Genomic DNA, 1,138,960 nt, shown 5'->3' on the forward strand with positions numbered 1-1,138,960 from the left:
TATATCAAATTGCTCTAAATCGGGATCATGGTTTGAATATCTTAAAATAGTATAAAGTCGTAACAAAAAGAAATAAGTATTAAAAAATAAATTCATACCTCACTTGTTTTTTTCTTTCCCTAGTTGTTAAATTAATTTGTCGCTTTCGGCTACCCCGGTCACTATCACCAACAATGTGCTCACCATCTACAGACTCCATTGTGATTTAAACTTCACGAAAAAGTTATGAAACAAACACAAAATACTTGTACATAAACTAAGACCACATCGACAGAAATTAGGTTATGAAACAAACATGTTTACATCTGGACCAAACGCGATTTGTTTGTCTTGTGGACAAAATACTTTTTGTTTGTCTAAAGGTGGTGGACTAAATGCATTTTGCATGTCTAGGGGATTTTCGCAATATATTTTAAATGGTACAAAATTCGATTTGAACGTCCAAAGTGATGTGAAATTATAGAAATTCGGTTAAATAATGTTGCGCCACACTTAGTTCAAAATGTGAAAATTTGGACAAACTGCAGTTTGCAACTCTGCTCCTCAAGTATGACGATCTGTATTAGTTCAATTACACTATTTATAGACTTTAAAAATACTTTTAGATTTTAGATAGAATATTTATTAGATTTTAGTCAGCATTTTGCTTTCAATCTGAATGACAATTGATTCTAAAAATTTTACAATTTTAAAGATTGAAAATCATTTAAAACAAGTTAAAAAAATCTGCAGTAGCATCAGTGTCATATTTTGATGTTAGTCCTGTAAGTTGGCTCCCTAATATTTCATGGTATCACTCTCGCTTGCAGTTATTGATATAAATTTTTGCTTGGCCCTTTTTTTATATTCTCATACTTATTTTTTAGAAATGTAACAGTTCTCAGGGGCTCTTCGAGAACACTGTTAAATTCCTGACAAATTTTCTCCAAGGCCTTTTCTTTAATTTTATTATTGTTGTGATCCGTTTTCTTACATTCTATGCTTTCCTTGTATTTCTTTACTAAATTACTAAGAACATTTTCTTCTCTCACAGAGAAATTGCTTGCCCTAATTTTTTTCTCCATGTCAGATAAACAGACCCAAACGGTTTGGCAAGCAGCAAGGCGGCAAAAAACACTTTTAAACAAATAACACTGCGGAATTTACGTTATTTTTTTCAAAAAATATTTATAATCGGCAACAGACAAAAAACGAATACCTAAGTAAATAAATAAATTAATTAAATAATAATATATTAATGAATAGGAAACTTCTTTTTTATGTGGCCATTGCAGACTTTAAATAGAACCTAGTTTAATTAAACTTGTACTGGAACCACACACGAACCTCTGAACTACGTCCAACGAAGAACTGCAGTTTAGTAGAACCACAGATATAACTAGCTAACGCAACAGATAAATATTCGAATAGCAAAGCTTGTCCCCCGTAAAATCGACGGTCGCACCTGACCGAGACTCGAGCGCCTAATAGAATATACTGAAATGCGGCGCAACGTTGCCGTATGTTATAATAAATCCGCATTTAATACAAAAAGCCTGTGTAAGAAAAACATTTGTATATATTTCAATAAAGTACATGAAGTATTTACAAAAGAAAAACAAAATTATATATCGTGTATAGTTTCTTAGAATAGGAGGTATATAAAAGCACATTATAATACATACAAAACTATAAATTACTACCTATTTAATACAAACTTATGGACATAATAACAGAAGAGGCACAATAAAACTTTTAGCATGGTGGTTTAGTAAGTGTTCAAAATTTAAGTAAGTGATCATTTTATATTAAGTAAAGACGTAAGGACGATATGCTGAATCAAAGAAAGCGAATTTTGTTTTATATTTATTAACCTACCTAACATTTTATTTACTACTTTCGCATGCGTTATGAAAATATTTTTAAAGCTAAGAACTACACTTAAAACCCTTGCAAAATTATAGTGTAAAGATAATCAAAAATATATTAAGGTTTTAACTTAAAACTAAAAATCGAATAATAACTTAAAAAATAAACAAGATTTGTGTAATATTATACTAAAGAAAGTATAATATTACACAAATTAACTATAATTATATTTTTTATAGTCAAAAACAGTTTGGCTGGCAAAATAAAGCTAGAATGTAATTTTTGTTAGAAAATAACTGGAGATTACGGAAATAATTTTTAATTAGAAAAAAAAATCAGTGTATGGTTTTTTTTGTCCAATTAAAATTGTTTTCCCTTTTAACACCCCTGTACTAAAAGTACCAATCGAACCATCTCTGAGCCTAGGTTAATGTAAATTTCTTTTTGCGAGACCTAATAGTTGCCATTAGAGTTTGTGCCTTTAACCTGAAATGCGCTGTATAATTTATTGTTTTTTATTTATTATTTATGTTTTAAATTTTTAATTTTTTGGGTTTTATTGTGCAAATTTTTTCGGTTCCATTTACAAAATTTATATAAATTAATATATACAAGTTTTGTTAACAAAAATACCTTATGCTCGTAAAAATTATGATCAGATGGTCCCAACCACTTCATATTTTTAGTTAAAATTTTGTTTTTTATTTTGGTACCCACAAATTCCTGATGCTTAATTTTTTCAAACTCGTTTCCAAAAATATACATACATTTTTCTACAACATTGGTAACATCTGCAGAAGGACTTATCAGATAGTTGTTTTCGTGGCCACCGTAATTCTTATTTAGTATAAATATTTCGGATGGATCGGTTAAATAAAAATCAGATTTTAAAATAGAGGCACAATTTTTGCAATTAAATTTTTTCAAAACTTTATTAACTAAGTATCCGGCATAATATGAATTTGCACACTCTTCCAAAGCATGGTGTTTGATAATGGGCTCTTTGCTTTTAACTGTTGGAATGTCATTAATTTTTTCGGAATCTAAAATTTCAATATTATTTTTCGATGTCGTTTGATGTGCCTCTTTTTTAGGGATATTATTTAAAATTAATTGTTTGTCGACATCATTCTCACAATTAGATAATTTTGAAGGAGTTAGTAAATCTGTTACACTTTTAATTCTAAAAAATAATCGAAAAGATCTGGCCGTTGGGTTAAGATTACAACCACCGCTTTGTCGAGCTAAGGAAAAAAAATTTTCCAAAAAATCTTGGTTTAATCTGTTAGTTAATAAAAAATTATTATTTTCTTTTTTTTTTGTCTGCATAAAGGATTTCTATGGCATTTATAGTTTGAACTAACCCTTTAAAACATGGTGGCTTACTTTTGGATATTTCTTCTAATTGTGTTTTTTTATTTAAAACCTCGCTAACTTTTATTATGGATTCAAAAACCTGTTTACCTTTTTGCAAAACATCTATAACTAATGAGTTTTTAAAACTCACTCCACAGTTATGAGGATTTTTAGTATATAAACGTTTGCTATTAAGAGCATCAAATAAATTGTTCATGATGGTTATAAAATTTGAGGTATTAGTACCAATTTTTTCATTAACTATAGATTTTTGAACGGATGTCTTTACAGCTGCAGCCATAGTATTTGAGAATAATTGTAGTGCCAATTTGCAGGACATCTTTTCAAAGGCGTCAGGATTTGTATGCTTATCTGTTATTTTTGGAAGCATTCTGGCTGATTGAGATGCTTTGTCAATTTCGTATATTTTTTTAATAACATCAAAGCAGATACTTTCATTTAAAAGTTCAAACCTTATTAAAGAGTGCCAGTTATTCCTGACGCCTTTGAAAAGATGAGGGACATAATATAAAGAAATGATCTGTTTTTCTTTTAAATAAAAGTAAGGCTTTTCTGCCGTAACACCCAACAGTTTCATTGCGCCTCTATTATTGGTACCCTGATCACAAACCGTGGCCAGTAGTAAAAAGCTCATTTTGTCTAGAACAGTTAGAACGTACAAAATAATATTTTTTAAGTTTTCTTTACAGACTGCATTTTTTGAAAAAAAATATCCTAGTGGAAATTTCCAGGAAGAATATATTCCTCTCGTGGAAAAAACGAGAGCGTGGTTGGCTTTATTTTGAGTCCTACCAAAAGGGCCCAAGTCCTTAAACCCTCTATTAAATCTAATTTCTTATAAAATTCCAAATTTTCTTTCAAACTTATTTCATCAAATGCTACAAGACATTTTTTTTCATTTTTTGTCATTGCCTGGGCCTTTTGCTGTAAAAAAACTTGAATATCTTCATCAAGGCCTGTTTTAAAATCATTTTTTGCGATCCACTTTTAAATTGTTGAAATAGCTGGTAAGATGATGTTTTTTTTTTCAGAAATAAATAAGCGGACGGAGATTTATAATAAAAACATAAACAAAATTCTCTTTCTTTTTGATTCCAAATCACACGTTTCTTACCTCTTAATTGCATTTCAACAAAAGTTTTTGCCACTGGAGATAACAAACTTAAAAGCGGTAAGGGCGACGACATTGCAAGTTTGAATTTTTGTATTTTTCTGTGTAATCTAAAAATTATTTTTTTTAAATTCTTATTCTTTTTAGTAACACGTGTAATTTTTCTTTTTAATTTTAATTTTCTTGGAGTCACAATTTTGTCTGGTAACGAACATAAATTGCTGACAAACTCGGATTCTACACTGTTATTATGTTTTCTTCGTTTTGTTGAAGAACTTTTTGGACTAAAATCGAGAAGTGATGTTTCCAGTTCTGCATATGTTCTTTTTGGAATCAACACTTTTAGACTATCTGGGCAGTCAGTAGCAAAAGGACTGGTTTCATTAAGCGCATAGTTTCTGGGAACGGCATCTTTTTTCAGGTAAAACTGCTTGGATGTACGAAAGTCCTCACGCGTGAAGTGATCCATACAAAGGTATTTATTGCGTAGGGTTTCTTCGGAAAATGTAGCCAATTTAGCGCTTCCTATATAAAGCAAAGAAAAAATATTTTTGTATTTAAAGTAAATTATTTGTTTACTTTTGGGATTCAAGGTAGCCAAAAGACTAGTAAAAGATAACTTTTAGCTTTTTTTTATTTTTTTCCATTTTTTGTTCGATTGTTAATATTAAGGAAAAAATAACGTTAAATTATTAAAGCAGTTTTAAAAATGCAAAAAATAAATATGGGGCCAATATGAATTTTATTGTAGTGGCCAAAACACGAAGCGTCGCGTGAAAAGAAGATCTTCAAATCTTCATCCTAATTACCTTTTTTTTTAATTAAAATCTAAATTAGAGATTTTGTATTAGGACGGTAGTTTCTAAGTTTCTAGGTAGCTGTTGAACAATTTGAAATGTCAAAAAATACATTTTTTGGTTGTATAAGTACTCATGAGTTAATTGAGTTGTTATTATTGCTTAACCATTATATTTTTTTTCTTAACTATTATTTAGTTTAGTAAAACGTAAGTAAATGTGTTAATTCAATTTAGTTTAGTGTAAAAAAGAACTTAATAAAGTAATGTCGGGAGTAATTATAAAATTTACTTACCAGAATTTATTATCCATTTGTCGCATAAATCCTTTATTTTCACTGGAAACCTAAACATTCTAATTGAAGAGTTTCTTCATGAATTTCGACAATTAAAATATTCACATCTAGAACCACCAGTTCGTTTTTTTGGAAGAGTCTCCATCATTTTAATATAATTTTTTAATCGAAAAACATGGAATTTGGTAAATAATAAGTCTTAAATATTAAAAAACAACGCATTAACACAAATAAGAAACTCATTCGATCAGCGCAAAACACTTAACCACAACGGCAAAGTCAAACTACCTTTAAGTCCCAAAAGCGCCCTATTTATTTAAATTTTTACTCGGCTGACCGCGGTCTGCTGCCTGCTTCACCTAAACTTGACAAGGGCTGCGTAATTCCTCAATGGTCAGCCCGCTCAAAAAGCCGGCTGACATTTCGGGACCCGCATTTTTACTATTGGAGTATTTATCTGTTGCGTTAGCTAGTTATATCTGTGGTAGAACTTAAGTTGAACCACTGCTTGTACAACCGAGCCTAACGGTTTAATTAAACTAGTTCGAACTTGTCAAAGAACATTGATTTTGAGAAAATCTGGAATATTAAGAAAAAAAATTAACTTTGCCTTGGGAAAGTTATTGCTGTGTAGCTTTTTATAGTTTTCGACGAATATATAAGCAGGTAGAAACTCTTTGGTTGATTCACAGCAGTGCAATATAAAATTCGACTTGGCATCCACGCGTTAAATAGAGAGTTCATCTGTCAATGTCAAAACATTGAAGATTGAAACAAAAGGGAGAAGCGAGAAGAAGGAATTGAATTCAACCTTATTTAATGCCTTATATTACTAACACATCTTTATATTGCCAACAAAGAAATAAATAAAACCAACAGTAACAGCACAGAAATACAAAGACAATTTCCTTTATCATCATTCATTTTAAACAGTAATTTGTTTATTTAAATTATAAATGTATAGCTAAAAAAAATACACATAATATTTCCCATCTTCTTGCATTCCTTCATCCCAGGAAACAACACTAAAATTTATTAAATTAACTGCTACAAGTTGGTTTTTAGGCAACATCTAAAATATAAAAAAAAAATTAGTTAAAACAAATCCATTTAAATAATTGGCTTCTCTTACTGTTCCTAATTTTGCACTGCTGAATCGCTTCATTAAAACCCTGGCACAAAGTCAAATCTGACTGAGTGGAGGCACACTGCAAAAACTGCTTAATTTCCCAAGCACATGGTCCAGATGCCTCGGTAGACTGAGGCTGTCCATACTGTTGCTGAGGTACTGCCTGCTGTTGAGGAGCTGGCGCTGGTTCACTTGAGCCATCACCACTAAACATACCTTAAAAGAAATCACTCACTTATTACCCAGTATATTAAAATAGAATAGAAGTATTATTTACCAGTTACTGCATGTCCAACTGTATGACCGATGGCAGAACCTACAGCCACACCTCCTGCGGTGGCAGCCATTTGTCCAAACAGCCCTGGCCCCTGAGAGGGGGCTGGGGCTGCAGGGGCAGCCTGTACTGGGGCTGGTGGTGGAGCAGGAGCAGTCCTGGCTGGTAAATTGTGGCTCCTATAACAAGTAAATTTGTCCTATTGTGCCTTAAGAAGGGTAATTTATGAAACAGACTAGATAGATTGAGGTTATGGTCAATATGGATAATTGGGGAGGCCTTAGTTAATTTTAGGTGCATATACATAGAGTTTAAATACATTCAAGTTTTAATATTTAAGTCCAACTTCGGCAATAATGATTGTAATTTATAATAAAAGAGAATTTGTTAGTATAATATATGGCATATGATCATTGGTACAGTATACACAAGATTTCTGTTATGAAAAATAACATATTAGGTTTATGTATCATGATGTTCCTTTGGTAGAGAAAGCTGTTATAGGTCTCAATTTAAAGCTAAAGGAATCCTGATGCCTGATTCTCAAAATAACCTTTGCACCACAACGCACTTAAAGATAACCTCAAATCATTCCCAATGGCAATTCAGCGCAATTTTCGAAGAATTTTATCGTACCTGGATGGAGATGGTGAAGACCTTCCGCGTCTAGGCATATTTATCACTATTTAAACTATCACAAGATTCTAATACCACAGTAAAACACGTATTCGCGTTTTAAAACGTTACGTAAAGTTCGGTTTATTGATTTGACCGTCGTTTCGGAATCGCACGACTTTTGTAAAATGACAGTGACGTTTCTCTTAATTCTAGAATATTTTATGTTAGGTACGACCTACGTCATGCATGGAAGCAAAAAGTTTTGATTCATCTGAGAGAGATAGAGATAGATACGTATGACTGTAGCATTAGAAGGTCTGCTCTGAAACAGGGCCGGAGCTAGGTTGAATTACAGCCCACGCAATTTTAATATAAATAATATTTAAAAATTAAAAATTATATTTTATTTTGTTGTAATTTTTTTAAATTATATAATTATATATTATTAGGTAATGTGTGAATATAACCTTTTTTCATGTGTTTCATAAAATATCGTAGGTCTATTCAAGTTCGAAAATCTATTTCAATCCAAGAAAAATCAATTTAAAAAAATCATAAACAACAAGAATAAGATATTTCTAATAATAATAACAATTAAGGAAAAAAAATTTTTTTTTGGATATATTACAGCAAATAAAAGACGTTATTATTTTGTTGAAGGACGGTTCGAATTTCGATCCTTTACAGCAAAATTTAAACTATAAATATAAAAAAAACAATGTTAAGAAATAAATTAAAACTATCTTTTTTAATTCCTATTTAAAACCTATTTTATTTTTCTTAATTATTGTAATCCACATGTATGTACATGCAGCATTTATGCATATATAATGTTCTACATGTAGTTTGTTAATTGTAATGTATGTACATATTCTATGCAGTTTTTAAGCAATTGCCGGTATGTTATTATGTCCTAGGTTAATTTAATTTACATTGTTTTAGTTTATTTAAATTAGATAATTTCAGTCTATTATATCTATTTGATCGATATAGTAAAGACTCTAATTCTTCATCATTTCAGAACCTTATGGATCTAATAGTAAATTGTAACAATGAACGCAATTTAAGGAAATAATAAAAGTACGAAGAAGTAGTATTGGATCAATGGGGAAATACTGGAGATAATGAAGGACGGGGATACTATGTACATGCAAGATGAAAATAAAAAACCCTAATAATAGACAAATTGGACACGAGTTTAAAATATCTAAAAACACGGTTATTAATAAAATAACATATCTAAAAAATATTTATTATAAAAGAAAATGGGAAAATTGAAAAAAATTAAAAAAACAGAGGCAATTTGTGAATAGCTTAATTAAAGGAAAAAACATGAATAAATGTGACAATATTTCACAATTTTTCCCAACATATCATCAGGCTCACATACAGTCAGGCTCTGGCTCAAAAACCTTTGCCAAATTTCTATAAAATTAATCAGGTGATTTTTGGGAAACGTTTGCTTGTGTTTGTCAGGGTTATTTGTTTAGGTATAAAGGTCACATATTTATTTATGATATATTTATTTTATACACATATTTAATACGTATATGTTTACACCTAAAACATGCACGAGATTCTTGTATGAGTCATTAATACAAAATCAACATTAATACGCAAATCATCATGTTTATTATTTTGATGTAGAATAAAAGCTCCTACATGTACAGGGTGACAATTTAAAAATAAAAAAACATAATTATCTCAATTCTCACCCTTATCTGCAACCCCTTGGACAGGGTGAGATACACCCCTAAAATCTTGAATAGAAAGAGGGGTCGAGTGATCGTATCAGCTTGACGGTGTTGAAAAATGCTTTCCAGTGATACCAAAGAAAGCCGCATTTCAGAAAATTATTTTCTGTTGATGTTTGTATAAGTGTAAAAAATTGAAGGAATGATCTGTGTGGTGTAGCATCGAATCTGATAAAATCTTACTTGAGCGATAGAGTGCAGATGGGGGTGGAAAGTTATGAAATAAGCGCCCGGATGTCTTTGAGGAATATATTTCTGTACGCTGATGATGTATCTGTTGTATTTTGTGAGAAAAGTAAAAAAAATCGTGTTATTCTGTAAGCACAAGCTGAAATGAACCTGCTTAATAAAACTTTTTCTTCTACTGCCGAATGTTGCAACCTGCAACTAAAATATTAGAAACATGAGACCTTTTCAATGCTTTGATCATTTATGTGCATTGCAGCAGCATTATACCGCTGAAAACTTAAAACCATAAACTTATGCATCTCTTGTCCCATCACGTTGACCAAATCTAAAAGACACAATGAACAATGTTGAACATCCTGGAGATCACCCAATAAGATTGCAGTGTCGTTGGCTTAGTGGATGACAAAGATCAGTTCACCATTAATCTTAACACGGCACTCCTGGTCATGCAACTGTTTAATTATTTTATCAGGGTATAGGTAATATAGGCTAAACAATAAGGGAGACAGTATACTTCCCTGCCTTACGTCACGCCGAATCTGGCATTCGTCGGTTAGTTTTCCATTGACTCGAACCACTGCCTTCCCTGTCGCCAATACCGATTCTTAATAATGCGTATATTTGTCATCAACTTAAGTTTTCCTCAAATATATCATAGGAAAATTATCGCGAAATTTTTGAGGAAGTATATTTATATTGAGTGTATTAGTTTTACGCTGTGTTTAATTAATAAATAAAACACACTACTTAGTTCTATTGAGACTATAATAAACTAAATTGCCGCCTAGCGCTTTCTATTGCAATATGCTATGCACCGTTTTCTCAAATGTGTGTAAATGTTGTTTTCTTGGATCATTTACAAAACTTTCATTCATAATATGATCTGGTTCGGTTGCTTTTTTAGATTTTGCCAGAGTGTATGCTATATAGTACTTCGGACTTAAGGATTTCTGGACATTCAATGCTATCAATGGTGTTTGGTTGATCTGATTGGTTGTCATCAAATATTATATTATAATATCATCAAATTATATGCCATTAACTTCTATTTTGCTTGTATTATAAACTAGCACATTAGCAGTTTTCTTAGTATATAGGCCAACAACTTTCCTCAATAAGGTTCAACAACATGTAGTGTTTCTTTTTTAGCTATTTCTCTATCATCCATTGTTCCTTAGCGTCCCAGATCTTGTTCCTACTTTTCCTCTATTTATTCCTATATACCATCCTATTATGTTCGAGTCGCCTTCGTTGTTTCATTCAAGTTCTAATATTTCTATGATCTATCACTGTTTTCTGGGTCTGACATTCGTAGTTGGATATTAGCTTTTGACTTTACTGAACTGGCTGTGAACAGTTTCCATATACGCTGGCCAGCAAAATTAACGCACCACTACATTATTTCGAATTATTTTTGGAAATTTCCAAAAAAATTGAAATATTTATTTCTACATTTATACAGGTGTTTATTTCACTCGAAGTATGTTTGTCTTATTTTTATTTTGTTGGAATTCCAGATAAAATTTAAATTAACATACCTTTTTTTGCTTGTAAGTTTTATTGGTTTATTATCATTTGTATTGAAAATTTACATTTGTGAGGTACAGTAAGGTATAGTGTTTATTATGGAACGTTAATCAAGAAGTTTGACGGCCGAAGAATGTGCGCAGGCAGTCATTTTATACTGGACGAGGGATGGAGTTTCCAAAGAATTGAGAGAAAAGAAAGAGATTTGGTGTATGGCATACATCCGTTTCCCGTATGATTGATCGTTATAGGGAGACAGGTCAGCACTTAAGAAGACCTGCAGATATCGCATAAATATACAAGTTCAATACCGTTTCATAAGACTCTCTGCTTTAAGACAAAGGTTTGTGACAGGAAAGATTGACAGCTACAGGAAGCAGATGGACTCAGAACTTCAACCGAAACTATTCAGAATTTCAACCGATATTGTTCAGCTAGGCGTCGACCTAGCTGAATCTAATCTGAGACCAACAATCTCAGCGCGAGGATCAGCTTTAAGCCCAGAGCATCGTAGAGCACGGGTAACTTTTGCTAATGAACACATCGATTGGGCTAATAAATACTGGGAAAGAGTTCTTTGGTCAGATGAAACCAGGATTTGTCTCTACAACTCAATCTCTCACTCTTTTGAGTTTATCGAAGACCAAATAAAAGATATGCCCAATTTAACTTCCAGAACACCAGATTATTTGGTGGAGGGTCAGTTATGTGTTGGGGAGAAATCTCTTTAACTGCTCGTACTGACTTGGTGGCTATCAATAATGGCAGTTTAACAGCTGATAACAGGTTTAACAGCTGATAACAGGTAGATAAGGGAGATCCTGCAAGAACATGTGATACCATTTGGACCTTACATTGGTGAGAATTTTTTGTTTCAGCAGGATAATGCTAGACTGCATATTGCTCAGATTGTTCAAAATTATTTTAATGATGTTGCAATTTAAACTATGGATTAGCCAGCAAATAGTCCTGATCTTAATCTAATTGAGAATGTTTGGAACATGCTCTATCGCTGTTTTCAAGAACCTGCTAACCCTCCTAACACTTTATATGGACTCACTGGTGATATTGTCCAAATATGGAATATAATTTGGATCAAAACGAGATAAGGCCCATAATTTTAAGCTTGAATAACGTGCTATTATTCAAAATAGGGGAGGAAATACCCGTTATTAATTATTTTTATAAATGTTAATATGCTTTTTAATTTTCTTGTTATTTTTCTATACTTTTTTACGTTCTTTTGAAATTTTTCCTATTGTTAATACTTTTATTACGTTAGAATAAGAATATACTTAATTTATACACAAAAATATTTGATCAATCTATAAAATATATTTTTTTTAAAATATAGTAGTGGTGCATTAAATGTGCTGCCCAGTGTATTATTGACATTATTGTTCATGTCCCTAAAAAATATTGCTTAAACTAGTTTCCAATATATTCCTCTTGAGTTCATTTATATCTACTCTAGTTTGATATGTGTTCTTTCTTAGTCTTTTTAACTGAATATTGATATCGGTAACCAGTGGGTTATAGTAAAAAAACCAATATCTGCGCCTTGGTATGTTGGGAGTCTATTGACGGAGTTTGGAAATTTTGATAGACCAAGAGGTAGTCGATCTGGTTTTTGACCAGGTGCGTTCAATTATACCATGAACTCTTCCAAGTAAATAACCTTAGTTTATGTAGCCAATACTAGGTGTTTGTTGAGACTTGTGACCATGTCATGCTCTTAGCAGACACTATATAACCTGTGTTCACGTTCATTGGCTTCGCCCAGGCTGTGGTTGCCTACTAAGTCAGATCTGTACCTTCGCCTATTATTGAAATAAAATCATCCATAATGTAGGTGATGTCATTACTCCTCAGACTTAGTACTTCGCCGAATTGTATCATAAAACACTTTCCCTTCGATATCATGCTTCTTATCTGCCGTAGGCGCATATACTTGTAATATATTAATGTTACAAATGTTGTAAATGGACACACATGTTCAGTTGTATAGAGCATTTCTGTCGTTTACGGGCTCAATGTTTCTAATAAATTTTACAAATTCCGAGGTCACAAAGATGCCGACTCCACTCCTATTATCTTTATGTTCCAGATCGCTACCAGAATAGGATAGGGTGTCATCATCATGGTTGCATGTTCTCGAACCAAACCATCGTAATTCTTTTATGCCTGTCACCGATAAGCTCATACACTTAACATCCTGGATAAGACTTCTAACATTCCACGTGCCCATTTTTAATTTGGACTTTTTTTTCGCTATTTTGAGCCGGAAGAGTCTTATAGCATCCCTAGCCCATTTAAGGGCTGCCTGGAACTAGGGGCCGTATTCTTTCTCTTTTTTGCCTCAAGATAGATCCGCAATGTCCTGGGAAAAATTATAGCAGTGTGGTGGTTTTCCACAGTGGTTTCCTATTGCCTCCACTGCTTTAAATTCAGCTGCTCTATGGAGAACAGATTCTGTTTGCATCCGCATCCACATGCATTTTCACAGTATAATCCATTTTTAAACTCATTTCTCACATTTTCAAATACTTTTCTTGGAATAGGTACACATTCTGTAATAATCCGTTGCCGAAGATCATCGAGGGAAGCTAGTTGCGTTTTTTTAAGTTTTTAAGTGACCCTAGAGAAAAAAGTCAAGGGATTAGATCTGGTTATCTCGCCGGCGATTATATTGGACCTCTTCTCCCAATCCACTGATCTGGAAACGCATCATGCAAAAATTGCTTCATAGGAAGAACATAGTGAGGCTCCATCTTGTTGAAAATGTAATAAATCTCTGTTTAGGTTCCTACCCCCATGAATATCCACCTCATTTTTTATTTCTTTAATAATTTTAGGTTCAATGATGATTTCCAACATTTCGAAGTAAGATGCCATTAACACGTTAACTGCCAGTCCCAATTAGAAAAAAAGTTACCGGGTCCTACGGGCCACGTATCCAGCATCAAAACGAACGCATGTGTAAAAATTTATGTAATTTTTGCTTTTTTTAGTTTAAAAATGCTGTATCCAAATATGGTACACATGGCACCTGATTGTACAGGTTTTATTTTTTGATGTCGTGTGCCATCTGGATACGTACAAGGTCAATGTTGATTCGCCTGGAGAGATGGCAGTTGTACGGTTTTCACTAAAAGCGCAAATACCACGTGCATTTTATGTTTGTTGCCTTTTCAGTCATTCTTTCTATAAAAATCGGTGTAGAAACATGTTGTTTTGTGGGCTATAATTTGGAGGAGCAATGGCGGCAAAGAAAAGAATTATTTCTGATACTGAGATGCAACAAGCAGTGAAGGCTGCAGCAGAAGAAATAGATATTTATAGAGACCTCGACATGAGTGACGATTTTTCAAATATCTCAGATTCTGATTTGGATCCGACATATTTGGCCGGCGAGATATATTCAAGCAGTTCTGAAGAACAGCCCTAAAAAGAAAAAGATGAAGTATGTACGTCAGTTATGTACGTAGGAGGTTTGGCAATTCCATTTTTTATACATAGTTTATTTTCTAAAATGTTATTAAAAAAAACAGTGTTGTAAAAAGTTTCAATATACTAACTCGCGTACGAAACTAAGTGGAATACTTATGTATATCAAATTTAACGTCTAAAATTCATAAAATTCATTTATTTTTTCTTCATAGTAATGATTATCTTCGTATACACTACCCTCCATTTTTTTAGATACTTCCGAGCCTTCAACATCTGCTCAGTTAGATATAGACATAGATTCTTCAGGCAATGATGAAGGACCGGAGTGGAGACCAGCTTCAGGAAATTTTTCGACATTCACTCTACCAATGAATATTTATTATTTATATTTATTCACTCTACTAATGAATTTCACTAGCCTTGCAGACCCAAATGCGCGGTAAGGATGAACTTAATTTTTTTTAATTACTTTTATCCGACGATGTTATTAATAAGATCGTTGTCGAAACAAATAGATACGCGGAACAGCAAATTATTCTTGCCATAACGAATGAAAATATTGGCCAATATTCTCGCCTAAATGCATGGGTGGATACTAATTATAACGAAACACGAACATTTATTGCTATTTTAATTTGGATGGGATTGGATAAAAAACCATCACTAAAAGATTATTGGCGCAAACATCCATTAGATAAAAACGAAATATCAAAATATTTGCCGCGGAATAGATGCTTTTTCGTATGTTTCATTTGGCAAATAATGAAGATTATCCTCCCAATGACCGGCTTCATAAAATTCAATGCCTTGTTGATATGCTGAACAAGAATGCTTCTTTCTGCATTATTCCAGAAGAGTCTCTTTGCATCGATGAAACCATGATACCTTTCCGAGGTAAATTATCGACAGTATATAAAAGGAAAACGACATAAGTTCGGCATTAGAGTTTATAAAGTAGGTATGTCTAGATGGAGGATTTACTAACAGCCTGAAAGTATATTGTGGTAAAGAGAAAATAAATGGACAATCGGTTGCGGAATCTATTGTTATGGAAATGTGGCAACCATTGCTTGATAGTGACCGGATCCTTTTTGCAGACAATTGGTACACCTCTATTCCTCTTGCGGAAAACTTGCAAAATAGATCAACTCATCTAGTTGGAACGATTCGTAAAAACAGAAGAAACCTACCAAAGTCTGTAGTTGATGCAAAATTAAAAAAAGGGGAAATTGTTGCAAAACAAAATAAAAATAAAGTTGTTGTTATGAAGTGGCATGACAAGAGGGACGTGCTCTTCTTATCCACAAAACATACAGATGAACTAAAGGAAGTACACCATAGAGAGGGTCCTAGGCTCAAACCTTCTGCAATAATCGACTATAATAAGGCCAAATCATTTGTTGATATGTCAGACCAAATGTCAGCTTATTCAAATTCTCTTAGAAAGTCAATTAAATGGTACAAAAAATTGGCCTTTGAATTTATCACAGGTACCTCAGTCGTAAATGCCTTAAATCAGTACAATAAAATTAACGAGAAAAAAATTTTAATAACGACTTTCAAAGAAAATCTTGCCATGCCACTTTTGGAAATGGCAGTACCGCCAATCCCAATGAATCCCTCAAAAGAGCACAAAGTTTCCGAAAAGACAGATAATGAGAAAAAGCTAAAAAGAGGCAGGTGCAGATATTGCTACGAAAAAAACTCACAAGAACAGGGGCGTAATTATGCTGTAAAAAATACCAAAAGAGTTTTCTACGTATGTCTAGGTTGTGACGAAAATATTTTTATTTGTATAGACTGTTTTTTCCAAAAACGTGTTTTTAAAAATATAAAATAATCTTTTCATTTTGAAGTATTTTGTTTTTAAAATTAGTTTGTTTATTTTATAATTATAAATAACAATTTTACATTTTAAATTACTGCCCATTGAAAAAATAAACCTATCATTTAAAAACGTCAATATTTTGTGTCATATTATTTCGAAAAACAAAAATATTCCCGAGCCATTCTCAAACAAACTATTTCCTACGCCAGACCAATCCATACATACATTTCAATCAACGCTTAATGTGGCCGCTCCATGTATACATGGCTTGGAAGCTAAGAAGTTCTGTGTCCACTGGTGGTACACATTGTCCATATATGGTACACATGGCAGTTAAAGTGTTAAGGTTACCATTAATAAAAAGAGGCCCAACAATAGTATCGCCCAATATTCCCGCCAACACATTGATTTTTTCTGGATACTGTGTGTCTGTGTCCTTCCCTGAAAACATGCGAATTTTCATCACTCCATTATCTATAGTTGTGTAAATGTACAGAACCATTTAAAAAAAAAACGTGAATTAATTGCTAAAACAAATATTTTTTACCAACGGGCATAATACGTAATTTTCCTGTTATTCCCTCGCAAAATTCTATGCATCGGTCAGGGTCGTATCTTCACGCAATGAAGAATTTGGATTTTGTGTGGATGAAAATGACTTAATTTAAGTACCTGACGTATAGATTTATGAAAAATTATGTTAGCGATGAACCTTGGCGTAGAGACACTGTAGGATGCATAGCAAAATATCCTAATACTTCTACTTGTGCCGCTTTATCAAGGACTCTACGCCGAACTCTTTTTTGTTTTCCACCGATTCCGTTTCTTCAAATTTGAGAATTACTTGCTTCTTGTAAGTAAAAAATTTTTTTCTTAATAACTTACTTTCCTTCCATTAGTCCTTAAAGCACAGCTATTTTGGGAACCATAAATATGAATTATTTTTATTCTTTTCGTTATTCTGTAAACCATTGTGTGAAGTATTTGAGTAAGTCAGTGAAGAGTTACAACGCGATATACAATGTAAAATATTTTTTTAAACTAGGCCCCTACATCTACTTTCTGGTAGGACCTAAAACCTGCATTCCCATATACTGCTTTCTAACTTAGTAAACAAACTTTTTCATCGGATCAAAGAAATTATTGTTACCTTTTACTTTTTTGACAGTGAGTAGATATTGATCAGTAAGAAATAAGAAAGACAGTTCAGCATAGAGTACTTGATTATTTTTGGCAACGGATTTATTATAAAGTGTGCACCTATTCCGAGGAATGGCTTTCAAAATTGCAGATATGAGTTTAAAAAATATTATTATTTTTGCTTAGCCCAAAATTTTTGAAAGCATTTTCAGCATCTATTTAAATAAAATAGTACTTTATAAAACAGAGTTTATTTTATTTAACTTATAACTTTCTTTGACCTTGTATAAAATTTAGGAAAAATTCTTATGCATGTGGACACTACTCCAAAATCCCTTTAATTTAATGTATTATAAAAGGAAGGATGCCATTTAACATTTTAGGGTTGGGGTGCATCGGGTCAAAGGAGTAACTCACTCTCTAACCAAAATATGCTAGTTGTATTTTCCCTTACCTGTATAACATTTGTATCAAATTGCGCTTTTCTAACTTTTTTAGTTTCAGAGAAATATGTACTAGGCTAACAGATATGATCATGGAAAAAAAGATAATAATGATATTTTAATATTTTAAAATGATTTTAGTCAGCTTAAGTCATTGGAGAATTTTTTTTGGGGGTACAATTTGATCAGAAGTTGGTTTGGAACGCACACATTGAAAGCCTGGAATACAATATATCTAAGTACGGTTATGTTCTGAGCAAAATATAGCACAAGAAACATAAGCACCTTTTCTGCTTATATACAGTCTACGATACGATATGGAATTTTTTTGAAAATCATGCAGATTCGCTGTCTGTGGAATATATTTTGTATAAAGCAGCAAGAAAGTTCAGTCCTATCTTTCTGGAACATACAATACTGACAGTTATTTGTATGACAATAGGGATCTCTTTTGGGATTTAAAACATTATTATAAAACTCGCAACAAAAGTAGTCTGGTACCTGCCAACAAAAAAGTCTGCTTTTAGCTACCTACAAAAAACGTTAAACACTCTAAAGAGTTTTAACTAATTGCCAGAGATAATTAGATGTTTTCTGAGTTATTAATCCGATTTGCATAAATTCCTACATAAAGGTTTTTATAGTATCAGTGAATTTTATGACCAGGATAGAGAAACTCTTCAATAGTCAATAGTCTTTAAATAAATTTAATAAGCAGTTATGTACAAAAATATATAATTCGTGTTGTTTTGTGTATATCTGTTTTTTTCCACTCTTTTTGCTTTATGTTGTATATTAAATTCTGCCAAAAAAAACATCAAAAGTCAGTGATTGTAAAAATCTTCTGAAAAAGGAAACGGTTAATAACTTTTTTACTTTTCAAGATAAACAAATAAAATTTGGTGCTAGTATATCGATAGAATGGTTATAAGAGCATCTTTTCTCTCATTTGATATATTCAGTTGTTTTGCGGTTTATCCGGAACAATGATACCGCATTTGCTACTTTTTGCTTTATAATCATAGAAAAAATAATTTTTGTTTTCAATTTAAAGATCACGAAAAATTTGTTTTTTCTTTTTTAAGCTTATTTATTAACCGAATTAAAAATAATAATATCAAATTATTGCGAAAAAAACTGCATTTCAAAAGAGGTTGTTCCCAATAACGTGCTATTTAAAATCGTCACCTGTCTGCCAAATCCACGAATGTGATTTTTTTTATTTTTTCACGGGAGCCATTTAAAGAGTAATAGGAAGTTCATATTTTGATTTATATTGGTTTTCATTGGAAAATGTTGTTAAAAGCTTAGTATATCAATATATAATTTTAACTTCTAATGCTTAAAATATAAATTTATGAACATTAAAACCACATTCATGATATGAAAAAATACTTTATTTTTTGTTTATCTTTTATTTTATTATCAACCTTTAAACTTCTATAAAAAGTATGATAAATAACAGGAATGGTGCCGTCTTTGCACATTTTTTCTCCGCATATTTTAATTTTGTAATTGGAAAATTACCTTGGTAAGCTTTTTCTAGCAATAGTTCTTTTTTTGGATAACGTGCCTTGCTTCTTTTAGCAGCTTCCTCCAAGAAAAAGGACTTTTTGAAGCTGGTTTTATAGAAAATCTTCTGAGGCTCTTTTTTCTCATCATGAAGCCCAGCAAATACTTCGTCAAGGAATTTTTAACTTTGTTTTTAAAAGGGAATATGACTTAAAATTAAAAAAACCGCTAACTTAAAGTTTATTACATTAAAGGGCCTTCGATTTATTTGTGTGTCTCTTATGAGCTGTGCCCAACCTTCAGGCATTTCTTGCAATTTTAGAATGGATTCAATTGTATACCACCTCCGAGGGTCCTTTCTCAAAAAATTTATGATCTAGCGTTTGACTGGTTTGCTGTTTTAATACAGTATACTCACACATTGCAGCAAAAATTGAATTTTTTTGTTGCCCTTCACATCCATCAGATTTCATGCGGATACTGGTAATTGTCGGATGACTCATAATATAGGTAAATATACAGATGGAGATCTCATTGGCCCCACGATTTCCTCGAGTCTCGTCCAATAAATAGCAACAAATACCTTGATTATCCAGATTATGGATGGTCAAATTATAAACAGCCAGTTTTCTAAGGTAAAATATTTGGCTAGCAGGACCTTTAAGAGTGCTTAATACTGACTGCAGGTCAACATTAAATGATCAACATCCTCATTTTCCTATGCTGCATATTTGTTTCTATCACTACATTTTCTACCTTCCTCCTTTCTTTCCAAATGCTCTTTATGCAATATTTCTTGATCGGCTTTCTCGACATTAATCTTTCTTCGGCCTGAAAAATCCCAGATTATATTTTTGAAATATATGCCTATATTTTACCATGGAAGCTGATTTCCTATTTACGAAGCAGCACATTTCCCTGTACATTATGAAGATATTAAGTTAAGAATCCAAATACCGTTTTATGGGTTTTTTTCTACAATAATGCGATTCGACAGATGGGAATGATTTTATGTGGTTTTTTATGAAAACAACATCTTTATTACTTAATTTGTTACGTGGAGTATGCTGTCCACGTCGATCTGGCTCAAAAAATTCCCGATAAAGTTTGTTCATCTAATGAACCCCTAATAAAGGATCTGTTATGTTCAAAGTTTTCATAAAAAATTACCGGCATTTAGTTTCTTTTCTCCATTAACTGTGAAGGAATATTGGTTTGTAAAACTTTTTCTAAAATTAGTAATGTTCCTAGTTTCGATTTTTAGTCTTCCTTTCAACATGAGTTAAAACAAACTCACATTGTGTATCTAACGTATTTAAATTTCTAAAATCATTATAAATAATTGTTCTTATGTTTCAGGCACTTCTTTTAAAAAATTGTGATTTTTTTTGTCAGTACAAGGAGATGATAATATTGGTCTAGCCGCATGAACTACCATCTCGATATCCACTGTATTCTTCTCCCTTTAGGCGCTTGTGTTGTTTGATATTTTTCCTCCACCCAGCTTTGTTTTCATGTATTCTTTTGGGAATTTTTTGTTCTAAAATTTTTTTTTATAATTAAATGTTTGAAATCATGGTAGTAATAAAGATATATTTATCATAACTTTTATTTACAGGTTTCTAAAGCAATTAATTTGACTAACTTAAATACATACCAATATCATGAGCATTGTTAATCAATTCCAAATTTGGCCTAATTTGATTTTGTTCAAGGTCGTTGTCAGAATCAGTATCTGAAGAACTAGGCAAATATTCCGAAGAACATTCATCTGAATCAATGTTTTTACTCTCTTTAAGATGAGTGTGTTTCAGTAAATTTGTATTTTGCGAAAAAAAAATGTGAATGTTATGAAATATTACCTGGACTTAGACCAGCGTTTATGTTTGCTGCTCCTGATATTGAAGGAATCGCATAAAATCCATCTAACAGAATTAAATAGTAGATATTACTAATAATGTTAAGTGAAACAAAATAAAAAAATTTACCTTCATCTGCCGTAATAATATGTTTTACCATTTGTAATATTCTTTTAGTTCTACAACTTCCCATATTATAGCAAGTACTTAACAACAAATAATACACTTAAACAACAGTTTTAAACAAGTAAATCACGTTTATAGTTCACAGGCGGATCCAGAACTTCACCAAGGGGGAGGCACTTGCTATAGTATAAATGCAGTTAATGTTGATGAGAATTGTTTAAAATAAAAGTCGTTTATAAGTATACATATTTTAAGCTGTTTATATAATTAGTGTATTAGGTAAGTATAAATAAACATAAGTATGTACATTGTTAGTTAAAGCCAGAATAATAGATACACTATTTATTATAGGTAGATTGCAACACAAAATCTAATCTATGTTTTGACTTAGAAAAACCATTGATTATACAAGGTGTCCCGAAATTACATCGCAATATTTTACCCGCCGCATCTTTGTCTAAAAAGAAGACAACAACTTCATATACAGGAATCTTGAAAAGTGAATCGTTTTCATGTTACAGGGTGTTTTATGATTTCTATTGAAGATGGATTTTTGTTAATATTTTCGAAATGCCTGGTCGTTATTTTTCGAAATTTTTATCATATACTACTGTTATATTTACTATCTGATTTTATAACATTTTATGCTAAAATGTATACAAAGTCTAAGTTTAAAATTAGTGGTCAGCAAAGATAAAAATGTCATAACTTTTTTTCTGGTTACTTTTTAATTATTTGGATAGTAATATTAAAAAGAACCAACATTTTTACATAAAAAAGGTACTTTTGTCTTATTTTGTTAGAAGTCTCCGGTTTCAAGAAAAATATTTATTAAGTTTTAGGTAAATCATGACTTGGTATTGAATAGGTATGTATAAAATAAAAAATAATAGTTGGCAGTGCTTGTAAGTTATGTGAAAATGGAAGTTTTTGAAGAGCTCGTGGACAAGGCAAGGCCACAAGCAAATCATAACTTGGAAAACGTCTTAAACTATTTAAAAAAAAATCCTGGAACAAGCATCAGAACAGTGTCACGAGCCACACATCTCCTCCGTTCAATAGTAATTATTAAAAAAAATACTGCCGACATAGGTAATAATAAAAATTAAAAAATATTTTTTTAGATAGGAAGAATAGTAAGAATCCAAGACTTACATCCCTATCATTACCAGAGAGTTCAAGAGTTGGTACCAGACGATTTTGCGCTAAGGGTCTAATTTTGTAAATGGATAATTAACAACCCAACCTTAGTGCCTTTTATTTTATGGACTGACTTCACTAGAAATGGTTCGTTTAATATGCATGATATGTATATTTGGGCAGATGATATTCCAAGAGCGATACGGCGTACCAACTTTCAAAGAAGTTTTTCAATAAATTTGTGGACGGGATTAATCAGGGACTAACTTATTGGCCCGATAGAGTTACCCAACCGTCTTACCTCTGAAAACTATTTAAATATGCTGGAACATAATCTTGCGCAGCTTTTGGAAGACGTTCCTCTTAACATATGACAGAATTTAATATTTCAGCACGACGGAGCGCCAGCTTATTTTGAACGTAATGTTCGTCAGTGGGTGGATATCCATTTTGCTGAAAGTTGGATTGGTAGAGGTGACCCTATAAATTGGCCTCCTTGATTTCCAGATCTAACTTCGGTAGATTACTATTTATGGGGTCTTTTAAACGAATTGGTATATGCTGTAGAAATTAATACTCGTAAAGAATTAATGCAGAGCATTAATTGGGCGGTTAATGAGATAAGGAGAAATCCATTTTCTATTTTAAGGGCTACTCGCGCAATAAGGCGTAGGGCAAGATTATGTCTCCAACAAATTGGCAACCACTTCGAAGACTTGCTATAATTTGTTTGTTTTGTTTGGTATTTTCAGTTTTTTTTTTCTTAGCTAATAAGTTAATTGTTTTAATTTTTCTCAATTATTATATATATTTTGAAATAAAATTTTCAACAAAGAAAACAGTTTTTGATCTTAAAATTAAGTATTTGTAATAGTCTTATGTTTAAACCTGATGATTTGTAACATACCTTTTAATTTTATTAAACGTAATCAAAAATACTTTATGAGTGTAGGTTGCAAAAAATTTATATCTGATTATTTCAAAAAACGGGCGCTTCTATCGAAATAAGACTAGAGCACCTTTTTTACTCAAAAATATTCTTTTCGATTTTATTACCAAAATTATTAGAAAGTAGCTAGAAAAAAAGTTTTGACATTTTTAACCTTGCTGACTACTAATTTTAACCGACCCTGTATACATTTAAGAATAAAATGTTATAAAATTAGTTAGTAACAATAACATTAATATATGATAAAAATTTCAAAAAATAACCACCGAGCATTTCGAAAATATTAACAAAAAACACTCTTATAAAACACTCTGTAACATGAAAGAGATTCACTTTTCAAGATTCTTGTATATGAAGTTTTTGTCATGTCTTCAATCTGCGTAAAGCTAAAAAGGTGCGTTCAGCTGACGCTACACTAACCGGAAGATTGATTAAAATTTATAGTAGGTTGCTGCAGTTTTGATAAATCTCTTTATTACACAATTTAAAAATCTCTATTAGAGGAAGTTCTTTTTTATCTTTTCGATCGTTGTCGATTTTTTTTAGGAACTTCATTTTCCAGAGCATAATTTCAGACTTAAATGCCGTTTTATAGATTGATATATCGTTATTAGATAAAATGTGATTAAAGGTTTTCCACCGACTACTTACACACAAATTAATTGTTTCATCGTCTGATTTAAGTAAATTGCTTGGTAATAAAATTGCAAGATTAAAAACTGTTATTGCTTCCGGTGATTCCCAGCAAATCATCTACCACGTCATGCGTCAACAGCGCACGGATTTCAACGCGACGCGAGATGTTCAACGATAATTGCGATAAAGTACGTATGAACGTAGAGAAGAATAATGCAAACACTAATAATAATATTAATAAAATTATATTTTTTTAATTATTATTTTATTTTGATTATAAATTTTATTTTAAAACAGAGCGCTCAAGGGAGGGAGGCAATTGCCCCAGTTGGATCCGCCACTGTTATAGTTTTATTTGCCACAAATAAATACGTCGTTCACTATACTATACTTGTTGCTATACAAACAAAACTTAACCTCAACATGTAAATACAGGGTGTTCGAAGAATAGACGGAGATATTTCAATGGGTGATTCCTTCTAAAAAAATATGAAAAAAAGTTTCTATAAACATAGGTCCAGAAATGCACAGTTTTCAAGATACAGAGTGATAATTTTTTTTTTAAATATTAATTTTGTATTAATATTAAGCAAAATAATAATATAAATAATAAATAATTGAACATTTAAAAATACAACTTTTTCGCCTCTGGTATTTTTTTCGTATCTCACTTCGTTTTTGACAAAAAAAATAAATACCGTTTTATTTGCATGCCACTGGACAAAATTGGTTTATTAATTTTTGGTAAAAAAATCACAGGTGCCTTGGAAAACGAAAAATCAAAAACATTTCTAGGAGCTTTTTATTGCAACAACAACTACAACAAATGTTGGAAATGTCCACCATCCATTTCTGTACACCTCCTCACTCGACGAATCATTAAAGGACGCACTCGAGCTAAAATTCGAGGTCTATTTCTCACTTCTTTGTTCTTTCACTTTTCTTCTATTGTTTGTATGGGACTAGCATAAACCAGACTTTTAAGGTGTCCCCATAAATAAAAATCTATTGGATTTAAGTCAGGAGAGCGAGGTGGCCATTGAATTGGTCCACCTTCTTTATTTTTTTTTGTCGAAAACGAAGTGAGATACGAAAAAAATACAAGAGGCAAAAAAGTTGTATTTTTAAATGCTTAATGCTTTATAATGCTTAATAAACAACAAATATTAAAGTTGAAAAAAAGCCAGTGGCGTACATTTTTTTTGCTAATAATATTTGCTAAAATGTGCCCCGGGACGCCACTGGACATTATAATTTTAATCTAATTAAGGTTAAATTAGCTTCTTAGTACAACAAGTAATACTGCCAAATTTCAAAAGAATCGAGAAAATATTTTGTTTAATATTAATAAAAAATTAATATTTAAAAAAAAATTATCACTCTGTATCTTGAAAATTGTGCATTTCCAGACCCATGTTTATAGAAATTTTTTTTCATATTTTTTTACAAGGAATCACCCATTGATATATCTCCGTCTATTTTTCGAACACCCTGTATAAATAGCGTTAAATCGCGAATGTTGAAAATCGAAAAGACCGGAAACGGCAAAATCACGAATGCGTCACATTCGCGATTTTGCATATCAAGAAGTAGGGGAGAGTCGGGTAATCGTGCGCGGCGGCTAATAGTGCGCAGCGTCATATCAATAGAAACAATCGGTTTATTAGTCGAATCCATACACGTCGTGACACCTCTTAGGCATTATTTGAAGTAACGCCACCGACGGAACGTTTATCCCCACCAACGCGTATGTTATTTCACTTGGCGGTTATTCGGGTAATTTTTGTGTGTGTCTGAATAAGAGATTGGACTGCTTCTAGACCTGTTTTTGTTTCCGAATTTGGTGTAAACTAATAAATGTGGTTTTATTTATTGGTGGAGCTATTTACTAAGGTACATTACATACTGTGTAATAAGGCTTACAAAATATTGGGTTTTATTAAGAGGCACACTCATGATTTCAGCAGTATTGATTCCATCAAACTTCTGTATTTTTCATTGGTTCGCAGTCAACTTGAGTCGAATTTATGTCATTGGTCACCATATTATGCTAAATATATAATGTGTCTAGAAAAAGTTCAACGTAAATTCATAAGATACATTGCTTACAAGCTTAATATCCCTTGTATTGATATTAATTACAATGAAATGTATAGATTGCTGAACATTGAAAATTGAAGACTCGACGTAAAAACTGCGATATTGTCACAACATACAAAATTCTTAACAATGTAATACAGTCTCCTGAGTTGTTGTCAGCTTAATTTAAATGTTTCTCCTACTACAGTGCTCAGACAGACTAGATTATTCTACCTTGAACAACATCGTACACTGTATAGTGAAAACTGTGCAATAAATATAATGATGATTAACTCAAATAGTGTCAGTATAGATTTGTTTCATTGCTCTCTGAGTTCACTTTAACGAATTTTAAAATCTGCTTAAGTACAATATAATTTTATATCTTGACTTTGCTTAAACTGTGCCTTCATTTCTGTTGTAGTTATTCTGTTTTAAACCATTGTTGTCCTTATATTTTATTTAATTTTATTGGTGTTACCTATTATCTGTTTTTTATGTTAGATATTTAATAATAATACTAATACTTCAAGTGCTTTATTGCGATATGAAATCTTATTTTATTGAATATTTTATATACTATATTTATTTTGTAAATTGGTTAATTACCGTAATATACTGAATTGAATTACATGCCAGTTTGTTTTAATGAATTTTCATATCTCTTGGGTGCTCGTCGGCTAATGGTGTTAAAGGTACAATTACCCGACTTTTTAAATTTATTTTTGTTGAAATACAATGTTTTTTTTAAAATTATTTCAGATGCCAAAATATAATCGTAAATCAAATAAGGCCTCCTGGGATACAGAAAAAATGAAATTGGCATTAAAATTTGTCGAGAATGGTGGCGCAATTAGAAATGCCGGAATTAGGTTTAGAATTCCTAAATCTACCTTTCGAATAAAAAAGAAGGATAATGATGAGGGGCGTGATATAAGTGGGCCTCACATGGAACGTAATTCTACTTTTTCAGAAGACCAAGAAAAGAGTCTAGCAAGTCATGTGTTAAAAATGGCAAAGTTGTTTTATGGTGTCACAAGAACTGAACTTCGTCGACTAGTATATGATTTTGCATTAGCCAACAACATCTCAAACAACTTTAACGCCACAACGAAAATGGCAAGATTGGTACTATCATTTTTTAAAGAGGAATAAAGAGTTATCGCTAAGAAAACCTGAACCAACAAGCACAACCACAATATTTGCGTTCAACGAGGAACAGATTAACCAATTCTTTGCTAACCTAAAGAAACTCTATAAAAAGTATCGCTTCAAAAATGATAAAATTTTTAACGTGGATAAAACTAGAATTTCTACCGTTCAAAAACCTTGTAAACGTCTTGGACCTAAGGGAGTAAAACAATTTGGAGCAAAGAGTTCTGCTGAAAGGGGGAAAAAGTTACTGTAATTTGTTGCTTTAATGCAGCTGGTACCTGCTACGTTCCTCCAATGTTTGTTTTTCCCAGGACTCTGGTCATGCGAGCATTTTGGAGAAAAACGGACCGTCGCATGCAAAGTATAGTTGCTCTAAATCCGGCTGCAGCAATGAAGAGTTATTTTATGAGTGGCTTCAGCATTTCAAAGAAACTGTTAAGCCCTCTACAGATCAACCAGTTTTGGTAATATTGGATAATCACTCAAGCCACATTTCTATACAAATTTATGAATTCTGTAGGCTGAATGGGATTGAACTGCTTACAATATCACCACATACCTCGCATCGCTTACAGCCTTTGGATTTAGCATTTTATGATCCTCTTAAAGCAGCTTTTAATCGACAAGGTGAGAAATACCTCTTACAATATCCAGAAATTACACCTTATAATTTAGCAGAGTTCTTCCATAAAGCCTATGTTCAAGCTGTCACGATGGATAAAGCTCAAACGGTAGCTTCAAAGCTTCAGGAATATGGCCTTTTCAGCCAGAAAAATATACAGAAGAAGACTTTTTGCCATCTACTTATCATATGCCAGCAATAACATTGGACGAAGAGAATTCGGAAAACGTCTCTAAAATTCAGCCAGAAACACCTGATCCAAACACTTCCACAGCTTTTCAGCAAGTTGAATTAGACTCCACTACTTCAACTTCTGCACAAAAAAGTTCCCTTCGAAAAACCAGTTCCACTAGTTCGCAGCTTGAAGTATCTATTGAATCTAATTGAATCTAATTCCAAGTACATCAGGTACAGGGAAAGTTTAACGGAAGAAACAATAGTCATAAATTTTAACAGAAACCCCAAATCAAGAAATTTTATTAGCCACCGCATTAAAGAAAGACGAGGCTTGGAGAAAAAAGCAAAGGAAAGAAAACAAACATTAGGGAAAAAGGCTAAGCTAAGTTTAGAACATTCTGGTAAAAGTTAAAAAAAGGGCAGTTAAAAGAAGTTTTTGAAGAGAGTGAGCCTGAAGAAGATATCTCTGATAGTCAAATATGTGATGATGATGAATTGGATGACATGGATGCAAACGATGAAGAGAGATGCATAATTTGTGATGACACAAGCAAAAAAGATGAATATTGGTTTCAATGTTTAACCTGCAGCAGGTGGGCTCATGGCCTTTGCACTGGTCTTGATTACCCGGAAAGTTACGTTTGCGATGTTTGGATTGTATTTTTTCTTTGTTTTTTGGATCCTAATAAATATATAACGTTTTTTATTTCTCCTGTTAGACTATTTTAATTTACCACGTTTTGCTTGCGCACAATTACTGACTGGTGCGCCCAATTAACCGCTTAAGCTGGGTAATCGTGCGAACGGCAAGATTTCACTTAATCTTGTCCTTAATTTTAAAATATATTTCTTGGTACTAATTGATTCGCTTGGCTTATAGTTCACAAAATGAACAATACCTGAGCCAATTTTCAAATTTTTATATGACGTATTTACTAAAATACCAAGGCTTTTACTTAGATGCGCACAATTCACCGACTCTTCCCTAACATGTTCACAATAGTGAAAATATGATTTATTTATTATGCAAGCACATTCGTGATTTCAGCAGAATAAAATAATTTTAATTTTGAATTATTTGATATGGAAAACGAATAATTGAGAAAATTTCACATTCGTGGTTTTGGCAGACAGGTGACGAAATTATAAAGTAAATACTAAAAATACTGATTTGGGCATATTAAACAGGGATTTAAAAGATTTAAGTAATCGAATACAATAAAAACTATTTTTCTGTAATCACTGGATTGGAAATTATAAACATAAATAAAATTAAAGAAATAATAATAAAGCTTTTAACTATTTATGACACCCTATTTTATAGCTTAAAAAATTGGTGTTTTTCTACGATTATAAAACAAAAAGTTGCAAGTCCGGCATTACTCTCAGAATATTATTTTCTATCACAATACGAAATAACATACATACTAAGTGTTGCATTTAAAATAATAAAGTATGCTCTTATAACCATTTTATCGATATTCCAAATTCTTATTATTATGTGATTCCTTTATTATCGCCTTTCAATATATTTTTCTTCATATAAAATACATAGTTAACTTACCTTTTAGCTGATGGAGGTTGTGCACTTGAAGGAGGTGATCTCCATTGCTTTGATGGAGCAGGTTTACTTTTGCCCATATTCACGTTATTATCACAATTTAAATATCCGATAAAAGGTTCAAATATAAATAGAAATTTTGACAAATAATTAGTTCCGACTTGCCATATGTTAATTTAAATGTGACACTATTAAAAATCGCGTTCGCTAGGTTTTTCTCAAAGATTTTTAAGATCCAATCATGTAATTGAACACTCCTGGTATATTCAACGTAGAACTTTGGCGTGTGTTCTCTGAACGACCTATAATAACAGAAGATGTATATGCGCTTCATTAGGTAGGGTAAAAAGTTTTACATTTATTACCGAAATCAGAGAGTATAAAAGCTGTATTCGTCTCGCCCCAATTCCATCCTTATCTCCACCCATATGCTCCGTCATTTTACCGACCGAGTCAACGACATCTTGTTCTCGTACTCGCGGTGAAACTGTTCCTCGTCACGCTTTGGTAATTGCTCTATCTTGAACCTGAATTGCTCCATGCTTATCAATTGCTGCCTGTTTGGGGCGAGTTTGTATTTTCTGGAGCAAGGATATCTTTAAGGCGAAGCTCCTTCTTAATTAAATGTTTCGCTTTATAAATTATATTTACAGGTTGTTTCCTTAATATCGCAAAAATTTAGGAGTGAGTTCGTAAGCAGTTTTTTAATTACGACACGTAAATACATAAACATACCTTTTTTCAAAGAATTACACATTTTAAGTTCTACTTAAGATTGTCTTAAAACTAAAATCTTAAAATTTCTTTTGTAGAGCTGCATAGATATCTTAAAAACAGGCTTTTAAGTGTTAAAACCTAACATCATCATCATCATCAGTGCTTTCATTTCAAAACAAAAAACTTTCTTTAAAAAAAAGTCAATTTAGATATACAGGTGGACGTTTAATTTTATATTTGAGAAAGTTCTCTCAACCATCTCCAGCTAACCTCACTTTGCTATGTCAAATAGGAACCTTCCATTATAAGCAGCATTAAAGTGTGTATTTAACAGTGCCCAGAAAAATTAAATTGTGAAGAATAGTCCATACTTGCAGTGGAGTCGTAGATTTTAAGGTAAAATAAACATAACATACTACAAACAAAATCTAGGTGTTGCAATGGGTTCTAATGTGTCAAACTTAAAGCATAAAATAAAAAATAGTCTTTTCTTTCAAAACATTTTCTTTATCAACCGATATGTAGATGCCGTTTTTAAGGGTAATCCCCATCATCAACATTTTATCACGTTTTTAAAATCCTTACACTTATGCATTTATTTTACATATGAAATTGCAACTAATTAATATTTAGCATTTTTAGATCTTAAATTAAACAATAAGATCAAATTTTCAATATACCGTAAGCCTATATCCAGTGACAGTACCATCCCTTATAACTCCAATCATACTAATAGCCAGATATTCGAGGCTTTCCTTTCTCAATTGTGTAGACTTTTCTGGATTCCCCTGGATAAAGCTGACTTCAACGCAGAGTTAAATATTATAAAACAAATAGCTTCTAACCACTTTCCTTTAAAATTAATTAATACAATTTATTTCAAACACTCGAATAAACATTTAAACAAAAATCTGATTATCAAACAACCAAATGATCTAAAACATTTTCCGATCCCTTTTTGGGGTACGATTTCAGACCAAATCAAAAACATATTTAATTCATATAATATTAAATATTTAATTCATATAATTTAAACTAGCTTTAAAATTAAACATACATTACGATCTTTTGTTATTATCAACTGTAAGGACAAAATCGCCCCAGAACAAAAATCAGGAGTTTATCAGATAGGGTGCTCGAGTGAGAATTGCAATGCATTTTGTATTGGGCAGATCGGTAGAAGGTATTCTTCACGTATCAATGAACATTGTAGAGAGATTGAGAAAAGCAAGAACCGAAATATTTGCCCTACAAGCATTAAATCTAAATCTTTTCAAGACATGTTTTTACTAACAACCACAGTTTTAACTCTGAGCAATAAACTTAATCTGTTGGAAATACAAGAAATAAATAATGCGATACAAAACAACCACCATTACTGTTAATTATCAAGTACATTATTCTTGTACTCAGTGTTTTAACCCAATATTTTGATCCAATGCTTTCCTCAACAACCTACTAATCAATATGTTAACCGCGCCATTTAATATGTTTTTCTTGAACCTTCTACTTTTCTTTTGATTGGTGTTTTTACGACTCAATATGATGTCATCTAGGTTTAGATTTTGTATTTGCTTTAGCATAATATTCGGTCGAATTATTGACATCTCTATTCATTTTTGTCAACAATAGAATGTAAATAAATAAGTTTAAAAAAGATAAAAAATAAAAACAAAACAATAAGGGAAGGGTCTTTTAATATGGACTTAAACCCTGGTGTTCATAACATATAACTGATACCAATTTTAAACTTTTGTAAGTGTGTCTTATACTAATTTTAAGTTTTTTCTGTGTCTGGTTGTCTTTTTGTTTCTTTATTCAATACTATTAGCTTTTAGTATGCCCTGATGATGGACACCGCCGTGTACGAAACAAGTCGGGAATTATAAAGACTGATTAATAAATAAGTGGAGGGAGACTGAAGGATTTTTATTTTACTCAAAGTTAAATCGGTTTACGTACCAGCGAATAGTGACCAAAAATGTCTGGAAAAATTGATATTTTATCGACCTCAAACTTTTGTATTTCAAATAACTACCTTAAATGTGATACATAATTTTAAAACTCATACTCTCCTATCTAATCAAACCGAAAAAAATTGAATAGGTTAACGTATAAGCGGATAGTAAGCAAAAATTTGTTTAAATATGCATCTACTATTTATTTGCGAATTATTGAGAATTATGAACCTTATGCGACACTCAGACTTTTTTTAAATGTAATTTATTTAAAAAGTACAACTGACAGAGTGACATGTTATAAATCTTGTACAATACAATAATTTAATAGCTTAGAATAATCTTTCATGATCTTAAACCTAAGGGTTTATACAGTGCGAACGTAAAGGTTGGAATAAATTCATTTAAAATTCAGGGGTATGTTCAAAAAAAAAACGCTCGGACATGTCGATTTTTATTTTTAACTGCGGGTTTTCTTACTATAATTTTATGTATACAGGGTGGCCCAAAAATAAGTTACGGTCATCAACGTAATTTTTTTAAATGGAAACACCTATTTTTTATTTTAAATTTAGGTTCTACATCAAATTCTAAGTACATTTCATGTACCATGTCCTATACCTAAACTCGCCGTTGACGATTGAACACAATAAAAGGCTATTTTTGGAACAGTTATTTATATCAAGCAAGAATACATAAAAATATTTTAATTAATTTATTAAGTGTTGAAAATGGCTGCCACGAACCTCTTGGCAATATCCCAGTCGATGCTGAAATTCTTGTAAAACGTTATCGATAACAGAAGGTTCTATCAATCTTATTTCTTCCGTTATTCTAATTTTTAAGTCTTCAATGTTGTTTGGCCGATTAACATAAACTTTGGACCTAAGATACCCCCACAAAAAAAAATCTAAAGGAGTCAGATCCGGCGATCTGGCCGGCCATTCAATTGCACCCCTCCGACCAATCCAACGTCCAGGGAAAACGGTATCCAGGTACTGGCGCACGGGACGAGTGTAATGGGCTGGAGCTCCATCTTGCTGATACCATAAGGAATTATCTAATATATCCGGGTCTTCTGGATCGGGGTATAAAGTGGCAAGGCATGGAACCAAGTCATTTTCTAAAAACTCTAAATACCTCTCACCATTCAAGTATCCTTCAAAGAAAAAGGGCCCTATAACCCTGTTTTCAATCACCCCCGCCCAAACATTTACTTTTTGAGGGACTTGGCTGTGGCACTCCATCATCCAGTGCGGATTTTCAGTAGCCCAATATCGGCAGTTTTGCCGGTTTACACTACCATGAAGACAAAACGTTGCCTCATCAGAAAATACAATTTTTTTTGAAAATTGTGGATTAGCATGGCACAAGTTCATAAGTCGCTCACAAAATTCTAAACGCCTATCTGGGTCATCTTCATTTAGTTCATGAACCAATTGAACTTTGTAAGGGTGCCATTTATTTATACCTAAATACTTAACGACGGATGTCTGGGATATCTGATTTTCTAACGCAATATTGCGAGTCGTTTTATGGCAATCTTCTTCAACTGCCAGCAAAACATTTAGTTGCTTCTCTTCTGATATACTTGACCGACCTTTCGTATAATTATCCCTGACATGACCCAAATCCCGATATTTCTGTTCTATTTTACTGACAGTACTTTGAGATATACGTGGCCTATCAGGATACTTGGCATGATAAATTTCACAGACTTCCATCTGAGTGCGCATCCTGTTTCCATAACCAATCATCATCAAAATCTCTATTCGCTCTCGCTCACTAAGACGTACCATTTTTTGAAATTTTAATTTTATCTTTTGATAAACTTAACACAACCAAAACTTTGCTTAGGCATCTAAATCAAACTAAATTCACTCAAAATTATTTGATGTCAACAAATTGTGACAAGTTAACGATCAAAAACACCAACCACAAATGTAAATAACCAAACAATAACTGATAGGTTGCTTGATATAAATAACTCTTCCAAAAATAGCCTTTTATTGTGTTCAATCGTCAACGGTCGAGTTTAGGTATAGGACATGGTACATGAAATGTACTTAGAATTTGATGTAGAACCTAAATCTAAAATAAAAAATAGGTGTTTACATTTATAAAAATTACGTTGATGACCGTAACTTATTTTTGGGCCACCCTGTATACATAAAATTATAGTAAGAAAACCCGCAGTTAAAAATAAAAATCGACATGTCCGAGCGTTTTTTTTTTGAACATACCCCTGAATTTTAAATGAATTTATTCCAACCTTTACGTTCGCACTGTATAGATAAAATATGCTGATGTAGCCAACCACGTTGTGGAGATTCAGCAGTTCTCACGATGATTATTTGGTTAACTACGCCATTGGAAAAGTCTATGGTGAAGAGTCAGCGATTCTCACGGACATAACTCCTGCCTCCTTAAGAGGCAAACATAATGGAATTTGTTTGCTCCATTTCTGGCTCTTCGTGTTTTGGTTCATGAAGAGGAATTGCAGTAGTTCCAGGTTTTAGCTTCTGGCATCTTGGAAGCATCTTTTTCTTCTGAATAACAACCAATATTAATACAATGATGATAGCAATAATTAAAATGTTGATTATTGCTATGGTCGATACATCAGGTGAGGTTTCTTCGATTGGATGTAATTGGTTTGTAAGGCTTCTTAACTCATATAAGTCTTGAAGGTTAACATGACTTATATTGGGCATCTTGTATAATTTTGGTTTTTAAAATTCATATTCTTGAATTTCAAAAATTTCTTTGGGGGTATTTAAAAAGCAACGTTTATAAAGCCCCACGTGAAAATATTAATTCAAATCCAAAATCAAATACGTTTTATTTGCCAAATATTAGATTATACTATAATTTTTCATTTTAATAGCATTTACAATGGAAAACACCACTGGACACCCCTAGTCCCTCGATTATGCACCAAAGCGTTAGTCTGTACCGTTAAATACATGGTACAGATGAGACAACCCTGGTACAGTTGTAAATATACAGGGTGCGTCAGCAAGGCGTACGACTAAAATAACGCCTAAACTATACCGAGTGGAAAAAACTTATGTGACATGGTTAAAAGGTTAACAAAAATCTACAAACTAAAAATAATTTTACATATACAGGGTGCATTAAAAATATGTTACGGAAAAATGTCTAGTTTTTTCAAATGGACAACTTACCCTGTATTTAATAACGTTATACTTTTCCGGACAACAAGATCTTTATACTGATACTTCATTTTTTAAATTTCATTACGGCGTTGCCACGGAATTCGTATTTTTAGTGTTTTAAGGGGTTTATTAAAATTCTTATAGTAACCGCTGTGTTTAATCTAGATAAACGAATTTTTAATGTAGTTAGTTTACGGTATCAGCTTACGGTAACATCCTGTATTTTTCTCTTTCATGAAGTTTGCATATTTATTGTCTACATTTCTTATAAAGTATGTCCTACACCTAACTTACTTTTTTCGAGATATTTTACATTCTTTAAAAAATGATGCCAATAAAAGCGCATAACTATGTATTTAAAAAAAAAACTATCAAGATTGCTTAGAAAAATGTATTTGCATTGTTTACAGACTATCGGCAAAAATACTGATCTGACATTTAAATAGTTGCATTTGGTTTACTGTTTTTTTGAATATCGTTAATAAAAATATTTCGCATTAGAGGTGAAATAAGTTTTAAAGATTAAAATTCTTGTATTACTTGCAAATTATGAATTATCCACGGGAAGAACTTGTCAAAATGATATATGCTTTAGGGGCTGCTGAACGAAATACACTTTTGGCAACTAGAATATATGCGCAACGTTATACAGGGTTTAACAAAAAGTCGAATTTTACTCAAAACTTATTTTAAACATCCTGGAAAACAATTACAACCGAATAATGATTCATGCAGATTGGAACATGGACGAATAGCAAAATGTTCTTTTTACAGACAAGTCTCGTTTTACGAAATATTCACCTGACGGACGTCAGAGAGTATGAAGAAGGCCTGGTAAAAGATCTAGAGTGAAATTTGGTGGCGTCGGAGTGATTATGTGGGGTGGTATTTCATTCATTTAAAGCTCGTACAGACCCTGTTACACTCCAATGGGCTGGCAAAAACCGGCCAAAATCGAAACCGGTAAAAACCGATCAAAACCGTTTATTAGAAAACTTCGTTTTAAAACCGAAAAAACAAATACGATTTTAAAAATCGAGAACGGTTATTCGAAACCAAAAACGGTTTTTCAAAACCGAAAAACCTCATCAGCCTAAAAATAAAAATGTATAGTTAATTATTCGGAAAAGATATAGATTAATCGGTTTTTGATTGCTATCAATTTGACAACGGATTTTACTATGAATGAGCTGTGATATGTGTTTTACACATGGTGAACTAGCATAACTACAGTTAAGAGGATAACATTTTCTTTATAGGTCTTTAATTAAATAAAAAAAACTGCTTTCGGGAACTGTGACGTAACCCCAAGTGAGGGCTAAACAATGTACCGGGTGGCCAACTAAGAATGGACGTCGGCGATATCTCAGGCCCTAATAGTCGTAGCCCCTTGAAAAAAAAAATTTTGTAATAAAAGTGGCCAAAAAAAATGCTGGAAATTATTTTGAAGTTCATTGGTCAACCGCTAGAGGGCGCGACAGCTTCTTTAAATCTTAAAATTGCATTTTTGCCAAAAAACCTCCAATAACGTACACCTCAAAATATTATATTAATATTCTAGGAAGGATTTCCTCACAAAAAAGTTTCTACAAAAATTTCTGTTAGTTGTCAAATAAAGTGGTGGGGAGCGTTTTTAGCTTGAATAAAGAAAACAGCTGAAAATCAGCTATGATTGGACCGATTTTTTTTAAACATACTTTTTTTTTATGTCTATTGTTGGCTTATTTTTTAACGACTGGAAACGTTCGGCTGCCCGTTTTTCGGAGATAACGCAGGGGACGCACCGAAGACAACATAATAAATGTTTTAGCCTACGTCGAGTTTAATCCTCACTTAAGTACTAGAACAATAGCGCACGACCTGGAAGTAAATCGAACTACTGTTCAGAATATTCTTAAGGAGTACAGGTAAGCGATCTTTTGGATATTAATCTTCACTATACGCGATGAGACTTAATTTTCCTAAGGAGAGTTCATTTTTTGATGATGATGCTTTAAATGTAAAATTAATTAATTTTTACACGAAAAGCACCAGATTGGTCTATTCTGTTGAATCAGCAGTCATCATCTTGTTCCAGGTTTCATCCATATCATTTAGTCCTGCATCAAGAATTAAGTGCACAAGATTTTGACCGAAGGCTAGACCATTGTCACTGACTTTTGGGTATGATTGTAGAGGATCCTCAGGTGCTTTCAAACATATTGTGGACAGATGAGGCTACATTTCACAGCAATGGAGGCGTGAATCTCCACAATATTCATTACTGGTCACCAACGAATCCGCACTGTATGCGAGAAGTCCAGCATCAAGGCCGTTGGTCTTTAAATCGTTGGGCAGGAATATTAGGAGGTCGAATTATCGGCCAATTTTTTTTTAACAACGCACTAAATGGTGCAAATTATTTGCAGTTTTTAAGGGAGGAATTGCCAATTTTATTAGAGGATGTGCCACTTGAAATTCGCCAACGAGTGATGTTTCAGCACGGTGGCTGTCCAGCACATTTCGCCCGAAATGTTCGGGAGTTTTTAGATGCTACCTACCCTGGTAGATGGATAGGACGGGGCGGTACCTTTCCATGGCCGGCTAGATCACCAGACCTAACGTGCCTGGATTTTTATTTATGGGGTCGAGTTAAAGAAATTGTTTTTGCAACAAGACCTACGACGCGACAAAATATGATTGGCCGGATTAGGGATTGCATGCAGACTCTCTCATTTGCTGAGGTAGAGACTGCAGCTTTGTCTACCGAACAAAAGATGTTTCAGTGCATAGAAAATGATGGAATGCATTTTGAACATTTGGGGAGGCACTAAATAAATTATGTGTATAACATATTATTTATTGTACCACCTAAGATTTCTTAAAATTGTATGTAGAATTTAAATATCAAATAACATATTATAGGGTGTTCTATTTAAAATAAGCAAGTTTCCATCTACATCCGGTATCATCAAAATTGTTAAAATTGTCAAATTATTTTATTTTTGTATCTTTAATTAACTTTTCTATGGTATGGTATGGTGCCAAATTTTTAAAACTTTCCTATAGAACAACTATAAACTGTATGCACAGTTTTCACAAAATAGGCCAATTTGGTCAACTTTATTTAGTTAACACCCTGTAATAAATAAACGTATAACGATCAATTCTATATCTCGGATTTTCTAAAACACTACTGAGTTTGTTTCTTTTTAAAAATACTTAGTTAATACGAGTTTATTCAGCTTGTGTAAGCAAATAGTAATTTATGGGCATTTTTATCACTTTTATTTTCGAATGGACACTATTTTGTTAATAAGTTTAGTTTAACAAGTGATATCGAAGTGCCGTTTTCACCAGTTTCTTTGGTTTTCTTCCCCGCTTTTAATGACGTAAAAAAATATATATAGTTGCATTTGAGTTTTTTGAAATAATCCGTCAGAAAGGGTTAGTCACAAGTCAACGCCCTCTAGCGGATTTTAGGAAAAGTAATTTGAATTTTTTTTTTGGTTGAAAAAATAAGGCAACAATAGACTTAAAAAAAAATATGTTTAAAAAAAATCGGTCCTGTCACAGCTGATTTTCAGCTGTTTTCTTTATTCAAGCTAAAAACGCCCCCCACCACTTTATTTGACAACTGACAGAAATTTTTGTGGAAACTTTTTTGTGAGGAAATCTTCCTAGAATATTAATATAATATTTTGAGGTGTACGTTATTAGAGGTTTTTTGGCAAAAATGCAATTTTAAGATTTAAAGAAGCTGTCGCGCCCTCTAGCGGTTGACCAATGAACTTCAAAACAATTTCCAGCATTTTTTTTTGGCCACTTTTATTACAAATTTTTTTTTCCAAGGCGCTACGACTATTAGGGCCTGAGATATCGCCGACGTCCATTCTTAGTTGGCCACCCGGTACATATATTACACATTACACAACAAAACACCAAGGTAAACATAAATATATATATCAAACTGTTTTTTTCTATTTACCTATTTCTTTCTTTAAAAAAATTAAAATCAAAATTCCACCCGCAATATTTATAGTTATTATTTACCTCCAGGTCTCAAGCCATCAGTTTTGAATTAAAAGAATCGGATTGGGATATGTTAGAGGCACTCGTAGTTACTTTAAAGCTGTGTACCTTAACTACAGCAATTATGAGCGCAGAAAACTCTCCAACCATATCAATAGTTTTGCCAATTGTTCAATCCCTTTTAGACAATTTTTTAACTTTCGATGATAAATTTGCTTTGCCTGAAATAAAAAAGTTTAAAGAGATTATATCTAAGCAGATAAGGTCAAGATTTGATGTTAATGACACTGAAGGCGTCTGCCAGATCAAAGCAATAAAACTCCACGATATAGCAATTTTTTTAGACCCGCGGTACAAAATGCACGAAAGTAGTTTTGGAACCATTGTAAAAACTAAGTTAAAGATCAACAGCTTTTGTCACAAACACCAAATACGATAGCTACTAATGCTGGTCCCCCACAAGATGAGACTTCTGTATCACTTTCAAAAACGGCTTTAGATTTTCTCTTTCCGACAAAGTTGCAAGACGAAATCAACACGTCGCAAGATCCCGTTAAAAGGGAAATTGAAATATATGTCAAAGAAAATCAAATAGATAAAAACTCATCCCCATTAGATTGGTGAAAAGTAAACGAGCCAAGATTTCCTCTTATGAGTCAATTGGCTCGTAAATATCTTGCCATACCAGCAACTTCTACACTTTCGAGTCTTTTTTGATGCAGGGAATATAGTTTCCGCTAAAAGAAACTGTTCGAAAGCAAACACAGTTAATATGTTGGTTTTCCTTAACAATAATCTAAAACTCTAAATTCTTATAATTATTAGTTTTCCTTGACTTGCATTTTTTAGGGTTGAAAAATACATATTATTATTAAGAATATTATATGTTGTTATTTTGAATACCTATGTCTTTATTTTGAATTAAAAATATGTATTAGTTTAATCAATTTATTTAAGTTGTCCAAAGTCAATTTCCAATAAATATTCTAGAATACTGCAACCCAAACTGCTCACTGCTAACCAAAATTCGACTTAACAAAGCCGTTTTTTCTTTTTGATTTGGTTGGTTTACCTTTAAAATCACGGTCATAGTCAACCAACAATCCATTAACCACCTAATCGGTTTTTGGTTTTGGTCAAAAGTTCAAAAACGTCGGTTAACCGAAAATTGATTATTCGGTATTTGATTTACTCGAAAACCGATTTGCTTTATATTCAGTTTTAATTAACCAAAACCGTGATTAACCGAAAACCGATTAACCAAATATCCGATTTTCGGTTTGGCGAAAACCGCAGTTAACCGAAAACCGGTTAATCGGTTAACCGAAAAATCGATTTCGGTTGCCAGCACTATTATATATGGCACTCGGCAGAAGACTATAACCGATTCCAAGCGGTCTATCGGTAATTACCGTTCCTAAATGGTATTAACCAAACACGTCCAAGCGGTTATAGTTATAACCGCTTGAGATACGTGACGTCACCAATTAGCCCTTTATACATCATCAATTTGGAACAGTAATTACCCACGTCCGGAGCTGTTTTCTAAACGTCAAATGTCAAAGATATTGAAATAAGTGCGGGAAAAAATAAAAACAAACAACAAATTATTTCCTTTTTAAAAATGCCAAAAAATTTATTATGGGTAATAAGTTTTCTTTTTTGATATTTATGTTTAAGAACTAATTAAATATAATATTACTGGCGTCTGGGGTATTATTTAAAAACAAACAAAATGACGATAGTGACAGCTGACAAATTACGAAGTTACTTCAACCAAACACGTCCAAGCGGACACGATTGGTTATGTTATAAAGGGACTGTTCAAGGTGAACCAAGGGCTTAACCGCGGTTAAAACCGATAGATCGCTTGGAATCGGTTTATAAATCCAAAACAACATCGGCGATCTTCTCTCCCAATATGCCGCTAGCCAATGAGAGCGCAGAATGCAGATAGGTCCGGGAAATCCCAGGCAAACGACAGTCGCGGCTGAATATAAGTTGGGCCTCAACAAGGAGTGCTTAAAAGAACATGTGGTGCCTTATAAGCCATTTATAGGAGAAAATTTTTTTTACCTGGACGACAATACTCGACCGCATATAACAAGGCAGTATTTCATTGACGTTAACGTTTATGTATTGGCCAGTCCCCCAAGAAGTCCAGACCTCAACCCTATGGAGCATTTGTAGAAATTACTGGGAAGAAGAGATAGGCAGAAGAACTACGCCGAGTTTCAAACTTTGGCTGCGTTAGAAGAAGCACTGATAAACGAGTGGCAACAAATACCCCAAGATGCGATGACTTCTTTAATTGAATCTATGCCCGAAAGAATTAGGGTTGTTATTCAAGCTCGTGGGGAAAATACCCGAGTTATTAAATTTCTAAACCTTACATTTATGTTGTGCACATCTGTCCTATACCTAATTTTATTTAAAAGGTAAGGTAATGTTTTGGTGATAATAATTTTGTGATAAAATACCAGAGAGTTCAGGTATCTTCTATCCTTTATGCTTAACCATTTAGCATCCTTTAGTTTATGAGATATTGGTAATCCCTTTTTAATACCATAAATAAATCGAAAACAGGATTTCTTAACTTTTTGAATTCGGAATTGGTCATTCTGATCTATACACGGCCCATAAACTACTCACAAAAGTTAAAATTATTTAGAACAAGGCTATTAGAGAGTTGCATTTTCTGCTGCACAGAGAGCAAGTGCCGATGTGGGTAGAGCAACCTTAGGGAACCATAAGCTTTCTTAATGTTCAAATTAACATGCTCTCCAAAACATAGATCAGTATCCATCAAAAGACCTAAATTACGCGCACAGTTTGAACTGGTTAACTTATTCCTCTGCATAGTTATTTGCATCTGATTTTTTACATGATTTTTGTCCTTTCCAAAAAATAATACGACAGATTTATTTGGGTTAATTTGCAAATTGTGTTTTTCTGAATATATCATTATTTTTTATGTCCTCTTCGATACATTTTTTGGCAAGTTTCCACTCTTTTGGTTTAAAAGAGTATGACATTTGCTTATCATCGGCATATTGATGAACTTTTCCATGCTTCACAATGTTACACATATAAATATAAAACAAAAGGAGTCCCAAAATTGAGCGCTGTGATACCCCATTTTTAATTGCACCTTACTCCGACTGCCCCAAAGACGTTTCCACATATTGGCTCCTTCATTTTAAAAAACTACCTGAATGAGCTATTGTTTCCTCTGAAAATCTGAACAAAATGTAAAATCGACAGCAGCATCCCATGATTAATAGTGTCAAACGCCTTTGAATAGTCTAAAAGGACTAGTGCGGTGGTATTGCCTTTATCAGTTTCCCTACATAAATCATCGGTTATATTTGCTAAAGATGTTGCGCAGCTTACCCAGGCCTGAAACCTGACTAATGTTCTGCCAGAATATTCAATTTATTTATATGTTGTATAATTTGTTTATTCATTACCTTCTCCAAAATTTTTGATAAACAAGATAATATGCTGACCGGGCGTCATATTTTCAAGAATGCATGAATTAATTATATGACAAACAAGAGGCAAAACTTTCGAAGAACACATTTTCATGATGGCCAATAAAATACAGTAAATATGTAATACAATACGAATAATTAAAACAATATAAAAAAAATCAAACCTAAATAGTTTGTGTATACTAATGATTTAAAGGTTCGAATTTCTTGCGAATGTAGAGATATTAGCGAGCAAATACTTACTAATGTTCGTGAGGAATTTCAAAACAGGCTTTATTATTGTCTTGCGAATAACGGAGAACGTTTTCAGGACTTATTAAATTCTGTGAACTGATTAAATTTGTTTATTTTTTAAACATCTTTTAAAACCTTTACTGTTCATAAGTTTAAACTTACATTTCTTATACACCGTTCAGTGGTAGATTGTATGCCCTAAAATAATGTCACATACACTTGGATAGCCATTGGAAAGCCGCTCTTGATAGTTAGTAACCCTTCATCATTCAATGACCTTCGAATTATTAATATTTTACCTGCACTGTTCAAGATTTTTAAAAAAGTATTGTATTTATAAATATATAATTTTCTTGTCGAAAATGAAATTTTACCTATTACGGACTGTGGCTTTAGACGGGACTTTCGTACTGCAATAGCACTAAGACTAGACCTGTTTTGGATGACATAACTCGGGCATCTGATAAGAAAATAGTAATTTCATGATCCTAGATTTTTCTAAAGCATTTGACACTATAAATCATGCCTTAATCTCCAAGTTAAAATTTTACGACTTTTTATCAACGTCTTGTCAACTTATTCAATATTACCTTAAAAGTAGTTTTTAAACAATTTGTTTAAATAATACTCAATCCAAATAGGCGAAAATATTATCTAGAGTGCCGCAGGGTTCAGTTTTGGATCCTCCTTTATTTTTAATATATACGTCAGACATCACTTAAGTATTGCAAGCCTAGGTTCAGGCATTTGGTGACGATACCCAATTGTATTTCTGTTTTGGTTTTGAAAACAGAAAGAAAGAAGCTGCAGTGTGTGTTTAAGCAAATTTAAAAACTATAAGTTCGTCAACTTACTTCCAAACCTAAGATTAATCTTATGATTTTTCGAAATATAGATAAAGTCAAAAATATAAAACATAATATTTATTAGTGTCCACATAAATAATACACAACCTGAATTTGCTGAAACTTCACAGAATTTGGGGGTTTTATTGAATAATCAGATAAGATTCACAGAGCGTACCAAACAATTGATTCAAAAATCAGTTATGATTTACGATTGTTATATAGTAATAGATATTTTTTATGCCAATCACTTAAATGTAGTCTATGCGAGAGTTTAGTATTAAGTAATCTTAATTATTTTGTTTTTTGTATGGATTTTGTTTGGATAATAAATTTAAACAAAAAATACAAAGATTGCAAAGTGCTTGTGTCCGGTGTATATTTGGTAAAAGAAAATTTGATCACATTTCACCTCTTTAAAATATTATATATATATATAATAATCATAATATTTATTTAACAGTAATCTTCTCTGATTTGCCGAAAAGTTGTCTATGACGGTCTTTTCAATAAACTCATTGCTTTCTTTTAAATAATTGCGATGTATGCTCATCAGACATAAACCTGTAAGGCTTTCTTCACCCATGGTGCTTCTAAGCCACGGTCGCCGGTGATATTCGGGTTATAAAATGTTTGCAATGATTCTGCGTTCTTGTGTAAGTCTGTAATGCTGGTTTTGGTCATATATAAGGCATGTAGCTTACTTAAGGCAAACGCCGAAGTATTTTTTTAAGAGAATCGAATATTCAATGATAAAATGAGTGAATCAATGTATGGTATTATCAGCGAACGTCGGCAATATTCGTTATCATTGTCTGATGGCGGATTACTTCTGTGATTGCTTGTGAGCAAGACGTAGAACCGAAATTTCTATGTTCAAATCCATTGATCATTAATTAACAGCTCGCACTTTTTAAAGCATTTCATTACTTATTCTATCAGGAAACTCGCGGTCATTTTTGAGAACGTCCTTGATATTTTTGATGTGTTTCCCCACCGAAATCATGTCGATCGATTTAGCTTGCAGTGCGCTTACTCTGGTTCTAAAACTGCTGAATATTTGGCTATTGTTTGCAGAGCACTAATAACAACTGGTTTTGTAACGGCTGAATGCAACTTATATGCAGATTTTCTGATAGCATAATTTCCCTCTACGATAACGTTTCTAGAGATTTCACAAGCTCTGGGAAATTTTGAGAAAACTTTCTGATTGATTTATATTTTTCTAACCATCTCGTCTCACACAATCGTGATAGTTTGGAGCGTAGTTTCGAAGTCGATTCTCTGAAAAACGTTATAAAATCCTTTACAGTGGCGACAGTTTTCTAATTTCTGGCACTGCGTTCACATCATTCACAACAAGGTTGAGTTTGTGACTTGAACAATGAAAATATAAAGCACGAGGATATTTTTTGTTCTCAAAATGGCTTGTACGCCACCCTCTTTCCCTGCCATTGTAAAACAGCCATCGAATCCAAATCCTACGCAATCTTCAATTTGGAGGTTAGAAATAATTAAGAAATTACTTCGGCAATTAATTACAATAACAAACCCTACAAATTCTTCTCTGGTTTTCCTTTTGCTTTCGACGTAGAATCGCACGCCTATTGACAGCTGTTCTTTCCCAGCTACGTCTGCTATTTCATCAGCTAAGACTGCTTAAGCCATGGGCTTTTGAACCTCACATCAAGTTTGTTTTCCCCTAAGATGTGTACCGCAAAATACTATACAAGAAATAATTGATGACAATATTTGTCTGTTTTCATCGATTGCTTTTTGGTGTCCCCTTTGCAGTTGGATGTCTACAGGAACATTTTCCAGAAAATTTTTTGCAGCATTTATCGTTGTTAGGTAAAGCTTGGTCGTTGCATGCTTTCGGCAGTCTTCATGCAGATTTTTGAACTTTATATATGGCCTGACCATAAATGATCCCAAAATTTCTCTCACAGTGCTGATGGGCGGAGGGAACAAAACAGGATGTTTACAAAGAGCACCTTTTAGTCGCTTGTAATATACTAGCCATGGTGCATATTGATCCAACAAAGCATGATTAAATTTTCTTTTCAAATGGCTTTCATCACTTTCAAAATCGTAATTTCTGGGCGGGATCCAAGGATTTTGTAACAACTCCCTCTTCTTTTCCGTCGATAGCTGGGTAGCCAACCCAACATAACGACAGATCATTTTCACGATAACCATCGTCCACTATAATTTCAGGATCGCCGTTGATGTCATAAGTTTGTTGGGACGTCGAAGGAAAAGATTAGTCGGCAATAGATATAATTACAGGTTCTGCTGGAGAAGGTGACACTTCTCCAATGTTATTATGCAATGATCTTGCTTCCGCTTCCACTGCTATTTTCCCGACCTTTTTTTTCTTTTTTCGCGTGTTGTCCCTAAAAAATGGGTACACAAAATTACTCTTACGGTGTTTAGGCATAGAACGAAAATACGGAAAATAAAGATCAAGATACCTATAATAATACCACGTTTAAATATCTACTTCGGACTTCATATCAGTAAAATTAAAATTGCCATATTCAAAATTCGTTAACTTTCTGGTTTGAACAAAGAAATCAAATAATCATATTAGGTTTTGTTTTGTTTTGACTCACCTCTTTCAAAAAATTTCCTGATATCCATTTGACAAAGTAATATTTACAGTCTCCAATTGTTGCGCAGTAAACGTATGTTAAATCTTATGTCGCCGCAACTAAACTATAATACACTCTAGCGCATGAAATATTCGTTCGTATTAAACTCCGAACTGAATTGTATTCGTTGTCACGTCGAACTGAATTGCCTTGCTCTGCTTCACGATCCCGCTTATGTATTCAAATATTCCTGCTCCCGAAATACGGAGACTCTCTCTTATTCTCTTTACTGGAAAAAGTACTGTCGTCCGTAACTAGATAGCGTTAGATGCTGTTTTCTCTTATTTATATTCGGCTTTAATCCCAGATGGCTCTGGTTGTCTCGTCGGGAGCGGAACTACGAGATGCGACGGTTTCGCGGAAGATTTTAATTATATTTAGTCGCTAACAGTATATCGAATGTTGTAGAATATTTAATTATAGATAAACAAATATTAAATCACAATGTCTGACTGAAAAGATATTTTGTTTCTAACACTTTATTTTGTGCAGATTATGTGGTAACACGTTTTTAATACCCACTTGCCGTTTATTTGACGTTTATTTTTTCTTCTAGGGCGGAGGGAGAGGGCAGCTACCTGCTCAAAGATTATAAACACCTAAGGTTACTAAAAAATTTAGTACTTCATTAACCATTCAGTGGTGCGCGCGGATTCTCGCTCCATGTTAAAATGTTTTTGGTTATTGACTAAAAGTTACTGCGCACCTCGGGCTGCGGTTCTCAGTACCTTAATGAAATAGCATTATTAGTGATTAGTGTACCGCTAAACTCGGGAGCGTTTAGTTGTAGTGCGTTAGAGAGATATTTATATTTGCGGACTATCAGTCCGCAGCGACTAGCGGCGGCGGCGTGTCGAAAATCGATTTTAGTAAATAATTATTTTATTGCTAAAAGGTATGTAAATATTGCCTATTTTCGATCTATTTACTAATATTTTACTTTATTTAACCTTTAGAATGGCTTTGTATGAAAAGGAGCAAGACAGACTAGAAAAATTATTGCAGGAATGTTTGGAAAATGACTTTGAAGAATTGCCTCAGGATGAATCTGATGATGAAGAAGAACGCGTCGTCAAAACAGAGGCTTATGATCCTGAAAGTCAACAGGATATTTCGGATACTGAAATTGAAGTAAATGAATACAATGAAGGTCCTTTTTTTAAAGATAAGACCACAAAGTGGCGAAAGCATTGTCCTTCAAAAGCTGTCCGAACACCGGCTGAAAATTTGGTTACACATTTGCCTGGTCCCAAAGGAGATAAGTCTCCAATAAAAATATGGCAGCACTTTTTTTCTGAAGAGATAGTAAATACCATTGTCCAATATACAAACCAGCATATTGAATCCGTCCGTGGCAATTATTCACGCGAAAGAGATGCTAAACCCACAGATTCTGTTGAATTGCTTGCTTTGATAGGTCTCCTTTATTTAGGTGGATTGTTAAAAAGCAGTCATTTAAATGCTGAAGATTTGTGGAAAACCGATGGCACTGGTGTTGGAATTTTTAGGCTTACAATGTCCTTACAAAGATTTCGCTTTTTATTAAGACATTTACGTTTTGACGATATGGAGACACGTGAAACTCGTAGAGCCACAGACAAGTTGGCGCCAATAAGGGCTGTTTTTGGTAACTTCGTGCAAAAATGTAAATCTGGATTTACTCCATTTTACTATGTTACTGTGGATGAACAACTAGAAGCCTTTCGCGGTCGGTGCAGTTTTCTCCAATACATACCAAGCAAACCGAATAAATATGGACCAACAGTGTTCGCTATGTGTGACTCAAAGGTGTTTTATACATGTAGTATGGAAGTTTATGTGGGTAAACAACCTGAAGGCCCTTTTCAAGCTAGCAACTCTCCAGATGCTGTTGTACAAAGATTGTGTGAAACAATTAGAGGTACTGGTAGGAATGTAACAACTGATAACTGGTTTACCAGTTACAGCCTTATAGAGAATTTAAAGCAAAATTTTAGACTAACTTTAATAGGAATAGTAAGAAAAAATAAAAGAGAACTTCCGATCGAATTTTCACAACCCATAAATCGTCGAGAAAAATCATCCATGTTTGGATTTAATGAAACCTGTATACTTGTATCCTATATACCCAAGAGGAGTAAAAATGTTTTGCTAATGTCCAGTTTACCACACAAGGATGATGCTTTGGATTCTGAAAATGGAAAACCGGAGATCATTACAATGTACAATCAAACTAAAGGAGGGGTCGATACGGTGAATAAGTTATGTTCAGTTTATAATTGTGCCCGCTACTCGAAGATGGCCAATGGTCATATTTTATAGTATGTTAAATGTTGCCGGAATAAATTCATTAGTTGTGTACAAAGCTAATGATCCAGATGCAAAAATAAAGCGTAAAGAATTTTTACGTCAACTTTCATTCAAGCTTATTGAAGCTCAACTTAAAGCTCGTGTAGTGATTCCAAATATATCAAAAGTTACCAAACTTAGAATCCACGAGATCCTTAGAACAGAGACTTCAGAAAATCCAGTTGAAAATGTACTTAATCGACGCGGACGTTGTATTTTATGCGACAGAAAAAAAAATCGTCCTACCCGATATTTTTGCCAAAAATGCAATGCAGCTGTATGCTTAGAGCTGCTTGCTGTATCACCACATGTCCAGATTGCTTTGAAACAGCTGAGTGGGAACATTGACCTTTTAGTTTTAGGATTTTTTGAAAATGGGCGCGACCGCTGAAAGGTTAAAAGAAATAAGACTTTCTGATAAAAGAGATTTTGGAGACCTATAAATTAGTAAGGAACTTAGTTCTGAATAATTGTCCATTTTTTAATATTAAGGAAAATGACGAATAAGTTACTTAATTAAACTCATTTTTTTAATGGTTACAGTGTATAGTGTAATTACATTATAATTTAATAAGGTTACACCTTTGTAATATACATGCTACTCAGGATTTGTAAATTGGTTGCTTGAAAGCCAAAATATCCTTATAAACATCAGGTAGACGCATATTCTGGATGAAGAAGTAGTACTTGCTTGAAGTGCTTAAATTATGCTGCAACACTAACACATCCCGTAAAGTATTTCGGCTCAATTCCTTTAACGAAGGTATCCCTTGTATTTTTGTTACCGTCAAACTCTTCTTACCGCTATTCAGAATCTTTATGTACGGCAAAAATTGTTCCTCGTTGACAGTATCATTGCTATTAATAATCCGTTTTTTCAATTCATCGACCGACATTAAGGGATCATAGAAAATAAGTCCCATATTAACATTTCCGCAAATCGCCTTCTGAATGTCCATATGAAGACAAATTCGTAGAAACTTACAGTATCCAAACAACTCATAAATTTTACTAATCAGTTCGCCATTTAGGGGTTTTCCTTCGCCCAAATATATATAGATCAAATCGATGGCTAATTGCGGGTATAACGCCATCAACGTTTCAAATTTCTCCTTATGGGTCTTGCATTTCGCCGGACTATAAAATCGAGTAAAATCGAAGTAGGTCAGAATAGGTGAAACGTTGCCGATGTCAATCATAGCCCTCAGTAAACGGGGAAGTCGTTTCTCGGGCGGGGTCCAAGTACACAACATTGCCTCGAAATACGAAGTATGCCCTCTAAGGGGTTGATCTTGGACCTTTGGCCACACTATATCAAATACTTTAAACTTGCAATGCCAGATATAAAATATTATGGAAGGTTTACTATGGATTTCGTAGTTTACTTCAGTTCCGCGGTCAATTAATTCTTTGATAAGTGGACTGGAGAACAACAGAGCCAGGTGTAGAATCGGTTCACCACGATTGTTAATTACATTAAAATCACTTACATAGTCCAGTAAAACTGTTTGGATTTCCACATTTCTTAGACATATTGCCCTCATAAATGGGGTGTAATTACGTTTACACTGATTGTTTGCGTCTGCGTTGTAGTAGAGCAACATGCAAATGGTTTCTAAAGATTCTTCGTCTACTGCAATATGTAAAGGTGTATTGCCATTATTATCTTTTGCATCTATATCCGCTCCGTTCAGTATTAGAAAGTGAACAATATCCGGATATGGTGTCGATACGTGCAATAAGGTAGATCCGTATTTACAAGAAATTTTTATATCGGCGTTATGATCTACTAGTTTTTTAACTATATGCAGCTGATTCTTGGTTACCGCGTAAAAAAGAGGCGTTTGACCGAAAGAGTTCTGAGCGTTTACATCGATATCTTCCAGGCTCAGCAGGTAGTCCAGAACTTCAAACCTAAAAAGAACATACGATAAACAAGCATAGTAATGATTTTATTATATAAAAGATGCTTACTGGGCATTGCATATAGCGTAGTGTAGTGGGCTGTCGTCGTTTTTTCCCTTGGCATTCGGTGAAGTACCGAGATATATTAATTGTTGTACTCTTTCCAGATTGCCCTTCGCTACTGCACCAGCGAGAGGACCACTGCATCTTATGTCTTCGTCTACATCACCGTCATCGTACTATAAAATGATTAATTACTTAGATGATAGCAACTTATCGAATAACGTCTAAATATATAGATTCTAATTTATGATTTTAAACACAAATTCTATTTTCGTAAGTTACAAAATTATGTTCGCTACTAAATAAAGGCAAATTCAATAATTATATTATGACTCTCGAGGGTTCGGTGCGTTGCTCCCTCGATGCCACTTAGAAGCTTGCTCGTTGTTAGCAATCTTGGCGGGCTACTAGTAGTACAGTCGTGCTGTCATTAGAAATGGTATTGGATGCAAAAATTAGATAGAGGATAAAATTTTGATAGTAAGTTGTATGGGTTGAGAGACTGCAAAAACCAAAAATTGGAACAAAAATTCCGAGGGTTTTTTTTAGGTGATTATTGGGGATGGTTTTGGATTGGCGCTACCCCTTTGCACTTACAACTTTGGCTCCTTGAGATAAATTGTTCAGAAAAATCAGAGCTACCTTTTCTTCCACGGAGCCGAATTCATTTGAGTTGATTTAGAGGGTGTAAAAAGGGAATGAAGTTTTGAAAAATTGGTTTTAAATTAATAACTTTCTTGGAAAAAATTCCACGAATTTTGTTCAAATAGCAAAGTTATAACTCTCAAAAAGACGCGTGCCTTGATATATATATATCGACTATGCAAACAATTTTTGACTCTCCCAAAAAAATTATCAAAAAATCGTGGAGAAAAATTTTACCTTCAATTTGATAGTAAAGGCAACCCTCAACTCCGTACGTAAACCACCCTTATGAGGGGCGAAAATTTTGAAAACCTTTTATGGAGAAACTATCGACTGTACGATGTTGCTTCTATGTAACAAATTGAAGAAAAAAGTCTAAGCTATCATTTCTTCCACAGCAAAAAGGTGATAAATTGCATTTTAAGAGCTGTAAAATTAAGGGGCGCATATTAGAAACCAGTTTTTTCGAGTTATGTCTTCGGGTAAGAATTTTTCATAAAAATAATAATACTTATAAACCTTAGTTTGAAGGTATGCAGATAGCCAAGTATTACATTACTACTAAGTTAATAATTAAGTACTCCTTGAATAAATACATTGTTCCCGAGCTATCAAATAACTAAACTTTCTTTTACATTACACTTTACCCCCATCTGGGGGATGCGTGTGTGTTAAAAGAGGGTCGATATTATAATCCTTAGATGCGTTCTTTTTAGCTTAACACCTTTGTGATGTACTTTCACATCGAATTGCCTAAACGTTATTTATAAGACCATCGAAAACAGATACAACCTCATGTTCACCCTTTAAAATACACGATAAACGCTTAGTTGATCATGCAAAAAGTAGCCAAAAGTATAAGTAACAATCGTAGAGTATGAAAGTAATGAGTTTCCAAATTTCTCGTCAGTTGAAAACAAAATAAAATAAATATTGTGTAAAGTTGAAGGGGGATGATATGTCAGGGGTTGTTTTCACCCCGAAATATTTTGATAGTTGAGTCGTGCATCAAGAACATTCAGAATGTTCTCGCCTAATGCATGTAAAAGTAAACATTCCGCTAAGTAAATCTGATATAAATTTTTGTTACCGGTTGAGCAGGAAAGACCAAAACTTAAAACTTAGACCAGTCCCGATTTCGTTTTGTCAGAGATGGATAGGCGACTACATTTTTTATGATAAACGGTCGCTAAAAGGAACAAAAATCATGTTTTGAGAATTACAAATTCTGATGATTTTTTAGTATTTAGGCATTAAATTTAATATAAACCATAAATAAGTCTTCTTCGACACTAAAGTCTTGCAAGTGGATCTGAAACAGCGGCAGGAATGTGGGCCAAAATATTCGACGTTGCCACGTTTAACCTCAAAACGTAATTGTGCGGGACTTACTTTCTAATAATATGCAATATAAGATTTTTTACAATAACAAGATATAGAGGGTAAAATGTTAAGAATTATAATCTAAATAGTTATTCCATTTTGGCTTTAATACGCAATTGTTTTACCATTAAATATGGTACAATTAAATGTTTGTCCAAAAAATGGATCATGTTTAGTAAATCTGGCAACATTACGTTCCACCTCTAGATTCCTACTTCTACTCCTCTACTTCTTGTATAATAGGGGTCAGCCATTATGAACCTGAAAGCTTGTGATTGGTTTCCCTCGCCGCACGTGTTTTTGTTATGAATTATTTCGACAGTTCATTGGACAGCGTCTTTGTCACCTGTTTACAATGCTTGCTGCCGTTTCAAAACATTGATTAGAACTGATTGATTTTGATGAACTTAGATTGATTGATTTGAATTCTACTGTTGAAGGGTGGACAGTGGCGTAGGTTTTATCGTTGATTTTTGGATTCCTTTGGTTTGGTTTTATGGTTGGATTGGTTTTATGGTTGATTTATTTTATATGTTATTTATTATTTTGTTTTATTTGTGGCTATTAATTAAAAAAAACTGATATTAGTGTTGTGTATACCTACCTATAAGTAGGTAGTGTAATTTTCGTAGGTTTGGAGTCTCACTGTTTTATTACTTACATGAAATACCTAATATTTAATTTTTTACTTTGTTTTATTATTGTCTACATATATACGAATAATAACATTTATTATAATGAACAAATTCACTGAGGGTAAGGTCCTTCATAGTCAAACGAGGGAAGTGATAGCAAACATTTACAGGTAAGTTATAGTAATTTATTTTAAAAAAAGTGAAATTCATTGTGCCTCTTAAAAACACAGTAGTTTATATTATATTTTATTGCTTTTTGTATACCAACTATGCATTCAAAATGTTGTTATTAGGATTTGCGATGAAGAAGCTGCAAATAATTCGATGAAATTGCCTCTTAAGCGTAAGCTTAATCGCGTTTCCCTTTATACCGGAGTCTCCGTATCATCTGTGAGAAAAATTCACAAGGAAGATGAAGAAAGGCGACAAAATAACCCTGATGAAATATTAGCCAGTCCAGGGAAAAAACGGCCACGGAAAACTGTCGTCGAAAAAGATGACAGTTTTCATTTTCAAATAGTTAGGCATTGTATCACCAGATTTTCCCTGGAATAAAAACTGCTTCCGACAACTAGAAAGTTGTTAAGAAAATTAAAAGAAGAGGCAAATTTGTCTTATTCCAGGGAAACGCTTCGGCTTTTATTAAAGTCAAATAGCTTTTTTTGGCTTAAGTGTCAAAATAAGAGGAAAATCTTAATGGAGAGGCCCAATATTCTTTCCTGGAGATACAAATATCTTCGCGAAATACGAAAATATCGTGAAGAAGGCCGAAACATTATTTACTTGGACGAAACTTGGGTGGATAACGATTTGACGTTCAAGAAATGTTGGCAGAGCGATACGGTTACTGGTGTTTTAAAAAATATTAGTTCAACGGGTAAGCATACAATACAAAACAGTGTGTAAGTTACAGTCATATATTTTTCACGGGCAAGAACCCGTTAAATTTGAGAAATATATATATTTTAAATGATATTTTAGGTCGGCTAATAATTGTTCATGCAGGTTCCGACAAGGGTTTTGTGGACAATGCCTGTTTAATATTTAAAGCCGGATTGGCCACAGGTGATTACCATGGCCAAATGAATAGGGAAAATTTTACTAGATGGCTCACGGAAAAACGTCTCCTAAATATACCTGCCAATTCGGTAATAGTGTTAGACAATGCTCCTTATCATTCGGTTCAGGAGGATAAAACCCCAACAAAATCCTCTTTAAAAAGAGATATAATCGCCTGGTTAACTAAGAAAGGTAGCTATAACAACTTAATTAAGACTTTTGAACTGATAAATTTTAAATTTTAAATATATAAATGTACCTACATAATATGTACCGGGTGTACAACTAAGAGAGGTCGCCGGCCATATCTCAGTAACTAGTCATCCCACAGCATAGGGAAAAAAATATTTTTCATAAAAGCGGCGAAGAGAAATCGTTGGAAATTATTTACAAGTTCGTACGATGACCGCTAGGGGGCGTAATACAACATTGAAATAGAAAAAGTTGGTTTTATTGAAAATATTGAAAGTAAATCCTAGAGAAGAATGATGCCATTTTAAAGTATGATAAGTTCTAAACATGTTTTATTTCAAACTTTTTTTTTTAATCTGTCAAATAATAGGTGGGGGAAGGGTTGAATATTTATATCTAAAATTCTTGATAACCTTGGATTGGCCTAACGAATTTTAACGAGCTTACTTTTGTTTTAAAGGATAATTATTAGGCTTTTATGTGGTATAATTACTTAGCCGTTTTAGTTATTTTGTTGAGCGCTAGAGGGGGTTTTGTTTTAATTTGTATTTTTTCAGCGATTTTTTGGAAAATATTTAATACAACGACTTAATTTTTTTCACTTAGGCTAAAAGAGCATGAAAAAACATAGAAACTGGCGCAAACCGCAACTTGATATCTTATTTAACTTCGAAATTTCAAATTTAAATATTTTTGAACAATGAAATCTGTCGCCGCGCTGGCATTATTGCGTCACATAGTCAATAGTAAGCTTAGGAAACAAATGAATTTGATAAATCTTTTCGGGGCCATGATAAAACGTTTATGATCGATGTTCAATGTAACGCCGAAGACAGTTTTTGAAATCATTTAAGTTTTTAAAAATGCCAAAAGTAATTCCAAACGACATAGCTTTTGATACGCTAGCAGTGCATTTTGAGTTAATGCAAAATGCACGCATTGCAGCCCGTATATATGCTCAAAGATATCCTGACAGAAGACACATCATAGAGTCTTTACCGGTTTAGCTACCAGGCTAAGAAATACTAAAATTATTCGCGGCAATATTCATCGAAGACGAAGGCGAGGACGCATAGAGGCAAACGTTATAAATATTTTGGCATATATTGAAATAAACCCTTACATAAGCATCCGAAATATTTCTAGGAAATTGGGAATATCCCTCGGTACAGTAAAAAATATTTTGAAAGAGCACAGGTACCTATTTTAATTTTTTACAACACTAATAAGCATCCTAATATCTAATATTTATTGTTTTTTACTTAGACATCATCCATATCACGTGGCTCTGCACCAGGCGCTTCTCGAAAAAGACTTTGATAACAGAGTCAATTTCTGTCATTGGCTGTTGAACATGGTTAGAGAAGATACCCGATTTATCTTGAAGATATTATGGACGGACGAGGCATCATTTACCAGTGATGGTGGTGTAAACCTGCATAAGCTGCATTATTGGGCAGAAGAAAATCCCTGTTGGATCCGCGAGACTCAACACCAAGGCAGATGGACTGTAAATGTGTGGTGCGGCATTATTAGCGGAAAAAATATTGATCCTTTCATTGTCAATCAAACACTTTCTGGTAATGTTTATTTAAATTTTTTGGAAAATGACCTCCCGGGGTTACTGGAAGATGTTGATTTGGAAACAAGAGGGCAAATAATTTTCCAACATGATAGTTGCCCTGCACATTTTGCAGTTTAAGTTCGTCAATACTTAACTAGACACTGTAACTGTTAACTAGACACAGTAATACTTAACTGTAACTGTTTCTAGATTTTTATCTATGGGGAAGGATTAAAGATTTAGTTTTTGCCACCCCACCCAAAACACAGAAGGACATGCAGGACCGAATACGCAATGCAATAAATTTCTTATCCACAGCAGAAATCCAGACAGCGGTTCTGTCAACGACACAACGACTTCGACTGTGTATTAAAAATTAAGGAAAACAGTTTGACCATCTAGGACACCATTAAAAATATAAAACAGTTTATTTATTACAAAAATTTGAGTTTTATTTTTATTATTCAAAAACATTTTAATTAATAATTTCGGAATAAAATAAGATATCGACTTGCGGTTTGCGCTAGTTTTCATGTTTTTTCATGCTTTTTTAGCCTAAATGAAAAAAATTACATCATTGTATTTAATATTTGCCAGAAAATCGCTGAAAAAGTCCAAAATAACACAAACCGCCCTCTAGCGCACAACAAAATAACTAAGTCGGCTAAGTAATTATACCACATAAAAGCCTGATAGTTATTCTTGAAAACAAAAGCAAGCTCGTTAAAATTGGTTAGGCCAATCAAGAGTTATCAACAATTTTAGATATAAATATTCAACCCTTCCCCCACCTATTATTTGACAGATTAGAAAAAAAAGTTTGAAATAAAAAATGTTTAGAACTTATCATACTTTAAAATGGCATAATTCTTCTCTAGGATTTACTTTCAATATTTTCAATAAAACCAATTTTTTCTATTTCAATGTTGTATTACGCCCCCTAGCGGTCATCGTACGAACTTGTAAATAATGTCCAACGATTTCTCTTCGCCGCTTTTATAAAAAAATATTTTTTTCCCTATGCTGTGGGATGACTAGTTACTGAGATATGGCCGGCGACCTCTCTTAGTTGTACACCCGGTACATACACGGTGAGCTAATGAAAACTTTCCACCCCAGTTTCTTCAGATATTTTCTTTAAAAAAAAATTTTTGATGATCATTTTTTGACTTCAGGCGAACAAATTTATTTGGTATTTTCAATCCCTTAACTCTAACTCCCATGCGGGGGTGACTATCAACCCCATATTATTATGTATTACATATACTATATGTTATAGGTATAAGTCAGGATGCAAGTGCAAGAAAATTTGATCTTTTCGATTTGGTTTTACGCCACAAACCACCTGGTGAACAAAAAAATTATATAGTAGATCGGATTATAAGGTCCCATGGGCATACTCCATTAAAAACACCGCCTTATTTATACGAGTTAAACCCAATAGGAAATGAGGACAGTGACACTAATGGCAGTAGTAGTGAAGACGATAGTGAATACGAGGCTGAAGGTAAAGAAAACGAGCTCGCTTATTTCACCAGTGAAAATAAAAACATGTTTAAGTGAAGTGTGTGAGACTTGAACTTTTACTTGACTGAAAAAAAATTAACATAAATAACAGTAAACAAAAAATTAGGTAAGTTATTTACCTTATATTTTTCTCAAATTACCTTACTTTTTCGGAAATACCAAAAAGAGTGAAAATTTCGCATAAAAAAACATAAAAATTTCTGTTCCTAGTTTAACCGAACTTTTATCATTGCCAAAACGCTTATGCTGTTCGTTTTAGCCTGTGACGTTGATTGTGGGACACCCCGTAAACCAAAAAAAAAAAGCACTTATTTCTAAAACCATAAAACATACAAATGAATAATTAATTAGGAAAATTTATTCTGATAAATTTTAAAATTATTTTCCTTAAATCGAATTTAAATAGTTTCACATAATACCATACGCCACTGTCCATTTTATGAATGAAGTCGGCCATGTTGTCTCCACTACTGCATTCCCCTTACCTCAGGCCGAAGTGTTTCAGATCCGTCTGCCACACTGTATATATCGCCTCCTCCCGCTCGTCCAATATCGACTTGTACGAAATATTTAGCCTTTCCGTGCATTTTTATGATCAGGTGATCTTTGTTGGGGATTTTAAGATTGATTTCTTAAGGCAATATTAATCTAGAACTAAACTTGAAAGACTTCTTGAAATATTTCATTTAAAGCATGTAGTTGCAGAACCCACTCAAACGAACTTTTATACAAAGAACTCTAGTCTAATTGATATTATTATAACAAATCAAGATCTTTCAATTTTTTCATTTAACAAGATTATGTGATCCAATCAGAACATAGTATTTTGGGTCTTAAATTTTAAAAATTGTGCAATACCATTAACGTACGTCTCATAGAAACTATGAAAATATACTATTAACAAAAAAACGTTAAGGAAAGGAATAACGCTCGCCGTAGATTTATGAAAGATAAAAGTTAAGCACACCTTCAATTCAATAGAGAACTTAGAAATTATAGATAGAATGTCTCCAAAATATGAGAGAGAATTTTGGAAGGATGCACATTGTTTAAAGTCTTAATTATTATTAGTACTGTATTAGTACACACGACATCTAACGAAAAAATAGTATGTTATAAAACAAATTGGCATTCCAATATAAAGTCTTTCTTAAAATTTTCTCTAATGGATCCATTAAGTTTAATTAATATAATAAAAGACTACATTATAGCGGAGGCCTCAGTTTGTCCAAGAGACTTACTTATTTACTTGTGATACTGTATAAAACACAATCTGGAAAAAAGCTATCATAAGACAGATCAGTTAATTATCCCAAAGACTTTAAGGACCTTAGGCCTATTAATATACTACCACTGGTGTCCAAAACTTTAGAAAGATTTATTCATCAACAAATTTGTCATTTTGTTAACTTGTACAATATAATTTTTTTAGTTTTTGGAAGAACTCTAGCACCCCTGCAAATCTAGTATACCTTCTCAATAAATGTAGACTGAATAACATCCTTTGTTCTGCTAGATTTTAGAGGAGCTTTCGCTACACTTGCCATGGGGCCATTGCTAGATTCGCTGTGTTGCAGATATGAAATCTTGTCTAAATCAATTGTATACTTCATTTATATACCTCATTTTCACGTCAAAACCTCCCTGTAACAGAGAAGCAATTTGATTAAGATCTAGAGAATATACAGAGCCTTTCTAGAGATCATAATATGGAATTAAATATTTTTCAATCATCGGTGATGAAACTTTTTTCAATTTTCACCTACAAACTCATAATACTTATGAATATACCCTATCACAAAAACTTATGAGTATACGTTGATTGTAATATTTAATATCACCCTCACAAAATAAACACAAAGATGCCTACGTGCATTTAAGAAAACTTACGTGTTGAAAAATGCAACACAATTTGTTTTATTACTGTTTGACTAATGCAATGTTCTTTACTTTGGTTCATTTACTGAAGATTTTGCCTGTGCAATACAAAAGAAATACCATACGGTCTTCATGAAATTCTTTTTCATATCAGAAATCATATTTCTCCTTACCTAAATAATATGATCCTGAATGTGCAAAATCGCAATAAATATCACATGTATTATTTTATTTATAAAGTTATAAAAGCTGGACAACCATCATATTTAGCCGACAATTTTAAAAATTATCTGCATCCGCAGAATACTAGGATACATAAATTTATTAAGGGTGCCACAGCACAGATTGTTAAATTATCAAGCCTTTTATATTTGTCACATCTCAACAGTTGAGGACAACTAGGATGGCAGAACTGTCGAATAAAACTGCCGAAATCGTAAAGTATTAATTTGCCATTTATTGCATTTATAAACTATGTCTATGAAATAATTCGAAATATTCGGTCAAATACCTCAGGTTGCGATGGCATTTCGTTACATGCTACACCTTTGTCTGGCGCAGATTATTGACCATATAACAAATATAAATTCTTGTGTAGAATCAGGCTACTTTCCACAGCCTTAATATGTAATCCCGAATCCCTACAGGACTTGCACCCTATAAGTTTATTGCCAATAATATCGAAGGTTTTGGAAAGAGTTGTCTATGCACAGTTGTCATTTTATCTTATTGATAATAACATACTTTCAACTAAACAGTCTGGCTTTAGAGAAGGATTCAGTACAGCTACCACCCTCTTGAACATCATAGACAACATAATAAGGGCTCTCGATAAAAAACTGGTCATAATTTAAGTTGCCTTAGATTATTCAAAGGCTTTTGATGTAATCGATCAAGACTTGTTAGTCGTCAAGTTAAAGTTTTATAATTGCAATGAAGTTGTTCTTTCTTTTTTCAAGTCCTATCTCTGGAATCGTACTTAATGAGTACGTGTCAATAACAATTACTCCAATTCAAAAAACATAATTTCTGGATTTCGTCAAGGATCGATTCCAGGAGCTCTTTTATTCTTGGTATATACTTCGGATCTTCCTTTAGTCGTAAAGAGCTCTGAGGTGTACCAGTACGCTGACGATACTAAGTTAATTCATTATTTTGATCCAGATAACATAGAACAGGCTTCTGAAAGTATAAATAGAGACCTAAGCTTAATCTTGCGCTACTCGAAAGAACACAATATTAATATTAATGCCAATAAGACTAACGTTTTACTTTTTGCCAATAAAAATCGTTGTGCTAACGTTGAAAAAAATATATACATTCAATATGATAATAACCCCTTGGCTTTAGCTGAGAGCGTCAAGATTCTACCTTTAACTATTAATTCTTCTTTAAGATTCCAAGGACATATTAGTGCTGTCTTGCAGATTTGCTATTTGCGTATGCGTTTGCTCTATGCTAACAAACATATTTTAAATTTTAAGACAAGAAAAAAACTCTCAGTATCGTTAGTGTTATCCATTTTAAATTACTGTTTTATCGTTTACTATCTTTGTCTTTTTTATTATGTGTCCATATATATCTATCGATTGCAGTGGCTAAAAATGTCATTTCTTCTTAAGTTTCATTTTCTTACATTGATGTATCGGCTCTATAAAAACCAAAAGCCAAAATATCTGTTAGAGAAATTAATTCCAAGAAATGCGATTCATGATAGAGATATAAGACATAAGACTCTGACATTGCCACACCATAGCAAAGCTCTTTTCTCACGTAGTTATACTTACATTGCCGTAACAATTTATAATCGATTTAAACCTAATTTTTCAATACCAATCTCGCTTTAAAAATGACTATAAAACTTTGTTCTTGGAGGAATAATTGCACAATTAGTTTATTGTTCTCTGCGGATTTACAAATGTATTTAATTAATTTTTTTCTCTCAATTTGTTCTTTGGTTAATTTTTATATTACTATTACTGCTTGTTTGTGAAAACATGCATTATTATTATTAGGGTTAAGAGATAAAAGTAGCTTTAGCTAATCTTTGTCTTTTTGGGCAAATGTAATGTAATGTGCATTTGATACCAAATAAAGACATATTTATTTATTTATTTATATACAATTACTTGCTAGATGCTCAAAAAAATAGTATCACTCAAAATAAAAAACATAAAATATTGTCTGTCGAGCCCCTCACCGACCATCTTGTTTTAAATAATATTTTCATTTGTATTTTGAAACCTTTTTCTTTCATATTTTACCTTCCCGCATACACAACCCTTCATTGCCTTATCTATTTATTCAATTATTCGGTTATTTATTATACATCTGTATGTACACCAAATTTCCATCGAAAATTGTATGGTGTAAAAAATTGTATTGTATGGTATAGTATAAATGTATATATTATATATTTATATATTTATTTATTCATGCCAAAAAGTATAAAGCTTTTACACAAGTCAGTCAAAAATATAACTCCAAATAAAAGTATTAAACTGTAAAATTCGTTTTACCTAAGAACAAAAATAAAACACATATAAGCCTAAAAAGTAATGCTTAAAAACACTTAACACTAAAAGTCAAGAGACCCAGCCTATGCAATAGCACTGAAATTTGAGCTCAGGAATTCCTCAAATGAATAAAAAGCATTGGTGACTAAAAAATGTTTTACCTTTGTCTTATAAGCATTAAGAGGCAAATCCTTAACGGAGACCGGCAGGACATTAAAGAACTTAATTCCATAATAAGACACGCCATTACGGGTACGCTCGAGTCCCCTAAATGGTGCCACCAAGGAGCCGCTATTTCTGGTGTCATGACTGTGAGTGCTAGCATGAGTCGCAAACCTGGGTAGGTTTTCCCTAATGAATACAAGGCACAGAAGTATGAAGGCGCTTGGTAAGGTGAGAACTCTCAGAAGCCTGAAGTGGACCCTACAACAATCCCTGTATCCAATCTGCGCAATCACTCGCAGACATCGACGTTGCAATGCAAAAATCCTGGGCATATGCGCTGAATGACCCCAGTTTAGTAAGTTATACGTCATTAGAGAGTGAAAATATCCAAAGTAAGCTGTCCTGAGAGTACCTGCGGAGACAGACCCAGACAAATTGCGAATCAGGAAAGTACACCTTGATAATTTGGTTGACAATTCATCTATGTGACCTTGCCACGTCAAACCACTATCCAATCTAACACCCAGAAAATCCACAGACACACCTAAAGATTGTTGCTGGGAATCAACGTCCCGAAGGGAAAAAATTATATTTTGAGTTTTGGACTCATTTAAGCACACTCTATTGGAAACGGCCCGGTCTCTAAACTGAGTACAAGATTCTTGAGCCTTGAGCGAAATGTTTGCGCAACTCCTATTAGTACACAGGGATGTAGTATCATCAGCATACAAATAGAAAGTGCAATCAGGGTGACAAGTTGGTAGGTCATTAATAAATATAAGAAACAGGATAGGCCCGAGAACGGATCTCTGAGGCACTCCATGCTCAATCGACAAACTCTGAGACCTACATCTCCCAAAACAAACAAATTGACTTCGGTCACTCAAGTAGGACTGTAGCAGTGACAGACTTCTCGAACAAAATTTGTAGTGGTTGAGCTTTTGAAGAAGAATATGATGCTCCACACAATCAAAAGCCCTAGATAAATCGTAAAATGAGGCTTGGGAGTACAGAGCACTTTCAAACCCGTCAAGCACCACGTCACACAGGTTCTGGACCGCACCAGTGGTGGAGTGTTTCTTTCTAAACCCATGTTGGTTCACATAAAATAAAGAGTTTTGTTCAAAATACTCCTCTATTTGAGTCTTGAGTAAAGACTCAAAAATCTTTCCAATGATAGGCACCAGAGAAATGGGACGGTAGTTTTCAACATCCACTTTTGAACCCTTTTTGTGAATAGAAATGACCTTAGCAATTTTAAGACAGGATGGGAATGTGCTCTCAAAGATAGCCATGTTGATTAGTTTGGTCAGGGGAACAATAATTAAATTCTTAATAGTCTTTATGAGTCTGATATTCAAATCATATGGATCATTGCTTGCACTATTCTTCATGCCATCAATCACCTGACGGACCTGGATGAAAGTAACTTCGGCAAAGGAAAAGCCGGGTCCGCAAGGGCCAGTCAAATAAGCTAAAGGATTTTTGGGAGGCAGAGGAAGAGTCTCTTTTAGTTTGGCAGGAACATTCACGAAAGATTCATAAAAATGGCTGGCATTAATATCACTCAGCTCCGATTCCTTTACGCTAGGGTTCAGAGCTGTAATTACCCTCCACAATGCCCGGACAGGGTTACTTGACTGGCTAATGAAGTTGTCATTGACCTTTCTCCTCCTTGTCTGAATTTCAAGCCGGTATTTGATACGGTAGGTGCGGATAGTATCACTTGATATCAAATTGGGGTATTGTTTACCAGCCCGTCTTAAGAAACAGAGCCGTTCTCTCATCTCCCTGAGAGACTCATCAAACCACTTAGAAGCAGCTGAGCGCCTGGCGGTATTCGCTGATTTTGACTTCAGTGGAAAACACATTAAATAAGCCTCGCTCAGAGATTTAACAAAAGAATTAAAAGAGATATCAACATCACTAGTATTGCCAATGAAGTCCCAATCAAAGTTCTCCACCGCATTATAAAAATTTAACAACCCCCAATCTGTCATAGGGCGGTAACATATACGAACAGCGTCACCTCGAACGGGGATGCTCTGTTTAAATTGAAACACAATTCCCAAGTGATCAGACAATGATGGATCACAAATATTAGCATTACAATTGGAACTGGAGACAGTTGTAAAAATATTATCCAGACAATTCGAACCCCTCGTAGCACCTCTAGCAACTGGATAAAGCCCAAAGCAAGAAAACAAATCAACAACCCTCCTCGACTGTGTCTGGTTTAGATTAAACTTAACATTAAAGTCACCAGTGATGACATATTTTTTGTTAATTGTTAAGCTAGCAAGAAAGCCCTCCAGACAACTGAGAAAGTTGTCGAGATCGCCCAGTGGAGATCTATAGATAGTAAATATGAGAAACTCACCATGTTGGATCCCCGCAATCTCAAAATCCACCTCACATGCTACTCCTTGGGGCAGAATACTGACAGACTCACAATTTAATCCATCACGCACATATATGCATACCCCGCCATGATTTCTGTTTATCCTACAAAATTTGGAAACAAGATTAAATCCGTGTATATGGGTTACACCAATTTCCGCCTCAGACAGCCAGTGCTCATTGAAACAAAGGATATTAATATTGAGGTTCGATTCGAGGTATGCCTCAAGCTCTGGGACTTTAGAACGTAGAGATTGAATATTAAGATGAAGTATAACATTAAAATTAAAATTATAAAGTTCACTAGCATGCATTACTTTCTTTTGTTGTAATGATGGCGCTTTCGGTTTAAAAACTTCCTGACAACAGCACCTGAGGGCCAGACTTTGCCCTCCAGAACATCCGTCATATTAAGAGAGGAAACTCCAATTTTAAAAGATTTAATATGGTCCTGGGAAGTGGCCAGATCTTCACATACACAGCCTTTAAACCCATGAGAGTCCAGATGAGCCAAGACATCATTAACTGTATTGTCCTTGGATAGCCCGGAGAGGAAGATCCAGGAACGGTTGTCTGTGCCGTGATTACTCTTCTTACTTGGATTTGGTTTTAGGCTCGGTTTCAATGTAGGAAGCATAGCAGAGGCAACAGTCAAAGGCAGGACATTCTTCCGAGATGTATTGGAATTGCTCCCCCCAGAAAGAATCTGAGCACTGGAATTCCTGGTGACATTTACCACGCCAGCCTTTCCCTGGTTTGGAGATGTAGGTCGCAGAGAGGGCCATGGAGCTGCCATCTTTAGTGTTGACTGGGAAGGTAAGTTGGCAAGCATGGACACCATTTCAACATTAGTGTCCTTCAGTACTGCAATATGTTTGGTGATTTCCTGAGTTTGAAGAGTGAGTTGTTGCATTATAACATAACATAACATAACATTATAACGTAACATATCATAATGACGAAACTTTTATAATGACGGCCACGCCTTAATTTGGCGAAGGCGGTGGAAAACCGTTATATACTTGGGATTCCCCGAGTTCTGAAAATAGGAAATGAGACGGAAAAAACGTATAATAGAACAGGGTTCAATACCGTTCAGTAGAGTTTGTGTTGAATCTTTCTTTAACAGAAACAATTTTACATGCCCAAACGTAAAGCATTTACGCTTGCCGAAAAAGTTTGGAAGCTGGAGAATCGAATGCCAGCAATCAGAAAGAATTTGACGTAAGTTTAATCACATGTAATAAGACATCTTATGCATGTTTGTTTTATATTGTTAAATGGAATATTCAACAGCGTCATAAACGATATGGAAAAATCGTAATAAAATACAGGATGCATTTAAAAACAGCTCTATGTCAACAAAAGTGAAAAAAATTAGGCATTGTAGCCAACTAAACATTGACCACGCATGATTTAAATGGTTCAAGATTTAAAAAAGTCGCAATATTCCCATAAGTGGGCCTATATTACAGGTCAAAGCAGATGATTTTGCTAGGCAACTTAAATTGGACGTTTTTAAATGTACAGTGGGATGGGCTCAACGATTTAGAAAGAGACACAAGTGGGGAGGAAGCAGATGTATCTGAGGCGACTTGTAGTGATTGGATAACAGCAGTTTCGCCAAATTTATGAAAATGATACACAGACAATGCAGATGAAAGCGGATGCCAGACAGAACGATAAAATTTAAAGGAGAAAAATGTGTTAAAGGAAAACTTTCCAAAGAAAGACTGATTGTTCTCGTAGTAGCAAATATGATCGGATCTGGAAAATTAAAACTTGTAGTTATTCGCAAAGCTAAGCAACTTCGGTGTTTTAAAAACATGAAATCTTCAAAATATTTCAAAATAATTTAAACCCATTATTGAAAACTTCAGATCATGAATGTTTTAAAGGATATTGACAAGAAAGGTGCCTCAAAAACTTTGAAGTCATTTTTTATGATCAAAAACTTACGTTCGGGTTTCAAAGGGCATGACAGTCAGTTGTATTGCACATGGGGGATTATATTCAAACGCAACTGAAAATTCTTTTGATGGAAGTTTACTTCCTCTAGCAGAATGGATTCGCCGAGATATATATAGGGATGAGGGTGACGACAATCTATAATTATCTGAATGGGTCTGCATATTGGCTGTGGGTGATCTGGTAAGAGAAGAAAATTAGCAAAATTTTTCAAATGACGAAGAACTGGAAACTGTCGAAGTTACAGAAGAACACGAAGAAGTTATGACTAGCTTAAATCTGTATTTGGAGTCAAACGGCGATGATGTATAAATGGACAAACCAATTGATTTTTAACCACCTACTGTAAAGGATGTATTTTCAGGAATTCAGATAATTCAAGATCATAATTTACTGTGTATAATAATTTTGTAAACTCGCTTTTGTACTAAAATAAAAAAATATTTTTAAACAATGGTGTTTTTATAGCGACAATTATCGTCGGTCCCTTCAACGTCGTTATAAACAATATAAGTAAAATCTGTATTGTTGTGTTGTAAATCTGTATTATTGATAATTAGTTATAAAGTAATTTATAACTCTTTATGAACTTTATTAAGTAACTGATAAACATATACAGTGCATCCCAAAAGTTATGTCTAAATTCATTTAAAATTCAGGGGTGTGTTCGAAAAAAAAACGCTCGGACACGTCGATTTTTATTTCAAATTGAGCATTTTTGTACGTGAAGTTTGTATATACAGGGTTGCTCAAAAATAAATTACGACCATCAACTTCATTTTTTCAAGTGAAAGCACCTTCTTTTTATTTCATCTTTGAATTTCGCGTGGAATTCTACGTATGTTTCATGCATCATGTCCTATACCTAGAGTCAATAGTTATCGAAAAAAATACGCTTCATGTAACAAATAAAAAAAGAACAATAATTAAGTTAAATGTTCAAAATGGTTGCCATTCACGGCTTGACAATATCCAAGGCGATCAATAAAGTCTCGTTGCACATTTTCAATCATTTCCGGAGTCTATTTCAAGTCGTCTAGATTATTTAGCCTATTAACAAATACCTTCGACTTGAGGTATCCCCACAAAGAGAAAAAAAGATGGCGCTTGAATAGACAAGACGTGGTGTTTGTCGCTCTTCAAAAATCCTCCTAATTAGTGGTTTTAAAGGTTTTTTTTTTTAAAACATAAGTGATATTAGGGGTAAAGAGTAACCTCTTTTGACGACTGACCTGTTTTTGTGTAGTGTGTGTTCTGTTTTGTGCCAGTTTTCTTGGTTTTTTAGCCAACATTGCTTCCCGCCAAAATATGTGTTTGTCAACAACTGACGTAAGAGAGATAAAATCCATTATCTCTAGTGTTTTTCACGATAAATTTCTATCGGATGTTGCAGAAAAAGTAAACCGCCAGCAGTGCTTGTGCGGTTTTCAAGTGATGATGTTCGATCGGCGGTACTTAAAAATAGAAAAATGCTTAAAAACACTAGTGTCTTCATTAAAGAAGATCTGACTAAGACACGGCTGACTTTATTAAATCAAGCAACGGACCGTTTTTCTAACAAATATGCGTGGGTGTCAAATGGCAACATTTATGTTAAAGCAAGTGATGGTTCCGTTCATCGTGTGAGTTCTGAACGTGATTTAGTGGGGCTAAAAAATAGGCGTGAAAAGGACTAATACATGTGAATAAAATGACAGGTACTTTCGTAATTATTTGGTTGCTCAAAACTCTTGTTCTTGGATAACTTTGCGACAAACTAACTTCCTAAACTTCTTAGTTACCTTTTTTTCTTTTAACTCTTTTTTTTTATAATCTTTATTACATATAGTTTTTTTTCCATAACATCTCTTCAAACGCACTATTTATGTTTTTTTTTTCTTTTATTTTTGTTTTTACTTATTTACTCGGGTTCTAATATATACATTAATTTATGTCCTTGGTAAAGGTTTCACATATAAACTGTAGGTCGCTGTTGGCTCATTTTGATGATTTTTCTGCGGAATACTGTTCAGGGGATTTTAACCTTATTGCAATTACAGAGTCATGGCTGACTCGCGATATTGATAGTGATGCTGTACGCACCCCTAATTACCAACTAATGAGAAATGATCGACAAAATTATAGAGGTGGCGGTACTGTTGCCTTTGTTCAGAGCAGATTAACTTATGAAGTTCTTTTGTCTGAAATGTATGAATTTTTAGAAAGCCTTTGGTTAAAAATTAATATTGATGGTGAACCGCATATTTTTGGAATAATTTATAGATCTCCAAATTCTAATATTCTAATATGTTTTCTAGTTTTAACCATATAACCTGCCTCGGGGACTTTAATATTGATGTTTCAAAAGCTTATGACAACCATGCACGCCAATTAATATCTTTGTGTGAGACTTTTAATCTAAAGCAGGTTATAGCTAAGCCGACTTGTATTTTTAATGGCACCAGCTCTATTATCGACCTTATTTTTACTAATCAGCTAAATATTTTAAAAACTGGCATTATTAACTCTACGTTTTCCGATCACTATGGCATTTTCTTTGAATTTAGTGGTATGGTGCCGGAAGTGCTTCCTAAAGTCGTGACCTATAGACCCCTAAAAAATATGAACTTAGATAACTTCCAGGCCGATCTAGCACCGCTATCAGAAGCGTGGTATCAAAGACCAAACCAGATGGCCTGTTGGATACCAAAAATTGCGTCTACCGGATCCCATGTGAGTGCGGTGACTCATACATAGGTGAGACGAAGCGCCCCCTAGAAGTCAGAGCGAAGGAACATCGCAGCTGGACCCAAAGAGGAGAGGTTTCCAAATTCGGAATAGCAGAGCACGCGTGGCATAATGGACACAATATCCATTGGTCAGAAGCCAAGATTCTGCACAAGCAACAGCACTGGCGGAAGAGGAAGTTCGTAGAGGCAGCTTTCATTTCACAGAATCAGGGGATCTTCAGCCAGCCAAGCGTCGATATACCCAACATCTGGAAGCCTCTACTCTCAGGACAGTGTAGGATCTAGAGAGAGGCGTGTCCTCCCCCCAACTCTTTTCACGGATGACATTCATTTCCACATCGCTGCACACATCTAGTATATAAGCCTATAGAATAGTTGTTTGCTGTCAGTTTACACTTGATGGTTGGAGACACTTACCACCCATGCTCCTGTTAAAACATTTACAGTGCGAAAAAAGAGAAACTCCTTGGTTGACAGACAATATAAAACTTCTTCAAAAACTAAGAGATAAAGCCCTAAAAGATTTCAAAACAAGTAAATTACCTGCAAAGTATTACAAGCAACTTAGGAACTATACCACCACAGCCGTTAGAGCAGAAAAAAAAGCTTTTTATAGAAATAAATTTAGGAACTGTACATATGGGAAAAAATGGAGTGAATTAAGAAAAATATTACCTTGTAAGCAAAAACAGATTCCTGGAGCTTTTAAGAATCCCGATAATTTCAATAATTATTTTGTTGACAGCAGTAAGGTACCTAGCAGCGATAATAGTCAGGAAATAATTAATTTTTATGAAAATAATTCCTTCCCCGTTTCAAATTTACACACAACCGCAATGTCTAGGGATAATTTAGAATTTTCTTAATTTTTTTTTTAATTTGTTAAAATTTTATTTACTTGCTATAAATATAAAAATATCTAGACTTTATCCTTATTTTAGACTGCTTAAACCACACTGTACATTTTTCTACTTAATTTATTTATCTCAAATAAATAAACAAATACACATATCGTTATTTATTGTCTTGAATTCTTTTACCAAAAAAAAGTGTTTGCGTTTTTTTGGAAAAAAGTTTGTTCATAGAGCTCAGTATAGTTCTTGCTAACCATGCAGCGCAGACATTTAACGAGAGAAGAAATGATACGAGCGGTGGGCCTTTTAGATGGTGGTATGACGCAAGCACAGGTTGCAGTGAACATGGGCACTACTCAAAGCGTAATTTCACGCTTATATGCACGGTATCGAGAAGAAGGCGATGTGGCGGAAAGGCATAGAGGTCGCTTACGTATTACAACCCCTCTACAGGACCGCTTTTTACACTTAAATGCTCGAAGACGCCCCACTGTAACAGCACCAGAATTGCAAATCAGGCTACAGCAAGTGCATAACGTTGAGGTTTCAGCCGATACTGTACGCCGACGTTTGCATGAAAACAACCTACGTAGTCGTCGGCCTTTAAGGGTGCAACCGTTGTCCTGGGGTAATCGAGGAGTACGACTTTTGTGGGCGGAAGAACATTTGTTGTGGCAAAATGAAAGTTGGGCAAATGTGCTGTTCACTGATGAGTCTCGGTTTGGAATTTACCCCGACTCAAGAAGAGTTCGCATGTGGAGAGAGCCTGGAAACGCAAACCGCCTGTGCAATGTCCAGGAAGTGCATTCTTTTCGTGGCGGAACCATCATGGTTTGGGGAGGCATTAGTATTGGAGGAAGAACAGACCTCATTTTATTAGAAAACTTTTTAACTGGCAGATTATACGTGGATCAGATACTGGCACCTGTTGTTATTCCGTATGCAGCAGCAATTGGTCAAACCTTTGTTTACATGCACGACAATGCCAGACCACACACTTCAAGGGTTGCTAGAGAGTTTCTAGAAATGAATAATATCGATGTCTTACCATGGCCACCTCAATCCCCGGACCTAAACCCCATTGAACACATGTGGGATATGCTTCAAAGAAGAGTTCTTCGTATGGAAAGACCAAGAGACAATAGAAGAACTTTGTTTCTGACACTTCAAGAAGCCTGGAATGAGATACCCCAAGATGATATTGATCATTTAATTCTAAGCATGCCCAGACGATGTCAAGCAGTTGTGAACAGTCGTGGAGGTCATACAAGTTATTGAATATTGTTTTTGTTTATTTTTTGTTAATTTAAAATTAAGAATTAAATTTTTGTAAAACCTAGTTTCTCAACAACTTTAATTTTTTTGCATTTTTTTAGAAAAAATATAAATTATTTAAAATTTTTTGGGTTTTTTTATTACCTTATAAACTACTCTTAAACTTGCAAATAAATTTAAAAAAAAAGATCATATTAAAAAATATATATACAAATTTATTCAAAATATCCCTAGACATTGCGGTTGTGTGTATTTTTATTTCGCACAGTGAGTTATAATGATATATGTTCTATTTTATTTAGCATTAAATCCAAAGCATTTGGTATCGACAATCTTAATATAACATTAATTCATATGTGCTGCCCTTTTATATTGCATATAAATAATAAATGCATTGAAAGCAGCTATTTTCCCAAATGTTGGAAAGAGGCCTTTGTGATGCCATTGCCAAAGGTAAATAATTCAACAGATTTTAATCAGTTTAGCTCCATTAGTATTCTGCCTACATTTTCAAAAATTCTTGAAAGAATCTTAGACACTAAAATTTGAAATTTTTTAAATGCTAATGATATTTTGCCCCCTAAACAGTCTGGGTTTAGAAAGAACTTCAGTCGTGCTTCAGCAATGGCGGATGTTATTGATGACATCATAAGATCTAGGGATGATGGTATGATTTCTGCCCTTGTTCTATTGGACTATAGGAAAGCCTTTGATTTTGTTAATCACGAAATTTTAAAGTCTATATTTCACTATATATAGGGTTTTCTGATAAAGCTATTCATTTCATTAATTCTTATTTAAGCGGTAGGGTGCAGCGAGTCAAGATAGAGGAAAATGTATCTGAACCCTTGGAAGTTGATAATGGCGTGCCTCAGGGTGGTATTTTATTTTTTATTATTTATACTTTTAGATTTTATTTTTATTTAAAAAACTGCCTTTACCATTTTTATGCTAAAAATGCGAAAGCAAAAATTAATCAAGACTTACAAGCCATATGTGATATTTCTTCAAAGCATTTTCTAAAATTAAATCCTTCTAAGTCGTCCGTAATGTTTATTGGTAATAAGCAAAAAATTAACCATATTTTAAACAGTAACACTATTAATATTAAGATGGGTGATGCTAATATTTCTGTTGTATAGATAATTGCAAAAGTTTGGGCTTAATAGTGGATAGTGATTTGCGATTTCATCAACACGTTTCTAATGTTCTAAAAAAAGGGTATTTTGCTTTAAAATTAATTTACTTGCATAGGCATTATCTAAGTGAAGATATTAAAAAAATGTTGTGTGACTTTTTAGTGCTGTCACAATGCAATTATTGCGATGTTGTTTACGGTTGGTGCCTAGACTATAATGACAGGTGCCGATTGCAAAAGCTTCAGAACTCATGTATTCGCCTAATTTTTGGCATACGCAGACATAATCGCGTTTCCCATAGACTTTCCGAGCTGGGGTGGTTAAATATGCAAAATCGTAGGGTTGCTCATTCACTTACTTTTTTTTATAAAATTCTTAAATACCGTAGTCCACCTTACCTATACCTTAAGATTACTTTTAGAAATGATGTTCACCATTTGGGCTTAAGAAGAAACACAATTCATATTCCAAGACATAAGACTCATTTATTTAAAAGGTCCTTTTCCTATAATTTTGCATATCAGATGAACTCTTTGGGCATAAGTTTTGAGTTGGGTTTGGTGTCTGTTCAGACTTTTCGCAGGGGAATGATGGTGCGTCTGATGAGTCAGCAGCTGTCTGCGTAAAATACTGAAGGGTTAATATTGTTAGTTTGGGTATGGGTGGAGACTGAAAATTTGTGTTTAGTGTGGGCAACTAATGTGCGTGTTTTTCTTTTTTTTTTGTGAGAGGTACTATGTTAATGTTAATGTTTTAAATTTTTTGGGTAGGTGTGTATAATTAAACTTAGTCTGTTACAAGCATTTCTACATTTGTTTTCTAGTTAGTTTTTTTAAGTTTTGGCCACAATGTTAAAGAACAGAATCTGCCTTGGCAGAATTCTGAATTTGTCGGCCTTTTATTTGCATAAAATAATAAATGTGTATTTCTTTCTCTTTTTTTTATGTAGTTATGTTGAGTTTGCAAATAAAAAATATTTATTATTATTATTATCATTATTAAAAAAAAGTCCATTGGTGTTAGGTCAGGCTACCTAGCAGGCCATTCGATGGTTCCTCTCCTTCCTATCCACCGATGGGAAAGGTTTCATCCAAAAATGTGCGCACACTGGCAGCATAGTGCGAAGGAGGGCCATCTTGCTGGAAAATTAGTTCTTCGTCAGGATAGTCTGGGTCCAATGGATTTGGAAATAAAGCTAGTAATGCTGGAACTAATTAAAATTGGAGAAAATCGAGATACACTTGTCCCGTTAAAGTCTGTTCAAAGAAAAAGGGACCTATTACTCTTCCGCGCACTATTCCACACCACAGATTTAGTTTTTGAGGGTACTGGGTGTTTACCTCCATTATCCAATGCGGATTTGTTGAACTGTTGCCCAATATCGACAATTTTGTCTGGGGCCGTATTTTCGAAACCATGCGAGAATCTTCGAATGCGAACAAAGTCGAGCGGCAAAATTCGCACACGAATTAAAAAGTGCATTTTTGAACAGCATTCGATATTTCATTCGCATGCGAACATGAAATGTAGTGGCAACGTAGCAAAGTCGAGTGCTATTGGAGGCCGTGTCAACCGGGATGAAGACGATAACGATTTTTTAACCTAACCTAAAATTTAAGTTTAAAAACATCAAGGAATTTTGAGGTTTTTTCATGGCGTTTCTTGGGTTTTTGCGAATTGACCTTTTTTTTTAATGAATTCAAAAAATAAAAAATATTGCGGTTTTGTGTCGAGTGAGCGAAAGAAAGAACTAATTTCATTTATGGAAGAGCACCCGGAATTAAAGTCGGGCAATTTCACCCAAAATTTTTCGGCTAAAACTGCACAAGCCTTATATAAAACTAGTGGATAGATTACACAGTCTCAGGAGCACATAAAGATCACATCATCGTAATATGCTTAATCATTCTATCGTAATAGGCTTGCTTAATTTATATAATTTATTAAATTAAGCATCTGCATACATTTCAAATGGGTCAAGAAATGAAGAGTACATCCTATTCCTTCTATCTGCCAGAGTTTTAGTCTCTTCCAGTGCATCGACCACGTTTCTTTGCACAAGATTGTTTAATCTTGCCATTTGATTATTGCTATTTTTTTTCCAATAAACAATAAAAAAACACTACGAAAATACTTAACCAACTCACAAATTAAAAAAAAACAAAGCTAGTTTAAAATCAAAACAAGACAAGTGGCAGAATCGCACACGAACTTGAAATTCGAATGGTATATACCCATTCGATCCACCGCATGCGAAAAAGTTCGCATACGAAGCGGTCGAAAATACGAATATCGATTTTTCGTGCGAAATCCTCTAATTTCGTATGCGAATCAAAGTCGAATGGTTTCAAAAATACGGCCCCTGTTCACACTACCATTCAAACGGAACGTGGCTTCATCGGAAAAAAATAATATTTGTTACTAAATTATTATTTAGATTGCACATGCTTTGTAAGTGTTCACAAAACTCATTTCGCCTATCGATGACGATTCATCAAATAACTCTTACACAGGAATAACTTTGTAGGGGTGATATTTGTGCTTTTTAACTATTCGGTGAACTATAGATTTCGCCATGTGTAAATTTGCCCCAATCTGCGACAGAGGAGTGCATGGATTTTCTTCCAAAGAAAGCAAAACGTCAAGTTAATTATTTTCATCTCGAGCAGGACGACCAGATTTTGGCAGATCTCTTAACATGACCGAATTGTCTAAATTTAGCCTCTATTCTACTCACCACCTTTTGACATATTGGAAGACGATCAGGATGGATTTCATTGAATAATTGAGCAGCTTCTCTTTGAGTACGTGTTCTATCACCAAACCCAACCATGCACAGAATTTCTATTTTTCCTCGTTCCGTTAACTTTACCATTGTGAAAATCGCAACTTTGCTCGTACACTTCACACTTGACAATAATCTGTTTGGCGTACAACTGTCATACAGTTTCTATGAAAATACACGGTCACCAGCCAACAATAAAAAAACACGAATGAATGGAATTTTGCTCTGTATAAAAATTCTCAGAGATAAGGTGACTCGTAAGGTGAACTTCAATAATCATGTTTGGCCGTCTATTTTTCGATAACTGTTGACTTTAGGTATAGGACATGATGCATGAAATGTACGTAGAATTCCACGCGAAATTCAAAAATGAAATAAAAAAAGGTGCTTTCATTTGAAAAAATTAAGTTGATGGTCGTAATTTATTTTTGAGCAACCCTGTATATACAAACTTCACGTACAAAAATGCGCAACTTGAAATAAAAATCGACGGGTCCGAGCGTTTTTTTTTCGAACACACCCCTGAATTTTAAATGAACTTAAAGATAACTTTTGGGATGCACTGTATATATTTTGAATACGCACTGAGTTTTAATTTTTGTTTCTGAAGGGCTGCGCCACACCAGGTTAATTTTTGCCCTGTACAAACGGTTTTTTGTAATTGCGACGTTGTCCAATATTATTTAACTCAATGTCCAACTAAATGTATTAATTCTTTTGTCAATAATGGTAACTTATATGATATTTTAACTCGCGTCTATAGACTATAATCTACTTTGGCTCCCTCGATCCTACAAGGTCAAGTATGTCAAGCGGCAGTAATATTTTGTAGATTATGTAATTATTATTTTTGAGTTGTTTCTATTCGAGTTGTTTCTTGTATTGTGGCTACTGAATTCTCATAAAATGGAGCATACATGTACGATATGCACGTCAATATTTTCCAATTTATCTAATTTAAGAAAGCACTTGAAAAAGTTTAATCCATGTAAGTTGATTTAAGTTTAGTATTAAATATAGGTACTTTTATTGTATAGCTAGGATAGAGTAGGGCAGGCTTGGACATGGGGCACCTCGACATTTCAAATTTTCGTTCTTCTTAGCGATATTTAATATAATATGTAATCTGTATTAAAGTAATCCCTGGCAAATAAACACTGCTGCCGACTAGTGCAATACAACTTTTATGTTCTCTAAAAGCAGGCAAAATTGGAATGTACAGATATGAACCCAGTCCATGCCCGAAACTGCTCCAATCTAACCCACATAGTTTTTTTGTCTATTATTGCATTTATACTAGATTTATTTACTTATCGGTATTCCTATTTCAGCTGAATCATTGAATGAAATTGCACCTAACAAAACTTTCAAATGTGTTGCAATGTGTAATAAATGCATGAAAAGGTTTTCCAAATATACTAATTTAAAACGGCATGTCATCAAATTTCACCCAGGTATACTATGGACTTGAAGCATATGTTTTTCATAGTTTCTAAATGATTTTTAGATTTTTATTTCTGATCACTGAAACTTTTTCAAGTGCTTTCTTAAATTAGAAAAATTGGAAAATATATGACGTGCATATCGTACATGTATGCTCCATTTTATGAGAATTCAGTAGCCACAATACAAGAAACAACTCCAATAGAAACAACTCAAAAATAATAATTACATAATCTACAAAATATTACTGCCGCTTTACATACTTGACCTTGTAGGATCAAGGGAGCCAAAGTAGATTACAGTCTATAGACGCGAGTATATATTTTAAATCATCTTAATCTGGTAGCACTGTAAAGTTGCGTCTGTCAAATTTGTCGTTGTCATACGTCAATGCTTTCTTTAAAGCTATGTGCTGTTTCTAGAAAATAAATCCAAATTATATGATGTAATTGGAGTTTTATTAATAACCGGGAAAAATACGTTTTTTTTTGTAAGAACCCCTGAACTCACATTTGGATGATCGTATGTTTGGCAACACCGCGGTTCCACGTACTATTCAAAAGCGTCTTTAGGAATTTTGCGGCATGACCAACATCAAAAGAACTATATGACATGATCTTTATCATGTGGAAGATGTAATTCTTATGCTAATGTCAATAAAAATACTTACAATTCTTGAAAAAAGATAGATAAAATAATGTAACCTCAAAATTTGACCTTTTTCGACATAACAAAAAAAACGGTTTCATATTATTCGCCCCTCTCACTATCTCCTTGCCTATAAATGAGATATACTTTCACCATTGTTTAACATTCTTAGGTTATGTTAATTCTTTTTTTTTTAATTCAATTAAATTGGATGGGCCTGAGGAATGAATTGGGCTCGAAACTAAGGAAACATTGAAATTCCAACTGTGATCAGCGGTTGCAAAATGGTGATACAAAGAAAATAAATCGATAATGAAAATCAATTTTTGAGGTTATGGTGCATTTTATGGTTTTTTGAGATTGGGTAAATAGGCAACTTAATTTTAAATAAACGTATAATAATGTTTATAATTATTATAAACTTCGTTTGACCTGGAAAGTCTCCCACGTTTTGTAAAATATTTCTACATATTTCTTACGAGTTTCGTCAATAAATAAGTTGTTAATATTATTTTAATAAATGCGTGTACTTACTTGATCTGATTCGGAACAAGAATCCTCATAATAGTGATCGTCAAAAGGAAGCTCCTCATCAGAAGACTCCATTATGTTACGAAGACCACAACAAATGCAAACGAGTTTGTAGTACCAATATACTAACTTTTGGTATATTTTGTTATTATTTGCACTTACGGCTTTTTTTCAAAATGAGAAAATTGCGAAACGAAAATATTGGCTGCTTAGGCTCTCTGCACTACTCGCACTTCGCAGTTTAATATGGCCGTTTGGTTATATCGATAACACAGATACCTATATTACTGACCTGAGGAATCCCGTTTAATTTAATGTTGATACCATTAATATGTGAATCACAGAATACAAATATAGTGATGAAATATAAAAAATATAAAAAAATATAGTGTGAAAATGTGAATAATATTAAATTAGGTCAGTAATAAGAAATTAATTTAAAATATTATTTTAAAGTGCTATATATTCCCTGTTGAAATACTTTAACGGTTTGGTCAAATCGATAAAACAGTGACCTGTATTACCAATCTGAGGGTAGGCGCGGGTTATTTGAATTGTTTGCTTAAGGAATCAACCGAAAAATGACGTAAACGGAATAAATGAACTTCACTATCTCGTGCCGTTCTATACAGGGTGTTCAGTTAAGGGTGTACACTATCTATTTCTCAAGACCTCTTTTATTTGAGCCAATTTGAAAAAAAAATTCACAGCAAAAATTGCCAAAAGGAGTCATGCAAAAATATTTTAAGCTTTGCAACGCAGCCGTAAGAGGGCGCAACTATCAAAATAAAAATAAAAATTTATACTTTGACCAAAATTACTAAATTAGAAAATTGAGTTAATTTTCTATGAACTTGGTTTAAGCCAAATTTTCATTGGATGAATAATAAGGGTTGGGAAAACAACTGAATATTGTCATGAGAAAAAAATGAAAACTCCAAGTCTTAGTCTCAAAATGTCATTTTAATTAATCAAGTGGTGACATGTTTCGCTAATACAGCATCATCAGACCTACAATAAACAGAAAAACACACGTAACTACAATAAAAGCTTACACTAAAACAAAATCAAATATTAAAAATTAGATAAAATTACCTTATAGCTAGATGACCTGCTAAGTACTGACAAATATAATTTAAATATGAGAATATTTTGTAATAAAAAACAATAACACGGCACAAAAATTCAACAAAAAATATAAAATGAAAACTCCATCATTTTTTTCTCTAGTTACGTAGGTCTCTTTGAGATAATGGACGAGTTCTTTCAATTTGAATATTGTCATATCTAAATCGCTATATCTTGTACGCTTCTTATTCAATTTTAATGAGCAAGGTGCGATATGAAAGATAATTTTCATCTCTGTTAATGGACTTTTGCAGTGACATAAGTTAGTCTTAAAAAAAAGTTATACATATAGCGCTGTTCGGTGTTGTCAAAGTTTTCCTGAAAAATTTCTAAAGTTTCAAATAAATCGGCCTGCTTTACCTTACAAATTATAAAAGTTAACTATTATAAAATTTATATTTTAGCGAAAACCTCTTATCGATATCTACCTATATTATTTGTTTAAATAGTTGTAAATAAATACAGTAAAACTGAATATCTGTAATAGTCGTTAGAGACGATAATTAATATAATATCCAAATTAAAAAATCTTAACTAAGTTGAATTAATAAAAATCCATAAAACATATTGCGTATTGTTGTCATAGCAGTAAAAGCATTCACTTCCAACTGTCATTCTAGTTTGTTTATTGTCTTGTGAAAGAAAGTTTACTTCTTATTTCTACTATTAAAATAAAAATGCCGTGTACAAATAAAAATGCATTCTATACGTGTACGTGTATTTTAAGTGCTTTTGAAATTGATCCAGACCTTCAAGAGAGTAAGATGAGATATATATATATATATATATATATATATGTACAGGGTGTCCAAGATAAGGATCCTAAGCATGAAGATCTCGGTACCTGTTGGAGATACAGCTTCGGTTAAATTTAAAAAGTTGTGCACTTTGAAGCGTATTTACATGCCGTTGAGAAACTTCAAAAATTTCCATGCCTGAGATATTTGGAAAAAACGAAAATTTGCCAATATCGATTTTATTTTTTCCTGGCTTTATTTTAAAAGATATTAAAAAACTATTGACACTTTCTCATTGACACTTTTGATGTAGTACGTGATGGCGCTTTTAAATTTTATATCCGACGTTTCGTTTTCGAGAAACCATCATCAACTTTATTTTTTTATATGGCGCGAAAAGAAAGTACACCCTGTATCTGATTTCATTTTTTATTACAAATTCAATGATGTATCACATGTCACATTTTTTTTGTTAGTTGAAAGGAAAAATGAAAATTTTCTATTTTTTTAGCATATTTTTTAAGTAAGCTTTGGAAACAAATGCTTTGACGTATGTAAATACCTGTTACCGAGTCTGTCACATTTTTCTTAATATCTATTTAGAGAGTGATGAAGCTAAACGAAGCATTGATTTGCATTGTACATTGTACTACTTATAAATAAAAAAATGTAACCAGTAATAGACAAATGTTTTATAATTTTTCTAACGATATGCAACAAATAATGAATACATTTTAAAAATAACGAAAAAAGCAAATAAATTAACGCATTTAATTTAAAACAGGTGTTCAAACAGGTTTCCATTATTTTCTAGACATAAGTATGATCTTTTTACAGTAGCAGTTAAAACATCACGCAATATCTCTGGCGTAATACTTTGAAAAGCGGCCGTCACACATTCTCGTAACTCCTGCTCAGTTCCAAAAGAATGTTGATAGACTCGGTTTTTAATAAATCCCCAAAGGAAGAAGTCCAAAGGGGTTAAGTCCGGGGATCGCGCTGGCCAAGACACTTCACTGGAGATTCCAATCCACTTTTCAGGAAAACGCTGCGAAAGGTACTGTCGAACTTGCCCAGAATTATGTGCAGGAGCCCCGTCTTGTTGAAACCAACAGCTATTGACTTGTGCCAGAGGTAAATCATCTAAGCAGTCTTCTAAATCATTTTGCAATAAATTAAGATATCGTTCTGCTGTTAATGAATAATGGTAAATAAATGGACCTAGTATTTTGGTTCCTAAAATTCCACACCACATATTAAACCCAAAACGTTGTTGATGTCTAGATATTTTCTTAACACGCGGATTTTGTTGGACCCAGTAATGACTATTGCGGCGGTTAAAGATACCATTATTAGTGACCATACTTTCGTCGGACCATATTATTTTTGATGGAAAATTAAAATCCTCTTCACAGGCACGTGTATACCACTCACAAAAATGCCGACGTCGTTCGAAATCCCCAGGTTTAAGTCCTTGGCAAATTCTAAATTTGTAGGGGTGATATCTGTTTTTACGTAAAATAAACTGAGCTGTAGATTTGGCCACTCCTACATTTTTCTCAATTTGCCTGGTTGATATCTCGGCGTTTTCAATAACTGCTTGTAAAACATTATTTTGAGTTTCTTCAAGAGATTCCTTTTTTCGAGATAAAACAGGCTTTTTAAACGAACCATATTCTTTTAAATTTCGAGCCAACTCTAAGAAAATGGATTTACATGGTTGCTTTGTATCTGGAAATTTATCAAGATACATTGCTGCTGTATTTACAGTATTTTTGTAACACAAAATGTAGCACGACAGCATGTCAAACTTCTCTTCATGACTATAATGACCACCAGGCATATTTGAAGATAATAACACAATTTTAGCAATAATAACGACAACAGTAAATAATAATAACAATAATTACTCAACAAAAAACACCTCGACAATCACGGTAACAACAACGGCAATTAATATTTAATAAAAAAATATGTGACAGGGTAAAAGGTATTTACGTCAAAGTGTCAAAGCATTTGTTTCCAAAGCCTACTTAATAATATGTTTAAAAAAAAATAAAAATTGTATTTTTCCTTTTAACTAACAAAAAAAATGTGACATGTGATACATCGTTGAATTTGTAATAAAAAATGGAATCAGATACAGGGTGTACTTTCGTACTACTTTTTTTCGCGCTATATAAAAAAATAAAGTTGATGGTGGTTTCTCGGAAACGAAACGTCGGATATAAAATTTAAAAGCGCCATCACGTACTACTTCAAAAGTGTCAATAGTTTTTTGATATCTTTTAAAATAAAGCCAGGAAAAAATAATCGATATTGGCAAATTTCCGTTTTTTCCAAATATCTCAGCAGGCAATGGAAATTTTTGAAGTTTCTCAACGGCATGTAAATACGCTTCAAAGTGCACAACTTTTTCCTAATTTAACCGAAGCTGTATCTCCAACAGGTACCGAGATCCGCATGCTTAGGATTCTTATCTTGGACACCCTGTATATATATATATATATATACACTATCGGACAAAAGTAGAGAAACTTCTAAAAATTCTTTGATTTACGGAAACCATGTATTTAAATTAAATATTTACTACAAATATTGTAGTTCTCAACAACTGCGTTTTTTTACAGCATTTTACATGCCTCTTATCAGTTGTTTATTTACAATAAAAGAATTCAAATATTTTCGGATAGACATAAGTCGAGAAACCTAAATATCAATCGTCCAAATTTAGTATTTAGTTCGCTTTACGTGAGTTCTGTTGATAGTTTTGCATAGTTTTTTTAATCAACATGCCTCGCGGAAGATATTTGTCTGAAGACCTTCGTAGAAAAATAGTTGATGCACACAAGAGTGGTATACGACAAGTGGACATTAGTAAAACGCTTAATTTGCATAAGTCCGTTGTTAGCAAGACAATTTCTAATTTTAAAACACGAAATTCAACAAAAAGCATTAAAAAAAGTGGCCGCCCAAGAAAAACAACCAAACACATGGAAATGATGATAAAAAGAATTGCCCAGTCTGATCCTCACAAATCAGCAAATAAAATTTTAAGTGAATTACCTGGTGTTAATGTTAGTTCTAAGACCATACAAAGACGACTGAGGGAAGGAGGATTATTTAGTAGAAGAGCCGCTAAAAAGCCGTTTATTAGCAAGAAGAATCAGAAGGCCCGACTCAACTTTGCACAAAAATATTTGCATTGGACAACCAACGACTGGAAAAAAGTTGTTTTTACTGATGAAAGTAAGTTCAATTTGTTTGGGTCCGATGGAATCTCATGGGTACATCGACCACAAGGCAAAAGATTCGATCCAAGATATACACAGCCTACGGTAAAGCATGGTGGTGGCTCCTGCATGGTATGGGGTTGCTTCTCTGGGTTCGGTACAGGACCATTACACATCATTGAGGGTATCATGGATCGATTTGTGTATTTAGACATCCTACAAAATGTAATGCTACCCTTTGCTGAGGATAATTTACCTTTGACTTGGATATTCCTACAAGATAACGACCCCAAACATAAATCAAAGGTTGTCAAAGATTGGTTTTTATCGGAAAATATTAGGGTTATGGACTTTCCTGCGCAAAGTCCCGATCTTAACCCGATTGAAAACCTCTGGGAGGAACTAGACCGGCGTGTAAGGCAACATCAGATCAGTAATAAAAATGATCTTATAAAAGTTTTACAAGATTCCTGGAATTCTATTGGAGAGGAAACCATTATGAAACTGTTGGAATCCATGCCAAATCGATGCCGCGAGGTGATTGCCAATAAGGGATACTCTACTTACTATTAATTTTTCTAAGATAGAAATAAGAAATAACTTGTACTTTTGGAATAAAATTTAGTTTCTCTACTTTTGTCTCATAAATATTTTGTTTAATTAAATTAAATCTTAGGATTTTCTTCTACAATTTATTTTACTTTATACAAATTAAGTCTTAACAATTATTGTTGATTTTCATTATGTGTAGAACTGCATTAGTTTTGAAGTATTCAAATAAAACGCAAATTTAAAAAGTTTCTCTACTATTGTCCGATAGTGTATATATATATATATATATATATATATATATATATATATATATATTATATATATATATATATATATATATATATATATATATAAATATATATATTAAGGGGGTTGTATATATATATCGTCGGCTTACTGCCAAAACCAGATAAGTTACATTTTGCATTAAATGTGCACTTACCCGGTTTTAGCTGAACAGTGTTGAGCAAAATTAATAATTGCCAAAGCAAGCCTATATCATTTACTACCTTTCCACTGTCCAACACTTATCTGGTTTGTGCAGTAAATTTATATACAAATTTTGATTACGAAAATGCACTAAACGCAAAAATGTTAAAAATATACTTATCTTGTTTTGGCAGTAAACCGACGATATATATATATATATCTACCCCCTTGGCGGGGGTTGCAATCATCCTCAAAATCTTAAATAGGAGTGGGGGTCAAGTGATTATTTGAAAGGTCTTTTTATTCTAGTTACAACTACCAAGTTTCAACTTGATAACTTGAGTTTGCGCAGTATGACAGCTTGTCAAAGATTTTGAAACAATACCATTGTTTAATACATTTAGCGCTAGTTTTTAGAGGTTCTTGATTTACAAAACAAAAACGCTTGCACCCTTCGATTTTTGATTTGAGAAAAACGATTTTTTGCTTAAATTTTTAACCTCACAACTTCAACCCCTTAGCGGGGGCGAATTTCACCCTTATTTTTTAAATGGGAAGGGATGTGTTATTATACATCTTTTGGAAGAGCATTTAATTTTCTTTATAATAGCGCTTTGTTTTTTAAATTTGAGTTGCGCATCGACAAGCAATGAAATTCTAAACATTTTACTGGATATTTTAGCTGTGTGACTAAAAAATTTTTTTTAAACTATCAAAAATCAGTCAACAATCCGACTTTATCTTTAGTAAACAAGTTGATGCGAATTAGTTATTTCTGTGCTTCTTTCGATTCGATAAAAATAGTTTATTCTATGGCGGAAAGAGAGTGGAAATGATTGAATTATACTTTATAAACAATCAATATGCAAGACTAACGGCAACTTTGTTTAATAAGAAATATGCAGGAACACGTAAATCATGGTTACCTATAGTTAGTTGCAAAACTTGGGCTAGTATATTCCAAGTGACTAAAAGATGCTCTTTGTAAGCATTGTGTTTTGTTCCCTCCGCCCATCAGCACTGTGAGAGGAATTTTGGGATCATTTATGGTCAGGCCCTATATAAAGTTCAAAAATATGCATGAAGACTGCCGAAAGCATGCAACGACCAACCTTCATCTAACAGCGACAAATGCTGCAAAAAATTTTCTTGAAAATGTTCCTGTAGACATACAACTGCAAAGTGGACACCAAAAAGCAATCGCTGAAAACAGACAAATATTGTTATCAATTATTTCTTGTATAGTATTTTGCGGTACACATGATATGCCTCTTAGGGAAAAACAAACAGATGAGGGTGTTTTATTAGATTTATTGAAGTTCATATCAGGGGACGACAAATTAAAGAGTCACCTGAAAAAATGCCGTCGCAATGCAGTTTACACATCGCCAAAAAAACAAAACGAATTGATAAATTTATGTGGCGAAGTTATTAAGGAGAATATAATAAGTGAGGTTCAGAAGATCATGGCTTACGCAGTCTTAGCTGATGAAACAGCAGACGAGGCTGGGAAAGAACAGCTGTCAACAGGCGTGCGATACTACGACGAAAGCAAAAGGAAAATTTAAGCAAGTTCAGCAGTTGCTGAAGCAATTGACAATTTCTTGGTTAGTTCTTACCTCCCAACCGAAGATTGAGTAGGGTTTGGATTCGATGGCTGTTCTGCAATGGCAGGGAAAGAGGGTGGGGTATAAGCCATTTTAAAAAAAATATCCTCGTGCTTTATATTTTTATTGTTCAAGCCACAAACTCAACCTTGTTGTGAATGATGCGAACACAGTGCCAGAAATTAGAAATATGTCGCCACTGTAAAGGATATTATAACGTTTTTCATAGAATCGACTACACTTCGAAACTACGCTCCAAACTTATCACGATTATGTGAGACGAGATGGTCCGAAAAATATAAATCAATCAGAAAGTTTTCTCAAAATTTCCCAGAGCTTGTGAAATCTCTAGAAACGTTATCCGTAGAGGGAAATTATGCCACCAGTAAATCTGCATATCAGTTGCATTCAGCCGTTACAAGACCAGTGTGTATTATTGCTCTACAAATAATAGCAAAATATTCAACACTTTTAGAACCGCGTTAGCGTACTGAAAGCTAAATCGATCGACATGATCTTCATGATCATGGACACATCAAAAATCTCAACGACATTCTCAGAAATGACCGCGAGTTTCTTGATAGAATAAGTAATGAAATGCTTCACAAGGCGCGAGCTGTTGCAATGGATTTAAACATAGAAATTTCGCTTCCACGTCTTGCTCACAAGCAAACACATAGAAGTAATCTGCCATCAGACAATGATAACGAATATTGGCGGCGTTCCCTGATAATACCATACAATGATTCACTTATTTCATCATTGAATATTCGATTCTCCCAAGAAAATACTCTAGCGTTTGCTTTAAGTAAGCTACATCCCTTGTAAATGACCAAGATCAAAACGAGCATTACAGACTTACACAAGAATGCAGAAACATTCCAAGAATCTTATAACCTGGATATCACCGAAGAACTGAACCTTTGGCATAATTTATGGATGAGGAAGGCTTTATCAGATGATCAATTAAGGGTCATAGAAGTAGTCGATCTGTTCAACGAAGCCAATATTTTTTACCCTGCTGTCAGAAAGGCATTGATTATATTACGCTGCGAAGCGTTAAAACGTGGCTTAGAAGCACCATGGTTGAAGAAAGGCTTACAGGTTTATGTCTGATTAGCATACGTCGCAATTATTTAAAAGAAAGCAGTGAGTTTATTAAAAAGACTGGCATAGACAAATTTTCGGCAAATCCGAGAAGATTACTGTTTGATTAATATACATATTTATTATGAGTATTATATACAGGGTGGTCCAGTTTCGATGGCGGAAAATTAAATGGCCGACGGAGAACGAAAAAATAATAAGTTTGCTATTATAAATAATATTCGAAAAATGTTTCGTTAAAAAATTACAGGGTGTCAAAATTCCAATTAAAAAAATCATTTATTTTTTATTTTTCTTAAATCACTTTAGATATTTTATTGAAATTTAGCACGTTTAGACAGTTAATCAAGACGCATCTTTTTGTGCAAAAATTATTAATTTTATTCACCAGTGGCGTGTGTGCTGGCCGACCTTCATATAATTTTAATTAAAAAAATGATGCGCCACTGTTTTTTTTTAATTTCTTTTTTTTTATGAAATCCTTGTTTAATTTAAAATAAAAAACATCTCTTTGCTTTTTGTCGTACTACACACTATTTGCGAGTAAAAAAATAAATTTTTATAAATGCTGATTTTTTTTTATTAAACAAAAAATATGAAAATACTAAATTTAATTAAAGACTAAATTATTCTGTTGGGTTCTAAAAAAGACACAAGAATCTGGATTCCGAAATTCAAATAAATAATGAATATAATAATGCCGGCAAGAAGGCAATGCATGCATAACACAAAAGACGGTTTGTTTGTATTTTATTATGACAGTTAATTATTTAAGTAAGTTAAATTATTGCGTTGGTTAACTTATTAATTTTGCTATTGTTAACAATGTTGTTAAAAGTATTGTGAAAAATGTGTTTTTCAAATAATAAATACGCTGATATTCATTTTTGTTATGGATTTTGTGATGGAAATGCGGAAGCGGCAGTTCGTGAATATCGAAGACGGTATTCAAATAGAAGAATTCCAGATGCTCGCGTATTCATTAGAACACATCCAAATTTTAGGAACTTTGGTCTACATGGTAATAATGAACAATACCGGAACCAGAGAAATAATAATGAAAATCGTGTACTACGCACTTTTGATAATAATCCAAGGCTGAGCTCTCGCAAGGCAGCTCAACAACTACAAATTCCTAAATCTCAAATATTGCGAACCTTACAAGCTGACCACAGGCATGCATATCACCTACAGCCTGTTCAGGGTTTACACCCTGGTGATGCTGAAAAGAGAGTAACATTTTGTCAGTGGCTTTTAAACTCAACAGAGAAAAATCCCGACTTTTTACACAAGGTACTTTGGACGGATGAGTCTTGTTTTACAAGACGCGGAGTGATAAATTTTCATGTTTGGGCATAACAGAATCCTCATGCAATTCGGCCAAGACTACATTGAGGATTTACCCATTAATTTGAGACATGAAAGTTGAATACAACTGGATGGAGCCCCCCCACATTTTGGAATAGGTGTAAGAAACTGGCTTAATAATAATTACCCTCGAAGGTGGATTGGCCGGCTAGGGAGGAATGATATTAATGATCAAAATGGTATTGGACCAATACCCTGGCCACCCAGGTCACCGGATCTTAATCCACTAGATTTTTACGTTTGGGGAAACATTAAGGATAAAGTTTACGCTAATCCCGTATTTAACAGAGAGGAATTAATCTTAAGAATTCAGGAAGCATGTAATGACATGCAAAATCAAAATTTTGTGGTACCGGCTGCAATAAACTCCTTAATAACTCGGTGTAGAAAATGTATTGAGGTCGGTGGGCTGCATTTTGAACAACTTCTTTAATTATTAATTGTTTTTATTTTGTTATTGTTTTTAAACGAATTAAATGTGTTATTTTTTTATGTGTTTTTATAAATCAGAATTTTTACTCGCAAACGGTGTGTTGTACGACAAAAAGTAAGAGATGTTTTTTATTTTAAATTAAACAAGGATTTCATAAAAAAAAAATTAAAAAAAAAACAGTGGCGCATCATTTTTGTAATTAAAATTAATTAAAATTATATGAAGATCGGCCCGCACACACGCCAGTGGTAAATAAAATTAATTATTTTTGCACAAAAAGATGCATCTTGATTAACTGTCTAAACGTGCCAAATTTCATTAAAATATCTAAAATGGTTTAAGAAAAATTAAAAAAATTGATTTTTTTAATTAGAATTTTGACACCCTGTAATTTTTTAACGAAACATTTTTCGAATATTATTTATAATAGCAATCTTATTATTTTTTCGTTCTCCATCGGCCATTTAATTTTCCGCCATCGAAACCGGACCACCCTGTATATAATATTTTGTTTTGTGTCAATCAAACCAATTAATAAAAGTCCATTTTAATGATTTTTTGTTTTAATATACGCGACCGACCATCTTCTCGAAACAGAAATGAGTTGCCCCCCCATAGATGAAATCCTGGGTACGCTCTTGTTAACTTGTCTCAATTTTTATTTATGAAGAGGGCTAAAAAATCTCGTTTACAAACCGCGACCAACAACATCAGAAAATTAGAATAACTATAAACAGCATATTCCTGGCGGAAATTAAAACTGCTGTCTTGTCGACACACCAAAGACTGTATTTAAACTAATGAAAAACACTTCAAATACGAAATAAGTGTTTAATTTTTGTAAGATTTTTTTATTATTCTTGTTGTTTGTTATCTGCTGTAAATTAAAATGAAAACAATGAAAATTTGGCGCAAACCAAATTCATAGAAAATTTATTCATCAGCTTTCCAAAAGGATTATCAAACTATCTTAATATAGTAATATTTGTCAAATTTTAATTTTGTATTTATATTTTGACCGATTGAAAAGATCTAGAGCTTTTCCCTGAACCTTTTTTTTCCCTACTACCCAATAGCAGCCTTATTATAGGTTTAAGACAAGGTGGCTTAGTAGGTTGAGCAATGAGAGACTACTGAGAGTAGAACTCAATACTGGTTTATTCAGAAAAATAACAACTATTTATATCCATCTTAAAATAACAATTCCTGGTAAGTATAAAAATCGAGATGAGCAACGTAATCATAATTTCAACTATTTGCCAATTACGACCCTGCGAACTTATAACAAACTTGAGCTTCAAATCCATCGCAAACACTTTGATCGACTAACATAAACAATTTTATATAATTATGCATGGATACTTAAAGTTACCAAAAAATTTAAAAATACTAAAAAATGTCGTTTATACACCGATACGTAAGAGCTAAGTAGGCGTAAGCAAAGTTAAAAATATTTTTGTACGATTCCTCGTTGCCTTCAAGAGTTCTCAAAGTGCACACTATCTACATATATCTTAAAAGATTTTTTGAGATATATGTAGATAGTGTGCACCCTTAAATGAAAACCTTGTAAAAAAACTGTATTTCTACATAAATATTTCGTTCTTGACGTGTATTTATCTTTTGACGACTCTTACATTACGTAAAGAAACTAAATTTTTCGAACAGAAAATCGGATGTAGCTATAAGATGCAAAGAAGCCCTTCTGATTTATGTACGTAGCAAAATACAAGTATGTATAAACGAGTGGAAACGTGATTTTGCTGCTTTTCCCCGCTGCTCTTCTGTCGTTTCGTAATGACATGTCGCTGGAAATACACACTTAGTTTCGCCATTCTAAAATATAGCTTTACAGGAAGAGGTGGCTTATTTTTATAGAATATAGGAGACAGGGAATGTAAAGATAAAAATTGAATTTTTTTGAGGTCGGTCCCCAAGGCGAAAGATTTTCGGTTCGTATAAAACGAAAATCACGTTTTAAAATGTCATTCGTTATTCGTTTGACATGGTGATATTATTCTTATTTCGGAATATTGGATCCAATAAAACAGCTAAGTAGGTAGATTAATTTTTTTGAAAGTTACTTAATCCACCATTTTGAAATATTGTTTTTCTTCGAACAAATTCGAAACTGAAATTTCAGGCTATACAATTTTAAAGTGCTATTATTTTTTCTGAATTTGTTATGGCGATTTATACTCCTCCCGAAAGAGTTTAAATTATTAAATCATTTTATATGCGTATTTCGGTAGTAAAATGAAGGGATTTGTTTTCAAAAATAAATTTAAAAATATATCGATTCCTTCAAATCGACAAAAAAACAATTTTAAATGTGGTTTCCAATTTTGAAATATTCTTTTGTCTTCAAGATTGTCATAAATGGAAGAACTAAAGTGCAAGAACTTTCTATCAAAGGGATCATTTCTAAGCACAGAAATTTTTAATTCCCCACATAATTGAAAAAATTGAATGTTTGGGCTGGTATTTTGGATGACCATATTATAAGGCCATTTTTATTATGCGCCCAAAAACATATTCATTTGTTGCAAAACTAATTACTTTTTACTGTTTGCCGTTGATTCTCCCTGACCTGGGATCGGTGTATTTCTGACCTGCTCATAATGGTAGTGGTAAATAATTGTTACAAATACTTTTCTCACCGGCAATATTAAATGGACACCTTGATCTCCAGATTTGTCGCCAAATTACTTTTATTTTTGGGGTTCTATTTTCTAGCTCCAAACTAATTTAAACAAAATTCTATTAATATTAAGACTAGTTCAAATTTTCTAAGTATGTATTAAGACTCTAACAAAAAGTTGCCACACTCTAACAAAAAGTTCTTCCACGTTTAACTTATTTCGATGGAAAGTTGTACGAGATAATTCCTCTGTGTAAAACAGTGATTTTTGTTCTTACCATCTGTTTGAGTTGTTCTTACCATGGAATTATTAAAATGTTTGATCGTAACTTGTGTTCATGCAGATTATACCGAGTTACAAGATATGATTTCAAATAAATGACTTGTAAGTTATGCGCAATTTTACAAATTAGACATTCAGCATGATCTGAATAAGAGTCTGTCACAATTTATTAACAAAATATGCATCACTTTATTTTGTGGTATTTGTAGCCTGTTAACATATTCTTTTGTGCATAAAACTGGTAATAAAAAATTAGAATTTAGCCCACTGAGATAAACATTTAAGACACAGGACAGAAAATTTTTCGAATCCAATTTTTTTACACATTATGTCAACTGATTCTCAGTTATCTAACATAACACCTAAGTATTTAATGTTAGAAACAAAATCAATATCACCTTTATCTATACTAATTTTATAGCCCAATCCACAAAAGTTTTAACATAAAATCTTACCCGATCAACATACGCTTTTATCTATAAGCCATTTAATTTCAATTTATTTTAATAAAGTGTTAAACCAAGTTGGTATAGTAATTTGGGTTTTTTATTTAAGGTGGTGCTAATTTGCGCAAAATCTATACCAGAAACAGATATTAAATTGTCATCAGTAAATAAATTTAAAATAAGTTGGTTAAATAGTTTTATATATCATTAGTATACGACAAACATACCTTCCCTAGAAGATGACACACTATGTTTAACCTTAGTACAATACATCCTATGTCTTAAAAAATCTTGTGTCCAGACTAGGATATTATCCTTTACATCATACAAACTAAGTTTTTATACTACGTAAATATAAGTCTATATACCCTGTCAGTAGTCTCAACCGTTCGGTTTAGTTGTACAAACACACATATAACTTTCACTAATATAACCCCTTCACTTAGCAAACATATAAAAGGTGTTTCAGGAGAAATGGTGGATATTTTGGTATGATGTAGTATCCATAATTCTGAATAGAAAAGTTAATATAAACATGTATCGTAATCTCAATAGTTGCTAAGATACAACTACTGGAATATAATGCAAGTGTTAGAGCATAATAATAACAAATAAAATAAATGAAAATGCGCTATAATATGCGCGTTAATACTTTAGCGGAATGATTCGAAAATCCCACCGCTAACTTCAATACACTTCTCAGCTCTAGGAATAACTTCGAGTGTAGTTCTTTGGAGGACATCATGACATTCCTTATACAGGGATCACAATGTATAATCTTAAGATTAGCTCGACTCGCGTATTTACTTTTTTTTGATAAACTTCAAAATTTAGGGTAGTAAGGTCAGGTGACCTTGGTGGCCAACTGATGAGATCACCGCGGCCGATCCAACAACCCAGGAAAGTTTGATTCAAGTTCCATCATGCTGAAAAGTCATATTCATTCTTGAACTCAAAGGAATATCCTCTATTAGCATATTATTTTGTAGAAAATTTAAATACCCGACTCCTGTAAGACGCTGTGGTAATACAATGGATCCAAGCAACGTTCTGTCAATAATTCCGCACCATACATTTACGGAGAATCGATGTTGGATTTATCAGTGAATACTGAATAGTATTGATGAAATTGATTGATGGTGAGCATTTACCCATATGACAAAATTCCAGTCTACTAGCGAGATCATTGGGTTCCAGGTGTTGTATTCGTTGTACATGAAATGGATGCAAACCTTTGCTTATGTAATGTCCGCCATACCTTTACGTGAAGAACATCGGTGAGTACAGCAATTCTCCGTGTACTCGTAGCAGGACTATGTTCCACCGATTTAAGAAGCTGTTCAAATTCATCCAAGTTTTGTTGATTTGCACGATTGGATTTGAACCTGCTGGGTACACTACCAGTCTTACCAGTTTGGCGAAGATACGAGTAAATACTCTTGGACTCGGTAATCGTCTGTTCGGAAATCGTCGACCATATTATCTACAACATTCTTCAGCACCGTTGTAGGCGCCATAAACGAACACCGTATCACCATAAAAGCGACTGATGGTTGCTATTTATTGGCCAGACTGAGAGACCCTTCCATCTTAAAACCTCTTAGGCTATTCCTTGCCTATCTGCATGATCAACCCTCCAGTGTGTGTTTTGAAGGGCATACCAACACCAGCATCCGATTGGCACTTGCATCAGAGGGACTTCCTGGTGACGTGGACTCTTTGCGGAGGCTCTACTTTCGGTACCATGATGCCTATGGTGTTGGTCCAACTGAAGTTAAAGCAGATCTGTCAGCCTTCAGGTCCTTCTTTTCATCAGAAAAGCTGCCACGCCTTCAAAAAATCAGAGAGAGTCATAGCAATTATTATTCTGGTGGATCTCCCGCCAGGAATAAAATTTTTTAAATGACTTGACGCGAACAGAGGATCAAGCACCCTCTGAAATACTGGACAATGGCAAGCTTAGTATTTTCTCTCTAAATATTCAGTCCTTAAGACATAAAACTAATGATTTATTTCTTTTACTAGAAGAGCTTCATTTTCCAGAAATCGTTGCCATAACTGAACATTGGTTGCATGTTGGTGAGCCTGTGATGGTGGATAATTACACTACAGTTGCCAGATTTGATAGAACAAATCTACTTTTCAATGGTAACCAAGTTCGATAATTTAGTTTCTGAAAAAATATTTGAATTTTCCATTGTCTACAATAATAATTTTGATCTTTACGTTGTTTGTATTTACAGAACACCTGATGCTGACGTAAATGTTTTTTTCCAAAAATTACTAAGCTTGCTTAAGTCTCTGCCGTTAAAAAGCAAACTCATTTTATGTGGCGACCTAAACATTGATTTTTCCAGTGTGTGTGCTGCTCAAGAATCTCTCGAGTCCATTTTTGACTCTTTTGGCTTAATCATGCACATTAAATCACCTACCAGAATAACTAAAACCAGCTCTAGTACAATAGATTATGTCGTATCTTCCTTTGAGCCAGATTTCGTCGACTGTACTGTCTTAACTTAGGTTTCTCAGACCATGTTAACAAAGTTTTCCATAACTAAATCTAAAAGTAAAAATGTTCCACGCAAATTAGGCCGTATTTTCTCGGATAAAATTTTTTTACATTTTAGGCACCTTTGTCAATCAACTGACTGGAATATTCTCTCTGACGACGTTGATTCAGAATTCTCTAGATTTGTAAAAACGCTATCTAGTCTTTCTCACAAATCCTTTCCTTTGAGACCTCTTAAAAAGAAGCAACATAACTCCTGGTCTACCCAAGGCTTGCGTACATCTGCTAAGAACATGCGCTTATTATCTCATCTTAAGAAATTTTCAGACAGCGCTTTATTCATGAATACGTAAGACTTTACAAAAAGATTTATCAGAGAACTTTAAAAGCCGCCAAGGATATTTACTATAATAGGAGACTGGCTAAATCTAAAAATGTGGCAAAGGAAACATGGTCGATTGTTAATGCTTTGAGAAATAAGCCTTCTTTGTCGAATACTATCTCCACTTCATCTGAGAACCTTAATGATTATTTTGTAAATGTGGCAAATAATTTAATGAATACCATAACTCCTTCTCATGATCCACTTTCATATCTTCCCATTGCAAATGAGAATTTCCACAGTTTTTACTTTTCGCCCGTAGTATTACCAGAGCTTTGCAGTTCAATTAGGGAAATCAAAAACAAGGGCTCTTCTGGAATTGATGGACTTACTCTCCAAATGTTCTCAAATCTGCCCGAATGTACATTATGTCATCTTATTACTCTAATTAATCAGTCTTTTCAAAAAGGTGTTTTTCCTAACTGCCTTAAGAACGCGATAATAATTCCATTACATAAAGAAGGAGATCAGTCTTCCAACTATCGCCCTATTGCTCTTCTTCCCACACTTTCAAAAATTATTGAAAGATCGGTTAAAAAAAGACTTTCATCATTTTTGCTAAAATATAAAATACTTACTTCCCATCAATTTGGATTTTTAAATAACAAATGCACAAATGATGCTATGTTTTCTCTTTTTAATAATGCATACTCTAGCTTAAACAACCAACACCCTACATCAACAATTTTCTGTGATTTTTCTAAAGCCTTTGATTGTGTTAATCATGACATCTTATTAAAAAAGTTGCAGTATTACGGGTTCAGAGGAGCGCCTTTTGAATGGTTTAGGTTGTATTTCAATAACAGAAGTCAAGCTTTGAGAATTGATTCGACTATGTCTTCTTGCAAGCCAATACAAAGTGGAGTGACTCAAGGTTCTGCACTTGGTCCTATTTTGTTTTTTATCTTCATCAATGACAATGCTAATTTAAATATTAACGGTAAAGTCTGTCTATTTGCTGATGATACTAGTTTTACCTGGAGTAATCCGGATATTTCTACACTTCATAGAACCGTATCAAGTGATTTAACTACTATCAAATCATGGTGCGACTCTAATTTTCTTTGTCTCAACATTTCCAAAACTAAAATGTTGTCCTATAAAAATAACTTGCAATCTTTTGTACTTGGTAACACAACAATTGACGAAGTTGATTCTGTAAAGTTTTTAGGGTAACTGTTGACAACTCGTTAAAATGGGACACACATATTGACTCTTTATCAAGAAAATTAAGTTCCGCTTGTTTTGCGTTAAGATCAATTTCTAAGGAGCCTTAGCCTGTCTACTTCTAGAACAGTTTATTTTGCCCTTTTTGAATCGCACCTTCGATACGCCCTTCCATTCTGGGGTACATGTAGTGCAACTCAATTTGACTGTATTTTGAGACTACAAAAGAGAGCTTTACGTTATACACTGAGAGCCAGCATTTCTTCAAAAAATTTTAAATATTAACTCTTCCATCTTTATTCATATTTGAGTCCGTTTGTCTAATACGCAAACACGGTTCAGCATCTGATAGGCTTTGAACATGATCTATACCTGCCTACCCCACATTCAGAGTTGGTCAAAAGTTCCATATTATATAATGCAAAAAAATACACAATCATCTGCCATTGGAAATTAAATCCATCACATCTTTTTTTGCATTTCATAAAGCATTAAAAGCATTCTTACTGAAGAGAGCTTTTTACACAGTTAACGATTTTTTTTTGTAATCATTGATTTGAGATTTCGCACTAGCTGATTATGTATTTTTACTATCTATACATGTATCTATACTGCTTTGTGTAGCTATTTTAGGATTTTTTATAATTTTTTACTTTTTTAAACATTTTTTACATTTTTTTTTAACATAGAGAGATTTTTTAATGATTTTTTTTTGAAATTGTATACATTAAATTGTATATCTTATAATAATATTTTTGACTACTTACAATTTTTAAATTGTATTAATCTGTATATATTGTAGATATTCTATTTAAATTTTTTTTAAAAATTTTGTTTTGTTTTTCTTTTCTTTAAATGTGTTTTTTTTGTACTTTTGTGTCTTTTTTGTTTTACAGCTTTGTGTACAAATTGTAACAATTTCTTGACAATAAAGCATTGATTGATTGATTGATCATATTCTGCGTGCGTAAAGACCTGAGGCATTCTTAACACTTTGACAATTTGCGATGACAATACTGTAAAGTCTAACTGATTATTGCAACTGTCATCCATTATGACACTTGTTATTTACCGCCTACTTAATCATGTATGATTATTTTCCTTCTGCTATGCTAGACCTTCAAATAGCTGTATCTTAGCAACTATTGAGATTAGGATACATGTTTATATAAACTTTTTTATTCGGAATTATGGATACTACAATACACCAAAATATCCACCTGAAACACTTTGTATATTGAAGTGCCAACTCACACAAATGTCTGCTTCTGAATCCTGATTGGCCCTCATAATCAAATTCCATTATTTTCACCGCAGTCTTTTCATTGCCTTGATACAACAGTCTCCAATATTTTGTCCACAGCAATAAGTTTATGGGACGAAGGTCATCTATTTCACAAGGTTTTGGAAAATTTTTGGAATAGGAACTATGATTCTATGATTCTATATTCTATGATTCTATGATTCGACAGCACTCTTTCCTTTCAGCCACACATTCAGGACATTATGTTAATCGGAGCTACAGAATGCTGGGTTTTGTCATTAGGAACGCACATAGCTTTAATAATATCTTTAGTCTTAAAATTTTGTATTTTTCTTATGTGAGATCAATACTGGAATATGCTTCTTCTGTGTGGTCACCATTTTATATGAATCATATACATGAACTAGAAAATGTTCAGCGTAAATTCTTAAAGCTCCGTTCATATAAATGTGACGGAGTGTACCCAGAAATTGGTTTTTTCACATCAACGCCTACTAGAAAGGTACTTTAGTAGTCTTGAGGAGAGGCGAAAATCTGCTGATCTGAAATTTTTATTTAAAGTTCTTAATAATAAAATTGATTCGCCAGACTTATTACGACATGTAAATCTTCATGTGCCCCGCATATCATCTAGAAATTCTTGACACATTTTACCTATCTAGACCTAGAACGAATATTTGTAAATATTCTCCAATGCGTAGAGCATGTGGCACTTTTAATTCTGTTCAGGATCAATGTGACATATTCAACTGCAGTTTGTCCGAAATTAAAAGAGTACGCTTTTCCTAGATAGTAGACATAAACAAAATTATTTTTTATTCAAGTATTGTATAATATTGTAGGAAACTATTGCTATTAATAATGTATTCTATTTTTTTCTCTAGTTTTGGATTGTAATTTGTATAATATTGTATTTTTTCCCCCCACTCAATAATTGGAATTTTTTCTGTGGAGTGGTGTAATTAAAATAAAATAAAATGATGATTTTTTTTACTCGTCTGGAGTTTTAGGGTAAAAACACACGAGGCTGTTTGCAAGCGGTTTGCGCCGCGACGGTTGTCGCGCCGTGGTCGAGCTCGACGCCTCGTTTATGGGACTTGTGAGCTTTGAAACAGACGGCGCCGCCTAATCCCATAAAACGCGGCGTCCGTCGCGCGTTCCCCTGCTCGATACCATGGGCCGCCGGCACGCCGCTTGGTTTTTATTGCTTTAGCGGCACTACCGCGGCACATCATTTACTTATCTTCTGTGTTGCAAACCACACGTAGGGCTTTTTGGTGCGTTTTTTTTGTGCAGTGTTGAAAATTGTTCATTTATTATGGAAACCAGGGAATTCAACATAGAAAAATTAATTACTGAGGTTCAATTGAGGCCAGCGATTTGGGATATGCGTGATGATAATTATTCAAACAGAATAAAAAAAAACAGGTATGGGAAGAAGTTACTACAGAATTTCTAAGCGCAGCTGCTTCTGTTGAGGAAAAAAAAATTTATAAGTATGTACATATTATATGCTATAAGTAGGTACGTTTATTTTAATAATAATGATATAATATACATATAGTTTATATTGATTCGTTTTGCCACTCTAGTGGATAAATATTAACAAAATAATTTGCAAATTTATCTCGGCCATTTAATGCTCTTGGATTCCCTCTGCTAAATGACTCAACTGTTAAATCGTCATGCGTTGTTCCTGCTTCAATGTCATCGCTACGGTTTCCATCTCTGACTCTTACAAAATTATGAAGAACACAACAGGCTTTAATTATGTCTTCAGCTAGATGCCGCTAACAAAAATAAAAAATCATCTTCACTGTCGGAGTCCATTTTGCTCACGATAAATAAAAAACTGTGAACATACGCAAAGCTTGGCAACATCAAACTGGTCTTGTAATTTTTCGTGCCGCTCGTAGTTGCGAAAGCCGTCGCGTGTGTTTTAAGTCGAGCGGCGGTCCACCGGCCGCCGTCGCGGCGCAAACCGCTTGCAAACAGCCTCGTGTGTTTTTACCCTTATACATTTCCTTTTTAAAGGGTAACTAAAACAGTTTCATTTTCATATAAAATTTATTATTTTTCGTTAAAATAATAAATTTAGACTTTGTCTAATTTTACAAATTACAGGTACCATATTTTAAATAGGGCGCGCCCTATCTTTTGAAAATTTATATGTTTCTTTTGTTCTTAATTCTTGTTGACATAACAATTATCCTAGTGTGGTAATTATGTGATTTTAATGTTTGTTTAGACCCTGTTTAGGCACTTTCTCATGCATCTTAATGTAAGTATTTTTGTCTTCAACGTCCAATTGTTTATTTGTTAGTTAATTAAGCCTTTTTATCATTATTGTAGATGCCCTTTTTGTTTATTGTTAGTAATTTTAACCTTTGACCTTGCCAGAAGCACTGTGGCTTTTTATGTGTTGTGATGAAAACCCTCATTGTATGTAAGTTATTTTTAATACCTTTTTATTTCAATACTTTTAATCTTTAGCTTATAGGTTTCCTCGGTTCTTTATAGATCCCTGATGATGGACATCTTATATGTCCGAAACATGTAGGATAGATGGTTTTTCTAATAAATTTAGTGGAGGATGACCGAAACTATTTTAGTTACCCTTTGACATATTAACTCCACTGCAAGTATGGACTACTTCTTCAATTTCCTTTTTATATTTTTTAAGTCTCGAAAAATATAAAGAGTAGTTGCACAAAAAAATTCAAATTTCCTTTACACAAATCTATTTTTACCCAACTGTGTATTTTGATGTAGTTTCGTAAATTGTGCATTTAAGCAATTAATGCAAAGTAAATTTAACTTATAGAACCAAATAAATTGAAAAATATTTGTACCAATTAAATAGTTTTCCTTATTTACACTTTCTCTACTTCGACAAATGTCTTTAAATAATATTGAGACACACATGTCATAAAAAAAACGAATATTGCTTCAATAATAATGTTTATTGAGACTACAGGTATAAAAATAAAACAAAGCTGTAAGATTTTATGTAAACAGAAATATGTTATTTAATTATGTTAATAATAAAAATATAAGACTTCAATATTGTAATACAATATATAACATATACCACTATTAACTTATAATACATGTTCTGTTTTTATTCCAAAGACTGGAATAAATAAGTAATTAGTTCAATGTAAAAAGTGAAAAACCCTAAATCCTATTAAAATGTTCAATTATAATATCTTACATATCAATATGATAATAAGTGCAATTAAAAAGCTAATAGTATTATATTAAAATTTTTCTTCAGTTAAACATAGAAAAACTATTAGGTGAAATGTAGTTTAATAATTTGAAATAAAATAGTGATATGTAAAATAAAACCTAAAATTCTATAAAATTAATTAACTTATAGAAACAAAAGATAATTGCTACAATAATGCGAGTAAATATGTATACTACTAACATAAACTCTAAAAATCAAAAAAATAATATAAAATATAGGGGAAAGTAGCCTAATACCGCATAGATTCCTAACGTAGAACGTTGAATGTCTAGAATAAGCCTAGCTGCAAACCATAGGCGAGGTTGTTTGAGTTCACCATCTCTCAGACAATGATGTCGACGTTCGAACTTTTCATACAATATATATTTTTCCGCTGAATATTTTTTTAATGTGTTGTATTTTGTAACAGGTAAAAAATTTACTTTTTAAAAGTTTCGTTTATTTGCTAACTAATGGAAAGGTGTACAAAACGACATAGTGGGGTAAAATGACATACTTATTATATGTAACTTGCTAACGTCGTAAGAATATATGCGTTGATTGAATATTTGGAAAGATACGCAATCCTGTGTTAAAAAGTGTACCCGGTCGACTATCGGATTGCCGTTCAGTTTCGTGCACCGTGTGGTGCTGCCGCAAAGCGTCAAATCTAGGAACGATTTATTTTAGCTGCGTGGACCTGGCTTTTGGCTTCTTTGAGTCAGGTTTTCAACGACGATGGAATCTCCGGTTACGCGGCCGTGTTGGATATTTTTTTAAGATATGGGATGATGCTGAAAAACAATGTCAAGTAAATTAAATTGTAATAAAAAAAATAAGTTTTCCCGCCTAAATTGTACCACTATGTTTTTAACGCCTATTACTGAGGATGAAGTTCTAAAAAATATAAATGCTCTAAAAAACTATTCTGCACCGGGGTTAGATGGATTAAAGAGTACCTTACTTAAGCAAATACGGAATAATATTGCAAAACCCTTGACCCATGTTTTTAATTGTATTATTTTAACAGGAATAATTCCGAATGAATTGAAGAAGTCAGTGGTTGTTCCGATATATAAGGGAAATGACGTGTGTTCTCCAGGCAACTATCGCCCAATATCACTTATTAGTAATATAGCAAAAATACTTGAAGCTTGTATACGCATTAGGTTTTCAAAACACTTACAGAAAAACAACATTTTATCTCCCAACCAATATGGTTTTAGAGAGGGTAAGTCAACTGAAGAGGCACTATTTGAGGTAACAAATCATATTTGTAAAACTATTGAAAAAAATCAAAAACCGTTAGCTATATTTTTAGATTTGGCTAAAGCCTTCGACTCGGTATCACACGATATTCTACTTGATAAATTAGACGACTACGGGATAAGGGGATTAAGCTGGACTCTTATAAAAAATTATCTTACTGAAAGAAAGCAATGTGTTAGGGTGGAGGATGAGTATAGTGTTTTTGAAACAATAAATTGTGGTGTTCCACAAGGTACTGTACTGGGGCCTCTTCTATTCACCCTCTACATCAATGAACTTCTTTTTCTTAGTACATCTGGAAAACTTGTATCATACGCGGACGACACTGTTTTGTTGGTAAAGGGTGATAACTGGGCGAATGCTGTGGAGAGAGCAACTTCAGATTTTGCAATGGTTCGTCGGTGGCTGGAAGAAAATCGTTTAGCAGTAAATATTGAAAAAACAAAATTTATGAGTTTTAGCATTCTCGATAACCATCAAATTAATACAGATGTACTAAAAATACACACATATCAGTGCATATTAAAGGAGAAGCCATGTGCTTGCATGGAAACCTTAAGTAGGACTCCATGTATAAAGTATTTGGGTATTTTTATCGATCAAAATATTAAATGGGAAAAACATATAGAAAGTATTAATATAAAAATTCGTAAACTAATTTTTAAATTTTATCATCTTAGAAATTGTATGCCTCTCCACATTTTAAAAATGTTATATACATCCTTGGCTGAATCAGTCATTAGATATGGAATATCAATATGGGGAGGATCATTTGCCAGTACCATAAATATTTTAAACATTACTCAAAAATACCTTTTACGAGTAATTTTAAGAAAACATCCCAGATACTCCTCAAACCGTTTATACCAAGAAGCGCGCGTTTTTACAATACAGCAAATGTATGCTAAGTCAGTGCTAATGTTTGTCTATAAATATCCTGATTTGCGGCGACCGATAGAGAACTTGGGTTGCTATACTAGAAGCCAAGCAGTGCATTCTGTTAGTGTGCCTTTTCTGACAAGAGCGACTACTCAAAGGTTTTTAACATACCTTGGCCCAAAATTTTTTAACCTTCTTCCAAGTAGTATTAGAGAAGTTCGAAATATACATATGTTTGGTAGAGAAATAAATAGGTTGCTTCATGAAAACTTTGAAGTTTTTGCTACGGTGTTGCGTAGATAATTATTTATTTGCAAATTAAATATAGGGTATATGCAGCTTTATCAGTATATTTGTGGTTAAGATCTGTTATTCTGACTAGGGCGATTTAAATCATTAGTTCATTTAATCATTATTTTGGTTTATTCTTTGGTTTTAATATAGTTAGTATATAGTATAATATAGTATATAGTATATTGGTATATTTGGTATATAGTATATAACTTTAAGTGAATTGTGAATTATATATATTATCTTCTTAATTACTTTTGTTTTGTACACACACAGATTCTAATCTAGGTGTACATCTATTTATACTTTTGTGAGTTTTGTAAAATTATTGTAAATTATTGTAAATAAATTTGATTTGATTTGAAATTTGAATGCTGCCAACTATGTTTTTATTTTTTTTTTTTGAACATACAACACAGTGTCATTTATGTAGTGGTCAAGTGATAAGTGATATACTTAAGGGTGGAGGCATATTGAAATTTCTTTAAAGTTAAATTTTATAAACAAATAATTACTTACCAAAATATGTTTTTGAGACAAAAATTAATACAAAAATATATATAAAAAGCTATTTTTACAAAATTACCAAAAAAGTTTAATACAAGTTATAATTCCAACAAACATTATGTTTCCTTCATTTTGTGTTCAAGAGGGTCAAGTTTTTAAATAAAAAGCCCGTTGCACTTAATTAACTAAAAACTAATAAGTATTCAAAAAATATGTGGAACAAATTTTAAGATATAAGTAGGTTTCACGTAAATATTATAAAGAATAATTTAAATAATTCATAAGACTTAATACCGATGGTAATATAACTTCTTGATCAATAATTTTTTGTAAAAAGTAACCCATTTTGTCATGTGATTCAATATCTGAAAAATTGTGCAGCCTAGTGAGATCTGTAAAGTAAGGGGTTGTGAGTGAGGATGTTAATAGAAATAGAAAATAGGCCACATTTTAAGTTTTAAGCGACACAGGAAAATTCTCAATTACCAGTTGTTACAACTATACTTAAAACTATAAAAAGATACCTAGTAACAAAAAAAAACATTTTGTTTAAAGACCCCGCATCACGGTTATACAGGACGTCAATAGAGGTGGTCAATTAGAGGAAAGTTGAGCAATATAGTGTCCTTTTATAATAAAATCTAAATACTTTATAAAATCTAAATTTGGCAAAATCATTTTATTTTTTTTCTGGCGTTATTTCAAAATATATGACAAAAGTATTTATTAAATGAATAAATTATTGTGACCACTTTTTCTCGCCTATATGATGACACCTTTAAATTTAAAATACGACGTTCTGTCTTTAAAGAGCCATCATCAACTTTGTTTTTCTTTGTCGGCGCTATATTGACCATTTGCAGTTTAACGACGCGGGAATCTTTGGGCGCCCGGCCGTTTTGTTATTTTTTTAAGACAAGGGCGATGATGATAACAGCGCTTTTATTTATTTTGTTATTGCCGATATTTAAATGCGCTGTGATCTCGCATAAATAACTAGATAAATGTGGTGGTCAAGTAATGTATTGGAAGGTGCTATCTCTTACAACTTAAATTTTATTAACAAATAATAAATTACTTACCAAAATCCTTTTTTGAGACAAAAATAAATAAATAAAAACAAAAGAAAAATTCAATAAGCTTTTATTTATTAATTAGAAAATTAACAAAAATATTAAATAAAGGTGATGATATAGGTAGGTTTCACGTAAATATAAAGAGTAAATTAAATAATTAAAGATTTAATATCTATATACGATACTATAGTTTTTTAGAGTGAATAATTTATTGCAAAAAGTAGCCCGTAATGTGATTTTTGACAATACGGGTTTGTGAAACCAGCCAATATCTCAAAAACTGTGTAGGGTAGTGAGATCTGTGAAGTACACTTTTTTTGGACAAAAATATTGAAAAATAGATACCTTTAACTGAAATTAATATAAAAATAAAATCGCAAAATTTAAAAGGTTTTGAATAAGGGTGTAACAACACTATAAAATATAGAAAATAGGCCACATTTTAATTTGCAATACAGGCAAACACTTAATTACTAATTCTTAAAACTAGAAAAAGTTAATAAGAAAAAAAACAAATATTTTGTTTAACAGTATGAAGGGTCTCATCGCGATTATACAGGATGTCCAAAATAAGGATGAGCAGTAAATGGTTTAATTAGGCGAAAGTTGCGCAATATAAATGCAATGATTGAATAAATGCAATCTAAAAATTGGAAAAATGCCAAATACTTCCTAATATTCAGGAAAAAGGTGAAATTTGGCAAAATGGTTTTTTTATTTTTTTCTGGCGTTATTTGAAAATATAAAATAAAATCATTTATACATTGTTGTAAACACTTTCTCTCATTTACAAGTTAACATCTTTAACTTTTAAATACGACGTTCCTTCTTTAGAGAGTCATAATCAACTTTGTTTCTTCTTGTCGACGCCATGTTGGCCACTTGCAGTTTTGAATAACCCTTTTAATTACTTTATCAACGAGGTAATTTCTAGCTAGTAGTTGGAATCATCCCTATTAAATATTATATACCTCTCTCTCTTTTAAATACAATTTCGAATTTCAAAAAATTCAAAACATACTTTATTCATAAATACATGGTACCTACTTGTTGACATGGTACTTTTATGATATAAAATAGGCACATTAATCGACATATTACTAACACATAATTTAAAAACAATACACAATAGTGGGTTCAACATACTAGTATAAACACAAAATGTATTTTCAATTTCAAAGCAAGACGACTTAAAATTTTTTTAGAGTAACATCACAAATTCTAACCTTTACATCTTTACTAAAAACTAATTATATACTATTGGCCTATTCCTAACTATCTTCAAAAAATTCTAATGCTATAAAAATATTTGCTTTTAAGAAGTTTCGTTAAGGACTTTTTAAAGCGAGGAGACTTTTATGACATTTGGAAAATGATTAAAAATTTTTATGCTCAAGTAAATAAGAGAATTCTTAGTTCACTTTTCGGGATGGGCATTGGAATATTGTATTTTTTTCTGATATTATAATGTTTTAAGGAGCCATTATTTTGAAGATACAATTTATATTTTTTGTATATTAGTCAAGCAGACTCAACAATAAACAAGCAACACAAGGAAAGTATCTTTAAATAGGGGTCTGCATGTCCTGTGGAGATTTATGACACATATATTTAATGGCTTGTTTTTTAAAAACAAACATCGAGTCAAAAAGCCGTTTACTAATGCAACTCCAAAATGTTATTCCATACTGTAGGTATTTTTGTATGAAAGTAAGTTCCAACTTTCGACAAAAAAATATCAATCTCAGTTCATTTAAAACCATTCTAACAGCATAACATCGTCTAGCCAGTTTTTGCCTCCTGACATATCTCCATAAAACTTAGGTTTATGATCGATAACAATTCCAAGAAATCTGTTAAAATTATTCACTTCCAATTCTTTGTTGTGAATCATGAACTGCTCTGAGCATAAAAACTTAACAATTTAGTCTTATCTATGTTTAAAGACATCAAATTAGCATCAAACCACTGTTTAATCATTAATAAATCTTTAGAAATTGTGCTAGGTTAATGTGCTTTTATTATTGTCCATAAGATAGTGGTGTCATCTGCAAAAATAGTGAAGAATCCTCTTATCTGGAGAGACCCCAGGTCATTTATATACAATAGAAATAAAATAGGACCGAGAAACGAACCCTGCTTACTACACAAAGTTCAGACAAACTGCCATTTGGCCAAACAAACTTTTTTCTGTCTAACAAAACAAAATTTTAACCATTCTAGAGCAACTCCCCTAAACCCATATCTAGAAAGCTTACCGAGCAATATTCCATGGTTGACACAGTCAAAGTGTTTAGAGAAGTCGCAGAATACTGCTGCAGCAAAGTGACCTTCTTCAAGCTCAAATATAATCTCTCCAGGAATGAAAACATTACTCGACATTCATTTAATATGTTATTTTTTTTAATTAGGAAAGCTACCATTCGTACTATAACCAGTTTCTCAATAACTTTAAAGGCTTTTTAGGCTTTATTTTTATCTTTTTCATGAATGAATTTCATCATGAAAACAATTATTGAAAATACTTAAAACACTAAAGACCATAAACATAATATATTGATTTAAAATTTTCTTAAAGTAAAAAAAAGAAAAAGAGAAAATGGCTCTCATAGACATGAAGAGACAGTATTTTTAAGAGTTCGGATTGATTTTTATAGATAAAATAGATAATTTTCTGTGAGGTTTATAATTAGATTTTTTTAAAGATTTTCTAATAAGATTTTGAGATTCCCATATTAGGTTGTTATAAATCAAAGTCTTAATTAATATACGCACACTGATTAATTTTGCCTAAAGAAGCCATCGTCTCACAAACTAAACACATTTACATATATCTATCTATTTGTGATTATGATATCCAAGAAAAATTTTTAACAACTACCAAATTGCAATACGGCAAACACGAACCTGTGCAAAAACTCTCCCACACGACTCGGATGATCGGCCGATTACTAATGAGAAGCGACGGACGAAATTATTTTCGCGCATACTGGAGAGAATCGCCATCTATTTTTCACGCATATTTGCGGTCACGTTTTAGCCCATAAGGTTGCGTATCTTCCCAAATATTCAATCAACGATATATGCATGCGCCGAATTAGATCATATATTATTTACCCAACAGGTTCCAACCACTTCAGTTTGTCTCTGCTCACTAACGGAGGTGTACGCTCGATATTTCTAAATTTGTGGTGCAAAAATATTTTTCGCGCTTTGTTTAATTTGGTTATAATACTAGACAACATTTCGCTAGGTAAGTTGTTTTATTTTAACTCATTATTTAAACTATTTTTTTTACATTTAGTAATAAGAGATTTACAAGAGAAATAAGGCAAATATTAGAAGAAAAATTTTTTTTTGTTTTCTCTAGTCGTGTAAAATGACATAGTGCGTTGTCGGCTAAAATGACATAGTATGTCATTTTGCCCGACTTATAGAAATAATTTTTTTATTTGTTATTGCAGATTGTCATGCCCCGATTGTACGAAAGAAAGACAAATAGGCAGTCATGGAGTACAGATTCGATGTTAAAAGCCATAGAAGCGGTCAATAATGGTGAAATGGGCTGGTTAAAGGCATCTAAGACTTACGGGGTACCACAAGCAACCCTACGAAGACATGCTTTAAAAACAAATAAAACAATAAAGACGAAGGAAAAACGCCTCGGTAGATTTAAGCCTACTTTTCCTCCAGAAGTAGAACGGCAGTTAGTTGAACATCTAAAACTTCTAGGGTCAAGATTTTTTGGACTCACAAGGAAGGATGTGTTAAGCTTGGCCTACCAGTTAGCTTTTAAAAATGGCTTTCAACACAACTTTAACCGTGAGAAGAAAACAGCAGGAAAAGATTGGCTGCGAGAATTCCGAAAAAGAAATCCGGATATAGCATTACGTAAGCCAGAGGCGACATCTGCTGCTAGAGCCCAGGCTTTCAACAAACCACAAGTTGCTCGTTTTTTTGAGATTCTAGAAAAGGTGATTAAAAAAGAAAATATCAACCCACTTAACATAAATAATGTCGATGAATCAGGACTCTCTACTGTGCAAAAACCTCAAAAAATATTTGCAACAACAGGTCGTAAGCAAGTAGGAGCCATAACCAGTGCCGAAAGGGGATCCCATGTAACCGTTGTTTGCTGTTAATGCTCCCCCACGGACGCTGGGCATTGCTCAGGAGTCTGGTTGGATGACTGGACCAGTATTTTTGCAATGGTTAAAACATTTTCAAAAGTTTACGAAGGCCTCATCAGACGAAAAGGTACTTTTAATTGTTGATGGCCATTCCAGCCATAAGTGCCTTGATGGTCTGATTTTCTCCAAAGTACATGGTATTGTTTTGTTCTGCTTGCCTCCTCACTGCACCCACCGACTGCAGCCCCTTGATGTTTCATTCCTCGGTCCCTTAAAAACCTATTTCGATCAAGCTATAACCAAGTGGCTTAAGGCACACCCAGGCAGAGTTGTAACGCAATTTTAAATAGGTGCCTTACTTACTGAAGCATATAGAAAAGCTGCCACTATTCAAAATGCAACCAACGGCTTTTCTAAAACCGGAATATGCCCACTAAATCCTGATGTATTTCCAGAATACATGTTTCAAGCAGCAGAGACAACAAATATTCCAGAATCTGAAGGTAATATAAATATAAAAAAACACTCTAGCTGAAGAACCTTCCGCAGCACTATCTCTACAAACTTCAAGCGGGATGGGCAATTTAAAGGACGTAACCAATCTTCAAAAAGTAATCCCCAGTGCATCAGATCAACAAAATAAAAGTTTATTGGCCGTTCCTGTCTCCGATCTGAGTCCCATTCCAGTAGGACCATTTATCTCAGGCCAGGGAAAGAGGAAGCCGAGAAAGCGTTAGGAAACTACCGTGCTAAATTCTACTCCAAATTTGGAAGAAGCAAAATCAAGAACTACACCCGCAGTCGAAAATAAAAAAAGAGCTGCAACTAAAAAGGTATTTGTTGACACTGACTCAAATTCAAATTCTGAATCGGAAAACAACCAAAAGATTGTACTTGCATTTACCGTGTGGAAGAATTTAAAAGGTCAAAGGCAGCGCCGTAGCAACAACATAACGGGCCTGGGTTCGAGATTATGGGCGGGCCCCTAAAGAGATACTAACCTTCGTCTCTCCCTAAATCGACGGCTTAAGGAAAGACAAATTAAAAGGCTATTACATGTTAACTACACTTTTATGAAATTAATATTAAGACAAAAATACTAATAACAGGATATTTACGTTATTAGTATTATAATACTAATTACGGAAAAATATAAAAATATTAAAAACATATGTACATAATTATAAAAAACATTTACAAAAGGATACAAATACAAAGTTAATATAGAAGAAATACACCCATTAAAAAGTTACTTTTCGAGATTTAGCAGTCGCAAATGATTTAATAATTTCCTTTAAATCTATAGAGCGAGCAACTTTATTTTCAATGGACAGCATTGCCAAAGAAGATAATCGATTTTGATATGTATTGATTAATTTTAATTTTGAGAACGATCGTTCTGCCGATGCAACCGTTACAGGAATTGTCAGATATAAGAAGCATAATGTTATTATTTCAGTAAAGCTACTACTAGACGAATAATTGTCAACCAGGATAAATTTAAGCAAATCTTTAACTGACCTTATATTTTTAAGTTCTTCAGAAAAACATGTTCGAAATGCTAATAATTGATTAGAAAGTATATTTGATATATCATCTTGATATATTTCACGAATATTTTCAGCCATTTGGTATATTACGGTGTCACTAGAATTTAATAGAACTTCTGTATCCAAAATATTGAAGTTAATAGATATTTGTTGTAAACTAACTGTTCTACATTGTAACTGACTAATAATAATATCCAGCGTTTTATAAAAAACTTCAACTCTAAAGATATCTTCCGCAGTTTGAAAAACAAAGTCATTTGCAGATTCATCAAAAAAACGTCTACGTTTAGAAATTCGTTTTTGGCCAAACTCTGGACTTATACCCCATTTACTTGCCGTGGCTTGAGCTTCTTCTTTTACATTTAGAAACTCATTTCGAAGATTAGATATGTCATTTGTAACGTTTTTTAGGAGTTTACTCGATTTTTGTATATCTTGCTGCTCATTTTGTAAAAGTTATGATGCTGTCAAGTTTTGATGCATTTAAATCTGTGCTAAAGGCTAGAAAAGATTTGCTTCGGCTGCGGATAGGCACATCGATGTAAGAATTTTAGCTGAGTCTTCGATTTTTATGTGGTTTGTTAGATTATATAAGTTCACAATATATTATTGAGTTTTAGTTTAAATTTACATTCTTTGTTTATTTAGAAAGAAAGAAAATGTGCTATATTACGTAAGACAACAAAATCTTGTGTACAAGCATCCTAAAAACTAAAAAATTCCAAATTCACTTTAAATTTCAAATTTCAAATAAACATAACATCTAAAACACTTTACCATAAAATTTACACACATTACCAAAATTAATCATAACAAAACAGATTGAGAAAAAAAAGCATCTTTTTGATAAATTTCATTAAAAAATAAGTAAAGCTGTCAATAAAATAGAATTTAGAGGAAGTAAATTAAATTATTTAATAGGAAACAAGAATCAAACACTAAAATGATGTCAGAGCACAGGTTAAAAGGTATCATTAAAAAAATCGTCAAGGCTATAATATGCCCTGAATAATAAAAGTGATTTTAATCCCTTTTTGAATTTCTTAACTTCTAAAATTTGTCATACATAGAGGAATTTTTCATACATTTGATACATAGAGGAACATGGTTGTAAATTTTTTTGCTAAGGTATATAAATGAGTTCTTCGTTCTTCGTGCGAGAGGATGTAGGGATTGGTAAGGGAAAATCGTTAACCTGGCGAGTCATATGACCAGTGTTAGAGGGAGGTTTAGGACATTTATGAATAAGAGTAGCTATTTCTAAGATAAAAAGAGTTAGGATTTTTTGAGATATAAAGAGAGGTTTACAAGAATCTCTTAACCCAGCGGAACATAGGTATCTAACTGCCTTTTTTTGAATCACAAAAATTATGTTTAATAATCCCTTGTTGCTTAAACCCCAAAAAGGCAAGTCATAACGAAGATGGGACTCGATAAGAGAAAAGTACACTGAACGTGCAACTACCCCTCCCAGCTCATGCCCCGCCATTCTTACTGCAAATCATCCAGAGGATAATGTTGATGCAAGATTTAGGATATGATCTTCGAAGCGAAGGCGACCATCAATGGTAATACCAAGGAACTTACAGCTTTCTTTTTTTTTGCAAGGGGGAGTTTTCACTAAACATAAGGCCCTGAACGTCACACTTAAATCCCATAATAAAGGTTTTACCCACATTAAATACAAGCCTGTTTGCAGCACACCACTCCGATAAAATCTTAAGATCCTTAAAAACCTGGGTTCTAACATTATCAGAATCTCTATGATTTCATAAATTGCATCAGCAAACTGAACCACTTTGCCCTGCAGTTTTAATGAACCCAAATCATTTACATAGAGCAAAAATAATAGTGGTCCTAACACTGAACTCTGAGGTACTCCAGTTTTAAGGGATCTGGAATTGGATAAACATCCAGATACTGCAACTCTTTGGGTACAATTAGACAGATATTGAGCACAACATAATTATTGAGCTTAGACAGCAGTATTCCATGATCTACACAATCAAATGCCTTGGATAAATCGCGAAACACTGCCGCCGCGGACTCTCCAGAATTTAAGGGCACATAGACACTCTTCAAAAAGCCGAAAACAGCGTCATGAGTCTCTTTTCCCGTTTGAAATCCAAACTGATTTGCAGATAAAATGCAATTATGTTGCAAAAAAAATAAAATTCTGATTTTTGCAAGTATTTCAACTATCTTGGAGAGGGTAGATAATATAGAAATTGGACGGAAATTACAAGGCTCACTCAAATCTCCACCCTTATAAAGAGGGATAACCACTGCCTCCTTCAAACATGCTGGAAAGATGCCATTATGAAAGGAATTGTTTATGGCAGAAGCTAAGGCATTCAATGCTGAGTCAGGCAAAAGGAGTAGTAATTTTGATGATATTCCATCAGCTCCAGATGATTTCTGGTTTTTTAAGCTTTTAATTGCATCTCCAACGTCAGTAAGGCTAACAGGATAAAAGAAAAAAGAATTTTGAACTGACGCTTGTTGAATATAATGCAAAGGATCAATATTAGTATTCACATCCTTGAGCAATAAATGAGGAATATTACAGTAATAATCATTTAAACTATTTGGTCTTACTTCTGGTTCTGAAACTTTCTTGTGAGAATGCCTGAAGTCATTTATAATTGACCAACATTCTCTCTGCCTATTTGAGGACATATTCAAGAGGTCACTATAATATTTAACCTTTGCTGCTTTTATCGTCTTTCTGTATAGACTACGATATTTCTGATGATAAAGAATAATGTTTGCATTAGTTGTAAACTTGCACAACTTAGCCAAAAAACGGAGGTTTTCAGCTGAAGTTCTGAGGCCTGCTGTGACCCATGGTTTTCTATTTTTCATTTTAAGCCTTTTTTTAGGAAAACACTGATTGATCTTGGCACATAGCACATGAAATAACAAAGTAAACTTATTTATCTTAATCTAATTTCTTTATTTATTATTATGTTTATTAGCTGGCTACGGGCTCTTGAGAGTGGCGGTTCCACCGAACCCGTGGAACCATTGTAGCTACGGCGCTGGTCAAAGGCAAAGGAAATTTGGCTGCAATGTTGTTCTTGCTCGAAATGGGCACACGCTGAGTGTGCTGGAGTCGACAAAAAAACTAAGATGTTTATTTGTGAACTGTGTTGCGATAATTAATTTTCTACAGAAATTTTTGGCAATATTTAAAAGGTATGTCATTTTACCCACTTAGGAGGGTAAAACGAACTTTTACCTTTTTAAATTAAATACTTTTCTTTTCGAATTTCTTTTTGAGTTTTTTTAGTGGTTTTTATTTTGGAAAATAGAGTAGAGATGCCTGTATTTTTTGTTACTTTTATAGAATTAAAATATTTTTTGTTCATAGACAATTTTGAAAACCCTATGTCATTTTGTACACCCTTCCCCTAATATATACTTTAAAAGTAATCAACAAATTTTTCAGAATAAAAAAAAATCTTAACAAAAAAGTTAATAAAAAAAAAAACAACTTGGCAACGTAGTTTTTCCATATGTGTGAAGCTAGCGTCCAATCGCAACCAGAATATAGAACGCAGCATATGTCATTTGTCACTAACCTATTTATAGTTCGCGCCCGATTTTATTTAATAGATATATTGCCCGTAACTCCTGAAATTTCCAAACCAATATTAACCTCTACAAACTAAAGTTTTTTGGTAAAATTAATTAAAAAGTGGAATGTTAAAGAAATGTAAAAGGCTCCAAGGATTTGAATAAATCTTTTTCCTATAATATATAATAATTATCTAAACATATTTGAGATAATTTTTAACCAAAAAAACTTTACTTTGTAAAGGTTTGCAACCATCTCAAATCCGTTTGAATGTTTATTAAATATTATAAAAAAAAGTTTAATTAAAATCCGTTGGAAGTTAAATTTCTAATTAATTTCACAAAAAAAACTTAGTTTGTCCAGGTTTATACCTACTATAAACCGATTTAGTTATCCATTATTAATATCTAGACAAAAAATTATTACAAGTTCTTGCGTTCTCGATTTTCAGTGCTGGATATTGACCGGACACTACCTTTATTTTTGCACGCATTGTATTTGTGGCATTTCGGGTTCGAATACGCAAAAAATTTGCTAGATTATAATATACTTAATTACATATTTTTATTAATATTTTTCTAAAAGAAATAAAGGAAAGAAGCTCAATTTTGTTGTCCAACCGTTGATTGAATATTTGAGTAAAAATATTCAATCTTGCCTATGAAGGGAACGATTTGAATTTCCTTTTTTTCAATATAATTAGTGAAAGCTTTCAGTACACACGACGCAATTTCGTTCCCTCCACGCCCTGTTACACCTTCGTGCCACAAAAACATGAAGCCAGTGTTATTGTCCCCTAGGTGAACACAAATGTTGTAGTTGGAGAGCTGTCGCATGTAATACATCTGACTATGAGATAAAGTTGGCAATGATAAGACCTGCTCTAAGTCCATTGAGACTGTCATGCTGTCACTGGTGGGTTGCTGTCAGTTTTGATGGTCTTTTCTCATTGCTTCTACAGCTGCTTTAGCTTTCCTGTGGTGGAGTTCTAATTTAATTTTAGCATCTACCTATGTGGGATCTTTTGTTTGCATGTGCAGTAAATTACAGGTAGCACAGATATCAGTTCTAGGCTTGCAAAAACTTAACTTGGGAAAATTCTTTTTGAAAATTTCAAAATAAAAGTGATAACTCACTGTTGAATCAGGATGAGCGCAGAGTAAAGTCTGTTTATATTAAGATCGGAGCTCAGATACTGCTTCTCGCTTTTTGAATGGTTGTAATGTCCTGTGAAATTCGTTTATATGACCAATAACCAGTGCTTTATCTTCCCACGTGAACTTCCGATACAGCTGTTTATTACCTCCCCTTTGTAAACTGAATTTCTCCGTTTTTTCAACTTAGCCAAGGTTTCAATTTGTCTCGGAGTTAATCCAAACACCGCGCAAAAGGTCCTTCTACACACCTGTAAAATGTTGCCCTCTCCATTGGGCAAGGTAAAGGAAAATGTAGCCTGTCTCCTACTTGCTTCTGGGCGCTCATAGTTTCCATGCCTTCTTCTTTTGATAGCACATACGTGTATAAGACTCATTGCATACGTATTTTGCTTTACGTTGTCATGATGAAAAAGCTTCAATTTTTGTTCATGCGATATCTTTTGACAGTTTAACTTGCATTTGCACAATATCTAAAACAAAGTAAATTAAATTGCAAAATCACTGTCAAAAAATAAAAACAATGCTCGACTAACCTTGTTTTCAGGAGGCTGCTTAGCAGCAACTTTCTTATTATTTTTTCTTGTAAAATATTGTTCTCCAGCACTTCTTTTTTTCTGTCGTTGCTTTTGCTTACTGCCCTATCTAATAGTAGTATCAGTATTAGTATTAATTCTTGAATTATCGTGAAACTATACAGAACGAGAACTAGAACGGGAAAAAAAAAACAAACACACCACCAAAACAGCGTAGAAAATGCCGCCTGAAGCACAGAAAACAAGATTATATTTATTGGCACTTAGCTCATTTTTTACCGGCGGCGTTTCAGCGTTTGACAACGACGCACTTTGTTGGGATTTTTTAAAGTACAATTTAATAGTCATGGCACTTTTTATATGTTGTTGGTTATGGCACCTATAGAACATGTTACAAGTATAAAATGGAAAACTGATTTTTTGGCACTTAGCACATTATTTATTTCAAGTCTTCATATGTGACCCACTTCACACTTCTTTATCATTTTTCAGCAAAAAGAGAGTTTTAATTTTAATATTAATTAAAAAAAACGCGCTGAAACCACTCAAAATATCCTTTTAATACTAATAGCGAAATTCATTGGAAAAAAAATAGTGGCATTAGGGCGGCACCAACACTTGTTCGGTTCAGGTAAAAAACCGCACTGTTGCATTGCCAATGGTTTTTGGATTTAGCCTTGAGGGGAAAATTCAAAAATTGGCTGTTGTTAGTTAAGGTTATGTTTTACGTTACCTTCCCTTAAACTCATCCAACACTAATTTAATTATTGATTTAGCAAGCGAAAACTATGTTTATATTTTATGTCTACCTTCTCATTCCGCACATAAGATACAACCCCTAGACGTAGCTTTTATATCTCCATTCAAGACATATTATGCATTGGAAATTGAGTCATGGCTTAAAAATAACCCAGGAAGGGTATTAACTCACTCAGGTCGCTGAGCTGCTAGGCAGAGCATACCTACGTGCTGCAAGCGTTCAAAAGGCCGTAAATGGTTTTAGAAAATGCAGAATCTTTCCGCTCAATAGGCATGTATGCCGAGACGATGATTTCGCTATTTATTTTCAATGTGAAAGAATCCCGCCACCGCCCCAACAACTTGATGAGAACAGGCCAGAGTCGGAGGAAATAGAATGCGAAGATGACATACTTCTTAATAAATCTTCTATGAGAAACAGGATTTAAACAACTGATGCTATCTCCACAAAACCCTCTACAAACAGAAAGTTGCTGATACTGGCAGATATCAGCCCTATGCCTAGTTGCTCGTACAAGTCCGGATCTACGAATTAGCGAGAAAGAAGTGGCACTACTGCTTTAATAATGGGATCGCCTATCAAATCAGAAGTCGAAGAAGCTTTGAACAAAAAAAAAATTAGTTCCAATTAATGTTGCACTTAAGGGTCAAAACAGAAGCACAAAAGCTAAACCAAAAAAAAAATGATAAAGGGAAGGGAAAAGCTAAAAAACCTTTCACCTCATCCAGTGATGAAGATACTGATACTAAATTGCAGTTAGTAGACCAGTGGCGTATCCAGAATTCATTCCTGGGGGGGGCAACATGGTTTATCACCATTTAATATACAATATACTTACATATGTAAGTATGTTTATGTTAGTTAATTTTTTTCGCCTATTATCGGAGATATGGTATTATTCATCAGGAAGGGAGAAATAATTACATGTTTTTGAAATGCTTTTATTAATTTAAAAGCTACAAAAATAAAGAAAAATAAAAGATACTAATATAATATATGGAAAGTAAAACAGGCACAAGGCAAACAAAAAATTATTCTAAAGTAACAAAAACAAATTGACTCGTAAAAAAACTAAACAAGATTAAAACTCAATTAGGTATCTATATAAAACACCAAAAAAAGCCAAATAAAACTAAATAACAATATCAAGTTTCCTCGATTTAAGCTGCATTTCGTTAAGTACTTCCTCGGCACTAACTGAGATTTCTGGATATACATACAGAAGAGTTAAACCATTTAATCTGTCTTCGCTTATTGTACTTCGTAAGTAAGTCTTTAACAATTTAAGTGTAGAAAACTTTCTTTCAGGGGTTGCTGTGCTTACAGGTAAAGTACAAAAAATCTTTAACAGTATAAATATATTGGAAAATATATCCTGATCACACATTACTAGGGCATCGAGAGCGGAGCTCGGATATTTTTCTGGTGCACAGGCTTCAAATTTTCTATACCAAAGTTTGAGCTCAGCAGAAACCATAGTAAATGAACAATTTTCTAAATCTTTTTTATAAAAATTTACCAAATACTTAAGACTTTGAAGTTGATTATCAAGTTTCTTATTTACTGATGGAATCAGACAGTTAAATGATTGTAATATATCTTTATGTTTAACAAATCTCTCTTCTAATTGTAATAAGACGCAATCTAAAAACGGAATAAATATTGATATTCTGAAATATTCTTCAGTTGTGTTAGTGTCAAAGTTTGCCCTATTTTTTTGTCTGCTAGTTATGCGTGGTTTTGTTATTTCTAAACCAAATAATTTGTTTATATTTTTTTTTGCCTCTGCAAAAATAGTTGCAAAACTATTATCTGCTTTATGACGTAAATCTTTAAGCTCTTTTAAGCAATCTTCAGCCAGTAATATTGCTTTGCCTAAATCAATATTAACTGATTGCAGCAACTTTGATAACGGAGTGGTAAATGCAAAAACATGTTCAATTACATAAAGAGTAATGAGGAATTCTGATGTACTTAAGGTGTTTAGTAACAACTTGCTACAAGTAGACGTTTCTTTGTCTGGCCACTCAGCTATTTCTTCTAAAGCCAATACCACAGAATTTAAAAGCTCTCTCATTACGCTTACTGAATCTTGTCTTTGAACCCATCTAGTAGCACAAAGTTGTTTTAATCTGTCTCGTCTTGATCTCTCATTATCCGGCATTTCATTTACTTTTTTAGTTAAAATATTTTGACGTTTGGGAGTATTAAAAAAAATGTAAGCATTTTCAATAACACCCATGCAATTTCGTACAGCCTGGACAGAACATGCATCGGATATAGCAAGGTTAAGGGAGTGTGAGACGCAATGAACATATAAAGCTGTAGGATATTCCTTTCTTATAATAGCCTGTACCCCAGAAAACTGACCACTCATTGCCGCTGCCCCATCGTAACCCTGGCCTTTAAGATTATTTAAATCTAAACCCCAGTTTGTTAAATTTTCGATAATTGTTTTTGCTAAATTATGCCCAGTGGTTGAAGTTACCGGAATAAATTGAAGAAAGGACTCTTTAATAGATAAATTATCGCATACGTACCGAACGCAAAGAACAAACTGCTCTATTTTGGCAATATCAGTTGTCTCATCTGCCAAGATTGCATAATATTTTGCAGATTTTACTTCTGCTATTATTTTTCGTAAAATATTTGTGTTACATGCATTTATTATTTCGTTTTGTATTGTACCACTTAAATATGTTGCGTTATTAGCAGAACTCAATATATGTTTTTTCAAAATTTCATCACCCGCATCAATTCGAAATTTTAACAAAGATCGAAATTTACCTTCACCAGGTGTGCAAGACAATGTTTCCAAGTTTAAGGATAAGGGTCCAGAATCTCGATGCCCCCTTAATGGAAGACCATTTCGCCCACAAAATATGATAGTTTTTATAATAGGTGTTAATTTTAATCTATTTTCTTGTGCCTGTTTTATGCGACTAGTAAACAATAATGTTTCTATTGACATTTGCTTATTTTCTATTACTTGTTTCCTGTTAACATAATCTAAAACTGACGTCTTATGGTATTCTGTCTGTTCATGAAGTCTTAGCTTTTCAGCGCATTTCTTCCATTTGCGATAAGGTTCCATACAAAGCATACCTACTTGCTGACTACTAGTGTGGCCGACTTCTCTTTTGCAAAAAAAGGCGCAATATTTACAATAAATTCCATCTTCTTTTAAAGAGTACACTAGCCACTTATACTGTTCTAAATAGGTTCTATTAAATTTTCTTGAAAATTTTCCTTCTTTCTTCGCTGGAAAATTGAAATTTATCGGCGGAGTCCAAATTTCGCTCATTATACTAATATACTGTTCCTCAGTTAACTTATTTGCTAAAATATTGCTAACATCATTAACAGGAAAATTTGGCGGTGTTTCTGAGGATAAAGTCGTTATCTCTGTTGAAGAAGTAGAGGGTTCTTCAATATTTTCTATAATATTTGGTAAGGCATCAGCTGCGGTGGACGTAGGAATATCATTATTTTCAGCTTGTTTAATTTTCTTAACAAAGTTCAATAAATTGCTTTGCACTCCCGCTCGTTTCATATTTTATATAGATAAAGCAAAAGTAACTACTCGAATTAATAGCAACTATGTGGCCATGGCACAAAACAGAAAATATGGATACAAATAAAGCAGCCGCGTGTGTCGACAATGTAAAATAACTAACGAAAACAAAACTACACGATAACGCTGTGCGACGACGCGACGCGGCGAGCGCGCTTTAGATGACAACAAAAAACACGTGATGAGTAGGAATGTAATGAGATATCGATATCATACTAAATATACTTTTATTATATCATATTATTAATAAATTAATAATTTTTTTTTAATGAGAAAATAAAAGATATTTCTTTTCTCCCTAGCTTTTCTGGGGGGGGCAATTGCCCCCTTGCCCCCCCCTGGATACGCCACTGTAGTAGACAGTATCTGTATTGCCGTAATTTTTATTCAGAGGACAGAGCAGGGACAAATTGGATCAGATGCAATCAATGCTTTCGTTCGATTAACCTTAAGGTTCTTCATACAGTTTTTGAATGTGGTTTCAGTTTTGTGTTAATAAAAATCTAAACCAATACCCATGATTTTTATTTTAAAGGTTTAAGTTCCGAATGTGGGATATATGCAATATTAGGAACACCTACTAACTATCCGATATAAGGAAACCAATTTCAAAATATCAATGTATGCACTGTCATGTCTTTTTTTACTTTGTGAAAGTTAGAGCTATTTCGTGTTACTTAATGAAAGAACATATCGCATCCTAATCGTTTTTTAACATGCAATTCATTTATGTGGCATTTAGTTATTTTTTGTTAAAAGAAATTGAAAGAAAAAAGTATCCGATAATAGGCAACTTTCATCTACTTCATTATATTTCAACAATCACTAGCAATTAGTACGTTTAGGATAATATTATATAGGAAATAGGAAATTGACTACATTTTAAACATTTGTTAAAAAACTTTTTGAGTAAAATAGATTTTATAATTTATATTCTTAGAACATTGACAAGACAAGAATCAGTCAGATAACAATTGAGTTTGAAATTGTACGAGTTCAACATGTGCTCAGAGTCAAGGAGGTGTTTTGTTTTGTTTACAAACATATTTACCGATTCTCTCTTGTCAAGTTTACACACATTTTCAAAACTGTCAGAAAACATTTACAAAATTTTCAGCTATATATTAATACATACAGGGTGTTTATTTGAAAACTTCCCACCACGGATTTATCGAAAAACACTGTTTAAAAAAAAAACGCCGAAATACGTCAAAAGGTATGTCAAGGGGGACAACTTTCTAACCTAAAATTACTTCACCCCCTTTCACCCTTTGCCCCCCAGGGTCATCCCCTTAAAAATTTTAAATGGCAAGGGGTATCGAGTAATAGTTTGTTTAAAAGGTCTTTCGAAGTCTTTTATTTTGACGTTTGATTTTTTTAAATCGGTCGATTCGTTTTCGAGAAAACCAGAAAAACTTTGTTTATCTTAATTTGTTCAGATAGAAAACAAAAACATGAAAATATCAGTTTTTATTTCAATAAGTGTTCAAAATGTTGCCCGTTAGGGTTTGCCAAATCTACAATTCGTTTATTATTTAAAAAGGAAACTACCAACATAAACAACAATTCCGAAGATTAGACGTGGAAAAAACTAAATAAAAATCTGAATTTTTTTCCGCATTCTTTTCATCAACACAGATATCCTGGGCGAACTGTATTTATTGTTATACTTGCTTAGTTATTTATAGTTGCTAAGGAAAATAAAGAATTTATTTTGCCGTCAGTTACATTTGTGACAGTCTTGGAATGGTGAAAATTTATTTGTTGAATTGAAGATTTTACTTCCAAAATGGTTTACACACTAACCGAAAGAGTGGAAATTATTCTAATTTATGGTGCCCAAAATCAATGTGCTCGGCAAACTGCCGTCACGTTTAACGCCAGACATCTGGAGAATATAACTTCGCATAGGTATGTTTTAGACCTTGTTACTAAGTTTACTGAAACTGGATCTGTTGCATTTAAAAAACGTGATTATCGGCGAATTTTGGATTAAGACGCTCAAGTTGAAGTTTTGGGTCATTTTGGAATAAATCCTAATACTTACGCAAAATTGTTGCTGCCACTAGTATTTCATTAGGCTCTGTTCACACAGTTAACAAACTTCATAAATTTCATCCATTCAAAATGAAAATATTGTAAGAGTTAACCGAAGACGATTTCGATAGGCGAGTTGAGTTTTGTGAAAAAATGACTGGAGCGATTAATGATAATACTATTTATGTAAATAATATCTGGCATACCCAGTACCCTCAAAAAATTAATGTATGGGCAGGCATTTTAGGAAATAAAGTGATTGGGCTATTATTTATTAACGGAAATTCAAATAGAGATATTTATTTGGATATGTTGGAAAATACCATAAATCCGCTTATCACTGAATCCATTGAAATCCAAATCGATGATGATGGAAACCCTATACTTGATGAGGCTGAAATATATTTCCAGCAAGACGGCGCTTCTCCTCACTATGTTCTTCCCGTTCGGCAATGGCTAGACGACGAGTTTCTAGAGAGATAAATGGATACGGCGAAGGAGGCCTATAAAATGGCCTGCTAGATCTCCTGATATAATGCCGTTAGACTTTTTTCTATGGAGTCATTTGAAATCTATTGTGTTTACTCCCCAACCTGAAAGTTTGGATGACCTTCAACGCATCATCGACAGCTACCATGATATCCCACAACATGTTTTTGAAAATGTCCGTCAGGAATTTGAATATCGCCTATATCATTGTTTGGCCAAAAACGGGCAACATTTTGAACACTTATTGAAATAAAAACTGATATTTTCATGTTTTTGTTTTCTATCTGAACAAATTAAGATAAACAAAGATTTTTCTAATTTTCTCGAAAACAAATCGACCGATTTAAAAAAAATCAAACGTCAAAATAAAAGACTTCGAAAGACCTTTTAAACAAGCTATTACTCGATACCCCTTGCTATTTAAAATGTTTAAGGGGATGACCCTGGGAGGCAGAGGTGAAAGGGGGTGAAGTAATTTTAGGTTCGAAAGTTGTCCCCCTTAAAAAACCTTTTGACGTATTTCGGCGTTTTTTTTTAAACAGTGGTTTTTGATAAATCCGTGGTGGGAAGTTTTCAAATGAACATGGATACTAGAGAGAAACATGGAGTTTTGTCCATGGTTTGACTAACAGGACTTATATCATGTTTTGTTGTTGTCTTGGTAAAAAAATGGTATATTAAAATAAAGCCTATATGTATATAGTTATTATGTATTTTTAATAAAGACATTAAGTAGATAAGATTTAGATACAGCAATACTGTCCTAGTACTGTTTGAACAAGTAGGTACGCATTTTTATTTTATTTTATTTATATATGAAGGTAGGTACGCATTTTTTAACGGACTCCAATAAAGCGCGTTAAAAATACATAAATAGTTCATGAACGGTAATATTACTAATATTTAACGCATAGTCTATTATTACTAAATATTTTTTAACGACGTCACTGGTAGTGATTTCTTGTGTCGGTGGCATCAACAATGGAATCGAGCGGCGTTGCCAGATCATTAACTTTTATTTAGATTACATTATCTACAATGATTTAACATTAAGTATCGACTTCATTAAAGATTGTCTTAGAGTTTAATTTAAAAAAAAGTTTGATCTTTTTGACAGAGATACCAATAATAGTGTTTTGCATCTGTCAAAATAAATGACACATTTTTGTCAGATTGTAATATGTTTTTTTGCAATTTCTTTATAAGTATTTGGCGTAATTCTCAGAGATGTTGCAAGCGAACAAACTGCCCATTGTTTCGCGTTATGCTACTTCTAGCCTTTCAATGTTCTAAGTTTATATTAAATAAAATTTTATTATTTTAATTATCATAAAAACGGTTGATCATATAAATTTAAAATTTTGCAGATATGTATAATGTGATCACGCTATCTTCAAAAATGCATAATAAAAAATTAGGGTTGTTATTTAAAAAAATCGTCGATGACGTCATATCTTATTTTTGGGATACACTATACAGAAAACGGCAGTGGAATGTTTTTCGATACACTCTAGTGATTAGAAATTTTGTTGTAAACAGAAATCAAATTCTGAAAAATAATAATCATTGAATGCAGCTTTTATTAGTTTATTATTGCAAATCTTACAAAAATTGCAAATTTTAAATATCCACAGTTAAACTCTATTCATTTTTCAATATTTTCTCGGAAGTACATAACGGTGCCTCGAAGTCTTTCATTAATTCTTCTTATCTTCTCAGATATGTTGTTCTTTCGCTCATCCAGTGTACTGGGCTTACAGGCTTCTCTAGATTGTTTCTTATTGCCGTTGGAAAGGTCAGGAGTGCATGCTGGTCAGGCATGTTCTCCTATCCCCTACTTCATTTTTAGAAAATTAACATCCCAGAAAACTCCAAGAAATCACGGTGAACCTGGGTTGATTTACCGGCCAATTCTACATAAATACTAAACCACAAAACACAAAAGTATAGGTAGAGAAGTAGTGATTGCTTACAAACTGATAGAAATTCTTCTGACAAATCAGTTAGCATCCTCTCGCTTAGCAACGAAAACTGTTGTAACTAATTTGACAGTTTCACGTTTCTAATTGGACCAATCAAAAGGCTAGAAAGGCGTGGCCAATTAAGGCGGGAAATCAAATTTAATTGAATCTGATAATCTTATTATTTAATCATATTATCTAAAGCAAACGCCTAATCAAAAAGGTTACTGATAGAACAAAGGGCCTTTTTGATTAGCATCAGATATTGATCAGGATGAAAATAAAACTCTTCAGCTATATTTTATACATTTATATAAGTTAATTTACTACAATAATCAATTAACAATAGTGTATACTACATATCAGCAATTACGAAATGGAAATAAAACAATGTTTTTCTTTAATACATTTAATATTTAATTTTCGTGAAAAAAATTACTTAAAATGATTACAGGCATTATATAAATTAGAATTTATCTACTAAAAATGTTTAAAAGTATTTTTATGGCAATGAACTATCCTAATTCAAACAGATTAGAAAAGAAATACATAAAAATAGAAAAAACACAAACATAGATTTAATAGAGGATGAATTATCCTTATTTAATATATACTTGTTTCTGTTTCCTAAAGAAAAACTAAACAAATTTTAAAAATTAATTAAAAATTCTATAAAAGAGTATTATCTAAAAAAACAATATATCTACCTCCAAAACCAATCTAACCCTTTGAAAATGGAAACAACTTATTAAAGGATAACATAACTTATATAGTATATATTTCTTGGTCTCTTATAATACTACAATATATCTAGGAACTATAATATTCTGATGTATTATGGGTGCTCAGCTCTCTTAATCTTCTACAAGCATGAAATAAAATCATAAAATAGTAGTGCAAACCTTATAAATTAATTTGGTAAATGATTCCTGTAAAAAATAATGACAAAACAAATGTTTAAATCAATATGTATTGTAATGTTCAGCCAGCAGTATCAGTAGCATCTGCGTTATTGAAATTTGTTAGAGAGAACTGATTAGAACAAATTATCTATAGCTCAAAGTCTTAATAAAATATACATTGTATATCTTTCTTTATGTTTTTCTTTTAATGGGAACTGAACAAAATTGAAAAAATCTTTCATTACTATGTTTATCAGAACCATTTAAAATATACATACTCTTACGTAAAGGATATTTACAGGCAAATTTTAATCAGGTTTTTAATTATGGAAAAGAAAATGAGAGGCTAGACATTTTTAATATGTTTTTATAATAACGAAGTTAAAAATTAAATATTTAAAAGGTGAAACTTCTGAAAAACTGAATTTGATCTTATTAAAGACTAAAAATTGACAATACAAAAAGAAAATAAATAAAATCACATTTCCGTACCAGAAACCTGGAATTGCTGCAAATTAATGAAAACATTACTCTCGATATTCAGAGAGAACATTTTAGGAAAAAAATCTGAACTGATAAAAATCTGAACCAATGCTTCCAACTTGTATCAGGCAGTGGCGCGTTAAAATGTGTCACATTTCAGTGCTGTATCCTGTATAATGCTTTTAACAAAAAAGAATGGTACTAAAAATATTAATTGACAGGTCCGAGGATTTTTTTGAGAAAAAAAGTGTATGAACTACTGAATTTATTTCAAGCTACAAACTCACACTGTATAGTACTGAAAAACAACGACGTAGCAGGCGTGCGCGTTACCATATTTTGCCCTTAAGCACTCTCCATACGTAATGATCGATTCCCCGTCCTGTATTCAATTTGGTGATCTCCTAGATCTTTATTTTCATAAAATGATTAGTTTTTAAACCACATGTATGAGCTTGTATGGTGAAAATCGGAATCGTATGTCGGCCATCTTGCTTGGCAAAATTGACAGGGAGCTGACAGACAGTTGTTGACATTGACTGATTGAACATCATTTGTCATTTTCACACCCCTTGAGTTTGTTTTTCATTTCAAAGAATGCAAGCGTGGGTTGAGTTTGCTATTTATTTTAAGGTTGTTATTTTAAATTCATAACTTTTTTTCTAAAAAGTTCTCTTTCAGTCTTGGGAGTAATGTTTTAATTGATTTGCAGCAAGCAAATCCAGGTTTCTGGTAAGAAAATTTGATTTTATTTATTACTATTATGTTTTTGTATTATCAATCTTTAGTCTTTAATAAATTCAAATTCAGTTCATTTCAATGAAGAAGTTTCACTTTTCAAGTATTTAATTTTTAACTTGATTATTATAAATACATATTACAAAATGTCTGGCCTCTCATTTTCAATTCAACGATTAAAAATTGATTTAAAATTTTCCCGAAAATTTCCTTGATGTAAGAGTATGTATATTTTAAATGGTTATGAGAAACATAGTAATAAAAGTTTTTTTAATTTCCTTCAGTTCCCATTACAAGAAAAACATGGAGAGCGATATGCAAAGTAAATTTTATTAAGACTGAGCTATAGAATTTCTTCAGTTCAGCTATAGAATTTGATCAGTCCTCTCCACAAATTTTAATAATGCTGATACAGCTGGCTTTACACTACATTACATATTTATTTAAACATTTATTTTATCTTTTTTTCACATGAATCATTTAGTAAATTGATTTAAAAGGTTTGCACTGCCTATTTTTTTATTTTATTTCATGCTCGTATCATACCATGCACTGAGTCGAGACATAGGTATAGAGACTAAGAGACGTGAGGACCTGGAATGGACCAGAATTACTGTTTTTCTTACATCTTGTATTTTTTTAAGAGTTTCTTTTTATTTTATGTAAACATCTGTTCTTGAATTAAGTTTTTATTAATATTATAGTTCCAAGATATGTTGTTAGTATTATAAGAGACCAACAAATATATACTATATAAGTGATATATGTTTGAAAATTAAAACAACTTTTTAGTATAAACATATATCACTTACATAGTATATATTTGTTGGTCTCTTATAATACTAACAATATAATCATCTTGGAACTATAATATTAATAAAAAGTTAATTCAAGGACAGATGTTGTTTTCTCTTATTGACTCTTTCAAAATGAAAACAACTTTTTAGTATAAAGAGTTTATTTTGTTTTGTAGATGGATATATTGTTTCTTTCGATAATACTTTGCTCTAGAATTTTTAATTAATTTTAAATATAAATTATTTAAATTAACATATAAATTATAATTTAAATAAATTTAAAATCTGCTCAATTTTTCTTTAGGAAACACATACAAGTACATATTAAATAAGGATAATTCATCCTCTTTTGAATCGATGTGTTAATAAACTGAGGATATTATTAACCTAATAAGAATGGCTTTAGATGATAATGACCAAATAGGCAACTATAGGGGCGTTTGCATCCAGTCGGCAATTCCAAAACTGTTGGACAGTCTTATCTACGACCCAATTTATTTCTATTGCAAGGAGCTGTTGCTCAATCAGCAGCATGGGTTTAGTTCGGGCAGATCTACGATCACTAACTTGTTGATCTATTAGCAGGATCTGTTGGATGCCTTGGAGAGGGGATGTCAGATGGACGTGATTTATACAGACTTCTCCAAGGCTTTTGATAGAGTCGATCACAGAATCTTGCAGGAGAAACTTAGAGTGTTTGGTTTCTCCAATCATATAGTTGCCTGGTTCACAAGCTTCTTGTCAGGTCGGACTCAGCAGGTTAGATTGGGTAGTGTTAGATCCAGCAATATCAATGTATATTCTGCTGTACCTCAGGGTGAACACTGCTCACCATTGCTCTTTAACATTTTCATTAATGATATAGCTACATGTTTTGAAAATAGTGCCTTTTTATTGTTTGCAGATGACCTGAAATTTTATAGAGTAATCCAGACTCCCAAAGACCAAATTTTGTTACAGAATGACCTGAATAGGTGTGTCAACAATATCTTGTCCTTAAACATAAAGAAATGTAATTAAGTAATAAAGTAAAAAAGTCGTAACATCATACAATATAGAGGAAAGCCCTGTTCAGTATTCTGATACAATCAAGGATCTTGGCATTTATTTTGACGATCATTTAAATTTTAATATACACATAAATAATATAGTGGTTAGGTCCTCCAGGTTTCTGGGTTTTGTTCTGCGTAACTGTAGAGATCAGTCGATACCTGTAAGAGAGTGTACATGTCTTTGGTGGTTTCTTTATTGGAGTATGGCTCAATGATATGGTCCCCTATTATATGAACAGCTGTCTGGCCCTTGAAAGGATTCAGAATAAGTTTTTAAGATTTTGTCTATTTAAATTAAATTTGGAAATACCGAACGATCATGTTTATGATGATGCACGGGAAGTGCTGGCTATGACAACATTGAGAGAAAGACGTATTCGTGGTGATTTAACCCAAGTAACATTTTCTCAAGCAGTTGATTTTTAAAGTTGCCTTTTAGCCGCACCAAGGTTCTGCAATAGTCATTGGCTTGCTTGATGGAACTATTTAGGTTAAATTTTGTGCTAATAGGAACTAGGAACCTTAGGTAAATTAAAAATCTAATTAGTTCTAGTCAAGTGTCAACAATAACGTTGTTATGGCCATAAACGAGGGCTTGAAGATTTTGGAGAGGTTATATTTCAGCATTAATTTGGCAATCAAAATTCCAACATAGAACGATTTTAGCATTAAAATTACCTATTCAGAACCATATGGTCTTGAATCAATTGCCTAACTATTTGGCACTTTATACGGCCTATTCCGGAAAATATAGCATTTTTTAACACCTAAAGGACTTGCTAAAAGTCATATGGATAATAAGATAACTTTATGGGATAAGGTTTAACCAACTAGTCACAATAAAACACAGTGTGCGGACGGTCGCGACTATTAAATCCTACGTCATTTATTCTTAGAATACAGGGATGTCTTGGCACAAAATTGTAAGAAGTGGTAATTTTAAAAGAAAAGTGAAGCGAAATTTCCAACGAATTACAACTGGTCAGGTAAATATGACAAATAAAATATTGACAATTTTGGTAGATTATAACGTAAAAAAAAATTTAGTTTGCAATAGATACACCGGAAGAAGATAATTCTCGTAATTTAACTGATGGCGGTCTTGGCATTGAACTTGATCCTCTAGAATCAGATATTCACGATGCCAGTACCAGTGGCTTAACAGAAAAACTGGCTTCAGAACAACCAAGTTCATCGATGGATTGGAATGAAGATGATGAAATTGATGACTTTAAGAAATTGGATTTTAGTCAAGATTTAAAAGATTGGGCACTGAAATATAACATTAGACACGTTGCCATTAAAGATCTTTTAAAAATTTTAAATAAAAATACAGAGGTCAAGTTTTCGAAGGACCCTAGAACTTTTTTGGCTACTCCATGTAAAATAAATTTACGGGATATTGCGGGAGGTCAATATTGACAAATCGACTGCTGACATACATCGTTCCCCGTTCTATAGTTTGGACCACTTTAAATGGCACTTTCTAAAAAAAAATATTGCTTAGGTTAAAGTTTGATCCAATACGTTTTCCAGTACATAATCAACTTAATTCAATCTATAAAATACTATTACAAAGACAAAAATGTAGTGTTAATACAAGGATTAAAGTAGGTATGATTGCTCACAGTAACCAAAAACATACCAAAATATGAAGTCCAATGCTATACAATTTTTAAGTTTTAAATATTTAAAAATTTGCTTTTTATATGTATTATATTTTTGTATTTATTAAATTTACTAATAAAAAAAAATCCAAAATTTATAAAGAATATAAATCTAAACATAAATTACCTTTATTGTTGAAGCTTTTTTTTTAAATTTTAAAAAAAAGTCAAAACCCATTAAAAAAGAGTAAAATTAAATAAAAAATTTAATTTGTTATGACTAGTGTTGTGAACGTTCACGACTTATTCGTGACGTTTATCCTCAACAGCACGAATAAGCATAAATCCGAAAGTTACTCAAAAATTTAAACGATCCCATAGCGTTAGGGTTAATATTAAGTATAAACGGTCCTTAAGCAACAAGACATGGCAACACCGGGTCGCCTCGCATTAGGTTGCTTGTCGTCGATTGTTGGCAGCAAATAACATCTGACAGTGTTGATTTTCGGGGATTCACATCGTATTAATTTATTGGAAATACATACAATCTTACAGTCATTATATTTCTTCAATTTTTTTGTGGTGCTAATATACTTTGAATTGAAATATTGCATGGGTGTGTTAAGAGAAAAATGATTTGGTACTCATAACCTCTAAACTTGCAACAATCTGTATTTATCTTTATCAACATCGCTTTGCCTATCTTTATTATATGAACTAAAATGAACTTACCTTTTTATGTACTTAAATACAGCCCTGTATGCAATTTGAACGATAAAAAAACACACTTTTATTTTCACAGTAACTGGAACCACCAAAACCAAACGCAAACTGAATTGCAATAAAGAAGACTCAAGAAATCCCGCGTAGTAATAAAGAATGCCAATAGATCCTAGTAAATGCCTAAAAGCAATTTATTGAAATTCGCCCAGACTTTGCCAGCTAATTGGTTATTCAAAGTGGCCTATAAGTCCTGGAAGATGCTAGTTAGCCCTGTTTTAGCTTTTTTTAAAACCCACTGGCATTTTTTTAAGCCATTTGTCCTACGACATAGCTTTTGATACTTACTTAAGTTATTATAGCAGCTTAAAAGCATACCCTTCTAGGCGTCCATTTTGAAGAAAAAATGTAATTCTTCCATTTTTATGAGCTATTCAAATACAGGCAAAAATAATGTAATATGTAAACAATTTAGATAATATATAAAGACACTGGGGCATTTAAATACATATTATCACTAAAGCATCTCAGAAATAAAAATATATTAATTTTTTATTTTTTTATTGGCACTGAATAATGTTTAATTTGCAAGATATCAAAGGCGCGCGTGTTTTACAGTTAAATTACACCCAACTTTTTCAAGAAACTGGTGTGCGCAATAAAAATCGGTCATCTATTCCAGTATAATATATTTTTTTCTAAAATAAAGTCATACTTACTGAAAATGTCGCCATTGCTTTTTATTTTGGCGTTGTCTTATTTTTACCCTGGCTGTATCATATTTAAAACTAATAGGTCAGATTTTTATACTTTGGTATCTCTGAAATACCATATTTAAAACTAAATGGCAACATTTTAATACTTCAATATATATCTGAAATGCCAAAAGCCGGCGAACAGGCCAAACTATATAACCACCTAAAAGTCTAAAAGGACTTTGCTAAAGGGTTGTGAACAGGTAGGCATAAAAGCTTTCAGGTTCTACACAGGTTACTTTTAGGCATCTTCGGGTTCGATAAAGGTTATTTCTATTAGCTATATAGGTTCTGTGATATGCGATCTGGTTTCAAATTGGCCAGGGCCTATTGGCAACGACAACCTCTTTAGGGCTGGGCCTTTTTTTACTACAGGAGGTTATGCGGGCTAATAAATAACGTTGTTTGTGCTTAATGGCATAATCAATAATTTTTCTTAAACAGGTTCTAGGAGTTATTTATAACCTTTTTAGAACCTAAATTGTTGCTTGGGAACCTTTGTATTTAAGCTTCTTAATGGTCTGATTGTATGCCCCGACCTTCTCGGTAGAATTAGCTTCAATGTCCCCTCAAGACTCTTGAGACGAAACCGACTATTTGCTTTGCCTTTTCACAGTACCAACTATGCCACTCACTCCCCTATCGAAAAAGCCTTAAATATTATCAACCATGAGGATATTGAAGTTGTGGGCATTGGCTTGTCTAGTTTTAGGAATCAAATTAGAGAGATTGTGTAAACTAAAAGTATTTGTATTTTAGCTATTTTAAGTTATGGTTAGGTGTAACTATTGAACTTTGTAATATTTTTTTTTGTAATGGGGTTGATCCCGTCTATTAAATAAATAAATAAATAGATGTATGATGAAAAAATAATACAAAAATTTTGACAACCTTTTCTAATCTGTTTAAAATTAGGGTAGTTCAGTGCTAACAAAATTCTTTTAAACATTTTTAGATTAATTCTAATTTATATAATGTCCGTTATAATAAATTATTGTATATTATGTATATCATTTTAAGTAATTTTTTTTTTTCAGGAAAATTAAATAATAAATGTATTAAAGAAAAACATTGTTTTATTTCCATTTGTCCAATTGGTGATATGTCGTACACTATTGTTATTACACTGCCGTAGATTATTGCAGTAAATGAACTCATTTAGATATGTAAAATAAAGCTGAAAAGTTTTATTTTTGTTCAGATCAATATCTGATACCTAATCAAAAAGGCCCCTTTCTCTATGAGTAACCTTTTTGAGTAGGCGTTTGCTTTAGATATTACGATTAAATGATAAGATTGTCAGATTAAATGAAATTTGATTTCCCGCCCTAATTTGGCCACGCCTTTCACCATTTTGATTGGTCCAATTAGGCACGTCAAACTGTCAAGTTAGTTACAACAGTTTTTGTTGCCAAGTGAGAGAACGCTAGCTGATTTGTTAGAAGAATTTCTATCAGTTTGTATGTAACCACCACTTCTCTATATATTTGTGTTCTGTGCTATATACTAGATGTGAGCATTTATTAAAGGAACGAGCCAGTTAGTTTAGTGTTTTTTTAGATCAATCCAATGTTAGTATCTCCTATCCATCCATTAGGTTCAACGCAACAATCCTCCTACACAAAAAGCATTATCCTGCCGCATATTATACAGGTACGCAGAGGAGTCCTTCCTGCTGCAGCATCATCATCCGTATAGCGCATCCCTGCTACGGCCTTTTCTAAATTCGCTCTTCGCGCTCAGGTCAGAGCCAGGAGCTTCGCTTCATCACGCTCCTGCCGAATATTCTGCCGCAGCAGTCCTGAGACGACGGCCGTAGCAGGAAGCGGGAGAGAAAATAACATGACGGACACGACGCATTTATAAACGACGGCGGCGTCGACACGTGCTTTCGCGTCCACGCGACCGACGGATTCTTCACGTCTTGCAGGTGGTTTTTTCGCCCGACTTGATTGACTTTCGGATTGAATTTTTTTTTAATTGAATTTTAGTACTTAATATTGATTGGCGTGTTATTGTTAATATGTTGAGAGACGAAAAAACAATTAAGAGATTTGGTAATAAGGGAGTTAATTGGTGCGGGCTGCACGGACGGGATTTCTTGTGACATCTTAGGAAAGGTGATAATAAAAGGTTAGTTAATTAATTTTACTATTTAAAACGTTTATTGGTTCAGTATACTGTATTAGTCATTTAATATGAACATTTTTAACGTATTTGATAACGTGTCCTTCAAAATGATCTCAATACCCTCCCATTACTTAAATTCCCTATCTAGTTGGCATATGTCTTTCACTTTGAATTTGGCATCAACCAAGACATCCTGAATGTATGCAAACCTGGTCCCCTCCCCCTTATTTAATTTTTTTCCAAAATGGTATCTATTTTATTATTTTCTTGTATAACTGATTTAATTTCAAATATTAACATTTTAAAGTACTTAATATTACCTTTAAAATTACATATGACAATATAATCACTTAACTGAATAATGCTATCAAGTTGGCGTATGTCCGCCATTTCGAATTTGGCAATCACGTATGCAGAAATGGCCTCCCACCCCCCTTATTCTATTTTCTTTCAAGATGGCGTTCAGCCGCCATTTTTTTGTCATGAAATTACTTAGAAATAACTTTTAAACGTTTTTCTAACTTGTATGCAAGTTATAAAAAAATCAATAAATAAATAATGGCTTTATTTGTACTTTTCAATAGTGTACATAGGCGAAGTCTAGCCAAAGGCTAATCTACTTAACCCGTTTAAAAAATGTAAGCAAAATTATTTTAGATAGCACAACAGAAAGAAAAATATTAACATTTATAATGGTAACACTAATAGTAATATAAAAATAAACAGATATACCCCCATTGGTCCATAAAAATCAAAAATGATAAAATAAGAAATACCCACTGACAATTAAGCTATTCTGTTTTGATAAAAAATGCAGCTTTAGATTTTTCTTGAAACCTCTACTGAATTTTTTTTTATAGGATTGTAAATTGCCACAGCATTATACAGAAAACTACGACGAAAGAAGGCTGTTTGATATGTAGAAATTGACTTATTTATAAATCTTAGATTTGCTTCATGTAAATTTTTCCGAAAACTATGTTTTTTGTAGAGGTAGGGAGGAGTAGACGACGCTAGCAGTCTATGCACAAAAATCGCCAATTGCAAAGAGAATAGACTTTCCACGCGCAGCCAACCAAGTTCACATAGCCTTGCAGAGACTCTATCATACTTTCTCTGTCCATAAATAAATCTGCAGCATAGATTTTGCACAAAAGTGATTTTGTCTATACATGGAAAATAAACAATATTGCAGTAATTCATAATAGGTAATACTCCAGACTTACACAGTTTTTTCCATACTTTAAAATTTTGCATACAATGGCTTTAAAGAATAGTATAACTTTTTAATGACATTAGAAACGTGTAATTTAAAGCGCAATTCATCATCCAAATGCAATCCAAGATTTTTTGCACATTTAACCATACTTAGCTGATTACCTCCCAGAAAAAGCTTTAAACCGTCCAATGCAAATCTTTTTTTGTTCTTAGAAGTAAAGCACATAACACAACACTTTGAAGGATTGAGCTTTAAATTATTTTGAGAGGAAGAGAAGGAAATTCTACAAAGATCGTTTATTTTATTTGATGCCTCTAATACAGATTCAGCTTTAAAAGAATAATAAATTTGCATATCATCTGCGAACCCCTGGATCTGGCAGTATTTTACTTTAATATTTAACAACTTTAAGTTATGCAACAGTTTTCTTATATCTTATCTGAATAATTTTATTTTAGTACAGTAAATTTGGCAATCTTGATATCCATGACTGTCCAGGTGTAGCCCGTTATTTAAAGTAATATGCAAATGGGTCTTGTCAACTTGTAAGCTCGGCGATTTTGCAACATTTTGAAATTTGTGTAGAAAATCGACGTTGAAGAGAATTTGATTAAGAATAGAGTATTTGCGGATCATTCACATAGGACGATTATTTGATGAAAATTACATTTTCAATTTTTCGATATATGGAACCGCAGTTGCTAAATTGTATATATTTTCTATAATAAATATAATTACTCTACTAAAAACTAATAAAAGAAATAAACACGCCTAAAAAGTGTATCCTATAAACGAATAGAAAATATAAACACATCTAAATTTATCTGCCAAACTTATAGCAGTGTTTTCACATTATAATAGCAAAAGGGTTTCACTATTTATACACATGGTAATACCCAGCGTTAAAAAATTCAAAACATTCTGTCGAGCTTCGTAGTCTCCATATTTTTCAAAATTTAGAGTTTCTATTCATATGATATCATTAGGTATAAAAAGTACATAGAGTGTTTGTAAATGTAGAGCACATGCAGGGTCGTAAGCCCTGCGCTCGACGTTTTTGTGGGAACCTTTTTGGTTGAAGCACATATTCGGGTGTAGCTTCATAATAAAAGTGGACTGTATGTTTTAAGGATGCGGTGAAGTCGGGAGAAAATACACTACATGGTTCGAGAAACTTTCTATTATTTTAATGAGTAGCATTAAAATTATTTGCTTTAAAATTAAAATTTGAGAAAACATGAAGTATCCGTCAGTCAAAGATGCACTAACTGAAAATTACATGTCGCGCGCTTAACCCACGATTATTTTTCAAAATGTCATTGTCACACGGCGTTTTATTATAGGCGTGCATGCGTATTACACAAGTTCAATATATTATTATATTTAAAATGTTACATACAATATCTATACAATTAAAATGTTGTTAGATTTGTTTCCAACAGTCTTAACTCAAAACAATTTATCCCAGCCCAATTCAACCCAATACCTTATAAATGTGAAGAATTTATATTAACTCAATCCAATCCAACCCAAACATCCCTATAGAAAGGGATAAAAAAATCTGTAATCAACTTGTATAGCAACGCTGTTACTTCAGAACAGTACGTGAAACGATGGAACGGAACTTTTTTTATATTACTTACGAAAAAATATATTTACTTTAGAGTTAGATTTAAATAAAATATCCCATGTTTCATATTAGTTTTAATTCGGGCCGAAATCTAAAAATGAACAAACCAATAATAAATGATGGGCGTCTTAGGTATGTTTTTATACGAAAATAACGGACTTAGATACAAAAAAGGTAAAAACAGTTTTTTTAAATATTATATAAACAATTTCCTGTTTTCAGTTATTTTTTATGCATAATTTCATTAAAATGAAATCTTTATAATTAATAATTAATTAAACATATTTTTTTCCAAACTTACAAAATGCCTAATTGCAACAATCTAAAACTGACAGATGAAATCCCAAGCCTGGCCACCCGATTATTATATCGTATATTACTACGTATACCGATATTTATATCGTACATAGGTAATGTGAACCTAACATGATTTTTTCCTTTTTTTATTTTCTTAGAGAAAATACTATTCATCCACCACTTTTTTCTTGCTTAAAATAGTCCATACTTAAAAATGCTAAAAATTGTAGATACCTAGAGTCGACTTGAACCCAAATTTTAATTTCAAATTTACGCATCTTATATTAGGTATGACCCTCACGTAGTTTTTCATAACCGTTTTAACATGAATTTCTTTGCAACGGTGAGCGTAAAATGATTGACAACTGGCGAGAAAACAGTTACAGTTCTCGCATAGATATGGGCTATTTAATAATTTATCTGTATGAAATATCTTTTATGAATTCAAAGAATTTTCTTAATGAAGAAAATAACACCTTGTAATGAGGTGTATGTCCTAAAACAGAAGCTGTTATAGTTTTAGACTTCTACACGTATAATTTAATCAGATCGAACAGCATATTAAATGAAATTAGCCGGCGAAGTGTACATTTTTGTATCCCTGCAATAAAAATATTATGAAACGACATTTTTAGTAAAACAATTAAAAATATATTTAACAATGATATTGACGTTTTCCATTTCACACATTTTTACATTTGACAGCGCGAATGGTGGAAACCCATACGACCGTATGAGTTATATTTACGGAAGCAAATACTGTATTACCATATGGCATATACAGAGTAATTCATTAAAAATGGGCAATCTCTGAACTGGAGATACTATACATCAAAATATGGCGATTGAGCTTAACATATCTTATACAAATGTTGCAGCTTTACAAAATACAGGGTATTTAAAGCTGGAATTTTAATTTGAAATTTCTTAATAATTTTGTGATTTTGAGCAGTATCGTCTTGAAAATTGGCGACTTTATGTGTTTTGACATGAAAATTACGAATTTTGTGGTGAATTTAGCACTATTTATACAAGGCGTTAGTTACACCTTGTTACTTCGGTATATTACAACATATCTTTTTTGCCTAATGAGTTATGGCTAAAACGACTAGAAAATCTAAAAGGCAGTTCAATTTTGAATAAAAAAGGTACTCTTGTTTATTTTATGTAACTCTATCGGTTTTTAAGTTATTTGTATTTTAAACACTTAGGGTCAAAAAGTCCTAAGCCACCGTTATTACATTGGCTTAATAGGAATTTATTCTTTTAAATTACTACTATGGTGAGTAACAACAAATAACAATCAGTACCAATATTAAAAGAAAACTTCAAAGTAAATGCTCAAAATGCCCACCTTCTACTTCAATACAGTTTATAAGGCGGCTCCTTAAATATCTGTGAATATTAAATAACATTTGTCGATTATTTTTGATATTAGCAGCTTTTTGAATTTTCTGTCATAATTCTTGGATGGAATTAATTGTATCTTTGCAAACCATATCCTTCATCTGTGACCATATTGAGAAGTCTAGAGGGCTTAAGTCTGGACCTCTAAGTGGCCAAACAAATTCACTGCCACGCCCAATATACCAGTGAGGAAAATGTTCATTCAGGTATCGCCGTAGTGGCAGAGAAAAATGTGGAGGCGCCCCTTCTTGCATAAACCACATATTCTGCCTTATAGCTAGTGGTACATCTTCTAGTAGTGAGTTTAACTGTTGTTCAAGGAAGTTTAAATAGAGGGGCCCGTTTAGATTAGGAAGAAGTTCAAAAGGACCAATAAAAAACCAGATATCACACCACACCAAATATTTACCTGCAATTTATGCTAAAAATCTCGTTCGTTTAGAGCATGTGGAGTCCCACAAATGATTGTTTTTCAACTAAAAACACCTCGTCTCGTTAACGTCGCCTTATCGGTGAAAAGAAGGTCATTAAGAAATTTCTGGTTTTCGGATTGTTTATCTAGCATAAATTGAGCAAACTGTAGGCGAACTGGTAAATTTTGAGGTAGCAAATTTTGAACAGGAGTATATGGACGGAGATTCTCTTTCTTTAAAATTCTCCAGATAGACGATTGGCTTATTCCTGTTGCCGTACTTAACCGACGAGTACTGAGATCTAGTTTTTCTGAAATACGAGCTAAAACCTTTTCTTCATCATCGACGTTGATATTTTTTGGAGCAACATTTAAGGTTCTAAGACGAAAATACACTGTTTCGCCTAGACGCCAGACGGATATAAAAACATCTGAACAATTTGTGATTGGGTTGTCTTCGATTTGGGTAAAATTCTAAATACCTTCTGGCTGCACCAAATCCACTATAATTTGACTGAGCAAAAAAAGAAATCATATCACGCAGTCATTTCACTGTTGAAATACGTGGGATTTTCTTATTTTAGAATTTTTACTACAAATAATACTTTCTTACTTAGTGACAGTAAATTTGTCATATAATTTCTTTACATGAAAAACTGATAAGTGCCGACACAAGCCTACGATACGATGACACAAGACAAGATTTTTTACGCTGAATGATAGTTACATGAAATAAAGAAGAGTACCTTTTTTATTTAAAATTAAACTGCCTTTTAGATTTTCTAGTCGTTTTAGCCATACCTGATTAGACAAAAAGTATATATTAATATATTCTAATTTGCCTAATATAAATAATGCTAAATTCACCACAAAATTCGTGTCAAAACACATAAATTCGCCAATTTTCAAGACGATGCTGCTTAAAATCACAAAATTATTACGAAATTTCCAATTAAAATTCCAACTTTAAATACTCTGTATCTCGTAAACGTGCAACATTTGTATAAGACATGTTAAGCTCAATCCGTCATATTTTGGTGTGTAGTATCTCCAGTTCAGAGATTGCCTATTCTTAATGAATCACCCTGTATGTCACTTTGAATTTTTGGTTTTACCTGGCACTATTAAGTGATATAGGTATTTATAGGACCTAATTAACTGCTGGATCGAAACTAAATATTGTTCCGATTTTTGGAAGATATCTATAGGAATTCTTATTAGAAAGGAAATCCTAAGTGTCTAAATGATGTACACCTTATAAGGATAGAAAATTATAAGCATTACTCTTCATTTTTTACATTTCTTGTAAATATTTTGACGAATCCATATGTCCCGATTACAATTTATAATAAACTATTTTATGGAAAAGAAACCCATTCAAGAAACTTACGTCACTTAAATCTTTTAACACTCCCGTAACACAAAACAGCCTTGTCTCATCGCCGTTTGTCTATAATGGTGTAAAATTTGGTAACCTTATTCCTGTGGAATTTTTATTTGTCAGTTCAGCCTAATTTAAAACTTTTAATAAGCCTTCCTTAATAAAACATGAATTATTAGTATAAATGTAAACCTAATATACATTAGTTTCTTTGCCCTATGCATGGTGGATACAAGTTTGACAATAAAGTGTAATAGATCGTTGTTTCTCATAATACTAGTAGAAAACTTTTTTATACCAAGTTTCATTCCAAAATCTGAAATGCTTCTTAAGCACATGGGAAAATAGAAAATAAAATTATACGCTGTATCTCGCAAACAATCAACTTTTGAATAAAGGTATGTTTAGGTCAATTAACATATTTTGATCTGTAGTATTTCCAGTAGTCAATAGTGACTTCAATCATTATTTTTTTGCTGGTAATTGGCTCCTTATTTATTGACTGTGTGGATATTTACTCATGGATGGATGTCATCTCAATCATGGACTCATGGTGGATATTTTTGGCTTAATGTATGGTTGAATAGAATCGTATATGCCTAGACTTCGCCATATAACATACCCTGCTTAATTACTTTTTTAAAAATATATTTATATTGCATATTTAATAAAGGATTTATTTATTTATTTATTTATTACTTGACGTAAATGAAAATTTTACATGCTAATTTATTTAATATTAATATCTGAAAAAATGTTAAACTGGTAATCTTGGATCACATTGCGGTGGACATTGCCTCAGCTAAAATGACAAGTGACAGAAATGACAGATTAACAGAATAAATAAATATATAAAACAAAGCGTCTATTTACAGTTATTAAAGCTAGTTTGCTGAGTATTTATTATTTTTAATTAGATATATTGCTGGCTTTTCACGTCTTAAAGTCAATAATGACGCTCCTTGCGGGAACTCTGGCAACCAATTGCTGCGTTGCCATGTATATCTTCACTGCTTGATTCTTTTTTTATTCTTTGCAGTATTAAATGAACTTTTATATTATTAATGTATAATCGATCCGCACATAACCAAATATGCATATACAAAATACTAATTTTATCCGAAAAATTGTTGAACAACTTTTGGTAACGTCGAACCGTATATTGGAAATTGCCACATCTGAGAGCAATGATAAGTGACATTAATGACAGAATAAATAAATAAAATATGCGGCCTATTTAAAATTATAATATATATATAAGGTTTCTGGAGTAACTTTTTTATCCTTTCCAGTTATTTTAGTTTTGGTATATCAATTCTCGTTGTACAGTATATACACTTTTTAAAAAATTATTAATTTTTGAAGTGAACACCTTAAGTTACATCTTTTTTGCTTAATAAATATTTAAAAAAAAATGTGTATTTTTTATTGTAGTAACTTTTTATTTGTTACTTCCAAGTAAAAAATGGTAAGTTTTTATACTTTGTTTTCAATAAATTTCATGGTAAAATGCAACAGGATTAAAAGTTTTTAGATCTAATAAACAGAGAGATAATGAAATAGAATTCCTTATTAACAAAAAAAAAGAAACATTTTTGTGTAAATTAAAATAACGCATACAACGCGTCTTACATCCATTTCAGTCGGAGTGCATCCGACCAAAATCATTTTTTGGCAACCACGTATAGCGGAGAGCCATGAATAACTTAATAACCCCCGGCAAATCAGCGACGTGAATACAAAATTTCATTTTTTTTCTGCCATGTTTTCACTTCTATGATTTCTGTCGGGGTACAAACGCTCCATGAATAATTACCAGTTATCCGAAGCGAATATTTTTTTACGCAGAAAGAATCCTAATTTCGTATAGTAAAATAGTGTCGAAGGTGAGGAATAAAATGTCACAGCGGTAATTAGCATTATTTCGTGATTAGAATGATAAATAAAATCGATTTTTTTGCGATATTATTGTTTAAATATTTAGTTGAGTCGTTGACATGCATCACGTATACACTAATACAACCTACAAAAAGTATATAGAATTAGTACCCGTGTACTATCCGTTATTTTTCATTTATATTAGTTACTTGCGTCATTTAGTTAACCAACTCCACACTAATACTATCCAATTCAATGTAATTTAACATCTTTAAATTTTTACCTTGAAAAAGCTGAAAAATTAGTTCAACCTCCCTGATAAAATTTTTTTCAACTGTGTTGAAGAAATAAGAAAAAACTGTTACTCCCTAAGAAATTAATTAAGTATCCTGTAAAATAAAAAATGACTTTAACTGTAAGAAAAAATGAGAAATAAGTTTAAATGTCCAAAAGAAATGAAAAATCACTTCTGATTCAATCTGAAAAAAATAATAAATGTTTTGAACTGCCTGGACAAAATGACGAACAACTTAAACTAACTTGAGGAATTAGCTAAAATGCTTTAAAAAAATAGTAACTATTTTAATAAAAAATATAAAACTTTGGGAAATTAGTTCAAATGCCTGTGTGACCTAGTTGGAACAAATAAAAAACAACTTTGCCTACCTTTAAAAAAGAAGAAATTAGTTCAACTGCTTAAACAATGAGTAACTATTTTAACTTAAATTTGGACTAAAAAATAAATATTTTTGACTGCCTTATAAAAATAATAAACCAGTTAAACTGCCTAAAAAAATTGCTTTAGAAAAAAAAAATAGTTCAACTAAAAAAATTAAATATAATATTCGAAATAATAAGAAACTAGTTCTAATTAGTTCCAACTGCTTTAAAAAATTACTAATTTAACTCTTCTAAAAAAATGAACTCTATGGCCGCTTTAAAGAAAATAAGAAACTACTTTTTGACTGTTTTTTGACAAAAGAAATGAAAAGTTTGTTCAACTAACCAAAAAAAAATAAAAATTATTTTAACTGTATGAAAAAATTATAGACAGTTTTAATTATTGCTTTGGAAAAAGGAAAATTAGTTCAACAAGCCTGAAAAAAATAAGAAATTAACTTCAACAGCTTCAACTGCATTAGAAAATTGAGAAATGAGTTCAACTTCTTCTTCTTTTCCGCACGCTTCTTAGCGCTGGGCAATATAAAGTTTTTTTTCCCTCAAATTTTTCCCATTAGTATAATTTTTAATAATTGTATCCCAATTCATTTTTGGTGGTGTCATTTCTTCTTTTTCTTTTATAATAGAAAAACCTGTGTGAATAACTTAATTGATTATTATTTGTCATATATCAATTAATTTTTTTAATATATTTATTATCAACTTAAAAATTAAAAGCGTTCAGTTTGCTCTTACTAAAATTATCCTTATAAATTCCTTAAACAGAGGGCTTATAGAGGCAAAAGGAAAAGACACTTACAGTGACTTCTTCTCGAGATTATTGGAAACCTGTAGATAGCTCTGATGCCAGATGTCGCTGGTTCTTTTTTTGGATTGCGCTACTAGTGTTGAAACACTCAGAAATTTTCTCTGACGTTGAAGCTGCTTTTGGAGTACAAATTACCGACTGCACCAATTATAAATGTTATGTGACACTATGACTTTTAAAAAAGTAAGTTTATTTAAAAAGTACAACTGATGGAGTGACAGAGTGACAGGACGGTCTTATACTAATATCTCACAATAATCTTATATGATTTTAAACCTAAGGATTTGTATAGTAAAAACATATTGATATTGTCAACCACGTTGTGAAAATTCAGCAGTTCTTACGACGTGCATCGAAAATATTTTCTAGAACTATAAAAATCTCTTAAGGAAGTGGGAGTTTTTGGGAAAGTTTATGTAGATCCCATGTTAAGTACCCGAAAATTGAATATTGTGTGTATTATTACTTTTTATAAAATTTACATCGTGTAAAAAGTTAATAAAGGCAATGTTGATCGGCGACTATAATTTTATGAAGATATGAGTTAACGAATTATAAAGGATGAACATTTTCTATTCAACACTTGCTTTTCCGTCGAATATTCCTTTTTCTTAAATAGCGTAGATATTGGTTCGATTCTAAACCCTATATCCTAGAACTTATCATGAAGTACATACACAGCAGCCACAAAATTTAAATGTGTAGGCTGGTATTTGTGGCGATCATTTAGTTCAACCTTTTTTGCCCTCCTAGAAATTTGATAGGTAAAATGTATTTGGAATTACTGAAAAACGTTATAGATCCTGAATTAACTGCCATAATTGAAAGTCAAAATGATCAGCGGTACATAGTGAATAGATTGATGTTCCAATACGATGGTACCTCAAAACATTATGCATTACGTGTTCGATAATATTTAGACCAGATCTTTTCGGATCGATGAATTGATAGAATAGGTGCCATTGAAGGGCCTCCAAGATCGCCAGATTTATCACCTTTGAATTTCTTTTTGTGGAGTCACTTAAAAAGCAAAATCTATGCTGCTTGGCTAACATTATTAGAAGATTTACGGAAACGAATTGTGAATGAGTGCCTTTAAATTACTCCTCAAATATCGCAAAATGTGCGACATCGTTTTGAGCAAAATCTTTATTACTGCATGGAGAGTCATAGTCGCTATTTCCAATATTTACTTGCCTGACGGGTTAGTTCATTCTTCATCTATAAACTACTTACCTGCCAAATGTATTGATCTCCACTAATGATGGTGTATTAACTTTTTAAAATACTGAATTGAAGGAATATTACATCATTATAAAAGGAATTGAAAGACCTTTAAAATAAGATATCACTTGACCTTCCTTTCCATTTCAGATTTTAGGGAGCCACCTTGGGGCACTATTGGGCCCAGGGGCACGTATTAATGCGACTTTTTACCAAACTTCTGTGCCCCTCGGAAACAAAATCGACAGGTCTGAGCGAAAAAAAAAATGAACTGCCAGTAAATGCCTGTGTTTCGTTTTCGATGCGCCATCCTATGCATACAATTTACAATTATCGCTTAAATACCTAATAATTATTAAATTGTAATAAACATTACAATTTTTTTTAAAGCAGATATTTAAAGTTGTCTTCGTTTCTCATTTCTTCCAGGCAGTTGAAGCCAGTCTTAATTTTAATCGGTTCTTTATTTTTTTTTCATCAAGCCTTTTTGATATTGCTTTAAAGTAGTTGAACTCATTTTGAGGCAGAAAAGTTGTTATTATCTATTTTTGTATCACATACTAATTTCTGACTTTTTCAAGGTAGTTAAATTTTCTTCTCATTTCTTTCAGACAGTTAAACTCATTGGTCAATTTTCGAATGTTTTTTATTGAAGTTTTTTCTAATTTTTTTAGGATTGTTGATTTAATTTTTCATTTTCTAATGCAAAAATTAAAGCTATTAATCATTATTTTAATACAGTTGAAATAATTTTTCCTGTTAGTTGAACTCATTTTTCAGTTCTCTCAAGCAGGACAAAAGCCAAAAATTACAATCTTGATGCACTTAGCATTACTGAAAAACGTAACTAACTAAGGGATGATTTAAGCAATAGAAAAGACAGAACAAGCAATAGAATAGAACAGACAGCATACCTGATGAGGAGAATATAGAGCAACAATGGTATAATATCAAAGTAAACATACAAAATGCTAGAGAGATGATCCTTGGGTACAAAACGAGGAAGAGTAGATGACCAATGAGATTCTGGATATGATGGAGGAAAGGAGACAAGCAAAGGGTAATACATTGAAATATAATGAAATTCATTGAAACAGTCGTCGACGAATTAGAGAGGCCAAGGACACATGGTGATCTATACATGTATATATGTGTATAACAACATATGATGAAGCAGAAAATTTGCATGAAAAACAAACATGACATGAAAATTATAGTTTTCACTTGTTACAACAAAATAGTAAAAGAGATAACCAACTTTTAAAAAAACAACTACCTCAAAAATCACTAAAAATAACCAGATCATAATAAAGACTCCCAGGACATACATAATGTTTGGAAAACATACATACAAACCCTGTTCGAAGATGCACGAACCTTAACATCTAGCAAGTGCCGAAATAAAGTCACGGCAGCATCGATACTAGACATGACATATGCACCCTCAGCACAAAAAAAAAGCGAGAGGTCTTACATCCAGCTGCTTATACAGAAAGGCTATAAATCAACGAAGATATGCAAGAGGAATAAAAAGTAAATGATATGCCCATCAATAATTTAACATACGTTGAAAATACGAGGATCTTAGCAGATAATACTGAATAAGCCATCGTAAACGCAAAAGGAAGGAGTTTAGCCTTAATATGAACATAAAAAAGTAAACTAATGATAGTGAGCAGACAACCCCACGACAACGCAGAACTCTATATCGCCAATAACCAGGTCGAGAGGGTGAATTAGTTTAAATACTTGGGCATAACACTGAATGACAAATGGGACAATGACGAATTAGGCCATTATGGCTCCGCCTTCGAATGGTGAAGAGTTACATATTATACTATTATATGGAATAGAAACCTAATCACTAAAAGTAAAATCCCTACAAGTATAGAAACCTTTAAAATGTGGATTCCAAAAAGACTATTTAATATTTCCTGGATAGAATATGTAAGAAATAATCAAGTTTTACAGAGAACAAACACTTACCGACAACTGCTAAACATCAGAAAATAACTAAATCCTACATGGGACATATTCTCCAAAATGCTAGGTACAATCTTTTTAGATCTAAAGTAAATAATATTAAACCATATGATGGTGATTGTAATATTGTAACTAACTAAATTTATTAATCGTTAAAGTTTTCTAGATGATAAGTAATTGCTTTTACTAAAATTTTTTCTGAACGTAATACAAACTAATCTGATGTACCCATTAAAGTATACTTTAACCTTTAAATCAATAAATCATCAAAACTAATAAATTGAAGTACATGCATTTTACATCTGTAAAATTTGGGTATTTTAAAATTAAACTTACGTGAGTGTATTGATAATGCAATTCATGCAGCGAGCTCCACCATCTATACAGCAAGATATTGAGAGTACCATGAAACAAAAATGTTTACGATTGACTGTACTGACCCATCTAATAAAGATTAAGTTTACTCACCGGGGAACCTCGGTCCCCTTGATTCAGTCATGCCAACAACCATCAATATAGTTACTTCATGTTTGCTAATAATTTACATATATATTTTCTTTCTCCGATGACTAGCTAGTGTCCCTTAAAATAGTTAAGGCTACCCCAGACGCTCCACTGCCGCTAAGCAGTAAGCATCTCAACACTCGGAAACTAAGATAACATATACCGAGATGTTAGAATCCAAATGTGTCAATCCAGAAGACAAGTGAGGGCCCTCTATAACTCACAAGACCAAGTCGAAGGAACTGCGCGCTCAGAGGAGATCCCTGTCGATTGCTACACAATCGACCACAACTTGGTAATACCTCGCTAAACAGCGACAAACTCTGGTATACCATAAAACTCTAGCCATGGACTTATACAACAACAATATAAAATATTACTCAAATGTCGACATGATTAACATGTGCATAAAACAAATACAACCATTCTTATATCCACCTAGTGGACAAACCACACCTGGTAAACTATGACCACTCTATATACATGGCTCGTTATAAGCCGAAGTGCTAGCACTCACTGCCTCTTTTACTTTTTTTGGGTCTCTCTCAATTTCTGCTTATATTATTATTTATGTTTAGGGTATAGATTTTCAAGGATGGAAGATAATTCTTGGGCGGTGACACTTTTAAACGAATACAGGGTGTTTATAAAATTTTATACATCATTATAAAGGAAATTGGAAGACCTTTAAAATAAGGTATCATTTAACTCCTCTTTCTATTTAAGATTTTAGGGGTGATGTGTCACACTTGTGTCTCCCTCGAAAACAAAATCGACGAGTCTGAGCGTTTTTTCCAAAAAAAAAACTAGATTGCCAGTAAATGCCTCTCTTTCGTTTTCGATGCGCCACCCTGTAATACAAAATCAAAGACTTAATAATTAATTAATAATAAGAAATAATTGTGAGAAAAAATAAACAAATAATTGTAGATTAACAGAGATAATTGTATGACAAAAGTGTGAGTTTATTATTTTTCAACCATGAATCAATTATCTCGAAATCATATTATCTTGTAGTTAAAAATAGCCCTTTATTACGATCGTCGATAGGAGTTAAGTTTATTGTTATGTCAATAAATCATAAAGAGTATATTTTTTGCCATTTTGCTTGAATTATTTCGGATGGTTTTTTTTCATACGTAGATACTAAAAGTTATGTGATCTGTCAATTTTGGCTAATTTTTATGACGGCCTTTGGAACCTCAGCAAAAAAAATCCATCCAAATGTCTTCTCTTTTCATTAAAATTGGATGTAAACAAACAATAAATCGTGATTTACTATAAGCCATTATTTAGAAAAATACAAAAATGCATAATATGATGAAGAAAATTTATTACCTCAGTCAAATTTATTACCTCATCCTGGGTACTTAAACGGACGGCTTTCGTTCTCCGACAACCATTTCATAATTAGACCCGTAATTATTTATAAACAGCCAGCAAATCGGTTTTTTTCTGTGTGTTTTTTTACTGCTTACCAATTTTGACATCACATTCTTCACAAGGCTCTCGGAATGGTTTACTGGTGCTCCTCGTAAATCGTGACAACGAATTTTTTATTCATTCCTCTTGATTGCAGTTCAACGACTTAAATAATAGATGACTCAGCGCAATTTTTATAATGTCTAATTTATGGCGATATGGGATCGAACATTATTCCCTTAGATCTGATGTGCAAAGCAGTCGTTTTTTTTATTAAGTCTAAAGGGTACCATCTGATACATCGATTATTTATTAAAAATATATATTTTATTATCCACATAAACATTATATTTTTACATATATCATATATATATTTTTAAAAGGACATATCAACCTTATAGGGATTTTTATTACATAGATACATTTGCTTTGGGTGGCGTGCAGCATTTTATTATTCTAGATTGAATTCTAAACATCTTAGTCTCTGAATTCATGAGAACAAAAATGTAAAGCAAACGTTAGTATATACCGTGTGAGTCTGTAACTTGGAATAAATTTGATAACAAATAAATGGAAGCGTGTTCGGAAAAACGCTCGGATACGTCAAATGAGATTGTACGTTGCACATTTTTTACAATAATTTTTTTTATACAGGGTGTGCCATGCAGGCGGAGCTAATAGCAACTTTTTTATTTTAAATGAGACATCCTATATTTTATTATATTTTTGGATTCTTCACAAAATTCCAAACACTTTGATGTATCACATGCCATGGCTTTATTCACCTGTTTTTAAGTTTTGATTTTTTATTTTAAAAATGTTTTAAATTTAAAAAAAATGTATTTCAATAAACAGTTTTTTTTTTCGTAAGGTATTTTATGCATTTCCTATAAAAAATGTAGCATTTTTATAATCTTGACATTGCTACAAGACGTGCCTTTACTGTCGGATAATCAGATTTAAGTTTCTTATCTTAATTTTTTTACGAAATGGGCTATTTAAGTGAAAATTGCACAAAATCTTAATGATGATTGGGTACGGAGAACAAGAACAATGAAGTTTTGCATTCAGACAGAAGTATCCTGATTTACCAACCATATCTCAAAGTACTATAAGCAAGATTGAAAAACAGTTTCCGGGAAATGGTCACGTAAGAACAATAACTAGTTCTCCTCGATCTGCGCTTAATGAAGACACCAAAATGAATGTGTTATTAGCCATTGAAGAAAATCTTAATATTCCCATTAGGCAGGTAGCGCGCGAACTGGAAGTGAGCCAGTCTTCAGCAGTAAGGGTTTTTGAAGCAAAAAAAATTTCATCCCTATAAACTAACAATTCTCCAGAAACTCAATGAGGAGGATGCAGATAGAAGAATTGAATTTTGTGAACAATTTATGGAATTAATGCAGAATAATAATCTTATTACAGAAAACATTAACTTTTTCGATGAGTCGACATTTATGCTGAACGGAGAAGTAAATCGTTAAAATTACCGTTATTGGGCACCAGAAAATCCATATTGGATGAGTCAGTCAAGGCCACACTGAACAGCCAGAAAAAGTAAATGTGTGGGCAGCAGTTCTAGGTCGGCAAATTTTAGGCCCAATTCTCGTGGAAGAAAATTTAAATCGAGCAAGGTACTTACAGTTTTTACAAGAAGAACTAATTACAAATCTAGCTGATTTATTCCCTGATCCAATAGAAGCTGATATGCCGAAACATCTGGTTTTAGCAAGATGGTGCGCCTTCCCATTTTTCAAGACTTGTTCGAATCTATCTGGATACGATTTTCTAGGCAGATGGATTGGCAGGATTGTAGGATCTTTTGAATGGCCACCAAGATCTCCCGATTTGACTTCGCTGGATTTTTCCTATGGGGATATTTGAAATCCAAAGTTTATGTGACCAAGCCGGCAAATTTTGAGGGGTCGAAAACTAGAATAAAGCAAGAGTATCAGAACATTTCTCCAGGATGCATAAGAAACGTTCAAAATAAATTTGTAGGACGTTTAGGACATTGCCAAATAAGTAAATGGTTTACATTTTGAACACTTTTGAATACACAAAGATCCCTCTTTAAGTTTATGAAATACGTTTTCTTTAACTTTTCTTTATCAAATACGTTTGGAATTTTGTGGAGAATCCAAAAATATAATAACATATAGGGTATCTCATTTAAAATAAGAAAGTTGGTATTAGCCCCGCCTACATGGCATACCCTGTATAAGAACTTTTTATTGTAAAAAATGCGAAACTTACAATCTCAGTTGACGTGTCCGAGCGTTTTTTCCGAACACGCCCCCATTTATTTATTATCGAATTTAGTCCAAGTTACAGACTCGCACTGTAATTACAATAGCAAAGAAGGAACGAGCAAAAGGGCAGAAAAAAAGAGTGACCCACCACTCGTGACGTACCTAAAATCAATTAACTTAGAGGTAACAAAAAAAATGAATCAAATTCGAATTTTTGAAAAATCAACTGAACCAAGTAAAACGCTTAATCGTTTCACTACTGAAACTTTATTTTTAGACTTTATTAGGTCATTAAATTTAAATTATATTTTATATATCAAGTCAAATCAAATCAAAATCATTTATTATCTAAAAATAAAAATACATAAAATGCGTAAAATTAGTGAACATAATTTATATACATTGTTCCCTTCATGTATAATACTTTGTGGCAAAAGATATTACATCGAGAAATTATTATACTATACTGTAAATGTCAATTTAGATTAGCATGAACAGATTACAAATCAATTATGAACAACAAAAATTAGAGGCGATCCTATAAATAATTAAAAAAATATCAAAAACTCGGTATAATAAAGATACCCTGATTAGTTAAAAAAACATTTTTATAATATAACTCTTAAATTTATGATAGCTTAAGTCTTTTATAAAATGTAATAAAGTATTCCACATTTTACACCCACTTCTGAGAAAGATGAATGCATGTAATTTGATCCGTATTGAGATACTAAAAAGTCCGTTTAAATATTTCTCGTGTTATGTTGGGTATATCTAGAGAATGAAGCTCTCAGATACGGGAGTTGTCCTGATTTTAGAATTTTGAAAATAACATTGTTACATGGGATATTTCCCACGATTACTCATATTTAATATCTAATGCTCATTTTAAAATGCAGTTATGAATGACCCTATCAGAGAAGGGATAAGATAATTACACACGTAGTTCTTAGTTGTATTAGGATTATTAAGCAAAATGTGTTTTAACGTATAGACATTTTTTAGTCGTATGTATGCTATTCTTATTTTGTCGATTATTTAAGTTTTACTTACCGAAGGAATTATGTTGTTATACTCATATATAGTCTATATAGTCAAATAATTTTTATTAATTATGGATTCAAACTATTCTCTCCAAAGACGAGTACCAAACTTTTGTCCAGAATTATTTGTAAATTGTGATCTCTACAAAATGAATCAATCATCTCAATATAAAAATTAAACTTAGTGTTAATATCCCTCATATCCGACAATAAAAATGGGATATATTTTTGTACGCTATCAATATGTTGCTGTGTTTTATAGTTTAGAACTAATCTATTCATATCAAAAATATTAATTATAAATAACAAGGCCTGATTATCGAGCCCTATGGAACTCCTAAGTCAGAAAATCAGATAGCTGCAAATGTACCATTACCACTTACTAATACAGACTGAGTTGTATTATTCATTTTTATACTTTTCCTCTTTTATATAAGTGATTTTACCAATCTTGATATTTAGAGAAAATTTACTTTATTTGCAGATGATACCACTTTCCTGGCATAATCCCGACACGGATTCTCTGCAGACTACAATGATCTTCAGATCGTAAATCTTTGGTTTGAGCTCAACTTAATGTCACTAAATCCTCAAAAAATACAGTTAATGAGCTATAAGTGAGTTCTTGGCCATATGCCTACCTCTAAGTCACTAGTACAACAGTCTGATAGCACAAAGGTTTTGGGCATAGTTATTGATAGGTAGCTCAAATTTGAGGATTCTATACGGGTCGTTTTCAGAAAATTGTCTGTATAATGTTCTGATGTCAGGGTATCTACTCAGGAGCTAGGAGTTGAGTTTGTTAGGTCGAAATATTTTTCATTAATTGATTCTTACCTCAGATATAGCGTTAGCTTTTGGGGAAATGCAACTGCTTAGAAATAAGCCAGGAGACTCCTGTCATCCACTCTTTATCGAATTGGGCATTGATAATTTTATATCCCTCTACATCATGTATAAAGTCTAAATCCTATACATATTACACGCCAAAAAATAATTTAAATCTTTCCCTCCAGTATTCTAATTCATAAATCAATCTTTTACGAGGGAATTAAAATCTTTAATCATTTGCCGGGAGGCCTAAAGGAGGTCACATCTATTAAGCTTTTCAAACTTTAACTTCAGAAATTCCTTAGTCGCAAAACGTATTATTCATTGGCTGAGTAGCATGCTAACTCTTTTTAATACTGAACTCTGCGTTTTCAAGTTTTAGTCCTGATTTTATTATAAATATCATCCTGTATATCAATATATACTTATATGCTGTATATACTTTAGGAAAATATATGATTTGTTTTCTGTATTCTATTTGTTAGTTTCATGTCTAATATCTTTAAGTGTACATTAAGTAATTAGTTCAGGTACTCTAACTTTGTTTATGACAAGTGTTTGTTAAAAGATAATAAACCATATTTTGATTCAATTTTTTTCATGGCTTCTGATATCTTTGACCATATTTACCAGACTTATTTTTTTTTCAAGTCCGACTGATATCATGAAATTATTTTATTGATATCTACACATTCGTTTACTTGCTAAAACATAAAAAAAAATGATAGACAGAAACATTTCTTGGACTTAGAATGTTTTGCATCTTTAACTTTGCCAATAGGTTTAATAATTGCTTCCTTCCATAATGCTCGGACTACAATACATTCTAATATTTACACAGGAGTTGATTATATGCGCAAGTGGATTAATGCTGTAAGGCACATTTTGCGGTCCCTGATAACAGAAATCCCATCTAAGCCCATAGCGTTAGAGTTGATGCCAATGATTATGTAATTAATTTGCTGTTAATTAGCTATCCTTCAAGTCATTTGAAATATTACAACATTTATTTTGTGGAAAGTAATTCCTCTCGATATCTGAAATATTCGTTGGATTATTATTGCATTAAAAAAATAGGCATTTATTATTAGGATTAGGATTAAAAGACTTATTTTTGTACAACTAAAGTTTACTAATATTTTTACAATACATCTTATTTTTCTTATTAATAATGTTATTTTTATTCTCTGAAATTGAATTAAAAAGTGTATCTTTTTCTCTGATAATAACGTGTTTCTCAATTCTTTATAATAATTAAAATTTGGAAGAGTTTCTATTTTTTAAATCCGCCTTATTCCTCAATTTCATTAAAAATTTTATATTGCTTGTAATACAGGTAAATAAATCACGCAAATGATCGTAGTAAAATAAATCTCATAAATAACATGTTTGACCCGATTTATTTTACTTAATAGACTAAATTACACATATGACATTTTCTGCGGTTATTCATATTTAGTATAAAATTTGAATTTAAATAGGGATTTATGTGATCCCTATAGGGTATATTAAAAGAAAAGCGCATGCAACCATTTTGTTAAAGTTCGATCGTTCGTTGATAGATTATGGTAAAAAATCGTTATACACAATTAATCACCGTAATCTATCAGGGGAGTACCAATGAATTACACAGGAAATATTTAGTATTAGATGGTAAATATTACTTGTTAACAAACTTTTTAATTATTGGCCATAAGCAATTTATTTTTAAAGGTTATTCTTAACATGAGGCATAAAAGTCAGGTTTGAATAAAAAAACAGCTCTAAATTTCGTTTTCCCAATACTACGGGTACTTCAGTTCCATTAATATTTATTTTAAAATTCTCTTCACAGTTTTGCCAAAAATATACTGTTTTGCGAAATGTAAGCATTGAATTAGAAGTTGGCATTTATATATAGCAGTTATATTATAAATAAGTATTTACAATTTTTTATGGTTTCAACACACTCTTTAATACACACACGGTCCTTTAGATAGAACTCAAAAAATGTTTAAACTTAATGTTCAACCAAAATAGGGTAACTTGGCCAATAGTATCCTATCAAATGCTTTACTAAAGTCAAACATGTTATGTATATGTAGGTCCAAGGGATCGGCTCAGTCATAAGAACAACGCCCTTGGCTACACCAAGTTATCGTGCCAGAAAACGATTCTTTGCTTCCATTACCCTTATCATAAGCACCCCCGACAAAAACATCGAACCTAATGTCATGATGCGTTACAACATCTCATCAGACTTCGGAATCGATTCAATCACTGGATCCGTAACCATCCTGCAACCCCTGAATTACGATACGGTCCAGCCATATTATTTGAACATTATTGCTCTGGCATGTTTGTCTTTCAAATGGTTGCCACCGATATCGACTACCTAAGAGATGCCATAATTTTTTTACTCGATTTTCGACGGACCTGGCAAGGAAGCCTTTTCCATTGATCAAAAGACCGGAAAAATCACTTTCAGGGTCTTGTTTAATTATGGAGAGAAAGCCACCTATACCTTAACCATTAAATATACCAACCCTGATTTGAATATGACAGGCGAGGCCAACCTTAAAATTTACATAAACGGTATAAACGAATATTATCCTTAGTTTTTTCAGTCGACTTTCCACTTCCGAGAGCAAATCGGCACTGTCTTGTCTACAGGTCAGAATTCTGGTGAAGATGGAAAAGTCTATTATTTCCTGGTCGGTTTTAGGAACGAATAGGGATTCAGCACCAACAGAGAGTTGAGAGCCATCAGCATATCCAAAAACCTGGATAGGGAAACCTAAAACCGTATAGTGCTGACCGCCATGGCAAAGAACGCCGGAAAAATCAGAGGAAACGACACTGATGAGACATAAGTCATTGTTACAGTGCAAGACAGAAATGAGAAATTAACTTCTGAGTAACTAAGAGTGTACTAAGCGGACATTTCTGAGGCAGCAGCAATCTATACTAAAGTAACAATACCAAAAGAACCAGTTTAGATACTCGATAATTGCCGGGAATATTAATCAAGCTTTTAAAGTCATTGATATCCAGTCGGTCCTAGAACTGACTGGAAGTCAGGAATAATTTGTGAGGTATGTACAAACTGAGTTACTTCATTATAAATATAACGTTTAAAGATTTTTTAAATTATAGGCTATAGGCCTAATATCCTTAAAATCAGGACAAGAAATTTTGGGTATAGGTTTAAGTATTGATTTAAATATTGATTGAAGGCACACTTTAAAATCTTGTATTGAAATTCCATCAGTACATATCGCGTTTGACCCTATACTATCAATATTATTATTATATGGGACAAAACAAAGTAATACGATGCCAGAAATAAAAAGCGGGTTTCAAAGGAAACGAGAATGCATCGACAATATTTTTACTTTCAGCGCTTATTCATATTCAGATAAGGCTTAAATTTCATGATGTTTTTGTGGCTTTATGGATTTTAAACGAACCTTCGATTCCGTATAAGTGAGTGCTAAATTTATTGCAGCACTACGAAGCCTTTATTAAGTACTATAAGGTTTTTATGAAGGTTAGGGCTTTGAACGGGTTAACAAAGGAATCTATAATTTCATTAGAAGTGCTTCAGACTAAATCATGCCTCAAAAAAAGCCTCAAACTCTTCTCGCTTTTTTTGTCGGACATTGAAGAATTTATCAAAGCTATAGGTGGAAGTGATCAACGTTGGTGGAATATACTCTGTATCACTTTTGTCTGTACGCTGATGACTTAGTTATTTTAAGTTACACCAAAATTGACTTAGAATGACAATTAAATACACATTATTTTCAATAAACCATGTATTGTCATGCTTCCAAATCGCGAATTATGTCTTTTAGACGGTAAGGTGTAGTGCCTAATTGTGGTTTTCATTTTAATGGTGAAAAAAATCAAAGTGATATCAACCTGTACTTATCTTGGCATAAGTTTTTTTATTTTCCACGCTTTTCCAATATATGACGAAACTCTTATAAAAGGACAACAAGCCTCAGGTTCGATAATGTTGCTTCTAATAAATCGGAAAAAAAACTTCGTAGTCTTCAAATATCACATTACAGTAGTTGAATAGTTTTAAATACATTATCCTTGTTACTAGGGTGGAGCCTCAGATATGCCGAAATTCTAGCAAAAATCATTCTTTACAAGCTTTTTGCTTTTACCACAGACTTCGTCAAGCGTGATGTAAGGGTTTGAAATAGGTACTACACATATTGCGCTTAAAATTTTTAAGCTCTCACTTATTTGTCTTCGTAGATTGCTCCTCATGGATAATAACAGATTACCCAACATTTGTTTTCTATGATTACTTGGCTTTCTGTATCATCGACGGACTCTAGATATAACTGAGTTAGCCCAACCAAAATCATTTTTTAACGAGATCCACGTAACTTGACTCCACGTAACTTTAACAGACATAGCTTGTCTTGTTAGAAAAATGCAAAAGTAAGCTATTCGCATTGCATAACTTGCCAACAGGGGTTCGTATACCTTATTCTATTGTTCTTTTACATAGCGCCCTTCTACTTACCAAACCTTGAACAATATTTCAATCTGTTCGACCAGAGTTATTGCACAAATCCGTAGAACTACCAAGCTTCTTTACAATGGCTTTTCTTATAGCTTATATACCTTATAACAGTGATGAACTTTTATGATAGTCCTTTGTATGCTAAGTGCGGGTATACACCGGTTTCAATGGATGCGGTAGAAACCGATGCTTTTCTACCGCATGGGACATACGCGATGCACACTGCATTGAAAACGGATATGCACCAAGAAAAATTCCAAAATTTAATTGCTTTAAGACTTTCATCGAGAATCAATGTCTTCATTGCTAAGAATTATTTGTGGTCTTGAAGCAGAAGATTTTTTGCGAGAGTCAGTATAACGTAAACATTGAAGGCATCCATATTTTGAAAGTGGCGTAGAAAAAAAAACGACAAATTTTATACAAATATTCGGCAGTATAATGATAAGTTTTTCAATTATTACAGAATGTCTAAAAACTCATTTGGCGAATTGTTAACTGTTTAAAACAAGATATTTTATGTAATAATTTGGGTAAAAATGACTAAAAACGCGCGTTACAACCGGAACGTGTATCGCATTTAAGTACATGTGCTGGCTAGGACCATTCCGTCGTCCGTCGTCCGTTGCTACCGAAGCAAGCTGCGTTTTTCTTCCGTGTGGAGTTCTTTAGAAAGCTTGTATCGCTCACGCTGGCTTTGGCTGATAAAATTCGCTAGATAGTACTGCAAGTTATGCCAAAGATAATCAAGAGTTTGAAATAATCAAGACCATAATCATTGATTCATTTTGCATAAGACTGGAATTTTTCTGCAAAATGAATTACTGATTATGGTCTTAATTTTAGGTATCAATACCTTTTAATACTTTTAGTTTTAATTTTTTTATGAATTTATATTTCTTTATCTTTTACTCTTTTCTTTGCTATCTTTGTTCCCAGATTATTTGTAGTTTTATCGTTGCAGAATCTTGTTTACAAGGCTTTTTTTTCTTATAAAAACAATAAAGAAAAAAAAACAAATTAAAAAAAAATTAATTGCATTTATTTAAATTACAAAAGTTAATTTTTTCATAAGGTGTAGAATTCGAAGTACCAATGGAATCTAAAAAATAAATAGAAAAATAGGTTTTATTTTTTGTAGAATTAAGTATCTTTCATTTGACCAGAATTCATTGCCCTTTTGTAAAGATATTTGTTTAAAGAAAAGGGGATTGGTTTGACTTTAGATTATTTAAGGGGTATATTTATTTATTAAATAAGAAATATTCTTATTAAACAGAGGAACTTTTTGATTAATGTCTGAGGTATAATCAATATTGTAATGTAATTCACGAACACAGTGTTTGGAACAAAGCTACTCAATCTTTTTATTGATATCAAAACTTGATTCGCGTTGACTTTCGTTTAATAGTTTTTAATGTAAATAACAAAAATGAATGAAATGTCACGAAACGCGATCCATTTGAAAGACCCATAAAACATATGAAAAGCTTAAAAATTTCAATTTTTTTTTGTATGGCGACCAATCATTTCAAAAAAATACTGACCGTCAAATCAAGCAAGTATACAACCTCTAAAAAATTTAAACTTACAGGGTTGCCATGAAAAAAGCTAAATAATCTAAATTGGGGCTCAAATGGGGTCCTTAAACAAGATGAAATACCAAAAACTAGAACCAATAAAGTAGAACCTAATTAAACTTAACTAATCAACTTAAGCTACAAAACAAAAATAAAACAATAATAATTAGCGTATTTATATTTTCGTAACAATATTATGCAATTTAAGCAATTCAAGTCTCTGAGAAACATTAAAAAAAAGTTGAATCATATTTTGTTCTAAAAAATCAAAAAACTTCTGGCTAAGTTCTAAAAGTTTCTAAAAGTTCTGGTTATCACAAATAATTTTTTTTAATTGCATTTCCTATTCAATGTTCGTAATATTCAATGTATTGCAATAATTAAACTACCTTAAGACGCACTAACTGTTTATATATTTTTTTAAAATTAAAAATGGTAAGAATTTCTCATTTGATATGCAAAATTCAAGAGTGTAGGGTCTGGTATGTGTTTAACCCAACCGATTTTAAGCGCCCCTCACACGATCAGTATTACTGACAGTCTTAAAGACTGACAGTATTTCGTCAGTATTTTTCACGCGACCTCACATGATCAGTATTTTCTATCAGTCATCAGTCTGCTGATTTGCTCGAATCCTCTGCTGCTTAAAGCAATTAAAGCGTGTTCGTTCGCGTCATTTATCTGTTAGAAATTTTGCTATGGATTACAAAAAGAAAGCTTGCGCTTCTATTATAATTTTACATTTAACAAGTAATAAGCAAAAGAGACGCTGGATTAAGCAATACATTAGTCAACTTGAAAAATATACCCATCTAAATTTATTAAATTTTATTAAAGGCGCAGACCCCGAGGATTACAAAAATTAATTGCGAATGACAAGTGTAGTCTACAACAAACTTTTGGACTTGCTGAAGCCTTATATTATGAAACAATTAATAACATGAGGGATCCTATATCAGCAAATGAAAGATTAGCAGTAACTTTGCGTTTTCTGGCAACTGGAAGATCATTCGAGGATTTAAATTTTCCAGAAATTGTTGCTATAACTGAACATTGATTAAACATAGATGAACCTGTCTTTATTAAAAATTACACTACAATAGCAAGATTTAACAGAAGTAATTTATCCCATGGAGGTACTATGATAATGTCTACAATCACCGATTTTTCACCGGTCACCAAGTTTGATAACTTATTATCTGAAAAAGTTTTTGAATTTTCCATCATTCACCATAAGTTATATGACCTCTATATTGTTTGTGTTTATAGAACACCTGACGCTGATGTACTAACTTTCTGTCTAAAACTTCTAAGCTTGCTAGAATCCATGCCTCTAAAAAGTAAATTAATTTTATGTGGCAACCTTAATATTGACTACTCCAGTGTGTGTGTTGCTCAAGAATCTCTTTAGGCTATATTATATTTGATGGGTTTTTTAATGCATGTAAATTCACCAACCAGAATAACTAAAAATAGTTCCAGCACCATTGACTATATCGTGTCATCTTTTACTCTGAACTTCGTTGATTGTACTGTTCTCAATTCAGGTTTTTCTGACCATGAAGCTGTATTAGCCAGATTTACTATTGACACTTGCACAAACAGCTGACTGGGGTCTCATCTCTGAGATATCGATGGTAAGTTTTCTAGATTTGTAAAGACCTTGTCAAGTATTGCGAATAAGTCTTCAAAGTACAATAAATGAAATAAGAAACAAATTGAAGAGCGGAAATTAGAAAGGGCTTAAGTGCCAAAAAAAGGTTTTGAGATAATAGAGGAAAACTAAATAAAAGTCAGAGAACTTTTTTAAGTAAAGCTTTATTAAGTATTATGCATTTAAACTGAAATGAAAGACCTATTTCTTAACAAAAATTTGCAAACTAAACTTCTTACTACAAAATAAAAATGTTTAAACAAGTAAAATTAGGAAAAGGCCTAAGTGCCATAACTGATTTTGAGTATAGAAATATTCATAAAATACATCTTTTTTTGTTCTAAACCATTGTCTTCAATCTGAAGTAGCTGTTTATAAAAACGTAGGTATTCTGGATTTTAAAGATAAGGAATCATGCTTCGAAGAGATACCTTTTTATTTTCCGACACCTTGCTTTCTGATGGCAGCTTCATTATATTAGCCTGTCTGAGTCCAGCTAAAGTTTTCCCTTTCTTTAAAACATTAACTTGCATCCCTTCTTCAAAATCAGAAAATGAAGTTTTTATCTTAATAAGTGTAGGATTCGTAGCTTCGATCGTTATTACTGTAGCTTTACTGATATTTAACTTGGTAGTGTTAATATACTCATCCGCCGCTTGTTTTAGGTCCCAAAAGCCACGTGGAGTCATGTCAACAACATTAACAGGTGGAACGTACCTTCCTGATTTTACTATTGCTTGGAGGTCTGAGGGTACAAATGCTTTAGATACTTTTTTCCGTTTTTCTACTAAAGCAAAATCTCTATTTCATGCAGGGCATGAAACTATGGCCACTTACAAGAAATTTCCTTTTCCAATTGGCCAATGGAAAACACCATTGGCCACCAAAAAAAAAACTGTAAACAATAAAATTCTATTCTTATTTTGGCCCCCGCAATTATCACACCATATTACTAAATGTTCCTTAAGGGTCAATTCACGGTTAACAATGTATAAAAGACATGATGCAATTTCGTTGGCTCCACGAGAAGCTACTCCGTCGTGCCACATACACATGTAGGCCTCATTTGTATCCCCAAATATGAACTTCTAAGTTGTAGCAGGACAGCTGCGAAAGGTAGAACATGTCGCTGTTTATCAATGATGGAACAAACATGACCTGCTGTAGATCCATGGACAAACAACACTTTGTGCTTTCGGGATCTTGAGACTCAATCGTACCTTGCTTTATTATCTCTCTTGCCCTTTCGGCCTTTCGATGATGGATTTCCAGCTGATCTTTTGCAGATTGACTTGACTTAATGTTGGCTTTAATTTGACACTTTAGTTTGTCACATGTGCTACACGTATCAACTCGTGGTCTGTGGAAACTTAGGTTGGAAAAATCCTTGATAAAAACAAATCTATAAAATTTGTATATGACTGGCGAATCTAGGTGTAATTGCGTAAAAGCTTTAAACAGTCTTGTCATTTAAGTCAGGACTAAGGTATTCTTTTTCGGATTTGGTCCTTGAATAATGACCAACTTCCCTTGGTATCATGTTTCAGGTGATCAGCTTCAGAAAATTTTGGAGCAGCATGTCTGGTACGTTTATCATTATAACAGGTCTCACCCATTTTCTTCTTTTCAATGAGGACCCGTACTTTTTTATCGTTAACACCGAATGTATTCTGAAATATTTTCTTACATACCCGTTCAAATTTTCCTTGGGAAGAATTGTGAATAAAATTTTCATTAGGAAGGGAGTAATATATTGTTGCTTGACGTCTGCTATTTTGCTCATCCTCATACGAACCATGTCGCCTTCTTTGAACATCACAAACACTTATAAGCCCCATTATAAACGTACTTTGTGTTTTCATATTTTGTGCATGGTACTTTTCAAAAAGAGAACGTCTTCTTTCGTGGGTAACACCTTTGCAGCTGAACTTACATTTGCATGTAATCTACAAAAAAATAAACAAAGTTATAACCGAAAAAGAAAACAGTAGCTATTTTCGCGGAGATCATCCCGAACCGGTTCTGAACACTAAGGCCTACCCTACAAATACATTTACAAATCAACGTCAACATACATACCATTTTCTTAGTGTAATTCCTGCCTTAGCGTTGAGAACCGGTTCGGAATAATCTCCTCGAAAATAGCTAATAAGTTTGTATTGCATACCTGCTGTTCTGGATAGTTTTTTTCAGGCACTATCTTCTTTTTATAAGTTTTGTATGACATTCCACTTGTTTTTAAAGAACTCTGTTCACTTCTAAATGAACTACTGCCTTTACTTCTCCTTTTTCTTTGGGTTTCTTCCATTATAATGTATTTCAAATCAAGAAATTATCACACACAACGTACACGTGCAAATGTCTAGACATAACTAAGGTAATAAATATATGGGACTTAGGAACTTTCTAAGGAAAATGCTTGCGCACATAAAACTATCGACATTTACGAGGGACTTTTATAAAGGTAAAAATGTAATTTTGGCACTTAAAACGTTTCATAGGACATAAAGCATGGCACATAGAACGTTTCTATGTAAAAAAAACTGAATTTCGGAAAAAATGCACTTAGGCCCTTTCTAATTTCCACTCTTCAATTATGGTCTTACTCTAAAAATGTTCTCAAATCTAAATTAACACCTTAAACTATCTGAGAAACCTAATTAACAAATCATTTCAAAATAGGATCTTTCCTAACTGCCTTAAGACTGCAATAATTATTCCCTTGCATAAAGGAGGAGATAAAAAGCAAGCTTCAAATTATCGTCCTATCGCTCTCCTTCCAACATTATCGAAGATCATAAAAAGATTGGTTAAAATAAGGCTATTATCATTCCTGTTTAAATATAAAATACTAACTCCCCATAAGATTTGGCTTGTTATGTAATAAATGCACTAATGATGCTATGTTCTCCCTTTTTAACAGTGTTTACTCCATTATAAACAATCATCATTCAACGGCAACTATTTTCTGTGATTTCTCCAAGGCTTTTGATTGTGTAAACCATACTATCTTGATGAACAAATTACAGCACTATGGATTCAGAGGAACGCCTCTCGAATGGTTTAAGTCCTATTTAAGCTACAGAAGTCAGCTTGTAAAGGTTGATACGACCATGTCTTCTAGCAGACCAATAGAATGTGGGGTACCTCAAGGTTCAGTTCTGGGCCCAATTTTGATTCTGCTGTTTATTAATGATAAGGCCTATCTTAACATTAGCGGCAAAATCTGTCTCTTTGCCGATGATACTAGCTTTACATGGAGCAATCCGGATGTTGCGGCACTTCATGCAACTATTGCTAAAGACCTTATCAATATTAAATCGTGATGCGATTCGAATCTTCTCTGCTTAAACATCTCAAAAACTAAAGTCTTATCTCATAAAGGTACTATCCAACCCTTTGTACTTAGCAACACCAGCTTGGACGTTGTTGAATCTGTGAAATTTTTGGGACTTATTGTTGACAGCTCTTCGAAGTGGGAATTACATATCGATGTTTTATCTAAAAAATTAGGTTGAGCTTGTTTTGCCATAAGATCAGTTTTCAGGGAATTAAATCTTTCGTCATCAAAAACAGTGTATTATGCCCTTTTTGAGTCCCATCTTCGTTACGCCCTTCCATTCTGGGGCACATGCTGTGTGACTCAGTTTGAGCGCATTTTTAAACTACAAAAGACAGCGGTTCGCTATTTACTAGGACTTGATAGTCGAGCTCACTGCCAAGAAATGTTTAAAATATTTAAAATATTAATTCTTCCATCTTTATTCATTCTTGAATGTATTTGCTTGATTCGCAAGCATATATCAGAAATTCCTAATAGACCATCTCGCAATTATCCACTTCGAAACGCAGAGCATGATCTTTATGTGCCAATCCCAAGGTCAGAATTAATAAAAAGCTTTATTCTTTACGGAGCTAAAAAAATGCACAATCATCTGCCTTTGGAAATTAAATCATTGACATCTTTTCCTCGATTTCGCAATGCTTTGAAATCATATTTACTGGAGAGAGAGCTTTATATGCAGTAGAAATTTTTTTTTAATATTAATTTTTGAGCATCATGCACGCAGTGGCTAATTATTACATTTTTTACGATGTAGAATAGCAATATTTTGTATTGCTAAATTTCTATAAAATTTTTTATGACTTTTTAAACATTGTATTAATATTTTTGACTGTTTTTGTTACTTTTTTTACTTTTTTTATTTTACTTTCTTATTACTATTTTTATTTACTTTCCTATTTTCTGACCTTTTACATTTAGTATAAGAAATTTGACCAGGTACATTTATGTCTTTTGTACCCAGTTTTGTATATATTTATTTAGTACTTGTATTTTGGTTTCTATATTTGTGTGTTTTGCTTTTTATGTATAGCTTTGTCCACAAAATTTTTTAAATTTTTCGACAATAAAGCATATTTGACTGATTGATTGATTTAAAATACTCTGCTGTAATTTCTCCCACTACTATAAGTGAAATTGTCATGGAGACTTGCAATGCAATATCTGAGCGGTCGTTTCTTGAGTTTCTTCCATTGTGCACGGTACTCAACTTATCTCGTCCTCTGTCTCTGCACGGTGCACGATGCAATTCAGACTGACGACTGTTGGAATGATTGACAGTCTCGCCCTCACCCGGTCAGTATTTTCATCAATGTTTTAGCTCCACTTCCAACGACTGACGTGATTTTCAGGATCCCGTAAATCACATCAGTCATTCATTCACGACTGATAGTCTATCAGTATTTGCCCTCACACGATCAGTATTTTGAAATACTGTCAGTAATACTGATCGTGTGAGGGGCGCTTTATTACTTACTTAAATTTTCATAAATTTAAGATGACATGTATCAGATTGTGTTGGTTTCAGATAAGTATGTTGATTCCAAGCAATTTCATTATAAACTACTACTGAGTGCCATAACATCTATAACAGATAAACTGTTTGGGTAAATGTTAAAGTTTAGGCATCAAAAATACTTAAAATATTTTCTAAATCCTGTGTAAGTACTGTCTTTCTCAGTAAATTTATATTCAGGAAAATTCAGACGCATTTGTAGAGTGCAATCTGTAAAAATTTATAAGCAATATATATTTTTTAGTCTAAATTAAATTTAAAACTCACGTATTCAGGCTCATTTGATATGCATGGAAAATTAATTAATGAAAACTTAATATTAACTTAAATACTGGCTCCTCTACCTTGACCATCGCGATCTTTTCTTATGAAATTATAATTGGGTATATCATAGCTTAAACTGCAGTCATCTGCTTTCAACCACGATTCCGAAACTCCCTGCACGTCAAAATCACATTCATAAGCATAATTTATAAATTCGTTAAAAACTGTTTTTATGGAGGATTTAAGTAAGCAATTTTAAACTTATCGTGTGAATCGAATCCTTGGTCCTGCAAGTTCCTAACATTATCTCCCATAAGGCCAGCCAGCATTCCTCCACCCAAATCCCTGACTACCAAATCTGCCGCCCAGTTCTCCCAAATGACATTTCATCCTATGTGAATATTTCAATATTTAGTAATTAAATGGATCCAGGAATATTAACCAGAATATTATCCTACAGCATGCATATTATTTAGGTAATTAGACTAACTATGTATCCGCACTAAAACAAAAAAACATGGTTTAAAAAATTATCCCAATCCTTTCTATAAAAACTTTATAGAGAATAAAAAACAATACTATACATACACCAATTATTTATCCATTATCCATTATGACCTTACACACGCACTGTAGAGAAAAAGTATTATGTTAGAGCTCTCGTAAAAGATTTTCCGAATCCAGGCATTGTTTTAGGTTATTATTTAAAATTTTCTAACCAATTTAAAAAGTTTGCGTGTTGCTGCACCAAGATCCTGGATAGTTAACAGATTATGCCCTTTTAGACGTTTCTTGTTGTACAAAACATCATTACCGCCATTAGCCATCGTTGGCTAAACGATACTAGGACTGGTCTAGGTCTTACTTCGCCCGAAAAAAGTATTTCGCTCTTTGTTAGATTGATAATAATATTTGTTTTTATTATTTTAATAACAATGGAGTATAAATCATCCTGTTCTTCATCAATTCCATGTAGTTTACTGTTTTGATTTGTTTATAGCGTGGACTTATCTGTATAAACTTTTAACTGCAATATCTCCGACCGAACGTCATCTAGGCTACCAATGACCGGTCTTGTGAAGTCTAAAAATTGATTCTTCAGTCAGTAGATACCAATTTACTTCTAATTCTGGAATTAATATCTTTTTTAAAGCTTAATTATATCACTAGTTTGTTTGTTGCGACTTTTGATTTTAATTTTACGTAGTGTGAATTTTGTCAAATTGCTGTTAAAAGCCTGATGACGCTCTAGTTAAAGCGAAACTTGTGTAGCCATTTATTATATGTTGTAAAACCATTACTATGCGTTTTCTTTTTTTTCGTCCATATTCTATGTTGGTCTCTGTGCGAAGAAAGGATGAGATCTTTATCATTGGATTTGGACATGATAAATAACAATAAAAAGATACTTGTACCATATTATATTATAGCATTCAGGCATTAGTCACTACTTGCCTTATAAATATTTAATAAACATAAGAGACCATGTACAGCAACACTTTTCAGTATGACCATCTCGCTTACAAATCATATGAAAAAAATTGTAAATGGTCATCATCCGGTTATATTTTCTTTAAACATGTCCCTTATTTTACTTTTAGGAAGTTAATTTTTCGTATAAATTAAAAAAAGGAAAATATATAATATAGATTACGGAAGTTTATTTTATGTCACTCTTATTGACCCAATAACCAGCTTTTGCAAGAAAGTCCTCGAAACTCTATTTCGTTTATTGCTCGATCGGTCTAATTGAAAACACCACTCTTGACCCAATTTTATTTTTCGCCCGGAAAATATTTTCTCTTTCAAAACCGCTTTTCCAATATTTAAATTTTCAATCACTTTTTGTCTTGGCTTAACAACAACCTCAAGGTTTGTCTTATATTTATGAGATTGAATAGAAAATTACATAGGAAGAATGTTTGAAAAAAAAAATTATATAATGCAAATATAATGCAAAATTATATATAAAGAATAATTATATAGGGTGATTCATTAAGAATGGGCAATCTCTGAACTGGAGATACTACACACCAAAATATGGCGATTGAGCTTAACATGTCTTAAGCCCCGTCGAGACTGAATTTCCAACGCTAGCCAACGGCACATGTGAAGTAGCTTGGGACGCGTTGGTTTTGGTGTGTACGGCGGAGGCCAATCGGAACCAACGCTTCCCAGTGGCAAAGTTGGCGTTGGCTTGCGTTCGGTAGTCGAGCGATAACATCAAAGAGATGCCTGTTTGTATCGAATTTGGTGTGGACGTGATTTGAATTATTTTCAAATTTCAGTCGTTCGAAAACATTTGTTCTGTGCGTGCGTATTCTGTGCATATTTTTGATATGGAGTGGACCGAAGATTTGTGTTTAAAATTAATAGAAATTTATAGGGATAACCCTATTTTATGAGACTCTACAAATTTACAATTTAAATTGTCAAAAAAGAAAATGGACATTTGGCAAAACATAGCTAGTCAATTTAACTGCAACATCTAAGAAGTTAAGAGAAAAATTGAAAGTTTAATGACTTCTTACCGCCGAGAAGTTCGCCGTGAAAATACGACGTTTTCTGGAATGGGGACAGAAGATTTATACCGTTCAAAATAGTTTGCATTCCAAGCTATGCAGTTTTTAAATAGCAAGTTTCGTCCAAAAAAAACTGAAAACACTGAAATTGTAAGTATATATACCTACTTTATTATTTCTTAATTAATATAGGTACTAATTTTAAAAAATAGGCAGTTTTTCATGAATTTTGCAAAAATAGGTTTGTGAATTTTGTGAATGTAAAAAAACCTAAAATAACTAATAACTATAACTATATATATTTTAGGTTATATTAGATTTATAACTATAAACCTAATATAACCTAAAGTACAAAAAAACAACATATTAAAAATACATCGATGTCACAACACAGTAGAGATGCCTTTTCTATGCATAATCATTTTGCCAAGGTAAAGCACCGTTGGACGTAAAATATTCGGCAAACCCAGCTCGTATTTGTTCAGCACTTGTAGTCGATTTTCGAGCTACTTTTGAAATGGTGGTTAATCCAGTTTGACCATCGGATTGTTTTCGCCATAATCCTTCTATTATTTGTCCATTTATCTCGCTATCAAACTTCCATTTGGACTATACACATGTTTCGAAGATTGATTTTTTCTCAAATAATTGTGCAAGTAAATGCATGCCATAACAATATTTTCTGCTTTATGTGGTTCTAACAACATTGGCTTCCTTAAAACTCGAAACACCGCAGATAATATACCGAATACGTTTTCAACAATTCTTCTCGCTCGAGAAAGTCTATAATTAAAAACTCGTTTGGAAGATCCATTTTGATGAGAGCCTGGGTATGGTTTTAAAATATTATCTTTTAAAGGGAAAGCTTCATCAGCAACGAAAACATACGGGATATGGTTGTGTCTTCCTGGTAAAACATCTGGATTTGGCAAATTAAGAGAATTTTCTTCGAGTTTTTTAAACAAAGTTGCATTTCTGAAAACACCTCCGTCAGAAATTCTTCCCTGACATCCAATATCGGCATATAGAAAGTTGTAATCAGCATCGACAAGTGCAAAAAGGACAATGCTAAATGTTGATTTATAATTAAAATAATTACTTCCACTGCAAATTGGTGATTGTATTTATATATGCTTGCAATCCATGGCACCGAGGCAATGGGGAAAATTCCAATTTTCTTCATATTGGCGAGCTACCTTAAGCCAATCCTCGGATGTTTCGGGTAGCTGGAAAGAATGTTTTGATTTATTAAGGAAATAATAAAAGTAGCTAATAAAAAATAAAATAGAAAAAAAAAAGGTACAAAAATAAAAGTTTATAACTGCTCAATATTGTTATGTACGATGACAAACTATGCGGTTCCGGGTTCCGACTAACAAGCAGATTAAGAATATGGGTAATAGCGGAGATTAATACAAACCAATTGCAATTACACAAAAAAATGTTTTGAAATCATAAACATAGGACCAATTATTAGACTACGTAATTATTTCTCAATTATTTGTTTACAGGAGACCAATTTGGCCGAAAACACTGAATGAGAAGACACATCATCAAATATACAGCAAGAAAGCAGTGAACTTGTACAGGAAGACGGAGAATATATTGAAGAGACACAAGTTAAATCAAATAATAAAATAAGTAAATGTAAATCACTCACAAATATGAAACCAAAAAATGTGAGAAGCGAGGATCCTCGAATAGGCGGGACCTTCAACATCTTGAAAAATATTGAAGCAAAGAAAGTCAGGAGGACAGAGAAAACGGAATCTACTCTATATGGGGAGTATGTCGCAAGCCAGCTTGAAAAGTTTGATCCACATACAGGAGCTGTGGTCAAGCACAAATTTGCCACCATTCTTTTCGAAGCAGAAATGGGAACATATCGTCATCTGCATTCTGCATCTATGCATCCAAACCCCAGCCCACAATGGAGTTACCCTGAAAGTAACAGTTCGGCGTTAACATCGACTTGCCATTCTAACCATCGGCTAACTATTGCCATCACCTAATTATAGCCAGCAACCAGAACAGGCATTCCAAGGAAAAAAAAAACATCTGGCTGGGATGCAACATCAGCAACCAATACTGACTCTACACCCGCATTTTTATCAGCGCTCGGTTCTGCTCCAGGACTTGTCGCACTTAGTATGGCACAACCCTCGACATCCACTAATGAGCCATCACCTGGACAATATGAACAACTATATTAAGTGCCGCAAATAAAATAATACCTACTTAAGTACCTAATGTTTTTATAGGCTAAATTTTATAAGAAAAACCAAATAAAAATTTACCTTGATATATTCTTGTAGTGATTTAACTAAGGCCAAGCAAACTTCTGGAATAATGGACGAGATTAATTGCTTCGATACTTTAAATGTGTACGCCAGACTAGTAAAGGAATTTCCAGTTGCTAGATAGTGCAGGGTAATGGCCAATCTTTCTTTAGCTGGAATAGCTTTCCGGTAATTGGTATTCATTTTTTCAATTTTTGGAGCCACTAAATTAAGCAGTTCATCAAATATTTCTGGGGACATTCGGCAGAAGTTCCTAAAATGACCAGATTCTTCATTCCGAAGCTCATCCAATAAATTACTCGCGTTGTAGGAACTTCTGTTGTTATACGGTGTTGCCATAACGCTGGTGGATGTTCCTTCGCTTCCTATTTTTTTGCTTAGAAAATTATGTAAAATGAGAAATCCTGCACTTGCACACATTAAATCATCATCACTTTCGCTCGATGACATCTTTAGCTCGATGAAAAATTGAAAAACCATCACACAATCAAAAAAAATTTAAAACACCGAACCGCTACCCACGGTCTTCAATGCAATACTAAAAATTCGGTGTGGACGATGTTCTCAAATCCTTACCAACGCTTACCAATTCCAACGCCAATGACAGCACATGTGCCGTTGGCATTGGTCTACGTTGGGAACTCGGTCTGTACGCGGCTTTATACAAATGTTCCAGGTTGACGAGATACAGGGTATTTAAAGTTGGAATTTAAATTTGAAATTTCTTAATAATCTTGTGATTTTAAGCAGTATCGTCTCGAAAATTGGCGTATTGTGTTTTGATATGAAAATTACGAATTTTGTGGTGAATTTAGCATTATGTATACAGGGCGTTAGTTACACCCTGTTATTTAGGTAAATTACAACATATCATTTTGCCTAATTAGTTATGGCTAAAACTAGAAAATCTAAAAGGCAGTTCAATTTTGAATAAAAAAGGTACTCTTGTGGATTTTATGTAACTCTATCAGTATATAATTTATTTGCATTTTAAACATTCAGCGTACAAATCCTAAGCCACCGTTATTACATTGGCTTAATAGGAATTTATTCTCTTAAATTACTATTATGCTGGGTAACAACAGTAAAGACAACAAATACCAATCAGTAACAATATTAAAAGGCCGCTACTTCAAGACACTTCAAAATAATCATTCATTACTCTCAAAGAGACTTAAGTATATGACCAAAGGAGGGAAAAAGTTAACTCAAAGTTCAGGTCTCATAAATCAGCGTCTATTAAAGGTTACGCGTTTCGCCGCATTAGGGCATCATCAGACCTAAATAAAATTATCAAAATTAAATGATACGGAATAGAACGCTAATTAACAGAAAAGAAATACCTATCGAAATACAAAAACCACACACTGACTCACACTAACATAATAAAAAAAAATAAAATAAACATATAAATGGTGTAAACTTATGAGACTGATAAGTGCTGACACAAGCCTACTTGAAAAAAAGTCAATGTAATAACGGTGAATGTTTAAAATGCAAATAACTTAAAAACTGATAGTGTTACATGAAACAACAAGAGTACCTTTTTTATTCAAAATTGAAGTGCCTTTTAGAGTTTCTAGTCGTTTTAGCCATAACTGTTTATGCAAAAAAGATATGTTGTAATTTACCTAAGTAACGGGGTGTAACTAACGCCCTGTATATATAATGGTAAATTCACCACAAAATTCTTAATATCATGTCAAAACACAATACGCCAAGATGTTTTCAAGACGATACTGCTTAAAATCACAAAATGATTAAGAAATTTTAAATTAAAATTCCAACTTTAATTACCCTATATTTGATAAACCTGCAACATTTGTATAAGACATGTTAAGCTCAATCGCCATATTTTGGTATGTAATATATCCAGAGATTGCCCATTTTTAATAAATCACCCTGTATAATGCACCAACATAGACTGGCCAATGCAATCTTATTTACAAATAATGCTCGTATTAAAGCCACTTACCATAATAAGAAATTGTAATTTTGCTTCTAAGTTGGACTGATATTATAGACAAATCATATTTGGAAAATAAAATAGGAATGACCTACAATGCACACCCTAAGAAATTTGCATAACATAGGTCAGTTATAAGACATTTTGCAAATTTAAATCATATTATTTATTTCCACTTAAAAGTGAAAATCGGCTCAGTTTATAAATATAAAATAGGGAGGTTGTTTTAGAAAAAGGTCCAAATCTTTACAATTTTAAAATAAATGCATCTATCTAATCAGTTTGACGCGTTTCGGGGCAATTATGAAGAACTGTTTTTATTTTTTAAAATTAACAAGATATATTTTTTTAGTCTGATTAAATAAAGCCTATTCTAAAAGTTACGTAATTTTCACAAAAATGGCACAAACAAAACAGAAACTTATGAATTATAAATTACAGCAATTAAATACGTACATAAGCAAAAACTCCAACCTCATTATTTATAAATATTGCAGTGTCTACGGTACAGTTATATAGATCTAATGCGATTCAAAATCCTTAGCAATATGTGCAGCCTCCAAAAGTGATTAATGACAGGATCGTTTAAACTACTCACATCCTCTCTTAGTTTATCTTTTGCGATTTTGATTGATTCTCAGGCATCCAATTTATTCGTATTCGAAATTTCACGAAGGACTAAGTTTTTCTTAAAATCGCATAAGGGATTTTTTTCTTTTAAGTGAACTCTGTGAATGCCAATTTATTGTTGATTGGTGATTTCAAGTGTTCCTGAACCCTAGTCGTGAAATGGCGCATCGTCTTGCCAATATATGTTGATTCACACTCATTGTATTGAAGATGATAAACACTATGTTTTCATCCTGTTGCTACCTCGTCTTTGAGTTTTGAAAGTTTAGACTTCAGTTGGAAAGTAGATTGTAGATGACATTATTATTCTCGATATTTTTGCGGAGAATGTTGCCTATTTTAATTGAAACTGGACCTATGTAAATCAAAGATATGTATCTAGACGGTTGCTAAAGTATAATAGACTCATCTACGGAGGCGACTAGATCACTTTGTAACTTTCTATATTTTCGGTTTAGTCTGTCTATGACCTGTGTAGTTTATGGTTATCTGGTAGATTCTATATCTTTCTGTTATGAAATTATTAGAATGCAAGGTTATTGAAAACAAATGATAACTCATTGAATGGAATGCTGCCAAGTTGTGAGAGATGAAGTTACTAGAATTTGATGGACTTAGACCATACAAGTCCATCAAATTCTAGTAACTTCATCTCTCACAACTTGGCAACATTTTTGGTTGGCTTTGTATAAATAGAATATAGTAGGGTGTGATTTTTTTGAGTTACCTGTTAGAAAATCTAAAAAAATTAGTTGGTTATTGCATCCTACCCTTTATAGCTCTCTTTTTTTATCCTAGCTCTTTATTCCGAAACAGCAACTTATTTTCGAAATAACAAGGAACATAAAAAACTCTACTAAGAGTGAAAAAAGGCTCGATCACATGAATAGTCCTTCTTTCAGCTTGTAGAATATCTTGTTGAACTTGAAGAAATCTAGATTTAAACACTCTTCCAAAAGTGTTATAATATCATATCTTTCTTTACCTTCCAGATTTGTTTCTCTGACCAGTAATTCCTCTATTATTTGCTTTATATAGGCTCTAAATACGCTAGCGAATAAATTGACAATATCAAATTAGACTAGGAGAACCTGATTTGGAAGTTTTAATCCATTCAAGCTTTACTAATTCTAGGGTGTTTTAAATGCGAAATTGATTATCAAGGTTAAGAAAGTTGTTTAACCATCTAGCCGGAAAGTAAGTCGGGGCATTTATAAAGCTTAACTGCTTTTATGAATTTTATTTATCCTATAAAAACATGAGGTGAGAGGATTCATTAAAATGGTTGATTCATTTATGATTGATGATGATTGTTGATTCAGACACAGGGAGAAGGGAACACTTAATAACTTTTTAATTTTTCAAGATAAACAAATGAAATTAAGTGAATTATAAAAGTTATAAGAGCATCTTTTGACATATACTGTTATTTTTCGTTACTTTCAGTTTAACATGAAGTGACATTAACTTTTTTATTTTAAATAGGACAATTGATTTACCATTATGAATTTTGATAAAAAATTATATTCTGAGAATAATGATACTGCCTTTGCTACTTTTTTTAACCCTTTACTGCATGAATTTTTTGTTTTCTTCGAAAAAATTCCCAGGGATGGAGGAATACGCTTTATTTATGTAAAAAATACCAAAAAAATTTTTGTTTAATATTTGCTTTATTTATTTATAAAAAAATAAAAAGTGACATATATATGGAACATTATGCAACATTATCATTTATTCAGTGTGGAACCTCAAAAAACAATTTCGGTCTTTATTAAAACACAAGAAAACTTTACATTTCGTACAAGACACAAAAGATTTATATTCACACAATGGAAACTTGCATCTTGATCTTTGTTGTTCACTTCATTCTGATACCATCAATACCATCAAGACGCACCTCTTGTTGAGGAATTTCTTTGGTAGGTCCACGCTTCTTTTTTATAACATATAATGTCTGAACCTCTGCTGAAGGTCTTCCTACTCTTCTTTTATAATCTTTATTAGCATTGCATTAAGAATCAGCGATCGCCAGCTTGAAGTCCTTAAGGGGTAGGTCAAATTCTTTATTGCTGCGTCTCCACAATAACCAAGCATTTACGCAACAAAAATCCAACATGTGAAAAAATATGCGTAAATACCATTTCTTTGATCGAACTTTAATCCTATAAAATCCCAACATGGCATCCAGAAGGTCGACGCCTCCGATATAATTATTGTAACCAAAAACACTTCTAGGGCATTCAATCATTTAATGAGTATTTTCTTTTTTGAAAAATCTTTTTTTCTCACCACGAGGTTCAGAACCAACATAGGTAGAAAGGGTGGTCACGACTTTATTATCAAATCATGACACTGTTGCAATATCCACATTATCTATGCGAGATATTTTTTCTTTTATTGTGCCACGACCAGTTTTCTTCATATCTTTTTCAGATGGTAATGTACATGGTATACGAATGGCTCTCACTGTCCCTAAAGGCAATATCCCTTCTTTATGTAAGTAAATCATCAAAGGTATGCTAGTAAATCAATTGTCAAAAAATAGTTTATAGTTGTTATTCTTTGAAACACTCTCGGATAACCTTATTACAACATTACTACTCATTCCTAAATTGGGGCGCCCGTTAGGAACTTGGTTGCTTTGGGATCCTACAAAAAGGTCGAAATCGTAGCTGAACCCGGAAATTCCTCTAAGAACGAAATTCTTATAACCCTACTTGTGAGGTTTCTTAGGGTTATATCGCTTTATTTGACTTCTAGCTTTGGTAGGAATGATTTGCTCGTCTATAGCAAGGTGTTCCTCACGTGGTACCAATAGTAGTCTTAATAAAGCGTTTTATCGTCTCGAATCTATTACAGCACATAACCTCAGAAGGCAACTGTATTAGAGAAGTCAAAATGCAGATTCCGATGAACTGTTCAATCTCATGACTTTTTGTATGGACAGGCTTGTGTGGTTGACACTGGATATTATGCAAATTACTTTGCTCTGTAATGTAACTTATGAGCTCTTTTGGGAAAAGGAATTTGAAGTATTCTACTGGAGTTGCAAGTGTACGAATCGAATCCGGAAGATCCTGACAACATCTAAATTGAATTTCGTTATCGTTTTTCAATAGATTACCTTCGTGCCATTCAATATTCTTCGATATTCGTTTTCGAATTTCTGATACGGGCATATCGTCATCAGATGAATAGTCGGATTCTGAATCATTTTGGTTGGTTTATATTTTTGAATTTATACAACTTTCAGCTTCGTCGCCAGATAAATCTGGATCATCACTTTCATCGGAGTCTATATTAGCTACATGTTGTAGAGTACCATAAAATTTCTTTGTGTCCATAACTGAAAATAAAAGCAACCAATGTAAACATAATTGCATATAGTTCCATATATGGCACAAACACAAAATCGTAAACATAACCTCCTAAATTACAATCAAATGAAAAATAACTTACCGTATAAGACAGCTTACACTTCACCCGTAATGCCAATAATTTTTTTTCGATAATATTATAATTTTAAGAAACAAAAAACTTGCAAACAAAACGTATCAATCAGCTGTTAGCGTGAAATAGCGCGCGGCAGTCTCTGACGCGAAATAACTGTCGTATGATTGAACAATACTATCGATGTGTACATTTTGCTGTGTAAGCAGGTACGTTCCAAATAGGATACAGTATGCAGTAAAGGAATATAACTTAATTTTAGACAATATTTTTATATTTTTGTAGATTGGGTCATATATGGCACATGATTCGGTAAAGGGTTCATTTATAGAAAAAATCAATTTTTTAAATTTTGATATGTGATTGAGTGCCACGAATGCGTTGAAAGTTTTAATTTTTAATTAAGTAATCATGGAAAAATATTATTCATTGTATTTTAGTATTTGAATTTTTTATATGTATTTTTAGCATTTACTTTATTTTTTATAAATAGCACCTTCTTATAAACAACCACTTTTGAATTGCAGAAAGCAGACAAGATGTCACATATTATGTCAATTGAAAAATAACTGAAGAACGCGTCAAAACGCAGCCTTCTGTTCAACAAATCAAAGACTTTTATTAGTTAGATGTGTTTGATTGTATGACTTAGTTTTTTTCTTATTATGGTTTTTTTTATCAACCGATTTAAAAAATAATTATGTCAAATTATTGGGAAAAAAATGACGCATTTCAACAATGTTTGTTCCCAATACAGTTATATTTAAAAAAATAAAGTAAGTGCCAGAATTACTGTTTTGGACATTTTAAATAGGCGTGTAAACAATTTGAGACATAAAATGCAATTAAATCTATTTTTCCGTGATTACTTAATTAAAAATTAAAAATTTCAACTCATTCATGCCACCCTATTTTAAAATTTAAAAAAATCATTTTTTCTATGCGTATAAAACAAACAGTAGCAAATGCGGTATCATTGTTTTCAAAATATTATTTTCTAATCTTGTTATTTTGTGATTATTTCTGATCTTGGTATATTATCGAAATGCGTAATAATATAAAGTGTCTCATTTAAAATAAGAAAGTTAGTGTCATTTCCGGTTAAACAGGAAGTGACGGAAAACAACTGAATGTCAAAAGATGCTCTTATAACAATTCCATGAATCAGTGGCGTAACGACGTTGCTACGGGCCTGTGTTCCGTCGGGTTACATCGATATCAGTTTTAGAGTTTTTCAAGAGAGTACTGAAAATTAAGCTAAAAATATACAATAAATAAACAAATTTAATATATTATAGATATTATATATATATATATAAGATAAAAAACAAATAAGAAAAACTAAAACCTAAACATAATAATACTTTATTAGTCTACTGGTAACTACATTGAGAATAATATTTTTCGAACATTTAAGAAAATATAATAGCTAAAATGTTTTTTTCCTAGCCTTAAGATGTGCAAAATTTGAAATTATCGATGAAACATCAATCTTCCGAGCAATTTTGTTTTCGATGAAAATAAATGATAAATTAGATAATCTCCCTTCTCCCGTGGTATTTCTAAGAAAATTTTTAATTAGTTTTAATTTTGAAAAAGATCTTTCTGCCGAAGCCACAGAAACTGGAATGGTAAGGAAAAGGTAACATGCAGTTAAAATTTCACTGAAGCTGCTACAAGATGAAACATTTTCAAATAGGATAAATTGTAAAAGTTCATGTATTGTGTTCATTTTATTTAATTTTTTTTTTAAAACTATTCCTGAATGACACAAGCTAAGACGAAATTGCATCGGATATATCATCCGAATATTTTATATACAATTCTTAACCCATCTGATATAATTCTGTATCAGATACAGTGTTATTACATAAAACATTCGGAGATAAAGCACGAAAAGTCTTGTTAACTTCTTGCAATCCGGAGGTTCTATTTTTTAACTGAGCAATAATAATGTCTAGAGTTTTATAAAATATGTTTATTTTAAACCAGTTTTCATTTGACTCTATTTGAAAATGATTTTTTTCCTCGTCAAAAAATTGTTTGGGCCTACCAATCCTTTTTTTTTGAAAATTCTGTCTGTAACCCCCATTCCGCAGCCAAATTACATGCTTCATTCTTTAATAAATTAAAATCATTTCGAAGGGATTTAATATTGTCATATGCAGTATTAAACATTTTTGATGCGTGTTAAATATTTTGCTGTTTGTTTTGTAATAGTTTTGAAACGGTATCAATATATTTTAAAATTTTGGTTTCGAGAGTTATTAAAAATACAGTTTCAAACATTTCTAGCCTTTTTTTTAAAGAATTGGCTTCATTAATCTCAGTTCTATTGGTAGAGGTCAACATAATTTTTGCCAAAGATTTTAAAACATCCACGTACCTGTATCTCAGAGCCTGTAACGCATCGTGTCTTGATGACCAACGTGTAGGAGTTAATTTTTTTAAACCTTTTCACTTTTATTAAGAGACAAATTAAACATGTTGCTCAAAAGTGCCCATCTTTTTATGCTATGGGCGAAAAATACATAAACACTTTCAATTAAATCATAAAAATTTCGAATTTCCTCAACAGATGTAACTGAGTCATTGAGTATTAAATTTAAGTTATGAGCAGCACATTTTTGATATTTCTGCTTGAACACCTTTATATATACCACTCATATTTGCAGCCCCATCATACCCCTGACCACGAAGTTTTTCTAAAAGTAAATTGTTTTCCGTTAATATTTGTATGATTTTATTACTTAAAACCTTTCCAGTTTGACTTTCAACTGGGAAAAATCCCAAGAACGATTCATTTATTACCACTTTTGATGAGTTTTCTTCATTGCACTTAACTGTAACATAACGAATAATAACACTTAACTGATCAAGTTTTGCAACATCTTGTGTGGAATCTATTATTATTGAATAAAAAGGCGATTTTTTTATTTGTCCGATTATTTCATTCTTTACAGCAGTATTCAACAACCCAATGATTTCATTTTGGATACCAGGACTTAAATATGTAACAGATCTTTTTTTCCTGTTTTCTAGTAAATTTTTTAACACTAAATCATATTTCGAAAGTAAATTAATTATAGACAAAAACAGTCCAGGATTTGAAGAGTCTAAACTTTCGTTATGTCCTCTAAAGGGCATGTTACTGGAAGCTAAAGTCAAAGTAACTTCGATGACTCGTTCCAAAATTTGCTTCCATACTGAAACTTCCTGTGAAATCTTCGTTTGAAGTTCGTGATCAATTGTGTCGTTTCGCCTCCATCTGTCAAATATTGAGCAAGATTCATTGTGATAATGCTTTTGCTCGTGACTTGTAATTGCTTGGTTTAGGTGTACCCAGTCGTTAAAACCGTTTGCTATGGTATCTTTTTCTGCAGCGAACAACCAGCAAGGTTGACAATAAATTTGGTTTAATAGCATTGAATAACATAGCCATAAACGTTCAGTTTTCAACCCTGATTTATTAGTTTTGGTATAATAAAAGGTTGAGAAACTCCTGCCTTTATTGTCTCGAGGAAAGGGGCCTAAAGGTCTGCACGATTTATTATCAACAATAATTTTTTTCTGGTCAGAAGTTAACTCACCGACATAATGTCCCTTATCAGTAATATTAAAACAAATATCTTTGACATTACTATTATTTTCACCCGTACCGGCAAATAAGTCTGACTCGGATACAATAGTATGGATTCATTAATTTATATCAACTTTATCAAGAATAGAATGATGCTCGGTTAAATTTTCAGCTAAAATAAATTAACTATAAGGTTAAACATAATATTTTTATAAACCAACAAAACTCACACTTTGAAGATGAAATTGCAGCATTAAAAAATTGCGTTATTTTAGGCAGCTTCTTTTTTTTTTCTTCAAGTTCGTCACGTATTTTGCGCTTTTGTGCAGCAGATTTATGGTGATAACTCATTCTATACGGATAATTGATTTATTTAATATCTAAATATATATGAAATATTAAGAAAAACCTTACCTTAATACTTTTATTAAGTTTAAACACTCTATAGTACTTAGTTCAATTTATAGTTACACAATTCACACAAAACAATTACCTACACTTTAACCAGCTTTATTAACACATTACGAGAAATAAATAATATTTAAAATTTTAAAAACGTCTGCTTCTAAAACAACCGCAACCACACAGAATAAGAATCCGGGGAATCACCAAGAGAAATAATTGTCGTTATTGGACGTAAAAACACACAGGCACGCGGCTCCGCCGCCGCTACCGTTCGATTAACAGACCTTCTTCTTCTACTTAGCGTTTTCTTAGAAGAAACCAGGAAAACAATATTGGTCTAAGTTGCCAGGGCTATTTAAACTATTTTCTGATGCCCAGTCCTTAGTGTATAATAAAGCTTTAGGGGGATTCTTTTTCAATTTTTGTGGATATAAAATAAAAGGCTTACTCTCGTTTCAGATAGACTTAATTAGCTAAGTCGATCGTGTACAGTGTAGAATTTTAAAAATATTATAAAATCGTATTTTCGGGTACAGTTTTGATTGAAAAAAATATTTAGGGCGCCCGGGCCCCTTGAACCCCCGGGCTCGTGTTCCAGAGAACATGTGGAACACCGGCGAATACGCCACTACGACCAATATACCAAATTTCATTTATTTATCTTGAAAAGTAAAATAGTTATTAAGTGTTGCCTTTTTCCTGTGTCACTCGGTATATCTGAGCCAGAATAAGTTCACTTTCCAATGAATGAACCAACAATTTCAATGAATCCTTTCAACTCATGTCTTTATAGGATAATTAAAATTCATCGCTCCTGAGGGAGATGATAGAATCATTATTTTTAATAAACAGCTTTTCAACTTTTTATAGCGATTATATCGCTCCGCTTGTAAATGACCATATAAGTACACTTGTCTAATTTCCTTATCATCAAATCATTTTGTTTAATTTTGATTTCAATTACCTTTAGTAACTTCTGATTGGTAGTCGAGATTATTTTTCTTAATCTAATTTCTTGATGACAGCTTCCTCTGAATATGTTCATAATATCACTTTGTGTGATCTGCAACGCGACGTCGATATTTGAGAGGAGAGATAATAAATATTTAGTCCGATAGATTCAGAATTCTCTGATCGAAAACATGAGACGAATATTTAAGTTTTTGAAAGAAGCAGTAGAGCTGGTGAGCTCCATCGGGTCTATTTTTCTGTCAAGATGCTAAAATTGTGAGATTTGAGAAGTTTATCCTTCCTTGCATACCAGCATCATCTTTCAGTTTTTAGGATGTGCTTTTTCAGGTCATTCATCTTCTTTTTGGACGTTTCAGTTCAAGTTGGGAGTGTTGGATCAATGAATCTTTGCGTTTACGTCATCACGTGTTTAAGGTCGATGTTTATATGAATGAATCAATTGTCAAACCAGCATCAGTGGCGGCGGCAGTTAATTTTTAAACTTAAAAAAAATAATAGGTTTTTATGCCCAATTTCCGTGGCGGCGATCTTCGCCAGAGATGAAATCTGCGATTGTTTGAAATTAGTTTTTAGTATATTGTCACTTTTAGGGCAGCTAATTTATTTATAGCTATTTGCTGTCTATTTCAACCTGCTGTTCTTTATTACTGGTAGAATATTTCTTTAAATTACTCACGTCTTTTCTACTTATAAATGCAATTGTAGGTAGGTACTTTGATAATTTGTACTAATTTTTTGAGATACATATTTATTTTTAATTCCAAGTTTTTGACATAAGGTACTTCATACACAGTGTCTTTTAGGACCTCATAAAAGTTATCATAAGATGTTTTTTTACTTCACAATAAAATATTAATTACAATTTTTAATAAAGAAAGATTTTCATCGAAAATAGACAGTATACATATTATATAACAATAAATTTCCATGAACTTTATTCCTTTAAAGCTCATGAAAAGCTTTAACACTTTGTATAAAGATTTGAAATATAATTATAATGTTTTCATGACCGTTTTAAAGAAAACCATTATTATTTAATTTATTGCAGTCCTATTTCTAAAAGCAAGTTATTGACAAAAAAAAATAATCATTTGTACCTCCATTCAAATTTTTCTTTTTTTTTACACACAAGAGATTTAGTTAATAAGAGATCCTTATTATGATAATATGCTAACCTAGATACTAAAAAGAAATGGAGCAACCCGTATATTATACCGTAACCCAAATATTCTTACACCAAAATATTTTTTTCAAAACAAGATTTTTCTCATTGAACAAAAAAATATCAATAAGTTTAAGATAGAAAATTCAGTCATGAATAATCACTGTCACTATCTTCCGAGCTAGTTTCACTGTTTAAACTAATCAGAATTTGGGGTATCTCTTTAATAATGACTTCCCTATCATACCAGTCCTTGATTATTTTTTCAGTGTGGCAAACCTTCGCGTTCCATACTTCTGGTGTACATTTCTCTAATGATTTTTTCCACATATACAGTACATTTTACATGATAGGGTGGCAATCTTAAAACTTCATGTCCATTTTCTTGCAATATTTTATACTATTTTATATTGCTTTGGCCTTTTGTACATTTTTGCTATGCCTAATAACTCAGGCTTAAACATTTGCCTATTGTATGGTATATTATTTTTCACTAACCACTCAGCAATTTCTTGCTTTTTCCATGAGGATGAATGTTGCTTTTCTAGCTGGACAGAATGGTACGGAGCATTATCCATTATAATTAATGAAGGTTCCTTCAGATTTGGTATTAACTGATTTTTAACCCACTTCGTAAATAGTTCGTGGTTCATTTCTCTATGATAATCCAATGTTTTAGATTTTGAGGCAAAAATTAAACTGGCATTTTTAATAAGTCCTCCACTATGTCGAGCATGCAATACAATAAAACGTTTTCCATCAAAACCAACTGGCTTACGAACACTCTTAACACTATTGTCTTGCCATGATATCATCTTGCTGCCTTTAGAAAAGATCCAAGTTTCATCCAAAAACACAAGTTGACATGCAAATGGTGGCCTCATTGAAGATATATTGGTTGTCTCCATTAATGCACGTCTGTTATCATTCTTAAGGTATTTAAATCCCAGGTTAAAGAGGAGTGTTCGAAGGCTTCCATAACTAATGGGAAGAATTTCTTTTGGATGTAGCTCTTCCTTTAGCATATGAATCGTAACTTGTTTTTCTGAAAAGATAAAATAAAATGTTTAGCTATAAAATGATGCAGTGGAATAATGTTTTACTTACTTTGTGCATACATGTCATACAATGTACTACGAACATTCATTTCTGTAAATTCATTAAGATCTTGAGTCTTTTCCTTCCTCCGTGGCCGGTCCTTGCCTGGTGTTGAGGGCAACTCATTTCGGTCTTTGGAAATTTTTATGCTTGATACTGTTCGAAGGCTTATCTTCAAAGCATCAGCAACTCTCTGCAAAGTTCAAATATTTATTTACTAAAATAAAAAAAATTAACTATATTTATAATGTTCATTATTACTATAACTTATATTTTTTATTATAAGGCTACGTCTACCCATCCTCATTATAGCATATTTTATAATAATTACATTTTTTAAGTCTATTGAAATTCTAGGATTTTTTGCAATTCAGTTTTAGGTTTAAAATTCACATGTTTATCAAATTTAATTCCACAATGAATAGTGTGGTAGACATTTCCTAATTATTAATCAAAAATTAAAATAATATTTACCTCTTGGATAGCATTCAAGGAAATTAGGGGTCTCTTATTATCTCTTTCAGACGTAAAGTACGAGATTAAATTTCCAACAAGCATATGAGCTTGAGAATTCAAGCGTTTTCCAGGTATTTGAATGTTAGGTTAAATACCGAATGGCACAAAATAAGTTCTCAAAAGAACTGTTTGTAAAACAGAAAAAGGTTTGGCAAAAAACTATTTCAATAGAGCTTCAACCAAACACAAAACACAACGATGAACAGTAAATATGAAAACAAAACAAATCAAATTTCTCTAAAACTCTTTGGCAAGGCAAAGCAAAGTCGAGAACATAAACAAACATGGTTGCTTGTGGTTGCAGACGAAGATCTAAGATGTACAAAGAACTTTCCACAAAATGTACTAAACATGAGGTGTTATTACAGCAAATTCTAAATTAAAACTTGTTTTATTTACAAGACGTGGTTTCCTTTCTTCATTAGAAGAAAACAAGTTGTATTTTTAATATCTAAACATAAAACATATATTATACCAGTATACTTCTATATAAAAAATGTATTATATTTAGTACATTTTTGCGAAAACGGGCACCCTCCCGGAAGGAAATAATAGATTTTAAAACCCGACGGGGAGCCAATGATGTTAAAAGTTTATCATAGACATGCGATCGGATGTTTGTCCTTGTCTAACTCATAACTGTCGCTCCGACCGTAGGTCGAGTATTTTGAAGACTTACGTTCTGTGCTCATTCTCATTTGATTTGTCTAAATTAGAAAGAGAGCGGATGAGAAACAATTGTGTTGAGTTGAATGATAGTTTAGTGACGTGAACGCAAAGATCCATTGATCCAACTATACGTACTCCTCAACTTATATGTCCTTCTGCTGGACAATCCTATGTGAAACCTGATCATATATCTCAAGAAGTACTGCAGAACTTAGATTTCTCAGTTTATTGCGCTTTTTCCAGGGTGAAGTAAAAATCGCGTTCGTTTTAGAATAGGTGTTATTTATAGGACTAAAAAAATCTATTTTGTTGATTTTATAGATATACTCAAACTTATAACAGTTCTTGATAATAGCGTTACTCCGTAACGTGTCGACCTGATTAACTGATTAGATAAGTATACATTTATTTTAAAATTCTGGTAATTTGGACCTTTTAGAACACCATAAACTTTTCATATACTCTACCCTGGAGAAACAGCCAATAAACTATATTAAACAGACTTTGCTGGTTTCATAATTAATTGTTAATTTCTTTCTTAAAGTTTAACTAGTGCTGGGCTTTTAAGCCAGCTTTGTTGTGACGTTTGCCACGCCTGGATGCTGTAGCTGAAGTTTTATCACTCTTCACCTTGGGGCATCTACAAATAAATGATAAAAATCTTACCAGGGAAAATTTACTTGATTTGTAGATGCCACCACACTTCTTTGGTATATGCTTCCAACGCGATTTCTCTGAAAACTAGAATCTAAGCTAATCTCAAGGCAATTAAATTTTTCGTTTGACTCAGACTTGCTGTCAATGTAAAAAAAAATTAAGTATAATATATATGTATTGCTTATGAAAAGGAGTCCAGATTTGAATCCATATCAAAGTCAAAGTCAAAGTCAAAAAGTCAAAAAAGTTTATTACCAAAAAAATAGTTATAAATATAATTAGCTACATGAGAAAATAAAATTGACAATTTCTGGTAAAAGGAACTGCTTCGCGATTATATAAAACCGATAGCGCAATTTGCGTGAAACAGGCCTTAAAAACATTATAAATAAACACAAAAAAATTCCTAATTAACCTAAAAAAGAACAAAACTAAAACTAAAAAGGGTAGAAACAAAAAATGGCAAAGCAATTTGGCTGGCATGCGACGGAAGGTAACAAGAATAGACAAAAAGAACCATAAAAGAAAAATTGGATAGGCCAGCTTATCTTTGGTCTTAGTTGATTTTGCAGTTTATACTACTATGTATCTACTACTAGTCATACTACTAGGCATCTCGTTGGGAGTCGAGAAGAATTTGCTTAACCTTGGTGTAAAATTTATTAAATGACAAATCTTTAATATTATTTGGCAAGTTATTCCACATTGTAACTCCGACAACCGAAAATGACTTGTGGAAGTTACTTGTTCTATGTTGAGGTATCCTAAAATTTCCAACATTACGAGTATTGTGTAAATGCGAGAGAGTAGTAAATAACTTATTTAAATAAGGGGGTTGACCCGACTTTATTATTTTATATATAAAGGCATATATGTGTAATTTTCTTCTCCTTTCCATATTTAAAATAGAATTTATGTTTAAATAAGGTGTGATTTGCTCCCGATAGGCAGCGCTATAAGAAAATCTTATACAGCTATTTTGCAATTTTTGTATAGATCTAGAAAGCTCAGATGTTATAGAATTAGAATATACGATATCACCGTAGTCGAGTAAGGAGAGAATGAGGCTATTGCAGAGATAATATTTGGTTTTACTCTTTAAGACATTTTAAAATCTGTACAGATTTCTAAGACGCATATAGCCTATATTTAATTTGTTCTTAATGTGTGTCTCAAAACAAAAGTTAGAATCTAAAGTCAATCCTAATATTTTCACTTCATTGACAACTGGAATTTTTTCTCCATTAATCTCAATATTTATACTTTCATATAAGTGTCTCAGAATTCCTGACTTACAGCCATATAAAATGATGTTAGATTTAGCAGGGTTAATTTTTAAGTTATGCTCATTGGAAAAATTAACTATGTTTAGTATATCCGATTTAATTTTTTGCTCAGAAATATTAAAATTTAAAAAATTTAATGGCATGTATATTTGAGAATCATCAGCATATTGTTGTAATTTACAATGTTCAATACAGTTAGGCATATCCGCAACATAAATCGAAAATAAAAGAGGTCCCAATATGGAGCCCTGAGGAACACCAACCTCCAAATCAAGATACCCTGAGTGCTCCAAACTTCCATTGTTGGTTTTTAACAACACCGAATGCGATCTATTTTTAAGATAGGAATCAAAAAAAGAAACTGTAGATTCGGAACAACCAAAATATCCCAACTTTGCAAGGAGCATTGAGTGATTTATAGTATCAAATGCTTTGCTAAAATCAAGCACCGCCATGCAAGTACTTTGTTTATGTTCTTCGTTAAGTCTTATATTATCTAACATTCCCACCAGACTAGTAGTTGTACTATAATTTCTCCTAAATCCCCATATATTGAACATGTGCTTGTCAAAACGGCTTACTCAGGAGAATCGTCAGTTTATTTGTCATTTATCACCTCTGGTATACCATTTCTTTGTGTGGTAATGCGGGTGTACGCGTTGTACAAATGCTGCCGGTTCTTTAGAGGTGCACTGTACATAATGGCTGTGCAGGGACTTTCTCTGAGCCTCTCGTTCTCTAACCCACTCCTCCTATATTGAATTTTTGAAGCTTGCAAAAAATTAATGAGGTTGCAAACTTTCCTTCTCTATCCCCATACATTTGTCTATACTAGCTAGTTAGTTGGCTTCTCAATGTGCCTAAGCGATTTGGGAGCTAACATTTGTAAGACATTAAGCTTGAATGAAGGAGGACAAAATTCCTGTCGTCTGGAAAAATGCTGAAATTTAATTATATAATCTGTAGTATAAAGGATCACATTCAAACGGTACGTACTCTTATTAAGAAGTGTACCGAGAGGAATATCCTATTACACTTTGTTTTCCTCGACTACAAAAAAGACTACATCGATTCTGGAAGGACTTGACATAGCAACAAAAGGGAGTCAACATAGATGGGAGATTTTTGAGCCATCTCTGATTCGTCGAGGACATTATGATCATGACCAGGACTAACTTAGACTATGGTTTGCGAAGTAAGGAAAGAGTCACAGAATGTAGGATTAGAAATGAACTTCCAGAGAATGTTTATTTATGAGGTCAAACAACAACAGCAACATCAATGTCAATATCGATAACCAGACACTGGTGCGATATTTAATTTTGCGGTGGAGATATGGAGGCATTGAAATTTAATAATTTTATAAAAAAATACTGCTGAATGTAAATTGCGCCGTCCACTCATATTAAGCCATCCTATTTCGGAAAATTTGCGAGATATTCTTTGTCTACGCTTTATGCCAAATGTGAGTCTCAGGCAGCAATTTTGCACTTTTTAAACCCTTTTTGTGTCCAGGCTGTCCAAAAAAGGTCCATATACATGATCAGTAAAGTTGAAAAATGATAAAACGAGTGTTTCACGGAGCATATCCTTAGTTTTTGGCGATAAATAATATATATGTGAATAAATTAGTTTCAACATTGAATATGCTTTTTTTAAACAAAAAGTAATATGTTCTTTAAATTTTAATTTATAATCCAATATTAAGCCTAGATTTTTAACTGAGTATTCTTAAATTGTATTATATTGCTGCCTAGTTTAAGTTTTATACTATTCTGTAAGTGGTTTTTATAAGTTTCATTGTAGAATAGAATGGCTGTCGATTTGCCAGGATTTATTTTCAGTAAATGATCTTCCGAAGATTTCAGTAATTCCCCTAAGTCATTATTTATTTGTTTTGTTGATATTGCAGCTAAACTAGGCATAAATGACGAATAAATTTGAGTATCGTCTGCATAGAGATGATATTTACAATATTTTAAGGAATTTGCAATGTTAAAGGTATATATATACCTTTAACATTGCATAACATATATAGAAGTGGGCCAACTATACTACCCGGAGGTACTCCTGATTTGACACTTAAAAATTCTGATTTTTTCCCTCTAGGCAAAACTTGCTGTTTTCTGTCTGACAAAAATGAATTAGGTTAAAGAAGACGAAACCCCTTTAAAGCCTATATATTTTAAAATCACAATCAAGATACTATGATCCTATATTATATTAGGAATAATTTTATAAATTAATTCTTTATCAACAGGAGTAAATTGAAAAGTCATGTTATGTAATAAGTTATTATTATAAAAGTTCAGCAAATAAGGTTTAGCATTTTTATTATTGTGTCCTATTTCAGTAAAATATTTGTTTAATTGATCAACCTTTTTTAGGTGATCTGGAATTGTTTTATTTTTATTTTTAAGAACATTTAATTTTTTAAGTTTAGCCCATTTCTCCTTCAAACTACAATTCTTAAACTTGTGATTAAGATATGCTTTTTTTCAGCTCTTATAGCACTTGTTGTGAGATTTCTTATATTTTTGTAGTAATTCCAATGGACAGGATCCATAGTGCGCTTAAAACGAGTAAGTGCTTCATTACGAAGATTTTTCATCAATCTGATGTTTTCTGTTATAAGGAATTATACGACTTTTTTTCACCATTTTTTATTCTTAATCATATGTATCAAAAATGCTTAATATTGTTGACGTTAAAAAATCTACTTTTGAATCAATGTTGTTAATCAGATAAATAGAATTCCAAGATACACTTTCGATGTCGGCCTGAAACTGAGCAGGGATCTAGGGATCTAAACAAATATGAAGTATTGGGTGTTTCGGCATTAATTAGATTCAGACGGACATAGGATTGCAGCAGATCAAATCGATTAACGTAAAAGTTGAATGAGATATACTTGTTGGTTCTGAAATCATCTGACTGAGACTGAAGGTATCCAAAATATTATTTAACTGAATAACCTTTATGGTTAAATCACCAAAACACAAAATCTGGTTACAACCGGTGTCAAAATTAATTAAGACATCCTCAAAATAATTTAAAAATTTCTGACAGTTGGGTCCAGGAGCTCTGTAAATATTTCCGATAATAATTGATTCACCCATTATCTCGACCTTTACCCATATATGTTCAATTATTGCACTCACTTCTTAAGATGGAAAACTGAATGTTAGATTTTATATAAATTCCAACCCGACCCCCTCGCCTACTACCAATGTGATCTTGTCTAACTAGATGGTATCCATTAATAGAAGTACTTTCGTAAGTTAGGTTTGGATTAAGCCAGCTCTCCGTTATACCAAGTATATCAGAATCATATTTAGAAATATGATCTTTAAATTGATTGAAATTATTTAAAATTTATTTGAAATTATTTATTTAAAAGAGATCTAACATTAATATGAGCAAAGTGTATAACACAAGAAAAATTTAGTAAAAGAAATAGAAGGAAAAGGAAGGAAAGAAAAATAGAGAAAAATAAATAAATTATATAAAAGAAAAAAACCTCTTTTCACGTAAAGAAAAAACACCTAAACGTAGCAGCTGCCGCAAAGTTAATATTAACCCAAAATTCGTACAGACATTTTTTAAAAATGGATAAAAAATAAAATTTACACAAAAAAAAAAACAAAACACTTTCTCATAAAATATTAATCTACTTCACCAACATACCACCGTAAGTACTCGATTAAATCATACTGTTGTTATTATTTATTATAGAAATTAAAAAAAGGTACAAACGTTTAGTTCCTTAAAGCATCCAGTTCTTCCATGTTATGATTCGGTGAACAATATTACGAAGTTTAATGTAAATAACCCCGTTAGTACACCAAGCACTTCTAGATGTATATTTGTCGGTAGCCGCTGTTAATAAGGATAGCCTAGTTTTAGTTAGGTCTTCACGCACTTGCACACCTGTAGATTTAAGGTTTTTTCTATTTTTTAAAACGGTCAATCGATCATAGTCATTGAAAAACCGCATGAGTACTGCTGGTGGCTTACTGGACGGCGTTTTTGATGGTATTCTATGGCATTTTTTTTTATCTGCGCGGGATTCATATTTACATTCATCTGTTTAAAAACATTTTAAAACTTAGATCGTAGATTTTCATTATTTTCAGCCGGTATTCCAAAAATTCTCATGTTGTAATTCCTTGACGTTTGCTCCTGGTCGTCCAGTGCATTTGCCATTTTTTGATTATCAAATGTTAGTTTAGTTACCTCCAGCTGAAGATCCGATATGCACTGCTCCTGCTCCTTAAATTTATTAGCGTACTTAAATGCTAATAAACACAGATTACACAGTAGATCCAAGAACCAACAAGAAGTAAGGCGTTTTTCAAGATACAAACAACTTGTCAACACTTACTATAGCACAAAATATACACTTTTTAAGATAAAATAGATTTAATTTTGTTAATAAAATTTTGAAAATAGTGAAAATTTATCGCAGCTACTAAAACGTGTGTTTATTCACAAAGCGCCATCTTTGTATAATATATCTGGAACTATCTAATATATATCTGGAACATACCATCAGGACATCAAAGACAACCAGATAGCCAAGAAAAAGAGGAGAATGGTAATTTAGTATGTATAGCATTTGGAAAATTTGTATAAAGCCCTCAAAGAATCGAAGATACTAATTAACCTAAAACGGAAAATGTACGATGTCTACGTAGTACCATTATGACACTTATAAAATTGCTAAATCGTCTATATTGAATCCCAGGCAACAGAATGTGCACGTTTGTTAGCTAAGGATTATCATGTAATACCTTTAAAGATAAATAAAATGAAGGATAAGAACCGCACCCGGGTCTTCAGTTCTTCATGCCATCAGATTGATGGCAATTCGTTTTTAGGATGCACCAACAAAATATTACATTATTTCATTCAATTAGTTGAGGTGCATCTCTCACACCAACGTTCATCTTCATGATTGATCAATCAGTAAAACCATTCCATACAATACAACACTTATAGAATAATGTTATGGAGTCGAGACAGTCATTTTGACAAAGAAAAGTGCACAAAAACTACGGGTTTGCCACCGTGCAATGTAGTTTCGGATGTTGGAAATTAACTTAAGAAATAGACAAAGAAGCGAGGATGTCTGGATAAGAACCAAAGTGAGTGACGTCAGAAAACAACCTGCAACGTTCGTCCATTTCTTATCATTGTGCACATGTTGTGCGAAATAATGAGAAATGGGCGAAAATCGTTATGCAGTGCTAATCGTTATGTAATAAAGAGAAGCAGAGGTAGACTTATGCTAAGATGGCAAGATGGCACACAGAAAAGAGCGGGAAAGAACTGGATTCTCCCAGCACAAAACAGGTCATTGTAAAAGGAAAAAAAGGAGGCATATGTCCAGAAGTGGATTAATACAGGCTGATGATGATGAGAAATTTATATAATTTTCTTTTAAGTTGTTTACTATAAATACTGGTTAAAATAATAGGCATATTTTGTCGTGGACTTGGACTTAAAAATATGTTGATATAAACTCCTTAAAATCAACTGAGGAATAACCTGTATTATTGACGCCCATTCAATTAACATCCCAATCTTATCGTCAATAAACTACGGGAATGCAGTAACTTATGAAACAAAAAAAATACGAACAAGTCGATTTCTGTGGATTTCTACTGTATATTATTTCCCAAATACACCCTGAATCATTTTAAAATCTTATTCGTTTTCTGTAATTGTGCTCTCTATAGACCGGAAACAATATTTTATTGTAATCGTTAATGGAATTGGGAAATAAATAAATGGAATATGATGTCGAAAAATGGCTACGTTAAGAGTTTCCAGCACATTCAATTTTTCAATTATGGTCTGAATTTTCTTATTGCAGCGTTACTTTTCTTAAAGAGTTATTTTTTTGTGAGAAACAGAATATCATGCCGAGGAATTGGCAAAATAGAATTTTTCAGCATTTTAATATTTGGATTTCCAATTTATAGGATCGAAATTAATTAAATCAGAAAATATTGATTTGCATATACCAGAAAAAATTATATGCTTTTTTTAATATCTGGGACATTTAGCACGAATGTTATTTATTTATACATATATTATTTGAGTATTTAAGGATACCACAAAGAAGGAAGAGAGAACTATAATATTGTTATATATGTTGAACCAGGATGTCTGTAAAGAAGTATATTCTGTCTATGAACTCCAACAGAATATTAAAAATATTTGTGTAGTTATTCTGGAACATCCCCATGTTATTACGTTATTTTACTAATTACTGACTAAGAAACTTAGATGCTCAAGGAATATATACTCAAGTAAACTTATTTCTTTTTCAAAAACTATCTCTCGTATTTTATAAACCTACTCGACAAAATATAAATCGGATTCGTTTGAAGAGATTCCGCAGATTGTGGCCCTTAAAAATTCTGCATTTGGTGAAGTAGGGCGTAGGGTCACATTTTTAAGGGCCGAAGACTTGACACAGATTTATCGAAATATGTCGCGGAAGGTGAACGAATGGCATTTCCAGTCGCAGAGACAAATTGGGCCTCACGTGATGACATTATACACTACTAAAACACCACTTTATAACATTAAGGGCTATAAGGTATTACATTTTTGTACAGAATCTAGGGGCGATGGTGTAGTAATGTATTTGAAGAATTCCACATATTTTAAGGAATTAGGCTGTAGTGCTGGTAAGCGATATAACTGGATATGTGTAAATATATAAACTTAACCTCAGTACTATTTATCGGCTACCAAGTAATTGAATTTAGCCAAGATCTTGAAATTATTTTAAAATGTATCCATATTAATCATATTTTAATGGATAATTTCAATATTAATGTACCTACAGATGTTTCTACTCTATTAAGAGACTACAAAAATTTACTAGTCTTAAACGGGTATACAATAGTATATAGGGATAGATTAATATAAAAGTAATACTTATTAATGGCCTACCACCTAAAAATACATCTGTACTTCATGAAAACTTGAAGAAAAACACAAAATAAAAATCAGAAATATTTTAAGAAGGAAAGAAATGAAAAATTTAACATAGAGTATGTGAATGCTAAGGATAATAGAAGCATTGTAAAACCCACCTGGACAATTTGTCATATCACTAAAATATTGAGTCAAAATGTATATTTAGTAAAAGTGTACACAAGTGAACATTTATTGTGAAAGACACTTAAATCACTTGCGACAAATACAGGGTGTTCATTTAAAAACTTCCCACCACGGATTTATCGAAAACTACTGTTTAAAAGAAATCCGCCGAAATACGTCAAAAGGTTTGTCAAGGGGGACAACTTTCTAACCTAAAATTACTTCACCCCCTTTCACCCTCTGGCCCCCAGGGTCATCCCCTTAAAAATTTTAAATTGCAAGGGGTATCGAGTAATAGCTTGTTTAAAAGGTCCTTGAAGTCTTTTATTTTGACGTTTGATTTTTTTAAATCGGTCGATTCGTTTTCGAGGAAATTCGAAAAATCTTTGTTTATCTTAATTTGTTCAGATAAAAAACAAAAACATGAAAATATCAGTTTTTATTTCAATAAGTGTTCAAAATGTTGCCCGTTTTTGGCCAAACAATGATATAGGCGACGTTCAAATTCCTGACGGACATTTTCAAAAACGTGTTGTGGGATATCATGGCAGCTGTTGATGATGCGTTGACGAAGTTCATCCATACTTTCAGGTTGGGGAGCAAACACAATAGATTTCAAATGACCCCATAGAAAAAAGTCTAAACGGCGTTATATCAGGAGATCTAGCAGGCCATTCTATAGGCCTATCCATTTATTATTTTCGCTCTATCCATTTATATGGAAACTCGTCGTCTGAAATATATTTCCAGCAAGACCTCCTCACTATGTTCTTCCCGTTCGGCAATGGCTAGACGACGAGTTTTAAAGCTTTGCGAATAATATAGGTAACTCTGAAATAAATTTTCTTTAAGAAATTATTTTAATAAATAAATCAAAACAACTGTCACAAACAATGAGAGGTTATGAAGGTTGATTTAATTACCGTAGTTGCTTCATTTTAAAAAAAATAAAATGCAAGTATTTAATCTTAAAAGTAAATAATATTAAAAACCAATCTGGCCTTAGGACATTAATAATAAAGTAAACAATAAAATAAAAAGTTTAAAAATAGGAAAGGATATATGTATACCTCTAGATATCAAGGATAAAATATTAAATTTTCCCGAAGTTAACCGTAATAACGAATTTTTAGCCCCAACTAACGACCCCCGCTGCGAGACATGATGAAATTTTTGCAACAAATATAATTGAAAAATTAGTAAACAAACGTAAGAAATAGAAGTATTTCCGAAGAAAAAAAAAGTGTCAAAATATGTATCATAGAACCCATGATATATACATCCGTTTCTAAAAAGCAAACTAACAACTACAGACCTATATCAATGATTAGCGTATGTTCAAAAATAATTGAATGGGTCATTAAAATACTATAGAATATCTCTTTTGTAACACAGAATATATATAAATCATGGTTTCTTTCACTATAAGTATATAGTTAGTGCTGCTGTGTAATTAAATCTGTTTATCGGCGGGCGTAAGATTTTTGATATTGCAAGTAATGATTATTGCAAAAATTAGAGTATATTCAGAGGTGTATGTAATATCAAAACTTTTAAAGTCATATTTCACAGAATTGAGAGCATTATACCGGTGTCCAGGAACTCTACCGACAAACTTTACAGGGTGATTCTTTAACAAAAAATAAGAAATAAAATTACATGAATGTATGTCATAAACGTCTTACTCTCGGATCTACAGGGTGTCAAAAATTAGAAAAAGTTTTCTTTAAATAATTGTACTACTAATGAAGATTTTTTTTTAATTTCCAGATGTGTTTTAGGCGTTAGAGGGCATTATTGCCCTTTTGATAGTGGAGAAATAACAGACCAAGCGGGCACATTCCTACTTGCCGCTCGTTCGGCCCAGCTCTACTGGGAGTTTCGAACGTCTCTGTCAAGCACTCTGTCAAGAAAAAAGGGAAGACCGGTCGCACACATTTTCTTTTGTCTGTATAATAATAAGTTTATGTTACCAAATAAATCAATATTACGCTTTATCGAGTCCGTAATTAAGAACCATAAAAATAAATACAGTCCACTCTCCGCCATTTTGGTCCCACGAGCCCGATAAATTAAGAAATATTTGGTGTTGGTGTTGTCGTGCAAAGTGAAGATGGTCATGGCGGCCGGCCGAGCAATCTGAGTGAGTCCTTTTATTTCCTTCCAACCTTGTAATTTGTTCCCATATATTTACCCAAAAAAAGAGATTTGTCGATGTTTTAACAAGAAACTAAGTCTTGTAATTTTTATATTTTGAGAAAATAATGGTGTTTTGAGACATTCTTTTCAAGGGGTTTGGTTTTTTATTGGTGTCTTTATTGCATTGGGAACCGGTAGTTTTAGCATTTTTTCAACGAGAACACAAGGTCCTCGTATGTTTTGTAGTAGAGCAGAGAGCAAAGGGAAGGGATTTTTAAAATTTATGATTTTCGACACAGCGGACTTTCAGATTTTAGGATTTTAGGGTCCCGTACAAAACTGTGGTACAAGCCCGACGTGCTGTTTGAAGTTTAGGTGGCTCTCGCCGCTAACGTTATATTTGTGTAGCGTACGGTAATTACTTAGAGAGTATTCGTCAGATGCTAAGTTTTGACAAGGTTTTACAAAGAAACAGGTTTTTGCGTTTTATTTTAGAATTTTAAGTAGAATTTGTTGTGAAACATTTTTTTTACTATTAGATGTTGATAAACATTTATTTGTTTGATAAGATTTGACCTGGTTTTGGTAAGTATTGATTTTCATACCAATAAAAAAAAATAATAATAATTTTTTTTGGTATTTTGAAATTTAATTATTTCTTGGGGTTTAGGTTTAAAATTGTAACAAGATGCCCAACGAAACAGAAGGTGATAATGTTGACAATATCGATTTAAAGGTGTTTTTAAGAAAAAGGGGTAATATCAAACAAAAATTAACAGAGTTTATTAATTTTTTTGCTCCTATAAAGGCAGAGATTGAACAGGAATTAAATGTGGGTGAAAAAACAATCCGTGAGTTGCAAATTCGAATAGAAAAGTTAGTTGCAGTTTTTAATGAGTATGAAGAAGTTCAGTCTACTATCGAGTTAAATTGTGCAATTGCAAGGGTAGAAGAGCATTACGCAGACAGAGAAAGCTTTACTGCAATTCATACTGACACATTGGTAACTGCATAATTGGCTTTAGATAAGTTAACTAAAAAAGATGAAATTCCTGTTCAAATGCCTGCTCCGGTAATTCCACCCCAGTTTATGTCGCAGAATATAGTGCCTACTATTTCTAATATGAATTTACCTCCAATTAAATTGCCAAATTTTAATGGGGAACATAGTAAGTGGCTTGAATATCGAGAAACTTTTGAATCACTTATTCACCATAACAGTTCTTTGAGAGAAATTCAAAAGTTTCATTATTTGAGAGCGTCTTTAGGAGAGGGGGCAATTAAAGTGATTCAAAGTTTAGAGTTTTCCTCTAACAATTACACTGAAGCTTGGGATTTGATATGTAAGAGGTTTGACAATTCTCGTTTATTGGTAAATAACCATCTTAAGGCCATTTTTGACTTAGAACCTCTTTTGAAAGAATCAGTGTTGGATTTAAGGAACTTGATTGGCTCCCTTAACAAGCATTTACGGGCACTTAAAAGTTTGGGATTACCTATCGAGCATTGGGATGCTTGGCTTGTTTATTTTATTTCCATAAAGTTAGATAAGAGTACTGCTCGTAGTTGGGAGCAGGAAAATGATAAAAATTTGCCTTCGTTTCAAGATTTTTTAAATTTTTTGAGCAACCGTGCTGATTTCCTCGAATCACTGGAAGTTAAACATACTGTTAAGTTTGAAAGTAAGGGTAGTAAGTCTCAGAGTTATTCGTTTTTTACCAAGGAAAATGAGAAAGTAAAGTGTTTTTTGTGTGATCAGAGTCATGCAATTTATAATTGTAAAATTTTTCTTGGGTTTTCAGTCTCTGAAAGATGGGACAAGGTTAAAGATTTGAAGTTGTGTTCGAATTGTTTATGTAAGGGACACTTTTCCAAGACATGTAGGTTTTACCCTTGCAAGAAGTGTAAGTTTAGGCATCATTCTTTGTTGCACACTAATTTTCAGTCGAGACCTAGCTCGGAAAAGTCAGAGGTGCTAGGTGGTGTGTCAAGTAAACACCAAGAGGTGTCTGAGGTTGAACAGACATTGGTGGTGACTCAGGAGGTTAAGAATTCAGAGATTGCTGTTGCCCTATCCAGTCGGAGTTCCAGGAAGGAACATGTTTTACTGTCAACTGCTGAAGTTTTAGTTAAGAATAAGCATGGCAGGTTTTGTACTGCTCGTGCAGTTTTGGATTGTGGTAGCCAATCTTGTTTTATTTCAGAAGCGTTTTATAAGGAAATGGATTTGCCAGTTTGTAGTGCAAATCTGTCTGTTGTGGGTATCAACAGTGAAATTTTGGGTTTAAATAAAAGATGTAATATTTCCTTAAGGTCCAAGCAAAGTGAATTTGGTTTTGAGATGTCTTGTTTAGTGTTGCCAAAGATTACTGAAAACTTGCCCATATTTAATATCGATGTTTCGTCTTGGAATATTCCAGGTAATATTGTTCTTGCCGACCCAAGGTATTTTGTTTCTAGCAAAGTTGATCTTTTAATTGGGGCTAAGCATTTTTGGAGTATTCTAAAGGAGGGTAAAATATCATTAGGTAACAATTTGCCTATTTTACAAAACAGCGAGTTTGGATACATTATTTCAGGAACAGTTTGCCTGCCTTCAAAGCAATTGGGATTGCTATGTCAGCATGATTCTTTAGAGTCCTTTGATCAGACTGAGACAGTTAATTCGTTGTTGGTAACCAATGAGAAAATTCATGAGGATATGATGAAATTTTGGGCAGTGGAAGAAGTAAGTGACAGGAGTGATGCATTAGAGGATGATGAGATTTGTGAAATTCAATTTGTTAAGGAGCATTATAGGGATGCTGATGGTAGATTCGTTGTTAGAATTCCTCTAAAGTGTAAACCTACTGAAGTGGGAGCAACAAAAACTCTAGCTGTCAAACGATTTGTGAATTTAGAGCGCAAATTTGCTCTTAATGAAAAGTTCAAAATTATGTACAAGGATTTCATGGAGGAGTATAAGAGGTTAGGTCATATGGAACTGGAGGATCTGAATGAACATTGTACGTTAGATGTTTCATGTTTTCTACCTCACCATGGTGTTATGCGTGAGGAAAGTGTGAGTACGAAATTGAGAGTAGTGTTTGACGGTTCGGCAGTTCCAAGCAGTGGCAAATCCTTGAATCAAATTCAATATAAAGGTCCTCCCATTCAGAACAATATTTTTCACATTTTACTGAGATTTAGGGTACGAAAGGTTGTAGTGACTGCAGACATCACAAAAATGTACAGACAAATTTTAGTGGATCCTGCGGATCGATGTCTGCAAAAGATAGTTTGGAGGGATGATCCAGACAAACCTTTGTCTACCTTCTTTTTAAATACCGTAACGTATGGGATGGTTAGTTCTCCTTATTTAGCGATAAGATGTATTAAGCAGCTTGCATTTGAGAGTAAAGACAAGTTTTCTAAAGCTTCAAATGTCATTCTAAATGATTTTTACGTGGATGATTATATTTCAAGTTTTGACAGTGTATCTGAGGCTATTGAAACTTGTTCCGAAGTTTCTAGCATTTTGGCATCAGGGTGTTTCCCTCTGCGAAAATGGTCCTCAGACATACCGGAGGTATTAGCTGCATTGAAAGATTCTTCGGAGCCTTTAAGTGTTTTAAATTTTGGAGATGACCAACACATTAAAACTCTGGGAGTTCAGTGGATTAGTTCTTCTGATTTTTTGACTTTTCGTATAGAGAATTTAGATACCGCACTTCCTGCTACAAAGAGAAATGTGCTATCAAGCATAGCAAAGATTTTTGACCCTTTGGGACTGTTAGGTCCAGCTATAGTCGTGGTGAAGATTCTAATTCAAGAGCTATGGTCTCTTAAGTTAGATTGGGATGACAAGATCCCAGATGATTTGGAAATTTCTTGGAATCAGTTTCGTACGAATTTAGAGGTGTTTGATTCCCTTAGGATTCCTAGATATGTCTTAGGTTCGTCAGAGAATTCTAATGTTGTGATACATGGGTTTAGTGATGCGTCACAGAAAGCGTATTGCGCGGTAATTTATATGAGCTGGTTTGATGAGCAAGGAAAACCGCAGCTTTCTTTGTTATGTTCGAAAACTAAGGTTGCGCCGTTAAAGTCAATAACAGTGCCTAGGCTCGAATTGTGTGGTGCGTTGCTGTTAACCCGTTTAATAAAGGTTGTAAATGAGGCTTTACAATTCAAGGAGTATAAATGTTTTTTGTGGTGTGACTCACAAATCGTGTTGCATTGGTTACATACCCCTTTGGATAAATTGCAAGTTTTTGTTCGTAATCGAGTTTCAGAAATTAGAAATTCAACTGAGTTAGATTCCTGGAGGTATGTTAATACCAAAGATAATCCTGCAGACCTTGCGACTCGTGGCATATCTCCTAATGAATTGGTGCATTCAAAATGTTGGTGGCAAGGTCCTGATTTCTTGAGGAACGAAAAAAAATGGCCAGAAAAGATGATATTTTCGGAAAAACTTGATTTACCAGATTTAGTAAAAAATGTATGTGTTTTAAAGATAAATGAAATCGAAAATTGTTTACCTTTTAATCGTTTTTCAACCTTAAATAAACAATTAAGAGTTCAAGCATATTGCTGTCGTTTCATATTCAATAGCAAATTAAAAGGTATTGAAAAGGAAAAACGATTATTTGGTCCTTTGTCACCTAAAGAGCTTGAACAAGCTATGACTGTTTTAATAAAGTTAGCACAGGCTGAATCATTCAGCGCTGAAATAAAAATTCTGACTAAGGGTGAGAATTTAAAACCAAAACATAGACTTTTAGCACTTACTCCTTTTATAGATAAAGAGGGGCTTTTAAGGGTTGGGGGTCGCTTAAAACATGCACCAGTGAGTTATAATAAGAAACATCCATTCTTGTTAGATGGAAAGCATTATTTTAGCAAGTTAATCTTTGAACACGAGCATGTTCAACTGAAACATGCAGGGCCACAATTATTATTGTTTTCTGTTAGGGAAAAGTATTGGGCTACTAACGGCATGAATGTTGCAAAGGGTGTTGTACACAAATGTGTTACATGTTTTAAAGCTAAACCTCAAGACTGCAGTACTATTATGTCAAACTTACCCAGTGCACGAGTGACGGTGTCAGCTCCATTTACCGTGACCGGTGTGGATTACGCCGGTCCTTTTATGTTAAAAGATCGGAAAGGTCGAGGTGCTAAGCAATTTAAGGCTTACATTTGTTTGTTTATTTGTTTTAGTACTAAAGCAGTACACCTCGAGCTTGTCACCGATCTGAGCACTGAGGCATTTTTTGCCACTTTTCGGCGATTTGCCGCCAGACGCGGCAAACCAGCACATTTATATTCCGATAATGGGTCAAATTTTATCGGGGCAAACAGGGAATTGTCAAATCTGTATGAATTTCTGGCGAATACTAGTAACGAGATTTCAGTTAGTCTGAGTGATTATCGTACAGAATGGCATTTTATTCCGCCACGATCGCCCACGTTTGGTGGATTATGGGAATCAAATATTAAAGGAGTTAAATACCACTTAAAGAGGGTTATTCAAAACACCATTTTAACATATGAAGAGTTTACGACAATTCTAGTTCAGATAGAGTCAATTCTCAACTCTCGTCCTTTATATCCCTTATCATCTGATCCCTCTGATTTCGAATCCCTTACCCCTTCTCATTTTTTAATTGGGAGGCCGATCATTGCCGCTCCAGACCCTAGTTTGGAAGATGTCAAAGTTAGCAGCTTGTCAAGATATCAGCTGCTGCAGAAAATCAACCAGGACTTTTGGAAGCGCTGGTCCAAATGTTACTTGAACCAGCTGCAAGAAAAGGGCAAATGGAAACAGACGTTTGCCAACATCAAGAAGGATGCGCTTGTTCTACTCAAGGACGACCATCTGCCCCCATGCAAGTGGTTGCTGGGACGAGTTACAGCCACCCATCCAGGTTCCGATGACGTTGTTCGAGTGGTGACTATTCGAACCAGCAAAGGAGATGTGAAGCGGGCAATAACAAAGATTTGTCCCTTGCCAGTTTCTGATGAATTTCCGGACCAGGCTAAAGTTGAACTTACCAGTTCAACGCGGGGTAGTATGGAGAAATAACAGACCAAGCGGGCACATTCCTACTTGCCGCTCGTTCGGCCCAGCTCTACTGGGAGTTTCGAACGTCTCTGTCAAGCACTCTGTCAAGAAAAAAGGGAAGACCGGTCGCACACATTTTCTTTTGTCTGTATAATAATAAGTTTATGTTACCAAATAAATCAATATTACGCTTTATCGAGTCCGTAATTAAGAACCATAAAAATAAATACAGTCCACTCTCCGCCAGATAGCATTTTGTAAAATATTTCACACAGATAATTTTGACAAATGACTAACCACACCAAGGCTTATATTAATTTTCTTTCATTCAATGGTCGCTAAAATAATGTCCTCATCATCAACGTTTTCTATCTCATGGTCTTTCGGAATGATTGATCCTGCCTCTCTCAGTCGCTGATGAAGTGCAATAAACGTAGAGTGCAATGAATGTCTTCTGCTAGAAAAATTTTAGCCATACTTACGATTTGCCATAAACTAAATGTATATCAGTATATTCATCGTTATTAAAATAAACCATTAGCAAGATTAAAATTTAATAATTTTTTTTAATGTCAAAAAAACCTATACGAAACTATTTACAGTTAAGTTACTATAAAGTATAGGACATATATTCATATATTTTTGTTCTTATTTTTTGTTGGAGAATTACCCTATAAAGTTTGTCACTAAAGTTCCTGGACACCCGGTATAGAAATGAACCGTGTGATAAGTCCGACCATATCAATAATTGTGGAGTACCTCAAAGATTGATCTTGGAGCCACTCCTATATGCTTTGTTTGTAATGAGCTTCAGACTCTTAGGGCTATTAGGACGGTGTTCTATGCTTATACAGTGTTAGTTTACATAAATAGTCATGTTGGTTGACTGACTAACTTAGTAAATAGCGACTTAGATAGATACTATAACTGGCTCTTAAATAATAAATCAAAAGTAAACATACGCAAAACACAATATTTCAAATCAAATCAAAAGTAGTAATTTATTTGCCATAAATAGTCAATGCATTCCTAGAAACAAAATAAAGATAATATATTTAATATTTTAAATTACATCTTCTCCCGGCAAAAAGGTCTGTCCCGCGATTTTCAACAACTGATACTCTTTAGCTACTGACAAAAGAAGCCAAGAGTGGGACAAACCCGTCAACTTAAAGTTAATTAATAAGGAAACTAATTAAAAAAAACCACAAAACAAATCATCAAACTAAATAAATTATTACAGAAAGAATAACAACAGATTTGCACGAGTGTGCGCTGAGAATCAATATAAGTAATTAATATTTTAATATATTTTTATTTATAATATAATTTTTCCATAATAATTGATTATAAGCCTGAGGCAAGAGGGAGACGGAGGAAACGACAAATGGCGGGAGACGGATGATGGACGGTCCAGACAATTTTTGATAATGTTTACTTGTATGTATTTTTGGTCAAAAAGCGAATGCGTGCACCTTTATTGTTAAAAAGACAAAGTGCAGAAAAACCAAAGACAAGAGTAAAACTGCTTTTAATTTATTGTGGATGTGTCTCAAATTTTGTTGTTTCGTCAATAATTATGCCCAGGTTTTTAACGGATTTAAAAGGAATGGGTTCTTTATTTAAGATAATTGATATTATTTTTTAGGTACTCCCTTGCTTGTTTACTTTGGCTTGTAAGAATTGCCTGGGATTTCGTAGCATTGATTTGAGAACGTTTACATTGATTGAGATTATGATCATTGACATAATTAAATATTCTCGTTAAGTCTTGATCTATTTTAAGATTACAGTCCGTCTGAACTTCACGGTTAATTGACATATAAAGTTGCGAATCGTCTGCATATTGATGTAGTGTGCTATAAAAAAGACAGCTATGCATGTCTGCTACATAAATAGAAAATAAAAGTGGAGATAGAATTGATCCTTGGGGGACGCCTTTTGTTATTGGTTTGTACTTTGATTTGTTTACCCCGGATTCGGTTGCAATTGACACACAACACGCTCTATTAGGCAAGAAATTTGAAAAAAAGTTTATTACTTCCATACCCGTAATAAACTTTTTTTTGCAGCAGTGGATCAGCAGTGGATACTTTGGATCATTTTGTGATCCAAAGTGTCAAATTCTTTACTAAAGTCTAGCATTGTAAAAAGTGTTGATGACTTTTCATCCTCATTATGTTTAATGTCGTTAAGGACTTTGACCAAACACGATGACGTACTAAACTGCTTTCTAAAGCCCGACTGACAGCTTGGAATTAATTTAAATTTTTCTGAGAAGTCACTAATTTGTTCGTAGATTAATTTTTCAATAACTTTTGACATAGCCGGTAGTATGCTGATAGGTCTAAGATCGTTAAGACTAGCCAGTTCTGCAGTTTTTGGAATCGGCCTAACTGTGCTCTTCTTCCAGATATCTGGAAATACACCCTGCAAGAGACATGTATTTATAATATTTGCTAAAGGACCCATTATGTATGGAAGGCATATTTGAAGATCTCTACCAGAAATTCTATCCTCCCCGATAGCTTTGGTATTTATTTGGTTTATGAGCCTTTCAATCATATCCAAGTTTATAAGTGTAAAATAAAAACTTCGACCTGTATTTTCATGTTTATTAGAAAGATAGAAATTTATTTTCTCATCAGATATCGTGGCCCCAATATGTATACTTGATAAAAAATGTTTATTTATTTCAGAAGCGTTTTTTAAGTTGAGGTGGCAGATCATGATTAATATTCTTGTTAGTTAATTTTAATTTCTTAGCTGTTTGTCAAAATTGTTTTCCCTTCTTTAAAGAAAGTTGGTTAAAATAAGCGGCCTTTTCTCCTAATATTGCATGTTTAGTATAATTTCTTAATTCTCGGTAATACTGCAGTTTGGGTTGAGTTCTGTTCTTATTGTAAGCTAGCTTTCTCGTAAAATTTCATTAACAGCCTAATATTTTGAGTAATCCAAGGGATGAACTGTCTCTCCTTAATTCGTTTGATTTCTAACGGAGCATGTTTATTTATCAAATTGTTAATATGTATGTTAGGCAGTTCAATCTTATCATTAATATTTGGTGTTCTGTATATTTGTTGCCACGGTATAGTTATTGCATCTTGATTAAATTTGTTTAGATCAATATCATTATAATTTATAAAAGATATGTCAATCCCGGTTTTACTTTCAGTTTGGGTAGATTAATAGTTACGTCTGTTAAGATAAGATTTTTTTAAAATTTGAAGTGTGTTCTAAATTTTGTAAAAGATTTATGTTTAGGTCTCCAGTGATAATGATATTTTCGTATAGTGGAGTTAAAACAGTTACAACAAACTAGAAGACTTACTTCTAGTTTGTTAAACAAAGAAATAAAATTATAAATAATGTTAAAATGAGAACTGTTGTGAAAGCGTAAATACATAATATTTAATGTCAAAAGTGGGATATCTGGAAACCCATTTTAGTGGATGCCTTTAAAAGGAAGTCAGCCTAAGATGGAACCGCGAAATTAATGAAACTGCTTTTAAGAAGTTTGACGAGCAAAGAGTATAACTAGCGGAAGGAGGTCGCAATCAGGAAAAATTATAAGAGGAACAAGACCTTAAATAGAGAGAAGAACAAGAAGAATAAGACAAGAAACATTAAGACCTGATCAAAACGATGAGAAACGACCTGAAGATTGAAAATAAAGAGCGATATAGGAAGCTATAAAACCTGATAAAGGCCATAAAAGAAGACTTACTTAAAAGCAGATTTTAAAAAGGAACTTGAAGACTGATACTCAGAACTTTAAGAAGATCTTAAATATAAGCAAAGAGAGATAATGACCCAGTCCAAAGCAATAGTTACAGAATAATTCGGAAAAGTTTATAAGAAAGTACAAGAACTAGAAATAAACAAGTATGGAGTATCTACTAACTCAGTTTAAGGCAAGTGCTAAGAGAAACCGTTGGGTTATTGAAGAAAAGGCACTCAATCTTCAGCTATGCCTGAAAGGAGAAACTACGGAAATACTAAGAATGTTGCAGTCCGAGAATCAGCTTAATTTCGCCGTACTGGTGCATACCTTACAGATGAGATATGTTGAAGCCAATCTACAACAAGTGTGCAAGACCCAATTTAATACTAAGAGACAAGAATTCGACAAAGGTCTCCAAGAGTTTAAGGCCAATGTTGCTCGATTAGTAATTCTGGCTTACTTTTCCATCCCAACGGATCTTCGGGAACGGATTTCTATAAATTATTTTATTAATAGGGTTCGAGATCCAGACACTAACTACGCCTTAAAGCTGGTTCACCATAAAAGTATTTCAGAAGCTGTGGCTCATGGAGTACAAGGCAGCTTTTCAAGCAACCAGAAGGTAAATCTGGATAGGACAAATCAAAGCTTTGAAGAGTGATCTCAAAGTCCGCCTGAAGAGGCTTAAATAATTTTTAGACAGCGAACTCAAAATATTATTCCGATATTGTAATTGAAGTGCTGGGGGCAACAAGGTACATAAGCCACATTCAGTAACTTTTGAGAAAACCGATTTTAAAGATACCACCTTATGGTAGCGTTTTTCATGTCAAAATAAAACTACACTTTCTGTTGTCAAAATGATAGTCGGTAACTCTTACAAAGTACAAAAAAAGTTTTATAAATTCTTTAGTTATAATAAGAAACACTCAAGCTTAAAAATATTATTAGTCTTTAAAAATACTTACCGTGGCGAACATATGTATGGAAACATTTTTAATATATAAACAAAAAAAAACTACTTTCTTATTTGGTTTTCCAAGCGCTGCCAAAAATTCTTTAAAGGGTTCAAATCAGGTGATCGGGAAGGCCAATCCAATACTTCCAAATCTTTGCAGATGGCAACAAGTTTCTCTCCAATGTGTATGTAACTGGTAGCTTCTGCTAAGTTAAATTTTACTCTTTTTATACAAATTGGTTACTGGACACCCAAAAAATTATTTTTTAAGATTTTTTTAGGACACAATTTTGTTTGGTTATCGTTATTTTAGATTCAGGTAGTCATTTAAGGTCACTATCAGTTAAATAGTAATCTCTGTTTGCTATACTGATTTGAACTAAAATAACTTTTAGACAAATTATCTGAACGCTTTGTTGTTGACTGAAATTATCCGATATATTCAGCATAGACAAGAAAATAATTTGGGTGCTTATTAAGTTACTTTGAAAATGGCTTGTGACCTTTAAAGTCCAGTTAAATGATAAAGAAATCTCGATTTTCAGTGAAATGTTGCTTATGTACCTTGTTGCTTCAAACCCCTCAATTGTAATAAGGTGAGGCACCTTAAACGTCAATGCCCTAAGCGTTTGACAGACTCAAGGAACCAGGAAAACTTTATAGGGGCAAGCTGTCTGGGTGCCGATAATAAACCGATTGCTATGTCCTAAAGAGAGCTTGGTAGTACTGGGAAAAATAAGCGGCCGTAAATGTGAGAAGATGGTGGCTATAGGATCCAGTCATATCGTCGAGAAGCAAGACATCCTAGCTTACTATAGAATTTCACCGCTATCAAGGTGAATCAATCTGCGAATGGAAAGAGGATGCATGAAGCTAAAATTGGTTTAAAAAAATTCCTGCACCAAATATTAAAAGTACAAATGTTAGATGTCGTTATATTAAGATTAGATGTTTTGAATGCCTAGCAGTTTAAAATGCATATACCGGCTGACACAGGAAAAAAGGAACACTAATTAACTTTTTTACTTTTCAAAATAAACTAATGAAATTTGGTGTACTGATGGAGTTCTTATAAGAGCATCTTTTGACATATTCGGTTGTTTTTGGTTACTTCCTATTTAACCGAAAGTGACAGCAACTTTCTTATTTTAAATGAGACACTTGGCATATAATTGTGTATTTCGATAGAAAATAATATTCTTATTCTGAGACCAATGATAATATATTTGCTACTACTGTTTTATACTTTTAGAAAAAAATAATTGTTTTAAATTTTAAAATAGGGTGTTCATGCGTTAAAAGTTTTAATTTTTGATCAAGTAATCACGGAAAAATAGTTTTCATGGCATTTTATGACTTAAACTTTTACACGCCTATTTAAAATACCTAAACCAGCAATTTTGGCATTTACTTAATTTTTTGAAATAGCAAGTAATTGGAAACAACCACTTTCAAAATAAGGTTTTTGTTTCCCAATAATAATTTGATATGATTATTATTTAAAACGATTGATAAATAACCTTATAAAAAGAAAAAAATTAAGTCATATAAATAATAATTAAATCATACATTTAATTAATAGAAATCGCGTAGAAGGCTTATTTTGACCCGTTCTCCAATTGTTTTTCAATTGACATAAAACATGACATCCTGTCAAATGCAATTATTATGTGTCATTCAAACAAAGTTTTTTTACAAGAATTTTACTATTTACTAATATTTAAAATGTTTACTGACTGTGTTTCTGAAAAACTGCATTTCAAAAGTGGTTGTTCGTAATAACGTGCTATTTAAAAAAATTAAGTAAATACCAAAAATACTGGTTTGGAAATTTTAAATAGGCGTGTAAAAGGTTCAAGTAATAAAGCATAATGAATAGAATTTTTTTGTGACTACTTGAATAAAAATTAAAACTTTCAACCCTATTTCAAAATCTAAAAAAATATTGTTTTTATGAGTATAAAACAAAAAGTGGCAAATATAGTTATCAAATAATTGTTTTCAGAAAATTATTTTCTATCAAAATACGTAATAATATACCAAGTTTCCCATTTAAAATGAAAAGATTAGTGCTACTTTCTGTTAAGCCGGAAGTGACGAAAAATAACAGAATATGTCAAAAGATGCTCTTATAACTATTCTATCGATATACCAATTTTCATTTGTTTTTCCTAAAAATTAAAAAAATTAATAAGTGTTGCATTTTTCCTCTGTCAGATAATGCCTGAGTCATTATGTAATTTCAGAAAATAAATAAAAATTCTGCGTCATTCAAGCAGACCTATTTCAGCATGTTTACAAAAACTTTTTCGAAAACTTTCTGCCATTTTTACGATCGACCAAAATATTAAATTACGATGTTTTATTAAATAAAATTAAGATTTGTTTTCCTTGCATGATTAGGACCTGGCAAATACTAATTTAGTGCTGCATTGAATCAATACTGTAGATAATGCTTCGATGAAACAACCACCTCGAAAGATGCTGATAGCTAAACAAGGTGATGTTTTCTGAATGCTATATGAAATGAGAATACAAGGAGTTATAGAACCATAGTTTTAGAACCATATATGTTATGGGCACTGAATGGCATTACTAAGAAAGTTATCCAACTTCTGATAGCAATTGTAATCGACTTTTGCAACATACTTCTTCTGGAATCCACTTACTCGAGTCTTTTATGTCAGAAACATATCTTCCTTCTTCTTCTTTTATTTTCGCGTTGTCTGTCGTTTAAGGTACACTATTCAAATGTCATGGAACGCGCCTCCTTTTAAAGACTCACGGAATAATTTGTATACTTGCTTGCTTTAATTTTGTTCCCGAATTCCGTTATAGTTTTCGTTAATTGATAAAACTGAATTACAAAAAGTGGTAAGTATAAAGTCGAAATTATACCCATTTGTAATGACGTCATTTTTGTTTATCTTTGTTTAGCATATTCCAAACAGCGGCGACAACAAACTTTTGAAAAAAATTGGTGTCTGATAATTATTCATCTTTTATATACTAGGTTATGTAAAATATCCGTCACTGTCAATCAAAAATATTGGTTTGTCAACTTGTTCTTGAAAGTTATTTCGAAAATGTTAGATAATGCCTAAAAAAAGATATAATAGGTATAATGAACAATCGCAGCTAATGATTTTAAATATATTGGCTTTTTTTCAACTGGAAAAGGAACAAGTCCGAAACGGAATTACACTTCAAATTGAGAATGTGACACAGCGAGCCGCAGATGCAACAAAATTGAGCACAACAACGATCGCAAATATAAAGAAGAATGGGATAAAATCAGATCAGGATTACGCAGCCCGTATATCTTCCAAGCAAAAGACAGCAAAAGCCAAAATTATAACATATTTAAAACATAGAATTCGGGACACAATTTATTCTATGTACGCCAGAAAAGAATATGTAATATTGGCAACAATAAGAGAAAAGTTCAGGGAAGAAATTGAATATTTTGAGTTTTCCATTAACTCCTTAAGAAGATGGATCAATAGTATAGGCTTCAAGTGGAAAGAATCAAATACTTTGATGGACTTACCAAATATTGTTCATAAAAGAATCAATTTTTTAAGGGAGTATATCAAAAATAGAAATGTAGGCCCGGAAAGTTTTACTCCAGTTTTCATTGACGAGACGTGGATTTTTAGCAAGGGATCATTTCGTAGTAGCTGGCAAGATGACACCAAGCACACGGATTCAAGCAAAAACAGTGAAGGTAAAAATTGACTGGTTATCTTTTTAGATTTTTTTTTGAATAAAAACGATTGCCCTTGTAAAGGCCCTCTAACTTCATAATTTCATCTGTTTCATAGTTTCATATAATTTCTCTCTAAGACAATATGAGGGAATTTAACTCCATACACTACTCGTATGTGCATGGAACATTACTTATTAATTATATTAAATTTCTGGAAGAATGATTTCTAAAAGAAGAGAATTGAATTATCTTTTATTTTTAAGGTCATCGTTATATCGTGGTCCACGCCGGAACCAAAGATGGCTTCATCAAGGGTGCAAATTTAATATTCAAAAGTGGATTAAAGACGGGAGATTATCATGACAATATGAACAGGAAAAACTTCGAAAACTGGTTTAAAACTCAGCCGGTTCCAAATCGTCCCCCAAAGTCATTTATAATCATGGACAATGCAAGTTACCATTCTGGTTTATTAGAAGAAATCCCGAGAAAATCTTGGACAAAGCAGAGACTGACCGAATGGTTGAAGAAAAAGAATATTGGCTTTCCAGAAAAAGCCATTAAAGATAAAATATGGAGTATTGCACGCAGAAACTGCCCTAGTGAAAAAAAGTACTTCCTTGATGAATATGTTAAACCTTTAGGCACAACATTTTGCGACTGCCACCATATCATTGCCAGTTTAATGCAAGTAATGGTATGGTCGGAATGTAAATGAAAATATGATCAATATATTTCCAATTTTAAGGGGTCACCTTCAGAAGTTCTGACTACATGGGAAAGGGTAATAAACGAAATTTCTATAGATCATTGGCAAAAATATGTTTTTCATACAGAAAAGGTAATTGAAAAGGCTTAGAAGGCAATACAAGTGTGTGATACCTATGACATTCTGCCACTTGTGATTACGACTGACATTAACTTGGTAATGCAATATGGCGTGTTTTTTTTGAGTTTGTATATTTTATTTTTTGGAATGGTATTTTCATTTTAATGTGTTAACATATTCCTTCAAGCAGCATTTTTTTCATGAACAAGTAAATTAAATTGTCAGTATTTAAATTTCTCCCAGTGAGTTAAAATAATTTTATACCATTATTCACAATTTTTGTAAGCTCGGTTTTGTTACGTCTACTGCTCGTGCCGAATTCTACTTTTCAAATATGTTGTAGATTTGGTTTTTGCGGTCTTTTGCTTGGAAAATATATGAGCAGCGTAAACCTGATCTGTTTTATCCCATTCTTCTTTATATTTGTGATCGTTGTTGTGCTTAATCTTGTTGCAGCTGCGGCTCGCTCTATCACATTCTCAATTTAAAGTGCAATTCCGTTTCGGACTTGTTGTTTATGTCCCATTATTTATGATTAATTATAATAATATTTGTTAATTGTTAAGTTTGTTAATGATACAATAAATACTACAAGATTTTTTAAAATTTTTTGGGAATAAAAGTATATACACGAATATAAAAATATAATAATATGCTGCTAAAATAAATTTCTGAATCTGTTAATTTCTGAACGTATAAAAATATATAGCAGATTATTAATTACTGAAGGCGATGGTAAAGTTTCTAACCTAATATTGATTGGCAAAAATATCTACGCCATACGTTTTTTTTCACCTGGATGACGTAAGTACAATTGGGTATAATTTCGACTTTAACATATTTAGGACTTGTGCTTGATGAAAAGCTAATACGAGCTTCGACATATCGATTTTATAAAAGATAAGTTAGTTTCCTTTATTAGGATTGTTTGTTAATGCAGAAATGTTGATGCCAAATATAGGAGTAACTTTAAAGGAGTTCAAATTGTTGAAAACAAAGCACTTAAGGTAGTATTTAATATTGTATATCGAATCCATATTAAAGGTCTGTATAAAAATGCTAAACGTTTATCGTACATTTGCCGAGCATCCATAGCACACATCAGGCCAAATTAGTGTATAAGATTATTACTAATATATTCTCATAGAAACTGTAGTGACATTAAGTTAGGTAATGTTAGAGCTAATATTGCGGTGAGTAATCCTATAAGTAAAGGATCAATTTTTTTTAACAACTTTCCGAAATCATTGAAAAATACGCTATAGATTATGCTTAACATGTTTTATTTAGTAAAGTAGTTTTTCTGTAAGTATTTTGGTGTTAAATTGTCCCCTATCAATACTAAAGGTATTGTTTCGAACATGAGCTGCAACTCAAGCCAAAGAAAGCGATGTATTACAATGTAATCATTTATTGAAATTATGAAATAATTGAAATTATAAAATTATTAGTTATAAAAATTGTCACCATTCGCCATCATTCTCATTTGAATAGTCATTAAGTTAAATAAATAAATGAGGTTTGAGTCTAACATGCGAGATAATTTTTTCCCATTTTAAAGCCGCTTACAATATTCTTCTTATTATAAACTTATAATGTCAAATTTCTTTTTTTTTTGCAAATTTTGATGATATAATTTGGTCGCCTAGTATATAATTCTACCAATCACATCAAAAAGGTCATTTGAGAGATATCCGTAAAACTCATCTCGAGAGACTATTAACATTATCCACCCTCAATATGAATAGTTTTATATTTTCCTCTTTTTGTTCAGACAATAACGGGGATTGCCAATAAAATTGGGTATGAAAGACTCGAAAGGGTTATTAAACTGTGTAATGGAATTGCCAAAATGGCTGGAAGTTTATTTTAGGAGCATTTTTAGGAGAAAATACATATCTTTAGGGTATTATAGATGATGAATGTCTTGAAGTTACAAATATTAAGAATATTAGCCAAAGAGCGAATAACTTTTTTTATTTTATTTATTTATTTCCAATAAACACATTTAACGTAGTCTATAAATGTAAATACATAAAGGAAGTATGGCAAGTAGCAAGGAATAAAATACACTTATAAATCTAGTTCTAAATAGGAAAAAATTACAGAAGTAATAGAAACAAAAGCAATTACTTATACTATGCTAAGTAATGGGGACAGAACGAGGCGAGGAATTAAATAGGCAGAAAGCAAGACCAAATCTCTCGAACACCAATGCCAATAAGGTCAGCATTATTGTTAATCAAAAATAGATTGGATTCTCTCATCATAGTGTCTATTGGATAGAAAACAACATTAATGACTAAAATCTAATAATATTAATAATGATAATATCCAAATATATGTCTTTTTATTGCAGATATACAGTTAAGTAATTAGATCTAACAGACGGCGAGCTCTAACACAGCTTCCGTCCTGATTAAACATTAACTAAGACACTAACATAAGTACTATCTAAATCTACTACTACAAAGCTATAAAACATTCATAAGCATCTGAGACTAATATTTACATATAGAGTTTCAGTAAAATCTCATCGAAAAGAAATTACATCATGTGTTTAACATCAGATTATAGTAAACATAACTGATCCAAAGAGTAGAGAATCACAAAGCTATTACAATAACGTGTTGACTATGTGTTATAGAGGGGAAAGTTTATCAAAAGATATCTCGGGACAAAACCATTTTGTAAGTTGGCAGATGCATCAAGTGTTTACTATTCACAAAAAATGTAAATTAGGAGTATTAAATAGTATAGTCAGATAGCTGTAATTAAAAGGGTACAGAAAATATTTTTGTACTTGCTTTTTAGAAAGCATAATGTTTGCCCATACTTGATAAGTTACAACAGCATGCTTAAGATTTTTGAATTTGAATCTCTGCATTAAAGACGAAGAATGCAATAAGTTTTTTTGGTATACTTTATTGAAAACAGCATGAAATACAAAAGTGTTTCAATAATTAATTTATCTTAAGTTCCTTGTTTGAAATGAGAACAAGGAGTTCTACAATCTGACTATACTATTGAAGTATTTAAAATACTTTGTGCTCTCAATTGTAAATTCCAAAATTGTATAAGCCTTATTTGTTTATATTGTTATGATTATTAAGTTTGCCTGAAAGTTTATACCAATATCTTTACATATATATAGTACATTTCTTAGGCTTAGGACGCTTAGCACTGGCTCTAATATTTTCTTCATTCACCTCAGGAAATTCCAAAATATCGTTGGATTTGGATTAGATGATATCAGACAGAGATATTAGACATAACAGACTTAAAGAAAAGGGAAAAGGCATCTGTTATGCTTTGAAAATCTGTATAGATATTATTATTAAACTGCACCGCCAAGGGTAAGTCTTTCGAACTACCTCGCGAGTTTACAAAAGACCAAAAACTAGATGGGTCAGTATAAATATTATTTTCAACTGTCTGGTAGTATTTTAAATATTCACATTTTGTTTGAACCTGAATGGATTTTCTAACAGAGCCATAATCATCCAATCCGCGGCCAGTCTGTGTAGCTTATTGTTTCTTTTAATTTAAATAATAAGATCCTGTGCAAAATAATTCACGGAAAATTTGTTCGTATATACCCTCCAGTGAATTTTTGTTTACTTAGGTTTCCGGCTTGGATTCTTCTACACATGGAAGTATATTATTATAAAATGCTTGTATAACATCATTTACTTCCGCAACATGTTTTAAATTCTGCCAATTTGATTTGATTACATTAGATATAGAAGCAAGACGTTTAGTTTAGAATAATTGAATTCATAATTTGCGTATACTTCATCTTTGTTATAAAGACCTATAGGCTGCACCAATAAGCTCAGAGACGGAGAATAACTATCTGTACGAACCACAACATTAACATTAGCAACCGATAAGACCAAGTCCAACCTAATACCTACCATAAGTACAACCCATAAGGTTCAAGACTTAATTTATTTAGTGCAAATTAGACATATTTAGGACTGGTTCAGACTCAACAATTTATTATAAGAAAAATGTTGTTTATTAAAATCTCTTGTAATAAGTACATCAATAACATTATCACAACTAATTCTTTCAACAGAGTTTAAAAATGACTGAAAAACTACGAGATGATGGTACATACACCCAAAATATAAAAAACACATCTTATGATACCTCGTTCTGACCAGCAAACATTCAATTTCATTACAAGCGTTTATATTCATTTATTGTAAGACTTGATCTAGACTAGATCTTCTTCTTGGCTGCAACAATCAAATCACCTCCTTGAATTTTTTTAGTCTCAGTCTCGTATAATGTTGTACCTAAACCATAGTATACCTTAGTATACTTCGCGTATGTCGGCATGGTCGCCAGTTAGAAGCGAGGAGGGTCCATTCGTCCAAGGGTCCAACAGGAACAGATCGACGGCCGACTGCGTCGTATTATCACAGCGATGATTTGTGGGGCTATTAGGCACCGGGATTGTTAATAAGACGTAGCAACGACGAAAACAAAACTTTAATGAACTTTAAGTGTACGTTATCATGGCGATGGCGTACATGTCACACGACCAAAAACTAAAAACTCGACACCACACGACTACTTATTGGAACCTCTCCGATTCCACCCATCGACTGGTCTAGTCGAAAACGACAACCAAACCTAGTTGCTTATCTCTAACTTTAGAGACAGAATTTGTTTGGAGCGGCAGATCCCTACCCGTAGCTGGATAGTGCTGCTTCAATCGAAACAATTGCTCAGTTGAGTTATGATGGTGCAAATAGACTGTTACCGTTTTAGTGAAAGAAAATAATTTTTTATGGTTAAAAATTTTGTGCGAATTTTAAACAAGAATACTGTGTTGAGGTAGAAGCAAGGAATATTTCGGACATCTGAATAGCTAACTTTTTGGTTAGTAAAATGCTTGCTGTTTGTAAATCTGGATAGACAATTTTATATGGGCAGCCATTTTAAATAAGATATGGCTATCGTGTACCTTGAGACCAATCATCATTATGTACCTTGGGTCAGTCGATCCTGGTACAAGACGTTGCGACATATGGTAAACTCGACTGTGCGCAGTGTGACCGTGATGCATTTCTCGCCTAGTTGCTTAATATACGTTATAATTTTGGTCTAAGTAATGACGTTTCCTTTGGAACATGCCTAGGGGTAAAGAGGATATTAGAAGTGAAGATGAAGTTGAAACTAGTCAATGAAGATTGGCTGAAAGAATTACTGGAGGCTATGAGTCTGGATGATCCTGAACAAGATGATCTACATAGAAGGGGAAAAAGTGTTTAATAGAAGCAGGACAACGCTTACTAGGTAACTACCGAAATTTAAAAATATAAAAAACACTGAAAACCAATTATGCTGTAAATAAAGTATTTACATAATGAAGCGCAATTAAGCCTCGTTACTTACATCCAAACTATAGCAAAAACACAGTATGGCGTAACAAAAAAGGATGACGATGAAACGTTAGTTTTGAATTTGCAAAAGCTAATATCAAAAACCGAAGAAGGTATCTTCGAAGAAGGTAAATGAGAGGCTTTCTAAAACGACATGAAAAGCAACTTTCAATTCGAAAACCAGAAGCGACTAGTTTAAGCCAAATGACAAGTTTTAATAATACTAACGTGGGACTTTGTTGCAACAATATTTAAAAGGTGCATAGAAAATACGGTCCAATTTTCTCAGATATAATTTGGAACCTGGACGAAACAGGGCTAAGCTTAGTTCAAGGAGAATCTAAAATAGTTGCTTCGAAAGGTGTTACGCATGATAGGCAGTGTTACTTTGGCTGAAAGAGAGGTCCTCGTAACTGCTATTGTTGCAGTCGATGGATTCGGTAATTTGTTGCCTCCTATATTGATCTTTCCACGAGTTCATATTTAGAGAAAGGATTGGTTCATACACAAAATCGTATATAAAATTCTTGAATTATTTAATGAATTCTGTAAAAATGATTGGATCCTATTAATTCTAAACAACCATGAAACGCACCTTCAGGTATTGTACTTTTCACATTTCCCTTACATACCTCACACAGGCTGTAGTCCTTAGACCTCTCTGTCTACGAACCTTTGAAGAAGTACGAGTATTACAACCAAACCATTAAAGCCTGGCTTATTAACAACAAAGGAAAAACCTTTAATATATACAACGTTATACTTCAACTTGATGTTTCTTAGCTCCTCATTCATTTGTAGTTTCTGAGACGCCAAGATCAAATACAAATAAAACAAACACATTTCCTAGAAAATGTTCAGCCCTACCCTAAGGCCGAAGATCACAAGAAGAATAAGAGGAAACGAGGGAGACAGCCAAGAAGAACCATAATTCCTACTGATCAAAACTGAAAAAGGAAAAATTAAAAAAAGTATCTAAAAATCTAGGATAAACTTTACATAAAATGTAAGACAAAAAGAAAAAAAGAATGACCTAAAGAGAAACTGGAGAGAAACAGAAATAGTTAAATTGAGTAAAGAAGTATCAAGTTCTTCGTCTGACTCTGAGGTGATTATACCTATACTGCTTTTCCTTAGAGTTTAGTGACAAAAGTGGAGAAGAGTGGTGTAAGTGCACTTGTTGTGGTAGATGCGAATGCGTGCACGTTTTGTACGCAGGGGGTAGAAGGAATTATTTTTTGCATTAATACTATACAGAAAACAACAACAGCTGGACACATTTAAAGGCGCAAAATTGAAGTTAAAAATAAATTTAAAAAAATATGAAAATTGGTCCAAAATTCAACAGTTTTCCTACTATTTAACCATGACTACAATCAAAATGATGTCATAATTACTAGATAAAATACCAGCATAGAAATCATAAACGTTGGTCGTCAGTCCACGAATGCTGTAATAATATTATATTTTTCGGTATCTGCGATTACTCGAGGCCTGTGGTTTTAACCTACTACTATTCTATCGCGGAGTTCTATCGCTACTTTATTCTGCTCTCTATAGACATCGAAAAATTGGCAAAAACTAAATTTTTTACTATTTTCTGAGTCTCAATCGGATTTCATTTCTCGACTATGACATAAAACCATCTTGGAATGTTGCTCGTACAGTTTTTCTCCCTACAGCTTCCACCAACAATTGCACCATTTTTCTAATACAATTTTAAGATTTTTTTGGCCCAAGTTGAATATCACATCCAAAAATTGTAATAAATATAAAACTTTTGAAACCAGAATGCATGAAATATTTTGAAAATAATAAAACCGAAACTCCTCATGATAAAATATTTTTGGATCTAAAGAAAGTTTTTTTTAACACAATTTTATTGATCATAAAAAGCCATGTTTACCGGTTGATATTTTTAACTTTGACAAACAAAGGTTTTCTTTTTCTTTTTCGGGATGCTTTCGGTTGCGGTGAGGAGGAGAGAGGAGATTTTTAATAAAGCGATGTTTAATATCTCGCCTCCCACCATCGTTTAGCGAAAAACACTACCGGTTGTCCTGATACAAATATAAAGTCGAAACAGCAAAAACAGAAAGCGCCCAAGGCGCGAAAACGACGACGGCTTACATTGTAATTTTCTAATTTTCTTCTCGACATGACTCGCGTCTCGCGCACGAATTTCATTTTAAAAGTTTTTCGGGAAGATTAATATGCTCGTTTTAAACTGGGACGCTGAAAACGAGACACCTGAACAAAAACATTAATAATTTTATATAGTAGGTGACGAGCAAGTAATGATCCAAGTAATTTTTTTTTTGAAATTGAAATTTAAATTACATGTAATGAACTGATTTTATGTGGAAACATACCGGAAATGTTTCAGGAATATTATTTTGTAAATATTTAGATCGTTTCTGAGATATTTGAGGAAAAACATCTGTCATCACATTAAGACATTCACGGATGGTCCTACCTTTTTATTTCCGTCTGTATAATATAAATTGTCACTTAAAAGTTTAACGAAATATAAATATTCTTTTATTTAACGATAAGACGTTTCGTATTTTGGCGACCACCATCTTTTTTTTTATTTATGTAATTAGATTTAAATTTTGAGGGAAAAATTTACTTATATAAAGGATGTTTCAAAAAGAGCGCAAGATTTCAGTGTTCAATATAACATGGTTTTCTGTAGCAAAATATTGAAATGTTTATTGATTTAGAAAATTTACATTTGTTGTAGGCTTATTGGCATAAACCTGTGACTTTAAATAACCCCACAGCCTGAAGTCCAAATGCGTTAAATCGCAAGAGCGTGAAGGCCAATCTGGTCCTCAAATCGGGAAATATCACGATCTGGAGCAAACTTGCACAGTTTTATGGGTGTTATTATATGTAGCATCGTCCTGCTGAAACGACATGTCGTCAACATTAATAGATTTTTAATGAGAAGAAGAATTAACTTTGTTTCCGTAGCACGATAACGTTCGCCATTCCCCGTTTTGCATTACCTTTATTTATTTACGGCGAATATACAGTGTGGCCCAAATTGGGTGTACATATATGGGTATCTTGGAAACTATAAGAGATAGAAAATTGGTTAAATGGGGAAAGTTGTAGGGCATTTAGTTACCAATTAAGTGCCGCTTTCAGAACGATTTTATCTTTTTCAGATTTTGAAATATTTGGAAAAAATCAAAAAGTTGCATTTTTGAAAAAGAGCTGCATTTTTTTTATTTCAACGTATTTTTAAAATCTGTAAATCATTATTAGGACAACTTTTTAAGGACAACGCATACCTGAATTCAGTTTTTGTTTTTGACATTTCGGTTCTGAGATCCCATCCTCAACTTCTTTTTTTCTTATGGCGGTCATTTTGTTTTTTTGCTAAATTAAAAAGATCTTTTTTGTCCCTTTAAAATGATGATTAACACTTTATGAAAATATTTTATGTTTACGTCAAAAAATTAAATAGTTTATTTTTCGCTGAGTTGGCCATGGTTTTTATTTGCATTTTGTCGTACACACAATTATTATTAACTTACTAACTTGCTAACTTATACTTTTACGTAATTTCTAAATAAAATAAATAACTATTTGTAACAATAATATTAAATGAAACTATTCGAAATGACGGCCATTTTTGTTAAAACATTTTTCACATTTCTTTAAAACACTTCTAGTTACCTTGCGCAGGGTGTTTTTATTTATATTATTTAAGACAGTCTGAACCCTGTCCTCTAGTTGTTCGAGAGTCGCAGGTGGTTTAAACTCGTAAACTTCATTTGTAACATATCCCCAAAGATAAAAATCCAAGGGTGTAATATCTGGAGACCTAGCTGGCCAATTTACAGCACCGCGGTTCGCGATAAGTTTATTGTTAAATGCTTGCGTTAACAAGTTTTGAACATCCCGAATATTATATGCGGAACACCCGTCTTGTTGAGACCACACTTCACTCAGTATTTGTTCTTCAGGTATTATAGCTTTCACGGTAGGTAATATCTACGCTTCCAAAAGATTTAAATATCTTTGACCTGTCAATATTTAGTGATAAATAAAGGGCCCAATAATGTGATCTAAAAACAATTATAGCATTTTACTTAAAAATAATTTTGTGGAGTGGGTAATTAACTTACCATACATACCACACCAACATTAAATCCAAATCTTACTTGTAGCCTACGTTCAGCCACTTTCCACCACAGGATTTTCACTAGCCCAAAAATGACTATTATGCCTGTTGAATACTCCGCAGTTGCTAAAAAACGTCTCGTCGGTCTAAATAATTTTCCTGCTGAAATTAGGTATTTCTTGACATTGCCTTACAAACCAGTTTGAAAATTTTAATCGTCTTGGGTAGTCTGTATCCCCAAAACCTTGAACAATAGTAGGCTTTTATGGATGATATTTTTTTTAAGGACTCTTTGAATGGTAGTCCTTGGTATATTCATATCAGTTGCAGCTTTTGGAGTCAATGTTTTTGGGTTCGCATTAAAATAGTCTAAAATGTTTTCATCGCGAGCTTCATTATCCCTTTGATAATTTTCTGGCGTTGGTATTTCAAAACTTTCATGAGTTCTAAGGTTGATGACAAGCATAGCGAATAGTCTTGGACCTGGCAGTTGTCTCTCAGGATACAGTTCCAAATATCTGGCGATTGCAAGATTTGCATTCCTATTACATCTAATATAACATTCCCATATGTCAAATTTTTCTTCACTGGTATATCGCATGGCGATTTTTGGAAATACAATATACAATTAATACACAATAATACAATATACGGTAATACAATACAATTTTAGACAAAACTCACTAAAAACAAACGAAAAGAACTAGATACGAAAAAACTATTTAACACTAACAAGAACAAGAAACATGAAATGAACAAGATAAAAACTACTAAACAAGATAGATAAAAAGTTAAATCAAATAAATAATATGTTGCAGAATTGTCAGTAAATGACGCTAAATTATTAAACAATAATAATTGCTTATACGACAAATTGCCTCCGTAGTCATGGCCTCCGCATTCGTGGCCAACTCCGCGAAAAATAAACTATTTAATGTTTTGACGTAAACATAAAATATTTTCATAAAGTGTTATACATCATTTTAAAGGGAAAAAAAAGATCTTTTTAATTTAGCAAAAAAACAAAATGGCCGCAATAAGAAAAAAAGAAGTTGAGGATGAAATCTCAGAACCGAAACGTTGAAAACAAAAATTGAATTCAGGTATGCGTTGTCCTTAAAAAGTTGTCCTTATAATGTTTTTACAGATTTTAAAAATACGTTGAAATAAAAAAAATACAGCCCTTTTTCAAAAATACAACTTTTTGATTTTTTTCAAATATTTCAAAATCGGAAAAAGTTAAAATCGTTTTGAAAACGGCACTTAATTGGTAACTAAATGGCCTACAACTTTCCCTATTCAACCAATTTTCTATCTCTTATAGTTTCCAAGATACCCATACATGTACACCCAATTTGGGCCACACTGTATACAGTGCCACGTTATAGATGCATTGCTTTCTTATATTTTCTAGGCCCCAAATGCAACAGTTTTACCTATTAACGAAACCATGGAGGTGATAATGAGCCTCATCACTGAAAATGATTGTGTTTGCAAAATCATCAGGTTGCTCAAGGATCCAATCTGTGAATTATTTTTGCTGTTTATGGTCTGCTGGCAGAAGATATTAAGTTAGATGGATTTTTTAGACATAGAGCTGTCATTCTTTAGTGAGAAGTCGCTAAAGGGTTTTCGCATGTTGACGTGCCCAATTCTTGTTCCCGATAACGAATTGACGTCTCTGGCCTATCTGTCATACTTTCCCGAACTGCCGCGATGTCTTGTTTTGAACGACCTCTACGAGCTTAAATCGTGTGTTTCACATCACTAACCAAACTAGTATATTTATTTTGAATTAATTCTTTCCACAGTAGATGAATTTTGAATGAAAACATTATTTCGACATTATTGTACTTAGTTTACGAATAGTAGCAATTAAACATTTACCATTTTGATAACATTTTTTGACAATTAGGATGCGTTGTTCTACCGTGCTTACTCGTGACAGTGTAAAGATTTTTTTATTCATGGAATAACTACTCAATAGGTCTAAGTTGGTTGAATTTGCAAGAAAAATTTGAATGATCTTTTTGGAAACAATTAAATTCACATGTTACATGAGTTTTCCAAATATTTACATTCTTGTAAGACCTTTGACAATATCAAGATTTTTTCAATCCATTGAAAAACTACTTGATAACTACAAACCATTCGCATTTACAAAGCAACTTGTAAGGATCTTTTGATAAGGAAGCTCATTAGTTTTCATATGAACGTAAATTCAATAAAATCGTTATATTATGAGTTTTTAAAACATAGATTTCTATATGGATATTTTGCATTCACAAGGAACTTGTCAGGAAACTCATCCGCTGAAACTAAAGTGAATGAAATCGTTACACGAGTTTTTAAAATATTTAGACTCTTTTACAGCCCTTGGCAGTTTCAACTCTATTTGATCCATTGACAAACCACTCAATAACCGTAAAACGGATGCAGTTTCATTGAAACTTTAAGAGACATTTTTTTTAAGGATGGTTATTATGAGGCAAAACAAAGCTCCTTATTTCGACTACGAATCTAAATGGTTAACATAAAAAAACGTTTTCCGACATGACATATAATACAATTCAAAGACAACAACAAAACAAAAAACTAACTTTAAAAACTAAATAACCACAAAAGACTCACGGAGTAGGAGCATGCCACAAACTAATAGTGGCTTCACGTGAGAGATCATCTAAATTATAAATACTTAACACGCCCTCTGAATTTGAATGCTCTACCATTTTGATTGCTTAACATAAAATCTACGTTAACTTGAAATTAGCAGTAGCAAATGGTATTTAATGTTTATGTGTTTACTTCTCTTAAGAGTTCTCAAAAGTTTTAATCACTTAAATTACACTCAGATTATCAATTTTTAGAAACACTGGACTACACTCACGAAACTCGGATAAAATACCTTTCAGATTCACTAGTTCTTGGAAAGTTGCTCGTGCTGATACATATTCGGCTTCCATTGAAGACAGAGCTACGCAGTTCTGCTTCCTATGCAATCACATTCCTGCATAAAAACCCACAAATCCACTAATACTTTTTCTGCTCTGCTTATCTCCACCCCAGGCTGCATCACACATTCCCTCTAAACCACTGCCTCCTTTTCTAAATCTTAATCCATAGTCTCTTGTAGCACAGATATCTCAAAATGCGTTTTCCTGCTTTCCAAAGTTGTACTGTTGGTTTGTCTAAACATCTACTCAAAACTGACACGCTGTATGTAATAGCTGTTCTTATTACACTTGACAGATACATGCTACAAATGAGTCTTCTATATGGTACATTTTAAGACTGGTTGATTTTCATCCACTTGAAAGTGTTGTTCCACATGTGTTGCAAAAGCGACATTCTATCATATTAAATTCAATTTAATCCTTCTTCCAGCTTGGTAATTTTCATTCCAATAAACGATGTTAGATCTGGTATATTTTTAACATTAAAGATATCATATAAATCTTGCACAAGTTTCTTGACTTTTATATTGGGTCCTAATATTAATGCATCATCAACAAATAATACTAAGAATACATCTTCATTGATATATAAACAGTAATCATAATGTGATCTTTTAAAATGTTATTATAAAATATATATACAAACAAATACAATATATATACAAACAAATACAAAAATATATAAACATCACTTCATTAAACTTGATGTTCCAACATTTTGGAGCATTTCTTAAACTATAAAGGGCTCTATTTCATTTAAACGTTTTTGACTAGCTTTGTAAGCCTTCTGGTTTCTTGTAAAATACTTCATTGTCCAACATTCCATTACGAAATGCTATTGGCACATCAATTTGACTCAAGGTCCAAATCTGTTGAACAGACATGGATAACAAGATACTTATAGTGGGTAGTCCATACTGGTAAGTAACTGAACACCTCAGATTCGTTAAGAACTTAAAATCCTTTTGCCAGGGTTGCTTTCTTTTGACCATCATCTTTGACTTTAAATATCCAACGTGTGTCAATGGGTACTTTCCCATCCGGTAGCTCTGCCGGTGTCCAAGTTTGAAGTTTCTCGTGGGATTCTAGCTTATTATTAATGCCTTCCTGCCAATCTTTAGACTCTGCAGCTTCCATATATGTTCTTGGTTCATTTCCTGATTGAGAAAGCAAACAAATTTTCTTCATTACTTTCCATTTCGTTATGGTCTTGGTCTTCTCCAAAGTTTTCATTTCCATTAATCTCTAATGGTTTTTGACCTCGTGTTAAGGCGGTTGAAGTGCGGTTTAATTTATATGCTGAACACTTGCGTGCTTCTACCCAAAGAGATTTTGGTATTCTAGATTCAACAATTTTGGTTGTTACTATATTTAGTAGAGTTCTATTCATCCTTTCTGATTTATCATTTGACTGAGGACTGTATGGAATAGTGTATTCCACCTGAATACCTTTTTGTCTACAGTATGACTTGTTTGATGAGAATTCTCCTTCATTATCCAGTCTGAACCTTTTAACTTTTTTATCAAACTATTTCTTTATACACTTAACATAACTTTTTAAATTTTATTCAGCTTCATTCTTTGTTTGTAAAATTTTAAATACCAAAAAGTGTGAGAAGTCATCAAGGATTACCTGAAAGTACTTTCCTCCATTAATGTTCGTTGGAGTGATTGGACCACATTATGTCACTATGGACCAACTCGCCCATCATTCTAGTGTTTTTAGACCAAACTGTGCCAAAGCATTATTGCTTGCATGGCCTAAACGACGATGCCATAAATTCTCAGCAACAATATGACAATTCTCACTTTGTGTGTTTATTTTATCTAATACTAAAATAAGCAATCCATTTCTTTTCTCACCAACTATTACTAAGTTCTTTCCAGTTATGATGCTTTTGCATTATGATGCAGTTTCTCTCAACAATTATTTTGCGACCTCTTTCTGTCAACTTCGAGGCAGAAATAAGGTTATACTTTATGCCTGGAACAATGAGAGTGTGTCTATATCTCTAGTTGTCCGTGACATACCCCTGTTAATGTATCACATCTATTTGTCCTTAAGATGCTACCATTTGCTATATGTATTTCTTCAAAATGGAGTAACATTTTAATGTTATACATATATCTTTACATACCTTCCTATACGAAATGGTTACTTGCTCCAGAATCTATTACAAAATTTACTATATTGGAATCTTCATCACATAAATTTGCAGCATAGAGCACAACACCATGATCATCCTTTGCACTTGCTTCATATCCCCTCTCATATTGAGATTTCTGGTGTTCCTGATTCCTTCTGTGGTAGTTTCCCTTTTCATGTCTAAAATTTGGATTTTGGCCTCGATAGTTATGTTTAAAACCCCCTCTTGGTATTCCCCTAGCATTCGAAGATTTCTTTTTCGGGCAATAAAATTGGATATGAAGAATACTTCCACATGTAAAGCATCCTTTTGCAGTCCTAGATAAACCTGCCTTAAAAACTGACTCATGGTCAATATCATTCTTTGAAACATGCTTCAGTTCTTTATCTAACAACCGTGATTTTACAAAATCCATCCTAACATCTGTTATTGTATCTATAGCTGTAACCACAGTATCATATTTTTGAGGTAAAGATAAAATTAATGACAAACTTGGTCACTTTCATCTATGTGTGATCCCTGATCTTTTAACTCCCTAATAATTGTTTCGAATTTAAAAAAATGATCTTCTAACTTTTCATTTTGGCCATGTCTTAGGTTTAGTTTAAGTTTTCTCCAAAGTGATAACTTGGTAAAACTACTTGCCCTAACAAAAATACCTTTTAACTTTTCTAACTGTTCCTTAGCACATGTACAGTCTTTTATTAAGTCCAAATTCTTATCACAGATACACCGTACAATAATAGACTGGGCTTTTATATCTTTCTTAAAGTAATTTGCCCTTACCTCAGTTGTGGAAGTCACTTCTGGTGGTGCTTCTAGAGCATCCGAGTAGTTTTCCCTCTTGAGGAGCAGCTTCATTCGAAATTCCCAATTGTTATAGTTGTTTGCTTCTAACATAGGCACTGTAATATTGCTCACTGCCATTTTCAAAGTTTCCTTGAGTCCAGTATAAAAAAGGAAATACAACCGAAAACTTTGTCCTGACCAAAATACCAATCGTCAGCTACTTGCTTTTATTTGTGTTTATTAACACAACTCCACAACAGTTTTTACCCCAAACTTAAATTCCACTATCGCTGTTACAGCTTACTGGGCCCATAACCTTTTAAAGATGATTATTATGAGGCAAAATAAAGCACTTTATTTCGACTACGAAATTACTTTTAATGGTTAACATAAAAAAACGTTTTCCGGCATGCTCAAAGATAACAACAAAACAAAAGACTAACCTTAGAAACTACATAACCACAAAAGACTCACGGAATGGGGTCATGCCACAAAATAATAGTGGCTTCACATGAGAGATCATCTTAATTATAAATACTTGACATTTTTAGTAAAAAACTCGGCTTTTAAACGAAACTAAACTAAACAAAATCGTTCCTTTACTTTTAGATTTTTAGTCGACTAAAAAACTTCTTAATAACGTTAATGCAACCGCATTTACAAGCAAATATCAGTTAAAACTTATGAGCTTTCATATGAATATAAATTCAACAAAATCGTTGCATGACATTAAAATATTTATATTTGTGTAAAGCCTTTGACAGTATCAACACTAATAAGGAAGATACTTTCTTAAAAGGAAGTATTGATTTGTTGATTTGTAGACTATCAACAATATGACTCCTAAGGGACCCGTTGTATCCCACCGAGGAATATCAAAAGCTAATAGTCTTAAAAAAACTAATAAGGGTCTCTGGTCGGAAGAACTTAAGGTAGCTCGGTACACTGTACGTTCTACCCAAGAATTTGACCCTAGTGCGCGAGAGTTGCTGGGCACTCTCCGAAAATGTGGTCTGCAGTTCTCCTGGGTTGTCTGCAATGCCGATGGTATGGAGATGACGCCTTAAATGCAAGTGTCCGGTTAAGAGACTAGTCCCTATTCGAATTCTGCGCTTTTTAAGCGCAGTAGATTTCTAGGGAGGTAGGCAGAGGGCCCGTGCCTTAGCCTATCTCATGCCAGGTGCCTCAGTGTATCTTCGAAGGCTTCACTTGTCCAGCAGACTCTTCATTGATACAGCTGCTACGCATTTAGCTATACTGATTACAAATTCAGGCCCCATCGGCTGTTTCGTAGATCCTAGTCTAGCGAAGCAGTCTGCTTCCTCGTTTCCAGTATAGCCTGAGTTATGTAAGGTGCTGGACTCCAGTTGGGCCCAGATTTTTTTTGCTTTCTCTGTAAATGGCCAGCCAATGATAGCGCCGTATGTGATAAGAGGTTTGATATTAGATGAACAGATCGAATGAAGGGTCTTAGAAAACAGATCCCAGGTGCCGCCAAAAGACGTTTGCATCAGGCCCATAGAGCGCAGGTGTAGTTTTTAGTTCTAATGCCTTCGTGATCGTACTAGGAGATTTTAGAATCTAATCCAAAAATCAAACTGTCCTGGAGTATTGCAACTGCACTCCACCCAGAGACACAGCATGTGGTGTGCCAAAGTTACGTCTCCTCATGAATAGTAGGAATAGTGTTCTGCTTTTTTGGGGTTGATCCTGAGGTGAGCCAGAAAAAGGGTTCGTAGTATGACTTCTATATAAGGTCTCCCTGGTATTGGTTGTAAGGCCGCCATTTAAAAGTGACAGCGACCCCATTTAGGGAAAGAAAGTATTTTCTACACAAAATAAAATGTCAAACTTGTTTATATTTATGGATGATAACAAACTTAATATTACACACTTTAATCTACGAAGTATGCAAACAATTTTTAATGAAGTCTTAATATACAGACGGGAAGCCTAATAAGTAAAGATGGTACCAGCCGACACGTTTTTCTCCTTTTTGGCTTCTTCAGCGTAGTACAACCCGAAAACCACAGGAAAAAATGAAGAAAAAAAAATAGATGACGAACAGAAGCAAATAAACAATTTGGGTAATCAGCTCTATTAACTCTGGTTTTGGAGGAAAAATACAGTATCCACACTAAATAAGCATACATTATCTGTATGATATAGCCTTAACTCAAGTCGATATAATAAAATTAGAAATATATTCTATAACTTTTTTGACCTACGGGAAATTTTAAATAAAAATTGTGTATAATAGAATCACCCTGATAGAATCTAATTTACGTTGCTGCATTATAATATGGGGTTTTGCCTATAACAATACTTTAAAGAAGTTATTAATAACCCAGAAGGTGGTTTTAGATTCTGAATAAATAAACTATATACCGGTCCAAATATTTTAAAGGTAAGAAATCTGTATATCCACTCAACTCTTAATAATTTGAATAAGATAACTAGTGGTATTAATTTAAAAATGTATAACACTAGATCAACAAAAAAAAGTATAATAGTTCGATTTAAACTTACGAATGATACCCAAAGACTTATAACACAATATGGCCCAGTGCTTTTTAATAAATTATCTGCAGATTTAAAAAACAACTTTATTAAACCAAATTAAAACTAAACAATTTTTTATAGAAATTCAAACATATTTTAACTTATTGTTTCAACATTGAGGTTATCGAAAAAAATCCTTACATTTTAATTCGATTGCTTTAATTGCAGCTCCTAAATGATTGCCGCCGTTTTTTATCTTTCCTAACTATTTTACATTAATTATAAAAATTTAGAATGTCATATGTACTGTTGCCCAATTTTGAGGGTTTGTAATTGATTATAAATTGTAATAACAATCAGTATACTTATATATTTTCCTATTGGAATGATTTGTTGTATTGTGGAGTTGTAGGCACTTAGAAAGTTAGAAAGTAAGAGCTTACAAGCTAAATATTAGTCTAATACTTAGTTTCAGGCTGAAGCAGACAATTAAATTTTTTCTATAATTTTAGATACATTATCTTAAGCAAATTTATGAAAATGCATATTTTCCTCTCTGTCCTAATAAACATATTTATTATTATTATTATTATTATTATTATTATTTTTAGCACAATCAGTCTGTTTCGGTTTTTGCCATCTCTAGTTAAGTGTAGGTATGTGACTATTTCTTTTTCTTTTCCAATGAGACTATTTGCATATTAGAATTAATTTATTAATTTTGCAATAAAGTTTTGTTTGCTTGTTTCTAAAATAATGCATTTCGATAAGATAACTTATCAGCATCGGACTTAACACTTAGTTCCGCTGATTACAAAAAAAAATCACTCCACTTGCACAATAAACTCTCAAATAAAAAAAGTTTCATGGTTTTTTCAATCCATTAAAATGCTACTTAATAACAAATACATTTACGAGAAAGGAGCTTGAAGTTACATTTTTCTGAAAAAACTTTTAAGCTTTCATATAAAACTAAACCAACTAATATCCTTATAAAACTAAAACTCAATAGGTTTCATATGAAACTAATCTCAATAAAATCGTTATATGAATTTTCAAAATATTTGGATTTTTGTAAGGCTTTGGAGAGCTTTTTCAATATATTGAAGAATTATAACTAAATAACTATGCATTTACAAAAAAAGTTTTTAGGACCTTTTTGGTAAAAAAAATATCAATAGCTTTGATAATAAATAAAAACGTAACATGAGTTTTCAAAATACTTTGATTTTTGTAAAGCCTTCGGCAATTTTGATCCTCCTTCCCCTTCATAATTTCCAGGCGGTTCAAACTTAAAGTTTATACAGACTTAAAATTAATTTCTTTGTAGAACGTTAGGGTTCGTCAGAACTTAGGAGTAAGATCGAAATACTAATTAGTTTAGTGCAAGGTTTAATTCCAGCTTCCTCAAGTACCTAACAATAAGTATAGTTAGTTCAAACACATGAAAACAATAGAGAGAATGTTTTCACATAAATAGGCAATAAACATTCTTAAAAATCAATCACTACAGTTAAGAAACGCACTCTTGCTTGGTGTTAAACGCAAACGAAAATTTATTTTCACCTGTCCATAAAGCACAAAAATTCAAGCCGAAGCCAATAAAATTTTTATAGTCTCACATTTGATTCTACCGGCAACATATCTTGCGGTCGCGATTACGAAATTCCACAATTCCCAGTCGGCTTTCTTGTCCCTATAAAAACTTCTGTTAAACTCGAGTATAAAATCGGCTAAAATGATGTCCTGTTACACATTGCGGGTATTTTTATAGCACGAATTCGCGAAATTTCTTTGTACGAATCGCTCATTTAAATTCTAAACGAAGGACCCGGTGAAGATACGATAAAAGAGTGCATGTATGTGGTCGAGCACACGGTGATAATTTTTATTTAAATGTGAAACCCGGATTTTTTCGCTTTCGGATTTTTTTTGTTTTTAGAAATTTGCATGGTACACAGTTGTAGGTATATTAGTAAAGTTCCTACTTCAGGCCATAATTTAGAAAGATAGACACAAGATAGCAAAAAAAAACAATGACATAATAACCCATTTTACTCTTATGTTTGATTGACGATGGTGATAAGTTCATGTTTCTTGTCTGCAGGACTTTGAGTCAGATAAATAATATTTATAATTTTTAAACATAATTAACTTTAAAAAGAACGAAAAGGTAAATCTATTGAGACATTTTACACTAAATATGCCTTATCGATAGGAAATTAAATTCTAAACAAAATTCATTCATCATGTCTCTAGTACTAAAACTAAACGGGATATTAGGCATTTTGACTCTTATAGCATTCGAGAGATATACTATAAGGGTCCCAACGGTCCCACAACTCGCTTATTTTTCACTTTAGAGATATGTAGTACTACATAACTTTTCATATTCCTATCGATTTTTCTCCTTATCCGTTTCGGATGTGGGCAATTATAACTTTTTATAACAGTTCTACTGATCTTCTCCCAAATCAAGTCCGTAGGTTCTTTAACCATGATGTTCTTCCGAGCCCTCTTTAAGCCATTATCTTTCCTTGTATTATGGTTTGTATAGGGAGTATCGCTCTTTATTTATTTAAGAATATGATTTTAATGGTGATCATGACTTCTTGATCTTTTTTCTTCTTAGCACTTCGATATTTGTAATGTGAACCGTCCATAGTATTCTCCGGGATTTTAAGCTATATAATAAAACAGAAAACACATAGACATCTTAAGTGTCTTACTTTCGTTTCACTGTCCCATTGTTAATTTTTTATCGTTCCAAGCTAGCAATATTGTTGAACATGTTCAATTCGAGCTCCGTCGATATATATCCATACATCCCATTTATATCTCTCTTACTAGTAATCATTTGTTTCATTTTCTTTAGGTTGATATTAGGACCATATTGCTGACGTCTCTGTGCGATATAGCCCATTAACCTTTAGAGTGTTACCCAGCTATCTGCTATCACCATGGTATCGTCGGTGTATTGAAGATTATAAGAAAGGCGATAAGACACATCCCTGTCTGTCCCCACGTTAAATGTTTACTCGTTCCATTCGATTTCTATCAAGCCTTAAGCATGCTGTCTGATTCCAGTAGAGATTCGGTCGTTCCGAGGACATTGATCATCTTATGATGTTGAATGAGATCAAATTTTCATAATCGATTAGACATGTGTATACATCACAGCTGATCTCTGAATTAGGGCTTAAACTTCCTTAAAGAGTTGCTCGTTTCGACTGCTCTTATAAAACTAAGTTGGTTTTCAGATTATCTTTTTTTTGCATTTGTTGTAAATTCTTCTGTAGATGATTTTAAGAAATAATTTTAGCATATTAAGTCAGTCGATCAGTCTCGAATTCTGAAGAATATCAGACCATCAGACTGATGGTTGAAGATGTTGATAATCCAGACTATTCCTGGGCCCAATCCCTGGATTAGTATGGATGGGTCTGTAGCTTCTTCCGATAGTGAGTACATGGCGTCCGGTCTTTAATCCTTAAAAAGCCTCTTTAGGTATGACTTCCACCTGTTTTTTAGATTATGTTTGTCAGTGATGATTTTTCCATTTGTGTCCTATGATCTGCATAAATTGTCGCTTTTTAAAGGTTACAGTTACCTGTTTTATTTTTTGTGTAGGTTAAAGCTGTCTTGTCTGGTTTGCAGTATTTCTATTTCTGCGCGTCTCTCTGCTGCTTATTTTTCTTTAGCTTCTCTAATTTTTTTCTTATGCTGTGTCTGATGATCTTTTTGTATCCTTCTTTATTACTTTTATGCTCTATTTTATTACATTTGTTTTGAAATTTCACTGATCTTCCAATATTTCTTTTTGGTTTCCTTTTCTGGTTTTACAAATTTCTTTGTTGAATCTGCGTACTATTGTATACAAGGTGTATAAAATATGATATACAAGGTGTCTCATAAAATTGCAAAAAAAAATGGACAAAAAAATTACTAATGAAGGTTTTTGACCTAAATAGGCACTTATTACGTAAAGAAATTAAATGTGTAGTAAATTATGATTTAGGTAATTATGATGTAAGACATAGGGTTAAAATGAAACAACCTTCTTAGGGTTAAGTAGGATCTATAATAAAATATCAAAAAGCTACATCCAAGGATCGTTGAACTTCCCGTTGACCTGGTTTATGATAATGCTTACTAGACATTATAATGTTTTGCTATATAGAATTAATTAATGTATTATTACAATATAGTAGATTCCTATTTACACAATATTTGTTATACTGGGTGATACTTCCATACTACACCTCCCCGGGAAATTTAAGGAATTTACATATTTCTTTTAAATTGAAAATTCCGGATATATATACTATAAAAGTAACAACTCTTCTTAACATATTCCTAAAATTATATACATACATTCAATTAATATCCAGTAATTTTGAAAATTTCAACTTTTTACCTAAATAACCCCCCTTTTCCATTTTTTTTTCACAAAACCTTAACTAATAATACACCAAACTAATAAATTAATTAATTATTACCCAACTATGCGCAGGGCCCTTTATGCACTAATTACTTACCTATGATATAATTTAGTTCTATTTTTATGGATTAGAATCTCTTTATTTTCTTTTACATTAGGAGATTCATCCTGAACGACTACATACGGCCCCAGGAAACAAGGACTGGCAATTTTATTACCATTATATTCATTTTTAATGAGAATTAAATCTCCTTTCTTATATTCAATGGGATTTATATTTTTATCATAAGATATTTTTCTTTCTTCTTTTGAAAGTAAAATATTATTTCTTGCGTCATCATGAGCTTCCTGTAACCTGTATTTCAATTCAATTGGATAACTATCAAAATTGTAAATAGGTTCCACGATATTTTTTAAATTACTTGGTATCTGACATTTTTTCCCAAAAACAAGCTCAAAAGGAGTATATTTAGTTTCAGTATGAACTGTTGTATTATACGCCAAACACCAGTACGGAATTCATGAACTCCAAGCTGCGACATGGTGTTCTGACTGAATTCTTAAATATGCTCCTAAAGCCTTGTGTGAATTTTCCAATGACCCTATGCTTTCGTGATGGTATGAGGTGGAATGAACTTGTTCTATTTTTAAATTTTTGCAAACTTCACTCATTGTAGAAGAAATAAATTCAGATCCCCTATCAGTTGCAATTTCCTGCGGAATTCCATATCTTAAGATAAAATTTTCCACAAATGCCTTTGCAACTGATACAGCATCTTTATTTTTTAATGGATATGCTTCCATGAATTTTGTTAATTCACACTGCAGGGTAAGAATATAGGAAAAATCATTGATATCTGTAGGTAGCGGTCCTACAATGTCTAGATCAATTTTTTGAAACAAAGAACTGGCTGTGGTAGTAATCACCATTGGCTGTTTTGTATAATGATTTGAATATTTTTGTTTTTGACACATACCACATCTTTTTACAAATGCCTTAACATCATTATACAAATTTGGCCAAAAGTAATACTTTTTTATATTATTTGTCATTCTATTTATACCTGCGTGTCCACTGGTTGGAAGTAAATGAAAATCATTTAAAATAACTCTTTTGTCATCATTGTCCACTACTTTGATAATTCCTTTTAAAATATTTATTCGAGGCCCCTGATAACTAATATTATTTTTTATTTCTTTCCCTATACATTCAATTAATTCTGCAGAATTTTCGTTTTTTAAAATATACAATTCTTTTATGTCAGCTCTCTTACAAATATCGGTCAAGTCTCTCAGCATTCCGTCTCGCGTCAATGTTGATCGAGAATTTTGACTTAAATATATAGTAAGATGTAGTGGTACATAATAAAAATTTCCTGATTGTTCAGTTATAATTTTTGACAAAGATTTTATGTTTTGATGAGTCTATTAAGACTAACTCAGTGCAATTTTTTGGTTGTCTAAGGACTTCCACAATGTTTGGTTGATCAGACCAAGCACTCTGACTATCCTTATCCAACTTTCCATCTTCTTCTGCTATACGTTTACACTGATTTCTAGTCATGACAGCAATCATGTCATTGTTCATAGTTTTTAACTCATTCGATGTTAGAATAATTCGAGATAACGCATCCGCTGTAACATTTTCACTCCCTTTTACATACTCTACATAAAAATCGTATTCTTCAAGACCTAAGCGAAATTTTGTTAAACGACTAGATGGGTCTGTAAGGCTAAATAAGTACAACAAGGGTTTATGGTCTGTCACTATTTTAAATCGGCGTCCATATAAGTATGGACGAAAATGTTTTACAGCCCAATAAATAGCTAAAAGTTCTTTGTGAATAGTTGAATAATTTATCTCGGCCTTATTTAGACTCCTGCTTGTATATGCTACTGGTTTATTATTTTTGTTCGAAAGCACTGCTCCAATAGCAAATTGTGAAGCATCTGTTTGAAGTATAAATTCATTCGTGTCCGTAAAACCTGGATACTCCAACACTGGATATTGAACCATTGCTTTCTTTAAAATTTCAAACGCACTATTACACTCATCTGTCCATTCAAACCTCGCATACTTTCTACATAACTTACTTAGGGGTACAGATAATTCCGCGAATTTTGGTATAAATTTTCTATAATAGTTGGCAAAAGCAACAAAACGTTTAACTTCATCTGAATTTTTTGGAATTTATTTTATTCAATTTATTTAAGTTTCATTGACAATTTTAATGAAATAAAATTTTTCGTCTGTAGGTATGAGGACAAGAAAATTAACATTTCAAGGTGATCTTGGCCATAACAGGGAAATGAGATGCGGAAGAAACATCAAAAATGGTAAAAAGGTATTTTTTTAAAGCTGTAAATCCTCGTGTAATTTTAAGGAGAGAGGTTTATATGGGCAATGTGCTAAACCTCTTAGTTTTTGAAATGCAGAGTGTTAAAATGTTAAAAAATTAATTTTTTTATCACTCTTAGATATTTTTATGAAACTTTGTTGTATACCTCTTTTTTCATTAAGGAGCATTGACTTAAAAGATTTTTTCAAATTTTCATTAGTATCCTCCATACGGGGTTTGAACGGGTAGTTTTTAAAGAAAAAAGTAATACGTCACTGATTTTTTTAAAAACCAAAACTATTTTTAAAATCTGTATTTGCTTTGTAGTAACTTGGTCCCTAGGCTTACTTTCGAATAACGTACTGTTTTTGCGTAAAGAAATAAAAACCACATTTTTCTCTTAACTTGATTAAGACTGCTTTTTGCATTTTGTTAAAATTTAGTAGACACCTACTATGAGTGGAACTATTTTTCTTGAGACAAGAATTAATTTTTTCCTTTGTTTCAATTAATTTTTTAATGTTTACGTAGCTCGATTATTGAATGGTTTGATTTAAACAAAAAAAAACTTTTCAAGACTCTTCAAGAGTTCTTCAATGATGATTTTTTCCAATTTTATTTTAAGGATTCCTATTTATTTAATAAAACGCAAAACAAAGAATCTAAATTATTTCCAACAGTCGTTGGAAGTATATACAATCCATATTATACAAGCAAGTACTCTTCCCCGCATAGACTGAGGCACATTTTCAAAGACTCTTGATGTGTTTCTTATGGTTTCACAGTACAAGATTATACGATTATGTGTTCTTAGACTAAATATGCATATCATGTGTTTTTAGTCTAAGTTGTTATTTGTAGGTAAAAAGAAAAGTCCGATAACACCGAATGAAGTCCATTCAGTCATGAGAACTTCATCCTTTTGATATCTGGGATAAGTGAATAATCCCCCCTTCTCCAGAGAGGAAGTGCGATTTCCGTTTGGCATGAAAACTGTATAATTATATTAGTTATAATATTAATAATAATAATAATAAAGTTAGTGTCACTTCCTGTTAAACCGGAAGTAACGAAAAATAATAGAATTTGTCAAAAGGTGCTCCTATAACTGTTCTATCGATATACCGAATTTCATACAGGGTGTCTCTAAAAGGTCTGTACAAAATCCTCGGATATATTCCTAACGTCAAAATACGCCGATTTAAAGCAACTTACTTCTTAGTTCAAAGTTGCTTCGCTTCTTAGTTATAGGGTGTTAAATTTAAAAAATTAAAATCGATTTTATTTAATTTTTTAACTTTCTTGCAAGCGTGTTTTTTTTGTAAAGAAAACAATTTCCCTAATGCTTTTGAGTAAAAAAGTATTCTTGTTAGAACCCGCTAAAATTAACCGTTACGAAGATATTTTGTGTTTTAGTCTTTGATGCCACATCGGAATAATAAAAAATTGGAATGAAAATGTTTGTGTTGTTACGTTTAACGTAGTTTGTAGGAAGATTTTTTTAGTTTAATGAGAAACAATAATTTATTTAAAGTAATTTTAATTATTATAAACTTTTAACAATTCAAATTAATCAAATTAGATATATTCAGAGCAATTTATTTTTAAAAGCTTAGCAGTGTGCTTTCGGCGTATAAGCCATCATCAGTGCTAACTGAAAATGAGTTGGGTGTTATATGCGTAAAAAACATTACAGTTAAAGGTGAACGAATGGAATGTTGTCAGTTAAGCCTAGAAGTTTACCATAGTGGGAACACATTTTATAGTATGAAAATTATACATTACATTTACTTTTGAGTTTCTTTAGAAATTTAAACTTTTTGTTTGTTATTTACTTTAAATTTATCTACTTTTATTTTTTTGTTCATTTCTATATGTACTGTGATATCAGATAATATACGTACCTGAAACAGAGTAATGTTTATTTTTGTTCTCGTTTTTGTTTAATTATATTGTGCATACTTTTAAGTGTCAAGAAATATTAATTTAATGAATAAGTAATGTTAAAAAAGACCTTTGTTTTATTTTAAGTAAAAATACATAGATATTACTGTTTCAAATTTTATTTATATTTTAAACTCATTATACTACATTTCTTCTCTAATATTGTGTATTTCCTCTTCCGGCAATTACTCATCTATGCATATATTATGCAAAACTGCACAAGCTCGTATTAAATGAGCAATATCTTCTATATTCTTAATTTTAACATGATACAATTGTCTGAATTTCTGCTTCATAATACTAAAACTATGCTCAATTAGATATCTATTTTTAGAAAAAATAAAATGATAATTTCTTTGTCGTCTAGTAAGGTGTCCATTATCCTAAAAGGGGGTTAAAAGATGTTTTAAACATGGATATCTACTGTCACCAATGATAAAGTTATCACCACACTTTTCTTCAGGGGTGTTAAACAGTGGGGAGGTTTTTAAGACCCTGCTGTCATGAACTGACCCAGGATATCCTACAATTATGACCCTAATTTTTCTTTGGTGGTCACACACCTCTTGGGCCAAAAAATTATTTATAAATTAGTTATACAAATAACTTAATATTTAGCATATTGCATAGCACATCACATTAGCATATTGTAAAAAGTTGTTGGGGGGAGTAAATGGCATAATATGCTTTTATAAACAAGGCTAAGCTAATAATAAACAAGTCAATGAATAACAGTCAAATATAAATACCAATTAAAATCTTCGATGTTTAGCTGTACTGTATGTAAGAATTTCCTATTATATTTTCTAAAATTTATTACAAACTTTATAAATTATTGCACAAACATTACTGTAATTAGTTAAAAAGTTACAGTTTAAAAAGAACACTTTTAAATCATAATTTTAAAAGTGTTGTTTTATTTTCACTTTTTCCTCGTTACCAGGTCACTTAATAATTTCAGGAGACAAGTTACTTAGAGAATAAGATATGACACCCTTTTTACAACCTTAAAAATCGAGCTTTTATTTAGATTAAATCGATCCCAACATTTCTAAAAGACTCTGCTTTATTTGCAATAAACCAAAGAAATACTGTAATTAATTTTAATAAAGTTATTTTTTCTGAGTCTCCTTCCTGTTCTTTATAATATTGGGATGCATCAAATCTATCTACCAGTTCATTAGTGAGTGCTGAGCTCATTTGAAAATGCAGGTTGTCATCAAATTGCGGGACAATGTTTTCAAAATATCCAACATTTTTGGGAACTTCGGTAACTTCTAAGAGGTTCTCCAAGTTCTCATCACTGGATCTTAAATGATCAGACATGGTAATTTTATCATGGACAATTAATCTAAAACAAAATCGATTTAATAAAAATAAAAATTGCTATTTGAGCAACAAACTACCCACAAAACTAATAAAAAACAGTAGGACAAGCAATTATTATTTGTAACAGTAACTATTAATAAGTAAAATAAAATAAGCACCACTTACCGGAAAATAAACACAAAAATGGTACAGTAACAGTCGACATACATCAAATATGTCATTGAAAATCGACTGCGCAAGTCCAGAACTCAAAATTCTAATGATCGATTGAAATACTTTTGTTACGGATTAATCCTGAACAAGTAACAAAACATCCGCGAACGGCAGGATTTCGAACTAGAAGTTCAGGACTAGTCACCGCAAACGCTCTTTTTAACAATGCGCATGCGAAGTGATTCTACACTTGTCCTGGACTGTCACCGCGAACAAAGCTATTATCAACGCGATGCAGTCATATTGCCTCGAAGAAAGAGAGGGGGCAGTTACCATAGGCAATAGCCTCACAAACCATTACTCCAACAGTCCTGCATATAATGCATGCCTCGTAACAGCAAATTCAATGCCACGTCGTTCTCTAGGTGACGTCTTACTCTTACGGTAATCGTGCATACCTGGACAGAATTGTGATTCTCTGTTCTAGTTCATACGTTGGTCCGCAGTCAGAGGAAGCACTAACCGTGGACAGTATGAGAAAAGTTTAAAGGCTCGAATGCGACGATAGAGTGTAAGCATAATAACAGGTCTACTTTGTTCTCCGAACCATTAGTCAGCGATCTGATGCATAATAGCAAAACGGTCTCGTAAAGCTATTTGTCTGAATCGCCTATCTGTAGTACGTTAATTGTTATTGGTTGACTAATAACCTTCTTTGCATCTTCTATTTTCTGCTATCCACATCCCACGTACTCATTACTGTCAGTGCAGTACAGTTAACATGTCGGCTAATTTCGCGATAGAACAAACCACCATCTTGGTAGGCAATAATGTTACTCTTGTCAAAATCGCTAACAAGGTTAGAATTTTGACGTTTTCGAACTCTAGGCATTTCGTTATGCCTAATGCTAGTACGAATGAGTAATAACTAAAAATATCTGTACTAATCAGCTCTCAGACAATGCTTCCTTCACAAAAACTAAGATATAAAATTTAAAAAATGGTAAAACAAAGATAATACGTTGTAGTTGTTGCCATAGCATGTTTTAAATATAGTCATTATTTCCCGAAAAATTAAGGTGAAGAAATTATTTATTTCTTATGTCAGTGAAGAAAAAAGTTTCTGGTTTTTATTTTTTTACGCGAAAAAGATGCATTGTACGAAAATATGCGTTAAAATCAAATTTGTCCAAACTAAATAATGATTTTAAAAAGTTTTGATTTTTAGAAAAATCAGTAACGCATCATTCTTTTTCTTCAAAAAATGGTCAGTTCAAACCCCGTACAAACGGTTCTGGTGAAAATTGAAAAAAAATCTCTTACGTCGAAAAATACTCCTCGATAATTGCAAAACGTGTACAAAATTTTACGTTACATAAGAAAGATAGCAAATTTACTTTTTTCTTAATATTTTAAAACCCTATAGCTCCAAAACTTAGAAGCTTAGGCAAACATTTGTTGATGACAATATAAGGTTTTCTTTAAAATCAACCGACGATTCACACCGTATAATCTCGGCCTTCAATTTATTAATGAAATCCTGTATATTTAATCTAAAAATCATTTTTTTTTTAATTCTTTAAGTTAGGGCTAATGGAAATAAGACACAAAAATGTGATTTGTGTTTACATCGGGATTTTTGATAATTTGCTTTTATTGTCATCCTCAGGATTCACTAAATCTGAATTTAATTGTAATTAAATTCTGTATTTTTATTTATTCTTTTAAGAATACATAAAGTAGACTCGAAACAGTAGTTTTTATTTTTCGGTTGACAGTCAAGACAATTTTTAATGCATAAATTTTCTTTTAAACATTTTTATAAAAGATTTTCTTCTGGGATATTGCCCTTTTCGGATAATATTTCTGTTAAGCTGGGAATACAACGCAATCTAACGACAAAGTAGGAAATGTAACAATTTCCTAAAAGCGCATTTACGGAAAATTGAGAAAATTGAAGGCCTATTTCTCTTTGGTAAAAGGTCTAAAGGTCAACACACACACGGGCGTACAATAGATGGAATGGCAATCGTGTCTATGAGAAACCGTTTCGTAAAATATGTGCGATGGATCGGAAATTTATTACTCACGAGCGGTTTGGCTTTTCCGTCGTATTTATTACTAGAGTAACGTTATGGTTATGCTATTTTATGATGTAAAGTGTGTTTATCGTAATTTTTTTCTACTGCGAGCTGTTTTAACTGAAGCTGTAGAGTATTAGTTCAAAAGAGCGAATTTCTAAATGTGCAAACGGATTCTGGGTATGAATGGACTTAATTAAGTGGGCCCCGGATTTGACCCTTTTCAGTTTTCCCTTTCTAAAAATTCCTGGTTTTACTTTGATAGGACGCCGATGACCCTTCGGACTTCGGAGCTCTCTACATATATGAAATGAATTAGTTTATAAACTACTTTTATTTCAAAAATAATAAAAACAAATTCCCACACGTGCTGACATTTTTTAAATTCAATAAAATTTAATATTCAAGTAACGTCCAAGTCTTTTTTTTTTTGCAGTCTGGCGACACAGTTGTTGGAACCGTCTCCGGCGAACGTCAAAACAGCATCAAGTCGTCGTCTTAAAAATACGGTTGACAACTTGTTTTTCTTATATTTTATCATTTTATATCATTCTTCCCATTCTCGTGAACCGATTAATCACGGAAAAACCGCCTGGCGAGGAGGACGAAATCGACGAAAAAAATGCATCAATCTTGCCAAGAAGCAGCGCATATGTTTTATTTACGGTTTGAAAAATTAATTTTTACAAAATGTGTGTCAAGTTAATCGATTTGATTAATTTCAAAGTTTGTTATTGAAATATCAGTTTATTAAGATTTTGATAGACTTTATTTTGCATGAATTGTTGACATATGCTTCAATCGCCTGCAGAAGAAAGTTTCCATAAACCACATTAATTATCAGGCAATCCCAGGACGGTCCAAAAATTTGAAAAGTTTTTATAATTAATGTGAAAAGAACAGCTTTAACAAAAATGTATCAGGAGTGAAAATTCCTATAAATTACTGTGATTATGTGCCATATTATTTATAAATTTTTGATGTCTAAAATGAAAAAGGAAACTTTAGTAAAGGTTTATCAATGAAAATTATCTAAATACGTACAGGTTTTATTACTCTAAATATACAGGGTGTTCCTTAAGTCATGATAATATTTAAGGGGGTGATTCCTGGACCCATCTTAAGAAAAAAAGTTCCTATGAACATATGTCCTAAACGTTTTAACTTCTGAGATACAGACCGTGTAAAAGTTTTCAATTCAATTTTTTAATAATAAACTTAAACAATATTGTAGACATTTTTATGAAATTTGGTACATATATTTTGTGCATCAAGACGCATTTTTTGATATGCAAAAAATATTTTCTCTGCCAGTGGCGTCCCTACAAGTCTTCTATTGAATATTTTTAGTGAAAAAATACTACGCCACTACTTTTTCTTAAAATAAATATCACTTTTTAGCAAATTTGATCCTCTGGGTTTTTTTCGTCCGACGCATGATTTTTTGCTTAAAAAAATAAAAACAATTTTACTTCCCTAAAAATCTGATGCGGTGTGAAAATGTTTGTTCATCGATAGCAAGCAAATTAAGGGATCAGATTTATTACAAGAAGTATGAAAAGTTAAAAAATGTAAATAATTTAAGAATTACTAATTTTTTTAAAGCGCTATCAAGTAAATGGGAGTAAAAAAGTGCCACAACGCGTCTTTATTTAATGCAATAAAGTGGCGGAGTCGCCTATGCATATTTCTTATTGCTGGTTGTTATGGGCAACGAGCTGTGATTTTAAATGTCAAATTGTTAAAAACTATCACAGCGCGTCATTTATTTGATTTTTAACTATTTATTGAAGTTATTTCGTTTCCACGCTATTTTTCTGAATATCAGTTATGGCAAATTACGCCAAAGAAGAAATGGCAGCAATGCATTTCGTATATGGCCTCGCCGATGGTAACGCAACAGAGTATTTATCAGGAAAGGTATCCAAATCGTGTCCTACCAGCCGTATCTTTTCAAATATTCACCGTCGACTTAGTGAAATTGGCTGTTTCAAGAAAGGTACTCCGGAAGGTAGACCTCGAACTGTCAGAACCTCTCAAATTGAGAAGGCGGTACTACAAGCAATTGAATGAACTCTGCATATCTGTCATCAAATTATTTGGCGCATTTTGGTTGATTTTTTATTATACCCCTACCATATTTTAAGAGTACAGACATTACTTCCCGGAGATTTTCATTAGCGAGTGAACTTCTCTCAGTGGTATCTCCAGAATATTATACTAAATCCGCAGTTTGAGTCAGAGATTTTGTTCACAGACGAAGCAAATTTTTCTCGGAACGCTATTCAAAATTTTCACAACAATAATTTGTGGGCAGAAGAAAACCCCCATGCCATAACGGAAACCCCTTTTTTAACACCAATTTTCCATTAATATTTGGGCAGGAATTATTGGTGATTATCTAATAGGTTTATTTTTTCTAGCAGGGCGCCTTGATGGTCGGTCATATTTACAGTTTCTCGCAGAAGAACTGCCTGGACTTCTTGAAGATGTACCACTTCTATTAAGAAATCGAAAAAGGTACATGCGGGATGGTGCACCTGTTTATTTTAGTTTAATTGTCCGAAACCATTTAAATACCGTTTATCCGAATTGATGGATCGGTCGCGGAGGACCACAACAATGGCCAGCAAGATCCCCCGATGTCAAGAGCTTAGATTTCTTTTTATGAAGGCACCTTAAAATTCTAGTTTATAAAACTCCCGTAAATACTGTAGGAGATTTAAGAGACCGAATAGTTGACTCGTGTGAAACTATACGAAATACGCCGGGAATATTTGAACGTGCGCGAATTCCATGCGTAGACGAGCGGAAGCATGCCTACTTAGTGAAGGTGGCTATTTTCAACAAATTTTGTAATCAGTGTAATTAAGATAAAATAAATTTGAGCCCTTCATTTAAGCTTTTTTCATAAAATTAAATAAAACTCGTTTTTTGTACTTAAAACCCTGTTGTTTTCAAAGTAAAATTATGAAGGTATTTCTGAACTAATTGCCAATTGATATTAATCATACTCAATAAGTAAAAAAAAGAAAAAAAAACATACTTTTTAAGACAACAGCTATTGCCATCATCAGTGTTTATGTATAAAAACGTCATTTATTTATGCATGACTAGATAAAGAAAAAAATGACATTTAAAATCAACTCGTTGCACATAGCAACGAGCAATAAGAAATATGCATCGGCGACTCCGCCACTTTATTTGCGTTAAATAAAGACTCGTTACGGCACTTTTTTACTTAGTAAATTCTACTGGTCCTGTTCAAAAGAGCAGAAAAAATTATATACTTCCTAAAAATTTCATAGCAATTGAACAACAAATAATCTAGATATGAAATTTTAAAAGTGGAAAAAATTTCCGCAGAAATCGTAAAAAACTTGCTTTTTTTGCCAATTAAAATTGTGTAAGTCAACGTCAACTGAGAAATAGATTGAAGCAGTTTCAAGCTGCGGTATTAGTTTTTTATAATAATTAATACAGATTTTTTTTTTACAAAATTTAGGGTGATGCTATTTATTTGATTACGATATAGTTTAATCGACATTTATTCAAATATATTTGAGTTTCGTTATATCGTATTATTTGGCTGACCTCATCAGTACGGCGAGTTTCCCTGGGTTGAAATTTATCCATCAAAAACAACAGGCTTTTGAAAGCAAACCATGTAGAATGATAAATTTCATCAATTCCAGTGCCAGACTTTTTAGTCGTACCTTCTTTTTGGCGTTCTCGCCTGAATGATGCAAGAAGCGAATTTATTGTTTTTTACTTTCATCTACATCGCACTTTAATTCTGAAAAAATGTCAGTCCATGCATCAATTTTCTTGTTGGTTATTTTGTACAATTTTGATTTTGGATCCCATGAGCACGGTTTGCTTCTATATACCTAATTCGATTAATTGAAGGGTTTTCTCGTTTGTCCACTCTATTCTGTATAAGTCTGTACAGGGTGTTCCGTTAATCATGTTACAAACTTCTAGGGCAGATAGAAAACGTCAAAAAAAACAAAAATTAATATATGGGTCCGGAACAGCTTCCTCAGGGAGCTAGAGCTCTTTGAAAATAACCTTTAAAAACTAGTTTTTTTTAATAGCTCCGGAACTACTTTAGCTCCCGCAACCAATTGTGGGAGGTAAATTATTGTTAGTACGTTTATTCTTTTGAACCTACTAAACAAAAAAAATATTTACCAGGGGCTTCAGAATCAGGGGGGTATTTGGAAAATTTAGGCCCATTTCTTTAAGACTTTAATTTCTGCCCATTTAAGCATTAGATTATGATGTTCCTATGCTTTTTACATAAAAAAGGTGCTCTTAGTAAAAGTCGCTAAATATCACCGTTTTTGTGGAAATTAACTAAAACCAAACTAAGATACAGCACCTGAATTAATTATTTTAATAATAATAATAATGCTAATTCATTGCCACTGTCAGTATTTTTTAAATTTGTCACTGTCAGTATTTTTTACATGATATTAATTCCCTTTTTATTACGGTTAAGTAATGAAACATTACACTTTTGCTGAATACGCCGGTATGCCTTTAATTTATGGGGAAGTTCGATGTAATGGTAGAGCTGCTTCTCGACTATATGAAGATCGATTTCCCGAAAGGCGAATCCCAGCTCACACACTTTTTGAAAGGGTCAATCAACGGCTCAGGGAGACTGGCTCCGTTAAAATAATATGCCAAGATAATGGGGCGCAAAGGAACATCCGAATCCCGGATTTTGAGGAAGAAGTGCTTCAGCGATTTGAAGATAACCCATCAGTAAGTACTCGAGCAGTAGCTGATGCGATGCATGTAAATCATGTTAGGGTATGGAACCTTGTTAATGAACAGCTTCAGCGATTTGAAGATAACCTATCAGTAAGTACTCGAGCAGTAGCTGATGCGATGCATGTAAATCATGTTAGGGTATGGAACCTTGTTAATGAACAGCTTCTTCGGCCCTACCACCTGCAAAAGGTGCAATCATTAGGACCCAATGATTTTATGGCCCGCGTGAATTTTTGCCAGTGGTTTCTTGACCGGTGTACAGAAGAACCTCAATTTCCAAAATATGTCCTTTTTACTGACGAGGCTTTATTTACAAAAGAAGGCATTTTAAATTCTAAGAATAATCATGTGTGGAGTGAGGAAAACCCTCATGGTATTTATTTTAGGAGCTATCAACATAAGTTTTCGGTCAATATGTGGGCCGGCATTGTTGGAGAACGCTTAATTGTTATTTATTTAAATTTTTTAAGAAATGTACTGCCAGAACTAATAGATGATCTGCCCCTAAATATACGACAGAACTTATGGCTACAACACGATGGAGCGCCAGCTCATTTTTCACTTATTGTCCGCGAGTTTATAAATGAAAATTTTGGAAGGCGCTGGATTGGCCGCGGAGGCCCTGTCACCCGGCCAGCGCGCTCACCAAATTTGACACCCTTACATTTTTTTCTTTGGGGGCATATGAAAAGTCTCGTATATGAAACTCCAATCGAGTCAGAAGAAGACCTGGTGGCCAGAATTTCCGCAGCTGCTGAAGTAATCCAAACCACGCCTAATATTTTTAACCACGTCAACCTTAATACGGTGCGTAGATACAATAAATGTATCGATCGTGGCGGCCGGCATTTTGAGCAATAAATATTTTAAGTTTATTTTTGTAATACCAATCTTTAATAAAATTTGTTTACGTTTCTAAAATTATTAATTTATTGGTTTTTTATTACACTTAAAATCATTTAAACATTTTATGCCTCAAGGTAATTAAAGTGACAGTTAATTAATTTGAGTACCAATTTAATAAAGTGGCTACCTTAACTTTTTTTAAACATTTATTTTTTATTTACGCCTGTTTTTTTTTTAATTGTTTATTAATTATAATAGGTAATTCATTTTTGTATCTCATAACTTGCTTTTCGTCAATTTTCACAAAAACGGTGATATTTACCATTTACCGACTTTTACTAAGAGCACCTTTTTTATGTAAAAAGCATAGGAACATCATAATCTAATGCCCAAACGGGCAAAAATTAAAGTCTTAAAGAAATGGGCCTAAATTTACCAAATACCCCTCTGATTCTGAAGCCCCTGGTAAATATTTTTTTTATTTAGTAGTTTCAAAAGAATAAACGTACTAATAATAATTTACCTCCCAAAATTGGTTGCGGTAGCTAAAGTAGTTCCGGAGCTATTAAAAGAAAACTAGTTTTTAAAGGTTATTTTCAAAGAGCTCTAGCTCCCTGAGGAAGCTTTTCCGGATCCATGTTTATATGAACTTTTGTTTTTCTTTTGACGTTTTCTATCTGCCCTAGAAGTTTGTAACATAATCAACGGAACACCCTGTATAAAACAATCTATAAATACCAATAGGTATTAAAATTTACTTAATTATTATTACTTGTAAACATACAATTTTATTATATTAATGCAGCCCATAAATTTCGTTTGTTAAAAGCGAATTCGCTCGCTACTAACTGGACACCGTTTACATTGAGCACGAATTTTCTTTGATGATTCGCGGATTTACCGACAAGCGTCGGAACATCCAAGAACACGAACGAATTCGTTCGTTCGCTCGTGTTCGCACTAATTTAAACGCACCTTTATGTGTATGAAGCTAGCGTCCGATCAATATCTAGCGAACAAATCGAGAACTTTTTTCTATAATACATAAATGATATATAACTAAACGGATTCATATCGTTACAAACCTCTACAAACGAAAGTTTTTTTGATAAAAAATTATTGAATTGTTACCCAGACAACACATATCCTCCAATGGATGTCCAATATTGGTCCAAACAACTTTCAAGATAACTTTGTCTTGCTTGATTGATTTGATGCTTTGAAAAGTATAATTAGTTTACTTGAGTCCAGTGAATAGATTTTTTTGAAAAGACATTAGACTCCTATTTATAGATAAATATATACCGGGTGACACAGGAAAAAGGGAACACTTAATAACTATTTTACTCTTCAAGATAAACAAATAAAATTTGGCATATTAATGGAATTGCTATAATAGCATTTTTTGACATGTCCAGTGGTTTTCCGTCATTTCCGGTTTAACCGGAACTTTCTTATTTAAAATGAGACACTTGGTGTATTATTACATATTTTGATAGAAAATAATATTCTGAAAACAATGATACTGCATTTGCTAATTTTTGTTTTATACTTACAGGTTTTTTATTTATTTTTAAATAGGGTACATGCGTTAAAAGGTTTAATTTTTAAATTAATCACAGAAAAATAGTTTTTATTGCATTTTATGATTTAAATCTTTTACACGACTATTTAAAATGTCCAAAGCAGTAATTTTGACGTTTACATTATTTTTTTAAATAGCACTTTATTAGAAACAGTTTTAAATAAGGTTTTTTTTCCAAATAATTTGGTATGATTATTTTTAAAATCGGTTGTTAAATAAGCCCATAAGAAAAAAAATTAACCCAGATATTGCCACTGTTCTTTTAGAAGCCATACCTGCCATTTGGCCAGAAAAAAAATTTCACTTATTATTTTAGAAGATAAGAAGTAGACCCCTGGCCATAAAAATAAAATAGAAAATTATTAAATTTGCCTTTCCGTGAGTCATTTGAGAAAAATTAGGTGTTCTTTTTAAAGGACAGTGGCATTATGCACTAACATATAATTTCGTAAATATTTTGTTGATGGCTTACCCAGTTAAAAAAATACGACCATAAGTAAGTATATTTATTTTATTAGAAATCTTAACACATAACTTAACTCCTGCTAAAACTTATTTTAACAAAAAAATATCCTCGTAACATACTAATAAAGAGCCCTTAGAAGACAAAAAACTTCAAATAAACTATTATTTTGTGTGATGTTGCTCGAAACAATCCTTGGGATGTAAGGCTACTTTACACTTTACAAAAAAAGTTGCTTTTTTTGTGACACAAAGCACAGCGAGTTTGCTTTTCTTGGTAAGCAACCAGATGATCCACTCGATCATATTTGGAAAAAGCATGTGCTTCTTTTGGAAGTTTACTTGTCCTTCCTTCCGATTTCTTTTTGAATGATTCCAGTATTCCCACCGCAATAGACCGTCTGAAACTAAGATGATCCATTTTTCCATCATTGAATTTGTGAAGACGCCACGAGTTTTGTAGAGCCATATCAACAAAATGACTAAAAAGGGGGGAGTACCATTTTTTTCCTCGAATGGGTGTTCTGTATAAACTTATGTTTTGGTCTGCCCTATCTACTCCGCCCATGTTTTCGTTATATATTTTGATAATATGCGGCTGTGGGACGAGATCACCTTGTTATCTTTCTTAGAAAATCTTTTGACTTGTATAGTTGGAAAAACCATAGAATAATTGGAAGCGATGTTGACAATACTATTGTCATGCCACTTGCAGACCACAATTTCATTCTCTTCTGTTGTAGCATAGTCAAAATTACCACGTGGTTGTTTCTTTATTTCACTGGCTGTCACTATTGGGCAATTTTTCGGTAAACGACTTTCCCGAATTGTTCCAGTACCTTTTACGCCTCTAGATTTTAATTCAGAAAGCAGCGGCAACGACGTAAATAAATTGTCAAAAAAGATGTGGTAATTCATGTCTTTTTGAGAAGCCTTTAAAGCATCTACGAACTCAAGGACAATACTTGCGCCAATTCCTAAAGGTTTATTTGACAGTTTAGTATTTGAGCCTTGATATAGCTCAAACCACTCAATATATCCTAATCTGTTGGTTCCAGTCCATATTTTATATCCCCAGCGAATGGGTTTCCCACGAATGAATTGTTTCGTTGGATGTCTTCCGTAGTAGGGCACCATCGACTCGTCTACACTGTGATGCTCGGCTGGAGGAGCCATATCCATAAACTTTTTATTCAAAAGATTTATCATGGGACGAAGTTTTCGAAATCTGTCATCAGGCACAAAATTAGCATTGTCGCAACAATGTAGATTTTGCATCATATGACGATACCGGTTTCTTGACATTGAATTAGTGACCAAGCTATTGTTAGTATCAGGAGAATTTTCCCAGCACCTTTCCCGACGCGAAAGACAATTCTAGCCACTTAGTAACAATATTCCAATAAAACAACGCATTTCATCGTTTGTTACATCAGCATTACGATTATTCCTACTGGCGTACAAATTTGTGTAAGTGAACAGCAAGTTTATCATTTCATCGTCAAAAAATAAAAGAACGTGTCCACTGGCAACTGTTGTTGTTTTGGCATACAAACAGCCTCCCAAGTAGTTAAATCAGAAGTGATGTCATTTTTGGTCCACGAAAATTAATTTTTTGCTTTCGCTGGCTTGGACATTTTTTTCTCTTTACAAGACGAGATAATGGTAAGCTATCTTCACTATCGGAGTCGGATGTACTCTCAGGATCAACATTTTCAAAATTTACCTCAGCATTAGCTCTAAGCTGTGCTACAGGTAGGTTATTTATGTCCACGTTACCTTCATCGCCACTGTCTTCATCTGTTATATCATCGTTTTCAGGTGGGAAAATCACTATTTCAGTGGGAACTGCGTCATCACGAAGTTCCAACTCCTCTGCCTCAGCTAAGAGTTCGTTGAGAGTCAAAGGTCTTTTCCAGTAATAACTAAAAAAAAACAAATCTTTTTAATGCCAACAGACATAAAATAGACAAACATTTAGGCAACACAGACGATTTGAGCATTATTCGAAAATATATTATTTTTTTATCGATCTATAAAAATATTTATTTGGTCAAATTTGGCAGTGGATTTTGCCACTGCGCTTTTGAAAAGAACACACATACAAACACTAACCTAACATAAAAACCATAAACTATATTTTACCATTTTTACTAGTTCTGGCGTTATCTGGGTTAAGTCATATAAATAAACGCATTTAATTAATAGAAATAGCATAGAAGGTGTTGTCTTAACGTACTAACGACGGTTCGAAGAAAATAAAAGGCCAAAAGTAATTCAACCCTTTATTCGCTTTATGGTAACAGTTTGTAGATGATTCCTATCGAACGCTTGACAAAAAATAACAGTTGAGCTGACAACTAATTAACGGAAAACACGTAAACGTCGGACAAACAGGCAAAATACTAAAAAAACCGCGTCCTCAAAAAAAAACACCGCCGTTCCGTACAACCAAACTCTGTCGCGGTTACATGTCAACTAAAAACGATCGATTCTCCGGTCGGTAAATCACTAAAAAAGCAATGGCAACCCTGCCGAACAACATTGCCGATACAAAATTACAAAAAATAAAAATTACTGAATGGCCCAACCATTTAATTTTTAAACGCGTTAAAAACATGAGTATTTCTTAAATTAATAAAATTTTTAACTTTTCATACTTCTTGTAATAAATCTGATTCCTTAATTTACATGCAATCGACGAACAAACATTTTCACACCGCATCAGATTCTTAGAAAAGTAAAATTGTTTTAATTTTTTTTAAGCGAAAACCATGCGTCGCGTCGGTCGAAAAAAAATCAAAAGATTAAATTTGTTAAAAAAAGATTGGAGATTTGAAAAATAATTTTTATTTTAAGAAAAAGCGGTGGCGTATATTTTTTTCACATTAATACGTCTTTAAGGAACACCCTGTATAAGTATTCGATTATTTTTCGTGTTTAAATTTTCGATGAAAAAAATCTATAGCAAATTAAAGAAATAAAAAAGAATGGTAACAAATTTAAAAAAAAAAGTAAGAATAAAAATGATTAAAAAATGTTCAATTATTAAGTTTATTTATTATTAAAAATTAGCTAGTGCATTATAAATAAAAAAAGTAAAAAAATTGCGAATATTAAATATTTTTTAGACTTTTCTATGTTTAAACTAGAAAAAAGAAAAAATAGTTTAGAGATCAAAAATCCGAGAGATTTTTTTAAATTTTGAAATCATCAAAAATTACGGAGGATAAAATGTCATAAAAAATTCATAAAAAATTTAATAACAATAACATTCTTTACTTAGCAAAAGCTACATATGTAATACATAATACAACAATGTTATACATAATATAGGTAAATTGTTAATCGTGCTTCCGTTGCATTCCGAAATAATACTAATAGATGGTATTAACTGTGTTGCATAACAGGGTCGGCTCGTGTTGATGGTTCAAACATATTGTGACATAACAAACATGTCATGTAGAAAACATGTTGTTTTTTAGGTTGGATTCTTATATCAACTCGGACAAACAGGGCATCTTGGTTACTTTTCCTTTAAGCAGTTTTCCTGAGAGACGTTGGGCACCGTGGTAGTTTTATTAAACTACCCCGAAGTTGGATCACTATGGAAGCAAAGCTAATCAATGAATAAATTATAAAATTTAAAATACAGCACAGAAAAAATAAAACAATAATTAATAATTGACCCTAAAGCTTACTTAATATACAGTCTGTTGGTGCTTCAACTCCCGATACTTTACTCACGTGTTGTACGTCCAATTTTAACGACAAAAAAGCATATAAAGGGGGGTCGCACTCTTTCCTCCTCTAAATGGGATCCATATCAAAATTTTATTTCTCGAATTTTTACGAGTTCACTAAAACCCATTTTTCTATTACTTTTGTACATGCATAAAAGTGGTCTTATTTTAAAGGTGATTAAATTTACCAGCTTCTAAATTAATTTTTACTAAAAATCTATATTTAATGAAAATAATAAATGAAAAATTTGATAAAAAATTTGTGCAAAAAATTAAATTCCAAAATTTGCTCAAAGTGGACAACATTGTGCTGATGGCAAATTATTGCCTTTAATCTTACCTGCTGAGTAGCTTTCATAATCATCAACTCTTCCCTAGCTTCTGGAGCTTCCTGGTAAGCGTTCCGAAAGAAAAAAGAAATCCACAAAGGAATCTAGATGAGTTAAATTGGGAAAAAGAGGTATCCAGGCGATTGTACCACTACGTCCAATTCATGGAACATAATTCAAGTCTCAAGGTGTGCCCTTACTAGTCGGGAGAAATGATCTGGTGCACCATCCATTTACAGATAAAAGCTTGCCGTTGCCCAGGCAGCTAAACACCAACGGAACCTCATGCAAAAAATCATTCTGGAGAAATTCCAAAAAATTGCTTTAGCCTCTTTTAGGTGGGCGGATAAGACAATGGGCCCGATCATTTTTCTCACTCATGACTTTTTAGCATAAAAGTTAATGACCCCTGTTCTTTACTCCCTAATAAGATGTTACCTGGATATAAATTTTATTTTTGTCAATTTTTAACTGCTCTTGCTAGGCTATTAGCGTAAGTGGCAGTAACAATTTGATGTTTATTTGTTTACATAGCTTATTGCGTACAAACTAAAAGAAAAAAAAAGTTATGTTATAGGGCCTGGTTCTTAAGTTAAAGCAAAATATCTGAAAAAATGCACGACATTTTACCAAATTTTTCATCAAAATGAAAGTTTTTCGTTTATTATTTTGAGTAATTTCTTAGCAAAATTGGTTTTAAAAGATGGCAAATTTAATCACCTTTATGATGAGAACACCTTTATGCATTTGGAATCTAAAAGTGATAGACAAATTTATTTCAGTAAGCTTATAAATTCGAGAAATAAAACTTCCTAAACTGATTAACTTTAATACATGTTCTTACATGGAAATTTGTTAAACTCACTTAAACGTCTATATTGTAGCGTTTTTACAGTTCGTTAAGGTGTGAGTAAAGTTATACTCAATGTACAGAAATAGCAAACTGATTTATTTTTACACTTACACTACTGAACACGATCACTAACGACTACTAGACATATTTATTTACTACTTGATCATGTTCAAATTAAATATCGCGCCAATATTTTAAACTAAACTGAACTCCTTGCAACCATGCGGGTACTTATATACTCAGCGAACTATGGTTCATAAAATTCGATAACCTTGGACACATCTCCAGAGATGTGACGTGTGGTGTGCCCGCTTGTGTTATTTTCGAATGACGGAGAACAGCTAGTATTCCCGGCGTTACCAATGTCGTAATTAAGCATTCGTCTGGTACTATATCTATTAACTAAAATAAAATTCTCAAAATTTCTGGTTTTTTAATTGAAGACATATACAGAGTGTCCGCGAAATTACAGTACAAAGCTTAACCACAAATTCCTTGGCTAAAAATACAATTTAGGCCAACTTCCCTATGCTAAAGTTACTTTGTTTGGCGAGAGAATGCCCAAGTTTTAAAATTAAAATGGGTTTTTTAAGTAGGGTCTAAAATAACGAAAGGTATATTCTTTTATATTAACTCTTAGAAAATTTGTGGTGGAGGATAACTAACATAAATTGACATAACGATCTTGGCTGAATGCATTTAAAAAAAGGTTTTTTTTTTAAACTTTATTACCTCTCAGATATTAGCTGATTTAATTTTGAAGCTTACTTGTTTCTCGAATAATTTATGTCCGATTTGATGATTTAGCCCCAAAAATATTTATATGCCCACTTTTTTTGCTTTTTCCGAAATAAGCGGCAATGTCAATGGTAATAAGCCTAAAAAATATTAAAAAAAAATTAAAAATATTATTTAAAAAGCGTATCTTTTGTATATTAAAGGATTTCATAATATATTTTAATGCCACTAAATGTAAAAATAAATAATTTAGATTTTTTTTTACATTTTTCATAATTTTTTTTTTATTAAACCTACAGATTAATACAAAAAGGAAATAAGTTAAACACATAATATTTATAGTTTTTTCAAAACAGAAAATATCAGAGGTATTTTGACTCGTAGTACCTAATAATTAAAAAATATTAACATGATATAGTCAAATACAAAAAAAAATCCAAAAACTAAATTTACTCCAATCTTTTTATACCAAATGCTCAAAATGTTGTCCGGATTCTCGGATGCATAGCACAAGTTTTTACTTCTTTCTAAAAAATTAAATTGCGCATTGCGCATTATATCTAGTTTGTTTCTAAAATAGTCTGCAGTCTATCTATTGCTATTCCGATTCACTTATAGGCATCATTAAAAAATCTTCATTCGTTAATAATAATTCAAATAATAATCTGCTTTATTGCCAAAAAAAATTCAGAAATTTTGTAGACAAAGCTAATAAAATGATAAAAACATACAGAAAACAAACAAAAAAAAAACATCACAATACATAAAGTATAAAATCATGCTATACTACAAATCTTTGTATAGTAAAATAAAAATTGTAGGCGGTCACAAAATCACAATATAAAAAAAGTCAGAAAAGTGAAAAGTTTAAATAAATGAATATTAATAATGTTCTGATATTATTTAATAAAAAAAATTGTTTACTGCATATAATGCTCTCTCCAGCAAGTGTGAGATTAAAGCCTTGCGAAGTATGGAAAATATGACATGGATTTGATTGCAAGTGGCAGATGATTGTTTATTTTTTTGCATTATATAAGATAGAGTTTTTAACTAACTCTGACTGTGGGTTTGGGAAATAAAGATTATGCTCTCCATTCTTAAGTGGGTAATTGCGAGATGGCCTTTCGGGAACTGTTGGTACATGTTTGCGAATTAGGCAAATGGATTGAAATATGAATAAAGAAGGAAAAGTTAATATTTCATAGTTTTTGAAGAATTTTTAACAAGGAGTTCTACTACTTAGTCTGAGTAAATAACGAAACTCTCTTAGTACCTTAAAAGAATCAACGACGTCTAAACTAGTGTCATGAAGTACAAGGTTCACAGATTGTATACAGATTGTACAAGGTTCCAAGATTAGAATCGCACCACGATTTAATGGTGACTAGGTCTTTTGATACGGTTCTATGTAATGTCTTAATATCGGCGTTGCTCCAAGTAAAACCTGTATCGTCCGCAAAAAGACAGATTTTACAGCTGATGTTCAGACTAGCGATATTATTTATAAACATTAGAAACAAAATGGGGCCTAAGATTGAATTTTAAGGCACCCCACATTCTATTCTATACCCCAACCCAACCCAACCTAACCCTTACAAGCTGACTTTTGTCATTAACATAAGTCTTAAACCATTCAAGAGGCGTTCCTCTAAACTCGTAGTCCGATTTATTAATTAAAATATTATTATTTACACAGTCGAAAGCTTCACAAAAAATTGTTGCTGTTGAGTGATCGTTGTTTAGGCAAGAGTATGCTCTACTAGTATCGTGCATTTGTTACTCCAGAATCCAAATTGATGGGGAGTAAGTATTTTATTTCATTTATAAGCTATTTAAACAGAAAAGATAGAAGTTTTTTCTTAACCAATCGTTCTCTTGGATAACGGGGCAAGTAGTGCACTTGGACGATAATTTGATACTTATTCTGTGTATCCTCTTTTATGTGGAGAAGTAATAATTGCCGTTTCCAGGCAGCTTTGAGAAGCTCCATCTTGAATAGATTCGTTTAATTTAAATTCGTAAGATGATTAAGGGTGTATTCTGGCAGATTTGAAAACTTTTTTAGTCTATACCAGATGATTTTTTGTTTTTAATGTAATTTAACAAAAAAGTATGGTAAAAGGTTTAAAACAGAAACTGTATTAATTTTTATTAGGGAGGTATAAAAGTGGATGGTATAGGAAGGAGTATTCATTAAATTTTTTGCAACATTTACAAAATAACTATTAAGGGATTCAGGTGATATAAGGTTTGAGCCAGACAAAAAAGGCTTATTTTTGAAATCATTCACAATAGAACAACAGTCTTTCTGTTAACATTACCTGCTTTGGCCAGCCTCTTATTAGTATCGACATCAGCGAGGAAGTTCCAATCAGTGGTTTGACATGTGTTTGAAGTTTAGAAAATGGTATCTCCAAAAACATGTCGTAATTTGCGTGTCTTAATAATTTTTTTGGATTTTATAGAAAACTTAGTTAATTTGGCCTCACCAGAATTCATCACCGATATTGTAGTCTGATTTTATGACATCGGCGACGTTGCTTTTTGGGGCATTAAAGAGGAATGAGCATGCGTTACATGATTTTATTTTTGGCCATAATATATCATAGTACCTTGAGGCCACATAGCTAGGTCTTTTAGCAGCTTTATGTTGTCTTTATTTTGCACGCTTAGTTTAAAATCTGAGTCTGAACTGTTCCTATTCTTCAGCATTGGAAAACATCGAATAAAGTCCTTGTTTTTTTAGTTCCTAGTTTTCTTTTATATAGTGTGCAAGCTGCTTGGGTGTATAAGATGATGAAATCTTGGAAATTAGCACAAAATGCCACTTTTCTTTTATGGAGGGTTTGCAGAGTGGAGGAGTAAATTTTTTTAAGGAGGTAATTTTTGTTATTTCTTCCCTATCTGAAAGGTCAGTTTGAGTTGAGATGGTAGGCTATTACTAATCTCAGGCCTGTCTTTGGCAGCTAACTTCTCTACGGTCGGCACCATTTGATTAATAGTTTTACGCAGATCACTCAATTCTTTTAATAGGTCTGCCTTTGCCGAGTTGTGAATTTGGACTTTAACAGACTCGTTATGATTGTTTTTCCTAATCGAATCAACTAAAGATTCTTGTCTATTGTCAGAGGTGTTAGAATGGAAGCCGCGATATCATCTATATATTTTTCAAAGGTCGTCTAGGAGTCATGATTGCTGAAAATGCCATAGATTTTCATTATAACAGGTAAGGTCATTGTTCTTTTTAAGACAAGTTCTCAAAGCTTCGACGTTTTGCAGAGAGATCTGCAGTTGCGAAACTTTGTCGTGAAGATATTTCATTAGAAAAGTCACACATATTGCAGAAAAATCTAATATTGCCGAACTTTTAATGGTCATACAGAAATTTCGGCACTACAACTTTGTATTTATACTTTTCCTAGAACGATTTTTGGCAGGAATCACTCTCTGACTAAGCCATTTAAAAATTAAGTCTAATTTTTAAAGTTAAAAAAAATATTTTTTTGAAATATTTTTTTTATGGGTTTAATGGCAGCAAAACGATTTTAGTTAAACCGGAATAGAAATAACATGAACAAGTTAGCACTGGTAAAACACGCACAGCAAAATTCAATAGGTCTTAATGTCAAAATTTATTAAATTTCAAGTTCCACGAGCCAAAGTTTATTTTAAATTAATACTTAAAATATTTGTGCCCTATAGTTTAAGGATTTTCATCACTATACACATGTTCGTTATGCACATTTCTTATTTCCGATCTTGTAAAGAGAGCCTCGTATCAGCCTGTAAATAAAATTTTCTTGTGAAGTGTACCATTTTCCATTCTCGTCATTTGTATAAATTGACAAAATATCACCCGACTTTCTGGATCAGTGAGTAAAAGATTTTGCTTGTTTTGAATAAAGTAATTGTTCCTGGAGAATATTATTTATGGTATAGTTTCCGAAATCTCCAATTCGAATCCCAAAGGTCCAGAGCTTGTTTCAGATATCATATTTAATTATTCTTAATATTCCTTTTTTGAGAAATATACTTTGACAGTTAGATGCCCGTTTTTTTTCAAAAATTTTATGATTAATTTATAACTAAGAGCATATCAAGCTTTTCAGCAAAAGAATATTGCTTCATTTTACAATAAGACAAACACAATAACTGACTAATTTTAAAATCTACTCAAACAAGCTCAACTTATACTCGTATATATAGACAGTAAATATTTTTGGTTTGAAGTTTGAAGAACAGAATATTGCACAAAAAACAAAAAAAAAGTCTTGCCGTTGCGTACATTTGTTTTTTTCAAACTTCACTTATTCCAAACTAACTTAACTCATTTTAGGTAGGGTTAGCTTCAAATATATTTTATTGAAATTTTAGATTTTGCGGCTCAAATCGGCTAATATCTGAGAACCAATTTATGCAGGGTGTAACAAAACAGCTATTTATTTGTGAAACACTTTTTTTTTTAATTTTCGGCATTAATCCAAGACAGCTCTTAGGTCAAAATACTTCAATCTGTATAGTTATCTTTCATCCCAAACTTGGTATAAATCTACTTAAGAAAAAACATTACAATTTTTAAAATTTGGCACCCTCTAGCGGCCAAACGATGCAACTTTGGTTTAGGTAAGTTGGTTTAAATTGTTTTATTTTCGGCCAAGGAATTTGTGATTAAACGTTGCTCACAAATTTCGCAAAATCTTGTATATTTAGGCCAAATGCCCTTTTTTAATTTGAATATAAATAAAAAAACATTAAGCACAATTTTTTGCTGAACGAATAATAAATTTAGAACATCCAACATAGTCCTGAAAGGTGTATAGCGGTGTACGTTTTAGAGTCGTGGATTTTATACTGTTAAGTTATATAGTAGTATTGACAGATTTTGGACTATTCTGTTAATAAATCCGACCTTTTTTGAAATCTTTCAAAAAATAATAATTGGATTTAGAGTAGTTGAAGTCAGCCTGTGCAAGAAATTTCCGGTCCAAGATTATCCCTTTTTAGTTATAAGATTATACCTTTTAAGTCTTAATATTCTTATCATAATTCGATTTATAAATCCATTGTTTTCCTTTTAGATTATTTACTAAATACACAAAATTTAGATTTTGTTGTATTTAGGCTAAGTTTGTTATTGCAGAGCAATAAAAATTATAAAGCAAAATAAATTGTAAAGTTCAGTAGTGATATCTGAGACTATTTGCTCTAGAGGTTTGTCAACAGTATATAACATTGTCTCATCAGCAAATATTATAATTTTAGATTCTTTCGACAGCATAATCAATAATATTATTGTATAATAAACGCAACAGTGAACCGAGCATAATAAGCTAGGCACAACATATTTAATACTTATTTACATATTCAAATATAGAATATTTTATATTTAACCTCTTGAACACTTTTAGATAAATATGCCTTAAACCAAATTAAAACATTATTCTTAACTCCTATATATTACAATAGAATATAATAATATAATAAAATAATATAATATCGTAATATCTATTGTAATAATAATATTATATTGTAATATAATATAATATTGTATTGTAAAGATTCTTTTGAACAATCTAATCCTTTGAGAAAATCACCACAAATACATATGAAAAGATTCATGGGAATGATTTAGCGGAAACCTGATTAATCCGCAATTACTGTCCGATTTTTACAGAATTGAACTATTTCCCTAAATTTTTTTAAGGTTTTCAAGATTTCTTTCATTTTTGCTATTTTTTCAAATATTGTAAATAATAAGTGGCGGCTAGATTTATAGAATTATAAATGATTCTTAGCTGTGGTATATTTTGAATATCAGTATCAATACTGTAATTATTAAATTTGTGTGCATTGGATACGAAATCAAAAGAAATTAAATTGGGCATAGTTTCACTTTTTTCTAGTCTTTAGATGTTTCCATAACCCATTTTGATTATTCCTATTTAGATCAATAGTCTTTGAAAAAAAACGCAGTTTTTCTGTTCTGACTTTATTATATCATTTCTTTTCTTTTTATACTTATGCCAAGTATCTTTAGACAAAAAGTACTTTTTATATTGAATGTCTCGTTCTCGCATCATATTTCCTTTATTGGGAGTATTCCATTTGTTGTCAAGGCATTTCTGTTTATTGACAATTTTCGTAATGGGACACATCTTATTTAGGATTGTAGTGACATCTGAAAAACGAATCTGCTATTAAATTAACATCAGATATATTGTTGTACCAGCGTATTTTCAGCAAATTACAAGATTTATCACTCATATAATTATGCATGGATCTTCTTTATTTAAGAGTTATTCTAGGAATTGGGTAAAACCATAAGGGCTCATAAAGTTTTTGATTTTATCATCATAAAAGAAGTCTTTAAGCAGATCACCCACAATAGTTTTTGTGGCATTAAAGTAACTGATTTTGTCTATGTAATTATCAAAAAAATTTGCATCCTTTACAACAATTAAGAATTGAAGTGAAAAATGAAAATGGAAGAATTTTATGGAAAAAATCGATAAAAAATTAAGGAATTACAAAAAAAAATATTTAAGTTTTAATTGTTGATAATTACTAAAAATTTATAATATAATATATAATATATAAAACAAATTTATAATAATAAACAATAGTTCTACTGATAATATATTTATTTGTGGCTGAAAGCAAAAAAAAAGTATTTATTTAGCATATAAGTGCTACACAGGTATTATACATTATTTACTTAATCCTACCCATAAAGAAAAAAACTCAGAAGTTTAAGACTATGATAAATAAGTCTCGAAGGCTAGACACATATAAAAGTTTAAAACAAATAATTATTGTTGAGGTTTAAAAGAAATAAAAAAAAACAAAGAAAGAAAGGAATGTATGTAATCAGGACATAAAACATAATGTCTGAAATATGTGGCTAGAGCTAAGATTTAAATAATAAAATGTTAGTATAGATAAAAAAAAATGTAAGATTAAAACTATACTTATCCTAGGGAACATAACAACACTAAACTGTGTTAAATAAATATAAAAAATAAAATATATAAGACAACTCTGTTCTTTACTTAAAATAAACTTTCTTAAGAGCCTTTTGATCTGATTTAAATTATTATTATTAATATTAAATTATTATTATATATATAATTATTATTTATTATTATACAGTTTTTGAGGTTGGTTGGAAGATTGTTAAACTCCAATAAGCCTCCATAAAGGATAGAAAAAAGCAATTGGGATGTATTATACGTATTTGTTAAGATAAAATCATCTTTCTAGTCTTCAAAAACCCACAAGTTACTGGTTATGTAATCAGGTAACATTCGATGCTTTTATTTAAAAATAAACAAATAGATACTGAACATAATCTTCTAAGAGATAGAAAACATAGCTAAAATACTTAACGTCGACACGACTGGTGTACACAATTACATTTAGAAATCTGTCTCGTTGCTTTATTTTGCAGTGGCTCGAGTCAATCAATCCTTTATAGTGGCAGTTTAAATCGTAAAGTGCAACAATAGTTCAAATGGGGAAGAGCAATCGCATTGTAAAGCATTAGGTTAGTATGCACTGACAGCGATTTTCGCACTCTTCCTAAAAAAGCAACTTTCTTAGAAAATGTCCTTATCACATAATTACCGTGGGAATAAAATTTGAGCAATTCTGTTTACAGCCATCTTTATACCAATAATGTCTATAGCATTTAGTAAACTTTTTTTTACTGGTATTTAAGCTTAGTTTGTTCTCACAGAGCTAGTTGAATAAGTTGGATAGCCCATTATTGGGATCTATTTTGCCTTTGTTGTATGTCCTTGCCTACTTTATAAAGCAGGGTGTCGCTAGAAAATAAGACGACCTTTTAAAATGGTGTATCAGGCTATGGGATAGATATTTGACATATCAAAGTATGAAGTCAATAAGATATTTATTGTTGCCAGACATTTTAGCGCACTATTCGCTTGTACCTCAACCGATTAAATTTTTCTTGGCACTGTTAAATAGAAATTTTAATGCTGCTTACAATGATGTATCATACAATGGGTGTTCCCATTTGACATATCAGATGACGTTAGCTGGAGGTGAGGAGGTAAACGTCCCCCTGTATATCTAAATTGACGTGTTTTTTTAGTGAAGAAGTTAGTGGGTTTCTTTTGTAATGAAAGCACTATATATAATAAAAATAGCAAGGGACGTTTGAGATGCACCTTATTTAATATTAACAACCCTATACACACAACTTTTAAACATAACATGTTGGACTCTATTACATAAATAAGACTTAAATCAGTTAAAATCGTGTTACATTGCTCAAATTTCTTAATAAGAATATCCCTGTGATACCTATGGTTCTCTCTAAATATGAGATGAGTAATTCTCACGAACTGATTTGCAACAATTATTCTGTTTTTATTGCAGTGAACCAGAAGCTGCTTTTTGACATGCGCTCCGAGCAGCTTTTCATATACAGGCATATTGTTAATAGGTCGGAATTCATTATGACATTTCGTGTTTTGTACTTTTGTTACATTAATAACAGCAGACAATTTCCATTAATCAGGGAAAATATCAGTTTAGGGTTTAAGAAACCTGACATAAGGCGTTAGCTTAATTGTATATTTTGGTATATTTCCTAAGATTTTGTCTATGCTGACAATGAAAAAATTATTAAATCCATGTGCAATATCAGTCTTCTGAGTGCTTTTATTAGTCTCAAAAACTACTCCATTAGAGCTTGAATTAGAATTTTTACTTGACTGAATCTTTATAGTATTTTATTATAATAATATTCTAGTTTTATATTGATTCAGTGCACTCATTTTTCAGTATGAAAGCTCTTTTGTATAGACGATCCTTTTCGTGCATTTGATTTCTAATTTCTGATTTAAATAATCTTAATTCTCATGCACATACTGTGAACAGTAGTACTAATATTGTTTTGACCAGGTTATTGATATCTAAGCTATCATCGGCGTAGCAGTGGCTTCTGGTGGTGGCTGAATCGTGGATGTTGGTGAATCTGGATGGGTTGAAGCATTGAATTTGTAGCCATCTACAATTGTTGGCCACCTGCTGGCCACATAGTTAGGTCTTTTAAAGTTTTTAGGTGCTCCTTTTTTTGCACGCCAACTTTGAAGTCTAAGTCTGGACAGTCCTTGTCCTTCAGCATAGAAAAGCATCTAACAAAGTCCGTGGTTTTAAGTTTCTCCTTGACGTAGTGTGCAAGTTGATTTGCTGTATAGGATCAGGGGATCCTAGATACAACCACGTGTTCCCAGTCCTCTTTTACAAAAGATTTGAAAGGTGGAGTAGTGGTTTTGTTTATGGGAGCCTTCACATCTATAGGGTTTTCCAAATGCTCGGTCTGCGTTGAACTGGATTTTTTTGGTTTCAGGAGGCTACTTCCACTACACGTGTTTCCCTTAGAAGTTAAATTGTCGATGGAAAGTACCATTTGGTTGACACTTTTTCGGAGATCCCTCATTTCCTTTGCGAGCTCTTCCCTTGATGAGTCGTGTATCTGGACCTTAACAGAATCTCCATGATTATCCAGGAGAATAGACGAGAGATTAAAAATGCCTTGCTTCATTTCCCTGATGGAATGGAATAAGGTTTCTTTTCCGTTTTCAGCAGTTCTCGTATGGAGGCTATGAATTTCATCTATTTTATCGTATAAGGTCTTTCATTTCGAGTCATGGTAGCTCAGAATGTCGTAGATCTCAGATAATACAGTTCGTTGTTCTTTTTTAGGCACGTTCCCAATGCTTCAACAATTTCAAGGGGGATCTGACTTTTTTGTAGATGAGAGACTTTTTCGTGCAAGTATTTGAGTGTCGGAGAGTCACAGACATTGCAAAAATATCTTACATTGTGGCACTTCTGCTAATAAAGCGCTTTTGTCATTGTCTTGTCCAGCCCGGTGCAGTTCATGCAAAAATTCCGGCGACACTCCGCTGCAACGAAGTTTATATTTATCCTTATCGGATACGGTTTTTTAACACGAATCACACTTGAACTCAGCCATTTTTTATCAAGGTGAAAAAAAAATAATAATAAAAAATTTAAGATTATAGAGTAAAAAGTTCAAAGACAAAAACACTTATGTAGGGGTGAGTGCTAATTGCCAAAGTCAAGTTCAGTTAAGCGGGAAGTCATTTATAAACAGGTAGCACGCGCACAATAAAAACTAGCCGCGTCGTCGTAATGTTATGATGGTTCAACAAACTATGTTGACAAAACACGTGTATCAAACAGGAACTACTTTTAGATCAGGAACAATAACAGTCAAGCGGAACTATTATTTTTTGCAAGTATCACGCACAGCAGAAACGTCAAAAAAAATCAAAACAGAACAAAACAAAACAAAACATCAATCCGGCAGAGCCAACGAGTGAAAACACGACCGCTTCATACGACTGCTGCTGAATCAATGAATCTCATATTTTGTAACCATTTGTTCCTGAAGCCGATTACGATTATAACTTTTAAACGACCTTTGGATATATTTGGATCGGTTATTAATTTTATTTATTTACGTTAATTAATATAATAGAATGGTAACTAATTTTAGGAGTCAACTGGACCTAACGTTTGAGATGCTTATCATCGGTAACTATATAATCAATTAGGATCTGACTTGTCGGTCAGGGATAACAGCAAGATATCAATTATCTGATTAAAACCATTAGTATTCATAATTACCATACAATGTATATTATTTTATGTATAATGTATAATATTTCAAAATTAAAATCTCCTACAATAATATTGGTACCAATGTATAAAATCAGTAATCTGTTCTGAATATTCGTATAAAAAATATAAATTTGGCTTCTTCTTTCTGCGGAGGATGGTAAAGCACAACATAAATTGTTACTACCAGATATGTGCAACTCAGACATTTTTCTTTAACCAGATGGATAATTAATTCTATATCTTATATCACATTTAATTAAAGCCAAAACCTCGCCTGTTCCACTCCAAATACTTGCATATTTCCCCAACCTGTACCCATCTATAACCAGCTCACATGAATTAATATCAGCCAATGGACACTTGGGCTTTCAGTCTTTATTAATACTAAAATGTTTTCGGTGTTATTCAAATAACCCTGGCAATTAAAATATATAACACTACAGTTAAGTACAAGATTATTTAATTCCAGCTGCTTCTTAACATACTTCCTTTTCTGCAATTTCTCAATCCGGTTATAAGACGCGCATTTATTCATATACCAGGTAACATGATTTACATTTAGATCAAGACCATACTTTTCGTTAGACGTGACACAATTAATACATTTAACAATATTGACATTTTATTTTTTCATATCATTATTTTCACTATGCTTGGTGCACATCTTAACCTCTTTATAATGCTGTAAGAAATGTTCATATCGACAACACCGGAACATTATTTAATACCATAATCATTGAAAACTCACTGAAAGCAACTACTCCATCCAATGTTCATTATAAGCTTTTCAATAAAAACAACATATGTCAGCACATCCAGCACCTTCGTGAACTTATTATTTACAACTTTACTTTTTCTAATGATTTTAATTTTTGAAGTTGATCTAATTATTTTGCTTTGCAATTTTTGATAGAAAATCATTGTCTCCAAAGGAATAGTGGGATTTACATATGCCTAAAGTCCAGTTCAGAGAATCTTTGATGTGCCGCGAATAGTCCGTGTGCCGGTGTTTTGTCACAGGGCATGCATGTTTTTCAAAATTTTATGTGGAAAGAGTCATAAAGTAATATTCTAAGCGATATTTAAACATTCCATTAAATAAATAAATGTTTTAAAAATTGATGCATTTGATTTGTAAAATTTGACTATATACGCCCACGTACTATTTTGTTAGACGTCTCACCTCAGCCACAGCCACTCAAACGTGAAAATTTGCGCAGGCACGGCTTTAAAATTTATTTTTATTTAAAATTTTATAATTCGGAATTTTTGGGTTATTAGTTTTATAAAGTTAGAAATTCAGGACAGTTGATAGGAAGATAAGATTTAAGTACTTAAAATCAGTTTAACCAAAAATTTAATTTAATAAGCTTAGTTTTTAGCGCCATCATTGGGGTGTTTATAATAAGTGATAAGAGAATAGGGGGTACAAATTACTAAGGCCTATTTATTCTGTGGACTGAAGGCATTAAAGATTTACTTTTTGACACAAAAGGGTAAAATGTTTTGGTTTGTCTTCATATTTCCTTTTTTGGTTATTGAGATTTATTTTTATTTGGTGGTTATTATTAATAGGGATTTTGGCTGCCTTATTAATATTATTTAATATTGCCATTATTTAATATTTAAAAAATTTACTCTAATACTCTAATAAAAGTCACTTATTTTGATAGGCGCAAAATAATACCGTTCCTCCTTAATAAAATATGAAGCATTTTTTTTTCATAAAATATAATAAGATACTCTACAATGAAGTCAACATTCAAAGTTACATGAATGTAGACAACGTCCCTATATTAGAGAAAAAGGCATCGCAACGCCGCTCGATCGCATTGTTGATTCCGCCGACACAAGCAATCTTTACCAGTGACATTATCAACAAATATTTACATGATAAATATTTATTATAAATAGGTGTTATGACAATATCGGTATTTACTTGTGAAAAGATCGGCCTAAATCGCCTTTTTTGAAAAACTATCGTAACAGTTCTCAAGATCACTGAAATGACTCAACCTTTTTCTTTTTTCAACCAAAAACAGAGAAAAAATACAAAGAAAAAATACAGAGTTTCACAAATACCGAATTTAAACACAAAGCCGTTTGTCAAGATGACATTTCGCAAGATGACATCAGCTTTTGTCTGCGTTGTTGCCATTTCAAATTTTTTAGTAACGGTTTTAGAAATAAGAATGTTAATAATTTTTTTTTATTTGAAGATGTTATTTTTGCGCTTAGAAAAACATATATCTATTTCTACTTTTTATTTTTAATCCAAAATCTAATGTGAGTTAGTTAAATTAACATTATTATATGTTAAACTTGACAACAGAGAATCAGTGAATATGTTTGTAAACAAAACACCCTCCTTGCCTCTGTGCACATGTTGAACTCAAACAAGGTTGTTGTTTACTTATTCTAGCCTTTCAATTTTCTAAGTTTTTACATTAAAAGCCATTTAGCTGTCTATATCTTATGCGTGTAAAAGACACAAGTTTTACTTATAAAAAAAACACACTTTGCATCCTGAATGTAATATTTATTATTAATATTATAACTCGTTTGTCTCATATTTGATTATTGTGCATAATAGGCGAGATTAGATGAAAATTAACAAAAATAAATGCTTATACTTAAAACTAAAAATCTTATACAAAACACTACATTTTAAGTATATTCCATTAAGGAAGGAAACAGTTTCTCTGCTGCCGCTATGGATTGCACCTTCATCTCGCACTGAAGCATATAAATACTAAAACAGATTTAAAAAGTGTCACCGAGTCACATCTTCACATGAATATAGGAGAGAAGAAAAAGTTATAAGATATAAAGAGGAATATCGTAATTTGCATCAGATCATTTTGAATGGAGGGGACCGTTTTATTATAAATTTGGAAAAAGCAGAAATAATTTTTAAATTTAATTAATAATAATAAATTTACAATAGCTTTGTTTTTAATTATTACAACTCAAATGTAAAATAGGCTTTTTTCTTCTGGTGAATTATGAAAGAAGTAGTCTTGCCTCTCTAGGACAGAACAAGTGTGGCAGTTACTGTAAAAAACAAAATTTTAAACTTGTTTTCTTAATAAAAACAGTGTTTTTCTTACCATAGCAAAAAAGGAACTTTTTTCCAAGGAGAATGGAGGAAGAAGCAGTCTTTATTGTGTTGCTTGAACAGGGGCAGTAAGCCGTAAAAAACCAAATTTTAAACTTGTTTAATTAATAAAAATAAAGTTTTCTTACGATATGAAACAATAACTAGTTTAGCCTCAGATCTTCAATTTCTGCATCAGATTCATCATTATCCAAATTTATAATGAAACGGTCCCCTCTATTCAAAATAATCTGATGCAAATAACTACGACATTCCTCTTCATATCTTATAGAAGATGTGACTCGGTGGCATTTTTTTATAGCATTGTTTGATATGTTAACCTTCATATCAGATTGCTTCATATATTCAGGAAATAAATAATTTTAGTATTTTGCCACTTAATATTCCAATTGTCAACCTTCAGTTGACATGATTCCAAATATGCGCAAATTTTTGTTGCGACTTGGCTGCTCCTGGGCTTCCAATGAGAACGCTAGCTGCTTGTTATCCTCATTAACCTTATTTAGTTTTTTCAGGGCGAACATTTTTCACTAACCATATTAGTTATAATTTCAAGGATCTCTACGCTTGGCAGAACCATGATGACAGTTAAGCACGTAAAACGATAATAAAATTTTCAAAGAATTTTTTTTAAGAGTGGGAAATATACTGCCATGCATAGGTACTAATTTAAAGCTCTTCCCCATTTGCAACATTGTTACACTTCACTAATTAACGTACCACAGTATAGGCTTGGATAGGCTGACTATAGTAAGTGCAAAATCTTAAAAGGCTAGAATTAGTACACAACAAGTTTGTTTGAGTTCAACATATGTATAGCTGCAAGGGGGGTGTTTTGTTTATAAACGTATTCATCGATTCTCTGTTGTCAAGTTTACACGCATTTTCAAAAAAGGACATTTTCAGCTTTATATCAACACATACATTGTGTGTCTGCCAAATGGAATAAATTAGCCAATAAATAGGTGGGAGCGTGTTGGAAAAAACGCTCGAACACGTCGATTGGTTTTTATAGATTTTTTTCATAAATATCTTTTTTATCAAAAATATCTCAAAAACGGTTACACTTAGGTATAGGACATTATACACAAAATATACCTAGAATTTCACGTGGAAGCCAAAAATGTAAAAATATACAGGGTGTTCCATTAAAAATAACGAAGTTGACACCTACTTCCGGTATAACCGGAAACGTCACAACTGTCAAAATATTTTAGTTGTATGGCCCCCATCGACTGTGCTATGTTGCCAAATTTTCAAAATTTTTGAAAAATTAGTTTCTGAGATATCGATTGTGTCTATTCGTCGTGAGACACCCTGTATAGAGATTTGTTTTCAGTGACATTTGAGAATAGACCGATTCCTTGTGCAAAAACGGTTTTAAATGTGGTTACAAATTTTGAGACATCTTTTTGTCTTCAAGATTGCAAAAAATGCCACACAAAACGTCAAGGACCACCTGTTGAAGTGGTCCAGGATATAGAACGGCGGGAAGAAATGGTTCGCAATACCCTAGAACTTGATTCGACACGGTCCACTGGAAGTGTTGGAGAGGTACGGAAATGAGCAATAAAGCTGTTGCTCGTATCTGGAAAAAATATGGGTACAAATGTTTCAAGTATTCAAAAACTCTAATAAATATTTCCTGAAGACCAGTGGCGAAGAATGGAATTTTGTGAAACCATGATGGAAAAGGCAAATGAAAACGAATATTTTTTAAAAAATATTTTGTTTTCTGATGAATCTTCTTTTCCATTACATGGCAAACACAATCCTTTCATTGTTCGTTATTGGTCTCAGGAAAACGAGCACAGAAGTTTTCAGTTTCGTACCCAGTATCCTCAGAAATTGAATGTTTGGGCAGGTATTTTAGGCGACAATGTTATAGGGCCATTTTTTATTGATGGCACTTGATTAAACGCCCAAAAGTACCTTGAGTTGCTGCCAAGTTCCTCCTGCCATTCAAATCCTACCTGATGTAGACCTGGGAACATTTTTAGCAAGATGGCTGTCCTGCTCATAACGCAGCTAGGGTAACAGAATTTTTAACAAATACTTTTCCTAACCGCCTTATTAGTGGGACTGGCGATATTAAATGGCCTCCTAGATCTCCACATTTGTCTCCAAATGACTTTTATCTGTGAGGTTACCTTAAGGAGACCATTTCCATTTAGAGGCTGATGGGAGCTTAGCAATCTTCCAGCTTACATCAAAAGTTGTGATAATTTAAATCAGGTGAAAAGGCTTTTGACAAGTCACAATAGTTCTTATTATTTGATGATTATGTTTATTATGTAATATACTTAGCGCACACTTTTTTTCTTCTTGGAAACCAAGGTTATAATTATTTATTTTAACTTATTTGTCATAATTTTTATTCTTTAAGTTTTTTCTCTTCATTGATAGAATTAAGTAATTCTTCTTGTAGCAGTTATATGTTAAACAAATACATTATTATTTTTAATAATATTTTGTATGTTTTTTATATTATCTTTTTAACTATTGAATCTGTCATTTGAAAATAAAAGGAAAACGATTATTTCCCCGGGAATGCCACTTTTTTCTCCCCACATAATGGCGATCTAAATCTATTCATAAAACTATTGATTAAACTATCTAATCAATTATACCGGGTGGCGTATTTACATACTATACTACAGCACAGAGCACCATAGTACTCGGCGGCTCTGCACTGCAGTATAATAATTATGTAGTTGAGAAATGCGCTTATTTATCACTACATACTATACTACGCTACAGAGCATTAGAAAGAAAAATGTTTTTATGTGATTTGTTTGGTGCTGTAAAATTGGTAGTAACACATTTAATTATTGTGTAGTTATTTATGTTGTGAAGGTGTGATGTATTTTAAACAATTTAATAGTGGCTTGTGGGCTTTTAAAGGTACGTAAATACAACTTTTAAATACGTACGCGTAAAACGTAATTTTTTTAATCCATTCCTAAATTTGGTTTAATTTTAAAGTATAGGTGTCGCTTCAGAATGTACAGATTTATATTTTTTATCATTAACCTGCTTGTAGGGATAATACAGTGGGGTAAACTTTTCTGAAATAGCGCAAAAGTTGATTTATATTATTCTGCAATTGATATGAATTAAGAACTAAATTAAAGACTCCTTCAGTGGTTAAGCTTGACTACGTTAAGTATTCTTCTAAAGTTTGCTTTAAATTTTGTTGCAATTTTAGAATAGTTTGCAAGCTATTTAGAATTAGGTGTAACAAGTAAGGATACGACTATAAGAGATTATTTTATTAGATTAATTTTAATAGAAAAATAAAACAGATTTATAGGTATTAAACAATATATTAAATTAAAAAATAAAAACGGGCAGTTTTAATTTAATTTTAAAGACAATAAATAATATGTTTTTGAAGACATTAAGGCTCTAAGGATACTAAATAAACTTGTGCCCTACAATCGTCAAAATTGAATATATCAATTTATTTCTTTTAAGACAGGTACCTACTATTGAATTTAATCTTTTTGTTATGAATACTAGGTATCATCTATTTTATTTTGTTTATATAAAATAGATCTAATAAAATATTCAATGATTTCTTACAGCTTTTTCTTACTGATCAACAGTGGTGTTCGTATAAACTACTTAAGTTTGGTAACATTGTCTATAGATAGGTAACATGTCCAATCTATGGTAGACAATATTAGGTAGATGAGTAAAATAAAAAGAAAATAAATAATAATCTATATATTCCTATACATTCTGTCTCATTAACACACAAAAATATGCCTCTTAGTCTACCATTTCTAATCCGCAAAGTCTTGGGTTTTGCTTTTATATTTTAAGCAAAAATAATTGCTTTATTTTTATTCATTAGGCCCTTTAAATTTTAAATCTAAACTAAATAGGTAGCACCTTATTAAAATCTAATAATTTATATGTACTTATTTAGATACATACTTTGTATTCATATACATAAAAATAAAAAAAAAACCTAACTTAGTATTAAAGCACTATCGAAATTCTAAAACCCAAAATACAACACACCTTCACAACATTGTTCTTAAATTTTAAAGTAGCATGGTATTTATTAAATATTTTAATACGCCTCATCTTGTATATTAAAATCACGAACAAAAACGAAACAAAAACCAATAATAATAATAATAACATAAATAATTACACTTTCACTCTGTTACTACCAATTTTAGAGCACCAAACAAGTCACATAAAAACATTTTTCTTTCTAATGCTCTGTAGCGTAGTATAGTATGTAGTGATAAATAAGCGCATTTCTCAACTACATATTATACTGAGGTGCAGAGCCGCCGAGTTTCATAGTGTTCTGTGCTGTAGTATAGTATGTAAATACGCTATCGGGTGACACAGAAAAAAGGAAACACTAAAGAATAAATAAAAAAATTAAATTTCGTATATCGATAGAACTTCCGGCTTAACAGGAAGTGACACTAACTTTTTTATTTTAAATGGGACAGTTGGTATAATATTACGTATTTCGATAAAAAATTATATTCTGAAAACAATGGTACTGTATTTTCTACTTTTTAAATTTATTTAAATAACAAATAATAGTTGCGCTTAACAAGATGTCAAGTATTATGTCAATTGTAAAATAAATGTAGAACGCGTCAAAACGTAGCCTATTCAAGAAATCAAGACCTTCTATGGTATTTTTATTAATTAAATGCGTTTATTTATGTGACTTCTTATGGGCTTATTTACCAACCGATTGAATAAATAATCATATCAAATTATTGGGAGAAAGAAACCGCATTTCAAAAGTGGTTGTTTCCAATAATGTGCTATTTAAAAAAATAATGTAAATACCAAAATTAATGATTTGAGCATTTTAAATAGGCGTGTAAGACTTAAGTCGTAAAATGCAATGAAAACTATATTTCCGTAATTACTTGACTAAAAATTAAAACTTTCAACGCATTTATGGCGCCTTATATTAAAATTTAAAAAAAGAAAATTTTCTATAAGTATAAAACAAAAAGTAGCAAATAGAGTACCATTGTTTTTAGAATATTATTTTCTATTGAAATACGTAATAATATACCAACTGTCCCATTCAAAATAAGAAAGTTACTGTCATTTCCTTTTAAAACGGAAGTGATGAAAAACAATAGAATATGTTAAAAGATGCTCTTATAACTATTCTATTAATATACAAAATTTGTTTATCTTGAAAAGTAAAAAAGTTATTAAGTGTTCCCTTTTTTCCGTGTCACCCGATATAGTTTAATTAATAGTTTATTGTGCTTTACTGTCTTTCTAACTCTATGTACTCTTCTTTTATCACTTTTTACTCTTCTTCATTTATTTGTTTATTTATTTCTTCTTGTATAGTTTGCACGATTACATAAGAGCAACATCATTTTAAATGGTTCAAAGATAAATAGAATTACACTTTCTATTAATATTATATCATGTCAAAAACCATTATATTAATAATAATTGGACAAGTTATTAGAGACCTAATTATAGATAATAATAAGCATATACTATAAAACCAGTCTTAATAGAATGCATCACTGATTATATATAAAATAATAAGAGCAGCCGGACAATTATAAAAATATTTCCTGCATCCTGCTAAGTAAAAAATTGAGTTATAATAATTACCATTAAGGTAGCAGTAAATCCAATTATGTGTCGATATATTATCGGAAAGGACGGACAAGTTTCTTTCGTCGCTCTTGATTTATGGTAACGGACATCGGGTCTAGTTAAGACGCAGATTAATGGGCGAATAATTCAAAATAATTGTTTAAATTAGTTTAAACAGTTAAAGGAATTATTTGTTGCACATATTAACATACTTTTCACATTAATAATAATTAATTAAAGAAAATGTCTCTTCCTCTTCTCCTCAGACTATATGCATCCACTCCTTAATGTAGTCCTCTTCCGTGTCTCTCTATTCATTGCCACTTGCATCCAGTTTTTCCCGAGGACTTTCTGGATATCGTCGCGCCATCTCTTCTGGGGTTTTCCTACTTTTCTTCTAGTTTCAAAATGAAAACTTCAAGCAGGGCCGTATCTGGACCAAAATTTTGGAGGGGTTAGGCCAGTGACATTTGAGAAATTAGGGAAAAAAAAAACTTTAATTTATAAATAGGTTTTACTAAAAGAAGATACCAGTTTAAACTAAAAAACACATTTAACAACGTTAAAATTTTAAAAATAGTAATTATAATAACAACTGAATATTTCTTTGCTTTTCCCTCGCAAAACGATTTAAGACTGCGGTATCAATTATAATATTTCTATGCACGCTTAAAAGGGCAAGCCTGTTAGCCGCTCTTGACCAGTTGAATTGCGCAAATAGTCTTTTAAAGGCCTTAGTGATGAAAATGATCGTTCTGATGAGGCTGTAGATACAGGTAACCTAGCCAGAATTTGAAACAGAGTATGAATATTGGGAAACAAAGATGGATTACATGCTGATAATGCATCAAGAGCATTTTTTGGCCTTTCTGCTTGAGGCAGCTTAATCCATTTTTGTTTCCACAACTGTAGTTCTGCAGATAACGTATCTAGGTCCAAAAATTCCTCATATAGTAACAAGTCTTCTATTTTTACTATGTGTGCTTCGCACATATTTGTACTAGACAATATAACGATGAAAGTGATTTTTCGTGATTTGCAAATTTTGCAGATAGTTCTTCTATGAATTGATCAAAAAAAGGAATTGCAACTGTGATTCAAAAATACTCCTCTGCAGTAGCTACCATGGCATTAGAACGATTCTGCTGTCGTGAAACTATTCTAGGTATTTTTATGCATTCTTCATCATCTATAGACTTTATAATAGCATCAGATTTTTTTAAAAATATTTTTGAATTATTGATCTATATTCAGTCTCATATTTCTGACTAATAACAGTATTCACATACTCAACAGCGCTAAATAGATCAAAAGCCACAGTCTGGAGAATTCTGCATAACGGTAGAGTAAAAGCAAATAAAGTGGACGCTGTTAACATACTGATGATAAACTCACTGGTCATAATAGCTCGAAGGAACTGCAAAGCTTTTGAAGAAGTTTTGATGTCTCTTACTTGTTTTAGTTCTTCTAATGTTTCAATAATGGGTTTAAAAACTTCAGTAAACCTAATTAGTCCATCATGATTTTCCACCCACCGAGTTTCACACATGGATGTTAACTTAGTCCATTTACTATTTGGAACATATTCTTTAATTTTATTTTTTAATATCTCAGTGCGCATAGCTGATATTTTTATAAAATTTGCAATAGATTTTATTGTTCCAATAGAATTTCTGATACTCTGAACCTTACAGGAATGGGCAAGAGCTAAATTTAAAGAATGAGCACTACAGTGCACATATAGTGCTGCTGGATATTTTTCTCTAATTATAGCCTGGACACCTTTAAAACTGCCACTCATTGCAGCGGCCGCATCATAACCCTGTCCAACCATGTAAGTGCAATTCACTCCAAGTGCTTGTAAACTTTCCAGCATTACTGTCGCTAAATTCTTACCAGTAGTATTCTGAACAGCTACAAATTTCAAAAAATCTTCCTTCAATGTATAGGAAGAGTTGTCGACATGTTTATCAAAATTTATATATCTTACACAAAGGGATAATTATTCAACACGAGAAATATTTGTAGTTTCATCCATCAGAATAGAAAAATATTTTGCTCGGTTTATTTTAATTACAATTTCATGTTGTATTATTTCGCCACAAATTTTGATTATATTATTTTGAATTATTGGGCTGTACATTATATGTACATTGCGTTTAACGATTGTCCTTGAATGTGATCCATTAAATTTTTGTCTCCACATGAGAGGTGCATACGTAATAACGCCCTGAAATTTCCGTCATTATGAGTGGGCTTATCCAAAGTTATGGGTCCAGACTCGGAAGTTCCTCGTAAAGCTAACTCTTGACGGCCACATAAGATAATTGTCTTAATAATTGGTACTAGCTTTCTTCTGTTTTCTGCAATTTGCTTCGAACGGCTGGAATCGAGTTGCATCATGATATCTGGTGCAGATCTATTAAAAGTTGCAATAAAGTTATCGGCAAAAACGGAGTTATTTTAGTCAGTTTTACCGTGTTGAATAAATACCTCAATAGCATCTTTCCACTTGTTAACATGTTTTGCAACTAAAGCGTTAAGCTTCTGATGATCTCCTTTTCCATTTAATTCACATGAGAAAACTGCACAATATTTACACACTGCACCTTGTTCATCTTTGGCAGTGTAGCTAAGCCACTGAAAGCGTTTTAGCCACCCCAATTGAAATTTTAAGTTTCTTTTTTTAGAAATAGGAAACTTATATTTTTCATCTGGAATCCATCCAGCCGTCAATAGTTTATATTTAAGAGCATCATCAAGTTTTTTAACAAAACACCAACCGATGTCTAACTCATGGATATTATCTTCAGATGTTGCGATTTCATCTTTATGCATCAAATTTACTGTTTGGCTGCAACTTGCAATTTCTTCTGTTGATTCGGTGAAGGTCGTTGAAGGTTTATTCTTTTTCATCAAAAAATCACTTAAAGAGCTTTGCAAACTTCGTTTTGCCATTTCGATTTAATTTCTGAAATAAAATTATAAATTTAACCCTCATTTACATTGGAATTTCAAACCAAATTAAGTAAGTTGAAATTGACAGATTTGCGCTTGCAGGGTCCAAGCAAAAATTCTTACTTGACATTTGACCGCAATTTGTAATGGTTGTAGGAGTTTCCTATTTGACAGCTTAAATTTTGAAAAGAAAAATTTCAATGTAAATGGGGTTTTAATAAAAACTGATAAATCTGATAAATATACCAGTGACAATGAATGAAAAGACTAAAATATATCAATGAAATCTCTTCACCTATAGATTAGCCATCACCTACTTATTTTATGCCTAAGCAACTAACTAATTTTTAAAAACAAAAAATATTGAAAATGCCCGAATCGTAGAGCAACCATGGCGCTTGCCAAGCGGCAAAAATATGAAAACAGAACCAGTGGCGATCACGCCGATAGTCAAACACATCGGGAGGCGAGAGCAGCTTTATAAATGATATTCGGGCCCGTTGGTGGAAATTTAATCCTTGAAAGTTGTGCCGTCAAATTTTGGCATAATCTATAGGTACTAACTAATAATTTTAAAATAAAATATAGGTAAATTTGTGATGCAATGATGACTTGTATTTTTTTCGTACTTTTTTTGTATATTTTTCTACCTATTTTTCATTCAGTGCAAAAAATGCGGAAACATAATTATTTATAATTCACGGAGGACAGGGTTGACCATAAAAACATTTAAATGAATATATTTCATATTGACGTTAGATAAAAAAAATGATTATTATTCACTTTAGATAAAAAAACGCAGATTACCTTTTGTCCTACTGCTGTCAATTTGAAAATTGCAATGTCTATTTACAGTGTTTACACATTACACAAACACACATACACAATAGACTATATTATTAGTCTATTAAATAATATTATATTATAAATAGTAACTATTAATCAACAAGTTAGTACACAGTATAATATGGTAGGTACATAAGATTTACTCCTAACAGTCCTAACATAACCTAAAAATAATAAATAGACGAATCTCAAGCTTGATCTTCAGTCATCACCTAAACCGTCACCCGCGAGCTTAACGGATTTTTTTTTACGATTCCAGACTATTGTGAGTTTATTTTTCGTTCATTTTTAATATAGAAAAAGTGATTTTGCACTTTAAAAATTTTATTTTTTGACCAATAGAGTGATTTAAATACTATTTTATTGTATTGTTGACCGTTATTAAGTAAATTTAAAAAAAAGAGTTATAGTTACCAGTCGTTTCAATTTTATTTTACGTTATAAGATTTTCGGGGGGGGGGGGGAGGTTTGAACCCCCAACCCTCCCCCCAGATACGGCCCTGACTTCAGGGATTAAACTTAAAAAAAATTCCTTTAAGGTAATTTTGCCTAAGAAGCTTTAAAAAATATTAAAAAAAAAAAATATTTTTTTTTGCTCTTTATGAGCATAATATAATATCCTTGATAATAAATCACTTAAACGTCATTTTTTTTTCAAGTGACGCATAATGTTTTATCTGTCGCCCTAACAAAAAAAAAATCATAATTTTTTTAAGTTCAGCGTAACCCTCCTAATTGTGCTATCAAAATCCTCGTGAATTAGTTGGATAAAAGCTGAAAAAAAAACCTAAAGCAGAGAGACAGGCGGTGCCACGTTTAATTTTTTCCCATTTTTACCGGAGGTCGGCATAACTGGGAAAAATGGCAGCTTTTCGCCCTATAAAAGAAAACGTAAACGTGTCCGACCAGAGCTCCGAATTTATTCGAAAAGTCTGGAAAAGATTACGATTTATATCTTAAAATGTGCTTTTAGCCCGGGCTATTTTACGTCTTAAGTTTCGCGCGACTTATCTTGATGGCACAAAAATTTAAATATAAATTTTAATTTTTACTTTCGAGGCCAACCAATCCACTGGAATAGTGATTTTTGTCCACTTTAAGCGTTAAATCCGAAGTTTGAACTAGTTCTAAGCGATTAATCTTGTCAAACAAGACAAACGTATGAGGGTAGAAGAGCGATTGGGGTCGATCATTGCGGTGCAGTCGCGTAGCATCGCTTAAGAGCAGATAACATCTTCAGAACTACATATTCGGACGGGAACGGGGCCATTTAACCGGTTCGATTTGGCCCAGAATCCAATTTTTGTATTTTGGTTTGGGTTTAGAGTTCTTGTTTTGAATATTATTGGGCAACAAGATTTTTAAAAAATACATTTTTAATTTGTCAAGCATCTAAAGTTGTACAATTTCCGAATGATCCAGACAGTAATTGAGAATTAAAAAGATTATGAAGAAAATAGATCAGTATAGATAACTTCAATTTTCATTATTATACCCGATATCTTAGTCTAACATTTCTTCTTTATGTTACTGACTGATACGGCAATATAACAGTGATAACTGAACCCATTTACTTTTTTTCATATCATCATTTTAATGGCTGCTGGGCGCCATCTTGGAAAAAAAATTAAATGGAAAGGGTGGTGTTGTGGCACATCATTTTGAAGCTCCTAACGAGTACTTTATAACCCTAGAATATAAATTCAATACATATTGTGGGGCCTCTATTCATCGAACAAAATTTAGCAGAGGAGCCGTATTTGGATATGCTGGAAAATACTATTAACCGTCTAATCACCGAAGCTGTCGAAACAAATCCTAATGAATTCGATATGGATATTTTATTCCAGCAAGATGGAGCACCACATTGCTTCAGACAAGTTCGGAACTATTTAAATAACAATTTCCCCCGTCGTTGGATTGGCCGTCGAGGACCTGTGGAATGGCCAGCTCGTTCGCCAGATTTGACACCTCTAGACTTTTTTTTATGGGGCTATTTGAAGCAAAAGTTGAACGAAACTGAACCTGCTTCAGATTGGATTTACGACAGAAAATAACGAATATTTGTAAATGTATCGATGTTAGTGTATTTGAAAATGTTCGGTGTGAAATTTCGGACCGACTGTTCTTGTGTCAAGAAATTCAAGACAGCATCTTCTTACCTTTACTCAATGTATTTATTCAATATATCAAGTTAAATGTTTATGTATTCAGGTAATTATTAAATGTATCACCATTTTGTAGTAGGTAAAGATATTGAATTTATATTCTAGGATTATAAAGTACTCGTTAGAAGCTCCAAAATGATGTGCCGCAAGACCACTCTTTCCATTTAATTTTTTTTCCAAGATGGCGCCCAGCAGCCGTGTTGACATTTTCATCTATCAATTTTACTTTAAAACATAGTATTCATTCATCAATTGCATTACCTCAAGTTTCAATATTTTAAATTTATCCGTTCAAAAAATTAAGAGGGGAGGGGGGCATTAAAGAAAAGCACTGTATAAGAATCATAATTCTGTATTTTCACATTTTTTTATAATTATCACTTAGAACTGTTGGAAATTGCGTTTTTTATTGTTCACCAAACTACAAAAGAATGATATAATTTTATTGCAAGACTTTCTGTGAGATAAGGATATAAATATGAGTCTACAGATTGAGGAATTGAGCATTACGCATAGAGACGTGACATATGGCAATGCCGTTGCATACATTTTATGCGCTCTACTACTCACCTGCTACGTTGTTTTTCAGTACGGCGTTAGTAAGTAAGTATTTGATTTTGATGAGGGTAACTGTATTACTTGCAATAAAATTTCGCAAAATAAATAAATAAATAATGTCTTTATTATACCAAAATGTACAAGGGAGAAGTCTAGCCTAGGGCTAATCAACTAAACCTCTAATTACATGAAATTTATACCAAATTACCTAGATAGCAGTTATAGAAAGAAGATAATAGGAAACCCGTGAGATCCATGAAATCTATCTTGAGTTGGAAAATAAGCAATGACATAAAACTAAAAAAAAAAAAAAAGGAATGAACACATTTTCCCTTTCAATTATAAGGAGATCATCTATAACGTGAAAAAATGCGATTTTTGATTTTACTTTAAAAACAGCAATTGACATGCACTTAAGTGAATTCGGAAGTTCATTATACATCGAAACAACATTAAAAAGAAAACATCTATGAAATAAGGCAGAATGAAAATAAGGAAGCGATAATTTACTTATAAATCTTAGATTGACATCGTGCACATCTCTTCGAAAATTGAATTTTTTACAAAAGCAAGCAGAGGAGGGTATACCAAGCAATCGATGCACAAAAACGGCCAACTCAGGAAGATAAAGATTTTCTACACGCAACCATCCAAGAGTACACATTTTTTCTGAAACTCTGTCATATTTTTTAAGTTAAAAATGAAATCTAATGTTCTGTAAACGATACAGAGTGACTTTATCTAACCGAGGAACATAAAAACAATGTTACAGTAGTTCATAATAGGAAGTACTAAAGACTCGCATAATTTCATGCATACTTTGTAGTTAATGATACTTCTATTAGCGTACAATGGTTTGAGCGCAAAATTGGATTTTTTAATTACGTCAGAAACGTGCATTTTAAGTCTCAAGTCCTCCTCGAAGATTACACCAAGATTTTTAATGCTATCAACTATTTTTAACTGCATTCTCCCTACAAATAGTTGTAAATTATCCAAGACAATTTTTTCTTATTTTTTGAAAGAAACACATTACAGAACACTTGCTAGGATTTAATTTTAAATTATTGCTTGACGACAAAGTTTAAACACATGACAATACGTCATCAGCTTTAAAAGAATAATAAATTTGCGTATCATCCGCAAAGCCCTGAATACTGCAATATTTAATAACCTTATATATGTCTGCTATGTACATTAGAAATATGATAGGACCCAAGACGGATCCTTGTTGTACCCCAGAACTTATATAAGACCGGTTTGACTGAGCTTGATTTTTTAATACCCCCAGTTGCTTTCTTTCAGAAAGATACGACCTAAAGAAGTTTAATGAATTATTATCGAATCCATAATAGGTCCACTTTGCTAAAAGCAGGCAACGTATCGAAAGCTTTAGAAAAATCAAGCAATATAAGCGCCGTAGTATCACCCCTATCCAAAGCCTCAATGATTCCTTAAGTAACTTTTAACTAGGCAGATGTGGTGCTGTGCCACTTTCGGAAACCAGACTGTCCCTACGGGATTATGTTATTTGTGAAAAAGAAATCATACATCTGTCACAAAATAAACTTTTCTAAAACTTTCGAAATTAATGGAATAATGGATATAGGTCTAAGGTCGCAGTAGTCCTTTGGACTACTGATTTTAGCTAAAGGCATTATAAGAGAAGTCTTGCAAACATCAGGAAAACAACCTCTTCCTAAACAGGAGTTTATAACATGAGTCAAGTGAGGAGTAAGATATTGAATACAATATTGGGGCATATTCGCTGAGATGCAGTCACTACCACAGGCATTAGATTTAAGGTCTGAAACTATTTTTTAAATTTTTGCTACAATGACTAAGCGAAATGAAAACTGGAGATCAGGACTAAAGGTACGATTAAGAAAATATTCGACTGCCTCTAAGCAGTTATCTGAAGAACTATAAACTGATGAAAAATAATCATTTATTTTGTCAGGATTTTGAAGGTTTACAGGTATAGAACAGAATTTCTGAGACTAAGTTTTTTTATTGCTTCCCATAGTTTTTTACTATTGCTGCTTTTTTGATGACGTTCCAAATCTGCTTTCTTTTTCCACCTAATCATCCCCACCACCGAATTTCGTAGTTGCTTGTAGAATAGCCAATCGGAACTCTTAGACTTTTTAAATCTCGATAACGCTTTATTTTTTCATTTTATAAATAGTTTAACGCTTTCGGCAATCCATGGAGTATAAGGTTTAGAAATCTTTGAGGTAGTTAATGGGACATGTGTCTCAAATAATAAACAAATGTTGCTGGACAAATACTCGACTGTTTCACCCAATTCATAAATATGGTAAATATTATCCCAATTTAATTCTTCTAGATCAGCAAGAAAATCATTCCTGTCAAAAAATCTAAAATTGCGCTAAAACCTATATTTTATTTGTTCATTTTCAACCTTAATCCTGACGTCACAAACTATTGCATGGTGATCGGAAATTAAATCAGCATTCAGAGTATAAGAACGTACGACACTTGTGAGTTTCTTAAAATAAATCACATCAATCAAAGTTTGTGTGTTAGCTGCTATACGAGTAGGCTCATTTATTACCTAGGCAAAATCCTATGCAGAAAAGCAATCCAACAAAATATTGTCTGAAAAGTGCTTCACATTGGAATCACCGAGAATAATAACATTATCATATTGTGAACATGTAAAGGATAAAATATCGTCAAAACAATAAACACAATGACGTAGATCTCTCCTAGAAGGCCTATAGAATGAGCCGACAAAAAAAAGTTTCTTTCCTAAACGTAATTTAACGAATAAGCACTCGAGATCAAGGGAGAACTCAAAATCCTCGAAGGTTAAAGAGCTTTCAAGAGACTGCCGAACATAACCCAACTCACATCCAACCCAACCCAACCCCCTCCTCCCCCCTATTCCTCACAAATAACTTATAAGTTCGAATTGAAAAACTGTAAGATCTATCATCACTAAGCCAAGTCTCAGAAATGCATATAACGTCAATTCCAGCTGATACAATCAAATCCGAGAGGTGATCAAAACCTGTAGACAGAGAACGCACGTGGTGACCAAACTTAAAGTTAATTATTATTATTTAATCAAAGAAGGCCAACAACATATTCTCCAAAACTCAGAAAAAAAAAGGAAAAACAAACAAATAAAAAAGACTGTACTTAGAAATCACGGAAAATAGTATAAAAATGAATTATATAAACTAAAAAGAGAAAATGTTTCAATAATAAAAACAATAATAATAAGATGAAATAACACTTTTTTTTACTTATGTGGCCCCTATACCACTATATTACGCAAAAATAAATACAATATAAGTATAGATTCTTTTGAAAGCTAGCAATAATCCCAAATGCTATAATAACTATAATAATTTAATATTCGTAAGGATATTAAAGTACCTTTAAATAGAATTCAAATCGTCCTCATTCTGTACACAAGGCACAATACCCCGATTTTTTATGTAATCATTGCCATGTGAAATCCACACATTTTGTTTAGAAAACGAAACCAATGCAGTTTTAACCACCAAACGATTTTTGGTTTAAGCTTGTAAATTCTACCATTACGACCGGCGGTTTAACGATGAGCTCGGACGTGTTTTGTTTAACGCGGAAACATCTTTTGATGTCTGAATCTCGAAGGTCACTAACTTGCATTTTGGATCGCAGTAAATTTGATACCGAATGCTGCAACTTAATCGTTTTCATCGCTGTGACATTGTAGGCCAAAAACGCTAATGTTCAGGCGCCTAGAGTGCTGTTCCTGGGCATCCATCATGCGCAGCAGGCTTTGTTTTTGTTGCGCAGATCTAATGTCTCCCCCTTGGCTGAAAAAAGTTCATTTTCCATAAATAAGCGAAAGTTCAGGCATCAGTATACAATAATTAAAACGTTATTTTAATAAAAATAAATACAAACTCTGATAAAAGTGAAAAAATGTAAATACTACAAAAATGAAATTTAGAACTCCTAAAAATATTCTTGAAAGACAAAAATAATTTTTTTAAATAGAATACTTTAGCAGAACTTCTTTGGCTAAACAAGTAGATAAGCTATCATTAAATCCTATTACAAGTAAAAACGTATTACCAAAAGAGTATCTAGTAAATGGAATTGGCACATATAATAATTTTTTCTCGCAATTGCTCTAAATTTATTGGCTTACTAAATTCGTGCTTGTAAATAATCTCCTAAAGATAATCCTATAAATAAAAGTCATTTGAAATCTAAGAGTATTTCTTAAAAATTCTTTTACCATAATCTCACTATGAGCGGGACAGCCGTCTTTTTAAAAATAGACCGATCCCAGAGGTCTAAACAAGCAGTCGCTTAAAATACCAGCTCAAACATTCAAATTCAGATCCAGAATAAATTTATTTAAATTTAATTGTTAAAATTAAAATTCAATATAAATATTACATCCGCTTAATAGTACGACCAATTAATTCTTAGTATGTACCCTAATATTTATAAATTGTAAGAAATAAGATAACAGATATAAAAAAAAAGGAAAAAAGATAATGATAAACCAATGTAAATAAAATTATAAACAAAACTCAACGAATTAAATATTTTAATTATTTTATTAATAGTTCAAAATTCCCAGCATTCACTTCTTGGCAAAATGTTAGTCTATATAAAAACTCATCCAAAATATTTCTAAGAGAATTTTAATTAATTTGACTAATTTCATATCTAATTTTAAATTTTAGATCATCTAAATTGCGTGCTCTCTTTGCAAACTTTTGATTTTTACATTCCTCCAAAGAAAAAAATCCAGGGGTATGAGATCTGGGGATCTTGCAGGCCATTCTGTAAGATCTACCAATCCACTGTCCGGGCAATACCGCATTCGGATATTCGCGTACCTGACGAGCAAAATGGGGTGGGGCACCATCTTGTTAAAACCAAATATATCTATTTGGAATATTAAGAGTTGAAATTAAGTCATTTTGAAGAAATTCTAAATATCGTTCTTCGGTAAGAATTTGATCGAAAAAAAGATCCAATAATTTAATTATTTAAAATCCCTGCCCAATCATTTAATTTTTGTAGATGCTGTGTATGATTTTCTTTCATGTGGATATTTCAATGTGGATCATTCGTGCTCCAATACCTAAATTTTTGCTTATTTACTGCTTTATCACTAAATAATAATGGATTTAAGTTACATATTTCCATCAAATTTTCATAAAATTCTAGCTCTAACTAAGAACTAGCTAATAACATTATTTGAAGCTGCTTCAGAAGACGAAATATGGGGATTATCTTCCACTTCTAATAATATATTTAATCTTGTATTTTCAATAGTTTTTGGACCACCTGGCCGTATACAATTTTTCACTGTCCGTGTTTCTGTAAATTCTCTTTCAACTTTACTTACTGTACTTCTTGTAAATAAGTCTTTCCGGATATTTTGCATTAAATAAATTACAAACTTCTTCATGAGTTCTTTGTTTATCTCCGTATCTAATAAAAATTAAAATTTTAATTCGTTGAGTTTCATTTAAAAGAACCATATTTACTTTAAACATCCAGTGACACAAGTCATAATTGACAATTTACTTATCATGACAATACACCTTAAGTTACGCTTGTTTTTTTTATTAGATACCATTTTAAATGCATTTGTTCCATATTTTTTGATATGTATTATATTTTGTATGTTTTCAGAAAAAGGGGATTAAAAAGTAAGAATAGAAAGATGAAATCCGTTTTTTTCTATTATTAGTACAATAAAAGTTTTTGATTTAGAGCACTGTTTTTAAGATTGAGCACAAATTTGGTATTTTTAGTAAATTTTACTTTCAAAAATCACAAAAAAATCATATTTATGTTTGTTTTTCCAATAGCATGCCATGAATTCTTTCACACATGAAATAACATTAGAGAAAGAATAACAGGTCGAAAAGTGAACAATTTCGATTTCGCTCTCTATTTCAGGAACAAAAGTAGTTGGAATATTTCTATTTGTAGCTTTAAACGTTTTACAGAAAAAGTGATACAGGGTCGCGAAAATCGCAAATCTATATCTTAAAAAATTACAGAGATACCCTGCAATCTCCTCCAAAATGGGACACAGTATACATAGATATTATGCTATTTTTGCCAAGACAACAAAACATGATATAAGCTCTGTTGGTAAATCCATGGACAAAACTTCAAAAGTTTCGAAGTTTTATATTTTTAATAGTATATTAATAGTTAGGTATTTAAAAAAAATAGTTAGATTTAAAAATATATTCGTCTTTCATACATACATACACATTCAAGTTTTTATCTATAATTCTAATCTAAAATCGCCTATCCTACGTTTATGAACACGGTTCCCCGTCGGTCATATCGGTATTTACTTGTGAAAATATCGATAATAATCGCCTTTTTCTATGCTAGGGCACAAACAGCATAAGTTTTTACTATCCTATAATAACTGTAAGGATATCCTATCCTTATAAGGCGCAATTCACACAGAACGGGCGTATGGGGGTGGCGTGGGACTGGCGTGGTAGACGCATGTGCCACTTGCATGTTCGCTTATGGGGCAATACAGATAGAAATGGCGTGGCACAGGCGTCATAAGTCACGCCACCGCCACGTCACTTCGACGCCAGTGGCCTACACTAGTGGTAAATGCCATATTCCAAACACATAATACATAAGAATTTTTTCTTCATTCTTATGTGTTATGTGATACCAAACAGCGGTTTATATTGCTTCTTTTCGTCTATTTGGTAAAATGCGGGATGATTATTTATTTAATACCGAGTTCTGTGAAAACGTGCAACAGTATGCAGTTCTATACGACTATAGAAGGTCAGATTACTGCAATAGAAGTGCACAAAATCAAGCATGGGAAAAAATATCAAATAAATTCTTAACCTAAGAATGAAAAACAAAATCAGGACAAGCAACAAAACGAGTCCAAGAATATTATTTGGCACGAAATCTCTTCTTTTTGGATCCTTTTTTGAAGTCTTGTAAGAGCAAAGGCAACGTGGATTAAGAGTCTGCCGATGCATCATGGAGCCACCACGCAGCTGAAACGGGGTCACAATCTAATGAGTCTAAAGACAACTCCAATGATGATGTACTCTCACCTTATAACATTCTATTCATTCATTCCTCTCGGTCACCTCTACCATCTTCCAGTACGTCTATCGATGATCAACCGATAGCAATGAGAGCACCTAAAACACTACTACAGAAAGAAGATGATTTTAGAAAAAAAAGAAGTTAGCAGCCTCAACCGCTATTAATGAGGTCAACCAGCAAGCTTACCAGTACTTTGAAAAAAAGCAACAATTGCTGGAGATCCAAAACAGCAAAAACGAATGCCACAATCGATCCTCCTGACCCAGACCTGGCGTTTTTAAGTCCATGAATTCTGTTCAGTTTCAAAATTGGAATTTTGAATTTAGCCGAGCAAATACTATCCTCAACCATTCCTGAAGCCTCTACTATCCCGATGGATAGTTCTCAATCTTGGATTGAAGATACGGTAAATGGAAATCTAGACTCAGTACCGCACAGGAACACGGATGAATTTCATTTGAGTAAATTTATACAATAATTAATATTAGGGTAATATTATCGTTATTTTTTTTTTTGTTTTAGATTAAACAGAAATAAATTTATTTAAATATATTTTCTTTAACTTACCTCAGCGTTATTAACAACCTTTCCTCTGGACTGACAAGTTCTCTCCAATTTGAGATTTCTTCTCAATATTAACCTTTACTAAAGCTAGTATTTTATAAAAACATTGAACAGACATTCGATAGAAACTTTGAAAACATTCAGGGTACATTTTGGGCTCTCGCATAACATTAAACAAACCACCAGTTTTTTCTTTATCTAACCACAACGGATGTATTCAGTAACTCCTTTGCCTTTGAATGTTAGCTAAATTTACAAGGTTCAATATATCTTGATCACCTTCGTCATCCGAAAGCATTGTAACTTTACTACACAGTTATGTACGTAACAAATAAATGACAATAATCACATTGAATCTCTTTCTATGTGAATTGTGCGCGCCACGTCCACTCCATTCCAGCTTTATGCCAGTCCCACGCCACCGCCATACGCCCGTTCTGTGTGAATTGCGACTAACAGTCCACAAAACACTCAAATCAATCAAAAACTAAATAAAAAGCACAGTACCTCACAAATACCGAGTGTAAACACGAAGCCTTTTGACTTTGACAATATGATATTTCGCTTATGCTTGCGGTGTTGCCATGCCACATTTTTTTGGAAATATGTGTAAGCTTGACAACACATTATAGAATCGGTAAATACGTCTGTAAACAAAACACTCCCGTTCTCTTGAGCATATGTTGAACTCAACCAAAGTTGTTGTTTAACTGATTTTAGTTTTTAAATGTTCTAAGGTAAATTCACCAACAACAGAAATATGAGAAAAAAAAAACACTTGTAATATAATAAAAATAATAGAAGTAGAGGCGAGTGCGAGAGGAATAAGAGTGGCGAGTACGAATAAGACAGAATAACGGAATAGAGGAGACATGACAAATAAAACTCAAGCAATTTTTTTATAGCGTATTTTATATCAATACTTATTCTCTAATATTAATACTGCTCAAGTTGCCCATCCAATAGCATTTTTTAATGGATTTTTTAAATGTTAGAAATTTTAATTTTTTTAATTCTTCTGGAAGATTATTGCACATTTTGATGGCAATATATGGTAAAGGATTTTGATAAGTTACACTTCTATGATAAGGTATAATAAAGCACTGACTATTTTAATTACGCTGGAGTGCTTTGTGGTTTTTAGGTAATGGCTTAAATTTCTTTCAAAGAAATCAGACTTTTTCTACTACTTATTATTTTATTGTATATGAAGCAGTATATATAAGTTGATTTCTTCTTTTTACCATATTAAGTATTTTTTGTATATGTGCTATGCAGGCTATATATTATCAGATGACTCATCCAATAACCTTAAACTTTATGAATGCACTTTTGTAATTTAAATATTATAGAATTACCATTGATAATGTCGGAATAATCAAACAAAGGTAGGATCAGGTGTGGAAATATCGCATAAAAACTATTTTGGGTTCTGTACTAATAAGTCTTTTTTGAGATGTAAATATTTTTGACTCAACCCTGAGATATGCTATACTAAGTATCCAAGCTATTATTTCTGTAAATTGACTGTAAATTAATTGAGTAACTGTAAAATCTTAAAATGTAAAACCAGGTCTCTTGATACTATTTCAGATTCTTTCGTTTCCATAAAAATATTGTGTATTATATATTTATTATTTATATATTGAGCATTGTTTGTTGTTTTATGTAAGATTAGGTATCTTTGCAGTATTTCAGAACCTTTTCACTTTTTTGTGCAAAATAGTTAAATTATAAAATTTTTTCTCTAGGGATAAATTACACACAGAAAAATCCCGATGGATTTTTTCACATTTTGTTGTGTAAAAAAAATGTTTAATTTTAATACACAATTGTTAGATAATATCTCACAGTCCTGTATCAAAATTCTCAGGCATTTTGTATATGTTTTAATGTGTATAATTCATACAATTATTGCATATTAAATTAATACACCCTAAGTGGATATTAATTATTAAGATAATATGTATAAATATTCCACATTTTTTTTTTAATCCAATGCAGTTTGGTAAAAAATCTAATAACCAAGTATATTTTTACTACAATTTTTAATAAATTTTTTATTCTGGCTTGTGTTGATTTTATTTACAATTGTGTAGAATAAAAAAGATTCTTGCTAATAGCCCTTCACAATTATAGAATTTTAAACTATGTATTGTGTAGTTATAATACACAATTGTGTATAAAGGAGGACGCGCCCGACGCCCTTGCCTTTGCCGCTAAAACTTCGTTGTTAGGGTCAATGTTGCCAGATTCAATATTAAACAGTTGTAAAGGTATGCATCAAAATTTGCAGTCGATTTAAAGTTGTTGATTGAAAATGATTTAATAGGATATTTAAAAATAAGCCCAATCAGCATAAGTTCTAATTTTATTTATTTAAATAATATCGTGATAATAACACGCGTAAGGAAAAAGGAAACGTAACTTTTTTAATTGGCGGTGTAATCTTTAAGATACATTTGATGGCAGCATTGCTATAATTCCCGGTGCCACAGGTGTTCAACTGTTCATTCTTCAGTCCTTCAATCAATCGGCCGGCATTAATTTGTTTTAAGGTTTTTTCGTTTTGTTAAGTGTTAAAATTGCATAAGAAAAAAATGGATATATTCGTTGAAGATAAACTTAAGGAGTGGGGTTTATTGGACGAACTCCAGGAGCAGTTTGTAGGTAGGTAATTAGGTAAGCACCATATTTTTTTTTGCATTTATTGTATACTTTGGAATTTACTGGATATTTTGATGTTTAGACAGGTAGCTGGTACCTATTTAGTTTTTCAGTGATAACTGATAACTTTACAGTAGAATAGATAAGTAGGTATACTTACTTTTTTTACATCTTTTTTATCTTTGTACCTATCCAATTTTAATGTAGAGGTCGGTTAAATTTGTAACCTTCATTGCATTTGTATTTCAATTTGTATTACAAAATGGTATCTACTTAATCATAGCACTGTCTGACAGTCCTGTACCGTCCTTTTCAAGTCCTGTAGTAGTAATATAAGGAAATTTGAACTCCTATACCTACATATACCTACTCGCTGTGGGCAGCCACTAGCTCTCACACTCTCGTCATTTGGTTAACTTGGTTTAGAAAAACCAAATATTGTCATTGCATTGAAATGCTTTATGTAAGTCTTTATAAATGTGGTTTGTTTAAACTTAAATCAAACTTTTCATAAAAGTGAACCGCAGTCCACAGATACTAAATCTAGCAAGTATAACTTTCACAACTATAGGTCGGTAGATATATACCTACTAAAGTTCCTACTAAATTATTAAAACCTTAGAGAGGGGGAAAAATACGATATGATATATATACCTATACAGGGTGAGCTTTTTTCGATGTTTAGTACAGGGATCTCGGAATCTGATTCTAATGATGTATCACATGATAGGGTTGTTTTTAAAAAATAAGCTTTTATAACCATTGTTCATTTTTTTTGCTGTTTATTTTGGTTTAGTCTAGTTGCTATGGAAACAAGAAAATAAATAATGTTTGGATATGTTACTATGGTAATTAAACTATTATCAACAAACTAAAAACCTTTTAAAATTAAATTTGAAAAATTTCTTAAAAATTACTTAGGCTATTACTAATAAAACAAATAATTAAGATTTTTTTTAATTGGATAGGAAGGAAGGCTCCTGTAGATATATCGTGTCCACCAAGATCCCCTAAACTTACATGGAGCTATAAAGGAGACAGTGTAAAATATCTATGGAAAAAACTTAGGTTTGAAACGATTGAAGAAAATACATATTTAATACATTGCTTTAATGTATTAATGGTGGAATTTTCGAAAATATTTCATACAATTAAATAAATTGTTAAAATAAAAAAACAGCTTTTTTTATCCTGTTTTTCCCAGGCTCACTAGAATTTATTATTACACAGATTTATGACGAAATTCTCTAAAATGTATTTTAAATTTTTAAACAATTTGTTTATTTTTTTTATAGAAATATATTGATTATTTTTAAATTTTTATGAAAATAAATACAAAACATTGTAATAAAAAACTCCAGTTCTTATGTTAATTTGATATACAAACCTAAAATAAGTAACCTACACTATATTTAAATTTATAAAACAATATATAGTATTATTATACACAATTTGTAATAAAATTTAATAGTTGAAATGAAAGAAAATAAAATATATTGTTAAAACAACCTACACTAACGTGTGTATTTAAAATGCACAAATTGTGTTTTTTTCCTGTACATACCATGTTAAAAAAACACTAAGGGTTTGCTTTTTTACTGAACAATTATATTAAATAAATATAAAATATTGTCGAATTTAAGTACACAAATAGTGTACTATATATACAATAAAATAAATCAAATTGACACACAATTTGTTGATTATAGCACCACAGTTGTTTAAACACAATAGCATAGAGAAATTCTACACAAATTGATTCTGTACCATTTCCAGAATCAAATTGTATGTAAAATCTATACAATTGTTGAATTTTTATCCACCTATTTTTAAGAGTGTAATTTAAAAATATAATAATTAGGCATACATTTTAATATTTAAAGGATGACCTAAATCTTTGGAAGAAAAAATCTGAGATATTGAGGAAATTCTAACTATATTTCTAGATGTAAACCCTTAAAATAATCTACATATAATCAGTATGAAAAAAGACTCCAGATTATTCGGCAGACGGATGATGTATGAATTTAACTCCATTTAGGGTGGAGATATCTCTAATGATTTGCTTTGTGTGCCATCCCTCAGGCACGCACACACTCACCGCACATCCCCTGACAGGTAATAGAGGGATGATGCTTTCGTAAAAGAGATAATTGAATTAACATCTAAAATGTGTGGGTGTAAAGGTAAATAATTTAAGAGAATTTCATATCATAAATATGAGAGTATGACAGATTTTGGGATATAAATACAGATAGAATTAAAGAAGATAGTAAAAGAAATGAACAAGATGTTAAAACTACTTCAATTTTAGAACAAGAGTAATAGAAGGCGAGAACAGTGAAGAAAATATGAATCATTTTTTTAAAGGGTAATTACATGTAAAGAATACAACATTAAACCATCAGTAGAAGTAGAGAAAAAACAATAACAATAACAAAACTTAGAATTATTTTAGGCCAAAATATGTATCTAATAAAGGTATCTGATATTAAATCTTGCAAAAAAAAAATCACAGATAAATTCTAAAAAACTAATCACATTAAAAAAAAAATTAAATACAGTCAATAAAGGTTGTGTTTTATACCAGCTTGCCCCTTAATATTTGTTTGATAAGTTTTTCTGTTTACCTTGGAAAAGATTTAACGACGGTCAATACGCTAAAGCGGCCCGGAGACGGTCAATAATATTGTCAGTAAAATTGATGATTGCGCTTGCAATTGCGATTGATGGACGTTCAATGAACACGCCAATACTTCCTCAATTGCTCAGTGAATTTGTGGCAGTCGCAAGGAGTGGAGTCGTTTATTGAATATTTGTAGACTAGTATGGTGTCAAGTACAGATTTGGGCTTTTTGGCATTAACTCTGGCTGTCTGCAGGAAAAAAATAGTCAAGACAAAAGAAAAGAGGAGGAGACGCTGGTCCAAAGAGTGGTTTAAACTGAGAAGCCGCTTTACCCATGAACACTTACTGCAAATTCTGCGAACTACTGAACCAAATGATTACAAGAATTTTCTCCGAATGGATGAAAACAGTTTTGATGAATTATTAGCCTTAATTCGGCCAGACATCGAAAAACAAGACACTGTAATGCGTCGTGCAATTCCTGCTAGTCAGAGACTTTCAGTAACATTACGATACCTAGCTTCTGGCATGGATTTGGAGGATTTGAAGTTTACCTGTGCTATTGCTCCTCGAACGTTGGGGATAATTATAATGGAAGCATGCGAGGCTATAATCAAGAAATTAAGAGATTATATACAGGTAAGTTTATATAATATATAGGTAAGGTTTATTAAACGTAAAACGATTAATTAAATAAATCAATAATGTCTTTATTAAGAAAAATTACATGGAAGAGATTAATCTTAAAAGGTGAATTTTAGCTTGTTCCGTTTCACTGGACAGCTACTCGCAATTAGCCCTAAATTCATTAAATCCACTAAATATCAAAAAAGAAAATCACTAATTATAAAGAATTAAATGTCATCAAGTAGCCTGCAGTTTGCATCAACTGCAGCTAACTGCAGTTTGATCTTCAGTGTTTTCAGTATCATCAGTAGGATCGGATCTGATTAATCACTCGGGTGTATGCTTCACTGCCTGAGTATTGTTCTTGTAGTTGTTTGTGATTGAAAGAATCTTGATAGTTTTGTTGTTGTGAGCAATACGGTTATTGCTGTGGTTGATATTTTCGTTGTTCTATTTGAGAAGAGTGTGATAAGAATGCTGAATGTGAGACATTTTGGAAAGGGCGTTCAGGTATAATGGACAATGAATCTTGAATACGAACGTGACGGGGTTTGCGATGATGGTAAAAAACGCACTCCGTTCCTTGTTAACGTGCCCAGTTTACCTTCAAAGAGGGTATCATTAATTATTTTCTCCGCATACCGTCGCTGGTCTGCGGCTAATCGGTTCAATTTCATAGCCCATCCCTTAGCTATTATCTCCGATTCAGTGTCTGTTGGCCTTTTAAAATATGCTGTAGCTAACCCTACGAGTTCATCCGTTGATGAATCAGGTGGTGGTTTTCTTTTCCTAGAGAGTACTGTCTTGACAGTCTTGACATCAGGTGCCGTCTGGGGCTCTTGGGAGTCGTCAGTTAACGGTTGCTGTAAAGAAAAAAAATACTATAAAAATTTAAGTGAAATTATGTATAACAATAGGTATGTTTTTTGTTTCAGATCCCAAAAAATGCAAAAGAATGGGAAGAGGTGGCGCAAGAGTTTAAAGAAAGGTGGAATTGCCATAACTGTATCGGAAGCGCCGATGGCAAACATGTAACCATACAAAAGCCCTCTAACTCAGGTTCTTACTTTTATAACTATAAAGGAACTTTTAGCATTGTGCTTATGGCTATTGTAAATGCAAATTATCAATTCATCATGATTGATGTTGGCGCCAATGGACGAGTATCGGATGGAGGCGTTCTGAAAAATACAGAATTTTGGAACAAAATGTCTCAAAACCAACTAAATATTCCTGCTCCATGCAATTTACCAGGAACAGATAAGAAGTATCCTTATGTGTTCATTGGTGATGAAGCTTTCCAGCTAATGCCAAATTTTATGAAGCCCTACAATAGATCTTGCCTGACAAAAGAAAAACGCATTTTTAACTATCGATTATCCCGTGCGCGTAGAATCGTTGGAAACGTATTTGGTATGTTAACATCAAGGTTTAAGATTTTTCAAAAATGCATCAAATTTGCACCAGATAAGGCTCGCAAAATAGTAATTGCTTGTTGTTACTTACACAACTACTTGTCAAGTGAAAATAATAAAAGTTACATTCAGCACAGTGATGTTGACTATGAAAATACAGCGTCTGGAACAATTGAAGAAGGTTCATGGAGACATGGAGCACAACTGTTGACAGATCTTCAAAGAATGAGGGGTAATTCAGCGGTCGAGGCAAAGAACGCAAGGGATAATTGTTGCGATTATTTCAATACTTTCGGTTCAGTACCATGGGAAGAAAATTGCTTAAAATTGTAAATGAAACATAAAAATTAAAAATAAGATAACCTGACCTTCCTAATATAGTAAAATAAATACATAAATACATATTGTAATTTAATAGAATCGTTTTTTATTCACCTCTGAACTTTCTGTATCAGCTACTTCCACTTGATCTTTCATAAAAAGTAGCTTCTTATAATACCATAACGTCGGCTCCGGAATGTCATCTCTCGATGCACCTGAACGCTTTTTTTGCTCTATTTTCTGGTACTCTTTATTGAAATTGGTTCGAAGAATATTAATTTTTTTTTTCAAATTATCCTCCGTATAATTCGGTTTATAGTGTTTTAAAGCGCAAAGTATTGTTTGCAACGCAATACTTTTTTTATTTTTGTTCATATAATCGTTTGATTTTACTCTCCATAACACTGGATGGTCACGATACAGCGCGATTAACATCAAAACAAAATCCTTCTCCCCGATGTTTTCGCTTTCCATCACACTTTCCATGGAGCTCGGCGACGTATACATCATCGCAGCCGCTAACTGACCGAACGATTGTCAATTACTCGAGTACACGATCAATTGGGATGCGTCAATCGGTTCTGTCAATGTGCTTCAATCAAATTTCCAATCAATCTCGGTCAATCGCCGTCAATTGATTGACAATCTCATCAATCGCTTCCGACACGATCAATTAGACGCATCAATAGTACCATTGTCAATTTTATTGACCGTCTTCGGGCCGCTTAAGGTTTTAACGTTGTCAATAAAAAGTTTGTTCCTGGCATAAAAGAGTGTTCTTGGAGTAAGTGTGTTCCTGAATACGTGACAATGTATTAAAATACCGTAGCAATAAAATTTTAACATCTTCGACAATATACTCTAAGTGGGCTTTCACACCAAAGAAGCATGCGACGTGCGACTCGCCGCTTGGAAGCAAGAAGCACGTCGCAACTAGCATCTTTCACGTTTAGCTTCACACCGAAGTCGCAAATTGCGACTTATCTTCAGTTCTGTGTTGGTAGTGTACAATAACAAAATAATATTGAAAATGTCGTCGGAAGGAGACAATTTTGTGTTAATTGCTGCTATGATTGCAAGAAGAAGAAGAAGGAAAAAAAGAATAAAAGTTTGGATTCATCTGTATTTACGTGATAATGCACGCATAGCACTTTCATTGTATCCCAGCAGCTACAATTATATCCTCAAAAATTTCAAAACTTCTACAGGATGGAACAAACAACATTCAAGGAGCTTGTTGATCCAATGAAACCATCAATGCAGTTACAGGATACAAATTACCGAAGAGCTATCACTGTGAAGGCAAGACTTCTTATATTTTTGAGGTAGGTAGATAATAAACCAGTTAATGCATGAAAATAAACCACAAGACAATTTGCTAAAACATGTTATTAATATAAATATACTCAAAAAACTTATAAATCACTAAATCGCTACTACTGTCAATGATTGATCATTTTGGTTAGGTGTATTAGCGTCATAAGCAGGCTGATTATGTGATGTATAGTTACCTTCGTTGATGAGCATGCCTCCAAATTGATCCGGAGTGAATGTGCCAACAGGAATGTTATTATACATATGGGACGTATGCACCGTGTTTGATGCTAAAAGATCAGAAGACTGCATTTAAACAGCATTAGCCTGCCTGTCATTCGTAGACAAAGAACGCTCGCTGATGTTGATGTATTCTTTTCTTGCAACATATTGTCTAATGTCTGCAGCACCACTACTTTGAATCTTCGTTTCTAAGATGCATTAAAAATACCCATATCCGGAATAATGCTTTTAAAAAAATGTAGGTCAGGGTTTTCAGGTTGTAGCGCGCTTCTCTGAGAAAGGTAATTGATGACAGCATGCTCCATTTCATCGTCCGGTGGTTTTGCAGAAGTTTTTCTTTTTGTAGAGGATCTACTCGATATACGTGATGGTGTTCTTAAAAAAGAATTTCCATCTTGCAAACTTGCCTCCGAATGATGATTAGGGTTGGGTTTTTCTCTCGGTTCTTCTGGACCGGCAGCTGTGGAATGATTTTCATCATCGTCTATTATACTACCCTGATCGGTTTCAACCATTTCATCTTCATTGGCCTCAGTTGGCAAACTGCCCGATTGAGGTCTTGTTTTGTTGAATGGTAATATGAATTGCATAATGTACCATAAGTAATACACAATTCAAATATTGTACACTTTTTCCAGCACGCTGTTTCACAGACCTCGTGAGGCTACCTCGAAGTGTTTTCCATTTTTTTTGCATTCAGATGCTAAAACAAAACGTATGTCAATAAATTAGTGAAGTCCGCATGTTATAATTTATTTCAGTTAATACTATTACTGTAATTAATACTGATTATGATTTTGGTTTATCAAATATTTTATTTGCTTCATTTTCAGGTTTCTCCAATATATATAATTCTCCAATAGTGAATATGCCAAATTGCTTGGGATCTTTAGACGGCAAACACATAAGAATAAAGTGTCCTAAAAAATCAGGTTCATCATATTATAATTACAAAGGCTACTTTTCAATAGTTTTAATATTAAGTGCGGACGCAGATGGCATATTCACTTTTGTGAGTGTTGGTGACTACGGTAGAAATACCGATGGTTGTGTGATTAAATCTTCCGGTTTTTTTCGCGCTCTGACAGAAAATTAATTGCACATTCCACCTCCTACTGCCTTACCGAATGATGAGAATAATTCAACGTTTCCTATGTTCTTTATAGGAGATGAAGCATTTCCGCTTCATAAAAATATTATGCGACCTTACCCCAGAAGAACCGTAACCAACTCCAAAAGAATATGTAACTACAGACTTTCGAGGGCTAGGAAAAGTGTTGAATGTGCATTTGGTATGCTGGTTTCAAAATTAAGAATTTTTGAAACACAAATTAACTGTAAACCAGATTAAGTTACTCATATTATCAAAGCACAGAACATAGTTATTTTGCATAACTATGTTCGCAAGCACGATGGCAGGTTTTTGCATGTCAACAACGAACAAGATGTTGATACTGCTTACAATGCGTTGCCGAGTTTACAACAAGAGCTTCACGGACGTCAGCCAACAACGGCAAGCAGTTTACGAGATAGGCTATGTGCATACTTTGTGAAACCTGAAAATGCACTACCGTGGCAAAACAATGTTTATATATAAATACTAATTAAATATGTATGTGTTGATTATAAATAAATGTTTTTAAACTCCGTCGTATCGATTTAGAATTCCGATTTTAAACTCTCCGGCAGATACTTCATATTTATGCTAAACATTAGCGTAAACAACTCTAAGTTCCAGAAAAAAAGTAAATAAAAAATAAATCAAATTTTAAGCGCACTAAAATGAATTCAATTTATTTTGGTGTTGAAAACTTTTTTAAAATTACGCACGCCCATGTTTCGCCGACTATCAGCCAAAGTTTCAGTTTTTTGTTATTCAAGTAACTTCCTATAGACTTTACGAGGTTATTGATATTGAAAAAAATAAAAAAGAATAAACTTAAAAATATTTCCCAGCTACTTGATTCCAAGCTTTATCTTGCTCACTTCTGTTGCTATATGCTTTTAATGTGTAACAAGCAATGGTTCAACCTGAATTGCAAGAAGGCAGTAAACACTAAAAACGCAGCATATCGCAAATGGCGTCAACATCCTTCCACCGAAAATTGGAGGAACTTTTTAACCTCCAGAAATAGCTGCAAGCAAATTATTGATGAATGCAAAGAGAGTCACAACAACAGGATCAAAAACAAATTGCTAAACTGCCCAAATGGAACAAGATCTTTCTGGTCGGTATCGAAAGCCGTTAGTCAAGGATTTGCTAAGTCGGCCTTGCCACCCCTAACTGCAGATGATGGTTCTATCGCGGTAACAGCAAGGGAAAAAGCCAACTTACTGGGTAAACTCTTCGCGTCCAATTCTACTCTGCACTCGCAAGGCAAAACACCGCCATATTTGTCAAGGGTGAATTCATCGATGGGAGAAATTTCGTTTCCCCAACGAATTATAAATAAAATTCTTAAAAGCGTAGACACCAACAAAGCTTCTGGACCCGATGGAATTCCAGCCCTAGTACTAAAACGTTGTGCAGACGAATTGACTCCTCCCTTATGTAGACTGTTTACGACATGGTATAAACAGGGCTCATTTCCAACAAGCTGGAAAACTGCTCAAGTGCAAGCTGTACCCAAAAAGGGTAAGAAGACGATGCCGTCCAATTACCGCCCGATTGCACTAGTTCCAGTAATACCGAAGATTATGGAGAAAGCAGTCAACCAACAACTGTTAAGATATCTGGAATCATCTGGACTAATCAGCGATCATCAATACGGCTTCCGAAAGCTTAGATCCACCGGCGATCTTCTGGCTTACGTCACATACTTGTGGACGGAGGCCACGGCGAGTCCCGCTCAGTCGCTCTTGTCATTTCCAAGGCATTTGACAGAGTGTGGCATGAGGGACTACTAACCAAGCTCTCTTCAATCGGCATACAAAACTCATTATTGAATTGGATCAAAAGTTTTCTTGAACAACGAACAATCCAAGTAGCTGTCGATGGACGCCTCTCCGACAAATTTAACATTAACGCTGGAGTCCCTCAAGGATGCATTCTATCCCCCACCCTTTTCTTGATATATATCAACGATTTGCTAGGAACCACTGTCAATCCAATCTACAGCTTTGCGGACGATAGCACACTTATTTCCACATTTAAGTCCGCTAAACCAACGACAGCCGCAACTTCTCAGAATCTTAGGCAGCAACAAGTAGCTTCAACCAACAACGATATTAGAGCAATCTTGGAGTGGGGCGGTAACAATCTGGTCAATTTTAACGCTAAAAAAACGCAGGCTACAGTATTTACGATGAAGACTAACGTTGATGGCCCGGAGCTGGTTATGACAGGGAAAACATTGCCAATAAAATCATCTTTACATCTTCTAGGAGTCGAAGTCACCAACAGTGTATCCTGGCATGACCACGTTGCCGAGATCGCCAGGGCAGCAAAACTCGGGGTGCTTTTCAAAACGAAAAACCTGTATACACCAGAACAGCTGCTGACTCTTTATAAGGCTCAAATACGCCCTTCCCTCGAGTATTGCTCGCATGTCTGGAGCTCTGCACCCAAGCATAGTTTAAAGCTGCTAGATTCTATACAGAAGAGAGCTATTCGTCTTATCGACAAACCAGAACTGACAAAGAGTATAGATAGTCTGGAGCACAGGAGAAAGGTGACTGATCTCTGTTTATTCTACCGTTATTATCACGGTAAGTGCTCCTCCGAGCTGGCAGGCCTGATTCCACCCAGGGCTGTTCCGGCAAGAAGGACGCGTCTAGCAGTTGCGGCTCATCAACATCGAGTCCACCTGCCTACCCCAAGGACGTCGCTGTATCGGGACTCATTCATCTGGAGAACATCTTCTTTGTGGAACGGGCTTTCACCTCACATATTTCCCGACGCATACAACCTGCAGCGATTCAAGATAAATGCCCACAAATATCTTCGCGCAAGCACCACTCCAAGAGTGAGATAGGACTTTCCTCTTGTGCTTGTGTTTACCATTAAAAAAAAAATGTGTGGTCATAAAGACACTCATAGGTTGTCACAGTTTGAACAAACGATATATTGAATTTTTCATCGTCTAGTAAACGTTTTGTGCACGATATCATGAGAAAATATACCAATAATACCTACCTCAATCACCAAATGGCTATAAACAACGTGTGGGCAGCAAGGGAACACGCAGCCGCGTAGCATATTATACGACCTGTCGTATACTCACGTCGCACGCGTAGCCACGTAGCATTTTTGCGACGCTACTCCGGTGTGAAACCGTTTATAATATGTATAAGTTTTTAAATAAGTAGCATGTTTCTTGCTTCCAAGCAGCAAGTCGCACGTCGCATGCTACTTTGGTGTGAAAGCCCACTAAAGCTTTCTAATATGCTTACCCTACTGCTATAGGGCGAATTGGGTGGAAAATAATTACAAAATATAAAGCACATCTCGGTATGATCCCTAACTCCTTATAGAATGAATGCATTCAATTCAGCCTCTTATCAGAAATGTCAAAGCAAACCAATTTCTCCGTGACAGAGCTTTTGTAACATCAGTTAAACCTATAAAAAAATACTTATATGCACCCCTAGGGAATTTTTCCGTAAAAGAAGGCTTTAGTAAACAGACGGACCTCATATAAAGATGCTTTTCTTCAGAAATGTGAGTAGAAACGGCCTTCAGGTGGAAAGATATTAAATGAAAAGCGAGTTTTTGAAAAGGAGTCGCCTGGAAAGCTCGAAAAATATTTGTTTTAGTCTCGGTTTAGGGTTAAAGAAACTTTTTCAGCTTCAAAACGTGAGTAAATAAAATATAATTACATAATGTAACCTGGAGGATGTATCTTGTTAAGTAACTAGTTTTTTTTATATAAAAATACCGATATTGATTTGAAATTAGGGTCTATTTTCAAAAAGAAAAGTTTCTTTTCTTTTCACGTAAAAAGTTTCATTTTACTTTATTAAAAAGGGAAATGTACTTTCTAGGGGGTGAAACTCTAGAAGTAAACAGCTCATGTTGGAGGTTTTCGATTTCAGAGCAATAATATTTTAAATCCCCAATAGATTTAAACCACAATCGAGGTATAAAATATTTATTTTTCGTATAAATAATTTAATCGATGATTTCATCGATTCAATTATTTAAATTACAAATATTTTTCATTTACATATTCACTTCAGTAAAACATCCTATAGATCTTTAAGATTTTAGGTGAAGAGTAATTTTTCATTTTATAACCTAAGTGGCAATCCACGCAAGCTGCCATTTTCATTCCCCAACAATATCGTTTAGAAAAATGAACGGCCCTTTTTCAGGAGATATCATTCCCGGTATATTCCCAATGGTCTCAACAATAAGCGTCGGGGATTAGAGCCTCTTGAAAACTTTCGGGCACTTTCCAGAATTCGTTGAGACTTTTCTCTCTTCACGACATTCGTTCAATTGTCTTAGGCTGATTTAGGTTCCCTCTGAGGTAAATACGAGCGGGCTCTATATAATAAACCCCTTTGTTCCCATTTTTCTCCTTTTCTATCTCTTTTTCTCAATTGAATTCTAAACCTTTTTATTGCCATACACCCTGCATAAATATCAATTTTTCAAATAAGTGGATTTATCGAGAGACTTTAATGACAGTGAGAAGTTATTTAAACTACTTTTAAAGTTTTCAATGAAATCAATTATTCGGAAGTTGGCACTTACTCAAAACAGGTTTCCCATAATCATGGATTTTTATTGGTGTTGCGGAAACTTAGATTAAGTTTTCATATAAATTTTGCATCTTACTGTGAAAATTTATTGAAAATTTTATGAAATTTATGGCTGTTAAGTAGTAACTTATAGCTGCTTTTTGTGCTTTTCTTTTTAAAATAAATATTCCAATAAGTAATAAGCTTGTAGCTATGAATATTTTCTATAAAAATGATTTACATTTTAACGTAAATTAGGAAGAAACTCTTTTTTGGAAGACACATACTCCAGGAATATACTTTTCCGAAAATCGATAAGAAATAATAACATTTTTGACAACATATTTGAAAGAAAAAGTCAATATTTCCTCCAACTTGATTGTTGCCTGGCAACCGATAATAACAGTAAGGAAATATTCATTTCTGTACTGTAAGGAAATGTTATTACCATACAGTAAACTTTAGAACATAAATGCGAACAGGTTTTTTCCTAAACAATTTAATTTTTAAAACTTTCAGCACAAACAAGGTTAACATTATATTTTAAAATTATTACTTATTATTTGTTATATTTACTGTTTTTTGACAATTAGTACAAGTATTGAAAACTGGATGAACTTGGGAACTAATAGCATTATTTTGTTGAATATTTTATTTGTATGACAATAACTAATATTGGGCGTTACTGTAGTATTGGAAATATTAGATTTACTTTCTTGATTTTCTTCTGCTGTGAAAATTTTATTTGCCACTTCTTCCTTATTAGTAAGAGACTCTTCTATAATATATCCTTCAGCGACGTTTGTTGATATTCATCCACCCAGTCTCTTTAAACTAGTAATATCTCCCTCAGAATCAACAAGCATTGTGGCAGAAGACCGACGAAAACAGTGGCCGGTATATTCTTTCGAGTTTGGCAAATTCAAATAACTGGCCACTATTTTAGGCATGTTTCTAAATTGGTGAATTCCTACTACTTGTCTACAACCTTTTTCATTTTGGTAAAAAAAAACCGAGTGGTATTCATATCTCTTGGTCTTAAAGAGACATACTTGCGGTATAGTTTAAGTACATTTCGTTTACTATAAATGATCTTGATGTATTGGTTTTTGAATCCGGTATGGTAACTAAAAGTTTAGATAGTAGGTCTTGTATATATCTTGTACAGTCATTTTAACCAGCTCGTCCATTCTGCAAGCTCCGGAAATTCCAAATATTACAGCTACCTACAACAATAAATAAGCGTGTAAAGAATCCAAATATAATTTGAAGTTTTGTAAGTTACCTTAATCATTAAATATTTCTTATCTGGAGCTTCCTGAATAAATTTATTTATTTCTTCTTTAGTTAAAATTTTTGATTGTTTTGGCTTATAGGCATGTGCTTGCCGTTTCAGGAATGCCCGAAGTTTTGACTATTTAGATATATCCACATCATGTCTAATTGCAAGGGTTGCCTTCAGCATTGAATAATTGGCCCATAAAGTTGAAGATTTCATCTTGGAACCAAGCTCCAAGAAGTATGCCATTTCAACATTTTCCGAGAAAGAAGTTAGATTTTTATTCGTACGGTAGTCCATGAAGCGGTTGTATGCATAGTTATACTTATTTCTAGATTTTACTGGTAACAATTCCAATGATGCAGCATTCACTGCCTCCGTGAGTTCTGGGGGGGTTCCAGAAATGGAACAGTCATTATCACTCATCATTTTACACGTTACTTTGGCTTTTAAAACGTTAAAAAATCAACACTTTGGAAAGACGCCACAAATAAACTTTTCACTCGCCAAGTTTGACAATTTAAAATTATGTACTTCGTTTCCGTAGTTACGAAACAATGTTTCATGGCTTCTTTTATTTAAGGGAAAAATAGTAATATTATAGTAATAATTTACCGTAATTTTAATGATTCCCGATTTTCGGAAAAATAGTATGTAGACCTTGTAAGAAAAGCCACATTCCCGGACTCCGTATTGCCAGTCTCGGCTTGCGCCTCGATTGGAAATTTTTACGATCGCCCGGGAATGTTAAGCTTTTCCTACTAGGTATACAATATACTATTTATGTCAAGAAGACACTCAAGATGAACTACTAAAAACTATACACTAATTCAAAATAATAAACTAAACGTAAGTAGAACCCTAACTAAACTTAGATAATCAATTTAAACTACAAAATAAGATCAAAACAGAACGAAAACTATAAGAATAATTAACATACTTATATTTTTATAACAATCTTAACACAACAACTCTTTCGATGTTATAAGATAATAATATATTTTTTTGTTCAAGCAACTGTTAATAAATAAAATATAACGCATCAAAGTTATACAATGTTTTTTTTTCTATTTTAAGACATTTACTTTTGCTGGAAATATCTCCGTAATCATATGACTGGAAGATGAACTAGGTTATAGCTAATAATATTCCTTATAAAAATGATTCAAATATTTTGTTGTTCTATTGTTTGCAAGATATAAAGCATCAAAGTTAGAAACATCTGTTGAAATTCATTAAAAAAGTTTTTTTTTCAAATAAAACTGTTTGGTATATTTTAGTTTGTGTCCCATAAATTTACGTTAAAATCTTCATAGACATAAAATATTTTATTTAAATTTACATAAAATTTTAAATACATGTTCTAATTTATTAAAAAAGGTTACTGTGGCTTCTGTGGGCGACCTATTTAAAGTAAGGGAATCGATGAAGAGTCAGTCGCTCTACAGAAACCTAACGCTGAGTGTGGAGGCCGTTTTAAACCTGACACTGTTCAATCTAAAGAACAGACGACATCGCGCTGGGAATGAGATGGCGAAAATCTACGCAAAAAAGAGCTGAGAGGAACTTTATTGGACCTACCCCATCTTTTGGGTTCAACAGTTTTCTTAAAGGCAAGATAGCAAAATGGACGTCTAGGATGATGCGACATGGGTAGATTCACTCCAAAAAATTCGACAGAAAAATGCGACGAATGCTGGCAGAAGGGCTCACAGGCAACTACCCGTATAACGGCCACCTATATAGAATGGGCTTATCAAACATTTACAGATTCTGCGGAAAGGAAGAGGAGTCGATGAAACACTTGATTGCAACTCATGGAGTACTGGGCCACAAAAGATACAGGATTATACGCTCTGAATATATACACATATACGCTGAGTGAAAAGAAGAAGGAGCTGATCCTATTCGCAAACATATTGAATAGATAGGGATAGGGGAAACACAATAGATCAATAATAGCCGCAGGGCAAAAGGCCAAACTTCATTGCACTATATTATATTACATTACATTTCAGCAATCATATGCCCTCTGATCAAGAGTATTATATAATATATTATTATATAATATAATATATTAATAAAAATATATATATAAAATGTATTATATATTATAACTAATAATAAATATGACTGATAGTAATGCAAATCTTTTATGTAAATCTAAAGACATTGCTGAAGCATTTATAAATTTGTTTCAAAGCTCTAACATACCTAAACATACATTCAGTACAAAAAAATAACAGCAATAATTACAATGACACGATCAATATAACAATATTTACGGAAGAAAAAGTATTGTGTGCTGTAAAAACAATAAAATCTAAAGCGACAGTGGGACTCCCAGCGTTTATTATTTCTGATTATGCACTCGTACTTGTCAAGACCCTTATAGTCGTCTTTAATTTATCCCTTAAATTAGAAACATTTTAAGATTTTAAGATTCAGGGAAACCTTTAAAAATTATTCCTGTATATAAAAAAAATTATAAAAATAAAATTTAAAACTGCCGCTCAATAACTATCATCAATAATTTTTTTAAGTGTTTTGGATGAGTTCTTTATTCTATCTTCTATCCTCACATGAAATCTTTATCAATATTATGATATCTTGACTAGTATTATGGCTAACCCCACGTAAATAACCCTACGCTGAAACAATTTCCTGTTTAACTAAACGCATCTGGTATATTTACTGCTATGGTCATAGCTCAGTAAAAATAATTCCCACATCTGGTAGTCCCCAGGCTTCAATTTTGGGACCGGTATTGTCTAATTCATTTATAAATATTTTTAAACACCTTAAAGTAAAAAGTTTATTATTTGCTAATGACAATAAAATTCACTGATCTAAGAGATAGTCTTACATCAAGAATGTAAAGATAACAGTGACAAGGACTTTTACAGACAAGTAATAAGAAATAAATTATTGGGTTTGGCGATCCCGCAGCTGAATACTGACAAAATTAGATGATCGATGTCTGGTTGTGACACCTCATTCTAACCAACGTCAATTAGCTTTGTCAGAATCTGTGGCGAATAGTGCAAAGTGGTTAATCTCCGCCCCATCATATCCCTCACAATGGGATTTAAATCTGATGAACGCCGTGGTCACGGCAAATCAGTAACGTCTGCTTTTTGAATAAAGTCTGTAGTTGGACGGTCCTCTAGATAAGATATTAAAGTGATTTGTAAGACATCATGAACATGACGCGCAGTAGTCATATTGCCTTAAACAAAGAGGTGATCGGCTACTAGGCAATAGCTTCGCTTACTCTCCGATATTTCTGTGTAGGTCAGGTCTCTCAATAGATAAAACAATATCATGCCGTTCTATACGGTGGCGTCTTACCCTTATACGGCCATCGTATATAAGTAAAGAGAATCGCGATTCGTCGCTGAAGATGACAATATGCCAGTCCGTCACCCAATGTTGCCGTTTTCGTCTCTAGTTCAAACTTTGACGACTGTGGTCCACAAAGACATATAGGGGAAGCACTAATCGTGGAAAATATGGAAAAAAAGTATCCAAAGTCTCGAATGCGACAAACCATTGGTCAGCGGTTTGACGCGTAGTAGCTAAACGGTCTCGTAGGGATAGTTATCTGAAGCCTTTCTCAAGATTCCTCTACCTTCTTCTATCCATATGCGACACATACGTATTATCATCATAGCAGTACAATTAACACGGCGGCCAATGTCATATAGCCAGCTTTCAGAAAATGTTTTCTTTACAAAAACTAAGAGATAAAAGTTTAAAAATGGTAAATAAAAACAGAAGATAAAACGCTGCAAAAAGGCTCGTAATAAACATAGTAGTAATAAACGTTTCATTTGTTCATTTATTGTCCAACAGGAAAATCCCAATGCAAAAGACAATTATGAGTAATATGGAAACAAAAAAATACAACTCAACTAATAAACTTAAACAAATTATGCATGAGTAAACGCACCCAAAAGGAAAGGAAAAAACTGACCCAAAGCACCCAAAACACCTCCAGCCCATCTAATACTGATCAAATCAAGAATTTTAATGTTAATAATTGACTGTAATCAATTGAGAACCAATAATTTATGCTGCAGAAGATAATCATTGCATCACCTTTTTTTTTTAAAGCAGTTGTAGAGCCATTAAAAAGGTCAATGTTATTCTCACTACTTAGTGTGTTAAACCATGAACAGGCTTGGAATAAAGGAGAATTTCTGGTCAAATTGGTACGGGTATTCTTAAGATAAAATTGAACTGGCCTTCTTGTGTGTATAGGAGGTACAAAAAATTTAATTCACCCAAAAGTTCTGGAGCATCAATTTTATTGCAGCATAGTTTAAATAGAAAAAGTTGGCTGCTTAGTATAACACAATGCTTAAGGGATAAAAAGTTAAATCTCTAAAGAAGCAAGCTATGATCACAGCCTCTTGGGGGGTAAAAACCATCAGCTTTAAAGCTTAAATACTTTAAAAATTTACGTTATATATATTCGAGCCTGTCAATATGTACCTCATAGTTAGGAAACCATACTATTGCAGCATAAAGCAATTTAAATTTTATCAAGCTATTATGTAAAGCAATAATGCTTTCCAAATTCAGAAAAAAATCTGTCTGAGGACCTAGTGATAAAACCAAGAGTTTTTAATGATGCTTTTACAACTTCATTTATGTGTTTACTGAATGTGAGTCTGTTGTCAATGTCCACCCTCAAGTCTCTGGTAGCGCTAACTCGTTCAAGAGCAATATCCACCAAATTCAACGTAATGTGATCGATTATTTAAGTAGGAGATAAAGAATTTGAGAAGATCATGATGAAATCCCATCAAAGACATTTTTTCGATAATCAGACCATGGTCCAATCTGTTAAAGGCCTTCGAAAAATCAAAATAAAAAACACTAGTTGTCTCCCCTTTCCAATAGCCTTGTATGCCTTTTATAAAAAGCATGTAAGATTAGTTACTGTAGACCTTCTGGAGAAAAAACCGTGCTGCTTAATAGATTCTTTAATAAGTGAAATAGTTCATTATATACACACAGTTCAAAGACCTTTGAAAAATTGCATAAGATGGCCACTGGTCTGTAGTTTTCTATATTGTTTGTAGGACCACCCTTGTGTAAAGGAGAGATTCTTGCAACCTTCCAAATATCTGAAAAAGTACATGATTTTATGTTGCTGAAAAATCAAGTTCAAGAAATTATTCAAGTGTAACACTTCTTATGTCAATGAGTATATATTTTAAAGTTAATAAGATTTCTGATTGTCTTTTCTTGATTATCGGCTAATAAATGGCTGGTGGAAAAATAATAACTTAGAACTTAATGTTGCCAAGTGCACAATGTCTTATAGTTTAAAAAGTTAGGAAATCTATGTTATTTAAAAGACAATAGACCTATTCCTAGATTATTCTCATAATATATCTGTTATTTTAAAATAGTTTGTTAATGTCACCATTTGTTAGGCGAATATCTATATTATATTTAATAAAAAAAGTTGTCATGTGGCATCCGCTACTCTATTTATTATTATTATGTAAATAAATGTTCCCTTAATAATTTTGTGTCTAATTTTATTCCATTTATTCCCTTTTTTTTAATAAAGACTTTTCAAGCAAAACTTAACAAATTTGAAAGTTTTTAAATAAAACTGATTTAAATAGCAAACAACAACAATAGCAAACTATTGATATAATTAAGTGGAAACAATTTTTCTTTTCCATCTTTTTAAAACTAAAATGTACCATTATACCAAAATGATATATATGTAGTTCGCTCCTATTGTTTGCTTTCTAATTAAATAATTACTTTAAAATTTCTTCAAAAATCAAAAAAGCTTGCTTTGCCAAAACTCCAGATTTATAATCTGGACTTTTGGCAAGAGAATTAGAAAAGAAGCTATTTAATTTAAACTGATGATTTTTTTTGAACAACCAAGAATAATCCTGTTCATTACAGTTATTAATATAAAATACTATAATTGGGGGTTATATTCGATATCAATCTTTTGTTCCGCGTATTACAGGTATCGTAAGCCGTAATTATAAAATATTTTCTTTTTATAAAATATTTCTTTTAAGTTTTGTCATTGGTAATACTTTTAGTTATATACCTACTCTAAAAACATTGTATTTTTTCACTAGTTAGAACCCATCCTTGAATAAATTTCGTAAATTTGCTCGCCTTCTTATCTTTGTTATATTCAAGATATCGAACATGTACAACGTAAATTCTTAAAATAGTCAGTGACCGACACAAATTAGCTTTGCGGATACAAATCAGATTTGCAGTTTTTGTACGACTTGCTGGGAGTGTTAAACTTTCATCTCCCAAGAGCTTCAACGAGAAATCCTACTACTTTCTATTCAACCAGGGCGATAGTTAAGATAGTTAAGTTTAAGTTGTTGTTAAATTTTTTCCCACTGAGATTTTGTAATTAAGTAGTGTAGATGAAATAAAATATAAAACATCAAATTTGCAAAAATATTTCTACTTGTAAAGTGTCCTTCTAATTAAAATATTTAAATGAAACAAAAAACATCGGAAAGAATAAAGAAACTAAACACATCAGCTAACCAACATAAACGCTTCTTCAAACCTACGCACTGAACTTAAGCCGGGAACACATTGTTCTGATGCTACACCCCACCACGCTATGCACGCCATCCGACGCAACGTCAGAAGGATCTGACACCGTGGACTAGATAAATATGCACGTAGACACGTGCATATTTATATATTGTGTGTACACTGTTCTGATGCATTCCCATTCCACACGACTCGACGCCATCCGACATGGTACGAATCCCTTCTTGCCTGATTTTCATCATATGATATCACGTCGCGTGGCACCGCGTAGTAAGGTGTAGTAGCAGTGTGCACGCGAAGGTGGCATCATATCGATAAAATGGCGGAGAAAATTAATGAAATTTTACTAATTGAGTTGGTTCGAAAGGACGAGTGTCTTTATAATATGAAAAGCAAGCACTATAGAGACCAGAATATGAGAGGAGAAGCTTGGGAAGAAATTGCTCAGGAAATGAACATAGCAGGTAAATAAAAACTATACAAAAATTTTCTATATTTATTAATAATATATTTTTACAACTTCACTGTATTCTTCCGCGTCTCACGGTTTGGGTCTGCCAAGGCACGCTGCCCTCTTGGGAGTTCAAATATTCCTTAAATTTATCTCTCACAAACATTGCCCACTCTGTGCAATTTTGCCGAATGGGTGGTACTGAAGTAAAACAAGAATAAGACTGATTTAAATAATCATTTTCCGGTTCAAAGTCACGTTTTTGACATAACATATTATGCAAACATACGGCTGCTAAAATAATATCTTGTGCTATGTCTGGCTGAACTTCTATGTATTGAAGAAAAATTCTCCAGCGAGCAGCTAAAATCCCAAAACTGTTTTGTACGACTCTTCGAGCCCTTGACAGACGGTAGTTAAAAATTTCCTTGGCTTCATCTACGCCAAGATTTCTTCTACTATAAGGGCGCAGAAGATAAGATTTTAACGGAAACGCTTCATCGCCAACTGTAACGTAAGGTAATTCTTCTCCATGTGCTGTTTGTTAGTTTCTCATCGGTAGGTACATTGAACGTACCATTAGCTAATGATTTGCCTAACAAAGAATTTGAAAAAATGGCACCATCGCTGTTTTTTCCATATGCTCCTACATCGACAACAATAAACTTATAATCGGCATCAACAAGGGCTAGCAGAACTATTGAGTGGGCCCCTTTATAATTGTAATATTCAGAACCAGCATTAATAGGACAACGTATATTAATATGTTTGCCATCTAACGCTCCTAAGCAATGCGGAAAGTTCCATAGTCGTTCATAACTTTGAGCAATATCTTTCCACATTTCAGTAGTCGGTGATGGCATCACCATGGGATTCAATACTTGCCAAATTACTTGACATACCTCTTTAACTATTTGCCGTACTGTACTGAACCCCATTCCGTAATTGAAGCCCAAAGAACTAAATGAGTTGATTGCAAGGAATCTAAAATATAAATGTAATTTTTAATAAACTGTTCATGAAGAAGTTTTAGTTTTTCGACACTTGCATGGTATTTCCACCGTATTTTGCTTATTTTTGAAGATTAAAATAAGCGAAATAAAAAATTACGGTTTGTGGTTTTTGCGACACTAGGCTACTTTTTTATGAAACTAAAGATGTCACCAACAAGATTTTTATAGCCCTCTTGGTTTTTGAAATACAGGGTAAAATTGAAAATTCGCACTTTTGGTACCCCCCCTCGTATCTTTGTTATCTTTTAACATATCGCAAAGCTAAAAACTGATTCTTATACAGTTTTTTACATAATCTAGTGGCTAGTTAAGTTTTATTTGGGTGCATCAAATTTTAAGTTATAGACAAACCTTGTATTTTTTAAATAGGACACCCTGCATTTTTGACATTTTTGAAAAGAACATTAAAATAACTTCCCTATATATTTTACAGGTCCTTATGGCGAGTTTTGAATTCTAAAGAAAGTTAGTCAAGTTATTTATCATTGTAAAGGCAATTTAATGCTAGTTAATTTTTTTTTAAATACAGGGTGTCCCATTTAAAAAACTGCTTTGACGCATCCAGAGAAAACTTAACTACGCCACTGGATTATACGTAAAAAACTGTATAAGAGCCAGTTTATAGTTTTGCGATATATTAAAGAATAACAAAAATAAGAGGGGTCAGAAAATTCAATATTTTTAATTGCGCTCTATATCATTAAGAAACCAAGAGGCCTAAAAATGTTGATAAGTTTTATAAAAAAAGTCCACTTCTTTCAAAATAAGGGAAATACCATGCAAAAGTTTAGAAAAATTGTCACCTTATACTGTTTAATCGTGGTACTTATTTTTAATTTGTTTTGCACAGTTTAGTTTTTTTTCCCAGACACCCGGTAGAGTATAATATTTTTTTTTCGCGGATGCTTTAAAAACAGCTTGGAATAAGTTAAGGAACTGTTTTTTCAATGCCAAAAAAAGGCGTAAAACAAAAAGTGGACAAGCTGCCACTAAACTTGCAAAATGGAAGTTCAAAAAGAAAATGGAATTTCTCTTGCCGTATTTGGAAACTCGGCAAACGCAAACAAATTTAATCGAAGAAACCCAAGAACTAAATAATGAACATTCCTCGGTAGTTCACGAAACGACGAAATCTCAAGATGAACAGGAATTAAGTGTTAACAATTCGACCCTTTCTCGCAATTCTGATGACTTGGTAGTAAAGAAACAAACGCCTACACGTAGGCAAACATCAACTTCAGCTGAACAATTGGTGAACATAATGAAAGAGAATGCTGAGCTTCGAAGGTCTAGGTACAAAAATGTACCAAAATCTGAAATCTGTTTTCTACGACTCTTCGAGCCCTTGACATTAATCTATATTATATGAAATTAATATGTTCTTTCTGAGCATGGCTAAGACCGTTAAACGCCTGTCTCCAATAGATCAAGCAACTATCAGAATGAACATGTGTACTATGATTTCTGAAGCAGAAATTAGACAAATGAGGAGTCAGGAAGTGCCCCAAACATTTCAGACAGCCATACCATTAAGCAGTTCTTCTTCATTCACTTCTTCTGCATCTACATCAAACCAGGCATTTTCACTAATTAATTACCATAATAATTATGGTCATATAGAACACCCGGCTGAAGACTCTCACATGCAGTACACAACTTTACATTCAGCACACAACATTCAACAAGATCCCTCTACCTGACATCCCTACGTTCGTTCTTTATTCTTACGTTACGTTCTTTTGATAGAGAACATATTATTTGATTTATTTAAAGTTCGGTGTTTTTAGGATTAATTTTCTTTTTTTATATAGTATTAAGGTTTGTATGTAAGAAATAAATATAATTTAAAATAAATCTATAAATTTAAAAACAAATAAACGTTTTCCTTACCTTAGACAAATCGCTAGTCGCTCTTTGGTTGATATGGCCTTCCTAAAGTTTGTATTTATTTTTTTAATATTCATTTCCACTAATGAATGCAAATTCTCAAACTGCTCCTTGTTCATTCGAAAATACATGTGAAACCGGCACTATTGTCACCCATTTCGAGAAGATCAATTAGCGTGTGATATTCTCCATGAAAGTGACGTTCTAAATTTATTGGATGTACCCAACATTTTCTTCTTTGTTTCTTTTCTAATAACAGTAAAGCTGATGCTGCACATTCTAGTTCTTCTTCCCACTCATCTGAGGAACTACTACTCGCCATAGTGTTTGAACTCAAACTGGTCTCATTTTCTCTCATTTATATAACGTAGTGTCGCGTCGTATCGGATGACGTGGGAACAATGCACAAAGTACATCTCTGATGCATTATGTCGGATGGCATGGCGTGGTGTAGCATCAGAACAATGTGTTCCCGGCTTTAAAAAAAGTATATGTATGTGCATTTTTATATTATTCCATCTACCGTATTCATACGCGCGCACATTTTGATTTATTGTAATCTACATATTTTAAGCCTTTTCCAAGTTAGTTCAAGTGCTTACATATATTATTTAGACACTCAGTTTCCCCATCGACCTATAGAGTGTGGAAAAAATGTGATAGCAACCCTTGTTTTTTTGTTCAGGATAATCGCCGCATTTCTCTACTCTTTTACAAATGTTAAATAAATGAGAGGTAAGACCAGCAGTGCCAAATTTGGACTGTAAGTGAGGTAAGGCAATGTGTAAACCTAGTGCGTGGCCATAAGCTCACTCACCAATAGCGCGGTGTGGCACGATCCTTTGTCGTAGTAAAATTTCCAGGGATCGCAACAACACTTATTATTAACACAAGTTGAATGGAAATCATCAGCCATAAACGAGGTAACTAGAAAAAGTATCGATTTCTCATAACAGTGACGGATCCAGACCCTCAGATTCCCACCCCTCCGAAATATCGGCCTCCCAAATAATTTTTAAACGAGTCTTTCAGGGTAAACTTACTTCAACTCGAACGAGAATTAAAGTAGCCGAAACTTTCCGAGAAATGTTCGAATCAGCGATGTACATTGCTGAATCGACTGATACCGTGCTGACTGTTCCTTGACAAACAGAACGTCAAAAAAGTCGCGACAACTCTGCTGGAAATCCTAAAGAGTACTATAGGCTACATTCTATTCTTGGAAACGTACTCTAAAGAGCTTCAGTCGAAATTCCTAAAGTAACGAGATCTGTTTTCCATAATATAAAATGTGCAAAAATTGGCGAGGTTGAATTGGACAAACCCATCTCGGTTTTCAAAGAAGTATGGTCAAATAAATTTACTGAAACTGGTGAAGAAACAAAATCTGATTTTAAATGTGGAAACCTGATGAAAATACAGTAAAAAGAATGTTAAATTTTATTTTACTTTACAGCATCATACAAAACTTTTTATTTAATCTTGACAAAAAATTACATATTAGTACACAGAAAAAATAGGTTACGAAAAGCCGTCCCTGCTTCTGAAGGCTCCGTACGCCATGCGGATAGCAGAAATTCAATATGTATTACTTTTTGATTTTACTATGTAAATAGGGAACATCGAAAGAAGGTATATACAAGAAAATTTAAAAACGGCTTTAAATTAAAATGACTTGGTCCATAATACATTGAGAATTCAATTTTTAGCATATGCGCCGAAGAATTTATATGCCATTTTTAGGGGCTGTGAGGAAACTTATTGCAAATGAAAAACAATATTTTTTATCATTTAATAACATATAAATTTATTTCTTTAGTCATTTCATAAAATTAATAAATCTGCAGGAATCATAATTCAGTTTATAGCAAAAAAATGCCAAACATTTAATTTAAAAAAATATCCAAGAAGACACACGATCAGTATCAAAATCTCGACAGTTATAATAAACTTCAGGGTGTCAGTGTATCACCCAGGAAAAACGATCCTTGTCCCCTCATATCATTTTTTATTACAAATTTGCCGCAGTTACTCTCCTCGCGTCTACATGAGGCTACAAGCTCCAGAAAAGGTAAAATTTATGACCTACCATTAATAATTTCATACCCCCTTATAATGTCAGAGGCTTACCTGAAACTAATATCGAATAAGTTCGGGCGATCCATGTGATTACTGTTTACTTTCTCGAAGCGCTATCCCCGATTTATTAAAAGTTATGGGGTAAGGTAAGCAAAAGAGTTTTTAATTATCGTGAAGAAGTGTCCATGGTTTACTTAATTTATAACTAGGAGTCCATGGAATACGAAATAGCGGACATAGTAGTAAAGAAAAATAAAGTAAAAACGGCTTAGTTTCGCTTTACAATCATAATCGAGTCCGATTGGAGCTAGTGCAGGAAATTGAGAAGCGTTAGTTTGGAAAACTGAAAAAAAAACGGGGGTAAATATTAGCGCGCTGAGTGGATGTAACTGAAAGGGCTAATTTGCTCTTAATTAAACCAGTACATCGTATGTTTATTATTGTTCCTCTAGAAAAAACTTGCACTTGCTAGATTTAATGAAATCATAAATTATTTCGTAATTTTCAATTACGTTTTGAAATCCTATTTTCCATATAGACGAAAAAGGTAATTTTATTACAATCGGTAATAAAACTTAAAAGGATAATCTTGTCATAAAATTTAAAAGCTATTTTAAAGCTAAACATACATAGAGTAATTTTAATGTGGCTCTATAAATTTATTATAAAGTCATTTATATATATTAAAATATATTATAATTTTAATAAAATAAATATACATAAACTGAGGGATTTAGTTTAGCAGGCTTGCATTATAATTTAGCTTTTAAAATAAATGTTTTCATTAATTTAAAATTATACCGCTGATTTATATATTATTTTATAAATTTTCATTTTATATCAAATTAACGAAAATTTCAAATCAAGGAAAACTATTTCCAGGATACTTAGCTACTTTAAAGTAGACTGTTTATAGGTTTTTTTTACTTATTCTGCCGAGTATTTAAAAGCCCGTCGAGAAACTTCCATTAAAAACAAAACAGCTCTTATACAGTTTGACACTCTATTAAAAAAATGATTTAGTATTTTTAGCTTGTCGTAGTTCAGTCAAAAAGAAAAATAAAAGTTTTATATTTATGCAGCTTCGACGTAATGAAAAATGAGTAAATAAATACAATTTGAAATGAAATAAAAAGTACAAACTTTAAACGTTTTGACGTGGAAATTTATTGATTTATCAGTTGTGCGACAGAAAATGCATCCACACTGAAAATACTAAACTGACAAGAACACTTTATTTCCATTGTGACGGAGGCAATTGCGTATGTGTTAGGGGTCCTAAAAACCCACCTCTTATTAAGAATTTACATGTTAGACTGAGTGGGACGTTACAATATTCTAATCAATCATAAGGAGGTCAACCTGGAATAAATTACTTAAGTTTGACGCTCACGAGAATTTTAAAATGTTTGTTTAGTCTATAAGATAGTGAATTGGGTTAGCGATGAGTCTGCTAATTATGGGTATACATTTTGGCTTATTACTATGATTTTTTCCATAATGGTGTTTATTCATTGTAGAAACTTCGTAAGAAAAATATAATTTCCAACAGATTCTGACCGTGGCATAGAAATAGAAGGGTATTTAAGAAAAAGAGTGGAAAAGTTCAATTCTCATTTTTATATCACCAGCTGTCTGAGACTTTACAAGCAATTATAATGAATTTGTATTTTTGTTATACAGTGTGGTGATTAACTAGGAATAAATTCAGTTAAAATTAATCAAATTTTATCTCGCAAAATTCCTGAGACCCGTCGCGTCGGTTTTTGTTTATTTTTTTTCACATTTCAAGACAATTTTTGTATTTTTTCACCTACAGGAGGGGTCCAAATTAACCCAAACTTTTTTTTTTCAAATGGAAAGCCATTTTTTTTAAACTCTCATTGAAAAGAGCCCTTTTTCCTGATTATATTGCCCTATTTACTTTTGTGATTATCTAAAGGAGAAATACGAAAAAAAAATAAAAACCATTAAATTATTAAAAGTCTCGAAATATTTTGTGTTGATAAATTTTTGGCGTGTTTGTTTATTTTATTGGTATCGAGACATTTCCTGACCTTGTTGTAGTGTCACTGTTAACGTGAATTTCAACCAGTTGTTAAATAAGTTAACTTATATTGAAAAAATTCCTTATTTATCCGAATCCCACAAGATCGAAATCTTAATGATGATTGGTCATAGGGACTGAAGTCGTACTCAGCTAGAGGTTGTCCACTTATTCAGGCAGAAATATCCAGATTTGCCATCAAGGTACGGTTAGTAAAATCGAAAGCAGATTTCGAGAAGTTGGGCACGTGAGGGATGTTTCAAGACAAAGGTCTTCTAAAATCGATGAAAGAACCCAACTAAATGCATTGTTAGCGATGGAAGAAAATCCGGTAACTGCAGCCAGAAGAGTAGCTCGCGAAAACTGATAAATCTGTGCTAAAAATTTTAAAAAGTGCAAACAAACGACCTTATAAAATGCAACCCGTTCAAGAGTTATTGGAAGACGATCCAGATCGCAGAGTTCAGTTCTGTGAATTAATTATGAACGCCATTGACGAAAATCGCATATCTTCGGAGTGGATCCTTTTTTCTGATGAGGCTACATTCACCCTAAATGGCCATGTTAATAAGCAGAACTGTCGCTACTAGTCTGACGAGAACCCACACTGGGTAAGGGAAACTAATACACAATATCCCCAGAAAACTAATGTTTGGGCTGGCATAATTGGCAGGCAAGTTATAGGGCCCATATTCTTCAATAATACTTTAACTGGGGAAAGATATCTAGAATTTCTTGAACATGAACTAGTTCCAGTCTTACGTGCCTATACGAGTGATGACTGACTATATACGAGTCAGTTCGATCCAGATTTGTATAATGAAAGAATCTGGATGCAACAAGATGATGCTCCCCCACATTATGCCCGTAATGTACGCCAGTATTTAGATGACAATTTTCCAAACAGATGGATTGGTAGAAGGGGTACAATCGAGTGTCCGGCACGTTTTCCCGATCTCACCCCACTTGATTTTTTTGTGTGGGGACATTTGAAAAGTCAAATTTATATGAGCAAACCAGAAAACCTAGACGAACTCAAAGAACGTATTTGGCAAGAAATCCGACAAATATCTCCAGAAATGTTAAAAAATGTCAGAAACGAATTTTATTATCGTCTTGGGCTTTGCCAACAAGTAAATGGTGCTCATTTTGAGTATCTTATACGTTAAACGCAACTTTTAATAATTTAATGGTTTTTATTTTTTTTTCGTATTTCTCCTTTAGATAATCACAAAAGTAAATAGGGCAGTTTAATCAAGAAAAAGGGCCTTTCCATTTGAAAAAAAAAGTTGGGGTTAATTTGGACTCCCCCTGTAGGTGAAAAAATACAAAAACTATCTTGAAATGTGAAAAAAAATAAACAAAAATCGACGGGTCTCAGAAATTTTTCGAGATAAATTTTGATTAGTTTTAACTGAATTTATTCCAGTTAAAGTCATCACACTGTATAATAACTCTAAAAACTAGAAGGCTAGAAGAAAGACAAACTTTCCGGAAAAGTCAGACAGTATAAAAATTAGGTGGAGTGTAACAAACCAAAATCTCAAAAACTATATTTTTAAAATAAAAAGCACGATATCCAGACACCTTTTCTCCATAGGGGCTGTTAAGGGTTGAAAACTCTTAAAAATAAGCACTGCCGGTCAATTTTCTAATGGACCTCCACGCATCATACTTCAAATATCAAATATTAAGATGGACGCATAAGAGCCCAATTTTAACTTTACATAGATCAGTGAGGTAATATATACAAGTGCCGTCATCTTAAACGCGCTCGCTGCTTTCGAGTTAAAGGGCAATACCGGAGTATTAAACATAGGATTTTCTATCCTCACTTTTACAAATTGCGTCTACTAATAAGACCTTTTTGTTGTTTTCTCTCGCTTTATATAATAATAGATTTCCAGGAGACCTGGGACACATTCAATTAAGAAAGATGTATGATTTTTTATTAAAATGAAAATATCGAATCTGCGTAAGGCTTTAATAAACTTTTTAATATGAAATTCCAAACGAAAACTTAGGAAAACATATCCATTAAAGTTATGCAAATTTGGAAGCGTGTATACAGCTTCTTATAAGACTTTTCTTTTCCACTAGAAATTCTTTGAAAATAACTAACTTAATTTCTTTAAATGCATTTAAATAATCCAATTTAATATACAATCAAAATGGTAATTTTAAGCTTAGAGATAAATGTATGATACATCCAAAGGATTACTTCAAACGAGTATTAAATAAATTGATTCCAGTCGGCCTTAATGGCCGAGTAATTTCCATAATGTTAAACGAGAATTCTGGAGTGGTAATTAAATCAATTACTGCCTAAACTAGTATACATTTTAATCCGTAAACTTGGGCTTTCAAAGCATTTTAAAAATATTTTATTTCGGTGATATATGTATTCGGGTTTTTTGTTTTTTCTTTTTGTGGTCTCTTATAAGCACTTTGTAAGATGTTGTTTTGTGGAGTAAAAATATTATTTTTTTATTGAATTGCATGCAAATTATTTCTAATTTTTTTATTGTTAGTTCATGTTTTTAAATTTTTTTTAGTATAACAAAATATGAGATGCAGTACTTCTGCAGTTATATCTCACACGAATCCGTATTACAATTTTTTGCATACAACATGTAAATATAAAAACTATTTAATGCAAAGGTACCGGCAAAAAAAAGGACTTTACTTAACTCCACTTAATCCACCTTTGGGATCTATCTCCTAAATCTTCTAAATAAAAATGGCACTAGCCGAATTAGTGATACTAAAGGCTTTTTAAGTAATATGTATTTGCGTAATTTTTAGAAAAAATTAATATAAGATTTAAAAAAATTAAATTTAAGAATAAACTTAATTTTTTTTATTAATATTTTATTAAAGAGGCTTAAAATACATTTATTTTCAAGTTAGAAAAAATAAAATTCATTTTTTTCTCATTTATCAGTAGTGTTCTTGCAATAGATGCACATCCTTTTATAATTCATTGCCTTAGATCATCAAGGAAATTTGGTTCTGTTTTAAATACAGTAGTTTTTAAATGACCCAGAAAAAAAATCGAGGGGTATTAGATCTGGTGATCTTTGCGGCCATTCTATTAAACCTCTTTTTCCAAACCACTTATTTAGAAATGGATCATTTAACTATTATCTCATAGAAAGAACATAGTGTGATAATCTTGTTAAAACTATATTAGCTATTTATTTAGGTTGCTATTTCCGATAATATCTAACGGATTTTTTCCACTTAGATTCAAAAGTTTTGTATCACTCTAAATTATCTACATTTTATCAGCAAATATATTATTAGAAAGTTATTAAGTGATTAACTCAAATATTTTTACAGTATCTTTATTACTTTATATTACTAAGCATTTTGTATAAAATATAGGATTATTTTTTAATTAACAAATTGATAGTTTTTTTTAAAGAAAGAAGGTCGAAAGAAAAATCGTCAACTTTTTTGTCATTTTGTTGCAAATTTGAATCCCTTTACACAATTCCAGAAGTATTTGCATTTTAAAGAAATGAAAAAAAACTAGTTTAAGTGCCTTACGAACAGAGTCTTCTTTTTAACTCTAAGCCTTAAGGTAGGAATCGCAGCAAAATATTAAGGAATCGCATTGTTGGTCCTCTCTTTTTAGAACACTATTTTACAGGAGACTTTTATTTAAACATGTTGAAAATGCAATAGAACCACTGATCATTGAGATTATTGAACATAATCCTCGTGAATTTGAGTTGGAAATAATTTTTCAACAAGATGCGGTATCTCCTCACTTTAGCAGAAACTCTGCAGAGTATTAGTTATACTTATACTTACCCTAATCGGTGGATTGGTCGTCGAGGGCCTACCGAGTGGCCTGCTAGGTCGCCCGATCTTACACCTCTGGACTTTTTTTTATAGGGCCACTTGAAACAAAAAGTCTACGTCACCTAGTCAGAATCTGTCTTTGATCTACGTCAATTGATAAAATATTGATGTTGCCACGTTCCAAAATAATTGTGAAGAGTTTTTCAAGATTATTTTACTTTTCTTTACTGTATAATGCACATTTTCAACATCTTTTATAGTGAAATAGTTACATTTCCGTGTTACCGAAAGTTTAATTGTTTGAAATGGAAATAAAAATGCGAAAAATAAGGCTGCCATTTTGCTATGGGTAAAAGCAATGATTTAATGTTCTAGGATAAAGCACTCAGTGGGAGCTTTTATATGATTTATCGCATCCCTTTTTATCTAATCTTATTTTTCAAAATAGCATCCCACCACAATTTTGGAGATTTCCAAAGTGAGCTAGGGACGAAAAAGTACTATTTGGTTGCAGATGATGTGTGCCAAATTTCAAATTTTTATGTAAACGCATTTAAAAGATAAGAGGGGGGAGGACAAATATGGGCCGCACTGTATAATTTAACAAACTAAAATAGGTAATATCGGCATAAGACATCTAAAATCTGACCGACTTTACTTAGTATTGGGAGCAAAAATATTTTTATATCTATAGCTAGCTAAACTCTAACTAGCAAAACTAATATTATAATGATAAAAAAATATCCTAATACATCATTTAGGAATAAAAATATTTCCGTTATTTAATATAGCGTGTTTAATTTAAATTGTGTTTTCTTCTACCATGTATCAAATTTAAAAAAAGTACCCAAATTTGAGAAATCACAAAATGGGTGCCATTTTGTGATCGTGGTGTGGTGGTGAAGCCCAAAAAATTGATTGGTCACCCTATGACCTAAATATGGTAGTTTTTCCCCTACCTATATAATATTTTGACCAAATTTAAGGTTTATAACTTTTTTACTTTCAAAGATATTGGCATTAAAAATTTTCGAATTGACATCCTGTATATAGACTCGCTTCCTAATTTGAATAAGTTATATAATAAGGAAAACCGACAATTTATCATAAAACGTTCAATAGCATTTTTAAAAATGGTTAAATTATAGAGCTGCCCGAAACCAAAATTTGATACAACTCAAACCGAAATTCGCTTGCGTTCCTTTATAAAATATGAAAACATAAATTAACCAAAAAACAATATATTTCATGAACAATTTGCTTCGTTTCAGCATATTTTATTATACAAAAACGACTAATATAAACCGTATTGAAATGAAAATTTAATAAACTTTATTTCCCTCATCATAAAATATTTTACCAAAAGTGAATTTATTTTAAAAATCAGCTTCTACGTAATTTTTTTTAAAAACACAATGTTGTAGCTATACCGTGTGAGTCTGTGAAGATAATTAAAATAATTTTTTTTTTTATTTATTAGAAATTACAAAATTTGTTTTACGCCCAAAGTATTTTAACAAATGTGTAAAATGTAGTCGACTTACTATTTAATAATCTAACGTACTTAAAATTTTCTTTGAACATTTTTAACGATTTAGAAATTAATATAAAATGTGTCCCAAAATTGAAATAAATATTATAATGTTATCGAATTTTTTTTAAAAATAGCTTTTGTTTCTTGTTTCTTAAGAGCATATTGACCTACACAAAACTGAAAAATTTTTGGTAAAATGAAAATCCTGCAGTCTCCCTCCACTTATTTATTAAACATTCAGTTTTTAAAAATTCCCGACATGCTTCGGACAGAGTGGTGTCCATCATCAGGGGATAAAAGGTTTAAAACTGGTGTCAGATATACGCTTCAGGGTTTGATTCCATATCAACCCTCTATTTATTAATATTGTTTTTTTTTTTAATTTTATTATTTTTAATCTAATTTGTTTACATTCTGTTGTTGACAAGGATCGAATCTAAACAAATAAAATTAAAAATAATAAAATATGACTGGGGCATATTGACTATTTATTAAGGAATACCAGATTTGAGTAAAGCTTCAATAAATGATATTTTCTTGAAAAACTAATGACATTCAAAACAAAAAGTTAAGGAAGCATATCCACTAAAGTTATGCAATTATTAAAAAAAACAATAATAATAAACAGAGGGTTTGTTGACATGGAATCAAACCCTGGGGCGTATAACTGATACCAATTTTAAACCTTTTATCCCCTGATGATGGACACCACTGTGTCCGAAACATGTCGGGAATTTTCAACGAAAAACAAAAATATACTCAACTTTCAATGACACTTTTGATAGAACGTTTTTATTACTAGTTATTATAACGAATGAATTTATCACACTTTCGTTTCTACACGCTATTAAAGCATCTTGATTTCGAGTGCACTCTTGCTATGCTGGTATGCATTATCTTTAGTCTTATGCTTATGCATTATCTTATCTTTAGTCATCATCATTATCTTAAATTCTGAAACTTGATTTATTTCGCTGAAGTATATTAAAAAATGTATTTAAATCTATCCTTCGATCAATAACTATAAATTATAGTATTGTATTGTAACCCAAATTTGGTATATATGGTATATGTTGAAGAGTGTTTTTTTCTTGTTGGTTATAACAAAAAAAGCAACAATTTGTCTGTTAAAGACAGTATTAATAAATCCTTTCAATGATTTAGAATTCTATCGCTGACCCATATATTATTTTATACAATTTTATTTTTAAGAAAGACACCTTGGATAGGCTATTTTGTCACTTTAAAGTAGACTTTATTTATAGGAAAATATTGATTTTTTGCTTATTCTGTTGAGTAGTTAAAAACCCCTCGAGGAGCACATATTTAAAAGCTCCCAATAAAAACTAAGAAAGCTTTTATAGGATTCGACACTTTGTTTTTGTTAACAAAAAAAATATTTTGTAGATCAGCTAAAACAAAAAATACCAGTTTCATATTTATGCAGCTTCTACATAATAAAATATAAATAAATACATAAATATAATTTATTGTACAGATAAAATACAACACTAATGGCAGTATAAAAAAAAACTACAAACCTTAAACGTTTTGACATGACAAATTTATAGATTTATCAGTGTTGTCCAGCACAAATCATCCAGTCACACTGAAAGTACTAAAATGATAAGAACATGTAATTTCTTTTATGATGGAGGCAATTAATTCTGTATAATAAAGGGGTCGTAGAGACCTCAAATATAAATTTAAATTTCATACTGGCTGGAACATTACAACATTCTAATACAAAGCTTATGGAGTACGTCAACCTGAAATAAATTACTTTTATTAAGTTTAGCGCTTTAGTGTTGATGAAATTTTAGGTCTATTTGTACAATCACGTGGAAAATTTTAGAATGTTAGTTTAGTTCATAGGATATAAATTGGGTTAGCGATGAGTCTGCTAATTAAGGGGCTAATTATTTTGGGTTATTAATTATAATTTTTTTACATAATGCTGTTTTTCTATTGTAGTTTCTCGTTAAAAAAATATAACTTGTGGCATAAAAATGGATGGGTCTTTAAGGAAAAGAGTGGAAAAGTTTAATCCTTATTGTTATATTGCCACAAAAAATTCAGACAGTAGTATAAAATTTAACTAGTGCTATAAAAATCCTGAAAAGCTATATTCTTAAAATAAAAAGCGCGATATTCAGACACCCATTCTCCATAAGGGCTGTTAAAAGTAAACACTCATCTCTAAAGCAATGCTGATCAATTTCCTCATGGGTAACGTGCACCCTTCATACTTCAAACGTCAAACATTAAGGTGGATGCATAAGAGCCCATTTAGACCTTTGCATAAATCAGTAATATATATATATAAGTTTCGTCATCTTAAACCCACTCGGTGCTCTCGAGGTAAAGAGAAAGACCGGGGTATTAACTTGGGTAATTTCTTGGCCTCACTTTTACAAATTGCACTTATCAAGGACAGCATTAAGAACTTCTTGCTGTTTTTGCTTCTTGCTGCTCTCGGACTTATGATATATTTAATTATAAGAAAGATGGATAACTGGGGCATATCCACTTTTTATTAAAATTGCAATACCAGATTTGAGTAAGGCTCCAATAAATGATATTTTCTTGAAAAACTAATGAAATCCAAAACACTAAATTAGGGAAGGCTATCCACTAAAGTTATGCAAATATGAAACCCTGTATAGAGCTTCCAATAAGAACTTTTCTACTAAACATTCTTTTATAATAACTAACTTAATTTTATTTAAATCATTTATTTTAAAATACGTTAATTAACGTAGTTAATTTTAGACTTAAACATAGATGTATAATACGACAAACGAGTATTAATAAATTAAGTGCATTAAATACCTTCCGTAATGTTAAACGAGAATTCTAAGATAGTAATTAACCCAATTACTGCCTTAAATATCATATATTTTTATCTGCGCACTCGCGCTTTCAAAGCGTTTTAAAAATATTTTATTTCTGTGATATGTGTATTCAGGTTTTTCGTTTTTTTTGTGGACTTTTATAAGCCATTTGTAAGATGTTGTTTTGTGGAGGAAAAAACATAATTTTTTCATTGAAACAATTTTTTTTGTAGTTGATTCATTTTTTTTTAAATTGTTTTTAGTATAACGAAATATGGAACGTGGTACCTGCAGTTTATAACCCTCACGAATTTATATTACTTACAATTTTTGCATACAGGAAGTGAATTTGAAATCTTTTAATGCAAATATATCTTATATGAAATAAGTCAGAAAATCATATGCATCTGCACAATTAAAAAAATAATATATGATTTAAAAAATTAAAGCTAAAAAGCTTAATTTTTGGACGATATTATACTAAGGAGGCTCAAAATGCAATAAATCAAGAACTTATTTCTTACATTTTAAAATAGCGTTTTTGAAATAGTTGCACAGTCTTTTATAATTTGTTGTCGAAGATCATCAAGGGAATCTGGTTCTGTTTTAAACACTAGAGCTTTTAAGTGACCTCAAAGAAAAAATCAAGGAGTATTAGATCTGGTGATCTTGGCAGCCATTCTATAGAATCTCTTTTTCAAATTCGCGACTTAGGAATTCATCATTTAATTATTATCTCACAAGAAGAACATATAGCGAGGTGGCGTTCCATCTTGTTTAAAAAAAGTTTAGAAGTTTTGCATCACTCCAATTTTACTTAAAAAAAGTTTTTTTATTAGCAAAAATATATTAGAAACTTATTAAATGATTAACTGAAATGCTTGTAAAGTATTTTTAATATTCTTAAGAATTAAGGATTATTTGATAATAAAATGTATTAAAGTAATAAACAAGTTAATAGTTTTCCCTAATGAAAGAACTGCAAAACTTTTTAATATCGCGTATTTACAACTCTACAAACTTATAATATTTATTACAAACTTAGACACCCCTGCTCATACTCCCTATAAGATTGGAGATTACTGTTGTGATATATTGTGTCATTTTTTCCGAACAGCATGAACAAGCTGTTGCTAGCTTTCAAGAAAAATTTTCAACTTTTTGCATTCAATTCAAAATTGAATCTCTTGACACAATTCCCGAAGTCTTTGCATTTTGGAGGAACGAAAATGAGTTTATGTATCATATGAACAGATTCATTAGAAACTTCTATTAACGCTGAGCTATAACGTAGAGGTGTTGTAGGAATCATAGCAAAGTGTCTTAATAGTACTCCACCCTGAATACGTTCTTTTCATCAGTCGCGTTCTTTTCATCGTTTCTTTTCATCAGTCGCCTCACATAAATGTGAGTACATTTTTTCCAACATTTCTCTAATTGAATACAGCAGCAGTGCTAAAGGCGCAACGATTTATAGATCCATAAATAAAAACTATTTGATTTCTTTGAGCCAAAGTGTACGCCATGTCTGATGGCGGATTAATACAAAATATCTTCTAAGCCCCAATAATACAGAAACATGCTAGGAATATTCCAGAGATATTCAATTCGTTAATAGTGTCACGCCGTCCAGTCCACTTGGTCCGACGGACCTCCAACTCCTCTTAAATAAAGCAGTTCCTGCGCAGCCACACTGAAATGCGCGGCATACGGGGATGAGAGACAGATAGCTCGAGGAAAACGACTTAGTTTGTTTGACAAATGTATTGTGTCACCTTAGGCTGTACAAAGGGCCTTACCACAAAAGGCCAAGGGTAGTACAGGGTGTAACTTTGACCATCGGTTTTCAGCTGAGGGGGCGTTATCAACAATAAAAATACCTAAATTAAGAAATAGTTTAAAATGCAATCCCTTGGATAACTATGCCCCGGGATTGCCCGGGCATAGTTATCCAAAAAACTATTCGAGCCAACTCTTCCCTCAGGTAGGGAGACCGACTGGGTAACTGCAGGTAAATTGTCGGTTCCCCCAAAGGGCAGAGTTTGCCCCTTACAAGGGTATTCCACCCTTAGGCGGAGACCAGCTAAGATTGCATTTTGTGAGTTTAATTAAATAATATATTTTGTGAGTGTAATTAATTTGATTGACAATAGAAACATGTCAGAAATGACCCTATTTCCTACCGATGTACCAGAAATGTTTCTAGCAGCGTCTATATTACCTTTTTTAACGTCTGCATGACATTTTATGTATGTAAGAAGAACAGTGCTGTTTCAGTTTCCAATACTATCATAAGCTTGATGCTTGACTTAATGTTATTAATATGTTCCAGAGAGTTTCCTGGTTCTGTATCTCTTTTGTCCCAAATAATAAATGTGTCATCAGCATATCGAAGCCACACCTTGTGTTTAGATTCAGCAGCCGAGTCCTTCACCCACTCTTTATTATTAGATTTAACTACTTTACCAATATCTATTACTTTCAAAAAACATGTTTTAACAAAGCTATATAACCTAGCATATTGTATGTATCTCATTGTATGTCCTTCTCTTATTTATCAGTCAAAGTGAGTTTAAATGTATTGAAACAAAATGTGTAGTTTTATTTTAATAATAATTTTAAGTATACCCGGTGGCACAGGAAAAATGAAACACTTAATAACTTTTTTACTTTTAAATTTAAACAAATAACAATAGGTATATCGATAGCATAGTTATAAGAGCATCTTTTCACATATTCTGTTATTTTTCGTCATTTCCGGTTTAACAGGAAGTGACACTAACTTTTTGATTTTAAATGGGACAATTAGTATATTAATATAGAAAATAATATTTTGAGATTTGTAACACCGGATTTGCTACTTTTTGTTTCACTGAGAAAAAAAATTACTTTTTTAAATTTTGAAAGAGGGTGCCATAAATGTATTAAAAATTTTAATTTTTAATCAAGTAATCACAAAAAAATAATATTCATTGTGCTTTATCACTCAAATTTATTACATGCCTATTTAAAATTTCTAGTATTTTTGGCATTTAGGTGCTTTATTTTTTAAATAGTTATTATGAACAACCACTTTTGAAGTACAGTTTTTAAGAAGTGCAGTCAGTAAACATTTCAAATATTAGTAAAAACTAAAATTCTTTAAAAAAACTGAAACAAATTTATTTGAGGGACAAAGAATATTAAAACTTGACAAGATGTCATGTATTATGTCAATTGAAAAATAATTCTTTAATTTTATAATACTGATGTTTGAGGACTAGACAGTTATTTTAAAACAATATTTTGTAAATAATTTATTTTTACTTCTCAACATTACTTCAGTTTTTTCAAAATGCTTGCTAGAAAATATTTCAAAACGTTCTACGCACTCACTTACCCAACAATAAACTTTAACTCTTTTTTGTAAAATACAATGTTTGCTCATAGTACGGTTTACCTCATAATAAACAATTTCCTTTTCATAATATTATGAATATAATATTACCAAAATGTCACACCTATGTATCAGAAGAACATTGAAAGTTTATTACCGAAAACTATTAATGCTTACCGTTGACATAACATTTTTTATGTTTTACCTATCTATTATTGATTTATATTACCTTAGAAACGGAATATGTTATGGTAGCAATAATACCTGCTACCACACCTAGGGCATTATAAGCGGGCATTATGATAATGCATCTTTTAGGCATTATCGTCCTTACAATGCCCTTGATACATAAATAGCTATAATTAACTTAATTTTTGAAATCTCATTCATTTATTACACCTGCAGTTAATTCGTAAGTAACCATAGTTTAGAATTTCCTCTCACTTAATGTTGCTGATTATTCACAAATCTGTGAATATTTTTATAATAGTTTAGAATATTAAGCTATTTTTAAATAAATATATTAACTAAATATGTAGGCAAACCCGGTGTTGTTTGAATTTTGAAATTAAGCTCTTATAGGCTTTATACTATAAAAAGGTAGTTATGTGGATTTACACAATTATTATAAGACGTGTGCTAACGTACGGCACTATTGTCTGGGGCCATAAAGTGTATCAGCTCACAATTTGTCAAAAAGTAGACCATGGTAAAAGAATAGCTTTTCTCAATATAACGGGATCAATGAGAACCACGCCAACTAGGGCTTTGGAAGTTATGCTGTGTCATACTCCTGGATATATAAATCAAGGTGTAGTGTAGAAGTCACGTCACAGACAATGCGAAATTTTAGAATATGTCAAATATATGTCTTTAGTACATGATATATTTTCTGTAGAAATATACCACAAATGTTTCATTAATAACATTTATAGCAATATTTTTGATTTAGATCTTATTACAATAAAAATCAGTATTTAGTTGAAAGCATTAAATGTATTTTGTACATACTTCTATATTATAATACATAACATAAATTACACCTTACATTCATATTGTCAAAAATTGTGTATTTCATTTTCTTTCAGTGAATAACAAAATAAAAAAAGTTAAAAATAAAACTTAAAAAAAAAAATTATCAATAAAAATGGTATGTATAATGTAATACATAATATAATGTATCATACTATGTATGAATATAATTTAGCAATAAACATTAAAAATTAATTTTGGGTTGCCAATGATTCGTTCACTCATAGTTTAGCAGAACTCTAAACGGCGGTCATTAGTATCCTTGTTTAGTTTCTGCACTAGTTAAATTTTGTAGGGATGAAACCTATGTTTTCTTTTAAATCATCTGGACACGTGGGATCGATTGCCATATGGCCTGCAACTTCTACAGCTTCAATTAGGATTGGATTTAACATATTTCTAGGTTTGTTTGCAACTGATCCTATTTCACGAAATTTTACCACTAAGTTTATGACGTATCCGTACGTGTGCATCTGGATGTAATTAAGTGTGAGACAATGCAGTTGCTCTAGCACAATCATTATTTCTAAAGAAAATTGAAATAGTTTCTCTTGAATTGTATAAGTGATTTTAACTTAAATATTTGGCAAAACAATAATATGGCAAAGCTTAAAATTCTCATACAGTCAATTTAAACCAATACCAAAATTAGGCTAATAGTTATTAGCCTAACTTTGGTTGGCTAGTTAAATATTGCTAGTTAGCAATATTTTGTCCAGCATGGTAACATTCCAAAGTACTATAGTAATAATATTTGGTGTTATTTTGGATATTACGACTACTAAGCATAAATAAATATGAGTACTGAGTACATTAAAAAAAAATGACATATTTGTTAAAGAATAAGTAATAGCTAATTAAATAATAAACATTTTAATCTAAAAAATGTGCTGATATTTTCTGAAGTTTAATGTAGATTTTTAAAGATTTTGACATGATCTCATATTGAAGACCCTATTCTGAATTAAAATTTTAAGGGTAACTGTCAGCCCCGCGTAGTGGCTGATGGTAAACGATTATAAATACGAGATTATTTTGCCCCTCTAAAATCAAAAAACGACGAAATACGAGGCAGAAAGTTGTCGGTGCGCTATCCTGTATATATTTGCTACTAAAAGTGGTTGTTTGTTTAGTTGTAAGGTTGTTAAATTGAACGACCGACTTTTATATGTTGTTAAACTGTTTGAAAACAATGTGTCTATTTATATGTATATTTTATCATATAAATGACATTTATTGCAGAACGTTAAATTAATTGATAGCAATCTTAGTTCTATGTAACTGAAGCATTAGATTTCGAGACGCGCATGGACCCTCACTGCACATACATTATCTACAATATTAACAAACAAATTGCTGCTATTTGTTTTTTCAATAATTTGAAACTTAAAAGAGAAAATGCGTTAGAATTTTTAAGTAGAAGATAATCAAAAACCATTTCTAGTCTATTCTGTTTCATGGAAGTATATTAAAAAGGTAATTTAAAGCTATCGTCCGATCGGTTATTAGTAACGGGAGTTGGGCATATATTATTACTTACGAAAGTGTTTCTTTATTTTTATTTATAAAAAAAAATATTAGCAACAGTTCGCCTGTCAACGATAGCATTAATAAATGTATTCATTAAAATAAATGTTGTGATTAATTGAAAATTGTACCACTAATTTACATATTATTTTAAAAAAATTTTTTTTAAGAAAAACTATTTCCAGGACCTTGGATAGGCTATTAAGTCCCACTTCGAAGTACACTCTTTTTATAGGGAAATATTGACTTTTTGTTTATTCAAAGAGCCCTGCGAGAAGAACATATTTAAAAGCTCCCAATGAAAAATAAAAAAGCCTTTTTTATGCTCCGACACAATGTTTCTATTAACAAAAAACACATTTCCTAGTTCAGCTAAAATAAAAAATACCAGTGTCATATTTATGCAGCTTCTACGAAATGAAAAATTACTACATAAATACAATAAATACAGATAAAATAAAAGACGGCACTATGGAAAAAAACTACAAACTTTAAATGTTTTGATGTTGAAATTTATTGATTTATTAGTTGTGCGGCACAACTTATCCAGCTACACTGAAAACAAAACGAGAAAGAAAAAGAAACTGATTCTTGAAAACAAGTAATTTCTATTGTGATGAAGGCAATTGGTTCTGTATTACCAAGGCGTCTAATTTAAATACAAAGTATTAGTACGTATGAAATTCGTCAAGATAAAACAAATTACTGAAGTTAAACGCTTTTTTGAAATTTTTTAGAATGGTTAGTTTAGTTTATAGGATGGTTGCTTGGGTTAGCGATAAGTAGTTGCTGATTCAGGATACATATACTGGATGATTACTTATAATTTTTTCATAATGGTGCTCATTCATTGTATTAAACTTCGTTAGAAAAATATATCTTCCAAGAGATTGTGATCGTAGCATAGAAATCGAAGGGTGTTTCAGGAAAAGAGTGGAGATGTTCAATACGCATAGTTATATCGCAACCCAAAATAACCTGACATCCAGATACATTTTCTCTTTAAGGGCTATTAAGGGTTGAAAACTCTCATCTCTATGGCAATGCTAGTCAATTTTCTAATGAACAACCTGCACCCGTCATACTTGAAACATCAGATATTAAGACGGACGCATAAGAGCTCATTTATAAACTCACATAGATCGGCGAGGTAATACATCCAAATTCCGCCACCTTGAGGTAAAAAGCGAGACCGGGGTATTAAACTTGGGTAATTTCCTGGGCTCTCTTTTCTAAATTGCACATACTTAGTAAAGCGTTTAGACCCTTTTGTTATTTCCTCTCCCTTTATATAATAATACATTCCCGTGGGATTTACCTGTGACGTATTTAATTAAGAAAGATGGAGGACTGAGGCATATTGAGTTTTTACTAAAATCGCAATATCGGATCTAAGTAGGGCGTAAACTTTTTACTGATATTTTCTTGTGAAATTGATAAAATCCAATACTAAAATATAGGAAAGTATATCCATTAAAGTTATGCAAATACGAAAGCCTGTATACTAGACCTGTTTCGTAGAACCCTAAATTACTTCTAAGGACCTATATTTTAATTTTCTAGATACCTATTTGTTCGTTAGTTACAAAATTTAAAAATAAAAGAAAAATGTTTAAAGCTTGATTATTCGGAAATGACTCGTCTGGCGAAAATTTACAAATTAATATTTTTTGCAGAGATATTAATTTCCTATAAACATGTGTACAAATGCAATTTTTTACTTCGATAGTTGGACACAAAAATGAAGGTACGAATAAAAATATAAATTTACCATTTAATATACCTCTTAATATTATTTATAAGGGCTTAAATCTTTACCCAGGGCGACAAAAATATATTTTTTTTTACTACCGTTCGTAAAGTACTGATTTTACACTTTTCCTAGCGTTACTTTTTACACACTAATGCGTAAATAATTTGACGCTTATTTAACATTTAGTTGATAATTTGTCAACAAATGTTTTGACGTTTTTTTACCGTAAAGTCTTTTAAGCGCGTAAAGCAATTTGATATTTTTGATTTTTTTTTATGTTTTCTTCGGTAGTAGAAAAAACTCGTATGTTACACGTGTGCAAAATCCCCTTTTTTTTATTCATATGTATTGTCGGCAAGTTTCCCGTTCATAAAAAAAGGATCATTTTACACACTTGTTACGTAAATAACTATTTTGTTACCTTGATCAATATGTTCGATGTATTAAAGAAAAAAAATAATTGATTTTTTTGGCTCAGTTTACTGTATATATATAGCTTCCAGTAAGAACTTTTTTACTAGAAATTCTTTGACAATAACTAACTTAAATTCTTTAAAATGTATTCAAATCATCCAATTTAATATACAATAAAAAAAGTCATTTTAGATTTAGAGATATATGTATGATACGTTCAAAGGACTACTCCAAACAAGTATTAAATAAATTAATTCCAGTTGCCGCAATAGCCAAATAACTTCCATAATATTACACGAGAATTCTGAGATAGTAATTAAACCAATTACTGCATAAAATAGCATACATTTTAATCCGTACGTACACTCGGGCTTTCAAAGCATTTTCAAAATATTTTATTTCTGCGTTGTGTGTATTTTTCGTTCTTTGAGATGTTTTTTTGGCAAAAAAATAATTTTTTCATTGAAATAGATGAATATAACTTTTTTTTATACAGTTTGTTATTTTTTTGAATTGCTTTTAGTATCTCTTAATATGAAATAAATAAATAAATATTAGCAGTAAGTAAAATTTTATTGAATGAGCAAATTTGGTTCTACCTATTTTAAAACTCATGAATTTATATTAAAAATCTTGAATATACAGTCCAAAATACGATACAAATATTTTAAGAGCGTATTGTTGGAGTTAAAATGAGATTTTTTTCCTATAAGCATTTGTCCTAAAATGCCCCCCTCAGAGCTACGGCTAAAATAAATAAAAAATACAGATAAAATTAAACACTAATGGCACTATCAAGAAAAAGCTACAAACTTAAATGCTTTGACATAGGAATTTATTGATTTATCAATTGTGCGGCACAAATCATCCAGCCACACTGAAAATACCAAAATGACAGGAACACCTAATTTCTATTATGATGGAGGGAATTGATCTTATGTTACTAGGGGGTCGTAGAGACCCCCAATATAAATTTACATGTCAGACTGGCTGGAACATTACATTATTCTGATACAAAGCGTATGGTGTACGTTAACTTCAAGCAAATTACTTAAGTTTAGCGCTTTATTGTTGATGAAACTTTAGGTCTATTTGTGCATTCACGTGAAAAATTTTAGCGATGAGTGGGTGGATTAATAGTACATATTTTGGCTGATTACTTATATTTTTTTCCATATTGGTGCTTATTTATTGTAGTAAACATCTTAAAGTTATTAAACTTCGTAAAGTTATTAACTCTCATCTCTAAAGCAATGCCGGTCAATTTTCTAATAAACAACCTGCATCTTTTATACTTCAAACATTAAGACGGACTCATAAGAGCCCATTTATAAACTCACATAGATCGGTGAGGTAATATATCTAAGTACCGCCATCTTGAACCCACTCGCCGCTCTTGAGGTAAAGAGCGAGACCGGGATATTAAACTTGGGTAATTTCCTGGTTTCTCTTTTACAAATTGCACATACTTAGTAAAGCGTTTAGACCCTTTTGTTGTTTCCTCTCCCTTTATATAATAATACATTCCCGAGGGATTTACCTGTGACGTATTCAATTAAGAAAGCTGGATGACTGGTGCATATTGAGTTTTTATGAAAAGCGCAATACCGGATCTAAGTAAGGCTCTAATATACTCTTTAATGATATGTTCTTGGAAAATTGATAAAATCCAATAATAAAAAAAAGGAAGCATGTCCACTAAAGTTATGCAAATATAGAAGTAATAAAGAAAGATAATAAAATAAGAAATATAGAAAAATTCTTTTTAATGTCAAAAATATTGTTTAGCGATAAAAACATCATGAATTTGAAATTTAAAATAAATATTTGCTATTAATAAAGTGGTGAATACCATTGGAAAGAATGACTTTATGTTAAAACGTCAAAGGACCTTTTTTGTAGAGCACTGAATTACTTTTAAGGATCTATATTTTTTTTATAGATTTATTTGTTCGTTCGTTCCAAAATAAAAAAGGTAAAATGTTGAAAGCTTTATTATTCGGAAACGGCTCGTTTGGCGAAAACTTACAAAGATTTTTTGTACAGAATTTAATTTTCTATAAACATGTGTGCAAATATATTTTTTACATCGATTGCTTCACACAAAAATGAAGACACAAATGAAAATCAAAATTTAAGATGACAGATCTCTTAATATTATTATTAAGGACTGAAAACTTCACGATATCACTTTTATCACCTTGAACCATATCTTTCAATAAGAATTTTTCTACTATAAATTCTTTGTCAATAACGAACTTAATTTCTTTAAAATGTATTTAAATCATCTATTTAAATATACAATAAAAATGGTAATATTAGATTTAAAGATATGTCCAAAGGACTATTCCAAACAAGTTTTAAATAAATTAGTTCCAGTCGCTCTAATGGCCGAATAACTTCTTTAATTATGAACGAGAATTCTGGAGCAATAATTAAACCAATTACTGCATAAAATAATATACATTTAAATCGGTACACTTGGGCCTTCAAAGCGTTTTAAAAATATTTTATTTCTGCGATATGTATATTCTGATTTTTCGTTCTTTGTAAGATGTTGTTTTGTAGGTGTAAAATAAGTATTGTTTAATTAAATTGCATGAAAATAACGTAATTTTTTTACATTTACTTTGATTTTTTTAATTGCTTTTAGTATCACTAAATATGGAATAAATTACTCAATACTAGCAGTGAGAACATTTTTTGGAATGAGCAGTCTATCTATTTTAAAACTCAAACTAAAGTGAAAGTTTCAATGCGTGTATCTCTCCAATTAAAAAACTTAAAATGGTATAAATGTTTTATAGGTAAAGCGAAGAAGAACTACCATATTTTCGTCATAGGGTGAGCATGTGAGCAACCCTAGTGGGCTCTCTGCTTCCAAACTCTATTAGTGATAGCTCAAATTAAAAGTCTTTTGAAATAGTATTTAGCTGGATAATGTTTGTTGTTAGTTTAATATAGGTTATTAAAAAAATAATAATTTTTTTTTTGTAAAATGTTATTTTAATCAATGAGATGCTCAAAACACATTTTATTTAAGGCTAAACGAAAATACACTTATTTTTCAAACACATTTCTTTAATTTTGAAATACTGCTTATTGAATAAATGCACATTTTGTTATAATTCGTTGCCGTAGATCGTCAAGAGAATCTGGTTGGGCCTTAAAGACAACAGTGTTCAAGTGACCCCACAGAAAAAAATCGAGAGATGTTAGATAGAATCTTGGCGGCTATTCTATTATTTCTTTTCTTCAAATCTACGGATCTGGAAATGTATCGTTTAATTATTGTCTCACAGGAGAAACATAGAAAGCCGGTGCTCCATTGTGTTGTAAACGTATTAGATCTTCATTGAGGTTCCTATTTCAAATTCAAAACGTTTATTTGCCAATATCAAAAATTCCGAAACAATTGTACGTATGATATAAGTGAAGTTAGCAAATAGGAATGCATCTCGTTTACAAAAACCGTAACCAAACATAAAAGTACCTCTGCAAGAGTCAATTTTAAGTAATACATCCTTAAAAGAAAGCAAAATAAATCATAAAAAACCTTACGTAAAAATATTTTTTTGATTCATTTTGATAATGACAGCTTGAAAAACATTAAAAAAAAATACAATTTATTTATATTAATGTATACAGGGCAGGGGTAGGCAGCGACTGAATCAGGGAAACACAAGAGAGGAAACACATATATATCTATAATATGATACAGCCTGAGTGAAAGGAGATTGGAAAAAATTCAAACAAACATTCATCTCAATACATATTTATTTATCATGCATCATAATGTGACTGCATAAGCATATTTCTTATGTATTTCTTATGCTTATAAAAAGAATAATCTTTAACAAAATGAGACAAATTGTTCCACAAATGAACTGCAATGTAAATAAATGATTTTTGAAAAGCTGTCGATATATATTGAGGAACCCTAAAAATATTAAACCGTTGGGTATTATGGTTGTGTTCATGCACATTGAAAAGTTTTTATAGATATGGTGGGTTTCTAGACTTTAGAATTCTGTATATGAAAGAGTACATGTGATATTTGCATCTATTTGACATTAAAAGAATAAAACGATTATTAATATATGGGGTAATATAACTTCTGTAGCAAATATTAAAGGAAAAACACATAAAGAAATTTTGCACTCTTTGAATAGAAGATGAAATTAACTATTGCGTTATTGTAGATTACATCACCATAATCAAACAATGATAATATTAAAGAGTAGCACAAAAAATACTTAATTTCACTCGCCAAGTGACGCTTTAGATTATCTAAATATTCTAAGCGCATATAAGCAGTGGCAATTTTTTTGTTTATGTGTGCTGAAAAGGAAAAAGTATTATCAAAAATAATACCCAACATCTTTGCTTCATTAACCACAGGTACTATTGTATTGTCTATTTTAACCACAAAGTCTTAAGAAACATGTTCTATGTTGTTTCTACTGGATCCTAGAAATAAGAGACACGATTTTAAAGGGTTTAGTTTCAAATTATGAGCCTTAGCATATATATGTAAATTATTTAAGTCGGAATTAAATTGTGTTTGTGAGTGTAGTAAAGAGTTTAATGAGAAGGATGTATAAATCTGAGAATTATCTGCGTATTGTTGTAATATATTTTTTTTTAATTAAATTTACATGAATCCCCATTTTACAAAATAAATGTACAAAATAGATTATTACTTAATAGATAACTTAACCTAGTGAGTTGATACAATGTAAATAAATATAAATATAAATATAAATATAAATATAAATATAAATATAAATATAAATATATTTATATATCTAAGAACTGAGTTGGCACCATTACAGCCATAGTTTGCTCAGGCTATTCTTGAAAACGAACAGTGAACTACTACATAAATCAATGTTATGAGCGTTTAAGACACTCAGAGATCTATCGATAGGAGAATGACGGCCATATTCAGTTCTGTGCATAGGAACATGATAAAGGTCAAAATTGCGTAGAGTTCCATTTGGAACATTGAGACCCACTTTAGAAAGAAGGTCAGGAGCATTAATCATGCCATTAACCAGCTTTAAGACAAAACAAAGGTCAGCGTTCACACGCCTTTTGGCAAATGTATCCAGGTTAAGTCTTACTCTCATGTCCTCACGATGGTACTCGTGAAAGCTAATACCCATTCTAAATGCAGCACACCGTAAAAATCCATCTTGCACTCTCTCAATCATATCTATTGAATTCTGATATAGAGGAGACCACACTACCGAAGAGAATTTAAGATTAGATTTAACCAGTGAGACATAAAGGAGTCTATAGGCTTGCAGAGAGAAATGTGAACTATACCTCTTTACAGCACCCAACACGCTTAGCCCCTTTAAAGTTAATTTAGAGATGTGATGAACAAATCTCAAATGCTCATCGATTCACACGCCCAAATCCTTGACTACATTCACAAACTGAAAGGACTTACCAAGGATAGTATATGTAGAATTGAATCTCTTCGAACCTCTATGAAATGATATGTAGCAACACTTGTAAATATTGAGCCTCAATCCGTTCATCACTGCCCACTTACACAAAGCATCAAGGTCTTCCTGAAGTTGGGCTATATAGTTGACCTGCTTAATCTGCATGAAGAGATTCAGGTCATCAGCAGACATACTTACAGAACTATGATTGATCACATTAACAATATCATTTACAAATAGATTCAAGAGCAGAGGGGCACAGTGAGATCCCTGAGGAACCCCTGACTACATTAGTAGGTGCAGAAGTACAGCCATGCACCTTCACACTCTGAGTTCTTCCTATCAGAAAACTCTTTAGCCATTTTAAGAGCGAGTCATGAAAACCAGCACTTTCCAACTTGGCCAGCAAGAGACCAAAGTTCACCCTGTCGAAGGCCTCGGAGAAGTCGGTATAGTCCGCATCAGTCTGAACCCCCCTCTACAAAGCCCCCAACAGATCACACTCGTATTGAACCAAACTGTTGGTTGTGGATTTCCCAGAAAAGAATCCTGACTGTTTTTCACTAATAATAGCCCCAAAGTCGGCATTCCGAAAATCGAAATAAAATTCATCAAGCATTAGTGAAGATGAGTCAGTTTAAATATTAATATGATAAGAAAGGTGCACACTATTACTAAAAATACAGTCAACAGAAGCTGAAATATTAACATTATGCAAATCAGAAAATACTAAATCTAAAAATGTGTTTCTGTTATTTGGTACGTTATTGCATTTAAACATATTATGATAAGAAAACATTTCAGCTAATACTCGGGCTGGATAGTGTTTATTGCAAGCTACACAAATCCCATCAACATCATTTGACCAAACCGCCTCAGGTAGGTTATAATCACCGAACACCAGCACCGATGATTGTTGGTAGCTTTCACAGATTTCATGAACTGACATCCCATATAACTCGTACTTATCGCGTGTAGCATTAGGTGGAATATACACTTCACCAAAAACAAATGACTTCTTGCAAATATTTACTTCTACATATACTTGCTCCACTGAGATGTAAGGAGTAGCAATTTTTCTAGAACTAAATTTATTATTAACTGCTATAAGCACCCCACCACCTCTAATCTTTGTACTTGATTCCAGGCTACGGTCAGTGTGGTAGATGGTATACCCAGACACAAGGATTTCACTGTCAGAGATATCCTTATTCAACAAAGTCTTAACTAGGATTATGACAGAATAGTCAGACAGCTGCACTCCGTGATGAAATTGTTCAATTTTAGTGCGCATACCACCAACATTTTGGCAGTAGATGCTTAATCGTTTTTTGAGTTGTTATCACCATCTTGAGACCTCACATTTTTCAACGATCTTTAATGTACTTGATTCCCAGATTTTGTTCTCCAATATTAAGGCGATTTGAAAGAGTAAGCTTTAGTTCCTTAAACTGCTTTCTCTGGAGAAAAGTTTGATCAGGACCTAATTTAACACCAGTATCACTATACAATCTGCTCCTCAAAATCTTCAATGCCACTTGTTCATTAGCAAAAACAGCCTTGATAGGTCTCACTCCTGTACCCCTCTTCCCAACACGAAAAACTTTACTAATTTGATCCTCTGGTTTGTCCTTTACCACGTTCTGAAGCAAGCTTCTAACTTTGTTCGTATCAAACGCCACTCTCTCTCTAGCATCCTCAGATGTCGACTCAGTCACATTGTACAGCATGATGTTCTTAGATCGCCTCTTTCGCTCTTCAAATTCCTCAAAAAAATCGCCATCTGTATCTGAGGCAATGAGTGCTCTGTTTTCACCTTCACTCTGAGAATTAGATCTAGAAAATGCTACTTGAAGGTCACTTACTTGTTTCAAGGTAGATACTTCCTGTTCCAGACTTTCAATACGCTCTAATTTTTCTTTAGTCAGAATGCGTATTTCCTGCAAAGTCTCATACAATTCAGTTCTCTAATTAAGCATAATATTGAGCGTATTTGAAAATAATGCAATAACATCTTTGGTGTTCACATTCTGTTTGTTCAGAAGAGATGACATCTGGTCCTTAACATCTTGTCCCATTGGTGACAGTCATGTTGCCGCTGTTTGAATTAGATCTCAATGGTTTAGTAGAAACCTTGGGTTTAACACCCTGCGAGCCACTTGTACTAGGTCCGCAAGCACCCATGGAGACTCTCCTGACTTCAGTTCTGGCACATACTTTATATTCCCAATCATGTGCACCCGTTTTTTCGAATGTCGAAAATATCAAGTCAAATTTCGCATTACTCAATTCCGTACATACCTTGTGAAACCATGTGCAGCACTTTTTGCACTCAACAGCATGTTGATTTCGTCTGATATCACGTTCACAAATCGAGCATTCATATAGATCCGCCATCCTGTGGTTAACCCACGATTGAGAAACTGGACCCAAGTGTAACCCTGCTCACAAGTGTAAACCCAGCTTCAGATGCTCGTCTGACATGTGACCTTGTGAAGTGAGGCCCAAGTTTAAAGAGAGAGAGAGAGAGAGAGAGAGATTGACTGGAGTATTTGACTTAACAATCAAAACAAAATTAAAAAGTGACAGGTCCAAAGTCCAGTTAAAACATGCTGGAAAAAATTAATAGGAAAACAGCAATTTTCACCTTAATCAGTGGCGGAAACTACATTATTCTATCTTTTAATATTTATTAGGAAACACATTTATTCACAGCGGACAAACACATCTTCAACTTCACTCTTCAAAAGTTCTCAGGATAATCAAACTTAATAAACTCACAAAAATAGGTAAAACATCGGGACATTGTTAACGTTCTTGCATTCAAATATTTTTAGTTATTCTATTTAGTTCCATCTTTTAATAATTTCCCTACGTTGTTTTTCTGGTCGCCCAATAAAACTCAATTTTTATTTAACACTTAGGCGAGTCCGAGACCTCGTCCGCGTGGCAACAAAAATAAATTTATATTTTGAGTATAAGGGGAGAGAATTAATCATCAGATTAATTAATTATGAGTCAGGTAGCATCTTAGCAAGGCAAATGAAGTATTAGAAAAACCAAAGAAATGTAATTTAGCTAGCAGCATATCATGATTTAGAGTGTTAAATGCCTTACTAATATCAAGCAAACATAAGGTTGTTAATTATTTTTATTCTTCATATGGATATCATTCATAAGATTTACAAGACAAGTGGTTGTACTAAATTGTTTCCTGAATCCGGATTGACATTCAGGTAGAGTTTTATAGAAATTTGAAAATGCATTAATTTGATTATACATGTGTCTCCTTAGAAAAATCACGTAAGATACTAATAGAGCGTAAATCTTTAGCTTCTTTGAGATTTGAGACTTTTGCAAATGGTTTAATGATAGCTTTCTTTTATAATAGCTTTCTATAGCCTTTTTCTTTGATAGATTCTTCACATGTCTGGAAATGAATTTTCTAAGATATAGTAATTAATAATATTGAGGAGTGGTTTGCTGCATTTGCATTAGTATCTAACTGATTTTATATTTGCTTAACTATAAGAGGCTGAATAGTGTGAAACATTTTTAAGTATTTTTCGCCAATAATTCGTGGTCGAAGATCATCAAAGGAATCTGGTTGTCATTTAAATACAACAATTTTTACAAGACAAAAAATCGAGGGGTATTAGAACTAGTGATCTTGACCGCCATTATAATACTGAACTGGAAATATATTGTTTAAATGTTGTCTTACAGAAAGAATATAGGTGGAGCTTGTTAAAAGATTAGTTAGATCTGTTTTCTATTTGCTCAATTATAAGAGGATGAATGGTGTTAATTATTTCCAAGTATGTCTCGTCATTTAAGTTATCATTAATAAATAATGCTTCAATAATAGTATTATCCAATATTCCCGCTTCTACATTCACTTTTTCTGAAGACAGACTTTCTTTGAAAATTAGCGGTTTTTCGTAACACCAGTACCAACAGTATTTATTATTATTTTAAAACCATTAAAAGAAAAGTACATTCGTTGGTAAAACAAATATTTTTAGTAGCTCAGAAATGGGCCTCAACTTTTCTGTCATTTCATTGCAAAATTGAATTCTTTGATTCGGGACATCTTCACACAATTTCTGAAGTATTTGCACTTTCTACTTTCTACTTGAAAATTATCTAATTTATTTAATTTAAGTACCTTACATATTCCAGGACAAATTCCTATTAACGCTGAGTCTTGGCGTAAAGACATTGTAGACATCATAGCAAAATGTCCTAATACATTTATTCATTTACTTCTGGCTTTTAATCAAATATTTTATGCTGAACCCGTTTTTGGTTTGCCAGCGATCCTGACTCTTCGAATTTTAAAATGAGTTGCCTCACGTAAGTGTAACTGTGTAAAGTTTTTCCAGAATTTCTCTTATTAAATACAGCAGCAGTGCTAAAGGCGCAACGATTTTTAAACCCATAAATAAATACTATTTGAATTCTTTCAGGCAATTCAGCTTTCAGGATTAATAAAAAAATTAAATATTAAACTTTGTTTGAAGTTATGTTAAATTATTCATTTATAATATCTTTGGAATACACTTCAATTAGCTAACCTATTTTAGCTGTTAAATGTTGTTAAAAGACAACTAAAAGCTGACCCATTATACTTAAAATATTTAGAGCAAAAACATTCTCTGAGTTATGGACCATAGAACCCCTTACTAATGTATATATTCCTTTATTCTCCCTAATATGATTATCTGCTTATTTCACAAATAATATTAGTTTACTTATAGGAGCAGTTACAATAATAATAAAATTTCAAAATATAACCAGTTAGATTTTAGACATTAAATAAGTTAGTCATAAGTCACGCTGTAACGTTCGAAATAAAAAATTTTAAAAAAGCCTTTTTCGTGGTTCGCTATCATAACTGGCGCAGTCGTACGGAACTTTGTTGAACGATATCCGACATAAATCGCGGAATCGGTCTGTTTTAACGGTTTATCGGCATCGAATCACATCCACTACCGAATCTACAAAAGGCACCCCAGGAGGCAGTCACACTTCGACCTAATCTATTGGGAATCGAACGTTTAGCAAGGGTCCAACCTCGACCACCATAGACTAAGCGGCTTGGAAGCATACACATTGGCTTCTATAGGCAATATAGAATACGTTAGACTAAGAGTATGCAGCTCCTCATCGCTGGATTATTGCTGAGAGTGCTCATTTTCCTTAAATTTATCCCTATATTTACATTTTATTTTTACCATTTTTTCAATCCAACTGCCCATTGTTCCAATTTTGCATATCGCAAAACATTTAAAAACTAATTTTTCTTTACGATTGGCAATTGGTATATTTTATTCACATTATTATAATTCTTGGTTAAATGTACAGGGTGGCCAAATAAGCGAGGTAAGCGGCTGTATCTCAGGACCTGTTCATCTGGCAACAATGGAATTTTTTTTATTATCATAAAAGTGGCCATGAGAAAATTCTGGAAATTATTTTTAAGTTCTATGAGAAAAGTCTAAAAATTAAATAAAAGAAACGTCTTTTTCTCCGAAAACTTAAATATTAACTTATACTATTGTTATTATTTTTAGTAAGCCTAGATTTATTTTTAGTAAGCCTAATCATTTTGGTTTATGAATTATTGACGTACGAACGAAAGTAGGGGTGGGGGAAGCTATTGAAAGTGGAATCATTAATCGCTGTAAATTCTCAACCACTCATTTGATTTTAGCAATTCAAAATTCATTTGCTAGATAAATGTAGCCGCTTTAAAAGTCTGATATCATCACTACTCTATAGTTTCTAATAAAAGCGCCAGAGGGCGCAATTTGTAATAATTCCAGTTTTTTTCATTTTGCTCTAAAAATTCAAATTGGAAATTTTATTTAATTTTTAGTTGCGCCCTCTTGCAGTGAAATACGGAACTTAAAAATAATTTCCACAATTTTCTCATGGCCACTTTTATGATAATAAAAAAAATTCCATTGTTGCCAGATGTACAGGTCCTGAGATACAGCCGCTTACCTCGCTTATTTGGCCACCCTGTATATATTATTATTTTACTGAATTACTCTAGTGAAATTTTGCGTAATTTTAATATCTTATCTCCTAATGATTTTTTATGTCTGAAGCTATTGACGAACTTCCTGCTTAACTAGAACAATTAAGAGTATCTTCCGACCTAACCGTTTCTAATATCCATCAAACTCTTAACCCCATTGATACCAATAATCTACCTCCCTTACCAGAGGATATTTCTACAGAGAAATACAGAGTTTAAAAACATGACTGATATGCATCTTTTAAAGTACCAGGCGGATAATATCCCGCACTTTAAGGGAAACCCTAAGCTACTTCAAAGGTTCATAACAGCTTGCGAAAATTTTATTAAAAATTTCCAGAATGCTCAAAATCGTGAAGATCCCATAAACCTAATTTTAATTGACACTATTCTTAGTAAATTAAGGGGTAGAGCAGCTGAGCTGATTGGCTCAAGATCAGAACTTAATACTTGGACTTTAATTAAAGACACTCTTAATTTAACTTTCGCGGATCAAAGAGGTATTGACTGTCTGATCCAAGACCTCATTTCTGTAAGACCATTTAAAAATGAACAGCCATTACACTTTGGAATAAGAATCCAAGATTCTAGAAGTTTCAATCCAATTAATTTAGAACAAGCGCTAGCTTTTACAGCGGAAGAAGAAAATTTTATTAATTTTAGCTGAAATCAACATTTAAACTCGATATCTTACCCACCACAAATCAGAACACAACGAACAAACATCCCTAATCGACAAGCATCATTTTATAACGTACCACCTCCGGAAAACAATTTTTTCCACCCACTACCCGTAACTAGCAATGTTTTTGCTTCAATACCCCAGCAAACTCCTATCAATAATGCTTTTAACCCAAAGCCTAATCAATTCCAACCCCCACCAGCACAATCATCAAATAATTTCGTGCCAAAGCCATTCGAACCAAGACCAAACTTTCAATATTTGAGCCAAAGATTTCCAATAAATCCAAATTATAAGCCGAATTATAACCAAAACCCATCTATTCGAAGTCGTAGTACTCAAAGTAACTTAGATAGGCCAACGGGAATGGACACAAGTTCAGGCACAGCCATTATTCGCAATCCATCAAGACCCCATCAATTAAATTTCCAAGAGCTTTATAGCCAACAAATCAATGATTATAATCCAACCACCGATTATAACAATTATCAATATGAAGACGCATATTATGATTTGCCAGAAAATCAAATTTACTCCGATTTACATAGTTCTCACGATTTTTACGCAGATAACACAAATATTTATGAAAATCAGAATTCCCATAAAAATGCAGAATACAATGACCCACACAATTCTCAAATAACAACTGGTCATTCCACCTCAAGTGAAAATATGAAACCAAATATAAATTTTCTACTCACCCAGCAGAAACAATATCCCACATAATAATCTCACTAAATACGATCCGCTCTGATTTACCCTACGTGTATATTCCAGAAATTGTATCTTATTTTTTAATTGATCCAGGGAGTTTCTAGAAGTTTAATGAAACCAATAATTGCACATAAATTTTATAAATATTTTATTAAAAAAGAACCATTTAATATTCAAACGGCACATGGCATAACATATCACAATGAAGTTACAGACATACCCATTTTTAGCTTATTTTATACTAAAGGTTATCATAAATTTTATCTTTTCGATTTTTCACAAAAATATGACGGTTTAATTGGTGCAGATTTATTAAGCCAGTTAAATGCAAACATAAACATTAATGAAAGAAAAATAAAAACTCCTTACGCGGAAATTCCAATTATTTATGAAAACGTCCAAAATACAATCATAAAGAAAAACTTAAACATCTCTATGAAGATATAAAAGTTCGACTGCAGTCGCAAAAAGAAAAAAAATATTGCCAAACGAAACGCTTTAGGAGCTAACCAATATCAATTTAAAGTAGGACAAACTGTATTTAAACACAACACAAACAGAAATAAAAAAGATAAGCGATTTTTAGGCCCCTTTGAACTAATTGAATTACTCGAACACAATAAAGTAAAAATAAAAAATAAAACCAACAACAAAAAAGAAATTATTCACATAAAAGAACTTAAGACACCTGTTGTTGCAGGTCCCTCCTATATACAAGAGCCGACGTAATCTTCCATGATGTGACAAAGAATCCAGGACTGTTACCGCTTAAATTAGGAAACTCACAAAATATTATCGATTATTGGACCTTTATACAAATTTACGATATAAATCCTAGATATAAACCAGTCCCCTATTTTACAAGAAACCATACATAACCTAAGAAAAAATATAGAAAACTGCTCTCTATATAAAAAGGAATACTTTAATTCTTACAATTTGGCCACAACTCTATAATATTTTTATAGAGTTGTGGCCATTATATTATATCTTTTTTATAGAAAAGAAAATAAGAAATCAATTACTTCAGATAAATCCTCTTAATTTTAAAATATGCGAAAAAAGGATACTAATAAACGGTTTAGGCAACATAGTAAAAAGTATAACGGATAACCTAGACAATGAAGATGTTCAACGGTATGACACGGCAATTACTTCTATACTACAAAACGAAAATAATTTAAAATCATTAATGCAAGAACAAATGACTATAATTAAAAGCTCTAATAGTTTATTTCAAAAACTTTCAAAAAATATATCTAGTAATCAAAATATTCTAGAATCACAAATTATTCAAATTCAAAAAGAAGTCAAAAGACCTGATCAAATGAATTCTGAGGATAAACACTTCTTTCTTCTACAAGAAATGCTAGCTCATGTAACCACATTTCTTCAAGAAGTATATGATTTTTTAGAGGATCTTCAAATAGCAATAACCTTTTCAAAATTAAATACCTTTCATACATCGATTCAATCCAAAAGATTTACTTAACGAAATTCAAATTATTTCCAGAGGTCTAACATCCGGCAGACTCCCATTTGATTCAAACCTAGAAAACTTACTTCTTTTCGAAAGGGTTTTAAGTATTAAAAGTTACGCAAAAGGAAACAAGGTTATTTTTATAATTGAAGTGCCTATCGTAGAGAAAGATAGTTACTTACTTTACTATCTGTACCCCTTACCTACCTCATCACAAACTTTTCACAAGATAATATTTCCTCAATCCAAATTCCTAATCCTCAATGAGCTGAAGTATGCAAAATCCAAAAAACCATGTCAGCAGATTACTACTAATGAATATATTTGCCATAATCTCATCCCTTTGCCAATAGACAAAGACTCACCCTACGAAGTACAGATGTTGAAATTTAGCGCAATTACATTACAATGCCACCAAACCCAAATCGAAATTGATTAAAACAAAGCTGAAAAACTAGACAAAGAAAAATGGATATTAGTTATACCACAACCAATTGCAGTTACCCAAATTTGTGGTACCAACAAAGACAATATTCCCTTGAATGGCATCTACATTCTGGAAATTGGCCCTGATTGTGAATTTCATGTTGGAAGCATATCTATTAAAAATCAGAGGGATTCTGAAACCCTCTACAAAAACATCGAACTGCCGCAATTGAACTTATCGCCGTCTACCAATGAAGCCTTGCCCATCTATTTCAACCATTTCGAACTAAGCTCCTTAGATCCAAATGAAGCTAAACTGATGCAGAAAATTGTCGAGATTCAACATAAAAAACTCCACCGTGCCATAAACCAAACCGTTTACTACCAGAGAACCAGTATTTGGATCGTACTGCTGTATGTCCTCCTAGTAGCTACTCCATCATCTAGAAGCTAATCATACCCTGGCTACAGAACCAGAGAAGACATCAAGAAAAAGCTATGACGAAGTCTTGCTCAGAAATCGTCATAGAAATCGACCTCGCTACTCCTGTTCCACCCGTAAGCTCGTTTCCTAGGAGGGAGGAGTTATGGACCATAGAACCCCTTACTAATGTATATATTCCTTTATTCTGCATAATATGATTATCTGCTTATTTCACAAATAATATTAGTTTACTTATAGGAGCAGTTACATAAAATATAACCAGTTAGATTTTAGACATTAAATAAGTTAGTCATAAGTCACGCTGTAACGTTCAAAATAATTTTTTTTAAAAAAGCCTTTTTTGTGGTTCGCTATCATAACTTCTGTACCTAAACAGGAATGTAATTTATGCATCAAATATCTTAGAATAGCATTAAATAATAAAATATGTTTACGTTATTAAAATACAGGCTGTCCGAAAATTACGCGTCTGGATTTCCGTGGGTGATTCTACATGAAAAATCAATGCAACAAACTTTTATACAATTTTTTGGAAAACTCAAAATTAAGGAAGATACAGTGTGTTAAAATGTTTTTTTCTTATTTTTTTAAATAACTTTTTTTCCAGTGTACTATTTTTGCCAAATTTTGATCGCATGTTATTAGTATTTCTTTGTATTCACCCTAATAATTTAACAAATGCTTAAGCTGTCCTTCACCTTAGGAAAATGACTTAGAACTTTTTTATTTTAATCTTTTTATAAATTTGTATGTCAAATTAGTAAAGAGCACCAAAACCACCACCTCTTTTAAAAAGGTGCACTTATTGCATTATCATAGAATTAACGGTTTTCGAGAAAAACTACTTTAAACAATTACCGTAACTTTAATAATTAAGAATTCGTATTTTCAAAATTAACACAGCAAGCGTTGAAAACATACATTGTGAAAGGGTAATTTGTTAAATAAAATAACTATTTACGATAAGACACCTAGTTTAATTTTAAAGTAATACTTTTATAAAAAAACTTCAAAATGCTGCCCTTACATTTCAATACATAAATTAATTCTTCTTTCAAAGTTCCAACGAGTCCTAGAGAATATGCCTTTGTTCTGTTAAATTATTTCAATTGTCAATAATTCGTTGCCTCAGCTCTTCAGGGTTATTTTCAGGAACCTTTTAAACGAGAGATTTTAAGTCACTCCAAAAGAAAAAATCCATAGCGTTTAGATCTGGCGATCTGGGAGGCTATTGCACAAACCCACCGCGTCCAATCCATCTTTTAGGGAATTTTTGATATAAATGTCCTCTCACTGCTCCATTGAAATGGGGTGGAGCCCCGTCTTGTAGCAGCCACATTTCACGCTTTATTTGAAGAGGAACAACATCTAGTAAATTGGACAACTCATTTCTTAAAAAAATTAAATATACCTCACGATTTAGCCTTTGCAGGAAAAAATTTGTTTCTATGGAATGATCGTCGATAATACCGGACTACAAATTGAGAAAAAATGTATGTGTTTATTTTGTAAATCAGATAAAACAATCCGATACGTAAATATATATAATAATAATTTTGTCATTGATTTACAAAAGGGAGCTCAAAACAATTAAAGCAAAGATCAAGTCTGACTCCGAAAACAAACAAAAAAAGAATTCAAAAACAAATCTACAATTGAAAAATATTACATAATACCACTGTTGCCCGCAGAAAACTGAGCAAAACGTACAAAAAGAAGTCTTCTATCTCTCTCTAGCAATATAATCTCTTCTCTAGCAAGTAAGAAAGATACTCATTAACTATAATTTTTTTTAAATAAAACCAAAGAATGTAATTTACGTCTCTTCGCTATATTTTTACAGTTTTTTGGTTTATGAGAGACCGACTCATACTTCCTAATTTCATAGATGTACCTTAAACAAGATTTTTGTACCCGTTGAATCTTTTGTATTTCAGTAAAATCTACACAAGGTGAGTAAACCACATCACAAAAGTTAAAATGGCTCACAACTAAAGTGTCAGTCAGCTTAATTTTCAAAGATTGCGATAGTGAATGCCTGTGAGGATAAACTTCAACGCGGTATATGCTTTTTGTAGACAGGTTTTAATGTGGAATTTAAAACGCAACTCGACATCCAGATACAACCCTAAACTTTTTGAAACTTTCTCACAAGATAAAGAATCATCACCTATGCTTATGGTAATATAAAAGATTCACCACTCTTTGTGTTTATCAAAAATCATAAGTTTTGACTGAGATGGGTTGGTAAGAAGATTATGACGATTTGAATATGATAACAATGTATTTAGATCCTCGTTTATGACTTTCTTTGCATTAATTTGTTCAGACGAAAGAAAAGAAATATAAAGCTGTTTATCATCAGCATATTGGTGTACCTTTGCAGAATTTTAGGCAATTAGTGAGGTTATTAGTATAAATATTAAAGATTAAAGTGCCCAAAATTGAGCCTCGTGGAACACCACAACTCACCCTGCCATATTCTGATCTGCCATCTAATGTTTCAACAAACTGAAATCTATTTGAAAGATAATCCACTAAAAGTACAATTGCGTGCTCTGAAAACCCAACAAAATTTAAGATTAAAGAAAAGAGTTTATGGTTTATAGTGTCAAATGCCTTAGAGAAGTCTAATAAAATTAAACCTGTGCATTTGCCGTTAGCTGCAGCCCTAATTATATTATCAGCTATATTTAATAATGAAGTTGCACATCCAGAACCAGAGCGAAAACCATATTGGTGCGGAGAGAGAATTTTATACAGTTCGGATTTTTGTGTAAACAATATTTTTTCAAAAACTTTGGACATGCTTGTATAGCAAGGATACTTATCGGCCGTAAATCATCAAGTCCTGAAACTGCAGTTGGGCAGAGGAATAACCCGGGAAACTTTCCAACATTCTGGAAAAACAGAATCTAATAAGCAGGAATTTATTATATTGGTCAGGTATGGCAATATCACTGGACAACACAAGTGCAGTATTTCAAGATTAAAGTCCGAGCCGGTAGCCATTGATTTTACTTTAAACAGATATTTTTTGACTTCCGATATACTTGTGACTTTCCTTAAAGGTAAAGATTGATTCAATGCAACATTTCCTATTATTTTTGTAGTAATTATATAGTAAGTGATCCGGTGGTTTATTATTTGCTTAAAATTATAAGAAGTGTCGATTTATAGAATCAGGATTATTAACTGTGCCAGGAATAGAATTTTTAATTTTTTTATTGCAAATGCTTAAATTATTCAATTTCCACCACAAAGCTCGAGAATCTTTTCTATAATTATGAATTGTAAATTCAAGACATCTCTGTTTCTCATTAGCTATAGGGATATTAGTTTAATTTATAATTTGTTTAAAGTATTCCCAGTGCCCTTTCGTACGTGTTCTCTTATATAAATGCTTTATTCTTTAGTTTAATCATTGCTTCTATATTATCTGTTAGCCAGAGTCGTTTAGGTTTTTTGAAAGTTGCTTTCTTAAGTGGCGCTAGCACATAAAACATATTAGGTATAGTTTTATTAAGATATTGAATCTTTAAATTTATATAATTAAAGTAAACAATATTGGTTTAAAACTAAAGAAAATATAACAATTAAAAAAAATATATTATGTACTAACAAGGATAATAATAAAAAAATATGAGTGAAAATACTTGCTACACCAGTACATTATTTTAATATGTTCGTGACATCTTCTTCCGACTTTATGTTTGCCTTTTCCCCACCAGCCTTGGCATAAATTTTGCCATTATGTCCAAAGCAAGCTTCATCGATGAAGAAAATAAAACGTGTGAAATTTTGATTACAATTATGAAGGTTTCTAATGGTCCTACAAAAATTAAGTCGAGCCACTGGATCTTCAGGTTTTAAAGCTTTAATCTTTTGATAATGTACTTTATATACTTTATAATGTACTACTAATATACTTTTCGGAATATTTTCCTGAGTTGCAATTGATCTTACGCTAAGAGTAGAGTTATCCTCAATCTCATTCAGAACACGGAGTTCCGTTCTTTGAGGTCGAGTTCTTTACGGCTCACAGCATGTGGACTAATTTTAAATGCTCCAAATTCTCCTAGTCTTTAATGGATAGTGCTAAACATCTGCGATCGTGGTACTCTTCTATTCGGAAATACTTCTCTGTATAAACGTTACACTCTTATCGCATTTCCCCGAGCTGCTTCATAATAATAATGCATGTCGCGTAGTTCTGCGTTGGAATTAACCTGTCCTAAGGTGAAGGACAGGTTAAGCCTTTTGTCATTGATGACTAGCGTCAAATTAATAGGGTGAATACAAAGAAATATTAGTAACATGCATGCAAAATTTGGCGAAAATTAGGACACGAAAAAAAAAGTTATAAAAAAATAAGAAAAACATTTTTTTTTACGCCCTGTATTTTAATAAAACAATTTTCTAGAAAAATTTATAAAAGTTTGTTGCATTAATTTTCCATGTAGAATTATCCAACGAAATCCTGACGCGTAATTTCCGGACACTCTGTATATATATTGGTGCTTTTTTCAACCATGGATCCAATTTTTAAAGAAATTCCCAAATAAACGCTACTCAAAAAGACCTTTAATTTTAAAAGATCTTTTTCAGTAGTGACTTCTTTTCAAATCACCTTTCAGAGTGAGAGTTATCAATCTCGTGGATTGATATCAGTATGTTAGTTTTCTTTCTTCCCCTTACTTATACAGTGTGGTGACTTTAACTGGAATAAATTCAGTTAAAACTAATCAAATTTTATCTCGCAAAATTCCTGAGACCCGTCGATTTTTGTTTATTTTTTTTCACATTTCAAGATAGTTTTTGTATTTTTTCACCTACAGGGAGGGATCCAAATTAACCCAAACTTTTTTTTTCAAATGGAAAGCCACTTTTTTTAAGCTCTCATTGAAAAGAGCACTTTTTCCTGATTAAATTGCCCTATTTACTTTTGTGATTATCTAAAGGAGAAATACGAAAAAAAAAATAAAAACCATTAAATTATTAAAAGTCTCGAAATATTTTGTGTTGGTAAATTTTTGGCGTGTTTGTTTATTTTATTGGTATCGAGACATTTCCTGACATTGTTGTAGTGTCACTGTTAAAGTGAATTTCAACCAGTTGTTAAATAAGTTAACTTATAATGAAAAAATGCCTTATTTATCCGAATCCCACAAGATTGAAATCTTAATGATGATTGGTTATGGGGACAGAAGTTGTACTCAGCTAGAGGTTGTCCACTTATTCAGGCAAAAATATCCAGGTTTGCCAGCTATTAACCAAGGTACGGTTAGTAAAATCAAAAGCAGATTTCGAGAAGTTGGGCACGTGAGGGATGTTTCAAGACAAAGGTCTTCTAAAATCGATGAAAACACCCAATTAAATGTATTGTTAGCGATGGAAGAAAATCCGGTAACTGCAGCCAGAAGAGTAGCTCGCGAAAACTCTATTCATCATAAATCTGTGCTAAAAATTTTAAAAAGTGCAAACCAACGACATTATAAAATGCAACCCGTTCGAGAGTTATTGGAAGACGATCCAGATCGCAGAGTTCAGTTCTGCGAATTAATGATGAATGCCATTGACGAAAATCGCATATCTTCGGAGTAGATCCTTTTTTCTGATGAGGCTACATTCACCCTAAATGGCCATGTTAATAAGCAGAACCTCGAGCAGAACTGTCGCTACTGGTCTGACGAGAACCCACACTGGGTAAGGGAGACTAATACACAATATCCCCAGAAAACTAATGTTTGGGCTGGCATAATTGGCAGGCAAGTTATAGGGCCCATATTCTTCAATGATACTTTAACTGGGGAAAGATATCTAGAATTTCTTGAACATGAACTAGTTCCAGTCTTACGTGCCTTATATCCGAGTCAGTTCGATCCAGATTTGTATGATGAAAGAATCTGGATGCAACAAGATGGTGCTCATTCACATTATGCCCGTAATGTACGCCAGTATTTAGATGACAATTTTCCAAACAGATGGATCGGTAGAATCGAGTGGCCGGCACGTTCTTCCGATCTCACCCCACTTGATTTTTTTCTGTGGGGACATTTGAAAAGTCAAATTTATATGAGCAAACCAGGAAACCTAGACGAACTCAAAGAACGTATTAGGCAAGAAATCCGACAAATATCTCCAGAAGTGTTAGAAAATGTCAGAAACGAATTTTATTATCGTTTATCGTCTTGGGCTTTGCCAACAAGTAAATGGTGCTCATTTTGAGCATCTTATACATTAAACGCAACTTAATGGTTTTAAAACTAAATTTAATGGTTTTTATTTTTTTTCGTATTTCTCCTTTAGATAATTACAAAAGTAAATAGGGCAATTTAATCAAGAAAAAGGACTCTTTTCAATGAGAGTTTAAAAAAAGTGGCTTTCCATTTGAAAAAAAAAGTTGGGGTTAATTTGGACCCCCCTGTAGGTGAAAAAACAAAAACTACCTTGAAATGTGAAAAAAAATTAACAAAAATCGACGGGTCTCAGGAATTTTGCGAAATAAATTTTGATTAGTTTTAACTGAATTTATTCCAGTTAAAGTCACCACACTGTATAATATTTCACTAAATTTAGTGCTTAAAATTTTTTTTACTTTCAAAGATACTATCATTATATTAAAGGTTTTGAAACTGACTTTCTGTGTATGGTACTCGCTTTCTTAAAACTAACTTAAGTACGTTAAAAGTGAAATTTTTAAAGGGAGCACTTTTTTGAAAAATCGACAATTTATCACAATACGTTCAATATAATTTTTAAATATAATTAAATTATAAAGCTGCGTGAGTCCCAAATTTGATACCAATCGAGCCGAAATTCGCTTGCGCTACTTCATAAAATATGAAAACAAAATTCAACCAAATAGCAAATTTTTTATTTTGTTTTAATCAATAAATTTCATGAACAATTTGCTTCGTTTCAGCATGTTTTATTATACGAAAACGACTAATATAAACCCAACAGACTTTTTCGAACGAAAATTTAATAAACGTTTCCTATCTCATAAAACATTTTGGCAAAAATGAATTTAGTGCAAAAATCAGCTTTTATGGATATTTTTTATTAAACACAATGTTACAACTATAACTAAATTGATTCTATATATATTTACTACTAAAAGTTGTTTGTTTTATTTTACGATGATTTGTAAGTTTTCAAGTTTTCAAATTCTCAAGTCTAAAATGAATGTGTAAAAATAGGTAGCCTCCGATCGATTACCACTAACCAAAATTAAGTATATTTTATTGCTCAAGAAAGCGTTTTTATTCCAGTTTTAAAAAATACAAATAGAAATCAATAAATGTTTCCATTAATTTAAAATTTTACAGCTAATTTTTAAAGTAGACTGTGTTTATAGAGAAATAGTAATTTTCTACTTATTCTGCCGAGTACTTAAAAGCCCTTCGAGGTGTGCACATTTTAGCTTTTTTATTTTTTATTCGGTAATTTCCAATAAAAAATAAAAAAGCTTATACGCTCCGATACTGTGCTTTTATTAAAAATTCATTCTTAGTTCAGCTGAAAAGGAAAATGTCAGTTTCGTATTAACGCAGCTTTTACGTAATGAAAAATTATTACTTAAATACAGTTTATTGTACATATAAAAGACAACACTAATACCACTATGAAAAAAACTACAACTTAAATATTTTGACATAGAAATTTATTAATTTATTAGTTGTGCGGCACAAATCATCCAGCCACACTTAAAATACCAAAATGACATGATAGAATAATTTTCATTGTCACGGGGGTAATTGATTCTATGTTACGAAGGGGTCGCAGAGACCTCCAATATAAATTTATATGTTAGGCTGGATGGCACATTCTAATACAAAACGTATGGAGTATGTCAACCTGAAACAAATTACTTGAAGTTTAGTGCTTAAGTGTTGATGAGAGTTTGGGTATATTTGTGCAGCCACGTGGGGAATTTTACAATGTTAGTTTAGTTTATAAGATGGTAAATTGGGTTAGGAATGAGTGTGCTGATTAAGAGTACGTTATTTAGTCGAATATTTATGATTTTTTTACATAATGGTATTTATTTATTGTAATTGGGCAAACTACGCGAGAAAAAGACACTTTCCAGAAAATCCCGACTAACAGTATAAAAGTCAGATAACGCTTTAAAAAAATCCGAAATCTCAAAAACAATATTCATACAAGAAAAAGCGTGATATCCAGATATGTTTACTCTATAAGGCTGTTCAGAGTCGAAAACTCTCATCTCTAAAGCAATGCCGGTCAAGTTTCTAATGAACAACCTGCACTTCAAACATCAAACATTAAGACGAACGCATAAGGGCCCATTTATAACCTAACATATCGGTGTGGTAATATATCCAAGTACCGTCATCTTGAACCCACTCGCTGTTCTCTAGGTAAAGAGCGAGACCGGGTATTAAACTTGGGTAATTTCCTGGCCTCTCTTTTACAAATTGCACCTACTTAGGAAAGCGTTTAGACCCTTTTGTTGTTTCCTCTTTCTTTATATAATAATATATTCCCGTGGGACTTACCTGTGACGTATTCAATTCGGAAAGATGGATGACTGGGGCATATTGAGTTTTTATTAAAACTGCAATACGGGATCTGCGTAAGGCTGTAATATGTTTTATATTTTATTGGAAAATTGATAAAATCCAATACTAAAAAATAGGGAAGCATATCCATTAAAGTTATGCAAGTATAGAAGGCTGTATACAGCTTACAATAGGAACTTCTTTTTTTTTAATTTATTACTCCAAACGAGTATTTAATATATTAATTCCAGTGGGCCTTAATGGCCGACTAACTCCCATAATATTAAACGAGATATCTGGGGTAGTAATTAAACCAATAACTGCCTAAAATAGCATACATGTTAATCCGTACCCTCGGGCTTTCAAAGCATTTTAAAAATATTTTATTTCTGCGATATGTGTATTCGGGTTTTTCGATTTTTTGTGGGCTTTCATAAGCCCTTTGTAAAATGATGTTTTGTGGAGGATAAAACATAATTTTTTAACAAATTGTATGCATATATTTTTTGTATTATAATTAGTTTGTAATATCATTAAATTAAAAGTAATTAATAAATATAAGTAGTATATAAAATTTGATACTTTTGCAATTAGAACTCTCATAAGCCCTTTCTAAAATGATATTTTAAGGATAAAACACTATTTTTCCATCAAATTACATGCGAATAATTTTTGTATAATTTTTTTCTTAGTACTATTAAAATGAAATAGATAAATAAATATAAGTAGTTAAGAAGATCTATATTTATTGTTATTAATAAGAATCCGATTTATTATTATGTCAAAACAGCTTAAAAATTGTGTCTGTCAATAAATGCAGTAAATTTCGGGTTGGTGTGAGGCGTGGCTCATGCATCAAAAATCGCATATGTCATATATGAACTTTTTTATAACTTTTTGTACTATTCACTAATTTATTCTACTTCACCATATTAAAAGTATCGAACTGGAAAAGTGTTACAGTGGACCTCGCTCACAAATTATGAGCCTCGATCACTAGAAGTCTGGAGAGTAAAATGGGAAAGTAATTTTTTTGGAAAAAGTAAATCGTATGTTATGGTGTATAAAACCATTCCTTTCAAATGTGAACCTTTGTGAAATCGTAACAGAAGTCGTGATAAAAATATTCGAAATGTTTTATCAAACATCACTTTAATAATTGATGTCAGTCCCCTGCTAATATTTATACCTTCGATATATACATACATCGTACATACACAACATATACATATGTACGATTTCCATTTACCTAGGTAGTAAGATAACGTCACTTTGACATCTGCGAAGGTAAGTCTTTTATGTCGTCCTGATTGGTCATTTCAGTTTATTCGTTCATATTTCGTCAAACACAATGATGTCTACTTTGTGGTCCTTAAAAAGACTTTCTTTTACCACGGGTAAATGTTGGTATTTTTTATTACCTTATTTTAGCAATTTATGTATTTAGTTTGTTTTGTAAATATTTAACAAAAGTAAACTCAAAATTTTAAAGTAAAGTGTCACCTGCACCATATTTGCTGTACAATAATCACACAATAAGGTGGCTTGGTTTATTAAAAAACAAAGCCGATTAACTTTAAGTAATCTATCACGTGACTAAAATAAGATATGCAACTAGTGGTACAGATGGCACTGGTCCCACCATCGCTACCGACCGAGGACCGGCAACCTGGTTTTGTAATCGTTTCATGTAGTGTTTTCCTTTGGGTTTGGTGTTCACGTTTTTGGTGTTAAACCTACTTACCATCTTAACAAATGGCCAAATTGGATCAGATCAGGTGGATTATTTCATATTTTAAGGGTTTAAATATCGACAGGAATTAATTTTTGTTTTAATGACTGTCTTACTTTACTTGCGGCCATATTGTGCAATAAAACTAATATTCTCTTTATGGCTTTTTGCAGCAGGAGTCTATCTTCATAAGCTCTATATTTGGTAAAGTAAATAGTACTTTTGGTTTTGTTATTTAATTTACTTACATTTTTTGAATTAGTTTAAAATTTTAAATTAAGAAATAAAATCAATAATTTCTATTAGTATGCTTTACGAACAATATTTAATTTTAAAGATTTGTTATATAAGTGTATGTCAAAAATTACATCTTTTTCTTAAAAAAAATTTCTAAAGAATGTCTGCTTTATTTTTTATACTTAGAAATTAATAAATAAATAAATATTTAGAATTCAAGTAAAAATGTCTTTTTTTAGTATTCAAGTTTTCAAAGGTCATTTTAAAAGACCTAAAGTAGTCCCTAAACGTCGTTGTCCCTAAACATTCTTTATTTTGTACTCATCGACGTCTTTTAGCCTTTGCTTAGGACGTCTTTTTGGGTGTGACATTTCTACGTCACTTTAAGCTCATAAGGACGTCAAAATGACTCATCATTTGATATCAGTTACGTCTTTAACACGCCATTACTTATACTTGGGAAATTGTGCAGTACTATATACCTTAGAAATATTTATTAAATACCCTGAAATATTAAAAATATATTTGTATATTTTACAAAGATACATTTAACAGATACAGAGAATATAATAGATGCATATGAGACATCCATGAAATATAACTTTTGGATAGAATTTAAATATCTATTATATTCAGAATATACACTGTACTATCGTGCCGAAAAAAAACTGGAACAGCAAAATCTCCTAAATCTCTTGGTCCATTAGAATAATATATTTTGATGTTGTCAAAGTTAATTTAATTTTGTGACAGCCGCGTCAACAAAATCGTTCTTTCAAAATGCCTCCATTATCTCCTCAACGAAAAGGGATAATATACACTCGTCTCATGGATGGAGTTCCTATAGAAAGAAACGCAGAAGAATTGGGCATTATTAAAAATACCGTTTTCTTAGCTAAGAAGACACGCATTTTCCTAGTTCTGCTAATACAGCTCGTAGTAGAATAAGAAATTCGAAAATTAAAAGTTACTGTGCAACAAATAAAATATTGTTGACTAAAGCAAACAAAGAATAGAGATTAGAATTTTCCAATCAATATGCACACCTAAACAACATATGGGAAACGGTAATATTTTTTGATGAAAAAACCTTTCAATCGTGCAATAATGGCAAAATCCGCGTTTACAGGCCTTCTATCAGATATGATGAAAGATATACACATACACTAATACTAATCAAAGTGAACGTTTTAGTATAAACGTTTGGGCCTGGATTAGTTTTAGAGGACTAGGCGTTTGTCAAATATTTATAGGATATTGCAATATCCTGAACAATGTTATCATGCCATCGGTTGGTATAGTCTATGGGCAAGATTTCATCTTCCAACATGATAATGCTCCTATACTTCTATGCTCCTATGCTCCTATACTTCAAAACTATCTAGAGGAAAGACGAATTCAAGCTTTACCCCATGGCCCTCGAAAAGCTTTGATATCAACCCAATTGAAAACGTTTGGGGTTAAATGGCAAAATATATGTATAAAGATAACTTAAGGCCTAGAAATCAGAATGAATTACGCCTAAAGATAGATGATGCATGGGACCAAATAACCGAAGAATATACCAGAAACTTAATTTTAAGTATGCCACGACGTTTGCAAGCTGTAATTGATAACGACGAGTGCACCGTCATTATCTAATATAATATAATATAATTACTAAGTATTAATAACTGTTTATTCCATATTATTAAAAAAAACATTAGTTAGTTTTGGTTTATTTATAAAATGTGTTCCAAATAAAAATAAATATCGAAAAATAAAAATGTTTTGTATCAATATATTATATCAATATAATATGTTTAAATATGTAATTACTAGCCAAATGCCTGCGGCGTTGCTCGCGTGGAACTTGTTGTAGAACAGGCTACCTAGAATTGTCCATGCTTAAAGCAAACCTGTCTTAAATCAATCCAAAATACCGCTTTTTAAAGTTAAAATATATAAAGTTTCCTTATAATTTTCCCCCCTTTTTTCGCCTTGCCTCTTTGTGGCCAACATAAAAAAAATTATGTTGGTTTTATTTTATGGGTAATTTTAAAATCAATTATTTTTTAAATAATTGTATATTTTAATCCCGTTTACCTTAATACACCCCTGACATAAACAAAATTTAAATAACAATACTACCTAGGTATACTTACTAATATGTAAAAATATCAATTTTCAACGCTATAAGTTTAAAAAGAAAGAATTTTCGTAGAAGTTTTCACCCTTTCAGAGTGGCGGAATTTTGGAGAATCTGTTGTTTTCATTAAAATGAAATTAAATTGTGTGCAGTTAAGTGTTTTGCAGTTTTTGTCCGAAAAGTAATCAATTTAATGATTAAAAAAAGATGTTAAAATCTTAAAGGGTGGTTTTAATCCCTTTAAAAAAAATAAAAAAAGTGGAAATTAAGTAAAAAAATAAAGTAAAAATGACGTGTTTCACCGTTTTTCAAAAAAGTACTTAGTTTTCAAGCTATGATACATAAGGGGTGGTTTCAACCCCTTCCCGATGGAATTTCAAGAAATCCTTTCTAAGGGGACGTCTACATAACCATAGGAATGTTGTCCCCAAATTTCATATTTGTAAGTTTTTCCGGTTGGGCTGCACGTTGATTATCAGTCAGGACTTTCATTTCAAAACGATCCACCCTTACTAACTTTCTAAAAAAAAAAAAGAAAAAAAAAACACGTCAAATTAGATATACATGGGGACGTTTAATTATGCATTTACTGAAGTTCTGTCAATCACCTCCTCACCTCCAGCTAACCTCACTTTAATATGTCAAATGGGAACCCCCATCGTGTGATACATCATAGTAAGCAGCGTAAAATTCTCTATTCAACGGTACCAAAAAAAAATAAAATCAGTAAATGTGTAAGCAAATAGTTAGCGAAAATGTCGAGAAATAATGAATATTGTTATGGCCAAGTGGCACAAGTGGCCTCATATACTAATGATGTAACTAATAGAGTGGAAAAGGTAATGAAGCATGGCCAAACAAATCTTAAACACCAACTAAACTATACACTTGACTGTAAGGGATTAGACTTTTATCTTGAAGGATAAACCACAAAAAGAAAAACCAATTAATATCGTTGAAAGTCAGTCTTTTCAGTCCTAACCTAAAGGAGGTAAGTAAGTGTTAAATCATCAATTCAGTATTTGCCAGAGTCTGAAAGATTTTGTTAGAGAAATAACTCGCAATCAAATTACGAGGCATCTTATTAAATTAAAAAATACACCGGGTTCTAATATTGTTAAACGACTGACAGAAAAAGATTCTGTCTATTTAAAAGCTGACAAGGGAAACAAAGTTGTTATTTTGGACAAAGCAGGATATTTTTAACGAGTTAATGCTCTTATTGAAAATGGCTCCTATAAAAAGATTTTTAAAAACCTTTTATCAAAAATGATCTCGCACGTTAAGACAGCAATAAATGCTTGCAAAAACCGTGTTTCCTCTTCAGAAAAATTCAAGTTACAACTTTCGAATCCAACAATTCCAAAATTATATTGTTTATATTAATAAAATGAGAACAATTGTCTCCACTGTAAGATCTCCAACTTTGAGACATTAAAATTACTTTATGAATATTTTTCAGTCAAAAACAGCCAACAGTTTATTTCAAAAGTCAATAATTTAATCCTAAATGTACATGAAAATCTTGTTTCTTTCAATGTATCTTTTTTATTCCGAAGCATTCCTATAACAGAAACTTTAAAATATCTATTTGAGCCTTTGGAAAGAAGTTTTCATAATATCAAAGAAATAAGTTAATATAATAATTAACAAAACTTACATGTCACAAAATAATTTTTCAATATAACGGCTCGCACTATGAACAACTGGAAGGTACAGTCATGGGTAATTGCCTCTCTCCCTTTCTAGCAGAGCTTTTCATGAACAGTTTTGAGTTAAATGCAAAAAATACATTCCAATACTTTCCACAAGTTTGGTTAAGATATATTGATGATGTGTTTCCCGTGTCCGATAAAAGCAAATGCAATATTGATAATTTTGTAGAACAACTCAATAACTGTTTTCCATGTATTAAATTTACTTTCGAATTAGAAACAAATAACCAACTTCAATTCTTAGGTACTTTTGCCATCAAAAATAATAATCAGTTAGACTTTGATATTTATAGAAAAGAAGCAAATACTTTTAGATAGATAACAAGTAACTCTAACCATTATTTTCAACATAAAATCGCTAGCATGCATTTTGGTGTAATTTCTTCTTGGTAATAACAGATTTATTAAAGAAAAGGCAACAATAAAAACAATTGCTTTGTAGATTATTGACAAGCTGATTAATCTGACAAAGTTTAAAGTTAATCTTAAAAACTCTACCACATTTCAAAAAGATTAAAATAAGCAAATTTTCCTTGCAATACCATATGATCCTATCTTGAAGAGAGTCTTTGATAGGGTTTTAAAAGGCCTAAGAATGGTCTATCAAAGTTCAGCCAATTTACGATACCTTTTAGGAAATCTAAAATATCAAACAAAGATCAATGAAAGTCCGGGATTTATGAGATTAATTGCAACGATTGTGACAAAAAGTACATAGGACAAACCAGATAATCCATTAATGTCAATGTTTTAGTTTAGTTTTAATCTTCTCCCGAAGGAAAACCGACCGGGCAAATTAGATACAAGAAGCCAGGAAATATACCTACTGCCTATACTGGCAATGGTTACCGATTATAGAAAACTATGGAATAAAATAGTAGAGAATAAATAAGAACAAAATAAAGAGTGTTTTTTAAATGGTGAACTAAAAGACACTGTCTACATAAAAATATTAAAGGAATAGAGAATAATGACTTAAAAAGTGTATGTAACTTTGTGTGAAAAGTTAACTTTATGTGGACTTTATAAGCTTGAATGTAACTTGATTGATATGATGCTAAAGAGATCACGGTCAGATCCATGCTTGTATTTTACTTATTGTATGTTTTTAGTAATTCCCGTTGATTATTTAGTTATGTTGTCTAGGTCTTTACACTAAATGATTGTAAAAATTAACTTGTCTCAAATCTTGAAATGAGGAATTTATGTAGCAGTATAAGTAACTTTTATTTGAAAAATTTAGGTTTGAAAATCATAAGAAGAGAGTCATTTCTTTTTATTCACCAAAAAGAGTTGGAGAGAATTTTGGAAAAATTCAATATGCTTAAATTTAGTCAAATAACTGTAATGAGCCATGTTCATATAGAAAATATGAATATAGCTCATTATATGGTTGGTTTTTTCATGTTTATTTTTCTATCTAGTAGACCAAATTTGAGTTTTAGTATTACCTACTTTAGTCAATTTCAAAATAATTTTCAAAAAAGAACATTGGGTATTTTTAAAGCAAATGTTTAAATATTTGAAATTAACATAGAATATTGGTTTGAAGTATGATAAATGCAATATAAATAGTTGTATGATCTCAGCATTTGCCGCTGCAGAGTCTGCAAATTGTAGGACAGATAGAAAAAAAGGTATCTCGATTTTTCATAACTGTTTATATTTATTCATTCATTCATTTAAAAACAAAAAAGAAGTACAGTTTCGCCATCAAGTGTATAAAAAATGGCGTACATCGTATCAAATTTAGAAAGAGCACTTTTTTTAAAAAACTGATAAATAACTGATTAATAACTAAAAAACTGATTAATATAATTTTTAAAAATGGTTAATTATTACCTGACCTCAAAATTTGACACCACTCAAACCGAAATTCGCTTGCGTTACTTTATAAAATATGAAAACGTAAATCAACCAAAAAACAAATTATTTATTTTGCTTTAATCAATAAATTTCATGAACGATTTGCTTCGTTTCAGCATGTTTTATTATATGAAAACGACTAATAAAAACCCAATAGGTGTATTCAAATGAAAATTTAATAAACTTCATTTTTCCCATGTCATCAAATATTCTGGCAAAATGAATTTATTGCGAAAATCAGCTTCTATGAATATTTTTTTAAATACACACTGTTATAACTATAAATATTTGCTACTAAATGTAGTTATTTTATTGTTGGATTTATTGCAGAATCTGATGCTAAAAAGTAATAATTCTTGCTCCGTGTCACGGAAAAATTGAATGTGCCGAGTTTTATGATATGTTGTAAAACGGTTCGGAAACAATGTGTCTTTACTGATGACAGAGAAATATTAGAAGATTTTTGACACAGTTATTGGAACATTTTATTTTATCGCATATTTGACACTTCTTGCAGAAGGTCAAATGATTTTATCGCATTTTCAATTCTTTACGCTATTAAAGAATCTTGATCAAACTCGATTTATTTTGCAAAAGTCTATTAAAAAATGTGTTTAAAGGTAACGTCCGATTGGTTGCCAGTAACGAGAATTGATCATAATTATTATGTCATTGCTCAAGAAAGCGTTTTTTCTTTTCACCTATAAAAGAAACAAATGGAAGCAATTTTTTTTGGATTTCCCATGGCCTTTACTTAGTTACTTTAGGCCTTTACTTTACTAGTACTTACCAGGACTAGTTGCCTATTCATTCAGTTAATCACGTCAAGGATTATCCCTATCTATTTTTGTATATCTTTTCATTTTCTCACAGTTGTGTTGCGCATGATAGATCTAGTTGGTCACAATACCGGTATTAACATTCATTTCTTCCATTTGTGTAATACCTCGCTCCTGTGTACTTCAGGAGCATTACACAATTGGAAGTACCTTGGATGGATAAGAATGGGCTTTTTATAGCGTATGTATGTATTCCAAAGAGATTAAGGTTTATAGCTTAGTTTGATGTTTCTTTAGGAAATTTCAAGTTTTTTTAATCATGTCAAACTTTTGGTTAGATAAATGTGACTCAAGTGACATATGAGTTTTTACATTTATCTTAATTAACTCATATATGGTCGGTTTTTTAATTACGACCATGAAACAATAAATGCTTTAGAGATCTATACTAATGACATTCTACAATGTCCACTTCTTATACTAATTATTTTTGTGATGAGTCTACAATTTACATTTTCCATATATCTTTAAACTATGGGTTATTTTATTCATTCTTTATCATGGATTTTTCCCTTTTTGATTCAACGTCTTTACTCAGTTTACGTTCCATTTTTGGAGATGTCGTCCTTTTAGTGATATCTCTACTATCACTTTCCATGCTCTACTATCAGTGGCATCATTTCCTTTTATACCATCGTGTCCTAGGATCCATCATATTTTGTACACGAAGCCTTTTTCTATACTCTCTAAAAGTATTTGTTTTGTTAAAATTATAAAAGGCTTAGAGTATTTATTTTCCAGAGTTTTATTTTCAATGCACATCAATTCCTGCTTGCCTAGTATAGAGCTATATTTGTGAATGTTTGGGTGGATCCTTAAAATTGCTGATCCATAATCTCCTGACATTTTTGGTTGGTATTTATTTCTTCTTTGTTGATTCTAATTTTAGTAATATCTATTTGTTTGATTTCAAATATTAGGAGTTTCTCATTTCTCTAAAATGTATTCCATAGTTTAATTAATAATTAATAAAGAATATAATAATGATGCAGTAATAACAAGATAATTTATTTTTTGAACGCTCAGAGAAGTAATTTTATCGAAAGCTCCACAATATTTCTCAAACAAACACGGCCATTAGCACTTACCCCACTTAAGAAAACATCGAAGAGTTTTGGGGCACTCAATTAACAGCACCTAGTGGATGCAACCTCAACACTAAATAGCTCGATGAAGAACTAGCAAAGTATCAAACATATAATCAAATGGCATTTTTACCATTTTCAATTAATGAAGTGACTAACGTCATAAAAAAGCTACATCACTGGAAAGCTCCAGGATCAGATCACGTCCAAAATGACCTAATTAAGAAATTGTGGTCAACACATCAATAACTAACCAACTTTCTAAATGACGTGCTTTTAAATCCTCAGAATTTGATCAATTTTTGAAGTAAAACTTTACGTACGCTTGAGTTGGAGAGTAAGTTGGCGAATCTGTTTCGAAAAGTGTGATCGGGCGAGGAGAACGATAGAGAGAGAAAGAGTTAGGGTTCGTATAAAACTGTAGGAGCAAGAGAGAGTATAAACATACATATATTATATGTACATATAAATGGAGCTAAAAAAGTTTTACTTCAGTCGGTTCCTGGTTCTTCTAGTAAGAAAAAAAAACCTTTTCTCTGTTTTTTTATTAAAATTGTTACTTATATTTTTATTTAAGCACAAGGTAGATTTAGACAATTCAGTGAGAGATTTAAAGTGGACTGTATTTTTGTGATTAAAAATGTTGAATGTGGAAAGGTCGAAAAACCAGCATTTAAAAATCCTTAAGGTGTCTATATCCGGCTTCAGCAGGCCTGCTCTGGACTTCTTGGGTCTTCTAATTCGGGTTTAATCACTAAGAGTGGTTGCGGGTTTGATAAGTAAATCACGAGATGTGATGCGGTAAGATTAAGACAATAGGTGGAAAAATAAACGTATAGATCACGACACTGGAATCAATGCGCGATGCGTAAAAGTGCTAACAAGGAAGTAAATATTCTCTCTGGCCTCCGTTCAGCACAAACCAAAGGAGTTTACTAATTTAAAGGCTATCGTACACGCGCAGATTTGTTGTTGTTAAGACTTAAAATATTAATTAAATTGGTTATAATAAAAGGAGAAAATTAAATTAAAATGAAATAGTAGTTTTAATTTGGAGAGAAAAATAAATAAATATTATAAAAAGAACTTTTTTTTTAAACTATTTGGACGTTCACAAAATAAAAAATGGACAGACCAGTACCACTTACCTCTTGTCCAAGGGCTCCCAAAGCAGTTTTTGAAGGTGGTAGACAATGGTACAGTGAAAACTTCTTGTCGGACTTGCATTGTCTTATTAGTTTAATGTAACACCAAAGTTGACTCTCAAAGCACTTAAGATCCGGCTAAGTATCGGCCACATATGAATTGAGTTGCATGCCGACCCACACTCTACATTAATTAAACTAATTATATCTTGCATTACAGAAAGTATTTACAGACATGGTAACCAAACTAAGATCATAGCTGCTCAACAGACAGGATGTACCAGAGGTGCCATGGGATATAAAGAACAAATTATTGACCCTGTAGTTTGCAATAAGGCATTTAACAATAAAAAAACCTTTTCGCAGTATTCATTGACTACCTACCAAAAAGCTTTTGATGCTGTTCCACCTAAACGGCTTATTAATGTACTTAAATTGTACAAAATTGATAACCACATAATTTTCTTTTTAGAATTCACTATGGCATCTTGGCGAACATCAATAAAAGATCAGGGGCCTAATGGTAACTGCATTGGAACTAATATAATTCCTATTCATAGGGGTATATTCCAGGGAGATTTCTTAAGTCCACTTTGGTTCTGTTTTGCCATGAACCCAGTCTCTGGCTAACTTAATTCAACTAGGTACGGATTTGGCCTAAAAAACAATAACAGAGAACTAACAAGAGTAAACCATCTATTTTAAATGATAATTTCAAAATTCTTGTGGCAACACGTAATCAACTAGAACAGACTTATGGAAAATTATTTTATCATCATTTTTCGTTCAAAATTGCTTATGTAACTACTATTCATTTGAACCATATCCTTTGTAAAAAATAAACGTTCTTTCACCCTGTATATTTAATTTCCAAGTAGAAAAACCCTAAACCAAATATTAAAATTGACGGGTTCAGGCTTTTTTTTCAGAAACGGTCCATTTAATTTTTATTGAATTTTTCCGCTACTTTACGGATTTACTGAATACAATTGTAATAAAAAAATGCATTTAATCTTGATAAGAGTAAATTGTATCCTCTAACGAGATACACTCCATCCTCCCTAAAGCATAAGTTCGTTGGGAAACGCCTCTAAATGTACTCCGGAATGTCACCGTGATATTTATAGTGTATACTTATAGTTATACAGTTACCAACTAGTTTATTATGAAACGTAATAGTCTGCCCACAAGAAAAGGCTTTGCTATTATCCTAAGAGTTTGGCCGCAGAATCGCCAAGTTCTTCGATGTGAGAAATATAATTAAACTTATTATCAAATAATATGCCCACTTCCTTAATCGAATACACTCATTCCATAGAGATATTTCCTATGTTATATTGAAACATAATTGGATATTTTTGTCTGATGTAAGAGATAATTTTGCAGTTACCAATATTCAAATCAAGACGGTTCTGTATACATCAACTATTTCCCGAGTCAATATTTCTTTGAATACATAATAGTCAATCTAGTCAAATGTCTTTTGATAATCTGTCTAGATTACGTCCAGTTGGCTCCTTTCGTTTATGAGTCTTATAGAAGAAGTGGGAAAAACAGGCAAGATTAGTTACGCAAGGTCTGCTGTAAATAAAGCCATGCTGATCAACAGATAGTAGGTTATTTATAATGCTATAAATATTCTATACAGGATTGTCTTAAAAATTGTAGAGAAGTTGCATAGGATTGAAATAGGCCTACAATTCTCAATAAACCTGCTATCGCCCTTTTTTAGAATCGGGTACACTTTTCCAGCATTCGAGAAATATACCAATTTTAATTATTAGGCTAAATATGTGCAGTAAAGGGTCACTTACGATACATGAGCAGTCACTGGCAAGGTAGTCCGTCAGGTTCACAAGTAAGTTTGTTTTTAAGCGATTTGCTTGCATTATACAAGTATATCGGTATGGCTTAATTTGGGGATGTTGGTGTAAGTAGAAATTGCCTGATTTAAGACAGATGGAAGTTTATGCTGGATGATTCTTCGTAGACGCTTTAAAAATATTCACTAAAAGCTAAACCAATATTAGAAGTCCTCTTGTACATATAATAATTGGTATTTTTCATGGATCTAGGAATTCGAGATTGCGATTTTCTGCTCTGAATATAGAACCAAAATCAAGTTGAATAAGTACGCAAATCCCTTTCAGACTTTTTATATATTGCTTTTAAAGGATGTGGCTCTGCTCTTTGATTAGGGCATGCAATGTTTGTACTTATTAGAAAACAACTGTGACTTGAAGTCTTTAAGTATCCACCCTTGCTTGCGAAAATATTATTCAAAATATATAGCTCTGACGTAGCCTGCTCTTTGTCCTGAGATTAAATAACTGGGGTCCAATCAGAGGCTAAAATGAGAATGTACATTAGAGGAAAGTTTGCTTTCCCAAAATTGCACTGCTTTGGAAAAAGTGCCGATAATTACATTATTTTTTGACTGTAATTTTGATTCAAAATTGATAAGGAGGAAAGGATGGTGCGCATCCTCATATAATAAAGGTATACTATCTCGAGATACCAGAATACTAAAGTTAGCGAAAACTAGGTCTATACAACGTTGATTTATGTTAATTGTTTGTTTAAATTCAGTTAAATTACACATGCATAAGAAGTTTTTTAGTCTATATTTGCCATCAGCAGTTAAATCAGACATAAATGAAAGAATATTAAACTCGATAAGCAAAACATATTTACCATACAGGGTGATTCATTAAAAATGGGCAATCTCTGAACTGGAGATGCTACACACCAAAATATGGCGATTGAGCTTAACATGTCTTATACAAATGTTGCAGGTTTTCATTTCATTTCTCAATAATTTTGTGATTTTAAGCAGTGTCGTCTTGAAAATTGGCAATTTTATGTGCTTTAACATGAAAATTAGAAATGTTGTGGTGAATTTAGCATTATTTATAAAGGGCGTTAGTTACACCCTGTTACTTAGGTAAATTACAACATATCTTTTTTTGGCTAATCAGTTATGACTAAAACGACTAGAAAAACTAAAAGGCAGTTAAATTTTGAATAAAAAAGATACTCTTATTTATTTCATGTAACTCTATCAGTTAATGGCATTTTAAACATTCATCGTAAAAAATCCTAAGCCACCGTTTTTACTTTAGCTTAATAGGAATTTATTCTTTTAAATTACTACTATGCTGGGTAACAACAGTAAAGACGACGAATAACAATCAGTAACAATATTAAGAGAAAACTTCAAAGTAAATGCTCAAAATGCCCGCCTTCCACTTGAATATATTTTGTAAGGCGTCTTCTTAAAGATCTTTTAAAATTAAATAACATTCGTCGATTATTTTTGATAATATTAGGAGCTTCTTGAATTTTCTGTCGTAATTCTTCGATGGAATTAATTGTATCTTTATAAACCATGTTCTTGATGTGTTACCTTATTTAGAAGTCTAGAGGGTTTAATAATGTGGACTTCTAGGAGGCCAAACAAATTCACTGCCACACCCAATCCACCGGTGAGGAAAATGTTCATTTAGGTATCGCCGTAATGGCAGAGAAAAATGTGGTGGCGCCCCCTTTTGCATAAATCACATGTTCCGCCTTATGGCTAGTGGTACATCTTTCAGTACTGGGTTTAACTGTTGTTCAAGGAAGTTTAAATAGAGGGGCCCGTTCAGATTAGGAGGAAGTTCAACAGGGCCAATACAAAAACCAGATCTCACACCACACCAAATATTTACCTTGAATTCATGCTGAAAATGTTGTTTCTTTAGAGGATGTGTATTTTTGGAGTCCCACAAATGATTGTTTTTCCAATTAAAACACCTTGTCTAGTAAACGTCGCCTTATCGGTGAAAAGAAGGTCATTAAGAAATTCCTGATTTTCGGATTGTTTATCTAGCATAAATTGAGCAACTGTAGGCGAACTGGTAAATCTTAAGGTCGCAAATTTTGGACAGGAGCATAGTGATGTGGACGGAAATTCTCTTTCTTTAAAATTCTCCAGATAGACGATTGGCTTATTCCTGTTCTCCTACTTAACCGACGAGTACTGAGATCTGGATTTTCCGAAATTAGTGCTAAAACTTTTTCTTCATCATCGATGTTGATATTTTTTAGAACACCATTTAAGGTTTTCGGACGAAAATACCTTGTTTCGCCTAGGTGGGTATAAATACGTCTGAACAGTAAGTGATTGGGTTGTCTTTGATTTGGGTACAATTCTAAATACCTTCTGGCTGCACCAATTCCACTATTATCTGACTGAGCAAAAACGCAAATCATATCACGTATTTCACTGTTGGAATATTCATTATGACGTGGCATTTTCTTATTTTAGAATTTTTACTACAAATAATACACTCTTCAGTGACAATAAAATTATCATATAATTTCTTTACATGAAAAACTGATAAGTGCTGACACAAGCGTACTTGAAAAAAAGTCAATGTAATAAGGGTGGCTTAGGATTCTTTACGCTGGATGTTTGAAATGCAAACAACTTAAAAACTGATAAAGTTACATGAAATAAACAAGACTACCTTTTTGTTCAAAATGGAACTGCCTTTTAGGTTTTCTTGCCGTTTTAGCCATAACTGATTAGACAAAAAAGATATCTTGTAATTAAAAAGTAACAGGGTGTAACTAACGCCCTGCATAAATAATGTTCCGAACATGTAACACATAGTAGGCCTTGACTCTAGGGTGAAACATCATTGCCGTTTTTTTTATTGAAATTTGTAAACCTAGTTCCGGTAAAACCAGTAATCTACAACTCTTTAGACATCTACCATTAACGTCTAAATTATATCCTTTATATTTTCTCCCTCAGCAATGATTCCCTAATCATATTTTTCAGTATAAGTGTTAAATAGCAAGGGGCTTAATGGATTTCCTTGTGTTAGTCCTTTTGTTATTTTAAAGCAGCTTGTGTATCGCATTAATAACACAACTGACTGAACTTAGAAGGTAAGCGATAATGAAATTATCCCTTTATATGATGTATCTCATGTATTTAAGAAAATGAGAAATAACCTTTTAACCAAAGATTTATATTTTGCTAAAATTCCAACGAAACGGAGAACTGGCACTAAAGGAGAAGAAAAAATTGTATCAGCTCGAAGCTCTTTATACATTAGATTTAGCAGCAGACAATAAGTATACAAGTAAGAATGTGCACCAATCTGACGATTATCATGTAATACTGGCAAAAATAAATAAAATTAAGGTTAAAAACTGCACTCAGGTTTTACAAATATAGTCCAAAATAAACCACCCAGTAAAAAACAATAAACAGCAGAATTCATCTGGGTTAACTTTTTAATAGCTTCAATGTCAAAATTTACTCCAAACCTGATAGAAGAGCAGCTTAAGGACTTTCAATGCATGAGCAATTTTGGAGAGATTCTATACAAATCTTGAACTAAATAATCAAAGCAAATATCAAAACAAAAAACTGTTGTAATATTTGCATATCCGCCGTCTTAATCAGGCATAGAGGAGCAATTAACTATATTTTAATTAATGCTCTAGGATTTAATGATAATTTAACTCGACCAGGAGATTATACTCCATGGAGAATTAAAATTTCTTTACGAAAATTATACTATCGCATACCCTTTAATGTAATAATAGTGCAATTAATCAGATGTGGGGTGATTCGTCAAGGCAAATTTAATTACGAAATAATAAGTCGCAGAACACATAAAGCTGGACACAAAATCTTGAAAGAAATAGTAAAATGTTCTCTTTTCTACTGGTGCTCCGATGTTAGAACTGATTCAAAGACAACAAGTAATACCTTGACTCTATTAAACTGCAAGCATACAAAGTTTATTTAGAAAATATACAGCTTTAAGACGTTATTGTATCAAACGCTTTGTAATTTCTAAATAACAACCAAAGCCAATTTCCTTAATCTTTGATTATTTATTTGTAGTATCCAATCTACCAAGTTACATTACTGGTGAATTGACTATAATTACCTTTTTATTGACCTCTATACGTTTAATATAACCTTTTTTAATAACGAGTACCAATTCTATTTTACAAAATTTATTCATACACTAAAGTTCATAAATAAATAAAGTTGTAAGGTTATACATTCTGGAATTCAGACAAATTTCGAAATTTTACTTAATATTTTAACAAGCACGTATAACTATAAGATTTCATTGTATAACTCATGAACTTTTTGGATTAATCTTTAAAATCCAGACCTATTTATAGTTGGAAATGGGTCTTTCAGAAACTATTTCGCAAATAGATTACGTATTATAAAAACAAGTTTTTTTTATTTTGGAGATTAAATAAATAATTTAATACTTTTTTTCTGCCTATCGTGGTTTCCGAAATAACCACACATTTCCTACTAATTTTGAGCGACATATACATTTGGCGCTATATAAAGATTTCTCGCTATTATAACGTCACAAACCCATTTTCGCTTCCGATATTGTTAGTACTACTCCTCGAAATTCAGAGGGCTCTGTCAATTGACGGTTCAGTGTTTTATTGACGTTTATGAAGCTGTCGTATCTCAAAAGTAATGATCTGTATAAACGGTCAATTCTCCAATCAAACTGTTAATTTTATGAAAATATTTATTTATTTACATCACTCCACAGATTTACATCGAATTATTGAGTGTGAAAGGAAAAGATAATAAAAAAATATTAAGGATATAATTTCAAAATTATCAATACAAAAAAGAGCTCTACATAAAAAAAATCTTAATTAGCAAAAGAATACAGTTATATAAAAAAACATTTGTGGTTAAGAAAAGTATAATTTTTTAATAGCTGCAATACTACTGTTGAAAATGTCACATTGATCTCGAACAGAATCACGTGTTGCACGCGCTACGCTGTAGAGAAAATGTATTGATGTTTGTTAGGTCTTGATAGGTAAAACGTTTGTGGATGTGTGGCTAATATGCGAGGCAAATATAAATTAAGCTGTTCTAATATTTCAGGTAAATCAGTCAAGTTATCTATCAATTAATATAAAAACTGCAAATCAGTTTCTCTAGTGAAAAAAATTAAAATCTTTCCAAGAACTGTGTGTGTAGAAAACCAGTTTCTGGGTACACTCCGTCACACTTAAACCATAGAAATTTTCGAAACTTGCTTTGGGTATTTACACTATTATTAATGTGGATGTGATAATAGGGGACCTGACTTGAGAAGCATAATTGAATCTAGATCTAACATAAGAAAAATATAAAAGTTTTAAACTAAAAATACCTCTGAGATTCTGAGAGTTGCATATTGTGAAACCCAACATTCTGTAGATACATTTGTCAATACCTGTTATTATGTGATTGAAAGAAAAGATAACTGTCAAATATTACCCCCAAGTTTTAAAAAACTGTTGATCTGGGTACGTTACCATTATTAATAGTATAGTCGTAAATAATTAAGCTTGTCTTTAATCTAAAGGAGACAGCATTACACTTGACAAGCTATTGTTTTTACATGCATTAAGTATGTCTAGTTCATTTTGGATTAGAATGCAACGAATGCGATCAAGTGCGACTTACGAAACAGGTCACAACTATGCTCGAGACAAAGCTTGGGGTAACTGGTGTGGCGCCTGTATTTTGTCAACGGATGGGATCTTTGCATAATAAAAAAAGTGGAGCGGTAGTGATGTACTTCAACAGCTCCGTAGACTGTGGAAAATCTACTGCACTAGTGCTGTTAGACTATAGCAAGGCATTCCATCGAATCAATCACCAACTGCTTTATGCGATGTTGAGCTATGTGCATTGAGCCTTTATTCCTGAGCAAAAACAAAGTGCTACCAGCAAAAATAATAACGATCTGGAACGATTGATTAGTATTTCTATTAAACACAATTTAGTTATAAATGCATCAAAATCAAACTTTTTAATTTTTGGTAAGGATCGGAGAGCACTTAAAGAAGATCTAATTTTAATGGCTTCTGCGGAACGACTTCCGCATTCTGATTGTTCTCGTAATTTGGGGCTTTATATTGACACCAACCTTCGATACAAACACCATGTAAGTAAATGTATTCAATTGGGCTATGCAAATTTGAAAAGGTTGTTTCCATCTAGGCATTTACTTTCAATATCACAAAAAATAAACTTATGTGATGCACTAGTGCTGAGTCATTTTAATTTTGCCGACGTAGTGTATGGGCCATGCTTGGATCAAACAGATAAAGACAGAATACAACGGATTCAAAAATCTTGTTTACAATTTTTATACGGTATTCGTCGCTGCGAACCGGTAAGCTACAAACTGCATGAAACCAAATGGCTCTCTATGGAATGTCGAGGAAGTTACATGCTGCAAGTTTATTTCATTCTAATTGTCCCTCGTATTTGACAAACAAAATTCGATTCCGAACGGATGTTCATTCCTTAAATTTAAGGCATAGAGGATTAATCTCTCCGCCGCTGCACACAACGTCTTTTTACGAACGATCTTTTTCATTTAATATATATATCGTTTATAACCAAATTCCTGAAAGATTCAAAAAATTATCATTAGGCGGATTTAAGTTTTTTTATAAGAAATTTTTACAAGAATATTCCCTGTTAAATTTTTATCGCAGTCATTTGGCACTGAGCATTATTGTGTTGTTATGGCAACTAGAATCAACAATCTTTGTTTGCTCACAATAAGACCTACAATTTAACCCATGTTAAAAATAATTCTGCGTTCCTGTTATAAATGTGTTTTAATTATAACTAAAGATACCTATACTTAGTGTCCTGAGGATGACTTATTATAAGTCGAAACGTCGAGATTTAGGTAAACAGGTTTCTGTTTTATTTCTGACCCCACCCAACAACCCTCCGCAATATTGAAGATATTAAGTCATAAACACGAAACTAAAAATTATTATTATTATTATTACTATTATTATTATTATTATAATATTGTCAATTTTATAATAGACTCTGGCATTGTCCTTATATAATAGACTTTATATGGTAAGTATATCAGATATTTTATTAATAAATGAAATAAGAAAAGAAGAAGCGAAGCGGGCCCAAAATTGAGTTTTGTGAGACTCCTGAAGTGGCAATAATCTTTGCAGATCTCGAAAATTCTTCTTGTTGAGGCCGTTGGGTAAGATGAAAAAAAATTAGACATGTGGAAACGCCGTAAAAATTTTCGAGGTTGTTAATGAGAATACCATGATTAATTCTTTCAAAGGCTTTAGAAAAGTCGTCAAAGTACGTCAACTTGTGAATTAGCGTTTATTGATTCCTAAATAAATAGCGTTCTAGTGAGCAGATTTGATGTTAAAGATCTACCTTTCATAATACAATATAATAGTATTAATTAGGTTTTTCATTACTCGTCTGAAACATTTAGAGCAATTATTAATTATTGTTATAGGACGATTCTCAGTAAGATGTTTATTTAATTTTTTGTTTGCAGGGATAATTTTAGATCTTTTCCAAGATCAGGAAAGCATTCTTGTTTTAGCGCAAAATTAAAAAGAAGAGGCAATAGGTTAACAAAAGCATAAGCGCAGTCATTTATGAGAAAAGCAGGAATTTTATCGGGTCCAAACGTCGCTTTTGGCTTAATTGACTTAAGTGCCCATAACACCTTGGCTTTCGTAAATCTAGTTATAGGTACAATATCTACACATGCGTAATTCCTGATCTTTACAAATAGTTAATTGAGTATATGTGGAAGAAACATATGACCTTTGAAGAAAATTCTGCAAACGCATTTCGTATTGTTTGAGAATTAGACAATACGAGTGTTTCTTGTTATTCGTTCATGTTTTGAGGTAACAAATTAATGTTTTGTGAACTCTGAATAAGCTTCCAAAAGTTATTAGTTTCAAATACTAAATTATTTTTTAAATTAATACAGTACTGCTTAAATTAATTAAGTTATTATAGCGTTTAGATTTTTTGCACGAGTTACGTATTTGTTTCATTGATTTTATAAGTTCTGTGGAAAACCAGCGCGGGTAAGATCTTCTTCGTCTTGAGGTTTTAGGGATGCAACTATTAAGAGTGTGGTAAATCCTATCATAGAATAACTCCATAGCAATGTTAATATCACCAATAGAATAGATTATAAAATTCTCCAATCAATATTAAGAAAGGCGTTATATCTAAGCTGCAATCTAAGACTGCCTTTTTATAGTTATAAACGATTTTATCAATTTCACCGCTAGTTACTTTTTATCTAAATTGTTTTTGAACTTAATCGATAAGGATAGATAAATACCCTTCTCCTCAATTAAAAAATCGGGACATTTTTGCAAAGTGTAAAAGTCATCTAGATATGATAGCAAGATGTAAGAGCGTCCCTTGGCTATTTTTAATTATATTTATTTGCTTCCAGTCGAAAAATCCTAATGAATTAATAACATTATTCACCCTGTAGGATGGGTGTGCATATAAGATATATTCTGGAATGTTGAAATCTCCTAAGAATACTAGTTTTAAATTGTACAAGTTTCTTAGTGAAGAAATGTAATCAAAAATGTTCTCAAAAATCTCGGACTTAAGCCTAGGTCGAATGTGCAGGGTGTTTCAGAACTATGGGATCAAACTTCTGGGGGTTGTTCAGTGCAACAGAAGAATCCATTTGAGTATAGGAACCCATGTCCGGAAATGCGTCACTACGCCACTACGGCCCTAAGACGCGATAAAATTTATAAAAAACATTAATTACCTAAATAGGACCTGCTGCATTTATTTTTACCTTTTGTACATGATACCATAACAACTATTGTTTAAAATCAACGCTTATCAATGTCAATTCTCAATGTCATGTTTAAAAAATGTATAGCTTACAATCTTAAAACATTTAGTGCTAATGGAAAACTTTACCAATCAAGAATTGGGGAATATGCATTTGGCATACGGAGCAACAAACTGCAATGCACGAGGAGTATCGCGGTTGTATCATGAACGTTATCCCGAACGACAGCATCCTGGGCTGGGATTCTAAAATCACGACTCATGTCAATCATGACATTCGATCACGACTTCGAATTCGATCGCGACTCAGTCCTGACGATATGGGTGATTCTAAATTTCAATCGTCGGCTAAACTCGTTTTATTCGATTTGGTTTAGGTTTTTTAGTATATATTTGTTATTTTCCCTAATATTTGACATATGGAAACGTCAATTGTCTTTTCTATTGATAAACAGTAAACACTAAGAATTTTCATTTATTTTGTTAAATTTTTCGCTTTCCTGTTTTTTTATTTAAATATATGGCTATAATATTTCTTTAAAATAAAAAAATGTCGTTTAAAACCACCTCTATCTATTGGAAAATAATAATTCAATTCATGGAAAATCACAAAAACTTGTTGTGTTCATCCATTTTTGGTTTTAATAGGACCTATAATACCAGGAAATTGGATCTCTCTATAAATGTTAATTTATTAATTTCTCTCATCTCTTATATTTGAAAAATTAATCGGTTAGCAAGGTGATTGTCAATAGTTTCAGTAATTTTATGGATTCAACGACTTGCAGTAGTTTCGCTAATTCCAAATTTAAAATCTTGTCCAATGCTTCTTTGGTAATAATCTGGGGCATAAAATCTTGACATACTAAAACTGCCCATTCAATGATAACTCTACTTCCTCTGCCTCTATTATTAACAGAAGGTTGTGGAAAATAGGGTCGAATTAAATCTATTAGTTGTTGTATTTAAGAAAGCGTCTTGATATAATAATGAAAACCTGGTATGACTATTGGTAAACAATAAATGAAACAAATACGTTTAAAAAAGGATGCTGTCACATTATGCACGTATTAAAAAAGGAAGAAGCTATATCGTCTGGTGTGTACGATATACCCAAGCGTGTCGTCGACAAATCGTTAAAAACTAGACAATCCGCAAGACACTCACGACTGAAAATTTTATTTAGATTCAGTCATATCCGATGAGACCGATGAAGCCTCTTTCACAAGAGACGGTGTCTTAATAGTAGGAATAGCCATGTTTGGGACGAAGAAAATCCTTATGCAATTTTTCCAAGAAAACATCCGAATCGTTGGTCTGTCAACGTATGGGCAGGAATTGTTGATGATTATTTAATTGGGCCATACCTTCTACCGGAACGGTTAACAGGACCTATTTATCTGCGTTTCTTGGAGGAAGTTCTCCCAGAACTCCTTGAAAATGTTGACCACTAAACGTTAGACAGCAAATGTGGTTTCAGCATGATGGAGCGCCGGCTCGCTTTGCTGTACAAGTACGCGAGTATTTGACTCAGCGGTTTGGGCACCGTTGGATTGCCAGAGGTGGAGCAGTTTCTTGGCCTCCTAGGTCACCCGATTCAACGTCGCTCGATTTTTTCTTGTGGGGACATGTAAAGTCTTTAGTCTACGAAACTCCAGTAAAATCAGAGCTAGACTTAATTGGACGAATAACAGCAGCATTTGAAATCATTCAAAACGAGGATCAAATTTTAAGTGTAGTCCGCCGAAATCATGTGCGGCGTTTAAATCGGTGTATTGAGGTTGGAGGAAGACATTTTGAACAATTGTTGTGATGGTATCATATACAAAAGGTAAAAATAAATGCATCAGATCCTATTTAGGTAATTAATATTTTTTCTAAATTTAAACGCGTCTTAGGGCCGTAGTGGCGTAGTGTCACATTTCCGGACATGGGTTCCTATACTCTAAATGGATTCTACTGTTGCACTGAACAACCCCTAGAAGTTTGATCCCATAGTTCTGAAACACCCTGTATATAAGTATAATATAGAGATTACAATGACTAAGTATAGTTTTTATGCCTAAAACGTCAACTATACTATGTTAATTTTTGGAAAGAACCAGATTAGATTAATAACAGGAAAAGCTTGTTTAATTGCCAAAGCAATAATAGCGCCCGCTCTATTATCACTCGTTTCAGCATAGTTTTTGTCGCAGCGATATATTAGGTATCTATTAGTAAACAGTTCAAAATTATAAAACTGATCATTCAGCCAAGTCTCAGTGAGCGCAATCATATCATAATAATAGGTTAGAAAGGCATTGAAGATTTGTTTTGAACGAGGTCCTCTAACAAGGAAGAGCAGAACAATTTTATTTGCTACAAAGTGGAGCCACAAATTTGCGATTTATATTTTCCGTTAATTAATCAATTAATTTATAACAGTTGTCGTAATTCCATTCAGGAGTAGATCTGCAGTTTTTAAAATCAAGTCAGTCTGCTTATAAGGGACAGCTAACACTTTTTTTACAATATTTACTAGAGTGACCAACATTATGGCAATTGTAACAACGAATCATGAAGGTTGAGTCATAGATACGACAGCTATCAAGACCAGCGACTATCGGTTTTTGATTCGTTATCTGCTTAAAAGTGCAGTGCCTAACTGTAGGGCAGCCTGAAATGCGCTTCCCCCTTTTTTTGTAGGCTAAATTTTAAGTGTAAAATAGGTTATTAAAGAAATTTTGATTTTGAGATTTTAAGCAAGTATTCTTCGTATTAAGAGTATTCTTCTGATAACCCCACTATTTGCACCGCCGGCATAATACTTTTAAGTTCTCGGACTTAATCGTAATCCTCTATTAGTTTTTCGTTGGCTAATATTTTCAATCTATCTGCACTTTTAGGATCGGTGGTGACAAGGAGTCCTCTGGCAGCAATATGTTTGACGTGTTCAATATGTATATTTTCATCAGCACGCTTGATGTATTTCAAACTATCTATTCTCGTGCGATTATTCTAGTCGGCATTCTTAGGTTTAATGATAAGTTTTGATCTTTGGTTCGTTACGGCATCCGCATAGGTAGGTTATTCCCATAAGTCATTGAGATATTGGACCTTAAGGCGACTATAAAAAAACTACTTCACCTATACAATGTGTCCCAGTATGAGCGAATTTATGTGAGAATGACAACAAATTTTAGGTTTGAAATTTAACCGTTTGGCATCTAGCCCTGCTTGATTAAAAAAAATATTTTTTTTGATATTTTTTTGCTTGATATTTGTTAAAAATTAAGCATGCCTTGATACGATCATTTTTAAAATGTTATGAGTAGGTAAAGTAGTTTTTCCAGACAAGATATAAAAAAAGCTTATAAAAAAAAGTTGTTTATAATGTAAAATTATGCCCGAATACCGAATTTCATAACCATAGGCCTACTTTGATATTTACGTTTTGTGTTCCAATAAATATTTTAATTCATATTTAATAATTAGAGGAAAACTAACTAATTTATTTATGTAATAGTTAAATCAGTGATCCAAGAGTTACAAACCATCCTCAAAAATATGTTTGTAATGAAAGGTAAATATGTAATTAAACAAGAAAATTGATTTTTTTTCCTTATTTTAAATATATTCAATGTAGCTACATCCATTATCTAAACATTTTTCAATATCTTTCCTAAACATTTTTAAAGAATTTCTAATTTCTTCAATGGAAATTGAATTACAAACATCTCTAATTCTTTGTTTCAGTAATTCCATGTCATTTGATAATGGCTCGAAATAAGCAATTTGCTTGAGCTGGCCGGGCTCCATAGGTGACCTTAGCGGCCACTAAATTGGGCTGCGTTTTCCAATCCATTGGTTCAGACAAGTTCTATTCAGCCATTCTGCTACCCTTACAGTACTAGTACTCGAATAGTGGAGTGCGCTGGATAGCCGTCGCACAGTGGGTCAAATATCTCAATACTCGGAAATAATTGAAAAAATAAAAACACACAAGTCACCATGTCTATCTTTTTTATTGAATAAACATTCCAGACAATACTTTTTTGAGTATTCGACGTCGATAGATTGTGTGAGGGGTAAAGCAATATAGACATGTTTACCTTTCGATGAGAGCAATCTGTGTTTAAAACTCGGGCCTCTCGCATAAGACATTTCACTACTAGTATATTCCACAGTGTGTACTCCTAAAATTATTTGTAAAATGGATGAGTTACCATCGGTTATATACTAACTATTTGTAGTAATTAATTTAATGTAATAAGCATGTAAAGTCTAGTTCCACACCGCTCTACATTCAGATTTTATGCAGGATGATAGTACAATTTATGTATTTTTAAACCATTAGCACTCGTTGCCCTATTTGTCCCTTGAAAAATAATTGCGATTTTTAAAATACGTTACACACACACAAATATTTGTTTTTCTTACAGGATCGAATTTAAATAATAGATTGGACCTATATAAGTTAATGAAAAATTGCGGCTTGGAAAAACTAGATGACCAATTTTATTTTTTAAAAGGCCACCTTAAAGAATTAACTAATTGTCCTGAACAACAAATAGGCAAACTTAAACATACTCTATCTCAATTTACATCTCGTCTTAAGAAAAAGTGGAGTCAGGCACATTAGTTTTTTCAAAACTGAAAAAAGAATGGCTAGAAACTTTAATTGGTCTTACCCAACCTAAAAATATATCTGCAAAACGGCCAAGTCGTCCAAAACTAGTTTTTGAAGATTGCTCTAACCGAAGCAAACGACTGAAAACTGAAAATCTTCGAAAAAATGTGTTAACATATCAGCTTGGATTTACCATGAAAATGAATTTGAGGGCATATGGACCGCTAGATGCTGCCAAAGTCGTTGAAGAAGTTACTCGCTCACCTACACGCGCGTCTGATTACAGAAATGCTCTAATCAAATACACGCCTCGACTTAAGATGTCTGGAGGGGAAGCTCTTTCGACTATGGTTAAGGCCAAACTGACACGGCACCAATATAACGTTATTCGTTCAAGAGATCCAGAGAAATTCCCGCCGTACAAAACAGTTCAAGCAGTCAAGAAATCTTTTTACCCAAATAAAATAACTATTTACATTTTATGACTCTGTTAGTCAGATTAGTTTGAATGGCGGTTATCATAGTTTTTAGATCGTTTTGTCTATTGTGTTGTAACGGTGCTTTTTAGATGTTATTGTTTTGAACCTAAGTGTATTATTTGTTATCTTATGATAGGATTTACTCGCTTAATTTTAACTGTACCGTTCTATATGTGCTTTTGTTTTGTTCTGACAAATCTCGTTTTTAACAATGTAAGTACGCTTTAAAATTTGTTTTTATTCAGCATTTTACCAATTTTTAATAAGCGTAGTATCTATGTAAATTGTGTCTTTACTTTTAGTCCTCGACCTGATGATGCGATGATATTGTAATTGCGAAACCGGTCGTCATAATAAAAGGAATTTCTGGTGAAATAAGACCTTTATTTTCTACTATGTTTGCTGGCCAATACCTATAGAAATACATCCCAGAATATGGACACCATTCTCCAAACTATAAAATAACTGTTACAGCAACATCTGCAGATGTACCACTTCAAGAGCTATTAAATCATACTGCTAAATGTTTGGTGAAATTTCAGCAACTTAAAACTCAAGAAATGCGTTTACTACCTAAGTGCGGATGTGATGGCAGTTCCAGTCACACATCCTACGAACAAAAATGTATTGGCACAGATGCAGATGATTCAAGCGTTTTTATAGTGTCTCTTGTACCTCTTAGGCTGTTAGATGGTCAATTTGACAGCAACAATGGCAATATAATTTGGCAAAACCCGCGACCATCTTCCACAAGATATTTATGGCCCTCCGATCAAGATAATTTTTGCCAAAGAACCAAATAAGCTTTGTATTGCACAAAAAAATCAAATAAATTTGGAGATTCAACAACTTCAGGCCTCACTTGTAAAACTTAAGGACCAGGTCAATTAAGTGTGGCATAAACTAGTTTTTACAATAGTAAAATATGTAATACCTTAACGAACACCACTTCAACTCAACGTTGTTACATATGCGGAGCTAGCTCTAAAGATCTTAATTCTATCAAAATATTAACAAAAAGTCCCAGACCATATGATTAGTCCACATTACAATTTGGCCTATCAGTATTTCATTGCTGGATAAGACTGTTTGAAGTCCTGTGCATGCATATTGGACACAAACTACCTGTAATAAAATGGCAACTAAGAAAGGAAATAAAGAAATTGTGGCAAAAAACAAAGTACGTATTCAGAATGAATTTAGAAATAATGTAGGATTAATTGTCGATAAACCTAAGCCTGGTTTTGGCAACAGTAATGATGGAAATACGGCAAGGTTTTTTTGTAATGCAAACATTGCATCTCAGATAACGCGAGTAGATGTAGAGCTAATAAAAAATGCATGTGATCTGCAATATTAAGTGGCTTTGATGTCAATATTGAAAATTTTAAAACATTTGCTCTGGATATAGCGAGGTATTTTGTACAATTATATCCTTGGTATTACATGCCTCCCACTGTGCACAAATTGCTAATTATATAACGGACCAGATATAATGGCTTCCTTTTTGTTGCCAATAGGTCATTTATCGGAAGAGGCTCAAGAAGTTCGCAATAAGGATTTTAAGAAATATCGCGAGAACTATTCTAGAAAACATCCCGCGAGAAGTCTAATGAAGATATTTTTAATTTAATGCTTATTACTTCGGATCCTCTTGTCAGTAGTAACAGGCAACTTCCCCAAAAGATTTTAGGACATTCGAAGGAAGTTTTAGACTTAGTAACGGCCCCAGATATCCAATTATCTAATATGTCCATAAGCGATAGTGAAAGTGACAGACTAGATGATAGTTCTGAATAAAATTAGCATTTGGTTTATGTGTTTTTTTCTTCAATAATTGCAGAATGTAATAAAAATATAATAAATATAATAATAAGGTTCTAATTATTCTTCAAAAAATCTATGCAAATTCGAAGATCCGTTTTTTGATTAAGAGATCCCTCCTCCAATAAAGTATGGTCCAATAATACCTAAATGGTAAGATATGGCGCACCATTCGTTGAATTTTTTAAAACATTGCCTCTTGCCATGGATTACAAAGTTTGGCGTTTCATTGGACCAAAACTGATAATTTTGGGATGAAATTACACCATTTGCCGTGAAAGTAGATTCGTTCAAGAATATTATTTTTTTATGAAAATCCCTGTTCTCTAAAATTTTATTATTAACCAAGCCGAAAATAATAAATGGCGCGCATCCCCTCTTCTAAAGTATGCAAGTACTGTAGCGTTTTATTTTTCTATTTCTTATGTTCACTAACGCTCCATTGATATTTTATTAATTTCAATAATTATATTAATAATTTCAGACTTCTTTTATCGATATTTCTTTAAATTCACACTGTCAATGCGACATTACTACTGTAACGCATCACTCTCCTGGTTTAATTATTCATGCTTTCTGTTAACGGTCCGTCACTCTTCTGGTTGGTCTTGATTGATCTTTTCTCTGATTGGATTGACATTGACAGCTCAGGCGAGAGGTGGGGTCGTAACTTATTTAGTCGGTACTGCATCCATTTTTCGAGGACTTGTTCCCGTGCTGCAGGTAGAAGCACACGTAAAAGGCCAGTTTTTTTATTTCCGAAGTTTGTGAAGCAGGAAGTGGCCAATATGGTTTATAATTTATAGTCCTTAATCTTGTTCCTTTAGGGAACTGTTTATTTCATAATTCTGGTGCAGGATGCCCAAGATTTTAATGGATAGATAATGAAACTTAGCAAGGGTTTTACTTTTCCGTTTTCCTCTTTATTCTTCTTCAATCGTTGATGGCTACAGGCTGTTGATTTCCCCGGGAAATTGCTGAAAGCGGTGGAGCTGGAGCCAAAGTTAGAGCTAGTATTAGAGATTCCCAGTCCGGATAGCTAAGCTACCAATGGCACACATTTACAGCCTTGATTTTGAAGGCTAACCGTTCATTTCTTGGAGGAATATACAGGCCAGTTTATTCCATTTATTTAAATATTATTAACCATAGATTTGTCTCACATATTCAAATTTTTATTAAAATTTTCTTTAAAATCAATTTTCTTTAAAATCAATTTATTGCTACAAATATATAATCAACATCATAATTTAATATGTCAATTTCTTATCTATAGTTTTAGTTAATTTTTGTTCAGTATTTTTCAGTACCTTTTTTGGCAGTTAAGTAGATATAACTCGGTTAAGGCTGATATGCCTTAGGTAAAAAGGTTCATGAACTTTCCCCAGCGTAATACAAATATTTACTAAAAACTTTAATAATTGCAATTTATTTTTCAAGTGCTGAAATATACCTAGTAGCTTAATCATAATTTAAATGTTACTTTTGACAAACTTATTTTACTTAATCATATCAACATTATTCATATTTTAATTCATAATAAATTATTAACATTTAACAGATTAGTGGTTAGTAGTAGTGTATTTAGTAGTTTAAATGAGGTGTATACATATCTTAGATCTAAATATAATTTGGTTGTATTGTTAAGATATTTTTTTTGCCTCTTTAAATCTACTTTATCCAGGGTCATTTAATTGTTAATTGAAACCTATATACCGAGTGTTTTTCTTAGTTTTCTTTCATTTATAAAAAAAAACTAAGTGGCGCCCTCTTATTTAATAGTTATAATCAAGTTTATATTTTTTAATAGCCAGTCAAAAGTGAACCTTCGAACAATCCCAAACCTCCAATAATTCTGAGCTACCGTCTGCAAACTCTTGGCAAAATAGTAACACTGTAAAGTTAACGCCACAGTACCTTGGTTTTAATGCTTTAATAATGTTGGCATGACAAATTCTTTGTAATTCAGATTTGCTTATGTTCAGCATCGCCGACCTAGCTCTCAATGACATCCGAGGGTTCTCAGCAATTGACTCCAAAGCAAGAATTGTAGCAGCATCGTTTTCATGGTATCTCTTTTTCTGCTTTTCTTTCATCTTAATACTACCCGTGGCCTCAAAAAGTTTTATTAGTTGTCGCGCAGAAGATATTGTTACTTCGACTTGCGGATATTTTTCACGAAAAAGATTTAAAACGTACTTAAACGACATATTATTTCCACTATCATACTATTGCACAACAAAAATTTTCTGCTTCAAATTTAACATTTTTCTGTAAATTCTGATATTATTAATACATTTTATAAACTTTACAATAAGATAATGACATAAGTACGTTTTTTGTACATAACTTTGACAGTGACAATGTTTTATAGTAGCTGTCACATTTAATTGAGAATGTTTACATTTTAAAAAGTTCGACAAAAACTCGTAAATGCAGCATAAAAGAACCCATGCATGCATTCCACGAGCAAAAAATTCCTACCGATCGTAAAAAGAATTAGTCCAAGCAATATTTTTTAAATAATTTTTCACTATTTTACCTATTAATATTTATTTGGTTTTTGTTTAAAAAAAAAACTTTTAAAAAAGTGAGAATAAATAATTAAATAATTAATAAGTAATAATTTTAACGTAAAAATCAAAGTATACCTATGGTTATGAAATTCGGTATTTGGGCATAATTTTGCGTTCTAAACAACTTTTTCTTATAAACTTTTTTATATATGGCCTTGAAATACTACTTTACGTATTCATAAAATTTAAAAAATGCTCGTATCAAGGCATGCTTGATCTAAAAAAAAAACATGCAAAATTTTATTTTTTAATCAAGCATGACTAAATGCCAAATGGTAAAATTTCAACCTTAAATTTTTTTGCCATTTTTACGTTTAGATTCGCTCATCCTGGGACACTCTGTATAACACCATTGATTTTTTCCTTCCCAAAAACACCTCGAAAAAAAGAAAAACACATTGTCATAGGATGTGCCCAGCACCGTAACTAAGCTAATTGAACACAAACTCCAAACAAAAAAAAGGAAATAATGACGTAGCCGGAACTCGACCAGAGGCAAAAGGAACCGGTTAATTAAATTGCTTTGACGAGGCTTTACGCTAGATCACAGTAAATTCCCTAAATCCGGAGTTCCTTGCGACACAGTCGCCTGGAAAGCCGCCGAAACCGGAATTTTTCTACGGCACCGACTAATGTGTCTTTGTCTGGATGTAATGCGGTTTTTCTTCTGCCACATTTCTGGATAAACCTCGGACCTCGGACGTGGTTTTGACGAAGCACGTTGCCAACGGCCCGGGAAGTGTAAAAACGCTTATAAAGAGAAAAGTTGCCGTTTAATGAACAGAAAACATGAGTAGAATAAAGTCCTAGTTTTCTATAGCAACTCCACGTAGTTACCCCTTAGCATTGACATTAGGGTCAATTACTATTAATAAATGGTTCGGTCTACGTAATAACTCGAGGGTTAAATGGAACGAGCCGTAATCTTCCCAGCTTCAATTCTAGATAAACCCGAAATATTATTGACATTGGGAATGATTTGTTCCTATGAATTACCGCTCGGATCTCGCAGTAAACACAAGTTATCTTCGCCTATAATCTATTGAGTTTGGAATTAGGAATTATGGGATAAGTTGTGAGATGAGTATTGGGTATTTAAGGGCTAGTGTGGCGTGAAAATAAAATGTTTTAAAATAGATAAAAAAGGCATACATTTAATTGCTACGATTTCCATTAAGTAGTTCATGCATAATATTAGCTAACTGGCAATTTTAACACTCTCAAGGACGTTTCAATTTCATGAAATTGCATTTAATCGGATTTAATTCAGATTGAGGGCACGAAGCCCCCTTGTACTAGTTCGGCACAGGGCGCTAATTGCGGCCAATTATCGGCATGATTAAGCGATTTTCCCCTTGTGATTTATTAAGATTTGTGGTTAATTTACGTGAAAACTTAAAATGAGTTAAATACCTTAAAAAAACATACACATTTATTTATTTATTGCTATATACATCATCCCTCAAAGCCGCCCACAAGCCTTAACCAAAAATATCATTATGGCAAAAGCCCATGGGATCAACTTGTCAAGCTCGTTATTTACGTTGGTATATACAGTAATTCAAATTGTATTGCGTTATGGGAAAAAGTTATGACATTTCGACCCTTGTCAAGGCTTAAGGGTCGGTTAATTAATTTGGAATGAAGGATACATCAGGGGGTTAATTATGTTTGATGTGATGTTATTTAATCTTTAAGTTTGCCTGTTACTAATGATTTTAGATGAAATATAAATTATTGTAAAGGAAGATAATGAAATTATGTTTTTAGAGGAATTCAGTAAAATATGTAAAAAAAACAAAATTTCCAGAAGATGTCGGTAGAAGAATAGAAATGAAATGGTGATAAAAAAACAGAAAATTGAATTTTCATTATAGTTATTGAATATTGATGATTTGAGTTTTATTTTCTATAGTGTTTTATAGGGATTTACTAAAAAATTTAACTCTACGACTAAAAACTGCTTGTAATATTGGAGACCATGAAAACATCCTTTGTAAATATTTCATATTCTTCTCATATATTTGGCTTTTAATTTAATATACTCACTGAAATAAGAATTACTATTACATACAGAAGGAATAATTTCTTCAACTTGATTTTTCGGCTACATAATAATAATAATAATACGTTTATTTCCAAAAATTACAAAATTTAAATACAAAATACTTATTCTACTTTATGTACAAGTACAAGGAAGAAATAAACGATTAGTACCGAAGCTGTTCTATTTAGAAGCTTGTTGGTACTTTTTCTTTAGGGATATACGAGCATATAGTCCAATTCGGGTTTCAAGTCAATATCGGGTTTTTCTTGTCAAGTCCGAGAAAATATTCCATCAATTATCAAACGTTTAATAAAAGTTATCGCTCTATTATTACAAAAATAATAAGAACAAGCTACAAGTTATTCACCAAACGATGAAATATAGCCGCATCTGTCTGTTCAATCTATTGCCTTACATAAACTTTAAACGTTGCTGTGGACATTTTTTCCTGTATGGGTCTTGGTATAATATTATAAAGTTTTGGTGCTAAATATGTGAAATGACGCTGACCAATACTTTTTTTGTTCCTACCAATAGGCGCATTTTGATTAAGCCTATTTCTTGTGGGGTATGTGTGCGATAAAGTTTCAAGAATAATTTTTTTCCTATATATATTCATACTTAAATTGAAACAGTAAAGTTTCCTCATGTCCATTATTTTTGTTTGCTTATAAAGTAAATTGGTTAGAAATAGTCGATTTTTTTCAAATATAATTTTTAGTATCCATTTTTGAATGATGGTTAATTGCTGTAAGTGGCGCTCCCGCACACCACCCCCACCCGATCAATCCATATGTCAAATGAGATTGAACCAACGAATAGTATATTATGGTAAAGTTCTTGATACTTAGGTATTGTTTTAAATATTTAAAACTTGAAACTAAACTTCTAATTTTATTGGTCAACTGCTTTAATTGTAAATCCCATTTAAGATGTTGGTCTACAATAATACCCAAATATTTTATGGACGGTGATGCAGGAATTGACTAATTTCTAAAGCACCTATTTGGGGAAGATTTAACTGGCGTAAGAAGTAAAACTAATATATTTTATTTTTTACCCATTTAATATTAGTTTGCTTTTCTTAAACTAATCTGCAATTAATTCAAAATCATTCTCAGCTGTTTGTTTTAGGGCTTGCCAGGTCTCTCCTGTGTAGACAACAACTGTGTCGTCGGCAAAACTTATAATTCTTCCCACAGTTCTTATAGAAAAAAGACTATTTATATATATAATAAATAAAAGTGGTCCCATTACAGTGCCTTGGGGTACTCCACATTTGATATCTCTCATTTCGCTATAAGTGTTGTTAACTTTTACCACTTGTTTCCTACCTGTCAAATAACTTTCGATAATTTTATTAGCTACGTCCCGAATGCCGCAACTTCTTAATTTTTTTTAAAGTATTGAGTGGTTAACCGTGTCAAATGCTTTTGTTAGGTCTACAAATATACCTAAGATTGGTTTATTTGCATCCAATGCGTCATACAGCTGTTTCGTTAATTTAATATTGGCATCCTCCGTTGACGTCTTCTCCCGAAACCCACATTGGTTTGGGGGATAAGATCTTATTTTTTTTTTAAAGTTATTTACTCTTTGTTTCAAAATCATTTAAATTATCTTGGATACATTCGAAATTAGAGAAACTGGTCTAAAATTATTTACATCATCCAAACATCCCGATTTATGAAGTGGTATAACAGTGCCCATTTTTAGAACATCCGGAAAAACACCTGTACTAAAGCATAAATATGTTATTAGACATGAAGGCTGTGAAATATATTTGGAAATTTTTTTCAAAGTCTTTGATTGAAGATTATCATGCCTTTATTGATTGAATATGATCATATGCTTTATTATTTTTTAGTTGGTGTATTGTTTTTTCAACTTCTTGCTGATCGGTCAAAAACAGAAACATAGACTCTTCCACAAATGTATCCTCATCTAAACTTGGCTAATGTTGGTTCTTTGTTACTAAAGAAGTCATTAAAATATTCTGAATGCCTTATTTTCAGAAATAATATCGCCATTCTCGGTTTTTAAATTTGTTATCTGCCTTTGCTCGGTGTTCTTTCTGCCACACAAACGATTAACATTTTTCCATAGGATGTTACTATTATTTTTACTTGTATTTATTTGTGAAGATATATATTCTTTTTTGGCTTTTTTATGTCGCGATTAACCAAATTATTGCACCTTTTGTATGCTTTTAGCTGCTGCTTTATTTGGTTGTTGTATACTTTTTTTAAAAAGATCGTTTTTATTATTTATCGCCTTAAGTAACTTCTTATCAACCTAAACTTGCTTACCACAATTTTTCCTTGTTCGTTTTATTGTATGCGTATTTTTTTTTATGTAAAATTTTAATTTATTAATAAAATGATCTGTGTAAATATTAACATCGTTATTATAAGTGGAAAAGGACCATGTTTCTGGCTCTAAATCCATTTTAAACTGGTCATAATTTATAATTTTTTTAATGCTATGATCTGGTATTTGAGTTTTTACTGATTTATTGTACTCCAATATCAATACTATTGGGTAGTGATCAATGATATCATAATTAAGTATATAAAATTTGATATTTAAAAAAAAAAAATTTGCGCAATTTAACAAAATTATGGTCGATACATGTTTCTGATATAGGTCTTGTAATTTCATTAATGTAAGATAGGAATCTAAAAAAAGAGAGAAGGTTCTTGTATTCTTCATTTAGATATTCATTGGAAAAAAGATTTATTTATTTTTAATAAATACTCCACATCCATCACATTTAATGACTTGGCCCTTAATATAGATTGTATTGTAATGGTCAATATGAAAAAAGTTTAAGTTTTCAGTATATAATATAGTTATAATATGTTTATAGTGTGTTTCAGTTAAAACAATAACATAAAAATCCACAGAGACCTGATCCAACCGACACCGCAACTCATCAAATTTCTGGTGAATACTACGTATATTTAAATGAATTAATTTAAGGGAATTTTGTCAATCAATCAATCAATCAATGCTTTATTGTCAAGAAATTGATACAATTTGTAGATAAAGCTGTAAAAAAAAAGACACAAAAATACAAACAAAACACAATTAAAAAAAAGAAAAACAAAACAAAATTAAAAAAAAATAAATAAATAAATAGAATAGAATAGAATATCTACAATATATACAGATTCATACAATTTAAAAATTGTAAGTAGTCAAAAATATTATTATAAAATATACAATTTAATGTATACAATGTCAAAAAAAGATCATTAAAAAATCTCTCTATGTTAAAAAAAAATGTCAAAAATATTTAAAAAAGTAAAAAAATATAAAAAATCCTAAAATAGCTACACAAAGCAGTATACCTAAACATGTACCGATAGTAAAAATACATAATCAGCTAGTGCGAAATTTCAAATCAATGATTACACAAAAAAAAAATCGTTAACTGTGTAAAAAGCTCTCACCAGTACGAATGCTTTACGAAATGCAAAAAAAGATGTGATGGATTTAATTTCCAATGGCAGATGATTGTGCATTTTTTTTGCATTATATAATATGGAACTTTTGACCAACTCTGAATGTGGGGTAGGCAGGTATAGATCATGTTCCGTGTTTCTAAGTGGATAACTATGGGAAGGCCTATCAGATGCTGAACCGTGTTTACGTATTAGACAAACGGACTCAAATATGAATAAAGATGGAAGAGATAATATTTGAAATTTTTTGAAGAAATGCTGGCAATGACTTCTGTATTTAAGTCTCAGTGTATAACGTAAAGCTCTCTTTTCTAGTCTAAAAATACGGTCAAATTGAGTTGCACTACATGTACCCCAGAATGGAAGGGCGTATCGAAGGTGCGATTCAAAAAGGGCAAAATAAACTGTTCTAGAAGTAGACAGGCTAAGCTCCTTAGAAATTGATCTTAACGCAAAACAGGCGGAACTTAATTTTCTTGATAAAGAGTCAATATGTGTGTCCCATTTTAACGAGTTGTCAACAGTCGCCACATAAAATGAGTTTGCTTTTTAACCGCAGAGACTTAAGCAAGCTTAGTAATTTTTGGAAAAAAACATTTACGTCAGCATCAGGTGTTCTGTAAATACAAACAACGTAAAGATCAAAATTATTATTGTAGACAATGGAAAATTCAAATATTTTTCAGAAACTAAATTATCGAACTTGGTTACCATTGAAAAGTCATTGCTAGTAGATAATATCACAGTACCTCCATGAGTTATATTTATTCTATCAAATCTGGCAACTGTAGTGTAATTATCCATCATCACAGGCTCACCAACATGCAACCAATGTTCAGTTATGGCAACGATTTCTGGAAAATGAAGCTCTTCTAGTAAAAGAAATAAATCATTAGTTTTATGTCTGAAGGACTGAATATTTAGAGAGAAAATACTAAGCTTGCCGTTGTCCAGTATTTCAGAGGGTGCTTGATCCTCTGTTCGCGTCAAGTCATTAAAAAATTTGTATTCCTGGCGGGAGATCCACCAGAATAATAATTGCTATGACTCTCTCTGATTTTTTGAGAGCGTAGCAGCTTTTCTGATGAGAAGAAGGACCTGAAGGCTGACAGATCTGCTTCAACTTCAGTTGGACCAATACCATAGGCATTATGGTACCGAAAGTAGAGCCTCCGCATAGAGTCCACATCACCAGGAAGTTCCTCTGATGCAAGTGCCAATCGGATGCTGGTGTTGGTATGTCCTTCAAAACACACACTGGAGGGTTGATCATGCAGATGGGCAAGGAATAGCCTAAGAGGTTTTAAGATGGAAGGGTCTCTCAGTCTGGCCAATAAATAGCGACCATCAGTCGCATCTGAGTCTCTTGATAGTCGCACTATTGGTGGAGTCAACGATTCCATATTTGCTGCCTTATTCGCCACTGAATTATTATCGATGACAAAATCAACCTCTAATAATTCTGTTGCAAGGGATTTAGAGGCAGCAATGGCCTCCCTATCAGAACTAATTTTCAAAGATTGAACCTCTCTGGATATTGTAGCAGATGTTGATGGAACTGAGCGATGTGGTAGGTTATGGCTGTCTGGAGAGTGAGGCTTAGACTTAGACTGAGAAGGCTTAGATTTGGGCGAGGTGGTACTATTTATTTGGACTGGCGCTTTAGAGGTTTCCAAACATGAGTGCCTGGTGGCCACATACTAATATCCTTCAGCCGCTTTAAGTGATTTAAGTTCTGCACACCAATTTTGAAGACGGAATGTGCAATGTCCTTGGTTTTTAGCATCGGATAAAGTCCGTCGTTCCCAGTTTTTCTTTGATGAAGTGTGCAAGCTGATTTCCGGTAAACGGAGGTGGGATATTTGATACAACTACGTAATGCCATTCATCTTTGTTTATTGTGTTGTCTTTCGGTGACGTCGGAACCTCCGGGTCTGGTTTTTCTGTATGATCAGTCTGGCAGGCTATCGTCCTTTTAGTTACAGGTTGGTAACTTTTAACATTAGATTTTTCTTTAGCTAATTGTTCTATGGTGCGAGCCATTTGTTTAACATCTTTCCTCAGATTCTCTACTTCACTTTTTAACTCTTCATTGGAAGAATCATAGACCTGTACCTTTACCGCCTCACCATGGTTGTCCATAAGAATTGATGACAGGTTGAAAATTTCCTGTTTCATATCTCTGATATGAAATTCAGATGATATTGATATGAGATTCTTGTCCATTTTCAGAGACAGTATGGAGGCGATGAATGTCATCAATTCTGTCATAGAGATTCTTCCATTTGGAGGAATAACTTTTTGAAATAAGACAATATTTTTGTTATCATAATTGGGCGCCACAATTGGCTCACTTTGATAATCTCGAATATATGCGTCCATTTGAAACCCTAATATTAAACTTAAAATTGAGGATAATAGACAAGTATCTGTAAAAATATAATAGTATAAAATAAATTACTACCGTACATTATTGTTAAAAACCTAAAAACTATGACACATAGGAGATAAATAAAATTAAAATTAGACAGTATAATATGGAATAAAAAATAAAATCTAAAACATACGAAAATACAAATTACGTGCCTAAAATTTAAATCAGTAAGATTTACCAATTATTATTAAAAATCTATCTAAACTATACTAAACTATGTCCTATTCTATAAAATTATATAAGCGACTTAATATCATACAGATAGTTTTTGTTCTCTTAATTGGTAGCGATTTACTTTTTTGTTAGGGTTTTCTCCTTGAATTTCAGAATTTGTTTTCGTTTCTGATTTGAACTACAATCGTCAGGTTTTCCACCAACTATTAAGGATTGGCTAGCAGTACTTTCTCGGTGACTTAATTCTTTTACAGATTATTGCGTCTCTTTCACAATTAGCTTTTTGTTTTTTATTTGTGCCTCTTGTTTATTTTGAAGGGCTTCTTTAAGGTATTTAAGAAGAATTTTCCTTTTTTCGTACTCTTCTTTCGCGTATTCGGGAGCAATGAATATCTTTGGTCCTTTCAGCTTTTTAGCGTGTTTTAAAATATCTTGGCGCGCAAGAAATAATTGTTAGTTTCAACTGACACATGTCTTGTATTACCACTGAGTGGTTTACCCAGTCGGCAAATATTTCAAAAATCACCAAGCCGACAATTTAAGCCTAGTTTACTATTAAATAAATCTAGACAGGCTATTATGTCACCTTGTGGATCCTCTTCTTCTCCTTCTTCTAGTCCGTGCAGTATTAGTTTATACTTATTCGTTTCTGTTTCAATTTTCTGTAGGTTTGCCTTTAGTTTAGTAACGTCTTCTTTAAGTAACTCGTTTTCACCTCGAAGCTGCATAAAAAAAAACCTTCACTTTAGGTAATAGAATAAAGTGATACCGATATTTCTAATACCATCAATAACCTTAAAACTGGACAGCGTTGATGGAATTTACAATTTCTGATAGAAATCATTCACTGGTGTTTACCGGATCTTGGCCCAGCAACTTTAGTAGGTGCTTTTAGATCCAGTACAAACATGCTACCAAAATTTAAAAAATTATCAGAACCCAAAAATTATAGGCCTATTACGTGCTTGTCTTCAATTAATAAAATGTTTACATCAATTATCTGCTCAAAAATCATCAACTACTCATAGGCAACCATTTTGGCGTGAACGCAAAATGGCTGCTAGTAGCAAATTTGAATCAAAAGAGGCTTTTTCCAGGAGGACAGTCTGAGGTCTCTTTGGTTCTGCTTGGCATTAAACCCACTTTGTAAAATGCTTAATTAGAGTAGAAATTTTGCATTGTGCAAATACATAGAGCAGAAAGTAGGTAAATTTTTCAATTATGACATATCTAAATGTTTCCTAATGAGATTAGGGTGCATTTTGGATGCATCAATTATAATTATCAGAACTCCACCGATCAAAATATTGAGAATTTAAATTTTCTTGCCTTCATCTAGGTTAAAATATTCATGCAAATATTCTTGATACACTATTTTGTACACGGTGCGGCATAATTGTCTCCCTGTTTTAAAGGCTTAATAAAATAAATGTTATTTGAAATACGAAGATTTTATTTTTTATTTTAAAAGTACAACTAAAACATTTTTGTCTTATGTGATTTTGAAGAGAATATCTGGCAAGTGCCATCCACCATTATCGAAGCACTGGTGCAAGCGACTTCTGAAGTTTCGCATAACTCTTGCAAGCATTTCTTAAGGTATTCTGCGAATTTCCAGGCGGATTACATCCTTTAGTTGTCTAATAGTCGTTGGACGATGTTTGAAGACTTCAGCTTTTAGGTAATCCCACAGAAAGAAGTCGCAGGGCGTTAGGTCGGGCGAGCGTGCAGGCCAAGAAATATCGCCTCTCAGGGAGAGCAAACGTCAATACTCGCATTGCAGCTCGAGATGTGTGAGCTGTTGCCCCATCTTGCTGAAACCAGGCATCTTGCACATTGAGTCCTGCAAAGGCTGGGGTGAAAAAATTGTGAATTATCGCTATATAGCGTTCCGAATTGACAGTAACAGAGTGATTTTCTTCTTCAAAGAAGTAAGGACCGACTATCCCCATTTCAGACACGGCGCACCAAACTGTCACTTTCTCACTATGTAGAGGCTTCTTGTGTATCTCTCTCGGATTATCAGCGGCCCAATACCGAATGTTTTGCTTGTTTACCCAGCCAGACAAGTAAAAATGTGTCTCGTCACTAAAAAAAAACTGCGCCCTGAGGTAAATTTTGAAGCATAATTTCACATGCAGCACGTCGATTGTTCCAATCACGTTCTGATAATTCCTGTGCCAGAACCATCTTGTATGGATGAAAACGAAGATCCTTGTGAAGAATTCTTCGCACAGTGCGGTCAGATAAACGAAGGGCAGCTGCGTGTCTCCGTGCAGAACGTCTAGGTGACCGTAAAAATGAGCGTCTCACAGTCTTGATGTTTTCGGGTGTCCGAGCTGTCCGTGGCCGTCCACCTCCTTTCTTGATAACAGATCCAGTTTCTCTGAAGTTCTTGACCCACAACACAATTGATTTTCGGTCCGGGACTCCTTCATTTCGCGGAATTTGGAACCTTATCCGGATCGCTCGTTGCCCAGCAATAACTGACTGATTTTTGCGGAGGTACACTTCCACGGCGAATGCGCGCTGTGCGTTGGTCCACATGATGCTTCAGACTGAAACATGTTTAAACAAAACTGTTTCCCATACGGCTCTTAGTGGCGGTACCCCCACTATTCTGCGACGCCGCACGGCATTACGAGGGAAGCTTAAAAATAGGGAGATAGTTATGCCACACCCTGTATAATAGTAATTGCCCAGACAGTCATAGAAATCATAGGTTTTTAAGTCTCTGTCGAATTCATCCTTGGAAAAATCTTCCTGGTCCTGGTAAAATTATCATCAGTTATCGAATTTGCTCCGATAATAAGAGCATATTTACTCAAAGGCCTCTGTTGCAAAAAAATCTTATTTGGAATCTCAAAGTGTGTCTCAAAATATAATCATTGATATTGTTCAAATTAAGAGAGAACATCTTTATTTAATTTATAAAGAATAAATTAGAAAAACGGTTGGTTTGGTTAAAATCATGGTTGCAAATCTTATAGCAAGTTCTAATTCACCAAACATCTCTCAAATTACTGTATAATGGTAGATTTCAGTTTATCAAGAAAAACCTTAATGAGTCCTCCTTCTGGTTGCTGATGGTCTATTAAGGATAAAGCATTTTATCTCTTCATTTTTAAATATAGTACCAGACTGTACAAGTATTTAAGACATTTTTTCCAAATACTGTCATGTCGCACTCTTCAATTCTTACTTTCTAAAATTCCCACATTAAGCCTATTCTTAAACATCTTTAGTTACAAGCAGAGTCTATAAGTAACCTAAATCGCCGCTGTGCTCTCAAATTTCTTTAATTTCTCGGCTTTTTTATGAAAAATCTAATCAAAGAATCTCTGGTTTTGAGGATATGGGTGAACTTGGAAGGATCCCTAATTAGGCAAAACATGCTTTGGCTTTTATGTTTAAGGGTCCTAAGAAAACCCTACAAGAGCCCGTTTTTTATTTTTGCAGAGAATACTAATAAAACTGAGGCTTCAGAAATTTGGATTATCTCATATAAAAGATTTACAATCCACTGGTCCAAAATCCTAACCTCATAACAACTTAGAACACTATACCGACAATAACCAGATCGAGAAGGTGAATAACTTTAAATATTTGGGCACAATACTAAACGAGAAATGAAATCGACGAATAAATAAAAAGTCGCATAGCCACTGCTCGAAACACATTTATCAAAATAAATACCTACCTTTTGCAACAAGAATTTACCATTATGGCTCCGCTTTCGTGTGGTAAAGTGTTACATAAGGCTTATACTATTACAGGAGATAGAAACCTGGTCACGTAAGGTCAAATCTTTCAAAGGATAGAGTCCTTCGGCATGTGGATACTGAGAAGACTACTTAAAATTTCAAGGATTGAACATAAAACTAATAACCAAGTCTTACAGAGAACAAACACCGACTCATAACTGCTAGGCATCGTAGAGCAACGAAAATAACTTAATTAGGATATATATTCTCCAAGATACAAGTTACTAAAAACTATATTAATGGGAAAAATGGAGGGAAAAGGAGGGCTGGTGTACCATCGCTGATGCCGCCAGGTAATTCAGAAGAGCCGAAAAAGGAATACTTTGTATTGCTAAGTAAATACGACGCTAACACGTTAAGAGGCGTACGGTAGTAGATGAAGAATAAGAGGAAGAAAAAGACGAAGAACAAGAAGAAGAAAAAGTAAATAAAGAGTTTACTTCACTCTGACTCTCTCCATCAAGTTTCAAATCATCAATGGGGGAATAGGGGGGATAATTTGTAATTTTTTTATTTGTATTAAGCCTGTATCTAATTATGTATACTATTAAGCATATATAGAGGGTTTAATGCTAGGCAGAACCATGTGGATTTAAAATTCCGTTGGATATTTTTTCTTTCAGAACTTTTTTAATTAGCCACTTGTGAGGAAAATAATCTACGCGATAATTTTTTTATTCATTGATTATTATTATTATAGTTGAATTGCTAAACAACACCCAGAAAGACATAATTTGAGTAAGATCTATAAAAAGCAATGAAATGAATTGGTGATATAGAAAAAAAGTTACAAACTTTCAAAAGATACGAAGATACATATTTCATAAGCATTTCAAGCTTTTTTATTTGATGAGAATTTTCCTAAGAGAAGTCTTTACCCCCTTAAACCAGTTTTAAAAAGTTAATCTTACTTCAAAACCAATCCCAAAAACATATCAATAATTCACCCTTGATTTTTTAGCTTTTAACCAAGAATAACCAAAGTAATTTACGAAATCCCGCTCAAAAGTTAAATTGCTGTAACGGAAACTTTGCCGATAATAAGCGGAACTTTGTTTATTTACCGAAAAGTCCACTTAAACAGCAATTTACACAAAATAGAGTGAAAACGATAAGTTGATAGATACGATGAATCGGACATTACGATGTTTAAGTTGTAAAATGGTCTTAAGTTAATAGGCGTGATGTTTGCATTTAAGTTGAAATAGCACCCTACATACTTCAGCTATAACAACAAATAACACCGTTTCACGAAGTATATGTACATAATATAGGTGTACATATTTGAATAGCATTAATATTTTAGTGTTATAGCTTTAGTACGTGAAATTGGCTTTAGTTGCATTGTATTTTGTGTAATAGGAACTACTTTGTTTATATAAGGTATTCATTAATATTAATAATATATAAGGTATATATACAGTGCGAACGTAAAGGTTGGAATAAATTCATTTAAAATTCAGGGGTATGTTCAAAAAAAAAACGCTCGGACATGTCGATTTTTATTTTTAACTGCGGGTTTTCTTACTATAATTTTATGTATACAGGGTGGCCCAAAAATAGGTTACGGTCATCAACGTAATTTTTTTAAATGTAAACACCTATTTTTTATTTTAGTTTTAGGTTCTACATCAAATTCTACGTACATTTCATGTACCATGTCCTATACCTAAACTCGACCGTTGACGATTGAACACAATAAAAGGCTATTTTTGGAAGAGTTATTTATATCAAGCAAGAATACATAAAAATATTTTAATTAATTTATTAAGTGTTGAAAATGGCTGCCACGAACCTCTTGGCAATATCCCAGTCGATGCTGAAATTCTTGTAAAACGTTATCGATAACAGAAGGTTCTATCAATCTTATTTCTTCCGTTATTCTAATTTTTAAGTCTTCAATGTTGTTTGGCCGATTAACATAAACTTTGGACTTAAGATACCCCCACAAAAAAAAAATCTAAAGGAGTCAGATCCGGCGATCTGGCCGGCCATTCAATTGCACCCCTCCGACCAATCCAACGTCCAGGGAAAACGGTATCCAGGTACTGGCGCACGGGACGAGTGTAATGGGCTGGAGCTCCATCTTGCTGATACCATAAGGAATTATCTAATATATCCGGGTCTTCTGGATCGGGGTATAAAGTGGCAAGGCATGGAACCAAGTCATTTTCTAAAAACTCTAAATACCTCTCACCATTCAAGTATCCTTCAAAGAAAAAGGGCCCTATAACCCTGTTTTCAATCACCCCCGCCCAAACATTTACTTTTTGAGGGACTTGGCTGTGGCACTCCATCATCCAGTGCGGATTTTCAGTAGCCCAATATCGGCAGTTTTGCCGGTTTACACTACCATGAAGACAAAACGTTGCCTCATCAGAAAATACAATTTTTTTTGAAAATTGTGGATTAGCATGGCACAAGTCCATAAGTCTCTCACGAAATTCTAAACGCCTATCTGGGTCATCTTCATTTAGTTCATGAACCAATTGAACTTTGTAAGGGTGCCATTTATTTATACCTAAATACTTAACGACGGATGTCTGGGATATCTGATTTTCTAACGCAATATTGCGAGTCGTTTTATGGCAATCTTCTTCAACTGCCAGCAAAACATTTAGTTGCTTCTCTTCTGATATACTTGACCGACCTTTTGTATAATTATCCCTGACATGACCCAAATACCGATATTTCTGTTCTATTTTACTGACAGTACTTTGAGATATACGTGGCCTATCAGGATACTTGGCATGATAAATTTCACAGACTTCCATCTGAGTGCGCATCCTGTTTCCATAACCAATCATCATCAAAATCTCTATTCGCTCTCGCTCACTAAGACGTACCATTTTTTGAAATTTTAATTTTATCTTTTGATAAACTTAACACAAGCAAAACTTTGCTTAGGCATCTAAATCAAACTAATTTCACTCAAAATTATTTGATGTCAACAAATTGTGACAAGTTAACAATCAAAAACAGCAACCACAAATGTAAATAACCAAACAATAACTGATAGGTTGCTTGATATAAATAACTCTTCCAAAAATAGCCTTTTATTGTGTTCAATCGTCAACGGTCGAGTTTAGGTATAGGACATGGTACATGAAATATACTTAGCATTTGATGTAGAACCTAAATCTAAAATAAAAAATAGGTGTTTACATTTAAAAAAATTACGTTGATGACCGTAACTTATTTTTGGGCCACCCTGTATACATAAAATTATAGTAAGAAAACCCGCAGTTAAAAATAAAATACGACATGTCCGAGCGTTTTTTTTTGATCATACCCCTGAATTTTAAATGAATTTATTCCAACCTTTACGTTCGCACTGTATATATATATATATATATATATATATATAGTTTATGTAAGGTATATATTAAAGATCTATTTAAAATTTTAAATATTTCTCATCGAGAAGACCATAGCCTCTTTTAATCTTTTTTTTCTTTAATTTTTAAATTCAAACATTTAAAATAATTTTTTAACACTTTAAATTATTTGTTTCAGATAGTTAAAATCAGATTCCTAGTTGGTCTTGATCGGTAGCAATTTATTGTATAATTAAGACCTTTCCGCAAACTGATGAAATAATATTTAAAAGCAAGAATCTTTTAGAATCACCAAACACCATTTATTAAATTCAAAAACCATTAATCTTCCATACCAGTTACGTTTCAACAATGCTATATTTCCATAATATATAAATGATTAAGCAGAAACGCCTCTCTATAAAGGATTTCCATAAAACCACCCTCGCCTTTTTTCCCTCTTCTCGAAGACATATTTCATAGAATAGGCCATTTTTCTTGAATCCTACAGAGCGCGAAACAGCAACATTGATAAACAAGTGCACCGGGGTAAAGAATTATCGGAATCAGAATTGAAAGGCGACGAAATTAAGTTAGTAGTAGTAATACAAATTTGCTGTCATCAACTAAGCGTCGCCAGTCGCTTCTACTTCTTTTTCCTCTTGTTACTGCATTTCCCGGCATTCGTAACCCAAATACAACGGTCCCATTCGGTAGCGGAATAATTTAATTATATTGTTTCACTCGCTGCTTTAACATTAAGGTTTTTATTTAACCTATAAATTAACTGATTTAATTGGAATGTATGTTTAATGGATCATCTTGTACCAATTCCTTGCTTATGGATGACGTAAAAATTATAAGATTTTTTATTTTGGATATCCAGATTTAAATAGCAGAGATCTAAAGGATACTATGAATGTGCTAAAAATTTGATGGAAAGCGGTTTTAAAGTCATATAAAATACTTATAGATTCTTAGTGGAAAATACCTGGAATAAATTAAGGACAAAATTTAAAATGTTAAAGTAATGCATGGAAATTATGATAATTCTTATAAATATTCGATTATGAGTTTAAGAAATTACTATAAATATACATTAATTAAAAATAAGTTTAAAAGTCTGAAACATACAAGGCAAAAATTTAAAAGTAAACAAAAATAAAAAATTAATTCAAATGCAATGGAAAAATTACTCTAATTTAAAGATTTTGCAACATGTTAGGTTATCTCGAAGATTACTTAGAATTTCTGCAACATATGTCATGGGAATTAAATCTAAAAATTATTTAAATGCCTGGAATAAGTATGTAAACAACTCCTGAAATAAATTATTTTAAAAGAACAAGAACACAAATAAACTTTCAATCTTAAATAAATTGCTTGAAATAGCACGTAAAAATTAAAAATGTTTCGAGTCTTTTGAGGAAACTTGAAAACGAGTATAAATATCTGGCAATAATCAGCATTTAACCAACAAAAAATTTAAAAATGCCTTCAATAATGGGTTGACTTAAAAGGTTTAAGATAAAATCGAAAATAAGTTCAAGGATTTAACTTAAACTGACATCGAAAAACTGGATTATCTAAATATTCTAAATCCTGTCTCAAATATCCGAAATACGTTAAAAAATTATTACAAATGGCTGGAAGAGTAACTCGAAATCTAGGAAATAAAATTTTAAATAGGTGCAAGGAAGTAATTTAAAATGACGTCGAATACCTGGAATAGATAATAACATACATCAAATATTTTAATAAATAAAAAAATACTTTTAATGTTTGGAATAAAATTGAAAATTACTTCAAATACCTAAAAAAGAAAATTGAAAATTGAAAAGAAGTTTGAGGAATTTGTTTAAAATGACTTCGAATGCCTAAATTATACAAAAAAAAGGTCTTAGATTCTCAAAATACGTTGAAAAACTGAACCTAAACCTCTAATGCCTGGGCTAAAATTAAAAATAAGCCCAGGCAGATATTTTAAATGAATTTTAATACCTGGTATACACAAAACATTTATCAAATATTCGAATAAATAAAAAAAATTACTTTTATTGCCTTAAGAAAAATTAAAGATGACATCAAATTGCAAGAATCAAATTAAAATGACTCCACATTCCTTAAATAAAATTGAAAAGAGTTCAGGGAAGTAATTAAAAATGACTTTAAGTAACTGAATTACATACACCATTTCTTCAATTTAAGAACCAATAGTATTTCATGTGATTTACATTTTAACAACAAATTTAATAATATTTTGTATATAATGTAAATGATTAAGCAGAAACGCTCCTCTAGAGACGATTTCCCTAAAACCACCCTCTCTCCCTTCCCAAAGATATATTTCATGGAAAAGACCATTTTTCTGGAAACCTACAGAGTGCGAAACAGCAACATTGATAAATGAGTGCACCGGGGAAAAGAATTATCAGTCAGCGAGTAAAAAGGCGACGAAATTAAGTTACCCTAATAGTAGTACAAATTTGCTGCCATCAACTAAGCGTCGCCAGCCGCTTCTACTCCTTTTTCCTCTTGTTAGTGCATTTTCAAGCATTTGTAACTCAAATACAATGGTCCCATTCGGCAGCGGAATAATTTGATTAAAATGTTTCACTCGCTGCTTAAACATTAGGGCTTTTTTAACCTAATAATTAAATGATTCTATTGCAAAACTCACAGATTAAAGATCACCTCTTGTAGAAATTGCTTACTTATAGAAGAAGTAAAAAGCATAAGATTTTTTATTTTAAAGAATGTGGATTGATACCAGGCATCTAACGGGACCTATAAATGTCACTCGAAGAAATAGCCCATTTTTTTCTCAAAGAGACCGGCCCAGATTAAACAGTAATAAATGAAACTCTAAGTCACAGATCTCATATATCTCATCAATACAGAATCAAAAAATAACACATATTTCACCTATACTAGGAATTATAAGATCTTGTTGTAAGGAAGGAATAGAAATAATAATTTTTACGAACACTTATTACTTAAACCTAATTTACACTAAAATTATAAACTAATAAGTAACTGCATGTATATTCACTAATAAAAAGAAAAACAGATAAACAACACTACATCTTACAAATCGAGGACAAAAATTAAAAGTTAACAAAATAGGATGGAAATTAGTTACAACATATTAACAATATATACAAACAAAATGATGTTAGGTTTAAAGAAGTTATTATTTAAGTTTAGTAGAATATAGAATATATGAAAATTTAAAAAATTTTGTCGAATGGAGGAATTGAACCACGTATAGTTTTTAAGGCACTAGCATAGTTTTTCCAGGCTCTCGGACGCAATGTTGAATGTCTGACAACTTTATTGGTGTCGACTCGGTTGTCTAAATTATTTTCTAAGGGAGCTGGTGCAAGTATACATGATATGGATGAAGTTTAAATTCTTTCCAAATTCGGAAGATGAATAATTCCTAGATGAAGCGAAATTTCTCTTTAGCTTTAACGTAAGCAAGAACGTTTATAACATTATCTTCATGGTTTCTTACCGGACCCCTTCTCATTGGAACACGAAGGGGGTGTACATTTCTCGAACGTATTGCTAGTTATCAAAATAATTTTTTGCTATAATGCCTTCCCTTAGAATAGTTTGCAGCATATTCACGTGATGCAATAGGAGCATTCTCAAAATATACGGCGAGCATGTCATAAGCCTGGGCTGGTGTAAATTATTTTAACAATACAAACACATCCCAAAAATACAATAACAAAAACCAGTTAAAATATGGAATTTAAATTAGTATAATGCCCAACGAATTTAAAACGTCAACTGCTAAAAATTAATTATTAGCATTTTCATTTGTATATCTCTGTGATTTTCCATTGCCATCTAGATTTACCTCACATAATAGTGATTATATTAAAATTATAGGATATAGAATATTTGGGCATTTTGTTGATGTTATATAATTTGGATTGGCGCCATTTAAATTTTTGTGAAAAATTTAAAGTAACAATTCAATATTAACTTCTAATCAATTGTACTAAAAACTTTCGCGTATATTGGATACAATATTTAAATGTACTTACATTTTACAATAAGTCTTGCGTTAGATTGGCTTGATGTAGTCGACTTTAATTCAAGGAGAATCTGAAGACAAGGTCCTTGCCTTACAGATAACTATTCTGATAACTCTTTATTTTTGCCCTGGATTTGTAAGATGTATTTCTTTTTATTAGTTAATACACAAGGTATAGAGTGAGTTATTAGTTTATAATTTTATTGTAAATTAGATTTAATTAATAAGTATTCGTAAGACTTATTATTTCTGTTTCGTGCTTACAGAAGATCTGATGATGCCTAGTACAGGCGAAGCGCATGTCATCTTTTGACTTTGCATTGAATATACAGGGTTACTGGTAATTCGATACATTCCTTTGGAGATGTGATAGGGGAGGGGTAAGAAGTAAATTGAACCCTAATATGTATTATGCAAAAGTTGATAGATTTCGACATATTTAATATTTTCTGTTTTTCTTCAAAATGTAGACCTTAGTGGTTTAAAAGGCAGTTTCCAGAAAATCCGCTGTAACTTTTTAGGCAAAATACATGCTCAACACAATAGTGTTACATTTGTAATGGCAAAAGTCCCGCAAATAGTTGTAACCATAGGTAAATTCTCGATGCAAAGTGTAATTTTTTTTTCTTAAATAAAATACTACACTTTCTAGTGGATATTTTTTGAAAAAAAATTATGCTACATTCTTCAAAATTTCCTTAAAACTTCCTTATTACCTAAGCTAGCTCACAGGATACAAATGCTTAAAGGTTAGGTGACATGGTTTTGTATTTTTATTATAAATTGTAAAGTAATGCATTTATCAGTATTTACCTTCACAAATCTTGTTCAAAATGAGAGCCTCTATTGCGAATACAGGCTCGGCAGCGCCTTCTCATTTCAGTCTTTGTTGTTCTAGTTGTTATGGTATTCCTGATCTGCTGGGCAGCGTTGGTTATTCTTTAAATAAGATCTTCCCGGGTAATTATTGGGGTTGCATAAACCAGTGCTTTCATTTGACCCCATATGCTATAATCAAGCGGGGTTAAGTCAGGGCTTCGTGCTGGCCAAGCTATTGGACCTGACCTACCAATCCAACGATTCGGGAAACGTTCATCCAGGAACTGCCGAACTGACCGCCAAAAATGAGCTGGACAACCGTCATGTTGAAATATCATTCGTCCTCTAACGGCGAGAGGAATATCGTCAAAAAGATCTTGTAGGTCATGTCGTAAAAAATTTTCATAAATATCTCCGTTTAAATGGTCTCGGAAAAAATGTGGTCCTATTACATCCCGGCCAACAAGTCCCATCCACACATTTACAGAAAACTTTCCTTGAAAAATGGTTTCTCTTGTTAAACGGGGTTTTTCTTCGGCCCAAAAATGAAGGTTATGAAAATTTGTAATGCCCTCATGACTAAACTTTGACTCGTCCGTCCACAAAATGTCGGTTAAAAAAGTTCTATTGTCTGCATCAGAATTTATAATAAATCTGCAGAATTCTACCCTTCTTATCGGGTCCCCTTCTTCCAATCCTTGGACAGGCGTATAATGGTAAGGATGGCTTCCCATTTGCCGAATCGTGGACCAAACTTTCCATTGCGATGATCCTGTTTGCTGCGCTACGGCATTAGTGGATGTGGTTGGATCGTCTTCAAAATGTCTTAATATTTCCTCCTCATCTTCTGCTCGATATACGCGAGGAGCGCCAGCGTCACCTCTTCTTGGTTTTACAGATCCAGTTTCAGCGATAGCTCGGTAGGTCGAAGCGAAAACACGGACATTTGGAATGCGGCGGTTCGGAAAGCGACGTTGGTATTCTCGGCGAGACTCCGCGGCATTACCATTGCAAAACCCATAAACAAACATAATATCTGCATATTCAGCGTTAGTAAACGTGGCCATAGCGCAGAAACCAATAGAATACCTTCTTTGAAAACACGAGAAAAATAAACTGGAAACTCGTAATTTAACTACTTTCCACAACAATTATTGCTGTCAGACTATCTACACATCAAATTTTTAACAATAAAATTAAAAAAACAAATTGTTGCTATAGTACTTAAATATCATAGAAGTAAATACCACTTGGCATTTTTCAAGTGCGTTCTTACTATTAATAATAAAAATACAAAATTCTGTTAAAATTTTTGGTAGCATTTATAGCCTATGAGTTAGCTTAGATAATAAGAAAGTTTTACGTAAATTTTGAAGAATGTAGCATAATTTTTTTTTCAAAAAATATCCACTAGAAAGTGTAGTATTTTATTTAAGAAAAAAAAATTACACTTTGCATCGAGAATTTACCTATGGTTACAACTATTTGCGGGACTTTTGCCATTACAAACGTAACACTATTGTGTTGAGCATGTATTTTGCCTAAAAAGTTAAAAAAATATACAGCGGATTTTCTGGCAACTGCCTTTTAAACCACTAAGGTCTACATTTTGAAGAAAAACAGAAAAAATTAAATATGTCGAAAACTATCAACTTTTGCATAATACATATTAGGGTTCAATTTACTTCTTACCCCCTCCCCTATCACATCATCAAAGGAATGTATCGAATTACCCGTAACCCTGTATATGAGACCTGTGACTTTGAGTTTGATGTATTACTATTTAATTACGAATGACACGTTCTGAAAAAAATTAAAGATCCATTTGGAAATATCAACAAATGCCTGGAAAATATCATTAATTATTTTAAATATTTGAAGTACATAAAAACATCATTGAAAATCTTGAAGAAATTAAATAATGAGTTCAAAAGTCTGGAACATGTAAGCCTGCCTCGACGATGACGTAGAATTTGTGGAACAAATAGGTCGCTTATTTTAATATACGCACTTAAATCAAGGTCAACTCAAAGTAGTTTTTTAAACAGGATCCCCTATTTTTATAGCGGAGTCAAAGAGACTAAGCAATTCGATCTAAAACTTTGTTATCGTAACTTTAAGGTGAAATAACATGTACATCTATTTTAATTAAAGATTTTAAAAATACTTTGGCAGGTGGATTAAGCACAAATAACTAACTAACTTTAGCTATCTTGACCTTAAGGACATTTGTCATTTTCAGGTTTAAGTGATTTAATCCATTCGAAAATAACGACTTAGCCATAGTAAGTTCTGGTTCCATTGGAGTACTTGATTAACATAAACTTGCCTCTTACAAATTTAGCTAACGGTTTATTTAACAACGACCCTCAAGATGGAATTTGTGAACCATGTACTGCGATTCAAGTCTTACGCCTAGCAGGATAGATGTAGATCACGATAGAGCAATTCCCCTAAACTTGTCGTGTCTGCAGGAGAATGTCATGACCAACATAATCAAATACCAAAGAAAAATCATAAAAAACTACTGTAAAAACTACACTACGGTTAATAAACATGTATCTCTACAGCATCATTTGCACCAGTGCCTTTACGAAAGCCAAACTGATTTTGCTGACGAGACAATTTATCTCGGAAAATGGAAGCTTCTTCACAAGTAATTATGATCTTAGATGTTGTGGATAAAAGGGAAATAGACTGTTGATTGCCTTCACCAGAATCAATAGCTGAGTTAGGCAGGTTAAGCAATACTTTTGATGGAATGCCGTTCTCTCCTAAACTCTTTTATTTTGAATCGATGATAAAGTATTTTTGAGTTCAGCTAGGTCAGTTAGAAAAAAATAAAAATGAGTTTAAAATATTTACAGTCGCTAAGTACCTAATTCGATCTGGGAAAGGCTGCAGGTATTATTGGTAAGTGTGTTACACTTAAGTGCACCTGGGGGCTTACGGAAGTGGAAACAGGGCATTGGTGTTTTTCTCCGTATAACATTCGTAATATCTCAACATTCTTTGGAATATTTTGACTGTTGTTGCTGTTGTAATACCCGCGCGCGCCGCGTTTTCCGCTTACGAGTCGAGTTTCAGTTCGCGAGGTTGCTACTAGTTTTTTAAGGTCTGTAATCACAAGAACTGAACACCCTTTACGGTGTTTTTTTAGAATTTACCTTATTCAGCTGCAACAGCAATTCTTCATTATACTTCTTAATTATTTTCAATTGACTTTTGAGGTCGCCTATATACTTATTTTGCTCCTACAGTGCAGCATCCAAGTTATTTTTGGTGTTCGGACACCACATCTTCAAAAACTTTACTTTCATACCTAACTCACAATTAATATGAGCATATTTATTCTTTGTTTCTGTTTAGAGAGTCAATAATTGCCCTTAAATACCTTTTTAAAGTCTTCCTTTTCAATTGCCGTTTGCTGACAAATCGTGGAACAGTTTATTTAATATCTCTCTATAGTTACTATCTTATTGAGAAGCTCTTTGAAAGTAGAGTGAAAGATACCATAACACTCTTTACAACATAAGGTGAAAAATTATTTCGCTACATTTTGTTAGTCGCACACAGAACAGAAAAATGTAATAAAAGGACAACTTGAAAATAAAAAGGTTAAATAACGTCGGTGCTTTAAAACAACGTTAACGTAAACATATAGAAGTAGAACTAGTACTAAAACTCTATAATATTATTACACCGATTTTAAGACGCAATACTACAGTACTGTCTACATGTAATACACATAAATTAAGTCAAACTTATTCACAAAATAAAATCCGTCTCTGTATGATCAACTTAGTTTATTCATCGGAATATACAGGGTTATCCAAATTAAGTGTCCATCATCGGTAACTTTGTTATTAGTGAAAATAAAAAGTTGTTTCAATTAGCAAACTAGTAGTGGTTTTAACGCTGGTAAAAATAATAAAGGAAAAAAAAACAATTGAGACCCGTATTTTTCAGTTTTTCAGTAAAATAACATTTCTTCCAGTTAAAACATCAAATTTTAAACAAAAAGTTTTTAACGGCTTCTCTCCTAGGTTACAGCTTGAAATTAATGAAGCTATGACACCCAAACGGAAACAACTAAACTGTATCAACCAACTTTATTTTTAACATCAACTTATAATCTTACAAAATGAAATAACAAATGTTTTTAAAGATACTCGAAAACAACTCCCTGTTTTTCGGTATATTTTTGGGCACGATGTTCAATTGCTCGAATTATCTTATGTATGGTCCTGCTATCTATTTGGATTATCTTTTCTCTAAATCTAGTCTTTAAACCATCAACGTTATCGTACCTTCGCCTGTAAATTTGATTCTTTAAGTAACCTCACAAGAAGTAGTCAAGTGGGGTTAGATCTGGCGATCTGGGAGGCCACTGGATGGGGCCATATGTTCCTATCCACTTATCATTAAAAGTAGTACTTAGAAAATGATAAGTACCTCTGTAGTTGTAAGCAGGTGTGCTATCTTGCTGAAGAGGCAGATGATGTCTACTTATAAGATCGAATTCGTCTAAGAAAATAATTAAAATTTGCGTCATAATTTATTCCTAGATTTCAGAAGAGCCTTTGAAACTATAGGTAGAGATATTTTGATTAACAAGTTGAAACAGCTAGGCATTAGGGGGAGTGTTCTAGACTTTTATCCTATTTGTGTAATAGGGTTCAACGAGTAAAATATAAAAATGTTATGTCAGAAATTCTTAATGTTTCATATGGTGTTCCCCAGGGAACGGTCTTAGGTCCACTATTGTTCATCCTTTATATTAACGATATGGTACATGCAATAAACAGACACTATGTTGTATGTAGTAGGAAAGAACCTACATGAGATGCAGACAGACGTGAACGGTGGACCTTTGTAATTAATTCAAATGGCTCTGTATAAAGAAAATTAAGCTTAAATACAAACAATTTTAAATTTTGCGTCTTTGCAAAGAAATCAAAAACTGGTCAAGCTGACATGAATAATGTGCGGATTATTGTGAATGGGGAAATTTTTTTGTTATGAAAAAGATATTAAGTATCTGGGAGTAATTTTTTATGACCTAAAATTCCATGCCCATGCAAATTACATTATAAGAAAATTTTCGAAAAAAGTAGGATTTCTGACACGAATCTGTAAAAATTTGTCTATGCAAACAAAATTAGAGCTATAGAGCTCCCTTGCACTTCCCCATTTACAATTCTATTCTGTGCTGCTGTTTGGTTTGCCTCAGTATAAAGTAGACTAACTGGAAATAATACAAAACAGAGCTATGAGATTAGTATTGAAATGTGATCGTTATACTCCTGTTGCGTCAATGTTAAATGTACTAAATATGTTATCTGTAAAACAAAGAATTATGTTTAATGTGTACTTGTTTATCTTTAAAATAAAGAAACGTCTACTACCCGAATATATTTGTCAAAAATTAAGAGTATTCGCAGATGTACATGAATACAGTAGATGAAATCGTACAGATTTTATTCTGGTAGATAGATGTCGAACCAGTCAAAATGCTCAATACTTTTTTATTCAAGGGCTTAATTGAGTTTAATAAGCTACGCAATGACATCAAAAGTTGTGATCATTTGAACCAGTTCAAGCCGCACCTGAGAGGATTTGTTTTAAATAAATGTTGAAATATTGTGAAATTTATTTTATTCTTGTCTTCGTCAGTTTTGTTGTAATATTTTGTAGCCATTGTATATGTAAAATTTTATCTTTACCATTTTTAATTTGAGTCAGTTTTTATCACTTTTTAATATTTAGTTTTTCGTACTTCTCAAGGTTTTTGTATTTTTCTCCTTGCAGCCTTATATATTTTGTAGTTTGTATATTTTATATACTTTTTTTAATACCAGTTTTTGTATGTAGCTATTATGCTAAATAAACGATATTATTATCTTTCACCAGTTAGGGTACCCCATAAAAGAACGGAGCAACAATTTTTGCACCAATTATACCGCACCAAACGTTGAAACTAAAACGGACTTGTGGACCTCTTGGATGTATTAACAAAAGATTTTCTCTTGACCAATAATGGTGGTGTTCTCTATTAAGCATTCCAGAATTTGAGAGTTTTGATTCATCTGACGATAAAATGTAACGAAAGTTATTAACGTTTTGGCGACAAAAGTTAAGATATCAATGGCAAAACACAAGTCTTCTCTCTGCATCCCATGCCAAAAGCGTTTGAACTGGTTTGTACTTTTTTTAAATCAATGAATAGTATCATAATTGAAATTGTCCTTGAGAATATCTGGTGTTAAATTCTTGAAATAATCTTTGAAATATTCAATAACTGCATTTTCCGTGGTCTCCCTTATTATGAATTCTTTTTTTGTCTTTGTTTTATCAAAGACATTTTCGTTGCCTCTAAAATTTCGATAGTGTAAGAAAATATCGTTCATACGGTGAATGTGAGCAGGATATAATTCAGTGTAGTATTCTCTTGCTCTTAAAGAGGAATTTCTGCACACTAAATAACATTCTAAAATATCACACTTTTCTTAATGAGAAAATAATATTTCTTAAAATTGATAACTGACACAATAAAGCTTATAAACGACAAACACTTGTTGTCGCTTATCTTAATACTGTCAAATCGCGAATGCCATGTTGTTTTTATACCTGTCTTAATATTTTAATACTGCAAATAATTAAAATTATTTATCGTTATTTTGACTTTTTTGACTCTAGCTGAAAAGTGATAATAAACTTTTTTGTTTAAAATTTGATGTCTTAACAAAAATATATAATAAACAAGGGTTTTCATTTAAAAAAATATTATTTTACTGAAAAACTCCGATATAAGATTTTCAATTGTTTTTTTCTTATCATTTTTACCAGCGTTAAAAATACTACTAGTTTGCTAATTTAAATAGCTTTGTATTTTCACTAATAACAAAGTTACCAATGGTGGACACTTAATCCGGATAACCCTGTATAATACATATATTAAATATTCGAATAAATGAAAAAATACTTTAATTGCCTGAAATAAACTTAAAAATAACATCATTACCTATCATAAAATTAAAAATTAGTTTAAGGAATTAATTTACAATGACTTATAATATCTGGATTATATAAAATAGGGATCCTATATTTGAAATGCATGCATAAAATGACTCCAAGTGCCCCAAATAAAATTGAAAATAACAACAAACACCATTTGTTAATTTTAGGAACCATTAATCTTTTATTCATCTACATTTCAACTATACTATATTTACATAATTTAAATGATTAAGCAGAAATGCCTCTCTATAAACGATTTCTTTATAACCACTCTCTTTACGAAGATATATTTCATGGAAATGGCAATTTTTCTGGAAATCTACAAAGCGCCAAATAGCAACATTAATAAACAAGTGTACCGGGGTAAATAATGATCAGAATCAGCGAGTAGAAAGGCAACGAAATTAAGTTACAGTAGCAGTAGTACAAATTTGCTGTCGTGAGTGTTTCGCAGGGCTCCGTGCTAGACCCTATTCTTTTATGATTTTATGTAAATAAACTGGCGAATGTTATTCCTAATTCACTTGTAGTATTTTTTGGACAATACGTCTGTATTGATATTAAATAAATCAAATATTATGCTTTCTAAAGAAATTAGTGAAACATTACCTCATGTAAACAGTTGGTTTTGTTGCAATTCTTTATTCCTAAATATATTAAAGACTCAGTGAAATAGGTTTCATATTCGACAAAGAAACTCTCTTATGCCTTTGAAAATCGGTGTAAATGATTAAGAAATAGATAGTACGGACTTATGTAATTTTTTTTAGATTATGCGTTCGATTCATTACATTTTTCTTTTAATGTTATTTTTAACTGCAGAAATATTTTAGGGTTTTAATAAAAACCTATGTTTTAAAATGCTTAAGTCAAGTCTATCGTCAGTTAGGGAGTGTGCTCTTGGAGAAACTCAACTTTTTGTGAAAAAACTTTTCTTAAACAGAATTATAAATTGTATTGCGAAAATTAATAACCACATAACGTGTGGAGAATATTTTCAAAACTTCATTATTTTAACATCAACAAGGCTATATCTCTTTGAACTTGCTTAAACATTTATAAAAATAGGGATTCATTTATGGCGAATGGAGATATTTGCTCTGTTAATACCAGGAATTACCAATTTTGGCGTACCTTTATAAAATACCAAAATAAAATATAAATCTATAAATATCACGAGAATAAAATTAAACAATATATGTTCTGCCAGATATGTATAAAACGTTAAGTCAATGCTGGTTTTTTAATGTGTATATAGCTTAAGTGAGTTATTTAATTTTACGTTGTAAAAATTTCAATACAATCTTGTTATGTTCATACTGGAAAATGAATAAATAAATAAATTTAACAGTTTATATATACAGTGCTTTCATTTGACAACAAACTGCTTAAAAAGAAAAAAAAACACGTTTATTTAGAATTGCAGGAATACAGAGGGACTTTAAATTTTATATTTGACAAAGTTCTATAAACCACCTCCTCATCTCCAGCTAACCTAACTTTGTCATGTTAAATGGGAACGCCCATCGTGTGATATACATTATCGTTATCATTATGCATACATCATTGTAAGCAGCATTAAAATGTCCATTCAACAGTGTCAAAAAAAATTAAATCGATTGACGTATAAGCGATTAATAAGCAAAAATGTGTGGCAATAAAAGACATTTTATCAACTTAAACTTTGGCAGGTCAAATGGTTGTCTCATAGCGTCACACATAATTTTACATGACAAATAATTTTCCATCTTACTTCGCCAAAAAAATTGATGCAAGTTGAAGCGACTTATCCCCAAAGTCCCAAATTAACTAATATTTTAACAGGTTCTGTAAACAAAAAATGTAATCAAAATTTTGAAAAACAAATAGGTTCTTTCTCTTCAAAATTCAAATCCTTCAACCCAAACAACTAGGATACTTTGACTTAAGACTACTTTAATAAGAGAATTGAATTTTGCAAACTGATGTGCCAGCGAATTGACGAGGACTTCAATGCAGTAAAGAACATCTATCTGCTTCAGTGACGAGTACACTTTTTTTCTATTTTTGAACGTGGTAGACAATGGTAATGTAGAAACAGGTAGTCGGACTGATATTGTCTTTGTTTTCGTACAAAAATAATTAAGCAATTTCCTATTCTGCAGACTTATATATGATTAATGGGATCAATGAGGCGTGAATTCTGATGATGCGTGAATAGAGCGTCTGTTAAAATTAAAAGAGGTCTCCATATGTTGGGAACATCACACTGGGTTGGCTGAAGACGCCCTGGTTTTGCGTTATGTAGGCAGCTTCCAGAAATTTCCTTTTTCGCCAGTGTGATTCCTTCCTTAGGATTTTTGTTTCAGACCAGTGAATGTTATGGCCGTTTGTTCAAGCATGTTCAGCAATGCCTGATCTAGCTACTTCTCCAGTGGTCGTCCATTTGCGATGTTCCTTGGTCCTAACTGCCAAAGGTCTTTTGGTTTCGCCAACATATTAGTCGCCACACTCACGAGGGATCTGGTAGATGCAGTTTTTGTTGTCTGCTATAGATTCTGGCATTGTTTTGGAAACAGAACTTCTTATTGAATTGCCAGATCTAAAGGCGATTTTTAGATTAAACTTCTTAACAATTCGTCGGATTTTCTCGGATGTACCTTTTATATAGGGGATTGCGAGAAACCCAGTTGATTCATCCTCTTGCTCAGTTCTGGAGATACTTACCGACCGAAACGTCATGTTGTACAAAAACAAAGACAATGTCAGTCCGACTACCTGTTTCAACTTTTTTCTAAATGGACTGGTAAACCGGCATTACTGGAAATCCTGGGATAATTAAAATCCACACTTTTTTCGAGAGTATCATACAGAAAAAATTAACGTATGGGCAGGAATTTATAGTAACAAAATCATCTGGCCATTTTTTTTGGAAGAAAATTTACCTGGATAAATTTATTTAGACATCCTCGAAAATACAATATATCCTTTAATTATCCAATCGTTGGAAAACCAAGTGGATAAAAATGGTGTTGGGATACTAAATGAAAATAATTTGTATTTCCAACAAGATTAAGTTTTCCGCACTACGCTTTGACAGTTCGAGAGTGGCTTACTAAACAACTTTTTTTCCAGGGATGTAGATTGGCAGGCGTGGTGCAATTGAATGGACTGCACGGTCGCCAGACTCAACACCACCAGATTTTTCCTTTGGGCATATTTAAAAAGAAACGTTTATCAAAGCCTACTTGAAAATATTAATAATTTAAAGGATCGAAGTACTTCAGAATGTGCTAACACTTGCCAATGTTCGTGAGGAATTTCAGAATAGACTTTATGATTTTCTTGCGAATAACAGAGCACATTTTAAGCACTTAATAAAATAAATTCTGTGAACTGATTAAATTGTTCATTTTTAACACCTTTTTACATCCTTACTGTTTATAGGTCTATAAACTTACATTTTTTATATTATACCATTAGATGGTAAATTATATGCCCTTTAAAATGAGGTAACAGCTATAGAATAGCCATTTGACATACCAAAGTATAACGTCGATAAATTATTCATTATTACTAGACATTTTAGCTCACTATTCGCTGGTACGTCAACCGATTTAACTTTTGTGGCACAGTTGAATTCGCTGTTTTTTTTTGTTAAGTAGTTATTAAGGGTGAGTGGAAGTGTATACATCATGCGGAAAAATCAAAAACACAAAATTTAAAATGTCATCAAATGCCTGGAAAATATGATAATATATTTCAAATATTCAAAGTACATAAAAACATTACCGTAAATTTGGAATGAACTAAAAAGCAGTGAACATTAATAAAGACACCAACAATCCAGAAAAAAAAAGAAACGGCTTGATTCGCCTGGAATAAAATATCAAAAATTTATTATAGTAATTTTTGTTTTCAAAATGCCGGGCTATAATTATTATGTAAAAAACAGAGACGGTAGAGGAGGCGGTGTGGGTCCCTATGTTAAAGATCACTTAGATGTAGACTTAATTACATTTGATTTCCTAATAACTAAAGAACTTAAATAAGTATATCTTTTTACAAATAAAGCTGAAATCTTCTTCTATTACCATTGGTAATTTTTATCGTCCCCCAAATATAAACATAGATCCTCTTTTGAAAGATTTTGATAATATTTTATCTAAAGTTGTTCCAAATTTTGATGTGGTATTATGTTTAGTAGACTTTAATATTAATTTTATTGATTTTAATAATGTTGTCCTTAACTCTTTTAACTCATATAATCTTGTACAGATACTTAACGAACCAACTCGCAGTCGCACACTTTTATCAGTGATAGCACATTAGTTACATCCTCTGGTACACTCTCTGCCAATATAATCTCTGATCACAGACTCGTTTTTATTGACTTAAAACTAAACTCTAATAAACCTTTATCAAAACTTGTTACGTATGGTTGTTTTAAAGGTTTTGTTTTAAATGATTTTTTGTCAGATCTCTACAATTTGCCTTGGATGGACATTGTTTATGAGAACGATATAGACAAAAAATTACTTCTTTTTACTGATTTTTTAAACACACTTTTTAATATTCATGCTCCCTTTAAAGACTCTAGAGTGACAAGACCTCATGCTCCGTGGCTAACAGAAAATTTGAAAACTGTCATAAAGGAGCGAGATAAAGCCTTACAAAAATTTAAGCGTAATAAAGAACCTCAAGATTAGGATCAGTACAAAGAACTGCGTAATTTTACACTTCCTGTATTGAGATCCGAAAAAAAGGCCTATCTCAATTTATTTCTAGACAAAAAAAACATAAAAAAGCATGATCAGCACTAAGATCGTTAAATGACCTAAACTCAAATGATAGCAAGTTATCTCTTAATTTAACAGATCCAAACTTTATAAACCAGCATTTTTGTCAATTTTTTAACAACAGATCTAATGACTGTAATGAAACTATAGAGTTTTACGAAAACAACAAATTCAGCGTTCTATAGAAGATGTTCATAAAATTATATTCAAAACATGAAAACTAATGCTTGTGGCATAGATAAAATCACGTCATTTATGTTAAAATATTGCAGTCCATTTATTGATCCTTACATAACTAATATTATTAACAGTTGCATAGAACAAAATTAATTTCCTTAAAGTTGGAAAACTGCAATAGCAATACCTTTCCCAAAATCAAAAAAACCAGAGACCTTTAATGACTTACGCCTTATAGCAAGGTTACCTGCCATTTCGAAAATAATTAAAAAAAAATTATACAGGCAGATGTACTCATATTTAAATGATAATGGTATGATCTCAGAATTACAAAACGGGTTTCGTAAGGGGTATTCCGCATCCTCTGCCTTGGCTGTGGTAACTAATGATATAATGGAGGCAATGGATCTGAAAGTATTCTTATACTATTAGATTACTCCAAGGCATTTGACACTATAAATCATCGGCTCTTGTTGGCAAAGCTGTTGGCAAATATATTACGGGTTTGACGTCAACTTACTGTCACTCATCGCATCATACTTCTCTAACAGGTCACAAAAAGTGTTGGAGAAATGGTGTGTACTCGGAGTCTAGTGCCATACTATCCGGAGTACCTCAGGGCTCTATCCTTGGTCCCCTTTTCCTTATTATTTACACGTCTGATCTTATGAGCTCTCTTCATATTGGAAAGATACAAGCTTTTGCTGACGATACCCAGATGTACTATCACTTCTTTTCAAAAGACTTTGTTACTTGTTATGAAACTATTGATCATGAACTAAACAACCTAAAAGGTCTCTCTAAAAAACACGGCTTTCAACTGAATCCATCAAAATCAAAACTTATGCTGTTCATTGAACCACTATCAATATTATCACTATTTTAATTTTTTGTTATTGTTTACAATATGCTGTGCATGGAGAAGATTTCACGGCAATTGAATTGGTCAACCGGTTTACTAAAGCGGACGCCAGTGGCGCCGCGTGTCGAATTATTACGATTTGGCTCGTATTTGTACTTTCTACCAGGCACTATATGGTTTGCTTATTAGTGATCTACGTATGGGCTTTGATTGGGCCCATAGCGGCTAAACCCATAAAGTAACGAGCGAAGTTCCTCAATCTCCGCTTGCGTCCAGACGTCTTTTTGACTACTATTGAAGCAGTTCCGCGACGCATCTGGGGCTCTTTCCAGCTCCTGCGTCTGTCAAAGGTGAACCGTGCTGTCCGCTGTGACGGAGAGAGATTAATGATGTAGTGAAATAAATCTAGTATCATCTCTCTCCGCCAGCATATTTTTATCTATATCCATACTAAAAACTAAAATTCATTAGTGTTTCTGCATTTCCAAGCAAATATTTTTTGAAGGTGATGGTTTTTAGTGGTTTGATGCCTCTCGAAACGGCTCCTTGAATATGAGTACGTAAACCGCCAGTCATGACCCAGCAGTGATGAGGATTTCGCCCTGAAGCCTAACAGCAAATAATTTCGCCGCCCTTAGCCCCATCAACCCATATCATGCCTTAAACCCTATGTGGTGAAAAATAGCCCATCGCGGGCTCTCGCCCCCGAAAGAAGAACACCATAGGACTTGACTCGTAAGCACATTCTTTTAATCTTAACCATATTCTTTTGATTTCTCTGTATGATTTAACATGAATTTATTATTATTTATATCATCTTTTAACCTGTAAAACTATATTTATCTTATAATTATGTAAATTAAAACACTTCAATGTTTCGCCTTATTATGTAATGCTTCCGAAGTGATCACTGACGAATTCAGGTACATTTGGGTATAAACTTAACTCCCTAGAAATAGTCCCTGTAAACCAGTTAGTCTTGCCGGAATATTATTTATACCATAACAAGATGGCCCAACGTGGGGCTGTATATCGCAAACTATCAACTTTTGGACTAAGGTATGTGTGAGTCAATTCACATATTTTGGTCTGTAGTATCTTCAGTTTCGAGATATCTCAACCTTTTACAGATACTCTATACAGGGTGTCTCACGACGAATAGACGCGATTGATATCTCAGAAACTAATTTTTGAAAAATTTTGAAAATTTGGCAACATGGCACAGTCGATGGGGGCCACACAACTAAAATATTTTGACAGTTGTGACGTTTCCGGTTATACCGGAAGTAGGTGTCAACTTCGTTATTTTAAATAGAACACCCTATATATTTTTACATTTTTGGCTTCTGCGTGAAAATCCAGGTATATTTTGTGTATAATATCCTATACCTAAGTGTAACCGTTTTTGAGATATTTTTAATTTCATGTGAAAAACTATGTTTATAAGCCCTAACATAATTACCGATCACTCCCTTTTAGTTGCCTTTATTTATTGGTTAGTTTCGGTTTTATTTTAAAGGAAGGACCACTTTAAAAGACTATTTTAATATTTGGCTTAAAACAAGATATAGGGGGGTCAAAAACTAGCATTAAAAATTGAAATGAAAAAATCATTAAAAGTCAATTTTTTTAAATGGAAACCCCTTATTTTTATAATTTTTTCATAAAGATAATTAAAAATAAGGTTAACTTTATATAAGGTTATCTAGTCCAAAAATTGATGGTTTCCGAAATATTGACAGTTTAAATTTGGCCTAATCTTAAAAGCCGTATATTTACACGGTACACGGGTCAAGGATTGTTGATTAGTTGACCATGATGGTTGTCATAGTAACCGCTACAAGCAACAGTAAGATAATGGATTATAATAGAAATGTACACTTTTTAATTAAATTATACATTAAATAACACTTTTACGAAGAAAACTTAAATAGCAAGTCACTTATAAATTTGATGCATATAATCCATTATCTTACTGCCGCTTCCAGCGGTTACTATGACAACCGTCATGATCAACTAATCCACAATCCTTGAGCCGTGTTACTATGCGGCTTTCAATATAAGGCCAAATTTAAACTGCCAATACTTCAAAAACTATCAATTTTTGGACTAGATAACTTTATATAAAGTTAACCTTATTTTTAATTATCTTTATGAAAAAATTATAAAAATAAGGGGTTTCCATTTAAAAAAATTGACTTTTAATGATTTTTTCATTTTAATTTTTAATGCTTGTTTTTGACCCCCCTATAACGTTTTTTTAGTTAAACATTAAAATAATTTTTTAAAGTGGTCCTTCCTCTCAAATAAATCAAAACTAACCAATAAATAAAGGCTACTAAAAGGGAGTAATCGGTAATTATGTTAGGGCTTATAAACATAGTTTTTCACATGAAATTAAAAATATCTCAAAAACGGTTACACTTAGGTATAGGATATTATACACAAAATATACCTGGAATTTCACGTAGAAGCCAAAAATGTAAAAATATACAGGGTGTTCCATTAAAAATAACGAAGTTGACACCTACTTCCGGTATAACCGGAAACGTCACAACTGTCAAAATATTTTAGTTGTGTGGCCCCCATCGACTGTGCCATGTTGCCAAATTTTCAGAATTTTTGAAAAATGAGTTTCTGAGATATCGATCGCGTCTATTCGTCGTGAGACACCCTGTATATCAGATATTCGAAATACATGAAAAAAATGCCTGAAATAAAGAAGTTCATAAAAGTAAATAACTTCTACTACCTCGATTATATAAAAACAAATATCAAATATCTAGCAGAAAATTTAATATGACTCCAGATGTCAGAAAAAAGATTAAAAATAAATTTAAGGAAGTTTTTTAAAAGAACTTTGAATACCTTGAATATATAAAAATATACATAGTTGAAAGAAGTAATTTCAAATTACTTTATTAAAAAATAAGTAATTCCAAAATACTGCATTGGTAATAAGTATAAAAATGTAGTTAGAATCCACCAGTGAAGAAAAGTTTTTAGAAACATTTTAGAGTTAGCAAGTTTTTATTTCGTTAAGCGTCTTTAGCGGGAAGTTTCATGTAGCTGACGTCTTTTATACCGGTTTCCGCGGAAATATATGGCCCGGGGTGAACATTTATGAGATTCAGCACTGCCATAATAATATAAATTTTCATATTTATGTGTGTGTATGGGAATTTTAAAGTTTATTTTTTCCACTTTTCTCAAAGTTATATAAAATATGGAAGGGAATTTTATTGGCGGCTTTACGCAAAACTGTACTTAAAATGTACGTAAGCTTAATTTTGTATAGTTCATATGTACTTGAAATGAGTTTAAATACCTAAAAGAAATCAACATTTTACTATTCAGAAAAGCAAAATTACTAAACATAAATACTCTGCAAAGCCTTTATAAATAATCTCTGGCAAACTAGTATAAGATTTATTACTCTATTAAAGTTAATTGAATGCGATTATGTCTATGTAATGGCATTGTTCGTAAATCTGGAAAGATCATAACAATGCTTTACTCGACATATTATGCCGAAAAATATAATTGAACCATTGGTAGATACGTATTTTTTTAACGGATTATATAATACACAAAAAAGCATTTCTTGCAAAATTAATATTTATTTTTTTAAATGAAATTCATAACATGGGAGAAAAAATGGAAAATAAAAAAATAAGCAGAAACATAACTAGGGGGCAATTTATTACTGCGAAACGTTTGGTTCATATGCAAAGCAGGTTATTATGTTATTTCGGATAGAAGGAGTCGGATGGAAAGTAGAGAAAATGAGAAAAGTAAATATAGAGTACTTTATACGTGAAAAGTATAAGGTGAGATTTTCTCATTTGATCAAAAAATAACAGTTTTTCTTTTATGGGATTATAAAGCAATTTTTAAACATATTAAATAATTTTATTAATATTTAAATCGGTATTTATGTGGCTTTTGTCTATTGAAACCCTTTTTGAAAATGAATGAAAACTTAAAATAAACATCCGTTCATATTAGAATCCCGAAAATAAGACTACTTTTGAAAATAATTACTCTCACTTAGTTAATTCTTTAGGGGTTGTAATACAATATATTACATTATCAGAATTCTTGATAAACGAATGCTAAACATATACAGTGGTGGCCAAAAGTATGAAAACTTTTTTAATTTGTATTTTTTTTTAAGAAACCAGGAACTATAATAAAGTTACTCATATTGTGATAAAGTATATATAATATATTACCTAACCTAACATATTAATTTGAAATTAAACGTATTATAAAAAGAAAATGAAATAAAATTAGTATATTCTTGGCGAAAAGTTTGGAAACTGAAGAAAGTTATTTATATAAATTACATCTAAATCAAAATCTGCTAATATTTTGTGGCATATCCCTCCGAATTTATTACTTCTCTACATCTGCGTGGCATAGAATCGACAAGTCTTGCACAGTCTACACTGAAAATGGCAGCTGGCAGCCCACTCAATTTGCAGTATTTCCCACAGTTGAGCCTTGTTTGAAATCGAATGGTTTCGAATCTTCCTGTCCAAATGATCCCATAAATTCTCTATGGGATTCAGATCTGGGGACTGTGAAGGCCAATCCATTAAAGCAATGGTCTGTTTATTTAACCAGTTTTCACAAATTGGGACTTGTGTTTAGGGTCGTTGTCTTGCTGAAACAACCATCTCAATGGCATTTCCTCCTCAGCATAAGGCAACATGTTGTTCTCCAATATGTCTTTGTATAGAAAACGGTCCATTATTCCATCAATTTTAACCAGGGGGCCAACACCTGATCGGGAGAAACAACCCCACACCATTACGCTTTCACCATCATGTTTTACCGTAGCCATTTGGTAGAGTACGAATCAACCTAGTTTGGTACACCTACGTCACAGCCTACGTCAGCGCTGCAGCGAGACGTATTTCGCATATCAAGCAGTAAAAGAGAGAGAACGGGTTTTATTCGGGCTGTTCCAGTGGTATAGTTGATTTTATAAATATGGATTTTATAAAATGTTGAGATTTAATTGTTATATTTTTATAATATTCAGGCAGATTCTAATAATTTCTTAAATTTTGCATTTGCATTTGTATTTACAATTTACAAAGTAGGCAGATAAGTACAAAAAAGTTTAGTAAAATACGAGGTGAAATATTTACAAAAATAAACAAGTTTACAAAGTATCTACATAAGTAGGAAAAAGTATAGTGAAATATTTATTAAAATATTACATATTTACACCAAATCGTCATTCTGTTCAGAGCTGTCCGATTCAAGGATTGAACACCCTAGTTCATCCTCTGATGCCGTCTCATCGTCATCCCAACCCTCTTCACTCTCCTCAGATGAGCCTGTATTAACAGAGTGAACACTAAATGTTCCACTGCTTCATCTAAAACTTGTTCTTTTTCTATGAGTTCATTCTCAAACTTTCTTACATGTTGGCAAATATTGAAACACTCTTGTTCTGTCACCTCCTCAAATTTTTGTCTCGCCAGCGCCTCAGTATCAGGCAATCTAAACGTGGTATTCCGCGCTGCAACCCAATTCTTTACCAAAGCCCATATTTTTTCAATGGGATTTAGTTCGGGATGGTACGGAGGTAAACGGAGCACACAATAACCATCTTTTTCTAAAAGCTCATCTAACCTATATTTTATGGAAAAAAGAAATTTATTTTCAGAAATTATTTTGTATAACTCTGGCCTGTTTAATTTTGAACGAAGAAAAAATTTTAACCATCTACCTTTACATTCGGTAGAAAAGTTAATAATAATAATTACTTATAATTGGGACACCCTGTACGTATCATGTAAATAAAAGAATTCTACGTCGTATAATTCTTCTAAAAAATTGTTTTCTAAGTAATTCGTACCTATGAAGATAATTTAATAGATACAATAACTTTGTTTTATTTAAAGTGGGTTTCTGCTCTAAATAACATACCTATACCTAATATAAAATAAAATAAGAAATATAATATGAAAGTTCAGTGTGTGTTTTCCTTATGGTATAATTTATGCACCAAATTAAAATAGGAAATAAAACAAAAGTTGGTTGAAAAGACTTTTAACTTTTTGACTTATTTTATGTGAAAATCGATTTGAGAATCAATTTAATCAATTTCAGCCTATAACCCTTCTTATTTTAAACAGGTTTTTGTTTTCTTCTTTTTCTTGAAAATGTTCAAAATACTGGAATTGTGTGTTCTTATTGATTTACCGTAGATACCTGTAATTTGTTAAAGGAGTGGTAATCCCTTCTTCAGCCTCCCTTTTCATGAACTGAATAATATTGTTCACAATTTCACAGCTTTGGCTGTGTAAAACACGACCCCGTCCAAGTTTTTTAGGTGCCATATCAATATTATCAATATAAACACACACACACACAATAATATCTTAAATGAATAGTCACAAATAATTTCAAATTAATACCAAAAAACAAACAAACAGATAAAACGCCGGCGATCTTTCGTGAACAAAAAAACAACTGGCAACGCTTAAAATAACGGAAGCAATATCCTTATGGATGTTGACCGAACGATTTCTCAGGCAGTTCTGCGGAGAGCATTGAATATTATGATATTTGAGCCTCGGCGTTGTCAGCTCCATTCGACCTTTATTTGCGTGACAATATTAATACAAAACAGCAGTGCACGCCTGTGGAGCTATTTCGCATCCAGCTTAGCACAACTAAACAAACATCGCGCTATATTTTCTCTTTGTTGCGTGTGACGTAGATGTACCAAACTAAGATGGTTTTTACTCTATTTGTGGCTGTACCTTGTACCTTTTGGTCGCTGGACATAACGTCTCCCGTCACTCCCAAATAATTGAAACTTACTTTCGTCACTAAACAATACATTATTCCAATTTTGGTGAGACCAGGTAAGATGATCTCGTGCAAATTTCAAGCGATCCTTTCTATTTTTCTTTGATATTAGTGGTTTCGTTACAGCAACTCTTCCAAAAAGCCCCACTTCACTTAGCCTTTTTCTCACCGTGCGAGCAGACACAGAAATCCCCATTTCACTCATTTCTCCAGAAATATCTATAGAAGTTTTCTTTGGGTCGTTTATCGATATTCTTTTACCTTCATAGCCCTTTTGGACAACTTTCTTGGTCTTCCTTGCTTGTGGGCTACCGAAACGTTTCCTCTCTCTTCAAATTTTTTAATTATTTTTGAAACAGTGCCTTTTAAAATGTTTAAATTTTTACTTATTTCAATTTGTTTATAACCCTTCTGGTATAGTTCAACTATTTTACTTTTTAAATCACTAGATAAGTATTTACACTTAGGCATGATGCCTGTCTTCACTCAAACAAAATCGTACCGTTAAACAGCTTGCAGTAAACAATTTTATTATTATGATTTTATTAAAGGTTTCCATACATTTGGCCACAGAGAAATAACTCCTCTTTCATCAAAACTAATAAACAACATTCTTTTGCTTTACCTCCATTGGAATTTCTTTATTTGCTGATAAGCTGTTTATTTATATTTTTGAGAGTTTTCGCATTGCGATATTTTCTGAATTTTTTGAAAAAGTTTAAAGTTTTCATACTTTTGGCCACCACTGTATGTATTTTTTTATATTTAAATAGTCATCATTGACCTGATAATTGAAACGTTCCATTAATTTTCAAAATCAATTTGTACTTTATTTTAAGATATTCACATCCAAGTTTTAAAAAATTCCCAAATATTACGTCATTCTTAATTTGATTTTCGGTATTAGAAACTCGAAATTTTTCTTTTTTTTTTGACTAAATCCAAAACGCAGTCTCAAAATATCATCAAGCTTAATAAATTAATTGTTTTTGTATGTAAATACATGATTTTTGTCCAAAAAACTTAAAAAATAATACTAGAACTACAAGGGTGGTCCGAGCTAGTACCCGACCCAATAAAGGAAAAACAAAAAAATTTGATTTTTTTTTTAATAATCTCCTTTTAGCCTTATCCACTTTTCCCGTCAGTACGTTCAATACCCTTTTCATAATAAGAGCTATTTTGCTGCTCAAAATAGCCATTAACCGCCGATATCACTTCTTCATCATTCGAAAATCATTGACCACTCAGCCTTTCTTTCAATTTTAGAAATAGAAAATAATCCGAGATGGATTAATCAAATAGAATGAGATAGCAATATAAAATTTAATTTATTAGTTTTGGCTATTGCAATAACCGATTTGTCAGCTGATGCATTGTCTTAATGAAATAACACTTTCTTCTTAGCCAAATGCGGCCGCTTTTGCTTAATTTCTAAAAACTTAATACTCAGCGTTGTGTCTATCGATCTAAATTATTGTTTACAACTCAACTTATTTATTCCACGCGCATCCTAAGAAACTGAATTTTCATTAAGTGGTATTCATTTAAAAGATAATGAGTTTATTAGTTTAATCACATTAAAAGTAAATGAACATCAACAGTGCATTCTGGTGATGAGGTAGCGTAATCCTACTAGAAATTTACCTGAAGAATATTAAAGTGTGTTATAAATTTAATTTTAAAGGGCCCACACACGCTAGGATTCGTTGTACAGAAAGTAGTACTGCAAGGTTGGACAGACAGTTGTAACGACATGCAGTATACTAATTTTACCACATACGTTTTGATTTCTAGTCCAATTTATAGTGCAGCAGAGTGTTGTACTTGATCAGTTTTGTGGTACAGAACCAAAAACATCATAGCAGCAGTGAGTAAAAAAAAACTGCAGCAATTATTACGACGATTATATTGACAGGTGCGGAAGAAAATAGAATGGTAAAGAAAAGGAAGAAGTGGTGTAAAAACTGGTTGCCAGATATGAACACGTATTCAATCGTAAAACTTTTACGTGAACTGAGTGAAAATGAACCAGCCGATTTACAAAATTATTTGAGAATGGACAATGACTTATTCAATTCACTATTGGAGTTAATTATGCCGGAAATTAGTAAAAAGGATACGTTTATCAGACAGGCAGTAAGTGCTAAAGCTAGATTAACAGCAACCTTAAGGTATCTGGCAACAAGAAATTCGTATGAGGATCTGAAATTTAGTACATGTATCTCACCTCAGTTTATGGGTCAAATAATCCCCGAAACCTGTAGAGCTATTTATACAGCTTTAAAGAAGGATTATGCAAGTGTGAAAGTAATACTTTTTCATAGATGTATTAAATATTCCTAAGAATTCCCTATAAAATACAACAAAATAAAGAACTATTCTGTTATTAATATAAATATCAACGGTAGCCATTTTGATAGAGATCTATCTTCTATTTGGATGGATAAAAATGAATATACTCTGATACCTCGGATTGTAGGTTATTAATATCTAAACTACTTGCAGTATTTAGATTATAATATTGACCTGTAGTGCTCTGAGACTGACAATGATTATATGACTGATGCTGACTGGAAATTGATGGTGAACCAGAATTACTTGGTTGGTCTTGGGCGTGTGTGATTGGCGTTTGCCGAATGTCATTAGGTACGGAAGAACGATATGGTGTAAAAGTTTTAGGCGGAAAATGAATTTCGATATCTTCTTCCAGTTTTCCCATTCTGCCGTAAAACATAATATTAGATATTAATTTTTCTGCGATAAGCTTTTGTCGTTCCTCCACTCCTTTAAGTTGAAATGCTATTCTTTTACCAATAATTTTATATTTGTTATCGTCGTCTGCAGACATAGTTTTAAGCCAAGTCAAGAACCTGTGCCTTTTTTTTGTTTCACAGAATTCAATTTTTCTACGACTAGTACGAAATAAGAACATTTCGATATAGTTTTTGGTAAAGAAATGGCTTCATTTCGCAACAAGTGCAAAGTTCATTCTCGCACTTGTTACGAAATGAATACTGTATATAATAATGTGGCGCCACCTAAAAGTCATACTTCAAATCTTGAATTAAGATGACTAGATTTAAAAACATAACCCTTATTAATTTTTCCCGTTGTCACTTTAACACTGTTATGTCATTTTAAGCCATGTCATACTTCGAATTGACTAAACACAAATCTACACGAGTCCGCGATCACGGAACTTTATAGTAAGATGAATACATTCAACCAATTAAAGCTACAACGGAACCCTAATTCTGTGTGCATCTAAACCCAACCTAGAAACGTTGACATCCTAACCTATCTTCAACTTTCTTCTTCTTCCTCAAATACAATGGACTTGCGTCGTATTTCGACGGCCGCCCAATATTGTTGTTTATGGACCTACAGTTTAACGTGGGTTCCGAACCACAATGTTTTGCTTTTTATAAGACAACAACCATGCCGATGCCGGGATTCGAACCCGAGACCACATGATTGCATCGTGAACGCTTTGCCCACGGTGCTACCGGGTTCGGCTATCTTCAACTTTGTATTTGTGTAATATTTTTATGCATTTTGACATCCAAACATCCGAAGCTAAAAAAAATACTTCTATAAATATTGGCCAATACATTAAAAAGAAGTAAGTGTAAATTTAAATATTTCATTAGTTATTCCTATGGCTTTATTTCTTTTTAGTGACTGATACTGAAAGCAGTAGCGATTTTGATTTCACTCCTACTCCCCCGGAAATTTTAGAATTAGCGAAGACGACTGCTGGCAATTTGTTGCCTAAAAAATCGAAAGCTTTATACCTCAAACAATATGATACTTTCATGCAATGGCGAAAATTAACAAGAGCTAATTCGTTCTTCGAAAATGTGTTCTCACCTATTTTGGTCAGTTAGCTAAGTCTAATAAAGCTTCAACCCTATGGAAAGTGTATTCAATGATTAAATCAACAATTAACATTAAACACAATATAGATATATCAAAATATACCAGGCTACGAGCATTTTTAAAAAAACAATCTGATGGTTATCGAGGAAAAAAATCAAAGATATTAACTGGAGAAGAAGTCAACCATTTTATAAATAATGCTCCAGATCATATTTATCTTGCTACAAAGGTACATACATGTATTTAGACATATTTTTACCCACATATCCTAGATCTTTAAAATAACATAAACATGTATACAGTGTGGTGACTTTAACTGGAATAAATTCAGTTAAAACTAATCCTATAGAAAAAAAGCTATGCATAGCATAGCTTTCATCAAATGGTATAAAACAATTTTAACACTGCTTTTCCTGTTGTCAATATTAAAAAACGAAATAGAAAACTTTAGTATACTAAGGGTTTACGAGTATCTGGGAAAAATATGCGCTCCCTTTTTTACATTAGGAAATACGCTATGAACAATGCAACATTTTTAAATTATTATAACAGCTACCGCAAGATTTACAGAAACTCAATCAAAATGGCTAAGTGGACCTACTTTCAAAGGAGGATAAATAATTCCTCCAACAGAGCAAAAGAGTCTTGGAAGATTTTAAATGAGCTAAGGGGCAAAAATAATGTCTTGGTTATTCCAAGTACCTTAGATTCCAATGTCCTCAATTCCTTCTACTGTGATATTGCTAGTAACCTTGCAGCCAATCTCTCAAAAAAAATAGATCCCAGGAGCTATCTCAGCAATGTGGTAGTAGCCGAATCTTTCTTTTTTGCCCCCACAAGTGTAGAAGAGCGTAAACAGTTAATATTAAGAATAAGAGTTCATCAGGTTGGGATGGGCTTTCTCTTAAAATATTTTCTGCTTTACCTCTTGTTGCTTTGCAAGTCTTGGCCGAGTCAATTAACTTTTCATTTATGTCTGGAGTTTTCCCAGAGCGCTTAAAAAGAGCAATGATTGTTCCTCTTTACAAGGGTGGCGATCGCGACTGTCCTTCTAACTTTTGACCTATAGCGTTATTGCCTACTTTAGCCAAGATAGTGGAACGGCTCGTTAAGGTGAGGATGGTTTTATTTTTAAATAGGTTTGGCCTATTGAGTCTTCAGCAGTTTGGCTTTCGTGAGTCTGTGAGCACAAATGATGCTATCTTTAGCTTTCTAGAGCACCTGTACAACCGACTGAATGTTGGTGAAGTTGCCGCAGCGGTATTCTGTGACTTGTCCAAGGCATTTGACTGCGTGAGTCACAGAGTGCTGCTGATGAAACTAGATCTCTATGGTTTCAGAGGAACTGCCCTTGAGTGGTTTCGTTCCTACTTATCAAATCGTGTCCAGGCTGTCAAATTTAATGGTGGTATCTCTAAGGAACTTAATATAAATGTGGGTGTTCCGCAAGTATCAGTACTTGGTCCTTTACTTTTTCTCATTTATGTGAACGGTCTGCCACAACTGCAGGTAACTGGCAAATTTACATTGTTTGCCGATGATACCACCATCCTCTGGCACGACTCTGATGTTTCTCAAAGGAGGCTCAATCACAAAAGTAAATAGGGCAATTAAATCAGGAAAAAGGGCTCTTTTCAATGAGAGTTTAAAAAAAGTGGCTTTCCATTTGAAAAAAAAGTTGGAGTTAATTTGGATCCCCCCTGTAGGTGAAAAAATACAAAAACTATCTTGAAATGTAAAAAAAAATAAACAAAAATCGACGGGTCTCAGGAATTTTGCGAGATAAAATTTGATTAGTTTTAACTGAATTTATTCCAGTTAAAGTCACCACACTGTATAATGTACTAATTTTTTAGTTTGCTGTGATATTAGGAATTATAGGAGCTTAACGAAAGTTTAGGATATTGCGAACTGGGGTCCGCTATAATAATAATAAATGTTCCTGATACAAAAACTAGACAGTGCCTAAGTTTTATACTTATTTAAAAATTATTTATTTCTACGGCCACCAGATATTGCGACAAATAGAATTTTCATTAACTTTCAAAATGGGCGCTGCACCAAGCAAGTGATTGCAATAAACAAACTAGAAAATAATCCTAAACAAGTGGGCACAATTTTTGAACTTACCCAATCCCCTAAAAATATTAAAATTCAAAATTGTACTGGAATCACAATAAAAAATAAAAGCAAACATTAATTTTAATCTTTGTTGTTTTTTGATAGTTTTTGTTTGTTCAAGAATGAGAAATAAACATTTGTTATAAAAAAATTCAGTTTTTTTATCGAGTAATATAAATTTAAGATACATTTTTAATTTTTTTCTGGATTTTAAATTACTATTTGCTTTTACAAACTCTTTTTAATAATAATATACAATAGTGGTACTTTTTTTGAAAAGATAAAAATAGAAGTATTTGGATCTGATGTAATTGACTATAATAGTGACCCTAAGAAAAAAAATTGAACTCTAAAAGACAAAACGTCGTATCATCAATTTTAAATTACCATCATGAAGGGCCAAAAAAGTGGCTATGAAAAAGTTTATTTTTACTTTGTTCTACGACTTTACACGACAGAAAATATTTTAAAAGATTTTTTGATTTATTCGGATATCTCCGGAAATACTCGTCAGTTTTAAATTTTTACAAATCATTTTAAAAAGTATTAAATTACGCTATTTTACCCTAATTTTACTGACCTTTTATCTTTGAATTTTTACACTTAAATTTGGGACACCCTGTTGTTTTATTTGATAGTCGTAGAAAAAGTATAGTCTATAACATAATATGCGAAATAGACAATTCTACACTTGTAGAGCCGTTCCCCTCGTCTAACGGCTCGGGCAACAAACCTCTCTACTCGTGTAGAATTTTGCTTATTTCGCACTTGTTATAGAATATACTATTTTTTGGTCCCTTGGCTGCAGAACTACTTGGAGTACTTGACATCCGTGAAGAAGCTCTACTGGAGTCTACCCTTTCTATTAATGTATCTTGAAACTGTGATGTGTATGTAGCTGGAGAGCATGGTGAAGTTATATTTATATCTTGACTTTCATCGTCAATATCCTGACGATTGTTATTATTCTGAAAATAAATAAGTATAATTGATCCAATGTAAAGTAACACACTCCAAATGTAACACGTGCTTAAATAATAAATCCTGAAATTTTTTTTCGCTCTCGAATATTTTAAGACAATTCTCCCTCGCCTGCGCCTCGGGATAATTTTCAAAATATTCGAGACCTCGGAAAAATTTCCGGCACTAATTTAAACACAAGTGCACGTGATATTACTTGTGAAAATATTATAAAACCTTTTTATTTTGGGTACCTTCAACAGAATCACAATGGTTAGACATAGCAAAGAGCTTCAAAACACTTTGGCAGTTTGACAATTGTTTAGGTGCAATCGACGGGAAGCATATCCTAATTAAAAAACCACTCATACACTGGATCATATTTTTATAATTATAAAGGCACGTTTAGTGTTGTTTTGTTCGCTATAGTTAATGCGAATTATGAGCTTATATGCGTGCACACGAGGATTAATGGTAGAGTATCAGATGGAGGAATTTGGCATGAAACTATTATTTATAAACGTTCTCAAAAGCGTTGGGAATTCCAAGTCCGGCTCAATTGCCTGAAACAGCTGATGTTGTGCCTTTTGTCTTTATTGGAGATGAAGCATTTCCTTAAATGGAAAATTTAATGAAGCCGTACTCTCAAAAACAGATAACTATTGATGAAAACATTCTTAATTATCGAATATGTAGAGCTCGGAAGGTCGCAGAAAATGTTTTTGGTATATTAGCAATCAGATTTACAATTTTTCTTACACCTATTTCCAATAACGTTGAAAAAATTAATTTAGTCATATAGCAGCCTGTGCATTGCATAATTTTCTTCGCAGACATTCAAAAACAAATTATTTAATTAATATCATCTGTGGAACGCGAAGATGTCAATAATGGTACGTTTCTACCGTAGAAATGGCGAAAATCGGAATTATGCTAAATTTGGAAAGATCCAAAGTAACCAATAGCAATTTATCTGCTAAGACAATTAGAAATAAATATAAGGAATTTTACAACGGTGTAGGTCATTCTAAGAGAGACAGATATAAAATGTATATATTATGTATGTATGTCCGAATGTCGGAAGTTGAAAAATAGATGAATAAGAAATATAAAAACTTAGTTGAGTAACATGATTTGAATCAATTTCAAACTCATCACCATTGTCATTTGACTTACCTACCCATTTCATTCTCAGCTGTGAACAATAATAGGTCATAATACCATAAAGTACGTTCGTACAAATTATCTGCGCCAATACCTGTACGTATTGAATCTTGAACCTAAAAAAATAATTTCGGTGAAAAATATACACTGAGAAAAATACAATCTTTAGATATCTCATTTAAAAATATCTCAATAAAGGTCAACGAATATCTAATTACCAGCAAAAATTATGCAATTATCGTAACAAGACACATTAATGTAGCTAATAGATACATCTTAATAAAATGTCAACCTATATTTAACTTTTGACCATCTTAGAAGATCTAAAATCACAACAAATTAAATTTAATAAGTCACTATTTCATATGTATATGATGAAGAGCCGCAAATAATATCCCTCTTCTTAAGAAAACAAATAATTCTGATGTCTAAATTGCCATTGACAGGGTTATCCCAGATAGCACAAGTACATCATGAGTACCAGGACAGTCAAATCGGACATTAGCACGTCCTAGGTATATCCAGTTTTATATCCCATAACGTACTCATACATTATAATCATAATAAATAATTACATAATAATCGAACCCAGCTGCTTTTTAAAATTATTTAAATAATTTAATATTTTATATAAAGATGAAGTTAAACTAATAACAATTATTATTATCGATTATTAAAAAAATAATTTTATCATACTTAAAATGTAATTAAACCAATAGCAGAATCTGAAATATTTTCAATTTATTTTCCCATCAAGCCTATCTTGTAAATTTCAACCATTAAACCTATTGTTAGTAAATTCGAGTCCAAAGACATTGCAATAAATAATTGTAAATGTTTAACTCAGAAGATCGAAAATAGATCCGAAAAAAGAGAGAACAAAACTCTTAATATTTTACTAAGTGTGGAAAAATAAAATAAAATACAATAACTTATTTAAAAATAATAGAGAATTACATAGAAACATCAATTAATCAAATGTTCAAACAACCCTCCATTAATAGCTAAACAATATCCTAACCGATCATAAAATTCACGTTACTAAGTTGATATTGGAAAATTTTATTACATTCTATTGAAATAACGTTTTGTAACTGGTTTAGATTCTCAAATTTTACACTTTTATAAATGATATTTCTTCTACATTAATCGATTATAAAATTAATAATAACTTTAGTTTACAAGAGGCTCTAAGAGATTTTCCAGTTATGAGTAACCCATAATTGGAGTAAACTAAGAGGTGTACAAAAGACCGGATAAACTTCAGACTTTTTATCATAGAAATCTAAATAATAGGATTATTTATATTATTATTCGAGAGTTGATGGGAAGTCCGTGGAATTATGAATCACTGACTGTTATTGTTATTTATTTAAAGTTTATTAGCAATATTTAGTCAGCTCTAGATAACATTCTGCCATTAGTAAAAATAAATAAAATATAATACCAATGGGTTAACCAAAAAGTAAAAGATATTCAACGCATCCGAGATAGAGCCTGTATAGAGTTTTGTTATAATAAGCAGGATGTGGATTGGCAAGATTATAAAAAATACAGAAATGAAGTTATATTAGCAGTAAGAAAACATAAAAAACAATACTATGAAGAAAACATCGAAAATTGCAAAGGAGACAGCAACAAAAGTTCTAAAAGAGTAGGTTGGAACAAATAAACGATATACTGATTTATCAAATGTTAATTTTTGGACAAAACTATACTGACTTTATAGAAGAAAACTTTAATAATTTCTTTGCTGACTCTTTAGAAGAGGTTTCACAGAGCATTGAGTACAGAGAGCAAATCTGAGGCGAGTCTGAATTCTCGAACTTTCGGCGTAACAATATCCCTCTATAAAAAAAAAAAATTTAACTTAAAAAATAAGGGCTTTAATGATGATATATTTAATATAAAATTGATAAAATTACTTGTTATGCGATTGGCAATGCTTTACTGTATTTATTTAACTGAAAAATTCCCCGGTGAACTAAAAAAAAAGTGTCATAATATGTATCTCAAGAAAGGGACAGTTCATTAGTACCACAATGTAGGAACCACTTTTATTTATAATATATATAAATGACTTGTATAAAGTATTGAATAAGTGTTTTATAAATGTATTTGCGAATAATACTTTAATATCTATTTCTGGGAAAAACAATATTAAAATTGTAAATATTTTAAATTGTGGGTTGTCCTTATTTTATAATTGGCTATATAAAGTTAAATGAAAGCTAAATTTTTAAAAAACTAAAGGAATAGTGGTGGGTTCAGTTGTGAATTGTAGAAAGTTTTATAATGAAGGATTGTCTCTACATATAAATAATTTTATCTGTAGAAATGAATTCTGAAATTAAATATTTGACAATCACCCTAGATCCACAGTTAAATTTTTCTGAAGCACTGAATTACATATCAATTATCTCTATAGAAAAATTGGGAAAGAAATTGGGCTTCTCAGTAGAGTTTTTACATTTCATTTGATATATTACGATGATAAGTTGCGCATTTTTGTATGTGAAGTTTGTACCATTTTTTCAAATGAAAGCACCTTTTTTTATTTCATCTTTGAATTTCGCGTGGAATTCTATGTATGTTTTATGCAACATGTCCTAAAGTCCATACCTAAAGTCAACAGTTATCGAAAAAAAAAGACGATTCATGTAACAAATAAAAAAATAACAAAAATTAAGTTAAATGTTCAAAATGGTTGCCATTCACGGCTTGACAATATCCAAGGCGATCAATAAAGTCTCCTTGCACATTTTCAATGTTTATCGGAGTTATGGCGCGCACTTCTCTGCGAATTCCCTCTATCAATTAGCTACAACAAGCTATTTGGCCTATTAACAAAATATAGTTCAGTTCAGAGATCTATTAGAATCTTTGATGTACCGCAAATAGTCCGTGTGCCGGTGTTGCTTGTATTGTCACATGACATGCATCTTTAAACCACAAAATTTTATGTGGAAAGAGTCATAAAGTATTATTCTAAGGGATATTTAATCATTTCATTAAATAAATAAATGTTTTAAGCATTTTTTTAAGAATTTATACATTTGATTCGTAAAATGTGACTGCATGTGCCCACGTACTATTTTGTTAAACGCCTGACCTTAGTCACAGCCACTCAAGCGTGAAAAGTTGCACAGGTCCGGCCTTAAAATTTATTTGTATTTAAAACTTTATTATTCGGGATTTTTGGGTTTAGTTTTATTAAGTTAGAAATTCAGGATAGTTGATAGCAAAATAATATTTAATTTAAATATAAGATTTAAGTACATTAAATGAGTTTAACCAAAAATTTTAATGTCAAGTTTAGTTTTGAGCGCCATCAGTCCCTTATAACAAGTCAAGTCTCTTTGCTCTGCAATATGTCAAGTTGGAATAATGTATTGACTACTGTTAACCCACTGCATAGCTCTCATCAAATAGTATTAAACAATTTTTACACTGCTTTTACTGTTGTCAATATTAAGAAACGAAATAGAAAACCTTGATATACTAAGGGTTTACGAGTATCTGGGAAAAATATGCGCTTTCTTTTTTATATGAGGAAATACGCTATGAACAATGCAACATTTTTAAATTATTATAACAGATACCGCAAGATTTACAGAAACTCAATCAGAATGGCTAAGTAGATCTTCTTTCAAAGGAGGATAAATAATTCCTCCAACAGAGCAAAAGAGTCTTGGAAGATTTTAAATGAGCTTAGGGGTAAAAATAATGTCTTGGTTATTCCAAGTACCTTAGATTCCAATGTCCTCAATTCCCAGTGGCGAAGCGTGAACTTTTTTTTCGGGTAGACAAACAATAAAAATCGTTAATTAGAAAAAAATGTGTATTCAATATTATTCATTTTAATGAAATAGAGAATGAAAGCGCATCAAATATTAACTCAAAAAGAAAAATTATGTAGTGATATAAAAAAGAAAAAAATAATTACTACTAGCATAAAAAGATAGATAAATAAAAATAAATACTACTTACAAAAAAACACAACATAGGTATAACTATAATACATAATATCCATTATTTTAAAATTAATTAAAGACAAATAAAAAGACAACTCGATACGAAAAAAACAATATCCAACAGTAGTTCATAAACAACATGTAAAATGTATTGCGGCCGACCAGATCAAGCGTGTCCATAAACAATAACCCACAACAGCATAATAAAATAGCTGGTCGACTTCGATAGACAAAAGCTCGAATGTCTTTCCCGCGAGTAAATTTTGCATACGTAATAGGCTGAATGCTGATGCGGCCGGACCTCTGTCACCTGCTTGATGCGTATATGGTTCGATTAATTGCTCTAAATTTCGGAAGACAAATATCAATGTGTCTTTCTGAGGCTCGTATACAATAATTGGGTGTCAGCCCTGCATTTTTATTTTAATTGGTGCGTCGTTAGATATTATAGATAAATAGATATTATAGCCGTTTAGATACTATATAATAATAGTAAGGAGCGACTACGTTCTGTGTTAATTTTTTTTTAATTGTAATTCAACAATTACATGAAATAATTACGTAATAAATTAATGACAAATAACTGGATAATTTTGGGTAGACAGTGTCTACCTTGTCTACTCGTACGCTTCGCCACTGTCAATTCCTTCTACTGTGATATTGCTAGTAACCTTGCAGCCAATATCTTACAAAAAATAGATCTCAGCAATGTGGTAGTAGCCGAATCTTTCTTTTTTGCCCCCACAAGTGTAAAAGAGCTTAAACAGTTAATGGTTAATATTAAGAATAAGAGTTCATGTCTGGAGTTTTCCCAGAGTGCTTAAAAAGAGCAATGATTGTTCCTCTTTACAAGGGTGGTGATCGCGACTGTCCTTCTAACTTTAGACCTATAGCGTTATTGCCTACTTTAGCCAAGATAGTGGAACGGCTTGTTAAGGTGAGGATGGTTTCATTTTCAAATAGATTTGGCCTATTGAGTCTTCAGCAGTTTGGCTTTCGTGAGTCTGTAAGCACAAATGATGCTATCTTTAGATTTCTAGAGCACCTGTACAACCGACTAAATGTTGGTAAAGTTGCAGCAGCGGTATTCTGTGACTTGTCCAAGGCATTTGACTGCATGAGTCACAGAGTGCTGCTGATGAAACTGGAGCTCTATGGTTTCAGGGGAACTGCCCTTGAGTGGTTTCGTTCCTACTTATCAAATCGTGTCTAGGCTGTCAAATTTAATGGTGGTATGTCTAAGGAACTTAATATAAATGTGGGTGTTCCGCAAGAATCAGTACTTGGTCTTTTAATTTTTCTCATTTATGTAAACGATCTGCCACAACTGCAGGTAACTGGTGTGCCGATGATACCACCATCCTCTGGCACGACTCTGATGTTTCTCAAATGGAGGCCAATATACGTGCAGATTTGTTAAAAATAAAAGACCTGTGTGATGCAAATTTTTTGACATTTAATGTTTCCAAAACAAATATCCTTAAATGTAATACAAATGATATATGTTTAAATAATGAAGCCATCAACATGCCACCGTTCGCGATTATCGAGTCGCACCTTCGATATGGAATTTGCTTTTGGGGTTCATGTTCAAATTCACTTTTTAGTTCAGTGTTTGTACTCCAGAAAGGGGCCATTAGATATCTATGTGGGGCCAAGCCTCGTGATTCATGTCGCCCGCTTTTTGTAAGTCATAATATTTTAACCCTGTGTTGTATTTTTATTTTGGAAACAGTTTGCTTAGTTTTTAGAAAATATAAACAGGAACTCCACTTAGGAAGCCACTATAATACGCGACAAAACTATTTTGTTGAGGCTACCCATTCCTCATTTTGAACTTGTTCGTAGCTCTATCATATATGGAGGTAGAAAGCTGTTTAATAAACTTCCACTAGAAATAAGACAACTTAAGACTGAAAAAAGCCTACGTACAAGGAAGAAAATATTTCTTGCTAGTAAAGCGTACTAAACTATGTAGCACCTAAACTATGATGAATTTTTAATGATTAGCATTTAAGTATTTTATATTGACAATAAAGCATTTTTGAGTTTAATGAGAGAGTAGGTGACAAATTTCTTAGGTCCATTTATTCTGTGGATTAAGGCATTAAATAGTTACTTTTTGACACAAAAGTGTAAAATGTTTTGGTTTGTCTTCAAATTTTATATATTTCCTTTTTTTGGTAATTGAGATTTATTTTTACATGGTGGTGATTATTAATGGGGATTGTGGCTGCCATATTCAATGTCCTTTATTATGGTTTTTTTTAATTAATACATATTATAATATATTATTATAATAATATACTCATGAAAACCCCCATCTCTATATTTAGTACCAACTTCTTTTGATAAAAAGTAATTATGTAGAAAATTGGAAGTATATTTTTTAAAATAAACTTTTACATTAAAAATCATCTGGCTATCTATACTTTATGCCTTTAAAAGGCACAAGTTTTACTTATAAAAAAAAAACACACTTTACATCCTGAACGTATTTATTAATTTGTTTGCCTCGTATTTAGTTATTATGCATATTAGGAGAGATTAGATAATAATTAACAAAAATAAATGCTTATACTAAAAACTAAAAATCTTATACAAAACACTACATTTTAAGTATACTGGATCCTAAAACTACAGTGAGGATACTAAATACTTTTATAAATTTAACCACTCTTTTGAATCTGGCCCAAAAAGTTAATACAAATTTTGTAAATTCTGTTTTTTTGCCATTGTTCTTTAGCAGTTTCTTCCATTAAGGAAGGAAACAGTTTCTCTGTTGCCGTCATGGATTCCAACTTCATCTCGCACATCAGCATATGGATTCTAAAGCATTACATTATATATACTTTATTGTGTCGCTGAAGGACAAACAGGGGCAGTAAGCTGAAAAAAACAAAACTTTAAACTTGTTTAATTAATAAAAATAGGATTTTCTTACTATGGTAAAAAAGGGACTTTTTTCCAGAAAATATAGGAAGAAGCAGTCTTCATTGTGTTGCTGAAGGACAACAGGGGTAGTAAGCTGTAAAAAACAAAATTTTAGATTTGTTTTCTTATTAAAAACAGTGTTTTTCTTGCCATAGCAAAAAAGGGTTTTTCCCAGAGAATGGTGGAAGAAGCAGTCTTTATTGTATCACTGAAGGACAACAGGGGCAGTAAGCTGAAAAAAACAAAATTTTAAACTTGTTTTATTAATAAAAATATGGTTTTCTTACTATGGCAAAAAAGGGACTTTTTTCCCAGAGAATGGAAGTCATACATCAATCATAAATGTATCATATCATGTTTCGGCTAAATAATATATGGATCTTTCTTCCTCCCAAATTTTTTTAATTTTCCTCAAATATTCTATACACCACCTGACAATTCCATTACAGCAGCTCTTTTGTTAACCATCTTAAACTTAAATCCAAGTTTTATCAGGTATCTCCGCAAGGTTGAGACTGAGAAATGTTTGTCCCTTGCCGATAAGGTGTCTCTATGGTCAGAACCTCATTGTTTTTGTATTTAGAATACACACCTTTCCTTAGCAATTTGGCAATATCCATGTCAAGTCCCTTTGATTGTCCTGCATCTTTCCTTTTTATTCTGTCTTTAATCCTTTTTTTTACAGGCATATTGTACTATAGGGAACCCCTGTTAAAAACGCTATTTTTTGCAAAGCACTACAATCATTTGTGAACTGAGTATCATTCCTTAGATTGTTATAGATATTTAGATAAATTTGTTCTTTTAAAACTGCTTGATTTCTTCTGTAGCTTCTACTTCCCTTGCTTCTTTTTGCTTCCTCAATACTAGAAAATGAACTATCAGAACTATGTAAGTCTAAATCACTGCCCAGATCACTCTTATTGTTTTTATCACAAATGTTATTGTCTTTCTTGTACACCCACGGTCTCCATAAGCCCGCACAAACACTTTCCTCTTCATTTGCCAAATTTTCCTGCCTATTTTTCCAGGGTCGAAACATTTTAAGGTCTTTAGGTATAATACCAAAACAAATCCACAAACACAAATAAAAAAAACACTGTTCCTCATAGTAAAAACTGCAAAAAATTTACAGGACTACAGGCCAAATTCCAAATTCTAGACCCATCCGTAAAGATCTCTTTAAAAATACGACGAAAATAATACAAAAACGGTCCAAAAATTTATTTGGGTACGGCTCCGTAATTCTTAAATTCAGTGAGATAGAGAGAGATACACAATTACTTGCACAGCCTAAAGTAGGAATTGTCAGAACGCAGGTGTTTTATCTTTGTTTAATAGACTGGCTAAAAAGAGGTGACAAGTCTGTGAGTGCTGGAAGTGTTTAAAATATTTTGTAAGATGCTTGGATTTTAGTCCGCGGTCAATTTTTTGATATTATTTTCTTGTGATATTATTTTCTTCCTAAAAATTGACATTTTCGAAAGAAAAATAAAAAATAGTATAAAACATGGGGTTTTACGTATATTTAAAATGATTTCATAGATAGACAATATAAAATTTTGCCATTTAAACATATATATCATGAAACAATAAATATGACATAGGCGCACTGACTAGTTAGTGCGGCATCTGCGACACATCAAAGATTCTAATAGATCTCTGAACTGGACTTTACCTTCGACTTGAGGTATCCCCACAAATAAAAGTCCATTGGTGTTAGGTCAGGCGACCTAGCAGGCCAGTCGATGGGTCCTCTCCTTCCTATCCACTGATTGGAAAAGGTTTTATCCAAAAATGTACGCACAGTAGCAGCATAGTGCGGAGGAGCGCCATCTTGCTGGAAAATTAGTTTTTCGTCAGGATAGTCTAGGTCCAATGGATTTGGAAATAAAGCTAGTAATGCTGGAACTAATTCAAATTGGAGAAAATCGAGATATACTTATCCCGTTAAAGTCTGTTCAAAGAAAAGGGGACCTATTACTCTTCCGCGCACTATTCCACACCACACATTTAGTTTTTAAGGGTACTCGGTGTTAACATCCATCATCCAATGCGGATTTTCTGTTGCCCAATATCGACAATTTTGTCTGTTAACACTACCATTCAAACAGACGTGGCTTCATCGGAAAAAATAATATTATTGCATATTTTTTGTAAGCGTTCACAAAACTTATTTCGCCTATCGAAATCGTCATCAAATAACTCCTGCACAGAAATAACTTTGTAGGAATGATATTTGTGCTTTTTAACTATTCGGTGAACTATAGATTTCACCATGTGTAAATTTGCCCCAATCTGTGACAGAGGAGTGCATGGATTTTCTTCCAAAGAAAGCAAAACGTCAAGTTGTTCATTTTGTTCTCGAGCAGAATGACCAAATTTCGGCAGATCTCTAACATGACCGAATTCTCTAAATATAGCCTCTATTCTACTCACCACCTTTTGACATATCGGAGGATGATCAGGATGGATTTCATTGAATAACTGAGCAGCTTTTCTTTGAGTACGTGTTCTATCACCAAACCCAACCATGCATAGAATTTCTATTTTTTCTCGTTTCGTTAACTTTACCATTGTGGAAACCGCAACTTTGCTCGTACACTTCACACTTGACAATATCTGTTTGACGTACAACTGTCATACAGTTTCTATGAAAATACACGGTCACCAGCCAACAATAAAAAAACACGAATGAATGGAATTTTGCTCTGTATAAAAATTCTCAGAGATAAGGTGACTCGTAAGGTGAACTTCAATAATAATGTTTGACCATTTTTTTTTTTCGATAACTGTTGAATTTAGGTATGGGACATGATGCATGAAACATATGTAGAATTCCATGTGAAATTCAAAAATGGAATAAAAAAAGGTGCTTTCATTTGAAAAAAATCAGTTGATGGACCTAATTTATTTTTGAGCAACCCTGTATATACAAACTTCACGTACAAAAATGCGCAACTTAAAATAATTAAATCGACGGGTCCGAGCGTTTTTTTTTCGCACACACACCTCTGAATTTTAAATGAATTTAGAGATAACTTTTGGGATGCACTGTATGTTGGATTCATTAAATTGGCTAAATGTGGACTAGAATATTCAAAGAGCAAATCTCATTCTTGTATATAAGATTAGTCACAACTTATTATAGTTTTTTTTAACAAAAAGCTTTCAAGTGGGTAATTTTAAGATATTTAAAATATGTGGGCACTACACTTGCACTATTGCAAGTTTGAGATGCTTACTAACATCGAACTGAAAAATAATGACGTACCAGGTAAATAGCAGAGCGCACGAAGGCAAGTATACGCTTTCTCTTTAAGCATGTGCAAGTATTTGAGTTAAATATATGGTCTGAGGATATGTTTCTTCAGACTTAAACCACGTTGAATATTTGTTTAGTGTCTTATATCACCTGTTTACTATTCTTGTTTTAATTGATTTTTACCTATGAAATTGTGACAAAAGGGTTAATTAAGTATGGTCAAGCAGATTTTCCACCACGGTTATTTAGTTATATTTGAACACATGTTTTGTCAAAGTAATTCCAGGTAGCTAAAAATATGGTTTATTTCTTTAAATCAATTCGAGACATTTGAAATCACTCTGCAGTTACTTAAAGTTGTTTAAAATATCTTGCTGGTATTTGAAAATATTTCATATTTTATAAAGTTATTTGATTACTTCTTATGTTTATATAATTTCTTGTATGTTCCAAGCCTTTAAAGTCATTTTTAATTTGGTTCCAGGTATGTGAAGCCATCTTAAGAGCAATGATCAGCACGTGACTTTGCCCGAAATGGATTTAACGCGTTTTATCGGGAAGGTGAGCATTTGGCAACAGCGCATCGCTAAAGCAAAGCAGAACACTGTCTCGCAGCAGGCAGGTCAATGTCACCAGAGATTCATCGGGAGGGACCGATTCGTGCATTTTTTAGTTCGAAAGCGATTGGACTTTTTTGGGTTTACTTACAAATATGTCGCACGCGTATTTTGATATTTCAAGATGTTTGATTCAGTAAAGAAAATAACATTTGTTGTAATCAAGATATAAATATTAAATTAGAGACATGTAAGTGACTCCCGTCAAAAAAGGGTAGAAGCACTCCTATAGATTAAAAAAAATTTGTCTCACTTCCAAATATGCCTAACACAGTTAGTTACCAATCAAAATACAAAAAATAAATTATAATAGTAATGTAGTTTAATTCTATTACTATCCTCAAAAATTTTAAATGGAATAGTGAGACGAGTTATATCTTGTTTGAAAGGTCTTTTGATTCTCTTTACGACTATACCTAGTTTAAAAGGCTTTACTTTAGCGGTTCTCAAACTATTGACTATTTTAACATTTAATACAGTTTGTTGAAAAATAATCGCAATTCTTTGACAAGTTATTAATTTATAACAATCATGCATAAACACTAGTCCAACAAATGCTGAAAATGTCCACCGTTAACCTCTATGCAGTAATACAGATCATATCGACGTCGCACATTTATTGAATGGAATTATTTGTTGCACAGGAATTATTTGTTGGCATTCAAATGTAATCCTTTTGCGCAATTCTTCTATTGAATTTGGTTAGGTAGCATAGATTTTACTCTTTAGGTGACCCCACAGAGAAAAATCCAGATGTGAAAGATCAGGCGACCGCGCGGGCCATTCAACAGAGCCTCTCCGGTCAATCTAGCGACCAGGATATTTCTTATTTAAATAATTGCGGACAGCTATTACGTATTGAGAGGGCCCACCATCCTGCTGAAACATCAACTCGTCTTCAACTTATTAATTGTTATTGTCATTTTCAATCATGTTCGTGATTGCTAGATCAATAGCTTCTTGTAATAACCTACGTAACCTTTATGATCAATGTTTGGATTATGGTCCGACCTATAACGGCAATGATGACGGTTGACAATGCCGTTTAAGAAAAACGAAGATTCATTTGAGAAATAACCGTTAAACACATAATTGGGATTATTTAATGCTCTTTCACTATAGTTATCTCACAGAACTCCAAGTGCCGATTCTCATCGTCTTCATTTATTTTATGTACCAGCTTTATTTTATAGGGGTGGAAATCAGGAGTTTTTAAAATTCCTTGTATATTTTTCCGATTTTTCTCGAGCAAAAAATAACTCCACTATTTCTATTCTTTCTTGTAGGGTATAAACCATTTTTACTATTACTTTGTTTAACACGATAAACTAAAAATCAATGATCCGATTTCACTCTGATTAAGTCCAACTGACCTCTAAGTTACATTATTATTTATTGTTTATTTGTATTCTGACATTCTTATTTTTTTTCCTTTCTAAACGTTAATGTAAATCTGTATTATTGCATGGAGTTTATAACGATAGCGATTTTCAGTATTTGTTGGACTAATGTTTATGTATAATTGTTATAAATTCATAGTTTAATAAAGAATTGCGATTTAATACAATTTTTCCAAAAAACTATATTAAATGTTAAAATAGTCAATAATTTAAGAACCGCTGAAGTAAAATCCTTTAAATTAGCTATAGCCGTAAAGAAAATCGAAAGACCTTTCAAACAAGGTATACCTCGACCCACTATTCCATTTAAAATTTTTGAGGTTAGTTCCACCCTGGCTAATGGATGACAGATGGGGGTGGTGCTTGGAAATGCTTCCCTCTGGTGATCTAAATTAACGTGTCCGAGCGTTTTCTTTTTAAAATCTTTACAAGCCCGACATGGGCGCCGTTTCGTTTTCGTTTAGCCACCCTGTATATACAGCTCTCGTCAAAGAGAGATAGAATCAGGCGTATATCGTAAAAAAAATCTTTCAAAAATGTTAATCACCTTTAAATATGCCTTAAACAGTTCTTAGGAATCAGAATACAAAAAATAATTTATAGACACAGCTTCATCAAAAGGACATAAAATAAACCCCAAAGTTCAATTAATTTTTAAAAAATGTGTGTCTCATTTTTAAATTTAACATGCTATATAACTTGAAAATTGAAGTGTCCAGAGAAAATAATAAGCAAAATAATATGTCTCAGAGACATGTTTTTTTAGAATGAGGGGATGCAAAATCTCTCACATTCTCCACCACACCACGTAGATAATAATAATTTTGAATTCTTTATGCCGGCCCCGGAAGCGCGGTGAGTATATACCTGCCTAGCAGTCGTGTGGCCCTGGGTTCGAGTCCCAGACTTGGCATGGCCGTTTGATGATGTCTGATTTAGTTTATTTAGTTTTTTAGAAGTACTAAAAAATTATATAGAGGTTTTTCGTGACTAAATGTGCTCAGCACAAGGTCAATAAATTAAAAAAAAAAAAAATGAATTCTTTATTAGAGTACTTAGAGAGTTACCTACTTATAATGACGTAGACCTACATGTTTTAGATAGAACAAGCTAAAATATAAGACAATATTTTTAAACAGTTATGTAAGTAAGTATAGAAAAATGAAAATTATAATATAACGAAGTATATTCTAATGAAAATGGAAAACTCAAACAAATATAATACCAAAATTGTCATTTATAGCTGAAGTTCTAGATGAGTTTCGAATTTCCATGCCTCTATTATGTCTAGAATCTGTGATTTCAGGCAGTAGACATTTAAAATAAAAAACCTTTAATTTTTTTATCATTTTTTCTTTCCGAAATGAATAATTTATTTTTATTTATATAATATATATAAATAGTAAAAGCAATGTGGCATTCTTAATCCATATTTGCAGCCATTCTAAGTCTAAACTGATCCTTTTTGGGCTTTTTCGTTTAGAATATTGAACTTTTAAATTTAGGTTTTTTTTCCTATTTTTTAAAAATAAAAAAATTAATAGTATAAAGAGCAACGTGCATAAAATTGGACCACCTTCGCAATAAAATACTTCTAATTGAACTCCCGATCAATAACTCTCAATATAAACATTCAAAATTCAACATTTTAATTTCATATAATATTGAATTGCTGTCGACCAGTAGCCGATACCGCCGTTTGCGCAGATCGACCCAAACAAGCGTGCGTCGCGCGTTTCTTGATTTGATTCACGTTAGCCATGCCGTGCGCTGTTGCCAAATGATTTTCATTCTTAAAGGTATAATATTTATTTCCTTGAAATGATTTTTCGATATAATGTTTTTAAAATCAATGTATCTAGAGCAATGTTACTCAAACTTTTTTCGGAACTCTTTTTAAAAACTAGATTTTTAACCGAACCCTAAACTCTAAACTAAAAGCAAAAGCAGTTATATGTGAATTATTTAATAATAATCATACACAAAAGAGATAGATACAGTAAGTAGTGAGTTTCATGTGAGTTATTAAATGAATTGAAAGCGAGGCATGTAGTTGTTTTTTATATTGCTCATCAACTGGGTAAAGTCAGGCTTGATAGAAGAAAGTTGAATTCTCATGTCTGGTTCGGCATCCAGTCTATTGCGGTATTTTGTTTTTGTAGCTGTATATGCTGAAAATCCCGTTTCACATAATAACGTTGTTGGGAACGGCAGAAGAACATTGAAAGCTTCTGTGGCAAGTTGTGGATATTCATCACGAACCCTGCACCAAAAATCATTTAGTGAAATTGTTTTGAACAATGATTCCATGCTTGTATCCGATGTCATTTCTAGAAATGATTCATAGATCTGATTTGACATATTTTCAGGCTTCTGCAATCTAGATGAAAAAGGATTTTGAATCCATGAGTTTATTTTTAGTTTTGTATTAAGATTCAAAAGTCCCTTGCAGATCATTGAGATATTGCATCAATTCAACAAATATTTCATTTTAAAATATTTCTGTATCACTAAGACTATGGTGACTAAGGAACTTACTTAGCAATGAAAAGCTTTCGATTTCTCTCTTACCAAAACAAGTAATCCAAAAATCTCATTTTCTTTTAAAGGCAGTTATTTTGTTATTAGCATTAAAAACTGTTGTCTGTTTTCCTTATAGTGGCAGGTTTAATTCGTTAAGTTTTCCAAACATGTCTGCTAGTTAATGTTAGTTAATGCTAGTACAAATAAGCAGCTTTAATTTTTTTTACTGACTCATCAAGAACCAATTTTAGGTTTGGTGGCATTTTCTTAACCGCGAGTGATTGCCTATGCAGGATGCAGTGACTAGAACTATAATTTGGCGCTTTCATTTTTATTTGTAATATTGCTTCTGCTGTTCTACCTGTCTTTGCCTTGGCTTCATTGGTACAAATATCAATACAATCATTCCAATCGAGTTGGTTTTCTTCAAAAAATATGTTAATCGTGTTAAAAATTTCTTCTCCGGTTGTGTTAGTAGGCAGCCATGAGCACATAAGCAAGTCTTCTTCGAGTGAATGTTTATATGGATATTGCACAATTACTAGCAAGATGGCCAGCCAGCAATATCAGTCGACTCATCCATTTGCAAGACGAATTTGTTATTTTGAAGCCGTGAAACCAGTTCTTGTTTTATGTTTGCTGCGATATCCCCAATTCGGCGCGTAACTGTATCGTTCGAAAGCGGCACTGTAGAAAGCTGCTTTACAGATTTTTCGTCGAGCATACATTTTGTTATATCTACCACACATGGTTTTATTAGCTTTTCAGCGATAGTGTGCGCTTCCTCTGCTTGGGCAATGCGGTAACTAACCAAATACGATGCCTCCGTAGCCTTTTCATTCACAGTCTAAGTCACATACGTCATAGTTTTTTGGCTTCTTAATAATTGTTCTTTTTTACGTAGAAAAAATTCTTTACTTCTGTTTTTGAAGTCGGGATGTACAGTTTCTAAATGTCGGCGCATCTTAGCAGGTACCATCGAACTATTAGAAAGAAGTTTTCCGCACAACATACAAAGAGGTGAGCCGTTGGAATCAACTAATCCGAGATTAATATTTCGTTATACTTTCGTTTTTTCACCTTCAGTGTGTCGTTATTAGATGTTTTACTACTTGAACTTGAAACCATAAAACTAGAACTTGACGCCGTCATATCACCTTGATTTGAATTTGATGCATCATCCAAGCGAACCACATTTTTTGCAACACCTTTAAGTCAGCGCTCCATTCTTCTTTAACACTTATTTGATTTGGTCAATTTTATGACAAATAGTATCTCTTGACGCACGAGATTTTCACGATTTTTCAACCACTACGAACAACAAGACAAGCGAGCATAAAATACTGAGCGCGATGTGAGTAAATTTTGCGGTACGTTGCTTGATTAATAAATTCTCCGCGCCAAACAATCCTCCTTTATGTTATACCAGCAACCATCGAATCATCTCGAATTCCTCAGAAACTTCGGCGAGCCAGGCGATTTTCTCCGAAGTAGGCGTCGACGCACGAGCACGAGAAACAGCGCGACTACCCGAGGTCATTCGATTGCTTATAGTTCGGGGGCGAATGGTGGCGTACGAGTAAAGGTCGGGGCACACATATCCGTACCGAGACCGCACCGTGCCCGCAGCGTAGCTCAGCTGTGTCTCGGTGCGTTATCTCCCAAAACACACATCTCCGACACACGGCCGCATCCCGCATCGCATTGGACGGTCATGACGCACTTTAAAGTATTCAGTTTGGATCGAAACTTAATTGGGTTGGTACATTAAATTTATTTCAAAGAAAAATGTTTTCGAAATTTGGTAATGATCAACAAATGCAGCATTCGCAATACGAGAACAACTAAATGATTTCTTTAGTTCTATAGAGGGCAGCGTAGATTGGCAGGAAAATACAGCCCTGGCAATTTAAATAATTTAATTTTCTTATATTATTTTACTTTTTATTAATATTTAATATAAAATGATTTAATAATATTTAATTATTAATTAATAATATTATATATTATTAATTAATTATTATTAATATTAATTATTAATTGATAATAATAATTAATTATTTTAATTTTATTATTTATTATTCTAATTTTTAAGTAATTTAATTTAATTAAAGAAATTTTCTTCCACACTCTGTCTTTATAATCTGTATTCCTATATTTTTCATTTTTTTAATCATACAGTGATAGAAACTTCCTTACTTCCTCTATTAACCTTTCAATTTCCATTTTGAATAGCTAAATTTTATTGCTCGTTCGAGACCGTACAACGCACCGTCACCGTTGAAAATTAAACAAAACTATTCTAGCTCGTTGCGGACTCGGTGCGGAGTCGGCGCACGGGCACGGTGCGGTCATGTTAAGACTACTTCATATGATTACGAACGACAATTCACAACCGAGACACGGCCGTGCTACGGTGCGTGCTCGGTGCGGACTCGTTGCGGGCATGTGTGTCCCGACCATAACGCTGTAACATTTCGGTGTAATAGGTCGGGCATTTACTTAATAATACATATATTAAATTTTCGTATATGTAGTAACACCTATAAGTAGGCGTTTCGTTTTTGTTGTTTATTTTTATCTTAGGTAACTTTATTCTTATAGGGTCCACTTTAATACATGCATTTATTTATTATGACTACTGGCGGAGCCCTACCGGAGGTTTCGCGAAGCACCGGGACTCCGCGGAGCACACTTTGAGTAACGCTCATCAATCTATCAAATCTAGAGACATATGGAAGGATTTTTTTATTTATCTTTTTTGTTTTTAAATAAAAAATGAAAATTTACGAAACTAAAAAAAATAGCACCTATCAACTCTTGAAAAAAATATGTACATTTAATGAAATGTACATTTCATTAGTGAAAACCGCATTAAAAAATTTTGTAACATAAAAAAGTTATCCAGAAAACAGGAATTTATGGGTGAATAATACCCTTAAATTTTCTCCTTGCTATTTGAAAACATTTCTCCAATACTATCAAATATTTGACTAATTTCTTGCTATGTAATGTATTTCAAGTAATTTCTAAGCTTCTCTACTATTTTTCACTTTTATTTCGGGCATAGACTCTTGAATCCAAAAAAATCATTTGTCCTCGAAATCAAGTTTCCCAATAAAAAAGTGCAACAGTTTCCCGAACTCAACTCATAGTAAGAAAATTTCCGGAAATTTAAACCTTTCGTCGCAAATTCAGGACGTTTTCGTGCCAATTTCTAGAAAAACGCTGCCGGTGCCGTTGTTTAGTGGAAAAACTTTTATAAAACTCGATCGCCTTATTGGGAAACTCGAAATTGAAAACCTTTACCCGTGCGGCACTTGATAGGGAAACAATATATATTTTATTTGGTTGCCTGCGTCCCGTGTTGTTCAAGTCGTGAATGAAAAACCCAATTTTCCTTTAAAGGGCTAAAAGTTTTTTCAGAATTATTGAGTGTGAAAAGTCAGGTAAGTGATACCCCTTATACAAGTAAATAAAAATAGATTAAAATAGATAAACCTTACTAATTTAATGCGAATCTTCTCTGTATTTATATTCCTATCTAGCGTAGCAGGAAATCTCGCAGTTTTCCGCTCAATTTATCCCGATCGCTATACAGAGAAACTAGTCCAAACGCTTCACTCAAACTCTTTTACTTTCTACTTTTTGTCGATTTAAAAAGATTTTTTTTTAATTATTTTCTACTTTCACGTAAAACCGTTGGAATTTAAAAAGCTTTTTCCCTTTCCTCCGCGGAAATTTATTCCTTTTTAAGTGGAAACGGCGATTTGTTTGCGAGATGGACGCTGAAACTCCCACTTTTTGTTAATAGAAAGGAAAAATTTTTATGGGGGAGTTTTTTTAATGAAATTATACTTTAAAGTCTTTTAAAAGCTAAATACTGTCATCATTTTGTTACTTATAAATCTGCATAATTTACTTTTTTCATCCATAATTTTGTATTAAATTACCGTAAGCTGTAAATAATTTATAGGTTTAACAGTCCTTTGAAAATCACAGTGAGGATTTTGCGTTTTCACCTAATGAAAGTGAATTACTATAAGTTTTTTTTCTGTCACAATGTATAATAAATAGTTATTTTAATTTTTTAAATTGTTTATACAGTGAAATCTCAATTTTCACGAAGTGATTTAAAAACACTGCGAACATTATGTATGGCTCTGGAAGATTTTTTGTTTTCTGCTCCACTAAGTTCACTGCTGAATCACTTTTTTATCACAACGATTGAAAATGTAGGAAATAGATAATGAAATTGAATGAGTGAATATAAAATAAGAAAAATTGGATTTAATCGGCGCGACGCTATACGCACAAGTCTCTTACCTGATGAGGTTTCTAAATCGGACTTAAGTACTGGAATGGCGATTACTCAATTCATCACCCACACATGCTTAATCAAGCATTTGGGTTGAATCCAGAATTTAGTGGTTCCGGAATTTTAACGCACGAAACACTAGGATGGTACCGTCACTTGGTCACATCGGAGTCCGTTCTCGTTCTCTTTTTCCACTCAAATTGGGCTTGCCAAATTTATTATTTATGGGCATGCTCGATGCGAAAAAAGACGATCTGTGCATATATTTAAAAGAGATTATACATAGCAATACTGTATAATTTTGAATTATGCAAAGGTAGATAATGTAAGGAGAGCAGGTTTCTTCAAGATTGACATGGCAAGTAGGGGTAAATAGGCTAATATCCACACAAAATTGTCAGGAGCTTGAGTGTATTGTAGCCACACCAATTGAGGGCAAGGTGTCTCGTTTCAGAGATAGATATTTGATGGTCTTTCAAGGGGAAGTGTTTGTCATTCTGAAGGTGGCCATAACGAAAGAAGTGAAAAGGGGCCCAGAAATCAATATAATTATTTTTTCTGATAGCCAGACTGCCTTAAAGGCCATCTAAGCATCCATAATCAAATTCAAACTGCTTCAAGAATGCTGAGATGCGCTTGATACGTTGGATATGAGGAAAGCAGTTCTAGTGGAGTTATGAGCTCTGTCTTGGTAATATCTAGTAAAAGACACAGTTTCCATATCTCAAACAATTGCGCGTGGGAAAAGACTAGAGAAAATTAGAGTAGGAATAGCTATTACCCACAAACCAAAGAACTGCTATTAAATTACCTGAAGCTAGAATAGCATGCTGGCTGTCCCGGCAGATTATAGCAGACCCGACTGGAGTTCTAACAGCTCACTGTAGACAAAGCTGGCATCTGCATATCTTAAATTATCTTATAAAAACGCATATCATTTAATAGAAGAATCCGAAAAACAGGTTAGGATTAGGGGACAAACCATGTATTCTTCCTTCCTGCCACAAGAGGTACTAACGGACCTTAAGTGGAACGACCTGTTCTCCTTCATCAGGATGGTTTGCCCGCATATGGAGACTAAAGCGGGTAACCAGCAGTAATGTTGGAGTTTTAGGAGTTGCCAAAAAGATATTATTTAAATCTCTATACGTTTTTTGTGTCATGCTAATACAGTCAAATATAATTTTCCACAAGATGGTTTAAAAATCGCAATAACGATTTTTTTATCACAACAATGATCACATTATAGTTAAGATTTTTTCGATGGACCTGAATGTCAGTGCAAAGATTATTTAGAGTTTGATAGAATTCCAAAAATCACGGTGAAGATTTTTAAAATTTTCAACAGATAAAAACTTATTTTAACTACTGTTTTTATAACAGATATTAGCGAAAAAATAGGTAAGTAGGTACCTAATCTGCGTAATTCGTATGCTATAGGTAGTAGCTATATTATTTTATTAAAATTTCTAGGCAAATACTTGGTAACTCTGTAATGTATAATACAGAAGATCATATCGACTGATGTTGTCAGTAATAATATTGAGATAGGATCTCAGTTTGAAAGCTATGAGGAATTTCAGAAGGCAATTGATGAGTATTCAAAAAGAAATTATATCATTTTATGGACACGGGATGCCAGGACAATTCAGTCAAGTAAAGTTAAGCGTTTTTTAAGTGATGAACTTATTTATTATGAACTAAAATATGCTTGTGTACATGGAGGTAGAGGTTTTGTTTCTTATAGCAAGGGCATACTTGAATCGTCGTAAGTACCTACGTATATTTAGTATTTATCCCCATACTTCATAATATTTTTTGTAATTGCAATGAATAGAATCCATTAATAATAATGATCTATGTTGTAGAACATATAGAAAGGAGTGTCCCTTTTTTATCAGATTTAGGGCTGCCAAAAATGGAAAAAGTTTAGAAGTAATAGCCATGAACAATGAACACAATCATACAATTTCAAAGGTAAAAAAATGTAATCAAACTTTTAATTTTTTTCTACTAACGATATTAATAAAACTTATAATAATAATTATAATAAGAGTAATAATTATAATAATATTGATAAATATTTAACATAGCAATAATAATTTCAGGAAAATTATGCCCACTACCCAGTTCAAAGACAAATGCCTGAAGATATGAAAAATATTACAAAAGAGCTATTAGTACTAAAGGCAAATAAAAAACTTGTTAAAGGAAAAATGATAGAAAAACCTGGAAAAGTAATTTTACTGAAAGACTTGTCTAATTTGGCATCAGTTAAAAATGTGAAGAGGGATAATTTGGCCTACTGCATTAAGCTAATACTGGATAAATATGGTAAAAACGTACGTAATATACCTGCATTTAAATTATAAAATTTACTTTTTATCTTAGAGTGTGAAGTTTCTGTTCTAAAAGATGATGATTCAAATTTCCAAGCACTGTTTGCCCAAACTCCTTATATGAAAAATATTTTTGAATATTTTCCCGAATTTATAGCAACTGATGCTACATACAAACTCTTAAATATAGGTATTCCACTTTATTTAATGCTAGTAGAAGATGGCCAGTGTCAAAGTCAGATAGTGGGCATGTGCTTAATGGTTTCAGAAAGTAAAGAAAATATTAGTTGGTTTTTTGAGCACTTTTAAACAACTTAACGGGAAAGCCACAGAAACTAAATGTATTATTACAGATAAAGATATGACCGAGCGAGATGAAATTAAGGAATTGTTTCCTAAAGTTTCATTAATTTTATGTATCTTTCACACAATGAGAAGCTTCCGTTGTGAAATAAAGTGTGAAAAAATGGGTATTACTGAAAGTCAAAAAAACCTATGTTTAGAGTATTTTCAAAATTTAGTTTATGCCAAATCTGGAGAAGATTTTACAAAAACCTTGGATAGCTTTAAGGAAATTGCACCAAAAGCGGTCTTAAGCTATTATATGAAAAATTGGCATGATATTAAGCATCAGTGGTCAATGCATACAGAATTCTGCAAAAATAATTTTCTTAATAATACTAATAATAGATTGAAATCTATTAACGGTAAAATAAAAGATGTTATTTCAAGAAATAGCAGCCTTGAAGACTTTTTCATAGGATTCTTTAAAATAACATCTAGTATGAATTCCGAACGCGCCCATAAGTTCATATATAGTGAATTAAAACGGACTGTCACTAAATTTGAACCTGACAGTATTCAAGCTCGATATTTAAAGCTATTGACAAAAGAACCTGGAAAATAATTAATCAAACAGCTAGAATTTTCAAGAAAGGTAAAAGATATACAACAGGATTTAGCACTTCATAATTCCTTTTTAAAAAAATCCTCAGAAGGGACGATTAATACGGACATTTATAAGTGCTCTTGTTCATATTTTATTTCCATGCTTTTGCCGTGTTGTCATATATTTGCTGTCAGAAAACTATTAAATTAGCCTCTATTTGATCCCCTCTTGCCAGATAAAAGATGGACTGTAAGTTACAACAAATCAGTGTTATTCCCAGAATCGATGCCTGACGAAAATGAAACTGAAAACATTTTCAAAGAAAGAAACAATTAAATTTGTATGTTCATGTTGTGGTGCTGAAATAGATACAACAAATTTTAAAATATGTTCCAGTTGCCTCGGAAGATACCACATAAAATGTATTGGCAAAAAAAAAGTCAGAAACGATTGGTGTTGTCCGGCATGCTTTTGTAACCTTAATTTATTTTGACTCAATTAAGTCTAATAAAAGCATTTTCTTGCACGTAATTATTATATTTTAACACCTTAATAATACCTCCTAGATTACCTTATTACAATCCCAGTCACATATCACCTATTTTTAACCGAAGTATACGTAATGTTTGTATAACCTCACTTTTTTCCCGGTCGACACCTATTCAGGCGGGATATATATTGCCATTAAGGTATTATGACGTCATCTATGATGTAAGATAATAGAATAACGGTCAAATATGCTCAGCCGTTAACGGTTTTCTAGCCACAACGTTAAAAATTACAATAAATATTTTTTTATAACGATGGAGAAGGTTTTTAGGTTGTTATCAGACTAGTAAAAAATGCAACATGTCAATCTCCACTAATAAAACAAAATGTGTCATCTCCTCCAAAGAACCTGTAAGGTGTAAAGTCAGAATAAACAATAAACCAACAGAACAGGTATGAGCTTCCATTAGTTAGGAGTAGACACAACAAGCAGCAATAGATCGATAAACCACATGAAATCAAAGGTCATCTCGGACACGTCGATTTTATTTTTGAGGGGGACAACTTTTCCTTACCAAGGCACCCTCATACCAGCAACCCCCTTCGAGGGGGTGGAATCACCCCTAAAATCCTAAATGGAAAGAGGGGTCATATGATACCTTATTTTAAAGGTCTTTTAATTCTGAATATAACTGCCAAATTTGAAGTGGCTAAAATTTTTTCTCTGGATAAAACAGCTTGTCAAAATTGCGGAAACAGCGAAAATGAAAAAGGTATTATGGACTCTTTTTTGGATAATATTTTTAAAAGAACAAGGAAATCCTATTTTTAAAGGGGTCACTTATTAATTAAGAGGCCACCTAATACCTGGAATCCTTTACGAGGGGGTTGAAAGCACCCCTTAAATCTTAAACAGAAAGAGGGATCGTGTTATACCTTATGTTGAAAGCGTTTTCACTTTAAATTTAAATGGTGACTTCTGAGTGACTGATGGATTTCTTCTGGATATGAAAGCCAAATAAAATTCTGGAAAAAATGCATTAAATAAACCTTTATGCCTGAAACCCTTTCTTACAATTTTTTTTATTGGATCATTAAAACCTGATTGAAAATTTATTAGTATTGTTAATATTGTTGTTATTACACCTTATCAGCATATCATAAATAAAAACAAAATACCAAATAAAATGCAAACACAAGTATCTGAAGAATTTATTTAGCTTGCTAAATATCATTGGTACTTTTTTCATAAAGCAGCATTTATTTAAATAGTTTTAAATTATTACCCAGTCTTTTACGTGTTGAAACACTGTTAGCAATGGTTTATTCTACTGCAGAGAGGGTTGAGATGATAGAGTTTTTCTTTCGGCATAACAATTGTGCCAATAGAACGGTACAAGAATTTAATGACCTTCATCCAGAAAAACGAGTCAACAGAAAATACGTTCTAGAAATAGTTGCTAAATTTAGGGAATCTGGCAGTGTCTTAAATAAAAAGCGTGAGGTTCAAAATGCTGTTATTGTCAATGAAGCAATGGAAATAACTGTCCTAGGTCAACTTCATGCCGAGCCAGGAATAAGTGTCAGAAAATTGGCGACGAGTACAGGAGTAAGCAAAAGTAGTGTTCATAGGATACTTAAGCATAATAAATTCCATGCTTACAAAATTCATCTGGTGCAAGAACTGAATGAGGACGATTTTGACAGACGAGTGAAATTTTGTGAATCGCTTAGTGATATGATAACTGTTAATCCGCGTCTTATTTACAACATTTGCTTTTCAGATGAATGTACTTTTTTTCTTAATGGCAACGTAAATCGTCATAACTGCCGCTACTGGTCAAATGCAAATCCGGGCCAGTTTCGTGAAGTTCATACCCAGTTCCCTGAGAAGTTAAATGTTTGGGCGGGAATCTTGGGCGGCTCCATTGTTGGTCCGTTTTTTCTGCCCGGAAATTGAAATGGAGAAATGTACTGAGATCTCTTGGAAAATGCCGTATATCCAAGAATAGTAGAAATAATGGAAGGCGGAAATCATTCTGATGATGATCAAGTCGTTTTCCAACAAGACGGAGCGCCTCCACATTATGCTGCTGGTGTGAGGCAATATCTTGATGAGATATTTCCTGATCGTTGGATTGGAAGGAGAGGACCTTTTATGGAATGGCCAGCTAGGTCACCCGATTTTACCCTATTAGATTTTTTTTTATGGGGGCATTTAAAAACAAAAGTTTACGCTACCCAACCAGACACCCTAGAAGACTTACGCCAGAGAATTATAAATGAGTGTCAGATGATAACACCTGAAGTTCTACAAAACGTCAGGTATCGTTTTGAGCAAAACCTGTATTCCTGCATGGAAGTAGGCGGGGCACAATTTGAACATTTAATAAATTGACGTAATTTAAATAAACTTGTTTTATTTAAAAGACACAAAAGGAAAAGGGTAGGTATTTCTTATCTCTCCACTTTTACTGGCAGTAAAGATATTTCTTGCTATTTTTATATCCACAAGATATCCATCAGTCACTCAGAAGTTACCACTTAAATTCAGAGTAAAAAAGCCTTCAAAATAAGGAATGACACGACCCCTTTTTCTATTTAAGATTTAAGGGGTGCTTTCAACCCCTCGTAAAGGGTTCCTGGTATTAGGGTGGCCTCTTAATTAATAAGTGACCCCTTTGAAATTAGGACTTTCTTATTCTTTTAAAAATATTATCCAAAACAGAGTTCAAATTACCTTTTTCATTTTCGCTGTTTCTACAATTTTGACAAGCTGTCATATCCGGATAAAAAAATTTAGCCACTTCAAATTTGGCAGTTATATTCAGAATTAAAAGACCTTTAAAATAAGGTATCACACGACCCCTCTTTCTATTTAAGATTTTAGGGGTGATCCCACCCCCTCGAAGAGGGTTACTGGTATGAGGGTGCCTTGGTAAGGAAAAGTTGTCCCCCTCGAAAAGAAAATCGACGTGTTCGAGATTTTTGTAAAAAAAATTTTTTTTCATACCAAAAATACCTCTGTTTCGTTTTCGCTGGGCCACCCTGTATAATAACCAACCTGATTGAGCCTTGCAATTAACAGTCTTCTCCAAGTGTAAAAACGATGAAATAACAAATATTTTTTTTAAGTTTATTTTTAATTATTTAATTTTTACATATTTTAACTGTTTTTAAGCTCTCTTTAATGTGAGAAATGAACTAGACTCACAAGACATTTTCAAATAAAAGAAAAACAATTCAAAGAAGAATATGTCGACTGTAAATTTAAAAGTTCTTAACTGTTATTTTCACAAAAACCTTCACTACGATTTTTAAGAAGTCATCTAATAATAAACGCTCAAAACGATTTTTGGCATTGATTAAAAAATTTTTGAAACAAAAGTGATTTATATAATCGTATATATGATAATTACATGTAGATATAAAATTTTTTGAATAAGAATCAGGAAATCTGTATTCTAAACAAAATAGATATTTTAATAGTATTAGTATTGGCAAGCAAAATATTTTTGTGTGATATTTTTGATGACAATCTCATTTTTGTGTATTTATTATCTATGTATTCAGTTATTTGAAATTCCGTAACTTTGTTTCTAAAGGAAGTTTTGTTCAAAACATTTCTAAACGAAATTTGCATGAACGTATTAACTTATGTTTCAAACAAAACGGAGGAACACTTAATGTAATAATAATAAAATGATTATTATTTTTTTATATCCTTGTTTAATTCTTATCGTAAGTATTTTAAAAACGACTATATGTTTGGTATGTATGGTAATATGTTTCTATAATAAAAAATCATTCATTTATAAATTCTTCATTAAATGCATACAGAATATACAGGGTGTGCTATTTGAAAAAGACAAGAAATTGAAGCTTTAAAATTCGTAAAATTAGAGTGTTAACTGCGAACATCCTGTATATGACTGAAAGAAACTATTAAAGTCAATGTATCCGAATTTAACCTAATATTGACAATAAATTAACATTTCTGATATCAAGATGAAATTAAATGATGTTTTAAAAAAAATTATTGCAGTTAAACTGCGCATGACATAGCCATATTTTATATTACTTTATGTAGCCTAAGGTGGTCTCAAAAATAAAATAAAAATAATGGCACTCTATTTAAAAAAAAATGCTACTTATATCGTCACACTTTTTTGACGCACCTGGTATATTTCAAAATATTTTCCAGACATGCGCTATCACATTCAAAAAAATTCACCCTTTTTTTAGGTTTTACGGAAGAGAGACGCACTGTTGCAGGACCCTGTATATTCTGATTTTTTACCTAAGAAAGTCTAATACAATCATTATAAATGATCATCTTTGTAATAAAAAAATCTTTGTGATTTTTAATGAATTATTCAAATACCTAAGTTTTTATCAAATGAAAATAAATAAATCTTTACAATGATTATTACAAAATTAATTAGATAGTATTGTATTGTGTTAGAATCATGGGACATTTATAAATAAAGGCATGGAAGAAGAGATACAGAAAACTAAGTAACAGACTAAATATATAATTACAATAGCGTTTCCAATCTATTTTAAAACCAGCAAAATTAACATTCATACTAAATGAGGAAAAAATTCGATTTTTTCCTACGAGATGTCCAGCTAACGCCCACCTTACTTTATAATTATTGCTTTAAGGGATTTGGTTCGCTTTTACTCCCCCTGGTGCCTTTAAGCATGTGTTTCGAATTAACTTTATTTTAGCCGGGATTCGCCCACGCTTTTTCTTGTTATTTATAATAAATCAGAACATCAATTTTGATGGTGAAAGAGTGCTAAAGTAGATAGTAAGTGAACGTTTCCAGATGTTACTTGCATTATGTTGAGTGTGAGTAATTTTTAAAATCATACTCACTGAGAGGAAAGGGAAATATTATGGGAATATGTTCAGAAGATCAAAATAAGATAAATTAACCCATATGTTTTAATCCGATTCTCAACCGTTTCTAAAGTAAGTTTTTTGTAAGATTTATTAATTGCTTGGGGATTGTTTTTAATAATATTTGAAGCATTCAAAATTTGATTGTGGAGTACTTCTACGGTTTCTACTGGTGTTTCGTACACTAGAGCTTTCATCCACCCCCAGAGGCAATAATCCAGTGGATTTCAGTCTGGTGACCTCGGTGGCCAAACTTGAGATCCTTCTCTGCCAATCCAATCATCAGGAAAACGATTGTCTAAGAAATTACGTACTTGGCGACTAAAATGAGGCGGTACTCCATCGTGTTGAAAATACATTCGGTGTCGAACAATTAGCGGAACATCATCCAACATGTGTATTAAATGGTCTTCCAAAAAGCGTAAATATCCTTCTCCAGTAAGACGTTGATCTAATGCAAAAGGACCAAACAACTGGTCGTTCAGCATTTAACACCACACGTTAACACTAAATCGATGTTGAAAGTTTCGTTCAAGCGTGGCATGAGGATTTTCATCTGACCACCGATGTTCATTGTGTCGGTTATAAATTCGATTTCGGGTAAAATGAGCTTCATCGCTAAATAAAATGTATTTATGTAGGCCTCGATTTTATTGGATCCATTCGCAAAATTGAACCCTTAAGCCATAATCACCCTCTTGAAGATGTTGAATCGGTTAAATATGGAAAGGCTTGTCTTCCAAACGTCCACATGTGATGCTAATCGAAGTTCTTTTGTAATCCGCCTCGTACTAACACCCGGGTTCTCTTCAGCCATGTCCAGAACATTTTCTCCATTTTCTAAATTTAGTCTCGCCTCTCGTTCAAAAGTAATTCTTACGCTTGTAAACATTTCTGTTTCCTAAGCATTTTACCCGGGGAGGGCCGGGGTAGAATAGACCTCCGGTATGCTCTGCCTGTCGTAAAAGGCGACTAAAAGAGCAACCTCTTTGGTGGTAGATGTTGTCCACTTGCATCGCCCGGTTCAATACCACCACATAGGACTTAGGCGGCATGAAGTGGTTCCATGGAACTCACGTTTGGCCGCCATGTCGATGTGTCCGGTTCCAAAGGTGAAATGAAGAATAAAAATAAATGCATGATGGCGCCCTCACGACCAAAACTTTCCAGAGGTAAACTCGCCTCCCATTCGGATCTCCGGGCAGAGGCTGGTCGGGGGGGTCCATCAGGTGGATTTAAAAGCCTAAAAATCAATTTCTGCAACATCAAAGGCCTAAACACCAATATTAATGCAGTACACCAACTAATAACCAAATAAGCCTCACATTCTGGCATTGGCAGAAACAAAGGTGAAACCTTCAACAACAAATGTTCACCTCATTTATCTTGGATACGATCTACACACCCGATTTCGACTAAACTTTGGATTGGCTGTATTTGTCAAGAGCGATTTGAGTTGCCAGTGGGAGGAAACTCTTGAACCTGCGGACTTCGACGTCATGTGGTTCAAAATAATAGCCAGTGGTGGCACGAAATGTATCTGCTGTATCTACCGACCACCAAGCGACACCCAATATATGCGGCTCTTTTTGAAGCTGGTTAATTGCATTAACCAACTGCAAATTGACTACCCAAGCGCAGAAATCATCGTCATGGGTGATTTTAACGTTCACAATATCAACTGGCTGCGCTTCTGCAACAAGAATGACGATGAAGGACGAGAAGCTGTGCTATTTGCCACCATATGCGGACTTACGCATCTTGTGGAGGAACCTACCAGAATCCCTGATCAAGACGGCGAGTTCGCGAGTCTCCTAGATCTGGTCTTGGCTTCAGACCCTGACTCGTACACTGTATCAGTACAGACCCCCCTAGGAACATCGGACCACAAATTGATAACAGTCCCTTGCCAGTTGGATGTTAAAACGCAGGATCCTCCGATGCCGCGGAAGGTATGGCACTATAAATCAGCAGAGTGGAACCATCAGGAGCTCATTCCCTTGGAAAGAAGTCTGCTTTAAAACCAATAACATCTCAGAATGTGCAAACCAAATTACAGAGACGATCTTGGCAGAAATGGAAGCTTATCTCCCTCTTTCTACTAAATGCGGATCAAACAACAAGCAATGGTTCAACCTGAATTGCAAAAAGGCAGTAAACACTAAAAACGCAGCATATCGCAAATGGCGTCAACATCCTTCCACCGAAAATCGGAGGAACTTTTTAACCTCCAGAAATAGCTGCAAGCGAATTATTGATGAATGCAAAGAGACTTACAACAACAGGATCAAAAACAAACTGCTAAACTGCCCAAATGGAACAAGATCTTTCTGGTCGCTATCGAAAGCCGTTAGTCAAGGATTTGCTAAGTCGGCCTTGCCACCCCTAACAGCAGATGATGGTTCTATTGCGGTAACAGCAAGGGAAAAAGCCAACTTACTGGGTAAACTCTTCGCGTCCAATTCTACTCTGCACTCGCAAGGCAAAACACCGCCATATTTGCCAAGGGTGAATTCATCGATGGGAGAAATTTCGTTTCCCCAACGAATTATAAACAAAATTCTTAAAAGCGTAGACACCAACAAAGCTTCTGGACCCAATGGAATTCCAGCCCTAGTACTAAAACGTTGTGCAGACGAATTGACTCCTCCCTTATGTGACTGTTCACGGCATCGTATAAGCAGGGCTCATTTCCAACAAGCTGGAAAACTGCTCGAGTGCAAGCTGTACCCAAAAAGGGTAAGAAGACGATGCCCTCCAATTACCGCCCGATTGCACTAGTTCCAGTAATATCGAAGATTATGGAGAAAGCAGTCAACCAACAACTGTTAAGATATCTGGAATCATCTGGACTAATCAGCGATCATCAATACGGCTTCCGAAAGCTTAGATCCACCGGCGATCTTCTGGCTTACGTCACACACTTGTGGACGGAGGCCATGGAAAAGCATGGCGAGTCCCGCTCAGTCGCTCTTGACATTTCCGACGCATTTGACAGAGTGTGGCATAAGGGACTACTAACCAAGCTCTCCTCAATCGGCATACAAAACTCATTATTGAATTGGATCAAAAGTTTTCTTGAACGACGAATAATCCAAGTAGCCGTCGATGGACACCTCTCCGACAAATTTAACATTAACGCTGGAGTCCCTCAAGGATGCATTCTATCCCCCACCCTTTTCTTGATATATATCAACGATTTGCTAGGAATCACTGTCAATCCAATCTACAGCTTTGCGGACGATAGCACACTTATTTCCACATTTAAGTCCGCCAAACCAACGACAGCCGCAACTTCTCAGAATCTTAGGCAGCAACAAGTAGCTTCAACCAACAACGATATTAGAGCAATCTTGGAGTGGGGCGGTAACAATCTGGTCAATTTTAACGCTAAAAAAACGCAGGCTGCAGTATTTCCGATGAAGACTAACCTTGATGGCCTGGAGCTGGTTATGGCAGGGAAAACTTTGTCAATGAAATCATCTTTACATCTTCTAGGAGTCGAAGTCACCAACAGTGTGTCCTGGCATGACCACGTTACCGAGATCGCCAGGGCGGCTTCCAAAAAACTCGGAGTGCTTTTCAAAACGAAAAAACTGTATACACCAGAACAGCTGCTGACTCTTTATAAGGCTCAAATACGCCCTTCCCTCGAGTATTGCTCGCATGTCTGGAGCTCTGCACCCAAGCATAGTTTAAAGCTGCTAAATTCTATACAGAAGAGAGCTATTCGTCTTATCGACAATCCAGAACTGACAAAGAGTCTGGATAGTCTGGAGTACAGGAGAAAGGTGGCTGATCTCTGTTTATTCTACCGTTATTATCACGGTAAGTGCTCCTCTGAGCTGGCAGGCCTGATTCCACCCAGGGCTGTTCCGGCAAGAAGGACGCGTCTAGCAGTTGCGGCTCATCAACATCGAGTCCACCTGCCTACCCCAAGGACGTCGCTGTATCGGGACTCATTCATCTGGAGAACATCTTCTTTGTGGAACGGGCTTCCACCTCACATATTTCCCGACGCATACAACCTGCAGCGATTCAAAATAAATGCCCACAAATATCTTCGCGCAAGCACCACTTCAAGAGTGACAGGACTTTCCTCTTGTGCTTGTGATTACCATAAAAAAAAAAAAAAATTGCAAAAAGTGTCTGAAACTTTTCGATTAGGAATTCTTGGAAAACGACGTTGATATTAATCAACAGTACGTAATGCGCTACCATTACAGAAACCATACACGAATATCATGTCAGCATACTCCCTATGGGTGAAAGTGTGAGACATTACGTAATGGAAACTTTGTTCTTTTTAAATTGCAAAACGCTCAGAATCAATCAAACTGACAACCATGCTTGCCAAACTACCAATGAATTAAAATAAGTATTAACAAACAATAAAGAAATATCTGCAACGTGAGTTAGAAATATAGAGAACGTAATTATTCGACAAATTTACAAAAAAAAACTTTATAGCCGATTATTTCAGAAACGATTAAGAATCGGATTAAAACATATGGGTTAATTTATCTTATTTTGATCTTCTAAATACGTTTCCAAAATATTTCCCTTTCCTCCCGAAACATCATGTATATCTAGAAATGTTGAATGAATATTTTTACACAATACCTTTTTCAATTTCAACTCTACTTTAAAAAAATCCTATTTAATTTCAAGAAATTTCCAGTTATAATCTAAATATTTATACATTATATTAGGAAATTTTTACATAATACCTCAAAATCTAAACTGTCTATCTGGACATGCCTATTTAATATGAAGAAATCTATACTTAAGGTCTTATTATTTATTCTTAATAACTGAAAATATTTATTTATATCTGAAATTTAAGTAATTTCCAGTTATAGCCTGAATATTTATTTTTAATATTTGGAAATCTTTACATAAAATTCCTATTTAATGTCAAGAAATTAACACTTATTATTTCAATATTTTTACTTAATATCCGAAAATGTCTACTTAATATAAAAAATTGCTGCTTAATGCCTTTGCTTGTCTACAATAAGTTAAGTGTGGTTGTATTAATGCCAAATATAGTATTTTTATAAATACTCGTAATAGCAGTCAAAATATTTTATTAGTTCTTGAAATGTATTTATGCATAATCTTAACTTATAGGTTACATAATAAAATATGTAAGGTTATTATTCCATTTTAAAATTGAATCTAGAAATACGCTTTGATAGAAAAAAGCTGATTTTTAGAGCTTTTTTGGAAAGAACCACTTTGTCAGAATTAATTGTCAGTTTTTGATTGTTAAACCACTTAAAGATGTTAACCAAATCAGTTTCAGAATTTTGTTTCAAAACTTCCCATGGTATATTTTTGTCGGTTATCAGCAGAATCAACCGCAAAACATGTTCCACGCATTGCATTCTATCTGTTAAGTAGCTTTTAAATAGAACTAAGTAAATCCCTCTAATACCACTGTTATACAGAATGTTCAGCAAATTAAGTGTCAAATACCTTCGCCAAGTATAAAAGCACACAAAGAACCTTTTCAGGTTTTCTAGCAAAGAAAATAGAGATATGCCCTCTTTAACTCCATATTATTATTTTTCGGATAAAATTTTATTCATTTTATTTACTGTACTTATTTACTAATCATACAAAATAAAGAAATTGGTCTATAATTTGCAACATCTATTTCTGATCCGCTCTTATGAAATAGTTTAATGCCGAATTTTAAAATTTTTAGAAAATAGCAATTTTGATAAGCTTTTATTTATTACGAATACAAGGGATTTAGTGAAATACCCTGAAAATTTATGAAAGATATCAAATTTCAACCTGTGGCTTCACCAATCTTAGTGAATTGATCATTTTAATAATTTCTGTTTCACTGGTTGGCTCCAGAAATAGAGTGTTTGGATTATTTCTTGCTTTAATTATCACATCTTGATAAGCCTTTCTTTTGTTTGCAATTTTATCCTATATTTCCAAAATGTGTTGCAAAAACCTCTGCTATTTCATTTGGTAACGATTTTATCTAATGTTTCAATTTTAATGATACTTATAAATAGATGGGCTTTTAAAATAACTGTATACAGATCATGTTATCGTGAGCTACGTATTACCCAAAATAAAGGCAACACTGCTTGGTTGCGGCTTGCAGGCGGCGGAGTTTTCGTTTTTATTTTTTGAACCGGAAGTCAGCAGACCTCACTTTGCTGTGTTACTGCACGCTGCATTAATAATTTTTGAGCTAATGCAACTAATTAAATGGTTTTATGGAGGCAATTCAGCAATACAATGTAGAGATTTGTTTTCAGTGACATTTGAGAATAGACCGATTCCTTGTGCAAAAACGGTTTTAAATGTGGTTACAAATTTTGAGACATCTTTTTGTCTTTAAGATTGTAAAAAATGCCACACAAAACGTCAAGAACCAGCTGTTGAAGTGGTCCAGGATACAGAACGGCTGGAAGAAATGGTTTGCAGGACCCTAGAACTTGATTCGACACGGTCCACTAGAAGTGTTAAAGAGAAACTGGGAATGAGCAATAAAACTGTTGCTCGTATCTGGAAAAAATATAGGTACAAATGTTTCAAGTATTCAAAAACTCAGGAAATATTTCCTGAAGACCAGTGGCGAAGAATGGAATTTTGTGAAACCATGATGGAAAAGGCGAATGAAAACGAATACTTTTTAAAAAATATTTTGTTTTCTGATGAATCTTCTTTTCCATAACATGGCAAATACAATCCTTCCATTGTTCGTTATTGGTCTCAGGAAAACGAGCACAGAAGTTTTCAGTTTCGTACCCAGTATCCTCAGAAATTGAATGTTTGGGCAGGTACTTTGGGCGACAATGTTATAGGGCCATTTTTTATTGATGGCACTTTAAACGCCCAAAAGTACCTTGAGTTGCTGCAAAACCAAGTTCTTCCTGCCATTCAAATCCTACCTGATATAGGCCTGGGATCGGTTTATTTTCATCAAGATTGCTGTCCTGCTCATAACGCGGCTAGGGTAAAAGAATTTTTAACAAATACTTTTTCTAACCGCCTTATTAGTGGTACTAGCGATATTAATAAATGGCCTCCTAGATCTCCAGATTGATCTCCAAATGACTTTTATCTGTGGGGTTACCTTAAGCAGACCATTTACAAGCATGAATTTAGTACGTCAACAAATTTAGAGGAGTTGCGAAATAAAATTGTCGAAGGTGCCAATTCCATTTTACCTGAAACTCTTTTGGAGGTGCGAAATAGCTTTTACGATAGGTTAAGTTTTTGTTTAGCGAAAGAAGGCGGTTTATTTGAGGCTTTTATTAAAAAAATGATATGTTGTTAAGTTTGTTTATTAGAGTTTTATTTCTGATTTTTTATTATATTTTTATCAGAGTTGATATTTTATTTTTTATTAGAATAACGCTTTAATTTAATTATGCAAAACACAACATATTAAACATTTTAAGATTACAATTCTATGCGGGTTTTACACATTGTCATGTCTATAAAACCCGCATTAGAATAAATATTTTAAAAATGCCTGGATTTTCGCGTAATATTTTGGGACATTTTGTCGCCAAACGACGCAGCTCTCACGAAAGTCAGATGTTTACGAATCCCGTCCTCGGGCCGGCCGGGGCGGTGCTCTGTCGCAGGCACTCGTACACGCGCAAAATTTCGCCTCTTAGCGGTTCCTATAAGTAACGAACGATGAAAACACGATTTGTATATGATCTTGTTTTTGACAAAAGATTTTTTTTTTGTTTTCAGGTGTAGGGCATTTTGGGTAAATCTCTCAGACAATTAAAACAATAAATTTTCGTCAGAATGGTTTATTTAAAATTAAATGAGAGATATATATAATAAAGCGGATGACAAATTAAAGTAGGTATAACAACTTGCAGACCGAACAGACGGTTTTAAAATTATTTCAACTACCAACTATAGTGAAATACAAAGAACAACTAAACTCAATCTTTCCAATTAAAATGGTCGAGACGGTCTTCTCTCAAAGCTCAGCCGGGATGTTGACGCCTTGGCATTTTCCGCGAACACCGATAAGCACATAACCATAACAACTCTAAGAAAAACATTCGGACTTCATAATTTAAATCGTTGTTGCCAAATTGCCTACAAATCGGCCAAACTGACAATAAGCCGTCCCGGCTTACTCAAAATTAAAAAAAAACTAAATCTACTCAAAAAAATATATAACTAAAATAACTTTACTAGAATCTAAGAATGTAAGCTTCTCAATTATTGTGGAATAATTAACAGATATTTGGTTTCATGTTATCGGGTGCGACCACCCCGTTATAAGGAAGTTGAGTAACTTGAAAGCCTTCAACATCTTCAATCACATATCTGTCACAATCCAATATTTTCTTAACTATATAAGGCCCTTTAAATTTTGGAATAAATTTTTTATTGACCCCCGCAGTAGTATCAACATTCTTAATCATTACGTAATCCCCCACATCATATCCTGAAGCTTCTTTACGCTTTTTGTTATAACTAGTCTCGTTACACTTTTGCACTTTCACTATGTTTTGATATGCTTCTTCCCGAATTTGCTCCAAATTCCGCACTTTCTCACAGTTATCCTCTAAAATTAATTTAATACAATCATTTGTTTTACCTAATTGATCGATTCCAAATAACAATCGACTTGGTGTATCATTTGTCGCTCGAGATACCGTGTTGTTACAGGCAAACTCAACCTTGTCTAAGACACGGTCCCAATTTTCTGGCAATTCACATAATTTCGCGATCATTGGTATTATGGTTTTATTGAACCTCTCAACCTGGCCGTTCGCGCGCGGCGTACCTACAGCTATCAAAACATGATCAACTTTTTCTGAGTTTAAAAAGTCTGTAAACAGAACAGAGGTAAAAGCTGTACCACGGTCAGATATAATACGGCGAGGTTTACTATAAGCCCTAAAATAATCCGTCAAATGCTTCACACATTCTTCTGATTTAGTCGATTTGCATGGATATAGTTTTAAGAATTTTGTAAACACGTCAACTATAACAAATAAATGCTTATAACCCTTTGATGTTTTTTCTAACGGACCAAGATGATCGATATGCAAAGTCTGAAAAGGTAACTTTTCCTTATCGATACTATGCAAAAGTCCTTCGGGCTTTCCGCTAACAGGAGAAAATTCAATACAACGTAAACAATTGGCAATATACTCTTTTATTTTCTCGCGCAGTTTCGGAAACCAATATACTTTTAAAATACTATCTACCACCTTTTTATATCCAACATGCCCTAGATCGTCATGACAGGTTCTAATTACATTGTTTTCCATGGACTGAGGAACATAGAAAAGCAATTCTTTATTTTTATTTTTTCTATATACAAGACCATCTCTTAACTCAAAGAATTTAGATTCCGCGTTCTCTAATTCATTACGGATTTTCCCTATCTCTAAATCACGATTCTGACAAATTGAAAGAGTTTGCTCAAAAGTGTTAGCTTCAATAACTAAAACGCTATGACATCGACTCAACGCATCAACATGACTCATGCGGTCTGTTTTTGAAGGTGGTAGACAATGGTACAGTGAAAACATCTTGTCGGACTTGCATTGTCTTATTTATTTAATGTAACACGACGTTTCGGTTGGTAAGTATCTCCAACCGTTATCAAGTGTAAACCAGTTTACGTCGAAGATCGAATCGAATCGAGAAACGTCGTGTTACATTAAATAAATAAGACAATGCAAGTCCGACAAGATGTTTTCATGACTCATGCGTTTTCCCGGACGATGACATATTTCATAATCGTAATCTTGCAAAAACATAGCCCAACGTGATATTCGCGGATTGACTTGTTGTTTACTAAGAGTTAATCGAAAACTATCGCAATCGGTAATAATTTTAAATTTTATTCCCCCTAAATAGATATGGAATCGTTTTATTGCATTTACAACGGCAAGACATTCAAGTTCAAAACTGTGATACTTTGCCTCTGCTGAAGTGGTGCGTTGGCTAAAATAGAAAATTGGCTTAAAAAGACCATCCTCTTGTCTTTGCAATAATATTGCCCCAAATCCAGAGGCACTAGCATCACAATGCAATTCTGTTTCAGCAGTGGGAGAATAAATTGACAAAAGAGGTTTACTCGCGAAATGTTTATTCAAAACTTTAAAAACCTCATGCTGTTTACTACCAAACTCAAATCTAGCATTTTTCTTAACAAGGTCATATAAGGGTTTCGCCACCGTAGAAAATGATGGAATAAAACGGCGAAAATAACTTGCTAAAGAGACAAACCGTAATACTTTCTTGGCGTTTCGGGGAACCGGATAATTTAACACTGCCGCAATATTTTCGTCAGTAGGTCGAATACCTGCGTAACTAACACGGTATCCCAAGTAATTAAATTCAGTCTGAATAAAGAAACATTTATTTAATCTAAATTTTAACTTTGCTTGGTCTGCCAATCGAAATACCTTTTCTAATATTTCAAAGTGATTTTCCAAGGTCGTTGTTGCTATCAAAAAATCATCAAAAAATTGCATCATTTCACCACTCTGTAAAAGTTCAGAAAAAACTTTTTTAATAAATCTCCCAAACACTTTAGGCGCATTTGTTAAGCCAAAAGGGCAGAAAAGAAATTCATATTGACCCATGGGAGTCACAAAGGGTGTAAATTTGACAGATTCTTCGGCTATTTTCACATTATAATAACCGTCTTTCAAATCAAGAGAGGTGAAATATCTTTTATTCCTTAATAAATCAATATTATCGTCAATCAACGGGCTTGGAAAATTATCTTTAATTGTGATTTTATTCAATTCGCGATAATCAATACATAATCTAGTTTCACCATTCTTTTTCCCTACTAAAACTATAGGGCTGGCATACGGTGATTCACTCGGTCTTATGATACCGCGATTTAAAAGGTCATTCAAAATTAACTGTAATTTTTCTTTATCAGAATACGATAAACGTCTAGGTCTAAAACTTATCGGCTGATCGTGTTTTAACACAATTTTCATTTCAAAATCAACTTTACTCGGCCCACTATCTTTAATCTTTAAATAGTCAAAATACATGCACCTAAGCTGTTTATCAAACTTTCTATCAATGCTGGAATTAATTTGTAATTCCTCCGACACTTTCAGTGAATCCGAATCAACTTCAATATTCATAATCTGATGAATTTCCGAATTTAAATCATTGGTTGAATAGCTTTCAGTGTTTTCTTTAGTTATTATTATACGATCTCCCAGTGTGACTGTGATGAAGGGTAATGTAGAAAAATCACGCCCAAGTAAAGTCATAAAAGCCATTGTATGATCGGGTACCACATAAAATTTTAATTCAACATCAACATTTTCAACTTTTACTTTAGTGTAAAAAATATTTATAATTTCTAATGGTGACCCATTTATACCACAAAACCCTTTATCATCCGAACAAATCGGGGATCTCGCCTCTAACGGTACAAAACTTTCCTTAATTAAACTAATCGGTGATCCGGAATCTAATATAGCACTTAATGTGTACTTACAGTGTTGTCCAGTCTTACAAAATACCTCATAACTTACGGAAACCATATACGGCCTGGTATGAGCCGTCTGAAGCAAATTGGCTGACGTTGAGGCATTTGGCTCCTCCTGTGAGCCTCTAACTAGTTGATGAGAAATACGGCGAGGACACTCGTTCAACTAATGTGATGTTGACCCGCACTCGAAACACGCACCAAAAGATCTCTTAGGCTTTACACATTTTGTCGAAATATGTCCCGTTTCTCGGCAATTAAAACACCTTACTTGTTTAACGCCCGGATTTGAATATTGGACAGTTTTATTGCCAACCGCACTGTTCACTTTACGTTCCCATTCATTTGGTTTTTTGTAATCCAATGTGATTTTTTCAAAACCTTCTAACAAATCTGCTCCTGAACGAAAACGTTGAATACGAGCCTGATCTCGTAATTGTCGATCCGAAATCCCATCAATTATATAGTCTATCAATTCTTCCTCTTCAATCGGCACCTGATTTCCCAAAATTACCTTGTCATGGTAATAATCCGTAAATCGTTCACCTGTTCTCCAATGTCTATTTTCAAAATCTTTCCTCATTAACAATTTACTGGGACGGTGCATAAACATGTGTTGCATGTTATCTAACAAAGTGGTGATATCCATTGTTAGGTGAGCTGGCTTTGAATGGAACCAAGACAAAGCCCGACCTTTTAGTTTAGAGCTAATTAAAACTCTGACAGCGTTATCATCCAATTGATAAGATGCTCGCAGAAGTTGTACCTGCTGCTCCCATTTTCCAAAATCATTGGAGCCATTAAAATCACTCAATAAATCGCCCATTGCTCGAATACTGATTGTACTGCTAGCTGCGGAGCTGCTTCTGCTATCAGACCTCTCTGGCGTCGTACGAGAATTTAACAACTCTTGTTCTCGTCGTAGAAGTTCAATTTCCCTTCTCGCCAATTCTTGCTCACGTTTCAACATTTCTAGTTCATGTTGAGCCAATCTAGATGCAGCAACATCGACCTGTCTTTGATGTCTTTCGCTGACCAAATCTTCCCAAATGCTTTCGGACACTTTGTCCAGCCTGTCTATAAGTTCAGCCTTACTGCCGGTTACTGGTAAATTACGGAGCTTCAAAAACTCCTTCAACTCATTTACCGTAAAATCTTGCGCCGACATTTTTTTTCAACTCCACTTGAGGTGACGACTTAGGAAAAACAAACGCAACCAATACGCACCAATGCTTGTTTTGTTTATTTTCCCAACAAAACTGACGTCACTACTTCACCGAATGAAAAAAAATGCCAATCGCCAACACAAACAAAACTTGTCACATAACCGCCGCGAACCGCGTACACTACTAAAATTGCCACCTTTCTTTTTTTTACATCCCACTTCTGAAGTTTGTAGGGCATTTTGGGTAAATCTCTCAGACAATTAAAACAATAAATTTTCGTCAGAATGGTTTATTTAAAATTAAATGAGAGATATATATAATAAAGCAGATGACAAATTAAAGTAGGTATAACAACTTGCAGACCGAACAGACGGTTTTAAAATTATTTCAACTACCAACTATAGTGAAATACAAAGAACAACTAAACTCAATCTTTCCAATTAAAACGGTCGAGACGGTCTTCTCTCAAAGCTCAGCCGGGATGTTGACGCCTTGGCATTTTCCGCGAACACCGATAAGCACATAACCATAACAACTCTAAGAAAAACATTCGGACTTCATAATTTAAATCGTTGTTGCCAAATTGTCTACACAGGTAATAAAAACTTATTTGGATCCCTTGAGTTAAAGAACCTTTAAAAATCATAAAGATAATTTTTTTATCACTGTGATAATCATTTATAAATGATTAATTATATTTTGCATTCGATAAGAGGTTACTTGAATCAGCTTTTCATGTTATACAGCTAAATCTCAAGATCTACAGAGTAATTTAATATCACTGCAAATAATATCTACGATTTGACAAACTTTCGAAAATCATAATGAGGATTTTTTTGTTTTTAGCCCATAAAAGGTAATTTAGTAAATTTTCTTTGATTTAAAGTTGATCAGGAGTTTATGATCCTTTAGAAAATGCAGTGAAATTATTATATTTAATCAGTGGCAGAAGCCAATTAATGTTTACAAGGATTCCTTAGAAACTACAGTAAAGATTTTTGGAAGAATCACAGTTAAGATATTTTTGAATTTGTAGTCAATATATTGGTCTAACTCAATTATTTAATTAGTTCTAAAAGACCATGAAAGATTATACTTAAAAGCTTATTTGACTCAGAGTTTACTGTTTGATGACCTTTTAAAAATACAGAATGAAACTTTTTTTTATTACAACAATTATCATTCATCACAATTCTATTTGTCTTTTTACAAGATAATAAAAGATTTTTCAACATACAGTCTTCCTTTTATATGTAGATGAGCTTTTAAAATAACTGTAAAGATTATTTTTGATTTGACAACTTTTGAAAAATTCAAGTAAATATGTTTTTGTAAGTGTAAATGTCTTGTGACTCTTATGAATTCAAATTTGCTTGATGGTTGCTTATTTAAATTACATCAACATTTTAAAGTAATAATAGTGATCATCATAACAGTTTTTCACTATTCACTTATGACCTTCGGCATTCGTTGAAGAACGAGTATAAATAAAAGGGCCATCAATTATCACTTTAAATTAAAATAGTACAGTCGTTTTGTTTCCTCTTTAATAAAAATCTGCACATTGTGTATCAGTTTTAAATAAAACTAATACATTTCTCCTGCAAATATTGCCTTTAGCGCATATTATTAAAAGCATTTTAATGATGTTTTTTTAGTATCTAGTGCAATTTTATTCTTAGGGAGAAGCATATCCAGAAAATGCTTTAGGCGCTAATTTAAATATTAAAATAAAAAATATAGAATTAAATACATTTATACAACGGTTCAGTAAATAAAAACAGGTATATAAAAAAAAAATTTAAAAATTTCGACAGGAATAAAACTCGTAATAAACATGTAAACTTGCATTCTTACAACAGAAGTACACAGCTTTTTGCCTCCTAATCCTTTGTTATAGAAGTACAGCATAATTAAGTATGTTTCTTTAATAAAACTATGCAATTTTGCTTTTCTGGTCTTCTTTTTAAGCAGGAAGTTGTTAAAAAAGCTCTCAACGCTTTAAAGTTGCGAGCAAGGCCGCCGGAAGATAATGCTATAAGGCAAACAAGGAAGTATTACAACTCAAGAATTTAATTAAAAGCGAACGTGTATAGGTGCTAAGTTGGGTTTATAGTTTGTTTTAGGTGTGTAACGTCTTTTTAACTGGTAATTTAATTTTCTTATAGCAAAACTACGTGAGTAGTAACTTTGTTATTTGTTATTAACTTGGATTTATACATCCAGTATATATTCAAGAACTATTCTTCGATTCTGATTTATTTGTCAGTTTAAGGTTCCGGTTTCTTTATTTTTCGATTCTTTTAGCTTTACTGGCATATTGGAAATTTATACCCAGTGGATCGAAGAAATACATTTAAGAATTAATAGAATACAATGAGAATTTCAATTACAAGATAATTGTTAAAATTAAGAACTCTCTTAAAATTCCTTTAAGCGAATAATTAATTAGGAATGATCCAGGTCAAATATCTGGCAAAAAATTAAAAGTTATTTCAAAGTCTGGAATTAGTACAGTAAATTTGTCAAAAAAAATGTCGTTTTGTAAGAAAATTACCATAGTCACTTTTTTGCAGAAATCGTTAGAAAGTCATTAGAAAAACTTCAAAAATTTGACACACCCGGGTGGACCATTTTTGAAAGAACTAATGTTTTTTGATTCTATTTATTTTGGAAATAATAGATTTTTGGTAAAATTAGCAAAGACAAATCCCAGGCAACCACAGGTCATAAACGTCAAAATATGGTCATTTAATTACGTAGTCAGCAAAATGACCTTCTTGTGACGATAAAATAACGTAATTTGAAGGACAATAAAAAAGAGGACTTACGTTAATATTTCTAGAATGCCAATTTTGACGTATAAAAGAAGGTAGTCACTGGTATTAAATCACTGGTATCAAATGAGTTTTATTGTTATCAAATGACTTACTCATTAACAAATAAGATAAAACCATATATACATTTCAAAGTATAGAATTGACCTGCTTTTTATCGGCATGGCGTTGTAATGATAATGAAGTGTTGGCAACACTGCGCTTTTTCCGTGTCGTCCGTCGATGTCGATCATCTTAGTTATCGTCACGTGCTCTTCCGTTTGTGGATAGCGTTCATGATGGCGACGGCGTCGTTAGTGCACTAGTGCGTTTTAATGCAAATTGGTGTTTTATGATGCTTACTGTAGTACACTTATTACCACCACTTACTATGACAGCATTTCCGTTTGACAATTGATAGTTGCCGGTTTGGTCTGCCTAGTTTATTTATAATGCAGGGCCCAATCGTGATAACCTTACTTTGATATTGGTTTATACATTTTATTAGGTTTAATATTTATGCTTTGTATTGATTTACTAAGCATATATTGGTACTTTTTGTATAAATAATAGTTGGAACGAGTATTGTATTTAATTTTGTTATAGAATAATGTTTTTATACTTTCTTACTTTTTTAACATGTCACCGCACTGGTCTTTAACAGCAAAACCTCTAGTGATGAAAGTGTTTTTTCGAACTTCGTTTTTTGAAAGTGAAAGTTATTTAACTGCTATTGAAATAACCATTTTATTATCAAGAAGGTGATGTAGGAATACTTAAAACAGGAATAAAAAGTGTTTAGAGAGGTTTTTTGCATTTTGATTTTTAGTACCTTAATTTAAAATAAAAAAACTACCTAACCTTGAAATTTCTTATATTTAATTAAATTTTATCTATGTTCTCCTGGTCGTCCTGTAGAGAATCCTGTAGGTCACCTGAGATGTAGAGAATAAAGAATGATCAATGAGTGAAAATTAAATCATATCATAATGAAAAAGAAAATAGATATAAATAACATTGCATTTTTCTGACTGCAGTTTTATATTTACAGGAGAAAGACGAGTGAATATGACGAGTGAAGCGTAAATGATGAGCCAGCGGATATACCTATTTTACCAAATTTGAGTTCTCTCTATAAAAACTGTAGGCTCTTTAGAAATGCAATTAAACATTTAAAGAATAGGTCAGTAGAAGCGTCACTAAAATGTCGTCAGTAAAAATGTCATTATAGTCATTTGCTGACGTTTTTGTCACGGTTTTGAGACGTCATTTGGTTGCCTGGAATATTCTTGGGGACAACGTTGTCTACCACTTTTCTTAGTGGGTCAACATTCTACGATAAAGAGTTCAAAAAGTAGATGGCGCCAAAGTACCCAAAAAAGTTTTTCCACTTTCATGCATAGAATTTTTTTTAAATGTTAATATTGTTAATGAAAATAAAGTTGAGTTAAATTGCAGTCAACATCAAAAAATTTTACAATATATTGAGCATTCCTGAAATCGTAGATGCAACTGGGCAGGCAATATTTGCAGTTTTATACAGCTGAGGACTGACCCACTTGGCAACAGTCGATTTAAGAAATTCACTCAATGTGCCACAAAAACGAAAGTGAATCTTTGATTCCTGCCACCTTCACCCAATGCAGTGAAATTCCATAGTAGATCGTCTTCCATCAAGTCCAAACTTGGTAAACAACAAAACGAAATAGGCCCTTTTGAGTGGCCAACAAGGTTTAATAAACAATAATAACCATATTTAACCTTATATCTAGTTTAAACGCATGATATATAATTTTCGTACCGGCTACTTTATGTGAAGAGCAACAAAATTCGGTATTTTTAGTTCAAATAACATTATTATCTGCATTTATTTAATATGAGTAACACTCTATATACTTGAGGACAATAGTTTTGTTCTCAAGAAAGGGAGGAACTTCTTGACTTTAACAAGTTTCTTTAAATTTTTCATTTTGTATTTTATTCAGTTGGACGCATTTGTTTTGGATCAGAAATGACATATTCAATAGTCAGCTTCAATACCTTTTCGCAACGAAGGAAGGCCTACAATAAATTCTTCCACCTAGCCTTCTGACGATTTGCAGATAATTTCAATTTGAATTATGAAATAAGTATTCAAAATTTCGGCATTGTACCTAGTGACAAAATTGGTGCGAACATGTTTGCAACATTAGCGATTTTTTGACGACAATTTTTTCTCTATTTTCTATTATCAACTCCTATACTGGTGCAAATTTTCAACCCTGTTTTTTTACCCCTCAATGTAAACCTGCTCGATAGTATTTTGTGACCATAACCAACTATCCTTAAAAAAAAAATTTAAAGGAAAAATTTACCTACGGAGCAATAAATAAATATTTAATATTATAGGTGTCGCACTTAAATTTAGTTTTTTTTTATTGTAAAATTCTGATAAATATGAAGGATTTTCGATGCTAATAAGATTAATGTTCAGAGAAATAAGCTGCCTATCCAGCAATTAAAGAAAAATTCTTTATTTTTGGATCAGTGTATAAGCTATTTAGCTATGGGTTATTTTGTGCGTGTGATCCGTATCTTTTAGTTATAAATGCATTTAATAACGAAAATAGTAAATAATATACTTACAGCTGGTTATTTCTTTTATATATCACTAGGCATTCTCTGAGACTATCATCTCCCTCTACATCCAGGAAGTGTTTAATTTTCACAAATCGTTTTTCACAAAAGTTTGCAACTCTCAACCTAAGGCATATTACGCGCCAAAGCAATTATTTAAATCTTCCAATTCCCTCCAGCACTCTAATTCATAAATCAATCTTTTACGAAGGAATTAAATCATTTGCCGGGAGACCTAAAGGCGGCTATACAGTGTGAATAAATTCAGTAGTTCGAATACTTTTTATTTGTCAAACAAATCCTTAAACCCTTCGATTACTATTTTTAAGTGCGCTCTTTTTTATTAAAAATTAAGTGATACAGTGTGTTGCAGAAAAAATATATGATGTTATCGACGATTTTTTTTAAATTGCAACTCTTTTTTTATTGCCTATTTTTAAAAAACGTATCAAATAATACATAGTTGCACAATTTCAAATGTATATGATTTTCAAAAAAAAATATTTTTTTTTGTTTAATATAAATTTTAAAATCTGTTTTGCTTAAAAACTTTTTTAACAAGTGCTAAAAATATAGTCCACTTACTATTTAATATTACCGTAAACGTACTTGAAAATCGTTTTAAACATTTTTAATGATTTGTGTAGAAATTAAGATACAGTGTGTCCCAAAATTGAAATACATATTTTAATGTAAAGAGATTTTACTTAATAGAGATTTTCTCCAAGTCAGACTACCCTAGTGATAATAACCTAAAAACTCATTATACAAGTTTTTAAAAGCAAGTTCAAGTTTCAAGTTTATAGAACTTATACAAAATCAAGCCTGGCAGGAAGTATATGAAATAAAAAACTCAACCGTGGCATATCAAAACTTCATAAACATTTGTTGTTTTGATAACTGAAAGTATTATTACTTCAATTAAAAAAAGAGACCAAATAAAGAAAAAGGTATTAAAAAATAATGACACACTAAAACTTGAATATAAAACTTATAAAAATAATTAATAGACTTTGAAAATGACACAGAGATAGCCAATTTCTGTAATAAATATTTCTCTAAAATAGGAACTAGTATGGCATGTAAAATTTCTGATACAATCACAAAGCTTAATTTAAATTATCCATCTTTCTTAAACTCCATGTCGTTAAAGCCTATAACAAAAAATGAACTAATACTTTATATTAATTCATTAAAGAAAAACAGGTCCAGATAACATAACTTCTGAGATGGTAAAATTGTGTCACCCATATACTGTTGAACGAGTTAAATATATATTTAACCTTATTTTCTCATCAGCAGAGATACCTGAAGAACTCAACTTTAATTATTACACTAATTTACAAAAACGGAAGTAAGAGTGATGTTTCTATTTATACATCAATAAGCTTAATACATATATTTGGATTATTTTTTGAAAAATGCTTGAAAGAAAGATTATATGACTACCTAATTAAAAATAAAGGACTTAACAAAAGTGAATTTGGTTTTCAAAAAAAAAGTGGTAGAAATTATGCAATGTATAGTCTAATAGAAAACATAAAATATGGATTGGAGCAGGGGAAAAGTGTGTTTCGGTTCTTATGAATCTAGCAAAGGCCTTCGACACTGTACCCCATTCTAAGTTACTTCATATTCTTGAAAGATATGGAATTAGGGGTGTAGTGTTGAGGCTCTTTAACAACTATCTACAAGAAAGAAAGCAAATGGTATAAATTAGAGATTTCCTAAGTGACCCTAGCACTGTGCAAATTTGAATGCACCAAGGCACGGTGCTGGGACCCTTACTCTTTATTTTATATATAAACTCCCTTTTATCCTTGCATATAATTAAGTAGTTAATGATGTTACATGGAATCTTGTAAGAACAACTCTTAGAACAACTTAAAATAATAATTCTCTTAAATCCTTAAAAACTATTCAAAATTATATTATTAAAATAATCTATGAAAAAAAAACAGATTGTACCCCACCTCACTCTTATATGATACCAAAATACCTAATATTAGATCCTTATATCTATACTTCAGCAGGCTACTAACTGAAAGACATCTTAATGTACCATTTCGCAGATTCGATGGAAGCCAAAGATGTAATTGATAGGACCAAAAATTTTCAATAAGTTGCCTCGGATAATTCGGCAGATTACAAATAAACAAAAAATTTCAAAACTTTGTAAAAGACTTATTTATATTATGATGCCTTACTTGAAGTTATAAATAACTAATAACAGTTTTCCTTTTCTTCTGAAATTTTTAATCTTTGTGTCTTATAGTTGTTTTATTAACTACCCTCAATATAACTTATCTCAATCAGCAGCCTCCAAAATATTGTATGTGACCTTAAGGACGGCAGTAGTACCATCCTATACTGTATAAATGGTAATATATCCACGATGTATTTGAAAGCTCAAAATTCTGTCTATGATCTTTGACATGGTTGGCATAATGTTTATTCGCCGAAAGTCTTTGAGTTCGTTAGAATTTGGTACTTTTGAGATTTGGATAAAAAATTTTCCTTAGGTAAGGAAATATGTTTCAATGTATTTCAATACAGGAATTAAGTGACTGTAGAATTAATGGCAATATATGTGAATAGTAGCTGAGCATTTCATCTACCATGAGTACCAATGGTCTTAGATTTTATGGAGAAAAATGATTTCGTAATGATAAATGCAGTAATTTTTTTATTTAGTAAAAATTTAAGGTATCTGGATTCTGATCCAGGTATCTAAGATACCTTCTGGAAGTTGCCGCATAAATAAAATATTTGTTAATATTTTTCAGGCGCGACAGGACTGTATTTTTAGGTTTTTTTTTATGGTAAACACAAGCACAAAAGGAAAGTCCTATGTCACTCTTGGAGTGGTGCTTGCGCGAAGATATTTGTGGGCATTTATCTTGAATCGCTGTAGGTTGTATGCGTCGGGAAATATGTGAGGTGGAAGCCCGTTCCACAAAGAAGATGTTCTCTAGATGAATGAGTCCCGATACAGCGACGTCCTTGGGGTAGGCAGGTGAACTCGATGTTGATGAGCCGCAACTGCTAGACGCGTCCTTCTTGCCGGAACAGCCCTGGGTGGAATCAGGACTGCCAGCTCAGAGGAGCACTTACCGTGATAATAACGGTAGAATAAACAGAGATCAGCCACCTTTCTCCTGTGCTCCAGACTATCCAGACTCTTTGTCAGTTCTGGTTTGTCGATAAGACGAATAGCTCTCTTCTGTATAGAATCCAGCAGGTTTAAACTATGCTTGGGTGCAGAGCTCCAGACATGCGAGCAATACTCGAGGGAAGGGCGTATTTGAGCCTTATAAAGAGTCAGCAGATGTTCTGGTGTATACAGTTTTTTTTTTGGAAGCCGCCCTAGCGACCTCGACAACGTGGTCATGCCAAGACACACTGTTGGTGACCTCGACTCCTGGAAGATGTAAAGATGATTTTTTTATTGGCAATGTTTTCCCTGCCATAACCTGCTCCGGGCCACCAAGGTTAGTCTTCATCGTAAATACTGCAGCCTGCGTTTTTTTAGTGTTAAAATTGACCAAATTGTTATCGCCCCACTCCAAGATTGCTCTAATATCGTTGTTGGTTGAAGCTACTTGTTGCTGCCTAAGATTCTGAGAACTTGCGGTTGTCATTGGTTTGGCGGACTTAAATGTGGAAATAAGTGTGCTATCGTCCGCAAAGCTGTAGATTGGATTGACAGTGGTTCCTAGCAAATCCTTGATATGTACCAAGAAAAGGGTAGGGGATAGAATGCATCCTTGAGGGACTCCAGCGTTAATGTTAAATTTGTCGGAGAGGTATCCATCGACGGCTACTTGGATTGTTCGTTGTTCAAGAAAACTTTTGATCCAATTTAATAATGAGTTTTGTATGCCGATTGAGGAGAGCTTGGTTAGTAGTCCCTCATGCTACACTCTGTCAAATGCTTTGGAAATGTCAAGAGCGACTGAGCGGGACTCGCCGTGCTTCTCCATGGCCTCCGTCCACAAGTGTGTGACGTAGGCCAGAAGATCGCCGGTGGATCTAAGCTTTCGGAAGCCGTATTGATGATCGCTGATTAGTCCAGATGATTCCAGATATTTTAACAGTTGTTGGTTGACTGCTTTCTCCATAATCTTCGATATTACTGGAACTAGTGCAATCGGGCGGTATTCATCTCGTCTGCATTCGAGTCAATTCGTCTGCACAACGTTTTAGTATTAGGGCTGGAATTCCATCGGGTCCAGTAGCTTTGTTGGTGTCTACGCTTTTAAGAATTTTATTTATAATTCGTTGGGGAAACGAAATTTCTCCCATCGATGAATTCACCCTTGGCAAATATGGCGGTGTTTTGCCTTGCGAGTGCAGAGTAGAATTGGATGCGAAGAGTTTACCCAGTAAGTTGGCTTTTTCCCTTGCTGTTACCGCGATAGAACCATCATCTGCTGTTAGGGGTGGCAAGGACTTAGCAAATCCTTGACTAACGGCTTTCGATACCGACCAGAAAGATCTTGTTCCATTTGGGCAGTTTAGCAGTTTGTTTTTGATCCTGTTGTTGTGACTCTCTTTGCATTCATCAATAATTCGCTTGCAGCTATTTCTGGAGGCTAAAAAGTTCCTCCGATTTTCGATGGAAGGATGTTGGCGCCATTTGCGATATGCTGCGTTTTTAGTGTTTACTGCCTTTTTGCAATTCAGGTTGAACCATTGCTTGTTGTTTGATCCGCATTTAGTAGAAAAAGGGATATAAGCTTCCATTACTGCCAAGATCGTCTCTGTAATTTGGTTTGCACATTCTGAGATGTTATTGGTTCTAAAGCAGACTTCTTTCCAAGGGAATGAGCGATAAAATTCCCGAAGATGGTTCCACTCTGCTGATTTATAGTGCCATACCTTCCGCGGCATCGGAGGATCCCGCGTTTTAACCTCCAACTGGCAAGAGACTGTTATCAATTTGTGGTCCGATGTTCCTAGGGGGGCATGTACTGATACTGTGTAGGAGTCAGGGTCTGAAGCCAAGACCAGATCTAGGAGACTCGCGAACTCGCCGTCTCGATCGGGGATTCTGGTAGGTTCCTCCACAAGCTGCGTAAGCCCGCATATGGTGGCAAATAGCTCAGCTTCTCGTCCTTCATCGTCGTTCTTGTTGCAGAAGCGCAGCCAGTTGATATTGTGAACGTTAAAATCACCCATGACGATGATTTCTGCGCTTGGGTAGTCAATTTGCAGATGGTTAATGCAATCAACCAGGTTCAAAAAGAGCCGTCTATATTGGGTGTCGCTTGGTGGTCTGTAGATACAGCAGATAAATTTCGTGGCACCACTGGCTATTATTTTGAACCACATGACGTCGAAGTCCACAGGTTCAAGCGTTTCCTCCCGCTGGCAACTCATATCGTTCTTGACAAATAGGGGCTTAAGGTTCTTGACAAAGGCTTACAATATATATTATATTTAAATCGATTAGTTGAACCAGTACTCTTAAGACTTAGCGTATAAAGTGAGTACAATAATGGCTCAAGCACAGAACCCTGTGGAACTCCTCGCCTGAATGCTACCAATTAACTGATCAACATTCATAGCTTGTTATCTGTTCTACAGGGTGTCCCGAAAGTAATGGGACATAGAAAAACAGTAGATTCCTTACGTCAAAATAATGATTAAGGTCAACTTGCCTCATCCTAACTTTAATAGTCACTGAAATACAGGGTGTCAAAGTATTATTTGATTTATCGTTTTTTTCTCATAGGTCCTGAACCAAATGACATACTGACATAAAATTTAAAACATACAAATCATTTAAAAAGAAAAATAAAATTTCGTATACGGTTTTCGTGTTTTCGGTAGAGGGCGCTCGTTACGTTAGTTTTTACACTTTTTAAGTAACAAAATAATTTCCTTTTTTAATATTACATAAAAAATGTATACCTTATTAAAGTCGCTAGAAGCAATCATTTTCGAAATAATCGCACTTTTAGGTTTTCATAATATTTAAATGACTTAAATTTACTAGATTTTTAGCAATGCAATCCTAAATAAAATAAAATTAATACCTATGATTATTGATATTTATGTAAAATTAGAATAGTTACTAAATGAAAAAAAATATTACTTTTTTGTTAATTCTTATATCATAACCAAATGATATTTATAATTTTTTTTATATTTTATTTGCAAACAAATATACCAAAAACAATATTAAATAAAGAAACATACAAATAACGCTACTATAATAACTGTTCAAAATGCCCTTTATTAACTTCAATGCATTAGTGGGATCAATTACTGAACTGGTGTAAAGTGGTATGGATAGAGGCCTTCTTTCTGAAGTACTTTACCAACACATGTTTTGCTTACACCCGTAGCTGCCGCTATTCGCCTAGTACTTAACCCGGCATTTTCTGCTAGGCGGACTAAAATTTCTTCTTCCTGTTCTTGGGAAATATTTTTGGGCGGCCCAAATCAGGCATTTTTGGACGATATGATCCAGTTTCTCCTAGTCCGCTATAAATTCTTTGGAATAATTTATGGTTTGGTTGTTGTCTATCTGGAAATATTTCCTGATACCTGCGTCTTGCATGCCGTCCATAAAATTTACTTGCGCATAAACACAAAGCATATCACGCATCTCCAAATTGGTAAACAAATTATGCCTAGGCATTACTTAAAATGATTAAACTTAAGAGAAAAACTTTTTTACTTGTTTTAAAAGTTTTATATGACATTCAGAAAGTTTCACAAAAATAACACAAACACTTGTCTCCAACGCCAACTGCCAAATATGCGATTTAAGTAAAGTAGTAAATAAATATTACTTTCATTTTTTTTTTTGAAAAATGGTGATTATATCGAAAATGGTTGCTACTATCGCCTTTAATGAGGTATAAATTTTTTATGTAAAATTAAAAAATGAATTTATTTTGAGACCTTTGAAGCCGATATACGGGGCTGAAAAAAAGTTAGGGGTTCAAAAAAAAAACTAACGCAACGAGCACTCTCTACCGAAAACGCGAAAACTGTATATAAAATTTTATTTTTCTTTTTAAAAGACTTGTATGATTTAAATTTCATGTCAATATGTCAATTGGTTCAGGACCTATGAGAAGAAAACGATAAATCAAATAATACTTTGATACCCTGTATTTCAGTTACTATTAAAGTTAGGATAAGGCAAGTTGACCTCAATCACATTATTTTGATGTAAGTAATCTACTGTTGTTCTAAGTCCCATTACTTTCGGGACACACTGTATAAATAATAATTATTAAGTTTATTTATATTAATAAAAATAATAATAATAATAGTAATACCGTTTATTAAAAAAATAATATACATAATATATACTTACTAACCAATACAATAAATAAAAACATAAACGTTTAAGAAATATCACTAAAGCACACTAAGCACTTGTGCTTGATTTGTGGTTAGATAATCGGGTAAATTTCAAATTTAGTTACTTGTCCTTACTGGGTAAATCGGCTATAGCCAGGACTAGAAAGGTCATTTCAGAGTATAATCAGTACTATATGTAACAGTAATAGAAGTAAGTTGGTATTTCAAAAGCAGTTTGAAACAAAAAGCGTAAATAAGCATAAAAAATAATAAATCTTAAATACATCATTCGATGTATTTAAGATTTATTATATCATTAAAAATTTCTCTACCCTTTAAAAATATCCAGTTTTTGGTTTTGCGTTTGAATGAATCCAAGCTTTCAACCATCCTTATATCATTTGGAAGTATGTTATACAATCTTGGAGCATAATAACTCTTTCTTCTTCTTCTCAAACTTTGGCCATGAGTTTTACGAGTCGTGGGTGAATATGCCAAGTTGTTTTGCCTAGTAGATGAACTTTGGTTAATATTTAACTCTATCTTATTTTTCTTTATATATTTAAGGATTTCTAAGCAATAGGGTTGACGCAAATCGAATATGTTACTTTCAGAAAACAAGTTATCAGTGGGATAAGTTCTGTCTCTGCCAAAAATTATTTCTAAGAACCATTTTTGAATTGATTTTAATTTTTGTATGAGTGTTTCAGAAACGCTTCCCCATCCCAAAATATCATAAACTTAATGACTTTATTCAAGAGACATATATACAATTTTTAGATATCTAGTAGTCGTCAAAAGTCTCGTAGTCAATACATTTTAAGAGAAGTTCCCTTAACTTTTGAACCACTTTACCGATATGAAGGTTCCATTTAAGTAACTGTTGACTCTATAGAGTAAAACGGTGTCATCTGCAAAACTAACTAGTGTTCCATCTAGTTTAAGATTAAGCACGTCGTTTACCTAAATTGTAAAACGTAAAGGACCCAACATAGGGAACATTAACAGAAAGTTTAGAATGGGTCCAAGTGATAAGAAATAATTAAATACGCCTCGTAATGAACTAATGGAAACAAGAGGCATCCAATATATTTTCTTGTGTCATAAAAATTAAGAATCAAAAAAATTAGCTACCAGTTAACTTTTAATTTTATTTTTGAAAGTAGATGATAGCTGCTGTGAGGTACGAACTCGGCCATCATAAAAATGGGTATCATTTCTCTATTTTAATTTATGTCATAAATAAGTAGGAATATTAGTTACAGTTATCTTATATGTAAGCACCACATATACTCTGCACCCTTTGGATTTCAGTTTTCGTTAGTAAATCTAAACAAGGATCATACACAATACTCGCATATTTACAAATCAGAAAAATTACATGTTCACAAATTTTTAAGTTTTTTCCTTAAATTAACATGTTTATTTTCCTTAACTACAATTTTTACTTAAGCTTAGTTACTAGCATATAACATTTTTAATTTATAATATGATTTTTTTTTAAACCATCAACGTGATTTCTAAAGCGCAAGTCTGTATCAAACCTAGGTTTCACACTGATGTAGTATGTGGATTATTCTCTAATTTTTATTACCAAGCAGCATATATTGTGATGAATTTGTATTAAGATTTAAATTGTGAGATATTGAAAAGCTGTACATTTTCACAAGATCCTGGTCAATTAAACTGGTGGTCTCCAGAGTTTGGTTAAATTCAAAGCTAAAATACAAGTGTAAATCGTCAGCAAAATGGGTAACTAAAAGTGTTTCAGTCATCATCCACTAAATTTATTTAAAAAACTATAAATCCTACATGTTTCGGAATTATAACATGTCCGTCATCATCAGGGATACTATAAAAGGCGGAAGGGAACTTATAAGATATTCTCTTATAGTATCCCTGATAATGGACATGTTAACATATGAAACATATAAGATTTATAGTTTTTTAAATAAATTTAGTGGAGGATGTCCGAAACACTTTTAGTTATTCGTTGATCTATTAACTCTACTGCAAGAATGAACAATTGCTGAATATAAATCAAGTATAGATAAAAAATTACAACGGACCCAGTACTGATCCCTACTTAACGTTTGTATTAACCGAAAGCGAGTCTGAATACATACCATCAATACTAACTTTTTAATAATAATAAAAATAAATGTGTTTGTTGAAACCAATCCTAATACAGCATAGCTAAGAATTGAATAAAAAAAGCGTGTTAAAAAAATATCACTGTAGGTTAGTTTACTTTTGATTTCTGATCACATAAATAGTCCTTGAAAAAAACTGAATTTTTATCAAACCCAATATAGTTTAACATTGCATTTGACACATCGTGACTAGCCGTGTCAAATGCTTTCGAAAAATCAAGCAATACAATGGACGTTAACTTTTGATTATCGATAGCTGTAATGATATTATCAGTTACATTTAAGAGTGCATCTTAGTAGAAGTTCTCGAAAATCCTATTTGGAAATCAGATATAATATTGTTTTTTAAAGGTATCTTGTTACTTCCTTATACACAGCCCTTTCTAGCACAACCATTTTTGATAAAACTAGTTATCATCAAACACGTCTTAAATCCGTTAATATTTTCTGCTTGGAAGTCCTCATCTAATAGATTCCTTCCACTGTTCAGAAAAACCATATGTTATTTAAACAAACATTTATAATGTTTTTGAAGGTGGTAGACAATGGTACAGTGAAAACATCTTGTCGGACTTGCATTGTCTTATTTATTTAATGTAAGACGACGTTTCGGTTGGTAAGTATCTCCATCCGTTATCAAGTGTAAACTGACTTAAACAACTAATTAACTTAAATAAATAAGACAATGCAAGTCCGACAAGATGTTTTCAAACATTTATAATGTGGCATACCTGTAGAAAAGTAGTGGGAAACAATAATTTAACATCCACTGTTATCATTTGTTGGTGCGTTTGATTTTATGGAATTAAATTGGCGTTTTACTGTATTTACTGTAACTAGCTCAAAGTACAAAACTTTCATTATTCTAAATTTATTTAAAATTTGATACATCAAAGCTGTATTTTGACACTCCGAATCCCTCCTATTAACCACTTATTCACTCTATTTTATATAACAAGGAGGAAAATAAGGTGAAAGTCGCACCAATGTAGCCATAACATGAAATACATTTAACCTAATTAATAAACGCTACATTTATAAGACTTTGACTTTTAGTTTATTTTCCTCCTTGTTACATATTATTAAAGACTCTTTGAGAATAATGAATTAATTTTTTGAAATCTACTCTGGCTTATATATTCAAGCCTAAGTCAATAAGAGCCTTTCAGTCTTTTTTATTACTACGAGAAAACATCCTATTTATGTCAGCTTTCTTTTCGCTCCTGAAACTTGATTTTCAAATTGCAAATTTTATAAAATATGATCTCACAAGAACTTAATAAAAGGTTATTTTTTATAATTTTTAAAAACCTCTTTTATTTGTGTTTCGGTCTTTTCTAACAAATCTAAAATCATCCATTGTAGGACTGCATATTAATGCTAGAATTAAGCCATATTTTTGATAAACTAATTATGTCTAGTTGATTATTTGCAACTATCAGCTTCTTCACCTTTTGAAAATGTGGAATTGAAGATCTAACATGTAAGTATAATACTCGATAATGTGAAATGATATTATATAACAGTAAAATTTTAATAATAAATTAATATTTAGGTGTAAACTTTAGAGCAGATGGCCTGCAGGTGTAAACTAGTTACTATATTTCACTATCCTATGTTCCAAAAGTAACAATTAAAAAAAAAAAGAATTTCTGAATGTAATCAAAAATTGCTAAAGTTATCAAGCATAAGAACAACGTAATGTACAATCTTAGAATATTGAAAGGGTAGAATTAGTAAACAATAACTTTGTATGAGTTCAACATGTGCACAGGGGCAAGGGGGGTGTTTTGCTTACAAACATATTAATCAATTCTCTATTGTCAAGTTTACACGTATTTTCAAAAGAGGAAATTCTCAGCTATATATCAACACATATAATAATGTTAATTTAAATTATTGATGCTAGATTTTGGATTAAAAAGTAGAAATAGATATATATATATATATTATTCTAAGACCAAAAATCACATCTTTAAAGCAAAAAAAAATTATTAACATTCTTTCTCCTAAAACCGCATCTAAAAAGTTTGAAAAGGCAATACCGCATCGGGCAAAAGCTAATGTCATCTTGCAAAATGTCATCTTGACAAACAGCTTTGTATTTATATTCAGCATTTGTGAAGTTCTGTGTTTTCTTTAGTTTTTGGTTGAAAAGGGTAAAAGGTTGAGTCATTTCAGTGGTTTTGTGAACTGTTACAATAGTAAAAGTGCCGTTTGTGCCGCACCATGGGAAAAGGCGGTTTAAGCCGATCTTTTAATAAGTAAATATCGATATTGTCACAAGATCGTATTAAGGGACGACCGTGGCGTCGTCATAAACGTAGAATAATAAAAACTTATTAAAAAATCTATAACAATTATAAAATATTTAACTTGCATAAAAACGCTCGTTATTGGAAAAGTACCTTTACTCTAATGAAGTACGTTAGAAAAACTCACAAAGAGTTCATAAACGCTAATATTGTTTATAATTTAAAGCATAATTTATTAATAATAAATAATAATCATGTAAAAATTTGTTGACGACGACACTGGTAAAGATTACTTGTGTCGGTGGAATAAACAATGCGATCGAGCGGCGTTGCGATGTTGTTGCCTTTTTCTTTAACATAAGTTATCTACATTCATTTAACTTTGAATGTTGACTGCTTTTTAGAGTATTTTATCGTATTTTATGAAAAAAAATTGCTTCATATTTTATTAAAGAAAAATATGTTCTGCACCTGTCTAATTTAGTGTATCTGTAAAATTTGTATGATATTATAAAGTGTATTTTTTTGCAATTTCTATATAAGCATTTGGCATCATTGCATCAGAGATGTTGCAAACAAACAAAATGCTCATAGTTCATAGTGCAATGATAATTCTAGCCTTTCAATGTTCAATCAAATTACCACCATATGACACACAATTGAAAACATAACTTTTAAGTATCATTCATGTAATTCGGTAAACGTAACGAGAAGTTATTATAGCAAGTTAATAAGATATAAAATCTAAAATTCCGTAAACTTACTCTTAGATTCCATCTTAACATTTAGAGAGAATCAATTTGTGAGAGAATCAACATATTAATATATAAAAAATTTATACGTACCAAATAATAAACAAAGCTTTGTAATTCCAAATAAAGAACACAAGCAAAAAAAACAGTCTTGAATTAAATAATGTTGCCCTATGGAGCCATGTGGATTTATATTTTTTTATCCTCTCTACATCCTGTCTATCATTCACCCTTATGTTATGTTATGTAAAATGGTATGTTATCATTTCCCTTTTTAAATATTTATTATCATTTAATAAATACATTTCCATTCAGCCACCACCCTCCTGCACAAATACTTCTTTAAAAATTTATGATTTTTTAATACATTGGCACGGAACTGATCTGTGTGAAACGAGACTATTAGTAGTAGCCTGCAGGCGGCTTATCTCCCGTTGTTTTAGATTGATAACATGATTTTATGTGGCCGCCGACAGTCCTGCATATTCAGTTTTATTCTTTTAGTGAACACTGAAAGAATTTTTCTGCGAAGATTTTCGTTTTCTTTATAAGGTACACCAAATATGCGAATATATAGGTTTCTGGCTGACTGTTCGCATTTACCGACTTCCTTAATTAGCACCATGTTTTGACTTTGCAACTCATCGATTTTGCCTTGGAGAGCTTCTATTTCTTTATCAGGCTCATTTGCGACCTGCTACAACTTCTCGTCCACCATTTTTACAATTTGTTGATTTCTTCGAGAAAATCACTTACCGATGTTTTTATTTTTTTCTAAATCGACAGCTGTCAGTTCCATTTGGATGCTGCTTGCACTGCGTAAATTCATGCGACCATACAACTAAAGATACTAGTAATGGTTTTTTATGATAACTAGTAATTAAAGTCTTTAAAAAACACTATTTCTTTCGGCAAATTTTGAAACTATAAAAGCAACGTATATGCGTAGTTACTCAAGTGCCATCTCTCATCTTAAAAAATAAAAAAAAGCCATTGAAGATCTTCCATATAATCAGACAATGTTTGCTGCAAAAAAAATCTCATTATAGAATCCTTTCCGGCATTTAAAAGCCCATTGCCACCAAAACAACCATATTTTCCAAACCCATATTTTTCGACATAATCTCTCTGAAAAAGCCAAAATGTTAAAGCGTTTTACTGGCGTCCTGCTGCAACTGTAATTATTTTTAATGTGCCACTCTTTTCCTTCTGATCCTTGTGTGCGCCGCTTTATGACGGGGGAATGGAGGGGCCAGCAACACTAGCGTAGCGGCTTTAATCTCTTCGTAAATCGTCATTTTTTATTTCAAAGAAAGAAAAATCCCCACTTAAAACTGTTTGAACCGTATAGCTGTGAAATGTCAATGTATTCTTACTTGTGTGGGAGGAATAAATGGCCAATTAAGCGCTAATAATCATTGTTCGTGGATCTGGATGTTAAGGATTGTACAGTAGCGGCTCGAGAAAATCGCAGAGATGTGAAAAAAGAATGATTGTATAAACAAATCAATATTTTAGCCATTTTTTAAATATATATCTCAGTGTAAAAGGTGGATATATAAAAAAAATTGAAAAATTGCTGTTCTAGAACTTTATTTCTATCTTAGTTTAAATAATAATAAAGACCAATTACAATCTCTTAAATAAGTGAAATATGCTAAAACTAATAATATTTCATTAAAATAAAACCTGTTTGTGCATATTTAAACGAATTTATATGGAAAAAAGTCCATTATAAAGATTATTCTTATCTGGGTTAATGCATAACTCCCCTCTAAAAAAAGACCCGGGAAGTATTGTTAACAGTAAATTTTCTCCAAAACGAGCGTCGTGCTGAATTTATTTGTCCATTTGGTAAACGGACCGGAAAACTATACGTGGAAGAAGAGATGCAAAAAATTTGTAGTTAAGGGGACGCCGCTAACTTATAGAATAACTCAGTGGCAGAACAAATAGTTGGTAATTCACGAAAATGTCTCCCTATCATTATTGCTTATTAGGAAATACTAAAAAATAAATTTACTGTCACGTTTTTATCGGTCGTTAGGTGTTAATTAAAACACTCGATGTATAAAAATAGTCAACAAATTTATTTATCCACTTAATTTACTAAATACTACTATTTATGTGTGATTTAAATATCGCACCAACATTCCGGCCTAAACTGAATTTCTGTCAATTGGCCTCCCAACGGCAACGCAGCTCCTTATATACTCGGCAGACCACTGTTTTGAAAAATTTCCTAACCTCTACGCGTCTCCAGAGATGTCGTGCGGTGTGCCCGCTTGCGTCATTCCGGAATGTCTAAGAACACTGGTACTCGCGGCGTTGTCAATATCGTTATACTGACCCCTTCCTAAGCTCATTTTGTTCCGAAATGATTCCAAACATGGTGGATATTAGCAAAACGCTTCCCTCTTGCAACTGGACCTCTTGTAGAAATAACAATTATCGCTTTTAACTAGAGAACGTTGTTAGAGAATTTACCAGCACATCAGAACTTGCACCTCTTTAGACCTGAAGACTACTTCTAATATGCGGCAAATTATCGAGTCCGGATGTGAGTTTAGAATTGCTAGGCTTCTCAGATCCTCGGCAAGCAAGTCCTTCTTTAGAAAACACAAAGCGTCCCAAAACGTCTTTATAGGTTGGCTTCTGATATAAGCCTCTTAGCTGATCAGGTAAAAAAATTTTCTGCGAGTCTCCTCATCGGTAATCTTAAGTGCTTTCCCAACTCTGCGATTAAACCGACGCAGTTCTTAAATTTTATTCCGAACTGTCTGAAAACCGCAGCAATTCCTCCAGATATTGTGGCAGAGGTATACTGTATTTGTACTCAGTAAGATGAACATCGTTGATGACTTTCAGCATTTTATATGATTCATCTCAGGTTATTTAAAGTTTCAGTAACAAACCAGACATAACAGTAGAGTCATAGAGCCAAACCAAGTCACCGCTGTTGGCCCTCTTGTCTTTGGCTTTGACATGATATGCGTTCTTCAGTTAATTATAAAGTGACGCACATGACTATGAATGACATATATTTTCCAACGCATCTCATATACGTGGTCTTCCTCGGCAACATAGGTAACCTAACTTCACATCGCATGAGAGAGAACAAGTTCTCTTCCCATCACTATTCGAGTCAAAGACGGCCTGTGCTTTCATGGATGACTGATCTATAGGTCAGTAGGAACAAGTGAAGAAACCTATCCCAGTCTCCTTGGTTCCATCTCCAAATATCAATGGTTTTACTCGTTAGTTTCACCACGCCATGTGACTGCAGCTGTAATGCAGTAGTTCTCGTTTTCTTAAATCCCAACGTCTTACAGATGTTCCGGAAAATGCTTATTGATCCGTCTTTCCGGAAAATGTCGTCCTTAGTTTAAATATAGATGCAATGTTACACCAAATCAGCACATCCATTATTTCATTAAAAGTGGCGGCGACGGTGGAGACTTCCTGGTATAGAGGGTATATCTTAATTCATTTGCTAAAGTGGTCTAGTATCTGATGATCTATCAAAAGGAGTGAAAGTATCTTATGATAGAATTTTATTATCAACAGAATCGAAAACTTGAAAATAAAACGTACAAAGTTCAAATAAAAGAAATTGAAACAAAAAAAGTCAAGAAATTATTTCAATATGTTAAATGTTTAAATGTTCAAGTGTTGACCTTTCACTTCTATACATTTTTCTAAACGATCGATGCACAGAGTGCAGCATCTGTGGAGTTATCTGCCCGTAACCTCATAGAAATCAGGGCATCAAATCAGGTGATCGTGGCGGCCAGTGGACTGCTCCACTGCGACCTATCCAACGTCCATTGAAGTCACGATCAGAGAGAACACTTGGCGCGCAACGCGTGAATAATGTGCAGGACAACCATCATGCTGGTACCACATATTTATTCTCACTTCAAAACACACATCTTCCAAAAATACTGGTAGAATCTCCAGCAAAAAATTACGGTATTTTTGGTCTGTAAGGACACCATCAATAAAATAAAGTCCTATGACTTTATCATTGATGATGCGATACCAGACATTCACAGCCCATGGCCGGTGATGTTCTATCGCTCGAAACCACCTGTGATTTTCAACTGCCCAATAATGTATGTTATGACGATTAACTACACCATAGTTTGTAAATGAAGCTTCATCAGTGAATAAGAGGCGCAGAAAGAAATTGTTATTTTCATGCAACTGATTTTGGGCCCATTCACAAAACAACACTCGATTTTGGAAATCATTCCCGTGAAGCTCTTAATATAACGACAAGTGAACGGATGAAACTTGTGGCGTTTCAAAATTCTCAGTACACCGATTTTGGAGATTCCAGAAGCAGAAGAAATTGATCGTGAGCTGACTCCAGGATTATGGGCAACTAAGGGGTAGCTAAGACGGCAATTTCATTATTTTGACTGGTAATGCTTCTCTTTCGTGATCGATTTATTTTTCTCACACTTCCATCTTCTATAAAGTGGTTCACTACACGATAAAATGATGCTCGCGATAGAAGTCGCCGTTGAGGATGTCGCATGGTATACATGCATAGTTCAGATTCACCATAGATAAGAACCATTTCAACTTTTTCATTTATTGTTAGGCATTCCATAGTCACTCAACAAAATAGTCAAATACTTATAACTGAACGAATACTGTGAACCAAAATAATCTCTTATTTACTTTAATCATCAGTATTTGTTTACAATCGCCTGAAATACCTGAGATAAACACGTGAGATCTGTTCACTATAGAAAATGTTCGCATCATAATAACTTGCACTGATCATTGATCAACAATGCCTTGTCACAACAATATTGAAGAATTGCTGAACCAAAGCTATTCCTGTTTCTAATGTCATTGTCAAGGAAAAAATTCGTAAAAGAATCAAGAATTAATATCTTGAAAAGGAGAGGTCGCATGTAAAAAAGTTTCAGATGAAAGTTACTTATTTTTTAACATTAAATCAGATACTATTAAAAAAAATAGAGGTTTCTATGCAAAGAAGTAAAGTTGACTTCATTTGACCTTGAAGACGTCCACTCAAGGTCAAACCAATGACGTCATTTTATGGCCCCCTGAAAACCATTCAAACTTCACCTGAAACATTTTCTGGATGCATGTTTAGTTTTCGAGATATTGCGATGTCTCAAGTTAAATGACCACCCTGTATATCTTTTCCGCGCATTTAAAGCTGTTACTAGTTTTGTCTTATATTAAAGATTTTTGAAAACTCTTTTTAATTTATTTCATGCATTTAAAGTAATTTAATAATTAATAAACTAAGCATTAATTTTTAATTGAATTTTAAGTATCTGTTATTTTCCGTTTTATTCCTGGTTTTTCAGAATGCTTTTTGTGCCCTGGACCAATTAAAATATTAATTAACGAACGAATTGTTAATTAACAATTTAACTTATTTTCTTAAATCTATTTTAGTCTTCTAGTTTTATTCTTTATTTAGTTTCTATTTTTTACATTTTTGATAGGTATTTAAAAAATTTTTTTCTAAAGCATTGTCTAATTTTTCCTGTCTTTGGGCATTTAAACTATATTCTTATGCTGAGAGATTTTGAGTAATTTTTATTCTATTTATTCCAGGCATTTTAAATTATTTCTTTTGGTTTGATTGGGATCTTTTCTATAACTTGAAACAGCTTTTAAAGTGATTTTTTATATATTCTAGGCTTTTATATTTTCTGTTTTGTTCCAGTTATTTAAAGTCTTATATCCTGGATCAGTCTTTCACTTGATTATTCTTTAATTCCAGACATTTGACACCAACTTATTACAGATATTTGAAATACTGATTATTGGGATCATTCTGGTGTCCGGGATAAACCTTTATAATTAGTTGTAAAATATTAACGCGCATGTACGCACACATGGCATATACCCCATTATGTACTGTTCTTATTAATATATAAAACATTTTGACGTCTTTTGTATTATTCCTACTCTTCTTTAAATTGTGTATATGTTTTAAAGGCTTTTGGAAGTATTCTCAGGCTTTTAAAGGTGTTTTAAGTTTTTTCCTGGAATTTGAAAACATTCTTTTAAGGCAGACAAAATTATGGTTTATTTCCAGACTTTTAATATATTTTCCAGAGATTTTAAGTCACTTTTAAATTTTGTTTCTGCATTTATCACTTTTTTGTTTGGTATCCTGGATGGGCCTTTAAACTAATTTTTGTATACTTTGGAATTTCACTCCTAACTCACCTGAATTCATTATTCTTAGATCCACTGAATAGAGGTTCCCAATACGCTCCTAGAATTAACAAAATTGAAAAAACAAACAAACTCCAACATTGAAAATGGTAAACAAATCAGAATAATTTGGCAGGAACGTCTTATCCTGTCCTGATATAATGTCCTAATGCGGCGAAACGCGTAACCTTTTAATAGACGCTTGATTTGTGAAACTTTGACTTTGAGTATACTTTCTCTTCCTTTGGTCATATATCTAAGTCTCTTTGAGAATAATGGATGATTATTTTGAATTACGTCTTATCCTTATAGCATATCTGGAAGAATTATTCTTGAATGTATAATTAATGTATGGATTCAAGTTCAAGTCAACAGCAAATATCAAAGTTACTTTTCACGTACTTCTGACATAAGAAAATTAAATTTCTAAGAAAAGCCACACCATCTAAAACAAAATATAAACTCAACTTAGCACCTATATACGTTCGCTTTTAATTAAATTCTTGAGTTAGAAAGTCTTCTTGTTTGCCTTATAGTGTTATCTCCTGGCGGCCTTGTCCGCAACTTTAAAGCGTTAAGAGCTTTTTTAACAACTTCCTGCTTAAAAGGAAGACCAGAAGGGCAAAATTGCATAATTTTACTAAAAGAACGTACTTAATTATTTTGAACTTCTATAACGAATGATTAAGGGTAAAAAAGTTATATGTTTCTGTTGCAAGAACGCAACTTTACGGGTTATTGATTTAATTCTTGTAGAAAATAAGATTTTTGTATTTGCATTTATTGATCTATGTCTTAGAAATAAAATGCTAAGCGTTGTATAATGTATTTTATTCTATATTTTTAAATTTATTCTCTACAATATTACCTAAAGCATTTTCTCGATACACTTCTCTCAAAGCATAAAATTGCACTTTAGAGATAGACTAAAAAAAAACAATATTTAAACGCTCTGAATAATATGACCTAAGGGCAATATTTTCAGGAGAAATATCTTTGTTTTATTTAAACCTGATATAGAATATGCAGATTTTTATTAAAAAAGAAAATAAAACAACTGTACTATTTAAATTTAAAGGCATAAATAAAAGTTCTTATATTATTTATCATTGTTCTTTATAAAATTCCAGAGATTCGTAAACAATCACCACTGTGATTGTAAAGCGTTGATGCAATTTAACTAAGCAACCATTAACTGCAAATTTGATTTTTTTAGAGTGACAATTAAAGATTTACAATTTAAGAAAAATGTGATACAAAGGGCATATCGACTGTAAATTTAAAGAATTATAATTGTGATTTTTAAAACAATCTTTATTGAGCTTTTCAAGGAGTCGTCTAATATTTAACACTCATTCCGAGTATCCGGATACCGAGTGTCAGCTCTGCCAAATACGAAAATAATCTAAGTTGCTCTAGTATATTGCGAATTATTATTACTAATAATTTTATGCTACCAAAGGCTAACTGTAGGCATTAAAACTTGCGACTTACTTTAAAAAGTCCATTTTTCTGTATCCAACAATAGAAGTACTTTTAGTACTTCTTATACTGTTAATCTTAGTACTGAACTAACCTCAAATCTCGAACCCCAAGCCAAAATAATAACAGAACTAAAAGTGATTGAGGAGTTAAAAAATAATTTTTATTTTAAGAAAAAGCAGTGGCGTAGTATTTTTTCCTATTAAGACCTATTACTTTCCTTTTAAGACCTGTAGGGACGCCACTGGCAGAGAAATTTTTTATTTGCACATCAAAAAATGCGTCTTGATGCATAAAATACATGTACCAAGTTTCATAAAAATGTCTACAATATTTTTTAAGTTAATATTAAAAAACTGATTTTTTTTAAACTTTAACACCCTGTATCTCAAAAGTTAAGACGTTTAGGACATATGTCCATAAGAACTTTTTTTCTTAAAATGGGTCCAGGAATCACCCCCTTAAATATTAGCACGTCTTTACGGAACACCCTGTATGTGTTAATTATGTATACAGAGTGTCTCATAACTTAGTAGAGACAGAGCAACAGCATATTATTCGCTTAAATTTCAAAGTTCTCAATGCTTAAAGTTCTTCAAAAAGCAGCATATCAGTACAAAATTTGGTAGTAGGTGGTTTTTGGGAGCGAGAAATTCGAATTGAATGGTAGTTTATGTGTACATCCTAGAGGGCGCTGTCAATGACATTCCGAGGTGACAAAAACGTGTACAATTTTTTTGTGCCTCAGGATATATGAGTTTTTTTTATAAAAATATCAGCTTTTTAATTAATATTACTTTAAAAAGTTATACCGTTTTCAAGTCGCTTAGAGCGACCATTTTAGATACAATAGAATCTTTCATTTTGAATGCGGACTAAATAAAACAATTTATTGATGTTATGATTTGCATTCTTTTCTAGGAAAATTTAATTTTTCATTCATCGAGGAATAAGTTAATCAAAAATACATACAGAGCTAAGCAGTACTAAGGGAAAGTAACCCATATAAAAAAAAGAAACGAGCATATCCTGCATTATTGAAACCATGACTTTTAAATTTAATTTTTCAATATTTTTATAACAGTCTTAGATAGTTCGCTTTTTTTAGCAACAATTTCTTTTAAAAGTCGATAATGCCACAATACGACGTTTTTTCTAAACAGTAATGAGGGACATGATATGCGTATATACCCAAGATAATTTTAACGCACGAAGAGCTCGACGGCGATATGTAGATATGTTTCCAAGTAAAAGGCATACTAATTTCCAAACTTTCAGAAACCTGTACGACAGACTTGGAGAAGAGCTTGAGAGCGGTTTTTTCGTCCTTCAGCAATTCCTCGAATATTCCTTAAAGAAAAACTGCATTCTTACCATTTCACTCCTGTTTAAAATTTGCTATCCCTCCTCCCCTCGACCTTCAGAAAAGACTTGAATTCGCTCGATTCTGTCGCAATTTTCTTAAATAAGATTTTGTTTAATAACGGAGCGACTTTTACCAGAAGAGGACTTTTCAATTTCAGAAATAAACATGCTTGAGATATTGAAAATACTTGAAAATAGAACGTCACTTCCAACATGAATTCAAAATGAATGTTTGTTATGCTATTATTGGTAATTACTTTCCTGGACTAACAAAGTTACCACCGAATTTAAACGGCGAGCTCCATTTAAATTTTTTACAAAATAAGTTGATCAACCTTTTGGAACGCCTCCCATTGCAATTACGGAGACGCATGATTTTCATGCAGGATGGTGCCCCTGCTCACTTTTCCAGACCTGTCAGGGAATATCTCAACTAATTTTATGCTAACCGCTGGATAGGTCATGAGAGCCAAATGCCTTATTAGTCGCCCTAATTTTAACCCCCTCGAATTTGCCATATAAGGATACATGAAATCAGTTATTTATCAAGACACAATTAATACTCCAGAAAATAATTTTTGATTACCTTGTAATAACTAACAGAATTATTATGAATGATTTTTGAATATTCATTATTCATCTATTCATTGTAGACTCTGATTCAAATAGCCTTCAAATTCAAATGCTTTTACCAGCTGAAATTAAAAAAAAAACCTTTACTTTGATCTTTACACTCATCTAACAGTTAACTCTAAGTGCTTCTAAAACCGATTCAATATTATATAGTTAAAGTTACAGGACATTTCCCAATAAAAAAAAATAATTATAATTCAAAGAACAAAGTATCGACTGTAAATTTAAAAAAATCTCAACTATGATCTTCACAAAAAACTTAGCCAACAATAATCGGTCTTTAGTACAAGTTAAATTTGAATAACTGTGATTTTTGAAGAATTATAACTTCGTAATAAATTTTCAAATATGTTCTTCTACTACCTTATGAAACACCGCCTGTAACTGACGAGTGGGATGAACTGAGTAGTTCTACCGCGATGGGTGGCGGTCTCAAGCCCGGATAAAGTAAGGAGGGTTCTTAGGCAAGGTTAGCTCCCTGACTAGGGTAAAAAAAAGCTACGGCTCATAGAGAAGAAGCAACAAGTCTCGGAAAATAGACGGATCACTTTGGAAGCAACCCACGCGCGGAAAAGGATTAAACCAAACGGAAAACTACTAGAATTGCCATGTAACCTCATGGAATGCAAGGGATCAGAAAATACTTTTGGAAACGAATAAATACAAGATAGATATATGCAGACTATCCGAGAGAAAATGTCAGGACATGATAAAGCTGCAAAGCAATATCTCGAGAGTCGGCATTCTTCTAAACAAAAGGTGCATTGGCACAATAAAAAACCTCACATACGTAAGCGACAGCATATTGAAAGTCACACTTACTTTCTCCGAAAGAACCACTGGATCTTATAAGTATATAAGCCTCTGACACAAAAGAATCACCATACGAATTTTTAAAAAGGGATAAAAATCCAAATCCGAGAACTACAGAGGGATTCTAGAACACACCATTGAAAACAAAGATGAACAACAAAAATTTTGGAAGAACAGATTGACAACTCTGTTTATTGTAAGACAGGTAAAAAAGGAGGTGATCAAATTCAGCTACCCTGCTTCTTCTTCTTCTTCTCTAGCCTGTATCTATCCACTCCTGAATGTAGGCCTCTTCCTGTGCTTTCCATGTTTGTTACCTAGGGCAGTTTGGAGCCAGTTTCTCCCTGCTATTCGTTGGATGTCGTCCGGCTACCGGGCAGGTGATCTTCCCGCATTTCTTTTTGTGGCTCTTGGGCGCCATTGCATGATTTTGTTAGTCCATCTAGATGGGTCTTGCCTTGCAACGTGACCTGCCCATCTCCATTTTAGTTCGGCTACTCTTCTCATAACATCCGTTACCTTTGTCCTTCTTCGAATCTCATCGTTTCTAATGTGGTCTCTTAAGCTAGTTCCCAGCATGGCGCGCTCCATGGCTCTCTGGGTTGTTCTGAGTCTTTCTGCGCTCCTCTTTGTCAGTGTCATCGTCTCGAGTCCATACGTTGTAACGGGTAATATGCAAGCCTCGTAGACTTTCCGCTTAAGATTAATTGGGATGCTTTAGGATTTTAGGTCTTCCGAATGCTGCCCATGCTAAGTCTTGTTCTCCGGTATATTTCGGCTGTTTGGTTTTGTTTTCCCAGTCTGACAGCGTGGCCCAGGTATATGTATTCATTGACGTTTTCGAGAGCGTGGCCTTCTATAGTTATTACTGTTTGTTCGTTGGTCATTATTTTGGTTTTGTTTAGATTCATCTTGAGTCCGATTTGTTTTGATGTTTCTTGCAGTTCTTCCAACATATCTTTTAGCTCGTTGATGTCATCACTAATGACAACAATATCATCAGCAAATCGAAGGTGAATTAGTCGAGCTCCATTTACGTTGATACCTTTATTTCCCCATGGCAGCTTTTTAAACAAGCTTTCCAGTGCCATCGTGAAGAGCTTAGGGGATATGGCGAGGGTCCATATGGATATGGAGTCCTTGATGGTCCTTGGCGGACCCCTTTTTCTATCTTGATCTTATTTGTTGATGCTTCTTCGTTGATGTGTTGGAGTATCTTGTGTCAATTCTTGCCTCGTCCATTGCGTTCAGGACAGCCCAGGTCTCGACAGAATCAAACGCCTTCTCGTAATCGACGAACGCCATGTGCAGAGTTATGTTATACTCGGAGCATTTCTCTATAAGAGTACGGACGTTTTGTAGATGGTCATTTGTACTAAATTCCTTCCTGAATCCTGCTTGCTCGACTGGTTGATAGAAGTCAAGTTTATTTGTCAGCCGGTTGGTCAAAACTTTTGTGAGAAGCTTGTACAAGTGTGAAAAAAGACTGATCGGTCGATAGTTTGCAATATTGGTGTTGTCCCCTTTTTTGAAGATTAAAACAACCTCGGCATTTTGCCAAGATTCCGGTATTTTCTCTTCGCTAATACATTTGTTTAAAAGGAGACAAAGGGCATGCTCAAGCGCTGCTCCTTCAATTTTTAGCATCTCAGCGGTAACGCGGTCTTCTCCAGGTGCTTTCCTATTTTTCATTTGTTTCAGGGCCTTTCCAAGTTCGCTTCTGTTTACTTCTGGTATATCTTCGGATCCAACGTTCTGAATTTCTTGCCAGGCGATGTTTGGTTTAGGCAGGGTTGATGTATACAAGTCCTTGTAGAAGTCTTGAAGGACATTTATTACTATCTGTAACCGTTTCCCCATTTTTATTTTTTATTTTAAAAAGTGTTTTCCTTCCTCCAGACATATTTGACCTGAGTACTTTCATGTTTGAGTTTTTTTCAATAGCTCTTTCTATTAGCTGATTATTCTGAGATCTTAGGTCTTTTCGACATTCTTTGTTTATTGTTTTACATATCTCCCTGTATTCATTTGAGTCTCTGGCAGTTCTTTTCCTTTGGGCTATTAGCTTCAGTGTGTTTGGGCTTAGTTTGGATGGTTTTTTTACTTTGTACTTACAGCAAATTTTCTTTGTTGCTACCTGGATACTGCTCGTTATGGTTGTTGATAGCTCGTCCAGTTCCATTTTCGTCAGGTAATTTAAGTTGTGCAGTTTGGCTTCTAGAATAGTTTGATATTCGTCTACCTTTAACATCAATGTTTCAGTGGTTGGATAGTTTCCTTTTTGAACCATCTTTTTCCTTTCAGCTTTAGTGTTGATTAGCAATCTTGTTCGGACCAATCGGTGATCGCTGCCTGTATCTAAAGAGTTTAAGACAGACACATCTTGGCATATGTCTCGTCTGTTGGAAATTATATAGTCTATTTCATTTTTTATTTGTCCGTCCGGGCTTCTCCAAGTCCACTTTCTCTGGGGGGGTTTTTTGTAAAAGGTGTTCAAACAGTATAGATTTTGATGTTGGAGGTATTCTAGTAGCATTTCTCCTCTGTCGTTTCGGTTTCCTATACTATATGATCCTATATTTGGGGGATCGTCTTCGTTTTTCCGGCCGATTTTCGCGTTAAAATATCCCATAATGATTTGAAACTTGGCGTTTTCCGACCTTTGAGCTGTCTCGATGTCTTCATAAAATTGTTCGACTTCTTGGTCTGGAGTGTTCAGCGTTGTTGTGTCAGCGTTCTTCTGATATAATAGGTGTCCAGACGTAAGGGTGGTCACACTCTCTCCTTGACGTCTAGTTTCACTTAGGCCAATTATATCCCATTTGATATGCTCTACTTTGTTTTCCAGGATCTCAAGGTGTTCCTTTGATCTCATAGTGTGGGTGTTATACGTAGCAATTTTGATTTCAATCTTTGAAGCGGGGTTGATGTTTGGGTTTATTGAGTTTTTGCCTCCCCCAGAATATTTGGTCTGCGGGAGGTATTTGGTTTCCCTCCTACCACCCATATCTGGAAGGCATTCCCCTATCCGCCACCTTGGGACGCGCCCTCTAGGGGTTACAGGCTCTCCCGAGGGACTGCCCTGCTTATGTGTATTTTATTGACCTAATAAAAGCGTTCGACAAAGTACATGACCGATATACTGGATTTGAGAAGGAAACAAATCCCGACATCAATCATAAACGTAATTAGAAATCTTAACACAGCTACAGGAATAAAAGTCGACCAACAAACCACAAAAGACGATATTATACACAGTGTGGCAACAATGAACAGGAACTAAACAACAAACCAATCAGCATGGTATGCTATGCAGATGATGCGATACTCCTGGCCGAAACGGAAAACGATCTGCAAAGGCAAACACACAAGTTTTATAAGATTTGTGACAAATGCAACATTTTATTCTCCATTGATGAGACAAAAGTAGGATTTTCTATAAAGAACCAATAAGTTGTAAAGTCGTAATAGATAATAAACCAATAGAACAAGTAATGAGCTTCCATTACTTAGGAGCGGCCATATCAAGCAGCAACAACCCGATAAATGAAATAAACACCAAAAATCGCAATGCAAAACAAAATAGTTTGTTTTGCATTGAGCAAAACAAACTATTATTGAGCTATGATTGAGCTGTAGTAACGTGCAGTTTTATTGGTGATTTTCAAATCACGTGACATTCGCCGAAGCTGAAGATTTATTTATTAATTTCTTGTTAAGAAGTGAACAACATTACATTTAGACAAATTAACCTATTAATCAATAGTATACTTACCTTATTATCACAAGCATATTTTTCTTCATCTAAAATAGGCTTTGCATGATAGTTATTATATTTGCAACGTTCAATTTTCATTTCTGTACTATCAAAAATATATTGAAATATAATATGCTCATTCTAATGTAAGCATAGAATCTGTCTGACTCGTGTTTCTTAAGCTCTTTAAGTTATGGTATTCCCCTAGGTGCTTACTGCCTTTTTTGGTTTATAGAATGAAATGGAAACTGGAGATTTGAGGAATTACAAATGATCCACCACTTTTCACTTAAAAGCATGTCGTCGCTACTGTTTCTTCTATACATAATTATAATTTAAAGTTGATTTTCTCGAAGTAATCATAAAGGACACTGAAAGGAAGGCATCTCCGGTATGTCCTGCCTTTTAACGATGTAAGCCTCGACTGCGATCGCGACCTCCACCGCGTTCATCCATGTATCTTTGGCATGTCCGTACCCTAACAGACTTTAAGGTCTATTAGTCTGAATCAAATAAACTTTCATGTACTGAAAATAATAAAAACATATTTTTTTTTACATTTATTAATTTTTATATAATCACCTAACAGCAAACTACTCTCATGGGCTTTTTAACGTGAGTAATGAACTGATTAAATAATATTGAGTTAGAGTCAGAAGACATACTTTCTACTTATTACAAATATAAATAAATTTAAAAAAAGTTTTTTAGAATGTAGTTTTAGGATTTCATTAAATTTAAGTTATGCTCCTTTATCATGTATTTTAACCTTTTAACCTGCCTGAGGCAATAGAATTTATAAGATGAACTTACAGACCCCCTTTGTTATCCCTGATGATGGAAATGTTATATGTGCGAAACATGTAGGATTTATAGTTTTTTAAATAAATTTAACACTTTTAGTTACCCAAAAAAAGTAATTCAAAGAACAATAGATCGACTGTAGGGTAAGTCCGGGATAGTTGGCTCACTTTTTAAAAAAATGACATAAGATGAAAACCCAAAAGTTAATCAAACCAAAGAAAAGAGATTTAACATAAGCATTTATTCCAGTTAACGTCAAATGTAACATTTAAAGAAAAACTAAAAAATCTAACTCTACAAACAGTTTAAAAAAAATAAGCTGAATGGGCCAACTCTCCCAGATGCTATATGTTAGTTGGCTCACCCATACTGGGTCAGACGGCCCATTAAAAAAACTTAATTTAACATCGCTTTTTTGATAAAATTTTGCCACATAGGTCACAGAGATTCAGATATTTAGAGCAGCTTTCATGGAACCACCTTGTGCAGTGAATACATTGAATCCAGTCATCAGTTTTAGTTGTGAGTTTGTATATCTCGCCACATCCAAGGCATTCTGTAGAATCGTCTTCTTGTGAGCAATCCTCAGATTCGGAAACATAGTCGTCTGATGTGTCAAGTTTTCTCGCTCTTGGTTTTTGGGTGGATAGGTTTAATTTATTTTTCCCTTTTATGTTTTTAGTTTGTTCCTTTACACATGAATCATTTGACCCATCATCATTATTTTTTTGTTTTTGCTTGTTTATAATTGTCGTATTTTTTTTAATTTCTTTTTTCTTTTCTTTGTCCTTCTTACGCGCGTTAGCCAATTTTTGTTTTTGAATATTTTCTGGAGATGTTAGGACGCAAGCTACCTGTTTTGTTTTTTTTCGTGCATTTTCAATATTAGCTGATGTGCTTGGAACAGGCGAAAATTTGTTTAACAGTGTTCCCGGTGTGTCCTGATTTTGATCTTCATCACGTTCCGATGGTATGTTATTCAAGCCTGACGTTGACGTGGATGGTATTGCTTGTTCTTGTTTCATCATCATTATTAGCTCTATTTGCATCATTATTAACTATTGCCGTATTATCTAAAAATGTTTTTTTATAAATAAATAAAAATACGTTTGTTAGAGGGACTTACCCAAATTTATCATTTCCTCTTCAAATCCCAAATATGCGTACTCTGGTATGGCTGAAGGATTAAAGGGACAAACACCTATTGACCTAAAAGTAGATACAGCATTCTCAACTGTCGCAGCTTTTGATCACGCCTTAGATAGCAGCTGGCCAAATTGTAATCGGTTAATTTTCCTAGTTGGATTTGTTCTAATAAATGTGTTGCAAGTATTATTAAAGAAAGCTTAAAGGCTCTTAAAAAACATCTATCTAAAGGTTGGAGAAACTGTGTGGGATGACTAGGCAGGCAAAGAGGAATAACACCATGTTCATTAGCGTATTCAAGGATCTCTGATGAGATGCAATGGCTAGCATGCCCATCCAGTACAAGTAGAACTGTTCCTTGCGGTTTACGTGGTATAAATTGATTTTTTAGCCAAGCAAACATTATATCAGTGTTAATGTAAGCTGATTTTTCATTCATATAAACAGTGGATCCAGGGGGCATTCCATCTTCAAACTCAGCTTTTTTATTTTTTCCCTTGAATATACAAGTAGGTGGTATGCAATAACCTTCTGCATTACAACATGATATTACTGTTATGATTTCTCCCTTTTCTGAAGCAGTAATTGCAGCAACATTTTTTGAGCCTTTTGTAGCAATAACATAACCAGGTTTATTATTTAGTTGCCCGTTTCGTCCATATTAAATATGTGACCAGCTTTGTTCATTATTTCTCCTTCGATTAATGTGGTTTCAAGTAAATTAAAATACACAGAAACATCTGTCTTATTCATTCCTTTACAACGGGCTAGTGACACCCCTTCAGCTTTTCTAACACTTAGGTCGGGGTTTCGTTTTAAAAACATAGTTAACCAATCATACCCAGCCAGTTTTTTCTTCCTATTAAATGTGTGTTTAACTTTCAACTGCTCTGCCAAGTTAAATGCCATTGCTCTGACGCATTCACGAGTTGGTGCAAATCCATGTTTCTGTAATTTCTGGATATGTAGCTTAATTTTTTTGTCATTTTCGATACCAAGAACACAAGGTGGACCAAGAGCTCGTTTCTGGAAATCGTTGTTTTTGAAGCGCCTGCGAAATGTTGGTGGTGGAATGGTGAAAATTTTGTTTTTCCGGGATAGATAGCTTATGGGCAAACTAACCCATTTAGTAGTTGGGCCATCTATCCCAAAAGTCAGGGTGTGAGATGGCCCACTAAATATTTTCTAAGATTTATTAAATTTAAGAAGTACGGGTACATTAACATAACCTCAAAAATGCCCAAACCCAAAAGGAGTAACAAAAACGTGAAAAAAAAACAAAATTTTCAGAAAAAAACTATACATTACTTTTAAGGTTAAATATTTTTAATGCTTGTAAAATATTTTTTTTAGCAAAACATACCTTACAGTGTAGAAAAAAACCGCAAACCTGGATCACGATATATACAGCACGTTGAATAGCATGTGTCTAAAGCTACAGTGCCGTAAATCACATATATTTAGGAAATATTGGAAAGAGCCATCGGTGGAATTGGAAAGAGCCCGCCGGGTGACGGGCAATCTCTCCCGGAATTATGCTACATTTAAAAGATCTTAACTGTGATTTTACGATTTTCAAGAAGTCATCCAATAATAAACAGTGATCGGTTTTTGGCAATAATTAAATAATTTTCAAATAAAAAAAAAATTCATATAATCCTTTTTGCTGAAAACATGAAAAATCACTGTGATTTTTGAAAGACAATGAACGAACCATAGATATCTTTTTTGCGATTTTTGACCTTGTGTCTAGTTGAGTTGTTACAATAGTAGACTGATTCAAATTAACTTTTATCAGCTGAAAAATTCACAGTAACTTTGACAATAATTATTAGTTAGAGTCAGGGCACATTTACAAATAAAACTATATGTAGAAGATATATATATTTCAATATAATATATGCAACCTGAGCAATCCTTTACCAAATTATATAAAAGCTGTAACCACTGTTTATTAGATTTTTGCTTTTAATAAAAATTGACTAATGTTGAAAGTCTTCAATAGAGTGGCACATATGCTGACGGCAGCTTACCAGTCTGGAGAACATTAATAATTGGTGGTGGGTTGGCCTGAATTATTCTAGAGATACTTACCGTTTAAATTGTCGGCGCCATCCAGTTTGATGTGTTTATTTAAAGTGCAGCTAAAAGAACGTTTAACTGGCAAATTAGTTCTCATATAAACAAAAGGATGTAATTGCAATTTTTGGGTGCCTCTTCGATGGATAAAAGCTTTACAAGAATTGACAATACAACGTTGCCCCACTTAGATTTGTTGCAGCGAGTACGGAAATCATTCTTATCCCAAAAAGCAAAGTATTCAAATTACAGGAAAAACAATAGCAACAACCGCCCGGTATCGAAAATGCCAATAGGTAAAAAGTTGATCCTTGAGCATGGCGTACGTCACCAATGACAAAGACAGATGGATAGAAAAGTCAGGTTAGTCAGAGAGAGAGAGAGAAAAACATTAATCAACTTTACACTGGATGTCGCAATCAGTACTATCTTCATACAATATTAAATTATTACATTATAAAAGCAACCAAAAAAAAATAAAATAAAACGCTACAAGGCCTTCAAGTATTTTCGATTTCAGAAAGAAATTAGATCTTTGTTATTAAACAATATTATACAACCGACAGAACGGTATGTTTGTCTAACCTAAAATTAGCATTAAAATAAAAATTAAAAAAAAAATTAACAAAATAAATAAAATTGTAAATTTATATTTGTGTCTAAAATAAGAACTAGGTAAGGTAGTTTTGTAAAATAGTTGTAGTTAAAAAAAATAATTATTCTTATTGTATTTTCATAAAAAAAAAACTCCTTGGAGTTTCGTGCAAATTTAAGGAATTTTGTTTTTTTTCCTTTTATATGTTACATTGTAATGAATTTCAGGAAATAAAGTCGTTTATTAAGAAGAGATGTAAAAAATTTGAGGACACCGCTAACTTATAGAAAAATTCAGTAGCAGATCCAATAGTTAGCAATTCATGAAAATATGTTGCTCTCAACTCAAAAATATGGTTTATTAAAAAAATATATTAAAAAAAAGTTAATTACATTAATAACGTTTTCAATTTATTTTTAAACCAGCAACATTAACATGCATATTAAACGAGGAAAAAAAGCGATTTTCCCGAGGAAAAGCGTCAAGCTAACGCCCACCTTACTTTATAATTACTTTGAGGGATTTGGATCGCTTTTACTCCCCCTGGTCCTTTGGAGCACGTGTTTCGAATTAACTTTATTCTAGCGGGAATTCGCCTACGCTTTTTCTTGTTATTTATGGTAAATAAGGACATCAATTTTGATGGTGAAAGGGTGCTAAAGCAGATAGTGAGTGAAAATGTACAGGGTTGTCTTTTATATTTAGACAGAGCCTGGCTCGGTTACTATACGAGGTGAAAAAAAAAGTTTGATATAAAAGTTATAGGGTTTAACTTAAATCGCCAGGAAATGTTATAAAATATAATACAGGGGTATCGCAAAGTTAATAAAAAACACAAAGTTAATTTTTTTTAAATGGAACCCCTTGTATATTTTTACTTTAAATGAAAGACATTTTTTTTCTAATTTCAAAAATATATAAAATGTTAGTATTTAATTCATCATTTTTAAATAAAATTTGGTTTTTTGAAAAAAAAAACCTTTGAGCCTTGTTTCTTTAAATATTTACAAATGTTGTATATGGCCGCCATTATTTTCAACGCAGTTTCTATAATCTTTGTCCAGTTTTAACAGAGCATTTGAAATATATTCAGGGTGTTCTTCATTTAAGGAGTTTATACTTCTTTGAATTTTTTCCCTTAATTCCTCCAAATTTTCACTTCTTTCCTTATAAACTTCATTTTTAAGATACCCCCATAAAAAACTATCTAGAGGAGTCAAATCAGGGCTGTTTGGTGGCCAGTTAATGGTACCATGGGTTCCAATCCACTGAATAAAACGATTATTTAAAAAAATCCTTACTGGCCTAAAGTTATGAGGCGGGGCGCCATCTTGATGCCATATAATATTGGTATATTCTCTTAAAGGTATTTCTTCTAATAAAGCTTCAATCTCATTTTCTAGAAACCGCAAATACCTATTTCCAGTCAAAGATCCTTGAAATATAATGGGTCCAATTATTTGGTTTCTAAGGATACCACACCACACATTTAATGACATTCTGCCCTGTTTTTTTATTTCGACGTATGCGTGAGGATTTGCTGGTGCCCACATGTGAGTATTTTTTCTATTATACATCCCTGCTGTTGTAAATACAGCTTCATCCGTCCACAAGATTTTATTAAAGATATCGTTATCTACGTTTTTTATATCTATAAAACATCTGATTACAGTATGTTAGCCTTCTTATTTCATGATTATTTGTTAATTTTTGTACTGGCATCAATTTGTAAGGATGATATCCATATTTCTGAAGAACTCTTTGAATCTTAGATCTAGAGCATTGAAAGTGTCTACTAACATCTACGGTTGATAAGTATGGTTTTTCAACAAAAATCAAAGCATAAATTATAATTCTTATAAGGCTCTTAAATATAAAATAACTTATTACCTTGAAAATATAATAAAATTTGTAGTTCTTCATCCGCGTTAGCTAAAACTGTTCGTTTTTTTCTTTGTAGATTTTTGTGGTTTCTCATACTCCTTTCAGTGTAATAAAAAGTGGACCTAGCAGGAACTCTCATTTCGGGATGAATACGGTGATATTCAGCTTACGCTCGAGCAACATTATTGTTGTTTTTGTAAAACAACCTCATAATTTCAAACTTTTTTTCTTCGGTATAACCCATATTCAAAAGAAATAGCAGAAACATTGACAGTGACAGCCCAACAAATAACATTATTTATTTTATTGTTACCGATAAACACCATAGCAACGGGGATTCGGGTAAACAGTTGTTTTATTTTTTAATTTTTTAAAGATAAATATTGGGAAAACGGCTAAACCAAATATTAACATATTATATATTTTTGAAATCAGAAAAAAAATGTCTTTTATGTAATGTAAAAATATACAAGGCGTTCCATTTAAAAAAATGAACTGTGTATTTTTTATTAACTTTGCGATACCCTTGTATTATATTTTATAACATTTCCTGGCGATTTAAGGTAAACCCTACAACTTTTATATAAAACTTTTTTTTCCACCTCGTATAATAACCGAGCTAGGCTTTGCCTAAATATAAAAAAGAACCCGGTACAGATATTATTCGCATTATGTTGAGTATGAGCAATTTTAAGTCATATCTTATACAGATCAGGATAGAGTTTTTCGGCTCAATATCGATATTATACCTACAAATTTCGCTATTACGAAATTTTTACTTAACTTTACTTTACTTTAAAATAATACTTAGACTACATCGTCGACTATATTTCTGAAATATCCTATTTAATATGAAGATATATCTTCATTTCTTATTATGATATAAAAATTTGTACTTTTAAGAAATATTTACTAATTGTCTGGAAATAAGGACATAGGATTTATTTATTATTAGATTATTTAGATGTTATTTCTTATTATTAATTAATAAGAAATTGCCTTTTAAATACCTTCGCTTGTCTACCAAACAATTAAAGAAACATACTCCGTTTAAAAACAATAAAATATTTAAGTAACGCTTAGACCCTTAGAACGCTAACACCCCTTAACACTTAGTAAATCTGGATGGAAAGGTGATTTCCTCGCATAACACTCCTTGACAAATTTACGAAATTCGTGCCCAGCGAAAATGCCGCAGCGCGTTATAAATTTTCCAACAGATTTAAACGGAACGCTCCGAAAGTTTACCTAGGACCTGTTGAAATGCACGTTCCCAGTATGATTCAAGTCGAGATTAATTATTATGAATATTTTATTTTAGATGCCTTCGAAAATGACAAACAGCGGCAGCCAATGCCATATGGTGGAGCAACCGAGTTGGTCCAGTCCATCTGCCAGCCCATCACCACCGCCTCCACCGCTACCGCCCCCAGTCGTCGCCAGATGGGCCAGAACTGAACAAAATAGCACCGATTCCTGCCCACATTGTAGAGGAAGATTGGCTTCTTTGCCTACTAGAACTACCAGTCTTAGTAGTTATAGTTGCAAAGGTAAGAAATTTGGTAAAATAAGGTTAAAAGTTGTATATATTGTCATGAAAAAACAAATTTGGCGCCAAACAATGTTGCACTTGCAAGAAAGTGTCAAAATTGGGCAATTTTCGATAATTTGGCCGAGGTTATGAAAAACCCAAAGGGTGTTTGGATTATTGCACTCATTGAGGTATGCATTGCAGTGATTTTATTGTTCGTCAGATCTGAATCACACAAGAAATAATCAACTTATTTATTTACTAACTTAAACTAGTATATGCGATAACTTACAACTACAAGAAATATTTATTTTCACCATATTTATTTACTACTATTTATCAGATTTAAATATCGCGTCAATATTCCGAGCTTCACGGCACGGAACTGTCAACTGACTCCTAGCGGCGACGCGGAGGTCATATACTGAACTGATCATGATTTCAGAAGATTCGCTAACCTTCCACGCGTCATCAGAGACGTCGTGCGCTATTCCACTTGTGCCATTCCGAAAAGATGCAGAAAGCTAATATTCTCGGCATTTCCAATATCGGTATACTGCCCCTTTCCTAAGCTCATTTCTTCCCGAAATGATTTCAAATATGTGTATGTCGATATCCGCAGAAGGTTTCTCGCAACTAGACGTCTTGTAGAACTGTAGACCTGAAAACCAGTTCTGACATGCTGCGAATCAACCTCAAATCTAGGTAAACAAATACGCATACAAGTTTAGGAAATGCTAAGCTTGTTAGATCATTGGCAAACAACGCCTTCTTTACAAAACACTAATCATCCGTAAAGATGTTGGATTTATAGGTTGACTTCTCATGTAAAGCCTTTTGGTAAGCAGCTAGATCTTTCTACCAGTCTCTTCATCGTTTGTCTTGAGTACTTGCCCGATTCTGGGGTAAACCGACGCAGCTGTTGAAGTTTTGCGAAATTACAGCCTCTTTTGCCTATCATATCGATGGTTCATGAATTTATCAAATGCCAAATCCGACTTTGTTTGGATTTGCCGCAGCTTGGCGCCTTCGTAGTTTTCTTAATAAGAAGCCAGTCTGTTAAAGTTAATTACTTGAGCTTTACCCCTCGGCAGCTCTTGTATTCTGTATAAAACATTGTTGATGGCTTCGACCACTTTGTATGCCCATCCTAGGATATTGGAAGTTTCGGCGACAAGCACTTCCGACTTTTTGGGTCATAGATCCAAATCAAGTCACAGTTGTTCTACCTCTGGTCTTTGGCATCGTTCAACCGATTGGTTGTATCTTGAACGGAAACTCGCACGTGAGTGTTAATGACATCCATCCTTTTGCGTAGTGTACCGACTTATTTCTTCCAGGCAACCTCGCGGTCAACGAATTTTTAGATGGGAAGGGGATCGACGTTTTCTTCCCATCACTATTTGACCGAAGACTCGACTGTGCTTTCATGGATCTATTAATCGGAGGCAGTAGAAATCAATAAAGAAACTAGTCTCAGTATCTTTGTTAGCTTCAGACTACTTTCGCTAAATACCGATTAATGCTATTCATTCGTTCTACCATGCCATCCGACTGCGGATGTACTGCAGTAATTCTCGTTTTATTGAGTCCAAGCATCTTATCTGAAGCGTTCTAGAGCAAGCTGGATTCAAAATTTCGCCTTTGGTCGTAAATATAGCTTCAAAGGTTTGGTAGAAAGTACATTTCAATCAATTTGCTGAAGTAGTCCATTACGACCATGATATACTTATTCCCTGTTTCTGATGCGAAACAGACCCGCAACCTCAATATCAATCCTTTCAGAAAGACTTCCCACATTGTACACATCAAGACATCAGACTGCTTTCTTTGTCTGATGTCCCCACATACAACGCATTTTTTGCACTAGTCCTTTACGTCTGTAATCTTTCCCTTACTTTTTCCAGGGTCTTTGATATTCCAAGGTGTTTTCCTGACACACCTGCATGCATTTCGTCTAGGAACTTTAAAATCTGAAATTTAGATACAAGAATTTGCCGTCGGAGTACACTATTTCCACCTCAAGAATTTACTAAAATTGGGGCGACAACTTCTTTTAAAGTTAGCTTCATCCCCTTTTTTATCCAGCTTAGGATTGTCTGGATATCGGGATCTTTCTCTTATAAGATTCTCTTTTTGCTAAGTATACTTGGTGGTGGTGGTTCTAATAAACTGCTCATCTTTTCCCTCCACCCGCTGACAATATTTACAGTCTTCTGTATTTCCCTAGATTTTTCCTGCTTGTCAAACTTCTGTAGCCCGTTTATGCATCTTGCCATTTGACCATTTGGATTTTAAGCTAAAGGAGCCATTTTAAGGCTGCATGGTCAGTTTGCAGCAGGAACTTTCTCCCATAGAGGTATTTGTAGAAGTGCTCTATCGCTTTGTCAGCTAGCAACTCAACACAGGGCCGAGTGTCGACGATGGAAACAATCTAATTCTTTCGGAAAGCTTCCTGATTGATGTCCCCAGCCGCAACTTATCGAATTATTACTGAAACTGCAGAGCAGTGTCCTAACGCCGGGCTGTTATTTAACAGCACAGGATAATTATTGATATTCGTTACTTTCAGAGAAATATTTCTTTCAGCGCGTACAAAGGTCTTTTTAACTGCTATCCTTCAATCAACATTGCAGGTTCGAAAATGACTATTTGACCGTCCGCTCTTATTATTGCGGCCTCTAGAACGATCTCGCTTAGCTTTAGCATCAAAGTTTTCTCCGAAAGTAGGACTCGAACACTGTAATCCCTCTCAGGATTCAAAACAACTTGCATCTTCAGGACAAAACATCTATCTTCAGGACTCCCTGCTTAAAGCTCTCCTCGAAGTTCTTAATATCCATTAAGTTGGTCCCGATAATCATCTCTAGCTCAGCCACTATCACATGATGTTCAAATGTAGCTTTTTCTACGGTGAACGTGACGTTTCTTTCAATATGGATATTTGCTGAATCTCGCATCGCTGGTTGTAGACGCCATTTTGATTGCCGAATCTTACCTGCAGATTTTACTATGTCGGGTTTTATTATTGTCTTTGTCGCACCTGTATCCACCAGCATAGTACGGAGGGTTCCATTCACACACAAGTCGACAAAAACCCCATTGCTATAGTGCTGCAGCAAGGATACTGCTGCTCTCATATCTGGGCCATATTTACTTTTACTAGGCTGATTTAGTTTTCTGGATTAGCGAAGAGTAGAACTACCGTCTGCTGGGCAAAGCTTTCTTATGTGATCTCTTTGCCTCATTTCCAACACTCCAAATTGCGGTCCTGGTGGCTACGTCCTCAATTAACCTCCCTAATGATCTGCTTAAGCGATTCCTCGAAATTGTCCTCTCCCCGAATTATTTTCCGGACACGAGTTTGGCCCTTATTCATGTTCTTGACAGTTTTGAATTTTAGGGCCCGTGTTCCTGCATCTGCAAGCTTAGATGCAGTATGTGCTACTGCCTTTTTTCACCTTCGCGATCCAGTTGATCCAGAAATGCTTAAACGTCTGAGACGTTCCATCATTCCAAAAACATTTTTCTCAAGTTTTTATAATTTTCTTTTAGTGATTCACAGTTTTTTTCCAGTTTTGCAGAATTTTCTAGCAATTTAGCTTCCAGGTTAACGTAATTTTTCTAGTAATTCGTTTTCCAAACCTTGCAATATTTGACCGATATCGCTTGCACCAGCAAAAACAAAGTTGTTCGGATCAACGCCTTTCTCAAGTAATGCGTTACAAATTGGCTTTCGCAAGTCGGCTTGATTTCTCGTTGTATCACAGTCCTTTTCCACCAGTGCCTTTTTTAACTTTCGACTTATTTCAGTTCACTATTATTTTTCTTTTATCACCAATGTCGATTGTTGGTTTAAAGGTCGAAGTTGACCTTACACCTGACACTAATATAGTATTTTTTTCTTTCGTTAGGTGTGAATTAAATACTCAATGGATAAAAAATAAGCAATTGATTTATTAACACTTTAAAACTACTATACAGGTTTAATTACGACTACTAAAAACATTTATTTTTACCTAGCTTTACTAGCCTGAACTGTCAACTGACTCCCAGCAGCGGCGCGGCTGCTTATATACTCGGCTGGCCATAATTCCAGAAGATTCGCTGACCTTCCACGCTTCTATTTTAATATTATTACAATATATTAAAAAAGATTGCAATTTTTACAATATGCTTGAGTTTCTGATTTCAAAATTTCAGGTTTTTGTCGCTTTTGATGAAGCTCTATTGGGTAGTTCTAGTTTAGTTCGGATGTGTCAAGCTTTTGCAGTTTATTAAGTTGTATCTCTTCGAATAAGTAAAGCAGTATGGAAAAATTAGTTGGTCTAATTAAATTAATATATCGTGTAGTGTGAAGGAAAACTTGGATTTAAATTTACATTTGCCGCGAAACTACTGTTTCTTCTGATGAAATTGTAAAATAGTTTGTATATTATCCACTGATTTGAGTTTCAATTTCGATCTGTCACATTTCTTCAGTTTATAAAATTGTATCTTTAACAATGAGTGAAATAGAGATGTTGTAGCAAAAGAACCAACACATTTAATAAAAATTGCGTAAATATTTATTTTCTATATGTGAAGGTATAAATTATAATTTTAAGTCTGTTATTAACGATTTCAGTTTGGATCTGACAAATTTTTTCAGTTCGTGAATTTGTTATAGAATGAGCGAAATAAAGAAGGCCATTAGTTGTAAACCAGCTGTGGAATAATCATTTGGTCTGCTGTATTTTTGGAAATTATTAAAAAAGTTTCATTTTAATAAGAATCACGTAAAATGTGGTGAAAACTTGAATATGTTAAGGTATAAATGCAAATTTTTCGCTAATCTATGGACGTTTTTCATGAAATTTTATGTAAAGAACCTTTTGTGTCTACTTCCTCTGCCATTAATGATTGGATTGCAAAACGTTCAAAAGTTCCCAAAAGTTCATGCTTGGATTTGGACGTGTCAATTTTTTACAGTTTATTAGTTTGTGTCTTTAATAATCGATGGAACAGACTTAAGCATATGCTATAGACCAGTTATGGAAGAGTCAGTTAGTCTGATAATTGATTTAATAAAAGTCACTTAAAATTTCAGTCAAATTTGAATTTGCGAAGGTATAAATTGAAATTTCCCTCCAAACCATAGGCCTTTTTCATAAACTGTGGTAAAAAAAACTTTCAATATTATTTATTGAGCCTGTCATTAATGATTCTAGTTTCATTCGGATGTGTTAGACTTTTTACAATGAGTAGAACCAGTTTCGGACAATATATATAAAAATGCAGAGAGTATAGCAGTGTAATATAAGATTTTCTAATAAAACTCAAAAATTCCTTATCCCATTTTTCCATTGAACAGTTGTCGCACTAACCGAAACTATAAAGTGACGAATTCATCTTAACCAGAGCGTCCTCTCGTCTCTCTTTTAAATAAAGGGAAAAAGCGCTTCTGGCTAAAAGATTTACTTACGCTCAACCCGCGGCGGATATAATCTGGAAGAGTCCGGATAAAGCCTTTCCGGGATCGATTTAGCGCACTTGTGAATATAAGAATTCTTTGTTCTAATAGATAAAAAAAATATATAGAATTTACACTGGTGCGGGCAGGTTTTTTTTAAAGGATTTATTTGGCCATCGACATAAGCAAATTAAAGACTTATTGAAGCTCGAAGAAAGCCGCTTTGAAGTCAACTCGAAAGGGGCAAAATGCCAGAACGAGAGTGCGGGATGCTGTGCTTTGTCGGTCCTTTATTAAATTTTAATTAATATTATGCGCTAGTTACACAAACAAAGCGACGGTCCGAATAGCCCGGCGGTACTTTGATCGCCCATAATTATCGATTTTCATTTGTGTTTGTCAAGTAATTTAAGATTTTATTAATTTTAATGGTAATTTTGTTTTGTTTATACCAATTTCGAAACCATATTTCCGTTTAAGAGTTTTTTTTGCATTATGCCTTCCAGAAACCCTAAAACTAAGAGAGTTAGAGATTTGAAATTTTGGACACCTGTTTTTTTAATTACTTAAAATTCCAAACAATAAAACAATACTTTTGTACGGGCGAAATGCCCAAATTTCTAAAAGGAAGTTATAAATTTGCAACATGAGTTTTTTTTCTCTTCGGTAACACTAGCCATACACATTGTGTTTTGGCCATGAAATATTTGCATAAATAACTAATATCAACTTATTATACTAATTTACTAATTAATGATATTCTATTTATATTACCATTTTTAAACTAGTGTTTTATCAGTATATTTTTGTGAATTTATTAATACTGAGTGTGTCAGAATTTCCCAAATCTTTCTCAAAAATTTTTTCATCTCTCATGTAAAAGATTTCCAATTTCAGTTACACTGTCCCATAATATTCTCAATAAATTGAAATTTTAAAGAATCGGCACCAATAACTATTTTTTTAATCATTCATATTTTATTCATGTTAATAATAGGAGTAAAAAAAAGAGTTAAAAAAGTTGATTGCCTGCTTATTAAAAGTCAAAACTACATTAGGACAACATTATTACATGTATATGTTACGGTTAAAACCCGAAATTGAATAAAACTAGTTTTATCCAATTTAGCTGGATAAAACGCAAATCAGTGCAATGACTTCTTACTTTATCGGGGTAGTTCTAGATTTATCTAAGGGAAGATGGATAAACCGCTTAAATTTAGATGTGGATAAAAAATACTACATTTGAATTATATTTGCTTTATTTGCCACATTAAAAATCAAAGAAATTATTGATAAAAAACGTGTATCTTAAACTAACTAGGTAACTTGAACTTAAACTAACTATAGGTAACTTAAACTTGAACGCGAGCTTGAACGTAAAGTTGAAAATATTTAGTTGTACTTGGATTTACTTTTACTTATTTGAGCAGGATAAGCTCGAGTGACATTTAGAATTACATAGTACTCCTGAAGACTTACAACGACATTTTAGTGTAATACATCTTGTTTTACAATGACATCTTTTGTATCCTTGACCACCAGACATAGACTCGCTAGTAGCAATTTGTCGTAATGATTTTGTTTCGGATGACACTTTGTCAATATCAAGTAGTTGATTGTCACATACTGTAAACTGGTTTCTTGAGAACATTTCTTCAATTGTTCCACTCTCATTTTCTACAAACAGGATCATTCGATAAATAAGAATATAAGTTTAACAGGTACCTATAGCTTACCCAAACGATACATGCCTTCTCCATTTGTTTCTACTTCTACCACTGAAATGTTTCTAAAGTCGCCCCTTCCCTTATCTACATCGGGTATTTTCAGTCGCATGGTATCCCCCACATTACATAGAAGAAATTTAATTGCCGATATTCTTTTCATGTTTTCAGCTTGGATTTCCAAGTTTCTTTTAGCTACTTTTCGGATTGAAAGAATTTGTTTATTTCTGTCACAAAATGTACTCGACTAATGGACTTTGTTCACTGCAAACTGAGCAAGTACATTGTCCTGACATGTACTTGGAGCATTTTCATTTTCTCCGATGGTCTCTTTTTCATGGCGAAATTCATTAATGATTTTTCCAAGTCCTCTTCGGTTTCAAGATCATTTATAACCTGTTAAATTAAAACATTTTTATGGAACATATCCTATAACTAAACCCTCTCAAAAAAAACTGGTTTACCTTTTTTATATTAGTGTAATTTAATTTAAAAATAATAAGAAATATTTGATAAATAATTTTTAGTATCTAATTATAAAATACGTTTTACCTCTTGTCCAAAAGATTTAAGTCAAACTTTGATTTCAGATCCAAACATTGCCTTAGTACCCTTCCTTGTAATCCAAAGACTCTGGCAGCATGAACTCAGAAACCCTATGCTATGATGACATATGTCATAGAGCTGTTAAATAGTGCATAATAGGCTTCAGTGTTTCTGGCGAGACAAAACCCATTAGGTTTCATAAAATATTTACATGATAAATATTTATTATTAATAGATTATGGTTTAAATTATAAACAATTTTACCGTTTATGAAATCTTTATACGTACTTTGTTAGAGTAAAGGTATTTATCTAATAAAAAGCATTTATATAGTCAAAGTCAAAGTTAAAATATACTTTATTTGCGAAGTTTACAAACTTGCGCTAAAAGCTTCCTAATCCTAGAAATTGTTTGGTTATACAGGATACAGGACAAAAACAGAATACAGAATCGATTTTGATTGTACATAGAAGCATATTTTGTAATATAATCAAAGAAAAAACCAAAAAAGAAGAAAAGAAAAGGCGAGAACCAACATAAAACAAGAATAATAAAAAAAATCTGATCAATGGACTCTTTAGTGCTGTAGTAAGCTTTTGGTAAGATTAATTTCTTTAGTTTTTTCTTAAAATTTTAAGGTCTGTAATAGTCCTAATCGGAAAAGGAACATGATTAAATATTTAACGACTAATAAATGTAAGAGAGTTTCTCGTAAGTAAGGAGGTGGGGATTGGAAGAGATAAGTTGCCCATTTGACGAGTATTATGACTGGTGCAGGATGGTGGACTTACGGACTTATGTATGAATGTTGCAGTTTCCAATATAAAGAGTGAGAAAAGTGTTAAAATTCTTTCAGCTACAAAAAGAAGTTTACAAGAGACTCTTAGACTAACACCACACAGATACCCCTAATGCTTTTCTCTGAATAGTAAAAATTATGTTAAGGAGTCCCTTGGAGCACGAACCTCAAAATGGCACCCCATAACGGATATAAGAATCTATTAAGGCGAGCAAACCAAACTGAACGAGCAAACAACCTCCCAACTCATGCCTGGCAACTCTGACTGCAAAACAACCAGAAGAAAGTTTAGCACCGAGGCCCAAAACGTGGTTGTCAAACCTTAAACTCTCATCAATGAAGAGGCCGAGAAATCGACAATAATCCCCACCATGTAGTGGGCTCTGCTCATCAAACAAAAAACCCTCTACATTACACTTAAAGCCCAGAACAAAAGTCTTATCAACGTTGAATACAAGCTGATTGTAGATGCACCACTCTTTAATTTTGTGAAGGTCCTCTACCATTATAGATCTGACTACTTTTTGATCTTTGTTATGCCACAGAATTGTAGTATCATTGGCAAACTGAACCACTAGTCCATGCAGTGAGAAAGAGCTTAAGTCATTAACGTATAATAAAAATAAAATAGGACCTAACACTGACCCTTGAGGTACACCACATTTAAGGTGTGCTATCCCTGACGAAAATCTAGATGCAACCACCCTCTGGGAGCGGCCAGACAGGTATGACTTTAACGACCCCAAAGCCACTCCCCTAAATCCGTAAAAATCAAGCTTTGACAGCAATATTCCATGATCCACACAATCGAGGGCCTTGGACAGATCACAGAACACCGCTGCTGCAGCCTCCTTGGAGTTCATAGATAGATACACACTTTCCAAGAATCTGAAAATGGCATCCTGCGTACCCTTAGATGACTGAAATCCATACTGATTAGGGGACAGCACATTGTATTTGGTCAAAAAAGTGACAATTCTCTTTTTTGCAAGCTGCTCAAGAAAGCTATAGAAATTAAATATTTTATAACTATTATTATAGAATTCTTAATTATCGAATAATAATCTTAAGTTTTTATTATTCCACGTTAATGACGACGGTTGTCCCTTGGTATGATGTTATGACAATATCGGTATTTACTTGTTAAAAGATTGGCTTCAATCGCCTTTTTTCCATGGTGCGGCACAAACAGCACAAGTTTCTACTATCGTAAAAGTTTACAAAAACTCTAAAATGGCTCAACCTTTTTCCTTTTTTAACAAAAAACTAAAGAAACAACAAAAAACTTCACAAATGCCGAATGTAAACACAAAGCCGTTGGTCAAGATGACATTCCGCAAGATGAAATCAGCTTTTGCCTGCAGTATTGCCATTTCAATTTTTTTAGACGCAGTTTTAGGATTAAGAATGTTAATAGTTTTTTTTGCTTTGAAGATTTTTGCGCGTAGAATAACATCTATCAATTTCTACGTTTTATTTTTAATCCAAAATCTAACATCCATAAGTCAAATTAATATTATTATATGTGTTGGCATATAGCTGAATTTTTTTTTTTTTAAATGCGTGTAAACTTGACGATAGAGAATCGATGAATATGTTTGTAAACAAAACCCCTCCTTTACCCCTCCCCCCAACATGTGCACCATGTTGAGCTGAAACAAAGTTGTTGTCTACTAATTCTAGCCTTTCAATGTTCTAAGCAGTCAATGTTCAAAATTAACCGGTTCGCCATAAATATATGTGTGTCCAGCCGTCCTCATTCCCTTTTCAATCTCACCCTAGGGTCTACCTGTAACTACGAAGATGGTGTTATCCGCAAACATCACAAATTTTGCATTTGGATAGCGTTGTGTAAGACATTTGTAAGGATTAAGAATAGAATTGGTCTCGATGTAGATCCTTGCGGGATACCAACTTCTAGTAGTGAAGGTTGTCAGATGACACCACTCTTATACTTTCAACAATTGAAAATGTTCTTCTAGATTTGATCCCGGCAGTCCAATACTTGCTTCACTGTAATATTTTAGCTTCTGCAGCAAAAGCTAGTGGGAGTAATGTTTTGCTTAGATCATATAAAAGCACTGATAGATATTTGCCATCCTCAGAGCAGTTCATGACATCTTCCAAGAAGTTAAGTACTCCTAGAATGGGGTTTGGGTTCCCCCCGTAATCGTAAGAATAATGCTAATCTTAACTGATCGTAAGTGCCTGCTTCAGGACACTTGAAAATGTATGTCTTTCATGTAATAGTTTTTAACAATAGTTAAACTATATAGTTATATAAGTGGGAATATAATTTTTATACTGGCACTATTAAACCATAGGTATCAAGATATTCTTAAGTTTTGAGTTTGTGTTTTATATCCCTCATTCTTATAAAACTTATTTCTATGAAAACAAAAATCAGGCGGTCTATTATGAATATTATTAAGGTACTGTACATGATCAATTTTAGCTTAAGATATATTTTCAATTAAATTTTTTGCTATTTTTAAAAAAAGTTCCAAACTCAAAACATCTCTTTTAGAGATATATTTGAGGCCATAGCATCATCTGCTCTTACATCGTTTGTTTTTGTTAATTATACCCCACACAAATTTCACATGATTAGTTGAGAGGTTATGGCCCGATCATTGGCTGACCTCTTTACTTCTAGAGTTCCCCTTTTATACATGTATACTATGTTTAATACTGTTGCTGTATAGTAATGTTGTTAGATCATTAGCTTTATTATACTATCTACAGTTATCAATTAAAAAGTACAAGAATTTTTTCATTTCTTTAAGATCATTATTACCTCAGCTTACCTCATTTGGTTGATCAGTTCTAAGTATTCGGGGGCGAACTGCTGCCTGGCTTCTTCCCCAAATAGAGGGAGACACAATCGTTCAATTGTGCCACTGGAGAGTACTAGTGGACTGTAATTGTTAATTTTGTATGTTTATCGATGTACCACAGCTTATATGGCGCTGAACCAATTAACTTAATAAATGAAACAAAACTTTTACAATACAAAATATGCTCATTTATTAGATCCGAAGTCAGGAAAATAGAACAGTTATTCATTAAAGCAGTTGTAAACTATGAATTGTCTTTGCTGTCCTTTTGTATACTTAATTTTACCTTATTTACACTCACTTTGCTTCCTATCAGGTAACTTCACTCACTTCTTACTAACTACTAACAATGGTGCTTGTACTCTAGTTACAATGGGTTAATTACTTTAACCTATTGTATCAATACACGACGACCGAACTCATAACTAGCGACAATAATACAGGTAGTTTTAACTGGGTTTAGAGTATAAGGGTACTTACGGACCTTCCTAGGTCACGAAAAGTGTAGAGAGAGAGAGAGAAAGAAAAACCCGTCTTGGGTATTAGGGATAATAGGGAAAACTTCCGTGAGCAACTTCTCACTCCGATCGCGACTACGACTCGCGACTCGACTCACACACTACTTCTCGACGACAGTGCCTCAACTTGAAACTCAACTCGACTGTGTACTTGTGTACTGCAACTCTAGGACCAGTATTTAGCCATCAAGAGTCTGGAAAGAAAGAGACCCATATTAGGGTTTAAAAAGTAAAGGAAATACGGGTTACTCGTGACCCAACCTGACTTCTACAATAACTGAGTTCGACTGTGTTTACTAAACTTTGACCGTGCGACCTTTTTACCAGCTTGTTTTACTTAGTGGGAGAAAAAAACCTAAGAGCCTGACAGTTACATGGCAAATTATAGGTTATACAGGGTCTCCCGAAATTACATTGCAATATTTCACCAGTGGCATCTTTGTCTAAAAATAAGACAAAAACTTCAACATTTTCAATTTCGTAGTAAATAACCCATGTTGTGTAATTGGATTTTTTGTTTAAGCGACTTTTTTGATTTGCTGTGTAATGCTTAAGATCTGCCCCAGGTGATCTGAGATATTAAAATTTACTATCCTTGAAGAGAAATGATTACTATGGAAATTGACAAACACATTATATAGCCAAGCTTCTTACAGAAAGGGGCAAACTAAGGTTAAAGAAGGGGTTTCAAGTCAAAATCCCGACACGGAAGAATGGTCGGCGAACCAAGTTAAAGAGCCAAGTGATTTCCAGGCCTGGTACACGGATGGATCATAGATGAAAAGCACCAATTCAGCCGGAGCCGGAGTGTACAGGATGGAAACGAACACAGGGGAATCCTTCCCACTAGGGAAACACACCACAGTTTTCCAAGCGGAGGTGTTTGCTATACTCGAAGTAGCGAACAAACGAGAGGCATTGGAAGGTGACAGGGTGATTTGCATCTACTCCGATAGTCAAGCTACCCTCAAGGTGATTCAGAAACCCAGGGCCAGCTCAGCGCTAGTCCAGGAATGCAGAGACGCATTGGAAAGGCTTGCAGCACACAAGGAAGTGAGACTGAGGTGGGTCCCAGGACACCAAGGTGTTGAGGGCAATGAGCGGGCCGACGAACTGGCAAGACAAGGTTCCGTTAACCCCTTCGTAGGCCCCGAACCTTGTCTCGGTCTTAGCAAAAAAACAAATCTCCCAGGCACTTAATAATTGGGCCTGGGAAAAAACAAGGAAGAATTGGAGAAGGACAGAAGGATGTAGACCTGCCAAGGAAATGATACCAGACCATGACGGTTCTAAAGCAAGGCGACTGCTAACAAAGACCCGACAAAGTATCAAAGACTTGGTGGGAACCCTGACCGGGCACAATAGTCTAAACAGGCATCTACACCTTCTTGGTATAAGAGAAAGCCCACTCTGTCCGAATTGCGGTACAGGAGAGGACATTTCATATTTCCACCTATCACAAATACCAAGTATCTGTGATAGGAGTCGCCAAAGAAGGAAAATTTTCGGAGCAACGACACTCCAGCGAAAAGATCTTAAAGATCTGGACTGGGACAACGTGCAAGCCTTTATTAAAAGGACTCAGTGAAGACCGCGCATTGGGAGTGGAGGCGTAGGGGTGGGTGATTCTGGGGTTGGCGAAAAGGGACTGCTCAGGCCTACTTGTCGAGCTCTAGCTCCCTCACCCTTACTACTACTACTACTAGCCAAGCTTCCCCAAGAACTGTGAAGAAGAAGAACTCGTGTTGCTTCAGAGAATATCTCTTGAAAGTCATATGTGACAAGTAGGACTATGTAAAATCCCAAAACCTCCTGAACAGCAGAGAGGAAAGCGTCAAGGCTGGCTCTGGGTCTTCTATAAATATAGACATTTTCTTAACGGCATACAAGTTCTACGCACCTTCTAATATTAAAAGAGCTAAAATAATGATAAGAAGTCTAATTGTTCCCTGACCAATATTAAAGTAGCGCCACTATAACTCTGATTGCGAAGTATCCTGCCACTCTGTTTAAGAGATTAATTAAATTTACCAATTTTATTGTTTTCTTCTATGTCGCGATATCTTTTTACCCAAATAGGTTAATATTTAAGGAAGGTTTATTTGATAGTAAACACATAGTGTTATAATTATAATATAGTGTGTTTATTTATATAATAAAGTAGCTCAATATATGCGGCGTTGCTCGCGTGGAATTTAAAAATAAAAGAAAAGTTCTACTGAAGAACTTACTTCTTTGTAAACAATATTTTTTGTTTTGCCTTCTTGTAATATGTAAAAATATCAATTTTCAACGCTATTGCTACGCCACAATAAGTTTAAAATGAAAGAATTTTCGTAGAAGAAGTTTTCACCCCTTCAGGGTGGCGGGATTTTCAAGAATCTGTTGTTTTCATTAAAATTAAATTGAAGTGTTTTGCAGTTTTTTTCCGAAAAGCAATCAATTTAAGGATAAAAAAAAGATGTTAAAATCTTAGAGGGTGGTTTTAACCTCTTAAAAAAAAACAAAATTAGGTAAAAAAATTAAATAAAAATGTTGTTCACCGTTTTTTTTTAAAATACACAATAAAATGATACGTAACGGGTGGTTTCAACCCCTTCCCGATGGAATTTAAAAAAATCCCATTTTACACATAACCATAGTAATGTTGTCCCCAAATTTAATATTTCTAGGTTTTACCGTTTGGGCTGTACGTTGATTATCAATCAGGACAAGTCTTTTTATATATAGTATTTTATATACAACTTTTTAGGGATAACCATTACCTTTCTGTAACCAAAACTCTCTTTCTTTCACGATACTGAAAGAAAATTAGTCAGTAAGTACGCGTTTGCATTTTTTTTCAACTATAAAAGTACAACATTTTTTTTACTCAAAATTTCCAAAACGCCGCAGCCACAATATTATCACATTTTGTTCCATCAGTAACTATTTTCACCCCATAAAGAGAGAATCTATCTAACGTTCTCCTAAAATCTGCGAATATTTCATTTCATAAAAGTATTGTGGAACTATTATATTAGGATTTAATACTATTGTTTTATATTTAAGTTCCTATATGTTCAGAGTTTTTTTAACTTTTTTATTATCCGTTAGGACAATTGAATTACATAATTCATACGCATTAGCTAATGGCCGTGAGTTTTTCATTTGCCAATATTTTTTTGTTTTGTTAAAGTTTTTCCAGTATGTGAATCATTGTCATATATTTTTGCCCAACAGAAAACCCAACTGAGGTTCATTTAAAACTCTATTTGCTTCTAAGAATTCAACCATTCCTTTTCTTAGTAGCTTTTCCATAATTTTAGATAATGATGGTAGTAACGATATTGGCCTGTAATTGGCCGCAATATCTTCACCCTGCTTAAAAATGGAAATAACAACAGCCTTTTTCAGTAAATCAGGAAATTGACCAAGTAATATAGAGCCACTAATGCAATCAGTCAATGCAGTAAGTGTACATCTAGGCAAATTCACAAAAACCTTAATAAAAATGTTATCCCACCCTGAATCATTTTTGTTTTTTATTCCCGAGAGGATGTTAGAGATTACATTGACTGTTACAGGACTAAAATAAAGGATTGTCAAGAAACACCCTGCAAAAGAGATAATGGATTTATATTAGTTAATGGGATATTTTTGACAAAGTAAAATAAAAAACATAAAAACGAGACTAGAAATATGATTGAAGCTGTATAAATAAAACTTAAGTTAAGGATAGAATTGTAAAAACAAGACTTAAGCTAAGGATAAAATTGTCAAAATAAAACACTAAAACTAAAGCTAAAAAACAAACTTACGATGCCCTAACCAAACTGAATGTTCTCCTCAAAAGCCTGTCAAACTGGTTTAAATTAGCACACGTTTTAATAATCAAAGGTAATTTGTTAAACCAAATTAAGTCTTTATATGAGACGGAATTAAGCATTTGACTAGTATTGCATATATCTACTAGTATGAACTCTGTACGGCGTCTAGTTTCGTAGTTTCGAACATCTGCAAAGATTCTCTACTTATTACAGATGGTTAGGTAACAAATAACATTTTAATTTAAATATAAACAAATAAACATTAGCATAAAGTAACGTATTATTTTATACACGTAAGTTTTTAAGTACCTACACTTAACAAAGAATTGACAGGTGTATAACGATTATATGTTAATATTAGTCTCACGGCTTTGTATTGGATAATTTTAGTTGGTTAAACAATACTATAAATCAAGAAGTGCAATGGGCTTGAAAAGAAGCAGTTTTATATTCATGTACAGTTTTTCCCGATTCTCGAAATAAATCCAACCTTTTTAGAAAATGTTAGCATTATGTTCTTGCGTTTGGATTAAAATTTAATTTTGCATCCAAAATAGTGCCCAAATATTTAATTTCTTTCATATAATGAATGTTTTCTCCATTCACAATAATGCTTATATTGCCTATTTCCATTTGACTAATTTTTGATTTCTTAGCGTATACGCAGAATTTTGCTGCATTTAAACTTAACTGCTCTTCTTAACTAACTCTGCTTAACTAAACTTAAAGCTCATTAATTTAATAACTTTTACAAAAATTGCTGAAGACGTTATGTCGAAACTACTCAATCCAAGTAAGCCATTCGAACAGTTTTGCCCAAAAAACAGTGCTACCGAGTGCACTTACTACGCGCACTACTTATTTGCTTACATGAAATCACCTTGTTGAAATTGTAGCATCTGGTCTGGAGGCTAGTCATGATTCCTATGGATCCTTCTATGATCTCATAAAAGCGTTTGATTATGTATCGCATGATATTTTAATAAAAAAGTTGGGATCCTACAATTTTGGCAATCAAAGTATTGCTCTGATTGAATCTTACCTGGCTAAAAATAGTGCTCATAATGGCGACTGCTCCAATATTAAAGAATTGCAGCATAGTGATCCACAGAGTTTGCTCTTGGGACCACTGCTAATATACATCAATAGTCAACTTTATGAATAACCCAGGCTTGATATTCAGTACATAATCATTGTAGATGACACAAGAAACTCAATAAGGTACAATCCTGCTGACTCCACTAGCCCCTTGGGATTGTATTGGAGGAAATATAAAGTGGAATAACAGACTGGTTTTTGGCTAACAAATTTTGCCTCAATGTTTTTAAGACTCTAAATATAAAGTTTAGTCTTAGACTTGAAGGATCGTCACTAAAATGTGACTTACAGGTCAAATTTCTTGAGGTATTTTTGGACTCTGGTCTTATATGGGAAACTCATATTGAATTGTCAGACAAATTTTTTAAAATGATCTGCCTCATTAGAAATGTCATCAGATTTGTGTCCCTGGCCATGGCAGTATGTCATGCCTACATTTTATCTTACATGACCTATTATATTTTTAACTAGGGCCATTTCTACCAATGCAAGTAAAATCTTTGGACTACCGAGAAGATGTATACGTGTTCTAAGTGACCATAGGCATCGCAATTGTTATCGCCAGAGTTTTAGGGAACTGAGAGTACTAACTTTGCCCAGTTCTTACATACTCCAATGCCTGATTTTGTAAGATCAAATTTATCCAATTGCACATATCAGACTGACCTCCGCCATCACTGTACAAGACAATGTGGAAGCATAAAACTCACCATCATTCCTGGTTCGCGCCACAGACTGGCGCGAAGAGCACTGATTCTCATTATATTAGATTTTTCAATGCTCTACCATATATGTACCGGGTGGCCAACTAAGAATATACGTCGGCGATATCTCAGGCCCTAATAGTCGTAGCGCCTTGAAAAAAAAATTTTTGTAATAAAAGTGGCCAAAAAAAAAGCTGGAAATTATTTTGAAGTTCATTGGTCAACTGCTAGAGGGCGCCACAGCTTATTTAAATCTTAAAATTGTATTTTTTTCAAAAAACCTCCAATAACGTACACCTCAAAATATTATATTATTATTCTAGGAAGATTTCCTCACAAAAAAGTTTCTACAAAAATTTCTGTCAGTTGTCAAATAAAGTGGTGGGGGGCGTTTTTAGCTTGAATAAAGAAAACAGCTGAAAATCAGCTATGAGTGGACCGATTTTTTTAAACATATTTTTTTAAGTCTATTGTTGCCTTATTTTTTCAACCAAAAAAAAATTTCAAATCACTTTTCCTAAAATCCGCTAGAGGGCGTTGACTTGTGACTAACCCTTTCTGACGGATTATTTCAAAAAACTCAAATGCAACTATATATATTTTTTTACACGGGGAAAAAAACCAAAGAAACTGGTGAAAACGGCACTTCGATATCACTTGTTAAACTAAACTTATTAACAAAATAGTGTCCATTCGAAAATAAAAGTAATAAAAATTGCCATAAATTACTATTTGCTTAGACAAGCTGAATAAACTCGTATTAACTAAGTATTTTTAAAAAGAAACAAAATCAGTAGCATTTTAGAAAATCCGAGATATAAAATGGATCGTTATACGTTTATTTATACAGGGTGTTTATTTATATAGTTGTTCTATAGGTAAGTTTAGAAAATTTGGCACCTTACCATACTATAGAAAAGTTAATTAAAGATACAACAATAAAATAATTTGACACTTGTAACAATTTTGATGATACCGGATGTAGATGAAAACTTGCTTATTTTAAATAGAACACTCTATAATATGTTATTTGATATTTAAATTCTACATACAATTTTAAGAAATCTTAGGTGATACAATAAATAATATGTTATACACATAATTTATTTAGTGCCTCCCCAAATGTTCAAAATGCATTCCATCATTTTTTATGCACTGAAACATCTTTTGTTCGGTAGACAAAACTGCAGTCTCTACCTCAGCAAATGAGAGAGTCTGCATGCAACCACTAATCCGGCCAATCATATTTTGTCGCGTCCTAGGTCTTGTTGCAAAAACAACTTCTTTAACTCGACCCCATAAATAAAAATCCAGGCACGTTAGGTCTGGTGATCTAGCCGGCCATGGAAAGGTACCGCCCCATCCTATCCATCTACCAGGGTAGGTAGCATCTAAAAACTCCCGAACATTTCGGGTGAAATGTGCTGGACAGCCATCGTGCTGGAACATCATTCGTTGACGAATTTCAAGTGGAACATCCTCTAATAAAATTGGCAATTCCTCCCTTAAAAACTGCAAATAATTTGCACCATTTAGTGCGTTGTTAAAAAAAAAATGGGCCGATAATTCGATCTCCTAATATTCCTGCCCAACAATTTAAAGACCAATGGCCTTGATGCTGGACTTCTCGCATCCAGTGCGGATTCGTTGGTGACCAGTAATGAATATTGTGGGGATTCACGCCTCCATTGCTGTGAAATGTAGCCTCATCTGTCCACAATATGTTTGAAAGCACCTGAGGATCCTCTGCAATTATACCCAAAAGCCAGTGACAATGGTCTAGCCTTCGGTCAAAATCTTGTGCACTTAATTCTTGATGCAGGACTAAAGAATATGGATGAAATCTGGAACAAGATGATGACTGCTGATTCAACAGAATAGACCAATCTGGTGCTTTTGGCGTAAAAATTAATTAATTTTATATTTAAAGCATCATCATCAAAAAATGAACTCTCCTTAGGAAAATTAAGTCTCATCGCGTATAGTGAAGATTAATATCCAAAAGATCGCTTACCTGTACTCCTTAAGAATATTCTGAACAGTAGTTCGATTTATTCCCAGGTCGTGCGCTATTATTCTAGTACTTAAGTGAGGATTAAACTCGACGTAGGCTAAAACATTTATTATGTTGCCTTCGGTGCGTCCCCTGCGTTGTCTCCGAAACACGGGCAGCCGAACGTTTCCAGTGGTTCGCAAACGATGTATGATCCGAGAAAAACTTTTGCAGTAGGATGGCGTCTATCAGGATACTGATGCGCATACACTCTTGCAGCAACTGTGGCATTTCTCATACATTCAAAATAAGTAACTATTATGTCAAACACCTCTTCGTTTGTGTAAAGTATTGTTCAACAAAGCAATACGAAAAACAGAGATAAAAAGTTAAGGAACAAAAAACTTGAACAAAACACAAAAAACTGGAACAATACGAACAACTGGCACAAAACGAAAAACTGGAACAACACGGAAAACTGGAAAAACAAAGTTCACAATACGGCGAACTAATAAGAAAACTATTGGATGTTATTAGCGAGACTTAAAAACGCTTTAACAATTTAACAATCGCAAGAAGAGACGCTAAAATGACATTTAACTGAAATATTTACATATTTTGCTTCCATGCTTACCTGCCACTTTTGTTTCCATAGCCTACTAACTCAACTTTCCTATGCACAGTTTTCCCAAAATAGGCCCATTTGGTCAACTTGGTTTAGTTAACACCCTGTATAAATAAACGTATAACGATCAATCCTGTATGTCGGATTTTCTAAAAGAGTACTATGAGTTTGTTTGTTTAAAAAAATACTTATATAAAAGGAGTTTATTCAGTTTGTCTAAGCAAATAGGAGTTTATCGCCATTTTTGTCATTTTTATTTTCGAATGAACACTTTTTTTTATAACTTTTGTTTAAGAAATTATTTCGAAGTGCCGTTTTCACCAGTTTCTTTGGTTTTCTTCCTCGCTTTTAATGACGTAAAAAAATATATATAATTGCATTTGAGTTTTTTGAAATAATCCGTCAGAAAGGGTTAGTCACAAGTCAACGCCCTCTAGCGGATTTAAGGAAAAGTAATTTGAAATTTTTTTTTTGGTTGAAAAAATAAGGCAACAATAGACTTTCGAATTTTCAGCTGTTTTCTTTATTCAAGCTAAAAACGCCCCCCACCACTTTATTTGACAACTGACAGAAATTTTTGCAGATACTTTCTAAAATATCAATATAATATTTTGAGGTGTAAGTTATTGGAGGTTTTTTGGCAAAAATGCAATTTTAAGATTTAAAGAAGTGTGGCGCCCTCTAGCGGTTGATCAATGAACTTCAAAATAATTTTCAGCATTTTTTTTGGCCACTTTTATTACAAATTTTTTTTTTCAAGGCGCTACGACTATTAGGGCCTCAGAATCGCCGACGTCCATTCTTAGTTGGCCACCCGGTACATATAAGGTTTATAAATGAAAAGTTATTTTTCAGAACTTCCAAGAATCTCTTGCTTGACATGGCTTTTATGGTTGTGTGTAATGGTTTATATAATATTATGTTGATATTTAATTTTAGAGATTATTTAGGGTATGCGCAATGTTTTACGAGTAGTTTATTTCCAATAACTATATTTTAATGTTTCTTTTTAAAAAAAAATTCTGTGTCTTGTATAAACACGCTGATATGCTTGTACTGATCTATTGCTGAGATCAATAAATAAATAAAAATTAACTTATCTTCGCAAAGTCAATTAAATAAGGTATAGAGAACATTTGATATGTTCATTTGCATTTCTGGTAAGTTTTTTCCTACTCTATACACCTTTACATTATATGCGAACAAACCTCCTATTTTTACAACTCTCTTATTTTTTAATATAATATCATTTACATATAATAGAAATAATATTGGCCCAAAGCATTTCCCTTGGTACCCCACAATTAACATAAGTAGAGTAGGACACACTATTTTTAACATTATCCCTAACACCCAATAATTCAAGTTTTCTTATTAAAATTTGTCTATCTTGTCTATCAATATTTTCAAATGCTATTTTAAAATCTAGGAACACTACTAAAATAATGTTATAACAGTTAGTATTCTGGAGAAAACCATTACAAATTTTAACATTTTCGTTATAAAAATCAAAAAGTTGCTGCTTTACGCAAATTACGTTTGTGTAAATAATATGCTTGGGAACGTAGCTACATAACTCGCAGGACTCGAAGAGTTTTTTATTAAATTTGAAACAAGGGTCATATAATTAAAATTATTAAATACGTATTTCAGAATTTTTTAATTTTTTTTTTCAAAATCAACACATCAATCTTGGAAATTAAAAAATTGCAAAAACATATTTTCTACGGACAAAACACTCCTACCTCTGAAACTAAGAAAGTCAATAATTTAATAAACACAATTTTCATTATTACTATAACATCAGTAATTCATTATCATCACAGATGGACGATTAATGTTTGGACGGGAATTATAGGGCAATACGTTATTGGACCGTATTTTTTTAATGGGCATCCTACAGGTGAAGTAGACCACTTCTTGCAAAACCATTTAAATATCCTTTTACAAGTATTGCCATTTTCGAGAAGGGATCTGATTTTAGCATTATGGCGTTCCAGCTCATTATAGTCAAGCTGTTAGACATGTTTAAACGAGCATTTGTACAACCAATGGATAGGTAGAGTAAAGCGGTATAGTAAAGCGGTACCTTGGCCAGTGAGATCTCCCGATTTGACCAAACTGGATTTTTCTTGTCGGGGTATGCGAAGGAAACAATGTAACAACCGACTCTTATTTTATGTATATGTCGAAAATATGAAAATTAAAATTCGGGACAGTTTTAACATTTACGCCAATTATGTTAAGAACGACTGGCGACTCATTTTCAATTAAAAATAATTAATGATAAACTGCTCATATTTTTCAAGCTAAGAAAATTAGAGGTTACAAATTTAGTACACGAGTTTTTATAATAAAATTATTGCACACGTATATTAATTTTTTACCTTGTAAGTTAGAAAATCATTCCAACATGCTCATAATTAAACTTTGAAAGTACCTTAAAGAGTCATAAAAGTTAAAAGATTCCAGGTATATCTAATTTAATAAATAACTATACATTTCCAGAACGTTCCAGACATATCGTTCAATTACCCAGATAGCTAAAAATAAAAATAAAACCAATTAACTAAGAAAATTTACTAGCCCGTCTCTCTCTTTAAGCAAAGTAAATTTAATTAAAACACAATCCTCTCAAGAGATTTTCCATTGGAATAATCGCTAACAAAAATTTAATTTCGGATTGCAAACAATATAATAGCGAGCCGCCTCGTGAATCCATTGAAGCACTGGAAGATAATTAGGACATAACTGTATTAAAACCATTAATAATTCAGTAATGTCTGGAACGCCCCTGTATTATTAATCACTCATGGTCCAATAAGAAACTTTATTGGTTTGTTTATTTTTTTGATTATGGTAATATGGTTATAATCAACTTATCAATTAAATTATGTCGGGTATTCTAAATAACTTTAATTGATGGAAAACCAAAGAGGTTTTCAATTAGAATTTTGTTTTTCAATTTTTAATTAAGTCTTTATGTTAGACAGAAATGTTTATTTCTTCCAGACAGTTTCTTCTAGAAGAAGCGAAGTTTCAAACTTAATTTTTTTACATGTTTTACCCGTAATGTCGTCGCGAAGTGGACAGGTACGATAGATAGTTCATCGTTTTAATGGTGTTTGTGCACGTTTTAATTGTTCTAGTGTAACTATTCGGGGAGACTGCTGCCTGGGTTCTTACTCAAATAGAGGCGAACAGAATTGTTGAATTTTGTCCCTGGAGAACACTAGGTGACGGTATTTATTTACGTTTTATATTCATCAAATGACCATAGCTTATATGGTACTGAACCAATCAACTTTTTTTTTGTTTTTTTTTAATGGCCTTGTGTCCATCACATTTAGCCACAAGTTCCAAGTGGAATAATGGTATTCATGTTATATGAGGGCCACCTATACACTTGTGTCTCAAACAAATTAGAAATCACTCATTGGTTTAATTAATTATCTAAAAACTTATATCTAACTCTCTATAATATAGAGTCTGCTTAAATCAATCATTTTAACATATGTGCTTATAATACTCATTTACTTTATTTATTTTTATACAGGGTCCTGCAACAGCGCGTCGGTCTTCCATAAAGCCTAAAAAAATAAGGTTAAAAATTTCTAACCTCTTAAAAAAATGTTGGGACCTGATAGCGCATATCTGGAAAATATTTTGAAGTATACAGGGTGCTTCAAAAAAGCGATATGATATTTTTTTTAATGGAATGCCATTCTTTTTATTTTATTTTTAAGACCGCCTTAGGCTACCTTGTATATGCGCTAAATATAGCTGCTTTGTCATGCGCAGTTTGACTGCAATAATTTCTTTTATAAAAAAAATCTAAAAATCATTACATCATTTAATTTTATCTTGATACTAGAAATGTTAATTCAATGTCAATATTGGACATAATTGGGATTCTAGAAGAATGGAGAATTACTTTGACTTCAATTGTTTCCTTCTGTCATATACAGGGTGTTTGTAGTTAGCAATCATATTTTACGAATTTCAAAGCTCCATTTCTCGCTTTTTTTAAATGGAACACTCTGTATATTTTTTATCCATTTAATGAAGATTTAATACATGAACATTTTTATTTATGTAAACATATTAGCTATCTTTAGTCGTTTTTAAAATATTCACGATAATAATTAAACAAGCATATTAAAAATATTTATCATTTTATTATTATTACATTAAGTGTTCAATATGTCTTCCGTTTTGTTTAAAACATAAATTAATACGTTCCTGAAAACTTCTTTTTACTTCATGTAGCATTTGTGGAGTTATTTGAGCAAACGCATCCCGTATTCTCTGCTCCATATCTACTGCCGTTGTCGGTGGATTTCTACTATAAACAATTTCTTTTACAAAACCCCATAAAAAAATCTAATTTTGTTAGGTCAGGTGATCTGGCTGGCCAATTAATAGGTCCATTCCTTCCAATCCATTTTTCTTCAAAGGTTACATTTAAATATTCAGAGACTTTTCGAGAAAAATGTGGAGGAGCTCCGTCCTGTTGAAACCACATTCGGTTTCTAGTAATTAACTGAACATTTGCAAGTAATCTAGGCAGTTCATTTTGTAAAAATTGAAGGTATATAGTCCATTGAGATGACCATTAAAAAAATAGGGACCGATAATGGTGCTTCCAATAATTCCACCCCACACATTTAATGACCACCTATGCTGGTAGTCGATCTGCCGCATAAAATAGGGGTTTTCGGATGAATAATAATGAAAGTTATGTCTATTTACTGATCCGTTTTTATGAAATGTTGCCTCATCCGTAAATAGAACATTATTAAAAAACGTGGGGTCGTTTTGTAATTTATTCCTGCTCCAGGTACAAAATTCAAGTCGGTTTCATATATCCTTATCAAAAAGTGCTTGATGTTCATGGATGTGGTATGGATGAAAATGATTTCTTTTTAAAATTCGTTGCACTGATCTTTCACTTATTCCAACTGCTGCTCCGATATTTGACTGACTTAGGCGAGGATCTTCGGTTACCGTTAATAACACATCTAACTCTTGCTCCTGATTAGTAACAGGACTCATTCTATCTTGCTTGGGGTAACAAACACTCCCTGTCTCCACAAATCTTGCTAGTAACCTTCTAAAAGAATTTTCTTCTGGACATCTTCTATCAGGATAGCGCGCCCCATACATTCGAGAGGCTAAGAGGCAATTCTTTTCAGATTCCCCCAACACAAATATCATGTCAACAAGTTCGTCTTTGCTAAAATGCATTTTATAAGTATGCAATTTTCGTTCAGATTAGATTTCTGAAACAAAACTTCAAATTTCTTTTACAAACAAAGTTACGATAATTTAAATAACTGAATACTTAAGCTGATAATACACATACGCAAATGATATTCTGACCAAAATGTCAAAAATTTATTTAGAGAAACAGGTGAAATATTTTGCTTGGCTACAAAAAATTTATCGTGAATATTTTAAAAAAGAATAAAGATAGCTAATATGTTTACATAATAAAAAATGTTCATGTATTAAATCTTCATTAAATGGATAAGAAATATACAGGGTGTTCCATTAAAAAAAAGCGAGAAATGGAGCTTTGAAATTCGTAAAATATGATTGCTAACTACGAACACCCTGTAGATGACAGAAGGAAACAATTTAAGTCAAAGTAATTCTCCATTCTTCTAGAATCCCAATTAAGTCCGATATTGACATTGAATTAACATTTCTAGTATCAAGGTGAAATTAAAGAGGTTAAAAAATTTTAATCTAATTTTTTTAGGCTTTATGGAAGACCGATGCACTGTTGCAGGACCCTGTATATCTACTATCTGATAGGAAAGAATAGGACATTGACTTTTGAAAATTTTAGACAGGGTCACTCGCTTCTCGTCTTGGAGTCCAAGCAAGGCATTGTTTTAATTTAAGACACGAACTTAATAAATATACCTGGACTGCTAATGCATATGGTCACGATACCCAAAAATGACCATTGCCTGGTGGCCGCCATTTTTATAGTGGTTGTGTCCTTTTGATGTTGGCACTCTGAACATTTTCAGTGTTGTCAACAAAAAATATATTAAATAACGTTAATATATTTAATAAAGTTGACGACGCTGATGTTTGACGTGTGAGTATAGCGGATTGCCTAGCCTTTGGCGATTTGTAAATGACGCTTGGGTATATCGTCTGCAACAGCCGATATAGCTTTCTATTTATTTAATACGTGGATAATGGATCAGCATCCTTATTTAAACGTATTTGGTTCACTGTTTCTCAAAACCGAATTATTGTGAATTGTCTGTCTGTGTTTATGATAGAATAATATATAGAGTTGTTTATTTTTACTATATAAACCCTTGCTAATTACAAACCCTAATAAAATCATCTATATTTTGATTTTTATAGATGGTTGTACCTATTAATGTGGAAACACTGTACATAGAAGGAAAGTAAAAGCCGTAATAGTAAAAATAGAAAGAAAATAAAAGTGTTTTTAACTAAATTTGTTAATTAAATACAAGCAAAAATTTAAATGAAGATCATCATTTTCATTACATTAGGATTTATAAGGTTCAAGTTCAAGTTTAGATTTATAAGATGCAAGATGATCAGAATAATAAAACAAATATTTTAAAGTGCATGCATCTATGTCAATTTAATTGAAACTTTGTCTCATTTTAGGTGAGGATTACTTTCTTTCATAAATTTTAACGAAATTCTTAAAGAAGTACAACAAAAATTACAGATCTAAGGCAACTCTCTTAAATTCTTAACTAAATGTAACTTTCTATTTTGTATTTGTAAACATAACGTCACAAAAACTTTAATTGTTTTGTTTCCCTACAATTGACACAACTGAAATTTGTGCCAATTGACCAACATCGAAAGGACACAATCACGCAATATGGTGGCCCCCTAGTAGTGGTCATTTACTTTTCATTGAATTGGCAGTCCAGGTATATTTAATAAGTTCGTGATTTAAGACAATATAGGGTGATTCAGATAGGCAGGAAAATAACAATAGGAAAAACATAGGGAGTGTCTTTAACTAGCTTATATTTTACATCCTATGTCTAATTTTATCTATCTTATCCTAAACTAACATAGTAAACTATTATAATTCTACTATTCATAATTGCAAGTCTAGTTTTTATGTGAACTATATTCTATTTTTACATAGCTTTAAAAATTTAACAAAAATTACTTCTAGTTTTTTATTTATCGTAACTTCTACCATAAGGGTTGCGTGGCACATTGGAAGTAAGGATAGTTTTCCAAGTTTTATAGTTTTTATGTTTAAAAATTTAATGGCTTGAGAATTGTTTTTACAAGCAAAAAGTCTATGATTCAGATCATCAATTGCCTGATTATCACAATCGCAAATTTCTGTGTCTTTCATGTTTATTTTATATAGGTATTCATTGAAATTACCGTGTCCTACCAAAAACCTAAAATAGGATATTGACAAGTATCTTGAAAAATTATGGCTAAGGACAAAAGTGTTTTTGTCCAGCCTTTTTTTAATTGAAGTATAGGTTTTTTTGTGTTTGATACATATTCCAAAAGTATGTTTTTCCAACATTCAATGGCTTTTAAGTAGATAAAAGGGAATAAGTCCCTATAATGTACTTTAGGTATGAAGTTGTTACAAGAAATGGCTTTCTTTGCTTTCCTATCTACTAACTCATTACCCAATAATCCTGAGTGAGTTTTTATCCAAACAAAGACTATTTTTTTGTTATATAGGCTAAGATTTACCAGAACAGCTGTAATTTTGAAAATGATTGGATGGTTTAAGTTATGTCCATTACCCAGAGGTTGTATGACTAATCTAGAGTCCGTAAGAATTAAAATATTAAAGGGAGTATTGGCATTGTTTACATATTCTAAAGCCTTTAATATAACCAATGCTTTTGCCGTAAAAATGGAAGCATTTTCTTCACATTTAAAACCCATTTGAATCTTTAATTTAGGGATAGTAAATGCACATCCTGTGCCCTCTGCATAATAAATAAAACAAACTTGTACAATGCCAAATATAATTATTTAGTAGATCCAAAGATAAAAAAATGAAACAAATGTTCAGTAAGGCAGCTGTAAACTATGGATTGTCTTGGCTGTCTGTATGTACACCTAATTCACTCAGTTTTTATTAACTAGATATACTAATCATAATAATTTAGTACCTTAACCTATTGCATCAAAACACGCCGACCGAACTCGTAACTATATAAAGACATTGATACTCATAAAAGTAGCTTTATTTAAAAGTAACTAGGTTCAGAGTATAAGAGTATTGACGGTCCTTCACTAGGTTATAAAGAGTGTAAAGATAGAGACTAGTTTTTGGCCTATTAGAAAATATGGACCTAAACTTGTCACTAAACAGACATATACAGAGAGAGAATACATGTACATAGAAATACATGTACAGAGAGAGAAAGAGAGAGATAAACCCGTCTTGGATATTAGGGGTAATAAAGAAGTAGAAAAGACTCCGTAAACAACTTTTCACTGTGACCGCGACTCGACTCATACACTTGAGGCGATAACTCGACTATGTAACATCGACTATGCTGGACCAGCAATTGATCATTAAGAGTTTGGAGAGACACCTTTCTTCTCTTCGAAGCCTTTCTGATTCGTCCAAGAATGCTGGATGGTCTTAGAATTCAGATGCTTGGACTATTTAACCAATTACAGTATCCTCTACTAAAGTGTGTACTAAAAGTACGGAGTTCTTTTCCTTTTCTGCCCCCTCGCCTCCAGTTGAAGGGGACTTACTTGGATCACTACCTTCTTTATTATTGTTTCATTAATAAGGTAGGACAACGCAGGTTGATCGCTTATGCTGCTATGTAGAGTGAGGTTCTCAGTATTGGGTCGGAGTCTGCTTCTCCCACCATGCATCCGGCCTGGTCACCAGCGGAAATGGAATTAGCAAACTACCTTCCAGAGGTCGGAAGTAGTATGGGAATAGTATTAGGATTTAAAGAGTAAAGGGAATAGGGGTAACTCGTGAGCAGCTTGTCACTTCGACCGCAACTACGACTCGCGACTCGACTGATACACTCCTTCTAGACGACAGTGCTCCAAACTTTGACAGCAACAGAAATTAACTGTACTAAGGAAACTTTGACCATACGACCTTTTATCCGCTTGTTTTGCTTAGTAGATTCAAAAGTACTCAATAAGTGCATATTTCATTAAAAAGGCATATGAAAAAAGGCCCAAGAGCCTGACACTTTAATAAGAATTTACAGATTATATTTATGGTATTACCATTTAAAAATTACCACTAAAAATTTTATGATCTTTGGAAACCTTCTAGAGATCGAAAATATTTTTAAAATTGTGAACATAAACCAAATTTGAATAGTACATCTTATATTATTAATCTCATCATTCATATTTTTAAGTACATCTTGATGACAGAAAATGGTGTTGTTGGATTATTTCCCAACAGCGAGGATTTTTTTTTGTGTATTAAGTTTAATAATACGAGGTATATTTTTAAAGTAAGTACCGTCTTGATATAAAAAATCAACAAGTAAATTTTTTCAAACAAACTTTATTAACCCTTAAAGAGCATTCTTTCCTCTACTTTTCTACATAATTTCCATTATTATTAAGGCACTTGTCGTATCTTGGAACCAGCTTTTGTATGCCGTCGTCAAAGAAGCTTGCCGCCAGACTGGACAACCACTGCTGCACAGACGTTTTTACTTCTTCATTATAATGATGTTGATCAATTTAACAATTTTTTTATAAACTCTACTATCTCAAACCAGCCTTTAGATCAGGAACTTTTAAATTTTTATTCAACCAATAAAAAAAGTGACATAGATTTCTCTTTGCAGTTCAGAGCAGTGGAAAATTATGAGGTATTTAACATAATTAAAAAAATAAAAAGTAAAGCATTTGGATCAGACGGTCTTAACATAACTCTTCTTGAGCTTTGCTGTCCTCATATTTGCGAATATATTACACACATAATAAATAAATGCTTAGAAACTAACTATTTTCCCAATTGTTGGAAGGAAGCCATTGTCTTACCCCTTTCAAAAATAAGTAACCCTACTGACTATACACATTTTCGATCCATTAGTGTGCTACCAACTATGTCTAAAATATTAGAACGCGTATTGGATGTACAAATAAGGAACCATATTAATAGATTTTCAATATTACCCATTAAGCAATCTGGATTTCGCAGTGGATATAGTTGCGCAACAGCAATGGCAGATATTACCGATGACATTTTTCGTGCCCGAGATAATAGCAAAGTCACCGCTCTGGTATTGCTAGATTTTACTAAAGCCTTCGATTTTTTAAATCATCAAATATTGGTAGCCTTACTGCACTACATAGGATTCTCAAATCATGCTATAGCTTTAATAAAGTCATTTCTAAGTAATAGGTCTCAAATGGTAAAAATTGATGCAACCTTTTCAAGTCGTCTTTCAGTTCTATGCAGATCTATGCAGATGATACGCAGTTGTATCACTCCTTTGCACCTTCTGATTATTTAACTGCTTTGAACCATATAAATGCTGATCGTGATGCACTTGTTAAAGTCTCTAGTAAGCATATGTTAAAATTAAACCCTAAAAAATGTGTAGTGATTCTCTTTGGAAGTAACGTTCAAACAAGGACTATTTATGAAGAATTTTCTTTGTTTGTTGGACATCAAAAACTTCAAGTAGTTGAGAGCACCAAGAGCTTGGGTTTAACACTCGATTCACAGCTAAAGTTTAGTGGACACATATCAAATAATCTTAAAAAGTCGTATTGTGCTCTAAAAACCATGTACCCTCATCGACATTACTTAGATCTGAATATTAAACGTGAGCTATGCGACTCTCTTGTGTTTTTAAATTTTAATCATTGTGATGTGGTTTATGGACCTTGCCTAGATGGTCAAGACTCCTATAGAGTTCAAAAAATGCAAAACTCTTATATTCGTTTTATTTATGGCATTAATAGGCGAGGTCATGTATCACATAAGCTTAATGATCTTAAGTGGCTTAATATGTTTAATAGACGTAAGCTACATTCCAGTATGCTATTTTATAAAATTATTAAATACCGCAGTCCTCCCTACCTATACAACAAAATTACATTTTGGACAGACATTCATCACTTAAATTTAAGAAGTAAATCTTTAACTATTCCTAAACACAAAAATCAATTTTTCAAAAAATCATTCTCTTATAATATTTCTCATATCATTAATGCGCTACCACCCGATATAACTAATATTTCGAATTCCATTTATAGATTCAAAACAAAAGTAAGGCAAATCTTATTGGATAATCAGTGACCTGGATATTAGAGCTAGAAGATTTATTTTTCATTTTTCTTGTTTATAAATTGTAATTGAATGGCTAGTATTAGATATATTCTTCCGTATTTAATTGTTGTATTATTGTAATCTGTACCAAATCATCAACTACCTAGATGTAATGTATGTACATTATATCTAGTAATTAGTTTAATTTATTAGTTGTTAGTTTAATTCGTTAGTTTTATTTAAAAAGTAGTTTAGTTTAAAAAGTTTTTTATGTTGTAGCTATGTAGGTAGAACAGAACCTGCATTTTCAATGCAGGAGTCTGATACATTAGCTTTTATTTACCTCAATTATTGAATACACCTGTAAGTTTATATTCTATGTAATTTCCATGGTAAATAATAAACGTTATTATTATTATTATTATTATCGGAACGAGGCTTTCCCGCCAAATACGTCTTCAAGTTAGGGATGCCCCAAATGGAAAAATATCAATACTGGTATCAAATGATGTATGGAAATTTAAAAAAATCGTTCTTTTCAATACATCGATGTTTTAAAAAAAATCAGAATCAGCGTATTTTGCTAGTTTTGATCAGTAAAGTAATAATCTTAATTCAAATCATTTTTCAAAAAACTAGTCATTAAACATTAAAGTAAAAAGTCTATTATAAAGGAGACTCATTTTATTAAAAAAAAATACTTTTGAAATTTATGTTTTAGATTACAGATTATATTAAAGATAGAATCCCAAATCCATAAAGAAAATGAACTGCAACATAAAATAAAAACAAATTAAATTACACATTCCAAAACTTCTTATTAACACTATTTAAAAATAGTAACTTTGAGAGTCTTTTTCCTTTCAGACGATTTCCCGTTTGTGTCAGTGTTTGTCCGTTGAGAAGGTACGGAGGTTGTCATAATCAATAAGTATTTCTGGGTCAATTTTGCTAGGATGGGATGTATTCCAGACATTGCTTTCCAAGTAGACAACGGGTTATCAGTAAAATTGGAAATTGGACTCCTACTAAGTATTGAGTGACTTTTGATGTAATATCTGTAGAATATTCATCTAATTGTTTCGACTTCGTTTGTTCAACAATTGTATATTGACCGCTCCACAAATTAAATTCTTTTGAACTGCCTAAAATAAAAATAAAAATAAAACTAGATGCAAAAATTAGCTTCCATTTTATAATTATTAACTTAAGTGCTTCTTTGTAAAGGCATTGTAATAAATTAAAAGCATCTGCGCAAGCTAATGGATTCTTAAAATGAAGTCTTTTAAAACGTAGATCCAGTAATGTGGACACTGCTAGTATCCCTACGTTTTCAATATCTCCAAATCTCTTTTCCATCTGTTTAAGTAAACTTGTTTTTAATTCTTTACCAATCTCTAAAACAGCTGAGTTTTTATTAATTTTACCGAAAAGGCAGTGTACCATTGGGATAACTTTGCTGCTGGTTACATAATGTTCCCCACATAATTCTCTAGTTGCCGCTTCCAAGGGTCACAATCAATGCTTCATCTCTTCTAGTTCTTCAGCTCTTTTTGCACTGATCATATTTGGTGCTGATCTACGTCGATTAATAATTTCATTTATGGTTGATCTTAGTTCCAAAAAACGCTCATAAGTACCTACTTAGAATTCCACCTAGTACTAACTTCTTGAATTAGTTTTGTTTCAGTACCAGTTGCTTTTCTTAGTTCATCGCTAGCCACTACGCTTGATTTAAACCAGGTAACAATCGTGTTTAATGTTGATATCAGAGTAGACAAGTTAGCAACGTCACTAACAGATTTTTCAGCCACCAAATTAATTAAATGTGCAAAACAGGCACCGCTGTCAGTTACGATTGCTGAAATATTTTCTTTTTTTATATTCTACATTTTGCAGATGTTTACTAATTTATCAGCTAAATATTGTCCTGTATTTCGTTCTTCAAGCTCAAGTAGACCCAAAGTACTTAATACTAGTTCTGTTTCATTATCAGAGCAATAGTGCACTGTAAGGCCTAAAAACAAACATTCGCAGCTACACAATCATATTTGAGGTCCAAAAGTCGAGTAAAGCCAGTTCTATTTGGTGCTTTAAATTCAGGAACAGTTACCCTTATCAAATTCAGGAAGCCTTCATTTTCAACAAAAGAAAATGGTTGTAAATCTTTACATATCATATATAAAATCGATTCCTTTATTTGACGATTTTTATTGCCACCTTCTGAAAACGATAGTATATACTCAAACGAATCTGTGATGGTTTTTTGACGCTTTGGGGCAACTGTGAAAGATGAAGATGAACTTTGTTTTGAACTTACTGGCGAAGGAGATCGAGAGTTTGCTCTGGATAGCCCTGGTAGCAAAAGCAATTACATCGTCATCGTAGTAATTGCTTTTGGAGGCAGTACCTGTACCTGCAGGTTCTTTTTTAGAGTCCACTGGCTTAGTTGGATTAATTTTGTATGCAGGCGATCATGATGCAGCAATAAATTCGTAGTATTTCCAGAAGTTTTTAGAATTTTATAACAGAACGACAAGTGGCAGTGCTTGCTGAATTTTTTGAAAAATGCCGCCAAACGTTGCTTTTTGGAGGTGCCATTTTGAGCTTAAAAGAAGATAAAAATGTTGTTTGTTTTATATGATGCTGATTTTGATTAATAATAAGTCTGCGACAAGCGTTAGTAACATGATTTAAATTTGTAAAGACAAATAGGTACTTACTTGTAGAATATGTAATTATTAGGTATTTCAATGTAAAACAGACACAAATATGAACATTGAACAGCACCATTCGAAAATAACGTTACATTATCTCCTTCAAAACAACACTGATGTTGACTGTGAACACAAAACTATTTACAAGTCGGCACAATTATGCAGTGTTATGGTTAAAGAAATGGGATCCCAATGTTCCGATTTGTACAGTACGGCGAATTCTCGGTTCTACTTTGCCTATGTATTTTACGAAGTTAAATCTTAATTTTTTTTGTTAGATATAGTGAAGCAATTCGATACATCTACAGGTAGTACATCGATACATTCGATACATCGGAACAAAAAAATCGATGCAAAATCATCGAAAATCGAAACAAAAATATCGATACTTTTGATACATCGATACATCGTGGGTATCCCTACTTCAAGTGCAGAAACAAATGATAGTGGCTAGGCGCTAGCTCGGGACTGTGTGGAGGATGGTCCAATTGTTCCCAGCCAAATGAAGTGATGAGCTCTTGCGTTCGATTTGCTGAATGTGGACGAGCATTTCGTGGAGCAAGACGACGCCTGCACTCAGCATGCCACGCCTTTTGTTTTGAATTGCGCGGCGCAGTTTTTTTAAAGTTTCACAGTACGCGGTTGCATTGATCGTTTCACCGCGAGGCAGAAGATCGACCAACAATACACCCTGTCTGTCCCAAAAGACAGTGCACATGATTTTCTGGGCAGAAATTGTTTACTTGAATTTGACTTGCTTAGGGCATGTTGAATGCCGCCATTCCAATGATTGTTGTTTTGATTCTGGCGTAACGTAGGCTATCCACGTTTCATCGCCTGTAACGATATGTTTTAAAAAATCATCGCCCTCGTTACTGTAACGCTCAAAAAAGCTCAATGCACTGCCCAATCGGTTGGTTTTGTGCTCATCATTCAACATTTTCGGTACCCACCGTGAACACAGTTTCCGATAATTTAAACTTTCAGACACAATTTCGTAGAGAACACTTCTTGATACAGCAGGGAATTTTTCAGCTAAGGACGAAATTATGAACCGTCTGTTTCACTTTACAGTCCACTTTTTGAATGAGATCATCGGTAATGACTGAAGGTCGCCCACTTCGTTTTTCATCATGAACGTTTATGCGGCCATTTTTAAAGACCCTAACCCATTTCCGCACCATTCCTTCACTCATAATGTTTTTACCATAAACTTCACTGATTTGACGATAAATGTCAATTGCTTTTAAGCCTTTAGCACAGAGAAAACGAATCACACCACGCACTTCACAGTCGGTGGCATTTTAAATGCGTAATGGCGTCTGTGGCTTCCCAACTGATGAAGCTACACTACGGGCATACGCTAAACGGCGACTGCAGCGCTGCGGCGGCGTAATTTAAAAACGGTACTTACTTTAAAAACATGCCTCGTATATTTAATGGTGATCCAAAAGTTGTTCTAGATGTAAATTTGTATTTGAGGATTTTAAAACAATAATACAATAGATACGTATAGCATAAAAACAGTATGTTCAAGGAATGTGTGAAAATTTAAATATTCGCAGTTTCTACATAAGGAAGCCAAGTTGAAAGTACGTTAGGTGTGATATGTCAACATCAGCTGAGTCTAGATCAATAGTCATGCGTTAGATACACAAAGATCAAGAAAGCGTAGAGCAGGGTTGATGATTTCCTTATACAGGGTGTTCCAAATTCGACCCTCAACATGGGAATCTTGGAATCTATAAAAGATACGAAGATGGTTAAATTAGGGTAAGGCCTGAGAATTTTTAAGCTTAGCAATATGTTGTTTAAAAAAATTATGAGTGGTTCCAAAGATATTGGAAAAAATACGAAATTTTGAAAAATCGATTTTATTTTTTTATGAGTTTAGATCTTATTCGATTAGAAAATAATTTGCACTTTTGCATTACCACTTTTTTCGTGCTTTCGTCTTTTGCCGACCATCATTAACATTGTTTTTAAAGTGCTATATTTGCTACATTTCTAAAATATCTGCAAAATAATCTTTTTAACAATGTATCACAAGTAATATTTATTTTTTTTTGTTAAAACCCTATTTTTTGGGAAAAAACTACATTTTCCGTTGTAGGCTGTGCATAAACTGACAAGACAATATTTAAATTGTCAATAAATGTTACACGCATGGTATTGACGAGACTATTTTGATAAGAGGCTTTGATAAGGTTTTCAAAGACTTACGTCTAAGAATAGTCTATCAAAGTTCGACCAAGTTACGAAGTCTTTTAGAAAACCCAAAAGATAAAATAAAGACCAATGAAAAGTCTGGGATCTATGAGATTAATTGCAAGGATTGTGATAAAAAGTACGTAGGACAAACCGGAAGATGTCGCACAATTAATGTCAGATTTAAAGAACATGTAGCTCATGTGAAATATGGAAGAGTTGAAGAGTCAAGTGTGGCTGAAATGTTTTAAATACTGGTCACTTTGTAGGGATAGACAACTTAAAATTACTTAAACCAGTTAATAACAATAGAAAATTAGATCCATACGAAAGTTTACCAATATTCAAAAATCAAAACATCATTCTTAACAGAGATAAAGGTCCAATCCCTTATAGTCAATTATATAGTTTAGTTAATTAGCTTATTAGTTATTATTGTAAATGTATTTTTAATTAGTTAGTTAAGTGTTTAAGATTTGGTCGGCCATGCTTCATTGCATTTTCCGCTCTATTAGTTAGTTACATCATTAGTATATAAGGCCATTTGTAAGTAGTTTTAGTTTAATTTTAATCTTCTCCCGAAGATGCTAACATCGTTAGCAAAACACATGTCGAAAGTAAAAATAAAGAGTTTTGGTTCGTGGTAAAACTGTCTCGTAATTTAATTTTATAGTCCCTTTACAATCTACCTTTAAATTTTAATTCTTGTTAATAAGTGTCTTAATTTTATAAATTTGTATTTACAATAGTTGTTATTTGTATTTACGTTTTAAGTTGTCTTTACTTTTTATAAGAACCTGATGTATATAAATAATATATATTTTTAACTCTTATATTTATCTTGTAAAATAATATAAAATGTCGTAATTATTATGACCTTTTTTTGTTATTCGACTCGTTTCACATTTAAGTTGTGAGCTGACTCCTTGACGGGGTCTTTCTGGAAAACCGAGAGGCTCTGATTGTTCACAGAATACCGGGACAATACCTAATGTCTTCCACGAAACTAACCGAACTGCTAAGCCTAAGTCAACATATACGACCTAGAAAACATGTGTCGTAACATGATCAAAATATCAACATGCAAATGGGTATGGAAACTCAGAATTACCATCGAGTCTTGATATTTATCCAATGAAGTGGAACACATTGTTTAACGATTTAAGTGTGTTATGTATATTCTAACAATTTTCATTTTTTGTTGTGTGTGTAGCACGTTTGTAAAATGAATATATTATTATTCTCTGTCTTTAAATTCTGTGAGATGGATTTTTTATTTTGCGTGAGCAGTTTCTTCCAACACAACTGGAATTTCAAAATTCAACTGTCTGGAAGAAAAGTCTTCTTTTTTAATTATTTAATTAAAGCTAATAATATTACAGAAGATTTTCCTTTTTTTAGGCAGTTTCTCGCAGAACAATCCCATTTGAGCAATCATAAAATAGCAATATACGTTGGAAATGCATTCTCTTAATTTTATTTTCTTTTAAATCGTAACAAAACAATAACCTTCTGCAGAGAAGTTTCAAAAAAGACAAATTGCATATGCCTGGAAAATATATTTTCCTAAACAATTTTAAAGATTAAGCTCCTGGAAAAATCATCTAAATGAATTATCTAAAAAGTTCAGTGAAAAAAATCCAAAATAATTTATATCTTTCCTTTATCTTAAAAATTGAAAAAAATTATATACGGAATTTTTAAGTGCCTGGAAAGGCACAAATTAATATTTCTTCAAAGCAGTTAATGCCGAACAAATTAATTAACAACAAGATCTAAAAAAATAAATTTTTAAGAAAAAAATAAATCCTTTCAGGCAGTTAAAAAAGGAGTCAATAAACTAAAAGATCAAACAGAGCCTTTTAAGTGCCTGTATCAATTTTTTTATGTAGTTAAAAAAGCAAATCAATTATGTAAAAAAAGTGATTTTGTAACAAGTATGTATTTTTTTTATGTAGTTAAAAAAGCAAATCAATTATGTAAAAAAAAGTGATTTTGTAACAAGTATGTAAAATGATCCTTCGTTAGCAAAACATGTCTAATAAGAGTCTTGAGTAGTGGTAAAACTGTCTAGTGATTTGAGTGTTACATCAAAGGTTCCACCAATAGAACGAGTTTTCAAGTGCCCTTTCAAATTTCTTGTTGGTATAACCTGATCTTGGATGGCGAGTAGAAAGCCCTCGGTTTCTTGAAACATCTTGCCTGATACCAACCAATAGTTCGACGAAGCAGTGTCGACATGATTTTGGCTGATCTCATTAGGATGCCGCCCATGAAGGGGCTTCTCCATCCAGGTGCGGAGTTTTTCCTGGTCCGTATGATGGTAGCTGCGTGCTTCCTCGCTCTTAAGTTGTAGAGGAGTGGAATCGTCTATTTGATTTATTGCGCGATGCAGCGTGGAATTTTCTCCTTGTAAAAATACGATCTTAAGTTAGTGATTTGTTTTTCAAGTTGTTTACCCAGATCTATTAATCCTCTTCTTCCAAGGTGGCGGGGAAGCATTGTTCTTTCAGTGGCACTTCGAGGGTGGTGGTTGTGCGTTTTAGTAAGTAGGGTCCTCACTTTTCTTTGTAGCTTTTCTATGTCTGTCCTACTCCAATTAATTACCCCAAAAGAATAACTAAGAGCTGAACATGCGTAGGAGTTAAGTGCCTTAAACATATTTTTGCTGTTGCTGAGATTGGTTCTCAAAACTTGTCTTACCCTTTTCACAAACCAGTTAGTCAGTTCGCATTTCATTGTTTGTTGTTCAATCGTTTGTGATTGTTTCATCCCCAAGTATTTGTAAATTTCGTGTTCGCCCATGGCCTCGATGGTCTGGAAATTCTGCATCTGATATTCTCCTGGCTGAACTTTTCTTCGGATTATATTGAGAGGACGGCATTTATCTAGTCCAAATTGCATGCCGATGTCGTTGGAGAACTCTTCTACTATATGCAGCTATATGCAGTCAATTTTTTTTTAAATGTTTATAAGCCATTCGTGTGGTACTAAGTCGAAGGCTTTCTTATAGTCGACGTAGGCAGTAAAAATATTACTACTATTATTATTATTATTATTATTATTATTATTATTATTATTAATATTTAATCCTATGAAGAAATGACGCAGGCAAAATATTGCACAAAGACGTTCAAAAACAAAAATGAAAGTGCTTCGTCGACCAAAAGTGGTTAACAAAGAATTTAACATTCTGAAAGTTGATACTAGTAAGGCCATATGGGCAAATGGTCAGAGAGTGTGCTAAAGGTAAAGTCACGATGTCAAAAAATGTAATGTTGACATGTTAAAGGTCGAAATTGCGTTGTGTAAAACAGAAAACATGGATTAAATTTAGATGTTAATCCTATTGCATGAGATAATTTAAAAAAATGTGAGTCTTACAGGAGAATAGAGGAAATTCAAAATAGAAGGTATATAAAGTAGCAATTAGATTTAAATATTATTTTAGGCTCTGATATAGCCTATTTAAACTCCCAAGGCTCTTCGAACAATAAGAATAGTATTATAAGCTATGTGAATTTGCAACTAATAGGTAAAGGCTGGAGCAACGCGCTACAAACAATAATAGGAACAAAGGCGTATTAGCGCTTAATTAATAATTGATTGCGTTAAATATATTGAAAGTATACGTAGAAGAATTCAATTATAGAATTGAAATGCAGTGGTCTCAGAGATATATACATAGGTCTTCTAATGGACCCGTCGTACTGTGTTTTATCTTATAGAGAAATGAGGACATGTATTCAATTAATTGCTTTAAGAATGTATTTATTTTAATTTCAAAATGACTTTTATCGTAACTTAATACACTTTTGTCAAGAATTAGAAAGCAATAAATTTTCAAAATTTACATATTATACAGAGTGAAATACGAAGTATAAACATTGCCTTTTTAATATGCCATCTTATATATTGCGAAACTGTTATTAAAAATATTTATAGTGGTATCAAAAGTACAAAATTAATTAATTTTTTAACACACAAAAGTTAAAATTATATGTGTATGCAAACATTATATAGGCTAAAATACAAAGTATAAATATCATAATTATGCTTTTATATATTTGCAAATAATGTAAAATATTTATAATAGTAAAAATACTATAATACTAACAATGTAAGTATGTAGGTATCTGTAATAATCCAACGAAAAAAATAATTTCTTATAAAGGATGTTCAAAAAAATCTAGCACACTTTATTTACTTTACTTTTCAAAAGATTTAAGAACAAAAATTAGATTCTTAAATTCAGAAAATCAGAAAATCGGTTTTTAAAAAACTTTTATTTTGTACAAATTTTGCGGTTCCAAGCTATATGAATAGAAGTAAGCAATATTACTATTTTCTGGTAATTATAAAAACGCTTATAGCACTTAATACATACATACTACGTAATAGAATACGCTTAAGCAAAAGGGCATACGTTATTATCAACAAGATAATATGTGAGATTTTTTGAGCCTAATTCAAAAAACTCTCTTATCTACGAAACGTGAAAAAAAGCAAAACTCGTGACTTAAGTATTATATATTAAAAAAGATTATATAGGAGATATTGAAAAAGAAATGTTGAAAATAAAAAACAAGTTTTTTTTTAATGAAATGTACAATTAAAATAAAATTACATGTATTATTCATCTAACGAGGATTCTGAAAATTAATTTTGGATTCAAATATTGCTCTATTTCCGTGCCCCAATGAAGTGACTTTTTATTGAATCTTGAATTATTCCTGAGGGCGTTCTTATTAATTTTAGAATTAATTAATTTAAAATATTGGGATTATCAGAGGCGTTCCGTTGAAAGTTGACTTTTTTTTACTTTAAAAGGCTATATAGTTCTGAATCTATTTAATTTAGAAAAAAAACGATTTTCAATTTGCGGTTTTAACTTTGTAAGATCTTTTTATCGACCTACATTTTATTAAGTTTAGGTGTCAAATTTTTGACAGGTATTTTGGCCAATAAAATAAATAATGTACAATAATGTACATCAGCGTAAAGATCTTGAAAAGATAAGATAAGAAACTGAAATCCGTTTTTTTCTAAGTTGAATAGATTCAGAACTACAGCCTCTTAAATTCAAAAAAAGTCGATTTTCAACTATTTTTGTTTTAAAGACAGTTAAACAAAATATGACGTATGATACCTCAAACTTTCTTATTTTTGTGTAGAACCTAAAAATCAAATAATATACAGGGTGTTCCATTAAAAAAAACATAACTTTGATATGTTTCTGCACTTTGAGATACCCTGTATACCAAGCAACTAATTTCAAAAGATACTTATGGAACGCCTCTTATATTCCTAATGTTTTTTTACCCTTTAGTTTAGCCTTAACATTCCGTGTTGTATGTCGTGAATAGCCCTGTATATGTATATTTCTTAATTCACCCTGTATTAAATTTAATTACATGCAATAATAATAATTTACCAATTGGCTTTTTTTATATAGGTAAGGCATAAATTCTTAAAAACATAGTAACTTTTATTGTTTTCATTGGGTTGGGAGAAAAGCAGGATAAGACTTTTTTAATAGTATACATACTACCATTATAACACCATTTATTTAAATAATTCTATTTGCAATTAATAAAGTTTTTGGAGAAATACAAAAAAAAAACGCAAATTTCCGCAAAATGCGATATTATATACCTTTCGATTGTAAACATTTTGAAGAGTTTATAATAAAAAAATTACAAAACAGTTTTTCACAGTTTTTTTGTTATCCTTAGATAAAAAGAATAAAAAAAAATTGCCAAAAGTTTTTCTATATTTTTTTCATACCACCGCTAATTAAATTTTTATTTATATTTTAAAATATTGTGTATAGTTCCACTAATAACTCAAAAAAATCACCTTAAAATAACAATTACTTATAATTAAAAAAATTTATTCAAAACTAAAAGCCTTAATATAAACAAATAATTTTTCTTCTTTTCGTATTTTTTCTTGTGGAATATATAAATAGAAAAAATTAAATATACTTTTATCGTCCTTTATAGGAATTTCCCTAAACGTAACGCTATAAAACTTTAAAAAAATCTGTACTGTAAATTTTAAATTTTGTTGCCCCACCGAGCATTCTCAGAGACCAATATTCTTGGAAAAATGAATGAGACTGGTTTGAACGACTTAAAGTCGCTCGTCCACCGTATTATCCAAATTTTTGAACTTAATGATAGGCACCACCGACCCGACATTCCGGATTGTCTGTACTGTCGATGGTGTAGATAAATGCCAATGTTTTTAAGCACAATAGATTTCTGGTGAGACAGGCAGAGGTCCCATCTGTGTATATCTGTCTCATACTAGATGCTTCCTTCCACCTTTGAAGGCCCACTTATCCAGCAGCCTCTTCATTGATGCAACTGCTACACATTTACCTATGTCGATTACACAGGTCTACAGCAAAATTGATGTTTTTGAATCAAGATCTCTTCTTTCCTAAATCTGAAACTGACCTTAGTTTTGTCCTATCACATCCTTATTTTTTACAAACTGATATCCTAATAAAATTCCTTATTTTATAAGGAAATAGCATATATAAAATTCTGCAAAAAGTTTTTTAGCATAAATGACAAAAACCAATATTTGAAAAACATTTAATTAAAATACTGAATTGTGGCAACATTGTAATATTTGGTAACTGGCGTAAAACCGCGAGTCCGCTCTTGCAGCCGTAACTGAACTTAACAAAAACCTTAAAAACCAGTCATTGTTTAACAGTTCGAGTGAGTGTTTTGCCGTGTTCCATAATCGTTGTATTTTTTTGAGCCATGGAAAGGAGACACTGTGTTAATAAAATAGACTATTTTTGTTATATTTGTGGTAGTTTTGTGGTTACAAAACAGACAGAATATAACCTTATTTGTGCGTAATGCGTATTATGCCCACTTTGGAGTGAAACTAGGAGATCAAGACAAATCTTGGGCACCACACATTATTTTTGGCGTGAGCCAAAAGACCATACTAATGATTGCTACTTTTATTCCTTCAATTTAAAAGATTTTAATGGCAAGAATAAATTCCGCTATTAGGCCTATTCCTCATGGTCCTGATATACCCATATCTGTTCCACCTAAGGAAATTAAAAATGTGTTATCATCTAATTCGGAGCAGTCTGTAGTTGACTCCACTGACGTCGACTTCACTTCTGAAACCGAAAGAAGGCCAGAACTATTTAATCAAAGGGAATTTAGACCTTAATCTTCCCAAAGATGCCTCAGAACTTCTAGCATTCAGACTTCGTGACAAGAATTTGCTGGCTTCAGGAACATCAACCAGTTTCTACAGAAATCGAGAAAAAGATCTAAGCCTATATTTTGTTCAAGAAGGATCCTTAGTATATTGTAACAATATACTTGAAGTAGTTATAAAGCTAGGAGCTCTCACGAAAAGGAAGAATGGCGACTTTTTGTTGACTCCAGTAAAAGAAGTCTAAAAGGTGTTTTGTTACACAATGGTAATATGCTAGCCTCTGTGCCTGTTGCTCATTCTGTTCACCTGAAGGAAAATTACGAAAATTTGAAACTTCGCTTGGAAAAAATAAAATACCCAGAACATAACTGGATGCTTTGTGGAGACTTGAAAGTCCTCTGTATGCTTCTTGGGCAGCAGTCAGGATATACTAAACACGGATATTTATGCTTCATTTGTGAATGGGACAGCCATGGAGTCAAAAGGAGTGGCCTACAAAAGAAAACCTTACGCCGGGAAGCCAAAATATAAAGTACAATACCTTAGTTGACCACAAAAAAATTTTATTGCCCCTTCTGCATATAAAATTGGGCTTGATGAAACAGTTTGTCAAAGCTCTCGACGAAAACGGAAACTGTTTCAAGTAAATTTGTGCAAAATTTCCCAAGTTGTCTGATGTCTAATTAAAGGAGGGAATTTTTGTAGGTCCCGATATTGAGGCTTTATGTAGAGACCAAGACTTTCAAAATTATATGACGCCTATCAGAAAGGAAGCCTGGTGCTCATTTAAAAAAGGTAATTCAAAGACAAGTTCTTGGGAAATAACAAGGATCCAGAGTATAAGAACATAGTCAGGAAAATGTTGGAACATTTTCGTGTGTTAGGCTGCAACATGAGTTTGAAGGTATACTTTCTATTCGCACATCTAAACCACTTTCCGAGAAATCTTGGGGCAGTTAGCGAGGAACAAGGAGAACGTTTCCACCAAGATATTAAAGAGATGGAAAGACGTTACCCGAGTAGATGTAGTGTATCGATGATAGCAGACTACTGCTGGATGCTAGAACGTGATAATCCGCATAAAATTCACAGAAGAAATTTTACAAAACGCAGTTTTCTAACAAAAAGGCGAAGATTTCATTAAGTTAAGCATTAAAATTACGTTATATTTTAAGCATAAAAAATGAATGACAAAACTGACATCAAAAAGTTTTATTTTGTAAGCCTGTGTCATGATTTAAGGCCTCACCGACCGTTTCGCAGATCCTAGTCTAGCAAGGGAGTCCGCTTCCTCATTTCCAGTATAGCTAAGTACCCAGGTACCCAGATAAGCTGAAGCCTATAGCTCACCTTTACCAATTCCTCCAAGAGCTTTATGCACTGCAGCATTTTTTTCTCATATGATATTCTTAAAAATACTACAAGTTTTGATTTGTTTAATTGTATGTAATTTGCCTATTTATTATTGTATAAGGTTTAAACTTTATTTTTAACTAGTGGCAATAGGGTGACCACACCATATTAAACATGAACTAATTATTGTCAAAATATATTAATTGATTTAATCTGTCTACTATCTCTACTCAACAATCTTTTATTTACAATTATCATATTACTATTGTATTTAGTCTTTTTAACCTAATTTATAAAAATAAACACGATTACAACCGGTATAGTTTTGGTAATAGCCACTTAATAGACGGTAGACACTCTCGCAAATGTTGCCCTATGAAGGTCAATCTTGATCTATGCTTAGGTACCGGGGTACTGCTGAAAATAACTTATTAATACCTTGATATTACTTCGAATTGTTGATAAAATAAAATATAATTCGGTTAGGATTCCGCTAAGCGCCCCTATTATGGAGCTAGTATTGGGTTCTCTGTTTTTCATCAAAGTACTTCCCTGTATTTCCCAGATTACTATTTGATTCGACCGTTCTTGCGAATTTCTGCTATATTCAATATTTGCATTGACAACATTGGTTACCAAGGTCTTCCTCGCCATAATTTTTCCAAAGATCTTTCCTTTTGCGTCTCGACTGGAGGGTATGATAGTCGTTCCTTGCGACCTATCCTTAAAAAAAGGGCAAGTAAAAGTAAAAGACGGGCAAACCAAGTAACAAAGTTTTCCTTTCAGGATCCGTGAATAATTAAACTTGATTGCAGTTAAGTCTGTTCTATTTGCTGAAATTGTTTGACGGGGACATGAATTCTTTGTGTGTTCCTCTGGAATTTTGACGTCATGTAAGTAGCACATGGTTCATTTCTATAGAATCTAATTTAAAGCGCAATTTCTCTTTATTTAAAGATTATCTATTCCTTTATTGCTGCCCTATTACGTTCTGCATTGCTCATGCTGATATTTTGCCACAAAATTAGATTTTAGTCAGATAATTAATTTTTAGGGGTAAGTTATTCATATACCCTTATTTCCTTTTCAATCCTTACCACTTTGTTTCTCACTTAGGGTTACCTTTATCATCTCTTCGTGTTCTCTTCTATGATCTCTTTAAAATCTCTTCAAGATCTCTAGATGCCCTCTAAACATCTACTAAGTTCAGCGGATTTCCCTTAGTTCCTCTGGTTACTTCCTATTTTCCTAAGTTGGTTGCTAAGGCTGGACTATAAATAACCTGGGATAAAAGGCTGCTACCAATACTTCAACCTCCAGATGATCTTCAAGACCTCACCATCGATTACCAATTGCGTCGAGAGTCGGATTGTACTGGCAAGTCCGTTCTAATTTTATTATAGTTATAATTATTGTTACCTTCACATTTTGTCTAAAAACAAAAATTCGAAGCTACTGTCTACTAGTATAGTATATTAATTTACTAGTTTTCTAAAGAGTTTAAAAAAACCTTTTAATTTGATAAAAGTTTTATTGTTTAATTCTTGTAGTGAATTAGTGTAGATACATCCGAGCTAAACGGATTAAGAATACTATATTCTTAGTTATGTAAATAGTCCTGTTCTCTACGGCTTACTTTATTATAATAATTCATGGTACATGAATACTTCGTACTTATTTCCTGCGTAGAAATTTCATGAATTTTCCCAGGTTCTAAAACAGTAATTATTATTAATCGTTAATACCTTGTGCCCATAGTACTATAATTATAACTGGAATTATTACGGATCTTATTACGGCTCACCTTTTCAGCCGTAATAACCCTAGTGGCAGCCCTGCTTTCCAAACCGATTGATACGACTTATTACTATGTCCCTAGTTAGGATTTAATGTCTGCATTGCTATACAGCAAAAACTTCAGCCTGGAAAACTCGTGCTCCCAGATAGCGTGCTACCCTGCGAATACGCCCTGCTGGTATATGTGACGCTACCAAAGAGCCCTGCACCAGTGCTATTGTTTATTCTACGGTCATGTCGTTCCCTAGTTTAGCAATGTAGGCCCATTGAAGTGATACTCTCTGCCTGCGATACGGGTCACCAAACCCTTGAAATCCACTGTCTCAGCTGCCATACAGTTGATGCCTTCCTGGCTTCGTATAAAACCACTTTGTATAAAAATTAATAAAAGTTACTGGGCTAAAAATTTTATAAAGCAAAAAGCTTTTCTAAATTACTACGTTGTAATAATTAAAACAAAAAGTATTAGTCAAGTAACAATGTTAGCATCTGCGAGAGAAGATTAAAACGGTTTCAATCTTTTCTCGAAGATGCTAACCTTAGAACATTGAAAGGCTAGAAGTAGCATGCCGTAGAACTATGGGCAGGTTTAATCTGTAGAATAGGCTGGACTTTGTATAATTTATCGTATCGAGGATCTCCGCGTTTGGGCTGCGTTAGGTTATCATTCAAATGAACGTTTCCTAACAACCAATCAAATCTTGTTCTGGGTAAAAGACTATATTTCAAGTCTCAAAAGACTATAGTCAAGTTATCCCGAAGCTCAATCTGCTTCGACCAGAAGTCCCGATAAGAGGGTAGGCGCTTTATTCCCAGCGCTTTATTATAAGTATATTTACCGCAAAAAATATGTTCATTTCCATAGTATTCGTGGATGTAAAAAGTTTTCCGGAACGGGCGCTTGCTTGTGTTTTGTACAGATTGGCTTGGAAGACGATGTGGTCAAACAAACTGTCTGGAAACAGACACAAAAATACCTCAACAGGGAGCTCAATGTCATCTGATATATTGCAAGGTCCAGAATACTTGGTAAATTCTTGGGTGTCGTGTAGTTTGTTGCAACTTTTTTCCAAACAAATTTATCTAAACTGAGGTCTTTTTGCAAATCTGAAAGGGGAATGAGGTCATCGTCGCTATAAGAAATATCACTATCAGAGGCCCTCTCAGGGTGATTACCAACATTATCATTTTTATTAGTGGCGTGGTGCACATCCACATCAATGATATCTTCATCTGACCCATTTTGATCATCCTCCGATTCATTTCTTGAACGTATTTCTCAATATATTAAATTTATCTCACTGTACAGGGGATTTTTAAGTTGATACTTTTTTTTAACTGTGTATAGAACTCAGTAAAATATAAGTTTTTTTCAAATAACTTTTTTCGATACACTCAAAAAAGTTGTTTTACATCGTCTGTTTATGTTTAGTTTTTGCTCGAATTTTTATATTATCGATCACGCATTGTACCGATCAGTTAGTCTTAGACACTTTTGGTTTATTGTAGTTAATTTTAAATTTGCAAATCCTAAAAATGGCACATCGATATGAAAACAATGAACTTGTGGATATGTTGCTTATTTATGGAGGGTGTCTTCAAAGTATTTTAATTTAAAGTATTATACGCAGACCGCTTTCCTTTGCGGAATGATCCTACACCCAGAAATTTCATAAATCTTATTTAACGGGCTAGGGATACTGGCCATTTACGGGAACATCGTGAAGGGCATGCAGGAAGAGGAAGGAGACCTGAAAATGTTCATAGGGAAGAACAAATTTTAAATCTGATCGAAGAAGATCCAACAACAAGTACTCGAGTTGTTGCAGGGCAGGTCGGATTAAGTCAAACAAAAGTATGGACAACATTGCGCGAGAATCAATTTAATCCCTTTCACGTTCAACGTGTCCAAGCGCTACTGCCCGAAGACTTCCCCCGCAGAGTTCAGTTTTGTGAATGGTTCCTGCAACAACATGAAAATGATTTTTCGAACAAAATTTTAGCCATGGATGAGGCAACATTCACCCGAAACGGAATTAACAATTTTCGAAAAACGCATGTTTGGTCTGTTGATAATCCCCATGTAATTCGCAGAACCAACTTTCAACACCGCTTTTCTGCTAATGTGTAGGCAGGAATTGTGAATGGGATACTTGTTGGACCATTTATCTTACCAGACCGTTTGACGGGCGATGTTTATTTGGACTTTTTGCAAAATAATCTGCCTGTTCTGTTAGAAGACATGCCACTGAATATCAGGCAAGCTATGTGGCTCCTGCAGGATGGAGCACCTGCCCATTTTAGACGAGAGCGAATTTTTAAATATAAAATACCCAAATCGGTGGATTGGCCGAAATGGACTAGTTGCATGGCCACCAAGGTCGCCAGACCTAAATCCATGTGACTTTTTTTTGTGGGGGGTATATGAAAAGTTTAGTTTTCAAGACGCCTATCGACACACAAGAAGAAGTAATAGCACGTATTGAGCAGGCTGCGGCAACAGTTAGACAAAAACCGATTTCTCTATTGCGTGCCGTTACGGAACAGTGGTTACGTCGAGCAAATCGTTGTGTTGAACTTAATGGTGACAACTTTGAACAACTTATTTAAATTAGAGAGGACCGTATTGGACTCATTTTATAACATTTTGGCAATGCAAGTTTTTTATTTTTCGGTTTTTTGAATAAAGTTATTTGAAAATAATGTTTATTTTACCGAGTTCTATACACAGTTAAAAAAAAAGTATCAACTTAAAAATCACCCTCTATATATCACTATAGTTATGTACCACAAATATATTCATGTACTCTTGATACCTCAGATTTTCAAATTCTTTGTAAGACCATTTTTTCTTTGAAACAAAATCCCCAATTAATTAGTCACTGTCCACGTAGGCACCTAACTTATAATTGAATCAAAAACAAAAGTATATGCCCACCAATAAACAAACATACCAACAACATACTAGCCCACCAACCAATCTTCTAAATAGTTTTTTCATCGACTTCCATCCCGCCGCAAACTTCACAATTACCGAACTGACGGCAGAGCAACTAACCCAGCAAAACAACCAAGTTATTCAAAAACAAAAAAATACACCCACAAATTACACAAACACACCGCCAAACATACAAAGAAAAAATCCAAAATCATTGAAAATATTAGGTATTGATTGCTTTGTGGTATCAATTGCCACCACGTTAATTTTATTCAAAGCAACCAATAAAAATATATAAAATCACTTGTGCCTGTGATATAATATAAAACAATACCTAATACAATATAATATGGTACTTACCCGCCATTCTGTCCTTATTTTTTGAAATAAACACTTAATTTATGACCACGAACGGTATTGACCTTCAAACTGCAAACACAAATCTGTAAATGTCAAACAACAAGCTGTTAGCAACGGCGTCCCATTTAAATAATTTTTTTCCTACCAGATGGCAATATACTGCTACTTCTTATACGGTGGTATCGGCAGATAACCGCTCCGCAGCGCCGTGATAAACTATTAAAAAAGGGGTTTCATGGTGACACCACAAAGCTTGAAAGGGTTAAAAAACATAACTACATAGGTATTATCCTACATAGATATTTTTCTGCCAAAAAAAAAACAGAAAAAACATAAAATCCTGTAAATAAACCACGGGCAAAACTCTAGTTATTATATTTTTTATATTATCAGTACTTACTTGTGAAAAGATCGGCTTGATTCGCCTTTTTTCCGTAATGCGGCATAAACCACACAAGTTTTTGCCATCTTAACAATTTAAAAAAACACTAAAATGTGACCTTTTTTCCTTTTTAAACCAAAGATCAAAAAAAATACACAAATCTCGAATATAAACAATGAGTCATTTGACAGATGACACTACGCGTATCGGTCAGGCGCTTCTGCTTCCGGTGTTGTCGCTTCAAATTTGTTAGAAGCAGTTTTAGGAATAAGTTTGTTAATATTTTTGTTTTTTTTTTTTTTGTTGTTTAAGGATATTATATTTATTTTTGAAATAGGTTAATTCTATTTATACTTTTTATTTTAAATTTTTCTGTAAAATACAACACAAATAAGTTAAATTAACGTTATAATGGTTGTTAATATATAGCTAAAAATTTCCTACGTTGGAATTTGTGTAGACTTGACAACAGAGAATCGGCAAATATTTATGTAAACAAAATACCCCTCTTGCCCCTGTGCACATGTTGGACTCAAACAAAGTTGTTGTTTACTAACTCTAGTCTTTCAATGTTCTAAGATGCTAATGTTCTAAGATGCATCGTTAATGAAACACGTATCGAGAGTAAAAATTAATAGTTTTGGTTAGTGGTAAAACTGCATCGTAATTTACTTACACGTACAATCTAATTGCCGTAAAGCTTCCAAAAATACGCAGTAACTATATTTTTAAGTTTAAAATTTCAATCGTCATTTTCTCGAAACTTTTATTTTGGCAGATACGGGTCTGGTCTTTTTCATAAGGACGGCAATATAAGAGAAACAAAATAAATTTTTTTCCAGGTTTTTGAAAAAAGATGAATTTTTCATAAAATCCAAAAACGGAATCTTTTAAGTGTATTTAGAAAAACGATTTTTGTTAATTAAAAAATTCTGACTTGGATCAACTTTTTGAAGTTCAATATTCTTAAATTGGAGCTTATACCACATTGTTGAATAACCCAGGAAGTTAAATATTCATTTAATTTAAAAATAAGAAATTCAGAAAATTTCCATGAAACCCTGAGACCTTAAATGGAGGTTCATTAACATCTAAATGGCCATAAACATTAAAACGAAATATACATCTTAAAGCGGTCCTTTTTTCAAACCGATAAAAAAGGGCCAAATTAACCAATAAATCTCTGATGGCAATAAATGGCATGAGCGTTTCAGTGCTTGTTTCTCTTTCCCAATTGCGGAAAATTAACTCCATAAGTCACCTTTAATAGCGGCATTTTCAATGTCTTATTTTTTCACAAATCTGGTCTCGCCGCCTCACTTGTTTCTTGAATAGCAAAAACACTTTAAACGGCGGCTATTTGAAACCGCCGCCAATGTAAAGACCATACGTGTCCGAGCCATAAATTGGCCATTGTTAAAATGCATTCGTAGAAAATCAACAATTAAAAAAAAATCCAATCCGTTTAAGTCAAATCGCTGGAAGTTATCATTTAATTTGAACATAAACACAACGGGGAGAAAAAAAGGCAAATTAGACATGAGATAAAAGGATGCGGGTATAGGCCGATCAATCATTCAAAACACGAAACTGGTTTGATTGCGGGCGATACCAATGGGGCCTCCGGATTTAATTTAACAAACCACACAACAGCTAAATAAAAAAAGGGAGGGCGAAAATGATACAGGACGTAAAGCCGCAGTGAATGATTGATTTTGTATGGTACGCCAGCAAACCTAATCAATTCCTTTTGCATCATTTCGTTCTGCTTGCAAATTTTGATGGTATATATGGAATATCATCATTTTTAATTGATTTTTTTTCTTGAAGAACGTGAGCATATTTTTGTTTATGAGTAATAGTAGATATACATTTGGTATAGAAAAATAAAATATAAAATAAGTTAATACGTTTGAGAATATTGACACTCTGGTGCTCACCGATGTTGAATCAGCAGTCCTAATAATTTTTATTTTTTCTTGGAGATATCTTGTTTCTTGTCGGTACATATGTCTTAAGACATCTCAGTTTGTTAGACAGTCTTCTTAGATTTGGAAGTGAAGTGAATCAACCGTGGAGGACTTTCCGAGTTCAAATGGTTTTTCCACAGCAGAATTAGGACTACTGCCTAGAACCTAGTTTTTTTTATGTCCAGAAGTCTATTACATTTTGTTTAGGGTACAAAATTGTTTAGCTCGCAAAATTGCACAAATTTTTTTCTTTTGCTTAATTGTTCAATATGAATATCTGAGCAATGTTCTTTTTTCATTTTTTCCGTAAACATATGAGAATATGTAAAATTTAGCATTTGTTTATTTAAAAATTAATGTTTGTGATGTGATGTGAATAATCAATTAAATTCACAAAGCCTATGATTCACTTGACGCGTAAAACATTTTAAAACGTGCAGAATGTAAGATTACTCACTTTTTTCAAGTATAAACCAAGATATTGTCAAAATAAAAAGTTTTGTTAAAAAATTTTAATTGCTTATAACTAATAAAAAAATGTATATTTTGCAAAACTACTTTAGGGCATCATTTTTCGTCCCTTGAACTATCATTTGAAATCGAAAGGTACATGAAAATCCCAAACTCACTTTTGAGTGGCCCACTTGGGAAAAATCATTCAAAATTAATTAAAAAAAATTATACTGGCCCACAACAATATATAACAAATACTTTTTATTTTAAGCCTGTAAGCTGAGACGAAATCTCTTTGGTTGTAAAAGGTTTAAGAAATAAATTTTCCAAAGGGCTTGACGGGGTCCCAGCAAAAATTTTAAAACAGTGTTGTGATTTAATTTTGCCATACCTGGCGTTATTAATGAACAATTCTGTGGCAAAGGGAGTATTTCCCACATAATTAAAGTGTTCAAAAGTTATTCCGGTGTTTAAAAAAGGCGATTTTAATAGAATAGAGAACTACAGGTCTATTATAATATTGAAAAAAGATTGAATGTAGTGGCTTTTCTATTTGACCTATTTCGAGCTTTTGAAACGATTAATCCTTTTTTTATTAAGCATAAATTAGACAGAATAGGAGTGCGAGGTACATTATTGAATTGGGTTATATCATATATGATCGACAGATCCTTAGTTGTAAAAGTGGGTGATGATTTCTCAAGTCAGTATAACTGCGAACTTGGAACTCCACAGGGTGGCATTTTGGGGCCGTTGCTTTTCCTATTATATGTTAACGATCTCTCACAATTCATTGGCGATGTTAAATTGTTCATGTACGCAGACGATACTACTATTGTAGTTAAGGAGAAAATCGAATTCAAAGCCTTCTCTATTATAAAAGAGATTAACGATTGGTGTGAGGAAAATCACCTTATAATAAATTTGAAAGAAACTAAATGCATAAGTTTATCAAAGAATGTGTTGGAAGCTCAGAGTTTTTCCGTAGATTTGGATACAATTGTCTGCGAATCGTCAGTTAAGTTTTTGGGATGCATAATAAATCAACACCTATCCTTTCTTTCTCAAATTGACGAGATATGCAGCAAACTATCTAGGTTGTATTTTCCATTGTTTTCCATCTAGGAATGAAGGGTCTATTGAGTGTGTACTATGGGATAGTGTACCCTCTCTTGATCTCACGTGTTGCTGTTTGGGGTAATAGATCAGAGGCACAAAGGATATTTGTATTTCAGAAAAGATTTATGAGACTGATTTTTGGTTTGAAATATAATAAGAGCTGCCGTAAAACATTTAAAAAATATAATATTATAACAATCCCGGAATTTATACAGGGTGTCAATTTGAAAACTTCCCACCCCTATTATCTCGAAACGGGTTAGGTTTTTATAAAATCGCTAGGACACGTCGATTTTATTATCGAGGGGGAACAATTTTTATGCAGAAATCACTTCGCCTCTTTCAACCCCCTACCCCCCAGAACCTCCCTCTCAAAAATCTTAAATGGCAATAGGGGTTGAGTGATACCTCATTTGAAAGAACTTTTTATTCTCTACATTTTGGCACCTTATTTTTTAAATTTGAGTGCTGCGCTGCCAAGTTAGGGTTATTTAAACATTGTTAAATTACTTATTATTAAACATTATTCCTGTAAGTGTTTTAAATACGTTGAAGCTATGATTTCTATTGGAACGTGTTTGACCATAAAGCGAACCGGTGCATTTCTCACTGAAAGTGTTTATCAATCCGACAAATTCTTTTGGTCATGAAAGATAAACATTTAATTTTTTTTCTTTTTTAATTATTTTCGTTTGCAATGGAATTCGTCTCAATACAGTTCGATGATATGATCCGAAATTTAAAATAGTATTTAGTGAACTTTCCTACCAGTCAATGTCACTAGGTATTTAAATCAGTTAAAATTTATTTCGATAATTTGTGTGTTATTGTTAGTTACTATGGTATACACGCTTAGGCAAAGAATTGAAATGATTTTTATTTATGGCGAGCAAGAAAGATGCGCAAGAAGAACGGCAGAAGTTTTTAATAATAGAAATCCTAATTGTAATGTAAGTCACAGATACATTTTGGACGTAGTAGCTAAATTTAATGAAACGGGTTCAGTTGGAAACAAAAAAAGGGCAAGTCGGCGTGTTTTAAACGAAGATGCTCAAGTAGAGATTTTGGGAACATTCGTTGCAGAACCCACCAATTCTCTCCGTACAGTAGCACGTCTAACTGGAATGTCACATGAAACTGTACGACGAGCATTACAGTTACATAAATATCATCCGTACAAGATGCAAATTTTACAGGAACTTCATGAGGACGATTTTGATAGGAGAATAGAGTTTTGCGAAATTATGTCCAACTTAATAAACACTCGTGCAATTGTGGTAAGCAACATTTGCTTCAGTGATGAATGTACCTTTTTCCTAAACGGTCATGTCAATAGACAGAATTGTCGATACTGGAGTGAGGACAATCCCCACATTTTCAGAGAGGGTGCTACACAGCGGCCACAAAAAATTAATGTTTGGGCCGGTATTCTTGGAAATGCTGTTATAGGACCGTTGTTTATTGAACAAAACTTAACTGGAGAGCTCTACTTACACCTACTTGAAGATGTAATTGATCTTTTGATAACAACTGAACTGGAAAATCAAGTTGGTAACATTTTGCAAGAAAACGAACTACACTTTCAGCAAGATGGAGCTACGCCGCATTATTTTCGGCCAGTGCGGGAGTGGTTGAATAACAGATTCCCTAACCAATGGATTGGTAGAAGGGGACCAATAGAATGGCCTGCTAGGTCACCAGACTTAACGCCGTTAGATTTTTTTTTATGGGGGCACATAAAATCGGTTGTTTACAAAACTCAGCCTGATGATATCGAAGATTTAAAAAGAAGAATTACAGAGGCAAGTAGGGCTATTCCAGAAGAGGTATTTCAGAATGTTCGGGAAGAATTTGAGAATAGACTTTATTTTTGTTTGGAGAACAATGGAGAACACTTTGAACACCTCTTAAAGTAGATGTGTTAATAAAATAAATTTTAGGCGTGCTTTTGTAAAGACCATAATTGTAACGGCTATGCAAATGTTTAGTAAAAATAATATTAACCTAAATAACATATTTCAATCCAAATCATAGCTTTAACGTAATTAAAACACTTACAGGAATAATGTTTAATAATAAGTAATTTAACAATGTTTAAATAACCCTAACTTGGCAACGCAGCACTCAAATTTAAAAAATAAGGTGCCAAAATGTAGAGAATAAAAAGTTCTTTCAAATGAGGTATCACTCAATCCCTATTGCCATTTAAGATTTTTGAGAGGGAGGTTCTGGGGGTTAGGGGGTTGAAAGAGGCGAAGTGATTTCTGCATAAAAATTGTTCCCTCTCGATAATAAAATCGACGTGTCCTAGCGATTTTATAAAAACCTAACCCGTTTCGAGATAATAGGGGTGGGAAGTTTTCAAATTGACACCCTGTATATTTAAATTATTGTTGTGCCTATTTAAAAATTAAGAACATTTCTCCAAAGTAAGTGATTTTAATAAATATAATGTTAGGTGTAAGGATGCTCTTTATCTGCCAAAATGTAACTTTGTTTATTTAAAAAAAACCTTTTATACAGGAATTAGCTTATTTAATTAACTGCCTGCTTCGTTACTTTTGTGGTTATTATAGCTTTCAAGTTTTATATGTGTGTAATTAGGTTTTTTTTATAACAGTTTTGCTATTTTAAATAAGCTAGGTAGTTTCTGTCTCCTGACTTGTCTTATTTTATTGTATGTGTAGTAACAAGCTTCGTTCATGTCGCTGAAGTCGAAGAGTATGGCAGAAACTATCTTAGAGAAATCAAAAATTCTATAAATCTAAAGTATAAGAATATGAAGGGTCTCAATCTAAATTAATTTTTAATAAAGATAATTTAAATTTATGAAAAAAGGAAATTTTTTCCTGTAAGAAATAGAAATTGTTATTTAATATAAAGAACTATATATGTCATCCTAGGTTTTATAGAAAAGATCGTAGTTGAGGTAGAGGTGGAGGCGTATGCTTCTAAATAAAAAGCTTAATAAAATGTGAGACTTTTAACCTTATGAATTTAATATCAATAGAGGGTTTTGAACATTATTGGGTACGTATTAAAATAAACCAAAAGTTATCCATAGCAGTAGGTGTTATCTATAGAGTAGGTAATAATGTATTAGAATGTGTAAATATCCTGGATAAAATATTACTTGAAATTTTGCCTGTAGATGAGTCTGTTTTAGTTTTTGGTGATTTGAACAACAATATAATGAATATTTAAAACCCAGTGAGCAAATTATTTGATAGCTGAGTCAAATTTTCCCAAGTGGGCCACTCAAAAGTGGGTTTTGGATTTCCATGTACCTTTAGATTTCAAATGATAGTTCAAGGGACGAAAAATGATGCCTTAAAGTAGTTTTGCAAAATATACATTTTTTTATGAGTTATAAGCAATTGAATTTTTTTAACAAGTATGAATAAGAAAATACGCCGAGCGTTTGTTTATTGACATTCGAGCGCTCGAATCCCTGTCATCGTCTTACATAAGCGATGTACAGACACATTCAGAGTTAATGTAATGCATGTACAGACACATTAATACCAATAAACAAAGTTAAATTTTGGCAGATAAAGAGCATCGTTACATCTAACATTATATTTATTAAAATCACTTACTTTGGAGAAATGTTCTTAATTTTTAAACAGGTACAACAATAATTTAAATATGTAAATTCCAGGATTGTTAAAATATTATATTTTTTAAATGTTTTACGGCAGCTCTCATTATATTTCAAACCAAAAATCAGTCTCATAAATCTTTTCTGAAATACAAATATCCTTTGTGCCTCTGATCTATTACCCCAAACAGCAACACGTGAGATTAAGAGAGGGTACACTATCCCATAGTACACACTCAATAGACCCTTCATTCCTAGATGCCTTTTAAGGGTAAATAATAGAAAATAAAACCTAGATAGTTTGCTGCATATCTCGTCAATTTAAGAAAGAAAAGATAGGTGTTGGTTTATTATGCATCCCAAAAACTTAACTGACGATTCGCAGACAATTGAAACAGTATCCAAATCTACGGAAAAACTTCCAACACATTCTTTGACAAACTTATGCATTTAGTTTCTTTCAAATTTATTATAAGGTGATTTTCCTCACACCAATCGTTAAACTCTTTTATAATAGAGCAGTCTTTTAATTCGATTTTCTCCTTAACTACAATAGTAGTATCGTTTGCCTACATGAACAATTTAACATCGCCAATGAATTCTGAGAGATCGTTAACATATAAAAGGAAAAGCAACGGCCCTAAAATGCCACCCTGTGGAGTTCCAAGTTCGCAGTTATACTGACTTGAGAAATCATCACCCACTTTTACAATTAAGGATCTATCGGTCATATATGATATAACCCAATTCAATAATCGCACTCCTATTCTGTCCAATTTATGCTTAATAAAAATCGGATTAATCATTTCAAAAGCTGGAGATAGGTCAAATAGAAAAGTTACTACATTCAATCTCTTTTCAATATTATCCCAGACATACTGAATTAATTCAAGAGGAGCTGATTTAATAGACATATTTTCTTGAAAATTATGTCGCGAAGAATGTAGAATATTATATTTATCAAGAAACCATACTAATCGATCCATAAGCCTTTCAAATATTTTGGAGAAGCTACTTAAAACGCAAATAGACATGTAGTTCTCAATTCTATTAAAATCACCTTTTTTAAACACTGGAATAACTTTCGAACACTTCAATTGTGTGGGAAATACTCCCTTTGCCACAGAATTGTTCATTAATAGCGCCAGGTATAGTGAAATTAAATCACAACACTGTTAAAATTTTTGCTGGGACCCCGTCAAGTCCTTTAGAAAATGTATTTCTTAAACCTTTTACAACCAAAGAAATTTCGTCTAAGCTTACAGGCTTAAAATAAAAAGTATTTGTTATATATTGTTGTGGGCCACTATAATTTTTATTAATTAATTTTGAATCTAGTCTGTTTTTTACAATAATTCTGTAGTTTTTTTATTATTATCTGTAATGGCAATAATGGAATCTTTGTTATTTTTTGTTTGTCTACCCAACTTTTCATTTGTAATGTTCCAAAGCATTCTTGTTCTATTCCTAGAGTTGCAAATTTTGCTTTCATAAAACTGTCGTTTTTCATCTTGTATATTTTTATTAACAACTTTCTTTAAATTTTTATAATAATTATCTTCGTTCTTTCTATTTAAGTTCAATTTACCTGAATTTTCACTTAAAGTCTTTAAGTTAAACAGAATTTTTTAATTCATCCAGGCAGCTTCTAATTTCAGACTACCACTGCCTGGAATACTGGAACATTAAATTTAACAGATTTTTTAAATTTTGTCTAGTGTTTTCTTCTAAAGCAACAACATATCCAGACTTTAACTGCCTATTTTCTTATTATTCAATTATCATGCCCCTTGATTTGCCATTTAAACCTTTAAGTCTTTACACTAAACAGAATTTTCTAATCTCTTCAGGCAGGTTCTCATAGAGAAACCAGAATTTCAGACTTTAATATCATTCAGGTAGTTGCTTTTACATTTGTAAACTTTAACGGTCTGGAAGAATTTTCTTCTATTTAACGATTTTCAGTTAATGTCTTTATCATACACATAATTTTCTTATTCTTTCAAGCAGTGTCTCTCTAAAATTTCAGACCACAACTGCCTGAAAGAAATTTAATTTTTTTCTCAATATTAAATTAAATCTTTATAATGAATAGGATATTTTATATCTTTTAAGCAGATTTTTTCAGGCCACCAAATTTTCAGCTTCAACTGCCTGGAAGATTTTTCTTTAATTTTCACTTACAGTCCTTTATATTAGATAAAATATTCTATTTTTTAAACGCTTTTTTTACAGCACGCACATTTTTATACTGTAATTGCTTGGAGCAATTTGCCTGTATAAAAGTGGTTGGTAGATTAATTACATAAAAATGTGAGCCTCTTATCCATTTCAATTATGCTGCGTTAGTAAATTCTACATGTTCATTATAGGATGGGCCCAAAATTTTAATTTTTGAATTTCGTTTTGGAATAGTACGCAAAAGTTGCCTTTTGTTATTCCAAGAAAAATGTTTATGAACAGTTTTTCAGTTTAACGGATATAGTTATTATGAAAAGTCCTTTTTGCTTTCAAATTGTGCCACTAATTTTCGAGAATCTAACCTGGCTTTTATAAATCCATCTCGCTTTTTAGGACCAACCACTGATAACGAAGCTTCCGTTACCAATTTTACACATCTTTCAACCGCTTGGGTGTGACAAGGGTAAGATGAAACTTCAATAAATTTATCCGGGGTTCCTCTTATAATATTTTGTAATACATCTTGTTTTAAATCACAAAGTAATAAGGGCGGAGTGATGTCATTGTTGTGCCAGTCTATCAGATTATTATAGTCTTCTGCATCAAAATTTAGTTTTGGTATTATAAAAGGACGAATTGCTTCTGGATTTTCCCTGTTCTTAGCATTTAAAATACGTCGCATGGCAAGTTCTGTGATGTGGGGACGAGAGTCATTCAGCATACATAATAATATGTTTTCCGGGTGTGCGAAATATGCATTACGTTGTATAACTGAATCATTAATCGCTCGCAAATCGCTCCTTAAATATCGACTCAGCTGACTGGACTGCCAAACATTTGCCCCATTTGCACACGATGGGTTCTGTTTAATTGAAAACCATATCGGAGCATAAACTCTTAGAATAAAAGTTGCCAATTCTTTCAAATTTGAACTAGGCTTTTCGGTAGAAATATACAGCCGCAATAAGCGATTTGCCAAAGTAAGCCATCGAGAATGACTGACCTTTCCTGGATTCTGATTCGCTAAGTCTGTCGAACATTGACCAAAGGATATTGCCAGGCAAATTTTGTACAGATATCTTTGATCGGTACTTAAGTCGCAAAATTCTATTTGGGGTAATTTGCAGTCGATAATTTCATATTGAATAACTGGCAAATTTTCACAGTGAACTATAAGTTTGCCTAGAGGACCTGAAAATGCACTAGGATCGGTTGTTTGGCCATCAATATGCTGAAAAAGATGTCTCAACGGTAGTTCATTGGCATGAAGCTGGCAGATAAATCGTTGTAAAGGACGTTCTAACTTTATTTCAAGTTGAGTGATGACCCAATTTTTTGATCCTGTGTTAACTACGGTGCCATCACACCCCACTGCTAGTAATCCTGACAGGTCATAGTTATGTTCTTGTAAAAAGTCAACTATACTTCGAAGTAAGTCTTTCGCTAATCCAGAAGAAGGCATTGCATTACCTAGAAACACTGAACCTGGTTCTTGTAGCAAAGTAATATGTTCTTCAGCTAACGTTAATCTATGAAATCTGCCATCTTTTTCTTCAGTAGTCATTGTTTTGTCTTTTCGACCATCAAAATAAATTTCATTTATAGGTTGATACTTTATCGAATCGACAATTGTATTTCTTATATTTTCTCTAGCTCTTCTTAACTTATTTTTGTCTATTATTTGCACTGAACTTTCTCTTGTTACTACTAATCCAACATCTTGTAAAACAGTTGTAGCTACTGCTGCTGTAGATCTGTCTGATAATCCATATCTGTCACACACTTTAGCAAGCGTAGGTAGTTTAAGCGTATTATATTTAGGAGTTAGTGTTTTATTTATAGAGTCTTTAGAAGTAGAAGGTATTTGAATAGCTGTATCGATATTGCCGACAGAAGAAACTGAAATATTAGCTAATATATCCGATGAAGTCTTTGATCGCTTTTCAGGGCAAAAACTATTACGCGAGTTTTCCATTTCTTGCATCTTTTCAATTCTTCTAAACTTATTCACTACTTTCTTTGTTTCCTTTGCGTCGATACGTCCTATGAATATTTGTCTGAAACCTCTCTGATCTGCGAGAAATGCGCGTTCTTTTAGAGGTACCTGAAAAAATAATTAGCTGTTAGATGAGTAATCTCGTAAAATTAAATAATATGAATCTTACTTTTTTTTCTGTGCTACAAGAACACTCCTCAAATTTTTCGCACTTGCAGGCACTTATGTCGAAGAGTTTCTTGTTCTCTGCTTTATACGCTTCAACTTTTAGAACATAGTTTTCACTTCTCTTGACTTTGGGGTACCACAAAATCTTTGAATATTTCTCATGCTGCATTTTAATAAATTGCAACACACGTTTACGTATGACTGTAGGAATTGACGCTTTTTCCCATAAACTTAGGATCTTATCAACCAGTATGCTTGAAATTTCTGAAACTGTTGGCTCTTTTCTCCAATCTGGCGGTTTTAGGGTATACCTTATCCATAAAAAGCACCTCAGAACATCTTCTTGCGTAGGTAGAATATTATCTTTGAAATCTGCCGGTGATTTAACTAAAGGACACTCGGTATCTCGTCTTGTGTAACACGTTTTTGAGAAACTCATGACTTGATGAATTTTTGAACTTTTTATTCAAAACCACAGACGCGACAACCGATACAAATATAGGACGTCCCAAAACATTGAAAACAACTGACTGAGTCGCATAATTCACCCGCGCCTGCCAACTGGCTTTCTGGGTCAGGTGCACATAAAATAATAGACAGGACAGTATTCAGCCCAGTAACTTAATACCTAATAATAATAATAATGATAATAATAATAATGTATTACGTAAGTCTTATAATTTGCCATTAAAAGCGGACAGATTATGAAAAACTTTGCTTTGAATGTTTACTTTTGTCAGAAAAGAACATTTAGGATGTGGGTTATCGCACATTTAAGGCTCGGTAGGGGGCAGAAGACTTGATGCAATAAAAAAACTGTAGATAAATATTTTTGGCCGAAATAGGAAAAGGAAACTAACTGCTGCTATTCCAAATCGAAATTCAAAATTTTGATTTTCAAAATTTTTTGACATTTTTGGTTTTGCGGTAGGGAGCAGAAGACTCTTACAAGGAAGAGCATTACAATCGAAAAACTGTTCATAAACATTTTTTTTAAAATAACAAAAGGCAACTTTTGCGCACTATTCCAAAACTAAATTCCAAAATTTTTGAAAAAAGCTATTTTTCGGCTCACTCATTGTTCAAGTCGTTTTTTCTTTAAATTATTAGTTTACGTAAAATTCTTAAATCTAAAATTATATTGTTAAAATAACTACCATTAATGGTACATATATTTTTTTAATCTGTTGAGTTTTTTTCAGATTTTTTATTAATTAATATTAAAGCTATTTGGGATTTTTTGTATATTAATTTAGCATATGAATTTGAAATAAAAAAGTCTTCAGTCGTCAGGCAGTTTTTGCTACATTTTCAGTCTTTAGTAGCTTGGACGATTATACTTTTTATTTAATTTTTATGCACCTCAATTTTCAATTGAGAAACAAAAGTCTTTATAGTAAACAACATTTTGTAATTTGTTTAAGCAGTTTCTTCTAGAGCAACATTATTTTTTCTTAATTTTCAATTAAATATTTATACTAAGCAAGATTATATTTTATTTATGTTAGTCAGATTCACACTGTAACTATCTGATAGCTTTTTTTAATTTTTAGGGAAAGAACAACAATTTTTATTTCTTCCAGACAGTTCTTCCCAAGAAACCACATTTTCAAACTTCAATTGTCTGGAAAAAAGTAGCTTTTCTTATGTCCAAGCTGTTGAAGTTTGAGTTATATCCTTCATATTAGATAGTTTCTTCTACATTATTTGACTTCAATAATCTTAACGAAGCTTCTTCTATTTAATTTTAATGTACTTTAATTTTTAATTGAATCTAATATGAAGATTTTACTCAAAATTGAATAGCTTGGACATAAAAAAAGAAATTTCTTCCAGGCAGGCAACTTTCGGTTTCAAACTTCAGGTTTCCTTAATAATAGGTCGACTGAAACTGCACTGCACCAGACCCAAGGCTTAGATGCAGGTATGACAACCTGGTGAATATATTTTGACTTAAGCAACGCCTTCAATATGATGGGTCATGACCGTCTTATCAAAGGGGTAAGAAATTAATTGGATCAGATCATTTCTAAGCCACAAGCCTCAATCAGTTGAAATTAAAGGTGACAAGAACGGTATTGATGTAGACACTCGTGCTCCACAGAGCTCACTTTTATCCTCTATTTTCTTTATTGTATCAGCTTAAAGAGATTGTTCTATGGTTGGAACCTTTGCTGTGACACTCAATTACAAGACAGTTTTACCACGAACCTTTAAATAATATTATGTTCTAATTACGTTTACGTTATGAGGCGATAGTTCTGTATTCTGTAAATCACTGCGAGCTTGTGTCAGCTCTCATACAGATGACAGGTGGTGCATAATCTTAGAAAGATCAGCCTGGAGGAAATATAAAAAAGACAGCAGATTTTGTATTACTATTTTGTAATTAAAAATTATAATATACAGTTGGAAACAATGTGGATTGATAGTTTAATATCGTGTGCTCCCACAGATATAACATGGTGTCAGGTCTGAATTGAAGCATCCGGGGTTAGCAGTATCGTAGGCAACGCAGAAAGGGTGCCTTCTACTCTGCTTAAAGCTTTAAGCTTATAAATTTCGCAACAACAAAAAGACAAGAAGCAGCATGGAAGGGTTTTTTAAACCACCACCTCCTTTAACTGAATATGACAATCAAAACTGGAATCTATGTATGCAAAAGTTTCCGATATATCTTAAGGCATCTGATAAAGAAATAGTCAAAGATGATATTAAAATAGCAATATTGCTTAACTGCATTGGAGATCAAGAACTGGATGTATACAATACCTTCGACGATTCTCAAAAAGACATATTGGACCATTTAATGGGTGCAGTTGATGACTATTTTGTCCCAAAGAAAATTATTGCCATGGAGACATTTAAATTTAACAATATAAATCAGGGAAGTGAAATGTCAATTAAACAGTATCTGACAGAGCTAAGAAAGCAGGCTAAGCTCTTTGATTTTGTTTGCAAAAACCAGAGTGTAATACAAGTTACGAAGAAAGAATGATCAGAGATTGACCCATTGTGGGAATAGCTGGTATAAAGGTGCAAGCAAGGCTTATTAGAGAACAGGACATTAATGTAAATAAAATAACTGATTATTTCAAAGCCATTAATTTAAGTAAGCTGTTGCTTAAGACTTTATATGCTCAAAAAACTAAAGTATTTGAAGTCAACTTTAAACGACATTTAAAGGATATTAAGACATATTTTTGTAAGAGGTGCCTCCAAACCCATTTTCCTCAGGATTGTCTAGCCTATGCCTTAGATCTTTCAAACTCTACAACCTTACAGAAATGAAAAAGTGGTGTGAGCAAAATCAGCTAGTCCTTAACTGAAGTGAAACAAAACCTATTTATTTTCAGAATAAAAGGCAGGCTTTGGAAATGATGCCCCTGAAAATCGATGGAATCATTGTATATGAATCCGATGAAACTAAGTTTTTGAGTCTAACTTTACACAAAAATTTAAATTGGCAAAGCCATGATAACGAAATATGTAAAAAAATAACGTCAGCAAACTTCGCTATTTACAACCTAAAAAACATTGTCAGTGGGGAATCAATGAGCCAGTTTTATAATGCCTACGTACATGCACGCATAGCCTATGGCATAATGTGTTGAGGATCTCATGCAGAGACAATAAAAAGAATATTTGTTATTTAAAAAAATAATTGTACGAGCAATGTGTGGATCCCCTTTTCGAGAGACATTGTGCTGCTTTGTTTAAAAAATCAGAAATTATGTTGATATACTCTCTTTACTTGTACAAAGTATGCTATCTTGACTCCATGAACATCTCTATAAAAAAATTATGATGTAAATATTAATAGTAATAAGACAAGACATATATGAAATTCAAAAGAAAGAGGGGTACAGGCGGGTCAAGCCAATATCAAAAAAAAAATTTTGTTCAGCACCCTTTTTAGTCAGTAACTCATTCAGGTAAGCTTAATCGGTTTGGCTTTAACTGTCCGTATTGCAGGCAAGTTTTTTTTATATATTGCTAGTTTGATAAGTCTGTGTCTGTTGGTGTAGTTAGTGTCAAGTGGTGCGTCTTTTACTTTTTATCTTTACTTTACTTAGTTCTAACTATTTTAATTTTAAACTTTTTAACTATATTAATTTTAGTACTATTCTTAAATAAATATATCGATCTTATATTACTTTATATAATCATAAAGGCAATACATGAATTTGAATTTAACTTTAATGAAAATTGAGATACATTGAAATTAAATAAAAAGAAACTTTGTTCAGAGTACTGAGGTCGAAATATGTTAGAGAAACTCCCTGTTCTGTATAAAATGAACAGTCTAACACAAAATTTAATAGCCTTAACATTACAAAAAAAAAATTCTTCCAAACAGCTGAAGTCTGAAATTCTGGTGCCCTAAAAAAATCTGCTTAAAAGAAATAGTACATTTTGTTTCATAAAAAGATCTTAATTTAATATTGAAAAAAAATTAAGAAATTTCGTCCAGACCGTTGATGGTTGAAAATCTGAAATTTTAGGTGCTCTGAGAGAAACAGCCTGGACGAATTAGAAAAAGCTGTTTATTATAAAGTCATTAATTAAAAACTTAGATGCACGAAAATTAAATAAAAAGAAAATTCTTTCTAACCCCTGAATCTGAAAGATATTGAAAATTCTGTCTAGTATGAAGAATCTAATTAACAATGTTAATCTTTGGACATTGAAATAAAACTGTTTTTTCCAAGCAGTTCTAAAAATATGATTGCTTTAGAAGAAACTGCCTGATAGGCTGCCTAGATCAATTAGACAATTCTGTTTAATGTAAAGACTTCATCAATTAAAATCATATTAAACCGGCTATTCTTATGACCGATGAATCATTGATGATCGCTATGAAATGTTGTTTTGCATGTCTAGAGGGTTTAACTACTTAAGAAAAGTGACATTTTAAAATGAATCATAAGGCGTGCCTAAATCATGAAATGCGGTAGAAACCGAAAAAATTTTCTTTGTACCCACTTTTTGACTTTTAAACCCATCTGAGACAATAATAATAATAATGTTTATTTTCAAATGCAATATAACAAAAATACAAAGTAAATATAATGCCCCAAACCCTCAGGAGGCATACGGGAATACATATGCGAGGACTTGCTGGTATTTTTTTTCGCCTTAATATAAATCTAAATTGCAAAAAAAATAAATAATTTAAACTAGGAACCTATTGCATAGTAGAAAAAAGAGAACTAAAACCCAATTTTTATTTTCTATACCAACCCAATACCATATACCCACAACCCAGTACCAATACCATAGTATAAAAATATACATAAAACCAAAAAAAACATTTCATCAAAACATTTTTATAACAAGATTACCAAACTAAAGACCTGCTCTATTTTGTAATTCTTTGAAAAATCTGTTTTTAGCGTACTGCATCGAAGCAAAACAGATTATGATTAAAGGACTATGTGGATATGTTATCATCCAATATTTACTAAACCATAAATAAGCTATCTATTTTAAAGGATAATAAATTTTTTGATCCCACTTTTAAAAAAATCCTAATGAGTTGCTACCTAGAATAATACCTCTCATTTCTACTGGTAAAAAATTATAACATCTGGTAAGAAGATAAGTAAAACAAAATTTGCCTATTGTCTTCCTAGCTTTAGTGGTTTGTGAGACATTCTGACGTCTGTTGACAATTTCTTATATTATACTGATGGGTAATTAATGAAATGTTTGACTTATATTTGTGTAAATATGTTAAAATATTGTAAAAAAATATTTGACGAATATTGAAAATTTTTGTTTCACAGTACAGTAGATCTGAGGAATATAGTCTCAGCTTTTTATAAATTATTTTAATGATACTCTTCTGAACGATTTGTAGGCATTTTAAAAATACGCCTCTAGGCCCTCCCCATCCTAAAATTCCGTATTGAAGACGAGATTCTATCAAGGCATAATAAATTATTTTTAAATGCCAAGACCAGCTAAAAGCTGAAATGTATCTAATAAAGATCTTTAGGTATTTTCAACGTTTTGTACATGAATATTCCACTTAAGTTGTTCATCTATGGTAATTCCTAAATATTTTATGCTAGGTACTGCTGAAATATAAGTTATCTTATCGTTCAATTGAATATTTAACCTATCATAATTTGGAAGACCATGATAAAAAACGCAGAAATTTAGTTTTCTCATAATTTACACTTAATTTTTTTGCACAAAAACCAATTAAAAACATCTTTTAAAACCTCCTCTCAATTTTTTTTACAATTTCCCAGTTTTTTTTTCGATAAAAAATATAACTGTATCATCCGCATAGCTAATAATATCTGCTCAAAAAATTGTTTCCAATAAAGGGTTCAAGTAAATTATAAAAAAAAAGGTCCTAGTATAGGGCCCTGAGGTATACCGCACTTTACAATTCTTGTTTCGCTAGAAATATTTCTTATGGCAACCCTTTGGGTGCGACCAGATAAATAATTTGTAAATAATTTATGGGGTATTCTCTGTATTCCAATATTATCCAAATCCTCTAATAGTTTATGGAGGTCAACTGTATCGAATGCCTTAGCCACATCCGAAAAGACACATAGACAAGGATTACAATCATCGAGAGACTTGTAGATTTTTTAAGTTGAATTGCCTATTGCATCTTGGGTACAAATGCCCTCGCGAAAACCAAATTGCTTTTTTGATATCAATTCGTATTTTTTTAAGTAGGTAGACAATCTAACTTCCATGAATCCATGAATCTTTGAAATGCTGATTCTCGTGTCCAGGCGCATACTAAAGTTGTATGTCGTGAAGATGTCGCGGCTATCGAAGTTTTCGGTCTCAGTGTCAGAAACTCTAAATATAAGCGGCTTGTGCACTCTTGTGATGAGTATCATCTTTTCATATCCAATATTTTCTTTAAGCACCAAACATCACAGATGCTTATATACATGGATACTACCACAACGGGGAGTGAATAGTAAGGAGAGAAGAAAGTGCAAGAAAATATATACAATACAATACATACATACAATATATACAATATATACAATATAATACAATATATATATATATAATACATACAATAAATAAATGACTGGTATAAAGTGATAAACAGGACCGTGAAGAGAAAGTGTACAAAATCAAAGAATGTATCTTGTTGATGTAAAGTTGTATCTGTCCGAGAAATGTCGATAAATTGAAGTGTTGCAGCAAGAATATTATTCCTTCAACGTACATAAGAAGGTAAAAGAGCTGACCTAGAGACGAAAAAGCAGGTGGGAATCCTCAGAAATGCAAATAATAAGATCATAAATGGGATCGAAGAAAAATTAAAAAGATCTAAAAACTACGTGGAGGAATAAGTCAATGTTCAACGATGACCGGACGGAGTCTCGAGGTGGAGGTGGATGACGATACAGGCAAGGGCCTACTATTAGAAAGACGAAAGTCATCCATACAATAAAAATTCAGAAAATTAGAAACGCCACAGCATCTGATAAAGTACATGCAAAAGTGCTTAAGATTATCGCAAACCAAGGCAAAGGCTTATATTATATAATTTAGATACATTATTCAACACCATCTGCTGTACAGGACAAATGGCTTAACCTAAACCAAGCCCTTTCGAACAGGTCAAGTCCTCCTTTCAGTATAATGACTACCGCATAATTAGTCTGATATCCCACGTTCTCAAAGTATTCTTAAAAATAATCCATACACGGATTTATAAGAAATGCGAAGAACAAATAAGTAACAGTCAATTTGGATTTCAGAGTGCACTCGGCACTCGAAAAGCTCTCTTGTCCCTGAACGTGCTAACACAGAGATGTTGAGACATGAACATAGATGTCAGGCATCAGAAGATGCTAGAGCTGTTATCACCAATCGGTAATGATAAGAGAGATATTGTAATCATAGCGTTGCTCTACTGGAATCAAACTGCAGTGGCGAAAGTTGAAGAGAGATACCGTGATCCTAGCAGATGACAAATCAGAATTGCAAAAAAGTTATGGACTAGATAACACAATACAGTATACGATTTAGACTACACATGAAAACTTCCAAGACCAAATTAATCGTTTTCTTCAAGGTATATATCACCGAAAAGTTTTTAATCAATGGCAGAATTATCGAGTAGGAATGATCCTTCAAATATCTTGGTACCATAGTCAACTCGCTGTGGGACCCAAAGGTGATGACCCGAAGGTACGTTCTAAAATAGAGCATGCCAGGAAAATTTTCACCAGAATAAAACAGTTCTTCACCAGTCGTGATTTGAGCTTAAAGCTCAGAACGCGGATGTTCAGGTGCTATATCTTGAATGTATTACTATACGGTTGTGAAAGATGGACTCTCGATCCGATAACTGAGAGAAGGATTTTGAGATGTATGTATATCGCCACATGCTTCGTATTTCATGGATTCACTGAGTTATAAACGAAAAGGTATTAAAAAGGTAAAAAGGGGCAAAAGAGTTATTAATCGTCACTAAAAAGAGAAAAAGAAAATGTTATTTAATGAGAGGCAAAAAGTGTTAATTAAAGCAAGGATTCAGGGAAGAAGATTTGTTGGCTGTCGTCAGAGCTCTAGGTTGAAAGATATTAGAAGATGGACTGAGATTCTTAGAGCTGCTGTATATAGGACAATGTTAACTAAATGGATCGCTAACATTCGCGAGGATAGGGACGTGATAATAAAAAGTAAATTGTTTAAGGAAAAGTTTACTTTGTCAAAGTATGGAAAAATTTTCTTCTTATTTTATTTAGATGCTACTTAATTTTCAATTATTGTCCTTATATTAAACAGAACGTTCTAATTCGTACAAGCATTTGCTTACAAGGAACTTGGAGTTTCAAACTATAACTGCCTGGAATATGGTACAAATATAATTTTTGTATAATTTTAATTTTTTAATAAGATACAATTTTGTATTTTTTCCAGGCATTTTTGGCATGTTGTTTTTCTGAAAAAAAATTTTCAGACTTAACTTTTCAGACTTAAATTCTAACTGGTTGGAAGATTTTTTTTATATCCACGCTCCCAAACAGCGTCATACGTCCTGGATACGTAATTTTTATTCATATTTAATCCATACGTCCATTGTTATAAAAATAACGTATTTAGTACGTACATTTGGGTACGTAATTCGTACGTACATTAGTTACGTCTCGCGGACGTACATACAGGTACATATAATAATACTTAGAAAATATTTTAGCTCCTGGTTATGGATCATTCAAGAATAAAAAAAATTTATAAATTTTTCTTAATATACAAAACTATATCCCAGGAAGGAATTCTTTTTCAAATATATGTATTTTTAAATACTTCTAAGTTTTTTTTTCAATATTTCTAATTTCAGTAGGGTAAACAGAAAAAAAACTGTTATCATGCTTCTTTGTTTGGATAGAAAAACTCAACGAATTCTGTATAAATTAGATGTTTTTTGCTGCTCCGCTGCTGAATCACCAAACTGTGTTGTGTCTCTGCTGATAACAGCAAGGGTAATTTGTGGACTGTATTTTCATAGGTGAATTAAACAAACAAGTCCATCGTGAACCATTTCTTTATTTAAGAAATGCACGATGAAAAGAAGGTGGAGGGATTGTTTGACGGCGTTGGTAGGTGACAACAACGTGCGACGTTCACCTTGACTCTCCGCCATGAGCTTCTGACTTCGACTCCCTCAAAACGTACCGTATTCGTTTTGGTATTCACAGGGGTAATTGCGCGGCGTTGCCACGTACCGTTAGCATAATAAATATGGATTTAAGGAGTTTAATTAAAGTAAACCTTAACATTAGACAACTGTCAAATCGAAATTCCCTTTTTCCAGAGGACTAACATACCCAATAAATTACGTTAATTTACATTTTCATCTGGTCAAAAAGTAATTAGGTATAGGATTTTGAAAACACTCAAAAACTATAGATAATGGAGCTACATAAGGGAGTTGACACTGTTGACAGTGTTTAAGACAAGCGACAAATGCGAGAACGAACCCCCTCGTTTCAGTCGGCTTGGCAATATTGGCGGATTGGTGTCATGTCGTGGGTTTTCCCTTTGTAATAAAAGTTTACCTTCCTGTGAATTTAGGATTTATCAAAGTATTCGGCTTATAATAACATTTTTCTATTACATTTGAATTTAGTTTTACTGTTCACTCGTGATAGGAAGGATCTACTACAATCTAGCCCAATTCATGGTAAGAGCATATTTATTCATTTTAGAAGTAGTGGAATTACTTATTTAATAATTTGCTTATTTTAAAACATAATTTTAAGGTGCAGTACTATAAGCAGGGATTGAAAGCACAAAGAAAATTGAAGACTGTATTTCACAGTAGTTGCCAAGAACAAATGATGTTTTTTTTTTTGGTTTCCTAAAACGTTTATTTTTTGTTTTGTTTTATATATTTATTTTAAAACCAATATATTTTAAGTTTTTATAAATGAGCAATTTTTTTCTCCCAAATACATTTTACCACACAAAAAAAGGAGTCATTTTAACATCCTAGATACGTCATATTATGTCCAACACATGACGTAAATTGTCCTAAAAGTACGTACAAATGACGTAGAATCCTGCGGAAAGTGGACGTCCTATATACGTCCATAGTACGTAATACGTCTTTTGGGGTATGTATTGTGTACGTACATTATGTCTTGGAGTACGTACAAAATACATCTTTAGTACATATCTGTACTGTTACTAGTAAATGCTCCCAGAGCATCAACAGAATTTCAGACTTCAAATGCAGGAAAAATTTGTTTAAATTTTCAATTAAAATGATTATATACTGACATGATTTTCTATTTGAAAAGCCAGTTCCGACGTGACTTTCGCCAGAGTTAGACCTCTGGTGTGCGCCTAGGTCCTTTCGACGTGACGCGTTCCGATTTAAATTGAGCGTTTCTCGAGTGTATGCTAAAGTGCTCCAAAAGTGTAAAAGTGATAGTGTAGTATAGTGTTTGTGAATTTGCTACCAAGTGTATTCACACTAGATCATGTCTAGCAGCGGTGACGAGTCAGACCGCAGCAGATCACCACTCAATCCAGAGGAAAGCTCCTGTCATAACCGTCGCGAGATGGATTATGACAGAGCTTCCCTACTGCAGGCCAAGATTGCAGCCCAAGAGCGGATGACCGCTTTCTTCCAGGAATGCCTAGATCGGCAAGCAGCCCAAGCCCAAGATTGATTGAAAGTTAATAATCCGACTAATTTCTGCGACCTCAGACCAATTTCAATTATCCCGGTCATCGCTGAAGTTTTGGAAAAGTTTATACAGCCGCAAATTTATGACTTTCTCACCTCCAATAATATTATTCCGCATAAACAATCTGGGTTTAGAAAACATAGCACGACATCTGTCTTACTAAACGTTACCCAAGAGATAATTTCTGCAGTGGATAAAGGTGGCACTTATAATGCTTGACTTTTCTAAAGTATTTGACACCTTGGATCATCATTTGCTTTTAGTAAAATTGGCTTATTATGGCTTTGATAATGTTTCTCAAATGTTTTGTAGATCCTACTTATCCAACAGAAGGCCAATGGTGGTCTTGGAAGATCAGACTTTTTCAAATACCAAATATATAACATCTGGAGTACCTCAGGGATCTGTTTTAGGACCTCTATTATTTCTGATGTATGTTTCTGATTTGTTTAAAGTTGTAAAATACTGCCAGATCCAGGGGTTCGCAGATATGCAAATTTATCATTCTTTTAAAGCTGAATCTGTATTAGAGGCATCAAATAAAATAAACGACGATCTTTCTAGAATTTTCGTCTTTTCCTCTCAGAATTATTTAAAATTCAATCCTTCAAAGTGTTGTGTTCTGTGCTTTACCTCTAACAACAAAAAAAGATTTGCATTGGACGGTTTAAAGCTTTTTGGGGGAGGTAATCAGCCGTATGGTTAAATGTGCGAAAAATCTTGGATTGCCTTTGGATGATGAATTGCGCTTTAAGTTACACGTTAATAATTAATTTTAAAGTAAGGAAAAAACTGTGTGAGTCTTTAGTACTACCTATTATGAATTACTGCAATATTGTTTATTTTCCATGTTTAGACAAAATCACTACGTTTCATTTGCAAAAGCTGCAAAATCAATGCTGCAGATTTATTTATGGACTGAGAAAGTATGATAGAGTTTCTGCAAGGCTATGTGAACTTGGTTGGCTGCGCGTGGAAAATCTATTCTCTTTGCAATTAGCGGTTTTTGTGCATAGACTGCTAGCGTCTTCTACTCCTCCCTACCTCCGCAAAAAACTTACTTTTCGGAAAATTGACATGAAGCAAATCTAAGATTTATTAGCTTTCTTTAGTCGTAGGTTTCTGTATAATGCTGTGGCAATTTACAATGTCCTTGTTCCGAATCCTATAAAAGAAATGTCAGTAGCGGGTTTCAAGAAAAAACTAAAGCTGAATTTTTTAACAAAACAGAATAGCTAAATTGTCAGTAGGTATTTCTTATTTTATAATTTTTGATTTTTATGAACCATTGGGTGTATGTCTGTTTAGTTTTATATTACTATTAGTGTTACCATTATAAATGTTATTTATTTTCTTTCTGTTGTGCTATCTAAAATAATTTTGCTTACATTTTTTAAATAGGTTAAGTATATTAGCCTTTGGCTAGACTTCGCCTATGTACCCTATTGAAAAGTACAAATAAAGGCATTATTTATTTAAAATTCCTTACTTCATTCTTCAATATGCAATTGGTTAAAATTTGAATAATATACATATACTACACCTACAACTATCCCAAATTTTTCTCAATATTTCAAAAAGAAAAACCTTAATCTCATCTTTTCCATTGTCGCTCAAACCGAAACTAGCACGTACCAAATGGCGCGTCTTAAACCGAAACGTCCATTTTCCATTTTAAATGGAGAAAAGTGCCTCGAGCAAAAATATTCACTTACGTAGACACCGGCGGCTCTAATTCTAGAGAAGCGGGATAAAGTCCTCCAGGATTGATTTACTTCACTTCCGGATTTAAGACGATTGTTTAACAAACTGGGGTTTTTTCACATTTATACTTGCGTTTCTGGGGATTTTTACACAGAATAATACTCCTGAGGGATTTTGACTGAAAGTTAAAAACGGTTGTGGTATTTTAATAGATTAAGAAAAATTAAACAAATTTTCAATGAAAGTTAAACAGGTTTATTTACAAATAAAAATCGATTGGGACTACCAGCGCATCAGAATTACCATTATTTTCAAACATATAATCCCCTTACTACTCAGGTATGTTATATATTTTTATACAGCAAAAATGCATACTGGTATTTACACAAAGAAAATAATGCACCTGTTCTTCAACTTCATGAAAAAACTAATTAAAAATTATGTAGGCATATCATAATAACACCTAATAACCTAAACGTGGGTTATTATTTGAGTTTATTTTATATTTGCCCTACTTTACCATTTAATCTATATATCTTTTGGTTTTACTTTTTATTAAAAAAAAATTGTTTTATTTTTGTCTAGTTTTATTATTTTTATTTGTATGTCTTTAATTTTTATATTTTGTTTTGTTTAACTTTACTTCGTGTATTTTAGGTGAAATTATATTTCTTTTCAAATAGTTTTTTTACTTTGAAACTGACATTTGACAGCGTATTGGAGTATAGTATTGTGTGGGGACGGAGGTAGGTCGCGCATAAAAATGTTGAATAGGGGACATAGGGGAACCTTGGGGAACACCTGCTCTTATTGGGTGGGGTTGGAAACAAAACCGTCAGCACAGACACGAAAGGATCGGTTGGTCAAGAAGGAGTGGACAAGTTTTATAAGACGGTCGGGAAAATGGGCATCGACTAGTTTATGCAATAAACCGTCGTGCCACATTTTGTCGAAGGCCTTGCTTATGTCCAGAAAAACAGCTTCGGTGTGCAGTCCACGGTTTGCTCCTGAGAGAATGTGGAAAGCAAGTCGGGTTGTTTGATGAGTGGTGGAGTGTTTAGTTCTAAAACCGAATTGACCATTGACCAGGGATTATTTCGTGTCTGCTGCAGAACGTGGTGAGCTGATTAAGAATAGCTCTTTCGGCGATTTTTCCCATTGCTGAGAGAAGACTTATTGGCCTGTAACTCGAGGGATTTGTTGCTGATTCTCCCTTTTTTGGGAGAAGGATGACATCAGCGGATTTCCACTGGGTGGGGAAATATGAGAATTGAAATATACCATTGATGATTCTGGTAATATCGTTAACCTGAGGGTCGACGAGAGGTTTTAGGGCTGGATTGTTGATACGATCCGCGCCGGGTGCTTTTTTGTTTTTAGTGGCTTTGATTATTCCACTGATTTCGGCTTGGATTACCTGGGGTATCGGGGCTGCGGTGGGAGCTTGAAGGGCTGTTTGGACAGCATTTGTGATGCTGAGAGCCATTGCAGGGTTTTTTGGGGGGTTAGGAGAAAATTGCCCTTCAAGTGAATTAGCGAAGACCTCAACTTTTTGTTGCGGGTCGGAAATTTTGATGTTGTTGTGGTTAATGAACGGGAGGAGTTGCTTCCCCCCTTTAACCAGATTTTTAGCGAGGCGGAACAGCTCCGAAGGATATTCAATATTTTTTTCAATATCATCGAGTCTTTGCTCCCACTTCTCGGAGTTAAAGTCTTCGAGAAGTGCTTGCACTCGTCGATTCTATGGCGTTTTCGAGAGAGGGGGGTCGTTGAAAGGGGGGACTGGTGGGCAAGATTGGAGGTGATTCCTATAAGAAGCCCAGTTTGTGAAGAATCTGGGACTAGTGGGGGCGGGGTTGTTTGCGAGGTGACCTAATTCTATGTAGATGGGAAGGTGATCGGACGAAAGTTCATGCAAAACACGGACTTGTGTGGCATGGAAATATTTCTGAAGAAGAACATGTCGAGTATTTCTGGGGCACCATTTGTCGAGACGTGAGTGGGTTCTTGGGGGGGCCATACATTGAATGGAATGGCTTCCGTCATTTCCTGTATGATGAGACCCTTTCGATTTTGGCGCCTGCATCCCTAATCAAGGTGCTTGGCGTTCAAGTCGCCTCCTATAAGATGGGAGTGTCAGGGGAGAGGAGGTTTGCCATTTGAACCCGGGTTATTTCCCTAGTGGGGCGTGAGTAGACGGAGCCTATCAGTATAGGGCCGCTACTCATTTGAACCGTAACAAAAGTGGATTCGACAGTTGGGTCAGGGTTTGGCGAGTGGAAGTGGTGAACTAATTTTTTGATGGCTATTAGAGTCCCACCACCTCTCTCATCTAGCCTGTCATTCACTATGACATTATAATTAGCTAGGGAGAAACGGTGTTGGGGCTTTAAGAACGTCTCTTGAATCAGGAGAACATCGAGGCCGTGAACTTCGAAAAACCTTTGTATTTCCGCCTTTTTTCTGCCAATACTATTAATATTGACACAGGCGATTTTTAACAGCGAAGGTTGGAAACGAGGGGTGTTAGCCATTAAACGGTTTGAGGAGCAGGGGAGAATGACTGCATCAGCTGTAGGAACTGCTGTTGCATATTTGTCATGAATGCGGTGAACATTTCATGTTGAGTGGGAGACGAACCTGTTATGGGGGTGGGCGCGGTAGGTGGCGCCGGGGTGGTAGCAAGTGCAGGAGCAGCGAGCTTGGCATTGTTTTGTTGTCCCCACTTGAAGTTGGAGACGGTAGGGACTGTCGCTGCCGCGCGGTTTTAATGATTTGTTTAGGATTTCTGGGACATCCTTGATATGAAGCAGTATGGACACCGCCATAATTGGCGCATGTCGGGGGGGTAGCGAGCGGTTTTTCGCAATCCTGCGATAAATGGTCTTCGCATTTCACGCATTCGCCGCATTTCACGCATTTGAGATGCGCGTTGCAGCGAGATTGACCGTGACCAAATAGTTGGCAGCGGTGGCATTGGGTGTTGCGTGTTTTAAGTGTAAAAGTGAAAGTTTATGCGGAATAATATTATTGGAGGTGAGAAAGTCATAAATTTGCGGCTGTATAAACTTTTCCAAAACTTCAGCGATGACCGGGATAATTGAAATTGGTCTGAGGTCGCAGAAATTAGTCGGATTATTAATTTTCAATCAATCAATCAATGCTTTATTGTAAAGAAATTGTTACAATTTGTAGACAAAGCTGTAAAACAAAAAAGACACAAAAATACAAACAAAACACAATTAAAGAAAAGAAAAACAAAACAAAATTTAAAAAAAAATAAATAAATAAATAGAATAGAATAGAATATCTACAATATATACAGATTAATACAATTTAAAAATTGTAAGTAGTCAAAAATATTATTATAAAATATACAATTTAATGTATACAATGTCAAAAAAAAAATCATTAAAAAATCTCTCTATGTTAAAAAAAAAATTTTAAAATCCTAAAATAGCTACACAAAGCAGTATACCTAAACATGTACAGATAGTAAAAATACATAATCAGCTAGTGCAAAATTTCAAATCAATGATTACAAAAAAAAATCGTTAACTGTGTAAAAAGCTCTCTCCAGTAAGAATGCTTTTAATGCTTTACGAAATGCAAAAAAAGATGTGATGGATTTAATTTCCAATGACAGATAATTGTGCATTTTTTTTGCATTATATAATATGGAACTTTTGACCCACTCTGAATGTGGGGTAGGCAGGTATAGATCATGTTCCGTGTTTCTAAGTGGATAACTATTGGAAGGCCTATCAGATGCTGAACCGTGTTTGCGTATTAGACAAACGGACTCAAATATGAATAAAGATAGAAGAGTTAATATTTGAAATTTTTTGAAGAAATGCTGGCAATGACTTCTGTATTTAAGTCTCAGTGTATCACGTGAAGCTCTCTTTTGTAGTCTAAAAATACGGTCAAATTGAGTTGCACTACATGTACCCCAGAATGGAAGGGCGTATCGAAGGTGCGATTCAAAAAGGGCAAAATAAACTAGTCTAGAAGTAGACAGGCTAAGCTCCTTAGAAATTGATCTTAACGCAAAACAAGCGGAACTTAATTTTCTTGATAAAGAGTCAATATGTGTGTCCCATTTTAACGAGTTGTCAACAGTTAGCCCTAAAAACTTTACCGAAATAACTTCGTCAATTGTTGCGTTACCAAGTACAAAAGATTGCAAGGTATTTTTATAGGACAACATTTTAGTTTTGGAAATATTGAGACAAAGGAGATTAGAGTCGCACCATGATTTGATAATAGTTAAATCACTTGATACGGTTCTATGAAGTGTAGAAATATCTGGATTACTCCAGGTAAAACTACTATCATCAGCAAATAGACAGACTTTACCATTAATCTTTAGATTAGCAATGTCATTGATGAAGATAAGAAACAAAATAGGGCCAAGTACGGAACCTTGAGGCACCCCACTTTGTATTGGCTTGCAAGAAGACATAGTCGAATCAATTCTCACAGCTTGACTTCTGTTATTAAGATACGACTTAAACCATTCAAAAGGCGCTCCTCTGAACCCGTAATATTGCAACTTTTTTAATAAGATGTCATGATTAACACAATCAAAGGCTTTAGAAAAATCACAGAAAATTGTTGCTGTAGGGTGTTGGTTGTTTAAGCTAGAGTATACATTATTGAAAAGAAAAAACATAGCATCATTTGTGCATTTGTTATTTAAAATTCAAATTGATGGGAAGTAAGTATTTTATATTTTAGCAAAAATGATAGAAGTCTTTTTTTAACCAATCTTTCAATAATTTTTGAAAGTGTGGGAAGAAGAGCGATAGGGCGATAGTTGGAAGACTGATCTTTGTCTCCTCCTTTATGTAGTGAAATTATTATCGCCATCTTAAGGCAGTTAGGAAAAACACCTTTTTGAAAAAACTGATTAATTAGAGTAATAAGTTGACATAATTAGTACATATAGTACATTCGGGCAGATTTGAAAACATTTTGAGAGTAAGTCCATCAATTCCAGAAGAGCCTTTGTTTTTGATTTCCCTAATTGAATTGCAAAGCTCTGGTAACACTACGGGCGTAAAGAAAAAACTGTGGAAATTCTCATTTGCAATGGGAAGATATGAAAGTGGATTATGGGAAGGAGTTATGGTACTCATTAAATTATTTGCCACATTTACAAAATAATCATTAAGGTTCTCACCATGTTTCCTTAGCCACATTTTTAGATTTAGCCAGTCTCCTATTATAGTAAATACCCTTCGCGGCTTTTAAAGTTCTCTGATAAATATTTTTGTAAAGTCTTACGTATTCATGAAAAAAAGCGCTGCCTGAAAATTTCTTAAGATGAGATAATAAGCGCATGTTCTTAGTAGATGTACGCAAGCCTTGGGTAGAAGCAACATAACCAGGGGTTATGTTGCTTCTTTTTAAGAGGTATCAAAGGAAAGGATTTGTGAGAAAGACATAGATAGATAGCGTTTTTACAAATCTAGAGAATTCTGAATCAACGTCGTCAGAGAGAATATTCCAGTTAGTTGATTGACAAAGGTGCCTAAAATGTAAAAAAAAATTATCCGAGAAATTACGGCCTATTTTCCGTGGAAAATTTTTACTTTCAGATTCAGTTATGGAAAACTTTGTTAACACTGCTTCATGGTCTGAGAAACCTGAGCTTAAGACAGGACAATCGACGAAATCTGGCTCAAAGGAAGATACGACATAATCTATTGTACTAGAGCTAGTTTTAGTTATTCTGGTAGGTGATTTAATGTGCATGATTAAGCCAAAAGAGTCGAAAATGAACTGGAGAGATTCTTGAGCAGCACACACACTGGAAAAATCAATGTTTGAGTCGCCACATAAAATGAGTTTGCTTTTTAACGGCAGAGACTGAAGCAAGCTTAGTAATTTTTGGAAAAAAACATTTGCGTCATCATCAGGTGTTCGGTAAACACAAACAACGTAAAGATCAAAATTATTATTGTAGACAATGGAAAATTCAAATATTTTTTCAGAAACTAAATTATCGAACTTGGTTACCACTGAAAAGTCGTTGCTAGTAGATAATATCACAGTACCTCCATGAGTTAGATTTGTTCTATCAAATCTGGCAGCTGTAGTGTAATTATCCACCATCACAGGCTCACCAACATGCAACCAATGTAAAGTCAAAGCCTTTAGCCAAAGGTGTTAAGAGAGAAGTTTTCCACATACCCGGGAAATACCCAGTTTCTAGGCAACAGTTTATAATATGCGTAATATGTGGAGATAGCTTTGGAATACAGTGTTGCAACATTGACGCTGATTTTTAATCACAAACGTGTGCATTTGATTTTAGGTTTAAGACTATTTTAGAAAATTAGCAACTTCTTCCGGGCAACTACCTAACGGGCTATAAATTGAAGCAAAATAGTCATTAATTTTGTTTGGATCTCGGAGATTTAAAGGAATAGAATGATTAGATACATTTTTTAGACTTATTAATGGCTCTTGATAACTGTTTACTATCTCTGATGTTCTGATGAAATTGCAGATAATTTCTTTTTTCTCGCCTAATCATTCCCACCACAAGATTAGGCATCTGTCTATAATATGCCTAATCCGCCAAATTTTTAGACTTTTTAAAACTTGATAATGCCTTATTTTTTTCTTTTATAAAAAGCTGCACATTTGCAGTTATCCACGGGGTATAAGGCTTAGAAATTTTTGACGTCGTAAAGGGTGCATGTCTATCAAATAATGAGCAAATATGAGCTGAATTTTTTCGTCTAGATTATTGATATAGTACACATTATCCATTATTACATTTTATCTCCCTACTCTGTGCCTCAATCTCGATACTACAGAATGTAGCTTGATGGTCACTAATTAAATCAGCATTAAATACTGCTGTACTTGTAGCATTTGAGGGCTTATTAAAATAGATAACATCAATGAGTGTTTGTGCCATACCAGCAATACGAGTAGGCTTATTTATTAACTGAGTAAAATCCTAAGACAATCAAGTAAAATATTATTTGTTAAATGATTAACATTAACATTACCCAGGATAATAATATTCTCATACTGTAGACATGCATGTGATAATTCAACGAAACATTCAACACAACGCCCTAAATCTGATCTTGGTGGTCTATAGACTGTTCCAACAAGAAAAATTATTTTGCCTATATTTACTTTAATAAATAAATACTCTAAATCATTAGAAAAGTCAATGTCAGTAAAAACCAAGAGCTTTCAAAAATTTGTCGTACATAGAATACGAATTTATTGATAATTCATGGCAAATACACAACTTTAGTACTGCTAGGCAAAACATAATGTATCCCACGGACATATATGTTTTATACTTATTTACCCTCAGCACAAAAATTGATGGCATTTCAAAACAAATAAATGTATTTTGGTTAATATTCTATAATCAGCTTATTTCCTTACATTTCTTTGATTTAAAATTCATAAAAATCAAATCCTTAACCAAAACTTGTGTATTTTTTCAATTTTCATCACTTTTCAATTTAGAGGTAGAATATTTAACAATTTACATCCAACATACAAAATATCCCGTTGGGAACTAGTAAAATTTAAAAGAAGAACAATGTATTTTTGTACACTCTTATTTGTTGTTATACTGTCGTTATTAAACTTTTTTTAGCTTGGATGAAGCAATTTTATTATTTATTACGAGGCATAGTATAATTCCCTTATACTTAGTAAATATCATTCCTGATATATTGAATCAGATGAAATCAGAGAAAGAAAATCATCTCAATTCATAGAATTTAAAAATAAATTTTCGAAGTTTTATTGTTGAAGTATTGTAATCAATATGTATATTTCACTTCAGATTTTAATCAAGATATTTTACTGACTATTCTTAATCTTACAAGTACATAAACAATTAAAATTAATGTCTGAGTTATGCAAAATTAACTAATTTATTTTGGTATCAACTTATAAATAAGTTATGAAATAAGTTTTCTTAGTATGCAGAGATAACAGACGGGCATCTAACCATTCTTTTACTCGGGATAATGCATAATTAGCTTTTTTAAAAGGTTCTTACCAAGTAGTGCTTCTTACTAATAACGCTGTGTCATTGACAGAGCTGAATTTTTAGTAATATTATAATTTAAAATACTGTTAACATAAATTGGAAATGAAATTAGGCTGAAGACAAAATCTTGTGGCACACAAAAAATCTACCTGTAATATACCTAAAGACATAATTTACTTTGGTTTTTTGATATATGTAAGACAAATAAGATTTTTTTTATACATGTATATATGGTGGCCCCCTGAGAAATATCAAATATATCTCAGATTCCTCTCAGGATTCACAGGTGTCCAGTAAAGTTGCCGGCCCTAAGCTTTTCTTTCCTATAGCTATATTGAGCAGTATTAGGTTCCAAAAGAGGCTCCTTGACCAGCATTGAAGTTGATTTCATGACCCCTGTGATGCCTGTGTAGCCTACACAGTCTTGATATAGCTTCTGGCTATCGTCTGCTCGGCTGGCATCTCCACCATACCAGAGGCCCATCCATATGGTGGATCTTATCATCTGGATATACATTCAACAGCTCATTTCGGGGCTCATACCCCAGGATCTACCAAAGTTGCAAGTTGCCATCCAAAGGATCCTCGTAGCCTTTTCTAGTACAGATTGGAGGAGCGATTCCCAGGTGAGTTTTATATCCAAGATGAGAACCTCATATCGTGTTTAGGGCATCTGGCATTTATTTTGCAATCGTCTCTGTATGGTTCTTTCTGATTATTACGGAGATATTATACACATAGCTGATGGTTTTGTCCCCTCTCCAGTTAAGAAGCCAGATCAGGTCATCCACCAATACAGACCATAGAAGATACTCTATCCACTACTCTCGATACTCTAAGATACCCTATGGACATCTCTTAACCGCAGTGACACTGAGAACCGCGGATGCAAGTGTAGTCGACTTTTGATTTAGCATGTAACTGACCCATCTTACTACCTCCTCTATTAGTAATGTCTATATATGCACACAGGGCTAATTTCCTGGATTCCAACACCTTTTCGATATCTTGAACTTGTGCAATACTGTAATAGGTAATTTACCCTTCTGATAGGCGAATAAGAGTCCGTGCAATGGTCTAATGGAGAGTATCTCTAGCCTGAGGTACTGGTACAATAATTTCTTCATTGTCTTTAATATAAAAGACGATAGACTAATTGTCCTGTAGGAATCGGGAGGTTCCGGGAGTCTATTCCCATCCGTGGATATCAATATGACTCCTATTCCCTAAATCCTTGAACATATCCCGATGTCAGGCTTGATTGGAAGATAGTGACCACCTCCCGATAGAGGATAGCATTTTCTCTTGACAACCTCCAATCCTGGTGACTTGTAGGATCTGAAAGAATTCACAGCTCCTTCGCCTCTCTCAAAAATTACTTTTTTCTTTCTTTTTAAAATTTTTTTTTTCTTTCTGACTACCTGATTCGTCGTCCTACGCTGAACCTGACTGTGGCCATGCCACTTTAGTGTCAGTAACTGAAGCTCCAAAACTACATTCAGGAGAGTGAGTTCTAAGAAGAAGTTCTAATGTCCCATTGAAAGTATCTCAGTAGGTGCCAGTTGCCCCCTCAGCGTAAAGTCCAGTGCAACAATATATTAGAACGGTCACCCGTCAAAACACCAGCATTTTACTTCTCAAACAATGTAAATAGAAGGTGGATGATATTGTTTGGCACGTGGAATGCTGGTGTTTTAACGGGTGACCATTCTAATATATCGTTGCACTGGACTTTACCTATAGAATTCGTGCCTCCTTTTGAAAAAGCTTTCTAAAAAAAAGTACAAAGATTTATAGAATTTTCATGGTTTAGAGTTTTGGAGTTTTTTAATTTAAGAATTTATAAACTTGGGAGGTGAATTTAATTATAGAGGGAAAAAAATCAAAACATTGAGAAGCTGTATTTGAATAAAATAAATTGTTATGATAAATATGTATGGGGACATACATAGTGTAGGATCTTATGCTATATACACGGTTCTTGATTCTTTTTTTGTTTTGCTTTTTATGTTTCCAAATAAGTTGCAATGAGCATTACTTAGATTGTCACGATCCTTTCATTTAACACCCAATCATTTCATTTAACAGTCTCTTTTTATATTTTTCTTGGTATTTCAAAATCAAATGTTAAAACTTTTAAAAAAGTTTAAAAAAATGGGTTTTAGTAATAATAAGTAGGTATATGAGGTTTTCTACTTCTTTTATATTCATAAATTCTAGCTTTAAAATATGTTGATCTTTGACCGATGTAAACATCATCATATTCAAAACATGAAATTTTATAGATACATTACTTTCTAGGTCCTTTAGTATTTTCATTTTTAATTTTTAAAAGAATCGTTTGGTACTATTTCTACTCATAAAAGCAGTGTTAATAATAATGTTCTAAGTTCTCTTGCAATCGTTTTAGAAGGATTACTGATATAGGGAATTTTAAAGAATTTTTTGTTAACTGTTTTGATCAGGTCACGAGAAATATTAAACAACATATTTATCTTTAAATTTTTGTTTGTTTACATTTTGTTAATTTATATTTTTACTCAAATTGCTGCCAATAATGAGCTAAGTATTCGGTTTACCCACTTCCCAGGGTTTATAAAGGTTCACTTTTTATACCTCAAAAGGTCAATAGTACCTGAAAAGGGCTTTTTATGCATTAGTGCGTGAAAAGTAATTTCACGTTTACTTGATATTTAATTTATAATTTGTCAAAAAATTTTTTTATGTTTTTTAACACACTAATGCTTTAAGTAATTTGGCATTTTTAATTTTTTTTATGTTTTGTTTAGTAGTAGAAATAATTTTGTATGTTACACGTGTGTAAAATACAAAATTTGTAACAACAAATTTGTAAAATACAAGTGTGTTTGTTCATGGGAACTGTCGGGGGTGATGAATGGGTCAAATTTCCCATTTATAAAAAAAGATAATTTTACATACTTGTTATATAAATAACTATTTTCTACTTTCGTGCTTAAAGTGCTTACTTTACACACTTTCCAGGGTGTGTAAAATTTCACGCACTAGTGCCTTAAAGTGCCTAAAAGACTTTTTTAGCCACTAGTACGTAAAAAGTAATTTGACGTCTATCTGACATTTCATTTATAATTTACGAACAAATATTTTGAGGTTTTTTTTACTATAAAGTCGTCTAAGTGTGAAAAGTAACTTTATATTTTTGATTTTTTTTATGTTTTCTTTGGTAGTAGAAAAAATGTTCTGTTACACGTGTGTAAAATCCCCTTTTTTTATTCATGAGAATTGTTGCATTCGCCTACGGCTCATACGTCATGATAACTTTTCTATTCATCAAAAAGGGATTATTTTACACACTTGTTACATGAATGACTATTTTCTACGTGCGTAAAGTGCTCACTTTAGACACTTCCCAGGGTGTGTAAAGTTTAATTTTTAACTTCCGCCTCAGGCTCGAACTCCAGTCCAGTCCCAATAATAAGGATACCGAGGTGCTCCACGTTTGTCAGAAAGTGTTAAGGTTGGGTTTTTTTGAAAATCCTGGAAATAAATAAAGCCATCAAATCACCGGTTTACACTTGCATTAATGAGCAAACTCAATTTGAGAGCAACACTTTCTTTAATTCCTTAAGTCCTAACAGTAACACTAACATTTAATTTAACTTATTAACATATTAAATACAAATTTATTTATTTATTTATTTATTTACACTCTATAACACTACAGTCCGATGGTTCTCTCTCACTCACTCCCAGTACTGAGTAGAAATCTGTTAATCTCAGATTGTTCAATTTTGTTGGAATTTTAACTGTTCACTAGATGTCGTGCAATGTACCATTCAAGTATTATTTGTTATTGTTTAGAATTTGTGTGTGTGTTAAATAACTCTGTAAGTATTTTACAATTTTTTCTGTATTTTTTTATGTCACCTCGCAAGAAAAAATGTTCGTATATGTTGTTGAACTGTTTGTAATATATTTTAGAGTCTGATGATGGCAAGAACACTTGCCGAAATGCATCACTCCTGAAATTAGAGGATTAGCATTTAATTTGTGGAGAAAAGACTTCCCCTATTAACTTTTCAATACAATCTACATTTTATTAAAGGTTTGATGGATGTATTTAAACATATATGTATTTAGACATACTTAAGAAAAACTTAGAGACAAGTGCCCAAAAATTTGGAATTGAAAACACTTTCAAATTCTACCAAGACAACGATCCTAAGCATTAGGCTAGGACAAAAAGTTAAGACCTGGCAACTCTATGACTGTCCCAAAGTGCTCGAAACTCCACCCCAAATTCTAGATAATTATGTTAGCGAACATTTATTGTTGCATTTAAAAGTTGCTATACGAAATCATGACATCCCAAACAAAAAAGGACTTAAACTTTAATTTAAATGACTTCTGATCTCAAGTTGACAATTCAGTTGGTAGGTTATATTAGAGCTTAATGGCATTGTACGTAAAAGAATGTTGAAACATTGCAGTCGAAATCCTCTTTGGAAATCGGATAAACGAGGAAAAATTTATTCCGTAAAGTGGAGGGAACGAAGGGGTTTAATAAAACTTTAAATAAAAAATTACCTAAATGTAACTGTCTGCGCCTGTGCATCCTCAACCAGTTAAGCTCTTTAAATGTGTGTGAAATGTGATCGTATTTTCGTAATTCAAATATTAGTGAGTGAGCAAGTGTTTTGAACTTTCTGAATACGATTTTTATCTGCAATGTCTAAGCAAGGACCGTAAATAAAATCACAATAGTTGAAGTTGGACAGGACCAAAGACTCACAAAGCATTTTCCTCAAATAAAAACTAAGAACCTGACGACTATTATATAGAATTTTCAACGATAAAAATGACTTCTGAATTAACAATTTAACATATTCGCGAAACCTCAACTCAGTATCCAAGACAATGCCTAAATTTTTTGCACGATCCATCTTGGGAAGAGAAACGCCATTTAATACGATATTTAAATTATTTTTAAGAATATCTTTATTAGATCCAAAAATCATAACATTTGATTTAAGAGGGTTAAGTTTTAGATTATGGCAAGAAGAAAGCTAGTTAAGTAAATTTAGGTCATGGTTTATTAAAGAAACATGCATGCAAATAATCCTGGTGATTGAAGTGAAGATAAACTTGGGTATCATCAGCAAAAGCTCTCATTTTACAGTACTTTAATGATTTAAGTATATCTGAGGTGTAGATTATGAATAATAACGGTCCCGGGATTGACCCTTGACCCTTGACCCTTTTTTGAAATCTGTTATGAAGATATGATTTAATCAACATTATTGAACCATCCAGAAGTCCATAAAATTTTAGTTTCGCCAATAAAAGTTCGTGGTTCGTGGTTGTTCGTGTCAAACGCTTTCAAAAAGTCTAACAGAATCAAAGCAGTAGACAAAAGTTATCGATTGACCTTATTATATCATCAGTAACTCCAATTAGGGCAACATCAGTACTCAAATCCTTTCTAAAGCCACACTGAATCTTCGGGATAATTTTATTCACACCGCAGTACTCAATGAACTGATTATACAAAACCCTTTTGAAAACCTTTGACAAAGCCGGTAGTACAAATATACTAATTATTCTTAGATAACCATAGTTAGTTGAATTTTTTACTTTCGGAAGTGGCTTACCTATTGATAATTTCCACTGATCAGGAAAATAATTTTGTTCTATACAACAATTGACTATGTGTGTTATCCCCGCATTAAGCATTGGTTTTTATACCATTTAGTATTTTATTAATTTAAGCAACACTAGCTAAATTAAAATTAAACCGAATATTGTCGTCGTAAATATTTTGATTGTAAAATATTAATTTTTTTTTGTATATTTTTAATGGTGCACGAGTTTAATTTTGAAAAATAAAATCGAAAATAAAATTATTTATTTTATTTTCTAGTTTAATTTCTTTATGTGAAATTTTTGTTTTGCTTTTATTTTGATCTTAGAATACCATAATATAAAATGTATACATTTATTTCTCTTTTCTGTAAGCAACGCACATATAAAAATAAAAAGTATTAAAATTAAACGAGTGTACGAATTTCATTTTGATTGACTGCACCTAGTATATACGTATACAGATATTTTTAAAATTGGTACTAGCAATATTTCTCATTAGACAACTTGAGTCGGTAAATGCGTTGGCCAAAGCATCGCATTGTCAAAAAACTAAGACCGAAGCAACCTGAACCTTTAAATCGCCGCTCTTTCGCATGTGGTTGAATTTAATATGTGCCAGTGCGTCAATTATTGACAAAACAATTAATTCCTCAACTCTTTGACTGAACTAAATAACCTAATAATTCCCGGCGAATGTTTTATCCCAGCGCGGCAGTGCGCGTTGTATTTTAGGGCCGGTATAAATTCCCGCGAACTTAATAATGGATTCGCCGTATGCATCTGCAGGGCTGCGGCAGAATAACCCGCTCCATTCGGTCTTGCACACGTTTTGTTTATGGCCCTTATTTTCCTTGTTTTACTCTACTGCGGCGGGCCTACGGGAATAACTATGGAAAAAAAAAGAATAGATGAATGGATACGGGTTTCCGTTGTTCGAGCTTTTGTTTTGGAAGAAGTGGGAATGTTTCACAGGATAAGGATTTTCTTCTTTGATTATATAAAAAGAGTTTAGATGATTTTTTTTTCTTTAATTACATACATTGCCAAAACTTGACAGACTTACCCTGAAAACAGATATATAATAAAAAAATTAATGAACTTACTGATTCTATAGTTATTGGTAGAAAACAAGATGGATGTCTAAAAATTTTCCTAGATCCTAAAAACCTTTATCAAATGATTCAAAAAGACCATTTTTAACTACCAACTTTTGAAGAAATTAACTCGAACCTTTCGGGGTCGAAATATTTTTGTATTTTATATATAAAGGGTTTTCCAAATAAAACTATGTTGATAAATAATAATCAACATTGTATGTTCCTATTAGAGCCCAGTATATTATAATTTTTTTATGTTATAATACAGCAGTACCAATTAGAATACTAAGTATTTTATTCTGTAAACTTTGGCAGTACCTACTTAAACTAACTAATATTCGGCTTGTGCGCAACAGTACCTGTCAAAAAGTTTTCGAGTATTGGTATACACGTTTGTTTACTTTAAATTTGTAAATTTTGAAGAAATAGTGAGCTTGCCGACCAAATAGGCAGAAGAAAACGAGAAACAGGGGTCTCTGGAGTGCAGCAATGATGTACCTTTTTAAAGAATTAAACGACTTCCTTCTTGCAAATAGCCAAGACTTGAATAAATTTGGTGTAATGAGGAGTTTTTCATTTTTAATTGATAATATAAATTACACATATTAAGATTTTAATATATAAAAAATATTAATAAAATTCTAAGGATAAAACAGATAGGGTGCAGAGAGACCAACAGCCACCCAACACAGTTACACAATAACCATTTGTTAATTTAAAAATATAATATTTACATATTATTATAATTAAATACATTTGCAAACTGTGGATTTTGAGAAAAAAAACTCTCTTAATTTATTTTTAAATAAGTTCTTTCTACGCAAAATTTTTCTTAATGAAGGAGATAATAAACTGTACATTTTTGGCATAAAATAAGTTATTGTTCTTTATTATGCGGATAGATGAAATGAGAATAAAGATATGTTTAGATTTATTTTAATACGTTTACCCTAGTTTGATGTGCGTAATTTACTTCAGTAAAAGGTTTGAATAAGATAATATAATAAATTTTGATAAGAAAAACAGTCAACAAAAAACGTATAAATTTCGAAGATTAAGTAAATCAGAATTTGCATGCAATTGAGAAGTTGAGTAACGACGTAGTTTATTAAGTGATATTTTGAATAATATATTTTGACAAATTTGTTGTAAATTTACGGTATTTTCATAGGCACTACTTCAAGCAATTATACAATATTTAAGCAGCGACCGCACAAAAGCTTTATACAGTGACCGCCTAAAGTTCCGCACAAATTCGATATAAATTAGAGACATGATTTTTCGAGAAAATGCTTGGGCCCGTCGGTTTTTATTTTAAGTTGCGCATTATTTCACATAAATTTTTATATACAGGGTGGAACAAAAAAAAGATATGTCGTCATCGATAATTTTTTTAAATGGAATACTATATTTTTATTACATTTATTAAATATAGGCGAAATTCCAAGCAAGTTTCGTATAACACACCTTATCTCAAAACTCAACTGTTTCCGAAATATTTACATTTAAATAACAAGAAAACAAATAAGTACGTCTATTTACAAATTAAGGTAAAATCGAGGATAAAAATAATGTTATAAACACTGCCAATTGTTTCTATTTCCATGGTTGCACTTTTAAAGAATCTTCATTTTCGAATGTCACTGTCAGTTCGAAAATTAATAGTTTTTATCAGAATAAATTATGGCTAATTTAACGGAAACCCAACGAATTGAAATTTTGATGATGCTAGAGTACGGGGATCAAGTGCGCACGCAAAAAGAAGTAAGTGAATTGTTGCCAAATACCCAAACCATTGTATTTCTCAGTCAACAGTTAGTACAGTAGAGCACAAATTCATAACTTCAGGTCATGTTAGGGATTTGCCAAGATCAGGTTGTCCAAAAATTTCTGAAGAAACAAAATTAAACGTTCTGCTCTCCGTCGAAGAAAATCCAAACAATGCAACTTCAAATCATATCAAATCAAATCAAAAATGGTTTATTTGTCAAAATGTACAGTTTTATAGGTCAATATATATTACAAAGAAAAAAAAATTACATTGACAAATAGGACTATTCTCTCGATTATAAAACCGTTTTCCCTTGTTAGCACAAGCAAAGAAGGGATGAAAAAGCCCTTTACAATTTACAGAAACAATTTTACAAAAATAAAAATAACGTTTTTATATAGGAATGCAAAGTAAGATATAGAATTAATTAACCTAAGATTTTAAGACAGGCAGCGGCAGTGCGACAACGGACGAGCGCAAGGAGAGAGGACAGACGAGGCGAAAAAAGACCCCAAAAAATAACCCCAAGATGCGTGCATCGGCCTAGGCTATTAAAAAATATACGTATGTATGTTGCGGAAAAAGAAAGAATAAAACTAAAAACGGGATTTTAAAATATAATCTCCGAACATTCCACTGAAAATTAGCATATTATATACACATGTATATCTTCTGTTACATGTTACTATTTCTTGTATTATGTTATTATACGCATTATCACATTTTATATATCACCCTACTTGAATTAATTGCCAATTATTTGTTCCATAAGTAGTTTAGATTTTATTTGACCAGAGAAAGCTCCCAAGGGCATTTGCTTTATGTCATTGTTTAAGCCATTCCACATTTGAACAGCTACATACTTAAAAGAACGTTGAAATGCTGCGCTTCTATGCAATGGTACGATAAAAACGTTATTTCGTGTGGCATGCGCATGTTCGAATTCTTGAAACTGACTTCTTAAATTAAATGGTTGATTATTATTTACTATGCGATATACAAAATTATACATATGTAGCTTTCTTCTATTGTTCATATTTAATATTTTATTATTATTGAGATAAGGCGATATATGGTTTCTGTAGGGGATACTATAAGAGAATCTCATACAGGAATTTTGGACTTTTTGTATAATTTTTTTATTTTGTGAAGATAAAGAATTTCCATAGACTACGTCACCATAATCAAACAATGACAAAATAAGACTATCGCACAATAAGTACTTTTGTTTTGCCGATAAATTTCGCTTAAACTTAAAAAGTTTTTTTAAACGTAAATAAGCAGTTTTCGTTTTATTTTTTATGTGTAATTCAAAAGAGAGAGAGCTGTCAAATATAACGCCTAAATTTTTTGCCTCGGAAACAACAGGAATTGAAGTATTATCAATAGATATAGGATTTAAGGATAAGTTGTGTTCGAGCCTTTGCCTTATATTAAAGTTGGAGCACATAATAAGAATTTTAGATTTTGTGGCATTAAGCTTAAGATTATGATTTTCTGCGTATTTATGTAGACTAATTAAATCACTATTAAAATTTTGATAGAATAGATTTATATTATTAAGGTGAATTGGAATATAAACTTGGGAATCATCGGCATATTGTTGCAAAGTGGCGTGTTTTATTACTTTGTACATATCAGCCACGTAAATAGAGAAAAGTAACGGCGATACTATAGAGCCTTGAGGTACTCCCTGGTTAAAAGGTGTAAATTTTGAGTAATGCTTTTCAGACTGCCGAACCACCATAACACAACTGTCTCTATTACGCAAATAATCCTTGAAAAAATTTACACCGCTCTCTGAAATACCAATATATTTTAATTTTGCCAATAACATATCATGGTTAATCGTGTCAAAAGCCCTACTAAAGTCCAATAAGGCCATACATGTTGGCTGACCATTCTCCTCATTTACCCTAATATCATTTAAAATACCCACCAAACTTGTAGACGTGCTAAAGTTTTTTCTGAAACCGGATTGACAATCGGGGATAATTTTATGTTTATCAACAAAATTTGAAATTTGATTAAAAATATGTTTTTCCAGAATTTTAGATGATGCTGGTAGAATACTAATTGGTCTGAGATCTTTATGCTCTTTTGGATTTGAATTTTTTGGAATCGGTTTAATAATTGCCCTTTTCCACACATTTGGAGACTTTTGTTGGAGAATACATTCGTTAATAATATGCAATAAAGGACTTAAGCAAAAAGGCAAACACAATTTTATATCTTTTATAGAAATACCATCGATTCCCATTGCATTTGATTTAATAGTCGAGATTATTTTAATCATATTGTCTTGGTCCAAAAGCTGGAAATTAAGTTTTATATTATTTATGGTATTATTTTGATAAAATTCAATACATTCTTTACTTGTAGTATCAGGTAGGGTAGAAACAGTATTAAAAAAATTGCCAATATCTGTTGGATTTGATATGTTAGTAGGTAGCTCGTTTTGATATCTTTTTCCTTTAGTTAAGAATAGTTTATCTGCTATTCTCCAAAATTCTTGTCCTTTTTTGTTTGATAATTGATTAAAAAATGTTATTTTTTCTCGTATTATAGCATGTTTTGTGTATTTTCTTAGCTGTTTATAATATTCAAAATGAGGCTGAGATTTACTTTTCAGATATTTTTTATGAGCACGATCACGTAATTTGATAAGAGTTTTTATATTTTCGGTTATCCATGGACAGTATATTTTCTCTTTAATAATTTTATTTTTAGTCGGAGCATGTGTATTTAAAAGCTGTAAAATATGTTCATTAAAAAACTGCACTTTGTCATTAATATCTATAAGGCGGTACATCTGATCCCAATTTATAAGCAAACCATAGTTTATAAAATTTTCCATATTTATGTTGTTATAAACTCTGAAAGTCATGGATTTTTTTTTAACCTTTATGTTATCATATTGAAATATTGAATAAATCAGATTATGATCCGTGATTGTTTCTGCTATGGCAAGCGACTCTGAGTTTAATGACACCAAATCATTACTGCAAATTATATAATCAATAAGGGTACCATCACCAGTGTTCATGTTAATTCTTGTTGGTTCTGTAATACGCTGTGAAACATTGAAATATTCTAAAATAAATTTTAATCTATTTGAATATGTATTTTGTTTTAAAAAATCAATATTAAAGTCGCCTGTTATAATTACGTAATCGAAACTTAAAGTTAACCTAAAAAGATCCTCCAAGTTATCTAAAAAAGCTGGTATGCTATTGGCAGGTGCACGATATATCGTAATAAGGGCGAAAGATCGTTTTTTAATTGAGAATGATATGCCCAATACTTCCAAATTATTAAAAGCCAAATTTAAGTTGTTAAATGTTACAGAATTTTTTATATATAGTGCAATTCCTCCACCACGGCCCTCTCTGTCTTGTCTTATTAACTTATATCCTGGCAAATTGAAAGATTGGGTTTCACAGTTTTTATCTAGCCAGGTTTCGGTAAGGGCAAAAAAATCAAAAGGATACTGTGTCATATACCAAGAAAATTCGTCAAATCCTGTATTCATTGACCTGATATTTAAGTGACCCACCGATAGGTTTCCTATAAAATTACCTACCAAATCCTGCATGATATTTTGATTATCCGATACACGCACACTACTGAGATCATTAGCCATAATCTATACAATTAATTTTAGTTTTAGCCCCCCGTACCCCTCCCCAAGCTCCCCCGACCACAACTGCAGCACCAATCCTGCCATAACCAATTAATATAAAACCCTGCATCTTCAAAACAATAACACAGCAAAGCACCGGTACGCATATATACAACCACTCCAGATATATAAATTCATACCCCTTGAAATGGCAATACCTTTCAACAACAGTTTAAAAGAAAGAAAATTATCCTAGTAAACCAACCCAAATATTAAAAATGAAATTATAACAACACCAAACAACCCCACAGAATATTTTAAATATGTATTTAACATATTGAAAAACAGCAGAAAAAATCTAACTTTTCCTACCCTTACCTAATCCTAATTACAAAAATTATGTTCTTGTTTATTCATTCATTTCTTTTTTTCTTCAGAAATATAGTGTGCAAATGACAATAAAAGAAAACATATCAAAATGTACTTACAATTCGGTGTTAAACACAATCGCTTTATTCACTATTTTTTAATCCGGATAATTCTATTTCGTTGCTAATTCTGTGCACAGAACCACCACACTTCACATATATGTTCCCATTAAGGGTCCATACATTTGTTTTCCCGAATTGATTTACTGCATTATTTAACAAGTATAGTCGCTTCGCTCCTATACTTTTGGTCCGTGGGGACCAGTTTGGAACCTGTAGGTCTTGTCTGTGAAGAGCCATAAAGAAATTCTTAAAAAAAATCAAAAATGATCATGTGTACTCAAGTCTGGTCAGTTGGGGGGGGCCAACGTTTATATGCCAAAGAAAGAGAGGACCAGTTGTTGGGGTATCATGCTTCAAAGAACCATAATGTGTTATATAGTCGCGTTGTATGTCAATATAATGTGTTATATGTGAAATATCTGTCAACGTATATTAATTGCTTCCTTAATAAACTCTAAATAGCAAATTTCAACCCAATCGGGTCAATAGCAAAAGAGTTACGGTGTCACGTGACCTGAACCTCAAATTTTAATTATCTATCAAAATTTTTTATTTGCATCCTAAATAAACTCCAAATACCAAATTTCATCCCAATCGGACCAATAGCAAAAAAGTTGTTAATTACATAACAAAGTTTCATTAGATCCTTTGAACATGCCAAGTCCCTGCTGTGTTCCCGGATGTAAATCTAATTACAAAAGTAGTTTAAAAGCAGGGGAGGCAAGTATATCTGTTTTTGGCTTCCACAAAGATGAACAACTTAAAATTAAAAGACTAAAAGCCATACCTAGAGATAATTGGGCTCCTACTCAATATTCTGTGGTTTGTGCCAAGCATTTTGATCAGAATGATATTATCCGTGAAGATGATTATCTTTTACCTGATGGCACACTCACTAAGATTAGAGTTAAACCAAGATTAGTTTGCTCAGCAGTGCCTCAAATTTTTCCAAATTTACCTGCATATTTAACACAAAAAGTGCCACTTCGTAGAGAAAGTCCAGACGAAAGAAATAGTGAACAACAAAAAAGTAATGAACTTGCCAATGAAGCCTTTGGGCAACTTGATTTCATAACAAATTTTGAAGAGCTTCTGAGCTACTATTCCTAAAAAATTCTAATATCTGACCTGTAGAATGTAAAAATTTTTGGGGATACAAAACCATATTTCTATACTTTAAACTTGAATGATGCTTGTATAAATATCATTAATCAACTATCAATAGATAGCGACCTACATGTTAAAATATTTTTAAAAAACAATGAGATGACCTAAATTGGATTTTACCTTTCAAATTGAAATTAAGTAGGTGGTCTCAACTCGAAAATCTAATAACTAGGTATAGGTCTTCTGATTATTGTGAGCTTAGTAAACCATAACCTTCATCTCTAGAGAAGTTTCATCACTTCATTGACTAAAATTCAGATTTCCTAAAACAGGCGTTAAATTTATTGACTGTGATTTGAGTTCTGATTCACACAACTTACAGGATGAAAAAGATAGTGCAATTAGTAATCGAGTAATACTTTTAATAGATCAAATAACTTTACTTATTTTAAAGCAAAAACGTTATGGCCCATCAACTATAGTAATGTCTTTTATGTTATATATTATATCACCTTGCGCACATGAATTGCTTAGAGATTATTTTAATCTACCCACCAAGAAGTACCTACAGTACCTTTCTTCTAGCTTTAAAGTCACCAAATTCTGACTTAAAACCGACCAAAAACTAACGACACCACTAGTTATTTAAACATTGTATCCACTTCTTTAGCACCGACTGAGAAAGTTGTTGATTTTTCAATTGATTAAATTTATATAAATAAAAGACTACACTATAGGGGAAAAAAGACTAATAATGCATTATTAACGGCGTCTATACATATTTGGAACAATAAATCAATCAAATAAATAAAATATTCTCATGTGTAAATAAAACAAAATCAAAATCGAACGTCCATCTCGACAGAGCCACGCTTTCAAAGCGTAAACGGATCCGAATCTCTCGCGTTGCGCGACGTTGCAACTGTTATTACGCAGCTCGAGTAAAGTCGGCTGTAGACATTATATTGACAGGAGGCACGGACTATTATTGTGGTTGCTGCCAACCGACATATACTGCGTTCTCGATTTGGTTTGCTGAAATGATTGGACTTAGTCTATATGTATTTTATCAGTTTTATATAAATATGTAACTTATATTGTGCAAATATGTATGAGAAAAAACAATAACTTTGCTAAATAAGACTGATAAAAATCTGGTAATTTCATTCAAGTTTACATTGTATATCTTGCCTGTGTGAACTTTTGTGTACCTAGAATGATCACACAGTGTGATTTGTTTTCATCCTGGTCAACAATTCAAGGGCTGTGGGACCCATTAGTTGTAAACTAGGAGGAATTGCATGTTTTAACTGCTGATTAGTATACCACACAACCAGGAATAAATAAGCTAATTGAAGTATGTTAGGATTCCGCAGAGATCATGAAATGTGTTTGATGGGGCTCAGACCATGTACTTAAGGACATCCATCAAGAAATCATTGAGATTCTACCATATTGATGAAATTGGGAAACCAGGAAGAACTGCCCGTCTTTACTGTTGATTAGACTACACAACCAGAAATAAATAAGTTACATGAAGTATGTTAGGATTCCCCAGAGATCATGAAATGTGTTTGATTGAGTAGGTGCAATCATATGAGGAAGGAGATAAAAATTAGAAGTAAACAGGAATATAACAATTGAACTGTGACACAAACTGTAGATAATCCACTTTTTTGTTGTGGAACGGAGCAATATTTCAATGAAGTTTTACTTAATACTGGATTTTTTCACCAGAAGTTGGATGCATTTATAATTTATATACTTAATGTTATTTGAATGAAATATACATATGTAATTATATATACTTTATTTGTTTCAAATCTTGAATAGGCAAAAAGGCACGAGAATCTTTCAATTGGAGCTAAAAACCCTATTGTTGGGTAGAAAATAAAACTTATTTCATGCTTATATTCCATAACCTGTTTATTGTTTTATCAACTTTTGTCATACAGTTATTTACTTTTAATAATTTAAGAGAAAAATGATCTATAATAAAGGTTGAGTTTTATTCCAGATTCCATTCCTTAAGGCATAAACCAAATTTGCTCTATATTACTTGGCAGTCATTAGCATACAGTTATTATCCATTTTATACATATCTTTAATTTTCATCAAAATGACTAAAATAAATAGTTTACATTTTAAAACATACAATTAAAATTTACACTTTTTAGGCAAACAATCTTTACACTCATATGAAGCAGATATTATTGGCACAGTTTTCTAAGAGCTACTGTTTATAAGTGGCGAGCAGTTTAAATTTGTACACTTAATCCAAAATATTTCATAGACAGTATTTATAATACATCTTTTATAATTAAGCAAAAGAATAAGGCAGTTCTTAAGTTAAGTGTGTAAGAATATTCAGGTATAAATAGGACTGTCTATGAAACATTTTGGATTAAGTGTACAAATTTAAACTGATCGCCACTTATAAACAGTAGCTCTTAGAAAACTGTCTCAATAATATCTATTAAATCAATGTTTTTAATTTATTTAGAAAGTCTTTTAAGATATGTACTTAGGTCATTAATAAGTTACAATGTCTTGCAGAACAGCAAACATATCTGGTTGTCAAATTGGTATGCTAGCTGAAAGGGAGGACTACAAAAACCCAAGGACTAACCCTTGAAGCACACTTACAATTATCTTTTAGTTTCTCATAATGCTCTCGGTCAAATAAATATGTTAAATCATTTATAATATTTTTTTTACATTAGCTATTTTACAATTTTATTTTTCAGTAGAAAAAGAACATGAATACTTACCCAATTCTCTTAAATATTCCAAGTTTATGTGTTTCGATGAGATCACTCATCATTATCAGACTCTAACACCACATAGCTGTAATGTTTACATGAAAACCCAGTAAGTCTATAGGTGATTCTGCCCTTCTAACCCAACCCAACCCGCTATATTATTTCAATCTTTTAGGTAGGAAAAATAAACACAGTTAAATAATTAAGTAAAATCATCTTTATTTCATGAACTTATGTTACACTTACATATCACTTTATGTGATAGAAAAAAGAGATTTAACAAAAACAGCTGTTCTTACACCTAATTTAAACATAAACATAATTTGTTAATGCCATATACACAAAGGTGCTCACATATGTCACAAAGAAAATCTTTACACTTCTTAATATTATTAATAATCAAAGGATTTAAAGCCTAAAAGTTTTATATAATAATTACATATATGAGAAATCATCATTTAGAAATTCTTGTATTGAGAAAAAACATTTTTTCAATATAAGTTTAATAAGTTTATAGTAAATTTACATTGCAGTAAAAAACTTGGTAGGTAACAGTTTAATGGTAGCAGGGAGAGCATTATAGAGTTTGGGACCATAGAAGGAAACCCTACACTTAACCTTGTGTATCCTATAAAAATTTGTATATATATGTTCTCTATTTCTCGTAAAATGAAAATTGTACAATTTTGTGTGTGGAGTAATCACTAATATGATGTTTAATATGTAATAAACTATATGATATATAAATACTTCTCTGTAAGGAAACTATCTTTGGTATCTAAATAATATGGAATATAGAACAACAACAATAAGATAAAAAAAAAGTCTCTCCAGTTTTGGACTGGCTTTTTCTACTTCTTTTCACCACCATCTTCCACCTTATCATCAACTCAATACTTGAAACATCTTGCTGCCAGAATCTGCATTCCTCCTCTTCGATAGTGCCACAACTGGATGCTATCTACTGCTTTGATTATCCTCTTAGATGTTTTAAAGACTGGCATCTCGCTGACCTGAGCATTCAGACTAAGTGGCCTGCTGCCAGTTATGAGCAAAACAATTAAGATACCCTTGCATGGACGCTAATTGTTAGACCATACAGATATCTATTTGTTATTGTTCATATTTTACTAGGGACACATAACTGTAGTTGAATTTCCTTACTCTTTTGAGGTTACACACCTCTTGTGTGAAAACTGATTATATGCTTATATGCAAGGTGTAATAGAACATTTACAGCGTTTAGTTAAGCGGAAATTTGCCAATCTTTCACATTTTGGACCTTATTCTAACTAATAAGTTCAATATTTGCTCCTTTTTGGTCTTGTTATTTATTTACATAATACATGTAGAGGTTAGGTTGTCATTGAAGCTCCTCATATTACATTAAGGCCTACCTTTAAAGCTTGCGTTTTCTTCACAATTCAAATAATAACAATGATCCACTGTCCACAGTTAGATTTTGTGTTAAAATAAATAAATAGTAATTAAACTTTCACTCCCGCACCCAAAATGCCATGTATGAGTCCTTCCGTCGCATGAAAACACGGTAAATTCTAAAACTTTACAACTTTGTCGAATGATCACAGCTAAAGGAAGGCGACTTGGTAAAAGATATGCACATAATCGGATTCTCCAGAGTCTCTAGAATTATTCCATACCGATTTCGGGAAATTCTGAGCTAATTTAAGTATTTTATCAACGAAAATAAGAAGCAAGACCGAGCCGATTCATTCACGTTGACGTCATGTCACTGATCTCATCAAAACTGCGGTAAAGGTCGGCATTAAAATCGCCCGTAGACGTCAAAATCGACCATTTTCAGACGATGTTTTAGGGTATAAAAAAAGGTTTTTCCCTTATGATTTGTACATGGAAAAATAGTATAAAGCCTTAGGAACGGTTTAACATCAATTCTGGACCGATTCCAGATGGTTTTAGTAATTAAATTTTGATTATAAAAAGGGTCTTATTTTAAGCGGACACGGGCGAACAGCGCAGGTTTCATTGCCTGGGTGACGTGCTTGTTGGGTGCTAGACCACCCGAATTATTGTACCTTGTGAGCCGGGCCCGGGGGGGGTACCAATATTCAGCTGACCGATTATTTGGACTTTTTATGGAAAATTGCATTTTCTCAAAAAATGGTGATATTTGAAACAAAACGGTATTTAGTGGATTATAGCCAGATAAATTCCGCGTGTCTGAAGGCAAAAATGGTCTTCGTACGTTACATAGGTATGCCAGTATTAAGCGTCAAAGTTAAAAAAAGGTGTAGAGCAAAAACTACTCTACGTAGATGACTGTAGATTACATCAGAAAAAAGCCCTTAAAAAGTATTATAAATGTTGAAAGTTTGAAATTTCCAAGTGCCACCCTTAAAAAGTTATTAAATAAAATGTGATTTTTTTTTGTCAATTTTTCGGACCTTTATGGAGAAAATTTATTATTGCTCGCCCTGTATGGTTCACAAAAATTTTGTTTATATGGCATTTGAAAGATAAAAGATGAACCTATTTTTTGAAATTTTTTTTTTTTCGGAAATAAGTTCCGTTTGGTAGTAAATTCAAAAAAACTAAAAATGCCAGAACTCGTTAAAAAAATTTTTTTGAAACAAAAGCTCTAAATATGTTATTTCTCTCATAAAACTAAGTCTTTTCGCCGAAAAACTTTTTTTATAAAAATTATCTTTTAGCCTCTGGACCATTTTGAATTTTTTTTTTACTCAACTTTGATCGCTTATAGTAAATCACCCTGTATACGGATCTGGCCCAAAAAGTATACAGACCCGTAACCCCCAAGAACCCCTATATCCTGAAAATTTCAGCTCGATTGAACGCTTTAAACTTGAGATCTCGTGAGCAACTCGATTTGTACCCATTTTTTTACGAATTTTTGACTTCAACTCGGTACCGCTCTCTTTGTGGGTACCGAAAAAAAAAACTGTTTACGGATCCATCATTCTCAATGTATTGAGAGGCCACATGCCAAATTTCATCGTTTCACTAGCCATACAGCCAAAGTTATGAATTTTTATATCCCAAAAAACACGGTCGCGCGAGCTCTAGGTGGCGTGCATAATATAGTCGCTGACGCTCCTATATAACAAGTATAGTCGCTTCGCTCCTATACTTTTGGTCCGTGGGGACCAGTTTGGAACCTGTAGGTCTTGTCTGTGAAGAGCCATAAAGAAATTCTTAAAAAAAATCAAAAATGATCATGTGTACTCAAGTCTGGTCAGTTGGGGGGGGCCAACGTTTATATGCCAAAGAAAGAGAGGACCAGTTGTTGGGGTATCATGCTTCAAAGAACCATAATGTGTTATATAGTCGCGTTGTATGTCAATATAATGTGTTATATGTGAAATATCTGTCAACGTATATTAATTGCTTCCTTAATAAACTCTAAATAGCAAATTTCAACCCAATCGGGTCAATAGCAAAAGAGTTACGGTGTCACGTGACCTGAACCTCAAATTTTAATTATCTATCAAAATTTTTTATTTGCATCCTAAATAAACTCCAAATACCAAATTTCATCCCAATCGGACCAATAGCAAAAAAGTTGTTAATTACATAACAAAGTTTCATTAGATCCTTTGAACATGCCAAGTCCCTGCTGTGTTCCCGGATGTAAATCTAATTACAAAAGTAGTTTAAAAGCAGGGGAGGCAAGTATATCTGTTTTTGGCTTCCACAAAGATGAACAACTTAAAATTAAAAGACTAAAAGCCATACCTAGAGATAATTGGGCTCCTACTCAATATTCTGTGGTTTGTGCCAAGCATTTTGATCAGAATGATATTATCCGTGAAGATGATTATCTTTTACCTGATGGCACACTCACTAAGATTAGAGTTAAACCAAGATTAGTTTGCTCAGCAGTGCCTCAAATTTTTCCAAATTTACCTGCATATTTAACACAAAAAGTGCCACTTCGTAGAGAAAGTCCAGACGAAAGAAATAGTGAACAACAAAAAAGTAATGAACTTGCCAATGAAGCCTTTGGGCAACTTGATTTCATAACAAATTTTGAAGAGCTTCTGAGCTACTATTCCTAAAAAATTCTAATATCTGACCTGTAGAATGTAAAAATTTTTGGGGATACAAAACCATATTTCTATACTTTAAACTTGAATGATGCTTGTATAAATATCATTAATCAACTATCAATAGATAGCGACCTACATGTTAAAATATTTTTAAAAAACAATGAGATGACCTAAATTGGATTTTACCTTTCAAATTGAAATTAAGTAGGTGGTCTCAACTCGAAAATCTAATAACTAGGTATAGGTCTTCTGATTATTGTGAGCTTAGTAAACCATAACCTTCATCTCTAGAGAAGTTTCATCACTTCATTGACTAAAATTCAGATTTCCTAAAACAGGCGTTAAATTTATTGACTGTGATTTGAGTTCTGATTCACACAACTTACAGGATGAAAAAGATAGTGCAATTAGTAATCGAGTAATACTTTTAATAGATCAAATAACTTTACTTATTTTAAAGCAAAAACGTTATGGCCCATCAACTATAGTAATGTCTTTTATGTTATATATTATATCACCTTGCGCACATGAATTGCTTAGAGATTATTTTAATCTACCCACCAAGAAGTACCTACAGTACCTTTCTTCTAGCTTTAAAGTCACCAAATTCTGACTTAAAACCGACCAAAAACTAACGACACCACTAGTTATTTAAACATTGTATCCACTTCTTTAGCACCGACTGAGAAAGTTGTTGATTTTTCAATTGATTAAATTTATATAAATAAAAGACTACACTATAGGGGAAAAAAGACTAATAATGCATTATTAACGGCGTCTATACATATTTGGAACAATAAATCAATCAAATAAATAAAATATTCTCATGTGTAAATAAAACAAAATCAAAATCGAACGTCCATCTCGACAGAGCCACGCTTTCAAAGCGTAAACGGATCCGAATCTCTCGCGTTGCGCGACGTTGCAACTGTTATTACGCAGCTCGAGTAAAGTCGGCTGTAGACATTATATTGACAGGAGGCACGGACTATTATTGTGGTTGCTGCCAACCGACATATACTGCGTTCTCGATTTGGTTTGCTGAAATGATTGGACTTAGTCTATATGTATTTTATCAGTTTTATATAAATATGTAACTTATATTGTGCAAATATGTATGAGAAAAAACAATAACTTTGCTAAATAAGACTGATAAAAATCTGGTAATTTCATTCAAGTTTACATTGTATATCTTGCCTGTGTGAACTTTTGTGTACCTAGAATGATCACACAGTGTGATTTGTTTTCATCCTGGTCAACAATTCAAGGGCTGTGGGACCCATTAGTTGTAAACTAGGAGGAATTGCATGTTTTAACTGCTGATTAGTATACCACACAACCAGGAATAAATAAGCTAATTGAAGTATGTTAGGATTCCGCAGAGATCATGAAATGTGTTTGATGGGGCTCAGACCATGTACTTAAGGACATCCATCAAGAAATCATTGAGATTCTACCATATTGATGAAATTGGGAAACCAGGAAGAACTGCCCGTCTTTACTGTTGATTAGACTACACAACCAGAAATAAATAAGTTACATGAAGTATGTTAGGATTCCCCAGAGATCATGAAATGTGTTTGATTGAGTAGGTGCAATCATATGAGGAAGGAGATAAAAATTAGAAGTAAACAGGAATATAACAATTGAACTGTGACACAAACTGTAGATAATCCACTTTTTTGTTGTGGAACGGAGCAATATTTCAATGAAGTTTTACTTAATACTGGATTTTTTCACCAGAAGTTGGATGCATTTATAATTTATATACTTAATGTTATTTGAATGAAATATACATATGTAATTATATATACTTTATTTGTTTCAAATCTTGAATAGGCAAAAAGGCACGAGAATCTTTCAATTGGAGCTAAAAACCCTATTGTTGGGTAGAAAATAAAACTTATTTCATGCTTATATTCCATAACCTGTTTATTGTTTTATCAACTTTTGTCATACAGTTATTTACTTTTAATAATTTAAGAGAAAAATGATCTATAATAAAGGTTGAGTTTTATTCCAGATTCCATTCCTTAAGGCATAAACCAAATTTGCTCTATATTACTTGGCAGTCATTAGCATACAGTTATTATCCATTTTATACATATCTTTAATTTTCATCAAAATGACTAAAATAAATAGTTTACATTTTAAAACATACAATTAAAATTTACACTTTTTAGGCAAACAATCTTTACACTCATATGAAGCAGATATTATTGGCACAGTTTTCTAAGAGCTACTGTTTATAAGTGGCGAGCAGTTTAAATTTGTACACTTAATCCAAAATATTTCATAACTCTCACGAGATGTGTATCTTTTATAATTAAGCAAAAGAATAAGGCAGTTCTTAAGTTAAGTGTGTAAGAATATTCAGGTATAAATAGGACTGTCTATGAAACATTTTGGATTAAGTGTACAAATTTAAACTGATCGCCACTTATAAACAGTAGCTCTTAGAAAACTGTCTCAATAATATCTATTAAATCAATGTTTTTAATTTATTTAGAAAGTCTTTTAAGATATGTACTTAGGTCATTAATAAGTTACAATGTCTTGCAGAACAGCAAACATATCTGGTTGTCAAATTGGTATGCTAGCTGAAAGGGAGGACTACAAAAACCCAAGGACTAACCCTTGAAGCACACTTACAATTATCTTTTAGTTTCTCATAATGCTCTCGGTCAAATAAATATGTTAAATCATTTATAATATTTTTTTTACATTAGCTATTTTACAATTTTATTTTTCAGTAGAAAAAGAACATGAATACTTACCCAATTCTCTTAAATATTCCAAGTTTATGTGTTTCGATGAGATCACTCATCATTATCAGACTCTAACACCACATAGCTGTAATGTTTACATGAAAACCCAGTAAGTCTATAGGTGATTCTGCCCTTCTAACCCAACCCAACCCGCTATATTATTTCAATCTTTTAGGTAGGAAAAATAAACACAGTTAAATAATTAAGTAAAATCATCTTTATTTCATGAACTTATGTTACACTTACATATCACTTTATGTGATAGAAAAAAGAGATTTAACAAAAACAGCTGTTCTTACACCTAATTTAAACATAAACATAATTTGTTAATGCCATATACACAAAGGTGCTCACATATGTCACAAAGAAAATCTTTACACTTCTTAATATTATTAATAATCAAAGGATTTAAAGCCTAAAAGTTTTATATAATAATTACATATATGAGAAATCATCATTTAGAAATTCTTGTATTGAGAAAAAACATTTTTTCAATATAAGTTTAATAAGTTTATAGTAAATTTACATTGCAGTAAAAAACTTGGTAGGTAACAGTTTAATGGTAGCAGGGAGAGCATTATAGAGTTTGGGACCATAGAAGGAAACCCTACACTTAACCTTGTGTATCCTATAAAAATTTGTATATATATGTTCTCTATTTCTCGTAAAATGAAAATTGTACAATTTTGTGTGTGGAGTAATCACTAATATGATGTTTAATATGTAATAAACTATATGATATATAAATACTTCTCTGTAAGGAAACTATCTTTGGTATCTAAATAATATGGAATATAGAACAACAACAATAAGATAAAAAAAAAGTCTCTCCAGTTTTGGACTGGCTTTTTCTACTTCTTTTCACCACCATCTTCCACCTTATCATCAACTCAATACTTGAAACATCTTGCTGCCAGAATCTGCATTCCTCCTCTTCGATAGTGCCACAACTGGATGCTATCTACTGCTTTGATTATCCTCTTAGATGTTTTAAAGACTGGCATCTCGCTGACCTGAGCATTCAGACTAAGTGGCCTGCTGCCAGTTATGAGCAAAACAATTAAGATACCCTTGCATGGACGCTAATTGTTAGACCATACAGATATCTATTTGTTATTGTTCATATTTTACTAGGGACACATAACTGTAGTTGAATTTCCTTACTCTTTTGAGGTTACACACCTCTTGTGTGAAAACTGATTATATGCTTATATGCAAGGTGTAATAGAACATTTACAGCGTTTAGTTAAGCGGAAATTTGCCAATCTTTCACATTTTGGACCTTATTCTAACTAATAAGTTCAATATTTGCTCCTTTTTGGTCTTGTTATTTATTTACATAATACATGTAGAGGTTAGGTTGTCATTGAAGCTCCTCATATTACATTAAGGCCTACCTTTAAAGCTTGCGTTTTCTTCACAATTCAAATAATAACAATGATCCACTGTCCACAGTTAGATTTTGTGTTAAAATAAATAAATAGTAATTAAACTTTCACTCCCGCACCCAAAATGCCATGTATGAGTCCTTCCGTCGCATGAAAACACGGTAAATTCTAAAACTTTACAACTTTGTCGAATGATCACAGCTAAAGGAAGGCGACTTGGTAAAAGATATGCACATAATCGGATTCTCCAGAGTCTCTAGAATTATTCCATACCGATTTCGGGAAATTCTGAGCTAATTTAAGTATTTTATCAACGAAAATAAGAAGCAAGACCGAGCCGATTCATTCACGTTGACGTCATGTCACTGATCTCATCAAAACTGCGGTAAAGGTCGGCATTAAAATCGCCCGTAGACGTCAAAATCGACCATTTTCAGACGATGTTTTAGGGTATAAAAAAAGGTTTTTCCCTTATGATTTGTACATGGAAAAATAGTATAAAGCCTTAGGAACGGTTTAACATCAATTCTGGACCGATTCCAGATGGTTTTAGTAATTAAATTTTGATTATAAAAAGGGTCTTATTTTAAGCGGACACGGGCGAACAGCGCAGGTTTCATTGCCTGGGTGACGTGCTTGTTGGGTGCTAGACCACCCGAATTATTGTACCTTGTGAGCCGGGCCCGGGGGGGTACCAATATTCAGCTGACCGATTATTTGGACTTTTTATGGAAAATTGCATTTTCTCAAAAAATGGTGATATTTGAAACAAAACGGTATTTAGTGGATTATAGCCAGATAAATTCCGCGTGTCTGAAGGCAAAAATGGTCTTCGTACGTTACATAGGTATGCCAGTATTAAGCGTCAAAGTTAAAAAAAGGTGTAGAGCAAAAACTACTCTACGTAGATGACTGTAGATTACATCAGAAAAAAGCCCTTAAAAAGTATTATAAATGTTGAAAGTTTGAAATTTCCAAGTGCCACCCTTAAAAAGTTATTAAATAAAATGTGATTTTTTTTTGTCAATTTTTCGGACCTTTATGGAGAAAATTTATTATTGCTCGCCCTGTATGGTTCACAAAAATTTTGTTTATATGGCATTTGAAAGATAAAAGATGAACCTATTTTTTGAAATTTTTTTTTTTTCGGAAATAAGTTCCGTTTGGTAGTAAATTCAAAAAAACTAAAAATGCCAGAACTCGTTAAAAAAATTTTTTTGAAACAAAAGCTCTAAATATGTTATTTCTCTCATAAAACTAAGTCTTTTCGCCGAAAAACTTTTTTTATAAAAATTATCTTTTAGCCTCTGGACCATTTTGAATTTTTTTTTTACTCAACTTTGATCGCTTATAGTAAATCACCCTGTATACGGATCTGGCCCAAAAAGTATACAGACCCGTAACCCCCAAGAACCCCTATATCCTGAAAATTTCAGCTCGATTGAACGCTTTAAACTTGAGATCTCGTGAGCAACTCGATTTGTACCCATTTTTTTACGAATTTTTGACTTCAACTCGGTACCGCTCTCTTTGTGGGTACCGAAAAAAAAAACTGTTTACGGATCCATCATTCTCAATGTATTGAGAGGCCACATGCCAAATTTCATCGTTTCACTAGCCATACAGCCAAAGTTATGAATTTTTATATCCCAAAAAACACGGTCGCGCGAGCTCTAGGTGGCGTGCATAATATAGTCGCTGACGCTCCTATATAACAAGGCTAAACGGAGCCTTGTAAGGTCTTCCTTAATTTGGATACCACTTTTATGTAAATATTTACGCGATTTGAAAATGGACACACGCGCAGCGTCATTTGTGAACTGAACTAAGATCGCCGGTGGTCTATCGTTAAGGTTTTTAGATGGTACGCGATAGCATTTTTTGATGTCGGAATTCTGAATATTACATTTTAATTTTTTAGTAAAGAGGTCTTGAACTGTAGCACGTACATCTTCGCTTTCTTGAGCCTTAACACCAAAAATACGTATGTTGAGACTGCGCAGAGACTGTTCTTGGGAATCCATGTTGTCTTTTACTTGTTGATATTCCCCTTCTAGATTTTTAAGTTTTGCTTCCAGGGATGTTATTCTGTCATTCTGCTCCTTAAATCTTTCTTTGAATTTGTTCTCAACGATCCTAGCCACCTTGTCAGCTATCTCTTGGAGAAATTTGTCATTGAAGGTGGCCATAATCGTCGATTTAATCTCCCGAAGATCGGCCGATGACAGACCCATATTTGTAGTTTTGACAAGCTTAAATTCAGCACCAAATTAGCAACTTTTACTGAAAACTTCACAACCACTGGATAAAGTAAACCTTAAAGTTTACTTTGCGATGCAGAGGAATAATTTTAAAAACTTGGGGACAATATATTTTAGAATTATTTGAGGAGCGGTCCTGAACGCAACCGATTAACTATACAGCGCCATCTCATTTCTTCTTCACACATTTCAGTTGATAATATAGCCGGAACGTCAGTAAGACGCATCTAGTGATGTACAAGATTCTTGTTCTTGTCTTGCTTTTTCTTGTTCTTGTCTTGTTCTTGCTAGCAAGAACAAGACAAGAAGTACTAGAGCAAGAAGACAAAAAGACAAGACAAAATTTACTTAAGCGAGAAATTTTGCAAGAAACAAGATTTCTTGCAATAGTTAGTGATAAAATGAACTATACTGTCAGGTAAGTTTTTTTTTTAAATATTATTAAACAAAATGAGTTAAAAAAAACAAAATAAATAAACATTAGATTTATTCAAAAAATATAAATGAACAAAATGGGTAACAAAATAAAGGTTTATACAACAAAAAAAAATCAATATTAAGAATTAAACAACAAACGTTCAACTCTACAGTTATAAAACATTTTTTTTTAAATAAACAACACTAGATTACTAGTAAATATATTTTTTATTATTTTTATGGTACTTAGGTACAGTGCTTTCACGATGAAAGAAACAAATTTATTGAAAATTCAGGATTTTGTTATTGTAAAAATTTTGAAGACACGTTGACTTTTGGGTTTTATCAAGAGTTTTTGCAGTTTAAAATTTGTATACAGGATGTCCCAAAAAAATATGCAATTTTCAGCATCTTGTAGATATTTTGAAAATTTTGACAAAAAAATGAAATCAATCATATAACACATCAAAATTTTAAAAATTTGCGTAGAATTTAAAAATAAATTGATATTATAACGGTCTCACTAATAAACTTTAAGACTTTGTAATACCTTTTTTGGACACCCAAATTGGTATACAAAATTTTAACTGCCAAAACGCGCAAAAAAAGTCGACGTGCCCAAATTTTAAATAAATTAGTTCCTCTCATCGTAAAAGCACTTTATAATGAAATAACTAGATATTCTTCCATGAATTAAGGCACAAAAGACACCTGGCTGATTCAGAGTTTAGCCTATTTCGATGTTTTCTAATTACTAATGATGCCTTTAAGAAGAGTCTCTCTGCGGGAACTGATGTTGCCATAGTACTTAAAATGTCCTTTGCCATTTTGGATAAGTTGGGGTAAGAAAATTCGTGTTTATGCCACCATTTGAGAATATTTGTATTTTCTTCTGCCCTCTTAGAAGATAAATATTCGTCAATTGCCTGCCTCCAGATAGTTGGTAATAAAGATAGGTCTTGTTGAGATGTATTAAAAATGTTTCCAAAATCCAAATCGAAGTCATCGTCATCATCATAATTATTGCCTTGAATATATGTAGATGTACTAGGTTTTGAAAAATCTGGATTAATCCTCTTTGATTTGTCCTCGATTACAATATAATAGTTATTTTGCAATAATAACCGTCAGTTTGTGTTACGAGTTTTATTTTAGGATGAAGCAACTTTTTGTTTAAACGGTGTCGCAAATCGGCAAAATTGTCGGTACTGGTCAGTGTCAAATTCACACTGGGCAACTGAGGCTCATACACAGTACCGTAAATCTATTAATGTTTGGGCTAGTATCGTGGAAAATAAAGTAATAGGGCTATCCTTTTTCGAAGGAAACTTAACAGGACAACGCTATTTGAATTTTCTTCAAGAAGATCTTATCCCTGCTTTGGCTGCCCTATACCCAGACGAACAAGACCCTGCTGCCCCGACTGATAATTTGTTGTTTCAGCAAGACGGCGCACCGCCACATTTCTTTTGAGATGTCCATAATTACTTGGATACAGTGTTCCCAGGAAGATGGATAGGACGAAGAGGGCCAATAGAGTGGCCGGCCAGGTCACCAGACCTAAATCTCTGCGACTATTTTCTATGGTACCTGAAAAGTAAAGTTTATATTGAGAAGCCAAACAACGTAGAAAATTTGAAAAATAAAATTAGATATTAAATTAGACGTATATCACCCGAAATAATTTATAGTGTTTTACATGAGTTTGTAAACCGCCTTGCTTTCTGCCAAGAAGTAAATGGGGATCAGTTTTATCTTCCATTTTATCTTAATTTGTAAATAGACGTACTTACCTGCTTTCTTGTTGGTTAAATGTTAATATTTCTGAAACAGTTGAGTTTTGAGATAAGATGTGTTATACGAAACTTGCTTGGAATTTCGCCTATATTTCATAAATGCAATAAAAAATATAGCATTCCATTTAAAAAAATGACCGATGACGTCATATCTTTTTTTTTGTTCCACCCTGTATACAAAAATTTATGTGAAATAATGTGCAACTTAAAATAAAAATCGACGATCTAGAATTATAAAAAGGTATTTTTGTTTTTCTTTTTCCTGGATGTAAAGACAATCACAATCAATATTGTTTGGTAAAAAGCACTTCGTAATGAATATAATTATAATTGTATGTAGATCAACCAGTTATAATGTTATTTATAACTGGTTAATCTACATCCGTTGCTGAAAAAGTTAAAAATTAAGATTTTACTACGTTAAGACTTAAGGAGGTAATCAAAATAGCTGTATCGTCTGCATACGATATAACATTTCAGTGTTTAAGAATTTTACCAATATCATTAATATAAATCAAAAAAAGATTTGGGCCAAGAACGTATGTATCTTGTTGGCACCCCTGTTATTGTATTATATGAATTAAAAAAGACATTTTTATTTAGATTTTTTGTTGTCTAATATTTAAGTATTTTTTCAAAAGAGCTAATGGACTACCCCTTACACCTATATTTTCCAATGATTGAACTAAAATATTATGCGACACGAATCGAATGTTTTTTTAAGATCAATGAATTCTGCTAAATATTTCTTTTTATTATCTGAGTTTTAAGTAAGATTTTTTGTAAATTCTATTTTTAATTCATTTCAAATTCATTTTTAAAAAGGCATTTCTCAAATATCTTTGCAAAATTATTGATTAAAGGTATGTGTCTATAATTTGTAAGAAACTCGCCATCTTTAAAAATAAGGGTTACCACCGATATTTTCTACCCTTGGTGTAGGTTAAAATATTCAAAACAAAGATTGATAATATGCACAAGCGTTCTAAGAAAATGTTGATGGGTATTTTTAATTCATTCGGTGGATATTGCATCCACTTCGATTATATCTTGATTACATCAGCCTTTATGCACTCAATAATTTCGTTTTCATTAGTTGGATCAAGATAAAAAGAATTTGGTATTTTCAAAATTTCCCACATTTATAAAAAAAATATTTAATGCATTTTCCACCTGTTTATTATTCTCTAAAAATGTGTTTTTGTAAAAATGAGGTTTGCGTTTTGATTTTTTTGGCTCTGGTAGCTTCATTTATAAGATTCCATGTTTTTTTGCTGTTATTTTTGCTTCTTCAATTGTACTCTTATAATACAAATTTTTTGCAGATTATATAATGTTATTTAAATAGTTTCTATAAGTTTTATAGTGGTCAGGGCACAGAATAATTTTTTATTCACTCCTTTTTCAGTTTATCGACAATGCCCTCTGTTTCATAAGTATTCCTCTTTGAGTTTTTGCTGTTAATTTTTAAGTTTTTTTTGATTGGTTAATATAACATATTAGTTTAGTTTTGAAACGTTTATATCCACTTTGACAGTCAATCATTGATATCATGCCAGTTTTATAATAATTAGTTTATTACTTTATAATTTATAGCTGTTTTTTGATAAATTGTATACTTGGTTTATTCTAACTATTTTATATTTTCAAGAGACAATCCTACTGTGTAATGATATGGTATTCTACTTTTTAGAATAAATAAAAAAACGTAATTTTTACAAGCGTTTATATTATTTGATTTTAAAAATATATGGTCTATAACCGTAGCCGTAATATCTACCTCCTGAGTAAGGGGGTTTATGCATGAAAAATAGGAAAAATGGGAAAGGACATCTAGGTATCTGTTAACTCTTTCACTTTTCTTATTCAGAAGATAAGTGTTTATATCCCCTATAAACATTTCAATATATTTAAAGTTTAAAGTGGATAAATAGTTTTCTAAATTTTCAAGCAATAAATCCACTTCCGTCGACGGTGGTACATAACAGGCCAGAATCTCGAGTCTCTTGGGATTATCCCCTTAAAGCGTTTCATATCTTATTCATTTTATCTCTGAAAATGTAACCACCGAAAAGTATCCTTTTAAATTTTTATGAACATAAACAATTAATCCATCATTTCTGTTAAATGTCGACTCGTTATAATTATGTCATCCTAAAATCCTAAATATTAAAATTCTCGACATTATCTTTTACGCTATAGTCTAGCATAACTTCCAGATCCAATTTTTTTATCAATTCTAAAACAAAAATAAGAGATAAAATAATAAACTAAGATTTGAAGCAAGCTCCATTTTAAATACCTATAAAAGTATTGTTCAGTTTGTGTCCTTTATTTTATAATAAAAAAAAAATTAAGAGAAAATTCATAAAAATAAATAAAAGAAAGAAGGTTTTTTAATAAGTTTGCCAAAAGAAAACAGTCACTAAATGGTATAAAAGATATCGTAGGTCCTCAATCTTAAACACCTTTTTAATTTTATTATCTCCCATTTAATGAAAACCTGTCCGTATCGAGAAAAACATTTCATTTTCCATGTTTATGCGAAGCCGCTTGATACAGTTGAAGCGTTGTTTTACTTAGGTCCTCAGATATACCAATGTTTGTCTTTCAGCTTTGAGACATTCTTTAATAATTTATGTTTACTTTGAAGACTCTCGCAATTCACTATAATGCTTTCCTTTGCTTAAACCAATTCTGTAACTTCTAACCAGTAATATCTTCATATTTCAAGACCTCCATTTTATCGTTAAAAAGCTTAATAACTTTACTTCTTGTATTTTCTTCTTGCTCCTCCACCAAATTGTAAATGCAAACGTTTAATTTAGTGAACTGTCCCTTATATTTAACCAAGTTTTTTCTAATTGTGATATTTTGTCGCTAAACATAGATAGAAGTTTGTCTATAAACTGGTCGTCGGCAATAAGATCCTTTAATGCATCTTTGACTGCATTTTTTAAGTCATTGTTGCGTGTTGGTGCCATAATTTTAGTATAATATGCACTCTTAGCTATTCACTAATGACACTGCCATTATGAGTTGATTTGCACTTTAAACTGGCTTTATACCGTTGTACTACGAAGCTCAATACCACGCGTCTTGTTAAGAAATGCGTACCATCTGGACTCAAACAACCACCTTATTTGGTTATCGGGTGAGTCACCCCTTGGGCTCGATGCACCTCAACCGCAAACGGTTAAATGGCACTACCCCTTTTGAAAAACCTTAAATTAAAGGTCTTTTGGAGTGGTATTCACCTGTATTACAATTTTTTCAAAATTTTATAACAGTGTCAAAGAAAGGTAAAAATTAAGTAAAAAAGTCCTGTTTTATAAAGTGCTATTTTATTTAATTAGATGCTCAAAATGCTTTCCATTTTAGGCTAAACAAAAATAATAATATTTTTAAACTAATTTCTAACATTCTGAAAGCCTTCCCATAGATGCACATTTTGTTATAAATCTGGTGCCAAACATAATCAAGTACTCTACGCTGACTTGTTTTTTCTTGTTTGCTACTGATCAATGTACAATTTAAAATTCAAAAAAGTAAAAAGTAACAATAATCTTTTTAATCCAATATGTTTGTCACATGTGTTTTGCAACTTCTCGAGCAAGGTCACGGGCGAAAATTAATCCATTTATATTTACCGAATCCGGTAATATTATTATATTATTTCTGGTAAGTGAGTATGTTAGGTACAATAGTTTATATTCAACATAATATTTTTTTAAATAATTACTTTTTTGACAGTTTTTTTTTAATATACCGCTCTTGCCCCAAGCATTTTTAAAATCGGGGCTAGTGCGGATAAAAATGTGGGGTAAGAGCGACACATAGTTACGCACTTGCCCCAAGTTTCACATACCTTTCTTTTAAATTTTAGTTCCACCATGGTGAGAAATTACATTCGGAAAAGTAATGGCTAGTAAAGTAATAAGAGGCAAAGGATATACGAAAGAGAGTTTAAAAATTGCATTGTCGGCAATAAAATCAGGCCAAATAACTTTATACCGAGCTACCAAAGTGTACAAAATTCCAAGAAGTACTCTTCATGATCATCTTAAAGGCAGAAGAGGACAAAAAGTTCCAGCTATGGAAGAACTCAAGACATTCCTCAACATGAAGAAAAAAAACTTGCAAATGGTCTTTGCACCATGGAAAAATGGGGTTTCGGCCTATCTAGGAAAGAAGTGTTGCAGCTTGTAGCAGATTTTGTCAAAGAAAATAACATTAAAACACAGTTTAAAGATGATAAACCAGGAGAAGACTGGTTTCTTAATTTTAAGCGTAGGCATAACCTCTCTATTAAAAAACCCCAGAGTGTTGAATTTACCAGAAAAAAAAAATTTTGACCCATTCCTAATCTACGACTATTTTGATTTACTTGAAAAACCAATAAATGAGCTTGGTTTGCAAGGGCGCCCATCACAGATTTGGAACTTGGATGAAAGCAGTTTTTGTACAGATCCCTGAAAAACAAAAATTGTCGGACAGAGGGGAGCTCCATCGACAAGAACCATTAGTGGGCCTGGAAAACAAAATACAACTGTTCTAATGTGCTGCAGCGCAAGTGGTGAAAAAGCGCCTCCACTTATTACCTTTAAAGGTAAACATGTTTGGGAGCAGTGGACTGCTCCACGGGGTACGGAGTTTTTAGAAACTACTTACGCTGCTACTCCTAAACGGTGGATGGAGACTATTTGAAAAACAATTTTCTAAAGGTTATTGTTCCAGAACGACCAGTATTAGTAATTTATGACGGACACGCTAGTCATGTTGGACCAAATGTCATAAATATAGCTATTGAAAACCATATTACGATACTTAAACTTCCACCTCACACCAGTCACCTACTCCAGCTCTTAGATTTGTGTGTATTTAAATCACTTAAGACCCGTTGGGATACTAAACTTGTTGAATGGCAGAGAAAAAATGTGCGGGCTGCTGTAACGAAAAGTATGTTTTCGAAGATGATAGGGGAAATATGGGAAGAAACCAAGCCCGAAATATTAGTTTGTTGTTTTACTAAAGCGGGAATAGTTCCAGTAAATAGGAATGTTATTCAGCAAGATTCATTTGATCCAATAGTTTTCCAGCGTTGGCAAAAAACCCGTAACGTGGTTAGATTTGATGATCCTGACTTAACTATGCCTAGCACATCAGTAAAAAATCATGAAAATTCAATCACCGATGAAGAACAGCCAACTTTAAGCTCGTCAAATATACCAACATCTCAAGAAACACAAAAGATCCCGGATGTTTCATTTGAAGAGTTGTTATTGAGGTCAACCAAACGTGAACATAACTTCGATTCGAAGAAAAGAAAACGTGTATGCTTAGGAGCAGAGGTAATAACAAGAGCCAATGTTGACAACATTTTAAGTTCAAAAACACCAAAAAAAAGCAAACCAGAAAATAAAACTAAAAAACATAAAAAAATAATAAAAGAAAAACTGAAAGTAGTTCTGAAGATGACAATAGTTCTTGGCACAGTGATTCATGCAAAAATAGAATTGTTGAATTTGATGACCTAAGCAAAAGTGATTTGGATGAGTTTGATAAAAACGAATCTACTGACGAACTTACATGCAAAAATAGAATTGTTGAATTTGACGAGCTAAGCAATAGTGATTTGGATGAGTTCGATAAAAATGAACCTCCTGACGAACTTGCATATACCAAAATACAAACTGGGGATTTTGCGTTAGTAAATTTTCCTGGAAAAAAAAATTTTTAAACATGTTTGTTTGGTAAAACAACTGATTAACGATGACGAGGCAAAAGTAACAGGCTTAAAAAGACTTACAAATAAGTGTAATTTTATTTTGAAAAAACGCATGCGTTTCTACCAATATGAATTGAGAAAAATTCCAAAATTTAATTGCTTTGAGATTTTCATCGAGAAATAATGTCTTCATTGCTAAGAATTATTTGTGATCTTGAAGCAGAAGATTTTTTGCGAGAGTCAGTATAACGTAAACATTGAAGGCATTTATAGAAAGTGGTGTAGAAAAAAAATCGACAAATTTTATACAAATATTCGGCAGAATAATGATAAGTTTTCAATTATTACAGAATGTCTAAAAAATCATTTGGCTAGTTGTTAACTGTGTTAAAACAACATATTTAATGTAATAATTTGGGTGAAAATGACTCAAAACGCGCGTTACAACCGAAACGTGTATCGCGATACATTCAAGTACATGTGTTGGCTGACCATCCCGTCGTCCGTTGTCCGTTGCTACCGCAGTAAGCTGCGTTTTTCTTCCGTAGATGCGGTGCTAATGCATCGTGTATCGCCTCCTATTTAAACCTATGTGTTGTGGTACCAATGCGGTACAGCTACGTTTCTACCGCATCCGTTGAAACAGGATCGTGTATACCCGCACTTACTCCTGAGTTGCTAATAAATATTTGTTTTAGCGATTATTGCACGTTTTTTTTTAGATGGTTCTGCGAGTAAACACAACTGTAGACACTGGAGTGATGAAAATTTGCATATTTTCAATAACAACTTAATGGCGAAATTTCGAATTTTCGAATCATACCGGGTGTACAACTAAAAGAGGCCGCCGGCCGTATCTGAGTAACTAGTCATCGCACAGCATAGGGAAAAATATTTCTCATAAAAGCGGCAAAGAGAAATGGTTGGAAATTATTTACAAGTTCGTACGATAACCGCTAGGGAGCGTAATACAACATTGAAATAGAAAAAATTGGTTTTATTGAAAATATTCAAAGTGAATACTAGAGAAGAATGATGCCTTTTTAAAGTATGATAAATTCTAAAAATTTTTCATTTTAAACTATTTTTTCTAATTTGTCAAATAATAGGTGGGGGAAGGGTGGAATATCTATATCTAAAATTCTTGATAACTTTTGATTGGCCTAACGAATTTTAACAAGCTTAATTTTGTTTTAAAGGGTAACTATTAGGCTTTTATGTGGAATAATTACTAAGCCGTTTTAGTTGTTTTGTTGAGCGCTAGGGGGCGGTTTGTTTTAATTTGGGTTTTGTCAGCGATTTTCTGGCAAATATTAAATACAACGATTTTTTTTTTCATTTAGGCTAAAAGAGCATGAAAAAATATAAAAATTCGCAAACCGCAACTTGATATCTTATTTTATTCCAAAATTATAAATTAAAATATTTTTGAACAATGAAATCCGTCACCCCGCTCGCATTATTGCGTCACGGGTTAGTACTAAGCTTTGGAAACAAATGAATTTGATAAATATTTTTGGGGCTATGATAAAATGTTTATGATCGATGTCAAAGGTAACGTCGAAGACAGTTTTTGAAACCATTTAAGTTTTTAAAAATGCCAAACGTAATTCCAAACGGCTTAGCTTTTGATATGCTAGCAATGTATTTTGAGTTAATGCAAAATGCACGCATTGCAGCCCGTATATATGCCCAAAGAGATCCTGACAGAAGACAATATAATTATAGAGTCTTTACCGGTTTAGCTAACAGGCTAAAAAATACTGGAAGTATTCGCGGCAATATTCATTGAAGACAAAGGCGAGGGCGCATAGAGGCAAACGTTATAAATGTTTTGGGATATATTGAAATAAACCCTTACAAGCATCCGAAATATTTCTAGGGAATTGGGAATATCCCACGGTACAGTAGAAAATATTCTGAAAGAGCACAGGTACCTATTTTTATTTGTTACAACACTAATAAGCATCCTAATATCTTATAATTACCTATTGTTTTTTTACTTAGACTTCGTCCATATCACGTGGTTCTGCACCAGGCGCTTCTCGAAAAAGACTTTGATAACAGATTCAATTTCTGTCATTGGCTGTTGAACATGGTTAGAGAAGATACTGGGATATACGATTTATCTCGAAGATATTATGGACGGACAAGGCATCATTTAGCAGTCATGGTAGTGTAAACCTGTATAATCTGCATTATTGGGCATAAGAAAATCCCCGTTGGATCCGCGAGCCTCAACATCAAGGCAGATGGACCGTGTGATGTGGCATTATTGACGGAAAAATTATTGGTCCTTTCTTTTTCAATCAAACACTTTCTGGTAATGTGTATTTAAATTTTTTGCAAAATGGTCTCCCAGGGTTGCTGATTTGGAAGCAAGAGGGCAAATAAATTTCCAACATGATGGTTGCCTTGCAAATTTTGCAGTTCAAGTTCATCAATACTTAACCAGGCAGTATCGTTTGTGGATAGGAAGAGAAAGTACATTTCCTTGGCCTGCTCGATCCCCAGATCTGACCGTCCTAGATTTTTATCTGTGGGGAAGGATTAATGATTTAGTTTTTTGCCACCCCACCCATAACACAGAACGACATGCAGGACTGAATACGCAATACAATAAATTCCTTACCCACAGCAGAAATCCAGACAGCGGTTCTGTCAACGACACAACGACTTCGACTGTGTATTGAAAATGAAGGAAAACAGTTTGAGCATCTTGGACCCATTAAAAATATAAAACAATTTATTTATTACAAAAATTTGAGTTCTGGAGTTTTATTTTTATTGTTCAATTTTAATAAAACCAAGTTTCATTTTTAATAAAACCAATTTTTTCTATTTCAATGTTGTATTACGCCCGCTAGCGGTCATCGTACGAACTTGTAAAAAATTTTCAACGATTTCTTTTTGCCGCTTTTATAAGAAATATTTTTTGCCCTACGCTGTGGGATGATTAGTTACTGAGATATGGCCGGCGACCTCTCTTAGTTGTACACCCGGTACAAAATAAGTGTGGTCTACGTAAACTCTGTACTAAATACGTATTTGTGTATAATTGTGTATAATATAACAATAGCTACGTTTACACCGCGCGGATCTGTTAGATCTGTGGATCAAAATGTTAGTTGAAGAATTATAGGACATATCCTCTAAATCTTTAAAAGTGTTATTGTTGTTTAAAAATAATAAATATAAACTAATAAAAATATTTTTTAAGGCCTACGCTTGTCCTTCTCTTCCTCTTCTTCTTTATTTTTGTGTACAAAAATAAAAACCTCCTAAGCTAACATCCAAAAAAATGTCAATCTGGTCATTTTGGTACTTCAAAATAAGTCTTTAGGTTTAAATTTCGCATAAAATTCGGATATCAAATTTTAGTGCGCTCTCATTTACACCGAAAAAATAGTCCTCATGACATCATTGGATCCAAGTATTAAATATTTGGTACACGCGTTGTAAACGTAGCTATTAATGTTAAGCCTTTTTAAGTTTCATTTTGTTACATTCTTGTATCGGCTCTATAAAAATCAAAGTGCCGTTAATAATTATTTTATATTGCTCGTGTTTAATGAAACTAAATGCCAATTTCTTGAAATTCTCAGAAATTATATATTTAGGTCAAGTTTTTACATCGAGCGTATTAAGCCAGACCTATCTGCAATAAGTGTGTTGTTCAGTATTGCACTAGATTAGTTGAAATAAAATTAAATTCCTAAAATTCACAATTACAGCAATTATTAATAAATCCTATATCTTAATTTTTAGCATTGGGACAAAGTACTCATAAAGCGAAGTCAGTAGCTCTTTAAAAAAAGGTCTTACACAGTTGACGGCTTTAAGATATTATGGTATAATTAAGTATATGATATACTTTGTCTGTTGATGCTTTGAATGATTCTATGCAATTCTATTACAAAAAAATATGAATGTAGCCTACGCTTTAGTCTCACTTAATGAAACGGAAAAATGCTATATTGACAACCAGCTTTCTGTAGTGTTATGGAGGTACGAGCAATTCTCCCAATTAATTCTCGTAAGAAAATAAAAATTCAAACAGATCCTAAGCCTCTAGTTTCAAGGTAAGTCAAGACTACTGATTTATTCACAATAAATAAAAAAAATTAGTTTAATGTAATGGATTATTTTTCAAAGTTTTGTGTACTATCTCAGTATATTGGATACACTAGATAGGAAAAGATTATATTTAAGCTTAAATATTTTTGCACACTACGAAAAACCTAAAATGAAAAGACTGTTTCTTTCTTAATAGGTAAAAAAGGTTATAATCATATTTTCTTCAATTTTATGTAGCCATAACTTATAACAGAATTATCTTGCATAAAAAACAACTGATAAAAAAAAACGCAAGCAAACACTATTTCAAAAAAATATATATAATTCCGTCTCGCTCAAGATTAATCAAAAAACATATTTCACTGATAATAAATGGAAATAAAAATTCGGATTTCACCTGATGCGAAAATATTGAGCCGGCCGATGCGGAAAAACACTGCTATTAATCTTGTATCGGCAAGATAGTTTTTTTTCCATGTTTCAGCAACTGGGTTTCATCGAAAGGGTATTTATCACTTCTTATGTGTTTCTTAGATCTGTCAAAACGAGAGTTTTTTGCGCGATATTTATTAAAAAAAAACTGGATTTATTTATAAATATCCCTTATTTTATCTCTGGATAAAATAATATTGCATAATTTCCTTAGTTGTCAGTTGATGTTTTTTAAGCATATTTTTCTTATTTCCAGGCAACTAAAGTCACTTTCAAAGAACGTAAAATTTTCCATTACTTCATGAATCAATTTTAAATTTTTTTCCAACTAGATTCCAACATTTTTAATTTTAATCGTTGGACTAAGTCGAATCAAATATCATAAAAATGTGACTAACAAAGCAAAGAGATATAATGTACTATGCAGAATACAACAATAGATTTAAAAAGAGAAAGAAAATTAATTTTTAGAACAAATAAAAGAAGTTGTTAAATTCTAAACTATAGGTGCAAAAATAACTTCAATTTAATAAAATAATAGACATAAACAACAAAACTATAATAAAAATGAATGTACAACGCATGTGTCACATGTATCACTGAAACAACGAAAAGGAACTTCATAAAGGAAAAAAAAGTTTGAAAGAAAGTAAAATCAGAACGAAGAGCTACAAAGAATCAATGTAAACTCATCCAGATTGTAGTAGAGCTTGTTACTTAATAATATTTTTATGTTTCTAAATATGCCTAGTGACGGTAATTCTTTCATGCTTTTGTGACACTGGAACGTCCCTTAAAATTATGGTTTTTTTAAATAGACTGGATGTAGGAATGGGGAGATACAAGTGCAAATTGGTGTGAAGTCAGTTTCAGAACCTTGGAATTGAATATTAAACGAAATCAGGTTAGCTGGAGGGGATTGACAACTTTCTTAAATATAAAATTAAACATTCCCCTGTATATCTAAATTGATGTTTTTATTTTTTTTTAATTATTAAGAGTATTGGTTTTGAAATAAAAGAACTGTATACCTTTAGGCGCGAATTAACTCACTAGCTCGAAGATTTTCCTTTTTAAAAAATTTATTTTTCAAATAATATTACATTAGAGCTTAAACTACTTCTAAAGTATTCAACTGACTGCTTAAACAATGGGTGAACAAAGAATATCTAAACATGCAATATGATATGCTGAGCTAAAGGCTTTCCATAGAGGTAACTCCTCCCTTGTTGGACAGAACTACCACTTCAAAGGGGTAGTTGATTTGGAGGGCTGGAACTGATAGCTTCTTCTTCTTTAGGCAATAAATCTTGGTTCTGTAGATAAATAATAAATATGTACAAAAAATAGCAATAAGTACATATATAAACACGGTCCATAGGCTTGGTGTTCTGGAAAACTCTGGATACGATGAATAATCAGCAATGGATTCGATCCGGCTTCGAAAACTTTGTAGTTCATCCAGCTTGATATCTTGTAAATGAAGACTTAAGTTGAGGACGGGCACTGCTGTAGAAACAGACTGGAAATCGGGAAATATTATTGGTTGTTTGTCAACGTCGATTAGTTTTTGGAAATTAGTGATAGATAGGTGAGCGACTTTGAAGTTGCATCTGCTGGGTAGGCTTAACAAAAAACTTCCAGATAGTCTTCGAACTTTTTTCTGTTGGTGACAACTCAACTGCACCATTTCTTCTTGAGGGAGTACAACGATCCAATCAAATGATTGATCCAGTTGATTGACTATTGATTTTGTGAGACTAATATCAACTTGTGGGCATAAAGTGGAGTTGATATTTTTTGGGGTTCCAAGTAAGCCTACTGCGCAAGAATTCTGGACTCCGAGATCTTTCAGGTCATCTTTATCGCTAAGGAAGGTTCCAGGTTTAACTTCTTTGCATGGGTCGTCTCGATGAACGTAGTGCTATTGATTTTTTATTAAATATTTACTTCGCGGTATTACAACCCTAAACAGACTCTGATGCCTTATCGGTAAAGAATAAAGATGATAATATTCAAATAAGTTAAGACTAATTATAGGGATTCGAAGCAAATATATAATTCTATTGTTAAGAATAAAGCTATCTACATTTATGATCTTTTCAAAATTAAATATTTCTTCAAAAATAACTTGCAAGGGCATACTTGAAGTTCCTACAATTTTTTTAAGGTTTTTTAATTCGGTTAAGAGATCTTCCATATTTACAATGCTGGGATGCATTAATCCAAGCCTAAAAAAAGTTAAAGAGTTTTCAACATCTTGCAACACTGCATCAATTATTTCATATAAGTTTATTATTTGATTTAAGATGTCTTTTATGAAAAGTTCATATTTATGTTGTGTTATAGCATTTTCTACAAGTTGATTTATATGTTGAATTTTTATCGCAAGAAGGTTTTCGTTATCGCTTATATTATTAATTGTAGCATTAAATTTTTTTTATAATGCTTGTTGAAAGAGAGTTTTGGTTTAATAAGTTAGAAGCCCATTTATTTTGATTTTGTTGCAGTTCTTTAATAAGTTTATCATAATACTTGCCATCGCTAGCATCTAAATTGCCTGTAATTGCCTTAAAAATAGATCCAGCTACGTTTATTATGCCTCTTTTAAATCGTTTAGAATTAGGGATTAATTCTCTTATTTTATTTTCTACTCTTAATTAATTGTAGAATTTTTAAATAATTTCTTGTATTATTATAGTATCCTTTATGAGGCATTAAAGCACTTGTTACATTTATCGTTTGATTATTTAATTTATTTATTTCGTCAAGGATGGGGTTAAGGCACAGATGGAAATATCCATCTGTGGTTAAGGTCGTAGTAATGTATTAAAGTGTGGGTGTATTTTGTAACTTGAGCTGTTCCTAATCTGTACGGTAAAATTCCTGGGTTATCTGCTACCTGCGTTATCGTAATTCGGTTGTCATTTGCGAGCACGATCGTCGCAGAGCTGAAAGAGAATAATTATGCTTTAATCAAAGCTGTAAAGTTTTTTTAGTGAGCGTCTTAAATTGCTCATATGTATTTTTTTAAATTTGGCTAATAATAGCGTTCTTTAATTTTCTGTAGGGTTTCATCGATACCACGATGACTGGTCTTAGATTCATGATAATTTTGTATTATCTCGGGTATATCACGTTTATCGGTTACATCGATTAATTTTTTTAAACATTGTCGAAGTTTGAGAGAAGGCCATTTAAAAGTTTTTCGGATAACTTCAAAAAACCTTTCATAAACTTCTGGTTTTTCAATAAATATGATATTGTTTATCAGCTATAACATATTCTCTTATTAAATTTAAAATATAATTATCAAAATTATTTTCGGAAATTTGAGCAGTAATTCTGCGTTTTTTCTCAAATAAAATGAAATTTTTGGTTTGGCTGGTAAATGTAAAACAGTTGAAATAAAAATTTGATTCGCACCATAATTGACTGGGATATCATGGATTGGTATTCCAACAATAGGGTCTTCACTTTGATTCGTATGAACAGTCATGTCGTCATCATCAGGTAGTTGTTTATCAGCTGTTGGAGTTGTCACTGGGTCAATGACTTGCTGCGTGACGTCATCATCTGGTTGAACCATGGTGGAAATTTGATCTAAATCTTCTTCTCGTAAAGGTCCTTGTCCTTCCTGTAATTCTCTATTAAACTGTTTGATATAATCTTTAAGATGAAAACTGTTTGTTTCTTTAGTATGTATCTCTATTCTTGAAAGGGCGTCCGCGTTTGTGTCAAGTTTACCTTTTTTGTAAATTACATTATAGTCATATTCATCAAGTTTAATACGCCATCGCATTAATTTGGAACTAGGGTCTTTTAACGAAAATAACCACTGATGTAAGGGCTTATGTTCAGTGATTAAATTAGTTTTCCTTCCAAAGATATAAGGGCGGAAATATTTCGTTGCCCATACTAAGGCCAAAAGCTTCTTCTCTGTTGTCAAATAATTTCTTTCCGAATCATTGAGAGTTCTTGATGCATACGCTATTGGTAAATCATGCCCTATTAGTCCTTGTGATAGCACTGCTCCAAGGGCTACATTACTAGCATCCGAAGTGAGATTAAATGTTTTTGTAAAATCTGGATACTGTAAGATAGGTTCATTTACCAAAAGATTTTACATAAATGAAAACATTCTACAAATTCTTGGATGTGTTCGATGTTCGCACCTTTCTTTGAACATTTAGTCAGTGGTTTTGTTATACGGGCAAAGTCCTTAATAAATCTTCTGTAATAGCCCAATAATCCCAGAAATCCTTTGATTTCTTTTGTCGACTTCGGTATTGGATATTTCTTAATTGCTTGAATTTTGCCCGGGTTTGGTTTGACACCATATGCTGTTACAACGTGTCCAAGATAGGCGACTTCCTTTCGTAAAAATTCGGACTTATCTAATTGTATTTTGAAGTTAGATTCTCAAAGTCTTTGAAATACACATCTTTCAAGTGTTCAAGTGTTCTTGTAACGACGTGGAAAATACAATAATGTCGTGTATATAGACAAGACATTTTTCATTCTGGATACCTTTTAAAATATTGTCCATTACACGCTGGAACGTCGCTGGCGCGTTCTTTAAGCCAAAAGGCATACGCAAAAATCCGTAATGTCCATGCTTTGTATTGAATGCTGTTATTTCGATGTCATCTTCATGCATCTGGATCTGGTGAAATCCACTTGCCAGGTCTAATGTGGTAAAATAATGACATTTGCCAAGTTTATCCAATAGATCGGTTATATCAGGCAACGGGTATTTGTCACTTAAATTTCTAGCATTTAGTCCTCTAAAGTCGATAACGACTCGCCATTTTTGAGTGCCCGATGCATCTTACTTTTTGGGGACAACCCAAATTGGTGAACTCCATGGAGAGTTACTTGGTCGAATATTTTTTTGTTGCAACATTTTATCGATTTGTTTTGCAACTTCGGCTTTGTGTACTTGAGGATAACGGTATGATTTGGTATAAACTGGTATTTCATCTGATGTCCGAATTCTATTTTTAATTTTATTCGTGAATGTTAAGGGGTCATTTTTATTATAAAATATGTCACTATATTCTTTAATTAAATTTAATATTTTAGTTTTTTCTTCTAAATTCTTCACTTCGAAATTTAGAAAAAATTAATTTGCGTTGGTGTGAATAAACGCTTTCATCATAATTATTTAAAGAGATTGTTGGTCTTTCAAGGTCTTCTTTGTTAAATTTTTCTACCTCTATCTCATGCGAAAAGTCTAAAGTTACGGGTTCGTTGGTGTTATTTAATATAGTGGTTAAAGCAAAGCCTTTTCTTGCAACTGATAAGCATTCCGGGATCTCGCAGTTATGAAACTTCTGATGAGGTATTATAATTTTTTACAGACGTTTTAATTTCTATAACTTGTTCGACTCGCGGTGCAACTGTTATGCAGTTTAATTCATTTTTAGTTTCTTGAAATTTTAATTTAATTTTTGCATGAGATGTTATTAAATAACCTTTTTCAAAATCGGGTTTTGCTTGTAATAATTTAATTTGATACTTTTAAGTTAAAATTAATAATTATTTTAGACTAAAAAGTTTTAAAAATTCAGAATATATCTAGGACAAGAGTGTAAATTTGACTTTAATATTCGGAAATCAAGTCCTATTAAACCATGAAAAATTTTATGAAACTTAAAAAGATAAAATTTCAAATTTTTCGGTTCAGGCAAATTAAAAATTTTTGAAGCGGGAATTAAAGAAACTAAATTGATGTGCAGATTTTTGAAAAACAGTTGACACTAAAAAGGGATCATGAAAAATTTTATCAGCATAAAATTTTTCTGCAATGTCAGGGTCAATAAACGATTTTGTTGAACCTGAATCAATTAAAATTTTTATTTTGGTTTCTGGGAACTCTATATAAGAAAGTTCGCTAGAGTTTAAGAAATTAAAAGAAATTAATTGAGGTTCATGTGTCACATTTTGGTATTCGTTTGAGAAGTTTCCTGAAAATTTTTATTTTCACAGGGTTCCTCAATTATACCTTCGTTACTTTGTTCAGAACCATATTGAGCGAACATTAAAAGTGTTTTTGGTATTATCGTAGTCACAATAATTATAGGGTACATTTGTACAATTCTGTTCTTGAGGGTAATAATATTGTTGTGGATAATATTGAGAATGTGTTGAATCATTAATATTATTTTCAGTTTCCGTATTATATAATTCTTCAAAAACAAATTTTGGAGGATTATAATTATTGGATGTATTTGGAGTATTTGTTAATGGTTTAAATTTTGAGGATTCTATTCCAGACATAGGGGTTGCTGGTGGTAAATGTTTTATTTGGTTTGGCCTAAGTACATTTGTTGGTGGTTTAGTGTTGCCAAATACTTGTGAGTTTGTGAAAAACTTTTGTGGTGGTCTATTAAGGTTTGGCCTAATAGGCACTGGTTGAGAGAGAAAAGTTGGTCGAAAATGATCTCTAAATAGTTGAAAATAAAAATTATTATGGTATTGTCTATTTTGATTTGTGTTATTTTGATAATGTTGATTAGGTACGTTATGCCTTATGTTATTTTGATTTTTTAGCATATTTAACAAATGTTTTGCGTTATTTTCTTACAAGTAATGAATAATATGCTCTTGAGTGACAAACTGTAGAGCTTGCATAAGATTTTCAGGTCTCATGCATCTAATTGTTGTACCTAGTGGTTCTTTTAAACCTGATAAGAAAGTTTTTAAAGCATGGTCGTTATAAAGAGATCTTGTTAAAATTTTTGCAACATCTGTGGTTTCATGTAAATCTACATATGAACACAACAAATTCAAAATATGTAAAATACGATCGTAATATTGACTTGGCTTTTCGTGATTTAATTGTTTCGTCATAACCAAATCCCTGTTTAAACAAACTTCGTCCCTTTGATCCGCAAAATTTCTTCTTAGGGTCTCTTTTAACTCATCCCATGTACTAACATTTTGGATATTTATTACTAACTTAGCTTGCCCTGTTAACTTACTTATTAAAGAAATTAAAATATATACATTTTTAAAATTAGCAGCATTTATTCTATCATAAAAACTATCAATAAGTGATTGGCATGTTGTTAAATAACGATTTAAATCATTTGGATTTCCGTGAAAAACGGGAATGCAATTTAAGTACTCTGGTTTAAATTGTGCCATTTCTAAATTATTTGTAATTATAGAATTAAAATTATTATTAGAATTACTACTACTTGATTCTAAATTAGATGCTTCCGTAATTTGGGAAACAGAGTCAACTGAGGGTTTTATTCTTAATTTGTTGAAAACATCAATTATGTCTTCGACGTCAGACATAAAGAAAAGGCAAATATTTAAATATTAATGCATTAAAAATTCAATCAATAGCACTTACATTAGTAGAAGTCCAATCTTCGGCATAACTCTAAGGGTGAGGCTCTGGTTAGGCAATGTAGTCCCTTCCAATTCCTTATCCTTGCGAAGACAGGCAATGTTCGTCCTATCCCCCGATGTTTAGTCGAACAATATGTAATACACTCTGCGTTTCACAAAAAAGTCAACTTCACAACAATGTTCTTTCCAGTTAATTCGTTAAACGAAAAAATCGATCGGCGATTCGATTGATTTCCAGAAATCCGACCCGACTGCGCCAATTAACTCACTAGCTCGAAGATTTTCCTTTTTAAAAAAATAATTTTTTCAAATAATATTACATTAGAGCTTAAACTACTTCTAAAGTATTCAACTGACTGCTTAAACAATAAGTGAACAAAGAATATATAAACATGCAATATGATATGCTGAGCTAAGGGCTTTACATAGAGGTAACTCGCGTTTCTCTATGATAGTATAGCACACCGACTTCCCCATCTCAGGTCTTAGTACTCGACATATCACTCTAATTCTTTCTGCGAGCTCTATAATGTGATAAAATCAAACTTTAGGTTGCCATCAACGATGACCAAAAAAACTTTCCTGCATACTTTAGTCTTCTGAACATTGAGAGAAAGAAATTTTGAACTACGAATTTGCAAATGGTCTGTAGCACAGAACACAAATATATAGAGAAGTGGTGGTTGCATACAAACTGATCGAAATTCTTGTGACCAATCTGCTAGCGTCCTCTCGCTTGGCAACGGAAGCTATTGTAACTAACTTGACAGTTTGACGTAACTAATTGGACCAATCAAAATGGTAGAAAGGCGTGGCCAAATTAATAAATAAAATAAAATTATTTAGGTTTATTTTACATACATATCTAAATGAGTTCATGTACTCCAATAATCAGTTAACAATAGTGTACAACATCACCAATTTCAAAATGGAAATAAAACAATGTTTTTCTTTAATACATTTATTATTTAATTTTCCTGAAAAAAAATGTATAACATAACATAAAATAAAATTAAAATTAAATACATAACATATAATAATTCATTATAATAAATAGTATATAAATTAGAATTAATCTAAAAATGTTTAAAAGTATTTTATTAGTACTGAACTATTTCAACTCAAACAGATTAGAAAATATTGTGAAGATTTTTGTGTTATTTTCTTATCATACATGTAAATTACCATTAGGTTAATAATATAAAATAAATATTTTTTATTTGCAAAAATACAATACACAGTAGTACAAAACTATACATGCAAATAAAAGACCGACAAATTCAAATTTCTACAGTGCAGATTCTAGTCTTCACAACATTGTGGCCCGAAAAAAACGGAACATTTTATAAAGTATATAGTTCACCTAGCAGACAATTAAGATAATCTTTTTACAAAGGGCTTCACATAATAAATAAAGCCCTTTTTGAGGCGCAGTTGGGGACATTATACACAAATGCCTACTTCATTCCTCAACCACCTCAGCTTTCTTATCAAGGGAATACTCAGTCGAATCTGACCGAACTAACAGCCAGAGAATATTTTTCAAATTTTCCTAATAATAATAAATAAGTTATTATTTATAGATCACATAGACAAAATGTATTTGTAAGTCTTTAAAGAAAAAAACACAAAAAAAGATATTCTGTTTATATTTCATTTAGATGTACGGCCTTTACATGGTTACATAAGAACATACTATTTATTATAAAAGTGGCTTATTTATTAGGCTTATATACTATTATGCTTGGTACGTAATACGATCATGCTGATAAGCTACACTGCCTTCATTATTAAAGTACCTTAAAAACTATTCTCGAATGCTCTTAGCCTCCTGAGTTGCATGACGATTGCAGGACTACGTTGCAACGAGGTAATTTTTAAGCCATCTGGTTCAGAATATTCACCTGTATCTAAAGAGATTGACGTACCTAAATATGAATCAGATTTTGATCGCAATAAGTTATGGAGGATACAACATGCCAATACCACTTTTTCGAGTTTTAGATTAATTTCAGTATGAAAAATACGAAATCGTAAGGCGATTATTCCAAACGTACATTCTACAGTATTTCTGGCACGAGAGAGTCGGTAATAAAAAAAAAAAATTTTAATTAATTTTTTTTTTCGTAATTTAATTCTTTTTGACCAAAAGGTTTTAAAAAATTAGGGCGTAAAGCAAAAGCTTCATCCCCGATAAAAAAAAGAGTAAACGCGTTTCCGTACCAGATACCTGTCATTCATCTGGTATGGCTACACGTTTATCGGTTAACTTTTTATAAAATTCTGTGTTTTTGTTGGTACCAATATTTACCAGTATGAACTCACAATTGATATTTACAATGCCTTATTATAAAAAAATGATCCACTTTTCACCGGCCATACAATCCTGACATGCTTGCCATCTACTGAGCCCAAGCAATGCGGAAACTGTCATTTTTGTTGAAACGTATCCGCTACCTTCATTCACTTTGCTTCAGTTGTAGGAAACTAAAAGAATAAAACTTTCAATACATGTACATTTAATAATAATAAAATGTATCTTACCTCAAGATAATGCTTGCTAAGAATTTGACATATCGCCTTGCATACATCAGGGATAATTTTACCTAAACACTGAGGTGATATCATTGTAGAAAATTTTGAATCTTCCAAACTCCGTCCGGTAGCTAGAAACCTTAATGTTGCTGACAACCTTTCGTGGGAAGTAATCGCCTTTCTCATAATCGTGTCTTGGTTTTCTATTCTCGTCTTTCTTTCTCTGTACTAATTCAATATATGTGTTTTCATCCATGCGCAAATAGTTTCGGTAGTCATCGACTTCTAAACGCAACGCATCAATTGGTGTGAGAATATTGCTCTCGTTTTTTCATCCAGTCTTTGACGCATTTTGTTCTTTTTCGCTGACTTTTCCTCTTTATCACTATTGCAACAACAGTAGCTATCATGTATAAATCATTTCGCTGAATGACGCTCTTATTCAAATTGATCACACCATCCACTGTTAAAACTGACAGTGCACTGACAAGTAAATCTGAACCGTGTATTTCAATAGTTTTATTTCACATTTGCTCTCGTGCAAGCATGTTTCAGTTTTGCATTACCGTGTATGGTACCAAAGTCTAAATAAAATTTACATTACATATAATTATCTGTCTATGTTTTTCTTGTAATGGGGACTGAAGGAAATTGAAAAATCTTTTATTACTATGTATCTGAACCCTTCTTACATGAAGGATACTTACGTAAAAATCTTAATCAATTTTTTAATTGTCGAAAGGAAATGAGAGGCCAGATATTTTGTAATGTATTTATAACAATCAAGTTAAAAATAAAATATTTGAAAGGTGAAACATCTTCCTTCAAATCAACTGAATTTGATTTTATTAAAGACTGGAGATTAACAGTACAAAAACATAATAGTAATAAATAAACTCAGATTTTCTCACCAGAAACCTGGAATTGCTTACTGCAAATCAATTAAAACATTACTCCCAATATTTAAAGAGAACTTTTTAGAAAAAAAGTCATGAATAGAATAACATAACTAACTAGAATAACATCCTTAAAACAAATAACAAACTCAACCCACGCTTCCAGCATTCATTGAAATGAAAGACAAACTCAAATGGTATGACAATGACAAATGATGTTCTATCAGTCAATGTCAACAACTGTGTGTCAGCTTCCTGTCAATTTTGCCAAGCAATGACCGACATACGATTCCGATTTTTGCCATACAAGCTTCATATATTGTGGTCTGTAGTTAAAGTTGTAAGAAGGGACTCACCCTCATCGGCTCTTTCACTAGCTCGGCTATTAACATAGATTGATCTGTTGTTGAACTCTTTAAAAATGTATATCAGTTTTGTTGAGATTACAAAAGTCAATTAATCAAGTTGACATACCGAGTTTATCAATATGATGTATCGTTAAGATAATTTGATCTCTAAATCCCGGTACTACTCAACGATGAATAGGTTAAGTATTGCTCAAGTTTTAAATAATGGAGAACTAATTATGATGATATTTGTATTTTCTAACTCTTTGAGGAGCCGTATGATTAGCTCCTTATCTAAACGTTTTCAACAAAATTTGCAGATCCCATGAAAACACATAAGTTGTTTTCATTTCATTAAGGTTGGTAAATGTCTCTAGTAAGAAGATGTATCTATCTAGAATGTCCTCTATCAGCAAATTTGACAATTAGTGTTATATTTGCTATTCGTTTTTCTTGTGTGAATAAATAAGCCTATGTTTCAGATTTTGTCGTTATGCATTGGAGGGTAATTTGGGTTGCTGTGCTAAGTTTATGTTAAATCCGATATCTCTTGATTACAAATTTAAAGATGTATAATCTTCGGTCTTCCTGGGCTGCCAATCTCATTATTGTATCATTGGACACGAGGAGTGGCCTCAGACTTTGCTCTTGGGTTGTGCATAAGTTGTAGATGTTCAATATGCCTCGACTATTTTTACGAGATAGATAACGTCTTTTTTTTAATGCATACCACCATACTATGGAGCCATAAAAATTCTGATTATATTAAGACTTCCTTGAAGACCTTCAGATTTTATCAGGATGGTGTACTTCCAACAGGCTCGTGTTTAATGTAAGAAAGACGTCTATTATGGGGTTTAAGTGCAATGTTCAGGCTCTTATGTTTGACGAAAATTCCCTATTGCAGAATAAACAGCGCTACAAGTTTCTACGAATTACCATTGATGGTCACCTTCGGTTTGAAGATCATATTTTACATTTAGCTGGGAAATTATCTTCTGGATGTTTTGCAGTAAGAATGGCAAAACAAGAGCTGGGAGGGGTGGTTGCACGTTCAGTATACTTTTCACTTATTGAATCTCATATTCGGTATGGCTTGCCTTTTTGGGGTTTAACCAATAAGGGACTACTTAACATTGTCTTTGTTATTCAAAAAAAGCAGTTAGATACCTGTGTTCTGCTAAGTTAAGAGATTCTCGAAAACCCCTCTTCATTTCTGAAAAAATCCTTACTCTTTTTTCACTCTTTATCTTAGAAACAGCTGCTCTTATTCACAAAATTCCCAACCTTCCCTCTGACACTGGCCATTTGACTCGTCGTGTAAATGATATTCCCCTACCTATTCCTACGTCTTCCCTTGTTGGAAAGTTTTTTTTTCTTTGTCTTCTCTACTTTTGTCAACAAGTTTACCTTTATTTAGTAATTGATTGTTTTATTTAGTTATCTTTAATTCATGTTCAAAAAGTTTTGTCTTCTTGTGTTTAATTTTGTTCATTGTTTTGCCAATTTTTGAAATTGTATTTTTGTTTTGTTTTTTTAGCTTGTAGGATGAGATTATTCTTACGTAATATAGCACATTTTCTTTCTTTCTTTCTTCTTTCATCCATGTGGAGATATCGAAACTTGATCAGCATACGGCGTGTCGCTCTTTCTAGGTCATTTCGATCAGTATTGGACCGTTTTAATATCCCGAAAATGTAGGTCAGGGTGGGTACTGCCCAAGTATTCAGGGTAGCGACTTGATTTTTGAAAAAGAGTTTGATATTGACTTCTCTTGTATTTTCACGGAAAAAAAATGTCTTAAATAAACTAAATTCTAAGAATTACTTGTGGTCAATACCTTGATTTTGCGGCATTTCCAAATATTTATAAATATCTTCTGGTTTCTGATTTTTATTTTCTGATTCTGATTTATATTTGATTTATTTTCTTATTTGGTTCTTCACTACATCTTTCTTAATGTTTAGGATAGTGCACTTATCAAGTCCAAATGGCATGCATATGTCACTGCTGAATATTTTAACAATGTTAATTAAATAGTATAGTCCGCTTTGACTCTTTCCGTAAAGTTTCAAATCATAAACGTACAACAGGTGGGAAAAACTTGTGATTGTTAGTTATTGATGTGATTGTTAGTATTGAGCCTGTATCAAATATTTGTATCATTAAGGAATGTAGATAGAAGGTTCAGTGATAGGCATCAGATATTCTAAGCAGTTAAAGTCACTTTCCAATTAGGTAAAATTTTCATTGCAGACAGTTGAATTTTTTTTCAGCTACAATATTTTTATTTAAAATATGACTTCACTTACCTAAAATACATTGCCTGAAGAAAATAATAATAATAATAATAATAATAATAATAATAATAATAATAATAATAATAATAATCTTTATTTAGCATAAAAAAAGCTACATATAAAATACAATACATTTTTACAAAGTTCAATGAAATTATAATATTTTTGTAAACCTAGTACATTATAACCTACTTTCGTAAGCATTAATAACAAATATCGAATTAATACATACATGGGTCACTGCAACCGATGATTTGACAAAACAAGTTATTGTAAACTATAGAAATATAAAATCGCATAGCGGCAATGACGACACCTGTATCTGGGTCAAGTTGCGGCCTAGTTGAATTGGGTTCAACGGGGTCAACCCGGCGAGAACCCGCGGTGCCCCGGTTTTTCCAGGAACCACAGCATCCCGGTAATCCATGGATGCCGCTTTATTCCGGGCCGCAAACACCGTCTCCGCCCCGATCTAGGCCTTTCCTCACAGCGGCCCATCCAAAAGTTGTTAAAAGCCACATATAAGACCACAAATGCACTCCTACTAACGTATTGTTTAAACAGATAAAATTTAAAAAAAATGGAATAAGAAAAAATTATACATAATAAATAAAATACACAAATAATAATTTAAATTTAAACATGCTCTTTCAGAAGTTTTTTAAATGCAGTTAAACCATCACAATTTTTTATAGTAATTGGCAACTTATTATATTTATACAAGCCCTTATATAAAACAGAATTCAACATTTGACTAGATGCACATCTATCGGTTACAATAAAATCATTACAATTTCTTGTGTTATAGCTATGTACATCACTGAAAAATTTAATCTTATTACAAATACACTGTGGTAACATGTTATTTTTAATTTTAAATAATAAAACATATACATTGAACATAATTCCTTGTTTTACAGATAACATATTGCATACGTTAAGCATTGTTGAGATAGGTGTGTATCTATTACAGTTCAAAATGGTTCTCATAGCTCTATTTTGGACAAGTTGCAGTTTTTCTATTTTAAAATTTGGTGGATTATACAAAAGTGTTGCGCAAAATTCGAGATGCAATGCTATTATACAATAACAACTTTGTACCCAATGACAATTTAGATCCTACTCTGGCAATAAAACCAACTTTTTTTGCAAATTTTCTTGTGATATAGTCAGCATGTACGTAAAAACTTAGATTTGAATCAAATATAACTCCTAAATATTTAATTTGGTTTTCGTGACTTATTCTTGTGTCATTGATATTTAATATTTAAGTTTTCCAAATCAATATTCGACAACTTATTTTTTTTCCAAATAAACAAAATTTTGATTTCAATGTATTAATACTAAGATTATTATTGCAAAGCCACTCAAACATGCCTTTTAGATCATTATTCACACTCTCTTGCATATGATTTATATCATTCCCTGCCAAATAAATCATTGTATCATCAGCAAATAATTCGATTTTGCAACGATTAACAGATTTGACTATATCATTTATGTAAAGTAGAAATAATAGAGGACCCAAAACAGTACTCTGCGGAACTCCAAACTCAACATTTAATGACTCTGAAACACAGTTTTTAAATTTTACTTTTTGTCGCCTACTGGATAAATATGATTCAAACCAATTTAATACGGTCTGCTCAATACCAAGAAATTTAAGTTTTTTCAATAAGATCTTTCTATCAACTGTTGCAAATGCCCTTCGGAAATCTAAAAATACTGCCAATACATAATTACCCTTGTCAGTTTCCTTTAGAAAACTATGACAGATATTAATAATTACAGATTCACAAGAGTGACTTTCACGGAAACCAGACTGATTTATAACCAAAATATTGTTATTATTGCAGTAATTCAGTAATTGTTCTTTTGCAACAAGTTCCAACACCTTTTTATATATTTCTACTGTATTTATGGGTCTAAACTCATTATGATAAAAAGTATTTTGAACCTTTGGCACAGGAATCATAATCGACTCCTTCCAGGCCTCAGGAAAAATCCCACTTGAAAGTGATGCATTTACAATATTCAACAAACGATTTCCAACAACATAACAAACATCGCACAACACCCGTTTTGAGATCCCATTCTCACCACCCCCCACATTTTTTAAATTCTTTAAAATTTTCTTTAAATCAATTAAAGATATTTCTTTGAAAAATGAAAACTTATTATACTGGTCAACAGTGGCATCCATCTCATCTGCAAAAAAAGAATTCCCTGGAATGGTATTTACAATTTCCTCAAAGCTATTTATGAAATATTTGTTAAATTCAAATTAATCCATCAATAATTTCTCTATAAAACTTATCCTTTTCTCCCTTAATTAGACCAACCACAGAGTTTCGTAGTTTCTTGTATTCCCTCCAGATGATGCCATTATTCTCCCTGACAGCTCTAACATACAGTTTGTCCCTTTGATCCATCTTTTCCCTAATATTTTCAGTTATCCACCCCTTATGCAAATATTTCTGTTTTATAACAGACTTTCGTTTAGGTTTTGATTTAAAATATTAGTAATGTCGTTTACAAAAATATTTGCTAACACATTTACATCCCCTCTGTCATTCGTCCATTCAGTCCCAAAAACATAATTTCGTAACCTATCTGTACTATATTCTTTCATAGATCTATGGTAAATGACTATATCACAATTTTCATTAAATTTTTGTTCGGGATAAATAGACAATATACAGTTGTCTTTAGTTAAGTGTACCTTATAAGATATATGTTTATCATTCGTGACAATATAATCAATTAGGGTTCTGCTACTATCAGTAATGCGCGTGGGAGTATCAACAATTTGATTAAAACCATTTGCATAGATTTGGGATATAATTTTTTCACCATAAAATGAAGGCTTCAGTAAATCAAAATTAAAATCTCCCATTATTATGTTGATACCCTCAAACACAGTAACCTACCGAAATAATCCAAAAATTTTGCATTTTCTTTTTGAGGAGAATGATACATAACAGTACCCAGATATTTAACTCTACGTAAGGAAAATTCAATAGACAAACACCATACATAATTTTGCACGCACTCTACAGTTCTTAAGGAATATTTATTATCACTTCTTATTAAAACCATTACTCCTCCAGTTCTTCTATTATTTGTGATACACTGTTCAATTCTATATCCATTGATATTTAACTCACAGTGCTCAATTTCCTCACAAACATGAGTTTCAGATAAGAATAAGAGCTTTGGTTGCCAATTATTTATAAATACAATTATATTATCCTTGTTATTTAAAAAACCCTGACAATTAAAATATACAATACTTGAATTTTTTGCCATTTCGGTATCTAACTGCTATTTAAAAAACTTATTTTTTTGCATGTTTTCCATCCTCTTCAGTGTTTCACACTGATTTATATCCCAAGTGACGTGATCGACATTTAGAGACATTCCATACTTTTTATTTGATAAGATAAAATTTACACATTTATTAAAATTATTTTGGCATTCCTTAATATCGTGTTCTTCACTACACTTGGAACATACTTTTTTTTGTTTACATTCTTTGCTGAAATGGCTGAATTGACAACAATTATAGCATCTAATTACCCCATATTCCTTGTAAACAGGACAACGATTCCACCCTATATTAATTTTTCCCTTATTTATAAACAAATTATATGTTACATCATCAGCTTCGAATACTAAATTGAATCTATGGTTTAAAACGTTGGTTCTATGCAATATTTTTAAGCTAAAATTACTACACTTACTATTTAGATCATTTTGTTTGATTACCTTATTTATAATATCACTATCACTTATCTCATGCTCCTTCTCATTAAGTCCGATTACCTTAATTCGATGTTGTAACATTTTAGGCCTGTCAACAGTATAATTTTCACCAAGTTTAGACTGAATTTGTGACTGTACATTAGTGATCTCTTTGTCGTTGCCACAATTTAAAATCAAATCGCCCTATTTGTTACTCGTCCCATAGTTACCCCAATTCCGATGTTACTGGGATCCACTTTAGTTTTCAAATCATTCTTTATTTGTTTCGCGTCTTTTTGAGTACCTTTTTGATTTACTACTAATACCTTATTTGTTTGTGCAATAGGTTGGGGTAGTTGAGTTTGCAAAATATAACCATTTTCGAGCTTGCTCTCTTTTAAGCTAGATATTTCTTCTCGCAGGCTTTTATTCTCAGCAATTAGTTGATCAACTTTTCGGTTTAATTCATTCGTTTTATTGCCTAAGAGTTCCAGTATCGAATTTATCGTATCAATAATATTTTGATCCACGTACACATCTTCAACACGGCTTCTCTTCCTCGATCTTTCGGGCTTGTTGACCTCTTGACCTAGAGCTTCAGAACATGCCTTACATTTCCACGAACCCTTTCTCATATGGAAACCCCGCAAATCAATATTTTCACATTTTCCGTGATAAAACTTTTTACATACGGAACACTCGATCACTGATTTTACATCATCAAAACCCAATTTGCACACCAAGCAATTAAAAACACCGTCGCTCTCGCCTAAACCTGCGATCGTCGCCATGGTCGGCGACCAACTGTTCGACGACCAAGCAAAATCAGGCATTCGTATTAAAGTCACTTCTTTTATGAAGTTTTGTATATAACTAAAGTCACTAATTTATATCCTGCAAATCAGAATGATTTTTTAATTCTTTCAAGCAGTTGAGATATTCTTTTTTCATGTGGTTGACATATTTTAACCATAATTTTTCCTACTTGTAGACAGCTAAAGTCAGTTTTAAATTAGGCCAAATTTTACATGTTCTCCTGGCATTTGAATTGTTTTTTATCCATTTTTTATTAAACTTTAAAAAACACTTCAATTGCCAGGAATATATTTTTTTTAATTCTGGCAACTTAAAATCAGTTTCAAATATTGCAAATCAGCAAGTTTTTTTTTATTCTTTCAACCAGTTAAGGTAATTTTTTTCATGTAGTTATTATTTTTTAACCATATTTTTCTTATTCGTAGGCAATTTAATTCAGTTTCAAATCAGATTAAATTTTCCATTATTTCCAGGCAGTTAAATGTTTTTTCCAAGAAGTTTTTTTAAAGACAACTTCAATTGCCTGAAAAAAAAACAAAATTACCAGGTACTTAAAGTAATTTTTTTATACAGTTAAATTCACTTTTAAATACTGCAAATCTATGTTTTTTCTAATTTTTCAAGCAATTGAGATTACTTTTTTTGCATGCAGTTAATCAGATGTTCTAGGCGGCTAAAGTTTTTTTCTATTTAGGCCAAATTTTCTATTCGTTCCAAACAGTTGATTTTTTTCCAGGCCATATATATAAATATATATATACAGGGTGTTCCGTTGATCATGTTACAAACTTCTAGGGCAGATAGAAAACGTCAAAAGAAAAACAAAAGTTCATATAAACATGGGTCCGGAAAAGCTTCCTCAGGGAGCTAGAGCTCTTTGAAAATAACCTTTAAAAACTAGTTTTTTTTAATAGCTCCGGAACTACTTTAGCTACCGTAACCAATTTTGGGAGGTAAATTATTATTAGTACGTTTATTCTTTTAAACCTATTAAATAGAAAAAATATTTACCAGGGGCTTCAGAATCAGGGGGGTATTTAGTAAATTTAGGCCCATTTCTTTAAGACTTTAATTTCTGCCCGTTTGGGCATTGGATTATGATGTTCCTAAGCTTTTTACATAAAAAAGGTGCTCTTAGTTAAAGTCGGTTCTGGACCCATGTTCATATAAACTTTTTTTCTTATTTTGCTGAGCAGAATCTCCCCTAAGGTTTTGGCACCACAACTCTGAAACACCCTGTATATATATATATATATATATATATATGTATATATATATATATATATATATATATATATATATATATACATATATATATATATATATATATGTATATATATACAGTGCTTTCATTTCAAAAAACGATCCACCCTAAATAACTTTCTTAAAAAAACAAAAAAAAAAAAACACACGTCAAATTAGATGTATCACACGATAGGGGTTTCCATTTGACATATTAAAGTGAGGTTAGCTGGAGGTGAGGAGGTGATTGACAGAACTTCAGTAAATGCATAATTAAACGGCCCCCTGTATATCTAATTTGACGTGTTTTTTTTTTTTTTTTTAGGAAAGCTATTGAGAGTTGGATTGGATCGTTTTGAAATGAAAGCACTATATATTATATATATATATATATATATATATATATATATATATATATATATATATCAATTACATAGAGAAAAAGTCAGACACTTGTGTTAAAGTCGCCTTTCCTATGCAGTTTTATCCAGTTAAAATCACTTTTAAATTCCGCAAATCAGAATGAATTTTTAAGTAATTCAAGCAATTGGCATAATTTTTTTCATGTTGTTGATATCTTTCAATAATTTTTTCTTATTTCTAGGCAGCTAAAGTCATTTTTAAATCAAGTCACATTTTACATTTCTTTAAGGTAATTGAGCTTTCTTTGCTAGAATAGTATTTTTTTATTCGTTCAACCAATTGAGATATTTTTTTTTTTATGTAGGTAATATTTTTTAACATTTTTTTATTATCTTCTAGACAGTTGAATCTTTTTTTAATACGATTTTTTTATTTTAAATACGACCTTAACTGCCCAAAAAAATTACAAAAATATCAGCCATTTATATTAAAGTTACTTTTTTGAACACTCAAGTCACTTTTAAATACTGCAAATTAGATTTCTTGTTCTATTCTTTCATGCCGTTGATATTTCTTAATCAGATGTTTTATATAGTTAAAGTTTCTTTCTAATCAGGTAAAATTTTCTATTTCTTATTTTTTTTCAATCAGATATTTTTATTTTAATTTTGACATCAATTACCTGGAGTTAATAGCGTGGAAAAGTCAGGTACTTATTGTAAAGTCTCTTTTCGTGTGCAGTTTTTTATCCAGTTAAAATAACTTTTTTTTTAGTTATTTTTCTTTTTTTCTAGGCAGTTAAATATAGTTTTAAATCAGGTTAAATTTTATTTTTCTTCCAAATAATAAAACTTTTTTTTCAGCCAGAATTTTTTAAAGATTAAATACGACATCAAATGTCTGGAATAAATTAACAACAAATTTGAGGCACTTTTTACATTTGAAAGTCACTTTTAAATGTTGTAAATCAGAATTATTTTTCAATTATTTCTACACAGTTGTCATTTTTCAGCCATATTTTTCTTATTTCTATTTCTAGGCAGTTCAAATTCTCGATTTTTTCTCAGGCCATTGATTTTTTTTTATTTCATTGATTTTCACCTGAATTTTTTTTATCTTAAATACGACTTTGATTGCCTGAAATAAAATAAGAAATATTCGGACACTTATTAAAGTCAGTATTTCTATGCAGTTTTCTATAAAATGAATGTCACTCTTAAATCTTGCAAAGCAGGATATATTTTTCAGCAGTTAAGATAACTTTTTTTTATGCAATTGATATGGTTTAAGCATATTTTCCTTATTCTTAAGCAGTTAAAGTAGATTTTAAATCATTCATTTCTTTCAGGTAGGTAGGCAAATCTTTTTGCAAATAATTTTTTAAATTTTAAATATGACTTAAGCCGTCTGAAAAAAATCAAAAATATCATACGACACATATCTTAAAGTCACTCTTTTTATACAGATTTCTATAAAATTAAAATTAATATTAAATCTTGCAAATGTAGATAATTTTTCGATTCTTTCAAGCAGTTAAGATGATTTTTTTTCAGGCAGGTAATATTTTTTAACGAGATGTTTTCCGAAGTTTTTCGAGAAGTTAATTCCCTTCCTTTGCTCAAAATAGTTAAAAAGGAATTTTCCAAGCACTTGGGTTAATTTTTATATTTGTTTCATACCAGGTAATTATAATCTCTCAGTAAGTTCTACATGGACATATTTGCCTCGAAAAAATTTAAAAAAAAGTTTATTGCTTTGTTGTAGCTGCTATCAAATAAGAAAATAATACAGAGTAATACAATAGTGTCCTATCCTTAAGGATTAAAAGCTTTTTTATTGGAAAAAGCCGGAAACGGATATTCGCCATATAAAAAAGACATTTTAGGATCTAAGTGCTCAGCAAATACAGTTACGTATTATTTTTTCTATATATATAAGAACCAGTATAAATAAATTAATATGCTTTTAAGCATTTTTCCCTATACATTTTTTGCCAATAAGTGTATAGTGAATGAATGCAGCTATCGATAAAAACTAAATTGAAATTCCCTTGTTAGACTTGATCCATTTCCTGGTATATTAACCAGGCATCGTAGAAAAACCGGAGTGCTTTCGATTGTGTGGAAGAAAATTACGCGCACTGAATGCATTTTCCGATTTTTCTTTGAAAATTGAAAATGATTTTCATGTTTACCACCTATACACATTGGAATATTGATTTCGGTTGATATCATGGAAAAATTAACTTTTCTATAGCCCCACACTAATATAAATTATGTAGAGAAAAATTTTAAAGTATATAAGTTATAACTGCCCGATGGTATTTACGTGGAAACCATTAAGATAATTCCCGTGTTGTTTAAATAATAAATTTCTTTTCGTCTGCCACGTTTTTGACTGACGGGCATAATTAGGCGAGCGGGACCGTTTCGGAGCTTTTTATAATGAATGGGTTGGTTTTTGGCTGCAGTGGCACAATACCCCAAATTAAAGGTAAATAACGTTAAAAAATTACAGATACATGCATGTGCGATAATAACGTAAATATTAAAGATACGTATATGTTTACTGCGTGTTGAATCATATGGTAAACGAGAACGAAGATCCCTGAAACAAAAAGACAATACAGTGTCAAATCCAAAAATCATAAGAAATAATGCATCAAGGACCCATCAAGATCTGTAGATAAAGATGAAAAAATATAATAAGAATATACGTAGAGATAGATATAATTTCATAATAGATAGGCAAAAAATTAATATAAGATGGAACCGTTCCTAGGTCTAGAACGATTATGGTATTATACGTTGCTTTAAATGTAGTAAATATGGTCATGTTATGAAAGATTGCACTGGTAGCACGGTTTGCCCAAAATGTACTGCTAATCATAATATTAAATATTGCTTGGAAGGTAAACCTAAGTTTATTAATTGTGTTAACGCAAATCTAAGATATGGTTTGAATGTTGAGGTTGACCATGAGGTATGCGACATATCAAAGGCTCGATGATCTTCAAAGAAGTAAATATTTGAAGTAGCAGTTAGAAAACGATATTGATAAAAAGTCGAATGTGGTTGATCTAAACTGTCAGGGGTATCTTAATAACAAGGATAATATAGTTTTATTAATAAATTGTTGGAAACCACGAAGTTTGCTATTATCTGAAAGTCATGTGTCTTCTGTAGAAGAAATGTGTGAACTGGAGGTAGATGGGTATTATTTAGAACAATGTACCACAAATAATAGAAGAACAGGCGATGTAATAATCTCCAATAGAGCCCAAATAGATTTCTATCAACATCCGTTATGTTGCCTGACAAGTCAGGGCCTTGGGAAAATCTGCGAGCCATGTTGCCATCATTAGAAAACCCAAATCTTTTTGTTTTTTTCCGTTTTATCTAATAAAGGTTTTAATTCTTTAGTAGTTTTTCAAGTGGTAAAATCTAAGTGGTACGCAATATGCAATATACAGTGAGAGCCAAAAGTCCGGAATAAATTCATTTAAAATTCAGGGGTATGTTCAAAAAAAAAAACGCTCGGACATGTCGATTTTTATTTTTAACTGCGGGTTTTCTTACTATAATTTTATGTATACTGGGTGGTCCAAAAATAAGTTACGACCATCAACTTCAATTTTTGCAATGAAAATACCTATTTTTTATTCTGTATTCTTAAGGAACAAAAAATTCTAAACATATTTCATGTACAATGTCCTATACCTATCTTCATTTGTTTTTGAGTTATTGACAGTTGAAGATCGGCATATTTGCACTTTTGACATGTTATAAAATCCAAACGGTTAGACATAGACAAATGCGGTTTGCACTTTTTATCGAAGCTTTTTTAAAACCATCTGTTGACACGAGCTAGTTAGTGTCAACAGGTACTGAGAAATTTACGGTTGAATTTCTGAACATACAATAATTCATGCAACTATGTAACACCCTTACTAAGGTAACCTTGTTTTTTGTGTTTTTTCATCCATTGTTGCAATGATGTTGTCATCATTTTTTGAAGTGACAGGTATCAAGCAGTTTTATCCTTGTTTATTGTAAAATTTAATATTGCCTCAAAAGATGAATAAGTTAAGTGAAACTAAGAGAATAGAAATACTAATTATGATAGGATGTGGTGATCGCATTAGGACCCAACACCAGGTTTGTGAAATGTTTAATACCAAGTATCCTGATTAGACAATATCTCAGTCTAGCGTTAGCAAAGTAGAAAGAAAATTTAGGGCATTAGGTCACGTCAGAGATCGACCCAGATCGGGTCGTCCCTCAATTTCCGAGGAAAAGAAGTTAAATGTTGTTTTGTCCATTGAAGAAAATCCTCATACACCGACTAGACAGGCAGCACTAGATAACGATGTTGGAAAAACATCTTTAAGAAGGATTTTGAAAAATGCAAAATATCATCCCTATAAATTAAATTTAATCCACGAACTTAACGAAGATGATACAGATCGTCGATTAGAGTTTTGCAAAACTATAATGAATGTCTGCCATACCGACCGTCTTTTTACTCGTAGAATAATTTTTTCTGACGAGTCGACCTTCTGCCTCAATGGTACAGTGAACAGACAGAACTGCCGTTACTGGTCTTCCTCCAATCCAAATTGGGTGTTTGAAGCTCATACCCAATATCCTCAATCTGTGAATGTTTGGGCTGGCATTATCAATGACAGAGTCATAGGTCCATTTTTCTTCGAAGGTACCTTAACAGGTCAACGTTATTTGGAATTCTTAAGGAACGAACTGATTCCCGCTTTATGTTTGATGTTTCCAAATGCAAATAATCCCAATATTCCAGAAGCTTCAATTTGATCCAGCAAGATGGCGCGCCCCCACACTTCAGCAGAGCCGTGCGCCAATATTTAAGTGAGGTATTTCCGGGTCGATGGATTGGGCGAAGGGGTCAATTGGAGTGGCCTGCTAGGTCCCCCGACTTGACTCCTTCGGACTTCTTTTTGTGGGGTTATTTAAAGCATAGAGTGTATGTAAATAAACCCAACAATTTAGAAGAATTATGAAATAATATAAGAAATGAGATTCAACGAATACCTCAAGAAATGATACGCAACGTTCTGAGAGAATTCGAATCAAGACTCGCTTACTATCAAGAAGTTAATGCGGCTCAATTTGAACATTTAATTCGGTCTAGATTAGAATAGTTTCTTTCTGTTCAACGTTTATACAATACTTTTGATTAAATACATTAATATTTTGAATGTTTTTTTAGAAATTTAACCGTAAATTTCTCAACCTGTTGACGCTTACTAGCTAGTGTCAACAGATGGTTTTAAAAAAGCTTCGATTAAAAGTGCAAACCGCATTTGTCTAAGTCTATGTCTAACCGTTTGGATTTCATAACATGTTAAAAGTGCAAATATGCCGATCTTCAACTCTCAATAACTCAAAAACAGATGAAGATAGGTATAGGACATTGTACATGAAATATGTCTAGAATTTTCTGTTCTTTAAGAATACAGAATAAAAAATAGGTATTTCCATTTAAAAAATTGAAGTTGATGGTCGTAACTTATTTTTGGACCACCCTGTATACATAAAATTATAGTAAGAAAACCTGCAGTTAAAAATAAAAATCGACATGTCCGAGCGTTTTTTTTTTGAACATACCCCTGAATTTTAAATGAATTTATTCCGGACTTTTGGCTCTCACTGTATATTCAAGTTCCCTGATCTAAGCATGAAATGGAAATAAATGAAAATTTAATGCATCTGTATTATAATTTTAAAACTTGGCATTTTCTAATATATTAAACTCAAAAGGAGAAATAGCATCTCTTTGTACATTATCAATAAATTGTTTGTCGCGTGCTGCAAAAGAGATTGTAAGCCAACTTCACCTTAGTTTACTTTATCTTGTTCAGATATTGACAAGTCAGTACAGTGGATCTCAAGAAGAGGTATGATGATGTTTTATTTTAAACTACTTCTGTCAAACGGTACTTTCGGACGACCTCTACTTTTTTATTTTTCTTGGCCCCCAGTTATAATAAGAGCTTCTTCCAGCTACAGTGTATTTATATTAGTGAATTTTATATTGCTGCACCCAGATTTTTTCCATTTTATAAAAAATAATAATAATTTATAATAATTTAATTTAATATAATAATTTATAAATTGGATAAACTATTCCAATCTCATGACGATTTGAACCTAAATTCTTTTTTTTTCAGTATTGGTCATTTCCTTGAAGTTGAAAATACTTTTTATGAATTTGAACAAGGCATTTTGGAAATTTTTTGTTGTGGGTTTAATTACTACTCTTGCTTTAAGCTCTTGAAAAAGTGATTGTATGATGAAATCTTAAACATACATATAATATATTTATCTAGTATTATTAAGTTATCAAGTATTTTTAATTTACTCGAAAGATATGGTCTACAACATTTTGTATTTTTTAAGTGCTGACCCTACAAAGTAGCCAGTATTTAAAATATGTTCAGCCAAATTTGATTTTTCAACTCTTTTATATTTCACATGAGCTACATCTTATTTAAATCTCAAATTAATTAATCTTCTTGTTTGTCCTATGTGCTCCGTACCACAATCGTTACAATTAGTCTCATAGATCCCGGACTTTGAGGCACCTAAATTTGACAGGTGCCTCCACTTGAATCTGTTCATACGTAACAGACAAACAACAGCTAATCTAAATAAAGGTCTTGAATGAAAAATATATAAACTACCCATTTAAATCTCACCTTCTCACGGCTAAATACGGAGTCCCTCAGGGTGGTATATTCTTTCCTTTTTTCATCTTTAGTAATGATCTGTTTCAACAAGTCTTTCAAATTTGAACCAGTTTTGTCAGTTGTAGTGTGTAGTAAGTACTTAACCCATTTTCTTACCTTTAGAGATAATGTAATGGTATTTACTGGCGCTTACTAGTTTTTTCAATCCCCTATCGATCTTCTGGGTTATTTATAAAGTTTGTAGTTGGTTATACAACCATTATCTCGGGCGCCACCCTCAAGTTTAATGTGGATGAGGGACCACGGCCTATCGGGTAGCCTTTAGACAGTGGAGAAAGTAATCCAGGTCTTCTGTGTGAGTAAAACTATAGGCAATATTGTAACAAAATCACATTTATTCATCCCAAAACCTAACATGTAATCTCTTTGCTAACACTTCTCGATAAGCCTTACATACGGCCAAATTCAATACGGTACGGGAAGAGGAGGGGTGCAATGAAGAGAACCCATGTCGGTAAGCAAAATGTAAAAGCGGCACGGTTATTTATGGCAATGAGTAAACGGATCAGATACAGTCCAGAGAAAATAAAGCATGAAACGGTCGGTATTAATCGGAATGGTAAGTCACCCACAGGATATTTAAGCGGTCTAATATGGAAAATAAGTGCGGTAGCTCGTAACCTTGGCCAACTCTCTTTAAAATGTCGGTAGACGCGGTCTTAATTATGTAGGTAGAAGATGGCAATATTGTCAGGTTGGGAATAATGGGATAATATCCAATGCAGGGTGATACCTCGTAACGGTCCGACACGTAGCCCCCTAGCACTTTTTAAGGAATACACAGTGTTACCCCGTAACGGTCCGGTACGCAACCCCGTGTATCCTGCAGACACTAGGAAGTAGGAAAAAGGAATTTGCCTACCTTCTTACCTATTATACTTACAGGCTGACAACAGCGGCGGAGCGATGTACGGTACTGTCGGTCTTCTCGGTCGGACTGCTACTCTCTGACTGCCACTCAACGGACTCAGCGGACTGCCCACTGCCGGTCAGTGCATCGCGTTATATAGAGCACGGTCATGCGCGGTACTTAGTAAACGCGGTAACAGTAGTGGTGGTACGGACACGAACGGTACTGAGGTATTAACGCGGTGATAATTTAATAATTAACGCGAACGCGCGTTTATTAACAAAATAGAAACTTTCCTAACTTTACTGGGCAAATCTCAGTCGTCAATATGAATCTTGAAAATTATTAATTTAAGTTGGAAAAAGAACCGAGTAATTCTATAGATAAATAAGAGAATTACAGAAAATTTAGTAACTTCGTTACAGTAATAATAAGCATCTTTTCTATTATACAGCTTTATTTCATTTATTACATTAATGGGTTCAGCGCCATATAAGCCTTGGTCTTTAAATAAAGATAAAGAGAGAATAAATACAGTCCACTAGTACTCTCCAGTGATACAATAATTGTAAAATAATTTAATTATTAAACAATTGTGTCTCTCTCTATTTGTGGAATAAGCCAGACAACAGTTCTCCCCCAAATAATGTGAAATTCTCTGAGGCATACTTCGTGATGTTCATTTTGGAAATAATTTTTAAATTATGGTAATAAATATCTAAACGACTGTTATTTTTTCTTTAATTTCGTCAAGGTAGTTACAGTTCTATTTGATATCAGAGAAATCTGCATAAAAAATTTAACTGCATGAAAAACAATTATTTTAACTGCTTGGAAAAATTGTAAAATAACGACTTAAAACTAACAAAAAGACCCTCTAAAATGATTCAACTGTCTTGGAAAAGGAAATTATAAAATATTTCTCAATTTTGCCAACTGTCAAGAAAATTTAAATGAATTCAGCTACCTGGAATATATTTAAGTTGCGTAAAATAACATATATTAATTAATTTTACCTATCTAGAAAATGTAAAGGAAATGACGATTGCGCTCAAGTAATAAAAAATTAAAAAAAAAATAACTACCTAAAAAAAATTAAAATTAAATTAACTACCTATAAAGAGCCTTAAAAGTGGTTCAACTATCGGAAAAACTATTTAAATGCATGGAAAGTTAAAATAAAACTGTCTTAACTACTCGACAAATTATTTTAAAAAATTCTCTCAAAAAACGTTTAAATAATATTGATTTAAATGTCTGGAAAACTATTTAGATTCCTGGAAAAAGTAAGAAAAAAGACGCCACGACCAAGAAATTTTCTTTCAGAAAAGCCTCAAAATTTAAATTAAATTGTGGAAAATCACAAAATTAAATCAACTGCCTGGAAAAATTAAAATCTGTTTCTATTTAGAGAAAATTGAATATCTGGTTAATTTGCAAAAGAAACACAGAAGATTTTAAAGAAATTACTAATAAATTCAACTACCCGAAAACAGCTGAAATTATAAATATAGCTGCCTGAAAAACTATTTAGATGTCTGGAAAAATTATAGAGAACCATTTAGATGGTTTCAAAATAAAAAAGGTTAAAAAGCCTTAAAGAGGCTCGTAAATGTAAGAAAAACACCCAGTAGGTTGAGAAAATTATATTTATTTAAATTGGTACAAAACGGAATCTTCGCTTTAAGTTACCTTCATGGTCTTTTCTCGACTGCCTAAAAAACTACCTACCATGCCTATTTAAAAGGCTCAACGGGATATCACTGTAATATGATATCTACAAACAAACAGACTCCTATTTATTGGTTCTTGGAATTAGCTGGTCCACTTGTGAAGAGTGTTTTGCTTAGGAATGAACATATAAATTTAATAATTATAACACTCGGCCATCCTGACAAATAGGTCGGTCCTCAGACCCTATACATACTTAATTAAAATAATTATACAAATTATATGTATCAATAAAATTACCCTAAATACTTATCTTAAGTTCCCTAGCACACAAATACTTTTCTTATATTTTATTTGCAATAATGAATCCTGTAACTAGAAATAAAACGCATGGAAATATATATACGTATATATTTTTCTCTTATTCTAATATGTCTAATAATGTAACCTGTATTATTAAAACCTAAAAAAAGAAAACAAATAAGTCATATAATTATGATTACTTAAGAGTTTCTTCTTTAGTAATCAGGATATGCAACTTTTGCTATAAGAAATGCAACTTTTGCAATAACAGAGCAACTTTTGCTATATCAGTGCAACTTTTACCATACCAAATTAGAATCTGTTAACTTGACCTATTTTATAAATTTCGACAGAACCACTTCTATTTTCGTGTTGAATAGATATCCATTTTTTGAGACGATCTACCGCAACAACCGAATGATTTCTTCTACCTAAGTATTCGATGTTTGTTTCAGAAAATACACATTTACTTATATTAAGGGAAAGTTCGATTTTATGTGATGGTATAATAATGTCGTCGATATAATATGGATAGGCAAATTTGTTGCGTAATGGTCCCAACGTTTTATTTATCAAACATTGAAAGACTGCCGGAGCATTGGTTAAGTCAAAAGGCATGCGCAAAAACTCGTAGTGTCCGTCTGAAGTAAGGCTGTTTTTTCTATTGAGTTGGCAGCCATTGGAACTTAGTAAAACCCAGATGCTAAGTCGAACGTGGTAAAAAATTCGTTACCCCCTAATTTATCGATTTGGTCTTTAATATGCAGAATCATTCCCTGATTTTTACAGTAATTGCATTAAATTGACGGTAATCCACGCACATTCTGGCCGAACCATCTTTTTTGATGATTGAGAAGACGATTCCCGAATAATATTATTTTCAATTAGTTCCTCAATAATACCTCGTACAATTTTTCTTTCTATATCAGGCATACGATATGGATATCGAACAACTGGTGTGTCAGATATACACTTAATTTCCATTTCAACAGTATAAGTTTTCCCTCCATTTTTTATCGAGGATGATATACAATCGGAAAATGTGCTTAATAGATTAAAACATTGTTCCTTAAATTCGGATGATAATTTACCCAAACGAATTTAATAAATATCAAAAGAACTATCATAAATATCGATTAAGTTTAGAAAACATTTCCAGGTGCAGTTAAGTTCTGAAACGACAATTGATTTTTCCGTTTTATCATAATTGCGCGTTCCTGATTAATAAAGCCTAGCCCCACTAATAAACAGCGCTTACTGGTGCTGAAACACCCTGTATAGTAATATAAATTTCACAGAATAACTTATCATTTACAGATGTAGCCATAAAGCTGTTCAAAATTATACTTTTTAAATCCTTAATAAAAAGTGGCAATCGAATTCTAAAGAAGAGTGGTTGAACTACCTCAGCCTATTAGGCACTTGACCTTTCGTCCATTTATACATGCAGTCTGTTTAAAAATGCTATTATTTCATAAAGAGCGCAACCACATTAACTGTTCAACTTCCTAAATTTCGCTGTTTTTAAATGGTCATTCATTTTTCATATGACCTAATCTTTTACAATATCTACATTCTAGATTAAATTAGCACCTCTGATATTACCACGTAGCATGTCACCCATCATATTTAGATAAGCATATAAAATATTCACATCATGGCGGCTCTAATGGTGTGCGCGATATTTTCATCCTTTTTTCCACCTATGACAGCGTCAATCAGATAAACGTCAGGAACTTTCAAATTTAGGGCTCTTAATTTCGACAGTTTTTGAAAACAATAATCACCTAACTTTTGACCTGGCCTAGCCTCATAATTGCCGCTTCCCTTAATAAATTTGAAAACGGAACAAACTTACAGAACTGCTTGTTTAGCGTTGCCTTCATTTTCTTACAAGACGAATCGTATTTGATATTCTCGTTATACCACTGCCTAGCATTACCCCTTAAACGTTCAGAGATGATTCTTATTATTATATCATCATCCCACTGGTATTTTTCCGCCACACACTTTTCCACATTAATTTCATCACGACTCGGATCAAATATCGGAACTAATAGCTCATCGCCTGCCCGAATTGTTTTTGACGCCGAAATTAATCAGTTCGTCTTTAATTGCATCGAATTTTCGTTTCGATACATATCGTGAGTCCCTCGACTTAGACAAGATCGATCCATTCGAACTGGAGGAACTATCACTGCTCGTAGAAACATTAAGTTTTCGTTTCGACACTTTTCCGGCACGACACGGCGAAACCGGGTAATCGGTTTTCTTTTTACTTTTCTTGCTTCCAACTTTTGCACTTAACTCACTAGACTTAGATTTCCCCGTCAAAATCGCGCAATCAATGGCGCGCAAGGGTTTTAAATATCCCACCGCTGCTTTGTAAGAAAAACACCCAGTAGGTTGATTAAACTTATATTTATTTAAATTGGTACAAAACGGAATCTTCGCTTTAAGTTACTTTCACGGTCTTTTCTTGACTGCCTAAAAAACTACCTACCATGCCTATTCAAAAGGCTCAACGGGATATCACTGTAATATGATATCTACAAACAAACAGACTCTTATTTATTGGTTCTTAGAATTAGCCGGTCCACTTGTGTTTTGCTTAGGCATATAAATTCAATAACATAAAGGTCTGAATACATTAAAAATCAGATGAACTCTCTGCATAAAATCTTAAAAAAAAGCAGCACTCACCAAAAAAACTCAGCTGCGTAAAGAAAATAAATATTCAAGCCAGGATTTAAAAATAAAACGATCTACTTAGACAGAAAAACACTTTTTGCTGAGAAAATATTGAAATTTTTCGATTTTTTTTTAGATAGAAGCACCCCATTACCCCGCCCTCTAGACGACGAAGACTCATTTCATGTGATCTGTGATAGAGAACTGCACTCGCTACATCGAAACATACCAGCTTTACGCAGAAGGGACATGGACATTACCATGATAAAACAGCATTACTACCCGGAAGGTAAAAAAACTAATATTGTTAATACAGAAATAATTATATAAAAATTTTGATGCAGGTGGTTGGGGTTGGCTGGTATGTGGAGCGGCATTTCTAGCTCACCTGCTAACTTCCGGTATGCAACTCGCCTTCGGACTGTTATATTTATATACCATAAAATTTCTAATTAAAACAAAGAGCGAACATGAAAAGGAGTTTTACGTGATGGCCACTGGTAAGTTAACCCTAGTGTTTTTTCTCCTATTTTCCATATCAATTTCTCGGTTGTTTGCGAACCCGAAGCGACTGTCATAACTCATAACCCCGGAGCGATAAACCACAACAATTCCGGTCGTTTTTGGCATTTCGGTTGACCGATAACTTTACTACTAACTGGAGGGGTGAGAGGGATGTCGTTTAGGGAATATAATTTTTTATCTTTTATTCGCGAGTTTACATGATGACAGGATGGCTTGGCAAATTAATTATTTATTGTATTTTTAGTGGTACAAAATGATATAGATTTATTGAAATGTGAATTAAATTTATTTAATTTGAACCTTTTTTTGTTGGTTTAATATTAGAATATACTAAATTATTTAAAGTTTTAATTATAAAAAATAATTAAACTAATTATTTCAAGAAATTGACTTAAACTCTGTTAAAACAGGCAAAAAATTGACTCAACATCCCAGAAAAAAGACGAAAATCAAGTGAAACCTTAATATAGTTTTCTTTTATTTCTTCTAGGCAGTCGAGATCACTTCCAGAAAAAATATAATTGTTTTTAGCATATGAGGGGATTTTTTTCTCTTAAGATCTGTTTCGGCCTCAATATAGGAGAGAATGTTCCACAATCAGACTAAGCATGTAATTTTAAAATTCCCGCCGCAAGTTTGACGTTTTTCGTTCGGATAGTGCGGTTATACACGCCGATGTGGTAAACAAAGTTTGAACGCTGTTCTCTTGGTTTTGGCATTTTTTAATAAAAAATCGTTTTTCAAGGTAAGTTTTTTCTATCGTTGATATGATATTATATGCTCTAATTTTTCTTCTAAAACTAGTATTATAAAAACAACCTTTACATCAGAATTTGGGCTATTTTGTCGACATTTTATAAGCAAGTTTACTTTTGTAGGTTATGTATGAAGGTCACAGTTAAATTTAATTTTGTATTGTAGGTTGTGTTCCACCTTCAGACAACATGACACTGTCTGATTGTGGAACACAACGCTTTTTTGGAGTGTTGTTGAAAAAGTACTTGTTTTTGTAAAAATTTTATTTATATTTTAGGAAAAATGGCTCGAGGACGTCAGCGAAAAAGGGCAATTTTATGAACAATCCGTGAGAGCTGCTGTTAGAGCAGTCACCGAAGAGAAGATATCTTTAAGACAAGCAGCTGAAAGATACAATTTAAAATTTCAAACGGTTTATGAATATGTAAAAAGGCAAAAACAGAATCCCACCAAAGAGATGAAAATAGCTCCAAATTATGCTTGTAGAAAAGTGTTTTCTGAAAATCATGAAAAAGCCCTAGCCGATTACGTATTAACTTGCTCAAATATATGTTACGGACAAACATTCATTAATATCAGAAAACTGGCTTATGAAATGGCAACTATTAATAATTGTAAAATTCCGGAAAATTGGCAAACAAACAAGGAAGCTGGGCGCAAATGGTTCCTTGGATTTATGTCCAGACATGCAGAATTAAGTTTTCGCCAGCCGGAAGGATGTAGCCTCTCCAGAGCGACATCATTCAACAAACACAATGTTCGCCTTTTTTTCAAAAATTTGGAAAAAGTGTTTCAGAACCATGCAAATTTTTACAGCGGTACAAGAATTTATAATTTAGATGAAACTGCCGCCACAACCGTCCAAAAACCGAAAAAGATTGTTGCTCAGAGAGCGCACGAAGCGCACGAGCGCCGAACGAGGTTTACTAGTCACCATTTGTTGTATTATATCAGCATCCAGGAATACAATACCACCAGTAATGATTTTTCCACGAAAAAAGTTTAATCCTCGAATGACTTATGGAGCACCGCATGGTACTTTGGGATTGGTTTCCGATTCTGGATGGATGACTGGTGAATTGTTTTCAAGGGTTGTAAGGCACTTCATTAAACATACGTCCAGCACAAAAGAAAACCCTTCTCTCCTAATTTTTGACAATCACGAGAGTCATCTAACGATAGAAGGAATAAATCTAGCCAAGGAAAATGGAGTGATCATTTTGACCTTACCGCCACATACTTCCAACAAGCTGCAACCTCGGTGTTTTTTTCGTTTAAATCATTCTACAATACTGCCTTACAAACATGGCTTTTAGAGCACCCTGGGATACCTGTTTCTATTTTTGATATCGCTGGCTGTGTTGCTTATGCATTTGAAAAATCGATGACTCCCGCTAATATCAAATCCGGATTTCGAAAATCTGGGATTTATCCCTTCGATAAATTCATATTTACAGATGACGACTTTGCAATTAGCAGTGTAACTGATAGGAATGTGGATCAAAACAATGAAGAAGCTCAACGACTTATGGATCCAAATCAAAGATCAACATCAAAATGCATTGAAGAAAATATAATGTCAGACTCCTTGGTTTCAGTATCAGTTAGTTTAAACACAACACCTACACAAAATCACAAAGAAACTTTCGTAAATCCACAACAATTTAAAGGATACCCAAAAGCTGAAGAACGAAAAAATCAGAAAAAGAAGAGAGAAAAAGCTAAAAGTATTATCGCCACGGACACTCCAGAAAAGATCGCCCTAGAAGCTAAACAAATGGAGCGAGAAAGAAAAAAGAGTGTTAAGAAGAATAAGGTCGTGAAAAGAAAAGTAATCGATGAAGACTTAACAGACGAAGAAAATGAAGACGCGGCGATGCTTGTAACCGAAAGTTCCGATGATGATATTGATTTTGTAGGAGAAATTGATCCACCACCACTTCTAGATAAGCTTAATAAAGAGCCAGAAGTTGGCGATTTTATTTTAATAAATTTATGGACAAAAAGAAAAAAATGTAATACATAGCTGAAGTGTTTTGTAAAAAGGATAAGGAATGCGAGGTCAAATTTTTAAGAAAGCCCGTTAAGTATAATAACAGCTTCATTTACCCCGAAATAGAAGACGTCTCATTGGTATGTTTGGAAAACATTAAGATGGTGTTACCAAAACCAACACATGTGGGAACAACAAAGCGGCAACAATCTTATTTGAAGTAAATTTTTCAGCTTTAGAAGTTCGTTAAAACATTATTACCTGTTGTCTTATTGTGGAACATGCAGTGTCTGGATGTGAAACATGTGTGTTCCACTAACAGACAACTGTCCTTGTTAAACAATCGTTTTTTAAATTAGTTTTTGGTTTATGATGTTTGTTCTACCATAAAAACTTATGTTTAGCCTTAGTTTATTTTAGTGATAATCATATTTTGGTTGGTTCAATAAACAAGGTCAATACTTAGCAAAATCTATTTTGTGTCTAATTGTGGAACACTTTCCCCTAACAAATAAATGTAATAATTAGCATAGGGTCTTCAAATATTGAAAGGCTAGAATTAGCATTGCCGTGGAACTATGGGCAGTTTGTTTGCTTGCAACATCGCTGATGCAATGATGCCAATTGCTTATGTAGAAATGACAAAAAAAACACATTTTATAATATCATAAAAATTTGTCACTTATTTTGACAGGTGCAAAGCAATAATATTCATCTTAAAATAAAATAAGATACTCTATAAAGAAGTCAACAAAAAAGTTAAATGAATATATATAACGTATATTAGAGAAAAAGGTAACAACATCGCATCGACACTCGATCGCATTGTTGATTCCACCGACTCAAGTAATCTTTACCAGTGACGTGTCAAAAAATATTTGCATGATAAATATTGATTATTAATATATTATGCTTTCAATTATAAACAATATTACCATTTATGTTAATATTAACACTTTATGGAAATTAAATATTTTCTAACTATTTTAAATTTCTTAATAAGTTTTTATTATTCTACGTTTATGACGACGAATGTCCCTTGATATGATGTTATGACAATATTGGTATTTACTTGTGAAAAGATCGGCTTAAGTCGCCTTGTCCCCACGTGTTTGTATGCGGCACAAACGACACAAGTTTTAACTATCGTAATAGTTCACAAAAACATGAAATGACTCAACCTTTTTGCTTTTTAACCAAAAACTAAAGAAAAAACACAAAACTTCACAAATGCCGAATGTAAACACAAAGCCGTTTGTCAAGATGACATTACGCAAGATGACATCAGCTTTTGACTGCGTTGTTACCATTTCAAATTTTTTAGAAGCGGTTTTAGAAATAAGAACGTTAATATTTTTTTGCTTTGAAGATGTTTAGGATTAGAATAACATATATCTATTTCTACTTTTTATTTTTAATAAAAAATCTAACATCAATAAATTAAATTAACATTATTATATATGTTAATATATAGCTGAAAATTTCCTCTTTTGAAAATGCGTCTAAACTTGACAACAGAGAATCGATGAATGTGTTTGTAAATCTAACACCCTTGCTCCTGTGTAAATGTTAAACTCAAATAAACTTGTTGTTTAAGGCGGGTTATCACGAGTCGATTTTCGTTGAACGATTTTTGTTAATCAACTAAAATTGAATCAAATTTTTGTTCACACGATTCAAGGAATATCGCACTGATAGTTGAAAGCAAAATGGCGACTGACGAGGTTATCCACGCGGGAATCCGTGTCATTTGTGAACTAATAAATAGGGAATTGAGAAATATTCTATCAAGATGTAACAAGAAACGTGTAAAATGTAGTATCTGGATTCGGAACTGGATTTCGAGAAGACATAAGTTAGGTGATTCGTCAACACTTTTAAAAGAACTTACTGCAGAAGATGTCGGAGGATATCGGAATCATTTAAGAATGTCAGAGAAAAAATTTGAAGAACTCCTTTCTAAAGTTCCATTGAAAATAAAAAAAAAAGATACAATTATGCGTAAAGCACTCCCAGCAACTATAAAATTTCAGATTACTTTTAGATATTTAGCAACAGGAGATTCATTCTGTACAGGGTGGCCAAATAAGAATGCGAGGTACTGTATCTGGGAAACTATTCATCGTAGAAGCTTGCGATAAAAAAATTTATTACTAAAATGGCCAAGAGAATGACCTGGAAAATATTTTCAAGTTTCTAAAATGGCCGCTAGGGGGCGCAACTGCAATCTTGAATCTAGAAAACTGATGTTTCTGTAAATTTTGCTGAATTAACCTAATAAAAAAATAGCTGATTATTAAAGTAGAGACTAATCCGAACCTTTTTTATTTGAATAGTTTTGCTGTATCTCTAAAAATAAAGTGGTGGGGGGTGTTCAAAAGTTGGCTTAAAACACACCCTGTATACTAAAAACGCCTTAGCCGATGTTATCAAACTTGGGCTAGTTGAAAAGAGCTATTATTAAGCTACGAATATTATTATATTTCATGTTTTTTTAACTTTACATCTCGCCGCTAGAGGGCTTTTTTCGGCTTTCTGACACAAATGACTAATTTTCTCAAAAAACTTAAATGCGTTGATATGATTTTTTTTCATAGAAAAATAGCTAAATGATGTCTAAATAATCTTGCGAAAACCGCAACTCGATATTTTGTTCCTAACCTAAAATATAGGCCAAAGAATATTTTATACCCTTAAATTTTAATTTTTTTATACTAATTATTTTGGAATTTTTTTAAATTCACTACTTTTGAAAACAAAATTTACCATTTTTGAAAATATTACCTTATATCACTAAAAGGTAAGTATTAATAATGCTTATATCAAAAAACAGACCTATTTTATGTTATATATTCACTATGGATATAATACGAAAAAAATAATTATTAGAAAGCAGGCCATGGAATGCAACAAAACAAACGTCTACTTAAATTATAAACATTCCTCAAATTGTCAATAGGAAGTTGTCAAAAGTTTTACGTTACTTGAGCATTTTTTGTTTTTGCAAAATGCGTTTTACGAACGATGAAGCTGTTGATATGCTTGCGGTTTATTTTGAATGTCTTCAAAATGCTGCAGTAGCAAAAAAAGTTTATGCTGTTCGATATCCAAATCGAAGTCCTTGCGATATTAGATTTTTTCCCCGATTAGTGGCGAACTTACGAGCCAATGGTAGTTTTCGGCCTAGGTTTCAACGGCCAAGAATTAGAAGAAATGTGGACAATATTAACAGCGTACTGGGATATATTGAAGGAAATCCTCATGTTAGCACAAGAGCATTATCCCTTGAATTAGGCATATCAAGAACAACAATTCAAAATATTTTGAAGGACAATAGGTAAATTCTAATAGCCATCGCTATATATGGATTTATTTAAGTTCAGCTTTTTTTTTTATATATTTATAGAATGCACCCATATCATGTTAATTTACATCAGACATTGGAAGAAGCAGACTTTGACCGTAGGTTGGACTATTGCCATTGGATATTAGGCATGATACGCGAGGACAGAGATTTTTTATTTAAAATTCTTTGGACCGATGAAGCCACATTTAATAGTGACGGTAGAGTCAACCTGCATAACATGCATTATTGGTCTGCAGAAAATCCGCATTGGTTGCGTGTTCAGCACTAAGGGAAGTTCAGCACCATGGACCATATTTTTTTGAGCAATCTCTAAATGGCAATGTTTTTTTCGACTTTTTGGTAAATCAATTACCGTTGTTGCTGGAAGATGTGCCACTGGAAGTCCGGCAAAATTTGTTTTTGCAGTTGGATGGATGTCCAGCACATTTTGCTAGGAATGTGCGAGAGCATATTAATAACATTTTTCAACAGCGGTGGATTGGAAGAGGAAGCCTGTTTCCATGGCCTCCGCGATCCCCTGACTTAACCTGTTTTGATTTCTATTTATGGGGGCGGTTAAAGGACATTGTATTTTAGACTCAGCCTACGACTACGAGAGAAGATATGAAAAACCGCATTCGTAATGCAATACATACCATACCGAGAGCCGAAATTGAAGCTGCAGTTCTATCTACCCATGAGAGGCTTCAGCAATGCATAGAGCATGATGGTCAGCATTTCGAGCATTTACGGGGGCATTAAAACCCTTTCTTTTTAAAATCGGTCCTTTATAGGGCCACAACTTATATTATAAAAGAAATTCGAAATAAATTATTTTGTAGTTTTTATAAATATTAAGGGATTTCCATATAAAATTTTCTTTGGCCTAAATTTTAGGTTAGGATGAAGATATTAAGATGCGGTTTTCGCAAGCATATTTAGGCGTCATTAAGCTATTTTTTTGTATAAAAAAATTTATACCATTGCATTTAAGTTTTTTGAGAAAATTAGTCATTTGTGTCAGAAAGCCGAAAAAAGCCCTCTAGCGGCGAGATGTAAAACTAAAAAAACATGAAATATAATAATATTTGTAGCATAATAATAGCTCTTTTCAACTAGCCCAAGTTTAATAAAATCGGCTAAGGCGTTTTTAGTATACAGGGTGTGTTTTAAGCCAACTTTTGAACACCCCCCACCACTTTATTTTTAGAGATACAGCAAAACTATTCAAATAAAAAAGGTTCGGATTAGTCTCTACTTTAATAATCAGCTATTTTTTTGTTAGGTTAATTCAGAAAATTTACAAAAACATCTAGATTTCTAGATTGTCGCGAAAAGGTGGTTTCTATTAAAAGACAAATTTTTTGTTGAGAAGGTTCGAAAAGGGTATACTTTGTCAATAAAAATGATGAATGACACCTTACCTTTGGAATTTCTGGATGTGAGTGTCGCAGGGATCCCTGATTTCCTCTGAAGAACTTGACTGGATTCTGCTTGTTTCAAAGTATTCACTTAGATTAGATTTTCTTAAAAACAATGTAGACTTTTGCGAAAAAGAACTTGTGAAGAACTGCTTTTGAGAATTACCTTTTTTAATATACTTTTAGAGAGAGACGACTGGTGGCGCTTCAATCGCAAGACTGCTAAGTCGTCTGCGCATCCAGGTGCCAACCAAGTATTGCCAATGTATAAATATAAAAATTTTACTTTAGACGCGGGAAATAATTGTTGCAGCGACATAGATTCAAGATTGCAGTTGCGCCCCCTAGCGGTCATTTTAGAAACTTGAAAATATTTTCCAGGTCATTCTCTTGGCCATTTTAGTAATAAATTTTTTTATCGCAAACTTCTACGATGAATAGTTTGCCAGATACAGTACCTCGCATTCTTATTTGGCCACCCTGTACTTTGACTTTTATGTATCGAGTACCAAAAAACACTATTTTAAATTTCATTAAACCCATCTGTGAAGCAATATATGACGCGTTACAAGAATTTATTAAGGTAAGAAATATAAATACATACAAACGAAACTATATATTAATACATGCATAAATATTGAACAGCAAATAAAAATATATTCTTAAATAGTAAAGAAAATCAAACACAAGAATTCATCCATAAAATATTACATAATGAATCTAAATTTACAAGTTGGCTAGGGTTTGAGATATAATATCCGATGTTTCTACATTACCAATATTTTCACCGTGTTGTTCTGTAGGAAGATAGGAAAAGTTTGACAAGTTCTCTAGTTCCTCAGCCACATTTGAAGAGATTGAGGAAACAGAAGGTCGACTGTGGTCGTAACCACCCTGAGAATGCAGCAGTTGTAAACGCTGCTGTGAAGTTATTGCCAGTATTTTTTCTTGATACATAAGTGCATTATACAGAGGTAAGTTTCTCAACTGAGTTGCTATTAGTTTTCCAAACGTGCCGAATTCATCTTCATCTACAGTTTTGCTTCGTCTACTAATTTCGGCCAGTTTATCTAAGGCTTCATGAAGCTAATGTTTGAGGACATTTTCCTTTTGCAGACCGGAGGTCCACACAATTGTTTTGTAGGTTTATTTCCTAGCTGTGGTTTTTTAGCTGTTCCTTGTAAATTTGGTTCTTGATTTATAATTGGAGGACCGAGCGGAAATTCGTTTTTTGTTTCTTGTATTGGGTTTTCCTCAAATGCATTGACAGAAGTATCCTGAAAATTATGTACCTATAACTCATATTTTTTTACAGGTTTCACAAACAGAGATGAATGGCAACTAATTCAAAGTGACTTTTATAAATGATGGAATTTTCCTAATTGTTGTGGGGCTATCGACGGGAAGCATATAGCATAATTTTACTTGCGTCTGTAGACGCCAACTATTGTTTCTGATATATTGATGTTGGTCTAAACGGCCGAGCAAACGATGCCTCAGTCGTCTCCAAATCATTTTTAAATCAATCCTTGCAAGAAAATACCCTGAATTTACCTAAAAATGGAATTTTTGTGGCCGATGATGTTTTTCGTTTAATAACATGCATTTTAAAACATCATGATAAAGTTGGAATAGGTCGAACTTCTGTGGAAGCGATTTTTGTCGTTCAACAAAAATTGAAATATCGGTTCTCACGGGGATTTTTATTCGATTTTAGTTGATCAACGAAAATCGTTCAACGATAATCGACTCGTGAGAACCCGCCTTTACTAATTCTAGCCTTTGGAAGTTCAAGATTATTCGGAGCATTAGACACAATATGTTATAAAATACTTTTGGTAATCTTACCTCATATAGGTATCTCAGCTAATACTGTTAATTTTTTTTTTAATTTTCTGCTTGATAAGTCCCAGTCTATCAGACTTGAGAAACATTTGCCATATCCCATAACTATTTTGCAAGAGGCTCCGCAAGCGTCAATTTTATCCCCATTTTTATAATGCCATTTACATCTCCTTTTTACCCATCTATCTGTAAATGTTTCTTTGAACTTGACGCGGATGATACCCAAATTTATTTATCCTACGACAGGATCGATTTTGCCGAAGGCTGTAAATCTATGAACTTTGAAGAATTGGATAATTTAAATACAACCTCCTTCGATCATTCTCTTATGTTAAATCCAAATAAATGTTGCGTAATGCAATTTTATAGAAAACCTGACATTGAAGCTACTGCACATTCATCACAAAATTCAAATTAATGACGTAGAGTTACCTATGAAAAATAATGCTCATAATTTCAGTGTTTATTATGATAATTGTTTTTAACGAAATTCAGGAACACAATCCTACAGAAATATTCTTTTATGTCAGAAACATACCTTTATTGACAACGTCAAAAACTCTAAGCTGATTCGCGTTGGCTGCCGTTTAATTGTTTCCAAACTAAACAACAAAATTAATTAAAATTTTACGAAAAGCAATCCCTTTTAAAATCCCATAGAAAAATCTAGAAATGCTTTGAGTTTTCTCTATTGTTTTTGAAGATGGAGACCAATAATTTCAAGAGAATACTGACAGTCAAAGCAAACAAGTATACAAATTGCAGAAAATTTAAAATAGAGTAATTTACAGTAATTTAAGGTAAATAATATAAATAAACCAAATGGGGCCTTCAAACAAAATAAACTACTTAAAAACTAGACACTATAGGTGAAAATAATAAGCTTAATGTAAGTGGAACCCTAAACAAACTTAATCGACTTAAACTTTAAAATACGAGCAAAACATTACGTACAAAAACTATGAGAATAATTAACGCATTTACATTTTCATAACAATACATTAAGATTGACCGCTCATGTTTCTAAATGCACACAGAAGGCATTTGTTAGACTAAAATTGCTACACAACAATAAGCACTTAATTTGTCAGAAAACAAAACTTATGCTATGTAATCTGCTAAAATTTTACCAGTTTACTAATAAATTTAAACTGTTTAGTAATACAGTTAATTTACCAGTGACGTAGTCAAAAAATATTGACATGCTAAATCATAAAATATATTTGAAATTATAAACAATATTACCGTTTCTGAATTCTTTATGCGTTTTTTTAACGTACTTCATTAAAGAAAAGTAATGAACTTCATTAAAGTAAAATCTAATAAAAAAAATATTTTTTCTTTCCACGTTTCTCCCTTGATATGATATTATGACAGTATCAATACTTGTAAAAACATCGGCTTGAATCGCCTTTTTTCCATAGTGCGTCCTTTTTCCTTTTACAATCAAAAAGTAAAGAAAAAACACAGATTTGCACAAATGCCGAATGTAAACACAAAGCCGTTTGACGAATAGCATTTCGGAAGATGACATCAGCTTTTGCTTGCGATGTTGCCATTCCAAATTTTTTAGATGCGGTTTTAGGAATAAGAATGTTAATTTTTTTTTTGACTTGTAAGATATTATTTTTGTTCTTTAAATTAAATATATCTACTCCTACTTTATATTTTTAATCCAAAATGTAACAACAATAAGTTAAATTAACAATATTATATGTGTTGATATATAGCTGAAAATTTCCTCTTTTGAAAATGTCTGTAAAATTGACAACAGGGAATAGTTGAATATGTTTGTAAAGAAAACACCCCCCTTGCCCCTGTGCACATGTTGAACTCAAACAAAGTTGTCGTTTACTACTTCTAGTCTTTCAATGTTCTAAGCAATTTACTAAATTATGTTCTGCATCTGGATAGAAAGGCATGTCATAATTTAAGTGATTGCATTTTATTACTGTTAAACTTTGTGATATTTTTTAATCTTACTCGTGCAATGTAGTAAAAAATTTTAATGATCGAATTTAAGACTTAATATTGGTAAACTTTAAGGGTTGCCAGGTAAGATAATTACTTCAATCACTCATTCAAGAAGATGCTCATCATCCAGCGGATTCAATAGATTCTGAATTAAAAAATGGATAAACCTATAATGACAAGAACGATTTTGCAATAAATTTTAAAAATATGAATAACTTTCGTGGAGCAAATTTTCATGTGTTTTACAACTTGCTTTTGCAGCAGTATTGGTCGTGTTAGATAGGTCAAGACAATGTGGAGGATATCGCTAATATATATTTTATATTAAATTCCATTCTATACTCGACTCAGCTGTGCCGCGAGTTTCAAAGAGAAAATACCCTGCTTGGTTTTGAACTTCCATCCAAAAATAGATAAACAGAAAAGCAAAGCTGCATAGAAAGTGTATAAAGCATGGAAATACAAAGGCATTTATAAATTTTACGCAGCTTGGAAATCAAATACGGACGGATATAAATTTAAGCTACTGAAATTATATCTCAAGAATTGAAGAATTTGAACTAATATTAAAAGTGGCCCTAAAAATTTTTGGAATTTTGTTAAAGGTAAACAAGATGTTTCGTCAGTATCCGGTTGTATGAAGTTGGAAGTGCATTTACTTAAATCAAAACCAACTTCGGATCCTGATTTAATTTCAGCAAACTTGATTCGTGATTGCCGTTTTGTTCTGCTAAAGCCGCTTAAAATACTATTTAACCTACGCCTTAAATCTAAAAAACTACCTAGTTTGTGGAAAAAATCCAAAGTGTGTCCTATATTTAAAAAAGCAGATAAATCAGAAATTAAAAACTACAGACCAATCTCAATTATTTGCAATTTTGCTAAGATTTTCAATACTCAAATGTTTTCTACTGTTGCACTGAATAACCTTTAAAAGTTTGATCCCATAGTTCTAAAACACCGGATAAGATCAGGTACGTGCTCGCCAAAGCTCCTCGTCTTGACTTCGCCATTTTCTAATGGAAGAATTAATACATTATTTTCTTAAATTAAAACTGAAGATATTATGAATTTCTATATGATGTTCTCTGCGTTTCCAATAAACTTTCCGACTATTCGAGATGTGGATGATAGCGTCGACTTCTGCATCAGCTTATAGATGCTTTTCTTAAGGTTGAGCAGTTTCATGTTTTCGATCAGGCTCTTTGGTATTACTCCTGTTGTTAACACAATAATTGGAACTGTCCGCACTTCTAGATCCGCACAATCTAGATCTCTGTACTTAACAATCTTTTCATTATGTTCTGCTCTTAGGTTATTATTATTGGGAATAGCTACATCAATAAGGGTTGTCTTCCTAGAAATTTTATCGATTAGGATTAGGTCAGGCCTATTGTTACTTACTCGTTAGTCTGTGAGTACATCGCGATCCCAATACAATTTGTGTTGATCATTTTCAAGAACTGGTTCCGGCTTATAGTTATAATATGGTACCTTGGCTGCCGATAAGAAGCTTAGTTTTCCTGCAAGCTCTTGATGCAGTATCTTTGCAACTAGATCATGTCGTTCTTCATGTTCCGTTGGTGCAAAAGTTTGACATCCACCGGTGACATGCTGAATAGACTCCGTTGTCTCACATGCATACCTACATCTATCACTGTGTACCGTCGCGTCGGGTCACCTACGACAAAGTTTAAATAATTTCTTGTTGGTATTACTTAATCTTGGATAGCCGCAAGAAATCCTTCAGTTTCGGAGAAAAGCTGTTCCGAAGTCAACCAGTAGTTCGACTCCGCTATGTCGACATACTCTTGTTGAACCTCGTGATCATTCCTTCCATGTACTGGTTTTTCCATCGAAGCTTGCATTTTTTCTTGCTCGGTGCGATGGTATATGGGCAGCTCAAGCTCCTGTAGTTTATGTGGTGTTGAGTCGTCTGCTTCACATACGGCACGATGAATGGTTTGATGTGTCAGCCTTTCTTAAGAAGAAGGAACGCAAGTTACTAATTTGCTAAGTTAGCTGCTTCTCTATGTCGGTCATTCCTTTTCCTCCCATATGTCGAGGTAGCGTAGTTCGTTCTACTCACTTCACTCCGCGGATGATGCTTATTGGCTTTCGTTAGGAGTGTTCTAGCCTTTCTTTGCAAATTTTCGATGTCCGTTTTACTCCATCCTATAATACCAAAAGAGTAGTTTAATGAACTGACTCCATATGTATTGATAGCTTTAAATAAGTTTCTGCTGTTAAGATTTATTTTAAGAAGTCGTCGCATTTTTGTAGTGTACTTAGTAGTCAGCTCATTCTTTATAGTTCTATGGTCTATTCTTTACGCCTGCTTTATTCCTGGATATTTATAGGATTCTTCTTCGTCCATAGCATATATTATCTGACCGTTTTTTGTTTAAAAGTCACCTGGTTGTAGTTTACCCTTAATAATATTTTCCGCTGGGCACTTATTTAGTCCAGAGATCATTCCTATATCATCAGAAAATGTTTCCACTATTTTAAGCATCTGATCTAGTTGTTTTCGTGTTGCTCCAAGAATTTGGCTAGCGGGTTCATGGAAAGGCAGAACTAAAGTGGACTTAAGGAATCTGCCTGGAATATACCCCTACGAATAGGAATCATATTAGTTCCATTGCAGTTACCATTAGGCACCTGAAGTTGTATTCATGTTCGCCAAGATGCCATAGCGAATTCTAAAAAGGAAATTATGTGGTTATCTATTTTATAAAATTTAGATACATTAATAAGCTATTTATGTAGAACTGCATCAAAAGTTTTTCGGTAGTCAATGTATGCTGCGAAAAGGTTTCTCTTGTTGTTAAATGCCTGATTTCAAACTACAACGTCGATAATTACCTGTTCTTTACACCCCATGGCATCTCTGGTACATCATGTCTGTTGATTCGCTAGGATACTATTTTGGTCACAATGTCTGTAAATACGTTCTCTAATGCAAGATGTAATTAGTTTATAGAGTGTGGGTAAGCATGTTATTGGGCGATATTTAGCCGGGTCTTGAGTATTTTGGTAGTCCTTGGACAAGATAAGTGGTGCCTTCTGTTAAAAAATCGGGCAAATTCTGAGGTCAGTTTAGAAGGTCGGTCAGTTGTTAATGTGTTGACCACAATTTTTTAATCCAGTAATTTTGGACGTGATCTGGGCCTGGAGCTTTCCAGTTATGTAGTTTTTTTATGACGTTAGTCATTCCGTCAATTAAAAATGGTTAAAATGCCATTGGATTATATGCTTGGCTCTTTGCTCGTTCTTCGGTCAGCCATTCAGTGTCGAGGTTGCATTTAATTGAGTGCCCCAGAACTCCTCGATGTTTTCTTTTGGGTAAAGGCTAATGCCGGTGTTTATTGGAGAAGTGTCGTTAAGCTTTCGATAGAATTACTTCTCTGAGCGTTCAAAAAGTAAATTATCTTGTTTCCTTTTATTACTGGATTTATACCTCCTTAAGCGACGTGAAAAAATAGATATCTTTTGTTTAAGGGTGTCTAGGCATTGTTCCAGATTACATTTTACTGGGTCCTGCTGTGTATGTTGTTGGGTCTGACGTATTATTTTCTCTACTTTTTTTGTTATTTATTATTTTTAATCGCGTTTTCGTTTTTAATAACAATCAAATCGAGTTTTAATAATAGTTGTAGCCGAACAGTAGATTATCATATGAAGCTGTTAATCAAGTGTTGTAACTGTAAGAATTAACATTAGGATGAATGGCAAATTTGCGGGAAGTGTTAACTCTAAGAAGAACTGGTCTTGTTGAGGGGTTTGTGCCTTCATACTCTGCCAGTGCCCTTCTAAACTTTGTGTTAAGTTTAGAATGCATTTCATCATTATGTTCATTATTCTGGTCTTCATTTTAGGTTTCTTTATTATCACTTCTGGTAATGGTGCTTGGTCTAGCGGGTGTAAGTTTTCTTCCGCTTCTGTTCTCTCTTGGTCGGCATTGTCCTAAAAATTATCCCTTCCTTCATTTAAGACCTATTGATCATTTATTTCTGCTGCAATTTCCCTTTTAATAGAGTTAATTCGCGTTTCTGGGATCAAGTTGTTTCTAAGAATAACATGGTATTGGTCAGCGACTCTCTGCTCAATCACGTTCATATTTGGATATTGTCTGTGTTGCAGAATTCGGCATGTAGCTGTTGTCTGTAGCCCATCATTTTTTGCCCCAGATTTGTTATCTTGAAGAAAATGCGCATTATAGATTCATTCGTGGCAGATATCTATTTTAAGCGCTGTCTGGTTAACTCTGCTTGAGTAAGCACTGGCTAAGTTTCCTGCGCAACACCTTCAGCAGGTTGGGTCCTGATTGGTGTTTGATGACACTGTGCAACTGGAGGTTGGAGTGTATTATTATTATTATTTTTCTGTTTTAGCTCGCTGATAGCGGTGTTGTCAATTTCATCGGCCTGAAGGCAAGATGAATTTTGCTATGGTAGATTTAGGAACTTTCGAACAATGTTGCATGTATTCAGTATAACAGATTTCTGTATAGTGACAATCGTTCAGGAGAAAAGACCCAATGCGTTTAGGTTTTTGGACAGTGTTAAAGGGACAATTCCAGTGGATGAAATAACTAGAGGGAGTATATATACATTATCTTGCCACCATTGTTGTTTTATCTCGTGAGCTAGATCTGCGTATTTAGCAAGTTTAGTGTGTGTCGTTTCTAGGACATTATTGGTATTTGGCACTGCTATGTCAATTAGAAAGGTTTTCTTTTGGGCTTTTTTTATTAAGATTATATCTGGTGTGTTTGAAGACAGCGTCCTATCGGTCAAAACAGTTCTGTCCCAGTAGAGGCGAAAGTCGTCATTTTTAAGTACAGTTTCTGGTTTGTACTGGTAATAGGGGCAAGTTTCGCCAATTATATGATAAAGTTTTGCCAGTTCTTGATGAATAATTTTTGCCACACAGTTATGTCGGTGCAGATATCCGGCAGCTGATAGAGATGTATTATTATTATTATTATTGGTTTTTAAAGGTGGTAGACAATGGTACAGTGAAAACATCTTGTCGAACTTGCATTGTCTTATTTATTTAATGTAACACGACGTTTCGGTTGGAGATACTTACCAACCGAAATGTCGTGTTACATTAAATAAACAAGACAATGCAAGTTCGACAAGATGTTTTCATTATTATTATTATTATTATTATTATTATGTGATGGTTGCTTGTGTCTAATAATTAATATGGAATAATTTATTAAAAACAACAGGAAAAACGTACTCAGCTACCTGAAAAAAGCCAAAAACTAGTTTATCATACTAGAACGCTTAAAATCTACTTTATTTTCTAAAAAAAAAAAATACCAAGAATAAAAACAATCATCAGAAAAAAGGACTGCAATGAAAAGATTAAATTAAAACGACCAATGAAAACTAATTCCTGGAAAATCAGTAGTTTTTTTCGTAATTGATCGGAAATGTATGGGTAGGATATTTATAAATATATTTCCCTCATCCATGTGAATGTTATTCAAATTCTAAAAAGTAAATGTTAAACTTTATATCATTAATAAAAAATTTTTAATTAAACTGAAAATATGCAAAAAAATTCCAAATCTCCACATGCTTCACTCTGACATTGTTGTTACTACTAAACCTACAATTTTCAATTATTCCGTACGGTGTTAAAACTTTCGCCTGCAAATAAACAATTGACCGAAAACTCCCGATATTCCATTTATAAAAAAAATACAAAAAAACACAAAAAAATCCCAAAACAAAACAACGTCCGAACAAAACCGGGTGCATTTTTACTGGCTTTCCGATTTTAATTTATCTGAATACCGATAAAAATCCATTCGGGTTGATTTCTTGGCAGTAACAGGGCAAAAGTAGCCTCCGAATCCGGAAATCCAGGTCATATCCAGTAAATAAATAAAATATCGGGAAAACGAAGAGTATTGCGGGGGCTTTACGGCTTATCGAGAGATTGTGGCTAATCAAAGCTGTACGCGGGGAGAATTTTTTATTTTTTGAGAGGCAGTTTTGATAATTTTATACGTTTTTTTTTATGCAAAAACTAACGTCACAATGATATATAAAACAATTTGTCCTGAATTATAAACTCAAATCAGCAGAATGCCTTTTAAAAAAGTTTTATTTAAGAAATAAGCTTAAAACTAGTACATTACGTTAGAGCTGTATGATTATAATTAATTTTACAAATATGTGAAAACCTCCTAAGAAAGAATAAAATATAATACGCTGATGCTGCTTTTGCTGCAAAATGGAGGCTTAGATGTGCTATAATAGGGATGGGTTTATGGATATAACTCCCGACATTCAGGTTGAAAATATTAGCTTTTTCGAGTAGCAAAATTTTGTATGTCTAAAAAAAGTGCGTTTGCAAAACACTCAAACAAATAAATTTATATTAGGAACTTAGAAGTTAAGAGAACAAAAGAAAGAAAAAGAGGAAAACGGAGAACCAAAAATTTAATGATTAAATACGTACAAGGTGTACCAAAATTAGGCTCATTAATCAAAGACGTGTTCGTGCAACACCGACTCAAAGACAAGGCCTTAGTGCTTGGCGCGTGACGTCATCGATGTGGGCCACCGATTTTTAGAAACCAAGGGATTTCATATGCTAATATCTCAATATTTGGCTTATTTTAAAAAATGCTAGGAATAGAATAGAGTTCAGGAAACATTCAAAGGTATGTTTTAGTTCTGGTTGAATGTCAGGTTAAATATTATGGTGTAATATTAAATGCAGACTCCCAACTCCCCTACATCTGCGCCAAAATTCAACATATGTATTTAGGTATTTATAATAATTTTTTTATACCATCAAGTAGTAAAAAATGTTATTATATACACATAAATACATATATTGAACTATTCCACACCTTGTCATAATTAAGAAAATTTGAAAAAAACTGTCATAATCAGGAATGTCATATTAATTCATCAAGAATCATTTAAAGTAAATCAATTGGATAAATAACTAAATTAATTACCTAGGACCTACATAGTCTTTAGATTCAAATATATATTTTATATGTTTTTTTGTAAGTAGACTATTTAAAGTTATAAGATAAACTTGATAAAGAACTATTATATTTTAATTAGTAGTGTTAGTGGTTGGTATATTATATAGTCTACTTCGTTAGGGTATCCAGTTTTCTTTTTTTACTTGTTTTTTTTAATTGATCATTATTCTTAGTGCAATAATTTTTTAAAAGTGTATTGGATATACTTTTAATAATTATCTTTAAAACATCTATTGCATTATGACTAGTGCATCCATCAAAATGTAATACATGTTTTTGTGCAATAGAATATTTCAAAATTAACTGTCTTTTGTTATAGGTTTGTAAAAATATATCCTCAAATTCATTTATTAATCTGTTAAAAATTATGTAAGTCAAAGATACAATATTTACAACTTGGTCTTGGGGATATAACAGTCCTTCACGATTTAATTTATTAATTAGGTCAAAATTGTCTTCAACGATAAATTGCTCATTAAATACCAGTTTTCCTTTACAGCTGTCACATTTTAGCTTTTTGATTGTAACATAGCAGCAATAACCACCTAAATATGTAATTAATGGCAATATGTCCTCGATGCTCTGAAAATGATCATAATTTACTGAAATTTGAGACAACAAGGTTTGAATTTGGGAAAAGTTCTGGAGAGCAATTATCATCTAGGTCATAATCGGGAAGCTCATAGAACTTATTAATATTAATAGGGCCAAGCGAGACTGAAGTGTTAATATAGATTGAATTCTAAGTCTCTTTTCTGTCTCATATAACTGTCGTACAGAGATGTGATAATGACCGCCTGCCATTTGTCTATATTTACCAAACCTATCTTCAAGAGGATCTGTTTAGAATTTCCCTAAAAGTACATAATTCATGTTAAGTTCCGTAAAACAGAATTTGGTAATTTCGAGCAGTCCATAAACAGTATGGCTGAAAGCAGTTCTGGTTTGTCGAGTAAGAGTTTTAGTTTTAATAATTTTTCTAAGAATTCAATCTTGGGATCTATGTCAATACCAGTGAGTGGTTTTTTAACAAATGGTTCTTGAAATATGTCTCGTTTATGTTTGCCTTTGAATGGGGTTCATTCAAAGGCACATTCACAATTCACATTCACAATTTTCCACCATGTTGTTATTATGTGGACAAAATCAGCAGTATCTTCAGAAAATGGTATACGGCTACCAAAATGCCTTAATGCTTCTACTACGAAAGAATTAAAAATTTTTAAAGAGAGTTTAACATTCTGTCTTTCTAAAGATGAGGGAAACAATGCTTTTTGGTATAAAGAATAGCCAAACTTTAAAAGCTTATCATACTCCAGTTCATGTAATTTTTTAATTGCAGAAAAAGAAGCACATTTTTTCTTCGAAGTGTCAAAATCATGAAAATAAAATTTTTGGTCTGGTTTTGAGTTAAGCCAATTATTAAATACACATTGAAGTAAGTGAACTGTGTCAAATAGGTAAAATAATGGTCTCTGATTATCTATTGGATGAGGATAAACAATGTACCCAATAAATGTACCCAATCTCCTCTAAATTTTCAATAATTGTCTTAATAAAATTATGAAGTATGTCTGATGTAATTTTGGAGATGGGAGCTATGTGAACTACTTCCTTAAAGCTGGAACACACACTTGTAATCATAAAAGTAAATTGCCGAGGAAGCTAGAGACTTATTATTGACTGATGTTCCAGTGATATTACCACCTTTATAGTCCATGTAAGGGTCAATATGAATTTCATCAAAAAGTAGTGTCACAAATCTCTCATTATCCTTTAGTAAACTAAACACATTTCGGGCATAAGTTAAAAACATTTTTTTTATCTATGTGGGGATCGGTCTTGTGTTTGTTACAAATACCCATTATAGTTTGAGGATGTGGTAAAATTAGGGATCCATAATCTCTTAAATACTTGTACGCATGAGGACTAATAGTATAGATTATAAAAGTCAAAATTATTGTACTACTTGAATATCTGTACCTTTCCTTTGCAGTTGTAAGCAAAGCTAATTGTTCACAAATAAAATCTAAAGCATGCACTATTTTGTTGTCTTCAATGTTTTTAAAACTTTTTAGTATGTTTGACACAAAATCGAACACACGTTTCATTTTATTTATGTCATTTGATGGTTTGACATGATCGAGAATAGTATTGCCAAGGGTATTGGTAGCAGTATTTGGATTTAAGTCACAGTCGGGGTTGTCATTATTGGTAACATTTTCCTCCAAAGGCAGGGTAATAATAGTAAGGTCTATTGCTTCAAGTATTGCATATAAATCATCTAAACTATGGGAAGTATATGGAGTTTTAAATGTTGATGTTAAAACACAAACTGGCTCGCTATATAAAAAAGTTTCAACATTTAAATTAAAATTAAAAACAATTGCCCAATTAATGCATGGACCAGGTGTGTATTCAATTTTAAAAATTGTTGCTTTTTGCTGTCTTGAGACTCACTGTGAGCAGTAAACCAATCTTTCGGTAGTTTAAAAGCAGAAAATTTTTCAATAAACTCTTCAAAACTGTCAAAATTATTTTGTTTCTCATGCTTGCCAAAGTCAATTTTGCTTAATTCAAGGGCTTTTGCTAAATTCAACTCGTCAATATTTTTAAACCTTTCATCTTTACTTGGCCGTATTTTTATAATTTTTGACAAATAACTAGGGCAATTTAAAAAAATAGATGGTGTACAGTCTTCTTTTAGCCGTGGTTTTAGTAATTCTATTGTAAATATTTTACCTGTGTTGGAATCTTGAACTTGAGTACTCTTTATTATACTACCTTCAGGAAAATGAGCTTCACATACTTTGGTGTTGTTTGTGGGCTCAAAGTCATCTCTGTGTATGGCTTTTACCCATTTTCGCCTTAGATTTATATCCTTAGGAAAACCGAAGACATACACTTTAGGTCCGTTTTTATAGTTTCCGTTACAACCCGGAACACAACACTTTTGAGGCATATTTACACTCTAATATTAACTACAAGCCGAACTAGGAGAAAAATATTAAATTAAACACGAACTGAAGTATTAAAGTCTGATATAAACAAATAAAACCGCGGCGCCGCCCGGCCGGCGCTCCGGAGACCCGGTTTTTCCGAGGATTTTTCTAGTCCGAAAGTACGATTTTGCGATTTAAAAGTACGCGAAGAGTTTACATAAATATAACATACGCGTTTCGCGGAAATAAACAGTTCCGATTTTAGAAAAAAACACAAAAATGAGCTAATGTTTACTGCGGATCTCGTCATAAATACCGGCAACCGCAGAACATAAATATAAACAACCTAACCTCTCGTTTCATCAGGTGGCACAACTAGTAGATGCGCCGCTGTCAGATTTACATAGAAAGAACTCCTATTGGCAAGTAACAAGGTATTAGATAAATGATAAAATTTGAAAAAATAGAAGTATAAATTATGAAAAGAGAAATAAGGATGCACTCTTTTTTTTAACTAAATTCTAAAGTAAGAGCAGTTAAAGATATAGATTTAATTATTTTAAGATAGTAATAGAGCATCCTAATGTTCACGGCAATCTGCAAAGTCTGGCAGCGTTGCAGGCAGCCTTCCGCGGACGAACAACGGCAGCGTCAACAGCCGAATTCACCTGAAAATCAACCAGAAGTGCATGGCCCAAACGCGTGACGTCACGAGCAAAATTTTTTGGAGCGCTTTGTCCTTTTGTAGAGGTGTTATTGGTTCGTGGCTGTAATACTGATTCAATATACAACAATGTGGCTAATGGTTTTATGATATCTATGCTATAGGTGAGACCTAGCTGCAAAGCAATCTTAAAGGCTCAGAACCATTTGCCTAGAATCGTATGCGTTTTTCGTGCGACTCGGAATCTCCAAGCCCATGGCTGGAGTATAAACCTATGCCACTTTCTAGATGTAAGTCACTTTTCTTTAGTTGAGGTGTAGATTGTAAGATTAGCTTGTCAACTTATCACTTTATTAATGTTATCGTATTAAATATACCCTCCGAAATAACAACGACTTACTATAAACAGTACATTGAAGCTCCGTATTTTGTCGAAAATAAAAATGTATTAATTTTTGGTGATTTTGCAACGAACAATAAAATTAGATCTCAAGCTCAAGATTAATGCAAATGACTTTAAATGCAAATTGCTAAGCAACTTTTCATCCATGCTCGGTTTAGTGCAATAAGACTATAAATAGTCGTACTTTAGATTTCATTTATTCTAATTTAAATTCTGATGCTCTCTGCCCAATGATCGTGACTAGTGTTGAATCACGTAAGCAGTTCGAAGTTTATGAAAGTTTTTTTTAATTTCAGGAAAGCAAATTTCGCCTTACTATATCATAAAATACTTAATACTGATTGGTCTTGTGTCATCCAATGCATTTCAAATGTGTCACCCAATACCCTTCATACCAAACCTGCATTGGTGAACTCTATCACAAGAGTTCTAGAGAAAACTTACGAGTCACATAAACAGAATCCTCCTAAAACTATCAATAGAGACCATATCCAGTTGGATCCAAATTGCCCCAAGGCTGCTGAATCTAAAAGAATTACATTTAGATTGACAGGCTAAGGATCATGCACGGCTATATAAAAAACATATTTGCTACTATCCAGAGACAAACAATTAAAATGCAACAGGACTGATATGTGATTCAATCTGCAAATACTCCCTGAAAGAAAATGAATTACACTTACAACTTTTGGGAGTTGTAATTCTTGAAAACTATTCATACATACAGAAGAGTTTAACAAACTGAAATTGCAAGAGTAATAGCGAATAAAATATTGGGTCGGCATAAGTCAGTTAACCAATTTGCATACCAGACAAAAAGAAAAAAAAACGATACAGAAAAATCGCACAAATTCGGTAAGGCAAGCACCGTTGCCGCGTTCGCACTATTTTTAAAGTTAACTGACTTATGCCGACCCCTGTATTACATGCAATAAAATTTTTAAAAAGATTCATTGATTGGTATCTAAGGAGGTAAGTCTGAAAGACAAGCACTGCATAAAGAACTAAAAGGAATTTTTGGGCCTCATTCGTACGTCTTCAATAGTCTAATTTTAATTTTTAATAAATACAAAATAAAAGACTTAATCATCTTTAAAATGTGTGAATAAAAATACTGTTTGAACGAGGTTTTGGTTATCAATGAGTTTTTAAGATATAGTAGACTAAGTTAACCCTCACAGGACTATCTTGTATATATGAGCTTTCAGATGTTAATCAAGCTTGCGAACGTTTTTATAATATTTTACACTATACAGGGTGAGTCGGGAGGCACGCACCAAACTCCAGGTAAATATTGTACACTTAAAAATAATTAAAAAAAAACTCATATGCGATTCTCATTTGGTTTAAAAAATATGACTTAATTATAAATAAAATTTTCTACATTAACATAGTTTTAATTATAGCGGTGTTTTAACAAATGTTCAATGAGAATGCAGTGGGTTTGTAGTGCGATTTACAAAATGAAGACGAAGCGCAAGAATTTTTTCATGCATTTAATACCTTGTAGCATATATATGTTAAAAAATATATTATTATTATTAAATGTATTTAATTGCCAGAAAAAACAGATTTATGAAAAAATTTGTCTCCAAAAACAAATTTTTTTAACAATAATCATACTCAAGCTGATTCAAGCAAATATTTAATTTTTTTTCAGGCACTTTTTGGCTTTTCTTCTGTCAATTTTTGACCTTTTAGTTAATTAGATTTTTCCCATGACCCATTAGTTAATGTGCCTTCTTTGAGCAATTTCGGTTAATTTTTTATCTCTTTTAATTAAGATGATATCTAATAGATTTCACAAAACATCGATTGTATTTTTTTATGAACATTTAAAGTAATATCACATTTGTTAAATAAATCATTTTTTATAGGCAAAAAGTGAGTTTGTAAGATAAAATTGACAATAACAACTGACGCACCAAACGGTGTTTATATAACTATTTTTAGATATATTTATCATTATTCACCAAGGTAAGTAACTATATATTAGATTACATTTAAACCATTTTTACCCTATGATCAATTTCAGATGCTTCTATCCCTTTTACTAATGATTTTAGGCCTATTTTGGGGGAATGCAACCACTTTAAATCCGATTGGGCCAATCATAATCCCCCCAATATGTGTCCGTAAGTGTGCAAATATTCAATGCTTATTGAATGTCCCAATATGCCATGATGGAACTGTTATAGGAAGTAGTAAATTGTGTGATTGTTGCCATAATCAATGCGTTATACGTAAGTTAATGAATTCAATAATTTTTTGAAGTGGAATTTTAATTTTTTTAGCTGGGGGAGGAAAATGTCCTTTGAGAGGATACTCTTGCTCTTACCCTTATAGATGTTGCAACGGGAAATGCTCCGTCAAATGTTTAAAATAATTGTTTATTTAAAAAGACATTTTTAATACATATTTGGTATTGTTTAACATTTTTTTACTGGTATTAAAAAGTTTTGAGGAAATTTTCCAACCTATAGATCAATAAATTTAAATGGACTGTAAGTTAAGTTTAACAGCAACAAATAAAACGCTATGTACCTACATATGTTGCTATTAAAAAATATACAGAGGGTCTGCGAAAGGTTGTGAAATCTCGAAACTGAAGATACTACAGACCAAAATATGTAAATTGACCCAAATATACCATAGTCGAAAAATTGATAGTTTGCGAGATACGGGATGTCGAAGTTACACTTTTATGTTGTATTTTTTTTATTTGCTTACATTTCAGATTTTCACTCTCAGACTTGAAAACTCGGTATAGGAAGGTTTTTAAGTATGAGAAACAAAAGTCCGTTATTTTTTTAAGTCAAACTTCCATAAAAGGAGAAGAAGCCACTTACAGTACTATTTCATCAAATAACTTATAACTTTTTTGTGCTAACCTATATACGACAACTGACCGAAAAAACTTATTTCCTCGTTTTTCCGAAATGTTATTTACTATATATTCTCGAACTTCATTCCTAACCCCAACTGTAGGACTTTCAATGACAGAATCTAAAACATTTTCTTTAACTTTAGCGGTACGTACAGTTCTGAGAGCTCTGTTATGTATTTACATAAATAATAAATACGGCTTTTCTTGCATAAAATTACGAGAAACCGCAAAAGCACAAGACAGGAGACGAGACATAAACCTAATTTGTATATATGTATTCGAGCAATCTCAGCAATCTGACAGAAGTAAGGTACGTTTATATTTCGCACAATGTTTGGTACCATGTGGTGTTAAGGCGCATTCACAACAAGTTCCACTATGGCAAATGGCGTCGCACCGCCATTTTGAAGATTTGCAAAATGAGATAGGAACCAAAAAGTAGTATTTAGGTTGCTAGTGATGACTGCCAAATTTCAAGTTTTTATATAAACGCATTCAAAAGATAAGAGGGGGGACAATTAAGATCCGAGCTGTATATTTTATCAGCATGATATGCAAATAATGCATTGGAATTTTTAAAATACAAAATCTCGGAAACTTTAGACACTTCTAACAAGTGGACCTTTTTTGTTGTGGAAATACGAGAAAATAAGATTTTTCGTCAGTTATGGTATACAGGATAGCTCAAAAAAGTCATGATATATTTACCGAAATAGTGCGTTTGATAGTGAGCGAATTTTGCTCTTATGCGTGCGAAGTTTGCACGCTTGGGTTTTGGCTTTTAAGTATAATTTTTGGCTTGAGAGTTATTTGATTGAGAGGTTTCAGTGTGTAAAAGTGAAGAATTTTTTATCAAAGTCTTTTTCTGTGCCCTCTGGTGTTCCTCAGGGATCTCCTCTAGGTCCTATTGCTCATTAACCTGTTTATTAATGATATTCCAGTAATAATAAAATAAAGGATTTTAGTTTTTTTGTTATTTGCTGATGATCTTAAATTGTTTTTAGCTATTGAATCCATTTGTCCATGTCAGTTATTGCATATGTAAATATACTATCTATAAACATAGAGAAACTTAATGTAAATGATAATGTCTCGAGTTCTTTTAAAGTTTTGGTTGTACCGGATTTGGTGTTTAGAATTCTGGATGAGGCAGTTTGGCCTCAGGGAGTAGTTGCAAAGCCATTTTTGCCTAGGCCAAGCCGATTTGGCCATAGACCTTTTTGGAACAGTCAGAAAAATCATCAGTGCAAATAACCAGTGACCGAGCCAGTGACCAATCATTGTCTTCAACAATCTATTACCAGAATGTCCGTGGCTACGGAACAAAATTAAATAATTTAACTATTTCTGTTTGCGTCGAGAACTTTTTTGTGTATATGTTTACAGAAACCTTCTTAAAAGATGATATTTATAATGATGAACTTGGCTTTACAGGCTACCATTTTTACGTGTGATAGATCTAGTCTGACAAGCAGTTGCACAAGAGGTAGTGGAGTGCTGGTGGCTGTTAGCTTGCATATTCAGTCTAAACAACTGTCTAGTTCATTGCCAGATAATTGTGATGTCATTGTTTTGTGGTGATTTTAATTTGCCTGGCGTCACTTGGCACACTGATTCTTTAGGATCGGAGCCGGAGGGTAAAATTACCGCACAGGTTCTGGAGTGTATGGCATATTATAACTTGAGACAGATTAACTCCATCTCTAATAGTAAAGGAGGTTATTTAGACCTAATATTTACCACATTTGAATCAAAAGCATTGTTGTCTGACAATCCTATACTGCCATGTGATTCTTACCACCCGACCCAATTTTAAGATGAACATGATACTGTTATTAATAGGTGTTTAAGTAGTATTAATTGAAAGTGTGTTTTAAGTCGGACAAATATTGAGTGTTCTGTGCAATTATTTTATGATTTGTTATATTATGTGATTGATTGTAATGCACCGAAGATTAGATGTAAGTCTCCAACATTTCCTAAGTGGCATAACCAATATAAATAAAGAGGAATTTTGGAAATATGTAAGCTCCAAAAAATAAAGTTATGGTATACCAAATAACATGCACTTGGATCATAAAAGAAATGCATTATCTATTGTTGAAATAGCTGATTTGTTTTCTGAGCATTTTTCCACTGTTTATGTAAAGGATGATGAGAATTTTCTTTAAAATACTTGTGCTTATAATTTTAATTCTGTTGGTAATAGTTGCTGTAATGTTCACATTAATGTTTTGAACACCATTAAAAATTTAATATTAATCTAGGTTGTGGACTAGACGGAATTTCTGTTATTTTCTTGAAAAAAACAAAGTGTGTTCTGTCTTGCAAAGACTCTTTACTAGATCTTTGAGTTTGGGCATTTGCTCTATGCTCTGGAAACAGAGCTACATTCCACCTATATTTAAAAATGGTGACCGTTCTGATGTCGTTAATTATAGCCAGATATATCAAAAATGTCTTTTATACCGAAAATTTTGGAATCTCTTATTACTAAAGCTCTAACATCCCAATTTAATCATATGTTGATTCAGCAACAACACGGATTTATTAGGTTTAAGTCAACTACATCTAACCTATTGGAATTTTAATCTACTATGCTGGGAGCCTTGGAGTGATTATCAAATGGATACAATATACACTGACTTCTCGAAGGCTTTCGACCAGGTAAATCGTTGTATTTTACTTTAGAAGCTTGAAGTAATAGGAGTTGGTGATGCTCTACTCAATTAGTTGGCAGTTATATTACATGACGAACCCAAGTAGTAAAACTGAAGAATGCCTTATCTAGAGAGATTCTAGAGTTCATTCTGGTGTTCCCCAAGGTGGAGACTTGTCTGTTTCATAAATAATCTGTATGGTATTTTGACTTGTGGTTTTATACTGTATGCGATGATTTAAAAAATTTTACAGGTCAAATCTATTAATGACTGCTTTAATCAATCTTCTTGAATAACCACAAAAATAAAAGAATCTTGGCGGCACCTTAGATCAAAAGCTTGCACTTGCTTCTCATGTTGCTTACATATCCAACAGAGCTATGAAATTGCTTGGTTTTGTATTGAGATTCCTCAAATGCTTTAATAATATGTATGCCATTAGGGATGTCTATTGTGCTGTTGTAAGATCCGTATTAGAGTATGCTAGTACTGTATGGTCACCATTCTATCAGTGCCTCATCGATCTTCTGGAAAGAGTTCAAAGATGATTCCTCGGATACATCGCCTACAAGTTGAATATTCCTGTAGATAATATTAATTATGATGACCTCTATGTGATACTAAAGCTTCCTAAATTAATACGCAGACGAACTTATATAGATTTGTGTACTTTATTTAAATTACTGAATGGTATGATCAATTCTCCTATCGCTAGTTAATTTTCATGTACCGGGTGGCCAACTAAGAATGGACGTCGGCGATATCTCAGGCCCTAATAGTCGTAGCGCCTTGAAAAAAAAATGTTGTAATAAAAGTGGCCAAAAAAAATGCTGGAAATTATTTTGAAGTTCATTGGTCAACCGCTAGAGGGCGCCACAGCTTCTTTAAACCTTTAAATTGCATTTTTGCCAAAAAACCTCCAATAACGTACACCTCAAAATATTATATTAATATTCTAGAAAGATTTCCTCATAAAAAAGTGTCTACTAAAAGTTGTCAAAAAAAATGGTGGGGGGCATTTTTAACTTGAATAAAGAAAACAGCTGAAAATCAGCTATGACTGGACCGATTTTTTTTAAACATATATTTTTTTTAAGTCTATTGTTGCCTTATTTTTTCAACAAAAAAAAAATCAAACTACTTTTCCTAAAATCCGCTAGAGGGCATTGACTTGTGATTAACCCTTTCTGACGGATTATTTAAAAAAACTTAAATGCAACTATATATATTTTTTACGTCATTAAAAGCGGGGAAGAAAACCAAAGAAACTGGTGAAAACGGCATTTCGATATCATTTCTTAAACAAAAGTTATAAAAAAAGTGTACATTCGAAAATAAAAATGACAAAAATGGCGATAAACTCCTATTTGCTTAGACAAACTGAACAAACTCCATTGATATAAGTATTTTTTTAAAGAAACAAACTCATAGTACTCTTTAAGAAAATCCGACATACAGGATTGATCGTTATACGTTTATTTATACAGGGTGTTAACTAAACCAAGTTGACCAAATGGGCCTATTTTGGGAAAACTGTGCATAGGAAAGTTGAGTATGTATAGTAGGCTATGGAAACAAAAGTGGCAGGTAACCATGGAAGCAAAATATGTAAATATTTCAGTTAACTATCATTTTAGCGTCTCTTCTTGCGATTGTTAAAGCGTTTTTAAGTCTCGCTAATAACATCCAATAGTTTTCTTGTTAGTTCGCCGTATTGTGAACTTTGTTTTTCCAGTTTTCCGTGTTGTTCCAGTTTTTTGTGTTTTGTTCAAGTTTTTTGTTCTTTAACTTTTTATCTCTGTTTTTCGTATTGCTTTGTTTAACAATGCTTTACACAAACGAAAAGGCGTTTGACATAATAGGTACTTATTTTGAATGTATGAGAAATGCCACAGTTGCTGCAAGGGTGTATGCGCATCAGTATCCTGATAGACGCCATCCTACTGCAAAAGTTTTTTTTCGGATCATACATCGTTTGCGAACGACTGGAAACGTTCGGCTGCCCGTGTTTCGCAGGCAACGCAGGGGACGCACCGAAGACAACATAATAAATGTTTTAGCCTACGTCGAGTTTAATCCTCACTTAAGTACTAGAACAATAGCGCACGACCTGGGAGTAAATCGAACTACTGTTCAGAATATTCTTAAGGAGTACTGGTACGCGATCTTTTGGATATTAATCTTCACTATACGCGATGAGACTTAATTTTCCTAAGGAGAGTTCATTTTTTGATGATGATGCTTTAAATGTAAAATTAATTAATTTTTACACGAAAAGCACCAGATTGGTCTATTCTGTTGAATCAGCAGTCATCATCTTGTTCCAGGTTTCATCCATATCATTTAGTCCTGCATCAAGAATTAAGTGCACAAGATTTTGACCGAAGGCTAGACCATTGTCACTGGCTTTTGGGTATGATTGCAGAGGATCCTCAGGTGCTTTCAAACATATTGTGGACAGATGAGGCTACATTTCACAGCAATAAAGGCGTGAATCTCCACAATATTCATTACTGGTCACCAACCAATCCGCACTGGATGCGAGAAGTCCAGCATCAAGACCGTTGATCTTTAAATTGTTGGGCAGGAATATTAGGAGGTCGAATTATCGGCCCATTTTTTTTAACAACGCACTAAATGGTGCAAATTATTTGCAGTTTATAAGGGAGGAATTGGCAATTTTATTTGGGGATGTGCCACTTGAAATTCGCCAACGAATGATGTTCCAGCACGATGGCTGTCCAGCACATTTTACCCGAAATATTTGGGAGTTTTTAGATGCTACCTACTCTGGTAGATGGATAGGACAAGGCGGTACCTTTCCATGGCCGGCTAGATCACCAGACCTAACGTGCCTGGATTTTTATTTATGGGGTCGAGTTAAAGAAATTGTTTTGTATGTAGAATTTAAATATCAAATAACATATTATAGAGTGTTCTATTTAAAATAAGCAAGTTTTCATCTACATCCGGTATCATCAAAATTGTTACAAGTGTCAAATTATTTTATGGTTGTATCTTTAATTAACTTTTCTATGGTATGGTATGGTGCCAAATTTTCAAAACTTTCCTATAGAACAACTATAAACTGTACAGTTTTCCCAAAATAGGCCAATTTGGTCAAATTTATTTAGTTAACACCCTGTATAAATAAACGTATAACGATCAATTCTATATCTCGGATTTTCTAAAACACTACTGAGTTTGTTTCTTTTTAAAAATACTTAGTTAATACGAGTTTATTTAGCTTGTCTAAGCAAATAGTAATTTATGGCCATTTTTATCACTTTTATTTTCAAATGGAGACTATTTTGTTAATAAGTTTAGTTTAACAAGTGATATCGAAGTGCCGTTTTCACCAGTTTCTTTGGTTTTCTTCCCCGCTTTTAATGACGTAAAAAAAAAATATATAGTTGCATTTGAGTTTTTTGAAATAATCCGTCAGAAAGGGTTAGTCACAAGTCAACGCCCTCTAGCGGATTTTAGGAAAAGTAATTTAATTTTTTTTTTGTTGAAAAAATAAGGCAACAATAGACTTAAATTAATGTATGAAAAAAAAAATGTTTAAAAAAAATCGGTCCAGTCATAGCTGATTTTTAGCTGTTTTCTTTATTCAAGCTAAGAACGCCCCCCACCACTTAGTTGTCAGTTGTCATATTTGACAACTGACATAAATTTTTGTAGAAACTTTTTTGTGAGGAAATCTTCCTAAAATATTAATATAATATTTTGAGGTGTACGTTATTGGAGGTTTTTTGGAAAAAATGCAATTTTAGGATTTAAAGAAGCTGTGGCGCCCTCTAGCGGTTGACCAATGAACTTCAAAATAATTTCCAAGGCGCTACGACTATTAGGGCCTGAGATATCGTCGACATCCATTCTTAGTTGGCCACCCGGTACCTAATAGGAGAAATAGATATGAGGTAACGTTTGGAATACAATTTCATAGGACTAATTATGGTTTTAATAGGCCTCTTAACGAATGTGTAGACTGGCCAATGATTTACCCAAGGAAATTGATAGCTTTCGTATGCCTTGCTGTAGTTTAGGTACAAATAAAAAGATTGATAATTTAAATTTAAGTATATCTTTTTTGTTTTTTTTTTTGCTGGTTTGTAGTACATTTCAAGATTGTTGTTGCCAAAAAATAGCTTGTGTTTTAATTTAAATTTATATTTCTATTGTACAAGTTAGTTATTGTCCCTAAAGGTTATTTATAACTTTTCTAATGTATTTGTAAAATGCTAAGATTTATATTTTATTATATTATTTTATATTTAAATTTTTGTAAATGGAAATTCCGTCAATAAACTTTATTTATTTATTTATAATAATGTTAATTTAACTTATTTGTGTTCAATTCTGAACTAAAAATAAAAAGCAGAAATATATATAAATAAGAGCGAAAATAACATCTTTAAACCAAGAAACAAAATAATTTTTTGGTTAAAAGAGGAAAAAGGTCTCATTTGAATGTTTTTATGAACTATAGTAAAAGCTTGTGCCGTTTTTGCTACACCATGGATAAAAGGCGATTCAATACTAATCTTTTCACAAGTAAATGCCGATACTATCATAACATCATATCAAGGAAGAACCGTCTTTATAAACGTGGTATAGGGGATCACAGAAATAAACCTAAATAAAAACTTGAATGTGAACTGTGCGTAAAATACAAGAATCTTTATATTTTTAAATTTAAATAATTTTTTGGAAAATACGTATCTATTAATATAGGCTATAAAGATTTAAAAAAATTTAGTTTTGTCCATGGTTTTCTTAACCGGACTGATTTTATTTCTTTTTGCTGTCCTGGCAGAAAAATGACATTACATTAAAAATGAAACAAAATTGTATCCTTAAACATGAATTATTAAGAAATCTATAATAATAATAAAATATTTAATTCCCATAAAAACGCTTTTTATTAGTAGAAATAAAAAGGAATAGAATGGTCCTACCTAATTATTTTAGGCAGAAAAAATGGAAATAGTGGTACGTAAGATACGTATTATCACTAATTGCTTTACCCTCATATCCGGTACGGTCGAGGTCTATAGACTATCGAGATCTATAGACTCCTTCAACCCACTCCAAAATTCGTACCAATAGACAGAAACATTGTGGATAAAAATCGGTTGAAGTAAAATTTAAATTGAAAGGACCTGGTCGTTAGGTTTTTTGTTTCGTCCGCAAGCTAATTTAAAATATCCAAATTAAAATATTTATTTTATTGCGGTGTGAATAGGTTTATTTATTGTGAACAAAGAATATTAAGAAAGATCGGGTGGAAAAATGTAAATGTTTATCATTTTTTGAGAAAAGTATAACGTAGAGATAAAATATTTAATTCTGATCTTTAACAAAACTTAAAACGATAATTAGTATTTTTAAAAAGTGGATGAATCAAGGAGAAAGGCTTAGGAAAACAGTTCTAATAAATCAGGAAACCACTTGAGAATTCCTGTAGCAAAATCAAATACAGGGTGTTCCGTTGATCATGTTACAAACTTCTAGGGCAGATAGAAAACGTCAAAAGAAAAACAAAAGTTCATATAAACATGGGTCCGGAAACGCTTCCTCAGGGAGCTAGAGCTCTTTGAAAATAACCTTTAAAAACTAGTTTTTTTTTTAATAGCTCCGGAACTACTTTAGCTACCGCAACCAATTTTGGGAGGTAAATTATTGTTAGTACGTTTATTCTCTTGAACGTACTAAATAAATAAAAAAAACAGGGGCTTCAGAATCAGGGGGGTATTTGGTAAAATTAGGCCCATTTCTTTAAGATTTTAATTTCTGCCCGTTTGGGCATTAGATTATGATGTTCCTATGCTTTTTACATAAAAAGGTGCTCTTAGTAAAAGTCGGTAAATATCACCGTTTTTGTGGAAATTGACTAAAACCAAACTAAGATACAGCACCTGAATTAATTATTTTAATAATAATAATAATAATGCTAATTCTTGCCACTGTCTTTTTTTACATGATATTAATTCACTCACACTTTTTGAAAGGCTCAATCAACGGCTCAGGGAGACTGGCTCCGTTAAAATAAACGCCAAGATAATGGCGCGCAAAGGAACATCCGATTCCCGGATTTTGAGGAAGAAGTGCTTCAGCGATAACCATCAGTAAGTACTCGAGCAGTAGCTGATGCGATGCATGTAAATCATGTTAGGGTATGGAACGTTGTTATTGAACAGCTTCTTCGGCCCTACCACCTGCAAAAGGTGCAATCATTAGGACCCAATGATTTTATGCCCCGTGTGAATTTTTACCAGTGGTTTCTTGACCGGTGTACAGAAGAACCTCAATTTCCAAAATATGTCCTTTTTACTGACGAGGCCTTATTTACAAAAGAAGGCATTTTTAATTCTTAGAATAATCATGTGTGGAGTGAGGAAAACCCTTATGGTATTCATTTTAGGAGCTATCAACATAAGTTTTCGGTCAATATGTGGGCCGGCATTGTTGGAGAACGCTTAATTGGTCCAATTATGTTGCCTCCTCGTTTAACGGGAAATATTTATTTAAATTTTTAAGAAATGTACTGCCAGAACTATTAGACGATCTGCCCCTAAATATACGACAGAACTTATGGCTACAACACGATGGAGCGCCAGCTAATTTTTCACTTATTGTCCGCGAGTTTATAAATGAAAATTTTGGAAGGCGCTGGATTGACCGCAGAGGCCCTATCACCTGGTCAGCGCGTTCACCAGATTTGACACTTGATTTGACACGATCGATTCATTTCAATCTTCAAATCGCTGAAGCACTTCTTCCTCAAAATCCGGGATTCGGATGTTCCTTTGCGCGCCATTATCTTGGCGTTTTATTTTAACGGAGCCAGTCTCCCTGAGCCGTTGATTGACCCTTTCAAAAAGTGTGTGAGCTGGGATTCGCCTTTCGGGAAACCGCTCCTCATATAGTCTAGAACTTCCCCATAAATTAAAAGCATATCGGCGTATTTAGCAAAAGTATAATATTCCATTACTTAACCGTAATAAAAAGGGAATTAATATCATGTAAAAAATACTGACAGAGACAAATTTAAAAAATACTGACAGTGGCAATGAATTAGCATTATTATTATTATTAAAATAACTAATTCAGGTGCTGTATCTTAGTTTGGTTTTAGTCAATTTCCACAAAAACGGTGATATTTACCGACTTTTACTGAGAGCACCTTTTTTATGTAAAAAGCATAGGAACATCATAATCTAATGCCCAAACGGGCAGAAATGAAAGTCTTAAACTTTACCTCCCAAAATTGGTTGCGGTAGCTAAAGTAGTTCCAGAGCTATTAAAAAAAAACTAGTTTTTAAAGGTTATTTTCAAAGAGCTCTAGCTCCCTGAGGAAGCTTTTCCGGACTTATATTTATATGAACTTTTGTTTTTCTTTTGACGTTTTCTATCTACCCTAGAAGTTTGTAACATAATCAACGGAACACCCTGTATATTCCTAACTGCCTGAAAGTGTTGAGATATATGGCAAAAAATGCTCAAAAATATATAACAAATATTTGGAAAAAAAGGTAAAAATTACTTCACCTACCAAAAAAAAGCCAAAATTGACTAAAATTCTTGGCAAAAAACAAAAATGTACATGTGTAACAAATACTACATAATTGAGTTTAAAGATATTCTTCATTAGTTTTACCCTTACAGCCTCAAAAAGTGACAAATTGCATCTAAATGCGTGTCTAAAAATATCGTTTTAAGTTCAAATAAAATTAACAGAAGATTGAAAGAAATGGAAACGAAGAAGTCGAATTTTTCTTCGACTTTTCCCGGTAAACTGATTTAAAGAAGAAAAATTAGGATTTCTCAGAACGTTTAAAACCGGAAAAATCTATATTCTTAACTTCAATTGGCCAAAAAAAAAAGAAAAAATTTCAACTACTCAAAAGAAAAAAAATAATTTCTTTGAGGAAATAAAATTCAGTTTTCAGGAAAATTCTAGATTTTTAGCTTTATCCAAAATAAAAATAAGTAAAAGTGGCCTCAACTACCTGGAAAAAAAAACAATTTTTTTCAAACAATCTTGCATTAAATTTAAAATATGAAACATCTGGATTCTTCATTTTAATTGACAAAATCAAAAAGAACTCAAAAACAAACTATTTTACTACTTAACTAACTTTTTTAACTACTAAGCGCCTGAAAGAAAGACATTATTTCGTCTAGGCAGTTAAATTCAAATTAAAATAGAAAATTTCTAAATTTTTATGGCTTTATTTGACTCAAAATTAACCATATAAAAATTAATTAACAAATGGATTTAATTACCTAGAAGAAAAAAATAATCTTCCAGGGAGTTAAATTTAATGTAAAATAAAATATTTCCTCATTGTTAACTTTACTTGCTCCTTATCAAAATTAATTAAAAAATAGGTTCAACTGCATGGAAGAAAGAAATAATTTGTTCCAGGCTGTTGAATTCAATTTAAATGGAAAATCTCCATTTTTGGCCTTACCTAAATCAAAATTGATCTGATTCTCAAAATTAATTTGAAAATTATTCTTCAATTGCCTGGAAGAAAAAAAAAACTTTTTCTAGGTAGGTGAATTTAGTTTAAATAAGAAAAAATCTACATTCTTGGTTTTAGCTGATTAAAAAGAACTACAATAATAATTTCAGATAATTTCAGCAGCCTGTAAGAAAAAAATAATAATTTCTTACAAGCAGATTAGCCCAGCTTAAAACCTGGCAAAAATTATGTTGTTAGGTAGTTTAATTCTATTACAGATAGGAATACTTTCACAAATTAAAAAAACTCTTTGTTAATGCCCTTTTTGTCTATATTGATACCTAAAGAAACAAATTCCTATTTTACACAAACTTCACTCTTTATAAAAACTCTGGGCACTAGGGATGCTCCTTAAGGGCGAAAGCTCCTCGTCCTCAAACGTGTTTCTCACGAAATTGCTAAAACTCTCCAAACTTAAGTTGCTCAATTGCTCTTTGCTTTTCTTCAATTTAATCTGGATCTCTTTGTACTCCTCTGTTTTCATTTGGTGAATTTCCTCACACGCCTTTCGCCACTGCTCTTTAAAATACTCTTTTGTATGTTGCGCTTCTTCGAAATTCCTCTCCAACCCTTTTAGCTCTTGAAGTAAACTAACAGTTTGTTCTTTTGTAAGGGCGGTTTTTTCCAGCTTTTCGAGTTTCTGTCGCTGATCTTCCACTAGTTTTCTGAGATATTCATTATCGCGTTGATTTCTACTTAATACTGTGATCACTTCTTTTATGTCTGCAGTGTTGTACTTTTCCCAATTCTCCGTGAATATTTCCTCAAAGATATTGGCGTGATTTCGACGTCTCCCTAAGTATTTGTCGGTTTTCATGCTGTTCAGTTTTCTCTGCATTTCCTCTTGAAGGTTCTTGCATTTTTGCATTTGATTATCAAGCTTTTGCTCTAGGAGTAGCTTCTTTTCTTGCCACTCTTGTTCCAGCCTAAAAATATGTAATTATTAAAGTCTTAGCATAATTTTAATTATAATAAGTACTATTCGATTTTTTCTCTTTTAGTTGTTGAAAAGTATTGTAAAATTTTGTAAAAAGTATTGTAAATATATTTTTTATTACCATGCATTTAAAATTTTATCAAATTATTTAACTTAAATGAATGGAAAAAAGCTAAAAATTTACTTTACTGCCCGGAAAATGGTTCAAATTAGGACACTAATTATGTTAATTCTGGAATACGACCAAAAAATAAATTTAATTGCCTGGATAAGGCTAATTTGCTGCCTTAGAAATACCAAATATTCCTAGACAAAAACCAAAAGTAGCTTAAATGAGTTGAAAATGCCTAAATATAAACTCGTTCTTCTAAAAAAAAATTCACTAAGAACTTCGCAAAGTGGAAAGTGGCTAAAAAGTAAGATAACTTCCTTGCTAAAAAAAGGCTAATAATTAACTTCAGAAGGAACTTTCAGAAGAAAAACCAAAAAATTAATTTTTCCCTTAAAAAGATTAAAAATGAACTTTACTTTTTGGAAAAAAGTCAGTATTTCGGAAATAAAACAAAAATTAGCTTAACTGCCTGGAAAGCGGCCATTAATTAAGTAAATTTCTTAAGCAAAGGCTAATAATTAACATAACTTCTTGGCTAAAGCGAAATATTAATTCATATGTTAAGAATAGCCAAAAATTAACTCAACTTCATAAAAAATATCAAAAATCAACCTCTTAAAAAAATTCAAAAAATAAACTTCCTTTAAATAGGCCAAAACTGATCTCATCATCATCAAACTCATCTTCCAGCAAAAAAAAATTAAAAACTAAAGCACTTTTCTGAAAAGAAAATCTCTTGCAGCAAATATAAAATTAATTTATTTTTTTGGAAAAAAGTCAAAAATAAACTCAGCTTTCCGAAAAAAAAATGTTCTGCTGGAAAAATATAACAAAATTAATTCAACTGCAATAACTCAAAACAACTGAAATTCCTATGAATAAGAAAAGGGAATTTCACACACGTGTAACGTATGTACAGGGTGTCCCAAATTCGAGGATGACTACTTCCGGAGTTATCCCCCCAAAAAAATCGAAAATTGTCAAAATCGTTTTTACCTTCTACCGACTTTATTTAAAGAGACATCGGAAAACTAAAAACAGTTTTTTATTGCCACTTTTTATGTCCTACAACATGAGAAAAAAAATAATGTTTTTATTAACCTTTAACTGCTCGCACTGGTGTAAAAAATACACCAAATTGGCGCCAACCGCTGCCGATTCCATACGATCACTTTTTCGGCGTCACCGAGCTAGCTATGCTTCGCTCGATGTGTCTTCCAAATGCAGTGCCAATACGGTTTTGATCGCCTGAGTAGAAGGTCGAATATCCCGAGAAGTTTGTCGTGGTGTACAGAATACACCAACGCGAGTAATTATGTAAGCACATTAAAATAATATATTTTTTAGTTTTTCAACAAAAAATCGTTTATTTTGAAGTGTGTTCATATGTAAATATTATTAGTAATGGATTTGTTTTGAGTGTGATTAAATAAAAATTTAAATAAGTTGAAAGATAGGTATGTAGTTTGAAAGTAAAAATCTAAGTGGGAGTACAAGAATACCTCTGTTGGTGCCACGAGGGTACTTATACACGTTTGTATATTTAATTTATATATTTTTTATTTTCAGGCATCGAATAATCCGAAAAGCATAACCCAAAATGAATTGGAAGCTGTGGCCCAAGTTATATGTGATACGGATTCCGAAGAAGAAATTGGCAGAGAAGGTGACATATCTGATGAAAATGAAGATATAGAGGAAGATAAACAAAAACACAATTCAAACTCCAAACAAGAAATAAGCGAGCAAGAAGAACAAGATGAAGTGAAAGATGATCATGATGAAGTTCAGGCTCCGAAGATGTTCCTTTCTCCGTGTTAGTTGCCAATAGAGAAGGTCAGTATGTTGGCAAGGATAAAACAACTATTTGGTATAAAAGTTACCCTATGTGTAAATCTACTAAACCCAAAAACAAAAATATAATAAAAATACTACCCAGGGCCAAAGCAACGCGCCCGTGACATAACTGATGAGATGAGTGCTTTTTCAAAAATTGTTGATGATGAAATCATTCAGTATACTTATTTGGAAATTTCAAAAGTTCGGGCAAATTTTAATCGAGAAAGAGACGCAAAGGACGTTACAAAAACGGAAATGCTTGCTTTTATCGGGTTATTGTTTTTATCTGGATGTAAGAAGCAAAATCACACCAATTTTTTTGAATTATGGACGAAAGACGGAACCGGATCAGAAATATTTCGCGCTTGCATAAATTATCAAAGATTTCTTTTTTTGCTTGCAAATATTTGATGATAAAGGAACAAAGAACGAAAGAAAAAAAACGATAAGCTGGCCCCGGTGCGATTTATTTTGGACAAATTTGTTTATAATTCAGGAAAAAACTACTCTCTTGGCGAATTTATGACCATAGATGAAATGTTGATTGCATTTAGAGGGAGGTGCAGCTTTGTCCAGTACATACCCAACAAACCTGCCAAATATGGGTTGAAGGTGTTTGTGCTTTGTGATGCTAAAACATTTTATGTCAGTATATTAGAGCTCTACTGTGGAAAACAACCAGACTGTCAATACAATCAATTAAACTCGCCAACTGCCATAGTTCACCGATTGTTGGAAGAACAGAAAGGAAGTAACCGGAATTTAACTTGCGAAAATTGGTATTTAAGTTACCCTTTGGCACTGGAGCTGTTACAAGATAAAATAACATTTATCGGGACTCTAAAAAAAAAATTAACAGGAGCTGCCGATAAAAATAGATTGGTTGGGTCATCCATTTTCGGATTTCAAAAGGATGTAACCATAGTTTCAAGTGTCCAAAAAAAAATAAATGCGTTGTTTTGATTTCTACTATGCACGACGACTCTTCCATTGACCCAGATACCAACAAACCTGACATTATATTGGATTATAATATCACAAAGGAGGGTGTAGACACAGTGGACAAAATGTGCAATACGTTTTCTGTTGGAAGAAGAACAAGGAGATGGTCATTGGCTTTTTTCTTTCAGTTAATGAATATAGCAGGAATCAATAACCAAATTTTATATAACGCCACTCATCCTTATTCTCCTTATAAATACAGAAGACTTTTCCTAAAATCACTTTCTCTGTCATTGATGATACCTCATTTGTCTGAAAGAGCTGCAATATCTACTTAACCTATAGATATCAGACATTTTCTATCTAGGTATAGAAAAGCTCAAGTAAACGACGCAGAGGAAGAGCCACCCAGAAAAATCAGAGGAAGATGCTTCATCTGCGGCAGAAAAAAGAATAGAGTTACTACAATTACATGCAATACTCAATTAGTCTGTAAGGAACACAGTGATAACGTTACACGCCATAAATGTAAGGAAGGCGGATCTGGTAGTGAACAGATAACTTTTTATGTTCGTGTTGTTAGAATATATTTCTTGAATTTACTTTTTGTGTAATACTATTTCTGTTCATAATCATTGATTTTTTGCCAAAAATATTCACTTAAATTAGGCAATTATCTATTACACGTATATTTATAATTCATAGAGTAAATAAAATAAAACAAAAACAAATTTAGACCATAAAATGCAATGGTGTACAAAGTACACCGCGCGAGTAGTAGCGTGAAAAAAAAGTGCGCGAGTAGTTAAAGGTTAAACTGAAGCTTAATACTCTGTATTTGATATAGTTTTTTTTTAAACCAATTCAATTAAAATGTATCCTTTCCTAACCTAATATTTAGATTTTTTTAAATTTCTATAGTAGGCCATGGCAAAATGATATTAGCTGGTTAAACTTAATAAAATGAAAGTAATAAATCCCATTGATATATCTTTCTCTCTTGCACTCATGGAGTTCATGAGAAGTACTAGAAGGAGTAATCGGACATACAAGTACGATACCTCATTTTAAGGGCAATTAAAAATACTTTTTAAAAATGAGGCAATCCAATATGGCGCCCATAAGAAAAAATAAAGTTGATGATGATCAAAAAAAACGAAACGTTGGATAATTTTTTTTTGCTTCATGTTGTAGAGCATAAAAAGTGGCAATAAAAAACTGTTTTTAGTTTTCCGATATTTTTTTAAATAAAAGCAGTAGAAAGTAAGAACGATTTTAACAAATTTCGGTTCTTTGGATATCTCCGGAAGTATCCGGGATTTTAAAATTTTTTAAGCGTCATTTTATTAAGCTCCAAATTGCACAACCTTACCTCCATTTAACGTAACTCTTACGGTTTCCGAAATCCCAATGGTCACCCTCGAATTTGGGACACCCTGTACATCATTTTTTCTACTACCGAAGAAAACATAAAAATACCAAATAACTTTACGCACCTAAACGACTTTACGTTAAAAAAAACGTTAAAACAGTTTTTGACAAATTATAAAATAAATGTCAAATAAACGTCAATATACTTTTTATGCATTAATTCGTAAAAAGGCTTTTTAGGTATTAGTGCGTAAAAAGTGAAACTTTCCAGAAGTGTGTAAAGTAAGTACTTTACGCACGGTAGTAAAGAAAAAAAAATTTTTATTCAATTGTCTAAAAAAAAACCAATAATTAAACTCAACGTTCTGGAAGAAGACCAACAACTTATTAAGTTTAAAAAAAAAGATGAAAAATTAACTTAATTCCTGGGAAAAGGATAAATTTTAACTCAACTGTCAAGAATAAGAACTGCCAGAAATTAACGCGACTTCTTGAAAAATAAAAAGCAAATTTAGCTTAGAAAAAAAATATATAAACTGAACCTAATTTTCTACAGCAGTCAAATCAATTTAACGTTTTGGAAAAAAAAGGCGAAAAACTAACTCAACCTTCTGAAAAAAAAATTAATTTACTTTGCTGGAAAAAAAAATAAAAATATTCGGTCAACTTCAGGCACATTTTTTAATGAATTGCATGGAAGAAGGAGAATACCTCAAAGTTCTGCAAGAAGACCAACAATTAAACTTGCTTCCTACACTTGCATGGATGTACAACGACAGATTGAAAATTTTCACTTTAACATTTTTTTTTTAATTATCCATCGGATCAACAAAAATAAATATGCTGTTTATGACAATTTAATATGTTTTAATGGAAGTATAAATGTATGAAAACTTATTTTAATTTTTTATGTTTAAAATAGTGAAATTAATGCAATAAGCATATTACGCTTTTTTTATTAGCATAAATATGTTTAAACAATTTAAAACTTAACACTAGTTTGGGCTACGAGGTCTAACTCTTCCTATATTTTTCGTTATTCTATAAATGTTCGATCGGATTTCGTTAAGGACTGTATACAGGGTGTTTCAGAACTATGGGATCAAACTTCTGGGGGTTGTTCAGTGCAACAGAAGAATCCATTTGAGTATAGGAACCCATGTCCGGAAATGCGTCACTATGCCACTACGGCCCTAAGACGCGTTAAAATTTATAAAAAACATTAATTACCTAAATAGGATCTGCTGCATTTATTTTTACCTTTTGTACATGATGCCATAACAACACTTGTTTAAAATCAACGCTTATCATAGTCAATTCTCAATGTCATGTTTAAAAATTTTAAAGCTTACAATTTTTAAACATTTATTGCTAATGGAAAACTTTACCAATCAAGAATTGGCGGATATGCATTTGGCATACGGAGCAACAAAGCAATGCACGAGTAGCATCGGGGTGGTATCATGAACGTTATCCCGAACGACAGCATCCTGCCTGGATACAAAAAGTTTATTGCGGTTCATCGGCGGCTCGCTGAGACAGGCATGTTTAAGATCAAGATGCATGATACTGGTGTTGCTCGAACCGTAAGAATGGTCAAATTTGAAGAAGAGGTGCTTTAGCGAGTTGCCGATAAACCATCAAATAGCACACGTGACATCGCTAAGAATATGAATACGAGTAACGCTTCTGTCTGGCGGGTACTACAGGAGCAACAACCCCATCCTTACTACTTCCAGAAAGTTCAAGGTATGACTGCAGCCGATTATCATCCTAGAGTTCAATTTTGTCGATGGCTTCTGGATCACATCATTGCACAACCAAATTTTTTACGATATGTTTTGTGCACTGATGAAGCCTCTTTCACAAGAGACGGTATTTTTAATAGTAGGAATAGCCATGTTTGGGACGAAGAAAATCCTTATGCAATTTTTCCAAGAAAACATCAGAATCGTTGGTCTCTCAACGTATGGGCAGGCATTGTTGATGATTATTTAATTGGGCCGTACCTTCTACCGGAACGGTTAACAGGACCTATATATCTGCGTTTCTTGGAGGAAGTTATTCCAGAACTCCTTGAAAATGTTCCACTAAACGTAAGACAGCAAATGTGGTTTCAGCATGATGGAGCGCCGGCTCACTTTGCTGTACAACTACGCGAGTATTTGGCTCAGCGGTTTGTCACCGTTGGATTGCCAGAGGTGGAGCAGTTTCTTGGCCTCCTAGGTCACCCGATTTAACGTTGCTCGATTTTGTCTTGTAGGGACATGTAAAGTCTTTAGTCTACGAAACTCCAGTAGAATCAGAGCTAGACTTAATTGGACGAATAACAGCAGCATTTAAAATCATTCAAAACGAGGTTCCAATTTTTAGTATAGTCCGCCGAAATCAGGTGCGGTTTAAATCGGTGTATTGAGGTTGGAGGAAGACATTTTGAACAATTGTGATGGTATCATATACAAAAGGTAAAAATAAATGCATCAGATCCTATTTAGGTAATTAATATTTTTTCTAAATTTAAACGCGTCTTAGGGCCGTAGTGGCGTAGTGACACATTTCCGGACATGGGTTCCTATACTCAAATGGATTCTACTGTTGCACTGAACAACCCCTAGAAGTTTGATCCCATAGTTCTGAGACAGTCTGTATAGTGAGGACGCGCAAGTTGGAACAAATTCATTTCAGGGGTGTGTTCGAAAAAAAACGCTCGAATACGTCGATTTTTATTTTTGTGATTTTTTTGATGATGAATTCATGTATACAGGGTAAACCAAACATAAGCAACGACAATCAACTTCAATTTTTTAAATGGAAACAACTATTTTTATTCCATTTTTGACTTCTGCATAGAATTTTAAGTATATTTTGTATACCATGTCTTATACCTAATACTAACATTATTAATAAATTTGCAACTGTTTGGGTCATTTGAGCATATTCAAACATGTTTTTTCATATTTTTTTAACAGGTATATTTGATTGTTAACACCTTGTCGCCATTTAATCGCTTAAAAACAGTATGTATTACTTTACGTAAATGTCAGTAAGTGTCAAGTGTAGTTACAAAGTTTAAAAGTATGGCGGGTTTAACTGAAAAACAAAGAATTGAAGTTTTGATAATGGTAGGATATGGCGACAAGACTCAAACACAGGCCGAAGTTTGCGATCTGTTCAACAATAAATACCTGGAGAGGCCTATTACACGTTCGGTAGTAAGCAAAATTGAAAAAAAGGTTAAAGATTTTGGCCATGTTAGAGACAAATACAACCTGGACCGTCCCACGATTCCAGAAAACAGACAATTAGATATTTTGCTCGATTTATAAGAAAATCCACATAAATCAACTCAACAAGTTGCTGCAGATCAGTCTGTTAGTAAATCATGTGTTCTAAAATATTTGCATAGGAATATATAATTCAGGAGCTTATTGAAAATTATTACATCCGCAGAATAGAGTTTTGCACAATAATGATGAATAAATGTAATGCAAACCCACAATTTTTAAGTAAGATTGTTTTTTTCGACGAGGCAAGTTTTTTTTAAATGGTTTTGTAAATAGGCAAAATTTTCGTTATTGTGCACCAGAAAATATACACTGTAGTATGGAAAGTCACACATAATTTCCCAAGAAGTTAAACATATGAGCAGGAATTGTGGGCACGTCAATTGTGGGTCCCTATTTTATTGAGGGCGCACTTACCTGTGAAAAATATTTGGAGTTGCTTCAAAATCAGATAGTACCTAGTTTAATTGCACTTTATTCAAATGGTGAAAACCCATTTATACTGGCAGATTCGATATGGATGGCGCCCCCCCTCCACTATTCGCGAACAGTAGACGAGATTACCTTACCAACATTTTTTCCAAATACATGGATTGGAAGGAGGGGTTTTATTGAATGGCCAGCAAGGTCGCCAGATTTAACCCTATTGGTTTTTTATCTATGGGATTATTTAAAATCTAAAGTTTATTTTGATAAACCTAAAAGTTTAGAATTAAAAAATAGAATTAATTAGAAAATAGAGTCGAGATACAACAAATCCGGCCTCAAACAATAAGTAAAGTATTACACGAATTTGAATATCGACTTCGTTACTATCAGGAAGTTAATGGTCATCAATTTGAACATTTATATTTATTTTAATTTTTTTGTTTTGTTTTTTTTTGTTTATAAACTGTTCCAAAAATTCATGGGTATTTATAAAAAATTTAATCGCAAATTTCTTAATAAATATTGAGGTTAGCTATAGGACATGGCATACAAAATATACTTCAAATTTTATGCAGAATTATAAAATAAAATAAAAAATGGGTGATTCGGTTTAAAAAATTAAGTTCATGGCTCATTTTTGGTCCACCCTATATACATAAATTCATCATAAAAAAAATCGCGACCAGAGCGTTTTTTTTTCGAACACACCCCTGAATTTTAAATGAATTTGTTCCAACATGCGCGTTCTCACTGTATATATTTATAGCCCGAAAACCGACTTCTGCAATGTAATCTTGGACGATTCTTATGGTGGTAAAGGTAAATGCGTCTTCAATGTACTCGACCTAAGATATAAAAAAGTGGTAAATTGGCGAATTGATAAAATTGCTTCAACATATCTAGCAACTGTTAAACCTCTTCTTTCGTAAATAGGGTCGCCCTTACGAATAAACTTGGTGGTTTCGTGCTACTACACAAATTGCACCCCAGATCATGCAGAAACCACCTCCATAAGCACTCCACCCTTCAAAGCAGCAATCTGCGAATCGCCCTCTTGATCTTCGGTATACTTTTCTTCTTCGCTCATTACCATAAAGACATATTGTCGACTTATCTAAGAACAGAACAGATCCCCATTAAACCAACGTCCAATTCAGATGATCCCATGTAAAACGCAGGCGTGCTTGCCAATGAACTAGAGTAAGTTTTGAACCAATCGCAGGTGTTTTAAGGGCAGTTATCTTCCTGCATCTTCGTCGTACGGTCCACTGACTCTTCGCACCTTACGAAACTGTCGTTGCACTTAAACGGCATTACGGTGAAGATTGCTTCATGTTGTTGACACAATAAAGCGTTTATCACGAGCGGTTGTAAATCACCTTCTGCTTATTCTAGATCGCCTATGAAAGAATCCAGTCTCCTCATAATTTTGGAACATTCATCGAACTTGGGCGGTTTTTTGTGTTGTAGTATGCAAGAAACTAACTCACTTGGACACTATTCAGATGATGAAAACCAAATAACTAATGAATTTCAGTTGCAAACGCAATAATTTTAATATTTCACAAATTACTGTTATTTTCGTTACAATTACCACATCAACACAGTTCATTTATTTATCGGTTGCTACATATATAACTGATAGGTCAAAGATTTACAGTGGTCTGATTTCTATGCACCCAACTTTCAAAAAAAGCAAAAGTTTGACTTCATTATATATTACCTTTACTATTTAGAAAAAGGTTAATAATTAATTAATCATTACGGAAAAAAATAACTGTCTAAAAAAAAGCCAGAAAATAGCTTAGCTTTTTAAAAATTACTGACCGACTCTGAGCGAAAAATAAACAAAGTTTAACTTAAATTCCTAGAAACTGACCCAGACATAATTTGACTATTTGGAAAAAAACGCCAATAATTCTTATTAATTAACTGAATGTTTTGGAAGAAGACCAATTTTTAAGTACATGTAAAAAGAGCAAAAATTAAATTTCTTAAAAAAGGCCAAATAATATTAAGCTGTTAAGAAAAAGATAATAAATTAACAAATTTTTCAGAAAAACAAATAACTAAACTACCTGAAAAAGGACTAGAAAATATTTTAACTTAACTTCCTATAAACAGAAAATGAATGAGGCTTTTAGAAGAAAAAGCCAAAAGTTAACTCAGCTTTTTGCAAAAAAAAATACAAAAAATTATTTACTCTTCTGGAAGAAAGATTAATAATATATAAGATTTAATTTAATGCTTAAAAAATAGCCACAAATTAAATTAATTCCGAGAAAGGCCAAATATTAGCTATCAAAAGAAAGTTCGAAGAAGAATAATTTAACTCACCTTTCTGGAAAAAAACTAAAGGGTCTGAAAAAAGTTAGTAAAAAGTAACCTAAACTCTTAAAATGAGGTCAAACATTTTTCTGTGAAAGTATTTAATTGTGTGGAAAAAAAGTAAATAATTTTAATACTTAGAATGAAACACTTTGTTAACGACCTGTCAAACTGCCTGGAAAAAAATTATTGTAATGAAAATTTCTATTTATAATTCCTATTTTTTTAATGGCATGCTGTTATTACAAAACACGTAATTTTACCCCTTCTTTATATTACGTACTTACTTGACACGCTCCTTTTCCATAAACTTCTCCATTTCCTTTTCAAAAATTTCCTTTTGGCACTTTTTCCAACTTTCTAGACTGGCCAGCTCTTTAATACTAATTAATTCATCTATTATGGGAGGTTGTAACTGAAAATCTGTATTCACATTATCACCCAAATCACATTCTTCCAGATTAAGCATTATCTGGAGCTTCGCTAAGGGTTGGAACGTCCGAACTGCTTTTAAGTCTGCTACGTATCTAAAAATTCCAGACATTAAAACAAATTTTGTAGATGACAATTCTGGATTATTTGAATACTTGTATGTCCTGAAATCTTCGTGAAAGAACTTGGATGCATCAAACTCGTACTCCTCACTAAGCAGTTTTTCCCTTTCATCTGTTAGGAGTAATTTAGGAGGCCAAGCATTTAAGATGTTGGTAATGTGATCAATTGTGGACACATAACTCACTTTCATTCCAATGTTCTTTAAGTCAACAGTTTCGCCTACCTAAAAAATGCTCCAATAAATTATGATTCTGACTAATAGCAATATATGCTTACCACGTTAGATAATTGTGTGAATATTGTGATATAATTTGACGCCCTAGGGTGCAAAAACTTGAATATTACAATCTTCTCTTTCGGTGGGATCTTCCACACTAAATGTTGCAGATTTACTTCGAGATTGTATTTAACATAACCGCTACGAACATCATACTTGGGGACGTTTCTTGGTGATAGTGGCACACTTTTAATCACAGTATCTACAGATTTGGTTATCACCACATTATCACAGTCTGGGCTTGGAATACTGCACTCGCTTTTTGATTTTAAATCGATTTTTTCTAGATGGTCTGGTAAGTGTAGATTAGGAATTTGGTCACCGTCACCGCGTGGTGTGGCTGCTTTTTCCAGGTGGGAACGAAATATTTTTGTGGGAGTACGTAGGTCTTGATTTGGCTTAAATCTAAAATATTATAGTTATTAAAAATTATTTGAAATTCCTGAAAAGGGGCAAAGACTAATTCGACTCTCTGGAAAATGGTGTTATTATTTGGAGAAATGGCAAATAATTTTAACACTGAAAAAATAAAATTCTCTCCGGAAAACGTTTGCAAGGCGGGAAATAGAAAAGCTTACAATTTTTTGTAAAAACCTCATAGGTTTACAAGGTTTTGCAAATGATCACGAAGTCTGTTTTATTTTATCAGATCCGGTTTTTATACTAATCCATAAACAGATTTTATCTGATTTTTTACAAACATATTCAATTTTATTTAGAAAAAAAATCAATTATTAAAGTGAATTGCTGTTGAACTTTGTCCTTTGTAATTTTTTAGATCAGTTTCATTTCTCAGGAAGAGTTTAACAATAATCACTGAGCATGCCCTCATCCCAAAAACCTTGATAGTTTTTCTTGTTCGCTGCGGGTTTCACCTAAGTTGTCAGACACGAAATCCAGATCAGAGTAAATAGATTTTCAACCATATTCGAACGCTTATTTTAAGGTAGTTTTTTAAAAACTTGCAATGAAGACTTGAATGGTTGAAGTTTCACTTTTTATTATCACTTTTTTATTACTGAGAAAATCACGGAACAATGCTCTTAAATGACACCCACGCAGCTGCTTCCGTATTCCGAAGCATTTCATCAATTCGATATCCTACTTCATTAATTTTTTTTATATCTGGTCCGACGAAAATTCCCTCTTTAATTTTTGCATCAGAAAATTTCGGATACAGCTCAATCAGATATTGAAAACCGCTTAAGCACTTTCACAAAATTTTTCACAAAGTTTTATATGAAAAGGTGGCATTAAGACTTTGTGTGCAATTCCTAAATAGTATTATTATGTTTAATTCATATTTCGTCCGTATTAGCTATATATGGTATTCTATGCACCAGAAAGATGCGCGCGAAGTTAATGCGCAATGCGTAATGACAAGAGACCTGCAAAAATCCTCTAAAAAGGACAGTATGTAGTTTTCAGTGACTGGTACGTAACCTACTGATTTAAGAGAGAATCTACCTTCCAGAAAAGAAACCGAAAACATTCAAGAAATATTATCAATTACCATATACAATAAGTAAACTTTAAACACTTGATCCCTTGAAACATGTGATCCCAGAGGCGACCGAAGAATAGTGAGAAAAGGTAGGTGCAATCTGTTGTGTATGGCGTCGACATTATGCAGTTTAATATAAACTGAATAATGCAGTCCACATTTAAACGATCGTATTATATTATGCAAACCAGCTTACACACACACACAAAAACTCTATCAGGATCGACTAGAAGTTTAGCCAAGACACTTTGTTATCCTAGTGTATATTGGTGACGAGTCTTCTACTTTTTTTTTGATAGCTGTCTGCGAGCTGTCCAGTCGCACGACTGTACTATAAATGAAGAACGCATCCAAATTTGGTGAAGCCGGATTATGACATTAACAAGCCAATCACCTAGAATATATTGTATTATATTATTTTCAATAAAATGTGACATAGTTATTATTATTTTATAAGTCATAAAATTTTCCATTTATGTTCATCGTATTTGATACTCTCAAGGATTTTCAACATTGTTGTATAGTTTTTGTACAGCTCTTAAGCTGTATTTGAACCGCCAATAAAAAGGCCTCGACCATCAGAATTATATCTTTGTTTAATTGCTTTAAACAAACCCTCGATAATATTTCAAAAACACAATTCATTGAAAATCTAGAAACTCAGCTAAAACTAGATTATTGTCATAATCTGCTCCTTGATAATAAGGTCCAATAATTTCTCGTATACTGGCCGAGTGTTTATCGATCATAAATTCGAGTGCTGCTTAGTACCTGGAACCTTTGGAATCCTAACCACCAATGATGACTGCCACCACAAAAGCATCTTTAAAAACTCTTGTTGAAATGCCAAATTCATCGCCACCCACATTTTTCATTCCAACGTACAATTCTTCTTAGGTCTACGTTTCCAAACCTAGTGAACTTTGTAAAGTTGTGGTTCTCCGCATTTTCATTTATATTCAAGTACGTCAAATTTTAAGATGCGAATTATTGTCTGTATGATATTCTCAATGCTCTCCACAAACTACTTATTAAATTCATTGGCTATATCATTATCCGTTCTCAGTATTTTTCCTTTGATCTAGATACATTTTTATTCGGGAGTAATATCTTCAAGTGTTTCCATAGTTCTCTTTAATTTTACTCATTGCCTCTCTGAAATATTTATCATGCTTTATTCTATTAGTAATGACCTTTTTTTATAAGCATTCCAGCCCCCAACATCTCTGTGATAAATAGCCCTAACATAAATTTTGTCTCTTTCCTTCATCATTTGTCTTATTTCAGATGGTATCCATGCTTTATCTTTATACTGCTCCTTCATTGTTGATTTTATTATAGCGAATATCGTATTTATTATTGACGTTACATCTTCTACAAGTCTATTGGCAATATGTCGACGTCTGAGACCCAACCATTTAAAACATCCAAAAGTGAACCTGATCAGCATAATACTTTGCCAAGCAGCTTCTGAAATAATTTATCGTAGAATTTTCAGACATTTGTTGTATATCAATAATTAAAATGCAATGATTTTAATAAAATAAAAGAATTTAATTTAAGATTTCTAAATCGCCTGTATCCAATGACCAAATAATTGGAATCACTGATTTTACCGTCATTCGATATTGATATGATAACATTCCTTATGACTAAAATAACTTTATTATCGTTACAGTGAAATTATCGCACTATTTAACAAGAAATATCTCCACAATCTTTTACTGGCTCTAAAGCTAATACTTTTTGTATATATAAAATGTTAATACAACTATTTTCTCTATATTATCAAACTATTAGCATTATTATTCGCAGTTTGTTAAACACTTATTGACTATATTGCAGACAATATAGTCAATAAGTGTTTGATTACTCTCTGTCATACGTGTTAAACTATTAAAAATTTGATTAAATCCACTCAAATATATTATTTTTAAAGGTTTATCACCGTAAAAACGAGTATTATAAAATAACTCCTTCAAAATTAGATATCCAATCCAAACAGTCAGAAAAATAATCCAAAATCTTCAGATTTTTGGGTGATAAAAAACAGTAAAGAAATATTACAGCTCACTTACGACTTAATGGTAATATAAGCCGATTTTCAGTGTGATATTGGTAAGAACCGCGGTTATTCTTTTGGTTGACAACTTTGACAGATAAGTGCGATGTATTGTTCCCCCACCACTTAAAAATTATAATCTAAAGAAAGAGTCGCTGAAATGAATTTGTTATTAGAAATTATAAAGAGTTTAGGTTTTTGTTTTTCCTTTTTTGTTTGATTAAAAAATGAAGTTGAATTTAGCCACTCTCTCGAATAAACTATTATGCTTTTATTGAATCTAAAGTAAATTATGTATAATGGTCATGTAAATTTGAATGGATAAACAGCTTATTGCCATTGGTATTTATTCTTCTCAATTTATAAATGGCGTACATCATAACGCAATCCTCAATCAATTTTTTACAAAATTACAAAGCCTTTTTTTTGGACTGTATAACCGAAAGAGTAACCCAAGTCCAAAACCGGGTAATAATTGGTAAATACCAAACGCCAACCAGCTGATCCATCATATTCAGCACAAACATTTTTTCCTACTTTTTGTTGATTCCCATATTTGAAACACTTGAGGAATCTAATTATACCATAATCGGTATAAACCTTAAATTCTTTTAATCCTTCAAACTTAAATTTTCCTAAAATAAATAATCAATGTTCCCATTTATTGTTTTGACCAATAATTCCAAAATATTATTTATGACATCAATATAATTTTTTTCAATAACTCGTAGCACTTCGTCAGTTCTACTTCTATTTTTTTAACGCTCAGGTTTGTTTACAATTTCTCTTCTAAGCTTGATAACTAAATCACAGCACGATGCACATTTCCAACTTGAATTTTTCATGTGACAACTTCTTAGATAATGGTTGCACAGACTTATTAAGACTAGGGGCCACTCGAGCAAATCATGAACTAATGGCGGGCCGGCCGCCAGAAGTATAGGTAAATAAAGACAATAAAGAATCGATAATAATTTATTGAAAAAGAATTTCTTAATTTGAAACGTGGCACTACACAGTGCTTACAATCTTTCATTTACAAGGCAGATTCGATTTTTTGTTTTATTATTATTTAGTATTGAAAAAGTTTGTTCACATATATAGGTAGAACCATTAAGCTGGCAAATTTCAGAGCGTTTATGCGCAACTCTTTGTACATATTTTTACCAATACAGCGGTAAAAGTTTAGCAAGTCTCCTTCATTGAATTTATTGGGTAAATCTTGGTTGTTTTGAATGTCGATAATTTCTAACTTCATTGACTCTGGCGCATTTTCAACTAAAATTGTGAAAGTATTGCTGAATATGTCCAACAGGGGTTTCACTTTTTTAAACTGCAAGAATCTGTTTTGAAAAGATTGAATCAAAATATCTAGCTTTTCTACATAACTGAAATTAATCGCAGTTTTATTGAATTTTTCAGTCATTTTCTTATAATTCGAAAAATGATTGTAATTTTCAGAATTTAATTGTAATTTAAAAAGCGTCAGCTTGCATTAAAAGGATGATACATGAGCGTAGAGCTGGGATATCAGTTGATTTTTGCCTTGAAGCCGTGTGTTCAAGACATCACAGCGTGACTTCAGCGTTTATGTTTTTTTTCTTGAAGATGCTTTTTTTACCGAAGTACCTAGCCAGGAATTCACACCAATCATCGAAGGAGCATCGTCAGTAGTAGATCCCGACAATTTTGAACATTCATCCAAAAGTACATTGAGTATATATCAACTGCTTTGGTTTGACCTTTTAATGAATACACTTCTAATAACTCTTCTGAGACTTCAAAACTCTTAAGTAACATCTCGTAGGAATATGGGAAGAGATGTGGACTAATTTCAGTAGATTCGTCGAGTGCTAACGAAAAAAATTCAATGATCTTAGGTTTTTCAATTAATTGCTCCGCAACATTACCTGACAAAGACATAATTCGTCTTTGGATAGTCATACGATTTAGTTGAATTATCTCAAACTTTTTTGTTGCTTCTAAACAAATTCTCTTAGCGGCAATTTCTAAGCATTCTTTTACAAAATCGCCATCATTCGCGACTTCGCTTTGCTATCATTCGAGAAATTTCATAACTAACTTCTGTAGCTGTTTCTGAATCTTGAATAGGTTTTGTAAACATAGCTTGCTGACCAATAAGCTCCCGATTTAAAGACAACATTTTTTGCTTTCTTAATTCGCCTGTAAACTTGGTAAAAGAAGAATGCTGCGTTTCATAGTGCCTTTTTACATTATATTCCTTTGCAATAGCAACAGAATTCTTGCAAATTAAACAAGCGGCTTTGTTATTCGACCATACAAAAAAGTATTTCTCAGTCCAAATTTCTTGAATTGCCGATTTTCATCTTTAACCTTACGTTTTTTACTAGGTCCTGGCTTCTCCCTCCATATTGGGTTCTAATTTTGGGGGGATTAACAACCTAAAAACTATTACAGTACCTACTTAAATTACCCATTCTTTTTTAATTTATCAAAAATAATTGACTAAATAGTATTCCTTAAAAATTTTAATATTTTAATACAGTTTTTTTTATCTAAAATAATGAAGTAGTTATTACAGTTAGAGAAATTCTGAAAAAAAAATGTATTTGTTTTATTTTAACCCTTTATAGGGCAGAACTCTGGGGGTTACTTAATACAGACAATTTTGAAAAATATCTTCTAAGTATGTTCCTTTTGAGAAATTTTAAGTGTGAAAAGAAAGTTTTTTTGATTTTATTTTGAGTTATGGGGTGGTACATATTTGTACCAGAGAGCCATTCCGTAAACTTACTAACCAATATGTTTAGTGGTACATATGTGTACCACATAATATATTATAAGAAATTATTTATAATAAATGAAACATATTGCATTTGCTTGTATCTGATTTATTTACCAAAACTTAAAATAGCATTTATTATTTATTTAAAGTTAAAACAGTAAATAAAAAAGTTAATTCTTAAAGAAATACATATTATTTGGTATATCATCAGACTTTTTTCATATCAGGTTATATTCTAATAATAGATAAAACCAATCTCCATTTATATTATAACAAATAAACCCTTATCATTGGGTAGTTATCATAAAACAATATTATTGTTTTTTATAGTATTAGAGTAGAGATATTAGAGTTTAGGTATTCGCAAATGTAGATAGAGGCAATTCGTCATCAGCGTCTGAATCACCTTCAGCTTCTGAATTTATGACCATGTCATCATCTATGACCGATAAAAGATACTCGACATCATTGGGATTTTCTAGATTAAATTTATTTTTTTTATCCATCTAAAAAAATATTTTATTATGGTATATGTGTATAAATTATATAAAAAAAGATGTTATACAACAAGATTTTCATGAAAAATAAGCCTAATTTACGACTTTTGTGCCAAAATACGTATCTTCAAAAAAGACCTGGCAAAAACATGTTTATTATTATCATTCATATAAAAATAACGACAAAAAACAAAAATAAACAAATTTCGTTAAGAGTTATGTTTAACGCTTAGTGGTACAAATATGTACCACTTTTGTTTCTTGGAAAAAACATCGTAGCGGCACTGATATTTCATCCGTGGTTGGAATAAATATTTACTATGGTATATACCACACTAGTTTAAAGTAGTAGAAACTCTGTAATAAGTATTTCCTACAAAATATATCAGGTCATTGAAAATGTTTATTATAACCTAAAAATGAACATTTACCAATATTCGTCGTAAACAAGGATTATTTATACTGACATACTAAAACTTTTAAATGAATCTATAACTAACTAGTTTGTACTTACCATCTATATCAAAATTTCCACTAAAAAACTTTTACCACATTTAAAAAAAAAAGGCCGAAAACTCTAAAAAACTCTCTAAGAGCACTGTAGTTTTTAAAAATGCCAGTGGTATATATTTGTACCACTTTAAGATGAATAGTGTACTTATTTTGTAATAGATGGAGCTGAGAGTAAATGTGGTATACAAATAGACCACTGCTCGCTAGTAGATATTATGTCTACATTTTAAGAAGCACCATACACCTCCATCTATTATTATTTTGTTGAAACATCAAGTGGTACATATATGTACCAGAAACCTATAAAGGGTTAATATTTGGCCAACATTAAAGCTAAATTTGATTAAAATCAATTAAATAGGTAGAGAAACACTTATTAATAACAGAGTTTTCCTTATGATTTCACAATTCAATTATACACGGCACTTGACGGGAAACTGCAACAGGAAATCTACGTTGATTGTGGATCAAAATATATGACACCGGCTAGTTGAGTTAAAATCTACACTAGAACTATTGCCTCCCTAAAACACTATTAAACTGCACTTATTCTCAATCACTTATTACTTCGCTTTGTATTTTCGCGTTTATTTCGTTCTGTTGACATTTCATTCCAATTAAAACCGAACTGTCGGTCGCTGCGGTTAGCGTGGCCTTTATGCCGTGCATATGACAACTCTGGAAGCTTCGTGTATCTACTTACGCGAGCAGTCGGGAATTCGGGACTATTGCTATCTCGCTTGCTCACATCGCGCTAGAAAATTCTTAATTTCTCTACTATTTTGAACTTTATATAAAGGCGGCAAGCGATGTTATTTGGCTTAGCATTTTTGGGCGCTAGATTCAAATAGCATGCGGGCCGCGGTCTGCGTATCCATGTCTTAAATCCGACATTCGCACATTTTCCATAATAATATCGATTACGCTTAGTTTACTATAAGATTGCTTTCACATCATCAAATTAAATTTTTCACGTAAAACGGCGAGGATCGTGTCGCTCTTGGCATTCGGACCGTCCGCCATGACGACGCGACGACATCTAAATTGTATTCAGTTGCTTTACAAGAAGCTAAAAGTTAAAACTTAACTTCTTGGAAAAAAGACCAAAAATCTATTGAATTACTTAGAAAAGTGACCAAAATATACACAACTTCCTTAAAAATTAACTTCAAATCTGGGAAAAGGTCAAAAATTAATTTTAGTTCCTTAAAAATATTTTCAACTGCATAGAAAAACGCTAAACTGGAGAAAAAAAAATTAATTAATTTCCTGAAAAAGATGAAAAATTTACTCAACTTCAGAGAAAAAGACCAAAAATGTAGTATCTACTTAGAAAAGAGTCAATTCATCTGCATAAAAAATTATACTTAGCAGAGAAGTGGAACTATTTAGGTGTATGCAGTTGCTTGACAACAGAGAAAAAATTAAATCAAGTTTTAGGAAGAAGACCAAAGATGTACTCACTCTCTGAAAAAAGACCGAAAATTTACTTAATGGATTATTAACTGCCTGACAAAGTATCAAAAATTAAGTCAACTAACTTTTAAATGCAAAAAATTTAATTTATGCAGAAAAAGTGTACACAACTACCGAGTACTTAAAATTCGAGGTGGCGCTACGATACGTAACAACTCTCACGCGACTTATACATAGTCGCGTGGAAAGTTGATCCCCTTGTTTTTAATTAAAAATAATGATTTTAGTATATAAGTAAGTTCATAGATAAGTTTTACAGTATAAATTGGAATCTTACAATAAGAGAAAAAAGAAATACCAGGCAAAACCACATCGTAAGACCAAGTTTTAATCTCGAATACAAAATATAATGATAACGAGTTGAACGAACCATTTGATTACTTCAAAGAATTATAAAACTTCTTTACCTAAACAAGACCCAAGGAACGAAGTTCTTTAACTTAGAATAAGCAAGTTTAAGGAATTTATACTAATGAGTTCTATTCAATAGACCTCATTAAAGAAGAACTGGTTTAATTCAATAACAAACTTTTAGGTAAATGCTACGAAACTAGGTTGCATATTAGCCCAAAGAATAAAAAAATATATATTTTGGAAGCTTTTGCAATACGAGTATATGAAACTTAGATCAGATATGAATTAACTTCCGATTCAAAAATTTTAAGGCAAAAGTCGCAAGGACAGCACTGACGAAAACTGTTGTTGATGCGCTAAAGCAATCAATGCATTATTGATTATTTTATGTTCTTAATGGTGAAAGCTAAAAATATCTTTAAGAAATTAAATAATAAATTTGTTTAGACTAAGAACTAGGAAATTCTCTTTTCCTGACGGCAGCAGAAATAAACAGAAAAAAAGGAGACTCGAAAGTATTTCGTTTTGAAATTATAAATTTTGTTGCAATAAAGTACGGTAATATTATTTAAATTATTTAATTAGGTACACAAAAACTGAGATGTAAGATATGCTTTTTGTTTATGGCCTGGCTAATACTCATTTAATAATATAAAGCCTCTAAAAAGTAAATTAATTTTGTGTGGCGACCTTAATATTGACTACTCCATTGTGTGTGTTGCTCAAGAATCTCTTCAGTCTATTTTCGATTCAATGGGTTTTTTAATGCATGTAAATTTACCAACCAGAATAACTAAAAATAGTTCCAGCACCATCTCAAAATGATCCACTTCGAAACGCAGAGCATGATCTTTATGTGCCAATCTCAAGGTCAGAATTAATAAAAAGCTCTATTCTTTACGGAGCTAAAAAAATGCACAATCATCTGCCTTTGGAAATTAAATCATTGACATCTTTTCCTCGATTTCGCAATGCTTTGAAATCATATTTACTGGAGAGAGCTTTATATGCAGTAGATGATTTTTTTTTTAAATATTAATTTTTGAGTATCATGCACGCACTGGCTAATTATTAAATTTTTTATGATGTAGAATAGCAATATTTTCTTTTTCTAAATTTCTATAAAGCTTTTTATGACTTATTAAACATTGTATTAATGTTTTTGACTATTTTTGTTACTTTTTTTATTTTACTTTCTTGTTACTATTTTTATTTACTTTCCTATTTTCTTACTTTTTACATTTAGTATAAGAAATTTGACAAGGTACATTTATATCTTTTGTACCCAGTTTTGTATATATTTATTTAGTACTTGTATTTTGATTTCTACAGTGCTTTTCTTTGAAGTCCCCCCCCCCATTTATTTTTTGAACGGGTCAAAAAAAATTTTTGAAACTTGGCATAAGTAAATTGGTCTATAGATACTATTTTTCACTGTAAACTAGGTAGTTGTAAATTCCAAGATGGCGGTTGGGCGACATCTTGAGAAAAAATTTTAAATAGAAAGGGGGGTCGTGTGGTACCTCATTTTAAAGGTCTCAATGAGTACTTTATAACCCTGAAATATTAGACCCATATTTTAACTAGTTTCAAAATGGCGGCCTAATAAAAAAGATTTTTTTTTTATTTTAACGTTTTACATTTTTATGATTTTTGAATAGGTAAAAATCAGTGTACGAAAATAAATGCGCCACTATTTTATTTTGACATAAAAACGACAGTTCTAAATGTCAAAATAACACATAAGCACCATCTTAATAAATGCATTAAATAGAAATCTTGTATTACCTCATTTAAAAGGTTTTATTGAGTACTTTTAATATTTATTACATGGACTCGGTGGACTCCGTTTTGACCTGTCTAAAAGTAACATCAAAAAAAATACACTGTTGCGATTTTATTAACGTTTTTAATAATAATATACAAATAATTTATAATTTTTGAATTTTGGATTTAAAGATTAACTTTTTGGTTTCTAAAGACCCGTATGTCACATTTCACGTTAAAGGTTGTTGAACATTATTTAGACATTCCAAAAACCAAATAGCTATTAAAAAAACTCGAAAAAAAATTTTAAGATATTTTTCCTTAACCGGTAAATTACTCTTAAAAGTAATTTTGAAACGAGTTAAGATATGGGTCTAATATTTCAGGGTTATAAAGTACTCATTGAGACCTTTAAAATGAGGTACCACACGACCCCCCTTTCTATTTAGAATGTTTTCTCAAGATGTCGCCCAGCCGCCATCTTGGAATTTACAACTACCTAGTTTACAGTGAAAAATAGTATCTATAGACCAATTTACTTATGCCAAGTTTCAAAAAATTTTTTTGACCCGTTCAAAAAATAAATGGGGGGGGGACTTCAAAGAAAAGCACTGTATATTTGTGTGTTTTGCTTTTTATGTATAGCTTTGTCTACAAATTTTTTTTAATTTTTTGACAATAAAGCATATTTGATTGATTGATTGATTGATATACGAGAAAAAAAATTTCTCGTCTCCATCAATGCCTTTGTGAAACTAGAAGTTCTAAAAAACAAATTTCTGATAACGGAAGACTCGGCACAGCAGCAGTTCTGCAAGTAGACCAAAATCTATTTCATGAAGTAGAGGAAAATCCTACAAGTACTAGAAAAAATGCTTTAAACGTAAATTCTCTATTCTGCAGTTTGAGAATTTTACAGAATAATCTCTTATACTCTTATCATATCCAGCTAAATTAATTCAGCTTCTGGAAAAAGATCTAAAGTATTTAATTGCTGGAAAAAGGTGAAAAAATGTGCTGAGCTGTCTGGATAAAAAAGCCAAAAATTATTTCTACTTGTCGAAAATGTATACGTTAAGAATATTTACAGAGCGCAGTATTAATGGCGGTTTTAAGCACCATCGAAATTCGTGGAAGTTCCTCATCAATGTAAATAACGAGGTAAATAATGTTTAAGTCCTAAGTAATTCATTAAGTTGCTTTTAAGGTTCCTGGAAGCCTAAAATTTATGTCATGCATATAAATTAATTAATAAAACCTCGTGAACGCAACAACTAATTTTCCGCCTACTTCTGGAACCATACTAATTAAATAAAGAGCCCAATTCTAGCTTGTATAGTGTTTTTAAAAATGTTTATGCTTTTCAGCTCCAGGAGATTAAAAACGTATTTTTAATATTAGGTAAAGGACCTGGTCGGTTGATAGAGAATTTTGAATACGTCATAAAACGTTTCTTTTTCATTTTAGTCTACATTTTATGGCTGTTTTAGTACGTTTCCTACCCTTGTATAAGCTTCACATAAATTTTTTATGTGTTTTTTATTAAAATTGATCAGATACCCTTCTTATCCTCTTAAAATCAAATATACAAAAATTTTTCCACCCTTAGATTTACTTGTGAGCTTACCAGTAAAACGGACGAAATTAAACCTTCATAGAGTTTTATCTTGATATTATATTCATTTTTACTTTTTATTTAATATATTGGTAATAAAGATTACTTACTTAGATTCAGTACTGCGTTTTAACCAAGCTTTAATCTCCAAAAATGGAGAAGTCGTATCCCCTCCGAACGGTACGACTCCATCTGGAGTAGGAAGTCTAAAGTAACTCCTGGTGGTCTCCTCCTGGAATGAAATTCCTCCCATTGCCACCTCGGTGATTCCCAAAACTTCGTGTCCGCTAAACAATGTTATTTTTATCGATTGGGCGTTGAAAAAGTCGGAGAGGGTTTGCTCGTTGGAGAGTATACGAACTGAAATAATAATTGAGGTTTATATGGATTCAAGTGCGTGGATAGAAATATAGTTAAGGGGAGGTAAAATTTTGGGAAATTTATGAATCGGTTATACAGGGTGTCCCGAAATTACATCGCAAAATTTTACCAGCCGCATCTTTGTCTAAAAATAAGACAAAAACTTCATATAAGTAATCAGGAATCTTGAAAAGTGAATCGTTTTCATGTTACAGGGTGTTTTGTAATTCCTATTAAAAATGGTTTTTGTCAATATTTTCGAAATGTCAGGTCGTAATTTTTTGAAAACTTTATTGTATACTACTGTTATTGTTACTAACTAGTTTTATAACATTTTATGCTAAAATGTATACAGGGTCGTTTAAAATTATTGGTCAGCAAAGATAAACATATCATAACTTTTTTCTGGTTACTTTTTAATTATTTGGATACTAAAATTACAAAGAACCAACATTTTTACATAAAAAAGATACTCTTGTCTTATTTCGTTAGAAGCCTCCGGTTTCAAGAAAAATAATTATTAAGTTTTAAGTAAATCATGACTTGGTATTGAAAATTATAAAATAAAAAATAGTAGTTGGCAGTGCTTGTTGACAATTTGTTTATTGCTTGAATTTTGTTTGACGTTTTGATTGGCATTTTAATTATTTTACATTTACATTGGTAAAGTTAAATAGTTGTTTGTGTAAATTATTCCTTTAAAACTATTGATAGATTTACGACTCAAGAGTTAAGCGATAGGCATTTTGTGTGTGGTTTGTGTAATGGCAGCTCGTTAGCTGCTGCCCATGAGTATCGCCGAAGATTTCCCCTCAGGCAAATTCCAAATCGTCAAGTTTTTGTTAACATCCACCGTAACTTGTGAAAATAGAAGTTTTCGAAGAGCTCGTGGACAAGGCAGGCCATAAGCAAATCATAACTTGGAAAACGTCTTAAACTATTTCGAAGAAAATCCTGGAGCAAGCATAAGAACAGTGTCACGAGCCACACATATCTCCCGCTCAATAGTAATTATTAAAAAAAAATACTGCCGACATGCGACATAAGTAATATAATGCCGACATAATAAAAATTAAAAAAATGTTTTTTTAGATAGGAAGAATGGTAAGAATCCAAGACATACATCAGTATCATTACCAGAGAGTTTAAGAGTTGGTACTAGACGATTTTGCGCTGAGGGTCCAATTTTGTAAATGGATAATTAACAACCCAAACTTAGTCCCTTTTATTTTATGGACTGACGAAACTACCTTCACTAGAAATGGTTCGTTTAATATGCATAATATGTTTGGGCAGATGATAATCCAAGAGCGATACGGCGTACCTTTCAGAGGAAGTTTTTAATAAATTTGTGGGCGGGATTAATCGGGGACCAACTTATTGGCCCGATAGAGTTACCCAACCGTCTTACCTCTGAAAACTATTTAAATATGCTGGAACATAATCTTGGGTAGCTCTTGATAGATGTTCGTTCCTCTTAACATACGACAGAATTTAATATTTCAGCACGACGGCGACGGAGCGCCTGCTCATTTTGGACGTAATGTTCGTCAGTGGATGGATATCCATTTTCCTGAAAGTTAGATTGGTCAAGGTGGTCCTATAAATTGGCCTCCTCGATCTCCAGATCTAACTTCAGTAGATTACTATTTATGGGGCCATTTAAACGAATTGGTATATGCTGTGGAAATTAATACCCGTGAAGAATTAATTCAGAGGGCTACTCGCGCAATAAGGCATAGGACAGGATTATGTCTTCAACAAAATGGCAGCCACTTCGAACCTTAGAACATTGAAAGGCCTTTCAATGTTCTAAGCTTCGAACATTTGCTATAATTTTTTTTCTTTTGTTTGTTTGTATTGTTTGGTATTTTCAGTTTTTTTCTCTTAGCTAATAAGTTAATTGTTTTAATTTTTCTCAATTATTTACACATTATTTACAATTTTCAAATAAAATTTTAAACAAAGAAAACAGTTTTTGATCTTAAAATTAGGTACTTGTAATAGTCAAGTTTATGCCTGATGATTTGTAACAGAGCTTTTCATTTTATTAAACGTGATCAAAAATACTTTATGAGTGTAAGTTGTAAAACATTTATGTCTGATTATTTCAAAAACGAGCGTTCCTATCGGAATAAGACAAGAGCACCCTTTTTAATTAAAAATAATAATTCTTTTCGATTTTATTACCAAAATTATTAGAAAGTAACTAGAAAAAAAGTTTTGATATTTGTAACCTTGCTGACCACTAATTTTAATCGACCCTGTTACATTTTAGCATAAAATGTTATAAAATTAGGTAGTAAAAATAACAGTAGTATACGATAAAAATTTCGAAAAATAACGACCAGGCGTTTCGAAAATATTAACAAAAAACCATTTTTAATAGGAATTATAAAACACCCTGTAACATGAAAACGATTCACTTTTCAAGGTTCCTGTATATGAAGTTTTTGTCTTATTTTTAGACAGATGCGGTTGGTAAAATATTTCGATTTCATTTCGAGACACCCTGTATAAGTCTAAACTCTAAAGGGTCTGTTGTGCAATGCTTGTTGTACCAGAGAGAGCAGTTTAATTATTACCATAAAAGTATAGGCTAAAATGCTATTAGTATAAGACACGTATATTTTACTTTAAAAATTACTCATTTCCACTATTTTTGAAGGTTTATTGATAAAATGGATAATTTTACTCAAAAGTGATATACGGTGGTATAAAAGAAGGCAATTAAAATGATGGAAAATAGAAGATACAACTAAACTGTTTTGCAAAAAGATCAACAATTATCTAGTTAATTTAACTACTAAGCTTTTTGAGAAAAAAATTGAGATACATATTTAAATACGTTTCTTTTAAATACTGTCTTTTCCATATATTAGTGTGCCATGAGAAAGTTAAAAATTTACTCAACTGCCTAAAAAAAAGACAAATTTAACTTAACTGCCTGGAAAAACGTACAAATTTACTCAATATCTTAAAGAAAGTTAAAAGTTAACTCAGCTTCCTGGAGTAGAGAAAAAGCTAATATAAATTTGTATTTTATTTAAACCGTCTAAGTAATCATTTTTACAATATTGGACTTTCTGTATGTTAGTTTCTGAAAAAAGTTAGACATTCCTTTGGAAAAAAAAAGCTAAAAATTAACTTAATTACTTAGAAAAAGAAAATAATAACTCAACTTTCTGGAAGAAGGCCCAAAAGTTTACTATATTTTTTTTAAATGTAAAAATTAACTCAGCTTTTTGGATAAAAAAAAAAACTTAACCTTACTGCATGAATTTTTGTTTCTTATAAACAAATCTACTAGAAAAAACTTGACCTCAAGATTACGTAAAAAATATTTAAAAAATGCCTTCTTCGATAGTTTTTTCTATTTTTTCTTGTTTTTTTCTTGTGGGTTATATATGGCACATTATGCATTAAGACAACATTTAAAAACTGTAAAAAATACCTTTATTATTTTATAATAAAATTTATTTAGTGTGAAACTTGTAAAAACGGTTCCTATCTTTGTTTAAACAGAGAAAAACATTACATTTCTGGCATTTTATGAAGCTTTTAGCATCTAGAAGCACCATAGGGATATTTGCAACTTTGCCTTTCATTACCCAAGATGATCATATCTATCTGTTGTAACATCTTGCATTGGAAAATCGGTTGCTGGACCCCTTATTTACTTGTTTTGCAAATTTTCCATAGCTCCACTTGGACGACCCCGCTTTCTAGTAAAACCGGCTTTATTAACTTTGCAGAAACACTCTGCTACTGCCATTTTGAAATCTGCCAGAGCTAAATTATGCTCATTGCTACCTCTTCTCTAAAGAATCCATGCATTGACCGTCATTAGATTAATAATATGAAAGAATATACGTATGTACTATTTCTTGGATCTGAGTTTGATCCTATAGTATCCTAGCATCGAACCAGGAGGTCAACATCTCCCATATACTGATTGTAGATCATTACAGCTCTTGGATATGGAACCATTATATGTGTCTTATCCTTTTTTGAAAATCGTTTTATCTCAACTATTGGCATACTTCCAGCATATGTTGATAAAATGTTGACTAGTTTGTTGTTATACCATGCAACAAGAGATATTTTGGTACCATCAAATGTGGCAACTTTCTCTACCATAGTTCTTGGCCGTTCTTTTTTAGTTCAGACTCTTTTGGCATATTACTATTTGGCACTCTATTTATTCTGATCCTAGTGGTAACAGACCCTGTTTCGTAAGATAAATTTGCAAGAGAACGCTATTGAACCAATTATCGAAAAATATCTTATGATTTATATGTCTGGGTTCTGTTTGTATTAGCCGCAGAACCACGTTTGAACTCACCCCTAGATTAGGAAAACTATCGGGTAAACTATTGGTTTGACTTCCAGCAAAAATGTCATAATCGTAGGAAAATCCGCTGACTCTACTAAGAACAAACGCCTTTTATCTCCATTTGTGGGGGTTCTTGCGGATTATATTATTTTATGGACGAACGCGCTTTTGTAGGAATTATCTGCTCATCTATAGCTAAAAACTCCTCTTTTGAAACTTTAAGTAGCTACTCTCGGTCGGATTTTGAAAAGTTTATCATGACCAGGGTTACAGACAGCAATAGCATCGTTATTGTTTGCGAAATGTAAAAAACGTTTTATTTCCCTTCCATCTGTTACACGACATAACATCTGATATTAATTGGTGACTCAGGCTGGAGTTCCAATAACTTCTAGCGTTTGGCAACTGCACTATTGACATATAAACAGGTTCCTATAAACTATTCTAGGTCATTTTCAGTAAGATCTAAAGGTTTTTGAGGTCTTTTTTCTACTGAATATAATATAGTTTGATAAACTATATCATTAATGATTTCATTTGTCAGAAAAAACAAGCTTCAAAGTTGGATGATTTTTACCTCTATTCTTTAGTAGACTACGCCGTAATTCGTTCAAGGAAATATCATCTTCGCTGTCTGAACTGCTTTCTAAATCTGTTTCAGGGATAATCATTTCTGATTCATTATTTTCTATTGTATCGTCTTCAGAGTTTGACCCTGGGGCTAATATAATAGGAGGAAAAGTGGATTGGCAGACGTGGTGCAATCGAATGGCCTGCGCGCTCTAAATCCAATACTATCTATGGTATGATTTGTGAACTAATGAGCATACTGCGTCATAGTATCAGAGCACGATGTTCAATGCTGAAAGTAGCCACTTCAAAGTCCAAAATCTCAAAAATTCTTTAGGCATTATTATGTAACAAGGATCATATGGTTCAAAAAAGTATGCTGTACAAATGCTGTTTAGGTATTTGTACACGGTCTAAATTGTCCAAGCAATATTTTTTGAAATATCAGATCTTTTATACAGTAGTATCCAAGAATTATGTTTGATGCTTGAGATAACACTCACTTCAAAATCCGAAAATCTCCGGAATTAGTGTAAGCACTATCGTGAAATAAAAATCATAATGTTTAGAAAAGTATTCTGTACAACTACTATAAAACGTCAAAAATTGTCCCTGTGTGTTAAAATATTAATCTCAAAAATTCTTTAGGCATTATTATGTAACAAGAATCATATGGTTCAAAGAAGTATGCTGTACAAATGCTGTTCACGGTCTAAAATTGCGATATTTTTTTAAATATCGGATTTTTTATGCAGGAGTGTCCAAGAATTATGTTTGATGCTCAAGATAACACTCACTTTAAAATCTCAAAAACTACTTTAAGAATTATCGTAAAACAAAAATCATATTAATCAGAAGAGTATGTTATACAGATACTGCTTTAAGTCTAAAATTGTCCAACTAATACTTTTAGAAATAGCCGACTTTTTCATGGAGTATTATGCAATAATTATGTTTGATGCTTGGGGTAACTAAATTCAAAAATTAAATATCAAAACTAAAAAAAAATAAACAAAAATCATAATGTTTACAAAGGTATGATTCTTTAAGTAATATTTTTTGAAGTGTGGGATTTTTCATGGATGAGTATCGAAGAATTATGTTTGATACTCGAGATAACTACAACTCCAACATCTAAAAAATTAATGTAAGCATTATCTTGAAATTCAAAGCATAATGTACAAAAAAGCATAGAACACAGATAATGTTTGTAATCAGAAATTTTCCAAGCAATAATTTTTAAAATATTGATTTTTTTATGAAGGATTTTTCAAGATTATGCTCGAAGCTCGAGTTAACCACATACTTCAAAATCCAAAACCTCAAAAACTAAATCAAGCATTATCATAAAACAAAAATCATAGTGTTTAGAAAGGATTTATGTATAAATGCTCTTAAATTGTTTAAGCAATATTTTTTGAAATGTGTGATTTTTTATTTAATAGTATTCAAGAATTTGGTTTAATGCTGGAGGTAAACCCTTAGTTTAAAATCCAAAATCTCAAAAAATAGTTTAAGTATTATCAGAAAACAAAAATAATAGTATTCAGAAAAGTATGAGCTACAAATGCTGTTTAAGATTAAAAATTGTTTTAGCAAAAAATTCCTTGTCCAGATATTGAATTCATTTTTGGCCTCTATCCAGGTAGCAGAATACATTTAAAAAAAATTCAGCTTAGTTTTAAAAAATTAATATATATCTTGGCCTCTCTAGAAAATGAACTAACTAAAACCTAAATTGCCTAGACAGAGGCAAATAAATGTATGTTTTCTTTATTTATTTCCATCTTGATATAACTCTACATGAGTGCTACTTTAAAGAAATATAAGGCAAATAAATTAATTTAACTTTATGAAAAGGTCCAAAAAGTAAATCAACGGCGTGGATAGAAATTAACTTATAATCTTATGAAACAAAAATCACAATATTAAAAAAAAATGATCCATTAAGATATTTAGGATTTTCAACTTTAACAATCTTTAACTCCCTGTAATCCAAGCAAGTAAATTTAAATCGTTTTATTTCCATATATTCTAGTAAAACATTACATTATTTATTAACCTGTATAGGTTAATGGGCATCAGTGTCAGCAGTGGGAACGAATTTGCAGGAAAAAGGCATTAGCTCCCAATAAATTACTCGCTAATTAGTTATACAAGCATTGCTTGCTAATTTAGTAGATACATACACGTTTTACAGTTTTAATTGGGCTGATTTAAATTGCACGTAATTTCTCCTAAAAAAAGCTGAAATGGCTTACCGACCACTTTTTCGTTTAGAAAAAAGGTATCGTGAAAATTCTTGTAAAAAGGCTTGGTCTTGATTATGACCCCGAACAGTTTAAAACTCATATGGTATTTCTCTTGATTTTGCCTAAAAAAATTTACATTTTCCAAGGGATTAAACATAATCTCACGTACCTAAAAACCAAAGCCTCTGGCAATAAATTATCTAAATTTCTCGCCTCTTTCACCAATAAGTTTAAAGAAAACGATTCGTAATCCTCACTATCTCCAATATGGATGTACCCGTCATCCAAGTATCTTAGTGGAAATGTGGTTGAAAATTCAACATCTTCATTTGCTTGGGGCTGCTCTTCTTCAGATATTAAAGGCATATTCTCTTCCTTTTGGGGGTTTTCGATACCGTTTAGTAAATGATCCCGGATTGTTAAAGCGAGATAGAGCTCCGGATGGTGTTTTTTCTTGTCTGCTTGGCATCCGATAAGTTTATACCTGCAAAGAGTTAAAATATCTTTTAAATGTCATTGAGTCTATTTTTATTACCAAAATTTACCATTTAAAACTAACAGGACTCTTGGCCTCTTTCAAAGTGATTATTTGGGCACTTCTTAGACTTAATAAAACGAAACCGATACGGTCTCGTCTGTTTTGGGGGTCAGTGGATAAACATTCGACCCTTAAGGGCTGATTTGAGCTTCTTAGCTTTCTCAAGTCTTTTTTTTCGACCTCCCAGATCAGTTCGGTGTTGAACATTGTACGGCATTCTGGAGTTAATTGATCGGATTCTAAAAAGAGGTTGATTTTGTGTTTCTTATAGGCAGTTGTTGGAAGTTTTTCCTGAGGGGAAGAGCATAAATGAAAAATGATTTGAAATGCAATACAAAAATAGATTCAGGAAATAAATCGCGAAATTTTACAGGACTTAAGGAACAATAAATAAAATATACTGAATACTATTAAAAAAAATTGTCTTATCAATAAAATCAAGGTTAGATTAAAATACACTAAACTCGACTTATGTGAACCTAATTGTGACTTTTTCCCAAATTGTGAAACTACATCCCGAATTTAGACGTTATTGTTTTGTGTTTGTGATTTAGATTTTTTTTTATTGGAAGATTAATACCTGAACAGAAAGATATCATGCTTAATATCCAAATGCCATTTATAATTAGTTAGCTTTAGTGTAATATAATACAATATAAAAAAAATATCACTAACAAGTTGCCCTTATTGGATTTTTCCGTTTATTTGTAAGTGTATACTTATTTATGATGAATTGTAAAGTTTTAGCAAATAAACGTATTAGTATTATTATTTTCAGATGTGACTAAAAGGATAAAGGGTGGACCTTATTTTAAAACGATTAGATATTATCGACCAAATTAAGTAAAAATCAAAGAATATATTTAAAAACGTATTTTTAACACAAAATATATTCGTCGTTTGAAACGTTGTTGTTGATTTCTTTTTTGATAAGGGGGAAGTAAATAAAAAATGTTTATCTTATTAACAGGCAGTTGAGATTTTCTGACAATGAAAAAATATATATAAAATTTGACTGGAAATGTAAATTATTTCGCAAAATCTTTCTCTCTTATTATATCTTATAATATATATCAATTTTTTATTTTCTTACAGGCAATTCAAGTTTTTCCTGAGAAAAACAAATTTCCGAAACAAATAAAAAATGCCTGAACTTAATTTTTCTTATGGGCATCATTTAATGCTTTTCCTAATGGAGAGACACAAATATGGGAAATACGGTGAAAAATATGATAATTTTAAATATATCAAGTGATTTTATTTTTGGCCAAGCAGCAGTTTCATATAACGCATATATTTCATGGTATGCGGTATTCTCGCTAACGTAGGTGTGTCATAGAAAAGTAATGGAGTGAAAATCTTTGTACATGGTGTTATACACCTAAAGTTCTATTTACAGTCTGTTAACGGCTGACTTACTAGGCCGACGAGTACTCGACTACTCGCGTGGGCCCGCTAGAAATTTGCATGAGCGCCATCTGCTAGAACGCTTGCCCGCCGAGGCCACAACCGAAGGTCGAACTTACCCCAACTCACCTTACCAAAAATTACTCCCCTTTTAGAACCCTTTTCTACCGAGCTTCCGTAGATAACGAACTTTTTGTGTGGTATTCGTATTCACAGCGCCAAACACAAGTTGAAAACCCAGCCTATGGACCAAGAAATAATACATTTTTTAAATTGTAATTACAGAAAAATTCTTCTTATGAAAATGTTAAATGCAATGTATAAACATAAATGTATCTACATTATGTTTGCACATTTAGAATTTAGACATATTTGATAGTATTGTATTTATATTTTTTTTTATTTAAAGAAATACATTATTATTTATCAAACGGTTTGACTTTAATTTACTTTGTACCGGGTGTCCCATTATTAATGTTCCTCGGCTATATCCAGCAGCTGACAGCGTCGCCTCTCGGATTTTCAGGAAAGGATTTTTCATTTGTTTACGTTAAACAAATATTTATCTAAATCTGAGTCACTCTCAGTTCGGCTGAACCAATGGGAATTTACGAAGATTTTAATATGTTTTAAAATTTAATGGAAAAATTTTTTTAAATAATTTTAGTTTGAGAAGTGATATTAAGATTCGGTTTTTATCAGCTTATTAAGCTTTATTTCCTGCGTAAAAAACTATTTATAGTTACGTTTAAGTTTTTCGAAATAATTGGTCTAATAGAGTACGCCGCCTAGCAGATTTTAGCAAAAGCTAAGAGTAATAATTTGTTGGTAAAAAAGTTAAGCCAGAAATGACTTGTAAAACAAAAGTTATTTAAAAAAAAATCGGTATACCCAGAACCGACCTTTAACTATTTTTTTCACTGAAGTAAAAACTTCCCCCATCACTTTATTTGACATCTGACAGAAATTTCTATCAATCCTTTTTTGTAGGAATGTCTTTACAGATTATAATTTTTTTATTACTTTACAGTTACTAGTATTTATAACCATAGTAATTTATAACCATTCGCAATTTTAAATATTTCAATGAGATATATTTTAGGATCTATTTATCACATATTTACTGGGATAATATTTATTATCTTGAGGACATAAATAAAAAAAGTTCAATATTTAGAACAAAATATTAATTGTTTATTTAATATTCATGCACCCTACAGAACTATAAGAGTCAGTAAAAAGCCAGCTCCCTGGTTGACAGACACCTTAAGACTTATTTTAAAGGAACGTGATAAGGCTTTGACTAAATACAAAAATCACAAGTGTTTAGAAAATTGGAGATATTACACGGAGTGTCGTAATTTTGCGTTGGCATCAATAAGACGAGAAAAAGCTGCATATCTTGCAAGCTTGGAGAGTGACAAAACTGGTAAAAAACTTTGGAAAGGTCTAGAAACTTTAAATATTAAAACAACCAAGAATAATAACGAGCTGCCGTTTAATATATCTGATAATTGTGTAAACAAAATTAACTTCTACTCCAGTAATAAATTTACAGAGGATAATTTTTATTTTTCTTTAGTAGACCAAAATACTGTCGAAAAAACTATAAAAATTATTAGGTCCAATGTCTCTGGTGTGGATAACATAACTCGACGTATGTTACACTTATGTCTCCCTGATATTCTGGATCATGTCACTCATATTATAAATTGTTGTTTGGAGGTAGGATATTTTCCCAGGGCCTGGCGTGAGTCAGTGGTATGTCCGATTCCCAAATCCTCCAGTCCTGAAAGTGTTCAAGATTTGCGTCCGATAAGTTTGCTTCCCGTAATCTCCAAAGTTTTCGAAAGAATAGTCTATAAGCAGCTGTCATCATTTTTAATATGAAATAATATCCTCCCTTCCCATCAGTCTGGTTTTAGAAAACATCTTAGTACAGCTAGTTCACTTCTAAACGTCACCGATAATATCATGCGAGCTCTTGACAAAAAGATTTCAGCCATTATGATAGCTCTTGATTTCTCGAAAGCATTTGATGTCATCGATCGTGATTTGCTTGTAGCGAAACTGAAATATTATGGCTGTAGTGAGGTTGTTTGGTCCCTTTTTAAAACTTACTGTTGGCGTAGAACCCAGAAAATGAGGGTGAATAATGAAAAAAAAAAAAAAACACGTTAAATTAGATATACAGGGGGGCGTTTAATTATGCATTTGCTGAAGTTCTGTCAATCATCTCCTCACCTCCAGCTAACCTCACTTTAATATGTCAAATGGGAACCCCCATCGTGTGATACATCATAGTAAGCAGCGTAAAATTCTCTATTCAACTGTACCAAAAAAAAATGAAATCGGTAAATGTGTAAGCAAATAGTAAGCGAAAATGTCTAGAAATAATGAATATTTTATTTACGCCAAACTTTGGTATTTTAAATGAATACTTTTAGTGTGGTACCTACATCATTTTAAAATGCTTACATTTTTTATAATAGATCATCAAAAAAAAAAAAAAAAAACAAGCAATTTAGAAGTTAAAATGTGTGGTAACAAACAGTACATTTAGTTCAAGCAAATTATTTATTTTTTTAAGCAAAGACTGTGTACCGTTATTTGCGAGAAAAAAGAGTGTCTTCAAATTTTTTGCAAAAATCTTTGCAGTCTTATAACTTTGTATGTGTATTTATTTCACTTATATTTTTTGCGAAACCTACCTAATAGGTACAAAAAAACACTGCAATACCTTACATTTTTAAGGCGTTTAAAAAGCAGGCGATTTATTATTGTTAAAACTGTCAGTTTGATGCGTGCAATTTTTCAATTTTAGTTAAAACATTGAGTTAATAAAATGGTGTATATGCTAGCCGAAAGAATAGAAATAATTTTCCTTTATGGAGCTCAAGATCGGTGTGCTTGCAGAACCGCGAGAGCATTTAATGAAAGGTATCAAGATAAAAGCGTAAGCTATAAATACGTATTAGAATTGATACGAAAATTTGAAGAGACTGGATCGATTTGCAATAATAAAAAATATGAAAATAGAGTTGTCGATGAAGCATGCCAAGTTGAAGTACTGGGACAATTTGCTATGGATCCAACTTTGTCTATACCAAAGACCGCAAAACTAACAAATATTTCCACTGGTTCCGTACATAAAGTTTAAAAAAAAAATAAGTTCTTTCCTTATAAAATTCATATTCTTCATGAACTCGGAGAAGATGATTTTGATAGAAGAATTCAACTTTGTGAAGTGATGTGCCAGCGAATTGACGACGATCCCCATTTATTGAAGAACATTTGCTTCAGTGACGAATCGACCTTTTTTTTTTAAATGGCCTGGTGAACAGACATAACTGTAGATACTGGGATAATGAAAATCCGCATGTTTTTCGGGAAGGCCATACCCAATATCCCCAAAAAATTAATGTTTGGGCAGGAATTTATGGGAATGAAATAATTGGGCCATTTTTTTTGGAAGAAAATTTGACTGGTGAAATTTATTTAAACCTTTTAGAAAATGCAATATACTCTTCCATCATCCAATCTATGGAAAATCAAGTAGATCAATATGGCGCTATATTATTGAATGAAAATAATATACATTTTCAGCAGGATGAAGCTCCCGCGCACTACACTTTGGTAGTTCGAGAGTGGCTTGATGAAAATTTTCGAGAAAAGTGGATTGGCAGACGTGGTGCAATCGAATGGCCTGCGCGGTCTCCGGACCTAACCCCACTAGACTTTTTTCTTTGGGACTACTTAAAAAGCAAAGTTTATAAAACCCCACCTGAGAGTATTGAGAATTTAAAAGATTGAATATTTCAAGAATGCAGAGAAATTAGCGAGCAGACCCTGGCCAATGTTCCTAAGGAGTTTGAAAATAGGCTTTTTTATTGTCTTGCTAATAACGGCACGCATTTTGAACATTTAATAAAATAAATTTCTTAAACTAATTAAATTTGTTTTTCTACCCTACCGTTTTACACTTTAATTGCTTCTTGGTCAATCAATTTAATTTTTTTTTACAACCATTGATAGCATAATGAATGCCCTTTAAAGTAATGTATCACACCATGGGGTAGCCATTTGACATACCAAAGTTTGGCGTAAATAAAATATTCATTATTTCTAGACATTTTCGCTAACTATTTGCTTACACATTTACCGATTTAATTTTTTAAGTACCGTTGAATAGAGAATTTTACGCTCCTTACTATGATGTATCACACGATGGGGGTTCCCGTTTGACATATTAAAGTGAGGTTAGCTGGAGGTGAGGAGGTAATTGACAGAACTTCAGCAAATGCATAATTAAACGTACCCATGTATATCTAATTTGACGTGTTTTTTTTTTTTTTTTTTTTTTTTTTTTTAAGAAAGTTATTAAGGGTGGATCGTTTTGAAATAAAAGCACTGTATATATTTACTTTAGATTTACCCGGTCTAGTTGAAGATTCTGAAATACATCGGTATGCTGATGACACTCAATACATACATTATTTTGACTCTGCTAATTTTGATAACGTGGCTGATACTATTAACGCTGATCTGAACGTAATAAATCAATTTTCAAAAGAGCATAACCTTGTCATTAATCCTAATAAACTATCATGAAAAAATGGTTTTGTTTTTAAACCGAGGATCACATAAAAATATAATGGAAACTGTTCACATTCAATTGGATAACGAAACTATTTTGTTCTCTGATACTGTGAAGGTTCCGGGACTTAAAATAGACAATTCTTTAAGCTTTAAGGAACATGTTAATACTCTTCTGCAGAGGTGTTATTTACGCATGCGTATGCTTTATGCCAATAAACACATTTTAAATTTTAAAACTAGGAAAAAACTCGAAGTGGCTCTTGTTTTATCTATTTTAAATTACTGCCTTATAGTTTATTATCCTTGCTTAGACCAAATAAATCATTACCGCCTGCAACGCGTGCAGAATACTTGCTGTAGATTTATTTTTAACCTCGGAAAGTTTATTGAAAGTCTTACCTATTCAAATTCTTCACTTCTACTTTTCTTCATCGATTATATGTTAGGCAAAGTTCTGAATATCTTTTTAAAAAGTTAATACCAAGAAACCAGGTTCACACTCGAAATATTAGATACAATATCTTGACCATGCCGCACCATTCCACGGCTCTGTTCGAGCGATCTTTTACTTATAATGCCGTCACGTTCTTTAATACTTATAAACCAATATTTAATACTTCGTTAAAGGTGTATAGGAAATATTGTAAACTTTTGTTTTTAAATCAATCCAAAATATAGTCTAGTTTTCTAGAAGAAAATACTTTATATATACTCGTTTTCTCCATTTAAACTGTAAATGTTAGGAAGGTTAAGAGTTAAAGAGTAGTTTTAAGCTAATCTTCGCCTTCTTTGGCAAGGTAGTATTAAGTAATATTGTAAGATTAATATTGCTTTTTTTTTTAATAAAGACATATTATTATTATTATTATTTTTAGATTTACGTTCTTGGAAATTTTTTAGCGAAAACACAATTTTACCTTTCGAAGTAGCTGCGACGCCCTCCAGCGGCTGAGTACTGAACTTTCAGATAATTTCCAGCATCTTTTTGGGCCACTTTTATAACAATTTTTTTTCACCACTCTACCGTTATTAGATGCTGAGATATAGCTGCGAAATATTATTAATGGGACACCGGGTATATTAGTACACAAAATGTGCATATAATGTATGTTTTAGTGGTTTTACTGGTTATAACGAACTTCGGATAAAACGAACCATTTTGAATGATTTTTTAGGGTTCGTTGTTCTTTATATATGGTGTTGGTTCTCATAAATTTCCTTACAATTCGGGCTGTATTTAATAGCACCACTTTCTGTAGTTCTTTGTATATATGTTAATTGAGCCCTAATTCTTCAACTCTTCTTCCAGGTTCTTTGGTATGACTTCCGTAGTCGATATTATACTTGGTATTGTTCTAACAATATTCATTTGTCATTGCGTCTGTAGCCGTACTTCTAGGTCGCGGTACTTTCAAATTTTTTCTGCGTGCTTTTGAACTAAATTGTTAGTATTGGGAATAGCCACTTCGATAAAAAATGTTATCTTATCCAATTTGTTGCTTATCCGCTAAAACTAAGTCAGGTCTGTTACTACTCACGGTTTTATCAGTTAAAATAGTGCGATCCCAATAAATCCTAAAGTTTGCATTTTCCAGAATCCTTTTTGGAACATGCTTGTAATAAAGACGCTTTTAATTCTGCAAAAGTTTAGAGCAAGTTCACAAGGCATAATTTTTGCTACCGCATCATGTCTATTTCTAGTCCTGCGATGTGATCTAGAGTAGATCGATTTTTCCTAAAACCCACTTGCTCTGGAATTATAAGTTTGTATTTTTCAAGATACCAGGTTAGTCTATTATTAACTATTTTTTTTAGGAGTTTTTATAGATGGCTGGTTAAAGCTATGGGCATATAGTTTTCTTTTTTGCAGATTGGTTTGGATAGTTTATGGACTGGAATTAAAATGGAGTGTTTCCATTTTTTTGGTAGTTGGCCTGAGATCCATATTTTATTAAATAATTGTAGGATAGTTTTTAATCCTGCTGTAGGTAAGTTTTTGATTACTATTGATATTCTAATTTCGTCAAGTCCGGGAGAGATGTTATTTCTGTGTTTCAGGGCATTTGTAAGTTCATTCATGGTAATAGGGATGTTGTATGTACAAATGTACAGGAATTGTTTGGAGCGTTTTGAATTGAGTATGTCAAAGCTCTATGGGTGCAATGATTATAAACATTGGTTTAAATATTGTTTTTATTAGAGCTTATGTTCAAATTTTTTGTTTATGGGCCCAAAGATCTTTAGGATTTTTGTTATCATACTTATGGGAAAAAAACATTTTCTTTTGTGTTCCGATAGCTGTAGTAAAAATATTTCCAAAACTTTGATAGCGGATCCAGTCAGTTTTAAGTCTTGTTTTCTTATACTTTGGGAGCGCCTTATCCCTATCTTTTTTAATAGCTCTAAGAGTATCAGTGAAACATGGAGCATATCTTTTAGTAATGCGACGTGTAATATATGGTATATGTAAATCTAATAAAATATTAATATTTTCACTTATGAAAGCTACAAAGATTTAAAATTCCTATATGTTTTAAGCTCAGGTTTATTTTTTTTTACCTTAACATCTAAATTACAAAAACTTAGTTATGATCACTAAAATCTACATTAAAAGTTTCCTTTTCAATAATTTTTTCACTACTGGTTAAAATAATATAGTCTATGAGAGAGGCCGTTGAGTTAGTTCTTCGCGTAGGAGAATTTATAACTTGAAATAGCCCAAATCCATCAAAAAAATCAAATGCGTACTTAGTATTAGCGCTTTCTACATTTAATAGATTAATATTAAGATCTTTCAAACAAATAACGTCATCAACCATAGGGATGATTTGAGAAAGTATAACTTCAAGTTCATCAAAAAAATCAAGATAATTAAAATTAGGGGGTTTATATACCGTTCTCAATGCAATGCTTAGCTAGGGTAGTTTAATTTTAATTCATATTTGTTCTATTACTCCCTTATATATAAGCGAAAAATGTCTAAACCTTGCCCTTGTGAAAAGCACTCAAAGAAATAAATGATTTTATTTATCTCACAAGCAGTGTTATCCTGATAAGAAATAAACGAAAAACGCCTAAAAAACCATCGATTTTTTCCAAATACTTATCCTTACCCAAAATCCGTCCGCAATAATTTCCAGCCACATGGATAGGGTGCCTCACGAAATCCATTCCGCGACCATCCTCCACACTTAACACCACGTTCACGTATTTTCCCTCTAGTTGATTCATTTTTCTTATTTGTCTTTTATAAAAAAGTCGGGTCTTAAGGGGGAAAAGTCGAATAAAAAATCATGTAAAAATAAAAATAATCTCGACAATCTATCACTGCAGATTGACAGTTTTTAGGTGAAAAACCGGCTAAAAGGTGAATTTATTGAGGGTGTATCATAGTACGTTCCAAGATTATTAGCTTTAAGTTTGAGACTGTTATTACATTAATCTGACTCCTGCTGGTCAATTTCACTTGAAAATATAGGATGTTTTTAAATTAAGTGTCAATAATTCAGGGTGATTTAAAAAAATTAAAATTAATTTCCAACTTTTTATTGTGTTTTAGCCTGGTTGGGAGCCATATGCCTGTGTGTATCCTTTACCACCTCTCCACTAATTGTTGCAGTATGTAGAAGAAAATCCACAAGACTAGCAGCGTTTATAGGAGGTTTAGTCATGGCTCTGGCCTGCCTTTTCACCTCTTTTGCCGTTAAGTTTCACCAGGCTCTTCTGAGCTACGGACTAGTCTTAGGTACATATACTAACACAAAAAAAAGAAGAAATACATTCACTATTTTTCTAGGTTTGGGTTCTGGTATAGTCCGAGAAACATCCACGATAGTCCTGGGACATTACTTCAAACGTAGAAGGGAATTTGTCGAAATGGTCGCGCAGGCTGGCACCGGCGTGGGAATAGCACTTTTTTCTGTCCTTTATAAAGAAGGCATTGGGTATGTCAAATCAAATCAAAGCATGCTTTATTATCATAAAATACAGAGTGTTTGTAGGACAAAGCTTCCTACCTACAGGATAAAACATTCAGCACTTAAGAGTTACTAAATAGTGACAGTAATTAAACAAAATTATCACAATTATTAAAGTTCTCACCAGAAACAAAAAAAGTTCAAAAGCTTGCAAACATGGCTTACTGCCAGTTACGATCGAAATATTCAGTAAAGTTAAATATCTTAATACTTAAACGAATAAGAAAGTTCCTAGTCGACTCACTCTTTGGAATAAGCATTGCAATATTAAAGTTTTGTCTGGTATTAAAGAGGTTTCCTGATTTATAGCTGGTAACATGCAATTTGTTTCCAATATAAACAAACAGCGCACCGTCAGTACCTCCAAATTACTTAATAAAGACCTACAGGGTTTTCTAGCTGAATTCAACAAGCATACCAGCATACCTAATTACTCTTTTCTGTAAAATTAAAATATTGGCTGCAAATAAAGCCATTCCATAGCACAAGTGGCTATCAATACACTGATGTAGCAGATCCAGATCCAAGTTTATCTGCGGCAATCCTAACAGCAGAACCTCCGGTGGCTAGTTTTCGCCTCAAGGCTAAAATGTGATCATGAAATTTCTGCCAATCATGGATGAAAGTTCAGAAAAAATTATTACAGCCTATTTTCAGTTCTTTATTCTAATATTTATCTAATTAGTGCAAAAAACTTAAATGTCAATAATTTAGTATTATTAATGTTTAGACAGAGAAAATTAGAATCACCCCATTGCTTAAACCTACTCAAATCTTTCACTACAATTTTGATCTTAACGAGTCCATAAAATGGTGGTGTCATGATGAAGAACCTCTTACATCAAAAGTCATTAATATAAAAAAGAAATAAACGAGGGCCAAGCATGGAACCCTGAGGAACACCATGGGGGCTTATAGCAGATCAGAGGGGCTTAAGTCATTCATTGGGCATCCCAGCATGTATGGGGCTTACAGCAGAAAAGTAATCCATTGACTTGACAATTTGCCTTCTGCCAGACAAGAATAATTCAAGCCATTCCAGAGCAACACCTCTGAAACCGTAGCAAAAAAGCTTACCGAGTAATGGTTTGTGATTTGTAAATCATAAACTATTATGTATAATCAAATGCTTTAGACCGAAAAATAGTTTGTGATTTACATAATCAAATGCTTTAGAGAAATCACGGAAGCCTGCTGCAACTGTGTCACCAATATTGAAGCCTGAATAAAGACCTTCCAAAAAGACAAACTGACATTTGCTTAAATTTCTTTGCTTAGAGGGGAAGGTTATTATTCTTTGTTTAACCAACATTTCTATAATTTTGGATAGATATGGCAAAACTGAGGGCATAACTAACAGGGTCATTTAGATCACCACCTTTAAATAGAGGTTTTGCTATAGATAATTTGAGGTCATGCGAAAATGTAGCTGTTTCAAAAAAATACATTAATAGCAAATGCAAGAGAGGAGAGAACTTGATTTAGCAGACATTGAAAAATTTTAACAGACAATTCATCAATCCGATAAGTGTATTTATTCTTAAATGTATGAAGAACACTTTTAACCTCATGTCCATCTATATGAGTGAAATAAAATTAATAAAAGCTAGGGGGTCAAGTTGAGAGTTTGACTATCTACAGTTCTCGCCCATGGAATAGTCGTGAACATGTCATGGAAGTTAGCAACAGAATCAGAAACGAAAATCAAATTTTTACAGTCGCCCAGATAAGTTCTGCACGCAATCTATTTTTTTGCATATTTAAGGAATAAATGTGATTTTAAATATCTGAAATAAAGTTAAGAGAAAAACTAAAATTACATATAGACAAAAAAGTGTAGATTTGATTTTTTTTTGGTATAAAAGATAAATGTTTGTAAAATAATAAATAAATTTAAAAAATCACAGTAATTGTTAAAAATTTTGTTACACCTTCAAACTTGGTGTATAAATAAAAGATAATACAATACACGATATATCTCAGAGACACACGTTTTTTCAGGGGATGAAGTGTAAGCCACCCCCAAATAGTTAAAAAAATTGTAGTAATTAGTAATAATTTTGTTACACCTTCAAACTTGGTGTATAAATGAAAGATAATAAAATACACCATATATCTCAGAGACACACGTTTTTTCAGGGGATGAAGGGGTGTAAGCCACCCGCAAATTACTTAAGAAATCGTAGTAATTAGTAATAATTTTGTTCCACCTTCAAACTCGGCATATAAATGAAAGATAATATCTTTTATTTATACACCAAGTTTGAAGGTGTAACAAAGTTTTTAACAAACTGTGATTTTTTAAAGTTATTCATTATTTTACAAACATTTATCTTTTATACCGAAAAAAAAAGCAAATCTACACCGTTTTTATCTATATGTAATTATAGTTTTTCTCTTAATTTTATTTTAGATGTTTAAAAACAGATTTAATCCTTAAATATGCAAAAAAATTGATTGCGTGCAGAACTTATCTGGGCGACTGTAAAAATTTGATTTTCGTTTCTGATTCTGTTGCTAACTTCCATGACGTTCGTGAACGACGCATGAGACGCGAGAGGAAAAATTCGGTTGGAATTTTGCCGTGTCATTGGCGTGCATCCTTTTTTTATTAATCTGTTTAAATGCATTACAAAAAAATTAGTTCACTAAATATCTAGCAAAATATATATGTGAAATTCTCAAAATAGATGGAAGAAAAGAAGTGGGGGAACAAGACGCCATAATTAAATATTTGATTGCTGACCAATTAAAAAATCGCGTACGTCGAGTGCCGTTAAGGTCCCACCCACTTTGACCCCGAAATTGCGTCATCTAGGCCGTTGTTGCCACTTATTAATGATTTGAAAACGAAATATTCCTTGGCTATTTTAATTAAAACTTTAATTTAACAGATAGACTATTGATAGTATAAAACGATGAAACGAACAATAATATCTAGATATTTTTAGCGAAATTGGTCATATTCGAAAGAAATTTTAAGACTTTTTAATTCAAAAATTCATAAAGAGTAGATAACGAAAATCTTAAATGAAGTCTGACAATCTCGCAAATGCCACAGTATTTTGAAAGAACTCGTCCATTATCTCAAAGAGACCTACGTAACAAGAGAAAAAATGAAAACTCCAAGTCTCAGTCTCAAAATATCTTTTTAATTAATCAGGTAACATGTTTTCCTAATAAAGCATCATCAGACCTTATAGCTAGATGACCTGCTAAGTACTCAGGTACTCAGTTTTCATTTTTTCTCTAGCCACAGTATTTTGTTTCCTGCATTCATTAAATTCTTTCCGCCCACGTCTATTCGCTGGGCGAACTACTAGTATTATTAGCTTCTCTGTTATTGGACAGTAAAATTGATTTAACATATTTGCGTTAATTCGATATTGTTTAATTTCATAGAAAAACCTGTGAGTCTATTAAAATAGTTCAAGTTTCCTTGGGTTTAACATGCACCATCTCCAATCTCAACCCTTATTAATCTTTCTTAGCTCTTCTTATAACTTGCTTATAAATTTTTATACACGTTAGTAGGAAATATGAATTAGTTGTAAATTTTCTCAAGGTTTGTAGTCATCTTAAATTTATTGATGATGTTTTTTAGAACAGTACACTGAGAAAAAAAAGATTGCCATAACTAAAAACTTAGTAATAGTAGCCCGAAAGTGTGGATAGCATAGAGGACAGGTCAATAAATTAGTTATAAGAGCAGGTATAAAATAGTACGAGGAACAGGACATTTCTATTGAAATGGCAACTAAAACTCTGATAGCTTTTTTAGAACTCCTTCTGTGGCTTAGGTACCGTAAAACGGGGTTATTTTGCACCATTTTTTTTAGTTTTATTTTATTAGTTAGGATGTAACGTCACTCGAAAAAAGAACTTTTTATTATAAATATCAATTGAGCAGGTTGTAATATAACTCTGATTATAGCTATTTGTTACGTATATTGCCTAATCAAGAGAACAACCTAGTTTTATTAGTGGTGCAAAGTATACCCCAAGAAAGTCATACTTTGCACCACTCAATATTTTATTAATATTTGGCTACTAAATGCTTGCTGGTGCATAGAAAACCCTTATTATTTCAAACTTTGCACCAATTAAATATTCGTGGGCCAAGTTTTGTGAATTTAAATCTACCTACCTACATATATTTATGAAACAAGCATAAAAGTAAAGAAAATTGCTACAATTTAAATTAACAAACTTTATTATAACATTATAATAGTAAAAATACAACGTTTGAAACTAATGCCACCACAATTTGTCGCATTCTGGGACAATGTACAATCCTCGTTTGGACATTTTCTTGGGAGGGCTAATGGCGCCAATTACGTTGTCCCACGAATACCATATTTCGTCACGTCTTTCTGGCCATTTCCAAAACTTTATCGATCTGGATCATTGATCATCGCTCCATCGTTTTCTATTGCTGTTATCACTCCAAGATAAATATGATCTTCATAGGAAAATAAAACGTACTCACCAACAACTTTTTTAACATCATCTAATTAAGAGGTTTTAAGTTTTTCGACAATATTTTTTCCAAGAGAACCTGAGACGAGTTTTTCATTAAATTCTTTTTCTTCTTCCATCTTTTGCATCTCATTTATTTCATCATTTGATGAATCCCTGCCTAGTGGAAAGTGGTTGTCCAAAACAATGTTCTCCTCTGAATCATCTACGATTTCTGGTTCAACAGCTTGAAGAGGTGTGGATGTAGATGCTTCAGTTAGATCTGTTAAACTAATTTCAGAATGGGCAATACTGTATCCTGCTGAAACCGTTATTTTCTTCTTCCTACGTGGCTTAAACTATGTGGCTTCCTGTCTTTTATCTTCTAAATACTTAATGAAAGTGTTTTCGATATCCGACGAACTTGATTTATTTGTGTCGCTAGCAGTTGTCATATTAGATTGCTTAGTTGTTGTTAACCGCTCCAAGAGCAGTGTTACATCGCAAGAGACGATACCGCATTTCCTAAATCCCGACTTTAATATCTCAGCGCTATTCTTTTGAATTTTTTCCATTAATGATCGTAAAAGCATTGGAAAATGCTGTTTCTCAAATACATTTGATCTACTCCCTACATGAGTTTCCTTATATTGAGATAAAATGTCTCTCCAGGCTCTTTTCATGGGGGCAAATAATGCGACATCTAGCGGTTGTGTAACGTAGGTGCTGTTCGGAGGTAAACATACAAAATCAATGTCGTGTCTTCGACATAAATCGAGGACTTCATCATTAATATGAGAAGACAAATTGTCTCCTAAAACGACCTTCTTTCCCTTCTTTCCTCTTTGAGGAATTACAAATTCGTTCGGGATACTTAACACCACGTTTAGTTAATATCTTTTTTTGACCGGGGTCATCGGTTAAGCTTGTCTCATCATAATTAAAAATAGCATCCGGCTCTACACCAGTTAATGTTTGTTTTAGATTTTCTATGTATTCAGTCATTTGGTTTGCATTGAGTGCTGTTCTACTTCTTTTTATGTTCGAGGCTATCCTTGCAGTAAGGTCCTTATGACGAGTTAAAAATGATTTGACCCAATCGATACCTGGAGTATTATCTTGAAAACGAGTTATTTTTTTTCCTTTGCGATTTAAATAGCTCTTGATTATTTATCGCAGTTCCATTCCAGTAACAGGAAAACCAGAATCACTAAGGCTATGAATGCATGAAACATCTTTCCTCTTCATAAGAGAATATTGATGGGTATCCAGGTTTTCTAGCGTGTGTTCCTTTTAATTTGTAAAAAATAGTTCTCCTTGGAATGTTAAAGGATTCAGCGGCAACTCTTATGCTCATGCCATCTTGTATTGCTGACAAACATGCCTTCAAATCTTCTTCTGAGTAGTCTGCATATCTGCGAGATCCTAGTTTCCTTTTATAACGTCTGGGCATTTTCTGAAAACCATTTACCTATTTAACTTTTACTCTTGCGAATGAAAATAGTTTGAACGTGACAAGTAGGGGATACTTTGCACCACTTGCAAGTTGGGGATACTTTGCACCACTTGAGCGGTGCAAAGTATACCCAATTCCACGTGATAAGTGCACATGTAAACAATGTTTTTTTTAATTGCTATCCTTGTTTAAATCCGTTATTTTAACAACTACAAATCGCAATCGGTTATAGTATAAGCCTTTAGACGTGTACTTACCAATTTTTGTACTCTGGGACTTTCTCCACAGTATGATTTTGCAAAGCCAGAAAATCATAGAATTTCTAGGTTAATATTTGGACGGTTGCTGATAAACAACTGGCGACCAGGAGGATATTCGCGCGCATGTTGGTGACGTATTGCGATGATGTGTTCTAGAGGTAGTAGAAATATCTGAACAAAATTATGAATTTTGTTCATATCCATAAGGATATGAACAAAAGGAGGATTACAGAAAATATAATTTTACATGTTCGGTGTAAAGTTTCTCTGCTCAGTACAAAGTAACCCCGTTTTACGGTAACTAAATTTTTTGGTTATTTAAAATAATGAACATTGTTGCAGTACCCACAAATTTTATTAAAAATTTTAAGTTTGTTGTTAATAGAACTAAGTGTTTAAGCTATTATAAAGCAAAAAGTTACACCAACCGTAGTTCTTCTTCAGTGAAACTAATAAACTCAGTTTTCACAACTAGCTTTTCTGGTTTGTTTTAGTCTTATTCTTCGCATCAGCAACCAATAATTTTTGTTATGACAACTAATAACTTTTGTAAGACGACCAATAATTTTGGTCACAATAACCAATAAATTTGTGTCATGATAACGAACTGTTTTTGTTCTAACAAAACAATTTTAGATATTTCAAAAAAATACTTTTGTTATGATAATCAATTATTTTGTTTGTGACAAATTATAATCTTAGTAATGCCAACTAATAATCTTCGTTGAAGTCCAGTGCAAATTATGAGTCAAGCAAAATGTCTTTAAGTAGATATGTTGTGCAAGTCGTCTTAAACCAAGATACTATATTTTTACAATCATATCATAACAAAAAGTATTAATTGTGATACAGAAAAAATAGATGAAAAAGTACTGTACTAAAATGTTTATTTAAAAAACATTTATTCGAAAATTAAATACACAAAAATGCCCTTTTAACTAAAAATCTTAGAAAATAAAATGGAGTTAGTCTTTATCTTCAACTTGGGCTGAATCATAAAAAAATCAATTAAAATTTAGGTAAAATTGTGGATGAAAAATATTTTTAGCAAATCTCCTATATGAAATATTGAGTTGCCAATTTTCGATCTATGAGAACCATTGTTCGGATATTCAACATACTTACACATTTCTTACATATACAGATCGTGTTATCGTGAGCTACGTATTACCCAAAATAATGGCAACACCGCTTGGTTGCGGCTTGCAGGCGGCGGACTTTTTCGTTTTAATTCTTTAAACCGGCAGTCAGCAGACCTCACCTTGCTGTATTACTGCACGTTGCATTAATAATTTTTGAGCGTTATTTTCGTGTTTTTTTTCACTATGGCTGTTTATACCCCTTCCTAAAGAGTTCAACTAATTAAATGGTTTTATGGAGGCAATTCGGCAGTACAATGTAGAGATTTGTTTTCAGTGACATTTGAGAATAGACTGATTCCTTGTGCAAAAACCGTTTTAAATGTGGTTACAAATTTTGAGATCTTTTTGTCTTCAAGATTGTAAAAAATGCCACACAAAACGTCAAGAACCACCTGTTGAAGTGGTCCAGGATATAGAACGGCGGGAAGAAATGGTTTGCAGTACCCTAGAACTTGATTCGACACGGTCCACTAGAAGTGTTGGAGAGGAACTGGGAATGAGCAATAAAACTGTTGCTCATATCTGGAAAAAATATTAGTACAAATGTTTCAAGTATTCAAAAACTCAGGAAATATTTCCTGAAGGCCAGTGGCGAAGAATGGAATTTTGTGAAACCATGATGGAAAAGGCAAATGAAAACGAATATTTTTTAAAAAATATTTTGTTTTCTGATGAATCTTCTTTTCCATTACATGGCAAACACAATCCTTTCATTGTTCGTTATTGGTCTCAGGAAAACGAGCACAGAAGTTTTCTGTTTGGTACCCAGTATCCTCAGAAATTGAATGCTTGGGCAGGTATTATGGGCCACAATGTTATAGGGCCATTTTTTTATTAATGGCACTTTAAACGCCCAAAAGTACCTTGAGTTGCTGCAAAACCAAGTTCTTCCTGCCATTCAAATCTTACCTGATGTAGACCTGGGATCGGTTTATTTTCAGCAAGATGGCTGTCCTGCTCATAACGCGGCTAGGGTAAAATAATTTTGAACAAATACTTTTTCTAACCGCCTACAAAAGTTTTACGATAGGTTAAGTTTTTGTTTAGCGAAAGAAGGCAGTTTATTTGAGCCTTTTATTTAAAAAATGATATGTTGTTAAGTTTGTTTATTACAGTTTTATTTCTGATTTTTTATTATATTTTTATCAGAGTTGATATTTTATTTTTTATTAGAATAACGCTTTAATTTCCATTATGCAAAACCCAGCATATTAAACATTTTAAGATTATTTTCTCCAAAAGACCTATAATGCAACGCAACATGTTTTTATGTTTAGATATAAGTATATTTTGTTCTTGAAAAACTATACTATTTAACATAACTTTGTATGCAAACCGTTCATTATCCTTAAATGACTCTAATCTAGGGTCATTAAATGATAGTCATATTTTTTTTGTGGCTAAAAGACTTAGCTTGGATCGTCTATCACGGTGGCTTACATCACAACTTTGAATACTTATTTCTTTATGGCACTTCAAATGTTTTCTATATGAATTTATAGAGGGAAAGTTTCTATTGCAGTTGTCTTGTCGACAAATTATTGAACTTTTTTCTGTGACTTGATGTAATATTTTCAAATGACAAATTAATCCATTAGCCTTAAAAAAAAGTTTGTTTACATATGTAACATTTCATTTTTTATGAATCAGCCTAGTAAAGTAAAGCAAATATAAACAAAATAAATTTCTTTTCCAAAAATGCATTAAAAACTGAAATTAATTTTTTTTTTCAAACTATGATTCTTTTTCCATGTAATACTGCAAATCACACGTGGTAGGTCTGATTCTCAACTTGTATCAAAAAATTTGTTCTTCCAATGATAACTACAAATAGTTGCAAAGTCAATTTGTGTTGACAGTCGCTCCTCGTATTCATCAAATATCTGAAAGTAACAGAGACAAAAATTAAGACAATTAAAAATATTGCACACTGGCTTTACAGAATTATTTGGCCAAAATTTAATAAAAACCGCGAAAAATTAAAATTTTAAAAATACAGGGTAGCCATTTGAAAACGAAACAGAGCCTATTTTGGGTCCCTCAGAACATTTGCGAAAAAATCCTCGGACCCGTCAATTTTTTATTCAAGGGGGAACCATTTTTTTGTTAGTTTCGCCCCCCCTGAGGGCAAAGCCCTAGCGGGGGTGACTAGGGCCCCCAAAATTTTAAATGGAACGGGTGGTCGAGTGATACCTTATTTTGAAGGTATTTTTATGTGATGGATTATAACCCAAAAGTTTTAAATCGTTACTATTTGCCTAGTCGATACAGGGGCTAATAAAAGTTACAAAAACATGTCAACATTTTTTATTAAAAAAAATGCTTGTAAATTTAGCAGTTAAATAAATACAAAAAATTTTGTTCTCCTACATTGTGAACCGTACTTTCTGTTATTTTTTTTTTTAATACCCGTAGGTATCTATGCCAATTCTGCAAGGGAACTCTTGGTTATTGTTGAGACTGTTATTACAGCAACATTTTGAAGTTTAATAGTGGTTATCAATTACTACTGTCAGATCATAGTGTGTTAAACAAATAGCTATTTAAAGTTAGTTAGTTACAATATTGAGTGTGATAATGGTTTATTCACTTGCTGAAAGAGTTGAAATAATTTCTCTTTTCTTTGCGAACAATGAAAATGCTAATAGAACTGCCCAGCTCTTTAACACACTACAACACCCTAATCGACAGGTCCATCGCAAGTACATTTTGGAATTGGTTCAAAAATTTAGGGAAATTGGGTCTGTGGCTAATAAAAAGCGCGAAATGGATAACCCAGTGGTGAATGAAGCTTCGGAAGTAGCTATTTTAGGCCATATTGTGCAAGATCCTACACTGAGCACAAGAAAGTTATCAACCGTGTCTGGTATTAAGAGAAGCAGCATTCAGAAGATATTAAAAAAAAACAAGTTTCATCCGTACAAAATACATCTTGTACAAAAACTAAACGAAGACGATTTTGATAGGCGAGTACAATTTTGTGAAACTATATCTGAACAAGCCGCCAATGATCCACACTTTCTATTTAATGTATGTTTTTCTGACGAATGCTCTTTTTTCCTAAACGGTACTGTGAATCGTCACAACTCTCGCTCTTGGGCTGATTCAAATCCCAGAATATTTCGTGAGGTGCATACACAACATCCTGAAAAATTAAATGTTTGGGCTGGCATTTTTGGTAAACATATCGTAGGCCCCTTTTTTTCACCTGGCAATTTAACAGGAGAGATGTACCTGGAGTTATTAGAAAATACAATTCATCCAGCATTAGTGGAAATACTAGAAAATAACAACGAGTACTTGGAAAATCGTCTAGTATTTCAGCAAGATGGGGCGCCACCTCACTATGCTGCAAGGCTTCGTCAATATTTGGACCAAACGTTTCCAGGAGAATGGATTGGAAGAAGAGGAGCTATTGAATGGCCTCCTCGTTCCCCGGACTTAAGCCCGTTAGATTTTTTTTATGGGGCCATTTAAAAACTAAAATTTATGCTAGTCAGCCAACATTGCTAGACCATTTGCGATAAAGAATAATTGATGAATGTCGTCAAATCACCCCAGAAATTTTGCAAAATGTACGGAAAAGGTTTGAACAAAACCTGTATTATTGTATGGAAGTCGAAGGCCAACATTTTGAACATTTTCTTGATTGATTTTATCTTTAAGCCCTTTATTTAAAATTATACTTTTTAACATTTTTTTGTAACTTTTATTAGCCCCTGTATCGACTAGGCAAATAGTAACGATTTAAAACTTTAGGGTTATAATCTACATAAAAATACCTTCAAAATAAGGTATCGCTCGACTCCCCGTTCCATTTAAAATTTTGGGGGCCCTTGTCACCCTAAGGGCTTTGCCCTTAGGGGGGCAAAACTAGCAAAAAAATGTTTCCCCCTTGAATCAAAAATTGACGGGCCCGAGGATTTTTTCGCAAATGTTCTGAGGGACCCAAAATAGGCTCTGTTTCTTTTTCAAATGGCCACCCTGTATTTTGTTTGGGAGACTGGCGAGTGTTTTAAAGTGAAGATTTTCAGAATCAAAAACAAATAATATAATAATTAAAAAAAAATTAAACTGGCCAACTTACTATTAATTATCTATAGAAAATTGAACGTTATATACCGGGTGGTGCGTCGCCGAGCGGAACATAGGAAATCCCATGTAAATTTTAAGGAGGTCAATTATTGGCTTCCCTGTATATTTTACAGAAAAAAATGTAAAATAACTTTTTGAAGAGACCAATCTAACAAACCCTCGTGCAAAGTTTAAAAAAATTTTAATAAGCGAATCTTGAATTATTCAATTAAATGTAATTGCAAAATTATCAAATTTTCGGTTCAGGTAAAACCAAACGGGCATCAGTAAAATGAATATTGTCACTGACGTGAGGAAAAGTGTCAATAAATCAGTGACATTCGATATTTGAAAACAAGTATGAATTATTCAATTAACGAAAAAATGGCCATAATTAAGTGGCATTATGCGGGAAACAAGTTTTAGAGCTGTGTCTGAAATGTTTTCAGTTTATTTCCCCACCAAGCTCATTCCGTCCATTGCAACTATTAAACGTATTGTCAATAAGTTCGAGTCCAAAGGTACAGTAATAAAGAATTGTAAATGTTCAACTCAGGATATCGAAAATAGAGCCGAGGAAAGAGAGAACAGAGATCTTAATATTCTACTGAGTGTGGAGGAAAACAAGATGGTTAGTACGAGGGTTCTTGGGCAAGAGGTAAATAAACATCATACAACGGTATTGCGCACTTTCAAAAAACACAAATATGATTCGTATAAATTCGGAAAACATCAAGAGCTGCAGGAAGGAGATGAAGAGCGAAGAATGGCATTTTGTTTTGAAATGATGGAAAGAGCAAATAATGATAGGAATTTTTTAAGAAATATTGCTTTACCGATGAATGTACATTCACCCTTAACAATGAACCAAATGTTCAGAATTGCCGGTATTGGAGCCAAGAAAATGAACATCGCTTTGTTCATACTCGGACACAATATCCCTAAAACACAAATGTATTTTTTATTTTTATGGACTATAACCTAACAGCTGAAACCTATTTGGACTTATTTCAAAATCAAATTGGACCCGCCTTGGAAGAAGTTGTTCAGGAAGATCAAATGATCTGGTACCAAATGGATGGTTGCCCGGCCCATAATGGCCGTATGGTTAGAGAGTTGCTTGGAAAATGCTTTTAACGGCAATATTATTGGTCCATGGTACCGGATACTTTGGCCAGCAAGGTCACCTGTGGGGTCATTTATAAAAGTGTAAAATTTGAGAATCTAAACCAGTTATAAAACGCTATTAATTCTCTATTATTTTTAAAAAAGTAATTGTCTTTTATTTCATTTTATTTTATTTTTCCACACTTAGTAATATATTAAGAGTTCTGTTCTCTCTTTTTTCGGATCTATTTTCGTTCTTCTGAGTTAAACATTTACAATTATTTATTGCAATGTCTTTGGACTCGAATTTACTAACAATAGGTTTAATGGTTGAAATGGACCAGATAGGCTTGATGGGAAAATAAATTGAAAATATTTCAGATACTGCTATTGGTTTAATTAAAAGTATGAGAAAATATTTTTTTTAATACTCGATAATAATAATTGTTATTGGTTTAACTTCATCGTTATATTAAATAAAATTTTAGATAAAAAAGTAATGTTAACATGTCTTACTTTGAATGTATGGTTGTGAGATTGATAAAACGAAAAAAAACATTTCTTGTATTCGGCTGTACGTCAGATTTGACAAGGCCTTATAGCAAATTGTTTACTGGTGGCTGGTGTCTGGTTTTACCTGAACCGAAAATTTGCTAATTTTGCAATTACATTTATTTGAATAACTTAAGATTCGCTTATTAAAATTTTTTAAAACTTTGCACGAGGGTTTCTCAGATTGGTCTCTTCAAAAAGTTATCTTAAATTTTTTCTGTAAAATGTATAGGGAAGCCAATAATTGACCCCCTTAAAATTTACATGGGATTTCCTATGTTCCGCTCGGCGACGCACCACCCGGTATACTTATAGCAATAGAGTACAGGCATTACAAGGAAAAATATCTTAAAATAAAAACAAAATAAAGTAGTTGTAGTTATCTTAAATTTATTGCTGATGTTTTTTAGAAGAATCCATGGTTTTTTGTTACAAGAAATGAAATATTGGATACAGAAAGAAATGTTCCAAAATGATTATATTGTGCCTGAAAATGGTGATTATAATTACAAAAACGTTACCTCTGTGTAAAGTAACGAAACAAGAAGCGAAAAGGTTGAAAATTATTCAACCCTGAGGGCTAATTCGGGCGGGAGCGCATCGGTGTGGAAACGGCTGGTTTACCGATCTAAACTTTTCCCAGTGTTTTTCTTCGGAAATTGGTTTAAGCAACTCGTACGATTAGAGGATTATTTTTCCCTAATCTCTTAATCCTCACAGGGCTTAAGACGGTTTTTGAAAGGGGTTTTTAAAGAGGCGGGAACATAAGCTCATGCTTGGGATGACCACCGTATGAATTAATAATAAGATTGAGCAATCATAGTTGTATTATTAATTTGAACTTGTTTCGGGGTTTAAGAAGGTTTTTATGAGAGATTTTTAAGGAGGTAGAATACTAAGCGCTGGGTAACCAACTTATGAATTGATAATAAAATTGGGGATGTAAGGAACAAATAGTTTTTTTTTTCAGGAAGTTTAGTCATATTCTACAAAAAATAAGAAAGAATAACTCTGTTTCTCTAACAAGCAATTGAAGATTTTCATTCGTAGATAAAAAATTAAAGAGGCCCTGGAAAACAGCAATTTTTTTGAGTTCTTTGTATACCCGTGCGATTTCTACAAAAGAGTGATCTGCAAGAACTGTGGAACTAAATCAGTGAAGACTTACTTATTTTATTAAGTATTACGTCACTTTTATAGTAAAAATCAATTTAGAAAATACTGTCTCACACGCTCAAATATTGAAAGTATAAGAAAATAGACAGCGTGTGAGATAGTATTTCCTTAATTTTTACTATAAAAGTGACGTAATACTTAACACAATAAGTAACTCATTATGCATTCATCATAACAATACAGATTTTACTTAAATCAATGAAATCAGAATGATTGTCATGGTTTTTAGAATGATGCTCTTTGCTTTGCAGGGAGGTATTATTTAATATTTTCAAGCTGATCAAAAGAATAAATGATCTGGAGACTTCAAGGCTCAATCAAAATTGAAAGAACTCGTCCATTATCAGGCACATATCACCATTTTTAATAGTCATTTTGGAATATTTCTTTCTGTATCCAATATTTCAATTCTTATAACAAAAAACCATGGATTACTGTTCTAAAAAACATCATCAAGAAATGTAAGATGACTACAAACCTTGAGAAAATGTACAACTAATTCATGTTTCCTATAATGTGTATAAAAATGTATAGGCAAGTTATAAGAAGAGCTAAAAAAGATTACTAAGGGCTGAGATTGGAGATGGCGCATGTTAAACCGGAAACCATTTTAAAAAGGAAACTTGGACTATTATTAATAGACTCACAGGTTTTTTTATAAAATTAAACAATATCCAATTGGCGCAAATATGTTAAATCAGTTTTACTGTTCAATAGCAGAGAAGCTAATAGATAGTCAAACTTTCAACTAGACCCCCTAGCTCTTACTTAACGTGTTTCTTTAAGACTTTTCTTAAAGACTCATTTTACTTCACTCATATAGGTGGACATAAAGTTAAAAGTGTTCTTCTTGTATCAAATATACTACCATCTTCTTACCCATTAAGCATTGGCTCTGCCACTAACCGGATCTACCTACTCTTGGACTTCCTTCATAAAGAGCAATTTAAATACTATTGTCATCTTCGATAAAAAAAAATATTAATTAATACTCAGTTCTAAAAATAAAACTGGTGGCAACCTATATGGACCAGGTGGCCAGAAAAGTATTTGTCTCTAGCAGGATGCATCGGACATTCGCAATGGCAATAATTCAGGGATCTAATTAATTGATAACTTTTTTAAAAATGTTCAACCTACAAATGGAAATCTCGTTATGAGCTTGTAAAAAAATTGAACAATTGAACATATTTCAAAAGAACCATCAGTATCAGATATTGTTATGGATCAGCTTCTTATTAATGTAGATGGAACCAATAGCCCATCAGAAAGTGAGGCAAATCTTGAACAAAATAGTGAATTGTCTAGAATAGCGGAATTACACAAGAAGGATCATGGAAAACAAAACTTAACCGTCAAAGAGAACAAAACCTATCTTAATTTGTAAATTTCACTCTAAAATATTATATGGATTGGTAAATGTTATTTTTTCGTTTATTTATCAGATAAGTATATTATATTTAAATGTAACATTAAAATACATTTTTACCAGGGATTATAGAGTAAATTGCAATACATTTTATACATTTAAAAAAACCTGCAAAATGCAAAACCAATCGGCTATACTAATAGAATTTTATTGACTGTAACCGATATTATTAAAAGTTACGCAAATTCGTAAATTTCACGGCCAAAATAGTGTAACTCAGTAAAAACACGGATATGTACAATTTTATATTAAGTTTATCGTTTTTTGTCCCTGTTGCATACTGCCTTTTTCACTCTTTTATCTGCACTTTTCATTAGCCACTTGGATATGCTTGTCGTTTAGATTAGGCTTATGATATTTAAATTTAATTATCTTTTTATTATAATAACTTCAAAATTTTTAGATTTTTTTTTCATAATTTGGATTAGTCCGATGGCTAGATAAACTGCGAAGGGAAATCCCAAATATTCTACAAAGAAGGTTTCCTCATTTATTATTCTTGAAAGCTGAGTAATAACATATATAAAAAGGAAAAGGCCTTATTTAAAAGGAGGAGAATATTTCTGCAGACCTTCGGTAATAATAGAAAATAACGGTCTAGGGTACTTGAAATAACGAGGTTGCCTGATGATTCGGTGGTTAAATGTCCTCACACCAAAGTCGACGCATTTGCATCATCCTTTGAGAATACTTTTATAACGTCTACTAGTATTGAGCATTCCTGGACTGATAACCTGCCTCTTTTAGACATTTCCTAGATATTTTCAGCTGGTAGAAGACTAGTTTTGTAGCCAAGGATTGTAGGTATTTGTGTCCTGGCCGATCTGCATTATTCTATGTAACCGCCAAACCGTCCGTTCGGAGTTTGCCGAAGAGTGAACAATATGGAACCGACGAGTCAGACTTATTTATCGAGTACATATACCGGATGGTGTGCACAGCATAATACGACATAGAAAATCTCCATGTAAATTTGAAGGGGGTCAAATATAGGCTTTTCCATAATCTCCGTTAATTTTAAAGAAGAAGTTGTAATGGAACATTTTAAAGAGCTGGGTAAAACATGGCCATAGAACAAATTTGGATGATTTGTGTTAAGTAGTTTTTAAATAAAAAAGCTTGCCTTGCCAAGATTTAAAAAAAAATCTTTATAACTTTTTTTTCAAGTTAACAAGTGAGCACATATTTGACCTACTTTAAATTTATATGCGATATCCCATAACTTAAGAGGATGCAACACTCAGTATTTGATCGCCTTATTGCATATAAAAAAATCAAATAATTAATAAAATGCTTTATTTGTCATCAAATACAGTTTCGGTTAAATATTTTAGTTAACTATTTTTTCTGCTTCGTGTCCCCTATTGACTGTCCTTTTGAAACACATATGCATTTAAACAATGCGGAGCTTTTTTCATGTGAACTTTTCCACCTTCGGAGGGTCTTCCTAATAATCTTCTTTTTCCAGTAATGGTAGTTTTTCGGCGACTTAGGCGACTGTTGGCTGTGTACTAATTTTAGTACCCCTTCTGGTGATTATTTTCTTTTTACAAAAACTCGACAATTGTCCTTTATGTTTAAATGAAGTGTGAAGTCCGCTCAGCAAAGCAGGAGTTGATTTTCCATATTTGTTGGCATTATCGAGATAGGCTGTCACTGCTGGAACAAAATTAATAGGATCATCAGTTAAATTCTTAAAAATATGAGCTGTGTGTTGCTTCCACCTCGCTTTAAGCTCTTCAATTATCTCTGATGTAGTGGAGTCGGATGTATGTTGATCAACGGCTTTGTGAGAATCATCTACATTATTGTCGCTTTTGGTTTCAATGGTTTCAACCCAGTTGGTTTCAGCCCCATTACTTTTATTAGATTTTAAATTTAGTCCCTGCTCATCATGCAAAAGTGGTAAAAACATTTCTTCATTTAGAGCCAATGAAGTTGAAAAATTCCAGAAAAATTCCAGTTGCTAATTCAAATAGAGAAAGTGTCGCGAAAAGGTGGTTCCTATTAAATGACAAATTTTTTATTGAGATTCGACGCGAAAAGGGTATACTTTGGCAATAAAAATGATGAATGGCACCTTACCTTTAGAATTTCTGGATGTGAGTGTCGCAGGGATCCCTGATTTCCTCTGGAGAACTTGACTGGATTCTGCTTGTTTCAAAGTATTCACTTAGATTAGATTTTTTTTAAAACAATGTAGACTTTTGCGAAAAGGAACTTGCGAAGAACTACCTTTTGAGAATTACTTTTTTTTTAATATGCTTGGAGAGAGAGACGACTGGTGGCGCTTCAATCGCAAGACTGCTAAGTCGTCTGCGCATCCAGGTACCAACCAAGTATTGCCAATGTATAAATATAAAAATTTAACTTTAGACGTGGGAAATAATTGTTGCAGCGACATTTTCCGCCCACCAAAACGGACGTTTTTCTTTATATTACAAAAAATCTTAAATAGTTAAAACAAAAATTGCGAAAATTAATCATTTATTTACCGCTTTACATCTCACCATTTTCTATCCAAGTAGTACAAAAAAAAAATTAAATAGAGAGAGAGAAAAAAAAACCCAAATTAACAATTTTGATACTAATTTTTAAACCTAAAGCTATAAACCAAAAGTGGTATTTAAATGTATGAATGTATGAAGCTAATCTATCGGCAAGGGGCACAACTTTACGATGGGCCGTTTAAACAATCCGTTCTGTGTTCGCACCGTAACTACTCGTATATGGCCATCATTACCGGGATGTGCTTCTACAATTCTACCAAGTACCCAATTCATTGGATTCTTGGTTTCATTTTTTATGAGAACCAAAGCATTTATTTTAATTTTACTTGGTTTTTGGACCCACTTAGAACGCTGTTGTAATGTATGCAAGTACTCGTCCTTCCACCGAACCCAGAAATCGGTATTCATACGCTGAATTAGCTGCCATCTAGAGAGACGGTTTAATTTAAGAGAAGACATGTCTGGACTGGGACCAGTAGTAAGGGGTTCTAAGGTCAGAAAATGACCGGGGGTCAATGAAACCAGATCGTTGGGGTCTGAACTTTGAGGACAAAGCGGACGAGAATTTAAGAGCGATTCGATTTGTATAAGCAAAGTATTTAACTCCTCATAGGTTAAGATTTGATCTCCAACAACACGGAACAAATGATACTTTACAGATTTTACTGCAGCTTCACTCAGTCCATTAAAATGAGGTGCAGCGGGGGGATTGAAATGCCAAGTGATTTTTAATTGCTCAGATGCTTGTTTGGACAAGTCATGCAATTGGGTATTAGCACCAATAAAATTGGTACCGCAATCGCTGTAGATATCGGAGCAACGACCACGTCTAGCGACAAAACGCCGAAAAGCCGCTATAAAAGCCTCAGAGGACATATCGGATACTAACTCAATGTGTACTGCTTTTACAGCGCAGCAGACAAAAAGACAAATATAGGCCTTAGACAACTTGGAACCACGATATCTTCCTAAAGATATGGTAATGGGACCTGCATAGTCTAACGTGACATGTGAAAAACACTTCAATTGTGAAATACGAAAATAGGGTAGATCTCCCATATAGGGGGTATACGATTTTGGTTTAAGGCGAAAGCAGCGAATGCATTTTGATAAAACAGACTGGATGGCCCTGCGAGCTGAAAGTATCCAATACTGTTGACGAAGTAAATACAAAACAGTATTAAATCCAGGGTGAAAATGTTCTTTATGAATATTTTCAATCAAAAGGTCAGTAAGTCGATGAGTACGGGGAAGGAGAAGAGGATACTTTGTCTCAAACGGGATATTGGCATGACGTAAACGTCCGCCCACCCTGAGATAACCCTTTTGGTCTAAAAAAGGGACAAGTTTGCGATATGGCTCTAGTAAAAGTTTATTGTCGTATATATTCGATATTAATTGATCGAAAGAAGACTTCTGACATCTTTTTACTAAAGTAAGCAGAGCGTCTTGCGTTTCGTCAGATGATAGTTTAGAGGCACAAATTCGAATCGATTTGGTGCGACAATTGAAAATAAATCGGTTGCAATAGCCTATTATACGCTGAATTTGAAGTAAATTTGATTTGTTTTCTAGAAGTACGTCTAAAATGTTGGCTTCGATTACAACTGAGAGAACAAGGGGTTTTTCCTCGCAAGACATCTGTTGGGTAATATCAAGAGACTTGGCAAAATTTGAATTTAATTTCCAGTCCGATTTAGGTAGTTTAAGCCATGTGGGACCGCTAAACCACAATGGATGATTAACTAAATTATTTGGCGTTAAGCCTCTACTTGCGCAATCTACAGGATTGTCATCTGATGAAACGTGAAACCACGAAACATTAGGGATATTTTCTTGAATATGGCCTACGCGATTGGCGACACAAGTCTTCCAACGATGAGGAGAACTCGAAACCCAGGCGAGGACTACGGCGGAATCGGTATATGCAAAAATAGCATTTATCGAAATTAAAGATGAGTAAGTTTTTATTACGAAAGCGAGAAGATCTGATAGAAGAGTAGCTCCTAAAAGCTCTAATCGAGGTAGGCTTTGTGATTTAAGAGGTGCGACTCGCGATTTTCCAGTTATTAGGAATGTTTCAATTTTATTATTACATAACTCGGTGCGCAGATACACAGCAGCGGCATATCCCGCTTCAGAGGCATCAGAAAATCCATGAATTTCACAGCATACACTATTTTGAGCGAAAATCTGTCTGGGCAAGACAATGTTTGATATAGCAGGTAACTCTAGCCTGAATCGCATCCAAGAATTGATGATACGAGAATCAGGGATATCATCCCACCCTGAATTAGACAACCATAGCTTTTGCATCAAACACTTAGCGAAAAAAGTAACCGGAGAACGAAAACCCAAGGGGTCGAAAATTCTGGCAATCTCTGACAAAATGTGTCTTTTGGTGCAACTTTTGTCGGATGGTTGACATGTATATGAAAAAGTATCAGTTGAAGGGTTCCATTGGAGGCCAAGAACCTTTATGGGTGAAGAATTTTCTTTGTCAAAGGTTATGGGAATCTGACATTCCTCTTGCGAAAAGGACTTCAAGAGGGTGGGGCAATTGCTCGCCCATTTTCTTAATTCGAATCCTTCTGACTTCAAAATTCCAATAAGATCCTTCTGAAGAGAAACAGCCTCATGTATAGAGCAAGCTCCGGCACAGATGTCGTCGATAAACATTTGTTTGCGTAAAATTTCACAGGCATTTGGATATCTATGAGACTCCTGACAAGCTAGCTCTTGAACAGTACGTATGGCCAAAAATGGACTGGAACTTACGCCAAAAGTAACGGTGTTCAAGCGATATTCCTGAAGAGGGCCTTGGGAATCAAAACGCCAAAGCAACCGTTGAAAATCTCTATCCTTAGGAGTCAATAGAATTTGTAAATACATTTGTTTTATATCAGCCGAAAATACCACAGCATAAAAGCGAAATTTTAGGAGAATACTAGTGATATCAGGTTGAAGTTTAGGACCGGGAAGAAGACTTTCATTCAAATTTATACCCTTCGATCCTTTAGCTGACGCATTGAAAACGACTCGAAGTTTTGTAGTAGATTTTTCGGGCTTAAGCACACAATGGTGAGGGAGATATGCGACAAAATTAGGTTTTTTTTCGTCTTGCGAAACTAAACTCATATGACCATTATCAAGATATTGTCTCATAAAATCCGAATATTGACGATACAAATCGGGGTTGATTAAAAGGCGATTTTCAAGAGAATGAAAGCATCGCTTCGCCATAGAATAGGTATCACCTAGATCGGGGTCTGAGTTGCGAAAAGGAAGAGATACAATAAAACGACCTGACTTGTCTCGCGAGACAGTGTCTTGGTATATCTTTTTAGCTCTCTTATCATCGGGAGAGCTATATAATTTTACCGGGACTGATTCCAATTCCCAAAACTTATTAAGAGTCTGATGAAGGGATGGTTTCGCTAAAGAAACATAAGATTCTACCTGAAACGATTGAGGAAAATTGGAGATTTTTCCGAGAAGTACCCATCCAAATTCAGTCTCAATGGCTGTAGGGCTACCACTGGCTCCAGGAATTCGACCTGACTTCAATACTTGCGAAAACAGATCTGCTCCAAGTAACATATCGACTGGAGCAGGAATATTAAAATCTCTATCACCAAGCTTCAAATTTGAAATATCGTTCCAATGTGGAGACATAATCTTAAAAGAGGGTATATCTGAGCAAATCTTTGGCAAAACAAAAACCTCAATGGTAAACAATGGTGATGACGCATCAACAGGTTTAATTGTACAACTGGACGTCCCACTAGTAGTACCCGCTGATTGACTAATTCCCACAATAGGGATAACGTAATTCTTTTTTGGAAGGCCCAATCGATTTAGGCAAGACTCTGTAATGAAATTAGCTTGACTAGCAGAATCTAGGAGTACGCGAACCTTTTGAATGTTTCCTCGTACGTCGATAACGTCCACATAAGTGGTAGATAGAAGTACTGTGCTTTTAGGTATAACAGATTTTAGACAGGCACGTGCGCAGTTAACCTGTGTCACTTCTTCAGATTGATTTGACAATTGTTGATTCGAGTGTGATTGCGAAATATTATCGAGATGAGATGAAATCGGGGGCTCATGAATTATTAAAGTAGAAGTTCCGGGAACGTTGGATTGCACTGAATTATTATGTCTGGAATTTGGCGAAAAATGAACCAAAGTATGATGGCGAGATAGACAGTTGCGACAGTTAAATGTCGAAGGACAGTTCTTTAACATATGCGTAAACCTTAAGCAGTTTATACAGGCATTATTTTGTTTAGTATAAGCAAAACGATCATGCGGGGATTTAGCAAGAAATAAAGAACATTGCGACAAATTATGTGTAGATTGATTGCAAAGGCGACACTTTTGCAATTTTTCAGGGAATGAAGAAACTCTTGAACCTATATTATTTGAAGAACTAGCTAATGCTGAACGGTTAAGATTGTTACTAGGAATATTTGCGACAAAAGTTTGAGAATAATTTTTGGGGCTATGAAATGAACTATTTTGACTTTTGAAATTATTCGAGGATGACGCGGGTATTTTTTGGTGTCGAGGGGAAGGCATAATCTGAACAGATTCTAAGGCTTTACAATGATTATGCAGAAATTCAACTAAATTTTTGTAAGTGGGTAATTCTACCTTACTATACTCCATTTCAAAAGTAGTTCTGGTTTGATTATCGAGCCTTTGAAGCAACATATTGAATAAAACAAAACACCACTGGTCAGTTGGAAAGCCTAAAATATGCAGAGCTACAGTATTTTCATTAAAACAGTCTAACAAATTGCGTAGGTCCTTAAGAAAATTTGATTTTAAAAACGGAGCAGTATTTAAAGCGTTCCAATAGGTGGTTGCTAAAATTCTTTTATTTTGATAGCGATCTAACAATGTTTGAAACGCAATTTCATAGTTTGCTTCAATAGTGGGTATAGACTTAATCAGATTTAGTGGTTCACCTTTTAGAAGAGAAATCAAATATTGAAATTTTTGTATGTTGGCCAGAGTCATATTTTCGTGAACTATTGACTTAAGCATATCAAAAAAAACAGGCCATGACTTCAAATTACCATCAAAACTAGGTACGGTTAATTTTGGTAACTTAGCATTTAAATCTATAATTTGATTTGGTACTATGGGAGCTACATTAGTGCTTAGCGAAAAACTATTTTCTTCGGGTGGACACACTTGTGAATAAATTGTTTTGACTTTAAAATAATTTAAATCTACTTCCTGTCTAATAACATCTTCGACAACGAATTCTTCATCATTCTCTAAGAAACCAACCACATCATTATGAAATTTTTTAAACTCGGTATAAACGTCATCTAAACTTTCATACATAGATTTAAATAATGGAATATCGTGACGATTATTTACAGTTTTTTCGGCAAAAATATAAATGTCGGTTATACGTTTAACAGAAACATTTCGTTTTTGAGCAACTTTATGTTTTGAAGACATTTTTCTTTTTAAATAATTAGCTACAATCTGATCAGCCCAAAAAATGAATTATTTTTAGGTTTAAATTGCTTAAAATCAGCAAAAGATTTTAATTAGAGATTAAATATCAGCGAAAAGATAAAACATTAGCTATATGATATTCAAAAAAGTATACTAGCGAAGAGGTATAGCGAAATTAATTAATTAGTGCGAGAAAAGAATTAAAAAAAAACTTACAACATTCGATATTATCCTTAGAAGAAATCCACGTTGAACACTTACACTTGATAAACTATAAAACTACATCCCTTGCGAACAAACCAGCACCAATACCCCAATCTCAAAAACGTTAGAAAATGGACTGTATTCTTTCTTTTCTCTATTGACTTCTTTCTTAATTAAAATATGTATGCATCCTAATATTACGCGAACCACAACCGAACGATATACTTTTAGGTTCCAAAAAATATAAACAAACGCCGTCGCGCCGTCAACGTCTCAGCCGTATTAGGCTTTATTCTTTATTATTTATAAATATTTCAAATTACCAAAAATAGATTTTCAAGGTGATGGGTCAAATACTGTTCACCTGTGTAAAGACGGTCAGATGGTCGATTTTTTAATATATATAGCGAAAATTGAACGGCTTACACGTTTTTAAATACGATGAGAGCCGACGGACACGAATGATTTAAAAATGGCTGTTATGGTGGAATATGAAAAGTCAGATGGATTAATCTGGAATTATTACATGAATATTTCAATCTTTATGTAAATGAAAATCCGGCTCGAAGGACCAGAAAATGTCGCGAAAAGGTGGTTTCTAGTAAATGACAAATTTTTTATTGAGATTCGACGCGAAAAGGGTATACTTTGGCAATAAAAATGATGAATGGCACCTTACCTTTGGAATTTCTGGATGTGAGTGTCGCAGGGATCCCTGATTTCCTCTGGAGAACTTGACTGGATTCTGCTTGTTTCAAAGTATTCACTTAGATTAGATTTTTTTTAAAACAATGTAGACTTTTGCGAAAAGGAACTTGCGAAGAACTACCTTTTGAGAATTACTTTTTTTTAATATGCTTGGAGAGAGAGACGACTGGTGGCGCTTCAATCGCAAGACTGCTAAGTCGTCTGCGCATCCAGGTACCAACCAAGTATTGCCAATGTATAAATATAAAAATTTAACTTTAGACGCGGGAAATAATTATTGCAGCGACAGAAAGTTTGTTTTGGTGTGATACTGTATTAATCGTGAACAGGATATTATATATTGAAATTACTGCTGCCTGATGCTTGCAGTGTCTACCGTTATACCCAATAACACATGTACACTTGCAAAAAATCATATCGACAGTGTAAAATATCTCAGGATTTGAAAAACTTTGTACACAATATTGTTGATCACCCAAATCTTTAATATTTGCTATAACTTTTGGTTCCTTGGGCATGTATCTCTCCTGAACGACTTTGCAAACCCTGACTGCAATGTCTAGTATTCTTGGCGTATAATAACATTCGAAGCTATTGCAAATAAAATCGGTTAGCTGAGGCAAGTTAAGAGCTTTTGTCCTTTCGAGTAGAATATCTTTTAGAAGTCTAAACATAACTTCTGCGTAATTGTTCGTATCTGATCCTCTTAATGGCAAATCGGTTAGCTGAGGCAAGTTAAGAGCTTTTGTCCTTTCGAGTGGAATATCTTTTAGAAGTCTAAATATAACTTCTGCCTAATTGTTCGTATCTGATCCTCTTAATGGCCAATTTTTTCGGTAACATATTGACCAGTTATGTATATAAATAAACATTTTTTCGACATATGAACGAAATTTGGTGTGTTTACATTAAGAATAAAAAAATTCATTTGCTTCTTCTAGATCGCTCACTGATCTAGCATACACCAGTTTTAGAAACATTTGATAAAAATGTTGCTTTTCAGATTTAGGCACATCATTCTTTGACATATTTAGCCAACGCCAACATGCTTTGAGGACATGAAAAACACACAAAAGCAACCTAGAAATTGGAAAGTGTTTTTGCAGTACTTTTCTTTCATTGAGGTCATCATCTGTCATTATAACTTTAGGTTGTAACTGATCAGGGATGATATCAAGAAGAGCTTTAACTAATGCGTCAAACACCTCACTTTTTTGGCTGTTGCTAAGAACGCAGGCAATTGGAACACCGCCAATTTCTGACTGGGTTAGAAAGAAATAAACCTTATGGTTTTGTAGGTCGCAGTTTCCCATAGCATCAACGAATAATATTTCGGATGCTTGCGGAAGCTTCTGGGCTCTCTGCATTAACGGAGTTATATGGCCATAATGTTCTTCCACTTGCACTATTTTAAATACTGTGCCATTTTGTGATACCAAAATTTCGTCGAGTTTTTTGAGCATGTTGGAACCAATCCGTTCACCATATTTTTGCTTAAATGTCTTTTGCCACAAGTTTGTGACATCTGTTTTTGTAGGAAAATAAAACCGATCTAAAGTTTTGTTATTATACTCATTTCCATATAATTCCATTTTTGTGGTATAAAAAGTGGTATGCAGAAGCCACAGAGTGGCCTTTCTCAAATAAATCTAAAATTTCTTGTTTGGCATTGGGGCCTACATGCTTTTCCCTAAGAACGTCTGCCACATCTATCCTAGGGTTATGACTATTGCGCAGCTCCACTATACATAGATATTGTTTATCGACTTTTTCTTTGGATTTGGAATTTTCATAAAATCGTCTTATTGTTATAAATAATTTTGCAGGACAGTTTAAATATTTTGATCTTTTGTTTCTTATTTGTTTTGTATTTTTTCTGCATCGTGTATTAAAGTGACAGAAATATATTCTTTTAAATAGATTGCGGGTCTTAAAACTAATTTATTTTAATAAAAAGTAATATGACAAAAAAGTAACTTTTTTTGTTAATTGATTCTTCCAACCGAACAGTAAATTTACTATACCTTATAAGTGAACGTGTTGTTGGACAATTTTAAGTAAAAAAGAGATTAAAAAATACAGACATGGTATACAACTTTGGCCATACAATGTGCATGTATAATGTTTAAAAAATTTTAATTTTCTTCCCCCTCCCTAACTCCGCCCCCTAGGGGTTGTTTTTAATCATCTTAAAATGGGACCAACTAGAGCCCAAAAGACAACTATGTACCAAATTTCCTTCAAATCGAATGGATAGTTTTTGAGTTATGCGCGTTGGTTACAGACAGACAGACAGACAGACTACGGAACAAACAATGTTCAGATTCGTCTGAAACGCAAATATCTATAAAACATTTTGAAATCGGAGAAAATTTTTTTATCTCGATTTTAAAACCATAACCCAGATTCCCCATACTATTGTATGTATGGTGGAGTCAAAAGTACCTACTTCACAAAAAAAAATAATAAAATATCCTATCCAAACGTAACGCAGCGTAACTATCAATCTATAAACGATCTTCGATGTTACGTTACGTTACCGAGCTTGCGTTGCGTCATCTATAAGCCAGCCTTAAACCGAAGAAAAGAAACATGCTGGTTTGATGCATCAGCGTTAACCGCCCCTGTAGGCGTATATTATAGCAATCATCTCTTAAAACTTACCTCAACATCTTCCTTTGAATAAATCTTCAATTTATACACATTATTTGATACTTCTTTATATTGCACAGTGTCAGGAAATTCCATGGTATAAATGTTTTCTTTTACACAACAAAAATTAGCACGTGCATTGGAGAAACAAAACAACTACTTATCGGGAGGACAGATAACTGTTTGCTACTTCTCTTAAGTGACCGACGTTTCCATCTGTGTCGTCGATTCCATATCATTCACTCTTCGGCAAACTTCGAATGGACGGTTTGGCGGTTACATAGAATAATGCGGCCGATCTATTGACTTACATGTTTAACTTAATCCTACCTGCAGAGCAAATCCCAGTTATATTATGGAAGGTAGCCAAAATATCACTCTAATTAAAAGAGTTATCTTGACCATGTAGCCAACTACAGACCAATCTCAATCCTCTGCAGTTTTTCAACAATATTTGAAATTATATTTACTCTGTCATTGTTCGACCATGTCAAGGGTCTAATTGATCCGCATAGTTTTTTCAGAGGCCAATCAGATGTAAATCTGTTCATGCCCAGTCTCAGGTTGATGGTTGATTTTGAAAAAGCTTTTGACAGGATATCTCGTTGAATAAATTGAAATGGAGGGCTTTCTATCCAGGCTAATTAATTTGTTTAATTCGTACCTACATTGTAGATTGCATTTGTGTAGAATGAGGGCTATAGATCCAAATTCAAAGCTGAGTCCGTTGTTATTACTCACTCAACTGCCATAGATTGACTTTTGCCGATGACCTAAAATTATTCTTTAACATAGACATTATTAATGACTGCTTATTTCCTCAGAATTGTCTGGATTTCTGATAGCAGGCTAGATTTTAATGCAGCGAAGTATAGTGTGGTCTGTTATCTAAGATCAAACATCCCCATTACTTACAACTACCCTATCAACGATCCGATTTTGATCAGGCTTAGTCAGGTTACTGATCTTGATATCGCCCTCGATTCCGAATTTATCTTTTTACTACATTTTAATAGTGTTATGATGTCAGCCATGAAGGTTATTGGGTTTATAATTAAAAACTCTCAGAGTTTTCTGAGAAGTCTGCGTTTAAACTGCTTTTTATCTGCTTTGTCAGGTCAAAATTGGAATATGACTGCATCGTGTGAAATCCAATTTACCAGTGCTACATTGATTTGATTGAGTCTGTTCAGCGCAAGTGTACTAAGTATTTAGCATATAGGCTTGATCGTATATGTTCTGTAAGGGGTTTTGACCAGCTTCTACTATATCCGTTGCGTCTGAGAAGAATTCTCCTTTTTGTTTAATTTTTGTATGGGTTTAATTTTTTCTTGGTACTTTAGTTTAATTATTGTTTCAGTTAACATGGTAATAATTTATAAACAACTTCCGATTATGGCACTGTTGGAAATAATGTCTTAAATAAAATAAAATAAATAACACGTTATTATATTCTATCTCTTTTCTCAGCAAACTGGGTTGGCGTTTAGGCCTACAAGCGATAACGGGCCTGCTCGCCTTAGCCTTCTTTTTGCCAATAGTATACCGGTCGGCCAACTTGTATCATCCGCAAAGGCGCGCCATCACCCACCTGAAGAACCAGCGGCGCAAGATGAAAGAGAAGAAGAGTTCGAAGGTCAAAAAACCACCGGTGTTCGATTTTAGCCCGTTGAAGAGCCGGGGTTTGAGAGTGATTATGCTCAGTTGCGGTTTTGGAGCATTAGGGATCTATGCACCGGTATTTTATTTGGTAGGTGTATAACATATTCCTAGAAGCTTGTAGAGAAACTATTTGGTATTCAAAGAGAATTATGAATTTATGTCAACGAGGTTTGAGTAATGAATACTTTAGCCTGATAAGACTCAAACAGGACACAGTCCTCCTCTAAATTTCTTTTATATGCCTTTTTAGGTCTATCAAGGATTCAGAGAAGGTTTGGAAGATAGCGCCCTGGTTCTTCTCCAGACTTTTATGGGATTTGCCTCCGCACTGGGTTGCGTTGGTTTTGGCCTTATAACCGTTAAACCGAGTACCCAGTGCCTAATATCCAGGCAGTATCTATGCCAAACTGCCCTAATAGGAATAGGTAAATTATTATAGTAATAATTAAACAAACAAAACCTAAATATTTTGTGTGACTAATTTTATTTTGTTCGTGCTTATTTAATTTTGCCCTAATTTCCAATAATTTATTAGAAGCATTAAAATTATAATAAACAATATATACTAGAACACTATTTCACGTAAACCTATTATTTTTTTAAGTAATAGAGATTATTATGCAAATTGATATGGGTTGCGATTTTCAAACAAAAACAACTTCAAAAAAATGTTCCTTACTGCTTAGTAAAAAATTTATCCGCTTTACTCTGGTTTCCACTAGTGGCTAGAGAACACAGTTAATTGTAAGTAGTCAAGCCATTTCAAGTCAATTCAAAGTACAGTCAATTTGTCAAAAAAAGGAAAGAAAACCACCATAACTTCAAAGTGTGACACCCGGGTGGGGCATTTTTGAAAAAACTCAAAATGTTTTTGAATTCCATTTTACTCGGAAATGGTAGGTTTTTCGGAAAATTTGTGAAAGCCCAAATTGTTGGGACATAATTTTCTACAACTTTTCTATATGGGTAAGCAGGATGCAATGATATTGTCAGAAGTTATTTATTTAAAAAAAAATCCTTCAAAATTCATTTAAGTCATAATAATAGTCATTTAATTCATATAAACCGTTTCCGAGTTATGGCGTGCACAATTTGGACCATTGCGTTTTGCATGACAAAATGAAGTTTCCTTTATTTTCAAAAGGTTTTAAGAAAATTTATCAATTACTCTTCCATTTATTTGATATAACAATAATTAATAAACAATAATAATTAATAACAAAATAAAAATCAGAAAATATTTTTAGATAATGTATAGGAAATATAAAAGAATGCACATGCAAGTAATGCGATGAGAGTCCTTGCTTTACTTTAAGGTGTTTTGTACTGACACAAATCATTGTTCTGCCAGGTTGCTTCGCTAATAATTTTTATGTGGATTGATTTATAGTAACAGTTACTGTTATTCCAAATTAACGCAGACTAAATAATTAAAATTTTAACACTACGACTTCCTGTTTCTACTATTAATGTAATTAAATAAGATGTTTAAAATTTCAGATCATGAGCTCTACAAAAATATAAAAATAATGATTGTTCATTATACAAAAAATATTAAAATGCTTGCAATTATTTATAATGTTGAATTTATTAAGAAGCATTATGGCCTGTGAAGAAAGGAGAAATGAATTAATTTTATTACATACACTTACATTACATAATTAAAAAAAATATATATTTTGATATTACATTTTTGCGTTGTTTACTTATTTCTTTGCCTACGTAACTTCTTTTCGATGGTTGTTCGTGAACCATTGCCAAGCCACCGGATTCGGACGATGAATCCGCCGTTGGTTCTCGTCAGTATTGTCAGACCATTCGTCAGCCCTGCTGGTTGGTAAAGGCTAATGCACAACTTGGAAAATCAACGCCGATGTCTTCAAGAATGTCAGTTTCAAGCTCGACTTCCAGGACGTTGCTACAGTTTCCGCCACCACAGTTCTTTCACAAGCAATTGAGCACGTGAGTCCTTTCTTCATACACCCGCAAGCTGCTCCACAATTATTTGTTTTGCAGCTGCAGGTTATCAGTTTTATCAGTTTCTGTGGTGCTGGGTTAATGTCCGTTTTCAAAACTTCCAAGCCATGTGAATTTCTCCAACCTTACATACAAAGGTCTATTTCGTTACCATGCCAAGTTTGGACTTGATGCGTTGACTATGAAATTTTGCCGCATTGAGTAAAAGATTCACTTAACTTATTCACTTGCGACACATTAGCTACGTTTACAACGCGCAGATCTATTAGGTCCTTGGATCAAATGATATAAACTATTTTTATTTAGTATATCCCTGTTTACAAGGATTGATTTTGAGAGTTAACTTAGTGCAGGATTATCTCTAGGATCAAAATATCAGTTGAAGGGAGTTTATCAGTTTAGACGAAAAATTATAGGACATAACCTCTAAATCTGTAAAAGTGTTATTGTTGTTTAAAAATAAACTAATAATTTTTTAAGGCTCTTTTTAATGCTTGCCTTCTCTTCCTTTTCTTCTTTATTTTTGTGTACAAAAAATAATCCTCATGACGTGATTTGATCAAAGTTATAAATATTTGGTACACGCGTTGTAAACGTAACTATTGAGTGAATTTCTTAAATCGAATGTTGTCAAGTGACTCAGTTCTGTTTTCTTCGCTGTATAAAACTGCAAATATTGTCTACCCGGTCGCATCGACGATTTCAGGTATGCTCTTTTGTATCGTCGTTTTTTGCCGTAAAAATTTTTTGATGTTGCAACATTTTCTGCTTCCTTTGAAAATAAGGAGCAGACGTTGTGTCACAACCGGTAAAAGCATTTAGAAGTAGGCACGGTTGCAAGGTGGGATATTTAAAAACCTGTGATAAGGAGATACGCTCAGGAGTTTTCGCGTGACTCGGTTTTTTGAAGAAAATTCCTGATTGTGCCCAAAGCAACCACTAGCACTAGAAGGCGACGTCTTCTCCAATAATGATCGTAGAGTCATACTGCGAGGATCGTTCAACGGTCGTCTCAACAATTTAACGATCCGCATCTTCAGAAGCTTAGCGAATTTGAAAACAAACATCTTCAAGTAAACCTCGGAAAAATTCCACAAAGCGATTCTTGTTGTTCGACAAAAAAGTGTTCTTTGAAATTGTTAAGACAGTCTTTAGCTCGAAGTCTACTGGTTGAAGAAGTGTATCTGATAGAGCGTCATTAGCTTTCGGCTTTGTGCCGGAGTTGTGTACATCACAAGGATATTCATCAAATATCACTGTCACCTTCAAAATAATGCCTTTGTATATACTTGACATATTTTCCACATATGTCTTCGATTGACATCTTTTTACTCCACTTCATCTTTTGCAGAAAAAAACCTCTATCTAGGACGTGTAAAAAACGTTAACCAAGAGGATGCTTCAAATTTAAATTTCTTGGGAGTTAATAACGACGCCTACTTCATGTATTGTTTACTTTTTTTAAGCGGTCGATTATAGTGAATTTAATTGTGATAATCGAGTTTGTCATTTCCGAAACGTATTTATATGGATCAGTTGGATGTGTAGCTATCTTTTGTAGCTATAATTATCCTTTTTCTTCAGTCCGTTTTAGTTTTACTCACTGAACATTGTTGTAAGTTTTTTTTATTAACCAAAGTTTCCTACCTTATTGCCTGTTGGAGTCAATAATTTTGACATCGACGCTGGTTACTTGTTTGGGGTTATTGGCTTTTGCTTCGGTGCAATTAATCAGCTCATTGGGGTGATTAAGGAAAAGCTGTCGGGTATGTACCCTGTTCCCCGAATCGAAGATTTCACAATAATTAATTAAGACTTTCACGATGGTAAATTTATAACTTTTGCACGTTGTCGCCTCCCCCACGATGCGTCCGGCACCATCCGGCCTGGTTGCCGGCGTGAATAGGTTTTGCCACCAACGGCAAGAGGTAGGAAAGACCGATGGTATAAATAGGATAAGGAATGTGTATTCAAGGAGGAGAGACAACGCCTCTTTGGCTTTCCATGCGATCCCCCAGTTAATCTCGAACTCTTTTGCATTTGTGTCTCAACTGTGTCACAGAAGTAAAAAAATTGCCAAATACACTAGAATTACTAGAATCAATGAATGCTGAGATGGCCGGTTTAAATTCGAAAATCGCTAAGATCAAATCTAATATAAATACCAAAAAAATAAGTGATATTAGCAAAAAGCTAACATCTGTGGAGAGATGATAAGATATAAAACATAGTAAATTCCAGATGAAATTAAAACTGGATACTTCAGGATTCAAAATAAAAGTGAATGGCATTCAGCAGCAACTAGATAGTCTGAAATACAATTATCCTGCTAATAACTTGGCTCAAGATAGTATAAGGTGCGAATCCAGTGACTCACTTGAGGCTCATTTGAATACCCATAGTGAGCAAATGGCAGCAAAGTTGGACTCGGTTGTTCGAGCTGTAAAGGAAACCAATACTGAACTGAACTTGCAACCACTTGTTTCCAATCTAGAGTCTAAAGGGTTGTTTACTAAAGTAGGTATGCAGTCCAAGTCTAAAGCTTTAGAACGTAAAGCTTTAAACTTGGACTGCACAACTGCTGGTAATATTTTACCCTCCACCAAGGCTATAGTTGTGGCTGAGCCTGATAAAAATGTTAATGTTAATTCTTTGCTCACTGCGGCAAAACCAATAACTGCTTTTCATATATCCAACCAAAATTACACTGTATCAGATGATATTTTAAAAGCACATCTTAAAAATATAGTGCTTGGCGCGGAAGATCCCTTTGCGCGGAAGATCACGATTGTTAAGCTCAGAACAAGTGAAACTTAAAGGAATTGGATATTCCTTTAATGTCGTTGTACCTAACGAATATTTCAGCGTAATTACGAAAGCTGAGAATTGGCCTAAGGAAGTATATGTCAGGAGGGGAGGTATATGCAGCATCCATCTTGTCGCTTCTCAAACACAATTCAACAAAAGGATGGAAATGTTCTCCTAACAAGGGGATCCAGAAACCACTGTTAGATCCATCTGAACAGTTCCGCTTAATTTCCCATCCCGACGCTATAGATTTTTATTATCAAAATGTTCGCGGTTTAAATTCAAAGGCGATTCCGTTTACAAAAGTTTGCTTAGCGGAAATGGACATCATCGGCTTAACAGAGACAAATTTACAAAATAATGTTGCGAACTCTGAACTGTTTCTGGATATTTACGATGTACACCGATGTAACCGAAATCTGCACAGAACTAGATTAACGAAGGGTGGAGGTTTGTTAGCTGTTAAACGCGAGTTTAAAATGTTACCCCTGAATTTATCTGAGTTGCTCCATATTGTAAATTCTATCGAGATTGTGGGTGCGCAAATTATCCTTTGATCATTTTGCGTGCTTTGTATTTATTGTCTATATACCTCCTGCTAGTAGCAAATTGGTTTATGATATGGTTACTTTGATACAATGCAATATTTGTGTGACAAGAAAATAGTTATAATGGGTGATTTTAATATTTTCAATTTTCTTATTCACCAGGATGACTCTATTGTGAGATCAATATTGGCATTTAGGAATATAATGGAATTCGTACAATGTAATAACATCCAAGTCAATGGAAGAATTCTGGATTTAGTGATAACCAATTTGTCTGAGTGTGAAGTTCATATGAGTAATTACTCATTTGTTGAATGCGATTATCATCCTTCATTAATTGTGAATTTTAAGGGTAAATAACCTCAGAATAATAATTTCACCCACAATTTACTGGTACAGAATTGTTTCAATTTTAAACGTGCTAACTATTCAATGTCATAAAGGTTAATCGAAACTGCTGACTGGCAGGAGGTGTTTGCCTCTTTGGATCCTAATGTATCTTGAGACAGCTTCTACAGTACTGTTAATGAAATATTTCATATAGCAGTTCCTCTTAAAATCGTTAAAAAACATAAATTTCTAGTCTGTTTTAATTCTGATATCATTAAAAATCTCAAACTAAAGAATTTTAGTTCAGAAAAACTCAAGAAGTATAGAACTCATTTTTATGAAAATTAGTTTAAAATAGTTTAAAGCAATATTAAAGAACAAATTAGGGTTGCTTTTTCTCGAATAGCCGAAAATCGAATTAATGGAGACTCTTCCGATTTTTGGAACTATGCTCAGAATAAGAAAGGCATTTCACGTATCCCCGGAGTAATGATGTTTCACCATTGTACAATAAAAGATCCACAGCAAATTGTTGATGATTTTGGAACTGTCTTTCAAAACGTATATATTGAGTCGACCCCATCTAGTATTGATGTTGGTATTGAATCGAGCCAGACTGTTAACAACTCTGTAAATTGCTCTTATAATTTTTCGCTGATCGATGAAATTGTCACCGCTTCTAAGAAACTAAAAAGTAAGTTGGCCTCCGGAACCGATGGAGTACAAAGTCTTGTCGTTAAAGATTATATTCGCGTTTTCTCAGGGCCTATTGCGCACGTATTTAATCTTATCCTGTCTTCAACAGTATTTCCCGATAGATGGAAGACTACAAGAATATCCCCGCTATTCAAAAAGGGACCGAAAAACTATATTCAAAATTACAGAGCTATATCAATATTATGTAATTTCTCCAAACTTTTTGAAATTAGCCATAGCGCCTAATCAATTTGGTTTCGTTAAAAATCGCTTCTGTGCAGTAAACCTTGCTTGCCTAAATCATTATTTGTGCCAGCATTTGGATAATAGAGATCAGGTTAATGCAATCTACCTTGATTTCTGCAAAGCTTTTCACCAAATTGACCACTTTGTATTTCTTCATAGGCTTACAGTTTTTGGTTTTTCTAAGGATTTATTTGCTTTAATAAAATCTTTTTTACAAGGTCGTAAACAATTTGTGGAATATGAAGGCTTTAAGTCTCCTGTATATGAGTGTGTTCGGGAGTTCCGCAAGGATCTAACTTCGGCTTTCTTTTATTTTTATTATTTATAAACGATCTTGCCAAATTACTGTCTTGTCAGAGTTTACTGTTTGCGGATGATATAAAATTGTTCACAAAAATAGATACTAAAGATAATTGCTAATTCCTTCAGGTAAATCTTAATAAATTTGAAAATTGGGCATTGTCAATAGACTATTATTTGAATGTTAATACAATGCTCTATTCTCTTATTTTCTAGAAAACTGTTGCCGATTAATTTTAACTATAGAGCAACTAATGTTGTGTTAAGCAAAGTGGATGAGGTAATCGATCTGGGAATTACTTATGATACGAAATTAAGTTTCGCCAAGCATGTAGCAATAATAGTTTCTGATTCTGCCAAATTTTTATTAATTTAAGGTTTTATTTATCGAAACTGTAGGCATTTTAAAAATATTGATACTTAAAACTACTTTTTTCTCTTGCATACGCTCAAAATTAGAATATGGATCTCTAATTTGATATAATGTGTCAGAATTATATTAATAATAATTTACATGGACGGTTCGATATTTTCGTTGAGTTTAAGGTCCATTATAGTATAAAGTAAATAGGTGCTGCAGGGCCTTTCTAGTATGTATATAGATACTCTTTTTAAGTACATAGAATGGTAAGCATTTATTTTCTATTTTTATACACACATATTTTGTTATTTTCTTTCCTGGTTTGCATATGCTGAAGTATACTAACTTCAATATATTTCAACATATTTTTATTGTTTCCCTTTTCTTTTTTTTTTTTCAAATCAAATTCTTTCCTATAATTGGGTTGAAACCAACCAACCCGTTAAAAATAAATGCATTTTTTTTCAAGTGCTTCCAATATGCTTCAAGGTGTGCGAGAGCAGGTATTCCGAAACCCGTTCCTCTGAGCCGTATATTATTACCCTCCTGCTAGAGGGTAATAATATACGGCTACAGGTTTGCCACATTATAACTGGGGAACGGTTTATCGCACAAGAAAAACTCTTTTTACAATATTATGATTAAATTTTTTTTGCATAAAAGTAAAAAACACTTTTTTGGGTACTTTGGCCCCATCAACTTTTTATAATTTTTATCGCAACCTGTGGACCCAATGAGAAAATCCCAACAATTTTTGTTAGTACAACTTTAATGTGTAGTATGTGAAATGTGCATTCCTGATGAAAGGAACAAAGTCATTTAAAATTAAAGTGTTTTTTCTTGTTTTATTTTTCAGACACGTGGATTAGCATTGTCACTTGTGCGTTTTTTCCAATAAAAATTTTTTATACAGGGTACCTCAAGTAGAAACTATGGCGTCAACATTAATTTTTTAAACTGGAACGATTGTCTTGTCTTGTCTTGTTGACTTAATGGCTCTCCTGCAAGGCAATTGCCAGCCCGATAAACTGGAACGATATATTCGGAATACTTTTTGTATAGGTTACCACATGCCTAAAGTCAGCGGTTTATCAAATTTGACGTAATAAAACATACGACATTAAAAAATAAAAAAATATAGTATAGTTATTTCAACTGATGTTTAATTTATTGTCCATTTACTTCAATACATTTTTGAAGTCGGTAAATAACTTCCAATTGGACATCTTCAATCATTTGCGGTTCGATTAGTCTAATTTCTTGTCGAATTCTTTGCTTGAATTCAACAATCTTGAATTTGAATTAAATTATTTTCTTCATAAGCATTATGTGGCCTATTTGCATAAACTTTGGACTTGAACTAGCCCCATAAGAAAAAAAGTCTAATGGGATTATATCCGGTGACCTTAGTGGCCACTCAATTCGGTTAAACTCAGCTTTAATCTTCTCCCGAAGACGCTAACATTGTTAGCGAAACACGTGTCGAGAGTAAAAATAAAGAGTTTTGGTTAGTGGTAAAACTGTCTCGTTATTTGAGCGTCACACCAAAGGTTCCAACCATAGGACTACATATAATACTTTAAAGATACATAAGATAATATTTTAAAGTTTTTTATACATTATAGGAATATCGTTGTTGGCACTCAGCGCTGTCCAAGGGTACCATGGGTACGTCCTGTTTGTTTGGCTGTATGGGATCTGTTTGGGTGGATTCACTTATTCCTTAAAAGCGTTTGCTTTGGAACGTATTAAGAATAAACATTTCACAAAGGCCTGGAGTTTTATACAAGGAGCGAAGTCGATACCAGTTCTGTTGGGCATCCCTTTGACTGGTTATATTAATCAGACTTATCCTAAGGCTGGATATTATTTTAGTTTTTCTGCTACTTTAATAGGTAAGTATTTTTGAGTACTAAACGATAACGGTGTTAATATATTATTTTAGTAAGATGAAATATAAAGACTAGAATAAAAACCATTAATAAATAAAGAGCAGAAATATGTTCCTGGATTTTTGAAGGCGGCTAATTATTATTCCAGTTAGGTTTTTTCGGAGAACCATTAAAAAAATCAACATTTTTATTTTACGATTCGATTTTTGAGACGAAATTAGCAGGAAAAGAGGGGTGACTCGACTAGCGTAGAGAAAGTTAGCTTTCTCTACGCTTTTTGAGAAACCGTAAAAATATGAAAATGAATTTTTTTTTCGAAAAACATGACATTATGTATAACGTCAATCTCCTTTCAGTACTTGTTTTACAGTGATTTTCAGTTCAGTTCAGTATATTACGGTAATTAACCAATTTACAAAATAAATATAGTATATAAAATATTTAATACAATAAGATTTTATATCGCAATAAAGCACTTGAAGTATTAGTACTAGCATTAAAAATCTAGCATAAATAACAGATAACAGGTAACATCAATAAAATAAAATAAAATATAAGGACAACAATGGTTTAAAACAGAGTAACTACAATAGAAAAGAAGACACACTTTAAGCAAAGTCAAGATATAAAATTATATTGCACTTAAGCAGATCTTAAAATTCGTTGAAGTGAACTCAGAGAACAATGAAACAAATCTATACTGATACTATTTGAGTTAATCATCATTCTACCTATTGCACAGTTTTCACCATACAGTGTACGATGTTGTTCAAGGTAGAATAATCTAGTCTGTCACAGCACTGTAATAGGAGGAACATTTAAATTAAGCTGACACAACAACTCAGGAGACTGTATTACATTGTTGAGAATCTTGTATGTTGTGACAATATCGCAATTTTTACGTCGAGTCTCCAACTTTTCAATGTTCAGCAATCTATACATTTCATTGTAATTAATATCAATATAAGGAATATTAAGTTTGTAAGCAATGTATCTTATGAATTTACTTTGAACTTTTTCTAGACACATTATATATTTAGCATAATAAAGTGACCATATACATGAATTCGACTCAAGTTGACTGCGAACCGATGAAAAATACAGAAGTTTGATGGAATCAATACTGCTGAAATCATGAGTGTGCCTCTTAATAAAACCCAACATTTTGTAAGCTTTATTACACAGGTTTTCAATATTTTTTGAAAAAATTAGTCTGCAATCAAAAAGCACCCCAAGATCACGTATCTCTGATACCTTCTCAATAAGTGAACTCATTAGATGGTACTGATAAAATGGTGGACTAAAACTCCTGGTAAATTGAATATATTTGCATTTTTTAGCATTTAGGACCATTTTATTGTTCTTGCACCATAATTCAAATTTGTGAAGATCAGAACAAAGTTCATGATGTGCCAAGTTACTGTCCATAATTCTAAAAATGTTAACATCATCAGCAAAACGTAACACATTACAATAATCAAAACAATGAACAACATTAATAAAAAAAAAATTAAATAAATCTATTTCTAATTCTATAAATATCCTTAGAATATGATTTATTTATCGACTAAAGTGTCTTTATTTATTTAGGAGCATGTCTAATGTTCCTAGTAGGCACCAAAAAGGAACCCATAAGCCTCCAACCGAGTCCTGCTGCAAACAATTGCAACCTGAACAACTGTGCAGTCGCCAATTTAAATGAGTGCGTATGCAGTGCTGCCACATACAACGGAGTGTGTGCGGCAACACCTGAGCTGATGCCTTACAGATTTTGTCGTCAAGGTAGTAACCATTATGAGAGGGTGTTTGCCAATTACGATGATTGTCATAGTAAGGGCTCACTTCTAGGAACTCCTCACAGGTAAGTTCTATGGTTAAAGCGAAAATTTAATATATATAGTGAGTTTTAGGCATTCGTATAGACCAAAACCTGGTCCGGAAATTCACTATTTGCCAAAATCTTTGAGTTATGCGGCCAATATTGATCATTCGGTGTATCATACGCCGAGCAAGAGTCAGCACCACGTTCCAGTGTTGGCCAACGTTAATAATGGTTCCAGCCATCAGGATTTGGTCAGATTCTCTTCATTACCTAGGCCCCAGCATAGGGGGATTTTGAGGCCAAGCAAAAGTGTTCCTGAGGGATTGTCTAGGTAAGAATATTTTATTTTTTGATTGTAAAATGAAAATTGGCAACATTAGATATCTGATTTGAATAGAACAACATTTGGTTAAATTTACAACTTTTAGAAGAAATGAATAATCTCTGTACTTAAGAAAAATTGATTCTAAAAGAGTGTAAAATATAAAAAGTGAGAGAGAAATATGTGAGAAATAAGTGAGTGATGAGAAGAAAATGTATGGAAAAATGTTTTTTTTACCCAATGTATCCAATTTTATCCATTAAATCACAAATATTATATATTATATAAAATACAAATATATAAATCACAATTCCATGTTTTACAAATTTTCTATTATTATTTGTTATTTTTTAAGTTTCGACGGATTTAAAGTCAATTTTCACTTCATGTCAGTCCTTCGATGTCGTTTTCTTATGTCTCCAAGGCATTTGATGTAATTTACCTTTCAAAATTTTTCATATATTCTAACTTCTAGTATCGAAACAATTTTTCATGTTTTCCATGCATTCAAAGTGAACTTTCAAATAACTTCAGGTCTTTGAGGCCGTTTTTCATGTCTTCCTGAAATCTATGGTAACTTCTGATTAAAAACAAAATAAAAATTTAAGATATAAGATAAGAGAGTTGAGAGAAAGTTGACTTAAGACCTGTTATTCAGATTTTAGTTTATTTGGAATGTCTAGGAGAAAGAAGAAAAATTACATCAATTGCCTGAGATTAGAAATTATACACTTCAGAAATATCTGTCAAACATAAAAATTCACGTGAATTGCCTGTAGTAATTAAAAAATTGGCACCAAAAACCTGGAAGGCAAAAAAAAATTCACGTTGACTACATGGAATGGAGCGTTATCATGAAACAGAATTAGCATCTTCGGGAAAAGGAGAAAACTTAACTAAAACTACTTACAACTGGTCTTACATACTAGAGATGTAATATTTCCAATGATGACTTTCCAAGGTTTATTGATGTATCTCTCAAAACTAAATCTGATTTTGCCAAAAAAGTTGAAGTTTTTCCTAAATAAAAATAAAATGGCTAGAGAGACCAGACATTTATAGTTAGTATAGAAAGTTTGCTTTCACTAAATAAAAATACTGAAAAAGTTGACAAATCTCAAGAAATCTTACCAAATAGAAAAACACCAAATTCTAATATTTTTAAGGGACTGAAAGAAAAAGATTGTTTCTATTTATACGCTGACAAAGATAAGAAAGTTACAATTTTAGGTAAAGTATAATATTTTAAACGAGATGGTGCTGTTATTGAAAATATGGGCCATTTTCAATAAAAAGATTTCTAAGAACACTATCAAAAATGATCTCGCAGGTCAGGACAGCATTAAATGGTTGTAAAAATCTTGTTTCCTTTTTAGAAAAATTCAAGTAACAATTTACAAGCCCAACAATTCCAAAACTATATTGTTTACCAAAAACCTATAAGCCTGGCAATAAAATGAGACCAATTTTTGCCACCATAGGATCTTCAACTTACCAAAGTTTTTAGTAGAGCAATTTGAGACATTAAAATTACGTTACGATATTTTTTCAGTCAGAAATATGCAATAATTGCTTTGAAGTTATTCTTTCCATTTTAAGTTAATATAAAACTGTTGTTTCTTTCGACATATATTCTTCGTTTTCAAGCATTCCTATACCCGAAACTTCTATATCCGATTAAACTTTTAAATAATTGAATCGTTCATTTCAAAAACGACTTAAGTCAATAATTTTGCCTTTTGACATTTCACTACCAAACATTTCTTCGGCCATAGACGCACATTCTATGTTAAAACGACACAAGTCTGACTCTTCCGTATATATAATTCAAAAGTAGATTTTCTACGTTCGCTGCAAAAACATCCTAAGTCGTCGACTTGGGTCGTTTTAACACCGAACAGAAATGAAACAAAAACTGGTGGGGAGACATTTTGTTCATCATAGAATGCCGTGTTTGGGATTGGCTACAGTTTATACAGTTTATTTTACAAGCTCAATCACGCGTGGCTAGTCGATTATTGTAGTGTCTGTTGAACTAGAAACGTTAAAATGTCGGGCTCTAGTAAAGGTGTTAATCCTGACCCGCTTAAAAAAAGGAAACCACATCCTGAATTGTATAAAAGAAATATTATAAAACATGCAAAGGTCAAAGGGGACCAACACGTAAACTGGAAAAGTAGTTCTGTCTCCGCACGTAGTACAGGTCCCGATTGCAAGTAAGTTGATTTTTTAAATACTTTTGTTGAGGATAAGTTTTGCAATATTTTTTTATTTTCAGCTGTAAGATGCACTCTTGTCGCACGTTACTTCAAGCTGACTTCAGTAACTGCATACATACTGCATGCAACATAACAAAACTAAACGGTTTTAATACAAAGGATGAACAGGATATTTACCTGCAACAGTTAATAGAAAAAAAATCTGTAAAATCACACAGACCTCGTAAAGGTGACTTAAGCATTCCCCGTGAGTACTCGTTTAAATATTTGATTGACTTGTCCTCAAAAAAACAAGTTGTTTGCAAGAAAGCTTTTTGTTCAATCTATGGCATTACGATTGCCTGTGTAAAACGTCTACTTAAGCTAAAACCCAGTCAGTAACACCACACGATAGACGTGGTAAGCACCCCAAGAAGAACACCATACCTCCAAATATCCTACAAAAAATTCATGATCATATTATGTCTTTCCCAAGGAAACAAACCCACTACTCTGGGGGTCATATGGAATATCTAGACGCACGGTTGGATATCAAGTCTATGTATTTACTTGTTAAATCGAAATACCCCGACCTGGGCATAAAGTACAAATTTTATATTAAGTATTTTAAGGAAAACTTCTCACTTCGGTTTGGCAGGCCCCAGGTCGACACTTGTATAACATGCGAAGAACTTATGGTGAAAATTAAAAGTTCCAACTTGGGAGATCATGCAAAAGGGCAGCTGAAGCCGAGCTAGCAGTCCACAAACGACGAAGTAAGAAGTTCCATAATAAAATATCTGAGGTCCAAGAGCTTTGTAAATCCCCGGATGACGTCGCAGCAATCACATTCGATTTCATGCAAAACTTGCCCCTCCCGAATATTCCCATTCAAGAAGTATTTTATCTACGACATCCGGGGCATGTCTGTTAGGACAGAAAAAGGTTTTTTTTTCTGCCCTAACTGACACGGGACGCTTTAATAACATTCAGCACTATTTTCCCATCCGAGGTCACTCTTTTTTACCTAATGACCGGGACTTTGGACCGGGACTTTATTAAAAGGAAAATTAAAAAACACGATCGTATTTACGTTCCGGATGAATATTATAGTATTATTGCTAACGTCAGTAATGATTTTAGAGTATTTATGCTTCAATCCAACCAGATTTATGATTTTGTTCAATGGTGGCCAGAATACTATAAGAAGACATGTATTTCTATTGAGTCTGTTGGAAAAAGAATACCTAAGGCTCTCAAACAAGCATTTGCACCATCAGCGTTTATGTATTATGAATACAAGAAGAACCGAAAGGGAATTATATTAACTATACTCTATTTCAGAAGTGTATAGAGCAATAAACTGGGGAATTCCGTTCTGTTTGGCTACATTTCGTGGTAGTTCATAGGCGCAGGTACTTATAATATTTATGAATTTAATTTTCACGGATTAAATGCCTTTATTTTGAAAGAGATTAAATACTAAATAAATACTTTTAATCCTTTTGTATAGGTACCTATCTTTTAACGCTTTGTAACATGCAAAAATGGGGTCAGGTAATATATACAGACTATAAATACTTTTAAATCATATTTTAAACGTTAGTAGTCACTGCTACGCTGTAGTGTAATCACAATATTATTATCCCAATATTTAAAAAATGGAGGTATTCAGTCCAACGAAAAGATGTACTAAAAATTCTCCACTATCGCTGAGTGAAAAAGTTATTATTTTAAATGTACATGATTGCATAAAACACGATTACCCTAGTTTTACTGTGCAAGAAATTGTTGAAAAATGTTCTCGAATGAGTGGAATTGGAAAGTCCACCATTTTCAAATTGTTGCGGGAAAGAAAAGTAGCAGGTCAAGTGGAATCTCCCAAGCAAAAGCCAGGACGACCTACAAAAGTCCTTGATGAAAATGCCAAATGTATAATTCGAAGAAAAGTTCACTCTTTTTATTTTAAAAAGGAAATACCCACCGTAGACAAAATTTTAATGGAGCTTGGCCGAGATGACAGTATTCCGTTGATAAGTAGAAAACTTTTATGGAAAACTTTAAAAAATATGGATTTTGCCTGGGAAAAGCATAACCGCAAAGCACTTTTACTGGAGAGCGACGAAATTGTTTGTTGGAGACGACAATACTTGAGAAGTATCAAGCAGTACCGCAGGGAGCAAAAGAAAGTTTTTTATCTTGATGAGACGTGGATTAACGAAGGTTATATAGTCCAAAAAATGTGGCAAGACAAAAATATAACCAGTGCTCGCCAAGCTTTCATAGAAGGCCTGTCTACGGGTATTAAAGTACCTTCGGGAAAAGGAAAAAGACTTATAATCACACATATTGGAAGCGAAGAGGGATTTTTAAAAGAAGGTCTGCTAACCTTTGAGTCGACTCGCACAGGAGATTACCATGAAGACTAGAACTCAGACGTTTTCGAGGACTATTTTGGTGAAATGATAAAATTTCTTCCGGCTAATTCGGTGGTGGTTATGGATAACGCAAGCTATCATTCACGGCGAATAGAGAAGACGCCAACTTCAAGTTGGAGAAAGCAAGAAATTATCGATTGGCTGACTGCAAAGGGTATTGCGTTTGAAGCAAATTTGATAAAAAAAGAACTGCTGGCAATAGCAAACTTACACAAAACTCGTTTCATGAAATACGCCGTGGAAGATATAGCCGAAAAATATAATATAACTGTACTGCGCTTACCGCCATATGATTGCGAACTAAATCCTATAGAACTGATATGGGCGCAGGTAAAAGGATTTGTAGCAAGACAAAACACGACTTTTAAAATGAAAGATGTTAAGCTACTGTTTGATCAAGCCATTACGGAAGCGACACCAGAGAATTGGCGAAAAGCAGTCCAGCATGTAATTAAGCAAAAGGACAAAATGTGGGATCTTGACAACCTCATCGATCAGACAGTCGATCCTTTAATTATAATGTCAAGAGGTGATGACAGTTCGTCAGATGACGACGAAGACTACAATCTATTATAATTTAAAATTGTTATACACTGTTCAAAAAGTGCCAGATCCAAAAGTGACATTTTCAACTGTTTTACTCTACATATTATGTTCAATAAATTTGTGAAAAAAATATATTATTCCATTTAAACAAAAGTAACTTTCTAAAATAAAATAGCATTTAAGTACATTAATTATAAGGTAAAAAACAAGTCCCAGTTGCACGCCTTTGGCGAACCGTTTTCAATGTTTATCAGTGGGTAACAATGGGCAAAACTCATAAATTGACCCAAAACCGGGTGGCACAACCTGCAATCAACGAAAAGAAAGAATTTTACATTGAAACTAATACCCAACTAAGGTAGTGGCATAAAATATTGGTGGATCACCAGGTACCACTTTTGCATACCTAATGAGGTTTTATTGCTCTACACACTTCTGATATAGAGTATAGTAACTATATTGATAGGTTAAAAACTCATTCTTTTTCTTAGAAATAAAGCTCAACCTATTAGTTTTCCACCTCTCGGAAAAGCCTACCCAAGAAACTGTGTGCCAATAAACCCAAAAAAAATTGAAAACATCCGACAAGTGCAGAACAGTATTTTAGAGGAACACAAGGGCTTCTACGAAAACATCCTGCGTTGGCCAACCGATGACAACATAGAAGAGGCTGAAAATGACCTTGAATTTGACTATGTGCCCTAATTTTTTTTTTTAATTTGGTTTACTTATTTTTATAATGCGGAACTACAATGTTTTTTTTTATGTTCTTACTTAAATTTTGCAATAAAATATATTTTTCTTCTAATATTTTTTTTTTGTTCTTTGCAATAATGACCTAAGTCATTTTTTGTATCGTTTAAAAAAAAAACGGTTGATTTTTTTTCTGGGTGGTAGGTGTTTTTCAAATAGCTTAGTATACTAGGTATTTCCCCAATGCGTTTTCATTAAAAATTAATTTATTCTGTGTAGTATTAGTTTTTTGCTTCTCCTGTAAAATCTAGTTTTCTGACTTAAGTCGTTTTTGAAATGACCGATAATATAATAATAAGATAATATAATTAATAAACTTACAAAACTTTGCATCACAAATATTTCTCAATGCAACAATTCGAATTGTGAAGAACTTTAGGATACAGCCATGGGTATCTTATCTTCTTTTCTCGCACAGGTCATATCATAAACTCTTTTGAGTTAAATGCAAAAAATACATTCCAGTATTTTCCACGAATTTGGGTAAGATAACTTGATGAGGTACTTGCCGTGTTCCATAGAGGCAAATACAATACAGGGTGTTCGAAAAATAGACGGAGATATTTCAATGGGTGATTCCTTGTAAAAAAATATGAGAAAAAGTTTCAGATATACAGGGTGATACATTTTTTCAAAATATTATTTTTTTATTAATATTAAAAAAAAATATTTACTTTTCGATTTTACGATTCGAATTTGAAATTTGGCAGTATTACTTGTTGTATTAAGAGGCTAATTTAGTCCTAATTAGATTGAAATTATAAGGTCCAGTGACGTCGCGGGACATCTTAGCAAATATTGTTGGCAAAAAATGTACACCACTGCTTTTTTTTCAACTTTAATATTTGTTGTTTGATTAAGCATTTGAAAATACAACTTTTTGGCCTCTTATATTTTTTTCGTATCTCACTTCGTTTTCGACAAAAAAAAATAAATACCGTTTTATTGCATGCCACTGGACATAATTGGTTTATTAATTTTTGGTAAAAAAATCAACGGTGCCTTGGAAAACAAAAAATCATTTCTGCATGGAGGTTTGACATTGACAAGTGTCAGTTCTCTTAGAAAAATAATTAATATTAATAAACAATTAATATTAAAAAAAAAAATTATCACCCTTATCTTGAAAACTGTGCATTTCCGGACCCAAGTTTATAGAAGCTTCTATTTCTCTCCATCTATTTTTCGAACACCCTGATAGATAATTTTGTAGAACAACTTAATAAATGTTTTTTGAGCAAGAAATCACTAATCGACTTCCATTCTTAGATACTCTTGTCATCAAAAATAATAATTTGAATAATAATTTAAGGTTAAAATTTTATATTTGTCGAAAATCAGGCGCGCAGAGGCTACTGGGGCAGAACATTTTGGGTCCATCTCTTTCAAATCCGATATTTATGAATGAAAAATAAACAAAAAATTTATTTACTTATTTATTTATGTTTCCATATAGTAAATTTTACATTTTTTTGAATCTAATGCACAATATAGCTTTTAGATAAATGTTACCATTTACTGCACGGGTTTCCTTGACTTTCTTGCACTGAGCTCTTTAGAAACGGATCTGGGAAAGTGTCCGGATCTTCCCCCCACCCCCTCCCAAAATATCGGCTCCCCGAATTTCCTTAAATTCGAACAAAAGAATATAATTTCATTGACAGTGGTCAAACTAATTTTTGGATTAACTATAAGAACTTCTCATCCTTTACCTTTTTATTTACGTTCACTGAAACTTGTGCTCCGGGATATAAAATGGTCTTTCGTGAGGGGATACGCTTGGATTTTTCAAATATTCCCTAAAACATATTTTCTAGATCCGTCCCTGGAACTCTCCGATAATTTCCTCAAAATTGATCGAACTTGCCTTTTTATGCTCAACGGTGATTAGGTGATTCAACCTGTCTTCGCTCATGATGGATCGTAATTTGTTAGTGATCAGAGCAAGCTGCCGACGGCTCCTTTTTCCAGAAGCAACAAATAGTGGCAAATTAAATAAGTCTCAATGCGATATACATACTTGTGGCAAATCACTATCAACAAAGTCATTTGGTTATGCGTTTTTAAATGCAGCAGCCGCAGCAGAAGTAAGAGATGGCTTTTCAAAATTAGCATAGGCATTTTAATATTTACCTGCAGCATATTCAAGATTACTCAGGTTATCTTGGGGCTCAATACTGGATGTTAAAAGCTTTAACATTTCTGATATCCTAGAATGTACGCGCCAAGCTCATTAAACAAAAGATCTACTGAGGGAAACATTTGAACCTTTAAGCGTTCCGCAGGGCTGTAAACGTCTCTACACCAGAATCTTTATCATAAAATATGTTTTTCTTTAGAATACGCTGTTGACTCTCCCTCAGCTCAGGTATGATCTTCAAATTTAATGCAACAAGTTTGGCTTCTTTTAAAATGTCTGGTTAGAAATATTTTAAGCGACGTATGTCGGTTAAAAGTTAAATAACACTGCGATCTGCTTGTTCCATTGTTAATTTTATTTATAGTGGAACCATACGAAAGTTTAGCAATATTCAAAAAAACAAAAAACCATTTTAAGTAGGGTCCCGTAACTTATAGCCAAATGTATAGTTTATTTAGTGTCTAAACTTTGTTCAGCCGTGATTCATTTGATGTTTCATTTTATTAATTACAGCTTTAGCATGTAAGGCCAGTTGCAAGTAGTTTTAGTTCCCATCTTTTCCCAAAGATGCATCATCAGCCAAGCACGGGTCGAGAATAAAATAAAGAGTTTTGGTTAGTAGTAAAACTTTTGATATTTCATATAGCAGCGTTCTTACCGTTCGTTAAGTGTGAATTATATCAATCAATGCATGAAAATAGTCAACTAATTAATTTATTACTAGAAAAGTGTATTTTCACTATAATTACTTACTATTTCGAACATAACTTCTCAACTGACAACCGACTCCCAGCAGCGCCGCAGCTAAATATGTATTCGGCTGACCATGATTCTAGAAGATCGCTGACTTTCCATGGGTCTCACGCAGTATGTCACTTGTGTCATTCCGGAATGACGGAGAATCAGCTGGTATTCTCGACGTTTCAAATATTGTTACACTGCCCTCTCTCTAAGCTAATTTCCTGTCGAAATAATCCCAAAAATGGCTGACGTGGATATCAGAAGAAGGTTTCTCTCTTGCAAATGGGATCACTTGTAGAAAAACAATCAACGGTTTTCTTCAGAGAACCATGTTGGGGAGTATAACATCAAACCAGAACTTGTACGCCTGTAGACCTGAAGACCACTTCTAATATGCTGCGAATCATCCTCCAGTCCAGGTTATCCAGTTCGCATGCGAGTTGACAATTGCTAGGCTTCTCGGATCCTTGGCAAGCAACTCCGCCTTTTAAGAACACAAAGCGTCTCAAACCTCCTTATAGGTTGACTTCTGGTGAAGCGCCTCTTTGGTAACCAGATAGAAGATCTTTCTACCAGTCTTTTCATCGGTTATCTTGCTTGCCCAACTCTGAGGTTAGACCCATAAAGCTCTTGAAATTTTTAAAACATTGTACGGAAAACTTCACCTATTCCGCTAGACATTTGTAAATCCTTAGCTATACAATTTTCGACTCTTTCGGCCAATAAAATGATGGTATATGATAAAATGATTTATCGAATGTCAAATCCTACTCTGGTTGGATTTACCGCAGCTCAGCGTCTTCGTGGTTTTCATAATATGGAGCCAATCGGTTAAAGTGAATGACTTGAATTTTACCCCTTGTCAGCTGTTGTATTATGTAAAGAACATCGTTGATGGCTTTCAGCACTTTGTATGGCCCATCCCAGGATGTTCGAAGTTTCGTTGATATGCGCTTCCATCTATTAGGGTCATAGAGCCAAAGTAAGTCATCCTTGATATACCTCTGGTTTTTGGCATTGACATCATATTCACCCTTCATTTAATCGCTGACATCTTGAGTAGAAATGCGCGCTTGATTATAAATGACATCCATTCTTCTACCAGCTCACTGAAGTAGTTCTCTCCGGCAACATCGGTTCCTGGCGGCGAACCAAACTTGCCGAACAGATTGCATGAGAGACGGAGTTCTTTTCCCATCACTATTCGAGCCGGAGACTCGCCTATACTTTCATGGATGACCGATCGATAAGCCAACCGAAAGAAATGAAAAAATCCAACCCAGTCTATTTGGTGGCTAGATACTACTTTGACCGGGTACCGATTAATGCTTCTATTGATTGATTTCACCATGTCATCTCACTACGAGTGTAATGCAATAATTCTTGTTTTCTTAATTCCAAGCGTCTTACAGATGTTCTGCAATAAGCTGGATTCAAAAGCTCGTCCTTGGTCTGAAAGTAGCTCCAAAGGTACACCAAATCGGCAGATCCATTCTTTTATTAAGGCGTCGGCGATAGTAGAGGCTTCTTGGTTTGGTAGAGCGTGTGCCTTAACCCATTTGCTAAAATAGTCCCTCCATCACGACCACGATATACTTATTCCCTGCTTCTGATTCAGGAAACGGAACGTCAATAGCAATTCCTTGGAAGGGACGTCTCACGTTGTACTGATGCATCGAAGCCTTCTGCTTTCTCTGCGGCTTATTATTTGCTGCACATACAACGCAGTTCCTACACTAACCCCTTAGTATTAATCCTTTTTCCTCCTTAAGTATTTGCCGTCGTTAACCACGATGGCAAAGACGTGACCTGCTTTGTCACATTTTCAACATTCCTTCCGGTGGCCACGTCGCCTCCCGTAATATCTGCTTAACCGATTTCTCCAAATGGTCCTTTCCTGGAATCACTTTCCGAATACGAGCCTAGTCCTTATTCGTGTTCTTGGCAGCCTCGAATTTAAAGGGCCATGTCAAAGGCTCCATGGGACATCTGGATATGCCAGTCGAATTTAACGTGCAATATCGGCTTCAAATTCTTGTAAAGACTGACGTTTGGCACCGATTTTTCAACTGCACGTGGTAGACATGTCCCAGGTGATTGGCCATAAGGCATCTTCAAACGCCGCTCTAGATGGTCGTACACTTCTTGTTCCTCGGAGGACTAGGACTTCCTCTCAAGGCGAATATAAGAGCAAGGGTTTTTTCCAAGAATGACCAATCATTTACTTTTGTAGCCGCTTCAAACTGACGACCCAACAGATTCCATATTGCTACGAGCTTCGTTTTTGCTGTCCACTGCTGAAGGTCTGCTTTTTTTGCTTTGAACTTCCTGGTTCTGCCCTCCATCAAATAAGCGGATCTGCTTTTCCAATGCCGAAGATTTTTCTAGAATTTCTTCTTTTAATTCCTTTTTTAAATTGGCATTGCTTTCCAATATTTTTTCCAACCTGGCATAATTCTCTCTTGAATGTGACAAACCTTGAACTTTAAACCTTGCAACATTTGAATATTGCTTTCACCAGCAAAAATAAAATTGTCGCCTTCTTCGAGTAATGCGTTACGAAACCACTATTTATTTCCCGTCGTATCGCAGTGCATTTCCTCCAGCTCCCTCTTTAGCTCAGAAACTTTTAAATACAACAGCTTTGCCATTTTTACACATGTGAAAAAATCAGCTGGTATTCTGGACGTTTCCAATATCGTTGCAATATTCCTAGAAATTATAAAAAGCTACTATCGCTATTATTAGAGTTAAAAAATATTATAACATACTTTAAAATAATTATTTATTCTTTATTTATTTATTTTATAATTATTTTTATCTTTTTTTTTTACTATTTTTTTAGTAGTTTTGTAAGCAAACCTTGTAAAAGAAAGTTTATTTTGCATAATTATATCAACAAATATTTCCCAACGTTATTTAAGAAATAGTTTTAGTTTGTCTTTTTTTCTAATCATTACTACATTTAATGATAAGTTCTTCCACTCTTATACCTAAAAAAACTACAATTTTAATAAACTATTTACGAATTTATCTATTTCAGATGGGAGTATTGTGGATCCTACAGACGCCCAATAGTTAGAAACGTTCAAGTTATCGAGCAAATTACAACGTCAGTTTAGTACCTCTACGACTTATTCATTAAATCTTTGTAATATAAAAGCCGCGTTTTCATATGAAGTTTTTAGATTTTAATATTTAAAAAAAAATTATTTAATCGCGTCAAATTATCCATATAAGCTAATAATTGTTTTGGACCAAAATGTTTATAAATTTCCCTTCAAACAAACCTATGCCAAAGATAATGTAAGAGTGATTTATTTATTTTGCATATCAATTAAAGTAAATTAGTGTTTTTGTTTTGAAAAAAGCAATACTATATGGTTGTGATATAAAAATTACAGAAAATCTCATATTAATATTATTAACAGCAAATATAGCCACTACATTATATAGGATGCCTTAACGTTTAATTTTAGACACCCTGTATAATAATATTATTCATTAATGTAATACATAGGGAACAATGTTATGTAAATAAAACGTTAATATAGGAATTAATTAATAGTTTTTATGCCAAATATTATGTAGAAGTAGCTAACTAAAATTACTAACTGTACAATTAAACGACTTGCGTGAAATATCTAAATAAAATAATGTACATAATAGTAAAAAAGTATTTATAAAATCTATATAATAATAGGAAATTATTTATTATCTGTATTTATAGATGTTTTATTTATATTGTTTGGTTTTAAGATAAAAATATATAATAATAATATATTAAGTGTTTTAGTTGCTTACTCAAGAAACTGATTCTAGGACATACACTCAACCAGAAGTTGAGTCAAAATATAATAATATAGGGTGTTTCATAATACCTGCACAACAATATCGTCTAAAATTTGTTGAATTTTAGCACATAATTTAAATCTAGATACTTTTTCAGTGGTATAAACACATTGTTCAATATGTTCAAAAAGATCCTTAGCATTCAGTTCAGGAGGTGGCGAATGAAGTAAACCATTTCTCATCATTGGCCATGGTGCTGTGACAGATAATAATAACTGAAATAAATAGAAAAAGGTAATCAATTCAAATTAATAAATGTTACTTATTTTATTAGGGCTAATTAAGTAAATCGCGACTTAGATATAGCTGGCTGTTAAATAATAAATTAAAACTATATATTTAAACAAAAAAATAAAGTTGTAAATAATGTTAAAATAAGTATTAATAAAACTTAAAATATTTAGGGCTTGTGATTGATGAAAACCTGACATGCCTAGGCCATATCGATCATATAAAAAATAAGTTAGTTTCTTTTATTGTGCTGTGTATAGATGCAGTAATTTTGATGCCAAATATAGGATCTATACTGCATACTTTCTATCTGTGATAAGATACCTTCTTTCAGAGTGGGATATGTGCAACTTACTTAACTTTAAAAAAGTAACAATTTTTGTTTAAAATCCAAATCCACTAATTTTGTTAAACTCAATGTCTGTATTTCAAGCAATTGAAAATGGATAAACACGGTCAAATAAAGTAAATCCTTTAATATGCGAAATTAAGAAATTGATTAGACTTATAACTTGTCAGAATTAAAGTTTAACATTTTTATGGTTTAAGGCATATATAGAGTTAAGGGGTAACGAAATTGTAGATAAGCTAGCGAAAAATAGAGTAAGTAAATGAGAACCATTATCAAACTCTGCTTGTACTAGTGATATTGCTATAATATTAAAAAATGCTATAGCTACTAAAAGGAATAAATCATGAGAAAATCAAATTACTGTAAGTTAATTACAAGGATGCCTTTCTAATACTGGCATGAAAATCTTTCCAGGCGAGTCCATGCGTTTTGTAACAATAATATTACAGTGAAATTTGGGCATGCTACTTTCCCAGCTCATCTCAATAAAATTCAAGTTTTACCATCTAATCAATGTATTGTGTGCAACACTATAAGTGACATAAATCACATATTTCTAGAGTATAAAAAATATATTCAAAAAATTTAATTTACTATTAAAACTGATAACAGAATGTAAAGTTGTATGTCCCTTTAATGTTATGCACTTACTAGCGCTTGAAAATATGAAATTATATATGGCTCTAATTTTCTTTCTAGACCAAAAATTTTAATTTTTTAGTATGTCCTATATGTCTACATACAGGGTGGCCATTTGAAAACGAAACAGAGCCTATTTTGGGTCCCTCAGAACATTTGCGAAAAAATCCTCGAACCCGTCAATTTTTTATTCAAGGGGGAACCATTTTTTTGCTAGTTTCATCTCCCTGAGGGCAAAGCCCAAGCGGAGATGACAAGGGCGCCCAAAATTTTAAATGGAACGGGGGGTCGAGTGATACCTTATTTTGAAGGTATTTTTATGTGGATTATAACCCTAAAGTTTTAAATCGTTACTATTTGCCTAGTCGATACAGGGGCTAATAAAAGTTACAAAAAAATGTTAAAAAGTATAATTTTAAATAAAGGGCTTAAAGATAAAATCAATCGAGTAAATGTTCAAAATGTTGGCCTTCAACTTCCATACAATAATACAGGTTTTGTTCAAACCTTTCCCGTACATTTTGCAAAATTTCTGGGGTGATTTGACGACATTCATCAATTATTCTTTGTCGCAAATATGGTCTAGCGATGTTGGCTGACTAGCATAAATTTTAGTTTTTAATTGGCCCCATAAAAAAAAAATCTAACGGGCTTAAGTCCGGGGAACGGGGAGGCCATTCAATAGCTCCTCTTCTTTCAATCCATTGTCCTGGAAACCTTTGGTCCAAATATTGACGAACCCTTGCAGCATAGTGTAGTGGGGTGGCGCCCCATCTTGCTGAAATACTAGACGATTTTCCAAGTACTCGTTGTTATTTTCTAGTATCTCCACTAATGCTGGATGACTTGTATTTTCTAATAACTCCAGGTACATCTCTCCTTTTAAATTGCCAGGTAAAAAAAAGAGGCCTACGATATGTTTACCAAAAATGCCAGCCCAAACATTTAATTTTTCAGGATGTTTTGTATGCACCTCACGAAATATTCTGGGATTTGAACCAGCCCAATAGCGACAGTTGTGACGATTCACAGTACTGTTTAGGAAAAAGGAGCATTCGTCAGAAAAACATACATTAAATAGAAAGTGTGGATCATTGGCGGCTTGTTCAGATATAGTTTCACAAAATTGTACTCGCCTATCAAAATTGTCTTCGTTTAGTTCTTGTACGAGATGTATTTTGTACGGATGAAACTTGTTTTTTTTTTAATATTTTCTGAATGCTGCTTCTCTTAATACCAGACACACTTGAATCAAAAATTGACGGGTCCGAGGATTTTTTCGCAAATGTTCTGAGGGACCCAAAATAGGCTGTTTCGTTTTTAAATGGCCACCCTGTATATACATCTCTATATGTCTCAGTCCATGCTCAGTCTTGTGTTTTTGTCAATTTAACAGTTGCCCTGATAGACAGCAGTGGAGTGAAAAGACTCACCCTGTTCTTAACTTTTAGCATAGCAAAAAAATAGAAATTAATATACATTTAATCACATTGTATTTAAGTTATTGAAGACACATGCACCTTGTATAAAAATAATAATAATAATAATATAATAATTAATAATAATAACATTATTAATAACAATTATTAATAATAATATAATAATTATAGATTGAAGCAAAAAATAAAATATATTTGAAAAAGTGCCATTGTAAAACATAAGCCCTATTATTATCTTAAATGCAGGAAAATATAAAACAAGTATAAATAGATAACACAAAATTTTTTATATTTATGAAAAAATTGCAACTGGCTGTATGGCTATCACCCCATGCCAAAAAAAAAAGTTCTGCGACCATTTGGGATTTTAACTTGCCTCCAACTTAAAATTTTAAATTTAATTGACTTTATTCTGTAGTAACTATTGACCTATCCTTGTCTACAATACCTGAAAGATCAACAGAAATAAATAAGTATATAAATAAAATGTAAATGAAAAGTACATTATATATTATGTAATTATTTAGTAAGTTTTTTTAGCAAACCTTGTGTTTTATAAGTGTTTTTTAATTGCTCGCTACCACTGCTAGAGGTACTAATGGTTCTGTTTACATTTAGGATGATGCCTGTGATTTAAGCAAAACAAGTGATGTATGTACCAATAATTTATTGTAATTATGAAAGCTTAAACAAAAGATTTGTGTTAAAAAAAGAGACTTATTCACATATTTAGAAGAATTAATAATAATTATTTGTATAGTTGGATCAATGGATCTTTGCGTTCATGTGACTAAACTATCATTCAACTCAACACAATTGTTTCTCATCCGCTCTCTTTCTAATTTAGACAAATCAAATGAGAAAGGGCACAGAACGTAAGTCTTCAAAATACTCATTATATTATATTATATCATTAAATACTCATTATATTATACTATATTATATTATATCCCTTTTTCTTAATTTCTTACCTAATTTAACTGTTTAAATAGGACAAGAAAGAAAACATAAATTTAGTGAAGAAGACAACATTTTAGATTTTACTTCTACTGGAAATAAACTATATTTCACCTTACAGACAGCATAAACATTATGGTCACTAATGGCACTTCCGCAAACTTCCTGTCTTGAAAACCCATATTCATCATCATTAAATGGTTCAGTATAATGACTCCCACTGATAACTAAAATAGCTTAATCACTACATTTAACAGAGAAATAATATGCAACACATACCACTACTTTTATCTATCAAAATCCCATGTCCCAAATCTACAAATGTCACAACCAGGTCATCACTTATGGCTATATTATCTGGGGAAATATCAGTTAAATACAATCTAAACTTGGCATGTCCAAATGTAAACTGTTCTGCTGCTTTTAATAGTTGTTTTGCCACTTTAGCTCTTTTATACCAGTCAAAGTTTTCTATGCTATTCAAGGGATTTCCAGAGTGTTGCTCTATAACTGCCCTTCCACAGTACCCTATTAGTCTTGGTACAGCAAAGTATTTATGGTTAAACAGCTCCAGTAAAAGAGGCTCTGCATTGATATTTATGATTGTCCATAAGTTTTTTCGATTTTTTCCATTAAATTCTTGTAAGAAATGCAGTGCTGTTAGGTTATTACAGACCTGGAAATCCCTATGAGGGTTCATCAAGGCATTTTTAAGGCTACAAAATGTTGTAATAATATAATAATTGTATAATAAATTCTTACTTACTCTATGGTGTTATCCCTTATAGGCATTTGCTCACCCAACCCTGCAAGCTTACTCTTACTTCCAAGTTTCTTGATAACCACATCATATTCTCCATTATTAGCAAAATAAACGTTTTTAACACTAAGAAGATTAAAAGCTATTGCATTTAAACTGTTATAAATTAAAAATACATTTTTATGGAGCTCTGAACAGTAGCTTTCTCCATAGCAATAGGGGCAAGTGTGCCTTTCACTTATTTTAGTGAGGGAAATGGTCCAGAGATACCAATAAGTGAAAAGTGAGACTAAAACAACTGTTATTGAAAGTATTTTACTAAACATATAGAACGTTAGTAAAATAGGGTTGTTATAATTGTTTTTCTCAGTAAAATTTGTTATTTGTTTAACATAAAATTTTAATATTTTATTACCTTTTTCACAGCATGAATGCAAGGAAACTTTTGAAAGCCTGAATAAAAAGTTTAATAAGTATTAATGAAAATAAAATAATGCACATAACAAGTAAATAATTAACTAGTATCCATTAATTAAAAATTAAAAATAATAAAAACTAAGAAAAAGTAAACAAAGTACATAACCTAGACAATAGAGAAAAATGACAGCTGACAAACTAAAGACAACGCTGTCAACTCATTTGGTTATAATCTTATGGTGCGTTTAAATTAGTGCGAACACGAGCGAACGAACGAATTCATTCGTGTAGTATAGCGGGCCTTTCGCAAAAACTTTAAAAAAATTAAAGAAAATGGTGTTCTAATTTGCTAAAGAGAAGAAACCAAACAGGGGCGAAGCTTTGTTAATGGATTTAATAAGCAATAACTTGGGCCAACTAACAAACTTGTAGAATGTCGGTGACAGATTTGGAATTTTTGCTAAATTTAATTGAACCACCATTTCCAAGCAAGACAAGCAAGAAGTTTCAAAAAGGCAATTTTTGCAAAAGAGAGATTGCTGTAGGTAAGTTAAATCAATTACTATTAATTTAGGTGTTGTGAAAAATATATTAGAAATTTCAACTATACATTACAAAATGTAACAATAATTATGGGTTAAACTGAGTTAAATAATCAGCTAATCTGTCAGTAATGTTTCTGTCTTCCATGGTATCTTCCGCTTCGGGGGGACATCGTCTCATATTAATCATATTGTGGTGATAAATGGCTTTCCGATGAATACGAACCCGGCGAAGGTTATGGAGTGCTTGTTGTGTATGACTTATGAATGGCACTATTATTGTTATCGATGGGTTGTGTGAATAACTGGGAAGAACTATGTGGCTGCTGTGTGTATCTTGCTAGGTTGAAGCCAGGGGATGTCGAGTAAGTTTGTTGATTCGGAGGAATATCGTATTTTCCCATATCCTCTTCAAAAAGGATGTTATTAATTAAATGTTGTACGATACTTTTGCAGCGATCTGAATAGCGGTCCATTTTATTTGCTATATGCTGCCTATATGTATACAGCGTGTCCCGAAAATAATGGGACATAGAACAACAGTAGATTCCTTACCTCCAAATAATGTTATTGAGGTCAACTTGCCTTATCCTAACTTTAATAGTAGCTGAAATAAAGGGTGTCAAAATATTATTTGATTTATCGTTTTCTTCTCATATGTCCTGAACCAATTGACATACTGACACAAATGACTTTTTGCCTCCACAGACTGGTTGATGTCATTGGCAGAGATAATGAAGATTAGCAGTTCCAGGACCCAGGACTGAGGTACTCCGTAGGCAATAAAATTCCCCTCCCATAGAACCACATTTACATAGGTTTTCCGAGTGCGTCCTCCAAGATGTGTGTTAAGAAGAGCGAAACTGGTGGAATATAAACCATATTGTTTCAATTTTTGAAGAAGGATCTCGTGAGATATCCAGTCAAGGGCTTTTGAAAGATCGAAAAATGCTACTAGAACATGAAGACCCTCTTCAAAGCCCTCAACTACAAACTCTAAAAGCTCCAATATTGCCCCTTAGTATGCTTTTCTTTTCGAAAACCATAATGACAATTTTTTAGAATATTCTGTTTTTAAAATCGTTATAAAGTTGGTTTTTTAATAGCTTTCCAAAGATTTTAGAAATTCTTGATATTAAAGAAAATGGTCTATAGTTATTTAAATCTCTTTTTTCTCCTATTTTATGGATTGGCACCACTTTTTGAATTTTAAAATATTTTAGATAAACTCTCCCTTTGATAAAGGGATACGTTTAAAAGTTTGCTTAATGGATAAATAGGATATTCTCTTATTTGTTTTAAGAGGGGCATATTCATATCATAAATATCTTTAGAATGTTTATTTTTAAGGATATTATAGCAATCTCGAATCTGAATAAAACTATCCACTTCAAATGAAAAAGTGCTCTCCGCGATATCTGGCCGGTCAAAAAACAAATCTAGGCCATTTAAAATGTTAAAGGGATATAATTTAGAATGTTTTCTGGAATACCTGTAAAGAAATTATTAAAATATGATGGAGTGAGACCAGTGAGAACCTTACTTTTGCCTCCAGACCTTCGGTGTTCAATTAACCTATTCATCATTAAACCAAGACACACGCTTGGAAACGGGGTTTCCATAGTGCTTAGATTCATGAAACTATCTGCCTTCATTTTAGGTTTTAATGTTGATTCTAAAAAAAACTAGTCCGTGTTCACTAATAAAACACGGGAAAACGTTTTATTATCATTTTTAATGTTAAAGAAAAGTAAACCACTTAACCGGAGCAACAGAACAAAAAAAAACATAACCTAAGTTGAAATCCTTAGTGACATAGATATGACATATAATATATTGCGTTAAGGTAAGTACACACTAACACTGCTAAATTGCGTAACGGAATCAAATACGTTTACATCCCCCTTCAATTTTGCAATACCTCAACACTCAACTGACACAAATACCTAAACACAACATTAACAAAAAAATAATAATACTTATATCTAACATTCTACAACATTTAATTGATCTCTGAAATATTTCAATTTTGCAAACGTTAGAGACTTAGTAAATATATCAGCGATCTGCTCTGAAGTAGAAATATAACTTTAATTTTTTAAAAAAGAAATTATATATAATTTTTTAAAAAGGAAATTTAATTTTTCCATTATCAACACAATCCCTAATAAAATGATGCTTCACATCAATATGTTTGGTTCTCTTTGTTTCCAAAATATTAGCCATCTTTATACAGGATTGGTTGTCCTCATACAACTGAATTGGAAAAACATTTACATTTAAAATCTCAGAAAGCAGCTGACCAATAAAAATACACTCACTTATGCAATCTGATAGTGCAATGTATTCAGCCTCTGCACTGCTTAAGCTTAATGAAACTGTCGGTTGCTTTCTGGTTTTCCAATAAACAAAATTATTACTGAACAGTTTGACCGCAAAAAAAACTCTTTTGACAGAAAAACTCTTTCGATCATTAATATTGTTGGCAAAATCTGCATCGACATATGCAGTTATAACTTGATTCTAACTGACTTTTCATATCTTAAACCATAATTTTCTGTTTGTTTTAAATATCTTAGAACATGCTTAAGAAACTTCCAATGTTCTTCAGTAAAACAATTTTGACTCTGACTAAAATAGGAAACACAAAAACTTAAATCGGGTCTTGTTCCTATCATGACATACATCATACAACCTATCGATTCCCTATAAGGTAAATTAACTTGAGTTTCTTTATCAGAAAACTTTAAATTTAACTTTTGCTGCATTGGAATTTTTGAAGTTCTACATTCCAACATTTTGAATTTAAGCAATATATTTTGAATAAGATCTTTCTGATGAATCATCAAAACATTACCATGTTTCTCAACACACAAACCTAAAAACTTGATGAATTTGTCTCTGTTAGTCGGAGACATATCTTTCATTTTAAATTTAGCTGTAAGTTTACCTTTAAAAATACTTAATTTCTGTTCACACTTACAAAACAACAATATGTCGTCAACATGTACCACAAGATAAATATCTTTGTCAAAATATAAACATGGATCACACTTAGACCTCTTAAAATCTAAAGATAACAAATAATTATGTAACTTTGTGTACCAACATTTAGGTGCTTCCCGCAAACCATAAAGAGACTTATTCAATTTACAAACATACTTACAGTCTGGTAGTACCCTTTTCACACACACACCCTCTGGAATCTCCATGTATATAGGTCTGGGTAGATCACCATTAAGGAACGCACACTTGACATCTAATTGATTAACATACATGTCCTGCTCGACACACAAAACAAGCAGCATCCTAATGGACAGAATTCTGGCCACTGGTGAATAAACTTCCTCTGCTGAAGCACTGAGAGTCTGTTTAAACCCACGTGCCACTCGCTTTCTTGACTACCTCACCATCATTAGAATGTTTTTCTTTAAACACTCACTTGGAGTCAATCACATTCACATCATTTGGACGCTTCACAACTTCCCAGGTCTTGTTCTTTTAAGTGCACTCAGCTCAATCTCGATGGCTTCCTTTCAGCCATCAGTTTTTAAAGCCTCATGATAGTTCTTAGGAATATTTTCTTCGAGATTCCCAGTGAAAAGAGCTGCCATCAATCCGTCTTCTTCATTGTAATCTAAAATAAAATCATCATATTTATGAGGAATTACTATGGGTCGCTGTCCCCTTCTGGGAGGTTCATCTTCTACCACAGACTGGTCACCTGGAACATCTTCATTGGCTTGTTCGACATCAAGGTGAACATCACGATTCTGTTTCCACACTAGCAGAATCATCAAACATTATGATGTCCCCTTGTTCCTTCTGGCAATTTCCTTCTAGTCTCTTCTTCTTTTCATCAAAAACTACATCCCTAGCTGTGACTATCTTCTCCTTTTCTATATTCCACACTCTGTACCCATTATCTGTGTATCCCATCATTAACATTTTCTTACTCAGAGCATCAAGTTTTCTATTCCTGTCTTCCTTAGGAATGTGAACAAAACAATTGCATCCAAAAACTCGAATTTTATTCAAATTTGGTTTAACACCATGCCAAATCTCAGCAGGAGTTTTTCCATTCCCAAGCACAGATGTTGGGGTCCTGTTAATAAGGTACACAGCACTCTGAATAGCTTCATTCCAAAATTTCTTATCCATATGAACGTCAAATATCATACACCTTGCTCAGTCCAACACAGTTCTATTGAACCGCTCAGCAATACCATTTTGCTGTGGATTTCTTGGAATGGTGTACTCAATATGGATTCCTCGAGCCCTGCAGAATGATTGAAGATCCTTGGTGAAAAACTCTCCACCATTATCACATCGTAGCCTTTCTAACTTTACCTGAAACTTAGCTTCAGCCGCTGCCAAATACACCTTAAATTTTTCCAGTACTTCACTCTTCTGTGCCATAAAGTAGGTGACTGTGAAATGAGAGAAGTGATCTATGAAGGTCATGAAATACCTCATACCATTATGTGACACTGGAGTAAAGGGTCCACATACATCAGATGACACCGCTTCTAAAATTCTGGAAGCTTTTCTTTCCTCTGGTAGCAACTTATATGGCAACTTTGTTTGTTTTCCTTCCAGGCAAGTGCTGCATATACCATCTACAGGAAACCTCCAGGAATGTCCCATTCTGCGATGTATAAGTTCTTGCTGGTCATCGTTCTTGGCTACATATAAGTTTCCTTGAAGTACCCCTTTTGCCACCATCTTCTTGTCTTTCAGGATTTGTACACTTTTGTTTTCAAAAATTAACTTTAGCCCATTTTCTTCCAATTTTCTAACTGCCAGCAAGTTATATGACAAGTTTTCACATGCTATGATATCCTTTATGAAAACTCTCTCCCCATCCCTACTTTTTAACAACTTTAAGTTGCCTTGGGTGGTTCCTATAATCCCCTGTGCTTCTTTTGCAACTTGAATCATTAAATGTACTTCTTTAGTATCTGTTAAGTATTTACTAAACTTAGGCTTAATCAGATGATTCGTAGCTCCACTATCCACAACAATTTCCATAAAACCATTTTCCACTTGGCTCGACAAGGCCTCGCTACACAATGTTGTTACGAAGCATATATCATCTTCCCTACCGCGTGGTTTTTTTGCCACATGTGCCTTATTCCGGTTTGGACAGTCAGACTTCTTATGCCCCTTTTTGCCACACGAGTAACACCTATATGGAAAACCTTTTTGTTCATTTTTCTTCCTAGGATGTCGCCAATTTCCAAGAAAAGCTGCATTCTGTCCCACAGAGTCTACATCTTTCTTGTTTTGCCTCGTCTCTTCACATAACAATTTACTCTTTATAAAATCTAGAGTAATTTTGTTATCTTGGCAAAAAAACACATCCAAAGCAGTTACTATACTTTGATAAGACTCTGGCATAGATGCTAATAATTGAGAAATTACCTCGCTTTCCTCTATCTTACCTCCAGCATTCCTGAGCTCGAAAATAGTTTTCTCATATTCGACTAAATATTCCTGCATTTACAAAACTTCATATTCCGAAGTTTTCTTTGCAGTTGCACCTGACTGGCAATTCCACACTTTAAGTATGTCGCCTTAAGTGTCTCAATTATTTCCTTGGCAGTTGTTTTATCTTTTATCATTTCTAAAACACTGTCAGCCATGCAATTTATTATTAAATTTCTTGCCTTTACATCAGATTTCTGGAACTCTTCTAAACCTCCCTCCGTCCAAGGTGGTGCCTGGTGGAGAACTTCCAGGACTTTATGGTGCTTCAGTAATAGCTTTACAAGGAATTCCCAGTTAGAATATCCACTTCCGTCGAAGGGCTTTATACTATTTTGCACCACAGACATTGTCCACCAACACAAAACTTTTTCACGATTTCCACACAAGTAGAAACGTTCCCACCTGCAAACTACTATACTGTAACAACCGGGTAGACTTGGCCCATAACCTGTCCACTAATAAGGACTGCAGGATGCGTTTTTAGCAATAAACCACGGGAAAACGTTTTATTATCGTTTTTAATGTTAAAGAAAAGTAAACCACTTAACCGGAGCAACAGAACAAAAAAAAACATAACCTAAGTTGAAATCCTTAGTGACATAGACATGACATATAATATATTGCGTTAAGGTAAGTACACACTAACACTGCTAAATTGCGTAACGGAATCAATTACGTTTACAATCAGACCTCTCTAAAATCGTAATAATATTTTGATTTACCTTAAGGGCTTGGACGGATCCTCTGTTGCACTGCAAGTGACCGATCATCAAATGACATTCTACGTTCATTTGAGGGTCATCTTTCCCTGCAGTACCTCATGTGAAGTTTATTATTCATTTTCGAAGAAAAAAAAAGTTTTTTTTTATCCAAAACCTTTCGATGTTGGTCACTCTGACAAATTGTAGTTGTGCCAACTGTAGGGAAACAAAACAATTAAAGTTTTTGAGAAGTTATGTTTACAAAAATACAAAATAGAAAGTTACATATAGGTAAGAATTAAAGATAGTTGCGTTAGATCTGTGATTTTTCTAGTACTTCTTTAATATTTCGTTAAAATTTATGAAAGAAAGTAATTCTCACCTAAAATAAGACAAAGTTTCAATCAACTTGGAATAGATGCATGCACTTGAAAATATTTGTTTTATTGTTCTGATAATCTTGAATCTTATAAATCCTAATACCATGAAAATCATAATATTTATTTAAATTTTTGTTTGTATTTACTTAACAAATTCAATTAAAAACACTTATTTTCTGTCTATTTTTACTATTACGAGTTTTACTTTCTTTCCATGTACAGTGTTTCCACATTAATAGGTACAACCATCTATAAAAATCAAAATATAGATGATTTTATGAGGGTTTTTATGAGCATTTTTTGTAATTATAAAGGGTTTATATAGTAAAAATATATTATTCTGTCAACAACTCAATGTATTATTCTATTATAAAGCAACACAGACGGACAATTCATAATAATTCGGTTTTGAGAAACTGAACCAAATACCTTTAAATAAAGATGGTGATACATTATTCACGTATTAAATAAGGAGAAAGATACATCCCCTGTTCCAGACGATATACCCAAGCGTCGTTTACAAATCGCCAAAAACTAGGCAATCCGCTATACTCACACGTCAAACGTCAGCATCGTCAACTTCATTACCGTTATTTAATATATTTTTTGTTGGCAACACTAAAAATTTTCAGAGTGACCAACATCAAAAGGACACAACCACTATAAAAATGGCGGCCACCATGCAGTGGTCATTTTTCGGTATCGTGGCCATATCACAGAATAAACGATCTCACAGAAGCGAAGGCTTGCGTCGGCTCCTTTGATATCCGTGAACCAGTTTTTTATAAGCCCAACTGACAGATGCACCCGGCGCAAATACACTGAGATATCTCGTAAAGTTGTAGTAAACGCATACACCGAACGTAGTGCTTTTATTTTTAAAATCAAAATGGTTATATTCATATAATGCGGGAGCAAACTACAAAATTTAGTTACATTTCAAATAGGATTTTTTTCTGTTAAGGCTTATGTTGGTCCTTCCTTTTTAGAATAATTATTATTTTTATAAAAATTATTATTTGACAGTTTTGATACACGATAGAGGTGTAGGTTAGTATACTTTTAATTTGTTTTGGAATGGAATTTTTGTGTTAGTTGTTTTATGATAATGGTAAATAATATTTGCACCTAGCACTAGCTGAGAAAAAGTCTGCTATTTGTGTGATGTTAATATGTTAACAATATACATATACATATGTATATAGGTAGGTATTTTTAAATTAAATTTTAACTGGAAGGTTTATATGCAGGTATGTTTTCTCGTATGTTTTAAACACAACACATTTAAGAGTAGGTATCATCGGCTTTTATATATTTATATATAAAAAGATATATATGTATGTATGTATTATTATATACATATGTAGGTACCACACATATGCCCATATTTTTTAAAGGTATTATACGTTGTATAGTCGCCGTCCATTATGATGGTCCATTATGATGGACAAAATATAAGATTTTTAAGGGTTTTACTACTACTATATTATGCACTTGCATGGGTAAACCAGTCCATAAAAAGACAGATAATTGAAAATTAAAGTCATTATTCTTTATCACATAAAAATACTGTATACCTAAATCAACCTTAATATTTTTATCTATGTACAATGTTATGTACCTGCACGTATGTACTTATACATAGATACATATGGTTTAGGTATATACATATATGTTTATTAAATTAAATAATGTTTATTCTGTATTTATTTGCATGGCACGACAAATTAATTAGAGAATATTCTGAACTTTTCAAAGCTTTAAACAACTATAATAATAATACATAATAATGTAACTTTTCTATACCTACTTTCTTTTATTATTGTTATTGCTCACCTTCTAATATCCCTAGGAAACGAAAATAAACTTTTTCCAGCGACGCTTGTGGCAAACTCCTATATGCACAAAAAGTTGGCATTTTAGTGTTTTTTTTTTTAGTTTTTAGCACAACACAAATGAAAGAAAAAACAAAGTCACAGAGCACAGAATTAAACTCCAAAACAAGGTAATGTGTAATACCTACTTAACAAAAATAAAATAGAAAACGTCAAATTACAAAATATCGCAAAAAAAAAAACACACTAACGCTCGTACTAATACACTAATTATGACCCGATACCCCACGTGGGCGACGACAGTTGTACCCGTTAGAATGGGGGTATATGGGAGGAGCCTGAATGAAAAACCGGTTCGGTAAAAAGGGCTTAGCCTTCGCTTCTGTGAGATCGTTTATTCTGTGGCCATATGCATTAGCAGTCCAGGGGCTGGGATTCTAAAATCACGATTCGACACGATTACTCGATATGACTGATTCTAAATACAATTTTCAGTCGTGAGTGTCTTGCGGATTGCCTAGTTTTTAACGATTTGTCGACGACACGCTTGGGTATATCGAATACACCAGACGATATAGCTCCTTATTATTATTCTTAACGTATTTGTTTCATTTATTGTTTACCAATAGTCATACCAGTTTTTTTTCATTAGTATATCAAGAAGCTTTCTTAAACACAACAACTAATAGACTTAATTCGACCCTATTTTCCACAACCTTCTGTTAATAATAGAGGCAGAGGAAGTAGAGTTACCATTGAATGGGCAGTTTTAGTATGTTAAGATTTAATGCCACAGAATGTTACCAAAGAAGCATTCGACAAGATTTTAAATTTGGAATTAGCGAAACTACTGCAAGTCGTTGGATCCATAAAATTTCTGAAATTATTGACAATCACCTTGCTGACCAATTCATTAATTTTTCAAATATAAGAGATGAGAGACAAACTATTAAATTAACATTTATAGAGAGATCCAATTTCTCTTGTGTTATAAGTCCTGTTGATTGCACTCATGTTGCCATATTAAAACAAAAAGCGGATGAACACAACAAGTTTTTGTGATTTTGTATGAATTCAATTATTATTTTCCTATGGGTAGCGGTAGTTTTAAGCGACATTTTGTTTATTTTAAAGAAATAATATGGGCATATATTTAAATAAAAACACACGGAGGCGAAAAAAAATAACAAAATAAATATAAATTCTTAGTGTTTACCAATAGATAAGACAATTGACGTTTCCATCTGTTAAATATTAGGGAAAATAACAAATATATACCAAGAAACCCAAATCAAATCGAATAAAAGGGGTTTAGCCGACGATTGAAATTTAGAATCACCCTTGTCGTCACGACTGAGTCGCGATCGAATTCGAAGTCGTGATCGTATCGAGATCGAGTCGTGATTTTAGAATCCCAGCCCAGGTAAAGTCCAGTGCAACGATATATTAGAATGGTCACCCGTCAAAACACCATCATTCCACCTGCCAAACAATGTAAATAGAAGGTGGATGACATTGTTTGGCAGGTGGAATGCTGGTGTTTTGACGGGTGACCATTCTAATATATCGTTGAACTGGACTTTATATTTATAAGTTCGTGGTTGAGATATATATTATTTCTTATAGAAAAAAGATGTATCCAACAAATTCTTTGGAAAAAAGAGCTTTTTCATTTCTTTAAAATTTGTCTTTTTAATTAATTTTCAAAAAAAAAACTTTAGTTTATGGAGCTTTGTAACCACTTAAATCAATTTAGTTATTCATTGTCAATATATGGACAAAAACTTATTATAATCCCTTGGGAATTTCGTTTTCAGGAAATATGGGCGATTAAATAAAGTCGAAATTATACCCATTTGTAGTTACCTCATCCAGGTGAGAAAAAACGTATGGCGTAGATATTTTTGCCAATCAATATTAGGTTAGAAACTTTACCATCAGCATATTATTATATTTTTATATTCGTGTATATATTTTCATTCCCAAAAAATTTTAAAAAATTTTGTAGTATTTATTGTATTATTAACAAACTTAACAATTAACAAATATTATTATAGTTAATCATAAATAATGGGACATAAACAACAAGTCCGAAACGGAATTACACTTCAAATTGAGAATGTGATAGAGCGAGCCGCAGATGCAACAAAATTGAGCACAACAACGATCGCAAATATAAAGAAGAATGGAATAAAATCAGATCAGGATTACGCTGCTCATATATTTTCCAAGCAAAAGACCGCAAAAACCAAATCTATAACATATTTGAAAAGTAGAATTCGACACGAGCAGTAGACGTAACAAAATCGAGCTTACAAAAATTGTGAATAATGGTATAAAATTATTTTAACTCACTGGGAAAAATTTAAATACTGACAATTTAATTTACTTGTTCATGAAAAAAATGCTGCTTGAAGGAATATGTTAACACATTAAAATGAAAATACCATTCCAAAAAAGAAAATATACAAACTCAAAAAAAACACGCTATATTGCATTACCAAGTTAATGAAATTGCAACGATATGATCTTCGAAGCTTAATCAATCTCATCAGTATTGTCAGAGTCAGAACTGAAATCAGAGATATTGTCTTTGTCAGTCGTAATTACAAGTGGCAGAATGTCATAGGCATCACACACTTGTATTGCCTCCCAAGCCTTTTCAATTACCTTTTCTGTATGAATAACATATTTTTGCCAATGATCTATAAAAATTTCGTTTATTACCCTTTCTCATGTAGTCAGAACTTCTGAAGGTGACCCCTTAAAATTGGAAATATATTGACCCTATTTTCGTTTACATTCCGACCATACCATTTCAATTGCATTAAACTGGCAATGATATGGTCGCAGTAGCAAAATTATTTGTCCTAAAAGTTTAACATATTCATTAAGGAAGTACTTTTTTCACTAGGGCAGTTTCTGCGTGCAATACTCCATATTTTAATTCTGGAAAGCCATGAAAGACCAAATTCGGTCAGTCTCTGTTTTGCCCAAGATTTTCTCGGGATTTCTTCTAATAAACCAGAATGGTAACTTGCATTGTCCATGATTATAAATGACTTTGGGGGAAGATTTGGAACCAGCCGAGTTTTAAACCAGTTTTCGAAGTTTTTCCTGTTCATATTGTTTGTTAGTTCAGTCATGATAATCTCCCGTCTTTAATCCACTCTTGAATATTAAATTTGCACCATTGATGAAGCCATCTTTGGTTCCAGCGTGGACCACGATGTAACGATGACCTTAAAAATAAAAGATAAGTCAATTCTCTTCTTTTAGAAACCATTCTTCCAGAACATAAATTTAATATAATTAATAAGTAATGTTCCATGCACATATGAGTAGTGTATGGAGTTAAATTCCCTCATATTAGTTAGAGGGCCCTTACAAGGGCCATAGTTTTTATTAAAAAAAAACTCTAAAAAGATAACCAGATAATTTTTACCTTCACTGTTTTTCCTTGAATCCGTGTGCTTGGTGTCATCTTGCCAGCTACTACGAAATGATCCCTTGCTAAAAATCCACGTCTCGTCAATGAAAACTGGAGTAAAACCTTCCGGACCTACATTTCTATTATTGATACTCCCTTAAAAAAATGATTCTTTTATGAACAATATTTGGCAAGTCCATCAAATATTTTCTGTTATTTGATTTTTTCCACTTGAAGCCTATACTATTGATCCATCTTCTTAAGGAGTCAAACTCAAAATATTCAATTTCTTCCCAGAACTTTTCTCTTATTGTTGCCAATATTATATATTCTTTTCTGGCGTACATAGAATAAATTGTGTCCCGAATTCTATGTTTTAAATATGTTGCAATTTTGGTTTTGCTGTCTTTTGCTTGGAATATATACGGGCTGCGTAATCCTCATCTGATTTTATTCCATTCTTCTTTATATTTGCGATCGTTGTTGTGCTCAATTTTGTTGCATCTGCGACTCGCGGGTCTTGTCGACTTTAAGTATCTCCGATTTTGCAATATTTTAAAATTCGAGCATAAAGAGTACTTTGAAAAGAATAGATTAAGAGAAAAAAATTTGCGGATCATTCACATAGGACGCTAAAAAATAATATTAAATTATGTCAAAAATGAGGTCTACTCTACTCTATTTGATGATCGAAACTCGTTGCTATTGATAATTACATTGTCAAACTTTTGACATATGATCTCGCAGTTGCCAAATTGTGTATACAGGGTGTCCTGTAAATAGTGGTCCAAATGAAAACTCCTAATAGATTGGACTCTTTCCAATCAGAATAATCCAACATAGCTCTAACGAAAGTGTTACGGTTTACCTGTTTTTTTATGGTGTGTCACTAAATAAAAAAAATCACAATTTCTTCGGTTGGATATTATTTGCTGATAGATGCGCTTAATGATGCGTATTAAAATTTTTCAGTTATGCAAATATTTTTCACAGGAAAAAATTTTGAAATTGCAATATCGGATTTTTTTTCTTTTCAAAAAGTTTGAAGTCTTATGACGCAATAAAATAATAATAGAATCTTGGCGCCCATTAGCGTAAAAACTTATTTATTTATTCCATGCCGTATTAAAGACAAAAACTTTCTGAATTTTTTGTTAACCTCAAAAAAAAAATGGTTGTTTTAATGCCGAAAGAACTATTTTGTGAAAAAAAAATCGTTTTTTTTTTTCGATGCAAATTAATTCGGTTTATTTGTATTTTGTAATTTTACAAAAGGTGTTCAAAATGACCACCACCTGCTGCTATACACGCCCTACACCTTCTTATAAAGGATCGCTTAATCCGTTGAGCATGGCCAGCTCTATCTCTTGAGCAGCAGTTTGGATGCGCTCGCGCAGATTTTCAATATTTTGTATGGGTCTCCTGTATACAATTTCTTTGAGGCATCCCCAGTAAAAAAAATCAAGAGGATTTAGGTCAGGTGACCGTCGGGACCACAGTATAGGTCCTAGACGTCCGATCCATCGGTTAGGATAGAATTCATTTAAAAAATTTCTCACTTGCACATCGTAGTGCGCAGGACATCCGTCGTGTTGCAGCCACATATTTCTGCAAATGTCTAAAGGAACATTTTCCAAAAGGATGGGGAGAATATTTTGCAAAAAATGGAGATAATATTCAGCATTGAGATTTTGCGACAACTCAAACGGTCCTATAATTTCACCATTAATAATCCCTATCCACAAATTGATTTTAAATTGGTATTGCAATTTATCTTCTCTATTTATATGTGGATTTTCCAATTGCCAGCTATGTAAATTATGGAGATTCAAAAATCCATCTTTGCGGCAGGCATCTACGCATCATAAAGCGCATCTATCGGCAAATAATATCCAACCGAAGAAATTGTGGTTTTTTTTTCATTTAGTGACACACCATAAAAAAATTGATTACAGGTAGGTATTTCTTAAAATTTCGCAAAAATCAAAATATCTGGAAAACCGTAACACTTTCGTTAGAGCTATGTTGGATTATTCTGATTGGAAATAGTCCAATCTATTAGAAGTTTTCATTTGGACCACTATTTACGGGACACCCTGTATATGTAATAAGCAAGAAGCACATCTAAAAAGCATATCTTATATAAGTGAAAACATGAAAGACATCTGAATCTATCTGCCAAAATGATAGCAGTGTTTTTACACTATAATAGTGAATGGGTTTTACGTTTACACACATTTCTACACAAGCAAAAAATTCATTCCCTTATGCAAAGGTTCGTAGCCTCCATATTTTCTAACATTTTGAGATTCTATTCATATGAAAAAATATAGAGAGGGCTCGTAAATGTCGAGCACATTTACGAGCACATTACGAGCACATGGGGGGCTTCCCCATGTGTTCGTATTCTTGTGTTCGTATTCTTCCCCATGTGAACCCAACCCAACCCCAACCCAACATAACGCCACGACGTTTGACATAACCTCGTGGCGTTATGTCAAACGTCAATAAAAAAGAATAATGAAGGAAGGTGGAAGGGAATTTTGTTTTTCTAAATTTTGTTATTTATATGAAAAATATTCTTTAGACTTAATTTTAAATAGAATATGCAATATTTCATATTATTTTTAATTAGGATCGAAATCTAAAAAGTACCAAAACAATAAATAATACATTATGGGTGTCTTCGGTATGTTTTTTTACACGAAAATAAAGGGACTTAATTACAAGAAAAGGTAAAATCTTTTTTTTTTATGTTATATAAACAATTTCGTCTTTTTTGGTCATATTTTATGTATAATTTCATTTAAATCAAATAATTTTTCCAAAACTACAAAATTCTTAGTCGCAAAAAAAATAAAAAAAGTAAAACTGGCACAGTTGAAATCTGAACCCAGGCCGACTGGCTCATAGTTCACATTAATTATAATTATATTCACTTATAATTCATTACCATTAAGCCATAAACCGCTTGTGGCGAATGTTCGAAAACGAGTTTATATCGTACATAGGTACACATTGTCATGATTTTTTTTGTTTTTATTATTTTATTAAAGAAAATGTTATTCATCCTCCAATTTTTTTTGCTTAAAATAGTCCAAAGAAGATTAGCTTACTATTTCATATTCAAAAATGTTAAAATTCGGAGATACCTAAAGTCAACTAGAACCCGCTGTATCACATTATCAATTTGAAGTGCAATTCTGTTTCGGACTTGTTCCTTTTCCAGTTGAAAAAAAGCCAATATATTTAAAATCATCAATCAGCTGCGATTGTTCATTATACCTATGATATCTTTTTCTAGGTATTAGCTAACATTTTTCGAAATAACTTTTAAGAACAAGTTGACAAACCAATATTTTTGATTGACAGTGACGGATATTTCGATAACCTAGTATATAAAAGATGAATAATCATCAGACACCAATTTTTTTCAAAAGTTTGTTGTCGCCGCTGTTTGGAATATGCTAAACAAAGATAAACAAAAATTACGTCATAACAAATGGGTATAATTTCGACTTTATCAGCGAGCGCGGACTATAAATAGGTTGCCGGCAAACGACCTATGCTGCGTTCTCGATTTGCTGGATATCGATTGGACGCTAACTTCACAGTCATTAAAATCTTTATGTGGGGCCATCATATCGTATACGTTTTATTAAATATTATAATAATTGTTTATAAATATGTTAATATAATTATTATTTTATGTATTAATTACTATACAACCCATACTAACAATACACAGCACCTCCACAATATACGCAATATGGCATTGACGTTCCTTTAATTTTCCAATAAATTCACGTGCGGAAATGCTCGCGTGGGTTCACCACACCATGACATAACCTCAAATTATTTAAATCTGAGAATATCAAAATATAAATGTTTTTAAAATTTTCATCTCATTAATCATAAATTATTTAAAATTAAAAACACCAAAATGAAGCAACAAAAGCGTAAATTTAGTTCGAAACAAATAGTTAACGATGAAGAAACGGAAAACCAGGAAAAACAAGGATCAGAAGAACCACTTGCAAAGAAACCCAAAGTATTTTCTATAAAGCAGTTTAGAAAACAGTTAAACTCCCCTGATAAGCTTGCAGGTTTATATAATACACTTTTAATAACTTTCACAAATAAATTATAATAAATATTTTAGCTCTTAAAGAATTCTCAAATTTATTATCATCCTCTACTTCATCTCGGCATGATTGTGTCCAGGAATATTTAAAAAATGGTGGTACTTGCCTAGAACTGCTTCAAATTCTCGAGAATGACTCAACAGTGCCCCCAACGATTGTTTTTAGCGCAGTCACTAGCATTCTTTTGGAAATTAGTGCAAAACTTCAACAGTATCATAGCTCTGCTTATGAATCATGCAGATATTTGATAAATAATTATTTGCCTGTTATACATAAGATGATTGGTCTTAGTTCTTCTAAGGATGAAAGAAAGGTAAGATATTGAGTATACAGCTCTGGGGTCTTATCGACTTTAAGTATCTTCGATTTTGCAATATTTTAAAATTTAAGCATAAAGAGTACTTTGAAAAGAATAGATTAAGAGAAAAAAATTTGCGGATTATTCACATAGGACGCTAAAAAATAATATTAAATTATGTAAAAAAAAAGTTCTACTCTACTCTATTTGATGATCGAAACTCGTTGCTATTGATAATTACATTGTCAAACTTTTGACATATGATCTCGCAGTTGCCAAATTGTCTATATATGTAATAAGAAACAAGCATATCTTAGTCAAAGTCAAAAATAGCTTTATTTATTTATTTATTTATTTATGCAATCTACAGGTACAAAGTCTATTAAATGATTACAATTGGTCCTTAATGACTAATAAGCACAGTAAGCACTACATATTACAAAATTTAAAAAAAATAGATTTTTTGCCCCCCAGATAACACATTAGGTAACTCAAAAGAAAAAAAACTAAAAAGAAAAAAAACTTAAAAGTATTCTATATCAGATATATTTTTTTTAAATTTCCCAAATGGTTCGTAAAATATGTCAATATGAAATAGTAGGTTGGCGGCACTGGACATTTGAAAAATTGGCGACTTTTTACCTAAATTGGTATTTGTTTTTTTTTATATAAAAAGTTCTCAAATCTCTATTGTTATGAATGTTTACCGTTAAAAGCAATTTTTCGAGAAGAAATTAACAATCTATATTATTATGAAGGATCTTATGTGTAAACAACAAGCAGGCCACAGTTCTTCCGGAAGTAAGTTTTTTTAAATTAAATTCTGTCAAAAGATTTTCATAAGATATATCCATCAGATACACACCATGTTTTTTATAGTACAAATACCGCAAAAACCTTTTTTGAACTTTTTCCAACATTTGTTCGTAAACTGAATAGAATGGACACCAAACAATCGAGGCATATTCCAATATGCTACGAACATAGACATTATAGAGAGTAGTAACGGTCTTTAAGTTAGTAAAGTTACAGGCATTACGAATTATAAAACCCAAAATCTTAAATGCCTTATTAACAACCGTGTTAATATGAGCATCGAAATGCAACTTATTGTCGAAAACTACTCCCAAGTCTTTTATTTCTGTTTTACATTTTAATACATTAGTACCCATTTTATAATTGTAATTAATTGGCACTTTTTTTCTAGTAAAATTTACTGAAATACACTTTTCAACATTAAAAGATAATCTGTTTTGTTTTGCCCAAAGTATTACTCTATTCAGGTCATGCTGAAGGAGTTCGCAGTCCTTAATACTATTAATTGCTCTATAAAATTTAAAATCATCGGCAAACATTTCACCATCACAATATTTTAAGCACAATGGTAGATCGTTGATAAGACATAGAAAAAGCAATGGCCCCAGGTTAAACCCCTGAGGCACCCCTGACAAAGCGACAAAACTTCGAGATGTACACCCTCTATATAGTACATCCTGTATCCTTGATTGCAAGAATGAAGCAAGCAACTGCAGAAGATCGTGCGATAAGCCAAACCAATCTAGCTTTCTTAACAAAATGTTGTGGTTGACTCTATCGAACGCTTTAGAAAAATCGGCATATATAACATCTACCTGTCCGTTAGAGTCAACCACGCCATTCAGCTTCTGCAAAAATGTGGTTAAATTTGTGGCTGTTGACCTCTTATTTATAAAACCGTGCTGTTTTTCAGTGACAACACCGATTATATGATTATAAATTTTGTTATATAATATTGATTTAAAAATTTTGCTTGGACAACAAATTAATGCTACAGGTCTATAATTTGAAATATCAGCCTTGTCACCACTTTTAAATATGGGAGCTATTTTTGAGGTTTTCCATAAATCTGGATACATTTTTTTTTTCAATATTAGGTTAAATATTATTAATAAGGGCTCAATTAGAAGATCAATACATGCTTTAAAGATATAGGGTGGTATCTTATCTGGCCCGATCGATTTTTTAGGTTTTAATTTTTTTACAGCGACCCTAATATCTTCCACAATAATACCCTTTACAAACAAAGTCGCATTTGTCAGAGGAACCGCCGGAGTAAAATCCAGGGTGTAGCCAGAGGGATCCGATTGAACAATACTAGAAAAATGCGAGGCAAAAGCGTCAGCGATATCCCTGTTCTCGATTATTTCCTGGTCTCTGTATAACATTGGTGTATTGGATGAACAAGTACCTGACTTTGTTGAACTTGTGTACCTCCAGAAGTTACTAGGGTCGCTAGCTATTTTTGTTTCTACCTCCTCTATGTATTTTTTATATGCAATTTTAATGTCACTTTTTACTTTACTTCTGATATAAATGAAATTTGCTCTATCTGCGAGACTATTAGATTTTTTGTATTTTTTTCTCAATCTTTCCTTTCTTTTTAAATTTAAAATTATTTCTTTAGTAAACCACGGTAGGTAATGCTCTTTACATTCACGTGCCATTGGTACACATTTATCCAAAATATCATATATTTTTTTTGTAAAAAATATTTGTTACTTGGTTCACATCAGAACTGCTTTTTAGATCATCCCAGTTAACATTTTCAAGCAATCTGTAAAGTTTTAAAAAGTCTGCCTTTTTATAGTTATATTGGCTATTAAAAGTTTTTTTGTTAGAAGTATTGCTAAATTCAAGCTTGCAAAACAAAGTGGGATGATCCGGATATTCCCTTATAAAAGGAGAGTTGTTTCTATTTAAAATTAAAGAAAAATTGCTCAAAACAAGATCAAGAACCCTATTTCTATCGTTAAGAATTTTATTATGTTGTTGTATTGTTACGTAACATCATCTGTTGTTAACAAAGCATTATATAAAATCTTAAAGATAGTTGACAACATAATCTTTTACAAAAATATAAAAATTTTAACAATTCTTACATACATAGAATTTAGAACACACCCAAAGAAAGGGTAGTAAGAATTCACATTACGCTGCGCAAAACTCTTCACTGTCAAAAAATTGTATTTAAAAACTCGTCTACAGAATAAAATGCTTTAGCAAGCAAGAGTTTCTTTATATTTTTCCTAAAACGTTTTTCACAATTTATTAGCCTTATATAAAGGGGTAGGTGGTTAAAAATCCTTCTGCCCCCGTACACAAAAGAGGACTTAATCTGCTCACTTTTTGGGATAGGCAGAGGTAAAGAGAAGGTTGTTCGGAGATTGTAACCCGAGGAGGGGGGGCCAAGCTGGTGGCGATATTTTTTGTAGATAAAACAGTCTCTAAAATAAAAAGGCATGGCAATGTCAGGACAGAGTGTTTTAAAAATAATGGCCTACAGGGGCTACGAAAGGGAGCTGCACACATATAGTGTATGGCTCTTTTTTGCAAAATAAATAGAGAGCTGAACAAATACTGGGAGCACACATCCCAAAACACAATACCGTATCTCAGATAAGACTCAATAAGAGCATGGTAGGCAATTTTGGCCACATCAAGTCCCAGAGAATGTGTTATTACTCTAATAGCATAACAGTTGGATGATAACTTCCCTAATAAAGAGGAGATATGATTTTTAAATTTTAATTGCTTATCAATCATCAGGTGCAAAAATTTGCATGTTTCAGAAGGACTTATTGTTTCATTTTGCAAAGTGACAGTTCCAAGGTTACATTTAAAAGTTAAAATATTAGTTTTAGAAATATTAAAAGTTAATCTATTAGATTCACACGATGACTTTACAAGAATTAAATCTTCATCAACAATATTCCTTAATCTCTTGGTGTCAGTGTCATGCCAAAGTAATGTTGTATCATCCGCAAAGATAGTAAATTTGCCCCTAATTGGAATTTGAGAGATATCATTGACATATAGCAGGAACAATATTGGTCCAAGAACAGAACCCTGGGGTACACCAGCGTCCATATATAAGAGAAAACATGAAAGACATCTAAATCTATCTGCCAAAATGATAGCAGTGTTTTTACACTATAATAGGGAATGGGTTTCACTTTTCACTTTTATTATTTATATGGAAAATAAATATTCTTTAGACCTAATTTTAAATAGAATATGCCTATATTTCATATTATTTTTAATTAGGATCGAAATCTAAAAAGTACCAAAACAATAAATAATATGGGTGTCTTCGGTATGTTTTTTTACACCAAAATAAAGGGACTTAATTACAAGAAAAGGTAAAATCTTTTTTTTTATGTTACATAAACAATTTCGTCTTTCTCATGTTTTATGTATAATTTCATTTAAATTAAATACTTTTTCCAAAACTACAAAATTCTTAGTCGCAGAAAAATAAAAAAAGTAAACACTGACACAGTTTACTTTCATTACCATTAAACCATGAAGCGCTTGCGGCGAATGTTCGAAAACGAGTTTATATCGTAGGTAGGTACACATTGTCATGATTTTTTTTTGTTTTTATTATTTTATTAAAGAAAATGTTATTCATCCTCCAATTTTTTTTTCTTAAAATAGTCCAAAGAAGATTAGCTTACTATTTCATATTCAAAAAAGTTAAAATTCGGAGATACCTAAAGTCGACTAGAACCCAGCTCTGATAAATCACTATACATAGAAAATTAGGATTAAAATAATATGATGACATATTTAGGCATGTATAAAACTTTTGACTGCAATGGTTACATTTTCATCAAGTCTCGCTAAAGACATAATAATGAATGTAAAATTTCACACCTCGCATGTAGAACTACTTTCTAAACATACCAGAGAGAAAAACAGTGTCAGAGACTGTTTCATACATTTTTTGACTGCCTTTTTGGTTGATAGTGACTTGCATACTTTATCAATTTTACTTGAAAAAAGTGGTCTTCTAACGAGCATAGTGTCAGGTAATAATTTAATATAATATAAAAGGCATTTTAAATTTAAAAATCTTCAATTTAGGTTTACAATATGATGATGCTGATACAGTTGTAATAGTTATAACAGCAATGAAAAACCATATTCTGGAAAATGCATCTGTGATGAAAACTACTAAAATGCATGTGTTTAATACTGGAGTAGTCAAGGATATTGTAAATTTATATAATTGGAAAGGTCCTGATGGTCTTAAAGCTTTAGAAAAGAATAATAAAACAGTGTTTGAGGTAATATTACATACTTTACCTGTTCCTAAATACAAATGTCTCTTTATTTAATAGGTTGATAAACTTTCAAAATCCAAAGTAAGTGAGTGTGTACATGACTTTTTACTAGTCTTATGCACCTCTCACAAATATGGTGTAATTTTCCGGGATCCTTTAGTTGGTTTAGGCAGAAAGAATCTGAATGGCTTAATGTATACTGTTTTGGATAGCTTGGATAGACCATGGGAACATTCCTATGCCAAGGAGTTAGTAATAAAGATTTGCAGGTAAGTGTTATTAATTTTTATTCATATTTTTTGTAACCACTTTAATTTATTTATAGATCTTGTCCAGACTTAACAAAAAATATGTGGTCTATAGTAAAACCTTATCTGGAACCACGAAACACTGAAAAATGGCTTAAAGCATTAGAGTTTTCTAAAAGCTTGGTCCAGGAAATGAATCCAGTATGCATAGAACATTGTGCTAAAGAACTCAGTCCGAATCAGGTAATTTTTTTTTGTACTAATCAAATTATCTGAAGGGCAGAGGGGTAAAAGGGGCTCATTGCAATTTTACTCAAAACTGTGATATTTTCAGGATTGATAGTATTTCATATGTACTTTTACCTCCCATATTCCAAACTAGATAAAATGTGCTCATTGAAGAGAAAATCTGCTTAAAAAAAAAGCTATACACGGGTAGAACGAGCTCATTTATCGTGTAAACCGAGCAAAAATGGGCTCATTGTAGAAATGAGCGCCTTTTTGCATGCAATGCGTTTCAACCATGCTATTATTAAAATTAATTTGTTCCAATGTTTAGTATTATTGCGTCAGTTGGTCGGTCTACTAGACGAGAGCGTGCTTGTTTGTTTTCTTTTTTTTTTGTTTTATCCTTAAAACTCAAAAAGTTCTCATTATGGAAAGTGGTGAACATAGCAGTGATGAAGAACTAAACCTGAAAAATAGTGTAATGGAGCCTAGGAGCAAAAAAGAAAATCTTACGGCAGATTAAGGGACGTTAATAAGAAAATGAGACTCCAAAGTCATGAAATGGGCCCTGATTGCAACTGTTTAAAAAAGTGCTTTGATGTTGTACCCAGTGATACAAGATCTAACATATTAAAGCATTTTAACATGCTTAGTTTGACTAATGCTCAAAATTCATACCTTAGTGGCTTAATATCAGTACTTCCGGTTCAACGTAAGATATTGAGAGAAGGTGCTAAGCACTACAGTGCATCCTATAAGTACAGGGTGCGAGCTGTGGTAGCAGGTAGCACGGAGGAATTTGACGTGTGCCGTAAAGCATTTATTGCTATACATGGCATATCAAGAAAAAAAGTGGAAATTTTGGTAGCAAGCTTGAAGGAAATAGGATATGCTCCTGAAGTTAAACGAGGTAGGCACCCAAACCATTCTAATAAGCTTCCAGTAGAAACTATAAGCCTAGTCAGGCAGCATATCAATTTATTTAAAGGTCGTGGAAGTCATTATGGCCTGAAGGACTCTTCAAAAATATACCTTTCTGAAGAGCTAAACATAAAGAAAATGCATAAAATGTTTAAGGAACTTCACCCTGGCAATAAAATATCGTAGGAGCCGTACAGGCAGGTGTTTTGCCGTGATTTCAATATCTCCTTTGGTTATCCACGAACGGATGCTTGTAGCAGCTGTGATGAGTTCACAATAAAAATTAAAAACTTAGAATCTGAAAAACTGGTGAAAAACTCATCTGAGGAGATCTTACGGATATCTAGGAAGATAGAGAAATTAACTACAGAAAACGCGTTACAGAAGAAAAAAGCGGAAACTTTTTATAGTAGGAAGAGGATGGCTAAGATAAACAGTAAAAAAAATCTAATTTAGAGGCAATTTGTATGTATTTTGCCAAGAATCTTCCAGCGCCAAATATACCAACAAATGAGTTTTTCGTTTTCTTCATAACTTAGTCAACAACGAGAAAAGGTTAAAATCAGCTTCTATCACGTTCCCCATTCGAGGACATTCCTATATGGAATGTGATAAGAATTTTGACCTCGTAAACCAAAAAAGCAGAGCAGATCTTCCCAAAGCCTGGTTGAAAATATTGGAAGAATCCCATTCCCCAACTCCATTTACGGTTATCGAGGTCAATCACACCTTTTTCCGCAGCTGGGGAAAATTTCTTGACAATAGTTACGCAAAAAACTCGCCATTCCCATCTAGACCAATCAGAGAAATTAAAATAAATAGAGGACCTTTGATACAGTATCGCACTACATATAATGTAGATGTTGGTAGGCAGCTTCGCTGCAAGGAAAAAACCGAAAGTCTTCGCGATTAGCTGTTCGTCATCTTCAAGACAACGAATTTATGCTACCTGAGTTAAGTTATGAAGGTACACATTTTTTTATTATTATTAAATCTGTTTTTTACGTATTTTATTTATATATTTAGGACAGCTTCCAATATCTGCTGAGAAGTTTCGGGTCCTGCAGCATTTAAAAAAGTTTTCAAACAAAGCAGCGCAAGATTTTTTTTCAAACCTGCGGCATCACTAATTCGGTCGGTTTTATAGATCTACAATAGTAATATCTATTATTTTTTTAGGAATATTGTTTGGAGCCTTTCGCACTAACGACGATCGAGGTTATGATTACTGTGAAAGAACAGGCTCATTTCAATAAAATGGACCCCTTTTTCCCCTGTCTCGTTTGTACCTGTATGCGATTTTATTATTTTTTTGTACTGAACGGAAATACAAACAGTCTCAAAACACTTAGGGAGTTTGTTTATTGTTTTATCTTCACAAAAAAAAAAGTTAATTGATTGAAAAAAGCAACATAGCGTTCGTAAGCTAGAATTTCAACCTTAAAATCGCTCTGCTGAAAAATCACAAAAATGCTCATGAGCTCCTTTTACCCCTGTGCCCTTCATCTGGGTTCTAATTTGGTGTTTTTATTTACAGTTGTCCCAGATTATGGAAATTCTTGTAACTCCCGCACCAATTTTAAAAACTCTGCTTATCAATGATAATAGTGAAGTCAAAGTGCATGTATTAAGGCTTTTAAGTCAAATGCTTAAAAAACTACATGAGTTTATGATTTTCTCAAAAGGCTGGACTACAAACTTTGCCAAAATCAAACAAAATTTGGCAAACTTTGTTAGTAAAAATTATCCCAATGGACATGTTTTGCTTGAAGAATGGAAAAATATCTATTTAAAGTCTGATCAGGACCATCAGCAAGATAAGCAGGCACATTTGGAAATAATTTTGGACATTTTGGGCTCATACAAAGACATAAATTCACAACTTTTACATAATTTATCCTCTACAGGGCTGGATTTTAAAGAATTTATATTAAAATTGACTGAGACCCCAGAAGAGGAACAAGAGGTTTTCGAAAAATTGCTTATAAAAACTGTGAGTCTCTTTGTGGATACTGATTATGCACTATTCTTACCCAAAAGCGAAACATTTGGAATAGTGATGACTTTATTGTTAAAACATTATTATAACCAGAAAGATCAGCAAAATGGAGAAGTTTTGTTTAAAATGTTGAAAATCAGTCGGATATTTGATGGTGCTTTATATGAAATCCCTTATTGGATCAATGGAATTTTTAATGTTGGGCATTTTGATGCCAATTTAGCTCAAGATTTAGTCAACATTATCATAGAAACTTCCCAAAATTTACCGGATTATCAAAAAGCTTTACAAAGTTTTTCTGGAGAATCTGATAACTTGGATGGTTTAGACCAAGAAGATCTTATACAGGACCTTTTGAGTTTCTCTAGTAAGAAAACTGATAATTTTTCAAAGTTAAAAGCTAAAAATTGTTCTGTAATGGTTCTTGGGGCATTAAAATATCATTCCGGTGACAAAAGCTTTAAAAAATATTTGGAATTTGTTTTGTTTAACTTGTATCATAGCCAGACTAATTGTAGCAAACTCAGGTCCTTAATTGATAAGAATTCGGATGCTGTGCCTAAGAATATTTTAAATTATGTGAAACCTTGGGAGGATAATTATCCTAACTTTGGAAAAGCCAAACATTTGCTAAGTGTTTTCAAAGAGATTGCTGATATGTTTTTTATGCACAATTTTAAAGTTGACTTGCTAAAACAAGACTTGTATCCACATTATTTGCAAGATGTTTTAAATATGTTAACTTACTATGTTTACCAGCTTGCAGATTTAAGGTCTTTAAACCAAAAACATTTGGAACATTACATAGACACCATAAAATTTATCCTAGAGCATCAGAAAACCGCTTTTACTGGTTTTACTTTAGACATAATCCTGGGAAACCAAAATATTCTTAAACATTTTAACGTTTTAAAGCCTAATTCGAATCTGCTTACAAAGTTGATTTTACTAGTGGTCTTGGAGCTTCAAAAAGGCGGAATTGACGTTAAAAGCTACTTGCCCTATTATGGCAACAAAATATTTGGTGATATTAGCAAACTATTGAGGAAGTTAAGCAAGTTTAGTGAGGAGTTGGATTTTAAGGAGTATTTACTAACATTTCCTTTAAGCTACGATCAGACTCAGACAGTTCTTTCTGAAGCTACAAATTTATTAAATTGTGGAAGCCATTCATTGCTAGTGCAAAGTTTGGTAACATATGGCTTAGAAAGATCTTTAGTTTTAAGTCCAGACCTGAAACCAATTGACAACGATCTTATAAAACAGATCTCAAAGTTTTTAGCCCACGAAGTTAATAACAGCGAGATGGCAAAGGCCCTAAGACAATACCTTGAATGTTTTCCTTGCAGCATAAAAGCTGTTAAAACTGACCTATTTACTTCCCTTCTAAATATGCCTGAATATAATAAGGACTGCACTGACTTAGCACTTTTACTTCTGGAAAGAAACCTCGCACTTACAAAACAAATTGATCCTGCTATATGCGATAAGAAGGGCCTAGTGTTACCTGTAGTAGAACTTTTGCTGAAAACTGATGCTCCAAATGAAATTTTACAAAAACTTTATGATGGCTTAGAGAGTTCGTTACTGAAGGCTTTACAGAAGCCTCAGAAAGTGGGCCAACACTTTCAAAAATGTTACAAAATATCCGGCTTAATAGAAAAATTCATGTCCAAAGAAAAATGCCTAGAACTGGCGAATAAAGTGCAAAAATTTGAAGTGACCGAGGTGTTCCACGTGGAGTTGCTTCAAGCCTGTTTTAGTAAAGTACTTTCGGAACCAACTAGCGAAAAACACATAGGAAATATTATAATGACGTTTATTCACTTGGAAATTGGTTTATTTAAAAAGAAACTGGACTCAGAGGCGGATAAGGATAAAGTAGATAAAGTCTCACAAATATTCTGCCAAGTTTTAGAACAAATTACCAACCTACAGCACCCAGTTACTCTTACTATTAGTGAAAGCTACAAGAGTTTTTGTAAGTTTGCCCTTAAATATGGCGTTTCTGGACAGCACATTTTATTAAAAACTCTTAAAAAACTGATAAACGTTTCGAAAAATTCCCTTTCAAAAGACGACGCCAGTGTTTTAATGGAAATGTTACTCTCTCATTCAGAATTTTTAAATCTGGTGCTTGGGGAACATTCTGATACAAAGTATGCAATTTTATCGATAATGTTGATAATTAGTGAAAACTGGGGCGAACTGGTAGAGAAAAGCCACGTGGCAGTCGTTCTTTCCGCTTATAGAGGCTTAGTTACCAGATGCGACAGGGTTATACTGGATTTATTGAAGATGTAAGTATAAATTTGGATTTGGAGAGGTTTTGGTTTTAAATTAATTAATTGAGTTAGTTTTAATAGTGGCGGCTCTTCTGTTAAATCATTGGGTTAAAGAAAATCTATAGTTTTATTAAATGCATTCTTGACTTCTAGAATAAACCTGAAACACCTAAAATGTTTTTGAGAGGTATTAGAAAATACAAACAAATAAATTCAAGTGATTGGAAAATTAATATAAATGTCTGGAACATATTGGGAGTTACTTTAAGAGTCGAGCACTACAAGAAGCGGCTCGAAACAAAAGAAATGGTTACAAAAACTTGATTTGATTTCAAATGCCTGGAATAAAATTAAAAATTATTCCAGAACTCTGAAATATATACAGGGTGGCCCATCGAAAACAGTCCAACAAGGTTTGGAACCCTCTTTTAAAAAAATTTAAAAAATGTTCGGACCTGTCGATTTTTGATTTTAGGTGAACAATTTTTTTAAATACTTTTAACCCCTTAATATCAACCCTTTGACGAGGGTTGCAACCACCCTCAAAATCTTAAATAGGAGTGGAGGGCAAGTGATTAATTTAAAGGTCTTTTTATTGTAGTTCCAACTGCAAAATTTGAAATTGCTAACTTGAGTTTTTGCAGTAGGACAGCTTCTCAAAGATTTTGAAACAATACCATTGTTTAATACCTTTAGCGCTAGTTTTTAGAGGTTCTTGATTTACAAAACAAAAACGCCCGCACCCGTCGATTTTTGATTTGAGAAAAACGATTTTTTGTATACATTTTTAACCCCACAACTTCAGCTCCTTAGCGGGGGCGACATTTACCCTTACTTTTTAAATGGGAAGGGGTGTGTTGTGATACATCTTTTTAAAGGACATTCAATTGTCTTTACAATAGCGCTTTATTTTTTAAATTTCAGCTGCGGGTTCCAGATGTATCTAATTTAGTTTTATTGAGTAGTACTTACGCATTATCTTATAAAATGTTGAAAATGTCCGCCGTTTACCTTTATACAATAGTACAGTAACTGTTTAAAGTGTTCCCGGACGCATGGAGGTAAGTAACACGCGGCATCGCCATTCGGGAGGCCGTTCGTGTTTGTGAATGTAACACGCGGGCTTAGCTATTTTTCATGTCACACGAATTAAAAAATGTCAAATAATAAAACTACTATTTTATGTACCCTATTGATCTTATTTAATGCATTTATTAATTGCAACTGAACTTATAAGAATAGAGATATCTAAGTAATTGATTTATACGGATAAAAAAAAACCAGAGAAAGAGAGTTTTTTTTTTACTTAGATTGTAATATTAAGAGATATTTATTTTCACGCTTAATAAAATGAATATATATATATATATATATATATATATATATTCATTTCATAGTTATTAATCCTATTGTGTGTGATTATTAAATGGGCCACTATAAAATTTAGTTTCTTTTATCGCTTTTCGAAAAGTAGGTAAAAAAAAGGATAACCATTTAAAAAAAAGCTTATTAACAAAATGAAATTGAATGTGTAATAATAATCATAAAAAAGGAAATAGTTATTTCGCTATTTTTCTGTCATCCAGTCCTTTATTGTTTTCGACACATTTGCCAACTGAATGTGGTGCAACTGGCTTTTTCTTTCCCCATTTACCTTTACCTCCTTGGAATCTTCTTTTTCCTAAAGAAAATAAGAATTAGTATAATACCTCATAACATATTTTTGAAATTTTTAATAGCCATATCCACTGTAGCCATACCTGAATGTCTTCTTGCTATGGCTGTAGGCTGCACTGATATTTTTTTTCTCTTTCTAGTTGTTGGTGGATGACTTGGCTTATATATTGTGTTTTTAAAAGAAGTATGCAATAAACTTAATAGTTGAAGTGGTGTTTTAGCATTCGAGTGGTAATTTTTCATTAATGCTTCTATAGCCAGTTAAAAGTGTTGTGGATCGTCTTCCAAATTCTTTAGTAGTGTGTTTTTGAATTGATCAATAAATTCTTTTAATTTCTCCTCTGTTTCTCTTGCATCAAAACCATCCTCAATATCCATAACGCTTTTAGTAGTAAATTCTATTGAATGTGTTTGTTGTTTGCTTGGTGTAGCTTCAGAAGTATCTAAGAGCCCAATGTATGGTAGATGTTCAGCCTGAAGCTTTTCCAGACAAGGTTCTTCTAACAAAGGAACAAAAAAATTTGGTGGTGCGTCATTTCCCGTAGCTATATTATGTAATATTTCTTTGCTTCGAAGGGTTAGTGTATTATATGCAGATTCAAGTTTAAATACATCGATGATTGCCGATTGATGTTTACAGATCTTTCCCGAGTTGCCAACCGGACATGAACAGATGCCGATACTCATATCCACAAAATAACTTAGAGTGGGATCAGAATTACTTTTAACTAAATATTGAAAGTAGCCAGGTACTTCAGTAATGTTTTCTTTATTTACATCCTTGCAATCTGGCAATAACTTTAACATTTTTGTTCGATCAAGTTTTCCCATGATGACATCTAATATCCTTTGTATATAATACCTACTAAAGTTCGTTATAAAATCTACTAGTTGGGTAAGACTATAGGCCTTTGTTCTTTCAAGAGGTATATCTTTAAACAGCCGAAACATTATTTCAACATAATTGTTCGTTATAGTGCCCCGAGTCATGAGATTTTTGCGGTAAAAAAGACACCATAACTCCTTTCGCGCCAAATAGTTTTCAATATATTTATTAAATTTTGAATAATTTTGGGAAGATTTTATAAGGACTTTAATATTTTCTTGTACATCTTCTTCTTTGGATGACATTAAAACTGCCTTGAACATATTATATAAGGTTTGGCGGTGGTCTTTTTCGACGCCATTATGCGCGCTCAAAGGCCATTTCCAAACTGCTTTGAGCACGTGAAACGTGCATAATAGCAGTTTTGAATTCGGAAAAAAACTCTTTAAGCATATTTCTTTCCTTCAAGTCATCGACTGTAATAATAATGCTAGGTGCTAATTTGCAGGTTAATATTTCCAATAAATTCTTGACTCCTAAATGAAAGAGTTCTGTTTTCTCGGACGTTAAAACAAGACAACCCAAAGGAAGTCCACCAATCGGGGATTGTGTAGCAAAAAAATAAACTTTGTGGTTATCCACATCACAATTGCCAGTTGAATCTACAAAGATGATTTCAGAACTTTGTAATACTGATTTACCAACTCTTTGCATAATTGGTTTACATAATGCAACTATATAATGTTCGCCTAATTTATCAATTTTATGGGGTACATCAGAATTTGTTAGATTTTGTTCCAAAAATGGAAGCATTTCATTTTCATTTCTAGGGCCAAATTTATTTGCGAAATTAACTTTCCATAAGTACTTGAAATCATTTTTGGTGGGAAAATTTGCTCTATCTGCAGACATTATGCTAAAATCGTCACCATATTGTTTCATTTTATCAAAATTATATGTGTAGTATGCAGATGCTACCGAATGACCTCTCTCAAAATATGTTAATATTTCATTTTTTGTTTCAGTTTTGATGCATCTTTGAGTTAACGCAGCAACACTATCTATATAATGGTTATGGTTATTCCTGAATTCAGTAATACAGGGCTATTCGTTGCTAGTTCATCAACGTTTTTAGCACGAGATCGAGAACATTTTTTTATTTTTTTTTAATTATTATAATTAACTGCGCACGACAATTATAATGTTTTTAGATGTATGTTCCCGCTTTTTCTTATTACTTTCAGAAATTTTTCTTCCACCTCTGGTGTGAAAATGACAATTATAAATTCGTTTAAAAACATTAAATCGTGCCAATAAAGGGGGCGTTTCAATTGTTTGCTTGATTGACCAATTGGTTTTTGTACTTTCCTCCATTTTTTCTTTCCATTCCTAAAATATTGTTAATGATTATCCAGGAAATTTTTGTAGGCGTGTAGGACACACCTTTTTCGTACAATCATTAAAATTAATAAATAATTACGAAATGTGTAAACAAAATTTAAATTAGCTTTATCACTCGGTATCTTTGTGGACGTTGACATTTCGACTAGGAAAATTTGACTTAATATTAATATTTTTTTATATAGAGCCGACTGTAAAATTATTTAATTATGGGACACCCCGTATGCATTTCCAAAATGTTTTTAATAAACACCATATAGAAATATTTCTTAAATATTTCAATTTCGCAGTGGCACAAAAACGTAATAAACGGTGACAAAATATAAAAGAAGGCCCTGGGATCTATGTTGCTTGAATCCTTTAAAATAAATCGCATAAATCGCGGTATTAAAATAATGCCTAGAACGACAAAAGCAATGATGACTCAATAATTATTAAACCTTTCTTTGTCGGCAAATTAGTCCGTTAAAGAGCCGACAAGGACAACTCAAATATGTATGGGGCAACAATAAGTCTAATTCTTAAGTCGTAAGAGTAAACTTAATTATTATTTATCAGGATGACTCAATAATACATAGTGCTTTTTAAGACTCGTCTATTAAAACTAAACTCAATATATTGTCTCAGCCGGTTTCCAAACAAAGTCATAACACTAAAAGTCTTTCATCAGCACATCAATACGATTCCATGAAACCCATCTTAAGTACCGAAATTAATAACCAGCCTAACTTTCAATAAATATCGGGTTACCACTTGAGTACCGTGGGTCGGTGTCGGGCCATATTTTACTTTGCCTGACAGTCGGCCATCCTGCATTTGTTTCGTCCCGAAACAACGTTTTCTCCAAGTTGACCAACCATCCTGTATCTCAACTCATCAGAAACCTGCCGACAATAAAACTATCGTTACACCGAGTCAAAGACAATATAATTTATTCGGGCCAGAATTCTAATCCACATCAATTTATACCAATATTCATTTGACATATGTAGAACACAACATTGTCAATCTCTTTTCCAAATCATTTCCAGTACCTACTTTTGTAACTAGAAAATGCGACAACATTTTCTCAAACAGGGTTCTCTAACTCATACTTAGAGCAATCCCACCAGCTTTATCCAAAACCAGGATCTACCACTTAGTGTGCTATACCATGCTTTAACCATCAAGAATAACTCAACTTCATTTAAAGCAAGAATCAACACTAAGATACTTTACACAACCTTATTAACACTCTTCATGTTACAGTTTTGGCTAACACATAACCCCTCTCAGTATAACAGAATACAGTTATACTACTTCACCTTTTCGCATGAACAGAATACAGTCATGCCTACAACCCTCTCAGTATAACAGAATACAGTTATATTAATTCACCTTTTCGCATGAACAGAATACAGTCATGCCTTTGATAGCTTTAATGTCGATCAGAATTCTGACCGATTTTATTTTTATATACACTCCAGTATACTTGTATTTAAATTACACATCAAAATAAAAAGGAAATATCAAGAACATCCAACTGGGATTCTCAGAACCTCTTAATCAATTTACTCAATATAGGCAATAATCATTCATCCACACCACAGAAACAAAATAATGTTAAAATAAGAATCTGTAACTTCTTATTTCCAAACCTGTGGATATTACTTTAATTACTTTATAACCTTAAGTTTTCTTCGACAAAATCGGGGTGGCCACCGCAAACCTTTAACCATAGTAGCTACTTCTAAAATAACATTTCTTAATTTTCTTAATTTACAGGCTTTAAACATTAACTTTTCAACAGACAAACATTATATTTACCATGTTTAATATAGGTACCATGTAGTTCATCATACTCTACTTAATATACCACTATATATATATTTTTTTTTTTTATTATTATTGTGTTTTTTTTTTTTTTGCAACTGAGTTTCGAATTAACGAGCATTCACTTCCTGTGTCAACAAGTCCGTAAATTTTATTTAAATTAATAAACACTTTTTTATAAAACAAATTATTTGCATGTCTATCTATAAATTTAACATTTGTTTTTTCTCCAACAAACTTTTTCAATATGACCTCGTTTGCCACAAATATTGCACTCATTACTTACACCTGGTTTGACTATATCAGATCTTCCATTAGAGTAACTAGGTTTCTTACTATTAATTTTCGCATAACGATTTTTTGGACAATTTATTTTTTTATGTCCACTTTCATTACAATTAAAACATATCTGGTTCTTTTGATGCATAATCGTTACCGCGTAAAAATGTCAATAACTGATCTAAACACTTATAATTATTGCTAAAAGCTAATTGTCTAATAACTGGGTTAACTATACCACTAGCTATGATATTAACTTTGTCACATTCCGGAATGTCCCATGAAAGTTTATTTATTAATAATAATTTTTGTTCAAAAAATTCTATTAAGTTCTTGCTATCAGAACTTACAAATGTTGCTGCGTTTTTAAATACTACTCCTATGCTTTGCGGATCAATATCGTACACTTCACGAAAACGTTTTTTAAAATCGTTAAAAGATATTCCGGCAAAACTAGAGTTTAAAAACCAATGACGAGCACGCCCACTTAAATTATTTGTTACGTTTCTCATTAAAGTAACATCGTCCCAACGACAAAAATATGCTTTTTGTTCGAAAAGTCTAAGCCATTTATTGGCGGAAATGTTTTTATGGGCCGGATCAAATGGTAGAATTTCTTCCCAGGTAAAAGAATACTGTTCATCGCTTACCTTATTGGTTTGTTTTTCTTTTAATGCTTTCACTTCATTTACCAAAACCTTTATTTGATCCTGTAAGGACAAGCTCTCTACCACTTCGACAACTTCCACAGATTGATTTTGTGAAGGCAATGGAGGTGTGCAACTCCTTTCCAACATCGTGGCTGAACTTCACAATCACTACACCACAACAATAAAAATCTTTTGGTTAGTACTTATGCACACCACTCACGCACAAGAGCGTCCCGACGTCGACGTCACGAACAAATTAAATTTTTAAACGCTTTTCAGTCTTATTTCAAAATTTTAAAAATAAAATTCAAATCCCCTCTTCTGACTTTATCAGGATGACTCAATAATACACGGATGTGCTTTTTAAGACTCTTCTATTAAAACTAAACTCAATATATTTTCTCAGCCGGTTTCCAAACAAAGTCATAACACTAAAAGTCTTTCATCAGCACATCAATACGATTCCATGAAACCCATCTTAAGTACCGAAATTAATAACCAGCCTAACTTTCAATAAATATCGGGTTACCCCTTGAGTACCGTGGGTCGGTGTCGGGCCATATTTTACTTTGCCTGACATATTAATGCAACTTACATCTACTTCTTCTTTATTCTTTAACTTGCAACGCAACAAATTATTTTGTTCTAAATAACAATAGCCATCTGGTAAGCACTATTCATGATTAATAAAATGAGACAATACAATGAAATATGCTACCTATGTAAAATCACGAAGACAAATAATGACTGTGCATTTTCCATGTTGCATCAGCCATTTTTCGCGGCAAAAAGTCTAATGCAAAGTAGCACTCGATATCGCCAGTAAATTGGCCAGCCCGCATTACATTTACAAACACGAACGGCCTCCCGAATGGCGATGCCGCGTGTTACTTACCTCCATGCTTCCCGCATATTGTGAAGAATATCGGGTGTTATTTGTTGGCATTCATGAATGATGCTGTTCCGTAAATCTTCTAATGATTCAGGTTGGGTGGTATTAATTTTCGATTTAAGATGTCCCCTTAAAAATAAATCAAGAGGAGATAAATCGGGTGATCTCACGGGCCATTCGATAGCACCCTTTCTCCCAATCCAACTACCAGGAAATTTTTCATCCAGAAACTGCCGTACTGGTAATGTATAATGGGAACGAGCCCCGTCTTGCCGAAATATCGCATTGTCTTTATGGTAGCGTTAATCGTTTTCCATAATTTCAATCAATGCTGGGTTAACGGCATTCTTCAAAACGTTTAAGTACGTATCTTCATTTAAGTTTCGCGGTAAAAAAAATGGTCCAATTATGTGATCACCAAAAATACCAGCCCAAACTTCTAATTTTTGAGGGTGTTGAGTATGAGCCTTATGGAAGATCCTTGGATTTGTGTCGAACCAGTAGCGACAATTATGACGATTGACAGTGCCATTGAGAAAAAAATGAACATTCGTCTGAGAAGCAAACATTTAAAAGATAGTTGGGATTATTTGAAATTAGTTCGGACATTACTTCACAAAACTATAAACGGCAGTCGTTATCATCTTCATTTAATTCTTGAAGAAGTTGAATTTTATATGGATGCCATTTATTTTGTTTTAGAATTCTCTGTACAGTGGTCCGCGAGACTCTTGTTACATGAGAAATTTTCTGGTACTTCATATAGGGTTCGTACTAACTTCACCGAGAACACCGACTTCTACTGCCTCATTTCTCACTGGATTTTCAATATTCCGTTTTTTATTTGCCATCGAACTAGTTTCCAGAAATTTTGCCACTAATTCTAGGATGTAACGATGATGTACGTGTTTATCTGCATGTCTCTCATTAAACAAAGTTGCCGTTAGTCTTGCACATTGATTTTTTATAAAGTATAATTCAATAATTTCCACTCTCTCCGCAATAGAATAAACCATTTTTATCGAATCGAAAGAAAAGCACAGAAATAACTAATTAACATTAACTTGTTTACTGAAGATAAAGTCGGATTGTTGACTGATTTTTGATAGTTTAAAAACTTTTAAATAATAAAAAAAATTTTTTTACTCATACAGCTAAAATATCCAGTAAAATGTTTAAAATTCCATTGCTTGGCGATGCGTAGCTCAAATTTAAAAAACAAAGCGCTATTGTAAAGAAAATTGAATGCCCTTTCAAAAGATGTATCACAACACATCCCTTCCTATTTAAAAAATAAGGGTGAATGTCGCCCCCGCTAAGGGGTTGAAGTTGTGGGGTTAAAAATTTAAACAAAAAATCGTTTTTCTAAATTCAAAAATCGACTGGTGCGAGCGTTCTTGATTTGTTAATCAAGAACCTCTAAAAACTAGCGCTAAAAGTATTAAACAATGGTATTGTTTCAAAATCTTTAAGAAGCTGTCATACTGCGAAAACTCAAGTTAGCAATTTCAAACTTGGCAGTTGTAAGAATAAAAAGACCTTTAAAATAAGCTATTACCTAACCCCCACTCCTTTTTAAGATTTTAAGGATGGTTGCAACCCCCGCCAAGGGGTTAAAATTGATGTTAAGGGGTTAAAAGTATTAAAAAAAATGTCCCCCTAAAATCAAAAATCGACAAGTTCAAGCATTTTTAAAATTTTAAAAAAGTTTCCCAAACCTTGCTGGACAGTTTTTGATGGGCCACCCTGTATACTTCAACAGTCGAAAGCATGAAATTATAAATGGCCTTGAAATGGCTTCCATGGCCTTCATCAAAACACACCGCGAGCTGCCACTGATTTTAGGACAAAGCATAAACTAATGTTCAATTTTTAAGTTACGAATCGAAGCCAGACAGGACGAGTTTTTACGATTTCAAGCCGTTTTTATGGGGCAGAGCCGCCGCTACCCATTATTCCGTCAGAAGTCAACTTGCCAGCTCTTTAACGCGCCAACCCAAGATATCTGACGTTTTAGGTAAACATTTTTATTTGTTTATGTAGTCATTTTCCAGTGTGAAAAATGCAAAAAGGAACTAAGAAATGTTCTTAAATTATCATGGTTGTTTTAACTATTTATTAAGTTCTTAGTACATTGAATGTCTAGAACAAGTCTAGCTGCAAACCATAGGCGAGGTGTTTGAATTGACCATCTCTCAGACAATGGTGTCAAATCCATTTTCCAATTTTCCATACAATATATATTTTTCTTAGTCCACTGAAAATTGTTTGTCTAATGTGTCATTTGTTTAATGTGTTGGATTTTGTAACAGCTAAAAAATGTACTCTTTAAATTTTTTTTTATTTACTAACTAATAATATATTGAGACTAACTTTTTAAAATCAAATATATTTTTAATAAAAAAAGTTAAGGAAAAAAACAACCTAACCTAACCCAACCCAACCCAACCCAACCCAACTTGGCAACGTAGAATACCTCTATGTTTACAATGCAAGTATCCAATGTTGCCACTTTGTGTTTTTTTTTTCAAAATATTTTTGCATGTGAAGCTAGCGTTTGATATCCAGAAATCGAGAACGCAGCATATGTCATTTGCCAGCAACCTATTTATAGGCCGCGCCCGCTGTTATTTAATCGATATTTTGCCCGTATCTCCTGGAATTCACAAGGAATTTTAATAATTTTTTGTCCAGATATTAACAATGAATAACTAAATTGATTTACACATTTGGTTACAAATTAAGTTTTTTTGTGAAAATTTATTATAAAAAGTCAAACGTTGATGAAATGAAAAATGCTCTAACTTCCAAAGTATTTGATTGAGGGGTTGTTGTAAATCTGTGCAAACGAAAGTTTTAGAGTTGCCAGGTTTAAATTTAAAAATCACAGGACACAATATTAAAAAAGGAAGGACCGATAAAAATAGCTAAGGACATGTTTTTATTGAACTAACAGTTATTTACATAAGCATATTTTACATAAAAAAAAGATTTTTTATATTTTACATAAAGATATGTATTACAAAAAATATATTTTACATAAAAATTACATTTGTTTAAATTATGGTACCAAATTAAAACAGGATATTCGTATATTCCTTACTTTATAATACATAAATGATAAATGTTTTAAAATGCTTAAAAAAAAATTATTTGGATGAAAAAGAAGATGTTTGGTTAGATTTGACTGCCTGCAAGAGCCTTTTATTTTTAATAGCCATATTATAAAATTCTTTGCACTTTAAATTAAAATTAGTTTTAATCTGAAGCTCTGCTTTTACGTGATCAACCAGGAGTTTATTGCGGCTGTCGCTCCAGGCTGCATTACATAAAAAAAAATACTTTCAGAGTCAGCATTTGACCCGTATATGGAGTTTTTAAAGAAAAAATATTTAATGTTGAAAACAAATTATTTTCTGAAAATTCATATTTTGAATCTAGATAAGCAGCAATATTTTTATAAAATTCTAAACAGGATTCTCTTATTTGAGTTTGTTCATTTGGTGCAAAAGTTTTTAAAAGATTTGACGCTAGAAAGCCAAAGAACAATTTCTTTGGCTATTCGTTAACTCATTTTTTCTCTTAGAGATTTTAAAATATTGTAAACTTCGAAACAAAGTAAATCGGCTTTTTCAAGTTTTTGTTCTGTGTCAAAAACAATTTTTAGTGAGTTGTGAAAAAAACATAGATAACATTCAGCTTTCTGTACGACAAAATTGTCTTCAGAGAAACAATCTTGTAGTGCAATGGGAATTGTTTCTTCCTGGGAAAGAAAGTAGCTCTTAATGGCTGGAAAAATGTTCAGCAATCTTTCTATGGCTGGAAATAAGCTTAGCCAACGGGTCGGTACATGCCTTAAAATAGTTTTATATTCCAAATCCACGAAATTAAAAAAATCTTTTAACTCTTTGCACCTTTTTGATTGAGATGAAAAATGGTTAAAAATTTTAAAATCAAAGTTTCTACATCAAAACGGCATTTTGCTAAAGCATTTTTTACAGAATTGTTTACCATATGCGCAGGACAACCCACTGCAAGAACTTTATTCTTCTCCTTATATAATAATTGGTACACAGAATGCAAGCGTCCAAAATTAACATTTGCATTATCAGCCGAATAGCATGATATGTAGTTTAATAAAAGGCCAGCTTGTTGAATTCTAGTTTTTAAGTTAGTGTAAATACCATTTGCACTCTCGTCGGGATCTTCGAAAAAATCAAGAAGAAATAATTTTACTCCTTCTAATGGAACATAATACCTTAAAAAAAACTTATTTAAAAGTATACGTATAAGTAATTCCTTAAATGTACAATACCTTAAAAGTATTGGGAAAAGCTTAGCGCTTCCATGATTAGAGGCATCTGTGGATATTCCAAGAAAAACTTCTTTGCTAAGCTCACATAATGGACTTTCTACTGAAAAAAGGGCCAGAACATTAAAAGCAATCATACTTGCTTTTGTTCTACCCAAACGAGTTTTTGTGGCAATATTGGAATCAGGATACATTACTGCAAGCAGTTGACTTGTACAATCTAATGAATTATAGGAATGAGCATATTTAACAGTATGATATACATTTGCCACTTCTGAGGCCAGTATTTTTTCTTGTTGAGAATCCATAACTTCTCCTTCTCTTCCCAAAAATGATTGTAGTGTCTGTGTGTGAAATTGATGTGTGTGTTTTATGTCACCTAGACCCCCATATATAAATGAAAAAGACTTTTTACACAATTTGCACCTAGCTTTTTGATTATCCTCTGCGAGCCAATTAACTGTATTTTCCCATTCTTTTCTATATTTATTTAATCTTTTAGCTTTTTTTGATGGTTTTGTTGGGCCATCTAGTTCATCCATCTTACAAAATACTAAAAAAAACACAAATGTTTAAATACCTATGTATCAAAATAGGTATGGGGATATTGCAATATTTTTTTAAAAGCAAAAAAAAACTTACCTTTTTAATTTCTACTGATCAGAAAGAAAATGCGTAAAAGGTGTACTAAATACTTGAAAATATACTCGCGGGTTGTATGAGAACTTCTGCCAACTGATGTAATATAATATAACCTCAAAACACAAAACAATAGTAAACACATTTGGGGGAATCCCAAAAATTAATCAAACTGCCAATGCCGTCCGCCGCGCTAGTGCCGCTAGCGCTATTGGATACGTCTCGAAAAGCGATCTGCGTGGTTAATATTATGGCATTTTTTTCTATTTATCAAAAGATGGCGCAGAATATTACGTTCGAATTAAGCGAAACGCGGCAGCTGAAGGGAGCCGTGAAAAAAAAAGGATTTGTAATTTGATATATTTGCTTTTCTGAAATCCAGGACATTAGGCGTCCTTCCTCAGGTCTTCGCAGAACGCCTACATTCCAGCCTCAAATCCAGGACATCCTGCGAAATCCAGGACATCTGGCAACCCTAGAAAGTTTTTTGGGAAAAAACGCTTTTTGTTCAATAGCAAGGACTGACTACTTTATTTTTAAAGGTTAAGGACGTACTCAGCGTAACTGGCAACCCGTCATACATGAAATGTGTTATAAGAGTTAATGTAAAGATGGCACTACATGCATTAAGATCCTCTTTTTGATACTTCACAACTCAGTCAAAAAAACATTCGTTTGGAGAGGTTTGCAACCATCTCAAATCCGTTTAGATATTTATTAATTTATTATAGAAAAAACTTTTATTCAAATCATTTGGGCGTTTGGAAGCCTTTTTCATTTCAACATTCGACTTTTTAATTAATCTTCACAAAAAAATTTTAGTTTGTAGAGGTTCGTAACCACCATAAATCGATTTAGTTATTCATGGTTAATATCTGGACAAAAACTTATTAAAATTCCATAGGAATTCCAGGACATACAGGCATTATATCGATTAAATAACAGTGGGCGCGGACTATAAATAGGTTGCTGCAAACGACATATGATGCGTTCCCGAGCTGCGTTCCTGATCTGTCGCTAGATATCGACTGGAGACTACCTTCACGCACATTATTTTTGCGGCGTTTACTTTCAATTTGCCAGATTATAACGATATATCGTCGCCCTAAAGTGTAAACCTGCCAAGTCACATTTTACCTATTTTACAGGAGAGTAAAAAAACCGCCTAAATCAACTATATTTTACCTAAATTATTGTATGTTTGCCTTGTTTTATTAGTTTTTATTAAATAAATGATAATATAATAGAAACAATATAAAAATGTGTATAACAAACTGTTTTAAGTCAATAAATAAAAATAGGCAGGTTTGCATTTTGTGAACTCAAATTTTGGCTTGACTTGGCAGGTTATCCCAATAATAATAATTAATACCTTAATATTAAATAAAACCAAAATACTAGTAATCTTTTAATATTTTAATACAAAAATATACTAAAATTATTTGAATTAACGAAGTAAAAAATAAGTGAAAAATAATATTATATTCTTAACATATTTTTATCCTAAATTACTTTGTTTTATGAGGCAAGTCATCATAAAATGTGTGGTAGTCCCGGGGCAAAGTTTTTTTTATAGCCTGTAGATCTTCATATTTTCGGGAAGCTATTTTAATTCTCTCCAAGTAAAGTGGACTTAAATCTTCCCATAAATATGTTCTAGATATTCGGCTTTTCCTTTGTGGAAGAATTTCCCACGAGTGAAAAATGAATTTTATAGAAAATATCTCCTTCCGGCATGTATCTCAGAGCACGAATATCAGTAACTTTCAGGTCTCCTTTAGCATTACCAGGTCTAATTTTTTTATAATAGTGCACACAATTAAAACTTTTAAAAAAGTCGTAAGTAAGATAGTTTACATCATACGGCGCAGGAATTTTTCTTGCCTGTTGGCAAACAGAAATATAATCAGCAGGTATATTAATTACTCTATCTTTAACGTTTGCTCAATTTTAGCATGAACAGAATCAACTTCCATCTGCGTATGTCCAGGTTCAAGATATTTCTGCTCTATTATAATGTTATGGGCAATAGCAATGTAAAGTAAAACATTCGACATAGTGCAGTTGCGATTTTGGTATCCACATCCATCAGAATATATTATAAGGGTGACTTTTTCATTAGGATCTTATAGAGGTGTAATATTTGGCAATATTTTTTTTTCTAAAAAAAATAACCATATGCTTGCAAATTCTTCAGCATTAAGTTCACCTTCAGATTCATTCCATAGAAAGCAATAGGCGTCTGAATTCATTAAATTATAAAAACAAAGATTGTGCACTTGAAGTTTTGTTTTATAATATAAAGTAGACACTTTAGATATGGGACATATTAGCACAGTTTGCAAATCCAACGTAAATACATAATATTTTTGTCTATTTTTATCCTTTTCCTCCCTTGCCGCATTTTTCTTTTGTATGTGACTCTTGTATTCATCTTCCGAGATGTCGCCAACCTTGTAACTAACGCATTTTTCGCATTGATCTTTTTCGGGTGAAAAATGGCATACATTTTTTCTTCAAAAGCCTTGGAAAATGTTGCAATAGAAAGCGGCTCCACATTTTTTGATTCGCACCAATTATTGATGTAAAAATCATAAAGACTTTGTTTAGATTGCCACTCAGCTAAAAGGTTTTTTTTTCTGATGTTGATCTGCAGTAATGAGACTCCATGACTGGCAATGATTTTAAAAATTGCAGTAAACATTCACGACGTAATTCGAATGGTTTCTTTTGACCTTCCATTGACGTTTCTCTTTCAACATTAGCCGAACGGGAATGAAAAGACCGTTTCCAATGGAGTATCGTCCAGCGACCTATTCTTAAAGTGGTAATGAACATTGTCCTACAAACTCTAAGGTTTTCTTCTCCTACTCCTAAAAAATATTGAAGGGTTTGTCCCCTTTTACTTTCATTTTCTTTTTGTCAGTTTCTGTATCTTTTAGGTGGCATAGAAAAGACAAGAGTGTTTACATAAACTTTTTTTTCCGCCCAAGTCATTTTCCAAAAGTTGTTAAAAATAAGTTGCCTTTGACCTTCATTTACTGCAGAGCATTTTAACATTCCTTTAGGGTTTAGTTTATTTGCACCTTTCCTTCATTTTACGAGGTTTTTTTGGATTGTTATAGGTCAATTTTCCATTTTTTTTGTTTCGTCCCAAGTAACTTTCTATTTTTTTCAGCAAACCACGTTGATTCTTTTACTTGAAAGCGCTTTTTACGTTTTGTCGGATAACTATAAGATGAGCCTGAGTCGGAATCCGAATATAGTACCAACCTGCTAGCTTCGTCATCGGAAATATCAGAAATTGTAGATTCTATATTGGATTGTTTTTTAATATAATTGATTCCTGATGTAGAAGTACGAGGAGCTTCATTTAAGTTGTCCGGTAAAGGAATTTCATTCAGTACAATAACTTCTTCACAATTCTCTAATTTTTGCCCATTTTCGTCAATAAAATCAATTTGCACATTTTCGGTTATTTGGAAGTTTTCAAAGGGTTGATTTTCTTTTATGGGAGAGTCTAATACATTCATTGGTAACTCCAACGATAGGGGAATTGAGTCTACACCACTGCTTTCCCCAAAAGAATACTCCCAAGTTATATGCTCAGAGTCTTCTCCCAGCTCTGAGTCCTCGGTTTCATTTGCTGCTTGGCCGATGGCCATATCAAGGATTCGTTGACATTCTTGGCTGTGTTTACAAAGTGGATTTGAGTCCGCGGGAGTTAGCTGTTATTCTCATCGTATAAAATAAGGATTATTATTACACATTTGTAGTTGGCAGGTTAACTAATCAACGTAGAATATTAGTGCTGCCGGTTTTTCGAAAAAACGCATTTTAGCCAAAAATGGACTTAGCAGGTTTACACTTTAAGGCGACGATATTTAATTACACATTTTTATTAATATTTCTCTAATAAAATGAAGAGAAAAAGCTTAATTTTGGTATCAAATACTCAATAGATATTTCACAAATATGTCGTCTGTCTTCTTTAAGATTTTTCATGAAAAAGGAAGTTTTTAATTTTATTATTAATTAAAAAAATGCACTGAAGTCACTCAAAACAGCCTTTAATACTAATACTATACGAAAGCTAACACCTTCCAAACGTAAACAACGAGCGCAGTTGCCAAATACCTTTATAGAAAGAATATTTTCGGGTGAAATTTACAGCGTTGCCGTTATGTAGGGAAATTTGGAGATTTAAAGAATCCAAATTAAAAATATTAATTATTTTTAGTGATTAATAGATATAAATATGGTACAAAATAGTTTTGGGTATTAAACGAATTTCACTCTTTCCTTTGCTTTATAATAAAGGATGCAATTCAGTTTCTGCTAATTATAAAAATTTCTTAAATCACTTCATTTTCTTTCATTCAAATTGAGAAAATCACTGGCAACATGAAATACTAAGCATATTTATCAACTAAATATCTCCTCTGCCCCCGCTGTAGATGTTGCTCTCAATCCAAAACAGCCAATGTTTATTCTAGTGTATTCAGTGTTCTAAGACCAAGTTTTATTGGAACCAAATGTCGATGTTTAGCTGATTAATTTTTGGAAACAAAAAAACGTTCAGCATGGCTCAATAGCGATTGCCATTCGGTGTAACGGCAGCTCCTTCCTTTTTAGGAGGAGCAAATTTATGCGTACAATTTTTGTTTTAAGAAAATATGGAAAATGCACAAAAAAAATGCTGAAATTTATATTGTCTGGACATTTTTTTGCACCCATTTTAATCGTACCTGAAATTATAGATCCAACCCAACCCAACTCTAAATCGGAAAAAATTATTTTCGAGAATTTATATTACTGTAAAAAATGTACTCATACCGAAAAAACAACTTCAAACTTCATATCTTAGTATCGAAAGTTGGGTTGGGTTGGATTATGCTTGGATTGGATCTAGCTTCAAGCTTTTTAAGTAGTTAAGTTTTAAGCTCAAGTATTTTTAATTAAGTTAGAGATCATTTCGTCCAGCATCTCGATGAATGCGAAACTTGTACTGTCAGCCGACTTTAATGTAGATTTCCTTGATCCTCCGGAAATGATTTAAAGGCGTTACAAAATTTATTAATAATTAATAATCTCATTTAATATCAAATTGCACAATAGTGGTCCCACTAGGATTTCTGCTGGGTCCTCTTCTGGACCCGATTATCTTTATTCGAATCCGAAGTCCAGCCTTTTGTGATATGTCGAAAGTATTCGACTACGTGAACTATTCAAGCATGTTTGAAATTTGTGGCTTTCGAGGAGTCGCCCTTAAGTGGTTTTGCTCCTATTTATCAGATGATAAGCAGAGGGTTTTGTTTAATAACTGATATTCCAAATTGAAAAAATTCATCTATTTTGCTCAAAGAGCTCTCGGTCTCAAAAGTCTCTTTGAGCGAACCATGTAACCATTTTAAGAATTAATTTTATTATAAGACTCCGGGACGTTCTTTCACCTATTTAAAAAAACTGATGTTCCTTTGAATTACCTATTTCTTTTCGTGTCCCACAGGGATAAGTCTTGGGTCCGGACTTGGGGAGTGCAGAGGACACGTCACAGTTTTTGCTCAAAGGTTGAAGTGTGCAATTCCCCGCGATATGCAATGTCTGGAGGAATGGTGTAATTTCAATAGCCTTGTGTTCAATATTCTGAACTTGAAGCGACTTAGGTGATATATTTTTGAACAATAAAACATTGTCCAATTTATGTACTGCAAAGTTTCTGGACCTGTACAATGGTAATTTCTTGAAATTTGAAAGCCACATAATTCAGTTAAACAGGAACCTCTCTTCTGGTTGCTGTTCTCTTCGTATTATATCCTTCAACCTGGAGATCGCAGTGTATGGCATATTTCTTTCTAATCGGATCACATCTTCATTATGCTATTCCATTTTGGGAGTCCTGTTCAGAATACTTGTTTCACGCAGTATTCTTATTGCAAAAAGGGGACAACATGGAATATATTATGGTAAAATGCGAATGTCTTGGAGACCACTGTTCCTTAATCACTCTGTCCTAATATTGTACCAAAACATCAAATAAAGGCCAATGAAGAGTCCGGGATCTATCAAATTAATTGTAACGATTGTGATGGAAAGTACATAGGGCAAACAAGAAGATCAATAAAATTAGTGTCAGATTTAAAGAGCATGTGAAATATGGAAGAGTTGAAAATCAAAGTTTGGCTGAACATGTTTTAAATGCTGGTCACTTTGTAGGGATCGACAACTTTAAATCACTTAGACCAATTAAGAGCAATAGAAAATTAGATGCATACGAAAGTTTAGCAATATTCCAAACAGGGCTAAATGTCCAATACCTTATAGTCAATTGTATAGCTTAGTTGGCGTTTAAGATTTGTTCGGCCATGCTGCATTGCATTTTTTTGCTCCATTAGTTACATCTTAAGTATATCAGGCCAGTAAGTAGTTTTTGTTTAGTTTCATAGTTTTACTTTACCATCTTCTCCCGAAGATGCTCTCGGACAGATAAACTCAATAATGCTCTCTAAACAGATAGGCATAACGAAATGTTAGTGTGGTACTCCGAAGGTTGGAGTAGGGATCTAATATGGTTTCGCCAATATGAAATTTGGAGTAAAAGAATAGAATGAGTGCAACGTAAATTTCTCAAGTATAGGTTTGGGTATTATTCGGTGAAAAATTGTGACCATCACTTGTTATTGCAGCTATTTAATAGATTGTCTTTGAAGGATAGGTGTTTCAAGATTGGGTGGACTTCTAGGACTAATGTGTACAAAAACTTACCTATTTACAGAATATGCCATTGTTATAATATTTATGCTGGTGACTTAAATCTTAATATATTGGATTTGCAAGGCTTTACCAAATTAATTGAAAACATACTTTATGCTGCTCAGACGTCGTATAATTTGTTGTTAAGTATACTACGTTCATACATGACTATCTATATTGATATTTTTTTATCCTTTCTTGTAGCTTTAGTTGTAACTTGTATTATATATTGTACTAATATAATACTACGTGTAATTGTTGATGCTATATGTATTTATGGGTCATTCTCAAAAAATTCAAAACATTTAGGTCTCTTCAAGATTTTTATGATAATATTTTTATAAATCACATTTATTAAAAGTAATTTAATACTCTTATATTTAGACTTCTTTTCATCACATAATAAAATCCACATAAAAAAAAGATTATACACTAAAAATCTTTTAAAAACTCCCCTCCATTAGTTGTCTCACTATATATATGCTTTATAATAAACTTGTCATTTATTCATGCTCTAAATATTTTAGTATTCTTTACCCAATTTGTGAAACATATCATAAAACACTAAGATTTAATTTACACTTTAAGTTTCAAACATCACTAAAAAATTAAGTCGTTTAGATAACAACGTATTTGGTCTCTTCTTTATATTCTCTCCTCCGTTAGAACATTTTAAAAATCTGTTAACCGGTAGATGTATGCTGCAAATTGTCAATCCGCTTTAGTACAACGCCATTGTGTGTTTGTAAGTAAACAAAGTCATGCATGGAACGCCCCTCCGTTACCCTATGTAGTAAATTATTAAATATAATTTTAGAGTATTCAATAATTAGTGAGAATTCCAATCATAAACAACCATTGTAATGTTATTCTAGAATATACATAACCTTATCCATTTTTGTAGAAATGCCGGGACATTTAAAATTTCTCTCCTCCGTTACTTTTATTAGTAACGGAGGGGAGTAACTGTAACGAAGTGGAGATAATTGCTGATAAATTGATTATTATGTTGTCATTTTACTATTTTAACATTTCTTATACCTTTGCTGTTGCAGAATGGTAAAAACAAAAAATAAAAGCGATTCGGACATTAAAAAAAAAGAGAGAGAAGAGCAAAGAATCAATGCGTCGACTTCGCGAACAGATAAAAAGTGATCCAAATAAGTGTGAGGAATCAAAAAGGAAAGAAAGAGAAAGATACCATGCTCGAAAAGCAGCAGGAAAAATTAAAAGCATTAACGATCTGAACCCAAGGGATCAACGACGAGTTAGGAAAATATGGCGTAGTAAATTCAAGGCGCGATATGAACGAAATAAAGAAAACCAACGTTTAGAAACCTATTTAGATGAAACCACGCCTCCTAGTACTCCAAGACGTAGCCCATTATTAGATGAAAATATTACTCCGAGGGACAATAATTTAGAAGATGTAGATGCAGGTCCTTCTCGATCAGGCAGCAGACAAAGTTTGACTGGACAAAAAATAAGACGCAAGAATAGACAAGGACTAAATATGAAAATTGAACTACTAACTAAAAAACTAGAAGAGTCTGAAAAGCGTGCTAGGAAATATAGAAAGCGTTATTATAGATTAAAGTCTAAAAATAAAAGTGAAAACGGAAAAAAACGAGTCATGAAGTTGGTCGATTCATTAAAAGTTGACAAAAAAAAAATAAAAAATAGGCTTTTATTTGGAGAAATACTTACTTCCCAGCTTAAAGAAAACTTTAGGCAACAACGTAAAACAAAAGACAAAAGAAAATGTTATGTAATATTTCTGGTGATATAATACGTCAATGTGGATACACCAGATACCTTTGTAAAATTGCTTCTACCAATATATTGTATAGCAAACAGAAAATAAAAAATAAATCCATTATTGACAAAGTTCTACGTGTTAAAAGACTTGTGAGTGACTTTTTGACGCAAGATGATAATAGCCGACTTTGTCCCGGAAAACGAGACACAATTACCTTAAAAAAATAAAAAAACAAAAAAGATACCTTAGTGATATCCTGAAAAACCTATATTTGAAGTTCAAGCGAAATTATCCTGCAAATAAAATTTCATATGCAACGTTTTGTAAATTTCGACCCTTTTGGGTACTGCAACCCAACGTTAAAGATCGTAACACTTGCACATGTGTGATTCATGCTAATACAAGTTTAATTATTTCAAAATTAAAGCATTTGAAAATAATTAATAAGGGCACTCCAGAAGACCTTGTAAATAATTTATGTTGCAAAAGTGAAAAAAGGGAGTTATGCTTGGAAAGAAAGTGTTTCGAATGCATAGCTAAGAAAGTAAAATTTTTACCATTCAACGAAAATAAATATACGAACTACCAAAAATGGCTAATGAAAAGAGAAACCTTAATAATAAAGGGACAAGAAAAAATCTGTACCAAGACTGTCAAAGAGAGAGTATTATGAACCAAAAAACAACTATGCTTTATTCTTCAGGACATTATACCAACATTTTTGCTACATGTCAGAAACATAAAGCATCAGTATCAAACAATTGATACCATTAAGAAAAATCTATCCACAGATGAGATACTAATACACGTTGATTTTTCTGAAAATTACGTGTGTAAGTATGGCGAAAAAGTTCAGTCTGCGCACTTCGGGGCTTCGAAACCTCAAATATCATTACATACTGTAATCGTATATTACCGACCTGTTTTTAATGAAGCGATGATATTGAAAATCGAAACTCTTCTGCCTATAACTCTTCCTACATTTAAAGGAACAATGAAATGTCACGAAATATGTTGGTGTCGATCATCTCCAAACGTCATCTCTGTGAGATTCCTATCCTGTTTGATATGTAGCCCAGACGAAACCTGCTCACACTACAATCTTGGTCAAATTCTGCTTTCATCTAGCGATGGTAAGGACATGATAATCATAGTAAAATTAAGTCATATTATTTATGACTTTAATTTTTAAGTACTACTGCAATAGGCAGAGATCGGCTAAGATATGAAGACATCTACCCATCTTCTGATGAGAAAGTTCCTGCAGCAAAAGAATGAAGATATTCCTCTGCAACAGTATTACAAAAATAAAATGCTTGTAGAACTCATTAGGCAAGACTCTTTTGTTGTGGTGAAACTTTGTGGAAAAAAAATAATTAGGCATTATGTAGGTAAAATAATTTCAGTGGATCAAGATAACGAATACACCGTCTCGTTTATGAAAAAAGTTGGTAATAATCTTTTTGAATTTCCTGATAAAACTGATGACATTTCTACAATCGATAAAAATGACATTATGAAAATTTTAACTAAGTGGAATATTAATGAATTTAAAGATACTTACTCTTTTGAAAATGATATTATAAAAGGTTTTGATAATTTATATTAAGTTATAGAGGGCTTAATTTCCATTAATTTTTTTAAATTTTTGTTCTTAACATTTTCTTTAGGAACTGAATCTTGTGTTCATGAAAAATAAAGTTTGTTTGTTTTAATACATTTATAACATACATAAAAAATTGTGTATTTTCTTTCACAGTTTTCTCCGTTACCATCCTTCTCACCTCCGTTACCTTAATTCTCTACTTCGTTACATCGAACCTCCACTCTGTTAAGTCCAAAAATTAAAATTTTCTGTTTTTGTATGAAATTGTTATTTGGAAGCTGGTAAACATATCAAAATTATTAAACGACATATTACTCTATCTAATACTATAAAAATATATGTAAAAAAGATACATGTATGTATTATGAAAAAAAAAGTAAAATGTTTTGGTTTTGACAAGAATGACCCTTATATACATATGGAATTATACAAATAAGTAAATAAAATGTACTATTACCTATTCGAGTAAACTAACTCCCAAATAAACAACAATATATAACTCATATCATACGTAGGTATCCTTAAAGAACATCTAATACACTCAACTATACTAAATCACCCATTAACTGAGGACCTGCAGCCAAACAAAGACGAAACCTCACAAGACCTGGAGTGCTACGATTTAAAGTTTTTCCTGCCGCTTTTCAGTCACATTTTGGCTCCGGAGCAGCAAGTGAAAACTTACGTGTTTATCAGGTAAAACTTTCGAATGAAAAAAAAATTACATTTTGAAAACTAATGATTTTTTTTTGAAACAGGAGTGGAGGTTTAAGTTTAACAGTGCTGGGTTTGGCCTGTCAAAGTAAAGAAATTCGTCAAGCAGCTTGTCACGTGTTATCTAGGCTACATTTCCATTTGGAGGCCAGGCAAACGGGAAAAGATAACTTGTTGTGGATTAGGTTTGTCGAGGCGTTATGCAAAGGTAGATAACTCCCGTTCCGTCAGCATAATTCTAGATTCTGTGTCCCATTTTGGTTAACCTAAAAACATTAAGGTTTTCATGGACCTTTGTCACTTTTTTATAAAAATTTTAATGCCACATTTTTATGAATCAAAATTTGGAAAATTCTCAGGAATATTCTGTACTAATCAGTTTTTTATAAATCCAAAGTACTTTTGAAAATATTGGCATTTTTGAGTAGTAATTTCTAAGAAGAATGTCATATCGAAAAGTGTCCAGTCTAAGTTCAAAATCGCAAAAAGTATGTAACAGGATTATTACTATGAAAGAAAAAGTCGATTATGCTCAAAAATATCTTCAAATGTTATCACCAATAAATTCCTAAAATGTTTAATTATTTGGAAGAATTGTGGTAATTAATGGAATTGCGTGGTGCTAGTCACGCACAAAGCTCTTTTAGTACACATTTTCAAATTGTATAAAATGTTATTAATATTTTGTACTATTTGTAAATCAATTGGATATTAAAATTAAAAGGCCTTATGCAAGGCTATAGGCATCGCATCGATTTATTGATTATACAGGGTGATCCAGGTTCATCCAGCAATATTTAAAATTTAACTTCTACTTACCAAAACGAACAACTTTTCTTCTTTACACTTTCTTTTAATTCTTTACCCTTTTGAGATATTTGGGATTAATGTGTTTTTTTTGTTGTAAATATTTCTGTAATAAACTTATAATTTTTCTGAAACTACACTTACCAAAAAGCATTTTCTTATATCAACTGCAAGGTAAAGAAATGCTTTTTTTAATCACGTTAAAGAAAATTCTGACAATTATCGCTAGGTCCATTTTTTAGAGCCTCAAACTAAAATATTGTAAAATTTTCTGTTCTCTTTAAAAATTTTTAAAGAAACACTAATAGAACTTGTATACTTGTCAACTTCTGAAAAACATGCTTTCATTTCTGTGAAATAAATGTTTTGTAAGGTAGCTATCTAGTTTTTGACAATGCTTAGATTTGATCCCACGAGCGGTCTGTAGCCGTTGATACTAAAACAAAACGGTTAAAAATCATCAGAATACCAAAAAGATAAATTCTAAATAAATCCTCATAAAAAAAGATGCAGCAAAAAAAAACTATTTTTTTTAACTGCATTTGAAACTCCTCAAGACAAGCATGTTTTTCAGAGGTTGACAAGTTTTATTAGTGCTTGTTTAAAAAATTTTAAAGAGAGAGGAAAAAATTTAAACAAATTACGATTTTCAACTTTGGGGTTCCAAAAGATGGACCTAGCGTTAATTATCAGGACTTTCCTTAACATGATTTAGTTTTTCATTACCTTCCCGTTGAAATAAGATATAAGATCTGGTAAGTGTAGTTTTAGAAAAATTTTAGGTTTACTGTACAAAAAAAAACATTAATCGCAAATATCTCAAAATAGGTAAAGAATTAAAAGAGTTTATAGACCAAAGGTGTTTATTTTGGTCAGTGTAGAAGTTAAATTTTAAATATTGCTGGATAAATCTGGGTCACCTTGTATATTAATTATTTATTTTTGAAAAAAAATCACACTTAATAAAATTATTTATTTATTTAACAAAAATACAATACAGTAGAAATATAATAACAATACATATCTCCATTCCAACTAAAGGTGGTAAAACATAATAAATGATATATAAAAATAACTAAAATAATAATGTTGCTAAGTTTAGTACAGGGTCTTTGTAACGTGTTTTTGGAGGTTGAGGGTTGAGGCGGAGGTGAATTATACTACTGCTTTGAAGGCGGAATGACAACTGCTTTATTTTATGAAAATGGCGTTATATATATACATGACAAATGACATATGCTACTTGTCAATCTGTATTGACATATCGATTAAGGCTCTTGTACATAAACGACTATAAAGTATACATCACATCCCCCTTATTGGCCCAAATAAAATGCTATATCACAACTTGCTTTTTTCCATCATTTCTATCACAGTTCAAACCTATTATTAAATACATAGCCTATATTTTAATACCCTACAAATCTCTTAACATATACACAGCCTCATTAACCTAATTGTATGTACAACACAATTCTTTTATAACACGAGTTATTTTACACCCTTTCTCTATATAAAAATCATAACCATTTAACTATATATTTTATAATATACCTATGTAATTAGCATATGCCAAATAAATTCAGAACATTACTTATTATACAATATTCAATTTAAAAACTTTTTATTTATAGATTATGTAACCATCAAACTTTGAGTTTCTCTTAATATTTCGACCAGATTTAGATGTTGACGGGAGAATGTCAGTATTTGTAAAATCTGAATCTGCATGTGCATTAGAGTTTAATTGAGTGCTGTTTGCATCACTCTCATTTTGTAATAATTCCGTAATATTCTCAGTTGGTTGATAACATGTATTATCCACCACTGACTCAGTTGACTCGAAACTACTCGTACTTGAATTTAAATCCTCTATACTCATTCTGTCATCTCTCATCTGATCTATCCCTGTCAACATGTAAATTTTCCTTACTTAAACCTAAATACATATATTCTTGACTTCCACACAAAGATACGTCTCTTTCTGTAAACACAAAATTATCAGAGGATAGTTCAACTTCTAAATTTCGTTTCTAATTTTTTTTTAAAATTTTCTATTTCTGACTAAAGTTGAGCCATCCTCTGTACTGATCTTATAGGATCTAAATCCTAATATGTCAATAATAGTACCCCTTTTCCAAACTTGAGATAACTCTCCTTTATACAAAATTTCGTCATTTTTTTCAAGTTTTCACCCCTTTCTTGTCAAAATTCTTTTTTTGTTGTATTTTATTATGATCCAGATACTCATTATACTTTTTAATGTCAAGATTAGGTTTCACATTGTAAAGTTTAGGCAGCAAATCCCTGAGAGACCTACCCATTAAAATATGTGCTGGCGATACCCTATTATGTATTGGCGTGTTGTGTAAATCTAAAAGAGCTAAGTAGGGATCTCTATTTTCACGTTTACATTTTTTTTAACATGTTTTTGACAGTGCTTATTGTTCTTTCTACTTGGTCATTGGACTGAGGATACCTGGGAGATGAAATTATATGTGAAAACTGCCATTTTTGTGAAAAATCTTTAAATTCATTGCTGTTAAATTCAGGTCCTCCATCTGTGCATATAACCACAGGAATACCATGTCTTGAAAAAATTGATTTTAATTGCAAAATTACATTTTTACTTGTTAGATCCCCACTTAGATTCACCAGCTCAACAAATTTGGAATAATAATCTACAGTAAGCAAATATGCCTGACCATACAAATGAAAAATGTCACATACAACTTTTTGCCAAGGTATTTTCGGAATATCATGGGGACTCAATGGTTCTGACTGATTGTTTTTACTATAAATTTGACATGTTGCGCAAGACAACACCACGTCCTGTATCTGCCTATTCATAAAAGGCCAATAAAAAGATAAATTTGCCCTTTGAATACATCTGTTGACCCCCATGTGTGAATTTGAATGTAATTTATTTAAAATATCTAGTCTGCAAGCCAAAGGTACTATTAGTTTATGCCCCTTGTATATTAAATTATTTATGTATGATAATTCCGATCTTATTTTATAAAAAACTTTTAGGTTCTCTTGTACTTCCCTTATTTTATTAGGCCAACCCTCTAAAATATAGGTTTTTAGCTGCTGTAAATCTGGATCAGAGTTTGTGTGTTTAGCAAGCTCTGCTATTTTTTCATCTGTTGCATCCAGAAAATGTTTCACGATACATATTTGAGCTTCTACTTCTAGTTCTTGATTTTCATTAAAATATTTGTTTTCATACGCTCGACTTAAAGTATCTGCAATAACTAATTTTTTACCAGGTTTATAAATTAAAGTAAACCTAAATTTTCTTAACTGTAAAACCATTCTCTGCAATCTCGGTGGACATAAACTTATTGGTTTTTTAAAAATATGTATTAATGGAGAATGGTCCGTTTCAACAGTAAAATTATCTAACCCGTAAACATATTGAAAAAACTTTTCACAACCAAACCATACAGCCAAACATTCCTTCTCAATTTGTGAGTAATTCCTTTGTGTCTCCGTCAAAGCTATGGATGCATGAGCACAGGCCACTCCATCATGCAATAGGGTGGCACCCATACCATCTTTCGAAGCATCCACTGATATGACTACCGGCTTTCTAGGCTCAAAAAATTTAAGACACGGAGCTCTACAAAGAATGTCTTTAAGATTTTGAAATGCTAACTGGTGACCTTTTTCCCACACAAATTGCACATTTTTTTTAACAGCTCTCTCAACATAGTTGTTTTTTCTGAAAGATTTTCGACAAAACGACCCAGATATGTAACCATGCCCAGAAAACGCTGCACACCCTGGACATCCTGAGGCCTTGGCATATTTTTTATGGCTTCAACCTTCGATTCATCTGGAGTGATACCCTGGATGGAAATTTTGTGTCCTAAATATGTCACCTCATTCATACAAAATTTACACTTTTCTTTATTGAACCTAACATTATGTTTTTTGGCCCTTTCAAACACTTTTTTTAAGATTTTTAAATGAAATTCATTTGTGTCACTATAAACCAAGATGTCGTCATAATAGACTCCACAACCTGAAATATCTGAAAAAATTGCTGTCATCTTCTTCTGGAAAACCTGAGGAGCACAAGATAAACCAAAAGGCATTCTCAAATATCGATATTCGCCTAAATTTCCCACACTGAAAGTACAGATCTGCGAAGATTCTTTGTCCAGTTGTATCATTGAAAATCCTTGAGTAGCATCCAGTGTTGAGAAACATTTACAATTGCTCAGCTTCGATGTTAATTCCTCTACCGTTGGAATATGCCAAAAAAAATTTTGTTTTAGTTGAGCATTTAAAGCTTTAGGGTCTAAACAAATACGCAAAGTATCATCTTTTTTTTTAACTATGACAATCGGATTTAACCACTCCGAACTCTCATTACTTTTTTTTATAATCTTGTTTTGCTCTAGGTTCTTTAAAGTAAGCTTTAATTTATTTTCTAGTGCAAAAGGAACTTTACGGAGGGGTACTACAACTGGTTGATAATTTTCTTATAAATCTATGTGAAATTCATTTTCTAAACACCCTATACCATGAAATAAAAACTCATAATCTTTCATTATTGCCTCAAAAGACTGACTCTCACTATCAACTGAATCTATTTTTTTAATCAGACCCAAATCTACACAGCTTTTTAAACCCAAAATCGCTTTACCCCTTTGACTAACCACATGAAAAGGTATAAGTACCTTTTTATTTTTAACAGAACAATTTAACTTACAGCTTCCAATTATTGGCAAACTATTATCAGTATAAGAAGTTAGTATTACCTTCGTTTTTTCTAAATTCTCAAATTCAAATCCTATCTTATGCAGAATTTCTACAGGCATGATGTTGGCCATCGCCCCACTGTCGAGTGTAAACTCGAAAAGCTGTCCACTGATGTTCACCGGTGTAGTATTATAGCTTCTATGGGTACTACTATTCCTATTTGAAACCCGATTCACCTTATTTGATTTATAGTTGCCTCCAATTTGTCCTCGTCCTCTTGCCTCAGCTTTATTGCACAACGCTGTAAAATGGTTTGCCCCTCCACATGCTCCACAATGCTTCCCGAATGCTGGACACCTTCCATAGCTGTGGCGGTTGCCACACTTTCCACATTTGTTCTGCGGGTACTTCTTGACCAAGTTTACCATAAGCGAGACTTCAGGCGTCCCCGAGTAGGTCCCATGTCCAATGGTAATCTCCCGGCCATGCTTCTTACACTTCTGAGCATTGACGCAATACTGCACCACTTCTTCCAGCGTCTTCAGGTCAGCTTCCTCCAGGAGTCTCTCTCTCTGCGAGTATGATTTTATGCCACAAATAAACAGTGTTTTTACAAGCTCATTTTGAAGGGCCCCAAACTCACAAGAATTTGCCAGATTTTTTAGCTCTGTTGAAAAATTTTCAATAGTCTGTGAGTCTTTTTGTTTGCAGGTAAACAATTTATGTCTAACGTAGGTAAGATTCTTCTTAGGATAAAAATACTGATCAAATTTCTCAATTAAAGGGTCTAGCTTATCTTTTTCAGCTTCAGTAAATGAAAATCTGTTAAAAATTCGAATCCCTTCCTCTCCAATTAAGGTTAAAAGTTGGGCGCATTGTGTTACCTGCTCTTTTTTCGTAATTTCTGTGGCCTTCAGGTAGGTGATGAACCGCTGTTTCCAAAAACTCCAGTTTTCCGCGACGTTTTCCGAAAACTTCATGGGCGGCACCCCGCGGAAATCCATGGTCTTGACGATTGTGGCAGAAAAAGTTCAAAATCTAGCAGGATTTCTTCAATATTTTAAGATTTTCTTCAATATTTCGTGTTTTCCGACTGCGCCATGTCACGTGTTTTTGGAGGTTGAGGGTTGAGGCGGAGGTGAATTATACGACTGCTTTGAAGGCGGAATGACAACTGCTTTATTTTATGAAAATGGCGTTATATATATACATGACAAATGACATATGCTACTTGTCAATCTGTATTGACATATCGATTAAGGCTCTTGTACATAAACGACTATAAAGTATACACACAGTCTTTCCCCATATATTGACCCCCCCCCTACAGGGGTAATGCGAAAAGTTAAAAAAAAAAATTTAATACAAAACTTTTGGGGTTTTACTTAAAATTTTTGAATCCGATGTCAACATTTTTTTTTTCGTTTAGAAACGTCAAATTTTGACAGATGATCAGTTTTTTCTTATGGAACACCCTGTATATGACTTCATAGTTAAAAAGAGCCGAATTTTCTGATTTCAAATATATATAGTTTAACTATGTTTTATTAAACCGTTTCGGAAATATCGGGCTCCAAACTTTAAAAAAATAATATATTGAAGATCTTGGTAGGCGCTGCATTGTTATTGTTTGACATTTATTAAAAAACAGATCATTCAGATGACATTATCATTTCTTGTTTGTCGACCCATAAATGTTAAAAAATGCCGTACAGTGATGAAGAAAAATGTGACATCGTCCGTATATTTTATAAAAATAATAATAACGCAAATGCCACCAAAGAGGAATATCGTCGAACCTTTCCTTTACGTGCCATTGCGGCAAAAAATACGTTTAAAAATATAGAACGAGAATTTTGCATCAGGAAAACTCTACGAAGAAAACGTCGGACAGTTTAGAAGTACGTATTTTGCTTATATTTGCATTAAGGTAGGTAAGTTTTTACTAATTTTTGAATACATTTAGATCTACGCTATCATGTTCGGGCCTTTGTCTCCCTCAAATTGCCCATCAAAAATGTTGAATTTCTTTTTAGAACACCCAAATCATTCCATAGAAGATGCCAGAATTTACTTTGATCGATCGTCCAAAAAAATTTATTCAACTGTAAAAAAGTATAAATATTTTGCTTATCGAATATTACCTGTTCAAACTTTAAGTCTAGAGCAAAGAAATAAACGGGTGGAATTTTGTCCAGAGATGCTAGTGCTAAAAGAAGAATATAATAACTTTTTTAAAAAAATTTTGTGGACCGACGAGTGCACCATTACAACCGCGGGCATTTACAATCGAAAAAATGTTCGCTTTTGGTCAAGAACAAACCCCCGAATAACAAGGGAAATTAAGTTTCAAGGGCGGCAATCTCTACATGTATGGTGTGGAATTTTAAATGACCAGGTCATAGGACCTATTTTTTATAACGGCAACTTGACGGGAGAGACATACCTAGAGATGCTTACTTATCAAATTGAAGCTAAACTTGAAGATCTACCCATAAGGCAATACGAGCAAATAGTATGGCATCAAGATGGTGCCCCACCGCATTACGTGTTACCTGTTTTGAGATTTTTAAATGAAACATATAACCTGTGGATTGGACGAACTGGGCCAATTCGTTGGCCACCAAACAGTCCAGACCTGACACCTCGTGATTCATTTCTGTGGGGTTACCTGCAAAATAAAGTTTACGAACAGAGAACTGAAAATGTCGAGGAGCTCCGCAGAAAAATTATTACCGCGATAGATGATATCAATCAAAATCATAGACAATTTATAAGGAATACAATACACAAAATTAAGCAGGATGATATAAACTGTATTGATAATGGAGGTGGTTATATAGAGCAGTTATAGTTATACTTACGTCTAAATTAAAGTTTAACAATTGTGAAAATAATGTATCCTTGTCAACAAAAAGATGCTAAATATCACCTTAGTAGTAATAAATCTTCTGTTTTTATTGTTTCTACTCAATTCATTTATCTTAAAAAAAACGCCAAACAATAATGCAGCGCTTACCAAGATCTTCAATATATTATTTTTTTAAAGTTTGGAGCCCGATATTTCCGAAACGGTTTAATAAAACATAGTTAAACTATATATATTTGAAATCAGAAAATTCGGCTCTTTTTAACTATGAAGTCAAATACAGGGTGTTCCATAAGAAAAAACTGATCATCTGTCAAAATTTGACGTTTCTAAACGAAAAAAAAAATTGACATCGGATTCAAAAATTTTAAGTAAAACCCCAAAAGTTTTGTATTAAAAATATTTTTTTTTACTTTTCGCATTACCCCTGTAGGGGGGGGTCAATATATGGAGAAAGACCCTGTACATTATATCATTTAAAATGCTGTGTGATCCATAATATCTAGTCCGTAAAATAAAAACCTTCAGAAATTATAATACGCGTTGTGGGTATAAATTTCGGGCAGTGACCGTTTTCGCCAATTACGTACAATATCTACATTCATTTAACTTTGAATGTTGACTTCTTTATATAGTACCTTATGATATTTAAAAAAAAATGCTTTATATTTTGTTAAAGAGGAATAGTATTGTTTTGCGCCTGTCAAAATAAGTGACAAATTTTTATGATATTACAAAGTGTGTTTTTTGTGCCATTTGTACATAAGCATTTGGCATCATTGCATCAGAGATGCTGCAACCAAATAAACTGCCCATAGTTCCATGGCAATGCTAATTCTAGCCTTTTAATGTTCGAATCACCCTGGAAATATAATTTTTTTTTCTAGGTGTCGCAGTATTGCCAGACTTCAAACTCAACAACTTCTCAGGGATATTCTTCGCCAGGATGGCCACGATCCTCACCAATCCGAAGCACATAATGTACACCGCTTTGTCGTCTTATTTGACGGCGAAACAAAATCTGGACTTAAGCACTTGTCCTGAACTATATACTTTATTGTTCAGTCCCGACGTGAATCATAAGGAGCATAGAAACTTCATTTTGGAAGTTTTAAGAGACGGAATGAAAGGGGAAAAGGATTTCTTGGATCTGTTAAAATCTATGGGTTATAAAATGTTCTCGGAACTGTTGAATAGTTGTTTGTGTGATTCGGAGGGTAGATTATTGATATTTGAAGTGTTAAAGAAAATATGTTTATTGCCCTTGGGGGTGAAGATTTTAACGGAAAATTACTCGTTTTTGTGTCAAATTGAGCACTTAACCCAGAGCGAGTCAAATAACCACGTTTTAGGTCATATTTTATCCATTTATTTTCATATATTAATTGTTAGAACTGATACATACAGCAATAGGACCATTTTTGATATTGTTGAAACCGTTTTTGATTCATGTATATTCAGTCAGTTGAAAGACAAACATGTTGAGGATATTTTTAGAATTTTTTACACCATTTATCAAAATGACTCCAGTATAATTTTAGATAAGGAGGCATTTGTAAGTAAACTTACAAGTAAGGTTAACGATCGGTTTTGTAATTATTTAAGGCAATATGGATGTGCTTTTATTAATGAAAATAGTAAGGAAATTAATGTAAGTGATAGTTATCGTTACTTAAGGTTACTAATATTTAATATACTAAAATAGACTTTTTTAAAGTACAGTTTTAAAAATTGTTAATGGTTATATTAGATTTAAATAAAACATTGTCACATAATTCATTATAATAAATCTTAGTCCCCTCGATTACCCGATATGAGGTCATGAGGTTTTTTGAGATACCTACTTAATTACGTGCAGTATACACCAGCGGTGGACTATCCATCTGGAAAGCATGATAAATACCTAAAATTCCTGGAAAACGTACGCAATACAGTAAAATGCCGGGCATAAAATAAACACTCATTTTAAATTCCTGGAAAAGGTCAAAAATTGCTTTAACTGGTTAAAATGAAATGGAAAATCACTTCATATGCCTGAATGATAAAAAGAGGCTAAAATATTTAAATCTTGAAAAAAATACATGACGTACTGGAAGGCTTTAAAAATAAGTCCAGGTGAAGCAATTAATTAAAAGACAATTAATTGGAGTCTTTTAGGAATTGACGTCATGTTTATTCAGAAGTTCTAAAAAACCTCAGGAGATAATCATTCATTTCTTTAAGGTAGTGCCGTTGAACTACTTGGAATAAAGAAAAAATGATAAAATTACTGCTAAAGAAGGCCTATCAGCCCAACTTATTTCTTTCACAGTCATAGGAGCTCCAGGTTCCAATTTCCTGGAAGACGCTAAATATGATGAAAGTATTGGTAAAGAAGGCTTAAAAATTTAATTCTTTACCAGGCAGCCCAGTAACTTTAGGTGTCAACTGACTAGAAGAATTAAAATATGACAAGTATAACACGGTGGTAAAGAAGACTTAGTTGATATGGCCTAGATGACGCTTGTAATAAATGGGGATTTAAAACTGTAGTAAAGTTTTTCAAAAAATCTAAACTACGCGAATGACAATATTTCTCCAACTTTAATAACTTTATAATATTGTCCAATCATGAAATGCCTTAGGACAGTAATCGACTTAGCGATCACATTTGTAAATTAGTAGATAAAAGAAATACATTATATTTCACTTCCGTCGCCTCATAATTTTGATATTATTGTTTGAAACTTTTATTAAAAGCTTGCTTTTATTTTGTTGCAATGCTTTGCTAAGGTAAACAAGTTGTCCAGTTTGAGGTTTTTTTGTCACACTGACATTTGGTGATTATAAAAAATATTTGTTCAATTTGTTTTGGAATTAGTTTACAATGCCTTATGTTACGTACACAGTGCGTGAGTATGCAGAAATGCATCTTATCTACAGAGAAAATCATCAATATGCCAACGAAGCCGTTAGACTCTACAGCGATCGATAGTATTTTTTCAAATATATGCTGAGAAGAATGCGTGCGGATCCAGAATTTTTTGATGGCATTCTTTGGAGTGACGAATCCTCCTGTCGACATTTCGGAATTTTCAACATCCATAATGTACATGAAGGGGCAATGGAAAACCTACCTGCTATTCAGCAAAAAGTTCAGCAATCCAGTTTAAAATTAACCTTTGGACGGGAATAGTCAACAACAGGGTAATTGGTCCAGTCGAAATTCCCGATAACTTTAACGGAGTAGCTTATTTGAAGGTCCCTTAAGATCAACTGCCAATTCTGCTAGAAGATGTACCTTTAGAGGTGAGAGGGCGAATGTGGTTCCAGAATGACGGTTGTCCTGCTCATTATGCTGCATTGGTTTGGCAACATTTAGATAATACGTTCCTTGGAAGATGGATAGGGCGCTTGGGTCCTATTCTTTGACCACCACGTTCCCCCGATTTGAATCCTTTGGATTTTTTTTTATTGGGGTTGGTTAAAACAGATTGTTTATTAAGGACCAGTTAATATAAGAGAGGAACTAAGAGATAGAATACTTGAGGCGGCACGAGAAATTAATCAAGCAGAAACTCTGCGTCGTAGACATTTGTTAAAAGATGCAGAACTTGCATAATAGCACAATAACACTTTGAAAATATATTGTAGGCCTCATCCCCAGGAACAATAAAAATTAAATTATTCGATTATTTTTGTAGCTTTGTTTTCTAGCTTTTGTTTTTTAGGCATAAGTTTTAAAGCAAAAAAAAGAGTTTTAATGCAAATGTAGGTTTTGGTGATAGTTGATAGTTTTCCGTACTATTAACTGTTTTTAATGATATAAGACATCCGCATGTTACTTAACCATTTTGAAATTAGATTGAAACAGGGAAGTTTTTAAACTGTTGGTAACGATAAAACATTCATTATTTCTCTTACAGTATAAGAGTAAAACAAATAGTAAGTGAAAAAGCAATAATCCCGGGAACTCCCTGTATTATTTCCACAAAAAAGGAGAACTTTGAAAAAGTGATTACTGTCCTAAGGCATTTCATGATTGGACAATATTATTAAGTTATTAAAGTTAGACAGATGGGCGTAGTCATAGATAAAGAATATATATTGGGTTATATTGGGCGTAGTTTAGATTTTTTGAAAAAATTTGTTCGGAATATTTGACAAATTTAAAAATTCCCTAATAACTTGCAAACCGTAAACATTTCACTAAAATCACATTGACAATCCAAAAAAACATTGGCATAGACTGCACATAAGGCCTTATATGAAATGAATAGAAACGGAACTCTTGAACCTCCCTTTGTAAGCCATTCCAAAGGTTTTTTTTTATATTGTGGTACACACGATTTATTTCCGCATGTTCACCTGTTGGCAAAATGTAAAAATCGTTTAGAATTACTTGTCTCATGTTATTTTCTATTATCTTTTGTATGTCTTTTATTATTAATAATTTTAATTTAATTTCTTTTTCGCTGGGATCCCTTAATATATTTTAAATTAATAATTTATTTTTGCTATTTTTTAATATTAAGTATAACTTCCGGAATTTTAAACATTTTGCAAATTACTTTTGAGTACGTCAACGATGCACCAAATGCTAACACTGAACAGGTTTCCTTAATTATAACTGCGTTTTCATTCAAGAATTTTCTTTATTCATATATTTATCAAATTCGTTATCTGTTATGCAAAATGCCTCTACAAACGTTTTCGGCGGTTTTAATAATTCTATCCCAGGGTGAATTGAAGTGAATGTTATACGAGACAGCGCGTCGACTGCAAATTATTTTTCCTTTTAAATATAGTACCTCAAAATTATATTCTTTTAAAAGTAATCTAAATTTTGTTAAACGGCTAGAAGCATTATGCATGCCGAATAGATATGTCAAAGAGCGGTGACCCGTAGATATGAGTTCTTATCAAATAAGTTTCTAAACGTTTTTACTGCGTAACAAATATCTAAAAGTTCCTTATTAGTCCAGGCAGTAGGGCTTACCTTGCAAAAGGTGGGGTAGAAGTTATTTTGGAATATGTTAGTTACGGGTAGACTGTGACCATAAATACAAAATTTCGACCTTGGGGGAAGTCCGCGCGCGTCGCCATCTTGGATTACACATACAAAAAAAATGTTTTTTGGCATTATGTCCGTAATGGTTAATTTTACGACAAAGTATGACATAAACAAAATTAAAGAAAACAAAATAGGGACACAAACATGAAAAAAATACTTCAACCATTTTTTAGTTTTAAAAAATATGTTTTTAGCTATTTCAGTAATTTTGTTACCCTTGTTAAAAGAGGTGATATTTTTTCGCTATCGTTGATAGTAAAATGTCATATTTAATTACATATCTCTTACGAAATTGAAACAATACTCAGTTTGCAATGCAAACTGAAAGCTTATTTCCACACCATCATGAGGTAAAGCTAATCGGCGTGTTTTTTTTACCGTGGTGTCCCCTGTAGGCCTACTCCACATATTACACTTTTCATTTACGTTTCAGTTTCTCTTTTAGATGGTCACGGTTAATTTATGTCTTCATCCTGAATTTCGTCATCTAAGTTACCAGTTCTTTGAATAATTGGGTTCTCAATTGATAATAGTTTCTCATCCTCGTCCTCGCTGTCGATGAGAACCTCTGTGGCATTGTCGCATGTCTGACCATTACAGAATCTACACATAATAGAGCAATTCAGTCCAGCTTTTTTGCAGCTACATGTTCCTCCACATCCTTTTTTACAATGATATGAAATAATTTTTAATAATACTTCTGGAGCTGATTCCTCTGTCATAGTTACAGGAGAAAAACCATTTGCACCAGGTTTCCATCCCCAGTCGTCTGCCTTTTTTTGGATTCCATACCATTGTTGAACTTGATTGTATGTTCTAAATGAATAATACCGTGCGGCGTTCCTAGTTGGTGGGAGAGAGGCAAGATTAAATCTATTTTTTGTGTGTTTTGTGTACTTTTTCCATGTCACCGCCATACAAAGTGACAGGAAGCTGTGCTCCTCTTTCCTCAATACATGCTGGTGTGGCGTCATGTTGTTTAAAGACGTCAATGATGCTAGTGAGTTTGGGTTTTTTTTTGAATAATTGATAAAAATTTCAGTTTTTCTTGGTTAAAAAGGGACGATGTTGTGTCACAGCCACTAAACGCATGAAGGAAGAGAATGTTCTCAGCTGCCTCTTTTTGTTGTAAGCCCTTTGCAGAGTACACTCTTTCAGGATTTTTACCTCTCCCAGGTTTGCAAAAGTAAATGTTGTCTGGATGTGGCGACATCAACGCTGTTAGTAGAACTAAAAGATCCACGTCTTCTCCGATGATGAAAACTGCATCAAACGTTGATCCTAAGGAAATCGCTGTATTCACAATCATAACATCAGCATCTTCTTCAGCCTGCTTAACTGTAATAGTAGTTTCTTTAATTTTTTTTTGTCAACATCGAAATCAGGCGAAGTTTTTGCTTTCATTGTCTAAAAATCGTTCTTGCAAAACTTGAAACAACATTGATTCGTCAAAAATAACATCGACAGTTGTTTGCCTCTTTGATCGGCGGCAGCGTAGTCGTTCTGCTGCCTTTCGTTAGAAGAATCATTACGATGCCATAGAACTTTGTGTAACAGATATCCTCCATCCACAACATTGATTTTGTTATGTCCGAGATAGACACTTTCGGTACATTGCGTAAATGCAGAATATAACGATGATTTCGTACCTTTACGCATTCCGTCTGAGAAAAGTGACAGAGGAAATGGAGAAAGCTCAAATTTAAGGTAATTCTTCAACTCGTCGTCAGATTTCTTCGTAATGCACATTCTTTGGAATAATATTAGTGGGTTTATAGGAACTGTTTCCTCGCCGACTTTTATGCTACTATTAGCCGCTATTAATGGAGTAATTTTACCCTTGCGTTTGAATTTAGTTGCCTCGAAATTTAGGCATAGGGCCTCGTACCAAAAACAGTATTGTAAAAATTGTGTTACCTTGTGTTGACATAGTTTTAAATATATGTAGTAGTGCAAGGCGCAAATGACATAATATATTTGCCTATTTGCCCTTTGGTATAAAATTAATTTAACTTTGTACTTTGTAAAATTAAAAAACCCCGTTTATAAATACGAAAAATCTCGAGTTCTGAGTATTTTTTTAAAAATACCATCTTTGTGTCCGTCTAACTCTTTATATATTAAACGTACAAAAAAACTGTTAATACATAAAATATAAGAAATTTTATTGTCGTTAACTTTGCTTAGAACATGTTTTGTTGTAAGGTGAACAATTACGGAGATAATAAGAAAATCTCATCCATTTTTCACAAAGACGTATACAACAGACGAAAAACAATGAAAAACACAAAGTCACGGTCTCACAACATTTACTTAAAGCTACACGTGTTTCGCTCTATTCAGAGCATCATCAGGCCTAAAACAATAATAATTAGTATTGAAAGAAAAAAAAAAAAGAAAAAAAGAGGACATTAAAAAGACTAAAACCTTAAAAAGCCACTAACGTTGGCAAAACAGTAAATAAGCATACATTTAAGGTTCAAAATTAAATACGTCGTTAACACAGACAAGAACAGGACTCTTCTTGGCTTTAGTAATTTCCATCCTCTCCAGAAGGTCAAGCTTTTTCCCTTTAGGGCATTCATGAAGTATTTCAGCTCCGACCTTTGGAGAAAAGTGATGTGTGGAAGCTAACAGGTGATTCGCAAACGCTGACTTTGTATCACGGACGTCTGTATTTTAAAATTTCTCAAACAACGCTACATGTTCTTTAACGCGTGTAGAAATTTTTCTTCCAGGTTGGCCAATATATACAGCGTCACAATCCCCACATTTCAAAGAGTAAACCCCTGATTTCGAAAAGACATTTGCCTTGTCTATCACGCTCACTTCGATCGTGTCGATCACACACACAAAGATCTAAAGGAGATAATGTTATACATTACATTATCTACGGAGATAATGTTAAAAAACTGTTTCTTTGTACCTATAGTCCAAGATGGCGCGCGGTCCCCCCCCAAGATCGAAAATTTGGATTTTTGAAGAGGGTCTACTCATAAATAATATATTTCTAAATAATTCCTACCTCACCTTTTGCATGCCAAAGACCTTTTTTTGTACCCACTTACTGGTCTATATCTATTGTTGAACATCGCCTGACGTGAACTCGTGAACGTTTCAACTTCGACTAGCATAAGCAACAGGGATATCATCCCCATTCCATAAAACTGCTCCTAATGCCAATTTTAAACATCAGTTTTAACAATAAATGTGTTAGATAGTGCTTGAATTCAGAGATTGGAGGGACACAAAGTCAATGGTCTCAGATTATGTTTATTTTTTTTCTTTGTGTCCCTTTAATCTCTGAATATTATTACTAAGAGGTCTCTTTGAGAAAAATTGACTACTTTTTTGAATTTGAAGATAGTGCTTGCTTTAACTCTTCAAATGCTTTCTCACACTCTGAATTCCGCTGAAATGGTACCCCTTTTCTACTTAAATAATTAAGAGGAGATGCAATTTGTGCGAAGCTTTTTATGTATTTGTTGTTTCATTCACATCTTTTTGAATTGTAAATTTTAAAACAGTTTTATTTTTTCTTTTTGGCCTCTGGTGCTACGCTCTCTTTTTGTATTAAATGACTCAAATATAACATTTCTTGCTTAAGTCATTTTTTAAAACTTAATTTTAAGCTAACTTTTCTTAACCTCTCTAATATTTTCACCAAATTCTGTTTATGATGAACCAAACTATTGCCAAAAACGAAATCATCTAAATAAACATCGCAATTGACATTCGAAAAATTGCCCTCGAAAAGGAGCTAGGACTTCTTTTGAGCCCCAGTTACAAAAGCGCTACATAGCCTACTTTCTTTTTTGAGTAAAAATGCGTAATGTATTTTGCCCGTAATAAAGAGTCTAAAATATCATTATGCAAGGCAGCGGAAACTCGCGGTAGTCTAAAACTAAACGCCATTTTTTTATTTCCGGTGCTGTCGGTATGGTTTGGGTCAACTAATAAAGGTGCTAACCAAGGTGATCTAGCTTTCTTGATAGATCCCCTTTTCAACATATCTTCGACTTCTTTATTTACTTTATTTTGCTCTGCTTTTGGCCATATCGATTGGCTTAATATAGCTGTAATAAATATAAGTAGCCGTAAACGGGTCGTTACCACGTTTCATACATCTGAAAATTTTGAGCAGATTTTTTGGATTGAAAACTTTTCTAATTTGTTTTAAATGGTCGAGTTGCAATAAATCCTCTATTCTATTCTACTCTATCGATAGTTTTCTGAGAACTGTTTAATGTAAAAATTCCGTAATCACTAAGTGATTTAATTTTCGGCCTAAAATTTTTTATATTGGCGTCATCCTCACGAATATTTAATATTTTCATGGGTATTTTATTATTTTTGGGCCTAGCTACTGTGCTAGCACCGAAAATTGGCTCACATATCTCTTCTGGCAAAATAATTACATCTCCATTTAATATATAAATAATAATATATTTAATAATTTTACACCTTGCCGGAATGTTGAATGAAAATTCTTATTTTGATGGCATTATTTTTCCAGAAAGATTAACTGAATCACGCTTAAAGAAATCCGAACCCAAAACACCATTAAATTCATCAAAAGGATCCATCTGCACAAAATTATGACACACTTCCGTGACACTTGTGATTTGCAATTTATTAGTCGAGCAATCTAGCGAATACGTTGTTGTAAATAACCCATTTATATTAGTCTTATCAAAGTCTATATATTTCTATTTCTATTACTTTCTATACTGGACTAAAGTAGAAAGAATGTCCCTTATGGAAGTTGTTGAAGTCTGGCCTCCGCTATCGCCAGGCTGGGCTATGATAATTTTTTCTTCTGATCCTTGTGACCCATTTGGTGATAAGCTTAAAATTCCTTTTCGGTTTTCCAGGATCGCCATGTAATTTATTGAGATTTAAGGTAGTAGAAAACTAAACATGCTATTTCAAGAACAGCTAACAAGTACCTATTTTCCAACTTAAAAATGGTACATGGTAGGTACGATTGCATCCTTTAAAATATGTTTATATATTCCACCGCGTATAAACCTAGACATAGCAATATAATAACAATCTCACTAGCTTACTTTCACCAATTACTTATTCTAAAACATTATAGAGTGTACAGGGTGGCCCAAATTCGACCCTGATCATTGGGATCTCGGAAACCGTAAGATATACAAGGTCAGTTAAATTATCAATCAATCAAATTTTTTTTTTTTATGATAAACACAAGCACAAGAGGAAAGTCCTATGTCACTCTTGGAGTGGTGCTTGCGCGAAGATATTTGTGGGCATTTATCTTGAATCGCTGTAGGTTGTACGCGTCGGGAAATATGTGAGGTGGAAGCCCGTTCCACAAAGAAAATGTTCTCCAGATGAATGAGTCCCGATACAGCGACGTCCTTGGGGTAGGCAGGTGGACTCGATGTTGATGAGTCGCAACTGCTAGGCGCGTCCTTCTTGCCGGAACAGCCCTGGGTGGAATCAGGCCTGCCAGCTCAGAGGAGCACTTACCGTGATAATAACGGTAGAATAAACAGAGATCAGCCACCTTTCTCCGGTGCTCCAGACTATCCAGACTCTTTGTCAGTTCTGGTTTGTCGATAAGACGAATAGCTCTCTTCTGTATAGAATCCAGCAGGTTTAAACTATGCTTGGGTGCAGAGCTCCAGACATGCGAGCAATACTCGAGGGAAGGGCGTATTTGAGCCTTATAAAGAGTCAGCAGCTGTTCTGGTGTATACAGTTTTTTCGTTTTGAAAAGCACTCCGAGTTTTTTGGCGACCTCGACAACGTGGTCATGCCAGGACACACTGTTGGTGACCTCGACTCCTAGAAAATGTAAAGATGATTTCGTTGGCAATGTTTTCCCTGCCATAACCAGCTCCGGGCCACCAAGGTTAGTCTTCATCGTAAATACTGCAGCCTGCGTTTTTTTAGCGTTAAAATTGACCAGATTATTACCGCCCCACTCCAAGATTGCTCTAATATCGTTGTTGGTTGAAGCTACTTGTTGCTGCCTAAGATTCTGAGAACTTGCGGCTGTCGTTGGTTTGGCGGACTTAAATGTGGAAATAAGTGTGCTATCGTCCGCAAAGCTGTAGATTGGATTGATAGTGGTTCCTAGCAAATCCTTGATATATATCAAGAAAAGGGTGGGGGATAGAATGCATCCTTGAGGAACTCCAGCGTTAATGTTAAATTTGTCTGAGAGGTATCCATCGACGGCTACTTGGATTGTTTGTTGTTCAAGAAAACTTTTGATCCAATTCAATAATGAGTTTTGTATGCCGATTGAGGAGAGCTTGGTTAGTAGTCCTTCATGCCCCACTCTGTCAAAAGCCTTGGAAATGTCAAGAGCGACTGAGCGGGACTCGCCGTGCTTCTCCATGGCCTCCGTCAACAGGTGTGTGACGTAAGCCAGAAGATCGCCGGTGGATCTAAGCTTTCGGAAGCCGTATTGATGATCGCTGATTAGTCCAGATGATTCCAGATATCTTAACAGTTGTTGGTTGACTGCTTTCTCCATAATCTTCGATATTACTGGAACTAGTGCAATCGGGCGGTAGTTGGAGGACATCGTCTTCTTACCCTTTTTGGGTACAGCTTGCACTCGAGCAGTTTTCCAGCTTGTTGGAAATTGGCCCTGCTTATACGATGCCGTGAACAGTCTACATAAGGGAGGAGTCAATTCGTCTGTACAACGTTTTAGTATTAGGGCTGGAATTCCATCGGGTCCAGAAGCTTTGTTGGTGTCTACGCTTTTAAGAATTTTATTTATAATTCGTTGGGGAAACGAAATTTCTCCCATCGATGAATTCACCCTTGGCAAATATGGCGGTGTGTTGCCTTGCGAGTGCAGAGTAGAATTGGACGCGAAGAGTTTACCCAGTAAGTTGGCTTTTTCCCTTGCTGTTACCGCGATAGAACCATCATCTGCTGTTAGGGGTGGCAAGGCCGACTTAGCAAATCCTTGACTAACGGCTTTCGAGACCGTCCAGAAAGATCTTGTTCCATTTGGGCAGTTTAGCAGTTTGTTTTTGATCCTGTTGTTGTGACTCTCTTTGCATTGATCAATAATTCGCTTGCAGCTATTTCTGGAGGCTAAAAAGTTCCTCCGATTTTCGATGGAAGGATGTTGACGCCATTTGCGATATGCTGCGTTTTTAGTATTTACTGCCTTTTTGCAATTCAGGTTGAACCATTGCTTGTTGTTTGATCCGCATTTAGTAAAAAAAGGGATATAAGCTTCCATTCCTGTCCAGATCGTTTCTGTAATTTGGTTTGCACATTCTGAGATGTTATTGGTTCTAAAGCAGACTTCTTTCCAAGGGAATGAGCGATAAAATTCTTGAAGATGGTTCCACTCTGCTGATTTATAGTGCCATACCTTCCGCGGCATCGGAGGATCCTGCGTTTTAACCTCCAACTGGCAAGAGACTGTTATCAATTTGTGGTCCGATGTTCCTAGGGGGGCATGTACTGATACAGTGTACGAGTTAGGGTCTGAAGCCAAGACCAGATCTAGGAGACTCGCGAACTCGCCGTCTCGATCGGGGATTCTGATAGGTTCCTCCACAAGCTGCGTAAGCCCGCATATGGTGGCAAATAGCTCAGCTTCTCGTCCTTCGTCGTCGTTCTTGTTGCAGAAGCGCAGCCAGTTGATATTGTGAACGTTAAAATCACCCATGACGATGATTTCTGCGCTTGGGTAGTCAATTTGCAGATGGTTAATGCAATCAACCAGGTTCAAAAAGAGCCGTCTATATTGGGTATCGCTTGGTGGTCTGTAGATACAGCAAACAAATTTCGTGGCACCACTGGCTATTATTTTGAACCACATGACGTCGAAGTCCGCAGGTTCAAGCGTTTCCTCCCGCTAGCAACTCAAATCGTTCTTGACAAGTACTGCCAATCCAAAGTTTAGTCGAAATCGGGTGTGTAGATCGTATCCAGGATAAATGAGGTGAACATTTGTTGTTGAAGGTTTAACCTTTGTTTCTGCCAATGCCAGAATGTGAGGCTTATTTGATTGCAGGTATTAGTGTACTGCATTAATATTGGTGTTTAGGCCTCTGATGTTGCAGAAATTGATTTTTAGGTTTTTAGATCCGCCTGATGGACCCCCCGACCAGCCTCCGCCCGGAGATCCGAATGGGAGGCGAGTTTACCTCCGGAAAGTTTTGGTCGTGAGGGCGCCATCATGCATTTATGTTTCTTCTCCATTTCCCCTTTTGGAAACCGGACACATCGACATGGCGGCGAAACGTGAGTTCCATGGAACCACTTCACGCCGCCTAAGTCCTATGTGGTGGTATTGAACCGGGCGATGCAAGTGGACAACATCTACCACCAAAGGGGTTGCTCTTTTAGTCGCCTTAAACGACAGGCAGAGCGTACCGGAGGGCTATTCTACCCCGGCCCTCCCCGGGGTGCTGTAAAATAAGTAAATATGCTTTATTGTCAAAAAATTTAAAAAATTTTCTAGACAAAGCTATACATAGAAATATAACACACAAAAAACACACAAATATAGAAACCAAAATACAAGTACTAAATAAATATATACAAAACTGGATACAAAAGACATAAATGTACCTGGTCAAATTTCTTATACTAAATGTAAAAAGTAAGAAAATAGGAAAGTAAATAAAAATAGTAACAAGAAAGTAAAATTAAAAAAAAGTAACAAAAACAGTGAAAAACATTAATACAATGATTAAAAAGTCATAAAAAATTTTATAAAAATTTAGCAATACAAAATATTGCTATTCTACATCGTAAAATTTAATAATTAGCCAGTGCGTGCATGATACTCAAAAATTAATATAAAAAAAATTATCTACTGCATATAAAGCAGTCCAGTAAATATGATTTCAAAGCATTGCGAAATCGAGGAAAAGATGTCAATGATTTAATTTCCAAAGGCAGATGATTGTGTATTTTTTTAGCTCCGTAAAGAATAGAGCTTTTTATTAATTTTGCCTTGGGATTGGCACATAAAGATCATGCTCTGCGTTTCGAAGTGGATAATTGCGAGATGGTCTATTAGGAATTTCTGATATATGCTTGCGAACCAAGCAAATAGATTCAAGAATGAAGAAAGATGGAAGAGTTAATATTTTAAACCTTTTAAACATTTCTTGGCAGTGAGCTCGACTATCAAGTCCTAGTAAATAGCGAACCGCTCTCTTTTGTAGTTTAAAATGCGCTCAAACTGAGTCACACAGCATGTGCCCCAGAATGGAAGGCCGTAACGAAGATGGGACTTAAAAAAGGCATATTACCCTGTTCTTGATGGCGAAAGATTTAATTCCCTGGAAACTGATCTTATGGTAAAACAAACTGAACTTAATTTTTGTACCTCGAAGTACCCCACATTCTATTGGTCTGCTAGAAGACATGGTCGTATCAACCTTTACAAGCTGACTTTTGTAGCTAAAATCGGACTTAAACCATTCGAGAGGCGTTCCTCTGAACCCATAGTGCTGTAATTTGTTGATCAAGATAGTATGGTTTACACAATCAAAAGTCTTGGAGAAATCACGAAATAGTTGCTGTTGAATGATGATTGTTTATACTGGAGTAAACACTGTTAAAAAGGCAGAACATCAGCATCATTAGTGCATTTATTACTCAAGAAGCCAAATTGATGGGGATTTAGTATTTTATATTTAAACAGGAATGGTAAAAGCCTTTTTTTAACCAATCTTTCTATGATCTTCGATAATGTTGGAAGGAGAGCGATTGGACGATAATTTGAAGCTTGCCCTTTATCTCCTCCTTTATGCAAGGGAATAATTATTGCAGTCTTAAGGCAGTTAGGAAAGACCCCATTTTGAAATGATTTGCTAATTAGGTTTCTCAGATGGTTTAAGGTGTTATCAGGCAGATTACTTAACATTTACATAACATTTTTAGAGTAAGACCATCTGTACTAGATGATAATTTTTTTTCCTATTTTATTTATTGTACTTTGAAGCTTTGTTATTAGTACTGGGGTAAAAAAGAAACTATGTAAGTTTTCATTAGAGAGATATGAAAGTGGATCATGAAAAGGTGTTATAGTAGTAATTAGGTTTTTAACCACGTTTTTTAAAGTAATCGTTAAGATTCTCAGGTGAAGAGGGGATAGTGCTAGTCGAAGAAGGCTTATTTCTTAATTCGTTAATAATAGACCATGTTTCTTTAGCAACGTTACCAGAATTAGCCAGCCTGTTATTATAATAAATATCTTTTGCGGCTTTTATTGCTTTTCGATACAATTTCCTGTGTAGCCTTACATAATTATGAAAAAATATGCTGTCCGAAAATTTTTTTAGGTATGATAAAGAGCGCATGTTCCTTGCAGACACACGAAAGCCTTTAGTGGACCAGGGTTTATGATGCTTAATTTTGATGGGTCTATAAGGAAATGACTTATTCGCAATACTTGACAAGGTCTTTACAAATCTAGAAAACTCACTATCGATATCATCAGAGATAAGACCCCAGTCAGCTGTTTAGCATAGATTCTTGAACTTCAAAAATTTTTTTTACCAAAAATACTCTTACTTAGGTAATCACAAATTTACGAGCAAGAGGAAGAATGATCCAATGGGTAGTCACGAGTATTCTGCGGATTCAAAAATGCATCGAAGTTGAAGGATTATTTGAATATTTCATGTATTTTTTTTTTATTATAATCAAAATTTAATTAGTCTTAAAAGTTTAATTGTTATTTGGCTTTTTGGGTTGCAGGATTCGACAAAAAGTACGTCATATTTACTAATATATTGCTTTGTTTTTTGTTACAGTAGTTTTTTCAAAAGATGTTAGATGTTTAAAGTATAATTATTTTGTTTTTTATATAATTGATAATTTTAACTGTTTTGTAAATAATGTCAGTTTTTAATATTAAATTTAATCATAATATTGATGTTATTACATAGGTATTTTAGAAAATTAAATCATGGGGTGGATTAGTTTTTATTAATAAAAAGTCGATACTTATTACTACTTACTTAAAATTAAAATGAAAAGCAGGTCCGTATGAAGATTTTTTTTAATTATGGAAAAACTAGATATACTACACGTAAAAATTCGGTGAAATAGTTAAATTCAGTTTTCCAGAGGTTCTGAAAAACTAAAGAGTTAATGAAATTTTTTATTTTTCCGGTTAAACTACCTGGAAGAAAGAAAATGTGAAGAAAGCCTAACAGCAAAATAAGTGATTCAAGTGCCTGAAAAAAAGGAAATATGATGAAAGTACTGTTAAAGAAGACTTAGGAGCTTAATAACTTAGCCAGCAGTCCACGAATTCCAGGTGTTAACGGACTGCAAGAATTAAAGTATGACGAGTAAACTGATTAAGAAAATTTAAGGGCTCTGGTCTAGATGATGCTGAAAATTTGCTGGAATAGGTAAATTCAGATTTCCAGAAGTACTAAGGAGTTGACAAAATTCTTTATTTCTTCCAGGCAGTCTCCAGGTTAAATTTCCTGGAAGAACTAAATATCACTGGAAGGAATAATTTCTTCAAATTGATTTTGCGGCAACATAATGAATGTTTAGAAATCATAATTTCCTTTTATTTTTAATGCATATATTTTTGTGCTATAAATTTAATGGCATAAATACGGTTCTGTGAACCAGTCTCTTATTTTTATATTTAAATGCTTAGCGCATCCTATAAGGCACGACGACGCCACGTCGATGCTGTACGCGCCTAGAGAGTACCTGCTTGTATACATATGTACATATTAAACCGCGCTGTCGAATTTCGGGTTTTTTTAACTTATACACTAAAGTTGCAAATTACAACCATAAAAGTGCAAGGTTAGGTTTGTTGTGAGTGTGACACCTTGTGTCCCTCCACTGCGGTCTATTGTGACTCACTCCTAGGTGTTTATACTTCCCCAATACAGTCCGCACTCTTTAAGAGTTCGATAACTTGACTGGGAGAAGCATTCTTAATGTCTTCCGTCTTAGGTAAGGCATTGCCGAAGATGGTTTGACTGATTCTCTTTAGTGCCGGACATCTGCATAGGATGTGCTCTGCAGTCTCGTCTTCCTCCATGCATTGTCTGCATTCGGCGACTTCAGCCAAACCAATCCTATTTACGTGGTGACTCAGTCTGCAGTGGCCGGTATACATTCCCATTAGGGATTTTATGGTTCTTCCTGTTGAGTTCCCTTATGGTATCTGTTATCTTCCTTGTTACGTCCGGTAGGAAAGCCTTCGCATGGTTATGTCCTGGTACCCCCTCCCAGTAGCGCTTTGCTTTGTTGTGCATCAGGTTTGAGATTGTGTGTTTTGCCGTATTGTAGGCAATGCCTAATGCTGGTTCTGGACGTATCACGTTGGATTCTGCTAAATGTGCTAGACTATACAGGGTGTCCATCTATAACCTGACACATTTCAACTGCTTATAAGTCGAGAACGGAAAACGACAACAATGTGCTGTTTTCACAGAACTTCATCAATATTTTTAAAGTTTTTTTTGACAGTATTGCCAAGTTTCGAAAGTAACCTGAAATAGGAGGAAAAAAATTGATGATTTTAAAAGGCCGATTTCACAAAAATTTTAAATGTAACACCCTCTACTTTTTAATTTCACGTGAAAGCCTGTTAAATCCCCTTTCCGAAAATGTATAAATTGTCTTAAATTCATTATTTTTTTTTACAGAGCCAATTTTAGTAAATAACACCTTTTTGAAAATTTTCCTAGAATACATATTCGGTGATTGATAAACATTTTCTGGTAATTGCCTATGTATCGCTTTAGCATGATCATAATTAAATAATTTGCGCTATTGCATAATTTGCGCTATTGCCATGTCTATAAAAAGTATTTATTCTATGTAATAAATTACAACTATTTACAACAATTTTAACAACAAACAATTGAAGAAATTTATTTTAATTTACAACTAATAAATGAGCTGCTGAATATGATTCCCATTTTACTCGGAACACGAATGTAGATGGAGAAATAAGTAGCCGAAGGCATTTTGTAGCATTCGCGGTGTAATTTGGTTGAAAACGTTTACTATGTTGTTGCGCAGTTCATCCAAATTTCTTGGGGTTGGATTGTAACAACGGTTTTTTACATATCCCCATATACAAAAATCTGGAATGGTTAGATCGGGAGAGTAAGGTGCCCACTCGATTGGACCTGCTCGCCCTATCCATCTGTTTCCAAAAGTAATATCTAAGGAATCCCTTGCGACCCTGGAGAAGTGTGGTGTTGCACCGTCTTGCTGGAAGTAGACCGTGTCTAAAATTCCATCCTGCTGAAGTTGAGGATAAAAAAATGTTTCCAACATATCGGTGTAATTGTTTCCATTCACTGTTGCTTCTTGAAAAACAAATGGCCCATAAATTTTAGATTTCGATACTGCACACCAAACGTTCAGCTTGGGAGAATCTCTTTCGAATTCGTTATACACTCGAGGATTTTCATCTCCCCAAATTCGGCAGTTATGCTTATTTACTCGACCACTGATGTGAAATGTTGCCTCATCAGACATTATTAAATTGGTATCCGGCTTATTTCTAAAAAGATCTAGTAGTGTTTCGCACATTAAATATCTTTTTTCAAAGGCGCGATTTTCTATTTTTTGGAAAGTTTGAATTTTGTAGGGTTTAAACTTAATTATTTTTAGAATTTTATGTACTTTACTTTTTGACATATTTGTTGTTTGAGCTATCTTCCTAATAGATATTTGGTTATTGTTTAAGGACAACACTTCTTTTACCAGCAAAATATCATCCAACATATTATCTTGTGAATTTAGGTTTGTTCTAACTTTTCTTTTAACTGTACCCTCCTGGGAAAATTGGCGTACCCAATGAAGTATAGAATTGCGTGATGGTGGAGCTCTTTCAAAAATCAGCCTAAATCTTCTTCTCGTCTGCGTAATTGATTTGCATTCACTAAATAATAACGCGCAACGTGCCCTTTCCCGGGTGGTAAACATATTTAAACCTTTCAAAATCTCTAAAAAATGCAAAAATACATATAGAAATCAATCAAATTATTGGGACTGCCCAACGAATGACGTTAAAAAGATTTGACAGTAGTTGAAGCCCACAAAACAAATTGTGCAACTCACAGTTTCCTTGACAAGCTACAATTGTTATTGTTGTCACTTGATACCGACAATGTTATCTAATAGGTATTTATTGTAGGAAAATTTTCAAAAAGGTGTCATTTACTAAAATTGGCTCTGTAAAAAAAAAATAATGAATTTAAGACAATTTATACATTTTCGGAAAGGGGATTTAACAGGCTTTCACGTGAAATTAAAAAGTACAGGGTGTTACATTTAAAATTTTTGAGAAATCGGCCTTTGAAAATCATCAATTTTTTTCCTCCTATTTCAGGTAAATTTCGAAACTTGGCAACACTGTCAAAAAAAACTTTAAAAATATTGATGAAGTTCTGTGAAAACCGCACATTATTGTCATTTTCCGTTCTTGACTTATAAGCAGTTAAAATGTGTCAAGGTATAGATGGACACCCTGTATAATTAAAGCTGGTTGTGCTAAATGGACAATATCAGCGGCACGGTCCCTGCTGGATGAAATTGAGGAACCACATGTTAGTTTTGTACACAAGTGCCTTTGCATTTTTTTATGTTGCGCGTTTTATTCAGATCCTTTTCTAAATTAATACAAATATACAGTGCACTTTTTCTATGGAATTAAATTCGCAATTCGGCGACAATGACTATAATTAAAGCATGCTATGGTAACAACGACAATCTTTTATCTTTGTTTTTGATCACCATTCATTTTATTATATATCTAGTTTTTGTGAAGAAAGCATTTTCTAAGAGCCGCTTAGTATAGATATTTTTAGTTATTGCTCGTCCTTTTACTAGTGTTAAGCATAACAAAATGCCTCGACGTCGAAGACGCCGAAGTTATAACCATGTTAGTGATTTTGACAACGGTATAATTATTGCCTATAGAGTTGTTGGTTTGTCCTATGGGAAATTGGCCGCCGTGTTAATTGTACTGCAATTACGGTAATGCCTGTTTGTCGGATATCGATAAAAGATAGAGGAACACGAAGGAGGTCAGCTGATCAACCGAGACATACCAAAGAGAGCGTTAAGATAGGCGCTTCAGACAATTAGCCCTACGAAACTGTTTTGCTACTACGCGTCAGATCGCTGACCAATGGTTTAGAGAAGAAAGTAGACCTGTTATTATGTGTGCACTTTATCATCGCATTCGAACTTTTGGACTATTTTCATACTGTCCAGGGTTAGTGCTTCCTCTGATTGCAGACCACTGACAATTACAGACCCATAGCCTTAACCTCTTGTTTTTATAAAATTTTTAAATGTGCAATGCTTGATCAGCTTATGTCTTATTTGAAAAAAAATCAAATTATTTCGACAGGCCAGCATGGCTTTGTGTTTGGTAGGTCCACGACGTCTGCTGTTTTGACATTTTTGTCGAGGGTAATCGAGGCTCTTAAGGCGGGTGAGCGCCCTGTTGCGATATTTTGTGATCTCAGCAGGGCGTTTGACTGCGTAGATCACACTTTACTCTTGGATAGAATGGAATCTTATGGTATAAGGGGAGTAATGTTGAGCTGGTTTGCATCATTTTTGGCAGATCGCTCACAATATGTAGCAGTGAGGGATATCTCCGGATCTAGTATGCGGTCTGAAAACCTTAAAGTGGACATTGGGGTCCCACAAGGTTCCGTATTGGGCCCGGTGTTGTTTCTTTTATTTATTAATCCCTTGCCTCTGGCAATAACACATAGTGTCATCACCATGGATGCTGATGATGTATCTGCGCTGGTCTGAAGACAGAACATGGAAACAATTGATGTATCTGCTGGAAAAGCCTTAGAGGAACTTAGCAATTGGTTTGTTTTAAATCAACTTTACTTGAACAATAAAAAGACTAATTACATGGTTTTTCATGCATGTCATAGTTAAATAAATAGTGATATTAATTTATATGTAACCAATGATAACGATTGTTTGAAACGCCAAAAATTAGTTAAGTTTCTTGGCTTAACATTGGATGATTCACTTTCTTGGGAATCTCATTGTGCTGAGTTGTCGATGAAGCTCGGTAGCTTATGTTATGCCATTAGGAACCTTAGAGTGGTAATGGAAATTAATCAACTAATTTGTCTATACCATGCTATTATACACTCACGAATTTTGTACGGTATTCAGCTCTGGGGCTGTACGTCGCATGCACGTCGAGCGTTTATTAGCCAAAAACAGATTCTTAGGTGTATTGCCGGAGTATCACCGATGAGTTCCTGTAGACCTGTTTTTAGGGAATATACAATTTTGATGGTCCAGTGTGTGTATATATTTGAAGTTTGCTTATATGTTTTTAAGAATTTTAATTCCTTTACTGTTAATGCTAGTCTTTCCCCTTATTATATTGTTCTATGATGCTAGTTTTCATAATTACCCAACTCGTTCTAGAAATGACTTGTCTCATAGCAGGCTACTTATTTCTAAAAAATTTGTATTAAGAATAGGTCTAAAACTATGCAACAAACTACTGAATGGTATAAAGATTAGCAAAACCGTTTCGATATTTAAAAGAAAGTTAAAGGAATTCCTAGCCAATAAATGTTTTTATGATGTAAGACAGCTATCTAGCTGATTAGGCAGTTAACTATTATAACTTTTTTAATGATGTAATGTCACTATACTTTTGACTATTTTAACTTTTTTTGTAATATATAGTATAGGTGGATATTTTTGAATTTTAGTTACCTAGGACGTTAGTAATATTTTTTTTTTTAGGCCAAGATTGTGTAAAATTATGTAAAACTGTGACGAAATCCATACACTTTGTGTCTATTTTTTTGGATAATAAAAGTTTTGATTTTGATTTTGACTATCGTCAAAGTTAAACTGGAGCAAAGAACATTGGGAGGCAGAATGGCATAATGACATCTTCCGCGATGAATCGCGGTTCTGTCTTGGTATGCCGTGGAAGAGTAAGACGCCACTGTGGAGAACGGCGTGATTTAGGGGACTATTGCATCAGGCAGCCGATCACCCCTTCTCTTTGTTCGAGTCAATATGACTGCTGCGCGTTATGTTGTTAATGTCCTATAAACCACCTTACTGCCTTATCTAGAGGGCCGTTCACAGGTCGTTTTTAAGCAAGGCAACGGACGTCTCCATGTTGCTCGTTATATACTACGTACCTTCTTTAAGAAGCAAGCGTTACTTATTTGCTGAGGCCACGCCACGGATTTAAATCCTAGCGAACATGTGTGAACGTGGGATATGATGGGGAGAAGACTATGCAGTTTGCATTATACGCCACAGACTCTGGCACAGCTAATACACGAAGTTTAACACTTTATTTTTTTTCTTATTATAGTTGGCCCAAAAAGTTTTATTTTTGATGAAATACTACCTCATTGTCAAAAAAATTACGTTACGAAATTATTCTTTCTGGGTGTAGCACTTCTTATGTTAATGAGTATATAATAAAAATATTGTTGATTGTCCAGCAAATCCAAGGTGAACTGAGTGAAAAAAATAAAATATGATGAAAGTGGCGAATTTTTTAGAAAGTAGTCTAGGAACTCCAAATTTTAACTGACTGGAAGAATCAAAGCATGACAAATATATTGGTAAAGAAAACTTATAGGTTCTGATTTATATGACTGAAATAGTTAATTTCAGTTTCTAGAGAACTAAGGAATTGATGAAGTTTTTTATTTCTTTCAGGCAGTATCCAGGTTAAAATGCCTGATAGCAAAATATGACAAGTATATCCGTTAACAAGGCTTTAGGGCTCTGGTCTAGATAACGCTGTAGTAGTTAAATTCAGTTTTGCATAAGTTCTGCGGTATTAAGAAGTAGACGAAATTTTTTATTCCTTCCGGGCAATCTCCTGGTTAAACAGTCTAGAAGAATCTAAAAAATATGATAAACTTATTGCTAGAGAAAGTTTAACAGCCCAGTACTTTATTCCTTCTGGATAGTGTGGAAACTGCAGGCATCAAATGCCTGGAAAAAAGGAAATATGATGAAATTATTGGTGAAGAAAGCCTAAGAGTCAAATTCATTATTTATTTCAGACAGTCTAGGAGTTTAAAGGTTTCAATGACTGGAATATAGAGGAGAAAATATGATGAAAGTACTGCTGAAGAAGACCTAAGAATCTAATTCTTTACTAGGCAGCCCAGGCACTTCAAAAGTCAACTGACTAATAGAAACAAAATATGACAACTATATTGGTGAAAAAAAGATGATGACCATATAGATGAAGATATAATTTCTATCTAATATTTCGTTCATGCAATTAAGCAATTACAAGGTTTAACTGAGTCTTAATTATTTAAGAAACAGTCTAGGAACTTCAGGTTTCAAGTGCCTGGAAGAATTAAAATATGACAAGTATATTGGTGAAAAAGTTACTCTGACTCCCTTAAGCCTAGAGGAAAAGCAGGAAAATTGGGACTCTAATATCGTTTTTTTTTTGGAGTTTGGTCAATTAAAAGTTTTCACTACAAGAATCATAAATTTTTAATTTTTAGTTCTAAAATAATCAATGAATCCTAAAATAATCCAGTAAAGGGGTTACCAACTGGCAGTAAGACTCAAAATAATTAATGTGAAAAAAAGCATGACTTCAAATGATTAAAATGAGAATAAAAATCTTCATATACGCTAAGCACTTGAAGAAGAATGATTGAAAGGTTAAAATATAACAAAAATTTACTTCCTCTATCTGAAAGACACAAAAATTATTTCCAAGGTTTGAAAACTTGGAAGATTTCCAAATCCTGTTTTCCAAAACATAACAAAATTATCTATAGATAACTTCAAATGGTTACACAAGTTGGTTATTCGCTCCTGTATGTGAATCCATCTATTTCTTTAATTTTTTTAGTTTCCTGGTTACCTTTTCTTGAAGAAAACAAAAAGCAGAAACGTGTTATCGGCAGGTAATTGAACCTTGAACCCATTAACTTAGTGCTATTTAGAATACCTCTTTAAATACATAAAAAAAATATTTAAAATCTCTGAAAGGTAAACATTGCCTTCAATGCCTGGAATAAGATAAGGAAAATTCGATCTCTCATATCCGAATCTTCTTGGCATAATTGGTAGAATTAAAAAAAAAATTGATTGTTTTCTTTGTCAGATCTGTGAGAAAGGCGCTGGTAGGGAGACAGGTCTGACAATGCCCTAGTGTCTATATCAGTGAAGAATCTCTTCTTAAATTATTGTCTTTCTTTCTACAAAATATTGCAAACGATGCAATTATTTAAAAACAAAGCTTTGAATACCAATTTTAATTACTATAAATTTTTCACAAAAGGATCAACTTTATATGGGGTTTTATTGGACCCATGCCAGCAACTACATATAAGATATATTACTTTCGCCTTAATCTTATAAGATTACTTGTAAAAATTTATAAGATAATCGATTAGTGTCATAATAGTATTAGCAGTCCTAAACAATTATTATAAAGGGATTTAAGCGGCTTACGATAATTTCTTTATAGTCAATTTTACAATAACCATTCAAGATCAGCGCTTCCGGAATAATATATCTCTACAAGTGCTCGTAAAGAGTTAGTTAAAATATGAAATTGGGATATTTTTTCTTGTTTATTGCTTTGCAAGCAGGTAAGTAAAATTATGGTTTAATAATTAAAATATAAATATTTTTGTGGTTTTAGTAAATACCCAATCGCAATTACACTGTTATTTCTGTAATACGGAAATTGATGGGCAACCATGCGAAGACCCAATAAACACGGCACAAATTCAAACTCAAAGATGCACTGATCTAGAATTAGTACAAGGGACACAACATTCCTATTTTACTACTCTATGGGATAATTTCAAGCAATCAACTTCAATGGCAGTTCGAAATGGCACATCAAACGTTTGTATTTTAATGACCTACAAATTCGGTAAGTAGATTTTTATTTGTTAATTTAGTATTCTGAATATTATATTTATAGATCACCGTAACGTTTCATCTAGAGGGTGCGAAATGCCCACAAGGCAAGTTCTCTCACAAACATTGGATATTTGCGACTACTATAGGCAAATTATACCAATAGCAAGAATAACAAATTTTAATTGTTCAGTTTGCACAGATAATCTCTGTAATCATGCTAACTATCAAAGTGGAGATGGTAGTGGTTCTCAGGTGGTACAACTGTCTTGGAAACTCTTCTTGGGATTAATATTTTTTAAAGTTTTGATTGTTTAAACATTTGCTAATAAACTTATTTACTGAAAAAAACGGTTATTGTTGAAAGTTTCTTAAGGCTTTATTATTTTTCCTTGGATAGGCTCCGAATTAGATGACATTCTAGAATATCCTAGGAATAGCATTTTGAGAACAAGTTTATCTTTTGATATCTTATTAAACATAAGTATATACTTGTACAAAGCTGGTTAACTTTTAAAAGTTATCAAGGTGAAAAAGAGGCTGGAGGAAAGGGACTGCAAGCTGTTTGATAATTTATTTACATTACATTACTTGAAAAAGGCAACGACCTGGACAACTTTGTCTTTGCTGGTACAAGCGATATCAGCCAAATATTTCAAAGTCTATAAGTAAAGTTGTTTGAAAATACTGCCAAGATGGAAGAAAATTTCGCCAACTTGAAAGCCAATTTCTGGAAGAGATCTTCCTCACTGGAAAAGCGGGTTCGCTAATTGATAGAGAACAGGATCCAGGAAATCCAAAACAAAATCGACGTTAACACTGATGAGCTATCCTGTAGGCCTTTAGCAATTGACAACAAGAACGAAGTTTATGGCAATACCGAATCTATGAAATTGAAATTTGATTTTATTTCAATTTCACCGAATCTGTTGAGTTAATGCGCCTCAAACCGCCTGAATTTGATGCTACTACATCATGAAATATTTATCAGCATCAGTTTGAAGCGGCTGTAAAAGCAAACGGTTGGTCATCCAGGGAGAAGGCCACTGTCCTTACGTTGGCCTTGAGAGGACATGCTGCTGCCATCCTGTAAAGGATGTCTCCCGAAAAACAAGAAGTCTACGACCACCTAGTGAGGCATTTGGAGATGCGGTACACGCAGTTGAAAAATCCAAGTAGGGCCAAAAGTCGACGTTTGGTACAACTGGCATATCTAGACGGTTAGGAAAGGATCATAGAATGTTTGGCAGTTCAAGCATTCTTGGATGGACTCCGTGATAGTAAAATGAGACAGGCCTTACTACTAGCACATTCACCTAAGCTAGTAAATGCACTAACAGGAAGCCAAAAACACTAGCCAGGGCAAGGCTCGTGCTCGGCAAATGACCTGGACAGGACGACTTTGAGAAATCAGTTAAGCGGATCATCAGGTTAATGAAGGATGTAGCTGCCAGGCGGCTCAGTTCTTAAGTTGGTTGAATGAAGTCTTCCATTTTCTCAAAGAGACCTAGATTCAATAATCTAAAGGGAACTACACAAAGTCTCGGTCTCAAAAGTATTTATTAATTCTAACAGAAGGTTACACGTGTTTCATCGCTCATATTAAGAGCATCATCAGACCTAAAAATTAAAAACAAACAAACTAAATACAATAGCAACCTTAAAGTTGGATTAAATTGGTACCTTAAAAATCGACTATAAACAATACATGCTTTACGGTCACATTATACACACACACTACATAAAATAAATTCTTAGGAATGTGATACGCCACAAATTTGTAAAAAAACCATAACAACTAAATTAAAATTGATAAAATCCAAAAATATAAATATATTATTATCCTAAGTCAGATTCGAACCTACTGCTAGTCTTGAAAAACACGTCAGTTAAGCAATGTAAACTACTGCGCTACCAGGTCCTTGGAGATATTTCTAGTAGATTATAGAATATAGATATGTCTTTTTCTAGTGGAGTATGTCAGGCAATATTGTTTAAAATGAGTCAGGGTTCAAAATTAAAAATTTTTATCTAATTTTTTCAGAAGATCCAGTTTTCTGCTTTTTTGGCATTTATGCACAACTGATACATTATCAGGAACAGTCAAATTGTGACCAGACGACAATAAATGTGTAGAAAAGGCCGACTTGGTTTCAATAGTATCAGTGTCTTTAAATTTATTCACCAGACTAAAATTTTCCTATATTCTAGTGGAAACTCTCCTGCCTGACTGACCTACATAAATAGCGGGATTAGCGGGATAATCGGCATATTGTAAGCTATAAACCCCAGATTTAGATAGAGGGTCTTGTTCATCTACTGGTCGTACCAAATTTCTTTTTAATGAATTTGAAGTTTTAAAAGTAACAGATATGTCAAGGGGCTTAAAGAACTTAGCCAGCTGATGTGAGATACCTCCAAAGTACGTTAAACATCTAAAGTTTTTGTTACGTTTTTTCTTTTCTTGGACAATATGATATGATGATTTGCACCTATTATAATATTTGAAGTAAATTTTATTTAAGCTCGAAATCGGGAATTTATTATTAATAGCAATAGATTTTAGGATGTTAAATTATTTTTGAAATGCTGCGTTAGACAGAGGTAATTTAAGTAATCTGTATAGCAAAGAATTAAATGCAGTAAATTTATGTTGTCCAGGAGAGAGAGAATCAAATTGAATGATAATGTCCGTTGCGGTTGGTTTTCTATAGACTTCAAAGGAAATGCTATTGTCCTTTCTTCGCACAAGTAAGGTGCAAAGGTGTAGGGAGTTAATAAACGTTAAAAATTCGGGCAAATCATTATCGTTACCTTTACAACCGAGACAAACATCGTCAACTTACCTCTTGTAGGCAATGATACATTGAGAAAATTTACTAGCCATTATTTTCTTTTCTAATTTTCCTTATTCTACCTTTTCTTAAGTTGGCTGTTGGAAATGTAGCAAAATAGATTAACTTAAAATACTTTGTCCAGAAGGTGCCATTCCACTCCGCCAACCAAAGGGGCGATCGTCGACCTATTTGTAGCAAGCTCCAGTAAATACCGTCCAGGTTTCCGCGATACAATACCATACCAACAGTGTTTTCGTCCACCTATGTGGATAAAACCCTTCGCACTGTGCTGCTGGATACATGTGCGACAAAGACAATTATAAGACCCGACACAGTAAAATCCCAGGTTTGGCAATCAAAATGACGTCTAGCGAATGATGTAGCAACGACTTAAGCAAATGTCCATGATAAAACAAACGTCACGTTTACCATAGGAAAAGCCACATCTCAGAGCATCCGGTGATAGTGGCTCGAGGATGAGGTGATCATCGGAACGGAGATAGTATAGACACCAAGCGCTTTTTGGAAATGGTTGTCCCATCCGATAGACATCTCAAAGATTACCACTAGTTAAGAGAGACGAGGCTTAAAAGATTGTTCAGAGTATGGCAAAAAAGGTGTCATAAAACCATCTACCAATCCATAGTCTTTAGCTTTAGTACTGGTAAACTAGAAAAGCTGGTTCTACCAGATTCTGCGTAGATAACCGAAAGCTTAATAATGTGACTAAAAAGCACATCTTTTCAGAGGCAAAGAATCCTCGCATTGATTATACTTTTAGACATCCTGGCTGGATCGAAAATTGCCACTCTAAACCTGAAAAGTAGATGTTGGCAAGTTGAGTCAGCTTTTTTCAGCCATTTTTCTTAAAATAAAATAAAAAGTAAATCAGGACAGTCTTCTTAGACTACGTTGATAACATTATTGTGTTAGGAAAATCTTGAAGAACCACATTAGGAATCTAGAAAAAGTTTTTCCTGAGGCTACGTTTGACTTTGAATAAAGTTGAACCCCAAAGAAATGTCATCTATTTCAAAGGGCTCTACAGTGTTTGAGCCACGTCGTTCCCAGTTAGGGAGTTGCGGTTAAAAAATGCAAACTTCAAACTGTCATGCAGCCTGTCAAAAATCATGCAGATTCCAAAGACAAGCATAAGCTATGCAGCTTTTTGATATTATGCACTTACTACCGACGCTATGTGAAGGGACTTGCCAACATAAAACCATCGATCAGGATGACAGAAGGAGAATCAAAATTCCAATGGTCCCAAGACTGTCAGAAAGTTTTCGATCATTTTAAAGAGGCTCTGACAAGCGCGGCTATCCTGAATTATTCCCTACCTGAACGAAAATTTGATTTGGACACACGACTAGCAATGTGGGCATAGGAACCGTACTGTGCCAGATCCAAGACGGCCAAGAAGAAAAAATCATTGGTTATTTTAGTAAGTCGCTGTCCAAGCCAGAGCGGAACTATAGCCTCACCCGCCGAGAGTTGCTAGCTATTGACTAAGCGATGGACCACTTTTATATAAAAATAAAAAGTATAAAAATGGGAGGAAGTACCTGCTGCGAACAGTAAAGCTTTAAAATGACTCCTTCAATTTAAAAATCCGGAGGGTTAAGTGGCAAAGTCGATAGTGAAGCTATCGACTTTGCTATGACTTTAACACTGAACTTTAAGCAGAGAGAATCCAGAGAAATGCAGATGCCCTATCAAGAAGATCCTGTGCGGGAAACTGCAAACATTGCCAGCGGGCAGAGGAGAAGAAGAGACTTGGCAAAATGGGGACCAAGTGGAAGATCTCGATATGCAGATAATCTTTACCTGGATCAAAAAAAGGAAGAAGCCAGCTTGGGAAGAAGTGACTAGTAGTATTCTCCCAAAATCAAGTCACATCGGGTACAATAGAACTCCCTAATTTTAAAGGATGGACTCTTGAAACGAAAAATAGTTGACCAGGACGGCCAAGAAAGCAAATCGTTGTGCCTAAATACCGGATATACAGTTGCTAGAGATCTGTCAGAAGCACATCTTGGAGTAACAAATATCCTGAGAAAACTGATGAAAAAATTTTAGGGTTAATTGCAAGCGAGACTCAAGTAAGGGACTGGTGTAGAAAATGGGTTGTATGTGAGGTAAGTAATAGGTTACAGAGAGTCCAGTATAAGATTAGCAGTCGTACGAGATGGTCGTGTTTTACGTTCGTAGAAGGCTACGCCGGTATTTAGTTTTGATTTGTTTTGATTTTGCCACCACATCGACGTGCATATATTTTGCAGTACGACTGTTGCCTAATTAACTAAGAAGAAGAAGTTAACTAAGTAATTAAGTAAGAAAAGCTAAGTTAAGAACTAAGCTTAGCTAAGAACCACAATAAAATGTAAACAAAACACAAAGGACACTAACGTGCTCCCCTTTTTAAATACTGTTCGTCCTGTTTAGTGTTCTGTATATTCTTAAGTGTGTCTAAATGTACTATTGTTCCTTACAATAATTTTCATACCATCAAATGTGTTCCCAGTTTGTAAAACTTCTGGGCTTATCAGACAATTAGCACTGATGATGGCGCATACGACGAAAGCGTTCTGCTAAGCTTCTAAAAATAAATTGCTTTGAATACAACTAGTTTGATTAATTTGTCTTTATTCTTATAATTCTTTATTCTTATAATACAATTACATATACGAAATGTTTATAATATACGAAATAAACATTTAAGTAACTTAATACTTGTGCACGCTTATGTTCGAATTACAATATCAGAAAAACCAAATTATACTCTTACAAAAAATGCTTAGATTCCAACTCTTTCCTTAACAATCAAAATAAACTTATTAACAGAATAATATACATATTATACACAAAAATAAACTAGTAAGAAATATAACAGAATACATGTTTTAAATCAATTCAATATCAATAATCAAAAACAAAATTGAACCTAAATGAAAATAACGTAATTTCAGATAAATCTGTTACATTTAAAAATATACACTATTTACATTAAAACCACGAAAAGAAAAGATCAAACATAATACGCTGTTGAACCAGTAAATTCAATTAATCATTGGTCTAAATTTGTTAAAATTAATATATATGTAGTTTTTTATTTCTCTATTGAATATTCTATGGTTTTTTTATATTTTTAATATCAGGAGGAAGTAAGTTATAAAATTTTGGCCCTAAATAATCTATAAAAAGAAGGTTTATTTGCTTATGATTTTGTGGTAGATTCAAATTGTTGTACATATTACTTCTGGTACATTGAGAATGTGTGATTTGTCTCTTTGCTATATCAGTTTTATGTACAAAAGAGCATACGTTTTGTACATACAGATGACTTATATCACTAATATTTTCATTATAAAGTAACTCGGTAAAGCAGAGCTTATTTTTCCTATGAATGACCCTAAGAATGTAGTTTTGTACTACTTTTAAAGGTTGAAGAATAGTTTTATAAGTACCGCCCCATGCAATTATGCAATACAAGAGGAGAGACTCAGCTAATGATTTATAAACAAGCAAACATAATTTATTGCCCATTATTTCCCGAAGAAGATAAAATTTATGTATTAAAGTTCTGACTTTATCACAGAGATAACCAATATGTTGATTCCATTTTAAGTGTTGGTCAATGATAATGCCAATATATTTAGTTTTATAAGTTTCAGTGATTACTTCGTTAGTTTTATGGTTGACAGTTATATAGTTAAATGGTGGTCTATTTTTATTACATATAGAAAAAGCTATATAATTTGTCTTCTCCATGTTTATCGTGAGTTTTTGGGTACATAACCAATCCCTGACCTAACCTGTCCAAAACCCACACACAAAGTCTTTTTCGCTTCTTCCCATGTGTTGCCCTTGAAAATTAAGGTCATGTCATCGGCGAAACTTAGTATATGTCCTGATATTTTTAATTTCAGCAGTTCGTTTATATAGGCCACAAAGAGGATTGGTCCCAAAATTGTACCTTGGGGTACACCTATGTTAATTATTTCAGGATCACTAAGAGTATCATTTAGTTTAAGAAATTGTTCTCTGTTCTCAAAGTAACTCCGAAGTACCTGTTTTGCCAAACCTCTAACCCCATAGTGTTCTAAAGTATTTATAAGGAAGTTGTGTGGCACAGTATCGAAGGCCTTAGCAAGATCTATAAATACAGCAATACATTTTTTACCGTTGTTAAGGTTATTAGTAACTTGATTATCTGATAATACACCAAGCGAGTTTAGAAATGATTTTAAGCGATCCTTAATGCATTTCTCTAGAATTTTAGAAAAGTTGTTTAATAAACTAATTGGTCGATAATTCTCAATTTTGGATGTGGGGCCTTTTTTATGTATTGGCGTGACAATCGATTGTTTAAAGTACTTCGGTATAGTGCCGCTTGTAAAGATAAGGTTTATAATATGACTTAAAGGTTCAGCTATGTATTTGTTAGTTAGTTTTATGGCACGTGTTGGAATGAGATCTATTCCTGGGTCAGCGTTTGTCTTTAGTGTTGCAATGTGTTTAATTATTTCATTGTTGTGTACAGGTGTTAAAAATAATGAGGTTTTTGCTGGTTCTAGGATATCGTTTATACGGATAATTTTCTCCGGAGGCGAAATCTTATCTTTCATTTTATTTCCAACATTAATAAAATATTTATTGCAATAATTGGCCATTTCTTTATTTGTTGAAAATTTCTTGTTATTTTCGTCCATTATGCTGGCTTCAATCTTCCTATCTGTTTTTGTGTTTGTGGCGTCCCTGATAATTTGATAAACTTTTTTTATATTTTTACTATTTTCTCTAATTTGGCTTTTATAATACTCATACTTAGTTTTTTTAATTAAATCATTCACATAGTTTCTAAATTGTTTGTACTCCTCATTAAGCTGTGTACTATAATTTTTAATCAATTTCTTCCTTAGTTTGTCCCTTTTACGGGAGTGTCTTTCTATCCTACATGAATTAAAAAGGTTTATAAATTTGGTTGTAAAGTTTTGGGTTGCCATGTCAACGTCTGCTATTTCTATGGTGTCCGTCCAGTTCACGTTTTTGATTAAATTAAGAAACTTGTCATAGTCTATAATGTGGAATGTATTTTTCTTTTTTCTTTGACTTTGAATAATTTGGGATTCAATTTGCAACATGATAGGGAAGTGGTCTGTTGTGTGTGTGTTCAAGGCAAATGACTTAATTAAAGAACCACCCCTACTTTTTATAAAAAAGTGATCAATGCAAGTTTCTGTCTCGTTAGTTACCCTAGTCGGAATCCCAATAAATTGTTGAAACCCAAAAAAATTTAGGACTGACATATACTTATTTACGCTTGTTTTGTCTCTTTCGTTTGTATTATACAAATTTAAATTAATGTCTCCGGTAAAAATTTCAAAACCTTCTGTTACATTGTTTGCAAAAAATATTTCCAACTCATCAATAAAGTCATTCACAGGAATCGGAGGCGGCTTATAGACCGCTGAGAGACCAAAAGGTATATTATTTACAGAAAAAACAAATCTGCCAATGGTGGCCCCAGAAATTAGTAATTTTTGCGTTGTGAATCCAATGTTAACATTAGACTTTATATATACTACAACTCCATCGTTTTTATTATAATTTCCTTCATTGTAAAATAGGTTGTACCCAGGAATATAGTAAAAATCGGTGTTTTTAATTTGAAAGGTTTCTGTAAAAACCAAAACATCACAATAAGAAATGTCAAAATTTTCTATAAGCAAAAGAACCTCATTAAAATTGTGTTTTAAACTGCTTACATTAAGTTGTAAAATATTTAATAATTTTCGATTTATATTAATTTCCCCAGACAATTGACTAAAATTTAGTAACTGACCTAAACTTTCACTTTGGTCTGTTAATTCATCCAAAAGTTCTGCTTCGCCTTGGAAAAGCTCTGGAACATAGGTGGGTCCTTGTCTATGGTATGGTTAATAGGACCACAGTGGTTATTCAAGCTGCAGCAAATCATTGTCAGATCTGATCCAGATGGGTGTGTCGGTACTATGTTTTTTAATGTAGATTTTGCCATTGTAGGTGTATGATGAGTAGAAATTTTTATTATTTTTTAATTCCCTAGCCTTCTTGAATAAAGTTTGCTTTTGCGGTGTTAGGTCTTCATTAAAATATATTTTAGTTTGACCCTGTAAATTGCAGCTATCTGGATTAATTCCCCTTAGTTCCCTGCTCCTTTTCATAAGTTTTACTTTTGTAATACGATCTTTTAATCTTATTAATATAGGGGCATTTGCACTTTTTTCCAAGTCGATGACTTTCTAAAATATTGTCTGCAGGCACTTCAATCTTAATGGAGCTAAGGATTTGGGAAACAATTTTTGTGGTACTTGTTTCCTCTTGTCGTGTAACCCCAGTAATGATAATGTTATTTTCCTTCTCTCTTTCCTCTTGCAAATTCAGTCTAGCTTCTAACGACTCCGCCTTCTGCCTCAGTGAGTTGTTTTCCTCCCTGACTAATTTGATTTCTGCGCTCAAGTTATTTATTTGGAGTTTTTGTTCATCAAAGTTGTCGGAGATATATTGTACAGATCTCTTTATTTCAGCCATTTCTTGTTCAATAGCTTTTTTAAAAGGATTGAAGTATTCAGAGAAGAGTTCCTTCATCACTGCCTTTAGTTTCTTCTCGTCCATGTCAATTTGTCTAATATTTTCCTTAGAGGTGCTACTTGATGGCTGGCAACAATTAATAATTTCTTTTTTGTTTTCAATCCGCTTTGTCACTTTGGCAATTTTTGCACAACCTGGATGGTAAGCCGAGTTGCAATGTTCACAATGAATGGATTCAACAACGCCTTTTTTACACAGTTTGCATGTTTTGTCATTCATCTTTACTCATACATTTTCATATTTCTCACATACCACCAAAGAACGTAAAAAGGCGTCAACAAAGTATACTAGATAATGTACAATACATTACTCGTCTAATTAAGTAAGTTCCTGCTTATGTCAATGTTTTTAAAATCTTACAATGAGCTCCTGTTTTAACTAAACTAGACGTGTTTTGCTAATATTGACCTTGAAATTATTGAACTATAGCCATAGGATTTGCTAGAGTGTTTGTTTTTTTTTATGGTAAACACAAGCACAAGAGGAAAGTCCTATGTCACTCTTGGAGTGGTGTTTGCTCGAAGATATTTGTGGGCATTTATCTTGAATCGCTGTAGGTTGTATGCGTCGGGAAATATGTGAGGTGGAAGCCCGTTCCACAAAGAAGATGTTCTCTAGATGAATGAGTCCCGATACAGCGACGTCCTTGGGGTAGGCAGGTGGACTTGATATTGATGAGCCGCAACTGCTAGACGCGTCCTTCTTGCCGGAACAGCCCTGGGTGGAATCAGGCCTGCCAGCTCAGAGGAGCACTTATCGTGATAATAACGGTAGAATAAACAGAGATCGGCCACCTTTCTCCTGTGCTCCAGACTATCCAGACTCTTTGTCAGTTCTGGTTTGTCGATAAGACGAATAGCTCTCTTCTGTATAGAATCCAGCAGGTTTAAACTATGCTTGGGTGCAGAGCTCCAGACATGCGAGCAATACTCGAGGGAAGAGCGTATTTGAGCCTTATAAAGAGTCAGCAACTGTTTTTTTAGCGTTAAAATTGACCAAATTGTTATCGCCCCACTCCAAGATTGCTCTAATATCGTTGTTGGTTGAAGCTACTTGTTGCTGCCTAAGATTCTGAGAACTTAGGCTGTCGTTGGTTTGGCGAACTTAAATGTGGAAATAAGTGTGCTATCGTCCGCAAAGCTGTAGATTGGATTGACAGTGTTTACTAAGTTACTGGATTGACAGTGTTTACTTACGTTAAGTTCAAGCTCAAGTTTCTAGGGAATTTTGCTAATAGTAGCAGAAATCAATGGCTAAATTAGTAATAGATAGATTCAGCTTTTTTAAATGTTGTGCAATAAAAAAGAATAGCACGTTTGTTTGTATTGGATGTAATAACCTATTGCATCAAAGCTGACTGGAAAGAGATTTCAAATCGCATATAAAGTTTGTATAGCAAAATGTATTGTGCTCCAAAAACTTTAACATTTTTGACAATGATGCTGATAAGAAGTTGGAGGTTGTTTTAAAAGAATTGGAGAAAATACAGCAATGTATTTTTGAATCAAAGTGATTTAAAAAAAATGTGAAAAATTATGATAAATTACTGGCTGAAAAGTATATAGAACTATAGAAGTAGAGGTTCTACAAGAGTCTATTAATAAACTTAGCTTAAAGGTTGCAAATCTAAAGTTTATATTCTAAAAACAGCTATAAAGATTTCGAGAAAGAAATCATGAACCGAGGAAAAAAAGTTGATAGAGAGTTTAGAGAAAAAGACCAAAGATGTGGAAATAGTTAGGCAGAGGATAATAATAAATGTGTTTATTGAAACCAATCCTAATATAGCATAGCTAAGAATTAAATAAAAGGATTGAATAAATAAAAGATAAAGTGTAAAAAAAATATCACTGTAGGTTAGTTTCAAAAGGCTAACCAGACGCCTTTGGCTTACAAAGCCACAAGGTACTGTTTAAGCTTGAATTAATTTAATTATTTTATTCTATATTAAAACTATATTAAAACAGACATACAGGATAAAAATATAAATAATAAAACTATACTTTTAATGGCGCTATCTAGGTTTTAAATTTGCGCAATCAAATGTTCTGCTCTGGATTTTTAAAAAAAATTTTTGATAGCCAAGATCTGATGAGAAAAGTATACTTACTAAGTGACTTAGCTGCAAAATATGAAAAACTTCTCTTAAAAATTTATTGGTTTTATAACCCTGCTGCTTAAAGAAGCGCAATGAACGACTACAAGCATTGGCCCTAAGTTCAAGTTTATCAAATAAATACTGTGTTTTTTATTTTTAATAGTTTGAAACAGAAAACATCTATATGCAACTTCCTCCTATTATACATATTATCCACTGAGGATGACGCAATAAGGGTGAAATATGTTGATGACGATGAACCCTATAGATTAGCCGTAGACACGAATTCTGTACTCTTTGAATTCTGCTCTACGTGACTCAAAACTATCCAAACAAGGACTGTTGTGTATGTGGGTTCAAACACGTATTCTTTTCGCTTTCGCGTTTGAGTTTAAAGAATTGATGTTTTCAAGCACTTGGCAACGCTTGTTTAATAAACCAAATAAATCTTTTGTTGTGGGCGTATCCGAAGGGAGTTTTAGGGAAAACTCTTCCCATTCACACCTTGTGGCACTGTGGCAGGATCCACTTTAGATGAGATGTGAAAAATAATAAAACAATTCCAGTGATCCACAGGCAAACCGAGTGATTTGAGAGCTCTTAAAATTAAATTAAATTAAAAATATACTTATCTTGCAAATCTTCAGCTATGTAATACCATCAAAACTTCTTCCTAATTCGAAAATAAGGTACGTGCGCCAAATATTGCCATTGTTCCTAATATCGCCACCCCTCCTTACTCAGCCAGTATCGAGACTAAAATTTAGATGGCAGCACCAAAAGTTAGTTTGATTTGTCGGCCATTTGTTTTACCATCGAAAGGTTTAGTCTATGTCTTTCGTCAGACGTAGGAGCACGCTATTTGTTTTTCTTCTCCGCGTTATAAACAAGTTCACATTTTACGTTGATTGTAATACAATCTAACCTAATATTTTCTGGATTTTTTTCAATAAGCACATGTAAGTACATCCAATGGTTCTTGAATTATAAATTGCTTCAATTATTTTATATGTGTTTCTAGGTTATGTATTTTTTTTCTTTACGTCATTTGTTCCTAATATTGCCATCACTAAGTATTCCTAATATTGTCAGTGGCAATATTAGGAAGCTATGGCAATATTAGGAACAAAATATATTTTTTTTTGTAGAATGCCAAGAAAAAGAGCTCAGTGGTCAGAAGAAGACCTACGCTCAGCGTTGCAAGCCATAGGGAATGGAATGTCCATCAAAGCTGCTGCCAAGCAATACAGTATACCTCGTACAACACTAGGCCTTCATCATAGAACCCAAAATTCTAAAAAAAAACTCGGAAGGTCACCAGTATTATTTACAGAACAAGAAAATGAATGCCTATAACAAGCAAGATTTTAATGAAAAGTGTATTTTCTTATGCAACAGCAAAAAACATTTCAAATCCGTTTTCTAAAATCTCGAATAGGGCTGGTAGAAAATGGCTCAAGTTATTCTTAACTAGGCATCCGGACGTATCGAAACGAAGAGCTCAACAAATGAATATGGCGGGAGCCCAAAAAAATGAATAGGCCAATCGTTGATGACTACTTTCATAAGCTAAGAGAAACCATCGAAAAGCTAAAGTTATTTGATAAACCAGGTAACATTCATAATATGGATGAAAAAGGGTGCAGATTGACAATTCATAAGCAACCAATTGTTTTAGCCAGAAAAGGGGCAAAGCGCGTACATTTAACCGCACCCGAGCATGGGGAAAATGTGTCAATTGTAGGTTGTGGAAACGCACTGGGTCAATCAGTACCACCTTTTGTGCTTTTTAAAGGACAAAGGTTAAAACCGGAATGGTCTGATCACTTGCCACCTGGCTCAAAAGCAATTGTCACAAATAAAGGAAGCATGACATGACCTTTTTTCTAAATACTAATCACTTTATTTATTTATTTATTTTTTTTTTTTTTGATTAATCACTTGTTTTTGTCTTGTGGATTCTGGAGAGAATTTTGCCTTATTTTTTTGCTTTTGATTTACTTTTTGTTTTGTAGATTTTTTAGAGACAATTTTCAGTTGTATTTTCTATTTATTTGAATATTTAATTTACCTTACTGTTTGTTTCGACGTTGTTGTAATTATTGAAATCTTATATTTTGTTTTTGCCATTAATACTCGGCTAGCAACAGCTGTGCTGAATCTCACCGAGTATAAAATAAAGTCGTTTTTTATTTTTTTTTTTATTTTATGTGAAGCCTTTATTGTATGGCTTACTCATTTTTCCTCATTCAAAAATTCTGGCCCAACACTACTAATATTCGATGAGAGGATTCGGGCTAAAATTCACCTTGATATTTCTATAGTTGATGCAGCAGACCGCATGGGCATAACTTTATTTTGTCTTCCAAGCAACACTTCACATGAGTTGCAACCCATGGACAAGTCTGTATTTAAAAGTTTTGAGACGTTTTGGGATCAAGAAGTTTTGCAGTTTTTAATGATAAACCCTGGAAAAGCAATTACGAAAACGAGGTTTGGAGAAATTTTTACTCCCGTTTGGTTCAAAGCGATGATTCCATCAAACATTATTTCTGGTTTTAAAGCCACCGGTATATATCCATTTAGACCAGAGGCTATACCTGAAGAGGCTTATGCACCAAGTTTGATCACCCACAGAGAAGAAAACGACGTAGTAAATAATTCTCAAGGTGTATCAGATGTCGTGGAAAGTTCTTGCAGGTCAATTGAGTCTGCAGACAAAAACAAGCAAGTACAAGCGGCTATCAAATGCCAAAGAAACCGCTTCAAAAAAGAAAGAAGAGTCCCGTTTCTAGCACAGATACCGAATCACTATCGGATTTTAGTCTTGACGATGATTCACTTGACGATATATCCGATGAAAATGAACCTTTGGTAAATTTGAAAAAAAAAAGTTTAGAAGATAAGTTTAGTCGAAACAAAAAACAGACTACACAGACTAAGAAACTTAACACCAGGGCTATTGGGAACTATGAAAGCAGCGATGACTATGAAATACCATTAAATAAACTAATACAAAAACAAACAGATGTAAAGAGACTAACTAAACTGCCACAAAATAAAAAAGATGATACCATCACAGAGGAAACCATAAACTCTAATCAGAATATGGACTCAACACCCGACTCTAAATGCTTAGATACTTCGTTTAAAGATATTGGATTGCTCATTACCCCCGAAATCAAAGTACCTACAGTAAAAAGGAAGCCGGCTTTAAACAGTAAAGCCCAGCAAGTTACCAAAGATCTTTTGGCGCCAAAACCAAAATTGGATTCAACCAAAGTTGTCAGAGAAGCAAAGAGTGGTACCAAAAAGAAATCGAAGGAAAAATCAGAAGAATCGAAAAAATCGTGGTTTTGTTTTCTTTGTAACACCTGCCGGGAAGAAGATATGCGCTTGTGCATAGTTTGTTATAAATACGTTCATGAAAAAAAATGACAAAGAAAGGTTTATTTGTCCTTACTGTTCTTAATTTTTTTTAACTGTTTGTTCTATCTTTAATCTGTAGTTCCATAATGACTGAAGATCGCAATAAGAAAGTTTACTTATCTTTTAAGTTATCAATTTTTGTTGTCTTAGAATAATTTGTTACTTTTTCTGTAGTTCCTAATATTGACATGGGGTGGCAATAATAGGAGGTCTGGTGATCCCAATATTGCCATTGTCGACCCCAATAAAAACTTACATTAATTTAGTTTTTATTTAGTTTTTGGATTTAAATAAAAAATAATGTCAGAAACAATGCATTTTTATACCCGTGCGTAAAATTGTACTCACCTATTAATAACAGTTTAAGAATTACTTATAACTAAGCGTTAAGGTGGCAATATTTGGCACACTTACCTTACTTTAAATAAAACAAAGTAATAAAAATCTATAATAAAAAATCTATTATACCTCAAGTAAATTATACTTAAATCAAGTTTTTAAACTTAAATTAAATTAAGTATATCAAACGTTACGGTATCATTACAGATTTGAGTTCATATTTCTTTTAAATACGTGACTAAGTCTATTTTCTTCTACTTTTTAATTTTTTGAGCGTGTGAGATAGTAATTTCTAAATTGATTTTTACTATAAAAAAAAAACTTCAGATTAGGAATTCTTATAATTCTAAACATTTTAAAGTTAATATTTGATAAGCAATTAATGGGAAAAACCACTGAAAATAAATGTTAGCATGATTCATCACGATCATGATTTTTAAGAACTATATAGTACTTTGTATGTACTATAATATATAGTGGTGATATCTATATGTATATACATTACTTGTACCCAGCCTTTTATTTACTCAAGATTAGGAATTATCAAGGTAAAGTGTAATATTTTCAATAAGCGTTTCATAATCAATCCATTGGAGGAATTCGGCTCATCCTTAACGTTATAAATTATTAAATTTGTCACAATGAAATCTGTGATTTGTGCCATCGTGTTTTTTGTGCTGGTGTGCCACACTTTTTACACAAGTAAGTATCATATTATCAGAAGTTGTGAAAATTCAGGCGATTAGTAGATGTTATTAGATAAGTAGAGGTAGTTGTGAAATTAGGTACCTATTCTTATAGTATACAGATTGTTACATCATTTTTAAAGACTCTGACCGCATTTTCAGGAAAACTTCTAGAAAAAACCATCATTTGAAACATTATATAAGATTGAAATGACTTTTTCCAAAAAATATTAAATATTGAAACCTTGAGATCAAAGGAATTTACTTACAGAACAACACTAATTCAATTTATAAGCAAGAGAATAATTGATATCTATTTATTTTATTTATCAACGGCCAGCTCCAATTAGAAAATATGTAAACTTTAAATCAACTATCAGTGCAATATTAATTGCTGACATCTTATATCATTAATCAAATAAACCAAACTTTTCAAATTTTTTAAGAATTTTATAAAGGGTCAAGAAATCTCTTCTTTGATAAAGTGCCGTGATATTTGAAATTGAAGAATTTGGAAATATTTATAATTATATTAAATATTTAGTATATATGCTACTTTTAATAACTTGTGATCAACCAATTTTAGAATGTTAACATGAATTCGATAGTATATGGACCAGATAAATATTCCATGTTCTAGGTGAGGGTGTACAAAGATACAGTAGAGGATTTCTAAGGAGCTTATATCCATAAGTTCCTCAGTGTTTCTTCAAATAAACCCAAGCATCTCAATGGTCTTAGCAACAAAATTATCCAAAATAATAAAAAACTGGGAGATTTTTATCCAGGGCAACACCAAGATCTTTAATAACAAAAACTGTTTCGGGACTGTATTGGTTAATCTTGTAATTGGAATCTATACAACATCTTATTCCGAAAACACTCATACTTTTACATTTAATGAGATCCAGTGACATACCAGTCAAATAGGTTACTCAGATTATATTGTAATTTTTATTTTTATTTTAATTACACCACTCGACAGAAAAAATTCCAATTATTGAGTGGGGGAAAAATACAATATTATCCAAATTACAATCCAAAACTAGAGAAAAAAAAGGAATACATTATTAATAGCAATAGTTTCCTTCAATATTATACTATACTTGAATAAAAAATAATTTTGTTTATGTCTACTATCTAGGAAAAGCGTACTCTTTTAATTTCGGACAAACTGCAGTTGAATATGTCACATTGATCCTGAACAGAATTAAAAGTGCCACATGCTCTACGCATTGGAGAATACTTACAAATATTCGTTCTAGGTCTAGATAGGTAAAATGTGTCAGAATTTCTAGATGATATTCGGGGACATGAAGATTTACATGTCGTAATAAGTCTGGCGAATCAATTTTATTATTAAGAAGTTTAAATAAAAATTTCAGATCAGCAGATTTTCGCCTCTCCTCAAGACTACTAAAGGAGTACCTTTCTAGTAGGCGTTGATGTGAAAAACCAATTTCTGGGTACACTCCGTCACATTTATATGAAAGGAACTTTAAGAATTTACGCTGAACATTTTCTAGTTCATGTATATGATTCTTATAAAATGGTGACCACACAGAAGAAGCATATTCCAGTATTGATCTCACATAAGAAAAATACAAAATTTTAAGACTAAAGATATTATTAAAGCTATGTGCGTTCCTAATGACAAAACCCAGCATTCTGTAGCTCTGATTAACAATGTCCTAAATGTGTGGCTGAAAGGAAAGAGTGCTGTCGAATGTCACCCCCAAATCCTTGAACTCCGTTGATCTCGGGACAGTCTCACTGTCCATAGTATAGTCATACATAATCAGGTTTTTCTTCAAAGAGTAAGAAACAACTTTACACTTGGCAGCATTAAGAGGAAGATTGTTATTTTTGCACCATGCATTGAGGAGATTAATATTATTTTGCAATTCCATACAATCTAAGATACTATTGATGCCATAATACAATTTTGTATCATCCGCGTATAACAAACTATTTACAGTGAGCTGTTCCGATATACTATTAATAAATGTGTTGAAGAAGAGCGGCCCCAATATGGAGCCCTGTGGAACTCCAGACGTTGCAACTATCTGAGCCGAACTACAGCCATAACATTCCACGTGCTGAAGACGATCCGTAAGATAAGAGCTAAAAAAGTGTATTAGGTGAGAAGAAAAACCGTAGTTTTGGTCAAGATGATTTAGAAGAATACCATGATCCAGACGGTCAAAAGCCTTCGAGAAGTCTGTATAAATAACGTCAACCTGTGACCTGGCATTTATTGACTTAGATATATGTTCTGTAAGACAAACTAAGTTTCTGGTGGTAGATCTACCTTTCATAAATCTATGTTGACGATGATCTATAAGACCCCTCATTGAAGGAAATAAGGCCGAATGAAGAACACGTTCAAAACAATTAGAAAAGTGGTTGATTATTGTAATTAGCCGATAGTTCTCGATGAGATTTTTATCATTTTTTTTGTGTACTGGAATTATCTTTGATGACTTCCAGAGGTTCGGGAAACATTCTTGTTTTAGAGCCAGATTAAAGAGAACTGTTAACGGTTTAGCAAAAATACAAGCACAATCATATAAGAGAAAAGCTGGTATTTTATCAGGGCCAACTATTGATTTTGGATTGATAGTCTTTAAGGCCAGTAAAACATCATTTTCAGTGAAATCAGACAAAATTATGGACTGTACATAAGGCTTTTGAGTTATATCAACATTATTTTGCAGCGATTTACCAGTAGTGTAAGAACTCTGGAAGTAATCGGCAAATGCATTAGCAATACCCTAAGGGCTACTTAACAGCTCTCTTCTCTGATCAAACATAGATTGTGGTAACGAGCTATTTTCTTTTGAGTTCTGAATTAACTTCCAAAAATTATGAGGTTTTAATTCATCTTCAAGCCCTCTACAATATTGCTTATAAGACAGATTAATATCTCTTTTAATCTTAGAACGTAATTCTTTAAATCTGGCTAAATCTTGAAGATGACCAAAACGTTTAAATTTTTTCCACTTGTTATGTTTATCTTTTAGGGATTTCATTATCTCTGCGGTAAACCATGGCGGTTCGTGTTCGTTTTACAGTTTTTGGAACAAGCTCATTAAGACAGGAATAAATTTTTTGATAAAAGAGCTCCAGGGCATTATTGACATCCCCAGCGACTCTCATCACTCCAATCAATTCCGAGGAAGCTATTATATAAAACTCTAAGATCAGCTCTCTTAAAATTATAGAAAATATTTTCTACTTTACAAGTATTACATTTCTTGCTCTTGACGTCATTAATTCTTATGTGTAAAGATGGATGAACTGCTTCCTCCTCCACCAAAGAATCAGAGCAACCCTCCACTGTGCAAAGCTCAGAATCAGACGAGATGACAAGATCCAATATCCTACCTTGAGAATTCCTAATAGAATTAATCTGATGCCAGTCGAAAAATTCCAAGAGCTGAATAAACTGACTTAGTCTACTGGATGATGCAGAATTAACTGAATAAGAAGTAAACTCGGGGATATTAAAGTCACCCAAAACAAGTACTCTTTGATTATATAAATAGGTTAAAGTAGATAAATATTCAAAAATATCTTCATATACCTGGGAGTTGAGTCCGGGCGGTATATATAATAAAATAATAAACAAGACAGAAAACCCAAGAATCAACTTAGTTCCTACAATCTCGACCATATTAATAAGATTTTGAGGTAGCTTTAAATTTAAGTTAATGACCGAAAATGTTTGCTTCACGGCTAAAATAACATTTTTTCACAGTCCTGGAATGATTTTATAGCCTAGCTTAGCTTCAGATCATCCGCAAAAAGCAGGTAATTGCAGCAAACAAAACATTTATGGAGACATTGAAAAAGAGTTTTAGGTTTAAGATGTGAGCTCTGAGGAACACCAGATAGGACTCAAATAATCCTATACAGAAAACGGCTAATTCGAACAATAAGCCTTTTATTGCATCAGTAGCAACCGAACCAAGTCAATAAAGTTATATCAATCCCCAGCAGCTTAAGCTTATGAAGCAACATATTCTAAGGTTTTCACAAGTTCTAAATCCAACTTGTTATTATTACAGTAATTGACCCAAGCGTGGGGACAAAAAGTCGCAGACGTAACTTTTAAAAACCTTTGAAAGTTTGCTATTGCACTGAGTAGAATAATAATGCAATAGAATAATTTTAATTTAATCAATCAATTAATCAATTACATATTAATTTACAATTATTATGAGATGTAATATGCTTATAATATGCATACAATGGACATAATGTGTCCGTGTGTATGCACATTCAGCTCATCAATAATTAGTTCATAATGAACTTCAATCTAACACTAATAATAGTAGTATTCAGAAATATTAAATTGACTAAATACTAATTAGTTATAATTTAATGGAAGTTAGTGGTATGCTGGATGGAATTTATGTTATCTTTAATCCATGAGTACAATTTTTTCTTTACAGTATAATATTTTTTGTTTTTACATTGTTCCGGCAACATATTTAATAATTTGGGAGCTATTATTAGATATTGATGTGTATTTGCTCTAGTATTAACCTTATGACTAATAAAATTTTTAAAAAGGTTACTACAAATTGAGAATCTAAGTACATTTTTAATAAAAGGTTGGAGGAAAACAGTCCGGATTTAAATAATATAACTTTTAAAAGATATTTCTGTACAAGTAGAGTCCCCCAAAGTCGACCGGCTCCAGTAGTCGCCACTTCATGACATATTTGATAATAAATAGGTTAATATTATATATTTTAAAACGCGCGCCGTTTCTCCAGCAATCAGATAGTTTCGCGCCAAATTTGACCAATCGGAAAGAAGCATTACTCTGGAGAAACATAACCAAAGTTTAGTATTAATGTGGCGTAGTCAGTGGTAACACCTTTTTGTACATCTCATATACAAATGTGGTAAGTATTTGCACTATTTTATTACTTCACCAGGAACGAATCTGTTGAAATAGAGTTTGTACATACACTTGTGATTATTAAATATTAGCTTTTTTCCACATTATTAACGAAAAAAATTAAAAAACTAGTCTAAATACGATTAATTTTAGGAGGTCGACTTCTGGATATACAAAAATTGCAAAAAACGGCCGCTTTGGTCGACTACTGGTATAAAGTGTTTTAAAAGCTTTAAGACAGATTTCATATAGAAATCAATAGAAAATTAACAGCTATATTTTTTTAATAACTTATCAGTAATTCTTTGTCATTTTACCAGTTGTCGACCGCTTTTAAACATTTTATATTAAGGTGGGTCGACTATAGGATTTTCGTTTTCTAGGAGTCGACCGTGTTTATTACTGTCTTTTTACCTCTATAGGGCGTGTGCATGATAATGAAAATTGACACTGATGACGCTAATTTTGACAGTAATGACAAATGCTTGTAGGTAAAACAATTTTCAAAAATAAAAAATAATACACAATAGGTATACATTAAAATCATAGAACCATACATGTGAAACAACAAAAAACGTTAACAGCAAGACAACCTTTTGAAAAATGTTGACCTTTTGCACTTTTTACGCTTTTTATTTTTTCAAATTTTTTGTTTTACCTACAAGCTGACGTCACGTGCACATGCCCCCATTGTCTGATTGTTTTAAGTTTATTACATTATATTAATGAAGTTTTTTTTAATCTTGGTTTTTAAAATGTTTTTGTCAGAAAATGGTGAAAGTAAACAGAGCTTCAGAGCAGAAAAAAAAATATTAAAAAAGGCGGTAAACGTCCCATACATCAATACCGGGAGGAATCCTTACAAGAGGCTATTTTTCAAATAAGAGAAAATAAACTGAGTGTGCGAAAAGCTAGTCAGATATATGGTGTGCCAAAAACTACTATGCTAGACAGATTAAGAAGAAGAGTCGACGAAAAACCTAGAAAAATGGGCCCCCCGTCTGTTCTAAGCGTAGCTGAGGAAAAGGCTATAGTTCAATGGTGTATAAATTTATCAAAGTGTGGGTTTCCACGAAAAATGGATGACATACTAAACACAGTTCAGAAGATTATAATGTCAAAAAAAAATGACTCAAAAAAAATTACCTTCGTAAACGGGCGTCCCGGAAAAAACTGGTATAAAGCTTTCTTGAGGCGTAATCCGGAGCTGACGGAAAGAAATGCTGAAAACTTATCACAAGGACGTGCAGTGCTTACTGAAGAGAGTATCAGGAAATGGTTTCGCGAGTTAAAAGAATATTTAAAGAATGAAGATGCCGAGAATATCCTGTTAGACTCCACCAGGATTTTGAATGGAGATGAAACGAGTTTCACGTTGTGCCCCAAGTCTGGTAAAATTGTAGATATAAAAACGTTTATCAAGTAGTCAAGGGGAAAGAAAAAGAAGCATTGACGGTGGCGACATTACATATCCTTGTGTGGTCTTTCCCTATGTACGGCCACCAAAGGATGTTCGAGACAGTATGGATCCATCTTGATGTCTAGGATTGAGCGAAACCGGATGGATGCGCTCAGAAGTGTTTTACGAGTATGTGGCGAATTCCTTGAATCCCTGGTTAATATCCCATGAGGTTAAGAAACCTGTTTTGTTTTTCATTGACGGCCATAAAAGCCATTTAACTTTAAGCTTAAGTCAGTTCTGTTCAGCAAATGGAATAATTCTTTATGCGCTGCCACCGAATGCTACCCATATTATGCAGCCGTGCGATGTCAGTGTTTTCAAACCACTAAATTCTAAGTGGAATAAAACAGTTCGGGAATGGCAAATGCTGGAAGAAAACACAAACCAGACCTTAACAAAATCAAAGTTTTGTCCACTTTTAAAAAAGGTTTTAGAAAAGGACAACTTGCCGCAAACAATTAAGAACGGTTTCCGTAAATGCGGCCTTTTTCCTTTCGATCCAAATATGGTTGACTATTCTAAATGTGTCCAAAATATACTTGAAGATTTGGAAGGAACTGTAGAACCAGAAGAAATCTCCCGACCTGCGACTGATGTATATAAGATCACTGAGGATACAATCAAAAGTATTCAGAATAATTTAGAGGAGCGTGGTGTTAGAGTACAGATTATCTTTGAAGAATTATCTAAAGCGCAAACCCTTTACAACAATAAAATTTCAAATGTGATACCGACAGTTCAACCTACAGATCCTCATCAACCTGAGCATGAACCTTTGGATGGCATACCACCTTTTGCTTTATTAAATGATGGCCAATTATATGATATTGATACAGCGGGTAACCTCGTTCTTCAAGAGTTAGAGCAACCACAAAGTTCTAATTTATCAGAAATTAAAGATACTTTAAGCGATGATCCGTAATGCCATTATTTCAAGATACGCAGGTTTCACAAATTGCACTAGACTATGCTTCAGATCCTCTCCTCTCTCAAGAAATTTAACAGGAGACAAATGCTTTTGAGAATAATGACTGTTATATTATAAATAGTAGTCCTAAAACTGTCCTGTCAAATAATTCATCGAATCTACCACGCCCAAACAAAAAGTGATGAAGTTACTGATGAATCTTTACTGAATAACTCATCTAATATTTTATTGATTTTGTTGCCTAAGGAAGTTCAAAATATTGGGAACGTCCAAGAAAATACTGCAAAGAATATTAAGTCACCAACAATTCCTAATGAAACTGCTTCAACTGATGGCTCTCTTATTCCCATAGAAGAAATTGAAGACTCTGTACCTGATGTAGGCACAGAAAACGTACATAAATCGAATGGTGATACGTCCATCGGTAAATTAAATATAATTTCAAATATCACAATCATTCCTCCATTGGACAGTAGCATCAACAAAATACTTTATTATCCGAAGCCAATCCAAAAAAGCAAAAAAATTAAGGCAGCACCAAAGCAACCAAGTGCTATTTCATCCGAGGTGTAGAGACAGCTAGAAGCAGAAAAGGAAAATGCCAAAGAAATTAAAATTATAGCTATTTAGAAACGAAAAGCAGAATCGGAAAAAAAAGAGAGGCAAAAAGATTAGCAGATGAAGAGAAAAAGATTAATTCTATAAAAAAGAGACGAGTGAATAAAAAAACTAATGGACCAACAAAATAAACAGTTGACCAGGACCAGAGACCACCACAGAGTTCATTTCAGAAAATTTCTATTAAATGCGACTTGCGTGACGATGACCTCATAAGCGACACCGAAGAAAACGATCTAAAGAATATCGGATGTGATAAGTGTACTGGATGGTACCACTTGAAATGCTCAATTTTTAGTGAAAATTTATATGAAGACATTATAGGAAAAGATTTTAACTGTCCTCATTGTACTCTGTAAGTTTTAAATATAAAAACCCGTTCAAAAGTTTTACTGATAATTTGTATACTTATCTATTAGTTTTAGAATGCATTTTAAGTTTAGTAAAGTACCAACTTTACCATACCAAAGAATTTTTTTATCATTTTAAACAATAAAAATAATAAAAAGATTAATACTAGCATATTATTTTAGAAGAAGTACATTAGGTCGACTATTGGAAGATAGTACTCGATCTTCCTGGTCGACTACTAGGAAGATGGCCGTCCGACTACTGGATTTCCTCGGTCGACTAACTAGCTAAATTAGGCCAGTTTCAAATTAAAATTATTCTTTCTATTCCAGCGACCTCTATCGTCGGGTTATGTATTTTACTTAGAAATATAAATATACAAGTTCATGAAGGAATCTACGGTAGAAGATTTTATTAATTAACGGTATATAAAACAACACAAGCAAAAGTCAAGTCCTCCAAAGTGGTCGACTACTAGTGTTATTATTATTTTTTTACTGAGTATATTACGTAACTTATAAAATTTATATATTAGTTTTTTTAGTTTGCTTTGAACATACTGTCTGCTATTCTTTCTGCAGCTACGGGGCATCGGTAAGGGGAACGCCGCCGTAAATAAAACATGGCTGATTTCATTCATCAAATGCCCAGTGGCCTGCGAAATTTTATAAAGTATTGAAAGTTAAAAAAATAATTCCGTAAAATTTTAATATTTTTTTTGTATTTGATGTATGTATTTTACAATATATATAGGTATTTTGAGATCATGATATATAGGGTGATCCAATGCGAAATAGCCACCCCCGTTTTTTTCGCTAATGCTGTCTAGGGAGCAAATTAATTTGATATTATCAACCCCTCAACTTTTTTTTTTTAGTTTTTTTTTCGTTTCAATGAGTTAAAACAAAAAAAAAACTAAGAAAAAATACACTGTTTATGATTCAATTTTATTAATTTTCAAAATCATCTTCCTCTTCACTTATATCATCGTCATCATCGTCTCTGTCGTCGGTATCGTCATCACTAGCGGACAAAGTAATTATAATAGGTTCAATTTCCTCCATAATCTCATCTGTTTCCCAAAATTTATCTTCAACACCTCTAACATGTTGGTAAAATTTTTGCCAATCTTTCCTGGAAATTAATAAAATTGCTTCCTCAGCAATATTTTTTAAGGTTGTTAAGGAAAAATTTCCCGTGATATTTCTGCTTCTTATGATATATTTAACCTTTGCCCATGCCAATACTATAGGATTTAGTTCACACATATAAGCTGGTGTCCTGAGTGGGGTATGTCCATGTGACTTGATAATCCTATCAATCACATAATTTTGATCAGTGGAGGGGGGGGGTCTATGGAGGACAACAAGATCAAAGAGATCGACTTTCCTGGCTTTTGGGTCATGATTTATGCCTGTAAGAAATATTTATATCGTCAAGTTGTTACATAAAATGTCTAAAATATAGTATTTTTTTCTCAGGACCCATACCTCAATATTTATATTTAAGTTAGACTTATTTGACTACAAATTAAGACTTATTTTATTATATTTTGTACAAAACATGCTGCATATACCAAAATATCAATTTAATTAATAACCTTTCTTTGTAAGCCAATTCACTATATCTTGTTTTAGAGCTGATTTGGTTGGAGTCTTATCTTCCTGAACAAAATGATAGGGAGCATTATCCAAGACAATAACCGAGTTGGCAGGAATGTTAGGAAGAAGTTTTTCAGTAAGCCATCGAGTAAAATTTTCCTTATTCATCTGTCCATGATAATCACCCGTAGCAAGTCCAGCTTTGAATATTAAACAGGCAATTTTAATAAAGCCATTTTCAGAACCTGCATGTACAACTATAAGTCGACCTAAAATGTTGTTTCAAATTCAGTGATATAAAACATCATTATAAATATTACAAATTATATTCGACGACCACATAATATAGCAAAATATTTACTTTAATTAATTAGATTATTCCTTACCTGTAGATGATATATTACTAATGACTCCGGAAACGGTATTACTCTGCCAACGTTTCTTAAAAGTCAGGTCATTGTCTATCCATGTTTCGTCCAAATAAATAATATTTCGTCCCTCTTGCCGATGTTTTTGAATTTCCCGAAGGTACTTATATCTCAGAGTTAAGATATTAGGCCGCTCCATCAAAATTTTTCTTTTATTTTGGCATTTACGCCAATTAAATCCATTGGATTTTAGTAATCTCTTTAGTAGTAAGGAAAGTTGCCATCTTCCCGCAATTTTTGAAGTAATTTTCTTGTGCTTGGCACAACCTTAAACTCTAAATAAAACCTATTAATAAGATGTCTTATTATTTGTCTTAAGTCGAAATTTTCGTCCTTTTCCACTAAGGTCTGGCTGGATCTTTTTTTCCTGAAGTCGAAAGCATTTTATTGGGGTCCGTTTCCATCCTTTCAACATCTTCTTTGTGAATTTTTTTGACACTGGAAATGCCGACACCAGTGTATAGCGACACTCTTTCCAATTTTCAAGGGTGGGCTGTTTAAAAAAACTAATTATTATTATTATTATTATTAAGTAGAATTAATTTTAATAAAATCTTTTCGCGACCTATAAAAGTATTTTTATTTTCTCGCGACTGGAATGATGGTTGAATGGATATTTTATTAAAATGAAACAGATACATAGTTTAAATAAAAATTTCGTACCTACAAACATTTGCCACAACCTCTCTTGCTTGACTATAATACAACTTGAACGAAACGTAAATAAACACACTGCTAAGCTATCACTAAAGGCAAGAAAGGAAAAAAGCTCCGCCACTGAAGAAATCCATAAAAATCGAGACAGACAAAAAAGCACGTGGCAGTGCGCGACTCTTTGCTCAATCGCAACCGGAACGTCTCCATAGGAACGAAACGTTAACCAATTGCAACGTGCCATACTGCATTCCTTTCGTAGCCGCAGAAAGAATAGCCAGACCGTAGTCACTGTGATGCTACATTTTAAATAATTGTCAAAATTAACACCTAAGTATTTAATTTTGTTTGTTGATTTGATGCTGCCAGAACAAGTACAGTCAATATTGATTTTACAATCTGGGGTATGAATCCTAAGAATATGCTTGCTTGGTAATCCTACTCTACTCATTGAGAAACACATAAAGTTAGTTTTTTTGACATTTACTGTTAGTGAGTTAATATCCATGCATGTTTGAACACTACCCAAGAAAAGCGTAATCCCAACAATCCCCTTTACATAACAGAACTGTGTCATCGGCGAAACATTGTTTCAACCACTTTTATTTTTGGAACTACATGTGGAAGATCGTTAATGTAGATTAAGAAGAGTATTGGGCCAAGCACTGTATCCTGTGGAACACCGCACAACCCACACTTACATAAGAACTTGAAACTGATTTCAGATTTACCTTTTGAGATCTGTTTGTAAGATATGACTTAAATAGGTCAATTCCCCTAATACCGGTATTATATAATTTATTTAGTAGGATGCGATGATCCACAGTGTCAAACGCCTTGGTAAGATCCAAAAGGACAGCCAGAGGCTTCCAACGGTTATTAAAACACTCTGTAATAAAAGTGCAGACTTCATCCAAAGCATCATCTCAACCTACACCCTCGGTGAATCCATTCTGTGATTCTGACAAGACCCTATTAGCTCTTAAAAAACAGCATAACCGTTTTTTTATACATTTCTCGATTACTTTGCAGATAGAACTAGTAAGTGCAATGGGTCTGTAATTACTCGGTTCTGTCCTATCTCTACCTTTATGTAAGGGAACAATTACCGCTCTTTAAAATATAGTAGGAAAAACGATACTGGTGAATATCAAATTCACAATATGTACCAAAGGCACAATCAAAATGGAAATACCAAAGTCATCTGCAGAAGATGACAGGGGACAAAAACATGGATGGAAATTTCCTTTGTTGCTCCCGGATCACACCACGAACATTATTAGGCTTATGTATCTTATTGGCTAGCTTAGAACCAACAGAACTAAAATACATATTAAGTTCATTAACTACCTCTTTCTGGTCAGTGGTTTCTTGATTATTAGTATTTTTAATACAAGGAATAATAGATTTTATCTTACATTCATTGGTAGCTAATTTGATTATGTCTCAGGTTTTCCTCGAATCACACCCAGCACTTTCTAATTGTTGCTTATAGTAGTAAATAAGCAATAATAATAAAATATATAGGTACTTAAGAATTTTACGTTGCAGTCGCTCTGTTGTTTTGCTCAAACTTCATATTTGAGAGACCATACTAGACTTCCATACTCCAACCTCGGAAGCATCAAGCTATCAAATCGTTTTAAATAACAGTCAATATTAAAACTCTTAGTTGATCTAACAATGAAGCCCATTGTTCTATGTGCTTTCTTTAGCATCTTTATAATATGCTTTGTAAATGCTAGATTGCAATCAATTACAACTTTCAGGCGCTTTTCACTATTGGATTCTCTAAGCATTGGGTATGTACACTGTGCGTATTATTTTTAACAACATTCTCATTAAGGGATAGTAGAACATTTTTTGCTATTAAAGTTAAATGCATTTTCTTCGCACCATTCTATAACATTATTAAAATTTTTCTATAAGCTGTAAAGACAGTCTTCCTTAGAACTAATTTCTATAATTATCTCAAGACCATCTGCAAGAAGTAATGCTTCGTAGTTACGTGTAACTGAGCATATATCACTGAGGGTTATTAAAAATAATAGAGATAATAATAGATATCTAAGTTACTTTAGAACTACCAGTGTAATAATCAGATCTGGCACATTTGATCTCAATATATTGGTGCCTGTTTGATAGATAAGATACAATGAAATTATCAAGAACATTATTTTGGCAAAGTGATTCTACAATAATACTATGCTTAACCCTATCAAAGACCTTTTTCATGTCAGCGTAAAATATATCAATTAGCTTTTTTTTCATTTAAAGTATTATAAACAAAGTAACACAAGTCAATAAGATTTGTCATTGTAAACCTATTTGGTAAAAGTCCATGTTGCTGTGCAGATATATTGTACTTGACCTGATCATAGGGGCTATTAACCAAAGCTATTACAAAAATCTTGAATAAATCATTAAGAATTGTAATAGGGCGGTAGTTTGTGGTTTCATTTTAAGCACCTAGCCTGAATAAAGAAATTACTTCCCTTATATGCCAGGTTGTGGGATAAACTGAGGATCTTAAACTAAGATAAAAAATGTGTAAATAATGATGAATCAGCAAACATTTGCGATTTTCCTTGAAGAATTTATCTTATTTAAATAATAAAAGCTGTTGAGGAAGGAACAAGTTTATCGCTTGTTATCAACAAAAGACCTTTTTTTGTATTGGACCGAATAGGTATTTCAATTCAATAAACATATTAGTTATGACAAGCCAGTTCACAAACATCTTTAAACAATATTGCATGATAATCTGCTGATCAGAAACCATCGTATCCGAGACCATCGCTGATATCAGCTGAGGTATTTTTTATAAAGACAATCATATTTTAAATAAATATAACACTTTATTGTATAAAGACGTAGAGCTGATTGTTGTCTTGTCAAGTCAATTGCAAAGATCTGCCCAAGAAAGAATTCTTTTACCTTTTTTCGTTACTAAGTTCTTCGGGTCCCATAGAACACAATGATATCTTAAAGATATTTAAAGATATCATATTCAGAACATGTGAGACGTCTAAGACGCCTGGTATTTCCGAAAAGATGACTTTAAGACGTTTTAAAAATGTTACAAAGCCGAACATTTTTAAGATGCCTTTTAACAGTGCCTTTAAGATGTCCTTTTATAGTATTATTAAGGTTATCAATACATATAAAATTCACACTAAAATCACATTAAATTGAATATACTACTAAAAAACAAACTAAATAAGGAACTCAAAATATAATTAATAAAGAGTTATCACATCACTACACAATCAAAAACACACTTTTATCTATACAATTCAATATAAATAAACTTTAAATAACTAACAAAACACGACAAAAATTCTCAGATGAACAATAGAAGCCAGGAGCACGCGAAAACAAAAGATGTTCTAAAACACGTGCAAATGTTTTTTTTAAATGTTAGGTTAGATTACGTTTGAGGTTAAGATTTGAGAAAATTCTGCTGCTTACATACGGAACAGCAGAGATGTATTTATCGTATTTGCGTTTAGTATAAGCGTTGATTAGGAATATGGGATATTATATGATTGAGAATATGAACCCAAATATTTAATCAACTGTATAAGCATAAAAATACCGGTTGACAATTACATCATTGATGAGGAACAGATTCTAACAATTTTTTTTGAATGAATTAAGGAATATTCGATTTAGTTTAATATTAGTACTATAAGAATTTTTATATTAATTATATTTATCAGATTCGCAATAATTTATCTTACTGAATAAAAAGATCTAAGAAAAATATTTTTGGACAAATTGTCTTAATAATTACTATAATGAAAATGTATATTTATATATATTTATTAATCCTTAAAATATAGGAAAAGATATTAAACAGATATCTTAAAGATATATTCTATTGATAGACATATTTACGATATCTTTAATAAGACATCTTAAAGATACCTTTTACTAGTCCTACGATATTAGTTTTTATAAAAGGCAAAAATACAAAATCTACAGCATCACAGAAACATTTCATAAAACGACAAAGGTTACATGTTTCACTCGACGAGAGCATCATCACAACATAACATACACAAAACATCTAACATATGTTATGTTATGGTCTGATGATGCTCTAGTCGAGCGAAACATGTAACATTTGTCGTTTTATTAAATGTTTCTGTGCTGCTGTAGATTTTGTGTTTTTGCCTTTACCTGACCAGCATCTTTGGGAAAATGGATGAATTTTTCGAGTTAAGATATTAGTACGTTATTTAGATATAAATAAGACTTCTTATAGATGTCCTCCTTCTTCTTAACTAATTAACACTTCTCAAAGAATCCCTTCCATTGATCCTATTATTTTTATAAGAAAATTGAAAAATAAACATTTTGCATGAAACTTTACCGAGGAATTCATTTTACCTTTTTGTAGGTCAGGCTTTAACATGTTACTCCTGTTCAGGCCCTATGAACCAATCCCACGACTGCGAAGTGAACGTCACCGCCAAAAATCTTACTCAAGAGTGCAGTCCTGGATTTGTTTGTACCGTTTTTATTGAAAAAAGTGAGTAAACATTCGTTATTTTTGAACATTTTAAATTTGGACAAAAAAAATTATATTTAGCTTATTTGCTTTGATAATCTAATCAGTTTTTAAATAGACTTTTATCGATATTTTCAATGTTTATATTTGTAATTTATCACTTTTAGTAAACTTAAAAATGGGTCCCTATACAAATAAGAGTCAATAGTAAGCTTAAATGTAAATATTATTAAATTAAAGTATAGTTGGATCCTTTAATATGGCACTAAAATCAGAGAAAAGTTTTACAAGTAACCAGGACTCTTTATTATATTCTCGACACGTATTTCGCTAACGAATTTATTCTTTGGTTATTCCTTTTTTAAAAAACCATTCATGGCACTAAAAATTTAATTCCTCCGTGGTCTTAGAAAAAGTTAGCTGAAAAGAGTACCATGTCGATGAGATAATAAAAACTTAAAAAAAAAATTGTAATTATAGCAAAAACAACTATCAACATCAAAAATATGTCATTAAATTTATTAGAAAAATTACCTGTAAATATCCTATATCTTTTTTAATTTTTAGGTGACAATCAGTCGTTTATAACCCGACTGTGCCATCAACCAAACGAATGTGAAATTTTAGAAAAAGCAAACACGACACACGGATTGGGTTTTAAGACCATTACTTACTGTACCACCTGCAATACGAGTCTCTGCAACGTTGGAAATTCCGGAAACTCATACATTTCTAGTTCCAGTTGGATAATTATCTCCCTAGGAGTAACTTTCATGGGGATTTTTTCTACTAATGTAGCCTAGAGATATTTATTTCATAAATATGTAAATAAAATATTCTTTCTTTATATTTATATATCTATTTTTTAGGCTACAGTTTAATATAAGCTCAATAAAAAGGTTTTTAAGATCGAATTTTTAAAAAGTGTATCATTCTGTATGCCTCGTCATATGCATACCTATGTATCATTCTCTAAACAAAACAAAAATTAATTCAGTGCATCATTTCCTACGCTTGGCAATTTCCTTTTAAATTACTGTACGAAATAAGTAAATCTTGGTAATGACTTATTTATTATTCCCTAAAGTTTACATTATTACTTGAACTTGTAAACAATTTTTAAGTTTATAGAGATAGTTTAAACTTATGATTTGCGTTAACTTTATTATACAGTGTCTATATTATGAGATGGCAAAATGTAGGAAACACCACGCCCCAATTTTTGAAAGGCCAAGGGAATTGGAAATTTCGGAATTGGAGCACAGATTTTTTTATTAATATGTAATGACTTTTCCATTAAAGAAATTTTTTAGTTCTTTCCAGGCAATTCTTTGAAAACACATTTTGACGTAACTGCCTGGAATAGATTTTTCTAGGCATATATTTTAAATAGTTCACTTAGTTGGGTATTACCTTTTCCGGGTAATTCATATTTATTTCTTTTTGACGATTAAGATCTATCTCAGAATTAAATTAACTAACTAAAAAAATAAAAAAATGTACTTCTAAAATCTGAAATTCCTAGGGAAAGAATACTTTACCGTATACGTTGAATGTTTAGGCCACGAGACTCTATTTTAATGTTAGTTTAGCGTTAAATAAAAATTATTACCGTAGGCCGTGGCATACTTTTCTAGTTATTTGGTGTAAAACTTCCAAATTTGGGTCAGCCCGTAGAGAAAATCGCCATTTTTGATGGAAAACATTTTAGTCAAACGCGAATTTACCTGTTGAATGGTGTTCTATCGAACAGTTTTTGATTATTTACGAAGGCGGCTATTATGGAAATTCAGTTTTCTTTACAAAGTTTTATAGTTTTTATATTTGTTTTATCAATTTTAAAAACAGGTAATTAAAATAATTTATTCAATTTAATTGTAATATTTGATTTTTTTGGGATTGCAGCACATTTTTTTTGAATCACCTACGTTTTGACCTTTATCATCATCTTCATCATCAGAACCTTTTTATAAAATTCACACAAAACAACACTTATTCAATAACAATCCTTAATGAAGAAATAATAAAGATCGAAATATTGGAATTTTACCCATTCTGATTCATATTAAAAGGAATTTAAGAAAATCAAAAAATAAACCTTGGACCCTGTAAAGTTAAGAAAAAACGAGAGAAAGGTATTGGCTCCCTGGAAAAACTTCTCACAGTGCCCTTGTATTTCTTAGGCAGCGGCCATCTTGGATCACGTAGGCGTACTTAATTTCAACAGCAGTATCACGTGACCGTTTCTTACTAATAAAATAATCAATCACGTGATGTATGTGTATTTATTATACAGTGTAAAGTCACTTTACTTGCTACAAGGTTTATTTAAAAAATTTATTTGCTTTACAAGTTATACGGGGTGTCCCGAAATTATATCGCAATATTTTACCAGCCGCATCTTTGTCTAAAAATAAGACAAAAACTTCATATACAGGAATCTTGAAAAGTGAATCGTTTTCATGTTATAGGGTGTTTTATAATTGTTTTATATTATGTTGCTTCTTTTTAATTTTACTATCCAAATAATTAAAAAGTAACTAGAAAAAAAGCTATCTTTGCTGACCACTAATTTTAAACGACCCTATATCCCTTTAAGTTGCAGAAGTCTGAGAAACATTTTAATTGAAAATTTCTTAATGATTTGTGATGAAAGGTCATCTAATGACAAAATTTTATTTCTTTTATATTTTTTTCTTTTCATATTATTTTTTTTGAGGTGGGAAATTATTATCCCAAAAAAATTTTAGTCGAATGACTATCTCTATGAATTTGCTGGGAAAATAATTTCCCACGTGCATAAAATTTTTAGAAAACAATGCCTAATCTACTAAAAAATGATTTTTATTCGAATAAGTAATCAAAAAATTATCAAGTACGTACAAGCAAATACTAAACTAAAACTTCCATTGCTATATATTTGAAAAATTTTATAAAACTTATGGATTTCAAATAAGGAACCGAACTCAAAATATAAGACGTATGAAAAGGGGTAAAACAATTTTTACATAATCCGACATTACAAGTTGAGCAAATTATATTGCTCCGTTTCTCCTTGGCTTCTGTACTACAGCGGGCGCACCTTCTGTAAGTTTTGATCGTTGAGGGCATATGATCGCCTACATTTGTGAGTCTGACAGTATTTTGTACGGTCTTCGTACCATCAGGGTTGTTTCTTTTTTTTTGGTGCAAAAATTGTTTATGAGTTGGTTTACAAGCAAGGACCTAAATTTCAAGTGACTTATGGGTTTTTTCTTTTGCATTTTTGCTGACAACCTATAAAGTATGTAGGAATTCACAGTACATGCTTCTAGTAAGTATAAAAATATTTTGATCCACCATCGTCTAGATTTATGATTCATATTATAAAATGACATGTATTGGTCAAAATAGTCTACTCCGCCCATATATTTATTATAATAAGAAATCATTGTTGGACAATTCACATCAATTTTTTCGCCTTTTTGGTTACGTCGCAAAACTGTGGTTTTTTCACTAGGATCATGAATTGTGGATGCAACACATACAGATTTTGTGCCGCGATCCTTCCATTTTACTATTCCGATGTTGCCAGATTGTGCGAAATGAAACTCTGATTTTTGTAACTCTTTATCAGGTTTTAAAATATCTTTAGGGTAATATTTTCTATCTACTCGTAAGGTGACGCACGCAGATAAATCTTTACTAAGGAGAACATCAAGAAGAGTAATACTACATAAATAGTTGTCAAACAAGAAACAGTAATATTTTCCAGCATAAGGTTCCGATAGCCACAACACCCCTTTTCTCCCAGGCTTTGTGCTACTGTACCATCTTCATTTTTTCCGGTGTAGATATCAAAATTTAACAGATACCCACTTTCAGAGCAGCAACAAGTCCAAACTTTAAAGCCCCTTTTGGTGGGCTTCATTGGCATATACTGTTTCATACTAGACCTTCCTTTGTACCCTATCATAGACTCATCGATAGAAATATTGCGTGAAGAATTAAAGCATTTCGGAAACGTAGTTTTAAGATGGTCAATCATAGGACGTAGTTTGTAGAGTTTATTAAACTGATCTGTTCCTTTGGCAGGCATTTTTGTATTGTCATTGAGATGTAGGTGTCTCAAAATAAATAAAAACCTTTTCAAGGTCATAACTCTTGCGATTCGATCTACATGAAAGTTTTCATCTTTTGACCAGTATAATTTTATACTGGGTAGGGGGTGTATTCCCATAGATACCAAAATTCCTAGAAAAGCTTTCAACTCCGCTAGTGTAATTTTTGTAAACTCGTCATTCTTGCGCAATTGTTGAGCGTATAGATTACTTTCATCCACTATTTTTGTGAGAAAGGTATCAGGAAGAAATTTCAAAAAGATTGAAAGTGGACTGTCAATGTCATAGCCGTTTAGTCCTACATTTTCGGTAAATTGAACTTTACTATACATCTCTGGAATTTCGGTATTTTTGGTCCATTCAAATTTCTTTTCAGGTTTGTCCTTGGTTTTAAAACTTTATCTAATTTCTTGCTCAATAACTTTGGTAACTTCTTCTTCTGATTCGCTGCTCTCAGACTCCAAAATTTCTGTAAAAAGTTTTTTGTACTTGGATGGGTCTATCAGCTCGTAATCTGGGTCTGCAACGGAGTCATCCGAATCTTCTAAAAAATTATCTTCAGTAAATATTTTCTTTCTTTGGAGACGTTTTGGTCGTGAAAAACTGGAATTTTCCGAAGATGTAGATGGCATATCTAGTATTTTCGAAGAAGGCACAGTAAAATCTGAGCTGCTATGCTTAGAATCATTAGGAAGTTGCTGGTCTGATTCTAATATAGAGTTCCTAAAGGATACTTTAAAGTTTTTGGTCACTGACAATGGCCATATTGTCTTCTGCATCTGAATCACCTTCACATTCTGAGTCAACAGCCATAGTTTCGGTGATATCTTCTTGATAAAGAAGCTCTTCTAACTGTTTATCGGACAAGTATTTGGGCAGCCACATCATGTATGGGACACCAATCACCAACTAGCGATTGCTAAAAAGACAAAATTCAACGTATTATACGTATTTTCTGCCTGGCTAATTGACAGGCACTAATAATAATATTTTTTCTTCATAGATTAGATATTGGTAAGTATGAGAAACAGTTATTATTTGTTTTTAACAAAGATCAATAAGAAAAAAAACATAAATTCTAACCTCATTTTTTTTTTAATTTTTATCTTCAGTATGACTAAATTTAAAAACCATTTAACACGAATTCACTATAATTTAAGGCTAATAAGTACCTATAATACTATACTTACATTTTTTAATAATATTTCACCTTCTTTTTCACAAAAAAAATCAACAAAAGGATTCAAAACATATGCAACAAGTATTTTATGCTTTTTGTGCTATATGGGGAACCACTGGCATAATAATTTCCCACCAAATGATCGTCTGTCAAGAGGAAACTTTGTCCACTGACGTACAGATGGCAGCACATACACTATAATGTACTGTAATACTTTCGGAAGATATTTTCCCAGTAAAACATTAGGCGCCTATATTAGGCACGATGGGAAAACAATATCCCAGTAGAACTTAAAGGGATATACATTTTACCATAAAATTGATTTAATATTTATAAAATCAGTAACAATGACAGTAGTATACGATAAAAATTTCGAAAAATAACGACCAGGCGTTTCAAAAATATTAACAAAAAACCATCTTCAATAGGAATTATAAAACACTCTGTAACATAAAAATAATTCACTTTTTAAGATTCCTGTATATGAAGTTTTTGTCTTATTTTTGGGCAAAGATGCAGCTGGTAAAATATTGCGATGTTATTTCGGGACACACTGTATATTCTAACTGATACGATAAGAGTCATGATGAAAGATAATGATAAATTATTACGTAAATGCAAGCAGATCAAAAACTTAACTATCTGGAATAATTACAAAGAAATGCGCAATTCGGTCAACTTTACAATTGATAGGGAATAAAAATCTTTTTTCACCATGCTAGAAGCGAAAACTGTTAGGCCCTTTGGTAAAAAATATTAACAAGATAAATAAAAAACAAATTCAATTCTACCTGAAGAGTTTAATAATGCAGAGCTAATAAATAGACATTTTTATTAAATCTGTACTTAATTTTCAAGCAAAACCAACCAAACTCTTACATTTTTAGAATTCAAACACAATAAAGTTAAATTTACTTTGTGAATTTACCTATTGAATGATATTATGGAAATTCTGTTTTCTTTACAAAGTTTTATAGTTTTTATACTTGTTTTATCAATTTTACAAACAGGTAATTAAATTACTTATAATAATTTATGACAATTTAATTGTAATATTTCATTTTTTTGCGATTCCAGCACATTTTTTTTGAATCACCCACGTTTTGACCTTTATCATCATCTTCATCATCAAAACCTCTTTATAAACTTTGAAACTTAATTTCAACAGCAGTATCACGTGACCGTTTCTTACTAATAAAACAATCAATCACGTGACGTATGTGTATTTATTATACAGTGTAAAGTCCATTTGCTTGCTACAAGGTTTATTTAAAAAATATTTGCTTTCCAAGGTATATATTCTAACTGATACGATAAAAGTCATGATGAAAGATAACGATAAATTATTACGTTAATGCAAGCAGATCAAAAACTTTTAATTGAAAACTTTAGATTTAATTAATGTAAAGCTTATAAATAAACATTTTATTGAATCTGTACTAAATCTTTAAGCAGACCAAGAACTCTTACATTTTTATAATTCAAACACAAAGTTAAATTATAAGACTCTCATCTTTTTTTGACTCCTTACTTTGGTTATACTTTTTTTGTTTTAAAATGAAATTCTTCAAATTGGGATTGGGTGGTGTCAATAAATCAACACTTAAGTCTGTATGCCTTCATAATTACCGTGTGTCACTCACTGTAAAATTTTTGTATTCTCAACTCTGTTTTTCCCTTAGGCTAGAAGTAAGCCATTATTATTCATGTACCAAATAATCCAGATAATAGAAACTCACTAAGCCCTGTAAGTATTCTTCTTACACTTCCTTAGGTAGGTACTGGAAAAGGTTATTGACGTTCAGATACAAGACATGTTAAAAAATACTCTTTACTACCAGTCCATCAATCTGATTTTAGGCCAGATCACAGCTTTGCTACCGGATTAATAAAAATGGCCGATGATACAGTTTCTGCCACCGATCAAATCAGTTTTGGCGCTTTTAGATTACTCCAAAGTTTTCGATACTTTGATTTATGAGTTGTTCTTATCATTTTTAAAGTTCTTGGGGCTCTTTGAAGACGTATACAGCTTAATTTTCAATATATTATGTGGTAGAATGCAAGCTGTGTCTTACGGTGGGAAAACATCAAGCTTCTTACCTGTTCAGTTAGGCGTTGCTTAGGGCTCAATTTTGGAACCTTTGCTCTATTCCCTCTATGTGTCCCAGTTCCTACTGCTTTCTTATCCAGCTTTCATCACTATTATTACGACGATACGCAATCGTATATTGTTTTTGACCCAGATGAATTGGAACAAGCTGTAGTCGCTTTAATTATGATCTGGAAAATGTCCACGAAATATCGAAAATACATTGCATAAAACTGAATGCATCAAAATTAGGAATAATAGTATTTGGTCCAAGAAATCGTAGGGACGAATTTGAGTAATCGTACAAAAACAAAATATTATTAAACTCTGAAATGATACCCTTTGTCAAAATTAGAAACTTAGGATTAGTGATATAGTGCTGGTGTACTACCTAAAATGGAGACTAAAAAAATTAAAATTCCTAACATCACCGGGAAATGGTAGAAATAGAAATTACAAATACTAAGATCAAACATGTAGGAGCTAGATTTTCTCAAGGGCGGAGCGGTGAGGGTGAAGAGGGGTGGAAAACGGTTTTTTGACTTACGGCGTAAATACTTGTCGTATCAAAAAAAGTTAAATGGAAAAGTTGAGGATAATTAAAAAATACACAATTTTTATTTGAAACATTTTTTGACATATCCTAAAAATTTAGAAGAAAAGTGAAAAAAAAAACAATTTTTTCGTTTTTTATTTTTAACTCCACCAAAAAAAATCCAAACTTTATGAAAATTGGCTTAATTGTAGCTGTTTGTATGTTTTTAGTTAATTAGTTTTTGAGAAATTAACCATTCTTAAAAAAAATACGTTTTTTCAAGCGAGAACCCTTTTTTTGATGCCTTAGACACTTCATCCGGCGCTTATTTTTTTTGTGGACTTCTACATTTATATAAAATAATAAAATTATACCCCTTCAAGCAAAGAAAATCGTTTAAATTTGAAAAAACTGAAAAATACTGATTTTTCAATGTTGATTTTTTCAGCATATATACTGAAAAGAGTTATTTTTGATTGAAATACCTGTTATAAATTTATAGAAAATATAAAAAATAGTGGTATTTGTAAACTTATAATATTATTAAATAAATTCATTGGTTTAAAATAAGAAATAAAGTATTAATTTATTTAAAAAAATCGATGAGAATTATAATATAGTGATTTGCTTTATTTGAAATTTCATGAAATTTTTTGAACGATCTTTAAATTTACGCGCCATTTCAAACGCGTACATACTAGAAACTATCTGTAAAGTGGCGGATAAATTCAATAAAAATGAAATGGACCTGTTTCTGAAAAAAATACTCGAACCCGTCGATTTTATTATTGCGTTTAGGGTTTTCTACGTGGAAATTAAATATATAGGATATCTCAAAAAAAGATGTGATGTCATCAATATGTTTTTTAAATAGAAACCACAATTTTTTAATGCAGAATCGGAAAGAACGCATTTTTTTACAAACGATATTGTACAAATGAATAATAGTTACATAAACAATTTTGAACGAAAAATTATGATAAAATGTAAAATTAGAGAAACATATATCTAAATTAAATGTTGGTATTTTCGTTTTTTAGTTGTTGTTAGTGTCCAAAAGTGAATGTATTTTGGTGCAACTATTTGAAGTATTTTTACATTTGCAAGTGGTGTTTATTCTTTTTGAGAAGTGAAAGCAGTGTGATCCTGCGTTTTATTAGTAACTCCTCCTTATTACCTACTGAGATTATATGAAATATGAGAAAATTAACCGAAGGTGAATGAATCGATAGGAATAGTCCACCCTTATAAAATATTCTTAATGTCTAAACGACATTTTTTAGTATTTTTACATTTTTAGGTAGCTTTAAGTATCCATGCATAATTATATAAAATTGATTATGTTAGTCGATCAAGGTGTTTGCGATGGATTTTGAGGTCACGTTTGTTGGCAAATAATTGAAATTATGATTACGTTGCTCATCTTGATTTTTATAATTACCACGAATTGTTATTTTAAGATTGATATAAATATTTGTTAATTTTTATGAATAAACCAGTATTGAGTTCTACACCCAGTAGTTTTTCATTGCTCAACCTACTACGGCCAAGCCACCTTGTCTTAAACCTATAGTGAGGCTACTATAGGGTAGTAGGAAAAAAAAAGTTTAGGGAAAAGCCCTAGATCTTTTCACGGTCCTTCGAGCCGTCAAGTCAAGAGTAACCGCCAAAAAGGGCCGTCTCCATCTTTAAAACAAAGCAGTCAAAGCAGTCGAGCCATTCAAAGCAGTCAAGTCAGTCAAGCCAATCAAGCCACGCAAAGCAGTCAAGCAAGAAAAGCAAATCAAGCCAAAACAGCCGCGTCCATAATCGAGAAAGCAATGGAAGAAACAAATAAAATTGTCCTCCGCCAGCAGGAGCTAGTGGGAGAATTAGGGCAACTTCTAGTCAATGTAAAGAAAGATTCACATGCAAGAAAGACACCAACATATATTACTCAGCGAAACCAACAGGGAGACGGAATATGGGAAGCCATAGTAGAAAACGACGAGAAGCTGAAAAGAATAGGAGAGGCCAGCCATACTTATTTTACGAAAAAATATTTTAACCAAATGAATGGACTTTATGAAAACTTTAAAACCTATATGAAGACGTGCAAAAAAGCAGAAAAGGAGAAGAAGACAGAAGAAGCCGAAACAGTGCTGAAAAGAAAAGAAGTAGTGACCCAAGAATTTGAATTCCTGATTGAAGAAATTTAAAATGAACTCGATATGAATTTTTAAAAGAAGACATCAGAAATCTATGGGGGCCCATTCAGCAATTTCACAATGAGATCCTCTGCAAAGGCACCACCAGCAAAGAATACTTAGCAGTCCACCGCCTAATCAAAAGGTCTTACGATGAGATTATGAAGCTGCGAAAGAAAAAATCAAGGAGGGGAAGGATGTATTAAATAACACACCCATTCCAACAATGAACATTCCGACATTTAGCGGATTGTACGAAGAGTGGCCCACGTTCAACGATCTCTTTACAAGAGTTATCCATCAAAACAATAAGTTATCAAATGCACAGAAGCTCGAGCACCTCAAGTCCCTTCTTCACGGAGAAGCACAAATCACCATAAGACATTTACTCGCAACAGATGGAAACTACGATGCCGCATGGCATCTATTGAAACAGCGATATCAAAACAAACGACTCATTGTGTCAAAGTTGGTGGACAAGATCTTCGAGTTCCCGATAATTATGTAGGAGTCAGTACATAAACTTAAACAATTATATTATGACACCACCGAATGCTTGGAACGCATTAAAAATCTATTCAGGAAAAAACGACAAATCCCAAAGCAATCTAGTATGCCAAATATGCAATCGAGGACACTCTATTTGGCACTGCAATCTATCCCTGTGCCAATCACCAACGGGTCGAATGAAGATGATAAAATACCATCAACTATGTGCCAGATGTTTAAGCCATAATTCGAGAGATAGATGCACCATGATAAGTATGTGCAGAGTTTGCAATGGGTACCACCATACTTTACTACATCAAGACCGGCAAGCCTCGTCGAACGCTGGAACAATGAACCAGAAACTTTTCCAGATACTTTTCGAACAAGAATCGATATTTAATATCCTGTCACCAGCCCATGTTTACAATAGCCTTCAAAAAGCCACACATTTGTTCACACATTTTGCCATTGAAGATATTTTCAATTTCAACCTCATGAAAGTATATCCAACAGCTCTTCATGTTGAAAACCATTCCTACTAGTCTCTGGAAATACCTAATGACATTCTGGCAGTCGACTACAATAATCAACAGTACTTCGAGCTGTCACACGATGAATTAACAGCATGCATACGCCGAAACAACAAATACCTGTGTTCACCGACAACGATTAGAAATATAGACGCCAGTCCAAATTGCGTCATTGACGAAAAATATCAACGACATCAAGGGAAGCCATGCAACATAAAAACACACAAACTGCACCATATAGAAACAGCTTTTCACGCCAAATACATGGATGTTTATTTCGCCAAATCCAATAAACATCGCCATTACCTGCAATGGCATAAGGGAAGAAATATTAGTAAATACCACCGGCATAATTCAACTAACCGAAGCATGCATCTTAAAAACCAAACAAAACAATATAATCGCAAAACGCTTCGATACCGTTCCTGTTGTGTCAAGCTATACAAAAACATCAACATTTGTTAATATCACCGACTTACACCAAGCAAAAACCAGTCCAGAAACAACAAAACAACAAAACAAAAAACAGCTCCAGTCAGCAGTTTTTCGAGGGAACCCGTATTCAACGTAGCAGATGACCTTACTAACCTTTCATTGGACGAGCAGCGACTAGGTCAGCAGTTGGAAGGTGAAATATGGAAGAAAGTCACACTTCACTTCTACACTGTAAGTGGCTTCACCATATTGATCATTATCTCGATATGTTGCATATCCTTATCGGTTATGAAGAGGCAGTCATAGAATAATATTGAGGGGGTATACAAGGCAGTACAAGCGACGTCGATCTACACATGACCCCAACGAGACGACGATGGTGGAACTCCGCCCCTTAAACATTCCTCCAGCAGAAAGCAGAGAGAGCGGGGAATATGTAGTTATGTTTCTTATCGTGCGAGTTACCTCTATGGAAAGCCCTTAGCTCAGCATATCATATTGCATGTTTATATATTCTTTGTTTACCCATTGTTTAGTCAGTCAGTTGAATACGTTAGAAGTAGTTTAAGCTCTAATGTAATATTATTTGTAAAATAAATTTTTTTAAAAAGGAAAATCTTCGAGCTAGTGAGTTAATTGGCGCAGTCGGGTCGGATTTCTGGAAATCAATCGAATCGCCGATCGATTTTTTTCGTTTTAACGAATTAACCGGAAAGAACATTGTTGTGAAGTTGACTTTTTTGTAAAACGCAGAGTGGATTTTTTCGAAAATCAAAAGATCCCAATCTATCGTAGAACTGTGTATTACATATTGTTCGACTAAACATCGGGGGATAGGACGTACATTGCCTGTCTTCGCAAGGATAAGGAATTGGAAGGGACTACATTGCCTAACCAGAGCCTCACCCTTAGAGTTATGCCGAAGATTGGACTTCTACTAATGTAAGTGCTATTGATTGAATTTTTTAATGCATTGATATTTAAATATTTGCATTTTCTTTATGTCTGACGTCGAAGACATAATTGATGTTTTTAACAAATTAAGAATAAAACCCTCAGCTGACTCTGTTTCCCAAATTACGGAAGCATCTAATTTAGAATCTAATTTAGAATCAAGTAGTAGTAATTCTAATAATAATTTTAATTCTATAATTACAAATAATTTAGAAATGGCACAATTTAAACCAGAATACTTAAATTGCATTCCCGTTTTTGACGGAAATCCAAATGATTTAAATCGTTATTTAACAACATGCCAATCACTTATTGATAGTTTTTATGATAGAATAAATACTGCTAATTTTCAAAATGTATATATTTTAAATTCTTTAATAAGTAAGTTAACAGGGCAAGCTAAGTTAGTCATAAATATCCAAAATGTTAGTACATGGGATGAGTTAAAAGAGACCCTAAGAAGAAATTTTGCGGATCAAAGGGACGAAGTTTGTTTAAACAGGGATTTGGTTATGATGAAACAATTAAATCACGAAAAGCCAAGTCAATATTACGATCGTATTTTACATATTTTGAATTTGTTGTGTTCATATGTAGATTTACATGAAACCACAGATGTTGCAAAAATTTTAAAAAGATCTCTTTATAACGACCTTGCTTTAAAAACTTTCTTATCAGGTTTAAAAGAACCACTAGGTACAACAATTAGATGCATGAGACCTGAAAATCTTATGCAAGCTCTACAGTTTGTCACTCAAGAGCATAATATTCATTACTTGCAAGAAAATAACGCAAAACATTTGTTAAATATGCCAAAAAATCAAAATAACATAAGGCATAACGTACCTAATCAACATTATCAAAATAACACAAATCAAAATAGACAATACCATAATAATTTTTATTCTCAACCATTTAAAGATAATTTTCGACCAACTTTTCCCTCTCAACCAGTGCCTATTAGGCCAAACCCTAATAGACCACCCCAAAAGTTTTTCACAAACTCACAAGTATTTGGCAAAACTAAACCACCAACAAATGTATTTAGGCCAAACCAAATAAAACATTTACCACCAGCAACCCCTATGTCTGGAATAGAATCCTCAAAATTTAAACCATTAACAAATACCCCAAATACATCCAATAATTATAATCCTCCAAAATTTGTTTTTGAAGAATTATATAATACGGAAACTGAAAATAATATTGATAATTCAACACATTCTCAATATTATCCACAACAATATTATTACCCTCAAGAACAGAATTGTACAAATGTACCCTATAATTATTGTGATTACGATAATACCGAAAACTCTTTTGCTCAATATGGTTCTGAACAAAGTAACGAAGGTATAATTGAGAAACCTTATGAAAATGAAAATTTTCAGGAAACTTCTCAAACGAACACCAAAATGTGACACATGAACCTCAATTAATTTCCTTTAATTTCTCAAACTCTAGCGAACTTTCTTATATAGAGTTTCCAGAAACCAAAATAAAAATTTTAATCGATTCAGGTTCAACAAAATCGTTTATTGACCCTGACATTGCAGAAAAATTTTATGCTGATAAAATTTTTCACGACCCCTTTTTAGTGTCAACTGTTTTTCAAAAATCTGCACATCAATTTAGTTCCTTAATTCCCGCTTCAACAATTTTTAATTTGCCTGAACCAAAAAATTTGAAATTTTATCTTTTTAAGTTTCATAAAATTTTTCATGGTTTAATAGGACTTGACAACCTTAAATTATTACAAGCAAAACTCGATTTTGACAAAGGTTATTTAATAACACCTTATGCAAAAATTAAATTAAAATTTCAAGAAACTAAAAATGAATTAAACTGCATAACAATTGCACCGCGAGTCGAGCAAGTTATAAAAATTAAAACGTCTGTAAAAAATGGCGAAATTATAATACCTCATCAGAAGTTTCATAACTGCGAGATCCCGGAATGCTTATCAGTCGCAAGAAAAGGCTTTGCTTTAACCACTATATTAAATAACACCAATGAACCCGTAACTTTAGACTTTTCGCATGAGATAGAGGTAGAAAAATGTAACAAAGAAGACCTTGAAAGACCAACAATCTCTTTAAATAATTATGACGAAAGTGTTTATTCACACCAACGCAAATTAAATTTTTCTAAATTTCGAACTGATCATATGAACTTAGAAGAGAAAACTAAAATATTAAATTTAATTAAAGAATATAGTGACATATTTTATAATGAAAATGACCCCTTAACATTCACGAATAAAATTAAACATAGAATTCGGACATCAGATGAAATACCAGTTTATACCAAATCATACCGTTATCCTCAAGTACACAAAGCCGAAGTTGCAAAACAAATCGATAAAATGTTGCAACAAAAAATTATTCGACCAAGTAACTCTCCATGGAGTTCACCAATTTGGGTTGTCCCCAAAAAGCAAGATGCATCGGGCACTCAAAAATGGCGAGTCGTTATCGACTTTAGAGGACTAAATGCTAAAACTTTAGGTGACAAATACCCGTTGCCTGATATAACCGATCTATTGGACAAACTTGGCAAGTGTCATTATTTTACCACATTAGACCTGGCAAGTGGATTTCACCAGATCCAGATGCATGAAGATGACATCGAAAAAACAGCATTCAATACAGAGCAGGGACATTACGAATTTTTGCGTATGCCTTTTGGCTTGAAGAACGCGCCAGCGACGTTCCAGCGTGTAATGGACAATATTTTAAAAGGTATCCAGAATGAAAAATGTCTTGTCTATATAGACGACATTATTGTATTTTCCACGTCGTTACAAGAACACCTAGAACGATTAAGATGTGTATTTCAAAGACTTCGAGAATCTAACTTCAAAATACAATTAGATAAGTCCGAATTTTTACGAAAGGAAGTCGCCTATCTTGGACACGTTGTAACAGCAGACGGTGTCAAACCAAACCCGGACAAAATTCAAGCAATTAAGAAATATCCAATACCGAAGTCGACAAAAGAAATCAAAGGATTTCTGGGATTATTGGGCTATTACAGAAGATTTATTAAAGACTTTGCCCGTATAACAAAACCACTGACTAAATGTTTAAAGAAAGGTGCGAACATCGAACACACCCAAGAATTTGTAGAATGTTTTCATTTATGTAAAAATCTTTTGGTAAATGAACCTATCTTACAGTATCCAGATTTTACAAAAACATTTAATCTCACTACGGATGCTAGTAATGTAGCCCTTGGAGCAGTGCTATCACAAGGACCAATAGGGCATGATTTACCAATAGCGTATGCATCAAGAACTCTCAATGATTCGGAAAGAAATTATTCGACAACAGAGAAGGAGCTTTTGGCCTTAGTATGGGCAACGAAATATTTCCGCCCTTATATCTTTGGAAGGAAAATTAATTTAATCACTGATCATAAGCCCTTACAGTGGTTATTTTCGTTAAAAGACCCTAGTTCCAAATTAATGCGATGGCGCATTAAACTTGATGAATATGACTATAATGTAATTTACAAAAAAGGTAAACTTAACACAAATGCGGACGCCCTTTCAAGAATAGAGATACATACTAAAGAAACAAACAGGTTTGATCTTAAAGATTATATCGAACAGTTTAATAGAGAATTACAGGAAGGACAAGGACCTTCACGAGAACAAGAAGATTTAGATCAAATTTCCACCATGGTTCAACCAGATGATGACGTCACGCATCAAGTCATTGACCCAGTCACAACTCCAACAGCTGATAAACAACCACCTGATGATGACGACATGACCGTTCATACGAATCAAAGTGAAGACCCTATTGTGGGAATACCAATCCATGATATCCCAGTCAATTATGGTGCGAATCAAATTTTTATTTCAACTGTTTTACATTCACCAGCCAAACCAAAAATTTCAATTTTATTTGAGAAAAAACGCAGAATTACTGCTCAAATTTCCGAAAATAACTTTGAAAATGATATTTTAAATTTAATAAAAGAATATGTTATAGCTGATAAACAATATCACATTTATTTTGAAAAACCAGAAGTTTATGAAAAGTTTTCTGAAGTTATTCGAAAAACTTTTAAATGGCCTTCTCTCAAACTTCGACGATGTTTAAAAAAATTAATCGATGTAACCGATAAACGCGACATACCCGAGATAATAAAAAATTATCATGAATCTAAGACCAATCATCGTGGTATCGATGAAACCCTACAGAAAATTAAAGAACGCTATTATTGGCCAAATTTAAAAAATACAATCCAAACATATATAAATAATTGCGAAATTTGCCAAAGAAGTAAATACGAACGAAACCCGGTCACTATGCAAATGAATGTAACGCCAACAGCATCGAAACCCTTCGAAATAATACACCTAGACACCTACACATTAGAACAAGTTAAATTCTTAACAATAATTGATAGCTTCTCAAAATACGCTCAAGCGTACCCCCTTAATTCTTTAGCTGCAACAGAAATTGTGGACAAGTTATTAATATTTTTCTGTCACCACGGTGTACCTAAACAAATAATAGTTGACAACGGTACTGAGTTCAAAAACACTAATTTTACAGAACTTCTTAATTTACATAAAATTAAATTACATTTCTGTTCACCTAACCATCCTCAGTCAAATGGAGTTATTGAAAGACTTCACTCAACTTTATCTGAGCATATACGTTTATTTAATAATCAAGAATTTAAAAATACCCCTATAATTAAAAAAATGATTTATGCTTTACTAGCATATAATCATTCCATTCACTCGGTAACCAAATTTAAACCCATAGAAGTGATAAGTGGACACATTTCTCCATGTGATCCTTTTGATATAAGATTGGATCAAATTCTTTTAACGGATTATGTAAATTCCCATAAAGAAAAATCTCGTCTTTTATACGAAAATCTAAATAAAAAACTTGTTGAAAATAAGGAAACATTAATTAGAAAAATTAATGAAAAACGCGATGGGCCCGAGCTATTTCAGCCTAATCAAAGTGTGTATATAAAAAAACATCAAAGGCAAAAATTATCAGATAAATTTACAAAACCCTGTAATATTGAAACAGTAAATGAAAACCGCAAAACAATAACGACCGAAAATCACGGTAAAATACATATGAGCAATTTAAGACGCCCACTAAAAAAACTTTACAGCTTTGATTAAAAGCACAATTATTCTCTTTCAGCTCTGCGACGATCGTGCTCGCAAATGACAACCGAATTACGATAACGCAGGTAGCAGATAACCCAGGAATTTTACCGTACAGATTAGGAACAGCTCAAGTTACAAAATACACCCACACTTTAATACATTACTACGACCTTAACCCCATCCTTGACGAAATAAATAAATTAAATAATCAAACGATAAATGTAACAAGTGCTTTAATGACTCATAAAGATTACTATAATAATACAAGTAATTATTTAAAAATTCTACAATTAATTAAGTTAAGAGTAGAAAATAAAATAAGAGAATTAATCCCGAATTCTAAACGATTTAAAAGAGGCATAATAAACGTAGCTGGATCTATTTTTAAGGCAATTACAGGCAATTTAGATGCTAGCGATGGCGAGTATTATGATAAACTTATTAAAGAACTGCAACAAAATCAAAATAAATTGGCTTCTAACTTATTAAACCAAAACTCTCTTTCAACAAGCATTATAAAAAAAATTTAATGCTACAATTAATAAGATAAGCGATAACGAAAACCTTCTTGCGATCAAAATTCAACATATAAATCAACTTGTAGAAAATGCTATAACACGACATGAATATGAGCTTTTCATAAAAGACATCTTAAATCAAATAATAAACTTATATGAAATAATTGATGCAGTGTTGCAAGATGTTGAAAACTCTTTAACTTTTTCTAGGCTTGGATTAATGCATCCCAGCATTGTAAATATGAAAGATCTCTTAACCGAATTAAAAAACCTTGAAAAAATCGTAGGAACTTCAAGTATGCCCTTGCAAGTTACTTTTGAAGAAATATTTAATTTTGAAAAGATTATAAATGTAGATAGCTTTATTCTTAACAATAGAATTGTATATTTGCTTCGAATCCCTATAATTAGTCCTAACTTATTTGAATATTATCATCTTTATTCTTTACCGATAAGGCATCAGAGTCTGTTTAGGGTTGTAATACCGCGAAGTAAATATTTAATAAAAAATCAATGGCACTACATTCATCGAGAAGACCCATACAAAAAAGTTAAACCTGGAACCTTCCTTTGCGATAAAGATGACCTGAAAGATCTCGGAGTCCAAAATTCTTGCGCAGTAGGCTTACTTGAAACCCCAAAAATTATCAACTCCACCTTATGCCCACAAGTTGATATTAGTCTCACAAAATCAATAGTCAATCAACTGGATCAATCATTTGATTGGATCGTTGTACTCCCTCAAGAAGAAATGGTGCAGTTGAGTTGTCACCAACAGAAGGAAGTTCGAAGACTATCTGGAAGCTTTCTGTTAAACCTACCCAGCAGATGCAACTTCAAAGTCGCTCACCTATCGATCACTAATTTCCAAAAAGTAATCGACGTGGACAAACAACCAATAATATTTCCAGATTTCCAGTCTGTTTCTACAGAAGTGCCCATCCTTAACTTGAGTCTTCATTTACAAGATATCAAGCTGGATGAACTACAAAGTTTTCGAAACCGGATCGAATCCATTCCTGATTATTCATCGTATCCAGAGTTTTCCAGAACACCAAGCCTATGGACCGTGTTCATATATGTACTAATTGCTATTTTTTGTACATATTTATTATTTATCTACAGAACCAAGATTTATTGCCTAAAGAAGAAAGAAGAAGAAGCCATCAGTTCCAGCCCTCCAATTCAACTACCCTTTTGAAGTGGTAGTTCTGTCTAACAAGGGAGGAGTTACCTCTATGGAAAGCCCTTAGCTCAGCATATCATATTGCATGTTTATATATTCTTTGTTTACCCATTGTTTAGTCAGTCAGTTGAATACGTTAGAAGTAGTTTAAGCTCTAATGTAATATTATTTGTAAAATAAATTTTTTTAAAAAGGAAAATCTTCGAGCTAGTGAGTTAATTTGCGAAGCACGTTTTAAAAAACAGTTTTTATTTGACAATAAGTACAAGCAGCAAGTATGGTACAACGAAGATTAAGGCATAAGGCCGTTACATGATATTATATAGACTTAAACTAGCAAATACAGTGAAATATAATACAAAGCAACGTTAACATAAAAGTAAGCAAATATATATATAGAGTGGTCAATATTGTGGCCATAACTCCTCCCTCCTAAGATTGAAACAACAGGAATGTCATGTTTGTTTCAACATTCTTGGTGACGTCTTCTTTCTGTTCTGGATCTTCTGGAACTGTTCTTTTCTTGAAGAATAATTCGTATACTGCAAAGGCTATGCAGCACAGGATCAGTATGACTCCAAGGGTTGTGGCAAAACAACTCCATGTAGCTGGATGGATTTGGTCATCTTCTTCTGGAAGGGTTTTGATAACTCTTGCCTGGTCTTGAAGTGCTTTTATTAAGATCGGATCGATAGAGTCGAGCTGGATCGTTTCCATGGGTAATTGGAATTCAATGTTGGTAAAGGATATATCTGGTAACTGGAAGGGTACATAATGCAGGATTTTTTCTTCATTCCAAAATTGGGATGCGAGGATTTCGATTCCACATTTGTATGGTATTTGGACCAAACTGGGTCTAGTTGCGAAGAAAATTCTTCTTGAATCACAGAGCATTTGGATTTTTACTTTTGAGGAAGTTGGGATTATCAATACAAACTCATTGGTAATAGTTTGTATAATAGGGGTAGACACATTGACTTTGAGGAGCTTGCAAGGTGAGTTCTCAGCTTTCTGGATCAGAGCTGTTGAGCAATCAGCTTTTGGTGGTCCTAAATTGTTCTGGCAAACGTATTGATCTTGGACGACAGGACAGGCTTCTTCTTGATATTGGTGCGAGTATGGCCCAAGTATAAGGTAAGGTAATTCCGGAACAATAATTGAATTGTTTATAGGGATGGTAAATATTAAAATTTTCTTTTATAAATAAAGGAAAATGTATGGCAAATATAATCTTGTCTTTTCAGAAATTTACTTGTAATCCGGCAATTTGATAGTAATAATTTAGATCTATAAATTTTATAACTTTTTCTTCACCATAAAGAGTTATTAAATTAGAAATTGTCTGTTCTAATTCGCTAGCTGAAATTACTGCACTATGAAGCGTATTGAGCTTTGCAAACATTATTGCGTCTTCTAGATTGTCTAAAAATGTTATGAAACTTTGGCAATTTATTATTAATTGATTTATGGTATTTTGAAGTTTTAATAAAATTGAGAGATCATTAATAGTTTTATTCATATGTTTTTCGAATAAAGCAACATGTTTGTTCAAAGAGTTTTGATTTTTGCTTAGAATAGTGATAGTGCTATTGTAATTATTAATTAAGTCTTTTGTTAATGATATTTGCAAGTTAAGCTCCTTTTTATAAGAGTTTTGAGAAAGTTTAAGCTCATTTATTGCTTGTTCATATCTTTCTCCATCATCTGCCTCTAAGGTACCAAAAAGCCATTTCGATGCTTTTCCTAATATGTTAATTAAGCCACGTTTAGCTCTATTGTGAGGTTTAATATTGTTAAGCTTAATTCTAACTTCGTTAATGAAATATTTAGCATGAGTAAGCAGGTCAATAGTGTTAATATGGTGCATAAGCAGAGAGTTAATTGTGTTAGTTTCATTGCATGAAGCTTCTAAAATTCTAAAAGTGTTTTCTATGTTTTCTAATTCTAATTGTAGAGGTTTTAATTCTATATAATGTATAAAGGTATGTTTATTTTCTATAACTCTGGCATTTCCTAAGTGAAATGGGAGTAGTGGAGTTTCGATAGGATTTATTAAAAGGTTACGGTCATTCGCTATCGCTGCTGTCATCTGTAGGATGAGGGCGAGGCTCGTCAGGAGGTTCATTTTTCCTGGGGAGAAAAAAGTCTTTTTTAGGAAAGGTTTTAGGCCTTTGAATTAAAGCTTTATGAATGACTTTCTCTTTTTGTATTATTATTTTGTTACCTATATCTTGTTTTATATATACAATTCTTTTACGGGGTTTGTCCTTGGTTCTTAAGGCTGTTTTGTCCGTTATATATATTTTCTTTCCAGGGTACCAGAATACCACCCAAACTAATTTGGGTGGTATTTCACGATTTTTATTTTGCTTTTCATTTAATCTGGTTTTTGTATTGACTGACTGATTATAAATTTATTCATAAATTATTTTTAATCTTTCTTTTCGATCGTTAACATATTTATTGATAATAATTTCGTCTGTCAAATCAAAGGGATCTAAAGCATTTAAACGTCCGTTTATTATGTCAAAGGGTTTTTCTTTTATTACGCTGTGTACAGAACAATTGTATCCCATAATGGCATAAAGCATGAGTTGTTTTGTTGTCGCATTTGGGTGTTTTAACTAAGACTCGAATGGAATCAATAAGGGTCGAATGTAAACGTTCTACAGGGCTATTACTATTAGAGTTGCCTGGTGTGGTATAGTGGATATTATGGAGTTTACAAAAATCTATCATAAGGGATGTTTTAAACTCAGTACCATTGTCACAAGTGATTAGTTGGGGTATTCCATGATGACTAATAAATATCGATAGATTATCTAAAACAGTTATTGCATTATTGGTGGGCTCTAGTGGATATGCCTGTGCATATCGTGAAAATACATCGATTACTGTTAAGAATTTAATATTAGATATCTGAAAAGTATCTATGTGGATTGATTCTAAAGGTTCTTTTGGAGTTTTGATTGAGATTGATTCTAAACTTTAATTTTAAGGGATGGCGATCATATTTTGCCTGTTGACAAATGTCACAATTATTAATATATTCAGTTAGATCGTTTTTCATGTTAGGCCAATAATACATTTTCTTTAGAGACATTAAGCATTCATTAATACCTTTATGACATGATTTTTCATGGTGGTTTTCTATTAAGCTTCTTTGATGTTGAGTATCGACTATATCATTTAAAAAGGTGTTAGATATCACTAATTTATAAGAATCGTGTCTGAATGTATTCGATAAAATAGTAGCTATTTTATTTTCTAGATTATTGATTTCAGTTTGTTTAATAAATAAACAATGTACAACTTTGGGGTTTATGTATTCTTTAAAGAAGTAAATTATTTCATTTTCATAGTTTTCAGTTAAGGTTAAACGATATCGATTTTTATTTCCAAAATGAGTAGTTTTAAAAGCATGATATTTTTTTTTAAAGCCGTGAGTTATTAAGATTTGATTTGTATAGGTGTTAAAACAATTTTCTGTAAAAGGTATATTTAGAATTGGGTCTTCTGTTGCAGAGTGTGTGGTTTCTCCACTTGTTAATGGACCAGGGGGTCTTATTTGGATATTTTGTAAAATTTTGATTTTACTTTCTTTTTCTGGAGGATTAGGTTGTGTTAAAGATGAATCAAATACTTCAGTTAGTTCGTCTAACTCTTCTAATGTAACATTTTCGTTAGAAAGGTATTGATCTATGTCGTTAGAAATATCTCCAGGGCTGCCAATTGTTGAATCATTCTCATCATATGGATTTCTATTCTAGATAGGGCATCGGCGTTGGTATTATTGTAAATGTCTACGCGGGCAAAACCGTTTTCTGCGGTACATATCGTTTCGGGCACGTATAAATTATCAAGAGTACCTTCAGGAATGACAACATCGACAAATTCTTGTGTGGTAACAGGAATTTTTGCACTAAGGATTTCGTGTGCATTTACCGTTATCTTGAAACTTGACTCAGGTTCACGATATTTAAAGGGTAATATAAGGTTTCGAGTTAGATTAATGAGTTGTTTATTAGTCAGATCGATATTGAGATGAAATCGAGTTAATTTTTTTAATCCTAAAATTACATCACAAAATTCATGAAAATCATACAAAATAAATGAAATTGGTTCATTTGTTTTGAATTCGTTAAATGCTGGTAAATCTGCTTTGAAGAGAGTTTCTTTTTCTCCTACACCTGTTTTTAATTTTGAGGAAAATTGATAAATTCTGTCTGGGAAATATTTTGCAGCAATTGAGGGTCTTAAAATGGAAGGATAACATCCAGTATCAATTAGTAATTTCATAGGGGGATTTTTTATTTCTATATAAGGTAAACTATTATTGGTTGTTTGAGTGTTTATTTCATAGGTCATTTTTGAGGATCTAAAATCGGGGTTGTATGAAAATTTTCATTTTCACAAGATATTTGATTTTCTTCTAAATCGCAATTTTCAATTGGGTCATTATAACCTAGACAAGTAGCATTTTCATGAGGGTAATCTGACTGATAATCTGACGGATCGTATTGAGGATCATCATATTCATGATTTTGGAAGTCTTCATGATTCGAGTTATCTATTTGGAAGATTTCTTGAGACCTAAAGTTTCTATTAGAAGGGTCTCTGGGTATCGTATAACTTGTACGAGTTGACATGGGCTCAGGCTTATTTTTTGGAACTTGGCGTGTTGGTTTAAACACGTTCTTGGGTTTTCCAAATACTTGTTCGTTTGTTGGAAGGGGTCTTTGAGGTATGTATCTTGGTTGAATAGGTACAGGGCCTCTAGGAAATGTTGAAGAAGAATTTTGTTGGAAATTTTGATTATTTTGAGGGTTATTTTGTCTATAATATTGTTGTTGATTATAAGAATGGTTTTGTTGTTTATGCGAATTTGTTAATTGATTTGAATGATTATTTTGATTTTGATTATGTTTATGTTGTGGTTGTTTTTGTATTTGTGAGAATTGTTGTGAATAAGGTTTATATAAATTCTGTGTATATTGAAAGTTTTCTTCTTCGGTGATCATGGTCATGGCTGTTTCAATACAGTCAGGGTTTTTCAGTCTTATAATACTTTGCAAAGGGTTTGCTAAACCTCTAATGAATGTTCTTAAGCAAATGGTATCATATTGACGTAAATGTATTAATTTTGTAGCTGCATCCATTTCGCGGGATTCAAAGTTATAAATTTTTTGAGCTAAGTTACTCCTTATAACTTGTAATCTTTTAGCAAATTCGAGTGGATGTTCATTTCGTATGTGCGAAACCACAAAAAGATCTTGTTCTAAGCATTCTAGATTTCTTTTATCGCTAAAGCAAGTAATTAGTGTATTCTTAATGGATAACCAATCTGTTAATTCCATGTGACTACCTACTAAAATTTGAGCACGTTCTATGAGCTTCATTCTTATGGTCCTTAATAAATAATGCTTTAAAATAAGATCACTATCATTACTGTAAGTTTCAAAAAGAAAATCAGCTGCACTGATAAAGCTGTTTAAAGTATTAATATCACCATTGTATGATAGAATGGTGTCTACATACATTTTTAAAAGGTTGTAATTTACAGTGATGTTCGGCATTGTGCTAGAATTATTCGTTATTGGTGTTGACTCTTCTTGAATAGTTTCTAAATTTAAAGTTTCAGCCAACCTAGCCGCTAATACGTCTATAATGTGTGGTTCACTCATCAATTTTAAAGTTTCGCGCCTGTTAAAACTGATTTGTGCTAGTTATTAATTTATACTTTTAACTGAATAAAAGTATTTTATACTTTTAACGGAATAAAAGTATCTTATACTAAAACTAATAAAAGACTAGATATATAAAATCTGATAATATTATTATTTTAATATTAAATCTTTCAAATTAAAAATCATAAATTGTCATACACTTTGTATTCAAGACAATTTAATAAATCAAAAATAGATTTTTCAAATTCAAAAATCATAAATTGTCATACACTTTGTATTTTAGATAATTAAATAAATAAAATATAAACTTAAAACTACTTTCCACTTGCTCAACCGGAGAAAGGGAAAGGATCTGAGAGGATTGGGCACTTACCCCTCGACGGAGAGATGTCAACCTTTTCCTACTCAAGGTGAATCTCCGTGTCAGCCACCTCTTCTCTGTGCCTTGATTGCCAAATGGTGTCTCGACTGTTCTTCTTCCCGTGGTAGACCACTTCAGGGTTGATTTACAGCTTCGACGTTCGTTTGGAGCTGAAGAGTTGAAACTCACGATTGCAGTGACCACGGCATGGCATCCCGATGACGTGAAAACTGGATCACACAAACTGCTCCAATCCTACCCGACTGCGCCAGTTATGTTTCTTATCGTGCGAAGCACGTTTTAAAAAACAGTTTTTATTTGACAATAAGTACAAGCAGCAAGTATGGTACAACGAAGATTAAGGATTTACAACGAAGATTAACATAAGGCCGTTACATTATATTATATAGACTTAAACTAGCAAATACAGTGAAATATAATACAAAGCAACGTTAACATAAAAGTAAGTAAATATATATATAGAGTGGTCAATATTGTGGCCATAACTATATCTAAACGACATTTTTTAGTATTTTTGCATTTTTAGGTATCCATGCATAATTATATAAAATTGTTTATGTTAGTCGATCAAGGTGTTTGCGATGGATTTTAAGCTCACGTTTGTTATAAGTTCGCAAGGTCGTAATTGGCAAATAGTTGAAATTATGATTACGTTGGTCATCTTGATTGGTCATCTTGAATTACCACGAATTGTTATTTTACGATTGATATAAATAGTTGTTAATTTTTGTGAATAAATATATATGTATATATGTGAATAGTATTGAGTTCTACACCCAGTAGTTTTTCATTGCTCCACCTACTACAGCCAAGCCATCTTGTCTTAAACCTATAGTGAGGCTGCTATAGGGTAGTAGGGAAAAACAAAGGTTTAGGGAAAGCCCTAGATCTCTTCACTTACTTTAAGCAATGAGTGAGTGAGCAAATATAGCTTTTATGTTATGATAGCAATAATTTCGTAAGACGGATAATATTTTCTGATGAAGCAACGTTTACTCAAAACGGCCATGTGAACAGACAGAATTGTCGATTCTGGGCGACCGAAAACGCTCATTGGTTCGCAAAATGTCATACTGGCAGCAGGTGCGGTATGGTGGAAGGGAGAGTTTTAGAACCTTACTTTTTTGATAACACTCTCACTGGTAAGAGGTATTTGGGCTTTCTTCAAAATGATCTTACTCCCGCTCTGATAACTTTGTACCCGGACTTAGAAGAACCCGACATACACCAACGTGATCTATTTTTCAGCAAGATGGAGCTCCGCCAGACAGAACTTTACCCGTTCGCAATTATCTAGATGAAGTTTTTCCAAATCGTTGGATAGGAAGACGAGGGTTCATTGAATGGCCGCCCAGATCGCCAGATTTAATTCCCCTCGATTACTTTTTATGAGGATACTTAAAAAGTAAAGTGTATGTCACTAAACCAGCCAGTTTAGAAGATTTAAAAGAACAAATACGCCAGGAAATTAGAAATATTACTCCAGATGTCATTGACAACGTTTAAAAAGAATTTTTAAATCGCCTTGGTTATTGTCAGGCTGTTAACGGTGCTCAATTCGAACATTTAATTTAGATAGGTATTTCTTTAATTTTACATTTTATCATCATTTTTCGTTTAAAATTGCTTATGTAACCACTATTCATTTGTACCATATCCTTTGTAAAAAAATGCGTTCTTTCTGATTCTGCATTAAAAAATGGTGGTTTACATGTGCAGTGTACAGCTGTTGCTTCAACTGTTACCACAGATGTATATAGCTCCGCACGGAATGGAGCTATATACATCTGTGCCGTTACCATCAGTGTTTATGTTGAAAGAACTATTTGTTTTAAGATAAATGTATATAATTATTTACTAAATATATCGTTATTATCTCTAAAATTAGTAATATTAATTGTATTAAAAGTGTACATTTTTTAAATTAATGTAAGTTTATTTACGTTAGCGGCATTTACAGTTTTTATTTAAAAAAAAAACGTTTCTTGTATTTGAATAATAAATTTTGTACTGTGAAGTTTTTAACTATTAAATCGATCATACTCCAGTTTGATTAAGTTGAGGCAAGATATAGATCTGCTTGTTTTATTACACCAATTGAACATTAATGATTTAAATATTAATTTTTGTAAAGTAGGTTCAAGTACGGTTAAAGATTGTTACTACTCTTCCGATTGTTTTAACTAAATATACTTCCTATCGGCCCTATCGTAAATATGTTGCATTTTTGCACTCCTTCAGTTGTTGTGATTCCACATCAGGTTTCACTGGAAAAGGAAAAAGAACAGCAATTAAGTCATTAGTATCGAACAAAAAATTCAGTGAATTAGCTGATCAACTTTTAAGTTGGAAAATTTACCACCTACCGAAGAATCTGGAAAACAGCATTCATTTCGAGCATATCTTTAGATTCAAAAATGGCATAAAAACGAGAAAGATCCGACGGAATGGGGCTAGAAACAATTGCCTGAGGGAAATGTTATTAGAATATTAATAATATTATATTAATATAATATATTATATTATGAATTATATTATATAATATAATATTAATGCCTAAATATACCGACGACAAATTAATTCCAGACCTTCTTGAGAAAATTTCTTGTACATGTAAAAAAGATTGCAGTTCATTGAGATGTAGTTGCCGCAAACATGATCTGAAATGCACGAAATATTTTCAAATTGCAACGAAAAAAATAACTGTATTAACGCTGAGCAAGTCACTATAGAAAGTGGCGATGAAGAGGTTTTAGAAGAAATGTAAGAAAATGGAAAATTAGACAAGAGGAAGCAGAAGATGATGATGACTTTGATCATAATGACGCTGAACAGGATGAACACGTTCAAAATCATATGCAAGCAAAAAGATCAAAATATACTCAAATAGGTGAAGATTGAATTATCATCGACTTTTTTTTAAAATAAATTATCGTTTCTTATTTTGAACGAATGAATATTATTTAATAACATTATAGGTTTACAAATAACGCTATTATTTTTTGTATAAATTCATTTTACTTTGAGAGTTTGATCTTTTCAGCATAGTGAAAAAATCAACATTGAATATTTTTTGGCAGAGTTAAAAATAAAAGTGAAAAAATTGGGTTTTCCACTTTTTTTCGAAATTTTTAGGTTATGTCAAATAAAATTTGTGCATTTTTGAATTATCCACCATTTTTCCATTTAACTGTAGTTAATACTTTATTAGCTGTAGTTAAAGTAAGTATTTACGCCGTAAAAGTCGAAAAACCGCTTTCCACCCCTTTTCACCCTCACCCCTCCACCCTTGAGAAAATCTAGCTCCTGCACTTTTGTTTTAAGTATTTGTAATTCCTCTTTCTAATATTTCCTGGTGAGGTTAGCCTGTTATAAGTTATTAAAGTAATTTTTATTTTTTCAAAACCGTAGTACACCTGCATTAATACACCAAGAAATGCGCTTTACTGAGCATCTTAACAAATGTATACAAAAAGGGTGTTTTCATTTAAAATTAATTTACCGACATGTGAATCCAATACCAGAGAATCTTTGGGGAAAAATTATAAACGTTGTGAAAGTTACGTTTTATGACAATTGATGAATGGCAATGTAACTTTATTTTACAAACAGGTAAAGTATTGCGATACAATCTATGGCGCTTGTTTAAAAAAGTCAGACATGAGTAGAATCCAGACGTCACAAAATTCTTATTTAAGACTTATGTAAATGGAGTGCGTAAATACAACCAACTATTGGTGGATTTTAAAGTCATACTAAAATTCACCAATTAGCTTAACAGACATAACAACAACGTGCATAACAGACGGCGTTTACACTCAATTGCCTTAGCTTTTAAATTTATTAATAAAAGCTTTAGGACCGACGTAAATCGGACTTAAAACTTCGGTTCAAAGGCAGACTAACAATACCAAGACACTATAGCTATCAATTTGAACGATGATTTTCTTACTAAATCGCTAGTATATGGTAATAAGCTACCACAAAATATTATAAAAATTACTTCCCTTCTATTTTTTTGAAGAGAAATATTTTATGATCTTTGGGTAGAACAAAATCTATCCTACAGTAATTAGTACTTTATCTATTATTATTATTTTTACCACAACTTGTTTTACATTCATATTTTGTTGCTTTTTTTATACGTAATATTTAAATTAATATTTTTTTTACTTTATTAACATACCTAGGTTAAGTCAGGTTTAGTTAGTTAGGTAAAAGAACAGTTCATTTTATTCTCCGTAAGCAAATGACCTACAGCTCGCCCAATTGACTATTTTGTAATTTTATTGTATATTTATGATCGATAAAAGACCTTCCTTACTGGTAAAAAAAGTATAGTCGCTTCGCTCCTATAGTTTTTTCGTAGTGACCAGTTTGAAACCTTTAGATCTTGTCTGTAAAGAGCCATAAAGGAATTCTTAAAAAAAAACCAAATTATCAAATCTACTTAAGTCTGGTCAGTCGGGGAGGCCAAAGTTTATATGCTAAAGAAAAAGAAGACCAGTTGTTGAGGTATCATGCTTCAAAGAACCATAATGTATTTATATAGTCGCGTTATATGTCAATATAATGTGTTATATGTCAAACATCTGTCAAAATTTATTAATTGCATCCTAAATCAACCCCAAATATCAAATTTTAAGCAAATCGGACGAATAGCAAAGAAGTTATGATGGTCACGTGACTCTAAAATTCAAATTTTGGAAATCAATTAATTTTATCTTAAAAAAAAATATAATATAATTAACATTATTATAAATAATTTTTTTCTTATAAATGCCCTAAAATCTTAAAACACCCTCTATAATTCTATTACTAAATTTTTATTATACTCATAAATGTTCCTAAATATCTATACCTTCCGTATATTACAAATATATATTCAACCTAAAGGTAATATTAAACCTGTTAAAAATTACCGCTATAATATCAATAAAACAATCCCTATAATTAAAAACATAGTCCGTGACGTCACGAGACGAACACGACGCCGTTATAGACGTTGCCAGACATCACCATCCTTCTCCCACGCTACCATACTACTTCCACTCATTATTCTGTGCAGAAACTAACTAGGTTCGATTCATATTCAGCGTCAACTCTTTATCCTTATTCCACCCATTGCTCTTGAGAGTGTAAAATTATGTAAACAACCAAACGCGGCGAATTTTCCCGACTTAAAAAAAGACGATTCGATAAAAAATATCCCCATATTCAGAAAAAAAAATATGACATAAATAAAATATGATTTTATAATTTATATTTTTTGGACCTTCATGGCGAAAATTCATTATTGCTCGCACTGTATATTTCACAGAAATTTCGGTCAAACGGCATTTGAAAGGGAAAAGATAAAGTTATTTTTTCATAAAAACTTTTTTTTCGAAATAAATACCGTTTAGCGGAAAAGTCAAAAAAACTGAAAATGTTAGAACTCGTAAAATAATTTTTTTTCAAAAAAAGGCTCCGCCTATAGTTCATTTCTCTCATAAAACTTCTTTTCGCCTATAAATATTCTATAAACAATCAATTACTTGACTTATGTCTGCTTATGATATAGTGTAGAGTCGCTTTGTTTGTTACGAAAGTTATTTAAAAAATATTTCGCCTTACAACTTATTTAATCTAATTCTTCGAAAAAAGCGAATGGTGCGTTAAGTCTCAAATAAACTTTTTAGTTAGCCTCGGTTTCATAGCAGCGACCATGTTGGATCACGTGGGCGACGCTTAACTTTCACAGCAGTATCACGTGACTATTCTTTATTAGTAAAACAATCAATCACGCGACGCATGTCTGCTTATTACACAGTGTAGAGTCGCTTTGTTTGCTACAAGTCTTAAAAATTATGTAGACTTATATTATAAGATTTTATTATATTATTTATTAAAATGTTATTTTTATTTAATTATATGCTCTGCAGCAAGCGAATAATAAGTCAACTCTCTGGAAGAACTTTTCACTTTGCCCAGGTGTATCATACGCAGCGGATTTCTTCGATCATATTGGCGGAGCTTAATTTTAACAGCAGTATCACGTGACCATTTCTTTTTAATAAAATAATCAATCATGTGGCGTATGCCAACTTATGACAGGCTGTAAAGTTTCTTTACTTGCTATAAAGGTTATTCAAGAAGTATATGTTATTGCCGGAAAATTAATTTTTATATGATAATTTTAGGTACAGCAATAAGGTGTTACGAATGCGTAGGAAGATTGGGTCCAGGAGATACCAGTCCATGTCTATATGGTGACGAAACTCAACTTCGAAGAGTTCATTGTATAGGACCTTCCGTGTGTGCTGCTTACCATTACCAAAGTAAGTAAAACTATATGTATATCAATAAAATCGTATGTAATTTAATTATAATTAAGGAATTAATTGGAATTTCTACGTATTACAATCGATTGTATAGCAAGCGGAGCAGCTGGAAGAAGAAATAACTCCATTTTGGATCAACGGTTCATACAGAGTCTGCACAAAAGAGCAAAAGTCTTCGCCCTGATTGGTTCCGCCAACGTTCTTTGGAGAACATCCTCTGAATGTGTAGTATTCACCTAAACAAAATAAATTATTTTACAAGGCGTGGATAGTAGCGGAAAAACTATGTTTAACAGTTGTAATATTCAAGATGCCGACTAAAGCATATTTGGGAACACCACTTTTACTATTAAATACATATACGTGGTAGCAGGGAAATTATAACTTTTATAACCTAATTAACCTATTAAACCGAAAGTTGAACATTTCAAAATTGCCCCATGAAATTTAAAGAATTGAAAGAAAAATATTAAATTTTCCTTCAGAAGTAATCGGAAACCTTCGTGGCCAACGATAGTTTGTTTCAACATGGCACCCATCCGCTATTTTAAAAGATGTCGATTTTACGTTAAGAATTTTTAAGCTCCTCATCAAATTAACAGTAAAATGGATAAAAAACAGGAGTTTCTTTGGAAAAAATATTTTTTTTTTCTTCGCAAGTAATCTTCGGATAAACTTCAGTCGCAGTTTGGTTTTGGTTAAAAATGGCTCAATATTACTTCTCCCCCTATTGTTATTTTAAATTAAATGGATGTGGCACATGGCCGCTGGGAAATTTTATCTTTTGACTGAGAAGTGACAGTTGGAACTTTCAAAATGGCAGATGATCACCTTCTACGAAGAGAAACTCCATTAATTTGACAAAAAAATCTTTAAACTCTTAGAGCTTTAATAAAAATAGTGCAATATCCCTCCTACTCCTGTTATTTTTAATTTGATGATAACGTAATAAGATTTGATTTTAACGTGGCTTTCGTAGCAAGAAACTTGAACCTTTTGACACAAAATTAATAATCATAACAAATGGGCATGTGCTGAAATGATAAAAATATGAAGGGCTCACCATTAGGAAACAGAATTGCATATTTAGAGCAAATGGTACTGGTAGTATAGCTGCTGCAACTCATCTTCTTCATAGCAGTTATTTGTGCTTCTGTAGGACTAAAGGGGCAAGCAGTCGAATTTCCTAAGCAGCTGTAGCAGGAGGAAACTGCTGCTGAGAACCCTTTTAAAAATAAATTAATAGATTTTTCAGACTGATCAGTTTAATGGAAAAAAAACTTACCTATAGCCAACAAAAGCACCAAACTAACAAATAAAACAGACTTCATTATGATGAAACAGTTAATTAGGTATCCTGTAAATTGACTTTTATACATATATGAACACAAAGCTTATCAATTATAGTTATCAGATTAGATGCAGCGATACAAATTTACCAAGGAGGTCAAGTGTTGCATTATTAAAAAGAATGAAGCAGATAAAGATTAAGCAGTTTTCTGCGAACAAATTATTTTTAAATTATTTTTTTGGGGACTTTTCATAATTTCACAATTAATTAAAATGTTTCAACTTTGCACAAGGATCAAGATCTTGATGTAAGGCATTCAGATTTGGACAATAAATCCCCTGTTTTGTCAAACACTTACAGAGCAAAAAAATATTATTATAGCTTATTATTAATAACATAATGAATAAGTCTAGTTCTAGCTTTTTTAAAACAGCACATCTTAATTTAATATCAGTATTTAGAGTATTTTAAGAATTTGTAAACATTATGCAGGCAAATAATTTTGATGTGATTGGAGTTACAGAGACTTGCTTGCGTCATGATGCTTTTTGTGATTCCTGGCTATTTTTGTTATCGTTGTGATCGCTGTGTGAGTTGAAACTTTAATTGAAAAATTGTTATGACAATGTACAAGGCTTATTTATTTAGAGGATGTAATTGATGGTTTTGAAAACTGGATAAGTATTAAAATTAGCTGTAAGCTATTCCTGGTGTTAAAGATCATACTAAAAATGATAGATTGCACAGAAAACCTCGAAAAGTTCTTGCCAGAAATAATACCTTTGTGTAATTGTATTTCTCTGATTAGAGATATCAACATTCATTATTTTACGCTATATAGCGTAAAATTTGTCTAACCTCTTATTTAGTTTGTTAATTGTCGAAACCTATTGTTTTTCTTTTTATTACGGAACATGATTTGTGGTAGTGCAGTGGGTAGCACATGTTAGCTGTTACTACCTACTGCCCATTAACGTGGTCTGTAGTTTGAGTTTGATCCTTCTTTTCGCACATCGGAATTGCGGACACAATCCGCATTCCGCGTTGTTCGCAATCCCGATGATGTGACGACGGCGCCTTTACTGGCAGTCTCTGGTTATGGAACCTGTCACTAGCCGAATTTCGGGACTTTTTAAGTACAGTAGATTTCTGGCGATACAGGCCGAGGGCTCGTCTATGTGTGCCTTAGCCTGTTTTATGCTACGTCCTACTATCTATTTCGGAGAATCCACTTGTCCAGCAGACTCTTCAGTCGATGCAACTGCTACACATTTAGCTATACCGATTATGGATTTAGGCCTCACTAGCCTTCTTGCAGATTCCAGTCTAGCAAGAGAGTACATTTCCTCGTTTCCAGCATGGCCTGAGAGCCCAGGCACCTAGACAGGCTGAACCCTGTAGTCCACCTTTACCAGTTCCTTTCAGATGTACTCTAGGCACTCCATTATGAGTATGGAGTTCACCTTTGTGTTACGGTGTCCGCAGCTTAGAATTTTCTGTCCGCATTTCAACACGGAAAAACTTCAGCCTAGAGGACAATAGCATGCTCCCCAGCGATGTTTATTGTTCATTCTGGAGTTATCTGTATACCAGATTAGATACCTAGTCCCCTTATTCAATGTAAGGTCATTGGAGTGTTGCCACTCCTCTCGGCATGCGATATGGTTCACAAAACCCTTGCAAACCACAGTCACAGGCACAAAACACAGATATATTATAGAGAAGTGGTGGTTGCATATAAAGTGATCGAAATTCTTCTGACAAATCTGCTAGCGTCCTCTCGCTTGGCAACGGAAACTATTGTAACTAAGTTGACAGTTTAACATACCTAATTGGATCGTTTGGAAAGGCGTGGGCAAATAAAGGCGGGAAAATTCAAATTTCATTAAATAAGAAATCTCATAATTTTAATATTTAATTGCAATATTCAAAGCAAACACATAATTAAAGACTTTTTTAATTATATGTTTGCTTTGAAAAACTTACTTTTTCATTAGGTGTTAGCATCAGATATTGATCAGAATCAAATAAAACTCTTCAGCTTTATTTTACATATCTAAATGAGTTAATGTACTGCAATAATCAGTTAACAATAGTGTACAACATGACACCAATTTCAAAATGGAAATAAAACAATCTTGTTCTTTAATACATTTATTATTTAATTTTCCTGAAAAATAATTTCTTAAAATGATACATACATAATATACAATCAATTTTCAAAATCAAAATTCATTATAACAGATATTATATAAATTAGAATTAATCGAAAAATGTTTAGAAGTATTTTGTTAGCACTGAACTATGCCAAGATTAGAAAATATTGTGAAGTTTTATTTTATTTTACTAACACAAACATATTCTATAGAGGATAATAATATAATAATAATAAATGTTTTTTATTTGCAAAAATGCAATGCATAAAATCTTTATAAGTGAAATACAAAACTATATATGCAAATAAAAGGCCAAGTTCAAATTTATGCAGTATAGATATCCTTTTATAAAGTACATAGTTCAGCTAGTAGACAATGAAGGTAATGTTTTCGGATAATACTTAGGATTAACGACATAAATACTAAAATTTATGTACTAAACATACCCAAGTTAAAAGATTACATAATCTATATAACTAAAAATAATTTTAAAACAAAATATGCCAGACCCAGATATAAAGAACACAAAAAATACATACATAAAATATAACATTAATTCTGATACAAAAACATTCACTCTGATCCATTCTGAGTGCTCAGCTTTCTTAGTCTAGAGACTCAGTGAACACAGGAAGTGGTATGATACGAGCATGAAATAAAATAAAAAATAGGCAGTGCAAGCCTTATAAATAAATTCTTTAAATGATTCATGTGAAAAATAATGACAAAACAAATTTTTAAATAAATATGTATTGTAGTGTAAAGCCAGCAGTATCAACGTTATTAAAATTTGTTAGAGAGAACTAATCACAAGAAATACTAAAGCTCCAAGTCTTAATAAAATTTCCATTGCATATCTCTCTCCATATTTTTCTTGTGATGGGGACTGAAGGAAATAATAACATTTTATTATTCTTTTATTACTATGTGTATCACAGGTACCATATAATCATCACTGCCCATCAGAAGGAGAGGGTACGGCGTTTGACCAGATTTTCATAGTTCACGAAAGACATAATAATATAGCCTATGCGCAGTTCTCATTGCCTCGAATTACACCGACCTGGTGGTATGTCGGAAGTTATATTTAGACATACAATGCGCTGAACTCTATCCAGTGAGGCCCGGATTTTGCTTTTTCTGAATATGGGCACCAAACGATAGGCCCGTATATAAGAAGAGGTTTGAAGCCGTCCTGCAGGCCCATAATGCGAAGGTGGTTTTCTTAATTCTGATGTATGTGTGATTGTACCAGGAGAGTTTGAAATCTAATGTGATTCCCAGAAATCAAACTATAGGAGTATTGCAACTGCACTCTACCCAGAGACACAATTTAAGTTACAACGTTTTCTCGTGATGAGTAGAAGTTCTGCTTTTTTGGACATCATCAGACCCTTCTATTGTGGCAGTATCGTTCTCCGAGCAAAGGATTACCAGGTCATTAGCGTAGGCCTCTATGTAATAGGCATGTCCTATTTAAAAATTCGATCAAACTGTCGACCACTAAGCACCATAAGGTTGGGGATAATAGTCCTCCCTGTGGGCAGCCCTTAGCTGCCAATGTTTTGACGCTAAGCAAGTACATAACGTTGCGAGAGCATGGCCTGCATCCAACTCACCAAACATGGTTCTAAACCATGACACTCTAAAGCATGGGTATAGGGGCTAGGTCCATGGATTTGCCCGCCTGCTAGTCATATTGTTGCATGTGTAATGGTCTAACCAACTCAGTCATTATGTCTCTCTCATCTAAGCCATTTTGTAAAAGGCAAGGATATAAACCATCCAAGCCCGGACATTTTAAGAAACGGTTTCTGGAAAGTGAGGGCATTGATTGCAAAGCCACCTTCTGGAGGTAACAGCGACCCTATTTTATTACGATAATCCTTGGATAATACCTTGCACAGGCGTGTTGTGGAGAATGTGTTTTCAACATCCTCGCAGAACCAGCTCTGCCTTTTAGGGTCCCTGAGTATCTTTTTATACTATGTTTGAGCTGCGTGGAACACATTAAGGTATTAACATTTGCAGGCTGCGTCTGAGTAAATAGCTGCTCTCGAATGCCGCAGCTATCGCACGAGTCGGGTTGACAGTCCCGATCTCAGTGTCTGCCGGAATGGTGTATCTTGCCCGTACGTCCTGAAGACCACTGACTAGTTACTCTAGAAAGTGATCCCAATCGGTGTTTCTCAGATGTCTGTAGACTGGCGTTTGCTGACAATCATGTTTCCTCAGCTCAAATAGGCCTGGAGTCCGATATTGTAACTCTCCATGAGCTAAAAAGATTCACCAGGTTAAGTGAACATATCGTAAGATCGATGACTGATTGGCCCCTTTTGTAGTAGAAAGTAAGGACACCACCTCGGTTAAGTAGTTCTAGGCTGTTTGGGCACAAGAAATCAGCATTTTGGGTTATCATCTCTACATATCCAAAGGTCAGACCATGAGATTGGGAGACCCAAGTTTTTCCAATATTTGACCACGGCAGTGACGACCGGGGAGAGGAAGGTGAATCAAGTTCGATGGAAAATAGGAAAATAGGCAGAGCAGACTACTAAGTCCTTTTCCAAACCTATTGACAGTTTGACGGCTACTAGGTCTAGAGTGCAAAGATCTGTGAAAAAAAAACATTTATAGGATACAGGCGCGAGGATTTTCACAGGGTACATGTTTGTGCACTGTACTGCCATTTACTAAGCCTTTAACTATTAGCTACTGAGCTTTTTCCACAGAGCAGTAGTACACCTACTCGTATTATGCATGGTTTCTTATCTCTGATCGATCCTATCTTTGTGAATGATTTAGCCTCAGATGCCTCAGATGGGATTAATGCTGATGATATTAGTGACCACACAAAATTATATTTTAAAAACATACAATACTTATGAAGGTGTTAATTACACGTAAAAGTTAATAAACCTCTCTTGACCGACAACTGTAAGTTGTCGGTCAAGACAACTTACAGTTGCTACTACTATTAGCTACTGAGCTTTTTGCACAGAGCAGTAGTACACCTACTCGTATTATGCATGGTTTCTTATCTCTGATCGATCCTATCTTTGTGAATGATTTAGCCTCAGATGCCTCAGATGGGATTAATGCTGATGATATTAGTGACCACACAAAATTATATTTTAAAAACATGCAATACTTATGAAGGTGTTAATTACACGTAAAAGTTAATAAACCTCTCTTGACCGACAACTTACAGTTGTCGGTCAAGAGAAAAGGTCAAGAGAAAAACCTGGATATTTTCAATTTTTGCAGCACCGCGAAAATAAACGAGTTTGAAACCTAGGTATTCACTCTACATCACAAAGCTCTAATGATCTTCCAAATACCTTGGAAGATCATTAGAACCTAAATTTAAATTATAGTATAATCTATTATTTTTAAAAAATAGAGCTAAAAAGAACTCTATTTTTTTTAAATAATAGATTATACTATAATTTAAATTTAGGTTCTAGAATGGATTTTCCAGAAAATATCAAAAAGTACTCCTGCCAATTTGAGTCTAACTCAGCTGGAAACGATGGCCTTCCTTTTTATATGGTTTAACTTTATATGCCGCTCCTATTGAATCATTTAACTTTCTAATTAAATAAATGAAATTCATAGTCGTTTTTGTGCCAAATAAAAGAACCCTAGTAAAGTGAATAATTTTAAGCCAATAAATTTATTGCCTATTTCTTATAAAGGATTAAAAAGCGTAGCGTAATTGCATTTGCAGTGCAGGTCAATGCTTAAATGATCGTAATTGACTTGCTTCCAGTTCATAAGTCTAAGTTTTATGGTGATCACAACACATCAACTGCCTTAGCATGTCTTACGGATAATATTATGAGAACTTTTTACAAGAAATACGAGCAATCTTGGAGTGGGGCGGTAACAATCTGGTCAATTTTAACGCTAAAAAAACGCAGGTTACAGTATTTACGATGAAGACTAACCTTGATGGCCCGGAGCTGGTTATGGCAGGGAAAACATTGCCAATGAAATCATCTTTACATCTTCTAGGAGTCGAGGTCACCAACAGTCTGTTCTGGCATGACCACGTTGCCGAGGTCGCCAGGGCGGCTTCCAAAAAACTCGGAGTGCTTTTCAAAACGAAAAAACGGTATACACCAGAACAGCTGCTGACTCTTTATAAGGCTCAAATACGCCCTTCCCTCGAGTATTGCTTGCATGTCTGGAGCTCTGCACCCAAGCATAGTTTAAACCTGCTGGATTCTATACAGAAGAGAGCTATTCGTCTTATCGACAAACCAGAACTGACAAAGAGTCTGGATAGTCTGGAGCACAGGAGAAATGTGGCTGATCTCTGTTTATTCTACCGTTATTATCACGGTAAGTGCCCCTCTGAGCTGGCAGGCCTGATTCCAGAGGCAGACGCGTCTAGCAGTTGCGGCTCATCAACATCGAGTCCACCTGCCTACCCCAAGGACGTCGCTGTATCGGGACTCATTCATCTGGAGAACATCTTCTTTGTGGAACGGGCTTCCATCTCACATTTCCCGACGCATACAACCTACAGCGATTCAAAATAAATGCCCACAAATATCTTCGCGCAAGCACCACTCCAAGAGTGACATAGGACTTTCGTCTTGTGCATGTGTTTACTATAAAAAAAAAAAAAAAAAGAATATTTAATGAATTTTCCAAGGTATTTAATGTATTGGATCATCTTTTATGTTCCACGTTCAATATCTTGGATTTAAGCTGACATGCAGCTTTTCATTTAAAACGAGAAAAATAAAGAGTAAAAAGTATGCGAGGATAACGCGTTCTTCTTCTAATAAGGGAGACCTAGAATCTGGTATATCGTAAGGCAACAGTTATTATACAAATCTTGCATTACTTTGACTTTTTTGATACTGATGCAACATCTTTCAATCGTGATTTGGAGTCCGTACTATATTATTCTGCTGATTACGATTTAAGGAAAAATGCTTTAAATACTAAGTTACTATTATTCTATTCTGAAAATTGCCGAGCTGCATTGCAGCAACCTCTAAGGATTGTTATACATTTATTATTATACATCATGAATGTTCAGATTATGATATTCTCAAAATGTGCAAAAAAAACTTGGGCGGTACTTTAATACAGATTTAAGATTTAGAGCGCATATAATTTTTTTTTAAACTTACATAAATGTAAAAGTACTTATGCAAATCGGCTCATACTTCAAAATAAGTAAAACAAAACTTTGTGCATCGTTGATGTCATCAGTCTTTAATAACTGAAATGTTGTGTTTTTTCCCTGTTTAGATGTCGTTTCGAAGATAAGATTGTAGTACTTCAAAATGTATGATATCGTTTTATGTACAAATTAAGAAAATATGACGATGTTTTGGACAAAATAAATGAGTTAAAACTGCTGAAAATATCAAATAGAGTAAATTAGACATTTTAATATTAATTATGAAGGTTATTGGATCAGCTAAAAGTAGGTGTAGGTGCTGTGTATAGTCTAGCAAAATGTAGATGAGTTTTATAATACTAATTATTTTTATATTTCATAAATTTTGAGAATAAACGAATGATCGTTCTGATAGCTTAATCCAGTTTCAAGTTCTCAAATTACCAACCAAAACCTCCTAAATTAGCGTCCTTATCCCTTACTATAGTGCTACCAAACTGTCTCTGAAAAAATTACATAACACTATATCTATATTTTCCAGCAATAATGCCAGGAATGCCTCCGATCAACCATATAACCAGAGGCTGTCAGGCTTTAAGATATGGTGCCACGTGCGAAGATATTTTCCAGCAGCTGAGAAGAAGAAACGAGATCTTACCTGGACAACACACCTGCACCACCTGTAGTACCGATCTGTGTAACACTGGAAACCGTGCTCTTGGTGGAGGAGCTCTTTTGATTCTTTTAGGGTTACTATGTAGAAGGATGATTTAAGGTTAATTAAAAATCCGCATTGGGTGTTTACGTACAAAGGGCAATCAGTGTTGAGGATTATAGAGAAGAATTTGCCTCATTTTAAAAAGTTTTTATTTTTTTAATGTAGTTTTAATCTTTTTAGATGTTATTAGTTTTTACTTCTGTTGACCATTTTTTATTAAATACAATTGATTTAAGTTATAACGTTTTTTATTTTAAGAAATTACATATATTCATACATATAAAACCTAATAAGACAAAGGCATTCCAGGAATGTTACAAACGAGTATACACTCGAAATATCTATAACGAATATTCTGGGAAGCTCAAAGACATACTTGAAACCTACTACTCAAATTTAAAAAATTAAATAAAATAAAATTAAAAATTCTTAGGCATTAAAAATGAACACACTATTCCCAATTAAATTGAGTGTATTCTGAAAATTCTGTATCTAGTTTCTAGTATATATTTTTTTAAATTCAGCATTAAAATCAGCTTTTTGTAACCAAACCCTAGAAAATCAGCTTAAGTGACTGGCTTCAAAAGTAGTCCACTTTAACGGATATAATGCTTCTATTTTTATAAACATTTAAATCTATAAACATAACAATCTATTAATTAACTTCAAGTGGTAAACCAATTTTGCTTATTCATAGGAAAGCACTTTCTAAAAATATACATTTTTATAGATAACAAAAAATAGCACAGATTAAGGTTATTATCAAAAAACTGTTAAAATCTTTTATCTTAATAGTACAACAAACTGACAATAAAAGCAACAAGAATAACCACAAAAGACTGTCCAACGATTGATCCAGAATTACACAAGTTTCTATCAGAACACGTGGAGCACTCCAAAAGTTGATCTCTGCCATTTCTGAAGAAGCTGTACCTCCTCCTGAGCTGCTCGCAAATGTCGTAGGGTTTGCAGGAGCGGTGCACCCAAGTCATACCATCATCTGCAAAATACCCAAATATGAGTGTGACGTTGCAATTGCATGTGAAGTTTTTTGACTTACGATTGACGACGTATTTAGCACACACTTGTTCTCCCCTTTGGCACACGGATTTCCGATGGTTCTCGTAAAAGTTGAATCGTTCGCAGTCATTTATTGGGTTGGTGATGCCGATGTGACTGCTGCATGTGAAGCATTCTAGGGACGAACCTAAAATAGTAAAAGTTTTGTTGACAAAATAAGAAAAATTACTTTAAATAAAATTGACGTTTTTTCTTATACCTTTTATGCTAATTTAGTGATTTTTGTAATTTAAGTATTGTACAGGATACTCTACAGATATTTTTTAAATAAAAAAGGTGATCGCGGGATGAAAACTAAATTCGCGAAAAGAAATTTGGTTTTATGAAGCTTCTACTATATACCGGGTATACCATAAATAATGGTTAATAATTTAACAAGAGATTTCTTCAAAAAAAAATGAGGTTAAGCTAAATTTTCCTAGTTCGAGAGTCAAAGACAACTAAGATATAGGGTGATAAATGAGGGCACTACCAACAACACTTTGATTACTATACTTCTCTAAAAAATATCGCTACGATTTACCCTTCTTGAGATATTTGCATTTAAAGTTTTCAATGCGCTCAAGATAAAATTTTATTTTTCCATTTCAGGTTAAAATATTTATGAAGTAGAATAAGATGAATTATTATAAATGTCATTGTCATTGTCACTCATTTAGTATCGTTATATATTACCTTTTATTGCCTTAGTTCTATTAGTTATTGTTATTTATTGTTACTTATTGCGTATGATGTTAAAATCGAAGACTTGGCTTGCACGAAATCCAGACTTTAACCCGTTAGATTTTTGCATTGCACATGAAATTAATGGTAAAAATATTAACGGCTGCTAAGTCATTTCGAAATGAGCAGTTATTTTTTAAAATTCGGCGATCTTTCAGTAAAGAAATGTATTGAGACAAATGGTCACAAGCCATGTAAAGTCCAGTGCAACGATATATTAGAATGGTCACCCGTCAAAACACCAGCATTTTACTTCTCAAACAATGTAAATAGAAGGTGGATGACATTGTTTGGCAGGTGGAATGCTGGTGTTTTGACGGGTGACCATTCTAATATATCGTTGCACTGGACTTTAGCTTATTTACTAACAAATATTTTTTTTTTAAATTATCTTTTGTAGATATTTTATTATTCATTCGAAGTGTAATGAAGCAATTTAAATAGTTTATGAATGTTATTTTTTTTGAGTCCATTAAAAAACTTTGAATGTAAATATTTCGAAAAGAGTTAATTGTAGCGAACTTTTATAGTAGATGTTGCTTAAGCCAAACTGTTTGTACAATGCATATTTTAAACAAAAAATTAAATTATTTTAAGCATAAAAAGTTACAAAGTTTTTAAAAAAATCAAAATGTTGCTAGTGGCGTCCTGTACGACATAATTTTAAATTTATTAAGATTTAGCATATAAAAAAACTATTGTCCAAACTTTGTTAAAAACGAAGAATAAATGCTAGATTTATGCTAAATTACCATTATTTATGGGACATTCGTAGAAAAAACGTCTCTAAGAAATAATTCCATACATGAACTATGTGTGTCAGGTCTAATACTTTCTGAACTAGAAGCAATTTTGCCTGCATAGGTAACTATATTTTTTAGTTTTCTAAAGAGTACTTAATAGGTTTCCTAGGAAATAACTTTATCTATAAACGATTTTTGTGGATCTAATACTTTTTGAGCAATAACCATTTTTACGTCCAATGCTTACCAGAATTGAGAGTTTTTTGTTTATATTTAAACCTTCGGACTTTAAATTGTTCCTGAACTGAATCAATTAAAGCAGTTTTAATTTTTAAGTAACGCGAAACTAAATGAAGCTTACACGGCAAAAACGATGAAAGTCAATTTTTACAGTAAAAGACAATATTAATACCAAAAAACTGCGCGTGAAAAGTAGAATCGAATGGCCAGGGCTGCTTGGCAATATCGCTGAAAGTCTAAAAGTTATTCACGAAACAAATAACCTTATCCACGACAAAAACGCTGAAAGTCGATGCAAAACACAGCAAAAACGTTGTAGGTGCTTTTGGGCGGTCGCTAAACAACACGACGATTAAAAAGATCAGTTCCCGCATACACGTACACGGGTCCGGTTCAAGTCTGTGCTTGTTGTGTTTATGTTTATCTACATAATATAAGTAGTGTCTTTTTTAAAATTTTGTGATGGAGAAAAAGGCAGAGACTGTAAATCGTGAAAGCAGTGATGAAAATACTATGCAGAACTTAAACGTGGGATCTAAGAAGAGAAAAAAAATTGGAAGAATATGTGATGTTATGAAAAAATTAAGGTTCACACGAAATAGGGCCAGACTGTAAGTGCTTCAGGTATAAATGCTTTCAAAATATTGGACTTTTGGAAAGAAATACCATTATTAAGGAATTTAATAGCATGTCAAGCAGAGATGAGCAGAACAGTTACTTAACTGGTCTTATATCCATGATTTCCATAAAGAACCGTAGGCCAAGAAAAAATGAAAATGATGCCAAAATTCACGATAAAGCATATTTTTATTAAGTAAGAGTTCAGCGACAGGTTGATAACCGTAGTAGCTGTATTGAAGTGCCCGTTTGCATGAAGGGTTTTGTTTCATTACATGGAATTGACAATTCAGGAGTCCCTAAAGAAAACTGGTAAGGCGCCTAAAGATATGAGAGGTAAATATAAACACGTACATTGTGCAAAGCCTTCGACCACATCTGCGGCCGTAAAATATCATATTTGCTCCTTCAGGTGCAGGCAGAGCCACTACAGTCGAAAAAAATCTACAGTCGTATATTTACCAGACACTCTAACAATAAGAAAAATGTACAATATGTATAAGGCTTTAAACCTTCCTGATGTTTCATATGAATTTTATCGCAAAGTTTTTAATAATGAGTTCAATATCAAATCTGGATATCCACGCAGTGATACCTGCAGTATTTGCGATAAATATACTGCAGAAAAAACAGCATTATTGAAGATTAAAAACGACACAACCACGTCAGAAATAGATGCGAAAATACTTCAAGAACTTAAAAAAAAGGAAATAGAACATGAACTGCATTTGCGAAAGGCCGAAATGTTCTATGATCGTAAAAAAGAAGGAAGAAAGAAAAGTATGAAGAGTAAAGAGTTCGAAGCAATAGTGATGGATTTACAAAAAAACCTCCCTATACCAAACATTACAACCAACGATGTATATTATAAACGACAACTTACTTTCTGTTCGTTTAATATTCACGTGCTGTCTACTGCCAACTCCTATTTTTATTGTTACCCCGAAAATATCGCAGCTAAGGGATCAGAGGAAGTTATTTGATTATTGCATCATTTTATATTTTCGCAGTTAGACTCCAGTGTAAGGGATTTAGTAATATTTTGCGACTCATGTGGAGGTCAAAATAAAAATTATAATCTTTTTAAATTCATTCATTACGTAGTTATTTCCACACGAAGACTTGACAGCATAAAAATGATTTTTCCAATAAGAGGCCATTCTTATTTGGAGTGTGACAGGAATATGGGACTCATTAACCAGCGGACCAAAGCTGAAACTGCTGAAGATTGGTTGGATGAATTTAGGACAGCCCGCACAAAACCTAGCCCATCTAAAGTCATAGAAGTAGATCAGTCCTTAATTCGCCAATAAACTCAATTTCTTTCGCCGAGTTTTAAAACAAAATGACCATTTGCTGTCAGACCTATTCGCGAAATAGTGTGTGAAGTCATTCATCCTCAATATATTTCATTTAGAACAAACTACAATGGACCCTTCTAAACTTCTGTGATTCGTACCATCGCTATTGTCCCAACTAATGATATAATTGATATAGCAGGAACCCAAGAATTTTTTTTTGTCTGACAGAAGTTATACAGGTAATACATTTATATTTATACCTACTAGCTTTTCTTGATTACTTTTTTTTCAGATTTGTTGCCAATTAGTCTGGAAAAGTGGAAAGACTTGCAACAACTGAAGCAGTTTTGTGGTGACGCTGCCAAACATTTTTTCGAGAGACTTGCTCACAAGGCAACAAGTAAAGGATTAAGAGTTAAGAAGCAAATGAAACGAAAAACTGTAGACAAAAAGTAAAAGCTGCGAAAAGATGCGCTAAGAAAAAATAAAATAGAAGAGATAATTCCTATTTTTATGACGTAAATTTCTTACTATTAATGTTTATTTGTATTTACCTTGTTGTAGTAATAGTTCGTAGTATTATCTACTTGACTTGTGGTGGTCAAAAAAATTGACATCCATCGTTTTTGTTATTTTTTTAATGACATACAACGTTTTTGTCATTTTTTTTTGTGTACTTTCGATCAAATGATAGAAAATAAAGAAAATAAAAAAAAAATAACAGTCTAAGAATAATTTTATCGTTTTCAATGATAAATGGTAACCCGTTGATAAACATTTTGATTTAAAATTTGAATTATATGATTCCAAATTTAGTCTTTAAACTTTAAAATTCGTTTTCTGGCAAATAATATAAAAGTTACCTTCATCGTTTTTGCCGTGTAGGCTTCAAATGTTATAGTTTTTTCAGGACAACTAAAAACTTAGCAGGGTCCCTAAATAAAGTTATTTTCCAAACAAAGTGCGTTTTTTAAGAAATAATGAGAAATATGAATAACTATTTTGGTTAGTCTAATATATTTGCTGAGTTGTGCCTGCTAAGAGCCAATGCCTAGCAAATTTGAGGTTTGTGAAACAAATTAAATACTTAGTTTTTCTTTGAACCTATTTAAGTTAATTGTATAATTTTGTTACTGTATTGTAGACAACAATTTATAGATTTATTTCTGTGTCTGTGTAGAAAATTTATCATTAAGTTAAAAATTGACTTAACTAGAATAATTTTGGTTACTTATTATTTTTTTGACAAAATTTTCTTGTTTTTTAACTTTAACTTGAATACTCGTAAGAGAAGCGTTTTCCAAGGAATAATTTTCCATATGAACGATTTTTGTAGGTGTAATATTTTCTGAGCTAGGGTCACCAAAATTAAAATTTAACGAATCTGTGGATCTAATATTTTTTAAGCTATAACTAGTTTTGCCTTCTAAGTGCCAATGTTTAGTAAAGTTGGAGGCTTTGGCTTTAAATTAAACACTTTACACTTTTTAATTATTCTTGGACATTTTCCATATAATTTCCAAGCTATTTAAGATATATTAATAGGTTTTTGTCAATATTGTAATAAATTATCTGTAGATGAATTTTATGTGAAAAAGCTCAAAAAAGCAGCTTTTTTGAGCGGTTTGCACTGCGACTATCCAGATTAGCTGGAAGACTTTTTCAGTGGAAGCTTCGACTTTTTGCAGGAATTCTGGTAAATTTGTTCTCTAAAAAATCTCAGGAAAAAATAGCGCTGCAGTCGAATAAGGACAATAGCACAATAAGGGTAAAAAAGTCTAGATTTAACTATCTTATGGCAATTTAATGAAGGCTTAATTGAACCTTTATTAACCAAAAGTTGCTAAATTTAAGAATAACTTCAACTTAAGGAATCATTTGATATACGAACGATTTTTGTGGGTCTTATAGTTTCTGAGCTAGAACTACTTTTACCTATAAAGGACCAATGCCTACCCGAATTTGGATTTTTAAAATAAAGCTATCCAAACTATTTCAGACATTAATAAAAAATTTTACTGCAATATATAGAATAATCTGTAGATAAATTCAATGTGAAAAAGTTGATCTTATGTTGAAAATTGAATCAACTAAAATATTTTTGATTTGTAGGTAATCTTTAAACTAAATTTTATAGTTTATTTCAGAACAACTAAATGAAGTTTTTTCTTAAAGAAAGGAAACCTTTTTTTAATCTTAGGTTGAATATTAAAAAGATTTTTAAGGACAACTAGAAACATCTCAGGTATCTAAATAAAGTTTTTCTCAAAGAAAGTAAGTTTTCTAAGGAAAACTTACAAATACATATAAAGATTCTGGTGGTCTTCCATCATTTTTTTAATACTAATAAAACTGGAGATATCTAAACGCTCTGCAATGAATCTGTCACTCCTTGCGTCCTTATTTCTTGAACTATTAATGAAATTTGATCTTGTTTACCAATCAGCATCCTTCAAGTTGTTTGTTTTATCGGAGCATAGTCTTCATTGTTATTTCGATGCTGCACCAAATCAGTATTCCCAGATCATTTTCGTATAAGAAAAATAGTCGTAATATTAATACTCTGGCTTATGGTCAAATTGGCAGAGGATTCTTTAGAAAGCTGTTGTAAACATATAGAAAAACATCTGCTTAAATGACTTGTTCTCTCGTTGTTTCAGGTGTTGTCCATATCATTTCAAGTTTACCATTTGAACCCAAACAGTAGATTTCTTATGCGTAGATAACTTCTTTATAGGAAAAATTATTTGGCTATATACTTTACATCTTTTCATAGACTCAATTAAAATAGTTTCTCCCTCTTTTCCTTTGTTAGATAGCTTAACGACTCGACGAAAATACGATGGATTTTTCTATATACGATGGTAAGGTGGTGCATACTGGGGTACCCTAATGAAACCTCTAGGGTACCCTAATGAAAATTAAACAAAGCACGTTTCTTAAAAAATAGTCCCATATATGAGCAATCTTATGTGCTTTATACTCTAAATTAGAACCAGTTTTGACTAGAAAAAACCAGTGGTTACAAAACTTAAAGTCAAAAAATTAAAATATGAAAAGCACTACAGTTTATACATACAGTTACTATATTAGCAAAATTATTAGTGTAAACTGGACAAAAACCCAAAAATAGATTAAAAATAAAGTTAATTTCGTTATTAATTTAGTATATTTTACCTAGTCTTATTAAACAGCCCACCAAAACCAAGCGAAAACTCAAAACCGTAATTTTTGCCATTTTTTGTCAACGTTTATTATCTACATTAACCCAGTGACTGAAACCATTTGCGTGTAAATCGGTGCCAAATATTGGTGATTCAAGGTTTCCATAAAAAAATTTAGAAGTTTCTTAATATTTAACACTTTGTTTGTTTTTCCAACGTTATCGTATAACATTTAATTTATGTAAAGGATATATGAATAACGGAAGCTTAATCAGTTTAATCAAAATTTAAATAAATGAGTCATGTAAGTATTAAAATAATTAGGAGGAAAAACATTTTTGCTAATTACACTATGCAAATACAGAATGAGTCTCCAGGAATCGCATCGATCATCTATGGGAAAACTAAACTTTACTGTCAAATTAGCACACAAATAAACAAATAAAGTTGATGGGAGAAACTCGGCTAAAATATATTTAAGATGAAGAATATGAAAAATAGGTGTCAAAATCTAAATCCTTTTTGGCTTTAATATCTAAGCCATGACCTATATCTAAGCCAGGCCTTTTTTCATATATTTAAGTTTTCATGTCTATTTACTTACTATTATTACTTTTTCCCAGGTAAATATGTATTGTCTTTTGTGGATTTTAAAACATTAGTATTTAGATTACAATGATATCTAATTGGCAGGTTATAGATTATTGTAACTATTCGCTTTTGTGAAACTTTGAGTGAGCCAATCGTATTCTAATAAACCGCTCCTCAGCCGTTATACAATATGTTAACTGTGACTGGACCAGTGCAAAATACTCAGTTTTTAGGTATTTTATTGGTCAAAGAGTTTTTAATTGGCAAAATAGGTATAATAGCGACCATAGTTTCTTATGCGATGCTAATAGCGATTATAGTTCTCGATGTGTGTAAGTCCCATTTAAATGGCCGTCAAAAAATTCCCAAATATCTTGCGTTACGAAATGTATTTCCTTTTACAAGAAGAAAAGAAAAAAGTATGCATATGAAACAATGGTTCCAGAATATCTAAGAGATAACATTTTATTAATATACAGTGCGGCTTTTAATTGCCCTCCACCCCTCTTATCTTTTGACTGCGTTTATATAAAAATTGAAACTTGGCACACATCATTAGCAAACTAAATATTCCTTTATGGTTTTTAGCTCACTTTGCAAAACTATAGAGAGAATATTTTTGCTATTTTGTTCTGTGAAATCTTATTTGTACCTTGATTTAATCGAGAATCTTGATTCACGTCCCCTTGCTGAAAATCCACAATAGTCTACTTTCACAGTTGGTGACACGTGTGATGTATCTTCTGCTACTGTGAAAAGGGTACTTAAAAAACATAAATTTCATCCGTATTTCATCGTAATTCAAATGGTTCATTAATTGACAGAAGATGATCCTAATCGAGCCTGCTTATGTAAAGAACATTTGTTTCAGTGACGTAAATTCCCACATATTTCGTGAAACACACACACATAATACGCAGAAAAAATAAATGTGTGGGCTGGCATATTAGGGAATCACATTGTTGGGTCTCTTTAGACCAAAATTTGACAGGGGAACTTTACTTAAACATGTTGGAAAATGCAGTAGAGCCACTGATCTTTAAGATTATTGAAGACCTTCCTCATGATTTAAGTTGGAAACAGTTTTTCAACAAGATGGGGCACCGCCTCACTTTAGCAGAAATGTTGAATGTCAGAAATGTTGATAGAGTATATTTGACTAATACTTGTCGATAACTTACTGTTTGACTAAGCCTAATGATTGGTCGGCGAGGGCCTATCGAGTGGCCAGCTATGTCCCGATCTTACACCTCTGGACTTTTTGTATGGGGCTACTTGAAACAAAAAGTCTACGTCACCAAGCCAGAATCCAACTTCGATCTACGTCAAAGAATAATTGATGCATGTTGCAATATTGATGTTACCACTTTCCAAAATGTTCGTGAAGAATTCTCCAATAGATTATTAAGCGGCCCTCACAAGATCAGTATTACTGACAGTATTCAATACTGACAGACTTTCGTCAATCGTTTTTTCTCCTTCTCAAACGGTGAATATTTTTATCATTTATCAGTCAAACATCAACGTCCTATTTACGCACTTCAAGCTCTTTTGTATAGTTTTTTTTGAAGCGCAACGGATAATAAATCAAAAGCTTGAATTGCTATTATTATATCGCAATGCACTGCAAGTTCTAAACTCAAGAAAAAGAGACGCTGGATGAAACAATGGATTAGTCAACGTGAAAATTACACCCATCTAAATTTATTAAATTTTATCAGAGAAACAGACCCAAAAAACTACAAAAATTATTTTCGGCATGATGAGGCAACTTATATCAGCAAATGAAAGATTGGCGCTAACTTTGCGTTTTTTGGCAACTGGGAAATCATTCGAAGATATAAAGTTTTCCACTATCATTTCTCCCAAGACCATAAGTGAAATTGTAATGGAGACTTGAAAGGCAATAGCTGAAGTTCTGAAAAAATAGATAAAAGTAAGTTAGACTTATAAGAACGTTTTAAAAACTTTTATTGTGTATTTACATAGTTTAAGATTAAGTAGAAATATTTAATTAATTAATTAGTGACAAAGTGATATAATATTATCCCAAAAATGTGGTAATTTTCCAGAGTTTCTGTAGTTTGCCGTGGTTTTAGCTGTCCATCAGCTTGTTGCTGTCACTTCATCGTTAAAATTCACTTGATGGGGCTGTAGTCCTAATATTTGTGTTTGTAAGGTAATCGTAGGAAGAGCTATAAGCGGAGAAGCCATAGGCGGAGAAATCATTGGCCATGAAACCAGGATTGGAGAAGACATGGACAATGAACTGTATCCGTAATTATAGTTGGACAATGATGAGGTTTGAGCCGACATTGGCCGTGAAGAGTATTGGTAACTGTACGTATCAGCACTTTATTGGCTTTATCACACTTTATTGGCAAAAGATTCTGGAGGTAAAAATATTTTTATATTAACGGAGTTTCTTGCTAAAGCACTCATTTCTGCCTCAAAAAGTACGCCATTTATTGCCTTTTCGGCTAAAATTCTTTGTTGTGGATCTAGTTTTTTCAACTTTTTCGGCCCAAACTTTAGTAATGGGGTATTCGTCGTCTTTTTTAAATATTCATATGCCGGAGATAATAGCTGTTTATTATCTTGTTTATTTTCTGCAGATTTTATTTTTTTTACGTTCGATGTAGTCCCAACGCAATTTTTCTCATTCACATTTTTGGTCTTTTTAGCATCCCAATTGCTATGCCCAGGAGTAGTATAAAAAAAAAATAAACAAAGGTTTTAATAATTTTTTCACTTTTTTTCAGATACCATCTATCCAAGAAGAATGGAAAAGAATCGCAAGAAACTTTGGATCAAAATGGAAATTTTGGCATTGCCTTGGAGCAATTGACGGAAAGCACGTCGTTGACTTTAAACCAGCAAATTGTGGTTCAAGATACCATAATTATAAGGGTGCACACAGCATTGTTTTAATGGCTATTGTCAAGGCCGATTATGAATTCATCACGGTTGATGTTGGGACAAATGGGCGCGTCTCCGACGGGGGAGTCCTTTATTATACTAAAATATTAATTTGGAACATATGTGATTGGCTGTTAAGGTGAAGCGGCTGCACTGTTTGCTAGATGTTCAATACAGGCCTCCTTCTTGCAGTTATACACAGCTAGGGGCTGTTGACACATTGCTTTCCGCATTGGGCCACATGTATGACTATATTGTCTTAACAGGAGATATTAATGTAAATTTACTTAGAGACTAGTCGCGAAAAATTATTTTTTAAATCAATCTAAAAATCCACAACTTATTTCAAGTGATTGATAAGCCAACTCGGGTATGTGAATTTTCTTAAACTCTGATTGATGTTATATGTGTGGATCAAAGTATGGTGGTTATTAAGGTTATTGGAAATATAAGATGTAACAGACCATAGGCTTGTTTATTCTTTCTTGAATTTAAGCCTCAATGTTCCTACCTCAAACCTAAACTCATAACTTTTTGAAATTTTAGACATTTTGATAAATATTTGTTTAATGCTTTTATGAGTAATACTGATTTTGACCAAATATTGATCCAATGCTCTATTGATAACTCCGTCGAAATACTGAACAAGCAACTAATTAAAATGTTTAATTACTTTGCGCCGTTAGAAATTATAAAGCTTAGATCACTACCTAAATCATATAACAGACACAATCAAAGAAATTATAGAACTGAAGAAAAAAGCAGATAATAAATACAAGCACTCACTTGCTTCGTCTGATAAAAATTACTACCCGGATCTTAAGCATTGTAATCAACTGCAATAAAAAATGAAAAAAGGGCTTACCTGACTTTTCAATTGAATAGGGTTAAAAATAATTCTAAAAACATTTTGGTCAAATCTTAATAGTTAAAATGTTCATTCTAGGGCTTCATTTGAAATCCCTGGTAGCCTGAAAGATGTCACAAGAATTAGCGGTTACTTTGCCAGCATAGGCGATAAGGCCATCCCAGTGGACCCGGAGGCGTAAATCCAAACCTTACTACGGTACAGCACGGCTTTATGCTGTATAACAGTAGACATTGTAGTTGCAATACGCATATGTTAATTTACCATACCTTACTGCGGTACAGCGAAACTTGCCGCTGTAGCGCGGTAATGTTTGTAAACCACATACGCTATTCACATCGACTCCAGTGGTTCGTGCGACCAAACTAATATTTCCATAACATTCTTATTTGCTGCCTCTAAGGAGCTGTACCGTTAGCATGTATTTTACATGCTGAACAAAGTGAGGCTAATTATACATTAGCATTTAGTTTATTGCGTGAGAAGTTAGGAAATGAAGGATTTGGTGGTTTTGGTTTTCCCAATGTTATTATGACGGACGATTCTCTTGCAGAGAGAAACTCACTGAGGACCGTTTTTCCAGAATCACATTTATTGCTTTGTATATTTCACGTATTACAAGCCTTTTGGAGATGGTTATGCAGCAGCAACCATGGAATCTCAAAGGATCATAGAAAAATAATAATGACACAATTTCAACGACTGCTTTATTCAGTATGTGAAGAAGATGCAGAGGAGATTTATAATGAAACTTTAAGTAATAAAATATATTTGCTATATGATAAACTTATTAAATACGTAAAAGGTATGTGGGAACGCAAAAGAGATTGGATTCTATGTTTCAGAAATCAACTTCTAACAAAAGGACACAAGACAACAACTTTGCCGATGCTTCTATTAGAATTTTTAAGGACATCGTTTTACAACGTTGTAGAGCTTTCAACGCATGTGCCCTTATTGACTTCTTCGTAACAGTATTTGAATCATATCACAGGAGGCATCAACGCTTATGCAAGCTTACGCAACACTTATGCAAACAACAGAAAAAATAAATATATTAACAACCAAATGCTTTAACAAAGCAAAAACATATCAATTTGAAATTGCAAAGAACACATACCGAGTTTCCTCTAGTACTGATAAAACTATGTTTTATTCTGCATACACAGATATTTCATTCTGTGATTGCATATATGGACAAGGCGGTCGATTTTGTAAGCACCTTTGTGCTATTCAGCAAAAGTTGGGCATTATATTAAAATCAGCACCCAATCTCACCTTAAATGACAGGAAGGATTTAGCTAAATTATTTCTTATCGTTTTCCAAAATGTGCGAGGGCTGTTTTTATTTTCCGATAGCTGTTCTTTGTAGTATTTATTTTTTGGTTTTTGTGGTAATATGTGTATTATGTTCCTATATCTCCGATACCGCTGTTTAAGATTTTCATCATTGGGGTGTTTTTTGGAAAGTTTGAAAAGGTTTGTGTTTCAATTGATTTTATTATTGCATCTGTTATTCAGGGGGTTCTTTTCTTTGTCCTGTTGTGAGTTCTTACTTTCATAGACATTTGAATATTCCTATTTAGGACTTGTACAAATTCGTTCATACTTGTATCGGGACTTAGATGTTTATATATATCATTCCATTTTTCATTTGCGAAAGTATATTTTAATTGATTAAAATCTACTATAGAAATTTAACTGCGATCTATTCTTTCTTTCGCAAAGTTTAATGGAATTGACATACCTACTGCATGGTGATCCGTTATTTTTGTTTTAATTATAAAGGTTTGATAGTCACCGAGTTGCTGCACTTTTTTAATCAAAATGTGATCTAAACAACTTTGCTTATTCCAAAGCATTTATTAAGATGGATTATAATATCATGATTGCGATTTTAAAATATATAGACTTTAAGGAGGCATCGTCTTTTTTAATTAATTCATTTTTGTCAGAACACAGCGAGTTTGCCTTGAGAATTTTTGAGTGTCAAATACTAGTATACAGGTAGTATACTTGGCCCACTTCTATATAGCATATATGCCTTTAACATTGTAAATTCCTTAAAATATTGTAAATATTATCTTTATGCAGACGACATTCAAATTTATTCGTCATTTATACCTAGTTTAGCTGCAATATCAACAAAAGAAATGAATAATAACTTATATTAACTTACTGAAATCTGTTAAAGATCATTTACTGAAAATCAATCCTGCGAATCGGCAATCATTCTATTCTGCTGATTCTGAAATGAAACTTATAAAAACCACTTACAAAAAATTATAAAACTTAAACTAGGCAAGAATATAATAGAATTTAAGGACTCGGTTAAAAATCTAGGCTTAACATTAGATTATAAATTAAAATTTAAAGAACATATTACTTTCTTTTAAAAAAGGTTGTGTTGAAACTAATTTATTCACATAGATATTACTTATCGCAAGAAACTAAGGCTATGGTCTGTGAAACACTCGTTTTATCATTTTTCAACTATGCTGATCAGGTATATGAGCCTTTTCTGGACAGTCTGGACATAAAAAAGTTCAAATAGTGCAGAGTTGCTGTCTGTATTTGGCATAAGGCGTAGACAAAGAATATCTCACAAATTGTCCGAAATACGGTGGCTTAATATGAGTGGACGGCGCACTTTGGCAGTATTTTTTTACAAAATGATTAAATTTAAATGTCTTCCATATCTCCACCGCAAAATTAAATATGGTACGGATGTTCATAACATCAATATCCGAAAATTAAACCTTTTAACTATACCACCTCATTAAACTGAAACATTTAAGAAGTCAGTTAGCATCATCTCACTATGCTGAACATCTCATTTCTATCATCTTACTTATCTTCTGTTTTTTTAATTACTCTCTCTCTTTTTCTTTTCTTAAATTTTTCTTGTAATATTTAAACTGAATACTATATTCTTTACGGCAATGTATTTTTTTATATTTTTCCTTTGCTCTAGCAGCTGCCTCTCTTCGGAGGCAAGCTGATATGAGTGATGAGTTTTTTATTCTGAACAGTTTATAGTTCAAATAACTAGAGGGAGTATATATATATTATCTTGCCTCCATTGTTGTTTTATCTTGTGAGCTAGATCTGCGTATTTAGCAAGTTTAGTGTGCGTCGTTTCTAGGACATTATTGGTATTTGGCACTGCTATGTCAATTAGAAAGGTTTTCTTTTGGGCTTTGTTTATTAAGATTATATCTGGTCTGTTTGAAGTCAGCGTCCTATCGGTCAAAACAGTTTTGTCCCAGTAGAGGCGAAAGTCGTTATTTTCAAGTACAGTTTCTGGTTTGTACTGGTAATAGGGGCAAGTTTCGCCAATTAGATGATAAAGTTTTGCTAGTTCTTGATGAATAATTTTTGCCACACAGTTATGTCGGTGCAGATATTCGGCAGCTGATAGAGATGTGAATCCTGATGTTATATGTTGAATTGTCTCCGGTACGCGCAGGCATTTTCTACATCGATCATCGATTACTTTCTCATCTTTAGTAATGTACTTAAGGTAATTTCTTCTAGCAATCACTTGGTCTCGTATAGCCATCATAAAGCCTTCAGTTTCAGGAAATAGATCTCCACGAGTCAACCAGTAGTTCGACGTTTCATAATCGACCTGTTCGGCATTAAGTTCGTGAGGATGCTTTCCGCATATTGCCTTCTGCTTCAATGTGTTAACTTTAATGGCTGTGTGCTCTGATCTTGTTACAGTAATGTGTTCTGCTATACCTGCACGGAGATTCAAGGGTGTGTACCTGCTATCCGCTAGCACAACTGCTCTATGAAGAGAAGAGGTTTCCCTCATAGTGAGGAAGTATTTCTGAAGACCTGCTACTTGTTTTTTGAAGAGAAAAGAAATATCAGTTAGGCCTCTGCCACCCTTGGATCTGGGAAGAGTAAGTCTTTCGATGGCTGACTGAGGGTGATGTGCTCGAAACGTCGTGAGAGTTGTTCTGGTCTTCCTCTCGATCTCCTCTATATCAGTCTTTGTCCACCTAATGACTCCAAAAGAATACGTTAAGACAGGGATAGCGTAGATGTTAACCGCTTTAATCATGTTCTTACCATTCAGTTTAGTTTTTAAAATTTGCTTAAGACGATTGATATATTCCTTTTGGAGGTTCTGCTTTATTTTCTTATGCTCTGTATGGGCTGACTGATGTACGCCCAAGTACTTATAAGTTTCCCCTTCTTCCATAGCCCGAATGAGACTACCATCTTGTAATTCAAAGTTGTTGGTGTTGTCATTACCTTTGATAACTGTTTGAGTTTTGCATTTATCGATACCAAAGCTCATTTAAATTTTGTGGGCAAATATTTCAATTGTTCGCAGCAATGAGTTTATGTCCCAGCATAGACTTTGATATCATCTACTCGTACATTAGATGTGTAATATTATATAGGTTTAACAGGGAAAATAATAAATAAATAATAAATCTTTAACGGTAAATCCATGTTGACTTTGATTAAGCATATGAAGCATATCTTAACCAGACAAAATCAGAGGGGACTCAGGTTTTGTCTGGTTAAGATTTAACTGTGTGGTCCAGAAACCCATCATAAGTTTTAATAAATTGATAAGCGGTGGAGCGACTTTATAAATCTCAAGAACCTTAAGCAGCAAAGTGGATGGAACGGTATCGAAAGCCTTACGGTAATCTATAAAGGCGGTGTATAAGTTTCTCTGCTTCTATATTATTTGTTCCATAATTACAGTGTCTATAAGTAACTGTTCTTTACATCTTTGAGACCTCTTAATGCAGCCCTTTTGTTCTAAGGCGATAATTCCGTGGTCTTCGCAGTGCTTATAAATTATTTTTGCAATGCATGCTGTAAGCAGTTTATAGATTGTAGGCAGGCAGGTGATAGGCCTATATTTTGCAGGATTTTCGGTATCGTTATCTTTTGGCAGCAAATATGTTAGTCCTTGCGCAATATAAGTTGGTATTATGGTTGGTTCCTGCACAAATCTGTTGAAATGACGAGCTAAATGTGTATGAGTGCATTTAAACCGTTTGTACCAAAAGTTAAAAATTCGGTCATTACCAGCTGCTTTCCAGTTGAAGGAATTCTCCACTATCTGCCTCAATAGCTCAGGAGATATTATCGGCTCGTCCATTGGTCTTAGTTCTTCCATTCTGTCAATCTTTTTGTATCCAGGGTGCTTCGACATTATGAGTTGTAGGTACGGACCAGATTGACTCCAAAAACTCCCTGACTTGTCGTTTAGACGGTGGTTTACCGCTGTCGTTATTGGTGACATTTCTTAGCCTCCGATAAAACTGTTTCTCGTTGTTCTGAAACAGCCTATTGGATGTTTTCCTAAGGTTAGATTCTTTATATCTTCGAAGTCGTTGTGCAGCAACGCTTAGTTTTTGTTTGAGAGTGTCTAAAACTTCTGCTATATTATGATTGGGAGGGTTACATGTGGCATGGGTTTTGTTTTGCCGCATAACACTCTCGACTTGCTTGGTTAACTTATTATTTCTTTGTCCTTGAATGTAGGCGGTGAGTTGGCCAATATCTTTTCTAAGTTTGGTTATTTTGTTGTTCAATCGCCTTTCCCAAGGTCGGACATGTTCTGTTGTGTAGTTTGTATCCGAGTGGTTTCGGACGTCAGATTTATTCATTCTGATAGCGGTTACAGCTGCTGCATACAGAACAGTATGCAGCTCATTAAATGTGTTATGTTCTTCCAGGTATTGTGGAAGGATTGTCGTATCTAATAAGATTACCACGATAGCATTTTTGCTTAGGAATAACTGCTCGCTTTGTAGATTCCATACCTGAAAATTCTATCAAAGCCCCAATGAAATAACTCCTTATCTTCTCCAACTGAGTATTATCACCGGAGTCTTGGTTTTGTACTATTCCATCCGGTGATGGTGGAGTATCTGGATCTGGTTGCGCGGCTCCTGCTGGTATTGCTACTTGAATATTATGATCTTCTCGAGACTCAATAGGATGAAAGGCCTCGTTCTTAAGTGCTTCCAGCATTATTATTATTATTATTATTTTTATTATTATTATTATTATTATTATTATCATTATTATTATTATTCTGTTTTAGCTCGCTGATAGCGGTGTTGTCAATTTCATCGGCCTGAAGGCAAGATGAACTTTGCTTTGATAGATTTAGGAACTTTCGCACAATGTTGCATGTATTAAATTATTATTATTATTATTATTATTATTATTATTATTATTACTATTATTATTATAATCAGCATATAACATGCTGGTAGCAAAGGATATGAATATTGGAAAAACAAGGTTTCTTAAAATACTACATCCTAATAAATACCAGCCTTATAAGATGCAGGTTCATCAAGAACTCTTGGAAGGACACTTTGAGAGGGATCTTTTAACTTTGTGAGCTTTTGCAAAATATGTGCTTGGAGGAGAATCCATATTTAGTGAAAAATATATTTTCTTCCGATGAAGTCACTTTCTGCTTGAATGGTGACGTAAATACCTAGAACCAGATTGATGAGAAAAGGACATTCACACAATTCAATCGAAAAATAAGCGTGTGGGCTGGCGTTGTTTATGACGTTAATATCGGGCCTTTCTTCTTTAAAGTAAATTTAAAATTTATTGATATTTTTTTTCAAATTATAAGTATCGACTTATTATTAATAAACACTAATCCACTCCATGATTTATTTTATAAAAATACCTATGACATAATCAATATTATTATCAAATTTAATATTAAAAACAACTCAAATTTTTTTCAAAACAGTTAATATTACCGATTATATAAATAACTAAATAAAGTATACTTTAAACATTTAACATCTAACAAAAAGCAAAGATTTTAGTAAATATGACGTATTTTTTATCGAATTCTGCCACCCAATAAGCCAAATAACAATTAAACTCTTAACACTAATAAAATTTTGATTATAATGAAAAACAAACTACATGAAATGCTCAAATTATCCTCCTTCAACTTGCATGCATTGATGCATTACTGAATCGCAGATTACTCGGGACTGCTTGTTGGATCATTCTTCCTCTTGCCCGTCAATTCGTGATGTCCAAAATAAAATTGTAGCGTAAAACATTTATATTTTGAGGACTTTCTTTTAATACACGGTCTTTTAAATATCCCCATAAAAAATAATCAAGAGGTGACAAATCGGGGTTTCTGGCAGGCCAACGAACTGCTCCTTGGTTTCCAATCTACTTTTTGGAAAAAGTTTGATTAAGAAACTGAGACACAGCAATACCATTATGTGGTGGAGCCCCATCCTGTTGCCACCATAATTGCTGAACAATATTCAACGGCTCGTCATCTAGGACATCAAATATATCGTTTTGTAGCAAATTAAGGGATCGTTCAGAATTCAAATTTTCATTATAGAAAACTGTCCCTAAAATTTTGTTTCATTAAACGATTGCCGTTAATGTCTTCAAATTTGCCGATACGGATTTTCGACTGCGTAATAATGCTCATCTTTTCTGTTAAAAAAAAAATTTACTCGTGGAGAGATTGCATTCATCCGTCCATATCATTTTATTCAAAAAATTCTAATTTTCATGTAACATTGCTCTTGCAAGCCAATTGCAAAATTCAAGCCTTCTTGCGCTGTCTCCTGGCTTAAGTTTTTGGCTAATATGGATTCTATATGGTCGATACCTATTTTTTTTAAACTCTCTGAATCTGTGTCCTAGATATATTCAGTTCCAAAAAAAATTAAAAAGAGGAACCGCGAGGATTTTCCACAACCTTTAACAAAACCTCTTACTTATTATATTATTGTAAAACGCGATTTTAAAATATTAAGGCTGCTACCTACCTACTATAATCTTTCATTCCAAATTCCTCGTTCTTAGTTTAAAATTCGAAAATGTAATATTTACAAATATTGAAGCATTTGGCTTGATCTTGTTCCTAGCATCGCAATTTTTTTTTGCGATACTAAGCTTAAAATTTAAAAAGACGCGATGTTATGCCCTTTATAAATTTATTCCAGGCCCTAAGACCGTAAAAGTTTGGTATTATTACTATTGTCTAATATGAATTAGACAGTCGTAAGACGTTTTATGACCTTTGTGCGATCCGAACGATTTTGATAAAATTTTAGGACTGTATTTTGTGGTGAAAAGTCGCGAGGTGGAAAGCGCTTTTAACTTTTTTTTTTTTTTAAACAATATGGTATATTATTATTTCATAGAACTCACGGCATTTAAAATAGCTTCATCATTTTGAGCTTCTACTCGCCCGACATATGCATTTCGGGGTTTATTAAAACTGCTAAAAAGACCTTTTTTGGAAGTTTCTATCCAACGTGCTCAATACTGAATAGTGCGGCTGTCGGCGCTCGGGATATTCTTGTAAATATCGTTCACATGCAATTTGTGAGTTTCGATTAGCAATATAATAGATACGAATCATATCGCGTTTTTCTGCATCTGAAAATAATACCATTTTTGCTAAGAATAATTAAAAAACAATCCTAACATTAAACTCTAACGCTCCGTCCTACGTGGGCGATTTAAGCGAGCGACGCGATAAAAGAGATTTTATCAAAACAATGTTTTCTAATGAGACTGTCTTGCGTGGCAACGCCAAACGATGCGCGCGATGCGACAGTATTTTTGAGCGACCAACGCGATTAAAATATTTGATATTTTAACGCGCGCATGGCACAGTTGTTGTGGTATGGTTGCCGAAGCAAGACGTGTACTTCAACATGTCTCAGCAGCCTGAACTGTTCACGGAAGGGCTAATAAGTGCCGTGAAAAGTTGTAGTGTTATTTGGGACATGAGCCATAAGTACTATCATAATCGTTTACTGGTAGATAGGGAGTAGATACGAATCGCCACAGATTTGGGAGAAACAAGTAAGTAATCATTCAAATCATATTGTACCTGTATAAATAAATTTGAATATAAAGTAAATTCGAATCAGAAATAAGGCATTCATTTATTGACCCGGTGTAAAATGAAACAATATCAATTAACATAATAATTTACTTTTATAATAATATAATAATATTTTATATTAAGCAGGTTCTAATGGATTCAGTTTAAAATAACGAGAACATTTTTTTCTAATAAAAATTGTTTTTCTTGTAGATGCGTTATACTTTTTAGTCGGTTGTACACTCGGTAATGTCGAATTAACAGCCAAGTTTTCTGATTCGGAATTTGTTACTCCTTCTAGGTCAATAATAATATTGTGCAATAGCGTTATTGCCTTAACAATGACTACAGCGTTATTTACACTCGTCTCAATAGCTTTTCCTAAAAGACGAAATTTTGCGACCATTATTCCGAACGAACACTTCACAACCATCCTAGCCCTAGATAATCTGTATTTAAGTATATAATTTTCTTTCCCTTCTTTTAACTGGGCTCGTGGAAATGGCCTCATTAGATATTCTGTTAAAGGAAACGCTTCGTCTCCCAGAAAAACAAACGGAACTTTAATTGTTGATTGCGGCAAATGTGTTTCCTCTGGTAATCTTATTTTCCCTGATTCAATTGCACGTCTTAGTGGACAATTATCAAAAACCCCAGCATCATTTTCCTTCCCATAAGATCCAATATCTACCATAATGCATTTATAATTGGCATCTGTCATTGTAAAAAGTCCAATAGAAAAATAATTCTTGTAACAGTAATACAAAGAGCCCGATTTTTACGGTCGTTTAATTCTTATATGTTTCCCATCGACACAGCCAATACAGTTTGGAAATTGCCAATTTTTCATAAATTCGTTAGATATTTTTTTAAAGTGTATTTCAGTAGGCACTGGCATATTAGCTTCTAGTAACCTTTTCCAGATTGCCTGACATACCTCGATAATTATTACAGATACAGTACTCTTCGAAATTCTAAAGCTGTATGCTAGTTGTCGAAATGGCATGCCTGTTGCCAAATATCTAAAAAAAAAACATTTATTTTCTTAAGTTTTATTGAGGACCTAATCTAACTTAAACTGTGCCAAGATTTGCGAATTAAAACCAGCTTTTTTGAGAAATTGTTAATACTTTTCATTAAAATGTTAGCAACAGTCGTGTATCCAATTTTTCTCTTTTTTTTTTCAGAGGAAGCGGTTAAATCAAAATGGAAGAACCTGCGTGACAATTTTAGAAGGGAGTTTAAAAAGATCCCCAAAAGTCGCTCGGGAGATGGCGGGGGAGTGATCAACCTCCAGTTTATCCAGGATCGTGGGATCACTTCGATTCAATGCTGTTTCTGAAAGCTGTTTTTACACCAAGGAATACCCAGGGCAATATTGAATTAACTGAAAGTACAGTTTCTCAACGCTCTCAACTAGAAGATGACGAAAATACCTCGCAGTCACAAAGTTATCGACTTACCCAGTTTGAAGAGGACCAACTGCCAGAAATTCCACAGAAGACACAGCTACAAAAGGAGATAGACGAATTAGACAATAAGTTACCTAATCAAGATGGACCAATTACACCCATTGAAATACCTAAAAAACGTAAGGCACAAAATAATGCTAAATCCAACTTTGAACGAGACATGCTGGACCTCGAGAAGAAAAAAGTCGATTTATTAAACAAAGCTGATAATAATGATGATGAAGATATAAATGTTTTCAAATCTTTACTTCCTCATGTAAGACTCTTTCCTCCAATAAAGAAGTTAGCCTTCCGTAGTGCAGTGCAAAACCTGTTAATAAATTCAATTGTTGAAGTTGAGAAGCAGAATCAGTTTTCTGTCCGGAATACAGTTCAACAGTACAGCTCAGGGGTTTCCGGCGTACTGTCTTCCTATATTTCTCAAGTATCAACAGTTCAGAACGGACATCAATTTTCAGGTCAGATTCAACCTGGCGATCTGGGCTGATGATCATTTGCGTACCACTTGTGCATCCCTCTCCAGCATGACCTTATATCTCGTCAAGTTCAAGAACATCTCATTATTCCGATCACGACCAATTCCACAATATAAATGTGACTCATCATTAATAATTTATATGTATCATAGAAATCAATAAAACAATTTTAAAGTTATTTACAATTATTTTTACCTGATGGTTACAATTAAGCGCTCCTCTACTGATAATAGGGCACTGGAAATTCGTTGAAGATTTTCTTATTTCTGACCTAATAGTCGCTACAATGTAGTCAAAGGTATTGGCGCACATCCTTGCATATCCATAGAAGAGGCACTCATTTCCTGGACGCCTTAACTCTCGGTATAAATGATGAAACTCACCCATCCGTGCCCTTTCCAAATATATATTATTGGTTTGTCTGCTTTTATTTCGCCTTTGCCGAATTAAAGCTATTTTTAAAGCCAGGTTATCCAGTAACACAGTTTTACGTTTGTCAAACCACGGCATAATATTGTTGTTCTCACTAGCAATGTCAGAGTGTACTGTAGTACGCGTCGCTCGAGGACACTACATCATGGACAAGCTTTTCTTCATCGAACGAATCGCGCTCTTGGTCGCTATTGACGCGCGCGTGGCACGCACCTTTTTAATCGCCCACGTAGGACGGAGCGTAATGTCATATTTTGACGGCAAGCGAAGTCTATCTTTTGTTTATTTTAACGCCACCTTTTTAATTTTGTTTTAATATTGGCGATCAAAAAATATCAACGCATTGAATTTCCTCCACATTTGATTACATTCGCCAGGTTATTGATAGGACGGGGTGCATAAGTTTTTATTAAAAATAAGACGATACTTATAATTAAAAGAAAAAAAATAACAGCAGATCCGTATTTTAATTATGGAAAATCTCATTTATTGCTATTACATCGGTTAAAAATAAAAAAGTTTGATACGTCATAGGTTTCATAAGCAGGGTCGTATAAGCAGGGCTGGAGTCCCTCAAGGATGCATTCTATCCCCCACCCTTTTCTTGATATATATCAACGATTTGCTAAGAACCACTGTCAATCCAATCTACAGCTTTGCGGACGATAGCACACTTATTTCCACATTTAAGTTCGCCAAACCAACGACAGCCGCAACTTCTCAGAATCTTAGGCAGCAACAAGTAGCTTCAACCAACAACGATATTAGAGCAATCTTGGAGTGGGCGGTAACAATCTGGTCAATTTTAACGCTAAAAAAACGCAGGCTGCAGTATTTACGATGAAGACTCACCTTGGTGGCCCGGAGGTGGTTATGGCAGGCAAAACATTGCCAATGAAATCATCTTTACATCTTCTAGGAGTCGAAGTCACCAACAGTGTGTCCTGGGATGACCACGTTGCCGAGATCGCCAGGGCAGCTTCCAAAAAACTCGGAGTGCTTTTCAAAACGAAAAAACTGTATACACCAGAACAGCTGCTGACTCTTTATAAGGCTCAAATACGCCCTTCCCTCGAGTATTGCTCGCATGTGTGAAACTCTGCACCCAAGCATAGTTTAAAGCTGCTAGACTCTATACAGAAGAGAGCTATTCGTCTTATCGACAATCCAGAACTGACAAAGAGTCTGGTTAGTCTGGAGCACAGGAGAAAGGTGGCTGATCTCTGTTTATTCTACCGTTATTATCACGGTAAGTGCTCCTCTGAGCTGGCAGGCCTGATTCCACCCCGGGGCTGTTCCGGCAAGAAGAACGCGCCTAGCAGTTGCGGCTCATCAACATCGAGTCCACCTGCCTACCCCAAGGACGTTGCTGTATCGGGACTCATTCATCTGGAGAACATCTTCTTTGTGGAACGGGCTTCCACCTTACATATTTCCCGACGCATACAACCTGCAGCGATTCAAGATAAATGCCCACAAATATCTTCGCGCAAGCACCACTCCAAGAGTGACATAGGACTTTCCTCTTGTGCTTGTGTTTATCATAAAAAAAGGCCATGGAAGAAAACCATAGCAAAGTTTACTGAATAAAATACAAGTAGTATTTAACCAAAACATAAATATATCTCAAATTGTCAATAGTTTCACTTACTTTTGTATTATTTTTATCTTAATAATGCGTTTTACGAACGATGAATCTACGGATTTGCTTGCGCTTTATTTTGGCTCGATATACAAATCGGCATCATTGTGATGTAAGTTTTTCCCCGATTAGTGGCTAACTTACGAGCCAATGGTAGTTTTCGGCCGACATTTTAACGGCAACAAATTGGAGGAACCCAAGAAAATATTAACTACGTACTGGAATACATTCAAGAAAATCCTCATGTTAGCCCAAGAGCATTTGCGATAACGCGATATGCCTTGAGTTTGGCATATCGCGAACAACGATTTAAAATATTTTAAAAGACCATAAGTATGTTTAAATGACCGTCACAATATACTGATTTGTGACGAATATACTTATTTGAGTTTATCTAATATTTATTTTAATAGGTAATTTTAATTAATTTTAGAATGCACCCATATTATGTCGTGTTGCATCAGGCCTTAAAAGAGGAAGACTTCGATCGAAAGTTGGACTGTGGTCATTGGATATTGCGTATGATTGGGGAAAAAAAGAGTTTAATAACGACGGTTGAGTCAATCTGCACAATATGCATCACTGCAGACTTTCCGCATTGCTTGCGTGAAGTTTAGCACCAAGATCGTTGGAGCTTAAAATAATGTGTCGAGTGCTATAATTGGACGCAGAATTATTGGGCCATTTTTTTTCGAACAATCCCTAAATAGCTGTCTCTTAACTTTTTGACCAATCAATTGCCGTCGTTGTTGGAAGATGTGCCATTGGAATTTCGGCAAAACAAGATTTTGCAGTTAGATGGTTGCCCCGCACATTTTGCTATTGCTGTGCGAGAGCACATTAATGCGGTTTTTCAACAACAATTTTAGGTTAGGAATAAAATATCGAGATGCGGTTTTAGCGAGCCTGTTTGGGCGTCATTTAGCTACTTTTTTATGGAAAAAAAATACCAATGCATTAATTTTTTTGAGAAAATTTACCATTTTTGTCGGAATGCTCAAAAAAGCCCATTGGCGACGACATGTGAACAAAAACTAACAAAACTTCGAATACTAAAACAGTGAAAGCCCAAGAATGGCTCTTTTTAAAGAATCCAATTGTGTTTAACTAAGCCATTTCTAAAATACTGGGTGTTTTCTACGGAAACCTTTGAAGTCCCCCTACTACTTTATTTTTAGAGATACAGCAAAAACAGTCCAACAAAATAGTTTCAGATAGTCCTCATGTCAGGTTAGTATATCGAAATTCACAAAACCTTTACTTTACTACGCCCCCTAGCGGTTATTTTAGAAACTTGAAAATATTTTTCAGGTTTTTCTCTTGGCAGCTTTAGTGATAATATTATTTACCGCAAGCCTCTACGATGATTACGTTTCGAGATACAGTACCTCGCATTCATGGTTGGCCATCCTGTACAAGAACAATTTTAAGCCACATCGTTGGATTGGTATTAACGGTCCAATAAATTGGCCCGCAAGACCTTAGTTTGAAAATAAGAAAAGCCTGAAATAAAATTCCTCTGCAAATGTTAAGAAGCATTAAAAGAAAAATTGTAAGCAATGAGCGAAATGCTTACTGACAGACCGCTAAACAAAATTGTACATTTTTTAAAGGTTATTTAAAAAACTAAGTAATTTTGTGTCTAAAATGGAATTATTATTAATATTACCACTTTTATTATATTTTTGCGTTTATAAATATTTCTAAATAACAACCAAAAAGATCAACTTTTTACTGTATTAATAAGTAAATAATTTACAATTTAAGAAAAATTAGGACCCTATTATGGAAAAATTCCTGATAATGCTTATTAATATGTCGAAACGTTGGGAAACGTATGAATGGGATACATAATTTTAAAGAGAATATAAGATGCTTTTAAAATAAGTTATAAAAAAATCAGGTCTGTATTGAAAAAAAAGAAGTCAGATCCAAACGTCAACAAAAAATACAGGTGAAGTTTTGTAGAGCACAAAAAATTATAAAACATTGTATTCAAAAGTAAGTTTCTAAAATTAATAGTTTTGAAAATAATAAATAAAATTTGGAGTTTTTTATCTCCTCCCTGTAATTCAAGAACTAATAAACATTTTGCAACGCTGTAAAAGGATTTAGAATAAACATCAATATTGGCTAATTTTTTCTAATTTAACCGTCCTCGTATCTCCTTTAGTTTCGGAAATAGCAATAGTCACACATGGCCAATAGGACACCCTGTATAGGATATTCCATTTAAAATACCGAAGTTGGTATAACCGGTATAACTGGAACTGCCGCCATATTGAAAATATTTTGAGTTGCTTTAGGATAGAGTCAAATGTTTAGATCGATTAATGCGGTTCCTGTATATTTTCAAGGCTGCCTTCAAAGTTTTTGATTTATTGGCATTTTAGGAATTTTTTAAACAAATTAAATTTTCAACCCCCTCCTCTCTCTCCAATTTAAACAAAAATATGCTATTATTTATAAAAAATATTTCGAGTTCCTTGGGATTAAATAATCACACTTGAAATTTGTTTTAAGTGGTAAATAAAATACTTGAAACACTTCCTATAAAGCCCAACGTGAAAAATATTTTTTTATTCTCCGAGTGCTTATTTTGAAACAGGTACATATTATCCATTAGAAATTTCATAATAAAAAATAAATAACAATTCCAGATGAAGCTTGTATTGTCCATCGTTTTGGTGGCAGGCCTTGTCACAGTACAGGCCGGCGAATACACCCAAAGATTCCTGGAGTTGTACGGTGAAATTACAAATTCAAATAATGGATATTACTCGAAAGAAGGAATCCCTTACCATAGTGTGGAGACGATGATGGTGGAGAGTGTGGATTATGGACACGAAACTGACTCCGAAGCTCTAAGGTAATAAAACGAAAATTCTGAAATTATTTTCAAAAAGTCCATGTTCTTTTCAAGTTACAACATTTGGTTGAAAGCCATGTACGGGGGAATTTCTGGAGATTTTTCTGCTTTTAACGAGGCCTGGAACGTGATTGAGAATTATATGATTCCAGAAACCCAATATAATACCGATAAGTATGTAATTTATAACCATAAAATTCAGAAGGAAAATACGATTTTTTTTGAAGGTATGATCCTTCTGCTGCTGCGAGTACATCCACTATAACCGCTGGTATAGATCCCATTGGTAACGAACTGAAATCTTCTTATGGGGATAATAATCTTCGTGTGATGCATTGGTTGCTGGATGTAGATAATATTTATGGTTTTGGAAATACCCAGGTAAGCGTAATATATAGAAAATTTCACTCGAAGGTATGCAGAGTAATAAAGTTTACATAAGAAATAGTATTATAGTACCACCGATCAAAATATATTACTACTAAGTATACCACTGATCAAAATAGTAATAATAAATTTTAAAATTGTCAATGTCATTTTGGAATAGCAATAATTCCGAATTTCTGAAATACAATGGAAATAAATAATTTCAAAGATCGGATAATTGACGTTAAATGCGTGGAATAAAATGAAAATTCATCAAACCAAAAATCCCTTCAGAAGCCATACAAAAATTAGAAATGCCTACATAGGCAGACATAAAATATGCCCGAAATAGAAAATATTTTCTGAATCAGATATAAAATGAAATTCAGAAGCTCGGAAAAATGAGCTCTAAAGTCTAGAAAATATAGAAAAAAACTACAAAACATTCGGAAAACTGAACTATAAATGCATAAAAACTACTCCATTACACATATGTACTCCACATATCGTCAGACTATTCAGGAATTCCCTGCTTAAGACTACATCCCAAAGTTTAGGCGTGAGGTGAAAGTTGTCTTTATCCCGAAACCAGGAATGGCAACTCCACACACCACAAATCCTAAAATAATCCCTAAATAATGAAAAAATTGCCATGAAATGAAATGAAAAATTATTTACAAAAAAAATTGAAATGGAAAAATAATAACTTTAAGAGCCTGAATGTTAGGAGAAATGAAATGTTAATCGACATTTTAAAATAGAATAAAAGTTAACCCTAGAAGCCTAAAAAATTTGGAGAATGAGAAAAAAATGCGTCCAAAATCTGAAAAACATGCCTAAAAACAAAATTTCAAATGCCTGGTAAACATACAAAATTGCTTGAAGTTCTCCAAATAGATTAAATTTCTAAGTTCGAGGATAAATGCAGAAATTGGAGTTAATTTAAAAAAAAAAATCGTTAAATAGACTTAAATTTTCTGCTAAAAGCTTAAACGAAATTGGCCATAAAAAATCTGAAAAACAAGAAAAGTTTCTCATTCTAAATCTGGAACATATGAAAAATTAATAAAAAATTGCTTTCAAAGCGAAACATGAAAAATTACAAAATGTCTGGAAGACAAAACATATATCTACAATACCTGAAATACAATAAAAATTGATCCCAAAACCCTGAAATGACGGATACATTTCTGGGAGCCTTACTCCGGCAATGCTGTAAACAAATAAGTAATAATAAATAAAAGAATATAAATAAACAAATGAAAAAAAAATATCCAAAAAACTTGGAAGACATGGAAAATTATTGTGTATGCCTGGAAGACAGAAATAAAAATACCTAGAATAGAATAAAAATTTATTAAGAAAGCCTGAATATTCTAAAAAATGTTAGAAACGCCTTGAAAAGCTTAAAAAAAGGAATATTTCAAAAATACAAAAAATTACGTAAAGTGCTTAAAATAAAGTAAAATTTACCCCAAAATCCTGGAAAGTATGAATTTATGCCAAAGGCATAGGAAAAACTATCTGAGATATGGAACATTATGGTAACTACCTGAAAGATATAAAAAATGGCGGGAATAGAATATTAAATGACTGCAAAAGCCTGAATGTTATGATAAATGGCATTGAATTTGTAAAATATGTAGATTAAAAATTATGCCTAGAATCCTGGAAAATATCAAAAATGCCGAGGTCTAGAAAACATGAAGAATTACAAAAAATGTATTAAATAGAATAAAAAATAACCTCTAATAGATTTAAAATCATAAAAAATGGCAAAAATCTGCTTCAACAGTCTGCCAAAAATGCCTTTAAAAATTAAAAAAAAAGATATTGAATGTCTGGAAGACAAAGAAATTTGAAATTCAAAAAAAATTGGCTCCCAAACTATGGAGGGAACGAGAAGTTTTTGGGCAATGTGCTCTGGCAAGCAAACAACTGAATCTAAAAACATGGAATCCATGCAAAATAATTTTGAATGCTTAGAAGATATAGAAATAAAAGTACCTAAGATAGCATAATAATTCGTTCCAAAAGGCTGAAAAATGCCAGGAATAGAACAAATTTCTCTAAAGGTCTGAAAAATATTTTTTTTTAATAGTTCAAATGCCTCAAAAAAACCATCAAAAATAAAAAATTGCGCAAAATTAATAAAATGTTGTAAAATTTGATCTGAAACTACTAGACAGTTTTAAGAAATTATTTCAAATGCATGGAATATAGGAAAAAGAATGTAAACAAGAAACATTAGTTTCAATACCTGAAAAATATGAAAAATACCTTGTATAAAATTAAAACGAGAAAAACATGAAAAATTACATCAAATCCCCAGAATAGAATTAAATTTGGCTTTAAAGGCCTGGAAAGCCTTAAAAACTTTATTCTAATGCCTTGATATAAAGAATAATAACAGATGCCTAAAATGGACGAATAAAATGAATGAATAGAAAAAATCTCCAAAACCTGAGAAACTCACGTAAAATACATATAGTGCACATTTTATTTTTATTTAAAATCTTATAGAGAATCCATTTAAAACAAAGAGGCTAAACTGTAACAAATGTTCTTTCACCTGAAGATATTGGTTTACTACATAAAGCATAATTTAGTTATAAAAAATAAACATATTTTAAATTATATGTCTGGAAAGATCATGTATAAAAAAATTGTTATTTTTTTTAGGGTAATTGTGAACTAGGACCTTCAGCAAACGGACCCTCTTTCGTAAATAACGGTGCTGGCTCTTTATTCCAAGGCATAACCTATCCCACTTGTGACTCTTTTAAATATGGGGGTAGTAATGGATTTTCTGTAAGTATATCCAAGTCGTTAAATTAAATTATATTGTTATTTTAAAAGGTGACGTAAAAAAATATTTTTTTATTTAACCCTGTATGTTATTTTAATTAAAAATCTAATCTTGACCTAGTGAACAAAGTTACTTAAGAAGTAAAAAAGATTGTTAAATCTGATTGAAATTCGAGAAAAAAAGCTTGAAGATAAACTCAATAGAAACTTGTTCTCTTATTCTTTATTGGTATAGTGTATTCACCATTCGTTGCTGCTGACCAAAATTCCAAAAGATTCGCTGACCTTCCACGTGTCTCCAGAGACGCCCTAATCATGACTGACATCCATTCTTCTACGCAGATGGCTGATTGATAAACCAACAGAATAAATGATGAAACCTATACCAGGCTCTTTGGAGGCTAGAGACTACTTTCGCTAAGTACTGATTAACGGTCCTATTAATTCGTTCCTACCTGCCATCTGACTGCAGGGGTAATACAGTAGTTCTCATTTTTATGATTCCAAGCGTTTTATAAATGTTCCGAAATAAGCTGGATATATTTTCTCCTTGGTCTGAATGTAGCTCCAAAGGTACACCAAATCGTATCTATTCTTTTATTAAGACGTCGGCGATAGTAGAGACTTCCTGGTTTGGTAGAGGGTATGCATCAACCCATTTCCTAAAGTAGAACATCACGACCACGATGTTTTTATCCCCTGCTTCTAATTCGGAAAATGAATTCCAAAATAAACGAGTCCCATTGTCTCAATATGACTTGATATTGGGAGGATACTTGGTCTTTTGGGATGATACTTGGCAACATCTTCCCAAGTTGGCTTTTTCCCTTTCTTTATCCAGGTTAGTACTACCTAGATATCGGCTTATTTCTCTTGGGAATTTATAAAGGAGTGGAATCAGCACCTTCTGGAGATCCTTTGACGTGTCCTGATTTCACATATTTCCAACTCTTCGCCTAATCATCGTTCCTTAAAGTCGTTCTCTTTTAGAATCTTAAGTCTAAATTTTTAACAATAATTTTTATGGAGCTAGCTATAAAAACAATGATCAACAACAAAAATTATCATTCCGTTAAAAAATTGGAACATTTCACAATAATTTAATAAATATTATAGTCTACTTTGACTAATATTTACATTTTCTGCGCTTCAGTGCCCTTATAAAACTCCGGCTTTAAAATCTTTGTTAAGCATTTTTTTAAAGCAATGGTTCATTGTAAATATAATAATAATACAACTAAAATTTTAATGATAATAGTGGTACAGTTCAGTACCCAACTGGCAGTACAGCGCAGCACCTGACGCAGACGCCAGATCCATTTTAGGCGCCTACTGGGCTTCCCAATGGGCCACCCAGCAAGGAAAACTGTCCGACATTTCCAGCACGTTGTCCAAAGCCTCCAAGCTGGGAGACTACCTTAGGTACACTTTCTTCGATAAACATTTCAAGCAAGTAAGTTACAAAAATTCTCTACTTTCACACATATTGACTATTTTTTTTAAGATTGGTAACTGCGTTGGCGGTACAGTATGTCCAGCCGGTACAGGAAAAGACAGCGCCCACTACCTGATATCCTGGTATATAGGATGGGGCGGTGCCATATCGTCTAATGGAGGATATTCTTGGAGAATGTGCAGTGGAGAGGCGCATAGCGGATACCAGAACCCCATTACTGCCTATGCCTTAGTAAATGATCCCAATCTGAAGTAAGTCAGAGTTAATTAAATATGAGTCAGAGTAGAAAAAATTATTATTATTTTTGTATTGTTTTTCGTTCAAGTCATATTTTTTGTATTTTTTTACATTTAAGGATCGTTTCTGAAAGAACTCAAACACTTTCATGAATTTTTGACCCCAATCGACTTTAAGAGTGAACAAAAGATTTTTTTGACAGCAAGCAATTTGATGCTGTTGATAGGTTTTCACCTGTCACAACATGATAGTTTGACGTTAATTTAGTTATTTTAGTTTTCGAAACTATCGAAACAACAATAAATAATTTTCAACATTTTCCAACAATTCCAGTCAGTTCAGGCACGGGTATACAGGTGCATCAAAAAAATGTTCAAAAGAAATATCCTTTTTTCCCAAAAAAAACACGCTTGTGCTGCAAATCCGTCCCTGGAGAAGTCAAATCACCTGCGATTCCTCAAAAACTAGTCTCATCACCTATGATTTAAAATGTAAATATTTCATCAAGTCTCTAAAAGTGTTTTTAGTACAGGGGGATTCGATTTTTTCGAGATTTTTGAAAAGGTTTAACACCTTGTTTTTTTGGAAATGACTTATTTGTAATCATCTGGTTCTATCTCAACATCTTTCTCTATTATTCTTCTATATAGTTTTTGACCAATTGGTTAAACTGAGGACACCCTGTATAGTATTTTTTTAAATTTTTTTCTCAGTTCCAGTAACTCTGAATTATAAAAAATGATTATAATTGAATATATACTTGTATATATGTATGTATGTATAGTTATAGCCTCAATTTCCTGAAAGAATTAAATAAATCAATAATGACATTTTAATTTTAACTATTTTATAATTCCAGGCAGTATATTTTTGTATTTTAGACAGTGGAGCTGAAAAATTTTTTGTTAGGCACTTTTTTGTTATAAAATTCCAGGCCATATTTTAGTTATAAAATTTCTTAGACTTAACTGCCTGGAATAATGAATTGAGTCAATAATGCTAGTAAAGTTAGACTTATTTTACAATTCAGGGCAGTTCAGACATTGGTTTTTTAATATGGGCAGTTGAATCTAAGATATTTTTAATTCCAGGCGTTTCAGTTTAGTTTATTTTAATTATTTTCAGAAAAATATGACTCACTGCTAAGAATAATTAATTGAAAAATAGAAACCTTAATAAGTTCTAAGGCATTGATTTATGGGAATTAATTTAGAATTTCTGGGATCACTCCAACATTGCCAAGCACTAGTAAATTATTTCGCAAGACCGGCGTTGCCAGACTGAAAATCTCCAAAATCATCCTAAAATTATTTCATTTTATGACATTCAGAAATCATATAGTTCAGCTGACCATTTGAAAAATAAAGGCAAGAATGGTGTATAAAAAATAGGCCATCATGTTACACTCAGGGGAAGAAGGGAGCTATTTTGACTCAATTCAGTGTGACTATAGGGGATCATCTAGATCCCGTAGCCTAGCAGGCCATAAAAAAAGATTTTTTTTCTTTTCCCTGTAAATTTCAAAGAGTACTAATGACTCAACATGCCTGGAATTAGTAAAATATTTCTATCTCTTTCAGGCACTTAGAGAAGCCTGAAAAACATTGTCTCCTGTGAAATCTAAGACATGATCCAGTGATGGAATCAACTTTGTAAAAATAAAATTATTTGTATCTTTTCTAGGCTCCTAAAACAGGCAGAGATTGAAACATAGAAAGCCTTAAAGACAAATCGTTTTTTGAGATATTTAACTTCCTGGAAACACTATAATTATAAGTTCCATCTCTTCCAAGCATTCGAAATAGAAAGAGACCTAAATACAGAAGAGCTTGAAAAAAAATCGATTTTGTGAAAGATTTCTGAGAGGATCAAAAAACTGAGTCCCTGAGAGGCCGTAAAAACCCTCTTATGTTGTGATAAAAGATTGATTTTAAAATGCCTGGAATTCGTTAAGTAATATTTCCCTCTCTTTTTCTCTCTGAGTTAATTGAAAACATAAAAGAACTTCCTGAATAATGAAAAATTATGTGCGATTTTTTTCGTTTTAAAAAAGATGTTTTTCATTTTCATTTCATTAAAAAAAAGGGTTAAGTGGAAAAATGCAAGTAAAACTCAAAATTATATAATATTTTTTAAAGGTAATTAAAGTATATTTTCTAATTATAGGATCATGGTTTTCTTATATTTAAGGAAGTGGAGCTGTGGATTTGTTTTAACTTCAGGCAGTTTTCTAGTTTAATTATAAAAAAATATTCAACAATGGATAAATTGCCTGGAATAAGAGATTTAATAGCTTACGCAACTGTTTTTAATATATAATGTTATATTTTAATGCTAATAAAACCCCAAGGAGGGAGGACAGTTTTTATTGTCATTTGACAATTTTGGATAGATTTTAATTTTGCTTCTCTAAACTTAAATTAGTTTAAGACTACCTGACCTTAGAAAGTATTTTTATGATTATTCTAAGATAAGTTAAAGGATCATTTGTGTCAGTCATTTTCAATAATCCTGAAACATTAATTGTATGTCACGTCACTTAAACTCCTTCCACGATAATTTGTCGCAATATCTATAAACATTCTAGGAAAAGTTAAGAGATCATCTGTGTCAGTCATTTTGAATAATCCTGAAACATTCATTGCATGTCACCTTACTCAAACTCCTTCCTTATGAGTGAAATTTTTATGACTACTTTTTTAAATTGTTTCTTGTTTAGACCCTCAAGTGCCTCTGCAGTATCGGACTGGCAAGCATCTCTCGAAAGGCAATTAGAGTTCTACCAATGGGTTCAGACCTCTGACGGTCCTTTAGGAGGAGGAGTTACTAACTCCTGGGAGGAAAGTTACGCAGACCCACCGGCGGCTGTCAAGGCAAATACCTTTTATGGCATGTGGTATAAGTCTCAGCCAGGTTATGAGGGTGCCAGCGACTGGTTCGGTATGCAATCTTGGTCCATGGATCGTTTGGCACAATATTACTATTTAACCGGTAAAATTCTGTTTTTCAATAGTTTCATAGTTATTGTTCTTGAGTTTATTATTTTTTTTATTAGGGGATTCTAGAGCACAATCCGTTTTGGAAAAATGGGTAAGCTGGATATTAACACAGATTAATGTGCAGACCAATTACTTGACCACGCCGGTTTCTTTAAGCTGGACTGGAAATACCCCTTGGGATGCTAAAGCCAGTGTATCTGGATATGGAAATATGGTAAATACATTTTGTTTTGATTTAGTTGTCAAAACTGTCGAAATTTGACAGATTTAATAGTCACCAAAACATTCCTTTGATTCTTTAAAATAAATAAAAATTAATTATGATACTTAAAATGATCTAATAGATTACTTATATTTCAATTGCCTGAAATAATTAATTGACATATTATCCACATTATATTTATTTTACAATTCCAGGCATGACTTTTATTTCTTAGTTGAGTCGTTTTTTTTTTCAATTTAAAGCTATTGAGTTGTTTCATTGTAATAAGAAATATGGCTAACTACCTGGAATTTGGGTATTAATTGAGGTACTAATGATATTTAAATTAAAATCATTTTACAATCCTCGCACTTCAATAATAATAATAATACTAATAATAGCTTTACTAATCTTAAGAATACATAATATTCACAGACAAGTCAAATAATCAAAATATAAGAAATAATAGTAAATTATGCAAAGATTCACTTAAAAACTAATACTAACGATGTTTAAAAATTGTTCATACATATATTATAAGTCACATGAAAACAGAGAAAATTCAGACGAAGTACAGTTGTATATACATATATAAAATTCTTACTGAGTAAGTACTAAAATTTTTAAAAAAGTTGCCTATTTTCTGTCAATGTCGTCTTTATTGTATATACATCCAGTGCATCCCAAAAGTTATGTCTAAATTCATTTAAAATTCAGGGGTGTGTTCGAAAAAAAAACGCTCGGACCCGTCGATTCTTATTTCAAGTTGCGCATTTTTGTACGTGAAGTTTGTATATACAGGGTTGTTCAAAAATAAATATGACCATCGACTTAATTTTTTCAAATGAAAGCACTTTTTTTTATTTCATTTTTGAATTTCGCGTGGAATGTTTCATGCATCATGTCCTATACCTAAAGTCAATAGTTATAGAAAAAAAGACGACCAAATATATTATTGAAGTTTACCTTACGAGTACCTTATTTTTGAGAATTTTTATACAGAGCAAAATTCCATTCATTCGTGTTTTTTTATTGTTAGCTGGTGACCGTGTATTTTCATAGAAACTGTATGACAGTTGTACGCCAAACAGATATTGTCAAGCATGAAATTCTGTGCATGGTTGGGTTTAGTGATAGAACACGTACTCAAAGAGAAGCTGCTCAAATATTCAATGAAATCCATCTTGATCGTCCTCCGATATGTCAAAAGGTGGTGAGTAGAATAGAGGCTAAATTTAGAGAATTCGGTCATGTCAGAGATCTTCCGAAATCTGGTCGTCCTGCTCGAGATGAAAATGAACAACTTGACGTTTTGCTTTCTTTGGAAGAAAATCCATGCACTCTTCTGTCGCAGATTGGAGCAAATTTACACAAGGAATCTATCGAATATATGAAATCTATAGTTCACCTAATAGTTAAAAAGCACAAATATCACGATTTCGATAGGCGAAATGAGTTTTGTGAACGCTTACAAAACATGTGCAATCTAAATAATAATTTAGTAACAAATATTGTTTTTTCCGATAAAGCCACGTTCTGTTTGAATGCTAGTGTGAGCAGAAAAAATTGTCGATATTGGGCAACAGAAAATCCGCATTGGATGATGGAGGTAAACACCTAGTACCCTCAAAAACTAAATGTGTGGTGTGGAATAGTGCGCGGAAAAGTAATAGGTCCCTTTTTCTTTGAACAGACTTTAACGGGACAAGTGTATCTCGATTTTCTCCAATTTGAATTAGTTCCAGCATTACTAGCTTCATTTCCAAATCCATTGGACCCAGACTATCCCGACGAAGAACTAATTTTCCAGCAAGATGGCGCTCCTCTGCACTATGCTGCCACTGTGCACACATTTTTGGATGAAGCCTTTCCCAATCGGTGGATAGGAAGGAGAGGACCCATCGAATGGCCTGCTAGGTCACCTGACCTAACACCAATGGACTTTTTTTTGTGGGGATACCTCAAGTCGAAGGTATTTGTTAATAGGCCAAATAATCTAGACGACTTGAAAGAGAGAATTCGCAGAGAAGTGCGCGCCATAACGCCGGAAATGATTGAAAATGTGCAACGAGACTTTATTGATCGCCTTGGATATTGTTCAGCCGTGAATGGCAACCATTTTGAACATTTAACTTAATTTTTGTTCTTTTTTTATTTGTTACATGAATCGTCTTTTTTTCGATAACTGTTGGCTTTAGGTTTATTTATTTATTTATTTATTTATTCATGCCAAAAAGTATAAAGCTTTTACACAAGTCAGTCAAAAATATAACTCCAAACAAAAGTATTAAACTGTAAAATTCGTTTTACCTAAGAACAAAAATAAAACACATATAAGCCTAAAAAGTAATGCTTAAAAACACTTAACACTAAAAGTCAAGAGACCCAGCCTATGCAATAGCACTGAAATTTGAGCTCAGGAATTCCTCAAATGAATAAAAACCATTGGTGACTAAAAAATGTTTTACCTTTGTCTTATAAGCATTAAGAGGCAAATCCTTAACGGAGACCGGCAGGACATTAAAGAATTTAATTCCATAATAAGACACGCCATTATGGGTACGCTCGAGTCTCCTAAATGGTGCCACCAAGGAGCCGCTATTTCTGGTGTCATGACTGTGAGTGCTAGCATGAGTCGCAAACCTGGGTAGGTTTTCCCTAATGAATACAAGGCACAGAAGTATGAAGGCGCTTGGTAAGGTGAGAACTCTCAGAAGCCTGAAGTGGACCCTACAACAATCCCTGTATCCAATCTGCGCAATCACTCGCAGACATCGACGTTGCAATGCAAAAATCCTAGGCATATGCGCTGAATGACCCCAGTTTAGTAAGTTATACGTCATTAGAGAGTGAAAATATCCAAAGTAAGCTGTCCTGAGAGTACCTGCGGAGACAGACCCAGACAAATTGCGAATCAGGAAAGTACACCTTGATAATTTGGTTGACAATTGATCTATGTGACCTTGCCACGTCAAACCACTATCCAATCTAACACCCAGAAAATCCACAGACACACCTAAAGATTGTTGCTGGGAATCAACGTCCCGAAGGGAAAAAATTATATTTTGAGTTTTGGACTCATTTAAGCACAATCTATTGGAAACGGCCCAGTCTCTAAACTGAGAACAAGATTCTTGAGCCTTGAGCGAAATGTTTGCGCAACTCCTATTAGTACACAGGGATGTAGTATCATCAGCATACAAATAGAAAGTGCAATCAGGATGACAAGTTGGTAGGTCATTAACAAATATAAGAAACAGGATAGGCCCGAGAACGGATCCCTGAGGCACTCCATGCTCAATCGACAAACTCTGAGACCTACATCTCCCAAAACAAACAAACTGACTTCGGTCACTCAAGTAGGACTGTAGCAGTGACAGACTTCTCGAACAAAATTTGTAGTGGTTGAGCTTTTGAAGAAGAATATTATGCTCCACACAATCAAAAGCCCTAGATAAATCGTAAATTGAGGCGACGTCACACGTCACAAGCACGACGTCACAAAGGTTCTGGACCGCATCAGTGGTGTGGTCCAGAACCTGGAAGTGTTTCTTTCTAAACCCATGTTGGTTCACATAAAATAAAGAGTTTTGTTCAAAATACTCCTCTATTTGAGTCTTGAGTAAAGACTCAAAAATCTTTCCAATGATAGGCACCAGAGAAATGGGACGGTAATTTTCAACATCCACTTTTGATCCCTTTTTGTGAATAGAAATGACCTTAGCAATTTTAAGACAGGATGGAAATGTGCCCTCAAAGATAGCCAGGTTAATTAGTTTGGTCAGGGGAACAATAATTAAATTCTTAATAGTCTTTATGCTATCTTTATGCTATCATTGCTTGCACTATTCTTCATGCCATCAATCACCTGACGGACCTGGATGAAAGTAACTTCGGCAAAGGAAAAGCCGGGTCCGCAAGGGCCAGTCAAATAAGCTAAAGGATTTTTGGGAGGCAGAGGAAGAGTCTCTTTTAGTTTGGCAGGAACATTCACGAAAGATTCATTAAAATGGCTGGCATTAATATCACTCAGCTCCGATTCCTTTACGCTAGGGTTCAGAGCTGTAATTACCCTCCACATTGCTCGGACAGGGTTACTTGACTGGCTAATGAAGTTGTCATTGACCTTTCTCCTCCTTGTCTGAATTTCAAGCCGGTATTTGATACGGTAGGTGCGGATAGTATCACTTGATATCAAATTGGGGTATTGTTGACTAGCCCGTCTTAAGAAACAGAGCCGTTCTCTCATTTCCCTGAGAGACTCATCAAACCACTTAGAAGCAGCTGAGCGCCTGGCGGTATTCGCTGATTTTGACTTCAGTGGAAAACACATTAAATAAGCCTCGCTCAGAGATTTAACAAAAGAATTAAAAGAGATATCAACATCACTAGTATTGCCTATGAAGTCCCAATCAAAGTTCTCCACCGCATTATAAAAATTTAACAACCCCCAATCTGTTATAGGGCGGTAACATATACGAACAGCGTCACCTCGAATGGGGATGCTCTGTTTAAATTGAAACACAATTCCCAAGTGATCAGACAATGATGGATCACAAATATTAGCATTACAATTGGAACTGGAGATAGTTGTAAAAATATTATCCAGACTCTAGCAACTGGATAAAGCCCAAAGCAAGAAAACAAATCAACAACCCTCCTCGACTGTGTCTGGTTTAGATTAAACTTAACATTAAAGTCACCAGTGATGACATATTTTTTGTTAATTGTTAAGCTAGCAAGGAAACCCTCCAGACAACTGAAAAAGTTGTCGAGATCGCCCAGTGGAGATCTATAGATAGTAAATATGAGAAACTCACCATGTTGGATCCCCGCAATCTCAAAATCCACCTCACATGCTACTCCTTGGGGCAGAATACTGACAGACTCACAATTTAATCCATCACGCACATATATGCATACCCCGCCATGATTTCTGTTTATCCTACAAAATTTGGAAACAAGACTAAATCCGTGTATATGGGTTACACCAATTTCCGCCTCAGACAGCCAGTGCTCATTGAAACAAAGGATATTAATATTGAGGTTCGATTCGAGGTTTAGCACATGATGCATGAAACGTACGCGAAATTCAAAGATGAAATAAAAAAAGGTTCTTTCATTTGAAAAAATTAAGTTGATGGACGTAATTTATTTTTGAGCAACCCTGTATATACAAACTTTACATACAAATCGACGGGTCCGAGCGTTTTTTTTCCGAACACACCCCTGAATTTTAAATGAATTTAGACATAACTTTTGGGATGCAGTGTATAAGGATCTCTTATACACTGCATCTTATTATAAATTTTAAAATAGTAATTTTTCAATAGATTTAATGGAATAAAAACGATGGGTCAACTGTTTATAATAATTTATTAAGCTGTAATGATATTTAAATTAAACTCATTTTACATTCTTCAACTGCCTGGTATAATTCATTGAGTTGTAATGAGATTTAAATTACAATTAATTTATAACTTCAGGCAATTTATTAGGTTCATTGTAATACACAATAGGACCCAACTGTTTGGAATAACTCATTGAACTACTAATGACATGTAAACTAAAATCGTTTTACAATCTCAGGAAGTTCAGTAGTGATAAAAAATACAACTCAACTGCCTTAAATATTTTATTAAATGCATTGATATTTAAAGTACAAATAATTAACTTTTTCCAATTAATTTTTATATTCCGGGTAGTTAAATCATAGTTTTTTTTTAAGTTTTGTTTAAGGCTGCGACCGTCTGGAATTTTATTAACTTCTTAATTCATCTAAATAGAAAATATAAGAAAGAGCTATTGGATCTTGTTGACAACTAGCAAGAATTTGGTGTGACATTTAATAGATTCTCACCTGTTAAACTTTGACAGTTTTAACGAATAATTTATCAAATGATTGTTTTTAAGTGAGTGTACTTTAACAAACTTTGACTTGTGGAAAATATTTTACTAAATTCTTATAAGAAAAAAAGTGTCCGAAAAATTCGATAAGTCCGAAAAGTGTCCGATAAATTTCCGTTTTCCCAATTTTCTAGATTGGAATTTCCAGTTCTATAGCCAGAACCCTCACCTACTATGCGGCTAAGTCCGGTAATACTCAGGCCAAATCAATGGCCAAGCAAATGCTTGATAACATGTGGCAGAACAACCGAGATTCCATTGGACTCTCTGTTACTACTAGTGTTGATAGTTTGAGTCAGGTTACGACTAAGGTAAGCTTAATATACAGGGTCATTTAATTATAATGAATTATTAAAGATAGTGGGAAAAATAATAGGTTTTTTGCTGTCGGTTTGGTATCAATTTCCATTTTCCAGACTTACCAGAATCAAGTTTACTCTCAAAGCCATCATCAGAAATCTTTCAATTATTTTATTATTTTAATTTTTTTACCCAAAATCATCTTTTTATCAAATTCATTCCAAGAAAATTATGTAAGTTATAGTTTTATCGATTTTTTTAGGTCTATATTCCTATTTCCGGCTGGACTGGTGTTTACCCTAATGGAGAGCAAATAAATGAATCCTCCACCTTCTTGGACATCAGATCTTTTTACAAAAATGACCCCAATTGGTCACAATTGCAGAACTACTTAAACGGAGGCTCCGCCCCAAAAATAAATTACCACAGGTTCTGGGAACAGGCCGATATGGCCTTGGCATTGGGTGCCTACGGGTTACTTTTTAATGAATAAAAACCTATTTTGTCTCTAATTTTAGTTTTATATTTATTAAAAGATTCCCTTTACTTTATTTATTAAAAATGACAACGAAATAGTCAGAAGTAAAATTGATGGCATCGTTGCAAAAGAAGCGCCGCTGCCACCTCCAGATCCACCGCCACTTCCTCCTCCTCCCGAACCTCCACCACCGCTTCCCGAACCTCCACTACCGCCTCCCGAACCTCCACCACCGCCTCCCGAACCTCCACCACCACCTCCCGAACCTCCACCACCGCCTCCCGAACCTCCACCACCTCCTAAAATTAAAAGGAAAACTCCATTAAAATTACAACTTAAATTCATTCGTTAATGCGTTAAAATACAAGGGGGGTCCCAGAAATGACCGGCCTGACCTAGAGATAGCGGTAGTTGTTTGAAAAATATAAATGTATTAGAAAGCCTACGATCTGTAAAGCATATGTTTCAAATTTGAAGGCGCCACGTTCGTTAGTATTTGTTGGGCAGCCATTAATAGTTCACAATACTTATATATAATGCGATGACGACTCCAGAAAGCCCACAAGTCGGTACTGGATGATCTTAGACTAAAAGGGCACAAATTAGCAGACGTGGTACGCATTTTATTTCAGAACATTTGGACATGAGACAGCTGTGTGCAAAATGGGAGTCGAGTTTGCTTACACTCGAGCAAAAATAGTATTTTGAAGATGTTTCAATTGAGTGTTTAGCGAAGTTTTATAGTAAAAAAGTAGAATTTTTGCCTTGTTTCAAAACTATCGATGAAACATGGGTCCACTACTTCACACCCGAGACAAAGGAACAGTCAAATCAATGAACTCAAAAGAACGACCCAGCTCTAAACAAGACCAAGACCCTTTCATTTGCAGGCAAGGTCATGGCGTCTATTTTTTGGGATGTGCGTAGGATAGTTTTCATTGACTCCGAGAAAAAATGAAATTAGGTTGAAAAAAATTAAAACTATTAACGGCGAATATTATGCTAATTTATTGCAACGTATGAGCAAACAATCGGATTTAGCTAAAAAGAAAATGTTGGTTCAACAAAGCAATGCACCAGCTCACAAACTTGTTATTGCAATAGCTAAAATTAAGAAAAGTTTAAATTGATACCTCATGCACCTTATTCGCCAGATTTAGGCCTCTTCAATTATATTCTATTTCTAAACTTAAATTATGAGACAGTTTTACCACAAACCAAAACCCTTTATTTTTACTCTCGACACGTGTTTCGCTAACGACGTTAGTATCTTCGGGAATCAAGGAAAGAAGATTAAAACAAATTATTATAATAATTAAATTAATTTTGAGTTTTAATCTTCTCCCGAAGATGCTAATATCGTTAGCGTAACACGTGTCGAGAGTAAAAATAAAGAGTTTTATTTTGTGGTAAAACTGTCTCGTAATTTGAGTGTCACACCAAAGGTTCCAACCATAGGACTATTTCCAAACTTAAAAAAAATGGCTGAGTAGTCAAAGATTTTCCAATGATGAAGAAATGATGTCAGCAGTTATTGGCTATTTTGAGAAGTAAGACATTTCCTTTTATGAAAAGGGTATTCAATTTATTGTACGCCGCTGAAAAAAATTTATTGAGCTAAAAAGAGACTATGTTAAAAATTAAAAAAAAAAGGTATTTTCTTTGTTGGGTAGGGTACTTCTGGGACCACCCTCATAAGGCAGAATTTTTAGGAACATTGATTTCTGTTTTCCTGACTTTTAATGGCTTTTTTTGGTTAAATTCATCCTATTATATAAGGAAGACATCCATAAAAAGATACCCAAGAAGCACAAATTAATTCTGACCACAGCACATATGACAAGGAACAAAATAATCATGTTTTTTTGAAAGATTCTCACTCTCTTCCATACCGAAAAAATTTTAATAAATTTTGAATCCCAGGAATGTATACGTGTTACGTTTCAAACAAAATAAACGTTATGTGAAACAATCCAGGAACGTGCATGATTTAGCATCATATTTTTACCCTCAAACTCATTTTTAGGAATTTGCCAATTATGATAAAAAAATAAATTGCAAGAAAACATGTAGAAATATTCCTGGAATGTAAATAAAGCTTAAAAAAATCCCTAAGAACCTGAGTTTTTTCGGTACTTTTAGAAAACCTTTTTGGGTTAATAATAAAGACAATGAGTTTAAAATTGTTGTTACATTTATAAGAGATTCCTTGAACATTATTACCTTGAACATGCGTGTTACATTGCTGGGTATTACAAACTGTACATAAGGTCCTATTAGTGCCTACAGGTGGTGCAGCTGTACATACAGGATGGGAGGTACCAAGAGGAACTACTGAACATCCTCTAGTATACCCAGTGAGGTTTGCTGCACCAGATATATCTGGAAAAATTTCATAAATATCATAAAAAACTCATTACCAAAAATGCTTACTATTAGAATTTAAATACTGAGAAAAACATGCAATGTTCCACTGAGATATGTTTCCGGATTGAATAAGAGCTGTGCAATTTTGTAATGGTGCCTGCTGTATAGGATTAGCACAAGAGGTTCGGTTGGGCGATAGAGGAGTACAACTGTAGCACATAAATGTACTGTTTGATGTTTGCCCTAAGCCTAAAAATATATGTTATTAAAATCATATTGTTGTTATTATAGATACTTACTTAGGCCGAGGAAGAGCCCAAAGCTCACAATTCCCAACCAGCAATCCATATGTGTCTAATAATGAAACTGAATAAAAACAAATTGTCTTTATAGGGATGTTTATATAATGTGCGCGATATCTTGACGATGTCTTTTTTTTGTTGTTTTTAAATTGAGTGCTAATGTATTAAAACATTTTTTTTGTCAGTGGCAACAAATTATCAGAGATTAGAGGATATGAGAATAATATGACGGTAATAAATTATGATCTGTTTACCGGGAAAATACACGTTGAACGGCATATAATATATGATTTTTTTTTAGAAATTAATCGCAAATTAAGTGATAACGCAGGGCAATATAAAGCTAAAAAAAGATGGAATATGGGAAGGAAATACAACGTGAATCAGATTTTCAAAGTTTTTATGATACAGGTTGCTTTTTTTCACTTTTATGTGCTTGGTTCAAGATTTATTACGATTTTATATTTCCTTTGCATTTAATTATTTTTTTTACGGCATCGACTTTCTTCTGATAATGATGAGTTTGGCAAACTAGTTAAGGTGACTACTTGAATAAATCCGTAAAAACGAGTGATATAAAAAATTACCTTTACAAAAGTGACTTTGAATTTAACGTTTTATTTCATTATCAGATCATTCGCTTAAAATTATTTTCTTAAATGGAGGTTCCCTATTTTTAATGCCAGATTCTTAGAAAAAGAAAATGATTCATATTCTTTTTCGCAGAATAAAATAATGATTCATATCATATTCAATCATTATTAAACCGTCTGTGTACTATATTATCAAATCTTTTCGAGATCGAGCATTTGTTTTAGTCCATTCTTCCCTGCTTGCTATGTAATAAACCTCCTAGCCATTCAGTATTCTCTGGCTTTGCATTGAGAGGCAGCAGAAGTGGTTCTGCTTTAAGCCACTGTAGCCTTACGCACTAACAACCTTACTATTGATCCTATATAGTTTTTTTTGGCTGTATCTAAAATAACCTTTTGTCCATGAGTTGGGTACATTCAAATTGGAGATGTGCACAGTGCTCTTTTTAACAGAAACAACATTTTTTAAGACTTATTTTAATGTTAGCCTCTCGGAGGTTAACCTATTGAACGTTCTCTAAATATCTATCTCAATATTATGATGTCATCTAGATAAACTAGGCATGTTTTACAAGTCATTCCAAATAAGGAGCTGACCTTAGGGTTAAGGTTTAATTATTTAAGAAATTTCATTGTTTTTTTTATCTGTGATTTAGTTGTATTATCAATGGTGTATTATCAATATCAATGTATGCTGTATTATCAATATATATATTTATTATTATAATACGTTTGAGGTTGAGGCTAGGATTTGAATATTTTGGTATTTTGGGATTTCTATTGGCATAATCACTAATACACAATTTAGATATATTTAAAAACCATGTCTTGCAAAAAAACTATGGCATTGTTGGAATATCGGAGAGCTGGTTGACAACAAATATACTAGATGCTGATTTAAGGATTGATAGCTATGATTTTATTAGGCAAGATAGGGTTAGACATGGCGGCGGGGTAGGGATTTATATAACATCAAATCTAAGATATAGTATATTACTAAGTGAGTGTTCTGAACTTATTGAGCATATATGGATTAAAGTTTCGTTCTTTAAAGTGGAAATGTCTATAGGCCACCTCGTAGAAATATCAACGAATTTCTGATCAAATTTAAGGAGATTCTACGGGAATTTTATCTCAAATATAGTAATATCTTAAGTTTTGGAGATTTTAATATATATTTTTTAGATTATGAAAAACCGCAAACAAAAAATTTGATAAATGTTCTTAATGTTTTTAATGTGAGGCAGATTATAGATACACCTACAAGAATAACTCAAACCAATTCTTCTTTGATTGACTGTTGAATGTGTAGTAACTTACCCCATTAACAAGATTTTGGCACGGAAGACATCGGTATCTCCGATCATATGTTGATTTATGCAAACTTTGAATTTAATGGCGATATCTCCATTCCTAAGCGCTTTAAATATAGACCTTTAAATAAAATAAGTTTTATTAATTTTCAAAGGGATCTTCAACTTATAAATTGGATCATGTCTATGCGACAGATAATATAGATGATAAAGTAAACTTCATTACAAAATCTATTCTTGATAATTTTAATATTCATGCACCCCTGAAAAATTTAAATATGCTAGGTTCCAAAACTAATCAAATACCTGATAACTTTAAAAAGCCAAACGAACTTAGTGATTACTTTACCCAACTCTCTAAGAATGCTTCTATACCAAAACAAGAAACAATTCAGTTTTATCTTAATAATAAATTAACTTATGATCAATTTGCGTTTAACAATGTTACAGAAGAGCAGGTTTCTAATATAATACTAAAAATTAAATCAGAAGCTTTTGGAATGGATGATCTGAACATTAATTTTACTTTGCTGTCCTTTTATTATTCCATTCTTGACCCATATTAAGAACTGCTGGTTGAGCAAATCATATTTTCCCAAGACTTGGAAGCTTGCAAACGTGCTTCCTTTACCCAAGGTAGCTAATCCGTTTGAATTTAGCAATTTTCGATCCATTTCAATTTTGCCTGTGCTCTCAAAAGTATTCGAAAAAATAATAGAATATCAAATCAATTTATTTTTAAACAGAAATAGAATTCTTCCAGAGAAATAATCTGGTTTTAGATTAGGATTTAGTTGCAATACTGCTCTTTGTGACATAATAGATGATATAGTCAGTGCTCATGATCAAAACCAAGCAACTGCTTTGCTTCTATTAGACTATACTAAAGCGTTCGATATGATAAATCACAACTCGCGATTTTAAAATATGTTGGTTTTGATGAAACCGCTAATAATCTTGTTTCTTCATATTTAACTGATAAGTTTCAAAGGATAGTTATAGGGGATATATTTTCTGACTTAGAGCGAGAAACGGCAGGCGTTCCTCAGGGTTCAATATCGGGACCTTTGTTTTCTAGTATCTAGCTCAAATATCGTAAAATCCCTGCAATACTGTCAGTATCATATATACGCTGATGACACGCAAATATACAAGTCTTTTCCAATTAGTAACTGAATGCAAATGCTGATATCAATTATGATTTAAACAAATTATTAACTGTGTCAAATGATCATTTACTTAAAATAAATCCCAGCAAAATTATCGCAGGATTCTCATGGATAGACTGAGCATTAAGTTAGGGGATGATTATATATATTTTAAGGATTCTGCGAGGAACCTAGGGCTCATCTTAGATAACCGACCTAAATTTAAGGAACATGTGAGTCTCTGCTTAAAAAAAGCATTTTCAAAACTAAAATAATTTATGCACACCGTCATTCAATGACTTCTAAGACTAAAGCCTTATTATGTGAATCTCTAATACTATCAAATTTTAATTTTGCGGATTTGGTCTATGGTCCTTTTTTGGATGTCGTTGATATAAACCGTATTGAAAAAATGCAAAAATCTTGCTTACGTTATATATATGGAATACGACGAAGACAACCTGTCTCTTATAAGCTAAAAGAATTGGGGTGGCTGAGCATGGCTAAAAGACGCCTTTTTGCACTCTTGGTTTTATTTTATAAAATAATAAGCCCTTTCTTTATGTAAAGAATGCTGAAAGCTGAAATTGAGTTTTATTCCATGGAATTGTGTTTTTGTTTTTTTTTGTACAGAGTGTATTATTATTATTATTATTATTTATTATTATTCATTTTCAAGGTTATTCGTTGATCGTTTCCAGCTCGCGAAGCAAATACCAACTCTATAAAAACGAGTAATATCAAAAATTAAAAAAAAAATGTAATCACAAAATGCCTATAAGTCATAAACTAGTAAAAGTAAAAATTTAAAAAATTGTACAAGATTCCTTGAATTAATTCACACAACATTACTGGCGTAATTTACAAAAAAAAATTATCAGAAAAAGGCACAAACGAACATTTTTAACCCAGAAAAGGGCATTTTTGCCTTCAATGAAACAATAAACTCGACAATCTTTTTTCCCTCTGAGGGCAAAACCAGCATCTTGTTCACCCCTCCCTGTATCACAACCGCATATCGACCATAAACCTGACCTTCCTTATATGAATCAAATGACTTCTAGTCCTAAAAACCCAAGTCCAAAAAAAATTTAAATTCACTTTGAGGGCCTTTATGGACGAATTTAATGGGAACAATATCAACGAATTCGATTTTAATGTCAATGAAATACACGTTAAGTGAAAATGCCATCAGCGGAAAGATCAATATTAACTGCGAGTATTGATGCTTTTTTTTATAAAATATACGTAGTCAAACGACCATCGTAGGGGTAATCGACATAACTGTGGCAAGGAATGTGCGACAGTTATGTTCACAGTGAAAGGTTATTTTTCAAAATGGTTGGTTGCTCATTCCAAACCCACTAACCAAATAACTCTGTATAAACGCGTAATATGAAAACTTATTCGTGAAGGCTAATATTTAATGGAAAACTCCAATATCTTGTGATAAATTTAGGAGAATATTTACTGAAGAGTATAATATTTCCTTTAAGGGCCCAAAATCAGATACATGTGATGAAAATCAAATCAAGATTGCCACAGCCAAGAAATCAGGAAATCAAGAGCTGATAAGAACGGGAAGGTTTTGCACTTCAGAAAGGCTGAAGCAGCTAGAAATTTAAAAAAAATGCTGTTGAAGGCCAAGACCAAAAAAAAAAGATCTACATAATTACATTTGACTTGCAGTAAGCACTTCCAACTCCAAAGTTAACAACCGGGCCATGCTTTTCCAAGAAAAATTTGTAGTGTTATAATTAGTATTGACTGCTGTAATGGAAGGCACAGGGTTATTTCTACCTATGGAATAGTCTGTAGCAAAAAGGGGCTCCGATAAAATTGCGAGTTGCTTATTAAAGTGTTTTGAGACATTGGATATCAGAGGTGAAAATTTATACGCCGTATTTGACAACTGTGGCGGACAAAATAAGAACTAGACCATTGTGGTGCTGTGGTTACATCTTTTGGTCGAAAAGAAATTTTCCAAAATCATTCATGTCTTTCTGGAAGTCGGACATACAATGCTGCCTAGTGATCGTGATTTTGCACGTGTTGAAAAGGCAGCAATGAAACAGGCACAAACAGTCTTTTTAATTCTCTCCAGCAATGGGAAAATATTCTAAAACCAGCTCAGAAACAAAGGGCTTTTTAAGTTACCGTAATGACAAAGGAAGATTTGTTCTTTTTGTTTTCTGAACTTCGCAAGGACTTTAACCAGTCTCAGAATGCTGGAATAAGCTCTGCCGTAAAACCGGAATTCCGCTGTGAAGATCCTTTACAATTTTTTTGTATATAAAACCTTATTATTTAATATAAACTTTATTTTATTCATTATTAAAATATGTTTTTTTTAAGTTTCTAACAGGTTTTACAGCCGAGGTCTTCCAATAACGATGACCATAAATTTCCTCCCCAAGATTGAATTATTTAGAATCATATTTGTAAATAGGAATCCCTATTTTTTATGCCGGATTCCCAAAGAGCTCAAAAGTTTACCTTGGAAATAGAATTTAATAATTTTTTGGCAACCTTGACAAGGTCAAAAAATTTAAAAACTGCATAGCTGTTTCTTTAAGTCATTTTCAAGGTTATTCTTAAATCATTTCAAGCCCAGCACGCAAATAACTCTATAAAAGCATTACTCGCTTCAAGGCTTCAATCAAAGGTTTTTATGTTAAGTGTAAATACGATGACCTTGAATTTTCCATTTAAGGCTATATGTAAGATCACATTTGTAAATGGAAAGCCAAAATCGTCACTGCAATACAGAACTTTTTAAGCTGATTTGGAAAATGGAAAAACTTATTATAAGCATGCAACAGCCATCTTAATTTTACAATCAATATCCAAGGATTTTTGATGAACATTTAAGGTCTTCTTGCGTCTCACTTTTTATGGTTGGGAATTTAGCATCGAAAACAGACGCAATAATTTAAAAAAATTATATTAAATTTCAATTTAAATTCAAGGTCATCGCTATTTATCTCTTATCGTAACCCTCTAACTTATGAGAAGCTCATTTTTTTTATATAACTGATTTTTAAAGACCAACGAATAACCTTGAAAATTGACCTCACTCGCGGTCGCGATTAGCGCATCCGTTGTCACAATTAATATTGACAATCCGTACAAAGGTATCTTTACTCAACGTTTATTTCGCTCGATTTTTATTAATATTTAAAAAATGAATAAAAACAGCAGATATTTTGCAGTTTTTTTGGCATGTGACCATGATTGTCTCGTCAAGTCTACTAGCAAAAGTTTTAAATAGAACGGAAACGTTCTCGATCTTCTTCAATCCAGTATCTAAGATAGAAAATTTCATTGAAAAAAGTGACCTTGTTTTTCAAATAAAAAGTACCCATTAAGATCAAATTCAAAATTCCGAAAAAATCGTTTCCATTCTCACTCATTCATATTATTATATTATGATTGTCGATAATATCGGGGTCTCAGAGAGATTATAATACCAGAATATTGTAAAAATTTTCTTCGCTTCTATGAGATGTATTTGTTTCGTTAACTATGAGGGATTATTAGACATTGTATTTCTCTGCTTAGGGCCTCGCTAGGTGCGATTGAAGATTTGAGGGATTCGAAAAATAAAAACAACTACAAGTAAATAATAAAACTTACATTCCTCCGTTGGTAACTTACTTGCAATGATCAGTATAAAGTATGTTTTGTGAAATTCGGAGTTTTTTTGTTAATAAAGTTGTTGACAGACTTGCAAAGAAACAAAGTAGATTTAAATTTCTTATTAATATTTTTGTTTTATAAGTTCTTGTAGATTTCTTAAGTTGTCGCCGCGGGTCCTCCAAACTCTCTATTTCAATGTTCTTGACTTGGCTCTCATCATTCGAATAAAATAAATGAGTTTTTGAGCATTTTTTATTAATGCGTGTAATCCTCTTGAAATAATCAATGATATTGTTGATTAAGCACAAAAATTATCGAAATCGCATGTTTTGTTTAAATAAGGTCGCCGAGTTACCTTGGGGCAGCAAAACTTAAAATTCGCCATAGGCTCCTCCACAAGGTAATTTCATCAATGAAGTTCAAAAAAAATCTTTACCTATCATAGAAAAGATAGACCACAGTTAAATTAGACTTTTAATGCCAGATGATCATTACAAAATTACGTCAAATTATTTGTGTTATTGCCCTGCTACCAGCTTAATCACAAAAAAACTAAATTTTTCTTACCTAATTTGGTCAGCATATCTTCCGGGAACATGGTCAGCCAAGTATATAAGGAGCCGCATCGCCGCTTGGAGATAGTTAACAGTTCATATGATAAAAGAAGGTTTAAAAAAAGAACTGCTGGAAAATTCTGCGAAACTGGAAGAAAATTATGCCAGTTTTCAAGAATTATGTCAGGTTGGAAGAAAAGATTTTATAAAACCGTGCAATTCAAAAAACGAATTAAATAAAGAATCTCTCATTGCAACATTGGACGTCAATATCAACTATCACCGAGCTGCCCTGAAGACTTTCAGCAATGGACCACAAAAGCGAAGTTTGTGATAATACAAAATCTATTGTGCTAATATGCTTGTACTACATCATACAATATATTTATCAGCGTCAGTTTGAACCAGCTGCAAAAGCAAATGAGAAGGCAACTGACTTTAAATTGACCTTAAGAGGAGATGCTGCTATCATCCTACAAAGAATGTTCTTAGAAGAACAAGAAATCTATGACCACCTAGTGAGGCAGTTGGAGATGCATTATGGCCAATCATACCTGGAATATCTACCATAGGCAGTTAAAAAATCGATACCACAATTCAAAAAGGGAACTCCTTGCAAAAATGTGAAGCTGATATAGCACGTTTTTCAAGGAAAGGATGATAAAACGCTTACCAATTCAAGCATTCCTAGATAAACTTCGCAATGGAATAATGAGGCAGGCCTTACTACTAGCTCATCGACCTAAACTAGTAGATGCACTAACTCGGGTCCTTGAATTCAAAGACGAAGAGAGGCCAGACTTCGGCATATGATTCCACGAGAGGACAACTTCAGGGCAAGACGACAAGTGTTTTCACACTTTCTTGAAGTGTTGGAAGTGTGACAAGGCAGGTCACATAGGAGACACTGTCTAGAAAGCGTTAGTTGCACACCCACCAATCTGGAAAACTAAAGACAGTCGATGCGGAGAGCAATCGTCGACCCGTATTCAGCAAGCCCCAGTAAATACGCCCCAGTTCTCCCTGGTGCAGAACCATATCAATGGTGTTTTCGTCGACACTTGTATGGATGGATCCTCTGCATCGCACTGTCTGCTTGATATAAGTGTGACAAAGGCAATCATAAGACGCGACGTAGTAAAATTTGTAGCTAAAGTTCGGCAATCAAAATGGCGTTTATGAATAGCGAGCACAGCCTCAATTAAATATCTTGTGAAAGCGACTGAGATTATAAATAAGGTGATCATTGGGATGGATATAATGGACACCAGGGGCTTTGACTTGAGTTTTCAACAGGGAGTCCTGAACACAGACGATAAGGAAGTTGTTTTGCATCGTAAAAGGATGTACAGTGTGCGAGTCCTACTTCTGGACGAAGCTTTTATACAAGAGTTGATTGCAAGACCACGGATGGTGACATAATCATGTTCAAATATGAAATGCATGATGAAGCGGTTGGTCGAAGGATAGCAGTCGCAAAGACCCTCAAACGTGCCGGAAGGAGTATACCTGTGGGGTTAATGAATGTCAATCATTATTGTGTGTTATTACAGAACGGCATGGAATTAGGATACAGGCTTTACAGTTTCACCAATACTTCGATGAGGTGCGGCTCTGGAAATCAACCAGGAAGTCGTTCCGAAAGCAGTAGAAGAGTCGTCAGGCACCGGTCCAAGACTAGAGCTAAGAAAGTTAAGGTATTTGGTCAACAAATATTGAGATCTTTTTGATAAGGCAGGACGAACATAATTCAGTACAAAAGCAAGACAATAAATGCGGCAGACAGCTCGAAAACTACCACTGGCCAAGAGAGAAGGCTGATGATAATATTGAGAGTATGGCCAAGAAGGCGTTGTAATTGCAGTTTTGATTTGACCGCTTGTGAAAACGGTGATGTCCGCAGATTTAGAAAAATGGAAAGAAGCAATATCGGTCGGTGATTTGATTCTTGTTTTTGAAAGGGAAATCGTGCAGCAAAATCAAAGAGCGCTTGGTTGCTGCGTACGGTGACTCTTCTTTTTCTTCAATTGCAACCGTCAAAAATTGGGGCTTCAACGTGGTCGCACGTCGGTTTTTGATGAATCACCCCAAGGTGCCCCCAAAACGTCTCCCACAGAGGCAAATGCGACGAAATTCCACGATCTCGTATTGGCAGACCTCCGGTTGATGGTGCGCGGAATAGTTCAGATAGTAGGCATCTCGAAAGACCACGTGGGTCGTATCCTATATGAAATGTTGGGAATGAGAAAGCTGCGCCGCGTTTGCTCCTTCTGGACAACAAGCGCAACCATGCGGTTGCTTCAGAGCCGTGTTTGACGCTGTTTAAGCGGAATCCGAAGAAGTTTCTGCGTCGGTTTGACGAAAGTTTCTGTGACGGTCGATGAAAAATGGATCCACTCTATACACTAGAGACCAAAGAACAGTCGAAACAGTGGAATTTACCCGGCGGACATACTCGGAATAAAGCAAAGACGGTCCCATAGGCTGGAAAGGTGACAGCCACCGTTTTCTAGGATTTCCAAGGTGTGATCCTCATCGACTACCTGGAGAAAGGCAGGACAATCTCAGGGCTCTACTATGCCGCATTTTTGTGCCAATTCGATGCCGAATTACGTAATAAACGAAATACTCTTCCTACAACACAACTGCGCTATCGGCACGGCTAAATTGGTTAAATTTGGGCTACGAACTTCCTCCCCATTTACCGTATTCACCAGATTTGACCAAGGGCGATTTTTTTTGAGTTTAAAGAAGACTATGTAGAGAAATAAATTGTCACTTCTCCCAAATCTTCGCTTTTCTTTTGTAGGATAAGTACGCCTAGGCTAAGGCATCCTCGTATTCTCTCCCTTGCATTGATGACACTTTAAATACTCTGGCTGGATCGAGAATCTTTTCCACGCTAAGCCTGAAAAGTGGATACAAGTTGAATTGGCCCGGCAAGATGGCTTTCACGATGGGTGCTGTATTATGGCAACTAAAAGTGATGTCATTTGGACTGTGCAATGTCCGTGATCTGTCTGTGCATCCACTTTTGATCGGCTGATGGAAATGATTTTATTAGGACTGTCCTGCAAGACCTGCCTGGTTTACCTTGATGACATTGTTATAGTAGGAAAATCATTTGAAAACCATATGAAAACGCTCACTAACGTTGATCCCAAGGAAATGTCATTTGGTTTAAAAGTCTGTGCAGAGCGAACTACTGCATTACTCGTCGAGAGATGCTAACTATTGTTAAAGTGGTGGAGCACTTATATGAGTATCTGTATGGAAGGAAATTCCTGCTACGAACTGACCAAGCCAAAGAGGAAAGAAAGCAAATCGTCGTGCCTTAATGTTGGATTTTGGAGTTGCTAGAGATATAGTCCCGGGGTTAGGAGGACACCTTTACCTTGGAGTAAAAGGCCCTGGGAAAAGTAGGGGAAAATTTTTATAGCCTAATTGCAAGGTGTAAGGTACTGCAGGAAATGCAGTATCTGCGGCAATTAATGAGCTGCAGCAAAAACAGAGGGCCTTAACCCTTTCCCTTTTCTATGCGTTTTTCCTAATCAGAAGCAAGGAATAAGTACAGCGTGTTTATGCTAAATTACTTCAGTAACTGTGTTGAGGGGTACCCTCCACTATCGCCGACGCCTTAGAAAAGAATATATCTGCCAATTTGGTGTATCTTTGGAGCTAAATTAACTTCAAGGACGAAATATTGAATCCAGCTCAGTCCAGATTACCTGTAAGACGCTTGGAAGCAAGAAAACCAGAACTACTGCTTTACACCAGCAGTCAGATGGCATGATGGAATGAATGCATAAGACCATTAATCGGTATTTGGCCAAAGTAGTTTCTAGCCACCAAGGATAGGTTTCTTCATTTGTTCCTACTGGCTTATCGATCGGCAATACATGAAAGCACGGATCTGAAGTTTGGTTACCCGCCAGAAACCAATGTTGCCGAAGAAGACTCCATCAGTGAGCTGCGTAGAATAATGGATGTCATTCATAATCAAGTGTGCATTTCGATTTAAGACGCCAGCGATCGGATGAAGGAAGCATATGATGTCGTTGCCAAAGGCCAAAGGTACAACAGTAACCTGGTTTGGCTTTATGACCCTAAGAGGTGGAGAGTTTTGTCACCAAGACTTTAAACGTCCTAGGATGAGCCATACAAAGTTATGGAAGCCATCAGCGATGTTCGTTACAGAATTCAAAAGCCATCGCGAAGTGAAAGTCGAGAAGCTCGAGTCGTTTACTTCAACCGACTGGCACTTTATTATGGAAACCACGAAGACACGTGCGGCAAAAGCAAAAGCTGCGGCAAATCCAATTAGAGTCCGATCTGACATTCGATAAATTCATAGCCATCATTCTTATCGTCGAAAGAGTCGGTACGGCGTGACCTGTGAAGTGCAGTAAAACCTGTTTACTACTCCAGGTAAGTATGCTCTGGCACATTGACATGACACACATGGCTAAAGATATATAAATGTATGGAGGAACAGCTAAGGTTTTCTGTAGAAAGTTAAAAAAAATTCAAGAGCTGCGTCGGTCTAACCCTAGAGTCAGGCAAGTACTCAAGATAACCGATGAAGAGTTTTCTACCTGGTTACCAAAGACGCGTTACATCAGAAGCAAACATATAAGGACTACGACATTAAGTCCGAGTAGTATCGTTGCATTGCAATCGTTCATCGGTTTGCGTTCGCACATATATTCGATTGCGTTCGTCATCTGATAGTCAGACTTATTTTCGGATTTATTTCAACCAAAGTGTCGGAGAATTCGTGTAGCTAGTCAACGCCGATCTTCTGAATAAGAACATAATCTCTAAATTGTTATTTGCGATTTGTCGTTTATAATCCCTGATATTTGTTTTAAAATTTTAAAAATCTATCTTCTTGTCAGACATTTTCTTACCTTCTTCAAATTAATTAGCTTGTGAATCCATCCGATCTAACACTCTTCCCAAACAATAAAAAGGTAGTGAAGTAAAAACGTTATTATAGAGACATTCTTAACGTCTTTAAGAGATCTCATAAGTCTTTAAATAGAGGATATAATGCTATTTTAAATCCTTTACTAGGTCCTTTATGATCCGAGTTTGAACTATTAAACGATCGATTTCTTTTCCAACTTTTGTAAGTTTATTTTATTGGCTTAATTAAGTAAAAAACATGTCTTACACATATCTTTGTATGGCCATAAAATAGGCGTTTTCAATACATTATGTGACTCTTGCTTTTAAAATCAATTATTTCAACAGCACTTTCTCAAGCTAATATATAAAAGGAAAAACCTTTTTTTAGTTTTAAATCTTTGAGAGGCATTTATACCATAAAATATTACTAATTGGACACAATTTTAACACATAAATAACCATATAAAAATTAAAAATCCCACCACCCAACTCATTTTCTGCCTTACAGCCCCAGAGCTATCGTCAACATTTTCCACAATTAATCCATTTTTTTCATCGAAAATGTGATCGTTACACCTATCAGAGTTACAGGAAGCACACGCGTTTACCGTTATGTTATACAACCCCAATTCTGCAATATGCCACGCGCAGTAATTTGTTATAAATGTGGGCACAATCGCGCATCCTCTGTATATTCCAGTTTCATGGTCACGAGGATTGTTCTCCAGGTCCCATAGGCCTGAAAAGGTTGGTTAAGAAAAGGTTTAATGTTGGTACGTACACTTACCAGAATAGTTTATATATAGGGAGTAGCATCCGACGTATATATTAGGGTTGTGCTGCCCTCCTAGTTCATCGTAGCAGTTGTAGATAGGGGCTTTCTTGGGGTCAACACATTTATCTTCATCGTAACCTGTGCAAGTGTAGCAGAAGAATTCTACTAAGGGGTGAAAAAAACAATTAAAAATACGTTTTTACTTTTACATTTATTTTTAGTTATACACAAACAGGTACTCTAATGAATTTGGTGATTTTGAGACCTTGGTTGATAAAATTTTCTCTAGGTAAAGATGTTCTTGAAGTAGAAGAATGATTCTTACATCAAATTATTGGGTAAAAAATATTTCTTGTTTGACTGAAACTCTTTTAAGAATATTCCAATTAGTTCGTGAAAATATAGTCAAAGTTTTCTAAGAAAATATATAAGCTTAGGGAGTCTAAAAACAAAAACAGTGAGATATTTGGATTCCCTTAAGATCGATTGCAAAACGGTAATTTGCCAATTTTGTGGTGACATCCCTGGACCAACTAAAATTAGGGGCATAGTGTTATACAAGAGAGCCTTTCGCTTCTATTCTAAAAATTGTTTAAGTAATGTGAAGCAGACCTTGGGCCTTGTGAACTGTGTCAGCGTACTGGCAAATACCTTACATGGCCTAACCACAAGCATTCCTGTTTTAATTTGTGAATCAGTGGATGCTGATGTTTCCAACATGAAAAATAAGATCTCTAGCTTGCAACAAGGCAAATCCAATAAATCTAGTAAAAATATGCCACCCTCCTCTTCAGATGTTGACTTGCTTACTTAGCTGCATGATCGACAGAACAGAGGTAACAATCTTTTGCTCTTTAATGTTCCTGAGTCCGATAATGAGTATAATAACGATATAGAAATCCGCTTATTCTCTTCTTCAGAATATTATTCAGCAGCAAGAATGCTCCCGATGTCAAAATAGTTCTGAGCTCTTCACATAGAATATAGAATGCTATATGAAACCAGCTTAAAAAAAGCTCTCAGGACAGTGTAGGATCTAGAGAGACGCGTGTCCCCCCCCCCCCAACTCTTTTCACGGATGACTTTCCCTCCCCTCTCCTCCCCTTTCACATCGCTGCACACATCTAGTATATAAGCCTATAGAATAGTAGTTTGCTGTCAGTTTACACTTGATAACGGTTGGAGATACTTACCAACCGAAACGTCGTGTTACATTAAATAAATAAGACAATGCAAGTCCGACAAGATGTTTTCACTGTACCATTGTCTACCACCTTCAAAAACAAACCAGCTTAAAGTTAAAGGTAAGCCTTATTTAAAATTTGATCTCAATTTTCACTAATATGTGATCGAGTTGTTTTCGGTGGGGATGTTAACATAAACTTCTTAGATATTGATAAAAGTCATACGCAAAAATTACTTACTAATTTGGACACTTTTAATCTAAAGCAAATAATAGATAGCCTAACTAGAGTAACTGAAACATCAAGCACTTTAATAGACTAGATTGCTATTCCTAAAAATCTAAACAACTATACTAAAACAGTAAAAATAATTGAAAATAATGTATCCGATCATCATTTAACCCAATGTTCATTAGATTTAAATATAAAAGAAAATATTTTTTTTATCAAATTTGGAAATTTGAAAAGAATTGATCAAGCATTCTTCAATATCTATATTAATAACGTGCAATTTGAGCTAATTATTTACTTAAAACATGTGAATGAAGAAATTCGATTTTTAAATCAATCAATTTTGGCAATATTTGATTTAGTAGTACCAATAAAAACAGTACTAATAAAAAAACAAACACCTGACAGATGCTGAGTGACAGTGGCTGACAGACAATATAGAGAAAGTGATAAAGCTAAAAGAGAGAGCCTATACGAGGTTTAAGTCATCTAAAAGCCCAACTTATTAGAACTACTATAAACAATTGCGAAATCTCACTAATGTCGCAATAGGTCAAGAAAAAAATTGTTACTTAGAATTTTGCACTCGGTCTAACAAAAACGCAATTTGGAAGCGTCTTAAGAACCTGAATATAATAAATAATTCTAAATAAAAAGTCTAAGTTAATCCCTAATGAACTAAATAATCCTACAGATATTAAGAGCTTCTTTAAGCAATATTCAGGTTCTGCAACAATAACACATGAAGATCCTTTATCCTTCTACCAACAAAATAAAAAAACGAAATTAAGAATCAATTGTATTCATAAAAATTTTTGGCATTTGAATTTGATTTAAGAATGTGTTGGCCAAAAATACTACATTACGAACATTATAAATACATGTTTGCTAGAAGGCCTTTTTCCCTACAGACTGGAAGATAAAAGTACAAAAGCATAACCTTTGCCAAAAATAAACTCGCTAAATGAATATAATGACTTAAGACCAAGTATTTTACCATGCTTCTCCAAATTTCTCGAAAAAATAATGGATATGCAAATAAGGAAATACTTACAAGCTTATCAAATTTTATTAGAACATCAATCAGGATTCAGACCGGGGTATAGCTGCGTCTCTGCCCTTGCCAACATCACGCATGGCATATTGAGGGAGAACGACGCTGAAAAAACTACTACTTTAGTCCTTCTAGATTATTCTAAGGCTTTCGATGCCATCAACCATAAGCTTTTACGAGCCATCCTTTCATACACAGGATTCTCCAAACGATCAGTACGTATGATGGAAAACTATTTACATGGAAGATTTTAGTTTGTTGCAACATCATCGGGACACTCCTAACACTCTATAATTTAAAGTGGGGTTCCACATGATTCCATTTTATCTCCCATTCTGTTTTCGTGTAACATCACTAAGGCCCTACATAGGTGTAAATCAGATCAATACGCCGATGACACTCAAACTAGATATTCATTTTTTCCTCAAGATTGGATACATGCAAAATAAGCCATTGAAGATGATCTGGAGCGCTTAGTAAAGATTTCTAAAAAACATAATTTAGTGTAAATCTGAAAAAATCAGCAGTGCTTTATTTTGGTAAAAATAAGTCGGAACTTAGCAAGAGGATGAATGTAACAATTCAGGGCAATGTTATGCCTGTTTCGGTTTGTTCTAAGTGGGTCTATCTGTTCTATTTGGGTCTTATGCTCGATACTAAGATTTAGGGAGCACGTTGATCTTTCGATTAAGAGAGCTTATTTTTCATTAAAACTCATTAATCCACATTGATATATACTAGCAGTAAAACAAAAAATTGAGTTAACAGACATTTTGGCTCTTAGATTCTTCAATTACTACGATGTAATATATGGCCCATGTCTGACCCAAAATAATGAAGCTAGGGTTCAAAAACTTCAAAAGATATATAGTTCTAAGATTGACAGACTAAAACTCCTCTATATTTAACAAACAAAGTCCAATATAGAACGAACTTTATAACTAATAATTTTTAATTATCGGATAGGAACTTTTTGTTTGTTTTACATTTTCATTGTCTACCTAATGTTTCCGTTTAAAATCACTTTAATGCTGTTAGTATTAGTTACTCTAGATAATACTTGTAATCTATACTAGATTAATCCTTTTGCGGCAGCTATATGCAATATTTTAGATATTAAGTATTTTATTAGGTTCTGGACAAGAACAATTTTTATTGCTTTCCAGCTCCTTTTTGCATTTTATTAGGTAAATTATTTGTTAAGAAAAACTGTATGTGTTGATGCTCTGATGTAATATTTGTTACCGATGTAAATAAAAGTTATTATTAATATTATTATTTAACCCCAAAACAAGGAAAATTAAAAGCTTGAAAAATCTGTGCAAAAGTATTTAAACGAACGCAAGGATTGTGGGCAGAATAACATCACAATGATTTATATGAAGGGTTTCATATTGTGCAAAAAGGGTATCTTATCGGCCAAGCTCCTTCAAAGCAGCATCACTAGCAAAGTCAAAACTAAATGTATATTATCAGAATGTTCGTGGTTTCAGGACCAAGCTGATTCCTCTAGAGTGCAATGTTTTTACTTCCTGTTTTGATATAATTGCTCGGTCCAAGACTGGCATTAAAGACAGTTTCTATATATAGTAGAGTATATAGATAGTAATTTCTTACATAAATAGTAAGCTGGGTTTCCACTTTTTCAATGTGTATCGCTGTGACCTGACAATTGCCTCAAGTAATGGTGAACGTCTTAGAGGCGCTTTACTCACAGTTCACACATCAATAACAAGCTGTCTTATCTCAGGGCAACATTGACCAGGTCTATGTAAAAATAGGAACAGGAAAGCATATACATGGTTCTAGGATGTGTTTATCTACCACTCAACTTACGATTAGGGTAATATGAAAGTTTCAACTCAGGTGAGATTACTCGGCCAATGAAGAGATCTGCATTCTGAGTGATTAATTTTCCTGAAACCACATGAACTATTGTTGATCTTTGCTTTAGTACTTATCCAACAGTCAACAACTCTAGTACCAACAGCTGAAACTAATAATATCATGCGCATGTCCGAAACTTTTTCGCTGTAGAACTTGTTTCAGCTCAATAACATTCCAAATATAAACAATGTTGTTCTTAATGTTGTCCTGCGTCAATCGAAAAGTCATGTGTCTTTAAACCAGATGTTGGCTAGTACCTACTTGTTTCCGATGGATGATAACAATTATCCTCCATTGCAGTTTGAAATATTATTGCGTAACTGCAACAATAATAATCCAGATGGAACTGGCTACTCACGAACTTAATAAATATACCTGGACTGCTAATGCATATGGCCACGATACCCAAAAATGACCATTTTTATAGTAGTTGTGTTCTTTTGATGTTGGTCACTCTGAACATTTTTAGTGTTGCCAATAAAAAATAAATTGAATAACTGTAATGAAGTTGACGACGCTGACGTTTGACGTGTTTGTATAGCGGATTGCCTAGTTTTTGGCGATTTGTAAACGACGCTGGGGTATATCGTCTGGAACAGGCAATGTATCTTCCTTCCTTATTTAATACGTGAATAATGTATCACCATCTTTATTTAAAGGTATTTGCCACAGATGTAAATAGCTCCGCACGTGCGATGTGAGATGCCACAGAGGTAAATAGCTCCGTGCGGAGCTATTTACATCTGTGGAATTTGCTATATTTGTGAGGAGGGCATAATTGTAGGAATCCGTACCTCGGTTCGGTATGTAAGTTCGGCTAGTTCCGTGGTGTTTTTGTTTTTCGCCCGTTCGTTCACCAAAAAGTGTGGTTAGTGGTTAGATTATAATAATCTTATCATTTTTATTCTTTTTACGTATTTTACCTCAATTTGGTGAATTTGGATTACTGCTTTATTTAGTCGAAAATCAGTTTTGCACTGATTTATAACTGAGTATTGTCCAGTTTTGTATCATAAGTTTGGCGTATGTCTTTGATCCTGGGGGATATCAAGGTATTTTGTGCTTTGATACTGTATTTAACTCGGTATATAAATTAAAAATGTAAGTACAACAACATTATATTTACTTTTCTGCACTTGTCTGACTTGCATATCTACTTATACATATAATTTCTTTTAAATTTTGGACCCTAGTAGTATGAGATATCTCTATTATTATTCTTGGGCTTGGGAATTAGTTAAGTTTATTTTATTTTATTTTCTTTATCAACGGGCAAAGCCCAATCTAAATACAAACAGTATAAATACAAAAAATAATTACTTTAAATACTAGCATCACATTTATAACAATAATAATAATAATAAACACTTTTCATGCAAATATGTACATTTCAGGGTTTAAGACAGACGTTTATGTTTAACAAATCTAACAATGAAATACAATTAAAATTTACATTATTACCAGTTTTAAGAAAAGAACAGACACAATGACGTTATCAAAGGACAATAATTTGCCGGTGAACATAGAAAACTAAAAAGAGTAATTTATAAGCTCATAAGCTGTCTAGCTAAGTTATACTACTCATTGGGTACCTACTAAAATTTCCTTAATATTTTGCTAATAGTTTTTAGCTTCATCCATCCTATACAATTTTGTAGGATATTGTAAATAAGTTTTTTATAACTTAAGACAGATTCCCAAGAATAATAATACCGAGAATAATATACTTATTACGGTGAAAAGAAAATCACAAGCTTGTGGACAGGGTTTTTTATTCCCAAATTTTTTTAAAATACATTTTTTTATAACACTTTGGGAATAAAAAACCTGTCCACAAGCTCGTAATTTTATTTCCACCGTAATTCATCAATGGACATGATTTGAGCAAACTAACAATACTAACATATATATTTATTTTACAAATCTAGGTATAGGTACAGGGGTGTGCAGTGTGCAGCCCAGACCGAACATTTTAAACAGAGAGACGGATGACCAGGACAGAGTACGTAGCGGTGCGGCGCGCGCGACTCGCTTGATAATAGCTTGTATCTCTCTTTATAAAACCTTTGGTCTGGGCTGCATACCCCTGTATACATAGTTCACGTATAACATAATACCCAATGTAGGTATCATGCCTAAAAATCCTATTATGTGCTTGGAACCCCATTGTGAGAAATTCTTTTCTACACAATCAAGTTTAAATCGACACAGAAAAAACATTCATGGATTATCATCTGCTATAATAGAGTATGGCAGCAATGTTAGAAAATATAAGTGCTTAGATGAAGGGTGTAATAATATATATTTTAAATTTAACAGTGATCTTCGGCATCATCTCTCTAAAACTCATAATCAACCAGAGTTTAGGCAGTTTTCATTAACAACACACCAAACATATGTAGGTAATGTAATAGTACTAATAATGTAATAATACAAATGTATGTATTTTTCTCATTACAGACTTTCAAAGATGGTTGCAAAATGAATGCAAACTATTGTAAGTGCAATATTTTAAAAATACTGGTGCTAAAAAGGCTTGTGAAGGATATGGAAATATATACCTACGAGTGTGTACGATCAGGTAACTTATTTTTCCATCTTAAAAGGTGTTATTTTAAATTTGTTTTATATTTATAGGCATTAATGGAAGGATCACTTCAAATCGCAAAAGAGCATCAAAAAGTCAAGGTACTGCCAAAATAAATTATGGATGTACAAGCCAAATTATAGTAAAAAGAAATATAGAAACTGATGAATGTGTTTTATGAACTATTTTAAAAAACATTATGGGCACGAAAAAGAAATACAGCATTTGAAGATTCCAGAGTCAGATCGGCAGAGTATAGCCTCAAAACTACTTTTAGGAGTACCCCTTCCAAGGAAGATAACATAATATTTTTATTGCTATTTTTAATTATCACATTTTTTAAAAGAATTTTAGAATATGTAAGAGACAACATTGAAGGCCCTGAACTAAGTAAGACTGATTTACTCTCACTGCAAGACATTCATAATGTGAAAAACTCTTTTAAAATTAATATTATGGAAGGATGTTACCATCAAACAGATTCTGAGAGTATTCGAATATGGGTTGAGAAATGCAAGGCAGGACAAAATAATCCAATAATTTTTTATAAACCACAAGATTCTAGGTTAAATCCAGAAGATTTCTGTTTAATTTTTATAAATCAGACACAAAAGGATCTGGCAAAGAAATTTGGACATCATGCAATTTCTATAGACAGCACCCATGGGCTTAATGCTTATGATTTTGAGCTTACAACAGTTTTGATAATTGATGACTTCAAGCAAGGTTTTCCCATTGCATTAATGTTTATTAAAAGACCCTTATTTTTACACTGTTTTTTCAGAAAATAAAAGAATCAGTTGGAGTCATAAATCCGCAAACATTTATGACAGATATTGCTCCTATTTTGTGTATTGTTGCATTAAATGTAATTTTTGTAAAATTTGTATTCACACTCATGTACTGAATATACTATACAAACGGTTATGTGTAACCACATATATACCATAAACCTGAATTTTGATAAAAATTTGAACCGGGCTGTCTCCTTAAATGCAACTGAAGAAATACAAAATTTATCGGCAAATATTCCTGTCGCTCCCAAATGACAAAAATTTAACTTTATTAAAAGAAGGTACCACATCATCATTACTAGAAGCTTTAAAGGATCTTCAATCTAATGAGTACACAGAAACCCAATATAAATGTATTCAGGAACACTTAAATGCCATAAAGTCGACGACTACGTTGACTTCTCAAATAGAAGAATTTCATCAAAAAGGAGAAGAATTGATTCGTAATGCCAATATTGAGAAACAACTTAATTTTTATACTACCAAGAAAAAAAGGAAGTCACAAGATGATTCAATTCAGAAGTCAAGTCAAGATGAAATTGATGTGATAAAGGAATTGATTTTCGGAGATCTGGTTGTATCTAGAAATACAGAAAATGACCATTTATATTGACAATTATGTATATTTAATAATATTGTGTTGATATACCTAATATTAGAATGAAAGCAATAAAATTACCTATACATAATTATACACAGTGTCTCTATATAGTTTTTGAGTTCTAATATACAGTCTGTCCAAAATTGGTGATGCATGTATAACTATTTAGCTATCTTCTAATTATAAATTTCCATCTTCTAATTTAATATCTTCTCCTCATTATAATTTTAAACGCAAAATAAATGAAAATAAATAAATAATCTCGTTAATAAATTTAAGTAGATATAATGTACCTACCTATTAATATAAAATTAAGCAAAATAAAATGCTGCAAATGCATTTTATTGTCTTAATACAATAAAATTATTTCATTATATTATTATTACAGGAAAGAAAAACTTGTTATGTAGCTAATTTTATACTTGGTTAGTTTAAAGAATAAAAATGGTTCTATTTCATTTTTAAACCATATAATTATTGTTATTGAATGCTAGGTACCTTCATGTTGTCGAGTTATATTGGTACAATCTTTAATTTTATTTTATTTTTTAACTTTTAATAATTATCTTATACATATTAATATTATATACACTATCGGACAAAAGTAGAGAAACTTCTAAAAATTCTTTGATTTACGGAAACCATGTATTTAAATTAAATATTTACTACAAATATTGTAGTTCTCAACAACTGCGTTTTTTTACCGCATTTTACATGCCTCTTATCAGTTGTTTGTTTACAATAAAAGAATTCAAATATTTTCGGATGGACATAAGTAGAGAAACCTAAATATCAATCGTCCAAATTTAGTATTTAGTTCGCTTTACGTGAGTTCTGTTGATAGTTTTGCATAGTTTTTTTAATCAACATGCCTCGCGGAAGATATTTGTCTGAAGACCTTCATAGAAAAATAGTTGATGCACACAAGAGTGGTATACGACAAGTGGACATTAGTAAAACGCTTAATTTGCATAAGTCCGTTGTTAGCAAGACAATTTCTAATTTTAAAACACGAAATTCAACAAAAAGCATTAAAAAAAGTGGCCGCCCAAGAAAAACAACCAAACACATGGAAATGATGATAAAAAGAATTGCCCAGTCTGATCCTCACAAATCAGCAAATAAAATTTTAACTGAATTACCTGGTGTTAATGTTAGTTCTAAGACCATACAAAGACGACTGAGGAAAGGAGGATTATTTAGTAGAAGAGCCGCTAAAAAGCCGTTTATTAGCAAGAAGAATCAGAAGGCCCGACTCAACTTTGCACAAAAATATTTGCATTGGACAACCAACGACTGGAAAAAAGTTCTTTTTACTGATGAAAGTAAGTTCAATTTGTTTGGGTCCGATGGAATCTCATGGGTACATCGACCACAAGGCAAAAGATTCGATCCAAGATATACACAGCCTACGGTAAAGCATGGTGGTGGCTCCTGCATGGTATGGGGTTGCTTCTCTGGGTTCGGTACAGGACCATTACACATCATTGAGGGTATCATGGATCGATTTGTGTATTTAGACATCCTACAAAATGTAATGCTACCCTTTGCTGAGGATAATTTACCTTTGACTTGGATATTCCTACAAGATAACGACCCCAAACATAAATCAAAGGTTGTCAAAGATTGGTTTTTATCGGAAAATATTAGGGTTATGGACTTTCCTGCGCAAAGTCCCGATCTTAACCCGATTGAAAACCTCTGGGAGGAACTAGACCGGCGTGTAAGGCAACATCAGATCAGTAATAAAAATGATCTTATAAAAGTTTTACAAGATTCCTGGAATTCTATTGGAGAGGAAACCATTATGAAACTGTTGGAATCCATGCCAAATCGATGCCGCGAGGTGATTGCCAATAAGGGATACTCTACTTACTATTAATTTTTCTAAGATAGAAATAAGAAATAACTTGTACTTTTGGAATAAAATTTAGTTTCTCTACTTTTGTCTCATAAATATTTTGTTTAATTAAATTAAATCTTAGGATTTTCTTCTACAATTTATTTTACTTTATACAAATTAAGTCTTAACAATTATTGTTGATTTTCATTATGTGTAGAACTGCATTAGTTTTGAAGTATTCAAATAAAACGCAAATTTAAAAAGTTTCTCTACTTTTGTCCGATAGTGTATATATATATAATATGTAGCCATCTTTTAAAACATCACAAACATATATACCTAACGCACATTTAGTTACATTTTCATTCTTCCCCACGGAAAAGTCCCCAATAAGTCCGTATTAAAGTATTAATAAAAAATTTAAATATGCTATTTATCAATTTTTATCCTTCATTATTTATTCGAAATCGATTTGCGCAGGTGCTTGTTCCGTACCGAAACGAGCCGACGAAAAACCCGAGTGTGTGCCGAATAGCGGTACAGATTCCTACATTTAAGCCCTCCTTAGTTGTGTTCTGTGGGTATTTGGTTCACTGTTTCTCAAAACCGAATTATTGTGAATTTTCTGTACCTGTTGTTTATGATAGAATAATATATTTTTACTATATAAACCCTTGCTAATTACAAACCCTAATAAAATCATCTATATATTGATTTTTATAGATGGTTGTACCTATTAATGTGAAAACACTGTACATAGAAGGTAAGTAAAAATTGTAATAGTAAAAATAGAAAGAAAATAAAAGTGTTCTTAACTGATTTGTTAAGTAAATACAAGCAAAAATTTAAATGAAGATCATCATTTTCATGGTATTAGGATTTATAAGATTCAAGATTATCAGAATAATAAAACAAATATTTTAAAGTGCATGCATCTATCCCAAGTTAATTGCAACTTTGTCTCATTTTAGGTGAGGATCACTTTCTTTCATAAATTTTAACGAAATTCTTAAAGAAGTACAAGAAAAATCACAAATCTAACGCAACTATCCTAAATTCTTAACTAAATGTAACTTTCTATTTTGTATTTGTAAACATAATCACTCAAAAACTTTAATTGTTTTGTTTCCCTACAATTGGCACAACTGAAATTTGTCAGAGTGACCAACATCGAAAAGACACAATCACGCATAATGACGGCTCCCTAGTAGTGGTCATTTACTTTTCATTAAATTGGCAGTGCAGGTATATTTATTAAGTTCGTGTGGCTACTACTGTAACTTCAAAGCAGCATATTTCACCATCATAAATGAACATCTTGGATCTGTACCTCCTAACCTCTTATCCAACACAACCATTGAGGAAATATTAAATGTTTTTTATGATATTCTTTATAATATTTTGGATATGTTTGTACCATTTAAAAAGATTGGCAGTAGGAAATTCCTCAGATGGTTTTCACATGATTTTAAATCACAAATTATTCACAAAAATGCTGCTTACTAAAAATACAAAGAAACTAAACTTCCCCTTGCTTACCAACATTTTTGCCATTCGCGCACACAATGTAAAATTTCAATTTTTGGGACGCTTCCACCTAGTATTTTTCTCAATAACAGAAAGGCTGTAATGGGATCGCAATCTGCTCAACTTTTTTCTCATAGTGTCACGCATTATTTTAATTGGCAAACAATTTTCCATCTTACTTCGCCAAAAAAGTTAATGCAACTTAAAGCAATTTACCAGTAAAAGTGGATGGTTATAAACAGTTTATTAAGTCCAAATATATTTTTTTAGTGAAGAAAGTGAAGAAATAGTCCATACTTGGCAGTGGAGTCGTAGGTTAAGGTAAAATGAAAATCCTGCAGTCTCCCTCCACTTATTTATTTAAGATTTACTTAACTTAAAATTCCCTATGTGTTTCGGACACAGTGGTGTCCATCATCATAAGGTACACTTAGAAATGTTTAAAATTGGTATCAGACACACGCCCCAGGGTTTGATTACATATCAAAAACCCTCTATTTATTATTATTGTTTTTAATTTTAATTTTTTATTTTTATTTATTTACATTCTGTTGTTGGCGAGCACTGCAGGTGACATCTATGGGAGAAGTTCTAAAAGTACCATGGTACGTGATGGTTACTACAATTTTTTGGTAAAAGCAAGAGGAAAGCAGAAGATTCATGGAGAACATATTAGATGACGCGGTTAACATAATGATAATGATTCGTACGTTGTGAAGAAGGAAAGCAACGAATAAGTACTATATAAAAGAAATTGTAAAGGGTAAGAACAATGTATTAAGAGACTATGAAGAGTTAAGACATAGTGGGTTGAAGAAGTGAGTACAAGAATGATGTACTTGATCATTAATAGAGTAATGGTGGTTGTTTTGTGTAGATTTATTATTTTCGAGTATTTTCAACAGATCAAGTTTATTGCTTTTCCGGCAGAAATATAAAAGCTTTAAGTCAGTAGCTGGATTAAAACTGTGGTTGTTAGTATAAACATGTCTTGCAAAGTTAGATTTGATAGATGCTTATAGGGCAAATATTTCGGTTCTTGCTCTTCTCAATCTCCCTACACTGTTCATTGATACGTGTAGAAAACCTTCTACCGGTCTGTCCAATATAAAATGCATTGCAGTTCTCACTCGAGCACCCTATCCGATAGACTCCTGATTTTTGTTCTGGCGGGATTTTGTCTTTACAGTAGATAACAAAAGATCTTAATGTATGTTTAGTTTGAAAGCAAGTATTGATGTTATGTAAATTAAATATATTTTTGATTTGGTATGAAACCGTACCCCAAAAGGGGATTGGATAATATTTTTGATCGTCTGATTATTTGATTATCAGATTTTTATTTAGATGTTTATTTAAATGTTTGAAATAAATTTTATTGATTAATTTTAAAGGAAAGTGGTTATTGGAAGCTATTTGTTTTATAATATTTAACTCTATGCTGAAGTCAGCTTTATCTAGGGGAATCGAGAAAAGTCTAGAAAAGTGGGAATGGAAAGCTTCGAATTTCTGGCTATTAGGGTGATTTGAGTTATAAGGGATGGTACTGTCAGTGGATGTAGGCTTTCGGAATATTGAAAATTTGATCTTATTGTTTATACGTGTTAGTTTAAGATCTAAAAATGCTAAAGATTCATTGGTTTCAATTTCAAAAGTAAAATTAATGCATGAGTGTAAAGAGTTTAAGAACGTGATAAAATTTTGAAGGTCAGAGAGAATACCCTTAAAAATGGCAAAAATATCATCTACATATCGTTTGATAAAGAAGATGTGTTGAAAGAGGGGACTATTTTTTATTTTAAATCTTTTCGGATGAATATTTTGCAGTCTGACATGAACAATTCAGCTAAAAGAATGTCCCCTCTTTTAGAGCTAGAACCTATTGCAACACCTGATTTTGTTTGTAGTATATATAGTTAAATTGAAAAAAAAAATTGTTGTAAAATCAAGTCAACCAGAACGCAAAGGTTATCAATATAGACTTTCTCAAGATCAGTACTTTTTTTATAAGTAACTCTGCAACTAAAGATAAACAGTCCTCAGGAGGAATGCTAGGGAAGAGGTTAGAAACCTCAAAAGATACTAGAAAGGATGAATCAGGTAGAATGATATCTTTCAACTCTTGAGCTAGTTGAGTGGAATTTTTTATAGAAAATGGACTTTTAAACTTAAAGTGAGATAAAGTAAGGTGTGGTTGAGCCAAGAACTCAGCTTGTCACATGGAGAGCCACAATAAGAAACCACTGGACGAATAGGCATACGGATCTTGGGCAAGCCGTACAACAAAGGGATGGACCTGGGATCTGAGTGTCTCCTTTAATGGGAGATCATTGATAACCACATTTTTTTTTTTTATGCATCTATTAGTAGCGGCAAAATAACTAATGCTATTTTGAAATTCTTTTCTTTAAATTTTTTACACTAAGTAACCTGAAAAAAACTATATAGGGGCAGGAATTTATGGGAACGAAATCATCGGGCCATTTTTTTTGGAAGAGAATTAACTGGACAAATTTATTTAGACCTCTTCGAAAATACTATATATCCTTTAATCGTCCAATCTTTGGAAATCCAAGTGGATGAAAATGGTGTTGTGTTAGTAAATGAAAATAATTTCCAACAAGATAGAGCTCACCCGCACTATGCCTTGACATTTCAAGAGTGAGAGTTTAATGAACAGTTTCGAGGGATATAGATTAGCAGGCGTGGTGCAACTAAATGGCCCGCACGGTCGCCAGACTTAATACCGCTAGATTTTTTTCTTTCGGGGTATTTAAAAAGCAAAGTTTATAAAACTGCACCTGAAAATATTCATGATTGAAAGGATCGAATTACTTGCGAATGCGATATTAGCCGATGTTTGTGAGGAATTTTAAAATACAATTTATTATTATTTAACTTCAAACTTTATTATTCTGTGAACTGATTAAATTGTTTATTTTTTAAACAACTTTTTGTACCTTTACTGTTTATAAGTTTATAAAACTTCATTTTTTATAACACCGTTAGGTGGTAAATTACGATGATGTGGTATATCTCCTCTGTCTAAAGCTTAAACTATACATTTCATATCCATATACTGGAAAGAGTTCAGCGTAAATTTTGCAAGTATATTCATTACAGGTAATCATTACAGGTTTTACAAGATTCAAGAATTTCATAAGATTCTCTGCTCAATACTTGATCTTGCAACAACCATATCAGCTAGAAAAAAAGCAGGAAGTTATTCATTTCAACCACAGATTGTCCATATCTCACTTGGAATACACGTTCCATCCAAACCTTCCATGTACGTTTTCACAGGACAAACTATGCCAAAAATTCATTAATTTCTTGAATAATAGAACTAAGCAATGAGCTACATAGCCTTGATTTCTTTAAATCTTTAAATCTTTTCGGACAGCTTTATCTGGCCTTCATTTATAAACTAAGTGACTATCAATGAATTTTTGTATCCTTTTTCTTTTTTTTTTTATTGTTGTTTAATTGTGATTTTTGTTACTTGCGTTTGTATTTAGTTATTTACATTTGTATTGGGCTTAACCCGTTAATAAATAAATAAAATCAGCAAGAAATATTTGGTGAAATGTACCCTGTAAGTAACCAAATCTAGACAACAAATATCTCATATCCCGTTAATCTGAATGTTTTAAAAATATACTTAAGTAGTTGTTTTTCTTAATGGAACATCCTGTACATATGTAGGATTTCTATTATAATATTTTACCTTTAGGTCTAAAAAAAATATTTACCTGCTGCAACAGTGCTCAAATAAAACAATAAAAATCCACAAAACTTGATGTTCAACATGCTTAATATGCGACCAACACTTATAAATAACGAAATCCTAATAAGTTTTCGGATTAAAAATGACCAGACAGAGGGGTTTATATTAATTTCTTAAATGTTATTTTATTATTATTACCTCAATTAGAAACTGTTTTATTTTATCTAAATAACGCATTGTTTTCGTTTAATTTTTAATTGAATAATCCAATAATAAAACTAGATCTATATAATATATATAGATAGATCTATGTAAATCCAGCATACAGGTGAATAAACCCTATATATGCAAAGCAAAATAATAGTCGAAGGGTCCTGTTTACTTCACAATCTTTATTTCACGTTTATGTGTGTGCCGTTTTTTAACCTTTTTATAGACATTTTGTAATAATATAATGTAAGTTTTACTATGTTTTTAATTAATTTATTAGTTTAATAACACCCTTTTATATTTACTTACATAGTTTTCCCTTAACCGATACTGAATAACCGAAACGCGTCGGGATTCATGAAATAAAGATTGTGAAGTAAACAGGACCCTTCATCTATTATTTTGCTTTGCATAATGGTACTTCACCCTGGAGAAATGTATGGTAAACCCTATATATGCAATTTAGATCTTAGTTATATGCGTGAGAAACGCTGACTCTTCACCATAAACTTTTCCTTTGGTAGATATATGGCAGAGTAAGAGACTAAGATATTACGGTGAGAAGTAGTGACTCCATGGCATAGTCATCATATTTTTATCATATTTTTTATTAAATAAACCCTTAGTTTTAAGATTAAATTGGATTCTTCGTTTATAACCTATTACTCCATGTTTATTTGTTAGTCATTCTTGTCGTTAAAAATGAATAGGTTACTTTTTTTCAAAAATCTTTGTGTCGTTTAACGTACATACATAATATGGCACAGTCGATATTATTTTGGTCTAAAAACAGCTTCGAAGAAACTTTCTAGGAGTGTTTTAACACTGGTAGCGTAATCCAAAAAAACCAGCGACATCTGGCATCACAGCTTTAGGCAGGCTTCAAGAAATCACGGGAAGAAGAATTTGCTGTAACCATTTCTTTTTTTGGAATTTATAGGAATAGTTTTAGGACTTTTATAAAAGGTAAAAACACAAAATCTACAGCATCACAGAAATTTTTGTGTGATGCTGTAGATTTTGTGTTTTTACCTTTTATAAAAGTGTATGACCAGCATCTTTGGGATAATAGATGAATTTTTCGAGGTAAATAGTTTTAGGAGCACGCGAATTTAACGCTTTTAATTTTAAAATTCAATAAATATACATTATCAATTATTTATAATATATTAAAGCTCAACTATTATTTTTATAAGAGTTAAACGTTACTGACAGATACTGATAAACTAAGCAGTTCACTTGGTGGTTTATCTATAATAAAAAAAAGACGAAATGTCAACACGCAAAGTAAATTGGGATCGTTTTTGATCTAAACTAAGTAATGTTAAACCTTATGATGGTGACTGTAACAAGTTAAAGAGGTTTATTATAGGTACGAATGATGTGCCAAATTATATTTTTGAGTGTATCCAAGAAAAGTTAGTGGATAAAGCTGAAATTTTAGTGGGCAACCGTGCAAGCATCAGTATATTATGTCCGTGTACCCAAGAAGTTAACTAAGCCGATTTGTACTTAAATTTAGCAAAGGCTTTCGACACTATAAATCATTACCTGCATTCATTTTTCTATGCATAAGCGCTTTCGGCTAATAAATAGCCATCATCAGTGCTACCTAAAAGATGTAAAGAATATAACTTCAAGACTTGGTAGCCGGGAGATAAGAGATGATGATCTGTATGGGCCTGACAGCTGGTAGATGGCTGAACATCATCACTAGAACCTATGGTTGAGTGATTACTAGGAATAGCAACCGGAATTATATTCTTAGTTTAGTTTGGCTGATTTTTTTCATGGATGATAGAGGGAGGATCATCTTTATTTGCATTTGCTTGTGATTGAGGAACTTGCTCATCCTCCGTGAGGCTTATGTTTGTTGTTTCTGCAGCAAAAAAATCGGCATCTGTAAAGTTTTCAAAGTTGAATGGCCATATGTCGCATTTCCGAAATCCGTTAATCGCTGTAGACATAGTGGCAGCTTGTATGAAAGCTTTACCAAAAATTTCGCAATTTGGAACATGCTAATAACTTTACCTGGATTAGATCTAAGCCATGCTGTTGCAGCTTGGTCATAATACACACTCAAATTCATTAAAGAGAAATCCAACGGCTGAAGCCGATGAGTGCAGTGAGGTGGAAAGCAGATTATAATCACACCGTTTTCTCTAGCAACGTCTATAAGTTCGATGTTCTTTGTGTGCGTAGAGTGGCCGTTGAGTAAAAGTAGCACCGGGTTGTCTTTAGTTGCTCTACTGAATTGGACGAAAGCTTTGAACCATGAGACAAATATGTCTGTGGTCATCCATCCACTGGCATTGCAATGAAAAGTTGTGCCTGGTGCCGAGTTATTCATTAATTCGGCTTTCATCCGTTTCCGAGGAAAGATTAGCATCGGGGGCATATAATTCCCTGCTGCGCTAACACAAATCTCGATCTCCTTTGTCCTCGTTCAGCTGAGGATAGCGACCCACCTTGCTTCCTATCCTTCCGTGAAATTATCTTGACTTTGTTTTTGAAACCGAAGAGACTCCCGTTTCATCACAGTTATAAATCCTATCTGGTACTAGTTTAAAAAAGGGTGTTTTTTTGAGAGGTATACAAATTTGAAGTGAAATAAAACTATAAAAAAAATTTATTGACATGGTATTGGTTTTATTTAAAAGATATTGTTATGCCATTAGTGCTTAAAAATGATTTCGGGCATATGAGCGCCACGGCTGGTTTGAATGTAGCGTAATCGGGAAGTCCAATTTTCGACCACTTTTTCAAGCATCTGGGGCCGTATCTCGGCAACAACGCGGCGAATGTTTGCTTCCAAGTGATCCAACGTCTGTGGTTTATCTTTGAAGACATGTGATTTCACATATCCCCAAAGAAAGTAATCCAGGGGTGTGAGATCACACGATCGTGGAGGCCAGTTCACAGGTCCATTGCGTGAAATTATGCGATCATGAAATGTTTCCCGCAATAAATTGATAGTGTCTCGCGCTGTGTGGCATATTGCACCATCTTGTTGAAACCAAAGCTCTGCCACATCAAGTCGGTTCAACTGAGGAACAAAAAAGTCGGCAATCATGGCTCTATAACGTTCTCCATTGACTGCAACATTCTGGTCGTTATCATCTTTAAAAAAATATGGGCCAATGATTCTTCCTGACCATAAAGCGCACCAAACTGTGACTTTTAATGGATGTAAGGGCGTCTCAACAAAAGCTTCTGGATTTTCTCCACTCCAAATTCGGCAATTTTGCTTATTGACGAAGCCGTTCAACCAAAAATGAGCCTCATCGCTGAACAAAATTTTGTATTGAAAAAATGGGTCAAGCTGAATACTGTTTTCCGCCCATTCACCGAACGTACGGCGCGCATAATGGTCCCGCGGTTTCAGTTCTTGCACAAGTTGGATCTTGTAAGCTAGCAAGCCAAGATCTTGCCGCAAAATCTTCCACAAAGTGGATGGGCACAGCCCCAATTGTTGTGCACGATGGCGAATCGACTCATTCGGGTCCTCTTCAACACTATGCTCCACAGCAGCAATAACTTCTTCTATGCGCACTGTATGGCGTCTTTGTGGATGCGTATTATCAACTAGAGTATGCGTGGTACGAAAACAATCCATGGTTTTTCGAATAACATGCTCGGATGGCCGATTACGTCGACCGTAAAATGGACGCAGCGCACGGTAAGTTTCGCGAATTGAACTAAGATTTTCAAAATATATTTGCACAATTTAAAAGCGTTGTTCTGGAGTAAGTCTATTCATTGTGAAATGGCAAACTGTACTGACCACGAATACACCACCAACTAACAAATTGACAATCACCAGAAACAGTTTTGACAACTTAAAATCCAAACCTCTAAAAAAAATTTAGTTATCTAAAACATCACCCAAAAGCTTATAAAATTTTTCGACGGAAATTTTATTGAAGCTCATAGCCCTAGCAGCTGAGGTTGCCTCAGGCTTTCTTATAGATAAATCACTGTAACGTTTTAAAAATCCTTAAACCCAGTCAACACCGGCGAGTTTGGCTGTTTCATTAAAGTTATGTTTCTTGCCAATTTTGACGGCCACATGGTATGATAAACTTCTAATTTCCATTATGCTAAGTCCAAATAATCTTGCTTCCATTTCTTTCAAATATTCGACCAATTCATTTTCTTTCTTTTTAGTGAAAACAGTTGTAATTGGCCCTAAAGGTAGATTCAATTTCATTTCACCTTTGGTTTTAATAGCGTTGACATGTCTCTCCAACGTTGTTTGTGGCACAGAGTATTTCGACGCAGCTTTACGATAATCCATTTGTTTGGTCAAAACTTTTTCAATCGATTGTTTCATGCTTTCCTTGGACCACTCTACTCTCGTTGTTTTCTTTTTATAATTGCGAACCATTCTGCTGCAAATAAAATAATATTTTAATTGATCAATATTTAACTAATCAATTTTTCTGTTGAATTTTTCATGAAAAAATATATTGGGGTAAGATGGGGTATCCAAGTAGGTTGGGGTATCCAAGGTAAGATGGGGTACTTGGATACCCCATCTTGCCTCAAATAGGGTATCCCATCTTGCCCCAAAGCACGTGTTTTTCAAAAGGTATTTTCTTACCTTTTATAGGCGAATATAACCAACAAATTTTTTTCTGAAAAGATGCTTCTATACAGGTACACTGCAGTAGGAATATTAAGTTTCACTTTAACTTCCTGCACACTTTATGGCAAGCGATATAATATGCCATAAAATAAGATCAACGAAGGTCAAAATGGTAAATTGGCTGTAACTCGAGCAGACGCGCACTGAACGAATATCTCGGATGCACTGAGCGCGGGTATTGTCCGGACATGTGACTCTAGGCAATAAAGGTGGTCACACACTTTTAGGTTTTGATGTAATCGGGGTACCTCATCTTACCTTATGATCCCGTCTTGCCCCTAGTTCCCCTACATGTCCATCCCACTTCCATTTGAGATTGCGAATTTGGATAACTGCCTTTGTGACCACCTTTCCATCTTGCGCTACCATAAGGTTCTATGCATTTCCTGCAGTTAGTGTTAATATTTCAAAAAGTTATTGCATATTCATTGATCTATCACTCTACTCTCAAAACATTGTGGCAGGTCGCTTTTAAAGACTTCCCCAAGCTTTCTATAGGCTCTCCAAGAAAGTGTAACCCTTCTTTTGATTTCGCACGTTTAGTTGTCTCTTAAGATTTGGGTTTTATGACCAAGATCAATAAAAATTTGGGAATTGAATTTGTCATGTATTTTGTTTTTGAGATATTTATTTAAAGACCTACTTTAGAGCAAATCTTTTGTTCTTGTAGCATATCTTTGATGTTTGTAAGGTTATCTGAGTTTATATTTGTTAAGTTTCGGCCATACACATTTAAACACTAGTTTTCCCAATGGAGCTTAATAACCATACTCCAAGACTGTTACAAAGAGTTTAGGTGGCATCATGTGTGTTTGTCTGACATTTCTGTCGATTTGAATGCATCTAGTATTTTCATGAAGAAGATTTACGACTATTAAATATATTGTAAATTAACTTATATTTGTAACCAACCTGACATTCCTGTAATGCACTAACGACCGCATTCAGCTTTACCGTATCAAAGGTCTTTTGAAAGTCTACAAAAGCAAGGACTAGTGATCTATTGTATTCAATGCTTTCTTCAATCACCATTCGTATGCTTGGCAGATGGTCATTTGTTCCAAATTTAGTACCTAAGCTTGCCTGCTCTAGAGGTCTCATTACCTCTCTATACAATAAACCAACTTACTTATGGTACTTGTTTAGAAGATTTTCACGAAATAATAGGAATATTGTTTAAAGGAGTTTTAGTTAAGAAATTCATTTCTTACACACTACTTTCATATGAACACGTTTTCAACATCTAAAATTTTTATTAAAGGCAACTTTGTCAACCAAAATTAAGACTTTTTGACAGCATCAAACATAAGGTGCGCCTTCTTTCCAATTCATTGTCGGTTTCGGTCTTTTTAGGTCTTTTTTATTTAGCTGCATGTATACCTTGTTTTCTAAAATTGTGTAAAGAATATAATAATTTGTCTTTATCTCATTTATTTTATAAAAAAAGTATATTGGTCAACTTAACATGATAGCGCCGTTTTTATTCTTTTGAAGAAACTTTATTTGGATTTGAACGGGAGAGAAAGTACGGCGGCAGTATTTGGTGATTTTTTCAAGTCGTTTGATTGCGTGAATGTGCTAAGTGCGAAGAAGCTAGTCACAGCAAGATTTTTGGCTGTGTTTAATGTGGCTCGAGTAATATTTAGCAAATAGAAGATACATGGTTAAGAGGTGAGATAGTACTTCATCTGCGGAGAACATATTTATTGTTTCTAATTTAAATCAATGATCATCAACATTTTATTAAAAATTGATGTGGCTCAAATGAGCTTTTTTAATATTATCAAAACGAATAGTTCCTGACCCGTTTGAAAACTTTTCCACTCTTGTGGATTCCGTGTATACTTATCTATACCGATTAATATACCGATTAATAAAATTACATCAGGGTATGAATGTATCAACTTCTCTACTTTTAATTTACTTTGGCTCAATCTGATTTGAGTCAATCTAAAAGTTCTAAATTTAACGCTGTAGTAAAACCTATTTTATGCTGTCTTCATGTCTGAATAAAATACACTATTTTTGAATCTGATTGCTTTTGGACTTTTCTTGAGAAAGTAGGAATTGACATAAATGGAGAATTACCATGGAAATTAAATGAAAAAAAATATGAAGCATACCCATAAAACTCAGTATCTTCCGGTCCTCTCTTTCCTATTTCTTCTCATATTTTGCAGTTAAAAATGGTGTTCGGTAGCTTGCCCCACACATTGCTTAACTTGTTTATTATTCTCTCTTTAAATCTCATCTGGCATTGCAGTCTGGGAAAACACAAGTTCTTATATGATTCAAGTCTTGTTAGTCATATAATAAACGGAAATCCTCGGGATTCATGCCAGCCCACTATTTCTTTTCAGTACCAATATGCATTCATGTTTAGGAATTTTCGGTACCTAAGCAAGATTCATAGAACTTTATTTTCCTCTTCCTTCATACCTACTTAAAAAAGATATTATAAAAAAATCAGTAGTCTTCGAGACTTAACATCAATAAGAGACTCGCCTTTTGTAACCAGACGCCCAATTTAGTTTTGGAAATCACAAAGCTACAACATTGGCAAATGTGTTTACTTCAAAACCATTTGAACAAATTCATTTTTATTTATTTAAAATAAATAATAAAACATTTTTAATAATAATTTATGTATTTTTTAGATATGAACAAGCATATTCTTTTAAAAATTTAACTGGTCCCAGCATTATAGATTGTTAGGTGTATTATATTATAGATTCTCCTTAAAATATCTCTTAAGTTAGATAATATTTTATCGAATATTCCGATGAACGCTGAAAATTATTATTATACAGGGTGATTCAAAATTGGGTGCAAAGATTTCAAGGACGTATTTACCAGCCAAAAATAAGAATTTTTTTTCATAATAACATATGTCCTAACTTGTTTCGTTTTCTAGATACAGAGTGTAAAATTTTGTAATTAAAAAAAATTGTTTTTTGTTATGAAAATCTGCTTTCGTGTATACCTATCTGTTACTTAGGCTAAGTTAAATTTAAAAAAAAATTAAATGAATCTCAATAAGCGATGCGAATTTATTATTTGTTTTAATAGGGCCAGGCACAGATTTTGATTTTTTTCTTGGAAACAAAGCTAGATACGAGTAAGGCTCAAGAGGCAAGAAAGTTACATTATTGACCGCTTAATCTAAAAAAAAAATTAAATTGTCAAAAAAGCGGTGGCGTACCATAATTTTACCTATAAGTATCAAGTAGGTAGCCCCCTGAAACGCCACTGGAATTAATAAATTTATTTTATTCCCACCAAAGGTAGGCCATAGGTAGACAAATAAGCCTATCAAATTTTATTTAAATCGGCTGAAAGGATTTTGACTAATTCATAAAAAACCAATTTTATTTAAAAACTTTTACACTCTGTATCTAGAAAACGAAGCAAATTAGGACATACTTTTATATAAAAAAAAATCTTATTTTTGGCTGGTAAATACGCCCTTGAAATCCTTTTCACTCAATTTTGAATCACCCTGTATATTGTAATATTTATATCGACGAATTTCTTAGTATATCTATACCATTTAAGGGGTTCATAGATATTTCTAACTTGACAATATGTTCTGTTTATATAAATTATCAATATTTCAAGCATTGCTAGAATCTATTATAGCGTTTTTACTGTTCGTTATATCTTTATAGGTGTGAATTAAAATACTCGATGCACAAAAATAAACTGATTTATTCACACACTTAAGCCGCGTTGACACGGGTCAAGTGAAGTGATCATGTCAAATGAATTCATATGAAATGAACGTTATTTGAACGTGTAAACCGACAATTCATTTGGCATGCTTGATTTCAGATGAATAACTCGCGAGTTAATCTAGTTTAACTTTTTCGTTCATGTCGAAGAAAACAAAATGTCCGCGTCACGTTGGACGGAAGAGAAATCCATAAAATTTGTGTTATGTTACCAAAAATATCCATGTTTGTGGGACTGTAAATGTTTAGGTTATAAAAATAGAGATAAGCGGGCAGCTGCAATTACAAATAATATCACCGAAATGCGTGAAAATGGTATTATTATGACCATAGCCGAGGTAAAAATACGAATTAAAACAATTCGAACAACATACTTTGCCGAAGTAAGAAAAATTAACTCATCTATGAAGAGTGGAGCATCAACTGACGACCTATATACAACTACTTGTGGATGGTTCTAAATTGCTGATGGTTTTCTACGAAATACAGTTGTTTTACGTGAAACGCATGATAACTTGGTAAGTAAAAGTCGAATGAATCAGCTTGAAAAATATAATCAGATTATCATACAATCATATTCATCTGCCATGGCACTGAACCAGTAGTACTAAAATAATTAGCATAACTGTCGCGAATCTTTGAAGCACGTTCTGAATAATTATTAGTGCCTTGCCGGCCTAGTGGAATTGTTGCTGTTGGAAAAGTTCTCCATGATCCGGGTATAACCTATTCCCTATCCAAGTCCTCCACATCTACTACTTCTTGGCTAATGTAAGTAGAGGGAGAAGTTTTCCGTAACCAGTTATGCAAGACTGTTGTTGTTTTTACAATCAACGTCGGAGCAAGCGGAATAGGGCGTTCAAATATTCTAAATTTTGCTACCACTAGCCCAAAGGCGTTTTCTGAAATACGTCTTTCTCGGCTTAACCGGTAATTAAAAATTTTTTGTTGCAATGATAAATTTTTTCTGAAACAGGGCTTCATAAGATAAGATTTTAAGGGAAAAGCATCATCTGCGACAATAACTCTTTCTGAAGAAATGTTTAACTGCGAATTTTCTAATTTTTGATATAATGTACTTTGAGTAAAAATACTTGCATCTGAAGCTCTTCCTTGGGCTCCTATATTAACATATATAAAGCAATAATCTGCGTCCACCAATGCCAATAATACAATGCTGTAAGTTCCTTTATAATTATAGAAGTCTGATCCTGCCTGAATTTGGTTTCTTAATAAAATATGTTTTCCATCTAGGGCCCCAATACACATCGGAAAGTTCCATTTTGTTGCGAATCCTTCTTGTATATTCTTCCAGTGCGCTTCGGTATTGGGAACCTACAAAAAAAAGATCTAATTACGAAATATTAATACATATTTTTTAAAAGTATCTACAAAATGTGCTACGAATACGTTTACAAAAAGACCATCATTAATTTTGTAAATAATTAATAGATATAATTATTTTTTTAAGGCAAGCCAAGTATCATCCAATGATGGTGTTTCAGAAGTTTTACCCAGTACGTCGGAACATTCACCAGCTAGGACAACCCAAGCCAATTCTGAAATAATTGAGGTTATTCCGAGGGTTACCCAAACACCTTAGCGTAAAAAAATAATTCAGAAAAGTGATCCTGCTACTACAGCTGTAAAGAAATTAGAAAATATATGCAAAACTAGTGCAGACGCATTACAGGAGGATGAATTTGAAATTTATGGAAGATACATAGCCTCGCAGCTACGATCGATGGACCTAGAAAAAGCTATTGATGTTCAAAATCAGATTAACAACATTTTATCAAAGTCAAGAATAGAAGACATCAAATGCAAAAAGAGTCTCCACAACACTTTTTCAATTCCTCATCCGGAAGAGAGTTGTAAGTTTATAATTAAGATTAATATCTAATGTTGTTTATTAATATGAATAAATTTTTTAGTAGTAGATATAAATTCACCACCACCAAGTAACCAGAATGAAGTTGAGGTATATTCAGAAGAGGATAGTGATATAACGTTTATTGAAAAACCTGGGCATTCTAGTGACATTTTGTCACAAGCTGTGAATTATATTTTCCAATATACAAATTCTTCCAAAGCTTCATAAATTGCTTCTAGAGTTTCAGGAATAAACCGAGAAATTGTACTTTTGGGAATTCGGTAGAAAAATTATAAACTTTTTAAAGAGTCTAAATAACGCAGGGTTGTTTCTTATTTTATTTTGGGTAAAATTGCTTTACGCATAACAGTATCAATTTTTGTTAAATTTGATCTAACCTTCTCCAACAAAAAATTGAATTGCTGTATATTCATTCTTAACAAATTTTCATAATCCTTTGGTTCTTCATCTAGTAATTCTTGAATTAATTTAACGGATGGCCTTTCGTCGTTTAATTCATTCCCTACACCAAACTCTTCTTTTTCGTCGATTTTTTTTATTCTGAATTGATTTTTTTAATTCATTTGCTATAAGTACCACAGTTTCCAAAACAATGCGATTCATTTCTATTCTAGACGCCATTTTTATTCAACTGAAATAACTTCAAAGCAAATGAAAAATGTAAACCTCTTTATATCATCATTTCATATGAATTCATTTGACATGATCAGTTCACTTGACCCGTGTCAACGCGGCTTTACACTACTAAATACGATCATTTCAGATTATTTGAAGTATTTATTTACTAATATTTATATCCGATTCAAATAATTTTTTTTATAGTTGGACACACTTGCAAGGAAAACCTGTCACGCCCGAGGGGCGGCAAGTGCGCAGAAGTGTCGGTGGATATTCGTCTTAAATCGCTGTAGGTTGTAGCCTTTAGGAAATACGTCTGCGGGAAGTCCGTTCCAGGATGCCACTGTTCTCCAAATATAAGCATTCTGATAGAGAGCTGTTTTAGGAGTCTCCAGGTCGACCACAAATCCATGATTTTAAAACGTTCTTGGAAGTAGCGCTCCAAATGTGTGAGCAATATTCCATGGTCGGCCGAATCTGAGCCTTGTAGAGAATAAGCAATTGTTTAGATGAATATAGGTGCTTCGTCCTAAAAAGAACGCCCAATTTCTGAGAAGCACACTTCGCAATATCTGATTCATGGGTATGCCATGATAGAGTAGTCTTGGCGGTAACTCAGACTGGTTTTTAAAGGTATTGTTTTTTCAGCTTTATTATAATGTAAGGGCCACCTATGATCGTCTTTTTGGTTATAACAGCTGCCTTAATTTACAGTTTAATGCCAGCCTGCATTAAACTGTACGAGGTTACGAACTCCCCAGTCTTCTACACTTTCTCAATCTTCGTTAAGTTGAGATACTTGTATAATTCTTTTGCTGTGAAACTATCTTGATAAAAGGGATCTTGGTAGTATAATACAGGATACAATAGTGCCATCGTCTGCAAAACTTTTGTAAATTCTAACAATATTTTACTTGTTAAACAATCCGGTATTAGACAGGGGCATAGTTGTGAGACAGCTGAGAGGTCACTGATTCATTATTTAAATCATTAGATTTGACACATGTTGTTGGCAGTACTGCAGTATATTGGGTTCTCTGACATGGCATTAAGGCTAATTAAATCATATTTAACAGATAGGGTTCAAAGGGTTTGCATCAGTGACTCTGTTTCAAGTAGTGTAAAAATAACAGCTGGTGTTCCTCAAGGAACACAAGCACCTCTTTGATAAAATTAAACTAGGAACTTCAGCACATCATGTAAACCTAAGACAAAGATATCTTGTTGACATTTTAAGACATCATAAGGAAATTTCTTCCACCCAGAAAATCATCTTTTTCCTACAATGCTGCCAAGCTGATAAATAAGTATAAAATTAGTGATTTAACATTGTCAGTCCGCTGATTTAGAAACTCAATTTTGAAAAAATTTTTGTTTAATATGTAAACTATTTAATTATACAATAAGTGACGTAACGCTGCATTAATAGTGTCATCTCTTCTTTTCTCTTCTTTTCTTTCGATCTCTCTCACTGTTCTCTCGCTCTTTCTCCCTCTTTATTTTATAAATATATCCTTATATATAAAGTTATAAAAAAAAAATAAATGAACAGTTTACTTCGTGGCTTCAACAGCCCCTACGTAATTGTAAGGATGCTGAAAATTAGGCTATTTAATCCCGTACAATTATATTAATTATATTATTATTATTTATGCCATCATATCTGCAACATTTTTTAGAGAAAAGGTCCAACTTTCAACAATATTATATAAGGTCAAGAAATGATTATCATATTTCAAGAGTTAGATCAACTTTATTTCAGAAATTATTGTTTTTTTGAAGAAGTGGAAGTTTTTAACTCTCTTCCATTACAAATCAAAAACGCAAGTATTCTAAGGTTATTTAATAAGAATGTTAAAAATAATTTATTTAGAAATAGCGTTATGTGACGTACAGTTTATGTATTAATATATGTTTTACTTATTTTTTATACTACTAAATTTAGCAAATTGAATGTATTAGCCAAGTGCTAAATAAAAAATATTATTATATAAAAAAAATATATATATATTTACCTTACCCGTTAATTAGATAATCACATATCGCCCAATATTAAGTAGTCAGCGACAACCTTCCATTTTGCTAGATCAACTTTATTAAAACTATAAATATATGTAATATTAGTTTTAAGTTCATTCTTTGTTATACCTGTACACTATATTACTCTGTATTTTAAATTTAAATATAATTTTTAAAAACGAGTATTTAACCGCAAAATATATAATTTGCGCAGTCGGTAGGATGTTTGATTGTGTCCGTTGAATAGTGCTTTCCACGATGTGCGAAACCCTTCAACGGTGATATTTTCTTTTCTCTTTAGACGTAGTCCAAAAGAACACTAGTGTGGTACAACATGGTACTTAGACGCAGAATACAATAAAATCGGGAAAGTGCCACTTCCTTTCTGTCCTGATTTTATCCTCCGATTAAGGTTTAATAAGGATAATTTGTTTAGTTTACAACAAATAGTATTTGTATAACACAAACATCTATTCTGCTGCGAATAGATGGCATTAATTTTAGGTGAACTTAAAACTTAAGTGAGTTGATCACAATTAATTTTAAGAATATTATTTTAATTCATTTATGGAAGATACTGACTCAGATTTAGAAATAAAAGATTTATTTAATTTAATAAAAAATTGCAATATGATAACCCAAGTATCCTTAGATAAGCCCAAAATAAACTGGGATTATACTTATTTAAATCAAGATTAGATAACATTAGACCGTATAATGGTAATGTTAATATCTTAAACAAATTTATTTCCAGATGTGATAGTGTTTATAACAAATATTCTCCTTTAAATTATTACGATTTAACAAAACATATATTTGAATCCCTTCAACAAAAATTTAATTGGAAAAGCAGAAATTTTAGTATGTTATAGAACAGAAATATTGACCTGAAAATATTAAAAAACTTCTCATATACAATACTACTCAGATTATTTCATTATTTGATTATTTAATTCAAGAACTAACTAGAGCAAGACCCTTTAAAGGTGAACACTTCCTTAATTTGTGTAATCGTTTACAACTTCTAAGAAGCAGTGTTGCTTAAAGAATTAGTAACGATTTAACAATATCTGATTAGCAAAGAAGCTATCAAATTAAACATTATAAGACAGCATTGAATATTTTTGTAGCTGATTGTAACGGAACACTTAGAAATCACATACGTTTAACGAATCCAGACTCATTAGAAGATACAATGGCATACGTATTTGAATTTGAAAATTTCGACAGATTATATGGTAATATTATTGTTTATAATATTAATAATCAATCTCATAAATTCTTACCATTTTATACTAATCAGAATAATTATTTAAATAATAATTTCGCTAACAATAATTTTAATCAAAATAAAGAATTTTCGACTATTCGACAATGGCCCTGCCAACCGGTTGATATTAGACCTAGAAGTCTACCACCTCAATAAACTAGTTTTTGATAAACCCAAAAATGTATTTAGACCTAATCAAATACCAACTCATCAATTACCAAAACCCGTACCTATGTGAAGAAATTCAACTATTCACATTTCGAGATATATTATATATTTAAAATTATATATTATATATTTTAAATTATATTTAAAAATCATTTTACCCAATATAGAAGTCAACAAAAACCTCATTATATGGTAAAAGAAGTTTATAATCAAGATTATAACGAAAATGATAATTTATCTGAATATTGTCAAAAAATAAATATAAATTCTAAACCTGAAAATTTTATAGAAGAGCTTCCTCAAGATCAACTAAAGTGATTAAAATTAATATTTCATCAAATACATTTATAAAAAATTATATTAAAAATTATTATTTTATTAAATATATTGCCCTTCCATATGTCAAAATTAATCATTTAAATATAAAAGTTCTCATTGATACAGGCAGCAATAAATCAATTTTAAAATCACCAAATAATATGGAACTTTCCTATATGTCCTCCCTACGAAAATATTTTTCTTTAATAACTTTTTAAATACTTCGTATAATTTAATAAAAATTGTATTGTAAAACTGATCAACACTTTACATCACACTTAAAGTATTAAAAATGAACTGATGACAACTTCTAGAAATGATGTTTCTTGTTATCCTCATTTTTTTGAACGACGTATTGGCCGGAGAGGTACCGTAGAATAGCTCGATCGTCCGGTCTTACCCCTTTGGATTTTTGTATAGAGTCATCTAAAAGCCAAAGTCTTTGCGACAAAGCCTGACTCCCTCAAAGATCTTCGAAATAGCATTGTTAACGAATATTCAGGAGATCATTTTCAACATTTATTAAAATAGATGTTTTAAAAATAGACTCTTTATTTTATTTATTTAAAATAAAGTTTACTTTTTATACACATTTATTCTTGAGAACGAATTGATAAAATAAAAAAATAAAAATAGGGCTATGTAAAGAATAAAATTACCTTTCAAGGTATCACTCGACCCCTATTCCCATTTTAAAAAAATTGACATGGTGGCTCTGAGGGTGAGGGGATGACATCAAAGAAACGCAATTTCTGTCAATAAATGTCTCCCTCAATATTAGATTGGACGTGTTTAGCCATTTTTTGGGTAAACAATTCAGGAGGGACTGCTTTGTTTCGGACACCCTGTTCAATAGAAGATTCTGGCTTCACAATTTGTTTTCATATTCCAGGCAATTTAGAATCAATGTACTGCGTGGCCACGAGGTGGCGAGGTTAGCGACGCTATCTTAGAATTTAGAAACTAATAATCGTAGAACCTTCAAACAAAAAAATTTGTCATAAAAGTGGGCAAAAAAAATGCTGGAAAATAGGTTTAAGTTCATTGGTCAGCCACTAGAGGGCGTTACAGCTACTTTAAAATATAAAATTCAATTTTTTCCAAAAACCCTGTAATAACGGGCATCTTAAAATATGATTGTAATAATTTCCAAATATTTCCACGCAAAAAACAGCTGAAAGTCTGCTTTAGGTGGGACGATTCTTTTGAAATAAGTTTTGGTTAAAAATCTCTTTACTACTTTATTTTTATAACAAAAAAATATTACTCTTAGCTTTTACAAAAAAATCCGATCCGTCACGGGTAAATTCGTGAACACAGTCTGTGAGCGGATGCAAGTCGCGTGCGGGATAGTGGAACAGTGAAGTCGGGAGATAGGGCTGTCGGTCAACCCAGAAAAAACCGAGCTAATTCTCTTTACTAAGAGGCGGAATTTGACAGGCTTTAAACCTCCCATTATGTATCAGACTCGCTTAACTTTGAGGCAGCAGGTCAAATACTTGGGAGTTGCTTTAGACAGCAAGCTCACGTTTAAAACTCACATAGAGCAGGCAGTAAATAAGGCAACAGCGGAGGTGTTTGCTATACTCGAAGTAGCGAACAAACGAGAGGCATTGGAAGGTAACGGAGGGACTTGCATCTACTCTGATAGTCAAGCTGCCCTCAAGGCGATTGAGAAACCCAGGGCCAGCTCAGCGCTAGTCCAGGAATGCAGAGACGCATTGGAAAGGCTTGCAGCACACAGGGAAGTGAGACTGAGGTGAGTCCCAGGACACCAGGGTATCGACGGCAATGAGTGGGCCCACGAACTGGCAAGACAAGGTTTCGTTAACCCCTTTGTAGGCCCCGAACCTTGTATCGGTCTTAACAAAAAACAGATCTCCCATAGGCACTTAGTAATTGGGCCTAGGAAAAAACAAGCAAGGATTGGAAAAGGACAGAAGGATGTAGACAGGCCAAGGAAATGATATCAGACCACGACGGTTCTAAATCAAGGCGACTGCTAACAAAGACCCGACAGAGTATCAAAGACTTGGTGGGAATTGACTGGGCACAACAGTCTAAACAGGCATCTACACCTTCTTGGTATAAGAGAAAGCCCACTATGTCCGAATTGCGGTATAGGGAAGGAAACTTCATACCACATACTAGGTATATGTGATAGGTTGGGTCGCCTGAGAAGGAAAACTTTCGGAGCAACGACACTCCAACGGGAAGATCTTGGAGGATCTGGATTGGGACAACGTGCAAGCCTTTATTAAAAGGACGGACTCAGTGAAGACCGTGCATTGTGAGTGGAGGCGTAGGGGTGGGTGATTATGGGGTTGGCGAAAAGGGACGGTTTAGGCCTACTTGCCGAGCTCTAGCTTCCTCACCCTTACTACTATTACTACTACTAAAATCCGATAGGAGGCGTTGACTTGTAAGATTGACTCTATTCAAGAAGTCGCTGCTCAAACTAGAGTTATAAAAAAAAAATGTAACCATTAAAAAATTAAAATTACAAAAATCGTCGTAAATTCCCATTGCCTTAGGCAACTTGAGAAAACTTGTGTTTAAATCAGTATTTGTTTAAAGAAAGAAACTAAAAATACTTGTTTTTTAAAAACCCACGGCATTTTTTTAAACATTGCTCTAGTGTCTTCCTAGATATTCAAAATGGGCGCCATTATGTTCCACGCATAGCTGCAATCTTTCCCTTGTAGAGATAACGGCATATTCAATTTCATCTCTAGGCAACCTATGAATCGCATTTTGAATTCTGGGGATCATATTTTTTTCTGGTTGTAGGCCTAGACCGAAAAACCAGATCTTTTACTCTACCACAGAGGTAAAAATCTAAAACGGTCAAGTCGGGTGACCTGGCTGGCCTTGGAAACAGGCTTCGTCTTCCTAACCATCGATCTGGGTATGCTGCATTTAGGTGTTCTCGCATATTTATTGTAAAATGCACTGGACAACAATCAAGTTGAAAAAGCATATTGCGCCTAAGTTCCAGATTTACATCTCATAATAAAATTGGCAAAGTGTTTCCGAGGATCTTTAAGAAGACGTTACCTGTTAGTGCCTCGTCAAAGAAATATGATCCTATAATTATGCCACCTATTATACCACACCATACATTTATACTCCAGCGTCCTTGATGCTGAACTTCTTGGATCCAATAGGGATTTTTGGCAGACCAATAATACATATTATGACGATTTATTCCGCCATTGCTATTAAAAGTACAGACGAGGCCTGTCCAATAAATTCTGGATAGAAATTGAGGGTTTTCGTTAGCCATTCCCAGAAGCCAATGGCAATAATCAAGTTGCCTATCGAAATCCATAACCGTCACAGGTTGGTGCAGCACAACATGATAGGGATATAATCTAAAAATAAACCAAATTTGCATTAATATGAATCATATTTAATTAACCCCTAAGATATTTCAAAAATAAAGACAACGGAATAATAAAAATATACCAACCTATACTCTTTTAAAAAGTTTTGAACCGTGATCTGGGTTATTCTTTATTCCAAAGACAAAGCTCTTGTGCTAACGTGAGGATCAAACTGTACGTATGCTAGAAGACTTCTACGATATACAGGTCGGTGAATACTTCCAGTAGCACGTAAGCGTTGCACTAAGCGTAAAAAAATACGTCTGCTATAATGTTTCCGATTTGGATAGTGCATCGCATACTCCCTTTCAGCCATTACTGTATTTTGACAACAAAAGACAGGTCTTGAGGTGAGTTCATTGTGGCCGTTGGTTGTTCGACCGATTGGCTCCGATAAAGAGGCGATAGCTGCAAGCAAGTCACTAGGACGGGAGCATGTCTCCATCAAGTTTGTGGAGAAGGCCAAGGACGATGATGGGTTACAAATGGACCCGATGATTCCACCAATAGTGCGGCTGTCCCAAAGTTTAGATGCTGATAATGGACGCTACTTGCTGGCTAGACTGAGAAGCCCATCTGTCTTAAAAACCCTGAGGCTCTATCTGGCATTCCTCCATGACCAACCCTCGAATGAATGTTTTGAAGGGCACACCAACACCAGTGTCAAATTAATGCTCGCATCTGAGGGACTACCTACTGACTTGGATTCCCTGCGACGTTTTTATAACCGCTTCCACGACGTCTATGGTATTGGCTCGGATAAAATTGAAGAAGACCTCTCTGCTTTTAGATCCTTTTTTTCATCTGAAAGAATTTTACGGCTTCAAAAAGTTAGGGAAAGTCATGCTAACTATTTTTCTAGCGGTTCCCCATCTAGAAATAAAAATTTTTAGATAAAGCGACACGAAAAGGATCAAGAAACCTCTTATAAATCGGACAATAGCAAGCTTAGTGTATTTCTACTTAATATTCAGTCCTTAAGACACAGAACTAATGATCTATTTCTTTTATTGGAAGAGCTAAATTTTCCAGAAATTGTTGCTATAACTGAAGATTGGTTAAACATAGATGAACCTGTCTTTATTAAAAATTACACTACAATAGCGAGATTTAACAGAAGTAATTTATCCCATGGACGCTGATGTACAGACTTTTTGTCTAGAACTTCTAAGCTTGCCAGAATCCATGCCTCTAAAAAGTAAATTTTTTTAAAGAAATGCAATAAAAGCCGTAAAAGATATTTATTATAATAACAGGCTGGCTAATTCTGGTAACGTTGCTAAAGAAACATGGTCTATTGTTAACGAATTAAGAAATAAGCCTTCTTCGACTAGCACTATCCACTATTCACCTGAGAATCTTACCGATTACTTTGTAAACGAGGTTAAAAACCTAATGCCTACTATAACACCTTCTCATGATCCACTTTCATATCTCTCTAATGAAAACTTACATAGTTTCTTTTTTACCCCTGTACTAATAACAGAACTTCAAAGTACAATAAATGAGATAAGAATCAAATTATCATCTGGTACAGATGGTCTTATTCTAAAAATGTTCTCAAATCTGCCTGATAACACCTTAAACCATCTGAGAAACCTAATTAACAAATAATTTCAAAATGGGGTCTTTCCTAACTGCTTTAAGACCGCAATAATTATTCCCTTGCATAAAGGAGGAGATAAAGAGCAAGCTTCAAATTATCGTCCAATCGCTCTCCTTTCAACATTATCGAAGATGATAGAAAGATTGGTTAAAAAAAGGCTTTTATCATTCCTGTTTAAATATAAAATACTAACTCCCCATCAATTTGGCTTCTTGAGTAATAAATGCACTAATGATGCTATGTTCTCTCTTTTTAACAGTGTTTACTCCAGTATAAACAATCATCATTCAACAGCAACTATTTTCTGTGATTTCTCCAAGGCTTTTGATTGTGTAAACTATACTATTTTGATCAACAAATTACAGCATTATGGGTTCAGAGGAACGCCTCTCGAATGGTTTAAGTCCTATCTTAGCTACAGAAGTCAGCTTGTAAAGGTTGATACGACCATGTCTTCTAGCAGACCAATAGAATGTGGGGTACCTCAAGGTTCAGTTCTGGGCCCAATTCTGTTTCTGCTTTTTATTAATGATATGGCCCATCTTAACATTAGCGGCAAAATCTGTCTCTTTGCCAATATACTAGCTTTACATGGAGCAATCCGGATGTTGCGGCACTTCATGCAACTATTGCTAAAGACATTATCAACATTAAATCGTGGTGCGATTCGAATCTTCTCTGCTTCTTAAACATCTTAAAAACTAAAGTCTTATCTTATAAAGGTACTATCCAACCCTTTCTACTTAGCAACACCAGCTTGGACGTTGTTGAATCTGTGAAATTTTTGGGACTTATTGTTGACAGCTCTTATTATCCACTTCGAAACGCAGAGCATGATCTTTATGTGCCAATCCCAAGGTCAGAATTCAAGAGCTAAAAAAATGCACAATCATCTGCCTTTGGAAATTAAATCATTGACATATTTTCCTCGATTTCGCAATGCTTTGAAATCATATATACTGGAGAGAGCTTTATATGCAGTAGATGATTTTTTTTTTAAATAGTAATTTTTGAGTATCATGCACGCACTGGCTAATTATTAAATTTTTTACGATTTAGAATAGCAATATTTTGAATTGCTAAATTTCTATAAAATTTTTTATGACTTTTTAATCATTGTATTAATGTTTTTGACTGTTTTTGTTACTTTTTTTATTTTACTTTCTTGTTACTATTTTTATTTACTTTCCTATTTTCTTAGCTTTTACATTTAGTATAAAAAAATTGACCGGGTACATTTATGTCTTTTGTACCCAGTTTTGTATATATTTATTTAGTACTTGTATTTTGTTTTCTATATTTGTGTGTTTTGCTTTTTATGTATAGCTTTGTCTACAAAATTTTTTAAATTTTTTGACAATAAAGCATATTTGATTGATTGATTTAAAGTATGCAGCTAACAAATCAACCGCTTCGTCATTAGTAAAAGTCATTTTGAATCAAGTTGAAGTTAAATTACATTCAAAATGATGGTTTTTAGCCTTTTTGTTTTCAAAGCGTACTTTATACACTACCTAATATATAATAATAATAATAATAATAATAATAAACGACAATTTTTAATAATAAACACAAATTTATTTGCAAAAATTCATTACATAATGTGCCGAATAATTATGCACTTGAAACGCACTTTAAATAATGTAGTCTTAACTTATAGTTAACAGTAATTAAAGAAAAAAAATGCAAAAAAAAGCAAATATAAAGGAACCTGAAAATGTTTCCGTAATACACCCAACAAAAAATAAATAAATAAACAATAACATCAAAAAGAAATGGTCACTTTACTGAGAAAATTTTACGCTTCGGGCAGCAGGCGACAGACTAGCGGTGGGTCAAATTATAGTCCTGTACTTGCTTACTCATTATTATAGACTTTAACACAGATTTAAATTTTTTTGTTGTAAATACTTTCATATCATCGGGCAAAGAATTATAAAGATGAACAGAGGTATACAAAGAACTTTTTTGAAAAAATGCTGTTTTATGTTTAGGAATCACATACTTTGTTTTATTTCTAGTATTTTTAGAGTGTACACTGTCATTGGTCTTGATTTTTTCTATGAAGCACGTTGAAATATATTTGCGTTTATTTATAAGTTCATGAAAAAAGATTCCAAGATGTAATAGCCTTCGATTTGTCATATTTAACCATTTAGTTTCATTAATTTTATAAGATATGCTATCATATTTTCCAATATTGAATATTAAACGGCAACACATATTTTGGATTTTTTGTATTCGAAACTTGTCACACTGTCTGAGGCACAGGCCATAAACTATGTCTGCATAATTAAAGTGAGACAAAACAAGGGTTTCACATAGCTTTCTTTTTAATTCGACGCTTAAAATTTGACGACTATTATATAATTGTTTTAATGATATATATGCTTTTTGAATAAGGTTTTTAATATGGCTTTCAAAATTTCATTCAGTATCTATTACTACCCCTAAATTACGTGCTTCTTCGCAGAATTCAAGCTTTTCACCATTTATTTTTATATTACTAACAACTGAAAATATATTTTTATTTTTTTTTTCGGCCAAAAAACATAAGCTTAGCCTTTGATGAATTAAGTTTTAATGAATGTTCCTGTGAAATGTTTGTTATTAATTGCAGATCCCTGTTTATGTTTTCTATTGTTTGGTTATGATTTTTAATATTAAAATGACAATAAAGCTGAGTATCGTCAGCGAACGTTTGAACTTTACAACACTGAGGAGATCTTAAGACGTCAGCAGTGTAAATGATTAATAAAAGTGGACCCAATATGGACCCCTGTGGCACTCCGGATGACACTCTACACTCCTCTGAATACTCTTCACCCACTTTTACTCGCTGTGTTCTGTTTGAAATGTATGCTGTCATAAGAGCCAGAGCATCAGCACTGAATCCATAATATTTTAGCTTGGCGATTAGAAGTTCGTGATTAATCGTATCGAATGCCTTTGAGTAGTCCAAAAGTATTAAAACGCTCTTTAAACCTTCATCATAAGCTTGAATAATATCATGTGTAACAACTGCCAAAGCTCCAACCGTCGAGTGTGCTTTTCGAAAACCATTTTGGAAGTCTGGGATAATCGCATTTAAATTAAAGTAATTATACATTTGTTGATGTAATATTTTTTCCAAAATCTTTGACATAGCCGGTAATATAGATATAATTCTTAAATCATTATATGTAGTAGGATTTTTATTTTTTGGTAAAGGCAAACCTACACTATTTTTCCAAGAAGTTGGAAAATAACTCTGTTCAATACAACAATTTAATAAAAGGATCTATGAAAGGGCTACACTGTTTAATCATATTGGCTGTTACACCATCAGTCCCACAGGCATTCGTTTTAATGCTTTGAAGTGCTTTACTTATGTCATCAACTGTGCATAACTGGAAAGCAAAATCGCTAAAATTAAATTTATTATTATTATAAAAAAATATTTTATTATAACAATTTGAAACATTTTGTATATACTGCGCAAAGTGTTGAATAATTCTTTCTGGATTTGAAAGTTCCTCTGGTAGCTCCATATTTTGTTTTTTTCTACTATAGACACTTAAGTCTTTTAGTGCGGTCCATAAATCTCTGTCCGATTTCCTATTAGAAATGAAGTTAATATAAGCCCTCTTTTTAGCTCTGACCATTGAAAGTGTATAGTTACGTAATTCTTTATATCGAGACCAGTCAACAGGTGATTTTGATAGCTTATATTTCTGCAGGGCTTTATCTGCTTCTTTCACGAGGTATTTTAAATTTGGCGTCAGCCAAGGAGCCCTAGGCTTTGTAACCCTTACAGTTCTTATTGGTGTATGGATATTAAATATTGTTAATAAAAAATCATTAAATAATTCTAGTACATAAATTCTAATATAAGTTATTTCAAATAACAGGGTCGTTTTGAAACACTAGAGAAATATTTTAAGAATTGTTTTTGAAAGAATTTGTAAAATTAAAAAATCATTACGTTGCATGATGTGATTAATGGTTTCCGATTAATATTTCAAAACTGATCAAAAAACAATTAAGATTTACTATGGTAAAGTCAACACTATTTATCAAACATTGAATGATATTATTTTTACATTCCTATATTAAAATGTTTAAATCTATTTGGTGCATATATTTTTAGTTACATCTGAACTATAAACATGTTTAACGTACAAAAAAAAATTGATAGGACAAAACTGGTCCAAGTAGACCAAATGGCTTTAACCCTGCGAATAAAACATGTTTTATTCTTAATTATTTTGAAATTTCATACAGAATCTAAAAATAAAATAAAGGGTGTTCTATTTAAAATAATTTTAATTACCAAAATACTCTGCCAAATACTTACAACTTTCTTGGGCATACTTTTTCCTATACTAGATCGATCAGATGATTCCTGGTGAAACGTCCTGCCTAAACGAATGTATAAAACAACGCCGCCTCGCGAATTTTCCAAAAACTAATATTTTTAGTTCTTTCTTTAAGCAAGTTTTCACAACTCAACTAAGGCAATGGGACGATCTGTGTAATTTTATTTATTTATTTCCAACAGGTTACACATTACTGTATTGAATGAACTGTATTAGATCCATGCAACTAAACTATAAAAGAATTGCTATATGAAAAAATAGTGAGTTTGAGAAAATAATAAAAAATCAACACTAATTTAGGATAAGCATCAAAAATTAACCAAAATCAAAAGAGCAAAAAAAAAGTAAATAAATGTATTCAAACTAAGAACTAAATAACCTAGCCTCCCCAACCGACCATACGCAGGTGACTTAAAATAAGTGCCAGATTGTCATGGTGAATATCACAAGAATCAGCAATAGTGTTAAAGTTTTGACATAAAGTGAATAGGACTCTGGTACAGAATGTTGGACCTGGCTATGTCCAAGTTAAAAGCTGGACACTGTCTAGATCCTAGGCGTGGTATATGAAAGCAAATCCTTTGCAAATGGGATGGGCAGTCAGTTTTATGGTTGAGTAAATTAAACAAGAATTTCGCCGAATGAATTTCTCTCCTCTTCACAAGTGACCGCTCAGTATATCTAGAGAGCAGCAGGTTATGGTCACAACCCCTTGGAGGATAGACTTCATCATCCTCAAATGCCCAACAAGGAATCGCCGTTGGACTGATTCCAATAGGTGAAAGTGCTGGTTGTAAATGGGAGACCAAATGAGGGCCAGCCTGGATCTAACAAGTGCATAATAGAGAGATTTGGCAGTGGCAGTGTTCGAAAAAAAGTTTGCAATTTCTAATAATAAAGCCCAGCATCCGAGTAGCTCTAGATAAAGTAAGAAAATTTTTGATCAAAGGTAACTCCAAGATCCTTAAAACAGGTAGACCTTGCCAGAGACTCTGCATTGACTGAGTAATTAAAGACAACTGGCCTTTTGATTCGAAAGTAGCTGGCCACATTAAACTTGGAAATATTAAGGTTAAGTCTATTCCAAGTGCACCACTGGTGTACAGTATTGATGTTCTCTTAAAGTTGACCACAATCAGCTATAGAGTCTATCCTATGAAAAAGCTTAAGGTCATCAGCATATGCTAACCGAGAGCAACTGAGGATGGATCAAGTCATTAGCGAAAACGTTAAAAAGAAGGGGGCTCAAGTTAGAGCCATCCAAACTGGCGTTCAAGCTTATTTAATAGGATGAAGTGGTCGAAAGCCATGAAGAACCGAAGCCATGTTGATCATTGGCCAGCATGAACTGGGAAAAATTAATTTATATAGAGCCAACTCGAATAACTTTGAGAAATTGCACAGAATGGATATAAGGCGGTAATTTTCATTTTGTGATGGTTACTTTTTTTTAATAACTTTAGTTTGAGTAGTGATATCTGTATGCGGTTTTCACCAATCTGTTCAGCTTTGTTCCTTGCTTTTAACAGCATAAAAATGTATCGTTACAATTCAGTTTTTTTAAATAACTTGACGAGTAGAGTAAAGTCAGCGCTCGCTATTGGATTTTAGCAAAAGCTAACAGTAATATTTTTTTGAAATAAAAATTAAGCAGTAAAGAAACTTTTAACCAAAACTTATTTCAAAAGAATCGGCCCACTCAGAGCCAACTTTCACCTGTTTTTTTCTCACTCAAGCTAAAAACTCCCTCCACCAGTTTATTTGATAAGTGACGGAAATTCTTATTGAAACTTTTTTGTGTGGAAATGTTTAAAGATTAGTACAATAATATTTTGGGATGCCCGTTATTGTAAGATTTTTTGGAAAAAATAAAATTTTAAATTTTGAAGTTGCTGTAACACCGTCTAGCGGTCGACCAATGAACTTACAAATATTTTCTGGCATTTTTTTATCCGCTTTTATAAAAATATTTTTTGTTTGTTGAAGGTTCTATGATTATTAGTTTCTAAGATACAACCGCCTAACTCGCTTAAGTGGCCACGCGGTACATATAAGAGCCACATCCAAAAACCTGGAAGAACAAATTTCAGGATTATTCTGAAGAAAGGACAAGAAATCTAAAAATGTTTAGGTATAGAATATTTCAGGAATATGCATATCGATGACACAGGTTCTCCTTAAGATTTATATAAAATGTGATATTTTACAGGATAGTCTCAAGAAAGCTGAATCTTTGGAATATTCAAAAATTTCATAATTTTTGGATATTCCATAAATATTTGTCATTTTTATATCCCAACGTTTGCTAATATAATTTTACATTATAAGAATTTAATAGAAGATTTAGGCTTCACCATTTGTTCTGCCCGTATAAATTATACATATTCCAGGTACTCTAGAGTCAATGGACATATAAGAGCCATTTCCAAAAACCTGGAAGAACAAAATTCCAACGATTATTCTTAAAAAAAATAAGAAATTAGAAATTTTTTATTTAGATACAGGATATTCCAGAAAAAGCATAATGATGACAGGTTTTTCTTAAAATATCTCCTAAATGAGGTATTATTTTACATGATTTTTTAGCTAAATATTTTGTTAATATATTACTGGAATACTTTTAAATTTCATAATATTTGGATACCTTCACAATTTGCTTTGTTCATATAAATTATCCCTATTCCAGACATTACTAGAATCTATGAACATATAAGAACCTTATGCAAAAATCTGAAAGAATAAACTGCCAGAATTTATTACCAGAATTATTCTTAAGCGATAATGAATAATTTGAACTTTTTTAATTTTTTTCATTTATTGTCCAACAAGAAAATCCCAATACAAAAGACAATTATGAGTAATATGGTAACAAAAAAATACAACTCAGCTAACAAACTTAAACAAACTATGCATATAACAAGAGAAAACCCACCCAAAAGCAATTATGAGTAGTACAATAGAAAAAAACTGAAAAAAGCTGAAAAAAACTGACCCAAACCACCCAAAACACCTCCAGCCCACCTAATACTGATCAAATCAAGAACTTTAATGAATTAACTGTAATCAATTGAGAACCAATAATTTATGCTGCAAAAGAGAATGCTTGCATCACCTTTTTTTTTAAAGCAGTTGTAGAGCCATTAAAAAAGTCAATGTTATTCTCACTATTTAGTGTGTTAAACCATGAACTGGAGCATCTATTTTATTGCAGCAGAGTTTAAATAGAAAAAGTTGACTGCTTAGTATGACACAATGTTTAAGGGATAAAAAGTTAAATTTCTGAAGAAGCAAGGTATAATCACAGCCTCTTGGGGGGTAAAAACCATCAGCTTTGAAGCTTAAATACTTTAAAAATTGACGTTGTACATGCTCAAGCCTATCAATATGTACCTCATAGTTAGGGAACCATACTATTGCAGCATAAAGCAATTTAGAATCTGTTGTCAATTTTGATCCTCAAGTCCCTGGTAGAGCCAACTCCTTCAAGAGCAAAATTACCAACCAAATTCAACGTAATGCGATTGATCATTCAAGTAGGAGATAAAGAATTTGAGAAGATCATGATGAAATCCCATCAAAGACATTTTTCGATAATCAGGCCATGGTCCAATCTATCAAAGACCTTCGAAAAATTAGAATAAAAAACATCTAGTTGTCTCCTCTTTCCAATAGTATGTCTTTTGTAAAAACCATGTAAGATTAGTTACTGTAGACCTTCTGGAGAAAAAACCGTGCTGCTTCATAGATATTTGATTCTTTAATAGGTGAAATAGTTCATTATATATACACAGTTCAAAGACCTTTGAAAAGTTGCACAAGATGGCCACTGGTCTGTAGTTTTCTATATTATTTGTAGGACCACCCTTGTGTAAAGGAGAGATTCTTGCAATCTTCCAAATGTCCGGAAAAGCACATGATTCAATTGCCAATTTAAAAATATGACAGAGAGGAGTTGCAAAGCATTGTGCGCAATCTCGAAGAATAAAAGAGGGTATGTTTGTTCTTTATCTTTTTAAGTGCAATATTCACTTCCTGTTCTGTGAAGGGTTTAATTTATATATTTTGATAGGCTGCATTATTAAGATCATCATATTTTATGTTTGGGGCAGAAGACTTTACATAAACTCCCTGAAAAAAGAAAGCAAAGGCATCAACTATATTTTGAGGTGTCTCAGCTAAATTTTGGCCCAGCTAAATAAGGTGTAGGTATAAGTTATTTCAGGAGTATGCATATTGATGACACCAGTTCTTTTTAAAATATCTCTTGATATATGGTAATAATTTACAGAATATTTCCATGAAAGCCGCATATTTTTATTATATTTTATATTACTGAGATATTCATAAGAATCATAAATATCTTAATGATCATTTCAGGATATTTGGATATTCCAGAAATATTGTCATTTTTATATCCATGAATTTCTTAATCAATTTTTATATTATAAGGGTTCAATAGACATTTATGGCTTTTTAATTTGCTATTTGCGCATAAATAAAACAAATTCTAGGCATTGCTAGAATCTATAGACATTTAAGAACCAGATCAAAAAACTTGGAAGCACCAATCGTTTAAATTTCAGGATTATGCTTAATAAAGCATAGCAATTCTGAAAATTGACGAGTATAATATATAATAAAGATATTTAAGGAATATTCTTCTTGAATGAGATTATATTTTGCAGGATATTCTCAAGAAAGCTGAACGTTATTATTATATATTACTGAAATATTGAAAAGTTTTAATTCTTATACATATATTCCAGAAATATTGTAATATTTTTATTCATGAATTTTTTTGTACATTTTAGTGCATTTTAGTACCCTTTAAGGGCTCAATAGACATTTCTAGCTCGACAATATGTTCTGTCCATATAAATTATCCCTATTCTAGTTAGTCATTGCTGAAATTTATGATCATATAAATATTATTTTTGAAAACCTGTAATTATCTAAAATTCCAGAGTTATCCTTAAAAATGACAAGATATCTGAAAATACAGGGTTTCCATCTATAACCTGACACATTTTAACTGCTTATAAGTCGAGAACGGAAAATGACAACAATGTGCGGTTTTCACAGAACTTCATCAATATTTTTAAAGTTTTTTTTGACAGTGTTGCCAAGTTTCAAAATTTACCTGAAATAGGAAGAAAAAAATTGATGATTTTCAAAGGCCGATTTTAAAAAAAAATTAAATGTAACACCCTGTACTTTTTAATTTCACATGAAAGCCTGTTAAATCCCCTTTCCGATAATGTATAAATTGTTTTAAATTCATTATTTTTTTTTACAGACCCAATATTAGTAAATGACACCTTTTTGAAAATTTTCCTACAATAAATACCTATTAAATGATACCTGAAATTTAAACAATTTAGGAAGATAGCTCAATACGACAAATATATCAAAAAGTAAAGTACATCAAATTCTAAAAATAATTAAGTTTAAACCCTACAAAATTCAAACTTTCCAAAAAATAGAAAATCGCGCCCTTGAAAAAAGATATTTAATGTGTGAAACACTACTAGATCTTTTTAGAAATGAGCCGGATACCAATTTAATAATGTCTGATGAGGCAACATTTCACATCAGTGGTCGAGTAAATAAGCGTAACTGCCGAATTTGGAGAGATGAAAATCCTCGAGTGTATAACGAATTTAAAAGAGATTCTCCTAAGTTGAACGTTTGGTGTGCAGTATCGAAATCTAAAATTTATGGGTCGTTTTTTTTCAAGAACCAACAATGAATGGAAACAATTACACCGATATGTTGGAAACATTTTTTTATCCTCAACTTCAGCAGGATGGAATTTTAGACACGGTCTACTCCAGGGTCGCAAGGGATTCCTTAGATATTACTTTTGGAAACAGATGGAGAGGGCGAGCAGGTCCAATCGAGTGGGCACCTTATTCTCCCGATCTAACCATTCCAGATTTTTGTATATGGGGATATGTTAAAGATCGTTGCTACAATCCAACCCCAAGAAATTTGAATAAACTGCGCAACAACATAGTAAACTTTTTCAACCAAATTACACCGCGAATGCTACAAAACGCCTTGGGCAACTTATTTCTCCGTCTACATTTGTGTTCCGAGCAAAATGGGGGTCATATTCAGCAGCTAATTTATTAGTTATAAATTAAAATTATTTTCTTGAATTGTTTGTTATTAAAATTGTTGTAATTTAATACATAGAATAAATACTTTTTATAGACATGGCAATAGCGCAAATTATTTAATTATGATCATGCTAAAGCGATACATAGGCCCAGAAAATGTTCATCAATCACCGAATATGTATTCTAGGAAAATTTTCAAAAAGGTGTCATTTACTAAAATTGGCTCTGTAAAAAAAAATAATGAATTTAAGACAATTTATACATTTTCGGAAAGCGGATTTAACAGGCTTTCATGTGAAATTAAAAAGTCCAGGGTGTTACATTTTAAATTTTTGAGAAATCGGCCTTTGAAAATCATCAATTTTTTTCCTCCTATTTCAGGTAAATTTTGAAACTTGGCAACACTGTCAACAAAAACTTTAAAAATATTGATAAAGTTCTGTGAAAACCGCACATCGTTGATATTTTCCGTTCTCGACTTATAAGCAGTTAAAATGTGTCAGGTTATAGATGGACACCCTGTATATAGATATAGGATATTCTCAGGAAAGCTGTATATTTTTATTACATATCACTGGAATATTCATAAATTTGATGAATATTCCAGTGATAACCAAATGTGGATATTCCAGAAATATTATCATTTTTATATCCATGAGTTTCCTAGTAAAAGGGTCTAATAGAAATTTCTGGCTTCGCAATTTGTTCGTTCTATATAAATTATCCATATTCCAGGCATTGCTACAATCTATAGACATATAGGAAATATATTACAAAATCTGGAAGAACAAATATTTTAAATTTCAGCACTTCAGCAGTATTCTTAAAGGACAAAAAATCTGAAAATATTTAGGTATAGTGTTAGAATGTGCTAATATTTTACGGAATATTTCCAGGAATCTCGTAATTTTTGTATCCATGAATTTCTTAGCATATATTTGCATTGATAGACGTTTCTAGTTTTAGCGTTCTGTCCGTAAAATTATTTATATTCCAAGCACTGCTAGAAACAACAAACATATATTAGCTATATCAAAAAAACCTCTACAAGAACTAATTGTCTAATTTCCAGGATGTTAGTCCTAATGAAAAAAGGAGCAAGGCAGGAAATCCATAATTGTTAAGTTAAAATTTGAGGAATATCCATCTTGATGGCACAGGTTATTTTCATAGGTTATCCCTTGAATTGACCAATAATATTATCAGAAACTTTTGGATATCCCTGGGATATATTTTTTTTAATTCTAAATCTTTTTTGACATCACACATTTAAAATTTTTGCTGTTTTGACTCATTCATGCCTGCATATAATTTTCCTAATAAAATTATCAATTGACAAATTTAGTAATACTGAAGCCTATTAAAATTGATTCAAGATGTATAATAGATATAAATAAATATATCATAAATTCGATTTTATCAATAGAACAAGTAAAGCCGATAAGTCAGGTGAATATTACTTTTATCAATTTTGATAATACGTTATTTCTATTTTTCGAGTATTTATTTTGGATCATCAGAGTGATTCGAACTGTTCAGTAGGATTAGGAAAAATGGATTTTCAGTTAGTTGTAGCATTTGTGGCTTTCGTAATAGGATTTACTCAAGGTAAGTCACCAATTTAACATAAAATAGTTAGTAGTTTTAATATGTTTTTTTAATAAGTTTTAAGTCAAAACTCAACGAACCTTCTGTGCTACGACTGCGACCCAAGAACAAACAATGCATCATGCCAAAATCCAGTGTTGAACGCTGTGACGCATACCAACTGCCATGATAAACTTAAGGATCGTCACGTCAACTCCACTTTATTATGTGTTTCTGCGTTCATCACTTTTACTGGTAAGTTTAATGACTAATTAATTCGCCCTTGCAGTTAAAGCAATTTTCTTCTAAGAAAACTTTGTTCTGGAAATAATAAAAGAAGCTTAGGCAATACTAGTTATTTTTGTGAAAACTCAATTGAGAATGACAAGATTGTACTGAAAGGGGAGAGGGAACAGTAAAGATCTTTAAGAAAGGTTTACAAGAATTCTCAGTGCTTTACGGCTAAGTTCAAACACTCTGTATATTAGTGTATATAGAAGGGGCAAGAGAGAAAGAATAGTAAAGGAAAAAAGTTACAAGTAAAAAATGAAACAGTTTGGAAATTTAACCATATTAAGGGATTTACTTTCAATCTTAGGGATCATGCTATTTTTTATGGAAAATTAGTTGAAAGTGACCTTAAATCAAAATTCTTCTTTAACCAAAAAAAACTGTTATTATGCATTTTTTAAGAATGACTTCTGGCTTAATATTTTCACTATATCTGGTGTGAAGTTTGTAAAATTAAATCGTTTATTTCCAAAAACAATGATATATAAATTCTTAACTCATCGCCATATTTTTACCCTCAAATCATTCTTTAGGAATCCTATGTTGGTGTAAAAGAAAAATGAAAATATTACAAGTGGTTGCCAATTATATGCAATAAAAGATGCTAGTCACTTAAAATTGTAATGTAATAATGTGCGCCTTAAACTTCAAATTTGGTTGCTCTTGGTTGATAAAATTTCTTGTAACTCAAAAAAATTTTTTTGGTATAAAAGTTCCTTTATTATGTCAACAAAATATAATTTTAAAAAAAAATTAAAACTTTAACTACACATACACTATACCTATAATAATAATAATAATAAGACGTTTATTAGTCACCAAGAAATTACAGCAATTAAGCACAAATAATAAAACTAATAGGTCGGTGTATTAACTTTTACAAAATTTCAAATATTACAAAATTCCACTAAATAATCCACTACTAAGCTTTTTAATAATACCTGCCAGGTAGCTTATTAAAAAGCTTAACAGCCAAAAACGCCTCACCACTCTGACATCTAGTCAAGCGTTGATATATGGGGAGTAGTCTGTTCACATTCCGCGTTTCGTAGCCGTGGACTTCTCCATGCACTCTATATTGTGATTTATTTCTGTGTACCTACCCACAACAGATTTTCAAGTATATAAATAGATGGTAGGGAAAGTATGCCTAGATTGGTAAAAACATGTCTACAGTCATCCCTAAAACTCAATCCACAGCAGGATTCTAACAGTCTTTCTTTGTAGAGCAAATAATCTCTTTATATGAGGAGCGTGTCAGGATTCAAAATAGGCTGTTCTTAGAGCAGTGGGTGAAGAGCAGCTAGAAAGACAGCGAAGAGCATATACAACACTTTGAAGTTTTCCCGCAACATTGTCAATGAACCCATGCCACAGGAGGAGAGGGTCCAGATGGACTCCTAAAAATTTAACTATTAAAAAGCTGGTTATCTTCGACTGTCTCATAGTGAAAATGACCTTATTTTGTCTTGCATTTAAGTGTAGACGGTTCCTGTTAAATCACTCTTGCACTTGACCACCGAACATAAACTAGAATAGAAGGATCACTCTAAGCTCCGCCCAAAATGTTGCCTTTCTCACTCGCTTTCTGATGCTACTCTTTTTTGCTGCCCGGTGGCGACTGCGTTATACAGGGGCGTCTTCAATATTAGAATTATAATAGCGTTGTGCGGAAATTTTGTACTTTAAAACTGCCGGCGATATGTTGCGTAGATGGCTGCAGGAGTAAAAGGGGATATACATTTTTTTTTTAAATAAAAATGGATTAGTTCACAGAAAAAAATACACGCTTTTTTCCTAAATATCTCGGAAAATTGAGTATTTCTTAAATATCTCGGAAAATTGAGATCCTACAAAAAAATCTAATAAACAAAAGTTGGTTTAAAAATAAAAGATTGGCTTTATAGGCTCTATAAAGCCAATATGGCTCTATAGGCGCCGAGATACAACTGTGTGAACATAACCCCTTTTTTTAGATAACAAAATATAATGACGTAAAATAATAACTTGAAATAATTTTAAAAAATCACGTTTCTTAGACAAATATCTAGCACGTTTTTTCAAGTATGTACTATCAAAAACTTAAAATAAACAAAATAAACTTGATTGTAAGTCATTAGCATAAAAATTAAAAAAACTAGGAATAAAATAAAAATAATTGCAGTTTTAAAAAAATTTATCATAAAAAATTATGTATTTATTTCAAAAATTAAAGCGTAGCCTTCTACAATGGACTATATATAGGTACCAATAATATGTTCAAAAAGTATCAGCGATTTAGAGTACATATTTTTTTTTTAATCGTGATTTTAATCTAAAAAAATGCAAAATTTTTGGTAATATTCTGTTATTAGTGGTGGTTTTTAATAGTAAAAGCTATCCGATTTATTATTAGTTGCATTGCAATCATTTGAATGATATAAATTTTAACCACTTATACCGTCTAACCATACTTAAAACTGCATTTTTTTCGTCATTAAGGGTGGTTTTTAAGGGTTTAAGTTTCAAATTATTGATGTGTACTATAATCCCCAATGTAAAACTATATTTATTTTGCATATTTATATGAATTCTAGGTTGTAAAACACCTATTTTCGTTTTATTTTAATTTTAGTGGTTTGTTCTTTCATTCCCTATTTTAAAAGCAAATAATTAGGCATTTAATAAGTTTTTTTTATTTAACTGCCTTTTTATATTTCACTGTTACCGAGTTCCATATGCTGAGTGTTGTTATCACATTATTATGTAAATTTTATTAAATATTTAAAAAATGGCTATATTAACGAAGTTATTACACCGCCCAACAGCATGTATGTTGCATGGAATATTTTTATGATTCTAGGCTTATTTTTAATGCTGATATTAAATAATGTCATCAGTTTATATGTGTCAGCTCTAGTTTTTGAGTTAAAAGGAGGGAGTATTTTTTGGGAATTAAAAATACACTCAACGTACAAACATTTTTAATTACAAGAACTATACACTCAGGAATTTTCTTTTATATGATTTTCTACTAGTTTTGAATGAACTGCTACTCTGAATACTCCAGCAAAAATCGGCCAACATATGTGCATCCCAGCGACCCTGAAATCGTTCCTCCATGGTTCGAAGATCTTGGTGGAATCGTGCACCCTGTTCTTCACTCATGTCACCGAGATTTTCAGGAAAATGGTGTAAATGGCTGTGTAGGAAGTGCACTTTGATGCTCATATTACATCCAAGTCGCTGGAAGTGTGACAACATCTCTTCGACGTGCGCAATGTAATCATCACCCTTCCTATTACCTAAGAAATTTTGGATAACCCAAACAAAGGAATCCCATGCATTCTTCTCAATTTCTGACATTGAGCTGGTGAAATTAGGATCGTTTACCAACTTGCGAATTTGTGGACCATCAAATATACCTGCCTTGAGTTTTTCTGAACTTAGACTTGGAAATTTCCTTGAAATATATTTGAAACATTCACCATCTTTATTTAATGCCTTAACATATTGCTTCATTAAACCTAGTTTAATGTGCAGGGGTGGCAATATGATACGATGTCGTGGCACTAGAGGTTCATTTATAACATTAAGACTACCTGGAAGTAGTGCTTCCCTAGAGGGCCATTTTTTTTTTTGACCAATGTTCAGATTTTGCTCTACTATCCCATAAACACATAAAACAAGGATATTTAGTGTAGCCTCCTTGTTGTCCTAAAAGGAAGTTCACCATCTTAAGATCAACGCAAATCACCCATTTATGATCGTTATATTTGATTTTGTTCATGACCAGTGCTATTGTGGGGTATTCTTCCTTAACTTTAGTTGAATGTGCTATTGGTATGGAGCCTAGTTTATTTCCGTTGTGCAATAGTACACACTTCAGACTCCGTTTTGACGAGTCAATAAATAAACGCCAATCGATTGGTTCATATTTCTGCAAGCCCATGGCAGTCATTAAACCAGAAATATTAGTACAAAATACAAAATTATCCTCTTCAGCGAAAAAGGGAAGTAAGTCTTTTTCTCGAGTGCGGTAATAAGAAACTTTAGTTTCTTTAGTTAAAAGATTTCTCTCTTTTAATCTAGAGGCCAATAATTCAGACGAAGTTTTGGATAGTCCAAGGTCTCTAATTAAATCATCAAGTGCACTTTGATCGAATGGTTTTGGTTCAAAGAGATTTTCTGGAACAAACTCGTCATCGCTCATGCTACTCAGTTCATTCAATTCATCAGAACTTTCTGTAGATGTAGATGGTAATGGTAAAGATGTATCTTTTGAGCTCCTTACAGGCCTCACAGCTGATGTTGATGTGGGGTAAATCCATTTGGAGCGGTTCGTCTTGTTGATTCCTTTTATATTAACAACGCAAAAATAGCAGTCATCGTGATGATTTAAAGGTTCACGCCAAATCATTGGGGATTGGAATTTAAAAGAGAGTCTCTTCTTAGTGGCCCATAAACGTAATTCTTCAACACAAATTTTGCACACAATATTGGGCACCCAGCACTTGTTATCTGTTTCCAAAGGAAAACCACTCTAAATACGCTCGTTTCACAAAGTCTGACATATTCAATCGAAATTTTTGAAAAACATATTCACCACAAATATAACAAAAACAATTCGGATCGTTAATGCAGACCCTTCTTAGCGAAGTCATGATGAAAATTACAATAATTTATCTAAAACGCGACTATAATAGATAAAAAACCAAAAATAAAGATAAATGAGAAGAACGTAGCTATATCTAAACAACTCGAGCTGTTAGAGTAAAACTGACGACAGATTCGAAATCAGATGCCTCGAATTAATAAACAACAATAAAAATATTTCAGTCAACATAAAATAACCTTCGATTTGTTGTGCAGTGCTTATTAATTAAGTGTATGTAATATTAGGTAGGTAGTTTTTTGGTCAGTTGAGAAAAAAGCATGAAAGGAACGTAAAGCTAAGATTTAATTGTGTACATTCTAATAAACTTAATTTTAAAGCTATCTACCAAGTGTTTTTCTTACAGTTATTTGTTCAAAAGAGATACTTAATAATATTCTTTCAATTTCATTTTAACAATAATACAAAGTGCCTTTAATTTCAAAAAATTCCATATATTACACGCTGCCCGCCGCGATGTACGAAAATATTCCTTATTAAAAATGTTTCAAACACCCCCCGTATCGTAAAGGATTGCCGCCGAAACTAAATAATGATTTACGACCGCGTAAAAAAAGTCGGCACTGTTTAGAAGTCCCTACTTCAAACGGCCGCAAGAGAGTGAACCCACTGTCTTGTTCTTTATACTGTGACTTGACTCTGTATAGTATCCATCCCCATCTCCGCACCCTCCAGTGATTCAGCTGCATATGCTACGGTTGTTTCAGCAGCAAAAAGTGTAAACTTACCAGTCTGTTCTATTAAAGGCAAGTCATTTATATAGATTAAAAAAAGATATGGGGCCCAAAACTGAGTCTTGGGGAACCCGTATGGTAATATTACTTTGAGCTGATAACACTCCATTCACACTTACAAGCCCCCTATCTGTCAAATACGAACTCAGAAACCTAATAATATCAGGACCAAAACTATACTTAGCCAGTTTTCGCAACACAACACTATGGGGAACACAATCAAATGCCTTGCTCACGTCACAGAACAAGATACTGCTAAAATTTAAGTTATTAAAAGAAGGAGTCTAGGATTGCCATAACCGTATTTTTAAAACCAATGAATCACTCGGACCCAGTACACAGAGAAAAAATATAAAACCCCAAGAATATAAGTTGCTATTGCACTTGTAGCAACAGCGGTAGATCCACCATTCCGTAAACTAAACTGATTTTGAATAAATAACATATTTGTTTTAAAGTACTCCTTAATTTGATTGTTAAGTATTTTTCATAAAATTAAGAGAAAATTGGAAGTATTACAAATATTAGTTTAGGCCTGTAGTATGGTTCATTCCTCAAGCTCTGGTTCTTGTATACAGGAATCACCTTGGCAACATTCAAAACACTGTGTATTGTTTTTACAATTTTTATGTTCAAGTCAAAGATGTCTTTACTTTTGGTGTTCTCTATAGCATCAATAAAGCACATTAACTTAATTAAAGCTAATAGTTACAAAGGTGAATATAGATCCCATAACTTTACTGGAAAAGCCCTGCCACAGCAACCCAAATATTCTCCAAGAACATTCCAAACCTTTTCTCCGAGAAAACAGCCTCATACAAACTGAAGCTCCAGTCTACGCGTTCAACCAAATTATGAAATTCGAAAAGACCATATTCAGAAATGGATCTGTACGTCATCTTGAAATACTACTCCTAGATATTATATTAAATTGGGCCATGGTCCGAAAACGATGAGAAATACCGAAAATCCAGGCGTGACCCAGAAGCAAAATTGCTAAAGTGATTTTCCAGATATGCACTTTTTTAATCCTTATTTATCCTACAAAAAGATCTATTATGTAATTGACCTCTTTCCTCTATTATTGTTGTGTAAAAAAAAATGTTATTTAAAATTTAATCATGTAAAGAGTCAATTTTTCTTATTCTCTTTGCATTACATCGCAATTAAAATTATACTTAAGCCATATTATTGATGCTCTCTGCTCTTTTCAGATATCTGTAATTTAATTTTATATAGGTCAAAAAAAAACCTACTTCTGACGATGGATTTATATATTCTGATCGAAGTTTCGATCTATATGAGGTCGTCCTTAGGACTCTAAAAGATACACAAAAACACAAACAAAATTCTGGCACAGTTACAAACCTTAAATTTTTGCACATAGTAAATATTTTGCATAAATTTAATTCTTTTGAAGAATTGATTATTAAAATGTAAATCACAACTAAAATTCTTAAAAAAATAGCATTTAACACATTTTCTAAACTTTTTAAATTTGACACTTACATACATCGTAGATCATCATCGTTAATAATAATAATTGCAAAACCATAATAAGTACAAAGATTTATAGGATTTTTATGGTCTATATTTTGTAATTTTTGTAACCATCTACCTTGGGAAATGAATTTGGAAAATAGCTCTGAGAAAATTGCCTTCCAAGCCAAGGGCATACCCAGGATTTCAGCTAGGGGAGGAGCAGCTCATACCTGTTTCGAGAGAAAAAATTATATATATAATAATCATAATATATATGTATATTAATTTAATAGTAATCTTCTCGGATTTGCCGAAAATTTGTCAGAGACAGTCTGTTCAATAAACTCACTGCTTTCTTTTAAATAATTACGATGTATGCTCATCAGACATAAACCTGTAAGCCTTTCTTCACCCATGGTGCTTCTAAGCTACGTTTTAACCCTTCGCAGCGTGCTGAAGGACCGTTCTACGGCCGTCGTGGGGCATGGGATAGTGCTTAAAATAATCAATGCCTTTCTGACAGCAGATCAGATTGAACAGATCAATTACTTCTATGTCTCTTAATTGATCATCTGAGAAAAACTTAAGACTAAAGACTTATCAACTACAGATTGATTCAGATTAACTACTTCTATGTCCCTTAATTGATCATCTGAGAAAGACTTCTTCACCCATAAATTATGCCAAAGGTTCAGTTCTCCGGTGATATCCAGGTTATAAAATTCTTGGAATGATTCTGCATTCTTGGTATAAGTCTGTAATGCTGGTTTTGGTCATATACAAGGGATGTAACTTACTTAAAGCAAATGCCGGAGTATTTTCTTGGGAGAATCGAATATGCAATAATGAAATGAGTAAATCAATGTATGGTATTATCAGGGAATGCCGCCAATATTCGTTATCATTGTCTGATGGCGGATTGCCTTTATATGTTTGCTTGTGAGCAAGACGTGGAACCAAAATTTCTATGTTCAAATTCATTTCAACAGCTCGCGCTTTTTAAAGCAGTTCATTACTTATTCTATCAGGAAACTCGCGGTCATTTCCAAGAATGTCCTTGATATTTTTGATGTGTTCCCTCTTCGAGATCATGTCGATCGATTTAGCTTGCAGTGCGCTACTGGTTCTAAAACTGGTGAATATATGGCTATTGTCTATAGAGCAAAATAATAAACACTCGTTTTGTAACGGCTGAATGCAACTGATATGCAGATTTTCTCGTGGCATAATTTCCCTCTACGGATAACGTTTCTAGAGATTTCACAAGCTCTGGGAAATTTTGAGAAAACTTTCTGATTGATTTATATTTTTCGCACCATCTCGTCTCACACAATCGTGATAGGTTTGGAGCGTAGTTTCGACGTGTAGTCGAATATCTGAAAAACGTTATAACAGCCTTACAGTGGCGACAGTATTTCTAATTTCTGGCACTGCGTTATTGCATCATTCACAACAAGGTTGAGTTTGTGACTTAAACAATAAAAATATAAAGCACGAGAATATTTTTTCTCAAAATGGCTTGTACGCCACCCTCTTTCCCTGTCATTATGGAACAGCCATCGAATCCAAACCCTACGCAATCTTCGGTTGGGAGAGTAGAACTAATCAAGAAATTGTCAATTGCTTCGGCAATTGCTGAAGCATTTTGTGCTTTTAGTTTAACGAACCCTACAAATTCTTCTCTGATTTTCCTTTTGCTTTCGTCGTAAAATCGCACGCCTGTTAACAGCTATTCTTTCCCAGCTACGTCTGCTGTTTCATCAGCTAAGACTGCGTAAGCCATGGTCTTCTGTACCTCACTTATTATATATTTGTATTTTTGGCAATGTGTATACTGCATTGCGACGGTACTTTTCCAGGTGACTCTTTAATTTGTTGCCCCTTGAATTGATTCTCAACTTCAATAAATGTAATAAAACACTCTCATCTGTTTGTTTTCCCCTAAGCGGCATATCATCTGTACCACAAAATATTATACAAAAAATAATTGATGACTTGACTAACGACTAAATGACTAATTTTATATATGGCCTGACCATACATGATCCCAAAATTCCTCTCACAGTGCTGATGGGCGCTTACCAAGACCACCTTTTAGTCGCTTGGAATATACTAGCCATGGTGCAAATTGATCCAACCAAGCATGATTACATTTTCTCTTCAAATGGCTTGCATCACTTTTAAAATCGTAATTTATGGGCGGGATTCAATGATTTTGTAACAACTCCCTCTTCTTTTCCGTCGATTGCTGAGTAGCCAACCCAACATAACGACCCAAATCATTTTCATGGTAGCCATCGTCCACAATAATTTCAGGATCGACGTTGATGTCATAAGTTTGTTGGGACGTCGATGGAGAAGAATAATCGGCAACAGATATATTTATAGGTTCTGCTGGAGAATGTGACGCTTGTCCAATGTTAGCATGCAATGATCTTGGATAATCATTACATGAGTAGTTTTATCATGGTTGTCATTTTCATCGCTTCCGCTTCCACTGCTACTTTCCCGACCTTTTTTTCTTTTTTCGCGTGTTGTCCCTAAAAAATGGACACACAAAAAAACTCTTACGGTTTAGGCATAGAACGAAAATACAGAAAATAAAGATCAAGATACCTATAATAACAACACATTCAAATATTATTTACTTCGGACCTATCAGTAAAAGTAAAATTGCGATATTCAAAATTCGTTAACTTTGTGGTTTAAACAAAGAAATCTTAATCATATTAGGTTTTGTTTTGTTCTGACTCACCTCTTTCAAAGAATTTCCTGATATCCATTTGACAGAGTAATATTTCCAGTCTCCAATTGTTAGGCAGTAAACGGAAATTAAATCTCATGTCTCCGCAACTAAACTATAAGACACTATGGCGCATGAAATATTCGCTCGTATTAAACTCCGAACTGAATTGAATTGTATTCGTTGTCTCTTCGAACTAAATTGCCTTGCTCCAGAGACAACCAAAGAGACGCGCAACTGTGCGCTAATAAAATATGCGATTAATTTTTATCTTTGTCTCTCTTCGTGAAAGGTAAACGTAGATGGCGCAGATAGCGTTTGCCGCCATAATTAGAACCTCGGTATTAAGCATTGATTTATTTTAATTAAAATCAGCCGTTATGTCTCAGAAGTTAGAACATCATAATTATGTTCTGAGACAGAACGGCTGATTTTAATTAAAACAAATAAAAAGTTATTGATATGTTTTTAATTGCTCAGAACGATGGCAGACTTTAATTAAAACAATGCAATTTAATAACATTTAAATTGGGGAACTAAATATAATTCTGAAACATTTTGTATTGTATTTTTAGTATATGGTATAACTATAATATGTGCATGCATATTCTTAATTATTTTCATAATTTATAATTTAAGACGGTAACAGTAACATGCATATACATAAATGCAATTAAAATATAGAAAGATTTAAATTATCACAGTACTATAATAATATTCCAAAATATATATCCTTTGGTGTAACACTTAAAATAAAAAAAATTTAATGTTTTGCTAAAGATGCTAATATCGTTAGCAAAGGTATCCAGAATAAATGAAATTGATTTGGTAAAGTGTTAAAACTGTTTTTCTACTAATTAGTAAAGAATAGATAAGTCTGTTCTATTCTATAATAATGAATATACTGTTAAATTTGTATGAAATACATATACACATGTTTAATTATTTATGATGCAGTATTTTTTTAATCAATAAAAATTAGTTAAAAGAATAAAACAGAAAGACTACAGCTAAATTTAAAATAGCAGCAAATAATCAGCAGAGATAGTCCGAACAAAAGTTATATTATAAAAATTAAATTCATTTGACTATTTATGTTAGTTTTTTAATGTTTTTTTTTTTGCAAATCTCTTAATTTTTCCTTTTGAACCTCCATGGAATACCTATTTTAACTACAGGCTTAACAATTATTTTAATGAACATATTTCTGTTCCTAACATAAGTCAAAACACTAAAATCTGTACTACTAACTACTGTAACCAAGTTCACCTAAGTCCGGTAGGTAATAAAACACGTAAAATTTAAGCACTCGTCCAAAATCTCAACTAATGATGTAAAACAAAACAAAATTAATCAGCAACAACAACTATTCAGCCATATTGAAATTCACGTGTTCATGTTGAGCAAGGATTGCACTGTTGCCGTACTTAATTATAATTTTAGAAATACTAGAGAATTGGACACAAGCTATCCCGTATTTTTGCATTCATTTAGACGGAGATGGAAGAATGTTTTCTCTTGACTGTTCTGATAATTAAATACATTTAGCATTGCGAAAGATTAGTATTGTGGCGCCACCTTAGCTCACCTTTTATAATGGAAGAGAGAGACAACGAAATACAATATATACAGATTAAAGAGAGCAACAACAATAGGATAAAAATTTCTATCTAGTTGCACGTCTCTTTGGTTGTCTCTGCTTGCTCTGCCTCACGATCCCGCTTATATATTCACATATTCTTGCTCCCGAAATACGTAGAAGATACTCGACTCTCGACTCTATTTCCGTCCTTGTCTCATACTTGCTATCACTGCCTTTCCTTTCCAGCTAGAACGTTCTTCGTGGTATTGCTATTCAATAGAAGATGTCGTTATTGGCCGTATAAATTGATGCTATTTCAGATTTCTCTTATTCTCTTTACTGGCAAAAGTACTGTCGTCCGTAACTAGATGTATAATAGAGCGTTAGATGTTGTTTTCTCCCAATTATATGCGGCTTAATCCTAGATGGCTCTGATTGTCTCGTCGGGAGCAGAAACTACGAGATGCGACGGTTACGCGGGAGATTTAAATTATATTGAGTCCCTAACAGTATACTATATCGAATGTTGTAGAATATTTAATTATAGATAAAAAAATATTAAATCAAAATATCTGACTAAAAAGATATTCTGTTTCCAACACTTCATTTTGCGCAGAGTAGGTAACACATTTTTAATTCCCACTTGCAGGAAAATTGACGTTTATTTTATCTTCTATGGGAAGGGCAGCTGCCCCTGTAAATATACCTGAGGACTCACATAGTGTAGGACCTTATGCTATGTAAAAGGTTTTGTATTGTATTTGTTACTTGGGTGTTTTTTAATTTTAACTAACAATTTCATTTCTCTCTCATAATTTCAGGCTCTTTTTATAATTTTGTCGCATAGATAGAATTTCTGTTTTTTTTTTAATCAAAATTGAACATGGAAACTTTTTAAAGTGCTCAGCAAGAGCGGTTTTTTATTTAATAATAATAATAATAATAATAATAATAATAATAATAATAATAATAATAATAATAATAATAAACAAAATTTATAACTTTTCATAAACAAGTACAAAATACAATATAAAAATTAAGAAATACCCAATGTCTATGAAAAATAAAAGGCCTAAAAGTGTTACGTCAGTATTCTGGTACGCACACCAGATACTGCGTTTAGGCGTTGATTGAAAGAGTTCAGACTCTTTCAGTCAACGGTTTAGGCGCTCTCTAAAAAAATGTAAAAAATATTCCATTAAAAAAATTTGCCCTACAACCAGTACCAATATTTCAAATTACAGATCAAAACAGTTGAAACTTAAAAATACAATACATTCAGCGACATAAAAATCAAAATAAAAGACCAACTTTATTTACTGACGTAAAAACAAAATGTCTTTAGTTTTCCTTTGAAAAGTAGAACACGTCAGATCAAATGATGTAATCTTTAAGGAATTCAAACTGGAAGCCAAATTATATGAAAAGCTTCATTTAAAAAGTTCTTTTCTGTGTCGAGGAATAGTAGGAAGATGTAAATTGCGTAAGTTACGATTATGTTTGTTAATTCTAAAATTTGCTCTATCATACAAGTATTGGGGAGATTTAAATTTTATTACCTTGTAGCCCAACGAAATGAAGTGTAGTTTTCTGAGGTTATACATATTAAGCCAGCCGATTTCTATAAGCTTATGAGAGATCTGATTTCTGCGGCGTATCCAAAAATAAGGCGAAGGCACGCATTTTGTACTTTCTGAATTCTACGAGAATCAAACTGATCCAAACATGGGCCATATACTGTGTCACAGTGGTTAAAGTTGGATAGCACTAAGGAGTCACATAAATGTTTTTTTTAATTTTTGATTTAAAAATTTTGTTTGATTATAAATAAGTTTAAGAGCACCATAGGCTTTTCGGAGCTTTTCTGTGACATGCTCATGAAACCGAAGATCAGAGTCAATAACAAGTCCCAATGATTTGGACGTGTTAGTTAATGGAATGGTGACGTTGTTAATTTGTATATTAAGCTCGTTGCTAACTCTCAATCTATTATTTTTATCTCCTCCGAATACAGTAACGGATGATTTTGAAGGGTTTATCTTTAGATCGTGACACGTTGAGATTTCTATTATACTTTTTAAATCTAAATTTATATTTCTATTGGCAATTTCTGTATTATTTGGGTGAAAGTGAAGATAGAGTTGGGTGTCGTCCGCATACAAATGGTAGTTACAAAATTTTAAATGGTCTTTAAATCGACATGTATAAGTTGTGTACAACAATGGTCCCAGGATACTTCCCTGAGGAACACCTACTGATAAAGGTGCTGAGTTAGATTTTATACCATTTACTTATAACATTTCCTGTGTGCGAAAATTTAACCTTTGTAACTATGCCAGAATTTATTTTGTGTTTTTGTGGTTCTTTTAGAGTTCTGAGGATGATCTTAAAGAGTTCGAAACGTCGACCAACATATATAAATCGATCGTCTGAAGTATTATTTTACCTGTATACAACAACAAAAAATTAACACAAACTTACTTACAAACTAAGGTCACGAGAAATAATTTACACTTAATTTTGTATTTATAGGTAGCCAGAGCAACGACACAGGCATCTATCGTGGGTGCTACGCCCAAGACCCATCAGTAACAGATATTTGCGACTGGTTAAAAGAAGAAACGAACGATAATAACGGGCTGCTGACCGATTGCATTGCATGTAATACCACCCGATGTAACGGAGAAATGTTTACTAGCGTTACAACCGGTGGTACATCTCGTACAATAGGCATACCTTTAACAGCTGTTTTTGCAAGCATTTTATTTCATTTTTTGCCCCAATTATGTAAGAATTATTTTTAAATAATATTTACATAGAAAAGAAACGAATAAATTAAGTGTATAAGAAAACTTGTATATTACTTACTAAATATTGTACAATTATAATATAATAATAATAATAGGGGGCAAAGACATGTACAGAACAAATATATGGTAATAATGTGTATATTGCTTGTTTTAGTCAGTTAACTATATGCGTTTTATATAACCCCTTAAAAAGTAAATAAATATGTATAATAATAAAACAAATAAAAACCGCCTTGCTGTTCGCGTTTCGAACAAGTTGTTTCTTATTTACAATAATTTTTTTATGGGTAAACTTCATTAAACGTTATGTTTAAGACTGTCAATATGACCTAGGAAAAAAATATTTTTTTTTAAATACACTACTGTTCTAAGGGCATTTATCCAAAATATTCTTATATAAGTTTCACTGGAACTTTTTAGTAAAGTTTCGTGAAACTATTTTGTAATTTAGTTTAGGACGTTACGGTTACCACTACAATTCACAGTCTAAGGTCCTTAAAATTTTTAGTTTCGTGTTTGTTTTTTATGTGTAGCTTACAGAATTAATTTTTGCAAAAATTGCTTTAAAACGTGCAAAAAATGGATTTTGCCAGTAATTTTTTATAAAATAATTACAAATTTACTTCTAGGCATCCCGAGCTATTATTTGACTCTTTGGCTGCCTGGAAGAAGCAATAAATTATTTATAATTTTCCATGAAAAGAGCAACAACAAAAGCGCATAAAAACCTATAGTTAAAAACTCCAGTATAATATGACAAATGCAATCTTAAGAGCGTTTAGCATAAATTTTAAGGCCTTTTAATGCAAGGGATTTAATTTTTGGAGGGAAAACTGGTTATTGTTGGTCACATTGCAACTTGTTAAAGTTTAGTAAATAAAAAATGACGGAAAGGGCCAATTGAAAGACATTTGGATAAAAACTGGAAATTAAGGACTTGATTTAAAAAAAATTACATATTTACTTACAAGCTTTACAAACTATTATTTGTTCTTTGACGGTCTTAAGTCAGTTAAAATCTGCAATATCATATGTGAAATGAATCAAGTGAAGCGTCAATTTTGGGGACTTTTAACGCCATGTTTTATGGAGAAAACTTATTATTGTGGGTGATATAGGAACTTGTTCAAAGGCGGTAAATAGAAAAAGAGCAAATTGAAATACATTTGAGTAAAAACTGGAAAATGACTTGTTTTTAAAAAGAATTGCTTATTTACTTCCCAACATTACAATAAATTATTTATAGTTTCCAATTAAAAAAGCAAAAAAAAGACGTACACAAAGTATTACACTTAAAATCAGCACTATAATATGAAAAATGTTATCTATAGGGAGTTTAGAGTCAATTTTTGGGGACTTTTAACACTATTTTGGGGGAAAAACTGGTTATCATTGGTAACATTTCAACTTGTTGTAGATGGAAAATTAAAGAAAGAGAAAATTGAAAAACATTTGGATAAAAACTATTTTTTTAACTAAAAATTTAATTCCAAGCTATTATTTTTGTCTTCCTGGAAAAAATAAATAAATTGCTAATTATTGCCACAAGAAAAACGTTTTCATCATTATCTCTCAAGCAGTTGAGAACAAAGATTTTCTTTAATTCTGATTAAATTTAGAAAAAAAGAACTGAAATAAGCAACAAAAGTTAATTCAACAGCTTCGAAGCAATGATAAATATCCCAAAATAAGAACAACATAATTAAGATCTATGAAAGTGCCAAGACAAGAACCTGAATAGAAACATTAAATAAATCAGTCAAAAACTGATGATTTTCTTAAAAATGCTATATTCTGTAATATACACTATAAAAAAACTTGTTAAATAATTGAGATTTTTCTGAATTTTATATAACTATTCGGACATAACTAATAATGGTGTATATTTAAACCTACTCAGTCTAATTAAGAGCAGACCTTTAAAAAAAAAACTTCCACCTTTTTAATTTTTGTTAGTGCTACAATAAGGCAGAATTTGACCTATAAGAACATTCAACAATACAATATAACAGGTTATTACCGGCTAAAAAGTCAACACTTAACTATTAAACTCCATTGTTAGCTTGGAGCGGGCGTATTCTTAATTATTAACAAAAAAAAACTATTTATAGATGGTATTTACAGACAGACATCGATGCTACAAACTATACAGACCGAATTAATTTAAAAAAATAATAATTTTAACTATTGCTGATGTGTAACTGTTGCTTGAAAAAGTTTGAGTTCAGGTGATGTTTTTTGTCGCTTGTTGGGAGGACCACCTGAAAACTAAGAAATAAGATTAGATGATTCAAGGTTTTTATTTGGGAATTAGTGTTAAAAATGTCAGGAAATTGTTTTATTTTAAAGGAGTTTTATTTGTTTAAAAGTTTTTACTTTTTTATGTTTTTGACATCGCGGCTTTTGCGACGAGCTAGCGTTATTATATTATAATACACTCACATTATATAATATACCGGGTGGCGCATCGAAGACGAAACAGAGCCAATTACGGGCAGTCCATTAACTTTAAAAAAAAACGCTCGGACCCGTCGATTTTATTTTCGAGGGGGACACTTAATAATCACAAAATCACTTTCCCACCTAAAACCCCCTAAGCGGGGGTGGCACTACCCCTAAAATCTTAAATGGGAAGGGAGGTCGAGTGATACATCATTGGAAAGGTCTTTTAATTCTCTTTACAAGGGTACTTGGTTTGACGCAATTTAAGTAAGTACTTTTTAAAATTTTCGCATTTAAGCCTTAAAAGGTGATTTGAAATATTTTTACTTTATCATAGACTACTAAAGGGACTTTTAGGAAAAACAATGCCAGGCAGTAGGACAAAACCATCAAGTATTATTAAATTATGAGACAAAAAATGAGATAGCTCTATCATATTACAGAATATTTTGACTTTAAGTCTAGTCATTCAAAAAATTATCGCAAAAATAGATTTAAAAAGAATTTGCTTAAGTGTTAGCTTATAATAAATGTTCAAAATGGCCACCTCCATTCTCCATACAATAAAAAAGATTTTGCTCAAAGCGTTGTCGCACGTTCTGCAATACTTCAGGCGTGATTTGAAGACACTCATTTACAATTCTGCCTTGTAAATCTTCTAACGAAGTGGGTTCAGTCTCATAAACTTTGCTTTTTAAGTGACCCCAAAGAAAAAAGTCTAGAGGTGATAAATCCGGCGATCGTGGAGGCCATTCAATAGCACCTCTTCTTCCAATCCATCGTCCTGGAAACGTCCGATCCAAATATTCTCGCACGAATAACGTATAATGTGGTGGGGCACCATCCTGCTGAAACATCAATCTATCCTCATCGTATCTGTCATTTTGAGTTTCAATTATAGCTGTCAATGCTGGATCAATGGCTTGTTGTAATAGCTCTAAGTACATTTCACCTGTCAGATTTCCAGGTAAAAAAAATGGACCAACTAAATTATCAACAACGATACCAGCCCAGACATTTAAATTTTGTGGGTATTGGGTGTGTACCTCACGATACACTCTAGGATTATTGTCGGACCAATATCGGCAGTTATGACGATTGACCAAGCCATTCAGGAAAAAAGAGCTTTCATCAGAGAAACACGTATTAAACAAAAAATTTGGGTCATTAATAATTCGTTCACTCATAATTTCACTAAATTGTGATCGCCGATCGAAATCATCTTCATTCAGCTCTTGCACAAGATGTATTTTGTACGGATGAAACTTATGAGCTTTTAGAGTTCTTTGGATACTACGTCGACTAATACCTGTGACAGTTTCCAATTGACGGGTACTTAATGTAGGATCTAGATTAATATGCCCTAATACAGCCACTTCCATACTGGAAAAAAAAATTCAATACTGAAAGTATGTATTGGAAACAAGCTCCAATACATACTTTCGCTGCACCTTGTTGTTTTCATGTCGCTCATTAAATAATTCCGCCGTTCTATTAGCACATTGATTATTAAAAAAAATAAAGTCCCGCACTATAAATCACCTTTTTAACAGCGTACTATATTTAGAATAAATTGAGAATAATTCAATTTTTACTTTTGGTCAACAAGAAAATTTTACAAATATTTGTAAAATTTTTTGGCTGACCCGTTCTCTAGTTCATCCGTATTATTCTAATGATATTTATTACCTGTCGTAAATAAATTAATATTAATACCATCGTGGTCTGTAATTGAGATAGTGAACTAAAGCAAATTCTTTTTAAATGTATTTTTGCGATAATTTTTTAAATGACTTAAGGTCAAAATATTGTGTAATATGATAGAGCTATCTCATTTTTTGGCTCATAATTTCATAATACTTAATGGTTTTATCCTACTGCCTGGCATTATTTTTCTTAAAAGTACCTTTAGTAGTCTATGATAAAGTAAAAATATTGAAAATTACCTTTTAAGGTTTAAATGCGAAAATTTTAAAAAGTACTTACTTAAATTGCGTCAAACCAAGTACCCTTGTAAAGAGAATTAAAAGACCTTTCCAATGAGGTATCACTGGACCCCCCTTCCCATTTAAGATTTTAGGAGTAGTGCCACCCCCGCTCAGGGAGTTGTAGGTGGGAAAGTGATTTTGTGATTATTAAGTGTCCCCCTCGAAAATAAAATCGACGGGTCCGAGCGTTTTTTTAAAAAGTTAATGGACTGCCCGTAATTGGCTCCAGATATCTTTGAAGCCATTTTTCTAATTTCAAAATTACAAATTTTATTTTTTTTTTTGGAAAAAGTTAATGAAAACCAGTTTTTAAAAAACAAAAAATTATTAGAAATAACTAAACTGACAGATTTTTTCGTGAAAAAGTTAAAATTATATAAAAAAAAAATATATAAAAATTATACTGAAAGTGCCTTGGGCTCATCCAGCAAACAGAAATCAGTAATGTGGCTGCTAATTTTTCTTTTGAATAAAGGAGTTACATTGAGTTACATACATCTTAAATCCTGATAAATTTTATTATATAACAAATAAACGCAATAACTGCAATTCCTTTTAAATAAAATAGTTTTATAACGAGGATGTGTTAAGAGACATTTATTTAAGGCCAAATCATGAATATCATACCTAAACTTAATTTTCTGAAAAAAATAATTGGAGCATATTTTAAAGATAATTTTGATAAAGAAGCACAGACCTCCTTTCAGTAATATTTAACTATATTTAATGTATAAATCTTAAGCAATACGTTTTGAAAAACGACTGAACCCATCTTGAATCAACTGATAAATATGCAGGGTGCTCCGTTGATTATGTTACAAACTTTTAGGGTAGATAGAAAACGTAAAAACAAAAGTCCATATGAACATGGGTCCGGAAATGCTTCCTCAGGGAGCTAGATCTCTTTAAAGATAACCTTTATAACCTTTAAACTATACTTTTCGTTTTATAGCTTCGAAACTACTTTAGATACCTCCACCAATTTTGAGACATAAATTATTGTTAGTACGTTTATCTTTTTAACCTATTAAACAAAAATTATTATAATCAAGGGCGTGCGAACCAAGGGGATACTGGGTAAATTTAACCCCATTTCTCTAAACATTCAATTTCTGCCCGTTTGGGCCTCAGATTATGATGCTTATATGCATTTTGCATAAAAAGGTGCTCTAAGTAAAAATCGGTAAATATCACCGTTGTCGTGAAAATTGGCTAAAAGCAAGTAATAAGATACAAAAATCAATTATGCTTATTAGGTAGCACTTGGCTAATTCGGTAATAAATTAACTTAAAGATTTTGTGAATGATTTTAAGTGTAAGAAAAAAACAACAAATCAACAATTTTATAAACGCAAACAAATTCTTATAACAATTGGAATTACAAAAAAACTTAAAGAAATAATTGCTCAAAATGTCGGCCACCATGCTCGATACATTTATTGTACCTAGGCAGCAGATTAAGGCTGACGTGATTAAAAACATCAGGCGTGTTTTGTATTACTTCAGCAGCTGCGGAAATTCTAGCTACCAAATCTTCCTCTGATTCGACTGGAGTTTCATAAATGAGACTTTCCATATGCCCCCAAAGCAAAAAAAATCTAACGGTGTTATTATCTGGGGAGCCCGCGTGCTGGCCGGGTAATAGGGACTCCGCGGCCAATCCAGCGAACAATAAGTGAAAAATGAGCTGGCGCTCCATCATGTTGTAGCCATAAGTTTTGTAGTATATTTAGGGGCAGATCACCTAATAGTTCTGGCAGTACCTACATGTCTTAAAAGAATTAGATAATTGTTACTGGTAAGACGAGGAGGCAACATAATTGGACCAATTAATCGTTCTCCAACAATGCCGGCCCACATATTGACCGAGAACCTATGTTGATATCCACTTAAATAACTACCATGTGGATTTTTTCAGCTCACAAACAAATGATTATTTTTAGAATAAAAAATTCTGTTTTTCGTAAATATAGCTTTGTCAGTAAAAAGGACATATTTTAGAAATGCAGGTTCTTCAGTACACCGGTCAAGAAACCACTGGTAAAAATTTACGAGGGTCATGAAATCATTTGGTCCCACTTATTGTACTTTTTGCAGGTGGTAGGGCCGAAGAAGCTGTTCATGAACCACGTTCCATACTCTAACATGATTTACATTCATGGCATCAGATACTGGTCGAGTACTTACAGATGGGTTATCTTCAAATCGTTGAAGAACTTTTTCGTCGAAACCCGAGGTCCGGATATTCCTTTGCGCAGCATTATCTCGCCGTTTTATTTTTACGGAGCCAGTCTCCCTAAGCCGTTGATTGACCTTTTCAAAAAGTGTGTGAGCTGAAACTCGCCTTTGGGAAAACCGCTCTTCATATAATCGAGAAGCAGCTCTACGATTGCATCAAACTTCCCCATAAATTAATAGCATATCGGCATATTCAGCAAAAGTATAATCTTCCATTGCTTAACCGTGATAAAAAGAGAATGAATACCGTGTAGAATTGGTTACTGACAATGACGAGTTATAACAATGAATGTTACTCCATTTGCCGAAAAAGGATAGTAATAGGATGCGTCCTAAAATACAAATCATTTTAAGGGTTGTGGTTTATTTCTACTCTAGAACTGTATTAAGAAAATTTAATTGAATCTATTTGTAGGTGATTTTATGAAATTTTAAACATACAATTTTACAGGGGTCGAAAGACTTTTTGATATGGTAGATATAAATTTATGTAATTTTTGAAATTACTAGATTTCACAGTATTGTAGGACGCCCAGCAGAAATTTAGAAGTTCAAGTCCTGATTAATTCTATTCTCGAACCCTGTTAACATGCACTATCGCTTTTCGGCACATGAACTTTAACATTATTACTAAAGTAGTTATTTATGTAACAAGTATGTACAATGATCCTTTTTTTTATGAATGGGAAATTTGTCAATTTCCAATTGGAAAATAATACCCATGAATAAAAAAACGGGATTTTACACACGTGTAACATACAACATTCTTTCTACTGCCGAAGAAAACATGAAAAAAATCAAAAACACGAAATTACTTTACGCACTTAAATGACTTTCCGGTAAATGTTTTAAATCAACGTCAAATTACTTTTTGCGCACTAGTGCTTTTAAAAAAGTGAAATTTTACACACCCTGGGAAGTGTGTAAAGTGAGTACTTAACGCACGGTAGTAGAAAATAATTAATTTTGGTGCTATACCTTGGGGGAGCATCATAATTTGATACTCAATGGGCAGAAATTGAAGTATTAGAGTAATAGGGATAAATCTACCAAATATCCGCCTGGTTTCCACATCCCTGGTTAAAATAAGTTTTGTTTAGTAGGTTCAAAAGAATAAACGTAGGGTAGACCGGGGACAATAGAAACAGCCGCCATATTGCTCGGTATATATCAGTCGGACAATAATTGTCGTTTGCATTACAGGCGTATATTCTCGATAATGTGATTTCCCGCTTGCGAAGTAAACTTTTGCACTAAACAACAAAAGGTGTCACAACATATCGGAACGTAAGTATGGAGCTTCGACCATTTTTATTAGATAAATTGATATTTTTTCTTTAAGGAGGACCGTTCAAATTATTACTGTTGTCTTAGTGTTAAAAGGTATTTGAGTGTTTACTAAAAAAATGCCTTGCGGGGACGATTGAAACAAATAGCACAGGAGAGGATTAAAACATGTTTCAATCGTCCCCAGAGTAGTATTTTTAATGTCATTTATTATTGTGTGTGTTATGCTTGTGCTGTAAGTGGTGGTATTAAATGCCACGAGTACGAGTGAGAAAAACAGAAAGGGGTTTAAAGCCCGTTTTGGTTTATGAAGAAGCCTATAAAGAGGTTATTGAAAATAACACGTCTATAAGATCTGCTGCAGCTAAATTTAACCTGCACTACGTGTCACTGAGTAGATTTATCAAAAAGCAAGGATCTATTACCCCAGTCACGATAGGATCATTGCATGAGACGAGTATTTGACAAAGACCAGGAAAAAAGCATTGTTGGATACATAATCAAAGCGGGACATATATTTTACGGGTTACCACCTAAAGAAATTCGGAATATGGCCTTTCAATTGGCTGTGAAATATTCGTTGAACATGCCTGATACTTGGAGACAAATTGCTATGGCAGAAGGGGATTGGTTCTCTGGATTTATGAAATGCAAACCAGAACTTTCAATCCGCTGCGCTCAAGCCACAAGTCTTTCCGGAGCAACTAGTTTCAATGTCACGAACGTAAAACTTTTTTATGATAACCTGGATAATGTAATGGATAAGTACAAATTTGAAGCAAAAGATTGATTTGAAGAAAGGAACAGGACAGATTGGCGCACTTTACATTAGGAGAGAGGGGAGGGAACGTTGGTTACCATAGCTTTAGCCGTCAATGCTATCGGTAACAGTATACCCCCATTTTTATTTTTCCTTGAATAAGATACAGAGATCACTTCGTTCGTGACGGTTCAGTGGGATGTATTGAAGCGGGAAACGCGAGCGGGTTGATGGAAGAGGATGAGTTCTTGGCAAACCTCAATCATTTTTAAAAGTATGCTAACGTTTCAACCGAAAACAAAGTATTGCTTTTACTTGATAACCACCAGTCGCACATAAATATACGATGCTTGGATTTCTGTAAAACAAATGGCATTGTTCTCTTGTCATTTCCCCCGCACTGCGACTCTTGGATGAGAAATAATCAGGGAAAAACGATGACAATTTACGACACACCCAGCATAGCTAAATTATCTCTACCGTTGGCCCTCACGCAATTAAATATTATAGCTGGATTTGCTTGCACAAGCATATATCCCTTTGATAGAGACATATTTACGGAATTAGATTTCGCACCTTCATATGTCACGGATAGACCAGCTCCTAATAACACGACACCAAATGCCACTGAAGTTATCCAAGAAGAACCTAGTGAAGATCCTCTACATAGTAAAAAATCTGATATCTTGTCAACCACACACGGCGAAGCACTCAAATTGATGATCATCGCCTAGTTCTACGCATACTCTTGTCATCAAGGGTTCCTATTTTGCCAACATCGCATTCTGCAACTAGCGCTAAAGGGTCAAGAGCTATATTTTCGTGCAATGACGTAAGACCAAGCACCTCGCAACCTGTATTTTCACCAAAAACCGTTAGACCGTTGCCGAAAGCGCTCCCTAGAAAAACAACTGGTAAACGAAAAGTGAAGAACTCTGCAGTATATACGGATACACCAGAGAAAAATGTTATCCAATAGGAATATGACGCAAAAAAGAAAAAACAAGTTAAAGAGTTAAGAAAAAACTGACTGAGTTAAACGAGGAATCAAAAACAACTATAATAAGAAAATTCAAGAAACCCAACCGATACCAGAACAATCAGCAACAGAGCGACGAAGAGGAGGATTGCTATTGTCTGGTTTGCTTGGAAGCATATCATAGTAGTTGCCCGGGAGAGAAATGGGTGCAGTGCATTGAATGTCGTCATTGGTCCCATGAAGACTGTACCCGCCAAGAAAAACTATACGTATGCCACAATTGCCTTTCAGAATAAATATTTTATATTGGTTGTTTTTCAGTGAAATAAACACTATTTTCCTTTGTCTTAGTGCTATCTCAATTTTCCCAAGTGTCCATGTTTATCTGTTTCATTCGTCCCCGCCACGGGGACATTTGCAACAACTTGACAAGTTCAATTTTTTTTTTAATATATTATTAATGCGTCATTATTCGCTAAATTGAATGATATAAATGGAAACATAATAGTAAACGCTTTTTATCACTAACTTCGTAATTTAGAAATTTTCGATACATGCGGAGAAAAAAAATCAAGATGTAGAAATTTATGTCCCAAAATTGGTTGCGGTAGCTCAACCTGAATACCTAAAACTGAATAATAGTTCCGAAGCTGTAAAACGAAAACTAGTTTTTAAAGGTTATCTTCAAAGAGCTTTAGCTCCCTGAGGAAGCATTTCCGAACCCATGTTCATATGAACTTCTTTTTTGTATGTTTTCTGTCTACCCTAGAAATTTGTAACTAGATCAACGGAACACCCTGTATAATATTTACAGGAAGGATACAGGATAAAGAAAACTGGACCAAGAATAGATACGTCTGGCACGCTACAGGAGAGCCTCCATTCCAATAAGCCTCGCCGACTGATCGCGGCCTTTCAAGGATTCTCTGATAAGAGTGGGACTTGGTCCGTCATATTACCGTCACCAAATAATGTGGCTTCAATGTGTTTATGACATGATTTATTTTTACACTTAAAATACAAAATTAAACACATCGGTAAGCTAAATGTCATGACATAATAAATTGGTGTTTTGCATAAGGTAGGCAGCACAAGAAGACACCAAAATGAATATCGTCGATTTCCTTTTCTGATTTTTGTTCGCTAATAGATCGGCCTAATATGCCCATATAAAGAAGTTGTGTATTTGGGGTGTTCTCAGAAATTGAGGAACGTGGTCTTACTAATATTGGTGGAATGTTGGGTAAAAAATCTTGGCAAGTTGGGCCTCAACTTGCCAACGGCCTGCTATGATTGTTTGTCTTTATCGGATAAATGTAGGAAACAAATTTTTGTCGTTGGCCGTTGAACGATTCCAACTTTTGTCTTGACATTGACAATCCTTAAAGTGCCATCCCTGTAACGGCTCTGCGATTCTGCCTTTGTTAAACGTTGGTCAAGTACCCATTTTTCCAACGTCGCCATGATACATCTTCTGAACTTTATGGTAATCGCTTAACCGATTCGTAAAAATCTCAATATAATCTTAATCGGGAATAGTCTTTAAAGAATCCCCAATAAGGAAATGGGCAGATGTTAGGACCTGTACATCATTTACGTCAGAGAACAAAGAAACTAATGGTCGGGAATTAAATTATCTTAATAAAGATATAAAACAATTTAAAAGTTAAATGCGCATTTGCTGCAACTCTTTTTAAATGGTGTTTGGCAGATTTTACCGTACTTTTCTAGATGCCACCGAAATGTAGTGATCTTGGAGGGATTAACTCCCAATTGATATAATTTTCAAATAGCCCTTTGTGACACAAAGATTTTTAAGGCTGCCCAAAATATCTCACAAGTAATATCTCAGAATGTACCGCCCTTGTAAATTAACAAATAAAAACGCATTAATAGGTCTTTATCATCTGTTTATTTCGATTTTGAATATCTTTATATAAAGACACGGGGCCTAAGAAAGGCACGAGTAGAAATAAACCTGCGTTTAGAAAATCTACCATTTGATTTATCACATTAGTTACGAATTACGAGACAGTTTTACCACTAACCAGAACTCTTTATTTTTACTCTCGACACGTGTTTCGCTAACGATGATAGCATCTTCGGGAGAAGATTAAAACTGATTCCAAGTTCTGGTTCCAAGATCAATTCAATAAAATATATTGCTTAAAAATGCCGACGTTTGGCATTATAGATTTACACCCTGATCAAATATTTATTTATTTATTTAATCAATACACGGGATCAACCTCATTACAAAAAATATAAATATTTCTAAAAAAGAAATAAAAGCTAGACTTCCTAACCACTAATTACTAATTAACAATAATTATCAGACTTAATCTTAATACCAAGGATAATTAAACTGTTTTACAAGTAGTAATAATAATCTCTCAAAATCTGAACAATTTACAATGCAAAATTAGATAAGAAAAAACAAAATATATTATTATCAATGACAAATCAATCATCAAATGTACTTCAAATTATTAATCATGGAGCAAAGTTATTTCAAAAAACAAAATCCTACTCTTAATAAGACTCCTAAAATGCTTTAAGGAAATTCTCAAAACTTCAATTCCAGTAGAGTTTACTAGCTTTAAGGTTCTTTCGACAGGCGAGTGCATGGCATAGTTGGTACGATGATGAGGCAAAGAAAACAATCGATTTACCCTTAGATTACGGTGTGGAATAATAAATGAAATTTTATTAAGTAGTTTGGGACAAATCACAAGGCCAAGGTCTCTTAGGTATTCGCATATTCAACAAGTTCATTGCTTCATCATAACAATGGTCATAAGGAACTGGAATGTGAAGTTTATAAAGGCAGAATCGTAAAAAATTATTTTGAACTCTCTCCAGTGTCAAACAAATTATTCATGTAAAGAGGAGACCAAATTATTGATCCATACTCCAACAAAGAGACAAAAAGTGATATGTACAACCTTTTGCAAGTTTTAACCGACAGGTCTTTACAATTTCGCAAGACAGAACCAAGGACCTTAGATGCTTTAGTTATAATAGTATTTACATGGGTATTAAAATTCAATTGTTCATCAAAAAAGATACCAAGGTCCTTTACTACTTCAGTGTACCTAGAATTAACATTATCAATAGTATAAGAGGAAATTACCTGTTTGTTTCTTTTGTAGAAACTAATGTAACTACATTTACCCACATTCAAAGCCAAACTATTACCAACACACCATTCACACAATCTATTCAGATCATCTTGCAAGAGAACCATGTCTTGTTCTGAACTGATCACCTATAAATCGTCGGCAAATAACAAAAAATTACTATTTTCAAAGCAAACCAAAATATCATTAATGAAAATATTGAACAACAGGGGAGAACAATGACAGAAGTCACACTGATAAGGTGTGACCTAGTTGAAACTCATAAACCAGGCCACCAAACAATCTGAAAAGCCAAAAAAGCCCCAAGTTTTCTCGTAATAAGCTATGATTGACACTGTCAAATGCCTTGGAAAAGTCTGTATATATTACATCCACTTGTTCACCCCTCTCCAAAGCATTCAACAGAGCACCCTGATAGAACAACAAGTTTGTATAGAGGACTTGCCACGTCTGAAGCCGCTGTTCACTTAACAGTTCTTTGCAATAAAAATTAATTTGGTCACAAATAGGACTGTCCAGAAGTTAATTGATCATTTCATTAACAGCACCACATTTAAAAATAGGCGTAATAAAACTGTGTTTCCACTGGGATGGAAAAACTGTTAAGTCTAATGACCTACTGAATAAAAAATACTTTTATAGTAAATTCCTAAAGCACTATTGGAGAATCATTTTTTATACTTCCAGGATGTTGAAATTAATTCAACAAGAATCGTTGAGAACTTCAACTAAGTGCCAGCAAACTTCAGTGGCAATATGAATTGATTTAACATTTTGCCTGAAAGGAATTTTATGCCAAAAGATGCCAAAGGAATTTTATGCCAATGGACAAAAAAAGTATTCCCTTTTTTTGCCTCTTTCAACTTTTGTTTAAATGCACAAATTTTCTCCTGCAGAACGTGAAATGCAAACTGTATAAACTATTAATCATTATTTCCAGATCTTTCAAAAACACGAAATAACTTGGCATGCCTTAAAGTAAATTTAGAACTATCTTTAAATATTACCGAAAATCATTAAATAATGATATTCGGTAAATTGGAGCAAAAAAAAACGGAGTAAATTGGAGCAAAAGACAATTTGACAAGCATTTTTCAGAACGCTAAAGATGCAAATTTATAATCAAAACATTTTCATTTTAAGCAATATCCAGACTTTTATTTCATTAATGCTGAAACCCTATAAAACATCTTTAATTAAAGTTTAAATGGATAGAAAAAAGAGAATATTAATAAATAATTAGGAATTTTACAAATAGAGAGAAAATATGGTGGATTACTTACCAACTTTTCCAGCCACAACCTCACAATTTACGCTGCTTTAAAAGAAAAAAAAACAAAACAAATTTACAACGAATCGGAAATTCATTGTAAATTTGTCGTAAATGCACTAATGCCGTTATTAGCCATTTCGTCCATGATTTTAGTAACGTAAGCGGCCACGTCCACTTTCTCCTTCATCGCCCTTAAAATAAACGGATCTTGTAACAATTTGTTGTATTTCGGTCTAAGGTTCTCCTGTTTGATCAGGCAAGTATGGACGAAATCCACGAATTCGCTAGTGAACATGTTGGCATTCGCAGATAATCGCGGAGGATCTCCATTCACGACTTCGTGAAGTTGATCGAACACACTTGACCATCTGGTATATGGAAAATGGCCGGTAGCTACTTCCATTAAAGTGATTCCTAGTGACCAAACGTCGCTACGGACGTCATAACCTTTGGCTGTCTGAGGATCAATGCGTTCTGGCTGAAATTTTTTTATGTATTCACTATATAGTTTGTTAGCTAGAAACTTACTGCCATATAAGGTCTGCAACCTGCATCCTTGGTCTTAGCTATTGAATCTACTAACTGACCAGAAATGCCGAAGTCGCAAAGCTTAATATTGCCTGAAAAATGCCAGGGATTATTTTTAATTATTAATAAACTTCTAAGTATATTAATTACTTGGTTAACGATTTTTTTTTGGCATTACGACACTATTTAAATAAATATAAACTTAGAAAATACTCATACGCTTAATTATTGAAATGACGACGAAAATAGACTTATTTACGTATTTAAAAGAAATGTGAATTTCAACAATTGTGAGTCCAACAATTCTTAAATACAAAATTTAAAAAAAAATGAATTGAATAAAAATTTAATATATAAAATTCCTTGTACTTGTAAATTTTACAAAGGTGAAACCTGTAGACCATTACCAAAAAGAATTAATGAACATACAGTTGCATACAAAAAGATCAAAGATTATGCCCTACAAAAAAAGTGATAAATAAAAATTCGCTCTTATCATCGTAAAATACTTTTATTATCTTGAAAATCGTATAATTGAAAAATTATAATAAATTATATTTATAATTATTTTATAACAAAAACAAATTTTCTGGCTTCTCATAAACATCCGACCAGATTCCATTACCATAATTTTATATTACATATTTTTTTTTACGATGTAGAATAGCAATATTTTGTATTGCTAAATTTCTATAAAATTTTTTATGACTTTTTAAACATTGTATTCATGTTTTTGACTGTTTTTGTTACTTTTTTTTTACTTTTTTTATTTTACTTTCTTGTTACTATTTTTATTTACTTTCCTATTTTCTTTTGTCCTATTTTCTATTGTCTTTTGTACCCAGTTTTGGGTACAAAAGACATAAATGTATATATTTTTGTAATTGTTATGTTATGTTATGTTAATGTAATTGTATATATTTATTTAGTGCTTGTATTTTGGTTTCTATATTTGTGTGTTTTACTTTTTATGTATAGCTTTGTCTACAAATTTTTTAAAGTTTTTTGACAATAAAGCATATTTGATTTGATTTGATTTGATTTGATACCTAAAGTATAGCTTAATTCGCATGGCGTATGTTACGTTATCGGTCAGTAAAATATGTAAACGGAGAGTTTCGTTCCTTCTAATGATATACTATTGGTATCAATTCCGCAAGATGTCGAAATACACGTCGTTAGATATTCGTAAAGTAATTCTAAAGTTATTCAATGAAGGAAATTCAAATAAAGGATTTTCCAATTTGGACATTGGAAAATCAACTGCGAATGATATAATTAATAAATATAAAGCTACAGGTACTTTAGAAGCTAAACGCGTTCCTGGGAGACCTAGAAAAACAACTCTACGCGTCGATAAACTGATAAAAAAAAGGCTGTTATAACCGTAAAAAAGAATGCTGTAGTTACTGCACGTGAGTTGCGCGAAGAAAATTTGGCTGAAATACATCGGAGCACTGTGTCACGAAGGCTAAACGAAGCTGGACTTTTTAGACGTGTCGGTATTAAAAAACCTCTTATTAGTAAGAAAAACAAGATAGCCAGTAATGAATAACGGTATCAAACATCAACTGTAAAACACAGCGGAGGTAATTCCCAATTTTTATATTCATTTTTAAAAAGGCCAGGTAAAAACAACTAAACATAGGTCTGATGATCTAATGAAAAATAGACAATATTTTTCTACAAAATAGACAATATTTTTCTACAAGTTGGCATTAGAGTTTACAGTAAACACATTGCAGTGACCTGTATATACAGGGTGTTTTTGTATTCATCAAATGTATTCGTTTGATGTGAATATTTTAAATATTATTATTTTAATCATAAACAAATAAAGGAAAAATAAGGATAGGAAACTATAATATATAGTAATTACTAAGTTATTTCGCGTATTTTATAATTAATTTTGCTTTTTTTAGGATACTTACAAATCTTAATTGCAACTTGCAGCAAGTTTACCAATGGCTATAATAAGTATTCCTTAAGTATTAAACTGTCAGGTATTAATCTTAAATATTTTTTTTTAAATAAAAACATAAAGGGGGTCAGAAAAAAAGTAGAACATGAAATAATGAACACTTACAAAAAAAAGATACAAATATTGGCTAAAATCCAAACCATTTTTGGAGCTATATAAATAAAAAAAAGATAAATAATAATATTTCATACAGTCCTGAATATAATAAAATAATATATGAACAGGATGATAAAATTACTAATGCCTTTGTCGAATTTTTTCAAAGTGTATATGTCGTAGCCAGATTATAAAACCCGTCGTTTTATAAAACGCCTAGTCATTTTATGAACGGCAGCCAGATTGCCAAATATTAATTATCCATTTGCTATCTGACTAGTTATTGCATAAAACGATAGAACGACGCTCTGACTACTCAGCCAAAATATCAAACGCAAAATTAAGTTAGATAATCTGAATGAGACAACTTCGAGGAAAGCGATATTATGAGGAAAGAGAAAAAGGTAATAGTAATGGACATCAAAGTATTTTCGAAAAAATAGTAATGGATCAGGATAATGTCAAAGAGAATGACAAGTCTCTAGATGTTAATATTATTTCGCATACAACACACGAAATAAATCAGGTTGAAAGGTTTTTTTTTGATTTTTGGAACTTCGGGATCAACGATTATCAACTCTTTAACAGGAAATGTTTTCAATAAAGAAAGTAGGGCAAAACGAAAACTGTGGTTATCCTGTGATGAAAGTAAAAGGATAGAAACACAAAGATCACAATATACAATTGGCCAAAAACGTGTAGCTGGACAAATGGTCCTCATGACAAAAAAAAAATTCAAGGATTTGCAGGTGCGGAAGCATACGAACTCTATCTCAGTGAAGTTGGCCCCACGCGCCAAAATATGATATTTCTGAATTTATTTAAGAACGAATTGAAATTTTATTTTAAATATAATATTTTTGGTTTATTTAAATATCCATGACAAGAGAAAAAAAACCCACGCAGCTATTTTTAAAGCATTTTTATTTCGAAACTGTCTTCTTTGCAAAATGATTTGTGTACTGCAAAATACGAGATGGAGACATCTTAAGTTGAATGGTTCGTTTATGCGCTGAAACAAATTATAACATTTTACGTTGCTAAGAAGCCGATTTTGACGTTTAAATCAACTTTCAATGCATTGGTGTTGTTACTAATAATTAAAAATGGCTCGTGGTAAAACTGTTTCCGATGATATAAGACAAATGATCATTCACTTGCATTTAAAAGGTCAAAATGCTTTCCAAATCACTGACAGTATTAACAGATCGACGTATACAGTTCGAAATATTAAATTGTACAAAACAACGGGATCTACTGCTCAAAAACCCAGAATTAGAAGTCGACCGCGTTATTCCTTATATAAGTTATAATATAACAATAAATAATTATATAAGAGCCTTAAAACGGATTATTAAGGGAAATCGGCGTACTAATTATAATGAATTGAAAATATTTCGGAATCGAGCAGCCACAAAAGAGTGTTCAAGAGCAACTTGTCACAGGGCTGTACAAAAACTGGGATTTAAAACTTACAATGTAGGCTTAAATTTTATTATTCGTTTTTAATTCAGAATTTTTAGGCAATCCCTTACTGACAAAGATTCAGATTAAAAACAGACTAATGTGGGCCAAAGAACACAAACTATCGTCTTCGAAGCAATGGAACTCTAGTATTTGGAGTGATGAAGCCAGATTTGAAGTATACGTAGATGAGTCGCGTCATAATAATTAAAGAAGAGGTGTTTCAGAATGACTGTCTTAATACCCCGAATTGAACAAATGCGTTTAAACAATATCGAATCTTCTAACAAGATGGTGCGCCTTGCCATACGGTTAGAAAAGTAAAAGATTGGATATTAGAAAACAATATTCCAACTTTAAAATGGACGTCGAGTAGTCCAGATCTATCGCGGACTAAAATTTAGAACAGTTTTACTTCAGATGACTGCCAAACATTAATTGACACTTTTCTATAGCGTGAATGTTGGTAATTAGGTCCTTATTTAAATCCGTTAATTTCTCCATTTTGAGCGAAAGATCCATTTTTTCCTGTTCCAGAGACTTTACCAACAAATTCAGATTATGTATCCTAGTTTTAAAATTGTCAATCTCGTAACTAAGTTCGTCATTTTTTTTATTGAGAATATGAAGTGTCGATGAAAACTTTTTTCCCGCTTAAATCACTTCATCCTCAAAAACCAGACTATTTCTACGAATTCTCTCTAAGCGTCTATCCTTTTCCCTAACTTCCTCCATCATACTCTCAATTTTCTGTTCATAGGCCCTAGCTTGATTTTTTCTTCATTAAAAGTTGTCTGACATCTTTCCATACACAAAATTTTATAGTCTCCCCAACCTTATAACCTCAGATTGTCGTTCGAGGCAACTAAGTTGACAGATTGAGTTGCAGTAATTTAAAAAATCTTTATTTTTACAGCACTTAAAGCTACGATTCATCTTATAAAACTAATACTCGTAAGAATTTAAATTATATGCTGCTGAAACCGTTTCTATTCACGTAAGTAAATCTGCTGGAATTTCCCTAAGTCCTAATTCTAATGTGATACTCTAACTAAACAAAAATATAAACATAAACACTGAAAAGTCAACAGAAATAAAAATAACAACAATACATGCCTTAGATAGTCCATAAAAATTTAGTCCAGTCTTTATCTGGTGAATAATGTTGAAAATGCCTAGTGGATCCCAGGTGCGAGAATAACAATGGAAATACTATCAATTGTTAGCAGAACTGGGCAAACCAGCCGTTTAACAGTTGAAGTGAAATTTCTTTATTTGAGGCTCCCTGTATACTTTTCTCGTTTTCGTAGTTACCTCCAAAACAAAATTTCCCATATGATGATATAACATTTACTAGGAGCTATGTTGTGGAAATACAATAAGTATTTTACAAACAGACTAAAATACTTCACCCGCAAAAATTTTAAATGGTAAAAACTTTTTCGTTTGACAATCTGACTGAGTAGTCACGACGGTTATATAAAACGCCTAGTTGTTTTATAAAACGACTAGGCAGATAGCAAAAATAATGAATCGTTGAATTAAAATTTGACAATTTGGCCACCGTTCATAAAAAGACCAGGCGTTTTATAAATCGACGGACTTTATAATCTGGCTACGACATAGAGTATTGTGTAAAAAGATAGCAACATTGAACTTTCCTGTTATACAGGGTGGTCCGGTTTCGATGGCGGAAAATTAAATGGCCGACGGAGAACGAAAAAATAATAAGTTTGCTATTATAAATAATATTTGAAAAATGTTTCGTTAAAAAATTACAGGGTGTGAAAATTCTAATTAAAAAAATCAATTTTTTTTTATTTTTCTTAAACCACTTTAGATATTTTAATGAAATTTGGCACGTTTAGACAGTTAATCAAGATGCATCTTTTTGTGCAAAAATTATTAATTTTATTTACCAGTGGCGTGTATACGGGCTGATCTTCATACAATTTTAATTAAAAAAATGATGTGCTACTGTTTTTTTTTTAATTTCTTTTTTTTTTATGAAATCCTTGCTTAATTTAAAATAAAAAACATCTCTTTACTTTTTGTCGTACGACACACCATTTGCGAGTAAAAATGCTGGTTTATAAAAACACATAAGAAGATAACACATTTAATTCGTTTAAAAACAATAACAAAATAAAAACAATCAATAATTAAAGAAGTTGTTCAAAATGCAGCCCACGGACCTCAATACATTTTCTACACCGAGTTATTAAGGAGTTTATTGCAGCCAGTTCCACAAAATTTTGATTTTGCATGTCATTACATGCTTCCTGAATTCTTAAGATTAATTCATCTCTGTTAAATACGGGATTAGCGTAAACTTTATCCTTAATGTTTCCCCAAACGTAAAAATCTAGTAGATTAAGATCCGGTGACCTGAGTGGCCAGGGTATTGGTCCAATACCATTTTGATCATTAATATCATTCCTCCCTAGCCGGCCAATCCACCTTCGAGGGTGGGTAATTATTATTAAGCCAGTTTCTTACACCTATTCCAAAATGTGGGGGGGGGGCTCCATCCAGTTGTATCCAACTTTCATGTCTCAAATTAATGGGTAAATCCTCAATGTAGTCCGGCAGACTATTATTTAAAAACTCCAGAAATAGTTGTGACTTTAGCCTTGGAGGTAGGAAATGCGGACCACAAACATTATCACGAATAACGCACAACTAAACACGGAAAATTCATTTTAAAACGATCTTGGCCGAATTGCATGAGGTTTCTGTTGTGCCCAAACATGAATGTTATGAAAATTTAGTACTCCGCGCCTTGTAAAACAAGACTCATCCGTCCAAAGTATCTTGTGTAAAAAGTCGGGATTTTCCTCCGTTGAGTTTAAAAGCCACTGACAAAATCTTACTCTCTTTTGAGCATCACCAGGGTGTAAACCCTGAACAGGCTGTAGGTGATATGCATGCCTGTGGCCAGCGTGTAAGGTTCGCAATATTTGAGATTTAGGAATTTGTAGTTGTTGAGTGCCTTGCGAGAGCTCAGCCTTGGATACCGTCTTCGATATTCACGAACTGCCGCTTCCGCATTTCCATCACAAAATCCATAACAAAAATGAATATCAGCGTATTCATTACTTGAAAAACGCATTTTTCACAATACTTTTAACAACACTGTTAACAATAGCAAAATTAATAGGTTAACCAACGCAATAATTTGACTTACTTAAATAATTAACTGTCATAATAAAATACCAACAAACCGTCTTTTGTTTTATGCATGCATTGCCTTCTTGCCGGCATTATTATATTCATTATTTATTTGAATTTCGGAATCCAGATTCTTGTGTCTTTTTTAGAACCCAACAGAATAATTTAGCCTTTAATTAAATTTAGTATTTTCATATTTTTTGTTTAATAAAAAAAAAATCAGCATTTATAAAAATTTATTTTTTTACTCGCAAACAGTGTGTCGTACGACAAAAAGTAAAGAAATGTTTTTTATTTTAAATTGTATGAAGGTCGGCCCTCACACACGCCACTGGTGAATAAAATTAATAATTTTTGCACAAAAAGACGCGTCTTGATTAATTGTTTAAACGTGCCATTTTTCATCAAAGTGGTTTAAGAAAAATAAAAAAAATTGCTTTTTTTAATTAGAATTTTGACACCCTGTAATTTTTTAACGAATCATTTTTCGAATATTATTTATAATAGCAAACTTATTTTTTCGTTCTCCGTCGGCCATTTAATTTTCCGCCATCGAAACTGGACCACCCTGTATATCTTTTAGTATCTATTTTATAAGTAAGGTTTATATATTATTTACAAGAATAGTTACAGCCTGTTTATATTTTCATATTATCATATTTTTTGTATCATAATGAATAAAACACCAAATTGTTTTATGCAAATTTATTATTCAAAAATATAGCAACAAAAAATAGTTTTGATTCTAAAAAAAATACAACCCAACTAAATTAAAATCAATTCAATATTTCGTGTAGTACCCCTTCTCCTTTATAACATCTGCACATCGTCTTGGCATAGACTCAATTAATTTTATAATATAGTCATTGTTCACTTCTTTCCAAGCCTTTTCCACTATTTCAAAGAGAATATTTGTATTAGAGCATGTTAGGTGCCTGATTTTGGTGTCAATGTAATGCCATAAATTCTCTATAGGGTTTAGGTCTGGCGATTGAGATGGCCAGACCATTACATTTATTTTTTCATGGGATAGCCACCTCTTAACAAATTGAGAAGCATGTTTTGGATCGTTGTCATGCTGAAATATGGCTGTTACTGGCATGACTTCATCCATATATGGCACTAAATGTGTTTGCAGAATCTTTGTATATGAAACGATCCATTTTGCCCACTATTCTCACTATGCGTCCCATGCCACGAGCCGAGAAACATCCCCATACAAGAATATTTCCCCCTCCATGTTTAACTGTGGGGCAAATGTACTTTTTGTTTAATCTTTGTTCACTGGGGCGTCTGACGTACATCACCCCATTAGTCCTGAATAAATTATATTTAGATTCATCACTAAATACGACTTTCTTCCAATCAGCTACAGACCAGTGGACATGAGATTGGGCGAAGTGAAAACGAGCCTTGAGTTCTTCTTTGAGAGTAACGGTTTTTTGGCGGGGCGGCGAGCAGGTAAGTTGGCATTAAGTAATCTTCTCCTTACGGTACTGGAACTGAGGTTTACTCCTTCACCCTCTTTTAATTTTGCCAAAATTTGGGAAGAAGACAAAAAAGGATTTTCTTTGGAAATTCGTAGCAGCTGCCTATCCATCCTCAAATTTGTTTTTCTGGGTCTACCAGGAATGGGCGCCGGTGCAGCTGTTCCAGTAAGGCGAAATTTTTTGCAAACTCTGGATACGATTGACCTGTGAAGCCGTAAGCTTCTTGCAATGTCACTCTGCCTAACACCATTTTCGTAATGCTCCACAATAATTTTTCTTACATCACCAGAGACGGTTTTTGAGCGACCCATTTTAAGAGATTCAAAAATAACAACTTTAAAGCAGGTAAACCGATATTTAACTGAAAAAATGCGAAACAAGAATGTTGCTATATTTATGCACATTGTCTAAATAAACAAACATGAAGTTCCTTACTCTGCATTGGCATTCTTATGATATCTCGATATATTTATAAATAATACAGAGGCGTGTACTTAAAAGTAAAGAAATAATATGGAATAAATAAAGGAGCAAATAATATTTTTGAAAACATCACTTGTTGCTATATTTATGCACAATACTGTATAAACTGAGAAAACCGCTTTTGACATCTTAATTTTTAGTGATAGGTTTAAGTATAACCTGGATATGTTTTCACTAAATTACAGAAACAGAAATTCGGGATGCTATTAAATCCTTAAAATCTAAAGTGCCACCAGGCGTTGATGGTTTGCCGACCTACTTATTTAAGGCCTAGGTCAATTTCTTAGTCAAACCACTCCTAGTTGTTTTTAACACTTGTGGGTCGTATTATTCCTATTCCTACACATAAGAAAAGTAATCCAAGACAAATAAATAATCATCACTCTGTCATTATTTTAAATACATTAAGGAAGATACGTTTTTTTACGTATTGTATGTACTTTACAATACAATACGTAAAAAAATGTATTAAAATGTTTAATAATTGACGAATAACTTGATTAAGGCATTTCATAAGGATAACCATATAATTTTGATACAAAACGTATTTCCATGTTTCCAAATGTTTCCAATCTATTCTTAGAGTCATATGATCGATGTTTATTTGTAAAATGTAATTATTGCCTTTCAACAAGTTTTATTCCTACTTCTGGCATACCTCAAGCGTCTATACTGGGCCCATTATTTTTCACCATACTTATCAATGATATATCCTCGATTTATGAAAAAAAATCAATTAATAGTATATGCAGATGATCTAAAAACATATGCGCCAGTCAAAAATAAGCATGATTGTGAAGTCTTACAAAACGATTTAAATTCATTTAAGACTTTTGGAGAATAAAAAATTTACAAATCAGTATAAATAAGTGTCAACACATGAGCCAGTTTAAATCAGGATATTATATCAATATAACATAAATGGCACAGAAATAAACACAGTTGAGGAGATATCTTACTTAGGCATTACATTTACAAGCAATTTAAAATTTTAGTAGCATATTAAAAATCTATGATTACATTACGAAAAACTCTCTTATATTTACAGTAGTGGCCAAAAGTAGATAGACAAAGTATTATTTTCATATAATTGTTTAAAGATTTACCCACAGGTCCCCTAGATTTTAAATTATTGTTATTTGTAAGGCGGTCTATAAAAAGATACCAATAAATTCTAGTTAAATATTTTGCTTGCTATCAGATAAAGCAATAATATAAATATAGCTGGTCAAAAGTAGATAGACAAAAACAATTTTGGAATTGTTTTTTTGTCTAGATATTTATAACATAAAATTAGTATAGTATTGCTTCTCTTTAACTCAAGGTGCAACATGCCACGCGGAATTAGATTCTTGATTTAAGACAACGCATTATTAATGCATATCGCGCGGGTGATCGTCAAATTGATATTGCTCGTAGATTTGATGTTACAAGAAAAGCTGTTTGGGCAATTATCAAAAGATATGAAAGGACAGGATCATTAGAGCCAAAAAATAAATCTGGTCGACCAAAAAAAATGGACATTAGAGCTGTACCCAAATTAAAACAAATTAGCCAGAATAACCCTTTATGACTTCTCGTCAAATTCAGATAGAATTACAGGCTCTAGGGATTTGTAATGTGTCCTCAAGGACTGTAAGACGAAGGTTGGTAGAAGAGAATCTATTTGCACGTAGGCCAGCAAAAAAACCATTGCTTTCAAAAAAGAATCGCTTAGCCCGATTGGAAATTGCCCGTCAGCATATACACTGGACAAAGCATGAATGGAAACGTGTTTGCTGGAGCGACGAATCGAAGTTTAATTTGTTTAATTCCTTCTAGCCAGCGTTTGAATCCCAAGTACACAAAACCCACAGTTTAGCATGGAGGTGGATCAGTGATGGTTTGGGGTTGCTTCTCAGGTTATGGAATGGGCCCGTTACATCGCATAGAGGGCATAATGGACAGGTTTATGTACAGGGATATTCTCAGAGATGTTATGTTGCCCTATGTCGAAGACAATTTACCATTGAGATTCCAATTCCAGCAAGACAATGACCCAAAGCATTCCTCCAAAATTATGAAGCAATTTGTTCGAAGAAGAAAAAATACCAGTTTTAAAATGGCCATCCCAGTCACCCGTTCTTAATCCCTACGAAAATTTATGGGAAATTGTAGATCGTGATATTAGGGATACAAACTATTCAAATAAAGGTGAATTATTCGAACGGTTGCAACAGAAATGGAAAAATATTGGTTTTAAACTCATAGACAATCTCATTGAATCAATGCCACGTTGTAATAGACAATAATGGGTATTTTACAAAATACTAATATTGTAGATGGTTTAGTTTGTAATTAAAAAAAATTACTTCGAAAAAAAAAAGAGTACTGGTTATTTTTTAAATTTGTGTATCTACTTATTATTTACCAATATTGTTATTTCTTATTATTTACCAAATTAGGTGATTGTTTCTAAAGAATATTTTATTATTTTTATACATGTTTATGTTGCCCATAATATACTTAAATATCTTTATTATAGAATTTTTATTTCCTTTGATTTTTTTAAAAAACCATTTGTCTATCTACTTTTGGCCATTACTGTATATTTATTAGTCGTAAAATATTTAATCATGTTCCTTTTTGCGATTAGGACTGTTACAGACCTTAAAAAGTTTAGGAGAGAACTAAAGAAATTAATCTTACCAAAAGCTTCCTACAGCATTAAAGACAATTTTAACGACTCATTTTAATATTTAAAATTAATTATATATCTGTTGATCAGATTTTTTTTTATTATTCTTGTTTTATGTTGGTTCTTGCCTTTTCTTTTCTTCTTTTTTGGTTTTTTCTTTGATTATATAAAATAAGCTCCTATGTACAATCAAAATCGATTCTGTATTCTGTTTTTGTCCTGTATCCTGTATAACCAAATAAATACTAGTATTATAAATTCTAGCATTAGGAAGCTTTTAGCACAAGTTTGTAAACTTAGCAAATAAAGTATATTTTCACTTTGACTATGTGAACAATGCTATTGAAATCTAAATGTTATCTTGAGATTTTCCAAAGAGTTTTCCAAGTATAAAGCATGTTTATCATTGTTTTATGCATTTGTTAAATCTAAATTGAGACATGGGCGGTACTGTGGGGTCCAAAACAGAGGTTACATATGCGAGTGCTCTTGAAAAAATTCAAGAGGCTTGTTAGGTTACAAAAATCATGGGGCGCATTGCTTTTGCCTGCTTTTCCAATTCTAATTTCATATAAGGATCAACTGAAAGACTTAGATGTGTTAACTCTTGACCAACATCGATCAAACTGTAGGATACTCTTTATTTTTGATATATTGCATCAGAATATTAGTCTTCACAACTTTTATTAAAGAATAATATTTTGATACCAATAAATGTACCCAATATGACATTGAGAAGAAAGGATAGTTTTTTAGATGCCAAGCTGCCAATACTCCCTTAGAGTTAAGTTTAACAGAACATAATCAATTAATTAAAATATTAGATCAAGTATTGGAAACTTGATAGTAAGTAAACTTTGTGATATTAATTTAATGTAAATAGGTATTATATATTTAGAGAATAGATTGAATTAAGTTAGATTTAGACTCAAACATGTAACTACTTTTAAGGTGTTTGTAAGAGTATAAAATGAAATACCTTTAATATCTGCAAAGCATGAAAAATTTCTTTAAGTGCCTGGCAGAAATTGAAATTAAATAAAGGTACCTGGAAACACTTTAAAACATAATATCATTATTTTCTGGAAATCATGAAAAATTAAAAACCTTTAAAATTTTATTCCAGAAAATTAAGGAGGGTAAAAAGGAACATAATTGCCTGGAAAGGATAAAAAATTAAGTAAGAAGAAGGTTAGGGTAAAAATGTGGTTGTGAGTTAAAGATTTATATTACTAAGCCTAGGATATTTTTTTAGTGAACATTCTATGAATGCATTAAAATGTTCCAGGGGAATATTCATATTGCTTATAAAAATCATCTCTTAAATGTTAAGTTTTATGAGTAAACTTTAAATGAATATTCATGGAACATATTTTGGTATTAATATAATATTAAATTACCTCCTTTATCCAATAATATATTGCTGGGTTTAACATCCCTGTGAATAATTTTCAGCTTCTCCTTAAGATAATTTAAAGCTTTTACTGTTGCCAAAGCAATTTTCCCTAAAATGGGCTCAGGTATCCTTTGATCCAACTTTTCATGGATAAACTTATAAAACTTGTCCAGAGATGTATCCATAAGTTCCATGCAAATCCAGCAATCGCCCTAAAATGGTCAAATTATAAAAAGTTAACTTAACATTTTAAGGTTCAATTACTTCTTTAAAGAGGGCACCATAAAACTGCACAATATAATTGCACTCATTACTCTTCATAACAACATCCAGGTCCATCAGAAGTTGTTTCTGTTCCTTTTCGTCCACTGTGGATCTTATTCTTTTCACTGCCAAAGTTTTACTGGATTTTCTATGTACCATTTTATTTACAGTGCCGAAACCACCACGACCTTAAATTTTCCAGTTGAATTCACTGCATTAAGGCAGGGGTAAATCTCTTACCAATTTCACCTAAATCTTGTAAATCATCTGAAGTGAAATCATATGTGCTGCCTTCGATTTGGAGTTTGCCAGTGGAGTGCATGGAATGGGATATTTTTAATTTGGTTTCCCTAAAATTTTGGTGTGAGATAAGTAGGGTCTTAGTAAGTTACAATTTTTTGGGACAAGATGCCATGCAACAGTCAGAAGGCACAATCAGAGCTATATTTAAACACAACTTAAAAAAAATGTTCTTTTGGAATATAACTAAAATACCAAATGAAAAAACAAAAACAACACATCAAGCACTTGTTTACCTTAAGCGACTTCGATCAACTTGACGGGTACTGAAAAATACATTAAAAATAGAGATGTTTTGTGACTGAACAAATAAAGCAAAATGTTAAAAAACAAATAAACAAACTTTTTAAATAATTTAATTTCTTGGAGTATGGTACTTTGGTAAGTAATTATCACATTTTTAACACCTTCTTGGGAGGTTCTTCTAAGATTAATACCCAAAAATTTCTCAATATTCCTGAATAATACAGTTTTTTTTTAAAACATTTAGAGAGTGTGCATGGCAATTATATTGTGCCAATAAGGTTATTATTCAGATTGTCCCATAGAGGGGCTTTATTCTTAATTATTGGGTATATACTTGAGGGTGTACTCATGTTTAATGTTATCAGTTCTAAAGATTGTACTATATACATAAATAAATTGGTGAACAAAAAAATTAGTAACTAGACCACAACAAAAATAAATAAATCAGGAAAACTTACGGAGTCCTGGTGATAACTGGCTCCTTAGGTTTAACAGTAATGGGTAAACTCATTTTTGGCCTGGCTGAAGTTGAAGCCTGAGTCTTATCTGTAGTGGGGGTCCCGCCACTTAAGGGTCTATATTGAAACTCAGAGCTATTGCTTGATTGTGGTAAGTCCATTTTGAGGAGAGGCCTCCTTGGACCACCTAAAATTAGCAAATCAAGTCATATTATTACACAGTAAAAATTAGAGCATTTTAAGGTTATCTGTCAAAAATTCCTAAAATGGCCCACCCTGATTTTAATCAAAAATTCCTGCTAAATTAATTCTCTTTTTAATTCAGTTTGTTTACAATGTAAAAGATGCTAAAGATTACCTTGATCGCCCATAACTGTAGAAAATTAATAAATTATGTCCAAAGGATGCCAAAAATATGTAGTTTTTTCAATTTTTTCGGTTTCCTGCAGGGTTCTCTATCTACTGTTTAAGAGTTTCACAATTTATACACACACACATACATTTTGCCCCAAAAAAGTCATAAACTTCAAGATATTTTGAATAATTAATTTTCACATTAATAAAATCAAAATTTATCAAATTTATCAGCGGATTTATCAAAATTCCTGCATAAGCTGACCAACTTCGCAAATGGAAACAGCTGAATTTGACATGCGCCAAGGTATATAAAAAACATGGCGACGGTCAAAACGTTGTTTAGGAAATGTCAACTATTTAAAACCAATTTGCAGGTTCTCAGGTATTTAATATAAATGGTTTTAAGTTTTTTTGTCTAATTAAAGTTCCTTTTTGCATATATTGCTTTATTTAAACCATATCCAGACTATTTATTGTAATTTTTGGATTTCAAATAACATAACCTCACTTTTATGCTTGTGTTTTTTAATTAAAAACGTTGTGGTTTTTAGCTCTTTAACTCAACAAAATGGAATGGCTATGTACCCCAGTTATTATATAGAACCCGTATATAAAAAGGAGGACCAAGAAGCATTAATAAAGTCGGGAGAGTTTGCAAAAATCACTCATTTGCCTACTAAAGCTGCCCTGAATAATCAGACATGTTCATTGTACCATGATCCTCTAGTGGCGTAAGTCATAATTAATTTGTTTTCTCACATTTGATTTTGTTAATTATTTTTTTTAAAACTTGAAGTTAATTGAAATGTCTCTGAGAAAGAGATGCTGGTATACCATAGATGATATTATTAGTGATTCATTTGGTAAAAGTCTAGATTTTTAGAACTCCCATGTTTTAAAAAGTTTTTTGATAGATTCACAGTAGTTATCGTAAACATAATTGCAGTCAGAGCAGCAACATCTTTTTATATTAAAGCATATCACAGATCATCTTCTATTTTTAATACATATTTTTGATGCTGACAAAAAAAATTAATGAAAATTATTGACTTTCGAATACTACTTTTATTTGCATCAGAAATAAACTGGGATAATATAGGATCAATGAGCCAGTGGTCGGACAATTTTGAGAAAACTAAATTTAAATCATGAATAAAAAAATATTGATAGGTTTGATAGAACCAAAGTCTTTTGACATGAATAATTTGGTTATTTGGGATAAAGTTAAATATATCAGTTTTGTCCATAAATTTACTTAGTATTTTTGGTATTTACTTAAGTAAAAAAAATGCTGTTTTGTTAGTAGTCGGATAGTTCTTGCCAATGGTTGGCCGATTAGTTGCCACTAGTCGGACACCTTCTTATTGGCTGATTCTTTACAGTCCCGTATTATCAAAGGTTTACTAGAATTTAAGTGCAAATTTAATGTTGCAGTTTTAAAATCTACTTATTTTTGTTTGTTTTATTAATAAAAAATTTAAATTATGGTTAATTATATAAAAGGCTATTAAATAAAATCAAAATATTTTATTGGGGTAAAAAAACAAAAATTTTCTCCACGTAGTATCAATCAAAACAACAAATAAAAAAAACTTGAGCAAAAACAGAGTTATAGGTATTCTTTGGTAACTAGTGTCACGTAAAAAAGGATCACACAGTTTACAGACAAAATCCAAGTTAGAGACTTCATCATAGGAGAGTCCTGACAACTTTGTGCACTCCAAGTGATACCACTTTTCACCTTCGATTTCGGTATCACTATTAAGTTTGTCTTCTCCCATCTCGCATTCTCCATATGTTTGCTTTTTTTTATGTACGGTAGATGACTCTTCTACCTTATCTTTATCTTGGTTGCCTGCACTGTTATTTTTTGTTTTTTTTGTAGGGTTGCTATTTTCCTTTTCTTTTTCGCATTCTCTTTCTCCTCTTTCTCCTCTTTTTCCTTTAATTTTCCTTCATAATACTCTCTTTAGGCTCCAGAATAGGGATGCCGCGAGACACGAGACACGAGATGTCTCGTCTCGTCTCGTCTCATCTCGAAGCCACTTTATCTCGTCTCGAAAGTATTTTGTCTCGAATTTCGAGACGAGACGAGACGAGATAAAAATGTTCGAGACAAGGCGAGACGAGACGAGACGAGACGTCTCGATATATGTAAAATGCTTCTAGTAATAATTGGTAAAATTGTCATTAAAATCACGAAATAGGTTTTAATTATTTTTTTATTTCCCCATTATAATACTAATGGGCTTACGATTTGTGTAACAAATGTTGGTGGTGTGTAGATTGGAAAAAATATACTTAGAATTTAGGGGTATGTTTATTTAAATCTCTTGGACCAGTCACCTCTGTTTTTATTTTAGCTGCGCATTTTTTTCTCAACTTAACGTTTTTATACAAGGTGTGTCATAAAACGGTGGGCTTTCTTATTTTAAACAAACACCATATTTTATTATATTTTTTGAATTTACCAAAAATTTAAGAATATTACCTGCATTCACCGGACGGAACAGTTGCGTCACTGTTACAAAACTATATCGAAACCCTCCGAAAAATGGTAAAGTCCAGTGCAACGATATATTAGAATGGTCACCCGTCAAAACACCAGCATTCCACCTGCCAAACAATATCATCTACCTTCTATTTACTTACATTGTTTGAGAAGTAAAATGCTGGTGTTTTGACGGGTGACTATTCTAATATATCGTTGCACTGGACTTTAACTGCATTCATAACGTGTCGATTTGTCCCTAGAGTTTTGGTTTTGCCACATTTTGCAATTTGCTTTATAATTATTATTTAAAGAGGCTCCTATTTAATAATATATTCACATACATGTTATGTTTTTTAATACCTATCTTTCGTCTCGAACAAACAAAATCGAATGATACTTTGTCATCTGTTAAAAAAGTCTATGAAAAATGTCGACGTCTACAGGTAATATGTTCAATACGATTATTGGCATTTTTGTCCTAAAATAAGTATTCCTATATAACCTTCTAAGCCATGCTTCAAAGACTGTGTATACCCTTTATAATAAATTACTTACTTAATTATGGAATAAAGTAAATATAATAAATTATAAATTTTAGAATAAAAAAATATAGAGCCAAACAAATACACAAATTTATGTTTAATATTTTAATAGGTACATTATAGTTATTACATTGCACTCTTCATAAAGAAATAATATAAATTCTGAAACTTAAATATTAAAAATACGAGAACAAATTAAGTTTACGTTAAATAAATATATTTTATAAACAGCAACAACAAATAAATACATTTAAAAAACAATATAATATGACAAGTAAGATATAAGTATAAACTTGAATGGGGTGCTCATATAAATATTTTATTATTAAATCTTAAATTAATTAAATCTTTCCCAACATGCCTACCTACCCAATTAATTTAAAAATCGAATATGATTTTTTTTAACTTTCATACTTAACTACCTATAATATGTTTATTGTTTATGGGGGTCTATTAAATTTTTAAGTTTTATCCTGGACTTTTACATAGGTATCAGAACTTTTCGAGACAAAACGAGACGAGACGAGACGAGACGAGATAAGGTCTTGTCTCGACGAGACATAAGCTTGTCTCGTCTCGTCTCGAAAAATATTTGTCTCGAACTTTCGAGACGAGACGAGACAATTCTTAATCTCGTCTCGTCTCGTCTCGTGGCAACCCTACTCCAGAAGAAATTGCGGAGGGTATTTTCTCCCGTTGACGTTTCTTATTTGTTTTGTTAATAGGTTATGGATATGCAAGATGTTTTTCAAATGAAGAGCTGCTCCAGCTACCCGACTTAGCCACTACAACTGAATTTAAAGTTTAATTTTTTTCATTTTTCAAAGGTGTGCAGTTTTCCTCTTTGTCATCCTGATTTTTTTTTCTCCCCTGGACATTTGTCATTTATTGTGGATGAAGTGATTTTTTTCTCAATCAGATTGTGATTTATTTCCATAAGTCCTTTTACAGGGTTAGCTTGTTCTGTTGCATCAGGTTTGATTTTTTTTTGAAACTTTATTTTCGTATTTGGATTTTTATTTTCTTCATCTTTGTTAGTTTTGATGTTCTCTGAGGTGTCTTCCAATTTATTTTCTTTTAGATTGGTCTCATGTGCTTCCTTTATTTCTTGGTCATTTCTTCCATTAGTAAATATATCTGATTCTGAAATATCAACATCTTCAAACACAATACTCGGCATTAAATCTTTAAATTCATAATCATCCAGTATTTCTAAGATATTTTTCTTTTCTATATTTTCATAAGAACAAACATTTAGTTCTAATGTCGGTTCTATGTGAGTATTTTGATTTGTTTGACCTGGATTGAGAAGTACATTTTGTAGTATTACAACTTGAGGGTTTTGAAGGTTTTCAGTCTATTCTTGATTTGATACTTCACTGCTAGGTGAAGCTGCATCATCAGTAAAAATAATGTTCATTTTCTGAATCTCTTCTGGAGTAAAAAAAGAAACGTCATTACCTTCACTTGTGTTAGTAGGAATAAGTGTTTTTATAAGGGTTAAAATTGTATCCGTGCAAAATCCTAGTTCAGATAGCGTCGGTTTCAGCTTTAAAATAACTTTTTTAGTGCTTATGATATCTGCTTCCGATACTGTTTCCTCAATCTGCGTTGTTTCGCTTAATAAGTTCTCCAGAACATTTTGCACACACTTTTTATAATTTACTGTGTCTGGATTAAACGGGTACAAACCACATGCCTTAAAGCCCTGTTTCATATTATTTGACATATTAGGATTCTGAAGGGCTTTTTCAAATATGGGACAAAACTCAGTCTTTGTAACCACACGATTTTCATTTTCAGCCTGCCATTTTTATTTATTTATTTATTCATTTATTTATACACGGAATTAACAATAATTATCAGACTTAATCTTAATACCAAGGATAATTAAACCGTTTTACAAGTAGTAACAATATTCTATCAAAATCAGAACAATTAACAATGCAAAATTAGCTAAGAAAAAACAAAATCCTACAAACTCTTAATAAGACTCCTAAAATGCAATAAGGAAATTCCCAAAGCTTCAATTCCAGTAGAGTTTACCAGCCTCAAGGTCCTTTCGACAGGCGAGTGCATAGCATAGTTGGTACGATGATAAGGCAAAGAAAACAATCGATTTGCCCTCAGATTACGGTATGGAATATTAAATGAAATCCTATTAAGTAGTTCGGGACAAATCACAAGGCCATTCAAAAGTTTATAAATAAACACCAAATCATTCTCTCTTAAGTAAACTTCGCATGTTCAGCAAGTTCATTGCTTCATCATAACAATGGCCATTAGGAACTGGAATGCGAAGTTTATAAAGGCAGAATCGTAGAAATTTATTTTGAACCCTCTCCATGCCATACAATTATTCATGTACAGAGGAGACCAAATTATTGATCCATACTCCAACAAAGAGACAACAAGTGATATGTACAACCTTTTGCAAGTTTCAACCGACAGATCCTTACAATTGCGCAGGACAAAACCAAGGACCTTAGATGCTTTAGTTATAATAGTATTTACATGGGTATTAAAATTCAATTGTTCATCAAAAAAGATACCAAGGTCCTTTACTACTTCAGTGTACCTAAGATTAACATTATCAATAGTATAGGAGGAAGTTACCCGTTTTTCTTTTGTAGAAACTAATGTAACTGCATTTACCCACATTCAGAGCCAAACTATTACCAACACACCATTCACACAATCTATTCAGATCATCTTGCAAGAGAACCATGTCTTGTTCTGAACTGATCACCCTATAAAACTTTAAATCATCGGCAAATAACAAAAGATTACTATTTTTAAAGCAAACCAAAATATCATTAATGAAAATATTGAACAACAGGGGAGAGCAATGAGCACCCTGTGGAACCCCAGAGGTCACACTGATAAGATGCGACCTAGCATCCCCAATTTGTACCTGCTGAAATCTGTCAGAAAGAAAACTTGCAAACCAGGCCACCAAACACTCTGAAAAACCAAAAAGTCTCAATTTTTCTAGTAATAAGCTATGGTTGACACTGTCAAATGCCTTGGAAAAGTCTGTATATATTACATCCACTTGTTCACCCCTCTCCAAAGCACTTAACAGAGCACCCTGATGCAGCAACAAGTTTGTAATAGCAGACTTGCCACAACTGAAGCCATGCTGTTCACTTAACAGAAGTTCTTTGCAATAAAAAATAATTTGGTCATAAATAAGACTGTCTAGAAGTTTTGGGATGGTAGAATGTACACACACACTCCTGTAATTGACAATTTCATTAGCAGCACCACATTTAAATATAGGCGTAATAAAACTGAGTTTCCACTCGGATGGAAAAACTGTCAAGTCTAAAGACCTACTGAATAAAACAAAGAGGGGATAAGAGAGGGCACATACACATTTTCTCAAAAAATAATTGGGTATACGATCAGGGCCAGCACTAAGTTTAGGGGGTAATCGAAAGATCTTATCAAAAATTAATCCAATAGATAATTTAGGATTTTCTTACCTCTTCCCGCCAATAATCCTTTAAAGGCTTAAAAACTGCGACGTCCGCAGGCTGTAGTAAGTGCGTTGCATTTGGCGGCAAAGCATACAATATTATTCCATTTTCATGGCAAAATCTACTAAGTTCCACAGACATATGGGATTTATGCCCGTCTACTAAAAATAATACCGGTCTCTGAATCCCTTCGTTCTCTAACCATTTATTTAGGTCGTTAGCCACATACTCGAAAAATAGCTCCAACCTCATCCACCCGCTATCTGATTTGCCGAGGACCCAATGAGGAGGCATACCGTTTACTATACTTTTTGGTGGTTTTACTTTTGTGGTTTTTGGTGGTTTTACTTTTTGGAAATATGACGAGTGGGGGACAAAGTCTACCATCGGCCGTAAAAGTAATTATTACTGTTAAATTTTCCTTGCTGCTTCCGGTTTTAACAATATTGAGATCACGTCCTCTCACACCCAATACTTTCCCACTCTTTGGACACAGGCAGAACCCACTTTCATCGCCGTTCAGCATCCGACTTGGATCTTCAAAAATGTCTGCAGCGTTAGACTTAATTAAAAAAGATTTTAGATCTTGAAACCAAGATCTAATGTATTCTTCAGTTATTTGTGCTCTGTATTTTTCTAGGGACTCTGCATTTTTTAAAGCTAAACGCGAATGTCGCTCCATAAAGCCGGAGAACCAACTTTGTCCGGGTCGACCATTAGTGAACACTGTTTTTAATTTTTCTTCTTTTACAATTTTCTGAACTGTATCTAGTAATACTTGCTTCTTTATCGGAAAACCGCAACTGGCTAAGTTTTCAATCCATTCAACTAATTTTTCTTCAATTTCTTTTTTCAAAACTGGATCCGGCCCCATCGTTTTGCAAAGGTCAACAACTTTTCATTTAATGCGGTCCTGGACCATTGACTTGGGTACCTCGTACTGCCTACACGTTTCGCGCAATTTTCCCCCGTTTCTAACTGCATTGACCGCTTGTTCTAGTGCGTCTTCATCGTATTGATGAAATTTTCCCTTTGGTTTTGGTTTCATGTCTGAAAACCAAAGAAAAACATAAAAAAACGGCTTAAAGTCTTCAAAGAGACGTCGAAAAAAGAATAGTGTCCGACTTTTGAAACATATTATATTTGATACTGACCAGTGGTCGGACAGATTTAATTCTTATTAATTCGCGTCTGTATTTTGTTTTTGCTGTCCGACCATTGAATACTATCTAAAACTTTTCCTTACAATATATATTAGAAATAGAAGGAGCTTATTTATGTAGCAGTAAGCGAGAAAAAGACAAAAACAAAAAAGTTTCACTTTCTAGTGGTCGGACACGCGTCCGACCACCGGAGTTATAACAAAATTATATATGAGCTACCGGACACCTAAAATTAACCTTAAAATATTTAAAACATGCGTTTTTCGTCATATATATGGCATATTTAGCCTATTTTTTATATACATGAAACTAAAGAACCTCATAAGTTAGTTATTAAGTTTTTAAACCTACCTTAAAACTGCCTTATTTTTATCTTTCATGCACAAAAACTGGGAGCACAAACTGGTTGTCACTTTAGCGCGCTTTTTTTTCTTTCAGGGAGATAACTTAAGAATATAAAGATTTCTAGAACCAAAGGTATGGATTGGCAGAACTGAATTTTTAACTCATTGGCGTAACATTAAATAACATTTCAAGGTTATTTCACGATAACTACGTTTTGTCCGACCACTGGGGTTTGTCCGACTACTGGCTAATTTACCCTACCTACTTATTAAATCTTCACCTGAAATGCCATTAAAAAGTTACATTTTTCAACCAACCCAACCGTTAGTGCTGAAAAAAACAAACATTAAAGTAAGTTAAAAACAGTATATTAAAAAAAATTGGAAAAATTGAATGATGGATTATAAATGCAATCATACTTGTATAATAAGGAAAAACTAAAAAAATCACAGAAAATAAATTCAAGTCCTGAAAACAGGCATAAATTAAACAAATTAATTAAAACCATGAAAAAACCAAATCAATTACCAAACTAAAATAACAGATGAACAAAACATAAGAAAAACTTTTCAACTGATTGCAGATGCAACTAACAAAACCACTTCTAAGAACAACATAAAGAAATAAAAATAAGTAACACACTATAATTAACAAAAAAATTTAGCAATTTTTTATAATGAATATATGCCCAGTTATTAGCAATTTTTTATATGCCCAATTATTTTCTGACAAAAACAGTATACCTACAGTGTTTCTTATCCTCTTTTTATAATTTAAAAAAAAAAATCCTTGAATGCTAGAGTATTTCCATCATTGTGGAAACATATCACCTATTTACTTTATACCTTCTATAATGGACCTTAAACTGTCAACAAAAATATTGAACCATTCATGTAAATTATTATTAATATAATTCTGATACATTATATTAATAGGGGATTTAAACAAAATATTAGTCCTAGCGGGATTTACATAAAATAATCTAAAATGCCTAGAGTTTATTCTTGGTACCCGAAAATTTAAACCAGCCAAAAGGGTGGGACAGTCAATCTTGTTATGAATAAGGTTATATAAGAATTTTATGGAAAGAATTTCTCTTCTTTTTGCTAAGCGTATAATATTAAATTTATTTAAGTATAATTGACTATCCAAATCTCTGGCTGGAAAGACACCTTCCTCTCTAAACCAGAGATACTTACAGAGATTTTAAGCGGAACTGCTCTATGAAATATTTCATTAAGTGTACTGTAAAAGCTGTCGCAAGATACATTAGGATCTAAAGAGGCAAGCACCTTAAGTCTGGAGACCATGAAAATATTGAGAATTACAGAAGTGTTTGCCTGCAATCTGCCATTCCGAAACTCCTGGATAGTCTTATTTATGACCAATTTTATTTTTATAGTAAGGAGCAATTGATTAGTGAGCAGCGTGGCGTTAGGACCGGTATGTCTACTCTGACAAACTTGTCGGTTTTCCAGTGGAGCTTGTTGAGTGTCTTGGAGGGGAGGGGTCAGGTTGATTCTGTATACACTGACTTCTCCAAGGCATTCGACAAGGTCAATCACACTATACTGTTCAGGAAGCTGGAACATTTTGGTTTTTCGAATCTTATGGTTGCTTGGTTTAGGGACTTTTTGTCAGGCAGGACTCAACAGACGAAAATCGGAAATGTCAGATCAAGTGGTGTGAGTGTAACCTCTAGAGTTCCCCAAGGGGAGCATTGTTCTTCTTTACTATTTATCATTTTCATAAATGATATAAATAAGTGCTTTAGGAACAGTTTCTTTTTGGTTTTTGCCGACGATGTCAAGTTTTATAAAGAAGTAGTTTCTTCTTCTGATCAAGTTTTATTACAGAGTGACTTAGATATGCTCAATCAATGGTGTATTGCCAATGAACTGTTTCTGAATGTGAGTAAATGTAAGTTTATTAGTTTCTACAAGAAGAATAAAAGGTTTGACTCGTTTTACAATATAGCAGGCATTTCTCTTCAGCCATGTAATATTATAAGGATCTTGATGTATGGTTTCATGAGCACCTAAACTTTAACACACATATAACTAATCTGGTTCATAACTCCTCAAAAGTTTTAGGGTTTGTTTCGCATAATTGCAGGGAATTTTCTGTTAAGACCTTTAAAAATTATATATGTCTCTTGTTGTGTCACAGTTGGAATATGCATCATGCATCACTGATATGGTCCCCTTTTTACAGAAATTGTTGTACTGACCTAGAAAGGATCCAAAATAAATGTATTCGATTTTGTTTATATAAGCTTGGTATGAGGATTCCCAACAATCATCTTAATCAAATAGCAAACATCTTAATTAATAGTAACTGATTTGATATATTTTTATTTATTGTTAATTTTATTCAAATATTGGGCTAATATGGATTGATATTTGTTATTGTTTTAATAGTTTATATTACTTGTTGGAATGTAGCAACATATCATACTGACTGTATTATTCTTGTTATGGAGTGTTAAATTGGGTGTTAATTGGCTAAAATATTATTTTGTATTTGAATTTCTTTGTTTTGTAATGGGGTTGAGTTGAGATTATAGGTCATATAAATAATTTTAAAAATAGTTGCTCACCGGATCCGAACAACATTTCAACTAAGGCATTTAAATTGCTCCATATGTACATAGTGAATGTGAATTCAATATATCATATTTAATTTCATATTTAAATCAGACAAAATGCTACATGAGTTCAAGTAATCTATGTAACACCCATCCATAAAATAGGCAACAAAGAAAACAAATAATTATAGACTAATAAATTTAATTTCTAATTTAGCAAAAATTGTTGGAAAAAGTTTAAAGGTTCAATTATTTAGTTTTTTAAGTATGAATTACATTCTATGAACTAGTCAATATGGCTTCAAGAAAGGTCTTAGAACTATACTGATGCCATGTAAACTCAATACTCTTTGAATTGTTAATAGCCTATTGTAAAAAAATTAACTCATAGGTATTGGCAGATCCCCCTCTGAAAGTTGTGATCTTTTTTGTGTGGAAAAATTAGAATATTTATTGTCACATGTGTCAGTCAATGCTAATATTGTTTTTCCTGAGAATGACATGTTGCATAACCCTTTGTTTAATTTTTCTTGGACAAATAAATATTTTTTATTAGTTATGCAGACTGTTATTATTTTAATTAAGTTCCTCTCTCGAGGCAAGGCATTCAAGCACTAAATTGTTATTTGTCGTATAAAATGTAATACAAGTTTTAAAAAAAAGCCTAATATTCCCTTAACATACAGGTTGTTCACGAACTATACAATGCGAGAAGGGAAAAAGGCTTTAGCCAGAGACTTGGTAGAGAAGGCCTTTGAAAGTGTTAAAAGGATTCAGTTAGAACGGTACCACAGATGTACATCCGAAGAAGACAAGGCGAAAATTGAACTGAACCCAAAAAAGATTTTTCATGATGCCATAAAAAACTGTAAACCGCTTTTGCAGCTAACGGGTATTAAAAGGGGAGGAGCTAAATATCAGGTTGGTTAAGTTTGTATTTAAAAAAAATTCCTTTTTAACTTCACAATAATTTATCTCACATTATCGTTTGGTACCAGAAGTATACGCAATAACCTAAAGATTCTTAATTATTAAAAGTTATTTACACAAATCTGCTGTCCTTGATATTGACTTGTATATACAGGATATTCAGTTTAAAATAAAATACATACTGTATTTAAAGCTTTTAAAGATACAGGGACTAAATGCGGAAAAAGTTGCACAATCCTAAGTACCTATAAATAATCTGTCATCTACTTTGAACTCGGAATAGCAACGGATATACAGAGAAAAAAGTACGTTTTATAAAATCCTTTATATCTTGCTTATATTAAAAGATTCGATAGCGACATTTTTAGGGTGAGAATAAGATAAAAAACAATCTATGCCCACAATGTTGAATGAGACAAAGTCAACTTTTGTTTTTCTTAGAAGAAATTTAAAAATTTTGCATTTTAAAATTCTTTTTAGAAATTTTCTTCAACCATAAATGAATAACATTAACAAAATTTGGATTTCATGGTAGCAATCTTTAATATTGTTATTAATTATTACTTTACATTTTTATGGATCATACAATGAACAAGTCACATTTTAGGATTTCAGGTGACCAAATATCAACATTGTAAATAAGCCACCACCACTATCGCTCGCACGCACAACATTGTTTGTCTCATTACGGCCTCAAAGGATTTTCTGATCATTTCTGGGATAATCTCGTAACAGCTTTTATAACAGATTATCCCAGCTCCTTTTCGGTTTCGCATAATTTTTGGGGAAACCCATGTAAAAAAATCAAGAGGTCTTATGTCAAGGTTGCCTATCCATTTGGTTCGTTAGTTAAAAATTCTTCGATAATAGGTCCACTATGTGGCAGGGCCCTTGTTGAAAATACAGGTTTTGAAAGGTAGCTGTTAGAAGTTCCACAAGTGCTTTCGCTACGTTAATTTGAAAGAGGTTCAAATATCTCCCGGAAATTAAGTTGACGAACTAGCCGTGATATCTTACATCGTCCACAGTTAGTAAATCTACTTTCATCTGAATTTAATGATGAAAGTAGGACTTTTAATGAAAAGTTGGGTATCTCGTTATTTGACAAAATGCCAATCTTCAGCGCCATTCTGGACTCCCTGGCGGGGCCATCCAATATAGAGATGATAATGAGACTTAAAATACTACTTCGGCTTTGACCACGCAACACTTGTACCTTCAATTTGACGTAAAGATGGACGAGGTGTCTCAGCTACGCTTTGCATTTTCTAAACCCTAACTTACGCCTAACTCTACTGGATTGTCGTCTTTCTGGATATTTATTTGAATACATTTCTTCATCTTGCGCTTCATTTCGACGACAGACAAGAAAACACTCGTATTGGGACATTGCAGATATATCAAAGCCTACTACTAGGGACTTTTAATTTTGTAAATTTTATATTGATCTCAACCGAACATAAACATTTATATATGGAGAATTTAAAAATGCAAAAATCAATAACGGCCGAGAAGAAAAACAAAAGATGCCTTCGGCCTCGTTTACCATACTGGGCCTATATTAGTTTTTACTTTATTTACCTGAAAATTTTAGACTTAAACTATGGGCCTCAAACAAAAAATAGACCATCGAGCTTCTCCTTAAAACTTACTTTCCTGGAGAAGGAAACGCTGCACCTTGGGGCGAGGAACCAGATCCGGAGCCGGACTGGAACCTCGCCAAAAACATAGTAACAAATGAAGCCATAGCTTGGGCAGTGGCTGAGTTTAGTCCATATAAGGCTGCGGGACCTGATGGAATCATACCCATGATGTTGCAGGTAGGCCTCGAAATATAAATCAAAATACTCACACTGCCTTCCTTAAAGAGAGTTTTTAAGGCCAGCATTGCAATGGGGTATGTTCCACTAACATGGAGGGCGGCAAATGTGGTCTTTATCCCAAAACCGGGCTGGCAAGACTACTCTCAACCGAAGTCCTTTACGGCAATAAACCTAGTTTCATTTCTACTAAAGACAATAGAAAGGCTTATAGAGAGGTATATAACAGAGGAGATTCTAATGGAATCGCCACTACATAGAAATCAGCATGCCTACATGAAAAGGAAGTCGATAGAAACGGCACTTCACTCTGTAGTGAGCAAAGCTGAAAATGCCATAAAGAAGAAGGAAATAGCATTTGTTCTTTTCTTTGACGTGGAAGGAGCATTTGATAAGGCAAAAACAGAGTGGGGCAACTTGGGAGTCATTTTAGACGGCAAGCTCACGTTTAAAACTCACGTAGAGCAGGCAGTAAATAAGGCAACGGCCCTAATATGGCAATTACGGCGAACAATAGGTACAAGATGGGGCTTGAAACCCCACGATCTCCAGTGGCTTTATACCGCACTCATTCGACCGAGGATCTCGTTCGGATCCGTGATATGGTGGCCAGCCGTATTGAAGGTCACCAACGCCCAAAAACTGATCAGACTGCAAAGACTGGTCAGCTTGGGAATTACTAGAGCTATGAGAACAACACCTGCGGCACTACTAAATACTCTTCTTGGGCTACCGGACCTTCCAGTCTGAATTGAGAGGGAGTCCATGGCGGCACATAAGAGGATGAAGGATAGCGGAGAGTGGCGCAATGTTCACTTAGGACAAGGCCATATGACGATTGCTCTCAGGATGTGTAAGAACATACCAATTCTGACATCCAGATGCACTATAGAAAGTGGCAAACTAAGGTTAAAGAAGAGGTTTCAAGTCGAAACCCCAACAAGGGAAGAATGGTCGGCGAACCAAATTAAAGAGCCAGATGGTTTCCAGGCCTGGTGCACCGATGAATCATGGATGAAAAGCGGGACAATTCAGCCGGAGCCGGAGGGTACAGGATGGAAACGAAGACAGGGGAATTCTTTCCGCTAGGGAAACACACCACAGTTTTCCAAGCGGAGGTGTTTGCTACTCGAAATAGCAAACAAACGAGAGGCATTGGAAGGTAACGGGGGGATTTGCATCTACTCCGATAGTCAAGCTGCCCTCAAGGGGATTCAGAAACCCAGGGCCAGCTCAGCGCTAGTCCAGGAATGCAGAGACGCACTGGAAAGGCTTGCAGCACATAGTGAAGTGAGTCTGAGGTGAATCCCAGGACACCAGGGTATCGAGAGCAATGAGCGGGCCGACGAACTGGCAAGACAAGGTTTCGTTAACCCCTTCGTAGGCTCCGAACTTTGTCTCGGTCTTAACAAAAAACAAATCTCCCAGGCACTTAATAATTGGGCCTGGAAAAAAACAAGGAAGAATTGTAGAAGGAGAGAAGGATATAGACAGGCCAAGGAAATGATACCAGACTGCTAACAAAGACCCGACAAAGTATCAAAGACTTGGTGGGAATCCTGACCAGGCACAACTTTAATTTTGGTATAATTTTTTTTTTCTTTTAATTTTTGGTATAATAGAAAGCCCACTATATCCGAATTGCGGTACAGGGGAGGAAACTTCATACCACATACTAGATATCTGTGATAGGTGGAGTCGCCTGAGAAGGAAAACTTTCGGAGCAACGACACTCCAACGGGAAGATCTTAAAGATCTGAACTGGGACAGCGTGCAAGCCTTTATTAAAAGGACGGGCCGACAGTGAAGACCGCGCATTGGAAGTGTTGGCCCAAAGGGACTGTTCAGGCCTACTTGCCGAGCTCTAGCTCCCCCACATTTACTACTATAACTACTACCTGAAAATTTCAGTATTGTATATTTTATAAAGAAGAAAATATAAAGGATTTTATAAAACGCGCTTTTTTTTCTCTGTAGTTGGTAATTTGGCTCACCTGGATCTTTTACTATTTCCAATATCTAAAATAGTATGCTATTAGTTATTTGAATTAACTTTATATCATTTGTAAAACTTCTTTGACCAAAAACTACCTTTAATTTTGCTACATCTCAAAAATTGCATATTTCATTCGTAATATTTCATTATTACCGGTTTCGCGGCTTCACGGCCTGCATCCTCAGGCAACAATAAACTGAAAAAACCTCTTTTTTGTAGGTCCCAGTTCCAATAAGTGACAGCAGATCTCAATTTCTTGCCATGAACTGGCTAATAGAGGCCGCAAAGGAAAAAGATAGAAAAGTTCGTTTTTCACATCAATTAGCAAAGGAGTTAGTAGATGCATCCAATAATGTCGGACGGGTTGTACGTCGAAAACAAGAATTACATAAGCAGTGCGAAGCCAATAAAGCATATGCACATTATAGATGGAGTTAAATTAGTTTATTTTTATATTAATAGATGTAAGTAATATGTTAAATTGTGTTTTATTTAGTCCTTCATCATGATATGCGCGCGTTCCCAGTATCGTTAAACTGCTTCCTCTCTAAGTCCATTTCGTCCTGAAGATGGTGGATATCGATATCGGCATCCGGCAGGTTCCCCTCTTGCAATAGGGTCCGTCGTAAAAAATAAGAATCCACGCTTCTCTCCGGAGAACGACGTTGAGGAGAGTAATAGCATACCAGGATTTGGACACCTGAAGACCGTCTCTGACATACATATATAATCATCCTTAAGTCCAAGTTATCGAGTTCGCATTCCAGTCTGGAAGACAAAGCATCCTTTCGAATGCGACGCCTTTTTACTAAATAGGTAGAGGATATTTCTACCAGTCTCTTCATCAGTTATCTTGAGTGCATGGCCTAGTCTGGGGTTGAACGGACGCAGCCCTTGAATTTTCAGCGGAAAACTTCATCTATTCCTCTATAGACATTTGTAAATCTTTAGTCACACAATCTGCCAGAGCATACTTAGACCAATATCTTGATGCAGTTAATGAGCTATGAATTCATGGAATATCAAATCCTACTCTAGTTGGATTTTACGCAGCTCAGCGTCTACGTTGTTTCCATAACAAGCTCGTGTATTACGCATAATTTCAGTCACAGTCGCTTCTATTTTAAGAGTCTTGAATACATCAATTCATTCATTAGAAATAAAAACCTATCTGTGAGAGTTACCACTAATGCTTTTGAAGGGTCAACACATCGGCTATCACCTAAATCTCTGTGATATTTTATCATTATATATATCTACCACTTACTCTGCCTTAAAAATAGTATCAAAAACTATACCTTGGATGGATATAACATGGAGTAGTGGACCTCTGGAACACAACAAAACTTTTTTAAGCCAAACTCAGTCGGAGACCATTTTGCTTTAGCACTTTTAAATATTCAGTCAGTCAGAAATAAATCTCATGAACTCTCTTTATTTTTAGCATGTGAAGATAACCCTGTCATCGTTGTTTTAACCGAACATTGGCTCAAAAAAGGTGAACTTTTTTTTATAGAAAGTTATGCTCTGGCATCCTATCTATTCCCGTACTGAGTATATTCATGGTGGAACTTTGATATTAATAGAGAATAAGTTTTTAGAAAGATATAACTTTGTTGATGTAACCAAGTTTGAGTATCTTCTGGAAAAAAAACTTTTGAATTTTGTATTGTTTATTCGAAACAATTAAATTAAGAATTTCCATTCAACTTTAGTGGATATTTTTGAGTCAACTTATGGGGAAAGTTGAAAGATGATAATAAGGGAATAAAGGAGAAGACTCTGGTATAGCAGGGGTCTCTTAATTTCTGGTAAAAATCTTCGGTGTGTGCACTCCATAAGAAAATTTGCCCTAGACAATTCCAGATTTATATCCTACTTTAATAGATATCGCAAAATTTACCGCGATACAGTGAAACTGGCAAACAACTTATACTAGTCAAGTAAAATAAACCAATCAAGAAATAAGTTTAGAGAGTCTTGAAAAATTGTTAATCACTTACGTGGTGAACGTGAGAACCCTTCTGTTTCTAATAGCACGGTGACGGCCGAAACACTCAATCATTTTTTCCAGAGTGTTGCTTTGGGTCTATCAATATTATTGCCTCAGTTTGTTAGAGATCCGCGCTCATACTTACACAACATTAAGGTGCCTGAAACATTTTTCTTTAGACCAACAGATTCTAGTGAAATAATGGAAGCTCTATCCTCAATGAAAAATAAGAACTCTTCTGGATTGCATGGGCTGTCACTAAAGGTCCTAAAAGCGCTACCGCAACCAACGCTGAGGTGATAAATGTTTCACTTTCAGGTGGGTCCTTTTCACATTTACTTAAAGATGCCTTGATTATACCATTATTTGAGGGTGGAAACTTTGATAATCCATCAAATTTTAGACCCATAGCCCGGCTTGGCAAGCTTGTAGAGAGATTGGTAAAAACTAGATCATGGAATTTCTGAAACGGCATAATGTTCTTAACCATTAGCCATTTGGATTCCGGACGAAACGGGGTACATCTGATGATAATTTCAATTTTTTGGAGAGTGTGTACATGGGGTTGAACGCTGGGGAGAGTGCGGCGGCGGTGTTCTGTGACTTATCTAAGGCGTTTGATTGTGTAAGTCACAGAATACTACTGCAGAAGCTAGAAACCTATGGATTCAGAGGAGTTGCTCTCGACTGGTTTCGTTCTTACCTATCTGGAAGAACACAAAGGGTATTCTTTGACAATGATATGTCATCCCGTCTGGATATGGATGCGGGTGTACCCCAAGGTTCTGTTCTTGGACCAATGTTGTTCCTGCTGTTGTCTTTAAATTTAATATCTTTGCGGATGATACAACAATACTTTGGCATGACACGGACCCCAAGAGGTTAAAGAATATTGTTGATGAAGATTTAATTTTTGTAAAGTCATGGTGTGGATCTAATAGATTAACTTTTAATATTTGTAAAACTAATATTTTAACTTTTAAATGTAACTTCGGAACTGTCACTTTGCAAAATGAAACAAGATGTCAACAACAAAATGAAAGTCCTTCTGAAAGATGCAATTTTTGGGACTGACAATTGATAAGCAATTAAAATTTGATAATCATATCTCATCTTTAATAGGGAAGCTATCGTCGAACTATTATGCTATTAAAGTAATAACACATTCTCTGGGAATTGATGTGGCTAAAATTGCCTACCATGCTCTTATTGAGTCTCTCATCTGAGATAGGGTATTATGTTTTGGGGTGTGTGCTATCAGGATTTGTTCAGCTCTCTATTTATTTTGCAAAAAATAGCCATACGCTACATGTGTGTAGCTGCCTTTCGTAGCCCCTGTAGGCCATTATTTTTAAAACACTCGGTCCTGACATTGCCATGCCTTTTTATTTTAGAGACTATTTGTCTTATCCACAAAAAATATCGCCATCAGCTTGGGCCCCCCCTCCTCGGGTTACAATCCCCGCGAACAACCTTCTCTTTACTTTTGCCTATCCCAAAAAGTGAGCAGATTAAGTCCTCTTTTGTGTACCGGGACAGAAGGCTTTTTAACCACCTACCCCTTTATATAAGGCTAATAAATTGTGAAACACGTTTTAGGAAAAATATAAATAAACTTTTACTTGGAAAAGCATTTTATTCTCTAGAGGGCTGACTATACTTTTTCTTTTTTTTTTCTTCTTTTACTTTTTTAATTGTATTGCGTGTGTTCTATATTTTATGTATGTAAGAATTGTTAAAATTTTTTATATTTTTCTAAAATATTATGTTGTCAACTATCTTTAAGGTTTTATATAATGCTTTGTTAACAACATATTATGTTATGTAACAATAAAGCTATTTTTGACTTTGATTTTGAATATAGGACTGTTTTGTCCACGATAAGATCCACAACTTATTTATATTTTGTTTTTTAACGGAGGTTAGAAAAGCATCTTTTTTGCTATTTTGTAATATATAGGTACTCTATATTACTAGTAGTTGTGACCTGCCTAAGTAATTGCTTGCTGAGTTTTACCTTATTCAATTGACTTATCGCAGACCTTGCAAATTGTCTGGCCATTGGGTTCTTTACGTAACTTTAGCCAAGTAAAATGTGCCAATCATGCATTCCTAAACTTTCTTACATAAGTTTTTTTCGTTTTTCTAAAATGAACAAATGAAGATTTAATAAAAATAAATATAATTAATTACATGTACCAAAAATTACCTTTATCTCATAAATAATAGGAGAGTCATTTTCTGTCGATGAATCATTTAATATATCCTGATGCACACAGAGGCCTGAACTTCATCTTCACGTGTCTCAGATCTCTTTCTTTTTCTTATAACAAATCTAACAAATAAATTAAATTTCAATAAAAATACTATTTTTAAGAAGTGTAAAATTTGTAAAACCTACATTTATGTACTATGTTTATTCCTTAAAAAATATAAAAACATAATTTTTGCACTCATAAGTGCGGAAACCATATTTGTTAAAAAAATTAATCTCTGCTTGCGCCAGGAGATTACATTTTTATAGTAGGTAGGTAGGTATTTATATGATTTTTCGTATTTTCTAGAAATATAGAAATATTAAATATCAACAAAAGTTATATTTTTTGATCCTATATGTATGTTTCTTTATACAGTGCACTCGTAAAGTAGCGGATAAATTCAATAAAAATTAAATGGACCGTTTCTGAAAAAAATACCCGAATCCGTCGATTTTAATATTGGGCTTAGGGTTTTTCTACGTGGAAATTAAATATACAAGGTGACTCAAAAAAGATATGACGTCATCAATATTTTTTAAATGGAAACCACCATTTTTTAATGCAAAATCAAAAAGAATGCATTTTTTTACAAAGAATATGGAACAAATGAATAGTGGTTACATAAGCAATTTTGAACGAAAAATGATGATAAAATGTAAAGTTAAAGAAATACCTATCTAAATTAAATGTTGGTATTTTGGTTTTTTAGTTGTTGTCAGTGTCAAAAAGTGAATGACATGATATGTTGGTGCAACTATTTGAAGTATTTTTACATTTGCAAGTGGTGTTTATTCTTTTTGAGAGGCGAAAGCAGTGTCATTCTGCGTTTTATTAGTAACTACACTTTATTATCTACTGTTATTGTATGAAATTCAAGGAAATTAACCGAATGTTAAAGAATCGAAAACTTGTGCATGATTGGTTTCGGAGATGTCGCGTACTCAAAAGTAGTACGTGGTTCAGTTATTTAAACCCTTAAAAAGTCAATGTGCGGTGTGGTAGTAGTGGAAGGAAGAGTTTTAGGACCTTACTTTTTTGGTGACACTCTCACTGGTGAGAGGCATTTGGACTTTCTTCAAAATGATCTTATCCTCGCTCTGATAATACTTTGTATCCGGATTTGGAAGAATCCGACATGCACCAACGTGAATTTTTTTTCAGCAAGATGGAGTCGCGCAACACTATGATTTACCCGTTCGCAATTATCTAGATGAAGTTTTACGAAATCGTTGGATAAGTACACGAGGGTTAATTGAATGGCCACCCAGATTGCCAGATTTAACTCCCCTCGATTACTTTTTATGGGGCTACTTAAAACGTAATATTAAAATGTAACGCGCGTGCAAAGACGCGCATGCAAGTCTCAACGTGTAGATGCCAAAGAACGTGCGAATTCGACATACATTTATAGGTCAGTGTCGTTTCGTTGATAGAGAAGCCCAGAAGACGAATAATAATTGAACAAGTAATTAAAGTTTCATGATGTCTGACATCAGGACAGTGACTTGGGACTTTACCCGAGAATTTATTGAGATGTACGCAGAGCACATCCTTGTCTCTGGCAAACAAAATCAAAAGAATATATAGATAAAAGCAAAAAAAATGTAGCATACGCATTGTTAACGGAAAAGTTACAAAGTATTCAACCTAATGCTACAAAACAAACGACCATATCAAAAATTAATACTCTGCGCGGTGGTTTCCGAAGAGAACATAAAAAAGTACAAGACTCAAAAAGAAGTGGATCTGGGTTTGAAGATGTATATGTGACATCCCTGTGGTACCAAGGCAGTCTGTTTCAAATATTGAAAATGAGGAAGTGAATGACAACATGGAAGAGACGCAAATGGATGATGGCAATAGGAGTGAAGAGGAGAATGAGACAGAGGTAAGTCAATAAACCAATAATTTATAATATTAGTTTTTAATTTTTTTTATTTGGATTGTCTGTTATATGACTGCACTATTAATTATAATATCTAATATATCATTCGTTCTTACCAACTCAAAGCCGCTTTTTCGTTAAAAAATTTTGTAAATTCTTGTCGAACATGACTTGCTTTATTAGTGTAGTTCCTGCTATGGCTACGTTGCAGGCCAGCTAGTTGCTCAGGATTTGCTCTAAGCCCCATTTACACCGTTCCCTCTGTATGATTTTCTTGATCTAAAGAATCCAATGGTATGTAAGACTGACGGCATTTGCGCCTCAAGAAATTATGCAGGATGCAGCAAGCCATTACGACTTTGTTTATCGATTCTAATTGTAGACCGATAGCTGACTGAAGTACTTGAAATCTTGCTGATAGTATGCCAAATGAGTTTTCAATTTTGCATCGTGCCCTTGATAAGCGGTAATTAAAAATTTTTCGATCATGATTCAGGTCGCTTTGACTGTAAGGTTTTAAAAAATCACCTCGTAATGCAAATGCTTCATCTCCAATGAATACAAATAGTAGCTGCCTGTTACTGTTTCGTGGGCATATTGAAGGTGGTAGCTCTAATGTTTTATTTTTTAATTTTGTGTAGAAATGAGTGCATGCTTATGACTCCTCCATCCGATATTCGACCATTGGTACCAAAATTACACATTATAAATTCATAATTTGCATTACATATAGCCATGAGAACTAAACTGTTATAACCCTTGTAATTGTAATAAAATGCTCCACTACCCGGTGGTGGTTTGATTTGAATATGCTTGCCATCTACGGCTCCAACATAATTAGGAAAGTTGCATACTTCTTCAAAGCCTTCGGAGATAGTTTTCCATTCTCTTTGTGTTGTAGGGAACTGTAAAAAAATTAATATCAATTAATATCTACAAAATATGTATATATAAATACAATACATATATATATAATGGTATATGGTAATATAATATAATATAATATACTAATTCACTAATATGTGTGTATATTTTCAGACAAGTAATGCCGTATCTCAATCTGAACAAACTGAAATGGTGACAAATTCAGAACACAGTATGGCGAGCCAGCCCAGCACGTCAAGACCTTCCACTTCAGCACCATCCACTCAATCATCAACGCCTTTATCCAAAAGGCCCAAAAAATACAAAGCAGCGCACCAAAATATTAAGAAAGCAGATGAGCTATTAGATATTGTCGGTACACGACTCAATAAACCAGCAGACGAGTTCGACCTTATAGGAAAATCGCTAGCAATTAAATTACGGCGATTGCCAAGAGAAACACGACTCTATATAGAAAAATTAATAAATGATGTCCTATTTCAAGCAGAGATAGGAAAAATTAACGAAAATACGAGAATTACGTCCGAGTCCAAACTACTCCAAGCAACAATTAATAATAGCAATGTATTCCCTCCGACACCTAGCTGTGCTCCCACCTGGACTAATCAGCCTACACGAAATCTTTACAATGTCAACAACATCCGCAACGACACTTCATCAACATCAGCTGCTTTGTATTACGGATCTTATAACCCTGTTCAATAATAAATAATATGTTTATTCTTTATTATGAATTATTGTGTTTTTTATATTCTTACTGTATTTTTCCTTTAGTACTTGGTATATGGCTGAGCATGTTTCAGGAATTATTTCGCTTAAGGCTTGCGGAGATATTATCGTGGACAATCTTGAATCGTGATAATTACGCCAGTCATCGGGTTCTCCTTTCAATTCTTCCAATATGTTAATATGTGAAAATGACTGTCTTTTTAAAAGCCATTCCTTAGATCACAGACGACGACGCTTTTTTGACTTTTTGGTACTTTTTAAAATGTAATCGCACGCCTCTGCTATAATAGCAAGCTCTTCATCAGACGACATCACAACCACAGAACACAAATATAGATCAGAACTCTCTTCGCGCACAATGACTTACTGGTACAAAATTTTGATCGTCTGTACGTAAAGCAAATTCGAATCGGTTAATGCACGCACGTTCATGAATTAAGTCATCAGCGTGTGTCTGTAGGGGCC

General features: G+C 32.9%; 18 protein-coding genes, 7 long non-coding RNA genes and 1 pseudogene across 39 annotated transcripts; 12 read left to right on the forward strand and 14 right to left on the reverse strand.

Annotated features, from left to right (window-relative positions):
* Positions 1-6,239: 6,239 nt before the first annotated feature.
* Positions 6,240-29,764, reverse strand: LOC126737709 (coiled-coil-helix-coiled-coil-helix domain-containing protein 10, mitochondrial). Of its 2 annotated transcripts, none has more exons than XM_050442706.1 (4): positions 29,600-29,764; positions 6,835-7,010; positions 6,561-6,773; positions 6,240-6,500 (listed from the first exon to the last, which is right to left on the reverse strand). In XM_050442706.1, exons 1-4 carry the CDS (start codon positions 29,674-29,676, stop codon positions 6,490-6,492), a joined length of 477 nt encoding a protein of 158 aa, XP_050298663.1. In that variant the 5' UTR covers positions 29,677-29,764; the 3' UTR covers positions 6,240-6,489. The 2 variants fall into 2 exon arrangements, with proteins under 2 accessions (XP_050298663.1, XP_050298664.1); XM_050442707.1 differs by lacking the exon at positions 29,600-29,764 and adding an exon at positions 7,468-7,635.
* A 19,760-nt stretch (positions 29,765-49,524) lies between these two features.
* On the reverse strand, positions 49,525-78,583 carry LOC126737671 (ankyrin-2-like). Its single transcript, XM_050442667.1, has 3 exons — positions 78,324-78,583; positions 50,991-51,160; positions 49,525-50,930 (listed from the first exon to the last, which is right to left on the reverse strand). The coding sequence occupies exons 1-3, from the start codon at positions 78,393-78,395 to the stop codon at positions 49,619-49,621; spliced, it is 1,554 nt and encodes a 517-aa protein (XP_050298624.1). The 5' UTR covers positions 78,396-78,583; the 3' UTR covers positions 49,525-49,618.
* A 54,821-nt stretch (positions 78,584-133,404) lies between these two features.
* Positions 133,405-804,317, forward strand: LOC126737473 (monocarboxylate transporter 2-like). Of its 2 annotated transcripts, XM_050442388.1 has the most exons (13): positions 133,405-133,615; positions 133,677-133,818; positions 517,963-518,191; positions 672,370-672,522; positions 672,578-672,733; positions 751,458-751,643; positions 751,695-751,842; positions 780,552-780,831; positions 780,994-781,168; positions 789,635-789,904; positions 791,492-791,762; positions 791,812-792,054; positions 803,905-804,317. In XM_050442388.1, exons 3-13 carry the CDS (start codon positions 517,963-517,965, stop codon positions 803,981-803,983), a joined length of 2,190 nt encoding a protein of 729 aa, XP_050298345.1. In that variant the 5' UTR covers positions 133,405-133,615; positions 133,677-133,818; the 3' UTR covers positions 803,984-804,317. The 2 variants fall into 2 exon arrangements, with proteins under 2 accessions (XP_050298345.1, XP_050298344.1); XM_050442387.1 differs by having other exon boundaries at positions 133,405-133,818.
* On the reverse strand, positions 168,776-170,944 carry LOC126737587 (uncharacterized; annotated as a pseudogene).
* LOC126737474 (uncharacterized) lies at positions 209,927-211,781 on the forward strand. The gene is made up of 2 exons (XM_050442389.1): positions 209,927-210,604; positions 210,850-211,781. The coding sequence occupies exons 1-2, from the start codon at positions 209,974-209,976 to the stop codon at positions 211,302-211,304; spliced, it is 1,086 nt and encodes a 361-aa protein (XP_050298346.1). The 5' UTR covers positions 209,927-209,973; the 3' UTR covers positions 211,305-211,781.
* Positions 284,058-289,151, reverse strand: LOC126737483 (uncharacterized). The gene is made up of 2 exons (XR_007661031.1): positions 288,579-289,151; positions 284,058-284,746 (listed from the first exon to the last, which is right to left on the reverse strand). It is a non-coding gene; the product is annotated as an uncharacterized LOC126737483 (long non-coding RNA).
* On the reverse strand, positions 568,166-568,665 carry LOC126737485 (uncharacterized). Its single transcript, XR_007661033.1, has 3 exons — positions 568,532-568,665; positions 568,277-568,471; positions 568,166-568,214 (listed from the first exon to the last, which is right to left on the reverse strand). It is a non-coding gene; the product is annotated as an uncharacterized LOC126737485 (long non-coding RNA).
* On the reverse strand, positions 649,388-650,349 carry LOC126737484 (uncharacterized). Its single transcript, XR_007661032.1, has 3 exons — positions 650,239-650,349; positions 650,020-650,181; positions 649,388-649,604 (listed from the first exon to the last, which is right to left on the reverse strand). It is a non-coding gene; the product is annotated as an uncharacterized LOC126737484 (long non-coding RNA).
* LOC126737482 (uncharacterized) lies at positions 697,011-697,559 on the forward strand. Its single transcript, XR_007661030.1, has 3 exons — positions 697,011-697,103; positions 697,162-697,369; positions 697,421-697,559. It is a non-coding gene; the product is annotated as an uncharacterized LOC126737482 (long non-coding RNA).
* Positions 709,457-751,241, reverse strand: LOC126737472 (centrosomal protein of 120 kDa-like). Of its 3 annotated transcripts, XM_050442386.1 has the most exons (10): positions 751,012-751,159; positions 743,429-743,541; positions 741,900-742,131; positions 741,524-741,838; positions 741,364-741,476; positions 733,947-734,196; positions 721,281-721,686; positions 721,037-721,227; positions 720,737-720,976; positions 709,457-710,133 (listed from the first exon to the last, which is right to left on the reverse strand). In XM_050442386.1, the coding sequence occupies exons 3-10, from the start codon at positions 742,097-742,099 to the stop codon at positions 709,521-709,523; spliced, it is 2,328 nt and encodes a 775-aa protein (XP_050298343.1). In that variant the 5' UTR covers positions 742,100-742,131; positions 743,429-743,541; positions 751,012-751,159; the 3' UTR covers positions 709,457-709,520. The 3 variants fall into 3 exon arrangements, with proteins under 3 accessions (XP_050298343.1, XP_050298341.1, XP_050298340.1); XM_050442384.1 differs by lacking the exon at positions 743,429-743,541 and having other exon boundaries at positions 721,284-721,686; positions 751,012-751,241; XM_050442383.1 differs by lacking the exon at positions 743,429-743,541 and having other exon boundaries at positions 751,012-751,240.
* A 95-nt stretch (positions 804,318-804,412) lies between the features above and the next one.
* Positions 804,413-809,693, reverse strand: LOC126737475 (divergent protein kinase domain 2A-like). Of its 6 annotated transcripts, none has more exons than XM_050442395.1 (5): positions 809,507-809,693; positions 809,098-809,217; positions 808,611-809,017; positions 808,446-808,567; positions 804,413-804,928 (listed from the first exon to the last, which is right to left on the reverse strand). In XM_050442395.1, the coding sequence occupies exons 2-5, from the start codon at positions 809,121-809,123 to the stop codon at positions 804,734-804,736; spliced, it is 750 nt and encodes a 249-aa protein (XP_050298352.1). In that variant the 5' UTR covers positions 809,124-809,217; positions 809,507-809,693; the 3' UTR covers positions 804,413-804,733. The 6 variants fall into 6 exon arrangements, with proteins under 6 accessions (XP_050298352.1, XP_050298351.1, XP_050298349.1 ...); XM_050442394.1 differs by having other exon boundaries at positions 808,611-809,047; positions 809,507-809,692; XM_050442392.1 differs by lacking the exon at positions 809,507-809,693 and having other exon boundaries at positions 809,098-809,500.
* Positions 809,694-824,411: 14,718 nt separating this feature from the next.
* LOC126737471 (nucleolar pre-ribosomal-associated protein 1) lies at positions 824,412-870,599 on the forward strand. Of its 2 annotated transcripts, XM_050442381.1 has the most exons (12): positions 824,412-824,621; positions 825,856-825,992; positions 826,049-826,344; positions 830,942-831,179; positions 831,235-831,437; positions 831,492-831,703; positions 831,760-831,925; positions 834,369-837,130; positions 846,530-846,669; positions 860,237-860,417; positions 860,480-860,643; positions 869,712-870,599. In XM_050442381.1, exons 1-12 carry the CDS (start codon positions 824,563-824,565, stop codon positions 870,527-870,529), a joined length of 5,376 nt encoding a protein of 1,791 aa, XP_050298338.1. In that variant the 5' UTR covers positions 824,412-824,562; the 3' UTR covers positions 870,530-870,599. The 2 variants fall into 2 exon arrangements, with proteins under 2 accessions (XP_050298338.1, XP_050298339.1); XM_050442382.1 differs by lacking the exons at positions 825,856-825,992; positions 826,049-826,344 and having other exon boundaries at positions 824,467-824,621; positions 831,036-831,179.
* Positions 870,600-893,326: 22,727 nt separating this feature from the next.
* Positions 893,327-894,124, forward strand: LOC126737477 (uncharacterized). The gene is made up of 3 exons (XM_050442396.1): positions 893,327-893,496; positions 893,550-893,786; positions 893,838-894,124. Exons 1-3 carry the CDS (start codon positions 893,454-893,456, stop codon positions 894,089-894,091), a joined length of 534 nt encoding a protein of 177 aa, XP_050298353.1. The 5' UTR covers positions 893,327-893,453; the 3' UTR covers positions 894,092-894,124.
* Positions 894,125-909,643: 15,519 nt separating this feature from the next.
* On the forward strand, positions 909,644-926,179 carry LOC126737479 (uncharacterized). The gene is made up of 3 exons (XM_050442399.1): positions 909,644-909,811; positions 925,155-925,286; positions 925,833-926,179. Exons 1-3 carry the CDS (start codon positions 909,751-909,753, stop codon positions 926,066-926,068), a joined length of 429 nt encoding a protein of 142 aa, XP_050298356.1. The 5' UTR covers positions 909,644-909,750; the 3' UTR covers positions 926,069-926,179.
* Positions 926,180-926,930: 751 nt separating this feature from the next.
* Positions 926,931-966,549, forward strand: LOC126737478 (uncharacterized). The gene is made up of 3 exons (XM_050442398.1): positions 926,931-927,113; positions 956,871-957,008; positions 966,143-966,549. The coding sequence occupies exons 1-3, from the start codon at positions 927,047-927,049 to the stop codon at positions 966,373-966,375; spliced, it is 438 nt and encodes a 145-aa protein (XP_050298355.1). The 5' UTR covers positions 926,931-927,046; the 3' UTR covers positions 966,376-966,549.
* On the reverse strand, positions 928,098-930,656 carry LOC126737487 (uncharacterized). Its single transcript, XR_007661034.1, has 2 exons — positions 930,556-930,656; positions 928,098-930,284 (listed from the first exon to the last, which is right to left on the reverse strand). It is a non-coding gene; the product is annotated as an uncharacterized LOC126737487 (long non-coding RNA).
* Positions 957,028-958,437, reverse strand: LOC126737480 (uncharacterized). The gene is made up of 3 exons (XM_050442400.1): positions 958,297-958,437; positions 958,075-958,236; positions 957,028-957,247 (listed from the first exon to the last, which is right to left on the reverse strand). The coding sequence occupies exons 1-3, from the start codon at positions 958,388-958,390 to the stop codon at positions 957,081-957,083; spliced, it is 423 nt and encodes a 140-aa protein (XP_050298357.1). The 5' UTR covers positions 958,391-958,437; the 3' UTR covers positions 957,028-957,080.
* A 47-nt stretch (positions 966,550-966,596) lies between the features above and the next one.
* On the reverse strand, positions 966,597-974,324 carry LOC126737481 (uncharacterized). Its single transcript, XM_050442401.1, has 3 exons — positions 974,202-974,324; positions 967,380-967,526; positions 966,597-967,319 (listed from the first exon to the last, which is right to left on the reverse strand). Exons 1-3 carry the CDS (start codon positions 974,260-974,262, stop codon positions 967,108-967,110), a joined length of 420 nt encoding a protein of 139 aa, XP_050298358.1. The 5' UTR covers positions 974,263-974,324; the 3' UTR covers positions 966,597-967,107.
* A 19,645-nt stretch (positions 974,325-993,969) lies between these two features.
* Positions 993,970-1,009,134, forward strand: LOC126737208 (exoglucanase B-like). The gene is made up of 11 exons (XM_050441989.1): positions 993,970-994,086; positions 994,139-994,347; positions 994,402-994,521; positions 994,575-994,728; positions 997,396-997,524; positions 998,780-998,974; positions 999,026-999,228; positions 1,001,934-1,002,205; positions 1,002,270-1,002,427; positions 1,008,457-1,008,633; positions 1,008,885-1,009,134. Exons 2-11 carry the CDS (start codon positions 994,139-994,141, stop codon positions 1,009,113-1,009,115), a joined length of 1,848 nt encoding a protein of 615 aa, XP_050297946.1. The 5' UTR covers positions 993,970-994,086; the 3' UTR covers positions 1,009,116-1,009,134.
* Positions 1,009,123-1,011,935, reverse strand: LOC126737216 (uncharacterized). Of its 3 annotated transcripts, none has more exons than XM_050442002.1 (4): positions 1,011,767-1,011,935; positions 1,011,534-1,011,716; positions 1,011,324-1,011,482; positions 1,009,123-1,009,396 (listed from the first exon to the last, which is right to left on the reverse strand). In XM_050442002.1, the coding sequence occupies exons 1-4, from the start codon at positions 1,011,813-1,011,815 to the stop codon at positions 1,009,152-1,009,154; spliced, it is 636 nt and encodes a 211-aa protein (XP_050297959.1). In that variant the 5' UTR covers positions 1,011,816-1,011,935; the 3' UTR covers positions 1,009,123-1,009,151. The 3 variants fall into 3 exon arrangements, with proteins under 3 accessions (XP_050297959.1, XP_050297960.1, XP_050297958.1); XM_050442003.1 differs by having other exon boundaries at positions 1,009,123-1,009,357; positions 1,011,767-1,011,934; XM_050442001.1 differs by having other exon boundaries at positions 1,009,123-1,009,399; positions 1,011,767-1,011,934.
* A 12,197-nt stretch (positions 1,011,936-1,024,132) lies between these two features.
* On the reverse strand, positions 1,024,133-1,040,296 carry LOC126737218 (uncharacterized). 2 transcript variants are annotated; one of them, XM_050442005.1, is made up of 3 exons: positions 1,040,163-1,040,288; positions 1,024,715-1,024,864; positions 1,024,133-1,024,666 (listed from the first exon to the last, which is right to left on the reverse strand). In XM_050442005.1, the coding sequence occupies exons 1-3, from the start codon at positions 1,040,218-1,040,220 to the stop codon at positions 1,024,371-1,024,373; spliced, it is 504 nt and encodes a 167-aa protein (XP_050297962.1). In that variant the 5' UTR covers positions 1,040,221-1,040,288; the 3' UTR covers positions 1,024,133-1,024,370. The 2 variants fall into 2 exon arrangements, with proteins under 2 accessions (XP_050297962.1, XP_050297961.1); XM_050442004.1 differs by having other exon boundaries at positions 1,024,140-1,024,666; positions 1,024,715-1,024,867; positions 1,040,163-1,040,296.
* Positions 1,030,071-1,032,292, forward strand: LOC126737222 (uncharacterized). The gene is made up of 3 exons (XR_007660972.1): positions 1,030,071-1,030,159; positions 1,031,519-1,031,639; positions 1,031,696-1,032,292. It is a non-coding gene; the product is annotated as an uncharacterized LOC126737222 (long non-coding RNA).
* Positions 1,040,297-1,049,160: 8,864 nt separating the features above from the next.
* Positions 1,049,161-1,050,805, forward strand: LOC126737221 (uncharacterized). The gene is made up of 3 exons (XR_007660971.1): positions 1,049,161-1,049,244; positions 1,050,198-1,050,600; positions 1,050,661-1,050,805. It is a non-coding gene; the product is annotated as an uncharacterized LOC126737221 (long non-coding RNA).
* Positions 1,050,806-1,071,927: 21,122 nt separating this feature from the next.
* LOC126737219 (uncharacterized) lies at positions 1,071,928-1,086,507 on the forward strand. Its single transcript, XM_050442007.1, has 3 exons — positions 1,071,928-1,072,093; positions 1,072,151-1,072,327; positions 1,086,091-1,086,507. Exons 1-3 carry the CDS (start codon positions 1,072,039-1,072,041, stop codon positions 1,086,360-1,086,362), a joined length of 504 nt encoding a protein of 167 aa, XP_050297964.1. The 5' UTR covers positions 1,071,928-1,072,038; the 3' UTR covers positions 1,086,363-1,086,507.
* On the reverse strand, positions 1,086,394-1,115,536 carry LOC126737213 (dual specificity mitogen-activated protein kinase kinase 4). 2 transcript variants are annotated; one of them, XM_050441995.1, is made up of 9 exons: positions 1,115,388-1,115,536; positions 1,115,030-1,115,216; positions 1,114,562-1,114,591; positions 1,114,266-1,114,375; positions 1,114,026-1,114,213; positions 1,113,766-1,113,973; positions 1,101,004-1,101,095; positions 1,100,486-1,100,953; positions 1,086,394-1,088,636 (listed from the first exon to the last, which is right to left on the reverse strand). In XM_050441995.1, exons 1-8 carry the CDS (start codon positions 1,115,398-1,115,400, stop codon positions 1,100,567-1,100,569), a joined length of 1,215 nt encoding a protein of 404 aa, XP_050297952.1. In that variant the 5' UTR covers positions 1,115,401-1,115,536; the 3' UTR covers positions 1,086,394-1,088,636; positions 1,100,486-1,100,566. The 2 variants fall into 2 exon arrangements, with proteins under 2 accessions (XP_050297952.1, XP_050297953.1); XM_050441996.1 differs by lacking the exon at positions 1,114,562-1,114,591.
* A 36-nt stretch (positions 1,115,537-1,115,572) lies between these two features.
* LOC126737215 (28S ribosomal protein S7, mitochondrial) lies at positions 1,115,573-1,131,226 on the forward strand. The gene is made up of 4 exons (XM_050442000.1): positions 1,115,573-1,115,768; positions 1,115,938-1,116,117; positions 1,126,686-1,126,920; positions 1,130,965-1,131,226. Exons 1-4 carry the CDS (start codon positions 1,115,704-1,115,706, stop codon positions 1,131,181-1,131,183), a joined length of 699 nt encoding a protein of 232 aa, XP_050297957.1. The 5' UTR covers positions 1,115,573-1,115,703; the 3' UTR covers positions 1,131,184-1,131,226.
* The last annotated feature ends 7,734 nt before the right edge of the window (positions 1,131,227-1,138,960 follow it).

This window comes from Anthonomus grandis, chromosome 6 (assembly GCF_022605725.1).
Source record: "Anthonomus grandis grandis chromosome 6, icAntGran1.3, whole genome shotgun sequence".
NCBI classification, from domain to species: Eukaryota; Metazoa; Arthropoda; class Insecta; order Coleoptera; family Curculionidae; genus Anthonomus; species Anthonomus grandis.

What these genes read in the sequence shown, in the direction of transcription:
- LOC126737481 (XM_050442401.1), bottom strand. Translation starts at nt 974,262, where the DNA reads ATGGCAAAAATTACGGTTTTGAGTTTTCGCTTGGTTTTGGTGGGCTGT. An exon ending in GGGCTGTTTAATAAGACTAG is followed by an intron (nt 967,527 to 974,201) that starts GTAAAATATACT and finishes TTACTATTTTAG; the next exon opens with GTTCGTCCCTAGAATGCTTC. An exon ending in TGCTAAATACGTCGTCAATC is followed by an intron (nt 967,320 to 967,379) that starts GTAAGTCAAAAA and finishes GGTATTTTGCAG; the next exon opens with ATGATGGTATGACTTGGGTG.
- LOC126737473 (XM_050442387.1), top strand. Translation starts at nt 517,963, where the DNA reads ATGCCTTCGAAAATGACAAACAGCGGCAGCCAATGCCATATGGTGGAG. An exon ending in AACTGCCCTAATAGGAATAG is followed by an intron (nt 781,169 to 789,634) that starts GTAAATTATTAT and finishes TATACATTATAG; the next exon opens with GAATATCGTTGTTGGCACTC. An exon ending in TTTTTCTGCTACTTTAATAG is followed by an intron (nt 789,905 to 791,491) that starts GTAAGTATTTTT and finishes TTATTTATTTAG; the next exon opens with GAGCATGTCTAATGTTCCTA.
- LOC126737208 (XM_050441989.1), top strand. Translation starts at nt 994,139, where the DNA reads ATGAAGCTTGTATTGTCCATCGTTTTGGTGGCAGGCCTTGTCACAGTA. An exon ending in ACCCAATATAATACCGATAA is followed by an intron (nt 994,522 to 994,574) that starts GTATGTAATTTA and finishes TTTTTTTTGAAG; the next exon opens with GTATGATCCTTCTGCTGCTG. An exon ending in ATGGTTTTGGAAATACCCAG is followed by an intron (nt 994,729 to 997,395) that starts GTAAGCGTAATA and finishes TATTTTTTTTAG; the next exon opens with GGTAATTGTGAACTAGGACC.
- LOC126737671 (XM_050442667.1), bottom strand. Translation starts at nt 78,395, where the DNA reads ATGGAGTCTTCTGATGAGGAGCTTCCTTTTGACGATCACTATTATGAG. An exon ending in CTTGTTCCGAATCAGATCAA is followed by an intron (nt 51,161 to 78,323) that starts GTAAGTACACGC and finishes ATCATTTTATAG; the next exon opens with TACGATGACGGTGATGTAGA. An exon ending in TACGCTATATGCAATGCCCA is followed by an intron (nt 50,931 to 50,990) that starts GTAAGCATCTTT and finishes TGTTCTTTTTAG; the next exon opens with GTTTGAAGTTCTGGACTACC.
- LOC126737475 (XM_050442390.1), bottom strand. Translation starts at nt 809,417, where the DNA reads ATGTTTAGTAAAATACTTTCAATAACAGTTGTTTTAGTCTCACTTTTC. An exon ending in ATAAGGGATAACACCATAGA is followed by an intron (nt 809,048 to 809,097) that starts GTAAGTAAGAAT and finishes AACATTTTGTAG; the next exon opens with CCTTAAAAATGCCTTGATGA. An exon ending in TTTGATAGATAAAAGTAGTG is followed by an intron (nt 808,568 to 808,610) that starts GTATGTGTTGCA and finishes GTAGTGATTAAG; the next exon opens with CTATTTTAGTTATCAGTGGG.
- LOC126737215 (XM_050442000.1), top strand. Translation starts at nt 1,115,704, where the DNA reads ATGGCGACGGTCAAAACGTTGTTTAGGAAATGTCAACTATTTAAAACC. An exon ending in ACCAATTTGCAGGTTCTCAG is followed by an intron (nt 1,115,769 to 1,115,937) that starts GTATTTAATATA and finishes TGTGGTTTTTAG; the next exon opens with CTCTTTAACTCAACAAAATG. An exon ending in GGGGAGGAGCTAAATATCAG is followed by an intron (nt 1,126,921 to 1,130,964) that starts GTTGGTTAAGTT and finishes TCTTTTTTGTAG; the next exon opens with GTCCCAGTTCCAATAAGTGA.
- LOC126737218 (XM_050442004.1), bottom strand. Translation starts at nt 1,040,220, where the DNA reads ATGTTGAACATCAAGTTTTGTGGATTTTTATTGTTTTATTTGAGCACT. An exon ending in TTTGAGCACTGTTGCAGCAG is followed by an intron (nt 1,024,868 to 1,040,162) that starts GTAAATATTTTT and finishes TTCACCCCTTAG; the next exon opens with TAGAATTCTTCTGCTACACT. An exon ending in CCTATATATAAACTATTCTG is followed by an intron (nt 1,024,667 to 1,024,714) that starts GTAAGTGTACGT and finishes CAACCTTTTCAG; the next exon opens with GCCTATGGGACCTGGAGAAC.
- LOC126737478 (XM_050442398.1), top strand. Translation starts at nt 927,047, where the DNA reads ATGGAAATTCAGTTTTCTTTACAAAGTTTTATAGTTTTTATATTTGTT. An exon ending in TTTATCAATTTTAAAAACAG is followed by an intron (nt 927,114 to 956,870) that starts GTAATTAAAATA and finishes TGATAATTTTAG; the next exon opens with GTACAGCAATAAGGTGTTAC. An exon ending in TGCTGCTTACCATTACCAAA is followed by an intron (nt 957,009 to 966,142) that starts GTAAGTAAAACT and finishes TATATTTTCCAG; the next exon opens with CAATAATGCCAGGAATGCCT.
- LOC126737709 (XM_050442706.1), bottom strand. Translation starts at nt 29,676, where the DNA reads ATGGGCAAAAGTAAACCTGCTCCATCAAAGCAATGGAGATCACCTCCT. An exon ending in CAACCTCCATCAGCTAAAAG is followed by an intron (nt 7,011 to 29,599) that starts GTAAGTTAACTA and finishes TACTTGTTATAG; the next exon opens with GAGCCACAATTTACCAGCCA. An exon ending in AGTTGGACATGCAGTAACTG is followed by an intron (nt 6,774 to 6,834) that starts GTAAATAATACT and finishes ATTTCTTTTAAG; the next exon opens with GTATGTTTAGTGGTGATGGC.
- LOC126737472 (XM_050442383.1), bottom strand. Translation starts at nt 751,129, where the DNA reads ATGAATCAACTAGAGGGAAAATACGTGAACGTGGTGTTAAGTGTGGAG. An exon ending in AGTCCTGTTAGTTTTAAATG is followed by an intron (nt 741,839 to 741,899) that starts GTAAATTTTGGT and finishes AACTCTTTGCAG; the next exon opens with GTATAAACTTATCGGATGCC. An exon ending in TCACACAATTATCTAACGTG is followed by an intron (nt 721,228 to 721,280) that starts GTAAGCATATAT and finishes AGCATTTTTTAG; the next exon opens with GTAGGCGAAACTGTTGACTT.
- LOC126737471 (XM_050442381.1), top strand. Translation starts at nt 824,563, where the DNA reads ATGGGTGTCTTCGGTATGTTTTTTTACACGAAAATAAAGGGACTTAAT. An exon ending in TCTAACGAGCATAGTGTCAG is followed by an intron (nt 831,180 to 831,234) that starts GTAATAATTTAA and finishes TCTTCAATTTAG; the next exon opens with GTTTACAATATGATGATGCT. An exon ending in TGTCGAGGCGTTATGCAAAG is followed by an intron (nt 860,644 to 869,711) that starts GTAGATAACTCC and finishes TTTTTTTTCTAG; the next exon opens with GTGTCGCAGTATTGCCAGAC.
- LOC126737480 (XM_050442400.1), bottom strand. Translation starts at nt 958,390, where the DNA reads ATGTATAAAAGTCAATTTACAGGATACCTAATTAACTGTTTCATCATA. An exon ending in GGTGCTTTTGTTGGCTATAG is followed by an intron (nt 958,237 to 958,296) that starts GTAAGTTTTTTT and finishes TATTTTTAAAAG; the next exon opens with GGTTCTCAGCAGCAGTTTCC. An exon ending in TGCAATTCTGTTTCCTAATG is followed by an intron (nt 957,248 to 958,074) that starts GTGAGCCCTTCA and finishes TATTTTGTTTAG; the next exon opens with GTGAATACTACACATTCAGA.
- LOC126737479 (XM_050442399.1), top strand. Translation starts at nt 909,751, where the DNA reads ATGAAATCTGTGATTTGTGCCATCGTGTTTTTTGTGCTGGTGTGCCAC. An exon ending in GTGCCACACTTTTTACACAA is followed by an intron (nt 909,812 to 925,154) that starts GTAAGTATCATA and finishes ACCTTTTTGTAG; the next exon opens with GTCAGGCTTTAACATGTTAC. An exon ending in TACCGTTTTTATTGAAAAAA is followed by an intron (nt 925,287 to 925,832) that starts GTGAGTAAACAT and finishes TTTAATTTTTAG; the next exon opens with GTGACAATCAGTCGTTTATA.
- LOC126737474 (XM_050442389.1), top strand. Translation starts at nt 209,974, where the DNA reads ATGCCTAAAAAAAGATATAATAGGTATAATGAACAATCGCAGCTAATG. An exon ending in TTCAAGCAAAAACAGTGAAG is followed by an intron (nt 210,605 to 210,849) that starts GTAAAAATTGAC and finishes TTTATTTTTAAG; the next exon opens with GTCATCGTTATATCGTGGTC.
- LOC126737216 (XM_050442001.1), bottom strand. Translation starts at nt 1,011,815, where the DNA reads ATGGATTGCTGGTTGGGAATTGTGAGCTTTGGGCTCTTCCTCGGCCTA. An exon ending in TGGGCTCTTCCTCGGCCTAA is followed by an intron (nt 1,011,717 to 1,011,766) that starts GTAAGTATCTAT and finishes ATATATTTTTAG; the next exon opens with GCTTAGGGCAAACATCAAAC. An exon ending in TCAGTATTTAAATTCTAATA is followed by an intron (nt 1,011,483 to 1,011,533) that starts GTAAGCATTTTT and finishes AAATTTTTCCAG; the next exon opens with ATATATCTGGTGCAGCAAAC.
- LOC126737477 (XM_050442396.1), top strand. Translation starts at nt 893,454, where the DNA reads ATGAAATTGGGATATTTTTTCTTGTTTATTGCTTTGCAAGCAG. An exon ending in GTTTATTGCTTTGCAAGCAG is followed by an intron (nt 893,497 to 893,549) that starts GTAAGTAAAATT and finishes TTGTGGTTTTAG; the next exon opens with TAAATACCCAATCGCAATTA. An exon ending in TTTAATGACCTACAAATTCG is followed by an intron (nt 893,787 to 893,837) that starts GTAAGTAGATTT and finishes TTATATTTATAG; the next exon opens with ATCACCGTAACGTTTCATCT.
- LOC126737213 (XM_050441995.1), bottom strand. An exon ending in ATGGTGCCCTCTTTAAAGAA is followed by an intron (nt 1,113,974 to 1,114,025) that starts GTAATTGAACCT and finishes TGACCATTTTAG; the next exon opens with GGCGATTGCTGGATTTGCAT. An exon ending in GTTGCAGACCTTATATGGCA is followed by an intron (nt 1,100,954 to 1,101,003) that starts GTAAGTTTCTAG and finishes AAAAAATTTCAG; the next exon opens with CCAGAACGCATTGATCCTCA.
- LOC126737219 (XM_050442007.1), top strand. Translation starts at nt 1,072,039, where the DNA reads ATGGATTTTCAGTTAGTTGTAGCATTTGTGGCTTTCGTAATAGGATTT. An exon ending in CGTAATAGGATTTACTCAAG is followed by an intron (nt 1,072,094 to 1,072,150) that starts GTAAGTCACCAA and finishes TTTTTTAATAAG; the next exon opens with TTTTAAGTCAAAACTCAACG. An exon ending in TGCGTTCATCACTTTTACTG is followed by an intron (nt 1,072,328 to 1,086,090) that starts GTAAGTTTAATG and finishes TTGTATTTATAG; the next exon opens with GTAGCCAGAGCAACGACACA.